Source organism: Lissotriton helveticus, chromosome 6 (assembly GCF_964261635.1).
Source record: "Lissotriton helveticus chromosome 6, aLisHel1.1, whole genome shotgun sequence".
Taxonomy (NCBI): Eukaryota; Metazoa; Chordata; class Amphibia; order Caudata; family Salamandridae; genus Lissotriton; species Lissotriton helveticus.
Genome location: NC_136067.1, coordinates 1,894,208,365 through 1,895,361,797, shown reverse-complemented (window position 1 = coordinate 1,895,361,797; position 1,153,433 = coordinate 1,894,208,365). Strand labels below are relative to the sequence as shown.

General features: G+C 46.1%; 3 protein-coding genes across 5 annotated transcripts in view; 2 read left to right on the top strand and 1 right to left on the bottom strand.

Moving 5' to 3' along the window:
- WDR26 (WD repeat domain 26) overlaps positions 1–149,037 on the top strand; it is a 716,351-nt gene extending 567,314 nt beyond the window's left edge. For 2 of the 3 annotated variants that reach the window (XM_078649853.1, XM_078649851.1), the window contains 4 exons: positions 12,438–12,516; positions 35,384–35,513; positions 120,863–121,048; positions 144,607–148,736. In XM_078649853.1, coding sequence (XP_078505979.1) covers positions 12,438–12,516; positions 35,384–35,513; positions 120,863–121,048; positions 144,607–144,632 — 421 coding nt within the window. In that variant the 3' untranslated portion in view covers positions 144,633–148,736. Of the gene's footprint in view, positions 1–12,437; positions 12,517–35,383; positions 35,514–120,862; positions 121,049–144,606 lie in introns of all 3 variants that reach the window. The other variant, XM_078649852.1, reaches the window with a different exon arrangement.
- A 191,818-nt stretch (positions 149,038–340,855) lies between these two features.
- On the bottom strand, positions 340,856–388,240 carry CNIH4 (cornichon family member 4). Its single transcript, XM_078649850.1, has 5 exons — positions 388,088–388,240; positions 361,976–362,044; positions 357,508–357,620; positions 353,447–353,587; positions 340,856–341,052 (listed from the first exon to the last, which is right to left on the bottom strand). The coding sequence occupies exons 1-5, from the start codon at positions 388,154–388,156 to the stop codon at positions 341,025–341,027; spliced, it is 420 nt and encodes a 139-aa protein (XP_078505976.1). The 5' UTR covers positions 388,157–388,240; the 3' UTR covers positions 340,856–341,024.
- A 403-nt stretch (positions 388,241–388,643) lies between these two features.
- NVL (nuclear VCP like) lies at positions 388,644–890,937 on the top strand. The gene is made up of 23 exons (XM_078649847.1): positions 388,644–388,821; positions 450,794–450,867; positions 453,033–453,085; positions 453,287–453,386; positions 472,392–472,449; positions 474,957–475,229; positions 502,470–502,596; positions 507,739–507,815; positions 515,333–515,467; positions 521,883–521,984; positions 546,925–547,042; positions 575,019–575,163; positions 607,351–607,624; positions 611,343–611,561; positions 637,848–637,952; positions 647,393–647,455; positions 667,906–668,025; positions 704,799–704,898; positions 709,236–709,342; positions 711,425–711,501; positions 720,489–720,577; positions 818,200–818,279; positions 890,589–890,937. The coding sequence occupies exons 1-23, from the start codon at positions 388,777–388,779 to the stop codon at positions 890,628–890,630; spliced, it is 2,583 nt and encodes an 860-aa protein (XP_078505973.1). The 5' UTR covers positions 388,644–388,776; the 3' UTR covers positions 890,631–890,937.
- Positions 890,938–1,153,433: the final 262,496 nt, after the last annotated feature.

Genomic DNA, 1,153,433 nt, shown 5'->3' with positions numbered 1-1,153,433 from the left:
CTGCCTAAGATATAGGTAGTCACCCCTCTAGCTGGCCTTACCAGCCCTAAGACAGGGTGCACTATATCCCAGGTGTGGGCATATCTGCATGAGCAGATAAGCCCCTACAATATTGGTGTCTATTCCTTAATATTGTAATCGTCAGGGAAGCCATAGAGAGGACATGGGCTGGAAACTCGACAACTCTAGTTCCACAGCACCATGATGGCTTCACTGAACACAGGAGTGTTTGGTACCAAACTACTCATCACAATACATCTAAACTGATGCCAATGTGGGATTTATTGTAACATTTACTCGAAGGTGCCCCCTGAAAACCTACCGACCATGGGTTGGACACTGACTCGCTTTAGGCACGCTGCCACACAGACATGTTTCTGGACCCCTGGGTGGAGAGCATCTGCTCTCTGTGACCAGAAACGATGGACATCCTGGGCAGAGGTGTCGCACCTCCTCCCCCTAGGATGGGCCAGTGATTGCAGGGGAAGCTTCAATTGTAATGCGACAACCAGCCTCTGCTGCTAGCAGCAGATGGCAGCCCCCGGTTTACACTTCTCAATTTGGGCGGGAAAACCAGTGGGAAAACTAAAAAAAAAACTATGGGTGTGTCCATCTTTGCCAACTCTTCCCCTCTGGTATAGGAGGCCAAGTTAAGCACACTTTTCTGTTCCCTCCATTTTGAAGATGAACGCACTCCCCCCACTCAGAGCCAGGTCTATGCCCCCTCCCAGAAGAGTGGCATAATAGTGGGTGTAGTCGCCACCCAGTTAAGGTGCCCATTGGCTCTACCTCCTACTCCCCTGAAATGCCCCCTAAATTTAGTGTTTGAGGCATATGAGTTGCAGATCACACACTGCATAGCTCGCCATCTGGTGTTGGTCCCGGATGTTTTTGTCTTGGAAAAGTCTTTGGAAGTCACAAGATAGGTGACTCCTCCTTTGGATGATAGTTCGCATTGGAATCGCCATTGTTTTTTTCCGCCAGCGGGCTCTGATGTGTTTATCGCGCTCCGTTACCGATACAACTTTCGATACGCAATCCTTCACCCTTTCTCCAGTATTGTTTCGATTGCTATCCCTAGTTGTTGTGCTTCTCAACTTTGAAGTCCTCGATTCCGGTTGTCGACGAAGGCCTTCGGGCCTACCTTGGCCATTACATCTGGCTCATGGAAAGGACTCCTTTTAAAAAGGACCTACATGAGGTGTGTAATCTCTGCCTTTCTCCGGAGCACGAGGCCAAAGACTGTCGAGCTTGTGCCTCTTTCCACTCCAAGAAAACCATTCGGGATCGTCAAGCTCGAAGAAGCATGGCTCGCTCGTCGACATCCATCCCAGACAACGTCTTCCAGGAGGGCGTCTATGTGCCGGAGCGGGTCGAAGAAGAAGCCAATGGCTCCGACTTCAAAGACATCACTCCTGGGCAGCTGGTCGTAAGTAGTGACGTCGACCCCGACCCCCTTCCTTCACCACCACCACCGAAAAAGGCTTCGGTAACACCTTCACCTTTGGGCCTAGGTGCACACTGAGACAAAACTTCTCCCGCCCGCCTTCCGGCCCAGCAAAGAAGTCCACACGGGATCGAGTGAGCCTGCCGTCGGTGCCGAAAGTCAAGCCCCAGAACCAAAAATAAACCATCCTCGTCTTCCATGCCGAGCACTGCCTCCACATCGACGCACTCTGCACCTAAACCTACTAGCACCGACCCCTCAACTCTGGAAAAAGTCATCGGAACCGAGTAAAAAGCCACTTCCAAAGAGTACAGAAGCTCATCCGTCGGAGCCTAAAAAACCCTCGGAACCGAAAAACCAACCGGTACCGCAGGTCTTGCTCCTGAGGTCTTAGAGTTTGTTTACCTTAACCTTCCCCCTCACACTATGAATGTTATCAAAGAGGCTACATGCCCCACCACTAGAGCCTGCTATGCAGCCAAGTGGAAAAGATTTGTGATATACTGTCACACCACCACCATCCATCCTTTAGATGTGTCTCTCCAACACATCATTGTGAGAAAGTGGCTCTATACATACTGGACTAAAATGAAGTACAGTGTGTGTATAGAGTCCACCAACCCCGGAGGTATAACAGAGGTGAAAGTCAGAACTGACCTTATTCTCCAAAGTGGTAGCTTGGTCGAGCAGTACGGCAGTACCAGAGGACAGTGTAAAGCATTTGTTGTACACACTGTCAGCAAAAGGTTTCACACACTCAAGGACTGAACTCCAGGCCAATTGTTTTTATATCCACAGATATAGTTGTTTTATTTTTAGAACCAACAGTTATAAAAATATACTTTTCTCGTTATGAGTACTCTCATGTAATTACTTTGCAAAGGAGCAATAAAGTTTGTGCACACAATTAATACAGTATTGACAGTAAGCAACACAATCCTAAAACACACTATAGCATTGAGTTCAATGAGTTTTCCACATGTAAGTACAGTTGAGTACTATACAGATTACTTTAGTAGTCCCAGGACCAGATCCTAGATTCAGTCCTGGGGTCTAAGCTGAAACCAGATTAGCAAAAACTTTTTAGTTACTGTAGTGAATTTTCATGAATATAAAGCTGTTTTAAAAGTTCACACGTCGAAACTTTTCAATGTAAATCTGACAGTGTTATTCAATGGGAGAAAATTCAGGTTGCAGGTAAAGTACGATCACGTTACTTTTGTAATCCAGCACTAGTCTCCTGGGGCCAGCACTGGGGTCTTAACTTAAAACAGGTAGGTAATTGCGTTTCAGTATTTCGTATGATTTTTGAAGAATATTTAAAGTTTTCAAAAGTAGACACTTAAAAGAAATTTCATAGAAAAGCAGACAGTGGGTTCCTATGGAGAAAATACAGATTACTAGTAAACCCGGTACGGATTACTTTTACGGTTCAGTACTGGGCTGAAAGGTACAGTACTGACTTCTCCCCTGATCACAGGTGAGTATTTCTGAATTCGGCTGATGTTATATGAATATTTTCAGTTTTCAAAACTTCACACTTACAAGAAATTTCATAGAAAAACAGTCAATGGCTTCCTATGACAGAAATTTAGATTACTAGCAGACACGGTTGTGGTTACTTTTGTGGTTCAGTACTGGGCTACAAGGTACAGTACTGGCTTCTCTCCTGATCGCAGGTGAAAAATTCGAAATTCGTTTTTCGGCTGATTTTAGATGAATATTTTAAAGTTTCAAAACTTCACACTTAGAAGATTTTTCGAGTCAAACCAGTCAATGTTATCCTATGGCAGGATTGTGAGTCATCGGTTTTCAGGTGAGTACTCGACTGGTGAAGTTAAGGTTCTGGGCATAGACACAGGGGTCCCCCAGGGTGAAGTAGGTACAGTTAGTACACCCTCAGTGGCGGCCGGTTGCAGAGGTATTTAGGCCCAATGTTATCCAATGAGAGGCAGGGGGCCTTCGGTTGGTGGCTTCTGGCTTGCAGGCCACGCGGCTGTGGGAACTGGGCTCCTGGTCACTTGCTCAGGGCAAATGGGGAAGTAGAATAGGGTTGCACTGCCAGGGGCACTCGGGCGGCGGGGTGCAGGGTGCTTTTGAGCCGTCGGACCCTCAATGTTATCCAATGAGGATCTTGAAAAGGGAACAAAGGCTGCATGCTCGGGACGGTGGATCTTCAGGAGCGACCAACACTGCGAGGGGTAAGTTGGGATCTTGGAGGATAGGTAGGCACCCAGGAGTTGGGCACAGGGGGCTGTGCGGCGCCGGGTGCAGGGGTGTCTTTTGAGGTCGGGAAATCTTACCCCCTGCTGGTCGTGGTCGTCCTGAGGCTGCAGGTGTCGTCGGGGTCGTCGAGGAGGGTCCTTGGGCACTGGATTCAGAGTCAGAATCGCCGGGGGGGGATGTCCTCAGGGTCTTGATTCACTCCAGCACAGGCCAGGCTTGGCGGGTGCAGTGTGTGCAGGGTTCGCGGTTCCGGGCTGATGCCAGGGCCTGTTACTTGCTTTGAGCTGTACCACTGCTCATGGGAGACCCAGGTAGTCAGAGTCACAAGGCAGTCAGGTCCTCCGGGGTTTTTGAGGTTGCTGACCACTGGAGACACCGGGGTTTAGCAGGAGCAGGTACGAGGGTCGAGAGGCTGGGAGGGCTTTTTGCCAAATCAGTTGGTGTCTTCCTCTTCTTAGCAGCTGCACGGCAGGTCATCTTGTTTCTTGTTCTTCCTTCTTGTTTCAGTATCTGGATCTGAGGAAGGAAGGTTCAGGGAGCCCCTAAATACTAAATTTAGGGGTGTTACAGGTAGGGCAAGGGCAGGGACAAATGGTACCCTGTCCTGGGGTGAGGGCACCCCCTAGCCTGCTCCTCTCCTGTGGGAGGGGGGCAGGAGCCTAGCTGGGATTGGGCAGAGCTCCCCGTCTACAAGGTGGGCGGAGCCCCGGGTCGTACTTCACCTCGCCTCCTCCACCTGAGGGGTGGAGTTGGCAAAGGTTGGCACACCCCCCTTCCTGACGTAGTTTTTCCCACCAGTCTTACCGCCAGAGTGGGGGTAGAACGGGTGAGGGCCAGTTGCTGGGTACAGCAAATGGGCTGAAGAAGCTCTCAGAGGTGGCATGCCTTTGAAGCTTCCCCCTGTCCATCCTGGGGGAGGAGACATAGCCCCTCACCCAGGATGTGCATTGTTGCAGGCCCAGGAGAGCGGGGGGCTCTCCACCCAGGGGTCCAGCAACATGTCTGCAGTTTGGCAGCCTCTGCAGCCACTCAGCCCAGACTTGGATTGTAGGTTAGGTTTCGGGGGGCATCTCTAAGATGCCCTCTGTAGTGCATTTTACATTAAATCTCATACTGGCATCAGTGTGGGTTTAATGTGCTGAGAAGTTTGATATCAAACTTGTCAGTGTTCAGTGTAGCCATTATGGTGCTGTGGAGTTAGTAATGACAACCTCCCAGCACCATATACTCTTAATGGCATCACTATACTTGCAATGCCCAGGAATGGCCCTGGGTACTGTAGGGGCACAGGGCTCATGCACCCGTGCCCACACTACTCGCATAGGGCACCCAGCTAAAGGGGTGGCTGATGTATGCCAGGGCAGTGGGGTTGTTTTCATGGCACACAGGGGTGTGTGCCATGTCGACTCTTTGTTTAGTTCTGCACCTAGCCACTCAGCCTGCAAAGGCAGTGTGTGGGTGTCAAGGTACAGGGCCCCTAAGGGTGGCACAATAAGTGCTGCAACCCTATGGGGTCTTCTCTGGTCACAATGCCCAGGGTACCTAGGGTGCCATTTACTAGGGTCTGATATGTGGCCAGAGATGCCAATTGGGTTTAGGCTCTAGTATAGTTTTTAGGGAAGAAACACAGGCCATGGGTACCTGATTGGCAGGGACCCAGGGCACACCTACTAAAAGTGCTTCAGGTATCGGGCAAAGAGTGGGTGGGGGGGGTACTGCAATAGAAACTCATTTTCTCACAATCCTAGATTATCTACTACCTCTCCAAAGGTGTACTCTAGCATAAAAAAAAAAGATCAATAGAGGAAGCGTAGAGGTTGAGATAGAATCACCCTCCTGAAAGATTCATATAAACATGGAGATTCTATCAAACGAGTGGAGGTGCCAAATATTTTGTAATTTTCGGTTTTTATGTGGAAGAAAAAGGCTCTCTCTTAGTGATGGAAAGATGAGAGCGCGTGTGCTTTGTTAAAATACCCCTCACACACTAAAAAAATCCGTTAGTGTCATGCTTCATCATAGGGGTCTTCCCGTCCCTATAACGGGGCGGGGCGTGCTACGACCAGACGGACTACGCGGGAGCACTATAATTGTGACAGAGCTATGTGTGGGTGCAGTGGTGTCAGTGAAGTGTAGGGATCTTACTAGTGAAATGCAAAAAATACAAAAAAGTTTAAAAATTCCCTGGCTAGTAGAACAAATACATTTTATTGGTATCTCTAGCTGGAAATATTAAAAAGGGGATGAAAGGTAGAGCGATTACTAGCTACCAAGTCGACATGTTTCATAGGCAGTCCCCAACTGCCTACTCATCAGGACCGTTCAATGATCCCTACCAGAAAAATAGCTCAGTTCTACAGTTTGTATGCCTACTGTCCTATAAACATATCAGCAAAAATAGGCTGAATATTTCCGCTTCAGGGCATGAGCTGGCCCTAGAGAAGCAATGCACCAAAGATCAGTGCAGAAAAAATGACCAGTGGTCTCTGTAAATCAAAAGGAGAAAAGGGAGAGAAAGCACAAGCATATTCGTATTTATACTAATAATCACTGATTGTACATCCATATTGTAAGGTTACACCCCCTTTCCAACACCCACAGGGTCCATTCCCCGTGTGGGGCTATCAACAACAAGACTATGGCTATTTCGACCAATCGGCGCCTTTTTTAGGGGCGCGCCAAGGACAGACCAGAGGAAGGAACCGGAGGGGCACCTCAGTACACTGGAATACAGGAGAAGAAGAGACCCCACGGGTAGCCACGAGAAGCATGACAGGCGCAAAGAAAAACCAAAAGTAAGCTTGGTAGTAAACCTTTCAGACTGTGAACTTACAGAAGCACAAAATGCGGTACTAGAGAAGGGCCTGGGTTATGTACCTACGGCTAACATGGACAAATTCCATCTATGTAAGGAAGTCCAAGAATTCATGCGGCGTTTGAAACTACAAGTCTTTTTCAAAGACAAGAATGATGAGAGTGTACTTGGAGATACTAAACTTAGACCTAAATCTACGTTCACACCATTGAACAACACCCTACCAATTGAGCTACTTACTTTCGAAAAAGCAGTAATGAGGGAACTTGAGGATATTGATCCACATGAGAGAAGCACCTTTCAGAACATCAACAAAGAGGAAAGACAAGCATTACGAGAGTTGAGCAACAACAACCGGATAATGATAAAACCGGCTGACAAGGGCGGCGCAACTGTTATACAGAACACAAGCCAGTATGACACTGAATGCATGAGACTGCTCCAAGATGAAAGGAACTATGAAATTCTTTACAGTGACCCAACGAATAGGATAGCAACCAAAATCAACACGATGGTAGAGGAAGCAGTGACACATGGGTGGATCACCAAAAAAGAGGGGGATTTCCTATGCCAGAAAGACCCTAGGACCCCCTACCTATATACACTTCCCAAGATACACAAGAGTTTACAAAACCCCCCTGGACGACCCATCGTCTCCGGCATCGGATCAATACTGGAACCCCTGTCAAGATTTGCTGACGCCTTCCTTAGGCCAATTGTTCAGAAAACCTCAACGTATTTGAGGGATACAAAGGATGTACTGAACCTATTGGAAGACATTACCTTTGATCCTAATACTCAGCTATTAATCAGCTGTGACGTGGAGAGCCTCTATACTAGTTTGCCACATCATGCTACACTAGAGATTGTGGAGGATGTCCTGTTTGAGGACTTTTGGGAATACCAGACACCACGGAATGTGGTGATGGAATGCTGCTCCCTAGCCCTCAAGGAGAACTTCTTTGAGTACAAAGGTACCCTCTACCTTCAGAAACACGGATGCAGCATGGGAAGCACATTCGCTCCCAGTATAGCTGGTCTATACGTGCACCACCTAGAAGTGAACAAAATACTGCATCCAAACAACCCCTACAGAAGTAACATCAAGGTATGGAAACGATACATCGATGATATCCTGATCATCTGGGATGGAGATGAGAGGACTGCCAAACAATTCCTGAGCTGGTTGAATCTACAAGACGATTATTTGAAATTTACCAGCACTACCTCTAACTGCAACTTAGTGTTTTTGGATTTGAACATCTACCCCAAGGAAGGCAGATTAATGACTACAACTCATTTTAAAAACACTTCAAAGAACTGTTTATTACTGTATAACAGCTTCCACCCGAGACATCTGCGGGATAATCTACCGTACGGGCAGTTCCTGCGCTTACGCAGGAATTGTACAGAGATCAAGGACTTCAAACTACAGTCCAAGGACTTGGAAAAGAAGTTGGCAGCCAGAATGTACCCTGAGAAGATCATCAATCAGGCATACAAACGGGCCAAGAACAACTGCCGAGAGAGTCTCCTGGAAGAAAAAGTGCCGAAGGCTGAGGATAAAAGACCAATCTGCATCACCACTTACAACACCTGCTCTAATCAGGTGACAAAGATCATCAACAGGAACTGGAAGATCCTGAACAGCGGTGGGTTACAAATACCTAAACCCATGTTCTCTCACAAGAGAGCACGGAGCATAAGGGATGTTCTAGTCCACACAAGACCGAAAGCAACCAGCAACACTGGTAAAACAAATTCCAACTTTGTACGTGGCCACCATCCATGTGGGAATTGCAAGGTTTGCTGTCTCACTAAGAAAAGCAACAACCTAATCTTCAGTGATGGTACCAGCTGGGAGCAAAGAAGCTTCAGCAATTGCAACAGCACCAATGTTGTTTACTTAATTACATGCCCCTGCAGGATGGAGTATGTAGGAATGACGACGAGGGCAGTAAAACTCAGGATAGGAGAACATAAAAGCACCATCAAGTGTAAGAAAACCAGCACGAAACTCACCAATCATTTCCTAGAGATGAACCATAGACCAGAGGAAATAACATGGACTGTGATCGAGCAAGTGAGTAATGAAAGATTCCTGCTGGAAAAAGAGCAAAGATGGGTGTTTCGCATCCAGTCTCATAAAAGGGGACTGAACGATGACATACCGTGGGGACAGCTGTGACCCACTATTGGTTGACATTGAATCTGAAAACAAACTATAGATATAATAACATGAACCACTCCACGTCCAACCGGAAACATCTATGAACAACTCAGTGGCGCAATCAAGGGCTACATGAGTGGGACCTGGCATTGAAAAAAAGCCCCCCCCCCCCCCCTTTGGGGTAGTGTTGTCTGTCTCATGAGTAATCATCCCCTTATAGCAACACTGTGCTGACATCTAGCACCCGGGATATGATATTGTACCAAGAAACCCTTGGCAAAACCTAGTTCGACCCATAAGCACTGTTTGATCCCATCTCAGAGAGAAATTCTGTATCCTGCACCAACTGATGCCGCTAGACGAGGGAACCCCCGGCTGTATTTTTGAATCATTTTTCAGCAGACTTTGAAACTGATTGGTATCATCTCCGTATTTTTTCAAACCAATGAGTATGAATAAACCTTTTATTTTTTGAAGATATCCCACAAATGAGCTAAATCACTGAAACAAGCTGAGGGACAAACATCATTTTCTTATCTGTTTAATGGTCTACGAGAATGCTAAAATCAGTTCCTAGTATGTAGGATCCACTTGCCTTTCGATCAAGCCGGTCAGAGAAATAGAGGAAAGACTTCCGCTATTTTGTCCCACTGTGTGCCAAATAGCGTCGGCCATTTTCTAATCGGAGCGGTCTAGTGTTTTACTCCAAGGGGTGTGGTTTCCCGGAAGCTTGAGGCAACACGGACGGCAATCATACAAATACATCTACCGAACGAACGAGTGACCACGCGTCCTCGGAGCTGCATGGTAGGGATGATAGGCGATTTGCCGTGCCGGTAACTCAACCGAGCAAAAACTTCCTCCGCCTGCAGGCTCATGGGGCACAGTCAAACTAACGTAAAAGTATGTATGAAAAGGAAACATCGACCACCATTTGTACCGATATTGTTATTTTTAGACTTGGTAAACTTACGATCTTAGGGTCTTGGTTTGTCGTCAGTTCAGTTGGGTGAATGAATGTGTTGAGTCACGAATGTATGGATGAGTAATGAATTAAGAAATGTTACGATTTGGACGTTTTCTTTTTGAAAAATAAGTCGGACTCATGGTCCAATAATAGGAGGTGCACATTGATCAATGCACCACGTTTGTGGCACAAGAAGTAGCGCTAGACAAGCCAAATCCTGCAGATTAACTGTAGGATGTAACCTTACAATATGGATGTACAATCAGTGATTATTAGTATAAATACGAATATGCTTGTGCTTTCTCTCCCTTTTCTCCTTTTGATTTACAGAGACCACTGGTCATTTTTTCTGCACTGATCTTTGGTGCATTGCTTCTCTAGGGCCAGCTCATGCCCTGAAGCGGAAATATTCAGCCTATTTTTGCTGATATGTTTATAGGACAGTAGGCATACAAACTGTAGAACTGAGCTATTTTTCTGGTAGGGATCATTGAACGGTCCTGATGAGTAGGCAGTTGGGGACTGCCTATGAAACATGTCGACTTGGTAGCTAGTAATCGCTCTACCTTTCATCCCCTTTTTAATATTTCCAGCTAGAGATACCAATAAAATGTATTTGTTCTACTAGCCAGGGAATTTTTAAACTTTTTTGTATTTTTTGCATTTCACTAGTAAGATCCCTACACTTCACTGACACCACTGCACCCACACATAGCTCTGTCACAATTATAGTGCTCCCGCGTAGTCCGTCTGGTCGTAGCACGCCCCGCCCCGTTATAGGGACGGGAAGACCCCTATGATGAAGCATGACACTAACGGATTTTTTTAGTGTGTGAGGGGTATTTTAACAAAGCACACGCGCTCTCATCTTTCCATCACTAAGAGAGAGCCTTTTTCTTCCACATAAAAACCGAAAATTACAAAATATTTGGCACCTCCACTCGTTTGATAGAATCTCCATGTTTATATGTACTCTAGCATACACATCTATTAGGTTACACCTTGCTGCCATAGTAGCTTACCTGCAAAATAGACATCATTTGTCATTGATCAAAGTACCTGCAATGAAAGCATTTATGGAAGGCCTCAAAAGAATAATTCATCCCTGGGTACCACCCTCTCCAGTGTGGAATCTAAACATCGTCCCCATTAGATTAATGGGTCCTCCATTCAAACCTCTACATAAATGTGAGCTACTATTTCTTACATGGAAGGCCGCTTTCCTTGTGGCCATCACATCTCTCAGAAGAGTCAGTGAGCTACTGGCACTAACTATTCAAGAACCATTTCTACAACTCCATCATAACAAAGTGGTTCTCAGAACAAATTCCTTCCTAAAGGGATTTCTCTCTTCCATCTCAACCAATCTGTAGAGTTGCCAGTGTTCTTCTCGCAACCACAAACAGTAGCAGAAAGAGCTCTTCATACACTAGACGTAAAAAGAGCACTTCTTTACAATATTGTCAGAAGGAAACATTTTCGCAAAATAAAACCGCTTTTTGTATCCTTCTCACAACCACATAAAGGCAATCCCATATCAAAGTCTGGAATTGCAAGGTGGATTGTGAATTGTATACAAATTTGCTATCACAAAGCAAACATACACTTTCCATACCTCCTAAAGCCCATTCTACCCGCAAAATAGGGGCTTCCTTTGCACTTTTAGGGAACATTCCCTTAGATGATATTTGCAAAGCAGCTACATGGTCTACACCGCACACATTCACAAAACACAATTGTGTAGAAATGCAAGCAAAACAACAAGCTAGTGTGGGCCAGGCTGTACTCAAAACACTATTTCAGACTACTGCAACAGATACAGGTGGTCGCCGCTAAGGGACAGTACTCCTATGCAATCTATGCAGTGTGTGTGATCAGCAGCTCATATGCCTCGAATGGAAAATGCTACTTACCAGTATGCATCTGTTCTTGGCATGTAGAGCTGCAGATTCACACACGCCCACCCACCTCCCCAGCTACCTTTATCTGTTCCAGTATTATCTTAATTAGATACAACATACATGGACATCTCTTTCTGTTTGTCACAAAACTCCATAATTTCCCTTCTTGGCGAAAAAACAATCTGAAGATGGACTCGATGCCCATGTGCACTATTGTCCAGAGGAGAAGTCACTTATCTTGTGACTTCCAAAGACTTGTTCCAAGACAATAACAAACTGCAAACATCCGGGCCCAACACCAAATGGCGATCTATGCCTAGTGTGTGAATCTGCAGCTCTACATGCCAAGAACAGATGCATACTGGTAAGTAGCGTTTTCCTACCTTATTACGAAGATCTTGTTCTTAAAATGCAAAGTATATATTTTTTAAATTGGTGTAGATCTCCTATTTGTGTAGTGTGTCCCTTACTGGTCAATGTTGTGCAGTAAAGGTCTTACACTCCTCTGTGTTAGGCCTAACGCTGCTTGCCCACACTACCACTAATAGAGCACTTTGGGTTTTACATGGAGCACTCTACAATTTTGAGGAATCCCTGAACTCTGTGCACGGTATGACCATCTAGTGGAGTACCATATACAGAGCCCGCTTCCTAAAGTGATCATAAAAATGTTGGTGGTTTTTTTATGGTTCTCCATCTGAGTTGAGCAATCTATCTATCAATCAGTCAGTCTTTATTGGGTTAAACAAACGTTACGGAACCATGAATAAAACATTACATTAATAAAAATGTACAAACAAATATTTGCTGTCATCTTGTCCCGTGCCTTTATAGCGGCAGATGGGAAGCAGCTAATCATCAAACAAGAGGGCTATTTAACAGTCAATACTTTTTTCTCTTTTTAATTTCAGAGTGCAAGAAGATCATCCAATTATGTCTTTCACAATTTCAAAAAACGGACGATTAGCATTGTTAAATGTAGCAACTCAGGTAAGATTTTTTAACAAAATAGACTTGTTCTGGCTGAAATATGTGAAATCTTTAATTCAGCCAAGCAGACCTGTTAAAGTGCCCAAATGTAGGTTACAATCGCTTCATTTTACCTGACACCTGGCCATTGCAAAGCTGCTTTAATTAGAATTTAACCATTAGAAAAACAATTGAATATATTTGTAAATGATACTAAATATATTTGCAGTACCTCAAATGTTCTAGAAAATAAAACATCTGACAAGTTGCTCATTAGTGAAGAATGACTACAACTTCCCCAACCCAACTGAGCAGCTACTGCAGTCTCACTACTAGTGGAACCCCATTGCTGCCAGCCTCCCCCCCCCGTGCTCTTTTTTTGACTATTTGGGGTAGTTTGCTCTTAGGCCCCCATAATGTTTTGTCCACATAAGGTAGCCACACAAAATGTGCATCTTTTTCTTCCAACATCCTGAGGATGCTAAAGGTACCAGGAGTTTGTTGATTCCCCTGAAGGGGACTGAGAAATTAGGCAAAATACAGCTACATTTGATTTTGGTGGGGAAAAATGGGATACAACTGCTGCAGAAGAGTATCTGGTTTCTTCCCTGCAAATGGTATCAACGAAGGGTTTGTGGTGCTAAAATCACCATCTTCCTAGCTTTCAGTAACAGCCAGACTTTTGACGGAAAACCACAATTTTCTGCACAGTTTCGGCATTTTACTGGGACAGCATATTTTTCCTATTTGTTGTTCATTTAACCTCCTTCCAGTTAATGGTAGAAATGGGTGTGGAACCTATAATGGATCCAGAAAAGCTATACTTTTCTGAAACGTAAACAAAATTCTGAATTCAGCAAGGGGTCATTTGTGTAGATCCTTCGAGATTTTCCTATGGAAAGTAACAGTTAAAATAAAAGAATAATGACATTTAGTTGAACCAAGAACCCGAGGTACCCAGAGCCAATAACTGAGTTGCACTTTGCAATGTTTTTTCATTGTATACTGGGTTTACAATAATTTATTTGGTACAATATAAAGTGAAACTTCGGTATCAAGGAAAACCATATAGGAGTTTAGAAGCAGTGGTTATTTGTGCATCTGTATTTGTGGGTACCCATATTAGCATGTGAATTAGAGGGTATTGTTCAAAATGACTTTTTTTACACGCTGCCTTACATTTGAAAAGGCAGAAATGCATAGAAAGGCAAATAGTAATAACACTTGTTCTACTGTTCTCGGTTTCCATAAGTCTCCTGATAAAAATGGTACCTCAGTTATATGGGTGGACCTATTGTATGTGAAGTAGTGAAGTAGTGTGGCTCACTGGTTAGAGGCGGCAGACCCGAGAGCAGAGGACGGCCCGGGACCAGGGTTCGATTCCCGGCGCGGCAGGTTTCTGGACCAGGGTCAGTGGACTCGATAATTCTCTCGCCTCGGTGCCCACTCTGATCAGCGATCACACTCGGCAACTCTGGGCATTAGCTTGCCTCATCTTCACTAACGGCCCCACCAGACCGCCGGGGATGCCTGGTCTCACCCTGGAGATACCCATTAAGGGACCATCTCTCAGGGAAGCCAGGAAGGGTTTCGCAGCGGTCGAAGCGCCTTGGGACCCTACGGATAAGTAGTGCGCTATATAAATGCCTATACATTTACATACATTTACATTTGCATTGTCTGCAACAGGAAACGGTCCAAAACGCAATGTTGACATATCACATTTTTCCATTTGAAAACTGACCCTTTTTAGGGCTCGGCCTACGCCCACGAAGTGGGAGGAGTTTCGAGCTCCTAATGTTAAAGAGAAAAAAAGAAGTATCTCTAGGGCTTTGGCGAGACACATTCCTTAGTGTGTTATGTCATGTGGCCAGTGATTCGTCTTCGCTGTGGTGTCTTTTTAATAGCCTTGAAGTGATAGGCTAAATGTCGTTTTCGTCGGGCATGTGTAGCATTTTTGGTGCGTGTGCGCGCAAAGAAGTACATTAATTATAATTAGGAGCTGTCAGGGTGCCTCCGTAAGTGAATCCAGATGGCCGGGCGCGTTCACCATTCAGCAGCGCTCTGCGCGCAGCTGCTGCATGCCAGGCCGGGAAAGGGCTTCATTAGTTCAAGAACAAGAGTCTAACGTTCTGTCATGGGCTGTAGAAAAGAGAATTCATTTCACAACTTGTAATAATGTCATGCCTTTTATTAGGCATCACCTAACTCGTGTTTTAGTCATCACAGGAAAATTTTATTATTTTGTTAGTGGGTCCAAAAAAACAACCACGCGCCTTCTACACACAAACTCATTGCACGAGTCTTCTTGAATAGATGCAAATGTTTTTCCCAAACGTTCTCAGAAGAATTTCTGTGACGTCTAACTGTCTGATGTTGCTTCCTTCCTTCCTTTATTCATTGCATATTAATGTTTTCTTATGAGCTATGTACAGACCAGAGCCGTGCAGTGGAAAGTTCGTTGTGTGGACTTCTGTTGACATTTAATACTAACAACCAACCCTCCAGACCCTCTTTTTTTCCATGCCTTTCCATTCTGCTGATGTTTTTCTATTTTTTTTATCCGATCCAGCGACTATCGTTAAAAAAAAAAATGTTAACAGTTTTTTAAACTTTGTTCATAACTTTTTGTCAAGACGCAGTTGAGTGCATAGTAACTTAATTAAGGCTATTGAATTACTATTTCTTTCAGTACTGCTTCACATTCTATTTTTTTTAATGCAGCATTGGTTTTCGAGAACAATTATTGTTTTTGTGACATTCGATTACACCCAAGAGCTTTTCCTACACAATACGGAACTCCCACCCGCCTTTCACAATTCCAATCCCAAACACAAGTGCACAAGTTCTTGCTGCTGAATTTTGAAAAGGCACGTGAAGTGGGAATCAGAGTGCAGAATCAGAGTGCAGAATCAGAGTGCAGAATCAGAGTGCAGAATCAGAGTGCAGAATCAGAGTGCAGAATCAGAGTGCAGAATCAGAGTGCAGAATCAGAGTGCAGAATCAGAGTGCAGAATCAGAGTGCAGAATCAGAGTGCAGAATCAGAGTGCAGAATGCGAGTGCAGTGTGCAGTTTGAGAGTGGAGTGTGCAGTTTGAGAGTGGAGTGTGCAGTTTGAGAGTGGAGTGTGCGAGTGGAGTTTGAGAGTGCACATTGTGTGAGTGTGCAGAATGAGTGTGCGACTATGCAGGGTGACATTGGGAGTGTGCGGGTGAGCAGTGTGCGACTATGCAGGGTGAGCAGTGTGTGAATGTGTAGGGGCAGTGTGGGAGTGTGCAGAAAACACCACACACACATACACCACACACACATAACGCACACACAAACCACACACCTCAGTCTCTCAACACCACACACTTGTCACCACTCAACACAACACACTCACCACCACACTCACTCCCCAGGCTCACCCCCACAGACTCACCACCACACACTCACCAGCAAACAGAAAACAACACACACAACAACACACCCCCAGCCGTTAATGAATGCTTTCACCATGCACAAACACCAACAACCCTCATCCATCTGTGCACGCTTTTACCAAGCACACACCCACCAGCCGTCAGTGCACCCTTCCACCAGGCACACACACCTCCAGCCGGCAGTGCACTTTTCCACCAAGCAATCGCAGTATGGTACACTTTACTTTTAAACATATTCATATAAAGCACAGCATGCCACCATTGGTAAAATTACAATTCAACCAACATACTTCCACTACACACCACATGCACACACTCCATAACACATGGCAAAAAGACATTGGCATTTACAATGCCATTAGCTCAAACTCAAATAAATCCGAGCCCGATTGCATTTCTAATGCTTGTTTTCCAATGTGCCTAACTCTGGATTTTGGGCCCTAGCTCTGCGGCACCTAGGGAAACCTAGCAAACCTGTACATTTTTGAAAAGTAGACACCCTGAGGAACCCAGGATGGGATGGCTTGTGTGGCTCCCACCATGTTCTGTTAGCCAGAATCCCTTGTAAACCTCAAACTGTGTAAAAAAAAAAAAAGAAGAAAAAATGTCGTCTCACATTTCTGTGACGGAAAGTTATATGGAAACCTACCAAACGCAGACCTTTCTGAAACCTAGACACCCAGGGTAGTCCAGTGAGGTGTAGCTTGTGTGGATCCCCCAAGGTTTTCGTACCCAGAATCACCCTGCATACCTAAATATAGCTTAGATCACTGTGCCCGCACAAATTTCCCACCGCCCAGCATTCCCCTCAGTATCTCGATATAAATGTTACCTCACTCTTGTGGTTGCCCAAACAGTGTCACCCTAAAAGCGTATGGAAAAAAAACTGCCCTTCTGGAACCACTTTGGTTCCCCCTCAGTTATTTATTTGATAAGTTTTTAAGTTATCCAGTATTGGGGTATCTTTCATAGATTCACATGCTAGGAATCATCCCCGCCGACGAGGTGTGAGTCTCGAGGTATAACAAAACATATACATTATAGTCATAATAAGATTATACAATAGGCTACTATGGACAGCAAAGTCACTACATTAGCCTATCTTAGTCCTTTTGCAAAAAGAACCAAACTTGGAACACAGCCAATCAGGCTGCTGCACTCTCTTACAACCTTCCACAGAGAGGCAAACCCTCAGATTTTCTACCGCACCTCGTGTGACAGGGAGACTCCTGAGCTCTTCTCAGTTTTTTCATTACTTTAGCTATCTTTGTGAGTTGATATGTCTGACACTTCAAAGAAAAGCTTGTTCTTGCCTTGCTCTTCATGTGGGGAGAAAAGATTACATTTTGAGGTACCACATAAAGAATGTATATATTGCCTTTATCCAGCTCACAAGGTCAAGGATTGCAGGATCTGTAGAACCTTCCCTGCCAAGACCTTGAAGGACAGAGAAGGAAGACTTTTGGTTTGGCTGGAAAAGCTGAAAGCTACATTGGAGGTGGTTTCTGGAGATGAAGGCAGCGTAAGTCCTCAGGCGTCCACCCCTCAGGCCAAGAAGAGGGATAGATCTGCTGATCCCCCTGAGAAAGAGAGTAAGACCCTCAAGAAATCTCACTCAGAGACTGGTCACTCTTCCTCTAAAAAAGAGAAGCCTTCATTCTCTTTAGAGGTAAAAATGGGAGAAAAAGAGAAGATTTCTCTGAAAACTGCCTCAAAGCAGCAGAAATCCCTTTCTGAGCCTCCGTTGACGTCAAAGTGCTCTGTCGACAATGAAATCTCCTCAGAAGGTGAGTGATTCATCAACGTCGACTAAAAGTCCCATCGTCGATGAAGACTACGCCGGCACCGTCGATGATTATTTCATCGCCGTCGACTATGCCAACCTTGTCGACGCCTTAGTAGTCGTCGACATCCATGCCGTCGACGATGCCACCACCGTCGGCAATACAGCTTCCTTCGATGTGTACACAGTCGACGATGAAACAGCTCCCGTCGACGAGCCAACCGTTGACGACACTACCGTCGACGAGCCCACTGTCGACGGCGATACCATCGGCGAAGGCAGCGACGTCAACGACATCGTCGACGATGTTTTTTCCGTCGACTACCTCAATGATTTCAACGTCAACGCTCTCTTCTATAATGGCAATTTCTATGGATACTGACTCACCGTCCATGTAAATTTCGTCAACGCTGAAGCGTAAAAGGCCTACATCTTTGCAAATTACGCCAGTGTTAACTTCATAATTGTCATCTTCAAGACAATTTTGTCAGGATGTTTCCCATTTCTCACCTTTACCTCCTGGCCACTATCTGGAGGAGTCAGATGATGAAGGACCCTTTGGCCCAGCACATGATCCTGCTCAGCTCCGATTTAAATATCAGGAGGACGAAGATGATGAAGAGTATTATGAGCCCTGTGAATCCCTAAGAGGTCCTCAGGAATCTTTTCATCAGGAACCTATAGTTCAAATGCCCGCAGCCTTGATGCAAGATCTCACTGCAATGTTGAGAGATTATAATGCACGCTTCCCACCAGTACCGGTTTCAGAACAACCTCCTGCGCCTACAGTTTTGCAGGTTGCGAGTCCTGCTGCCCCTGTCTCGGTGCCTCAGGTGGTTTTGACCTACTCATTTCTGTAGTAGGGGATCTCTGTGTATAGTCATAATCTAGAGAATAGTCCCGCCCATGTGCGTGGACCCCGGAGCAATCAAAAATAATCTCTTACGGTGTCGAAAAATGCAGAACTGCACAGGCACTTAAGAGAGAATTAAAGACAGATAATGCAGCCTATATCCACAGGCTACACTGTCCAGTACTTCAACTAGAAATTCCACCAAAAATCCACAAACCGCACAGCCTGTCCAGATTTCTCCACAGAGAAAACCTTGCCTTAACAGCAAAAACCCTCTGGAATGATAGAGAGGAAGAAATGGACAGACAAGCCCCATAGGCTGCCATTATGTGGCTCAGAACAGGATACTGTGCCTTTAAGAGAACTTTCCAGAACTTCACAGTATCCCAGAATGCACTGCAGGTCCCTTTAACTTTCAATTCTTTTTTCCGGCTCCTGCAAGCAGGACCCTGGAGCATTGAGCTCTCCCTTTTCAAGGGTTTATTGGTGATTTTTCACTTTTTCAAAGTTATTTGAGTGCTTTTCTGAAGTACTTTGGTGTTTTTTCTTCCTGTTTGTCTTTTGGTGCACTCTTTGATTGTCAATATGCCTGCATTGTTTGACAAATGTCCAGAGTGCTCCAGGTAGAAGGCCAAATCTGACCCACACGAGGTGTGTATCATCTGCCTTCTCATGTCCCAGAGGAGTGTGACATTTGTCAGGGCTTTTCTAGCAGGACCCTGAGGGATAGAATGAAGATCAGGCTTCAAGGCCTGGAGGACAGAAGACTGAAGGCACAAGGTGGGTCTGGAGGGGCTTCCTCGGCCCATGCTGAGTCCTCTGGGGGCAGGAAGACCAGCAAGCGTCTCCGTCTGTGTCGATTGCACCGACTATGGCGTCGAGAGGGATGACTGCAGTCTGTTCCCCGTCTCCCCAGGGCTCTGGGTCGAAGCGACGTCAACGTTTGGCGTTGAGGGAACTGAACAGACCGCCGTCGACATCTCCGGTGACGATCTCGTCGTCGGCCTCGTCGTCGAGTAATCGACGTCGAGAGGCCCGGCAACGGCGCTCGCCGTCGAGGCGACACCGCCGTTCGCCGTTGGCGAAGAGGAGAAGGTCGTCGTCGAGGGGATCCTTGACGTCGAGGAGAAGATCGCCGTCGAGGCGGGGGAGGTCGCCGGCGAGGCGAAGGCATTCGCCGTCGAGGGAGAGACGGTCGCCGTCGAGGGGCTGACGCTCGCCGTCCGGTCGCCGTTCTTCGACGCCAAGAAGGCGCGGAAGGAGTCCTGGCGCCAGGAACCAGTCTAGCAGGCGCCAGGTGCCTATGGGAGACTCGCCAACGTCCCAGCCTAGAAAGGAAGGCGGACTACCGGGTTCAGTGTACTCAGTGGTGTATACCCCTTCTAGGCAGAAGTCGGTTACGCCCTCTCCTCCCTTGCCGAGGGTGCTTCCTCCGCGGGCTCCCACTCCTCCGCTTCCACCACTTCCGCCGCGTCCTCAACCTCTACCTCAGCTGCCGGCAGACAAGCCGCCACCGTTTCCCTCGAGGTCGGTTTCACTTCCCCGATATCCGACTCCTCCCAAGGGGACCCCTCGGGCGAGGGCCCCAGCCCAGGCCAAAGTCCCTGTGGAACCGGCGGATCGACCGAAGCCAAGGAGGTCACGATCACGCTCCGGACGGAGGGGGAGATCGAGGAGTTGTCACAGATCCTCCACTAGGTCAAGACGGCGCCATAGGAGGTGCGGATCACGGTCCCGCACTGGCTCTTCCAGGACCAGGACCTATTCACCGACTTTGTCGGAATCCCCGGGGACGAGAGTGTCTCCTGTGGACGACATCAGCACGTTCCAGGTGTTCTCCTGAGGGGTGCAGCAAAATTGGGAATCACGGTGACGGCTCCAACACCCACGACGTCCGTGATTTTTGAGACGCTTCATGAGAAGCCTTTGTCTCACCCTCTACTACCGCTAGTACCAGGATTGGTAGAGCCCGCGGAAGAGCTGTTCCTCACACCAGCAGTGACGAAGGCCGCACCATCCCGGCTCCTTAAGAAGTACAGGGCCCGGATTCTGACCCGGCTTTTCTGCGGATGGATCCGATTCCGGATTCTGTTATAGTGACGGCGGCCAGGAAACAACATTCTACCTCCCCGTCTTCTACTGTACCTCCTGATAAGGAGAGCCGATGGATCGACTCAGCTGGCAGGAAGGCCTGTGGGACGGCATCTGCGGCCATGAAGACGTCTAGCGATGCAGCTCTGCTAGGGCGGTATGATCGTGCCCTGTGGGAATCCCTCCAGCAGTTCACGGAACTCTTGCCTCGAGAGAAGGAGGATTTTCAGGAGATCCTGAAGGAGGGGGATGCTGGTATCGAACCAGGTCATCAGCGCGGCTGCTGATGTATCTCTTTTGGCGGCCCATGGGTACTGTCATGGGATCAACCAACGGCGCCATGCTTGGCTTAGGCTCATCTCACTCAGCAGCGGGTGGCCAATCTGCCCTTCTCGGGGGAAACCCTGTTCGGCAAGCATTCGGACGATGAGATGACCCGCATGAAAGCAGAGGCCGAGACCCTGACTGCTGTTGGGTTGGAGAAGCCCAAAGAAAAGAATGCCTACCGCCCGTTCCAAAGACGGTTCGGGGCAGAGGGCGAGGGCAGGCTTCGGGACAGCAGCAGCAACAACAGCAGCAGCAGCAGCAGTTCCGGAGGCCCTTCCAGAAGCGCCAGAAGGGTAGAGGGGGCCAGCAGTCCTCTACAGCGAACAAAGGCCCAACTGGGTCTCGACCCTGAACGGTTACTTCCCCTACATCTGTTACCCGCTCCGGTGGCGGGGAAGCGTTCAATTTTTTCTGGCAGAGTGGAGAAAAATTACTCAGGACAAGTGGGTGCTGAATATTGTTTGCAATGGATACAGTCTTTGGTTCCCCAGCCCGCCTCCATCAATTCCACCGGTCAGCTCGCGGTTTCAGCTGCATGAGCTCCAGGCGGAGGCCGATATCCTGCTAAGGAAAAGGGCGATAGAAGACGTACCTCTGTCTCAGAGGGGAAGAGGTCTGTACTCTTGGTTCTTCCTGGTTCGCAAAAAGGACAAGAACGAGTTCAGGCCCATTCTGGATTTGCGACAAGCAAACAAGTGGATTCGCAGAGAGAAGTTTCGCATGCTGTCGTTGCAACAGATTTATCCTCAGTTGCAACAGGGAGACTGGCTATGTGCTATAGACCTACAGGATGCGTACTTCCATGTGCCCATTGCACACAAACACAGGAAGTTCCTGCGATTCCAAGTCGGCGCCAATCATTATCAGTAAACAGTACTGCCATTCGGACTGAAGTCTGCGCCAAGAACATTCTCGAAGTGCATGGCAGTGGTAGCTGCACACCTCAGGAAGAACAAGGTGTTTGTCTACCCGTACCTGGACGATTGGTTGATCAAGGCCTTCTTCTCGGAAGCTCAAGCGCACTTCCAGAAGACGTGCGTTCTCTTGAACAAGCTGGGGTTGCACATCAACATGCCCAAGTCGGTCCCGAATCCGGTCCAGTGCATACAGTACTTGGGAGCCTCCATCAATACGCTGTCAGCAAGCGTGTCTCCTTCGGAGGAGAGACGATTATCACTCCTTCGGAAGGCTCGGGCTCTTATGACCACTCCATCTACAACAGTGAGGACGGTGTCTTCTCTACTGGGATCGATGGCCTCTTGTATCTTCCTCACTCCACACGCACTGCTGCACATGAGGCCATTGCAGGAGTGTTTGGAGGATCAGTGGGATCAGAGGAAAGGATCTTGGGTCGACAAGATACGACTGTCTCTGCATGCTCTGCAGTCTCTGAAGTGGTGGTGTTCAGCGGAGAATCTCCTCAGGGGGGTTCCCTTCCACAAGGACATTCCCACGCAGACTATCGTGACGGATGCGTCTCTCCAAGGCTGGGGAGCGCACTCCGGAGACTTACAGATTCAAGGGACGTGGTCCCAGACGGAGTCCACGTACCACAGCAATTTCCTGGCCTTTCATCCGTCCTTCCAGACCAACTCTCTGCTTGTGCAGACGGACAATACGACCACGATGTATTACCAAGCAGGGGGGCTCGAGATCGCACACTCTGTCGCAGGAGGCGCAGGCGATCTGGCACTGGCTCCTACCCAGAGGACTGACGATAACTGCTACCCATCTGCCAGGTGTGCAGAATGTTCAGGCCGACGCACTGAGCAGACTGATTCAGGAAAACCACGAATGGGTCATAAACGACGAAGTACTAGGAGAAGTCTTCGCAAGGTCGGGGACTCCAGACGTAGATCTGTTCGCCACCGCCGAAAACAGCAAATGCCGAGACTTCGCCTCCAGGTACTACCAGCAGGGGACGCTGGGGAATGCGTTATGGATCAACTGGTCGAACAGCTTTCTGTACGCTTTTCCACCCATTCCCCTGATTCCGGCGGTGCTCATCAAGCTGTCCCAGTCCAGGGCGCGGATGATCCTGATTGCCCTGGATGGCCCAGGCAGTGGTGGTTCACGGACCTGCTTCACCGGTCTCTCCTTCCTCACATACGGTTGCCGTGCAGGCCGGACCTTCTCACGAAGTTTGAGGGGCAGATGGTACACCCCAACCTCTCGTCTTTGAGTTTGGCGGAATGGCTCCTGAGATAGTGCAGTATGGCCATTTGAATCTGCCTGAAGATTGCATGGACATACTGAAGGAGGCCTTCCACTAGGACTTCTTATGCTTACAAGTGGAAGAGGTTTTGCATCTGGTGCAAGTCCAAGAACTATGACCCAACGACGTGTAAGGAAGATGTCATCCTTCCGTATCTTCTACATCTGGCGCTGTCTTGCCTTAATGTCCATTCCATTAAGGTTCATCTTGCTGCGCTAACTGCCTACAGGAAATGCCCTTCACAGACTTCCTTCTTTCAGATCCCTGTGATCAAAGATTTTTTGGAAGGCTTGAAGAAAGTGTTCCCTCCTGTCCGGCTTCCTTCGCCTTCATGGGAATTGAATGTGGTGCTGTCCAGATTGATGAAGGACCCTTTTGAACCTATTCATAAGGCTTTGTTGCAGCACCTGTCCTGGAAGGCGGCGTTCCTCGTGGCCATTACATCGGCCCGCAGGGTCAGTGAAATTCAGGCGTTGTGTTGCCAAGAACCTTATACTGTATTTCATGGTGCTAAGGTTGTTATGCGTACTCACCCTAAATTTCTTCCAAAGGTTATATCTGATTTTCATGTTAACCAGACCATAACTTTACCTAAGTTTTTTCAGAATCCTTCCTCTCCAGCGGAAAGGTCCCTACATTCCCTGGATGTTAGGAGGGTGTTGAAATTTTATCTGGATAACACCAAGGATATTCGTAGGTCAGACCAATTGTTTATCAATTATGGATCAGTCAGGACGGGTCTTGCTACCTCTAAACAGTCCATCTCGAGGTGGATTGTGTCCTGTATACAATTGTGTTACCAAAAAGCTAATAAGACCTTAGGGGGTAAACCTAAGGCTCATTCCACCAGGGGCAAAGCTGCCACGACTGCTTTGCTACGTAATGTTCCAATTGCAGAAATCTGCAAGGCGGCCACTTGGAAGTCGGTCCATACCTTTGCTAAGCATTACTGTCTGGACACTGATGCCAGGGCAGACGCTCAGGTTGGGCAGGCCTCGCTGCGAAATCTGTTTGCACAGTAGTGGTTATTTTATTTTTTCTCCACCGCCGCTTTGGTGTGGGGATGGGCTTTCCATTCTATTCACTAGATTATGACTATACACAAAGATCCCCTACTACAAAAGGAGTAGTTTCTGTCCTGTAACTCCAGTTCTGTAGTAGGGGTATCTCTGTTATAGTCATAAGCGCCCGCCCTCCTCCCCGGTGGAGAGAGATATTCATGTCAGGAATGCTACAGGTTCTGGCGTGTTACGCCTTCAAAAAGAACTGAAAGTAAAAGGGACCTGCAGTGCATTCTGGGATACTGTGAAGTTCTGGAAAGTTCTCTTAAAGGCACAATATCCTGTTCTGAGCCACATAATGGCAGCCTATGGGGCTTATCTGTCCATTTCTTCCTCTCCATCATTCCAGAGGGTATTGCTGTTAAGGCAAGGTTTTCTCTGTGGAGAAATCTGGACAGGCTGTGCTGTTTGTGGATTTTTTGTGGAATTTCTAGTTGAAGTACTGAACAGTGTAGCCTGTGGATATAGGCCTCATTATCTGTCTTTAATTCTCTCTTAAGTGTCTGTGCAGTTCTGCATTTTTGGACACCTTAAGAGATTCTTTTTTATTGCTCCGGGGTCCACGCACATGGGCGGGACTATTCTCTAGATTATGACTATAACAGAGATACCCCTACTACAGAACTGGAGTTACAGGACAGAAACTACTCCTTCCTTCAGGATGATGATGGTGACACTGTCTGAAGAGGGAAAGATACCAAACTCACCTACAATGGTGGATGAATTGGATGAGTACTTAATTCCAAAGCCATACTCACCAGTCCCTCAGGCGGTTGATTCTCCTCCTGAGGATATAGGAAGTTTTCACGCTATCATGGAAAGGGCAACAACTAGATTTCATCTTCCTGTATCGGTACAGAAAACAGAGTGTTTTCTTTATGATTTTAAAGATCAAAGTAGAAAATCGGTTAGTTCCATCCCTATAATCGATCATATTTTGGAAGAAGGAAAGAAAATAATGAAAACTACTTTTTCGATACCTGCGATGCTCCCTAGAATTGATAAAAAATATAAAGCACCGGATGATGCTCCTGCTTGCCTCCCTGGGCACCCAAGACCAGACTGTTATTTCACAGGCGGCCCAACAGAAGTCTTGTAATCCATCTATTCCAGTAACAGCAGCGCCAGATAAAGATGGGAGACGCCTGGATAACATCATCGGTAAACGCTTTACCACCATGGCGGGTGCCTCTGTTCGTGCCACGAATTCTTTGGCGATTTTAGGCAGATATGACCGCCAATTATGGTCTGACATCTCACCTTAGCTCGAATATCTTCCTGAGGATAAGAAACATGAAGCAAGAAAAATACTCCTGGAGGGCGAAAGGTCTGCGTCAGAGATTGATATCTCTATGGATATGGCTTCTTTGGGTTTTCGCCAACTTGCTGGAGCAGCAACCCTTAGACGTCAGCATTGGTTGAAATCCACCAACGTTCTCCTGGAGGTCCAGACAAAGATTCTGAACATGCCATTAGATGGGGACTTATTATTTGGGAAACACATAGATGAGGCGTTACAAGAAATCAAAAATGATACTGATACTGCCAGGGAGCTGGGTACTTTACAATACAGAAGGACGCCTTTTCGAGGAGCGAGAGGCAGAGGTTCATATTCATTTTGTGGAGGATATCAAAAATACCAACATCAGGGCAGTCAAGGACGATATGGATACCAACAGCAGCAACTACAGCAGTCCTATAGAAACACCCCAGGCGCCGCTTGTAGGCAACAGAACAGAAGACGCCAACCTCAAGGCAGAGACTCTGCTAGAAAACAGTGACAAGCTTTTAACACCTGCACCAGATCTGCCACAACTAGCCTACAAAATTCCGAATGTATCCCAACATCAAAAAAATTGGAAGAAAATATCCACAGACAAGTGGATATTGGACATTATCAAATTTGGTCACACCTTGGAATTTACCAATTCCCCCCCCTCCTCATCCACCTCTGAAGAAGCATCCACCGCATCTTGCTCTTCTCAGAAAGGAGGTAAAAGCCATGCTATCGAAAGGAGCGAGAGAAAGAGTGCCTCGCTCTCAGGTGGGAAAGGATTTTATTCTCGCTTTTTTCTAATAAAGAAAAAGTCAGGGGATTTAAGAAAACTGAGCAAATATCTTCAAAGGAAATCCTTTTGCATGGTTACACTTCAGGAAATCCTTCAGCTTTTGGATCATGCGGACTTCATGACAACGTTGGATCTCCAGGATGCGTACTTACACATCCTAAACACCAGAAATTCCTTCGATTTACTGTGGCAGGTGTACTTTTCCAATTCAAAGTCCTCCCATTCGGCTTATGCTCGGCTTGGAGAGTCTTTACCAAATTCCTAGCTCCAGTAGCAGCTCATCTCAGACTGCATGGCATCCAATTATTCCCTTACCTGGACGATTGGCTAATAAAGGCTCCTTCCTTTCAACAGGCTTCTCACGCAACATCCACATGCCTGCAGGTTTTTCACTCTCTGGGACTGTCTCTGAACATTAAAAAAAACAGTCCTCCATCCTTCCCAAAGGATTCAATTTCTAGGGGCAATGTTGGATACCATCCGAGACAAAGCATTCTTGTCCAAAGAAAGGCAATCTCGCCTTGCTTCTCTGGCGTCAGACCTCCTAAAAAGAAAGTTTGCTTCTGTAAGGATGATCAAATCCTTTCTGGGAATACTATCAGCCATTCTGCTAGTACCTCATACCCGTCTGAGAATGAGACCAATTCAGGAGGAACTGTACAGTCAGTGGCTGCAAATCTCTGGGTGGTTCGACGACCTAGTGCAAATAATTCCAGTTATGCGAGAAACTCTTTCCTGGTGGAGGCGTTTCGAAAATGCCTGCCGGGCTCACTTTCCAGCCTTCTGTACCGGATTTCATCCTCACAACAGATGCCTCCCTAGAGGGGTGGGGTGCACAGCTTCAGGATCTCTGCATTAGAGGGGAATGGTCTGCTGCAGTGGCAAAGATGCATATCAATTTTCTGGAGCTTCGAGCCATTTTTCTGGCGTTGCAGTCTTTTCTCCCAAGACTTCACGGGTCAACGGTTCTAATCAGAACCGACAACACCACTTGCATGCATTATCTAAACAAGCAAGGAGGTACCCGGTCCCATATTCTATCTCAAGAAGCTCAAAGCATTTGGGAATGGCTGCTTTCTCATGATATCAAAATAAAGGTGGAACATCTACCAGGGATCCACAACCAACACTTTAGCAGACACTCTGAGCAGGAACTCAAAGTCTTGTCATGAATGGAAGCTGGATCAAGCATTTGTGGAGAATATATTTTGGAAATGAGAGAGGCCAAATCCGGATCTTTTTGCATCCAGGAACAATCGAAAGTGCCCATTCTTTGCAAGTTGGGAGCCAGAGAAGGGCTTTTGGGGGAACGCCTTCATGATGAGTTGTACGTGGATTTTTGCTTACGCATTTCCCCCTTTCCTGTTTATCCCAAGACTTCTGCGCAAGCTCAAGATGGAACCATGCTGCACGATTCTCATTGATCCGAAATGGCCGCGTTAACATTGGATTACAGAGCTTTTCCTACTATCCAAACTCAGACTGTATCGTCTTCCAGCAATCCCGAACTTATTGTCAATGAACAGAGGCCAGATTCTTCATTCTGGATTCACGGAGTTTAAGGAGATACATTTACCTCAAGACTGCAGAGACATTCTTGCTAGAGCAAGAGCTCCTTCTACTTTGAAAACGTATGCGTTAAAATGGAAACGATTCTGTTCCTGGTGTAGTAACAAGAATGTACATCCTTTAAAATGTCCTCCAGCTAAGATTCTACCTTATCTTTTACCGTTATCTATATCTGGTCTCATGTTTGCTTCGGTTAAACTGCATCTAGCGGCCATTTCTTCCTACAGGCATTCTACAGGAGCAGAATCCCTTTGTTCTAATCGTCTGATTAACAGTTTCTAAAAGGGCTTTTCAGAACTTTTCCACCTATTAGGGCTCCTCCTCCAGAATGGAGGCCTAATTTGGTGCTGCAACAGCTAATGAGGCATCCATTTGAGCCTATTCACAAAGCAGATTTAAAGTATCTCTCATGGAAAACAGCGCTCCTAGTGGCACTCGCCTCTGCTCGAAGAGTCAGTGAAATACAGGCTTTCACTATCAAGCAACCTTATTTGAAATTTAACAATGACTACGTCCTTCTAAGAACTAATCCTACGTTCATACCTAAAGTTCCCTCTTCATTCCATCTTAACGAGCCTGTAATATTACGCTCTTTCTTTCCTAATCTGTCTTCCTCTACTGAGAAATCTTTACATACCTTGGATGTCAAGAGATGTTTAAAGTTCTACATTTCATGTACTGTGTCCATTAGAAAATCCGACCAATTATTTATTTCCTATGGTGGTCAAAAACCAGGAACAGCTGTGACGAAGTCCACTATCGCAAGGTGGATTGCATCTACTATCCAATTCTGCCATTTCAAAGCTGGACATCCTTTGTCAAACAAGCTAAGGCTCATTCTACTAGGGCAGTATCGTCATCTACTGCTCTTTTTGCTGGAGTACCTTTAGAGAGGATTTGCCGTGCTGCAACCTGGAAAAATGTGCACACTTTTACACAGCATTACTGCCTGGATCTGACAACAGAGGCTGAATCAGCAGTGGGTCAAGCAGTGTTGCGAAACATTTTTAAATAAGGTAAGCCTCTGTAAGGAGGTGACTATAGCTTTACAAATTGAGATGTTCATTATTGCATATATATTTATTTTGATGCATATGTTTATGAATTGCCCATTATTAGGGTTAAAATGTATACTGCATTATTGTATTGGGTTTACAAGGTATCTATTGTTTTTTCTTGATACCCACCATCCACTATGCTACTAAGTATTGTTTATTGCTATCTATTCTGATTCGAAGCATGTGAATCTATGAAAGATACCCCAATACTGGATAAGAAAACAAGTTACTTACCTGTAACTTCAGTTATCTAGTATTGGTATCTTTCATAGATTCACATGCAACCCACCCTCCTCCCCGGAGAGGCTTACCTTATCATTATGGCATACTTACTGTCACTTGTGCTACGAAAATCTGAGGTTTGCCTCTCTGTGCAAGGTTCTAAGAGGGTACTGCAGCCTGTTTGGCTGTGTTCCAAGTTTGGTTCTTTTTGCAAAAGGACTAAGATAGGCTAATGTAGTGACTTTGCTGTCCATAGTAGCCTATTGTTTAATGTTATTATGTCTATAATGTATATGTTTTGTTATACCGCGAGACTCCCACCTCGTGGGCGGGGATGATTCCTAACATGTGAATCTATGAAAGATACCAATACTGAATAACTGAAGTTACAGGTTACAGGTAAGTAACCTGTTTTCTTCTTTGCTTTGGGCACCCACATAAGTGAGGTATAATTTTTTTCAGGCGACCAAGGGAATTGGAGGTTAGCAGGGGGTTCTGGGTAATAAAACGTTGGAGGATCCATGCAAGCCACAGCACCAGCCAAGTGTCGTCCATGCACACCACCAGCCAAGTGCCATCCACTCGCACCCCCAGCCAAGCGACAGTCCTCGCACACTTTCAGCCAATAGTTAGTCCACACAACCTGCTAGCTAAGCACAAGTCCACATATTCACCACCAGCAAAATGCAGGTTCACACAGCCAGCCAAACACCAGCAAACACAGACCATCAACCAAACTCCAGTTCACACAGAAACGTTTTGCTAGTGTCTAGTGCTTTTCTGCCCCACCTGGGTGCAGGTGTGCCAAAAAATATCACTAATCTGCCCCAAGGGGGGCGTGGGGGTGCGATAGCAAAAACAGCTAAAATGTGCTCACAAAAAAGAGGAGCAACCCTTGCCTAAGCGGCATATCCCTGACATGCCCATAAACAGATCACTGGTGCTTAGTGGGTTTTCTGCCCGTCCCTCTCGGGGAAGGAGGGGGGTGGAGACTGTGCCAATTTTTAGGAGGGGTGGGGGCCTTATAATGCCTATTTAGGGCAGCACCGCCCTATATTTTCACAAAAAAGAATCCCTGGTGTCTAGTGGGTTTTCTGCCCCCCTGGGGTCAGATTGGGTGTAATAACCCGCATCTGCCTCCCGGGGGCGGTCAGAAAGACTGTCCTTTTTCTATTCGGTGGAGGCATTGTTGTGCCCATCACCCCTCTTATTTAAAAAAAAAAAAAAATCCTTGGTGCCTAGTGGGCTTTCTGTCCCCCTTTTCCTCTATTTCCCCCATCTGCACCCCTGGGGTGGGGCAGAAAGACTTTATAATTTCTTTTTTGCGGGGGGGGGGGGGGGTGAGGGCACCATTGTGCCCATTTAGGGCAGCCCCCACGCCTAAGCATATAAAATAAAATAAAAAAATCCCTGGTGTCAAGTGTGGTTTCCCCAAGCAGGGATGTACCAGGGAGGGGTACCATTGGAAAGGGATATTCTCCCCTTTCCAGCCAGTTGTACCTCTTGTTGGAATGTGTTTTATTGGTAGGGGCAAATGTAGGTCTGCCACTGGCAATAAGGCCACTAACACATGGTAGGACCCAGCATAGGTCTTAGAACATTATTCCTATGCTCAGCCCTTGGTAACATGGCTGCAAGCAGACAGGCTTAACGTCAAAGCCACTTATGTAAAGCATTTAAAAACACCATTTCGGTAAATAATTAAGACACAACACAAAATAAAAATCCAACACCAATTTATAAAAATAGGTAATATTTTTATCTTTTAAATGACAACAAAACGAAAACAATCCACTGTAGGGAACCAGAGAGATACATTTTTGAAGATTAGTCACTTTCTTGTGCTTAGAAACCAACATTGCCCCTTTTAGTCATTTTGTTTTCTCTGACAGGGACACCTTTAAGAAATTGTTCTGGAGAATCTCACCAAATGTGTTGTGCATTCTCCAGCAGGCGGGGTCCAGTTAGAACTCCTTCCTGAAGTTCTGCGTGCGTGTCACAAAGTATCCAACACACAATCCAAGGCTCTGGAATCTCTAAGAGGGTCCTTAAGTGTGACACTTCAATTCCGCAATCCACTTGAACAAAACCCTTACTAATCCACTGGTACTCCAGGCTGGGAATTATTTGTGGGGATGTCTAGGTAAGCTCTGTTAACCTGTAGCTTGCAGTGAGTCCACTCTTTAGTTATTTTGCAGCAAGGTAATCCACAGGGATGCAATTTCAGTTGGTGGAGTCTTCAGAGGTCAGGCCTTAGAAATCTTTGGACAGCAAAACTTCTCAGCCAGCAACTTCTTGCTTCAGTAAGTTTCAAGTCGCAGCTCTGGAGGGCTCTGCCCCTCTCAGATACTTATGCAAAATTCTCTGGGTCAAGCAACAAGTCACTTCTGACCAATGAGAGCAGGGTAACTCTCCATAGTTATGACCACATCCTGTAGAGTGTGGCATTATTTTGTCTTAGAGTGCATCAAATCTTCCAAATCCATAATGGCTGATTTTCCAGCAAGAAGGTAAGAGCTGGCTAAACACACCCCCTGGGATGGCTTATTTCCATAGACTCCCCCCCCACCATCTGCACATACCTTCCTTAAGCCTAGCCCTGACTCTGGGTCAAGAGTGTAAAAGTGTAACTGACACCCAGGCCTCCCCTCTGCCTTTGAAGAGCATGGCTCCACCCCCTGGCGTGGCATTCCTATGGACCAGCACACTGCCCTCCCAGCAGAGTTGGTAACCCCAGGGGCTCTTTATCACCGCTTCAAAGCAACCTGGCTAATCCACTTAACTCTGACCAATCAGGGCAGACCACTGGAAGGCTGAATTTGGACTTTCAAACAAGAAAGTCTTATAACTTCTTGTATGCGCACTTTAGAAGAAATTCAACAATATGGTATTGGTGGATTTACTACTACCATTATGGGAAGTCTTTGAAAGGTCAGGCTAGTCCTCTCCTGTCAATAGTTATTAATCAATAACTCCCTACCATGTTAACCTATGGGCCATGGGATTTGCAATGGGGAAAATGACTTGGGCCAGTTTTCTAACACCAGGGCTTAAAAAAACATATTTTATAAGTATTTTCCTAATTTCTATAGGACCCCCACCCCCTGTGCAACTAGGGGAGACTTTAGGGGTTCTGAATCTGCAGAAATATTGCAGGTCCTCCTTACCCAGTGCTCCTATGTGGGGAGTGAAATGTGAAATTTCACTTTACCCAGGCATATAAAAACTCATTTTATAAGGGTGTACTTTATAGATAACTGACCCGCCACCCCTGGGATACCTAGGGGAGACCCTGTGAGGTCCCTAATATGCAAAAACATTGTAGGTTATCCATTTTTAAGTGCCCCTACCACCAAAGCCAAGTCTGGGCACAATTTACTTTTTTAAAGCAGTCCTGACTGCTTTATGTTTCCATAGCTATTAAGTTTATCCGGTCCATGCGCAAGTTGACCATTCAGTCTTAGTTTTTTCACTTTGCAACCAGGTCTTGTAGTCTTGTTAATCAGCATCTAAGACATGTAACGTAAGTTGCGAGGACGATGTGGCTTAACGGGTAAAGTGTCCGACCCTGAAGCTGCAGAACAAGGCTCCAGCCTCGGCAGGGACGCTCAAACATCCTGTGATTCTGGGCAAATTGCCCAATTTTCCCATGCTTAAAAATGAATGTGTCGGTCTGTAACGCAACCGGTGCTCGTAAAGTGCTCTGATACCTACGGGTCGAGTTTGCGCTATAGAAAACTGCAACACAAAAAAGAACTGTAATGCAAAGTAAAAACCTGGACTGCATGACACGCTCACGCGTGCACATAGGCAACCGAAGTGCTGGACTGGCTCTCTTTTACTTTTTTAGACGGCATAGCACTTTGTACAGAGAATGATCAATTTCGGCTATTCCTCAAATGTGGGACTTTTTTCTCAAGCAAAAGTTATTAAAGGGATTTGTAAAACAGGTATCCCACCAAAACATTTGTAAAAACAGTTCAGTATCGTAAAATACTTTTGTTAAAAGTTTGTCGCAATTGTTCATTTTGTTAGAAGGTTGAAAAAGTTCACATTTTTCTACAAAATGATTAAATCATTTTGTAACTTTGTTCAAGCTCGCCCAGGTTGTTACTGATCCTTATTGTATTCATTCATTTATATTTATACATTATTTATAGCGGAATTAAAAAACTTGAATGTCACTTTTGTAACTACCTGGATTTTTGTGGTACGTGAAATTTCTATCTGTGCGGCAGACTTTCAAGTACTCCCCCCATAACAGTATACTACTGAAGTAATGGACTGGCTTTTCCCATGAGTATCATACATTATTGGGACAGGCACCCAGACATTCGTGAATAATGATTACTACTGGCTCCCAAACCCTCTTGTCCGGAGACTGGCACACTTTAATGGTTAGAGCATGCTGCCCTTCAATTAGGTTTAGTTATCAGTGCAGACTGCCATGTGGTGCACATAGCTCTCCTTGAAGACCTCTGTTAAAGGTCATGCCTCACCCCCAATAGATCTCTCGTATAGAACATGTTGACATCCCATCATCCCTGCAGACCAATCCGCATTTAGAAGGTGGCCCCAACCCCTTGCAGAGCATCTTCTACTGGGGCTACCCACAACACACAAACTGTCTGAACCCAGCTCAATGGACCTGACCGAAGGCTACAAGACAGTTTGCCTGCGGAGTAATCTTTAGTGGTCAAACTCCACACCTACATTGGTGGTGGCCAAAGTCCCTAACAACACCAGAGCACAAGTAGCAGACAACTACTGTCTCCAGGGGTGGTGGCTTGTGCACTGTCCCTTTTGACTTGCTTCACTCATCACTGAAAGGGAAGTGTTTTAATTAGGTTTTGTTTTCTCTCCTGTTGCACGTTACACAAGTTAAACTGCCCTCTTAAGCAACATGTCCTGCATTCTCGCAATTTTCAGTGACAATGTCGGCGTATTTTTTGGTTTTTTTTTTTATAAACACCAACCGGCATGAAAGTTAAAGTTGGATCTGCTTTTCAGTGTCTGGGCAGCTAAAGTGCTGGTTATGACAGTCAGGAGTTTACATAAGCAGTGTACAATTTAAGGGAGCATTTATTGAGGGGTTACTGACAAAGACATGTAGGATCGACATGATCACGCTATCCGAATGAAACTGTGCTTTTATTACCTCTTGCAAGCACCCCAGGCAGGCAAGGGTGCTGCAAGCACTTACAAACGTCCCGGGCGTCCCACATAAGAACCTTTACTTATAGGTCTAGACTGGTCATTAACATGAGGTATTTTAATCTGCTATGCTGACCAGGCTTCGCGTTCCCTGACGTGGCTTCTGGTGTTAATCACAATTTATGCCCTGCCTGTGTTACTTGAGTGGGGAGTATGGTGTTTGTTTAACGACCCTAATGACCTAATGATAATTTTAAGCATGGAAATAAAGCCAGCTTGACTCTCTGAGGCCGTGGGTCTCAGCGGGGAGGGCCGCGGGATATAAACTTTAACCTATTGGTATTGTAAATAACAATGTCTTTTATTTATATGTTGCTTTCTAAACATATAAATAAAAGGTTTTGTAATTAACATTCCCAATAGCAAGAAATATCTTAATTGCGAGACCTATTGCATTGCAAATGCTTGTTGCAGGTATGTAACAATTTCCTTAGTCATTTCTCTGCATTCATATTACGCCATATTTATACATAATGTAGGCAGTAAAGGGTAAGCCGGGTGGTATCTGTTCCAGATTTTTGTCAAACCTCCCTGCCTACCATCACAATGTGGTGTGCAGAATGACAACTGACTGTACAGCACAGAGATGATTTGTCTTGTGGTTCATGGATAATAGATGATTATTGTAAATCATCATATTATTCATTGTGGTAGGAATGATACACTTTGCTGGCACTACTGAGATTCGAAATTTCTGATAGGTCATAAAAATGGAAGAAATCTAGACTTCTATTGACTTTATCGGGATGCAGACTCATACTTGTTATTTTTGAAAATGTACAGATTAGTCTGAATTTAAATTGCATTGTAAGTGAATGTAGATGATTTCAGTTTATAAATGACTGTCGCCAAAGAACTGAGTGATACAATTAACTTCTCATGTTTCTTGTAACATATTACCTATTTAAATGTTGCATTTCATGTGAAGTCCTAAATCCAAATTTTGCCTGTGCTACAGTAGTATGGAAATAACATTTCATATTTTTATCTTGTGTTCTTAGGGAGTCCACTTATGGGACTTGCAAGACCGAGTTTTAGTGAGAAAATATCAAGGTGTTACTCAAGGGTTTTACACAATTCATTCATGTTTTGGAGGCCATAATGAAGACTTCATCGCCAGTGGTAGCGAAGGTATTGTATGCCATTTGTGTTTTACAGAGTAGTCAAAACAGAGGTCATTGCTGCTTTGTGTATATGCTATATTTAAATGTTTTCAGGCAATATGATTAGTTACGTTAGTGTAACAAAAAATAGATAACAAAATAAGTCATAAAAAATCCTATTAGTTTCAAACGCATTTAGCACTGACTAAAGCAGATTTGATTATATACGCAGGGTTAGTTACATACGAGCCTTGTAATGAAAAGGTGAGTAGTTGTCAAGGAAAATGTACATATTTTGCAAGAAAGGAAAGTTTTATTTTCTCCACCCATCTCTCTTGCATAAGACTGCAGTAGTATAGTTGTTCTCATCTGGCCAATAAATTGGAAGAGGTGGAATCAATATCCACGAAGAGAGGCAGGCATCTTTGGAATCTGCATGATTCTATCTCTTCGCTCCATCACCCCTGCATTCCCTTTGACTATGTCCATATGAGAGTTGCCGGGCGGGTGCAAATTAGCATTAGATGATGGTGATTGTAATGGAGAGACTTGCCAAACTGTAGCCAAACATCCTTCCCCCAACTATTGCAATATTTCTAGCAGTATGTGCAGTCTTGTCTCCCCATAAATCTGCATATTCAGGTCCAACCAGATTACATTCTAATAAAATTTTTACATCCAAGGCAAATCCAATCTTAGGTTCTTATGTTTACACACATGTGCCAGTCAGAACAGTACCCTACCGGTGGGGGGTTCCAAGGTATGCACAGAAACAAAGCCGTATTGAGAATGGTGTGAGCAGGTCAATATCCAAATATTGGCTTCCGTCAGTTTCTTCCCTGGCAAGTCCTGTCACCAAGGAAGCATAAACAATGGCGTACAATTTTGTAAAGTAAAGTGAGATAGGCAAGTGGTATTAGTGCTGGTCAGTTTCATTACCGACGAGGTATTCTCAATAAAACTCTATTAGCTTGCTAAACTCCCATAGATCAAGTTAAAATCGATGCCATTAATGTTCCTGGAATTTAATGTATCAAGCATGTGCAGGCTCCATATCTAAACTATAAGAGCACTGATGACAAACATAATCATTTTCTGATAGAGACTTCCCCAAGCATCAGACTGGTTCTGAAAAAGCTTGAGCAGTAGCTCTGCGCACTGGTAGGTGGCGGCGTTCTGGTTGTTATAGTCTGTGTTGAAGGTGACATCACTTTCCCTATATATGCCCCGACCCAGCTCGCTGACATCAGTTCCTTTCATTCTGCGACATCAGCGCGGAACCGAAGAGCTACTTATCCCATTTTTTGACAAACTTTTTTCTACCTTTTGCTAAACATTTTTTGGCTTAACTTCTACTGTGTGTAGGGCATTTTATCCCCTTACAAACCTTCATGGTTCAACAATTGTGGGAATTATCATGGGCAAATGACTGTTTGACCGCCACTTGGTTTGTCTTCGGTGCTTGGGGTCGAATCACGACCCCAAGGTCCACGTATAGTGCAAGTCGAAGCACCTGAAGGAGGTCACGAGCAGGGAGGATGTTCCTGGCGGCACAGCAGAAGACTCCGTGCCGCTCCCAGTCCAATTCTCATGGAGGCTCTCAGAGCCCTCCAGCGGACGATAGTTTTCCTGATACAAGACCTCCTTGTCGAAATCTGGTAAGTGAAAAAAGCACAAGAAGTTGAAGCGCTCTTCGACTTCACCTTCTTAACATCATTCTTCTTAGCCCTGTTCTCGCACTCTACCTGGGGAGCTGTCCAGTCTTCCTTGATTGACTTGCCCTTTGATGACTTCTGCCTATTTGGCGACAAGGCTGATGAGGCAGTTGAGTGCTTTCACAAGAGCAGGGCTCACGGCAGTCCTTTTGCCCCTACCGCAGAAGTGTAATTGGTAATTTTGGGTACCAGCCATACCCAGTCTAGCCCCCCACACAGTGCTTTCGAGGATGTGGCTACGGAGCCCAGAAAGGATGCTTTATGTAGCCAATCTGTGCATGCTGTCATATCCTCTGCCGCTCCAGCTGCTGCACCTTCAAAACGTTTTTAGTGTGCCCTCCATCCAGCACAGTCTTCCCATTGGCAGCAGAAATTAGGCCCCATCTGCCTCAATGGTTGGCAATCACAAGCGCTCCTCTAACATTCACGAACGAAATGCTGGTTGCAGCCCATATACAGATGTTAGGGGTTCCAGTCTTCCCCTACCTCAGTGACTGGCTGTTTTAGGCGGGCTCGCCCTAGGCAGTCGTTTATCTGTATTCGCTGGGGTTCACTATCAACATTCCGAAGTCGCACCTAACTCCCTCTTAGACGCTGCCTTTTATCAGAGCCATTCTAAACTCAGTGCAGTTCCCTGCCTATCCTCCGGAACGACTAGTCTGGGATATTCAGACTGTGATTCCGATGTTTAGGCCTCTATCCTGGGCTTTGGTGAGACTGACTCTGAGGCTGCTGGGTCTCATGGTCTCCTGCATTTTTCCTGTAAAGCATGCCCCCTGGTATATGCAGGCTTTACAATCGGACATGAAGTTCCAGTATCTGCAGCATCAGAGAATTCTGTCCGACCTGGTCCAGATAGCGGAAGAAACGGCAAAAGATATGCAGTAGTGGCTGACAAACCGCAATTGGTTCAGCAGCAGGCCCCTCTCCCTTCCCCACCCAAGATTGACTGTAGTGGCAGAGGCGTCACTCATAGTTTGGGATGGAGTGTCCGCTCTATATCAGGTTGTTGGAGTTTAGGGCAGATTCGCCTGGCATTGAAAGCCTTCCTTCAAAGGAAGGCTAGTTCAGGTGTTCACAGGCAACATTACGACATGCGGTACTGCAAAAAACAAGGCATGGTGGGATAATGGACCCTTTGCCAAGAGGCTGTAGGCCTCGCGACATGGCTAGAACGTCAGGACATTTTCCTGGTCGCTCAACACTTAGTAGGATCTCAAAAAGCCAGGGCGAAAAAACTCAGCTGTCAATGCCTTGTGGATCACTAATGGCATCTACATCCAGAGGTAGTTTAAGGTCTCTTCCAAGACTGGGGAGGACCTTGGTTAGATCTTTTTGCCACCACCGAGAACCGCCAATGTCAGCACTTCGGCGCACTGGAGCTTCCAAAGCGACACTTGCTTAGACTTGTTCTGTCTCTAAGGGAACTCGGGACTCCTGTATGCCTTTCTGCCAATACCACTCCTGTCCTGAGTTCTCACAAAAATCTCAGACGACCAGGCTCAAGTCATCCTAGTGGCTCCAGATTTGCCACAGAGGGTCTGGTACCCAGAACTCCTGAGCAATCTGCGCTCTGGAGAGGATCTCCTATCTTAACACCAAGGCAGGGTCATGCACCCAAACCTGCAAATGCTCACCTTCATGCATAGAGACTGAGCTGTGACAGTTGAGTTTTTTTTTTTTCGATCTCCCTCCTGAAGTTTGATCTTGGCAGCTAGGCATCCCGCCACTAAAACTGCTTAGGCTGCTGTTGGAATAAGTTTGTGGCTTGGTGTTCTTCACTCCGAATGGACCTCTTTTTTGACCCTCTTGTTGAGGTTTTGTTTGTTCTTTCCCTAGCCTTGCACGGTCTTGCTCTGTGCACTGTGCACTGTGCAAGGTTATTTGTCTGCCCTCTCATCTCTATTGTAGCTGCATGATCAATCCTCCCTCTTCGTCATCCCTTGTGACTCGTTTGCTTTTAAGGTTTGCAGCATTTTTTCCCACCTACTCCTTTTGTAATACTCCAATGGGACTGCGGTTTGGTCCTTACTTTTGTTCTGTCTTCTCCCTTTGAGCCCCTGTCTAGCTTCCCTCTGCACTCTAGACTTTCAAAACAGAGTTCCTGGTGGCCATTACCTCGGGCAGGAGCGTTGGTGAGCTTCAGGCTCTGTTGGTCCAACCTCCATACCCTAACTTCTTCCCTGGCAAGCTGGTTCTTCTGGCAAGTGCCTCTTTCCATCCAAAGGTGGTTGCCCCTTTTCAAATTCACTAGGGCATTACTCTGCCTGCCTTCTATGCTTCCTCCTCATCCGTCCAAGGAAGAGGAGAGACTCCATTGTTAGGATCCTACAAGTCATGTCATTTTATACTGAGGGCACCAAATATCGATTGGATGATCAGTTCTTCATTGGGTTCTCCAAAGCAAAGAAGTGCAAGGCTGTGCAGAAGCTAACGATCTCCAGGTGAATAGTACTCTACATAACAATCTGCTACGCTACACCCTGAGGGCTTGCATGCTTACTCCACTAGGACAAAAACCGCCGCTACTGCATTAGTTTGTGGCGTACGTATCCTGTATGCGTGTGCTTTTAACAAAACTGACTTCTCAACCGGTGAAGTAAATACTTCCATCATACATTCACGAAGCACTAGGGCTTGGACAGTCAGGTTCTTCGTGATGGGTATTTCGCCTGTTCGATCATCCAGGACATTTTGGTTTAGGTCACTTCAGACTTGCCTCCAGGAGTACATTGCTTGGGTATCTATTCTAAGGTGAGGAATCTGCTGTTAGAACTCTTCATCAAAAGAACAAGTTCTTACCTCAGTAATGCTTTCTGTGGTAGAGACTGTCTAAAAGCATATTCCTCACCGACACACCCATCCTCCCCAATCTGCTAACTGGGTTCTTTCTTTAAAAAGAATCTTGTTCGATACTGCACACTGGTCAAACAGTTACATTGTTTTTTGCGTGGCTTTACGTTTTTGGCATGGCACTAGTCCAGAAAGAAACTGATACCAGCGTATCTGGGTGGCGCTAATATAGACATCATGCTGTCACTTCTGGTGCTGAAGACGTCACCTACCGGCACACAGATGTACTGCTCAAGATTTTTTGAATCTGCTCTGTCGCCTGAGGAATATTTTAAGGTGCGGAATTAGCAGTAGTCTCTAACAGAAAAGGCGTTACAGAAGTTAATAACTTGTTCTGTGTAGCAAAAAATATTACAAATTCATAGGTTGTACTTTATTATGCTTTTCAATATGTAGGTCTGAAATTGTAAATTGGTTTTCTGCAAAGTTTTTAAGATTGTGTGGATCAGCTTTCTGAAGGTGACTGCCACATGCCCTTAACTGAAACCTCACAGTTGGCCTCACCTGACTCACTATTATTTTTAATAGATGTTGGACGAGCACGTCCCTGTCTAATTTACATCTCATACATTTACAATAAATATGTTATTAGCATTTGTGGCTGTGGATGCACATACTGTGCATACTCCTGCCATCTAGTTTTCGAGTTGGACATTTGCATCTTGATTTTCTTTGAAGTCTTTTGAGTCACAAGGTATTGTGACTGCTCACTTAATGGGCAATGTGCATGGGCATCAGCTCCATTGTTAGAAGAAATCTTGTGAAGATTGTTGTCTATTTGCACCCTCTCAACCTGCATCAGAGCCTCCTGTCAAAGACATCATCCCCAACTCTTTCTGCCTAGGACCCCATTGGAGTCCTAGGCTTCTTCCATCATTGACTCTGGAGAATAAAGAGGCGTGCAGCGTGGTGGAATTGATGCCTTTCAGGAAATACCCTCTGTGCCACACTAAATAACTTGGACCACCCTCTACAATGTCTGTAATCTGGTTCTCCTATAACTATGCCATCTGCACCTTATGCTTAGCCTTTCGAGGCAAGAAGACCTATGTGAGGAGATGGAGGGCCTTCTGCAGCACCTCTCTGATGAATTCAGAAAATGGGGGATGGGGGTGGCGAATAAACCAGCTCTAACATCACCATATGGTGTGCTTTTAACAAAACTGACTTCTCAACCGGTGAAGTAAATACTTCCATCATATTTAGGTGGCATTCCTGGCTCCAAGCTGGAACTGCAACAGCACCTCATCAGCTTGTCGTTTGACGGAGAGCACTTTTTTTAAGCGGTTGATAAGATGCTTGAGAAAATCAAAAAGGGACACTGACAATGGCCAAGTCTATGGGTGCCCTCCAGATCTCAGTGGCTAGGGGCTCCTTTTGGAAGTCATAGTATGGGTAGGAATCAAAATCCATCTCCCCTGCCAGGCCCCAGTTGTACCAATGGCAGCAGCAGGCCTACCACCATTAAGGCGTTACAGTGGGTACCTTTCAGGGCAGCAGTTCCAACAGAGGCAAAGGCCTCCGCCTCCAATCACTGATTTGCTCATCCCCATGATCATACAACACCTGTTGGGGGAGAGACTTCAGTGGTTTCTCAATCATTGAGAGGCCATCACCTCAGACTGGTGGCTTCTGTCAATTATCTAGCACGGGTATTGCCTGGAACTCCTTTCAGCCCCACTAAACATAACATCCCACACCCTCAGCCAGGAACACCTCTGTCTACCGCAGGAGGTGGTTCAGGTGCTCCTTCTCAAAGGAGCTATAGAGCCAATGCCCCCAGAACACGGGACAGGGGCGTCTACTCCCTTTACTTCCGCATCAGGCTCCCTCAGGCCAATTCTCAACCACCGGATTCTCAACAGATGCATTCTCTAACATTTCCATGACCACCCTGGAGGATGTCGGCGCCCTGCTGTAGCAAGGCAACCTCATAACCACACTGGACCTGATGGATGCCAGGTTTCACATACCAATTCATTCAGCTCACCAGTGCTACACCTTCTTCATGGAAAGTGGCCAGAACTACCAATTCAAAGTGTTGTCCTTTGGAGTCACCACATCCGTAAGGGTCTTCACCAAATGCATAGCAGAAGCAATTGCCCACCTCTTGAGGATCCATCCTGAATGCTGTCACTGCCAAGTCATGTCCAAGCTGAACAAAGGGTTGCAGCATTTCAGTAGCTACTGCCGCTTTTAAATGCTTTAACAACATGGGGCCATCACAGCTGACAACATTTCTTAAGCCATACTCCCCTGCTAGAACCCTTAGATCACCTCATTGTGAAACCTAACAGTTCCTAGAATCAGTAAGGTGAGATGGGGTGGCAAGAGCTTTACAGCCACAACGGCAAGCTTATGCAATTCCTTGCCTATCGCTTTGAAAAAGAGAAGAGTCTCTTTAAATTCAGGAAAGGCCTCAAAACCTGGCTGTTATCAGTTTAACGGTCTTACCTCCTCTGTACTGAATGCACTGCAAGTAGCGCCTAGACACCCCAGGGTAGTTGTCGTGCTCTACAAATTTCTCCTCCTCATCATCATCATCATCTTTCAGACACATCACTCTCTCACAGTCAGAATGGTAATGAGCCCCATAGGGATGATGGTCTCGTGTAACTGTAGTCCCCCATGCTAGCCTTCACATTCGTCTATTACAAGAGTGTCTATCGGCACAATTATCAGAAGCAGAGGATCATTGGGAAGGTCGGCTGTTGATAAGGGCCAGCACCCATCGCGATGTACAGTGGCAGAATAGCAACAACCTGTTTCAGGGCCGGCCCTGCATAAACTGCATTCCACAGGTGACCATTACCCTGGATGTTTCACTCTCTTGCTGGGAAGAGCGCATCTCCTAACCATGACAGTCCAGGGTATGTAGCCACCTCGTCGAGGTCTGCACATCAACCATCTGGAACTTTGCCACCCAGCTAGCCCTCAAAGAATTTCACCAGGACATTCAAAACGATATAGTGCAAACAGACGACATGACCACCATGTACTAGCTCCACAAACATGGCGGCACCCATTCCTTGCAATTGTCAACAGTGGAGCAGTGGATTTGATATTTCTACGATTAACCAATGGATACTTCTCTGAGCAGCGTACCTCCTGGGAGTGGACAGCAACTTTGCACATTTGCTCAGCAGGATGCAGCAAAATGTGAAGGCGTGGAAAGTCCAAGCAGAAGTCGTAGCCCCGTTCCTCCAGTCGGGCAAGAGGGTCCCAGAGATACACTTGTGAAAATGCAAAATACTCAAACGGTGCCTCCTGATTTCCACACACCCCAGTCCACAGGCAATTCAGGGTGGATAAACTGGTCAGTGATCTTTTCCTACATTTTTCCTCCTCTCCCTTTTCTCCTATACATAGTGAGGAAACTGTTGCAAACATCCCCCCCCCTTTTCCCCTCCCCCACCATATTGGTAGCTCCCACCAGGGCCAAGTAGCTGCAGTTCTCAACGCTTCTAGGGATGTCATCGCTCCCCACAGGCCGGCCCTCTTAGGCAGAACAGAGTCAGACACCTGCTCCCAGGCAGATGAGCCCAGCAATGTGGCTCCAAAACGTCTGGAATTTGGTATCTTAACCTACCTAAAAAAATGCATGGACATCCTGAAAAAATCCTGCAGACCCACCACACAGGCCTGCTAAGCTGCTAAGTGAAAACGGTTTGTTCACTACTCCATATCCAACTGCACAGACCTCCTAAAACCAGTGATCCAAGACCTTATTTGCTACCTCCTACATTTACAAAATTCATGATTAGCCTATACCTCAATATAGCTACATCTAGCCACCATCGCAGCATATATGCAGAACAGGGAACACTCCTCGCCGTTCAAAATCCCTGCCATCAAAAGTTCATGGAAATCCTTAAATGAGTCATCCCAGACAGGGTGCCACCCGCCCCAGCATGAAATCTTAATATTGTCCTTTTGGGGCCCATGGGCCCTCCTTTCAAACCACTATACTCTTGCCCTCTTCAGTTCCTTCCTAACAGCTATTGCATATTGGAGAATTGAAGGATCTTACACTGCAGGAGGTCCACAATGACAGGGTTAGTTTTGAGGACAATCCTAAGTTCTTACCCAAAGGTGTCTCACCTTCTCAACTCAACCAAACAATATAACTGTTGTCTTCCCCCGCCTAACTCAGTAGCTAAGAGGGCACTACATTCATTTGACTTCAAGCATGCAATAATATACTACGTCGATAGGACCAAGTCCTTTTGAAAAACACAACAGTTTTGTTTGCCCTAGCTGAATTTCATAAGCTTCACCCTATATCAAAGACAGGTCTTGTCAGGTGGATCTGCCTATGCATCCAAACCTGCTACCTCAACGCCAAGAGAGCCCTACCTGTCTCCCAGGCCACACTCAACCTGTAAACAGGGCTCCACTATGTTTTTTCTTCGGAATATTGCAGGCCTAGAATAATCCACTCACAATTGCGAGTGAGATTTTATCAGGTCGAGGTATTTTTAGCACCTACTCGACCTTGCTGGTGAGTAAACCCAACTGTAAAGAAACAGGTGTTCTGTTCGTTCAGAAAGTGAATGAGCAATTAAGACGCCTATAAATCATGTTTTTATCTTGGCACATTTTCTGACTGCTAAAGGACAGAGGTCAAATGTCCGTTTGACTTTTTACTAATTGTTGCTGGAAAAAGGTTTAAACTTTTCTTTCACTTATTTATCACAGTTAATAGTATTTGTCAAGTGAGCTGACAAGAACTGTGAAACAAAAGGATATAAAATGCCATTTATTTTCTCCAACATGTAAACTGCGTGTAAATGAATAGTGCAAGTATTTCAAAATATAACTGGAATTATTAAATAACTTGTTTCTGTAATTCAGAAATGTGATGCAAACAAACATTTAAATAGGAGCAAAGTACAGCCACAGGAGTGTGACGCCTTATTCACGCAGACAGGCCTGCGACCTACGGGCGAGGCAGTCCGAAGAGCCGGGGTCGAGTGGCCAGGGATTTGGGCCCGGCGGGCGCAATGGCGAGTGATGAGATGAGTGGGGGCTCGGCCAAACAGAGCAAGGTCGCCGGTTTGCAGGAGGGGGTGGCTGCCCTCGAAACAACCCAGCGGGGCCTTGCGACACACGTGGAGGATGCGGAGAGAAGGGCCAGGTGCAACAACCTCCACATTGTGGGCTTTCTGGAGGAGTGTGAGGGGGTGGGGGGAGAACATGGAACAGTTCCTCACTCGGTGGCTGGAGAACTGGCTTCACCCGGAGTCCCTGTCCTGTTGTTTTGTCATCGAGCGTGCTCACAGGGCTCTCGCGCAGAAGCCACCGCCTGGTGCCCGTCCGAGACCGGTTATTGTAAAGCTGCTGAACTATCATGACCGCGATGTTCTACTCGAACAGGCCAGGGCCAAGAAACCTCTGCTCTTTGACAATGCGCGCATATTGATGTTCGCTAACTATACGAAGCTGGTTCAGCAGCGGTGACAGTCCTTTTTGGCAGCCAAGGCTCAACTTTGTGATCTTAAGATTCCCTACGCGCTGCTGTACCCTGCCCGGTTGCGGGTGGTGTATCTATCCCACAAGCATTTCTTTGACTCGCCGTAGGAGGCGTTTCAGTGGACAGATGAGACAGTGTGGCTGCGTCCCCACACACCGCCTCAGAGGGAGTCTGACTCTTCCAGTGAGGCGGCTCATGGGTAGCCTCACACGAAGCTCAAGGATCGCAAGCGCTCCAGGTCCAGCCGTCTATCTCGCTCCTGCAGTACGTCCTCCGAGGCCGGCTTGGCCTCCCAGCAAACTACTTCGGCCTCCTAATTGGTGGGGGAGATCACAGTCCATTGTAACTTTGACATTGCTGTTTGGATCGGAGGAGTCCATATGAGGGCTGGCTTCTCTGTTGGACCTTCCGACGGAGTGGGGGCCTGCTGATGTTGGGCTGTAACTTGGTGATCCATTGGTCGAGGTGGGGTGGGACTCCCTGTTGGGGTCTGCAGGCCGCACACGCCACAACAGATGCTTCATCGTTCTTGAAGTATTGGGTGGGTGATTGTTGGGTTGTTTGTTTTTATCAACAAGTCACACTTTGCTACAGTATTATTAGGTCTCCTTGCATGCACCACTTAATTTCTCTTGCACCAGTGTCTCCCATGGAGATCTTGCATGGCCGACTCACGTGATGGCTCCCGGGTGTCCTCCGGGACTCTCAGAATCGTGAGCTGGAATGTCAGGGGGTACTGGATAAAATTAAGCGAGGGGCTGTTTTCCAGCAGGTTAAGAGGGCTCATGCCGATGTACTCCAAGAAACACATCTTATGGCTTCAAAGGCGCTCTGCCTCCAACGTTCTGGCTATGTTCACGTGTTCCATTCGGGGTTTGTAAGGGGGTCACGGGGTGGCGATTATGATCCACCGCAGGGTCCTATATACACATGTGAAGATGTGGGCGGACACCTAGGGGCACTATCTATTCCTACAGTGCATTGTCGGAGAGGAACCGGTGGTTCTAGGTTGTGTATATGCCCCACCTCCACTTTCATGGGGCCCAGTGGAGCGGCTTATGTCCTTATGGGTGGATATACCTAATGGCCTCTGTATAGTTGGGGGCGATTGGAACGACATGCTGGACATGACCAGGGATCGCTGGAGGCCTGGGGAGGGTGCGGTTGCTAGCCAGGTCACAAAACCTTCCTCTTTGGTGTCTGGGCTTGATTGGGTGTACCCCAGGCGCTGGATGCACCGGGATGTTCAGGGCTACACGTATCTCTCTGCGGTTCACAATTCCTCCTCTCCCCACGGTTATTTGTTTGTCCCTCTAGTGGCAGCGGGTAGAGTGGTGGAGGCAGATATCCTTCCGAGGGAGGCTCTGTTGCTAGCAGAGGCTAATATTGCAGATCGCGATCATTGCAGTAGGGGAGTGTGGGGTGAGCACATACGGCAACAGTTGCTCCTGCTACAGAACTATGCAGTTCTTCTTAGGGATGAGGCCCGTCTTATTTGTCTGACGACGTGTAGTAGGGTTTACCAATGGGGAGACAGTTCCAGCAAGATGCTTAATCGGTTGTGTCAGGGGATGTTACATGCCCAGCCCCTTCCCTGTATTGTCGATCCGAATGGAAGGCCCCTCACGGATGCCCTTGACATTGCTGAGAGTTTCTCTTCCTATTTTGCAGAGTTGTATGCCCCCAGAGAGTGCCTCCACGAGGACGTGATAGGCCGGTTTTTAGACGACCTCCCGCCGTGGGCTCTGTCCGATGAGGCGAGTGCTGAACTCGATCTCTAGCTCACTGAGGAGGAGATGGGTGCAGCCTTGGGAGTACTCAGTTTGGTTAAGGCCCCGGCGCCAAATGGGTTTCCCTGTGAATTTTTTAAGAAATACTTCCTGCAGCTTGGACCCCATTATCTTCAGGTGGTGGTGGAGTCCATAAACCCGGTAGACCCCCAGATCACCACACTTCTACCCCCCCCCCATTTTGCTCCTCAATGTGGAGGCCAAGATACTGGCCAAGGCACTTGCCAATCGCTTGCGGTACCACATCACCACCTTAGTACACCCAGATCAGGCCGGGTTTATGCCTCAGAGGGCAACCAGACATAATATCCGCCTCGCACAGGTGGCAGTGGTGGCTGTCCGGGGGCTCGGTATGCGGGCGGCACTCCTTTTGGCAGATATGGACAGGGCATTTGACTCTCTTAGCTGGGTTTACCTATTCACGCTCGAACGTAGGTTAAATCTTGGTCCGCGCTTCCTGTCCTACTCTACACTGATCTTACCGTGTCGGTACATGTCGCGGGCTCCACCTCCTCCACTTTTTCGCTTGGGAGGGGTACCCAGCAGGGATGCCCGTTATCTCCCTACTTGTTTGCACTAGCGGTCGAACCTTTGGCCGCTTGGGGACGCTTGGATGCGCAGGTGACTGGCTTTGAATGGGCGCATGGCTTGTCGGATCCTATTGCCTTAAACGCGATGACGTTTTATTTTTTCTTACGGACGTGGACAGGACGGGGCCGCGGCTGCTTCGTATAATGCAGATCTTTGGAGAGTCATCGGGCCTCTACTTGAATCCCAGCAAGTCTACTCGATGGCCCTTGGGGGATACATCGGGCCTCGGCCTCATCGGTTCGAGTTGTTACTGGCGGGATGAAGTAGCTCAGGGTCTTTTTTTCTGAGTCTCCTATTGTGGTATGGGAGCGTAATTTGGTTCCGGTCTGGGAGCGTGTGCAATAGGCCATATTCAAGATGGTTTTGTTCCCCCGCTTGCTGAACCAATTGCAGAACCACCCCTATCAGATTCCTCCTAGATGGTTTAGGCAGGTTAATACGGCATTGGGTCAATTTCTATGGGTAGGGGGGAAGGGGGAAGTCGCCCTACGGACATGCTTCCTCTCCACGTACTGTAGTGGACTGGGGACCACTACCATACTATCGTATTACATGGCCTCGCACTTTCTTGTCTTGAATGAGTGGTTGTATAGGGATAGAGATGTCCCTGCATACGCTGTGGAGCGGCACCTTATGGGGAATCTCTCCCTCCATACGATTCTGTATTCAGCACCGGTGCGTAAATCCCTGCCACCTGCAACACAGGTGGTCTTTCAACTCTGGCAACAGGCCTTGCGGAGGATGGGGTGGTGGAATACACTGACACAGAAAACTCCCCTGGCAAACAATGGCCACCTGCCGCACTTGGCTACTCTGTCAGTGTTCTGTAGTTGGGACAACATTGGTATCTCTACCGTGGGAGACGTAATGCGGGGGCTGACTCTGAGGTCCTTTTCAAGATTTACAAAAGGAGTTTCAGATGCCGAAAACCCAATTTTACGAATACCTACAGTTTTAGCACGCCCTTTCCCCTAGCTTAGAGGGCCTGGAATCATTGGCGGAGTTCAGCCCGATAGAAGCGAAGGTGAATATGGGGGACCTCAGGATCATAAAATATCTAATATCTACCAAACCCTGGTGACTCACAGCTCCCCCATGCTGCTGAAGCTCAGAGAGGTCTAGGAGGAAGATGTGGGTCCACTTGATGAAGAGGACTGGACGGAGACCTTGGCCTTCCCCTGGGGGGCGGCCATTGCAGTGCCGCTGTGCCTAGTTCAGTTTAAATATCTACATCGGGTCTACTTCACGCGATTCCGGCTGTGGAGGGCGGGACTGGTGGCCTTCCCTATATGTCTTTGATGTGAGCGGGAGGAGGGGACCCTGATGCACACGGTTTGTCACTGTCTCTCTTTGTCACGGTTTTGGAGAGGGGTTGTGACCTGTCTTTCTGTAGTGTTGTACTGGGACTTGCCCCGTTCGCCGAAACTGGTGCTCTTACATGTTATGGATGGGATTGGGGGCAATGTCTATAAACGCCTCTTATGATGTTGGGGTTTACCTTGGCGCAGAGGGATATTGCTAGGGCATGGAAGAAGGTACTGGACTTCTGCATGGGCCTGGAACTTCCCATTTTCATTGCAAGAGGGTGCTTGCAGAAGCATTTTGAAGTGTGGAGCGCTGGGCAGACTATCTGGGCCTGCTCCTGGAGCTGGTCGCTGCACCGGGACACCTCCATCCAGATTAATGCTTCCTCGCTGGTGCAGGCAGTTGTCTTTAGTATTTGAGTTCCCTGGAGCTAGTGGTAATGGTGCTTAATTTACAGCTAGTGTGTTATTTGGGAGACTGTTAGTGCAACGGGGTGTGGGGGTAGTTGGGTGGGGGTTTCTCATTTGACATATTTTATCTGTATTGCTCTCACTTTCTCCTTGAATTCATTAGTGAAAAGTCAAAATCATCATGCTGAATATTGATCGTGCAGACGTCTCTGGGTTACAGAGCACAGCTCCATATGTGTCATTTGATAAATTAAATTTGTTTTAAAAGAGAAAAAAAAGGACGAAAGTAAATCAGAATACTTGGTGATGTGCAAATGACAAATATTTGTAGACACTTTATTTCCAAACATTGTGCACTATATAGTTTTAAAACCTCACCAGTGACAAATTCTGTGGCCATTACATTGTAAAATCTGCTGAATGCAAATGACAGTGCGCTGCTACTTTATGCTTTAGTTATGTATTTATTAAAAGTAATAGTTTTTAAACATGATTTGAGAAACCTTCCTGCCCCCGCACTCATGACAATGCAGTTAATAAAGTAAGAGGTAAGTCAGCGGTCATGTGTATCCTTTGTGGCTAGATTTGTATTCTATATGGAGTTAATATTTAGTTTATTGAATCTAACAAAATAGTGTTCTGTACAGCAGACTCGCTGAACTAGTGTATTTAAAAGTGCTCTCGTGTGATAAAGAAGAAAATGGCGTCTCAGTGAATTAAAATACTTGGCAAGAATCGCATAATTTGAAAACAGTTTATGGGTCAAGAGCATTATAATTAGTTTGGGTAGATTGTTTAAGTCACTAGACCTGCAGGTCTAGTAAAATTTTTAGGATTTTTCGAGGCTTGTATTACCATAGCTCACATTTGTAAGTCTGCTGCGTAGTCAACTCCATACACTATTTTTTTTTAAACACACCTTATTGATTTGTTTTGGTTTCTTAACTCGTACATTGCATTATTTTCTTTTTTAGACATCATAGCAGTATTTGTCTTGCATAACTACAGATGTGCGCCTCAGTATTCCAGTGTTTGCAAGCATTTTGCATAATTTCTTACAGTATATTTTGCTGAAACCGCATGTAGGAGATAACAAAGTAGTATTAAGAATATTCTTACAAGTGCATATCTGAAAGAAACAGGTTAGTATTAGATTCCTTACCTTAGAATATCCCCAGGCGTCAGACTGGATCCGGAAATTTTTGCGTAGCAGTACCCTTGCGCGTCGGTAGGCGTCGTCTGCGGCTCCGCGTCCGTTGTCGGCGTCGTGGGCGCCGTGATGACGTCGTCGGAGTACTTGGACGCCGCCTCTGCATGCTGACGTCAGTTCTTCTTTTTTCCGCGCCAGCAGCGCAGATCCGGAAAAAGTGGTACCTTAGTCATTTTTTTACTAAACTTTTTACGATCCCTTTTGATCATTTTTCGAGTCTTCGACTCCGAACGGTGCCGGTAGGGATGCCAGGTTTTAAGCCGAGTGAGGACTGCGACCGACTGATGTCGGTCACTGACCCCCACCGCCGGTGCCTCCACGGTCTCGGCGTCGACCATGACGACAAGACCTGCCCTGACTGCCGGGCCCGAAAGCTAGACGGGAGCGGTCCCGCATGCGACTCACACCCCCCCCCCCACACACACCCCCAACCCCACCGCCGGTGCCTCCACTGTCTCGGCGTCGACCATGACGACAAGACCTGCCCCGACTGCCGGGCCCGAAAGCTAGACGGGAGCGGTCCCGCAAGCGACACTCGCGCGACGCAGCCGGGGGTTCGGGTGACACTGACCACGCGGCTCCGTCGGAGTAGCGGGCGTCGCGTCCGGCCCCACACCCTCCGGTCCCTGGGCCGCTCGTGACGCCAGAGGAGATCGAGCGGTTCCTCATGGCCATGAGGTCTCTCACTCCGGCGGGCTCCGCGGCGCCTTTGGGCCCAGCGGACCCGTCTGGGGGCCCTAACGGGTCGGGGGCTTCGTCGCCGTCGGGTGCTGCGGCCCAGACGCCGCCGGCGCCACAGGGTCCCACTGGATCCGCTTCTGGATCCGGGTCGTCGCCGGTTGACCTGACGACCTCACCGGCGCCGGTCCCTCAGGTGTCACCTCCGGCTCCGTCTTTGGGCGCCGCCGTCCCTGATGCCTCCCTCGATCCGGTTCCGGCGTCGGAGCGGCGGCGCCGCTTTCGACGCCGCTTAGAGAGTTTTACTTCAATGAACCGGCCCCATCATTTGACAACCCTGAGTATCGGGAGATGGGTGATGAGGACTATTGGGAGGGGTCTGAGGACCCTGACACGGGAGTGTCAGTCCCAGGAGGACTGGACAGGTGGACTTGGGGATGCCAGTGGTCTGGACACCTCGCCAGACACTGGTTTTGTCTCCCCTCCTACCGTGGCTACGGAGGAGGGGGCAACCTACAGCGTGGTGTTGACGCGGGCGGCCAAGGCCTTGGGCCTTGAGCTCCCCGTCGCGGCCGTGAGGACTAACCTCCTCACTGAGGTCCTTAAACCGCAGTCAAGCTCGGCTGAGCCTCTGCTGTCGTTTAATGAAGCCTTGACCGACGTTCTTTTGGGCACTTGGTCCAGGCCCGTTACAGGTTCGCCTGTAGATAGGAACGTGGCAGACGCCACCGCCCGGCTCCGTGCGACCCTTGTTTCCTGTCCCCCCACCCCACCCCTGAGAGCCTGATTATCCAGGCTTCCAATTCCCGGACCACATTCCCGTCGGCACCGCCTGACAGGGAATCCAAGAGGTATGAGCAATACGGCAAAAAGGTATTCTCCTCCCTGAGTCTGGGACTGCGATCTTCCAACACTGCATGCTTCTTGGGCCGCTACACCCACTCTCTGTGGGATACGGTCGCGGACGTGCTGCCAGAATGCCCGTTGGAGGTACGGGCTAAACTCGGCCAGGCCCTTGTGGAAGGCCGAGATGCGGCACGGTATTCTATGCGGTGTGGGCTGGATACCACCGACTCACGGGGCAGAGCGATGGCAACGACGGTGGCGGTTCGTCGCCACGCCTGGTTGAGGTCCGCCAACTGCTCGGCTGATGTCCAGAATACACTCAAGGACATGCCGTTTGATGGCAGTCGCCTTTTTGGCGACAAGGCAGACCATGCGCTTGAGCGCTTTAAGGACTCCAGGGCTACGGCCAGGTCCTTGGGCCTCTCGGCCCCGCGCTAGCAAATGGGTGCCTTTCGCTCCTTTCGTGGCCAAGGAAGGGGCGCCCCCCACGTGCTGCCAGCCACGCACCGCAGGGTAATACCAAACGCGGTGGCGGCGGTCGGGGACAATGGCGAGGACAGTCCACACCTTCCCCTCCAGCATCCGCCTCAATACCCTCCTAGTCCGTGCTTTCAGGCCCATGTGACGCCAGTGGGGGGTAGGGTTCGCCATCACCTCCTCCAGTGGCGCACTGTCACATTGGACAGGTGGGTGCTGCAAATCGTCCGAAGGGGCTACTCCCTCCCCTTCGAGGTGACCCCTCCAGCCATGCCACCACAAAACCACCGCGTATCGGGGGATCATTTGTGACTTCTGCTGGAGGAAGTTACGGCCCTCTTGGCCAAGGGGGCCATCGAGCGCGTTCCTGGGCCAGAAGTAGGGTGTGGTTGCTACTCCCACTACTTTCTGGTACCCAAGAAGGGCAAAGGGGGCCTACGCCCTATCTTGGATCTACAGAACATCAACGGCTTCCTCCGGAAGGAGAAGTTCAAAATGCTGACACTGGCTCAGGTCTTAGCTGCCATGGACCCAGGAGACTGGATGGTAGCGTTGGACTTGCAGGACGCTTATTTCCACATCCCCGGCCCACCGGCGCTACCTGCGGTTCACGGTAGGCCACAAGCACTTTCAGTTTACCGTGCTCCCCTTCGGCCTTACCAGCGCCCCACAGGTGTTCACAAAGGTGATGGCGGTGGTCGCAGCTCATCTGCGCAGGTTAGGGGTTTCAGTCTTCCCCTACCTCGACGATTGGTTGTTGAAGGCGGGCTCGCCCCAGGCAGTCGTCAGCCACCTCCAGACGACGGCAGACCTCCTGCACCAGCTGGTGTTTTCCATCAATGTGCCGAAGTCACTCCTGTGCCCCTCTCAGAATCTCCTCTTCATCGGAGCGGTTCTCGACTCGGCACAGTTTCGGGTTTATCCTCCCGAACAGCGGGTTCGGGATATTCAGGCTCTGATTCCACTCTTTCAGCCTTTATCCCGGGTCTTGGTCAGGTTGACGCTGTGGCTTCTGGGGCTAATGGCCTCCTGCATCCTTCTGGTGCATCACGCCCAGTGGCGGATGCGGGCTCTGCAGTGGGACCTGAAGTTTCAGTGGGCCCAGCATCAGGGCATCCTATCCGTCCATGTCCTGATCTCGGAGGGCACTGCGAGACAGCTGCAGTGGTGGCTCACGGACCGCGATTGGGTCAGCGGCAGATCCCTCTCCCTTCCCCAACCGGAGCACGTGGTTGTGACTGACGCGTCCCTCCAGGGCTGGGGAGGCCACATGGGAAAGGTGGAGATCAAGGGTCTCTGGTCTCCGGCGGAGTCCCGGCTCCATATCAACCTTTTGGAGCTAGGGGCGATTCGTCCAGCACTGAAGGCATTCCTCCCCTCTGTCCGGGGGAGTGAAGTGCAGGTGTTCCCGGACAACACCACCGCCATGTGGTACTGCAACAAACAGGGCGGGGTGGGGTCGTGGACCCTTTGCCAGGAGGCTCTGCGCCTCTGGCAGTGGCTGGAACATCAGGGCGTGACCCTGGTGGTTCAATACCTGGCAGGTTGTCTGAACGCCAGGGCGGACGAGCTCAGCCGTCGGTGCATGATGGATCACGAATGGCGTCTGCACTCGGACGTGGCGCACAGCCTCTTTCAGCAGTGGGGAGAGCCGTGGTTATATCTATTCGCCACCGAAGAGAACGCGCAATGTCATCAGTTCTGCGCGTTGAAATTTCCAAGGCGGCACTCGCTCGGAGACGCTTTTCGTCGCGAGTGGAGTTGCGGTCTGTTGTACGCCTTTTTGCCTATACCACTTCTGCCCAGAGTGCTGAAGAAGATCAAACGCGACCGGGCACAAGTCATCCTTGTGGCTCGGACTGGGCACGAAGATACTGGTATCCTGAGCTACTCAGTAGGTCAGTTGGTCGCCCGGTTCGTCTGCCTCTTCAGGAGGACCTTCTGTCGCAGCAGCAGGGGACGGTCCTCCACCCGAACCTATCCAGTCTCCACCTCCTTGCTTGGAGATTGAGCGGCGACAGTTGAGGCCATTTGACTTGCCTCCTGAAGTCTGTAATGTCATTCTGGCAGCCAGGCGTCCCTCCACGAAATCGGTATACGCCTGCAGGTGGAATAAATTTGTGGGATAGTGCACAGCAAAGGCTGTGGATCCACTTTCTGCCCCTCTTTCTGAAGTTCTTCTCTTCCTTCTTTCTCTTGCCCAGCAGGGCTCTGCTCTGGGCACTATCAAGGGCTACCTTTCTGCCCTTTCAGCCTTTCTAAGGCTGCCTGATCAACCTTCTTTGTTCAAGTCCCCTATTGTAACTCATTTCCTGAAGGGCATCACACACATGTTCCCTCCTGTTCCGTTTGTGATGCCTCAGTGGGACTTGAACCTTGTTCTTACCTTTCTGAAGTGTGCTCCCTTTGAGCCACTTCACAACTGTCCTCTCCGCCGTCTTACCCTGAAGACTGCTTTCCTGGTTGCCATCACCTCTGCCAGGAGAGTGAGTGAGCGAGCTCCAGGCTCTTTCATCCAAACCCCCTTTCCTTTCTGTCCATCCGGACAAGGTTGTGTTGCCGACTAGGCCATCTTTCCTTCCCAAGGTTGTCACGGCCTTCCACATCGGGCAGTCTATCACCTTGCCGACCTTTCCGCCACCGCATCCCTCTAAAGAGGAAGAGCAGCTCCACCATCTGGACCCGAAACGTGCGATTTCGTTCTATCTGGATCGCACACGCCAGTTCCGGGTGGATGACCAACTCTTTGTTGGTTACGTGGGCGCTAAGAAGGGACGGGCGGTGCACAAGAGGATCATCTCTCGGTGGGTCGTCTTGTGTATCAAGGCTTGTTACTCCTTGGCGAAAAAGGAGCCTCCAGTTGGGCTGAGGGCCCGTTCCACGTCGGCTTCTACTGCCCTGGGCCGGGGAGTACCTTTGTAGGACATCTGTCAGGCAGCTACGTGGGCCTCGCTGCACACATTCGCAAGACACTACTGCCTGGATAGCCAAGCCCGGAGGGATGGCTTCTTTGGCCGTCTTTCCTCCAGGACTTTCTGGTGTGATTATTGGTTCGCAGACCCACCACCTGGGTTGGTATTGCTGGGGTATCTATTCTAAGGTAAGGAATCTAATACTAACCTGTTTCTTTCAGATGAACAAGTTACTTACCTTCGGTAACGATATATCTGTAAGAAAAAGTAGTTAGTATTAGATTCCTTACCGCCCCACCCATCCTCCCCGTTCTGCGAACCGATATCTAGGGTTAAGGTAATCTCCTATCAGGGCCCTAGCTTCAATGGCACTAGTGTTGGTTTTTAACATGGCTCTGCGTTTCTGGCACAGAAAAGCTGTGTCTAAGAACTGACGTCAGCACGCGGAGGCGGCGTCTAGGTACTCCGACGTCATCACGGCACCCACGACGCCGACGACGGACGCGGAGCCGGAAACGACGCCTACTGACGCGCAAGGGTACTGCTACCAAAAATTTCCGGATCCAGTCTGACGTCTGGGGATATTCGAAGGTAAAGAATCTGATACTAACTACTGTTTCTTACAGATATATCATTACCGAAGGTAAGTAACTTGTTCTTATAGTAACTTCAACAACTACAAACCCCCCTCCCCCCGCCTCCTCCCTCTGGCTCTTCTTGAGTTAATGCCTATGGCGCCCAGTTCCACCCTGGTTCCTTCTTCTATGTATGTTGCCGTGATAAATATTCTATTTGCATTTGGCAGCGTTACACATGTAAACATTCTTGGGTTGGAATCGTGCCATCGGGGGACTGTTACAAGTGCTCCTCTATGTATCATTTGCCACAGGGACAGGCGCAGGTTCTAGTGATTTGAATGCCTCTAGCATTAAGTCCCAGTCCATTGAGATCACTGTCTTGCGCAACACTCTGGCCTCTTCTTGTCTAATGGCAGCACTCTCCGCATTGCCCCATCGCACCACTTCCCCGTGCCACAAGTACACTGATTGGCCCCTTGCCGCTTTGCACTTCATGGTTATGGCACGCTTTGCAAAGAGAAGTGCTAGGTCAGCGAACCACAAGTGCACCTTACGTGATTTTTGTCGCCGATGCATCCCCAGTATGCAGTTTCCAGCTGTCACCTCGGTATGAATACCCGTTACTGCCCTGATATTCCGGACGCCCTCCGTCCTGAACTCGGCTAGTGCAGGGCAGGACCATGACATATGCAGGAGGTCTGCATCCTCCACCTGGCATCTTGGGCAATGTTGCTGTGTGGCAGGAGCATACGCTGCAAGCTGTGTGGAGTGAGGTAAGCTCTATGGAGGACCATGGGCTGGATAAATTTTAATTTTGCATTACAACACAGCCACTAAAGTACACGATGATGTAGGGGAGTGTTGAAATGAAGATAAGATGTGGGAAGGATGACTGACACAGGAGTGCTCAGCAATCTCTTTATTGATCATCCACTCTCCAACTCCGCTAGCACTCTGACATCCCCAACATTCTAAGGTGAGCTTCAGTGGGTCATACCAATATACGATGCAGAGTAGGGGTGGCCGGAATGTTCCAATGTAAAAGTAGAATACAACACACCTCCCTTTCTACACAACCTACAGAAAGGAGTAATTTGCAACCGGGGGAACAGGGGAATGGAAGGAGGAGGGGAGGAGAAAAAAAGCACAAAACAGAAAAATATATCCAAAAAAGGTCCCCTGGATGGTGAAAATAACACATACAGTTACAATCCAGATTTCACAATTTTGTCACAGCTCCACTATTGTCCATTATCAAGTTTAACTACATTTTTTAGGACCTTGGTAATGCGGCACAGGGGGTAGAACTTTGAGTGCTCCAATCTTTGGTGTCCCTCCTAACTTGCACTGCATCCCCAATTTCCCAACTAGGTGTTTTCACCCCTTGCTTCTGGTCATAACACTCCTTGTACCTGGCCTGATGGGAAACTACCTTCCTTGCACCTTCTTCCACATCAGGATTCGCTTTCTTGCCTCCCTCCAACCAGCTAGGGTTAAACTTAGTGAAAGGTTCTCTTCTGCGAAGCGAGATGAAAGGGGAGATGCCCGTGACCAGATGGAGGGGGAAGTGTGATACGCCATAAGCAGTTCCTTAGATGTTGGTTTACGTTATGGCCATTGGCCAAGGCTAACTGAATGTGTTCTTTGATCATCCTGTTGGCACGCTCGACTAAGCCATTGGCTTTGGGGCAATATAAAGCCGTTAGCTTGTGCTTTATATCCATGTTGGTTAGGAAGTCTTTCATGGCTTGAGACGTGAATTGGACCCCGTTGTCTGTCACAAGGGTAACAGGTATGCCCTCCCTAGAAAACACTTCCCTGAGAAATTCCAACACAGAGTCGGTGTTAACACGATGCACAAACTTTTGGGCGATCCAATGTGAAGTGCAATCAATCAAGACGAGCATAAACCGCCTCTGAACGCCCAGGTTGTCCATGGGCCCGATGATATCCATGGCTAGCTTTGTCCATGGTTTAGTTGGTACCTTGACTGGGAAAAGAGGTGCCTTGTGGACTGCTTTCGACTTGTCGCTTCTTGCAAAGCTTACACAGTCCTTGAGTAGTTGTTCAGTCATTGTTTCCATCATTGGGAACCAGTACGTCGCTCTGATTCTCTGTTTTGTGAGGCTACGCCCCAGGTGTCCTTCGTGGGCCAGATCAACTATTCTTTTCCTGAGACCTTTAGGTGGGATCACCCTGGATTGGCGGTAGACCTTCTGCCCAATAATACTCAGCTCGTTCCTGATGTCTCAGAATTCTTTCAGATCCTCTTCCAGTGCATTCTTCTTGTCGGGCCACCCCTTTACTATGGTCTCTAAGTTTGAGTAACGCTGCGTCTTCCTCCATGGACTTGTTCCATTTATCTTCTGTGATGGCTGGGTTCTATACTGTCATGGTAGGATTGTCCAGGGATTCTTCTTGGCCACGTCACGAAGTGGCGATCTAGATAAATAATCAGCGATGGTATTCTCCGCTCCGGGTACATACGCCACTTTGAAGTTGTAGTTCTCCAAACCCAGTATCCACTTACTTATACGTGGGGGGTTCTGTTTTCCATGCCCTTTACCGTAAAGATGGAGGTTAACGGATTGTGATCTGATCTGATGGTAAAGGGCAGACCCAAAGGAAAAACTTGAAATGTTTCACTGCCCAGAAGCATGCTAGGGCCTCCTTCTCAATGACCGACTAATTTTGTTTTGCATCGGTGAGACATCTGGAAGCGAATGCTATGATCCTCTCTTCCTTTCCTTCCTTTTGCATGAGAGTGGCTCCCAAACCTTTATGTGAGGCGTCCGTGGTGAGGATGGTTTTTCCTCTTGTTATCAAAAACTCCCAGAGCTTGAGAATTTAAGACTTCCTCTCTCAACCCATCCATGGCAGCTTCATGTTCTTGTTTCCATACATATTCCGCATTTTTTTTTAAGAGGCTGCGCATCACATCACATTTCGCAGCAAAGTTCTTAATGAATTTGGCCAAATACTCCACGAGTCCCAAGAAAGATTTAAGTTCTTCCTTGTTCTTCGGGTACGGGGCATCCTTCACTGCTCTTAACAAACTGTCTTTAGGTCTGAAACCCTCTCCCGAAATGGAATGGCCCAAATAGTCCACAGACGTGACTCCTATTTTGCATTTGTTCTTTTGAACCGTCAGTCCCGAATCAGAGAGCCTCTGGAATACTTTCCTGAGGGTGCTGTCATGCTCTTCCACGCTGCTGCCGCATACCAGGATGTCATCTTGAAAACACATAGCACGGTCTATTCCTCTCAGGATTTGTTGCATTATCTTCTGGAAGACCGCTGCTGGCGACGCCAGGCCAAAGGGCATCCTCTTGAACATGAATGTCCCTAGGGGAGGTATGAAGGCAGTGAGCGGCCTGGAAGCCGGGTGTAGATCCACCTGATGGTATGCCACGGGCAAGTCGATCACGCTGAAAAATTTTGCTTGTCCCATAGTACTGAGCATTTTGTTAATATTGGGCAGAGGGTGTCTCTCCACCCATATGTTCTCGTTTAGAGTGCGAAGGTCCACACATAGCAGGATACCCTCACCATTGGCCTTGGCCGCGATGACCACTGGGGCCAACCACTCTGAGCAATCCACTGGTTGTATTACCCCCAACTCACACAATCTGTTCAACTCCTTCTCCAACGGATCCCTCATCAGCTGAGGTACGGGGCGTCACTTGTGCACCATTGGTTTGGCATTGGTTTTGAGTTTAATTTTATGCTGGAAGTCATTCAAACAGCCCAATCTCTCTTGGAATAAGCTAGGAAATTCTTGGCAAATGGCGTCCCCGCCGTGTAGCTTATCAGTGAGGAGAACTTGTTCCTTGCTGTTGGGGTCTAGGATGATACCCAGTTCTTTCTGCTGCTGCCACCCCAGCAAATTGAACCCCGACTCGACTATGTATATCTTGCCATATCTCACTGCCCTTGAATTGGATTTTCATTTCTTTCATCCCCATGAGTGGTATGGGTTCCTTGCTATACCTAGTGGGAGAAATGTCAGGTTTTTGTAAGGAGGCCTCCCCTTGTCCCCCCATATTCTCATAGTCTAGCTTGTTTAGTAGAGTAAAGGGCGAGCACGAATCGGCATACATGGTCACACTTTTGTTGTTCAATAGAACTTCACATTTAGGATATATGGCATTGACTGAACCAGTGATATTCTTAAGCTGCAAAACAAACTTCTTTTCACCATCTATTATACATTTGACATCTCTGTTGTATACCTTTACTCCTTCTTTGTCTCCAACTCTAGTGTGAGGCTTCCCTTCTCTGCACACCCTGACAAAATGTCCCCTTTTGTTGCATTTTTTACAAATTACATTCCTAGCTGGACACTGAGGGAAATTTGCAAAATGGTTACTACTACCACATCTATAACACGTAAATAAGAAGGTTCACAGCAATGAATTTCAATTTCAATTTTCTTTACCCACTAATTTGTACACTTCTGACTCTTCATCATTGGCGTTGACAGTGGCTACCACTTCACCCCCAGGCTTCATTTCTTTTATGCAATTGGCAGTGTGTTCAACAGATTTGGCAATCTCCATCGCTTCTCTCAACCCAGGGTTCTTAGCTAAAAGTTTCTCTTGGATGCGAGGATTGTTAGTGCATCGCACTAATTGATCCCTTATGAGGGAATCTGTGAGCTCGCCAAATTCAAACAACTGCGTCAGACCCCACAAGGCGGCAACGTAGTTCTGGACAGACTCTTGCTTCCCTTGCGCTCTGTTGAAAAACTTATGACGTTCTAAAACAACATTGTTCTTGTCACCAAAATGTGTTTCTAATTTCTCAACAGTGCACATAAACACATTAATGTCCCCCCTCCTCCCTCCCTACAGGTTCAGGTAAGGTCTCATATATCTTCCTACCGTGGATCCCTAAATTATGAAGGAGAATATGATGTTTGCGCATAGAAGTGAATCTTTCGCCACCAATGGCAATGATGTATGACTCGAAAATCTTGAACCATTCCTTCCAACATATTTCAGGTTCTCCTATCTCATTTAGGAAAGGTGGCGGTTGACTTATGCTCGCCGCTGCCATCATGGATACACCAGGGGAGACCGAATATGCCCAAGAGAGGGTATGAAAAGGATACGTGTACCAATAGGAGTAAGGTAGAAGAAAACACAGGCAAAGGAGATGGAGAAAGAAGGAGAACAACAGAAGGTACAGAGCAACTGGAAGAGAGAGAGAACAAAAAGGAGCTGGAAAATAAGACGACGTAGAAGAACTACCACAACATGGTGAAGCAAGGCGAAAAAGGAACAGAATGCATCACGGACGAAACACAAGTAGAGGTAACAGAAGATGAAATCCACACAACAGCAAACCAGGATCAATTCAAGTCCTAGAAAATCTTCATAAAATGCACATTTTTGTATATAACTATGGTTAGGCGTAGAATATAGCGGCAGATAAGCTAGTACTAAATACGTGTCCCTCTTTTACTCTGTCCATGAGGTAAAATTGAACATTGCAGGAAGGTCCCTGCAGGAGTATCGTAGAACAGTCAATACCTGGCAGGGAAACCAGTACCGTTGATAGGAAGTAAGCAGCACTCACCACATTGCGACGAATAACAAACGTGAAGGAAATCCCTTACATTGAGCATGAAAATAAAGTCAGTCCCAAGAAAATCCACACGGTGGCACTATTGCGCAGATGTTTTCTCTACACAGAACCACCAATGCTGACAGGAAATGTGACTGGAAGGAATTTTAGTCTCAGTGGACCACAGGAAACCGCGTCGGTGGAGAGATCTTCGTGCCCACAGGGTGACAGGAGGAACAGCTCTCGCACTAAACCACTGCCGCAGAACAGAAACTAGCGCTACACAGACGTTGCTGACAGGACTGCACCGGGGGGAAAAGGCAATGACAACTGAGTCAGCCGGCGCAAGGAAAAGTCTAGCTTGCGCACAAAAACGTTATGCTGACAGGAAATACGCCGGAGAGGAGCTTATGACAGCTGACTAGCTGGCACAAATGAAGGAACTCTTGCTAAGGTTTGGCCGCTGTGAACTTGATCAACTCCGTGCCCCCACAAGCAGGTAGAGAGAGAACAGGGCAAGGTGAATTACCACAGGCTAGAGTCTCCAGTAGCAGAAAGGCTCCGGAAGTTTGGAAAGTGATCTCCTCACATACCTCACAATAAAGAAAGTACCTAGCGATGAGGATTGAGAGAAATGGGCAGCAGAAGAATGTGGCAGATGGCGCAAGTTGGCACATAAGCAGACAGCTGTCGCATACCTCGAAGTACAAGGGAGGAGGAGCGTAGACAGAGATGTGCCGGCCAAGGGATAGGACGGTAACAAACAACGCTGAAAAAAGCTAACCAGTCCAGTAGGAAACGGATAGGAATGGATGTCCTCAGGAACAGCAGGAATCACAGGCGAAGTGAAGGAATGGAGAGAGTACGCAGAGGGGAGATGGTCACACTGCCCCCTTCGCAGTGGTTGTCGCCAGTGTTGAAAGGAGGATGATCTAGGAAGGATGACTGACACAGGAGTACTTAGCAATCTCTTTATTGATCATCCACTCTCCAACTCCGCCAGCACTCTGACATCCCCAACATTCTAAGGTGAACTTAAGTGGGTCATACCAATATATGATGCAGAGTAGGGGTGGGCGGAATGTTCCAATGTGAAAGAAGAATACAACAGGGAGGTCTTAAGGGACTGCGGGTGGTCTTTCACCTCCCCCAGCACCCCTTCCCCCTATGTTATTGTGAAAAGGCACTAAGCACTCTGCGCAGTTGGGTAGGCGGGTAGTTTTAAGTCAGGCAGGGAGGAGGGGGGTATGGGGGGGATTGTTAATTGTTTTCCTTGTTTTGTTGTTTGCAGATGTAATTAAGGCAGCGGTTGCATGCTTCCATTTATGCACTATGCATTTGACACGTATGTATGTATGGTACACTTATATAGGGCAGCTGCCACCCAACGGGTATCCTCGAACTAAGATTACCAGTAAAAGGCAATGTGCGTAACTGAAAATCTAAAAAATGCTAGGAAAGAGTGTGGTTTTCAAGATCTTTTTAAACTTCAGTAATGTGTCGCTTTGTCTAATCTCAATAGGTAGTGAGTTCCAAAGCCCAGATGCTGCCAGACTAAATGATCTTCCTCCTAGTCGGGCCTTATTAAAATGTGGGATACACATCAAAGTAGCAGAGGAAGAGCGGATATTTCTAGTAGGAGAGTACCAACCGAATTTCCTCTGCAAAGGCTTAGACACATTTCCATTATTAGGAACGCAGAATATGCCAGAAACAGCAGCACGGGCTCAGCAGAGACCTGAACCACCACCTCTCCTAACGCCAACTGCTCCTCTATCATTGCTAACCTGGAACGTCCACGGGCTGGGCGATAAAATCAAAAGAGAGCTGGTTTTTACAATACTTTAAATAACACGCCCCTGTGGTAGCCCTACTTCTGCAAACACACTTGATGGGCTCATCCTGTAAAGCTATGGACCCCTGGGGATTCCAAATGGTGGTACACTCCGAGTTCTCCTCTGGATCACGGGGAGTAGGTATTGTAGTGCAGAAGCAATTTCCGCTGATAATTAAACGGACATGGATGGATGACCAGGGCCGGGTTGCAGCTATCGCGTGCCATTGGGAAGAACGAGCCTTTCATATAGTGGCTGTATATATCCCCCCGGCACTTCACGCGGTAGCTCTCCAAGCCCTTAGTGATTTCTTGCTTGCCCTTCAGAGGGAGAGCTCATAATTGGGGGGATTTTAATGCCTTAGACCAACATCCTCCCAAAGTTCAGAGTTATGGGACCTCCCGACTTACGGGATTTCTTGAAGCGCTCGGTCTCATGGATGCTTGGCGTTTCCGCCACCCCTCGACTCGGCAGTTCACCTTTCATTCAGGCGTACATAATAGCCTCTCACGGATAGACTATTTTTCTTTTTTTTTTTATTCTTTTTATTGAAAGCTTGGAACAAGTGGTGGTCAACACAATCTTGCAGTACAGTTTTTACAGTGCACCATTAAGAACACAGAGCTAACGATTCACAGGTCAGTTATGAGTTTACATTGACCTATCATGAATCAATTCACAGTTCTTCCTCCCCGTCTGTATGTAAGGGCTGGGGAGGTTCACATATGTTGCCTCTGTAATCGTTCCAGCTTGACCACACCGCCCCCCATTTCTTGGGGCACCCTCGTGCCATATACACTGTCTTTTCCTGGAGCATGCACCAGTCCATTTCCCTTTTCCAGGACCTAAGTTTCGGAGGCGCGATTGCCCCCCACAACCTAGCAATGTTTCGCTTTGCAACTGTTTGCTCTAGCATAACCCATAGCCTCCCCTTCGCTGGTAAGTTTGTGGGCTCCCAGATGTTTAAAAGGCACCTCTTAGCCTCCATTCGTAGCTCCACCCCCCACACTTCTTGCATACATCGAATGACACCTTTTCAATAGGTCTGGATAAACTATTTTTTAACGTCGGCGGATAGTTTACGAATATAGTAGAAAGTAACACTTTGCCCAGGGGAATCTCGGATCACTCCCCAATACTGCTAACATATACATACAAGCGTACGAGTCGACTCGTATATCTACCCAACCCCAAAATTCGCAGACATTACTACCACAGTCGACCCCTGCAGTGGGTTTTTCATCCCTGTTTGGAAGCTCCGGCCTTGCCTTCCAGTCGACCCCGACCAGAGGACCAGGCCCTCAGTCTGGGAGCTCCGGCGATTGAGGCCAGTCGACCCCAGCTGAGTAGTTTTCCCCTTCCTTCCTTGGAGGAGTTTGGCAGCCTGGCCCTTACGATCTCATCTGGTTCGCCTCTTGACCCTCTTCCTCCAAAACTTTGGAGGGTGTTTCAGGAGGAACTTTTTCAGCCTTTACATTCCATCTGCTGCCAGTCATTTGAAACGGGGACCGTACCGGGCTGCTGGAAAAAGGCAGTGGTTTCCCCGCTCCTAAAAAAACCTACGCTCGACCCCGCTTGCCTCTCCAACTACCGGCCTATCTCCCTGCTTCCTTTTCCAGTCAAAATCATGGAAAAACTGGTCACCCGCACTCTGTCCGGCTTCTTAGAAGGGAACACCTGGTTGGATGAGACGCAATTCGGCTTTCGCCCAGCTCATGGGACGGAATCCGCGTTAGTGACCGTGTTAGACAACCTGCGGGCGCGAGTCGACAGCGGCCGGGCAGCCTTTTTGGTGCTGCTCGACATGTCGGCCGCGTTCGACACGGTCAGCCACCCCACCTTGATAATGAGGCTGGAAGAGTGCGTGGTCAGGGGTAAGGCCAGGGACTGGCTAATATCCTATTTGGACAACCGCCAGCAACGGATCTCGCTCCCTCCCTTCAGCTCAGAGGAGCGGAGAGTAGGACAAGGAGTACCTCAGGGCTCAGCCATCAGCCCGATACTCTTTAATATTTACCTCCGCCCTCTAGTCCAGCTCATTAAATCATTTGGGATCTCCGCATTTAATTATGCGGACGATACCCAGCTGGTCTTTTCACTGGAGGGACAGGGTGCAGTCCCATTAGAGACCTTCCATCGGTGTATGCAGGCTACAGCAGGATGGCTCCGACTGAACTCGTTGCAGTTCAATGGAACTAAGACAGAGGTCCTGTATTGTTCCAACGATCGAGTCCCCCGTGATCTTCCAGACGATTTCTGGCCCCCGTCTTTCCCAGAGACGGTGTCAGCTGCACAATCGGCGCGTAACCTGGGTGTCATCTTTGGGCCTAATCTGCAGCTGGACCTGCACGTGAATAAGACTACTTCAACGTGCATGATGCTGATTCGGATGCTGCGAAAGGTTCTGCCCCTCCTCCCTGAGCAAGCCAGACCCGAAGTAGTGCGGAGCACCATCTTAAGTCGACTCGACTATTGTAACGCACTACTTCTGGAGGCACCGGTAACACTTCTGGGCAAGCTCCAAAGAGTGCAAAATATGGCTGCAAAACTTGCCCTTTCCCGCCCCTACCTTAGCTCTTCTACGGCAGCATTACAAGAACTTCATTGGCTGCCGATCCACTTACGCGTTCGCTACAAAGCAGCGTGCATTGTGTTCAGGGCCATTCATGGCCTAGGCCCGGTCCCTCTGCAGAGAATGTTCGCCTGGTACGTCCCTTCTCGAGCTCTACGCTCCTCCTCATCCAGGCTACTGGTAGTACCGCGTTTCCAGAGAGTGCGAATGGGCGGCCGATCGTTTAGAACAGCGGCGGCTAAACTCTGGAACTCCCTGCCACTATCCTTGAGGAGTCTTGAGGATCTTGTTGCCTTCAGAAAGGCGTTAAAAACCTTTCTTTTCCCCAGAACAGGCTAAGCGCTAAATCTGCTGGTTCATTGTTCAAAGCGCCAGGATGCCCTTGGTGGTGACAGGTTTTGCGCTATATAAGAATACCACAATACCAATACAATACAACACTACTTTCAAGAAAATGTACAATCCGTCTCCTCCCCAACAACCCTATGGGAGGCCTATAGAACAGTTATCTGCGGCCAAGCCATTGCCTCTATTGCAGGTCACAGACTAGAAAAAAAGGAGATGGAGACCATAGAGTTAGAATTGCACCGTGCAGAGGAGCTCCACACCCAAAACCCGACGAAGGTGTCGGCCCAATATAGGGAATACCTAAAAGAAACGGTTAGGACCAGGTTGCAAGGCACGCTGCATAAAATATATGAAATCGGGGATAAGGCGGGAAAACTTCTGGCCTGGCTCGATAAGGGAGAGCATGCTAATCCGTGGATCGCGCAAATGCGTGAAGAAGATAGCGAATCCATAACTGACCCTCCGAGAAGAGTAAATAAACTAGCCAAACACTTCCAACAGGTATATACACCGACATCCACGACGACGGTCGAAGAAGCGCAGGCCTTCCTTAGAGATATTAATATGCCCAAACGAACACCCAAAGCAGTCCTAACACTAGAAGCTGACCTCACAACAGATGAACAACAATTCGCTCTAGGGGCCATACAGTCAGGGAAAGCGGTGAGGCCTAACGACATACCCATAGAACTCCATAAAAAAACAGCTACTGCGATTACTCCATTTCTCTTGAATATGTATCTCACTAGTCTGGAGGCGAAGGAGCTCCCGAGGGACCAACATATGGCCACCATAGTGACGATCCCTAAAGCGGGTAAACCTCCAGAGTAATGTACCTCATACCGCCCAATATCGCTGATTAACGCTGAAGCTCAAATACTCACTAAGCTCATAGCAACCAAGTTAAATCCCCCCCCCCCCCCCCCCCCCATATCTCAAAGCCCTAATACACCCGGACCAATCTGGCTTTATGCCAGGTAGAAATACAGCCCTTAATCTGAGACGCCTACATGGTGTGATGGCCCGTATACCCTTCATCCAAGAATCAGCCGTCATCCTTTTATTAGACGCCCGTATGGCATTTGATATGGTGGAGTGGCCTTTCCTCTTTGCGGTCTTGAAACATTTTGGTTTCGGCCCCAAAGTTTGTGCTTGGGTGCACTTGCTGTACTCGAAGCCTCTGGCTCACGTAACTGCAAACTGCCACATATCAGAGGATTTCCCGCTGTGGTGTGGAACACGTCAGGGGTGTCACCTCTCGCCGTTATTATTCGCTCTGGTTCTGGAGCCATTGGCTGTATGGATTAGATGGGAACCGACTATCCGAGGGCTTCACTGGGCGGCTGGCTGGGAGGACCGCATCGCCCTGTATGCCGATGATGTGTTATATAGGGCATCCCCAGACAGTCCGTCCTTGTGCTCTTAAATATCTGTGACCTGTATGGTCCGGTCTCTGGCTACACCATCAATTGGTCCAAATCAATTATATATGAGATTCATGGCCCACCTCCGCAACTCCCAAAGGGATGTAACTTCCAGATCACAGAAGACAGTTTTAAATATTTGGGTATCCATGTTACGCCATGGTCGGAAGAATTTATTTAAAAATATATCATGCCACCCCAGGAACGTCTTAGACGTGATACGGTACATTGGCACTCCCTACCATTGACCTTGCTTGGAAAAGCAGCGCTTTTCAAAATGATGGCGCTTCCCCGGTTTCTCTATGCCCTGGAGAATACCCCGTTCCTTGTGCCGCCCAGTAACTTTAAAAGCGATGGCGGCGGAAGTCTCTAGTTTACTCTGACGTAACAAACCGGCACGCATCGCCATGGACAAATTGGTCCGAGGCTGGTATGATGGGGCATAGCACTCCCGAACATACAACTATATTACTGGGCGTCACAGTTGAAAGTAATTAATCAATGGATACATGCCCCGCAAACAGATCCTGCGTTTAAAACAGACAGATATGGGCTGGGAGAGGGGGGCATCATGAGAGCGCTATACACTAAAATGCGAACTACCCCACTAATCTGACCTACAGCACATACAGTCCAGGTGCGGTGCACTACACTTACAAAACTAGGTTGGAATGGAGTTATCACCCAGCTCACTCCACTTTGGGACGCACAGCGACTGGGAAGACTTCGAAATAGTAAGGGTTTCCACAGGTGGGACTCTATTGGCATCTCTACGGTGTGTGATTTGTGGGCTAAAGCTAGCACCCTCTGAAATATTCAGATATATGCAGATCAGACACGCACTCATGGCGGCTATACCAACTGACACTACATCTCCGGAGGCCTCCCCCCCGCCCCCCTATAGGATAGGTTGCTAACTGAATACATGGATAAGAGGGCCACTTCTCTCAGCTATCGCAAACATGTTAATAATTTACCTGATCCAATGCAATCTCTACGCATAAAATGGTCTACCGAACTGGGGGACTTAGATGACACAGACCAGCAGGAGGCACTTTCATCTCCGCACGAAGTAGCAATACCCTCTCGACTGAGACTGGTACAATTAAAGATATTACATCCAACATACTGCACCAGGGTAACCTTACATAGAATAGGGGGTGCCACAAAGGGATTGTGGGGCGGAAGGTACTTTCTATCATACCTTATGGCAATGTCCACGGATAGTGCCCTATTGGGCAGCGGTGCTGCAAACTATTTCTCAAGTAGTGGAGTCTCAATTATACCTGAGCCCAAAAGATGTCTATTGAATATTTGGGAGCCCACGGATCTTAACCACGCATCACAAGATTGGACAACCCTTGGGCTGATGTTCGCTAAATGTAATATAGCCCAATTATGGGGATCACAGTTCTCACCAATGCTTCATGACTGGTGCAAAGACATGGATGGGGCCATGGTGGCAGAGAAGGCAACATATGTACACCGTCGCTGTCCCCAAAAATGGGGAAAAATATGGGGGGCATGAAATAAATATAGAGGGTATATTTGTACTCCGCCTCTGACAGTATCCGATGGAGGTTCTGAGTGAGGGAGGTGATGGTCAAATCAGGTGGCTTGTAACATTCCATTTTACATTCAATGTACTGACTGTATTAATAATACGCTTATGACAATGGAAATTGTCACACGAGTAGCTGCAATTCCTTACTTTGTAACTGCTTTGTTAGAGGCATATGGGCTGCAGATGGTACATTTATCAATAAATCGCCATCTGGTGTTGGGCCCGGATGATTGCACTTGTTTTTCTCTTGGAGAAGTCTTTTGTCGTCACAAGACCGATGACTCCTCCTTTGGGTACTAGTGCGCATGGGCATCGGCTCCATCCTTAGATGGTTTTTTTCCGCCATCTGGTTCGGATGAGGATCGAAGCGCTCCGGATCGACTTCGAGAAAAGTTATATTTCGGCGCGTATTCCCTTTCCAATTCGACGGTATTGTTATCGAGCACGAGTACATTTCCATTTCGACGCGCTTCGACGTCAACAACAAAATTTCCAACTTCTACGTCGACGAGACCGGGAGGCCTATCTCGACGTAGTCCAGCCCGGAGTCCATGGAAAGGACTCCATTCAAAAAATGTCCGTGTGGTGCTAAGTTCCCACACAAGGACCTACACGAGGTGTGCAACCTCTGTTTATCACCTGAACACGAATCCAGGGACTGTGAAGCCTGCGCGGCATTCTCCTCCAAGTCGACGATTAGAAACCGTCGAGCCCGAAGACACGAGGCGTCGAGAATGCAGTCAGAGGCAATCCCGGAGCTGTTCGAGGCCCAGCACCCCGAAGAAGAAGAAGAAGAGGACGAGTCGGGGTCGGAAGCGGACGAGTCTGACGTCGAATCGACGTTCATCAAACCGTGAGTGACGACGTCCCTTTACCAAAAAACCGACCCCGATCGGTGTCGACCCCGCCTTCGAGCCCGGTCAGACAACCGAAAAAAGTTTCCGACGCCCCGCCTTCGGGTCCGGCAACGAAACCGAAACACTCGGCCTCCCACCATGTTGGATCCGAGAAGCGGTCCACCTCGACATCGACACCAAAGCTCCATACCAAGGAAAGCTCGAAGTCGAAGCATTCCATGTCGAAACCGAAACAGGTTTCGACGTCGAAGACTCCCTCGACACCGAAAATATCGGATTCGAACAAACTTTCGGTGCCGAAAACACAAATTGACAGTCAGAAGCAAAAGCACCTTTCGGAACCAAAAACTTCGGTACCGACACAGGAGCAACAAACCGATCCAAAACAAAAGACTTTGTTTATTGATCCGCAAACTGGCAAGGTGGTGACAAAACTACCTAAAAAGAGGAAGAATGAACAGTTGGACGACAAAGCTCCTCCTCCTAAGAAGAGAACAATGGGGACGAATACAACTCCTCCCCTTTCTCCACAACCTAGAGACACATCATTTTCTCCTCTTCCTCACACTCAGCCAGCTATTCCTTTTACATCACACCCATCTACACCTCAAACAGATGTAGAAAGTGACACAGGGGAAGGGGAACTTCCTAGGGATGATGACGACACTGTCCCAGAAGACGCAGACCCATGGGAAGATTATAATGTAGTGTCAGATAATGATAAAGACCCTGAACTGTATCCCTCAAAACCTTCACCACCTGATGATAATACAGGTTTTGCACAGTTAATTAATAGGCATCAAAATACCACAAGGTAGATTTACATGCGGAACCTCAAATAGAGGATTTCCTGTTAGAAACACTACCTGCTGCACAAAGAACATCAGGAACACTACCAATGCTTAAGGGTCTCCTCAATCACACATCAGAAATATTCAAAGACCCTGTGAGGGCTAGAGTACTAAACCCAAAAAGTATAAGACAGCCTCAAAGGACCCAATATTTATCAAGGGACAAATACCTCTAGACTCGCTAGTAGTCACAAACGCTCGTAAAAGAGCAAACTCATTAACTACAGGAGAAGCTCCTCCTCCTGACAAGGAGTCCAAGTTAATAGATGCCTCTGGCAAAAGAGTAGCATCCCAAGCAGCAAACAGCTGGCGCATAGCTAATACACAAGCGTTACTTGCACGTTATGATAGAGCTCATTATGATGAGTTAGAAAAACTCATTACACATCTCCCTAAAGAACATCAAAAAAAGGCAGATCAACTCATACAAGAAGGGAAGATAATAACTAACACTTCCATTAAGTGCGCCTTAGACGCAGCAGACACTGCAGCAAGATCCATAAACACCAGTATCATGTTAAGAAGACATGCATGGCTCAGAGTATCAGGGTTCAAACAAGAGGTACAAGCATCCTTATTGAACCAGCCTTTTGATGGGAAAACACTTTTCGGCTCAAGCACAGATGAGGTGCTAGAAAAGATGAAGAAAGATACAGAAACTGCTAAGTCAATGGGAGCATTGCAACAGCCAACTCAAAGGGGTTCCTTTCATAGGTCCACCTTTAGAGGCGGATCAAAGAATACAGGCACAAGCCAGCAATCAACCTCTTTTACACCAACATCACCCAAAGGTAATTCTAGAGGCAGTTACAGAGGTAACAACAACAAAGGTAGAGGCCGCGGAAATAACAACAACCGGAACTCTCCTACCCCAAAACAGTGACTTCATACAGCTCCCCCCAGACCATATAGCACCGGTCGGGGGACGCCTATCACAGTTCCTACCTGTCTGGGAAAACATCACATCAGACAGGTGGGTGAGACAAATTATCCAACATGGTAATTGCCTAGAACTCACAGCTACCCCACCAAACATCCCCCCCAAACAGCGTCCAATGAGTCAAGATCATCTAACACTGTTCAAACAGGAAGTACTATCACTACTACAAAAGCATGCCATAGAGAAGGTTCCACAACATCAACAGGGAACAGGGGTATACTCTCTATACTTCCTAATTCCCAAAAAAGACGGGTCTCTAAGGCCAATAGTAGACCTCAGACCTCTCAATACATACATAAATTCAGAACATTTTCACATGGTCACGCTCCAACAAGTACTTACTTTACTGAAGAAAGGGGACTTTCTTTCTACACTGGATCTAAAAGACGCTTACTTTCATATCCCATTTCACAAAGCCCACAATAAATACCTCAGGTTTGTGGTAGAAGGACAACATTATCAATTCAAAGTCCTTCCGTTTGGGGTAACAGCACCAAGGGTGTTCACAAAATGCCTAGCTGTGGTTGCAGCTCACCTAAGAAGACAACAAATACATGTCTTCCCTTACTTGGACGACTGGCTAATAAAGGCCAAGTCACAAGAAGAATGTCTTCAAAACACACAAAAGACAATTCAGTTGCTGCACCAGCTAGGGTTTGCGGTGAACTACACAAAATCCCACCTGCAACCAAACAAGATTCAACAATATCTAGGGGCTACTATAGACACAAACAAAGCCAAAGTATACCCCAATCCAGTCAGAATTCAAACAATGATCTCATTGATTCAAAGATTTCAACCACAACACTCACTAACAGCACGAGTGTTCATGCAACTATTAGGGATGATGTCATCTTGCATAGTGCTAATACCATATGCCAGACTACAAATGCGTCCGCTGCAAGAATGTTTAGCAACCCAGTGGAATCAGGCTCAAGGTCAGATTACAGATCTGGCGTTGGTAGACGACCACACACACCGCTCTCTGAAGTGGTAGACGACCGCACACACCGCTCTCTGAAGTGGTGGAACACAACAAACATTTCCAAGGGGCGGTCGTTCCTAGAACCAATTCCACAGGTGATACTAACAGCGGATGCATCGCTCACCGGATGGGGAGCGCATATGGAGAAATATACAGTACAGGGAAGATGGGAGTGTACAGGAGAAAACACTGCACATCAATCATCTAGAACTACTAGCAGTGTTTCTAGCATTAAAAGCCTTTCAAATGCACATTCTCAACAAAGCAGTCCTGATCAGAACAGACAACATGACAGCAATGTATTATATTCAAAAACAGGGGGGGGACGCACTCTCTCCAACTATCCAGACTAGCGCAGGAAATTTGGAGATGGGCCATTCCTCAAAACATCTATCTGTTAGCCGAACACCTACCAGGAGTTCAAAATCAGATAGCAGACATCTTAAGCAGACAGTCAGAACAAATACACGAATGGGAACTGCACGAACAAATACTGCAGCCATTCTTCCAAAGATGGGGACAACCAGAGATAGATCTCTTTGCCACTCATCAGAACGCAAAATGCCAAAGCTTCGCATCCAGGTACCCACACCACCTGTCGCAGGGCAATGCATTATGGATAAATTGGTCCAACAAATTTGCATACGCTTTTCCCCCTCTCCCACTAATTCCATTAGTGGTTCGAAAACTGCAACAACATTCAATGACCATGATACTAGTAGCACCCACGTGGGTACGACAGCCGTGGTTCACCACTCTCCTGCAACTCTCACAGGTGCCACATCAAAATTAAGAATTTTACCCATGCACCTTACACAGAACCATGGAGAAATAATGCACCCAGATCCCAAACAACTGAACCTAGCGATCTGGCTCCTGAGGTCCTAGAATTTGGATATTTAGATTTACCTCCAAACTGTATGGAGATCATTAAGCAAGCGAGACATCCCACCACTAGAGCATGCTATGCGGTAAAGTGGAAAAGGTTTGCTGTATACTGTAACAGTAACAACATCAACCCTCTGGACGCATCAACAAAAAATATTATTTGCTACTTACTACACTTACAGCAATGTAACCTTGCTTACACCTCCATTAGAGTACATCTTGCAGCTATAGCAGCATACCTGCAAAACAGGCAACATCTATCCCTATTTAGAGTGCCAGCAATTAAAGCCTTCATGGAAGGCTTCAAAAGAGTTATTCCACCAAGACTACCACCTTCTCCAGTCTGGAACCTCAACATAGTACTCACCAGACTAATGGGACCACCTTTCGAACCTATGCATAGGTGTGAAATACAATTCCTTACATGGAAGGTGGCCTTCCTTATAGCCATTACCTCCCTCGGAGAGGGAGCGAATTACAGGCATTAACAATACAAGAACCTTTCCTACAGTTACACCAGAATAAAGTGGTTCTTAGAACAAACCCAAAATTCTTGCCTAAAGTACTTTCAGCATTCCACATCAATCAGCCAGTGGAACTACCAGTCTTTTTCCCAAAACCACAGACTGTAGCAGAGAGGGCCCTACATACATTAGATGTCAAAAGGGCTATATTGTATTACATAGAAAGAACACAAACATTCAGGAAAACCAAAAAACTATTCGTAGCGTTTTCCCCAACACATATGGGCAATCCTATCTCTAAAGCAGGCATTGCCAGGTGGATTGTAAAATGTATACAAATATGTTACATAAAAGCAAAGAGAACATTAACTGTTCCTCCTAGAGCTCATTCTACACGTAAACTAGGGGCATCTATGGCATTCTTAGGAAACCTTCCCCTAGATGACATATGCAAAGCAGCAACTTGGTCTACACCACATACCTTCACAAAACACTACTGTGTTGATGTGCAGGCACCACAACAAGCCAGAGTGGGCTAAGCTGTATTAAAAACTTTATTTCAAACTGTTGCAACAGACACTGGTGACCACCGCTAGGGAGGTAACTGCTGTATAATCTATTCATAAATGTACCATCTGCAGCCCATATGCCTCGAACGGAATATGCTACTTACCAGTATGCATCTGTTCTTGGCATAGTGGGCTGCAGAGTGGTACATGCCCTCCCTGCCTCCCCGGAAACCTGTGTCTGTTCCAACACTATCTTATTTAGATACACTTACATGGGCATCTCTTTCTGTATTCTATTATACTACTCCATCTAACCCTACTATGGCAAAACAATCTAAGGATGGAGCCGATGCCCATGCGCACTAGCACCCAAAGGAGGAGTCATCGGTCTCGTGACGACAAAAGACTTCTCCAAGAGAAAAACAAGTGCAATCATCCGAGCCCAACACCAGATGGCGATCTATTCATAAATGTACCACTCTGCAGCCCTCTATGCCAAGAACAGATGCATACTGGTAAGTAGCATATTCCTTATTCTGCCCCGTTATTGATAAACCGAATAAAAAAATTGGCATTACGGGACACCTTTTTTGGGTACTCTAACAAGGCAGTCCATTCCCTGTCAATCCGATCCTCCCCTAGATCCGCAGACCATTTGTTGCGCAAATCAGTGAGTGCGATCCCAGCGTGTGCCCGAAGACCTTTGGAGGGCCATTTTGTGAGATGCCACCCCTCGCCCATTAGATACATTGCTTGTACGAGTGCATGTGTCGGAGGTTCTTCTCTTGCAGGAGCCCAGTGACTCTTAACGTATGCAGTTAGTGCTGCATATGTCGTATAAATTCCCTGAGACCCCATTTTCTCTGGTGATATTTTGATGATCCATGAGAGTCCCAGCACTGAAGAGTGCCCCTACTGTAGTGACTCCTCCCTCAGACCAGCTGCGAGTGTTCCGTTCTGTGAGGAGACCTGTGGGCGTGGGGATGCCAACTAGCGGTGTGTTGCTTGAGTATGAGGTGCACTGGCGCGTATACTGTAGTGCTTTCTTCCAGTATGCCAGCGCTGTGCGTAATAGCGTTGGGCATCCTGGGGAACCCGGGATCAAGGCAGCAGGAGTGTATGCAAGGTTCCACAACTGATATCCTGGGCTGTGTATCTCAGTTTGTGCAGATTGCACCCTGCCAGCCAGAATGAGAGCCACTGTAGTTGGCTTGCATAGCAATATGCACGGAGATCAGGGGCCCCTAGTCCTCCTTTGTCTCCAGCTGCAGCTTGGCTAGGCCTACCCGCTGAAGGCCGTTCCCCCAGATCAAGTCAGATAAGTGTCTCAAGTGTCTTGAATACAGGTGCAGGGATTATCACTTGTAAACAAGTACAGTATTCGTGGGAGGACCATAATTTTGGAGATTGTCACCAGGCCCATTACAGATATTGATAGCGAGAACCAGAAGGATGCCGGAGATCGGAGCGCCCAAACTGCTCTGGTCAGGTTGCCCTCTATTAAGTCTTGCGGGTCTCTGTATATATTAATGCCTATGTATTTCAAAGTATGTTGCGCAACTGTTAAAGAGAGCCGCCCAAATTGAAACCTGTCGGGGCGCACGCCAGGGTGAAAAAAGGCTAGCGATTTAGCCTTATTGATGGCCAGACCCGAGACCAGCTCAAATTGGCTAAAGATGGCCGGGATCGGCCCTAGATCATTGAGTAAGTCTTTGGTGTATAGAATTATATCGTCAGCATATGCTGATAGCACATGCGTGACATTCCCCAGTCTGATCCCTATTTGCTCTGCCTCTGCCCGCAGCTTGATGGCCAGAGGCTCCAGCGCAAGCACAAATAGCAGGGGTGACAGCGGGCATCCCTGACGGGTACCTCTGCCCACTGGGTATGTACATTATATGTGATTCCTGGTGCGGGCCTGCGCCGTGTATCCTGTGTGAAGCAGTTGTACCCATTTCCGATATTCTGGCGGTATACCAAACTTCCCCAGTGATCTGACCATGTAATCCAACTGCAAGGTGTCAAAGGCCTGTCTAAGTTCTAACGTGATGCAGCCTGTAATCTGCGTGACCCCATGACGTAATCAAGTCTTCTGATATTGAGAAACGTGCTGAAAAGGTGTTGAAGAATTCTATAGACCGGCCATCTAGACCAGGCGCCTTTTTGTGCGGTAACACCCAAATAGCCTCTCTGATTTCAGCTCTGGTAATGGGGCCTGACGGTTCATCCCTGGCGGTGTCATCTAGCTGGGGGAATGGTAGGTCGTCTAAAAAGGTGTCCGTAGATTTGTCTATCTGTCATGCTGGGGCTTGGTAGAGCGATTCATAGTACTCATAAAATGCTTCATTTATTTCCTGCTGGGTGTGCACTGTGTTCCCTTCTAATGTGGCTATTTCATGTATTGTGGCAGCAGGAGGGTCATCACGTATAATACTCGCTAGTAGCGCACTAGACTTATGAGCCTCTGTGTGTTTTATCTGAGTGTACGCTTTGTAATCCATTACTCTAAGGCTCTCCAGTATTTCACCATATTTAATGCACGCCTCTTGCAATGCTTTTGCTTTGGTGTGATCCTTTGCCGCTTCCTGCTCTATTGTATTCATGGTACTCCACTATTTTGAGGTTATTGTGTAACTCCTGTCGCCCCCCTGCAGTGGTGCTGATGGCCACGCCCCTTATGGCCGTTTTAAAAGCATCCCACTCTACCTGTCGTGTGGAGGCTGTATCTGCATTTTCTGCAAAGTAGTTTGTGATGCCTACTGGCAGTGTATTCCGGAAAACTGAGTCCTCCACAGCATCTGTGGCCACCGTCTCCAAGTGGGTACCGGGTGGGAATCCTGCCCCATCCAAGCGTGAGCTCTAGGGGGATGTGATCGGAGAAAGTCTTCCCCAGGTAAGTAGTGTGGATAACTTGCGTAGCAAGGGTAATGGAGCAAAGTATCCTATCTATTCTCGTGTGGAGCTGGTGTGTTGGGGAGAAGAACGAGTATTCCCTATTGCTTGGGTTTTTAAGACTCCTTGCCCACCCATCCGACCATCTACACAGTGCCTCCACTTGCTTAATGGATCCTGCCCCTGGAATCGGTGGATGTGAGCGATCCGTAATAGTGTCCCTGACCGCATTGTAATCCCCATCCTAGCACCACATTGAGACCTGCAAGATATTGATCTTATTCAAAGTTTGGGGCAAAAAGGCTGCCCAGCAACCATGCGTACCATCCAGCGCTCCCCGCACCAGTTTGTATCTACCCAGTAAATCAGCTTGCGTCTCTAATGCTACAAACGGGACTCCATTCCTTACCCATATGGTTGCCCGCTTGCGAATAGAGTATGATGTGGAGAAGAAATGGCCTTTCCATTTCTTGCACACTTTACCAATCTCTGATTCAGTGAGGTGCAGAAACACTATCTGGGCTCTGCGCCTCTTGAGATGTGCATGTATTCTATGACGTTTATGTATGGATCCAAGTCCCCGCACATTCCAGGAAATTATACTATAGGTACCCAACATGTGGTCTTGTGTTTGTGAACGCTGCGCATGATAAATCGGGGCCTCCGGGCTGATAAGAGATCTTGTGATGTGTGAAGCGAGCCAGTTCCCTTAAAAACCCCTCAATTAACCTGAAATACTAGGTCCAGCGCTAAAACTGCCCTGTACCAAACTAGGATCACAACAATGTGAAAACTGAGAAAATTACAAGTTGCTTTTGCATGTTGGCGCGTGCTTCCTATGCCATGCATAGTGATGTGCAACGTTAGAGCCCCCTTGGCCCGGTCTAGATACAATTAACAACATACATTGACAGAGCTGGGAAGGGACATGTGCGCCAATATTGGCTATTATACCAAATACCAGTTATCAATGTAATTTATCTGATCAGCTCCCAGCAGGCTCTTTCATTTACAAAAGGGAGGGCATTCCTTTTATCCTAGAAAATCATCTACTTTCTGAGGAGTCACAGTGCAAAACAGGCTATACTGTTCTGAGTCAAAATGAATAGTATTCTCAGAGGATTCCAACGTAAAAAGGGGGTGCGGTCTCTAAGAGTAGTTGACGCTGCAATTGCCTCCTCACGACCTTTCAGCGATTCCTCCAGAGGGGTACTTCTAGCTTGAGAGTTGCGGGCCAGTCTTTTGCATCACGATCTCCGGTTTGCTGTAGACTTGAGACGATGAGGCAATTCAGCGACTCCATCGCTGACCTCGCCAGCACCCACGCACTCGTCTCCACGGACTACATCCTCGAGGACCTGAATTTCCACCTCGAGAACGACGCCAACTCCACCACCCTGATCGACAACCTCGGCCTCAGACAACTCGTCACCGCACCCACCCACGCTGCTGGACACACGCTGGACCCCGTCTTCTCCACAGGTACCCATGTCACCTTCGACCACACCAACGAACTCCACTGGACCGATCACCGCTGGATCCATTTCACCTTCAATAAACCAACCACACACCACTGCACCCAACAGCTACCGAGCCGCTGCTGGAGCAAAGTCACCGAAGACCAGCTGATCACCACCCTCGCCCAAAACCCGCCCACCGACCCCACCAACCCAGACACCGCAGCCCGCAACTTCGGACAGTGGATCGACGACTGCACCAACACCCTCGCCCCACTCAAGAAACCCTCCAAAAACCACGCCAGCAAGAGAGCTCCTTTGGTGGATTCCCCTCCGAATGATGTTGGAGGTTTCCATAATATCATGGAAAGGGCTTCGAAACACTTCCAATTGCTTTTTTCAACCAAGCAGACAGACTGCTTTCTTTATGATTTTAAGAAACCAAATAAAAATTCGGTAAGAGCCATTCCTATTATAGATTTTATTTGGCAAGAAGGGGTCTGTATAATGAAGAGCCCGGCCACAGTCACAGCTGTTATGCTCAGGTTGGATAAAAAGTACAAGGCACCAGATGATGGCCCTGCATACCTCGCTGGACAACTGAGACCGTATTCGGTCATCAGCTAGGCAGCTCGGAGACGATCTAGGACCCCTGCTACCCCCATTACAACACCACCAGATAGGGAAGGGCGTAGACTAGACACGATTGGCAAATGTTTCTCTAGCATAGCTGCATGACTCAGAGCAGCAAATTCTCTGGCAATTTTTAGGACAATTCAACAGGCAAATGTGGTTGGACATGGCACAGTTCATCGATCTACTAGAGGATGCTAAGCCGGATGCCGGAAAGTTTCTCCTGGAGGGAGGGAGAGCCTCTTCAGAGATGATACTGTGCTGTCGATATAGCTTCTACAGGATTAAATCACCTTGCTGGCGCAGCTGTCTTCCGCAGACACTGTTTGTTGAAAGCGACAACATTAAGACCGGAGGTTCAGATGAAAATCCTGGACATGCCTTATGACAGAGAAGCATTATTCTGAAAACCTATAGATGAAGCGCTACAATCTATTTAAGGCTGATTATGATGCCGCAAAGGCCTTAGGAACATTACAGTTTCGAAAGCAACCCTTTTGAGACGCTAGAGGGAAAAATGCTTATTCCTTTAGAGGAGGAATCCAGAGCTATAGACAACAATACCAACCTTATCAAGGGCAATATAGACCACAATATGGGCAACAGTACAGGCAGCAGCTTACAAACAACCACCCAGAGGAAAGCAGGCCACCATCGGGCGAGATGTCAACAGAAAGCAATGATCTTTCTTTACTGCCGGCTACCTTCCCCAATTCTACACAATTAGGAAGACTCATTTCTCATTACACCCACCAGTGGGCCATTATAACAGACAAGTGGGTCCTCGACATCATACATCAAGTACATACCCTGGAATTCGTCAATAGACCCCCGAATGCGCCTCCAAAAAGATTGTTTACGCCCAATCTGAAACAACTATTGAAGGAAGTTGCTATCATGTTGCAAAAAGGGGCGATAGAGAAGGTTCCAAAGCTTCAGCGGGGTACAGGCTTCTATTCCTGTGTCTTCCTGATCAGGAAAATGTCAGGGAACTGGCGCCCAGTTTTAGTTCTTGGAAAATTAAAGAAATACCTGAAAAAAGTCATTATGAATGGTACCCTGCAGGATATCTTAAACCTTCTCAACCATGGGGACTACATGACAGCATTGGACCTTCAAGACGGATACTTTCATGTCCCGATTCATTGCAGCGACCCGAGGTTTCCGCGTTTTCAGGTAGCCAGCACACACTTTCAGTTCAAAGTGCTTCCCTTTGGACTACGTTCAGCTCCAAGGATATTCACCAAGTGCATGGCACCAGTGGCAGCACGTCTGACGCTAAACGGAGTGCAGGTTTTTCTGTACTTAGACGATTGGCTCATAAAACCTCCGGCTTCCATCAAGCCAATGCCTGTCGTTATTCAAACGTTTGGGTCCCAAACCAAACCTACAGAAATCAACTCTTGAACCAACAACATCATTAATGTTTCTGGGAGCAGTCTTAAACACCCAGTCAGACAAGGCCTTTGTCTCTCCAGAACGGCAAGACAAAATCAAAGAGCTGGCCCAAAAACTCTGCAAAAGAACATCCACTTCTGTCCGACTGTACATCTCATTTTTAGGAAGGTGCTCCGCCTGCATACCTCGAATTCCAAACTGCAGACTTCATATGCATCTAATATCAAGGTGGAGGGAAGAGGATTCTGAGTCCATTCGGTTCCCCTGGACAGATACGCAGTAATCAAAAATAGAATGGACACTAGTTTCTACAAAACCTTTGGTTTGTATTTCGAAAACCCTCATAGACAACCTGATTTTCTATGGTGCGGTATATCTTTTTATCCGCCTCATCAGGGGTCGTGGCGTATTCATGTAACTGGATTACCGCATGTCTTTAGGAAAAAATTTCGAATTTTTTTTCCTAAAGACATGCGGTAATCCAGTTACTTGATTACCTTCATATCGATATAATTTTATCTATAGTGTCTAGAACTTATCTCTTAATAAATTCACACATTTTTGTACTAGCCACTACTTTTATCCTTTTCTTTACCTCCTTGTTCACTATTTCTGGACACTTCTACCTGTACCGGAGGTAGCCTCGGGTGAGGCTTGGCACCCAGCACGTTAATCGATTACCCTATGAATACGCCACGACCCCTGATGAGGCGGATAAAAAGATATACCGCACCATAGAAAATCAGGTTGTCTATGAGGGTTTTCGAAATACAAACCAAAGGTTTTGTAGAAACTAGTGTCCATTCTATTTTTGATTACTGCGACTTCATATGCATCCTCTACAGGAGCAGCTAGACAAGCAGTGGCTGCAGGTACTGGATTCATTCGACGATGTCATTTGGATAACCCCCACCAATGATAAAAGCTATACAAAGGTGGAGAGTATCAGCCAACATTTGTCAAGGGTTGACGTTTTTGTCTCAAGAAACAGAACTGGTCATTACCACGGCTGCATCCCTGGAGGGATTGGGTGCTCATCTTCAGAAGCTATCAGTCAGTGGGTAATGGACGACTATGTTATGTTATTTGTTATGTTATGTTATTTAAATTTTTAATGCGCACAGATGCTCCAGCGAAGGAGCGTCCTGGCGCAGGGAAAGGTGGACATAACACAACACTAAAACCAGAAACGAAGAGGACACCGGAGAATTGAAACAAAAGTTAAAACAAAAAAGTTTACAGGGCCCTACGAAATGTTAGTAGATCATCTAAGAGTCGGATTTCTAAGGGAAGCGCGTTCCAGAGAGTCGCGGCTCTCACTCGAAAGGAGCGTCCGCCCATCCGGCTGAGTCTAAAACGTGGGGCGACCAATAGGGATTGGCCAAGAGATCTGAGTGGGCGGGTTGGAACATAAGGAGAGACCAGTTTGTTAAGTATCTCTGGTGCCGTCTTTTGTAGAATTTTAAAGACCAGGCTAAGAGCCTTAAAATGGATTCTGTTTTTGATCGGAAGCCAGTGCAAGGACCGAAGAGTATTAGAGGAGGGACAGGTCCGAGGCAAGCCGACCACCGCCCTCGCCGCTGCATTCTGTACCCGTTGTAGACGGAGAATCTCAGCTTGGTTTGCTCCTAAAAGGAGAGAACTAGCATAGTCCAACCGGGAAATAATCATCGCTTGGATGACCAGCTGTCTTGTCGGGGCGTCAAAAAATTTAAGCACCGGTCTTAACCCGCGGAGGACACCAAAACAGCCTGCCGCCACTCTCTTGGTATGGGTCACAAAGCTTAATGTGTGGTCAAGCCACACTCCCAAATTCCTAAGTTCCAAGACTGGTGTAGGTGCCGGCCCTAGCTCAGGTGGCCACCAACTGTCCCCCCAACGGTCCGCATCTCTACCAACGATTATCACCTCCGTTTTTTTCGCGTTCAGCTGGAGACAGTTGTTGTTCATCCAGCTGGCCACCTCTCTCAGCCCGTTTCGGAACCTGGGGGCATCCTGCTCGGCATCCCCGCTGATCATGACCGCTAGCTGAGTGTCGTCGGCATAAGAGACCATGGTTAGGCCCCACTGCCTGGCGACCTCAGCCAGCGGCTGCACGTACAGATTGAAGAGCGTGGGACTCAGCGAGGAGCCCTGGGGAACCCCCAGGTCCAAAGAATGGTACTTGGACTGGAAAGGAGGGGTGGCAACGCAGAAGGAACGATCACTGAGGAAGGAGCGGAACCATTGCAGAGCCGAACCACAGATGCCAATGTCCTCTAAACGGTGTAGGAGGATGCGATGGGACACGGTGTCAAAGGCAGCGCTAAGATCTAATAGAATAAGCGCTGCCGTTTGACCTGCATCCAACACAATCCGCAGATGTTCAACCATTGCCAGAAGGGCCGTCTCCGTGCTGTGACCAGCACGGAACCCATTCTGCATGGGATCGAGGACATTGTATCGGGTCATATGCTCCGCAAGGGGCAGATTTACATGGGCCTCCATAACTTTGGCCGGCCAGGGAAGCAAAGGGATAGGGCGGTAGTTTTCTGGTTTTGAGGGATCCAGAGATGGGTTTTTTAGGATCGGGGAAACCACCGCTTGCTTCCACTTGGCGGGAACAACGCCCGAGGTCAGGGAGAGATTAATCAGTGAGCACACTATCGTGCGCCCCTGGAAAGCAACATCCCTGAAAAGGGCAGATCTTAGCGGGTCAGCCGGCGAGCCGGATTTGACTCGCTGTGCCCACTTGGCAAATTCCTCGTCGGAGAGAATGGGGAGAGAGTGCAGCGACGGACAACTACTGGAAGCCCTCGTGGAGGTCACAGGTAGTGTCACACTTGGAAACGACTGGTAGATGTTCTTAACTTTGTCCACGAAAAAAGCGGCTAAAGTTTCACAGTGGGTAATGGAACTATCCACCTGCGGGGCAACTCTCTTTGCCATCAGATCTTTTATAGTTTTGAAGATGGTCTTGGAGGGATTGAGGCTGCTACGGAATTCTGCCGCATAGAACGCCGCCCGGGTTCTGCATATGGCTCGGTGGTAGAGCTTAACAGAAGCCAAATATGCAGTTTTTTTGACGGCGTCATACGTCTTGCGCCACTCCCTTTCTGCCCGTCTACAGGAAGCCTTCAAGGCGCGAAGAGCACTATCGTACCACGGGCTGGCCTGCCGACAACTGGATTTACTGGAGATGATAGGTACCAGGGCGTCAAGCGCCTTGGTAATCCAGTTACAAAACGGGTCATAGCCCGAGGTAGCATTAAGCAGGGGGCCTAGGGGCTCGTCAGCCATGATGTGATGAAGGTCCTCTAGCCTAAGCTTGTGCCAGTGGCGCCGAGGAATCCACTTAGAAGGTGGAATAGTAGGGGTAACAGGAAGGGGCAGCCAGACGGACACCAAGAAGTGGTCAGTCCATGCCACAGGAGAAACTGCCGCAATTTGGACATCCGTTAAGTTCGTAAAAAACGGATCCAAAGTGTGACCAGCCGAATGTGTAGGTTGGGAGATCAGTTGGGACAACTGCAGGGCCTCCAAGTCAGCCGGAAAACCACTGATGGCCAAGGTCTCCAGCCTGTCGAAATGGAGGTTGAGATCCCCTAAGATCGAAAAGTTAGCGCAACCACTAGCCAGCGTGCTCACTGCCTCCGGAAAGGCGCCCCTAAAAGCAACATCACTGCCTGGGGGGCGATAAACGACCATCCCTGACAGCGAGAACTGGGGGTTGATGATGATCTTGAACAACGCGCTTTCGCATCCAGCAATCTGCAGAGTCGTCCAGGTGCATGCGAAAGTGGATTTGATAACTAAGGCGATGCCTCCACCTCTAGTCCGGCGATTACATGTGAAACATGAATAGCCAGGAGGACAGGCTAGATTGACTATGGCATCATCAGTGTCCTGAAGCCAGGTTTCAGTAATGGCAAACAGGTCTGGCAGCTCATCCAAGATTAAGTCTGCGATGGACAGGTGGTGTTTTACCAGAGATATGGTATTAAGATTTAGGATTCGTAGACCATGCACCAAACCTCTACTCGCCGAAGGCACACCAGGGTGTGCTCGTAGAGCGAAGGGGGTGTCAGAGTCACGAATACCTACTGGTAGGTCCAACGACCACCTCTTACAGGCACACTGATATGGGCCACACATCGGGTGACACGGTGTAAGGGAACACCGTGGGAGAGAGTCCCCAATTGCCCGAAGCGAGGCACTGGAATAAACGATCATCCTACCACTCAGAGGGAAATGCCAGGAGAGACCCGCGACGCCCCGCGCGTCCTTAGCGCGGACGGGCGCGGACGGGCGCAGACGGGTCTGACTCTGGCTCGACTCAGGCGCGAGTCAGGCGCTACCGCTGCGCGTCACCGCTGCGCGGGAGGGGTGAGGATTAAGTAGAGGCTGACCTGCTCTGAGCACTAGAGCGCTCAGGCGAATAACGCAGAGAAGGTCCCAGTCCCACCCAAGATGGCGGAGGACGCCACGAAGAGCCGGTAAATAACCGATTAAATCCGCTCAAAAAGCGGTGGGGGGCACAAATTAGAGTGCAAGTGTGTGGGCGCTATGAGGGTGATGATAAAAACAGGGTCAAATAAATTAAAACAACAAAAATAGAAAAAACGGTAATATTTTAAAATTAGCGCTGCACGCTCTGCTCAGTGCTGCCAATGAAGCGAAGTACAAATAAAGCAATTACCTTTCCCTATCAACAAAGCATTGCACATCAATATCCAAGAATTGAAAGCCATAGCTCTGGGACGAAGTTCTTTGCTTCCCAGGAGTGCAGGCTTGTCAGTTCTTATCCATACAGACAATACCACCAGCATGTGTTACTTAAACTGGGAGAGACAAAAACTGTGGCTCGATCTCATCAGGCACAAACAATCTGCAATTGGGCCTTACAGCACAAGATAACACTGAGAGCAGAAGATGCACCAAGAGGATCCAGTGTGCTAGCGGACACATTGAGCAGATTGACAACAGATTGCCACAAGCTGGAGCTCGATTCTACAATTCTAAAGGGAATCTTCCTTCAGTGCTGCACTCCAAAGCTCAAGCCTTTTGCAACACAGACCAACAAGAAATGCCAATATTAACCAAGCTGGCACTGGCATCCCCTGAGAGAATCCTGGGGAAATAACTTTTTGATCTTGTGGTCGAAAATATTTGCTTACTCTTTTCCCCCAATTCCCCTAATACCGAAGGTTCTAAGGAAAATGAAGAGAGAACCATGCAGATTGAGCCTCATTGCTCCGAAATGGCCAAGGCAGTTCTGGTACACTGAACTACTTCTTCTCTCAGAGCAACATCACATTCCTCTAGTAGCGACTAAAAAGCTCATATCCATGAACAAGGGGCAAGTACTGCATCCCAAGTTGACTTCTTGTCACTTGTCGGCCTCGATGCTAACAGCAGTGAGCTCGGCGAATTCAATATACCTGATGAGTGTAGAGTAATTCTGTCTAAAGCGTGAGCAGAATCCACCGACAAATCATACCAATTTAAGTGGAAACCTTTCTGTATGTGGTGTCCATTACTTGCGACACCAGTACAGATTCTGCCTTATCTTCTTCATTTAGCCAGGACTGGCCTTGCACATTCCTCAATAAAAGTACAACTGGCAGCAAAGGAGATCGAGGAACTCAGTGTCCCTATGGTCGGCAAGATTAGTTAAACAGTGCCTCAAAGTTTTTTGATCTTTTCCACAAGTGAAACAACCTCCTTCATACTGGCATTTGAATGTGGTACTGAGTCAGATAATGAAAAGCCAGATCGACCCTATCCACAAAGCACAACTGAAATTCCTATATGGAAGACTGCTCTGTTACGAGCGAGTTGCAAGCATTCATTTTTAGACAACCTTTCATGTAATACAAAAATGGCAAGGTAATATTAAGGACTAACCCTAAATTTAGACCAAAAGTCTTTAATCTCAACAAGCCTATTATGAGAATTTTTTCCAAATCCACTCTCTACGGCCTAGAAATCCTTACATACTTTGGTTGTAAAGGGTGCATTAAATTCTATTTACACAGAACAAAACAATTTCAGAAATCTGATCAATTGTTAATTGCTTATGGCAATATGAATAAAGGACTTCCAGTCTCTAAAACTTCCATTGCGAGATGGATTGCAACAGCCATTCAGGTTTGTCATAACGCTGCAGGATGGCCATTATCTGCTAGTGAAGGCTCACTCAACAAGAGCTGTTTTTACGTCCACTGCATTATTCGCTGGGGTTACAATACAGCAAATCTGCAGAGCAGCCACATGGTCCACCAGGCATTATTGCCTGGATGCTACGGATAAAGCTGACACAACAGTGGGACATGCGATGTTGCGGCTTCGGTTTCAGTAAGGTGAGCGTCTTTGCATTTGTTTTATTTTCTATCCTGCCACCCTCTATGGTTATATTATTAATGTAATTTATTGATTTTGCAACTATTTTGCTATGTGTGCAATATAATGGTATGATATTAAGTATTCATGTTACTGCGGACTATTCTGTTTCAAGTATGTGAATCTATTAAAGATCCAATACTGGAGAAGAAAATAATTTACTTACCTGTAACTGTAGTTCTCTCGTATTGATATCTTTCAAAGTTTCACATGCGATCCACCCTCCTCCCCTAGAGGCTCTCACTTACTTTCGGTACTATATTTGTTCCCACTGAGCTTGGCTAGCAGCCGAGACGAATGGCGGCTCCCTTGAGAGGCTCCTCAGCCCTCACTGCAAAATCTGCTAATAATCCTGTATAAATCGAGCGATCAACCTGGAATCCAGGTTGGAAGAGTGCCTGCACCTCCTGCGGCTTCGTTGGTGGTATGAAAGAAACCGGAGGGGTCGGAAAACAGCTTGATACCCAGACGGGCAGCCGGTGGAAGGCATAAGATGGCGCCGGCACTGGGCTCCTCGGATTGAGCCCCAGAGAAGAGGCGCGGCTGGTAGACTCAACGAGATCCAGAGCGCCGGGCCGGAGCGATCGCCTTCCTCTCACATCAAAGGGTGAAATCTGAAAGAGGCACGTTACTGATAGATTCCTTACCTTAGAATATCCCCAGGCGTCAGACTGGATCCGGAAATTTTTTGCGTAGCAGTACCCATGCGCGTCGGTAGGCGTCGTCCGCGGTTCCGCGTCGGAGTACTTAGACGCCGCCTCCGCGTGCTGACGTCTGTTCTTTTTTCCGCGCCAGCAAGCGCTGATTCGGAAAAAGTGGTACCCTTGGTCTATTTTTTACTAAACTTTTTCGATCTTTTTTGATCTGCTTCTAAGTCTGTACGACTCCGACGGTGCCGGTAGGGATGCCCGGGTTCAAACCCTGCGCCGACTGATGTCTGTTACCGACCCCCATCGCCGGTGTCTTCATTGCCTAGTTGCCTCGACGACCAGTCCTGTTCCGACTGTCGAGCCCTGACGTTTAAGGCTAGGCGGGAGCGGTCCCGCAAGCGACTCGAGCTCTGGCAGTCAGCAACGCCGTCCCTGGTCCTGCCCTCGGTTCGGGTCCGGCGTCGGAGCGGCGCCGCTCTCGACGCCGATGGGAGATTTCTATTTCTATGACCCGGCCCCATCCTTTGAGTCTTGAGTACCAGGCGATGGGTGACGAGGGGGTCTGGGAGGGCTTTGAAGACCCTCTGGCACACGAGTGTCAGTATCCTACGGACTGGAGAGGAGAGCTTGGGGATGCCAGTGGTCTGGACACTTCGCCTGACACTGGCTTTGTCTCCCCTCCTAGCGTGGCTACGGAGGAGGGGACTGCCTATAGCGTGGTGCTGATGGCAGCTAAGGCCTTGGGCCTTGAGCTCCCTGTCGCCGCCGTGAGGACTAACCTCACTGAGGTCCTTAAACCGCAGGCATGCTCGCCGTTTAATGAGGCCCTATCAGATGTTCTTCTGGGCACTTGGTCCAAGCCCGCCACAGGTCAGCCTGTGGATAGGAACGTGGCCAGGTGCCACCGCCCGGCTCCGGGCGACCCTTGCTTTCTGTCTACCCACCCCACTCCCGAGAGCCTGGTCATCCAGGCCTCTAATTCCCAGACCGCATTCCCGTCGGCTCCCCCCGACCGGGAATCCAAGAGGTGCGAGCAATACGGAAAGAGTATTCTCCTCCCTGAGTTTAGGATTGCGGTCAGTCAATACCGCATGCCTCTTGGGCCGCTACTCACACTCTGTGGGATACGGTCGTGGACGTGCTGCCAGAATGCCCGGTGGAGGTCCGGGCTAAACTCGGCCAAGCCCTTGTGGAGGGTCGAGATGCGGCGCGTTATTCCATCCGGTGTGGGCTGGACACTACTGACTCACTGGGCAGAGCGATGGCAACGACGGTGGCGATTCGTCGCCATGCCTGGTTGAGATCTGCCAACTTCTCGGCTGATGTCCAAAACACTCTTATGGACATGCCGTTCGATGGCCGTCGCCTCATCGGCGACAAGGCAGACCATGCGCTTGAGCGTTTTAAGGACTCCAGGGCTACGGCCAAGTCCTTGGGCCTCTCGGCCCCGCGCCAGCAAACGGCTGCCTTTCGCTCCTTTCGTGGCCAAGGAGGGGGCGCCCCCACACGTTCTGCCAGCCACGGGCCGCTGACTACCACCCAGCGCGGTGGCGGACGTGGAAACCGCCGTGGCGGCGGTCGGGGACAATGGTGAGGCCAGTCCGCACCTACCCCTGCAGCATCCGCCACAAAACCCTCCTAGTCCGTGCTTTCAGGCCCATGTGATGCCAGTGGGGGGCAGGGTTCGCCATCACCACCACCACTGGCGCACTGTCACTTTGGACAGGTGGGTGCTGCAAATCGTCCGAAGGGGCTACTCCCTCCCCTTCGAGGCGTCCTCTCCAGCCATGCCGCCGTGTGTCGGGGGATCACTTGAAACTTCTACAAGAGGAAGTTACGGCCCTCTTGGCCAAGGGGGCCATCGAGCGCGTTCCTGGGCCAGAAGTAGGGTGTGGTTGTTACTCCCACTACTTCCTGGTACCCAAGAAGGGCAAAGGGGGCCTACGCCCTATCTTGGACCTACGAAACGTCAACGGCTTCCTCCGGAAGGAGAAGTTCAAGATGCTGACATTGGCTCAGGTCTTAGCTGCCCTATACCCTGGAGACTGGATGGTAGCGTTGGACTTGCAGGACGCTTATTTTCACATCCCCGTCCTGCCGGCCTACCTGCGTTACCTGTAGTTCACGGTAGGCCACGAGCACTTTCAGTTTACCGTGCTCCCCTTCGGCCTTACCAGCGCCCCACGGGTGTTCACGAAAGTGATGCCGGTGGTCGCAGCTCATCTGCGCAGGTTAGGGGTTTCAGTCTTCCCCTACCTCGACGACTGGTTGTTGAAGGCGGGCTCGCCCCAGACAGTCGTCAGCCACCTCCAGACCACGGCCGACCTCCTGCACCTGCTGGGGTTCTCCATCAATGTGCCGAAGTCACACCTGTGTCCCTCTCAGAAGCTCCTCTTCATCGGAGCGGTTCTAGACCCGGCGCAGTTTCGGGTTTATCCTCCCAAACAGCAGGTTCGGGATATTCAGGCTCCGATTCCGATCTTTCAGCTTTATCCCGAGTCTCGGTCAGGTTGACGCTGCGGCTTCTGGGGCTGATGGCCTCCTGCATCCTTCTGTTGCATCACACCCGGTGGCGAATGCCGGCTCTGCAGTGGGACCTGAAGTTTCAGTGGGCCCAGCATCAGGGCAACTTGTCCGACCATGTCTTGATCTCGGAGGGCACTGCAAGACAGTTGCAGTGTTGGCTCAAGGACCGCGATTGGGTCAGCGGCAGATCCCTCTCCCTACCCCTACCGGAGCACGTAGTTGTGACAGACGCGTCCCTCCAGGGCTGGGGGGGGCCACATGGGAGAGGTGGAGATCAGAGGCCTCTGGTCTCCGGCGAAGTCCCAGCACCACATCAACCTTCTGGAGCTGCGGGCGATCCGGCTTGCACTGAAGGCATTCCTCCCCTCTGTCCGGGGGAGTGTGGTGCAGGTATTCACGGACAACACCACCGCCATGTGGTACTTCAACAAACAGGGTGGGGTGGGGCCGTGGACCCTATGCCAGGAGGCTCTGCGCCTCTGGCAGTGGCTGGAACATCAGGGCGTGACCCTGGTGGTTCAGCAACTGGCAGGTTCCCTCAACGCCAGGGCGGACGAACTCAGCCGTCGGTGCATGATGGATCACGGATGGCGTCTGAACTCGGACGTGACGCAAGGCCTCTTTCAGCAGTGGGGAGAGCCTTGGTTAGATCTATTCGCCACAAAAGAGAACGCGCAATGCCATCAGTTCTGCGTGTTGGAATTTCCAAGGCGGCACTCGCTCGGAGACGCTTTTCGTCGCTAGTGGAGTTGCGGTCTATTGTACGCCTTTCCGCCTGTACCACTTCTGCCCAGAGAGCTGAAGAAGATCAGGCGCGACCGGGTCCAGGTTATCCTTGTGGCTCCGGACTGGGCACGAAGATATGGGTATCCAGAGCTACTCAGCATGTCTGTCGATCCCCCGATTAGTCTGCCTCTTCAGGAGGACCTTCTGTCGCAGCAGCAGGGGACGGTCCTCCACCCGAACCTGTCCAGTCTCCACCTCCTTGCTTGGAGATTGAGCGGCGACAGTTGAGGCCATTTGACTTGCCTCCTGAAGTCTGTAATGTCATTCTGGCAGGCAGGCGTCCCTTCACAAAGTCGGTATACGCCTGCAGGTGGGACAGATTTGTGGCATGGTGCACAGCAAAGGCTCTCTGCCCCCCTTTCTGAGGTTCTCCTCTTCCTTCTTTCTCTTGCCCAGCAGGGCTCTGCTCTGGGCACTATCAAGGGCTACCTTTCTGCCCTTTCCGCCTTCTTAAGGCTACCTGATCAGCCATCTTTGTTCAAGTCCCCAATTGTAAATAGGTTTTTGAAGGGCATCACACACATGTTCCCTCTTGTTCCATTCGTGATGCCCCAGTGGGACTTGAACCTTGTACTTACTTATCTGATGTGCGCTCCCTTTGAGCCACTTCATAACTGTCCTCTCCGCCTTCTTACACTGAAGACTGCTTTCCTGGTTGCCATCACCTCTGCCAGGAGAGTGAGTGAGCTCCAGGCTCTTTCTTCCAAACCTCCATTCCTTTCTGTCCATCCGTACAAGATTGTGTTGCGGACAAGACCCTCTTTCCTACCCAAGGTAGTCACAGCCTTCCACATCGGGCAGCCCATCACCTTGCCCACCTTCTTTCCGCCTCCGCATCCCTCGAAAGAGGAAGAGAGGCTCCTCCGTCTGGACCCAAAATGTGCGCTCTCATTCTATCTGGATCGCACACGCCAGTTCCGGGTGGATGGATGACCAACTTTTTGTTGGTTACGTGGGTGCTAAGAAGGGACGGGCGGTGCACAAACGGACCATCTCTCGGTGGATCGTGTTGTGCATCCAGGTATGCTACTCCTTGGCTAAAAAGGAACCTCCTGTTTGGCTGAAGGCCCATTCCACTCGGGCCACGGCTACAACTACTGCCCTGGGCCGAGGAGTCCCCTTGCAGGACATTTGTCAGGCAGCTACGTGGGCCTCGCTGCACACGTTCGCAAGACACTACTGCCTGGACAGCCAAGTACGGAGGGATGGCTTCTTTGGCCGTTCCGTCCTCCTGGGGTATCTATTCTAAGGTAAGGAATCTATCACTAACGTGTCTCTTTCAGATGCACAAGTTACTACTTGTGTAACGATCTATCTGTAAGAGACATTAGTTAGTGATAGATTCCTTACCGACCCACCCATCCTCCCTGTTCTGCGAACCGATGTCTAGGGTTAAGGTCATCCCCTTTCAGGGCCCTAGTTTCATGGCACCAGTGTTGGTTTTTATCATGGCTCTGCGTTTCTGGCGCGGAAAAGCTGTGTATAAGAACTGACGTCTGCACGCGGAGGCGGCGTCTAAGTACTCCGACGACATCATCACGGCTCCCACGACGCCGGACGCGGAGCCGCGGACGACGCCTACCGACGCGCATGGGTACTGCTACGCAAAAAAATTCCGGATCCAGTCTGACGCCTGGGGATATTCTACGGTAAGGAATCTATCACTAACTAATGTCTCTTACAGATATATTGTTACACAAGTAGTAACTTGTGCGTCAGACCCTTCGGAAATCACCTGAAAATCAGAGGCACGGTGAGTGCAGAGCGGGGGTGCGGGGTGGACGGACCTGGCCGGCTGGTTCAAAATCGAGACCCTGGCCGAGGCCTAGTATGCGGCACCACTGGAGGCGGCCGCCCTTCACCCACCCCCCACTTGCGTGCCCTTCACGGATCTGCGGGACAGAGACTGAGAGCTGGTGGCATTTGAAAAGCCGGCACGGGAGAAAAATCGGCAGGGGTCACAAAACAGGAGACTCAATTCTACTTCCAAAGGGACATTACACGCATGAATAATACGGGGAGTCGGAGGCCCTAGTGTGATCAGTCGCCAAGGGAGCAGAGGAAACGGGGAGAGAGAGGCATTGGGAATCCTGACTCAAGAGGGTGCCACAAGATTACCCTACTGCAGAGAAGGGGACCCCGGTGAAAAGTAGGACCCAGACCAGCGTAAATTGGGGTCACAGTGCTACAAATACTGGCGTTACATCTGCACTCTCAACTCAGTCAAGCTACAGAAGCCAACAAAGGGCAGCCCCCCTATCCCACCCCTCCCACCGAGGAAAACTGACAGGCCACCGGGGGTACGATTTCCACCGGGCAGGCTGCGCGGAATACCAGTGGGGACCACAGACAGGGGACGAGTTTCCCAGTGGAAATGGCGAGTGGAAGGGAACCCAAGGACTCGGACCAAACTAAACTTACTAAATATGCCTGGGGCAAGGCGGGTGAGGAGCGGGACACAGTGCAACCGGAACCAACAGACTGAAAACGCTGCCCTTCGCCACAGGCAGAACCCACATTTCCCGACATCATGGCGGCCATTACGGGGGTGCGCACATCCCTGGACTCAGTGAAGGTGGAGGTATCCCTGCTTCGAGCGGACTTTCGCAAAATGGAGGATAAAGTCAAAAGTCTAGGAGACATGACTGCCGCGCTGCAGGCGGACACATCTCAGCTCCAGCAGCAAGTTATTGCGCTGCAGACTCAACGAGCCTTGATGACTAAACAGCTGGACGACTATGAAGGGCGGGCACGCAGTAGTAATATTTGAATTTTGGGGGGGACGAGGGGCTGGCGGCGGACTTCGACGTTGAAGAGCTGATCACTAAACATCTCCAACCCAAGAAACTATCTAGCTATTTCTCCATTGAAAGGGCACATCGGGTGCCGGGAGGTCGTCCTAAACCGGGGGCCTCTCCGTGTCCACTCATTGCGCGGGTCTTCAATTTCAGAGACCGAGAAACAATCCTCCAAACGGCCAGATTAAATCCTCTGCTGAAGATTGAAAACCGCGTGATCACCTTCTTCCCAGATTATACTGCAAAAGACGAAGTTTTATGGAGGTCAAAAAAGAACTAAGGCAGCGCAAAGTGAAATACGCAATGCTATTTCCTGGAAAACTACCAGTGGAATCGGAGAGGGAAGGCGTAGTTCTTCTCCACACCAGAGGAAGCCTGGGACTGGATTGAAGGGTGGAGACGAGTGGGGGGCCCACGGAGGGGCCGAAATGGAGGAACGCGTTCCCCCAGCCACTCACTCGGACAAGACCGGTTGGAAGAGACATCATCGGCCGAGAAGGGAGAGAAGATGCGTGGTGGAATAGACTAAGCCTCCGCATGGGGGAACCGGTACCGAGCATAGACTAATGGTGGAAAGTTATAGAGACAAGGAGGGACCTATGTGTTGAGACTGAGCAGGGTTGTAAAGCAGGCTTTGAACATTACGTTATACACTATGATTATTATGGCAAGGCGAGGGTGATAGGGCGGCCAGCCAGCACCCGTGAGCATATTGGGGGTGTGGGGGGGTGTAAGAGGCACTCTGTCTAGTTGGGGAGTGTGTAGTGTAGCTCCTATTTTCCCAATAGGCTCTGCGCATTGGAATAGTACCTACAGCAGTAAAGGCCTAGGCCAGACGTTAACTAGGTCTACTACTGTCGATACTAGACTTAATTTTTGGGTTTGCCAGCCTAGCTCAGAGTTCGCTAGAAACTTTCTCGAATGTTCAAGGAAGGATTAACTTCCCTGATTAGACAAGAAGGGATTTAGTTTCTGACAACCATAGAACATGACAACTTTGCTCTCCCCTAATCAAGAGTCAATCTCGAGAGTCGTGTGAGCACAAGGCAATTATTTTACTCAGTCAGTACGTGCATTCTTAGTCTCATCAGAATGTAGAGAAAAGGAAGAGACGGGCGTGTTCAATAAAAAGGTGTTATTTATTGATCAGTCTCTTTTCTCGTACAAGAGAAATGGATCGATATTATTGCAATACTTATAGTTAAGTAAAGTGCATACATTAGAAGCAATAGTATAAAATAATACTGTAAAAACATTGATATGGTTTCTGAGCCATATGATGTCTAAAATGATTAAAATATATTTACATACACATATACATTTGACTAAACGTACTCAACTGGTGTTTCTAAATACGCCTACCCCGTGTACCTGACCTAAGTCTAATGCGTGGGCGGGAATAGAAAGTTACAGTTTAAGTTAAGTTTGTTTTTGCCAAGTGAATAACTAAAGAATTCTCTGTGAGGGGTTATTCAGTTCTGTACCTGGAATTTAGGATGGATGAGGAATGGTATCTCTTTCTCTGCTCTCGATATTCCAGGCTGCCTGCGAGGGCTGCCCAGAAGCGCCGGTGCTGGGTCTCTCGGCTTGAGATAGCAGCGCGTCTCTCAGCGCGTCAGGAAGGCGGGGCTGCTGCCAGCGGGGTCTGCTTCTGCTCTCGGCTTCGGCAAGTATGGCTGCTCCGTCTTGTCACCACGCGTGTGTTTGCATAGGGCAAGGTCGGCAATATTTATACCTTAAAGGTGCCGAGATTGACGTAAGGATGGACATAGATACGTCAATAAAGATGTCATACGACTTGCTCGTTAGCACATTCTTTACTAAAGTTCTCTGTGAAATCAAAACAATGGCCGCACGGATTATCCAGGTTGTCATAGGTTTGATTTGTTATGAGAACGTCGTATGCCTTATCAGGGGCTGGAGGAATGTCGCTTGTCTAATTAGATCTCAAGCGTTATGACCTAATCAGATAACACGTTCCTGTGCCGTAGTGGGACTGCGTCAGATAACGGTATCTGCATCATGGGGGTTTTCTTGCCTCATGGGCTGACTGTTAGTTAACTTGATAGTTAGTTTAACCAGAATAGGGTCAGGAATAGGGGGATCGATTCAGAACCTATAGAAATACACGACACCCACTCCACGCTAACTATGGTCATATCTACTAATCTATGCATAGTATAACATAGTACAACATACTATAGAGTATAGTGTATACCTTACCACCCCAAAATACATAAATGCATTTCGAAATTTTCAAATATACTGAAAAATTGCAGTCATATATATTGTATGCACTTAAGCTATGAATTAAATGCAAAAGTAAACACGCATTTTTATGCATTATTGCTTATTGGTATATGAGAAATACACATGAAATGGCTCTTAATATGGCTATACAGAAAGGAAGTCCGAGACAATTCAATTCAATTCAATTTAGCTTTATTCGATTTTAGTGCAAAAAATCATAAAAGCATACAGATTAAAAAGCAGTTGTTAAATAAAACATACATACAATAATACATAATATCTGCATATTAAAAAGAGAAACTTTTGCCAGCCCATGCGGGTAAGTGTCTCAATTGTCACAGTTCAGATTTTGCAATAAGGGTTCCAGTACTTAGAGCTGTGGAGAAATAAGTCTTGACGGGTATAAGTAGGAAAACTTCTGTCCGTCAACATGTTACACCCTGCCTTTAGAGTGGATGTGGGGGACCGAGACATTCTAGGATAAAAGTCATGCAAATCCCAAACGGAGATTGGACTGTTTCCCACTTGAGGTGCGCAAGTGCGCAAGTACGGGACAATATATCTTTGCCTAAATCTTACAAGCACCAAATCGCCAGCGATATCTTTATGGAGGGAACCCAGCCAACTCACCCTTCTTACACTCATTATTGTACCCACAAGATTGGGTGGCAAGGGTCTATTGTTGGTCAACCAAAATTTGACCTTGTTCAACAAGTCATGTTGTCTCTCAATTTTCCCTAAAGGAAGTGCTGGTACTCCCGCGAGGACACACACGAAAGGAGCTGCCTCCGGGGGAAGTTGGATGGGAGTGACTTTGTTATAGTGTTCTCTAGGAACTTCAAGGTGCGAGAAGGTAGGTGTAGGGGGGGTTCTGCGAAATATTTGGACTGGTACATTGGGGACTATTGGTTGGGTTAAGACCCTTTTACCATGAATAGTTGGCTTTGGGTACTTCGAAACGGAAGATGGATCGGAACATTTGGATGCTACAGTATTTGAACTAGCTGGCAAGGTGGGCTTGGTGGACTTAATGGTTTCTTCTAAACCCTTCAGCCTGTCCCCTAGTAAAGTAATTTTATCTAGCAGTGGTGTTATGATAGAGGTGACCAATTGTTCGATAAAAGATAATAGCTCTACCTGTGTAGAGGATGGTAGGACAACTTGTTTGTCAGCAAACTCAGATATCGAAGAGGGGTTGCTGACAGGAAGTGTAGGGCTTAGGCACAGTGTTTGAGGTTTAGGTTGATTCCCTATGTTGTTAACCTCGTTACATTTCCTTATAACGATTGAGGGACCAGGATTGGCGAACCTTTGGGTATTTTGGATAACATCTTGTTTAGATGGTGGTAGTGGTGGCAGAGAGCTGGGAGTGTCGGATAATGCGCAGAAGCTTACAACAGGAAGCGGTGAATCCACTAAGACGTGTGAGGTTTTACATAGAAAATTTAGCTCATCTAACCATGAGAATGCTTGGTCAGCATCTACTGATTGTGAGGTCTCAGATGGCATTATAGTAATTTTAAGGCCTGGGTCAGAGTCAAGATCAGTAGATAAAATACCACGTAGGTGTTCTTTACCTCATCCAAGCATATAGTCACGAAATCAGGGGGGGGCCCCGTCCCGTCCTCCTCAGGTCCTCTGAGGGCCACAGAGGGCCCGCCCTTTGCCCGGGCTTAGCCCGGCGCAGTCCCGCGCGCGTTCCGCGACGCGGAGGGAGCCTCCTCCTTTTCTGCGCCTCCGGGCGCGCTGGGCCAGGAAGTGACCCGCTCGGCCTGCTGGGAGCTGTAGTTCCCCAGCGGCCGTGAAGCAGGAAATCACCGGCGGCAGGGGGAACAGGCAGCGTGTGGGCCCCAGCGGCAGCGTGTAGCGTGTGGACAGAGTCCCAGGTATGCCCCAAAACAAAGTTTTTGCCCCCGCTCCTCAGTGGGAGCCTCCTCCTTTTCTGCGCCTCCGGGCGCGCTGGGCCAGGAAGTGACCCGCTCGGCCTGCTGGGAGCTGTAGTTCCCCGGCGGCCGTGAAGCAGGAAATCACCGGCGGCAGGGGGAACAGGCAGCGTGTGGGCCCCAGCGGCAGCGTGTAGCGTGTGGACAGAGTCCCAGGTATGCCCCAAAACAAAGTTTTTGCCCCCGCTCCTCAGTGGGAGCCTCCTCCTTTTCTGCGCCTCCGGGCGCGCTGGGCCAGGAAGTGACCCGCTCGGCCTGCTGGGAGCTGTAGTTCCCCGGCGGCCGTGAAGCAGGAAATCACCGGCGGCAGGGGGAACAGGCAGCGTGTGGGCCCCAGCGGCAGCGTGTAGCGTGTGGACAGAGTCCCAGGTATGCCCCAAAACAAAGTTTTTGCCCCCGCTCCTCAGTGGGAGCCTCCTCCTTTTCTGCGCCTCCGGGCGCGCTGGGCCAGGAAGTGACCCGCTCGGCCTGCTGGGAGCTGTAGTTCCCCGGCGGCCGTGAAGCAGGAAATCACCGGCGGCAGGGGGAACAGGCAGCGTGTGGGCCCCAGCGGCAGCGTGTAGCGTGTGGACAGAGTCCCAGGTATGCCCCAAAACAAAGTTTTTGCCCCCGAAGTCCGAGACCATTTCATCACATAATAAAATACTTGTGAACATACCAGCGGGCAGCTAAAGTTTATAAAGTATCTAAAAATAGAAATTTTAATTCTCTAGGAATAGTTTCTTACTTTAAGCAGAAGATCAGTGTCCCGGGAAAAAAAAATATATAGAAAAATATTTTAGGGGCTTGCTGAAAAAATTGCTGTCCGTGAACTGGATGGTAATTGTTCATGTGACTTTATTTTTAAAGTTGAAGGCCGAATTCAGGGAACGCCGTGTGCGAGTTTACTCAAAAGTCTCTATTTCTGTTCCGGAGAGAACATCATATCATTCAGGCTTTCGAAAAAACTGTCAACAGCTTCATGGGAAAGTTCCACTAAGTCGGAAATAGGTGTAACCATGCATTCATGCGCATGATTGTCTGCATTGACATTCTGATTCGCATTGCTGACAGAAGGTCGTACCTGTTCGATGCTGCTTTCATCTTGAACTTCACTACTCTTCAATCGCAGTGGTGAAGATTCCAGGAATGCCGTCATCAGGATTGGCAGCCTTTGAGGGCAGCACAAAGCGTGAACCTTGGTAGGAACCAACAGTGTATCTGCATCCACCGGCACATCCGATTGTAGCGTCAGACAGGTGTCTAACACGCATTCTTCTCCGCATAGCAGACACCTTAGTACAGGTAAAACACACCTTTGCCACATTGGTCGAAATGATAGAAACCAAGTCATGTTCAGGTCTCTAAGCCGGGAGAGTCCCAGGATTTTTGATATCCGGTCCCGGTATCCAATGGCTAGGATCGTATCTTCCATTGTCGCGAGAGTTTGATCTGTGACATGGGTTGCCATAACGAAAAATAAGGACTAGGAATAGGATTCCTGCAATTAGTCCTAGGATCAGGGGAAGTCCGCCAAAAATCGAATGGACGAAATCTGGAAAAATACCAAGTATGGCTTTGAATGGTGTTAATGCCATCGAAAATACTGTCTTAAATACCTTTGAGACCCCAGTGGTATCAGAAATATTTAAGATTTCGCTTAGGATTTCCGCGAAATGTACGGGGGAATTAGTTGATAATAATGTATGTATCTCTGCAGTCGTCCTTGCGACTTGTAGATCATACGTTTCTTTTGATGACGTGAGCCTTGTAGGCGTCTGAAGAAGCACTGTTTTCATTCTGCTTAAAGTGTCTATTCGAATAGAAGTAATTTTCAAACTGGGCCATGCCCTTGCCTCCCTGTCTGGAAAGGAGCTGGGGAACAAAGAACGTCCACAGCACTTGACCTTCGCCGTTGTAGTGACTAGATAAGGAGTCCCGGGCATAAGACTGCAACATCTGCGGTCTACAATAAGAATGTAACTCCCATTATAGAGTCTTTGAAAGAATGGTTCTATTTCAGTTGCAGGTGCGCCTTGCTGGTGACATGAAAGGTTGTATGAATTCCCTTCACAGGCTCCATGCAAACTAATTCCGTTACACAGAAGCGTGCCGCTTAGTGACATAGCACAATTGTTGCCACTAAGAAACACTTTCTGTCCTTTATTACTGACACATGCATGTGAATAGGGCAGGTTCCAAGTTGTTTTAAGGTACCCCTTTCCCAATTTCTCGTACATGCCAGCCTGTATATATTTTTGGCAGTATTGAAACCTGAAGGTTGAGATTGGAATATTTATGATTCCGTGGATTATCCATTCACTGACAGGTCGTTCTGACATTGTCAACGGTAATCTTTCTAATTTTTCAATGCTCAAGATTGTATAATCAGCACCCTTTTGCGCCATACCGATTTGTCTATCAGTAAGGTTAAAGATTTGGAATAGTGACGTTGTGTTGATTAAACGCCAAGGCACATAGCCTGAACGCAGATTTTGTAACGTCCAGCCAAGCTGTACAATGGAACGCAATTGTGACTGACCATGTTGTAATAACAGTAAGTCTTGCGATAATATATCGATTGCTGAAGACACAATGCTGTCCAATGAAAAAATTCTGGAGGACAGTCATTAACCCATTGTCCACTACAGAAAGTGATTTTTCCAAATTAATACGGTCAATTTCCCGTATTCTTTCTGCTGTTTCAATTTGAGTAACCTTCCAGGCCTCATTGTATGCTGCATATACAGAGGCTGCTATGAAACGCTTTTGACGCTGTTTGCGTGGTCCCAGTATGAAATCACGCAAGTCAGCACCATCAGTAAGTAAAGTTAGGTGTTGCTTAATTTCAGGCAGTGTGGAAGTTTGTAGCCATTGAAGGCATAATTTGCCCACACTGTAGGTTGTTATTATCCCTGGGTGATGTCTTTGGGGATATCTAGGGTCTGGCCTGGTCATTTTGAAACCCTGTGTTTTATTCAGGAATCTATCTTGACAGTGATTTGTATCTGTGGGCCAGATCAACCATTGTTTCCAATCAGGATGTGTTCTGTTTTGGTTAAGTATATGGTTTATGTCTATTTCTTCATCTGTATCAGAGCTATTGCTAAACATTGTTGGCTTTGGAATAGACGGGTTATTTAAATCTTTGATTTTGGCTAAGCCAAGACAGGTGGTTTGTTGAACAGTGTCATTTAAAAATATCATTTGTTCTGGGATCATGCAGGCTCTAAACAAAGCTTCTAAACCCTGTACTTGCCATTCTTTTGTACCCCAAACACTTTTCAAATCAACATTTTTGTCCCAATAATCAAATCCAAAAGTATTCATTTTTTCAAAGAATGAATCTGAATATATCAATTTTGTGTTGGTTATCATAATTTTCATCCCTGTCTTGTTTGACAATTTAAAATAAAATGTTTCAGCATTACTTGTGTTAAAACCTGAAAAATATGAATATTTGTCATACACGGTTCTAGAGCTCCCTTTTGGAGGTGTAGCACAATGTTCCCATTGATTATAATTTAAAACATTTCTAGGTTGTGCAGATTTATGCAAAAAATGGTTACCATAATGGTTATAGCAATACATACTATCATAATTTGTAGAACCTTGCAAATAATCATGTTTTGTAAATTTAGCAGACATTACTTAGTCAGACATCATATTGTTGATACTTTCGAAGTCCCAATCATCAGCAAATGAGTTTGGTTTTGCAAAGTCACTCAAAGAGATCTTGATTTGGTGTGGGTATTTCAGGATCTCGACCGGACCATAAATTTCATAGTCAGTGTTGTCCCAGGCTACCCCACCAGGTATCGGATTGGCTGTGAAGTTGGCTGAAGAAAGTTCTGGAGAAAGTTCTCTTTTCTCGACGTGTGAAGATGTGTGTGGTTTGAGGACCAAGTTGATGTTCTGACTTGCTGTGTCCATTTTAGCATATTTTCCCTCAATGAAGCGTCCCAAAGTAAATACCATGATGAGCCAAAGTATGAGGATAAATGCACCAAAACCCACCCAAAATTCAATCCATGGAGAAACCAGATATGTTTCTTTCAGTTGTTTCAAAAGTTCCTTCGCTTTGTCTTTAAAGGATTTTGATGATGGCTGTGTCTTTGATTCACTGAAACCTTCAGAGGAATCATCGAAGTTGATGAAGTAACCAGATGCAGTTCTGTCAATTGTTCCAATTGCTTCAGGATTTTTGTTCCTTGCATTTTCACTTGGTACTTCAGTATAGATTGGTGTGTCTCTGCTAAATGTCTTTATTTGGGTTTTCAGAGGTCTTAGTTCTATTGCATTGTTGCATAGTCCTTGTTGTTCTTCTGTAGGCGTTTCGAATGTGATGAGCCTCTTTGTTAGGACCTCTGTACTGGTAGCAAACCTTGGTGTTCTGCTACTTATTGGGAGTCCACTTGGCCTACTGTTTGTTATCGGCCACATGTTGTGGTTTTACCAGGTCGATGGATACAACTCGGTTCTCCTTTTTACCAGCAAGTGGCGGTAGTACAACTGATCTTGTCCCGTTGACAGACAAGACAGGAACTGCTTTTCTGTAAGAAGGCCCAAATTCCTTCTTTACCGCGATCTTCTCCCTGACTAGATCCCCGACTTTTGGAATCCAGACAGGTCTTGCTGGGACAGGTGGTGATTCTTCAGTGGTTGTTGGCTGTTGTTTCAACTGTATGTTGCTCAGGTCTTTTCTTGTTTTGTTTAAGTCCTGCAAAATAGCCAAACGGTCTTTGACATCAAAGGTTTTTTCTATTACCACTGAAGTCTGACTATCAAGGTCAGAGATCAACATCCTAGTTCCGAATAATAATTCGTACGGACTGAATCCCTTCAGAGAATTTCTTGGCAAGTTATTTAGACTACGTTGGACACTTATTAGATGTTTGACCCACCCAGCTCCCGAACCTAATATCCTTTCCATTATAGATTGCTTTCTGCCTTGGTTTTTTCTTTACACCATCCCGTACCCTCAGGAAGGAAGTGAGAAGATTCCCGCTGGACTGTGCTCATTTGGCCATGTTTCCCCCCCAGGCTGGATTGCCTGAGTGAAAACAATGGTCAAACGTAACATGCTCTTAGCGTATATGCCAATTTGACTCGCAAATCTTGTATAATAGTCCGGACGTCAGCCGAGTGCTGGTGATCTACATTATAAGTGGAAACTAGCCTGTATATGTTAATCGCAAGCTATTCTTTTTACTGGTGATGTTATCTGCAGTCAGATTCCACCGTATTTTATTTTTTCTCTCCCCACTGCGATTTCTGTTGCAGTTTGGGCAGTTTTTTACAAACATGGTATGATGTAAGCTCATGCCTGGCCACCAGTACCGTGATTGTAAATCTTCCAGAGAATCTTTTAGTTTGAGGTGTCCAAGACCCTCACCCATATGTGCGTCTGCGATTAACAAGCTTCTCCTGTCCATGTTTGGAATCACTCTATCCCCCACTCCAGGGATTCGAGCAAAAGGGACGGAGTTTGCATCGATTATGTATGTGTAATTGAGTGGATAGTTGATCGGTAACGCTGAGCAGTCGCCTTTTGATGACGTTTTCACCGCCAGCATTGTTTCACCGTCAATGTATTTTAATGTATGCTTTTTTCGATCTACGGGAGCCGATTTAGTGGCTGCCGCTTCGGCTGTTTCAGCCAATGAATTCCCTACAACGTGAACGCCATCACGTTGATGACTCAGTGAGTGAATCACGTGAGTCTTTGGTAGTTCTTTTTTCAAAAGAGCTACTTGTTCCCAGAGCAGTTTCTGCTTTATTGGTGCATCTGTGTCATCTTTGTAACCGTTCTGAATCCATGTCTGCAGATCCTTGTTATATGCTTTGACGCAGTAATATGAATCTGACACTATAAGCGTCGGGAATTCGCGATCCGCATTATCTAGCGCCATTTTCAAAGCTATTGTTTCAGTTTGTAGTTCTGAATTAGTTTCTACTGAGTGTGATTTTGTTAATAGAGGTCTTAGTTTACCTCCGCGCCACACTTCTTTTGTAATCTCACATGTGGGGTTGTATGCATGTTCTCCCCAAACGGAGGGTTGAGCATGTCCGTCTGTATAGATTACACAGGCGTAATGTCGTAGAGGAAGAATGTCGATTGGCAGAGGATACGTCTTTTCATATTTTAGATTTTTTAATAAATTGTCAACCATGCTATGCTTGATAATTCATATCCTACGTACAAGACTGTCAGATGGGCAATTCTGGACTTTTTAAAGTTGAATTTGTAACCCTCTGCAGCGAACCCAAGAATTATGGTGTTCACTCTTTTCAAGTGAGTCTCCAAGTCATCATCTGTTAAGTAAATGTCATCGACATAAGATAATGCTTCATCATCATATAGTTGTAGTAATTCTGTTACTCTCGCTGAGAATACCCCCGGGCTGTTCTTGTACCCCTGGGCTAACCGACAGAATTGTTTTTGAGTGCCATTTACTAAGAATGCAGTTAAATATCTGCTCTCTGGTGCTATGTTTTGACAAAAGAATCCATTGGAGATGTCCAAGGTTGTTTTGTATTTTTTGCGCACTATGTTATTCATTAGTGCAGCACTGTGTGAGTTTTGTACTGCAAAGGTTTTGCAACATGTGTTAAGGTGTCGGTAATCCAAAAATAGACGATATGAATTGTCTGGTTTGGAGACCGGAAACAAAGGATTGTTCATTTGTGAGGTGCAAGTTTCAATCACCCCCTGGTATTCTAGCTGATCTAGTATTTCATTTACTTGTTTTTTAGCTTCTTGCTTAATTGGGTACTGCCTTTGTGCAGTAGGTTGTGATTTTAACTGGATTTTGTGAGGAGGTGAATCCTCATCCCATCCTGCATGATTTTTATATAAAGCAGGTGCTAAGGCCACTGCCCACTTTCTAGCAAGTGTGTATTTTTTATGAATCGGGATTTGATTCGAGAAGGCAGGCATAATTACTTCTTCGCCATGAGGGCACTCCCTGACAAACTCTGGTGGCCAGTCTTTTTCAGCTAGAAGGATGTCATAGCCTTTGGAGAGGTTATCCCAAAATAGTCCCCTAATTTTCCTAGTCTTATCTCCCTCTATACGTAATGTTATCTCGTATATCTTGTGGGGCTTGCTAACTCTGGTGTCTGCAGTTTCCACTTGAAGGTATTCATTCGTGTCCACTGTCTCCAGATGATTCATAAGGACTTTGCGAGCTATGCTCACCTCTGCTGCGCTGTCTAGCATTGTCTGAGCCCACTCTCCGTTTTTCAGTTGTGTCCTCAGTATTCTCGGCATTGTTAACTACCTTGATACTGGCTACCTTCTTTTTTGGAAATTGTAATTTCTTTTTCAGTTGAGCAGGTTCCTTGTCTTTGGACTTGGCGTGCTCTTCTGATCGTCCTCTTCTTTCCGATTTCTGCGAGGAATTCTGAAAAGATTGAGAGGGACGTGTATCAATGTCTTGATATCTATCAGGTTTTTTAATATTATCCCTATTTCTAAGGTTATATCTATTCCCAGAGCGGTCACTCTGTGGTGACCTCTGTCTTTGGTTTGGAGATTTCTCTCTTCGCCTAGGAGACCTTCCTCTGGACTGGAATTTCTTTTCTTTAGGATTGGATTGTTTGTTTCCATCCCAGTTCTTTTTTGGTGAATTATTATTATTAAAAAATATTTTTTCTGGACTTGTAGTCAGTTGCGGTTTTACTGGTATTCCACCTAGACTATCTCTGCCTAGTTCTTCATAGGATTTTTCTATGATTCTGGCAATTTCAGCTGGTTGGTCTGCTATATCGGTCTCTTTTAACCTCTGGCGGATCGCCACGTTTGCTGCTTCACCTTTTATGTTGGCTAATAATATAGCCGAAACCTGTTTGAAGTCTTTTAGTAATTTCATACCAAGAGTTAAAGCAGGTTCTGGACCGTATTCATCTTGAATTTGTTTTAGCACATCTGGTATCACCGAAATGGATGGGACACCGTGCGTTTTTGTGTAGATGGAAGCAAAGACTGTACCCCAAGTGTCAGTCCTCAATGTGTGGTGCGATTCCCATTGGGAGACATATAGTCAGAATCCTGTGTTTTTCTAATGGGGTGGTGTCAGGAAACACCGCCTCTATTTGGGTAATTTTCTGTGCCAACCAGAATGGTATCTGTTCCCGTTTAGCTGGAACTTTACCTAGGCAGGATTGGATGTTTTGTGGTGTAATTTTATTTGTGTTCCCCTGGTGAGGGGTCAGCTGTGGAAGTTTAATCGCTGGCTGAATTGTTGAAGTCCGCATTACATACTGAACTAATTGTCTATGAATTTTTAGTAGTTGTTTTAGCTGTATTAACAGCTCTGCTGCAGGCATCCTATCGATGTCTGGATGTGGTGTGTATCCGGCTAAGACCGGCCACGTTGCTCCTGGTCTACCTAAAGGACCGAGCCTTGTAATGTGATTGTTATGTTTTAGGGCGCCATCAAATAAGAGCAAATGCTCTTGGAATTTGAGTGGTACTTCCACCTCCTCGAAAGGAGTGTACGTTTCAGGAGGTTCCTCTACTTTGTAATAGTGGAAGTACTTTGTTACAGCATTTGCTGCTGGAAAATGTATCCATGAATAGTATACCTCTGTCTGCCGATATTCGTGTGCCTCGATTACGAATATGACTGTGCCACCTCTAGGTGTCAGTCCATTTTCTATAAGTTTTAAGGTTATAGATCTCCTTTTGATGACCGGAATGAGTATTATATCCGCGTCTGCTGCTTGCATGGTAGCATCAGCATCTGCGAGTTCAGTTGCTAATCTAACTGCCTCTCTTTCATCATCACTCTCTGCCATTTTACCGACAGGATGGTATTATGTCTATTTGCAGATCAGGTTTCTTTATGGAAACAGAGATTAGATGCACAATATTATGGAACTGTTTTTATCCTTCAACGTTGACTAGACCAAGAACCATACATAGGAGTTCCCTCCTGCGAGGTTTTGGAGGATATAACCTTTCACCCACTCCAGACGTCTTTGGAGTATTTGGGAAAAGGGGTCTGAGTGAGAAAGCACGACTGAGTTACTCTAAATGTCTTACGTTAGTTTTATCGCCCTTTCCAAACGCGTTGGGCGCCATGTAGTGTAGCTCCTATTTTCCCAATAGGCTCTGCGCATTGGAATAGTACCTACAGCAGTAAAGGCCTAGGCCAGACGTTAACTAGGTCTACTACTGTCGATACTAGACTTAATTTTTGGGTTTGCCAGCTAAGCTCAGAGTTCGCTAGAAACTTTCTCGAATGTTCAAGGAAGGATTAACTTCCCTGATTAGACAAGAAGGGATTTAGTTTCTGACAACCATAGAACATGACAACTTTGCTCTCCCCTAATCAAGAGTCAATCTCGAGAGTCGTGTGAGCACAAGGCAATTATTTTACTCAGTCAGTACGTGCATTCTTAGTCTCATCAGAATGTAGAGAAAAGGAAGAGACGGGCGTGTTCAATAAAAAGGTGTTATTTATTGATCAGTCTCTTTTCTCGTACAAGAGAAATGGATCGATATTATTGCAATACTTATAGTTAAGTAAAGTGCATACATTAGAAGCAATAGTATAAAATAATACTGTAAAAACATTGATATGGTTTCTGAGCCATATGATGTCTAAAATGATTAAAATATATTTACATACACATATACATTTGACTAAACGTACTCAACTGGTGTTTCTAAATACGCCTACCCCGTGTACCTGACCTAAGTCTAATGCGTGGGCGGGAATAGAAAGTTACAGTTTAAGTTAAGTTTGTTTTTGCCAAGTGAATAACTAAAGAATTCTCTGTGAGGGGTTATTCAGTTCTGTACCTGGAATTTAGGATGGATGAGGAATGGTATCTCTTTCTCTGCTCTCGATATTCCAGGCTGCCTGCGAGGGCTGCCCAGAAGCGCCGGTGCTGGGTCTCTCGGCTTGAGATAGCAGCGCGTCTCTCAGCGCGTCAGGAAGGCGGGGCTGCTGCCAGCGGGGTCTGCTTCTGCTCTCGGCTTCGGCAAGTATGGCTGCTCCGTCTTGTCACCACGCGTGTGTTTGCATAGGGCAAGGTCGGCAATATTTATACCTTAAAGGTGCCGAGATTGACGTAAGGATGGACATAGATACGTCAATAAAGATGTCATACGACTTGCTCGTTAGCACATTCTTTACTAAAGTTCTCTGTGAAATCAAAACAATGGCCGCACGGATTATCCAGGTTGTCATAGGTTTGATTTGTTATGAGAACGTCGTATGCCTTATCAGGGGCTGGAGGAATGTCGCTTGTCTAATTAGATCTCAAGCGTTATGACCTAATCAGATAACACGTTCCTGTGCCGTAGTGTGACTGCGTCAGATAACGGTATCTGCATCATGGGGGTTTTCTTGCCTCATGGGCTGACTGTTAGTTAACTTGATAGTTAGTTTAACCAGAATAGGGTCAGGAATAGGGGGATCGATTCAGAACCTATAGAAATACACGACAAGTGGGTAGTTTTAAATCCACTTGCAGGGGGGGAGGAAGGGCAAGTACGGGGCGGGGGGATGGGAGGTTTGTATAGTTGGAGTTCACGTGCTAAATCTAAACTAAGAGCATATGCCACTATCGCCCAAGACAGTCATACTACAGTAATGAAGGTCATCATGGAGATTGAACACCATGGGTCAGGGTAGGCAGAGAAGGAAGATGGGAGGTTTTCCTTGGAATGAGTGCAGAGCTATGTTCGGAGATAATGGCAGATGTAATTTCAAACCCAGGGACGGAGAATAACAGGGACTAATAAGGATGTGTCTTGTTGGTGATGACATGGAATGTAAACGGCATGGGGTACAAAAGAGAGGGTTAGTGCAGCAACACCTTAAAAGACAAGCCCCAGACCACGTGTTACTCCAGGAGACGCATATGGTGGGTATATAAACTGCTCGTACATGCAGACTTCACCTCGGGTTCTCGAGGGACAGGTATCTTGGTCAAAAAGAGTGTGGCACTTATGGTGAGGTGAACATGGGCAGACCAGCGGGGCAGGTTTGCGGTAGCGGAGGTGCAGTGGCAGGGAAGGATTCTAAATGTTGTCTCAGTGTACCTCCCTCCAGCAATGGGAAGGGAAGCGCTTGCGGATCTAGGGAAGATACTAGCGGATCTCCCCATGGGCACACTAATAATGGGGGGAGACTTTAACATGACGATGGATTACAGCAGAGATAGGCTTCCACCCAGACAATTGTCACCACCGCACACACACATGGACGAATTTGCAGGGGCCCTTGGCCTGACAGATGTTTGGCATGCGATACAGCCAGACAGAGTACAGTACACCTATTATTACAATGTCCACAGAAGTTCCTCCCGAATTGACTATTTTCTCACAAAATCGGGCTCCATTAGCCAGTTTCAAAACCCCCAGGCACTCCCAAGGGGCATTTCGGATCACTCCCCAGTGGCAGTGAAATTCACACTCTTTGAGTGCCAGCCACGCAAAGCGTTGACTCTCAGCCCCTGGATGCTGAAGATCCCATATATTAAAGAGGATATAGTGGAACACACGCAGAACTACTTTATAGAAAATGTAGGTTACGTAGACTCTGCGCAGACGGTGTGGGAGGCATTTAAAGCAGTAATAAAAGGGCAGGCCCTGGCTCTTTGGGTAGAGTACACTAAACGGCAGCAACAGATAGATAAGGTTGAAAGGGACCTCCAGAGGCTGGAAAATGAACACAATATGGCCCCCTCAGACGATGCTAGACACCGCCTACAGCTTAAGCAAGAAGAATATAAGATATTAGCTAGAGAAAAGATACAGTCCAAACTCCTGCACACCACACTTAGACTATACGAACTAGGGGACAGAGCCGGGAAATTACTGGCGTGGCTGGAGAGAAGGGAGCAAGGGGAGAGATGGGTGCCTCAGTTGACTCTTTGCGATGGGTCACACGTCACACACCCATTAGACATAGCCAATGCCTTCACGGACCACCTAGGACAGGTCTACACCTCATCCACGTCCTTCACCTCAGCGGACTCCCGACAACTTCTCGCAGATAGTGACATACCAGTATTATCGACAAAGACCGAGAGGCATTGGAGGGTGACTTAACAGATGTGGAGTATCAACAAGCTATGAGCAAAATTAAATCTGGCAAAGCTATGGCCTCCAACGGGATCCCCATAGAATTTTTGAAAGTGGTAGCCACGCAAGTGACTCCTCATCTACGGCTATGTTCGAAGAAAGTTATGAGAAAGGTCGCCTACTGGAAGACCAGAGACTAGCATCCATTGTGGTACTTAGGAAGCAGGGTAAGCCGGCAGAGGCATGTGGCTCCTACCGCCCGATTTCCCTAATAAATGTGGAAGCAAAGATCTTAGCTAAAGTCCTGGCCCTACGTCTGATAGCAGTCCTCTCATCACTGGTCCACCCAGACCAGTCGGGCTTCATGCCCGGGAGGGATACAGCATTAAACATTAGGCGCCTTCATAATGTAATGGCGCGCCATGAGTTTCTCGAGGAAGACGCTGTCATCCTCTCCCTGGATTCCTTGATGGCGTTTGATTCCATTGAATGGCCCAACTTATTCGAAGTCCTGAGGCATATATGATTTGGGCCTAAATTTTGGGGACATGTCTGAGTCAATGACTACACATCCAGACCCTTCCCACTGAATCAGGGCACCAGGCAAGGTTGCCCTCTCTCCCTCTTACCATTCACCCTGATGCTGGAGCTGCTCACGGCGTGGGTTAGTCGAGATACCTTGGTGAGGGATTTGAAATGGGCAGAGGGACATGATGATAGAATATCATGATATGCAGATGATATATTACTCTACCTGGCATCCCCCTATAAATCCCTTCATGGGGTATTGAATATATTCACAAACTTCGGGAAATACTCAGGATATGTAATCAATTGGAGCAAATCAGTGCTATTCCTCCTTAAGGGCAAGCCCCCTGGCTGCCGTTGGTCTGTACAGTGGAGATCACCACGGAAGGCTTCCGATACTTGGGGATATTTGTGACTCCGGACCCCCAAATTTTTTGCGACCGAAATATAGTGGCTCCTCTGACCAGGCTACAGGCAGACGTTAAACACTGGCGCTCCCTGCTGCTGTCCCTGGTGGGGCGAAATTATTTACAACAAGGGGTGGTGATGGACAGAGTCTCTGAATTAAGCAGAGTACTCTCACCCAGTCGAGAGATCAGGGCTAGATCCAACACCGTTTTTTAGCTCATTGCACAATCCCAGTTTCAGAGTTTACAACAAGGGGTGGTGATGGACAGAGTCTCTGAATTAAGCAGAGTACCTGGTGGGGCGAGCAGCCCTTTTTAAGATGCTGGCCATGCCCTGGTTCCTATACATCATTCAAAACTGCCCCCACAGGGTTCCGGACTCATATTTTGCAGGAGTAGAGCGCGAAATACGAACATTACTATGGGATGGTGGATCTCCTCGAATAGCCATGCACAAGCTGACTAAAGGGTGGTATGGTGGGGGAGTGGCCCTCCGATCTCCGCCTCTACTATTGGGCAACACAACAGGTGGTGGTGAACCACTGATTTACAGATTCCCGGTGGATCCGGCGTGCATGTTAGATAGATATCAGATGGGAAGGGCAGGATACCTGGAGGTATTATACTCGAAGACTCGAAAGGGTTGTTACATTGGCCCCACTGCCCAGACTGTGATATGGCACCTGGCGAACTCCCGTCTAGGATTATGCATGCCCTCACTACAGCTATCCCAGACCTGACAGATATACCAGACTCGTCCCCTCTGGGAGATAGGCTTCTTGATGGCCCACTGCTCACTAAATCCATATCACTCACATTAAAAAAACCTCTAATAACCTACCAGACACCTTCCACAAATTCCGAGAGGTGGCAACTGGACATAGGTCAGATAGATGACAATGACTGGCAGGCGGCACTGATGTTCCCTCGCGAGGCCACCATAACATTACGGTACAAACTTATCCAACTAAAAATCATACACAGATCATACCTCACTGGAACAACCCTGGCAAGGATAGGCTCCAGAGCCAGTGCAACATGCCTCAGAGGGTTTCAACAAGACACCTCTTTCTATCATATGATATGGGACTGCCCAGGAGTGAGACCTCTCTGGGAAGGGGCCACGGAGAGTATGCTAGAAGCATTGGAGTGAGACTACACCTCGGCTGGGCCTCCTCAATATATGGGGGCCTACAGACCTGACGGAAACTGAACAATTTATGACGCTGGGCTGCACATTGGTTTAGAAGGAGATAACGAGGAAGTGGGGGGTGGCAGATAGTCCCTCGCTCCGGGAACTGGATAAGTGTATGATTGCCTAAAAAGAGGTGTTTAAAGTAAGAGGGTGCCCCCAAAAATGGGGCAAATGGAATGCCTATCAAGGGGATTTCAGTGTTTCCCCAACAGTAGCACTGGAACTGCAACGGACAAAACGAAGATGGCAAGTTACACCCTGATTGCACTAAATTTATTACATAAGAGTACTGTTATGCATGATGAAATATGCCAATTATCTCTTGTTTATACACGTGATTTGTTATTGCTCAAATTCAATTAAAAAAAATAATAATAATATTTGTTCCCACTTGTGCTCGAAAATCTGAGGGAACTAACCTTTCTGTAGTGAAGGTTCTAGAGGGTGCAGTTACCTGATTGGGTGGTATCTAAGTTTGTTTCTTTTTTTTTTTTAAATGGCATACATAGGCTATTAAATTCATGGCCTAGTGCCATATTTATTTTATTTTGAGAGTTTTATAGAGCGCGAACAACAATTTTGCGGGTATCAGAGCGCTTTACAAGATATAAGGAGCAGATAAAAATATAGTAGAAAAAAATGATTGAGTCTAGTACTCAGAAATAGCTAACAATAGATAGACATATACATTACAAGGTTGTATGCATAGTTTTTAGAAACATATTCTCCCTGAGGATATAGTTCAATTCTTGTTGAGGGAGGTCCAATACAAGGTAGCAATTAAAAAAACGGATATAAAAATAGTTTACATAAACTTAGACATGAGAATCGATTTTACTTCTTTTTTTGAAAGAGGCAGTAGAGGGGTTCTGTCTTGTTTCTGGAAGTAAGGTATTCCAGATTCTGGGGGCCATTCCTGAGAAGGATCGGTTATGTTTTTGTCTTGGCAAATCTTTGCGGTTTTAGAAGAAGATTTGCTCCTGGTGGATCTGTTACCACATGAGTGTCAGTTTTTGTGTTAGATAACCCTCTACGCCGGAACCACAGCCAAGCTACAGAGAAGACTCCAACGCATCCAGAACGCATCCGCCCGACTCATCCTGGACATCCCCCGACGCTGCCACATCTCCAGCCACCTGAGGGACCTGCACTGGCTCCCCGTCAACAAGAGGATCACGTTCAGGCTCCTCACCCACGCACACAAGTCTCTCCACGACCTGGGCCCCAAGTACCTCAACGACCGCCTGACCTTCTACACACCCACCCGCCAGCTACGATCGACCAGCCACGCCTTCGCCGCCGTTCCACGCATCCGGAGAGCCACCCCCGGAGGAAGATCCTTCTCCTACCTGGCGGCCAAAACATGGAACTCCCTCCCCATCCACCTTCGACTGACCCAGGACCATCTCGCCTTCAGAAGACAACTCAAGACCTGGCTGTTCGAACAGTAGCGGACCCCTTCCCCCAAGCGCCTTGAGACCCTCCCGGGTGAGTAGCGCGCTATACAAGTGTTATGATTGATTGATTGATTGATAGATAATGGGGCATTGTGGTGTAGGACCTTGTGCGTCATACATGCGATTTTCGCCTCGGAGGGTAACCAGTTGAGAGCTCTACGGTCCGGGAGAAATGACAGTTTCTTTTGGAGTCTGTGATTAGTCTACCCCATGTGTTGATTGTGGCTCTTAGAGGGGCCGTCGTTTATCTGGAAGGCCCAAAAGGGTGACACTACCATATCCTACTCTTGGGATTACTTATGGTTGCACTGCCTGAGGGGTGGAATTGGCAGAGGTGGGCACACCTCTCTTCCTCACTTGGTTTTCCCACTGGTTCTCCCGCCCAAAGTGGGGGTCAGAACCAGTGGGGACCAGTTGCTGAAAGCAGCAAGTGGCCTGGGGAAGCTCACCAAGGCGGCAAGCCTTTGACGATTCCCCTTCATGGACCCTGCCCATCCCGGGGGAGGAGGCTTTGCACCTCGTCCCAGGATGTGCATTGTCTCAGGCTCCCGAGAGCAGTAGGCTCTCGACCCAGGGGTCCAGAAACATGGCTGGTGGTGGCAGCTGAAAGCAGCCACTCAGCCAGGACACTAGTGGTAGATTAGTTTTCTGGGGGCCTCTCTGTGTGCATTTTCTATTAAATCCCACACTGGCAAAAGTGTGGGTTTAATGTGCTGAGAAGTTTGATACCGAACTTCTCAGTTTTCAGTGTAGCCATCATGGTGCTGTTGAGTTTGTAATGGCAAACTCTCAGCACCTTATACTCTTAATAGCAGCACTGCATTTACAATGTCTCAGAATTGACTTAGACACTGTAGGGGTACAGGGCTCATTCACCTGTATCCTCACCACTGGTATAGTGCACCCAGCTAGAGGGGGGTGACTGATCTATGCCAGGGCAGTGGTTTGTAGACATGGCACACAGGGGTGTGTGCCATGTCAACTCTTCACTTTGTTCTGCACCAAAACACACAGCATGCAAAGGCAGTGTGGGAGTGTGAAGGTACAGGCCCTCTAAGGGTGGCACAATAAGTGCTGCAGCTCTTAGAGGCCTTCCCTGGTCACAGTGCCAATTGGGTTTAGGCTTCAGTCCAGTTTTAGGGAAAGAACATAGGTCCTGGGTACCTGGTTAGCAGGAGTCCTGGGCACACTCAGTCAAAGCACATCAGCAATTCAGCAAAAAGTGGGGGCAACCATGTACAAAGAGGGCACGTTATCACACTGTAGAACTACAGTTACAGGTAAGTAACTTATTTTCTTTACCTCCAAGTCCTGGTCTTTTACTTTCAGAGGTGGAACACCGTAGACAGACCTTTCTGCCATACACGAAAGTGCAAAATTCCCAAACTTCGCCTCCAGATATCCACTCACCCAGTTCCTAGAGATTGTGTTGTGGATGAATTGATCAGGGATCTTTGCCTAAGCTTTTCCTCCTCTCACACTGATACTGAATGTGGTCAGGAAACTTGGGCAAACATCCCTCACTTTCATCTGGTAGCTCAAATTTGGACCAAACAACCATGGTTCCCAAACCTTCTCAAAACTTAAATTGCCTCTCATGAGATGCTCCTCTACAGGCTGGACCTTACCACACAAACCACTGCAAAGTCAGATACCCAGACACCTCAATCTGGGTATTTGGCTCCTGAGGTCCTAGAGTTTGGTTAACTTGGTTTAGCGCAGAAGTGCATGGATATACTCAAAGAAGCTCGTAGGCCCACTACACACACCAGCAGCTAATTAGAAGCGGGTTGTCCACTATTCTCCAAAACAGACCCTCTTGCCCCTACTGTACAAGACATTATTTGTTACATTCAACAAATACAAAAGTTGAGGTTGCCAATTAGGATAACCTTATCCACCATTGCTGCTTATATGCACAACATGGAACACTCTTCCCTTTTCAAAATCACTGTAGTTAATGTGTTTATGGAGGTCCTTAAACATATGGTATTCCAACTAGGCTACTTTCATCCCCAGTCTGGAATCTCAATGTTGTCCATACCAGATGTATGAGACCCCCTTTCCAGCCACTGCATTCATGCCCTCTGTAGTTTCTTTCATGGAAGTTGCTTTTCTCGCAGCCATCACAACTGCAGGCCCTCACATTGCAGGAAAATTGTTCCCAGGATCACTGTGCCCGAGTGGTTCTTAGAACCAATCCTCAATTCCTACCTAAGGTGGTCTCCCCATTTCACCTTAATCGGACAACTAGGCTCCCAGTCTTTTTGCATAACCTGACTTGATAGCCGAAAGAACACTCTACACACCTAATGATCATCATGCTCTTAAGTTCTTTATAGATTGGACCAAATCTCTCTCTAAAATGCTAAGTGTTTGTAGCTTTTTCTCAGCCTTATAAAGGTCATGCCATTTCTAAGGCAGGGATCATCAGGTGTATTGTCAAATGCAGTAGTATAAGAAAGTATTATAGCTAGAAGCTGATATCAGTAGAAATTTAGAATATTAGAATACCTCTGAAAGTATCATAAATTGCAATGAGAGAGATAGATTACCCTAAAGTACATAATCAATAAACACATGGAAAATATTTATCAAAACAGTCTATTTATTTATTTTATCTTTTGTAAGCATAATTTATTTGATAGATCAAAGTTTCAATTTTTTATAAAGGATACATAATGATGACTACATAGAATAAATAACACTAATGGACATTGATATATACAAATACATGATGGTAGATGCAAAGTTGATGCTGGCAGTGCGGCAGATGTCTACAACGCGCGTTTCGGCATACACGCCTTCATCAGGTAGCCGTCTATTGCACTAAAAAATATATATAATAATTATATAAATAATATGTTTAGGGCACTAACATACTCAGATTTTGCAACTAGAGGTATTCAATCGTATAAATGTTCTATTTAACATAGCATTCATAATTGTCTTCACATGAAAAGGTCGCCAAATACAACACCATATTTACAATATTTACACTATACATAGAGAAAGAGACATAAAAACACCTCACTTGTGAAACACATATATATATATATATATATACACTGAAAAAGTTTGTTCTTACATACAGCTATTTACATTACTTTAAAATATCATGTTTCCATTGTACGATAACTAGTTCTGTTAACCACAAGAACATGCTCACATATTTAATCAGCCCTGAGTTAACCATGCATTATCTAAGATTAAATGTTTAGCTAATACACCTCTGAAATCTTGTATCAGCAGGGAGATAAATTCTCTTACCATGTATCTATTTCTAAACATTCAGGATGGTATACTGTTGCATCGAAAGAGTCTCTACTCGTAATGCTTGATCTGCGGATAATTGAAAACATGTAACGGGTAAATGGTTACACTGAAGGTAATTAACCTCATGTTAATCTCTAATATGAGAACAATTTAGCTAGAAGCTGAGTCAAGTTTATAACCGGAAAGTATAATCCGTATTGTATTTAATTTAGACTTAGTTTAGGGGCACCTTATGTGTTTCCCAGTAAATGTAGACGATAAAGATGACTGTAGATTACTTCCTGATATCTTGACTGCCCATTAGTATAGGGTATGATAAAATAGAGGGGGAAAAACCATATGGCATATCTCAATAGAGTGGGTTGGTATATCAGCAGGTTCCTGAAAATCGAGCGACTTCAGTTATATATTCTAAGATATACCGCATGAACTATTTCGCTGAATAATTATGAGCTATCCAAACACTATCAAATTCTTACACAACTGATTCTATATCTAATTAGTTAAAAGTAAAGACTTACTGAGTAAGGTTATTGCTTCTGACAAGACCGTAGAGATAAATTGGGAACAGGAGACCAAAAATGTTCTATGATATTAAGCCGCTGGTAGAAATTTTAGGACAGGTTTATATCGGAGACCGCCCTCGTATTGGAGTTTTTACTACCAGCGGCTTAATATCACAGAACATTTTTGGTCTCCTGTCCCCAATTTATCTCTACGGTCTTGTCAGAAGCAATAGCCTTACTCAGTAAGTCTTTATTTTTAACTAATTAGATATAGAATCAGTTGTGTAAGAATTTCATAGTGTTTGGATAGCTCATAATTATTCAGCGAAATAGTTCATGCGGTATATCTTAGAATATATAACTGAAGTCGCTCGATTTTCATGGAACCTGCTGATATACCAACCCACTCTATTGAGATATGCCGTATGGTTTTTTTCCCCTCCATTTTATCATACCCTATACTAATGGGCAGTCAAGATATCAGGAAATAATCTACAGTCATCTTTATCGTCTACATTTACTGGGGAAACACATAAGGTGCCCTAAACTTAGTCTAAATTAAATACAATACGGATTATACTTTCCTGCTTTAAACTTGACTCGGCTTCTAGCTAAATTGTTATCTCATATTCGAGATTAACATGAGGTTAATTACGTTCAGTGTAACCATTTACCAGTTACATGTTTTCAATTATCCGCAGATGAAGCATTACGAGTAGACTCTTTCGATGCAACAGTATACCATCCTGAATGTTTAGAAATAGATACATGGTAAGAGAATTTATCTCCCTGCTGTTACAAGATTTCAGAGGTGTATTAGCTAAACATTTAATCTTAGATAATGCATGGTTAACTCAGGGCTGATTAAATATGTGAGCATGTTCTTGTGGTTAACAGAACTAGTTATCGTACAATGGAAACATGATATTTTAAAGTAATGTAAATAGCTGTATGTAAGAACAACATTTTTCAGTGTATATATATGTATTTCACAAGTGAGGTGTTTTTGTCTCTCTTTCTCTATGTATAGTGTAAATATTGTAAATATGGTTGTAGTATTTTGGCGACCTTTTCATGTGAAGAAAATTATGAATGCTATGTCAAATAGAACATTGTTTATATGATTGAATACCTCTAGTTGCAAAATCTGAGTATGTTAGCGCCCTAAACATATCATTTATATAATTATTATATATATTTTTTAGTGCAATAGACGGCTACCTGATGAAGGCGTGTATGCCGAAACGCGTGTTGTAGACATCTGCCGCACTTTCAGCATCAACTTTGCGTCTACCATCATGTATTTGTATATATCAAATGTCCATTAGTGTTATTTATTCTATGTAGTCATCATTATGTATCCTTTATAAAAAATTAAAACTTTGATCTATCAAATAAATAATGCTTACAAAAGATAAAATAAATAGACTGTTTTAATAAATATTTTCCATGTGTTTATTGATTATGTACTTTAGGGTAATCTATCTCTCTCATTGCAATTTATGATACTTTCAGAGATATTCTAATATTCTAAATTTCTACTGATATCAGCTTCTAGCTATAATACGTTCTTATACTAGTTTATTCCCTATGTTATAGCTAGCTGTCACTATAGGGGTCCCTTGTTTCCTAAAAAGTATTGTCAAATGCATCCAAACGTATTGCTCAAAGGCTAAAATCCCTACATTCCAACGTATTGCGCAAAGGATAAAAACCCTACACTCCATCCCCAGGCCACACTCCACCAGCAAACAGGGCACCAATATGGCTTTTATGGGGAACCTACCCATAGCAGCTATTTGTAAAGCTGCCACATGGTCAACTCAACATTGTGTGGACATCCTTGTAAGGCAGCAAGCCAGAGTTGGTCAAAACCCGGTTTCTGGCCTCTGCACCATCCATTGGCTAGCCACCGCAAAGGGGAGTACTGCTTTACAATCGATGCAGAGCATGTATATCTACAGCTGCACATGCTACAAATGGATTAGGTTTCTTACCCTGTAGGCATCTGTTCATTGCATGTAGTGCTGTAGAATCACATGGGTCATCTTTGTCCTTGGAAGCCAGTGTTACAGATATCTTCACTTTAATATTATTCTCTTTCTACACTTATGAATACAGTTCTTTTCTTATTCACTACTCCATTCCTACTACCTCCTGTTGGCTAAACAACTTATAAGAAATACAGCTTGCAATTGTCAGAGCCCAAAAGTAGATGGCAGGAGGAATGCTGAGCATGTGATCAACAGCACTAAATGCAACGAACCGAGGCTTCCAGGGTAAATAACAGAATCTTTACAACATTTATAATTGCATCTGTTGCATTAAGGGTCATATGAGCTCTGCATTTGTTGTGCGAGTTATGGTTTGCATGGCTGCTGTGTTGCTAACCATAACTTGGGCATTTCAATCTTTTTCTGTTTTAAATTGTAACCATAGCTGCACTTTAACTGATTTTTAAGAGTGTGTGTGCGTGCGTGCTTAAGCTAGGTCACAAAGCATTCATCAGGCACTTAATGAACACATAGTAATTATATTGATCAATGCTTAAAATCCTAATTTGAGCTTCTGTGCTAAACACACTTTTTTCAATTTTTGTCATCTTGGACTTTCTCCTGATCCTTTGCAGACCATAAAGTATATATCTGGCACAAACGTAGTGAGCTGCCCATTGCAGAGCTTACTGGACATACTCGTACTGTCAATTGTGTGAGCTGGAACCCGCAGGTCCCATCCTTGATGGCAAGCGCTTCGGATGATGGCACCGTTAGAATATGGGGACCTGCACCGTTTGTAGACAACCAAGATTTCGAAGGTAATTCATGTTTTGTCTATGCTCCACGATATCAAGACAAGTTTGTTTTCTGGTTCATAAATCCTGATTTTCTTTAAAACGTGTTTAGGTTAGTGATTTCCAAGCTGTGGGTTGCCAATGTCCAGGCAATAAATAAAGATGCCTTTAGATTTTGTATTTATCATGTCACATTTTCTGAGCTTCGAAGACAGAGGTCAGTTGTCAGTCTGTCTTCTGCTGCTTCTCTTTTAACAAAGAGGCTGGTATTTTCAAACTCCTCTCACTTAGCACTTATTCGAGAGTATCTTCTCTCGGAGCGACAGGGGGGGTTCTGCACTCAAACCTGCACACCCTTCGCCTTTCTGTGGAGATTATACATGACAGTTGACAGCTTTTAACCTTCCTCCTGATGTCTGTGATCTTCTTCTGGCAGTCAGGTGTCCCTCCACCAAGTCTATATATGCTTCCCATTGGGGTTCATCGATTTTCACCCCACACCTTTATTCACGGTTCTTTTTGCACTATTGTTAGCCCAGCAGGTTTCTTATCTGAGCTCAGTTTTATCTTTAAGGCTTTTTGCAGTTGCCAGACCAACCTTTGTCACCTGTAGTGGCTAGGTTTCTTAAATGTTTGCAGCACATATTTCTCCCAGACCATTCATCTTGCCCCAGTGGGATCCGAGTCTTGTTCTCACCTTCATGTGTGCTCCCTTTGAGCCTCTGCACAATCGCCCTCTTATGCTATTGAGCATCAAAATTGCGTTTCTAGTGGCTCGAACATCGGTCAAGAGGGTCTGCAAAATGCAGGCACTCTCAACACACCCTCCACCCAGACAAGCTGGTCCTCTGGACATGGTCTCCTTACTTCCAAACATTGTGACTCCCTTCCAGGTAGGCGAGAACATCACCCTGCCTAACCTCTCCAAAGAGGAGAAGAAGCTCCCCTGTTTGGACTCTACCTTGACCGCACAAAAGAGTTCCAGCTGGACGATCAACTCTTCGTGGGGTACGTAAGAGCTGTAAAAAAAAATTTTAAAAAGGGAAGAGCCTGCAGAAATGGACCATAACATAACATGTGTATTTGTAAAGCGCACGTTCACCCAAGATGGATAGTGTTCTGCATGAAGATCTTCTATGCAGTGGTCAAGAAGCAGCCCTCCGAGTTTGTGTGCTCATTCTACCAGAGCTAAGACTGCAGAGTACCTGTCCTGGACATCTTTGCACATGTTTACCAAACACTATTGTCGGAACTGGCTCTTTAACACCTTCGCTGCTGCGGCTATTCTGCCGCAGTGCTAAGGGGGCGGGGGCGCGCGGCACACCCATGCTGGTGATGGAACCGCTCCGTCACCAGCCTCGGTTGAGCTGTGCTCATGACGGAGCGGTTCCGTCATGGCCCCGCCCGCTCAATACAACGCGAAGCGCAGGTGCGAAATCAGCGCCGCGCAGGCGCGTCGGGCGGGCCATGACGGAACCGCACCGTAATCAGCACAGCGCTACTGCAGCTGATGACTGAGCGGTTCCGTCATCAGCGTGGAAGTGGTTATATGGTATATCAAAATTAGATAAATCGTGTAAAGAGTCCATAGGTTCCCCTTATAAGTGGACAGGGGCTTAGTCTAGCAATTCCCGAGGTGCTCTTCTTGGGGATAGTGTGGTCGAGCAGCCTTAGTCTTATCTTGGAGTACTGCAAGACATAGGAAAATACATACACTGATCAACAAATGAGACACACTACTTAATAAGAAGAACCACACTGAGTGCATGTGGTGTTCTGGCACCAAGCGTGAAGGAATTAATTACCTCAATGCTCTAATATACTCTAATGCCATTTGTAAGAGTCTTGCACAGCGAATCTTCCAAGTCAAAGTTGTCGCCTCATAAGAGCTTCCATTTAAAATCTGAAAAGCCAAAAACATTACAAAAAAACACAGCTCTTCTCCCTTGCATCTGAATCACTGTAAAAAAGCATAGACTAATGTACTGTGAGAAACACTTGAGTGCTACACTGAAACTGTCCAAATTTTAAAGATTATCTAGATGCAGGTATGTGTCTAGTCACAGGGTTTAGCGTAAGAATAGCTTCCAAGATACCTCGTTAGTCAACTAGGTGCCGCAAACAGATTTTCCAGCCCTTTAACCAGAGCCTCGCAACTTTGATTCTATATTACCAATCAAATTGGCAACAGAATTGACTTCATATTCTGCCAGAAAGACTGCTTGGCAGAACAAGAGATGCCACTCATCAACAAGGTTTCTGGGATTTTTAAGGTTTTCAGATCTGATGTACTCTTTTTTTTTTTTTTTTTTTTTTTTTGATCAAGAGGAGGGTAATGCTATGGAAGCGTATAACTTTTAACCAGCTGAAAATACAGATTTGGGACTGAAAAGTACCAATATCTTAAATATTCAGAGGGTGCTTGTTTTGTTAGTCATAACAAAAAGCAGCAGAAAAGCAGAGATGCCACTTTATACTACTGAAACAAAAACACATTTTTAAACATAAATTAACAATACTCAGCATGTCTTAGAACAAGTCCTTCCTGTTAATCTTGCTGGATATGATCCAACCCCTGGGGAAAACATTCAGAATAATGTTTTACCTGCCAGTGGTGAGAAGGGAAGTGTAAAAAAATAGAGGCACGCTGTACCTTTGGGACACTTCCTGAGTTCTCGCCTGACTTCTGTAAGCCTTGTAGTCCACACTTTGTTGGTGAAGCAAAAGCTCAGCTTCTTTACAATAAGTCTTTCTAGTGAGACAGCTCAAGTTTCTGGATGCCTTAATAAATCTTACCCCGAGGCTTAGATATTTACAAACCTTCTGGGAGATGGCAGTATCAATGATATTTAGCCTTCACGACTAAATAGGTCACTTCCCCAAGCCTATTTAGCATATAAAGCATACTACAAAACATGGATTGCTTACTTAGCTGGCCACACTGGATGCAGTATAGCGTCCCGTGGGCTTGGGTGCCTTCCTTCTATATGCTTTACAATTTTATTTTAGTGATGTGCAAAACAGACTAATTGATATGCCATTTCACTTCAGCAATGTGTTGGCATAGCAGACGGCTTGTTTGAGAGGTTGAAGTAGAGTATGGTTATTGACCATGTGTGGTAATGTCTTAAGCAATAGAGGGTGTTCTGGGACAGCAGGCACCAATTTAGCCACCCACAATAGACCTTCACAAAACACCTTGCTGCAGTTTATGTTCACTATGAAGAGAAGCAAGTGGTGGGTGTACACAACACAAGCTTTCTTTATCTGCATTATTACCTGCTGTGTCTACAGCCTTCTAAATGGGAGAAATTGCTTAAGAGTAGACCATAGAATATTCTTTCACTTTACCTTCAAAAAACAGTCTTCCCAGGTGTAAGTCTAGATTTTTATTTGGCTGTTGAGGCTCCAAATTAGGCAAGGTTCCCACAACATTGAGTTTCTAGGTAGGATAAGTTATGCATCAAATGTCACTTCTTTTAGAAGAAACCAGTCCTGATGCTATATTTTTGACAGAGACCTGGCTTAAAGACGCATCTGACCCGGACATCACTGCCCTTATGCAACTTGGATATGTACTTCACAGGATGGACAGACCACAGGGTAGAGGTGGAGGCTTAGGCATTCTTTTTAAAAATCACTACCATTGTAGGACTAGCCCGATCACAATATCCAATTGTGAGAGCATGCATTTTGCTCTAGACTTTGCACCCACCGCCACCTTCTCTGGTATCCTTATTTATCGTCCTCCTAACCAAATGGGAGAGTTCCTTGACTCACTCCACTCTAAAGTAGCAGAACTAGTGGTCATACGATCTCATTTCTCCCTATTAGGAGATATCAACATCCATCTGGATGACCCAAGCAATTCGGTGGCCAGATCTCTGGTAGACAATCTGGCGGCCCTCCAAATCACACAGAAGGGTTTTAAACCCACTCATGAAAAAGGTCACCTTTTAGATTGGGTATTCAGCAATGACCAAAGACTCGAGGTAGGGACTCCTCTGCCCCTCGCTTGGACAAATCATTATTTGATCCCCATTCAGTGGATGCCAGTCACTTCGGCCCGACCCTCCCTCGCACTATTTTGCAGGGGAGAGAATGGACAAAACTCTCCATTGACCGGTGGACTAAATCACTGTCCCCTGCTCCCCCCCAAGTTGAAGCTGACCCTACGTCTCTTTATGATAATTACACCAATTGGCTGCACACAGCCTTTGATTCTGTCGCACCCTTGAAAGACCTTAGAGAAAAGACTAAATCAAGGGACTCACCATGGTATACCCCTCAACTCAAAGAGTTGAAAAGAGTTTGTAGGAAATTGGAAAGAACATGGAGGGTTTCCCGCAACAATCTAGATAAAATCAACCATCAGGAAACAATCAAAAAATATAAAGCGGAAATTAGATGTACAAAAGCCTCTTACTTCGAAGACAAAATTACCACTGCCTCTAATTCTCCTAGAGAAATTTTTAAAATTGCAAAATTCCTTATTGATACCCCGTCCATTCCCCTTGATCCTAGCAAAGCTCAGACACGTTGTGACAATCAGGCGGAATATTTTCATAAGAAAATACAGAACATTTCTTCTGCATTTGATCCACCTACGGTGGCTTATGATAATGGAACTATCCCACCACAAACTATGCCCCATACATTGGATGAGTTCCCTCTGCTTAATGAGGACTCACTTGATATCCTCATGCGGAAAGTTAAATCTGGGTCACCTATTGATCCCGCCCCCCCCTGTCATCTAACTAAGATTATAGACACTATTAGGCCTGTCATCCTCAATATTTTAAACTCCTCCATCACTACAGGTCTAGTCCCTTTGGCGTGGAAATGCGCCCAAGTTAGAGCACTACTAAAAAAAACACCTTGGACCCAGACAACATGGCTAATTATCGTCCGATTTCACTCCTCCCCTGGGTTAGTAAATTGTTGGAGAAACATATCAACGCCTCCATCACACAATTTTTGGAAAACAACGTTTGCTTCACGACTCCCAGGCAGGTTTCCGGCCCAAGTTAGGAACTGAAGCTGCTCTTCTGACGGTGACTGAGGTGGCAAGGAAACAGATGGACCAAGGCGGCCCTATAGCAATTATGTTGCTTGATCTTAGTGCCGCCTTCGACACTGTTAACACCAGCATTCTTCTTCACCGCCTACGCCAAATAGGAATCTCAGGGAAGGCCATACACTGGCTTCAGTCCTTTCTGGAGAATCGTTCCTTTGAGGTAGTAGAGGGCAACACCCACTCAAAAATCTGGCCCCTTGATGGAGGTGTACCCCAGGGCTCCTCTTTGAGCCCTACCCTTTTTAATGTTTATATGCAACCTCTTGCTGACATTGTGCATTCGTTCGGTCTAGACATAGTGACCTATGCCGACGACACGCAATTGGTTGTATCAATGAACCAGTCCAATACCTCCCCCCCCTAACCTCAGTAAATATCTGGTAGCAATCAATCAGTGGATGACCTCTTCGCACCTGAAGCTTAACGGTGAGAAAACGGAGCTTATGATTCTGGGCAATTCAACTATTGCTAGCCCTTTGTCAGACTGGCCCCCATGCATGGGATACCCGCCCCAACCTAGAACCCAAATAAAGAGCCTGGGCATGTGGCTGGACACAAATTTAAATTTTACACAACAAGCAACCATTTTGTCCGCCACCTGCTTCGGCCTTATGCGCATGCTTAGGAAAGTGTTGCCACTCCTTCCCTCCCAAGCTCGCAGAATAATGGTGCAAGCCATTATTTTATCTCGCCTAGACTATGGGAATTCCCTATACCTGGGGGCTGCTGTCTCTACTATAAGGAAGCTCCAGATTACCCAAAATGCGGCAGCCCGCCTCTTGCTAGGCCTTAACCGGCGAGAATCAGGCACAGCGGCCTTGAAGAAACTTCACTGGCTCCCCATTAAGGCCAGAGTACTGTTCAAATCTATGTGCATTATGCACAAGGCCATGTGGAGGACCGCTCCATCTATGATTGGTTCTTTGGCGACCCCCAATCTCCCCCATAGATCCCTGAGATCTAGTACAGCTTTCCTGGCCACAATAAACAAAATCAAACGTGCTAGATGGGGCGGGCGATCCTTCTCCTGGAACGCCGCCAAGGCCTGGAATTCCTTGCCTAATACCCTTCGCAGCGAATCTAACCTGCTGAAATTCCGGAAAGATCTGAAAACTCTTCTCTTCATCTAACTTGGCCTTCTCAGCCCACTTGGTCAGACAATATAGCGCAACGAGGCCTCCGGGTTGTTTGCGCTAAATAAAACGCAATTAATAATAATGCATCAAGGAGGTGTTACAAGCAGGTTACCAAGTTTATGCAAAGGGAACAAGAAATGTGTTCTGAAATTATATCAACTTCTTGATAACTGTTTCTTGGACTTTATCGACCCTAATTAACAAACATCTTGAGCACTCTCGACTTAGATAAACTGTTAAAGACTCTTTTATGATCACAAATAAAGGGGAACAAATAAGACTCTAGAATATAAATACATTGTACACCTAAGCCAGACTTGATACAATGCAAAATATGCAAATTAAAAAAACTCAAATAATTGTAGTGAATAATTCTGTTCTTGGATGGAGATGAGACAAAATAAGGTTTGAGAAAAACAAGGAAGCAGTCATCATTGGGAACAGCCAGCATGGAGTATGAGCATATTTCAACAGAAATAGGGACAGCAGCACCTATGTTCTGCTCATTTATATGGCACTCATATCACCTGAGGGTATCCATGCACCTAAGGAGGGAGCGGCCCTGACTAAACCTAGATCGCTATCAGATAGTAATTCTGAACTTAGTTATGTGCCAAATTCTCTTCAAAATGTGTGGTTTTGTAGCAGAGGGTCTGTAAAAGTCAGGACAGGGCAGAAGACAAAATTCTCTAAATTCAATCAATGTGAACGTGATTAAGAGAAAGGTCACTACTAAGAGGCAGCTAACTTGTACCAACACACATTACTAATTTGAAACAGTTACCAAACTTTTTGTGGAAACTTTGGCTAGAGTATTTCTTCCACAAAGTGCCATCAAACATGTCTGGGACAAATCAAATAGTCGAAATCATGATTTGCACTACTTCTTACCCATAAAGTAATCGATCTGTTTAATAAAGCATAAAACAAGTGTTTGCAATCCAGTAACGTTCTGCATTGCAGTCCATTAGCCATTTGCAGCAAGATTGAAAGCCTTGAATTACTGTATTTCAGAGAACATTTCCTCTGAGTTATTGGACTGATTTGGATAACGTAGGTTTGAATGTCAGACACTTTTAGTATGTCATTATTGTATGTTTAAATAATGATCTCTACTTGGTGAGCGAGCTGTTTTCACCTTATGAAGATTTACTGCCCTAAATGCTTTGAAATATAGTCCTATGTTAGAGATTGCACATTTTCTTTTGCCTAAGTGCATTGTAGGTTCATGCCAAAGATGTGGATAGAGTGAACTAAGGAGACATTTCAAATACGGATCTAATTCAAACAAGGATTACGTTGTGCATTTCTCACTCATAACAGAGTGAGAAACCAGCTTGGTGCAAAAGCCTTAGACGTATTTACTTAGTGTTGCGGGGCCAAACCGAAGGTCTTTTGTGTTCAGCACCAAAGAATAGTCATGATGTGCTCTTACTGTCAAGCATTGGTGATCCTATAGAAAAGTCTAGTCGGACAACAACTGCCCCTATACAGTTCAGGAGCATATTTCCAAGTTAAATGCATGCACTGCTAAAATGAATATTTTGAGCGTGGATATCTGGGCGGTTTCATCCACTGATTTGGATACAGTATCGAAATCCCCGTGCTCGCATAACCCCTACCTAACATGGAAGAAGGCAAATTGATTGCAAGGTATTTATCTAGTTTGAGGCCGGAAAACTACAATTTTCCTGGATACAAATAATGTCTTGCCTTAAGGCTAGCAAGAAGTGCACATTTTTTTGTTCTTTAGTTGAATTGCCGGCCATGTTCCAGGAGAACACTAATGCCTGTATTAGGGTTGGAAACCAAATCTGCAGTAATTTAATGATTTAGCCAGCCAGTGCAAGTTAAGAGACTCTTCGAGTTTAGAATCAGAAAGCAAGTCCTCGACGGGGAGACTGTAATCAGTCTCCAAGTAGGGGCAACATTGATTTCTGTTCTTTCAATATGGAAACTACTTCTTTGGGACCGAGTTTGAGATCATACCAGTAATCTCACCCAGATTTGAAACAGATTTATAGCACAAAGAATTATTCTTACAGTGGAGCAGGGGAACTACATTTACGCCTCTACTAAAAGTAGTCGCAATTTTCCATGACCAGGTTGGCTATAATCTCGGAGTGTAATTTTACCTACATACGTAGGCTCAAATGTGAATGGAAAGTGTAAACCTACTAACATTTTGGCGTTGGTAAAAAGCAGTGGTATTCAGCCTCTGCAAAAAAGCTTAGCAAGAAGATCTATTCACTGCCCTGCCTTTTCTCGTCAAATAAGAAAGTAAAGTCTAGTATGGTAAATATATTCACCAGAGCCATTAGAGTTTCTCACCGCTTTACTTTGGGAAGTGTTATATGAGAAAGAAGAGTTTTGTACGCTGTTTAAGGACTTTGGCATGGGTGGGCTAAAATGAGCTTGTCAAGGATACCATCCTCTTGCAATGACTTCCCTCAGATCGAACAGATCCTCAACCACTTCTCCCACAGTGGTAGAGACACTCTTGGAGTTGTAAAGATGTTAAGTGACTGCTGGCTCTTACTGAAGGGAGGATCTATTGATGAAAGCCGGTGGCACAAGTAACCCGCTGGGTTGGACGATTCCAAAGTCTATCTCTGTAGAGATTAAAATTGAATTGTCCTGGGACCCCTTTTGCTTATTTGTCTAATTTTCATGATTCTTTTCCAGAGTCCAGGCTTTTTGATCTTTTTGAGGTCTCTTTACTGGGGGAGCAGGTGTTCTACTACAGTTTCCTCCATAGAAAGCATTTGTTGTTGACGCAGTCGACCTCTTTTGAAATATAGGAAATACTGGGATGATTGTGTCCAGCTCGACTCGAAGGGTATTGCTTACTGGCTGTTTGAACAAGGATCTTAGGGAAAAAAATCTCTTCTTTTTCTCCCTGATTATCCTTATTGGAACCAAATTTTCTGGTATCCATGATGGCGCAGTTTGGGAACCGATATGGGTAGACCTGCTGATGGAAAAAGAGTGTACGAACTGTCGAAAGAGACCTTGGCCCATTATGACTGGGTACTTTGTCAGAAAGAACATTCTTTGCTACACCACTACCAACCTGAAAATCATGTGCACTGCCATTTGTAAGCGCAGTTCTTGACTTTAGACTGTGAAGAATTGAGAAAAGAGTCACAAGGACATTTACATTTGATTTCTCTAGCAGAGTTAAAATTTAACTAAGGAACCTCTACTCTTGCTGCCTGCACAGTGAAACATTGAGCTGCTGTTTCAAAGCTGCTCCGTATTTCACTTGAATGCGACTGCCCCAGGGCAACCGCGAAGTCGTCCTGCCCTGTGGGCAGCGCATTCAATAAATACGATGCACACTCCTTATTTGAAAGGTGCACCTGGCGCAAACAGTGTGTGCAGTATTCTGTAATATGGCCCCAGGTGGCAAGCTGCAGCAGGCAACAACAAGGTGGCTGGCAGGGATCAGTAAAGAAAGAAAAGTCAATGGCAGCAGGCAGAAAGTTAGAGAGCCACAAAGCAAAGAGGCAGCTCCACCATGAGCACAAGCCACATCGGCCTATCTCCGGCTGCCTCCGTTCACCAAGGGAGCTATGCGTGCCTAGTGCACTTGCCGCTGCTAGCCATTTACGGGGCACTTGACATATATTCTGTAAGCCACTTCTCTGCTCCAGGGAGGCCTTTCTTCCCCACCGCTTTTGATCTGAAGACGTTCTGCAACAGCCAGCAGTAACGATGATGACACCCTCAACAGCTTTCTCTGCGACAGACATTGGCGGGAACTCCTCGATATTGCTCCCTGTGCGCTAGTTCAGTATGCCGTCCGGGTGCTGCAGGCACCCTTGCACAACCTAACCAGATACAGGGCTTCCAGGACAGGGGAGCGCTTTCAGGCAATCGCAGAATCTGTCTGATTTTCTCTTTCATCCACTGATTTAATTCCTTCTCACACAAAGGTCAAATCCAGGTCACTAAGTTGTTTTCCAACATCCACGCTTTAAAAAATGACTAACCTTTAAAGAGACATTTGTTGAGGAGGAGCAAAGATGGCGGAGCAAGCCGATGTGCCTCCTAGCCGATCTGTCTACTGCTGAAATACCAATATTGAAATCTAGCCACTAAGCAGAAGCTGCATTCAAGGTGTAAAATGGACACAGAGCAAAGAGAAGAATGTGCTAAAAGCTGGCAAAAAATATAATCTGGTCCAATGAGAGTGGATTGGTGTCTGCCTCTCAGAGCGCTCATCATGAGCAATGGGCCAGTAGTGGCGACCTGCTGACATAGGCAGTAGTGGTCCAATGGCTCTGGGAGTAGTGCCACAAGAGTGGCGAGTCCCTGATCTGGCGGGGGCCTAGAAGGACTCCACCCTGGTGTGCGACCATGGAACATGCTGGGAATGCCTGGGGAGGCAGCACATATGGCACGGTGGCCTTGTTTGCTTGACCAGAGCTCAGTGAGGGAAGAGGAGACCCCTGCTGCCATGTTACAGTTTTAAATACACTTCCAATTAGGAGGCAGCCAAATGTAAGTCGTATTGCTAGAACAACTTTGTCACCCTTTTAGCCATATGCCTGACATACACTGAGAATTAATCCAACACTATACAAATTAATTTCTAAAGCGCACCGCTGCTTCTGAAGAAGCGTCCCGGCGTTCGCAGCAAGTGACTGGAGCAAATAATGATTAGACGGCAGAATTTTAAAAAACGTTTGCACGTTTTTCCTGAAAAGGGATTCTGAAGAAGCTAACGGAAGGGCTAACGGGAGGAAATTCAGAGCCTGGCCAGAAGATACACAAAGGATTTATCACCCCTCCTTGCTTTAAGCATCTGTGGAATATGAAGGAATTTTTGACTTCTGAATCTCAAAGATCTGGATTGAGAGTATGCCTTGATTCTTTTCCTTCGATATAAAGGACCTTTATGTTCTGTAGCTCTGTAGGCTACAGCGAGAGCCTTGAGTTGGACCCGGTTAGTAATGGACAGACAGTGAAGCTATTACAGGTGGGGTGATATTGTCTGGTGTTGGAATTTTCAAAATTAGGCGAGCTGCAGCATTTTGCCCATTTTGGCGCGGTCAGATAGGCCAGCTGGCCCAAATACAGACTGTTAGCCTAGTCCAGTTTCGAAGTCACTAGAGAATGAACAATGGTCTTTTGGGTGTCCTCTGGAACTAAATACAGCATCCTCCTTAAAGATTGAAGGGTTGCAAAGCAGCACGCCTATATTGCTTTAACTTTGGGTATGAATGAAAGTTCAGGATTTAGCCCCTTCCGCTCTGCGCGAATTTTCTCGCTGTGCAGGCGTTTTAATGAGTGGGCGGGATTCGTACAGCCAGGTGCCGTCCTCCGCACACGCCCACCGTGAAATCGGACGGCCGGGGGCCGTCTGAAGCACACAAGGGGTTAATATAATCCCCAACCTACCAGTTGAGGCGGGGAAGGGTGGAATGGCAAACTCCAAAGGGCACCACTTGCATGAGTCAGGGTAGTATTTAGTTCCCAAAAAAAGGACCTCTGTTTTATCGGAATTGCGCTTAAGGCAATTATTGGCATCCAGTTGCCCACTGATTTAAGACAATTGGATGAAATTAAAGGCAGCTAAGTCATTCTCGTGGAAAGATGGGAGAAGCTAGGAATCTTATAAGGATTCAACTAAGCTCGCTAATGGCTCCAGGTAAATATTAAAGAGTGCAACTAAGTGCTAAGACTGTGGCATTACTCATTTCAAAGGTTTTGGGGAGGAGGGGGAAGGGTGAGAACCAAACAGATTGTGTACGGTCTTCCAAGAAAGATTTAAACCAGGCGAAGTCCTAACCTTGGATCCCCATTTTCCTGAACCTACTCCGGAGAATGGCATGGGATACTGTATCAAAGGCCGAGGATAAATCGAGGAGCACCACCATTGCCCAGAATTGTGATCGAGGTTATCCTTGATAAACTAGATTTCCAACAAGGCAGATTCAGTACTATATCCTGACCTGAAATCTGATTGTTAATCAGGTGAAAGATGGTTAGATTCCAAGAAGTGTTATAACACTGTATTCACTGGCTTCTCAAGGATCTTCACAACAGCAGGCAGGAGAGAAATGGGTTCTTAATTACTTAAGATACTCGGATCAGTGTTGGATTTCTTAGGTAAGGGAAGCAGGAGAGCTTGCTTCCAGTTTTTAGGACCATGCACTAATTCAAGGGAGGAATTCATCAATGTATTCATGACCCCAATTTATTCATAATACCAAGTATTTGAAGGTCCCAGTATGCGGCTAACCCTGACCACCATTAATCTGTTACAGCTAATGGAAGAGAAGGCCTACAAAAAAGAGACAACCGGGTATCATCTTGTACCTTAACACATAACATCAGTCATCAACCTCCCAGACCCCATTGGGAAAGACAAAGTCCAAGACTGCATTAAAGTAAACAGTTAAGAGTGATTCTCCACTTCACCGGGACAGAATTAAAAAATATAATGCCAGCTAGTAATATTTGAAAGGAGATTTACTGTATAATACCCTGATCTGCCAAATGCTATTAACTAATTAATGTGATACAGATTGCTATGGTCCTATTTAAAAGTGCCCCAGATTGAATGTCAATAATTATCGCACCTTGTAAAATCTGAGAGCCAAGGCTTTGGAATTTTCCAGGTTTTATAAATTGAACATATGATGACTCCCATTTGAAAATTGGGAATAATTTTTTTGGTTCTTTCTACTTCACAGCGGCATGTATCCGTGTAATTCAGCATATTCCCCCTTTAAATTTCATGATGTTTGAACTGCTCAAATTTAACTAAGGAAAATTCCAGTGGACGCAGTAATTACTTTAGACAGCTGTGATTTGTATCCTTATACAAACCAAAGGGCCACTCAGTGAGAGTTTAAATGAGAAAAGGGAAAGTTACTTACTGCAATCATAGTTCTCCTTCATTTTGATCTTTGTTGAGGTCTTAAGCCCCGAATAGCCCTGCTCATGGGATCTCGGGGCACTTTTGTAAAATACATATGAATATGTATAATGTAAAACAGGCAAAAAAGACATTGTTAGCCTAATAAGCCAAATTGAGTTTTTACTAATTTGTTAAAGTGATATACATTTTTCCACCAAGTTTCCTTTAAATGAAAAGAAGGAACCAGTATAATAAACCTACAAATGCAGCATCTAGGAATGGCTTCCACCTACTTGAGTTTCAAAACAGTGCTGCTTTAATGGAGCCAGCAGCAGCAGTATTCCATCTTGCCTTACAGTGACTAGTTAGTTTTGCTGAGAACCTTATGAACAATACTCTGACAGAACAATACTCTTGCTAGAGTCTTCTAATTTCACATGGTGAATTTCCCCTAGGGTCCAGACTGGATCCGGATGATTTTTCATAGCAGCTACCTTAGCTGACGTCCCTCTGCTCCGTATCCAGTTTGTCCCTCCCTGGATGTTACATTGGGGCATGGGAACCACAGTATCTGCACCACCTTTGCCCCTTGACATCAGTTCCTTTCTTTGCATGCCTTCTGGTGCGGACCCGGAGCTTGCTCCTCAAGTCTTTCAGACTTGACAGTTTTTCTACTAAAATGTTTCTGGCGTACAAGGCACATGTCCCCTACTAAGGCCACAGGATTCAGACTGTTAATTATTGCTACAAACAGGTGTCCTTTGATGGACCCCAACAATGTCCATCTAGTGTCTGAGCTGCTAACACAACTTGGTGTCAGGTGATGCGTGCGCGAAGATAATCCCAAAGACCATCTGCAACTGCGAAGTCAACATTTACGTTACAGAGCATAGACTGACTTCACTCCAGGGGCTGTCTATGGACCGATCATCATCCAAATTGAGGTCTTGCGGCAAGTCCAACACTGCTGCCTTTCTGTGAACTGTGTCTCAGGCCCTGGGACAGGTTCTGAGACTCCTCCCAGTTGGGCCCGACTTTCCGAGTCCTGGAGTCCTCAACACACTGGAAAGTGTTGATGTGCATTTCCGGTACCCCTCCAGTTCCCTCAGGCGCACAACAGTCCTTTAGAGGTAGAGGCTGGAGTCCACGCTGCCTACGTCCAGGCCCCACCTTGCCCCAGGTGCCACAAAACCACTTTGGGTCACTATAGGCAGCAAATTAACTTCACTGATTCTCTCTGGTATACCATTGGCACTAGTGTTGTCATTCGCCACCACGCTTGGCTGCAGACCACTTTTTTTTCAGGCGACATCCAGTCATCCCTCATGGGCATGTCATTAAATGGGACTCGCCTGTTTGGGAACAAAAAAAGTCCACAGTCTTGAGTGGTTCAAGGAGAGCAGGGCCACGCACTCTCCATGGGCTTATCCGCCCCACCTTGGCAGCCCTACCAATCCGTTTGTGGCTTTGGCAGAGGTATCCCATACTATCAGCCGATCCAACCCTAGTGCAGCACCCAGCAGTTTCCTGGCCATGGTGCCCACCGTCCAGCGGTCAAGCTCAACAGGCTAAGTCCACTTCAGCCCTACCTGCCAAGCCCCTTTAGTGAGACCTTACTGGAGCACCTCCACATTGTAGGAGGCCGGCTTATAACATCAGACAGGTGGGTCCTGCAAATCGCTGCGAAGGGCTCCGCCCTAACTTTCCTTTATGCACTGCTGCACCCTCCAACGTCCACCCAGCGACTGACAAAGAATCATATTTCCATTTTGCGGCAGGAAGTGCATGCCCTTTAAGCCAAAGGAGCTATCAAGAGGGTGCACACTCCAGAAGTATGAAGTGGTTCTAATTCTCGCTACTTCTGGGGCCAATGAAATACGGAGCACTTCAGCCTATTTTAGACCTGGCCCTCTCAACACCTTCCTCGAAAAGAAAAATTCTGAATGCTTACACTGGCAGAGATCTTGCCTTTCCTCAACCCTGGAGACTGGATGTTGGCGTTTGACCTGCAGGGTCCTGATTTTCATATCCCGGTACTGAACTTTTGCTGTGCTCTCCCTTGGTCTCATCAGTGCTCCTCAGATGTTTTTGAAAGAGATGGCAGTGGTGGCATCACATCTTCAGAGGTCAAGGGGTCCAGTCTTTCCCTACCTCAACAACCCGCTGTTGAAGACTGCCTGACCCCAGGGAGGAGCTAGTCACCTCCAAACTACCATGAACCTGTTGTCCTCCAGGGAATTCATTAACATTCCGGTGTCACACCTGATCCCTCCTCGCACACCCTTTCATCAGAGCCATTGAGAACATGGTTCAGTTTCATGCCTTCCCACCAGGAAAGAGTCGGGGACTTTCAGGCTAAGATTCTGATGTTTCAGCCTTGGTCCTGGATTTTAGTGATGTGGACTCTGTGGCTGCTGGGGCTGATAGCCTCTTGCATCCACCTGGTCAAACACGCCAGGTGGCATATGGAGGCTCTGCAGTGGGATCAGAAGTTTCAGTGGGCCCAACATGGAAGGGACCTCTCAGACCACAATCCAATTTCAGGAGATTATGAAAGATCTGCAGTGGTGGTTAATGGACATAAATGGGTCAGCGACAAACCCCTCTAGGTTTCCCTGCCCAGACTGATGTATCAGTTGGATGGCCACCTGGGAGAGGTGGAGTTCAGAGTCCTCTGGGCTCCGGCAGAGTCCCGGTTTCATATCAACCTTCTGTAGCGGATAGGCATTCATTTGGGGTTGAAAGCCTTCCTTCCATTCACCAGGGGAAGGCTTAGCAGGGGCAGGTGCCTACTGATCACACCACTGCCATGTGGTACTGCAACAACTAAGGTGGGCTGGGGTCACGGACCCTGTGCCTGGACGCCTTGTGCCTCTAGAAATGTCTGGACCACCCAAGGAATCTTCCTGGTAGTAAACCGCCTGGCAGGATCACTGAATGTCAGGGCAGACATGTTCAGCCATCATTGCTTAGCGGATCAAAAGTAGCAGTTACTCCTGGAGGGGGTGCAAGGTCTCTTATGTGAATAGGGAGAACCTTGGCTCGATCTGTTTGTTTCTGCTGAGAAAGTGACAGCACTTCTGCGTATTGGATTTTCCAAGACTTCTCTTGCTCATGGATGCCTTCCGCCTCGAGTGGAACTCTGGACTTCCTGTACCGAGGTCTCAAGAATTTAAGGACAGACCAACCCCAAGTCATCCTAAAGGCCACAGCCTGGGCACATAAAGAATGGCATTTATTTGCTTCTGGGCTTTCACAATCTCTACTTTCATGCATGGAGTTTGATCGGCTACAGCCGAACAACTTCGGCCTTCACCCGGAGGCGGTTGATGTCATCTTGGTCACCAGGTATCCTTCAACAACAACTGTGTACACCTATTGGGACAAATTTGTGGCTTGGTGGGGTACTCTGCTAAAAGACTCCCTTTAGACAAATTTATCTGGTGTTTTGTCATTTATTTTGTCTCTATCCCAGCAAGGATTTGCTCTGGGTACACTTAGAGAACCTGTCTATCTGAAAGAGACACGTTAGTGATAGATTTCTTACCTTAGAATATCCCCTGGCATAAGACTGGATCCGGAAAGTTTTTTCATCAGCGGTACCTCTGCACGCCGGTAAGTGTCGTCGTACGGCTCCGCATACGTTGCTGACGTCGTAGTTGCCGAGATGACTTCGCTGGAGCTACTTACGTCAGTCCAGCAAGTGCATATCCGGGAAGAGCGGTACCCCTAGTCATTTTAGGACTGAGTTTTTTGGGACTCTGTCTCTATTTTCAAGTATATGTAAATCTACAGGTGCAAGGGATGCCTGGTTTTAAGTCCTGCGCGGCCTGTCCCCGCACGATCTCGGTGACGGACCTGCACCATGAGGGTCTCTGCTGCCTGGGGCACGACTCCGAGTCGTGCCCCCACTACTGGGCCATGGCTCTGAAAACTTTGCGGGAACGGTCCCGAAAGTCGCTAGAGTCTCGGGAGTCGGCTCAGCGCCGTTCCAGTTTCCAGTCCCATGGGAGATCGAGGGACCTGCCGCGGAGCCATCACCACCATTCCAAGTATTCGCAATCTGGGTTGGGTAAGGCAAAACACAAAAAGTCGAAGAAGCGCCGTTGCTCTTCGCCTTTCCCTTGCCCGTCTCAGCTGAGGGTGCGGGTAGCTCCGGCGGATCCTTCGCATTTGCCGATGGCGTACCCGCTCTTTCCAGGTTCATCAGCGACTCCGGCCCAGCTGCAGGAGTTCCTGCCAGCAATGGCATGTCTTTGGGCCGTCCGGCCCCGCCGGTGCGCCTTCGGGACCCGGGTGGGGGTCCTCTTTCTTCAACGTCGCTGGCCCCGACTTCGACGCTGAGGGACCCCCGTGAATCCAGGCCTGGATCCCCGTTGATGCCGGTTGGCCCTGTGCGACCTCCACCGGCATCGACGGCGCCGGCCGCAAACCCGGCCGATGCCGTCCCCAGCTCCCTCCCCGGCGTGAGACAGGTTCTGGAAGGGTGTCGACCGACGCAGATTTAAACGCCGTTTAGGTATTTCTTACCCTTTCTCACCCACTTCCGTATGTTCCACCTCTTCAACAAGCTATGAAGGACAGGGAGGGCTAAGAGGGGTCTAAGGACCCTCTCGCAGCCCAATGCGAGTTAGAACCAGACTGGGAAGAGGATCCGGGGTTACAGGTGACCAGGATTATGCTTCGGAACCTGGCGCACTGTCTCCTTCAACTGTGGCTATGGAGGAGGGTGGATCATATTCTATGGTGTTGCGTAGGGCAGCCGAGGCTCTCCACCTCGAACTCCCTACTGTGGTCGTCAGGACTAATCTCCTGATAGAGGTGCTTTGGCCAGCTTCTGCTACTACGGAGCCTCTGCTGCCCTTTAATGACACACTCTCAGACGTTCTTTTGGGCACCTGGTCCAGGCCCAACACAGGGGCTCCTGCGGAGAAGAACGTGGCCCGACACCATCGCCCGGCCCCGGGTGACCCCGTTTTTCTCTCCCAACACCCCACCCCCGAGAACTTGGTTGTCCAAGCCTCTGGGTCCCCAAGCGCATTCCCCTCCGCACCTCCGGACAGGGAATCCAAGAAACTGGAGCAATTTGGGAACATTTACTCTTCCGCCAGTTCAGGCCTGCGGTCTGTGAACACTGCATGTCTCTTGGGCCGTTACTCCCTTTCTGTGTGGGATACGGTTGCGCAAGTGCTGCCTCAGTGTCCGGTGGAGGCTCGGACAATTGTTTCCCAAGCTATTGCTGAGCGGATAGACGCAGCCAAGTTCACCATCTGTTGTGGTCTTGACACTGCTGACTCGCTATGCCGTCACGCCTGGCTGAGGACGACTGGCTTTTCTGGGGATGTCCAGAACACGTTGCTGGACATGCCCTTTGATGGCACTCGCCTGTTTGGCGGTAAAGCAGACTGCGCGTTGGAACGTTTTAAGGACACATGGGCTACAACAAAATCCTTAGCCCTTTTGGTCACACGCACTCCTTCCACTTCTGCTTTTCGCTCCTTTCGTGGCCAAGGAAGGGGTGCCCAAGCCCGTTAGTTTCAAAGCCACAGGCAGCAACAGTCTCAGCGCAGCGCAGCCGCGGACGTGGGACCCGCAGAGGAGGGTCACGGTGCCAGTCTGCGGACAGTCCATTCCCCCCCGCCCCCCCCTCCAGCCGCTGCCTCCGAACCTTCCTAGTCCGGTGTTTCAGGCCCATCAGATGCCAGTGGGTGGCAGGAATCACCATCACCTCCACCACTGGCGCACCATTACATCGGACAGGTGGGTTCTGCAACTGGTTCAACACCTGACAGTGACTTTGAATGCCAGGGCAGACAAACACAGCCCCCGGTGCATGATGGATCACGAATGGCGTCTTCACTCTGAGATGGTGCAAGGTCTTTCGGCAGTGGGGAGAGCCTTGGTTAGATCTATTTGCCACTGAAAGAACGCATAATGTCAGCTGTTCTGCGCGTTGGAATTTCCAAGACGGCACTCGCTCGGTGACGCTTTTCGTTGAGAGTTGAGCTGGGGTCTATTGTACGCCTTTCCGCCTATACCACTTCTACCCAGAGTGCTGAAGATCAGGCGCGACCGGGCCCTAGTCATTCTAGTTGCACCGGACTGAACTCAGAGTCTGGTATCCCGAGCTACTCAGTATGAGAGTAGATCCCCCGATCAGACTGCCTCTCTGTGAGGATCTTTTGTCGCAGCAGCAGGGGACGGTCCTCCACCCGAACCTGTCCAGCCTCCACCTGAACTTGTCCAGCCTCCACCTGAACTTGTCCAGCCTCCACCTGAACTTGTCCAGCCTCCACCTGAACTTGTCCAGCCTCCACCTGAACTTGTCCAGCCTCCACCTACATGCGTGGAGATTGAGCCGCGACAGTTGATTCCGTTTGACTTGCTACCTGAAGTCTGTGATGTCATTCTGCAGCCAGGCATCCCTCCACTAAATCGGTATATGCCTGCAGGTGGAACAAGTTTGTGGCATGGTACACAGCAAAGGCTGTGGATCCCCTTTCTGTCCCTCTTTCAGAGGTCCTTTAGTTCTTTCTTTCTTTGGTCCAGCAGGGCTCTACTCTGGGCACTATCAAGGGCTACCTTTCTGCAATCTCTCCTTTCTCAGGCTTCCTGATCAGCCCTTTCTTTTCAAGTCCCCTGTTAATAGATTTCTGAAATGAATTACTCACCTTTTCCCTCCTATTCCTTTTGTGATGCCGCAGTGTGACTTGTATCTGGTACTTAACTTTTTTGATGTGCGCTCCTTTTGAGCCGCTCCACAACTGTCCTCTTCGTTAGTTGACTTTGAAGACTGCTTTCCTGGTTGCCAACACCTCCGCTAGGCGTGCAAGTGAGCGCCAGGCTCTTTCTTGTAAGCCTCCTTTTCTGTCAGTCCATCTGGGCAAGGTTGTGCTTCCACTCGTCCTTCCTTCTTGCCAAAAGTTGTCACTGTTTTTCACATTGGGCAGACTATCACCTTGCCCACTTTCTTTCCGCCTCCTCACCCTTCCAGAGAGGAAGGGAGGCTCCACATCTGGACCCAAAACGTGCACTTTCATTTTACTTAAATCGCACACAACAGTTCCGGGTGGATGTCCAGCTCTTTGTTGGCTACGTGAGTGCCAAGAAAGTCCAGGCTGTACACAAGACGACTATATCCCGCTGGGTCGTCTTGTGTATCAAAGCCTGTTATTCTCTGGCTAAAAAGGAACCTCTGGTGGGGTTGTGCGCCCATTCTACCAGGGCGACAGCAGCTACTACTGCATTGGGACGTGGTGTCCCCCTGCAAGACATCTGTCAGGCACACTTTTACGAAGCATTATTGTCTTGACAGTCAAGTCCGGAGAGACTGCTTCTTTGGCCATTCTGTTCTCCGTGACTTTCTGGTGTGTTCTTTGTTCGCATACTCACCATCGGGTTTGGTATTGCTGGGGTATCTATTCTAAGGTAAGGAATCTATCACAAACGTGTCTCTTTGAGATGCACAAGTTACTTGTTAAACGGTATATCTGTAAGAGACATTAGTTAGTGATAGATTCCTTACCGCCCCACCCATCCTCCCTGTTCTACGAACTGATTTCTAGGGTTAAGGTCATCCCTTTCACGACCCTAGTTTTAATGCACCAGTGGTCGGTATCTTGCATAGCTCTGCGTTCCTGGCGCGGAAAGTCGTGTACAGAACTGACGTCTGCGCGTCTAAGTAGCTCTAGCGACGTCAACTCTGCGACTACGATGCCAGCGACGTACAGGGAGCCGTACGAAGACGCCTACCGACGCGCAGGGGTACTGCTAACCAAAAAAGTTTCCAGATCCAGTATGACACCTTGGGATATTCTAAAGTAAGGAATCTATCACTACCTAATGTCTCTTACAGATATTTCGTTACACAAGTAAGTAGCTTGTGCTTCGGCTCTTTAAGTTTTTTTGCAGGTGCCGGATCAGCCCTCTTTGTTTAAGTCTCCAGTTGGTATGCACTATTTGAAAGGTTTACATTTGCTTCACCCCTCTCCCTTTGTCATGCCACAGTGGAACCTCCACTTGGTCCTCACATTTCTGTTGTGCAGTCCATCTGAGCTGCTTCACAGCTGTCCTGGCGGTTCCGCACCCTTAAGACAGTTTTCCTTGTTGTGATAGCATCGGAGCAGCATGTGATTGAGCTTCAATGTATTGTGTCAACCTGCCGTAACCTTCTTCCCACACAAGCTGATTCTGACATAATTCTTTCTTAAAGTTGTGACACTGTTCAACGTCTGTCAAAATCTCACTGTACCAGTGTTCTACTCTGCCTTACCCCCCTAAGGTGGAGTAGAGACTCCATTGCTTGGACCCCAAAAGAGTGCTTAATTTTTACGCAGATGTTACAAAGAAACACCAGATAGACTATCTGATCTTTGTGGGGTTCTGTGCAGAAGAGGATAATTTCGAAAAGGAATTCCTGGGAATATATTCTTTGGGTGATTGCACTATGGAAATGTTTGCAGAACTGCCTGTGCTAAAGTGAGTTGGTCATTTGCTCAAGATGTAATTCCTCTGATCCTTTATAGATTAAGTTAACGAATGGAAATAGAAATGTAAATTTGAAACTAGAAAAATGCAGGAGGCCTTGGAGCTCAGCAGAGCTGAAGTCCGACCCGGTGCTGGGCAGAGCTGAAGTCCGACCCGGTGCTGGGCAGAGCTGAAGTCCGACCCGGTGCTGGGCAGAGCTGAAGTCCGACCCGGTGCTGGGCAGAGCTGAAGTCCGACCCGGTGCTGGGCAGAGCTGAAGTCCGACCCGGTGCTGGGCAGAGCTGAAGTCGGACCCGGTGCTGGGCAGAGCTGAAGACGGACCAGGTGCTGGGCAGAGCTGAAGACGGACCAGGTGCTGAGGGGCTAGTTTTAGAAGATTTTGTCATCAACTTTCGTAGAAACCTCAAGGAAAACTCTGTATTTATTTTTTGGGAGTATCCAATGCTGCTCACTTAAAGGAATAATTTGCACTGGGTTTCATGTTAACCTATAATCCTTGACATTTAAAACCAGCCGATGGAGGAGACGGTATATGGAAATCTTGCAAAGTCTGTTGATATCACCAAACCTTCATCAGCCTCTTTTCTAGGTATGGATAAATGAAGATTTTCGTTTTTGTTAAAGGAGGAGCTAGTAGAACTTTCTATTAGCAGTGCTGTTTCTCCACAGCATATCTCAAGAACTTCAGATGCTTCTCAATAATTGGTGTCCTTTAATGTCATCCTAGAAAAAAAAAATTTTTTAAACTTCCGCCATAAAGGCCATAGCAGCAGAGCCAGGACTCTGGGATCCTGCATACAGAAAGACGAAAACAAACCTGTTATAACTTCAACCGTGAGGCAAGGTTGGATGCAGGTGCTATTGGTTTCTCTAAATCTGGATTTTCGGTCTTTTAATGGTGCTTCCTACAACTACATTACCCTTGATTTCTTTATATTTTCCATTTAGAAAAGGCGAAAGATTTAATACTTAACTTTCTTTTCCTTAGTGTCCGATCAAGGGAAATTTTTTAATGATATTTTTTTTATGAAATCCCATCAATATAGCTTACATCTAGTCTACAAAAGTGCTCCAAATACAAAAGAGCGACTTAAACTAAATATATTCAGTACTTAATTTGAACCAGTGGTTGCAAGTGGGGCCCACCAGAAACTTCTTTTTTGGAGGACGGCACTTATTTTTCCCTATCTGGCATTTTCTGAGAGAGAGTGAGAAAAACACACAAACTGGAAAGAAGGAAGAGAAAAACAGAACCCCCTCATAAAAGTAAGATAGCAGGAACTTGCAAGAGTGAGAGAAAGGGGAAGGAGGTGTCTGGTAGTGGATGAAAGAGGCATGTGCTGGATGAAAGACTTCGCAGCCTTGATATTAATTATGTACACATGCATTTAATAGGGCCAGCCGCAGGCTCTTGAGCAGAGCTTTGGGGCTTGGGCACCGACACTCATTCTTTTACCAATTAAGCACTGATATATTTGCTCTGGGTTTCAGCATATGAGAAGAACTTGTCAGTGCTTACCGACGTCAGTAAAGTTTCTGTGAAAGAGATCTAATGGACAGGTTTTTGCTGCTTCTTGGGCCGCCTGGGGTTCATTCGCCTCGGGCCCTTGGCATTCTTGCAAGAGACAAATAGGCTAAATGAAACTCGAGGCCAAATATAATGTAATTCAACTCAAAGTAGATAACTGTTGAAGGGAAGTAATATTTTGGCTATTTTTTTATTTGCTGTAATACATAACCCTGGCAGCATGGTCACTGCAATATCACATTCTTATTCATGTTATGTACATTAACTAGTAATACTCTCTGCCCTCCTGATATGATTTTAGTGGAAGCCACTGCTTGTGTTTGAAATGGTGTGAATGGCCTCAAATTATGGAATACAATACGAATGAATGTATCCCGCTATTGAAGAAAATAAGAAAAACATTATATATGTATGTGGTGCTAAACCGTGATTGCTATGAGTGTTACTTAACTTTTCTCTTCTCTTTTTCTTTTTTACTAACAGAGGAATGCAGTAGCATGGATAGTTGATGGTGAACTTGAAGCAGACGACTTCTGTTTAACTTAAAATTAGTCGTATTTTAAATGGCTTGGGATTTGGTGCAAACAAACATGATTGTTAGCTGGACAGACATGCTCGTCATGAAATAAAAAAAAATACGCAAACCATTTCTGAAGCCCTGTGGGGTCCAAGCATTTGCCACCTTGCTTCATAATGCCCAGCTGAGATGAAGCACGTCGTTAGACCGTTGTTGGACACCGTGTTGAATTATACCCCCATCGGTTGTGAAGAACTGTACTACATTCAGGCTATCCATCGAACTCAGTATATATATATTTTTCCCTTCTGCCTTTTGTCTGGCAGGCTACCATTCTTGTTGCTCTTATGTGTAATGACGTTGAAATGCTTGTTTGGAAAATTTTATTTAACAGTTTAGAAGGCTTGAATAGAGTGCTTTAGTCAGAGGGGTATAGGCGCGGTAGGAAAGTACTTCCTTCTCGTTTCTCCAAAACGCTCTGCCTTATTTAGTTTGAGGTCTTTCAGCTTGGTTCATGGATTCTAGCCTTGCCTATTTCGCAGACTTGCAGATACAGATCATAAAAACAGTGAACTTTGTCGAAAGCACTCTCAACATCATATTTGACAACCGAAATAAAAATTGTTTTGTACTTTTCACAAGCTGTTTTACCCTCGCTAAAGGGTGAACAGTTACAGTTTTTTTTAAATAAATTAAGTATTTATAGGATTAAAGTGACTTCATTTGTATACCTTTGGAATTCAGTTCGATGTCATCCTGAATTCAGTCATGCAGTAGTAAGCAATGTCTTTCCCAGAATAGTATTCATGGCATGTTGAAAGCAGAGGCCGAAGGATGCAGGCTGCCTAGGTTTTTTTTTTCTCCGTGGTCCAGGGAGGAAATATCTTTATCATAAATCAAAATTGGTTAACTAAAAGCAAGTTCAATTGCAAACCGTTCAATATGCATAATGCATATTAATAAGCGTACAGTAAAAGTGTGGTTTCAACTGTAAGAGGATTTTCCTTTCTTGCAGAACACGGTCTGGACTGATGCTGTTTTAAAATAAAAAAAATGGAGCTAACCTGTGATGACCAGATTGCAGCTTGCTTTGAGTTCTTTTTAAATGAGAAGCTACTACCTTCTTAAGGACGATGCAAAGGCTATTGGGAAGACTTTAGCAGTGGCATCACTTTTGCTTCCTAATTATGCTCTGTATGCGCATCCTAGCAGTAGCTACCAGTGCTCAGACACCAGCAAATATACTATATGTGAAAGGAACACAGCTGTTTAAGGAGGTGAGGGCAGTCCTGTGTGCTTTTTGTTTTAAGTTTCAAAGAAACCTTTTATTTGACATGAACACGGATAGTCTAGTTTTCTTTCTTTACAGGTGCACTTGTTTTGTTTTTAAGGTATCAAAGTTTCATGCGAAAACATTCATTTTTTTGGCATATACAGTGCTATTTTTTGTCAATAAAGGTAATGGTCAGAAGGGCATTTCATCTGCATAGTCTTTAGTTTTATGCGGTTTTATTTCATTGTGGTAGACTCCAACAACCCGACCGTTATTTAATCTGCCCCCTGACTATTTCCAAATTGAGGTATCCAATACCTTATAAGCTTTTGCCTTAACATACCTAAAACGCAATATACAAAATATTCTGTTGGCTTGACCAGTCAGATGGTTAAGTAGGCTAAATGCTCTCTTGCAAAGAGTAGAAGTTGGAAACCATAAGTTGAACTCCTGTGCAGGTTTTTGTGGGGGGTGGTTATATGTTTGGAGGATATTAAACATGCCTCTGTTCGTCAACGCATTAGGTTCTTATGCGCTGGCTGAAGCTTCGTTGAAACTGAGCATGGACTGTGAACTGGCCTGGACTAATACTGTGGATTATTTTCTCATAATGGCACGAGTCTTTCCCCACCTCCTTTACAGCATAAATGTTTTTTGGCTGAAATGGTATGGACAAACACGTTAACAATCTGGCAATGCCTACATGTGAGATTTCAAAACTATGCAATTTAAAGTTTATGTAGCATTTTAACAACAGTCTGGTATTTTCAGACCTAACGATGGTAGTTTATTTTTCATTTAAATTTGTAGCTTGGATCATCGCCTGCTATGTTCTGGAAAAAGAGCTTAGTTATCTGGTTCACCAGCTATTGCTCAATCTTGCTCGCGGATTGAACCCTCAGCCAGGCCAACTCAGCCCTCGGTTCTTCTCAGTGAGGACCAATTATAATCGACTTTAATTCTTAACTTTTGGGATCCTATACTCTACAAGTACGCACTGATCTATTGACTGTAATAATAAATCCTAGCAGCAATATACAAAGCCAAGTCATGCCGCCATTCTTGCACTGAATTTACAGCAAGTTTGATATACAACTTCGCAGTAAACTGGGCCACAGCCTAACCAGTATCCATAATGCACCAGCTAAACATGTTGTGTATGAATAGTTAATTGATCTTTTTTAGGTCTCTTGGGATTTGGATGGCCATGACAAAAATGTGTCCCTTCGCCTATAGCGGGCAATTTTCTTTGTCTTTTACTGTACAATGGAACACAAAATACTTGAATACGCATTCCCATATCAGACCTTTCTCTTCCTTGATTGCTGCATTTCGAAGATTATTTACATGTTTAGTGTATTATTGGTTAAGCAGAACGTACTTTGTGGTTACCTATATGTGCACTGTTGTGGTGTAATGGCATAATTCCTCTTACCTGAATACTCCCACACAGTTGAGGTAAGTAGTTTAAATGAACATAGTGGCATGAAGTGCTGCACTTACGAATGGTTCGGATCAAGTTAAGAGTTCTTTATGCTTAATAAATTGTTATCTGGCTGTAAGATTTACCCCAATCACTGCCGATTTGGGTGACATATCTGCCTCCTCTTCCCATCAGGAAGAGATCTGATCTTTTCATTTTAATCACTTCAATCTTCCCGAATTACATACCATGCATCAGTGTATTATGCACATGTAAAAACGTTGAGAGAATGTATATGCAAGTACACATCCAAGCAAATTGTCGCTACGTTAAAAACTAGAGAAACAACAATGCACAAGTGTATGTCTCCAGCACAGACGCGGTAGATGGGCAGTGTGATTAGTTGTATTACAATTCTAATTCAAGTTTAAAAGTAAGAACGAATATCCATTCATAGCTAGCTTTTTCGTATCTGTATAACAACTGCCCCCTCTGGCTCTATGCTACCTAGAGTTATATACTCATTTGTATGTATGGAAAGACTTGCACAAGCAAAACGATTGTCCCTGCTCATTTTTTTGCCTTCTTCCCAGTGAAAGTATTGCTCTGTAGAGAATCTGATCTGGCATCTCATGGAAGCAATTCATTAGTTCACTGCCAAAACGTTCTCAGTAATCCTTTTAATGGTGGTTAGAGGTCCATGCTGCTACTTGGATAGGTTATAAAGTCAAATTGGTGAAAATAAATTGGTTGCAAAAATCACTAGCACTTTGACACTTTTAAGACAAGGGTGGACTTTCCACCTCAACTTGCCAAAAATACTACACCCTGTTTGTGTTTTTGCTGATTAAGCTCTGCTAGGCATGTGGCCTCGGGTACCCGATCCTCCAGAGAGGAATTTGAGTTTTCCAGTGTGCGATATTTCAGGAAACGGTGGTACCAACTGCTTTATGCACCAGTCGTGTGTACGTGAAGTGCCCACTGTGACCTTTAATTTTTGGTTCACACCAGTATATTTTTATAAACCTTGCATTTAATGTAGCCCCATTTTAAAGCCCACGCCACAACCCCAAGTCTCTGAAGTTAACGTTTTCTTCCTGTTGTCAGACTAAATATGCTAGATTTGAATGTTTAGTGTTTTGTAGGCACAGACTTGGAAAATGTTAATGGCTGCTTGAAAATGTTTTGAAATACAAAAAACAAGATCCACAAAAGCATGTGCATTCTTACGAACCAAGCTGTAGAGATCAAGAAACAAACTTTATTGTTCTCAAGATTTCTAAATTGTCAAGATGTGTATGGAGTTGTGGTGGAACTAGTTAACACTTAGAGCTTTTGGTATGTGATGACTATTTGCTATGGACTGATATTAAATGTTTCAAACGGATTGCGTTCTTAAATTTTCTGGATTTTTGTTACTATTGCAGACTATGATAAGTAGCTTAAATTTCTTTGCAATATGCATTATACCATACCGTTGGTAATCCCATATTTATTTTCACCTTTTACTAATTATTTACATCACACCCATTTTTTATGAATGTGTAGCATTTTAAATCTAATTTTTTGTTTAATCGGAAGACATTTATCCTCTGATTTATTTTATCAGGTTTTTTATGCATATTTTCCATGTTGGTGCACAGCACTGAAGAGAATCATTTGTATTCACTTTCAATTCAATAAACAAAATGAATGACTGGATTAATCAGTTCTGTGTCTTCACCCTCTGCCATCTGGTGGAGTTTCAGGTGTTAACTTCTAATGCAGATCATCTATTCTTGTGCCTGAAGCACCTTATTTGGATATGTAGAATTACATGAATGGTAATGTATTGTTGCTGCCGCACTCGTGTTTGTTTTTTTTGCCTGAACCATAAGAACATAACACCAGGGCACAGAATAAGCAATTTTACTAGTCTGAAATAATAGTTTTCAAATACTGTGATCATGATCATTGCAGTGGTATCACTCTCTAAGGACCTACAAGATTAATTCATTTTTATTTCCACAGTGTACAAACATCCCATTATTTGCTAATATTTGTTTTATTTGTATTAAAATGGAAAATGGCGTATTTTCTCTGTTTACTCCTATGAATTGTTGGAAATATACATTGTTTTCCATTAGGCAGAATAGCTTAAAATTATCTTATGTTTGATCTTCATTCTAGATTGTCCATGTCCAGTCTTAAGATGTGAATACACTTCAATTGCATGCCTGAGCTGAGAACTTGTGCAAAAACTGCGTGACTTAGATGCTCCGTGACCCTTTTGTGCACTCATGTGCCCTCGTCAGTTCTTTTTTCCTGCCTGCCAGATAGAGTGAATTGGGCTTGACTGCTCGGGCTGGGGAATTGTTTCAAACAAAGTTCTAGCCATTTATTCTTTTTTTGATTCGCTAGGTTCCACCCTCCTCTTCCCCTCCCCCCCCATTCCCCCCCACCCCCCCCAACATATCCTTTCTTCAGCTCCGGTACCTTAAATTGCTTGTGCACCAACATATGTATGACTTTTGTATGTTACTATTCATATTACAGCTTCCTAGATTAGATTCACCTGTCGGGCATGTTGCACGCATTTCATTGTAGATGTTGGATTTTATCAACAGAAAGGGTAAAGAGGCGAGTATACAATCTTGACCAAGGAGAGTAGTAAGAGTTCTCCAGTATTGGGGTGTCTTTCATAGATTCACATGCCTGAATCATTCCCCGTAGTCAGAGTGGGAGTCCCACGGTACATAAAAAAGCAATAATATGCTAATAATTACCAAAAAACCTTCGAAATAAACAACCAGGAAGTAAAGTAGCCCAAAGCTACAGAGCAAAAAACTTCCACACTCATGACTATCAGTCATTTTGTATAGTCCAAACCGCAGCCAATCACCCACTAGAATGTCCCCCCCCCCCCCCCCCCCAGAGGCTCAGGCTCCCAGATTTTCTACCTCACGTCGTGTGAAGGGAGTCTCCCTGACTTTTAGAATGTTATCTTCTAAAAAATCTCTCTTCAGGCCTTGTGAATCTTGTGGGAAGCTCCGGCTGTTTTCAGAAGATCCCCACAAGTAGTGCATCTACTGCCTGTACCCGGATCATGAGGTGAGGGATTGTAAGATCTGCAGGACCTTCCCTCAGAGACGGAGGGTCGCCTTCTTCTGTGGCTGCAGAAGATCATGGATCAGGACAACCCCCTATTTGAGGTAGGAAGTGTGGCCTTGGGGTCATCTGTATGCTCCAGGAAAAGGATGGCTGAGGAAGAGGTTTCTTCTCCTGGGGCTAAGGTGTCGAGAAAAGCAAAATCCACTAAGGGTTCTAGCTTGCCTTCATCTTCTTCATCAAAAAAGGCTTCTCCACTTTCAAAATCTAGACCCGTTACGCCCCTGAGAAAGTCAGGAAAGTCTCTGGCTTCAAAAACACTTCCTGAAAAAGGTTTACCTCAAAAAATGACTTTGTCGACTATAATCATCGCCGACGCTGCTTCGACATCAACAGTCACCTTTTCGTCGCCAAGGCCTAAAATGATAATGTTGTCGGCCTCTTCTCCGTCGACACTGGTCTCTGTGACAGTTCGACCCATCTCGTCGACGAAAGTGATGCCATCTATCGTCGACGGTGATGAAGGGTAAGAAGATCCCGTCGGCGGGCTCATTGTCGACGAAGACCACCTTGATAACGGCTGCTCCGTCGACGAAGACCACTCCGTCAGATCAGCTTTCCGTCCACGGCCTCACTGTCAACAAAGACTACCTCGTCGCCGACGGCCACATTGTCGACAAAGATTGCCTCGTCGACAAAAGCATCGTCAACGAGAATTGCCTCGTCAAAAACATCGTCGACGACGATTGTCCCGTCGACGAAGTTATCTGTTTCGTCAGCGGGCACCATCTCACACGATCTTCATCGGCGGCACCGTCGACGGAACAACCGTCGACACCTCTTCTATCGTCTTGTAAGGAATTACAACTTTGGTCTGCCACACCGTCTACGATCTCCTTTGCCCCGCCGTCTACGGAACCAACTTTATTACAACAACAGTGTTCTTCACTAGCGGCTCTCTCCCCGCTAAAGCTACCTGACCAGTTATTGGATTCTGAGGATGACGAGGAGCAGTCAGATGTGGATGAAGGTTCCGCACTGCTAGGAGTCAATCTGAGCTGCTCATCAAATATCAGGATGAAGATCAGGAAGAGGAGCAGTTCCTTGCACATCAGTAGCCTGCTACGGTGCCTACAACACAGAGGCCATTAGCCCTCCTCAACAATTGACAATATATGTTGGACTACTATCGCCAATTTCCTCCATCTGAATCGGCTGAGTCGCTTCCTTCGACGCCCATGCCTCAAGTATCTGTTTCTGCATACAAACCCCCAAGACAACCTTCTTCAGCACCAGTATCCGCAGTAAGATCTGCAGGTCCACCTTCTCCAGCACACTCTCTCCATTCCAGGGAGCTATCAACACTGATGAGGGCTGGGAGGAAGGAGAAGTTGATAAGTCTGACTTGTCGGAGTGGGATGACTATCAGATTCAAACTCCATCACCATCTGCTCCACCTGCTGCGGACTCTCTGCCTGTAGTTATTGGTGGTTTCCATCTCATAATGTAACGAGCAACAAAGAGGTTTCTTATTCCTATGGAAACAAAAAAGAACTATTGTTTCCTTTACGATTTTAAAGATCAGCCGCTAAAACAAGTGAGAACAATTCCCATCATAGATTTCATCTGGAAAGAGGGGCTGAAGATCACGTCAACGCCCAATTCTCTTCCCGCTGACTTGCCTCGCTTTGACAAAAAGTATAAGGTGCCTCATACCTCACCTGCATGCCTTAAAGGACACTCTAAAATGAATTCAGTTGTCACTCAAGCGGCTCAGACGAGCCAGGAACCGTTCTTCACCAGTAACTGCGCCACCAGACAAGGATGGCAGACGTCTGGATTCCATTGGCAAAAAGGTCTCCACTATGGCTCCAACTACGGTTCGTGCTGCAAACTCCCTAGCAATACTAGAGAGATTACGACAGGCAGATGTGGTCGGACATCTCACCAAATATTGAACTGCTACCAGAGCCTGAAAAATCCAAAGCTAAGAAGATCTTGCACGAAGGGGAGTGCACTTCTGAGGAAATGATTGATGCAGCAGTAGATGTGGCATCTACAGGTTTCAGGCAGTTGGCGGGAGCAGCAGTACTAAGAAAACAGGGCCGGCTGAAGTCTACATCCTTTCGACAAGAGGACCAAGCAACAATCATCAACATGCCATATGATGGGGAATTTCTTTTTGGCCAACATGTCGATGAGGCACTGCAGGCAATAAAGGAGGACACGGAAACGGCAAGGTCTCTGGGTAGCCTTCAGTTTCAAAAGTCATCCTTTCGTGCTGCCAAAGGACGTGGGTCCTTCTCCAATCGAGGGGGCTACAATCAACAAAGATCGTACCAAGCTTCTCAGGGTAACCAGAGATATCAACCATACAAACAGCAAACGTACAGTCAGCGAGGTAACAACTTCTCGCAATCAAAGAGGAAAAATATCCCATTTCTACTCGAACTGGTCCAAGATTACTACAGACAAGTGGGTCCTAGATATAGTGGCAAGGGGCCACACTTTGGAATTCATCAAGACCCCTTCAAATTCTCCTCCCAAAGGCCCACCTCCTGCTCATCTCAAGAAGCTGTTCGCCCAGATAAATGTAATGATTCGGAAAGGAGCAATTGAAAAAGTGCCTCAATTGCAAAAAGGAACTGGATTCTACTCAAGATTCTTCCTCATTCGCAAGAAGGCAGGGGAATAGCGCCCCATCCTCTACTTGCACGCCCTTAACAAATACCTGAAAAATAATGTCCTTCCGGATGTTAACATTTCAAGAAATCCTCCAGCTTCTTTCGGTAGGGGATCACATGGCCACCCTCGACCTTCAATATGCTTATTTTCATGTGCCCATTCTCCCCAGGCACAGAAAGTTCCTACGGTTCAGAGTGGCTGGCAGGGATTTTCAGTTGAAAGTGCTTCCCTTTGGACTACGGTCAGCACCCCGTGTATTCACAAAGGTGCTAGCTCCAGTGGCCGCACACCTACTATTGGAAGGCGTTCAAATCTTCCCTTACTTGGACGACTGCCTTATCAAGGCGAATTCCTTATCAGAGACAGAAGCACACGTTCAAAAATGTCTGTCGCTGTTCCAATCTCTCGGTCTTTCCATCAATTTCGAAAAATCTCATCTACTTCCATCAAAAGGAAGACCTTTTTGGGAGCCACACTGGATACCCATCTCACGCCGGCTTTCGTCTCAAAAGAAAGGCAGCACAAGATCCGAAATGTAGCCCTCCTGTTGCAAGAAAAAGAGTGCGTTTCAGTTCGACTATTCAAATCTTTCCTGAGAATGATTTCATCCTGCATCCCGTTGATACCAAATTGCCATCTCAGAATGAGGCCTTTGCAAGAGGAACTCAACATCCAATGGTTACAGGTGTCAGGTTCGTTTGATATCATTCTAATAACACCTCGAATGAAAAAAGCACTGCTGTGGTGGACTCGGATGGAGAACTTACGAGAGGGATGTACATTCCTATCGGAAGTCCCAAGTTTCACAATCACGACAGACGCTTCTCTCGAAGGATGGGGGGGGGCGTACCTTCAGGGAATGACAGTCAATAGAAAATGGAATGTGCAACAAAGGACATGGCACATCAACTTTCTGGAGCTGCGAGCCATTTTCTTGGCTTTAAAGTCTTTTCGACCAATCATACTAGGAACGTCAGTGTTGATTCGGACAGACAACACAACAAGTATGCACTACCTAAACAAACAGGGTCGGCCCGTCTCTCAGCAAGCCCAGGAGATCTGGGACTTGGTACTACGTCACGGGATTACTCAGAGCGGTCCATGTTCCAGGGATTTCCAATGTCCTAGCGGATTCTCCCAGCAGATCTCAGATATCCAACCACAAGTGGGAATTGCATCAACCAGCATTGGTTACAGTTTTCCGGGAATGGGGCAGTCCCGAGCTGGACCTATTTGCGACCAACCAGAACCACAAATGCCCATACTTCACAAGCTGGCTTCCCCACAGGGACTCATGCTGAAATGCGCTTTCCATGAACTGGTCACAAATATATGCCTACGCCTTTCCTCTGATTCCACTGATACCCAAGGTTATTTCCAAGATGAAGAAGCAGCCTTGTCTCCTCATTCTCATTGCCCCCAGATGGCCTCGCCAATACTGGTTCACCGAGCTTTTCCTCCTCTCGGAGTGCGATCCCATTCAGTTTCCACCAATACCGAATCTTCTATCCATGCAGAAGGGTCAGATCTGTCATCCGGACCCGGCATCCTTGAAATTAGCAGCATGGCTCCTCAACACCTTGAATTTGCGCACTTAGATATTCCCGCAGAGTGTAAAGAAGTTTTAGCCAATGCTCGAGCACCTGCCACAATCAAGACATATAAGCTCAAATGGAAACAGTTCTGTACTTTGTGTCAATCGGTCAATTTACATCCCATTCAGGCCAAGCCAGAACAGATTTTACCGTTCTTTCTTCAATTGGCAAAGTCTAGATTATCTCACTCCACGTTAAGTGTTTTTGGCAGCAATCTCCTAATTCCGTTAAGGTGGTTCTAACTCTCTAATCTACTAGAGTTATTCAACAATTTGTTTAAAGGGCTTTTTCGTATGTTTCCCCCCTATTCGACATCCACCTCCATCTTGGCATTTGAATGTGGTGCTCTCTCAACTCATGCAACACCCCTTTGAACCTATTCACAAGGTGGACCTTAAGTGCCTTCCTTGGAAGGTATCTCTGCTGCTGGCGCTGACAAGAAGGGTCAGCGAAATTCAAGCATTCACAATTAAGTCACCTTTTCTGCAATTCACATCTAATTCAGTGGTGCTTCGTACCAATCCCAGCTTCATGCCTAAAGGTCCTTCAGATTTTCACCTTAATGAACTGGTAATTCTAAAAAAAAATCCAAATCCTCAGACAACAGCAGAGAAAGCTTTACATTCACTGGACATCAGGAGATGTCTCAAGTTCTACCTGCAACGAACTGCTACAATTAGAAAATCGGATCAACTTTTCGTAGCTTATGGGAGGCTACGACAGGATTACTCCGTATCCAAACAGATCATAGCTTGTTGGATGTCCTCGATGATTAGTCTGTCATCAAAAAGCGGGAAGACCTCTACGCACCACGCAGAGAGCACATTCTACGAGAACGATTTCCTCATCCACCGCTCTTTGCTGGGCTGCCTCTCCATCAGATATGCAGAGCGGCAACCTGGTCCAGCAGACACACGTTTACCAAACATTACTGTTTGGACACCGCAAGTGATACAGATACGTCAGTGGGACGAGCAGTTCTCCGCAATCTTTTTCAATAAAGTGAGCCTCTGTTCTCCCTCCTCCACTATGTTCTTTTTAGACGCTTATTTACATGCTGATATATATCCTAATCTAGTATACATGTGTAAACACTAATGTATTTATGTATCTTTTATGAGATTATTTATGCTTCTTTATTATATGTATACTATGATACAGAGAGCGTCTAACGAGCATTGTTATGTACTGCTATCTACTCTGATTCAGGCATGTGAATCTATGAAAGACACCCCAATACTGGAGAAGAACAATAGTTACTTACCTGTAATCTGTGGTTCTCCAGAATTGGTGTCTTTCATAGATTCACATGCATGCACCCACCCACCTCCCCTCAGAGGCTCCTTTGGCTATGATATTGGCTCCACTCCTGTGCGAGAAAATCTGAGAGCCTGAGCCTCTTGGGGGGGGGGGGGGGGGGGAGACATTCTAGTGGGTGTTGTCGCCTGATTGGCTGCAGTTTGGACTATACAAAATGACTATGATAGTCATGAGTGTGGAAGTTTTTTGCTCTGTAGCTTTGGGCTACTTTACTTCCTTGTTGTTTATTCTAAGGTTGTTTTGTAATTATTAGCATATTATTGCTTTTTTATGTACCGTGGGACTCCCCCCTACGACAACGGGGAATGATTCAGGAATGTGAATCTATGAAAGACACCAATACTGGAGAACCACAGATTACATGTAAGTAACTATTGCTCTTCTCTCCCAGACAGAAAGGAAGCAAGTCAACCTACCAGGTGAAATCTCCTTCCTTCGGGTGGACACCCTCATTGGCCTTTCCAATGCTCTTGTAACTTCTGAGAGTTGTAGCACATGCGTGTACAACCATTTTACAACCAGTGAGAAATAACATGTTTCCAGAAAAATCTGGTTGTTGGAGTTCAGGGAATGAGTGGCAAGTTCCTGGGAGACAAGGTACCTTTGGGAACAACACTCGCTGCTTTTAGCTTCAAATACCTTGTACCCAGGGCTTTAATTGGGATAAAAAAACTGGGGGGGGGGGTCTCTCAAAGGAACGTGGCCAATATAAGGACGTGGCTTAAAAACCCGTAGGCTAAAAACCTGTGCACAGCATAGTGTGCCACCCGACTTGTATTTTGCAGTTTCTGTCATTGCATCCAGATAAATGATACAAGTAACATCATACCTACTACAAGACCGGACTATTGGCTTTGTCAATGGTTGTTAGTTGCCTAAGATAAATAAGCAGCAACTCTGGCGTGTGTATATATATATATATATATATATATATAAAAAGCTTCCACTTAAAGCCCTTGTGACACCACAGCAATGTTCCTGCACCTGAGTTTCAAAAAGAGAAGAGAAATCCAGAGAGAAAATGACTCTCCTTTAAAGGATTTCCCTTCCCCTACAACGCTCACCTGGCATGACCTCATGCTGTAACTTCTTCACTTGTGTGAAGTGAGCAGTGAGAGCACACGCACATCGATGTGCCTGCTGTCACTGCAGTCTGGAAAAAACGGACCAACTGTTCCAGGGCACAAAACAGAGCCCAATAGAGACCCGTTTGGAGGCTCTCTTTAAAAAACTGCTGGTGCTCTGCAACGGTGAGACCACGCCCAATTAAAGCCCTGCTTGTACCACAGTTAGCACCCAGGTCCCCATCTGGGCATAGAGGTCCCACGATCTGTTGCACTGTAGTACTGAGCCAATCTCTCCTTTGTGCAGCACCCCAGGCTCCTTGACCAGCAACGTCAGCTTAGCAATCTTCTGTATATGAAGGTCATGGGAGAAAGTATTTTACTCTAGAGATCTGCATTTGGGATGTAGATAGTGTATATTTCTGACAAAAAAGGTCAATCTCCTGACTCACTGCACCCCCATGTCTGATAGACATGTAGCTGCAGATTCCTTACCTTTGAACTTCCAGGCGTCCGGCTGGATCAGGAAGATTGTTCTGTGCAGTACCCCTGTGCGTCAGTAGGTGGCGTCCGTCGACTTCGTATGATGGTGTCATGTTTGACGTCATCGTGACGTTCACGTCTTTAATAACCGCCACGCTGACGTCAGTTCTTTTCTACGCGCCAGCCATTCCCGATCCGTTGAAGATGGCTACCCCCTGTCATCATTTGACAGACATTTTTCGACTTTTGCCCACTTCGTTGGTGTGTTAGGAGTCATGCTGAGTAAGAAGACTTCGGGGTTCAAGCTGTGTGGCACCTGTCATCACACCATGTCAGTCACGGACCACCATTTATGGTTTGTCTTTGGTGCCTGGTGCGAAACCAGGACTACAATTCGTGCTCCGACTGCCAGGCCATGGCGCTGAAGTGTTTGAGGGAGCAGTCCCTAAAACTTCTAGCGGCCGGGCGTGCAGCACCACGGAGGTCACCTAGTCCGTCTCGATCCCGATCCAGGTCTCGGTCGGGAGGAAGGTCCGAGCACTTCTCTGCTAAGTCAAAGTCCTCTTTTTTTGTATAAATCTTTGATCAGGTAAGAGGCACGACAAGAAGTCGAAGCATGCTTCGACCTCCCCCCACCCGTTTCACGATGCGGTGGAGGAACATCTGGGTTCAGAGCCCCACTCCACAGAGTGGGTCCTGGGTCAGCTCTGCCTTTCCCTCTGATTCGGGGTCTGGGAGCGACACCAATCCAGCTGAAGGAATTTAGGAATTTTATGATGCTACATACACCTTTTTTGGGCAGGCTGACCCTCCCGGCACGCATTTGGGCCCGCAGACACAGAAGACAGAGGGGCCCTTGTGGTTCCTTGGTCAGCGCCTCCAGCCCCGATGCCACAGCCTCCAATTGGACCCGCTTCCGGGTCCGGACCGACACCGGTCGCTACTCCACAGCAACCATCCCCGGCGCTACGGTACTCACTGGTGCGGCATCCCCGATTCTTATTCCTTACAACACTGAGTTGGTTGGGTGTCCACCGGTGCCGACTGAGCCGTATGGATCCATGCCGTTCACCTGCCCTATTCTGAAGGGTTAGGGATGAAGGCAGAGGATTTGGAGGGAGAGCAGGATCCCTGTGGAGGACCGGGCTCTACTCTCCCAGTCCATATCAGATGTGACTTGGACACGACTGACTCGCTGGGTAGAGTGATTTCCACAATGGTGGCTATTCATCATCACACCTGGTTGAGAACGTTTGGTTTTTCTGGGGATGTCCAGGCTAACCTCGTGGACATCCCCTTTGATGGCTCCTGTCTCTTAGGAGACAAGGCGGATGCTGCCCTTAAGTACTTAGACTCATGGGTCATGGCCAAGTCTTTGGGCCTCACCTCCACCACCACCCCCAGGGCTTCATCTGCTTTTCACTCCATTTGTTGCTACAGAAGGGGCTATCCGCTGCGTCAACCATATGCCAGCCAGAGGGCCCCGTAAGTTCAGCATCCTATGCAGGGCCTTGTACACAGTTTACCCCAGCCCTGTGGATCAGGGAACCAGAAGTCAAGCCAATCACAATCCCTTTCTCCACCCCAAAACCTTCCTAGTCTGGTCCTGCACAATCACTCTTGGCCAGTGGGTGGCAGAATACTCCTTCTCCACCACCAGTGAGATATTACGTCAGAAGGTGGGTGTTGCAATCGTCCAAAGGGGCTATTCCCTCCCCTTAGAGACTACTCCTCCATCTATGCCTCCAGTGTACGATCAGCTGACGGAGGATCACCGTGCGTTGCGCCGCTAGGAAGTCCAGATTCTCTTGGTATGGGGATCTATAGAGTGGGTTCCTTGGCCCGAAGTAGGCGGTGGTTGCTATTCCCACTACTTTCTGGTTCCCAAGAAGGACATCCTATTCTTGACCTCAGAGCCCCCCGTTACTTCCTCAGAAAGGAGAAATTCAGGATGCTCACCCTTGCTCAGTTCCTGTCTGCCCAGGACCCCGGAGACTGGATGGTAGCACTGAACTTGCAGGATGCTTCTTTTAATATCCCCACCCTGTGGGTCCACCGTCGCTACCTGCGGTTCACGGTGGTTCACAAGCACTTTCAATTTGTGGTGCTCCCCTTTGGCCACACTACCGCCTCTTGAGTGTTCACAAAGGTGATGGCAGTGGTCGCAGCCCATCTGCAGAGATCAGGGGTTCCAGTCTTCCACTATATCGACGACTGGTTGTTGAAGGCAGGCTCGCCCAAAGTAGTTGTCTCCCACCTCCAGGCTATGGCAAACCACCTGCATTTGCTGGGGTTTACTATCAACATACCAAAGTCAGATCTGACCCCCTCTCAGACGCTCCCTTTCATTAGAGCAGTTTCCGGCACATTGCAGTTTCGAGCCTATCACAAACTGCGAGTCCAGGATATTCGGGCTATGATACTGATGTTTCAGCCTCTATTCTGGATTTCGGTGAGAATTACTCTGAGGCTGTTGGGCCTCATGGCCTCCTGCATCCTGCTACTTGACCCATGCACGGTGGCACATGCAGGCTCTGCAGTGGGACCTGATGGTCCGATGGGCGCTGCATCGAGGAAATCTCACCGACCTGGTTCAGGTTTCAGAGGGCACTGCGAGAGACCTGCAGTGGTAGCTAACAGACCGCTATTGGTTAAAGGGCAGACCCCTCTTCCTTCCCCACCCAGATAACACAGTAATGACAGATGCGTCCCTTCTGGGACGGGGTGGCCATCTGGGGGAGGTGGAGATCAGATAACTCTGGCCTTCGGTGGAAGCCAAGCTCCATATCAGTCTGTTGGAGCTACGGGCAATCCAACTGGCCCGGAAAGCCTTTTTGGCATCAATAAAGTGAAGGCTTGTGCAGGTGTTCACGGACAACACTACTGCCATGTGGTACTGCAACAAACAGGGCGTGGTGGGGTTGTGGACTCTTTGTCAAGAAGCCCTGCATCTCTGGACTTCGCTGGAACAACTGGAAATTTCCCTGGTGGTTCGACACCTAGCCAGTTCTCTGAATGCCAGGGCAGACAAGCTCAGCCGAAGGTACCTCGCGGTTCATGAATGGCGCCTCCATCCGAAGGTGGCACATGGTCTCTTTCAGCAGTGGGGAGAGCCTTGGTTAGATCGGTTAGCCTCCGAAGAGAACGTGCAGTGTCATCGGTTTTGCACATTGGAGTTTCCAAGGCGGCACTTGCTCTGCAACGCTTTTCGTCGCAAGTGGAGCTCTGTCCTCCTATATGCCTTTTCACCCAAACCACTCCTGTCTAGAGCAGGAGCAACCGGGCACAAGTTACTTTTGTGGCTGCAGACTGGGCACGTAGAGTTTGGTATTCTGAGCTTCTAGACATGAGCATTGTTCCTCCTGTCAGGCTGCCCCTTCAGGAGGATCTGTTGCAGCAGCAGGGGAGGGTTCTCCACCCGAATCTGTCCACGCTCCGCCTCCTTACGTGGAAATTGAGCGGCAACATTTGACAGCTTTGACCTCCCTCCCGACGTTTGTGAGGTTCTCTTGCAGCCAGACGTCCCTCCACAAAATCAGTATACGCCTGCAGATGGAGCAAATTTTGTAAATATTGTACAGACCGGTCTATTGACCCTTTGCTCCCTTATCTGAAGTCCTTAAGTTACACTTTCTTTAGCTCATAAGGGCTCTTCTCTGGGCACACTGAAGGGCTATCTTTCGGGCCTTTCTTCTTTTCTTCGGCTGCCTGATCAGCCATCTCTTTTCAAATTTCCTCTGGTAAAGAGATTCTTGTGTTAACCCATTTGTTTCCTCCTTCACATTTTATCATGCAACAATGGGACCTTAACTTGGTTCTCACCTTTCTGATGTGTGCACAGTTTGAGCCACTGCTTAACTGCCCTCTGCGGTTGCTCACCATCAAGACAGCTTTTTTAGTGGCAATAACCTCTACCAGGAAGGTTAATGAACTGCAGGCACTGTCTTCACAGCCTCCTTACCTGACTATCTTTCAAGACAAAGTAGTACTCCAGTCTAGGGCATCCTTTCAATCTGGGATATTCTGTCACCCTGCCCACTTTTTTGCACACCTGCATCCTTCCACGAGAGGAACGCCTCCATCATCTGGACCCAAAGAGCATTATTGTTCTACCTCAATCGAACCAAAGAGTTCTGAGTGGATGACCAACTCGTAGGATACGTGGGTGCAAAGAAACGATGTGCTGTCCAGAAGAGGACTAGATCCCGATGGGTTATCCTCTGTATAAAAATCTGTTATGCCTTGGTGAAGGAGAAGCCCCCTGAAAGAGCTTAGGGCCCTATTCCACAAGGGCAAATGTGGCTACCATGGCTCTCCAGCTTGGTGTTCCCATATCCGATATCTGCCAAGCTGCCACTTGGGCATCTCTGAACAAGTTCGCCAAACACTATTTCCTGGATTCTCCGATTCACAGAGAAGGCCTGTTTGGTTGCTCTGTTTTACAGGATTTCCTGGTCTAAGCTGTTCCAAGTCCCTCCTCCGGGATGGTATTGCTTGGGTATCTGTTCAAAGGTAAGAAATCTGGGGCTAGATGTCTCTATCAGCTGGACAAGTTACGTACCTTCGGTAACACCTTATCTGGAAGAGACATGATCTAGCTGCAGATTCCTTACCGACCCACCCATCCTCCCAGCACTGCGGATTTAGCTTTAGGTGTCAGTGATGTTTCCCTTCAGGGTCCTAGTGGTAAATGTTTTAACACACCATGGTCAGTTACTGCATGACTTCTCACTTCTGGCGTGGAAAGTCGTAAAAAATTCTGACATCAGTGCGCCGGAGTGGTGGTTATATTGACGACGCGGACGTTACGAAGAGGACTAACACGACTCTAACCATGTCATGTGAAGTTGACCGACGCCACCTTCCGGCGCTCAGGGTTACTGCTAAGAAAAATCTTCCAGATCCAGCCTGATTCCTGGAAGTTTACAGGTAAGGCATCTGCAGCTAGATCATGTCTCTACCAGATAAGGCATTACTGCCCCTCCTGACTCTTAAGCCCTGCTTCCCGAGTGGTAAAGATGTGTTTTGGCATGAAGTAGTTAATCAAGCTGGCAGGAGTATAGCCTTGTCTTTAGTGCTGAGGTGCTCCACTGTCCTTTCATGAAACAAGAGATACTGGAATAAGTGGAAGCTTTCAGAGCCACCAGCCCAGGCCGAGCACACCTCTCAGATGAGCCAGATGCAGAGGTTTTGTTGAAAAGTTACATCTGAAAGAGAGACGTTAGTGATAGATTCCTCACCTTAGAATAGCCCCAGGCGTCAGACTGGATCCGGGAAGTTTTCGTCAGCAGTACCCCTGTGCTTCGGTAGGCCTGCCGACGTCATTTCATTATTTTTCCGTGCCAGCATGCGCAGATCTGGAGAGAGCAGTACCCCCAGTCATTTTTTGACTGACTTTTTTGGGACTTTTGTCTCTGTTTTGACAGGTGCATAGGGATGCCTGGTTTAAATCATGTGCGGCCTGTCCCCGCACAATGTTGGTGACGGACCCGCACCGTGAGTGTCTCTCCTGCCTGGGGCGCAGTCACGAAAGTAGGGTAGAGGCCTTTGAATCGGCTCCGCGCCATCGGGCGAGGAACCGGCCACAGGGCCATCACCACCATTCGAAGTCTTCACACTCTGAGTCAGGTAAGGCGAAGTACAAGAAGTCGAAGAAGCATTGTTGCTCTTCGCCTTCCAATAGCCGGTCGCGTGACCTGGTTGAGGGTGCAGGTGGCACCGCCTACGCAGTTGCTGATGGCCTACCCGCCCTTTCTGGGTCTATCGGCGACTCCGGCCCAGCTGCAGGAGTTCCTGTCAGTCATGGCACGTGTCTTCAGACCTTCTGACCCCGCCGGTGCGCCTTCGGGTCTGACTGGCGGCCCTCGTTCTTCATCGGCTCCAGCCCGACGTAGTCGACGACTTCGTTCTTGACACCGAGAGACCCCATGGATCCACGCATGGATACCCGTCCATTTTGCTTGGCCCGGTACTACCTCCACCGACATAGATGTCAAAGGCGCCGCCTCCGGCCGCAACACCGGCTGACGCTGTCCCTGGCCTATTCCCTGACGTGGTGCCGGAAGAGTGTCGACCGACGCAGATTCTGACTCGTTTGAGAATTTCTTTCCCTTTATTCACCCACCTTCTTATGTTCCACCTGTGCAGCAGGCTGTGGAGGATGGGGAGGACTGGGAGGGGTCTGAGGACCCTCTCACAGCACAATGCGAGTTAGACCCGGACTGGGATGGGGATCTGGGGGATGCAGGTGACCAGGATTATACTCCTGAACCTGCCTCACTGTCTCCTACCGTGGCTACGGAGGAGGGTGGTTCCTACTCTGGTGTTGTGTAGGGCGGCCGAGGCTCTCCACCTAGAGCTTCCTACAGTGGCCATCAGGGCTAACCTCCTGCAGAGGTGCTTCGTCCGGCGGCGTCTTCTACAGAGCCGCCCTTTCATGATGCACTTTCAGACGTTCTTTTGGGCACCTGGTCCAGACCCAACACAGGGGCTCCTGTTGATAAGAACGTGGCCCGACGCCATTAAACGGCCCGGGCGACCCCGTTTTCCTCTCCTAACACCCTACCCCTGAGAGCTTGGTGGGCCAAGCCTCTGCGTCCCAGAGCGCATTCCCTTCCGCACCACCGGACAGGGAGTCCTAGAAACTGGAGCAGTTTGGGAAGAAGATTTTTTTCTTCCACCAGTTCAGGACTGAGGTCTGTGAACACTGCATGTCTCTTGGGCCGTTAGTCCGATTCTGTGTGGGATACGGTTGCACAAGTGCTGCCTCAGTGTCCGGTGGAGGCTCGGACAGTACTCTCACAAGCTATTGCTGAGGGAAGAGACGCAGCCAAGTTCACAATCCATTGTGGTCTTGATACTGCTGACTCGTTGGGCAGGGCGATTTCCACGACAGTGGCACTACGAAGCCACGCTTGGCTGAGAACTGGCTTTTCTGGGGATGTCCAGAACACACTGATGGACATGCCCTTTGATGGCACTCGCCTGTTTGGCGTAAGGCAGATTGCGCATTGGAGCGTTTTGAGGACTCGCGGGCTACAGCCAAGTCATTAGGCCTTTCGGCCACATACACTCCTTTTCGCTCCTTTCGTGGTCAAGGAAGGGGTGCCCATGCAAGTTTGTTTTAGAGCCACAGGCTTGTGCAGCAACAGTCTCAGTGCAGCAGCGGATGTTGGTCCCGCAGAGGCGCGTCACGGGCCAGTCCACCACCCTCCTTGCTGCCACTGCCTCCAAACCTTCCTAGTCCGGTGTTTCAGGCCCACCAGATGCCAGTGGGTGGCAGGATTCGCCATCACCTCTGCCACTGGGGCACTATCACATCAGACAGAGGGTTCTGCAAATTGTCCGAAGGGGTTACTCCCTCCCCTTCGAGACAATTCCCCCAGCCATGCCACCACAGTATCACCGCATGTCTGGGGATCACTTGGCACATCTCCAGCAGGAAGTTACGGCCCTCTTGGCCAAGGGGGCCATCGAGCGTTTTCCAAAGCCAGAAGTAGGTTGTGGTTGTTACTCCCACTACTTCTTGGTTCCAAAGAAGGATAAAGGCCTGTGTCCCATCTTAACCCTTCGGAACGCCAATCGCTTCCTCCGGAAGGAGAAGTTCAAGATGCTCACACTTGCTCAGGTCTTGTCTGACCTTGACCCGCAAGACTGGGTGGTAGCGTGGGACCTGCAGGACGCGTATTTTCATATCCCTGTCCTGCCGGCCCACCGGCGTTGCCTGCGATTCACGGTAGGGCAGGAGCATTTTCAGTTCACCATGCTCCCATTTTGTGGAAATAAGCCTTTTTAGCGGCCCATTGGTGCAGGGGTTCACCTTTATCTGTCCACTGGTTCTCAAACCAACAAAGAAGAGATTGACACGGAAGCTTTAATATCTAAGAAATAAGTTTATTAGCCTCTCATGAGTGGGACTACATCAATACAGTACCCTCAGGCCACTGTAGGAGGTAGTTCATAGAATACAGAGGCCATGAGCCTTATATACCCAGTTTACAGCTGAGTAAGCATGGAGAATCAAAGAGGAGGTACAGGCATATACAGGAATAGTTATTGACTAACATGGACATACAAAAAATTGCTTGGTCAACGAAGTGAGAGGGAAGATATTACTGCTTATGTCAATTGGACAGTTACACTCTGACAGGTGCTTTCTAGCAGCTACAGGCCTTGCTGAGCATGTGCAGTACTGAAGGAGGTAACTATAGTTGATGACTCAAACAGAAAAGAAAAGCAAGCAACAGTGAAGACGGAAGAAGCACATGGCTAATACAAATGGATGCCACAAACAAAATGGCTTCAGCTTATGCTAACGGTAATTTCTGTGATTTCCTCAGATAGCCCTTTTAGCATTAGCTGAAGACATCCGCTATGAATTAATAGGAGCATGTAAGTTATCCTGAACATCTATCCTCATAAATTCATTAATATCCTTATTCATTGCCAGGTGAGCATTTATATTCTAAACATTTCATTAAGCTGGTATATATAAGGTATAGGTAGGAGCACAAAGGGAACAGAGCATTGGGCCATAATGAATACACAGATAGCAGGAAAAAATAATGGCTATTATCACAAACAGAACTGGCAATTTTCTCCAACCCCAAGCAGAAAGTAAATCCCAAAACCTCCCAATCCAATTCTAAGTTTCAGGGTTCCGATGTAGGAAGGCTAGAGTACCAATGATATGTTCAGGGGGAGCGGAGTAGTATTTATCAAAGACTGCACAAAGGACAAAACGGGGCCAATGGAATTAGGACGAGGAGCCGCAAAGGGCTGCTCCTCCTCAGGAATGGTGCAAACAAAGGGGTACATTGCTAACAAAAAAATACTTGGAGAATAGAATCCACTGTACAACCAGCCAGTAGGGAGTCTTCTCCCTGTGTCCGTCTGTGCCTCACAGACAGGCTCTTATCGTTCATCAAGTGTTCACTTCTCCCACGGTGGAGCTGCACAACTTGCAGCCGAGAGAAACCATCACGGCCCAAGCTGAGGGAAAACACTTTCTTTCAGGATAGGGCAATCACCTTCCAGGGCAAATACCCTCAACGATCCTGCCAGTGAGTAGGGCAGTGCACCAGTATTCTTCACTCTAATCTAACAGGCACCAGAGGTACAGCACCTGTACCCTCAACTCAAGTCCTTTCCTAACTCCTGTGTTGCTCTGCTGGTGCACTTTCTCTTTCATCTAGGCCACCGGTTGTACCTACTATGCCCAGACACCTCTTGATCAACAAAGAGAGGTGCTGACTTGCATTCACTTGGGGACCAGGACCTGATGCTGGAGTATCTGAAGCAACCCTGGTTTCAGAGAGGGTCACTTCAGACAAAACCTCCTTGCTCTTGTTATCGGTCAGAGCCTCTCTCAGCTGGGCATTAGGGCAAAAGGAACAAAGCAAGGAATCCACTTGGCGTCCTGATTTGTGACCCCATCTTTCACCTTGACTGCTGTTCTAGTTGCCAGCAAGCCTGTGCTGGTTCCCTTTACCTCGGCTCCAAGTTGGATCTGATGTCCGGGCCCCTCTGGCAATGGTTGTGAGGCAACCCTTGTTTCAGAGGGAGTCACTTCTGACAAAACCTCCTTGCTCTTGTTAATGGTCAGTGCCTCTCAGCTGGACATTAGGACAAAAGGAATAAAGCAAGGAATCCGCTCGGCGTCCTGATTTGTGACCCCATCTTTCACCTTGACCGCTGTTATAGTTGCCAGCAACTCCTCTGCTGGTTCCCTTTACCCCCGCTCCAAGCTTGACTTGTGTTGACTCCCCAAGCTGGATCTGATGTCAGGGCCCCTCTGGCAATGGTTGTAAGGCAGCAGATATCTGTTGGTGAACAGAACGGAGATCTTTAGACAAGTCATACAAATAATCAATCAAAAGAGGGTATTCAATCTCAGAAACGCTCCTATATTATTCTTTTGAAGAACTTTAAAAAAAGAATTTCAAAACAACTATTCTTTTAACAAACTTGGTCTTATAAGTCATCACACTACAGCTTCTACTTTGTGAACCTTCACTATTGTGCAAAACTGCAAACACCTCTAAAATTATTGTCCTTGCATAAGAACAACCATGTTTTGCCCTTATCATGCTCTCATATAATAGGTGTAGCAGGAAACTCTAAAACTGTGAATGTAACAGAGATCCATATTACATGAATGACTGATAAATTAAACATAACCTAATAGGTACATGCAATTTCCAGCAGAACTTGTTTGTGGTCGACAAGAAAACAAGCAAAGGACATTTTGTTCTTAAAAAGGTGTGCTAAGGGCATATGGGCTTCTTTCCCAGCATTGTGAACCATATGTATCACACTTTTCACGATCTGGACCATGTAAAATATACAGGGGAGAAACCTATCCACCAGCTCTAGCAAGGGTTGTCAGCTTGATGATATAGACTAACTAATGAGGGACTCGTGATGCCTCTGCGACTTATGTAGTGCTGTAATAACATCAACAATAATGGTGATGCCACCTGGGAATTTTGGAACAAAAACTTCACACATAAAGTTCCCCTTAAAGGTCAAATAAGAGAACATCAGTCTATTCTACCCATCTTTTCATAATTTCATCAGTTTACCGACAGGATGGGCAGTAACATGGCATATTTATTTATTCAATTTGTTCAAACAGAACAGTATTACTTAATAGCCAATTAGACGTGCACTGGTGAGGTGCTTTGTCTCTATTTATTTAGGAAACAACAACAAACTTAGGGGTCTAAATTGAGGATTCAACCGTAGTCCTCTACTCTTCAAAACCTTGTCATTAGTACAGAGGTATGAATGCAATGTGCTAACAAACCAGATCACCAGATGTGAAGAACCAGGTACGCGGCAATTATATTATTATAACATTTATATGGAGTGATATACGAGGAGGTAGCGATCTGGCCAGCCCCTCCCTCACTGGTTCTGATTGGTCGAGTGTCCCCCGGCCAACCGGTGAAGAAGTCAGAGTGTTCTGGGGACGGTGCCTCCCCCTGACTCAGTCACGGCCCGGGACACCGACGGACAGGTATGACTACCTGTCTTAGCAGCTAGACGTCATGGGCATGCCATCTTGTTAGCGTTATGCTAGATATTTATAACTATGTGAACCTTGTTCATTTCAGCCTGTAGTTTGCAGGGAGGTGGAGGGTATGTGTGTTGTTAACCTATCGATGGGGGCCAATTGACTCGAAATACAGAATACCTTGGATTACGTAGACATATACACTACCAGAGTAGCTGCATGTCTGGTTGCCCGGTTTGTGTAGCTGACGTAGTCGGTTTTTGTTATTGTAGAGCGGGGTCTCACATATCCTGAGCCAGGTCCAGGAAGAGGTGAGGTCCACTCCCCGGACACACTGGGTGAGTAAATAAGCTTGTATATACATTGTAGTTAAAGAATTTAGTATGCTGTGTACAGACCAGGGTAATAGATTGTGTTTTTCCTGTACGTTTGTCCTCTCTAAATAGTACATATTCAACCAGGTGCCGAAGAGAGGATTTGAAACAGCGGAAGGAAAATTGTATCCTTTGCTGGTCTTTTCACTTGTGTGTTTTTTCATATATTTTTTCACACCTTATTCACGACTGATGCAGTAGTATTGGTATAGAACAGAGACCCTGACGAAAGCCGAAGGACTAATCCCTGAGTAGCTGAAACATGTTGGTCTCCTCGCAGCTATTTGGTTGTACTGCGATGACGATATTTCACTGTTCTTGTTTTTAGCAAGGAGGGGGCAAACAATTATTAAAGTTTTCTGGGTTGAGCTCCCTATCCTTTTTTAAATCACCACTGATTATATTTTTACACTGCACTTCCCACCACATCAACAACATGTGGTAGTACCAAGTGATTGTGGGTCGCCACCCCCTATCTGGTTTTCGGGGTATGCCGGTCTCAATGATCTAGAGACACTATACCCGATTAGGACTACCAAATGATAATATTGATCATCACAAGACCGTTGATGGGAATCCTACACCAGGGGGGACTCACGTTACTGGTTCTTCACATCTGGTGATCTGGTTTGTTAGCACATTGCATTCATACCTCTGTACTAATGACAAGGTTTTGAAGAGTAGAGGACTACGGTTGAATCCTCAATTTAGACCCCTAAGTTTGTTGTTGTTTGTTGATTCCTTTGGGGGATAATACTTAGGTTTGGTCGTTAAACATCCCTCTAGCCCTGCATTAACTCGTATTTTTTCATGTTTAGAGCAGCGGACAGCTGCGGGCTTGTATAGATTGATCGAGAATAATAGCGATCATTTCATTTCTATTGGTAAGAAGTGATTAGTAGTTTGACCTTTTGTCTGTAGGCTTCTCACACCTCCTATCCCCTCCAGTGTACAGCTATAATGGCTGAACGCCATGGTTTGGCATATGATGATGCCATGTACCACTCCATTTTAGACAACATGCCTAGTCTCTTAGACACACTGCCTACACCTACAGTGAATGTAACAGATGACTGGACTAAAGTGCTGGCCTTAAAAAAGTCGCAATCTCGGACTCAAACCCATGGGGTCATCATGGCAGAGTACATGAGAGCCAGTTGCGCACCTCCCGGGCTTATAGTTACCAATGCTCCACGACTATTTCTGAGTGACAAACCATTCCTAAAGGACTGGTCAATGATCGCTTGGCGCTGTACCCGTGATTGGCTAATTCTAATTATCAGCACAGCCAAACGGATATCAGACGCCATCTTAGTAGAAATACAAGTGTTGGAGGGCAAAATCAAGGCTACCATCAGTGCCACCTTCAAGAAAAATAAAGACGAATCAGACAAAGCCAACAAAGAATTTGCTGATTCGATACTCCAGACCAAACTTGAGAAATTCAAGAAAGACCTGGCCAAGTTCAACTTAGAAACTGTTTATCCCTACACCAGCGATAACTACAAAGCTCCTGATTTTAACAAAAGAGGGAGAGTGTATGGATCGAATTATTCAGGATCTAGCACGGAGTCAGGGAGTGATTCAGAGACTGGTAATCAACCTCCTAACGCCGGGAACTTCCGCGGCAGAGGTGGGAGATCACAGAATTATAGGGGCCAGTACAACATGCCCGGCCAATCGTGGTGGCCTCCGGGACCCTGGGGATATCCAGGCAATTTTGCGCCACCTATGGGCCCTTTTCCAGGTTTCCAAAATTTCAACAGCCAGCCTTTTTTAGCGCGTGGCCCCAGACGGTCACGGGGCAAAAGAAGACCGGTACTGGGACAACCTCAGGTCCAATGGGAGGATACAACAGGCCCCCACGCAGGAACTCGGAGCCAAACGAGACGGAATGCTCAAGAACAATAAATAGACCCAAACAGAGTTTGGTGGTCAATCTCAGTTCAAGAACTTTAAAGGACACAGAGGAAGCGGTGCTGAACAAGGGCCTAGGCTTTGTGACTACTGATGAGGGCGATCCATTTGTTTTACAAGTGGAATTGGCGCAGTTTTTTCGGAAACTGAGGCTTCATTATTTTTTCAAAAATAAGAACTCTGAGGAATTAGAGGTAGAGGTGGACACCAACACAGGCTTGAGGAATAAATCTACTTTTTCACCCCCCTCACATGCCATACCTACTCAAGTTCTCACTTTTGAACTAGCAGTCAAGAACGAAATAGACCTCATCCAGTATAGTTCCAGACCACGGTACAATAATCTCACCACTGCAGAGAGACAAGGTCTTAAATCACTGACCCAAGACAGCACGATAATTGTGAAGCCCGCCGACAAAGGGGGCTCCATTGTGGTACAGAATGTAGACACTTACAGGGCAGAGTGTCTCCGTCAGTTGAGTAACAGCGAGGCCTATCGGCCATTGACCACTGACCCTACTCCGAGGTTGACGAGTGAGATCAAACTCTTGGTTGAAGAAGCTTTGGCCGAAGGCTGGATTACCCCCGCAGAGGCTTCTTTCCTGCAGGCTAAGCATCCCATCATGCCTTATTTTTACACCTTGCCCAAGGTGCATAAGCCACAGAGACCGCCCCCAGGGAGACCCATTATTTCAGGCCTGGGCTCTTTACTTGAACCGCTTTCGGCGTTTGCTGATTATTTTCTCAAACCCTTGGTGAGCAAGATGCCAACTTTTCTTAAGGACACTGCTGATGTCCTGAGAGTGATTCCCGACATTGCCTTTGACCGAGAGACAGATTATCTGATCTCTCTGGACGTTGAGTCTCTGTATACCTCAATACCCCAGGATGCGACCCTGGATACTATCAGGTCCATCCTGGGGGAATCAGAATTGAATTCCATCACTCCAGTACCGTTTATTATGGCTCTAGCAACTATAGCCATGAAAGAGAACTTTTTTATGTACGAGGACCAGATCTACCATCAAGTCTCTGGGACCAGCATGGGCAGTATTTTTGCCCCTTCGCTGGCGAACCTTTATGTCCACCAATTCGAACAGTCGACAGTCTTACATCCCACCAATCCCTTTTTTCCATCCATAGTTTGGTGGAAAAGGTATATTGATGATATCCTGATGGTGTGGAGAGGGACTAGTGAATCGGCTGTACAATTTCACGAATGGCTCAACAGCAAGAATAACTACCTCCGTTTCACGATGGAAATGAGTAAAGATAGACTCCCGTTCCTGGATCTCTCTATTTACAGCACCCCGACGGGCCTGGAGAGTGAATTGTACAAAAAACCAATGGCGAGAAATTCATTGCTCCTGTATGAGAGTCAACATCCTAAGTCTTTGAGGGACAATCTGCCCTTTGGACAGTTCCTCCGGGTCCATCGGAACTGTTCTACCTCAGACACTTTCAAACTTCATGCAGAGGAACTTTCTGAACAGCTGAGAGAGAGACACTACCCCAAGAAATTGGTCCAACGTTCATATAAACGAGCAGCGAACAACCATCGGGCTGCCCTCTTGGAACCACGCATAGAGAAACCACCATTGGATCGCCTCACCCTAGTGAGCACTTTCAACACCAAATCGAACTTGGTCCAAAAAGTGATCAGAAAACATTGGAAAATTTTGAACAGCGGTAAAGACAAGATCGCCTTTCCACTGTTCGCTTTCAAACGCTCTACCAACCTGAGGGACCGCCTGGTACACACACGTCCCAAGAGCACACCCAGGAGAGAACTAGGTACCCTATGGGATCTCCCGCCAGTAATAGGGCATCATCCTTGCGGAGGTTGCTCCATTTGCCCTCTAACAATGAAAATCACGAGTGTGGACATTGGTACAGATAAGCCCTGGGAGCTGCGGCAGTTCACAAACTGCAACAGCACCAACCTAATCTACCTCATCACGTGCACGTGCAATGAAAGATACGTGGGCATGACCACGAGGAAGGTACGTGTGAGGATGCAGGAACATAAGAGCACTTTCCGTTGCAGGAAAGATGTCTCCAAACTCACGAAGCACTTCCTCACGTGTAATCATGCCGAAACAGATTTCAAATGGCATGTTCTCGAGAAACCGTACATCCCTCCACATGTGAGTGACGTGTCCAGATATCTGTTCGTTCGTGAGCAAAGGTGGGTGTTCAAATTGGGGACACACAAACAAGGGCTGAACGATGACATCCCGTGGGTCTCTTTGTCTTGATCAATTCGATGTGTGTCTCTATGAATAGCACCATGCGCGACTTTCACTGGAAATCAGAGTATTTGTCCCCATACTTAACAGTATGATTCCTGTTGTGAGACAGTGCGAGGTGGCTCCTAGCCACAGCATTTTGAGCCCAAGAACTAATGAGCATTTAATGAGTATTTCGCTTTCTGTCACAGGCGAGGGTGCACCTGCTCATCTAGATTTGCACCGATGCCTGAGCAGGGTTTGTCATGTGCGAATACTAATCGTCTATTTCTAGCTCAATAGTCCTATGTAGTCTAGAAATCCCTATAGAGCGTGCTCCCATTTTTTCCAACGTGCCCAGTTTCGTTGGTGCACTATGTGTGATTAGGTCCTAGCAGCAACCAGTCATTTTGCCGCTTTTGTATTTGTAATTCTAACGCTAGTTGGGATTCTTAACGCCTTTTCTGTGACCAACAGCATGAGTCTGTTTTCAGTTTGAATGCCCACAACCAAAATCAGAATAAAAAACTACAATTATTCTTGACATGACGTCATGCGGTAGTTCTGTCTTATTGGCTGAACGAGCGCTTCACAGTATTGAGTTTTATGCATATCCCCTGGGAAGCAAACTGTATTTAGGCCGAGTGACTCCCAGTCGGTCCTGAGTTTCGTCGGACCATGTGACACCGCCCTGGGAAATGCTATAAACAATAATCCGGAATTCCTTCCGCGTTGTAGAGAAGAACTACAAACATCAATGACGTGATGTCATTTTGTAGTTCTAGACCGGCCCGTTCTCGCGAGAGGACGCGCTCAGGGCCTCAGTCCGAATGTAAACACCGCGCGGGACAGATGTGTTATCTTGTCCTGGAATCAAGGGCGGGCATTAGTAATGAGGTACGCGGCAATTATATTATTATAACATTTATATGGAGTGATATACGAGGAGGTAGCGATCTGGCCAGCCCCTCCCTCACTGGTTCTGATTGGTCGAGTGTCCCCCGGCCAACCGGTGAAGAAGTCAGAGTGTTCTGGGGACGGTGCCTCCCCCTGACTCAGTCACGGCCCGGGACACCGACGGACAGGTATGACTACCTGTCTTAGCAGCTAGACGTCATGGGCATGCCATCTTGTTAGCGTTATGCTAGATATTTATAACTATGTGAACCTTGTTCATTTCAGCCTGTAGTTTGCAGGGAGGTGGAGGGTATGTGTGTTGTTAACCTATCGATGGGGGCCAATTGACTCGACATACAGAATACCTTGGATTACGTAGACATATACACTACCAGAGTAGCTGCATGTCTGGTTGCCCGGTTTGTGTAGCTGACGTAGTCGGTTTTTGTTATTGTAGAGCGGGGTCTCACATATCCTGAGCCAGGTCCAGGAAGAGGTGAGGTCCACTCCCCGGACACACTGGGTGAGTAAATAAGCTTGTATATACATTGTAGTTAAAGAATTTAGTATGCTGTGTACAGACCAGGGTAATAGATTGTGTTTTTCCTGTACGTTTGTCCTCTCTAAATAGTACATATTCAACCAGGTGCCGAAGAGAGGATTTGAAACAGCGGAAGGAAAATTGTATCCTTTGCTGGTCTTTTCACTTGTGTGTTTTTTCATATATTTTTTCACACCTTATTCACGACTGATGCAGTAGTATTGGTATAGAACAGAGACCCTGACGAAAGCCGAAGGACTAATCCCTGAGTGGCTGAAACATGTTGGTCTCCTCGCAGCTATTTGGTTGTACTGCGATGACGATATTTCACTGTTCTTGTTTTTAGCAAGGAAGGGGCAAACAATTATTAAAGTTTTCTGGGTTGAGCTCCCTATCCTTTTTTAAATCACCACTGATTATATTTTTACACTGCACTTCCCACCACATCAACAACATGTGGTAGTACCAAGTGATTGTGGGTCGCCACCCCCTATCTGGTTTTCGGGGTATGCCGGTCTCAATGATCTAGAGACACAATACCCGATTAGGACTACCAAATGATAATATTGATCATCACAAGACCGTTGATGGGAATCCTACACCAGGGGGGACTCACGTTACTGGTTCTTCACATCTGGTGATCTGGTTTGTTAGCACATTGCATTCATACCTCTGTACTAATGACAAGGTTTTGAAGAGTAGAGGACTACGGTTGAATCCTCAATTTAGACCCCTAAGTTTGTTGTTGTTTGTTGATTCCTTTGGGGGATAATACTTAGGTTTGGTCGTTAAACATCCCTCTAGCCCTGCATTAACTCGTATTTTTTCATCTATTTATTTAGGAACATAATCACAGCATCTTGTGAAATGAATGTCAAGAATCTTTTATTTCGGCCGAAACGGCCATAAAACCACAAGTAAAAAAAAAAGATATATTTTTTTTTATAACAGACTTTATTAAGTTTTCACATTGTGTTCAAACATTTCTCATGCATATTCCCACATAATACATTGGCATTATAACATTTGCCTCATGGTTGGGTCCATATCACAAGTTTGCCTCACCTCGTCTAAATTTGTTTGGTCCGTCAGTCCGTTCCCCATAATGGGTGAGGCCTTTCCTGTGGCAAGCGGCATATCCTAGTTAATCTAAAGCATGGACCTACAGGGCTGAATCCCGTTGCTTCTTGTTTGTGTCAGCGCTGTCCGCCTCTATGCATCATACCAGAGAACAAAGAACATCCCCCCCAACTCTACTCCCCCTCCCGATACCCCCCACCCCTCCTAACCCTACCTCCCCTCAGAAATGTCGCTTTCAGCGTAGTTGTTGCTCATTATGTGTTCCGCACACTCCATTAGAGTCCCAGGACCGTAGCCCACATCTCTTCTGAGAGGACGCATCCACCTTCCTGTGCAGATCCCCCCCCCCCCATTCTCTCGCCTCGCAACCTGTTGTTGCAGTAATGTATATTAAAGCGGACACGCATAGCTAGAGAAATCAGTCATCGTCAGTCGGGTTTTTGAGCAGATCTACCATTGCCACCCAGGATCTCGCCGGTTCCCACAGTTTGTCATTGTCAGTCCTCCTAGCTAGTTGGAGTAGGAGTGTCCCCTCGCAGTCTGCCCACTTTATAAATTCTCGTAGCCAGCGCGCTACACTAGGGGCCGTAGCCGCCTTCCAATGGCTGGTGAGTTCCCGCTTGGCTAGAACTAATCCCAGGTCCAGGAACCTACTGGAGGTTTTGTTGCGGGAAGTGTGGGGAAACCAGTGTAACAGACACACCCCTGGAGTATGCTGCAAGTCCCTCTCCGTCACCTCTGTCAAATTGGCCAGTATCTCCCCCCCAGTATCCCTGAAGCAATGGACACGCTCGATGAAACATAGAATTGGATACGTTTAAATCTCGCATTGCGGGAACACTTCCAGGCCCGTTCCATTAGCAATTCCCAGGGTTTCTCCTCTATAGGCGTTCCCAGGTCAGTTTCCCACTTAACACGCAGTTCCTCTAGAGGAGTCCTCAAGCCCTGCGTCAGCCTCCGATAAACACGTCACCGCCTTGATCTTACCTGCGGAGGTGACCACATATTGGCAAGGGAGGAAGACCCGTGGTTCCTCCAACCCTTTTTTCCAGTGCTTGCACACAGCAGCCGTTACACCCGCGTGTAAGAGAAAGTCTTGAGGAGGGAGTTTGTGCCTCTGCATGAGATCTTGAAATGGTAGAAGCGTACCATCTTCATACAGATCGCCAATGGAAGAGATCCCCAGCTCCTCCCACTCATGTAGCCGCTGCCAGTCTCCTCCGTGGGGAAGCTCCATGCAAAATCATACCGGAATCTCGGGGGCATAGGCTGGGCTCCCTTTATTGCGTCGTAGAGCCCTACACCAACACTGCCTCTGGACCCAGAGCTCCCTAGACACCTCCCTTTCTCGCACCGGAAGCTGTAACAAAATCCGACTCAAGTGCCGAAGCCCTATGTCCCTGCCCCTCTGGTCTGCCTCCATTCCCAGCTTCCCAGCCAGCCGCTGTGCGAACCACTGAAACTGGGCCGCATGGTAGTAAGCCTCGAAATCAGGCACTGCTAAGCCCCCTTCTCTTCGCGGACGCATCATGGTCGGCAGAGCTACTCTCCGTCTTCCCGTTCCCCACAAGAAGCTCGAAACCATAGTTAAGCTGGGCGAAATACTTTCCAGGTATCCAAAGCGGCAGGGTAACAAAATAATAAAGTAAACGGGGGAGGGTTATCGCAACTGACAAAGGCAGAGAGGCCCTGAAGTCAAGGTTACTCTTGACATGTGCGCAGGGCCCGCCCTATGTTAGCCTCAAAGAGGTCAGCTGCCTCGTGGTAAAGTCTAACCCCCAGATACGGCAAACACCTACCCTCCCATCGCACATCTACCCCCTCGGGGGGATCACCGCGCTCCCCACGCATCGGAAACAGGCAGGTCTTGGCCCAATTGACTTTAAGCCCCGCAACCCTCCCCAGTCTCTCCAGCAAAGCCCGGGCTCCCCAAAGCTCATCCGTAGTATTAGCGAGGAACATCAACAAATCATCGGCGTACAAGGCAATATAGTGCCTCTGACCCATCCCCTCTAGACCCCTATAATGTCCCCCTGTCCGTGCCCGGACCGCCATCGGCTCCATTGCCAGGGGAGACAGCGGGCGGTCCTGTCTTGTCCCCCTGCCCACGTCACAAGCAGCCGAGATCACCCCCAACCCCCTGTCCGAACCCTGGCTGTCGAGCGAGAGTAGAGGATCTTCGTCCATGCCACAAATTCCTCCCCCAAACCAAAGGCCCTCAGAACTCTGAACAGATATGGCCACTCTAGACTATCGAAGGCCTTTTCGATGTCTATGGATAGGACGCACGCCTCATCGTCTCTTGCACCTGCCTCATGTAGTAACTGACAAAGCCTCTGAATATTCATGGCCGTGTTTCGGGTAGGGATGAACCCAGACTGGTCTTCGTGCACCAGGGTAGTCATGTGCACCACTAGACAACTGGCCAAAATACCGCTCAGTATTTTATAATCAATATTTAGCATCACCAGGGGTCGATACGCGGTTTGGTCCCACTCCGGTTTACCCGGTTTAAGGAGCAGTACGATCACTGCCTCACTTGTTGAAGCGGGCAGATAGCCCACTTGCTTTGAACGATTATAAAGAGACACCAGCTGCGGAGCCAGCACGTCGATGTAAGTGACGTAGAACTCCGAGGGAAGTCCGTCGGTTTTCTTCTTGGCCATACGCTTGAGAGCTCCCCTGACCTCGTTCAATTCTATCGGCCGACCCAGGGTCTCCGCCTCTGTAGCCTCGATCTGCGGTAACTCTATGTCCAGGAAATCCCCTTCCTATAATTCCCTGGGGTCCAACGTGCTACTATAAAGGGTGGAATAGTAATCTGGGAATTGCGCATTAATGGCCTGCTGCTCATAGTGGGTCGTCCCCTCTCTTCCCGTAGTTCAAGGATCGGCGTGTCCCTGCGTGCTGGATTCGCCAACCAGGCTAGCAGTGCCCCTGATGCGCCCGCACCTGGTATGCCCTGTAGTCAAAACATCTCAGCCTCTCCACCTGTGATGCTAGTTCTTCCTTTGCCTTCAATAGTCCCTCATGAAGGTCCTCCCGCCCCGGTCTCTTTCTTTCTCCCGAAGCCGTAATTCTGCCTGCTGCACCCCGCTCATTAGAGTTCTGCGCGCTCCCACAGCCTCCCCAATGCACCGCCCACAGATTACCACTTTGAATGCATCCCACTCATTGTGCAGACTGCAAGAAGTGCCCACGTTGGTCTGGAAGTAGTCCTCTATGGCAGTACCTATGGTGGCTCAGAAGACCTGATCCTCCAAGACCTACGGCCGGAGTCGTCAATTGGGAATCGCGGTTCTAATGCGAACCCAATTCAGGGTCACTAGTAGGGGGTTGTAATCATAAGTCGTCCTGGCCAAATATTCACTCATCGTGATCATTATATGGACATCAGGGGAACACAGCACCGCGTCTAGCCGGACGTATAACTCATGGACTGCGGAAAAATAAGAGTAGTCGCGCTCCCCAGGGTGATGGGCCCTCCAGGAATCTGTAAGCCCCCAGCTCTGCTGCCAATCCCTCCTGACCTCCGCCAGTCTGCGAGCAGGGGCGTCAGGGAGTGTTGGGTGGGAACGGTCCAAGTCTACATCTGTCACACAATTAAAGTCCCCCACACCCCCCAGAGAACGGGACCCACCAGTTCCCCCGCCAATTTCTGTGAGAGTTGCGCAAATGACGACTGATCGACATTGGGGGCATATATGCTGCCTAATGTAATGTCCCGCCCATCCAGGCGCCCCGTAACAATTGAATACCTACCCTCCGGGTCGTTCACCTGACGTACACATTGGAATGGTACCCCCGCCCGTACCCAGACCAATGTCCCCCTGGCGTAAGCGGAGTAAGTGCTGTGGAATACCTGCCCCCTCCAGCGGGGCTGCAATGCCACTCCCTCTGCCTTAGTCAGATGGGTCTCCTGAAGCAGTGCAATGTGAACTCCCCGCCGCACTAGGTAGGCATGTATTTTGTGTCGCCGACACAAGTGTGTGCATCCCCCTGATGTTCCAAGACATAATCTTAAGCCCTACGGAGGTGCCCATGGATCCAACATATGTATTCGCTCTTCTTAGACCCCCCAGCGCCATGTCTGACCCACCCCCTTCCCACCCAACCATTAAACTACACCCAACTCCCACACCCCAGGACAGGCATACAAAAACAAGTTCCCATCCAAACCATACTGGACGTATTCCTAAACGTAACTAGGAGGTAACATGTGGCTCACGCACAATGCCCCCAGAACCCCTCCTGGCCCCCCGCCTTCTTGGAAGTCGACATGGCCCGGTGGGCCTCCCGGCAATCCTGGAGAGTCATCTGCCTGGTTGCCCCCCCCTCCCCCCCCCCATCAGATCACCCCCTGATCCCTGCCAGCGCAACTGACTTTATAGCATGGTCCCCGCAGTTCCGCTGCGGCCCCCTCACCCAAAGATCCCATCAGCTGTCTGCTGGGTAACGTCCGGCATCTCCAAGTCCGATAGCCCCTGGGCGTCACCAGATCCCGGACTTTCTGTTCCACTCTTCTCGACGTCAGAAGCAGTGCTCGCTGGGCTGACCACGCCCCGGCTGATGGCCGCCACCGCCTGTACCGCTCTATCTCGTTCCTGTCGCTGATCCACCAGAGAAGCGGGCCTCCCCTGTAGCGGAGACCTCGTCCGCCGTTCCCGAAGCGATGACATCCGGGAGGTGTGCGCAGTCGCGCCATCACGAGCTTCCAGCCACTTCCATGCTGCTTGCGGTGTAAGGAAGAAGTGGGTCTTCTCCTCTGCAGACACCCGCAGCCGTGCCGGAAACAGCATAGCATAGGGGAGATGGAGCTGCCGTAGCTTTTTCTTAACAGCCAGGAAGGATGAGCGTTGACGCTGGGCCTCCCTGGTATAATCTGGGAATATCAGCACCCTACTGTTCCCTATTTGTAAATTCTGCTGTTCACGAGCCATCTTCAGGATAAAGTCTCGGTCGCGGTAATGCAACAGTCTCGCCACCATTGGGCGCGGCGGTGCTCCAGGTTTAGGCGGACGAGCCGGAACCCTATGCGCCCGCTCTAAGGTATAGAATGGGGATAGGCCCTCCGGTGCCACCTCTGTTCTCAACCAGCTTTCCAAGAATTGGACTGCTTTCGCCCCTTCTTCTCACTCCGGGATCCCCACTATGCGGAGGTTGTTTCATCTTGAGCGCCCCTCACTGTCCTCCGCTTGTACCTCCAGCCCTTTCACCCTGCGTGTGACTTCGTTCAGCGATTGGCACAGGGCAGCAACTGTGTCCGGAATGTCCTTCAAAGTGGTTTCGTGAGACGCCACCTCCTCCTTAAGCTTCCGATGGTCATCTTTCAGGAGGGTGAGGTCTGATCCAATAGCGTCCATTCTCTTAAGCACCTCCCGAGAGGCCATGATGGCCTGCATTATTTCCCCCAACGTGGGGTCTCCACTCCAATCCGCCCTTTGCCGCTGTGCGTCACCATCTTCATCCTCTGGGTGCTGCTCCACGTCTTCTAATCGCAACACCTCGAACCCCTTTTTCCTGGATGTTCTGCCCATCACGAGCACCGTGCCCCACTGACACCAATCGCGCCGAGGAGGCCCCAAGCACTTGCCACGCTCCAATAAGGGCTGTTGCCCTCCGATGTCTGAACCAAGAGTCACGGTCCCCGGCTCCGCTAAAGGCCCGTGCAGCTAGGCCCCAGGCTTCCCGAGCTTTCGTCGGCCAGCAGAGCCCGTCCGTCCTGTTCCGGCTCTCAGGTCGTCCACGACAGCAGTGATTCCCAGGAGGGGGCCTTCGTGCCGCTGGTAATCCCTTCCTCCGCTCTACCCAGTGACCGGTCCCAGGAGTCACCCACTCAGGCCCCGCAGGGAGTCCCCATCGATGACCCACTCAGTTCGCAGCAGCGGCCTCCAGCCCACGAGCGTCCGCGCCACAGTCTTTTTCTGGACAGGGCCACTGCAACTAGGCCCACCTCAGATGTCCTTTGGGTTGTCGCGCGGTTTGCGCCTCTAGTGTTTCTCGGGCCCCAAGCACTCCCAGGGAACCTCAGTATCGCTCACCAGGCAGTCGTCCCCTGCACCCCAAGTATAGCTCATGCTGTCACACGGTAGGGCCTCCTCACCGCAGATGCCCATTTAAGGTACCTCCTGTCCGCGGCCAATTGCGCCCGCAGGCGGGGGTGCTGCCAAGACCTCCACGAGCCGCTGCCGTCACCCCCCTAGTCAGGCGACTGTCATGCCAGAGGGGGCTGCCATTTTGGGGTTTAACGCGGCGGGTCCCCGTGCCGGGGAAAGTCCTCGTAGCTCGTCGCAGCCGCCTGCAGTGGTTTCGCAGGCAGCACCAAAACGGGCCCGAGACGTTCCGACACGGTTTTCAGTGCTGGGGGCCTGTTTTAACTTCCAGGATTTATGGCGGAGGAGGTCGGATGCGGAGGAGCCCAGAGGTCCTCTCCCGATCACATCCGCGCCTAAGCCACGCCCCCATAAAAGAAAAAAATACAATACAAGTCAATTGATAAAAGGAGACGATCATTACAGTGTTAGTAAAAAAAAAAAAACTGCCAGAAGTTCCTATTTGAACAACATTTAAGTGCATACAACACACAAAGGGCAGACTTGAATTCCTATAAAATTACTAAAAGTGCATGTGCCATATAATATGAACTAGGGGCCTAACATAAACAGTACATCAGTTTCTATGCTGTGCATGTGCAAAAATGTAAACAGCCAAGAGTTCTTTAAGTGCCATTGATAATACACTGTTCATATAACCCCTCTTGTATTCCTAAGGCGCATTGCTGCTCTTAAAATATTTACAATACAATGTAAAAATATCTGCAGAAAGTTTCAGGTACAGGAGAGCCACCTTGGCCAGTCTATAACCAGCCTTTTTTTAAACTTTTAAAAAAAAAATATTTCCTTGGGAGCATATAATACGGACATAACAGCACGAAATGAAGGGTATCCTGCGGAGATCGAAGATCCACTGTTTCAGTAAAAACCTGAGGGCACCGCTAGGTTGTGATGAATAGTATTCAACCTGAAGCGTGTCATAAAAAACATGTCCTGGGGGCTATAAATAAGGTACAGGTAAGGTTCAATACCCGGACAAGATTTTGTCAATATGTGGCTTCTCACTACGGGTTTTGTTACCTCTTGGTCTTCCCTGATAGATACCAATAGATTCAAGAACTCCCCCTTCACGATGTTCTTATCCTTTACCTGAATTTTTGTGGGGTGGTTAAAAAGTTCCAGGTGACCCGTGGCCTTAAGAGACTCTCTAACATATGTCAACCATGGTATATTCATCCCCTTATCTCGTGCCAGGCAATCCTGAATAATCTCTTGTCAGGGATGCCTCTGGGTTTGACCAGATCTTAATCCAACAGCTGACAGGTTTTAGTTTTATCCTGTCCTCGATGTGAGCAACCCCCAGTTCCTCAAGTACAATGAATCCCGGGGTACTTTATGGCACTTTCAATAATCTTCTTAGAGATTTGTTCTCTTCAACAGGGAGCAACTTTGTGTCCACAAAGCCCCAGACTCTGAAATGAATGACTAAAGCTAGCCCAACAAATTGTCTCATATCCGCTCCTAGACAGCTTAGACAGGCTCGAAAAAGAGAGAGAACACAACAAAAAACAAAACAACGTACTTAATTGTGCTTACCCTTAACCTGGCCAGGAGCTACCCCCTTCGACAGTAGGTTACCTAAGCAGGTGACCTCCAGTCGACAATATTTCCCCCCCTTTTTGGCAGCTCAGCACAAAGGTAGGAGGTAAATAGCTAGGGGAATCCATATTAAGGAGGCCATGTCCAATACTAGATGACTGTACCACTTTGTAAATGTTGATGTACAAGCACATTGAGCTAACTAAAAAACATTAACCCAATAACCAACTACCAATTCTTTTAGCGATTGTACTGTTTAACATAATGGCGCATTAATGCAAATTTAATTTTGCTACCTCCTTATTTTAGCCCTGGCACAGCAATCTTAATTTAAAAACAATTATTCTGTATACATGGCAGAGCTGGTCTCTGTACATGGCCTACAGACGCTCCTGTCCCTTGATAATGTTATTCAGTAGGATAAACCCCACCCTGCTTCACTTCTACACTGGTATTATTTCTCAAGAAAACAGTGATATCCCTATCTGCTCCTAACAGAATATGCGATATTTCCTTTAGCTAATGTTACCTGAAACACATCTGTGGTGTTCAATATTGTTCCAGGAAGGCTTAATCAAGGCCATAAGTTCATTGACACAACTAGGTAAATTCTTCCATTTCTTAAATGTAGTTAAATTACTAATGACAATATCCTCCATATTATTAACATGAATTGAGAATTAATTTGACCCTAATTTTCCTAGGCACATTATAGCCTCAGACATAATTAGAGCAACGTTTACATTACCTGTAGTGTTGTATCCTACAATGTTAGAATCAGGAAATGTAATTAATACAAAGGAATTAATTTGTTAAACTACTCTTCAACATTGCAAGCAGGTATTATATCTATGCTTTCCCTATTTAGAACAAGTAGCACTGTAGTGTGCATTTGCTTAACACGTGTTATTTACTGTAGACCAAATTAGAAGCAAATCTGCTGAAAAGGAATATGTTCCCAGTTCAATCAAATACAGCCCTGTTTATTTATTTGTATTATTACTACAAGGGCTATAGACTAAATGTACAACTTGCATTTACACAATTATATATGTACATGTACACATCAAACGCTGTGATGCTTTCATAGTGGAATGTAGGCCCCTAAAAGTGGAACTCACACACTGTCAAAGTGGCTAACCTCCGATAAATAAAATGCTCAAACTCCCTGCGTGGACATTTTGCTTTCAGTAGTGGTGGTCAGTTCTAAATACAGAACTTGGCCTCTGACCCTTAAGCGTGTTGTCCCATGTCTGAGCAAGGCTATCCCCATGCGGCCACCACAGTTCAAAGTAACTCTTGAGAAATATGACCGAAGGGGCATCCCTGCTTCGTGCCTGCGTGCCGAAATTTTTAAAGGTAAAATGCAACTTTTACTCTTTATATTTTTTTTATTCTTGTGCACTATGCTTTCCTAGCACCTAAAAAACTGGATAAAAATTTTAGTTTTCATAACGCCGTAATGCTCCAAGAACTATTGAGCATTAAGGCGTCAAATGTAATTCACATGTCTGTACAGCTACTCTTTTTTTTAATTCTTATATATAACTTTTGTTTCAACATCTATTTTATTAAGTCCCATTCAGAGACACTCAGAAAAAGGGGTCACACTTACACAGCGATAAGCCTACAACCCTCAAGGGGCCGGCCGTGTCATATGACTTGTTGCGCAAATTCTGCGTGTGCTGGCATGTGCAGTTATTCTCATCGTCTTGCACATCAAGGTCAGTCCATAACCCAAGCAGGTCGCTCAATGGAGAGATCAGTAAGTGCATTCCTCCACGCCCGATTGATACCCTGCCTTATACGCCACCCCGAGAGGTGAGCAGTTACAAATAATTCAAACAGAAACAAACAACGGACCGTAGTGGCCCAACTCCCAACCAGAAGCCTATAAGAAGGCAACAAAAAGAGTAGAGACAGAAACTAGAGGGAGCAGAGAGGAGGAGAGGAGGGGACAAGGGGGGACAGCCAGAGCAGCGAAGGCGAGAGAGCCCGGGGGGGGGGGGGGGCAGCCAGCAAAGCACCTTTCGGAAGGTCCACTCCAGTGTCACAGGTTGCGAGGAGTAAAGGGGATCACCGCATCCTCCACTAAATGCAGCGCTCGTAGTGCCGGGGGCATATTCCTAGCATATTCGCTTCTGCAAAGATAAGTCACTAGAGGTCGTCAAACCGAGTCGTGCGGGACTGCAGCCTAGCTGAAAGCAGCTCCATAGTGATGACCTGCCATAGTCTGCCAAACCATATAGCTAGGGGGGAGCTTCCACCTTCTTCCAATACAGGGCAATAAGTTGTCTGGCGGCACCCAGCATTTGCATCGTTATAGTCCAGTCACTACGGGTCAGGGCAAGCAAGTCGGCAGGTTTAATTCCCAGCAACATTATACTAGCGGCATCAGGCAGAGGAAATCCCAGCACCCCCGTATGTGGCTCAACACCTCTTTCCAAAAGATAGCGATCACGGGGCAAGTCCACCAGACGTGTAGGAAGTCTCCAGGCACATGATGGCATCTCCAGCAACCGGGCGGCACAGAGGGGAACATCCTGTGCAGACGCTGTGGCGTGTAGTACCATTGTGTCATTACCTTATACGCGTTCTCTTGCTGTGGCATGCTGCGGTATATCTTAGGGACATCCCTCCAGAGGCGAGCCCATTGTGTCTGATCGATATCAGTACCCAGCATCTCTTGCCATTTTTGCTGATACGGGTGAGCAGGGGGAGTGTGGGGATGTTGTAAAATTCGATAGATCTTAGAGATGAGGCCCGTCGTGCCCGCGCCGGAGCGGGCCAGACGCTCAAACGGGGTGAAGGCCCGGGTGGCCCCCGGGTACACCGCATCCGATAAGGCCCAATGACGCAGTTGGAGAAATTGCAGCTCGGCCTCCGGGGGAAGACGGAACTCGTCCCGACAATGGGCAAAAGACTTAAAGGAGCCTCCGTCAAAGAGATCTGTAAGGACTTTACAGTCCCCCCGTGTCCACCTGCGAAAGGCAGTAGTGCGGTTGGCCGGGGGAAACCATGGGTTATCCTCAATGGGGGTGTGCGGCGAGGGGAAAGTCGTCAGGCCTTTCCGTACCGCCACCTTGTCCCATATGTTCAGAACCGTCTTCGTGGGAGTCGCCAAATAAGCACTAGGGGACCGTCCCGCCCTATGGATCCTAGCCAAGTGCCAGATGGTGCGACCTGTGACCGCCCGATCCAGTTGGAGCCACCCCTTCTCACTCCGCCTAATGCCCCACTCAATCACAAACCGCAAGTGGGCGGCCCAGTAATAGTCCACCAGATTAGGGCATCCCAGTCCTCCGCGATCTCGCGGAGCCATAAGGAGTGCCTGAGAGAAGCGGGGTCTCTTGCCCCCCCCAGATGAATTTAGTACAGTCCTTTTGCAAGGCTCTAATCTTCGCTAGAGGGATAGGCGTAGGAAGGCATTGAAATAGGTAGAGTATTTTGGGCAATATAGACATTTTGATTGCATTCAGCCTACCCAGCCAAGAGGGGATAAGAGGCTTCCACCGTTGCAGATCATTGAGGACGGATTTGCGACATTCCGCCCAGTTGAGTGCCGACCAACCCTCTAAGGAGGGAGTCAGGGAGAGACCGAGGTACCGGATATGTTGATCCGTCCATCGGTAAGGGCACAACTGCTCTAGCAAGGGAATATCGGCCTGGGGAATCGTAAGGTTGAGTACCCACGATTTTTCGTGATTAATTTTCAAGCCGGAGGCGCCCTCGAAGGAGCAAAGCACTGCATGGAGCGCCGGTAAGGATTGTCGGGGCTCCGTGAGAGTGAGGATGAGGTCGTCCGCGTATAATGCTACCTTATGGACTTGTCCACCCATCTTAACGCCGTGAATGTCTGGATTTCACCTAATCAAGTCTGCCAGAGGCTCAATCGCCAGGGCGAGAGAGGGCAGCCCTGCCTCGTCCCTCTTCCAATGGCAAACGGTTCCGTCAATCTCCCATTCACCCTGACCCGCGCCCGCGGCGCAACATAAGGTGCCATGATCCTGGCAATCATCTTTGGACCGAGCCCCATCTTACAAAGGACCGCTCGGAGGAACACCCAGTCCACGCGATCAAACGCTTTCTCAGCGTCCAACGACAGGAGGCACGCCGGAATGCGCCAGTGGTGCGCTTTCCCCACCAAGTGCGCTACTCTCCGCACATTATCGGCCCCTTGGCGGCCCCGGATGAAGCCCACCTGATCAGGGTCAACAAGGTCCGGCATGTGGGGATCAAGTCTCTTAGCCAGCACCTTCGTGTATATTTTAAAATCGGTATTGAGCAGCGCAATCGGGCGATACGACGAGCAGAGTGCTGGATCCTTCCCAGGCTTAGGAATTAGAGCTATTTCTGCCATCCCCATGTCCGGGGAAGGACCCTGTCCATTATCGAAGGAGGCAAAGAGTCGGAGAAGATATGGACTCAGTTGACCCTGGAATAGGCGATAAAAGGAGAGCGGCAAGCCATCAGGGCCCGGTGTCTTCCCCAAGTTCAGATCTTTGATGGCCTCGGTCACCTCATCTAGCGAGATTGGCTCTTCCAACTGCTCTGCCGCGTTGGGGTGCAAGTGCGTCCCGCCATAGTGCTCCAGAACCTCCGCCGACTGGGCAGGGGCCGGTGGAGCCGCCGCGTAAAAGGAGGCGTAATAGTCCCGAAACGCCCCCATTTTATCCCCCGCCGCCGTCACCCGAGACCCGTCCGGAAGCACCACGTTCGCTATGTGGGATTTGGCCGCCTTGACCCTCAGCCGTCTCGCCAAGAGTTTCCCCACCTTATCCCCTCCGTCAAAGTGCAAGCGCTTCAGAGCCAATAGAGAACTCTCCGCCCTGTTCGCTCGTAGCATGCGTAACTGACCTCGTAGATTGGCCAGGCGCCTTCGCGTCCTTAGCGTGGACTCCTCTTGATTCTGCACCTCCGCCGCCCGCAGGTCCGTTACCAAGCTTTCCTCTACCGCCCTCCTCTCCCGTGCCCTCGCAATCTCAAGGGATGTGATATGGCCCCGTATCGTAGCCTTAAAGGCGTCCCACACCACCGGGAATGGCGTCTCCGGCAGATCGTTGAACTCAAAGTAGGAGGTAATGGCCATGCGGATGTCGTCAACTGATGTTGCATCCCTGAGGAGGTGCGGGGGTAGGTGCCATTTCCGTTCCTTAGGAGGGCCGCTCCGCGGATCCCTAAGAAGCAGCTCCACATGCGCATGGTCCGAGATGGATATGTCTGACATCTCAGCATCCACCACATCGCGAAGCAGATCGTGAGATATGAACACATGATCAATCCGAGAGTAAGAGCGGTGAGCACTCGAATAAAAAGAAGAGGGAGAAGTAGCGCCACGCATCAAATAAACCTAAGTCGCCTATCTGTTTGCGAAGTGCCAGAGACATCGCCCCCGCTCCATGAAAGGAGCCCGCACTCCGGTCCATCGTAGGACACCACACCAGGTTAAAGTCGCCCCCGAGAACAATAGAGGGCCCACCCCGGAGGATGTGGTCGCGCAGAAGATCTCGAAGGAAGCGATCTTGTGCCAGGTTGGGCTCATACACATTGCACAGCGTAAGACGGCGAGAACCCACCTCGACCGTCACCCTGAGGAAACGGCCATCACCACCTCGGAAGAGCTTATCAGTACCTCGCCTGATGCCAGCTTTGCACAAAATTGCCACCCCTGCCGTTTTCGTGTCCGCTGCCGCCCAGTATTGGAGGGTGTATCTAGGATGCGCCATGCGCCCAGTATCAGCCTGAAGAAGGTGGGTCTCCTGCATGAAAATGATGTCCGGGTCATGCCGCAGGAAATAGTGCCAGATCTGCTGGCGCTTATTAGGTGAATTAAGGCTCTTAACATTGAGGGATAAAATCTTAAGGGGTCTGGTCACATCACTCGCCATTGCAGGGATCCCCGGGATATGTAAGCAAAGCCATGCTCATCAGATCGCACACCGGCCAAATGCCCCACTCAGAGGACCCACCCCCCCAACTCCGTCCACCCCCACACCCACCACCCCCAGCCCCCCATAGTAGACAGAGGAAGGAAGAAAAGAGAGAAAGAAGAGGAGAAAGAAAGCCAAGTAAAGAAACCAAACATTCAGCAGCCTGTAGGGCTGATGGCATAAATCGTAAAGGTGTGGCCAACAGGGCCAAAGTACACTGTCCCCAGAATAGGGCATCCTACACCCACGGGTTTGAATGTCCATCGGGATGTCACTCCCCAGGGGACAGTTCCAGTGGGACATGACTGGCCGGAAACACTAGGAGGTATGGAGCCCCCACCCTCCCAGGCCCAGCACAAGGGGATCAGTATCTCAATCAACCCACCCCATTACTCGTCCATCCCCCACCTGCTGGAGGAGTGCGAGGGAGCAGTACCTCAATTGGAATGCCGCATGTGCGACGTCCTCCTCACGGTGTAGAGGGCCGCTCCCCAGGGGAGCGCTCTGCGTGGTCGATCTCCGCCTCCTCTAGAGCTCTAATGTGAGCTATGACGTCTTGTCGGGCTTGGCTGGTCGTTGGCGCGTCAGCAGGAGGCGCGCGCTGTCTCCGCGGCACCGTGGTCCAGTCCGGGGCAAGCGATGTTCTCTTGCGTGAAGGGTGCCTAGAGGGACTCCCCGGGGGAGAGCCCGCAATGTTGAGGAGCCGCGCCGCCTCGTTGTAGGACCGCAAGGATTTACGCTTACCCTCCCACTGAAAGATAAGCGCAAAGGGATGGCCCCATTGGTACGGGATGTTCATGTTCCGCAACTTCTCCGTTACTGGGCGAAAAGCGCGTCGTCGCTTCAGAGTATTGGGCGCCAGATCTTGGAAGAGTTGAATCTTATGGCCCTTGTATTGTAGATCTGGTTTGGCTCGTGCACGCTTCCAGATCTCTTCCTTCTCTACAAAGAAATGCACCCGCGTGAGGATGTCCGGCAGAAGACCCGATCTCCTTGCAGGGGCCGCCACTCGGTGAGCCCGGTCCAGTGTAGGAGGGGACACATCCTCATCACCTCGCACCTCGTGGAGGAGTTGCGCCACAAAGTCCATCACATCCTCCCCTTCTTCACCGAGTGGCACGCCGCGAATGCGGAGGTTGTTTCGTCGACCCCGATTCTCCAAGTCCTCCTGCTTGATCTGGAGTTCAATATTTTGTTCCTCTAGGGCCGTTAAGCGCTGCCACAGGTGTTCCTGGTCCTCGGTGCGCGTGTCCACGGTCCTCTCCAGACTGTCCACGCGATCCCCCAGTTCCGTGACCTCCCTCTTGAGCTCTGTAACGCATGAATGGACCTCCGTCCTCAGGGATCCGATCTCGGCCTTAAGGTCAGTCATAAAGGCGGCCATGAATGCCTGTGTGACCGGAGGTGAATCCGCCAGTTCCGCGGGCGGGCCCCCACTGGCCGCCGGCGCTCCCACTTTGCCCCACATGGCCGTCACCGGGTTTCCCTTGGGGGTCGTCGCTGGGTCCGCCCTGCTGCTCCTGTTCGTGCGTGTCATCGTCCGTGCGGCCTAAAGAATTCCACCCAGGCCGTGTCAGGGCCCCTGCCCGAGGTAGGTCGTGCGAGCAAGGCCAGAAGCGGAGGGAAGGGACACTGGCGTGAAATCCTAATGCATCCAAGGGCCCAGGGCTCTGCACCATCACCCCCCGCAATAGCAAGCTCCCAGCACTCCCCCCACAGCAGAGCAGGTAGACCAGGGTCCACCAGGCAACAGTACCTCACAGTCGAAAGCACCAACGCGGAGCAGCCCTTCCGCTGTAGCCCTCCAGTCCAGGGGTATGCCTCCGGAACAAGAGGCCGATCAAGCCAGGAAACAGGCTCCGCACATTAGTAGGATCCCGTGCACTGCCTCCATTCAGCTCCCGCTGGCAACGTCCGGGGGAATCACCAGGGGGTCTCCAGGGGGGGGGGGCGGCGGCACAGGACAGCGCCACCCGCAGCAGCCCCTGGTCTCCGCTCCCCCACAGAGAGGAGCCGCCGCACTGCCGCACCTTCACGGCGCCTCTATGCAGGCCTGCAACATGGCGGGCGCCGTCCGCTTCCAGAAGTGCCCCGGGGGCACCGCCCGCGTCGGAGCTCCGCTCAGGTCCCCTCGGCCGCAGCTCCGCTCTCTCACCACAGCGCGCAGGGGTGCGAGGTCAGGAGCACCCCCGACCGACGTCAAGCCCGGACAGCAGGCCCCGCTGCCCCACAGCTCCGCCCTGGAACGCCGGGCGCCGAGCGCACCGGTCGCGGAGGACACCCGGGGGTGTCAGCCAATGCACTCCTCCATTCCGAAGTGGCCGCAGGTAAGGGATCAGCAGTCTCCCCTCAATGGATGGGCGGGGAGGGCGCTAGCAAGCGTCCGCCGGCGCTCACAGTGTCCGTTGGACCCCCACAGCAGGCCGCCTCTCCAGGGTCGCAAGATGGCGGGCGGGCAAGCAGGTCCCGCCCGTATCGAGCCGTCCGCTCGTTCCTGTATCCCACCAAGCGTGTCTCGGAGTCGCCGCACGTGGAATTACTGCCCAGCTTGTCGGGGGCTCCGGGGAGGTGTGGAGTGGGTCTGGGCACCCCAAAATCCGCTTTAATTGCTAGTAAAAGGCCCAACGGCGGCGGGAGCTCCGCAGCAGCACGTCAGCTCACATCGCCGGTCAAGCCACGGCCCCCTTATATATAACTTTTAATTGTATTTGAGACTGCAGCCATTAGGCCATACTAGATATCTTATTTTAAGTTTGTCACTAAGATACAGTAATATTTTCATTGTTAGAGAAACTAATACTCACCTTTTTAATTTGGATGCACTATATATTTAATCATTGAAATCTTAATGCACCATTTGCACTGGGTAATTTTCTACAGTGCTAAATATTACGTATTTTGCACAGTGATGTTAGACATTATAAAGATCACGAGAATGCAAAAATTATTTTAGTACAGTGACTTCTAATAATTTTTTACATGTCAGTTTTTGAATAATGATCACTAACCCTTTTTGTTGTTTCTACATATGAAAAACAAGCCTAATTCCTTTCCTGTTGTCTTTAAATGCAATATAACTCTTACAGAATTTCCTTTGAAACTAAGCACAGAAGCTTTACTGAAACACAAAGTTTCTTCCACCTTTTAAAAAGCTGTCATTATTTACCGTTCCGATCCATAGATGTGTTTTTTAGGAAAGCAACAAGAAAGAAAGTCCTTACTTTTATCCATTCTATTTTATCTACAATAATGAAGCTGTATTTTTAACTTTCAAAATTAGTAGTCTTTAATGCACGTGCTTTTAGGCCATTCTGTACTAGCTTAAAAACCTAGTTGCTACAGCGTTTATTTGTAGTTTGTGCCTAAAGCCTGTTATTTATTCATCTGTGTTTTATGACCTCTGCTCTGACAGCTTCCTTTGGACAGACAACTTGAGCAGCTGTTAAAAGCTCTCTTTCTGGTGCTGGGAATGAGGCCTAGTTGAAAACCAGGCATTCCAAGCCAGTCAAAATCTATAGTTTGCAGTGTGGTAAAAAAAAAAAAAGGCGCTTTAATTTTAGCAGCAACCAATTACTCATAGAATGTGAATGCCTTTTACTATTTAATATAATGTATCTAAGGGTAATGCTGTAAAATTTTGTATTGAGTCCTAGTTGTGTAAAACACACAAATGTTTCTTTTCTGTGATGCCTACTTTTTCCTATTGCGTTTTAATTCTAATTGTTTACCATTGTGGCAATATAATAATTGAATGTTCACACATCTATACTTTGTTACTGCTTTACTTTTAATAGTGTGAAGACTTAACATATTTTATATAATTAATTCTTTGAATTTTAAAGTGCAGTTCTTCCAATGGCATCTGCAGAACATAATGACGACAGCAAACCTAATTGAGCTCATTCCAGACACATTCAAGAAGGGGCCACACACTCATAACACACAACACAGATTGCAAAGGCAAGCCACCCTTACACAAAGAGCACAGTTGCTACTCACTTAAACAGGTACTTCACAAGCATCACCACTGGTGTCAGTCAACAATCCTCAGAGACACTCAAACCACAAATCAACACCAGGACAAAAACAAGAGGCAGCCCACAGACTGTACTCAAACCAAACCAATTGTAAATCATATTTACAAACACAAGAGCTCTCAAAAGCAGTCCAGAGACTGCACCAAGACAAGTAAACAGCCCAAAGACTGTTCCATATATCATAAGGCCTTTTTCTCGTATATTCGTTCCACAGTGTACTATACATTATGGAAGAAAAAACTTATTTAATATACATAAACCTATTAAGTGTTCCCCCCTAGGGGAGCCAGCTGAATATTTTCTAGATCCATATTGGTACCGCCAAGACAGCAACACTTTCTACAAAGTGTGCTAGGAGCAGGCATGCCAAAAATAGTACAGCAAATATAATATTATAACTAAAGTAGTACTTAGCCCAAATATATCAAAATTAGAGACAAAACATCTCCTCATTACCTGCCTTTGTTTATTGCAATAATCAAATCAAACCAGAATCTTGGCCAAGCAAATCCAAAACAAGAGTGTCGCTTAAGCGACCATACCAAACCAAAGTATCCAACCTTCACCTGCCAAGCTCTGGGTTGACCTAATGGTCACTGAAAACATTTATATTAAGGGAGATCTCAGTGGGGACCGGCCAACACCTGGACGGTCGGATCCGGAAAACCTGAAAACACGTTGGTCTGCAAAGACAAAGGGTCTCCTTTTGCAGTGTACCTCCTCAGTAGATTCCTGTCTTCAGTCAAGACCACTCCCTTGCATGGCCGCGTCTCTGATGAGCCCCGAAGATGGGCGCCAATTTGTAGAAATTAGCCTTTTTAGGGGCCCATTGGTGCAGGGGTTCACCCTTATCTGTCTTCTGGTTCTTAAACCAACAAAGAAGAGATTGGCACGGAAGCTGTAATATCAAAGAAATAAGTTTATTAACCTCTCATGAGTGGGACTACGTCAATACAGTACCCTCAGGCCACTATAGGAGGTAATGTATAGAATACAGAGGCCATGGGCATTATATACCCAGTTTACAGCTGAGTAAGCATGGAGACTCAAAGAGGAGGTACAGGCATATACAGGAATAGTTATTGACTAACATAGGCATACAGAAATTGCTTGGTCAACAAAGGAGGGGAGATGTTACTGCTTATGTCAGTTGGAATAGTCTGACAGTTACACTCTAAGACAGATGCCTTCTAGCAGCTACAGGACTTTCTGAGCATACGAATTCCACACTTTGTCCTTACCAGGGCCCCTCGGTTGTTCACCAAAGTGATGGTGGTGGTCGCAGCTAATCTGCGCAGATCAGGGGTTTCAGTCTACCCCTATCCCAACGACTGGTTGTTGAAGGCGGGCTCGCCCCAAACAGTCATCTCCCACCTCCAGACTACGGCTGACCTCCTGCATTTGCTGGGGTTCTCCATCAACGTGCCGGAGTCGCACCTGATTCCGTCTCAAACTCCTCTTCATCGGCGTGGTTCTGGACATAGCGCAGTTTCGGGTTTATCTTCCCGAATAGCGAGTCCGGGACATTCGGGCTATGATTCCGATCTTTCAGCCCTTGTCCTGGGCTTCGGTCACGAGGACCTTGAGGCTGCTGGGCCTCGCGGTCTCCTGCATCCTGCTGACCAACCATGCCAGATGGCATATGCGGGCTCTGCAGTGGGACCTGAAGTTCCAGTGGGCGTAGCATCAGGGGAACCTGTCTGACTATGTCTAGATCTCTGAGGGCACTGCACAACAATTGCAGTGGTGGCTCCCCAATCAATATTGGGTCAGCGGTAGATCCCTCTCCCTTCCCCATCCGGAGCACACAGTGGTGACGGATGCGCCCCTCTGGGATGGGGTGTCCACATGGGAGAGGCGGAGATCAGAGGCCTCTGGTCTCCGGCGGAGTCCTGGCTCCATATCCACCTTCTGGAGCTTCGGGCGAACCTTCTTGTACTGACAGCATTTCTTCCCTCTGTCAAGGGGAGGGTGGTGCAGGTGTTCACAGACAACACCACTGCCATGTGGTATTGCAACAAACAAGGCGGGATGGGGTTGTGGACCCTATGTCAGGAGGCTCTGGACCTCTGGACATGGCTGGAACATCAAGGCATTTCCTAGACGGTTCAACACCTGGCAGATCCTTGGAACGCCAGGGCGGACGAACTCAACCGCCGGTGCCTGATGGATCACGAATGGCATCTTCACTCACAGGTGGCGCAAGGTCTCTTTCAACAGTGGGAAGAACCTTGGTTAGATCTATTTGCCACCAAAGAGAACGCGCAATGTCATCACTTCTGCGCGTTGGAATTTCCAAGGCGGCACTCGCGCGGCGATGCTTTTCGTCACGAGTGGAGCTGCGGTCTATTGTACGCTTTTCCGCCTATACCACTTCTACCCAGAGTGCTGAAGATCAGGCGCGACCAGGGCCCAAGTCATTCTTGTGGCTCCGGACTGGGCTCGAAGAGTTTGGTATCCCGAGCTACTCCGTATGAGCATGGATCCCCCAATCCAACTGCCTCTTCGGAAGGATCTTCTGTCGCAGCAGCAGGGGACGGTTCTCCACCCGAACCTGTCCAGCCTCCACCTACATGCAGCGACAGTTCATTCATTTTGACTTGCCTCCTGAAGTCTGTGATATCATTCTGGCATTCTGACATACTGAGGAGCTAGCACAAGGTGAGGGGTGGGATACCCTATTAGAATTGAAAAAACACAGGTAAAAACCATACTACATGGAGTAATCTTAACAGAATATCTTGGAGTGAATGCTGCCCTCGTGGTCTCCTGGTGACCAATGAACCCTTAATCTTCCTTGAAGATGAGGCGTTCAGACGCGACTGGGCCCTAGTGGCCTGGAAGTGCACTCGGGACTGGTTAGTTTTAATTATCAGCACTGCAAAACGTTTGGCTGATGCCCTCCTGATCCAAATTCAAACATCTGAAACAGTCTTAAGGACGGAGGTTTTATTGACATCTTTTGATCACAAACTAGATCAGGTGAATGCTGAACTGACTGAGTACAGAGAGTATTTGATGAACTCTAAAATATCAAAACTAACCAAAGATCTGAAGAAATTCTCCAGAGAAAAGGTATATCCCTATACATCTAATGAATATGCCCAATTGAAAATACAAGAGAACATCAAGGGAAATCAACAGGGTAAACCAAGACCCTACACCACTAGCAGCTCAAGTGAGGGCAGTGAAAACGATCACCCCCAGAAGAGGAGGGGGAGAGGCCGGGGTTTCTGGCGAGGACCCAGACCACCAATGTTCCATCAACCCTTCCCTCAGTTCCATAACCAGGGTTACAACTGGCCCCCCATGGGGTATCCACCCCAACCTCCGTTCCACAATACTAATTTTAGTAAATGACTTGGAAACTCTGAATCTTTCACACACTATTTCCAATTTCTCCAACATGTCTAGCCTTGAGAAACAGGCGTTGAGAGAACTGGTGGCCTGCACGGAAATTATTCTGAAGCCAGCCGATAAAGGTGGGGCAACAGTGGTGCTGGATAGGACCACTTACGATGATGAGTGCAACCGCCTCTTGACGGATGAAAGAAAATATGCTAGATTAGTGGGGGACCCCAGGTAGGATATCTCGAAGGAGGTTTTGACAATAGTGGAGGAAGCCAGATCCAATGATTGGATCTCTGATCATGAGGCAGACTTTTTGATTAATAAAAAACCGAGAACTCCTCATTTCTACATCCTTCCTAAGATTCACAAATCGGTGAGACCCCACCCCCCGGTAGACCTATTGTCTCCGGGGTGGGGTCTCTCCTGGAACCAATGTCACAATTTTGTGATTTCTTTTTAAAACCCCTCGTCCAGAAGCTCCCAGCATATTTAAGGGACACTTTGGATATCCTGAACCACCTGAAAGACATGCCATTTGACCCGGAGACGGAGTACCTGATAGGCCTCGAAATTGAGGCTTTATACACAAACATCCCTCAGAGGGAAACTCTCCGGGTCTTGGAAGATATCCTTTTCCAGGAGGATTGGCAGTATCAAACACCGAGAGCTTTTGTTTTACACTTAGCTGAGATTGCCCTCACTAAAAACTTTTTTGAATATGCTGGCACGATGTACCTACAGACTCATGGGACTTCCATGGGCAGCGTTTTCGCGCCGAACTTGGCGGGCCTCTATGTGGGGGCCTTTGAACATTCTTACCTTTACGAGGACGCGTGCCCATGGAGAGATCACCTGAAACTGTGGCGTCGATATATCGACGATGTCCTAATCATTGGGAGAGGGGACAAACCGTCGGTGGATTTGTTCTTGGACTGGCTCAACAGCATCAATCCGTTATTGCATTTTACCTCCACTATCACCAAGACCGACCTTCCATTCTTGGATCTGGTCATTGAACCGAGGGGTGGCCGCCTGCACACAAGGGTATACCATAAACCAACGGACAAAAATGCCCTTTGATCCTTCAATAGTTTCCACCCTAGATCATTGCGGGAGAATTTACCGGTGGGGCAATTCTTCCGCATACGACGTAATCGCTCCGAGCGGAGTGATTTCACTGAGGAGGCCGTTGTTCTCTCAAAAAAACTTGGTGAGAGGGGGTATCCTCCCAGGATAATAAAGAAGGCGAAGAAACTGGCCTGGAATGCCAATCGGGAATTTTTATTGACAAAGACTGTAAGAACTAAGGTTGAGAAACCAGTTTTTGAATCTACACTCAGCACCTCATCCCATCAAGTAAAAAGGACTGTACTTAAGAACTGGAGGATTCTGAATTCCGGTAATCGGACACTGGAAAAACTACTATTCTTGTTTCGGCGGAGCCAGAACCTTAAAGATCTTTTGATCCATACCAAAAACAGAACTGCAGAAACACCAGGGCACAGAATCACAGCAACAAGCTTACCCCCCGTCATTGGCCACTTTAAGTGTGGGTCATGCAGTGTATTCCATCTCACATCGAATACAAAGAGCATCGACCTGGGTCTACCTACTCCATGGGAACAGAGAGGACACACAAATTGTAATTTGCAGGGGGTGATCTATTTGATTACTTGCCCATGCACCAAACAATACGTGGGCATGACTAGTAGGAAGGTGAGGACTCGTATTACTGAACATCGGAGCACGATTAGATGTGGCAGATCTAATACGCGACTCACGGCTCATTTTGTTGAGGCTGGTCACACCATAGAGGATTTGAGATGGACAGTAATTGAAAACCCCTTTACTGGGTCACAGCCACCAGACGTTGGTAGAGCCCTATTCATACGAGAACAAAAATGGGTTTTCCGTCTGAAGAGCCATCTGCACGGGTTGAATGATGACATACCGTGGCTTACTCTAGGGAGATAATATCATTTAGGTACTGACTTTAACAACGTCCATACGATGTGAGCGATTGGATTTTACTGAATTTCACCTCCAATAGCCCTAATGCATGTTGGCCCTTTGTGCATATGGATATCTATTACTCGTTCCTCCATGTCTTTAGGGGGGGATGTTGGTGATTGCATGTAGAACTCTTAGACATTGTTATTGTCTTTTCCACTTGCACCCACTCCTTAAATATTTTATCATGGCGTCTCTTTCCCCTTGGGCCATCCCCCTGCTGTACGAGTGGACTACTGTATCGATGCGTGGTGGCTCCATTGGGGGTTTATTTGATCTCCCATCATATGCGTCAATTCCTGGGGAGCCATGCGTTTGCTCCGATCAAGGGCTTTTCTAATATTCCCTTCTTGAGGAGCATGTGCCCCCAGGTGTGGTGTGAAATGGGGTTGATGAATGTGTGACGGATGCACAACCTACCTGGGTGTTCCTCTGATCGCCGGAATAGTATTATTATGGCCGTAACTACATCTCCCATCAGGCTAGGGAGCGCAAGATCCACTAGCGTAATCACGTGATAACGTAGCTACACGGCACGTTGTAACGTAGGTCACACATGGAAGCTGATTCTTCAATGAAAGAGCATTTATATGGCGGCGTGGGTGCGTTTGTGTATCTACGCGGCGCCGGAGAAAGGGGCACAAGAGGTGTTGGAGACGTCTGACGGAACAGTAAGAGAAGGGAAACTCTCATGCTAATTATTTGGGTCCTGAACCTCGTGTCTCCCTAGGGTGTAACGATGTCAGGCTCAGGAGAAATCCTGCACTGGGGTTAAGTTTTCCCTTGATTGTAAAGTTTTGATCTGGTATCTTGACCTCTGTTGGTATGGACACAGCGCTTTGCCGTAATTCCCGCCTGAAAACAATCCTGGTATGCCTGCGTCATTGAAGGTTGATGAAGCGGGACGGGGAGAATAATTTGCTCGGTCTCCCGCAAAGTGACAAAATAGAGTAGTATTGAAAGAGATTCGGGGGTCACCCTAGGTGGGGAGCGTGAGAAAGGGATTTACGACCCTTTATTTTCCGACCCTTATTTACATCATAGAAGGTGTCTGGTGGCGGGTTGTGGATGAAAAAACAGACGTGTGGAAGGGGTGTAACTTTTCCCTTACATACGTACTTGTGTAAGACTAGATATATGGTTACATGTGTTTGTGCATATATCCTAAGATTATATACTTCTGTTATACAGGTTGTGTTCTTTGGAGCTCCACCCCGCTGGCGCCTTTTCGAGCTTAATTTGCCAATAAACTCGGTGAGTGGATAAACATTTACTGGGTGATGATAGACATTCTTATCGCTACATTAACCAACAGTGTTACTTGAAGAGTTTCCATACATCAGGAAACTTTAAGTTGTAGAGTAGGTTCAGGATAGGCTTCTCTGTGTTTTTTAACCGATTTTAATACCCAGTTGGGTTGAAGTAAACTGACTAATTAGCAGTTATATAGGGGACTAGGAGACATGATCCTGTGGTAATAAGGACATATATTTATGATGTATACACCAATTATGATATGATATTCATCATAACGATTTTCTGTTATTCCTTACAGTAAGTGTCTACCATGTGGATGGTACTTCCTCCACACTACTAAGATCAAATAGATCGATTAGAGCTTCCTAATTCTACTGACTAAGGTAAGGGGGTTCTAATGTGGGACTGGGCAAGGTAGATGTCCTGAAGAAGACCATAGTGACCTAACAATTGGGGGCACACTTAGGTCGAAACATGTTGACTCCAGCAGCTTAGGAGGGGTGTTATAGGTTCATAAATCTTCCTTCCTTGACACCATCATCCTGATATACTTTTTAATCCTGACCTTGGAACCTACGAATAAAGGTACATTAGGTATCCATGAGCCAGTTTTAACTCACTTTCTTGTCTGCACTTTTTTGTTCTACCACTATACCCAGTCTGTAATTGACACAGTTTGTTTGTGAACATTGTTTGTCACTTTCAATAATGTCTTGTTTTGTGTTTTATGTTCCCTTCCCTATGCTCCGCCCTGTGTGTGGCTACGCCAGGGCGTTGTAGCAGACCCGATGATGAAGCATGTCACACACATGGTGTGTGAGTGAGGGCAGTATTTTTATACTATTGACTGTGTCACCGTGCTTCTTCGTGTGTGTGGCCTCTCCACCCCTTTATGTGTATATTATGTGGACTGTAGGGGGTTCGGGTGGTAGAATAGTTCTAAGACCCTCTCCCCTCTTACGTGAGATATAATATCATTCTGGCAGCCAGGCGTCCCTCCACTAAATCGGTATACACCTGCAGGTGGAACAAATTTGTGGCATGGTGCACAGCAAAGGCTGTGGATCCCCGTTCTGCCCCTCTTTCACAAGTCCTTTTGTTCCTTCTTTCTCAGGCCCAGCATGGCTCTGCTCTGGGCACTATTACGGTTTACCTTTCTGCAATTTCAGCTTTTCTCAGACTCCCTGATGAGCTCTCTTTTCAAGTCCCCTGTTGTGAATAGATTTATCAAAGGCATTACTCACCTTTTCCCTCCTATTCCGTTTGTGATGCTGCAGTAGGACTTGAATTTGGTTCTTACTTTTCTGATGTGCGCTCCTTTTGAGCCGCTTCACAACTGTCCTCTTCGTTTATTAACTTTGAAGACTGCTTTCCTGGTTGCCATCACCTCTGCTAGGTGCGTGAATGAGCTCCAGGCTCTTTCCTGTAAGCCTCCTTTTCTGTCGGTTTATCCGGACAAAGTTGTGCTTCACACTCATCCTTCCTTCTTGCCAAAGGTTGTCGCTGTCTTCCACATTTGTCAAACTATCTCCTTGCTCACTTTCTTTCCGCCTCTGCACCGTTCCAGAGAGGAAGAGTGTGAGAAAGTGGCTATGTACATACTGGACCAGAATGAGGTACAGTGTGTATAGAGTCCACAAACCCCAGATGTATAACAGAGGTTAAAGTCAAAAGTGGTAGCTTGGTCGAGCAGTAAGGCAGTAACAGAGGAGAGTAAAAAGCATTTGTTGTACTCACTCAGTCAGCAAAAAGGTTTCACACACTCAAGGACTGAACTCCAGGCCAATTGTTTTGATATCCAGAGATATAGTGGTTTTATTTTTAGAACCAACAGGCTGGAAATATACTTTACTCAATATGAGTACTCATGTAATTACTTTTCAAGGAAGCAATGAAGTTTGTGAACACAATAGATACAGGGGTTGTAGTAGGCAACACAATTCTAAACACTTCAGCATTGAGCTCAATGGATTGTCATCATATAAGTACAGTGGATTACAATACATATTACTTCAGTAGTTCCAGGTCTAGATCCTAGATTCAGTCCTGGGGTCTAAGATGACACCAGATTAGCAAAAACGTTTTAGTTATTGTAGTGAATTTTCATGAATATAAAGCTGTTTTAAAAGTTCACACTTAGAAACATTTCAATGGAAATCTGGCAATGTTCTCCAATGGGAGAAAATTCAGGTTGCAGGTAAAGTACGATCGAGTTACTTTTGTAATCCAGTACTGGGCTCCTAGGGCTAGCACTGGGGTCTAAACTAAAAACAGGTAGGTAATTGTGTTTCAGTATTTCGTATGATTTTTAAAGAATATTTCAAGTTTTCAAAAGTAGACAAAGGAAATTTCATAGAAAAGCAGACAATGGGTTCCTATGGGGAAAATACAGATTACTAGTAAACCCGGTAAGGATTACTTTGATGGTTCAGTACTGGGCTACAAGGTACAGTACTGGCTTATCCCCTGATCACAGGTGAGTACTTCGGAATTCGGAATGCGGCTGATTTTATATGATTATTTTCAGTTTCCAAAACTTCACACTTAGAAAATTTTCGATTCAAACCAGTCAATGTTATCCAATGGCAGGTAACTGAGTTACCGGTTTCCAGGTGAGTACTTGGCTGGTGAAGTTAAGGTTCTGGGCATAGACTCAGGGGTCCCCACAGGCCGGTAGGGCTGGGGCCAAGTCAGTAAGCAGCTGCACGGCGGTTCTTCTTCCTCGTGATCTTTCTTAATTTTTCTCTCGGATCTAAGGAAGGAAGGTTCAGGGAGCCCCCTAAATACTGAAGGGTCCAGCAATATGTCTGCAGTGTGGCAGCCTCTGCAGCCACTCAGCCCAGACTTGGATTGTAGGTTAGGGTTTCAGGGGGCATCTCTAAGATGCCCTCTGATGCACTTTACATTAAATCTCACACTGGCATCAGTGAGGGTTTAATGTAATGAAGTTTGGTACCAAACTTGTCAGTCTTCAGTGTAGCCATTGTGGTGCTGTGGAGTTCGTAATGACAACCTCCCAGCACCATATACTCTTAATGGCATTACTGCACTTACAGTGCCCAGGAATAGCCCTGGGTACTGTAGGGGCACAGGGCTCATCCACCTGTGCCCTCACCTCTGGCATAGGGCACCCAGCTAGAGGGGTGACTGAAGTATGCCAGGGCAGTGGGTTCGGTGGGCATGGCACACAGGGATGTGTGCAATGTTGACTCTGTTTAGTCCTGTACTTAGGCACTCAGCCTGCAAAGGCAGTGTGTGGGTGCCAGGGTACAGGGCCCCTGAGGGTGGCACAGTAAGTGCTGCAGCCCTCAGGGGTCTTCTCTGGTCACCATCCCTGGGTACCTAGGGTACCATTTACTAGGGGCTGATAGGTGGCCAGAGATGCCAATTGGGTTTTTAGTTTCAACACCGTTTTAGGGAAGGAACACAGGCCCTGGGTACCTGGTTGGCAGGAACCCAGGGCACACTTCGTCAAAGCACATCAGCAGTTCAGAAAAAAGTGGGGGCATACCAATGCAAGAAAGATGGCACTTTCTCACAAAGAGAGGCTCCACCGCCTGGACCCAAAACTTGGGCTTTCTTTTTATTTGAATCACACACAACAGTTTTGGGTGGATGAGCAGCTCTTTGTTGGCTACGTGGGCACCAAGAAAGGCCAGGCTGTACACAGGAGGACTATCTCCCGCTGGGTCTCTTGTCTATCAAGGCCTGTTATTCTCTGGCTAAAAAGGAACCTCCGGTGGGGTTGCGTGCCCAGGGCGACAGCAGCTACTACTCCATTGGGACGTGGTGTCCCCCTGCAAGACATATGTCAGGCAGCCACATAGGCCTTGTTGCACACTTTTACTAAGCATTATTGCGTTGACAGTAAAGTTCAGAGAGACTGCTTCTTTGGCCGTTCTGTTCTCCGTGACTTTCTGGTGTGATCTACAGCCATTTGAATGCCAAGTTACTCAATTTTTTGGCACTAGTTTGAATTTTAAATGTGACCAGTTTGTCTCTTTGGTCAGAGGTGTAGGAGCCAGGGGATTCACCTGATTTTGAGCTAAACAATTATGTTTCTATAAGCTTGTTTCCAGACTCCTGATCCCAAAAATCATGCATAGCGGACCAGATGCCATTCTAATGGCTCTAACCAGCACAAGCTTCATTTTTGGATGTGCTGTTTCTACTTGGAGTGCTTACATCACCCTCCCCCTTGTCGAGGAGCTACTTTACCATGGAGCATGGAAAGTGCTCTGTCCTTACCCAATACTAATTTTCCTGTGAAGGCCTTTCTATTCCTGAGAGGACAGTAGATAGTTTCCATTGTTTCTGCCTGGTTGTTCAACAAGCCTTTGGTATTAAGGTGTGCTGGGATGGTCCCCTGTGCCATGCTCAACATGCATTCTCTACCGTCTAAAGGATGGTTCATTAGAATTGATTGCCTATTTCAGTCCTTCTGCCCTTGGTTTCATCTTTGTAATGGTGGGAGCCATGTGTCAATCTCTGTGGGTTGCCTTTTCCTTCCGCAGAGGGTGCAATTCGTCACTACCACCAACTCTGGAGAACGGGTGGGGAACGCACCCCTGACAACTTTGTTATCAGTGCTTTGTGAGGCACAGCTGATATGTCACTTCACATGCAACATCAATGAAGCATAAAGAATATTTTCCTTGCACTTAATTCCTTTTATTCCAATGTGTCTATCCAGAATGTTGATGATACAAATCCCGGCAGCTTGTTCAAGTTGTCAGTGGAGCTGTGGCATTGGCCTATCAAGCATGACATACATCTTCCACGTTGCAACAGTCAAACATTTTGAGCAGACATCTCCAATTGTACAATTTGAAAATGTATCAAAGATGTCCCAGGATACATCTTTCAGCCATTTGGATGCCAAGTTACTAAATTTTTTGGCACTGGTTTGAATTTTAAATGTGACCAGTTTGTCTCTTTGGTCAGAGGTGTAGGAGCCAGGGGATTCACCTGATTTTGAGCTAAACAATTATGTTTCTATAAGCTTGTTTCCAGACTCCTGATCCCAAAAATCATGCATAGCGGACCAGATGCCATTCTAATGGCTCTAACCAGCACAAGCTTCATTTTTGGATGTGCTGTTTCTTCTTGGAGTGCTTACATCACCCTCCCCCTTGTCGAGGAGCTACTTTACCATGGAGAATGGAAAGTGCTCTGTCCTTACCCAATGCAAAAACAACAATTAATGGACAGAATGCAGAACAATGTCATACATCCACCCCAGTACAGAGAGCTGGGCCTAAATCCATCGTTTTTTTGCTCACCATTCCATTCCAATTTGAACCCAGCCATATGCAAATCAGTCTTGACCCTGTGCCCCATGGGAACAGTCCAGCCCGAACTGCCAAGCCAGGTCCTCCCTGGACTGGAAACAAGCATCCTAGGATCGGTTTCGGGCTTTCAGCCCTCATCAGCCAGAATATGTTGATTCCAGTGGCATGGAGAGCACGGGACTCACGTCTGAGCATACCCTTCCTACTCGGGGTGACAAATGCAAAAACAACAGCTGATGGACAGAATCCAGAACAATGGCATACATTCGCCCCATTGCAGAGATCTGGGCCTAAATCCATCGTTTTTATGCTCGCCATTCCAGTTTAAACCCAGCCATATGCAAATTATTCTTGACCCTGTGCCCCATGGGAACAAGCCAGCTCCTCTCTGGACTGGAAACAAGCATCCTTGGACCGGTTTTGGGCTTTACGCCCTCATCAGCCAGGGTAGCTTGATTCCAGTGGCATTAGAGAGCACGGGACTCACGTCTGAGCATACCTGTCCCACTCGGGGTGACAAATGCAAAAACAGTTGATGGACAGAATGCAGAACAATGTCATACATTCACTCCAGTACAGAGATCTGGGCCTAAATCCATTGTTTTTTTGCTCACCATGCCATTCCAGTTTGAACCCAGCCATATGCAAATCATTCATTCATTTTCAATCTTTATTTCGACCATTCGGTCATAAAAGATACACAGTACAAATAAAATCACGTGTAACTCTGCCATAAACAGATAAAACATTAAGTGCTTATGATAAAATCAGTCTTGACCCTGTGCCCCCGAAACTGGCCCTAGGATGCTTGTTTCAGGTCCAGGGAGGACCTGGCTTGGCAGTTCGGCTGGACTGTTCCCATGAGGCACAGGGTTTTGCATATGGCCAGTTCTAAACTGGCGTGGCCTGGTGAGCAAAAGAATGATGGATTAAACCCAGATCTCTTGACTGCAGGTGAATGTTTTGATTTATTCTGCATTCCGTCCATCAATTGTGTGTCTTTTGCTTTCTCGTCCTAAGTGTGCCAGGTATGCCCAGACGTGGGTCCTGGGATCACTGTGCCACTGGAATCAAGCTATCCTGGCTGAAGAGGGGTGAAACCCCGAAACTGGTCCTAGGATGCTTGATTCCGATCCAGGGATGACCTGGCTTGGCAGTTCGGGCTGGACTGTTCCCATGAGGCACAGGGTCAAGACTGATTTGCATATGGCCAGGTCTAAACTGAGGTGGCACGTGAGCAAAAGAATGATGGATTTAACCCAGATCTCTTGACTGGGGGTGAATGTTTTGATTTGTTCTGCATTCCGTCCATCAATTGTGTCTTTTGCTTTCTAGTCTCCGGTCCAGGGAGGACCTGGCTTGGCAGTTCGGGCTGGACTGTTCCCGTGAGGCACAGGGTTTTGCATATGGCCAGGTCTAAACTGGAGTGGCATGGTGAACAAAAGAATGATGGATTTAACCCAGATCTCTTGACTGGGGGTGAATGTTTTGATTTGTTACGCATCCATCCATCAATTGTGTGTCTTTGCTGTCCTTACCCAATAGCACTAAATTTGAGCATACTGTGCTTACGGATTTAACCTTCACAGCTCTTCGCCTCAGGCAACCTGAATGGCCTGGCATGTGCCTGCAAGCTTTCTACAAGAGCTTTGTCCAAAAACAAGTGGTAAAGTTTTTGCCACTAGGGTTTGCCAAGAAAACTCAACCAATTCACTTGGTTGGTGGATGTTGTCATGACATTCTTTTGGTACCCAACTATACTGGATGGCAATTTCGGCCTGTTGAAACATCCTCCTTCAGAACCAATGAAGTCATTAAATGACACCTAACTATCTAATGCACCCTATATGTGACCTACGCTCTCCTGAGACCTCAACCTGGTTTAAAACCAACTGATTCAAACAGTATTTGAGCTTCTTCAAGTGACTTGCTCTTTAGAATCGTTCACTATGTAAAAGCTATATCTGATTGAAATCTAGCTTTTGATTCCTTGTCTTAGAAATATCCCCAGGTGCCAGACTGAATCCTGAACTTTTTCACAGCAGTACCTCTGCGCATCGGTAGAGGGCGTCAAGGGGCTCTGTAGCTACGTCGTCCTCCAGATGTGATGTCGACGAAGTCCATATAAGCCCTCCCCTGACGCTCTGATGTCAGTTTCTTCTTTTCTGCGCTTAAAACGTGGATTCGATCAACAGTTCCTCAGGCTGTTTTTTGACGTACCTCGACTAGTTCCTCAAACGGAACAGTGTGCCTTTCATACGTCCTAAGGGTTCATGCCTTGTGGGTCCTGTGGACGACAAATGTCTGCCACAGACTCACTCTGTTTGTATGTAGTGACTAGGAGAGCATCATGACTCTGAGGAGTGTGACTCATGTCACCGACTTTGACCAAAGCCCTGAAGGAGAGTTGGATGAAGCTTCTAGTGGCGCGGGTGTTGCAATCTTGTAAGACGTCCCATTGGCTCGGTCCCCTTCACGCTCCAAGGACCGGCCACGGGTCCAATCCAGGAGCCACTCCAGTGGACGTCACTCTGCTTTGATGTCTAAAGGTAAGTCTCTAAGCAGGAGGTCGAAGTTTATGGCGTCAACCGACTTTGCCGCATGAGACTTGACACTGATCATCGGCTGAAGAATCCGGACATAAGTGTACCCAGTGCTTTCCAGCCTACCCTGGAACTGGGGCAACTCTGACCCAGACGAGAGAGTATTACAATTCTCTCCATAACTTCTTTGGATCTTAAACTTCCCCTGGAGAGCCCTCTGGCCCGAAGGAGGTGCACATAGCCATGACTGTGTCCACGCCGGCAGGTTTGCCTTCTGGGTCAGTCAAGTTGCCGGATTCTAAATCTGTTTCTATGTCTGTGCACAGCCCTTCGGGGTTACCACCTTCAGCGTCTAGGTCTGGTCTACAGACAATGCCGTCAAGGCCTGGCCTACTGACTTAGATGACGGCGCTCCATCTCTTTTCCACTCAGATGCCGAATGTCGCCTCCCGGCGGCCGGTTGGTTTCTAATGCGGCACTGGATGCGATGTTGAAGGAGCAGTCAGTTTCTGGTTTCCTCCCTCCTGGCTTACATGTTGAGGGTAATGAGGATGGAGGTAAAGGGAAGGGTTCAGTGTTTTTCCATCCCATTTCTCAACCTCCTATAGAGTCTAGCTTGTTGATTAACTTAGGAAAAGCTAATGGCTTGAAGTCTTCACCAGCCTCAGGCCTCTTATCACCTCCTGGTTTGGCTACAGAGGCATGGTCCTGTCTACCACATATGCTCAAACAAGCTATGGCCGTTTTGGGGTGACGTTTCCCTCTGTGGAAATTACAGCAAATCTGTTAATTGGCATTCTGTATCAAGGCCAATCGGGTAGAGCCAGTGCTTTCTAATAGTGAGGCTCTTTTTGATGTTCTGTTGAGGGCTTGGACTAAGCCCGAAACAGGGAACCCCTATGGATCGTTCTGTTTGTCACAGACTCCGGCCGGCCCCGGAGATCCAGCATGTCTCCATAGGTTTCCAACTCATCATAGTTTTGTGTTCAGGCTGCCTAAAATATTGACATTCCCTGCTGTCCCCCAAAAGGCCAGGATATTAAATACCTTGGGGCAGGCATATGTTCGCATCCACCAGTTGGTCACTACAATCTCTCAATACTTCTTGTGTTCTTTGGTGCTTCTCCCATGCATTATGGGATTCGTTGGAGCGCCTACTGCCCTCCCTTCTGGAAAAGACCTGTAACACTCTTGTCCTGCTGGTACAGGGTGGGAAACAAGCGGGTAAGCTCATTATTCGCTGTGCTACGGACATCACTGATTCCGTAGGTCGGGGTATGGCCTTAATAGCAATACATCGGCGTGCCTGGTTGCGCACCTGTGGGTTTTCAGAGGATGTTCAGGCCACCTTGATTTGTATGCCTATTGATGGCGCCTGTCTATTTGACGAGCATGCTCGACTCTGCTTTGCTAAGGTTCAGAGATAGTCGCGGTGGAGCAGATTCTTAACTCTGCCTGCTTCTATAATACTCTTGTGGTAGGTTTGTTCGGGGGAAATCCCCCTTTTTTTAGGTCTCGCCTGTCAATGCGCTTGCACATTGAGCTTGCGAGAATATAGGGGCTTATCCAGAGGTTAACCAAACTGGCGATTTCATCCAGTGCCCGTGAAAAGCAAGCTCAATGCGCAAGCGCATTGACATAAAGCGCGTGCACATTAAAGCCAGCCATCTGTTCCCCAGCTCCTCCCTCCTCCCCTAATTATTCACGGCCGGATTCTGCTTTGCGCTCTGCTTTCAGTTTACTTTCAGTTTTCCTCTCTTGTTATTAGGTATTAGGACTCGTTTACAGATGGCTTTAATCGATACAATAAGCAATGAGCTTTTTTTGTATATCAATGTTTTAAAGTAAAAATACAGAAAAGCGTGTTAAGTGGCATACGTTTTGTCTTATGTTACACAATTTAAACTGCCCTCTTGAGCAATATGTCCTGCATTCACACACTTTTCAATGACCCTGTCAGCATTTTTCTCAAGCACGAATCAGTATCAAAGTAAAAGTTTAATCTACTTTTCAGTGTCTGGGCGACTACTACCCAATATAGGATAAAGTGCTGGTTATAACACTGGCTGTTTGAAACAACAAGGGAACCCATTCGGTTATCCGGGGACCGTGGGTAGCTTTAATCTAGAAACAACAATGGTCCCCAAGAATATGTAGATTCAGAATCAGATAAAACAATAGTCCACAATGGGAGCTATATTGGCCACTGTCCAGCCGGACAGGGTAGTTTATTTTTTACAATAGAACAATTATTGGAGTGTGGAAAGGCACAGTCCTGTACCGTTTTTGGGAACAAACAGGGAAAGTTTTTTAGGCAAGAAGGAGCATAGTTGGCCACTTGTAATTCAGTAGAGATTGAAAGTAGTGCCAATACAAGTGCTAGACACAGCGTAAATCAGACATAATAGTGAGGCTGTGAAAACACTTAAAACAAGTCGACGTTTCGATCCCTTAGGCTCAATATAGTGGGATCATCATCAGGACTAACAATACATACATTTGCTTGCCTGGTGTATACATTTAAACACACAACCGCCTATAGGGAGAAAAAATGGGGAGGAAAGTTGGGAAACAGAAGAAATAGGCGTGAACCCACTGTATTCAACTCTGAAAAAACTGACAATGCACTGTATTTGGAACCGACTTATCGTGTTTGCTAAATCCATGCAAGTGGTATCATTAGCCTTGGATCACGTGAGTGGTGCAGTCTGTGTCTGTAGCCTTGAATCACGCGAGTGGTGAGGTAAGTGACATGTGCGTTTGAAAGATATCAACCTACTTTAATTACTGAGAGTAGTAAATTTTAAGAATTACTTAAATACACATCGGGCGTATGCACTACATAGTCATATCCATGCAAGGTCCGCATTTATTCAGCATTTGTGGGCATTCGTGTCCGCTTTTGTATCATGCACATTCGTGCTCTTTCATTCATTGCCTCTTAGTGTGAGCGCTTACCCATAGGGGTCGGGGGGTTTTCAGGGAAATTTAAGTGTTGGAATAGGTCCTCGTTTTGTTTATCTCCTGAAAAATGAGGGGGGAAGGCCATGAATTACGGGTTCATTTGCGCTGATTTTAGAGAAATCTCATGCACCTATAAAGGCTGTTACCTGTTTAATACAGGTAGTCACGTTATGTCCACCTCGTTTCCATTTGGAAGGGATTTTTCTATGGAGTAAAACAAGGGCGGCTTTCAGTGAAAGGTTTGTCACTTAGACTAAAGTTTTGAGGGCGGAAGGTCGGGCTTACCTTGAGGCGGAAAAAGGGCCTATGGCGTCCAGTGATATTCCAAAACGAGTCTGTAACAGAAACTCCGTTTCAATATACACTTACAAAAAACGGAGGGCCAGCATAGCACAATTCGTTCGTTTAGCTTACCTTTGGGAGGAGATTCCTCCGTGGTGTCTTTTGCCCCTGGGTGTTCTGCCGAGTCGCAGTCACTGGGGACTGTTGGTGAAAACGCTAGATAAGCGTGCACCATGGAAATGGAGGTAGGACAAGGCGCACATGGGCGCCATCTTGAAGTGGGGTAAAGTTCGTAACGGGGGATTCTACCGGAGTGAGGGTAGCAGGTATGGGGTAAAGTTCGTAACGGGGGATTCTACCGGAGTGAGGGTAGCAGGTATTGAATTATAGCGACGCAGTGCAAAGGTGATGAGATATATCGGCGCAGTGATAGTGTGATAAAAATTGTCATTAAAAGCATAAACACGAAATATTTACATTATATACAATTCATTAATTTCCGTTTAAATACTCATATGCAAAGAATTAGTGGCCAGTGGGGCAGACTCAATCTCTCATTATTAAATGCACAGTTTCCAGTCCATCGATATTTCATATTCGAGTATTCAGGATATTTCAAATTGAACCTTTCATAATAATGTTGTCCAGTCCTCAGCGCGATTTAGGCCATCACGGATAGTGTTGAATTGGATCATAATTCTCAGCTCCTCTCTGTTGAGCATCTGTATCAGGTTTCCGCCTCTTGGTGGCGGCTTGACGACTTTCAAAATTGTCCATTTAATGTCATTTTCATTGTGCCCTGCTTCATTGTAGTGATCCACAAGCGGTGCATTGGTGGTGCGGCACCTGATTCTGCTCCGATGTTGGCAGATGCGGATCTTCACTTTCTGTGTGGTCTGCCCTACATACATTTTCGGACATGGACATTCAATGGCGTAAATCACATTCTGCGTGTTACAGTTTGACAGTGATCGCCTCTCATACGTGATACTATTGTGGGTGAAATCTTTACCCTCCACCGTGAAGTCGCACACATTACAACAACCACATTTTACATGTCCTGTAATAGGGGGCAGGCCCCACAAAAGGTCAATAGTAGGATTCTGAGCTGGGGATGGTAATGCTGCTCTTACAAGGTGGTCCCTTAAATTTTTACTCTTCTTAAAAGCAAAAAGCGGCTTTTCAATATTAAGGGTACCCACGTTTAGTGTTGGCCAATGTTTTAGGACTGACTTCCTGATTTTGTTAGAGATTGGTGAGAAAGTTGTTACACACGCGATAATCTCTTTTTGGGTTTTATCCTTGGGTGATAGTAACACTTCCCTCGGGCAATACCATGCCCGTTTTAAGGATTGTTTTATGATCCTTTTCGGGTAGCCCCTGTCTTTCAGTTTGTTTGAGAGGGTTAAGGATTCCCTAAAATAGTCCTCTCTACATGAGCAGTTTCTTCTAATCCTAAGAAATTGCGAGTAGGGTAAAGCATCCCTCAGTGCTCTTGGATGGTTGCTTTTATAACTTAAGAGGGTGTTTCTCTCAGTCGGTTTTCTGAACAGTCTCGTGAGGAGCTTGCCTTCTGAATGGTATATAGTGAGATCTAGAAAGGGTATAGATTCTTTGTCCCACAATAATGTAAACGTTAGGCCACAACAATTATTATTGAGCCAGTGGAGGAACTGGGTAAGTGTTTCAACTGGTAGGCTCCAGATCAGGAAAATATCGTCTATATAACGCCTCCACACCTGGATCCCGGTGTAGAAGGGGTTAGAGTCTGACAGAATAGAACCAGTCTCAAGTTGGTCCATGAACAATATGGCTAGGTTTGGAGCAAAAATAGCCCCCATGCTGGTCCCCTTGATTTGTTGATAATAAGTATCATCAAAGAGGAAAAAATTCCTAGTGAGACAGAGTTCTAGTAGCTGTAATATAAACAGGGTGGGGACTCTGTGGGGACGGGGTCGTGTGTCAAGAACCTTCTGAATGGTAAGTAATGCTGTGACTTGTGGGATATTTGTATACAACGATTCCACATCCATTGTACATAAGGTCTCAAGATGGGGATCGAAATCAAGATTTTCTACTAAATTGATCATTTGCATGCTATCTCTTACATAGCACTTGGTTGATTGCACGAATTCTTTAATGAAAAAATCCACGTACGATCCTAGAGGCTCTAGAACTGAACCACATGCAGATACAATAGGTCGACCTGGTGGATTTTGGGGGTTCTTGTGTATCTTCGGTAAGGTGTATATTCCCGGAATGCGTGGTGACTTGGTGTTGAGGAAGTGGAATTCTTTCTTATTGAGGAAGCCATCAGATAATGCTTTTGATGTAACTTTGCTGATAATGTCTTGAATTTGTTTGGTGGGGTTACCCGGGAGTTTCTGATAATGGTCAGTATTATTGAGTTGGCGCAGGATTTCAAGTTTATAATTGTCTATCTCTTGGAGGACGATTCCACCGCCCTTGTCTGCGCTCTTTATGACAAGATTTTTATTGATTTTTAGTGTAGAAATGGCCTTCTTCTCATCCATGGATATATTATATGGAATGAAAACCTTAGTTTTTTCAAGGGTATCAAGGTCTGCTAATACAAGTTTCTCAAAGGTGGTAACTTCAGGGGGGATCATTCCTGCTGAAGGTGAGAATGTTGATGGAGGGCGAAATGGAGTATTGACCATAGGGGCATTACTGGGGTGTAGTTGGAAAAAAGCCTTCAGCCGGATCGTTCTAAAAAATCTGAGTAGCTCGGTATGAAGTTCCATAAAGTTTGGAACAATAGTAGGCACGAATGATAAGCCTTTTTTAAGTAGCTCAATCTCTGCGTCCATTAGTGTGTGTTTCGAGAGGTTGAAGATAGGAATTACCTCTGAGGTGGTATTTGTTACCATTGGTAGTAGTTGTTCCTTGTTCTCCTCTCGCCTGGTGGGTTTTGCCATCTTTGCGTACGCTTTACTTTGCCACGCTGGGGAGTGTTGGGCTGGCCTCTGCCTAAAAAATTGGGCTGACCACCACCTCTTTTATTCGGGACACTTGGTCCTTCGCCTGGGTCTGAGCTTTCTGATGAATCAGCCGAAGTGTCCGAAAAACCAACGAGGCCCTGGGGCGATTAAATCGGCCCCAGGGCCTATTTGATTGAGGGTGGGAATAGGCTCTATTCGAGTAGAAATCTTTTTGGAGATAGGGGTAGGTGTTTTCTACACTATATTGTTTGATGTCCTTTTTTACCTTGTTCGCTTTTTTGTTCTCCTCAATTCTGTGGAAGTCTGCTAAACTTTTTTCAAGTTGTTCCAATAGTTTCTTGCATTCATTTGTGAGATCAGATTCCCCTATTTGCTTCTCTATATCCTTAATCTCTATATCCAGTGATTTTAAGGTTTCTATCGCTATATCTATACCCAACACTAACCAATGCCTGGAGCAGGTGGTACTTATATAGCTGAAGTTTGTGATATATTTAGGATTGTCGGTAAATATACCTGGAACGTTTCTGACTTGAAGGCCAAGTGGAATTACGTCAGCTTTAAGATAATCAGTAAGCATCAAAACCATCAACTTTAGCCGGGTCTGTTTCTTCCTGAGTTTTTCTAATTGCTCTGGAAGTGGGCTGGGGGTTGTGCTAGGTGTTTCGGTGGTGTTTGAGAGAAGAGAGGGGCCTTGGCATATTTCTTTGATATAGTCATCGGTGTAAAGGGGTGCGTGTGCAGACATAACAGAGCGATAAAAGTGGGGGGGAAGAATAAGATAACGTGAGTTAGAGGTTTGTTCGTGCTAAGTTGGTGAAAAAGGTACTAGGTGAGCCAGCCCTCGGCCGAGGGCTAGAAGTGTTCACTTTGAACCCTTGCAATCAAGCGATTGCGCTAAAGTCTGTTTGAAACAACAAGGGAACCCATTCGGTTATCCGGGGACCGTGGGTAGCTTTAATCTAGAAACAACAATGGTCCCCAAGAATATGTAGATTCAGAATCAGATAAAACAATAGTCCACAATGGGAGCTATATTGGCCACTGTCCAGCCGGACAGGGTAGTTTATTTTTTACAATAGAACAATTATTGGAGTGTGGAAAGGCACAGTCCTGTACCGTTTTTGGGAACAAACAGGGAAAGTTTTTTAGGCAAGAAGGAGCATAGTTGGCCACTTGTAATTCAGTAGAGATTGAAAGTAGTGCCAATACAAGTGCTAGACACAGCGTAAATCAGACATAATAGTGAGGCTGTGAAAACACTTAAAACAAGTCGACGTTTCGATCCCTTATGCTCAATATAGTGGGATCATCATCAGGACTAACAATACATACATTTGCTTGCCTGGTGTATACATTTAAACACACAACCGCCTATAGGGAGAAAAAATGGGGAGGAAAGTTGGGAAACAGAAGAAATAGGCGTGAACCCACTGTATTCAACTCTGAAAAAACTGACAATGCACTGTATTCGGAACCGACTTATCGTGTTCGATCCCCATCTTGAGACCTTATGTACAATGTACAATGGATGTGGAATGGATGTGGAATCGTTGTATACAAATATCCCAGAAGTCACAGCATTACTTACCATTCAGAAGGTTCTTGACACACGACCCCGTCCCCACAGAGTCCCCACCCTGTTTATATTACAGCTACTAGAACTCTGTCTCACTAGGAATTTTTTCCTCTTTGATGATACTTATTATCAACAAATCAAGGGGACCAGCATGGGGGCTATTTTTGCTCCAAACCTAGCCATATTGTTCATGGACCAACTTGAGACTGGTTCTATTCTGTCAGACTCTAACCCCTTCTACACCGGGATCCAGGTGTGGAGGCGTTATATAGACGATATTTTCCTGATCTGGAGCCTACCAGTTGAAACACTTACCCAGTTCCTCCACTGGCTCAATAATAATTGTTGTGGCCTAACGTTTACATTATTGTGGGACAAAGAATCTATACCCTTTCTAGATCTCACTATATACCATTCAGAAGGCAAGCTCCTCACGAGACTGTTCAGAAAACCGACTGAGAGAAACACCCTCTTAAGTTATAAAAGCAACCATCCAAGAGCACTGAGGGATGCTTTACCCTACTCGCAATTTCTTAGGATTAGAAGAAACTGCTCATGTAGAGAGGACTATTTTAAGGAATCCTTAACCCTCTCAAACAAACTGAAAGACAGGGGCTACCCGAAAAGGATCATAAAACAATCCTTAAAACGGGCATGGTATTGCCCGAGGGAAGTGTTACTATCACCCAAGGATAAAACCCAAAAGAGATTATCGCGTGTGTAACAACTTTCTCACCAATCTCTAACAAAATCAGGAAGTCAGTCCTAAAACATTGGCCAACACTAAACGTGGGTACCCTTAATATTGAAAAGCCGCTTTTTGCTTTTAAGAAGAGTAAAAATTTAAGGGACCACCTTGTAAGAGCAGCATTACCATCCCCAGCTCAGAATCCTACTATTGACCTTTTGTGGGGCCTGCCCCCTATTACAGGACATGTAAAATGTGGTTGTTGTAACGTGTGCGACTTCACGGTGGAGGGTAAAGATTTCACCCACAATAGTATCACGTATGAGAGGCGATCACTGTCAAACTGTAACACGCAGAATGTGATTTACGCCATTGAATGTCCATGTCCGAAAATGTATGTAGGGCAGACCACACAGAAAGTGAAGACCCGCATCTGCCAACATCGGAGCAGAATCAGGTGCCGCACCACCAATGCACCGCTTGTGGATCACTACAATGAAGCAGGGCACAATGAAAATGACATTAAATGGACAATTTTGAAAGTCGTCAAGCCGCCACCAAGAGGCGGAAACCTGATACAGATGCTCAACAGAGAGGAGCTGAGAATTATGATCCAATTCAACACTATCCGTGATGGCCTAAATCGCGCTGAGGACTGGACAACATTATTATGAAAGGTTCAATTTGAAATATCCTGAATACTCGAATATGAAATATCGATGGATTGGAAACTGTGCATTTAATAATGAGAGATTGAGTCTGCCCCACTGGCCACTAATTCTTTGCATATGAGTATTTAAACGGAAATTAATGAATTGTATATAATGTAAATATTTCGTGTTTATGCTTTTAATGACAATTTTGATCACACTATCACTGCGCCGATATATCTCATCACCTTTGCACTGCGTCGCTATAATTCAATACCTGCTACCCTCACTCCGGTAGAATCCCCCGTTACGAACTTTACCCCATACCTGCTACCCTCACTCCGGTAGAATCCCCCGTTACGAACTTTACCCCACTCCAAGATGGCGCCCATGTGCGCCTTGTCCTACCTCCATTTCCATGGTGCACGCTTATCTAGCGTTTTTACCAACAGTCCCCAGTGACTGCGACTCGGCAGAACACCCAGGGGCAACAGACACCACGGAGGAATCTCCTCCCAAAGGTAAGCTAAACAAACGAATTGTGCTATGCTGGCCCCCCGTTTTTTGTAAGTGTATATTGAAACGGAGTTTCTGTTACAGACTCGTTTTGGAATATCACTGGACCCCATAGGCCCTTTTTCCGCCGCAAGGTAAGCCCGACCTTCCGCCCTCAAAACTTTAGTCTAAGTGACAAACCTTTCACTGAAAGCCGCCCTTGTTTTACTCCATAGAAAAATCCCTTCCAAATGGAAACGAGGTGAACATAACGTGACTACCTGTATTAAACAGGTAACAGCCTTTATAGGTGCATGAGATTTCTCTAAAATCAGCGCAAATGAACCCGTAATTCATGGCCTTCCCCCCTCATTTTTCAGGAGATAAACAAAACGAGGACCTATTCCAACACTTAAATTTCCCTGAAAACCCCCCGACCCCTATGGGTAAGCGCTCACACTAAGAGGCAATGAATGAAAGAGCACGAATGTGCATGATACAAAAGCGGACACGAATGCCCACAAATGCTGAATAAATGCGGACCTTGCATGGATATGACTATGTAGTGCATACGCCCGATGTGTATTTAAGTAATTCTTAAAATTTACTACTCTCAGTAATTAAAGTAGGTTGATATCTTTCAAACGCACATGTCACTTACCTCACCACTCGCGTGATTCAAGGCTACAGACACAGACTGCACCACTCACGTGATCCAAGGCTAATGATACCACTTGCATGGATTTAGCAAACACGATAAGTCGGTTCCGAATACAGTGCATTGTCAGTTTTTTCAGAGTTGAATACAGTGGGTTCACGCCTATTTCTTCTGTTTCCCAACTTTCCTCCCCATTTTTTCTCCCTATAGGCGGTTGTGTGTTTAAATGTATACACCAGGCAAGCAAATGTATGTATTGTTAGTCCTGATGATGATCCCACTATATTGAGCATAAGGGATCGAAACGTCGACTTGTTTTAAGTGTTTTCACAGCCTCACTATTATGTCTGATTTACGCTGTGTCTAGCACTTGTATTGGCACTACTTTCAATCTCTACTGAATTACAAGTGGCCAACTATGCTCCTTCTTGCCTAAAAAACTTTCCCTGTTTGTTCCCAAAAACGGTACAGGACTGTGCCTTTCCACACTCCAATAATTGTTCTATTGTAAAAAATAAACTACCCTGTCCGGCTGGACAGTGGCCAATATAGCTCCCATTGTAGACTATTGTTTTATCTGATTCTGAATCTACATATTCTTGGGGACCATTGTTGTTTCTAGATTAAAGCTACCCACGGTCCCCGGATAACCGAATGGGTTCCCTTGTTGTTTCAAACAGACTTTAGCGCAATCGCTTGATTGCAAGGGTTCAAAGTGAACACTTCTAGCCCTCGGCCGAGGGCTGGCTCACCTAGTACCTTTTTCACCAACTTAGCACGAACAAACCTCTAACTCACGTTATCTTATTCTTCCCCCCCACTTTTATCGCTCTGTTATGTCTGCACACGCACCCCTTTACACCGATGACTATATCAAAGAAATATGCCAAGGCCCCTCTCTTCTCTCAAACACCACCGAAACACCTAGCACAACCCCCAGCCCACTTCCAGAGCAATTAGAAAAACTCAGGAAGAAACAGACCCGGCTAAAGTTGATGGTTTTGATGCTTACTGATTATCTTAAAGCTGACGTAATTCCACTTGGCCTTCAAGTCAGAAACGTTCCAGGTATATTTACCGACAATCCTAAATATATCACAAACTTCAGCTATATAAGTACCACCTGCTCCAGGCATTGGTTAGTGTTGGGTATAGATATAGCGATAGAAACCTTAAAATCACTGGATATAGAGATTAAGGATACAGAGAAGCAAATAGGGGAATCTGATCTCACAAATGAATGCAAGAAACTATTGGAACAACTTGAAAAAAGTTTAGCAGACTTCCACAGAATTGAGGAGAACAAAAAAGCGAACAAGGTAAAAAAGGACATCAAACAATATAGTGTAGAAAACAAAGGACATCAAACAATATAGTGTAGAAAACACCTACCCCTATCTCCAAAAAGATTTCTACTCGAATAGAGCCTATTCCCACCCTCAATCAAATAGGCCCTGGGGCCGATTTAATCGCCGCCAAAACCTCGTTGGTTTTTCGGACACTTCGGCTGATTCATCAGAAAGCTCAGACCCAGGCGAAGGACCAAGTGTCCCGAATAAAAGAGGTGGTGGTCAGCCCAATTTTTTAGGCAGAGGCCAGCCCAACACTCCCCAGCGTGGCAAAGTAAAGCGTACGCAAAGATGGCAAAACCCACCAGGCGAGAGGAGAACAAGGAACAACTACTACCAATGGTAACAAATACCACCTCAGAGGTAATTCCTATCTTCAACCTCTCGAAACACACACTAATGGACGCAGAGATTGAGCTACTTAAAAAAGGCTTATCATTCGTGCCTACTATTGTTCCAAACTTTATGGAACTTCATACCGAGCTACTCAGATTTTTTAGAACGATCCGGCTGAAGGCTTTTTTCTAACTACACCCCAGTAATGCCCCTATGGTCAATACTCCATTTCGCCCTCCATCCACATTCTCACCTTCAGCAGGAATGATCCCCCCTGAAGTTACCACCTTTGAGAAACTTGTATTAGCAGACCTTGATACCCTTGAAAAAACTAAGGTTTTCATTCCATATAATATATCCATGGATGAGAAGAAGGCCATTTCTACACTAAAAATCAATAAAAATCTTGTCATAAAGAGCGCAGACAAGGGCGGTGGAATTGTCCTCCAAGAGATAGACAATTATAAACTTGAAATCCTGCGCCAACTCAATAATACTGACCATTATCAGAAACTCCCGGGTAACCCCACCAAACAAATTCAAGACATTATCAGCAAAGTTACATCAAAAGCATTATCTGATGGCTTCCTCAATAAGAAAGAATTCCACTTCCTCAACACCAAGTCACCACGCATTCCGGTAATATACACCTTACCGAAGATACACAAGAACCCCCAAAATCCACCAGGTCGACCTATTGTATCTGCATGTGGTTCAGTTCGAGAGCCTCTAGGATCGTACGTGGATTTTTTCATTAAAGAATTCGTGCAATCAACCAAGTGCTATGTAAGAGATAGCATGCAAATGATCAATTTAGTAGAAAATCTTGATTTCGATCCCCATCTTGAGACCTTATGTACAATGGATGTGGAATCGTTGTATACAAATATCCCACAAGTCACAGCATTACTTACCATTCAGAAGGTTCTTGACACACGACCCCGTCCCCACAGAGTCCCCACCCTGTTTATATTACAGCTACTAGAACTCTGTCTCACTAGGAATTTTTTCCTCTTTGATGATACTTATTATCAACAAATCAAGGGGACCAGCATGGGGGCTATTTTTGCTCCAAACCTAGCCATATTGTTCATGGACCAACTTGAGACTGGTTCTATTCTGTCAGACTCTAACCCCTTCTACACCGGGATCCAGGTGTGGAGGCGTTATATAGACGATATTTTCCTGATCTGGAGCCTACCAGTTGAAACACTTACCCAGTTCCTCCACTGGCTCAATAATAATTGTTGTGGCCTAACGTTTACATTATTGTGGGACAAAGAATCTATACCCTTTCTAGATCTCACTATATACCATTCAGAAGGCAAGCTCCTCACGAGACTGTTCAGAAAACCGACTGAGAGAAACACCCTCTTAAGTTATAAAAGCAACCATCCAAGAGCACTGAGGGATGCTTTACCCTACTCGCAATTTCTTAGGATTAGAAGAAACTGCTCATGTAGAGAGGACTATTTTAGGGAATCCTTAACCCTCTCAAACAAACTGAAAGACAGGGGCTACCCGAAAAGGATCATAAAACAATCCTTAAAACGGGCATGGTATTGCCCAAAGGGAAGTGTTACTATCACCCAAGGATAAAACCCAAAAAGAGATTATCGCGTGTGTAACAACTTTCTCACCAATCTCTAACAAAATCAGGAAGTCAGTCCTAAAACATTGGCCAACACTAAACGTGGGTACCCTTAATATTGAAAAGCCGCTTTTTGCTTTTAAGAAGAGTAAAAATTTAAGGGACCACCTTGTAAGAGCAGCATTACCATCCCCAGCTCAGAATCCTACTATTGACCTTTTGTGGGGCCTGCCCCCTATTACAGGACATGTAAAATGTGGTTGTTGTAACGTGTGCGACTTCACGGTGGAGGGTAAAGATTTCACCCACAATAGTATCACGTATGAGAGGCGATCACTGTCAAACTGTAACACGCAGAATGTCCATGTCCGAAAATGTATGTAGGGCAGACCACACAGAAAGTGAAGACCCGCATCTGCCAACATCGGAGCAGAATCAGGTGCCGCACCACCAATGCACCGCTTGTGAATCACTACAATGAAGCAGGGCACAATGAAAATGACATTAAATGGACAATTTTGAAAGTCGTCAAGCCGCCACCAAGAGGCGGAAACCTGATACAGATGCTCAACAGAGAGGAGCTGAGAATTATGATCCAATTCAACACTATCCGTGATGGCCTAAATCGCGCTGAGGACTGGACAACATTATTATGAAAGGTTCAATTTGAAATATCCTGAATACTCGAATATGAAATATCGATGGACTGGAAACTGTGCATTTAATAATGAGAGATTGAGTCTGCCCCACTGGCCACTAATTCTTTGCATATGAGTATTTAAACGGAAATTAATGAATTGTATATAATGTAAATATTTCGTGTTTATGCTTTTAATGACAATTTTGATCACACTATCACTGCGCCGATATATCTCATCACCTTTGCACTGCGTCGCTATAATTCAATACCTGCTACCCTCACTCCGGTAGAATCCCCCGTTACGAACTTTACCCCATACCTGCTACCCTCACTCCGGTAGAATCCCCCGTTACGAACTTTACCCCACTCCAAGATGGCGCCCATGTGCGCCTTGTCCTACCTCCATTTCCATGGTGCACGCTTATCTAGCGTTTTCACCAACAGTCCCCAGGGACTGCGACTCGGCAGAACACCCAGGGGCAACAGACACCACGGAGGAATCTCCTCCCAAAGGTAAGCTAAACGAACGAATTGTGCTATGCTGGCCCCCCGTTTTTTGTAAGTGTATATTGAAACGGAGTTTCTGTTCCAGACTCGTTTTGGAATATCACTGGACCCCATAGGCCCTTTTTCCGCCGCAAGGTAAGCCCGACCTTCCGCCCTCAAAACTTTAGTCTAAGTGACAAACCTTTCACTGAAAGCCGCCCTTGTTTTACTCCATAGGAAAATCCCTTCCAAATGGAAACGAGGTGGACATAACGTGACTACCTGTATTAAACAGGTAACAGCCTTTATAGGTGCATGAGATTTCTCTAAAATCAGCGCAAATGAACCCGTAATTCATGGCCTTCCCCCCTCATTTTTCAGGAGATAAACAAAACGAGGACCTATTCCAACACTTAAATTTCCCTGAAAACCCCCCGACCCCTATGGGTAAGCGCTCACACTAAGAGGCAATGAATGAAAGAGCACGAATGTGCATGATACAAAAGCGGACACGAATGCCCACAAATGCTGAATAAATGTGGACCTTGCATGGATATGACTATGTAGTGCATACGCCCGATGTGTATTTAAGTAATTCTTAAAATTTACTACTCTCAGTAATTAAAGTAGGTTGACATCTTTGAAACGCACATGTCACTTACCTCACCACTCGCGTGATTCAAGGCTACAGACACAGACTGCACCACTCACGTGATCCAAGGCTAATGATACCACTTGCATGGATTTAGCAAACACGATAAGTCGGTTCCGAATACAGTGCATTGTCAGTTTTTTCAGAGTTGAATACAGTGGGTTCACGCCTATTTCTTCTGTTTCCCAACTTTCCTCCCCATTTTTTCTCCCTATAGGCGGTTGTGTGTTTAAATGTATACACCAGGCAAGCAAATGTATGTATTGTTAGTCCTGATGATGATCCCACTATATTGAGCATAAGGGATCGAAACGTCGACTTGTTTTAAGTGTTTTCACAGCCTCACTATTATGTCTGATTTACGCTGTGTCTAGCACTTGTATTGGCACTACTTTCAATCTCTACTGAATTACAAGTGGCCAACTATGCTCCTTCTTGCCTAAAAAACTTTCCCTGTTTGTTCCCAAAAACGGTACAGGACTGTGCCTTTCCACACTCCAATAATTGTTCTATTGTAAAAAATAAACTACCCTGTCCGGCTGGACAATGGCCAATATAGCTCCCATTGTGGACTATTGTTTTATCTGATTCTGAATCTACATATTCTTGGGGACCATTGTTGTTTCTAGGTTATAACACTGGCAGCACTTTACATAACGAGTGTACAATTTAAGGAAGCATTTATAGAGGGGTACTTGCTTGTCTCCCGCTTAGAGAGCAATTTTCAATTTTAATACATCCAGCTTGTAGTAAAACGAGTTGTGAAGGCTGCTTGCTGACAAGGACATGGTGGATGAACAAGATCACACTATCGGAATGAAACCGTGCTTTCGTGACCTATTGCAAGCACTGCGGGCAGGCAAGGCTGAAGCAAGCACCCCGGTCGTTCCTTATAGTTCTAAGCTGGTCATTAACGCAAGGTATTTTCATCTAGCATGCTGACCAGGCTTTGCGTTCACTGACATGGCTTCTGGTGTTCGTCTTCATCAGTAACATGCCAGTGTCTCATCAGAAATTTGTGACGGAAAAATTGACAGTACGGTTCGAATGAACTGCCTGTTTAAAGGTATTTCATCCACCTAGACACATCAAAAGAACGAACACTGGTTTAATATTTATTTGAAAGAACATAAGTGGATGCGTATACACTTTATAGAAGGCTCGAATTGTTAGATGTACTGAATTCGCCCTTAGATGTTCTGGTCTTAAGGTAGTCTTGTATAGTGTACATAAATTTCTATATACATTTGAAAGAATAAATGCTGACCCAGTGAAGGTGTGTCGTAGTATGGTTGTGCACAGATTTTCGGTGCAGTAGTTAAACTCTCGGCATTTTTCCCCTCATGCGTCTGATGCAGTTTGGTTTGGCAGTAGAGTTACACTCCGAACTTTAGATGCTTTATGCTAGTTAAATATTTTTCCTTTTTCTCACTGCCTTTTTCTCTCGCTCGGTCAAAGCGCGCACAACCACGTGCATTGTGCCCAGCTTCCATTTCACAGCAGACACTTCATGCGCGCGCGCGCCACCTCTGCTGGCAAACGCATTCAGTTCACCAGGGTGCACACCCCCTCACCCCCCATATGAATCTCCCTCCCACCCTTCCTTTCATGTCCTCTTTCCTTTGAAGTTTCAGCCCGAGCTTTCACCGGCTCCTCTCCGCCCCCTTCCTTTAATGGCCCTCCCCCAGCTCAGAGCGCGCATCGCTTGATATATTCTATGCTTTGCTCCTTCGTTCACTTTGCCTCTCTTGTTTCTGCTATGTAAGGCTGCCTGCTCCATCAAAGCGTTGCAGGGGTCCCGCTTTTTAAAGAAACGTTTAGCAAATCGCGGCAGTCAAAATACATCGATCAGAAAGGATGATTGCCTAAATCCGATTACAGAATTAAAGGGCCAGCTCCCAGGACATCTATTTAATCGGCTATTGACCCATGTATGGTAAAGTTGCATTGTGTCAATGAGCATTGCAAAGACTCCATGGTGTTGCATTTCACGGATGACAGGAGGCATCATTTGAAGCACATGGGTACACTCTGGGCCATTTAGTGCAAACCCTTGCCCCTTACATGTATATGCTATATTAAACTACACATAATCCCGCAGAAACTGCAGCCCTGGTGAGGGTTAATTTCTCAGTGAGGGATGTTCTGTTCAAGGAGGCCTCAATTTCGAGAGTTAAGACTTCCAAGGCCTCTATTTGCCATGGATGGTTCGTAGCTCTCACAGGTAGGTTGTTAATGATGATACCCTTGTAAGAAAGCCAGCAAAGTTGGAATTCAAACCAGCATCATTCAGCAGCACCACTCAGCATCACCACAGCACCACTCAGCATCACCACAGCACCACTCGGCGTCACCCCAGCATCACTCAGCATCACCCCCGGATCACTCAGCACCACCACATTATCACTCAGCACCACCACATTATCACTCGGCTCCACCCCAGCATCACTCGGTGCCACCCCAGCATCACTCAGTGCCACCCCAGCATCACTCAGCACCACCACAGCATCACTCAGCGCAACCACAGCATCACTCAGCGTAACAACAGCATCACTCAGTGCAACCACAGCATCCCTCAGCGCAACAACAGCAACACTCAGCACCACCACAGCATCACTGGTTCAAATATGTTCTTTCAATGTTTCAAGCTGTTTTCAAGCTTTCAAGCTTTATTACAAATCACAAAAAGATGTTAATATTTCACTTCTGTTCTTGGATTTTCGTCACAATAAAAAACACTGAACATAAACTTCACAAAAGTTATTTACAAAAGTTTAAGCTATTGACATTACAAATTAAATAAATTATTTAAGTATTAATTATTTTAAAAAAATAAAAGCCATTGTTATTTGTAATATCAATACATCTAAGTCACTTAAATACAAAACATGTTGCATTACAAATGCTATAGGTGTCACATTTGCGAAAGTTATAACTATTGGCATTGTAAATGACAAAGCTATTAATTTAGCTATTTTAAAAAACAACACATAAATAAAAATATATCATTTCTAAGACCAATAGCTCAAACTTTCCTAATGCGAGACATATTTCCAATGCTTGTTATTTAAATGTGAGCCATTCACAGGCTGGTACCCTTTGGCCTTTCTTTTCAAACTTCCTTTTTCAGGGTTATACCCAGTGAGGTACTTCTGCTTGCTGCAGGTACTTTTATTCTGTCAGTGACAGGTTAAGTTTCCAGTTATTTGAGACATTAATTATTGTGTAACGTGATGTACACCTGTTCTTACGGGTTTCTTGCCAGTGTTTGTAACAGAGTATGTATTCTACTGTGGGTACTTTGTTTGCGTTGTGCATCTGCACTGTTGTCTTGTGCCCTGTTCTGTGGAGACCATCCTCAGTATGCCTAGTGGCCATTGTAAGACCTATTTCTGTTTAACCCCTTCCACGCTCATGACGAGCTGGGCTCGTCATGAGGTAGCCTCCTCGCACGCTCATGACGAGCCCAGCTCGTCATGTAAAGTGCGGTTTTAAAAATCTCAGCGTGCGAGCGGAATTCCGCCCGCACGCATGCGGTTAATATCCCTTAGTGGGGGGTCAGTTTGTCTTTGTTGATCAGAAAGTATTTGTGACTTCCGCAGCACACCAGTGCTATATTAACACCTCCTCCCCCCACAATCCTTATGAATATCTTTAATAGCCATGGGGCATTTTACCCCTTATTGAATCTTTCTTTCCATTTAAGTAGTAATGCGAAATTTAGACGCTAAAGAATCCGGCTATGTTGCCATCATGTTTGCGAGATGTGTGTATTTGTATTTTTCTGAAAAACAATAAGGGAGGGAGGGGGGGCAGGATCTTTGACCTGGGTAGAATTTTAGCTGGGGCTAAGACTTTTTCTAGTGCATTGGCACTTCTTGCTGTTCGTCTTTTACTATGCATTGTCAGGAATAGTTCCTGCCACTGCTATCTCAAGTTCTTTCTTAAGCTATGACTCGGTTGTTATGTTATGTTATGTTATAACGTTTTTTGTATAGCGCACGGCTACTCGAAAAGAGTGTCCTGGCGCTTTCCACCAGCAGCTCAGGATAAAAATAACACAACACAGCAAATACAAGAAAAGATCTAAACAGAAAACGATGAGAACAGCCTAAAGATTAAAAAGCCAGGTCTTCAGGCTCTTCCTGAACTGGAACAAATTGGCAGTGCTGCGAAGCGTGAGAGGGAGCGAATTCCACAGTTGGGGAGCTTTGCAGCTGAAAGAGCGCCCTCCCGCGCGAGCCTTCATCACCCGCGGGACTACCGCTTTATAAAGGGATTCTGAACGCAATGAGCGGACTGGTCAATAGAAGGCGAGTCTCCGCCGCAGGTATCCAGCGTTGGTTGGCAATGGGTATCAAGGTTTTGCAATGTTCAGATCCCAACTCTGCTGCAAGGTGACTTTGGTGCTGTGCCATTGTCCTTGTTGTTTTTTCTCTGAATCACCCCTGAGAAACTGTTATTTCTTGTCCGATCTGGAATGATTTATTTCCCTTTCTTCCAATAGGCAATGTTTATTTATATCGCAATTCTGATTACAGCCACAGCATTTTCTTACTGGTTAGATGTTCTTCAGATACCGCCATCTCACTCCTCCATTTGTCGGTGTTGTGGAAAAAACTTTCATCTAAGGGTTTCCTTCTACAACATATGTCCCTTGGATGGTATAGTGCTATCTTTTGGAGGATTGGTTTCTGAGGTGGCTGGGTTCTCCCTTAACTGTACTTTATCTGAAGGATTTTTTTCCCTCTTCATAGTATGTGATCAGGATTCTATCCCTCAAAGGTCCATTGTACCATCTCCAATGTACTTGTGAATTCTGGCTGCTTGGAGGATATTTTTCTTTTCTCCCTCTCTTATTTTGGAGGATGGGGGTCTGTTTTTCCTTTTTTAGTTGAAATTACATAGTGTCTCTAGTGAGACATTTCTTACTGACCTCAATCCTTGTCGTGCTTGATCAACCATTCTTTGTATTTTTCATTTCATGGGGTTTGATCCCTTTACGGCTGTGATTATCCATCTTTTATCAGAAGCATCAGTCAGGTCTTGCTGCCTGATCTATCTGTCTGTTGTATGCAAATAGTTATCTAACGGGGCCTTATGTGTGATAGCCTTGATTGTGCATAGCATAAGTTATATGCACATCTGTCTTATCACTTTTCTGGTGCACTTGGGATTATATATTTCTTCTTTCCTTTAACAACAGCAACAAAATCTTAACAGCTAGCCTAAAGATACAGGGGCTGATTCACAGAACTAACTTAATACAAAATCCTAAACGTACTACTTTTGGTATTCACATAAGGCATTTAGTAGTCTTAAGTTAGGATTTTGTCTTAAATTAGGATTTTGTCCTAAATTAGGATTTTGTCTTAAATTAGGATTTTGTCATAAATTAGGATATTGTCCTAAATTAGGATTTTGTCTTAAATTATGTATGTATGTATGTATGTATTGCGACTTATATAGCGCACGTATCACCCGAAGGTATCAAGGCGCTTGCTTAGGGAACCCGTCCTGGTATTCCCCTGTGAGATACCCCGGCAGGGTATCCACAAGGTGAAAGCCAGGCATCCCGCCGCGAGGGGCCGTAGTGGAGATTAAGCAAGCTATTGCCCAGAGTCGCAGAGTGTGACCCCGTGAGTCGAGTAGGCACCGGAGCGAGAATTGTCGAGTCCGTGGAATTTTTGAGCCCGAGACCCGACGAGGCGGGGAATCGAACCCTGGTCCACGGCCGATCTCAGCTTCCGCGTCTGCCGCCTCTAACCACTGAGCCACGCTTCTCCACACTTAAATTAGGATTTTGTCTTAAATTAGGATTTTGTCTTAAATTAGGATTTTGTCATAAATTAGGATTTTGTCATAAATTAGGATTTTGTCATAAATTAGGATTTTGTCTTAAGTTAGGATTTTGTCATAAATAAGGATTTTGTCATAAATAAGGATTTTGTCATAAATTAGGATTTTGTCATAAATTAGGATTTTGTCTTAAATTAGGATTTTGTCTTAAATTAGGATTTTGTCTTAAGTTAGGATTTTGTCTTAAATTAAACTTAAGACAAACTTAAGTTAAACTTAAGTTTAACTTAAGACAAAATCCTAGTTCTGTGAATCGGGTCCGTTAAGCATTCAATCAATAGTTGTGAAAAAGGACTGAGATAGCTTTGATCACTACCGCTCCGCTGAATATATCCGAACAACTTTAGACAAAGGAGGGAACCCTGCCCACATTTTACTTGCTCTTTCTGCAGCGTTCAATTCTGTCAGCCATCACCTCCTTATTAACCGGTTATTCGAGAAAGGTGTCAGAGATAATGCTCTATATCTCATCAGTCCATTCCTCGCTGACAGAACGCAGTACGTGGAATGTAACGGTCACAGATATACTTCTTTCACCCTTCCCTGTGGCGTGCCACAGGGGTCCTCGCCGAGTCCCACCCTTTTGAATCTGTACGTTGCACCTCTGGCTTCACTGATCAAAGGCCTTGGCTTCTCGGTTGTCTCCTATACTGATGACACCCAAATTGTAGTGTCAGTCTCCGAGAATGTGAACAACACAGCTAAATATTTCCACAACTGTATGTTGCAGATTGGGAGCTGGATGTCTAACAACTGCTTGAAACTGAACTCTGATCAAATGGAGGTGCTACTGTTTCGCAATAAACCATCATTTTGGTCCCCCAGTTGGTGAAATTGGTGCACTCCCACTCCCGTGCCAAAGATAGATGAAAAATCTGGGAGTTCAGTTTGATGAAAAACTCTCCTTTGTGGGTCATGCCAATGCCATCACATCATCTCGTTTTTTTCATTTTCAAATCTCTCAGAAAGATCCTCCCTTTTATCCCTCTGGACCCACGGAAAACAGTGATTACCACACTAGTCCTTTCTAAAATAGACTACTGCAACAGGCTCTTCTTGACGGCCCACAAGAAAGCCTTGGACAAATTGCAAATGGTCCAGAATGCTGCTGCCAGGCTGCTTTTAGGGATCCCAAAAGATCAGTCGGTGTCCAAGTCTCTCCCTTAACCCTTTTTTTGACCGGGAGCCAATGGAGTAATGTTCAAATCCCTGTGCATAGCCTTCAAAGCCCTCCATTCTGAGGAACCAGTTTCTATTACTCAACTCTTCCATCATTATATCCCTGCCAGAAACCTAAGGTCTGCCTCCCAGACTAATCTGGTTGTCCCCAAGTTTAAAAGAGCTACCTAGGGAGGCAAGAGAATTGCAGTCATGACTGCTAAACTCTGGAATTCTATGCCACTTGCCCTCAAAACCTCAAACAATCTGCTCACCTTTCATAAAGCGCTTAAAGCCTGTATTTTTTTATAATAAGTCTAATATGCTCCTCCACTTTTTGGGAGCCTCACTGATGTCTGGTGTTTGTCTACTCTTTTCCCCCTGGAGTTCAGCGCCTAGACACCCGCGGGTAGTAGTGTGCTTTAGAAATCCTAATTTCATTCATTTCATGTATCCATGGAACAACAGTATGTATTTTTCAGCCAAAGATCGAGAGTGTAAACTCGCAGCTTTAAAGGGAGAGGTGGCGGTGGCAGCTTAGGCTCACTGGAATCCAATGAGAAGTTGTCATAATGTACGAAGTTGCCAGGCTCCGTCTGGTCTATTTTTGGCAGCTTGGCTGATATTGTAGAACTAGGAGATGACTCGAACTATGGCACATTAATATAGAAATAGTAAATTTTTTCGAATTGAGATTTCTGTACTTGTTGATTGAACAGTTAAAGTTGTTTCAACTGGGAGAAATAGAATTTCATTGTTGTTTACAGCTGGTCTTTGGAGAGTGGAGTCTTAAGTTGTTATTAAAGCATCCATTTGAACTTCGTGTATGGTAGAGCGAGGAGTGTGGTGACTACCCAGGAGCCCACATGGCCTATTGTTGAGAATCCACCACATAGTGTGGTTTGATCAGATCAATGGAAACAAATCTTTTGTCTCGGCGGCTGGCAAGAGGCAGAAGAAGTACAGATCTAGTAACTTTGACAGCCCAAATTATTTCTTGTCCACTATTTTTTCTCTGACCTAGGGCCCCAATCTTCACTTCCCCTGTGACGGTGCATTTTACTTGGATGTTGCTTTGTAAGCATGGAATTCATTGAGTTCCTGTAAAACAGACAAACATTCATTGATGTCAAATGTTGTTTCAGCCACCACTGTGCCGACACTATCGAGGTCAGGTACCCACATTCTCACCCCAAATAGGCATTTGTATGGAGTAATCACCAGGGATATTCTTGGCGTGTTAAGTGATTTCTGGACCTCATATGGTTGAGTGACCCAACTGCCACCCGAGCCTAATACCCTTGCTGTTAAGGACTGCTTTAAGTCACTGTTCTTCCTCTCGACTACCAAATTTCCCTCCGGATGATAGGGGGAGGAGTACTGCAAGGCCACACCTAAACTTCCCATGGCTTCTTTGTAAGCCTGAGAGCTAAACGCTGGGCCCTGGTCGGAATGTAGTGTGCCACTTGTGTATGTCCCAATAAAAACTCGCAAATCCTTTATAACAGCCAAACGTTGTGGCCAAACCCACATGAATCTGTAGCATTAATCCACTGCCACTAGGATATACTTGTAAGCCCCATCAGAGTGTAAGGGGCCACAGTGGTCCAGATAAACACAAGCCAAAGGCTTAATAGTAAGGCAGCCGGGTTATTGAAATCTGCACTACCTAAGCCTGTCACGTGCTTTTCTTGATTACGGTATTGCCCACCTCAAATGGTCAACTGCCATATGACCACAAATAGAAACATGAAAGAAGATAGATGAGAGGCAATGCACGCAAGCAGCAATTCTGTGAGTACCAAACCGGGATGGCCTCAAATTCTTCAAAGCCCAGACCACAGCAAAGTCCTATAGCTGACCAACGTTTCTCACTGGGTGTCAACCTTCTGCTTATAAAAGCTACTGGTTGGTCCTGGCCCTCTGCATTAAGTTGTGATAGAACGGCTCCTACCCCTATCTCAGTAGCAAATGTCTGGACAAGGAAGGGTTTGGAGTAATCAGGACTTTGCAGAATGGGAGTAGAGCACATGGTCATCAAATGCCTTCTGACAGCTAACTGTCAACTGAACTTTCTTAGACATCCTTTTGGAGGTAAGATCATTAAGGAGAGTCACCATGGACCCATACCCCTCATCAAATCTCCTGTAGTACTCAGCCAGGCTCAAGAAAGCTCTGACCTGAGTCTAGGTGGTGGGAGCAACCCGGTCCATTATGGTCTGGATTTTGCTCTCCAGTGGTTGAACTTGGCCTCCACCAACAGGTAACCCAAGTACACAACCTTGATCTGGCCACTTTGTGGCCTTGATAGTGAGGCCTGCCTTTTGCAGGGCTTCCAGAACATTCCTAAGGTGGACCAGGTGATCTTCCCAGGTAGACCTAAAGACAGCAATATCATCTAGATATGATGTACTATAGGCTTCCAGACCTGGGAGGACTTTGTTTACCAACTTCTGAAATGTGGCAAGTGCATTTTTCAGCCAAAAGGCATTACGATAAATTGATAATGGCCACTAGGGGTTTTAAATGCTGTTTTGGGCTTGGCATCCTCAGACAATCTGATTTGCCAATATCCAGCAGTCAAGTAAAATGTACTAAGATACTTGGCTGAGGCCAGAGTATCAATTAGTTCATCTGTCCTGGGAGGACAGGCATTGGTCCTAGTGACTGCACTGAGGCCTCTGTAGTCTACACAAAATCTCATCTCTCTCTTGCCATCTTGGGTGTGAATTTTTGGTACTAGGACTAGTGGACTAGCCCAAGGGTGATCTGAAGGCTCAATGACCCCCAACTCTAGCATCTTTTGGACCTCAGTCCTGATGCAATCTCTGACATGGTCAGGCTATCTGTAGATTTTATTCTACACAGGCAGACTGTCACGTGTGTCCACTTCATTGGTACACCAGGTGGTTTTACTTTGAGTCAGAGAAAGCAAATGGGTGAACTGATTGAGGACTTTCCTGCAATTAGCATTGTTGGTCAGTGAGGCTGCCTGCCAAGGCTACTTCATCTACTGATCCATCATCTGGGTTCTGGTAGAGGAGATCAGAGAGAGAGTCACTCTATTCCTCCTGTCCTTCATTAGTGACCATGAGCAAGCTCTTGTCAGCCCTGTCAATAATGGGCTTAAGGCGGTTCACATTTTTTAATTTTAATCTGTTTATTATTTTCCACAACAATCAACTTACACAATGATCAAGTACATCGATACATTTTCTTTCGGAACTCTTTTAGCCATTAGCGATAGTATGTAGACTAGTTTAAAATAAGGTTTGTCCGACCGTTGACTAGCAACTGTCTAGTCACAATAGTCTCATGTCCCAACAGGAATATGCAATTGTAATGTAAGTATGCACATGTTGCAGAGCCATGCAGTAATAAACCAAAATATCCCACCTTCACTAATCCCGCCCTCAGTCCCACCCGCTCCCACCGGCGTGTCATATTCTACGGCTCATCATAACGCGACAGTATATCGTAACAGTACTACTTAGACGGGGGTGTCCCATGTCGATGTCATTATCTAAGAACACAGCTATCTCAGGGGGCGTTACACTCATGCACTCCCACGCCATTCAATCAGCTCGGTCACTCACGAGACTCCATCCACCGCACTCACACTAGAATCCGAGTCAGAATCCACATCTAAAGCCTTTAAATCTATGACTAGGCCCTCCCATGCTCGTGCTGCTTCTAGCGCCTTGTCGTTGTGAGATCTCTGGGCCTGTTGTAGGCGAACTATACTCTCCCTCCCTGCCCATGTGAGCAATGCGGCTTTCCATCTGACAAAGCTGGGCCCTCCCGAGCTTTGTCAGATGCCAAACGGGAGATCCAGTGGGATGGGATCTCCCGTTTGGCGAGCAATAACCCCAAATCGAGGAATTTACTAGTTACTTTTGTTTTGCTAGTAGGAGGGAACCAATGCAGTAGACATGTACCCCTGTCTGGTTCAATCTGCCGCTCCGTAACATTAAAAAGTAGCACCACCACCACCTCCTCCCAGTACGTACCCAAATAAGGACAATCCCACAGCATATATAGTAGGTCCGCAGCCACTAGTCTACAGTGGGGGCATCGGGCAGTATCTACGTGGAAATATTGATTTATTTTCGCTGGGTTTAGATATGCCCGATGCAGTATATAGAAATGAACTAATTGGAATCTGGCATTTCTAGTGCTCTTCCATGCTCTCTTGACTATATGTGTCCAGGCTGTGTCTGGAATTTCTTTATTAATGTCTGTCTCCCATTGGTCACGTATCTTCTGTAATGTCGGTAAGCCCTCTCCGAGCATGCGTCGATATAAGCAGGTGACGGCCTTATAAGTACCCGCTGCCATTACCACGTATTGGCATGCTAAGCTCACCGGTGGTTCCGACAGGCCCTTCCCCCAGTATTTTTGGATGGCAGCCACCAGGGCTGTGTGAATTAAATAGTGCCCCCGTGGGAGCCCAAATCGCTCCTGTAGCACACTATAGGGCAGTAAAGCGCCATCTTCATATAGGTCTCCTATCACATGCACTCCAAGTAATTCCCAATCCGCAAGCACCGACCAGTCCCCACCATGTGGGAGGGCAGTGCACATACCCAAGGGTATTTCCGGGGCATAGGGACACTGTACCTTGGCTCTACAATGGTATCGCCTCCAGCAAAGCTTCAGAGTGCGTTCCTCGGGGGATAAGAAGTCCATATACAACTTCTGCTGGAGCACAACAAACGACAGCACGTGCCGAGGTATTCCGGGCTCAGCTTCACGCTCTGGATCCCTAAATTCCAGAGTTATAGCATGGGTGAGCCCCTGGAACTGTGCAGCCAGATAGTACAACTCAAAATCTGGCACCGCAAGCCCTCCCTCTGCTCTCGGACGCATCAACGTGTCCAGTGGCACCCTCAGTCTCCTGTTTCCCCAGATAAAACCACCAAGCATGGAGCGGAGCTGCCGAAAAGTGGCAGCAGGTATCCACACCGGCAGTGTCCAAAAACAATAGAGCAAGCGGGGAGGGCCACCATTTTCAAGAGGGCCACTGACAGAGACAAGGTTCCCCAAAACGGCATGCTGCTCTTAAGCCCTTGCATCGCTCTGCCGATATTACCAGCCAATAATTCTTCCTGAGTGTGGTAAATATACGTCCCAAGATAAGGAAGATTCCCACTTAATGTCCTGCACATGCGCGGGCGAGACGCGCAAGGGATCTATTGGAAATACGCAAGTCTTCCAGCAATTCACTCTGAGTCCAGAAATTTCCCCAAACTCGTGGAGCAGCGCACGTGCCCCCTCCAAGGCATCCCCCGCATTCGCCAGAAACATCGAGATCATTCGAGTATAACGAAATATATTGCATATGCCCACGGAGACGCAATCCCTGGTACGCCCTCCCCAGCCTAGCACGAACGGCCAATGGCTCAATGGCCAAGGCAAACAACAACGGGGACAGCGGGCAACTCCGTCGAGTGCCACGACCCACTGGGTACAAGGAAGAAATGACCGTACCGACCTTCACTCTGGCTCTCGCTGTATGATACAATATTTCCATCCAGCGCACATAACTCTCCCCTAGTCCAAAGGCTCTCTTAATAAAAAACAAGTAGGGCCATTCCAAACTACCGAATGCTTTTGCAATGTCCACAGAGAGGATTACTGCTAGACTGTCCTCTCCATGGTCTTCGCCGAGGATGCGGAACAATTGCCGTACGTTGCCTGCGGTGTTACAGGTAGGAATGAAACCAGACTGGTCCAGATGAATCAGTCGCGCCATGTGTGGGAGGAGCCGGGTAGCCAGAATATGGCTCAAGAATTTATAATCCGTGGTGAGCATGGATAGAGTACGGTACACAGACGAGTCAGCAGGGACTTTCCCTGGTTTATGCAGAGGAATAATGACCAGTCTCGAGCAGATGTTGGCAGAACCCCCAGTTGTTTGGCTTCTCTAAAAACCATCAGTAATCTAGGGGCAAGGACGTCTATATAGGCCAAATAAAACTCGATGGGCAGCCCATCGATTCCCAGTCTTGTTACGCGCCATCTGTTTGATAGCACATCTAATTTCAGTTAATGTGATATCCTGTCAAAGGGAGTCGGCCTGATCGGCGCCTAAAAGGGGTAGCTCTAAGTTCCTCAGGAACACCCACATATCAGTCTCATCAGCCTGCAGTCGACTATTATACAAATACGCATAATAGTTATGAAACAGGTCATTTATCCTATGTTGGATATACTCCATCTGTCCCGTCGGAGAAGCCAGTGCCAATATAGGGGTGTTTCTGGGGAGGGGGTTAGCCAGCCATGCTAGCATGTGTGTGGGCCAGATAGGCTCTATGGTCAAAACACCTCAAGCGTTCTATCACTACCGCCACGGCTTCCTTAGTGTTCAAGACCTCTTCTCGCGCCTCAGGGTTAGCCGAATGGGTCCGCTCAGCCTCCCGAAGCTTACCCTTTGCTAAGTCAATAGCATTCAATAACAGCTTCCGTACTCCCCCCCCCACTTAGCAATACATAAGCCCCGGACCACCACTTTAAAGGTGTCCCACTCCATTGCGGTCGTCGTAGCTGTGCCCTCATTATCACTAAAATATTGTTCTATGCCTGTTCCTACTTCAGCTCGGAAGACCGAGTCATCCAACATCTACGGGCGCAACCGCCAAGATGGTATGGCCGGACGCTCCGAGGCCCAGCGGAGACCCACCAACAAAGGATTATGATCCGAGATAGTGCACGATAAATATTCACTGTGAACCACCAAGGCAGAGATTCCAGCACTACATAAAATCGCATCAAGTCGCACATGCAGATCATGTAAAGCTGAGAAATAGGAATAATCCCGTTCCCCGGGATGATGTGCGCTCCATACATCAGTAAGCCCCCAACTATCTTGCCATTGGCCTCTAACTTTCGACAGCCTATGTATGGGGGCGTCAGGCAACAGGGGATGGGATATATCCATGGTCACATCCGCTATGGAATTAAAGTCCCCGCCTAAAAGTACAGGGTTTGTGAGGTAGCTGGCCAGAGTCTCAGAGATGTGAGCAAAGAAGGTTGCCTGATCCACATTAGGGGCATATGAAGGCGTCCCACCACTACAACATAGCGGCCTTCAGGGCCCACTAACAGGTCAGTCACCTGGAAGGGGACTCCCGCCTTGATTCAAACCGACACCCCTCTCGCATAAGCCGAATAAGTAGTATAATAAAGCTGCCCTCTCCACCTACGTAGTAACGCCAATCCTTCGGTTCTAGTAAGGTGTGTCTCTTGTAGGAATACTATCTGAGCACCTCTACACACCAAATAGTGGTGTACCTTAGAGCGTCATTGCATAGAGTCTAAGCCCCGCACATTCCAAGTCATACATTTTACATCAGGTAACGGACCCATGAAGCAATTGCAGAAACACAGTAGGTCGCCAATTCCCCCAAGACACGCCGGTGAGCACTATACCCCGATCTAATTTTCCAACAGTCCCTAAACCCCCCACCCTAACCCTTAACATTACCCCCCCACCCCAGAACAAGCACTAACATAGTAAATCCCATCCAAACTGCCACCCCAATAAAACGCCCTCAAGTGAGGACTAAAGTCGTACTAACTGGGAACCATCCGGTAAGGGTGAGGTAGAACCTAATAGATCAACAATAGCCAGCTGATGTGTTCAGGACCAACCCCCCGGCAAGCTCTGACCCCTCCCCCCCAGTAGTGTAGGGACAACGCTCCCTGGATAACAGAGCAGTAGCATATTAACAACCAATTGTCCTCCCAAGTCAACAAGTGTCACGATCACAGCAATATTAGATGGCCCAGGACATGGCAACTGGTGGGGCACACAGCAACAAACACCCTCAGGGAGAGTCACAGAGACTACCTTGCTTGCTAAGAGGCGTCCATCATGTCATCTGCTGTGCCTGGTGTCACGTGGGGGAGAACCTGACCGCTGGTTTCAGAGAGCTCAGCGTCCGAATCTCCTGCTACTTGCTCCGAGCCAGTAGACGCCACCGGCGAGGAGGGCCTGGACCCAGAAATATCCGCAACAGCCCGCAGTGCCTCCAATCGTTCCGTTTCCGTTTGAGAGACAGAAGGGCCCTTAAGCACTGTCTGTCGTCCCCTGTTCCGGAGAGATCGTCGAGATCGTTGTTCCATTGCTGTACACTGTGATGGGAGGCCAGCCGCTCCCTTGCCAGTTCGATAAGCTTCTACCCATGTCCAGGCCTCCTCAGGGCTATTGCTTAAATGTGTTTTATCATCCAGCACAATTCGCAATCGGGCAGGGAACATCAAGGAGTATTGTACGCCTTCTTCCCTGAGCGCTCGTTTAACTGCCAAGAAGGACGTCCGGGCCCATTGTAATTCGAACGTATAGTCTGGAAATAGTGTGACATTGCTGTTGTCCACAGTGTAGGGGCCTGAGGACCTGGCCTTATGGAGGAGGAAATCCCTGTCTCTGTAGTGAAGGAGGTGCACCACCACCGGTCGAGGCAGCCGCCCAGGATCCGGTGGGTGCTCCGGCATTCTATGGGCCCTTTCCAGAGTATAAAACTGCGACAGACCTGCTGGTGCGACCACTTCCTAGAACCATCGCTCTAAGTAGGCCACCATGTCAGACCCTTCAATACGTTCCGGCAGGCCTACTACACGAACATTATTCCTTCTATTGCGGCCTTCCGCGTCATCAGCTCGCTTTTCCAGAGTCCGCAGCCTGGTCAGCACGTCTCCCATCTGAGTATCCAGCTTACGCTGTCCAGGCCCAACTTCCTCCGGCTTGATCTCTGTCTGGCGCACCCTGTCAGATAACTTCGCATGGTCGGCCTTTAAGAGCCCCAGTCCTGTCTCCACCTGCGCTATATCCTGTTGCAGGGCTGCCTTAGTATCCGTTATGGCTTGCAGGATTTGATCTACTTGGTCCTGAGGCAGCGACCCAGGAGGAGCAGCCTCCGGGTCCCGTGATCCCTGCTCCGTCACTGACTCCACGCTATCCGAGGAGGCACCCCCCTGCTTCCCCATGGCACTGCGCAGAAGGGGGCAAGCACGGCTCAGATAGTGACTATTCACAGCGCAGCGTGGGTGCAGGAGGGCCCGGTGTATGGTATCTCCACGGCCGGTGAGAAATCCCTGCACTCTATAACTTCAGTTGCCAGCTTGCAGGCCCCCGCTTAGGGCATTCCGCTACACCCAATCCACTGCACTGTCCATGCACCACCACGGGCAAATGCTACTCCAAGGCTCAGTGGTCAACCAAGGTCCAGTCCCCCGGCCTCGCTCCGCCACAGGTACTCCACAGCTCCCTCCCAGCAGTTATCTCCTACCTCCAGCAGGGCCACGCGACCCCCACTGCCGCCGTCACTCCTCGAGGCGGGGGCCGAAGACAGGGCGTGGCAGCAGTCCGTGTATACCCCCACAGAGCAGAGGCACAGCCCAGATAGTCCCAGCCCCAATGTGCAACAGAGGCGAGGTCCTCAGACAATCAGGTCTTTCAAGCAATAAGGCCACAGAAGAGGCACTCCGACCCCAACAGGAGCTGCCAGAAGCCTCCAGCGGAAAGGGGGGCAGCAGCACCACCACCGGAGGCCCACCAGCCCAGCCGCGTTGGCAATCGACCATCGGCCACTCCTGTAACTCCCCACAGCGCTCCGGGAGGATCCGCGGTCGGCGTCGCCACTCCCGTGCGGCCCCAATCTCTCACCTTGCCACTGGTCGCAGTCCCAGCCGGTCAGCAGCAGCATCACTGAGTTCCACAGGTAGATCTCGTGCCGCACTGCTCCGTTTAGCACTCCGCAGGGCGCCCGGGCACCAGCACACGCCCGCTCTCCCTACCGGGGTCCGGCTCCGGCGTCCGCGTCTGGCCTGGTCTGGCCCGCAGTGGTCCCGCTCAATGTGCTGCCCCCCGCAGCCTCTTTGTCACTCCTTTCGGTCCCCCAGGCAGTCCTCCTCAGCAGATGCGCCATCACCGCTGCCGCCATCTTAATTTTCGACCGGGTCAGGACACGGAGATCTTAGGTCCCGAGCTACAAAAAGAGGTGTTGCTCTTCTCAGCACGGGCAGGGACAGCCCCCGACACCCTTCCGCTTCACCAGGATGAAATTGGGGGGGCCAAAGCAGCCCCTAAAACAGGAGAATCAGTGGGGTTGGTGCGGAGCACAGGCTCACGCGTCTTTCTTCATCGGCTCCGATGCCACGCCCCTTAAGGCGGTTCACATGAAGTACCCTATGGGGACTTATAGGAGTACCTAGGCCAACCAAGTAGGTTACCTCACCTTTATTCTCAAGGATGGTGTGGGGGTCACTCCACTTGTCCTGGAGAGCTGCTGTGGCCACAGGCTCCAACACCCACACATTGTGCCCTGGCTGGTAAACAATCAGTACAGCCTTTTGGTCATGCCAAGCTTTCTGAAGCTCCTGGCTGGCCTCAAAGTTTTTGCTGGCCTTCTTAATGTATTTAGCCATACGTGAACGCAGGCCAAGGACATAGTCCACAATATCTTGTTTAGGAGGTTTGAGAGGCTACTCCAAGCCCTCCTTACCCAGACACAATGGACCCCTAACTGGATGTCCAAACAGGACTTCAAATGGACTGTAGCCCACCCCCTTTTGAGGATCATCTTGACAAACCGAAGGCAGGGTAGAAAGACATCCCATTTTTGCCTGAGCTTTTCTGGGAGTCCCATGATCATACCCTTGAGGGTCATTGCACTGTGGATGGTAGGGTGTTGGAAATGTGTAGTTTAAACCATACTCTTTCCACATAGTAGTAATGTAACTAGACATGAAGTTTGAACCTCTGTCTGTCAAGACCTCCTTGGGAAACCCCACTCTGGAAAAGACTCCCAGAATTCCCCTAGCCACTAGAGGAGCTTTAGGGGTCCTATATGGAATAGCCTCTAGATTCCTAGTGGCATGGTCCACCACCACTAGGATGTAACTGTGTCCAGATGATGTTGGAGGGTTTAAGGGACCAACAATGTATATCCCGTGGTTAATGGCCGTGTCTCCGTGCCTTTTACTTTTGGGAGGGGCATGCGGCAGGGTTGTCCGTTGTCCCCGCTCCTCTTTGCTTTGTTGTTGGAGCCACTCGCCGCTTGGCTACGGTGGGAACCTTCGATGAAGGGTATACGCTGGATGCCGGAATTTGAAGATCGCATTTCCTTATACGCGGATGATATTTTATTGTACCTCACATCGCCCCAAAAATTGCTCAAAGTATTGTTTGACGTCCTTAACTCCTTCGGGAAGAACTCGGGCCTTATCATTAATTGGTCGAAATCCTATATTTATGTACTTGCGGGTGATGTCCCCCGTTTGCCGCGGGGCTGTCCCATCCAGTTGTCGCAGTCTGGTTTTAAGTACTTGGGTGTGTTTATCTCGTTGGATCCGGCGGTTCGCTATGAACGCAATTTACTCCCCCCACTCCAAAGGTTGCGGTCCGATGTAGCGTGTTGGCGTAAATTACCGTTATCTCCCCTAGGGCGTGCGGCCCTTTTTAAAATGATGTCCTTACCGCGGTTCCTATACGCACTTCAGAATAGTTTTGATGTCATCCCGTCGAAATATTTTCGGGAAGTAGAATCGTTGCAGAGGCAATTAATATGGGACGGACGTTCACGCATCGCTCTTCCAAAATTGACACTTCCCTGGTATGATGGCGGTATAGCACTCCCGGATATTCGTAGGTATTATTGGGCCTCCCACCTTGCTGCCATCAACCATGGGATGTATGGCCCGGCGTTTAATCCAGCATTTAAAATGGATAAGTGGCTGCTCCCGGGTGGTGACTACTACAGGACGCTTTATTCGGGACCCTCGCGTTCGCAACTCTCGGGACCTACCGCTATAGCCGTGCGGGTATGGCATAGCGCAACGGCGGCTATGGGCTGGAGTGATAAACTAACTGGTGCAACTCCGCTCTATGCCTCTGCCAAAGTTGGGTGGCCTATGGAAGACGAAGGGATTTGATAAATGGGACACGATAGGTATTAGTAAAGTGCGTGATCTCTGGGTTAAAGGAGAGGTGAAGACCTTCTCGGATCTGCAAGTAGAGTATAAGCTGAGTGACAGGGAAAAATTTCTTATGTCCAGGTACGCCATGCTCTGCACTCTGTATTGCCAGTGGGTAGTGATATTCCGGAATCCTCCCCCCTCGAAAATCGTATACTAGACGGTTATGTGCCAGACAGTACTATCTCATTGTTCTATAAGAAAATGATTAATGACCGATTGAGTCTCCTTGATCGTCTTCGTGAAGCTTGGATTGCTGATGGTATTGAACTGGATGATGAAGACTGGCAGTCCGCGATCTCCTCTCCCAGGGAGGTGGCGATTCCGGCCCGCCTCCGTCTGGTCCAACTCAAGATCCTCCATAGAATCTATGTCACCGGTCCCCGTCTGATCCACATGGGCTACTCCACGGATGGCATGTGTAGGCGTGGGTGTGGTCTCCTTGGCACCTATCTCCATATCATATGGGAATGCCCTGAGGTGGTGCGATTTTGGAAACATATACATGAGGTGATGGATGAAGTAACGGGTGTTGTGATGATGCCGGAAGCCCGACAATGTTTATTGAATGTGTGGGGTCCGAATGATTATGACGTGTCGCAGCTTCGGTGGGTGACTCTTGCCAATATGGTTGCGAAGAGGGATATTGCACAGTTGTGGGGGTCCCCGAGGCCGCCTACAGTGACTGCTTGGAAAGAGAGTCTGGACTGGTGCATGTTCAGGGAGAAGACAGTGTATATGGCAAGAGGCAGACCCAAAAAATGGGGGAAGTTTTGGAACCAGTGGAACTCATACCGTGGAGATATCTGTACGCCACCACTCACTGCGATTCCTAGTCCTTCCCAGTCGCCCTGACCTACATTCCTTCTAGCTGTGGTATATTGTGCTGTTCAAATGCAATTCTGCCTTTCGCACCCCCCCTCATCTGCATTCAAGAATCTTTTCTCCTGTTGTCATATATCTCCCGTCCTCCTTGAGCGCAGACCTAATGGCTGTATTATTGCTGTATTGCCTTGAATGTATGTTTGTTGTTTTGTTTCCTTTTGTTTTATATAATAAAAAGTTACAAAAAAAAACAATGTATATCCCTATCTTCTCAAAGGGAACCCCAACCACTGGAAGTGGAATTAAGGGGGCCTTTGTAGTGTCACCTGACTTACCACTGGCTAGGCAGGAGAAATGGAACAACAAAACTCCTTGGTGTCTTTAGACATGGAGCGCCAGTGAAAATGAGAGACAACTCTGTCCCAAGTCTTGCTTTGCCCAAGATGTTCTTCAAGGAGAATGCCATGTGCTAAGGGTGGAAGAAAACCCCAGAACTTCTAAGGTTTTACCTACCTCCTGGTGGCACCAGGCTTGGGGTCTCTACACCTAGAGAACAGGAGCCCATCTTCCCAATAGATCTTTTGGAACCCACTGACATTTTCTTCTTCTTCAGGAGTGGGTGTTCTGACTAGGCCAGAACCCACTTCAGAACCCAAGGTTAACCCTACTAATCCCTTGGGTGGCTGTACTACTGCTTATACTGGTGCTATGGGGGTTAATTGCCTTAGGGGCAGTAGTAGTAGCTTCCTTGGTGTTAGCCTGAGGACAATTGGCATCCCTTGGCCTGTGGCCTTTCTCCTTACACTGGTAACACCAAGGTTTCTTGACAGAGGAAGCGGAGGATTGGGTCCCACCCCCAGAGGCAGGTTTTTAGGGACCTTGTGAAGACTCCTTTTTTTCTTTATCCTTCTCCCCACCCTTCTCATGGGCTTTAGAAGAATCTTGCTTCTTTTGGTAACCACCACCATGAGCTTTCTGCTTAACCCTGTTTCGGACCCATTTGACGGACTTCTTTTACAATTCTTGGGAAGAGGTCAGATCAGAGTCAACCAGGTACTGGTGCAGTTGCTGATTTTGAAAATTAAGGATGTGCTCCCTCATCAACAAACTGCACAATCCCTCATAGTCATACACCTTGCTTCCGTGAAGCCAGCCTTTCAGAGCCTTAAGAGCATTGTCTATAAAATCAACCCAGTCTTAGGTGTGTGCCTTCTGTGTGTGTCCCTAAACTTAACCCAGTATTACTCAGTGGTTAAACCAAACCCACCTATGAGGGTGCTCTTCAAGATTAGATAGTTGTCTGCATCTTTCTCTCTGACAGAACGAAGTTTGTCTCTACCTGTGTTAGCAAAGGAGAGCCAAAGGATAGCTGCCCACTGCCCTTGGGGGACCTTCCGAACTTTACAGGCCTTCTCCAAAGCAGTGATTCATCTATGGATATCATCCCCCTCCTGGTAAGGATGGACTATCCCGCTCAGGTTCCTTAGATCAAAGAAAGTTTCCCTGACTATAGGTACACTATTGCTGCAACTATGGGACTCTGGTCCCAAATTTTCCTAGCCCTCTGGACTTCCAGGGTCTCCTTTTCATGGGCCAACTACTCTTGCTTCAGCTTGGCTTTCTCAAGTTTGAGCAGGTGGTGCTCCCTCTCTAAGGAGTCCTCCTTCTTGCTAGAAATGGAGGGCCCTGTGGATGTGTCTAAGGTACAGAATGGTCAGAGGAGGATCTAGACCTAGGAGGAATAAAGGGTGACCTACCTTTAGGGACTTGCTCTGTACCATCTGTACTATTCCCTGGTAGATCAGAGTTCAGCAGTTTGGAGTCATCAGAATTAAGGTTATAGAGGGGGGCCTTCGTGACTCATCTTCTGAAGAATCCCCACCCACTTTGTCCTGTCCTTATGACTTATCAGGATTTTGGATGTCATCTTGCAGAAGCAACTCTGAGAGTTGCTTAGTGTTAGGGTTGCAACCTGTCTTTATTTTTCTAGAGGTGCACAGGGTCCTGGATCTTCTTGTATCCCGAAGATCTCTGGAATACAGAGCCAACAAGCCTTGGCAACGGCAGGTGAACGCGGCGCACAGGGGTTCTGTTCCTGGAACTTAAGACCACTGCCTCTAGCAGTTTGGGATCCATTGGGTTCCACAATTAAAGACATAGTGACTAGGTGTAGCGCGGTGTTGCACCTATCTACCCTAGTGAAACTAACTTCTGAAGATTGGAAAAAGGGTTGTGCTAGGCCCTTAACAACCAATCAAAAGGTTCAGTAGAACTTACTACATACAGAAATATTTTATATGTGCCTAAAGGCTAGTGATGGTTTTTCATCTAACCACACCTAGATTTGCTAGAAAAACAGTGCAGGCTTAAATCCCAACTGCTGCACACCAATGTAGGAGGCTGACTTAGTATATGGTGCACACTTATTTAAGTGAAACACCTTGCAATAATCCAGAAAACCCTTATGGTGATTTTAGTGGTCCTAGACAACCATAGAAAGCTCTCCAAGTGGTAGCTGTGAAGAACAGCCTTTAGGCTTAGTCCAGAAGGAGTGTTAGCAGCATGTTTTACCAGAATTAATCATATAGTTTAGGTAAAACGAAAAAGAATCCCACAGTGTAGTTATAAAAATAGGTCTATGTATTTTACACTCACTAACACATTGCTATATCTCCAGAGATATCAACACAATACACCCAATATTTCAACTGTAAATAGGTAAGTTAGCACAAATACACAGTGATCTCCAGGGGGAGACCAAACCATATACTAAAGAAGTGGAATGCGAACTGTGACCGAAGTGGGGACTTGAACCAAGAGACTTAGAAGAGCTGGGGACACAAGGAGCCACCAGAGGTAAGTAACCAGGAACCCCACAGAGGCTGTGTGCAGAGTGGAAACACAACCGCGTACTCAATGCAAGTCAATGGGAAAGTCTTCTTTGCAGTTTTCAAGAAGAAGGATCCTTCCCAGTGGACCCTGAAGAAACCCAGTGGAAGGCAGAAGGTTGGAGAGTCACCCACCTATGGATACCCCAGAAACCAGGATACCTACACCAGGGAAGCCAGGTGCATAGGTGCAAAGTGATGTCGGAAACCGCAGTAGACCAAAATTGAGGACTTCAGGAAGGATGTCGCTGGAGAGAAAGGTGGGAGAGTCCGGTGGAATCCACGGATGGATTCTTGAAGAGAAGTACCTGCAAGCAGAGGGGACAGAGTCTATGCCACCCGGAGGTGACCAGGAGGCACGGAAGACAGATGACAGAAGATGCAGGAGAGTTGACAGTGACCTTTTCGCTGCAACTGTGAGGACCAGTCAATGCTGTGGAAACCAGGAGCCATTCATGAGCTGTCCCACATCGGAAGTCGAGAACCATGGGGTTGGTGTCCAGCGGGAGCACCAACCTTCCTTGGTCGCAGCAACAGATGTGGTAAGCGAAAAAAGAGCAATGTTGGGACCAGCAAGGTCCAAGGGACTCACTATTTGCAGGAGAGTCAGAGCAGGCCTGAGCAAGCAGGGGAGCCCACTGAAGCCAAATAAGTCTCTCAATAGGACCCACAGACAGAAGGCACAGGAGTCACAAGAGGACCTCGAGCATCTCACCAAAGATGCAAGCTCACCGTGCAGAGGATGTGGTGAGGATAAAGATCTTGGCAGGAAGAGATACTGAAGGCTGGCGCTTCTTGTAGCCCTAAGATCTCTGGAATACAGATCCAACAAGCCTTTGCAACGGCAGGTGAACGCGGCAGACAGGGGTTCTGTTCCAGTGCTTCCAATAGGGGATTCTGGCCTCAAACTTGTGGAGAGGACAGGTCTGGACTCGAGGGAGTTGCAGAACCACCACTGTGTTCCTGAGCCTTTTGAAGTCCATGGGACATCAGAAGCAGCAGACCAGTCAGCTTTGTTGCGGTGCCTGCAGATGTAGGGGAGTGACTCCTTCACTCCAAGGGAGATTACTTCGGGTGTCCTTAATGCCCACAGGCCTGGAGAGGAACCTACATGAAGCACAGGCACAGATAACAAAGAAGCCTGGCAGAACAGCGAGACCAGGAGCAGCTGGAGTATTCCTTGGTGCAGTCTTGGTTCAAGGTGAAGTCTAGTGAAGTCCATGGTGCCCAGACAGTCGAAGTTGAAGGGGTTTCACGTATGAATCTTGTCCCACAATGAATCTGAAGAGCCACCCACAGGTAAGCCCTTAAGTACCCTAGGAAAAGGGTTGGGGTGATCCATGAATCCCTCCCAGAGGAGGGGCAGGACAGAGGGGAGGATAGTCCCATGTCCTTTGTCTAGTTCATGCCAGAGCGGGAGCTATGGGTTCCCTGAACTGGCTAAAACTGGACTATGCAAGGAGGGCACCAGGTGTGCTCTTTAAAGCAGTATGGTGGCGCTGGCAAGCGCCCCCAGCCCAATACACTAAGTCATGTTTGGGAGGTGATCACACCTTCCAGTGACAGGAAACCTATTGTTCTACTTTTACCCTGCCTGAGCTCAGCTCAGCAGTGGGAGGGCAAAATTGTGTCTGGGGTCGGCAGCAGCACTAGCTTGCTGGCAGACCCTGTTACTGGGTGTATTGTGGGGCTTTCCGGAAGAGCCCCATAGTGCATGGAATCATACCGCGAAAACCAGTAACGGCGTTGGGATATGATTCCAACATGTTAGATATCAAACATGCCCAGGTTTGGCACAGCCATTATATAGTTAGCCATCGCGTAATGACGCATGGCCACTATATGTATCAAAATGGCGGACAGCACTAACAAAGCCTGGAGAATCAACTCTGGGGTTTGTAGGAGAAGTCCTGCTCAGACAGGGTGCCCTCACGCTTATAACCTAGCACCCTGCCTTCAGGATTGAAAGCAGAGACGTTTTAAGGCAAGGGCAAAGTGGGCTCTGGCCCAGGGCCCCAACCTTTCAGGGGGCCCCCTGTTAGAGCCAGCTCTGTTGGGCAGAATGTTGCTCTGCTGACCTTGAATAATTCTTAAACAGACTGTTTTAAAAACCATTTTCCTTTAATTTTAATGTGGGTGAAGGGTTAACGTCTATTACACACATTTTACAGAGAAATATTGGGTTTATGTTTAATGCAACATCCATGAAAAAAGTTTCGTTTTATTATAACGGACCCAGAATATGGGAAATGAGAAGTTGTCACAAAGATTATCAGGTAGATTCATCAACGAAAAATCTGCTCGCAAAGGGCCAGATTCTCAGAATCTGGCCCTTTGCGAGCGCAATTTTTGCATTTGGGATTCATCATCCCAAAAGCAAAAATGGCTATTTGCGAAATCGCATATTTGCGAGGAATTGCATTTAAGGAATCTCTATTTGAGATTCCTTAAATGCAATTCATTAACCAATTTTAAATTGCGAATTCGCAATATTTGGCCGCTATTTACCACGAAGTCTGACTTCGTGGTAAATAGCGAAAAAATAGAAAAAAGCACTTTAGTGCATTTTTCTCAGTTGCATGTTACACACACACATGTCCTTTGGACATGTGTGTGCGCAACACCTGTGTAAATTTGCATTTCAGGGGTGCTACAGGGTGTCCTTTGGACACCCCTGGCACCCTTGAAATCGCATCCTTAATTGTGATTAGCAAATTGCTAATCGCAAATAAGGGATACTCCCCATTCATTCTTATGGGCCTGGCCCATAGAAATGAATGGGAAGTTATTCCTTATTTGCGATTAGCAATTTGCTAATCGCAATTAAGGAAGATGTAGGAATCGCAATATTTTTTGCAATTCCTACATGAATCCCGTTTTGCAAGTCCTTAATAGCGATTCCTTATGAATCGCTATTACAGACTCGCAAAACGGGACTTTGATGAATCTAGGTGTTAGTGCAGTAATATTAATGAGCTGCTGTGTTACAATATTGAAAACAATATCTCTAAATATTAGAAGTGTAGATGCCGGTAGGCTCCTACTACCTCTGCTCTACCCACTACTGTCTATTAGCATTTAGTCACTTGAATGTGTTTAATGTTTTATCGTTTTAAATGCCCTATCATTGCTCTACTGCATGTTGCAGGGAGCAATAGCGTTTAAATTTTGAATCTGTGGTTGTTACTGTTTTTATTCACTTTTGCCTTGCTGATGTTTGGCTCCGCTGTTTGACCCTGTCTACTTAGTCGGTAGTGCACCTTTGTGTGTTGCAGGGTGCTGGAGCTATACTTTGCTTCTCCCCGCTTACCTTGAAATCGCTGGGCAGCGGGTTTTGTTCTGCCCCTGCTCCCCGTTCGCTGGTAAATTTGCTGTCCTCGCATTGTGTTGCAGACATTTTTTAGTTCCCCGGGCTGGAAATTTGCAGGCGTCATCTTGGGTCGGCGGTCTAGTTTTTTCCGCTCAACCTCTAGATCATCTATTTAATGGTACCCTTCTGGCAGGTGTGCTCAGAGGGTGCGCCGCCTGCGTGCTTAAGGCAAGCGCGTCTACGCCTGTCTGCACCTGGACCGCGGCCAGCACCAGCCATGCTGCACCTTTCGTCCCAGCAGCCAGATTAGCCTGGTCCAGGGAGCAGCTTTTAAGTATGACTACAATAAGGTGTCTTGTGTCTCCTTGCATTGACCTAGATACCAACGTGGACTGCCAGGATAAGTCAGGTCAAAAGCTTCACTGTAATAGCTGTACCTTTTCTTTGAGCTACAAAGAGGGGTTGAAAAATAGTTGTACCCCACTCCCCCAAAGTTACCCTCAGTATATCATGTGGCCACAAGCATTGAACTTAAGGCATGCCTGATAAATTGTAGATCTCTAGGTAAACATTCTGATGAAGTCTGGCTTGCATTGAAGTCCAGCACTAGGGACCTTATGTTTTTAACTGAAACGTGGTTAGAAGATAGTTCCAATCCTGATATTTTCCTGGCGATACCAGGGGGTTTACGGGTTGTCACTTCTAATCGAGTGGGCAACAAAGTGGGGGGTGGGCTTGCTGTGATTTTGAGAGATGACTGGGAAATCTTGAGCAAGTGAATAGATGGCTTTGGGATGATTGAGTCCCTGTCTTTCTGCATTAAAACTTCCCCTGCATTACCCGTAGCAGGGTTGCTGGTCCATAGACCCCCAGATACTCTCACCAGCCACTTGCTTGAGCTGTGTGGTACTATTGCAGACCTGGCTCTGAGGCATGCCAATTTTATTTATCCTCATAGACTTCAATGTCCAAATGGACAATAGCAATTGTCCTTTGGCCTCTCAGTTGGCAGTCACTCTTAAGGGCATGAATCTTGCTCAGAAGGTGTGCACCGCACCCCCCCCCCCATAAATCCAGACACATCGTGGATCTTATCTTTACGAATAATCCCACTTTGAAAGTGGAGGCTCTGCTTCCTCTTACTTGGTCTGACCATTGGTTAGTTCCTTTTAGGTGGACCAGCACTACATGGTTAAATAAAGCTAGATCATTGTATGAAGAAAGGAGAGATTGGAGAAAGATCTCACCTGGGACTATGGTTCCTGAGTTACAGTCAAAACCTCTTGAGCTGTCGGGTGACCCCTGCAGGGACGCATGGTCCTTCAATTCCTGGATCACATCTGCCTTGGACAGAGTAGCACCAATTAAGACTTTGAAAGTGGCAAGGAGGAAACCGCCTGCCGCCTGGTTTACTTCTGATCTTCGGATAGAGAAAAGCTCATGTAAAAAGCTGTAGCGTGCATGACGTAAAGCCTACGACCCTGAGGCAAAATCTGCCTACAGAAAAGTTGTAAACAAGAATTCACAAGCTAAAACATAACGCCATTAGAGACTTTATGGCCAGCCAAATTAAGTCCTCCAACAACTCACTTAAATAAGTCTTTAAGATAGTCCAAGGCTTTATCACACCGACGACTTTGGACAGCACTATTGTTCCCTCAGTTCCCCTTTGTGAGGACATATCTCTTTTTTTCAGGAGAAAGTGCAATCCATCTACTCCGCTTTATCCTTACCTGGGTCTCCTATTATTCCAAAACCCACTCTTGACCTATCTAGGTTGTAGTTCGAGTTCAGCCCGTTTAGCCCTGCTGCATCCCTGGCAGAATTGAACAAGTGCAGATCAGGTGCACCTGGTGATCCTTGCCCAGCCAAGGTAATTAAATTGCTGGCTGATGGGTTCAATTGGCAACTGAACACTATTTGGAACTGTTCCCTGGTGACGGGCATCTACACTTCCATTTAGAAAGCGGCCTACATCTTGCCCATCCTGAAAAAAGCAGATGCCGATCCTATGGAGCTCAAGAACTTTAGGCCTATCTCCCTCCTACCTGTCCCAGCCAAAATCCTTGAGAATGAAGTGCAGAAGCAATTATCTAACTTCCTTGAGTCTAATAACTGTTTGCATGGCTCCCAATCAGGCTTCGGATCATGATATAGTACAGAGACTGCCCTCCTGGAAGTGACAGAAACTATAAGAGAAGCCCTAGACCAGGGTAGCTCAGCCATGCTAGTGCTGTTTGATCTTTCCGCAGCATTTGACACAGTGTCTCCCCAAATTTTACTGGAGAGACTTGAGCACCTGGGACTGTTGGGTACTGTACTGGCATGGTTCTGCTCGTTCTTAGTGGGCCAGTCGCAGCAAGTGTTTTTTTTCGCCCCCCCATTTTCGCACCTAAATCTCGTGTTTGGGATGCCCCAGGGCTCTGCCCTGAGCCCTACTCTGTTCAACATTTATCTGGCTCCTCTGGCTTCTCTCGTCGAACAATGGGGAGTGAAAGCTGTGTCCTATGCTGATGACACTCAGCTGCTGTTCACTTTCAAAGAGCATGCAGAGGCAGCATTCGACAATTTTAAGAACTGTCTGGTCAATATCTCGACCTGTATGATGGATTTCTGCCTCAAATTAAATACTGACAGAACGGAGGCGTTGTTTTTTAATCAACCTTCTCCGTCTCCTGATCTCTGGTGGCCTTCGGAGCTGAACCCTCCACCTACTCCAGTCAATGCAGCTAGGAATCTCGGTTTCAAATTCGATATGCTCCTCTCTTGTTAAGCCCAGATCTGCCAAGTCTCTTCGGCTTGTTTCTGGAAATTAAAATCCTTGCAGAAATGTTTGCATTTTCTTCCAATGGATTGTCGGAAGACTGTAGTCCATGCCATGGTTACATCGAGGTCGGACTATGCTAATAGCTTGTACCTGGCTCTTCCTGCCTATCTGATTCAAAGACTACAGGTTATTCAGAATGCGGCAGCTAGACTCATTAGAAATGTGCCATTTCATCATCACATCTCCCCCACCTGTGGAGCCTTCATTGGCTGAATGTCCAAAAGAGGAAAGTGTTCAAGGCACTCACCATCGCCTATAGAGCATCCAGGGAAAGGGGCCCGGTATACCGGAGACAGAGACTCCGGAAATACCACCAAGCGAGGACCTTGAGATCCAATCTTCAGCAACTTCTCAGGATCCTGCGCTTCTCTAAAACCAGGATTGATGGTAGAGCTTTCTCATGGATGAACCGCATCTTTGTGGAACTCCATGCCTGGCCATCTTCGTAAGGCAGACACTGAACACACATTTCGGAAGGTGCTGAAGACCTGGCTATTCACCTATTCCTAGTCTGTAGTCCTTTTTCCCTCCTCCTACTCTGCAGGATCCGCCTCAGTGCCGGGACATCTGTTGGAAGTAGCCGTGTGCTTTACAAGTGCTATTTGATTTGATTTAGAATGTGGACCAGTGGACCTGTGCACTGTTAGTGACATTGCCTAAGAGGGCATGAAAGAGGTGAAATTGGAACATAAATTCAAAGCTGTTGTGGACAGGGGCCCCCAAAATACGTTGGGCCCAGGGCCCCCAAAATCCTTAAGATGTCCCTGATTGAAAGGCCTAACTTCGGAGTGATTTATAGATTTTAAGTGCAGTGACCTCAGATCTAAGGAAACTTATATCTGTTGTAAGTGGTGCTAGTACCAGCTTACACAGGCTGCAATGGCAGGCCTGTAGTCACAGTTTGAGTGCTCTCTCACTGGTGGCAAAATACATGCTGCAGCCCATGGGAAACCCCCGGTGTACCTCTGCCCTTGGTACCTTAGTATCATAAAGCAATCACAAGCAGATGATGGACGGAGTGCTGAAACATTTCAGACGCTCACTCCCAGTCACAGATCTGGGTTTAAACCATCATTGTTCTTTAGCTCACTTCCCCACCCCAGTTCAGACCCATACATGTACAACTCAGTGTTGACCCTGTTTCTCATGGGAACAGTCCAGCCGAACTCCCAAGCCAGGTCTACCCTGAACCAAAAACAAGCATTCTGGGACCGGTTTCGGGCTAGCACCCCTCATCAGCCAGACTAGCTTGAATCCAGTGGCAAAGGGAGCAAGGGACCCACGTCTGGGCATACCCTGCCAACATAGGGGGAACAAAGCAAACACAAGGAGATGATGGACGGAGCTCTGCAACTTTTCAGGCAATCACCCACCAGTCACAGATCTGGGTTTAATCCATCATCCTTCTTTAGCTCACTTCGCCACCCCAGTTCAGACCCATCCATATACAAATCAGTCTTGCACCTGTTCCTATTGGGAACAGTTCAGCCCAAACTGCCAAGTCAGGTCTTCCCTGGACCGGAAACAAGCCTCCTGTGACCAGTTTTGGGATAACACACCTCATCAGCCAGGTTAGCTTGAATTCAGTGACAAAGTGAGCAAGGGACACTCGTCTGGGCATACCCTGCCAACTTAGGGCGAACAAACCGATCCCAGGATGCTTGTTTCGGGTTCAGGGAAGACCTGGCTGGGCAGTTAGGGCCTACCCGGTCCACTGGCAGCTTGGCCAGGGTGACATGCTAGCGCCCGTGTCCCCATATTAGTAAGCAAAGCAACATGTCCAAGTCTTTAAAAAAGGGATGGGAGGTATGACTGGAAGATTTGCAAAGTAGTATCGGAGGTGGGGCAGGATGACCATTTCAGTCATGGTGATCTTTCCTTTAGGAGCTAGGGGACAAGTCCTCCAAAACCCTACCTGTGATCAGATACCCGCCAAGGCCCTGCAGTCATTGCGCTCGTATAGATCGCAGGGTATATGATACAGACGGATGCCCAGATAGCAATGCCAAGTGAGTGTCACTAATGTACACCTCATGCAAGAAGAGGCATGGGCTAAGTGGGTGAACAGCGGATTTTGTCCAGTTGACTCTCAGTCCAGCCAATGCATCAAAGTCCACCAGCATGGCCCGGAGATAATTAAGGTTGGCTGAAACATCCCGTAGGTAAAGGAGCAGGTCATCTGCATATAGGGGCACACCGTGGCTCTCGCCTGCCAGAGGGATACCTCATTCTGCCCCCCTCCCTTCTGGAGGCGCACAGCTAAGGGCTCCATAGCCAGTGCAAATAATAGGGGGAAGAGTTGACACCCCTGGTGCGTTCCGCCACCCACTGGGACAGAACCTGAGATGAGGCGGCCCAAGTGTATCCAGGAAGTGGTGTTCGAGTACAATAGCCTTGTGTATGCTAGAAGCTAAGGTACCACCTTCATGTGGGAAAGTACAGCAAAAAGATAAGGCCAAGACAGGGTATCCAACGCCTTTTCCAAGTCAAGCATATGCAGGCAGCATGGGGAAAATGATCCTGCACCTAGTCCTGGAAGTGGAAAAGACGGCGGATGTTTTGGGAAGTGCTTCTGCCCGGGACAAAGCCATTCTGGTTGGAATGCACGAGATCTGGGAGGACCTAGGCATAGAGATCATCTAGTATTTTGCTTAGAATTTTGTAATGTGCCCTTAATATAACAATCGTATTATAGGAGGTTAACAGGGTGAGATCCCTATCAGGCTTTAGAATCGAGGCCAAGAGGCACTCACAAAGAGTGGTGGAGTACACCTTCCCCCAGAGCTGCCGCGTACATTGCCGCCAGCTGAGGTTCCAGTAGAGATGAAAAAGTACTATTGTATTCTAGAGTCAGGCCGTCGAGGCCCGGGGTTTTATTCTGAGTCAGCTCGAGGATTGCCTGTTTAATGTCAACTGGCATGATCTCTGCATCTACGGGTATCTTCACAGAGAGGGGGATCTGAGGCAGGGCAAGGTCAGCAAGGAATTATTCTATTATGTCCACCTGATCATTTAGCAGTGCTCTGTATATAACTGAGCAGTAATCGTAGAAGGATGGAGGGTGTCTGTTTGAGACGGACCCAGTGGCCAGAGGGATACACCACCTCCATGATGGGACGGGACTCAGAGTACTGAAGGGTGAGCCATGCCAGGAGTTCCCCAGGTCTATGACCCTCTCGGTGCACCCTGGCGGCGTGAGCCTTAGAATTATAGTGCCTCAGGTCTACGAGGAGATCCGCGTAGGTGGACTTCACCTTTGCCAACCGGGTTGTGGATGTCAAAGTGGTGTCTGCCACCTTGCTAAGGGCAGCTAGGTTGAGCTCTGCCTCCCTCAAGTTGAGTGTTCTACAGACTTCCACTATCTGTCAAACGCATGCCCCCTAATAATGACTTTGAAGGTGACCCATTCCAGCGCCCTGGTGAACGCTGTGTTGTGGTTGTCAGAAAAGAACAACGGATGTTGATCTCCTGTACCTGCCAGAACACTTGATCCTCGAGGCAATCACACGGCAGCCGCCAGGAAGGGATGGGAGGGGTGGGGGGGAGCTCTCCGCCTAAGGGTGATTGTATGTGCATCATGGTCAGAGAGGACCCAGCCCAGATAGTCCATGTGTTGGACCAGCGGGGTAACCGCAGGAGAGCATGGAAAATGGCCAAGACACACATAAAGTTTATGCAAAATAAGTGAAAAGAATATAGTTTAGTCGTGAGATACTGGGACCTCCAAGTGTCAGCGAGGGCCCAGTGGCACACCCAAGCATGGAAGAGCTCCACTTGCGTGTAGGGCTGGGAGTGGCGGGGAGGGAGAATGAGATCTATCTAGGTTAAGATCAAACACACAATTATAGTCCCCCCAGTATCCATGGTGTTGCTGAGTAGTGGGCCAACCTGCTAGAAAGGGAGTCCCAAAATGTTCCCTGGTCTGTGTTGGGTGCGTTGATACTGCCTAGGAGTATGGGCCATCCGTCCAAGTGCCCCTTGAAGAAAGTTTACCAACCCTCTGTGTCCACCACCCTGCGAGTTTCCTGGAATGGGACCCCGGGTTGGATCCATACCCTGGCCCCACGCGCAAATGCTGAGACGGTAGTGGTCTAGTGCCATCCGCCCACCATCACCCTGGGAATGGAAAGAAATTTTCGGGTAGGGAAATGTTCCCAATGCTGGGGACCTACCACAACTGGCGGTATATCCAAACAGGACATTTTGCACATGTACTAATGAATTGCTGGGGTGAGATAAGCATGTGCTCAGAGTAAGCAAGGTGAGTGGCTCTTAAAATACTAGGATGGAAGAGGGCGCCAGTAGTGCTAGGGCGTTTCAACATCAATGCTGCAATAGCTTTGAAACTGCGGAATGGGTGAGAGAACTTGAGTCAGTCAAATGAGGGTGTCTGCCGTCACTACGGGAGACGTTGGCATAACAGCCCGGGAAGTACCTGAGCCACTGGGGTCCTCCTCAGAGGTGAAAATGTGGGGGCCCCCTTTATTTGTCCGTGACCATGGAGGACGGACCAAAGTCTGCTGCAGCCCCCTCCTATGATAAGCAATAATTGTTCTAGGTTGGAGGAACTGGCCGTGGATCCCCAGGGCAAGTACTTCGTGAGTGACTGGGTTCTCCTCTTATGCCATTACTTGTTCCAGGGCACCTGGGCAGGCAGGGCGGGGTAGTATTCAATGGCAGGGGCTCTCAAGGGCTGCTCAGTCCAGTCCCATGCTTGTGAGGGGTCAGTAAAGAGAGAGTAGTAGCCTCTGAGATTATTCTGAAACGCGTGCTGGGACTAGATGAGCTTGTTCAAGGGAGAAAAAGGGCATGAGTTCTGTAGTTGGTGTGAAGGACTTCATCCGGGCCTCTAAGTTGGCAATGGGGTCAGTGGCCTCGATTCCTTCTGGGAGTCCCAAAAAACAAATGTTGCTCCTCTGGGAGGAGCCCTCCAAATCATCCGCCCTACCCTCCAATTGTATAACCTGGCCCTGAAGGTCGCGCAGAGTTGCCTGGTGAGCCTTCGAGAGTGGTTGCAAGGCATAGAAGGCTTTCTCACTGTCCGCAGCCCTGTCAGCAAGTTTGTGGTGGTCGTCTCGGAGAAAGTTAATGTCGGTGGCCAGGGCTCCAAACCTGTCCTCCATGGTGACCCTGGAATGGTCTATGGCCACCAGCACTTTATCCATCTTGTCAGAGGTAGTGAGGGCCTGCGCATTGTCCTCCTTCCTTTGCCGTGTGCCTGGGGCCGGGGAACATGGCTGCACAGGGGTCAGCACCTGAGGCCCAGTGGCCGAGCGCAGTCTACCCATGGTGCAAGACGATCCACGATATCAGCCAAAGGCCCCTGGGTAATGCTTGAGGCAGAGCAGTGGACGTCATGCCCCTGGTTAGGAGCACATCGTTGAGGCAGCTGGAACGGAAGAAACTGAGTGCCTAATAAGAAGCAATGCCCTGATCTCGGCCAAGCTGCCGGAAGCAGCAGTTGCCACCCCCCACTGGCCAATCACCCTCTCGGGCCAATCCACTAGCAGCAATTCGTTAGGGGGCCTGCCACAGATAGATTGAGTTAAGGGAGCAATGGTGCAGGGTTTTGGCGATGGCACCGATTTAAGGGTTAGGTGTCGGGCAGTGCCACCTTCAGAAGTCCCGTAGTGTTGTGTAGTTCCTATAAACCTATATAGGATCTGCGCGTTTACACAATATACACTGTAGGACTGGTGTCGAGACTGATTCTAGACACCCCCAACAGGTATGTTAGCCTGTATACCAGCTAGCTCACTGTGCCTCTAGAAACCCCTCTTACCAAGGAGAGAATAGTGCTTGGCAACTATCGAACATGACAACCCTGATCCCTTAGGTTTATGGAAACAGTGCGATACTTTTCACTCAGTCACTCGTGCTCACTTTGTCTCAGAGAGATACACAGAATAAATGGTGGGGATGTTTTTCAATAAGTATTTATAGAACTAGCGTCATTCTAATGTAAAATAGGTGTGCTGGAAAAACCAAAAGACAGAAACAGATATAAATGATCACAAGCACCAACAGAGTAAAAGTATGGTAGATTTCTACCATAGTGCTAAAACCATGAATACAGGCAAGTATAAAAATACATGACAGTAAAACGCATACTCCTACGATGCAACCCTAACTAGATTTACCTAAGTGTACCTAGCATGTATTTAGGTGTAAAAGCCAAGAATCTCTCTATGATAAAGTCAACCCCATTACCTGAAGTGAGAGAGTGTAGGACCTTGTCTTGGTCTCAAGGTGGATTTTCGCAGGGGATGTCAGACCACTGCGAGCTGGAGTGTCTGTATGCAGGAACCTCAGAGTCTTGCATCAGTGTGTCAGTATGGATGTCCTTTTCTCCTCTCTTGCCTCAGCAAAGATATGGTGTTTATATACCCCATGTGGTATCCCCAGGGAATATGCCTTGTTGTGACATGACGAACTAGGATGACGGAAGGAATGAACCTTATACGTAGTTATTATGCAGGAGATGGTGTCCTTCTGTGATACCAAAAATCCTCATACATAATGAATGAGGCTTGTTTTCAGAGAAAACCTCATGTCATTTAGGCATTACCGTAACTAGGTAAAAGGTCAGTGCTAAAACCGTTCTGTATTGTAATGGCAGGTTAAATATAGGTGATAGATCGGGTTGCTACCTGAGCCTATATTGGGCACCTGTATCAAACATAACACCCACTCCTCATCCGACTGGACGACATATGAAAAAATACTAAATGTATTTCTAAAATGCGCAGAGAATCGAAGAAACAGAAATGCATAAAAAATGCTAAAATTCTAATGTAAGCTGTAAAGAAGTCTCTTAAAATATGTTTGCATATATGGTCCGAATAACTATGAATGCCTGAAAGCCTTGCAGTACTAAAAAGTCTATTGGTTAATATTTCCAAATTTAGGTTTTAAAAAGGCCAAATTTTTCCGCAGCACATGATGAGCCAAATGTTTGTGTCCTGGCTGGGAGACGCAACATCACTTTTGCTTGCCAACGCAGACGACGATCCCTGCAACGCCTCACAGATCAGGTAAATCGAGCACAGATGATCTTCTGCAGTGCCCACAGCCAATGCTGGGGAATCCTGTTTAGTCTCCTCGACTGGAGTGCTTGTAGAGGAGCCGGTGTCCGTTTCTGCAAGAGCTGAAGCATCCCGTGGTGGCTCTAAGAATGCTGACATCAACATGGGAATACGCTAAGGACACAGCAATATATGGGCCTACAACAGGTCCAGTAAAGCATCCACGTCCGGTGGCTCAACCAATGGAAGTGTTAGACAGAGATCCAACATGCATTCTTAGCCACAGAATAGGCAGCGGAGGACAGGCAGAACACAGTCAATCCAGACTGGTCGAAATGATAAGAACCAAGACTCGCTTAGTCCCTGAAGGTGATGTGTGCCCAGAAAGAGTACCATGTGATCACAGTATAGTTGCTTCATGAGCATTTTTTCCATCACCTTGGTGACTGTCATTTTTCTGCTGCGCAATGGACGTCCCAATCAGGATTCCTGCTATTAGAAACAGGAATAGTGGAAGCCCTCCAAAAATGCTTCCAAACACTGAGTGTATGAAGTTAGGAATAACTCAGAAGATTGTCTGAAAGGTGTTTAACAGTCCAGAACCTATGGTCTTAAATAGGTGTACTATACCTGTTGTATCAGACATGTTAAAGATACGTTGTACCATTTCTGTGAAATGGAAAGGGCAGTGCCAGTATCTCAGCTGAGGGCCTTGCGACATGAAGATCATAAGTCTCTCGGGTGGAGGTTAAGGGCACGGTTTTCTGTAAAAGCATGTGTTTCATTCTACTCAGAGTATCAAACCGTATAAAGGAAACATTCAACAAAGGCCACGATGGCGCCTCCCTGACTGTGTGGGTCAGTGGAAACAATAGTTGCATACAGCAAGTAACCCTGGAGCTAACAGTGACCAGATATGTGCTGCCCGGGAGCATCCCGCAACAACCTAGATCGTTCAGCATCAAGTAACGCCCATTTGAAAGCAACTTGAACAGCGGATTAATCAAGGCAGCTGTTGATCTTTTCAAGTGACAGGATAAGTTAGCAACTGAACCATTACAGGCCCAGCGTAGCATGATATCCTGGCATATGAGAGATCCACTTAAAGCGTTCTCATAGTTTGTACCGCTTAGAAACACTTCCATGTCTCCACTCCTGCACCGAAATCTGTATGGCAATTCCCAAGATTTGTTGATGAATTCCCCCCTTACCCATCGCTTCATATCTGCCTGGCTGTTTTTGTTCTAGGGGCAGTACTGAAACTGGAAAGTTGTGACCGGTAATGTTATTTGGCCATGGATTAACATTCTGTGTTTGGTGATTCTGCCACAGTAAAAGGAAATTGATCCAGTTTTTCAATCCACAGCGTTGTATATTTTGCTCCCCTTTGTGCCATTATCTGCTTCTCAGTTAGATTGCATGCAGAAAAAAGGGACGTACTGTTGATAAATCTCCAGGGCACATAACCAGCGCACAATGATTGCAGCGTCCATCTCAATAACATAATAGAATGTAAGGTGAGATTGCCTGTGTTGTAGTATGGACAAGTTATGTTCTAGTATATCAAAAGCAGAAAATACAATGTTGCCCAGTGAATTAAACCTGGATGTTAATGTAGTCATACCATTGCCAACTACAGCTAACGCTTTTTCTAGGTTAATTCTATCCATTTCACGAAGTCTCTTCCAGAATTCATTATAGACAGCATATAGGAAACGTTTCTGACGTGGCTTTTGGGGACCTAATAAAAAATCCCTTAGATCCACCTCATCTGTGAGTAAGGATAAGTGCTGTTTCACCTGGGACATAGTGTTGAGGTTTTAGCCAATCGAGGCATAACTTCCCAACACTGTATGATGTCACCCCCCCTGGATGTTCTCTTTATACATAGCGTTGATCTGGCCTATGGATACTAAACTCTTCGGTAGTACCCCTGAATCTTGATTCACATCTGTTTGTGTCTGTGGGCCAAACTAACCATCCCTTCCCATTGGGGTCTGAAGCATTGTACTGTATGATTTCATCTACTGTATCTCTTCCATGTGATGTAGAATTCATATGAGATGGTGTGGGAATACGAGGTGTGTTCAAATCCTTGTTCTTGGCTAGTCCAAGACAGGAAGTCTGGTGCACTGTGTCATTCAAAAAGATGATTTGCTGTGGGATTAGGCAAGCGGGAAATAGTGCTTCTGTTCCCTGTACCTGACAGTCCTTTGAACCCCAGACTGATTTAATGTCTATTGTGTCTTTCCATAAGTCGAAACCCTGTTCAGACATTTGGGCAATATAGGATGCAGAATAAATCTGTTTGGTGTTAGTTAGCATATTTTTCCATGCAGTTGCAGGTGCAACCTTTAGTAATATAAGGTCGAGTCTGAAGTGTTAAACACTGCAAAATAGAAAAACGTGTGTGCAAATGTTTTTGAACTAACTTTTGGCGGTGTTGGGCAATTTTCCCATTGGTGGTATGTGAAAACATTTTGTGGAATACTGGATTTGTGTAAAAAGTAATGACCATAAGGTTGGTAACAGTAGACAGTGCAAAAGCCCTCACCGTGGACGAGTAGGCGGCAGTGGGCCAAATACGGAGAATACACAATGAGCTCAGCATGAGTAAAGAGGGTCTGCTACTTCGGGATCAAGAGATCGTGCTGCCGAGGAGCTTACCACACCAGAGCACTGTAAAGACCAAGGGGCAGATTTATGATAACTGGCGCATCCCCAGGGATGCACCAGTTATTTTGCGCCGCTGCTCCGCCACCCATGGTGCGCCGCATTTACAATGCGGCGCACCATGGGGCAAAAACGGCACAGATGCGTGACGCATCTGTGCCGTAAAGGTGGCGCATTGCTGGTGTTGCGTCGCAAGCGCGACGCAGCTCCAGCAAGGCTCGGGGGTGCCCTATCTGACCAATGCTGCGTCAAGACCTACGCCTGCTTCAAGCAGGCGCAGGGTTTTGACGCAGCATTGATCTGAAAGTGACTGAGTGAAATCTTATAGATTTCACTCAGCCACTTTTTGCGAGGCGCACCTGCCCCGGAACACCCACCCTGCGCCGGAACGCCCACAAGTGGCGCAGGGCTTTACAACATGACGCATCTGCCTAGATGCGTCACGTTGTAAATGGGTCGTAGGGATGCGCCACGTTTACGCCACAGTGATGCAAACGTGGCGCATTACCAACATAAATCTGCCCCCAAATCCTGTCAGGTGTGGTTCCCTGGAATGGACAAATGGGTAGATGAGAGAGTCCGAGACTGCCACTACTGCGCCATCACCAGTGGGGAGCCACCTGCTGCCCCAGCAATCACAAAAGATGCCTTCCTAGGAGTCGCTGGGTTGTAGGAGCTCTGCCAGCACCACCCGCCACCTGCCAGCTACCTGAAGCAGCACAACCGTGTCAACAACGTCTCTTGCAGACAGCGCTCAGCAAACTGCCACCCTGTCTCTTTGTAGCACAGCAGGAAATGTATTCTGTTGCAAAGGCTGGCCCAGTGACTTCACACAACAGCCACGGTGTCATGGCCTTGTGTCCCTCGCTCTGTTGCCCCTTGCACACCCGAAGGTTTCTTCTCTCAGAATCCTTTGCAGTTGCCTTAAGGAAGAGAGGTCCTGCCCAGTCCGGGTTCTACAGTCATAGGGTGTGTTTAGCTTTGCATGGTTAACTATGGGAGTGGCCTTGGCCCTAATCACCTAACAAAGCAAACCTTTCCCAACACCATGAAAGGTATTTGTTAATTGAAGGGGTGTTGCTGTCCGACAATATTTCGACCGCACTAACCAGTTCAAGCGTTTGCTCAGAGGCTGCTCTGTTTACCAGCCTCGGATTGGTAACGCGGGCATTCGGGCAATGCCCGATGGGCCAGTGTCTGAGTGCCTGCTGTGGGCAGTCTGGGCCTATTTGGCCAGTGTCTCTATTTTCGGAATACAGCCAGCGGCCCAGTGGGTGGCTGAGTGGCCTTTCTGCACGCAGATGGGCGCTCATTACCACCCTCCCTGCCACCAACACCGCCGATCCCCCACCCCCGGTTTAGCAGCAGGCAGAGGTATCACTCCCTTTGTCTCACTGGTGTGCACATACTGAGTGGGGCAGGGGGACTCAGTAGAAGTGGCCTCACTTGTTTTCAGGTGTGTTTCACTAGTGTAAACTAATTCGTGCATTTTTTTAAGCCCCCCCCCTTCTTTTTAATGCAATTACGCTGAAGCAGTGATTATGCAAATGAGGGCCGATTTTTTTTTGTGTGCCCGGGCCGATTTTCAATCCCAATCCGACCCTGCTGTTTACCGTCGGACACCGGCTTTTCATGGGTTCAGGGCCGCGTGAGTCATGCAATCCTGCTCCGGGCGCGTGCCAGTGCACAATAACAACTCTCGTCTTTGTGAGAGTAAGCTGAGAGGCAGAGTACATTCGCACACATTAAACCGTAGCAGTGAACCAAAAATGTCTGGCCCCGAAATCCAGGATGACTCAAGTTCATTTTTAATCCTCTGAACGCGCACGTGCCCAGAATGCAAATACAAAGGGGCGCTAAAAACATGACAACAGCGCGAGCTCGCGAGATCCTGTGAGGACACGCCTGGCTGCAGGCAGCTCGAACAATTCCATTCCCATGACTTGCCTCAAATGAATTCTTGATTTCGAAGGAATATCTGTAGTGGCGCGCTCTAGTCAATGCACGTCACGTCACTACGTGACGTGCGGCGGCCATTTTGAGGGACTGCGCGCGCAGCGCATTAGGGAGCGCGGCAGCCTAGGAATCGGAGCGCTGGCTCGGCGCTCTTCAGGGAACCTTGTAAGATAAATAAATAAGCTGTCAACAAGCCACACTGGGTCAGTAATTTATTCTCAGAGTGCATCATTACAGTGGCGACGAGGTCGGGATTCGACCAAAACTCTCAAAACGGAAAAAAAAAGAGGAAAAAAAACGACGAAGGGCATCACACCCACCACGTGGCAAGGGGATCACAGCAGACCCACATCCACGCAAACAAGTGGAACCAGCGGAACCCCAGGCAACCTGTGTCACCAAGGGAGAAGGGGGCCGGACAGCTGAACAGCAGACCAGCGCAGTGTCCCTGGAGAACCACCAGGACCGTGGTCACCACAGGAGGTACTGTACCCTGAAGAGCGCGGCAGGGCCATCGCAGGGCACACAAACAGACGAGAGCAGCGCGACCCCATAGCAGCCAGGCAGAGCGTCGCAGTTGGCCCACGTACCCACGGAGGAGCCAGACCTGGCTACCATTAAGGAGGGGGAGGGGGCTGACGCAGAAGGCCCCCCAGTACAGATTGAGGAGGAGGAGACGGACAACACCCCAGGGAGCCCCACAGGAAAAGGAAACAGAACAACGACGGTCAAGGAAGAGAAAATGAGCGCCCCAGCGGGATATGCCATTGCACCGGTCCAGTTCCTCCCGAAGCCAGGAGAACCACTGATGAAGTGGGAGGACTGGCGCGACTACATAAACAACTTCATAGAGGTCCTAGAGGACGAAAATGAAGAGTCCTTCAAACCCAACAGAAAAAAACGGATCCTATTACTCAACCTAGGGCCTGAGGGACTTAGAATATACAAAAGCCTGGTACCCAAACCGAGAGATGACTCGGACGATGATGTATACGCCCATGCCATCGACGATTTGAATGAACACTATCGGCCCACAGTATGTGTATCAGTTGATAGATTCAACTTCCAGCAGAGGAAACAACGCGCCGGAGAGTCGATTGAGGAATATGTAGCGGCCCTGAAGAAACTGGCGGCCACGTGCAGGTATGCCCTATGGGAGGAAGAGTTTATCAAAGACCAAATAGTTATGCACACGACCAGCACGAATGTCCAGGACAAGCTATGGGCAAGTGGGGATACCACACTCAAGGACGTAATGGTCATTGTCAAGAGGGCTGAACTAGCACGGAGGTGCGCTGACGCAACCAAGAAAGAACCGCCAACGGCCGCCATCGTGAACAGGATACAGGAAGAGGAACCCCGCAAGGATCAGAGTTACAGAGGCGCTACATGGAAGGGTTCCAACAAATGGCAGGGCAACTCTGGATTGCAAAAGAAACAGGAAGGAAGTGGCAACAAGAAAACGTGCTACAGGTGCGGAAGCTGGTCCCATGAGGCACACGACAGAAGATGCCCTGCGTTCAGGGCCAAGTGTCTGCACTGTGGCATCATCGGCCACTACGAGAAGGTGTGCCGGAAGAAAATGTCCAAGGGCGTGGTGAAACACATAGACCAGGATGGAGAGAACCAGGAAGAGACGGGAGAAGAAGAAGTCGTCACCGTGCTATGCATATATGACCAGGTCATGACTGTAGAAGGGAGAAGGACGACCAAACCCGTGCTGGAAATGAAGATGGGAGGAGTAACCATCAGCGTAGTGGCAGACACAGGTTCTCCTTTCACGATAATCCCAAGAGCAGTGTGGGAGAAAACGTTCAGACCAAAGATCGGACCGGAGCTGGAGAGATTGGACATCAGACCAGTTACATATAACGGCGATCGTATCCCAATGGTAGGATACAGACTCTTGAAGTTTGAGTTCAGAGGCAGATCGGCGGAATGCAAGTTGTACATCTCAGAGAGAGGACCGTCCGTATTAGGGTGGCTGGACCAGGGCGACCTGGGAATCAAATTAGACCCGGGAGGCAAAGAACAGATTTTGCTCACAGAACCAGAAACCTGGCCCAATCTCGAAAAATGGAAAGAGGAATACCCAAGAGTGTTCGGAGGCACAGTAGGAAAGCTAGAAAAGTTTCAACATAAGATCATACTCAAAGAAGACGCTGTTCCAGTTGCCCACAAGGTGAGGAATATACCCATAGCGGTAAGAGAGGCGGTCCAGAAGGAGCTTCAGGAATTGGAGAGTAAGGGGATAATTGAGCCTATTACCTGCGCAGAGTGGCTCGCACCCTTGGTGGTAGTCATGAAGCCAAATGGAAAGGTCAGGCTCTGCGTTGATCTAAGAGAGTTAAATAAGAACATTGTCGTTGAGAAATTTCCTCTCCCAAGGATCGACGAGATGCTAGCAAAGACCAGAGGGGTCAAATGGTACTCCACCATCGATTTGACCTCCGCGTACCACCAGGTAGTATTGCACCCAGACAGCAGGAAACTCACGTCTTTCATAACCCCATTCGGATGCTACCAGTTCCGCCGCATGCCGTTTGGTCTGGCCTCGGCGGCTGCGGTATTCCAAAGGTTAATGCACCAACTGTTTAAGGACTTAACTGGCATCCAGTATTTCCAAGATGACATTCTGATAATGGGGCGAGACAGAATGGACCACGACCAGAAACTAGAGAAAGTGTTAAAGACCCTGGAAAGCAAAGGCCTCACGGCAGAATGGACCAAATGCCGCTTGGGACTAGAATCGGTGACGTACCTAGGTCACGAGATAGGGGTGCATGGCATTACACCCAAAGCAGACAATGTGAAGGCAATTGCTGAGGCTCCGCCCCCCACAAACAAGGAGGAAGTCAGGTCGTTTTGGGCATGGCGGAGTATTACAGTAAGTTTGTGGTTCACTTTGCCTCCAAAACGCACAATATGAGGATGCTGACTAGAGAAAACACCACTTTCGAATGGACGCCGGAGGCACAACAGGAGTTTGACACCATCAAGAGAAACGTCACGGGAGCAGTGCCACTGAAAGGTTATGACCCACAAGGTGCCACGGTCCTCACCACTGATGCCAGCGACAAAGGCTTGGGAGCTGTGCTCATGCAAGAACGAGGACAAGGTCAGATGGAAACGCTTAGTTTTGCATCTAGGGCATTGACAGCCACCGAAAGCAAGTACAGCGTCATCGAAAAGGAGATGCTGGCGGTAGTGTGGGCTACAGCGAGATTTAGGCAGTTCCTATGGGGCACCAGATTCCTGCTCAGAACAGATCATAAGCCATTAGTGAAAGTGTTAACATCGAGTGGGCATGCCAATGCCACGCCCAGGATTTCGAAGATGTCCCTAAAACTACTCGAATTCAGGTACGACGTAGAGTACCTCCCAGGGAACCGAAATCGAGTGGCAGACTACCTGAGCAGGGCAGCAGCGATGGAGCCTGGAGAAGAAGACCCCACGGACCACACAGAGCTGGTGGCTTTGGTGGGGGATCAAGGCAAAGTCATCGACTACAAAGAGTGGGTTGAAGAATATAAGGCAGACAGAGTGTTGGAGGAAGTGAAGAAGTACATCGTAACGGGATGGCCAGAAAAGAGGCACGTGAGTGAAGACGTCAAACCCTACTATGAAGTCAGAGAGGAATTATCAGTGGGGGATAGAGGAGTGTTCATATACAGAGGGGACAAGGTAATCCCCCCCAGGACACTCGCAACCCAGTTACTGGACATACTACATGAGGGCCATCTAGGCATTGGGAAACTGAAGTTAAGAGCCAAACAAAATTACTGGTGGCCAGGCATGGACATAAGAGCGGAGAGGCATGTCAGAGAGTGCCCACAGTGCCAGGGAGCGGACAAATCACTCAAGCCCCTGCGCCCCGCGCTGGGACAGTTCGAGACCCCACAGAACCCGTGGGAGGAATTGTCTATAGACATTTTAGGACCCATCTTGGATAGCCAGGGCACGCAGAAGTATGTTTGTGTCCTCATAGATAGATACTCTAAATGGCCTGAGTTGAAAGTGGAGGAGACCATGGATACGGAGAACATCCTGAAGTTTCTGTCAGACACCTTTGTGAGGGAGGGCATACCCAAATCCATCTTGAGCGATAATGGCCCCCAGTTCACGTCGGAAAGGTGGAACAACTTCATGCAAAGGAACGGCATAGCCATTAAACACACGGCAATCTACCATCCTGCAGGGAACGGCTTGGTGGAAAGGTTTAACCGAGTGGTGATGGGTGCCGTACAAGCAGCGATCTCCTGTAATAAGGATTGGGAAAGGGCCATAGAGAACATGGTATGGGCTTACAGGATCACCCCAACTGGAACAGGATACAGTCCATTTCAGATCCTGAGAGGACGAGAACCTTTCACCCATGACAATCGGGTTTGGAAGGAGAAAGTAATCACCAGTGAATGGTCCCCGGCAGTGGTACGGGCTAACCTAGAAAGGGCACAATCGATATACACCAACCACTACAACAAACGGAGAAATGTAAAAGGGACAAAGTTGGAAAAGGACGAGTGGGTAAGAGTCAAGTTGGCAACACTACAGAAGAAGGGAGACAGTAAATACAGCAGGCCCATGCAAGTAAAGGAGGTGTATGATCGTGCGGCCTTACTGAGTGACGGCAACGTGTGGTCCCAAGATCGCATGGCCAGATGTAACAAAGTGGTACAATGGAATCAACATGGAACTGAGTGGGACGACGGAGAAGAGCCGAATGCAGAAGAAGATCAAGGAACCGGCGAGCAAGGTGGAGAAGGAAGTGGTGGAGATGAACCCAGAGAGGGTAGAGAGAGCGTAGAGGAGAACATGGCGGAGCAGAGAGAGGAAAGAAGCGATGAGGTACCGAGTCAAAGGTCCCAGGGAGGCTACACCCAGATAACCAGGAGTGGAAGACCTGTGGTGAGACCAGCAAGGTTCCAAGATTTTGAAATGGACAATTGAACTGTAAGTGACTCTTGAACTGTTTGGAAAAAAGGGAGATATGTAGTGGCGCGCTCTAGTCAATGCACGTCACGTCACTACGTGACGTGCGGCGGCCATTTTGAGGGACTGCGCGCGCAGCGCATTAGGGAGCGCGGCAGCCTAGGAATCGGAGCGCTGGCTCGGCGCTCTTCAGGGAACCTTGTAAGATAAATAAATAAGCTGTCAACAAGCCACACTGGGTCAGTAATTTATTCTCAGAGTGCATCATTACAATATCGACCTCCTCCCGATTCTCATCATTTTGGGAAACGCCACCACCTAGTGGCCATGAACCGAAACCACCGGCTCAAAAGCGTGGACCGTTCTTTTAAAAAATATATATATTTGTATTGGTATTTTTCACAAATTACACGTATACCCCTCCCCACTCTCCAGTGAAGTTTCTAGAAATTAGTTTTTGTGGACTGCTAAAGGTTTGGGACAACAAAAAACACAAGTGGGGCCCCCTACAACGGGCATCATCACGACTTAGCCCACTTCTGCAGTAAATAAATATACATGTATTCATATATGTGTATATGTGTGTACACACACATTTAAATATTTTAAGCAGAAGGTAAATCAAACATTACTATGGCCTCTGGAAGGGTTTTTGGAGTGTCTCCTTTGCTCCCGTTCACGCCACGCTCAATTAGACACTAATATTGCTTCTTCCCTATTATCTTTCTGACTGTCCATCGTCATATCCTGTGGTACCCCCCTGCCTGAGGAGTACTCCTAGGTTCAGTAGTGTCGCGCTGCAGCCCGCCCAAGGAGACACAGGACACAGAGCTCGGGTAGGGCAACCTTCTTTATTCCCTGCCAGGAAGTTACTGGCTTACAACCTACTTACTCCTCCTTTTCCTGTCCTTCATTTCCGCTTCCTCCTCGCCTGACCTGTCTCTGTGTGGTCAGGCATGACGACACGACATCTCCCCCTTTTGTACAAAGAATCGATGCTACATCTCTTCGACGAGTCGCCGTGGTTTCCTCACCTGACGTCTGGGACGAGCCTCTCGGTCTGGCGTGTGGCTGCGCCGATCAGGGCTACTGGTCATTCTTGGAGATGGATGGTAGTGGACCTCATTGCTGTCACTTTGACTGGCGGGGTCACTTGATGTTTGACCTGAGGATATTTCTTGTCTGTTCCCAGGATTGTGTCTCTTGAAGTGGGATATGTTCCTCGTTATTTGCTTATGGTCAGCTTTGGCTGTGATCATGGTCCCTTTCCTCTTGTGGACCTGTAGGGGAAGATTCAGGTATCGGCTGTCCGCTTTCGTTCGCCGGTCACCTCTTACTATGACCCAGTCTCCTTCACGGATGTCGGCGTCTTTGGCATGTCGGCGACGGTCTGCATACGTTTTCATCTTCTGCTTCTTCTTTCTGTCGATGTCGACCAGTGTGTCGTGGTCAACAGTGATTGTTCGTGGTTGAGCTGTCGTGTTCATCGTGGGTACTCGTGTCCTGGGTGTTCTTCCCAACATTATTGTGGCCGGGCATTGATTCGTGGTATTGTGGGGAGTGGTCCGGTATGCCCGCAGTACTTCGTTTAGAGTTTGTTGGACGTCTCGGCGTGTCACTTCCGCTTGTTGGATAGCTCTCTTCAGTGTTCCCATGAATCGCTCCACCATGCCGTTGGCTTGTGGCCACAGTGGGGTGATCTTTTGATGTTTAAAGTCTAGATGTTTCGCGAACTCTGCGAATTCATGGCCATTGAACGGGGGTCCGTTGTCGGACTTGACTCTTGAGGGGACACCCCATGCTGCGAAGATGTCATCCAATACGGGAATGACGGCCGTTGCTCTGGTGGATGGTATCATGTGTGCAAAAGGAAATCTCGAATACTCATCCATGACAACCATGATGTACTGTCCGGATTGTAGTGGTCCGAAGAAGTCAACCGCCACTTGTTTCCACACCCCATCTGGTAATTCGGACATGTGGAGTGGTGCTGGGGGTTCTTCGCGACTTACAAGTTGACAAGTCATGCAGTCCCTTAGGGTTGTCTCGACCATTAGATCAAGAGAGGGGAACCAGACTCGTTCTCTCAAGGTCTTCTTTGTGGCGTTTATGCCTCTGTGGCCTTCGTGGGCTAGGTTGACAATTCCTTGGCGTAGCTTGTGCGGGATCACAATCCTCCCCCCTCTCAAGAGAAGGCCATTGTCACTGATGGACAGTTCATCGTGAACACGTTGGAATGCCGTGAGGTCCTGGAGGTGTGGTTCCGAGCCAGGAGCAATGTTTTTGGCATGCCGCCAGGAGTTGGCGCGCACGTGGGTCATGACTGTTTGAATCAGTGGGTCTGAGGCAGATGCTTCTTGAATGGCCTCCAGGGGAACTGCAGGAGGGCACGCTGCATCGATGACGAAGTGAATGTAGTCATCAGCTAGCGATTGGGCGGTCGTGGCACTCGGCAGAGGGTGTCGAGACATATAGTCCGCTGGGTTTTCGGCTTTTCCAGGCTTGTGAATGATCGTGTACACATAGTCTTGGAGTCGCAAGCCCCATCGTTCGATGCGAGGGGGCATCTTGGCGTTAGGATTCCCAAATATGGTGAGTAGGGCTTGATGGTCAGTGATGATGGTAAAGTGTTTTCCATACACGAAGAGGTGAAAGTGTTCACACGCCCATACTACAGCTAAGCTTTCTTTCTCCGGCTGGGAGTATGCTTTTTCCGTGTCCGTGAGGCTGCGACTGGCGTATGCAATAATGTGTCGCTGGTCCGAGTGTTCACGATATTGAGCCAGAATGGCGCCCAGGCCCACCGGACTGGCGTCAACGGTGATTTCTGTTCTCTTGTGTGTGTCAAAGTATGCGAGGTTGATGGCAGAACCAACCGCTCGTTTGATTTCAGTGAAAGCTCTGGCACATGCATGGGACCACTCATAAGGTTGGCCTTGGCGTGTTAGTTCTCGAAGTGGGTAGCTGATGGTGGCGTAGTCCCGAATGTATCGCGCGCAGTAGCTTGCCATTCCCAGGAAGGAGCGGAGATCACTCACGTCTTTGGGTGTCGGAGTGTCGGCAAGTGCAGCTACCTTGTCGGGGTCGGGCGTCATTCCTGCACTGGAGAATGTGTGTCCATAGAATTTGAGGGTATTTTTGTGGAATTCGCATTTGTCGGCGTTCAGCGTCAGGTTTGCCTTCAGTAGTACGTGGCATACTCTGTCCAAGGCAGTGTCGTGCTCAACCTGATCTTTGCCGAAGACCAGTAGGTCGTCGCTGTAGTTGAATGAGTTCGGGATCCCTTGAATGATCCTTCGGATTGTTTCTTGGAAGATTTCGGCGGCAGATGAAATGCCGAAATTGAGACGTTTGTAGCAGAACAGGCCTTGATGCGTGGTGAATGTAGTGATATATCGTGATTGTTCGTGGCGCTCTAATTGGTGGTATCCTTTATTCAGGTCGAGTTTAGAGAATATTGTGGCACCATTCAGCTTCGTGATCATATCACTTATGTGTGGCCCTGGGTGGCGTTCCCGCTCGATGGCGGTGTTGGGCGCTCTCATGTCCACGCACAGCCTGACTTTGTTGTCTTGTCCTTTCTTCGGGACGACAGGGGAGACCCATGGGGTGGGTCCAGATGTGCGCTCTATGATGTCCGTTTGCAAAAGGTCTTGTAGCTCGTCATCGACGGCTTGTTGTAGGTGAAATGGCACTTTCCTGTGGTGCTGGGCAACAGGTGTGACGTTTTCGTTGATGTGAAGCTTCACTTTGAAATGATTCAACTTGCCCAGGCCTTTGAATAGCTTTGGAAATTTCGCCACTATGTCAGGGGCATCTTCAGTCATGTACAACAGCTCTACCAATTTCAGTCTTTCAGCTGTTGGCAAACTAAGCAGGCAGTCGGCAAAGTCGGGTCCTTCCACTACGTGGACATATGCTGGGATTTTCCTATTTTTGAAAGTCAGTGTGGTGTGGAAGCGGCCGAGACATGGTAGTGGTTTCCGGCACATCCACGTGAAGATGCGAACCGCCGCTGGCTCTAGTTTGGGCCGGGTTTTCATCTTGTGATACTCTAGCGCACAGATGTAGTTTAGTGAGGCTCCCGAGTCCAGGACGAACTTTGCTGGATGGTCCCCTATCATGATGTCTAGTTTAGGATATCTTTTGAGCCGGTCCGGGTCAGCCACCATACAAATGTATTCGTCACTGTCCTGTAGCATTGTTGTGGGTGTCCATGAGTCAACCACCCTGCAGACGTATTCGTCACTGTCTTGTGAGACTGTGGTGAGTGACGACCAGCCGCTGGACAAGGATCGGTGAGCTTGGCGTGATCTCGTGGCGTGTTGTTGAGAGCGAGGCATGCTTGTGGATCTACTTCGCCGTTGGTGAGAGCGTGTTGAGCGAATGCTGGAGCCTGATGAGTCGGATGAGTGGCTCTCTCTTCTCGTCACGGCACGTGCATGATGTCGGGTGTCAGATCGTGGAGCGGGAGACTGACGAGTAGATTGTCTTGCTTGACATGCGACTTCAAAGTGATTGTCCTTCCCGCAGCGGTGACAACGCTGGCCGATGGCTGGGCACTGTCCCGAGTGAGGATAGTCTTGACCACATCGGTAACATGCAGGCGCAGATCTGGTGGATTTTGTGTGTCGTGATTCACGTCTGGGTGACGTTTTCCAGGAGCTATGATGATGCTTGCTTGTCCTGTGCATGCTCATCACCGGACGGGTGACCTTGCGCGTCTGTACTCGAAGGGCGTGCTCCTTGTGTTCTTTGTGTTCGGGCTTGTGTGTTTCTATTCGCTTGGCATGGTCTTCCGCTTGGTCATTAATTCTTGTGAGTTCTTCAATCTGTTCTAGAGTGTATGATTTCTTTAAGAGACGTCTGCGTAGTGCTTCCGAGCGGCAGCCGTCGATGATGCGGAGCCGCAATGCGTCTTCCGTTTTGAAGTTTTCGAAATCGCAGTGGCGCGTCATCCTCTTGATGCGTGTAATGAAATCACCCATGCATTCTCCTTTCTCTTGAGAGGCTAGGTTGAAGACGTAGCGTTCATAATCTACGTTGCGTTTGTGCAGAAATCGCCTGTCAAGGGCAGCTTTGACTTCGTCGTAAGTAGCAGTGGCAGCGTCGGGCATTTCTTTGATTATTTGTGCTATTTCCTGGCCTGCTAAATTTCGCAGTGCAACCAGCTTGCGTTTTGAGTCTTGTACCAGGGACCCTTCCATGTAGTCTCCGAAGTCCTCGCTCCAGGTTTTCCAGGCAGGCCCCATGGTGTTACCAGGCGTCAGCACCAGCGGCTGTGGTTGTCGCATGAAGGGTGCTCCTACGGACGCTGCTTGAGGCATCATCGTTGTGCTGGGTTGCGCAGGCGGGCCTCCGGTTGTGGAGGTGCTCTGAGCGTCAGTATCAGACATGCTGTCTCTGTAGTCTTCAGCAGTGAATTGTAATTGTGCACCTTATTGTCAGTCCCGGCTTGGTATTGGCGTCTTTTACTTGCTGCTGCTTTTCTTTTGCTTGTAAATAGGCTTAGTGGTGATGTTCCCGCTCTTTTCTACTTGTTTTGTAGCCTGGAGTGGTCATGCCTGACTCCAAGATGGCCGCCGTAGTGGAAACGTGGGTTTAATAAGGGCTGGCGCCTGACTTAAAGATGGCCGCCGTGTGAGACGTCGTCTCCTTGGCCCCGGCCGGCTCTGGCATGTATTTGGGGCCACGCTTCACTTGTCTGGCAGTTGCTTGCACTGCGGGACTCACCCTCGTGGTTCTCTGGCCTCGGAGGGGGCGGGGCACTCACGCTCACCTTGAGGTCGCTCTGCAGGGCTTTCCGCGTCTTCTGCCACGCGACCACGCGGTGCTCCCTTCGATGCCGCTCTGCAAGGCACTTGAGTATCGCGGGAGCACTTTCCTGGCGTGCGCTTCTGCCAGCACTTCTTCCTTCGCTCCCCAAAGTAGCGGTCAGTCTGTTTCGCGCTCTTTTTGGAGCGGAGCTTCCGGAGCTGCTGGCTTGTCGTTGGGGCCGTTTGTTCAGCTGGGCGGCGCGACGGTGTATGTGGGGTCAATGCATCCCACCCTCGTCGCCATTGTCGCGCTGCAGCCCGCCCAAGGAGACACAGGACACAGAGCTCGGGTAGGGCAACCTTCTTTATTCCCTGCCAGGAAGTTACTGGCTTACAACCTACTTACTCCTCCTTTTCCTGTCCTTCATTTCCGCTTCCTCCTCGCCTGACCTGTCTCTGTGTGGTCAGGCATGACGACACAACAAGTAGGATCGAGTAGGCGCTCCCCAGTGCACCCAGCTAGGGCGGGCCCCTACTTTCTAAGAATGATAGCTGGAGGGGCCTTCATATAACAGCGGAACAGAATTAATGCACAACCACTCGAGTGCTCCGTTTGTGCTGTCGGTCACGTGCACCGACCTCACCCTTTATTAAATACGCCCTGCTGTCATGTACGTCCCTGATCAGGCTTCCTCCGGGAGACCTCAGCGCACAAATGAAGGCCTTGCGCCGCCGGTGCGTCACTTTTAAAATGGGGAAAAAGTGACGCACCGGTAGCGCAAGGCCTTCATAAATAAGGCCCAGGGTGTCTGTCTTTTCCCACCACATAGTCTCCTACCTGGATGTCAGTCAGCCAGGCCCCTCTTTTCTTGCTGGCCTGATCATTGTTCTTTTGTCGGCGGGCCTGAGAATGCTCCACATCCAGAACGGCAGGGGTCCAGGCGTCGCTGCTTGGTATGCTGTCACGCACCGCTCGTTTTAGTAGATCATGGGGTGCACATTTAGTTGTGCAGTGAGGCGTTGGACGATAGGCCCTCAGAAACTGATGTAGGCAGGTTTCCAGATTAACGCTCTGAGCCACCCCAATCCTCAAGGCTTTATTTAATGTCCTCATAAAGCGCTCCACATCGCCATTAGCCTGCAGCCACTGAGGCGTTATTTTCCGGTGTCTTATGCCATATTGCTCAAGTAATTTGTGAAACTCTTGCCCCTGGAACAGTGTTCCATTGTCTGTTCGGAGTTCCACCGGCATTCCCAGCAGGGCAAAGGTCTTTTCCAGTACAGGCTGAAGGTGTTCAAAGGCCGTCGAAGATACTAACTCTACCACGGGGAATTTTGAATGGCTGTCCACCAACACCACCATTTGCCATCCATCCGGGAAACTCCCAAAATCCAAGGGGTCATGCTGGGACCTTCCGTGATGATTGGTGCCTCTGGGGGGGGGGTCAGCTTCTGTTATTATGCACGCATGGCACCTCCTTACTTTGTCTTCCACCAGCCTGTCCAAACCCGGGAACCATACCTTCGTTCGCAGGAGTGCTTTGGTCTTTTCTATTCCCTGGTGCCCCTGGTGTGCCAAGTCGATCGTGTGGTCACAGAGGGTGGCGGGTATCACTATCCTAGATCTCCACAGGATTTTGCCATCTCCCGCCACGCTCAGTTCCCCTCGGCACCCCCACACACCTTCCCAGTACTCCTTGTGTTCGGCGGACCTTCGGTCATTTCCGCTTAGGAACCACTTCCACTGGTGATCACGTAGCATGCGGGCAACGGCCTGCAAACATTCATCTTCTAGCGTCGCCTTCCTGATATCTTCCAGCCGCAAGGTCTGGGGGCGAGCTTCTTCCAGCCCTTCACAAACCCTTTGGCCTCCTCATCCACTTCTGGCCCTTGGACCCCCCCGGAGCCATGGGGACCACCTCGGAGCCATGGGGTCCCGTGACAGATAGTCGGCTGTGTTACTTGCCCTGGACGGTACACCACCTCAAACCGGTATTGCTGGATCTGGACAGCCCACCTCTCGATTCGCGGGGGCCCGTTCCGCGGCATCCCCGCAAAGAGGGGTGCCAGTGGCTTGTGATCCGTCTCCACTGTGAAAGTGTGTCCATACAAATAGATGTGAAAGTGTTGACAGGCCCAACGGATGGACAGGGCCTCTCTCTAAATCTGGGCATATCGGGGTTCCACCGATGTGAGCACCCAGCTGGCATAAGCAATGGGCACCCACTCATCCTGGTCAGACCTCTGCAGAAGTACAGCTCCCAGCCCCACCAGGCTAGCATCCACTATCAGTTCCGTCGCCGCTCCTGGCCGAAAATATGCGTCAGTGGCCCCTTTTAGTAAAGCTTTCTTGACGTCAGCAAATGCTTGGGCCTGTGTATCCATCCACTGCCACCCAGTGTCCTTTTTGGTGAGCTGCCGCAGGGGTTCCGAGATGGTGGCTAGCCACGGAATAAATTGCCACAGTAGTTCGCCATTCCCAAAAAGCGCCTCACTTCGGATGGTGTTTGAGGAATTGCCGCTGTTCTAATAGCCTCGACCTTGGCCGAATCCACCTGCAGCCCTCGGCAGAGGAGCGATATTCAAAGAACTCGACCTCTGTGGTGTAGAACTCACACTTTGTTTGATGCAAGGTTAGACCTTGTTCCACCAGTCACTGGAGCATCGCCCTCAACCTCACATGGTGTTCTTCCAACAACTTTGAGAAAATTAGGATGTCATCGTTGACATTGATGACTCCCACCAGGCCAGATAATGTTTCCCATACTGCCTCTTGAAACCACTCGGCTGCCGAGGATACTTCAAAACTCAATCTCTTGAAGCGGCGTAACCCCACATGGGTAGAGAATGTGGTGATGTACCTGCTTTCTTCCCCCAACCTCAGTTGATGGTACCCAGAATTTAAGTCCACTTTCGAGAACCACTGTGCCCCATTCAAATCTGTCACAATCTCATCAATGGTTGGGGTGATGTGTCTCTCCCGCTGGATGGCCTTGTTCGGGAGCTTCATGTCCACGCACAGCCGGATGGCCCCAGGTTGCTTCAGCTTGGGTGCAATGACCAAGGGGGACACCCACGGCGTGGGGCCCAACACTTTTTCGATAACTCCATCTCGTTCCAAACAGTCCAGCTCCGCTTCCACCAATGGTCTCAAATAAAAGGGTACCCATTGGTGGCGAAGCGCGACAGGCTGGATTGACTCATCAATGTGCAGCCGGACCTCTACTCCTTTCAGGCACCCCAGTCCCTGAAACAGCTGAGGGAACTCCTTAAGAACCCGGTCTGCCTGTGACTGATGTATGTGTTTTGCGAACATCACCAATCCTAGGTCTTCGGCCGTGTGACAGCTGAGCAATGAGCCCGCCTGATCACAGGTGACCTAGAACCTGTGGTGACTCTGTCTTTGTTCTTCGCTTCAGGTAGGTGGTGGCCTTTTGGTAGTGTTCACCCCCCGGATGTGGAAGATTACAAAAACATTGTCCTCCTCATCCTCAGTGGCTGGCGACTGTTGCCCCCTGTCGTTCACCTCTTCTTCCTCCTGCACCGTTTTGGCCTCCTTCGTGAGCCTCTGTCCTGGGGGCTTGCTTCCACCTTGTTGCCCCCCACTCTGGCATACCTTTGCAAAGTGTCTGTACTTGTTGCATTTCAGGCACTGCCTCCCTTGTGCTGGGCATACTCTCGGGGCATGCACCCCCATGCCACAGTTTCGGCACTCTCGCCGCGGACTCCGGTACTGCTTGGTATCGTTTCCGGCCCCTCGGCCATACGACTTCTTGATCGCCTCGACCCTTTCCTCTTTGATGGGAGTAGGAAATACCTGCTGGCTTCCATCCGACTTCTTCGCCAACACCACCTCCATTTTGCTAGCTCGTGCATCTGCCAACTCATGCGATCCCCCCAGAATCAGTATTTCGTCCAACGTGATTCCCGGCTGGTGAAGGATCAATTTGCCAGCTCAGAGAACCAATGGGTTTTTCATGACGTCGAAGCACCAGTGGAATAAAAGTATTTCCATATTCATCCTTAAATAAAGGTCAATAAATAAAAAAATATTGCATTTCAACTGGGCCCTGGTCTCAAATACACGATCAGGCACCGTACACGTGCTGGCCAGGTTCCGCAATCTTGCATAGTACATATCAATCAACTCCTCCCTTCGTTGTTTCGCAGTTTGAAATGTTCATAATCCGTGTTAACTTGCGGATCAAAGTAGTGATTCAGGGCCTGTGAAGCTTTGTCTTAGTCACCACTGTCCCCAGTGTCCGGCAGATCATGGAATAGATCATAGAGCCCATCGCCACCCATCAACAACAACAAAGACCTCTTGACTGTGTTGTCAGTCTCCCTAGTGGCGACAAAATAGTTCTCCAGATGCCCCAGCCACTTCTTCCAGCGTGGCACAGCTGTCACGGGATCCGCCAGCTGACTGAATTCGGGGAGGGTCTTCGTGGCCGTGCGACCCGGCCTCCCTCCTGCTGCCCCAGTGGCAACCGCTCTTTCCGGCGAGTCCGGCATTGCCTCCGCGTATTACACACTACACCTCCGGAACAGCCGCGGGGCAATGCTCCGCCAACCCTCCCGCTCGGTCAGGCCGTCCTTCTTCTTTCGCATTTCTGCATTCGCAAACGGGGCCCACCTGCGGGTTCTATTCCAAGCAATCCTGGGTCCCTGTCGACCTCCAGACGCCCACCAGCCTCTTCCGCTCCAAGCGCACTCCAGCCGCCCGACCTCCGACAAGGCCAGCCCACGAGCAGGCCACGAGGTCGCTCGCGGGGTCCGATCCCGCCCTCGTCACCAATGTGGTACCCCCCCTGCCGGAAGAATGCTCTGGGGTTCAGTAGGATCGAGTAAGTGCTCCCCAGTGCACCCAGCTAGGGTGGCCCCCTACTTTCTATGAATGATAGCTGGAGGGGCCTTCATATAACAGCGGAACAGAAATAAGGCACAACCACTCGAGTGCTCTGTTCGTGCCGTCGGTCACGTGCACCGACCTCACCCTTTATTAAATACTCCCCGGTCCGCGCCCGGCCCAGGGAGTTGCATGCAAACAATGTATAGTAGCGGCCGGGTGGCTCACCACAATATCCCATACCTCATCCCAATATCCCATACCTCATCTTTTTCTATACTGAAAAAAAGAACAACTATGAGGTGGCCTCGAAACAGCTTAAAATCACTTTTTAGTTTCTTTTTATGCGTCTAGAAAGGGACCAGCCATGTGAGATATTTCATTCTCGCGGTAGTAGAAATAGTCCAGTCCCACCTGGTAGTTTATGTTCCTCCTGCAAAGTTCTTTAGGCACAGCCAGTAAGAAAGCCAGCCTTGAAGTCCCTCTCCAGGCATCGGGTTATTATAAGTTATCCCTCTCCAGGCATCAGGTTATTATCAGTTATCCCTCTCCAGGCATCAGGTTATTATCAGTTATCCCTCTCTAGGCATCAGGTTATTATCAGTTTGGTTTAGTTGCATTCACTTAATTTGTCCTGGTTTCTTGTCTGATTATTGCAGCACCTACCTCGGGCTCCCCGATGATTGAATAAGCTTGCAACATCTTTTTGTAGTTTCTTTTTTTAATACATTGTTTATCGAGCAGGATGCAGAAAAAGCACATTTCATACAGAACATATATGTTTGACATATTCATCACAAAATAACATAACATAGCAGCAATGTCAACCGTACAGGTGCTGTATGGACTGCATTACGAGTTTAGAAAGACAAAGTCCTATTTCAATGACAGTACAAAGCAGCCAATGTTAAAGTGCATCAATGTGTAATAATGGGGGAAGAAGTGGCTCGTGCAAACCAGTGCTGTGTAAATTCGGCTAATCCAAATCCTCGTCCATGTGTATAGCAGTAGATTTTAAAGTGCATAAGTAAACAGCAGCAAAGTGCATCGGGCAAAACAATTTCCCTGAATACAGCCTAAATCGGCTGCTCAATAAGCAATTCATCTTGAATAATAATAGAGGGGAAAAGTGCCTTGTGCAAACCAGAACTTTTCCAATTTGACTAATTCTAATCTATATATATATATATATATATATATATATATATATATATATATATATATTACCTACTGGCGGTTGCCAGTAGGTATATATAGTTAGAATTTTCAAAAATCCCATAGAGAAAAAATCCTATGTCTAATAACTTTGGCGTTTGTGGACGGAATTGGCTGAAATTTTCAGGAAAATGGCACATTTTGTTTCTGAGCAGCCCTTGAAAATTTGGGGGGGGGTTCGTCAAGGGGGGGCCGAGAAAAAAGGGGGGTCCCAAAACGTGTTTTTAACATTGAGTTTTCCATAGGGCGGTTGGCCTCACTTTTAGCCCGAACGGCTGAATGGATTTGCACGAAACTTGGCAAAATTGTAGGGACTGGTAGCCCGATGTGCCTTTTGTAGGTCTCAATATATGTGCTCCAGTGGATTTTGAGAAATTAACGTTTAAAAAAAGATATATATCTGTAACAGCGGACCTGGCAGCGTCCCAGGACGCGTACTTTACGCGCAACGGAGCTTTGTGAAGCGAAGCTGATTGGTTCTCCGGCGTCTGTCAACATTCCAAAAAGTCCGTAGCGGTCGCCATCTTGTCTCTCGGTAGGATCGAGAGACAAGAGGAGGTCAAAACAAAGGGGGAAATAACTATAAGGGGGCATAGTAGATCCTCGCTGACCCCCTAGGTTTGATGTGGAGGTTTTAAAAGGGCCCCGCGGGGCAAAAAAAAATAATAATAATAATAATCGAACGGCTGAATGGATTTGCACGAAACTTGGCAAAATATTAGGGACTGGTAGCCCGATGTGCCTTTGCTAGGTCTCAATATATGTGCTCCAGTGGATTTTGAGAAATTAACGTTCAAAAAAAGATATATATCTGTAACAGCGCTCCGCTTCGCGTAACGGAGGTTTGCGAAGCTGATTGGTCATTCTGTCACTGGGCTATAGTTGGGCTACATCTGGCTGATATTTGGGCTACATTTGTTTTTTTGTGTGTCTGGCGGCCATCTTTGGGCTACATTGGGCTACATTGGGCTACATTGGGCTTCATTGGGCTACATTGGGCTACATTTGGGCTCCAACATATATATAGGCCAATGTAGCCCAATATATATTTTTCAAAGTTAATTTTCGTAAAAACCACTGGAGCATATATCTTGAGACATAGCAAAGGCACATCGGGCTACCAGTCCCTACAATTTTGCCAAGTTTCGTGGAAATCCATTCAGCCGTTCGAGCTAAAAGTGAGTCCAACCGCCCTATGGAAATGAAGGAAATGAATGGGTAATTTGTAATTAGCAAATAGCTAATCGCAAACTAGGAATGGTAAAGAATCGCTATTTATTCCTTAAAGTTCGCTATTTAGGAAATGCAAAAAACTTTGATGATACATATGGCGGTTCATCTCTAACAAGATAAGAAGCATAGGGATACATTTATGATGACTGGCGCATCACCAGGGATGTGTTAGTCATTCTGTGCCGCTGTTCCGTCACCTATGGTGTGCTGCATTTACAATGCAGCGCATCATGGGGCAAAAACAGCACAGATGCGTGATGTATCTGTGCCGTAAAGGTGGCGCATTGCTGGAGTTGTATCGCAAGTGTGATGAAGCTCCAGCAAGGGTCGGGGGTGCCCCTGTCGCAGGGTTTCTGTTCTCACACAGAACTGTGGACAGAGGATTGGAACCTCGGCGAATTAGGGTGTCCCAAAACTCACGTTAGTAATCAAAAACTCCTTAGCAAGCTAGGTACAGTGTCACATTGGATATAACAAACTCTCAATGTTTAGACAATCCAGAATATGAACTTATAGTACCTCAGGATACGTGGAACTCATGAACAGTCGGTCGTTATATATTTCTTAGAAACCAGAACATGGAGTTAAGAAGAACACATGTGTATTTGAAATGTTTATTTACTAATGCCGTCTTCTCAGGCGTAGTATCTTAGATAATACAAGTACACATATTATCAGTAGCAAAATTACCAGCATAGTTACTAGTACATAAAAAGCGAATGGTGATAGTATGTTAACATGCTGTAAATGAATAAGAGTTAGCAACACTTATAAGCAGCCGCGGGCCGTGGAGGGAGTTACGGTGAGGCAGGGAGGCGGGGAGGGGGAGAAGCAGGGTGGAGAATACAAGTACACATATTATCAGTAGCAAAATTACCAGCATAGTTACTAGTACATAAAAAGCGAATGGTGACAGTATGTTAACATGCTGTAAATGAATAAGAGTTAGCAACACTTATAAGCAGCCGCGGGCCGTGGAGGGAGTTACGGTGGGGCAGGGAGGCGGGGAGGGGGAGGGGCAAGGTAGAGAGGGCTCCACCCTGCTTCTCCCCCTCCCCGCCTCCCTGCCTCACTGTAACTCCCTCCACGGCCCGCGGCTGCTTATATCTCACCCTCCCTAATACACATATTATATTATTTGCTAAGAAGGTCTCTTTGTGTTGGTTTAGGGCGTGCCCATACTTTAGTGTCTTAGATTTGAAGGAATCACATCAGCATACACCAGCTCTCTCTTCATGTGAACCGCATCAACTGTTGTGTATGTGTGTTCGGCAAAGCAATATAAAACCCGCCTCATGCCCAGAATTGGCAGAAGTTGCACTTATGTTATGAGTATGAAGTCGTGGAGATCAGACCTCATAACAATTCTGTATCGTGTTGTTCTTGAAACTTTAGCACTCGCTGTACAGATATAGTTTAACAAGCAAAGCAGATAGTAGAGCAATAACATATTATTCTCATGTAAACCACGATGAACTACTAGGTGGAAAGCTAAAGCAACAACTAAGTGTCGTGCGCAGAAGTTGCAAAAAAGGAAAAATGGCGTTTAAACCGGTAATGAGCCCATGCTAACTTAACACGGTGTAAAGATATCCAGGACCTAGATGACACCTCCCCATGATCCGGAAACGAACTGAATAAGATAATAGAAGTGCCATCTCATGAGAGCAGATTGCAAGTTTATATGTGGACGGTCCGCAAGGTAAAGCATTAAAAACTAGGAAAATTTAATGCTAAAGAAAAATAAAACAGCCAAGTACTTTATCGAGTCTTAAGCCAATAGGCAAGGTAAATAATAAAAACTTGACAAATAAGTCAATGAATTGTCAATGAAATGCTAGTACTCAGCATATCAAACATGAAAAAGGTCTATGACATAACTGTGTATGCAAAATAAGCTGCAACAGCCTCCAATAGGAAGTCACCGTCTTCATCCGAAAACAGTTCAGCCATCCAATTTAAAAGCGGAAAAGAACATACGTGCTCTCCCAGCACCGGATCCTCTATCACCATCAGAGGACAGCTCGGTGGGTTTTCAAGAAAGCTCTGTTCCAAGAAAGACTGTGCTGCCGCCAGTAAATTCCAGGGACCAAGTAGTCCATGCATCAATGCCACAGCCATAATCCTTTCGCCAGGACAAACCAACTCGTGAGTAATGATAGGAGTCATCAGCTGATTAAAGTCGACGTCAGGAGAAACCGGTCCGCAGAGACACAAATCAATGGCCCAATCGAAATCACAGGTCAGGCAGTGAAATACAGGCTGGACACAGGTGAAGTAGGAGAATCGAAAAGATAATCCATATGCCGTGCTTAATATCGCCAACGGCATTGTGCCATAATATTCTAGCATGCGATTGCGGAACAGTGTCAGCAGCTGCAGGGTGGGAGGTTGCATAGGAGGGACATCCATATTTAAAAATGTAAAAAAGCACAAGAGCGTCCGCTGGTAATGCAAGTAAAAATGCCAATCCACGAACCAGAGTGGAGAAAATAGAATGAAAGGAAGCAGGGATGACTCCAAAGATTTTCTCAAATGAAGTCACGAGACCACTGGTAACAACTTTAAAAAAGTGCGCCAGGGTCTTTGTGGAGGATGCGTTAAAGATAGTCGGAACCATCTTGCTGAAATTGAAAGGCAAATCTGAATTGAAAAGGGTCTGCACCTCTGTACGGGTGTTCGCTATGTGAAGCACGAAAGTTTCACGGGCCGAACTCAAGGCCACCTCTCTCTGAGACAAAAGAGCTCTTATTCTTGCCATGCCGTTGAAATCTGTCCCAAGGTTGGTATTTGTGGCCAGATTGAAAACTCCCTATGTTCATGTGTGGGAGGAAATAGAACATTTCTGCAGCAAATAACCCGTTCACTTACTGTTACGATAAAAGGAATACTTTTAATTAACTCAGAACAATCTTCATTATTGAGCATCAAATAACTACCATTTTCCAACAACTTGAACGTGGGGATGATAGCAGGAACTGGCGTGCCTTGCAACACGCAAGCCATATTTGGTCGGTGTTTGTTGCATGAACCGTGTAACTGTATGTGCCTACACATTAGTGAATGATCTGGCGTCTCAGTGCATTCCTCTCCATTCAGATAAACTTCTTGATCATCTTTGAAACATCTGTATGTGTATGGAAGCGACCAGACCTCATGAAGAAAAGCACTACCTAAAGGTTCATAACGACCTATTGGTATATATTTCATACAATTTGAAAACTTATATAAAGCAAAAGGCAGCGTTATTAAACCGTGGATAAGGCACGTTGCCAAAAAACCCGCAATCCTCTGCTGATGATGTCACTGAGCATGTCATGAATGATGTAATATGTGACATCATCAGCAGTGGATTACGGGTAATAGTATCTCTAGTTTACTCCCCTATAGCTGTCTTTCTTTTAACATAAGTGTCTGTTTCCTTCCCTTATACTTACTGTTTTTGGTTCGCTTCTGGTTCGCGTACCGGCGAGCGAACTGGGAAGCGAACTAAGAGAAATAGAGGTTGGCACAGTTCCAAATATTGTACCAATTTTTTAATAACGGGGAGGTAGTTCTGAAAAGAACTTTTTTTTTATTGTTTTTGTTGTTTTATATTTTTTTTATTATTTTTCGGAACATTTTTTTACTTTTTTTGAATTTTTCTGAACAGTTTTATATTTTTTGGGGTTTTTCTTGGAGGGGGCAATGAAAACGATTCATTGTAAAGGGCTCAACAGGAGCAACAAAACAAAAAAAGAAGTATTTATTATTTTGGGCGTTTCGTACAAACTTGCATATGATAGTCAATAGCTCTGTTGATCAGAGTGATGCTTTTTTCTCCGTAGGAAATGAATCCATCGCAAAATACGCAGATGTGTTTTACTTCACCAAATTTCATTTGTATATTTGGCACCATCTCCCTGCCCTCTGGTCCCGTTACTTCCGGTACAACAGATCTTCTGGCCATAATAGGGAGATTATCTAGGTCGTTCCGAAACTGTGCAGCACTGTAGTTGTTAGGATGCCACCTAGTCATATGGCGATGCATTGTGTAGTTTCCGAAACTGTATTTTTTCTCGGTTCCTCTGGACAGTCTATCTTGACATATAAGGCAAGTTACGTATCTTGCATTTACTTTTTTCTGACCTTTGGGAATTTTAAAAAATTGCCAAATGAAGTTTTCTTTCCGGTGAGACGTCCTGGGCTGCTCAGGCAAAAACTGCCTCTCTTCGTGCTCGTCGTCCTGTTCCTCTTCTTCTTCTTCTTGTTGAATTATAACTTGAGCAGGTGGTCCACTCTTCCTTGGATGTGGTGGAGGTGGTGGGGAAGCACCAGCTGAAGCTACTAAAGAAGCCATTGCTCAGTCATCACAAAGGGTCTTTCTCTCACAATGATGAAAGTCAGAGTGAGGAAAGAAGGAGGGATTTTCATCATTTGGGAAAAACAAGAGTTCTCAACCAATCAAAAGTGTTCATTTTAGATTATATGACCTAGTCTTACATCATTAGGAAACCAAAAGTGAAATGAACCAATGAAAAGTGTTATTACCAAGTCACATGACTTGCTGTGTTTACGTTAAGCGCTTTGCAGGGCCTCCCGGTTTGCTTCCAGAAACCTGCGCTTTGCGACTCGCTTCGCGTACCAGTTCGCTAACGTAGCACGTCATATGACGTATCACGCGACAACGTGAAACGTCATGCGGACGGGAGGCGTCACGATGTTGTTTTCTAACGCGGCACTTGCGGTAAAGAAACGTTTACCGGCTCGCGGTCTATTTCGCGGCATCAAGGTCAGCTAACGGGAAGCTTCCCGATTCGCGAAGCGGGAACGAAGAAAAAAAAATATTTAAAAAAAAAATTATTCATAAACATATAAAATATATTTTTGGATTTAAAGAAGAATACATTTTACAGCTACAGATATTAGCTGTTAAAAAACCAATGAAATTTACAGAAAAAACCATAGGTTATAGACCATATATAGTTAGGAATTAGCATTTACAAAACCTTGAAAATTCACTGAAAAAACCATAGGTTATAGACCATATATAGTTAGGAATTAGCATTTAGAAAACCTTATTTTACTCACACAAAACCATTGAAATTCCATATATAGTTAGTTGCACTAACTATATATCGCGCACCCGCAATCCACTGCTGATGATGTCACATATTACATCATTCATGACATGGTCAGTGACATCACTGATGACATCACTGATGACATCTCAAATGACATCACTGATGACATCACTGATGCCATCTCATTTGACATCAATGACCACATCACTGATGATATCATTCATGTGACAATACAATGCATCTCCTCACATTTTAATATAACCTCTGTTTCACCCAGTGTTAAAAAGAGAGTATAATTTTTGAAACCATTGACACACCAATACTAGTTACTACATACGCACTCACTGATTGCTACGTCTACACACACCTTCACTCATTCACCCATACAATCATTCATACATACAATCACTCATCTTTACAACACTATCATATGCACTCATACACCTATACAGACACTCACAGTCTGCCACTCATCCATGGAGTTACTCACACACCTAGTCAGTCCTGTAAAGAATCAATGACACTTCCATTTTCTTGTCTATACAGTTAAACATAGAGCACCTTACATTTTCAAACATATACTAACACATACTTACCTTCTTATACAATCATTGATACAAGTACAGATTGATCTGCACAGAGTCACACACCTCCCAGCTAGCCACACACACACTCAGTCTCCCATACAAATACTTGGGCAATCAATCAATAACCCATATAGTTACTCATATAGCTACTGATCAACACATGCAGCAGTTTACAGAACAACAGACATAATGATGTACAAATTAAGACAGTTTAGTCACTAACCCATGCAGTCAGTGAGACACATTTAATCACTCACTCATACAGTCAGTCATGCACCTACTAAATCCTTCATCCAGACACTTACACATCCACTCATTCTTCAATATGTAAGACATATTTAAACTTTATAGAAACAAAAAATCACTGGATGTTGTTATCAGTGATGTCATCAGTGATGTCATTTGAGATGTCATCAGTGATGTCATCAGTGATGTCACTGACCATGTCATGAATGATGTAATATGTGACATCATCAGCAGTGGATTGCGGGTGCGCGATATATAGTTAGTGCAACTAACTATATATGGAATTTCAATGGTTTTGTGTGAGTAAAATAAGGTTTTCTAAATGCTAATTCCTAACTATATATGGTCTATAACCTATGGTTTTTTCAGTGAATTTTCAAGGTTTTGTAAATGCTAATTCCTAACTATATATGGTCTATAACCTATGTTTTTTTCTGTGAATATATATATACATACATACATACATATATATATATATATATATATATATATATATACCTACTGGCGATAGCCAGTAGGTATATATAGTTAGGATTGTTTTCCATAGGGAAATCGCAACATTCTATTGGGAATAACTTTGGCGCCGGTTGAGGAATCTTCCTGAAATTTTCCTTAACTTTGCCTCGCGGCGCTCCGCTCCTTCCCTGAAAGTTTGGGGGGGATTCGTCAAGCGGGGGCCGAGATAAAAGGGGGGTCCCAAAACATGTTTTCCCTATGTTAATTTCCATAGGGCGGTTGGACTCACTTTTAGCCCGAACGGCTGAATGGTTTTCCACCAAACTTGGCAAAATTGTAGGGACTGGTAGCCCGATGTGCCTTTGCTATGTCTCAAGATATGTGCTCCAGTGGTTTTTACGAAAATTAACTTTGAAAAAATATATATTGGGCTACATTCGGCTATATATATGTTAGAGCCCAAATGTAGCCCAATGTAGCTCAATGTAGCCCAAAGATGGCCACCAGAGACAAAAAAAACAAATGTAGCCCAAATATCAGCCAGATTTAGCCCAACTATAGCCCAATGACAGAATGTCCCAGAGTGTTCTAAAGAACAACTAGAACGCTAACAGTCTTACTTATGACAAAAGTATGGCACACCTGAAGTCATCTTGATTGGAATAAAGTGTTAACACTTAAAACATTTAATTTGCAAAGGAACAAAATGAGGGGGTTCATTTTGCCATAGAAATTATGATTAGTGCTGAAGAAAGAAAAATTAGGGCACATTTTGAGTGACTTCTCAAATCTTATATTTCATTAAAAAAATTCTGATATGCAGTCTCCCAAGATGGCCAACAGAGACAAAAGAGCCCAAATGTAGCCCAAATATCAGCCAGATGTAGCCCAACTATAGCCCAATGACAGAATGTCCCAGAGTGTTCTAAAGAACAACTAGAACGCTAACAGTCTTACTTATGACAAAAGTATGGCACACCTGAAGTCATCTTGATTGGAATAAAGTGGTAACACTTAATACATTTAATTTGAAAAGGAACAAAATGAGGGGTTTCATTTTGCCATAGACAATAAATAAATAAAATAAATAAATAAATGTTATATATATATATATTCACTGAAAAAACCATAGGTTACACACCAGTTATAGTTAGGAATTAGCATTTAAAAAACCTTTGAAATTCACTGAAAAAACCATAGGTTTCACACCAGTTATAGTTAGCTGGAAATTTTACTCGCATAAAACCATTGAAATTCCCACGTTATAGTTAGTTGGACTCACTATAACTTGCACGTCTGCAATGCACTGCTGATGACGTCACATATTACATCACTCATGCATATATTTAAATATTTAAACATTACTCGCTAATATATGTATTCACTAAGATACACTTAATAAGCCAGTTAACCAATCAATTGTTTTAAAAAAAACACTGAAAAAAACATAGGTTTCAGGCCTTATATAGTTAGGAATTAGCATTTAAAAAACCTTTGAAATTCACTGAAAAAACCATAGGTTTCAGGCCTTATATAGTTAGGAATTAGCATTTAAAAAACCTTTGAAATTCACTGAAAAAACCATAGGTTTCAGGCCTTATATAGTTAGGAATCAGCATTTAAAAAACCTTTGAAATTTACTGAAAAAACCATAGGTTTCAGGCCTTATATAGTTAGGAATTAGCATTTAAAAAAACCTTTGAAATTCACTGAAAAAAACATAGGTTTCAGGAGTTATATAGTTAGGAATTAGTTTTTAAAAAAACCTTTGAAATTCACTCAAAAAACTATAAGTTTTAGTGGTGTTATAGTTAGCTGGACATTTTACTCATACAAAACCAATGAAATTGCTCCTATATAGTTAGTTGTACTAACTATATTTCGTGCACCCGCAATCCACTGCTGATGATGTCACATATTAGATCATTCATGACATGGTCAGTGACATCACTGATGACATCTCAAATGACATCACTGATGACATCATCCACATGACAATCACATACACCTTTTCATACACTATTACAATTTTTCATCACTGTTTGTAAAATACAGAGTATCATATTTAAATCCATTGTCACAGCAATACAAGTATCTAAAAATCCACTCAGTGATTCATAGATGTATACACACATCTAATCACTTACCTATGGATTCACTCATACATGCTGTCAATGAAGAATAGAACACTATCAAAAATACTTATACATCTATATCGACATTAAACAACAGCACGCATCCTATTCACATATGAAGTCATCCTACTCACTTATGCAAACAATGGATCATACTTACATATTTACTTAGCAAAACACTTATACAAACACCACTTCTTCTATTCATTTAGATAGTAAGTCATACTTAGTGAATTATAAAATCATTATTACAAGTATACAGTTATCCATACAGTCACTCACACAATCATTGTGTCTTATGTATACTTATTTATATACAACAACTGACACATACACTGCCTTTTATTTTTCTAGTTTGTTGGACCTGTACCTTTGAGAAATATATTTGCTCATCACCACACCCATAAAGAGATTCCCTCACCCAAACTGTTAGAACATGTAGTTTTAACTTCATATATCTACTGAATCAACTATTCACACATCTTTGGACAGTCACACACCCCCACCGAACCACACACACTTTCACACTCCCATACAAATACTCAGTTAACTAATCAATAACTAATATAGACTTTCACATAGCTAGTAACCAACTGTAGAATCAGTTTACACAACAACTGACAAAGTGATACAGATATTCACACAGTTTAGTCACTATCCACTATATTTAGTGAGACATTATAAATTGGTCAAGTAAACAGTCAATTACACTGCTACTAAATCCTCCATCCAAATATTTATTTATATATATACACTCATTCTTCAATGTAAATTGCTATATATATAATGCATATTTAAATAACGAAGCAAACCACATTCACTTGATGATGTCATCAGTGATGTCATTTGAGATGTCATCAGTGATGTCACTGACCATGTCATGAATGATCTAATATGTGACATCATCAGCAGTGGATTACGGGTGCGCGAAATATAGTTAGTACAACTAACTATATAGGAGCAATTTCATTGGTTTTGTATGAGTAAAATGTCCAGCTAACTATAACACCACTAAAACTTATAGTTTTTTGAGTGAATATATATATATATATATATATATATATATATATATCTATCAGCAAAAGTATTTAGCAGCAAAGTGTATTGTATAAAACAATTTCCCTGAATGCCCCCCGTATCAACAATACAGTTCATCATGTCACGCACCGACTGTGGGGAATAGAACAAATTCTATTTTTTAAGGCTTTCTGGGTCACAAGCAGCATCTTAAAGATAATCCTTTTCCTCACTGGCAGCCAATGAAGACTCCTAAAAAGGCTTGACAAGTGAGTATCACAGGGAAGCCCAAAAATAGTTCGGACCGCAGCATTCTGGACCAGCTGAAGCCTATCCATCAGGTACTTAGGCATGCATGAGTAAAGACCGTTCCCATAGTTGAGGCGCGAGATGATCAGGGCTTGAATGAATGAATGAATGAATGAGGAAGCACTTGTAAAGCACCTGGTTACCCGAAGGCATCCCAGCGCTAAGGAAAACACTAACCAGATTCATAACGTATCAGGGAAAGAGAAAAGTTTTTAACTGTTAACGAAAATTATGGTAATTAGATTGAGAGCGGATGTGAAGGGGGATAAGATTCCAAAACTTGGCAACACTATATGAAAACAGGCGGCCTCCACTTCTTGTTCGATTGATTTTTGGGACTATCAAAAAATATTTACCCTCTGATCTTAGGACTCTTTTAGGCTGGTAGGGAAGAATGACCTGAATCAACAGGGATCCTTTTCCCACCAGTGCTTTATGTGCAATGCACATAGCCTTAAATTGAATCCTCTTATGGATTGGAAGCCAGTGTAATGAGGCTAAAACAGGTTTGGCTGAAAATCGTTTAGGAGCATTTAAAAGCAGCCGGGCTGCACAATTTTGAACAGTCTGTAATATTTTAGTGGTGGACAATGGAGCGCCAAGATAAATAGCATTCGCATAATCCCATCTCGACAGGATTAATGCTTGTACTAACAGTCTTCTGGCCAAAAAAGGTAGAAGGGGGAGAATTTTCCTGATCATCCGCAGAAGGCCGTAGCAGGTGCCTGCCACTTTCCACGCCTGTTCCTTGAAATCTAGGTTGGCATCTAGTATGACTCCTAAGCTTTTTATAGACTTTTTCGGAGTGGGGGGGAGGGACTTAGGCTGTTAGGTCACCAAGAGTCTATATTGAGGGCGTCTGCATTGCCAAGCAGCATAATTTCTGTTTTAGCTCCATTGAGCTTCTGATATGAAGTATCCATCCAGCTAGCCACTTTTTCTAGACAAGAGGTGAGGGGCCCCTCCTGAGCTATCATTTTTGTTCAGCGAGATGACCAACTGAGTATCGTCTGCATAGGTGAGGATCTGCACCCCAAATGGGGTGACTATATGTGCCAGGGAACTCAGGTAGACGTTGAACAGGATGGAGCTTAATGCAGATCCCTGAGGGACTCCGCAGGTAAGGGGTACTGGTTTGGAGATACAGTCTTCCTCAAAAACTAAAAAAACTCTGGGGCATATTATCAAGGAATAGCGATATTTATCGCAAAACGCGCTTAGAGCATTTTTTTTATCGCTGGATATGTTAGCGGACAAAATATGCTATTAGCAAAGTTTTTCTCCATTGTGCTAAAATATCCATCGATAGCGGCAAAAATGCGTGAATATCACTGGAAATCCAGCGATATTCACGCATTAACGACAATGGGGACTTAACCTGAGGATTCACCGCCCATTGGATAAACAGGTAAGTCATGTTTTTAGCAGCCGTTAGATTATAGCAATAATCGCGCTTATCACGATTTTTTTATCGTGAAGCCTGCCTTGCTAATAGGCGATAGCTGTGTTAGCGACTGCTTTCAGTCTCTAACAGTTTGGGTACACCCCCTTTGCATGTCATTAGCGATAAATATCGCTGACATGCAAAGCAGGCCCTATCGCCTAAAAGCTGTCGCTAACTGCTGTTAGTGACAGCTTGCTAATAGGGCGATAAAAATATTGCTGCTTTTGCGGCAAAAAGTGCCGCTATAGCAGCGATATGGCCCTTGCTAATATGCCCCTCTATCTTCTAAAAAAAGACTGCAGCCATTTCAGTGCCATTCCTTTAACTCCAACATCTCGAAGTCTGCTGATCAGGAGCGAGTGGTTGACTGTATCGAAGGCTGCCCTAAGATCTAATAAAATAATTGCAGCGCAGCTTCTGTTGTCAAGAATCTTCCTGGTTTCCTCCACTGCCGACAGGAGAACAGTCTCAGTGCCCTGCTGTGATCTGAAACCTGTTTGTGAGGAGTGGAGCAAGTCATTATTTTCCAAGAAGCCCGAAAGGGCAGAGTTTACATGCTTCTTGGCGATTTTACTTATGCCAGGAAGCAGGGAGATAGGTCGATAGTTCGCCCAATCTTCCGGATCTAAGTTGGGCTTCTTTAGCAGAGCCTTGACCATCGCCCATTTCCACAAGGGAGGCACAGTTCCTGTGACGAAGGAGGCATTAATCAGCTCAACTAAGACTGAGGAATGGTCTTACTGATCTTATAAAGAATAGTAGGCGGAGCTGGGTCAGAGGGTGAACCAGATTTAAGATGGGTTAGGATTTCTACAAAGGAATTCTGATTCAATAGGGGAAATTCCTTCAATGGAACCCGTTCCTTTTTTGGATCAGTTTGATGTCAGTTTCCAGAGGGAAGGATTTATAGATAGTTTGTATCTTCGCTGAGAAAAATTCTGCTAGCTGATTACACTGAGATTGAAGATTATCTGTGATCAGTGAGGGAACAGAAGGAGTCAGAAGTGATTTAGCAATCAAGAAAATGTCGCGCAGAGAATTTACAGCCGATGCTTTTCTCTTGATAATAGCAGCTTTGTGCAGATTTTATTTCTAATTTATAATGTTTAATAGCTTCTCTTTATTTGGCTTTATTGCTAGATGAGAAGTCTTTTCTCCACTTGTTGTCTGGCTGCCAAGGAAATGGGAACAGAAACATCCGAAGAAGTGGCAGGAAGGCAAAGCAGGTGCCCACTACTGAGTTTACTTGGGTATGGACTAGCAATTGACTGTCAAAGCCCAAGTTGTCCACCACCTGTTTTTTTTATAAGGGGGGGTTGGGGGAGCGCCAGTGCCCAGAATGACTGCAAGGGTGTCCTCGTATCTGAATCAAAAAAAAGCAGCTCTGTCTTTCTCGCATTACATTTAAGTTGGTTCACGGACAACCACCCAAATACTGCTGAGAGGCAATTACGAATTTCCTTGCCTGGGCAGGGCTTGTTGGGGTGCTTACTGTGGGTTTCCAGGGTAGTTCTACACTCAGAGATTGTGCTCTTCAATTTGCCCATGATTTTGGAAGCCTTTCTGATGGTCACCATTAGTTGACAATGATTGATGATTGCATGAAATATCCTGAAGTGAAAATCGTCTAAACAACATTGCGATGTGAAGGGATGGCACACCAACAATTTTCAGGAAGAATTTCCGATCTGGAGATCATATCCTATAGATTCTGCCAGACTTGAGTGCATCTATTCCCTGCATTATGTGCACATTCAAAGAATTTTCCTTTTTTCTGGGTTTTTGCATTCACTGGGCTAAAAGTGATGTGTAGCCACTACCAGGCACAGCCCATAGTTAAGGGCTGAACTCCGCCCACCTTTTTCAAAGCATGAAGAGTGTCTGTGCAAAGGTCAGGCTGATAAACACTCTTCATGTTTGGGTCAGGCAGCCAGGTACTGTACATGCGCTAAATGCCCAGGGGCCTGGCTGCCTGAGCTGAACTTTTCCTGGCTGAAGATTTGTCAGCCCTGGGGTCACCACCTCCTAAGCCCGGCAAATCACTGCGAGGTCCTACCCCTCACGACGAGGGCGAGGGTCACCAATAGACGGGTCAGCACAGCTCACTGACCCCGTCCAACTCTGTGACGAGTAAGAGAAGGTCCTCCTTTCATCGGTTGACACATGGCAAGGTCTGCCAATGAGAAGAGATGGTGGGATCTTCTGGAAGTCCTTTCCCCGAATCCTCCAGGAACCACCAAGGCTTTTCTCCCGTCACTGGATGTCACAGCTGCAGCCCAATAAGTTTGATTTATTTTGAATGTTGGGTCTGTGTGTGCATATGTGTGTATGAATGTATGTTTGTGCTGTGAATGGCCATGTGTGTGTATGTGCTTATGAATGGTGGGTGTGCTTGTGAATGGTAGGTGTACATGTGGATGGGTGAGTGAGTATGTGTGTGGCAATGTGGCCTGCCTCACTGCTGAGGCGCATTCCTGCTGCCACTGGCCACTACTTAGGATGGCCCAAGGCAACCATTCTTTCTGGTGGGTGCCAATGAACCCATAGTACTTGGGTATCCTGTTGGAAGAGGGATGGCCACAATCCCCAAACTGCATGCCACAGCCCTCGTTTGGTATAATGCCCACTAAGTTATGAAACTGGATCCACATATTCATCTCAATGCACCCAAATGGAGACATGAAGGGTTCTGTATAGGTGGTGATGATCCGTCTTAAGTCATTTCTACCTGCCAGCCTCTCAACTGCTGAAATATTATCAACTAGCACACTGCATCAATAAATCAATTAGGGGTTTTGTAAAGCATGCTATTCACCCGTGAGGGTCTCAAGGCGCTGGAAAACCAAAGTAGGGATCCCCCAAATGCTCTTCTCATTCGTCCCATCTGACAGTATGTCAAAGTATGAAGTCAATCGAGAGATCTGGCTTTCAGCATGGCACTGTTATCTACATTACTTTCTTCTGCACCAACAACAGCAGGTCCAAATGTCAGGAAAAACTAGGTATATATAGTTAACATGCATTTCACTCACTCCCCACAGAAAATGGTGTTCTTCACGTCAAAAGCTATTTACTTTTTTAAACCTATCCTCTCTGTTCCCTCCACCTGAGCCTTGTGAATGGTGTCAGTTCATTCCCTGTCCTCTAGTGCTTCATTTCTTACATTGCCCACACATCAGACTTTCCCCTGAACTGCTACCCGTATGTCTCTTAATCTCTGCCCCCTTTCCCCGTACCTTCTCTCCCCCTCCTCATTCACTCACCAAGCGATGGAGTTGTTCCTGTTCTTCCCAACCACAAGGCCTGCACATTTAACACGGGATAGTTGTTCCACATTAGCTTCCTGTACACACAGGGGTGCTTACCATACGCTGGAGCCACCAATTGAATGATATCCGAGTTGGAGATTAGGTCCAGTGGCGTAACAATCGTCCCTGCACCCCCAACGGAGATGCCACCCCCCCAGTACTATGCATGGACGGCCCTAGGAGCTCCTGACTGGATCCTAAGCGTGGGGGTCCCTCCATGAACTTTGCAAGAGGGCCCCCCCCTCAAGTTTCCTTACTCCACGGATTAGGTTGGACTTTGTCCACTTACATTCTTTGCTCCACTACCCATACTTTTCTCCTCCCATGTCGCCACCCCCATTCCACCCGAGTCCACCAATATTTGGTGTATAGCACAGGTATGATGCTTTTTTCCATGTCCCCATAGAACAATCTTATACTTTCAGGCTTATTTACAAGCCCCTTGCGCCACTTTTGCATCACTTTTAACATGGGAAAAGTGACGTACGGGTGGCGCATGTGCCTTGTAAATAAACCCCTTTGTCTATTGTGAACCTCTTCGCAGTCATGTGGACACCCATTTTGGTGCACAGGCTTGGGCCCAAATTTTCTAGGAGAAATGTTTTCACTTCTCCATATTTTTCCACTTTTCAGAGGGTGTGGTGCATTGTACGGCACACCCACAATCTGGAAAAAGTCTTAAAGGATAATGTTTGCACTGAAAGAGTCTCCTTTGATTTCTGGGCTGTGTTGCATCAAATATTAGTAAATCTTGTGTTAGCTAAGAAAGACTCTCCAAAAGACATTCATGCTCATTATGCCAAAGCCGAGACTCTTTCCGCTGTTCTTTCCAAAGACGTCCCAGTCGCTTACAATTGCAGGGCAGTCACGTGGTCATACTTGCGTACTCCTGCAAAGCATTACTGCCTCACACTGAAGGTACAGAGTGACAGGAACTTTGCACATACTGTGTTGCTTGATTTTTTTATTTAACTTCACTATTATGTGTCACCTTCTGCAGAGCTATTGCTTTGGAACTTATTCATAAGTTGGGGAAGATGTATCCATCAGAAGAAAAGGTTACTTACTTTCAGTAAGAATGTTCCCGGTTTATACATAATCTTCCCACAGACTCCTCACTGTTCTCACTCCTCCCAGATGAGCTAGTGCTGTGATAAAAGATCCTTAGCTTTGCAAGTGTACTGTGTGCTGTATTTGTTGCAGCTGTGGCAGTGTTAGTACCCATCTGCACACCTTGATGAGGAACTGAATAAATACTAGAAACTGATATCTGTGCGCTGGTTGGTGCCTCATATACTCCAATGATGTCATGTCTGTATTCATAATGTCATGGCTGTAGTAGCGTGGTGCCACCTGGCAGCGCTGAAGAGTCTTTGCTGGGGGGGAAAGGTATTACAGACCAACCAGTAGCCTAGAAGGAATATTTATAAGGTGAGGAATCTACAGGAAGATCATAGAGCCACCAGAAACATCATTATCAAAGGTAAGTAAGTAAGTAAACTGAGCTTCTAAAGCGCCTGGTTACACTAACAGTGTGTCCCCGCGCTGGTGTGTCGACTCACATACATCCCAGGGCGACCCACCCCACATACTCAAACTTTAAAGGCAGCCTCTAGGGAAAAGGTAGGTTTTTAATTCTTTACGGAATACCATTTCCGAGGCTTCCAGCCGCAGCTTAGGGGGCAGTCCATTCCACAATCGGGCAGCCTAAAACCGGAATGAGCGCCCCCCCCCCATTCTGGCTCTGTTAACTTTGGGCACCTGGACAAGGCCCGACCCGCTGGATCTTAATTGCCGAGTCGGAATGTGCGGCGTTAAAAGATTAAGAAGAAAGCGAGGGCCTTGCCCCTGAATAATCCGGTGGCTGACGCATGAGGCTTTAAACTGTACCCGCTTCGTGACTGGAAGCCAGTGTAACGTCTCCAAAGCATTAAGTGAGGGAGCTCTCCTGGGTAGCCTCAAAACCAGCCGGGCGGCAGCATTTTGAATCTGCTGCAGCCTTTGTAGGCATCTCACGTTGGCCCCCAATTAAAGGGCATTACCATAGTCCAGTCTGGAAGTTACCAGAGCATGGACCAATGATTTCCTAGCTGTTATAGGGAGTAAATCCAAGATCTTTCTTAGGCCCCATAAGATGCAGAAACAGATGCCCGCTACACGGCTGGTATGATAGTCAAATGAGATCCTGGAGTCTATCCATACCCCTAGGTTCCTCACTTGATCACTGGGTACAGGGAGAGGCCCAAGTGTCTGAGGCCACCAAGCAGACGTCCAGACAGAGGGAGCCTTTCCCACAATCAGTACCTCGGTTTTATCACCGTTTAAGTCGGAGGCAATTATTAGCCATCCAGACCGCCAGGTCTTTAAAGCAGGAGGAGAAGTTACCGGCGGCACTCTCTGCTGGCTGTGTAAAGGCCACAACCAGCTGAGTGTCGTCGGCATATGTCACAACTTCCACCCCATATTTTTCGGTGATCACGGCCACCCGTGCCACATAAAGATTGAAAAGAGTTGGGCTGAGGCTAGACCCTTGAGGGACCTCCTGCTTCAGAGCAAAGGCATCAGAACGGAAGGGCCCCTGTGCCACTTGGAACTTGCGGTCCTGGAGGAAAGACTCCAGCCATTTCCATGCCATGCCTACCACTCCTCCTCTACTAAGACAAAGGTAAGTCATTTATTCTTTAGCTCAGATAGATCCTTAACCAGACCCATGCACAGATTTAATAAAGCGTACTTTACATCTTGAGTACTTCAGGGACAAGTGGTTGAAAAGCCGTAGACATGGGGTTCGCCAAAAGCGGTGCATGCAAAGTGGCAACACACTGCTATAGATTGGTTTCTTCTTTAGCTGCAGGGCACAGTTAGCCTGGGCTTGTTTCTCTCAAGAGGACAGTTTTCAGTTTCTCTCCGAATTTAAGACCTTTGTCCTTGAGTTGGGGGTCCATTGGAGAGCCTGCCATAATAGTGCAAATCTGGTCTACATGGTTTTTCACTTGAAACCATTTATTGGTTGGTGGTTTGAGAATTCCCATGATCTTATAACAGAGAAGTCCAGTGGTTGACTTTTCTGGTAGCTATTACAGTTGTAATAGAGTTTAGAATTCTCAGTCAAAGGGGAATTAGCTGATTTTTCCCCACAATGAGAGCTATTTTCTATTGCCTACTTCCCTTATTGCCGAATTAAGTCGCTCGTTGCTTTCCGACCAGCCTACCAACATTGGGGCATATTATCAAGAAACGGCGTTAACATTATCGCCAGTTTAGCGGCAGAAAACTGCCGCTAAAGCGGCGATAATGGGCTTGATAATATGCACTTGTGAATTCCCATAGAAGCCCATGTTCTGGTGTGAACATGGGCTTCTATGGGAATTCTAATATACAATAGAATACTAAGGTTCTGGTGTGGTTTTTTTTAACTAAGCTGGAGCTGTCCTAAATTCAGACGTCTTTGAGTCTGTCTGCATAGCTCGCAGATCTAAAGAAAGACAAACTGCGGTATGCTTGAGAACAATTGAACATTCAGCTATAAAATGCGTCCCGTGATGTATAAAAATCTGACAAAATGATTATTTTCTGTGCCTGATCATCATTCTAATGAACTTAGGGGCATATTTATGACATTGTCACACAGTGCAGCACAGCATGCTGACAGGGAAAGGGCAGGAATGTGTCGCATTTAAAAGTATACGATGCATTCCTGCTTTTCCCCCAGTGTTGCTGCTGTTTTGGCTGCCTAGTGCCAATGCAGGGACTCTTGCACCATGGTGCCTCCGTTGCATGCAGGATTGCTTTTGTGCAAGAAGGGGCATCTTCCTGATCTGGAGTCTGGAAGGAAAGCATCTCTCATCCTTTTTCTGCTCTCTCTGCTGCATCATCCATCCTCACATTTTTGGAGGGGAAATTAATTAAGTTAAGTTTTGTACTTTGCAAAGTATTTGACTGTAGGTTTATAGAAGATCACTCCATGAAAGGTTGCATCAGAAAAATGTGTGCTGCATTATTCAACTTTTTGCCCTATGGATGTGCTAGAATTTCAAAGTGTCGCACTACAATGTAATGCTATATGTTACACTGCAGGGTGCAGTAACGCAGCACGACCTTGGGTGCTGCAAATCAGACTTGCATGCACAAGGCAGTGTTGCATCACTCAAGAGACATTTGTGTCACTTTTTATTTTAAAAAACAACAGTAATCCCATGAAAAATTAACCCACTTTCACAGTGGCATGGCAGGAGGATGGCACCCCCCCAGAAGGGTATTTTCCAAGGAGGAGATGCTGTCCAGGAAGGGGAATATCACAGAAGAGGAGAATACAACTGTAATTAATGAGGCGAAAAAACAAGAGACATTTTGTTTATCTTCTACAAATGATCACTATCCAAGAAGGACTCTTTATGAAGGGCAATAGTAGACAAAACAAATACAAAGATAAATGTAGTAGCACAAACACACAGGGCAGTTGTAGAATGTATGAAAACGTGGCATGATTACCAGTGCAGGACTAGGGAAAAACTGTCAAGAAATGTGAAAGCTGCCATGGGCTCATCTAGCAACTGTCTAGCTCATGGCTGTCTGACTTGAACAAGAAGAGTGTCTGTCAGGCGGACCTTTGTTCAGCCTGACAGACACTCTTCTTGCCTGGATAAGGACGGGCTGCTGCTGTATAGTTTGAACAACTTTGGGAAAATACATATTTGTTGTTCCTTATGGGTGCCTCCTGGAGCATGGCGTTTTTGCCTGAAAATCTGGTTGAATTATATAAGTATATAGGGATATTTCTTCACAAAAATGTGTGTTGGAATGTTAAGGGCCATCCACCACCCATGTAATGGGCCCTTAACATAAATTCACAATAATGACATTGTTGCTCATTTTTGTATTCCTATGTAATACGTTCCTGATCGAATCAAGATTCCTGCTGGGTAGTACATCCCTGATAATTCGTTTGTGTGTGGTTTGCTTAACAAAGGTACCAGTAAACCAGCACACTTAACTAGATTTGTGGGCTGTACAAGAAGCCTACATTAATTTACTTTATAGGTTTATTCCCTTTACCCAAGGAAACCTATATTATAGTTTCTCAGGTACACAATTTATAAATTTATATGTTTGCCTTTAATATATCCCAGAGTATATGGGGCAAAAAGGTGTATACGGGACCTGTAAGTTATATGTAATCATTGCAGTGTTTCAAATATGTTGGCATAACCTCTCAAAATGACCAGTTAGTGTTGTACATTCTTACACTTTAGAATGTGGCTGGCACTCATATGTAGACCATATAGAACTGGGTGTATACATAATTTAAACATACAAGTTTTAATTGATAAATAACCATGTCCTTACAGTAAGAAACATACAAAAACTATATTCACGGTAGCAAATTGAAAGCAGTATTCCGTATTATGGCAAACATATTCAGTTATAGGCCATTTACTAATAAAACACGTATAATTTAATTACATCTATAGTTCTAGTCCAACATATTTTTGAAGTTCATCATGTTTTATTTATGAGTAATTAAAAAATACAATCACTCGCCTTGAAGTCTTTGGGGGTAATTTGCATTACCAATCATGCATAATACCTCTGAAGGGAATAACTTAAATGATTTAGAAGCACTCCTTCCACAGCAGCACTATAGGTATGGGTGTGTGAAGGTGGTTTGGTATTTGTGTCAGGAAGGTCATTTGGTATTTGGCTGGAACAAATGTATTTTAACTAGTTGCCTCCTCTGTCACAAGCACGTCAGATGATAGTTGAACATGGCCCTCTTCTGTATGCTCCTGGAGACAATAATTCCAGAGGCAGAATTTTTATCTACCCACAGAACTAGTTTGTTCTAAACACAGACGAAGTGATGCTTAATTTCTACTTTACACATATGGGTGGGCACAGGCTTACCGCAGGTGGAAAACACTATTGCTATGTAAGGTTTTAGGAGTGAGGGTGGCTGTGTCATAGTTTGCTGCATGACACACAGGACCCGCAGCACAAGTGTTTAGGTGATAGGCAGCAAAATGTTACTACTTGGTTTACATATGGCCCAGGAGAAACAGCCACGCATTCACTGGGTCCCAGGAAGCTTGTTTCCGGTCCAGGGAGGACCTGGCCTGGCAGTTTGGTCTGGACTGTTCCCATGAGGCTCAGGGTCAAGAATGATTTGCATCAAAGCTAGGGGGTGTGTGAAGAAGTGGAGGAGGATCTGGGGCCCCTGGAGGAAGTACCGGGGCACGCGGGGGGAGCAGGAGAGGTGTGACATGGGTGATGCTACAACGATACAACATGACTTACCCTCAAATGTACCATGTAATGCTTCATGCTTCTTGCTATTTGATCATTGCTATGTATTATGCGAGTCTGTGAGCGATGTTAATAAAAGGAATTTTAAAAAAAGAATGATTTTCATATGGCTGGGTCCAAACTGGGGTGGCCTAGTGGGCAAAAGAACAATGGATTTAACCCAGATCTTTTGACTGGGTGAGAATGTTTGCATTGTCAGCATTCAGTTCATTTGTTTGCTGTAACACACATTCACTAGTGGCAGACATAAATGTTTCAACAGAATTGAACTTTCCTATTGAACTTGCTATACCTGAGTAAGACACATACAGGTCAGGGCCTGCGCTCTTTGACCACAAAGGATACATGAATGAATGAATTAATTTTTTCACTGTTGTAGGCAGGGGAAAGAAGTGGACGTGAAGGGTCTGTTGTGTGACCTCCTGGGGGTCTAAACCCACAGAAGAAGCTGCAAGTGCACTTTTTCATTGAGTAGCCACATGGCCATTAACTAGTGGACTCTTCTGGAGTGAATCCTGACTCACATGTGCTAGTTGTGAGATCCTGTTACCGTTTGATGTGTCTACCTTGATTTCTTCTACCAACCGTTTGAAGCTGGGACTTGTGTTTTGATTCCAAGACCTCCGGATGACTGTGGCAAACCTACCAAACTAATCCACACAAGCTGCAAACTCACTAGGCCTCAAAAAATATTCTCAACCTATGACCTTGTCTGCAGCATCAAATCCGCATCTACACACTACTGATGTGAAAACTCCGGTGTCCCTCGTCGCCAACACCCTGCTGCCCTGCCCTGCTAGATGAAGCATATTTTAAATTTGAAAATAAACTCCAAAGGTTAAACTTGCAAAAGGGACAAAATATGCATGCTCTATCATACCAACACTTCATTATGAAGAGCCTAAACTTGGCCCTAGGAACAATATTGTGTGTGTCTTTATTGATGTAGCAAATCATGTTTTGACATTTTGTATTATTGTGAAATGGACGTACAATGTGTGGTTGAGGGTACTCCCCCACAAAAAACCATATAATATCTTGTTCGTTCCAGTGTAATATCTTTTTGTGGAGTACCTGAGCTGCCCTTGAATAAAAATGAAAAATATTGACAAACACATTTACGGGTAAAGGTTAAAAAAGGAAAACGTAATATTTGCACTTTGAGTTAGCAAATTTCCAATAGTTACATTCCTGAAAAAGCAAAAACATAATATAAAGAAGGGGAACAAGAGAGATCATGTTTTTTTACAACTATACCTAATGTGCATCAGAAAGAGGAAAACAGTAATGAAAGTAAAAATCTCAAGCTACTACTGGAAGTAGCCAACATTTATTAAAAACTAAAATATAGCGTACACCCTCCAGTTTATACCATTTTAGAGTGCAATCCCTTCAGAAACACAAGGCTGTAGCAAGTGTCAAACAAAGCAGATGTGTGGCTGATGAGACACTCTGAGCATGGGCAACTTTTTCCTTATTGACAGCAATGTGTCACCTTGCCAACATTGCCTTTCCACTAGTCTCATGGTCCTTCAGAGGTCCTGGAGATAAAAGCCCTTTCAAGTTGCAAACCGCAGCCAGACTGGTCTTAGACATCCCCGCCACCAACACATAACACAACACCTCAGCGATCTCTACTGGCTCCCCATTGAAAGAAGAATAACCTTCAAGCTCCTCACTCATGCTTTCAAGGCTTTGCACAACATCGGACCAGCATACCTAAACAACTGCCTCTCCCTCCACGCACCCAAGAGGCACCTCTGAACAGCTGACCTCTCTCGGACCACCATCCCATGCATCTACAAGACCAGAACGGGAGGAAAGCCCTTCTCCATCCTAGCAGTCAAGACCTGTAACGACCTCGCCCTCCACCTCCCGCAACCCCCAACACAGCCCCAGTTCAGGAAGGACCTCAAGACCTGGCTCTTTGGATGACCACAGCACTCAACGGAGTTGCCCCCCCCCCACCACCCCGAGCCCCTTAAGACCCTCTGGGGTGAGTCATTGCGCTTTACAAACCTCTGATTGATTGATTGAAGTTGCAGAGTCTAATATGAGGAGTGAAATAGCTTGCCGTGAAGGGTAACACAAACTGAAAAAAAAGACTTGGGTAGCAACACTCTGTCCAGCAGAGGGCAACAGCAGGGTCCAGGTGAATTCCAATTGAGACGGATTCGTTTTTCATTTCTAGAAACATTAGTGTTCCATATGTTATTGTGAGCCTGTAGCTTACACAGGAGCACTGACATTTAAAAATGAGTCCTGTATACAAGTGTGAGCAGTTCCTGTGCCTCATTTTTCATAACATGTTTCCAATAGCATGTACTATTATTCCTCTGTGCTTGCACAGTACAGAGTGTTTTGCAGCTAATTTCCTGGTGTTCCAAGTTTATCGTTGGCCCGCGCTTGTGGGTGGGTGTGAGTCCTGGTGGCTACATAACCAATATGATAGAAGTAAGTTTGAAGTCTGTGCTTGATCTAAACCCTTTCACAGGGCAGCATGAAACATATTTATTTTTCTTCTCAGATTGTTCAAGTACAGAACAATTCATAATTAATAAACATGTTCCAAACCTCAGCTAGGTCTTGGGAAAAAGTAATTATATCTTTCAGCAAAAGGGTTAATATCAATTTTAATTACATTTGCGATTGAGCAGGATACATATTTACTTGTTTGAGAATGATCATGTATGTGAACTTCTAAGCAGGAAAATGGACATGCTGGAAATGTTGTCAGTAAACTAAATAAAAGAAGATTATCTACTTTGTCTTTAAAAGTTTACAAAGATGAACATTATAGAATTTACAAGGTATATTAATAACAAATACCTTTGTATAAGTGTATACAAATGGCATCTATATGTCAATGAACACAAATGGAAGTTTGCCTGCTAAGAAAATATGTTTCTTTGTATAATCATCTGCTGTTGTTAATAAATAGATTACTTTTTGTTTTAATACTTGTATTCAGAGATTACTATGTTTGCAATTTGTTTACGGACAATTTGGTCGATCAACTAGAAGAAGCTATGGGCCAGATGTAGGAGCCATTTACCGACCGGTAAATGCGTTTTCGGTATGTAGGGGCACTTTTTTACAGAATCGGTAAATTTACCGATTCAGTAAATTTACCGATTCTGTAAAATACCGAATCGGTATTTTTACCGATTCGGTAAATCTCAGATGTAGGTGGAACTCTTCAGAGTCCCAAAGGCCCTACAAATTCGGTATTTTACCACCCAATCCAATTGGGTGTTAAAATACCGAATTCAGGTGTGCATGCACATGTGTGCATGCACACCTATGCCATGTGACAGACAGACATGCCCTTAGGGCATGTCTGTGTGCCACATGGCGCACATGTCAATTTTTGGGGTGCCAGAGGGTGTCAAAGTGACACCCCCTGCACCCTTGCTAAAATCGGTATTTACCGATTCTGTAATTACAGAATCGGTATTTCCCATTGATTCCTATGGGCTTCACAGCCCATAGGAATCAATAGGAAATACCGATTCGGTATTTACCGAATCGGTAAATACCGAATTTTAACGATTCGGTAATTCCACATCTGGAATTACCTACATCTCCCCCCCTCTATTTTACCACTTCTTAAATACCGAATCTGTAAAATTCAGTATTTAAGAAGTGGTAAAATAGATTTACCTACATCTAGCCCTATGACCTATAAGGCAATCTGGTTCAACAGACTGGAAGACATGTTCCGTGGCTTCAGAAAACTGTATAACATCAATTAAAAAGTCATGGAGAGCTGCAGGGCACACTGGAGAGGCAACAACCCCACCAGAACCAGACCAACTAGCATCAGTAGCAGCAACCTAGCAACATCTGCAGCACTGCAACCAAGCAGGTTACAAAAAGCCAGAAAAAGCTAATGCTTTACAGACTCATCAGGAAGAACACTAAAAGGCTTAAAAGCCTTGAAAGATACTCAAGGACCATCAACAGCCAATTGAGACAATTGACAATTATCATGCGGCGATGCCTGGAGGCATTGTACACTATTGTCCAACAAATGTAAAATTTTATTTGGACAATATAATTTTATTGTCACTATTTGGGTGATGGGGTGTTTTACATTTGTTCGAAATAGAATTTAGGTTTAGCTATAGTAGTTTTAGGGCCTGATTACAAGTTTGGTGGTCCAACCGCCTGAACACCGCATCCACAACCGCTAGAAGACTGGAGCGCTGACGATCTTCAGACTGCTATATTACGACTTTACCACAAGGCCCACGGTGTGGCAGCGGAATTCTTGCAGTAGTGGTGATTACTTTTTCATATGTATCGATGCCTGTGTGAACTTTCCAACTGCATATGTGTAGAATGCACACATATGCATGATACATGTGGTAAAATACCACCTACCCTTTGCCGGTGTCAGACCCATATGTCGCCAGTCTAGGCAATGGTTATATGGTACAAAAAAAGACATACCTCTATTTTGCTGCAAACAGGTTCAGTATGTACGTATTTATGTATGTTTCGTCTCGTTTGGATCGAACTACATGTATGGCTGCCTTATAATACTGTAATTGGATCTCTCTGGGGATTTAATAATAATAATAAAAAATCCTCTAGCTTTGGCACAGTAAGGTAGCCTTCCTCCCAGGTTTGGGTCTTATTTACACTTAGGCCATTTAGGGGCTACACTGTAGACTGCAGAGTTTGCTGCAAAGCATAAGGAGGCCAGGTGAACATCTTGGTACTGGGGAGAATTTGATCCATAATAAAAACAAACCTCCAATCCCATGGGATGAAGATCTAACAAAGATTGGTGTCCCTGAGAAAAAAAGAGCCCAAAGTGAAAGAAGGAGGTGACGAATATGAGGAAGATGATGTCATTGGTAGGCAAAGCAGCCTGGTGTCTCAGGACACAGCAGCGATGTCTGCTTGGCACAATATTGTGGTGGTAACCCCAAAGTGTGCAAGTTGTCTGCCTCAACGGAAGCCATTTGCAGTAGCGTCATCATCAGGCCTGTTGCAAAAAACACAATGCACTATCACATCTATATTCAGCAAGGATACACCGTGCCACAAACCCACATAATCTGGGACATTTATACAATGGAAAACGTATAAACTTTCTTCATGTTTTGTTTTACATTGCCTGCCCTGTTGAGTGGATATGGTGGACCACGGTTATTTTTAATAATTTAATTGATTGTTATCAGCATCCTACTTCCTTCCACAAGATCTAATGGGCCCTGGAGGGACAACAGATTAATTTCCCACTTTTTGATTCTTTTCAACATTTTCTGACTTGTTTGTTTGGGCGCTCTGGGTCGTGGTTATTATTTATAGTTCATTTAATGGATTTTTGCCAGCCTCCTCCCTGCTGTTTTCTTGCAGGTGGTCCCATGGTTCTTGGAGGGACATCAGATATGTATGATCTCTAATTCATTAACATAGGCCTCTGTGGGTGGTGTTATGTCAGGCTCAATGGGACAACTTTAAATATCAAGACAGCTTTTTTTTTTTTTTTTTTTCACAACAGATTTTATTGAATAGTCAAGCAAGGCAATGAGTGTGGTACCCCACAGTCAGGAGAAACCACCAAGCATTTGAATATATGACATATAGCAGGATCGGAGTCCGAACTAGACACATTTCAAATCGCATTTAGTCAAAACTACCCCCACCCCTTCCCTTCCCCCAACTCCCAAAAATTTAACATTTATGTAGCTTTTAATTTGTTTTTGTCTAACCAGTGCCCAGTCAAACAATTAGTTTACACATGGGTATATGAGATGTAAATCCATGAATTAGCTGATGCTGAAGTCCAGAGACCTCCATGCTAAGTGCTAGGGCCGGAGGTGAGGGAAGCACACTGCTGTCTCTCAGCAAATGTTCCGCCTTTGCTTTCTGGTAAATGCAGTTCGAGATAATTTAAGTAACTCCAAAGAAAGTAAGGGGCAGATTTACTACTTCTGGCTCATCTCTGCTAATCAGCAGGGATGCGCCAGAAGAGTTGCAACGCATCTGCCCACCCGTGCTCCAGCACTGATGCGGCGCACCGTGGCGCACAGATGGGAAGATGCGTGTCGCATCCCCCGTCGGAAAGGCGGCGCATTGCTGGAGTTGCGTCGCAAGCGTGACGCAGCTCCAGCAAGGCTTGGGGTGCCCCCATCCCTAACATGCTGCGTCAATCCTTACGCCTGCTTCAAGCAGGCGCAGGGTTTTGATGCAGCATGGCCGTAAAAGTGACTGAGTGAAATCAGCCACTTTTGCAAGGCGTTCCTGCACCGTAATGCCCCCCCGCCCCCGTGCTGGCACGCCCACATGTGGCGCAGGGCTTTACAACGTGACGCATCTCCCACATGCGTCACGTTGTAAATACCCCGCAGCATGGTGCTACCTTTGCACCGCCACTGCGTCACAAAAATGACGCAACGGCGGCGTAAGTGTGGCGTAAGGGGCTTGTAAATCTGCCCCATTGTGTTCACAATAAGTTGGTGCACCATCTGCTGGTTAGTTAGTGCTAACTGACAAGAAGTAAAGATGATGTAAAATGTAAAAATCCATATTTGTAAAGCGCAAACTACTCGCCCTTACAGGTCTCAAGGCACTGGGGGCCGTCATGGAAATGAGGTGAGCTATTGCCCAGAGAGTCATCATCATTATCATCAACAAGCTTTATTCGGTTGAAACAAAGCAACCATAAAAGCACAGTACAATTTTTAAAATACTTCATATCAATACATGATAAAAGGAAATACCAAATCAAAGCATAGATGGGTTCATACACACAATAGATTCACCACAATATTACAAAATACAATATTACAAAATAGTTTAAAATTATGCGAAAGTGCAAAGTGCATTAGCAAGAAATTTCATTTGTTTATAGTAAGGGGGATACAACCCTCGCTCAATCTAGATGTGAACAATATACATATATAGCAACTTTCCCGCACTTAATGCCGCCTCCCCTGCAGTTCTGCAGTTCTCCTGGTGTAGCACTAACTATGGTAATAGACAACCCCAGGCTTCTGGATTTTATTGTCAGACCATTCAAGGATCAATTTATCAGGTCACTACACCCAATCTGTATCGGTGAGTACAGAAAAACGATTCTGAGTGGGTAAATTGTAATTGCTGAGTGTATGGCCTTTATTGCCCCTACAGTGATTCTTTTCTGTCTTTAATCTTACTGGGGGCATGTATGCGGTTCTGGGGTAAAAGTCTCTCAATTCCCTTATAACTATTGGGCCGTCACCCCTTTGAGGCTGCCAGCCTTGCAGATAAGGGACGACACGGGCATCCCTAAAATTTATGAGGATCAGATCACCTGCTGTATCTTTAGTTAGAGGACCCAACCATTTCACCCTTCTGACGTTCAAAATTTTCCCAACGATGTTTGGTGGGAGGGGCCTATTCTTTGTTAGCCAGAAAGATACCTTGTTTGCCAATTCCGCCTGTCCCTCGATCTTACCATTACTTAATTCGGGCACACCTGAAAGAATGCATACAAATGGAGCAGCCTCCGGTGGTAAATCAATTTGGTTGATTTTTCTTTGTCTATAGCCATAGTTGGAGAGAGTCCCCACTAAGGGCGTTGGATCTTTGATCGACCCTACTCTGTTATCAGCGCCCTGTGGTATTGCCATTTTTGGTGTAGTCTGCCGAGTATTGGATATTAATGACTTTTTCGTTTTTTTGGGGGGCAGATAACTGGGTTGGGGGGGTACTGCTTTGTGTGAAAGATGTTGGGAGATCGACAGTGGCTGGGGGTTCTACCTTGTTAGCTCCTACCAGACTTTCTAAAAGGATTGCGTTTGCCTTCATTGTCTCTTCTATAGATGTTACTTTTTCCCCTATTACCATAATTCTTTTAACCAATGGGGATATTAAAGATTTAACAATAAGTTCAATCAAAGCCAGTGGGTCAGTTGGTATGATAGATAGGGGAGAATCTGAAGTTGAGCATGCCCTGGATGATTTCGGGGTATTGCTAGTGGCTGAGGGGGAACTTGCATACCGCTTTCTTTTAGTAGGGGGGGTCTGAGGGTTAGTTATTAAATGAATACTATCTTTAACTGAAGTTAGAGAGGGGGTTCCCAGGTGGATTGCTTTAGGATTGGGTGGTGTGTTATACTTAGGACTTATAGATATTGGGGCACTAGTTTGATTATTTCCCTCTTCAGTCCAGGTGTAATTAGTTTTACAAAGCGCATTAAGTTCTTCCAATAAGGATAGTGATTGGCAGTAGTTAGCTGTCACCAAAGGGGAATCACGGCTGGATTTTAATTTGGCCAAAGTCCCCTTTCCAGGCCCCACATGGGAGTTAGTATTATTTATGGGCCCTTTACCAACCATAATGCGGGTTGCCTTCATATATGAGAGAAATATGAAAGCAACAACAAACACCAGTGCTGGGCCAATGTATAATGTCAAAGGTCCTTTTCAGTTAGCCCAAATGTGAGTCAAGGCAGTCACTGTTATAAGTCGATAAGTTTGACCTCCTTTATCCAGTGGAAATCAGGCGAGATGCAAAAGGGGTTGCCCTGCCCTGCCTCTTGCGGCCTCTGAGGGCCACAGAGGGCCCGCCCTTGTCCCGGGCTTCTCCCGCGCGCGACTCGCGGTGCGAGTGGAGGACGCAAGCTATGAAGCGCCTCCGGGCGCGCTGGTGATCCCTCTGTTGTGCGCCGGTCCCGGGGCTGCTGGGAAGTGTAGTTCCCCAATGGGAACTACCGCCGTTCCCCTCACGGCTTTGCCGGTCAGCTTGACCGTTCCCCTCACGGTGCGGTGTTCAGGAGTGCTGCAAGCCCCTGCCACGGGCTATGCAGGCAGGCAGGAAGGTTTCTCTCGTTCCCCCAGAGAGTCACATGGTGCTGAGCTGAGCTGCTACCTGGGATCGAACCCTGAACCCTGTGCTCCGAAGTCAGCTGCCCTGGCCGCTGCACCACACCTCTCCACAATGCCACCTAAGAAACAGACTAACTCATTTTCAGTATAACAATTGGAGCAGTACATGTCTATAAATGATTATATGCTACAAAAGGGAGGAGATGCCAAAGTCGTGTCAAAGGATTTTGTTGAATAGGCGTTAGTAAAGAGCCTGATCAAAGTCCTCACACCCTTTGAAGTTTTGACACAGGAAGATTGTACCACAAAGCAGGCACTGCCCTTCTTACAAGCCCATTTGTGTAAAGTGGAAGAAAGCTTTACCAATGTTAATGAAGAAGCAACTGGTTTGGTCAACACTTTACACCTTCATCTGGATACAAATACCAGGCAGCAACAAGAGATCACAACGTCTATAGGCTTCATCTGCAAGACTAATCTGGAGGCATGGCACAAACATGTACTGTCAAAATGTATTCCTTTTTTAGGTCTGGATATCTCCATTTATTAAAAAAACATGACTACCAAGAAAGCGGCTATGTTTGAGGATGAAAGTCTGCCATTTCAGGGGCAGAGAAGAATTGAAGTGCTGTCTTCACCAACCTCTGGAGAGCAATCCAGTGGTTCCCACAGCGTGTTTCGACAGCAGCACCCGCCACAGCAAAACAATCGCAATCACAAGTCACACCTTCTGCACCAAAACCAACATCAGCAGCATCACTAGAAACAGCCCATGTGCTTGGTTGGTTTTTGGAAGCACTGAGGCCAGACTTGCCCCTTCCCTTTTCTCATTCCTCGGGTCTTGTTTGGTTGTCCTCAAAGAAGGAAAGAAAAAAAAACACTTACTAGCTGCGTCGCCCAATGTAAAACATTAACAAATAAAACTACTGCCTCAGCAACCAATTCTGCCCCTAGCCTAATCATAAAAGCTCCCTGTTCTACAAAACATCTGGAGATGGAGCTTGTGCAGTGACAGAGTCATGGGGAATCCCCAACATCCTTGAGATCTTATCTCATTCCTTCCCATTTCCCTGCAAACCACCTAAGCCTAACATACCTGCCTCCAAGGCTGCCTGCTGCCAACCTAGATGAGCCCTCTCACATTTCAATAGCATATTTCAACCACAATACATGGCATTATGTGATGTCCATTGCCAACACCATCCTTGATATAACTCGAGCCATTCCCACTCAAGTGCTGTACTCTCTGCTCTCAATAAGAGAGCACTAAATAAGCACACATGTCCATAGGGGTTGATGTTCTCTCATCACCTATGTTTAAAACTGTTTCACTCACCCTGTTGCTTTAGTTCATAAATACTCACAAACATTTGCCCAGGGGCCAAAAAGTAGGGACTGTGGTGTGATCGAGGGTCGCGTTGAAGCTAGCATGGTGAAGGTTTGGGGGCGAGTCGGGGAGTAAGGTGGCTGTATGGGAAGTGAAGCATATACATCTAGTTGCTAAAGTGCACAATGAGAAACCAGAAAACTTAGGATCAGTCCCGGCTTCCCCAGTTGATCAAATTGTGTGATCCTACGCAATTGTTTTATGGGCCACATCCACCTCACCCAGAGGGAAGACACATCCATGGAATGAGGCAGAGGTTTGCACCCCTCCCAACCACTGCTTATGTTGAGTGTACGGTTGAGAAAGATCTCATCTTTCACACCAAGGTGTATTCTCCAAGAACTTGGGGGGGGTTTTGCAGCTTTGAGAAAAATCAGATCTCAGTACATGGGCAAATGGCTAGTGTAGCAGAGAGGATTCTACTCCCAAAAACCTCATTTTTAGTGAGGTCTTCTTCCCCTCCATCCCGGATACCTAAAAGCCACCTACCACTACTCCTACGCCAAACAAACATCCTGGTTGACAACAGCAGCCCGACATGGAGATCAACATTTTGGCTTTACCACCTGGTATCAGGACAGTAATTCTAGGAGGGGACTGGCCCACGCTATATTGTCATAGGAACCACTGTTCCAGCACATGAAAGAATCAGGTGCCTCAACCAGGCACAGGCACAAAGACTGAAAAAGTGAACGCAAGCCTGCTGGGGCCATGGCACATAAATTAAAAATAAAGCAATAGTTCACCAAGCAGCAGCGTACCTCCACAGAGACCCCTGCGGAGTGAGAAACTGGGGACACTAAGTCTTGCAGGAGGGAGAATGTGGGTAAATAGGAAAGGCAGAGCACCCTCATCAAGCAGGTCATATGGCCCCTTGATTGGTAGGCCCTAACACAGCTGACCCTTTTGTGTTGTGGGACCTAATGGAATGCCAGGCATCCTGGTAAATAAAAAATGTGTTTTAGGTCTTGGTGGCACCTCATGCAATGATAAAGATAATGGTTTTGGTTTTATGCATTGGGAAATGTGTATGGTTTCATTTTGTTAAAGCCAATAAGCTTATATTTTTAATTGTGAAATGCAATGGCAAAAGCAGCAGGCCTTTCCTGTAGATTGGGAGTATCCTCATAAAGCAAGTTAGCATAGCTTTTGAATAGTGAAAACTCACATATGTTTTTTCATTAGGTCCATGTAAGAGAAATGCTGTATTAAGTGTAGGGCTTGTTGGTTGGGCTTGACTTGCCAAAATCGCCAGGCGTAGCTTTATAATCAATCAAATTGAACTGGCTGGAAACTCCCGAAAGTTCTCTTTAATATAGTCCATGACTTTACTACCCCTGAGGCATGAACTCAGTCCCCCTCGGAATCCCAGAAACTCTGTGACTGACTGGCCAATTTTTTTAAGGAGAAAATCTCCCACATCTAAGCAAAATGTAACCCCCCCTCCTGGAGCAGAGATTACTACTACCAATGCAGATCAGTTAAAGGATATTCCTTACACCCTAGATAGCTTTGCACCCTTCACTTTGGAGGAAATCCGTAGTTCCTTGGCGACGGCTAAGTCAGGTTCCCTTTTGTACATTTGCTCTCCCAAAAAAAGGTCTTTGCAGGCCAACCTCTGTGCCCCTGCCTTTCTAGAGATGTTTAACTGCTCGGCCAAAACAAGCATCAAACCGCCCGAGTGGAAGGCGGCATGTGTACATCCTATTTTTAAAAAACTACCATGGACCAAACATCTCTGGCTAATTACCGCCCTATATCTTTGTTACCTCTCCTGGGCAAACAGCTCGAAAGCCTAATTAATAAACAACTAGTTTCATAACTCAATTCCAACCAAATTCTTGATTCCTCTCAATCTGGCTTCCACCCTGTCCATAGCACGGAAACGGTGCTCCTGGCTGTGACAGACTCCCTGTGTGTGGGGTTGGACGCAGGTAACCCAGTCATTCTTGTGCTATTAGGTCTCTCTGCAGCCTTTGATACAATCTCTCACACGAGGATGTTGGAAAGGCTGCAAGAGATCGGCATACAAGGCCCTGCACTCAAATGGCTCCACCATTTTCTGACTGATAAGACATCAAACTGTCATCCTGGGCCCAAACTCCTCTCGCAAGACAATCCTAGACAAGGGTGTTCAGCAGGGCTCTTGCCTGAGCCCCACTTTGTTTAACATTTACATGGATCCCCTTACCGGGATCGCAGAGAGCTTTGGCTTTGAAATAATCTCATTCACAGATGACACCCAGTTGATGTTTACTTTTGGCCCTGATCTGACAGCGACAAAAAAGCGTTTTGCCCTGGGCATGTAAGCCATCTCCGATTGGATGAATAAGAACTATCTCCAATTGTACGCAGATAAAAGGGAGATCATGCTGTTTGGAAAAGCCTCCTCTATCTGGACTGACAAGTGGTGACCTCACCAACTGGGTTCCACTCCTGTGCCCAAACAAGCTGTAAAGAATCTTGGTATGAAAATAGACCAAGCCCTAATGATGTGAGAGCACATCTTGGCTAATAGGGGAGTATGCTACCACAACATGTGCCTTCTGCGCAGAATATTCCCCTACCTTCCAACCTCCGCCTGAAGAACTCTTGGCCAAGCCTTAGTAATAAGCAGGCTAGACTATGGGAGCGCCCTTTTGGCAGATGCTAATGAGACTTTATTTGCCAAACTCCAGATTGTCCAAAATACTGCAGCCAGACTCATTCTTAATTGCCCTTCTGGTACTCCTTTGGCCCCTCTGCTGAAAAAACTGCATTGGCTGCCAGCGAAGAAATTATCTTGTTTTATGATCTGCTGCCTAACCTATAATACCCTAAAAGGGAAAGGCCCACCATATCTGCAAACAATAAATAAAAGCATACTCACCTGGTTAGTGCCTAAGATCTTGTGATAAAGCCTTATAGTGCATTCCTCACATTTGCTTGACTCGTAGCAGTGGAAAGGCTTTCTCTTACCTCGCTCCTTCTTACTGGAATAAACTTCACGTTCTCACTTGTTTGAACTAATGTAAATTCAGAACACTACTCAAATCTCATCTATTCTGAATCCTTTCCCCTTCCACTGATACTTTTTACCATGACAGCGCCGAGATGCTCCCAGGTGATTTGTGCGCTATATTAAATATAAATAACATAACTTGCGCTGCCAACATGGCAGCTCTAATGAGCTCTACACTCAACCCTGGTTATTTATTGATGACCGCGGGGTGAGCCCTACATCCGTCACCTGGAGATGTCCTCCCATGCTACCTGCTCGTCCAGCCATGCCTGCAACTGTAGTCTCCACTGCAAGCAGTGCTCTAGCGTTGCAGTGGGCTCGGATTGATTGGGCAGGAGCCAGGCCTGTGGCAGGACCACGCCTTTGGACATGGACTGCCGAGATTGAGGATCAGAGGACCCGGTGGCAATCCTGATGGCAGAAGGTCACCCAGTGACTGGAAGCCAAGTGAGAAGGTGAGCTGTGGAGTTAAGTCCACTTGTCTGCCCCTTGCGAGGTCAATGGAGAAGCACAAAGGTGCATGACTGTGATGAACGGAGGAGGCCACCATCGGCGCTTCCCAGTGTGCGCTACGTAGGCCCCCTGACACTACTAACGGGACAGGGGGCCTGAACGGGAGCAGCCCCCCTAAACAGGTCATTCAGGAGAGACATCAGGTCCTGTGGAATGCTGCAGCATTGGCCAAGGTGGGTCGCGGTTCGGAACTGGACGAGGACTCGGACAAATCCTGCTAAAGTACAAGCGCTGTCAAATGCTGATCCCCACAAAATGTTTCTATGGAGCATTCATTTTGTTGGCATGGCCAGTTATATACAAGACTTTTCCACTGTAAGTGCTCCATTGTGAGAGCTGAAGAAAAGAATGTTTCATTTCATTGGTCACATGAGAAACTTTTAAAGAAAATCAAACAAGCCATTGAGAATGCTACTGAAATGGCATATTTCAATCCGAAGCTTCATACAGAGATGGCTGCCAATGCTATCCTAATATGGTTAAGCATTATCCTTACACTGCACAGCCGAACCCCAAATGCTCTAAGGCATATTGTGGCATATGCACATAGGAGTTTGTCCCAAACAGAACGTGTTTATTAACAGCTAGAAAAAGAAAGTTCCGTCGTGGTATGGGCTTGTGAACATGTCCATGTATTCCTGTATGGAGAGCCTTTTACACTGGTAACTGATCATCAAGCTTTACTAACTTTATTTGGCAATCAAAAGGCCAAGAGGCCTCTTCACATTGAATGATGTGGACTGTGATTACAAGAGTACAATTACAACATTGTGCACTGTCCAGGAAAGGATCAGAACCCTGCTGACTACTTTTCCAGAGTGTCTATTTAAGTGCATGGCACTCCATCCAAGGCGGCGGAAGCCTATATCAATTTCATGTAAAATCAAATACACCAGCTGCCATTTCGTTAGCCCAGATTATCACTGCCACGAGCCATGATAATGACATGCTAAAGCTAAAAGATATAATCACACTTCAGTCATTGAAACAACACCCTCGACCTCTCACTAGTGCTGGCCAATATCAAAAATGTCAGAGATGAACAGTCCATAACTTAAGAAGGAGTCCTACTGCGAAGGTCAAAAATCCTCATTCCGGAGAGTCTGTGGCAGACAGTGTTTGAAGTTACCCACAAAGGACATTGTGGAGTCATTGCTACAAAACGAGCTCTCTGAGACAGAGTCTGGTTTCCCTATCTCGACGAGTGGCTTCAAAAGGATCTGTCATCTATGTAATTGGCTTTCTATAATAGTTACTCAACACACTTAAACATGTCAGAACTCACAAAGCATGCCTGGGAGAGAGTAGCTTTTGACTTTTTCAGTACACTTGACATCACCTGATGGTGATTGTGGACGAATACTCCCGATTTCCAAGAATGGAGGATCTCTCATCTACCACTGAAGACAGTCATTGAGAGACAGATGGCATCTTTGCGGCATGGGTTGTTCCAGCCATATTGAAATTGGACAATGGCCCGCCTCTCAACAGTTGAGAGTTCAAAAAATTCTTAGAGCATCTGAATATAAAGTATCAGAAGAGCACACCTCTGTTGCCGCAAGCCAACTGGCTTGTGGAGCACTTACAAGTATGCTAAAGAAAACAGTGCAGCGTGCTGCTGAGAAGCTCAATCATAAAATTGAGTTAAATTCTATCCTCCGAGCTTATCGTTCAACACCTCACTCAACCACAGGTGAAAGTCCTGCCACAATAATGTTCAGGAGAGCAAAGACAACCAAGAAACCTCAAGGGACCAATGAAAGAATAACAAGAATGCAACTTGAGAGAAAGGCTTGGTTCATAAATAAAAGATGAAAGTGTATGCTGACAAAAGAAGACATGCAAAGAACATTGTCTTTAAGAGAGGCGATCGAGTGCTCGCACGCCAGATCTGGAAAAGAAAATCTGATGCTGCATTTGATGTAGAACCTTTTCAAGTGGTGTCTGCCCAGCACCCTGGGATATCTATTAGTAGAGGCTCTGTTTCACTTTCAGCATTTAACTCCTAGTTCCTCAGATCTACATGTTGAAGGAGAAACTGGTTTTGAAGCACCAGTGACTGCTGTTGCCTCTCCATCAACGCAGATACTGCACATTGATGGTGAGAGTAATCAGTGTTGAAGGACAAGATCAGGTCGAACTATTACAGGGAAGGAAGGAAGGAAGGAGAGAGAGTGTATGAGTATATATATATATATATATATATATATATATATATATATATCTCTATATACACACATACACACTTTTTTTTGTAAAAAAAATCATTTTTCATATGACAGAGGGGGGAGATGTGTCTTGCGAGTTAAAAATAACAGAACCCTTTTGTCCCCTGATTGACTCCGTAGAGCGATTTTGTCGAGCAGAATGCAAGGAAGGCCGGTTTAGAATGTGGAGTTCACAGTTACATGCAGATTTATAAAGACGTGTAATACTAAGCTCCATGCATGGAGTAGTCATTGGTTGGTAGCCAAGTTGGGGACGACGCCACAGCAATTGTTATAAGGCAGCTGACATATCCATCATGTGTGACTAAGTACCCCGACCACTAATCTCTACACAAGGCCCAAGTCTGTTATTATGTATAAAAGCCTTTTTGAAGAGAACAGAGTTTATATTGTGCTATTGAAGGAGAGGAAGATTATGCACAATTTGAAAATAGACAGAGGAGGGCACTAAGTTACTGAATCTGTATCAACTGGATTTGAAAGAATTTGAGTCCGAGGTCTCAAAGTTGGAAGAAAAAAGGCCAGCTATTCGGTTGTACAAACATAATGCTGTATTGATAAGAAGCGGATCGTGAGGAAAGTGGTTTGTTATATGGTGAGGTTGTGTGACATCACCGTGTAACAGGTCCAGTCAGGTTTGTTTGTAAAACATTAGCTCAGTCCTGGGTAGCTGTGGAAGTCAGGCTTTGTCTAAGGATCAACTGTAAAGCATTATGAATTACCGAAACAGTTGAATAAGAAAAAAATGAAACACCAAAAATCGACACCAATTTATTTGTTTTTTAATTCAAATCGTTTTTATTGAGGGTAAACAAAAGGACAAACAGTACAGAAGAAAAGGTGATGGTAATAAACATATTGCTAATCCCAATAACGCAAAACATGACAATAATGATACTAGCATTATTCAGGGATGATAATAGTTAAAGTAAAATTATGATGACAAAATAATTTTAAAAAAAAGAAAAAGCAGTAATAACAGTGACAATAATAATAATGATAACATTAATAATTGACAGTGCTCTAGTTCCAAGTACGATTTCTTCGTTGAGTCCAGGCCTTATAGTATCTAAGTGGTCAGTACAGCCAATTCACATATTAGGTAAAAGTAAAGTATAACTCAGTTTGCGAGGAGTATGAGACCTACTAAGCAGAACAGAGCTTGTGAGCTTATGGAGGGTTATAGCATGTGTACGAAGAGTCGAGGGAGCCCCACAATTTTCTGTGCGATTTATGCCATGGAGAAGTATGGAGAGACTCGTTATCCGCACCTCTCAAAGAGAACAGCCATTCCTGCCACATTTTGAAGGAGACTTCACTGGCACTTTTCCACTTGCTTAGAATGACTTTGCATGCCAGAGTGAGCCTGAGATCCATCAGGTGCCGATCTTGGATGTTTACAAGATGAGGATCTAGAGCACCCAATAAAATGTAGGAGAAATCTCTTGGTGGTAGGTAGTGAAAGGTTTTGTGTATATAATTATAGATCTTGTCCCAGTAGGATTGCAAGGCAGGGCAATAAATGAGCATGTGGGCCAAGTTACCCCCGTGAGATTTACAGTTCCAGCATGTGGGGCTATCGTTGAATTTAAGCTTAAAAATGTTCTCTGGGGTCCAGTACGATCTGTTTATTAACACTATTTTGGTTTGTGAGATTATAGGCGAAATTTTGTTAGAAAAAGGGGTCAAGTGAATCTTCTCCCAAATAAATGGGATCTGAGATGAGTTTATCTAATTTTCCCGTGATGTCTCGCATTTTCTATGTGATTTTTGTGAGTTGGGAAAAAGGAGTTTATATGTCCTGGAGACGGCTTTTACAAGTTGAGCAAGCTTGCCAGCTATCGAAGGGGCATAGGGTGTGATAGAGCGTGATGAAATGAGCGATTTGAGTTTTAGAAATTTATCAAAATCCAGAGGTTTAAGCCTGTGTTGGGTCTGTAGGTCGGTAAAGGCAATGAGCCTGTAAATAGATTTTTGACTAGGTTTACCCCGTTTTTAGACCAGTGATCCCAGTAGAGTGACCTGCCATCTACCTTTAAACTCTGATTATACCAAAAGGAGGCTGAGTTGGACTTGTTAATTTTGATCTTGGCCTTGGTTACCCCTTGTAAACTCAGCAGGGCTCTCTTGGTATTGAGCAGAATGTACTTGGAATGAGTAAAAGCAGAAACATCAGCTGTTAAGAGAGCGGAGAGAGGCAAGTTATTAATGATCGCTCTTTCTATGTCCAACCAGACAGGGATATAGTCTGATTGTGGGAGAAGCCAGTTAGACCCCTGTTTCGAAAGTACGGGAGACCTATACTTCCTTTTTCCTTGGGTAGCTCAAGTTTCCCTAAAGAGATTCTAGGTTTCTTACCCTGCCATAGAAATGTGTTGAAAAGTTTATAAACCTTCAGGAAATCATTCAATGGTAGCATGCAAACAAGGTTATCATCATTTTCAAAGTTTCCGCCCTACCCCACCATGATAAGAATTTCGGGGACCATCCATCCAACAGGATGGATATTTTTTGTGAAGGGAGTTATCATTAGTTTTTAAGGTGCTGATTAGATCTTTCTCAAATTCCAGTCCCAGGTACTTGAAGCATTTAGGTTGCCAAAGTAAGCTTGAGTCGCCCATAATGTCTTTGTCACCAAAGTTGTTCAAGAGTTTCACTTCCGTTTTATCTTTATTTAATTTGTAACCAGACATTAGAGCCGGTATAGCAGTCTTAGCGTTTTCAGATATCACCAGGACATCGTCGGCGTAGGCCGTAATTTTAACCGTGCAATCGCCAAAACATATCCCTTTAATCCTATCATTATTCTTAAGATGGTAGAGGAAAGGTTCGATAGCGAGCAGGAATAGAGAGGGGGAAAGGGGACAGCCTTGTCTTGTGCCTTGTTCTAACTTGAATGACGATGAACGGGAGCCACCCGCTCTAACTCTGGCTGAGGGACTGGAGTAGAGTGCCATTACCATACGAATGAAATTCTCCCCATATCTGAATTTATCTAGAGCCGCTTTCAAGTAAGACCAGTCCACTTTATCAAAGGCCTTTTCAGCGTCTAGGGTGATTGCAACTGTTGGGGAGTCGGTAAATTTAGCCTTATCTAGAATATGAGCTAAGATGCGTGTATTATCGCTAGAAAGTCTATTTTTTAAGAAGCCTACTTGTGAAGGGTGGATGAGTTTGGGTAAGAATTTCTGGATACGTTTCGCGAGGATCATAGCGTAGATTTTACAATCTAAGTTAATTAGCGATATTGGACTGTAATTTTTTGGAAATGACGGGTCCTTCCCTTCCTTGGGAATCACTGCTATAATAGCTTCAGCTGGAGCACCGCTAACTTGACCGGTATCAGCGAATTCATTATATAGGTCTAGTAGAGGTTGAGTCAGTAACGGAGTGAAGCATTTGTTAAACTTCGCATTAAACCCGTCTGGGCCAGGGGCTTTCCCAGATTTAAGTGTTTTTGTTGCAACTTCAATTTCCGGGGCAGTGATCAGATTGTTAAATTCTGATTGATCTTGGGCCGATAGCGAGGGAAGCGGACAATTGTTTAGATAGTCCTCTGTTTTAGAGCTGTCAAGATCTTTGTTCTTGCTGTATAAAGTGTTATAGAAATCCGCGATTTTAACGGGATCATAGTGAGACACCCCAGACTGATCTGTTAAGCTCTTAATCGCTGATTGCTGTAATTTAAATTTCAAATAAAAGGCAAGGCTCTTGCCTGCTTTATTGGATTCACATAATCTGGTAGTCTTTTGAAGTTTTAACCATATCCCCGCTCTTTCACTGACTATCTTATTGTATTCATATTTTTTATTCATTATTTCATTCAGAACAAGGGGGTCTCTAGTGGATACAAGTCTCTTTTCTAGTGTAGCTATTTCTTGTTCCAAACGTGCAAGGTTACTGTTAGTGTCTCTGTTCATAGCCGCTCTTATTTTTATGATCTCGCCTCTGATGGTGCTTTTAAGAGCTTCCCAACGTGTAAGATCAGATGTTTCCCACTTTTTATTGGACATAAGTTAATCCTGTATTGCCTTCTCGATGGTTTGCCTATGGATGTCTTTTTCTAATACTGCATTATTGAGTCTCCAGAGATTAGTTTTCTTGACATCATTCAACAGGGCTAGTGACAATGTGATACAGGAATGATCTGAGATCACTCTTGGTTCAATTGAGGTTCCCTGGATGCTGCTGGAGGCGTTCCCAGACAAGAGTATATAATCTATACGTGAGTAGGTGTTGTGAGGTGTCGAGAAGAAAGTGTAGTCTCTCTCTGTGGGGTTTTGTAGTCTCCATGAATCTATCAAATTAAAATGTGAACAAAGATTGAGGAGGGTTTTGTGAGAGGTGTTGGGGCGGGAATCCCTATCTAGCGTCGGGTCCATAGGTAAGTTAAAATCGCCGGCCATTATGCGTATTGCATTATCCGGGATCGAACAGATCTGTTCACACAACTCATTCCAGAAATCCGGGTCGTCTTTGTTAGGGGCATATAAGTTAGTGACATAAAATTCCTTATGGTCTTTTGATAGCTTTGTGGAGATCCATCTCCTCTTAGTGTCAGAAGTACTGTTTAGTATGCCAATATTAGATTTCTTTGCTATTAAAGTCAGGACCCCATTCTTTTTCCCTAGTGTGTCAGAGCCCACAACGTTGCTGTATGATTTGTTCCTAAGTGAATTGGATTGTGATGAGTCGATTTTTGTCTCTTGGAGTAAAATAATGTCTCCTTTTTGATTATAAAGATAATCAAGTATTTTCCTTCTTTTGATCGGATGGTTAATGCCTTTTACGTATAGTGAGACAACTTTAAGACTATTGCTTTTGTGTGCCATGACACCAGGAGAGATTAGTGTTGACATGAGATCGTTATGTACCTGCAGTCAGTGATATCGGTATCGTAATATCAGTATCAGAATTTCAGGGTGTGTCTCTCGATGCAAAAAGGCAAATAGATGATTTACTATTAAGCAGTCTCACGCTATTAAGCAGTCTCACGCGTTGACTGTATAAGACCACTTGTAGCAAGGTGTACGCTAGCCCTGAAAGTAATCTTTTGATAACCGTAAGGATGACATGTGAGTAGGTAAAACCCCACCGCACAGAGTTAGAGGCCCGAACTGAAGTCTGCTACTAGAGCACGAAGAGCAATAACACAAGGATAAAATCAGGCAGTAAGTCATAAAAGGAAAGAAAAAACAAGAAATCACAATCAAGACCCCATCCCAACCCACCCCACCCTCTCCCCAGTACCTCCCACCCCATCCAGAAAGTAATCAGTAGACATGGTGACAAGGGGAAAACAGCTCCCCTCCCATGACAGCTAACGAAGTCATGTTAAACATATGGAATAAAAAATATTCAGAGAACAGCGAATTCGACTGCATAACTATAGCTAGGTTTGAGTACTTAACAAGACTTCAATTTGCTTTAGGAGCGGTACCATATTATAGGGTCGCTATCATGCTAGATCCTAAGGCTGACCCATTTGAGCGTAATATGAATATTAACAAGATGAAAGGCATTTAAACATTTACTAAGACAATCTTCTAAAAGTAGAGACTTCGCAATAGACTAGAGATAGTCTAGAATCGAGTTAGCAGAGGGCCATTAGCATGTAGTGAGCCGATAGCCAGAAGTTAGGGTTAACTCATCAATGAGTTGAACAAGTATACTGTGAAACTACATGAGGAAATATTGCGTTTGATTAAACTAAACCGATACATCCACGGAAAAATATCCTTTTGAACCTTTAACCTGCATCACGTAACTGCTGCAAATAAACAATGATATGATCTATGTCAAACATTAGAACAGTAGACAAGTGCTTAGATTAATTAAGAGAAAGGCATTCAGGTGCCTGTACTGGATGACCCCAGTTTTATTTATTTTTATTTATAAAAGATGTTATTGTTATTTTGCCCATGAGGTACGGTACAAAGAGATAAACATACAATTAATACTTGAGGAACACATCAAAATACAGTACAAAATGCATAAAATTTAGTGCATGTTAAAAACCATTAGAGCATTAATTCATCTTTAGTATTATTGTCATACGGATCAAATTGAAATTTATACATCATAATGAGATTAAAGCGTGTCAGCCTCAGCCCTCATTCAGAGCTTCCTTCCAATTATATATAGGCCCCCATATGCATCTGCCAAATTGTATCCCTTCCTTACCCTTTCTTTCATACATCCCTTTCTCCATGTTATATATAGCAAACAGTGTGGCTAGCCATTGCTGGAATACTGGGGCTGACTGATCCAACCAGGCAGAGGCGATAATACGCAATGCACCCATAGCAAGAAATAAGAAAAAAAAAATCAGACAAATTTTGTCTTCCATTCAATTGAATCCCCAAGAGTATTAAAGCTGGATCTAACACTACATATATATTCAAAGTTTGATCCATACATTTTTCTACTGATTTTATTAAGTTGGCCAGCTGGGGACAAGTTGCAACCATGTGTATTAGATCAGCTTCAGAGCTATCACACCGGGAACACCTACTTCCCTACTGACCACCCCATTGCGCTATCCTATCCGGCGTATAATACAGTCAATAGATTGTTTTAAAATATTGAGCCTGCAATCCCACCGAACATAAGATGCTTTGCCCCATTTCTAGCGATTCAGAAAAGCAGTTCTGATCTATACCGTTTTTCCGCCCACTTTTCCTCATATTTATCCAGGTCATCCGGTTTTGCTACTTGGAGTTTGGCATAGATTTTCCTGATAGTACAGTTCTCTCCTGCTCTTATAGCATCTATTATTACTTATCTCTGAAAGCCGCAAGGGCCTCCTCTTTTCCCGTTAAGAAAGCTCTGCAGCTGCAGGTATTTAAAAAACAAAATCTTATATTAATCCCATACTCTTGCTGGATTTCGCTAAACATCTGCATGCCATTAGGACCATTCAAATCCCCCAACACCCTTAGTCCCTTCTGACATAATTGTATCCGAAAAAATATCCGAGAGCGTTAGATTTCTATAAAGCGGTATATAATATTTAAACCTGGCGAGGCCTATTTTCTTTTTAAAAGCAGTCCAGATCTTATATGCGGCCAACTAGGTCTTACATTTTGGTTTTGTTTAGTAGCTAGGTTCTGTAAATTTCATAAAACAGTTATTCGCATCCTCATCTAGTAGCAACTCATATACATCTGGGATGTCCAGTGTGTCTCTGGGGTCCCCCCCAACTCTCTCGAACAAGGCAAACATATATTGAAACGCCGAAGCCCAGTAATACAGCTTAAAATCTGGGACTGCCCACCCTACTCTCTCCCTAGGCAGTGACATTATATTTTATAGCCATTCTAGTTTTCCCATGGGCCCATATAAACCTGTTCACAATGTGCTCGAGCGTATTAATCCAATGCTTCTCAAACTCTAACGGTATGGCCCTAAAAAGATAGAGTATTTCTTTTTTGGCTTTCCCTATAATTGGTTCAATGTTCTTTTTCACTAATTTTCCCAAGTCTGGAGTAATGTCAATACGTAGGTACGTAGCTGGATCAACCACCCTTGGATATTCTAGTTTAGCCCACTTATTTTGGACTATTAACATCTTCTGGCTATTTAGCGCGTACCCAGAAGTTGCATTAAAGTTTTGAGCCTCCTGTTCTATTGCATCCATTGTGTCTAGGGGTTAGAGGTGACCACCACAACATCATCTGGGTAAGCCAACATTTTGGTCTCCCACCCATGATATCGCATTGGACAAATACTACTAGAGGTGTCCAGCTTCCTTAACAGGGGATTGATGTAAAGTGCGAAAAGCAAGGGTGAGCAAGGACAGCCCTGCCTTGTCCCTCAGTTAATTATCACTGGTGCCGTGTATCCCCCATTCACTCTGATCGGGGCCCTTGAAGCTTTGTGTAGAACCTGTATGGTCTGGATGTATCTGCTCCCAATTCCAGACCATTTCATCACATCCCAAAGGTAGTCCCAGGAGACCCTATCAAACGCTTTTTCAGCGTCCATAAGGATTAAAGCCATAGGGTCCCCTGAGACTTCTGCTGCATCAAAAAGAGTTATAACTCTACGGGTGTGTTCTGTAGTCCCCTCCCGGGAATAAATCCGTGTTGGCAGGGATGGACCATTTTCCCTATTATTTGGTTCAGGCGAGTTGCCAAAGCCTTTGAATACATTTTAGCGTCACTGTTCATCAGTGTTATAGGTCTGTAAGAGCCTGGTTCTCTCGATGGTTTACCCTTTTTTAAAAACATGATCATATCCGCCCCAGCCCATGAGTCGGGAGCAGCATCCCCTTGTTGGGCTTGTCCAATTATAGCCACCAGGTCCGGTCCAATTGCATCAAGAAATGTTTTATAGAACTCCAAGGGGATTAGATCTGGTTCAACAGCTTTCCGTGTCGGTAGACGGAGTCGATAATTCGGTTTGAGGTTCCCTGTAGGTATTCCTGGTTTAAACTCTGCTCCCCTCGCTGCTATTCCCTGTACAGATCATCGTAATATTGGCGAAAAACTTCCCAAATACCTAATGAGCCCTCTATTAGCTTTCCACCACTATCCATAATATCCCTAATTTCACCTGTTGCTGTTTTCTGCCTGAGTCGAACTGCCAGAGTGTGCCCTACCCTTTCACTAAACTCTTAGCACTGCTCCCTTTTTGCAAGAAATTTTTCTGCAGCTTTACTTGGGGCAAAATCACTGATTTCCGCCTTAGCTATTGTCAATCTCAATATTATATTGAGTGGTTTACTCATTTGTATCGCCCTTGCGAGCTCCTCCTCCGTATCTATCAGAACCTTACATGAAGTTCTCGTCTGTTGAGCCTCCCTCTTCTGCCGTCCCAGACTATAGCTTAGTGTTTCGCCCCTCACCCCTGCTTTAAACGCATCCCAGACAATCCCCGGGCTGGCACTCCCTCTATTAATCTCCCAGAACCCCTTAATCCACTGATTCATATGGGTCACGTATTCTAAATCCATTAAAAGTCCTCACTCAAAAATCCATCCATTCTCGTCTTTCCGCCCCTCCCCCGGTTAGTGTTAAAACTAAGGGGTTGTGATCTGAGATTAACCTGGGGTGCTATTCTATCTTACATCTTAATTTTAAGGACTGAGACACGAAGAAATAGTCCAATCTGGTAACAATCTTATGAGGTGCTGAAAAGAATGTGGACCCAGGATCGGTGGGGTTTGCTGAGCCAAGATATCAATAAACACATTATTTTGAACAAGATTGTTAAGTGCCCCATAAACTCTTTTCTTTCTGCTCAAATACCATCTTCCCCCTTACCCCCAAAGAACCCCCCCCAAGCCGTTGATATTAATATCCCTACATATAATAACTGGGGAGGGCCAGGTTGCTAATTCAACATCCAAGAATTCTAGCAATTCGGGATCATATGCCATAGACCCATAAATAGAGCATAGGGTAAATGTTTCCTCTTGCCACTTACATTCCACCAACACCCAGCATTCCCATTTATCAGCAACATCATTTTGACGAGATAGAATAGCAACCCCTCAAGTCCTCGTGCCCGGTTTGGTGTTAATAATTAATTTAAAGCCAGGTGTTCCATAAGATTGGCCCGACTGTCCTCGATATGAGTTTCTTGGATGCATAGAATGTCTACTCGCATAGTTTTTAGAATAACTGCCGCCCTTTGTCTCTTAGTCAAATCGTTAAGGCCACAAATATTAATTGATGCAATCCGAAGACTCAATATTTAATATTTGTCATCTTGACCCTGCGCGATCCCTACATTATCGGTTCTTTGTCTCTCTTGTTTTAGCCCTTTCATTTCAACTCTTTGATCCTTTGTTCTTGGATGGACCCTGTACTGATTCTTTACATTCCCTACATTCATCCTCAAGTAATACGACATGCTGTGCAGTCCCGTAGCCTCCCTCCCAAGCAGCCCCAGAGGTCCCCACCCACCCCCATTCCACTGCCAGGCAAATAGGTCAAGCATGACCTATACGTGACCGCTGCGACTCCCATCGTGCGCCGCCACCGACTCCCCCTCCCCAATCGCCCAAACTCCACACAAGAGAAAAAACAAGCCCCCATCATAAAAAACACCCCCCTGTGCCTTGCTGGTGTCAAATGGTCCTAAAAAAGTGAAACAAACATAGCATAAGTAAAGCAAACAACATAAAAAGACATATCTTTGCTTTTTAGGGAGGTAGACGGGTCAGCCCATAGTTACAGCAAAGAGAAGGCTGACTGAACGCCCCTTACAGTGAAGCTAAGCATAGCAACATCGACCATATAGTATAATTTAAAAAAAACAACTCCTATAGGTACCCTCACTTTAATTCCTGCCGGAGTGGGATAAAGAACTTAGACCCCCACCCGCTGTCCCCTTTGTTCCTTTCAGCTCAGACAGGTATTCCTGTGCCTTAATCTCAGGGAAAACCATCCACACCCTCCCATTTACAATAACTTTGAGTCGAGCATGGAATAACAGATAGGCTTCACACCTTAACCCTTGAAAGGGGGTTATTAGCTGTCGGAGCTTCCATCTCCTTTCAACGGTTGCATAGCAAAAATCTGGACGAGCAAAAAATGTGTGGCCCTTCTATGATTGTTTAGCTTCAGGTCGTGATCTGTCCAGAATTGCCTACCGCAGAAGAAAATTGCCAATATACACAAGAATGGCACTTGGATGCTCCCCCTGCCTCCCACCACTATTTTTCTTTTCATTAAAAGGGAAGCAATCTCTGGACCTCAATGTCCCAGTTCCACTGGGCCAGTTCCGGAAATGCTCCCTTCAGAAGCTTAACTAGAAAGAGCATAATGTTCTCGCCTTCCGTTTTCTCCGCATTGCCCAGCAATCCCACGTTATTTCTACGCTGGCGGTTTATTTATTTATTCAAAGTTTTATATAGCGCGAACAAGATCTTTGCAGATATCAGAGCGCTTTACAGTAACAGAGGGTAGGGGCAACAAGGGGGTGATTATACACACTCTTGAAAACAATATAATATTCGGTAGAAGTGAGTTGCAAAGTAAGAAAGCAATCTAGTAAGAGTATAACAACAGTAAACAACAGGCAACCAATAATACAGAGCTGTGCAATGTCTTTGATCCAGTAACCATAGAGTTCAGGTGAACTTAGCCATAAGGATGGCTTTTACCTCTTTCTTAAAAAATGCAGTGGAGGAGATAAGCCTGGTTTCAGACGGGAGTGCATTCCAGATCCTGGGTGCCATTCCTGAGAAGGAGCGTTTGTATGTTTTTTCCTTCCGGAATCTTCTAGGTTTCAGGAGGAGGTTTTTTGTGCTTCTATTGGATCTCGAGCCTCCTGATATAGTCAGCTTTTGAGTGAGGTAGTTGGGTGACTTGTGGTGTATGGCCGAGTGTGTCATACAGGCAATTTTCAGCTGTACTCTGGCTTCAAAAGGCAGCCAGTTCAGGGTTTTTAAGTCAGGGGATATATGCGAGTGTTTTCTTGAGCCAGTGATGAGTCTCGCGGCAGCGTTCAGGGAGGCTCTTAGGGGTGCCATTGTTGATAGGGGGAGCCCGCTAAGAGCCACAATTCCGTAGTCTATGCGAGGGATGACTAGGGCTTGTACAGCAGTTTGGAAGTCCTTGGGTGGGAGGAAGGGTTTGAGTTTCCTCAAAGTGTTGATTTGGAAATTAGCTCCTTTAGTTGCTTTGCTAATGTGCTGCTGCATGTTGAGATTGGAGTAAAGTGTGATGCCTAGGGATTTCGCGGAGTCCACGATGGTGGGCTGGACATTGAGTGCAGTTAGATGATTGAGCCAGGTTTGGGTGATGGCGTTTTTCGCTGGAGGTGAGATCAGAAGGAACTCAGTTTTCAGAGCATTCAGTTGGAGGTGATTATCGGCCAGCCATGAATCGGTGTTTCTTAGTGTGGAGTTCAGAAGTTTGATGTCTTCCGGGGATTGTAGCTTGAGGTAAAGTTGAGTGTCATCGGCGTACATATGGAAGTGTACATTCGATGCTTGAAGCAAAGTGGTGAGTGGTTCCATGACGAGGTTGAACAATGTGGGGGATAGGGAAGATCCTTGTGGGACGCCTAGTGTTACGGGCACAGATGAGGACAACACGTTGTTGATCTTGAACTTCTGAGACCGGTTATGTAGGAAGGAGGTGAACCATTTGAGGACAGTCCCGGATAAACCCATTCTTGTATTTAACAACTCCAGTAGATTCTCATGTTTGACCGTATCAAATGCTGAGGAGAGATCAAGAAGGATGAGGAGGCAGGAATCATTGCGATCAAGGATTTGGAGGGCGTCATCAATTATGTGTGTCATAGCCGTTTCCGTGCTGTGTTTTGCTCGGAATCCTGATTGATGAGTGTTGAGGAGGTCAAACTGATCGATGTGTTTTGTCAGTTGGAGTTGTACGCATTTTTCTAGCAGTTTGGCCAAGGTGGGGATATTGGTGATAGGGCGGTAATTGTTTAGGTCGGCCGGGTCAGCTGTAGGTTTCTTGAGTATAGGCATGACTTGCCCTACCTTGAGGGAGTCTGGGATGAGTCCTTGTTGAAGGGAACCGTTAATGATTTTAGTCCAGAGTGGGAGGGGCAGGGGGGTGAAGTCTTTTACAGCATTAGCAGGTAGGGGGTCTGTGAGGTGATTAGAGGGCTTCAAGGTGCCGAGCAGTTTGTGAATTGATTCTTCAGAGTAGGTGTCGAAGGACGTCCATGCCGCGTTGTTTTTAGGTTGAGTGTTAGTTATGCTGATGGGGCTGGAGTATCGGCTTACATCATTGAGGAGATCACTTCTTATATTGTCGGTCTTTAGCTTGAAGAAGGCAGAAAAGTCTTCACAGCTTGGAATATCACTTGTTGTGCTGTTTGATTGTAGAGGTTGCATCTTGGTTTGGGTTTTGACTAGCTCGAACAGTTTTCTTGGTCGGTTTTTTGCTTGGTCCAGCTGTTGGCTAAAGAAGTCTGATTTCGAACGCTTGATTTTCCTAAAGTAGGCATTTCTCTTATTCTTAAGCATTTTAAGGTGCAGTGCTGAGGGGTCAGATCTCCAGGTGCGCTCTGCCATTCGCATAGCGCGCCTGTCTTCATTGAGTCTACCATCATACCATGGGTTCGAGTTCTTGGTGGAGACTCTCTTCAGTTGCAGGGGGGCGGCTTCATTGATTATTGAGGTCATAGAGTGGAGGTAGTGGTCGGTCAGAGAATGAACATCAGAGGCGCCCGTAGGGGGAAGGAGGAGACTGCGGGTGTGGGAAGGCAAGGAGTCGGGGTTAAGATTCTTCATGTCCCTTTTCCAGATCTTTGTTTTGGTGGGTTGAGCCGGGTTAAGTTTGACCTTTTCGTTGATGAAAAATGTGATAATGTGGTAATGTGGTGGTCTGACCAGTCACAGGGTTGGATTGCCTCCAGATGGGTAGAGTCCTCTTTGGCGATGATCAGGTCGAGGATAGAGCCTTTGTCGTGTGTAGGACTGTTGCAGATTTGGGTGAGGTGAAGCGCGTTGAGGAAAGTTTTGAGACTATTCACCACAGCGTCTTTCTGGTCGTTCCAGTGGAGGTTGAAGTCACCCAAGTAGATTTGAGTGATCTGTCGCCCGGCGTTGGATGTTATCGTGTCCATGAGTTGTTGGGAGAAGGTGAGGTTGTCCCCGGGTGGGTGGTAGATGACATGCAGGGAGCAGACAGGTTTGCCCTCGCTGGTAATATCGAGGCAAATGAGTTCACAGAAGGTAAGGGAGGTGGAGGTGGCTTTAGTAACAGCGAGATTGCTCCTAAAAATGCATGCGATACCCCCGCCCGTCTTGCCAGTTCTGTCGAGTCTAATGATGTGGTAGTTGGGGGGGGGGGGGGGGACTAGTATGTCCATTATAGGTGTAGAGGCTTCAGTTAGCCACGTTTCAGTCAGAATGGCTAGGTCAAGGTCCATTGTTAAGATGAGATCCGCGATGCCGGAGGAGTGTCTCGGGGCCGATCTGCAGTTGAGAAGGAGACATTTGAGTCTGGGGGTGAGAAGGGTGGTCGAGTGTTCTAGAGAGAGGGGGATTTTTCTGAGATTATTGGGGACGGAGCTTCTGTTACTCAGTGTGGGGGCCTAAGTGGATTTGTGAGAATCGTGGGTATGGGAAGGTGTGTGGTGGTTGTGTGTTTTGTGGGACCTGGGCCATATGAGCAGAGGAGAGTGTATAGGTCGCGGTCAGAGAGGGGGTTGAGGGGGCGGCGGGTGATATTGCGAGCGGGGATAGAGGGCCAACGCAGGGAGTAATGAATGAAAGGGTCTGTGGGGAGGGTGGGGGACTTGTTGGACGCGGAAGTGGTGGGTAGGGGGTGTCTGGGGTGTGTGAAAAGAAGTTCTTTGATGGTGTGGAGCTCTTCTTTGACTTGTAGGAGGGTGGATATAATCAAGTCCAGGGTTGGATTGGGGATGGTATTGGGAATGAGAGCCGTGGGCGAGTGGTTGAGTGGGGCACTGTAGTGGGAACTGGAGCGGAGGGGGAGGGATGTGCTAGCGACGGTGCCGGGCTCTTCGGCAGTAGTAGGTGGGGTTGCATTCGATGGGTGAGAGAGATTGTGGGTAAGGGGTGTGGATGAGGTAGGGGGGCGGTTGGTAGAATAGGTGATGGCGCTGGTGGGAGGCGGCGCAGGTGAGTTGAGGGATGAGTGAAGGCTGGAGATGGTGGGGGTGCAAGTAAGATAGTGGGGGCTGAGAATGGGGGGGGGAGAGAGGATGAGGGGTTAGGGTAAGGGAGGTGGTGTGTTCCGTGAGTCTAGCTGGGAGAGTGGGGTAGTGGGGAGTGAGAGTGGGGGGGGGAGATAGGGTGAGAGATGGTCCTGCTGCAGGGCGTGGGAGATATATTCAGGGCGGTGATGGGTTCTGCGAGGCTCGTATGAGGTGTGTGGTGGGGGGTAAAGAGGGTGGGGGTATGGGGGATGTATGAAGGGGAGTGATCTTCGCCAGTTCATGAGGGGTGTGGAGAAATGGGATCGAGAGGGTGACTGATTACAGCGCTGGGGGGAGGGGAGAGGTGTGTGACGTTCAGATGCTGTGATAGGTTAGGCATGTTAGATTGACGATTGGGAGTCGAGGGTGTTGTGTAGTCCGCGGTGTTAGGAGTGGAGGTCCGCCTGTTGGAGATAAGATCTATGAAGGTGGGGAACAGGTTGTCGAGTAGGTCAAGGCTCCTGTCTGTGGATTGGAATAGGATGATCCCATTGTTGTAGATGGAGATAGTGGCTCTGCCAGGGAAAAGTTGGGATGGTGTAATGGAGAGTGTTAGCCCATGAGCAGATTTTCTAGTGGTGGAGATAGTGAGAGTGGAGAGGAACATTTTCCTCCACTGTGCTCTACGTAGAGTGTAGAGGATGATATCGGTTCTCGAAGTCATCGAGTTTCCACATTATGTCCTCGGACTGTCTCTCTGGAGTCTCTTTAAGGTTCTGTAGTTTTGTCATTTCTTCTTCCAAATTAGCAGTTTTCTTCAACATGTTACCCTATCGGCCATATCGGAGCACAGCTTATTAACTTTTTGAAGTGAACCCTGCAGCTTCTTGGTAGCCTGGTGTGCCCTGCGGCTTTCTAATCTTGCCTCCCCCTGCATCTGCTTTAGGGTAGAATATACTAATTCCAATAATGGTGTGGCTGGAATAGCAGAAGGAGCCTCCACCAGTCCTGTCTTCTCTGGAATAGCAGTTTCCCCTTCCTCCATGTACGTTTGGGTTGTTGCAGAGTAGTCCCATTCAAGTTTCCTCGCTGTGTCATTCTTAGAGGGGCTGGCGCTAGCCTTAGCCTTGGGTCTCAGTTTCCGGGATAGGGTCCTTAAATGTTGGGTCTTTTGCGTGTTTGAGGAATCTCCAAAAGAGTTATTGGACTCAGACTCTAACAAAGTATTTATATCTCTTGCGGAGGATATGTCTGTATCATCGTTTAACGAAAAGAATGTATCCCCCTCTGGAGACCGTAAGGCCATTAAGTTTAAATCTTCCCTTTCCCCTCTAGCGTCACTCAGAACACATTCGCCACATTCCTGTGGACCGATTTTCAGATTGTTTTCTGCACAAGCCCGAGCCATTGAGCCTGTCCCGCTCCCACCAGTAACTGCCCACAATGATCAGATGCGCAGTGGCATCTGCTTCCATTTCTATATTCGGAGTTACCCCCACATCCTTAATAGTGTTACCCACAGTGTTGCTCACAGTGCCACCCCGATTGTTTTTATTACCTTGACCGTCCTGTCGGGCACATTGTGATGCCTGTGCTATCGGCAGTGCCTGCAATGCTTGTCCCGGTTGCGCACCCGGCCGGCTCAGATTGCTCCTCCTTCTCCTCCGGCATCTCCTGAAGCAGTGCGGAACCTTGAGCAGCCTCTCCAGGTGAGTCAAAACCATGGGGGGGGGGGGGGGGGGGAGGTAGCACCTTGCGTGTGCTGAGATCTTCTCTCAAGCAGGTGCTATTACCATTTCCAGCAGCCGCCAGCGTAGCCGCAAATACCTCTGCAACTCTAGGCTGGCGCGTTCCACTCTCATTGCACACTGCCCGGTCTGGCCATCCGCTCCACTTTCCTGAGGTTTCCCTCTCCTTCCCGTGTTTTCCTTGGACTCTGTTTTCTTAGCTGGTGAACCGCGTCCATTGGGTCCTGATCCCTTTGGTGCAGCGCTATTCTCCTTCATCGGGTCCTTCACGCCTCAGTCCTTTGTGGACCTGGTGGTTTTAGGTGCCATCAGACCCCCGCAGATTGGACACTGAGTCCTGCCAAGTTTCACTACCGCTCAAGTGTATCCTCAGCCCCAGACTTAATCCTCGTCTCCGCAGCCAGGTGAGCAGCCGCGCTATCAGATAGGTGCTTAGCGGCATGCCCTGAGGGTTTATCGGCTTACATCAATCCTTCAGGCTGATTGAGGGAAGAGGACGAGCAGCGGCTCTCACAGAGGTCAGTCAGGGGCCATCTTCCCTCTTCGAAATGAACTTAGCATGCAGCTGTTAACCCTGACACCAATTTATAAAACTAAGTTGCATTTTTATCTTTAGACACCTCAATGATTTAAAAAAAAAAAAAACCAAAAAAAACACGGGTGGTTTCCGGCAATATAGTTTTTCAAAGAAACAATAAATTGCAGAGTTTCACTTAGTGTCAATTTTGTAAACCTATTCAGATACAACTGGTTCTCCTTTGTATTCATGTTGGTTTATTATCAATGACTAAAAATATTAAAATGTTTTTGTTGCCTTAAGTCTGTACACTAAATTCTTAAAGGCGGTGCAACAATGTGAAAGGAGGCAAAGTGGAGAAGCCAACCTGGCAAGGTCCTTGCAGAACGGGGAGGATGGGTGGGCGTTAAGTAATCTGCAGCTAGACAACATCTCTACCAGATACATCGTTACCGAAGGTAAGTAACTCGTACATCTGATAGAGACATCTAGCCGCAGATTCCTTAACTTAGAATAGATGCCACAGCCATACCCCAAGGGGGAGGTGGGTCTGCGACAGAACAACAAAGTGCCCGAAGCACTGAGCCGGCAAGAGTGACGGACTATGGGGAAGGCTGTGGCGGAGCAGCCAGACAGCAACCCAAGTAGCTCGGAAAAGCAAAAGACAACGGGAGACAAGGTATCACAAAACTGCCAAAATGGCGTGACACCATACCTGTGTGAGTATGAGATGTAGAAATAGCACTAGCCATATCCCATAACAGAAGAGAGAGAGAGAGCTCACAACGAAGAAGGAAAGAAGGACTATTCTCCGAGCTCAATGGCGCACAAAGTTGACACCAACCAAAGCTAGAGGACAACAAGGAGAGATGTAACCAGAGCCTACCAGGCTAGCCCACGCAAGGGAGGCCAGAGGCAGCATCCATGAAGCGAAGTGCAAGAGGCAGGAACTGAGCAACGTCTCAGAAGTACATCAGGGAACAAAAGACACGCCAAGTGCACACCTAGTCACAAAAGCGGCAAACAGTATCCAGCTGAAGCACGCTGATGCGGACCACAACTAAAACATGCACAGAGCAGACAGCCACAGAGACAACAAGGTGGCGTCGCTACAATGAGCACGGGGCTGCCCAACAAAGCAGCTTGAATGACTGGGTGAGAACTCACCCATGAGAGACATTTGCAGGGCGCAACTCCTGGGACAACCTGCATCAGAGAAGCTGTCCCGCAGGCATAGAGTAGGGTGACACACAAAGAAAAAGGCACATCCGAAGGGAGTGGCAGCAGAGGCACCAAAGGTGCCAAGATCAGCTGTGAAGAGGAACAACCATAACTGTTAAGAAGAACCTCAGATCTCCAGTCCACCTCCTCCGACTGGGAGGGGAAATGCACCCCCACAGAAGAGTGGGACTGTTTAGTACATGAGCTCCAAGAAAAGAGCATAGAGAATCCTAGAGCGGGGGACCACCCCAGGGCCCTGGGAGTGGAACACAAGGAACCATTATTGCCGAAGATGCAGGAAAAGGCACCGAAGTGCACTATAAACGTACTAAGAAAAGACACCGCCGTGAAGAACAAGGGCAAGCTTGAGTACAAGCACTGAATGGCTCCTTGAAACACGTAGATATAAGACCAGACCTCGCATTAGCGAAGACAGGTAGAGGTGTATAAAAAGGGATACCCCACGGGCGATAGATAGATAGATAGATAGATAAGATTCGGCTTCTCCAGGGAAGTCCGTCCGTGGTCTGGTGGCACACAGGGGCCGGTAAAGCCACAGCTGGCAATTAATCTCCAACACGTTTCCAAATAATAGTGCGCTCTCTGTATTTTAGGTTTCAAGCATGACTTTATTCCAAGCATTGGAATAAAGACCTGCTTTAAACCTGAAATACTGATATATATACAAAAGAAATCTTCCCTTTTTGAAGAAAAGACGAGGGACACATCGCAGCACAATGAGGCAGCTTTAATCAAATCAAATCTGTGACTTACTCCTGCACCGGTGGTCCCGGATTCCACACTGTTGCATTCTGGGACTTGCAGTTTCGAGCTATACTTGGGACTGCTCTCAGGTGCGTGGAGTTAATTACTGGGGGTGGAGCTGGCTTGCAGCAGCAAGCGTTCAAAGGAGGGACTGTTTTCCAGCTTGAGACATTTCTCATGGATCGTTTTGGGCGCTGAAGAAGGCAGAAGTCTGCCGAAATGCATTCGCATCTGTGCTGAATAAAGGTGTTACCTACCGTCTCCCCCTGGGTCGCTGTCTCTCTTCGTGGAAGGAGTTTTTGTGCATCTTACACAGCGTCACCCAGCGGCGCTTTTCAGGGACCCCCGCCGCGCTCTGGGTAACCAGCCTCACTGGGACTTGGACTCCTGCAGTTCGTTTGCTTGACCAGCGTTGGCTGGACGGGCTGGTAGCCCACCATTGAAACCAGGGAGATAAGAAAGCAGTCTTGGGATTATTAATCCCATGCTGGGTAGAGCACACTGTGGCTCAGCCCCTGCTCTATTGACTTTCTGTAAGAGATGGCTGCGGTGGTATTGGGGGACCGGAGGTGACACTGATCATCTGGCACACCAAAGCGGGACTGTTACATCTGTTTCCTTGAGGCTCACGCTGTTCCCTGCCCCCCCCGGAATGACATTCTCACCAACTGGTGACTTACTCCTGCACCGGTGGTCCCGGATTCCACACTGTTGCATTCTGGGACTTGCAGTTTCGAGCTACACTTGGGACTGCTCTCAGGTGCGTGGAGTTAATTACTGGGGGTGGAGCTGGCTTGCAGCAGCAAGCGTTCAAAGGAGGGACTGTTTTCCAGCTTGAGACATTTCTCATGGATCGTTTTGGGCGCTGAAGAAGGCAGAAGTCTGCCGAAATGCATTCGCATCTGTGCTGAATAAAGGTGTTACCTACCGTCTCCCCCTGGGTCGCTGTCTCTCTTCGTGGAAGGAGTTTTTGTGCATATATATATATATATATATATATATATATATATATATATATATATATATATATATATATATATATATTTCCTCGCACTTTGCCTTGTCGCAAGGGGAGCTCTTTGACGCTGGTGCCATCGGACAGGATCAAGACAGTCTCCCGATCATATTCAACCCAACAGTTCCAAAGATTGATGGCACTCCACTCAAGGATGATTTTTCAGGATATTTCATTTCAACAATTGAGATCGCCTACGCGTTTCGAACTTCAGCGTTCTTGATCACGGCATAATTTTGAGACAGTCAGTACTTCTTTGCTTTCAACATTATATACACATGTGATATGCATTGCATACTGGGACTTGTAGTGACAAAGACTTTTATATATATATATATCTCTCTCAATCAAAAGGGGCGACCACACAGCCACGGGTGCGTAGGAGGAACCCAACCTAGTGCACTCGTTGCAGTAGGTAGCCACATTTTTAAGCGCGTTGAAACACATTGAAAACCTGCAAAAGAGGAAAATGAGGCACATATGCAAGGCTCAAGCAAGGGGAAACCCGTGGGGTAGAGGAGATAGCGCCAAAGGGCACAACACTGAACACCGTGCAACAATAAGCTAATGGCGTCAGTGGACGTAGAGAGCCCAAAGGGACCTCCATGCCCACCTGGCGCATAGCAGAGCTTTACAACAGCATACAGGTACCCCACTTGGAGTATACCACACCCCCCAAGAAAAATGGTGGAACACCTCTCAGGGTAGACCACATTCAGAGGACAGAACACAAACAACCTGTGGAACACCACCACAGTAGGCTTACTGCCAGCCCAAAAACGCGTAGCACAACTGGTGGATGCTAAATGAAAGGGTAACCATCCCAGGACATGACAAACTGAGATCTGCGAAGTACAGACCTATGGGGGAGGGCGCAACCCCGCAAGGAGGCGCGGAACAGCCAAATTGGCGTGGGCATCAAACAAAAGGACCCCATCAAAGGGTAGGTCAACAAGGCATTCCCGGATATTCTCCGAGAAGGGGTCATCCCGCAACCAAGCATGGTGCCGTAGGGCAACTGAACCAGCCATAGCTCGGCCTAAGGAAACCGCGGTATCCAGGGCGAGAGGATTGTAAATTTCGCCAGATCACGGCCGTCGCGGAGATGATGGAGGTCAACACAAGCGCCCTCAGAGGTGGAAGATAGAAGAGACTCAGCAGAGTCCCAAAGGGCAGAGGTAGCCCGAGCCAAGACACACACTGTATTGAGTGAGCGAAGAATTGTGCTAGTGGAGGCGAAAATATTATGACCCCATGACTCAAGCCATCTGGATTCACCGGAGGGAGCAGCAGCTGAGGCAAGGAAGGGAAAGCTGCTTGCAGAACAAACCCCTGAATGTCAGGGTGAACAAATAAGCAAACTGGATCGTGTGGAGCAGGACGGTGGCGGTGCAAGATAAAACGAGCCCCGGTTCATCGGAAGCTGGCCGAGCCCAGGTGTCCAAAAGGGTATCATACAGAAAAGCTTCGAAAGGCAGAAGTGGTTCTACATTCAGGCCAGAGGAACCGCTTACTCCGGATCCGCGTTGCACGCAGAAAAGAAGCAAACTGACTGGATCCAGATTTTTTTTGCAGCAGCAGCACCTCTGCGTGCCCGGGGTCAGCGCCACACAACCCTGTCCTGATGTTCATGGACGTGAGGTCATTCAAGTCCCTCACGGCATGCTGACGTCACGTCCCTGAACGACATCAGGGCGCGATGAGGTGCTGCAAAAACAAATTCCGGATCCGGTCGGACACCTGGGGATATTCTAAGTTAAGGAATCTGCGGCTAGATGCGGCTAGATGTCTATCAGATCACTAGCTCTAAGGCTTGGTTGACAGGACTAAGTGCACTTTCAGAGACGAAAAACCAGAATCAGTCCAAAACGTGGAGGATATCATGCAAAAAGTGATATTTCCTTACATTGATTAAATATTTTGAGTATATCTGCTTGAGATTAGATTGAACAATCATCAATACTAAGTCCAAGGTGTGGTAAAACTGATGGCAAGAATACCATTATAAATATGTCAATGGATCAAATACATTTTCTTTTAACCAAAAACAGGAAGAACTTACGCAAAAGTACATGTGAAACTATTGCAAAATATGGGCCTTTGATGGTCTCTTAAATGTGTGTGAAACATCCGAAAATGTATTAAAATCCTGGTGGCCCAACCAAGCACATAAGTAGATGGTAAACTTGGTCCCAGAGCGTCAGTATTTACAAGACATCCTGGAAATTAAGTTGCTTTTATTTCAGACCAGCTCAAAGAAGTTAGAGATCTACTCTTAACTTTGAATCTAATGAATGTAGGTTTAGAGGGATGTTGTAAAATGACATGTTTGAATCCACAGACTTAGTAAACTGGTCAATATGTAATTAACTAACAGAGGTTTTAATCAGGGAATTTATTTGCACAGTTAAAATTGTTGATTGACTAGATCCAGGAAGTATTTTACTGCTAAACAATTTTAGGTTTTTGTTATACAGGGTGGGAATGTTGTTCTTTTTAAACCATATCTAGGCTTAAACTGATTATCTATGCTAAAAGGTGCGTTTTACTTATCACTGTGTGGATAATTATCTGAATAGGTCTCATTATAAAAATGTTATGCTATTGAGATGTTTTAAATTTAGCCCACACATCAAGAAAAGGACAACAAAACACATTTACTCATTTTTAAATACTTTATATGTTAAAAATACAGCCACCAAAAAATAGTTTTTGTTCAAAGAGGGGAAAAAATATACTGCATAATGACACTTTGCATGTTCTCGGTCTCAGTGCGGGACAATTCTTCTGGAGCGCCATCTTACAAATAGACATTTCTTGTAATCATTGCTCATTCATTTATCAAGGACAGGATCATACTAAAGGAAGAAACAGGAGAGAAGGAAACGGGCATCAGTATAATTTGTACAAGAAGCACAGATTCCTCACACCAGTTTAAACTGTTAATGGTTAAATGGCATCTCAGAATTTATTCAAGCAAGTCCCTCTACCAACAGCAGAAGACAACCCAGAGACAGGTTACGCCCCCTCAATTTAATAATGCTTTCATTCATAAGGCAGCTCATGGACTGTGGCATGAGCAATTCAAGTGTAAGCAGTAACACCTAACCCCTGAAATACTGAAACTGAACATTTGTTGAGTTCTGTTAATTATTATGTGCGTTTATTCAAGTTTAAGACCTTGTTTTATGGTCCAACATCTTTACTTATTTTTCCACATTCAAAACTCTATCACTCTGTACTTAACTGTATTTGCAATACCCTAGCACTCAAATTGTGTTCACATTGTGAAGTAGACACCTGCGCTTTTGATGGCACTCTAACGAATTAGCCTGTGAGAAGCATTTGGTGCCTCCTCAGATGTCTCTTAACAAGAGATCCTATTGAACGCAGTCTTTGCCTTAGGCATCAAGGTCAATAGGTTTGCTATAAATTGGTAACATTTTAAATGCCATGGAAAAGACAGACTTTAATAGAGTGTCCACAATTAGCAACATTGTGTGCTTCCGACTTATGCCATCATACCAATGTAGTTTCCAGAAACCCATGCCATTTCACAACTTTTTTCATTTTCGCATGAAGAACTATTTTGGTTGCTAAATGAGAATTTACAAATGTGAATGTGGCAGCAACAGTATTCATATTGCAGATTAATGTTGTTCAAGTCCGAAAGTGGAATGCTGAAGATTTTGACAATTGTAAAAAAAGGCATGCCTTAGGGTTCAGTGTCAATGTGTTAAGTAGAAGTGCACATCTGAAAAAGATTAAAGTAAGAATTATTATGTGACATGGTTCCTTGTAGGATTTTAAAATGACCTTAATATGGATTTAAGGTTTCTACTCGCTCCCTCTGAAATGTGAGGATAGAGCAGCAAGAAACTATAGTGGGATGTGTTTGAAAAATGTTTCCATTTAAGCCAGAGTATGTTTTTGAGTCTGAAGTATGCTTTACTTTAAGGTCAGCTTGATACCATCCCCAATTTGTGCCAATTTTACAAGATGTCCTCCCTGAGCGATTACAGACACAGGTACATTATCCCTACATCCTCGTCCCAGTCATCACTTGAGGTAATCCAACTTCATCCACAGGACCAAAACCAGAAAACAGAAATGGGTGTGTCTTAATCCTGTCCTTTATGGGTGGTATTCCTCATAGTCAGCCCATCACAATTCTCCATTTTGTTCCTGGCCGGGCTGTGGTCTTCAACCTGTGGCATTCTGAAGATCACGCCATGACAGACACAGGCAGGTTCAGTGTGTCCTCCGAGGGAGCGACAGGACACAAAAGGTAAAATGGGACTCTTCTGGTTGCTAGATGTGTAGGCCCTTTTTTCCACAAATGGGGGGTCAGAAAAATAAAGGCTCTTTAAAATGGTAGTCCTGAAATTTCTTATACTGCAGCGGAGGCCTGTACCAGTTTCAGTCAGATGGGCGCTTTTGTTTTCCTGCATGCTTTTTTCTGGGATATAACAGCATGCTGGGAGCAGGTAAGATGGCTTTGTTTGTGTTAATGTTTGGTAGACACGCCTGAAGAGTAAATATAATCATTGTTTCCCCTTTTTCAGACGAAGCTTAAAGAAATAGGGAAACACTATAAAAAAAACCTAGACATAATACCTTCATCAAGGGATAACTCAAAATCCAGGTCCAACTCCCCGCTCAGGAAGAGGGCTAAAAGACCTAGTGATCCTGAAGGACATTACTGTTGAGTAAATAGTCAAGAGAAGTTTGCTAAACACCTTGGTGGGGATGCATGACGCCCCTAGGAAAAGGGAGAAGAAGACTGAGGTGTCTTCATCCGGCAAGGATGATGAAGAAGAGGAAAATTCCTATCACAAAGCAAATCTCGAGTTTCCTTATTGGCACAAGACATCCTCTCTAACCAAAGGTTTCTATTTGAACCCCAGCCCGCCCTAAGTCCTGACAAAAGATGCCAGTCTAGCAGGATCGAGAGCAGTTTTGGAGGCTCTCACAGATCAAATAAAATGGTATTGGAAGCAAAAACAACACTAATAGACTTGGAGACAACTATTGGCAATCTGGGAAGCTTTAAAGGCATGTTAAGACACACTTGAACATCAACACGTGCTCATTCAGATGTACAGCCATGTTGGAATGGCTTACATCAACAGACGGGGAGGCATGGGCAAAATCCTCCTCTTTGAATTTGGCAGCATTAAAGATAGGGAAATGAGCACAGAAGTTCCTTTGACATGGACATCAAAGGGCAGGACAATGTCCAAGCAGACTTTTTGAGCCGGATGTTTCTAACCTCTCAGGATTTGTGCCCATCACAAGAAATATTCATGGGGATATGCCGCAGATTTGGAGAACGTCCCTACATCTGTTACATCTGTTTGCCTCCTCCAAAAACACACAGCTGGAGAACTTTTGCACTCAGTTTCCAAAAGTGATTGCTTGGGAGAGTGGTTGTTCTAGTAACTCAGCAGTCCAGATGACTTCTTCAGGTCTTCCCTCCAATTCCAAGTTTTTGTTAAAAATTCAGAGTGAAAAAAGAAGTGGTGGCAATGGTTCCCTTAAGGCCAAGGAGATCCTGGTTCCCTTTGCTCTTATCAATGTCTCTTATCTCACTGAAAAATTCCAACATTTCCTTCACCTCTAGTAAATCATCAGTCTCTAGATCATTTGACTCCTTAAGTTTGGAAGTTGAGAGAGTTCGGTTAAGAGCTAAAGCATTTTCTGAACATCTAACAGCTGTTATTCAGCAGTTAAAACATCCTTCTACTTTGCCAGCTTACTCTAGACATTGAAAATGGTGCTTAGAAAAACAGTGCTGAATTAGTTGAGGAATTGAAATGGTTTTGCAATTCATAATGGATGGAATCAACAAGGGTTTATAAGTTGCAATAGTAAGAACTCAGTGGGCAAGGAAAACATTATTTGAAGAACCCTGTGGAAGTTTTCCAGATAATGGAGATTTAGACTTCTTCAAACTTTCATATCTAAATCGTTCATTCATTCTTTCCTCCATGGCATGTTACTTTGGTTCTTAAATCTTTTAAATGGTTTCCTTTTGAAGCTTTAGCAATTGTAGAGCTAAAATGGCTTACTTTGAAAGTAGTGTTTCTTGTGGCAATAATGTCAGATAGGACAATAGGTGAATTGGGTGTCTTGGGCAATCCCCATGGTTGAAGATTTTGGAAGGTGGAATTGTGCTAACGTATAAACCAGGTATTGTGACTAAAGTTCCATATATGTCTTACAGAGAGCAGGAATAGTGCTTCCCTCTTTTTCTCTAATCCTTCTTCTCAGGAAGAAAACCTGCTGCACTTACTGGATGTGAGAAGAGCTATGTAGGTATAGTTAGTGTGTTCCAGACATTTCAGGAAAAGAGTTAAACCTGTGTTCGGTGACGTCTACCAGGGTAGCAACGCTTCTGGCATTTCTATAAGTAGGTGGATCAGGGAGACCATCTCTTAGGATTGAGTCTTTTAGGGCCCCCCTTCCAGATAAGATGCAGGGCAGATCAACTACTGTAGTAGCAGCCTCTTGTGCTTATTTAAAGGTGTTTCGGTAGCAGAGATCTGTCAGGCAGGAGCCTGGGGAACTCTTTACACCTTTTTGAGGCATTACAGAATACAGGGTGTAGGGGTGGCAGCTGATAGCCTTGGACACGAAGTTTAGGAATCAGTAATTGATGCATCATTCTTTAAAATGTTTCATTTGCAATTAAACTATTAAAGTTTCTGGGCAGTTACAGTGATGTTTGTCAATAATTTTTGTTCTATTTGGCCAGTATGGCTTTGGTTATTCCTGACGAGTATTGACTGAGATGAGAACGTAGGGATAATACCCTGGTCACTTACCGGTAATCTTCATTAACCTCAGTCCACAGCATCCTCGTCACAGTCATTAAAGACCCATCCACCCTCCCGTGAGCTTCTGGCCTCATAGGGCTTGGTAGTTGAGAAAAGTGATGGGCTGGCTTTGACTTGTACCACCTATAAGGAGTTGCATTGTGTCATTCATTCCTACTTCCTTGTTTTGGTCCTGGGAATTAGGTGAAATCACCTCACAAGTAATGACTTTGACAAGACACCATGGACGAAGGATAGAGAAGATTACCGCCAAGTAATCTGGGCAATAAGACTGTAACTAAAGAACTATTTATATGATTCATGGAAAAACATCTGCAGGACCGCAGCAGCTTCATATTTATAGGTGAGTCTTTCATACGAGGAGGAAGACTCAACCAATGGATGCAAAGGTATTTAAGATCTTTGTGTTCTAGGTATAAGAGACCGCAAGAACTGGATAGGGGTGCTTTGTAGGGGTTGAGATGCTTCACGTTTACACAAGCCTTCTTCACTAAAGTCTCTTGTCACATTTTTATGGTTGGTGGTGTGAATTCTCAGAGAACGTTGATGCACCAGGGGGGGGTCATCAGCAGATGACCGTTCTTAATGACTGCGTGATTTGGGATGTTTTAACTTTCTCTCTAGCCTGGAAGCGGTCTTTGGAAAGTCCTGTTTCTATGTGTGGGATCAAAGACTTTTTCAGGAGATGAACAGACATCAAAACTAGTTTTTGTCACAGGAGTTTGTGGCTATAAAGGCAAAGACTATAGTTGTCAACGTTTTAAAGAACCAACACTATTGACTGTTTAAAGACAAGGTTTGAATAGATTTTTACTGACATTTTGAAATAAATTCCAACAATCCACGTGTAGATAGGCGAGAACATAGAAGACCCAGAAGTGGGCAACTAACATAATTCAAGGGCTCTCCATCCCCAGACCTTGCATCCACATCCTGAGTCAGCTGATGGTACAGTCTTAGGAACGCACAGTCATCAGTCAGCTGAATTTTCACTCCGTCAGGCCGCAGGCCCATCGGGCTGTCTACAGATAGCAGTCTAATAATCATCGAACTTGGAAGTATCTAGGGGTTTCAGTACATGGAGCCACTCAGGGCAGGAAAGTTCTTTAAAGTCTCTGACAAAGTATTCCAAAAGGTGACCGCTATGTTTGGTGAAATCTTTCTCTACATCTCATGTTATTTTGAACAGTATTTCCGTTCTCCAGATCCACCGCTGTCTCTTAATCCACTTATATTCGGAGGGTGGCAACTGTTGTCCCACAGTTCCACGACAGTTTGCCGGGCAGCCAGGAGGAAGTGGGAAATGTGTCTACCAAAGGTGCCACAAAGTGGGTAGATATCACGAGCTGGGTGTCCCAGTAAGAACACCTCAGGCATCTAGCCAATTCTGACCAGGTGATCTGTTCTACAGTGGTCAACACTGAAGACCAAAAGGGTCTGGGGTATAACTAGAGCATGCAAGTTAAGTGTCCCCACTTTATGTACCCTCCCTCCAATACAAAGGGCTTCCCCCCTCTTCATTTTAGCCAGTCAAGGTGGGGTATAGTGCCATCTGTAGAGTATTTTGAGTACTGTTTACCTCTTCACTGCATGGGATGTGTAGTAGTTGGTCGGTATCAAGATTTTATCTTGCTGTTCATGATCTAGTGCGACGCCCAATTCTTTCTCTCAAGCCTGCTAAAATGTGTGTTTACCAGTGCCTTGTTTGACATTGAGCATGTTGTAAACGATCGATGTGGAGTCTTCATCTCCAGTGCAATTTAAGAGGTATTTTTCAAAAGGAGGTGCCTTCCCGTTTAATTCTAGGGTCTCCGAGTCAGCGGCAGAGCTGCATATAGCAGTACCATTTGGTCTCTGAAAGAGCGCAATCCCCTTCCTGCTGCTCAAAGGATTTTACTGAACCCTGGTCAAACAAGTCCCTCAGCTTTCAACACCCCCCTTCTAGCCTTCTGTTTTAGGAGGTTCTATTAAGAACAGGCGTGGACTTGTGATTCCCCCACAGAGGAGGGAAGGAAAGCAGGCAAGGCCATACGTGACCCCTGTTCTATCCCATACTTCCAGGTTGGCCCTTGTGACCTGGGATACAAGAGTGTCATTGTCCACTAGGATTTAGGTTGCTACGGTATTTCCACAAGCAACCCTCTGCCATCGTGCAGTCGATCATACACCAGCCTTTTTCAGTTTCCCTCCTTATACAATGTATTAGAAAGTGGAGATAAGCCGCAGTATAGTAGTGTGAGAGAGCAGGAATTCCCAAACTCTCCACCCACGCCCCCCGCCCCCCACGCCCGGCGCCCACTGATTCTCTCAGCTTTACCCTGCCATATGAAGGAGAAACACATCGACTGAAGGTCAGGGATGTAGTCATATGGGATATGCATGACTAACGTCTGAAACATATAAAGTATCCTAGGTAGTATAACCATTTTATAGGCCACAATTCTACCCAGTAGGGACAGTGGTTATTATTTCCAACTATTGAGCTCAGATCTAATCCATTGTTTCAGTTGTTCACTGTTAAAAGTTTAAACTGTAATTTAAGAACCACGCAATCTTTCCTCTCAACCCAAGTTACCTTGGACCCAATCTTTAATTCAGTATTTTTTTTTTTTTTTTAAATCATTCATTTCAACCCTCTGTACTGGAACTCAAGCTCGCACAATTGGCCTTTCAAAAGGTATAGCTAACCCTGCCTTGTTCCCAACGTCCTTTTGAAAATTGAGCCTGGCATATGCCCAACTACCCCAGTCCCATGGATCTTTCAGAAACAAGCATGACATGGTACAGATTCTCCATAGCCCTACTATCCTCTCAAACCAAGCCCTACCAGCCACACCGAGATGGGTCTGCAATGAGAGATATTCACCCCCAACCAAAAAAGCATTTCAGAGAACCAGGCATGTACGTGACTGACATTACACAAACCATACCAGGATATTATTGGTGAGCTGTGTATGACTGATATTTACCTAAACCTTCTCTAGCCCTTGCAGTTTTTCGGGGGCTTCACCTTGAATCTTTACCAGTTCCACAGGTATTTCAGAGATATTGCAGACAGGTCTGAACTAGCTCAAAACTATCTGTATTTTAGGGCTGAACTTACAAGGCACATATCCAGCCTTTTTTCAGTTTTGATGAGGTAAGTCAAATAAGGGACCAATAAGGAACAAACCATAGCAACCTTCAAAACATTAGGGTAATATATGACTAAAACTATTCCATTCCCCAAGCCTTACCCATCGCTTGTCCCAAATGTGTAAGCCAAAGCCCTTATAGTCTTTCAGCGACAAGCAGTTCAGCAAATATCTGGATGTATCCATAGACTTCGTATGCCTTTTTCACATATGACCTGGTTAGTTTTGACCAAAGGCATGTGGTGAGGAGTTGTAATACATGCAATTAGGGTTCAAGTGAAGTTGGTCAACTTTATACATCGTAGTAAAGTGCATGTGTAGATTCAAATACGTAACTTAAAATTGTAAGCATCATATTATTTTCCCATAAATATAAAAATAAAAAGCAGACAAAAGAGCGTCCGTCTTGTAAAGGGACTTTCTATGCTCCAGTGTGCATCCAGGACATGGTACAAATGCTGAGAATCTTAAAATAGCATTTCTATTTTATTTCTTCCTTTTTTAACAGAAGCCTAATCAACATATCTCTTTAAATAAACTATGCATAGCTCCGGCTTTCCTGTCCAGAGACGGCAGGTCCAACCTGAATTGGTACTACAAACAAATGTGGTACAATTCACACCCTGCCTGCATTTGGCATCCATCCCATAAGCATGTTTAACAGATATAAAAAGTGATAAGACCCTTTCCATAACATTTCCAGATCACTTCCACTGTGCTGCATGGGAGCATAGAGGGTTTTAGACAACTTAGCAGAGGACAGAAACCGCTTAATTTGGGGAGAGTACTAAGCTCTTCACATGTAATAACCCACATGTCAATCTCTTGGTCTAACATTTTCTGATATTCTCCTTAAAAGAGAAGAGTGATCCACTTTTCTTACTCAAACAGCCGATGATGCAGTCTTTAAGATAAGGCACCAGCCCAAGTTAGTTACTTAATCAAGTGAGGCAAAGCAACAATCACAGGGAGGCAACATCAATATACATACTTAGGACTAGATGCATTCTTTGCACCCAAGCACAATGAGGCAAGATGCACTCTCTGAATGTATGGGGTTAGACATAAAGCATCAAGTACACACATTCCCAGGGTCTCACTCCTCTAATACTACTGCAGCACTTGCACTGGGGTTTTAATTCAATCATTCAAGGACTCAAGAGCACCCACTTGGATGTCACAATTGGGGGGAACTACAAGTTCCAGGAGGCAGTTTGCACACGCCCACAAGGGCGGGACTAATCAGTATTTAACGTTTCCCCCCCCAAGCTGCTGTTGTTTCCTGAATGTGCCAGTGATCAAGGAATGCAAATTCTGAAACGCGTATGGCCGCTGGGAGCCGTGATGAAAGGACACTCGGTGTGCAGTCTGCAATTAAAGAAGTGATTTTACTCTCCGTGTGAGGCGTCTTCATTAAGGGTAAACCTTCTGTGGCAATATATATATATATATATATATATATATATATATATATATATATATATATATATATATATATATATATATATATATATATATATATATATATATATATATATATATATATATATATATATATATATATATATATATATATATATATATATATATATATATATATATATATATATATATATATATATATATATATATATATATATATATATATATATATATATATTCACGCTCCAAGGTTGTCCACCATGTGAGTAGCACATGGTGGACAACCTGGAGCGTGAATATATATATATATATATATATATATATATTTTTTTTTTTTTAATCAAGGACCTTTTCTTTATTCAAGAGACATTGCGGCACCTCTCCCCTAAGCCTTTTCAACTAAAAGATTGCAGGACAGGTGTATTACAGCCAGGGCAACAGCTACGCACCTCCAAATGATATTCCAAATAGCTAATAGGCAATGAGGGAGAATGTAGGTTTTCATAATTTATAGTAATCGTCCTTTCTATTTCGCAGTTTCCTATTAATATTATTAGCATTTGTACCACGCAATGAATCATCCCCACAGGGATCTCTCGGCGCCCTTGGCAGCACACTACTTGTAGTTTGTGACAATATGGCGGTTAGAACAACCAAGTTTTTAACTGCTTCTTAAACTGCACCAGAGTTGAGCAGGCTCGTATCTCATCTGGTAGTCTGTTCCAATGATGGGGGGCAAGATGACAGAATGCACGTCCCCCCAGTTTGACTTTGATAATTTTGCAGTGAAAGAGCAATTTCCGATTGCTCGATCTGAGTTGACGTACAGGAATGTAAGGGATGAACTTCTTCCTAAGGTACGTTGGACCAGTCCCCTGCAGTGCTTTAAACACTATAGGCAAGAGCTTAAACACTGCTCTCTTCCTAATAGGCAGCCAGTGCAGTTGTTGCAAGAGAGGTAGTGACAGGGTGCGGACTGGTTTGTTGAGAGCCAGCCGCGCTGCCGTGTTTTGAACCACCTGTAGCCTGGATGCAAGAGCCTTCCTAATTCCTACTAGTAGTGAATTGCCGTAATCTAATTTGCTGACTAGTAGGGCCTGTATTAAGGTCTTTCTGTCCTCCAGGAGGATCCACGGAATGATTTTACTCAGCATCCGCATTATTCCAAAGCACGTCCTCGAGAACGCTTTCACGTGATCCTCCAGTGAGAGTTAATTATCGATCACGATTCCCAGGTCCTTGCCTGCTTTTTGGGACTAGGTGCCACACCAAGTTTCACAGGCCACCAGTCCACAGACCACAGCTAAGCAGCCTTCCCACAGGAGACTCTCCATTTTATTGGAGTTTAACTGAAGTTAATTCTTGCTCATCCATGTGGCAATTTTCAACACACAGGACTTAAACTTAGCTTTGGCTACAGATGGATCAGTCTCGATGGGGACTATCACCCGAGTGTTGTCCGCATACAAGATAGTCTCAAAACCACATGATCTAATAATGGCAGCCAGCGAAGCCACGTAGCTGTTGAACAAGGTAGGGCTCTAAAATGGATCGCTGAGGGACCCCCTTGTCTAATGCCATTGTCTGAGATACAAATGTGTCCAGCTGTGTTCAAAAAGCTTTGTAGCCAGGCCCAGGCCATACCTCCAACACCAATCTCCTGCAGCCTATCCAGCATGATGCTGTAGGAAATGGTGCCGAAGGCCGCCGACAGGTCCAGGAGCACTAACATAGTAAGGGTCCCCCTATCCAATGGCATCCTTATTGTATCTGTGACTTCCGCTAAGGCATCTTCGGTGCTGCGCCCCGCTCAGAAGCCCGATTGGGAGGGGTCCAATAAACTATACTGCTCCAGATAGCTCGTGAGTTGTTGGTTGATCAATGTCTCCATGACCTTCGAACAGCAAGGAAGGAGAGCGATCGGCCTATAGTTTTGCCGGGTCCGCAGGCGCCTTCTTCAACAGAGGTTTTATGTTATTTAAATACCCTAGCACACGTGATTTTCAAGACACAACCTTTTCAGAGGTTAGTAAGAATACACAACAAAGTGGATGAATTATTTCAATTCTTTTCTTCTTTATAATCCATCTTCCCGGTTTGGGCGTTCTCGTTTTTCTAAGCCAACACGTGTTTCGTCACTTCTTGTACACTTAGGTTGTGTCTTGAAAATCACGTGTGCTAGGGTATTTAATTTGCATTGTTCTGTTGGTTCACCACAGAGATTTAGGGAGGCGGGTGGTTCTCCCCAACCCCTTAGCACCGCCACTAATAGTATTATTCGCATAAATAACCCCGAGTGAATATCCCTTCAGCGCCTACACACCTATCCTCTTTTACCACCGTCCTTGCTCTAAAAAAGAGGTTTTATGTGTGCCTTCTTCCTTTCCCTCAGAAATTAGGATGTGGCTAGAGAAAATTTACAAACCTCAGAGTGCGAGGCGTCTAAGACCGGCGCTAGTTCAGACATGATATGCGGCACAGTAGTTGGCGAGCTTGATTTTGTTTGCGCAAGTACAGACTCTACTTGCTCTGTAGTGACAGTTACGAAGGAGTGGAGCCTGTGTAGTAACACATCCTTCCGAGGGGAAGTCGCCCCCAACGATGTCTCACCTTCCCCCAGTGAGCTATAGATTTTATCAATCTTCAGCTTAAAATGCGCAGCTAAGTCATCACAAAGCTCTAGCGTAGGAGGAATGGCGGGACTGTTTACTTTAGGGTTTGTGAACTCCTTGAGCATCTTAAAGAGTTCCTTATAGGAGTTTTTTTGCCTCCTGTACCCTTGTGCTATAGATCTGCATTACTATAAATAAATTGCAAAACTCCTGAAGAGGTCAAGTGAGATACTAGGGTGAAATTCAACTCCTTCAGCCAAAATATTTTGGTTGGACAGATCTTAAGTACATGCTAATAAGGGTCAACTATCTTAGAAAAGGAACTGCAAGTGTTTTAGTCTGTTTTCATTACATTAGTGCTCACTGGCTGGGGATTTGTGGTCCAAGTCATGGCTCTTTTCACCTGCACCCGCATGGAGACTGCCTCCTGAGACTCCTGTGAAAGGCACATCCAGTCTTTCATAACTTTGGTACCTTGCCCATAAACATGGGACATGTAGGAGTGCTGATCAACAGCTAGTGGAAAAACCACTGGTATACCAGACGCACTGCTAACGTGTATGAGTGCTACACTACATGGTACAAATGGAGGGTGCACATTTGTGGCACCATGTAAATAACTGTGTACGATGGTGGGACCCCTGCAGGCTACCCTTTGTCAACGATGGAGCCGACAGCCCTGTATGTCCCTGTTGCTTAGGACTCCTTTTCAAAACTAGAGTGTAGTTTCCTCTGCTTAGTAAAAAAGTATCTATCTTCCTCTGCTGCTGGTTGTCACTTATAAACGAGAGCTCATGGGCTGCACTAGCATGAGATACACACATTCAGTAATTGACCTGTTCTGAGTGCCCTGGTCTATGGCTACATACATCAGAGCCTACGAGATGCACTTCCTTCCAATATTAGGATGATTATGAACTTTGAAAAAGGCAATGTGTTGTTTTGCTCCAAAGCGGGATTACTACTGGCCCTCTGGCCTAGGGCTATGTACATGATCACCCGTGTGTACCAGGAACACGTCCTTTGATTGCGGCTAATCTCCCACAAGCTGTGGATAAGCCTGGACTGCTATCACCAGCATAAAAAGAAAATATGTCCACTAACCACGTGTAAGATTTGCACAATGCCAAGCTGACTGGTGTAGTTCTGTGGATGATACTGACCAAAAGATTTAATGTGATTTAAACTTGTAACTCACCCTCAGATACCTAACAGAATATGGATCTACATTTCTAAGAAACTCACCTGTAAAGATATATAAAGAAACACAAGAGATGAAAGCCCAGTTTAATCATGGCTTCTTTCATGTGTGATTTCAGCTGTCCACGATTGTGAATTTCTGTGGGGTCAAACACTCCTAGGTTGCCAGTTGGCACCATTATATACCTGTAACAGATTGAAACAAAGAAACGGGTCATTAAGAGCGCCAAAAAGCTAAGGGTGAGGAACATAGAATAATTAATCTAAAAATCAAGGTTTTAAATCTTTGTTGTCCATGGCAGATATAGGTACACTGCCATACATCTGTTCCCCTACTTTGAATCCCTCCCACTAGTTTGTATATGTCTGTCCTTGCTTCTCTGACATGTTTCTTCACTTGGATAGGACTTGGAATTTAACACCTTGAATGCAGAAGGGCATACATGTCTGTTCATGGTCCTGGTTCAGTTTGGCAGTTCATAAGATCCCAGAATAAGCACAAGCATCCCTCAAAGGTTAGAAAGACAGACTGGACTAGAGTGCCAAATATTGTTTTAATTATAATAATTGCATAATCTAAAATCATGTACTCATGGAGCACAGACATAAAAGTGCTTGCCATGACAAAAGTAAGCGAAAGGAATTGCTGTAGTGGGGGGTTGCCAAATCCTCCTTCGTCAAAAACAGAGGATTACAACTGGGGACTAAAGGATGAAGGCTGGAAGACTGCTGCATCTTCATGTGTTATGCTCCATTAGCACCTTCTTTCTGTTAGGGCAGAAGGAATGATGCTAGAAGCAAACAGAATACCAATAATGGTGATTATGGTGAGGGTTTCCATGGTAAACTGTGCTGGGTATGTTAAAAGCCAACCTGTTCCTGTACATCTATGCAGTGTGATTCAACTATTTGACTAGAGTATATGTTTGTCTCAACCATCAGTCTCAAAACCAGCAAAGAATCCTGCTCCTCTAATCAGCAATCACTGTCGAAATGCAACAGCAAAAAGCCCATGATAACTCAAAATAAAGGCTTTGTAATCCTTCATTTGTTAGATTTTAAAGTTTGAACAAAATGTTCTTGAACACATAACTAGAGACTACGAAGAACGACTCAAACCAAAACCTTCTCTCTTGCTCAATATGTCCAAACTCCTGAAACTCCCCTCGAGTATAAACACGATATTTTCCAATTGAAACCCAAACCCAAATAATTTATAAAACTCCACATCTTTATTCACTCCAAATGAGTTGCATTGTCAACTGCTACTGAGACTGTGGTGTGCTCAACGTTACCATAAAACAAGATCCGTTTGCGCCCAAACAAAAATCCCATCAACATAGACCATGACAAACCACAGGCTAGGTCTACAATTCTTCAACAGAATATCAAATCCACAAGCATGGTTGATAAATTACTACTCACAATTAATGCAGTTATAAAAAAAATAACATGGCTTTTCCCCTTCTTTTTCCAGGGCACTCAATATATCAAATATTTAGTTCAGAAGAATATAGAATACAATAGCCAGAACATCTGGGACACGAGGTCATGCCCAAAGAACAATATAATTTGTGGGGCCTGGTTGATATCCGGTTACAGAAACCAGGATGTACATGGGATCAATACTGATCACCACAAAAGGGATTACATTTTTAAATTACACAATTACAATTTGAAGCACTGTGAGATAAGTGGATTTTTCCGTAATAAAATGTTATTTTGAGCAATGCTGAAGCTAGGATTACATTTCATATTTTCAGAGTTAACAATCGGCAATTTAGAAGATAGGTTTCCTTTTTCTGAAGTTACTGATTATTTAAAATGTTCTTCTTCCTTCAGAAATGTCTCGGGCCATGTTCATGACTATAATGATCATTTTGTTAAACCCCCTTTATCTACGCCAACCAACAATACTATGTGTGTTTTAGCCATCCAAAGTCGATATAACTAGTAAATCAGTGTATGTTAAATATTACTTGTAGAGTTTTATCCAGAGTTTATTAAGTCCTTGGTAACACCTATCCGAAAATTAAGAGAATGAAAGCAATAGGCAGAAGAGGCATGAAAAGTCCTGTCAAGAAATTACAATGCATAGAAAATCTCCAAATGTTTTTTTGTTGCGTCAGTTCCAGCTTCAACTGGGTTATTTTTCAGGTATTGGCAGACAATATTCCATACTTTCAAAAGAAAAATGTATTGGGAAAAATACATAAATTAAAAAATAGAGTTCTTAAAGGCAATTTCATGAGTCTTCAGCCTCCTGAATGAATACTTCACGGTGCACCTTTGGCCGCAAAAACAGCTGCAAGTTACCAGCTTTGAACTTCTAGATTTGGCAATATTTGACTGCTCCTGATGCAGAGGTCTAGCCCGGGACCAGGGTTCAATTCCCTGCCTCGGCGGGTCTTGAGCTCAAAAATTCCACGGACCTGATAATTCTCGCCTCGGTGCCTATTCCAATCATGGAGTCCCACTCTGCAACTCTGGGCAATAGCTTGCTTAATCTCCACAACGGCCCCCACAACGCTAAGGATGCCTGGCCTCCACCTTGGGGGTGGCCAGGAGTGGACACCTCACAGGGAAAGCCAGGATGGGTTCCACAGCGGTATTCGTACAAGCGCCTTGAGACCCTTGCAGGTGAGTAGTACGCTATACAAGTATCAATTTACATTTGCTACCTAAATGCTCAAGCTCCGTCAAGAGTGTTTGGAACTGTGATAGAAATCAATTGAGTCCTGCCCATTATTTTACGCTAGATTCAGGGCAGTGCTCTCACTAGGCCACTCAAGAATGTTAACCTTTATGTTCCTTAAACACTAAAGAGTAGCAGTGACTAGCCCTTTTGGTACTTTTCAATCTAAAAGTTTAACTTTAGCTACAGTTTCGGCTTTCTTGCATAGTGCAGAAGGCTCTTGCCAAGGACTCTTCTGTACTAAGATACATATACCCTGCCAATGAGAAACACCCCTGGACGATGCCAATTCCACAAGCAAATTGGATAGAAGGTTAATGTGTAGTTTAGCTGGTCGTGTGTCGGGTTTGCACAAACGCTTTGCACTTAAACCAAATCTTTCCATTTTAGGTTTGTCTGACTGTAAAACTTGCATACAGAATCTTCGGATTATTTTTGCTATTTCAAACAGGACTCTAGTCTGCTTTTAAGAACAATGGCTTTCCCTTGTTGCCGTGCGACAGTAACGGCCAGATCTGTGCTATGGGTAACAGTTTGCCTCCGGGTCACCTCTCTAACAGGTCTCCTTGTCCCATTAACAAGTATGAAGGGACAGCATGATCTAGGCAGGATGCTGCCGATAACATATACCTACTTTTTAACTGTCTTGATTATGCTTCAAGAGATATTCAATCCATAAATTCTCCCCCGAGTTAATCTTTGAAGATCATGGGGGACTCTTTTCTTTGAATTTGACTATCCAGCGGAGGTAACTGTGTGAGACTACTGAATCTGCCTTGAAATTAAGCGAATCAGCACAATATATCCCATACTCGGAGGCTTATAACTTGGTTTGCTATTAGAAGTTGGTCACACATGCAATAATTCAGGATTGCTGTTACAGGGAGTGTAGACACTTATCCAACCAAGCTATTTTGGTTTTGACTTAATTTTCCTACGTTTTTATAATTCTTTTTTACTTGGAAGTTATAGGTTAAGTTGTGGAGATAATGTACAAAAAATATGATTTAATGTGTTTTGACTTCAGGCTATAAGTCAACAAATGGCGAACACCTTAAAAGAATGTTTAGACTTTCTATAAATGCACTGACATCAAGGGGAGTAAAGTATTGGATCACATGTGAGGCAGGCACGCAGTATTGATCAGAGCAGGGATATTTGCTCAGTCTTCTCTTAATCTTACTGTTACCATCACACACTTTGAATATCTGGGTAAACAAAGTAATGAGTTGATAAACATGTTTCAGTGCATTCATAAATATAGTATTTTCCAAGCATGGTATGGAACTCATTTTAGAAAAAGCCCTTCTGGCATAAGATGTATATGCATGCAGAAATAAAGGGCAATGTAATTGCATGAATGAACCTAGGTTTCCATAGTTACAAGTTAAAAACACTTATCTGCACTTACCTATATACATTCCACGTAGCTACAGGTAAGTTCAAAAGGAAGATGAACCAGTGCAACGAAATCAGCATTAACACTGTGACAGCTGTGTGTCCGATTAATTCCGGGAGCACCCACTGCAAGATAAAAGACCCTCATTATTACAATAAACAATGCAGTTGGAGAAAGTCCGCCTGCTGAAACCACAGCCGACTTCCGGGCCATAAAATGAACAGCAGCAGCGTACTTTAACCTTAGAATATGCCATCACATGGTAAGAAGAATATGATGCATATCTACAAATATATGGACCTTGGTCCCAGGGCTTCTGTATTAAAGACAGAACAGGGAAGTCTGTGCAACACGGTTACATAATAAGCAAGTGGTGGCTTGCTCAACCAAGAACAACCTGAGGTTTTATGCAATACTTGATTTTCATGTCTTATGTATTTTTGGAATGCTGAGCTGCACAACAGTAATAATTAAATTATAAGGCTATTGATACTGCGCAATCTGAAATATTCCTTTAATGAACACGCTCCTCTTTAGCTCTTTCAATTAACTCGAGTGCAGGTTTCATTAGCAAAGATGAGGTGCAAATACATCCACACTAAGAGATTAGGGAAGGAGGGTTGTTTTTTTTGTTGGTTTAGGATTTCATTTTAGAAACATGCCATTTGTGGGATTGTCCTTTCAGCTTTATCGTTTATTTTAGAAAAAGGGGCCCCTGCATACAATTAACTTGCCAAGAGCAGGGAAAAATGTCTATACATTTTGAAACATACTTGAGCAAGGAATAGTTCATACACATCTGTGGGCATGTAAAATGTCAAACCAACATGCATCATTTCAATCGAATCAACAATAAACTCATACCGAAAAAGATTTTTTCTTTTTCAAAATCTATTCTTTAATTTAAAAATAATGTATATAATATTATAAAAGACACATATTGGGGTTAAAAAGTCATGAAAAATGTGTATACATCTGTATAGGAAGTGTCCTTAACATACATTTATACATGAATCAATATCAGTGTAGCGTTTGATAGTCATTAAGTAGAACTACTGAATGGAGAACATCATGTTCAATGAGCAATTGTTTAGTTATATACAGCTCAAGACAAAAAGAAACCTATTAAATAATTCTGTAGTAAAACACAGACATGGATCATGTTATAGATGACTTGACGGTGAGATGACGGACAGTATAATTTCAGCTTTATCTTATGATTTTTGTTACAGTTTTGGTACCCATTCCTGCATTTGAAACCATTTACACTGGCATGGGAAAAAAAGTCTTCAATTCCACTCCAGTTTCTGATTAGAAGTATCGCTAAACAGAATCTATGGAGACCATATAGAGGGCACCTGGAAAGTGAAGTCTCCAATTTATTAGGGACCACCCCCTCCCCTCAATACAGAGGCTGGAGTCTGAACACAGCAACGTGCCTCAAATGTGAAATGATAAGTTCATAGTAGCACTGACCCTGCAAGAAAAGGGAGGAGCAGGAGTTCACTATACATGGCAGGAATTCTGTCAACAGCAGCTGCTTGGTTCGTAACTATGTCCTTAATGGAGAATAGCTCCCTTGTCTGGAGAAGAGAATGCCACACTATAGGAGTTAAGATCTATGCTGCTTTACTATTCTCCCTTGACCACACTTCCTCAGACTAAACACTTATACCGTACGATATTTTAGGTTAGTACCTAGGTTAGAGGAGAACAAACTCGGTAAAAAGTGTGGTTCACACAACTGACAGACAAAAGTGGGGCTTATGTATGAAAATCAATTACTAGAATGCAATGGGCGTCAGGGTTTGCAACTTCGTTCCAGAGAATGGCCTTTATTTGTGCAAGACCTTAAGGCATACATTTGCAGCCAAGGATGAGACTTGCTCTCAGACACACTAGGGACCACTTCTCTCATAGAAGAAATAAATTGTACCAACTGGTGCGATGGCATCAACCGCACATTTCATCAACCCAGAAATACTCCACTAAAATGCTCTATGGAACTTCATTTCACCAGTAAACCGGATCCTTGAAAATGTGGAAACTGGGCAAAAAGACCACACTGCCACACTGAATTGCGATGGCAGGCCTCAAGCTGCCCTGATCTTATTCCTGGAGTGAAGCACTTCCATCACAAGCACTTCCATCAGAATGGGCTTCAAAAGACTCTTGATGGTATGGTTCAGTTGAGGAAATAATGAATAATGCACAACAGGGACAATCTAAGTTTAAATGAGCTGAACTAAAAGAGACGGTCTACACTACAGACTATGAATAATGCTCTTCTCTGAAGCCTCCCTCCCTGTTTTATCCTAGTCTCTAGATAGAGGGACTATGGCAACTCAGAGGATATTTACCTCGTGAGCACAGCAGACTATTTCTTCCTTTGAGGTCGTGAAAATTTATCGCTGCACAAAGTGTACACAAAATTTAAAGTCTGTTGAGAAATCGATTAGAGAGCCCTTTGTATAGAGCCCCTTGGAAGAAGGTATGTTACATCCTCACAAAGTAGGATGAACTCAATTTGCAGAGGAGAGGAAAAAACTACTTTATACACATAATCCCAGAAGAAAAAAGAAAAACTAGTTATGAAGCCAAGAAGAGGGTCAACAGCCAGGACCACTTGCCTCAAAAGTTCACCAATTACGGCTGGGTATCTGAGATCACCCTCTGTATTATCATAAGACGCTAGTCTTAAGACCCTACCATCCAGCAGGATATGAAGCCTCAGCTGGTCAGCAAGAGCGGTACCACTTCAGCATTTAATACTAATTTCAGCAGATTTCATTCCACTACGGAATGGCTATTGAATGGATGCTTCCAGAAGGAAAACATTATGAGAGAACTTTTTTTCTTTTGCAAATCACTATAAGGAAAGTTATGCTCTGGAAATTCATTTCAAGAGCACTTTGGGCAGAGTGTGTGCTTGATGAAAAGGGTTTATGCCGCAATAATACTAAGTGAGGTCTTTGGTATGCTGATAGGTAGTGTGTACTATTTAGTTCCATGATCATTGACAACTTATGACAAGACACGCTAGCCACACTGGAAGCCAACCACAAGCCCGATAACCATTCAGACACGAGTGGCACTGGTAAATCGTTTGCAATGGAAAGATAACCTAGTTTACAACTACCTGTAGAAACGAGAAATGCACTAACACAGATTAACATTTATGGACACAAAAGTTACTGAAGAGTATATGGGGATTTTATTTAAATATCTTTTCTTCTTTGGGATTTTGTACTTTTGTAAAAGGCAAGGATGCCCGAGGCCTAAAATGCACTGTACAAATATGCTAAATAACTTTAATAAACAACCACTGCACATGCTCTGCCATTTATTTGGCGGAGCACGGTGTTGAGTGACTAGCGCTACCATTGTTCTGATCCCATCCAACTGTGGCAGCAAAATGAGGTGAGCAGTGAATAAGAGTACCCAAAACATTCTGTATTCTTTTGAGTTCTGCTGAAATCAGATTTGTACTTTACATTACAAAGGCATTCTTTTTGTGTGGACCAGATAAACTAGCCTTCTCTTTTTTGCTAGAGCAGAATTTTAGTTTCAGACTGTAAATAATAAAGATAGCACAAGTGCGTTTTCTGAAACCTAACGGATTCCTGAGCCACCTCCCCATGCCTCTGGTGAAAGCATGTTTAGCACTTTAAAGGTGAATAATCAGAAGAGTTTTCTTACCAAGAGATATTACACCAAATTGTCCCATTTTCAGACTTTCTATAGAAAGTTTACATTTCTGCATCTTCCATGTTCACCAAGTGTACCTGCTCTGATGCAGCCCACTCTTCTTTAAGCGCATGCGTGCGGCCGCGATTTTCGCGCTGTGCAGCGGTTTTAAAAAAAACGCGTTACATGACGAGCTGAGCTAGTCATGAGCACGCAAGCGGCGCAACTCATGACGAGCTCAGCTCGTCATGCGCATAGAAGGGGTTAAACTAGAGAGGCAGCTTTGCATAGCCTAAACCCCAGGTCTTTGAATGATGAAACTAGTTTGCTCGAGACGTACAGCATACATGCCAATTTAATAAGATACATATTGCTTTCAGAACATTCAGAAAAATAGAGTAAACCCGCTTTCAACCTTATCCAAGAGGCTGAAGATAGAGCGTCGAAACAGGTCTTTAGGGAGTCGAACACTCCTTTTTGTCATAACCTTCGCTACCCCACACAACTGTACGAAGAAGCAGAAAGACTGCATCTGCAACACAGAAGACATGCTTTCTACATCCACTAACCTTGTATACAGTGAGATGCTGTTGGAGAGGCATTGAAGTATGCAATAGTTACTAGTTGGGGGGATAAGCGCGCGCTTGACAGATGCCTGAAAAAAGCATTACCTTTAAGCATCTCCATTCCACTGCTGTGTTAGATAATGTTGCCACATAAATATCACAGACACATAGTCGTCATCTTCTAGCCACTGAAAGCACTTTTAAGACCAAAGCAAATAGTGCCTTACCTTGTTTAATTTCGAGCAGCATGATCTGGCGTTAATGTAGTCGCATTCTAAATCAGACAGAGTGATTATCTGACGCCCAAGATAAGGAGAATGAATATTTGCAATGTTTGAGAGCAGTTCAGACCTTTGGCACTTCGTGTTTGCCAAACACTGATAGCACATACCCAAGCAGCCCTCTGGGCTCTGTATCTGTGTCTCAGGTTATACCTGCTAAGATTTACACTTCCTAGTAATCACGCTGCCACACAGGTGCATGTTTCAATGGATGACTATCAACATACATGATCCTCCAAATCTGCAAGTGACTGAGCCTAAATAAGCATAATATTAGAAGCAAATAGGGTGTCAAGCTTAAAATAAGAAATCTAATTGCAGGGTTCAAACACAGACTCATGTGTTCGACTAATGGTTTGTTGAGGTCTAAATTATTATCTGAATTTGGCAAACCAGAACTTACTGAAACACAAACCTATCACATGAAAAAAAATATTTCGAAATAGAAGAGGATTTTAGTATTTTAACAATTATCACAGCACCAATAGCCTTTCTTAGGGACCCATTATTACATTAAATGTCTCTTATTTTTAAGATATTGAGTTTTCGTTCCAGGTGTACGTACTGGCTTAACTTCTACTGTAAAGATTTCGGTTTTTTTTTCCAGAAAACAATACACTTTTCAACTATGTTCTTAAATGTTACATGTAAACATTAATACTGTTCTTGTTCCATAAATTGAGGAAGAGGTGTGGCGCCGCGGCCAGGGCGACTGACGCTGGAATCTGGGGACCACGGTTCGATCCCCGGCTCCGGCGGCAGGTTAGCCCAGCACCATGTGACTCTGGGCAATAGCTTGCTTAATCTTCCCGACGGCCCCCAGCGCCTAGAGACCCTAACGGGTGATTGTGCGCTTTACAAATGTGGATTATTATTATTATTATTATTATTAAATCCTGCTGTGAAAAAGTTCTATTACAGTACCTGTTAAAATAAGTTTTGTTCCTCACTGAGTAGGTTCTTAGCAGCTTATATTTTGAGAAATAAGATGTGAATAAAAGTGGAGAGAAACCGAAAGCAGCATTGGTGATACCCAACAGAAATGGCTTTAAAAAAAAGAAAAAAAAATAATTATGGTATTTGTACATACAGTAAACTGGGATCGCTTCACCAAGGGGAAGCTCGCCGGTGTGAATACAGGTTAAGACATACAATACAGGTGTTATGCCGGGCCCCCTCTTCTTGCTTGTAGGAGTAATGTAGGGAGAAAGAAATAGAAAAGATATGAATAAGTAAAGAGAGAGTGAGGTAATAGTTTAAGACTGGTAACGATTGTGGCATTGGGGTGTATATCTGCATGCAGGGGGTTCATTCTGGTTGGTTGCTTTGTACGATGGGTCAAAAGTTAGTAAGGACTTGTCCAGTGGTTTCCATAAGTCTCTAGAGGTGTTTTTCCAGGGCGAGTATTTTAGCGCCAACGAGTCAGCTCCTCCTAAGTAGGTGATCCATGACAGCCATCGCTGTACGACACTTTGGATGTGTCTTTCCAGTTTGTGAGGATTAGCTTGACTGCCGTGATTAAGAGGAGGTCCAGGAGTTCTCTCTCTCCCCTACTGTGGGGAGGTCAGTACGGATAGGGGCTGTGATGATAGAGGGGAAGTCAAAGACTCTTCCCCAGAACCCCTTGAGAGTCGAACACAGAAAGATCAGGTGTTCCAGGTCCCCCCTAGCGCTATTGCAGTTACAGCATGTATTGTTGTCCCAGAGTCCTAGCTTGTGTACACGCTCCGGTGTCCAAAATGTTTTGTGTAAGAGCCACAGTTTTGTTTGCGCCAGTGCTGGGGTGATCTTGGCCTGTGTAGCTAATGACCATAGACTATTCCATTCTCGATCATTTAGTGGTGGGTGTATGTTATTGTTATTGGGTTTTATAAAGCACCTGAATCACCCGGGGGCATCTCCGCGCTACCTGGTCCTTTTTTTTCTGAAAGCGAGAGTTAGGGTACCAGAGTAAGTTTAACGGTAGAGGAAGGCTTTAAGGTGTTTCCTGAAAGTCAAATATGAAGGAGACTTTCGCAGTTCTTCCGGCAAGGAGTTCCAGTATTTTGTGCCTACATACGAGAAGGCTGCGTGTATTCCAGTATTTCTCTGTCTTTTCATTGGTGCTATTCTTTTTCCCGGTGATGGTTTTATATATGTGTGAGACCTGGTGCCCTAGTCAATTTATGTTAGCGACATATTGAAGTTTGACGTTTTTTATTACTTTAGCACAGTTACTTAAAACCATTGCTATAAAAATCAACATTATCACATTTATCGTATTAAAAACACAAAGCTGAAAAACAACTCTCCAGGCTTAATGAACATTACACTTATAAAGGAAACAGTGTTTTAGTTGCCAAAATAAACATATTACTGTACCAAGCCCAAAATAAAAAATAAATTAGGACAGAGGATACTAAATCGGGGGACAAAAAAAGTCTGTAATGAGTTTTTGAGGGGCAGGGGTGGGAACACAGGAACCAAGGAAGGTAAAAAAAGATTGTTCAAAAGTCTCACAAATTTTCCGGACCTTGCAAGTGCTTGAGTGTCTGTGGACGTAAAACACAGGGCCGAGGCCTCCCAGCATGTCCTAATGCCCCATTTTAAATACAAAGGTTTTAAAAGAGACCTTCTAGGGGCTGCCAAGGCGGGGCAGCAGCACAGGAAATGCAGCCATGATTCGGAGTGATAGTTACACAATCTGCATGCCCCCCCACACTTGTTGGGGCCCATCTGTTAAAGGCCGTCGAACGCAGGCCTAGAAGTTGCATAAACATTATGTTCTTCCGTGCCGCTGCATTTAAACTTTCCTGGAGATAAGATTGCGGTTTCCCGGGAAGATACGAGGAGTTCAAGGGGAGCAAAATGGTAGATGTTTTTACAGCCTGAAGGTCCATACGGTGGGAGATTAGTTTGACCTGCTTATTGATAAGTTTTTTCCAGACTGAGTATGGAATGATGTCTGAAAGAAGAGAGAAGTTGTCAATCTCTAGCACTGTTATGGCCTTTACAATCTGAGTGTTCCAAGGGTTAACAGGACTAGAAAGAGTTTCTTTTAGCTGGGAGATGGAAGATTTTTTTAAAGGTAGAAATTTGAGCGAGGTCGAGACTAACAGAGCATGCGCCGGGGAAGGCCTGATGCCCGTAGGTTAAGGCAGGAAGTAAAGTAGCTTTGGTCACCTTCAGAATGGATTTTGCGGAGGGGCTGCCCAGGGACAGGTTCAGTCGGGTCAGGGAGTATGTGATTGCTCCTGCTCTCTTTTTCAGGGTGGCTAGATGAGCTACTGGTCTAGACGTCTCGTTGAACCAGACTCCCAGGTAATTATATTTTGGAGTTGTGTTAATCCTGGCCGGCCCAATGTTCCACTTTAGACTTTTCTTATTCTTGCATCCGCCAAATATCAGTACCTTGGTCTTTTCCTGGTTGATTTTAAGGGCGTTGACAGTGTTGTATGTATGGAGCATACTTAAGGCTCTTTGGAGACTCGATTTTGCTTGGTCCATTATTACAATGTCATCAGCGTATTGTAATATGTGCAGAGTCCTTTTTGCGGGGCCCAGTTTTGGCGGAAGAAGATTACTATTCTCCAGGAAGGTTCCAAGGTCAGCTGTGTAAAGATTGAACAAGAGAGGGGCAAGGACGCAGCCTTGCTTTAGCCCGTCTTCAGTGGCGATTTTTGAAGAGACTGTCTTTGGGCCGGTTTTAATTCGCACCCACGTGTTCTTATGCAGGGAAATGAGTGCTCCTAGAAGGCTCTGCGGAATCCCCCACTTATTCAGCTTCCTCCATAAGATGTTACGAGACACTTTGTCGAAGGCCGCACTGTAGTCTATAAAGCAGCAGTAAAGTGGGAGATTTTTTTTGTGCTGCTTGTTGACACAGAATGGCTAGAGTTTTAATGTTGTCTATTGTGGAGGCCGATGCCCGAAACCCTGTTTGGTAGTAGGGTATGATGTTATTTTCTGCAACCAATTTTTCAAGCGACCTTAGAAGACACCGGGCATATGCCTTTGCCTCAAGATCTAGTAGGGCAAGGAGTCGATAATTAGCCGGTAGCGTGGAGTCTCCTTTCTTAAATATGGGGCACAGAGTCGAGCCTAACCATGAGTCCGGTAGCTGACATGTCTTAAACACGTTGTTATATAGGGGAGTCAAAAGTTCCGCCCACTCTTCCCAGTTGGGCCCTGGCGCACCGTCGTTCTTCATGGCTCGCAGATACTTGTAGACCTCGGCTACAGTGGTCAGCTCATGAATTTCTATTTGGGTGGAGCCAGCACGGTCTCTTAATTCAATCACCACGGGGTCCGGGGCGTTACTACGATATAGTTGGGTCACGTGCAGGGCCCAATCTTCTTGGAAAATGGAGGGTTTTGTGTTTGATATTTTGGACTTTGTCAGGGCTGTTTTGATCTTTATGAACCTATATAGGTCTGAGTCATCTAGTTGGAGGGATGATTTTAGGTCGGCAAAGGTTAGTGGTGCGGAGTTTACTTCGAGTTGGTATGGGCGTGAGATAGCTTTCGTTATCCAGTTGTCAAAATGGAGATTTTTGCCCTTGTATTTTATAGTGTTTTTCGACCACAGGGATTCAGCCTTAGAGCCTTTGATACCCACCTCCAGTTTGCGGTCTAGTTTTAGTAGTGCAATCTTAGTGTTTTTCATTATTGGGTCACTCCCGAGTGGGTGTGTGTTGGCTGTTAGGAGGGCAAGTGGGTTGAGGTTTTTAAGTAACGCCCTTTCTAGCTGTAGCCAGGCCGGTATGTAATTTGTCGTGTGCTCTATCCAGTGTGTGCCCTGTTGGGCTAGGAATGCTAGTTGGAAAGCCTTGAAGTCTGCCAGATTCACCTCCCCTTGGTTCTTCTTAGTTTTTTCATGCTATTCTGGCCTTTTTTATCTCGCCACAGAAATCTGGAGCACAGTTTGTCTAGTTGTTGGTGGAATTCTTCTGAGAGGAATATTGGGAGCATGCTTGAGAGGTAGTTCACCAGGGGGTTGATCATCATTTTTATGGTCTCGATTCTCTCCCACCAGGACATGAATTTGGGAGACCATGCTTCAAGTTGCTTTTTGATCTTGTCTAGCACCAGCATCTCATTGTGTCTGAGCGTGGTGAGCAGGTCAGTGCTGAAATAGATACCCAGATATCTCACGTGACCCGGCTGCCACTTGATTCCAATCAATCTGCATGCGAGAGGTTCACCGGCCCCGAAGTCCGTGATTGAAGCTCGGATTTGGCAGAGATTGTCTGCCGCTACGCACGCGATTAATAACATTAAATCGGCAAAGGCTTTGTACTGTTAACTACATCGACGCACTGTGTTGGATTGCTCTGAACCCCCCGGGCTGTAGCTCTCTTGATGTCCGGAGCCCAGGGCCCACTTTTTCATTCTAGACGGTGCCACACTACTCACAGTGGCCATCTTGGTGCCATCCCCCACTACCCCGAATTCCCCTCCTCACCGGTCCTGATGAAGACCCTGCAGTAAGGTGCAAAAAAGCCTACACCACTGGGGTCGAAACATCAACATACTATTTGTTGTCCTAACCAAATGCAACAGTTCATTGTTGGCTTTGTTTGAACAATTGGGATAGGATACACATATCTATGTTTAGAAATATGTGTTGTCAACTTATAAATGCACTTATGTGACCACATGTGACCTCTTTTAAACCTTCTCTATACCTACACCTTATACCCCTTTCGCCCTCTTGCCTCTCACCCACGTCTTCACTTTTGGGCAATTATATGTGTTGTAATTTGAAAAATGTATATTTAACTGGTCTACAACTGAGGATGTGAATAAAAACATCACTCATGGAATAGAGTGTTATTAGTTTGATTTTGATTTTTCTTTTGATTTTGTGTCTCTGTACTAAAGAGATTTTGCTACTGCCACTCCATTAATTGTGATGCATGCAGTGGGTGTCTGATATAAGGCCATTAGCTTTTTTATGCACTCTTCTCCTAGTCCAAAGTTTCCCAAGCATTGCTCTAGGAAAGGCCATGAGACTTTATCGAAAGCCTTCTCTGCGTCTAGCGCTATGGCGACGGCTTCGAAGAGGCTCTTTTGGGCTTGTTCTAGGACGTGACATAGAAGGCGTGTGTTGTCACTGCCCATTCTGTATTTCATGTAACCAACCTGGGTGTTGCTGATCAGTTTCGGGAGTACCTTGTTTATTCTTGTTGCCAAGATCATTGCATAGATTTTGCAATCTACGTTGATGAGGGAGTTTGGTCTGTAATTTTTTGGTAGTTGGGGGTCTTTGTCATCTTTGGGTATTACAGTTATGGTAGCTCCTGTCATAGATCCCGTTATTCTTCCTGTGTGTGCTACGTGATTAAAAATCTTTTCATGAGTGGTGCAAGCTGTGGTAGTAAAGATTTGTAGAAGTCTCCTGTGTAGCCGTCTGGGCCGGGGGCTTTGTTCTTTTTTAGGGACCAGACTGCCATCTCTGCTGTGGTAAAAACCGCCCCCAGTTTTGTGCTGTCCCAGTTTTCTAGCTTGGGTAGTTTTAACCTTTCTAAGTACTTTTGACATGCATCTATATCTAGTGGTTTGTTGTTTCTGTAGAGGTCTGAGTAGAATTGCCTAAAGACGCTTAGAATATCTTTGTGTTTTGTGTGTGTTTTGTTGTTGGCGTTTGTGATCGCTGTGACTGCCCACCGATTGTTTTTGTATTTCAGATAAGAGGCCAGGAGTTTTCCTGCCTTGTTGGATTCGCATAGGTTCAGTGCCTTGCACCTGTTGAACCAGAGGCCTGCTCTTTCGCTCATGATTCTGTTGTATTCGTATCTGGCGTTCGTTAGTCTCTGTAGGGTGGTTCCTCCCCCTGCTCCCCGATTGTCCTTTATAAATTTGAGTTCTAGCTTTTTGATTTCTGCTTCTAACTCAGCTAGTCTTGCGTTCATCTTTTTGTTAATCCTAGCTTATATGCCAATTAGCTTCCCTCTAATTGTGGCTTTCAGAGCGTCCCTTAGTGTGTCTACGCTGACTTCTTCATTATCATTAGTGATCATGTATTCGGTGAGGGCGTCTGTGATCTCTTTTTTGTGCACAGGGTCTGTGTGCACAGGGTCTGTGATAGTGCTGCTTCTGAATGTCCATCTGCGCGCCTTTAACTCATTATGCCGGCCGACCGGTCGGTTTCAGGCTGACTGCAGAATGGTCTGATACAAGTCTTGGTTGTATTAGTGCCTCTTCTATGGGTCCCTGATATTAGGATATAGTCTATTCTCGTGAGTGATTTGTGTGGGTTTGAGTAGAAGGTGTAATCTCTCGTGGTTGGGTGTGTGAGTCGCCATGAGTCTTTGAGGTTGAATTTCGTGCAGATGTTGAGGAGTGCGTTGTGGGAGCTGCTGGGGTGGTAGCGACAGTGGGATTGTCTGTCTAACAGTGGGTCTAAGGGCATGTTGATATCACCTGCAACAATCAGCAGCTCATTTTGTGGTATTTTGGCAAGGGTGTCAGCCACTTCTTTCCAGAAGGAGAGATCATCCGCGTTTGGGCCATATAGGTTTGCAACGTGGATCTTGTCACTCCCTCTTGAGTTGCTTATTATCAGTAGCCAGCCTTTGCCATCGTGTGAGTGTGAGTTAATCGTGAGTTTGGATTTTTTGGAGATGAGCGTTATGACGCCTCCTCTCTTTCTGGTGGCTGGGGAGCACACCGCCTGGGCAATCCACTTTGCTCTAACTAATTTGTAGCTGTCTTCGTCTAGCTTGGTTTCCTGTAGTAGGACTACGTCACTCTTTGATTTGTTTAGGTTATCAATTATTTTCCTGCGCTTAATGGGGTGATTTAGACCCTTTACTTTCAGTGTGGTTATTTTTAGGTCGGTCGCCAGCGCGACAGGGATGTTGTTAGCCATTATCCAGGTTGTGTAAGTGCTGATGTCTGTGCTCGACCCTCACGGATCTACCTGATCGTCCCACGGCCTGCGTTTTGCAGTAGCGTCGAGTGAATAAGTAAAGATAAGAAAGTTAGAGTAAAGAAAAGTCCTGTCATTTCCCCTCCTCCACCCCTTTTCCCGCTCCGGTCCCTCCACCCTCCCTCTTCCTCCCCCCACATCTAGATTCTGGAAGGTGCAACGGCAGGATCGCCATTGCGCCTCCCAGAGCCAAGTAACATTCAAGTCAATTCAATAAGTGATTTTTATGTAGTGGTTTTGTGTAGGCGAAGTGCCCAGCCCAGAGTTTGTATGGCAGCCAGGGCGCCTCTTCCGTTGAGGTCGATAGACCCGGTCATAACCAGTGGCTTGTGAGTCTAATACTGTTTAAAAAGGATATTTTGCGTTCTGGCCCGCCGGCATTCTGTGCGTCTGACGCCTAGAGGTAGGTACGGTTCAAGACTTCTTTTATCTTTCCCTGAGGTAGGTTGGATCTCTGAGAATACTTTGGCTTGTTCTTCTTGAGGTAGTTGACGGTTGCAATGTTTGTTGGATGGCGATTGGCCGATGTATCCGTGTCTCTACTCACTCGTAATATCTGGGGAGGGTCCTCTTTTAGCGGTGCCTTGTGTTGACATTTCCATCATTGAGGTTGGCGGTCCTTTCAGGTATTCGTGCAGGTCCTGAGGGTCGTTGAAGAAGTGGCTTTTGCCTCTGTCTGTTATTTTAAATTTGGCTGGGGCAACGAAGGTGAATAGGATTTATTTGCTTTTGAGAGCCTGGCGCAGAGCGAGGAAGCCTTTCCTGATGTCTACTATTGTTTTAGGAGTAGTCCTGCGTAAGTATGATTTTTTGCCCTTTCCAGATGATTTGGTTATTTTTTCTGGCGTAGTTAAAGATCTCGTCCGTGTGCTGGGACCGCAGCTGCTTGCAGATTATGGGTCTGGTGAATTTTGTCGCGAGTTGTCTTTTTTTTTTTGGGGAGTTTTATATAGCGCGAACTAGAACCGAACCAGTTATCAGAGCGCTTTTTCATAGCACCAGTTACGTTACATGAGGACACACTTTCATTTTTTTAGGCACGGGGAGATTAAGTGATTTGCCCAGAATCACAGGGGGTTATTGGCGTCGTTACCGAGACTCAAACCCAGATCCCCAGGTCCGAGGTCGAGCGCCTTAGCCGTTAGGCCAACCCCTCTCCCTCTTGAAGCAGGAACTCTGAAGGCTCTATCTACTTCGCATTGACGGTCAAATTTTAGGTTCGTTATCTTCGGGATGAGATCCTCTAAGAATCTGGTACATGATCCCGCTTCATCTTCGGCCCCTTCCTTGATTCCCAGTATTCGTAGATTTCCCCTGCCGCTCTTGTCTTCTAATTCGGCTGTTATCCTTTGCAGAGAGTCGGTTTTTGTGCTCAGATCTCTTACTTCCTTTTTCGTGCATTGATTGGCGTCTTCTGTGTCACTGATGCGCTGTTCTGCGAGCCTGGTGTTAACTGTGCTCAGGTCGGCCCTAACTGCCGCTAGCTCAAGTTGTATGGATTCAGTGGTGAGTTTTGTAGATTTCGTTAGGTCATGCACCTCCGCCAGTTTCTTTAGGATTATTTCCAGCGTGGCGTTCATGTCCGGCTTCTGCTTCAAAGGTGAATCCGACCCTAGGGGCTTGCCTTTGCTTTTTTTCGGTTGTTGCGCTTGCAATCTGGATTCCTTGTCCGCCATGTTTCTTTTGCGCCTGGTGGTTCTTCTTTGCTAAGCAGTTGTGAATTTGCAGTAGGCTGTTCTGTTATGTTCTGTCCCTCGTTGCTTGATCCTGATCGCGGCCCACCCGTCTCGCTTCCTGATGTTACCAGTTTTTTGGCTGCATTGAGTTTCTACTGTGTCGGCTGGTTGAACGCCTCTGCACAGCTATATCTCCTTGCTGTCGGTTTTCTTTTGGTCTCTAGGGTCTTATTTCGTCTGCTTTACCCGGTTTAGCGCGGCTGGTTGGTTCTCTGATGCCGCTGGTTCTAGTTAAAAACGGTGCCGCCCACGCTGGTAACTCTTGGGTGGAGGGGCACAGATGGAGTTCTGATTGTGTAGAAGCGCGGTGTTGCCCCTGGTCTCTCTCCTTGTTTCGCTCGTGCTGTTCTCCCCTTGCTTTTCCTTGTTGGTGTGGAGCTGCGCTCCTTTTCCCCTCTTCTTCCCTTGTCAACAACTGTTCAGCAGCACAGACAGTTCCGGTTTGGTGTGTGAGTCAGTGGACTCCACTTCTATGAAGTAGTCCGCCAGATGAGTTTGTGCTTGCGGGTATCTCCTGGTTGCAGGGGAGTTGTTGCCTTGCTGGTAGGGTTGGTAGAGGGTGCCTTAAGGGTGTTTTTATTCGTACCTGCTCTGGATTCGCTTTGTCCCAGGTGGTGACAGGTATGCCGCGGCTGCAGTTGCGGAAGCTCTCGTTGGCGGTGATCGCGTCTACTGTTTGTTCGGGCTGTGCGAAGTCGACCATGCGTCTTTGTTCTTGGTGTGCGTTTTGGTTGTCTTCGCACTCCTATTGACCTGCGCAAGATGGTGGCGCTCTAGATAGTTTCGGTTTCGTTCCACGTCAGTTTTGGTAGTAGTCCGCCTTCGCTGTCTTGTTAGCACGCGCACTGCACAGGCATAGGTGGGCCGGTCCAAGATGGCAGCGCCCTTATTCAGTTTCGGTTTCCCTCCGTAGCGCTGGATGGGCGTCGCAGCTTTGTGTAGACTTTTAAAGATCTTCTCCTTTAATGGAACAGACCAATGGTACGTTTTTTATTTTGGGCTTCTGCTGTGGCCCGTTCGGTCTTGCGTTGTCGTTCCCCCCCCCCCCCATCAGGTGCCCTCGAGCTGTATATCCTCCCAAAAAGGCTGCTCTCTGAAGTGATCTTAGTGCGGTAAGGAGTCGAGTGTTTTCGGTGCTGTCCCGCCCCTCCACTGCCGCGCTGTACCTCTATGCCTCGCTTCGTTCAGTTTTCTCTACGGGGGAGGGGGTTGTGGCGCTTCAGATCCTCGTCTCATTCACGTTGCCCCTTGCCCCCCCCGCTAGCATGCTTGTTTGGTTGCGTTGCCGTTGTGCCTGACCGGGAGAAGGCGGCGTGGTGAGGTGGCCGGGGCCGTTGCGTTACCAGTTTAGATGGGTGCACGGATGCTCTCGCTTCTCGCACCCCACGGATTTAGAGATTATGCTGCTCTTCTCGTCCGGGTTGATGTTTATGGCCGTAGCTGACCACCATCTTGGATTCGCCTCGCCACTTCTTTGTCCCCCGCCAGCTTGTCGTGCTCCGCTCCCGGTGCGTCTCGACTCCTTTTCTGGGTCGCTTAGTGTCGGCGAGCTATTCCGATCACTTTTGCTGTGTTTTTTGTCTTTGGGTTTTTCGATGTTCGCTCATAAAATCCAGTTGCTGGCTCCGTTCTGGCACGATGGCTAGATCAGGCAGCCATTAGCTTCTGCCGTCCAAGCCACGCCCTAACAGAAATGGCTTTAATATGCTACACCCTGCACGGACTCACCGCTCATTCTGCACTCGCACACATTCTCCTCACCCTGCACTCACACAGAAACTCCACTCAGTATATTCTGTCCCGAGTGTTAGACCTGGCCTCCTTGGCGTGGTTTGTCCTGACTTTTTGACCTTCTGACCTCTGTTTTTGTACACCATGTACCCATGAGGCACTGCACGTTTAAACTGGCCAAAGATGTCAGCTCCCTCCACAGCAGAGCATGAGCTGCAAGCAAAAATGTTGAGACACCCAGCCACCACATATGAGAACTTTCCTGGACACACTTCCGATTCAAGGATCAGTGCTACAAAACTGGAAGACAAACACTCCACTAAAGCAGATGTAAGCATATTTGGTAGTACGCACAAACAATTCTCGTTCAAGGCTATGAACAATTTTTATATTTAATAACATGAGCCAATGTAAGGAGACAAAGGCAGAATGAATCCAGGCACACTATAGTTTCCTATTAAAGTAACGCATGGAGGCTTTCCATTAGTAATAGTCACAAGTTCGACAGAGCATACCTCTAAAAGTAAGCAATGTACAATTTCTTGGGACCAAGTGGCAGCATGTCTTTTGTGTAGAGGACAGGTTTTTTACTTGAACAAGTAGTCCTATCACATATACTGGCAATTGTGCCGCACCTTAAAAGCTGACCTCTGAACATTTTTAACAGCTGCACATCAGACGGACAGCTTCACTACCACTCTTTCGCATGGTGCAGTACTTCGATCTGTGGAGAACAGATTTTTTTTTTTTTTTGCTAGAACAGACTTTGGAAATGTGGGCCAAATATCCTCAAAATTAGATAGGAGTTCCGTTTCATCCAAAGCTAAAAATACATTCCCTCTAAATCCAGATCAAACAGCTGACTTGTCCACTCAAGTCATATGATTAAAGTCATTGATATTCCGCAAACATGACTGATGAACACTGAATCCAACAGAATAAAACTAAACAATGCCATACTTCGCTCTTCACTGGCTGCCAATTAAGAAGTAAGCAGAAAAGAGACCTTAGCAGATTCCTATGAATTACACATCAGCACCTTAGCATCCCTTCAGTCAAACTCCCTAAACAAACATAGACATTGTAATCTACTCCCTCCTCAAAATCAGCACATCTGGCAATCTTATACTTGCAGCAAAGAGCAATCAAATCACCAAAAGTATCACAAATGCCACATTCTTGATACCTTTAACTATTAGTACACCCACAGTGCATTAAAGAGCAGCCGAGTGAAAAGGGCAATCAAAGCTTCTAGTTTACAGAGCTTCTTCAGAGTAAACACCGCTGGTCATTATCAAACCTGCATACGAGACATTACAGGGACTTAGAAATAAGGTAGCCCTGTGCCCTAGCCATGTTCCCGTTTGTATTACTCTACAGAATGAAACAAGCAGGAGTAAATGTCATAAGGAGCAAATGGATGATCTTGATTCAAAAAGGAGAGGGAGCCCTGAGCAGGGTTGAAGGTCACATCACTGTGGAGAAAGAAGCTCAACCAATAATTCAAAGACATTCAGTGACCGACTCAAGCATCGGTTACGGCGTTGCGAATAGAGCATCATTCACTTAGGAATGTTGTGAAACAGGAGTGATCACCGAGGCTCGGGTGTGCTGATCTGGCATGACTTAACATGCCTGTTTAGGTGGAGCAGCTTGAGATACAGTGTCCTGCAAGGAATACCGCAGAATCAAGATGGAGCATTCGCTTCAGAGTTAGGATGGTGTGCCAAGTCGAGGCGTGACATCACAATCATAAGAACGGCACTGATGGAGTAATAGTTTAATTACACCAGTGTAATACCAGGCAAAAACAACTTATTTCATCATATTTTAATTGTAGCGGTTGTAAGGAAAGAGAAATGTATAAGCCACTTTTCAGCAGCTTCAAGAGCGCTTCCAAGAAGAAGGAGATGCTGACCATTTATCGGATTCCTCTGAGCAGTATGACAACCATAGGCTGCCTAAAATATTACAACTTTCAACCCCCTGCAGAAACGGATGATGTGAAATTCCAAAGATTAGCGCCATATTTGTGGTGTGATCTGCCTACCATATACAAAGGAGGCAGAGGGAGAATGAGTATAGGCACTAGGCAGGAAGATTGGCAATCCATTATTCGGACAGCAGTTCTTTACCTTCTCACTTTTTTTGGATCCCCACTGAATCAGTAATGGAAGCTAGGGACCACTGCCTAAACAAGTTCTACAATTTGAACCTCAAAACAGTGCACAAAAATATAGAATCAAGTATGCATCAAATACACAACTTATGAAATATTCTATATTATTCACAAAAAACATGCAAAAATCGAAATTTTAAAGGGAAGGGTGGAGCTCTTGAAAATGTAGTTTTATTTTTAAAACATGTAGTAATATGGTAGACTTTAGCATGTCACTGACTTTTTTGCTCCTAATGATTTATTTTCTTTTTGCCAGCACAAACAAGTGCTTCATTTGAAGCCACCAATAGTCCATACTTGGTTTTATATTCCTTACTGTTGTTGCAGCCTCGAATCAAGATGAGGATACCAACTTACTTTCTAGTCTTCAATTTCCAATTCACACTTTCAGAGCATTTAAATGCTTCAATTTTGTTTTTTGTGTGTATATACTAATCAATCTGCTATTATTGAATTTTCTACAGTCACAGATCCCTTAAGTAGGCGTTGCGGACCCTCAGGGGTCCAGGACCCCAGGTTAAGAAGTACAGCATTAGGAAGAAGCCCACCATGGTACAGTGAGTGTTTGACAGCTGGATGCAATAAATCCCTGGAGGGGACGCCATACAGATGGGAATGTAGAAAATATTACACCACGCAGTTGTAGCACAACTGGAGAGCAATTAAATAAATGCATTGGTAAAGTAAAGAGTTGAGTGGAGTCAACGTTCAATGGTACAGACTGGAAATGTTAATCTGTGAATAACATTTTTTAACGTACCTTTTGGTATGCTTAGGATGCCATTCGGAAGCATGTCCACAACGTTGTATTTGCATCTGGATTTCAATACATGATGCTGGACATCCCCGCGCAGCGGATGTAAGGCTGCTGCGGGTAGGGGAAATCTTCGCCGCCATCACTACACAAGCCGACAGGCCACGCCCGCGAGGCCACGCCCCCTTTGTCCTGACCTATATAAGCCGCGCTGAATACTAGCTCGCGTGAGAGGACATTTGACTCCTGAGGCTGAAAGCCGGGAGAGACGCTCGTATATTTTTTAAACTGCACATTGTATTTGATCGTTTTTACTTGCCTGCTTCTTTCCACCTGGGAAGTTGCTGGACATCCCCGCGCAGCGGATGTAAGCGCTGCTGCGGGTTGGGGAAATCTTTGCCGCCATCACTTCACAATCCCACAGGCCACGCCCACGAGGCCACGCCCCTCCTCTCCCCCTATAAAAATGTGCATTTCTCGAAGGCGTGCCAAAGGCAAGCCCGTCTGCGCGCGGCCGGACGGGGCCAGGGGCACTTGAGACTTTTTTTTTTTGAGGTTTTATATAGCGCGAACTAGACCCGAACCGAATCAGGTATCAGAGCGCTTTACATAGCACAAGTTACGTTTTTTTTTTTTTTTTTTTTTTACATGAGGAGACACACTAATTTTTTTTAGGCACGGGGAGATTAAGTGATTTGCCCAGAATCACAGGAGGTTTGGCGTCGTTACCGAGACTCGAACCCAGATCCCCAGGTCCGAGGTTGAGCGCCTTAGCCGCTAGGCTAACTCCTCTCCTCTTGAATCAAGCAGCGATGGGGCATGTAATGGAAGCCGGGATTTTACGCACTCATCCCCTACCTTCTTTACCACCCAACCTGCCTTCACTATCCCGACCTCTCACTTGCCCCAGCTCTCTCACTCCCCAAGCAAGTGACCCATAGACCATCTCTGCCTTCCTATTAAATACACGCTCGGCTGTAAAACACCATCTCGACCTGTTTATCTTCTTGGACACTCAAAAAACGGACCTTTTGTTCCTCATGGAAACTTGGTTCTGCCAGGACTCTCTGCCCAATTTACTTGCGGCCCTGCCCACTTCATATTATGCCTTACGGGCAGACCGGCCTCCTGGCAAAGCAGGGGGAGGAGTGGCCCTGATTATTCGCTCCGATTTACATTTTCAACTATTATCCTACCCACCAATTCCAGCAGTTGACTACTTGGTTGTGCGCTCTAACTCCTTACAGACACCAATCACTTGTGTTTTGATGTATCCTACCCCCGCCAAAACATGCCTCATTTCCTTTTGGCTTTCCAGGACCTGTTAGCTACCTTGGCGGTGAATAACTCGGCGGTCCTGGTACTCGGAGACTTTAATTTTTGGCCATCTGACCCGGCTGAAGACGCCCCCTCCAGAGACTTCACGGAATCACTCCACAGTCCAAATTTGATATCACATTTTCATACTCCCACCCACGTTCAGGGTCACATTTTGGACCAAGTTTGGTCGCTCAATATCCCTATCCTTGCCCCTATTGTCACTCCCTGTTTGTGGTCCGACCACTACTTGATCTCTTTTTCCTTGGATTTAAGTTTAACCACAAAACCCCCCCTGCCCAAGAACACCTGGGCTCGCAACTGGGGCAAAGCTGATATTCCCTCTCTCTGCTCTTCTCTTTTAGCCTCTAGTCCAGCTATAGAGGAACTTCCCATATTGCTTCATGCAGAGACTTTAAACAAATGGCTGTCCAATGCCTGTGATCAGGTGGCCCCCCTTAGGCGCATTAGGGTAAGACGCGCCCACGACGTTAACAAATGGTTCAGCCCGGACCTCAAGTAGAAAAAACTGGCTGCCCGTCGAGCAGAGCGTGCCTGGAGACACACTTATTGCCCTGCCTCTAAATCACTGTACTCCTCCATTCAGGCTGAGTATAAGAAAGCCATCTTAGACGCCAAATCAAGCTATTTCACCAATAAGATCCTCCAGGCAGAGAACCAACCCAAAGAGATCTTCGCTACAGTCTTTGAACTAGCCTCTTCGGACAGGACCACTTCCAAACCTATACCTTCCCAGCCCCTGTGTGACTCGCTGAATAATTTCTTTACAAAAAAAATTGGCGACATTAAGGCCAACATTCCCCCCCTTTCCCCAGCCTTTTCAAACCCCGACCTACCACCCAATATCAATCACCTTGATCACATAACCCCTTTGTCTAAAGAAATGTTTCTTTCTTTGCTCCCTGGCGTCAAATCTGGATCCCCTTCCGACATCTGCCCGGCTTACATCTTGTGCGGCATTTTCCTGACCCGCCCTTCCCCTCCCCTCACTTTTCTCAACGAGACCCTCAAGTTAGGAATTGTCCCTCCTTGTCACAAATCAGCCACCATAATCCAAATCCTAAAAAAAACAGGTGCAGATCCAACAGCGTTGACAAACTATCGGCCTATCTCCCTCCTCCCTTACCTGGCCAAAGTCCTTGAACGCCACGCCACTAAAGTCCTCAGTTCGTTCATCGAGGACAGTGGCTACTTGGCTCCGCGCCAAGCAGGGTTCCGCCCTCTCCATTCCACCGAAAAAGTGGTGGTCTCTGTTATGGACACACTTAGAGAGGGGCTAGATGCTAACCTCCCACAGGCACTGGATCTTCTTGATTTGTCGGCCGCCTTCGACGCGGTGGACCACACCATCCTTCTCTCCCGTGTCGAGGCGGCAGTCATTGGAGGCTCTGCCCTGGCCTGGCTCAGCTCATTTCTGAGCGACCGCTCACAGGCAGTCCATCTGGCGAACTTCTCCTCCCCTGCTCGCAAAGTGCAATGTGGCGTCCCCCAGGGATCTTTCCTCTCCCCTCTTCTTTTTAATTTGTATATTTTCCCACATATTTCTGCCCTGCAGCAGATGGAGGTCGCGGTGTTTAATTACGCCGATGACCTCCAGCTCATCTTCAACCTTTCTAATTCCTCTGATTCTATCCACAGTTTCCAGTCGGTGATGGTCTTTATCAGGGATTGGATGAGCTTTAACCATCTTAAGCTCAACCCTGATAAGATCGAGCTTCTCCTCACTGGTGGTAAACTCAACCTTGGTCTTCTATCTTTTGGCCCCCTTCTTTTGGTCCTCCCCCCTCTACCTCTCCCTCTGTCAAGACTCTGGGGATTACGCTCAACCAACATCTCACCGTACACTCCCAGATTAGCACGGTGGTTTCTTCGTGTCTTTTTATTTTGCGCACTATCCGAAAGATCTCACGTTTTTTTTCCTTCTCAGCCCTCAAACTGATCCTTATGGCTATGGTCCTCCCCCGTTTAGATTACGGTAACGTTCTGTACAATGGTGACCCAGCTTACGCCCTCCGGCGTCTCCGACGTACAGAACCAAGCCGCGCGCTTGATCTACGGCTTACCGAAATCACATCACATCACACCCCTTCTCAGATCCCTCCACTGGCTTCCTATCAGAGAAAGGGCCCTCTTCAAGATGGGATGTATTACTTTCCAGGCTCTGGCGTACTGCCCCATCATTTATCACGTCCAAAATCGAACCCTACATCCCCAGCAGACAACTGCGGTCCTCATCTCTGTCCCGCTTGGTGGTCCCCAGGTTCAAGAAGAGCAGAATGGGAGGCTCTAAGTTCTCTGAGCTGGCTCTGCAATTTTGGAACTCTTTACCTCTCCCAATGAGAGCAATGCCATCCTATCTGGAGTTTCGCAGCACCCTGAAAACTATTCTGTTCTCACAGGCTTTTAATACCTAATCCGCTTACCATCTATCTCAGGATCCCTCCTCAACAGCGCCATGAAACCGCCTGGTAAACGAGCGCTCAACAAATACCCTTAAATTCAAAATTCAAATTCAGACGATGCTTAAATCAAGCTTGTTGGAAAGAGGAAGGTGGAGGATAAACCGAGAGGGACAGGACACAAACCAAGGAGTCTAACTGCACCCACTGATCAGAGGCACTTTGCAAGGGATGCAGAGAGAGGGCTAGGAGCACATACAAAGTGCAAAGGGTGATAAACACAGTCTGACCGTGCAAGACTTGAATTCTAAAAGCTACTTTTCGCATTTGTTACAATAAAGTTATTTATGTTTTCAATGAGTGCATTTGCACTTCCACTACACTCGTGTTTCCTGGCTCAACACAACCTGGTTTTATAAATGAGAAACACATTTTGTGTTCTCTCCATTAATTAGTGCAAACTTCCCTTGTAAAATATAGTTCCACAATAGTCAGCATTGGTCACGTGGCTATTCCTAGGAGAGAGGGTTAGATTCTATTCCAAATATACTCATACATATGCATTTTCAAACTGTCAAACAGACGTAAAACAAGGACCCAAAATATAGATAAGCATTATTGATCAGCTGACCAGACTGATAAGCTGTCACCAATGGGCATACTCTCAATCCCAATTTACTGAGTGCCAGCCACTTATCAATGGCTAATAGATGGTCAATGCCTTCTTGGAGATGGGAAACGGGGATGGCGAAAATATGTAAACAGGACTGGCGCACCATCAGCTAGATGTAACAGACTTCCAAATGATGAAATAAGATGCATTACTGGGCAGAAGTAAGTACTGAAAAGAATCTGATAATTCAGAGCTCTGTAAGGCTACTCAATTGATGCTAATCGGGCAAAGTATTTGATGGCATACCTGCAATTGTAGAGGAAGACACTATTTAGGCTCGCTTGTTTTGGCCTGTACTTCAAAGATGGTGTCATGACTGTATAAAACTCTGCGCTTAAGTCGAGTAGAATTGGGGCACAACACCACAAGTGCAAGTATCATTCTGAAAACATAATTGTTTCCATCTGCCCCCCCCACCACTACAAAGCCTTGAACACCACTGTAATGGGTGCAAGATATTGACCAACTCAATAACTAGCCGGAGTGGCAGCAAAACCTCGCTTCTGATCTGTAGAGGACAGTAATGAGGTAAGCCAACTGCATCTCCTCTTACAAAACGTGAGTAAAAATGCCTCAAAGTTATTCTAAAAACAGACATTACAGAAAAATCCTCAGGGTCTGTATGGACATCCCCAAATTGAGTGCAATTTGCTGCTACACCATTAAGTTCTCAGATGCAATGTACCCTTAAACTATAAACACAGAAGTGTTTGTCAAGGCCTGCATGCACAAAAACAAACTTCCCTTTTGAGAATAAGTGGGGCCTCACAGATATTTGAGGACTGTCAAACCATGCAAATGGTTGGTAATCCATGTGTCACCACTCACCAGAGAATCAGCAACGTCGAGATAGTTTAAAAAGAAGAAGGTCCGACTTGGTGAAAAATAACTGAATTATAGTGAAAAGGGAAATGATGGCTAAACCAGTAGTCACGGATGTTCAAACTGATAATTTTATCTTTTACACGCTCTCGAGAGCCCTTAAATGCTCCACTCATGTGGCCTACACAAACCAATTCCAGTTGAGCAAATCTGTAGTGCTAATCTAATAGAGTCTACAAGAACGACAAGGTGGAAGTAACAGTAAAATGACAACTGACAATGTAAACAAGTCAACAATCGGCAGTTCTGGTCACACCTCTGATTAAAGCACCTGGCAACAAAAGTACAACTACTTTGTAAACAAAAGTATAAAATGTTTAATTACAGGATTAGAAGGTTCCCATTTTACCTGAAAAGCCACAAGATGCTAAATGAAGTAAAATCACAACAAAATGCCAATAACGGCATTATTCTCTAAGTGCGGACATTAGTCTAAGTATTCTATACTGGCTGCATCAAACCAGGTCTACTGCCTAACTGGTGCCAAATGACTAATGATCCATAATAGGCATAAAATAAACATGTTGGTGGGGAGGAAGAGGAGGACGTGGGGAAACACTAAGAGCATAAGCAGCCAAGGGTGGGTGTGAACAGAAGCAATAAAGGCAGAAGAGAATGTAGTAAGGTGCATAATCAAGGAGAAGCAACAAATCACAAGCAGAAAGGGGAGGGAAGGAAGCAAGCAGGAGCAATTGGGATGGTAGTAACAACAGGTCAAGAAAATATTGACCCACTATATATTGCTAAAGACTGGAATAATTGTAAGTAAAGATTAATGTCAGAACTGCAGAGGCTGACTAGGTAACTACTTTAAGAAAATCTTCTCAGACTAAAGTTTCCAATGAAGAAAGGGAAACATACGCTTAATGCAAGGCAGACATAATTTTTGGCAGCAGAACAATTGAAAAGACAACAAACTTTATATAAACGGACATGTAATATAGTGACAAATTACAATAGGTTACACCCCATTTGCTTAACTGATCTCAAAGAAAGGCTGGCCTGGCCAAGTAGGGGCTTTTAAAGCTACCTAGAAGTCCAATATGTCACCAAATCAATGCTTGTAGCACAGTCAACATGTAGGGGAATAGCGGCAAAAATAAATCTGTGTCCTGCCATGTTGTAAGTCTGCTTAAATAACAATCGAATATCTTTCTCCAAATGTATCCCAGTAACCATGCATAGATTGATGGAGGCCAGTGAGATAGTTGCCCAGTGCTGGGAGGGGAGGAGAGGTGAGCTTTAGGAAAGGCCTCTCCAACCCAGATCAGGATCTAGTCAACTAACACAATGGAAATATTGGTTTCCAAAAACACATTTCTTTGTACCAGTCATAAATTGTAGCCAAGCTTTCCTTTATGCAGACTGCAGACACTTATGGGCCAAGTTAGAAATATATAAAATTAAAACTGTAGAGTGAAAGGATACTTAACCTTCAAACAAATGCAATGCAGATTTTAAAAGTTTGAAACTGATCAGGGGTATAAATCAGGGCTGCATCCTAACCAGCCCTAAGTTACAGACAAATTATACCACTTCAAATGTATCAAGAGCTTATTGAATTGAAACTGAAATATTCTGCTCTCCAAGAAGGACTATCAGCATCTCTGCATCACAGATATTTTCCAACAACAATTGAGAATTATTTTAAGTCAAATAAGCTGAAGATCAATGAAAAGAAATCTAAATTATTGAAAGCGCACAAAAAGCATACACTTTCAAAATAACAAGGACTATAAATAGTGAATACTTCTGCACGTGTGAAATTAACAATAAAGGAGGTTTTGTTGCAAATCAGATGGATTGTTGCTTATGGGGCAGAATTATGGCAAAAAAAACAATTCATAACCAACAGGAAAAATGTGCAAAAGGAATATTCATTGCAACAAGATGTACACCAAATTTCATAATAGAAGTCGATGAGGCAATACTTCAACAACAGAAAGACTGTGGATAAGCCCAATTAATTGTGCCATCAAGAGAAATACGTAAAAAAAAATCAAACTTTGACCACAGCTGTTGGTTAACTTATTCAAGTCATCTTTTGCTTTCTACTAGGAAAAGAACTTGATGAGGATGGAAATTTCATTAGATGCAAGTGTAATCTGTCAAGCCCCATCTTGCATGTACACAGCGAACAGCGTTTTCAAGAAATGGAATAAGAGAGCAAAACAAATTCAATCAGCCTTGGAGAGCTTGAAACAGGTGTCACTGAAAGATTTCCAGCCTTGATTGAAGGGGCCTGACTTACCAATTAACTTTAAAATCACTGAAAGACAGGAGACTATTTACAGCTGGTAGGAAAAATAACCTTCCCTGTAGGAAACTAAGTTTTTGTTGCAGGACCCTCCGCCCCCCTTTCTGCCTGGTATCTGGTGCTATTTTGACTGAAGGTGTGCTAGGTTCCTGCTAACTAGGTCCCCAGCACCAGTATTCTTTCCCTAAACTGCATGATTGTTCAACAATTGGCAACCGCTTTAGGATCCCCATGTAAGTCCCTAGTAAGTGGTATCCCTAGTACCTAGGGCATTGGACCAAAGAGGGTCCCTAAAGGCTGCAGCACGCATTGTGCAACCCTAAGGAACCTCTAACTAAGCTCATGCAAACAGCCCTTGCAGCCTGCACGTCTTGGTGCAGAGAAAACTGAATAGTCAACATGGCACACATCCTTCTGTGTCATGCATGCCAGCACTGCATGTGGCATAGGTAAGACACCCCTACGGCAGGCCTTACAGCCCTAAGGCAGGGTGCACTATACCCATGTGAGGGAATATCTGCAAGAGTGGATATACCCCAGTGATATTGAAGTTCACCCTTAGATATTACCAGTGCACAGGGAAGCCATAACAAGTACATGGTCTGTGTCTTTTCCAGGGCTGCTGCACCAGATTGTCATCTTCCTCTGCGAGATCGGGGATTGGCACACCAACAACTCCCCAGTCATGCCACGAGTCCCGAGCCTCCTCTGGGGTGGTGAAATACCAGATTTTTCCATCTGTCACCACAGTTTCGTCTGGAACATCATGGAGTACTTCATTACATGCTCTCGCAGCGTTTTCTTGACGCATTCTCTGAACTTGGAGGGTAAAGTCTGGGACAAAAGCGGCATTATCACATCGGACAGGGGGCACACTGCGAGTGACTATAGAATGACATCTCGATCCCTGTAGTTAAAATGCATGCTATTATGCGGCGCGGAGGGGCACCCAGTCTTAATGGCGTGCCAAGAACTCTGTGGGCACAACATAGAAGTATTTTGAGAGGCCACGTGGTTGCAACTGTTTGAGTATTAAGTCTTCCACAAACAAATTAACCCCTGGTCCATCTGATCATTCGTGGACTCCTATTATGCGGATATTATTTCTCCTACAGCACTCCTCAGGATCTTCCAACTTGGCCTCTAGGACACTAATAGTAGCACAGCCGTAGGCTCTTTTGAACATGCACCTTTCCTGTGTAACCAGACTCATAATAGGGTTCTTACTCAAACAATGTCATCCTTACTGGCAATTACATTTAAGCCGTTCACAGGGCAGGAATGGAGCCTACACATCTACAGTTAAAAAACTGTTTGCACTAACAACTTCCCTTCATACACTTTTAGTCCCTAAGGAAAGTATGGCAGTTGCCTGCCGAATATGAAGAATAAGAAGCCTGAACAAACGATGCACTCACTTATATTTGGAGTTGTACTGGAAAATTGCTTTGGTATTTTTATTTGTGCATTTTGTTTTCTGGTTTTGTAGATTTGTATTATCACAAAATTTTTAAGGTTAAAGTGTTTCAATTAAAATAATTTAATAATTAAACCAATGCATTGGAAATAAAGCAACAGGTCACAAAGCAGGCCAAACGGAAGTCCTGAGAAGTTATGTGAGTGGAAGGGAGAGAGGAAATTTCAGTGTTAATACAGACCTGGAAAACCTTTAGGACCAGGGGAAGGGATTGAACAATAGAAATGTGCAGTCTACTTGCTACCCAGAATTACTCTTGCTTCCGAGCCAGCCCCCTCCCTCTATGACTCACAAACCTTTGATTGGCAGCTCCCTATAATCACAAGCAGTCTGTACTTCCCTCGACCTAAGAACGCAGAAGTCACTATCCATCTAGAACAGCAACATTATGATCCAAGCATCAGACACTAACATAAATATCTTCAATCTTCACTTTAACACTCTCCTGAAGTCCAAGACCTCCAGCCAAAACACATATCTTAATTTCCATCATACTAGCAACTCTCTCAAACTCTACCTATCTACCTCCTGACAATCCACTCACACTGCTACACTTCCCAAGAGACTACCCTCTCACGATATGAACCAATAAAACCGTGGCCAACCATAGCACTCATCTAATGAACACGCCAACATGTGTTGCATCACATGCCAAGGTGAGGCAGCAGAATCTCCACTCAATAAGAAACAACTTTTTAAACATCTGTAGCCTAGACCTTTATGCCCCCTAAAACAAAATTCATGTTAAAACATACCAACCCATATCCAGAAACATTGTCTAGATTACTCTCCAGGGTACTCCTCAAATCACAACCCACCATATGATAAACCCACATTGTATTACACTAGCCAGAGGAGGAACTGTAAAACCCATACCAACCAATTTTCAGAGACAGAACACTTGTTCATAAGAAAACACTGCTGAGACTGCATAAACCATCTGATCGCATGACATAGACCTACTCTTCACAGAAACCTGAAGTCATGACTCCACTGACTCTCTAATGGACGTATCAGTGCCTCCTGACAGAGATTATTCTGAGCAATTGATAAGGGGGCCCTGGAGGAGGCCTAGCAATTATACACAGGAATTTGATAAACCTAAACTGCATCAGAAAAGGGATCTACTTTACATTTGAATACCAGGGAGTGACTCACAATTGCCTCTCTCAATTACCACCAAGATACACATCATACCATGCTCTATGAGACAACCAGATCTTCACAGATCAAATGATGAACCTCGTCACTGATCAATCCATCTCATCCTCCAATATCTTTGGGGGGGGGACTTTCACACCCACTGTGTGGAACAGGCAGACAACATGGTAATTCCTTACTAAAAAACCATCAAATTTAAACAACTCTGCACAAGCCTAATCCATTTGAAATGCTTTACCCTGGAACTTCTCATTGCTAGCGAAGGTATTACCTGGAAACCCTGCCTTCGGTGGACTGGTCTGACCATTTCATTATTTTCAACCTTAACTCCGAAGGAGTTCCTCACAAACGTTAAGTCGCCAAACAGAAAGTGTGGTCCAGGGACACAAGACAAATCAACCCCAATGAGCGGTCGTCAAAAATCAAGTATAGCCGGGCCTAGTGTGTGGAATTCATATCGCCTGATGCCCAAGCAGGCATTGAAAAATCAAAAGAATGTTACCAGACCTGCAAGTCTAGTGACTTAGATAATCTAATGCTTTTGACCAATAAACAGGTTTCAAAGTATGTGATCCTCTGCAAATATTTTAATTCACTGAGCCACCATGTTCTTCATTGTCACATATGAGAGCACCTTCAAATATGCGAGTTAAGCATGTCTGCTGTACAAAAAAACTATTTTGTTTGATTCACTAGACTAAAATTTTGCTCCATATATAACTTCACTTCTTCCGAGAGGTGAATCTGCTGATCTTCGATTCTCTCTTGAATTGCTTCCTGAATGCTGTATTCCAAAAATAGCATGATTTTCTTTTCAACTAGGCCCCTCCCCCCCCAACACTCCATTACTATTGGCTAAGCTAGATCTCCCTCTAGCTCCACTTCTCCCCAATTTAATCTGCTCAACCTGACCCTGCTCCACTTCTCTAAGCTTTCTGAATCATGCATATAGCTCATTATAAGTGTTTGTCATAGCCATAATGTTAGACTATAATGCTGTTCTATATGGCTTCGTTTGTATAGTGTGTTATATTTGCAAGGCGCTCTGACCCTAGTACAGGATACAGAAAACAACAAAATAAATGACAGCTCCTATCCCACTGCTAATACCCTACAGTTTCCCCCAACTTTGAGATACTCCTCCTCCATGAAAGTAAATCAATTATCCTCATGCCATGCTTTCCCTCTCCCTGATGAAGGCATCCCCTGAAAAAGAGACAAGCCCCTCTCTTCCCCCACACCTCCATGCTAAGTCTACGGTCTACAGCGTGATATCACCACCCCCAAGACAAGTACCTCCTCTTCCCATTACAGCATTCAAGTTCTATGACAGAACCTCTATGGCAGCCTTAACCGTTTCCCAAAAAAGGACTCCATCTCCCTCTCCTATATGCATTGCAGACTCTCCTTTCCCGCAGGTAATCCCTATGTATAATCACTTTCCAAATCCTGACCCCTCACTTCCTTTATTAGCAGCGTCTCCTAGGTAGCAAGCAAACCCCAAACAAGTGCCCCGCCCCTGGGGCTCAGGGTCATCTCCACCGCTCTGCAAAGGATACGAAGTACACGGAGAGGAAGATGAGTGCGCAGCAATCAACGAGCGAGAAGATGAAGAGCGCGGCCTCCATCCTGCGGCCCCAGCACTGTCCGCCGCACACGTGACACCGGCACTGGCAGCGTCCACACCCAGGCCCCGCGCCATGAACACAGAGAGGGGACTAGGAGGAGTGCGCATGGAAAGAGAAAGTGGACTGCAGGGGTGGTACGCATGGAAAAAGGACTGTGGATAAACTACTGGGAGTGAAGGAGACAGGGGAAACAAGAGCTGTATAAAAGGAAAGAAAAATAGGGCTCCAGTAGCCCTCACACAGACAATACAGGCAGCGAGAGTAGCGCACCACGCAGAGAAGACGAGCATCAACAACAGCGTTTCTTTAATAAACAACGAGGCAACTGTTACTTCGGCTTCACTACGACATAAAATGAATCCTGCTTCAAGATGGCCGCCCCGCGGGTTAAGAGTTTCCGATCGGTTCCGGTGACGACATAAAATGAATCCTGCTTCAAGATGGCAGCCCCGCGGGTTAAGAGTTTCCGATCGGTTCCGGTGACATCGAGTCTCTCTTCTATGTCTACGGCTATAGGAGCCATGGGCACTGAAACACACACACAAGCTCATGCTGCTCTTGTGTATTTTGAGTGAATACTGCAGCTTGGTGGGAGACACCACCGCCCAGGAGCAGCACGTATGGCACCCTTCATAGATAACCGGTTGAAACAGCGCATCAAACAGGTACTGGAAGAATAGCTGAGCCTTTCTCTACTTTACAAACACATGGTCTTTGACTAAGTAGTCCTTATATTGTAATTTTATTTATATAGCACTTACTACCTCTGAAGAGGCGTCCAAGCGCTTTACGGGGACTAGCACTTGTTAACAGCTCGCTACTCCAGTACCCTGAAAGGGTTAGTGCCGAATTAGCATAGGGAAATATGCAATTAATTTGAGTGGTGGCCATGTGAGTATTTTTTGGGGGGATTGAAAAAGGATAGTGGTGGAATAGAAGAGGGACGGGTTTGCATTTATATAGTGCTTAGTACCCCTGATGAGGCGTCAAAACGCTTTTCGGCGAGTAGCATGCTACCATGGAACCCAAATAGGATTAGTGGTGAATTAGTATATGGAAAATATTAAATTAATTTGAGTGGTGGACATGTGAGTCTGTTAGTTGGATTGAAAAGAACGGATAGTGGAGGGATAGACGAGATAAAGGTCTAGGAAGTGTATTTTTGGGGGTCATAGCAGCAGGAGGAGGTTTGGGATGAGTAATGGAGAAATTAAGGAGGGAAGAGTCGCTAGAAATGAATTAGGGAAAAAGTTGAGGTAATGGATGAATGTAGGAAAGATACACGAGGTAAGGGTTTAGAAAAGCTTGTTTAGGAGGTCTGAGCAGTAAAAGAGGTTTAAGATGATGCAAGGAGGGGTAGAAGAGGAGTCTAGAAAGGGTTATTTTGGAGATCATAGTAGTAGAAGGTTTTTTTTGGGATGAGTCGGAGCGTGGAGGTAGAGGATATATTGAGAGAGATATAGGGTGCGAAATAGGGTAGTGCTTTGTAGAGAGTTGTGGAATGAGATTTGGGACGAGTCAGAGAGTGGAGGTAGAGGATATATTGAGAGGTATAGGGTGAGACACAGGGTAATGCATTGGAGATACTGAATTAGGAGTAAAGTATTAAATATAAAGGTACATAAGTACATGGAAGGTATATATTTATAAGGAATATCTAGATTTAAGTTGTATTTAATAAACTCAGACTTTCATGTGTCGCTGTACTTTAAGCTAATGTATTGATTGATTGATTGATTGATAAACAGTTGCTTATTTATGCAGTGGCCTATCAGGCCTCGAAAAATTATAAAAATGTTACCAGACCTGCAGGTATAGTGACTTAAATAATCTACTCGACCTATTTGTAATGCTCTTGACCCATAAACTGGTTTCAAATGATGTGATCGTGGGCAAATAATTTAATTCATTGAGCCACCATTGTCTTCATTATCACATATGAGGGCACCTTCAAATGTGCGAGTTCAGCATGTCTGCTGTATAAAACACTCTTTTGTTTGATTTATTAGACTAAACTTTCTTTCCATATATAATACAAATCTAGCCACATATTGGATACACATGACCTCTGACTTGCCTCTTAGTTCATTAACCACATTTTCCTCTGGGCAGGGATGTTTCTCAAATCCTGTTTAAAAACTATCTCTTTTAATAAATACATAACTAAAGCATAAAGTGGTAGCACACTGTTATTTATAATCGACAGATTTTACATTGAAATGGCCACAAACCTTCCCACTGACATGCAGCTTAACTGATAAAACTATATAGTGTACAAACAATAATGTTTAGAAATAGAGTTTCTGTAAATATGTATCATATGCACATCATCAAGTAAAGTGTTATAGTTTTTTTACTCCTATCTAACTCTTTATTTGCATCACACTTCTTAATTTCAAAAGAATGTGCTTTGTGATTCTTGATATATTTGTAATACTAATTTACAGGCTATTTATTTAAATGCTGTGTTAGAGAAAAATAACTGACATTTTCAGACAGCTCACTTGATAAAAACCTCTAACTCAAGTAAGAGAGCGAAAAATAAACCTAATTTTCCAAGCAGCAATTAGTTAAAAGACAAACCGACATTTGACCTCTTTCCTTGTACAGACCGCAAATGTGTCAAGATAAAAACAAGATTTAATGACATCTTTGTTGCTCATTCACTTTCTGAATGAGCAGAACACCTGTTCCTTTCCAGCCTAAGTTTACTCACCAGATGGGAGTAGTAGGTGCTAAAAATAGCTCAACCTGATCAAATTTCACTTGCAATTGCGAGTGGGCGAGTAGATTTTTCAAGACCTGCCTATATACATGTTAAACATAGAATAATATAACCATTAATAATATGTAAATTTGTTAAGCAGACCTAATGAATATATATTTGTAAGAAGAATTATTATACACATTTATACAAAGTAATAGACCTATCTAGATAATTATTTACACAGTGATTTGCTGTACATTTATGTTTGAGTATGGTGGTTATGTGAGGAATAGCCAACACTTGAATAGTCTTCTCTAAATAAGATAGTTATCCGTGGATCTTATTTTTGGGGATAAAGAGTTCCATAGTTTGGCTGCTTGAACAGAGAAAGATGTGCCACCTATGGTTTTTTTCTTAAATGGGGGGGGATTTTGAGGCAAGGCGCCAATCTAGAGTGGAGGATCCTTTTTTTTTTTTTAACATGTTTTTATTTATTGAGGGTGCAAACCTTCCGGTTTCAGAAAAGCAGTACAGAAACAGCAATCTCTCACTTCAGATCAATCGTAAAAATAACAATAAATGTACTACAAACATTTTTGCCATGTAGCTAAGATTGGAACGGAAAATGTCCACGAAGGAACAAAAACCACTTAAACTAGGAGCACATACTAATCGTAAAGTGGAGGTTACTTTGTTGAATGTATTTGGTAATTTTGTTCCTGATGAAGAGCGGTCCAGTTCCATGTATCGATTTGTGGGTGATAGAAAGCAGCTTGAATGTCGATCTTCTGGCAACCGGTAACCAATGTAGGGCCTTCAAGGCTGGGGAAATATGGGCTTGTGGCTTTATAGGTAAGAGTAGTGTGGCAGCAGAGTTCTGTATCCGTTGTAGTATTTTCATAGTTGTTAAAGATGATTAGTGGTAGAGGCTATTGGCTTAATCGAGTTTAGACAGAGCAAGAGAGCTAGTAGCCTGGATTTTGTGGGGAAAAATCCAGGTGGGGTAAGATGTGTTGCATAGTTTTTATAGTAATGAAGCTGGATCTTGATAGTTTGTCCACTTGGTCATTCATTGATAGCTTGGAGTCCATGGTAATTCTGAGGTTTCTCACTTTCTTAAATACTTTAGGCCGTGTTCCCAGATCATTAGGCCAGGCGGCGAGGGGGTAATAATTATTCCAATCGCCACATGTTAGTATTTCAGCTTTGGAAGCATTCAGTTTGAAATAGATGTCTCCATGCCATCCAATGATCAATGACTCTGAGGCAACTGAACATTTATGATTTTCCCATGTCTCTGGAGCTTTTCAGTTTGAGGAGTATTCGTGTGTCGTCTGCATATTTATTGCATTTGAGGTGAAATTCATTGATCAGTGCCCGTAATGACTTTATGTAGATGCTGAAAAGTATGGGTGAGATGATAGAGCCTTGAGGGAGCCCTGCATTTGTGAAGTATGGTTTGGACGAGAAAGGGGGTGTATGGATGACATTTGTTCTGTTTTGAAGGTAGGATGTGATCCAGGCGAGAGCAGTCCCCTCTATGCCGGCTTCGCAGAGTCTTTGTATTAGTGTGTCATGGTCAACTGTGTCAAAGGCAGCTGACATGTTCAAGAGAAGTAGTGCAGCAACCCTGTTCCAATCAGCTGTGTTCTCAAGGTTATCCCAGATGGCAATGAGGGCAGATTCTGTGCCTCTTCATGGACGGAATCCTGTTTGGAAGTCTGAAAGTATGGAATTATCTTTAATGAATTGTGACATCTGGGCACATGCTGCTCTTTCTATTATTTTGCCCAGGAAAGGTCCATTTGTAAATGGTCTGTAGTTGGGGTTAAGTGGGTCCAGGTTTGTTTTCTTTAATTATGAATTACTTTTTTAGGTCTTCTGGAAATATTCCCATAGTTAAGCAATTGTTGAGTCTTCTTCTTACTGGTGTGGCAACAGAGGTAGATAGAAGAATTTTCTTGAAGGTTTGTCTTGGACATGGGCCAGAAAGGCTACCAGCAGGCCTGCTTGCTTTGACCATGTCCATGAATTCATTGTGTGATATTTGTTGGCAGGAATGCAGAGGCTGGGCTAGCCTACTCTTGGAGGGTTGTTTTTTTGTTTTGGAAAAGGTTCAGTTCTGGTGGTTTTTCTTTGTTTTGAATATGAGTCCAACATGCCTGCTTTGGTTGTGTATAGACTTGCTGGTTTGTCTGTGAATTCTTGAGTAATGGGATGAGCTCCTACTATGCAAATTGGTTTACGAAATTCGGTGAGAATTTCATAGAATTATTTATTTGCACATTTAGCATTTTGAATTCTGTCTAAGTAGTATCTTTTCTTAGCTTTTTTGATTACTGACTTGTATAATCTGTTAAATGTCTGTAGGTGAAGTTTGTTTTGATTGGTGTTTGTTTTGAGCCAGGTGCGTTGCAGATTTCTGATTTACTGGTATATCTCTTTTAGTTCCGTATTTCTCCAAGGTGTCTGTTTTGTTTCGTTCTGTTGTGTTGTTCTTAGGGGTATTAGGGTATCAAAAGCTTCCTGTAGCACTCTGTATTGGATGTTTGTTGTGTTTCTAAGTTGAGTTTGTTCCACGGTCAAATCCAGAAATAGTTACCCTTCAAAGGATTACTCCAGTCACATGGCCAGACCACCATATATGAGGATAGCAATAGTGTCGTAGTTCTGTATTATATTCCTCGTCCAGCAGGCAAAGAAGGCATTTTGATGGGTCTTGGTGTGTAGGTGGTGAAGATGGAGGTTGAGAGGGAGTTAGTGAGCTGTGCTGTTTTTTGTAGAGTAGTCTTGTGCAGTAGACATAGAGATGCGAAGTTGTGAAGAGTGGCATGTTGTTTGTTTTGTTTGCGACTGTTTAAGGTGTATGAGTTGGGTGGTGTTACAGCATGTTGTAAGGTTCTAAATTGTCTTATGGATGAGAGGTGGTTAAAAGAGAGTTGTTGTGTTGCTATATATTTATGTTAGGTGTGGGGGACAAGAGAAAGCCTGGCAGTAGAGTTGGTTTAGGGTGTGTAATATTTGTGTGGTCAGGGGGTGGGAGTGGGGAATGTTTCTGGTTTGTGATGGAAAGTATAATGAGGTATTGTGTGTGTCTGAGATTTTGTTGTGCTGGTGTGTGTGTTATGTTTTGGTTTTGAGGAGTAGTGAGATGAGATGATGATGTATTTGTTTTCTGTGAAGTATTTGTATGTGAAGGATTGTTGGCGAGCGGAAACTGCAAGGTGAAGGGGTGGTGCTGTGTTTTGGAAACGAGTTTATATGGTGTGTGAGAGGGGATGAACAAGAGTAAGTAGTGTTTGTATTAGATTTGATTGCGGAATGATGTAATATGTGTGGTGGAGCGGAGTGTAAGGATTGCATGGTTGTGATTTTTTGATAAAAAAAGGAGGAGGGTGTTGGTAGATGAAAAGATGGAAGGCTTAGTATAGGTTTGGTGGTGACAGAAAGGGGTCTGTTCGAAGTTGTTAGAGGGTACAGCTGGTATGGTTTGTATGAGCAGGGGGTGTGTATCTGGATGGGGTGTAGTTGCATTTGGTTTGTGTTTGGGTTGTGTTGGGTTTAGTGGATTGAGTAGTGGCATAGGATAGAGTGGTGTTTTGTGTGTGAGTGAAGGTGCCATTGTGTGGTATTTGGGGTAGAAGGGTATATAGATGTGGTTTGGGAGATGTGGAGACATTGAGATGTGTCTAGGGCAGTGGTCTTCAAACTTTTTAACGCCCCCCCCCCCCCCCCCCCCAGTGAAAAAATATAATTGATCAGGCCCCCCTGGCTTGGATTTTTCACAATAAGTCCATTAAATTGGCACTGTTTAAATATATCTCAATTTATTTAAACAGGAGACATATTTAAGCATTCCAGTTAAATCCTCTTAGTGTTTTAAAAATGCAACCAAATACATGATTGCCAAACATACTATTGTGGTCAGGCAGGCCTTACTACGTGTAAAAATACGTACAGTGTGATTAATAAAAATGGGGGTGGGGGTGTAGAAGAATATTTGGAGTCCCTTCCCTTCTGACACCTTCTCCCAGTCTGATATAAATGACAAAAGCTGTTAGTGATGGCACATTACAGAGAGGCTACAGCTGCTCGTTTTCTTCCATGCTTAAAACAAAGCACTGCTGTGTGCATAATGCTTCTTTTGGGCACAGCCTGGCGCCCCCCCTGGGATCACTCAAGGCCCCCCAAGGGGGGCCCGCCCACCAGTTTGAAGACCTCTGGTCTAGGGTTTGTTTGTAATAAATGTGTGAAGGTCATTTGCTGTGAGTGTGTTAATATGTCTGTTGATGGATTACGGGGGAAGCTAGTGAATGGAAAAAAGGGCAGTTTTTCTGGCCCTGGGCCCAATCAGTCCCAAACAACCCTTGTCCTCTCTGCCCTTTGCTTCGATGCCTGGGCTGAGGCGCCTTGAACCCTGACCTTAAATAACCCTAGAGATCAGGTGACCCCTTCAGCCAATGGAAACCCTATCCCTAACCAAACAACACTATCCCTCAACCCTAGGACCAATAAGAGACCAGGCCCTTGCAGCCAATCACAACCCTGGCCCTAGTAGCCCATCAGACACCAAACCCTAAATCCCAAGTCCAGTCTGTGTCAGCGCTCTGCTTGGCTTATTGGAGCAGTTTTTTGTGAGGAGGTGCATATTAAGATCTCCTGAAATAATTGGCATCGTGGCTGGGTGTTTTTTTTTTGGTCATGGCACAACACTTTACCTACTTCCCATAGTGTAGTAAATTGAGATGTCTTGACAGAGTTTTTTGGACTTAGATAATCGTCTATGCATATTATAGGTTTTTTAAGGTCTAATTTGATGCCCAAAGTCATGGTAATTGGAAATCAATTTCATAGTGATTGACATCCAAGCTCAAAGATACATAGATAGATACGCCGCCACTTGGGCGACCGAAGCCTGATGCAAAGTTCAAATACTCATGATAACCAATTAGGGGTTCCTTTTCCGTATTCCATGTTTCTTGGAACATTAAAACATCAAAATCCTCTATAAGGGTTTTCAGACCGTTGGTGTTCCACGAGCAAATATTAGCAAGTTTTTGTGTCCATATTTGAACCCTTTAAGCATCATTCGGGAGTTTCAGCTCTCCCTTTTGTCAGTGTTTTAGGAAGCCAGCTCAAGTCATCACTGAGGGCTATATTTTTCTTAAGCTCCTCACACACTTGAGTGCCCGGGTTGCAACTTGTAACTTTGATCCCAGATGACAAATTTAGATTAGATAGTGGCTGTTGGACCTGGCCCTTTTGGCAGGTTCACCCCGAAACTTTTTGCTTTTTCCTAGCCTGTTTCTGGAACCTAGTGTTGATGGTTTTAGGCCTTTGCGCACTTTTTCACTGTGGTACAGTGTAAAGTGCGTGAGCTCTCTGTGTATGTGTGGTGAGTGACCTGCCCTCCCATAGGAATGAATAGGGAATATGTGTGCCCATGGTAGTTCCTGATGTGTGGGGAGTGCAGGGTCGAGTTTGATATGTGCGAACTCGTGAGATTGAATGCTGCGTAATGGTGTATGCGGCATGGTTGTGTCTAGTCTAGAAGTGCCACTTTTAGAAGTTGGCATATTTGTGTAGTGAGTCTGCTGGCGTGTGATTGGCTGGTGAGCCTGGCCCAGGAGTGCCTGGGCCTGCTTGTGGATTGACTGTCTGGTTTGAGGATGACAGGGGCTGGGGAGCCCCAGGAGGTTGTCTGAGTCAGCCCGTGGATGAAAGGCAGCATCTGCTGCCAGGGAAGTGGGAGGAGATAGCACCTGATAGTGAAGGGCTGTGCCTGCCTGCCACAATGCTGGCTCCACCTCCCCGCTGGGCGACTGTCACCTCTGTCCCTGATACTGACAGGACTTCCCTATAACCAGTTCTAGCTGGTTCTCACACTGCCTGCACAAAGACTTCAAAGACTTTTCTCTGTATAAGAAGGGGCTGTGTCCCCTTCCAAAAGGTTCTTGTTTCTGACTTGAATCTGCCAGGGGCGTGCTGCTGCTTGGGCCCAGGGGAATCCCTGGGCCCTGCCCAGCCCCTGGATACTTGATGGACCTGGATGCCTGGAGGATCTCTGGTTTCCTGGGGTCCCCTTTGCTTCACTTTGCCTCCAGGACCTTTGCTTTGGAGATCCAGGACATTTTTCTTTGAACCCTGTGCATTTGCGTGGGACTGCCGGGACCCTCCTTGCTGGTGGGGTCCTTTCTGAGTGGCCTGGCGCTGTCTGAGCCCCCAGCGCTTTGAGAGCGCTTTAATTTACTTACTGGGCAGAGCGCTGTCGTTTTCCCTTGGAGGGAAGCGCTCCTGCCCCCCTTGATGCTGATTTGCATATTTTTGGGGATGGGTGCCACCCCGTTTATTTAATTATTTAGCGAGTGCCCACCTCGCTTCTACGTTTATTTTGCGATTCGAGGGTGCCCACCCCTCGTTATGCCCCCCGTGAAGTGATCCCCGCCGCGATCGCGGCAAAACCGGAAGTCAGGCAGGCCCGGCCGGGACAGGGGCGGGGCCTGCCAGGAGGCGGAAGTGGTGCCACGAGAGAGAGAGGAGGTCGGGAGCCCACCCCGCCTCCTCGAGCCCAGGGAAGCCATGTGTTGTCCTTCTGGTCTCCTGTGAGGAGAGGGAGACCGGAGATGCCCGCCGCCGCGAGAGAAAGAAAGGAAGCGGCCTGTCGGGTCCCCCGGGGCTCCCGAGTGTAGGGAGAGCCCCGGGGGTATTGCGGGAAGGCGAGAAGGCCGGAGCGGCCGCCGAAGGCAGCGCGGGGCTGCCAGGATGAAGAGGAAGCGTTGCCTGTTGCGGGGCTCCCGTGTGCCGAGGGAGCCCCGGGAAGAGAAGGAAGCCGAGCGGCGCGGGGAGAGCCCCGCAGAGGAAGCCTGCGAGCCGGTGAGTGGTGCCGGTACTGTTTGGGGCAGCAGGGAGCGTTGGGGCACATTGCCGGTGCCCGCTTCCTCCTGCGAAGTGCTCCCTGCGATGTGTTTTTAGAGCCCTGTAGGCTCTCGCGATAGCCAGTGTCCTGCCCTCTGTGTGGGGGGGGGCATAGTGGGTGTAAGAAGGGCGGCCCCGGTTGACAGTGGGTCGCCCCAACGTTGAGTAGAGTCCATGAGCGCTCCGAGGGGCATGAGTGTTTGGGGAGCCTCAGAGGGCTCCAAGGCGCCTAATTGTTTCAGGGGCCAGAGTGCTCCTAGGGTGCATAGTTGTTTTCAGAGCCTGAGGGCTCCATGGAACATATTTTATTTCAGAGCCTGTGTGGCTCCAACGGTTGGGGCACGTGACACGCCCAGAGCCTGTGTGGCTCCAGCAGTGGGCGCCGTTGGCGCCTAAGGGTCAGTGAGGGCCCTGTCGCAGTTTTCTGATGATTCCCAGCTACCCAGCAATTAGTGGGCAGCTGCACCGTTTAGGCACTTGGGATTGTCCACAGGTGCCCAGCAAGTAGTGGGCACCTGCACCGTGTAGGCCCCTGACTTTGGGACACAGGCGTCCTAGCCCCAGCAAGGCCAGTTGGCCTAGGGACTGCCACAAGTGGTGGCTTATGTGATTTTCTGCGCATTGTGATTTCTATGTTTTTGATAGTTATTGCTAAGGTGATGTTTGCGTAATGTGGTTACCTGCTATGCTTAGGATGGTAATTGCCTACTGTGTGTTTTTGCGCTATTGAGTTGTGTTGGGGCACCTCTGAATGTTTTTATGCATCATGTGTCTCCTAGCGCTGCACCTCTGAATGTGTTTGTGATGCATCATGTGCTTTGTTCTTAACACCGCTGAATGTGTAGGTTTATGCATCATGTGTTTCCCTTTACTACTCCTCTGAATGTATATTTATGCATCATGGGTAATGTGTTCTTTCCTAGACCACTAAACGCTGTGTGATACTTAGGTGGTTGTCCGTACACCTCTGAATGTTTTTAGGCATCATGTGTTTTCCTTTACTATTCCTCTGAATGTGTTTCATGCATCATGGGTAATGTGTTCTTGTTTATACCCCAACTGTATTTTATTCTTAGGTGGTTGTTCTTTCTAATACAGGTGGTCCTAGTGAGGTCCTGGTCCCATGCGTGACATTCTCCTAAGGTGTTTAGGGTTGCGTAGGTGGTACTTACCTGTTCCCAGTAGATACTGGTTGTGATTTATAACTGTTACTTTGTGATACAGTGATTTTATATTCTTTTATTCTACTTTCTTACAGTATTTTTAAAGATTCTGACAGTGGCCCATGTGGCCCTGTTTTGTAAATAATCCCTTATGAATATTGCCCGTGCCAGTTGGCACAATGTACATGTGTGATTTCTATCTGATGTGATTTTGACGATACAGAAGTTATTTTCATATAACCTTGTGTGGAGTTCCTTTTGTGGTGTGCCTTGGATGTTGTTGCTGTTGTGTGCTGGCACAAATGCTTTACACATTGCCTCCGAGTTTAGCCTTACTGCTCGTGCCAAGCTACCAAGGGGGTGAGCAGGGGTTATCTTGGCGTGTGACTCCCTTGCCCTGACTAGAATGGTGGTTTCTGCCTGGCTTTGGCGTCAGCCTTAGCCTACCAGAAATAGCCAGTTCTAACAGTGGCCTTGAAGCTCCTTTTTAATACCCTGGAATGACCTCTTGATCTCGTACTTTTAGCGGAATCTAATGAAACTGGGCTAATGATTGGTAACTTTGGGATCAGTAAAGTTGGATATTGATTTTCACTGATTTTCCAACTTTTGATACCCCATTTCTCAAATTGTGAGCTGTATGCTAAAATTTTATTAACAATCTCATCTCGGTTCCAAGATGTAAAAGTTATCTCTTTAATGGGATTATTGGAATCTTGTTTCAAATCAACCAAATCTAGGTCTTCCGATGTGAAATCTTTAAGCTCTGGGATTGCGTTCAACAGTTTCACAATATTACCACGGTTCAAAATATCATGGGGGCCCCTCGAAGTATACCATGGGGAGAATACTAATTTCATAGTTTCACCTGTATATTTGTTATTCACTAACTTTTCTTCTTTTACGTAACCAGCGATATCAGGTGACAGCTGCATGCCTTGAGTGTCCCCTTCACCTGGCACAGTGTCTTCCACATCTAGTTGTTCAAAAGATGCTGCAAGCTTGATATTAATTGAAGTATTTGTTAAAATATTTTCCGAAAAAGCAACATTGTTAACACACTTCCGTCTGACCACATTTTGCACCTCACACTGCCGATCAATTCCTCTTTGGGCCTGGTCTTGTCCACTCACTTGAGAATTGGATAATACAATTGGTGTTGACCTTGTTGGATCATGGACCACTTCGGCGAAGGGCGTGTTTCGGCTGAACCAGTTGGACCAGCCATAGTTTCACTCCGACGTGATTCCAAGGATCTAAAGATTGGATAGGTTTCTTTTGTGGTAAGATCGGCATGTCAGCCAGCGTTTGTTGATTTCTTTAATTTCTTTATTTTGTTGTGAGCTTTTCGTAATCTTTTTCTCGCTCTTTTAGTTAATCCATCTTGTGTTGTATTAGTAGTTGGTGCAGGGTTTTAAGTAATTTGAGAAGCATTAATATCAGATACTGATGGTTGGTCCATGGTTTTGTGTCCTTCTTCGAGTCCTGGGGTTTCTCAGAGGTGGTTTGTAAAGTCCCTCCCTTATGGGCTGTTGTTTCATTTGCTATCTCCTTATGTGTAAATGAATCTATGTTTTGTTGCTGAACTCTACTAATATGTGAGCAATTTATATTTTTTGTAGATTTTCTTCTAATTGGTTTTTGCCTGTGCGCCCCTAGTGCCGTCTGGTATTCCATTAACTATAGCTTTAGTATCTGAGTGAAGGCCATGGTTTTGTTCAGTTAAGTCTGTTTTATCTTGTACAATTTTGTCCGTCATTGCCATAACCTCTGTCACCATGGATCTCACTATGGTCGGTAGCTCTGAGATTTTATCAATCATATGGGCACAAGTGCATGTAACATTTGATTATTTCTATCTGATTGGGCTTTGACTACCAGGTTTGATAGATGGAGCAATTTGTCACCTATCCCGGATACATAGAGAGCCAATGTATTTAGTAAGTCCACTTGGATGTTCAATTTGACCGAGTGGAAATTAAGGGCATTGGTGATATTATCCATTGGGTTAAGCAGACTACCCCATATTCCGTTTTCAGGATCTTTAAGTTTTACCTCAAAAGCACGGGTACCATCATGAGCATTTCATCATATTTGGCTAGCAATGATAGATCTGCTGAGCTAAGAGGATTTATCAGTGAATCAGCTTACGCAGATCTACTTTGTCCATTTAAAAAAGGCACATTCTCCCGCTACACTCGGTGCCCCAAACACCGCTAATCCGCACACACCTTCCGTTTTTTGAGCCACCATGACACCCCCATTGACGACCTCTCTCTCCCTCATGACGTGGAATGTTAACGGCCTAGGTAGTAGAATAAAGAGAGGGATTGTCATGCAATATCTCAAACGTCACGCTCCAGACCTGGTTCTCCTCCAGGGAACTCACTTGATGGGCAACGCGTGCCAAGCACTGCACCGGGGAGGCTACAAGCTACTCGTACACGCTGGCTTCATCTCCGGATCCAGAGGGACCGGAATCCTGGTCCGGAAAAACGTTGCATTGACGTCTATAAAGACGTGGGCTGACCCCCTAGGTCGTTTTGCTGTACTAGAGGCTACCTGGGAAGGCAAACCGTTAAATGTTATCTCCGCCTACATCCCTCCAGCCTTAGGCACAGCTGCTTTACAGGTCCTACAACGCATAATGTTAGATCTCCCACAGGGACCCCTACTTATTGGAGGTGACTTCAACATGACTATGAACGATATCCAGGATTGACACCCTCAGCACACGTCACACAGGTCGTGCTCTGATCTACTTGACTTCTCTCAAACAATGGGGCTTGAAGACCTGTGGCGCGTTTCTCACCCGACTACTTCCTACTTCACACACTACTCCAATGCCCACAACAGCAGCTCCCGCAAAGATTATCTGTTCTCCCCCACCACTGACCTGGAGTTTTTTCGCCACCCCAAAGGGCTCCCCCGGGGAATCTCGGATCATTTCCCGCTAACTGTGGAATTCGCGTATTACCCCCCAGGATCCCATGGCCCCTGAATCATAACGCCCTGGCTCCTAAAAATCCCTGACTTAAAAGACTCCCTACTAGAGCACACGGAATACTATTTTGCGGAAAATGTGGGCTCTGTACAATCGGCCGTGACTTTATGGGAAGCATACAAGGCAGTACTTAAGGGTAAGGCCTTAGCTCTCAAAACTGGCTACATTCACAAACAGAGGGAACCCCTAATTCAGGTCGAAACAGACCTGACTCACCTGGAATCACTCCATAAATGAACACCCCACACACGAAACGGCGACTCGCCTCCGCGCGAAACAACTAGAATTTAAAGCACTGGCCCTCGAGAAAGCGCAGGCCAAGCTCTTGAAAACTCGCCATCGTGTTTACGAACTGGGAGACCGGGCAGGTAAATTGCTGGCATGGCTCGAAAAACGTGAGCAGGGATCTCGGTGGATCCCAGAGTTGACCTTACCAGATCAATCTACGGTCACAGACCCAAGTGACATAGCGGAGGCCTTTGCCGTCCACCTGGAGAGAATCTACACAGCCAGAGCACACTATGGCGCCAAAGAGTCTAAACTGCTTCTGGCCGAGATGAGACTTCCCTCTCTTTCCGAATCTGATGTGCTGGAACTGGAGGCAGACCTCACAGCAGAAGAGGTTGACAATGCCTTATTTGCCGTTCAATCAGGTAAAGCTATGGGCCCCAACGGTGTCCCAATTGAGTTCCTAAAGGGCATGGCAGGTGAGATCCTCCCGCACCTCAAAGCAATGTTCGAGGAGAGTCGGGATGCCGGGTGCCTGCCGTTGGACCAGCGGTTGGCATCAATAGTAGTCATTCGTAAACCTAACAAACCGCCCAATGATTGCGGCTCCTACCGACCAATGTCCCTCATTAACTCTGAAGTGAAGGTCCTGGCGAAACTCCTCGCTGCCAGGCTGTAGTATCATGGCGACGATCTAAAGAAAGAACCTACGTTTTTCAAGTCAAGAAGTACTTCAAACTACAAGATATTAAGAAAGAAAACTTCAAATTATGAAAGGACCTCCTGCAACAAGAAAAGCTACCCCAACTGCCAGCATGACCCCACCAGTGACCTACAACCGGTCGCCCACAGCAGTCTGGCAGTCGTCCTGTGTACCAGTGAGTCTACAAATTTTAAGTTGGAGCTGTGCCCTGACGCTGGGTAATCCTGTTTGTACTGACTTTGGGACTCACGCTGTATTCTCACTTGAGGGAGAGCATTTTATTGGACAACCCTGCATTTTGTCCTATTTACAAGGAGAGCCTAATTTGTACTGTATTGGAACTGTACTGTATTGGAACTGTGCCCTAATGAGTTGAACCTGAGTTTTTTGTTGTTGCTTCTGGCTCTTTCTGTACTGTGCCAACACGTGAGAGTGAACATTAATATTACTGGGGAATACATGTGACTGTTCATGTATGGATACATTGTACTGCAGCGACTGTTCTCTTCTGAAAAGCGACTGTTCTCTTCTGAAAATTAAGTTATCTTGTTTTTCCCCAAAAGAAGTTTTTTTTGAGCAAGTGAATACACCACGAGGTTTGGTGATGTCTTGCCTGTTTCACCCGCTTCCATCAAACATTGGCAAAGCTTGGTAAAATTTTTGTGGAGATTATATACATAGTTTTTGGGTGAAAATCGAGCCACATAAACCATCGTCTGTTTAACTGCTTTTCACCGTTTAAAAATTCAGCGCGTGTTGTCCACTGTGCACGCACTCACCTGCTGCCTTCATCGGAGCTTCTGTGACGCATTGTCCTCTCTGCCCGATCTCTCGATATGGTTTGACGCGAAGTAGCGCCGTGAACCACCCTGCCTTACGTCACTGTACGTGCCGCCATCATTACTTTAGAAGTCTTCTATGTTCCCAGCATGTTCACGTGATTTACCACAACCTCATTCGGAGCATTTCTCACATCGTTATCAGCTGTTTCCCTTTTGTTTAGTCAGCAGAATGCAGCGGACATCGAGACTGTTTGAGCGCTGTGATTTTAATCCAAGACGGAGCGCCATGTAATATCGAAGGTACTGTTCTTTTTCTTTGTGCTAATGCTGGATAATCGGAAGCTCAACCACAGTCTGTTCTTCATTACATTATGGCTATTTCTCGGGGACATGGATCCAGCTCCGATGTTTTCTCCATGTTGCCTCCACTTTTACACGGTGACAGGCACACCAATGACATTTAAGTAATAGCGTTTTGTGGTAAATTTATCTTGCTTGTCGCACACCAATGACATTTAAGTAATAGCGTTTTGTGGTAAATTTATCTTGCTTGTCAACCTCATTCCGGTGACAGGCACACCTGTCTTTCTGTTTTTATAAGTATTAACAAAGAAATGGGGGTTGAGAGTTAGTTTTCGCTTCATGGTCATATGGAGTTCTTTATATTATTATGTTTTATTTAACAAGTACAAGAAAGTTTTCATTCTTTTTGTGTATTATTATAGTATGCTAATTTCCATTATTTGTACTTTTTAGTTGTTGTTAGCATAGGTGTGCGCCCAAAGTCCCATTTTCCTTAGAAACATGTTTTTGTGTGGGTGTTTTATTTTAGTCCCAACACCCCAGTATGCCAGTTGGCACAATATGTTTGCTATATTTACAGTGGGTGGTTTCAGTCCCACCTGTGAAATTTAAATGTATTTTGCGATGGGTTTCTAGTCCCATTTCTTTGCAGTGGTTTTAGTCCCATCTGCGTTACAAAAATATTTGCATTGGGTTTCTGTCCCATTTGTCTACAAGGGGTTTTAGTCCCACTTGCATCATTTCTATGTTTTTGCGATGGGTCTTAGTCCCATTTGTTTGTAGAGGGTTTTAGTCCCATCTACTTTATTTAATGGTTTTGCTATGGGTTCAAGTCCCATTAGCCTGCAGTGGGTTTTAGTCCTACGTGCGCAGTTTCTTTGTATTTACAATGGGTCTCAGTCCCATTTGTTTGTAGTGGGTCTTAGTCCCATCTACTTAATTTTATATGTTTTGCTATGGGGTTCTCTTCCCATTTTACTGTAGTGGTTTTAGTCCCACCTGACACTATGTCAGTTGTCCACACGGACCTCGTCTATTTTTATTTTATGCCCTTTTGGGAGTGTGTATTTTTGTCAGAGGAGCTTTGCTAAGGTTATAGTCCTATAGCATTATTTATCTAGTGTTTTGAACTTGTTTTGTGTTTTTATTCACATATACTGGTTTACCATTCACTTTTAAGAGTCTAGTTTTTAAAGTTTTACATCCACATATTTAGCTTGTGTTTCTCTATTTATGTGCTTTTATGCTTTACATGTTAAATATGTTTAGATTTAATGTATTTTATTGCTACTTTTACACTGTTATCTCTTGCATTGCGTATTGTAGTTTGCTTAGAGGTAATAGTGTTTTGATGAGGTTTCACCTTTTCTATTCCTCATCTTTCTTGTTCTTGAAATATAACTTTCTTTCATTCTTTCACTTTTCTTATTGTCTTTCTTTGTTTCTTTTCTTTTGAAGTTATGTGAGAAGAGAGGATGGTTTATATAGATTATATGGTGTAAGAGAGGAGGATGGTTTATGCGTTTTTCGCATTCTTCTTTCTTTATTCTCTTTTTATGAATATTCTCTCTTTGCTGTTCCTTTTTCCACTTTTGCTTAATTTTCTAGCTTTCTTTTCCTTCTGTTCTCCGTTGTTGTTTTTAGCTTTTTGTTATCTGTTTGAGAGGAGAGGATAATGTAGTATCTTGGTATTCCCTATGCTACCCTTCTCTCCCTCCATTGGAATGTTCATATGATGCACCTTTCAGAATGTTGGTGTCCTGCCTGTGAGATTACAGTTGGCTGGGCTGAGCACCATGCTGGATGCTCCTGGTGGGGTCTCTCTATACAACTTGGAATAAAGCATCACTAAATACTACTCAATGTGTGGACATCTCATCATTACACAGGCTTATGACAGTCCTCCCTGCCTTGATCCACGAAGATCAGTCTGGCTTCTTACCAGGCCGTAACACAGCACTCCACCTCCGCCGGGTTCACAATGTAATGAGCAGGATACCACTTCTTCAAGAGGACGCGGCTATCCTCTCCCTTGACGCTACGCTTGCCTTTGATTCTATAGAATTGTCCTACCTTTTCGAGGTCCTACTCCGCTATGGTTTTGGCCCCAAATTTAGCCAATGGATCCGACTACTATACACTGATCTCTGGGGTCAAGTTTATGTTAATGGACATACGTCCAGGCGATTTCCCTTGCACAGAGGTACAAGACAGGGATGCCCTCTGTCCCCTTTATTGTTCGCACTCACCCTCGGACCTCTGGCTCATTGGGTCAGAACTGACAACTCCATCCGCGGTCTCCGATGGAATGACGACACGATTGACACGATCTCGCTCTACGCGGACGACATCCTTGTCTACATCTCCTCCCCCAAATCCTCTCTTAACAGTCTGCTACACGTCATCACTAATTTTGGCTAATACTCGGGCTTCTCCATCAATTGGTCCAAATCACTACTACACGTCCTTCGAGGCCCACCCCTCCCCTCCCACGAAACTACTCCATTGAACTAGCCCTGGATGGATTTAAATACCTCGGAATCTTTGTCACTCCAGACCCCAAACTATTTTATGACCGCAACCTCAAAGGCCCACTTCAAAGACTCCATAATGACATCGTACATTGGAGATCACTCCCTCTCTCTCTCCCAGGCAGAGCGGCCCTCTTCAAAATGCTAGCACTCCCTCGATTTTTGTATGCCCTGCACAATTGTCAATTTTTCCATAGCTGACTCCTATTTCAATACACTTGAAGGAGACCTCCGCCTCCTCTTATGGGATGGTGGTTCTCCCCGCATTGCTCTCCTTTCACTCACACAGGGGTTGTATGATGGGGGTATCGCCCTCCCAAATGTTCGACTCTACTATTGGGCTACTCAATTTACTGCTACTAACTCCTGGATCTATGGTTCACCCACGAACCCTGCTTTCCACCTAGAGAGATACCAGACCGGCCGCGGGGGCTACCATGAGGCTCTATATGGCAAACACTCTCGTTCCTGATTTATAGGCCGGATGTCCCACACAATAGCAATTTGGCACCGAGCGAACAAGCGACTCGGGTGGGCTAACAGTCTTACATTATCCACCCCACTTTGGACCTCACATAGGTTGGGTTCCCTCTGTCACTACCAGGGCTTTGACAAGTGGGACACAATAGGCATTTCCACTTTAGGCGACATGCTTCACAAGCGCAAACTATTGACATTCGAAGAGCTCCAGAAGACACACGACTTAGCCCACTCTGAGGCCTTCTGCTACCTCTAAATTAAACATGCCATACTCGCCAACGTCCCTGATCTCTCTTCTCTCCCGCAATCCTCACCCCTCGAGGACAGACTCTTGTCCGAACCCCTCCAGGCCAGAGCGATATCCTACACCTATCGTAAATTATGCAACAACATGCCCAACACCTTCCAGCTTCTACGAGACAAATGGCAGACAGACATCGGTGTCTTGGAGGAAGCTGAATGGCAGGCGGCACTGATGTCCCCGCGTGAATCAGCTATTAACCACAGATTTAGGCTTATACAGTTAAAGATATTGCACAGAACGTACATGTCCGCTCCCCTCCTGGCCAGGATTGGTAGACGAACCTCTGACCTCTGCCTCCGTAACTGCGGTCAGATTGGCACCTTCTATCACATTCTCTGGGAATGCCCGGTGATTCGGGACCTGTGGGAGCGCGCCGCCCGCAAGATGGCTGATGCTCTAGGAAAGTCCATCCCTCTCATTCCCAAATGTGAACTTCTCAATGTGTGGGACCCCACTGATCTCACTGCACTCGAGCAACGGTGGGCGGCTCTGGGCTTCCTCTTGCTGAAACGTGAAATAGCAATGCAATGGGGCTCACCATCTAAACCGCTTTTGATCAGATGGATTGCTGCTATGGATGTGTGTATGTTATCCGAAAAAACCGATTTATAAGGTTAGGGGCTGCCCTGGTGTCTGGGATAAGAAATGGGGACAATGGAATGTTTATAGAGGTGAACTGTGTACTTCCCCTTCAACTGATATGGCACTGACTCGACCTGGTTCCCCCTCGTAATTGTGTCTGTGATACACTGCTGTAATGTACGTATTTTATGTCAAGATTGTAATTCATGATTATCAGTTCTGCTTTTTGTTCAATAAAATATTAAAAAAAAAATAAAAAAAAGCCCCTTCTCTGCGGAAGGTTTACTTGGGACCAAGATCGACTTGTGGTCATTATTAATGATACTGGTTTCCAAAATATGGCTGGATAGATCCATATTAATTGCATTCTTGCAGCCATTTGGGATTGTGGAGGCCTCTGGAATCCTAATTTGACAACCTCTGATAATACCTGAGTTTAAGGGAGGCATAAAAATCCCGTCACTTTAATTTTGATCCAGACCAGATGATATGTTGATCACAGAGTTGTTCGCATTTTGAACAAAAACCTATTGTGTTTGGGTAATTATACCTTCGTTAGGAGCTATTGCTATGTTTGACTCTGCAGTAGGGAATGCTAAAAATTCGAAATTTACTGCACCTTCGTGCCCGCTGGATGAACAGTTTAGGTATGATCCTCCTAATCTTGCACTGGTGGCGTGGACTTGAGCTTCTACCAAAAGTGGGCCGTTGGTTTGTGGTTTTGCTGCTGAGAAGGCCACACTGGCGGCTGTAGGAAAGATGCCAGTGCTATTGCCTGGTAACGGGTGATTACACCTGGCTGCCTTGTTCCTCAAATAAAGGAGGGCATTGTCACACGGACATCCAGGGTCGGGTCCTAAGCCTTTACCTATCTCTATTTTGTTCATAAATATTTGATCTTTATTTGCACCACAGTCTATTGGTAATGATCCATTGACTTTATTTACAGTTTCATGTTTCTGCTTGAAGAATCCTGAAATAGTTGGTTGACTGATCCTGCTACGAACTCCTGGATATTGGGCATCTGCAGGAGAAGTTAAAGAAAATGCTGTTGCATTGATTAATTCTGGATCCTTATCTCCCATTTGATTGATCATACTGCTATGCAAAAATTCAACCATAATCTCTCCATTCTCCTCATTCTTTCTCCGCCGATTTGTTTAAGGTCTTGGCAATGACCCAATCAGGCGGCCTGACCTCATTGCGTTGACTACTCCGGTTTAAGAATTTACCGTATACCAGCAATATTCTGTGCCGCTAATACTGTAATGTTAAGTTAAGCTGGATATCCGGTCGCTTTCAGGCTGGTATTGGGCTGGATATCAAGTGTGTGGCAGGAGGTAAGTCGGGAACAGTGGTAAACAGGTGCTCGTGGTCCTGACAAGGCCGCTTCCACAGGTACCCATGCTCCTGGCCCCCCCCCCCGAAAAGACTTTTGAATGAAGGAGAAGGAATAGGAAAGACTGCAAACTACAGTTGCGGCTCACCTTTCCTTCTTCTGTCGTTTCCTCTTCACCACTTCGTCGCAACTGGCAACCCCACAGTTCAGTAGACGGATTCCCAGCTCTCCTTGCAACTCTCCTTACAGCTTCCAGAGTGGCTCACTATTCCGCCCGCTTTAACCACGCCCTCTTTAACCACAACTGCCGCTTTTACCACAGCTGACACGGCTACCACTGCTAATGTGCTCCCTTAAGCAGGGACCTGTCGCGGGCTTGCAGCTCCTCTTGCGCAATCCCCTGTGGTCCTCTGCTGGTGGCCCCCCAGGGACCGCGGCCTCGCTTGCTCACGGATTCTACAGCCACCGCTGCCGCTGCTGACAGAAGACCAGTGGGGCACCCGCTCACGGCTCTACTCTTGACTCGCCGGTGGCTTTTTCTCGCTCTTTCACGCTGCCGACTCTCGCACTCGCTTCAAGATCCTTTTTGTTTCTTTCAGTGCGCGGCTCACGGCTGCGGGTGGCCTCAGGGGGCTCAATGAGATGAAACAGTGGTAAAACTGCAGTCATAACCCTAACCTCCGGAACCCCAAACCTATCATCCAATCAGAATACTAATCCTAAATTCAATAGAAACCCTAGCTCCAAGGAACCAATGAGACAACAGGAGACCAATCTGCCAATTACAACCCTAAGCCCTAAGTCCATTAGAAACCATAGCTATAGGAACCAATCAGTGCACAGATGTAGCAACCAGTAGGGAACATATATAAGGGGCATGTGACCTTAAGCTCATGCTTCTGGGCTGGGTCCTGGGAGCATTTACAGTGCATTAAATGGAAATCTACGAGTGCACATACTTGTTGTTTAGAGCGCCTGTTTGTTCCTTAGAAGTGACAGTACTCTCCCAATAAATGTTTTTGCAGCAATGCTGAGAAGTACAGGTATTCTTCCTTTCAAATTAGGGAAGTGCAGGTACTCTGTACATGCCATATCAGCCAATTTAAAGCACTGAGCATTCCTCTAGTGGAGAAGCGTGGCTCAGTGGTTAGAGGCGGCAGACCCGGAAGCTGAGATCAGCCGTGGACCAGGGTTCGATTCCCCGCCTCGGCGGGTCTCGGGCTCAAAAATTCCACGGACTCGATAATTCTCGTTCCGGTGCCTACTCAACTCACGGGGTCACACTCTGCGACTCTGGGCAATAGCTTGCTTAATCTCCACTACGGCCCCTCGCGGCGGGATGCCTGGCTTTCACCTTGTGGACACCCTGCCAGGGTATCTCACAGGGGAATACCAGGACGGGTTCCCTAAGCAAGCGCCGAGATGCCTACGGGTAGTCGTGCGCTATACAAGAGCGTAATCATTTCATCATCATTTCATTTCATCTGTGGAAGACTAACACTAAGCCCATTGGAGTCTGACTGTCAGTATATCATTGAACTGGCACAGCATAGGCGGCAATTTTTGTGATTTCTTATGTGTGCCATTTCCATGTTTTCAATGTGCTTATGTGTGACACTTCAATTCTTTTTGTATGACGCTTTAAATTACTTTTTTAAATGAGTGCAAGGAGCCAGGCGCTGAATAATTTATGGATATATACATGACATTTTCTGTACCAGGAGCCACTCGGCCCTAATTCTTAACGGTTTACTGTCGGTTTGGCCGTTTGAGAGTGAGGTTCCTTCTTTCATTGTACTGAGGAAGACCCAGCTATAAGGAACTAATTGCCTTCTGTCATCATCTGATGTTGAAACGTCGCCTTTTTCTATACTTTGACCTGTACTTATCAATTATGCCCAGAAGTGGAGAACTCAATACGTATTTATAACGTCTCTCGACTTGGGCTAGTTAGTTTATTGATACATTGTTGGACCGGTCTACTACATTATTCTAAATCTTTGTAACTATTTTCACCATCACATTACCAAACCCTTCATGAGTACTATCCCTGAGCACTTTTATTCTCTTTGATATTTTTCTAGCAACCAATTGTTAACTATTGATATATGCTTACTTAAAAACTTGTTCTAAAATAATTGTGTTGTTGTTTAATTGAACATGTGTAGCTTTTTCTAAAGCCGTTTCTCCTTATTTATTATTTTTCTGGTCTGTTGGACCACATGTTGTACATATTGGTCCACGTGCAACTGCTTACTGGGTTTACTTAACGGCAGAACTTATAGTTTCTTGAGATAAGTATAACAATAACTGCTGAATGTCTACGAATTTGTGTGGGTAAAACGTGAACCTAACTATAACGCTCCTGTAACTTTTGTTTTTTCCAGTGAATTATTCCTTTAAACATAAAGTATTCCTAGATTTACAACCTTTTATTTCTTTAATAACTCCAAAACTACTGAATAGATTTACACCAAATTACAAGAAAGGCACTTTCTGGACCAAGAACTAGCATTCAGACAAATTTGCTATAAATCCATTCAGCTGTTAGACCTGTAGCCATGTATAAAAAGTGCACAGTCCCCATAGACTATGCATGGGAAAAATCATTTTATCCCCTGCCTTTTCTTGGCCCCATCTTGACAAATCGCCCCAAAACCTTCCATGCAGAACTAGGCCACTTTTTGGGGGAAATTTCGTGAAGATTCGTCAAACGCTGCCAAAGTTATTAGCGAAATAAAAAATACTTCATTTAGTGGAAAAGTTGTTAGCAACAAACCACAATTTGCTAACTGCATTACGCATCTCTGCGTAAGTAATGATGGAAGCAACAGTGGTGAAGTTTAGGGGACAGCAAGATTAATTGGACACCTATGCAGGACTTCATTATTACCTATGTATATTTTGCCACCATTTTTAAGTATTTACATTTCAGGGAAATTAACTAATACCAACCACATGGAATTTATTTGTTGGTAGGGTGGTCGCTGAATGATGTTGCTAACACAGCGCGACCCATGACTCATTAGTCAGCATCTTTCTTGCTGCTGGCAGTGTTTCACAGCATCAGCACTGACCTTGCCAGCATAGTACATGCATCAGCACTGAGAATGGCTCTTACCTGGCTGGGGGTGCTTCTGAGACTGACTTAATCTCCTTGGACTTGCTTGTATAACCTGACACAGGAGCTCTTCTCGCACTGCAGCCTCCTAGCTCTCTAAATTCTAATAGAGATTCTGCACAGAGAAGTTAACTCATGCAGTGCTGGGTGTAGAACTGTATGGTGCGCTCTAGTGAGTAGTCTGAGATCCATTAAAGCCTTTTTTTTTGCGTGACAATTCAGTGAAGTGCTGCAGTGCCAGAAAATCTGTCTTACTTTAACCCTCGATCAGGGCACTTGGCAAGCCTGGCACAGAGCCTAATGCACAGCCCACCAATGAGTAGAACTAGCAAATTATCACCAAGTACTACTTGCACTGTCGCAGAACCCCAAAATATCTCTAGGAAGAGAATATACAATTCATCCCAACACACAAACTATGTTCAGCTGAGGAGTGCCTTCTGATCACTACCAAACCAAAAGGCAAATGCATGGGCAACTTGCGTCTCTCTGGATACAGTCCTCCCCCAGGCAAATCTGACAACCCCAATCAAGATACATTTCAGGTTGAGACTCCAGACTTAACTGTTATAATCTGTTACTATCTCCCATCACCCCCTGTATATTACAGTGCATGGTAACCCTTTATGCTTAATCATGCAAGTCTACCTACCTCTCATGTGTCCTTACTTGGTGCTGCATACTACGTCTTGTATGTCCTTAAAGTGCTTAACGTTCACCATTTGGACATGGTGTATGTACCTAATACAGCCCTTACTTTAGCAATGTATCCATCCTGCCTCTGCGTCATTGGCAGCTCTCAATCTTTTTTAACAGGAACTGGCATCACAACATTCACTGTGCGTTGCATCCAAAACCTTTTTAAATAGGGTGGCAGCAGTGTGTCTGGCTTGAATGTTGTTACTAAGTAAGTGAGGGGGCTACTCCAAATAACACTGACATAACAGGTTACACCTACTCCTCTATATATGGAAGCACCTTTAACATGCAAGACCGTGGGTTTTCAGACTCTGGCCATTCCATTACTGGAGCTCCTGCTTCTAGCCCCTTTATGTCGAGTTGTGGAATGGTGAAAATATCGGAGACTTGATAGAACACATACCCTAATCTAATAGGAGTCCTGGTGTAATAAGAGATAATGTTATCAAAGCTATGGTATTATGAGAATCTGGCCATAACTTGTCATCTTACTGTATGGCACCAAAAGGGAAAAGTGGACTTTTTTACAGGACAAGGCACGTAGTCTTCTGAAGTATCCCATCCCTTTGATAGTAGATATTTTATAAAATTGTACACTGCAGTCATGAAATCAAAGTGGCAGTGTCACTGTGTGGCACTTAACTATTTTATTGTATAAGCCTTTCAGTTTCAGATTTGTTTCATATGGTTTCATCTGCCCTAAAGATGTTTGAGACCTTATTTTTACAGTTTTTTGGACATATGTATACTTTTTGTGTAAGAGATCACATTGTAGTGTGATAATGATTTATTGCTTTTTAACTTTGCACCATAAGTTTGATGATGCATTAAATAATTATTTTCAGTGCCTGTATGCAATTGTAGATTACTTGTTTAGCATCTCAAATACCCTTCAGTCTGTGTGATGGTAGAATACTAGAACGACCATGACTTTTCAAGTATAGGTCGAAACAACAGGTGACCTACCATCACCTATGACCCTCATAATAACAAAGGATAGCCATAAGTGAAAACTGGAATGTAGAGTAGTAGGCTGTTCTTAATCTTTGGGTGAGGTAGTTCTATGATGATGCATAAGTGTATTGCCTGTTAATGTTATTCCGTCTTCCTCAGGTGTCTGCAGGGTTTTACATAACACTCTCTCAGAATTATTGCAGTGACTGGCTTGTATTAAATTGTGTGAAACCTTTCAAAACTCTTGGAGAAATTCTTTAGCACCTTGACCAACTTGAAATCATACTATGGTTGGCCCAATGGAAGAAGTCGCCTGTGGTTGCTTTTGTTACATGGTTGGTCTTTGTGTCTCAAGCAGACTCTTTGTTGCATACACTGGAAAAGGGATGCCCTCCTGGGTTGTGTGCCTCACTCTCCTGCATATGACTTTCCTAACAAGCAGAATGGAACTAAGACTAATTTTGGAAACGGTCCAAAAAATACAGAATATAGATAAATGTGCGGTGTGATGGCAGTGTGGGTAATATTCAGGTTTTAGAGATACCACGTGATTCCAGGATGTCATCAGTTCAGTATACTGTGCTTCACCATCTCTTGGAAGGGTGGCAGGTGTTTGATGGATGCGGCTAAAAAGGCACCTGAAAAGCTGTCAGCCTAAAGGATGGAGTAGGGTGCTTCTTGAGGAGTCACTGCAGGGATGTGGAATTCCTACTGTGGAAAATGACTAAAATCGGTATACATAAGCGGCGTTCATTTATGTTCACCATAGCCACTGTTGAGCGTAAAGTGAAAATCATGAAACATTGGCCACACCATCTTGTCCCTTTTTAGGCACCTTCGTGCGCGTAAGTGGCAGCCATTTTGAAAACCATGGTTTCCCTGCCCAGCGCCGCTAGCTAGCGCCTCTCTCCCTCTGACCTCGCAAGCATCCCCCGCGCGCTGATAGCCCCCGCTCTCTCTCATACCTGAACCATAAAACTCCCCTTCAGCGCGACTCTGCCTCGGAAATGCATTCCGCTCCCGGCCAACACCTCCCCATCCTTTTATGAACCCCCTTTCCTCTGTGCCCAATCGTCCTGCCCGTTCCCAGGGCGCCACCTGGCCTTGCGGATACCATTTATTGGCCCCCTTACAGTAAGCAACTGCCCCAATTCAAAGGATCCCTGACTGATCAAAGCCCCCCCCCACCCCATGAGATCCGATCAGACACACATTCCGGGAATCGACGGAATGTCCTGGTGTGCGAAAGTCATCACCTACTGTGACCGGGGTGGGGACTTCTACTGTAAATGTGTGTGGGAACAGGCCCAAAGTGAGGATTCCGAGGATGTCTTTCCGTACATCAAAGTATTGACAAGAATGTGTTTCATGTAATAAAGCAATAAACCTGTGTATAAGAGGCCAGGCCTCAAGGATGCGTTTAGAGCACCTCGAGAAGATACCCTGTTGTCTGATTTGACGTGTTCTGCTCCGTCGGAATAAACTCCTGTTTCCTGCCTTCCAGTCTCCAGCGCCTGCCTCTTTATTTGGTAACCGTGAGTTGGGTGAGAGGCGGCTAACGCCGGGCAAACCTTGAAAAGGGGTAATCGACCTGATCTGCCCGACCCTTTTTCTACAATTGGCGTCCCAAACGTGGGGCCCATCAGCGACACGTGGATCCAGTGGGAGAGGTCCTGACGACGGAGTGAACGACTGCAACGATCGGGAAATGCACCTGCCCGATAGACCCTCGTCTGGCAGCCGATCATCCGAACTTCACCGGTTCCGAGCAGACCTCTCTCGAGTGATCTACGGTCCTGACTGGGAACCATCAGGAGTGCCACAGCAATTACGGAGAATAGAGGACGATTAGGCGCTGGAAGCGGAAGACGAGAAACTGTCCATGCGGTCCGGGTAAGGTCGTGTAAGACGACGAATTGCGAATTGATTGTCATTGGAAAATACTAGTATTACGCATTTGATTGTTTGGTTCTGAGAGATTCTCTGTCTACAAACGGGGAAGGGTAGGAGTATTCTCCCTTTGCAGATAGTGAAGGGTGGGTAGCGCAGGCTTTTGCCCCGTTGTAACCCGTCGCGCCTACTTCCCTCTCCATTTGATTGATTGTTATCCAAGCATTTACTGTTTTGGAATTGGTTCTCTTTGGATCATTCTCTATTTGCAAACAAGCACAGAGTCGCAATACTCTGTTTAGTCTTTGCAGATAGTGAAGGATAGGTAACGCAGGCTTTTGCCCCCGTTGTAATCCGTCGTGCCTATTTTTATCCCTCATTTGATTGATTGTTTGACCGAACATTGATCGTTCGGAATTGGTTCTCTTTGGGTTATTCTCTATTCACAAATAAGCACAGAGTCGCAATACTCTGTTTAGTCTTTGCGGATAGTGAAGGATAGGTAGTGCAGACTTTTGTCCCCTTTGTAACCCGTCATGCCTATCTTTGCCCCGTTTGTTGGTAGTTGGTTCAGCCCGGACCGTTTATTGGAGGTAGATCATCCGGCTCCACCGGAGGACACCCCTAATAAAAAGGACATAAATATAAAAAATGCGGATTAGCCGCTGTATCGTGCTAGCAAACAATAACATAAAAATCGTTAGGAAAAACAAAAGGAATCGAGCAAAATCAATAGGCCACTGATGAGATCTCTTTTTGACCTCGCTAAAAAAAGAAACATTAGGAACAACCCCTCATGAGAAATATGAAACTAGTGAGAAGAGCCGAACTCGACGCCATGATGACTGCAAGACAGCTCGGCTCCACCGCCCACCCCGCCCAAATAACGAAAAACCCTATGCAATTATTATAAATAAATACAACACTCCAGCAAAGTAACATGTTAAAACGTTTTTATTATACAACTATTTATTAAACAACTATTTACATACCAAACGGCTGCAACAACAAACCCAAATGCATTCGCCGTCTGCTTGACGCTGTCCCTGCCCCATCTTCCTCAAAGTAGCAATGTTGGGCTACTTTGGGCTACATTTTAGTAGGTTTTTGGACTTTAGAAAGTCTACAAAAGCCATCAGCCGGCGAGGTAGCATCGGTGGCGGCCTGGGGTGGAGGACCGTTGTGCAAATAGCCCGGAGGCGACACCACGCGCCGAGGCCCGTCCCCAGGACGTCCAGAGGTGGTGCCCAACAAGTTGTGTGCGGGGGGGATGCCTTGCTTATGGCTCTCCTCACCCCCCGCACCCTCCTCCGTTGCCGGGCCTGGCTAACTCAATCGATCGAGCATGAGACTCTTAAACTCAGGGTCGTGGATCCGGCCATTTTGTATATCTACGCCAGGAGATGGCGTGGGGTGCCCTGGGGGGAGGCGACGCGAACGGGCCTCCCCCACCTCCCCAGGTGGAGGTTCCTCAGCTGCAGCAGGGCGACCCTTAGCGTTTCACTCGCCGGTCAGCTGCAGCAGGGTGACCCTTAGCGTTTCCCTCGCCGGTCAGCTGCAGCAGGACAACCATTAGCGTTTCACCTGCCGGACGGCTGTACCAGGACTGCCATTGGCGTTCCACTCGGTTGGATGGCCGGGGGACCCGCTCCGGTGGCCGGGGTGAAGAGCGGCTGCTGCCGCGGAACGCTCAAAATGGCGGCCGGCTCCCTGGATTTGGGCCTGGTCCACTAGAACGACTCTGGACTACTCTGGAACTCGAATGCTTGCCTGCTCGGGCATGAGCCGCACTCTTGAAGACATTGTCCAAGTTTTAAAGATTCTACGAGAGTCGTTGGCCCTCGACTCCCGCGGGCTTCCGTTGGGGGCAACCGCCACTGTTGCTCGACTATCCCCCATGGATATGCCACTGCCCCGGGTGACCACCGCCTTATCCCCATCTGGTGCCGTGAGAGAGGCTGATTCAGCGCATCGGTGGAGGGATACGCCTGCTGTCCCGCTCTCCGGAGTGGCCGCGACGTTGCCGCGAGAGGATGGTGCTCTCATGATGACGCCAGCTTTTGTCTGAATTACCAAGAGACACTCGATCAGCTCCGGTGGGACCTCAGCGTGACCCGGTAGGGAAGATTTTTGCCTTCCTCCCCTTTGAGTCACGGTTCATGCAGCCTGTTCTTTCTGTTGGCGCTAACAAACTTTTTTGAACTGCCGAAAGGGATTCTGGTACGGCCGCTAGTTGTTGGAGGCATTTGGACTATACTCTGGACCCACCCGGCCTCGCCCCAAAATGGCGCCAGTATAAGCGGGACTTGCAACTCCTTATGACGTTTTAGTTACGTAGCCTTGATGTTATGGGATATGTATAAGCGGTCCTTGAGCACGTGGCGGGCGGGGAAGGGTACTGACTGGGCATGCGGACAACCCTACTGATATTGGTTTTTATTCACTATTTGATTATTGTATTATTATAGCTTCGAAGTAATGTTACTCATGATACTCGCCCATGGTGTGCGTATGAACGATTTTATTGTAACTGATCCTGTTATACTTTCAATTATAAAATCAACCTTCACTGATCCTGCAACCGTTTGTCACGTTTGGTTTTTTCATTTTTTCAATTAAATGACTCACTTGCTTCTATACTACAGTGTAATCTCTCCTTACCTCATGCGTTTCCCGTCTGTTCCGTAACCGACCTATATGGTTGGGGGCCCTTATTTGAATGCTGACATTTCCACAATAAAGTTTTTTAAATATATGAAACTAGCATCATAACAGTCACTTTGATTGGTAAGGGTTTTTAAATACCACGCTCTGCCAATAGGAACGACCCTATACCACCGTAGGCCATTTCTTTTCCTCAAATGAAAACGTGAATCCGTCACCCCCCCCACCTTATACCGAATGCCCCTGGCTTTTGACCCCTCCCTACACGCGGTCTGTACTACCGCCCCCGGGCGACCTATGTAATGAACAGCCTGTCATTGGTTATCTTTTCCGCACTACCGGTTCCTCTGGGCTTCAATGCCGAGATAAAAGGGACTGCATCCCACAGAGATAAGTCAGGTACGTGGTAGGTAAAAACATTTTTATGTTTATGCGCACTGATGTGCTTTGAACACTGCCCCCTCCCCCTCTTTTCTTTTTCTGCAGGTTACATCGGAAATTCAGCTGAAGTATGGAGAGGACCTAAAACGCACCATGCTCTATGCGAGGAAAATAGGCCAGCTCTGTGAGATGGTACATTATATGCAGGAGCTATCGCTGAGAGCATGAAAATTGTATGGTATGAATGTGCGCATGGGCCCTGATTTGTATGGTATGAATGCGTATGTGTGGCGCACGTCTGGGTCGATAAAAGAATGCTTTTTGTATGACGGAGGTGTTGATCGAGCGGTTAATGGAATAAGAAAGATAAGCCCGAACATGGTACCTGCATGTGAAGGACGGAAAAGAATATAGCACTTACCTTACCTAGGAACGACTCTCTCCCTCTCTGGAGCTAGTGAATGGGAGAGTGGCCTACACCAGAAACTTGAAGGGCTATCGTAGTACCTCGGACCCGAACCGATATCCCAAATGTACACCCAAAATAATGCGCACCAGTGAGTCAATTTACGTGCTGACTAAATAAGAGAAGTCAAGAGTACCCCGGGTTGGGGTTCATCCCAAATCCCCCTCAGCCCAGAAATTAGGAATATTGTTATGTTTTAGATTTACCCCTTCTTCTTCCATCCTCGTAGGAAAATCAGAATTGTATCATTACACGTCCGACTGACACCCCTCCTTTACCTCAGCTTGGATCATCATTTGCTAGATGTTGGAAGGCCTCACCGTGAGTATAAGCACGACTGGACTAGTGTCCGACCAACTAAGAGGGAGTAAGTATTTTCAAAAACGAGGTTACCAACAAAAATTGTCCACTATTAGGAAGGAAGGAGAATAAAGAGCACGACCCCCAAATGAATTAAATGAAATACTGAGAATGCGCAACACGCATGAAAAAGTCCTTTTGCCCAAAATAGCTCTGTGTTTTGTCTTAGGTTTTCGCACTTGATGTATGTACTGTCGCACCCTATCCGGTATTTGTGTGTACGTAAACTGTGAATTTATGTTTTTTCTCAGCCTATGTTTTATACGTGAAACCAACCCGTATTGTTCTATATATGTGTGAACTGAATAACCTATTATCATACACGTTTTTCTCTCTCTCTCTATGTTGTACGTGTACTAATGGCCTATTTGGTGCGCACGACGCTCTCTCCCTCTGAGGGCTCCCTTGCTCCCTTTTGAATAAATGGCGACACTGTACCTCGCCGGTACAGGTATAATTGGCTTTAGACACGACAGTGTTCGAACAAATTGACAGAAACAAAACGATCGTATTTTGCCATATTACAGCCTCTCCTTTCTGTAAAATGATGAAACTTAATTGGCTGAGAAAGAAAGGACAGGTAAGACGACTGATGTCCCCTAATCTGACCCTTAAAAGGGAACTATATGTCAGTGGCTTTTTGTTTTAGTGCCTTAGTAACACCACCTTCCTCATTCAGATTACTACCGCCCATTGCACAAAAGTAGAATGTCCGAAACGTCCCCGTTTTTCCAGAATGGTCCCAGTTCTGTACCAGCCGTCCCAGAAAATCTTAAAGACTATAGCTGATGACCTTGTTTTTAAAAACAAATCGTCTAAAACTGATCAAAGTTAGCCGTTGCTTTCAGAAAAGAAAAATGCTTAACGTATGTCCTTCCCTAGAAAAAGGTACCTATAAGCCCATGATAGTAGCCCCTCACACTTTCTCATGAAATTAGCAGACCCTGAAGAAAAATATAGCTCAACAGGATTTGTTTTAGAAAGACGAGTCTCTACCGGAGGAGCCGGTTTGAATTTAATAGACCATGTAATTGATAGACACCAGACTCCTTGCCACGATTTCGAATGTAACAGGAATCAACACCTAACAGACATGATTATGGAAATTCGTAGAATTGCTCGCAAACCTACACCACAGCAATAATTTATGATTAACAGCATACCCCGTCGTAAGGATAAATAAGCCTCCACCCTATCATGACCGATAAACGTTTCCCCAACTACTTGGGGTTGGGAGAGAAATTAAAGTGTGTAAACGTCTTCCCCTGTCAGTTCTCTAAGACTTTTTTTTTTTACTCATTTAAGGATAACGTGCAGTCGTCGGAGGAGAGGGGCCGGACGTGACGCACAGCCTGGCTGCAGATCGGGGAGTATCTCGACCAAGGTGGAGCCACAGAGCAAAGAGTTGCGGGACGAAGCACCATTCTCAACGTGGAAAGTGAAGGAAAGAAGGGCTGTCCAGAAGCCCCTGCATGTTGACGAGCTCGTGCCGAAAGTCCCAGCCCATTGTGCCCGATTGATGGGCCCACTTGCTTGAAATTTCTGCCCTCCTTGGTCCGTTTCAGATCTGATCCCACTCCACCCTCTCTTCCCTCGGCCTCCCAAAGCACGCCCCCATCGCCCCTTTTTTCCATACGGAGCTTTTCTTTGAACTTCACTTGAAGAAGAAGCACAGCACAAAGATAGAGTAGGGTTTGCCACGAAAGAAGAACGGAATGCGGGTACCCCGCCTAAGGTACCTATGATAGATTAGTTAGGGAACAGGACAACCAGGACTGTGGTCCGAGAGCAAAGAGTGGCCACACCCTGCAACGCGAAATCTGCATTAGAGCTGGACGCATAGCTCCACCGCCGGTGCTCAACAGTGCCAACGAAAGAAGAACGATGAGGGCCTACCAGTGATGGCTCGCTGTAATAAGACACTGGAAAGACGAACCCTTTTTGAACATTGCCACCCCTTGACTGACACTTGTATTAATTTGTATTTCTCTCCCAACCACTTGTATTGATTATCACCCAATTGAGCTTTCGAAACCTTACATCGGTCACTTTCAACTGTACCTGGATAACTAAGAAAGCGTTAACTCTGTATCATGATGATTGTAGAACACCAGTTATGCACATGAACATACTGTCTAGTTTTGATCCCCATGGAATCCAGACCTCAAGTGATAATAGCCCTTATTCTGCCAGAACATTTTTTATATGACATCATGTTTGTATTCGAACGAATTTCCTACATCGTCATCATCGTGCCTCCTCGCCTATCGCATTGACTACATGTGGTTATGTACGATTCTGTCAGCATTGATAGCAGGATTATTTCCATCTGTCCGTAATGCATATGGGCTACCAAAGACCTCAATAGACAGCCCAGCCACATACTTCCCTTATTAGTATAACTAAATGTCAGCTTGTACGTCCTTACCTCAGACATGAACAGAAATGAACTAACTCATGATAAAAACTGGGGACTGTGGAAAATGACTAAAATCGGTATACACAAGCGGCGTTCATTTATGTTCACCATAGCCACTGTTGAGCGTAAAGTGAAAATCATGAAACATTGGCCACACCATCTTGCCCCTTTTTAGGCACCTTCGTGCGCGTAAGTGGCAGCCATTTTGAAAACCATGGTTTCCCTGCCCAGCGCCGCTAGCTAGCGCGTCTCTCCCTCTGACCTCGCAAGCATCCCCCGCGCGCTGATAGCCCCCGCTCTCTCTCATACCTGAACCATAAAACTCCCCTTCAGCGCGACTCTGCCTCGGAAATGCATTCCGCTCCCGGCCAACACCTCCCCATCCTTTTATGAACCCCCTTTCCTCTGTGCCCAATCCTCCTGCCCGTTCCCAGGGCGCCACCTGGCCCTGCGGATACCATTTATTGGCCCCCTTACAGTAAGCAACTGCCCCGATTCAAAGGATCCCTGACTGATCAAAGCCCCCCCCCACCCCATGAGATCCGATCAGACACACATTCCGGGAATCGACGGAATGTCCTGGTGTGCGAAAGTCATCACCTACTGTGACCGGGGTGGGGACTTCTACTGTAAATGTGTGTGGGAACAGGCCCAAAGTGAGGATTCCGAGGATGTCTTTCCGTACATCAAAGTATTGACAAGAATGTGTTTCATGTAATAAAGCAATAAACCTGTGTATAAGAGGCCAGGCCTCAAGGATGCGTTTAGAGCACCTCGAGAAGATACCCTGTTGTCTGATTTGACGTGTTCTGCTCCGTCGGAATAAACTCCTGTTTCCTGCCTTCCAGTCTCCAGCGCCTGCCTCTTTATTTGGTAACCGTGAGTTGGGTGAGAGGCGGCTAACGCCGGGCAAACCTTGAAAAGGGGTAATCGACCTGATCTGCCCGACCCTTTTTCTACACTATAGCCCGACATATTGTTTGGGGTCAAGGGCAACATGTTTCATGTGTATTTTGTTCTTGGGACAATTAAGCCCAACCCCCTAATTCACACAAACCCTTTGGCTGCCAGTTTACAGTACCACATTATGGACCAGGGAAGGGCATTGTCTACATTTAAGGTAATATGTGTGCCCATGTGTTCATTCTGTTCAAACTTCGAATTTATGGTTCATTAATGCAAAGCCTTTATTATTAGGGTGTGAACTAAAAGTAAATGTTATAAGCTCGGTCTGCACTACTGACGGTGGTTCCAGTATAAATGTGTACACAGGTTTTCAATGTTTAGTAATATGAGGCTATGTATAATGCTCCCAGAATGCTCTCTGATTATATGCAAATATTTGCGGAAGCTTGAAAGAAAGAGTGATGATTCTTTGCTTTCAAAATAAAATGTGCACAAAAAAATTAAAGTAGGAAAAAAAAACATTTTGCTAAACTAATGTAAGATTTTAGGTACCATGTCTTTGCAGCATCATTTAGTAACATGTTGGTGTATGATTGTATTTCCCAAAAATATTGATAATGGAAAATCCAGTGTAACCAGTTTAAATACGATTTATAGGAAACAAAAATAAACTAGCATTGGCAAAGCCAATAGGTCTGAAATTGGTGGTAATGTCAATGCATGACTTGTTTAGGCATGGTTTTTGTAAAACCATATCGGTGTGGGAGCTGCTGGACCCTCACCATTCTAACCAGCATTGGCAAAAGCAAAAATTGTTTTCTGTCTCAAAAAACGCACATTGCCACAGCAGTTCCGGGCACAGAACAAAACTACTTTGTGTGCCAATAGGCTCTTTGTAAAAGAGCAGAATACTGCTACTCACAGTGAAGCCAGCTGATCGACCGAGAGAAATAGAGAGACAGACAAAACTTTATTATACACAAAAGGTCATGGTCAACGCCAAGCCTAATAAGAGACCCAATTATTAAAGAAAGTCTCAAGAGTGCATCCATGGTATATAACCTTGCATTAAGTGCATATATACCTTTTCCGTGAATACACAAGAATTTACAGAAGGAGGCCTAGAAATAGTACTCCTGGGAAATAATTTGTGAAGTGCATTTTAGCATGAGCAGATGTACATGCGTAGATTTGCTCATGTGAACATCTGAATGTTTCAAGTTCCCTTTTCCTCCAACCACTTTTTTCCTAACCCTGGAAAACGTTTTATGTCTGCCACTGTCAGGAGTAAATGTCCAACCCTTTTCAGTAAGGAAAAAGATTAGAAAAGAGTTGGTGAAAACCCCTAAAACATGCAATTTAGTAGGTTTGCACAGACTCAAAAGGGAATTCCAACCCTTGAACTATTGCTTACCACTACCTTCAGCCCCGTTATGTAGACCTGCAGAAACGCAGCAACATAAGGGAATTTCTAGTATTCAAACCCTACTATGGTACAAGCCCTGGCATAATTAGAGGCGATGTCACAACTCTTATATAATGAGATTGATGCCGTAATTTGTCGTCGCGTTACATGGCACAAAAGGTAAAAGTGGATTTTGTTACAGGACAAGTAGATTAATGAAGCAATTTGCCACGTGGACAAGTAGATATTTTATTAAATTCCACACCCCTGCGGAGTCACTCCCAAAAATGTCCAGTGCACAAGTTAAAGGAGGTGACCCCTAAAAAAGGCTATGTACCCAAAATCCCAACACCCAGTGAACCAGATGCCTCCCTCAGAGAGAAGATAGTAGTGCTTACATGTTGTCTTGGGTGACACAGCACCTCGTGACTGTTTTGAGGGAGGAATTCCTGTTACATGAGTTCACAGTTCCCACAAGAGCCCTCCTAAACTCTATATTGGGAACAGTTGGTAAGTTAGTGTGCCACTTACCACTAATTTCCTGTTTGATCCCTTTACAGGGGCCTGAAACAGTTGAGATTTTACAGTGACTGGTGCTCAGGAACAGGATTAATAGTCTCCACTGGTAACTGGTATATTTTATGACACTCTCCATCCTGCTACATATTCATGGAACAGAGAAAGCACTAAATACACTACTCTTTTCACCGGTCCTCAAAACAAACCTACTACTCCTGCTAGCTCCAAACAAATGGTACCACAGTACAGTTTAATAATGCAGCAAGAAGCCCCATTCACAATAATCACAATTAATGCTTTACTTTGGCTTATGAGATCATCAGATGTTTTGTGATGGCAAGGAGAACAGTCTTATAGATGCTGCAATTTTACAAAAGTGGCAGAAAATGTCCACATTTCTTCAATAGAAAAGTTGTGAGGTGGCTCCTAAAACCTACTGTTTAAAAAACTGTTTCTCTTGGGGGGCATGGCCTGGCAATCAAGATGGTGGACGTGTGCTAGGTGAGCTCCGTCCAGCCCGAGCACTTATCCTGTGAATATCCTTACCTCCGATCCTGTTTTCGTGAACCTGCACCGTGTCCTAGCTGGGGCGTGATCCGGGGCTGCGTGTACTCCCTGCTCCAGCCCTGTGCTTCTCTGTGGTGAGCCGTAGGGGTAGAGGCCTGGACGTGACCCGGAGGAGTAGAAGTGACGCCATTGTTGGAGACGGCGGCCGTTCTGTGCGAGGCGCTGGAGGATCGCTGTGCCAGCCACCGAGCTCTGAGGTGAGTGGGTCAGGTGGTGGTGGTGGCGGCCTCGGGACATTTGTGGTGCGAGGCTCGTGCGAGGCTGCCCCCCTCCTTCCCCTACTTCGTTACGCAGCGATAGTGGTGTGGCTATCGGCGGCCTGAGTCGGGCCACGGGGAGGTACCCTTGGGCCCAATCGGTGGCTGGCGCTTGTGTTCAGCGTTGGAGGCCGTGACTGGGGGCCGTCTGCCTACTCGCTACTGAGGCTTGGGCGTTGTGCCTCGAGAGGACAACTGTAGCAGTTTAGTGATCCTGGCTGCAGCTTGGCGCCCTGTGGTGGCGGGGGCAAATACCTTGGCGACTCTGAAGAGACCCATCTGATCTTAACCCTTGAGTCTGGCATTGAGTGACTGCTTCTGTTGTGGCGAGGCTCGCTGGAGCTCCACCGGCTCCTCTGTCTGATGAGTAGGCCAGTGCCCTTGACGTATTTGGGGCAGTCGGCGGCATTACCGAGTTGCGTCTGGAGTGCTGAGTGCCGTGCCTGGCAGAGTTGGGCCTGTACCTCCACGCTGTTGGAGATCGGAGGGGCAGCTGGTGGTGGAGAGCTCCCTGGGCGTCGCCGTGTCCTCACTCCGGCGGCCATCTCAGGTCGCGCGGGCGTGGCAGTGGCGTGACTGTATATAGCTACTGTGGTGGCCTGCCTGTAGATAGCTACTGCGGTGGCCTGCCTGCAGCACATTATTGCGATCCTGGGCCCCATTGAGCAGAGACAGGCGCTTTGGTAGCTTCCTAGAGAGAAGGGGGGCCCGCCTGTGCCTGGCCCTCATGCCTTGCCATGAACGTTTGCTCACCCTGTGAAGAAAGTGGAGTGGCCTGCGTGGGGATGAATGGCTTCTTTATTCTGTGGGACAGCCATCGTCTCCCGTCAGTTGTGATTTGTGCGTCCTCTTGGGACCCTCCTTGCTTGCTCCTGGCGATCTGCTGGGTCCCTGTGTTTGGCGGCCGAATCGGGTCGCGAGGGAACCGGGTTCGCGGCGTTGGCTCCCTTATCGCAGAGTCTCCTTGAATATCTATGCCGGTGGGCCTGCGGTCCTTAGGAGCTGCTGCTCTTCAGTTTAGTGCGATGTGGTCGGGCCTTGGGTGGACTCGGTGGATACAATGACACGAGACAAGCCGGGTGGAGGCTCTGCTAAGCAGAGCATGCTGGACAAATTCACGAGCCCTGGGGCCACGGTGCCGGTGGGAGGTCAGGAGGCGGTCCTGGAGATGCCCGACAATGCTGCACTCATGGCTGGGATTACACAGTCTTGAGATGTCCTTGATGCCAAGATAGGGGCAGTGGGCTCGGACGTCATGCTCCTCCGCCACGTCCTGCAAAATGTGGTTGCTCGCATCACGGAAACTGTGACGTGGATCTCGGGCGTGGAGGATGAAGTTGCCACTTTGCAGAAACGAGTAGCCACCCTCGAGACGACTCAGTGGGGTCTGGCGACACGCGTGGAAGACGCTGAAGGGCGCGCCCGGCGTAATAACCTTTGCTACTTGGGTTTTCCAGAGGGATGTGAGGGGGAGACATGGAGCGGTTACTTACTCAATGGCTGGAGGGTTGTCTCCTCCCAGGGTCCCTTTCCCGCTGCTTTGTGATAGAGCGAGCTCATTGGGCCCTTATACCAAAACATCCGCCTGGTGCCCGCCCTGGGCCTGTCATCGCAAACCTGCTGTATCATGACCATGATGTGATCCTCAAGCAGGCCAGGGCCAAAGAACCTTTGCTCTTTGATAATGCACGCATCTTGATCTTTCTCGATTACACGAAGTTGGTCCAACAGCGGAGACAGTCCTTCCTGGCGGCTAAGGCACGACTCAGAGATCTCAAACTTCCTTATGCATTGCTGTTCCCGGCCCGGGCTGGGAAGTGTATCGCTCCCTGACCCATTTTTTCGCACGCCGGAAGAGGTGTTTCAATGGACGGAGGAGACGTTGTTGTTGCGTCCCTATTCGCCACCTCGGCGGGACCGTGATTCTTCATCCAGTGAGGCGGCTCGTAAGCAATCTCAACAGAAGCCTAAAGATCCAGATCCCACCGCCGGTCCCGCTCCTGCAGTGTCTCCGCTCGGGCCGGCTCGGCCTCTCGTCAGGCTTCATCGGGCTCCTGAGCTGGGGGGGGTGGGGAGTCCGCAGTCCCTGAGGACTCGGATATTGTCATGTGGATCGGAGGTGTACATGTGAAAGCCGGCTTCTCTGTTGGGCTTCCAGCGGAGGGGCTGCCTGTTTCGGTGTGCGGGCCGCGACAGATGCTTCATCGTTGTTGAAGTGTAGGGTGGGGGGTTTGTTGGGTTGTTTGGGATTATGTTTTTGTTTTTGTCATCAAGTCGCACTTCATTGTTATGTTTCTGGACCACTGGGCTTGCACCACACGTCCTTCTCCACACCTCTACTGTCCATCGGGGTTATCAATGGCTGGTTCACCTGAGGGGGTCCGGGATTCCCTTGAGACTCTCAAAGTGGTAAGCTGGAATGTCAGGGGGGACCTCGACAAAATCAAGCGGGGGCTATTCTCCAATACGCTATACGCAGGTTCATGTTGACATAATTATGTTACAGGAAATGCATCTTATGGGTTCGAGGGCACTCTGCTTCCAGAGATATGGCTGCACACAGGTGTTTCATGCCGGATTTATACGAGGGTCCTGGGGGGTGGCGATTTTGATTCACTGCTGAGTCCTATATACACACCTTAAGGCATGGGTCGATACCCAGGGGCGCTATTTGTTTCTGCGGGGCACATTCGGGGAGGAACCTGTGGTGTTGGGATGTGTCTATGCCCTCCCTCTGCTATCCTGGGTACTGGTTGAGGTGCTCATGGCTTTATGGGCGGATATGCCGGATGGCCTGACCGTGATGGGGGGGGACTGGAACGATGTCTTAGACGTGGCCTTGGATCGCTGGAGACCCGGGGAGGGTGCAGGGGCTAGCCATGTCACGAAACTTTCTGCATTGTTATCTGGGCTTGACTGGATTGTCTCCTGGTGCTGGACGCATGGCCAAGCCCGAGGCTACACCTATCTTTCTGTGGTCCTTAATGCCTTCTCCCGTCTTAATTATCTATTTGTTCCATGCACAGTTGTGGCCTGGGTGGTAGAAGCAGATATTCTTCGGAAGGGTCTGTCTGATCCCTCACCAATTGCTCTTGTGTTGCGGATGGGTTGGGTAAGGCGGCCCTTCCGCTGGCGTCTCTCGACGTGGAACTTGCAGAAGGCCGATTATATGGAGTGCCTTGAGAGCGTGCTGGTCCAATACTTGACGCTGAATGTGGAGTCGGTTTCGGAGGCTGAACCCATATGGGAGGCGATGAAGCCTACCATACGGGGTGTGGGCATTTCCTTTTGCGCGGCAGCTCGCAGAACTCGGAGGGAGGCTCTGCTACAGGCTGAGATGAATATTGGGGAACTCGAGCATAGCAGCAGAGGCGAGGGGGGACATCATATGTGGCGGCAGTTGATACCTGCACAACAGAATTATGCAGCTCTTCTTATGGATGAGTCCGCCTTACCTGGTTGGCTACACATTTATCAATGGGGGGACCATTCTAGTAAGATGCTCCACAGACTTTGTCAGGGGTTGTTTCACCCTCAGTCTCTTCCTGGTATAGTGGGCCAGGATCGAAGGCCTCTTACAGACTCCCTAGACATAGCTGAAAGCTTTTTGGCATATTTTGCCGAGCTGTACGCTGCCAAAGAATGTCTCAGGAAAGACTAGATTGGTCTGTTTGTGGTAAATAAATAATTAATTACCGGTACTATTTTTGAATACATTAATAATAACAGATAGCTCAATAAATAAGAGGCAGGATCCGATGTATCTGAGTCGAACAGGCTTTATTCAGGCAAAAGGGAAGGGACAGGATCGGGACAGCCTGAAATAAAATAGAGAGGCAGCTGCAACGTCTCATTAACAATACAAGGTATATATAGTAAAATATCACAATTACATTACATACAGTAGGCGTAACAAGTGACACGCGTAAGATAAGGACACATGGGCGTGAAAAGAAGGCGTGTACAGGGCGTACACGTAGACATGTGATGAGAACGTCACAGAAGTGTCATAAATGGGCGGAAACATGGAGGGGGCTACCTGAGCAGCTGGGACCTTTAACCTAGTGGTGCGCGCAAACGGGCAATGACGTGTTACCGGGGAGAACTGGGGCTATGACTTCTGCACTAGAAGAGGAGACTAAAGTCTGCGGTGTCAGGACGACATGTACCTATAGCATATCTGGTATCTGGTGTTTGGAGTACATGTTGATAGAATCTAAAAGTTATCAGAGCAAAGGCTACTTGACACTAAGGCTGGTGCATGCATATATCTTACATGTATTGCGTGTGCTATGAATCTTCCATGAATATTAATACAGTAATTCTCTTGCATGGAGACAGAAAGACTAGACTACGACTGAAGCTGTTTATGCGGTTCAGTAGCTTAGGAATGTGAAGACGGAGAGCTGAACTGATAACTAGGGGCATAACATATTCTTGGCAGACAGGCAGGCAGAGCCAGGCCGGGCACCGCGCTGCGCGGCAGGAAGTAAGTGAAGGGTCAGGGATGCAGGTGGGGGCTGCATCGCTCCTCGGAGTGGGTTCAGGAGACTGGAGCTTGAATCTGGTGTCCGGGCCCTTCTGAGGCCTAGAAACGGGGACAATGCGGTGAATTAACGTGCACACTGTAAAACGTGGCAACATAGGCCTAATACTCGTTGCTTTCACGAGAACTGGATACTGTCATACTAGAGTTGGACACAACTATAATAGTGTCTTTAATCGATCAGAGGGGGATATATGCATATCGATCATGCACATATAACATAGGATGGGGAACACGTAGGCACATATGACAAGGCAAAATTCAATTTTCCTCATTCCCTCCTTGTGCCCTACGTTTCCATCAGGAAACATCAATATTCATGATACCATCTATCTGTTCATATAGCATCATTTGCTCGTCTCGAATTGTCTTGGAACGGGACTTAGGACTAGGAATACAAGATGTAGCACACAAGCCGCAAATCGCAGGGCCACATTGTAAACAGAGACAGCAACTGAATATGATCATTACTGCTATACCTAGGAATGACAATACTTTCCATCCCCAGGCAGATATGATACTCCAGAGCCAACCGGACCATGTCCAGGTGCCTGGATTCTGGTGTAACTGATGGGCAATTTTATGAAGTCTGGTTATAGCTGAATAAACAGACGGTGCGTTATTAGGAATGAAAATGCAGCAACTAGATCCGATGACTCTACAAGCTCCTCCCCTATCGGCCAGTATGACGTCAAGGACGAGACGATTTTGGAGCACGACAAATCTCATAGCAGATTGCTCTTCAGTTAAGTTACCTAGAGCAGAAGTAGTCTCATTCACTACTGCTTCAAGGGTTCTGGTTAGCCTACGAATTAACTTACTATTCTGGACGGGACCTATGAAGAAAAAGAAACCTTTATTGAAGTCTTGATACTGTTCTAAGGCAGTTTCAGTTTGATCGACAATTGGGGACTCGGTCTCCCTTCTATGTCTAACGTGTACTAGATGTGTGTTTCTATGATAATCGGATGGGGCTAGGAAAACTGGTGGCAGTAGGAAGGCAATGTAACATGTTCCATCCCAATCTAGGGGCAGACGAACATATGCGGTCTGACCACACACAAAATAAGAATGACGTGAGGCTTTGAAAATAGATTTCCCACTGTCACTATACTCAACCATAGTAGTACAATCACTATGACCTACATGTGCGGAACCATTCTTTCTGACACATAATTCGCCTTTCACGGGTAGAACTGAAATAGCAGGCAAATCTGGAGTAGTCTCGGACTGAACATTCAAAACCATGAAATTCGAAGAATAATTATCTAGATCATATACTTCATTTTCTAGATCTAACCCTGTTCTATGGGAAAGACCTTCCTTGTCCGGGAAACATGTTCTATTCAGAAGGGACATATCATTTGAGGATGACGTTAACGTGGACCATGCTACACACGAACCATTATGTGAAAACGGATAAGGAAAGAGTGGCAGAACTCCCTTCGGTGTCTGGAAAGGGGGGAGTCGACCACACACCCAACAATTAGTGGCATTGCTGGTCTGGTGTGAATAGTGTAACATTCGAATAAAAGTATTATTACGCATAGCAAGACGATAGGATAACTCGTGAGGAGGCAGGTCACTAAATGTGTGCTCTACTGTAACATTAGAAAACATATGTACATGTGAAATAGGAAAACATAAATGTAAGGCATAACTTATGCAGGTAACCATAAGACTCAGAAATATCATAAAAAACAGAGTAACAATGCATCTACTTCGAAGATTCTTTTGATAACGTATTCTCTTAGAGTTTTGACTAACTGTCAGGAACCTGTCTAACCGTTTCACCCGAGAGGGACTTAGACAATTAAACTGGCTGACTTACTAGACCGAAGCTTATCTTTATACTCCTGCTGCGGAGTTTTCTCTAACAGGGGAAGTTTAGATTTAGTGTCTGGGCAGTCCTTGAGAACGGGGCAGTCTTTGAAAAATGTCTTTGGCCGAAGTCCATGGAATCTCTTTACATGACTGGAGTGCAACCACCCCTTCCTGCCCTCAACCTTGAGGGCGGTCCTCGTTGTTAGCAATACAAGTCTTGGCTCCTTCCAGCGGGGCTCCAGCGGACTTGAACGATCAAAGTTACGAATCAAAACGAGGTCGCCTGGTATGACCTCATGCGGTTTCACTTCGGTGTTGTCTGGAAAAGCAGCGGCAACCTGTGAACGACAAGAGTGTAGTGCAGACATCAAGGAGGCCAAGTAATCTGTCAGCATATTACTGTCAACATCTGTAATTGTACGTGGTCTAGGTGTACCCCACATGTTTGGGGGATGACCGAACACAACCTCATAAGGAGACAGACCTGAACGGGAGTGAGCGACCATTCTCATATAGAAAAGGGCGACTGGCAGTGCTACTATCCAATCTACGCCTTTCTCTGCACATACTTTGGCAATGCGGATTTTCAGAGTCTGATTATGTCTCTCTACGAGACCGGCTGCTTCAGGATGTCGTACACAGTTGAGCTTCCACTGGTACCCTAACAGAAGGGATACTTGTTTCATAAGCTCGGATGAGAATGGCTGGCCGTTATCTGAATACACGACCCTAGGCAATCCATAGCGGGGAAAAAACTCACGAACCAACTGCCTGGCAGTGGTCGCAGCTGTGTAATCTGGAACTGGATATGCTTCTGTCCACCTGGACAAAGCGCATACAACTACGAGGACATACTTGAAACCTCGACATCGCTCCATCTGAATATAATCCATCTGGAGGACTTCAAAAGGGTGGTCCGGAGGATGGAAACCACCTTGTTCCACTGGGACACCTTTACCTGGATTGAACTGACAACAGATCATGCAGGTACGCACTTTCTGCTTGGCTGCTGCCCGTAAATGCTTGTTGAACCAGAGGTTCTGAATACTGTCTAACATGGCTTTTTCTCCTAAGTGTGCTGGACTATGTGCGGTGTTAATAATGACTTGAACCATAGAGTCGGGGAGAAACCATATGGCTTTTCCCTTCGTCAACCATCCCTGATCTGTCTGGACCCCTCCTTGTTCAGACCATTTCTTGATTTCATCTGGAGTGGCATGTAACTGTATATCTAGTACGTCTTGTATAGGGTCCTTAACTGTCATACAAGTAGTCTGATCTGGAATGTCTGTCTGTGTCGTGTTAACTGGAATGTCTGGAGTTTGAGCTGTGAGTTTGGCTGTTCGATCTGCTAGATCGTTACCCTGGGAGATGATGTCAGTGACTTTCGTATGTGCCTTGCACTTCATGATAGCGATAGCTGTCGGTAAATGTATTGCATCTAACAGAGCTTGAATGAGGGGGCCATGCTGAATCTTGGTTCCATGAGAAGTCATAAAACCTCTTTCTTGCCAGAGCACTCCAAAGTCGTGTACGACTCCAAATGCATAACGTGAATCTGTGTATATGTTTACTTTCAGGTTCTTAGCTCGTATGCAGGCTTGAGTCAGAGCGACGAGCTCTGCTGCTTGAGCAGACAGGGTGTCAATACGATGTGTTTCTATAACTTCAGTGTCAGTAGTCACTGCATACGCGGCTACTAGTTCTCCTGTACTTGTTCTCATACATGAACCATCCACATAGAGTGTCAGGTCGGGATCAGGTAATGCAATGTCTGTCAAGTCTTGTCTTGGCTTTGTCATGGTGTTAACAACTTCCACACAGTCATGTGTGGCAGGATTTGAGGTAACTGACGGTAACAGTGTAGCGGGATTTAAAATGTTGCAGCGTCTGATTTCTATGTGTGGCTGGAACAGTGTCAGTTCATAACCTGTTAAACGTGCAATTGTCAAGTGCTGAGTCTGTGTTCGGTTTAAAAGAACTTCCACGGAGTGTGGAACTTGTACTGTCAGGGAGTGTCCTAACACTATGGAATCACTTTGTCTGATAGCTAGAGCTGTGGCTGCAACTGACTTGAGGCACGCAGGCAGAGCCTGGGCCACTGGATCTAATGTACTAGAAAAATAAGCACAGGGCTTGTATTGACCTGCTTGATCTTGTGTGAGAACAGATAATGCAGTACCATCACGTTCAGTGACAAAAAGTGTAAAAGGCTTACTGTAGTTCGGTGTTGCTAGAACAGGTGCTTGGCATAAAGCTTTCTTTAACTCGTTGAAAACAAGTGTGTGTTCTTGGGTCCAAGGGAGGACAGTCGATGCGGCTGCCTCCTGTGTCGTTAACTGTATCAGTGGTTTGGCTAGAAATGCGTACTGAGGAATCCATTGTCTGCAGTAAGAAGTGAGGCCGATAAAAGCTCGTACCTCCTTCTGTGTCTTGGGCTGTGGAAGATGTGCTATTAACTGGATACGGTCTGGTGTCAACTGCCTACCCCTCTTGGACAGTAAGTGTCCAAGGTAGACCACTTGCTGGACACAGAATTGCAATTTGGAAGGGACACCTTGTGCCCCATCTCGGCCAGGAAATACAAGACTGTAAGTGACGCACGATCGCAGTCACGTTCAGAACGGGCTGTGATCAATAGATCATCGACATACTGGAGCAGAGCAGTGTCAGTTGGCATGTGAATATTGTCTAGTTGTCTTTTCAGTGCTTGACTGTAAATACTAGGGCTTTCTGTGAAACCTTGAGGAGCTCGTGTAAATTTATAGCTTCTTCCATTTAAACAGAATCCGAAAAGGAATTGGCTGTCTGATTGAATGGGGACACTAAAGAATGCGTTCTTGAGATCGATAACTGTAAAGAACGTAGCTTCGGAATCAATGGCAGTCAATAGGGAAGAAATATCTGGAACCACTGGGTACTGGGGTATGATACATTTATTAAGTTCTCGAAGGTCAATCACTAATCGATAAACTGGAGGTGCATTGGGATCAGTACGTTTCAGAATCGGAATGATAGGAGAATTACATACATTGGAGTCAGTTTCTACAACCACTCCTTGAACAATAAGCTCATCAATAATTTTGGATAAGGCTGCTACAGCCTCAGGTGGCAATTTGTACTGTCTGATTCGTGGTAATACAACACCTTTCTTCAGAGTAACACGATGGGGTGTGATGTGCATACAACCTACATCAGTTGGACCTTGCGCCCATAAATACTGTGGTACATTCAATAATCTTGGATCAAAATCACGTAATACATAATGACCTTTAAAATCTATCAAAAACAGTTGCACCCCTTCTGGGGAGCAGCATATGACTGCTCCTAATTCTTTCAGGGTCTTGATGCCTAATAAATTTTCTGGACATGATTTCGTGAGTAACAAGTCTGTAGTTCGGGACAATGGACCAACTTCTAGAGTAACTGGTTTCGATATTTCATTAACAATAGGCTTTCCTGAAAATCCAAGGGAAACGTTTCTAGAGCCTGAGAGTGGAGCCCCTGGAACCTCGTCATGACTGATGGTAGTCCTACTTGCCCCTGTATCAATCAGAAACTTTCTGTCTTTCCCTAATACTTGACTGTGTACATAGGGACCCTCTTGATCTACAGGAATCTCGATGAGAGGCAAACCAACCTCCCTCTCTAGGCTGTTTCATGAATATGGCTGCTAATCTGGATACTCTGACTGTGCGTACTGATACATCTGCTGTGTAACGTGTTGTGTTGCAGCTATAGGCTGCGGTACTGTAACTGTCTGTTGTGCATTCTGCGGTGGCTGGGAAGTCTGTGAAACCTGTTCTTGTCTAGGCGGACGTGGTCTCTCTTTAGTTTTACCAGTAGCTATGTTGTGTTTCAGAACTGCAAATTCGTTTATATAATGACCTGGCTGTTTACAGTAATTGCAGGTCCCTTTAACGGGAGCTGTAGGATGACTAGCTTGATTCGGACCCCTCTTCTGACTGTCTTGCGGAACAGACTGTGCAACTAGTACTTTCATTTTCGTGTCTTTCATGCGTCTCCTTTCGTGTTCCTGCTCCTCCCTGATTCTGTTCTGGTGGTACTGTAACATCTGGAGCATCTGTGACGGAGTATTAGCTTGCCAGGTACTTTCGACTTTCAATACTCGATTTTTAACTTGTGGACTTGAATTCTCGACTAGTTTGGTAACAAAAAGATGGGGATACGATTCACTACTTGTTTTCAGACCACTATTAATAATGAAACATTTCTCAAATCTAGAATAGAAATCACTAGTATCTTCGTCTTGTTTCTGTTTACAGGCTGAGATGGCATCCCAATCTTCCTTTTTCGTGGCTAGTAATCTTGGCAAAACTTGTATTAACAACTCGGGCAATGCTTTAGCTTTATCCCCAAGACCGGTACCTGGAACTCGTGTGTTATCTTCAGTTTCTAATGCGGTCCAATCTATCTTTTTCTCTCCCACCTCCCATTCTTTTTCTTTGAGTTTTTCATATATGCCCGCAGGCAACAGGACCTTTAACATTTTAATGATATCAGGATACGTGTATTCTCCCATACGGAGCATGTCTTTTAATTCACGGTGGAACCCTGCTGGATCTTTATCGTGACAGGGAATTAACTTCTTCATTTCAAGGAGTTCTATTTTTGTGATAGGGGTGTAAACAAATACTCGTTCTAGGCCACCCCCTTCTACCTTAACTGGATGTACTTCTCGTAACGGATTCTGTCTATCTATGTAGAATGATTTTCTTTCTGGGGGTGGAACAGAAACAAAATGCGGATTCAGAAACGTTCTGTATTTGTGGCGCTGTTCTAATATGACACTAATTAAATCGGTACCTAGACCTTTCCATCTGTTGAGGAGTAATTCGTTCAATACATCATGTAGAGGACCTGGATCAGAATGCTGATCCTCATACAGTGTAATGAGGTGCTGGATCATATACGTACCCACCAGACGCTGCTCGGCTGGGGGCAGTTTCAGAAACGTTTGGGCCACTATTTCATCTGGAAACGTGGTAGAGTCACTAGTCCATCGGACTGCTGATCGGGCTAGTTCTTGTTCATGCATTGTACTAAGCTCGCTATAACCTATTCGTGATTTCAGAATTTTATCGGTGGCCTGGAATACTTGTTCAAGAGAACACTGTTCTGGTACTGGAGGAGGAAAAACTTTCTTGTAATCTAGGCGTGAATGTCGGTCGGAAAATCTAGTTCTACCTACATACGCTATTCGGGAGGGATTCTCGCTGTCTACCTCTTCACTAGAAGAGTCATCCTCTTTCTCGGTTCCTCTTTTTGCTTCCTCTTTCTGGTGTATACTTATAATTTCCTTACGAATTTTCTTGTACATACTGTCTACACTACCTTGTGTCTTGTGTTTTCCCTCGGCTATATTGTCACTCCACTTAGTCAGACCTTTCATCTCGTCTTTATCTTTATCAGGATAATCTTGCTCTCTTATTAAACAGTTAATCAAGAACTGTAAAATCATATGTTGAGTCTCGACTTTTCTGTGTGCCATAGCTTCGTGAATACTTCCTGGATTCTCTCCTGTACGGATAAAACGATATATTCTGTCTAGATGTTCCTTCATGTCGGGCAGGGTGGCCAGAAAGTTGGCAACCCGTCTTAAACGTAATGAATATATTACCATGTGATCTTCGCCTGGAACTGGATCATATATACAGTCAGTAAGAAGTCGCTTAAGGTCTGCGTGTGTAGCCAGTTTTGGCGTACGCTATAACGCTGCGTCGTGCGGCGTCAGTCGTCTTACTTGAGGCGGGGTGATAGGAGCACTTCCCCCCACTGCTCCTGAACTGGAATCGTCAGTTAATACTGGACGTGCTGGTAAAGTGACTGGCAAAGCGGGTACATTTACTGTGGGCTGGTCCGGGGGTACTGGCACATTAACTTGGCCCCCGGAACCAGTGGCTGGAGGAACAGGAATTACATTATTTACAGGAGGCTGAGGGTGAGCGGGCGGAATAGGATTTGCATATGCTGGGACTGTGTCGTCCAAGTAGGACGAAAGAAAAATTTCAGCTGCGGTCGGTTTATGACGTAGCTTAATCGGGACCAATGGTGGCGGTAAATTACAGGGTGCTTCCGGGGTTGCCTTCGGCAAGCCCTCGGCAAGAAGAGGATACATACCTTTAATAAGGGCACTTCTCTGTCTGTCTGACTGTTCTGCTCTAACTCGTTCACCTTCTTCGATTAATTCCCTTTCTTGGGCTTTTTCTGAGGATTCCCTACTTAATTCTGTTTTTCTGAATTCTTTTTCGGTTCTTTTATGAGATTCTTTGCGCCATAACTCGATGGCATCTTTCTGGGACTGTCTGGCTTTCTTTTTCCATAATGCTTCTTCTACTCGCATGATGCACTCTGCATCCCATGTACCTGATACAGGCCATCTATATTTCTCTTCAAGATCTTTCGTATAATCCGCCCATAAGTCTAGATATAATATGGCATCTAAGCCATGCTTGTGATACATGAAATGTCCAGGACTGTCCCTAGGAGGGACAGGAATGGCTTCTTCGAGTAACCCTTTTCTTGTTTTTATCTGACGTAATTTCGAGAACAGAGGCATGGCTGAGTTATACTTGGAACACAATACACAATAATCACAGTAATGAAATGGCAAACAAATCACTCATACCACGACATAGAAATACATTAATAACAGTTCGAACAGAATATTACCTGATACACTGAAAACAGAACACATGAATTTCTCGAGAACGGACTTACTAGAATTACTGGATGCACTGCTAAAACAGTACAGAACATACCGGTCTCATAAAGAGACACGTCATACCGTATCCACCTAGGTGAATACTTCGGACTGGATCTGTGTACCCAAACCCATCGGACCAGGAACAAACTAATGATCCTGTCTAGCTACTTCCCCCGCAACGGTACTCACCGGGAAGCAGAAACTGAAGGCCTCGGACTGGACTGGACTGCTACGACGTCGGACTACGAACTTCGGATTTCAGAAACAGGTGGGCCTCCGGATACCTCGGACCTTGCTCTCTCGGCTTGGGCTCTGGTCGGGACGAACCGCATTCCACACCGCCTCGTCTGGATGCCGGACCGCAGTTCCCGTCTCCTCCGTGGGCCTGAGGGAGACTTGAAGCAGAAATATCTGCACGTGCACGGTAGAGTTCCGTCACGGCTGTAGAAGGGTCAGGGGGCCTGCGTTACATCGCCGGCGCGTGGGGAAGGGGCTCGTCCCTATTCGGGCGCCATTTATGTGGTAAATAAATAATTAATTACCGGTACTATTTTTTAATACATTAATAATAACAGATAGCTCAATAAATAAGAGGCAGGATCCGATGTATCTGAGTCGAACGGGCTTTATTCAGGCAAAAGGGAAGGGACAGGATCGGACAGCCTGAAATAAAATAGAGAGGCAGCTGCAACGTCTCATTAACAATACAAGGTATATATAGTAAAATATCACAATTACATTACATACAGTAGGCGTAACAAGTGACACGCGTAAGATAAGGACACATGGGCGTGAAAAGAAGGCGTGTACAGGGCGTACACGTAGACATGTGATGAGAACGTCACAGAAGTGTCATAAATGGGCGGAAACATGGAGGGGGCTACCTGAGCAGCTGGGACCTTTAACCTAGTGGTGCGCGCAAACGGGCAATGACGTGTTACCGGGGAGAACTGGGGCTATGACTTCTGCACTAGAAGAGGAGACTAAAGTCTGCGGTGTCAGGACGACATGTACCTATAGCATATCTGGTATCTGGTGTTTGGAGTACATGTTGATAGAATCTAAAAGTTATCAGAGCAAAGGCTACTTGACACTAAGGCTGGTGCATGCATATATCTTACATGTATTGCGTGTGCTATGAATCTTCCATGAATATTAATACAGTAATTCTCTTGCATGGAGACAGAAAGACTAGACTACGACTGAAGCTGTTTATGCGGTTCAGTAGCTTAGGAATGTGAAGACGGAGAGCTGAACTGATAACTAGGGGCATAACATATTCTTGGCAGACAGGCAGGCAGAGCCAGGCCGGGCACCGCGCTGCGCGGCAGGAAGTAAGTGAAGGGTCAGGGATGCAGGTGGGGGCTGCATCGCTCCTCGGAGTGGGTTCAGGAGACTGGAGCTTGAATCTGGTGTCCGGGCCCTTCTGAGGCCTAGAAACGGGGACAATGCGGTGAATTAACGTGCACACTGTAAAACGTGGCAACATAGGCCTAATACTCGTTGCTTTCACGAGAACTGGATACTGGCATACTAGAGTTGGACACAACTATAATTGTGTCTTTAATCGATCAGAGGGGGATATATGCATATCGATCATGCACATATAACATAGGATGGGGAACACGTAGGCACATATGACAAGGCAAAATTCAATTTTCCTCATGTTCCTGGATGACCTCCCGCCTCAGGCTTTGTCTGACGAACTGAACGCAGAACTGGACATCCCGCTCACACAGGAGGAATTGGGCGCTGCTCTGGGAGACCGCAACTCGGGCAAGGCACCGGGGCCCAATGGGTTCTCCTGTGAGTTCTTTAAGAAATTATTTCTGCAGCTAGGACCCCACTACCTGAGGGTGGTGGAGGAGTCTCGTGAGCGGGGCCGCCTTCCACGGGATTGGAGGCATGCAGAGGTGGTGGTATTCCACAAACCGGGCAGGCCCCCAGACCGACATGCTCCTTAATGTCAAAACCAAAATATTGGCCAAGGCATTGGCCAACCGCTTGCAGGCCCACATCACCACTCTTGTGCACCCCGATCAATCCGGGTTTATGCCCCTGAGGGCGACTTGGCACAATATACGCCGAGCACATATAGCTATTGCAGCCGTTCAGGGGTGGTGTGACCAGGCGGCGTTGCTACTGGCAGATATGGATTTGACTCCCTTAGCTGGGTGTTTCTCTTCGCTCTATTACGTAGATTGAACCTTGGCCCGCGCTTCCTGGCCTACCTGTCTTTGCTCTATACGGATCTTACTACATCGGTACGGATCGCGGGCTCCATTTCCTCCACTTTTTCCCTTGGGCGCGGCACCAGGCAGGGTTGCCCGCTGTCTCCCTATCTGTTTGCGTTGGCGGTCGAACCGTTGGCTGCCTGGGTATGTATGGATGCGCAAGTGACAGGATTCGAGTGGGACCATGGTTTGTCGTACCGCATTGCATTGTATGCCGACAATGTGTTATTCTTTCTTACGAATGTAGATAGCACTGGTCCACGACTGCTTTGTATTATGCAAATCTTTTGAGAATCATCTGGCCTCTATCTGAATCCAAGTAAATCCACGCTATGGCTTCTCTGGAATAGGTCGGGATGGGTTGCTTGGGCTGAGTCGGTCCGGGTGGTTACCGATGGTCTGAAGTATCTTGGGGTATTCCTATCTGTCTCTTCCGCGGTGGCGTGGGAGCGGAATCTGGCTCCGGTCTGGGAGTGTGTTCCTTAAGGATTTGAAGATATGGTCGCGCATGCCGCTGTCTATCTATGGCCGATCGACCATATTTAAGATGGTTGCGCTTCCCCGTTTACTATTCCAATTGTAGAACCATCCCTATCCGATTTCCCCCCTCGGTGGTTTAGACAGGTGAATTCAGCGTTGGGGCAATTTCTATGGGCGGGAGGTGCAGTGAGAGTCTCTCTGCGGACATGTTTTCTATCCATGTATTGCGGGGGCTTGACGACCTCCGATATTTTGTCCTACTATATGGCCTCACATTTGCTCATCCTAAATGAATGGTGGTATGGGGGTCGGGATGACCCAGCCTACGCTGTGGAGTGGCGTCTCATGGGGGATCTCTCTCCACACGGTCCTCTATTCTGCACCGGTACGTAGGGCTCTGCCGTCGGCGACCCATGTGGTCTTTCAGGTTTGGCGACAGGCCTTGCGGCGGATGGGGTGGTGGAATACACTGACCCGTGAGACCCCCCTATGGAACAATGGCCGCCTGCCACAACTGACTGCACTATCAGGGTTTTGGGGCTGGGACAATATTGGCATCTCTACCCTCGGGGATGTCATGAGGGGGCTAATCCTGAAATCTTTCCAAGACCTACAAAACTAATTTCACATGCCTAAGTCCCAATTTTATAAATACCTCCAGTTTAGCCACACCCTCTCCCCTAGTCTAGTGGGCCCGGAGGCACTGGCGGAATTCAGTCCGGTAGAAGCCAAAGTATTTATGGGGGCTCTCCAGGACCACAAGATATCTAAGATTTATCAGTCCCTAGTGACACACCGCTCCCCCACATTGCACAAAAACTAAGAGAGGCTTGGGAGGGGGATGTTGGCTCGCTGGATGAGGAGGACTGGACAGAGATTCTGGCCTCCCCGCGGGGGGGGGGGGGGCCATAGCGGTACGCCTACGTCTTATCCAATTCAAATATCTCCACCAGGTCTACTTCACAAGGGTCCGGGTGTGGAGGGCTGGTATGGTGGCTTCCACGGTATGCCTTAGATGTGAACAAGAGGAAGGGATCCTGATACATACAGTCTGGCATTGCCCTTCATTGGCACGGTTCTGGAGAGGGGTGTTGTCCTGCCTTTCAGAGGTGCTGGGCTGGGATCTGCCCTGGTCACCAAATTTAGTGTTGCTACATGTCATGGAGGGGATTGGGGACAACATCTATGAACGCCATCTTATGTTATTGGGGTTCACATTGGCAAAGAGAGATATCGCCAAGGTGTGGAAGGCGCCGGTGCCACCCTTGGTAACCGTGTGGAAGATGGGCCTGGACTTTTGTAGGGCTTAGAGCTCCCTATCTTCACGGAAAGAGGGTGCCCGCAGAAACACTTTAACATATGGAAGCGGTGGGCAGATTCTTGGGGGCTGTTGCTGGAGCTGGTTGCTGAGGGGGGTCCCCTTCATCCAGATTGATGTTGCCCCGTTGGTGCCAAGGGTATGGGACTTGTATATATGAGGGAGTGGGTGCAGGTGGTGTGGGGCAGTGTCGACTTTTAATTGGGGTTAGGAGGTTTTAATTGCGACTGGAGGGAGGGGGCAAGTTGTTTTTTTATTTTTCTTTCTTCTTTACAAAAAGGTATTTTTTTTTATCTGTATCGCTTTTGACATCCTTGCTCCATTTTTTCTTTCTAAAAAGTCAGTCATGATGTTGTATATTGATTGTGCAGAGGCTTCTGGGTTACAGAGCCCTGCTATATACGTGTCATTTGATAAATAAAGCCTGTTTAAAAAAAATAAACTTTCTGTTAATAAAAGTCCAGCCAATGCTCTACATCACTGTCAAGCAGTCAATTCCATCTTCTTCATACTTGTTCCCTTTTTTATTTATATTTTTCGTTTTTTATAAACCTCACCAAGCTTGGGGATTCTGAGTTTACTGCAGCAATGGAAGTGCTGTGCTGTGTCCAGATTAGTGATGTATTAGCAGAACAGATCCAAAATATAGTTGTCTCCATTTTATCATGTTGCTGCTTGTGCTTGATGTATCATCTGGAAATCGTGAAAAGTAGTCCTTCAGACCAGGATATATTTTCAAACAGATCTATAGGAAGAAAGAATTTAGCTCTCGTCCACCATAATTGTTATGGAAATATTCCTTCTTTCTCTTTATTCACTCCTCCCTTCTCTTTGTCGCTCCTCTTCAACCATTCACTTCTTTCTGCTCATTTTTTTATGTTTCCTACCTGCTCTCTCCTTCCTCAACTACTGTTGCACATCTCCATTCTTCTTGTTTGGGCATACCTTGCAAAGGGTATGGGATCTCTTAACCATCTCTTAATGTTTGCTGTTACCTGAGAGAGGAGATGTAAGTCTTTAACCACACCATGGATATTCTTGGAATCATGTGGGCATGACCCCTGCCTTGTTGCAGCACAAGGCTGCATTGCTGTTGGACTTGGCCTTTTCTGCAGGGCCACCCTCAAGCTTTTTGCTTTTACCCTACTGTTTCACAAACCTGTTTTTGTTTGCTTTTAGGACTTGTGCACTTTTACCATTGATAATCATTGCTAAAATGCTAGTGCTTTGTCTTTAAAACATGGTAGTATTGGCTTACACCCAATCAACACCTTTAATTTACTTTTAAAGTAAAGTGGTACTACATGTACCCAGGGCCTGTAAATTAAATGCTACTAGCGAGCCTGCAACACTGATTGTGCCACCCACTTAAATAGTCTTGTAAACATGTGCCTGCCATTGCATCCTGTGTGCGCAAGTTTTAACTACCAATTCGTTTTGATTGAAGTAATCCCATTGCCAAGATTTAAACTCCCCTTTTAGTGCATATAGGTCACCGCTAAGGTAGGACCTAGGTAGCAGGGTGCATTGTAATTAAAAAGGTTGGACAGGTACTTTTAAGTTTTACATGTCTTGGTAGTTAAAACTCTTGAATTTGTTTTTCAGTACTGTGAGATCTATCGCTCCCACAGTAAAACATTGAATTGCCTACTTACATTTAATGAGAACTAACCTTTGATTAGAAGAGGTTAACCTATCATGTCAGCTGTCTGAGGAAGTGTAATTAAAAACCCTCTTTAATGATAAAATCGGATTTCAAGTTAATATTTTGAAAATTGCACTTTTAGAAAGTTGGCATTTTCCTGCCCTAGGTATTTTGTGCCTGCAGTCTATTCCTGAGTCACATGACTGGTTGTAGTTGGGAGCACATATACAATGCCATATCTAGATACAACCAATCTTTAAGTTAAGATCATTATATGCATTTTTATACTATGTGCGATAATGGAAACTATTGTGCAATCGGGAGAAAACATTTGTGCATTGCATCCTATAACATTATATCTGGTGGTTCAGTGCTGCCAGTGGGCAGAACAACAATATAGTAATCATATATTGTTCATATCTGTTACCATGTAATAGCAACAAATCCCCCCCCCCCTAACGAACGGGTGCAGTCCCGGTGGTAGACAGTAGCAAAAGAGAAGGAAGGGAAGCTCTTGTGCGGTCCTAATGTTGTGAACATAGTGGCTGGCCTGGAGTGTAATCTCTAGTGTGCATTGCTCGGGAGGTGGGTAGGCGTATTCAGGCATCTATTCTCACTCGCGGCCCCAGTACCGCTCTGTGTCCGTCTCGGGGAAATACGGACTCTTAGATGTGGCCCCCTGGGTTTCGTCTGCGTGTAAGTGGAGTTTATCTATTTCTAGGGCTTTGAAAGACTCCATTAGTAGATCCCAGGAAAGGCAATGGGTACCTTACGTAGCCCATGGCGTTTCTCTCTGCGCATCGCCCTGCTTTCAGCGAGACCCCACTGCTCTAACTCCTCCTTCCAGACCAGCAACTCGGTGTGGTTTCGCCAACTTCCAGCACCTTGTGATAAGGTGTTTCGCCAATATGAGCGCTAGGTCTACAAATTTCGCCTGGACTTTGTAACCCTTAGGTGTAGGTATAGGCCTAGTAGGCAGCCTTCCGCTATAGTCCATATGTGCCCCCCACCCAACTCCCATAGTGTGAGGGATATCTGTGTCCAGTGGGTGTAAAGGGCAGGGCAAGACCACAGCAAGTGGAAGAGTTCAGCATGTTGCTCAGGACATCTTGGGCAGTTTGCTGCCACTTCCGGAAACATCGTGTGTAGTCCATGTGGTGTGAGGTATGCTCTTTGGGTTATCCTGTATTGAATAAGATTGAATCACGAATTGCACAGGAGACTTTATTTGGGTAGGCGAGAGAAGGGAAGCCCAGTCTTTGTCGGCGATGACCGTGCCTCTGTCCGTGTCCCATTTAGCCCTTAAATCACCTAGAGGTGAGGGTACAGGTGTACATACCTCGGTATAACCACCGCGTTGTGTACAAAGTCAGTGTGATTGAGTGGGTGCCATCAACAAATAGTGCTCGGACAGTGGACTCTCCAGCCCGTTCCCACATAGAGAGTTGCTGATGTTTCAGTACCCCAGCGGAGGTAGAGAGCCCCAGTAGTGGGATGTTAGGTGCTTATGGTGTGGTGGGTGCTGTGTATTTCAAGGATTGTTTCCAATAAGTCAGCGCCACATTCAATAATGGTGGGAGTGTGATGGGGCATTTCCCCCGGGGCATGACCGTGCATGAATTGTGCATCGTGCGATCATTCCAGGAGTATAGGCAATCTCCTGTAGATTGGGGCCCGTTAGCCAATAAGAAAGCCACTGTAATTGGCATGCTATACAGTAGGTTCTAAAATCTGGAGCTCCCATGCCACCAGCGTCCGAGTCTCGGCGCCTCCATGCACCCTATATTAAGTCAATCAGAATCTTATTCAGTATTTTGAAGGTTGAGGATGGGATCACTATCGGCTAAAGTGGTAGAAAAAAGTATAGCACAAGTGGTAGCATGATAATTTTTGCAATGGCTATACGCCCGGCCACTGATAGGGGGAGCGATGTCCAAAGAGTTTTCAGTATTTTCAGGCGCACAAGCAAACTCCTTTCTTGTTTGGCTGTCCCAGTCTGTGTCCGTGAGAATGCGGTGCCCTCAGCCATAGGGAGGAGATCATATAGGTCTTGTCCTCCCCACTGATAATGTTATGCAGAGGGCTGAGGAATGGTATCCAATTCGTACACGCTGGGTCTCCTGTATATGTTACATGGCACTGCGCCTGTCTAGGCTAGAAACACTGTGTCTCGACTCTCCCATGCTTCAGGCAGGTCCCCCAGCCGGTGGTCCGCGCCACCTCAGGCCTCTTAGTAATCTCAGGAGTCATGCGGCACAGTCTCCTCCCCTAGGGTAGGAGTCCCAGAGGCTCCGAGGACAAGGGGCAGTGCTATGCCCAATGTTTACCCTTTGTTTATCTTCGTGTCCCCTGCCCAGAAGGTGAGTCCGGGGAGGCCCCAGCCAGTAGCAGAGGCTGTTTAACTATGGACAGGATCCCAAACTCCTAGTGCGCCATCTGGCGTCGCCATCTACTTCAGCTCCGCTGACCTTGGACACCAAATTTTGGTTAGTCCCATCTGATCTACAAGTATTGCAGCCGATGCCACAGCAGGAACAGACAGTAGTTCCACTGGGTGGTGTCCCTCGTGTCCTCTACACCCGGAACCCCAGGTCTGTCCTCGTGGGTCCTGTTAGAACGGCAGTCTCTAGCAGGAGTGCTCCTCCTAAGGCCTGTGCTGATTTGCCTGATCCTGCTTGTCAGTCAGCTCCATTTTCCTGGCAGATCCACCAGGGGAATCCAGCAAGTCCTATCCCACATATGGCAGCCCAGCAGGTAGCTCGGATCGACCTTGGTAGACTGCTACAGAGCCGGTGGCGGATGGCTCAGTTCCCCCTCTGGTCTCCTCTCAGCCAGCACCGTCAGGCACCAACAGTTTGGTCCTGCTCCAGCCTCGGATCGATCCATCGGGGGGCCCCCAGGACCGCCTTCCACCCACTCCGATATCTGGCAGGTAGCAGTGCTCAGCTCCGTTATCTGGCGGCCCGGTCAGTAGCGATTTGAAGCTTTCTGCTTCTAAGCACTGTTTCCACTTACAATTTTGAATTTGCAAATTTCTGGTTCTAATGATTGGATTTTTGTTGTTTTGAGCTCAAATAATTTATTACAATTTATTCTATCTTTCTTATTTGGTGTGTGATCTTTCTTGTGTTGTGTTTTCACGTTATTACTGTTTGATTTGCTGCATAAATAATATACACATTGCCTCTTTTTAAAGCCTGACTGCTTTCGTGCCAAGCTACCGGATGGTTAAGCACAGGTTAGTTTGGGGTTTGCTTGTGTTACACCTTGACAGAGATTGTGATGTGCTGTGTGGTGAGCAGTCACATCACTACTTACTGCACTAGCCAATATGATATGCCACAAACAAAAACAACAAAAGTGCACTGAGGTAGAAGATCCTTTATACCAAAACACACCCACAACCAATAAGGATACATCCACATCACAAACAACATGAGACAATGTGTCATAAACCTATCCAACCGTTTTCATGAAACCATCGCAATGGACCGCACACCTCCTCCGGATCGCCCCCAGGGACTCTGGTACATGGAGTTCTTGAGTGGTTCACCCCAGTGGGTGCAAGTAGGTACTTGTTGAACTGATGATCTCTAGACCCGATACATGTCCCGGGTTTTTGGATGTCGCCAGAGACATGGCTCGGGTTTCGGGATAACTTCCCTCATCAGTAGAGAAAATAGTTAGGGGTGGAAGAGAAGGCCGCCAAGCAACCGTCAATGGCCTCGATGCCCGAACTGGCACGCAGGTGCGTCGTCCAGGAGCCCGTCGACTCAAAGCTCAAGGGAGCCAATTTGTAGAAACCATCGCAATGGACCGCACACCGCTAGCCCCTCCTCCGGATCGCCCCCAGGGACTCTGGTACATGGAGTTCTTGAGTGGTTCACCCCAGTGGGTGCAAGTAGGTACTTGTTGAATTGATGATCTCTAGACCCGATACATGTCCCGGGTTTTTGGATGTCGCCCGAGACATCCATCAGTTTTCATATTAGCAAAAAAAGCCATCAAAATCCATGCTCAGATTATCTGTGTTGGGAAAAGGCATGCTACTACCCTAAAGAGATGAGTAAATATTCCGACCACACCTTTCCAACACTTAATCATATACCTGCTGATCAATTTTTAGGACATTGCCACCTCACCATCTCCCATGACCACAGATTATTCATTTTATTATGAATATAATACGCATTCTTACAACACGAAAGTTACACATTCTTCGAGACTAGTCCAGGACAGAGCATGGGAAACATCCTCTTAGGTCAAATAAGACATTTTGGCCTGTGATAAAATCTTTGGAATCTTGTAGAAAGCTACTCACACACATCCAACAGTCCAATTCCCAGGGGGGTCGCAAAAATACTGGTCTAATAAATATAAATTATGCAGGTCACAATTTGTGCCCTCCCCCCATCCACCCTCTAACCACCACCCCTATTTCTGTCTCTTCACCTCGTCCCCCACTTCCAGTGAGTGGCTGCCAGTGCAAGGATGGAAGCTTCCAAGGCTCAGCAGACCTCTAGCCCTGCATTTGCTTTCCAGATCAGGAAATATATGGCCATTAAAGGCACAGTTGCTGCTTATATGTTCCCACTTGGGAAAGTATTGCGGAAAACAGGCATTCCTATGGACCGCTACCTGCTCTCTTCAAGGCCACTGACACAATTCACAAATGGGAAGGCGTCCCAAGGGGATACCTTTCGTTTTTAGAATCCGATACCATGCCATCTTGGGGGCAGTAACTTGTCACTGGTTTGCAACCGCAACACAAATCATTGATACATTTCTTTCCACATCAGAAATAGGATAGGGTGCTCCTTTGAGTACACCCCCCCCCTTCCTTTATGAAATACAGAACGCATCAGGAAAGCTGTTTTATGGAAATAATTTTTCTGACTAGTCAGAGGATTATTTTGCGAATTACAGGGTTTGCGACTGCAAAAGGGTTTTGCTCACTGGACAATATCAATGGCAGACTGTGCTCCTCAACAGCAGATAACACAAATAATAATGGTTTTAAGAGTCATGTATCTATATTGCTGGCACCTGCGAACATGGGTTCTCATCCTGGTTTCGGCACTTCTTCAGCAATCCTGTGGAACTGGGCACATGGATTGGTCTCCTTTTGCCTTCATTTGTAAACGTGTTTACTGTAAACATGTATCTGTAATATTAATTTGCATGTACTGTCATGATAGTACCTCATTCATCACAATCATCCTCACCATCTTTTGGTGCAACCATTCTACCACCAATGGCCTAAAGTACCACTTCCTTCATTTGTCAAATTATTTCTGGTAGAAATGCTTCGTTAATAAACAAAGTAAAACATTAGTCTTACATTAAAAGTTGAGTCGACCATGTTGGGATTTATAAGTATGACTTGCATCATTTTTCCATTGCGTCAAGTCGCTAAAGTTTACACTCTAAGGCAATTTTCATTTGATTGCATTCTGGATTCAGCTTTAATTTGTAAGAAATGTCTGTATAATCGACCAGTTGCCTGAATTACCTGGAAACTTGGCTGACAGTGCCCTGTAGAAATCGATTAGAAGTAGTCTAATACAATATATAGGTGTATTCTTTTGTATTTAAATGGTTCATTATTTGAGACAGGAGAGCCATTATTTATTATTAGTTTTGTTTTATTTCCTGTGTTACTGAAGAATGGCCTATTTGTAATCATATGCTTGCCATTTCTGGTTGAGGAAGAATGCATAATAAAAGTATACAGATTTGCATTTTTATACTGGCTAAAATTAAAAAGTTTCAAATCTTTCCATATTGTTCATGTAGTTCTTTGAATGATATACTGTAATCGCCTATAACTTGAGTCTTCATAATCCATATGTAGATTTCCTCAGGAAAATAACAGGCTCGATTGTTTTTATGCAGCTGTTTGTGTTGGTTAGTCCTGTAGTTTCGGTTTTGTTAAGATTTATTTTAAATTTGCTTTCCATTATTGTTGTGGTGCTTTTAATGGTGTGGTTTACACTGCTGTAAATTAAGTGCCAAGTTTATCATAACAAATACATATCAGTATACATGGATGCATGTGACTGATGCATGTTAATACATATCATTTAGATACAAAACAAATGCATTAGTTTGTTTGGCAGTGCATTTTAATTATTATTTTAGTATTTTTAGTTTGTTCTGAAGTATATGTTAACTCAGGTGTTTGGCTGCTCTTTTTTTCATGCCTGCTGTTTAGTACTTGACAAGTAACCGATGTGGCAATTACGTGGACATTGGTGTGATGACAGGAGATCTACAGCGAATGTACAGGTGAGTGTTACTTCATATTATTTATTACTGCAAACTCTGCGGCCTGGATTTCAATTACATACTTAAAGATACCTGATTTGCTCAATGTGGTTTTGGTGTTTTACATCATTTGCACAAGGTGCTTAGGTGGCCCCAAAAACTCTTAAACTGTAGAAGTTCATGTGGTACTTCATTCAGATCCCCATTCACCTTCAGGTCAAAGGTTAAAGATTATGATATTTTGACCAATTAGTAGTTGTGCAAGTTTTAAAGTCATTCCTCTTTCCGACAAAGAACTGTCATTTGAGAGATGTCATAGGCTACATCTGTCAGATTCTTACACAACACAGTGCAGTAGAAATGAAACCCTGGCCATTGCCTATGACATCTCCTCTGCCACAATGAGTTGATACATTTCAACGCATATAGAGAAACACCTAAGGGGGGAACTTGTAAGCAGCATGTCATCATAAGAGCCTGCTCTGTCATCAACTGTTGTTAGACCCAATTTGTCTAGTGGTTACTGAACTCTTCCTACATCCCTGCCCAATGGATGCTGCGATGCTTGACAGTTTTTTGAAGACTATTTAATTCTCAGATTGTGCTGATAGTCCAATCATAATGTGAAAATTAACTCTTTCTTACAAAAAACTCTTGCTCTGCAACTGGACCTTTTAAGTCTCCCTTGTCAATTGACAGCAGACCTTGTGGTCGAACAAACTACGGCAAATAACCAATATCAAACTAGTGGTGGAGAACTGATCTAATTGCAACCCAAGGGAGAAGAAATGATGAGTAAAGATTACATACTACGCCCATAGTAGACCACAGGGAGTGATGTCAAGGGTGATTCATTGCAGTCTCTCCTTTTGTTGGCTGGGCGTTAGTTGTTCTGTGTGAACCAGCGTTTCTTTCAGAAACATTATGCGTTCAATTGGAAAATTCCTGCTTTTGGATCAAGGCCGAGAGTTTGAGGAAAGCTAGAATGAAAGAGAGGGAATAAGTATTCCATTGAAAGTAAATGGAGCAGCAACATAGTAGAGTATAATTTGCGTTCTGTATACAAATAAATTGGAGAAACCAAGTACGCTCTCTTCTTCTTCTGTTGGCCCCTTCCTAGTCACATTAAACAAGAATACGGTCTTTCACCGTCATTCTAGTAAGAGTCACTCTAGACTCCTACTGATTTTGATGTCCTAGAATTTGGAATCTTGAGTTAATGAAAGTTGTGTACTCAACTGGTGATGTGTGTGTAAATTAGGCCTGGGTGGGGGACTCCAAAAACTCCGTTCCGCGGGATAGAGTTTTCCCTTCGCTAACGCAAGATTTCTCAACTCAGGCAGTCGTAACCGCTCGCATCGATAAACCATCTGTTTGTATTGGGGAAGCTGCCGCTTGAGTAGAAAATCTACTCGAGCGGCGGAAAGAAGCAGCGCCCTCTTGCACTGCACATGGTGCCATTCATGCAGATTTTTCAGCGCAGGACAAACACTCGGCGCTGAAAGTCAGCGTGAACGACGAACCTTATGCATTCTGCCGCTTGCAGTACTCTGCATAGTGCAGGGGAGTTTTTTGGTCACTTCGCAGATTTCCGCGTAGTGGACCTCCGCCCAGTCCTGGTATAAAGGGTATTTGTGTAAATAGTGATACTGTTTGTGCCTTCAATCAACAGTTGGCTGAACTATTTCCAAGATATTGGCCAACACACAAGAAGCCAAATACCACTTAGAATGGAGAGCTTCCTCTAGTTTTTCTTTTACTCTTTTCTGTTTAGAGTTTTTGTATGTTCTTCTGTTCTGGTATAGTAAGTAGCTATTTAGTACTCTCTCAATGCTAGATGCGGCAAAACAATTTACTTACCTAGTAATAAATTGTGCTCACTAATAGCAAACCTCCATTGATCAATGCATAGCACCTCTGCTTTCCTGTTCTTTAGTCAAGATTTGTGCATATTCTTCTGCTTAGAAAAGCTTGAAACTGGTTTGATGGTAACTTGCATGGTTTAAAAACTGCTATGTTAGTGTGAAGGAGCATGCACTTGACACCGATAAGAAGTATATTAAAGAAGGATATCCAATGGGGCTGAAATCAAGGGGATCCTTATCATTAATGAGTTAGTACTGTGTACTGTGGTCTCTTTATTGACACACTTGTTTACTTGACTGAAGTGTGCTTCTTCTTTTCAGTGTGGATTACGGTCGCAGGAAAAGAAATGCTTTCAAGATACAAGTGGAAAAAGGTAACCTGATTAGAGGTCTTCTGGTGGACTTGTTTTTAATCCCACAACTGATGCCTGTTTTATATGATTGATTGGCAATCCTATTCAGCAGTTGTTGTAAAAGTTATTAAATTGAGGAGTACTGAAGCATCTTCTTCCCTTTTTACAGCCATCATCGATTGTAATTATTTTTCCCCAATGTGCTTTGTTTTTTGTCTTTAGTGTTCCAGGTGATCAGCAGTGAAAAGCAGCCCATAGATTTAGCTCTTCTAGAAGATGACCACCTTTCGAAGCGAGCACGACAAGAAGGTGAAAGCCACGGGTAAGTGGGTATGGCTTGTATATATTGGTCTGGTAATGTCCAGCAGGGAACAGTGTTTCTATTTCAATAAAGCTGAACCCCTCTGCTTCTGCTGCAAGAGGGTTCAGCACATTTGTCAATAGGCGCTGTACTAACAGTAGGTTTATTTGTGCTGGTGTCTTTCTCAACCCACTTGCCCCGGTGACTTTTAATTGATAGTTCGAACAGTGGGCATTATTTGCCTGAGTGGCTGTATGTTTTACTACACCATGTCTGAATGATCTTTTTTATGTTTAATACAAAAATTTTATCAAATTATTGACATTTTAAATGGTATGGAAGTATTGCATTGACCTAAAGCATGTTATATGGACTTAGGTTTAAAATACACGTCATCATTATTTTCAAATTTCTATCCTGTAAGGGGTTACTGAAAACTTGCAGGGACGCCTACAGAGGCATACCCCAGCCCTATTGAGTGATATTCACGTGACTAAGATCATCTATGTACTAACGAGGATGGATAGTTGGTCCTGTGGAATCTCCTTGCAAAACCACTTCTTGGAGGTATCCTATGACTAGCAAGTGATTCTGTAGTAATAGGCCTTCTGCCCATCACAGAAATATAAGTACAATAGAAGTATATAACATAACCAGAGGGATCCAAGAGCAATCTGAAGCAAATTTGCCTTTTCGGCATGGCCACCTCATGTTTGTCACTTTTTTGTGGACATTATTTTTGCTGCTTTTTTGAACCCTGCGCACTTCACTCCTGCTAAACAGTAGAGTGCCTATGCTCCCCCTTCAAACATAGTTAAATTGGCTAAGTCATAAACTGAACCCCCTTCTTTGATATTGGTCTTGATTAAAATACATGATTATTTCAATTGATGTACAAGAATCCGCTGGATTTGTGTGCGGGACCTATCCTACTGCACTGATCGGGTGGAACGCTACAGATGTTACTGTTGTGAATTTAGGCACTTATCATTCCTACTAAGCTCTGCCTGGGTTGGAGGAATTAACGAATCAAGCATTTCCTGTGTTGTTGAATAACCCTGTCCTTCACTCTGCAATTATATATTCTCCATGTTCCTTTTGAAGGATGTTCTAATCTAGATGGTATAGTAATTTCCTTCTTCTACGACATGGCTTTTATTTTAATGTTTTGACCCCATTCCTATACCTATTTATTACTATGTCGTTTGACTTCCAGTAAAAATAAAGAAGGGATGTCATCCTTCAGTTTACACATAGCAAGCAGGCTCGAGCAAGTGAGTAAGATCAAATAGGCGCAGGTGTCAGAGTTGTGCATACGCTTATATACATAGTGAAATGTAGACAGTATAGAAAAAAAGCTGAAAAGATGTGCTTTTGACACATTCTGTTTCACGAATCCGCAGATTAAATTCTGTTAAATTAGGAAACCAAATGGTTCCTTAGACCAACATAGTAAGCAGAGTACCTCTTGATATTAGGCATACATGGAGTTAAGGGTAGTTGGCATTGGAAATGTCTTTAACTGATGCAGTGCTTCTGCAAGAATATTTAGGAATAGTCATGCTGCTGTTTTTTCAAGGGTAGCAGACGTTTCTTTGGAAACCTCTTCGATTTTTTTGCTCTTGTTTTTGTTAGTCTGTGTTTGTCTCTAATACTTCCCAACCCGAGAGCAGTCTTTACACAGCCAAGGGCCAGATTCTAATCTTTTGCACTGAATTTAAAGGAGTAAGCACGTCAGAATGGAAATTCTTGTAAACAGCAAGGTGGAGGCTGGTAGAACCTTACTGTGATTATTATTCATTGTTCGATTGCTTAAAATCATGATAATTTAAAAACAAACAAAAATATGTTTAATCTTAATGCAACAAAAAATTAAAGTTGTTTAACAAAATGCAATAGTATGTGTAAATAACTATTGTTGTTATTATTTTTACACAAGAAGCAGCTAAAATATGTTTAAAACCGTAATGACCTTATTGGTGAGTGTAAAACCCACCCCCGACTTTCAGTAAAACATACAAGTGCTCCACCAGTTAGAGTCTTGTAATTAAATAGGGGACGGGGGGTTCCAGACCAGTCATGAAACTGAAGATTGTGGCGATGGTTCCTGCAAAGCTACGGAGTTAAGTTTCTTTGCAATTTGGAAAACAAATTTTCCGAACTTAACATTGTGTTGTTGAAGCTTACTGTGGGTCTTACTGCAACTACTCCTCATATTCAAGTAGATTGTGCCAAGCTCAATGATCTCTTTGGGTAAAGTATGTTCCTGGCATGCTTCTCCTGAAGAGAATATTACCCATATGCCAACTGCCGTGTTTAACTAAAAAGAAAACCAATGTGGTCAGAGAAACTTTAGTAATCGCTTTCCATTGTCCAAGTACCAAAATCATTTTGGGGACAAAGAGGATTTTTTTCCTTTGAAGCAGGACATGAGTGATTGAAGTACAGAGTCCAGTAGTGTAACAATTATTAATTGTGTAATTAGAAAATTGGATTGTGATGTATTTCCTATGGGTACTGTATCGATCCCCCTATTCCTGACCCTTGTCTGGTTAATAAGTAACTAGCAGCCATTCAACGGTGCAAAAACCCGTTATCTGATTAAGCCACACCACGGCACAGACGCGCGTTATCTGATTAAGTCATAACGCATGCCATCTAATTAGGCAAACAATATTCTCCAGCCCCCTGATAGGCATACGGAGTTCTCAGAACAAATCAAACCTACAGCGACCTGGGAAATCCCCGCAGCCATTGTTTTGATTTCACCGAGAACTTCAGTAAAGAATGTACTAACGATCAGTTCGTATGACATCCTTATTGACGTATTTATGTCCATCCTTACGTCAATCTCGGCACCTTTCAGGTATAAATATTATCGACATTGCCTTAAGCAAACACACGCGGTGGTGACTAGATTGGAGCAGCGAGACTTGCCGAGGAGCCCAGCTGAGAGCGAAGCCCACAGACGCTGCCCCTCCTTCCTGACGCTCTGAGAGAGAGACGCTGCTTTTCTCCTGCCGAGAAATCCAGCTTCGGCGCTTCCAAGCAGCCCTCGCAGGCAGCTGGAATATCAAGACCTGGGATAAGAGAAACCAGCCCTCAAACCTTCTAGATCCCAGGTACAGAACTGAATAACCCCTTGCAGAGAATTCTTGAGTCAGTCCCTTGGCAAAACAAACTTAACTTAAACTGCTACTTATCTACTCCCGCCCACGTATTAGGCTTAGGTCAGGTACACTGGGGTAGGCGTGGTTAGAAGCACCAGTTGAGTACGATTAGTCAATGTATGTATGTATGTATGTATATATTTTATCCATTTTAAATATCATATGGCTTAGAAACCATATCAATGCTTTTACAGTATTATTTTATAATTCTGTCTTTACTGTATGCACTTTACTTAACTATAAGTATTGCAATATTAGCGATCCATTTCTCTTGTACGAGAAAAGAGACTGATCAATAAATAACATCTTTTATTGAACACGCCCATCTCTTCCTTTCTCTACAAACTGGTGAAACTAAGAATGCACTGAACTGACTGAGTAAAATAAGTTGTCTTTTGTTTTCACACGACTCTAGAGATACACTCTTGATTAGGGGAGAGCAAAGTTGTCATGTTCTATGGTTGTCAGAAACTAAATCCCTTCTTGTCTATCCAGGGAGGTTCAGATCCTCCTTGCCTATTCGAGAAAGTTTCTAGTGAACTCTGAGCTAGCTGGCAAACACAAAACTTTAAGTCTAATATCGTCGGTAGAAGACCTAGTTAACCTCTGCCCTAGGTCTATACTATTGAGGATATTATTCCAATGCGCAGAGCCTATTGGGATAATAGGAACTACACTACATGGCGCCCAACGGTTTGGTTAGGCGATAAATCTAACGTAAGACATTAGAGTAACTCAGTCGTGCTTTTTCACTCAGACCCTTTTCCCCATAATACTCCAAAGACGTCTGGAGTGGGTGAAAGGTTATATCCGCCAAACTTCGTAGGAGGAGACTCCTATGTATGGTTCTTGGTTTATTCAACGTTGAAGAAAACACTGTTCCAAAATATTGTGCATCTAATCTTTGTTTCCATAGAAACCTGATCTGCAAATAAACAAAATAACCTTCCTGTCAATAAAATGTCAGACAGTGAAGAAGGAAGGGAGACAGCTAGAGTAGCAGCTGAACTCCTAGCAGCTGACAATAGTCTCCTACTGCAAGACCCGGACTCAATACTAATCCCGGTCAACATAAGAAAAACTATAACTTTAAAACTTATAGAAAATGGGCTGACACCGAGAGGTGGTACAGTCATATTCGTAATTGAGGCACACGAATATCGGCAGACAGAGGTATTCTATTCATGGATAAACTTTCCAGCAGCAAACGCTGTAACAAAGGACTTCCACTATTACAAAATAGAGGAACCTCCGAATGAGTACACTCCTTTCGAGGAGGTGGAAATACCACTCAAATACCAAGAGCACCTGCTCTTGTTTAATGGCGCCCTAAAACATAATAATCACATCACCAGGCTCGGTCCACTAGGTAGACCAGGAGCAACGTGGCCGGTCCTAGCCGGATACACACCACATCCAGACATTGAAGAAATGCCTGCACCAGATCTTTTAGCACAGCTAAAACAACTAATTAAAATACATAGACAATTAGTCCAATATGTAATGCGGACTTCAACAGTCCAACCAGCAATTAAAATTCCACAGCTGACCCCTACTCAGGGGAACACAAATAAAATTACACCACAGAACATACAGTCCTGTCTAGGTAAAGTACCCGCAAAACGGGAACATATTCCATTCTGGTTAGCACAAAAAATCACTCAAATAGAGGCGGTGTTTCCGGATACCACCTCTGTTGAGAAACACAGGATTCTGACTAAGCATGGGCGGATTTTGCGGATCCACGATTCGCGGATTTGCGTATTCACGGATCGTGGATCCGCAAAATCCGCGGATTTGCGTACCCGCGGATTTGGGGCGGGGCTTCCATGCGAGTACACATGGCTCTTGTGTGTATAAAAGGTCAGAGACCGATCAGAGCAGCAGATGAAAGATACAGTCCTCTGGGTAGATGTATAGTGCTTTTACTACACTACAGCTGCCTAAAGTGCCAGAGAGTTGTCTACAGAGACCAGGTGTGTGTTACTATGCAATTGCGCCGAAGGGCGCAGGGGTCCCTTGAGTGATCTGCCCATCATAGTGGGTAAATGGCGGGAAGACGGTGCACACCGCGAGTGTGTGGGCGGGGCCAAACGGACAGCGCTTCCATGCGAGTGCACATGCCTCTTGTGTGTATAAAAGGTCAGAGACTGATCAGAGCAGCAGATGTAGAGACAGAAGCTCCTGGTCACATAACAGCACGGGGATTGCGCTCGTGAAGGTCAAAGATGCAAAGGCCTTTATCCAGCGTCACAGCTGATTTTCGACGGTATATTTGGGAAGAAGGCACACCTGCCCAGCCTCCACAACGCTCACGATTGTTTTTGGGCTGATGAATGAGTCACTGAATTTAAGCTTCAACTAGGGCACGTGCTGTATTGATATCTGTAAGTGCTTCCTGTTGAGGTTTAATTTTTGTGCCAGGACCATCGTGCCAGAATGAACCCTGCCCTTCATATTTATTCAAGAAGAAGCCACCGTTTTGTGCCATACCTCTACTCAACTGGAGTACTTTCTACTGGATAATCAGTAAGTGCTACCTCGTTGGGTAAATGTATAGTGCTTTTACTACACTACAGCTGCTTAAAGTGCCAGAGAGTTGTCTACAGCGACCAAGTGTGTGTTACTATGCAATCGCGCCGAAGGGCGCAGGGGTCCCTTGAGTGATCTGCCCATCATAGTGGGTAAATGGCGGGAAGACGGTGCACACCGCGAGTGTGTGGGCGGGGCCAAACGGACGGCGCTTCCATGCGAGTGCACATGGCTCTTGTGTGTATAAAAGGTCAGAGACTGATCAGAGCAGCAGATGTAGAGACAGAAGCTCCTGGTCACATAACAGCACGGGGATTGCGCTCGTGAAGGTCAAAGATGCAAAGGCCTTTATCCAGCGTCACAGCTGATTTTCGACGGTATATTTGGGAAGAAGGCACACCTGCCCAGCCTCCACAACGCTCACGATTGGTTTTGGGCAGATGAATGAGTCACTGAATTTAAGCTTCAACTAGGGCACATGCTTAATCGGTATTATTCCATTCCTGGTCTGTTGTAACTAATTTACGATGGCGCCGGCAAGCTGCCAGCGCCATCCTAAAATAGTTACAAAATTAGCTTCAACAGGAAGCTCTAATAGATTAAATAAAGCAGGCGCTCGATGACCTGCTTTATCTTATCTATTAGAGCTTCCTGTTGAAGCTAATTTAGTAACTATCTTAGGATGGCGCTGGCAGCTTGCTGGCGCCATCGTAAATTAGTTACAACAGGCCAGGAGTGGTTGAACTTTTGCCCCCGGAATCCGCCGCTCGCGGATTGCGAATTTTCGGCAAATTCGCGAGAGTTCGCGGATCGCGGATTTGCCGAAAATTCGCAAAATCCGCGAGCGTAGCGGATTTTGCGCTCATGTTTAATTCTGACTATCTGTCTTCCAATGGGAATCGCACCACATGTGGAGGACTGTGACACTTGGGGTACAGTCTTTGCTTCTGTTTACACAAAAACACATGGTGTTCCATCCATGTCAGTAATACCAGATGTGCTAAAACAAATTCAAGATGAATACGGTCCAGAACCTGCTTTAACTCTTGGTATGAAATTACTAAAAGACTTCAAGCAGGTCTCCGCAATATTATTAGCCAATATAAAGGGAGAAGCAGCAAATGTGACGATCCGCCAGAGGTTGAAAGAGACAAATATAGCAGACCAACCATTTGAAATTGCCAGAATCATAGAAAAATCCTATGAGGAACTAGGAAGAGATAGCTTGGGTGAAATACCGGTGAAACCCCAACTAATTGAAAGTCCTGAAAAGGTATTTATTAAAAATAATCTAAACACTCAAAAAAAGAGCTGGGATGGAAATAAACAATCCAATCCTAAAGAAAAAAGATTCCAGTCCAGAGGAAGGTCTCCTCGGTGGAGAGAAAGATCTCCGGACCAAGGACGCAAGTCTCCCCAGAGGGAGCCCTCTGTGAAAAGATACAACCATAAAAATAGGGATAATATAAAAAAACCTGATAAATATCAAGATATTGATACACGTCCCTCTCAATCTTTTCAGACTTCCTCGAAGAAATCGAAAAGAAGAGGACTATCAGAACACAGGGAAGAGCACGTCCAGTCCAAAGACAAGGAACCTGCTCATCAAAATAAAAAATTACAATTTCCAAAGAAGAAGGTAGCCAGTATTAAAGTAATAAATCATGCCGAGAATACTGAGGACACAGCTGAAAAACGGAGAATGCGCTCAGACAATGCTAGACAGCGCAGCAGAAGTGAGCATAGCTCGCAAAGTCCTTATGAATCATCTGGAGACAGTGGACACGAATGAATACATTCAAGTGGAAACTGCAGATACCAGAGTTAGCAAACCTCATAAAATATATGAAATAACATTGCGTATAGAGGGGGATAAGACTAGAAAAATAAGGGGTCTATTTTGGGATAATCTCTCCAAGGGCTATGACATCCTTCTAGCTGAACGAGACTGGCCACCCGAGTTTGTCAGGGAGTGCCCACATGGCGAAGAAATAATTATGCCTGCCTTCTCAAATCATATTCCAATTCATAAAAAATATACACTTGCAAGAAGGTGGGCAGTAGCTCAAGCACCTGCCTTATATAAAAATCATGTGGGATGGGATGAGGACTCTCCTCCTCACAAAATCCAGTTAAAATTACAACCTACTGCACAGAGGCAGTACCCAATTAAGCAAGAAGCTAAAAAACAGGTAAAAGAGATCCTAGATCAACTTGAATACCAGGGGGTGATTGAAACTTGCACCTCACAAATGAATAATCCTTTGTTTCCTGTCTCCAAACCAGACAATTCATATCGTCTTGTTTTGGATTACAGACATCTTAACTCATGTTGCAAAACCTTAGCAGTACAAAACTCGCATAGTGCTGCACTAATGAATAACATAGTGCGCAAAAAGTACAAAACAACGTTAGACATCTCTAATGGATTCTTTTGTCAAAATATAGCACCAGAGAGCAGATATTTGACGGCGTTCTCAGTAAATGGCTCGCAAAAAAAATTCTGTTGTTTACCCCAGGGGCACAAGAACAGCCCAAGGTTATTCTCAGCGAGAGTAACAGATTTACTACAAACATATGATGACGAAGCATTATCTTATGTCGACGACATCTATCTAACAGATGATGACTTGGATACTCACTGAAGCGAGTGAACACCATAATACTTGGGTTCGCAGCAGAGGGTTACGAATTCAACTTTAAAAAGTCAAGAATGGTCCATCTAACAGTCCTATTTTTAGGATATGAACTATCAAGTGAAGGCAAAAGCCTGGCTGACAATTTCCTAGAGAAATGTGCTGTAATCCAAGCACCTAAAACATTAAAAAACTTACAGTCAATTCTAGGCTTCCTGAATATCGGAAGAACTTACATTATAAATTATGCAGAGAGAGTTAAACCTCTCTATGATCTAATAAAACCAGATTTTAAAAGAATCAACTGGACTCAAAAACACACAGAAATTTTGAGATCTTTACAAACAGACATGTTAGTTAAAACAAAATTACAAACACGTGATAACACACGCAACCTTGTGATTCGATTTATCCCAGGAAGATGCGGATTCACATACCTGACCTCTAATGAGGGAGAAAAGGTACCAATTGCATACAAATCACACTTGTACACAGAAGCTGAAAAGAAGTTCAGTGTAAAAGAAAACCTTGTTCATGCAGTCCAAACGGCTATAGCAAGAGAAAAAGACAAAGCTGACGGTAGACGTATCACAGTCAGAACAGCAGAATCAGCCTTTGAGGCATTAACAACCCCATGTAATTTACCAACCACAGCATTGAATCCAGAGTGGATACAATGGGTAAACTCAATTACTACAGAGAAAGTATACTACTATTTTGATCCAGAATTGAAAGAATTAAAATATCTAGATTATGAAAAAACATACCCTCTGCCAATCGACATTCTGCCCTTACGACTGTACGCCTGTATAATTTATACAGACGGCCATGCTCAACCCTCAGTTTGGGGAGAACAAGCATACAACCCCACATGTGGAGTTACAAAAGAAGTGTGGCGCGGTGGTAAACTAAGACCTCTATTGACAAAAACACACTCAGTGGAGAATAATTCAGAACAACAAACTGAAATTATAGTGTTAAAAATGGCGCTAGATAATGCCGATCGCGAATTCCCGACACTTATAGTGTGCGATTCGTATTACTGCGTCAAATCATACAATAACGATTTACAGAAATGGATTCAGAATGGTTACAAAGATGACACAGGTGCCACAATAAAGCAGAAAGCGCTTTGGGAACAAGTAGTTCTTTAAAAAAAAAAGAACTACCAAAAACTCACGTGATACATTCAGTGAGTCATCGACGTGATGGCGTTCACGTTGCAGGGAATTCATTGGCTGAGACAGCCACAGCGGTTGCAACTAAATCGGCTTCCGTAGCTACAAAAAAGCGTACAGTAAAATACATTGACGGTGAAACAGTGCTGGCGGTGAGAACATCATCAAAAGGCGACTGCTCAGCGCTACCGATCAATTACCCACTCAACTATACATACATAATCGATGCAAACTCCGTCCCTTTTGCTCGAATCCCTGGAGTGGGGGACAGAGTAATTCCAAACATGGACCGGAGAGGCTTATTAATCGCAGACGCACATATGGGCGAGGGTCTTAGACACCTCAAGCTAAAAGAGTCCCTAGAAGAATTACAATCAGTGTACTGGTGGCCAGGCATGAGTCTGCATCATCACATTTTTGCAAAAAACTGCCCAGACTGTAACAGAGATCGCAGTGGCGAGCGAGGAGGACTATTGCCATGGCATTTCGCTCCAGATAAACAACAACAATAAGAAAGTACCCATCATGAAAAAAAGCGTCATATTAACATAAAAAGACTAATTTTCACTTATAATGTAGACCCCAGCGCTCGGCTGACGTCTGGACTGTTATAAAAAGATTTGCGAGTCTATAATGGGATATACGCTAGGAGCATGCTACGTTTTGACTAATATTTTCCCTTTAGCCCTCAAGCTTATGGGGAAGCATGGCCAAATGAGCATTGCATAGCGGGACTCTTCTCACTTCCTTCCTGAGGGATACGGGATGGTGTAAAGAAAAAACCAAGGCATAAAGCTATCTATAACGGAAAAGGTATTAGGTTCAGGAGCTGGGTGGGTCAAACATTTAATAAGTGTCCAACGTAGTCTAAATAACCTGCCAAGAAATTCTCTGAAAGGATTCAGTCCGTACGAACTATTGTTCGGGACTAGAATGATGATCAAAGATCTTGATAGTCAGACTTCAGTGGTTAAAGATAAATGCTTTGATATCAAAGATCGTTTGGCTATTTTACAGGACTTAAATGAAACAAGGAAAGACCTGAGCAACATAAAGTTGAAACAGCAGCCAACAACCACTAAAGAGAAACCACCTGTCCCAGCAAGGCCTGTCTGGATTCCAAAAGTCGGGGATCTAGTCAGAGAAAAGATCGCGGTAAAGAAGGAATTTGGGCCTTCTTACAGAAAAGCAGTTCCTGTCTTGTCTGTCAACGGGACAAGATCAGTAGTACTACCGCCCCTTGCTGGTAAAAAGGAGAACCGAGTTGTATCCATCAACCTGGTAAAACCACAATCATGTGGCCGATAACAAACAGTAGGCCAAGTAGACTCCCAAGAAGTAGTAGAACACCAAAGTTTGCTACGAATACAGAGGTTCAAACTGAGAGACTAATCCCATTCGAAAACTCTACAGTAAATCAACAAGGACTATGCAACAAAGCAATGGAACTTAAACCTCTTAAAACCCAAATGAAAACATTTAGCCAAGACACACCGATCTACAATGCAGTAACAAATGACTATGCTGATGAAACAAAGCAAACTCCAAAAGCAAAAAGTAATCCAGAAGCAATTGGAACAATTGACAGAACAGCATCCGGCTACTTCATCAACTTCGATGATTTCTCTGAAGATCTGAGTGAATCTGAGAAACAGCCATCAACAAAAACTTTTAAAGATAAAGCTAAGGAACTTTTTCAACAACTGAAAGAAACCTATCTGATTTCTCCATGCATTGAAATTTGGGTGGCATTAGGTGCATTTATCCTCATACTTTGGCTCATCATGGTACTATGCTTGGGACATTTCATTGAGGGAAAATATGCAACAATGGACACAGCAAGCCAGAAAATCAACTTGGTCCTTAAACCACACACATCTTCACATGTAGAGAAAAGAGAACTTTCTTCAGTCAACTTCACAGCCAACCCTATACCCGGCGGGGTAACATGGGACAATACTGATTATGAAATCTATGGTCCGGTTGAAATCCTGAAGTATCCACACCAATTCAAGATCTCATTGAGTGACTTTGTAAAACCAAGCACATTTGCTGATGATTGGGACTTTGAAAATATTAATGATATGAACCAGCCATGCCGGGACGCCGAAACTGACAACGGTAACCACAGCACTGTACCCACCTGTAACAAATATAACCAGGGACGGGTAGCTCTTTGAAATACCAGAACTGTTTTTTCGGACAAGACCTACAAAGTCCACGATATAAAGAAAAGATAAGGGAAGAGAGATACTCCAAATGGTTTTAAAGAAATAGGCTGGAATAAAGAAACGACCGAAAAATATCAGTGCGACCACAGAGGGATCTTACAAAAGACAACTTACCGAATATACTCGCAGCGCCCTGAAGAAACTCCTTGGTAGGGAGTGAAACGCGTTGGCTGATCTCACTACTTATTTTATTGATATGCCTTTTGTTGCTGAACAAAGATAAATAAAGAACAATTCTCTACTTATTCTATTTGGACTCTCATTTTGGTGCGCCCCCTTGAGTATCTAAAAAATTAATGATATGATGTCTGACCTAGTGATGTCTGCTAAATTTACAGAACATGATTATTTGCAGGGTTCGTCTAATTATGATCAGATGTTCTGCTACAACCACTATGGTAACCATTATCTACATAAATCTGCACAACCTAGAAATGTTTTAAATTACAACCAATGGGAACATTGTGCTACTCCTCCAAAAGGTAGCTCGAAAACATTTTATGATAAATATTCATACTTTTCAGGGTTTAACACAAGTAAAGCAGAAACATTTTATTTCAAATTGTCAAATAAAGACCGGTATGAAGACCATGCTTACAAACACAAAATTGATATATTCAGATTCATTTTTTGAGCAAATGAATACATTTGGTTTTGATTTCTGGAACAATAATATTGAAGCAAAAACTATTTGGGGTACAAGAGAGTGGCAAGTACAAGGTATAGAATCATTGTTTAGAGCCTGCATGATCCCAGAACAAATTATATTTTTGAATGACACTATTCAACAAACTACCTGTCTTGGCTTAGCCAAAATCAAAGATTTAAACAAACCGTCTATTCCAAAGCCAACAGTGAACAGTAATAGCTCAATAGATGTTGAGATAGACGTAAACCATATATTAAACCAAAACAGAACACAACCTGAATGGAAACAATGGTTGATCTGGCCCACAGATACAAATAACTGTCAAAACAGATTCCTGAACAAAATACAGGGGTTCACATTGACCAGGCCAGACCCTAGATATTCCCAAAGACAACATCCAGGGATAGTAACCACCTACAGTGTGGGCAAGCTCTGCCTTCAATGGCTACAAACATCCACACTGGCAGAAATTAAGCAACACCTAACTTTACTTACAGAAGGTGCTGACTTGCGTGATTTCATTAAGGGACCACGCAAACAGCGTCAAAAACGTTTCATAGCGGCCTCTATATATGCAGCATATAACGAAGCCTGGAAAGAAGCTCAAATTGAGACAGCAGAGAAAATACGGGAAATTGACCGTATTAATTTGGAAAAATCACTTTCTGTGGTGGACAATGGGTTAATGACTCTGTCCTCCAGAATATATTCTCTGGACAGCATTGTGTCTTCACCAATCGATATAATATCGCAAGACTTACTGATGTTACAACACGGTCAGTCGCAATTGCGTTCTATTGTACAGCTTGGCTGGACGTTACAAAATCTGCGTTCAGGCTATGTGCCTTGGCGTTTAATCAACACAACGTCATTATTTAATATCTTTAACCTTACTGATAAACAAATCAGTATGGCACAAAAGGGTGCTGATTATACAATCCTGAGCATTGAGAAACTCGAGAGATTGCCATTGACAATGTCAGAACGACCTGTCATTGAATGGATAATACATGGGATAATTAATATTCCGATATCAACTTTCAGGTTTCAATACTGCCAAAAATATATACAGGCAGGCCGGTATGAAAGGTTGGGTAAAGGGTACATTAAGTCAACATGGAACTTGCCCTATACACACGCATGTGTCAGTAATAAAGGCCAGAAAGTGTTTTAGTGGCAATAATTGTGCAAGGTCACTAAGCGGTACACTTCTGTGTCAGGGTATTAGTTTGCATGGAGCCTGTGAAGGGACTTCAAATAACCTTTCATGTTACCAGCTAGGCACACCTGCAACACAAATAGAACCATTCTTTAGGAGGCTCTCGAACGGGAGTTACATTCTAATAGTAGATCGCAGATGTTGTAGTTTGCTGCCCGGAAAACCTTATCTCATAACTGTGACTAAGAAGGTCATGTGCTGTGAACGAGTATTGTTCCCTAACGATTCTCCAGACAGGGAGGCAAGGTTATGGCCCAGCTTGAAAGTTGCTTCTATTCGAATGGATACTTTAAGCAGAATGAAGACAGTGCTCCTACAGACGCCGACCAGGCAGACGTCATCTAAAGAAACGTATGATCTCCAAGTTGCAAGGACAACGGCAGAGATTCATTCATTGTTATCAACTAATTCCCCCATACATTTCGCAGAAATACTGAACGAAATCTTAAATATTTCTGATACCAGTGGTGTCTCAAGTGTATTTAAGACAGTGTTTTCATGAGCTTTAACACCATTCAAAGCCATCCTGGGTATTTTTCCTGATTTTGTCCATTCCATTTTTGGCGGACTTCCTCTCCTATTGGGACTAGTGGCAGGTATCCTATTTTTGATCCTGTTGCTTCACTATGGCAAACCGTGTCACAGACAAGACACCAGCGACGATGGAAGAAACGATACTAGCCATGCGCTACAGGGACCGCATAACTAAAGTCCTTGGACTAGCCCGGCTGAGAGACCTCAACATGACTTGGTTTCTTTCATTTAGACCCTTGTGGCAACGTTGTGTTATGCCTGTATTAAGGTGCTTGCTATGCGGCGAAGAATGCGTGTTGGACACCTGTCTGACACTACAATCGGATGTGCCAATGGACGCAGAAACATTGTTGGGTCCGGTAACGGCTCATGCATTGTGCTGTCCCCAGCGGCTACCAATCCTGATGACGGCATTCGTGGAGGCTTCACCACTACGATTAAGGGGTAGTGAAGTACAAGATGAAAGCAGCATCGATCAGGTACGACCTTCTGTCAGCTATGCTGGTCGTAACATCAATGAAGGCAATCATGCTCAAGAATGCATGGTAACAACTTTTTCCGAGTTAGTGGAACTTTCGCAAGAAACTGTTGACAGTTTTTTCAACAGTCTAAATGATATGATGTTTTAACCCGAGCGGAAAGAATGACTTTGAGCAAGCTAGCACACGGCGTTCCTCACATCCTGAATTTGGCCTTCAAACTTTAAAAAGCGATATGAAAATTTTTTCTCATCAGTTTTCAGACAGCGGGAACAATTTTTTTTATTACAATCCAAAATATTTACAAAATTTTGAGACACTTATCTTCTGCTTAAGGTAGAACTATTCTTAGAGAACTAAATTTCTATTATTAGATACTCTAGAGACTTTAGCTACCATCTAGCATGTTCATAAGTATTTTATGCTTTGTGATGGAATGGTCTCGCAATTTTTCTTCTGTATTAAGAGCCATTTCATGTGTAAATTTCGCGTTTTCATTTATGCTGATTTAGAAATATGCGTAACAGATTTTTCATTGCTTGAGTGCATATAGTAACTATTCGCATCTTTTTCGTGTATTTCACATTTCCAGTTTTCGAAATACATATGATTGTATTTTTGGGTGGTACGGTATACACATACACTACTAGTTTTTTTACTATGCCTAGATTTGTAAATATGGACATAGATTACGTTTAGTGGGTGTGATGTATTTCCTATGGGTACTGTATCGATCCCCCTATTCCTGACCTTTGTCTGGTTAATAAGTAACTAGCAGCCATTCAACGGTGCAAAAACCCGTTATCTGATTAAGCCACACCACGGCACAGACGCGCGTTATCTGATTAAGTCATAACGCATGCCATCTAATTAGGCAAACGATATTCCTCCAGCCCCCTGATAGGCATACGGAGTTCTCAAAACAAATCAAACCTACAGCGACCTGGGAAATCCCCGCAGCCATTGTTTTGATTTCACCGAGAACTTCAGTAAAGAATGTACTAACGATCAGTTCGTATGACATCCTTATTGACGTATTTATGTCCATCCTTACGTCAATCTCGGCACCTTTCAGGTATAAATATTACCGACATTGCCTTAAGCAAACACACGCGGTGGTGACGAGATTGGAGCAGCGAGACTTGCCGAGGAGCCCAGCTGAGAGCGAAGCCCACAGACGCTGCCCCTCCTTCCTGACGCGCTGAGAGAGAGACGCTGCTTTTCTCCTGCCGAGAAATCCAGCTCCGGCGCTTCCAAGCAGCCCTCGCAGGCAGCTGGAATATCAATACCTGGGATAAGAGATACCAGCCCTCAAACCTTCTAGATCCCAGGTACAGAACTGAATAACCCCTTGCAGAGAATTATTGAGTCAGTCCCTTGGCAAAACAAACTTAACTTAAACTGCTACTTATCTACTCCCGCCCACGTATTAGGCTTAGGTCAGGTACACTGGGGTAGGCGTGGTTAGAAGCACCAGTTGAGTACGATTAGTCAATGTATGTATGTATGTATATATTTTATCCATTTTAAATATCATATGGCTTAGAAACCATATCAATGCTTTTACAGTATTATTTTATAATTCTGTCTTTACTGTATGCACTTTACTTAACTATAAGTATTGCAATAATAGTGATCCATTTCTCTTGTACGAGAAAAGAGACTGATCAATAAATAACATCTTTTATTGAACATGCCCATCTCTTCCTTTCTCTACAAACTGGTGAAACTAAGAATGCACTGAACTGACTGAGTAAAATAAGTTGTCTTTTGTTTTCACACGACTCTAGAGATACACTCTTGATTAGGGGAGAGCAAAGTTGTCCTGTTCTATGGTTGTCAGAAACTAAATCCCTTCTTGTCTATCCAGGGAGGTTCAGATCCTCCTTGCCTATTCGAGAAAGTTTCTAGTGAACTCTGAGCTAGCTGGCAAACACAAAACTTTAAGTCTAATATCGTCGGTAGAAGACCTAGTTAACCTCTGCCCTAGGTCTATACTATTGAAGATATTATTCCAATGCGCAGAGCCTATTGGGATAATAGGAACTACACTACAGGATGACAGCTGGTGCTTGAGCTCTAAAATAGCAAATACGTGGTATTCTAATTAAAGAAGATATTGGCCTTTTCAGTACAAGTTTTCCCATATGTGTCATGGTATTCACATTGTACAAACATCTTTCCCTATAAGGATATCCTCCTTTGACTTCATTCTCCTTCTTCATGTATCCTCCAGCTGTGCCCCTTTCCCTTAGCTGGATATAATAACATGACCTTGATTTTACTTATCTTATAATTTTTTAATGTTGGCAAAAAAACAACTGCCCTCCATGGGTCAGGTGCCCATTTATAACGTGCAACTTTATTTGCTATTTTTTTATACCACTGTTCATTGTTTTATATATAAGAACGGAAATGCAATGCAACTGTGCAGCAGAAAGGTGGGAGCCATTAATTACCATGTACACACGAAGAGGCTTAGGCCTTATAGAAACTTGGTGCCCGTTAAGGGCAGTTCCCTCAGTCCGCACCCATGCATCTGGAAGACATCGGTCCCCCAATCCTGTGATGTCTACTTGTACACCCACTTCATTTGTAAATTGTACTTTTCACACTTGTGTATTAATCTATGCCACATTAAAGAAAGGGGGATTGGCCCATCTCTAAAAACTTGCAATTTCTCTTTAGGTTATTAAAAATACAATTAACCACAAGCTATCTCTGCCCTCTAGTGTTTGCCCACCCCACCATGATCCACAACAACATCACTTTACTGATCCAAGTCAATCGGTGTGTGCAAAATATCGCTAGGGTGGAGTGTATTTTAAGCCAATAATATTTGATAATACGGCAATCGCTAATAATGATAGACTATACCTGTCCGGGTCCGCACAACATTTGCATGTGGAACTCTTTGCCCTACCCATCCTCTAGAGCCTGTCTGGACTATAGTAAATCATTTGAAAATAATACAATTAGTTTAGTCCTAGATAGGTGGGGGTGCCAAGTGCACACGCAGCTACCTGGCCTCTTGCCACTCTTCATCACCCTTTTCCTACTCCCGCAGAGTCCGTACCCCTCATAACGGATCTGGAGTGTTAAGGAGGGACCTATAGAGTCTGGATATTAGTTTGCGACGTAGAGACTCTCTCATTAGCTTAGATTCAAGCAGGTTGTATTCTGGCACCACCTTCAGCTCTCTGATATGTATCCAGGGTGTGTCGGAGCTGGAGATATCTGAAAAAACGAGATTTATGCACTTCATACTCATTTTCTAAATGGTTGCAGGACACAATATGATGAAGGTTCCAAATATCTTTTAATCTGGAAGTACCAATTAAATCCCATTGGTGGAAACCAGGTAATTGCTCTACTAACCAGCTGCCGACCCACAGAGGGTTCTGGGCAGGGAATTTTCCAAGTCATAAAAGATATGGCCCAGGGCTGCTCGCCTGCACAGCAACAGGCGCCTTGTAACCTGCGGAAGCAAGCGTGGGGACTGCCCTTCATGTAGCAGACCTAGAACCCCTATTTCTTCAAGTGCATCGAACTCCTGTTGCCAGAAGGAATCAGACCTGTTGCTAAATAGCCAATCTCCGATCGACATCATCTATGCTGCCCAGTAAAAGAGCATGAGGTCATTGTCCTCTAAATGCTGCCTTGTGTGTGAAGTGTGCACTTGATAATTGAAACTCTAGGGAGCTTACCAGCCCAGATGAATTTTGAGTCGAATGAGTGCAAGTCCCGGAAGAAATGGATGGGAGGCTATATGGGTCATTCTGCAAAGTGTATAAGAAACAGGGCAGTATGGCCATTTAATAAAGCTCCACTCTGCCCATTAGTTTAAGGAGCAATGGGTCAGAGGCTTCGAAATAGTCACCAAGGTGCCTTAATATTGGGCAAATATTCACTTTCCTTGACTATGTGCTCTTTTTAAAGTCCTTGATAGTGTGCATTGTAAATACTCAGACATGTATTGTACTTTTGCTGCTCCATAACTCGCCCCTCCCCCCCCCCATTTCCTTTAATTGTCAGCTTTGGACTGTGCCACCATACCCATCTCTTTTACAGATCCCTAACTATTTTGCTGTTCTATATTTCTGCCCCTGCATCCTCTCTTACAGCCCCCGACACTCGCTTTTGGACACATTCAACAGGTTTCAGTGTACTATGCAAGTATTCCATCTGTTTTAAGGTCTAATTATCTGGAAAACCTTAGAACGTTTGTTTTAGGATCTGGACTGCACAACCACATTTCAGTAATTGCTGTCTGTAAAGCTCCACAAACTCTATTGTGTTATAATTTTGGTGTTTTTTTTGGTCTCCAAGCTGTAATGATAAAAGATTTGACTGGATGTGCAAATGTGCCCTCCTAATGACCCATTCTGTTCCCTAAAGCGATCAGGACAGCATCTCTGAAGACTCCTCAGATGTGGAGGAATGCCAGGAATATCCGGTATGACATTTTACTTTTATACATGAATGAAATCCTAACTCTGTTGGTGTTGAAGAAATGTTTAATTTTGTTATAGTACAGAAGACGCTGCTGGTGACATTCTGTGATGTATATTGACCTTGTATCTTGGTTACTAATCCTAAAGTTGAGAGGCTGTGAGTCCTTATAACTGCTGATTATTGCACAGGAACCTCCCTTAGAGCCGTGGCCTTGTTGGGGAGGAAGACTAGCTGTTTGATTTGTCCCTTGCAGTGGATCCTACTTCTTGTCTCCTTATTAATTTTGCCGTTAATTTGCTTCTCACCTATTGAAGAAAGTCATCCTCGGTCTCCTAAAATCTCATCTCGCAACGTGCCAGAGTGTGTAAAGTATGGCAGCCTCATTGAACCTACTCACCTGGATCCACTATTTGATCCGGCCATAGACTTGCAGTCTTTTAAAATGCTTTTCTTGGTCTACTAATTCGGCTTCTGTCACAACACTATGTACATATCTGCTTATCTTTTTTTTTCGGCCTGGCTCTCGGTTTGTGTTGCAGTTCTTAGGTTCTTTCTGTAGAAATGAATTAATGTTTTCTTTGCTATGTCTGACTCTACAATACCATGCAAGCTTGTTTACTAAAATAGGGGTTTGCCAAAAGTTTTTTAAAAAAACATAGTCTCTTTCCAGTCCCCAAGTCTTTATGTGCTATTTTTGTTTGTCAGTCATCTCCTCTTTCTTGCATCTTTTCCCCATGTTACCAGTTTATTCCCTTCTCAGTGAATACTTCTAGTTTATTTTAACACTGTCTTTTACTTATTCATGAATAGCAATTATCATTCACCTAGCATACAGTATTCGTTTTTGTAAAGTAAGTTCTCCATCATGGTATACACTCTAGATTTTCTGCTAAAAAGTGGAAGTCTGATGTGCATTTGTAAACACCAGACTGCTTTCCATTGACAATTTGTTTCATGTCCTGTGCTGCCAAAGATAAGATGATTAACTTTGAGCATGGGCTTGGTTCCTGCTTTGTACTTTGCTTCATTTTTGGATCAGCTTTCAAAATCTGCGTTTATTTCCACACTCAAACACTTTCTTTCCATGCGAGTGTGAAACATAGTTCAATATAGTTAAACAACACACTGAGGTTTGGGAGCATTGGAATCACTGATCTCATCTTTAGCTGGATAGGAAAATATTAAAATAATATTACCATGGAAGTCATACGGTTTGGAAAGGCATAATCTAAAAAAAGCACCTGTCCAGTATGTTGATATCGGAACGTTTAAAAAAATTTATCTAGATTTTCCTGATTAAGATTTTGCTGCATTGTTTTTATTAATTTTTCAGAGATGATGTTGTCTTTCCATTTTCAAAACTAAGCCCACAGTGCAGGAAATGTTGGAATAAATGGCAGCCAAATATCTTCGCTTCTGTCCTGAAGGTGTCTTAATCTGCTCCTGGAATGGCGAGCTTTATAACTGAGTGCCATATAAATAGCTGCTCTAGCCAGGACTACAATCACATTTGCAAACAAAATCATAAATTAGATCTACTTCAACTTAAGGTCCTTAGTTACAGATTCAAATGCTCACAAAACAAAGATGGTTTCTTGTTTCTGATTAAATTAATTGATTGTAAGTATGTCCTGCCCCGCATTTGTGAAACATGTCGGGAGTTTCTCTATTATAGATAAGCATGAATGATATTATGTTAGACCGTATGCTGTAAATGTGTAATTATGTTTCTCACTTTCTTGCTCCGCCAGGGTATTATTTCACAATTATAAATACCCAAGGCTCCTCAAGAAACAAGACATTTGAGAAGGTAGTTTGGAGTGTCGCTGGTAGAGCACACATATCTTTTATTAATTATACTGTCCACCTTAGATTAGGAACATCCAGTTACTTTTTTTGTGTGGATATAATTCATGCAACAAACTACTTTCATGAGGAGCTGGTTTCCCTTTACTAATTACCAGACTCGTTTCTGGACTCCCGGCTTCAGCAAGAGTGAACCACATGTCCAGATTTGCCCATCGTATGTAAAACCTATTTTTACTAGAAAGGTGCTTGCGTATATCTCGGTCTGACGGATGGTATTTTTACTACTCTCTATGCCTGAGACTACTCTAGAATAAGGGTGCTTGAGCAGCAGTTTTGGTAGTCGATTAATGATGCTTTTTATTTAGAACTTTCCCCATTCTTTAATGATTAACATACCAGAGACGTGAGTGTGCATGATGGATTGCAGGTGCATAATGTTTACGTAGCTAATCATAACTGGGGACATTTAAGTGGTTTTCAGGATCTGGATCATAACTATAGCATTCTTTCAATGGGAGAAGCACAAAAAAGAACATTTAACAGCACATTGAACATTCTTATCATGACAATTATGTTGGATCCTAAATTGTGTGTTTTGAGTGATCACTCTGCTATTTTGCACCTGTAAGAGGTAAGGTGGGCTTAATATTTTGATGTCTTTTGCCAATGTGTGATTTTGTATATTTTTTTTGTATACAGTTGTCCAATCACTTGAACACCTCTTTGGTCTCCTTGTATCGGAAAGGGAATCCTGATTCTGCTCCAGGTACTCCCTCTCGAGTCGGATCTTCTACCACTAGCACCCCTGCACCATTGGAGACTGTCAAAAGTGAAAAGGCCCTTTCTTCAAGCACCAAGACGTCTAGAGGAGGATGGTTTATCGACAAAACTCCCAACAGAGGCAGAGAAACAAGTATTCTTATTGATCTAAGTGAGGAGGAAAGAGAAAAATCCAATAATGCAACTGCTCAGGTAAACACACATTTTACTGTTGAGGTATGCCTTGTTTCAGATAGGTGGCCTGTGGCATACGAATGGTGGGACCGCCTGCATACTTTTGTATGATGCCCGGTAGAGCTACCTCGCTTGCTATGGGGGAGATTGACTCTGGGCTCCCTCCTTTGACTATCACCTACCCAGCCGGACTTCGGACTAACGATCCCGCGTCTCTCCTGACCTTACCTTCCCCCTCTCCCTTCCCCCAACCCTCCCCCCTCTCCGCTCCTACTCTCTCCAGTTTCTGTCCTCTGCCATCACATGCCCTTGCCCTTTGTCCCCACCCTGTTTTTCTGTGAACCTCTTCCCTCGCCACTTGAAACTGAACTATTTTGTCTGATGCCCGATGGAGCTACCTGGTTTAGCTATAGAGGAGATGGGCCGTGGATTCCCTCCTTGGTCGTCACCTACCCAGTCGGTCTTTAGACAGACTTCCTTTCGTCTCCACGGTTGTCTCTTCCCTTATCCTCACTTTCCCTCCTCCCCTACCCCCCACTACTCTCCCTCTCCTTTCTCTCCTCCCCTAATGTATTGCTGATTGTTTGATATAATGTTTACTTGTTGATCTTTTTCTGGTATATTGTTGAACCACATTGTTGCACTTCCTTTCGTCTCTCCTCTCGTCTCCTACCGCATCCTCCCTCTATTTATGTCTCTCCTTCCCTCCTCTCTCAATGTACTGAGACTAAACTATTTTGTCTGATGCCCGATGGAGCTACTTGGTTTAGCTATAGGGGAGATGGGCCGTGGATTCCCTCCTTGGTCGTCACCTACCCAGTCGGTCGTTAGGCAGACTTCTTTTCGTCTCTCCTTATTGTCTCTTCCCTAGCTCCTATCCCCTCAATCTCCCCCCTTGCCTGCTACTCTGCCTACTCCCTGTCCTTTGTGCCCTATGACTAAGCACTCCTCCTCCCTTTGTTGGGGAAAGATCCAATATTTATACTCTGGCGTCTCAGTGAACCCGCTGAGTGAGTCCACTGCGCCAAGGGAGCCACTCACACTTGAGGTATGGTATGGCATCCCTTGCCAAAGCACTCCCTCTCCCCTTTTTGGGGAAGGATCCAGTGTGTAAGTCTTGGAGTCTCAGAGACCCCTCTGAGAGAGTCCACTGCGTAAGGGGAGCCTCTCCCAACAAAGATAGGGAAGTGATACGACTTCCCCTGGGATCACAGCTTACTGGACTTTGGACGTTGCCTTGACTCGTCAACCGGTTTGTGTCCCCGTCACCCTTCCCCCTCCTCTTCCCATGCTGTGTCTCTCACCCTCCCCTCCTCCCATGCTGTGTCTCTCACCCTCCCCTCCTCTTTCATTATCTGTCTACTTCCCCCGCTCCAAACCCCCTCCCCTGAATCTCTCACCTTGCCTGCTGTTCCCCGTTCGTATTTGTGCTTATTGTTTATCCCTACCTTACAAGTAACTATGTTGCCATGCTCTAAGAACTGTGTAACCTTTGTAACAATGTAACCTGTTACTATGATCTGATTCTCATGTAAAGCACTCTGATACCTCCGGGTCTAGCTAGCGCTATATAAAACTTTTAAAATAAAAACAAATAAAAGACATATCTTTGCATCAAGCAATCCCTTGCATTTCCATGACTACTTTACCCCGTGTGAGTCTAGATACACTGGCCTCCCTGCTGCACTCATTCCCTCTGGACTTATTTGACTCTTTCAATATGATTCAAGGATCAGCAGTACATCCACAGCATCGCTACTGCTGTGCTTAACTTGCAGCCCTTGATAATCCGAGTCATGTGCATCTTAGAGTTTGCAGAGGGGATTACACTTTGCTGATTGGAGTACACTGCACCCCAGGCCACCTATCTGACTACAAGCAACCTTTCTCACCTTACCTCAAACCAGTCCAAATATTTTAGATATCAAGAACTCACCTCATGCCTCGATGCCAATCCCTGCCTCACACCACTCTCTTACAGTCCCTGCTTATAACCAACAACTTCTTGTCCAAAATCACTCTCATTCATTTAGCTGGGACAACCTCCAGTGTTGATCTCTTCTCTCTTACTGACTTTACTTTCACATCCAGTCCACTTGAGCTTTTCCTCTTTCGCTCCGCTGCTGGATACACTTGTGTCCCCCTCAAACTTCTGTGCTTATCAGATTGTCCTTTTCAGAAGAGTACCATCCACCCTGTCCTTTAAAGATCTGGCTTCTTCAACCATATACACAAATTGCTAAACAGCTGAATGTATCTCCTTACTAAAACTCACAATCTTCCAGCAGCTGTAGCTCTGTCTTGCTTCTTTCACTTCCATAAAACTCTAGAATGACAAGGTTTCAAGCATCTCACACTCTCAGTATGTTGCTGCCGCTCCATTCAGATTTTCATAACTCATCTTTTCTGAGACCAATACCTCTCCTGCAACCTTTGACACAATTGACACACCTTATAAAGAACCACCCTGGTTATCCTCTGTAGTATTCACCAGGCTTTTCTCTTGTTTTTGATCGTTGGTATCACTTGTCAACTCTTGCTCTGCCAACTCTCCAAGCACCTTCTGGTAGGTGTGATCCAAGGTGATTTTTCCACCCACCTGTTTTTCTTTCCTACGCAATTCGTTCGGGCTTCTGCTGCAAAAGAAGTGTTTTTTCAGCATGAATGTTTTATGGATTCACATACTGTGCATTATTCGGTTACGTAGTGGTTGGGCTCAGAAAAGTATTATTGATCTCCCTCTCCCTCTCCTCCTCCCTCTCCCCCTCTTCAAGGGCGTTCTCGACCATTTGGGGTTAAACCCCTCCTTGTGTGACCACAGATATATTCCCAAGAAATCCCTTGACGCAGTTACCATCTCCAGATTCTTTGTGCTGCCGTTGGGTCTGGAAGCTTAAAGGAGAGCTCCGGAATCGAGGACGAAGGAATTGCAGGAAGAAAATATTTTATTTTCCCACCGAAAAACACCATCGAGGAAAGAGGATTGGCGGTGAGCCATAGGAAGAAGAGTCCACTGACAATACATTGAAAAACACCAAGGTGAGCAGATAGACTTAAGAAAACCACGTGGTTGTAGAATGTGAAAGGGGCATTAAACATACCCCCTTTAGATTCTGCCCCGGCGTGCTCAGAGTCCCTGCCCAAAACCATCGAGACAAGGCAGAAGCAGAGGTGGGCACACTACGCGATGGCATCGCCACAGAGAAAGTAAAAGACCTGGGCCTGGAAGTGATGACGAAGACATCCTGAAAACGGAGGAAGCGCAAGGAGAGGAGCCAGAGCTCAAGGAGATCCTCGAGAGGCAAACCAGCAAGAGCCACAGACTAGTGGTAAGGAAGGAACACAGACTAAAGGTAACCCCTCAGAGCAGAGACTCAGTAGCACCAAAGACCTCAGACTTGCAGAAACCAGCAATGACGTTGAAATTGTCAACGCCAGAGGGCAGAGTGAAACCCTAGGAGCCACATGGATCCAGGACATGGGACACACATGGAGCCAAACCCTCAAAACCTGCTTCAATTACTAGAGAGGATCAAAGGCATGGGAGGGAGACGATGAAAGCCAGCTCAACGCCCTCTGCAAAAGTCCGCTTGATGCCATCCGCAAAGACAGGAGCCATGACTACGTCGAAGAGCATTCGGTGTCGACTCTGAAGCAACGAGTCTCCCAACCTCTGTATCAAAAAGTTTGTCTGCGTAGACGTCAAAACAAAGAGGCGAAGCAGAGTTCGGCGAACAAAGGAAATTGATTGAGGTAGAGAGGAAAAGTAAACATCTTGAGGCTGAACTTGAAGCCATAATTAAAAAGAAGGTAGGGAATTAGATGACTCCTTACAGGGCTACAGATCACATTAAAAAGGCAAGTGGGCACCGCCGAGACTGGCAGAGACCGTGGCAGGTGCCAGACAACGCAAGTAACTTAACCCCGCACCGGCACGAAGCTGACTAGCAGACTCCGAAGCGCTTCTCTCGAAGAACGGACTTGGGAAACGGGAGGCGCACAGCGGATCCGAGCTCAGGGCGGGGAGACACTCGGACGGCCTACGACCTCACTGTGAGCTGTGGGGGACGGACGGCGGACGACCCCACGTCCATGAAAAGTGCTGCACGCCGGAGGAAATAACTGCACCGAGGCAGACTAGCAGACATCGCCAGTTCTGGGGCTACAGCGTACTGCGCCACTGCGGCAAACACAGCGACATAGGGCTGAGGGCTGCTCAGATCTCCACAACCGCCATCAGCCGCCATTACCGACAGGGAGCGCAGAGCACTGGCAGACTAACAGCGCACCCACTTCGGGGCCCATAAACTCGGCAGAGACACTACATAGCCACTGCACGTCCCTATCTCCTGCTCAGCGACCTATATCCAGCGCTAGCCGCAATGAGTGGCAGAGGAACTAGAGGCCAGCAGGCCCCCAAACTGGACAAATTTGCATATCACAAAGACCCACCGGACAGCGCAAGAGGGGACCCACAGCGCACACCGCCCCAGACTATGGGAACGCATAAAGACACTGAACAGGTCACCCTGCAAGATGTAATGGCGACGCTAAAGATGATGCAATCATCAATGGGCACTATATCAACAGATGTCTCCCTAATATGGGCGGACTTCGCGAAAATGTCGGAAAGGCTAGTGACGGTAGAAAAGACGACCACAGGACTGGTGAAAGACACGTCTGAGCTTCAACGGAAGGTTCAACGCCTAGAAGACGACAATGCCGCACTGAAATCCAAACTGGACGATCAGGAGGGCCGCTCCAGACGCAATAACGTGCGCCTGGTGGGTTTACCAGAGACGGAAGGCGGCCCTGCCATGGACCTCTATATAGAGGATCTAATCCAAAATCAGCTACAACCCAAAGGTTTGTCAAACTTTTTCTCGGTCGAACGGGCCCACCGTGTGCCCGGAGGGAAGGCAAAACCAGGGGCCACCCCGTCCCGTCCTGATAAGGATCTTCAACTTCAGAGACCGGGACGCCATTTTACAAGCCGCACGCACACATCCGCCGATAAGAATCGACAACTCCGAAATTAACTTCTACCCAGACTACACGGCAGCGGTGGCTCAACAACGAAGGGGCTTTGTGAACATCAAAAAGGAACTGAGAGCCCGTGAACTAAAATACTCCATGCTTTTCCCGGCGAAACTGCGCGTCGAATCAGAGGGAAAGACGTGGTTCTTTGAATCGCCACAGAATGCCCAAGACTGGTTGGAGGGATGGAGGCCCGCCAGAGGACCCAGACATCGAGGCCAACAACGCGGAAACGACGAGGGAAGCCCAAGGATATCCGATGAGGCGGAATAGCCAGGGCGCAACGCAAGACGGATTTGTTGGACTCCTCCTGACATTGAACGGGCGGCACCAAAATCCCCCTTTGTTTTAGACCTGGAACTACCGAGTTCACTCCCAGCCTGTGTGAAAGGGTGGCGAACAGGGCGACCAGTAGAGTGAACATTTATCCACGGAAGCAGGTAACCAGCCATGGTTAGAGACTGACCGCAAGTACGTGGGCCCATGCAGGTAAGACTTTCTAAAATGGACAGACACTGCATGGTATCATTGAAGGAGGGGCTCGACAACGGACACAGAAGCCTCACCCCCACGAACATTTCTAAAAGTTGGGACATTAAGCACTCTGCTCAGTTGGGGAGGTGGAGGGTTCTTTATCCACCGGGCAGGGAGGCAGGGAGGGGGGACGAGGGTTTATGCATTTCACAGTTACCCTGTTTTTTGTTCTTAGTTAATGGCTTTGACACTTTCTTATGTACACATACAACATACATTCAGGCTCCTCTATATACACCTCGACATGTAGCCTCGACTGTGCCGCATTCTGGGGAGCCACTAGCGGACTCAACATTATGCCGCACCCACCTCAGGAACCAACCATTGAAGGGCCATTGGTCCGTAATGGATAATGACAGACATACAGCACCACCACGAACACAGCAGTCAGCCCCACAATTACACTTGGACAGAGCACATCATGACGGAACGAATGCCGCTGGGACTTGATCCCTCAAGAAGTAAATTGGTCTCCCCACCACTGACAATACTTTCCTGGAATGTGAATGGGCTAGGCCACAAAATTAAAAGAGGACTGGTTCTCCAGTACTTGAAACGTAAGGCACCGACAATAGCCCTACTACAGGAAACGCACCTGACAGGCATGACGACGAAGGCACTAAACCGATGGGGGTTTAAAATGACCACACATTCAGAGTTCTCCTCCGGCTCCCGGGGAGTTGGCATTTTAGTTAACAAGAGTGCCCCGCTGGTAATTCAAAAGACGTGGGCGGATGACCAGGGGCGCTTCGCAGCAGTCACATGTCAGTGGGAGGGACGAAGCTTTAATATAATATCAGTATATATTCCCCCAACACTTCACCAGGGTGCTTTCCACGACTTAGGGAAATTCCTGCTCGAGCTCCCAGAAGGGGACCTAATCATGGGAGGAGATTTTAACGCGGTGCTTGACACGGCGATAGACCGTCGACCCCCGCGACCCCCAGCAAAACCCAATCAACTTTTCAGAGAATTTCAGGATGCGATGGGGCTAGTGGACATGTGGCGACTGAAACACCCTACTGACCGCCACTATACATTTCACTCGGGAGCCCATAATAGCCTCTCCCGAATAGACTGTATACTAACGCTGGCGACTCCGCCTGAACGGGTGACCGCGATAGAACATTTACCGAGAGGTATATCAGACCACTCACCAGTGCTGCTCACCTACACTATACACCCCACGAGGCGGCAGAGAATATACCCTATTTACCCGGGTTATTTAAAGAACAACAACATTTTCAAAACTTTAGACACTGCAACCACACACTACTTTGAGGACAACCTGTCGTCAGTCAACTCTCCCTCAATCCTCTGTGAGGCCTATAAGACAGTCATTAGGGGGCAGGCCATCTCCACCATCACTAGACACAAGAGAGAAAAAAGGGAGGCAATAGAAGCACTAGAATCGGCAGTCTTGACAGCAGAAATGACCCATGCAGCAAACCCCACAGACGATACGGCGCACATGCTCAATATGGCATCGAGCGAATACAGAACCCATGCAGAAGAAATGGCTAAAATGAGGCACACAGACACGTTAGATAGAATCTATGAACTGGGTGACAAAACGGAAAATGCTGGCATGGCTGGAAAGGAAGGAAAGAGCAGTTGGTGGATAGCCCAACTAGCCCTACCAGATGGCACACATACTTCCTCCCCCCAACAAATAGTGGAGGAACTAGCCTCTTACTACGAACACATATACACTGCACGGAATAATGTAACAGAAGAAGATTGCACTGACTTCCTACACGACAAACCACTCACCACTATTACACAGGAGGAAGCACAGGAGTTAGAACGGGACCTAACAACTGATGAATTGGGAACGGCACTGGCAGCGTTACACACAGGCAGAGCAATGGGGCCGAACGGTCTCCCGGTGGAGTTATATAAAGCACTGGCACGACAGCTCATCCCTAATATGCTTTCCATGTACACTGACTGTCTATCACAGGGTACCTTGGCGGCTGATCAGCGATTGGCCACCATTGTCGCAATTCGTAAACCGGGCAAACCGCCCGACCTGACGTCTTCTTATCGCCCGATCTCACTAATAAATGCAGACGCGAAAGTATTGGCGAAACTGCTGGCACTACGCCTGCAACCATACCTCACAACATTAATCCACCCGGACCAGTCGGGCTTTATGCCCGGGCGGAACACATCACTTAATCTGAGACGTCTGAATGGGGTACTGCACCGCATTCCAGACCTCCGAGAGGAGACAGCCGTTCTTTCCCTAGATGCCACCATGGCGTTTGACCTAGTAGAATGGCCATTCCTCTTTGCAGTGCTCAGGAAAATGGGCTTTGGGCCCAAATTTTGCGGCTGGATCAAACTACTTTATACGACACCCCTTGCGCAAGTGGTGGCCAATGGCCATACGTCCCGTACGATTTCCTTAGGCCGCGGTACAAGGCAAGGATGCCCCCTGTCCCCTCTTTTATTCGCCCTCATTTTGGAACCGCTGGCGGTGATAGTAAGAACAGACCCTGTGGTCCGTGGGATCACCTGGGAAACGGGAGGGGAAGATCGTATATCCCTTTACGCCGATGACGTCTTAATATACCTTACGTCCCCGGCAACATCAATAGCAGCCCTCTTAGACATCCTCAAGAAATATGGGGCAGTTTCAGGATATACAATAAACTGGACGAAATCACTCTTGTATATACTAAACGGCCCACTGCCCAGGCTCCCCCCAGACTGTCCACTACAAATAGTACCCAGAGGTTTCAAATATCTTGGAATTTACGTGACTCCGCAGGCTTCCGTCTTCATGGAGGAGAACCTGCAAAAGCCCTTGCAGAGGCTCAAATCAGATGTAACTCATTGGCGCTCCCTCCCGTTGACATTGTTAGGGAGAGCAGCACTCTTTAAGATTCTTGCACTCCCACGGTTCCTCTACGCGCTACAAAACACCCCATTCCAGGTCCCAATTACTTACTTCAAGGCAATAGACGCTGAACTATCGGCCTTGCTTTGGGATGGAAGACCGGCACGAATAGCGAACTCAAAATTGATCCGCAGCTGGTATGATGGAGGGATTGCGCTACCGAGCGTCAAACTTTACTACTGGGCTTCACAGCTAACGGTTGTCAACCAATGGCTGCACGCTCCACACAATGACCCAGCGTACAGTTTGGATAGAACGCTACTCCCCACAGACCGATTGATGAAAGCCCTATACACTAATAAACAGCGTCATGCCCTTACTGGCCCTACTGCTCACACAATGAAAATTTGGCACGCAGCTCAGAGAGCCTTAGGCTGGGAGGGAGTGCTCACACTGGCCACCCCACTTTGGGACACGCGCCGCCTTGGTACCCTAGCAAACACTAAAGGATTTAGGCAATGGGACCTCCTAGGTATTTCAAAGATAGGAGACTTGTGGAATAGGGGCGACATGGTCACTTTCGAGGCTCTGCAGGAACGATACGGAATGGCGCGCACGGAGAGGTACAGATACACGCAAATCAGGCACGCCTTGAAAGGATCCATCCCACCAGGAACAACCCTAGTTGACTCCTCCCCACTAGAGGATAGACTCCTCACAGACCATCTGGAAAAAAAAGCAATCTCATTAACATATCGCAAGTTGGTAAACAATCTTCCAGACCCCACAGTGGTTCTTCGTAGTAAGTGGGAAGTGGAATTAGGAGACATCGCAGACGAAGATTGGCTATACGCACTTGCTTCGGCAAGAGATGCCTCTATCCCATCTCGACTAAAACTCATACAATTGAAGGTATTGCACCGGATCTATTATTCTCGCACCCTACTACATAAACTAGGTAACATCCCGGAGCCTGAGTGCCTGCGAGGCTGCGGACTCCCAGGAACGTACTTCCATATACTCTGGGACTGCCCCAGGATACAAACATACTGAACTGGGGTGCTGTTGGAACTATCAAACGCTAGCGGGGTGGAAATACAACTTGATCCAAGATGCAGTCTACTAAACATATGGCCACCCACAGATCTAAATCGGGGGCAACAAACCTGGGCAACACTGGGCATGGCACTAGCAAAACGTAACATAGCAAGAAAATGGGGGTCCGGGATTGTTCCCACAAAGGCACAATGGGGAGATGACATGGATATAGCGATGGTGGCAGAAAAGGCAGTATTTATACACAGGGGATGCCCCAAAAAATGGTCCACTACATGGGGCAAATGGAATGAGTACAGAGGGGACATATGTGAAGCACCACAGGAGATATTTGAACCGACAATAAGTCCATAAGAAGGGAGCGAGGATCTAACGCACGAGTAATAGATACAGGGGCCCGACTGGGGTAGGCAAGGCCACCAGACAGCTCACCACCATACCTTGATTTGGACGTCAGTGTGGCTCATACGAGGTCTTCCAAACATACATCTCGTGAGGTATACAAAGGGGGGAACGTGTCAAGAGGTTAGGGATATAATGTGGACATGTAAACGAGGTTATTATTGCCAGCATACACGGATTTCCAACTGTACTACACTTTATGAAACTTGAGGATGCCAAAGTATATTAACTGTATGTGAGAAAACGAATTTTACATGTATTGTCACACTAAAAAAGCCAATAAAATTGTTTAAAAAAAAAAAGCAAGTGGAAGTAGAGGAACGTGAAGAAAAAGAGCTGGAGCACCCTGCTACCCCAAAACTGCGTGGAGAATTAGATGAGTTATTCGACCTGGAGGAAGAGTAGCAAGAAGGCCTGTCGCAGATGGGAGAAACAACAGATGACTCGCAAGAAATCTTTGCAGACTCACCAGACGAAGGGGTTGGTGTCTTATCGATCAAAACCATTACCACCAGACAACATCACTGCATACAACACAGAGGGCTGCAGGCTCCTACGGAGTGCAGCAAATAAAGTGATTTTATTATAATTTGTTAGCATAAGCTTCCTCAATACAGTAGACCTGAATTGGGTATGATGCAGTAAATTATCCATATGTCAAATGCCAGCGGTCTGATCTGTGATTAAGAAAAATTACGACCAAGGCAGTAAGCCTGATGTACTTATTGTAAAATGCATATATCTGAAAGAGACAATTAGTTATGGATTCCTCACCTTAGTATTACCCCCAGGCGTCAGACTAGATCCGGATAATTTTTTTCCCCGTAGTACATGTGCACTTCGATAGGTGGCGTTGGTCGACTCCGCGTCCGTCGTTGGCATCGTGGCCTCCTGAATGACGTCGCAGTATCTACTTAGACGCCGCCCTTGCACTTTCTTTTTCCGCGCCAGCCAGCGCAGATTCGGAGAGAGCGGTACCTCAAGTCACTTTTTGACTCCGTTTTTTGCTACTTTTGTCAACACCTTTTTTGAGTCGATCGACTCCTGGTGCACGGAGGGATGTCCTGTCAGACCGGCTTCAAGGCTTATGACTCCTGTCACAAATTGATGTCGATCACAAACCCGCACCTCATGTGCCTTTGGGGCTTGGAGCGCGACCACGACCCGAAGTATGTGCTCCGACTGCCGGGCCATGAACCCGAAGTCTTTGCGGAAGCGGTCTCGAAAGCTTCTCGAGGCCCAGCAGTCTGCTCCGCGCCTTTCGAGGTCCTGGTCAAGAGGGAGGTTGTGTCTTAAAATAAGTCTAAGCACAAGAAGAAGGCAAAGAAGCATTGTTGCTCTTCGCGTGCTTCCTGTCGGTCGTCCGACGTGGGAAGCGGAAGGTAGTCGTCCGGTTCTGCCTGCAGATCCTGTTAGGTCGACTCCGGCCGTCCCTCCCATTCCGGGAGCTGGAGCAACCCCTGCCCAGCTTTGAAGGTTTTACAAAGACTTGCATTCCATTTTCGGGCAGCACGACTCCGCCGGCGTGCCCTCCGGCCCCGCCGACTCGGTTGTGGGCTCCAGGCCTTTGATGTTGGCAGCTTCGTACTCTGGCACCGCAGGGCCCCCCAGGATCCAGGCCTGGATCCGGATCTGTGTCGGTCGACTACGTCACACCTCCGCCAGCGCCGATTCCAGTGACGACACCCCCGCCGCCTCCCCCGCCGGTTGTGTCCCCAGCCGGCGTCGGCCCTGGCCTCCCTCTCAATGAGGACACGGAGCCGGACCGATGTCGCCCAACATCCGGACCGGCGTTGACCAGTACTTTTGTACCCCTGTTCTCCCCTGATGTTTCCTACTGCCCTGAGTGGCTACCAGGAGAGGGTGAGGAGGTCTGGGAGGGGTCACGTAGACCAGTTAGAGGAACTGGACTGGAGAGAGGAGTTGGGTGACGCCAGTGGTCTGGACACCTCCCCAAACCTTGGCATGCTTTCACCTCCCTACCGTGGCTAGGGAGGAGGGTGCCTCATACACAGTGGTGTTGTGTAGGGCAGTCGAGGCCCTAAACCTCAAACTTCCTACGGTGGCGGTCAGGACTAACCTCCTGACCGAGGTGCTTCAGCCAGCAGCAGCCTCTTCGGAGCCCCTGCTGCCGTTCAATGAGTCCCTCACAGACACTCTTTTGGGCACTTAGTCCAAGCCCAACACACGGGCATCTGTGGACAGGATGATTGCCGGACGCCACCGCCCGGCCCCGGGCGACCCCATTTTCCTCTCTTCTCATCCTACTCCTGAGAGCTTGGTAATCCAAGCCTCAACGTCCAAAGGTGCATTCCCTAATGCACCACCTGATAGGGAATCTAAGAAGCTGACCCACCTTGGGAAGAAGAGATTTTCTTCCTCAGCTTGGGACTGCGGTCAGTGAACAACGCATGTCTATTGGACCGTTATCCCCTTCAAGACTACCCCATCATCCATGCCACCTCAATTACATCGCATGTCAGAGGATCACCTGGCCCATCTCCAACAGGAAGTTACGGCTCTCTTGGCCAAGGGAGCAATCAAGTGCGTTTCTGCCCCATAAGTAGGTCGTGGTTGTAATTCCCACTACTTTCTTGTGCCCAAGAAGGACAAGGGCCTGTGTCCTATCTTGGATCTCTGGAACGTCAACCGCTTCCTCCGGAAGGAGAAGTTCAAGATGTTGACACTGGCTCATGTCCTGTCTGCTCTCGACCCTGGAGACTGGATGGTAGCGTTGGACTTGCAGGATGCTTATTTTCACATCCCCATCCTGCCGGCCCACCTGCGTCACATGCAGTTCACGGTAGGCCACAAGCACTTTCAGTTTACCTTGCTCCCCTTTGGCCTTACAAGCGCCCCTCGGGTGTTCACCAAAGTGATGACGGTGGTCACAGCTCCTCTGCGCAGATCAGGGGTTCCAGTCTTCCCCTATCTCGACGACTGGCTGTTGAAGGCGGGCTCGCCCCAGGCTGTCATCTCCCACCTCCAGACTATGGCTGACCTCCTGCATTCGCTGGGGTTCACCATCAATGTGACAGTCATACCGGATTCCCTCTCACGGTTCTGGACACAGCGCAGTTTCGAGCAGCGAGTCTGGGATATTCGGGCTATGATTCCGATTTTTCAGCCTCTATCCCCGGTTTCGATCAGAATGACCCTGAGGCTACTGGGCCTCATGGCTTCCTGCAGGTGGCATATGCGGGCTCTGCAGTGGGACCTGAAGTTCCTTGCACCACCTCCGAGGGCAAGTAAGGTACTGTGTTTATTGTGTGATGTGCAGGAACACAAAATAGTAAAACATTTGTTATTACCAATTGGATATCTCTGCATTTGTGGCTTCCAAATGTAAGCCAAAAAATAAAACATTTTGCAAAATGCCCTCTGAATCACAATAGTATGGGTAACCCCAAATTCATAGGTTTACAAATAACCACTGTATCAGTATCTGCTATACATTTCAGAAATACATAGGTTTCCTTCATACCCATTTTTCACTCTTTATATTTTGCTGCATGAATTGCACTATACTCCGTACACAATGAAAAAACATTTTAAGGTTGTTGGCTCTGGGTAACTCTGGTTCTTTGACAGCCGATAGACCCTTCTGATCGCTGGGATATATAATGTTTATCGGACCTAATGGTATATTGCTTTTGTAAATTGTTCATTGTGACAAGAAGTTACAGATGAAAACATTGTCACAAATTGCTGTTTTTGCCTGCTCATTTTCAATATTTTTTTCATTTCAACAGTTAGTTTCTTTGAAACTACCTTAAAGGATCTACACAAATGACCCATTGCTGAATTTAGAATTTTGACTACTTTTCTTCACTTTTCAAAAACCTATAGATTTCTAGGATTACCCATCCGTTTCACACCAGTGTTTACCACGAACTGGAAGTAAACTAAAAGCGCAAAAATTAAGATAAATGGGTTACCTCTTAGAAAAATGGCTGCTCTGCATGCTCCAGAGGGCTGGGAAGATGGTGGATTCAACACAGCAAACCTTTGTTGAAGTTATTTTTAGGAAACAACCACACACTTTCTTGTGCAGCAGTTTTTGTCCTAATTTTTCCCAAAAACTCAAAATATTGCTATATTTTGGCTATTTCTCAGTTTCCTCCAGTTTAATCCACACCCCCTGAGTATCCTTAGAATCCCCATGACGGTGGGAAAAAGGAACACAAATTTGGCAAGCATACCTTCTATGGAGAACATTTGTGACAGCCTAAGCGGAAGTACTCCAAATAGCCAAACAAGGGTTTTGACATTAGGGTTGAAAAACCTCCACAGTTAAGGAGTTAGTTATGCTCCGTGACCTTCCTTTCTCCTGGGCTGCTTGCTCTGGCAGTTGGTATTGTGAGGTCAGAACTCAACTGTAATAACTTATTACAGTTGAGCGGCTAAGGCATTTTTTTATGATAGGTGACTGTCGCCAATCATATATGGGATAAAAATACCGCCTGCCGTACATTATAAGGACATTACAAGTCATTGAGGAGTCCCATGACCTTTGAGGAATGAGGAAGAAGGCTGAGTTCCTTTATACGGTTATGGAACTGCAAGGTGACTTACAATAGCCTTATGTACAGCATGGGGATACTTTGTCCCTTATAATACATGATCACACCATCACCTTTCCCACAAACCACTAAATAATTGGTACCTAGCTCTTGTATATAAAGGAGATGGCATGTTTACAAACCTAAAGACTAAAAATAGTATGCACTTTAACAATGAAACTTGGTTGGCTTTTGGACACAATTATTGTCTGTTTGCTTTCTTCTGGACGTTAGTATCACATGAGTACTGCACTTTAGCTTTGTTACTGGATTGCTTTCAGCCATGAACATTGCACAAATGACTCCCAGTATAACGGTAACATCACACTTTCACTCATGTCATCACCACTGTCTAGTCTGTCAGTAGGATTTGTTTAATTGTGTTTATGCCAAATAGTCTTTCAAATGTCACTACATTCTCTCTATGCCGTTCTTGAATATGTATACAGGATTTGATTTTATATATGATTATTGCACATTATTCATGACATTTGGTCTAACTGGGGAGACATCCATTACAACGTGGTCTTTATACCACGATACGTTTACAACATGGTCATTACAACACAAGTTGTTACAACGACTTGGGCTGGAAGGCGCTATACACTAAGGAATAATATGATTTACTATTCCAACATCTTCCCTACTGTTCTACTGTTACGCAGGCTGGAGTTGGAATATTAATTCATACTATTCCTAAGTCCAGCGCCTCGTAACGACTTGCGTTGTAATAACCGCGTTGTAAACGTATCGCGGTGTAGAGACTGCATTGTAACGTCATACATTCGGTCTACACTAGACATGATTATTTTATGATTACTCTCCACTGCATTTTAGCATTTATACAGGTTATGTTTTAGACATAATTGCACTTTAGCCCTGATTCCTATGAAAAAAATAGTATTCACCTTGTTTCAGTGCTTCTCTGTATACATTTGTTTTATATTGTTTTATGAAGTCTGAAGTTGTTTGTTAAGGTTTTAATTAAATAAACAATAAATGAAATCTGAATTTAGAATCTCTAGTACAAAATTATACACATGAAGAAGTTGTGAGATATTTCTTGCAAGAAAATATTTGACACATATTTGACACAAGTCTGTGTATAACAAAATGGTCACAGTAGCTCAAAATGTGTAGAAACACGCAGAAATATTCGAACTTTTCTATAATTACCTAAGGAGTGCAAAAAAGAAACATTTTGCTATAAATATTTCCTTTCTGCTTGTCACTATACAGCTAGAAAATAGAGCAGAAGAAAGAAAATCCATGTTCATTTTCATTTTTGGAACAGTTGCTCCATGACTTGACCTGCCTTATCCTCTGGCTGCAGGCATTGTGACTGCAGAACTCCACTCTAATAGCTTATTACAGTTGAGTTCTAACATAATTTCTTTATAATCAGCGACTGGGCGCGTCACACATAGTAGATTATATAGAAATTAGAGATGGGATTCTGGAATTCATGTATAAAAACCCATGTATAAAAAAAAATGAAATAGCTGCTCAACTGTTATAAGTTATTACAGTTTAGTTCTGACATCATTTAATACCTCCTGCCAGTAGCCCGGGTGCAGGGCCAGGTCATGGAACATAATGAAAGCTGTAGTTTAAACAAGGCAACAAAAAGGTAAACCGGCTTCATCATGCTATTATTTATTTAAAAAACAGACCCTGATGAGCAGAATGGAGATACTTGTGGCAACATGTTTATTTTTTACACACTAACTGGGTCATCAAAGGAAAAATAGATTCTCTATCTTTTTGTACTCATTCTGAGCTTCAACACCTTATTGATCTGATTTACATTAAACTGATTCTAATACATTTTTTCAACATATTACTAACTTTTTGGTGTGTTTAATTTCACACGAGATTCCACTGTTGTTCTTCATGTCTGCAATCATAGCACCATTTCATATGAAAGAGCAAGACACCAAGGATGTTAGGGTTTTGTGCTGATGTGGGATTATGTAGCCTGCTAAAGGAACTTGACTTTTGGCCTTGCTCCTCTAACTGGCCCTGTAACTCCTCAGTGACTTGTGTGGGAGCTGAACCCAATATTTTAATGCACCCCGAACTTTAGATCACCCCAAAATTTACCTCCTGCTGGTTCCACTCCAGCACCCTTGATCTTATGATAAGAGTCACCACCCTCCTCAACATCAGGCCCAGAGTAAATAGTAACTGGGACCACTCAAGAACTGAGTTCTAGGTCAGGGAAAATTATTGAAGAATCTCAAAATCAAGCAGTACAGAATAATAGTTAAACACCATGTCGACATAAATAAAGAGTACTTAACCAGAATAATTCTAAATCTCAAACAGCAAAATCAATACAAAATGGCCAAAGCCTCTTAAAATCTATTTATCACATTCATAAAGAGCACTGACTGCATCCCTGGAAGTAAAGGAAAGTCTCTATTAAATCGCGAAGAGTCTCTGGAGGAACTCTGGAAATTTCTTAGTTATAGTCAGTTTCTCAAAGGAGACCGTCAGCATCTCTAATAACAAGGGGAAAGTCTCTGGCTCGCCCCCCAAATCAGGTTTTTAAATATAATTTTCTTGCATTAAATAATGATCAAAAGCTGCAAGCTCCGTGGTATGACTAGTGATAACACATTCTAATGAATCAAAGAGTTACATGTCAATATTGCACATGGAACTAACCCCCCTCAACAGAAGTCTCCAGCAGCTTTTACGCTGTTGCTGTCCGCAGAGCCACAGCACATTATGATACATTTATTTGACAATAGTACATACAATAGTGTTTTCTACGAGGACCACATTGGCAAGCTACTGCAGAAAGGTCTTCAATTTGTTACATTCAGCTCATGAAGAAAGTTTTATTCACTTTACATGAGCTCGAAGGAAAATAACTAGTTATGTCACAGTAGCCTGTGCTCTGCAAAGACCGCAGATATTGTGGGGATACGAGTCCCGCAGGGGGACATTGACTGGGAGGGAAAATGAGCAGGACCAGGTTGAACAGTTCATCAGAAACAGCATCCACTCTAATCAAAAATGCTAATTCATGAAATATGGCACAACTAAAACACATTAATAAACATACTTCTACATAGCTGCCAAGGTTTCAGAATGCTATGTGTGACTTTTTCATAATTTCAGTGTAATTATGATTGCCATTTCAACGACAATGAGTCTCACGTGCAAAATCAAACAATGAAGATGAGGGATACGTATAGATATCACTGAAGTCCGGTGGTGGAGTTGCTGTTATCTTACGGAATCATTTAACTATCACTTCTAGGAAAATCTCCAATTTAGGACCTATAGAGGCACTCTATTTTTCCATTTCAGATGCCTCCGCTGCCATATTTTCAGGTACACTGGTATACAGTCCCCCGAACACCCCACAGCCTGCAACTGCCACGTTATTGGCAGCCATTGCAGATTTGTCTCTTAAGCACCCTCATTTTACTGTACTAGGGGATTTTAATCATCATGTTGATGTACATGACTGTACACGTGCTAAAAATCTTTTAGACTCCATGCAAGGCTTGAATCTGTCCCAATGGGTCAGCGGTCCTACACACTCTGCAGGACACACCCTGGATTTAATTTTCTCCAATTGTCTAGACCTTAATGTTCTTCCCCCTATGCCTCTCACATGGTCTGACCATTACCTGATTCCGTTTGTAGTGTCTACACCCAGGCCGCCAAAGATGGAATCTACCCGTAGAGAACAGGGCAGAAAATGGCATAAAGTCACTCGTACGGCCTTGGAGCAAAGGTTTAGGAGTAGTTCTGATCCATTCGATGCTGATCTTAATGCAATAGTATCTACTTTTAATAAAGATCTTTCTGCTGCTATTGAGCAAATCGCTCCCATGCAGAACCTTTCCTCTTTAAGATCTAAACCCTCGGCCCCATGGTTCACACCGACACTACGGGACAACAGAAGTAAATGGAAAAAACTGGAGCGTTCATGGCGCCGGTCATATGACCCGGCGGCCAAAGCCCTCTATAGATCAGCTCTCAAAGAGTTTCACAAACTCAAACGTATCGCCATGAAACAGTATTTTGCAGATAAAATTAAAAGAGCAGAAAATTCCACCAAGACCCTTTTCCACATTGTTAAGGAGCTGGCCAACCCTTATGCTTTGGCCTGTCCTGCCACCCCTAGCCAACTGCTTAGTGAAGGCCTGTCTGATTTCTTCTATGAGAAAACCATGAACATTACAGCAACTATCCATCAGAACCCCATAGTAGCAACTCCAGTTCATGATACCATCTGTGTTGAAGTGCTCACCTCATTTAAACCTCGGTCTGAAGATTATACCTTGTCCTTGTTTCTGAAGTGTAAATCGGGCTCCCCGCTCGATCCAGCCCCGGCTCAGATTTTGAATGATCTAGCTCTGCTATTGATTAAGCCTCTGTTAGAAATTTGGAATTCCTCTCTGCAATCGGGCCTCTTCCCCTCCTTGTGGAAACATGCACTGCTGCTACCAATTTTGAAAAAAACAGGAGCTGACCCATTATGTTTTAGCAACTACCGGCCCATTTCACTTCTCCCCAAGCCAGCAAAAGTGTTAGAGAAGGCGGTACAAGAGCAATTGTCCGAATATCTAGAAACTAACCAGCTGCTTCATGACACCCAGTCAGGATTTAGGCCTGACTTCAGTACGGAATCAGCCCTGCTGGAAGTGTCTGAATCAATTCGCGAATGTGTGGATAGGGGAGAGGAGGCCATCTTGGTCCTCCTCGATCTATCCGCTGCATTCGATACCATCTCTCATGACATTTTGCTGAATCGCCTTCATGAGGTGGGCATCGGAGGAATCCCGCTGGCCTGGGTGAAATCATTCCTGACGGGCAGATTCCAACAGGTCGCCCTCGGACCCTTTGTTTCCACAGAGAAACCTTTGAGATGGGGGGTTCCGCAGGGATCTGCTCTTAGCCCGCTCTTATTCAATGTGTACCTGATGCCACTGGCGAAGGTGGTTGAATCTTGGGGCGTCAGAGTGATCTTTTATGCTGATGACACTCAGCTTGTGTTTTCTTTTAAAGATCACTCTGAAAGCTCTTTGGCTAATTTTTGCCACTGCTTGGTAAACATCGCCTCCTGGATGTCCGCCAACAATTTAAAATTGAACACTGATAAGACGGAGGTCCTATTTTTTAACCAGAAATCTTTCATCCCCTCCAACATTTAGTGGCCATCTGAACTTAATCCCCCCCCCCCGGCGCCAGTTCAAGCTGCCCGTAATCTGGGCTTCCAATTTGACACAGCCCTTTCCTGCAAGACTCAAATTACTAAAGTTTCATCATCCTGCTTTGGAAAACTCCGAATGATAAAAAAAAATCATCCCTTTTTTGTCACTTGAGTCCTGCAGAACAGTAGTCCATGCCCTAATAACATCTCATCTGGACTACTCAAATAGTTTTTATGTCGGAGCCCCGGCGTATCTCATAAACCGTTTGCAAACCGTGCAGAATTCGGCGGCCAGGCTGATTTGTAACATTCCTTATCGCCACTCGATTTCACCTTATTTGGCCAAACTGCACTGGCTACCAGTGAGATACCGCATTCAGTTCAAGGCTTTGGTCCTCGCCTTTAGAGCTCTCAATGGCCGAGGCCCAGCATACTTAAGGCATAGACTCAGGTTGACACATGCGACGCGGGATCTTAGATCCAACCATCTTCGCCTTATGTTTTGCCCACGATTCCGTCTGGCTCGTACGGGTGGTAGGGCTTTTGCCGTGGCCACCTCCAGATTGTGGAATCTACTACCAGTGGAACTCAGATTCTTGACATCAGAGCCTTTGTTTCGAAGGAAACTTAAGACCTGGCTCTTCTCTCTGATCTAGCCTCGTTGAACCTCTCCAGCTGACCCTCTATGACCATCACATGTTTTCAGCGCCGGGACACCCCCGTAGGGGGTAGCTGTTGCGCTTTACAAGCTTCTAAATAAATAAAAAATAAAATAAATTACACCCATTTGAGCAACAAGAAACTCCAAGAAGTTAACTACTGCAAAGCACCAGAGATGGAAGGGCCCACTAACCTCGTTCTTTTGTAACCTGATCGTACTGTTTGGGGGGCAAGCCCAAGCCTCAAGAGAGGCTGTTTGAGGCACACGTTAGCCTAGGTCACAGCCTGGCTGTGCAGGGCCCCTCTGGCTGTTCATTATTTCAAAAAGACTCTAGTATATAATATCAATAGCTGAGCGGCCAACCACCCTGGCACACCCGCCTATAACATGAGTCAGTTGGGCACCAGCGTCATGTTGGCTTAGTCCAACTGAATACAAGCAATAATTGTCACAGTCGGAGACGTGTTTACTTTAATAATAATATCGACTCTCACTCTGATAGATAATTTTTATTGCACAATTAATTAAAATCTTTGCAATCTGACAACAAAAACAGTATTAAGTGCATTAGTTCCAAAAGTTAAAAATATGGAGTGACATCCTATTAATCTAGATAAAATATTTAAACATCATGAGAGTTAAAATGATTTACACAGTATTTAGAGTCCTAGTTCTGAAGGGTTGTCGTGGACCAGCATAGCTTTCACGGCTGTCAGGAATTTTCATAAAACGTGCCACGAGCTGTGCGGAGTCGTCTTTCATGCACTCTAACAGGGCTGTCTGACCTGTCCGTACGTTTAAAATACGCCAAATGGGGCAGAGCCAATAGATTCTCAGAGGGCGTAATTTCTCACAGATCCATAATATGTGATTAGTGTTTCCTCTTCTGACCCAAATGCTCAACACTATGTGCTTGCCGTTTCTTTGTACCGTTGGCCATACTTGTATACCATTAATGGGATCAAGCCAAACTGTAGCCTCATTAATTGACGGTTCATTACTGGTTTTTAGGGAGAAGACAGGTAATTTGGCATGCCCCCACTTCTGTATAAATCTGATGCCCAGCCTCCGTGCTTTAGTTTTTTCAAAGTTGTTGTATCGCTGTCTGCTGACAATATTTAAGCTTGTTTAGTTAAAAGTTTACCATATTTCTTGGGCTACCAGTGTTTCAAGAGTGTGTATTAAAAAATCGTGCCAGGTTGACCTGGGTTAATTTATCATTTGCCTGATTAGCTTCTTTAGCGAATTGTCCCATGCTTGTTTGGCTTTTAAGCAGTATGCTATAAACCTGGCTTTTAAGTGTTCATTTTTGTGATGTCAGGTTAAATTCCTTGCGGATTTGAGCGTGTGAAGTGGAGTAGGTAGAAAGACTTTATGAAAGCAGGTTGACTGAGCTCTGTCCAGCCACAATGACATTTTTTCTTAAAAGGCGATTGCGCCATGAGCCACCGATGAGGCACTTACTAATGATTCATGATGCAGATGACTCCTAGGTGGCCTGACTGCTGGTGCCGTGGCCTGGTGGGCTGGGATCGGGCCCTCCCGCGATGTGATGTGATGCTGCCGTGGCCCATCATACGTCTGGCGAGCAGCGTAGACCGCTCTGGGCCGAGTCGCGCGGGTGGGAATCTCATCCAGATCGGATTCCATTCTTTGCCGCCGGCAGCGGTGTGTGCAGCTCTCAGCCTGGCTTGCCCTGACACAGCCCTGCACTGAGATGATGGCAAAAGATTCGGCTGAAATTGATCAGACCCTCTCATGATCACCCCCCCCCCCCCCCAGTTCCGTCCGCCCCGTGGTCACGCGGCGAGGTTGGACTGGAGCTGCAAATTGGCTTGCCCAAAGGAAAGGGCCGGTCCAAACTAACGTAATGAAATTCCGGCAGCAGGACGGGCCCACGACTCACGCCCGACGGCTCTAGCCTATTAAACTGTGTCTCTAAATTCACTCACTCACTGTCTGTCTTGTTACTAGTCAAGCCTTAGGGACGCACTGAATGTGACATCAGTTAAAGTTTTGCGCATGTGTCTGCACAGGGGTTTGTCTCTGTTATTACAACTTAGCTACATTGTAGCAGCACTCTCAGAGCTGCTAGCACTCAACAGATCTGCAGCCAGCCCCCTTAGTCTGCTGGGAGGAGCGCACACCGTGCTCAGTCACAGCAGCTCAAGTCGATGTGCATTGTAGCCGCGCACCGCCTGAGCTGAGGAGGCGATATAATGCGTGATTTTCCATTTCAGTGCGGTGATGCGGACCACCACACTGAAATGTGTTAGGCTAACGCCTGATACGTGGTATTTGGCTGGACTGCTTCTAGATGCTTTAGTAATATTGTTTTAAGTGCAATATTACTAATTCATCGATTATGACTAGAATTCATCATAAAAGTAATTAGTACTCAAAGTAATTTTTCACCCAAAATCTCAAATGAAAAAAACTTCCACACTTGCTATATCCTTATAATGTACGAAAAGGGGCTCCTTATCGTATATATCAATATTACACTCATTAGATTTTCCATGCCTAAAAAACACCACAGTTGCACACACCACCAAGTGGTGATAATATACATGCTGAGGCTCAAGCGCCTAGCCCATTCAGTTTAACCGTCAACTAAGTTAAAAGATAAAATTGGAAGTTAGTAGACAGAGAAGCACTGCATTTGGGAACTTGCCTTGAATGCACTGTCAATATTTCAGAAGGCAGCAGGAAAAAAATGCCAGAGCAGAAAAAAATAAATGGAACAGTGGGCGCAGTGCTCTCTCTTGTCACTAGAGGGCAGTCGTTCAGCGCGCATGTAATATTTCAGCACAATGGGAGGGAAAGGAGTGAGATTTCCGTCCTCTCCACTGAGCCCTCGGATGTCACCGAGGACAGACGACGCTGCCGTCCCTCTTCGTTTAGAGCTCTCTCTCCTCAGTGCCAACTAAGCAGCCCCTTTCCTTCTAGTAGAGAATCGGCGCCAATAGGAAGAGGTTGTTGTTCACAGTGGAGCAGCAGACGGCACGCGCCAGGTCTGGGCAGGGAGTAGGACAGGATTTTGGGGGCTCTGGGCCAAGCGTATTTTGGGGGACCCTGTTCGGAACAGTTTTGAATTTATGATGCACCATCATCTGTTATATGTCCTGTTTGGCCAAGTCACTGACAGTGCACAGACACACTCTTCCACATTCTAAATGGGTTTATTACATCTCATATACAGGGAGAGTGACTTGTGTTTTCAATATTGTAGCACAGCATCAGCTCACTAATACTGCTGCAAATAATCTCTTTGACACCCTCCCATTTCACATGTCTGGTTCTGTTTTGATCCAAAAGAAACATTTATATGGATGTTGCATGAAACATATACACAACATTTCTCTGAAAAAGCTTTGCAATAGACTCACACACATCATCCATATTAAAAATAAATTAAAGGGAAACGGTATTTAAACAAACTGTTTCAAAATGTTTCAAGGTCATCAGGGCACGTCTCTGTAGAACAAAGCTGGCTCTATCAAGGGCCCCCTTAAACGTCTCTGGGGACTCATTCTCCAACTCTTGCGGCTAGGGTTACCACCTTCCCCGGAGAGAATACGCGCTATCTGTTCACACCTTAATATTCCTCAAGTGCCTAGACATGGTTCTTAAGAAGAACTGTATACGAAGTCTTTTTTAGGTTTCGCCTGGCGTCCGCTGCGCAGCAGCGTTCGCGCAGGCGAAAACTTTTGTGAAGAGTATGGTGCCTTTGTCACGCCTCTCACTTCCATTGGCTAGCTCCATAAATGGAGGCTAGCCATTGGAAGTGAGATCTATCCGTCATGGTCCAAGGCGATTCGTGGGCGTTCCCGCAGATTCTTTCCCTCTCCGCAACGTCATGAAGACGTGGCCACTGTGGGCATGTACTTTTTTTTTTTACACCGATGTTTGTCTTCATTATTAACTTTGTCCCTGTCCCGTGTGGCTGTATCCTGACCACCTTCCCGCTGTCCGTCCCCTCTCCCGCTATCCTTGTCTTTGTTCCCGCTCCCCCCCCCCCTCGCAGATCACTTTTCAGCTCTTCCAGGCCCCTCGTTGTTTCTTGTTTCTTTCGAAGGCTCTTTCCGTGGTTTGTATCTTTTATGTAATCCTAAGTACTTATGTATTGCAACTGGTTGTTTTGTAAAGCGCTCGGACACCTTCGGGTAATGTTCGCGCTATATAAAATCGCATTGAATAAATAAAATTAACCGGGGATCCTCTGTGAGGCGCTGTCCCGCCTCCCCAACTCAGGGCCGCGCTGCTATTGGCTGCAGCCGCGACCCCGGAAGTCAGGCAGGCCGGGGGCGGGACGACAAGCCACCCGGAAGTGACCTCCCTTCCCCGGGGCAGACGAGAGGAGAGCCCCGGGGTGCACCGTGCAGTAGCAGAGTCCTCCAGCTGGCGTCTTCCATGGGGCTCCCAGGAGTGAGGGAGAGCCCCGCGCTGCAGAGAGGTGAGCCTGCGCCATTTCTGCTTCCCCCAGGCGGGAGGAAGCTGTCTCCAATCTCGCCGTCAGCCCTACCCGGCTCCGGTCCCAGGAGAGGACCGGACAAGAGGCCAGCACCAAGCGGCCAATCCCCCACCACCTTCCCTACCGCATCTGTATTTAGCTGCACATCATTGTATTGAATTTCTTGTGCCACATTGTCTGTGCTACCTTGATGAGCATTGCCATTTAAGTCATTCTGTTGCGTGGGTCAATGCAAAATCATAGCTCTGTGCCTGTGTGTGAGTATAAGAAATTGGGCTGGTGGAGGGAGTGAAAAGGAGGAGTGTGGGCTGGTAAGGAGTTAGGCTAAGGAAAGGTGATTGTAGAGAATGGATAATGAAGCAGGAGGCGGATGATTCCTTTCACTCGACGCAGACTCTTAGTGATCGTGAGCGTACACTGAAGTTCAGTCTCTATACGCTATAACTGACTCTCGAGAAGGGTACCTTGGGACTCTGATGCTGATGGGGAGTGGGTGAGCAGGAGACTGAGTGGAGACAGCCACTTTAGGACGCTAGGTCCTGGGAAGAGGAGCAGGAGTCTGAAGGGGATAGAGAGGGGCATTGGTGAAATCGGAAGGAAAGCATTAGCCTGCAGGACGGGACTTCTGGAAGGTGAACTTTGGGACAGGAGCCCGAGTAGGAGAGTAGGGTCTGCTACAATTCTAACTATCGATTCATAATCGGCTGGAACAGGTGAGCTTATTACCTCTGGAAATGCTTATAATGGGAAGGGGGAACAATACTGTATGGGGTCCAGAACCTCGAGATACAACAAAGTGTGCTGAAGTTGGGAATGCCAAATCACCATGCGCAGAGGGTGGCTAGAAATCCTTCAGAAAGATTAGACAATGCTGAGTTGAGGATTGTGATATCTGTCGTCAACTGAACTCCTGACTGTTCTGCCTGCCTCCACAGACTTGTTGCTAGCCTGTAATAACTTGTGGCTTCTTCCAAGCTAGTGTATTTGAGAAAAAGTCGTGCAGTTTGTTAGGTTGGGGACGCATTAGTTTGCAAGTTCTTATTGTTTGTGAGCACTGTTTCCCGGTCATTGTGAAAATCTACATTTTTCACAGTTTACCTGAATGAAAGATGGGAATGGTTTCTTTTTGGAATTATTCTCTGTAGTTTGTCAAAGTTTATATTGACATTCATAAGCGTGCTGTTTTGAGAAGTAGCAGAGTGGGAAAGATTCAATATCATTTACAAAAGCGTTGCTCTAGAGGGCAGAAGGAGATGAGGTTCTTTGTCATTGGCAAGAGATGCTCTTTGAAGAGTTAACTTTACAGCGCAGCTTTGCTTGCTGATACCTGTGTATGCATATTGAAAAAGAACTACTCAACATATGAGCTCTTACACCTGTTTTTTCGATTATCAGCCCTCATGTCTAACAAGTAATGGGATCTTAGGTGAGAATGATGGCAGCACATTCCTGGGAGAGAATAAAAGTGACACGTGGAAATGCTTGAATTACTCTAAATCATTAGCAGTGCATTCCATGCTATCGTTTTAGCTCATCACTATCATTTCAGAAAGAACCAATCACTTGGGCCTTGGTTTTGCTCCTCGTTCCCTCCCCCCCCCCCATTTCTGTGTGTGTGTGGAAATGCAATAGGTCTCGCATTTGTGAGAGATTAAGCTATTGGCATTGTAAATGACAATGCCATTTATTTATCTGTTTTCAAAACCAACACATAAATACAAAATTTGTCTTTTACAATGCCAATAGCTCTAACTTTTACCAAGGCGAAACCGTTGCATTGTAAATGCTTGTTATTCATTCTTAACCTGGCCTTTCTGTTTTTGTTCAGCTCACATAATCAGTCAGGTGTTATTTGGGCAGCCGTAGAACACATTTCAAAGCATTTTATTCTAACATTTACCGTATATGTTACTGATAAGGGGTAGAAATACTGGCTTTAGGTGATTTTCCCCATTTTTGTACTGGTGGGACATTAAAATATCGGTCATGCCGATATAAAACTGGCCTGGTGGCAACCCTACCTGCAGAGATGGCTTACGATTACTTAGAATGAAGGTTACGAGATGACTACATCCCACCTTGTATGCCATTACCCTGTCCTGAGCTTTTGTTTAACAATGTAAACTTTTTGGAAGTTGTATCGTTAGGTCCTTGGAGCAGGGCCACTTGGGCTAAGCCACCGTAAAACAATGGTGTGTAAAAGGAGCATTGTCTAGATAGAACATGGTGGTGGTGGTGTAAATCCATTTAGGAACATTGTTTATACTGCATTTTTCACGGTCATTCCCCGGTCTTTAGTACGTGCTGAAGTACAGCGGCTGCGTAAGGTGTCAAAACAAAAATTCCTGAGAACTTGACTTCCTCACCTGTTCACCTGCATTTCTTATGCTTCACTTCCATAGAAGACAGACTGAGAAGTGTGAACGTGGTTGTTACCTGTAGTCTTTCTCCTGTCTGTCTTTCCATTCCTTTGTTTTCTCACTTTTATGTATTGTTTCTGCCTTGTTGCAGACTCCGGTGGACTATTCTCTTCTGGAGAGCGCAAGTAAAAAAGACAAACTTAAGAAAGGGAAGCGAAGAAAAACAGACTCCCAGGATGTGGATGCAGAAATAGAAGCCTTGCTACTGAGTAGGAAAGGTGAGCAGTTTGACTGATCTTGAAGGTGCAGTTGCCAATGTGTTGTATGTTGTTAACTTACCTCAGATGTTTCCTAGGCAATCATGCAAATCCAGACACAATTCCTACCTTCTCTGGGGACTGTTCTCCTTTTAGCAGCCCATGAAGCTGTACAGGTGCACCTTCTTTGCATGGTAAATATGCACAAGAGATTAGCTTAGCACACATTCACCCATCTGGGTTTTGCATAATTGCTGAATGTTCTCATGGTACATGATTTAGTTAGAAAAAGGAAGCAATTGAATGGCGTTCATCATGAAAAATATGGACATTTTTTAAATGTAATGGGAAACCCTAAATGAGGATGCTGTAGGAACAAGCAGTGGCAAAGCCAATGGGCCAGGGTCCGACAAGCCTGTATTTTTTTTCTTCAAACATCTGAATCAACTTTAAAAGTCTAAAAGTAACCAGTAAAAAACACCAGCTTCTAAAGGTGGTTTGCATATATATTTGTAAAAAGATAAATAAGAAGCCTGCATTGTCAAAACCAATCTGTCTCTCTTCTATTAGTTTAAGTAGTTATTGATAGTCGGGAAATGGCCAATGCATTCCAATCAGTTAAAACTGAGAGTGCTATATTTACAGGTTTGCCACTGTTAACTTTGTTAAGTAAAAATTACAATTTTCTTTGCTTTACTGTGTTAACGTGTCTTTCATTACTGTTTGTTTTACATCAGCCTTTTTTTGTTTTTCCTAATTTGTTGTTACGATAGGTCTTGGGAAAGATGTGGCACCCACACTTAATGTATCTGCTTATATATAGTAGTTATTAAGTCCTAAATTACTATTTCACTCCAGTGGTGGTATCTTCAGCAGTTAGTATTTCAGTTTGATGAAGCAGTGAAAACTAACTGCTGTTGCCGGCGTCAGATGAATAGCAACATTATATACATTGTATATTAAGGTAGAAGGCCCTTTCCTTTAATGTTTTTTGAACAATTCTTTACCCTTCACCTGTCTAAAAATGCCTTGTGCCATTGTGGTGATTGCTAAGAGATGGGTGTGTGAAGCTCTGCAGGGGAGTGTTCAGCCAGTGTGTAGGGCAAGTGTGTGGTTAAAGGAAACCAGGGGCAGAAGTGGAGTGGAGAAGTGTGGCTCACTGGTTAGAGGAGGCAGACCCGGACGCTGAGATCAGACCCGGGACCAGGGTTCAATTGCTGACGCGGCAGGGTCTTGAGCCCAAAATGTCCACGGACTCGGTAATTCTCGCTTCAGTGCCTGCTCAAATCACAGGTTCACACTCTGCAACTCTGGGCAATAGCTTGCTTAATCTCCACTACGGCCCCCGCGGCGGGATGCCTGGCTTTCACCTTGGGGATACCCAGTAGGGGCTATCTCACAGGGAAAAACCAGGACGGGTTCCCAATGCAAAGCGCTTTGAGACCGGACGGTGACATTGCGCTATATAAAAACCTATCCATCCATCCATCCAGAAGCAGTAAAAAGCAAGACATCAGAGACCAATTAACCCACAAGCAGTGAAGGAAATTGCCAAGCATATTTTCTTCTTCATGTTCATAGACATCTACTGCACTGGTAGCTGTTATCCATGGCTTGCCCTATGGTGTTCCTAGCTCTACCCTTGTCCCCCCCCAGTCTCATAGGATGTGGTCACAGCAGCAAGAAGAGGAAGTAAATCAGGCTCTTAAGGTCCGATTGGCTGTTGTTTTTGTTCCTTGTCCTTCCTCTCGCCCGTAAGCAGGAAATCATGGGCTGAAGAGGGGCTGCGGTTGAAATCCTGTACTATTACCGAGATCAGAGAGTGTGTGATGTCACTTCCCTTACCCATTGCATCGTAGTTCACATGCCATTCACAGAAAGGATAGGCCAATAAAAACCTGTAAGATCTGGTGTCAGTAAAAAGCTTTCTTTATTTTACAGGCTAATTACACCAACGTAAAAGGCCATAAAATAAAAACGTGTCTGATCCATATTGTTTGCTGTCTCTGTCTTGTGGATTTTTAATGCTTGAAATGAAGGCATACTTATTACCCATCATCTTGAAATATGTTTTTCTAATCCTTGTATGGCTGTGATGGACTGAGCACCTTTTGGCTTTCACAGTAACACCGACGAGGTTCTCTTTGATGGTTGCATGAAGCAGTTTCCTTTAGCTGTTGTGTGGGATTGTTTCAGTTTAAGTCTCTAGGTGCCTGTTTGTGTCCCCCTGATTCTGGCTCTTGGTACACATGCCTACACTGTTTGCTCTGATAATCCCGCCCTTCGCTGCATTAAGCGTCACAACGAAGAAGAACTAGACGATGCTCCAGCCAGGGATTGCACCAATACAACTCTCTTACCAGCCTACACTGTCCTCCTGTTGGCAACATTTCCTCCGGCATGCCCTTTCCTCAGACACCGCCAGCGTGGCCAACTATTTTCTCATTGCGCCAAGCTCATAAAGCTTTTAAGCTTTCCTGGCAGTCATCGTTTGCTGGGATCGTTCCCACGGTGTAAAGTAATGCTCTTTTCAACCCCACATTGTGAGTTTCTTATAGAGTTTCATTGAGTACCTAATCATACAGTAGACATTCATTATAAACGAAGGCCGAACAATAAATAAATGTTGATTCGACAATTTACAAAATCCAATTCAGTTTTATGAGGAGCCGCCTGCGCCCAACGCCAAACAAAATGGTGTCGTTCGTAATGCAGCAATTACTCTAGCCATCCCCATGCTTGCTTTTTTATATATCCTTTACACATGAAGCTTGTGTCTGAAAGACATATGTTTCTTTCCAGTTCTTCTTGCCATAGTGATAACCATAATAGTGCAGATGTGCAGTTACAGTGAAGTATACAAAACAGTGACGAGTGGAATGCTTGAGTAAATCGCAGCCACCGATCATTACCTGTAGCTGCATCCCACTCCATTGTTATTTCACACAGCATGTCACCGCAGGTTGGACCCAGCCATTTGCAAATCAATCTGTTCCCGGCTCCAATAGGAGCAGTCCATCCTTAACTGGCAGGCCAGGTCCTCCCTGAAACAGAATACAAGCAACCCAAGACCGATTTAGCCCTTATTAGGCCTCATCAGTCATGCATAGCATGGTTCCAGTGACACAGTGGGTACGGAACCCACGTCTGGGCATACCCGTCCCACTTAGGAAAACGCACTAAAGTAGACAAAAATGTGATGGAATGGAATACTTGAATTAATCTCAGCCATTGGAAATTACTTGGGCTACATCCCAGTCCATTGTTATTTTGCACATCATGTTACCTCAGTTTGGGCCCAGCCATATGCAAATCAGACTTGACTCTGCCCCAATAGGAACAGTCCAGCCTGAACTGCCAGTTGAGGTCCTCGCAGAACCAGAACACAAGCATCCCAAGAACGGTTTCACCCTGATTGGAGCTATAGTTGGTTCCAGAGGGTTTGCTACGTTTGAAAGACACCAGAATCCTCAATCGCAAGAAAATATTTTTCCCACTGCTGTGGAACAGTTTTGCAGGAATATATCCAGTTTGACCAGTTAGTGCTGGCTTCGGTTTGATTTGTATTCACCACATCTGAAGGCTCCTTCAACCTGGGCGATGGTCACTACTGTGGGAATGGGGAGAACTGGGTTTCACTCGGGCAATGGAAACCTGCTCTGAAATTAAGGGAATGGGCAGGCAATCACCCCACCTTCAATTCTCAAAGGACACCATTTTCAGGGGAGTGGTAAAAACAATTGTGTTCATGCAGACTGGTATGTCTGAGATGGACATCTGCAATTTAGCACAAAAAGCCTGCTTTTTTGTGCAACATACACTCGCTACAGGCATCCTTCAAGTGTTGTCCAGGCGCACTGAAGGCCAACAACCCTGGCTATGGACCTGGAACAGACCTATTACTTGAGTGTGACAGTATCCCCAGCCGGGCGTACCAAGTCAAAGGCATGTGCCCCTGACTATACTCTTGCTGCCTTCACCTTACCTCACCACATCACCTGGGTTGACAGTGAATGCTCTGTGTGGACATGAGCACAAAGCTAATGGAGCACCTTTACAATACTTGTCAGTCTCATGAAAAAACACTGGGCTATCCATAAATATAAGATGACAGTGGGACACAGCTTTACAACGCAATGCAAAAAATTTCCGTCCCAGCAGTCGCCTGATGTAAGCACAGATTTGACATGCTCTGCCGTAGCCTTCTTTAAACTCCTGTTTTAAAGTAGTATTTGAGGGGCCCAGAAAACTGTGATTTGTGGATAAATAGTGCAGGTTGCTAAGCCTGTCCATGGAAATTGCAGGCTTTCCCATAAAGCTGCAATATTAGAATATTTCTCTGCAGCTCTGCGTAAACTCTTGAGTCCTGAAAACCCAATCACCATCTCAGATGAAGCTACACAACTGAATTATTGCAGACCTATTTTCCTCCCGCAAAGGGTACAAGATAAGTCACCAGTGTTTTGGTTTCACCAGAAATTCCATACTGTATGCTAAGCCCTGGAGTGAGTCATTTTAATGCAATTATTTTATAGCTTGAATTCTGCTAAGGTTATTCTAGCGAGTCCAGATACAATGATCCCTTTATTAATATATTTCTTCTTTACCCTCTTTGTGGAACCAAATCAGGCAAAGCATGTCTCCAAGAATATAAAAAATCTGCAGTCCCAAGAACAGAGTCAATTTAAATACACCATAGACGCCAGTGCATTTTTGAAGATTACTACATTATGGAGCAGTAAAGTGTTCATGCCACAGTCCATCAGCATTTCTTCACATTCCACCATTGCCTGTGCTTTTCACATTTTAGAAATATTACATTTAAACCCTTAAAACGGAGAAGTGAAGTGTGTGTGCTTGAGGGGGGGGGGGGTGGTTAAAAGTGAGCATTTACAGCTGAACAGATGCAAATTGCTGAATCCCATTCTGTTGGTATGCCAAAATAGGATATTCTCTGCCTTTGCTCGCAACTTTGAGATACTCATGACTAATGTCATGCTAAATCTCACTACCTGGGGTAGCCAAGATGACCTGAGGATTGTTGCTGTGTACAGTGCACACCCATTCTCTTTTGCTTTTAGCTGTGGTAACACATATGGTTAAACATGTTCTTTGTGCTCCACGAGAGGACCTTTGTGAATTCTCTTTTTGTTTCCCCCACAGGAAAGAGCACAGTCCCACAGCTGCAGCGTTGCTCGGTGAAATTTGAAGACGTGGGTGGTATTGAGGAGACACTGAAGGTAAACCTGATGTCTCACTCTGCATATGTCTGGTGCATATTGTAGTCACTGTGGTGTCTCCTGCCTGTTTGCAGAGATTTAGCCACAAATGTTTTTTGTGAAAGCTGCTACTATCGGTGTGTAACAAGGTCGAGATCTGATGGAGGTTTTGAGAAAAAAGAGGTGGCACTAAGGAGCCTTTGCCTAAAGAGCAATGTTATTCTGTATTTCTGCCACTCGAGCCATACCCCTAGATGGAGTGGTGAGAGCTTTGACGAGCATTTGTCTCCAGGGCAGACATTACTTCTTGAATATGGAAGACAAGGAACTTATTCATCTTTATAGGTTTCTGCTTGAGCTGCTATCCCCTTTTTATTCGTAGTTTGTACCTTCTGTAGAGCAGAAATCCAGTACGAGAAGATAACATCCCAACTATTAAGTTGAATAAGTCCTAGCATACTGGTGACCGTAAAAGCTTTCTTTCCAAATAATATTGTCCGGTGGTCCAATACGTGGATGCACTTTCGTCTAAAGAAGTATCCCTTAAAAACCCCTAATATAGCTAGTACAGCAAGCAAGACAAAGGTGGTTTAATTGCAGTGGTTTGCTTCTATAAACCATTAACCTATAAACACATGCATGTGGTTCCCTCAGACAAAAGAGAGCTCGGGCTACTGAAGTGACTGTAGATAACACTACAATAACCCTTGCTTTGAATAATGACAGGTTGGAGTCTAAATCCAGATGACTAACATTAACCCATAGGTTCAGCTGAGACGGTTTAAAGTATTAATTGAAATGAGATATGATGTATATGCAGAACTGCTGCAGTGAAGACAGACTCCTATTTGTAGAGCGCAACAAGTGTCTGCTTATCTTGACCCAGCAGTCAATTGTGAGCTACTACACAAACTACGTCCCTCTTACTCTCCCTTTCTATGACTCTCTTCTACCCTCTGGTTCTTTCCCCATATCTAAGTTCATAAAGAAGACAAATTTGCTACATAGGGAATAGTTAAAAAAGTGCCTTCAATTTCTTTGCATTACTCAAAAGTTTTATAAACCAGCAGTTCAAGATCAAGTCTCTAGCTCGTTCGGTGCTCATGACGGCTCCCGGCCGACATGAGTCCAGTAGGGAAGGTGTTGGTATATTCCTTATGTTGGAGTGCCATCTAGAGCAAGTCCAGTAGGGAATGTGTTGGAATAGTAGCGCGCAATGCTTTCCAATGGCTGGGCTTCCCTGATAGTCCCGATGAGGACTCATTTGCCTCCCCGATCCCAGCCAGGGTTCCAGGAGGTCGGGCACGTCCGCGCCTAGGGTCCCCTCCGTCACTCGGTGTGCACGGGTTCCCTGAAAGAGGGGAACCCGAAAGAGGGGTAGCTTTCCTCCGGATTACTAAGGGCAGGGAATGCCGGGACACCCCTCCTGGGCTGGCGGTTCTTTGCTGGGTACCAGATGGGCTATGCTGAGACACCATCTTCCTTCCGTCCAGGGGGGGGCTCCCTCCTCCGGCCCGCGCCATGGCAAAGTGAACGGGAAAGGCTCCATGGGTCCTGGGCTGTCCTCCCCCGGGCGTCCGGGCCCAAGAGCCCCGGCGGTCCTCCCCGTGCCAGAGGCCTAGCCGGGGTCTCCGAGCCCCCGGGTTGCGGAGCCCCCGAGCCCTGCCAGGGCAGACGGGAGCCCTACCTTGAAGGCTCGGCTCGGGTCAGGCAGATGACCGTCCTTTTGGGCCGGCCATCTGGTCGCACCTGTCCCCTCGGCCATCTTGTCGCACCCAATGCTTTCCAATGGGGTGACCAGATGGCCAATCTGGCCTGGAAGTCCCGATGGGGGCTCATTCACCTCCCCGATCCCAGCGAGGGCTCCAGGAGGTCGGGCGCCTCCGTGCCCTGGGTCCCCTCCGTCACTCTGCGCGCACTGGTTCCCAGAAAGAGGGATAACCTTCCTCTGGATTACTAGGGGCAGGGTATGCCGAGACACCCCTCGCTGGCTGGCGGTTCTCTGCCGGGGACTAGATGGGCTAGGCCCGGGCAACACCTCCCAGGCGTCCTGGGCTCCCTCCTCCAGGCCCGCGGCATGGCAAATTGCACGGGACAGGCTCCATGGGTCCCGGGCAGTCCTCCCCGGGCGTCTGGGCCAGAGAGCTCCAGTGGTCCTACCCGTGCCTGAGGCCCAGCCGGGGTCACCGAGCCCTGCGTGGGCAGGCGGGAACCCTACAACGAAGGCTTGGGGCGGGCAGATGGGAGTCCTTTTGGTCCCGGCCATCTGGTCTTACTCAATGATTTCCAAAGGGGCGACCAGATGGCCGAGCTTCCCTGGAAGTCCCGATGAGGGGCCATTTGCCTCCCCGATCCCAGCGAGGGCTCCAGGAGGTCGGGCGCCGCCGTGCTATGGGTCCCCTCCGTCACTCGGTGCACGCGGGTTTCCAGAAAGAGGGGTAGCCTTCCTCCGGATTACTTGGGGCAGGGTATGCTAGGACACCCCTCCCGGGCTGGCGGTTGGCTGCCGGGGACCAGATGGGCTGGGCCCGGGCAACACCTCCCAGGCGTCCAGGGCATCCTCCTCCAGGCCCGCGGCGTGGTAGAGTGCCCGGGATGGGCTCCATGGGTCCCGGGCAGTCCTTCCCTAGGATGCCGGGCCCGAGAGCTCCGGTGGTCCTCCCCGTGCCTGAGGCCCAGCCAGGGTTCCCGAGCCCCCGGGAAGCGGAGCCCCCGAGTCCTGCATGGGCAGGCGGGAGCCCTACCGCGAAGGCTCGGGCGGGCAGATGGGAGTCCTTTCGGTCCCAGCCATCTGGTTGCACCTTTCCCCTCGGCCATCTGGTCGCACGCAATGCTTTCCTATGCGACGACCAGATAGCCGGGCTTCCCTGGAAGTACCGATGAGGGGCCAGTTCCCTTCCGGATCCCAGCCAGGGCTCCAGGAGGTCGGGCGTGTTCGCACCTAGGGTCCCCTCAGTCTTGCGGTGTGCACAGGTTACCAGAAAGGGCAGTAGCCTTCCTCCGGATTACTAGGGACAAAGATCTCTGGGACCCCTCTCAGCCTAGCCGTCCTCAGCCAGCAGCTGGACGGGCCAGGATGCCGCCCCTGCCCTTGGTCCGTCCCAGTGCCTGCCGCGTGGCAGGCTGCCCTGGATGGGGTCCGGCGGTCCCGGGGAGCCTCTCCCTGATGGGCTGGGTCCAGGGGCCCCGGGAGGGAGGACTCCCCACCCCAGTCTCCGTCCTCGGTCCTGCTGTGTTGCAGTGTGCCCGAAAGAGGTCCTGTGGGGCTGGGGAGGCTTCTCCTTCACCTCTGGGAAACCGGCCTGGGTCCAGGGGCCCCGCCGGGCCCCGGCTCGGGTACTCCAGCCCTGGGCCCCGTCTCCCGGCCTGCTGCCCCGCCAAAGGCCTGGGATGGGGTTCCATCATTCCCGGGGAGCCTCTCTTTGCTTGGCTGGATTCAGGGGCTCCCTGCGGCCCTAGGGAGGGTGGCCTCCCCACCCCGGACTCCGTCCTCAGTCCTGCCGCGTGGCAGGGTGCCTGGGATAGTGTCCGGTGGGCCTGGGGAGGCTTCCCCTGTGCCTCCGGGCCTGGGAGTCCCGGCTGCGCCTGGGTGACCTGCCGGGCCCCGAGTCGGGTGCTCCGGCCCAGGGCCCAGTCCCCCAGCCTGCTGCACTGGCAAAGGACCAGGACGGGGTTCTGTTGTGCCTGGGGAGCCTCCCCTTGCTTGGCTGGGTTCAGGAGCACTGGCCAGGGCCCCTGAGGGCCCCGGGGAGGGCGGCCTCCCCATCTTGGGCTCTGTCCTTGGTCCTGCTGCATGGCAGGGTGCCCCGGATGGTGTCCGGCGGGCCTGGATAGGCTTCCCCTGCGCCTCTGGGCCTGGGAGCCCTGGCTGGGTCCAGGGGCCCGCGGGCCCCCGGATCGTGTTCTCCATCCCTGGGCCCCGTCCCCCAGCCTGCCGCACTGCCAAAGGCCCAGGTCAGGGTTCCGTTGTGCCCGGGGAGCCTCCCCTTGCTTGGCTGGGTTCAGGAGCTCCGGCCGGGCCCCTGAGGGCCCTGGGCAGGGCGGCCTCCCCACCCCGGGCTCCATCCTCTGTCCTGCTGCGTGGCAGGGTGCCCGGGAAGGGGTCCGGAGGGCCCGTGGAGGCTTCCCCTGCGCCTCTGGGTCCCGGGCAGTCCTTCTCGGGCGTCCGGGCCCAAGAGCCCCGGTGGTCATCCCCGTGCCAGAGGCCTAGCTGGGGTCTCCGAGCCCCCGGGTTGCGGAGCCCCCGAGCCCTGCCAGGGCAGGCGGAAGCCCTACCTGGAAGGCTCTGCTCGGGTCAGGCAGATGAGCGTCCTTTCGGGCCGGCCATCTGGTCGCACCTGTCCCCTCGGCCATCTTGTCGCACCCAATGCTTTCCAATGGGGTGACCAGATGGCCGATCCGGCCTGGGAGTCCCGATGGGGGCTCATTCACCTCCCCGATCCCAGCAAGGGCTCCAGGAGGTCGGGCGCCTCCATCACTCTGTGCGCACGGGTTCCAAGAAAGAGGGGTAACCTTCCTCTGGATTACTAGAGGCAGGGTATGCCGAGACACCCCTCCTTGGCTTACAGTTCTCTGCCGGGGACCAGATGGGCTGGGCCCGGGCAACACCTCCCAGGCATCCTGGGCTCCCTCCTCCAGGCCCGCGGCATGGCAAATTCCACGGGACAGGCTCCATGGGTCCCAGGCAGTCCTCCCCCGGGCGTCTGGGCCAGAGAGCTCCCGTGGTGCCTGAGGCCCAGCCGGGGTCACCGAGCCCTACGTGGGCAGGCGGAACCCTACCAAGAAGGCTTGGGGCGGGCAGATGGGAGTCAGACCAGCGCCTCACGCGCTTCAGGCCATGCTGCCACTGTCCGCCGGCCAGGCCGCCACACCGCGCCTCACCTCCGCTCCGACCACAGGAACCATAGACGCCAGCCGCCGCTCTCCATGTTGCCACTGAAGCCGTCCAGTCTCCGCTCCACACCCCTTAGCTGCCACCAGTAGTGGCTCAGAAAGGCTGCGGCCGCTTCTATCGCAGCCGCCACGAGGCTCTCAGCAGGGGGTCTCGCTGGTCAGACCGCACAACCGCCGGTGGGTCCGCAGTAGACTCTGGGCAACTCCACTCCTGGCGCCTCGCGCCGTACTCCCGCGCGGGCCGGACCCACCTCCGACGCACCGTGTCTTGCGTAGCGCTCCCCCGGGGCGGCCGCGCTCAAACTCGGCAGGTTCTGCGCCCGACTCCGGCCCCGCCCTCTCGCTGCTCCACCACTACGAACCGCCCAGCAGGCCGCGTCGGCCACCGCAGCAGGACAGCTCGCACCACTCGTCACCGGCCCCCACCAATGCCAGGGACCACAGGGGGCATCTTGCTGACCGCTAATAAGGCCAATGGAGGGCTCTAGGAAGGCCGACGGCGGGAGCACGGGAAGACACGTCCGCTCACGCCGCCATCTTAGCCACGCCCCCTCGAGCGTAAAACCATTTTAGATGGCACATTTTTTACTTCTATTACATTTAACGTCGTAATGCCTAATGCATATATTTGCCCAAAAATCTCACAAACCTATTGCCCATGCTAATACTTGTTTTTAATTAAGGTGACCTGTACTCGTCAAAAGAAGCATGTGAGCATGTGTACTGTGATACCCTCCGGTTGTTCTGGAGCAAGCTATAGTCATTGAACTTGTCACAAAGATATTTCCAAAAACAACAGTGCAACTAGTGACACTTCCCCACACCCCTTTTCATCAGCATACATGTAATGGCTACAATTTCACCATACTATAGCATCTAAGCCGGTGTTAAACCATCCAAGCTCCCCATTTTTCCCATGCCTCCCAAAATTTTCTGTATTTCTAAGCTTCCTCTAAAACTTGGAGAGAGGTATATAAATACCCCTAAATGTTTGTGGAGAGGATGATTTACCATTTTAACAAGTCAAGTCAAGTCAAAAAGGCTTTATTTCGATAAAAGATTATCATAAAAGCTTCACATAAAATTCATAGGTACGATAAGAGAAGCCAAGAATAAAAACAAGTTACAGAAAAAGGCTATGCATAGCAATTAATTACACATCGTAGGTTAAAAGAGAAATTAAACAATCGATTTAAGCCTTTTGGCTCAAATTAACCAAGCCCAAGATAGAAATTTGGCGAGAGCACAAGCATAGGTAGTACGGCTATCAGACATCAATATACGAATTGCGTCTGAGTGGCACCTAGTGCCCAGTTGGCGACAGAGAGGTTTGAGCCATACTTTCCTAGGTAAATTGTACTCTCCACATTCAAACATAAAATGTGCCAATGTTTCTGGTTTAGCTAGACATACTGGACAAAGCTCAACAGTTTGTGCAGGCGGTTTCCAACATGAGGAAAAAGTATACAATGGTAGAATTCCTGCTCTAAATTTAAAGTAAAGAGCCCTATCCAAAGGTTTGCCAATAGCATCCAAATAGAGTTCACATTTTGGGGAGTCCTTGAATTTTAAGAACTCTTCAGTAAGTCTGCCCATGGAAGCATTAGTCTTTCGTTGTAACTTAATCCAGTTCCAATAGAGTTTCTTAAGAATTGCCTTTGGAGGAGAAGATCTATTAGTCCATGAATCATTTAGACCCAAATTGAGTAGCAAGCTTCTGATGTCACTCAGCCATTTAATTTTGTGCCACCCTGACAAGGACATAATTTCTGTGAGGCCTTGCGCATATTTACACAGTTCAGGCACTCGCCACAATCGTGCCCATAGTAGGAGTGGACGTAATCCTGCTAGATCTTCAATAGGGCGACGGCCTAGGTCAAGCATTAAAGGGACCGTAGGGGTACCCTGTGGGAGTGACATAATCGCCCTACAAAACTTCCTTTCAGATTTAGGCAATTCATTGGTAATGGATGAGCCCCAAAGCTCCGCCCCATACAGAGCAGAACATTTTAACTCTAATTCACAAATATTTGGGGACAGTGTCGTAAGCCTTGCCATACTTCCAAAGTAAAGGGGGGGGGAGTAAAAATGCACACTGGCACACCTTAAGGTCATCTTGCACACACTAGCATTTCTCAAACAGCTTTATGATAGCAGCAGAAAGAATGTTATAGCTCTGTTAACTTGCATCCAGGCACTTATCTGTGTGCTTTAAAGTGCCTTACAATGTGTCCATAAATGTTTACTAATGAAAGCAGCTGTATAGCTCTTCAATTCCTGGCTCCACAACACCCAGAAAAATGTGCTGCGTGTCTAAACACTTATAAGGGACCAAAGGCGAGACCTATTGGCTATGCCAATGCTTTTCTAGCATAGTTTGCTAGTTTACTCCTCACACTGAGATCCTCAGCTTTTAAGTGCTTTTTCTCTTTATTCTGTTCTAGAAAATGTTGAAATTGAAACACACACCTTGCTGGTTTCTTTTTTCCACATTGGCCAGTGGTAATTAATCAGGTAGTGGAACTTTTTTTTTTTTTGTGGAAATGATATCTACTTTTAAAATAAATACAAAATATATTGATTCTCTTGATTCTATTCTATTACGTGAGTAAACCGTGTTGTTGCTGTTCTCTCTCTTCTTTCAGGAAGTGTGCAAGATGCTAATTCATATGCGTCATCCTGAAATATACCAACACCTCGGGGTAGTCCCTCCACGTGGATTTCTTCTTCATGGCCCACCAGGCTGTGGAAAGACACTACTTGCACAGGCAATTTCTGGGGTGAGTAGTCTTTCATACTTCTGTATTCTACCTTTCTTCTGATATGGGTGTAACAGTTCTGAATATCTGCTTCCATTAGCTATTAGAAAATTGAAATGTTGGGAACTCCATTGAAGAGAATTTAAAGACTCCGGGCTTGTAGTAGCTGGTATAGTCCATTTACTCCAACACCCAATGTTGTCTTTGTGTATTAGAATATTGAAATGTTGAGCGTTCCTTTGAAGACAATGAAGTGGCTCAGGGCCAATAATAGCTAGGCGGTACAGACTTTCTACTTCAACATTCAAATGTTTGCCTTCCTTTTTCTCCTTCTTTATTTTAGAGCAATCTGCCCTCAGTGGATGGATTGCTCTAATAGCGTTACAGCTGTTCTACTAGCCTTACAGAAAGTCTTCCTTGAGCTACGCTGGTTACCAGTAATGTTGATCTGTGAATACAGCAACACAGAAAAATAATGGACAGAATAATGAACATTGTAAAACATTCTCCCCTAGTACAGAGATCTGGACCTAAATTCAACAATTTTTGCTCACCATGCCATTTCAGTTTGGACCCAGCCATATGCAAATAAATCTTGACCCTGCTCTTCATGAGAACAGTCCATCCTGAACTGCCAGGCCAGGTCCTCCCTAGACCGTAAACCAGCATCTGGGACCGACTTCGGGGTTTCACCCCTCATCAGCCAGGCTAGCTTGAAAACAGTAGCATAGTGAGCACGTTCAGCATTCGTCCATCATCTTTTTGTGATGCTAAAGTCGCCCTAAGTGGGAATGGTATACCCAAACGTGGCTCCTTTGCTTGCTATGCCAATGGATTCAAGCTAGCCTGGCTGATGAGGGTTGATACCATGAAACCAGCCCCAGGATGCTTATTTTCAGGTACAGTAGGACCTGGCCTGGCAGTACTGTAAGGGCCACTGCAACGTTTTTTTCCTAGTTGAGCCTGGCCAATCAGATCATGTGGTACTGAAGAGCCCGATGGCCCTATTTTTTTCCCTCCAATTTTCAGTATTGCGGTACCAACCATCCAGATATGCCTTCTTTTGTAAACACTTCCTGACCACCCCATGCACCTCTTTAAATGAACATTTCTTAAATAGTTGAAGAGATTTACATCGAATCGTGACAGTATGCTTTCTCAGTAAAGGTCTAACTTTTTGTCAAATTTGGCGCAAATCTGTTTAGCCCTTTTTTGTGTAGCCTCAACAGCCATTTCCTATGGGAGTTAACATGGGAAATCAACTTTTTGGCTAGTTCCCCCAAACCTCCCCCTCTCCTCTCATGAATCATGATTCCTCCTTACACTCAAAATGGTAATAAATAGCCTATTGCACATACACTGCATGTGTGTGTGTGTGTGTATATTCAAAACCAGAATGCCCCTTCTGAGGAACACAGTTAGCCCCTCTAGAGCTAGTAATATGTCTTTATTAGAGTACAGCCGAAAGATATCCAGCAGCACGTTTCGATCCAGGTATATCTTGACCCACACTGGTCTTGATGACAACCCTAACCTTATGACTAAAATCTTCTAAAGAATCATAAAGTAGTTACAAATCTACAAAAACATACACATGCTCCAGTGTGAGCACTAGTTGAACTCTATGCCACAGTAAAATGAGGCCCTCGTTTTTATTAATTTATTTTCCATTTTGGAAATTTATATAATTGATATTAGGGAGTGCCTGTTGGAAGCAGAGAAGGTGGTTGATTGGCAGTGTTTAACTTAATGTACCCCTCCGGTGCTTCAGAACCAACATATTCCTTAATTCAGTTTGCGTAATTTGTCTCGAGAACAGCAGACAACCATCCTCATGAATTGGGCTCAATATGTAGGATTTATGATATTGTATTTCTGAGAAAGTTGTGCTCACTTAGTGTTTCTACTTACAGTGGCTCATGTGTGTTTTGAAATACAATGTGTTTGTTAATTTTGTGCTGAAGGTGACCTAAAAGCCTGTAATCATGGACATTGGCAAATGGCCTTTGTTTAAAAATGTTTTGTATAGTGTTGTCATACTAACCAGTAGCAACCGGTGGGTCCCTTTAGTGCTTATCTAAATTATCTGAAAGAAACAGGTTAGTATTAGATTCCTTACCTTAGAATATCCCCAGGCGTCAGACTGGATCTGTATATTTTTGCGTAGCAGTACCCTTGCGCGTCGGTAGGGGTCGTCTGCGGTGCCGCGTCCGTCGTCGGCGTCGTTGGCGCCGGGATGACGTCGCCGGAGTACTTGGACGGCGCCCTCGCGCGCTGACGTCAGTTCTTCTTTTTTCCGCGCCAGCAAGTGCCGATCTGGAAAAAGTTGTACCCTAGTCGATTTTTGACTAACTTTTTCAATCCTTTTTGATAATCTTTCGAGTCTCTCGACTCCGACGGTGCCGGTAGGGATGCCCGGGTTCAAACCCTGCGTCGATTGCAACCGACTGATGTCGGTTTGCCGACCCCCATCGCCGGTGTCTTCACTGTCTGGGCCCAGACTACGACGACAAGTCCTGCTCCGACTGCCGGGCCCTGACGTCTAAAGCTAAACGGGAGCGGTCCCGCAAGCGACTCGAGCTCTGGCAGTCAGCCCCGCGCCGCTCGAGGTCCCGGTCCGGAAGGAGGTCGAGGGACCGGTCACGGGGCCGAACTCACCACAGTTCCGAGAGTCGTCATCAGTCTTCGGGCTCGAAGTCCTCAGGTAAGAGGCACAAGAAGCCGAAGAGACGACATCGCTCTTCTGACTCCACCCCGACGCTCGCACTACGCGGCTGGGGGTTCGGGCGACACCGCCCCCGCGGCTCCGCCGGAGCCGCAAGAGTCGCGGACTGCTCTATACCCGCCGATCCCTGGGCAGCACGCGACGCCGGAGGAGATCGAGGCCTTCCTCTTGGCCATGAGGTCGCTCATTCCTCCGTCGGGTTCCGCGGCGCCTTCGGGCCAAGTGGCCCCGACTGGGTCCCCCAGCGGGCCGGGTGCTTCGGCCCCAGCGCCGTCGGGTGCTTCAGCTCCAACGCCGTCGGCAACTTCGGTCCCAACGCCGCAGGGCCCCGCCGTATCCGGATCCGGGTCGCCGTCGGTCGACCTCACGACCTCGCCGGCCCCCAGGGTGTCGCCCCCGGCGCCGTCCCAGGACGACGCCGTCCCCGGTCCTACCCTCGATTCGGGTCCGGCGCCGGAGCGGCGCCGCTCTCGACGCCGATGGGAGACTTTTACTTCTACGACCCGGCCCTGTCCTTTGAACCTGAGTATCAGGCGATGGGTGACGAGGGGGATTGGGAGGGGTCCAAGGACCCTCTGACACGTGAGTGTCAGTCTTTTCAGGACTGGACAGGTGAGCTTGGGGAGGCCAGTGATCTGGACACTTCGCCCGACACTGGTTTTGTCTCCCCTCCTACCTTGGCTACGGAGGAGGGGGCTGCCTATAGTGTGGTGCTGACGCGGGCTGCCAAGGCCTTGGGCCTTGAGCTCCCCGTCGCGGCCTAGAGGACTAATCTCCTCACAGAGGTCCTTAAACCGTAGACAAGCTCGGCCGAGCCTCTGCTGCCTTTTAATGAGGCCTTGTCGGACGTTCTTCTAGGCACTTGGTCCAAGCCCGCTACAGGTCAGCCTGTAGATAGGAACGTGGCCAGGCGCCACCGCCCGACTCCGGGCGACCCTTGCTTCCTGTCCACCCACCCCACTCATCATGGTCATCCAGGCCTCTAACTCCCAGACCGCATTCCCGTCGGCTCCCCCCGATCGAGAATCCAAGAGGTATGAGCAATACGGGAAGAAGGTATTCTCCTCCCTGAGTTTGGGATTGCGGTCAATCAACACTGCATGGCTCTTGGGCCGTTACACCCACTCTCTGTGGGATACGGTCGCGGACGTGTTGCCACAATGTCCGGAGGAGGTCCGTACTAAACTCGCCCAAGCCCTTGCGGGGGGTCGAGATGCAGCAAGGTATTCCATCCGGTGTGGGCTGGATACCACGGACTCACTGGGCAGAGCGATGGCGACGACTGTGGCGATTCGTCGCCACGCCTGGTTGAGGTCCGCCAACTTTTCGGCTGATGTCCAAAACACCATTATGGCCATCGCCTCTTTGGCGACAAGGCAGACCATGCGCTTGAGCACTTTAAGGACTCCAGGGCTACGGCCAAGTCCTTGGGCCTCTCGGCCCCGCACCAGCAAACGGCTGCCTTTCGCCCCTTTCGTGGCCAAGGAAGGGGCGCTCCCACACGTCCGGCCAGCCAGGGGCCGCAGACTACCATCAAACGCGGTGGCGGACGTGGGAACTGCCATTACGGCGGTCGGGGACAACGGCGAGGCCAGTCCACACCTTCCCCTGCAGCATCCGCCTCAAAACCCTCCTAGTCTGTGCTTTCAGGCCCATGTGACGCCAGTGGGGGGCAGGGTCCGCCATCAACACCACCACTGGCGCACTGTCACATCGGACAGGTGGGTGCTGCAAATCGTCCGAAGGGGCTACTCCCTCCCCTTCAAGGCGTCCCCTCCAGCCATGCCACCTCAGTACCACAGCGTGTTGGGGGATCACTTGTGGAGAAGTGTGGCTCAGGGGTTAGAGGCGGCAGACCTGGAAGCTGAGATCGGTCCTGGACCAGGGTTCAATTCCCCGCCTCGGCGGGTCTTGGGCTAAAAAATTCCACGGACTCGATAATTCTCGTTTCGGTGCCTACTCGACTCACGGGTTCACACTCTGCGACTCTGGGCAATAGCTTGCTTAATCTCCACTACGGCCCCTCGTGGCGGGATGCCTGGCTTTCACCTTGTGGATACCCTGCCGGGGTTATCTCACAGGGGAATACCAGGACGGGTTCCCTAAGCAAGCGCTGTGAGACCCCTTTGCGGGGGTGATATGTGCGCTATATAAGTAACCACGTTTACGTTTTTACGTTTACGTTTACGTTTCTACAAGAGGAAGTTACGGCCCTCTTGGCCAAGGGGGCCATCGAGCGCGTTCCTGGGCCAGAAGTAGGGTGTGGTTGTTACTCCCACTACTTTCTGGTGCCCAAGAAGGGCAAAGGGGGCCTACGCCCTATCTTGGACCTACGGAACGTCAACGGCTCCCTCCAGAAAGAGAAGTTCAAGATGCTGACTTTGGCTCAGGTCTTAGCTGCCCTGGACCCTGGAGACTGGATGGTTGCGTTGGACTTAAAGGATGCTTATTTTCACATCCCCGTCCTGCCGGACCACCGGCGTTACCTGCGGTTCACGGTAGGCCACGGGCACTTTCAGTTTACCGTGCTCCCCTTCGGCCTTACCAGCGCCCCACGCGTGTTCACGAAAGTGATGGCGGTGGTCGCAGCTCATCTGCGCAGGTTAGGGGTTTCAGTCTTCCCCTACCTCGACGACTGGTTGTTGAAGGCGGGCTGGCCCCAGACAGTTGTCAGCCACCTCCAGACTACGGCCGACCGCCTGCACCTGCTGGGGTTCTCCATCAATGTGCCACACCTGTGTCCCACTCAGAAGCTCCTCTTCATCGGAGCAGTTCTAGACTCGGCGCAGTTTCGGGTTTATCCTCCCGAACAGCGGGTTCGGGATATTCGGGCTCTGATTCCGATCTTTCAGCCTTTATCCCGAGTCTCGGTCAGGTTGACGCTGCGGCTTCTGGGGCTGATGGCCTCCTGCATCCTTCTGGTGCATCACGCCCGGTGGCGGATTGCGGGCTCTGCAGTGGGCCCAGCATCAGGGCAACTTGTCCTACCATGTCTTGATCTTGGAGGGCACTGCAAGACAGTTGCAGTGGTGGCTCACGGACCGCGATTGGGTCAGCGGCAGATCCCTCTCCCTACCCCAACCGGCGTACGTAGTTGTGACGGACGCGTCCCTCCAGGGCTGGGGAGGCCACATGGGAGAGGCGGAGATCAGAGGCCTCTGGTCTCCGCTGGAGTCCCAGCTCCACATCAACCTTCTGGAGCTGCGGGCGATCCGGCTTGCACTGGAGGCATTCCTCCCCTCTGTCCGGGGGAGTGTAGTGCAGGTGTTCACGGACAACACCACCGCCATGTGGTACTGCAACAAACAGGGCGGGGTGGGGTCGTGGACCCTATGCCAGAAGGCTCTGCGCCTCTGGCAGTGGCTGGAACATCAGGGCGTGACCCTGGTGGTTCAACACCTGGCAGGTTCCCTGAACGCCAGGGCGGACGAACAAGGGTACTGCTACGTAAAAAATTTCCAGGTCCAGTCTGACGCCTAGGGATATTCTAAGGTAAGGAATCTAATACTAACTACTGTTTCTTACAGATATATCGTTACCGAAGGTAAGTAACTTGTGCGTTAAGGAATTTCCCCCAGTATCATTTAAGATATGGTCCATTTGTATCCAATACCACAATCTTTACCTTTGCTATAGACACATTGCTCTTATTCCTTTACACTATATAAGCTTGCTCTGTAGAGTAGATTTCCAATGCTGCTTCTCTTTCAGGAACTTGACCTGCCAATGTTGAAAGTTGCAGCAACAGAGATCGTATCAGGGGTATCCGGCGAATCGGAGCAAAAACTAAGAGAGCTCTTTGATCAAGCTGTGGTGAGTTTTGAGAGTTTTCTGAATGCAACACTGCTTGAGATTTACATATGTGGCACTACCTTCACTAATTTAGCTCAGTCACAAGCATTCTTCAACAGCTATGCTCCGCTAATTCTAGCAATTGTATGGTATTTGCAATTCTGTAGTAGGGGATCTCTGTGTATAGTCATAATCTAGTGAATAGTCCCGCCCATGTGCGTGGACCCCGGCAATCAAAAATAATCTCTTAAGTTGTCAAAAAATTGCAGAACTGCAAAGACACTTAAGAGAAAATTTAAAGACAAATAATGCAGCCTATATCCACAGGCTACACTGTCCAGTACTTCAACTAGAAATTCCACCAAAAATCCACAAACAGCAAAGCCTGTCCAGATTTCCCTTGTTTTTACTGCAAAAAAACCCCTCAGAAATGATAGAGAGGAAGGCCTGGACAGACAAGCCCCATAGGCTGCCATTATGTGGCTTAAACAGGATACTGTGCCTTTAAGGAAACCTTCTAGAACCTTCTCCCAGTATCCCAGAATGCATAGCAGGTCCCACTGACGTCAGTTCTTTTTTCCGGCTCCTGCTTACAGGACCCTGGCATTGAGCTCTCCCTTGTTTCAAGGGTTTATTGCATGTTTTGGCACTTTTGTATTCTGAAAGTGTTGCAGTTTAAACTCTCTTGGTTTTCTCTTCTCTTCTGTGTGCTGCTTCAGGTGTTTTAGGGCTCTAAAATGCCTGGACTCTTTGTGAAGTGTCCAGCATGTGAGAGGAAGAAGGCCAGAGGTGATCCACATGATGTCTGCATCGTCTGCCTCCCTGAAGATCATGTCCCTGAGGAGTGTGTCATCTGCCAGCAGTTTACAACTCGCACTCTGAAGGAAAGGGCGAAGATCAGGCTGTCTGGCCTTGAGGAGAGGCGCCTGCAGGCTGCAGGTGGGTCTGGGCAGTCAGGGAAGGTTCCCTCTGCCTCTGCTGAGGCCTCTGGGGGGCTCCCCAGAGGCAGGAAGCCCAGCAAGCGATCCCGGTCTACGTCGATAGCGTCGACGACGACGTCGAGAGGGATGACGGCGGTGTGCTCCCCTTCTCCCCGGGGCTCCGGGTCGAGACATCGGGACGACTCGACGTCGAAGCCACCGCGGACGAAGCCGCCGTCGACGCCGTCTTCGTCGTCGACGTCGAGGGCTTCATACCGCCGTCATGGACGGAGCAGGCATCGGCGCTCGCCGTCGAGGCGACACCGCCGGTCGACGTCGAGGGGATCCTCGACGTCGAGAGCATCCAGACGACGGCGGCGACGCTCGTCGTCGAGGAAGGACCGTTCGACGTCGCGGAGGCGTGCGACGTCGCGGAGGAAGAGGTCGACGTCGAGGGGTCGGCGTTCGACGTCGAGGGATCGGCGTTCGACGCCGAGGAAGAAGAGGTCGACGTCGCGGAGGCGGCGTTCGACGCCGGAGTCAAGGAAACGTCCTTCGACGCCGGAAAAGCGACGCTCGACGTCGAGCAGGCGGAGGTCGACGTCTGGGAGTCGGTCAGGATCTCCAAAGCGTCGCAAGAGGGATTCTAGTCCCAGGAGTCACACTGCTTCCAGTGGGGGACGCAAGAGGAAGCGGTCTCCGGCTGAAGGGGCGGGCTCTCAGCCCTCTTCGCCTAAAGGATCACAGGGCACGGTGTACTCTGCGGTGTACACTCCTTCTCGGCCTCGGTCGACGCATACACCTGTTCCTAAGGCGGTCACTCCTCCTCCTCCTCTGCCTAAAGAGGATCCTCCGACACTGCCTCCACTTCCAGCGGACGACCCGCCGCCACCGGTCCCTCCGCGTGGGCCGGCACCGCAGCCGAAGGTTCCTCCGCCGAGGTCCACTTCGCTGCCGTTTTTGCCTGTACCTCCTAAGGGGACCCCTAGACCTGCACCCAAGGAGGCTCAGAGGAGGACCACACCACGGAAACCGGTGGGGAGGCCACGGACTGGCAGGTCTCGCTCTCGCTCTCGCTCTGGGAGGCGGGACAGGTCGCGACACAGATCATCCACGCGGTCGAGACGCCGCCATAGGAGGCGCGAGTCTCGCTCCCGCACGGGATCCTCTGGCTCCAGGGAGCGTTCTCCTACCCTGTCGGGATCACCGGATACGAGGGTGTCCCCAATTGATGACCTGGTGGCGTTCCAGGATGTCCTCTTGAGGGGCGCTGCGAAGCTGGGCATACCCCTGACGGTGCCCACGCCGAAGACGTCAGTGATCTTTGAGACGTTGCACCAAAAACACTCGTCTCGCCCTCTCCTGCCTCTGGTACCGGGCCTGGAGGAACCAGCTATGGACCTTTTCCTCACCCCAGCGGTGACAAAGGCGGCGCCATCTAGGTTGCTGAGGAAGTACCGGGCCCCGGATTCGGATCCGGCTTTTCTGAGAGCGGAACCCCCTCCGGACTCCGTCATTGTGACGGCGGCACGCAAACAACATGCCTCCGCTCCGTCATCCACGGTCCCCCCGGATAAGGAGTCCAGGTGGATGGATTCGGCAGGGAGAAAGGTCTGTGGAACAGCCGCCACCTCCATGAAGGCTGCGAGTGCCACGGCGCTGTTGGGTCGGTACGCCCGCTCCCTCTGGGACTCCCTTGAGCGTTTTGCGGAGCACTTGCCTCGTGAACAGCGTGAGGATTTTCAGTAAGTGCTGAGTGAAGGGATGCTGGTGGCCAACCAGATCATCAGTGCGGCAGCGGACTCTTCCCTGTTGGCTGCTCATGGGTTTTGCCATGGGGTCAACCAGAGGCGTCACGCCTGGCTCCGTCTTACGTCCCTGAAACCGGACGCACAGCAGAGGGTGGCCAACCTACCGTTCTCCGGCAAGTCTCTTTTTGGGCAGCATGCGGACGACGAGATGGCCCGCATGAAAGCGGAGGCCGAGACGCTCACGGCGGTGGGCCTCGAGAAGCCTAAGGAGACGAAGAAGCCGTACCGCCCTTTCCAACGGCGGTCCGGTGGACAAGGCCATGGACGTGGCCAGGCTTCGGGACATCCGCAACAGCAACAGCAGTTCCGTAAGCCGTTCCAGAAGCGCCAGAGGGGCAGGGGAGGCCAGCAGTCGGCTCCGGCGCCCAAGGGCCAGGCTGGGTCTAGGCCCTAGGAACTTACTTCCCCCGGATCCGTTACCCACTCCGGTAGGGGGAAGCATCCAATTTTTTCTGGCAGAGTGGAGAAAAATTACTCAGGACAAGTGGGTGCTGAATATTGTTTGCAATGGATACATCGATTCCTCCGGTCAGCTCGCGGTTTCAGCTGCTAGAGCTCCAGGTGGAGGCCGATACCCTGTTAAGGAAAAGGGCGATAGAAGACGTGCCTCTGTCCCAGAGAGGAAGAGGCCTGTACTCCCGGTTCTTCCTGGTTCGCAAGAAGGACAAGAACGAGTTCAGGCCCATTCTGGACTTGCGACAGGCAAACAAGTGGATTCGCAGGGAAAAGTTTCGCATGCTGTCGTTGCATCAGATTTATCCTCAGTTGCAACAAGGGGACTGGCTCTGTGCCATAGACCTACAGGATGCATACTTCCATGTGCCCATTGCACGCAAACACAGGAAGTTCCTGCGGTTCCAAGTCGGCACCAATCATTATCAATACACAGTACTCCCATTCGGACTGAAGTCTGCGCCGAGAACATTCTCGAAGTGCATGGCGGTGGTGGCAGCGCACCTGCGGAAGAACAAGGTGTTTGTCTACCCGTACCTGGACGATTGGTTGATCAAGGCATCCTCCTTCTCGGAAGCGCGAGCACACTTCCAGAAGACGTGCGTTCTCTTGGACAAGCTGGGGTTGCACATCAACATGGCCAAGTCGGTCCCGACTCCGGTCCAATGCATACAGTACTTGGGAGCCTCCATCGATACGCTGTCAGCAAGCGTGTCTCCTTCGGAAGAGCGACGATTATCTCTCCTTCGGAAGGCTCAGGCTCTTATGTCGACTCCATCTACAACAGTGAGGACGGTGTCGTCTCTACTGGGTTCGATGGCCTCTTGTATCTTCCTGACGCCGCACGCACGACTGCACATGAGACCGCTGCAGGAGTGCTTGGAGGACCAGTGGGATCAGAGGAAAGGATCCTGGGACGACAGGATACGACTGTCTCTGCATGCTCTTCAGTCTCTGAAGTGGTGGTGTTCGGCGGATAATCTCCTCAGAGGGGTTCCTTTTCACAAGGACATTCCCACGCAGACTGTCGTGACGGATGCTTCTCTCCTGGGATGGGGAGCGCACTCCGGGACTCTGCAGATTCAGGGAACGTGGTCTCCGGTGGAGGCCACTTATCACATCAACTTCCTGGAACTCAGAGCTGTTCACTTGGCACTGAAGGCCTTTCTTCCGTCCTTCCAGACCAGCTCCCTGCTTGTGCAAACGGACAACACTACCACGATGTACTACCTCAACAAGCAGGGGGGCTCGAGATCTCGCACTCTGTCACAGGAGGCGCAGGCGATCTGGCACTGGCTCCTGGCCAGAGGACTGACGATAACGGCTACCCATCTGCCAGGTGTGCAGAATGTTCAGGCGGACGAACTCATCAGACTCATTCAGGAAAACCACGAATGGGTCATAAACGACGAAGTACTGGGAGAAGTCTTCGCAAGGTGGGGAACTCCGGACGTAGATCTGTTCGCCACCGCCGAAAACAGCAAATGCCGAGACTTCGCCTCCAGGTACTACCAGCCGGGGTCGCTGGGGAATGCGCTATGGATCAGCTGGTCGAACAGCTTTCTGTACGCTTTTCCACCCATTCCCCTGATTCCGGCGGTACTCATCAAGCTGGCCCGGTCCAGGGCTCGGATGATTCTCATTGCCCCGGAGTGGCCCAGGCAGTGGTGGTTCACGGACCTGCTTCACCGATCTCTCCTTCCTCACATTCGGTTGCCGTGCAGGCCGGACCTTCTCACGAAGTTCGGGGGGCGGATGTTACACCCCAGCCTCTCGTCTTTGAGTTTGGCGGCATGGCTCCTGAGATAGTGCAGTATGGACATCTGAATCTGCCCGAGGATTGCATGGACATACTGAAGGAGTCTAAGAGACCTTCCACTAGGACTTCATATGCTTACAAGTGGAAGAGGTTTTGTATCTGGTGCCAGTCTAGGAACCATGACCCTACAACCTGCAAGGAAGATGTCATCCTTCCTTACCTTTTACATTTGGCGCAGCCTGGCCTTAATGTTCATTCCATTAGGGTTCATCTTGCTGCATTGACTGCCTACAGGAAATGCCCTTCACAGACTTCTTTTTTCCAGATCCCTGTGATCAAAGACTTTCTGGAAGGATTGAAGAAGGTGTTCCCTCCTGTCAGGCTTCCCTCGCCTTCATGGGAATTGAATGTGGTGCTGTCCAGATTGATGAAGGAGCCTTTTGAACCCATTCACAAGGCTTCGTTGCAGCACCTGTCCTGGAAGGCGGCGTTCCTCGTGGCCATTACATCGGCCGGCAGGGTGAGTGAAATTCAGGCGTTGTGTTGTACTGAACCTTATACTGTATTTCATGCTGCTAAGGTTGTGATGCGTACTCACCCTAAATTTCTTCCCAAGGTTATTTCTGATTTTCATGTCAACCAGACTATAACTTTACCTACGTTTTTTCAGAATCCTTCCTCTCCGGCGGAACGATCTTTGCATTCCCTGGATGTTAGGAGGGTGTTGAAATTTTATCTGGATAAGACCAAAGATATTCGTAGGTCAGACCAATTGTTTGTCAATTATGGATCAGTCAGGACGGGTCTTGCTACCTCTAAGCAGTCCATTTCTAGGTGGATTGTGTCCTGCATTCAATTGTGTTACCAAAAAGCTAATAAGACCTTAGGAGGTAAGCCTAAGGCTCATTCCACCAGGGGCAAAGCTGCCACGACAGCCTTGCTCCGTAATGTGCCGATTGCAGAAATCTGCAAGGCCGCCACTTGGAAGTCGGTTCATACCTTTGCTAAGCATTACTGCCTGGACTCTGATGCCAGGGCAGACGCTCAGGTTGGGCAGGCTTCGCTGCGGAATTTGTTCGCACAGTAGTGGCGTTATGTTCTTTCTCCACCGCCGCTTTGGTGTGGGGATGGGCTTGCCATTCTATTCACTAGATTATGACTATACACAGAGATCCCCTACTACAGAAGGAGTAGTTTCTGTTCTGTAACTCCAGTTCTGTAGTAGGGGTATCTCTGTTATAGTCATAAGCGCCCGCCCTCCTCCCCGGTGGAGAATTGTTCATGTAAGTAATGCTACAGGTCTGGCGTTTTTACGCCTTCAAAAAGAACTGAAGTCAGTGGGACCTGCTATGCATTCTGGGATACTGGGAGAAGGTTCTAGAAGGTTTCCTTAAAGGCACAGTATCCTGTTTAAGCCACATAATGGCGGGGGGCGTGGCTTGACTGCCGAGCGGAATGGCTGCCTGAAAGCGCAGCTCCGCCGATCGGGTGAATTAATCCGCCATTTATCCGTTCTCCTCCGACTCTGGGGCTCGGGTCTGAGGTCCCGGACAGGCGCGGAACACTCCGCTACATCTGGCAGTGCCTGCTTGAGCTGCGCCCAACGTATCGCTGCACATCGCCCCCCTGATCTGCTGGCGCTGAGAGGCCTGCGGCATCATGCGAGGCCGGGGACTTGCGCAGAGACTGGCCGACCGGAAGTGGTAGGCGACCCGGCGTAGCGCTTGCTGACTGTGCAGCTGTGGCCGAAGACTGGGACCCTGAATGCGCCCACTGCTCCTGGCCGCCTGGCATCGGCGACTGCAGGCGGAGACAGCCGCTAGCACCGGTGGGCTGACCGCTGGCGTGCGGGCGCCTGACTGGCGAAGAGAAGCCGCCTGACACCGAGTGCGGCGCGGCCCGTGAGCCCGGGACGCAAGGCGGGGCGGAGACGCTCTGGCGGAGGTAAGGAGCTGGTGGTCTGCCGGGTGTGCGTGGCCCCGCTGCGCGGACCGGGAATCTGCTGACTGAGGCACCTTCGGCCCCCTTCTCCGTGTGAACTACCTGGTGGGGCACTGATTGGGAGCGGAGGTGTGCACGCCGCCATTTTGTCCCCGCGGATGGACCGCGCCTCTGGCAGTGGGCGCCGACAGTTCATCACTCCCTGCTGGGGGGTCCTTGCTGCACTGTATAGACGTCTGCGCTGCGGGGCCTTGCGGCTGAAAGACTTTCCGCACTTCTGCCCCAACTAGCCGATTACATCCGCTGACTGTGGCACAGAGTCACCCTGCTGAGTATTTTTGGCGCTTGCTGCGCTGGGCTAACGCGAGGACGCTGCCGTCCATACATTAGGCGCCGAGTGGCGGAGAGCTCCCCGCGGACTCCTGGCCCGTCACAGCCATGGGCAAACCAGACACCCGGCAGCCCAAGATAATGTTCGATAGATCGACGAAGAAAACACAGGGCCAGGAACCACTAGATCAGGAGCCTTCGGGGTCGGCCCAACCAGCGGTGCCGGCAGACGACGTCAAGGCAATGTTTCAGGACTTGAAAACGAGCCTGAAAGGCATAGATGACAAAATGGACGCACTGGCTGCACGGATGGACGGAATGTCCAGGAGAATGGACAAACAAGATGGTGTCATCGGGGTGCTGGAGACGCGCGTGACGGACACGGAGGAATGTCAGTCAGACCTGGATAAGAAATTACGTGGTATGGACAAAATACTCTCCCTGATCCAAATGAAGAATGAGGATTTGGAAGCGAGGTCCAGAAGGAACAACGTGCGCGTCACAGGCGTTGCAGAAACGACGGACATTGCGAATATGGAACAATATGTGGAGCAAATGATGAAAGACCTGTTTGGGGAGCATCTCTCCCCCATGTTTCTGGTGGAGAGGGCACACCGCTCACTAGGCCCGGTGCCCAAGCCTGGAGCTGCGCCTAGAACGATTCTTGCACGTGTGCTGAACTATAGAGACAGAGACACAATCCTGAGGCTGGCGCGCAATATTGCGGATTTGCAGTACAAGGGAAATCACATTGCCATGTATCCGGATTTCACTCTTCAGGTGCAAAATGCGCGTCGAGAATTTTTGCCCGCTAAGAAAGCTTTCCAGCAAACAGGCACAAAATACTCTCTGATTTACCCGGCCAAACTGAGGGTGCAAGGTCCGGGTAAACCCACATTTTTCACGGACGCAAAAGCGGCATTAAAATATGCCAACCAGCTCGCTAGAGACCTGAAGGGACGTTCGGAGGCCGACAACCACAGGGACACTGACCAGCTAAGTGATATTGAATAATGTCCTGTATTGTTGGGTGCGCTGCCACTGGGGCTTGTATGTTAGGGGGGAGGATGTGGCATGGTACGCAACCGGTTAGGGCACTCACTGCTTAACTGTGAATGTACTGTGTTCAATACTGCGTGCTCCAGACAGTGCTTTTTGAATCATTGATGCTTTACATGGTCCGGGGCTCGGTGGGCCCTGTAGTGTACAGAGTCGGGATGCGCTCGATCGCCCTGTCAAGAGTACAGGGTTAGAAGGCATAAACCTGCGCACCCCAAGGGATGTCTCCCACTTCTTGTTTTGAGCATACTATGCTGATGTTCTTTGGTTCTGTTGGGCTGTTACGGGGAGGGGTGAATGCACGACCTAATTGGGGGGTTGGAGCGGGTGGGGAGGGTGGGTTGAGGGTTTGTTTTGCTGTGTTGGTTCCATTACGCTGTGAGAAATCTGTGGTGAATACGTCACTAAACATCTCCTTTCCTGTGGTCGTTTACAATTATGTGAAGTACTGGGTATGGCTGCTGTCGAGGCCGTCTACACAACGGCCCATGAGGTTGGGGCTTTGTTGGACAGGCCGCATGGTCGGGCTGCCCCCCCCTCCCCGCAGTAGGACCTGGACCCTGGCTCTCCCTGCATCCCCAGCCAGAGTCCCTAAACGACCACCCGAAGTACCCTGCAATCCCTCCACTACAAGACACCAGCCCCGGACCCAGCTGGCCCGGGTCACCATCCACACCACGACATCGAACCGGCCGCCATCTTGGGGCACTGCAGCACGAGGCCGCGTGGCCTAAACTCGACCCTAACCCTGGGCCCGGCCGGCCCCGACATCGGGGCACCAACCTCCCCCCAGGAGGCAGAGTGACCACTTGGCAAATCAATGGGAGAAGGAATCGTCAACAGCTCCCCTCCGCCAGGTGTCGATCACCCCCGGCCGCCCTGGGCGCTGGCTCCACCCCCCTGCTGGGTGTCTGGACTCCCTCATCCCGGACCCCCCGGCCCCCAGGCGCGAGGGTCCGGACATCAAAGGGGACCAGACCTATAACTGGGGCAGTGCCAGACCAGGAAGGCAGTTGTATCCTGGAGTCGAGAGACCCGAGAAGAACTCATCCGTGACTTGGCCTGCTGGCGCTGCCGCGGCCCTCTGCCTCGTGAAACCATCGTCTTGGCCTGCTGGCGCTGCCGCGGCCCTCTGCCTCGTGAAACCATCGTCTTGGCCTGCTGGCGCTGCCGCGGCCCTCTGCCTCGTGAAACCATCGTCTTGGCCTGCTGGCGCTGCCGCGGCCCTCTGCCTCGTGAAACCATCGTCTTGGCCTGCTGGCGCTGCCGCGGCCCTCCGCCTCGTGAAACCATCGTCTTGGCCTGCTGGCGCTGCCGCGGCCCTCTGCCTCGTGAAACCATCGTCTTGGCCTGCTGGCGCTGCCGCGGCCCTCCGCCTCGTGAAACCATCGTCTTGGCCTGCTGGCGCTGCCGCGGCCCTCTGCCTCGTGAAACCATCGTCTTGGCCTGCTGGCGCTGCCGCGGCCCTCTGCCTCGTGAAACCATCGACTTGGCCTGCTGGCGCTGCCGCGGCCCTCTGCTGTATGAGACTATCACCTTGGCCTGCTGGCGCTGCCGCGGCCCGATCCACAGACCCTCCAGCTCGAGGATTGTGAGCTCGCCTTTTACCACTACCTGTACCGATCCGGTACCAAGACTGTCCCGCTACCCCCTTTCCCTACAGAGACTAGAAGTGAGAGGACCCCCGGGTCCAAGTTATCCTGTATCGCTGATATCCTTGCCTTAAGAACCTTATATAAAGCCTTGAACTCGACTTGGTGTGGTGCCTGTTTGTGGGGAGGGAGGGTACTTGTCTGTACGATCGCCGGAGACGGTCCCCCTCGGGGATCTCTCCCTCGGTATCCGGCCGACCCTCAGGGTCCCCGTCTAACATTGGTGGCCAGCGACGGGATCCGAACCTACGCATAATCGTACAGAAAGTCACTCGCCCCACCACACACAACAACCATGTCAATAGAGAGCGGAACAACGGAAAAATTTCAGATGGAAAAATTGGAAGACTACAACCACCGGGAACTGAAGCAATATTGCATAGAACTTGGACTTCCAACCACAGGTCTTAGCACAAAGGAAGACTTCAAACGAGCCCTAGAAGCTTGGGCAGAAACGGGTACGGCCGTACCCCGAACACAAACAACCGAAACGAGCCCCGCACCAACTAAAGAAAGAGCGGATCTCTCCCTGGAAGAGATCCGAGAAAGAGAAAAAACCAGACTCCACGAATTAGAACTTGCCCGACTTCGCTTGGATGGGGAACTCAAGCTGGCAGAACAAAAAATAACCCTGGAACACTTACGGCTCAGGGAAGAGCGGGAAGACAAGCAAAGACAGAGGGAGCTAGAGGAAAAGAGACTAGAGTACGAACATGAGCGCAATCTCAAAGCACTGGAGATTCAGAAACAGAATAAAGACCTCGGGCTCCCCGAACGACCGACCCCGTCTGCCTCGACCGAGCCCAAGGTTCACATCCCCAAAGATGTCATCCGGGAATACCACAAGAACGATGATATCCAGCAGTGGTTTAAAGCCTATGAGGTGGCAATGACCTCCCACCGGATTCCCCGAAGCGATTGGGGAGCCGGATTATGGGGGAGGTTTGTCAACGAAGGGCGGGACGCCCTGCTGCAACTCCCGGACCAGCTAATGACCTCCTACGACCACATGAAGGCCGCCCTCCTCACTCGATACGGGCTCACACCTGAGATGTACCGCCAACGGTTCCGCGACTGCAAACGGATTCCGGGTACAACTTGGGTGGAGTACGTGAACTTTTTTAGCCGAGCCTTCGAGGGGTGGATCAAGGGCAACAAAGTAACCACCTACGAACAACTCTTTGACCTTATCGTATGGGAACACTTGTCGAACAACTGCTTCGTGGAGCTCCGGCAACACCTCCTGGACAGCAAGCTAACCGACCCTCGACAACTCGCCGCCGAAGCCGACCGGTGGGAAAGCACCCGAGTTGGCCGGAGCGCACCCAGCGAAGTATCCAGATCGTATCGCCCCCGAGGGGGAGGAGGAAGTCAGGGTCGGGGGAGAGACCCCGGCCCCTCGTCACCCCCCAGAAACCCCTCGACCCCGGTTGGCCGGGGAAGCCCTGCCGTCCGGGCCGGTTTCCGGGCCAACATTACGTGCCACAGGTGCCAGCGACCCGGCCACTACGCCAGTGATCCCAACTGCCCAAAGAATCCGAACACGACTCCCCGCCAAGTTGCAGCGGCGGCCCTAGGGGAAGAAATAATCCCGGAAGACCAAGAGGAGTACGAGACCGATCCCTCGGAATGGGCACCCGCCGCCATGGCACTGGTCTGCTTAGGGGAGAGAGACATGGTTCCGCGGGCCCCCCTTCCCGCCAACACACAGAAGTACGGTCAATGGGTTAACATCAATGGTCGCCGGGCGGAAGCCCTCCGCGACACCGGGGCCAGTGTAACGGCGGTCCGACGCCACCTCGTCACTCCAGACCAAATCTTGCCGAACATTCTTTGCCCTGTTCGATCAGCCGACAACTCCGAAAGCCTATGCCACATGGCCTGCGTCCCCTTCGAGTGGGGAGGAGTAACAGGGATGTTAAAAGTAACTGTCCGCGATGATGCCCCCGTGGACTGCCTCCTAGGAAACGACCTTGAAAGCTCTCCCTGGGCAGCTGTCGAACGGAGGGAGCACCTGGGGATGCTTGGCCTCCCCGAATGGGTCTGCGTCACGACCCGGTCCATGACCGCCCGCGCGGTCCCCAGCCCAGAAGAGCCCGAGTGGCCAGAACCTCCTCCCGCGCTCATCCCAGAGGAGGCCGCCCCAGAAGCCATTCCCTTGACCCAAACCGAAGAAGGACCCGACCAGCTTCAGGACGTCCCTGACCTGGCACAATGGCGGCAGGAGGGAGGCCCCACGCAGGAACAATTCCGGGCCGAGCAAGAAACCTGTCCTTCTCTCGAAGGACTCCGGCAGCAAGCCCTGGCCCAGAGCACCGGGGATACCTCGGGGGCCCACTGGATCTACTGGGACCAAGACCTGCTCTACAGCGAGCAGAAAATTGCAGAACTAGGGGCCAGTCGGGTGCTGGTGGTGCCCCTTCGCTTCCGAGACTTCCTCCTGAACTTAGCCCACGATGTCCCCCTTGCCGGACACCTGGGGCAGGATAAAACCTACGACCGCCTGGTGACCCATTTTTTCTGGCCCCACATGCGGAAGGATGTCACCAACCACTGCAAGGCCTGCCCCACCTGCCAGGCCAGCGGAAAAAGTGGCCGAAAAATCAAAGCACCGTTACAACCCTTTCCTGTCGTCACCACCCCGTTTGAACGAGTGGGAATAGACATTGTGGGGCCCCTCGACCCTCGAACAGCCCAAGGACACCGGTTCATCCTGGTCCTTGTAGACCACGCCACCCGCTATCCCGAGGCCATCCCTCTTCGGACTGTGACGGCCCCCGTGGTGGGCCGGGCCCTGATGGGGATCTTCTCCCGGGTGGGGTTCCCCCGGGAGGTCGTCAGTGACAGGGGCACGAACTTTATCTCCAGATATATGAAGTCCCTCTGGCAGCAATGCGGGGTCACCTACAAATTCACGACCCCCTATCACCCGCAAGGAAACGGACTGGTCGAGAGATTCAACCGCACCCTCAAGGGGATGATTATGGGTCTAGAAGAACCCCTTCGACGCCAGTGGGACGTACTGCTTCCATGCCTCCTGTTTGCCTATCGGGAGGTCCCGCAGAAGTCCCTCGGCTTCAGCCCCTTTGAACTACTGTACAGACACCCCGTCCGGGGCCCCCTCAGCCTAGTCAAGGAAGGTTGGGAGCAGCCTCCCCAGAAAACTCCCCCGGACATCTACCGGTATCTCCTGGCTCTCCGCAACCAGACCCGGCGGTTCCGAGACACCGCCAAAGCCAACCTCGAGGCCAGTCAGGAGGACATGAAGAGGTGGTACGATCAGCACACGTCCTCCATTGAGTTCGAACCTGGACAACAGGTCTGGGTGATGTCCCCGGTTGAGCCCTGTGCCCTCCAAGACAGATGGTCCGGGCCCTTCAAGGTAATCGAACGCAAGGGGCCCGTCACCTATTTAATCGACATGGAGACTGCCCGGAACCCCCTACGGGTCCTCCATGCCAACAGGCTCAAACCCCATTTTGTGCGGTCCGAACTCAGCCTCCTGATGGCTACCGATACTGGGACAGAAGAAGACTCCGAACCCCTTCCGGACTTACTGAGGGCCCTCGAGCAGGATGGCTCAGTGGAAGGGGTCCAGCTCTCCGAGGCCCTGTCCCCGGAGCAACGCCAAGACTGCCAAACGCTCCTGAGGCAGTTCGCCTCCCTGTTCTCCCTCACCCCCGGAGTCACCCCCTGGTGCCTCCACGATGTGGACACCGGGGACAGCCCTCCTATTCGACACCGAGCATACCGCGTACCAGACCGGGTACGAGCCTGCATCCAGACCGAGGTGTCCAAGATGCTGACCCTAGGAGTGATCGAACCCTCGGACAGTCCCTGGGCGAGCCCGGTCGTCCTGGTTCCCAAGGCAGCTGCCCCGGGCGTTGCCCCTGAGCTCCGGTTCTGCGTGGACTATCGAGGGCTGAATGCAGTTACCCGGACCGACGCTCATCCCATCCCCCGGGCAGACGAGCTAATTGACCGGATGGGGGCCGCCCGCTACCTGAGCATCTTCGACCTAACAGCGGGTTACTGGCAGATCGGCCTCACCCCTAGGGCCCAAGAACGATCCGCCTTCTCTACCCCAGACGGGCACTACCACTTTAAAGTCATGCCCTTCGGCATGAAAAACGCCCCGGCAACGTTCCAACGGCTGGTAAACCAGGTACTGGCGGGCCTGGAAGACTTCAGCGCCGCCTACCTGGACGACATTGCTGTGTACAGCCACCAGTGGACCGACCACCTCCGCCACCTGCGGGAGGTTCTACACGCCCTCCAGCAAGCCGGGCTCACCATCAAGGCCAGCAAGTGCCAAGTTGGCCAAGGGTCCGTGACCTACCTGGGACACCAAGTGGGAAGCGGGCTGGTGGCCCCTCTCCAACTCAAGATTGCTGCCATCCAGGCCTGGCAACCCCCTACGAGCCAAACGGAGGTCCGGGCCTTCCTGGGGCTCACCGGATACTACCGGCGGTTCGTGAAGGACTATGGCAGCATCGTGGGGCCCCTCACAGAGCTCACCTCCAAAAAGAGCCCCAAAACCGTCAACTGGACCCCGGACTGCCAATCAGCCTTCGAGAAGCTAAAGACCGCCATGTGCACGGCCCCCGTGCTCCAGGCTCCCGACTACAGCCGGGAATTCATTGTGCAGACGGACGCCTCCGATCATGGTGTGGGGGCCGTCCTCTCCCAACTCAACACCGAAGGGGTCGACCATCCGGTGGTCTTCATCAGCAGACGCCTCTTGCCCCGAGAACAGCGCTGGAGCACCATTGAGAGGGAGGCCTTCGCCGTAGTCTGGGCACTCAAGAAGCTCCGGCCATACCTCTTCGGCACCCACTTCCGGGTGCAAACAGACCACCGACCCCTGCAATGGCTGATGCAAATGCGGGGGGAGAACCCGAAGCTGTTGCGCTGGTCCATCTCCCTGCAGGGGATGGACTTCACGGTGGAACATCGTCCAGGCCAGGACCACGCCAACGCCGACGGCCTGTCACGCTTTTTCCGCCTCAGCGAGGAGAGTCCCCAGGAAGATGGCTGACTCTCCCCGCCTTCAGCTGGGGGGGACGCATGTTGGACAGGCCGCATGGTCGGGCTGCCCCCCCTCCCCGCAGTAGGACCTGGACCCTGGCTCTCCCTGCATCCCCAGCCAGAGTCCCTAAACGACCACCCGAAGTACCCTGCAATCCCTCCACTACAAGACACCAGCCCCGGACCCAGCTGGCCCGGGTCACCATCCACACCACGACATCGAACCGGCCGCCATCTTGGGGCACTGCAGCACGAGGCCGCGTGGCCTCAACTCGACCCTAACCCTGGGCCCGGCCGGCCCCGACATCGGGGCACCAACCTCCCCCCAGGAGGCAGAGTGACCACTTGGCAAATCAATGGGAGAAGGAATCGTCAACGGCTCCCCTCCGCCAGGTGTCGATCACCCCCGGCCGCCCTGGGCGCTGGCTCCACCCCCCTGCTGGGTGTCTGGACTCCCTCATCCCGGACCTCCCGGCCCCCAGGCGCGAGGGTCCGGACATCAAAGGGGACCAGACCTATAACTGGGGCAGTGCCAGACCAGGAAGGCAGTTGTATCCTGGAGTCGAGAGACCCGAGAAGAACTCATCCGTGACTTGGCCTGCTGGCGCTGCCGCGGCCCTCTGCCTCGTGAAACCATCGTCTTGGCCTGCTGGCGCTGCCGCGGCCCTCTGCCTCGTGAAACCATCGTCTTGGCCTGCTGGCGCTGCCGCGGCCCTCTGCCTCGTGAAACCATCGTCTTGGCCTGCTGGCGCTGCCGCGGCCCTCCGCCTCGTGAAACCATCGTCTTGGCCTGCTGGCGCTGCCGCGGCCCTCTGCCTCGTGAAACCATCGTCTTGGCCTGCTGGCGCTGCCGCGGCCCTCCGCCTCGTGAAACCATCGTCTTGGCCTGCTGGCGCTGCCGCGGCCCTCTGCCTCGTGAAACCATCGTCTTGGCCTGCTGGCGCTGCCGCGGCCCTCTGCCTCGTGAAACCATCGACTTGGCCTGCTGGCGCTGCCGCGGCCCTCTGCTGTATGAGACTATCACCTTGGCCTGCTGGCGCTGCCGCGGCCCGATCCACAGACCCTCCAGCTCGAGGATTGTGAGCTCGCCTTTTACCACTACCTGTACCGATCCGGTACCAAGACTGTCCCGCTACCCCCTTTCCCTACAGAGACTAGAAGTGAGAGGACCCCCGGGTCCAAGTTATCCTGTATCGCTGATATCCTTGCCTTAAGAACCTTATATAAAGCCTTGAACTCGACTTGGTGTGGTGCCTGTTTGTGGGGAGGGAGGGTACTTGTCTGTACGATCGCCGGAGACGGTCCCCCTCGGGGATCTCTCCCTCGGTATCCGGCCGACCCTCAGGGTCCCCGTCTAACAGGCTTCAAAGCTGTATACTCCCTGTCTCTCGCTCCTTCACTGTCCGCTTGCCCATTGATGCGTTGAAATCGTGATGGCCCCTGTAGCTAGCTCAGAGACTGCAGTGCCCGATAGCTCGACGGGCCGCCCCGAGTTGAAGTCCATCACATGCTTGTCCTGGAATGTCCGTGGTATGAATGACAGGCGGAAGGCGAGAATGGTGCATGCCTATTTGCTGAGGAAACATATTGATATTTGCATGCTGCAGGAAACACATCTAGATTCCAGGGATGCCCCACAACTAAAACGCGCGCGCTGGGGAGAAGTGGTGCATGCCCCGTACTCGAGTTATGCAAGAGGGGTGGCGATTTTGGTCCGCAGGGGCCTGCATTGGGTGACACAACAGGTGCTGAGGGATGGGGAAGGGAGATACATCTTGATGTTGGGAATGCTGTGCGGAATGAAGACGCTGCTTGTGAATGTATATGGCCCAAATGATGACAATCCCGACTTTTATGAAGATCTGTGGGAAAAAATGCGTCCATTTAGCGATGCTGCGATCCTATGGTCAGGTGATTTCAATGTGGTGCTATCTGACACACTAGATCGCCAGGGTGCTGCCCGCGAGCATCACCCGAAAGCAGCTGAGGCATTACGGGGCATTATCATGGAAGCGTCCCTGGTGGACTCCTGGAGGCAACTGAACCCCCACACGCGGGCGGGCACTTGCATGTCGACTCATAGGGCCGCTTGGTCGAGGCTAGATTACTGGCTGCTCTCCAGGGATATGCATACTTCGGTATTGACTGCATTGCACTTCCCCAGATCGCTGTCGGACCACGCGCCCGTGAGTGTATCGCTGGCTACCCCCGCCCAATATGCCCAGCCGTTCAGCTGGCGTTTCCCGTCACAGGCCTTGCTTGATCAGGTGTTCAAGGAAGAGCTACGAGAGAAACTAGAAGAATTCTTTGATTTAAATGAAGGTACTGTGGAATCGCCTGGCACGCTTTGGGAAGCCTGTAAGGTAGTGACTAGGGGGCATTGCATGGCCCTGAAAACGGGTATACTCCGATCCATCAGGTCCACATTGAATGCTCTAGAGCGAGAATTGGCAGCTCTTGAGGTTGAGATGGTTGGGTCACCCACTGCCGGGAGCAGAGCGGCGTTCAGGACGAAATTGACGCAGTATCAGGAGGAGGCTGATAGGGAGGTGAAGTACTTGCATAAATACGCTCAGGCCCGGAGATACGGTGAGGGCGATCGTCCTGGCAGGACGCTGGCCGCGATGCTTAGTAAGCCCAGAGGTGCGGACTGTATTTTGGAACTGGTCACTGAGGCTGGCGAGGCAGTCAGAACTCCTGACGATATCTTACACACTATGGCCGACTACTACGAGAACCTATACACCTCCAAGATACATCCGACAGATGGGATGATAGCTGACTACCTAGACACTGTTGCACTGGCATGGTTCAACAACGGTGCACGGGAATATATGGACTTACCATTGACGCAAGACGACATACGTAGGACAATAGCTGCCATGCCTTCTGGCAAAGCACCAGGACCCGACGGCCTAACGGCGTCCTTCTACAAGGAATACGCTGACATCGTTGTCCCGAGGTTACATAGGGTGTACATGGAAGCAATCGAAACTGGGTGTCTTCCCCCCACACTCCGTGAGGCCATGATAATAACGCTCCTAAAGCCGAATAAAGATCCTGCGAATCCGGATTCCTACAGGCCGCTCTCGTTGATCAACCTAGACGCAAAAATCTATGCTAAACTGCTGGCAGAACGACTGACACCGATGATACCCCAGATAGCGCTCTCTGATCAGTCTGGATTTGTGGCGGGCAGGTCTACCTCGCACAACTTGCGCACACTCTTTGGACTGCTCCACTACCTCGACCCCGGGGTCCAAGCCACTGCCGCCTTGCTGGATGCCACCAAGGCATTTGACTCCCTCGAATGGAAGTTCCTACAAGCTCTGTTCGTTAGGATGGGCTTCAGTAAATTATTTATACAGAAAATAGGCATTCTCTACAACTGTCCTATGGCACGAGTGAAGGTCAACGGCAAGGTCTCGCGACCTATAACCATCACTAGAGGGACCAGGCAGGGCTGCCCATTGTCGCCGTTGCTGTTCGCCATTGCAACGGAACCGCTGGCGGCGAGACTCAGACAGCACCACACTCAGCGGAGTATTGTCTTCACTTCCAGGGGACTGTTGGTGTCCCTATATGCGGACGACATAACAATCTTTATGCGGAACCCGGCGGACAATTTTGATCCCCTCATGAGGGAACTGGTACGGTATGGGGGTTTGACTGGCATCACAATAAATTGGGCCAAATCCTCGATGCTGCCATTAACAGATGGAACGGCGGAATGTTCTACTGAGTTTCCAATCACCTGGGTAGTGGAAGACGTGACCTATTTAGGTGTCCGCATAAGCCGCACGATCCAAGAATTATGGCTCCTGAACTATGGCACGGCAATGGACTGGCTCGAGACAAAGGTGAGGAGGTGGGTCACTTTGCCGCTATCGATGACGGGCCGCATAGCCATAACCAAAATGGTTGTGCTGCCTAAATTGCTGTACCTGTTTGCAAATATACCCCTGCCGCTGACCCTACCCTTTTTCAAACGAGTGCGATCTGCGCTTTTGGATCTGATATGGGCGGGAAAGCAACCGAGGGTGCAATGGAAGGTATTGACGCTTCCTTTTCGGCAGGGTGGCCTGGCGGCCCCGGACATTGAGCTGTATGCGTACTGCGCTCAGGCCCAGTATCTGCATTTCTGGCAACACCCGATCCCGTATCAGCCCCATGTGGCGATTGAGGAGGACGTTTCGGCACCCATTCCTCTGAACACAACAGTCTACCAAACTTATAAACGTTCGCCGGAGGATGTAAACACCGTGGAGACGGTTCGGTGGGCGTGGCGAAACATAGCAAAACGGGCGAACATCGCCGAACTTTACGCGCCGTCTATGCCGCTGGGCGGAAACCCCTTACTGGGCCCTCTGCAGGACCCGGCGATAACTGAGAGAGCGCGCAACTGCGGGCTTCTTGTCGCTAGTGACCTATACCCAGACGACACGTTTCTGGCGCTGGGCGACATGTGTGCCTCGGACAAGCCGACAGCAACCGAATTGCTCCTTTATTATCAACTTAGAGCGGCCTGCAAGGCAAGGTACCCGATGTTCCCTGCTGCCCCGCCCTCGCTCTTAGCGCTAGAGGAGGTGCTGGCGAACAAGTCCCCGAATAAGCTGATTACTAGGATCTATAGGACAACGCAAAACACGGCGCCATGGACAACGCCAGGGTCGAAAATGCAGTGGGAAACGGACATGGGACTACCCATCACGGATAAACAATGGACGTTCTGCTGCAGCCAATTGGAAAACCTATCGCCCAACTATAGGCTGCGACTTATACATTTTAATTTTCTGCACAGGACTTATCGCACGCCTGCGCAGCTCTTCAAAATGGGGTTGCTGTCTGAGTCCCAGTGCTGGCGCTGTGGTGCTGCGGATGCGACCTTCTTCCACATTACGTGGACGTGTCCTCCAGTGCAGCGCTACTGGATAGAAGTGTTTGAGAAGCTGGGGAGAATATTGGGGGAACAGTTGCCTCCTGGTCCATTGGTGGCTCTGCTGGGACTGGTGGCTGATGTACCCCGTGCCTCACGTAAATTGGCGGCTATGTTGCTCCTCCTGGCAAAGAGACAGATTGCACTGCATTGGAAACAAAAGACTGCTCCAGAGGTGAAGGGCTGGATTAATTCTGCCTTGTATTGCCGGGATCAGTTAACTACGTATGGGGAACTCCTGCCGCTAAGATCTAGACCTGCTGATATTTGGCAGCCATTGACGGCTTGGTTGAATGTTGGAGACGGGGAGGGTTAGTGAGGAACGGGTGATGGACTTGCAATGCTCTGTTAGACTGTAGCTGAATCGTGGGAAATTGCTTGCTATGTTGCGGTGCTTGTGTGCTGAGACCTGACTGGTGAGCTGCTCGTAGGGGCATAATTGCTGGTGTAGAAATGATTGCGCCTTGCCCGGTGACATGGCTCTAGTCCCCCCCCCCCCCCTCCCGACTTCTCGATCCTGCCCCTTCTCTCATTGTGGCCTCCCAGATATGCTTCACTGACAACGACTAGAAAATGCGCATATGATGTGTCCAGATGTACCACAGCACGGAACTTTGTTGATTTCGTTTCACATGTTTGTTTTCCAGGTTTTTCTTATCTCATTAATACTACACATAGGCATATTGGAAGTCATGTACGAATATGTATGAAAATTGTCTGAACATTGTGCTCAGACGGATCACTCAGATGCTGCCTGCCTCCGGGTTGTTGGCTGAATAGCAGTGTACTGACTTGTACGTTTGAATAAAAGTCTTTAACCCAAAAAAAAAAAAAAAAAAAAAAGCCACATAATGGCAGCCTATGGGGCTTGTCTGTCCAGGCCTTCCTCTCTATCATTTCTGAGGGGGTTTTTTGCAGTGAAAGCAAGGGAAATCTGGACAGGCTTTGCTGTTTGTGGATTTTTGGTGGAATTTCTAGTTGAAGTACTGGACAGTGTAGCCTGTGGATATAGGCTGCATTATTTGTCTTTAAATTTTCTCTTAAGTGTCTTTGCAGTTCTGCAATTTTTTGACAACTTAAGAGATTATTTTTGATTGCCGGGGTCCACGCACATGGGCGGGACTATTCACTAGATTATGACTATAACAGAGATACCCCTACTACAGAACTGGAGTTACAGAACAGAAACTACTCCTTATATAGTATGTAAGCATCCTGGTGCTGGCTAGCAGTTAAGCAGACGCACGTGTGGTGTAAAATGGGGTTTAAGTGTCTGTAGGAATGTTTTTAGCTTTTTCTAGAATCACGTTTGAACGGTCAAGCTAGAAATTTAGACATAATAGGATCCAGTCTTTTTCTTCCATAAGGGGAATGTCTGGGGCTACTTTTCTTCTATATTGGGGTCACCAGTGTCTTGTTGATATTGTAAAGGATCCCAATTAGCTAATAGAAAGTGATATTTTCTTCTAATTCAACGGATATGTGGGACTTACCACCAATGACTCTATAATTGTTAACATTTTGAAATATTTGTATTGTCTAGCTACTGTTGCACCCTTTTTTATCAGGTTGCTGTGTTGCTCTTGACTGCAATGCAGCCTGTCATTTCCTGCAATTCACGCAGTCCCTAGTCCTGTATACTTACTCATCTAATTGTACCAAATTGTGACACAAACTGGAATCACTGAACAGATTAAACAACAAAAGATGTGGGACATCCTCCAATCCTGAACCCTAAAAACCCTACTACTCCTTACCACTTCACATCCCTGAACCCTAAAAATCCCATCCTATCCTTATCCCTACCAACCCCTATATTTATTTTTGTTATTACAGAGTGGCGGTAGTCACTCTATAATTATAGTTGGGAGAAGTGTGGCTCAATGGTTAGAGCGGCAGACCCTGATGCAGAGGTCTAGCCCGGGACCAGGGTTCAATTCCCCGCCTCGGCGGGTCTTGAGCTCAAAAAATTCCACGGACCTGATAATTCTCTCCTCGGTGCCTATTCCAATCATGGAGTCCCACTCTGCAACTCTGGGCAATAGCTTGCTTAATCTCCACAACGTCCCCCACAACGCTAAGGATGCCTGGCCTCCACCTTGGGGGTGCCCAGGAGTGGACACCTCACAGGGAACGCCAGGATGGGTTCCACAGCGGTATTCGTACAAGCGCCTTGAGACCCTTGTGGGTGAGTAGTGCGCTATACAAGTATCAATGTACAATTTTTTTTACATTTACGTTAATAAATTTGCTCCCGTTTGACTAAACTTCACAAAATTTTGCACACCCATTCTTCCTTCTACATTGGCGGATGATGCAAAATTTTGCATGATTGGTCAAGGGGGTGTAAAGATAAAAGGGGGGGTGGGATCAGAAATCGCGTCATTCCACAAGTGCATTTTTTTAATAGACTTTCATATTGAAACTAGACATGTATATATAAAATTATAAATAGATTGCGCTACCTATTACCACTTTAAAAAAAAAGGAGTAATGGGTATTGAACAACAATATAACCTACTACTTTCCTATAGCTAAGACCCTCACCCAGAACCCAGCAGAACGCAGCACAACTGGGATAAAAACTACATGGCTGCTTTATATTATTGGTAAACACGGCTATTAGCCAATCTTCTTCTTATCCACATGTAACGCTGTATACCACAGCACGTAATATATAACTTAGCACTGCTTCACCATAGTTCTTTGCTTTAACTGCAACTGGAAGATGATCCAATGTTTGATATACATTGGATCATATTCCTGTTTCCTGAGGGGTGGTGCATGTATAATGTGGACAATATAACAGTAGGAAGGTGGTGGATATACACATACTAGTCAGCATCAATATAGAGAAACATTTGTAGAGAATAATGTACATTAAGAATTAGAGGCATATATTTCTTAGGGTAGAAAGTACAATATAGGTGTCAGCCTAGACCTTAAGTAGATAGATAGGTAGCATATATAATTAAGATATATATATTGGGCTCCATGGTGTAAATCCACTGAAATTATCAATTTTTGTTGAGGTCACTGGTAACTAAAACTGGCAAATATCTGTGGATTTACAAGTTTGAGCCAGAACCATAACTCACTTGCTTACAGTTTTTTAAAGTGAATTTCTCGGTTTCTTTCATTTATACTTAATTAGCCACGGATGCCCATATTTATTTATTTAGTTTTAATGGGGAAAACTATTTTCCTATTTTTAAAATGGTTTTATTTTAATTTTATGCTCAATTCAGCACAAAACAGAGGCTTTTCCCTACACCTATAATTACTGCAGATGGATCGGATTTTCTTTCAAGTAAAGATTCTTGTGCTTTGAGCCCTTTTTTGCCGGGTCTGGTGGTTCAAAGCACATTTTACATTAATAGGGGTGCCTCTCTACCCTGTGGCTGTGAAAATATTTTTAAACAACACAAAACTCATGAGTTAGGCCAACTTACAAGTTTCATGCTGGCTAAAATTCCTTTTTTGATACCTTCTCAAACCAATTACTGTTGTAAAAAAAAATCAAAATATGATGGACATAAGAATACTGTGACTGCCGTAGTCGATGCACATGGTGAACCTTGATACATTTTTAGAATACGTACTGTTTGAAATTTTTGGACGAGACCGCTTTAAAGCCACAGATGTGGTTGAGTGTGCTCACCACTAACTAGCACCGAAAGTTGGTCTTGGGTGCCACCACGTCCGATCATTGCTCTCATACTCAACTACTGCGATAGGGATGCTGTGCTGCCACCGGCAAGTGGTAAGAGTACCCTGCTATACCAAGGTACCATCATTGCCATATACCCTGATTTCACCGTTATGGTGCAAGATGAACGTTTCTGGGCCCTAGAACTTTTTGGGATATTAGGAAGAACACTAGTTTTTGTGAGATCTATGTAAATTTCATCTGAGAGATTCATGTGCAAATGGTAGATAGACATTGAGCTGGAGTGTCAACGTTTTCAGTACTGTTCTTGAGATACAATTGTACATTATCCACATTATGTTGGTATTCAACACCTGTGTTACAGAAGATCTCATCCAGTGGTTCGATGTGCAGGTTGAAAAGTATGAGGGACTAAAATTGTTCCTTGTGGTATTCCAAATGTAATAGCAGTGAACACTGAAAAGGAGATCACATTTTGAACCATTTCAGTCTTTCATCCTCGATGGCCACCCCTTTGCATAAAGCATGGAGGTGGGTAGTATTGTTGGTGGTGTCGAAGGTTGCGGCTCGGTCATGGAGTATTACAAGAAGTGTCTTTCATTGACAGAGATTCCTAGTAAGTTATCTCTGGTACTCTTCATAGAGGTTTCTGTACTGTGGTCCAATCTACACAACAGTTGGTGCAATACCTGCCACTGAGCCATGTGCAAGGTAGGAATTCATGATTTCCTACCCCAGAGGCAGATCATCAACATGGTGCGAAAAGGGAGGGAAAGGGTCAGAGTATGGGAATGCTTAGTGTTAGAAATAGCTCTTTTTGTTCAAATGCTGACATTTGCAGGATCGTGTTACAAAACGTAGGAGGACCATGTCTCAGACAGTGCTTTACTAGCCAGTGGAGGTTGTACAGATTGATGTCATGGGCAAGAAGGTGAATCACTTATCTATTTTTTAAGAAGAAAGGTATAACTAGGTCATTATCTTTAGGAGTGCAGTACCAACATGATGCAATCCTTTAGTGCAGAACAGTGCTAAGAAATAGTCTGTTATTCCTTGACAGTAGATTGAAGTAGGTAATTTAATAGGTTTTTCCTCATAAAGAGAAACCTTCAGGCTTTGGTTTCATATCGTATCATTTTCTCTTCCGCCACCCTTTTCCCCAGTCACTTGTCATCAATGATGCACTGAAAGGTCCCTGAAAGTAACAAAATAGCAAAAATATAGTTTTAAAAAATTGTGATTTAAAACATTAAAGTTACAGCACATGGTAATATGTGACTAACCGTTTTTGCATCTTATAAGATACTTTAAAGTAAGTTTGCATTGTGTTGTTAAATGATTGTGACAAGACAATTTGTGCTGTCTAGATTTGACTACACTGATAGCAGTTGTTTCTTTTCAGTCAAGTGCACCTTGCATTCTGTTCATAGATGAGATTGATGCGATCACACCAAAAAGAGAAGTGGCTTCAAAGGACATGGAGCGGAGGATCGTGGCCCAGCTTCTCACCTGCATGGACGGTGAGTTCTAACAAAAAACTTCACACCTCTTTCCTCTTCAAAGTGCTTTGGGGATTGTGCTAACCGATTCATTCTCCATGCATGTACAAAGGATTTCGAGCTTGTGTTTAGAGACAGGCGTGTCATGCTTATCTACTGAAGCTGAAGGCACAGTATTATAAGACATTTAACAAATAATGCAAACATGAATTATTCCTACACTCCAACCGTCTACATGGGCCATCTGCTATCTTAGTATGCTCACAAATGCTGAAAACAAATTGATCTGTTGCATGAGTAGTGCTCAGGGTTGATGTTACAGATAAGTTGGTGATTAGAGAGAAAGAAAAAGGAAGACAACCTTTACAATGCATCATTTACCATGCAATTCCTTTGCTAGGGATTATTTCATGTGCAGTGTCTTTACCACACATTGCTTTTACTATGCAAGTCTTTGCCACTCATATACCTTTACGACGAAAATGTAAGTATATATCAGCTATATCAGGTAAGTGAAATATATATATATATATATATAGGTCCGTTTTCTGATTGGTGCCCGTGGGAGAGAGAGGTGCTGCGCAGTCAGGAGCTGTGTGTTCATATATATATATATAGATATATTTTCAAGGCCGTGGAAACGCAGCCGAAATACGTCATGCTGAAACTACAATAAACCACTCACTTATAATCTAAACGCTGTGGTCCGTACCTGTTTTTGTTGCCAGAAGCGGTAAATTAGGACTCTGTTCCTATATATATATGTGTGTATATATATATATATATATGTATATATATATATATATATATATATATATATATAATGGGTAAGGGTATTTGGTGGTAAGGGTATTTTTAGAGTATAGGGGATGGTAAGGGTATTTTTAGAGATATGCTTGAGTAAGGATATTGGTTGGTAAAGGTGCTTTTAGGGATGGGTAAGCGTATTGGGTGAGTAAGGGTATTTATAGGCTTTAGGGTTGGTTAAGGGTATTGGGTGGTAAGGGTATTTATATGGTATGGGGTGGTTTAAGGTTATTGGGTGATATAGGTGTATTTAGGGTTTGGGAGCAGGTAGGAGTATAGGGTGGCAAGGGTATTTTTATGGTTTAGGGATGGGTAAGTGTGACCAGGAGGTGGAGTGGCTTGCCCCTTCTCCAACACCCCCTCGATGTCTGTTCCCCTCTTTGTCATCGCTACAGCAGCCCGAGGTCTGGAACAAGACAACGCAATGGGACGCATCCAACTCTCGGGACGAGGGAGTGCGCTGTTTCGTTAATTGGACGGAGTTTGATCCCGGCCACGCCCCCTGGTCAGCTGGGACACCGGAAACAAAAGCCGAGTCTTCTGAGAGGGAGGTGTGTTCGTCACCCGGAGGAGTCGAGGAGGGAGGAAGGAGACGTACGGAGCAGAGAAAGCAGAGACGGGGACGAGAGCGAGCAGGAAGTAGGAGAGACGGAGGAGGCGAGCCCAGCCGTTGCAGTGCCAGGAGGCCAACGACAAGGCGCTTCGCCCAGCCGCACTTCAAGGGAAGTGTGGCTAACCCAGGTACGGGACGGTATCGTGGGCTGGGCGGGTAGAAGAGGTTTTAAACCTCCGTAGTGCACCCGCCACCGTTATCCCTTCACTGAACCCTCCCCTACTTCACTACCGACACGTCGCAGAACCCTGTGTGCACGAGTGTAACTCCCCACACCCTTTCCCTTAAGCTCTCAGTGAACCAGAGCCCTTTGCTGAGTCCGTTTCTCTTTTGTTACATGTATCCCGAGACAGGCTGACAACACGGACGCGCCTACAGCCCCCAGAAGTCCACGGGAGGGAGGAAAACCAGGCGGTGATTACAGGAAGGAGAGGAGTTCACCTGCACGTCGAGTATCCGAACCGCCTCTTCCCTACTACAGAAACCTACCACGGCGCAAGCGTTTGTTGAAAACAATAAAACCTGCTTTACCTTTACCACCCGAGTTCGTGTTTCCATCGATCCCGCCACAGTAAGAGTATTAGGTGGTAAGGGTGTTTTAGGGTTTAGAGGTGGGTAAGGGATTTGGGTGGTAGGTTATTTTTACGACTTAGGAGTGGGTAAGGGTATTGGGTGGCGAAGGCGTTTTTAGGGTTTAGATTTTAAGGGTGGATAGGGGTATCAGTGGCAAGTTTATATTCAGGGTTTAAGGGTGATTGAGTTTAGGGGTTAGGCTATATACATATTCACTGAAAAAGCCAAAGGTTACAGGGATGTTATAGTTCGGAAATCGAATTTAAAAAACGTAGAAATTCACTGAAAAAAACAAAGTTTATAAGGACATTATGGTTAGGCTTAGATTTGACTGCAGTTATAGTTACCTGAGCTAACCACAACTTACACCACCGCAATGCACTGCTTATGACCTCACATGTTACATCACTCATGAGATGGTCAGTGACATCTCAAATGACATCACTGATGACATCATCCTGTGAGTGTAAGTGTTTTGTAAATGTTTCTGAGACTTAAAATTATATATTAAGCTACAGTTTAAGTTAAATTACTATTCTTTCTGTACTCCTTTGTCCTACCATTTCTAACATACCTCATCTAAGTGGCTGTGCGACTGTCTGTATTAGTGTGTGATTAGATGTCTGAGTGGCTGTATGGATGTGTTTGTGGGTGTGTGAGTAGCTATATGGGTACGTGAGTGGCTGTATTGGAGAGTTAGTGGCTGTGTAAGTGGCTGCATTGGTGTGTGAGTGGCTGTATGGGTGAGGGAGTGGGTGTGTGAGTGGCTGTATGGATGAGCATGTGTTTGAATATGTATATAGGTAAGTGGGTGGGTGTGAGTGGCTGTATCGGAGAGTGAATGCCTCTGAGTGGCTGTAAGAGAAAGTGAGTGGGTGTGTGCGTGGTTGTATGGATGTATGAATGTGTATGCAAGTGATTCTGTGGGTGAGTGTGTGAGTGCTTGTATCTGTGAGTGAGTTGCTGTGGGGGTGAGTAGCTGTTTTGTTGAGTGAGTAGCTGTATGTGTGGGTATGTGAGTACCTGTAGGGGTGGCTGTGTGAGTTTTTGTATATTTGGTGAGTGAGTGAATGCATGAGTGGCTGTATAGGTGAGTTAGTGGGTGTGTGGTGGAGTGGTTGTGTGAGTGGTTCTATGGACAAGTGATTGGTTATGTGAATACTGGTATGGGTGTGTGAATGGGTATGTGACGGATCGTGTGAGTGGGTGTATGAGCGATTTTATGGATGTTTGTGTGGGTGTGTGAATGGTTCTGTGGATGATGTCATCAGTGATGTCATTTGAGATGTCTTCAGTGCTGTCACTGACCATTTCATTAGTGATCTAATATGTGAGGTCATAAGCAGTGCATTACGGGGGGCGTAAGTTATAGTTAGCTCGGGTAACTAAAAGCGGAATTTCACTGGTTTTGTACGAGTGAAATCTGAGCTATAGTATCCCTATAACCTTTGATTTTTTTCAGTGAATTTCTACATTTTTTAAATTCTGTTTCCCAACTATAACGTCCCTTTAACCTTTGGATTTTTAAGTGAATTTGTAAGTTTTTTTTATTTTTTATTTATTTTTTATAAAAACTTTATTGCACCTTTCATTCTACACAGCTTCTGACCTACAACCCGGAGGGCCGGCCGCTACACAGTTGTGACAATAGAATAACCACTGAATAAGTCCGTACAGCGGCCTCCAATATCGGGGTTCGACAACTTCACAATACATTAAAGGTACATAAATTTCAAGTAGTTCACTACTATAAGTAGGTTTGTTTTTTTGTTTTTTAAACAATAAACAACGTAAGAATCAACAAAGAAATCACATTTAGGTCATCAAGTAGTTAAGTGAATTCGCATTAATTGCGGTGCGACTGAAAGGTTTGTCCGTATATGTGTTTGCCGGGTCGATCGCTGCTTTTAGTGCCGGGGATGTGTGTAAACGGAACTTTCTTCTATGTCCCTGCCTTATTTACCCCTCTATCTCACCCCTCCGACTTCTAAGGTCTCTTCCAGTTCCTACCCCCAACTCCTCTCCTCTCAGTCCCAAGTTTCGCTAACCGTCCTCCCCCTCCTCATCAGATGTCAGTGGTTCGTCTTCCGGTAAGGTTTCACAAATGTCACCCCGGTATGTGTTCCATGGGGTCCAGATCTTGTTCCATTTCCTCGGGCAAGCCCTGCTAGCGTATACCGCCCTTTCCGTGATCATTACCCTGCACGCCACCGCCCCCCACTTCTGTGCTATGTCTCTCTTGGCGATGACCATGCCTAGAGTGACCCACTGTTGGCCTCGTCTAGACAGATCGTTGGGCCCCCACAGATTGAGTATGCATTTACGTGGCTCAGGGACCAGGGAGGTCCCCATAGTCTGTGAAATTGTGTGCATTATCCGTCTCCAATACTCTTGAATGCGTGGGCAATCCCATAGCGTGTGGAAAAACGTCCCCTCTTCCCCACACCCCCGGAGACAGTATGGGTGTTGCGCGCGGTGTATAAGGTGTAATGTTGTTCTCGTATAGTATACTCTAAGCAGAATTTTGAGTTGTATGAGCCGGAATTTAGCTGAGATGCCTAATTCCACTCGTTTTCGTCCATATCTGCTACGTCCCCCTCCCACTTATCTTTAAGCTTGACCATGGGATCCGGTAAGTTATTGATTAACTTACGGTACGTGAGCGAGGTTGCTCGCTCCGGCATATATTCCGTAAGGAGGCGGTCTTCAAGTGGGGAGGCTTCCGGTACCTCTGCCTCTAGGGCAGTAAGCAGTGCGTGCCGAATCTGAGCATACCGGAACGACTCTCGTGGTCCCAGCTCATATTGTTCTCTGAGCCTTTCAAAGGGAATCACCGTGCCCCGTTCCCACAAGTCATCCACAGTAGATAGGCCTATCTCGTCCCACTGAGCAAAGCCTTTGCTATTTCGTAGGTTTCCCAGTGTCCGGGAATCCCACAGAGAAGTGAGCTTGGTTATTTTCCCTTTCCAACCTAGCGATGCCAGAGCTACGTGCCATATCGTTGCCGTGAGTCTGGTGGGTCCCACCAGTTTGCGCACCATTCGCTGGTCATATAGAGGGGCCAGTAAGGTATTTGTTCCTAACTGTGTCCTGTCCGATCTGTACGCTGGGTCGTTTTGGGGGGCATGTACCCACTGATTTATGTTTTTCAATTGCGCTGCCCAGTAATACAATTTCAGATCCGGCAACGCAATCCCTCCGTCATACCACCCCCTGTGTAATTTAGCCTGCGCAATGCGTGCCGGGCGGTTATTCCACAAAAGACCGGCCATCAACGCCGACGCCTTCCTGAGGTATCCTGGTGCTACCGGGTATGGCGCATTCTCCAGGATGTATAAGAAACGGGGCAGTGACATCATTTTGTAGAGTGTTGCTTTACCCAACATTGTCAGGGGCAGCCCGGCCCAGAATACCACGTCCTGCTTAAGTCGGTCTATGGGTGGCGTCAGATTTTTCTGCGCAAATTCTATTGGATCCCTGGTGACATGAATGCCCAGGTATTTAAAGGACGACCTGGCCTCCTTCAGGGGGCAATCCACTCCCAGGGTCGGTATTGGGCCCTTCAGAACATACAACTCCGACTTGTTCCAGTTCAGCGTGTATCCCGAGACTTTCCCGTGCTCATCACACAGGGTGAGGAGCGCTGGAATGCTATGTTCTGGATCTGTTAAGTACACCAACATGTCATCCGCGTACAGTGAAACGCGATCCTCCCATCCCTCAGTCCAGGAGATCCCTCTAAGCAGTGGGGTTGACCGTATCAGGTGTGCTAGTGGTTCTAAGGCGATTGCGAAAAGTAGTGGCGACAGGGGACAACCCTGTCGGGTGCCTCTCCCCAAGGGGAATGGTTGCGAAATGTGGCCATTCGCCACAACTTGTGCCACCGGTCTCGCGTATAGCAGTCTGACACATGCTGTAAATTTGGGTCCAAACCCTAAGTGTGTCAGGACCTCAAACAGGTAATTCCATTCTACGAGATCGAATGCCATCTTTGCATCGAGCACCAGTATTACTGCCGGTTCGGGGATCGAATTCGCTCTTAATACTCAAAAAACATATGTGCGGAGGGTCAAGAGGGGAAATAATTTTACGACCTGTCAACTCATGCCCCTTATAACAACTTGAAAAACACATAAAGAGAAGACCAGGTCAAAAAGTGGTGTCCTGTCCTGAATAGTGTGCGGCAATCACATGGGCACATATGTGAAAAAGAGTGAAGAGTCATTACTGGGCTATAGAAGTCCCATCAGACCACCCTTATGGCGGCATTTCATCATATGGGGATTAGTAGTCGCTCCAAGTGAAGAGCGGCAAATATAGCCACAGTAATGCTCAAAAAATAATAATATGAAAAATTATAAAAGGTAGTGCAGTGCTGTTGAAAATGTGCTAACTAAAATTGGCTACCTAGATCGAAGAAATTGCTAACAGTGATTAGTCTAGGTGTCAAGATTAAAAACACGCCTAGTAGTGGGTGAGTAAGACTACATTTAGGCGATGTGCAAGTGGTCGACTAGTTTCAGCTAACAGGAGTATTGCTCCAGCTTTCGTCAGGACCTAGAAAAATTGTATATGATAAGCTACTGCAACACAAATAGGGGGGTGTATACACATGTGGAAGAGAATCAATTGTAACAATAACATGTAGTATACTCAAGAAAGTCATGTCTCCCCCTCACAACTTGGAACCCCAGTGTCCACTGTTCACAGAAAAAGATCTTCTTCCCAGCTTTGTGTGGGTGAAGACCTCACCTCACCCGGCAACTGCTCGGGAAATGGAGGCCCCGCTCAATGCATGTTCTCCCATCTGAGAGCAGGGCATATTTCTGATGGCAACCACAAACAGGGCCACTTTCCGTGTCATCACAGGTGTGCTGACAGCCTCCATTTCCATAGTTACATGTTAATGTACAGTCCATCTGGTTTTTAGCTAAATCAAAGCCAGGCCTACATTCACAGGCAACCCCAATCTTGGGTGTTTCCCGACAGATATGCGCACACCCATGGTCTTTGTTCATGCAATTCATGCCATCTGTACGAGTATCGGACCCGCGCTGCCACTGATAAACCGTTGACCCTTATAGCAGTCTGACACATGCTGTAAATTTGGGTCCAAACCCTAAGTGTGTCAGGACCTCAAACAGGTAATTCCATTCTACGAGATCGAATGCCATCTTTGCATCGAGCACCAGTATTACTGCCGGTTCGGGGATCGAATTCGCTCTTGCCAATACTCCGTGTACCCGTCGCAAATTAAGTGCCGTGTTTCTGTGTGGCATAAACCCAGATTGGTCGGGATGTATGAGGTCTGGTAGGTGTGTCATTAATCGGGTAGCCAAGAGTTTTGCTAGAATTTTAACTTCTGCGTTGAGAAGGGATATGGGGCGGTAGGAATTACAATCGTCCGGTGGTTTCCCAGGTTTAGGTATCGCGACGATGGTCGCTACTCTTTGATCTGGTGGGAGTTCGCCCTTCGTCAATCAATCTGTATACATGGCGAGTAGGTGTTCACTGAGCCTCTCTGATGAGGCCTGGTACCACTCTATCCGGATGCCGTTTGGGCCGGACGCCTTACCGGGTTTTATCGCTCGTATTGCTATTTGGATTTCCTCCGCGGTGATGTCAGCTTCCAGTTCCGCTAGCGCCCCCGGCTGCAGCTTAGGCGTTTGGATAGGTTCTAGCGCCGCCCTGGCCATTTCTACAGTCACTTCTCTGTCAGAAGTGTAAACACCCTCAAAGTGATCAGCGAGTGGAGAGTGTCAATATGATTGGGGAATGGTCTGATATGCCTCTGGATTGAATGTCTATGGTGTCTACGTGTTGTATACAGTCTCCCAGTGCCGGGAAGTAATCTATCCTCGACAGGCTATTGTGTACGGTAGAGTGGAAGGTATATTGTCTCATTTGGGGGTGGGCATGTCGCCATATATCAACTAGACCCATAGCGGTCATAAAGCGCTGGAAGCGTGAAGGACCCTCGGACGGGCCAGTGGCTGGAAACCTGTCAATTAGTGTGTCCACTGTAGCATTAAAATCCCCTCCAATTATAACATCTCCCTCTGGAAGGGCCAGGAGAAACTCACCCAGTGCCGGAAGCATGACCGAATGAAGCGCTGGGGGGATATATACTGAGACAACATTAATAAGTCTCCCCTCCCATTGCCCCTGTAGGGCCGCAAAGCATCCCTGCCCATCAATCTTCGTACTCAGTGGTATAAACTGCGAGGACTTCTTAAGTAAAATGCCAGTTCCTCGAGAGCCTGACGTGAACTCTGAATGCGCTATCATTGTATAACCTCTCCTGTTAAGCGCCTTGGAGGTTCCACCCTGTAAATGCGTTTCTTGAAGGAGAGCTATGGCCGGTCCCTGTCTTTTCAGAGCGGTGAGTACCAGCCCGCGTTTGATCTTATCTCCCAGCCCTCTTACATTCCATGACAGTAGGCGAAGGGGAGGTCCCTGAGATCTAGGCGCCCCCTCCACCCAACTACGTGGCGAAGAATCTGCCATAGTATGTCATGTAGCTGCTCTTGTATCTATCATGCCTCGCGGCCCCGGCTTTCCGTCTCTTTCTACCACGGAAGCAGTGCCAATACCTGACAGCACAACTTGACCCTTCTTGTAGATTTCTAAAAAACTCAACTAACCTTCCTTCTCCCTTCCCAGTCTTGACATGATAAAGTGTATGTCTTGTCTCGAGAAGTGGTTTGCATTTAACATTTAAACAACCCCCCCGCGCCTCCCTCCTCCCTGCCTCCCTGCCAAACGGGCCTAAAACTGCCCGCCACCCCAACTCAGCAGAGTGCTTTACCCAACCCATGAACAGTTACTTGCTTGCCGGGGCGAAGTGTCCCCCGGAATAGACCGTTCCCCTGCCCTCTCCGGTCTCACCCGGGTCAGTGTCCAAGACGGGTCCCAACCAGGAAGTCTTTTCAGTGTTTATTCATCGTGGCGTCGGGCGACTATTCTTCTACCTCTTCCAGCGTGTTAGTGTTGTCCGGCATGTGTGAGTGCGTCGATCCCTCTCTTCCCGATGCGTGTGACCTTGGTTGGCTGTCTCCGCGCTGGTTCTGGTTTGTTCTGTGTGAACGGCGGGGCAGTCCAACTTGTCGCCATCCATCCAGCCATTCACGTGCTGACTCCGGCGTATCAAAAAACCAAACCTTACTATCCGCGACCACTCGTAGCCGTGCTGGGAATAGCATGGAGTACAATAGTTCTTTGGCTCTTAGTTCCTTCTTAATTTCAAGGAAGGTCCTCCTCCTGCGCGACACCTCCGCAGTATAGTCTGGGAAAAAGGCCACCCTTGCTGCCTGTAGGATCGCATCCCGGTCGCGAAAGTTAAAGAGTCTCGCCAGTATCGGTCTAGGAGGGGCTCCAGGCTTGGGCTGTCCCCCGGGAACTCAATGCGCCCTTTCCACTGAGAAAAATTGCGATAGTCCTTTCGGTTTAAGTTGTGTCTTGATTAGGTCTTCTACGTATAGGTCCATGGCCCCGGTGCCTTCCGATTCCCGAACCCCAATAATTCTTACGTTGTTGCGTCTGGAGCGCCCCTCCTGATCGTCCAGCTTCTCTTTCAGTATCTTATTCTCCGCCGCCACACGTTCCATTGCTATTTGTAGGTCCGATACGTCTTCCACTAGTGATGTGGCGACCACCTCGACCTGCTTCACTCTTTCGCCCATCTTTTGGAAGTCCGCCCTCAGCAGAGAGACTTCAGTGGCCGTGGACCCTACCGTTGCTTGTACTTGCGCCAGCGCCTTCATCACGTCTTCAAGTGTTGCTTTCTTTGTTCCGTCGCTCTCTGGTGTTTTCCCCGTGGAGGTGCGCGGTTCTAATTGGGATTGGGCCTGTCTGTCAAATGCGAATTTGTCCAACTTAGACTGCGACGCAGTGTTTCTCGAGCCTCTGCCTGCCATAGTGCTTGCAGGTGCACCTGTCGTTCACCGTGTCCGTGGTAGATGTTCCCAGGGGAGGGGGTCACTGCACTTTGCAGAGTAGGGATATATCACTGTGGCGTTTCCAACCTGGTTCTTCCCCTCAGTGCACGGTCAGTCAGTCCCAATGTCCAGAGCATCCGTGCCTGTCCCTCCCTGCTTTTTTTTTTTTTCCCTTTTGTTTGGTTTTTTTTTTCTTATTTTTTTATTAGCGCCTCCGGCCGTAGCCCTCTACTGTAGTCAAGTTGCCCAGCGTCACTTATGAGGTAGCGATTTTGGCGGCCCCTCAGCCCTCGTGGTGTTACAGCAATGTCTCTCCCCGATCATTAAAGCGACTATGGGCCTTTATGTCAGTTCAGGGCGCTCCCGCCCGGAATATGCATATGCAGCACTCTGCCCGAGCCCACACTGTTGCCCTCCCCCTGTGCACTTATCTGCCTCCACTCGTATGCTGGGGCAAAGTCCGCTGCGTAGTGCTGCTGTGTTGCGCTTTCAATTTAGCGTGAAGAGCTCGAGGCGGCGGCGGGATCCGTGGATCGGCTGTGCTCCTCCTCCTGCTGTTTCCCGGGGGGGTCAGACAGTGAAGCGCCTCACAGGGTCCCTCACCAATCGGTCCTGGTTGAAGTGTTGGCAGCCAATCAGATTACAGCACAGGGACTGTCGGATCTGTGAAGGATCCGTGTCCCAAGATATACAAATTTGGATTATGGGTAATATCTCTAAAACTACTGACGGATTTACACCAGTCTACCAAAAGGCACTTCTCTGGACCAAGCTCTACCTTTCTGCCAAATTTGGTGTGATTCCATTCAGCTTTTCGGGCTGTAGTCTTGTTCAAAACTACTCTGGGATTTAACAGAGGGAAAATACGTTTTGGAACCCTCAATTTTTCTCAGCACCGCTTCACAGATCACCCTGAATCTTTCAAGACAGCAGCTGTAGTGATTGGCAAATTCGTTTTGAAAATGTTGTGCAGATTCATAAAATGGACCAAAGTTATTATCAAAATAATAAACGGTTTTCCTATGGAAACTAGGTCAGGAAGTCCAGAAGGAAGTAGGGAAGGAAGGTAGTAGGGAAGGAAGGTAGTCGGGAAGGATGGACGGAAGGTAGGATAGACGGACGGGTTCTGGGTGATAAGTCATGGCTTGCTTACATACACTGTGCCCAACCACCTTTAAAAAGAGGGCTTAATATGTAAATTCAAAAATTGTGTTGCTGTTGTGACAGTGATTGGAGGTTAGCCACTTGGCTACATCGCCTCATTCAATTCCATGCACCAGTTTCTCTATATATTCTGTAGTAATACAGCACATAGCTGACAAGCCGGTTGATTCCTTTGATCGATTTGACAGACCCTCATATGATTATTATGTTTTCTCGTTATTTATTCAAAATATCTGTAGGACAATATGATACTACACTGAGTGATTATTTTTTGTGATGACAGTATATTAATTTATTTTGCTGCTGTTGTAGCGTTAACATGTTGGACCTCAAACTATTTGATTTGTGTTTGATTTAGTTTCCTGTCCCTAATAACCTCCACTACCATATCAATCTCCTAGGTCCTCCGGTGGATCTTGTTCTGTGCTGAAAATGATTGGAATATTAAGAGGATGAGCAATCATCATATGAGGACCGGAATAGATAATTGCTAACATTTAATACCGAAGCAGCTTCCTTGTAAACCCACTATAAACCCCGGTATCATTAAATCAATATTGTTTAGCCACAACCAAATAAATTAAACAGAATCAGCAGAGAATTGTATCATGTATTATTTTAGTTTAAGGATTGAAGGATTAGCATACAGTCTTATTTTTAGATTCAATCAGGTTTTAATAAGCATTTGCATATTTTTGCGAGATTCAGTATTGAGAAATCTATCTTGCTCAGCCGAGGGAGATTATATTCTAAGGAGACCAATTAGAAGGGAAATCATTTGAATCTTATACAAACCCAGTAGAAAAGTTCAGCATCTACCAAATGACCTGTTCCGGTTCATAGACAGATTTGCCTGCCTCTGTCAGCACTGCAGCATCAATGCCACAGCCACTCCGTTAAGAACCCTTCCAGCCAAAAAGGTTCCACCACGATAGCATAGCTGCCGGCTGCAAACGGTTTCATCGCAGTTCGATTTGGTCTGGAAATCCCAAATCGTCAGTCTCTGTACCACAAGATGGGTTTACGGGGAGTTCAAAATGTAAGTTATTATACTACATCGATTCCAGGTTTACACCCCTTGACATCACCAAATTTGTCAGACCACTCTGTCCCATCGGTCATTCTCGATAGGATGAGTTGATGTAGTTAGCAAAAGGTATACAAATCCAGAAGAATTAAGTAATCCATTACTCGTAATTTCCTTAGAACCACTGTAATTTTGTCAAATATGATAACTTGTTGCATTTAGAAAGTAGGCACGTTCATGCTCTCATCTCTTGTCAGTCCATTCTGAAGCATTGCTCTGGGAAGTAACAATTTTATTGGAAGTCTAGTCAAGTAAGCTGCAAAAGTGAAAGAGGTGAAAAAGTTCCCATAGGCTTCACACTATTCAGTTCATAAGTTCGTACTAGGAAAGAAAGCAAAGATTGAAGCTTTCATGGAACACAGCTTATGCATGATGAATTTGTACTAAAATAAGAATTTAGCATTACACATAATAATGTATTAATTTCCCCATTTAAGCATATTATTTTAGTATGTATCGCAATTCATTTGTATAAGGTACTCATACAAAAAAGGTACGTCACCAGCACTTCATGTAAAATCCTGTAAGTCTTTTCTACACGTTATGTTATTTTCAGCAGTACAAGGTTGAGAAGGCAAATCGATGCTAAGTTTTTCGAAATAAGTCTTAATACATGTAACAGCTACTTTTCTAGTCATTGTCAGTGCTCACGTTACACATTCCAATGTTATCTGTTTACCTAACACATGATACAACTTTATTCTTACATAGGGATCTCCTCTGTTATTGTTTATTTGTCACGTTTATCTATGCGTAAGACCACTTGCTACTAAAATGTCAAATTTCACATTAACTTATTATCTGTTAGGTGTTATCAGAAATCTATTTCTAACATTTCTGCATGCTTTTACGATGCAGTATCTGAATCAGAACATTTTTGTGTGGTTTTTAAAACATGGAAACGTTATCATTTTTTATGTAAATTTGTGTCATAAACCATTTCTGTGTAAAAATGCCGTAAATAGTGAATGATAACATCTCTGCTCCGTCACTGCCGCAAGTATTTTTTTCATTTTCAGGAATTTACGTAATAAGCCCTCTTTTTAAAGGTGATGGGGCACAGTGTATGTAAGCAGGCTGTGATGAAGCCCCTGAGGGGGTGCAACGCTTAGCGGTGATAAAACTTTGGTTTACAAATTGTGGCGTGCGAGTCCTTTCCGTAATCTGCGATATCACCCGGATTGCTATTTTGCTGATACATATATATATATATTTATTACATTTTCGTTGTAAAGGTATGCACGGTAAAGGCATCATGAGGTAATGGACTAGTGGTAAGGGCATACGTCGTAATGACCTAAAACCAAAGTAAAGGATGAAAGTGGAAAATATGGCTGGAACGTTTTGAACTCTAGATGGCGGGGTATCAGACCAATGGAACAGTAGAACTACTGAGCAGTGGTGCAAATGAAAAAAATTCAGTCCTGTGAGTTGGGATGGGAGTCATTGCCAAGGCGGTTCAAGTAGTATTGAGCATATATGTAAAACTGAGTTCATTTCTGCTGTTGCTTAAAATGGCTTTGAAAAAGGAGTAAAAGCAGGCAAATCGCCTTGCAAAACAAGAATTCTGATTCTGGGCATTGAGAAGTGCAAGAAACAAAGAATTATTGTGCCATGCGGCACTTTTAGGGGCCAGACATTGTAATTACCTTAATGTTAATGAGACTTATTTAATTAAAATGGCCAACCCCTGATTGTCCTCTTCAAAGACATTTTCCCAGCAGGGGAGCTAGAGTGTGGTGCCTGCCTGCCAGGACCCTGCAGGGAGGTGTAGCACACAGGCTTGCCTATTGGGGAAAATGATTTGAAGTGCATGTGTGGTGGATCCGGCAATGCATTTACTTAATGCTAACTGAATTAAGATGCATATTGCCTGCCCTCTCATATTGCAGTTAGCTTTATGGTAAGTATATTACTCAGCCCTTATAGTTCTTTTGAAAGTAACTTTGCTTTTTGTGATTTGTTCTGGACGCAGAGTACAGATGAGCCCCTAATCCGCTCCACAGAATGGGATGAAAAACAATGAAATTCCCACCTTTTTCTTCTTGCATAGGAAGTTCATCTACCTCTAGTAATAGTGGGCAAATAAAGCTGTGTACTGTGGAGTATATAAATCTGTTCTAATCTCAACACCTCTGATGTGGAAACTGCCACTACCACAAGAGATCCCAGCTTGCCCTACAAACTCTGGGAAAACACTCAACTTCATCAAACACTGTTATTTGCCTAGGATTCATCCAATTAGGGAAGTACAAAACCACCTTGCATTCTGGAAGGCCATAAACACACGGTATTTTCAAACCCTTACTAGATCTTCAATCGGTCCACAAGAAAAAGCATATCAACCTCTGAATTTCTGAATCCCTGATGGAAATGGCTAGCACAATGCATTCTCAAGGTGAGGACTCGCAAATCCAGGTGCTTTTCAATAAAGCTGCATGATGCGCACTCTATCTGGTAGACTTCGAGCCACAGATTCCTTACTGTAGAATATGTCCTAGGTGCCACACTGGATCCGAATGTTTTTGAGCAATACCCCTGTGTGCTAGTAGGTGGCATAATTTGGCTCTGTGTCGTTTGTGCCGGAAATGACATGCATGGTACCAATATAGGCGCCGCCACAGCGAGCAGATGTCGGTTCTTTCCTTCCATGCCAGATAGTGCTGATCTGGTCAGTCTCCCTGTCATTTTCTGACTGATTTTATTTGTCAACTCTTTTTAAGAGATCTTCGTTCCTGGGTTTAGGATGTCACCTAAGCAACCGGGTGGTCTGGGCAGGCCCATATTTGGGGTGCGTTTGGTGTTTGGAAAGGGACCACGATTGTAAGACCTCCAGGGACTGCTATGTCATGCACCCGAATGTGCTGAGGGAGCGATCTCTCAAGCTCCTCACCGCCTGACAACCCAGCAGCGTGGAAGGTCCCGGGATCGCTTGTGAAGCTGCACACGCCAATCGTTGTCACACTCGAAGTAGTCGGTGAAGCTGGGTAAGTCTCACAAGCATAAAAAAAATCAAAGTCAAAGAGATCTTCAACTTTGCCGTGCCCATCGAAGTCTTCGAGCTGTGGTAACGTCAGAACTCCAGGCCTCACACTTTGGCAGAGTCGAGTCTGGTCCGCTCCGCTCCACAACTCCTTGACTTTCCTGAAGCTGTAGCGTGCCTTGTCCAGCTTAAACATTTTTATCGGGCCTTGCACTTTATATATGGGCGGCCCGGCCCTTCTGGAGTGCCTCAGGGCCCCATAGGTTCAGGAAGTGCTTCAGCTTGATCCCCGCTGGCTGGTTCGCCCTAAGCGCCAGTTGTGCCCAATGGATCCCTTGTTCGATCCAGAGGGGAACCGCTGGTGAGACCGACGTTCCTTGGCGCCCGCTTCAGTGCTCCCCTCCCCCACACTCCCCGGCACCGTTGACGTCCCATGGCAGTACCATCCCCATCGCCATTCCCGACTGACATGTAGTCGGATCAGCTTCGCCTACCGCTGGTCCCAGCGCTGACCGGGACCATGGTTTCTGGATCGGGGTCAGTGCCTTTTACTTTTGACAAGTAGTCTGGAGAGGGAGATGAATTTGAGGGTTCTGAGGACTTTTATTGGATAGCAGCATCCCCTAATTGAGAGTGAGGACAACTGGTATGAGGAAGTGGCAGAGGTCAGTGAGTTAGACACCTCCCCTGACACTGGCTTGGTCTCTCCTCCTACTGTGGCTAATGCGGAGGGAGCCTCTTTTGCTATAGTGGTGCAAAGGGCGACTTAAGTCTTGAACATTCATCTACTCACAGTGGCAGTCAAGATGAGCGTCTTGACCGAGGTGCTTCAGCTGGGAGTTGCCCCTTCTGAAACCTTACTCCTTTATAACAAAGCCTATACCGATGTCTTACTTGGGGCCTGGTCGAAGCCCTACAAAGGGACTGCTGTGCACTGGACAATAGGCCGCCTCAATCACCCTATTCCTGGGGACCCCAGTTTCCTTCCCCAGCAGCTCAGCCTGGAGAGCTTAGTGGTTCAAGCCTCTACCTCTAGGATCAACCCTGGTGAGTTCTCTACCACTCCACCAGAGAGGGAATACAAGATGCCGGATACCTTTGGCAAGAGGATGATCTCTTCCGCCAGCCTTGCACTGCGGTCGGTAAATAACGCGTACCTTTTGGGCCCATATTCCCATACGATCCGGGACTTGGTTGCCCAGGTGCTGCCTGTGGTCTTGAAGGTGGCCCAAGCCATACTCTCCAAAGCTAATGCTGACAGGAGAGATGCAACAGCGTTCACCATACGATGTGGAATGGGCACGACCGACTTGCTGGGAAGAACAATTTCATCAGCGGTGCCCCTTCGGCACCACGCCTGGTTGATAACCACTGTTTTTTCAGGGGATGGCCAAGCCTTGCATATGGACATGACCTTTGATGGCTCTCTTCTTTTTGGAGAAAAGGTGAACTCCGCCCTAGAGCAATTTAAGGTAATCAGATCTATGGCCATGTCTTTCGGCTTGTCTATGGCCCCTCATCAACCCCAGTCTGTCATCCGGCCAAAGAAGGGGTTGCCAACCATATCCATACCCTCTCAGCCACCAGGTGCAGCAAGCTTCCGAGCATTTTTAAAGATGCCAGTCCCATAAACCACATGGGACAGGTAGCCAAGGCTGGACCAGTCTATCCTCCCCCTACCCCCAAACCCCCCGGCAGATGCAGCCTCCAAATCCCTTTATTGTGCACTCCGACCATCATGGGCCTGCAGTGGGAGGCAGAATATGCCATCACCTGCACCGCTGGAGGTCAGTATCACTGGGTTTGGCAAATCGTCCAAAGGCGCTACTCCCTTCCTTCTGTGACTACCCCCCAGCCATGCCACCCACTTATGATGGGCTGATGGAGTGCCACTTCTCCTTGCTCGGACAGGAAGAGCTGGCTCTTTTGGCCAAGAGAGCCATAGAGTGGGTGCCAGCATCATTGTTACTATCCCGCCAAAGGAGGACGGAGGCCTTTGTCCTATCCTAAATCTGCACCTTCTCAATCTCTTCCTGAAACAGGAGAAATTCAAAATGCTACGCTTGCACAAGTTCTGTCTGCCCTGGACCCGGGAGACTGGATGGTAGCGTTGTACTTGCCAGAAGCTTATTTCCACATCCCCATCCTGCTTACCCACAGACTTTACCTGTGGTTCACTGTAGGCCAAGAGCACTTTCAATTTGCTGTGCTCCCATATGGCGTTAACAGTGCCACTCCAGTGTTCAGGAAAGTGATAGTGGTGGTTGCAGCTCATCTACAGAGGTCAGGGTTTTCAGTCTTTCCCTACCTTGACGATTGTCCGTTGAAGGTGGGCTCGCTCTACGCAGTTGTCTCCCACCTCCTGATTACAGTGAACCTTCTGCTTGCTGGGGCTCGCTATCAACGTGCCGAAGACACACCTGATTACCTGCCAGATGTTCCTTTTTATCTGAGCTGTTCAGGATACAGTGCAGTTTCAGCCCTATCTTCTTGAGCGGCGAGTCCAGGACATTGAGGTTATGACACTGATGTTTTAGCCTCTATCCTGGATTTCGGTGAGACTGACCCTGAGGTTGTTGGGTCGCATGGCCTCCTGCTTGCGACTCATGGCTGTTTGCATATTCAAGCTTTGCAGTGGGACCTTTAGGGTCCAGATCTCCGAGGGAACTGCAAAAGATCTGCAGTGGTGGCTAACAAAGTGCGATTGGGTCAATGACAGACCCCTCTCCCTTCCCCAACCAGAGCTGACTGTAGTGACCGTTACATCACTCCTGGGCTGAGGCGGCCATCTGGATGAGTTGGAGATCAGGGGACTTTGATCTCTGGTGAGTCCAGGCTCCACATCAGCTGTTTAGAGTTCCTGGCAATGCGCTTGGCGTTGAAAGCCCTTCGATCAAGGGAAGGCAGGTGCAGGTATTCATGGACAACATAACCACCATGTGCAACAAACAAGGCAGGGTGGGGTTGTGACTCTTTGTCAAGAGATTTTACGTCTCTGGATATTGCTTGAATGCCATGTTCTTTTCCTGGTGGTTCAGCACCTGGACCCCAGGGAGGACGAACTCAGCCGACGATGCCTAGTGTATCACAAAGGTTATTTCCATTCGTAGGTGGCACAAGGTCTCTTTCAGGAGTGGAGAGAACCTTGGTTAGTTCATTTTGCCTCCACAAAGAACATGCTATGTCCATTTTTTGCAAGCTGGAGTTTCCAAGGCAACTCTCTCTCGGAGATGCTTTCTGTCTTGAGTGGAGCTCCGGCCTCCTGTACACCTTTCTGCCCCTACCACTCCTGCGTAGAGTTCTCAAGAAGAGCAGGAATGACCGAGCCCAAGTTATTCTTGTGGCTCCAAATTGGGCATGGTAAGTCTGCTATTCTGTGCTGTTGAGCATGACCATTGGTCCCCCGATCAGGCTTCCACTTTGAGAGGATATTCTAATTCAGCAACAGGGGAGTGTTCTGCACCCAAACCTATGCAACCTTCTCCTTCATGCATGGAGGCTGGGTGGTGACAGTCGATAGCTTTTAACCTTCCTCCCGAAGTCTGTGATGTTATTCTGGCAGCCAGGTGTCACTCCACCCAGCCAGTACATGCCTGCGTTGGGATAAGTTTGTTTCGTGGTGTGAATCCCACTAGATCAACCCCCTTTCTGCACCTCTCTAAAGCTCTTATGTTTGCTCTATCTTTGGCTAAGCAGGACTCTGCTCTGGGCTCAGTTAAAAGTTTTCTATTAGCCATTTTAGTTTTCTTGGTTTTGCTGTACCAACCTGCTTTCTTTTGTTGTGGCTGGGTTTTTTAAAGGCTTGCAGCACATGTATCCCCAGGTCATTCATCATGCCCCAGTGAAATCTAAATTTTGTTCTTAACCTCTTGATATGTGCACCCTGTGAGCACAGTTGCCCTCTTAGTAGGCCTTCCTAGTGGCCATAACATAGGGCAGAAGGGTTAGCAAATTGCAGGCATTCTCGACACATCCTCCCTACACCACCTTCTACCCAGTTAAGCTGGTCCTGCAGATAGTGCCTCCTTCCTTCTGAAAGATGTAATACTCTTCCATGTAGGTCAGAGCATCGCCCTGCTACCTTCTTTGCTCCACCTTGGCCCTCCAAAGAAGAGGAGACACTCCAGTGCCGGGACCCAAAAAGAGCGTTGTCTTTCTACCTTGATTGTACAAAAGAGCCCTGGGAGGATGATCAACTCTTCATGGAATATGTAGGAGCCAAGAAAGGTAAGGCAGTGCAGAAGCAGACCATGCCAAGATAGTTAGTGCTCTGCATCAAGATCTGACAAGCACTGGCCAAGAAGCAAACCCTGAGAGTTTGTGCGCTCATTCCAAGCAGCAGCCACCGTATTAGCCTGCAGAGTCCCTGTCTTGGACATCTGTCAGGCGGCAACATGGGCATCATTGCACATGTAAACCAAACACTACTGTCTGGAAAGTCAGGCCCTGCCAAGTATCCTGCTTCAAGCATTAGAGTAACTCATTTCAGTGTGGTGTTCCCCATCACTGCACTGAAATAAATAGTCACTCATTTGTAGCTCTCCCTCAGCTGTCCAGAGCGCTCTTACCACTGTAACCCATTCATCCGATACTGGCGCAGCATTAGCAATGGCGTCACAACTGGTGTAAATCGTAAGCAGTTGTGTGGGAGATTAAGGCTGGGATTCGCTGAACATGGCAGTTGTTGTCCGTGTGGTGTGACTGCCTCCCAGGGTGACTCTCATGGGGCATTATAATTTCTCCACTTTCGTCCCATACAGGAATGTGAGCTTGAATGCACCTCCCAGCAAGGTAGCAGCTCAAGATTGCCATGACAACAGCACACTGCATGAAGCCAGCGACGTTTTAACTTCAACACCCGTCATGCTTAGGGAAAACTGGACTACAACTCCTGACGTAAATAAATATCTCTCCTTACTGGTGTTGCATGTATATGACATCAAGGAGCTCGATGAGCACAGCAGAGAGATTGGCACAGGCAGAGCTCCTGTACAGTGTGGAGGGAGGGAGGGAGGCACGGAGGGGGAATACTCTGTTTGTGTCTGTTCGTACAGGGGCTTCTTAGCACAGTTTGATCAGTTCATGCAGAGGGAGGATGAGGCACGTGGTTCTGCTTAAGTCCACCCACGGCAGATCTATCTTGTTTTTGTGGGGTGGACGGGGCGTTATGGAACATGAGGATCCTTTGCAGGCAGTATGACCTGGGGATGCCAGCAGGGTCCTTAAAAGTCCAGGCTGGCCCTGCAACAACACAATTGAAAGCTAAAAATGTTTAGTAGCAGCAGCAACGTATCGTTGGACGGGCTGAAGCAAGGCAGTCCACACCAGAACCTGGCCTCTCTCATCAATATTCACAACTGCAGAGCACCATCTGCTTGACTCCAGCCCTACCCACTTGCCAAATGAAAACACTGGCTGAGCCTGGCAGTGAGTCACTCCAATGGCACGTGTGGTGCTTGGCACAGGTGAGTTGGACAGAGATGTGGATGGGGTAGACCGGGATAGCTTGGTAGCGTCCCCACCTTTCCCAGAGAATTCATTCATGTTTTAAGATTCAAGTAATTACAGGAGTTGGAAGGGAACATAGCCCTCCCCTAGAGTCCCTAGACCCCCAGCTCACCTAGCCTCCCTACCTAGAGCCCAACCCATCAAGTCGAGGTCAGAAGAAGAACCCCCCATTAAATGCATGCTCATCAACAGCAGATCTGCTTCCAAACATGCAACAGAATTAGCAGAAGCTATCCTCTCCCATGACCTATATGTAGCTTTCATCACTGAAACCTGGCTCAACACCTTGTCCTACCCCAACATGGACATGCTGGTGCCGCCCGGATTTTCAATATTCCACAAAGATAGACATGAGCAGAGAGGCGGAGGCATAGCAATCATTCACAAAAGTAACTTCTCCATTACGGAAAGCTCATCGTGCCTTTAGAGCTCCTTTGAATGCCTATCAGTCAACATCAAATCATGCACGAACAGATTGCTACTTTGCCATCTCCTGTACCATCCACCAGGCAACGCCAACGAATTCGGAGTGCACCTCTCTGACCTGATTACCCACTGCGCACTCCGCAACGCCAACAGCATAATTCTGGGCGACCTCAACATAAGATGGAATGAAACAAAAAATCCGCTCATTCAATCTCTTAACAGTCTCCTGTTAGAAAACGATCTGATCCAACACTGCTCAGAAGAAACACACCACAGAGGAGCGATCCTTGACGCAATCATTTCGAATAGAAACACAATCACTATTGACTATATCATTCCCGTGGACTGGTCAGATCACCACATCATTCTTTTCCATATTAACCAACCGGCCCTAACTCAACCCCCTAAACAGGCCCCTCCCAAATGGGTCAGGAAGACAGCTCAAGTCCCTCGGGCTAACCTAGAAGAACGGCTAAGCACGCTCCTCCCGAGCACGACGGAGCACCTCTCAACCACCAAACTCACCTCTCTCTACCACTCCAACATGACGCTCACCCTGGACCACCTGGCTCCCTTGAAACTAAAAAAACCCAGAAGCACCCCCTCCAGGTCTTGGTTCACCACCGACATCAATGAAGAAAGAGGACATCCTAGAACCTTAGAAAGAACCTGGAGGAACAATCCCTCCACCGTGATCAACTCAAGGCAGCACGCAGAAACTACAATAAGCTCATCAAGAACAAAAAGACAACTTTCTTCTGCTCCGCTTTAGACAACGCAAATAAACGCCCCAAAGAACTCTTTAATATCATTAGGAGCCAAACATCCAAACCGACGACATCCGATATAGTGGCATCCAAAGAACAATGCGACAACTTTTCCATCTTTTTCAATGAAAAAATTGCCAAGATCGATCTCTCTCTCAGCACAAATCCCTCCCCTCCCATGGAGATCAAGGCGCCGGCAATTAAGGACAGCGCCCCCGTGAATCCACCTAATCACTGGTCCTCCTTCAGCCCCATCCAGGAAGCAGAGATCGTCCATCTTATCACCAACGGTAAACCTTCATCCCACTCCCTAGATCAGCTTCCCACGAGCCTGGCTGAAGACCTGAAGCTCATCGTAGCCCCAATTTGGTGCAAGATCATTAATAGCTCACTGAGCTCGGGAATCATTCTAGACTGCCTCAAAGTAGGCCAAGTCACGCCGCTACTAAAAACCAGGGATAGACACTGAGGATATGAACAACTTTAGACCCGTATCGAACCTACCCCTTGTATCCAAAATTCTGGAAAGATGTGTTCTTCTACAGCTAACCCAACACTTGGAGAACATCAAGCTCCTAGATCCACACCAATCTGGATTCAGAAAGGGTTGCAGCACCGAAACCGCAATCCTAAATGTCATAGACGATCTACAGAAGTCACTTGACTCAGGCCAATGCTGCCTTCTCGTTCTCCTAGACTCATCGGCCGCGTTCGATACAGTTGATCACACCCTGCTCCTCAAAGTCCTCCATGAAAGAGCAGGCATTGAAATGACGGTCCTAAACTGGTTCTCCACATTTCTACACAACCGCTCGCAAAAAATAAAAATTTAAAACTTTGAATCCAACCCCCTTCCCGTCAACAGAGGTGTTCCTCAAGGGTCAGTACTCTCCCTCCAACTTTTCAACATCTACATGGAACCCCTCACCACACTACTCAGGAATTCCAACATCCCCTTCCACCTCTATGCTGATGATACACAGCTTTATCTGGAAACATCCTCCATTGATAACATACACAGACTTAATGTCACGCTCAAAGAGGTCCAACAATGGCTCACAATGAACCACCTTAAACTTAATAAAGTGAAAACAGAAGTGCTCCTCATCTCCAACAGAGACGAAAACCCCCAAATCGAAGAATGGCTCAAAGCCATTGACGCCCTCAATGGCGCCCTCACGCCAACAGATTTGGTGAAATCTCTAAGTATCACCCTAGACCCTAAACTGGACATGAAAAAACACATCTCAAGATCCGCCAAAAGTGCGTCTCTCAATCTGAAACTTCTATACAAAATAAAACCCTTCCTTCCCCCGAAAGACCTTCAACAGGCCACCCAAGCACGGGTGCTCTCCAGAACTGACTATGAAATCGGAGTGATGACCGGGACAGCTAAATCTCACCTAGGTCCCCTGAAAACTACCTTCAATGCCGCAGCAAGAAGGGTCACAGGAACTAAGAAATTCGACTTCATCTCTCCCACACTCAAGGAACTTAATTGGCTCCCAATTGAACAGTGAGCCAGCTTCCAAACAGCCTGCCTCACGCATAAAGCCCTTCACACAGGCAAACCAGAATACCTTGCCGCCAAACTCAAATGGGCCGGCCAGTTCAGGAATCTCAGAAGTTCCAACACGCTAGTACTCATCCCACTGAAATCTCAGAAACACAAAACCGCAACTAAATCTTTTGCGGGAAATGCACCTAATATCTGGAACTCCATCCCCCCACATCAGAACGACCACCTTTCCCGACATTCAAGACCCTACTCAAAGCCCTTTCCTAGAGCGCTTTCGAACGTAACGAGAAGAACACAAGATACTCCGTAAATAGTTCCACACCGTACCATAACCTCGATGTGGTCTAAAACAGTCGTCTCAGAACAAAAATCGCCGGGATCTTCCGTCATACCTCGTCCTGATCGATAGACACCCCACTCGCTATCAGCAAGTTAACTCCTCTATATGAAACCCCTCAGCCACGACCCTCTTGTTCGATCACAAGATCTGTATTGTATATATGTCTATAATGCTCATAAGTATGTAAGTTACGGATTCTGTCTATGCCGATAATGCTCATAATTTATACATGCTGTGAAGCGCTCTGACACCCTCGGGGCCAGCTAGCACTATACAAAACTTCTAAATAAATAAATAAATAATAAGATTCAGCAAAGACCCAGACATGATAAACTGGACTTTATAAAAATCACAGTTTTTTTTTTATACTTCTTTTCTTTGTTTATTTCAATTATCAGCCACAGATCAATTAACCAGCTCTAGAATACACTTTTTAAGTCCTTTCTTTTTATGTATCCTTTTCTAAGTCTGGTAAGAAGAAAAATGCCCGCTTTAGATGATTTTGCTAATTTGTGTTCCATTCTAGATATTAAAATACTGGTCAGGCTGGTAAAAAATGGACATGTGACAACCGTGTGGTTCTGGTTGATGTACCTTGTGCTTAAATGGTTTTAACTAGTGTGGCAATGCACTGAGCAGGGCTTGCTGGTTCAGACTGGAAATTTGGGCTACTGGAGGGAACAGGGCAGGACCAGCTGGTTCTGATGGGTGTTAATGCGGCTAGAATGGACTGCGCCCGCCCACACTGGTTCTGGTGGATGTGGATGGCTTTAGAATGGCATTGAACGGCTTTGAACTGGATGGGTTGGTTCTGATGGTTGTAAAAGGGTTAGAGTACATGAGCAGGCGTAGATCTGCTAGATGTGTATGAGGTTTGAACACTGGGTCAGGCTGGCTGTTTCTGAATTTTTTTATGGAGTTAGAATGGACTGGGTAGAGTCGGGCTACTTCTAAATAGGCGTTAATGAGGTTAGCATGGACCATAGTCAGGCTAGTGCGTCTCTTTGCACAAAAGGTGGTAAATTGTAACATTTAGCTCTTTATATGGACTTCATTGCTTTGTTTTACTGGCCAGAAAGGGTCACTCAAAATGTCACACTTTAGATAGTAAAATGTCACTCATAAGTACACTGAAACCATGGAAATTGCACACATAAGCAACCTGCAAACTTAGCCGATATGGGCCTCTCACATCCTGGTTGGTACAGTCGGGTCCCACAGTGCCCTTCCATTTCTAATGTTTTACAGCAGTTTTACAATCTTCTTAGAGTTTCTTGTTCCACAAATGGGTGTAATTTGTGATATTTATTTGTTTCCCTCGTCTTCATTGCTTCATTTTGCTTGCGAGAAAGTGTCACTCATAGTTGAATGTCACTTATAACTACACTGAAATTATGAAAATTTCAATTATAAGCAATCTGTAACCTTGGCAGCTATGTGACGGGCACTCTCTGGTCCAAATTGGCTTTGCAGACCTACCTCCCCGGAGGCATTCCTTGGGTATCAATTCTAATGTAAGGATTCTGCGGCTAGAATCTCTGTCAGATGAACAAGTTACTTTCCTTCGGTAACTCCTTATCTAATAGAGACTCTATTTAATCGCAGATTCCTTACCGACTCTCCCAGCCTCTCTGCTCTGCAAGCCAATTGCAGTGTAAGAGACACCCTTCTCAGGGCCTTAGAATTTTACACCAGTAGTCAGTCCTCATCATGGCTCCGCTCCTCTGGCGTGGAAGGCCGCTATAGTAACGCATGTACCGGCGCACAGCAATACTGCTAAAAAACATTTGGATCCAGTCTGACACCTGGGGATTATTCTGTGGTAAGGAATCTGCAGCTAGATAGTCTCTACCAGATAAGGCGTTACCGTAGGTAAGTAACATGTACATCATGTCTCACATTTCCAATAGCAAGAACAGGAATAAATACTAGCAGTATTGGCTTGCCACAAGAGAATTGGACCATGCGTCAGGGCCTCATATCCTCTTCAACGTCGTCCCCCATGTAGGTCTTACTTCAACCACACACCTTTTCAACCTAAAACACAGGTCTGCTTGTAATCACTTCAGCGTGCCGCGGTGCCACGCTAGTGGAGGTTGGGAGTTCTACATGCCACATAAATACCACATAACCTAGTAGTAGTGATTTTCTGGGTATAGCATAGTTATATGGCTTAAATATCGAATGCTGAAATGATGATATTGGCCATATCAGCATAACACAGACTCCATTCTCTTTGTAGGCTACAAGTCTGAATTTCCCCTGTGCTAGAAGAGATGTAAATAATTTGCAATCTCTTTTTTAAGCTATCAAAAATGACTCTTCTAGTTGGTATGATAGTATTTTACATTCTGGTGATCTGCTAGCAGAGTATGTGGTGATAGTCGACATGAGATGAGGTAACTACCAGGAGGGAACGCTTAAAGACATTTTTGTAGGGTTGAGCATCACTGTGTTTTGCGAGTCGTTTTGACCTTTTGCTAGGTTCTGCCGTAGGAGGAGGAAGGATTGGCAAATTACTGTGCCTCAAAAAATGTGGGCAGTGTAGTGGGTTGTAGCTTCTGGGTGTAGGGGGTTAAATGTCTTGTTCTTGAGTGTTGTTTTACTTGTGTTAAAGGCAAAGGTTGAGGTACCCAAATTAAGTTTCCATGCGAGTTGTTTATCAGCAGCTCTCAAAGGTGTGTGCGGTAGTCTCTGAAGGTAGAGTGGGTACTCTTAGACGGGCTGGGAGTGTGTCTGAAGGCCAGGAGGCAGGCCAGTTTATTTTACAGACCACTCAGAGTGGTTCTGTGAATTCATCAAGGACAGAGGTGTTTGGGGCTGTATATCAGAGAGGTCTGACTGCACTGTGGTGTCTGTAGGCTATGACCATACCTACTCCTTGGCATTGGCCTGGTGTTTTGATTGACTTTATAGCGTCGCGGGGGCATTTTGCATTGAACGGTGCATAACCACATGGAACTAGGATTCCAAATTAATACTGACATCGGTAGCTTTGGTGTTTAGTAGGGGATTGATGTCCAGTCTGTGTTCAGTGTAACGCTGTGTATTGTGGGCTGCGTTAGTGTGTTCATGGATGTTGTTTGTAATAAAGCTCCTATGCTGCTGCACTCTGGCAGTTGCTAGGTACTAGTACAAAAGATTCTGAGCAGGGAATGGGGGTGAGGATGGCATAGGGTGCATTTCTTTAAGGTGTTGGGGATTAGATGCCGTTATGGTAACAGTGGGTGCAGAGCTGAAGGTAAGTGCAGGAAAGTATATTAAGTGGTTGTTTCTGTTCCCCTCTGCCTTGCACCCTTCCCATCTTTTGAGATACACAAGGGCTTGCTGTGGGTACAACTCCCACATCCTCCCACCCCTTCAGGCGTCCAGTTCTGGTCCCTAAGTCACATGTTCAGGGGACTGGCTTTGAAGAAGCAAGAGCGCACACCAATGAAAGGGGAGCAGAGGCCTACATCCTAAGAGGTCTGGAGGAGGAAGGACAGGGAGGGTCCTCAATAAGACACACATCTGCTAGTGCTTTATATCCGGAGGGTTGCAGAATTACAAATACATGTATACATGTATTAGTTTATTACCAAAAATAAAGTGAAACTTTTACAGGGCAATGTGTTCTGCTGTTTAGTTCAACATAAGGCTCAATGGCAAAGCATTATTTAGGAGGCCCGTATGTGCAGGATGAGTAATACGTGTACTCAGTGATGGTGTGTAGGGTTGAGTGGAATGGGATGTGATGGTTGGACCCCCATCATTCACTGAAGGTGTCTCACTGAGCAAAACAAAAGGTAATTACGTTTAATCTCAGCCTTGGTATTCGCTGTGGATCTCGTTCCAGTTTATCTTTTAGTAGATGCCATTGAACAGCCATATGCAGATGAGTCTCAAAGGGAGAGTTCATTCAGAGTTGCTGGGCTGTGTCCCCTCTGCCAGGGAGCTCAGTCGACTCCATGCATGGTTCCACCTTCTTGTAATTCATTAACGAGGCTCGGGTCTCTCTGGCAGAACGAGCTAAATGTAAATGTACCAAATATGTGTGGGGGTTCAGAATTACTCAAATATTAGCCTTCATCACTTTTGTTCTACTGTCTAAGGTTCCTGACATTAAATCAGAACGTGTATACTTTGCGTTTGGTTAGCAAGAAACATACCTTTGAAACTCATTTGCTATTGAAATTAAACTTCTAATATCCTGGTAGTAGGTCACCTTGTGTAATCCTAGCTGTAAAAACCTTGAATTTGCTGTTGATTGTTTATCTTTTCTCTTCCTTTCCAGACCTGAATAACCCGGCTGTCACCGCCCAGGTCTTGGTGATTGGAGCAACCAACCGGCCGGACTCGCTGGACCCAGCCCTGAGGCGAGCGGGACGGTTTGATCGAGAAATCTGCCTGGGGATTCCTGACGAAGGAGCCAGAGAAAGGTAAACTTGCAAAAAAAAGTTTGAACTTCCAAGGTCAGGCAAGATCTACAGTAAAATGACTGGATGCTTTCAGCTCTTCTGCACTTCGACCTATTGATATAATGCAGAGGTCCCCAGTGCATGTACATTGAGGTTGAACCCTTCAAACAAGCTGAGGAAAAGATACTCCAGAAAATTGTTTAGTATTTCCCCTTTGGTTGGACCTTTCTGAGTATTTTTATACTACCCTGCACTGCACCTTTTAAGCACTGGTAGAGCAGCTTGCTGTCTGTTTTATCCCAGTACCTCACAGTAACCTTATTTTCAGAGCACGTTCTAAATGTTAAATATTGTGGTTCACAGTGGAACTTTAGTTTTCCTTTTGCTTTAGCACCAACGTGAAAATAATTTTCGACATATGGGGCCAAACTCCACCCAGATGTGACTGCAGGTTGTTCGACCTCACAACAATCTCTATAAATTCTTACACGATCGGATCTCTGTAATCTGCTAGATCCTGGCCTAGGGACACTTTGGCCCCCCTTACACACACATCTTTAAGGGAAGGACAAATGCGACGACGGTCCTACTGTGACTTATGTATACAATGCTCCCCCATCTCCGTCCTATGCTATGTACACTTATGTTTCTTCATGAGTCATCACTTTATAGATATACCAGATGTTATGCTGTAAAACTTTAACTATTTAATAATATAGATGGATATATGATCCTATACTGTTGCCATTGCCTGCACATGTCACAAAGTGAAAATAAAAAGTTAAAAAAATAATAATAATTTTTGACACATGACAAATTCTTTAGTTTTTCCCTAAATCTAGAGTTTGCTTTTTGGTTTTAAACTATGTTGAGAGTAATTTAAGATTATGAAGAGAAGTGAAACTAAAAAAAGGAGAGACATTGCATTTCACTACTCGTAAATCAAAGCGAGATAGTTCAGTGTGTTAAACCACCTCCTACAGAAACCTGCCATCCACCTGCAGACACTGCTGCTTCAAGCCGCAGTGTGTTGGGTCAGCCTGTCCTCCTTCCAGGATTCCCATTAAGTTAGGTACCACCACATTATGGCTCTTTAAGACTGGGACGATAAAGTACAAAGGAAGCATTCAGGTATTATTATTACAATGAAGTAACCACACATGAATTTCCCCGAACAGGCATTTTATTTTAATCTCTACTTCCTCAACCCCGGCATGCATCTTGCTTAAGCCTTCGATAAAGGAGTTGATTCATTGCATAAACTCTCCAGCTGCCCCTGAGCCTGGCGCCCTTCTCTCTGATCAGGAATGGCCTCTTGCACTGGGGGTGTCCTTGCATTTTGTTTAAGTTCCAGTGTTTGGGCCTATCCCACTCCCCGACGATGAAAGTTCCTCCTCTTTAGTTTAGTACTATTAGCATTAATCATTGGTCGTGGTCTATCAGTGGCTTCTGGGGGACATTTTCTGTTGTTACCAAATATCTCCAACAGGTGCACCTTGTTTTCCTTCAATTTTATTTGATAACATCTTAATTACAAATTAACATTTTATTATTTAACTGCTGTACCCGAAGTGGGAAAACTGGTTGCTCGAGTACACTCTCTTGCTAGCAGTGCGTAATTTGAGCCGGTGTGACCCAGTAGCGATCATTTTTTTAAACCGGCACATATATTTCCTTATCGGACATTTCCCGAGAGTAACAGAGGTTAAACGCATGAAGGAGAAAGAATACGAAAGACTGACTGTAAAATCGTCACAAAGAAAGAAAGCAGGATCCCACAAGAGTGAGATAAAGGGGCACGGAGTGTCTGGTAGTGGATTAAAGAGCCATATGGTGGACTCCTGCCTACACAGCCCAGGTATTTGCTGCAGTGTCTTGTAATTGTGCCTGCCGGGCTCCTGAGCAGAACTTTGGGCACCAGCACTCATTCTTTCACAAATTAAGCACTGGTTGCTAGAGGAGGTCAGGCCCGGTGTGGCATCTGAAGATACTCCCTCCCCCCGCTCCCCTTCACCAGTGTTGGAGAAACCCAGAGTTTGAGTTTGCTGTGAGGTACTTTTCAGCACACTTCATGATTTCGTTCAGTGAGTATACAAGATAAAAGCACATGATCACGCCATGCCCCAGAAGACTGCTTCTGTACATTGAGTAAGAAGGGTGGAGAATACCTGCACTCATGGGCACTCTACCCCCTACCTTTCCAGGCGTCTCATACCCCATGCATACCTATTACAATGACCGCTCACGTAACAGTACAGTTAGCAAATAATCATCTGTTTCGTCGTACGGAAATATACATTTCCTCTGTGATTTTTGACAAATGACCATGGTGATATGAGGCTGGGATCACCAAAGGAGATTGCCCGCGTAACATCCGATTTATTGCTACATTTAACATTTCTATAGCACAAGATTCTTCATTATTTATAAAAGAAATAAAACGTCAACATAAACTAGTGTGCCCAAATTAAGTCTACAAACATGAATATTCTCAGACCTGTCTGTCCTACACCCACAACCAAGAACGTTGACGCTTACTTTTAATCATAGCTGTTCAAGTGGCATTGCACAACCATTCATTCACCATCTGCAGTGTGATAACGCTAGTTTCCAGCTCCTGCGTATTTTTATGTTTTTTTGCAATGTCTGTGTCTTCTTTTGCCTTAGTCATGTTTGTCCTCCTCTGGAGGCTGTGTCGACAGCCGAAAATCTGCAAGTAATGCATCCCAACTTTGTGCCACTGGATATTTGTGCAACTCTAGGGAATCCTCCATATGTAATGCTGCACTCTCCGCCTGCTCCCGTACAAGTAATGATTGTGTCCAGGCCTTAACTGGAGGGGGTCTGGGCTCTTCCACCTAAGGGTAATGAGCCATTTAGCAGTAATAAAACCTAGGTCGAGGAATCGGGAAGTAACCTTGTGCTTCTTGGACCTGGGATACAGCCCCAATATGCACGCCTCCCATGTGCCCAATTGTGGGTGTTCCGTGCAGGTGGATAAGTGAGATGTGATATCCCGCTAATCGGTGTGTTAAGTAGGGCAGTGCCACACCATGTGGAGCAGATCTGCTTCAGCCTCAGCACATCTGGGGCAGACTGCATCTGTCCGATGAAAATATCGATTTATTTTGGCTGGCGTTCGGTATGCTCTGTGCATAATATAAAACTGTATGAGACTAAATTTCGTGTTTCGTGGTATATATGCAGGTCCTGCTAAGGTTGATGTCCATTCCCCATCTGTCCACGGGCGACCGCTGTCTTTTTCCCATTTGGGTCATAAGTGTCTGAGTGAAAGTGTCGTGTGTGTGATCACTGACCGTGTAAGGTATATGCTCCAGCTGTAACAGCAGTGTGCAACAGTTAACCGCATGGGTCCTGGTAAGCTAGTTTTAGTGATCTGATGTAATAGATGATGAATATTAGGCATTGTCAAAGCTGGTAGCTTAGTAGCAGTGTCTAACTAACATATGTATGCCTGATGGCCATTTAGCCCCCCAGTACAGTTGAGCCGCCAGATAATATAATTCCATATTTGGTGCTGCCAGTCCTTCCTGTTCCATAGGTGCATATAATTTTTTCAAGGCTACCCTGCAACGCCCAGTATTCCCAATGAACTTGCGTATTTTTTATTCAAAGTCTTAAAGTTTTAGCTGGGATGTAAATGGGCAGGTTTGAAATATAATACAGTATTCTAGGAAAGACCAACATCTTTAGTAAGGCGATCCTACCCATTATTGATATTTGTAATGTCTTCCAGAACCCCATTTGAGACCGAATGGAGGACAGTGCACGCATGAGGTTTCCCTCTAGTAAATCATTTGATAAGTGATAAATGTGAATTCCCAGGTAGTAGAACAAGGTAGGTTGCCAGGATACCGTTACATCATTAAAGACTAAGCTCTTGAGCAAAAGGAAACAAGCAGGATTTTCTCCAGTTCACCCGGAGTCACGACAGTCTCGCAAATTCACAGAGCATTTCGGCGATCGTACACAACACTTTGCGGACATCCCAGAGGTATAACAGTAAATCATCTGCATACAGAGACTAGGTGCAGGCCATCGCCAAGTAATTTGCCCCAGCCCGTGCCCCTTTGGCGGAGTTCCGCCGCTAGTGGTTCAGTCATCAAGGAGAAGGTGAGAGAGGACGTCCCTTTCGGGTGCCGTTGCCAATCGTTATTGATTTGTATTTTAATGGGCCAGTTCGTATCCGATTGAGAGGCTGTGCATATAGGAGTCTTACTAAATGTATAAATCGTGCTCCAAGGCATAGTGATGTAGTGTCGAGAATATGAATGGCCATTTCAATGAGTCAAAAGCCTTCTCGAGATCCAACACTGACATCCGAATCGAGCCCAGGAGTGTGGTGCATATGCTTGAGTTCAAAAGAAGCGCCTGAGATTTAAGGAGGTGCTACGTGTGGGCACAAATCCATTTTAATCCGGATGTACCAGAGTCGGAACTAACAGGGCCAGATGGGCCGCCAAAATCCTCGCCAGAATTTTAATAATCGGTGTTGAACAATGCAAGTGGTCTGTTAGATCCTAGCTCCTTCAGGTCTTTGTCAGGCTTAGGGAGGGAGACAAGTAGGGCCTCGCGTTTGGATCCCGAAAGGGTGGAAGTCGATAATGCTTCTTCATACATAAGTTTTAACTGTGGCGCGAGCAGTGTAGCATGAGACTTATAGAATTCAATAGGCAGCCCATCAAGACCCGGAGTTTTCCCAGTAGCCGGGGGCCCAGATACTGGCCAGGATTTCTTCTTGAGTGATTGGCTCATCTAGTTCCAGCCGTTGCTCAGGGGTGAGGCGCAGTAATTATAGTGTAGATCGGAACAGGCGAATCTCGTCTGGGTTGACTTCAGTCGACGACCGATTTAGCTCTGAATAGTGTCTTGTGAGTTATGCATGTGTCTCACTTTGCATATAGAGCAACGGACCTTTGGAGAACAGAGCACTGCAAAGGGTGTCCGGGATACTTCTTGGCGTATGAACCAAGCCTTTAGTCGCCCGGCTCGGTCAGCTGCAGCTTGTGAGCGGGCAGAGTGTGGCGTGTAATTTAAGCATCGTAGTCTCTCTAATAGGGACTTGAATTCCACCTATTGTTCCGCCAGCCAGCTTATTGCTGCTAGATTATCCACAGCTCGGGCTTCTTCACGGAGAAGCCAGTTTTCTACCCGCTTAAGGTCTGCTTCAGTAGATTTGCGCAGACCATACTGTGTGCTTAAGCACTGCCCCTGGATTACTACTTTAAAAGCGTCCTGCTCTGAGACGCGAGGACGCTGTGAGATCGTTGTTTCTAAAGTAGGTGATTCTGGCATTACTCAGGGCTTCTCAGAACGGAGGGTCTTCCATTGTCTCTGGTTTCAGGCGCCACATGGGAATTGTAGGCACGTCAGCATCCCATGTTAACTGCAGAAATTGTGGGTTGTGGTCGGAATGGATCCCACCCATGTATTCGGTCCTAGTCACCCACAATGCAGTTGACGGTGTGCATACTAATCTGTCAAGTCTAACATGCACCTGGTGCGAACACGAGAAATTGGAAGATATTCTGTCTGTGGGTTGGCGATGTCGTCAGACGTCTACTAACTGCCAGTGCTCCAGCCACTCGCGTAGCACCTCTGCCGCTAGAACCGTGGGTGCCCCCCAGCAGTGGAGGAAAAGAGTGGTCCAAAGCTGGATCAATCACACAATGAAAATCTCCGCCTATTAACCACGGTAACCTGTGCCAGCAGGTTAATTTGTTAGATAAGGTGTCAAAAAGTGTGGCTTGGTCAGAGTTCGTGCATAGATTGAGCCCAAGAGTATATGTTGTCTGTCCAGACGTCCTTTCGCTAAGACGTATCGCCCCTCTAACTCTAGAACAGTTTTGTCCACTGCAAAAGGTGTCCCCGGTTTAATCCATATTAACGCCCCGTGCATATGCAGAATAACCCGTGGCGAAAAGTTGCCCCCTCCAATGTCTTTGGAGTCTAGATATTTCCAGGGGTGTCAAATGGGTTTTTTGCAAGAAGGCAATCTGGGCAGAACAGCTCTTAAGGTAGAAGTAGATAGAATACCTGTGCACAGGTCTTTGAATGCCTTGGACATTCCAATTGCATATGTTAGTGGAAATCATTAGTATAGCGGGAGATGGACTTGGAGCGCATGGTGTCTAGTGGTGCATGGATTGTTTGCATATCAACCTGTGCCTGGTGTAGGTAGGGGAACTACTTCAGTTGCCGAATCATGCACACAACATGACAGAAAAACATAATTGAACAATCAAAATATAAACAGTAGTCAACAGACTCCATTAATTCCATAAGGGCGGGGTGGAACACTCATCCGTCCAAACCGTGAACCAAGCCATTACTCTTCAATTGGCGGGTAGGGGCACACCCTTGGGTTTCGGCAGGGGGTTGTGGTACAGGGGTTGTAGTCCCCCCAGTAATTTAAGTATCGTGCAAGGTCAGGTAACACACATGCCCAATCTCAGCCCATTTGTCTACTCCATTATAAGAGCAGAATTCAATCCCCAGGGAGTACAGAAGGATGCATATTACCTGGGAAGAATAGCCTGGGTCCGGGAAGGGAAATGTCGCCTACCTGAACCAACACACAGAAACATGGGAGGGGAACCGGTCGTGAACTGGGAATCGGTTATCTGTAATACTGTGGATATACACATGATATGAACTTATAAATACTGCTAAAGTGATGGCCAGACCATGGGTAATGTTATATGTACAAGCTGCTACTGACGAACATCAATGTAATATCCGTCTAATCAGAGACAACATTTTTGCTAAATTACCAAAACTCAATAAAGAAAGTAAAAAAAAAAATGTATTCAAACCCCAGAAGGGTACAAAACAAAGGAGCTGTGTGGTACGCATTACACAATGAGTAGATTATTATTTGTAGATTAATGTACTCATCAAGCTACTTGTGTGTCCTCTGGATCCGGCCAGATACATACAACAGGTCGCACAGCCCCTTTCCAATCATATGATGTAATCTACTGTTTGTGGAATTACTTCAGGTGGTGCAGGGGAACCCGGCAAGGAAGATGTGACGTCAACAGAGTCCTCAACACTGTCACGCTCTGCGGGGCTGACACTGGAGTCAAATACCTGCAAGATATCCCCCTTCGCAGCCACTGTTTGTAGGGCCCTACGTTCGTTGGTCCAGTATCATTTGCTCTATGTCAGGTGCATGTCCCTGTTTCGCTTTGTGTTTTCTGCGCCGTGTCCCTCTGCAATTTCCACAGGATGCTTTGATCTTTGTCCCTCCATGACGTCCCAAAGACACTGGTTCTTGGTTCAAGCTTACAGAGTCCCACCACTCCCAGCCCGCAGTGGGGGTGTCGAAGAAGTGTGTCTTTCCATGTGCTGCAACTCTCAGGTGTGCTGGAAACAACAAGGAATATTTGAGGTCAATCAAGACTGCGTAGGTGACGCATCACCGCTAGGAATGAGTTCCTTTGTTTTTGCACTGCAGTTGTGTAATCGGAGAAAAGCATAACATGGGCATTGTCCACTTGTGTAGACTGAAGCTTACGAGCCTCCCGCAGTATCAAGTCTCCTTCTTTGTAGTGCAGCTAACGAAACAGAACTGGCCTCGGACCTGAGCCCGGTGGGGGAGGCATCGCCAGAACTCTGTGTGCCCTCTCCACCGAATAGTATTGTGACAGTGCTTCTGGTGGGATCATATCTCAGACCCATCGCTCAACATAATCAGTGGCGTTCCTTCCCTCCGTTCCCTCTGGTAGCAGCACCACTCGTATGTTATTTCGCCTGGCAAGTCCCTCCGTATCATCTGCTCTACGCTCAAGGGCATGTACACATGCTGCTAGTTCCCGCAGTGAGCTCTCGGCTTTCACAGGTTTTGGGGATTACTTCCTCTAAAGTATCCTCCATTGAGGGAGTCTTGTCTGCCAGTTTACAGTGGTCCGCGTGTAGTAAATTGAGATTAGGTACTACAGCATCAATTTTATTCTCTTGTGAAGCCCTTGGCTGTTCCAACGATGTCCCCCTTTTTCCTCGCCATCAGTACTGCATCCAGCTTACTGCCCATTGAGTCAGTGGGCTCCGCGTCTGTAGGCTTGTCTAGTGGTGTTTGCGGGGCTTGCGCCTGTGTGGGCAGCCTGCAAATCCCAGAGCGTAGGCGGCACATCGTGCCAGACATGAGCTCCAGCACTGTTTCTGTTTTGGAGAATGCCACTCGAGGGTCTTGTTGTTGGTCACCGCTGGATCAAACTTTGTGTTTTTGTGGGAGCTGTAGTAGTTCTGAAGCTCTGGGTATAACTCAGCTTTAGCAGGCGAGAACACCAGAAGGACTCAAGGGGGAAGGGGCAGTAATGTTAACCTATGCCTGCAAACAATGAGGAGTACACTCAAAGGTGCTTACGAGTGGCAGTGGGCTGGCTGCGCCAGTAGTTAATGTGATAAAAGTTCCTGTAGTTGTGACAGGGTGCTGGGTGCTATGCGACAATGTACTCTGCCCCTTCGCTTCCAGGCGTTAGTTTGTAGTTTCTGGTTATATGATAGTGATGTAGTTAAGTTGCTCCATATTGGGCAGGGCCATGATTTAGACCGGGGGTGTAGGCCGAGAAGAAGGTGACACATATTATGTTCAGTCTCGACCCTGTCGCTCTCCTCATTCGGGTTCTGTGCAGTAGCCAGCTGCTTTACCTCGCACTAGGTATGGGACTTCGACAGACAGAGGGGCCAGTACAGTGCTGGGTAGAGTTGGGCCTCACAGTAGCCCTCTCACGTCTCATGTCACCAGGTCCTCAGGGACAAAGTCTTCATCCCTCAGTTTTTATGTTTCCATTGTCCAGCCAACCCACCAGTTTGCTCTCCTCTGTGGGTTGGAATTTTGTAATAGCTGCCCTGTAGGTCTGCTGTTCACTGCGTCAGGACTGTTCTTTTCGTCCAGTCCCCTCAGTGCTGAAGGTACGGGCGTCCGACGGCGCCGATCTGTCAGGCCCAGGAGCACAGTGCTGACCTGATGAGTTTCCTCCAAGTTCGGCAGTCCCCTCCCGGAGTTGGACCAACGCACCCTGTGTCGCTCCGGTAAAGCTGGGTTATGATGCATTGACTTTTAGCATAAGTACGCTGTCTTGCAGCTAGCAGGATATTGCTTTAGTGGGATGTTGGTTCAGATATTGTTATGTGATCTTTGCATTGGATGGCCTAGCTCTGCGGGCTCCTCCTTTTGAGCAACTTTTTTTAGTGATTCAAGTTTTGGAAGCCCTGTTTTTTTCCAACAAACTTTATTGAGTTTTATCATGTAAGTCATCATTACAATGCATCGTAGTTAAATCGGATCAAAGAGGGTACGACTAAAGTAATTACACACGGCAATGGAAGTCAACAGACCCTGCACAGGTCCCTTATGTCTAAACATACTTCTCGCCCCAAAGGAGTCCCCCAGCTCGGAGCAATACATGTTACATAAAGTGCAGTCGCTAAGTGCAAGCCCTTGCGTTGAGGGCCTCGCCTCTCTCTAATTTCTACTGAAGCTGTCAATACCCCAAGGCTTGGTGCTAGAAAGAACATTGGTCTTACAGCCCCCCCCCCCCCCACCCAACATGGTTCGAACTGTCCCTCAGCTACCCCCCCACGCCCCCCCCCGGCATGCCACAGTGTGAGTAAGCCATAGTAAATCATCTACCTTCTTAGGTTTAATATTGTAAGGTGTGTTCACCTCCCTCGCCCTGCTCGTGGAAGTGTGTGTCATGGCAGTGGTCGGAGCATATCAATAGCTAGGGGCCTTCAGCGCTTGTTCCCTATGAAGCCGCGATGGTCCCCTCCCTTGCAGCTGTCTCCTCATCCATCTCCACCCCTAGTCGTCGGAAGTTTTGGAAGCCCTGTTGTTAAGACATTGATGCTATCAGTCATAGAGGATGTTCGCCTCTGTGCAAGTTCACTTGCGTGCCTCATAAATATATTTTATGTAGAAATTACAGCTGGAAATGGCTTGCTTTTGCAGCTTTTTGTCTGTGATTCTGTCTGCTACTAGTGTTACTCAGATCTGCTTGCAGAATTGGAAGGGAGAGAATGTCAGTGGTAGGATCAGGAGTTCTGATGTTGTTTAGTTTCAGATCGTGCCAAAATATTGAATCCTCAATTGAATTAAAAAAGTTCTTTAAGTGTATGACCTTTGTGCTGTTCTCCGTGTGGAATACTGCGAGTGGTGGTGGTGCTGCAGAAATAATGGAAACAAGTCAAGGATGCTGCTAGTGGTTTTGCAGAATTTCAAGTTGTTGCTAAGTACCCAAAACAGAAATTGCAGCTAGCATTGGCATTGCTCATCATGTATCTTTTTTCAACATTGACAACACATGGGGTAGTCCTACTCATGTTGTACTGAAGAGTACGCCCTACTCTCAGTTGATATTCCAGGAAAAAATCTTAAGGTAAAAACATCCTTTTAAGTTATTTTATTCTAGTTGTAGATGGATTAGGGGAAAGAACAAACTGGATGTCTGTTTCTGCACCGTCAGCTATTGGACTCACCTGGCCCATGAGCACTAAATGAGGAAGCTTGCACCCATCTACTTGTGTTATCTGGGTTGTGTGCTAGTGTAGCTAGGTATAAACATTTTTACTTTGAGAGCCAAAATTATTGCTGTTGCCAATGCTTGTTGTTGTGCTAGAGTTCAGGAGTTTTACTCCGTTCCTAAGTAGCTCAGCATGAAAGGAGGTGTTAGAACGTGCCTTGGAAGGACAAACAGGGATAAGAGAGAGTCTGCCACAACAAACAAAATTATCAAGCATAATCTTATTACATAAATTACTTGGGGACATCATTTTTAGGTCTCGTGGCGTCGCCAGAGATCTTTTGTCACTGGGTCTGCTTCCCAGGAGACAGTACCTGGCCGCGCGCATCTCGCAAAAGGCGATCGGCGCAGGCCACGCGCGCGCGAACGCGCTCGCCGTGGCTGTTTCCTGGGAAGCGCAAACATATACAGGCACACCTCCCCCTGCACGCATGCGCACAAACAGAGACAAACACACACGAGCGCACCTACACACACACACACACACACATACAGAGACCCCCCCCCGCCGCTGCTGCACACACAAGCGCACCCCCCTCCAACTAAGCCCCACCTACCGGCTTTGTTGACTTCTGCAGACTCCGCGGGGCTCTCCCTCGGGCATGGGAGCTCCGCGTCACCAGCACTGCTTCTCTGGCCATCCGAGGGCGCGTGCGCGGGCTTCCGGAGTGCGAACTACAAACGTCTACGCTATGACGTCATTTTGTAGTTCATCACACGTCAGGACATTGCGGCGCATCTGGGGAGCATTCGGATTTTAAATCCCTACACTCGTTTGTGGAGGTGCGGTTTTGACTGACAGAGACTTTTTGGGCTCAGGTTGTCTCCCCTTTTGAAGTTTCCTAGATACACATGCCGCACGTTGCTTCTGTACAAAGACTACAGACGCCATATTGCTGACATCACTTTGTAGTTCTAAATACGGGCGCGGAGTGGTGGCTAGTACCGAGTGTTGCTCGTTTTTACACAATAGATGCTTCTTGGGACAGTCCCTTGTGCCAGGCGCTCCAATGGTGATAACGTCTTGCCTGTTAAAGGTACTTTGCGTTTGCTGACGATGCAGGCCGGTGTATGCACTCCTCCTGTATGACTTTGATTTGGTGTATTATGAGCATGATTTATCTTTACAGGGAGATGTGTTGTGTGAAGCGACAGTGTGCGGCAAGGCTGGTGGATTCAACCAGAGGCCACTTTCTCTGTTAGGGGGGGAACTGTCTGTTGCGTTTTTCCACCTGATGCGCTGAAGCATTAAACTCATGAGACTTTAAGAATCTGGCAGCAATTAGAAATTACTCAATATGACCCAAACGCTTTATAATCAGTCGCAAATTATCTTTCAGAATCGTACTGAATTTATCACAACACACTTTAAAAAGCATGATTCTGTGGTATCTGAAGCAGAGGTGGGAGCAGCCTCAGTAAAAGCAGCCCCAGATGTCTGTTTGCTGTTACTGGTTTAGCGGCCCCTTTTGTTCTGTTTTTAGTGACCGGTGCAATACGGAATGAGCATTTAGAGGCACAGCTCAGTTTTGTGGGCTCACAAGGATCCGACCCAACACAGCAACAGGCAGGACCAGTCTCAGTTAGGTCCAATTTAGCTTGATGAATAAATATGCCCTTGGACTCTAGTGAAAGTATACTTTCCATGAGCACAATCTCTTTAGTGGCAACCCCTATGGCCCGCTTAAGGATGCTGCTGATAGCAGTGGTAGTGCTGTTGTAGGTTTATAATAAGTATATGGAATGTTTGATTTGTTAATATGACTTTATGCAAATCTTTGTTAAATTTAAGATTTGTATTCGTATTGTTTCTTTTTATTTGTTTGTATTATCAGAGTTGCTTAAAAAAAAATCTAAAAATAATAATAAAAAAAAAAAAGGTAGTGCTGTTGCAAGCAGAATTAGGAATGATGTTAGATGTGGCTTCATGCTTACCTATGCTGGTTAGGAATAGTCAGGCCACAGACCAAGATGAGACCCAAGAAGGAGAAGAAAGTCCCCTTTCAAGCACTGTATCTCTGCCCCCAGTATCCTTCAGGCAAGGGTTTCTGGAAGCTGTAGTAAGCACATACACGATCTTTCAGAGTGTCCTGCGTGGCTGGAGAAGGAAGCACCCTTTTAAACACTCTAGCCACAGTGTCCTCCAGTAGCCGTAGTGGCACAGAAACAGCTTTTCAGCATGTCCTGCCCTACGGTAGAAGAAAGCATCCTTGCAAGTGGTGTAGACCCACCTGCAGTGTTCTTCAGGCAGGGGCTTCTGGTAGTTGTAGTGCAAGAAAAGAAACAGTCTTTCAGCGTGTCTACTAACATCAGTATGTAACTGACATTACAAAAAATATACCTAATGTTCATTAGCCTTTATATCACCACAATCATAACCATTCATTACACTGCTCATGACCTCACTTATTAAATCACCGATGACATAAAAACCGAAATAATCTGTCATATTACGGGTGATATTACTTTTCAGGTCACCTTTGACATAATCAAATACCTCGGTTTTGATTGACACAATCAAATACATCAATAATAAAAAACTTCAGTGGGTCTCCTGTGTGACTGACATGCTCCTGCAGCCCCACAACCATTTTTAATACATTGTTGGTGAACCTGCCACCTCTTGGGTAGCTGAAGAGGAATATACAAATTTTAAAATGCGCTAGCTAGGGGTTATGTGGCGCTCTAGGCTCCCAGCTGATCGGAGCCAGCGGCAGCCCTTTGATGTGGCCACAACTGTTTTTTGAATGCGCCGGGCACATTTTCTACAGGCACACACACCACCAGCCATCAGTGCACGCATCAATTGTTAACACATCCACAATTAAATATTGTAGCAATCGCAGTATGGCGCACTTTACTTTTAAACATGTCAGTGCACGCTTTTCCACCATGCACACACACCACCAGCCATCAGTGCACGCTTTCATCAGGCATACACACCACCGGCCGTCAGTGCACACTTTCAACAGGCACAAACACCACCAGCCGTCAGTGCACGCTTTCACCGGGCACAAATACCACCAGCCGCCAGTGCACCCTTTCACCAGGCACACACCACCAGCCGTCAGTGCACACTTTCACCAGGCACAGACACCATAAGTTGTTAGTGCATGCTTTCACCGGGCACAAACACCACCATCCGTCAGTGTACGCTTTCACCGGGCACAAACACCACCAGCCAATATAGAGTTTGCAATAAAATTCATGCAACACATTGTCATATACAAGGCCAATAACTCAAACTTGAATGCTGCGAGACCTATTGCATTGCAAATGCTTGTTTTAGGTCTCGTGGCGTAACAGCGCATAAGCGCTGTCTTGCCAGAGATCTTTTGTCACTGGGTCTGCTTCCCAGGAGACAGTACCTGGCCGCACGCATCTCGCAAAAGGCGATCGGCGCAGGCCACGCGCGCGCGAACGCGCTCGCCGTGGCTGTCTCCTGGGAAGCGCAAACATATACAGGCACACCTCCCCCTGCACGCATGCGCACAAACAGAGACAAACACACACGAGCGCACCTACACACACACACACATACAGAGACCCCCGCCCCCCCGCCGCTGCTGCACACACAAGTGCACCCCCCTCCCCCTCCAACTAAGCCCCACTTACCGGCTTTGTTGACTTCTGCAGACTCCGCGGGGCTCTCCCTCGGGCATGGGAGCCCCGCGTCACCAGCACTGCTTCTCTGGCCATCCGAGGGCGCGTGCGCGGGCTTCCGGAGTGCGAACTACAAACGTCTACGCTATGACGTCATTTTGTAGTTCATCACACGTCAGGACATTGCGGCGCATCTGGGGAGCATTCGGATTTTAAATCCCTACACTCGTTTGTGGAGGTGCGGTTTTGACTGACAGAGACTTTTTGGGCTCAGGTTGTCTCCCCTTTTGAAGTTTCCTAGATACACATGCCGCACGTTGCTTCTGTACAAAGACTACAGACGCCATATTGCTGACATCACTTTGTAGTTCTAAATACGGGCGCGGAGCGGTGGCTAGTACCGAGTGTTGCTCGTTTTTACACAATAGATGCTTCTTGGGACAGTCCCTTGTGCCAGGCGCTCCAATGGTAATAACGTCTTGCCTGTTAAAGGTACTTTGCGTTTGCTGACGAGGCAGGCCGGTGTATGCACTCCTCCTGTATGACTTTGATTTGGTGTATTATGAGCATGATTTATCTTTACAGGGAGATGTGTTGTGTGAAGCGACAGTGTGCGGCAAGGCTGGTGGATTCAACCAGAGGCCACTTTCTCTGTTAGGGGGGGAACTGTCTGTTGCGTTTTTCCACCTGATGCGCTGAAGCATTAAACTCATGAGACTTTAAGAATCTGGCAGCAATTAGAAATTACTCAATATGACCCAAACGCTTTATAATCAGTCGCAAATTATCTTTCAGAATCGTACTGAATTTATCACAACACACTTTAAAAAGCATGATTCTGTGGTATCTGAAGCAGAGGTGGGAGCAGCCTCAGTAAAAGCAGCCCCAGATGTCTGTTTGCTGTTACTGGTTTAGCGGCCCCTTTTGTTCTGTGTTTAGTGACCGGTGCAATACGGAATGAGCATTTAGAGGCACAGCTCAGTTTTGTGGGCTCACAAGGATCCGACCCAACACAGCAACAGGCAGGACCAGTCTCAGTTAGGTCCAATTTAGCTTGATGAATAAATATGCCCTTGGACTCTAGTGAAAGTATACTTTCCATGATCACAATCTCTTTAGTGGCAACCCCTATGGCCCGCTTAAGGATGCTGCTGATAGCAGTGGTAGTGCTGTTGTAGGTTTATAATAAGTATATGGAATGTTTGATTTGTTAATATGACTTTATGCAAATCTTTGTTAAATTTAAGATTTGTATTCGTATTGTTTCTTTTTATTTGTTTGTATTATCAGAGTTGCTTAAAAAAAAATCTAAAAAAAATAATAATAAAAAAAAAGGTAGTGGTGTATCAAGCAGAATTAGGAATGATGTTAGATGTGGCTTCATGCTTACCTATGCTGGTTAGGAATAGTCAGGCCACAGACCAAGATGAGACCCAAGAAGGAGAAGAAAGTCCCCTTTCAAGCACTGTATCTCTGCCCACAGTATCCTTCATGCAAGGGTTTCTGGAAGCTGTAGTAAGCACATACTCAGAGTGTCCTGCGTGGCTGGAGAAGGAAGCACCCTTTTAAACACTCTAGCCACAGTGTCCTCCAGTAGCCGTAGTGGCACAGAAACCGCTTTTCAGCATGTCCTGCCCTACGGTAGAAGAAAGCATCCTTGCAAGTGGTGTAGACCCACCTGCAGTGTTCTTCAGGCAGGGGCTTCTGGTAGTTGTAGTGCAAGAAAAGAAACAGTCTTTCAGCGAGTCTACTAACATCAGTATGTAACTGACATTACAAAAAATATACCTAATGTTCATTAGCCTTTATATCACCACAATCATAACCATTCATTACACTGCTCATGACCTCACTTATTAAATCACCGATGACATAAAAACCGAAATAATCTGTCATATTACGGGTGATATTACTTTTCAGGTCACCTTTGACATAATCAAATACCTCGGTTTTGCTTGACACAATCATATACATCAATAATAAAAAACTTCAGTGGGTCTCCTGTGTGACTGACATGCTCCTGCAGCCCCACAACCATTTTTAATACATTGTTGGTGAACCTGCCACCTCTTGGGTAGCTGAAAAGGAATATACAAATTTTAAAATGCGCTAGCTAGGGGTTATGTGGCGCTCTAGGCTCCCAGCTGATCGGAGCCAGCGGCAGCCCTTTGATGTGGCCACAACTGTTTTCTGAATGCGCCGGGCACATTTTCTACAGGCACACACACCACCAGCCATCAGTGCACGCATCAATTGTTAACACATCCACAATTAAATATTGTAGCAATCGCAGTATGGCGCACTTTACTTTTAAACATGTCAGTGCACGCTTTTCCACCATGCACACACACCACCAGCCATCAGTGCACGCTTTCATCAGGCATACACACCACCGGCCGTCAGTGCACATTTTCAACAGGCACAAACACCACCAGCCGTCAGTGCACGCTTTCACCGGGCACAAACACCACCAGCCGCCAGTGCACCCTTTCACCAGGCACACACCACCAGCCGTCAGTGCACACTTTCACCAGGCACAGACACCATAAGTTGTTAGTGCATGCTTTCACCGGGCACAAATACCCCATCCGTCAGTGTACGCTTTCACCGGGCACAAACACCACCAGCCAATATAGAGTTTGCAAAAAAATTCATGCAACACATTGTCATATACAAGGCCAATAACTCAAACTTGAATGCTGCGAGACCTATTGCATTGCAAATGCTTGTTTATGCTGACTCTGGCTTTAGAGCCTGCCCTGCTAACAAATTCCACACACACTATTATTTTCCTTGTATTCCTCACAAGGGCTACCTGGACAGCGACCCTTTCATTTCTTATGTTAATTTATTTTACTTTGTGTGGCTTTCCGTTTCTTCTATTCCAGTGAGTGTACCTGGCCTCACATTTTCGATTTTCTTTATTTGTTTAGATAAGTTACTTTGGAGGTTTTCTTCGTCCAGTACTTTCGACTCATCAGAAGTGGAGTATTGATATGTCTTCCTTACTCAATCAGTGAGGTAGGCTAGGCAATGAATACATAGCTGCTATTCGATTATTTTTCATATTTACAAACATCCGGTCTCTTTCATATGAAAGAGCATCACATTATATAATTGGTTTGTGGCAAAGGTGATGGTGGGACCATGTATTACACTTCAAAGTCTCATGAACATATGAAGGAACTCTGCTTACAGCATCTTTCCTCTATAGTTTTACAGGCCTCCCTGGTGACTGGAGTATCATTATGATGTATGACAGGTAGTTCTTTATACCATATATATTAAATATAAATTGGTGGAGATGTTTCTTCCTTTCATATCATGAGATAGATGGGGTTGGTTCTCTGCTGAATTAAGTATTTTGAATCAGGGGAGTTAAGGGAAGAAACGCTGCTGCAGAAGGCCATGATGCTCTTTCGCTAGTTCTTCAAGAACATGACTACAGGTAAGTGATACTGCAGACAGCCTCCCTGGACAGTTTTATTTGAGGTGCAACAACAAACTGAGCCAGGAAACTAAGGAGAATCACATAGAACTTGAAAATGTCACTCCTGGGTCTGGGTGCACAGTCGTCAATGTTTGGCAGTCTTTGAGGTTGGGCACGAACATTGTGAGAAGTATCCACATTTTGAAATGTGGACATGATAGAGAACTTTTGGAGAATCTGAAAGTTGAAAAGAATGCAGTAAGAAATATGTTCGAGGCATGTGGGCTGCTAAATTCATATCTATTGCATAGATCGCCGCCTAGTGTTGGGTCCGGATGATTGCACATTGTTGTCCTGGAAGAGTCTTCGAAGTATCACGAGATAGGTGGCTCCTCCCCTAGACTACAGTGCGCATGGGCATCGGCTCCATCCCCAGATTGTTTTTTTTCCGCCATTGGGTTCGGATGTGATTTCGACGGCTCCTTGTCGGAATCGAAAGAACTTACTTCTTAAGGCCAAAAGGCCTTCGGTATTTGCGTCGGTATTGTTTGCGATCGGTCCCGAGCATCGTCTGACTCTTCGGGTCGGACTTCTGCGGAGTGGTTTACTCTTCGCGCATCGAGGCCCTGTACTCGCAGCAAGACCCCGACGACTTCATCATGGAACGGAGTCCGTTCAAGCGCTGCCCCGTGTGTGGGTCTAAATACCCACACATCGACGTGCATCCAGTTTGTAATAAATGTCTATCGCCGGAACACGACGAGGACAACTGCATGGCCTGCTCCAAATTCAGGTCAAAGAAGACGCTCAAGCATCGGCGCGCGACTTGAAGCCCTACACGCAGCCCCGGCACCCGACGACATATTCGACGACCCCGCAGAAGAAGGCCACAGCCATCATCTTCAAATCTCACCACCATCGACGGAGGTCGAGGCAGATCCAGAAGAATACATCGATGGACAGAGCCAAGACCTTGAATACGTCGAGGAGGTAGGGGACGATGAAGAAGTCTATGGGGCCGCGGAAGATAGCTCAGAGGGAGAGCTATGCCCCGAAAGTTACTCGACTCAGGCTCAGGTCACGGGATCGCCACTCGGCCTTACCCACGACCCTGCACCGGTATCCCCAGCCCCGCCTTCGGGCCCGGCCACGGATACACCGGAGGAGCCACCGTTGCGCGTATCGAAACCGAAACCGCAACCATTGCTGTCGACAACACCTAACATGGCCGACATCACGCCAAAAACGAAACCGAAACCTTCGGTCTCCACGGCTCCCAAAATGGCCGCCGACTCGGCAAAACCGAAACCGAAACTTACGGCTTCGACAACATCTAAAATGGCCGACGTCCCGTCCAAGCCAACGAAGCCTGCTCCGTCTTCAACTCCGTCGCCTTCGGGCCACACGAAGTCAAAGAAGACTGTCGACTCACCGAAAGCCATCAGGTGGTACAGGACCCTCAGGTTTTTGGATCACGTACATCACCTACTGAGGACTCAGCAGCATTCACTGCTTTAATAGAACGGGCAGCTGCAAATCATAATGTGGACATGCACTCTGACCCGGTGGAGGAAGATTTCCTGTTTGACACTTTCTCTGTCTCAGAAAGAACAGTCAAAACACTCCCCATGCTGAAAGGTGTCCTTAAACATGCACCAGAGATCTTTAAGGAACCGACAAGAGCAAGGGTGGTAAACCCACGTATTGAAAAAAAGTACAGGCCAGCACCTGGAGACCCTGCATATATTCGGGGACAGTTGCCTTTGGACTCATTGGTGGTCGCAAATGCCCGCAAAAGGGCCAACTCCCAAACAACGGGTGAAGCTCCTCCCCCAGACAAGGAGTCGAAAGTGCTTGAGGCGTCTGGCAAGCGGGTGGCTGCGCAGGCTGCCAATGTATGGCGTATAGCAAACACACAAGCACTACTGGCGCGTTACGATAGGGCGCATTACGACACCCTAGAACAGCTCCTTCAACATCTACCTGATGAGTATAAAGAAGCAGGCGAAATGCTCATTCAGGAGGGAAAGCTTATATCAAATGCTGCAATTAAGTGTGCACTTGATGTCGCGGACACAGCGGCTAGGGGGATTAACACTAGCGTCATGCTAAGGCGCCAAGCCTGGCTTCGTATATCTGGTTTTAAGCCTGACATCCAAACTACAATCCTCAACCAGCCCGTCAATCCTGACAGACTGTTTGGCCCTGATGTAGACACCACACTTGAAAAGATTAAGAAGGACAACGAGACTGCTAAGTCCATGGGGGCTCTCCAATCACAACAGTTCAGGGGCAACACTTTTCGTCGCTCAGGTGCGCGTAGTGTTACCAGAGGACACTTGGGACAACAAACACAATTCGCAAGAGGTGGTGCGCAATCCTCGTACCCCAAGCAAGGTAGAGGGGGTTACCGAGGTAACAGTGCCAAAGGCAGAGGCAGAGGAAACAACAACTCACGTTCCTCTGCCACAAACAAACAGTGACTCCCTGTCACTGCCCCCCGACCATCCAACACCTGTCGGGGGAAGACTCCAGCAGTTCCTGCCAGTCTGGTCATCCATCACCACAGACAGGTGGGTGGGAAAACTAATTCAGTACGGTTATTGTTTGGAGTTAATATCCACTCCTCCCAATATTCCCCCAAAACACCGTCCTATGTCGGCAGAGAACTTGCACTTATTGCAGCAGGAGGTACTAGTAATGCTGCAAAAAGGAGCAATCGAACTCGTGCCAGTGGAGGAGGAAGGAACAGGGGTCTAGTCCCTGTACTTCCTCATCCCAAAGAAGGACGGATCCCTCAGACCCATTCTGGATCTACGCCCTCTCAACATGTATATAATGTCAGAACATTTTCACATGCTGACACTGCAACAAATCCTTCCCCTTCTGAACCCAGGGGATTTCCTAGCAACCTTGGACCTCAAGGATGCTTACTTCCACATCCCGCTCCACCCGTCCCACAGAAAATACCTCAGGTTCACCATTCTCAACAAGCACTATCAGTTCAAAGTCCTACCCTTCGGGGTGACTACTGCCCCCAGAGTGTTTACAAAGTGTCTGGCGACAGTGGCAGCGCACCTCAGGAGACAAAACATACATGTCTACCCGTACCTCGACGACTGGCTCGTTCAAGCAAAGTCGGAAAGACAGTGCGCCTCACACATGTCCCACACTATTCAACTCCTTCACAGCCTGGGGTTCTCCCTAAACTACCCAAAGTCGCACCTTCAGCCAGCCCATGTGCGGCAGTATCTGGGCGCGACAATAAACACCCTGACTGCTATGGCTCAACCAAACACAGTCAGAATCAACAGCATTCAGTCGCTGATCCAAAGGTTCAGACCGCAACACTCCCTGCCAGCGAGAGTGTTCATGCAGTTGATAGGCATGATGGCCTCCTGCATCTTCATAGTCCCGCACGCCAGGTTGCACATGCGTCCCCTCCAAGAATGCTTGGCAAATCAATGGACACAGGCTCAGGGACAACTAACAGACCTAGTGTTGGTGACCGGTCGGGCATACAACTCTCTGCATTGGTGGAATCCACACAACCTTTGCAAGGGCCGACCGTTCCAAGAGCCTGTGCCACAGATTGTCCTGACAACGGACGTATCTCTCCAGGGGTGGGGAGCGCATGGTGCAGGGACTATGGTCAACCCAGCAACAACGGTTGCACATCAACTACCTGGAATTGATGGCAATCTTCATGGCGCTCAAGTCCTTCAAAGTACATCTGTGCAACAAGGTCGTGTTGATGCGGACGGACAACATGACAGCCATGTACTACATCCAAAAGCAGGGCGGTACTCACTCACCACAGCTGTCTCATCTGGCTTAGAGCACGTGGAAGTGGGCCATTCAGAGGAACATCTTCCTCATGGCAGAACACCTCCCGGGCAAGGACAATCAGATGGCGGATCTGCTCAGCAGATACAGCCATCAAATGCACGAGTGGGAGATACATCCATCAGTACTCCACCCGTACTTCCAGCAGTGGGGGTCATCCAGAGATAGACCTGTTTGCCACAAGGGAAAACGCAAAATGCCAAAGCTTTGCCGCCAGGTTCCCTCACCCGGAATCGCAAGGGAATGCGATATGGATGAACTGGTCAGGCAAATTTGCGTACGCTTTTCCCCCAGCGCCTCTCATTCCGCTGGTGGCAAGAAAGCTAAAGCAACACTCGATGACTCTCATCCTGGTTGCTCCAACATGGGCACGCCAACCATGGTACACCACGTTTCTAGAACTTTCCGTGGTACCGCATCAAAGGCTGCATCTCACATCCAGGCTCTTGACGCAGAACCATGGCGACATTCAGCATCCAGATCCGCATCAGCTCAATCTGGCGATCTGGCTCCTGAGGTCTTAGAATTTGGCTACCTCAACCTGCCTCCAGAATGCATGGACATCATCCGAGAGGCAAGGAAGCCCACGACCAGAGCTTGCTATGCAGCAAAATGGAAGCGGTTTGTCATTTACTGTACTGACAACAATATCAACCCGCTGGATGCATCCATTCCTAACATCATCTGCTATTTGTTACATCTTTACAAATGCAATCTAGCGTACGCCTCCATTCGGATACATTTATCCGCCATAGCGGCTTATCTCCAGAATAGGCAGCACCTCTCTGTTTTCAGGGTGCCTGCCATTAAAGCCTTCCTAGAGGGACTGAAGCGAGTCATTCCTCCAAGAACACCACCAGCTCCAGTGTGGAACCTCAATGTAGTCCTCACTAGGCTGATGGGCCCACCTTTCGAGCCACTGCACTCCTGCGAAATTCAATTTCTGACGTGGAAAGTGGCTTTTTTCATTGCGATCACGTCGCTCTGACGTGTTAGCGAGCTGCAAGCGCTCACAATCCAAGAGCCATTCATCCAAATACATTCCAACAGGGTAGTGCTCCGCACTAACCCTAAATTCCTTCCAAAGGTGGTGTCACAGTTTCTTATCAACCAAACTATTGACCTGCCTGCATTCTTCCAAAACCCACAAACGGTAGCAGAAAGAATGCTTCATACATTAGACGTTAGGAGGGCGCTAATGTACTACATTGACAGAACTCAACACTTTAGAAAGACACAACAACTTTTTGTTGCCTTCTCACCACAGCACAAACGCAGCCCCATTTCCAAAGCAGGACTAGCCAGATGGATCGTTAAGTGCATTCAAATCTGTTATCAAAAAGCTAAACGCACTTTAACAATACCCCCAAGGGCGCACTCCACACGCAAATTGGGGGCCTCCATGGCGTTCCTGGGGAACATTCCCTTGGAAGACATTTGTAGAGCAGCCACTTGGGCTACACCACACACGTTTACCAAACATTACTGTGTAGATGTGCATTCCAAACAGCAAGCAGCTGTAGGACAGGCTGTTCTCAAAACACTTTTTCAAGCTTCTGCAGCTGGCACGGGCAACCGCCCTTAATGGAGGGACTGCTATGTATTCTATGCAATAGATATGAATTTAGCAGCCCACATGCCTCGAACTGAATATGCTACTTACCAGTATGCATCTGTTCTTGGCATGTAGGGCTGCTAACATTTATATCGCCCGCCCTGCTCCCCGGTGCCCGTAGCGGCTGCAGACACTCTCTTGCATTCATCATTAGCATGGACATCATTTACACTATTTCACTCCATCTCTGCCACAATGGCTAAAAACAATCTGGGGATGGAGCCGATGCCCATGCGCACTGTAGTCCAGGGGAGGAGCCACCTATCTCGTGATACTTCGAAGACTCTTCCAGGACAACAATGTGCAATCATCCGGACCCAACACTAGGCGGCGATCTATGCAATAGATATGAATGTTAGCAGCCCTACATGCCAAGAACAGATGCATACTGGTAAGTAGCATATTCATTCTGGACAGCGGTGTGTATGAGTGCTTGGGTCTTGCACAATGGTGGGATATTCAGTATGAAGCTTGGGAGGTGTCTAGGCGTTAAGTAATGCTATGCTTTACCTGATAGAGACTTTGGTTGTTAGGGCTTCCCACACTTCCTGCACCCCTACCAACTGATCAGTCATATCACCCCTTCTCTGCTATGCAACAGGCACTACACATGGATGAAAGACGCAGCTACAAAACTGTGTACTTGGTGCATAGCATTTCTTACACCCACATCACACTACCTGCCACAAAAAATTCACATCTGCACTTATATCCTTATTTGTTACTGTTTCACTTGTAACAAGGACCCCTCTGCTTCCATTGTACTAGTAAACAAATGTATGTGTTTATATACAGTTCGTTTTTGGTTGTTTTTTTTTTTGCAGTATGTCCTGTTTAAGCTAGGCTTCCTTGTGTGTTAAGTTCCCTACTGATGTTCTAAAACCTCTGCCTTGTTTTGGGTATCTGTCTCTTGTCCTCGCCTGTTAACTTGCAGAAGCTAAGAAAAGTGAAACATGTGAAATGCCTGAGGCTCAACGAGGCTGTAAAAATTGGTCCTGGATCCCAGAAAGCACCGTAATTTAAATTGAATTACAATACTGGGCACAGCACCGTGATCAGCACAAGTGACCCACCTCTGCTGAACATGCACCACATCATTTTATAACTTTCTAGAACTAGTTCTTATGTCTGCTCTGTTGCAGTGTACCATGCTCAGTTGATCCTCAACTATGTTTGCATAGCATTTTAGAAATACCTAAACGTACATTGTATTTTGCCATTTCTTTTAAGTAAACTATATTAAGCAGAGACATATGATGCCACCTCGTACAATGTCTAACGTAATTGGCTTGTCTGGTGCTCTTTTTAGGGCTCGCCTACAGAAATCTTTAGTTCTATGTTTTCAAAGATCTGTTGCCTATAATACATAAAAAATATACACATACAGTGGGTGTGGGTCAGCCCCTTGCTCTTGATTTGAGGGCTTTTTATCTGTCTCATTTCCCTGATTCTCTTTCAATGGCTTTTCACCTTATTCTGCCTCTAGAACATTTATTGTCTACTATGTTCGCATTTTGATGACCTGTGTCCTTCCACAATTACATTCAGGGAACTACTTTTTTCCATTTTCATTTGAATGCAAGTGTTTTCCTGCTCTCTCTCTCCCCCCCCCTCTTCTGTGGGCTGCCTTCCCCTACACACCTCGGCCTTCCCCGTGTTGCTCTCCCACCACCCACCTCAAGACTTGCTTCCTCCCCATCCGGCTCTGCTCTTTTATAAATGAGCCCATGTTGCTCCCCCACAACTTCCTTGCCTGTTGCTGCTCATATTCATTTAATTGCTCGTCCAACACTCCCATGCCCTGTTTTTGATGCGGTTTTAAGAAGGTCTGGCAGCTGCCGTAAGCTCCTGAGCCACTCGTTTTTTGGAAATGTGCTTTTTTTAAAGCAACCGATTTAAGATGGTGGATGCCACTTAGATTAGTATATGAAGTATGTGAAAGTGCTTTTCTGGCAGCATAGCTCCCAGAGCTGCTGTTCCCTTTAAACAAATGTAAAACAAGCGCTGAAACACAAGCATGGCCCCGCGGGTGCGAAAGTTAATTGTTGTGAGAGAGAGGGGGAGCAGGAGGTGAGCCCGCCAGTGGTGCACGTGCACGCCTGGGAGAGTCTTCACTTTTCAAGCACTGCACTCGTGCTTGTGGTGCGCCCCTTCTCGCTCCCGCAAGGTGGATGCTGCCACAAGCACGAGTGCAGTGCTTGAAAATAAGCAGAGCGACGCCTAAAGGCCCTCCTATTCAGCGCATGTGCGCTGTGTAGTCGAGACCTAATAAAAAAACGTAAGTGCCTGTGCGAGGGGTGGATGGACAATGGAGGATTGGGTGGAGAAAAGTAACTTGGGTGAGGGGAGGGGGGACAAAAAAAATAAGGCCAGGTAGGGGGAGGAGGAGAAAAGCAGCACAGGAAGTGTAGTGGGTAGAGGGGTTTGGCTGGAGGAGTAGCACACGAAAGAGAGAGGAGCACACGAGCGAGGGACAAACATTAATCACAGGGTGTGTTTTTAGTGGTAGAAGAAGCACATGAGGGAGAGAGCTAGAAAGCACATTCATACTAATGAAGTGTTTAACAAAAAAGAAATAGGTAGTTGTCTAATAGTGAGCTGTGGAAGGACACAAGTCTGCCAACCTAGGGATGGTAAAGAGGCTATGGTCCAGCAGAGGGATAAACACAAGAAGTGGCAGGAATGCCATCAAACAAGAAGCAAGCAAACAGGAGTGACAACAAAGCCAACCAATGGAAGCAGTGGACGAACTCCGAGTCCTCTGTAAGATCTTGATATAGCTGACAAAAGGTTTTTCACATGGGAGGCGAAACCTAAAACACAAAATGGCCACTGCTGCATGATGAATGCTTGGGCATCCATGATGATGCATGGGAATGTACACGTTCTAACACTGGGGTCGCCATAGTGTCATGACGCATATATGCACATCCAATGATGATGCATACACATGTATACCTGTGCTTCCATTTACTTTTTTTGCTGATGCTTTACTATGTTTATTTTTTTGTCGAGCTGAACAGCATCGACAGAAAGCATAGGAAAAGTCAGTAAGCCTGTATTGGCAAAGTCAAAAGGCAAGAGGAGTGGCTTTGCCGGTATTTGTTTTCCTCGCTAGTTTGTAGTCCAACATTTATGATAACAAAATAAACTAGCATAACCAAAGGGCATGATGGACGGTTTCGGGTTCATAACCCTCATCAGCCAGGCTATCTTGAATCCTGAACTGGGGTGGCGGAGTGAGCTAAAGAATGATGATGGATTAAACCCAGATCAGTTGACTGGGGGTGAGTGCTTGCAATGTTCAACACTCCATCCATCATCCCCTTTGGTTATGCTAACAAAATAAACTACACATTTCAGAATTCAGCTATACAAGCATGACTGGAATAGGCTACTTGTTTGTCATGGGACAACTAGAGCGCTCTTGTTTGTTTTTTTCAAGGTTTCTAAAACTGTACGTGCCAGTGCCGGAGGCGCCTGCTGGTCCCTTATCACGATGATTCAGTGAATGGAATGTAAGGAGGATGGATAATAGAGGCCTTGCACCGTCTTGCCAAAGGGAGGAAGCCAGTTGTTTTTAGTGATTTGCACTATATTGGCCAGGAAACAAAGAGGGTTTTGGCTTAAGCACAGTAAGGCTATGCCAAGATACAGTACTGTGCAATAATACAACAATTTCAATAGACAATGATCTCGAGATGACTCATTGCCATAGACCACTCTTTCAGTCAACTTTTAAATTCAAATATGTTTATTTTAAATCTTTTGAACGAAATTGGGTGGATTATTGATTGAAACACCACAAAATCGACTTTGTGTAACATATATTAGACACTTTTTATTTTATGTACCATAAAGGAGGGATATCAGGATCTTGATTTTGGGAAATTTACCGAAGGTGTTGTTATTCATCAATAAAACCAAGTGGGGGGACAAAAACGGAAAACACAGTTTACACTCAAGACAGATTGTTCACACATATAATTTACGATAGACAACAAAGGATGGTGATGGGGAAGGAGAATAGGAAAAAAGTTTTTAGTTTTTTCATTTTTATATATTGTGCTCTACCACAGTCTTTTTGTGTCAACAGGTGGAGCCTAGTCCACTAAATGGAGGAAAGGACGCGTTTCGAATCCTTTTCAAGTACAAGGATTCTCTTCAGGACCACAAACAAAAATCTTGCACAGTACTGGCAACCTGTTTGTTCATTTGCACTATATTGGGGCTTGGGGGGGGGCATCTTGTGTCACTTGCCACCATTACCTGTTTCCTGTTGTAGTGGTGCTGTTCTTCAAGTAAGAATATGTGTGTTATTCACTTTTGGGAGCACTACTGCTACAGTAGCAGGCCTTTCATGCAAAATAGCACAACTGTCTTGGCATTACAGTTAGCGCTATCTATCATCAACACAGGAATCTTCAATTAATCCAGGTGCTCCTGTAAAACACCTGCTCAATTTAGCCATTGTGAGTAGGTGGTGTCCTTCTTTCTGTCGGTGCAGAGTAACTGCCTTTTGTTCACTAGTCAGTGTTGCCATTTCCATGTAAGTGAAACACTCTAGCATCAGCATCTTGTGGTTATTCAAATCATTGTTGGGTTGGACTAAGTCAGAAGGGATCCATCATTTCTCTCAAGGAAGTTGTTTGACTGTGAATTGAACATTAGTAGATTGCTACATTCTTTTATTTCCCTTACTTGTGTCTGAATATATGACTTACTTACCACTGACTAGTTTAAAAGATAATTTATAGACAAGGGTATGAAAGGATGCATGTGCTACCTGCAACCTCTTTTTGCCCTCTGCTGTAATACTCATGAATTTCCTTTTCCAAGGGAACCAACAGCTATATTTCGGACGCATTTCAGCGATGGATCATTGTGGCTCCTAGCAACTCTTGTGGGAGACAATTGCGATATTACCTGATGTTGGCGGGAGGGAGGGATGGTATTTCCCCTCACAGCTGCTCCAAGTTTTTAAAGTCCGCCTACAGTGTGATTCTTGCCTTTAACACAAATAAATTAATGAAGTAGTCATTTTCCATTAAAACAGTTTACTGTAAGTTACATTTGTATGCGCGAAGAAGGAATCTCATTTCTGCATAGCCAATTTTAAACCATTTATTATAGTTCAATTAGACGGCGCCTTCCATTTTCCCGCTTCACACGCTGTTATCCTTGGCAGCAAAGTCACAGCTCAATAAACATTGCCTTTGTGTGAGTGTCCAAAGTTAAACATTGAGCTAATCTTTACTCTGAACAAAAGTATGTTTCACAAAGCTAACCACATGAGGCTTCATCTAGGGAGTTATTCAAACTCTCAGGTGGACTGAGTGGAGCTACTGTGGACCTGGAGAGTCACATCTCAGGAGCTTCAGGGGAGCGCTACTTCTGGGGCCCCACGTCACACCCAAGTCCTGCCTTTTAACCTGCTCAGGCTGCTGAGTTGAGGAAACAAAAAAGAACAGGCAGATTCCAGATTATTATCTTAAGAAGTGTGCTGTAGCAAAAGAACTTGGATAATAGCACACTAGAAGTGAAGCGGCCTGCACAAGATGGCAGCCGCGGCGCTCTGCACAAGATGGCAGCCTCCACACTCTGGAAGCTGTGGAGGTCCCGCTTCTTGGTGGGGGCTGGTGAGCATGTAGGTGGTACAACTGAGATGAGAGGAGCAGAAGAAGCACATGAGTAGCTTGTTTAAGTGCCACAGTCAAGGCTTTGGGAGTCCTGGCAGATAATTGCGGCCTAGTGGGTCTGCTGCATTCCACGGTGTGCAACCTTTTAAAATGGAGCCCTAGACAGGATCACTACACTACCCTAAAACACACAGTGTGCATGAACACTCTCCAAGCACACACAGATCTGCGGCTCCTCAGCTGTCCTTCAGGGAGAGCGAGAAGTCAACCCTACGGCTGCTTCAATGCTACATAAAGAGACCTATGGAGGACCTAGACTTGAGGGATCGTGAACTTCAGCAGACATTCTACCAGTGGTGACCGAGCGAAGGACACTGCCCTCTGAGTTACGGATTCAGGGCTCCCGCTGTCCTTGACCTGAGGCTGTAGGTTTAAAAGGTAGGGGAGCAAACAGCGGAGACCTGGGTGACTGCTGCTCACTCCTTATCGAATAGGCAGCAACTGTTCATGTCATGAAAAGCACGGACAACGATGGCCATGGCCACATCTTCCTGACGCTGGGTGACGTCTAGTCGAAGAAACACATTTGTGACAGAAGGGGGCGAGCCTTGTGCCTCCCAATGCTTACTAGTGGAGGGTCATGTGATGTAGGGTACCTATGATTTTGATTCTCACCTTTCTCACAACCCCACAGACACACACACACACTGTTCATCTGTTTCTGCTGGCAGACCCAGTTTCCCCCTCTAAAACGTAGAGGAAAAATAATGTATAAATTGTGTGTTTGTGTGTCTATTACACCCACATATATGTACATATCCGTCCTTTCCTCGCTCTCTGTAAGGGCTTACGAATTCGCCGTCCTTGAGACAAAAAGCACACGATGAACCTTGTGTGTTGGGAGAAAAGCACACCGCTCAGAGGCGCCAACAGAGTGCCACGTGTACAGATGTACAAAGAACAGAAGATTGTACACCTATAGGAAGTTGGGATCCGCCTGAGAGTGGAGACAAGCCCAGAGACAAACATAGGGAAATCTGAATTCATATTGGCATTGTTTAATGAAATGACTGAAGATTGACGTAGATGTTTTGTGTGCATGTGTGTGTTTTTATCTACCTTTTAAGTATTTTTCTGTCTCTACATATACATCCAAAAGATCCACGCTTTTTGTTGTGTTACTGTTTTAAAATATGTCTGGAATTTAATTTAATGTGGAAAACTTTTTAGTTCAGTTGCATAGTATGGACAAATTCCTGTTTACTGTATGTGAACGTATTTTAAGAAACTGTTAATTAAAAAGGGAATTGAAATCGTATCTGGAGAGAGCTTTGCTAGTGATTGTTTATCCTCCAGTAGGGCTGCAGAACAAACCTTCCAGTCAACCTGGATTACAGTGCCAGGCATCAGGCCCTTCTGCTAGCCTCTCAAAGGTTTATGGTTTGACTGTGTCAACTCAGCAATTACCACTAAAGTTAGGTGCCACTACCAGGTCAATGTAGACAGCAATGGAACTGGGGGTCAGGGTCGCCTATGAAGCAGGCACGAAAAGTGATTTAGCTATTTAGAAGAAACTATAGGGTGAGGCGAAGACCAGTGAACAGTGACCTAACAGAACCACTGCGGGGACCACGTCATCAGAAGTGAGGGGTGTCTTGATGCCAGGTAGGACCTGCAGAGCCAATGCCTGGCCCTCGCTGGGCTAACCCCGCCAATTGCTGAGTGGCTTTGGATGCACTGCTGTGCGCTTCATGGCAACAAATCCCCCTTCACCTTCCTTAGTTGTCACAGGTAGGGAGTGGGGGTCTGCAAGATGCTAACTGCGCCAAGAAGCTGCCAGAGAGGCCCCACAACGAAAGAGTATAAAGACTCCAAAGAATGGGATTGCACACTGTATTTATAAGAAGTTTACCAGGGCTGACGATGTGGTCAATTTAAGGGAACCCTAACTTTTTGAGATGTAGAGGCAGAGTTGACCAAGGTACAGCCAAGGTGAAAGAATTGGGGTTTTGTGGGAGAGGGTGGGCATGGGTAACTGTGCCACCGAGAACTCTATAGGAAATAACCCAAGGGATGGCGCGTCACTTTGCACCACCTACCGGGTAGGAGCAACTGGAAACATTACAAGTGTGGGTTGATTGCACTGTATTCCATGGGAGGCGTCAGGGGTTTGGCACCAGAAACACATTAGCAGATTACGACGATTGCACTGTATTCCATGGGAGGCCTCAGGGGTTTGGCACCAGAAACACATTAGCAGATTACGTTCTTTCATTGTGTAGCTGAATTGGTTTTTGCCTAACTTCACTCTTTACCTCAGATACGGCATTCGTTTTTATGAATATTTGAGTTCTAATCTCGGGTGCAACCGTTCTGAAACTGTTTCATATTCCGCATCACATCCTGCATGCTCGGATTTCTATTTTTATGTCCGTTTTTAGCACTTGGCCAGCGTTGACACATTGATTCTGCAGTTAAAAGACCGTAAAGATGACTCAATGTGAAAAATTCTTGCCACTGACGTCTGCAGCAATGTACCAGCTACTAGTAACAAGAATGGTAAACCGAGTACAATTACATTCTTTAATAATTTGACTTTTATTTACATCGCTTGGAAATGTGAAAACTTTATGTAGTGAAGCACAACGTAAAAGAGAAAAACACCAAGTTATTCATTTTAATATTGTTTTCTGTGATGTGTTGTACTTTTTCAGCGCCTCACCAATCACGTTCCAGTCTTTGTTAGCAGCATATGGTGCAGATTTCCAGTAACACATATATGTGGCTGTATGCAGTAGGAACAATATATGTTTTCATAATTCCGGAAACTGGGAAATGCTGTGTTTTCAAACTTCATATCCAGGACTTGGACATAGGGGACGAGTGCAGTTTTACAACACATATACCGGTTTGCTGATTACCAGGCCCATCTGAATCTGTTTTTGAAGGAGTTCTAAAATGAGCTGTTGAAAATGAAGTGTATGCTTTTATTAAGGAGGTCCCTGATAATATGTGATGGGGCGGTAGCAGAAGTTACGTGTCCAATCGAAACCATGAGAGCTGCAGTCATTTCGCCTATGTCTTTCCCTGAATAGGCGAGAGGTGAAGTTTTTCGGTGACATACTGGCTGGAAGCCAAATGAAGAATATTCTGGGGAATCCGGACCGAAATGACTGATTTTCGGTGGCATTTCCTCAGTTTCCCAGGGTTCCTCAAGACTCCACATGTAATATGTGGTAACTATGCACCCTGTTGTTACCAGTACCCCTCGTATTAGTAACTTTGTGGAAGGGGGGAGAAGTATGAGGTGCCACGCTTGCGACCGTAGGAGGAGTTTCTTGGTGACTTTTGCTTGGGTGAGCTCCAAGTCATTCAATAAATTGACATCAACTCTTTGGTTGTAGGTCATGCTGGAGGCTAGCTGGGATGAGGTGAAGCTACCACCTCATCTGAACATCCATTGAAAAAATTATGTAGTCTTTAAAGGTGGAAAAGAATGCACATTTTTTGATTATTATTTCTGTTTAGGATTTTGATGACTCTGTGCCGAAAGCTGAAACTTCCTGACGCATTTGACTTCCGTCATCTGGCCCATCTGAGCCCTGGGTATGTGGGGGCTGACCTGATGGCGCTGTGCCGAGAGGCTGCCATGTGTGCCGTCAACCGGGTGCTCATCAACCTGCAGCAAGAACAATCCACTATGGTGTCCGCCGCAGATGAAATGGATGAAGGGGTGCAAAACGTCATGCAGGCAGCAGAGCACGCCAGAGAGGAGGCATGTCAGAGTGTGTTCCCCACAAAGGTACGCTGTCATTTCAGGGTGTCTGAAAGTACTGAAGCTGCTGTTCAAAATTAAAAAGTGTCTAGGGCAGAATCCTGCTAGTAGGGTTTGTAATCAAAATGTTTCCCTAACAAACTGAGTGGTGGTAATGACAGTATTGAGTTTTAATGTGCAAGTGTGACTAAATGATCCCAGGAACTCACCTGCAGTAATGCATTATATGGGTGACCTAAATAATTGCATAATATATTATATCACAGGGTAATACACCTATGTGATAATAGCAGATCTGCACAGGTGCCTGGTGACTTCCCAAAAGCTATAAAGATTGAGGGGTAGAAACGCTCAATTCATCTCAAGGAGTTTATCTGTGATTAGCAAACCATCAGAAACTAACTAGTGCAGGGGTCTCCAACCTTTTCTGTAGTGAGAGCTAATTCTGCTCAAGGAAAGTCCTGCTGAGCTACTAGCATATTTTATCACTGTCAAATGCTTATGATATGTATTAACATTACACTATGACCACCCTAAGAAAGATTTATCAGGAGTCACCACCCAAACATTCCAGATGAAGTTATAAGCAGAATGCTAAGAAAACGTTTATCAATATTGAATGCTTATAATCAACTAAAATTCAAATCATCACATGCTGTGTGCCACAAAAAGGGTGCTACCACAGCAGTAAGTCTTCCCAACTCAAATTATCATTCAGCTAACAACTTTAAATGTGTTTTAGAATTGTAATATTTTGTCTTCAGTAGCATATTATTTTTTTTAAATACACATATTTTTCTATCAAAACCACTTTCCACTTTCCAGCAATCAAACACAATTTTCCAAAAGAAAAACCTTTTCAGAAAAAGCATATTTTTTTTCTTTAAAAATCAAATCAGTTTTCATTGTTAGAAAATACAAAGTCCCTAAACATCAGCTTTTCGTTTTCATTGAGTACCGCCATGTAAAAACGCCAGTGATGGACAAATTCTGCTTCAAATACCCAGGAATTGGAATCAAAAGCCATGCTTGCTCACCATAACACTATTAATGCATCTGTTATGCGAATAATGCCCACTATCAAACCGGGGCTACCACTGTGCCACAGCTGGATGCCCAACATATATCAGTTATGGACATTATTATGGAAGAAGCGGTTGCCACTTTGTCAGGAATGGCTAAAAGCAAGCCAGTCATGCTGTTAACATGTCAGTGATGGCAGCAAGTATGTAATTACTAGACTTGTATGCCCAAAATAGTCAAGGATGTAATATTATGGCAATGGCACAATTATACCATGAACGAGCACAATTGCGTCAGAGATAATACACTTATGATGGGGACCAGCATACATATGTGGCAGCCCTTGAAAGTAGGAGTAGCTTTAAGGGACCAACACTGTTTATTAGGGAAGGAAACAATGTCACACACCCACACAACAAATAAATATGATGCTTCTAATTTTCTCTGCCCTGGATGCATCCTCTCTTCCCTCAGCTCTTTGGTTGATCATGCTCCCAATTAACACATTTTCACTCTAGTTCTTGCAGTCACACACTTTGATGGGTCAGCCCTGGTTACTGCTCCCACTATTGTCACACACATTGTGACTGATAGAGCAGGGCATATAACATGGCCAATCTCCTTCTTAGGTAGATTTAAAATGGATAAAGATGGTTCATGTGACAGACCCATAGGCCAACACCCTAGCCTACACATGCTTCAACACCCTCCGCATACTTCGCAAGACCTTTAAATGGATCCCTCCCGAATCCAGGAAGACCGTCACCCATGCACTCATCACCAGCAGGCTGGACTACCGGAATGCCCTCTATGCCGGAATCAACAAATCTCTGCTCCACAAACTCCAGACCCTCCAGAACGCCACAGCCAGACTCGTCCTCAGCATCCCACGACAAGACCACATCACCCAGTACCTACGGGACCTCCACTGGCTCCCCTTCGAAAAAAGAGTGACCTTTAAGCTGCTCACACACACCTACAAAGCCGTCCACAACACCGGACCCCAATACCTCAACGAAAGAATCTTCTTCTAAGCCTCCAAGAGAAACGTCAGCTCTGCTGACCAGGCCTTGGCCGAAATCACTCGCATCCACAGAGCCAGAACAGGCGGCAGATCCTTCTCTTACATCGAGGCCAAGACCTGGAACAAACTGCCCCTCAGCATCAGACGAAGCCCCACACTGAAAGCATTCAGGAAGAGCCTCAAGACCTGGCTTTTCGAATGACCGGAGCTGCCCAAATGCCACCCCCGCGCTTTGAGACCCTCACGGGTGAGTAGTGCACTCTATAAATCCCTGATTGATTGATTGATAGGCCAAAAGAGTGTGTGTTTGAGTGTTATCAAGAGGTGTTGCCATTGGTTTGGCTGTCTGTAACTCTTACGGGTAATGAAACGAGCAGTGCTGCCTTCTTTAATATACACAGAATCCCTGAGATCAGATTGGTTTGGCTTCACCTCTGAGAGCTACTTTGAGGGTGCTGGTGAGCTATCAGTAGCTCCCGAGCCACTGGTTGGAGACGCCTGAACTAGTGAATGCCTTGCTGGGCACAGTGAAGAAGAACCAGCAACTTCCTGCTGTGGCCATCCCAGCACAATCAACATTTCTGCTGACCATCAGGAGGGTCAGGAACGGTAGCAGGCTACTGGCCAGCTCTACACTGAACACATGCGACAGGCGTCTGGTATGTGAGCGAAGAAGGTCCCTATTAATCATTGTCCTGGGCCACCCCAAAGGGGTTCAGTGATTACAACTTTCCACCCACATGTATGTCAGTCAGCCCACCAACTTTACTCTTGAGGTATGAGTTTATCAGTACAGGGAATATACATTTGGTGTCTGGAATATGGTTTAATTATTTTATATGCTATTGTAAGGCTTATTTGGAGATGCATTTAGGCATGAGGCATCCAACTTCGAAAATAATCCTGTTCTGATGAATGTCCCTCATAAAGTGAAAAATCGACTCCGCGGGTATTTTCTTGGTTCTGCATCCTTGGTAGACGGGCCATGAATTTTTGAGTAATGTTTAGCTGGATGTTTAGCTGTGAGTTGATTTCAAGACACTTTTGATCAAATTTGCTAATGCCATCTTTTTGTCCAGGTGTGTAATGAATGTTGGTAGCCTCTGGTAATTAGTTATCTTGACCCTGTTTGCTTGCTGAGTATGAGGGCGTCATGAAAGCTGATACCCAGTTTGTGGTCTGTATCTATAGGTAGATGGGCTAGGAAAAATATCATGACAGCATGCTTGCTTTCAGGAAATTGAACATGATACACACTGGGTGCATGTGAGCTCATGTAAAGTGGCAAACATGAGTTAACAAAGAGAAGGCAAGCAACGGGTGGCTAAGGGGTTTAATTAGTGTAGGCAAAGAGACCACCTTAGAATAAGTGGATGAAGAGATGAGAGTATGCAAGAGGGTGAGAACTCTGTTTTCATCTGTATACTTACCCTGCAGTTTCTTAAGCGCAATTTCAAACCCAACAAATGGCTCCAAGTACCCTGCTGAGTCACCAAATATTGTAGCTGTTCATCTATTCCCTAAATGTTTTTCATGATTCACTGCTCCCGTATCTACTTTTGCAAATGACTTCCATCCCCACATACTAATGGAGCTGTGTGAAAAAACAACAATAAAAGTATGTTGGGCTCAGAATTGACTCAGTTATAGTTGTGGTCCAGTTTGTGGTGACCTTCTGTGTCTGTGTTTACCTGGCAGGTTGAACTACAGAAGCTGCTGGACCTGCTGAAGCAACCGATTCCACTGGATGAAGATCAGCTGCAGACACTCTCCATCGAAATGAATGATTTCATTCTGGCCCTAGATTCAGTTCAGCCTTCAGCCAAGAGGGAGGGCTTTGCCACAGTCCCGGATGTAACGTGGGATGATATTGGAGCGCTGGAGGAGATCCGAGAGGAACTTACCATGGCCATTTTAGTAAGTTCTTTGAAGTTTTTATTGTGTCTTATTCTTTTATGAGTTATACACAAGTTTTGCTCTGTATTTCACAACTGGTGGCGTGCACAAATGAATGAATCTGCCCACTATCGTGTTTGCCAGAGGCTTCTGAGTTCACAGCAACTCAGGTGCTTAGTAACCAATGTAACGTGGCCGTGTTTATTTTTTTTCAGACCAGTTAAACAGCCACTATCATATCGAGCCGTAGTACTCCTTTGACGAGTGGAGAGACTTACCAATGCCGTATAATGGCATTTTATTAGAGTTAATGTTGCTCGAACGTCCACTGTTAACCCATAAATCCATATTCCTGCTTACTTAGCTATGCAAAAACTCCTTAAAATTGAGTATAAGACATAGTTTGGTAATGATATAAAACCTAAAACCGCTTAAATTTAATATCTATGATGAGTAACAAACCCATAACTCTTTAACATCCCGTCCTTAATCCACTGCTCATGATGTTGCTTGCTGGGCGTGGCTGCATGGTATGCCAACCTTAGGGATAGAAGTATTGAGCACATGGCATAGGTGAAGGGCAAAGCCTTTTTTAAAGTTGGCTGGGTCTCAGGCCCAAACTTCAGGGTCTTGCTAAAGGTAAAGCCATGCGGCAGCCTTGCACTGAGTGCGCAGAGTTTGCCAAGTTTACTTTGGGGGATAGGAACATTTAGCACATGGCTATAAAATGCACCTTGCTTATCCTCACATTGACTATTAAACCACTGTAAATGAACTTAAAAATTAACCTCTTGAGCCTCTCTAAGATGGATTATGTAGTGAGTCTACCATAACAAATGCTGGTCTTTCTTAACCCTACATTTCTAAATGTATCTCCTGTGTGGTGTGTAATCATCATGGACTGCCCCTTATCAGCTGTGCACTTCCACTCTCAGACACTATACAGGTTGTTACATAAACTGTGATGCTGTTACAGAATGCTACATATTGCCTAAATTGTTACTTGGAGAATAATTAAAAAAATCCATACAAGTAGGATGTAAACATTGCCTGCTTCTTGGTCATGCTCAGGTTGTGTGGTTAGCACATCAACCTTCTGCGATCAGACTCTGGCTGATAAAGCATCGCACTATGCTTTATCAGCCAGGGTTTGATTCTGTAGTTGCTCCACGTTTGAAAGCACTATGCTTTATTATCAGCCAATGTTTGATTCTGTAGTTGCTCCATGTTTGAAAGCACTCTGCTTTATCAGCCAGGGTTTGATTCTGTAGTTGCTCCACGTTTGAAAGCACTATGCATTATTATCAGCCAGGGTTTGATTCTGTAGTTGCTCCCGTTTGAAAGCACTATGCTTTATTATCAGCCAGGGTCTGATTCTGTAGTCGCTCCACGTTTGAAAGCACTATGCCAGGGTCTGATTCTATAGTCGCTCCACGTTTGAAAGCACTATGCTTTATTATCAGCCAATGTTTGATTCTGTAGTTGCTCCACGTTTGAAAGCACTATGCATTATTATCAGCCAGGGTTTGATTCTGTAGTTGCTCCCGTTTGAAAGCACTATGCTTTATTATCAGCCAGGGTCTGATTCTGTAGTCGCTCCACGTTTGAAAGCACTATGCTTTATCAGCCAGGGTCTGTTTCTGTAGTCCCTCCACGTTTGAAAGCACTATGCCAGGGTCTGATTCTATAGTCGCTCCACGTTTGAAAGCACTATGCTTTATTATCAGCCAGGGTCTGATTCTGTAGTCGCTCCATGTTTGAAAGCACTATGCTTTGTTATGAGCCAAGGTCTGAGTCTGTAGTCGCTCCACATTTGAAAGCACTATGCTTTATTATCAGCCAGGGTCTGATTCTGTAGTTGCTCCACGTTTGAAAGCACTACGCTTTATCATCCACGGTCTAATTCTGTAGTCGCTCCAGGTTTGAAAGCAGACCACTCTTACCCAGTCCAAAGATCAGGGCTTGATCCATCACCGTTTTTTAGCTCACTGCACCATCCCAGCTCAGAACTTGGCTATATGCAAATTAGTCTGTTCCTGTCCCAGTGCATGATGGGAACAGGGCAAACCAAACTACCAAGCCAATTCTTATACTGGGAAGGAAACAAGCTTCCGGGGACCGGTTTCTGCCATTTCAGGCGTCGTCGGCCCGGCTTGCTTGAATCCTGATGGTGCAATGAGCAAGGGACTCACATCTCAGTATACCCTTCCACGCTTATGGTGGACAAAATGATTCAGAAAAGAGGGTGGTGATGAACAGAGTGCCTGAATTAAGCAGACCACTCTTACCCAGTCCAAAGATCCGGGCTTGATCCATCACCGTTTTTTAGCTCACTGCACCATCCCAGCTCAGAACTTGGCTATATGCAAATTAGTCTGTTCCTGTCCCAGTGCATGATGGGAACAGGGCAAACCAAACTACCAAGCCAATTCTTATACTGGGAAGGAAACAAGCTTCCGGGGACCGGTTTCTGCCATTTCAGGCGTCGTCGGCCCGGCTTGCTTGAATCCTGATGGTGCAATGAGCAAGGGACTCACATCTGAGTATACCCTTCCACGCTTATGGTGGACAAAATGATTCAGAAAAGGGGGTGGTGATGAACAGAGTGCCTGAATTAAGCAGACCACTCTTACCCAGTCCAAAGATCAGGGCTTGATCCATCACCGTTTTTTAGCTCACTGCACCATCCCAGCTCAGAACTTGGCTATATGCAAATTAGTCTGTTCCTGTCCCAGTGCATGATGGGAACAGGGTAAACCAAACTACCCAGCCAATTCTTATACTGGGAAGGAAACAAGCTTCCGGGGGCCGGTTTCTGCCATTTCAGGCGTCGTCGGCCCGGCTTGCTTGAATCCTGATGGTGCAATGAGCAAGGGACTCGCATCTGAGTATACCCTTCCACGCTTATGGTGGACAAAATGATTCAGAAAAGGGGGTGGTGATGAACAGAGTGCCTGAATTAAGCAGACCACTCTTACCCAGTCCAATGATCAGGGCTTGATCCATCACCGTTTTTTAGCTCACTGCACCATCCCAGCTCAGAACTTGGCTATATGCAAATTAGTCTGTTCCTGTCCCAGTGCATGATGGGAACAGGGCAAACCAAACTACCAAGCCAATTCTTATACTGGGAAGGAAACAAGCTTCCGGGGACCGGTTTCTGCCATTTCAGGCGTCGTCGGCCCGGCTTGCTTGAATCCTGATGGTGCAATGAGCAAGGGACTCACATCTGAGTATACCCTTCCACGCTTATGGTGGACAAAATGATTCAGAAAAGGGGGTGGTGATGAACAGAGTGCCTGAATTAAGCAGGCCACTCTTACCCAGTCCAAAGATCAGGGCTTGATCCATCACCGTTTTTTAGCTCACTGCACCATCCCAGCTCAGAACTTGGCTATATGCAAATTAGTCTGTTCCTGTCCCAGTGCATGATGGGAACAGGGCAAACCAAACTACCAAGCCAATTCTTATACTAGGAAGGAAACAAGCTTCCGGGGACCGGTTTCTGCCATTTCAGGCGTCGTCGGCCCGGCTTGCTTGAATCCTGATGGTGCAATGAGCAAGGGACTCACATCTGAGTATACCCTTCCACGCTTATGGTGGACAAAATGATTCAGAAAAGGGGGTGGTGATGAACAGAGTGCCTGAATTAAGCAGACAACTCTTACCCAGTCCAAAGATCAGGGCTTGATCCATCACCGTTATTTAGCTCACTGCACCATCCCAGCTCAGAACTTGGCTATATGCAAATTAGTCTGTTCCTGTCCCAGTGCATGATGGGAACAGGGCAAACCAAACTACCAAGCCAATTCTTATACTGGGAAGGAAACAAGCTTCCGGGGACCGGTTTCTGCCATTTCAGGCGTTGTCGGCCCGGCTTGCTTGAATCCTGATGGTGCAATGAGCAAGGGACTCACATCTGAGTATACCCTTCCACGCTTATGGTGGACAAAATGATTCCGAAAAGGGGGTGGTGATGAACAGAGTGCCTGAATTAAGCAGACCACTCTTACCCAGTCCAAAGATCAGGGCTTGATCCATCACCGTTTTTTAGCTCACTGCACCATCCCAGCTCAGAACTTGGCTATATGCAAATTAGTCTGTTCCTGTCCCAGTGCATGATGGGAACAGGGCAAACCAAACTACCAAGCCAATTCTTATACTGGGAAGGAAACAAGCTTCCGGGGACCGGTTTCTGCCATTTCAGGCGTCGTCGGCCCGGCTTGCTTGAATCCTGATGGTGCAATGAGCAAGGGACTCACATCTGAGTATACCCTTCCACGCTTATGGTGGACAAAATGATTCAGAAAAGGGGGTGGTGATGAACAGAGTGCCTGAATTAAGCGGACCACTCTTACCCAGTCCAAAGATCAGGGCTTGATCCATCACCGTTTTTTAGCTCACTGCACCATCCCAGCTCAGAACTTGGCTATATGCAAATTAGTCTGTTCCTGTCCCAGTGCATGATGGGAACAGGGCAAACCAAACTACCAAGCCAATTCTTATACTGGGAAGGAAACAAGCTTCCGGGGACCGGTTTCTGCCATTTCAGGCGTCGTCGGCCCGGCTTGCTTGAATCCTGATGGTGCAATGAGCAAGGGACTCACATCTGAGTATACCCTTCCACGCTTATGGTGGACAAAATGATTCAGAAAAGGGGGTGGTGATGAACAGAGTGCCTGAATTAAGCAGACCACTCTTACCCAGTCCAAAGATCAGGGCTTGATCCATCACCGTTTTTTAGCTCACTGCACCAGCTGAAATGCCAGAAACCGGTCCCCGGAAGCTTGTCTCCTTTCTGGTGAAGAATTGGCTTGGTAGTTTGGTCTGCCCTGTTCCCATGATGCACTGGGCCAGGGACAGACTAGTTTGCATAAAGCCAGGTTCTGAGCTGGGATGGGGCAGTGAGCTAAATAACGGTGATGGATCAAGCCCTGATCTTTGGACTGGGTAAGAGTGGTCTGCTTAATTCAGACACTCGGTTCATCACCACCCCCTTTTCTGAATCGTTTTTGGCCACTATAGGTGTGGCAGGGTTTACTCAGACATGAGTCCCTTGCTCACTGCTCCATCAGGATTCAAGCAAGCCAGGCCGACGACGGCTAAAATGCCAGAAACCGGTCCCCGGAAGCTTGTCTCCTTTCTGGTGAAGAATTGCCTTGGTAGTTTGGTCTGCCCTGTTCCCATGATGCACTGGGCCAGGGACAGACTAATTTGCATAAAGCCAGGTTCTGAGCTGGGATGGGGCAGTGAGCTAAATAACGGTGATGGATCAAGCCCTGATCTTTGGACTGGGTAAGAGTGGTCTGCCTAATTCAGACACTCTGTTCATCACCACCCCTTTTCTGAATCGCTCCACATTTGAAAGCACTATGCTTTATTATCAGCCAGGGTCTGATTCTGTAGTCACTACACGTTGGAAAGCACTATGCTTTATTAACAACCACGGTCTGATTCTGTAGTCGACACCACGTTTGAAAGCACTATGCTTTATTATCAGCCAGGATCTGATACTGTAGTCGCTCCACGTTTGAAAGCACTATGCTTTATCAGCCAGGTTCAGATTCTGTAGTCGCTCCATGTTTGAAAGCACTATGCTTTGTTATGAGCCAAGGTCTGAGTCTGTAGTCGCTCCACATTTGAAAGCACCATGCTTTATTTATTAGCCAGGGTCTGATTCTGTAGTTGCTCCACGTTTGAAAGCACTATGCTATATCAACCAGGGTCTGATTTTGTAGTTGCTCCACGTTTGAAAGCATTATGCTTTTTTTCAGCCAGGGTCTGATTCTGTAGTCTCTCCACGTTTGAAAGCACTGTGCTTTATCAGCCAGAGTCTGATACTGTAGTCGCTCCACATTTGAAAGCACTATGCTTTATCAGCCAGAGTCTGATACTGTAGTCGCTCCACGTTTGAAAGCACTATGCTTTGTTATGAGCCAAGGTCTGAGTCTGTAGTCGCTCCACATTTGAAAGCACTATGCTTTATTATCAGCCAGGGTCTGATTCTGTAGTTGCTCCACGTTTGAAAGCACTACGCTTTATCATCCAGGGTCTGATTCTGTAGTCGCTCCAGGTTTGAAAGCACTATGCTTTGTTATGAGCCAAGGTCTGAGTCTGTAGTCGCTCCACATTTGAAAGCACTATGCTTTATTATCAGCCAGGGACTGATTCTGTAGTTGCTCCACATTTGAAAGCACTACGCTTTATCATCCAGGGTCTGATTTTGTAGTCCATCCACGTTTGAAAGCCGTATGCTTTATTATCAGCCAGGGTCTGATACTGTAGTCGCTCCACGTTTGAAAGCACTATGCTTTGTTGCCAGCCACGGTCTGAATCTGTAGATCCCACGTATGAAAGCACTATGCTTTGTTGCCAGCCACGGTCTGAATCTGTAGATCCCACGTTTGAAAGCACTATGCTTTGTTACCAGCCACGGTCTGAATCTGTAGATCCACGTTTGAAAGCACTATGCTTTGTTACCAGCCACGGTCTGTTTCTGTAGATCCCACGTTTGGAAGCACTATGCTTTATCAGCCAGGGTCAGATTCTGTAGTCGCTCCACATTTGAAAGCACTATGCTTTATTATCAGCCAGGGTCTGATTCTGTAGTCGCACCATGTTGGAAAGCACTATGCTTTATTATCAGCCAGGATCTGATACTGTAGTCGCTCCACGTTTGAAAGCACTATGCTTTATCAGCCAGGGTCTGATACTCTAGTCGCTCCACGTTTGAAAGCACTATGCTTTATCAGCCAGGGTCTGATACTGTAGTCGCTCCACGTTTGAAAGCACTATGCTTTGTTGCCAGCCACGGTCTGAATCTGTAGATCCCACGTTTGAAAGCACTATGCTTTGTTACCAGCCACGGTCTGTTTCTGTAGATCACACGTTTGGAAGCACTATGCTTTATCAGCCAGGGTCAGATTCTGTAGTCGCTCCACATTTGAAATGATTCAGAAAAGGGGGTGGTGATGAACAGAGTGCCTGAATTAAGCAGACCACTCTTACCCAGTCCAACGATCAGGGCTTGATCCATCACCGTTTTTTAGCTCACTGCACCATCCCAGCTCAGAACTTGGCTATATGCAAATTAGTCTGTTCCTGTCCCAGTGCATGATGGGAACAGGGCAAACCAAACTACCAAGCCAATTCTTATACTAGGAAGGAAACAAGCTTCCGGGGACCGGTTTCTGCCATTTCAGGTGTCGTCGGCCCGGCTTGCTTGAATCCTGATGGTGCAATGAGCAAGGGACTCACATCTGAGTATACCCTTCCACGCTTATGGTGGACAAAATGATTCAGAAAAGGGGGTGGTGATGAACAGAGTGCCTGAATTAAGCAGACCACTCTTACCCAGTCCAAAGATCAGGGCTTGATCCATCACCGTTTTTTAGCTCACTGCACCATCCCAGCTCAGAACTTGGCTATATGCAAATTAGTCTGTTCCTGTCCCAGTGCATGATGGGAACAGGGCAAACCAAACTACCAAGCCAATTCTTATACTGGGAAAGAAACAAGCTTCCGGGGACCGGTTTCTGCCATTTCAGGCGTCGTCGGCCCGGCTTGCTTGAATCCTGATGGTGCAATGAGCAAGGGACTCACATCTGAGTATACCCTTCCACGCTTATGGTGGACAAAATGATTCAGAAAAGGGGGTGGTGATGAACAGAGTGCCTGAATTAAGCAGACCACTCTTACCCAGTCCAAAGATCAGGGCTTGATCCATCACCGTTTTTTAGCTCACTGCACCATCCCAGCTCAGAACTTGGCTATATGCAAATTAGTCTGTTCCTGTCCCAGTGCATGATGGGAACAGGGCAAACCAAACTACCAAGCCAATTCTTATACTGGGAAGGAAACAAGCTTCCGGGGACCAGTTTCTGCCATTTCAGGCGTCGTCGGCCCGGCTTGCTTGAATCCTGATGGTGCAATGAGCAAGGGACTCACATCTGAGTATACCCTTCCACGCTTATGGTGGACAAAATGATTCAGAAAAGGGGGTGGTGATGAACAGAGTGCCTGAATTAAGCAGACCACTCTTACCCAGTCCAAAGATCAGGGCTTGATCCATCACCGTTATTTAGCTCACTGCACCATCCCAGCTCAGAACTTGGCTATATGCAAATTAGTCTGTTCCTGTCCCAGTGCATGGTGGGAACAGGGCAAACCAAACTACCAAGCCAATTCTTATACTGGGAAGGAAACAAGCTTCCGGGGACCGGTTTCTGCCATTTCAGGCGTCGTCGGCCCGGCTTGCTTGAATCCTGATGGTGCAATGAGCAAGGGACTCACATCTGAGTATACCCTTCCACGCTTATGGTGGACAAAATGATTCAGAAAAGGGGGTGGTGATGAACAGAGTGCCTGAATTAAGCAGACCACTCTTACCCAGTCCAAAGATCAGGGCTTGATCCATCACCGTTTTTTAGCTCACTGCACCATCCCAGCTCAGAACTTGGCTATATGCAAATTAGTCTGTTCCGTGTCCCAGTGCATGATGGGAACAGGGCAAACCAAACTACCAAGCCAATTCTTATACTGGGAAGGAAACAAGCTTCTGGGGACCGGTTTCTGCCATTTCAGGCGTCGTCGGCCCGGCTTGCTTAAGTCCTGATGGTGCAATGAGCAAGGGACTCACATCTGAGTATACCCTTCCACGCTTATGGTGGACAAAATGATTCAGAAAAGGGGGTGGTGATGAACAGAGTGCCTGAATTAAGCAGACCACTCTTACCCAGTCCAAAGATCAGGGCTTGATCCATCACCGTTTTTTAGCTCACTGCACCAGCTGAAATGCCAGAAACCGGTCCCCGGAAGCTTGTCTCCTTTCTGGTGAAGAATTGGCTTGGTAGTTTGGTCTGCCCTGTTCCCATGATGCACTGGGCCAGGGACAGACTAGTTTGCATAAAGCCAGGTTCTGAGCTGGGATGGGGCAGTGAGCTAAATAACGGTGATGGATCAAGCCCTGATCTTTGGACTGGGTAAGAGTGGTCTGCTTAATTCAGACACTCGGTTCATCACCACCCCCTTTTCTGAATCGTTTTTGGCCACTATAGGTGTGGCAGGGTTTACTCAGACATGAGTCCCTTGCTCACTGCTCCATCAGGATTCAAGCAAGCCAGGCCGACGACGGCTGAAATGCCAGAAACCGGTCCCCGGAAGCTTGTCTCCTTTCTGGTGAAGAATTGGCTTGGTAGTTTGGTCTGCCCTGTTCCCATGATGCACTGGGCCAGGGACAGACTAATTTGCATAAAGCCAGGTTCTGAGCTGGGATGGGGCAGTGAGCTAAATAACGATGATGGATCAAGCCCTGATCTTTGGACTGGGTAAGAGTGGTCTGCTTAATTCAGACACTCTGTTCATCACCACCCCCTTTTCTGAATCGCTCCACATTTGAAAGCACTATGCTTTATTATCAGCCAGGGTCTGATTCTGTAGTCACTACACGTTGGAAAGCACTATGCTTTATTAACAACCACGGTCTGATTCTGTAGTCGACACCACGTTTGAAAGCACTATGCTTTATTATCAGCCAGGATCTGATACTGTAGTCGCTCCACGTTTGAAAGCACTATGCTTTATCAGCCAGGTTCAGATTCTGTAGTCGCTCCATGTTTGAAAGCACTATGCTTTGTTATGAGCCAAGGTCTGAGTCTGTAGTCGCTCCACATTTGAAAGCACCATGCTTTATTTATTAGCCAGGGTCTGATTCTGTAGTTGCTCCACGTTTGAAAGCACTATGCTATATCAACCAGGGTCTGATTTTGTAGTTGCTCCACGTTTGAAAGCATTATGCTTTTTTTCAGCCAGGGTCTGATTCTGTAGTCTCTCCTCGTTTGAAAGCACTGTGCTTTATCAGCCAGAGTTTGATTCTGTAGTTGCTCCACGTTTGAAAACACTGTGCTTTATCAGCCAGAGTCTGATACTGTAGTCGCTCCACATTTGAAAGCACTATGCTTTATCAGCCAGAGTCTGATACTGTAGTCGCTCCACGTTTGAAAGCACTATGCTTTGTTATGAGCCAAGGTCTGAGTCTGTAGTCGCTCCACATTTGAAAGCACTATGCTTTATTATCAGCCAGGGTCTGATTCTGTAGTTGCTCCACGTTTGAAAGCACTACGCTTTATCATCCAGGGTCTGATTCTGTAGTCGCTCCAGGTTTGAAAGCACTATGCTTTGTTATGAGCCAAGGTCTGAGTCTGTAGTCGCTCCACATTTGAAAGCACTATGCTTTATTATCAGCCAGGGACTGATTCTGTAGTTGCTCCACATTTGAAAGCACTACGCTTTATCATCCAGGGTCTGATTTTGTAGTCCATCCACGTTTGAAAGCCGTATGCTTTATTATCAGCCAGGGTCTGATACTGTAGTCGCTCCACGTTTGAAAGCACTATGCTTTGTTGCCAGCCACGGTCTGAATCTGTAGATCCCACGTTTGAAAGCACTATGCTTTGTTGCCAGCCACGGTCTGAATCTGTAGATCCCACGTTTGAAAGCACTATGCTTTGTTACCAGCCACGGTCTGAATCTGTAGATCCCACGTTTGAAAGCACTATGCTTTACCAGCCACGGTCTGTTTCTGTAGATCACACGTTTGGAAGCACTATGCTTTATCAGCCAGGGTCAGATTCTGTAGTCGCTCCACATTTGAAAGCACTATGCTTTATTATCAGCCAGGGTCTGATTCTGTAGTCGCACCACGTTGGAAAGCACTATGCTTTATTATCAGCCAGGATCTGATACTGTAGTCGCTCCACGTTTGAAAGCACTACGCTTTATCATCCAGGGTCTGATTCTGTAGTCGCTCCAGGTTTGAAAGCACTATGCTTTGTTATGAGCCAAGGTCTGAGTCTGTAGTCGCTCCACATTTGAAAGCACTATGCTTTATTATCAGCCAGGGACTGATTCTGTAGTTGCTCCACATTTGAAAGCACTATGCTTTATTATCATCCAGGGTCTGATTTTGTAGTCCATCCACGTTTGAAAGCTGTATGCTTTATTATCAGCCAGGGTCTGATACTGTAGTCGCTCCACGTTTGAAAGCACTATGCTTTGTTGCCAGCCACGGTCTGAATCTGTAGGTCCCACGTTTGAAAGCACTATGCTTTGTTGCCAGCCACGGTCTGAATCTGTAGATCCCACGTTTGAAAGCACTATGCTTTGTTACCAGCCACGGTCTGAATCTGTAGATCCCACGTTTGAAAGCACTATGCTTTGTTACCAGCCACGGTCTGTTTCTGTAGATCACACGTTTGGAAGCACTATGCTTTATCAGCCAGGGTCAGATTCTGTAGTCGCTCCACATTTGAAAGCACTATGCTTTATTATCAGCCAGGGTCTGATTCTGTAGTCGCACCACGTTGGAAAGCACTATGCTTTATTATCAGCCAGGATCTGATACTGTAGTCGCTCCACGTTTGAAAGCACTATGCTTTATCAGCCAGGGTCTGATACTGTAGTCGCTCCACGTTTGAAAGCACTATGCTTTATCAGCCAGGGTCTGATACTGTAGTCGCTCCACGTTTGAAAGCACTATGCTTTGTTGCCAGCCACGGTCTGAATCTGTAGATCCCACGTTTGAAAGCACTATGCTTTGTTACCAGCTACGGTCTGTTTCTGTAGATCACACGTTTGGAAGCACTATGCTTTATCAGCCAGGGTCAGATTCTGTAGTCGCTCCACATTTGAAATGATTCAGAAAAGGGGGTGGTGATGAACAGAGTGCCTGAATTAAGCAGACCACTCTTACCCAGTCCAAAGATCAGGGCTTGATCCATCACCGTTTTTTAGCTCACTGCACCATCCCAGCTCAGAACTTGGCTATATGCAAATTAGTCTGTTCCTGTCCCAGTGCATGATGGGAACAGGGCAAACCAAACTACCAAGCCAATTCTTATACTGGGAAGGAAACAAGCTTCCGGGGACCGGTTTCTGCCATTTCAGGCGTCGTCGGCCCGGCTTGCTTGAATCCTGATGGTGCAATGAGCAAGGGACTCACATCTGAGTATACCCTTCCACGCTTATGGTGGACAAAATGATTCAGAAAAGGGGGTGGTGATGAACAGAATTCCTGAATTAAGCAGACCACTCTTACCCAGTCCAAAGATCAGGGCTTGATCCATCACCGTTTTTTAGCTCACTGCACCATCCCAGCTCAGAACTTGGCTATATGCAAATTAGTCTGTTCCTGTCCCAGTGCATGATGGGAACAGGGCAAACCAAACTACCAAGCCAATTCTTATACTGGGAAGGAAACAAGCTTCCGGGGACCGGTTTCTGCCATTTCAGGCGTCGTCGGCCCGGCTTGCTTGAATCCTGATGGTGCAATGAGCAAGGGACTCACATCTGAGTATACCCTTCCACGCTTATGGTGGACAAAATGATTCAGAAAAGGGGGTGGTGATGAACAGAGTGCCTGAATTAAGCAGACCACTCTTACCCAGTCCAAAGATCAGGGCTTGATCCATCACCGTTTTTTAGCTCACTGCACCATCCCAGCTCAGAACTTGGCTATATGCAAATTAGTCTGTTCCTGTCCCAGTGCATGATGGGAACAGGGCAAACAAAACTACCAAGCCAATTCTTATACTGGGAAGGAAACAAGCTTCCGGGGACCGGTTTCTGCCATTTCAGGCGTCGTCGGCCCGGCTTGCTTGAATCCTGATGGTGCAATGAGCAAGGGACTCACATCTGAGTATACCCTTCCACGCTTATGGTGGACAAAATGATTCAGAAAAGGGGGTGGTGATGAACAGAGTGCCTGAATTAAGCAGACCACTCTTACCCAGTCCAAAGATCAGGGCTTGATCCATCACCGTTTTTTAGCTCACTGCACCATCCCAGCTCAGAACTTGGCTATATGCAAATTAGTCTGTTCCTGTCCCAGTGTATGATGGGAACAGGACAAACCAAACTACCAAGCCAATTCTTATACTGGGAAGGAAACAAGCTTCCGGGGACCGGTTTCTGCCATTTCAGGCGTCGTCGGCCCGGCTTGCTTGAATCCTGATGGTGCAATGAGCAAGGGACTCACATCTGAGTATACCCTTCCACGCTTATGGTGGACAAAATGATTCAGAAAAGGGGGTGGTGATGAACAGAGTGCCTGAATTAAGCAGACCACTCTTACCCAGTCCAAAGATCAGGGCTTGATCCATCACCTTATTTTTAGCTCACTGCACCAGCTGAAATGCCAGAAACCGGTCCCCGGAAGCTTGTCTCCTTTCTGGTGAAGAATTGGCTTGGTAGTTTGGTCTGCCCTGTTCCCATGATGCACTGGGCCAGGGACAGACTAGTTTGCATAAAGCCAGGTTCTGAGCTGGGATGGGGCAGTGAGCTAAATAACGGTGATGGATCAAGCCCTGATCTTTGGACTGGGTAAGAGTGGTCTGCTTAATGCAGACACTCGGTTCATCACCACCCCCTTTTCTGAATCGTTTTTGGCCACTATAGGTGTGGCAGGGTTTACTCAGACATGAGTCCCTTGCTCACTGCTCCATCAGGATTCAAGCAAGCCAGTCCGACGACGGCTGAAATGCCAGAAACCGGTCCCCGGAAGCTTGTCTCCTTTCTGGTGAAGAATTGGCTTGGTAGTTTGGTCTGCCCTGTTCCCATGATGCACTGGGCCAGGGACAGACTAATTTGCATAAAGCCAGGTTCTGAGCTGGGATGGGGCAGTGAGCTAAATAACGGTGATGGATCAAGCCCTGATCTTTGGACTGGGTAAGAGTGGTCTGCTTAATTCAGACACTCTGTTCATCACCACCCCCTTTTCTGAATCGCTCCACATTTGAAAGCACTATGCTTTATTATCAGCCAGGGTCTGATTCTGTAGTCACTACACGTTGGAAAGCACTATGCTTTATTAACAACCACGGTCTGATTCTGTAGTCGACACCACGTTTGAAAGCACTATGCTTTATTATCAGCCAGGATCTGATACTGTAGTCGCTCCACGTTTGAAAGCACTATGCTTTATCAGCCAGGTTCAGATTCTGTAGTCGCTCCATGTTTGAAAGCACTATGCTTTGTTATGAGCCAAGGTCTGAGTCTGTAGTCGCTCCACATTTGAAAGCACCATGCTTTATTTATTACCCAGGGTCTGATTCTGTAGTTGCTCCACGTTTGAAAGCACTATGCTATATCAACCAGGGTCTGATTTTGTAGTTGCTCCACGTTTGAAAGCATTATGCTTTTTTTCAGCCAGGGTCTGATTCTGTAGTCTCTCCACGTTTGAAAGCACTGTGCTTTATCAGCCAGAGTCTGATACTGTAGTCGCTCCACGTTTGAAAGCACTATGCTTTGTTATGAGCCAAGGTCTGAGTCTGTAGTCGCTCCACATTTGAAAGCACTATGCTTTATCATCAGCCAGGGTCTGATTCTGTAGTTGCTCCACGTTTGAAAGCACTACGCTTTATCATCCAGGGTCTGATTCTGTAGTCGCTCCAGGTTTGAAAGCACTATGCTTTGTTATGAGCCAAGGTCTGAGTCTGTAGTCGCTCCACATTTGAAAGCACTATGCTTTATTATCAGCCAGGGACTGATTCTGTAGTTGCTCCACATTTGAAAGCACTACGCTTTATCATCCAGGGTCTGATTTTGTAGTCCATCCACGTTTGAAAGCTGTATGCTTTATTATCAGCCAGGGTCTGATACTGTAGTCGCTCCACGTTTGAAAGCACTATGCTTTGTTGCCAGCCACGGTCTGAATCTGTAGGTCCCACGTTTGAAAGCACTATGCTTTGTTGCCAGCCACGGTCTGAATCTGTAGATCCCACGTTTGAAAGCACTATGCTTTGTTACCAGCCACGGTCTGAATCTGTAGATCCCACGTTTGAAAGCACTATGCTTTGTTACCAGCCACGGTCTGTTTCTGTAGATCACACGTTTGGAAGCACTATGCTTTATCAGCCAGGGTCAGATTCTGTAGTCGCTCCACATTTGAAAGCACTATGCTTTATTATCAGCCAGGGTCTGATTCTGTAGTCGCACCACGTTGGAAAGCACTATGCTTTATTATCAGCCAGGATCTGATACTGTAGTCGCTCCACGTTTGAAAGCACTATGCTTTATCAGCCAGGGTCTGATACTGTAGTCGCTCCACGTTTGAAAGCACTATGCTTTATCAGCCAGGGTCTGATACTGTAGTCGCTCCACGTTTGAAAGCACTATGCTTTGTTGCCAGCCACGGTCTGAATCTGTAGATCCCACGTTTGAAAGCACTATGCTTTGTTACCAGCCACGGTCTGTTTCTGTAGATCACACGTTTGGAAGCACTATGCTTTATCAGCCAGGGTCAGATTCTGTAGTCGCTCCACATTTGAAATGATTCAGAAAAGGGGGTGGTGATGAACAGAGTGCCTGAATTAAGCAGACCACTCTTACCCAGTCCAAAGATCAGGGCTTGATCCATCACCGTTTTTTAGCTCACTGCACCATCCCAGCTCAGAACTTGGCTATATGCAAATTAGTCTGTTCCTGTCCCAGTGCATGATGGGAACAGGGCAAACCAAACTACCAAGCCAATTCTTATACTGGGAAGGAAACAAGCTTCCGGGGACCGGTTTCTGCCATTTCAGGCGTCGTCGGCCCGGCTTGCTTGAATCCTGATGGTGCAATGAGCAAGGGACTCACATCTGAGTATACCCTTCCACGCTTATGGTGGACAAAATGATTCAGAAAAGGGGGTGGTGATGAACAGAGTGCCTGAATTAAGCAGACCACTCTTACCCAGTCCAAAGATCAGGGCTTGATCCATCACCGTTTTTTAGCTCACTGCACCATCCCAGCTCAGAACTTGGCTATATGCAAATTAGTCTGTTCCTGTCCCAGTGCATGATGGGAACAGGGCAAACAAAACTACCAAGCCAATTCTTATACTGGGAAGGAAACAAGCTTCCGGGGACCGATTTCTGCCATTTCAGGCGTCGTCGGCCCAGCTTGCTTGAATCCTGATGGTGCAATGAGCAAGGGACTCACATCTGAGTATACCCTTCCACGCTTATGGTGGACAAAATGATTCAGAAAAGGGGGTGGTGATGAACAGAGTGCCTGAATTAAGCAGACCACTCTTACCCAGTCCAAAGATCAGGGCTTGATCCATCACCGTTTTTTAGCTCACTGCACCATCCCAGCTCAGAACTTGGCTATATGCAAATTAGTCTGTTCCTGTCCCAGTGCATGATGGGAACAGGGCAAACCAAACTACCAAGCCAATTCTTATACTGGGAAGGAAACAAGCTTCCGGGGACCGGTTTCTGCCATTTCAGGCGTCGTCGGCCCGGCTTGCTTGAATCCTGATGGTGCAATGAGCAAGGGACTCACATCTGAGTATACCCTTCCACGCTTATGGTGGACAAAATGATTCAGAAAAGGGGGTGGTGATGAACAGAGTGCCTGAATTAAGCAGACCACTCTTACCCAGTCCAAAGATCAGGGCTTGATCCATCACCTTTTTTTAGCTCACTGCACCAGCTGAAATGCCAGAAACCGGTCCCCGGAAGCTTGTCTCCTTTCTGGTGAAGAATTGGCTTGGTAGTTTGGTCTGCCCTGTTCCCATGATGCACTGGGCTAGGGACAGACTAGTTTGCATAAAGCCAGGTTCTGAGCTGGGATGGGGCAGTGAGCTAAATAACGGTGATGGATCAAGCCCTGATCTTTGGACTGGGTAAGAGTGGTCTGCTTAATTCAGACACTCGGTTCATCACCACCCCCTTTTCTGAATCGTTTTTGGCCACTATAGGCGTGGCAGGGTTTACTCAGACATGAGTCCCTTGCTCACTGCTCCATCAGGATTCAAGCAAGCCAGGCCGACGATGGCTGAAATGCCAGAAACCGGTCCCCGGAAGCTTGTCTCCTTTCTGGTGAAGAATTGGCTTGGTAGTTTGGTCTGCCCTGTTCCCATGATGCACTGGGCCAGGGACAGACTAATTTGCATAAAGCCAGGTTCTGAGCTGGGATGGGGCAGTGAGCTAAATAACGGTGATGGATCAAGCCCTGATCTTTGGACTGGGTAAGAGTGGTCTGCTTAATTCAGACACTGTTCATCACCACCCCCTTTTCTGAATCGCTCCACATTTGAAAGCACTATGCTTTATTATCAGCCAGGGTCTGATTCTGTAGTCACTACACGTTGGAAAGCACTATGCTTTATTAACAACCACGGTCTGATTCTGTAGTCGACACCACGTTTGAAAGCGCTATGCTTTATTATCAGCCAGGATCTGATACTGTAGTCGCTCCACGTTTGAAAGCACTATGCTTTGTTATGAGCCAAGGTCTGAGTCTGTAGTCGCTCCACATTTGAAAGCACCATGCTTTATTTATTAGCCAGGGTCTGATTCTGTAGTTGCTCCACGTTTGAAAGCACTATGCTATATCAACCAGGGTCTGATTTTGTAGTTGCTCCACGTTTGAAAGCATTATGCTTTTGTTCAGCCAGGGTCTGATTCTCTAGTCTCTCCACGTTTGAAAGCACTGTGCTTTATCAGCCAGAGTTTGATTCTGTAGTTGCTCCACGTTTGAAAACACTGTGCTTTATCAGCCAGAGTCTGATACTGTAGTCGCTCCACGTTTGAAAACACTGTGCTTTATCAGCCAGGGTCTGATTCTGTAGTTGCTCCACGTTTGAAAGCACTACGCTTTACCATCCAGGGTCTGATTCTGTAGTGGCTCCAGGTTTGAAAGCACTATGCTTTGTTATGAGCCAAGGTCTGAGTCTGTAGTCGCTCCACATTTGAAAGCACTATGCTTTATTATCAGCCAGGGACTGATTCTGTAGTTGCTCCACATTTGAAAGCACTACGCTTTATCATCCAGGGTCTGATTTTGTAGTCCATCCACGTTTGAAAGCCGTATGCTTTATTATCAGCCAGGGTCTGATACTGTAGTCGCTCCACGTTTGAAAGCACTATGCTTTGTTGCCAGCCACGGTCTGAATCTGTAGATCCCACGTTTGAAAGCACTATGCTTTGTTGCCAGCCACGGTCTGAATCTGTAGATCCAACGTTTGAAAGCACTATGCTTTGTTACCAGCCACGGTCTGAATCTGTAGATCCCACGTTTGAAAGCACTATGCTTTGTTACCAGCCACGGTCTGTTTCTGTAGATCACACGTTTGGAAGCACTATGCTTTATCAGCCAGGGTCAGATTCTGTAGTCGCTCCACATTTGAAAGCACTATGCTTTATTATCAGCCAGGGTCTGATTCTGTAGTCGCACCACGTTGGAAAGCACTATGCTTTATTATCAGCCAGGATCTGATACTGTAGTCGCTCCACGTTTGAAAGCACTATGCTTTATCAGCCAGGGTCTGATACTGTAGTCGCTCCACGTTTGAAAGCACTATGCTTTATCAGCCAGGGTCTGATACTGTAGTCGCTCCACGTTTGAAAGCACTATGCTTTGTTGCCAGCCACGGTCTGAATCTGTAGATCCCACGTTTGAAAGCACTATGCTTTGTTACCAGCCACGGTCTGTTTCTGTAGATCACACGTTTGGAAGCACTATGCTTTATCAGCCAGGGTCAGATTCTGTAGTCGCTCCACATTTGAAATGATTCAGAAAAGGGGGTGGTGATGAACAGAGTGCCTGAATTAAGCAGACCACTCTTACCCAGTCCAAAGATCAGGGCTTGATCCATCACCGTTTTTTAGCTCACTGCACCATCCCAGCTCAGAACTTGGCTATATGCAAATTAGTCTGTTCCTGTCCCAGTGCATGATGGGAACAGGGCAAACCAAACTACCAAGCCAATTCTTATACTGGGAAGGAAACAAGCTTCCGGGGACCGGTTTCTGCCATTTCAGGCGTCGTCGGCCCGGCTTGCTTGAATCCTGATGGTGCAATGAGCAAGGGACTCACATCTGAGTATACCCTTCCACGCTTATGGTGGACAAAATGATTCAGAAAAGGGGGTGGTGATGAACAGAGTGCCTGAATTAAGCAGACCACTCTTACCCAGTCCAAAGATCAGGGCTTGATCCATCACCGTTTTTTAGCTCACTGCACCATCCCAGCTCAGAACTTGGCTATATGCAAATTAGTCTGTTCCTGTCCCAGTGCATGATGGGAACAGGGCAAACAAAACTACCAAGCCAATTCTTATACTGGGAAGGAAACAAGCTTCCGGGGACCGATTTCTGCCATTTCAGGCGTCGTCGGCCCGGCTTGCTTGAATCCTGATGGTGCAATGAGCAAGGGACTCACATCTGAGTATACCCTTCCACGCTTATGGTGGACAAAATGATTCAGAAAAGGGGGTGGTGATGAACAGAGTGCCTGAATTAAGCAGACCACTCTTACCCAGTCCAAAGATCAGGGCTTGATCCATCACCGTTTTTTAGCTCACTGCACCATCCCAGCTCAGAACTTGGCTATATGCAAATTAGTCTGTTCCTGTCCCAGTGCATGATGGGAACAGGGCAAACCACACTACCAAGCCAATTCTTATACTGGGAAGGAAACAAGCTTCCGGGGACCGGTTTCTGCCATTTCAGGCGTCGTCGGCCCGGCTTGCTTGAATCCTGATGGTGCAATGAGCAAGGGACTCACATCTGAGTATACCCTTCCACGCTTATGGTGGACAAAATGATTCAGAAAAGGGGGTGGTGATGAACAGAGTGCCTGAATTAAGCAGACCACTCTTACCCAGTCCAAAGATCAGGGCTTGATCCATCACCTTTTTTTAGCTCACTGCACCAGCTGAAATGCCAGAAACCGGTCCCCGGAAGCTTGTCTCCTTTCTGGTGAAGAATTGGCTTGGTAGTTTGGTCTGCCCTGTTCCCATGATGCACTGGGCCAGGGACAGACTAGTTTGCATAAAGCCAGGTTCTGAGCTGGGATGGGGCAGTGAGCTAAATAACGGTGATGGATCAAGCCCTGATCTTTGGACTGGGTAAGAGTGGTCTGCTTAATTCAGACACTCGGTTCATCACCACCCCCTTTTCTGAATCGTTTTTGGCCACTATAGGCGTGGCAGGGTTTACTCAGACATGAGTCCCTTGCTCACTGCTCCATCAGGATTCAAGCAAGCCAGGCCGACGATGGCTGAAATGCCAGAAACCGGTCCCCGGAAGCTTGTCTCCTTTCTGGTGAAGAATTGGCTTGGTAGTTTGGTCTGCCCTGTTCCCATGATGCACTGGGCCAGGGACAGACTAATTTGCATAAAGCCAGGTTCTGAGCTGGGATGGGGCAGTGAGCTAAATAACGGTGATGGATCAAGCCCTGATCTTTGGACTGGGTAAGAGTGGTCTGCTTAATTCAGACACTGTTCATCACCACCCCCTTTTCTGAATCGCTCCACATTTGAAAGCACTATGCTTTATTATCAGCCAGGGTCTGATTCTGTAGTCACTACACGTTGGAAAGCACTATGCTTTATCAGCCAGGTTCAGATTCTGTAGTCGCTCCATGTTTGAAAGCACTATGCTTTGTTATGAGCCAAGGTCTGAGTCTGTAGTCGCTCCACATTTGAAAGCACCATGCTTTATTTATTAGCCAGGGTCTGATTCTGTAGTTGCTCCACGTTTGAAAGCACTATGCTATATCAACCAGGGTCTGATTTTGTAGTTGCTCCACGTTTGAAAGCATTATGCTTTTTTTCAGCCAGGGTCTGATTCTCTAGTCTCTCCACGTTTGAAAGCACTGTGCTTTATCAGCCAGAGTTTGATTCTGTAGTTGCTCCACGTTTGAAAACACTGTGCTTTATCAGCCAGAGTCTGATACTGTAGTCGCTCCACGTTTGAAAACACTGTGCTTTATCAGCCAGGGTCTGATTCTGTAGTTGCTCCACGTTTGAAAGCACTACGCTTTACCATCCAGGGTCTGATTCTGTAGTGGCTCCAGGTTTGAAAGCACTATGCTTTGTTATGAGCCAAGGTCTGAGTCTGTAGTCGCTCCACATTTGAAAGCACTATGCTTTATTATCAGCCAGGGACTGATTCTGTAGTTGCTCCACATTTGAAAGCACTACGCTTTATCATCCAGGGTCTGATTTTGTAGTCCATCCACGTTTGAAAGCCGTATGCTTTATTATCAGCCAGGGTCTGATACTGTAGTCGCTCCACGTTTGAAAGCACTATGCTTTGTTGCCAGCCACGGTCTGAATCTGTAGATCCCACGTTTGAAAGCACTATGCTTTGTTGCCAGCCACGGTCTGAATCTGTAGATCCAACGTTTGAAAGCACTATGCTTTGTTACCAGCCACGGTCTGAATCTGTAGATCCCACGTTTGAAAGCACTATGCTTTGTTACCAGCCACGGTCTGTTTCTGTAGATCACACGTTTGGAAGCACTATGCTTTATCAGCCAGGGTCAGATTCTGTAGTCGCTCCACATTTGAAAGCACTATGCTTTATTATCAGCCAGGGTCTGATTCTGTAGTCGCACCACGTTGGAAAGCACTATGCTTTATTATCAGCCAGGATCTGATACTGTAGTCGCTCCACGTTAGAAAGCACTATGCTTTATCAGCCAGGGTCTGATACTGTAGTCGCTCCACGTTTGAAAGCACTATGCTTTGTTGCCAGCCACGGTCTGAATCTGTAGATCCCACGTTTGAAAGCACTATGCTTTACCAGCCACGGTCTGTTTCTGTAGATCACACGTTTGGAAGCACTATGCTTTATCAGCCAGGGTCAGATTCTGTAGTCGCTCCACATTTGAAATGATTCAGAAAAGGGGGTGGTGATGAACAGAGTGCCTGAATTAAGCAGACCACTCTTACCCAGTCCAAAGATCAGGGCTTGATCCATCACCGTTTTTAGCTCACTGCACCATCCCAGCTCAGAACTTGGCTATATGCAAATTAGTCTGTTCCTGTCCCAGTGCATGATGGGAACAGGGCAAACCAAACTACCAAGCCAATTCTTATACTGGGAAGGAAACAAGCTTCCGGGGACCGGTTTCTGCCATTTCAGGCGTCGTCGGCCCGGCTTGCTTGAATCCTGATGGTGCAATGAGCAAGGGACTCACATCTGAGTATACCCTTCCACGCTTATGGTGGACAAAATGATTCAGAAAAGGGGGTGGTGATGAACAGAGTGCCTGAATTAAGCAGACCACTCTTACCCAGTCCAAAGATCAGGGCTTGATCCATCACCGTTTTTTAGCTCACTGCACCAGCTGAAATGCCAGAAACCGGTCCCCGGAAGCTTGTCTCCTTTCTGGTGAAGAATTGGCTTGGTAGTTTGGTCTGCCCTGTTCCCATGATGCACTGGGCCAGGGACAGATTAATTTGCATAAAGCCAGGTTCTGAGCTGGGATGGGGCAGTGAGCTAAATAACGGTTATGGAGCAAGCCCTGATCTTTGGACTGGGTAAGAGGGGTCTGCTTAATTCAGACACTCTGTTCATCACCACCCCCTTTTCTGAATCGTTTTTGGCCACTATAGGTGTGGCAGGGTATACTCAGACATGAGTCCCTTGCTCACTGCTCCATCAGGATTCAAGCAAGCCGGGCTGACGACGGCTGAAATGCCAGAAACCGGTCCCCGGAAGCTTGTCTCCTTTCTGGTGAAGAATTGGCTTGGTAGTTTGGTCTGCCCTGTTCCCATGATGCACTGGGCCAGGGACAGACTAATTTGCATAAAGCCAGGTTCTGAGCTGGGATGGGGCAGTGAGCTAAATAACGGTGTTGGATCAAGCCCTGATCTTTGGACTGGGTAAGAGTGGTCTGCTTAATTCAGACACTCTGTTCATCACCACCCCCTTTTCTGAATCGTTTTTGGCCACTATAGGTGTGGCAGGGTATACTCAGACATGAGTCCCTTGCTCACTGCTCCATCAGGATTCAAGCAAGCCGGGCCGACGACGGCTGAAATGCCAGAAACCGGTCCCCGGAAGCTTGTCTCCTTTCTGGTGAAGAATTGGCTTGGTAGTTTGGTCTGCCCTGTTCCCATGATGCACTGGGCCAGGGACAGACTAATTTGCATAAAGCCAGGTTCTGAGCTGGGATGAGGCAGTGAGCTAAATAACGGTGATGGATCAAGCCCTGATCTTTGGACTGGGTAAGAGTGGTCTGCTTAATTCAGACACTCTGTTCATCACCACCCCCTTTTCTGAATCGTTTTTGGCCACTATAGGTGTGGCAGGGTATACTCAGACATGAGTCCCTTGCTCACTGCTCCATCAGGATTCAAGCAAGCCGGGCCGACGACGGCTGAAATGCCAGAAACCGGTCCCCGGAACCTTGTCTCCTTTCTGGTGAAGAATAGGCTTGGTAGTTTGGTCTGCCCTGTTCCCATGATGCACTGGGCCAGGGACAGACTAATTTGCATAAAGCCAGGTTCTGAGCTGGGATGGGGCAGTGAGCTAAATAACGGTGATGGATCAAGCCCTGATCTTTGGACTGGGTAAGAGTGGTCTGCTTAATTCAGACACTCTGTTCATCACCACCCCCTTTTCTGAATCGCTCCACATTTGAAAGCACTATGCTTTATTATCAGCCAGGGTCTGATTCTGTAGTCACTACACGTTGGAAAGCACTATGCTTTATTAACAACCACGGTCTGATTCTGTAGTCGACACCACGTTTGAAAGCACTATGCTTTATTATCAGCCAGGATCTGATACTGTGGTCGCTCCACGTTTGAAAGCACTATGCTTTATCAGCCAGGTTCAGATTCTGTAGTCGCTCCATGTTTGAAAGCACTATGCTTTCTTATGAGCCAAGGTCTGAGTCTGTAGTCGCTCCACATTTGAAAGCACCATGCTTTATTTATTAGCCAGGGTCTGATTCTGTAGTTGCTCCACGTTTGAAAGCACTATGCTATATCAACCAGGGTCTGATTTTGTAGTTGCTCCACGTTTGAAAGCATTATGCTTTTTTTCAGCCAGGGTCTGATTCTGTAGTCTCTCCACGTTTGAAAGCACTGTGCTTTATCAGCCAGAGTTTGATTCTGTAGTTGCTCCACGTTTGAAAACACTGTGCTTTATCAGCCAGAGTCTGATACTGTAGTCGCTCCACATTTGAAAGCACTATGCTTTATCAGCCAGAGTCTGATACTGTAGTCGCTCCACGTTTGAAAGCACTGTGCTTTTTATCAGCCATCGTCTGATTTTGTAGTCGCTCCACGTTTGAAAGCACTATGCTTTATCAGCCAGGGTCGGATTCTGTAGTCGCTCCACGTTTGAAAGCCCTATGCTTTAACAGACAGGGTCTGATTATGTAGTCGCTCCATGTTGGAAAGCACTGTGCTTTATCAGCCAGAGTCTGATTATGTAGTCGCTCCAAGTTTGAAAGCACTATGCTTTATCAGCCAGGGTTTGATTCTGTAGTCGCTCCGTGTTTGAAAGCCGTATGCTTTATCAGCCAGAGTCTGATTCTGTAGTCACTCCGTGTTTGAAAGCACTATGCTCTATTATCAGCCACGGTCTGATTCTGTAGTCGCTCCACGTTTGAAACTCCTATGCTTTATCAGCCAGGGTCTGATTCTGTAGTCGCTCCACGTTTGAAAGCACTATGCTTTATCAGCCAGGGTCAGATTCTGTAGTCGCTCCACGTTTGAAAGCACAATGCTTTATCAGCCAGAGTCTGATTATGTAGTCGCTCCAAGTTTGAAAGCACTATGCTTTATCAGCCAGGGTCTGATTCTGTAGCCGCTCCGTGTTTGAAAGCTGTATGCTTTATCAACCAGGGTCTGATTCTGTAGTCGCTCCGCGTTTGAAAGCACTATGCTTTATTATCAGCCACGGTCTGATTATGTAGATCCCACGTTTGAAAGCACTATGCTTTGTTACCAGCCACGGTCTGCTTCTGTAGATCACACGTTTGAAAGCACTATGCTTTATCAGCCAGGGTCAGATCCTGTAGTCGCTCCACATTTGAAAGCACTGTACTTTATCAGCCAGGGTCAGATTCTGTAGTCGCTCCATGTTTAAAAGCACTATGCTTTGTTATGAGCCAAGGTCTGAGTCTGTAGTCTCTCCACATTTGAAAGCACCATGCTTTATTATCAGCCAGGGTCTGATTCTGTAGTTGCTCCACGTTTGAAAGCACTATGCTATATCAACCAGGGTCTGATTTTGTAGTTGCTCCACGTTTGAAAGCATTATGCTTTTTTTCAGCCAGGGTCTGATTCTGTAGTCTCTCCACGTTTGAAAGCACTATGCTTTATCAGCCAGAGTTTGATTCTGTAGTTGCTCCACATTTGAAAACATTGTGCTTTATCAGCCAGAGTCTTATACTGTAGTCTCTCCACGTTTGAAAGCACTATGCTTTATCAGCCAGAGTTTGATTCTGTAGTTGCTCCACATCTGAAAACACTGTGCTTTATCAGCTAGAGTCTGATTATGTAGTCGCTCCATGTTTGAAAGCACTATGCTTTATCAGCCAGGGTCTGATGCAGTAGTCGCTCCACGTTTGAAATCACTATGCTTTATCAGCCAGGGTCTGATTCTGTATTCACTCCACGTTTGAAAGCACTATGCTTTATCAGCCAGGGTCTGATACTGTAGTTGCTCCACGATTGAAAGCACTTTGCTTTATCAGCCAGGGTCTGATTCTGTAGTTGCTCCATGTTTGAAAGCACTATGCTTTATCAGCCAGGGTCTGATTCTGTAGTCGCTCCATGGTTGAAAGCACTATGCTTTATCAGCCAGGGTCTGATACTGTAGTCGCTCCACGTTTGAAATCACTATGCTTTATCAGCCAGGGTCTGATTCTGTATTCGCTCCACGTTTGAAAGCACTATGCTTTGTTACTAGCCACGGTCTGATTCTGTAGTTGGTCTAAGGTGGAAAGCACATTATTCCGTAGTAACGATGGTCTGTGTCTATAAATGATCCACACCCCAAAAAAAACACTTTGCTTTCTAACCAGCCAGTGCCTGATTCTATAGCTGATCCAAGTTTGAAGGTAAATGCTTTCTGTATTCTAGGGTCTGTTTCTATAGTTGGTCCAAGCTGACAACACAATGCCTTCTGGTTTTGACATCCAAATATACATGTGCCGCACACTACCAGACGCTTTAACACAAAAAATATGATTTGACGTTCTGACAACTATACAATCTGCTAATAGATAGAGGACAAGGTTATAAAGATGATAAGGGATGGCAGCGTAGTGGAGGATACATTCTGCGTTACCATTTGCCTGTAGTGTTCCAGTCCCTACAGAACTGTCCTTGGCTTCCAACTAAAGTGTTGTAAGCACCACTGGCCTGTGACTGACTTTCTTTTACCATGATGTGGACGTTACCCTTTTCACATATTTGTAGCAGGTGTACTTTTGTCATTCAAACCAGTGTTTTAAGCTCTGTATAAGCTATTTTTGCTACTAAACTTGGATCTTTTGTTCTTTTTCTCCAAGGCTCCTGTTCGCAACCCAGAGCAGTTTAAAGCACTTGGCCTTGCTGCTCCTGCAGGAGTCCTGCTTGCTGGACCTCCTGGGTGTGGCAAAACATTGCTGGCAAAGGTAAAATTCTCACCTGATATCGAGAAAAGAATTAATATGGTGGTCTCAAGGGGGAGTAAGTAAAGCAATACCTGTGAAGCGCATGTTTCTGATCGGTGGGCAGGGGTAAACTTTTGCGAATTCAGAGAATGGTGTGCGTGCAGAAAACCTTGACAGAAGGGATTCCAGTCTACAGATTATGTCCATGCAGATTTGTATTGTGTACCCCGATTAGTTGGATAGTACAGACAATATTAATTCACTAATGATTGGTGGGATGTTGAAGACTGATAGAACACCCACTGATAGAGTGAATGCCCAGCCTTTTAAAATAACCATTAACTGAAGGCTGCTACAGACTGGTGTAATGTCTTCTGATCGATTGAATGCCAGACCTCGAGAATGGCCATTCATTGGCTGAATGTTACTAATCTGTGTAACTCATGGAAAGCTGTAGATTTGTTGAATGCATATTGAGGGTGCTACTAGCCATGTCGAGCATATGAGGATTATAGAGCTGCATATTTCTATACTACTGCCAATGGAAATGGAAGCACAACTGTACAGTATGTATGCCTGAGTGATGTATACCTGTTTAACAATTCCAAACCATAGGGTGTTTATCTAGGTGAAATCATCTCCAAAGGAAGAGTTAAAGGACTGAACACCATTTTTCCCATAAGACAAGTGCAGGTCTGTAGGGCACCTTCTTATTGGAGTGCAGACCTGAAGACAATTCTTTCAGTAGAGGATTGCTTGCCAATAGACAACCTTTTACTTGTAGTGCTCATTTGTCAAGCATCTTGAGTTAGATTAAAGATAGCACAGGTATATTCTTGATCAGATACGGTGTGAAATGAGTCTGTCGAACACCCCCCTATTGTTGGAATGTAGAAGCCAAGGGCCAGATGTACGACCATTTGATTTTGCACCTCGCAACATGCGACAAATTGAAAGTCGCAAATTGTGGGACGCAAAATCAAATGTACTACAGTGTGTTTAACTCTGTTTGCGATTCCCAATGGTGTTGCAAATTGCGAAACACATTAATATTAATGTGGTACAAAAGGGGGTGGTGATGGACGGAGCATCTGAACCAATCAAACACTCACACCCAGTCAAAAGATCTGGGTTTAATCCATCACCGTTCTTTAGCCCACTCTGCCACCCCAGTTCAAATATGGCCATATGCAAATCAGTCTGACCCTGTGCCTCATGGGAACAGTCCAGCCCGAACTACCAAGCCATGCCTTCCCTGGACCGGAAACAAGGACCGGTTTCTGGCATTTCGGCCGTCATAAGCCAGGCTTGCTTGAATCCAGTGGCAAAGTGAGCAAGGGACTGCATTCTGTCCATCAACTGTTGTTTTTGCGTTAATATTAATGAGCCTCTCGCAATTTGCGAGACCATTGGGAATGACAGGCCCTCTCAGGGATGGTGGCCTGCTGGGCTCAGCAGACCACCATGTCTGGGACTGCTTTTAAATAAAGCAGGTTCTTAATTTAAATACAGCCCGTTTTCCTTAAAGGAAAACGGGATGCATTTGAAAAATAAAAATGAAACATTTTTGTTTCATATTTGAAGGTCAGGCAGTGGTCTCTGGGACCCCTGACTGCCCTTAAAAAAATAATTTTGCATCCATTTGTAAAGGGAAAGGTGTCCCCATGGGACCCCTTCCCATTTGCAAATGCATTACCACCTACTTGAATTAAGTGGTAATTGCAAGTGTTTTGCGACAGCAATTGCGGTTGCAAAACATAAGTACATGCGTTTGAGGAACGCCCCTTCCAAATAGCGAGTCTCCTAACACTTTTTTGCAAAATTGTGTTGGTACATGGCCATGACAATTTTAGCATGTGTAAACTGGTCGCTAACCCGTTTGCGCATGCTAAAATTGGTCATAAATCTGGCTCCAAGTCCTCAGTGTTGGTTGCCATGTTTGGCGTGGTCTAATGCTGACTAGCAGAGTGAAATCCTAAATGAGGCATACCTACCTGAAGAGATAGTAAAATGTATAGCACGATTTAGAAAAGAATATGCAATGGCATTATAACTATATTAATGACCTTCATCCCTACCTAAAATGTTTATTGCTGGATGAATGCAAACCTGCAGATTATCCTCAAATTAGAATGATTAAGAACTGCATTCCATTCTCAGACTAGAATTTAGGTCCTATGACAAGGTCTCCTATTTCACAGATTGCTAGTATAATTGAAACATGGGTCTTGGGCAGACCTGTAGAGATGCAGTTGGATATGCAAAGTTAAAAAATAATACATTATCTCATTGGCTAGAGACAGAGCTGTAAACTGTCTTACAATTCAAGAATTCAGACTTTACTAAGATATCATGAAAGTTCAACCATCTCCTGACAAGCCCAAAACAAGGAACAGGTTTTTGTTATGTCGACCAGAAAGTGGCGCCTCCCGTGTGTAACGTGATTTATCTGTTCTTCAAAAACTTGTATAACGGTGCCACAGAATAGAGGACAACCTTTAACCTCCCATTAGGACCAAGATCCATATAGCATTGTTACAACATAGATCTGTGCACACGTCAAAATATGGCAGTATAAATACTGTAAGTAATCACAGTCTGCAAGCAACACAAATAATGTATGCAGCCGAAGTCTTGATAGAAGTGTTTCTTCAAATCTGTTTTAATCACATCGCCCAGCCAACACGTGTTTCGTCAGGGCACGTCGCCCACGACTTCATCAGGGCTCTACAAGATGTACAATGGTTGCATGTTACAAGCATGTAATTGCACCAATTACATCCCCACTTTTTTATCAGTATCAATGTGTTCCAGTGACAGCACGTGCGAGCACACAGACCACACCCAGAGGACAGAATCCCAAGCTGTATGTGAGTTGTGTAAAGTGTGTAAAAGTGTCATTTGACCATGCATTTGCCATGTTACAAAACGCTAATTCTTATACAGTACACATTTGGTGCAAAAGGATATATACAGTGCAAGCCTCAAGACACACATATATTTCAAATATTATAGTCATCACGGCCTCTGTAACCAGGGGCACTCATGTTACTCAGTGACCTCTGGTGTATACTTTGGTGAAGAGAAAAGAATAGAGAAAGAGAAAAGAGGTTCACCCTATGTCACAGCACTCAAAGTGCATCTTACCCAAAGGCAGTAGTTTCCGCAATTAGTCTACTGTGAAGAAAATAATGCCAAGGAAACTATCAGTAACAATTGCTTTTTTTTAAAGTTCAATTATTCATTACACCATTCAACCACCCGAAATACATAAGAGAGTCATACCTCTCTGCCGGTTATACTTCCGTCCCGGCTATCGGGTGAAAATGAATGATCTTGCCGAGGTGAATCAACAGCGCGTCTTTTGGTTAGTGGCAGAATGCAAAATGCTGAGGAGGAAAACACAGGTTTACCTTATGTTAGTAGCTGGTGTATAAAGTATCTGCACCATTGCTATGAAACACCTGACCTTATGTGTACTATTCTCGCTTAGTACAATGAGGTATAGGCGATACCAATTTAAAGAAAACCACGAGGGTATCCTCTAGTTATGTAAGTTTAGTCTAGAAAAGGCGCATCTGGCCCCACTCGTTATAGCGAGGCTCAAAATTCCTCAAGTCTCAACACATCGGTGTATCTTCTAGGCACCCTCTGAGCCCTCACATCGAGCAGTGCCCCGTACACGATAGACACCCCAACTATTTTTAACACGCGTCTTCAATACGCCACTTACCTGTCGGACATTTCCATGTGTGTTGCAGCCTGAGTATCACTGCCGACCCGCTTCTCCGCGTGTGAATGCGGAAGTGTCAGGTCTAATCCTTATCTCTCATGAAATACTATTTGCGCTCCTAGACCGCTGACCTCATTCGTCTGAAAGCGGAAGTAAGATGGTGTCGAGCCAGAAGTGAGTAAACGCTATTGTCGACCAAGACCTAGTGCACTTCACCAAGCCTACCCAGTGCCCTGTCGTAGTGTATAAATCAGCGAAAATTATTTTAGAATTATTTTTAGAACAAAGACTCGGAGGAAAACGGGGCATATCCTACAAGATACGCTCGACGCTTCCACTGAGTGATTGCAATCTCCAAAATGCCAGGTCCATATAAGTCTGGCGACCAAGCCTCCCCAACACATTTCATTAAACAATACCACATGTAACCCAAAGTTACATAAAGAGGTTTGTGATGATATTAATCACCCTCCTCAAGTCAGAGTCAATATCTTTAAGTGAGAGAAAATCGAGTGCTAAGCTACTAAAGCGTCATGTCATATCAATTTCTGTTCATCGGAAGCCAAAGAGGATAGATTAGAGAGAAATGATAGGTGATTACATTGTGACTTGAATGACAACCACAGATATGATCCCGTGTCTGCGGTCAAATTGTTAAAAACCAGCTTCATGCGACTGCAAATGACATGTTATCAATAACAACGCCATCTGCTCGCATACTCATTACAACATAAGTAGCTACCACGTATACAGTCTAACATCGTTGCATATGTAATTCAGTCATAAGATGGATGTTACAGATTCCATCATACCCACAGTCAACAGATACCGTATCTCTATGCGTCAAGTTTGGTTTTCTTGGATTTCCTAGTCCCCCAGGAAATATTGCAGCTCATGATCGGAGTTAAGCCCCTGATGTACCTTGTTCAGACGCATTATCCAGGTTGCCTCTGCCCTGCGGAGAGCTAACTCCCTATTCCCCCCTCTTTTATGAGGTGTAATCATTTCAATACCATAGAAGTTAATTGTTTATATGGCCCTTGTTTAACACATGTTAAAGCATGTATGGCCATCGGGTATCTTGGATCACCCTGCTTCAGTGCCCTCGCATGTTCGCTGATGCGATCTTTTAGGCATCGAATAGTGCTCCCTACGTATTGTTTCATACATTTGCAAGTAATCACATACACAACAAATTTTGTCAGACAATTTATATTCTGCTGGATACAGAATCTTTCCCATTCGGGCCCCAGAATTCCGTGGTGTTGTTTACTGCCCACTTACACACCCCACATGTACCACATTTGTGGAAACCCTGTGTGTGTCTTGAAAGCCAATTCGTCCTTGCTACAGGGGGTTGGCACCGTTGGACTAAGTATGCTTCTAAGTGTGGTACCCCTCCTGTAGGTGATCATCGGTCTATTAGAGGTGAATTCATCCAAGGATTTATCAGTCTTCAACACGTGCCAGTGTTTGCGCATTAGTTTGTTTACAAGATCAGCCTGTTGGTTGAAATTTGTGACCAGCCTAACCGGTTGGTTGGACGTTGACCCAGGGGTAGTCTCCTGACAAGCCAGTGGATTGCATCCAGCTGTGTTGGTGTAATCACCTTGGAGGTGGATTAAGCAATATTGCTGGCAGGCAGCACTTCAGGAACTGTATGGAGGTGTCCAGACTATCACAGACTAGGTCAGGAAGACTGATTACGGCCATTTTATCCAATTACCACAAATGTTTTATATCTTTTGATTTGAGCAGCTCTTCAGGTGGGAGGCAGATTCCTCCCTGGATAGCTTGAAGAATATTTGCACCACCAAGTGCTTGCTGAGTTAGGACTCCCAAGCGAGGCAGTTCCACTAGCAGAAATACTATAGGAGCTGAAGCATTACATCAGCAGCAGTCTTCCCAGATGGTCAAGACACCTAAGCAGCTTTATAGCTCTTTTGGAGGCAAGGGTGGACACCAACAACACAAGCAATAGCTCCATTCTCCCAATTGTTGCTCAATCTTCTGTGTCAAAACCCCCTTTGACCCCCCTCCAACACCTTCTGGTGGAAGGGGCAGATCTACCCATTCACCACCAATTGGCAGATTCCCAGAACAGATTGCTTGGTGCTTTATCTTATCCACAATGATTTTGCTCTCCCCCACTGTCCTTCCTAGTAGACTGTGTTCCTTCCTTCAGGAAGTGGTACATGACACATGCTTTGATCTTGAAGGCAGAGGTCCTTGCTACGTTGAACATAGGAGAAATAGGGGCAAAACCCTGGACGTGAGAGTCACAAGGTTTTACTCTCCTTACTTGATTCCCAGGAAGGACAAGAAGCCTCTTGGCCATCCTGGTCAAATGGCTCTTAATCCTCTTCATCTGAAGGAACAATTTCCAAATGCTTGCAATTGACAGGACAAGTTCTGGTGGCCCTCCATGCGTGTCGTTGGTTGCTGTCCCTTGGTCATGAGGATTCCAATTTCCATCTGTCAAACCTCCCTGGTCACAGGTGTTATCTCCGATTCAACGTTGGGTTCCAATGCAACTAGTTTGTGCTTCTACCATTTGGTCGATCGATGAGTGTTCACCTAAGTATTGCCATGATGTCATCTTTTCAGTCACTGCCCAGAAGTCTCACCTTGTTCCCACACAGTGGCTAATCTTCATAGGTGCAATGTTGGACACAACCTGCATGAAGGCTTATTTCTTTTGTCGGAGGATTGCAGATTTTCATAATATGATTCTTATGTTTTTGAGTTAAACTCGAATTCCACTACTGCCTGCAGGACCTGTTGGCCTTATGCATCCTCTTGGTGCTGCACGCCAGATAGCATATGAAGGTCATTCAGTGGCGCATTAGACAGCATTGGCCCCAACATCAGGGGGCCTCTCAGTTCAGGTGCAGGTTTTCTTCTCAGTTCTCCTGAACATGCACTTGTGTGTGTGCTCCTCCAACTCTGTCCATTCAGCCCAGTGCAGTCTCAGGACCCTGTTTTGAGGGTCTCCTCTATGGGAAGGCGAGCTCATCTGGGTGATTTGATTTTGAAAGGCATGTCATCATTTGAACCATGCACAGTTGCTCCGCTTTTTAGCTTGGTTTGAAAACTGTATGTTTGGTGGCAGTAAGTGCAGCCTGTAGGGTCAGTGAGTTATGGCCTTTTGATCTGGCCATCTTTCACTCTTTTCTATCCAAACACGCAGTTTTGTTTACCTGTCCTAACTTCTTAGTGAGAGTTGTATCACCTGTCCACATAGGCCAGCCCTTCACTCTTCCATTCTTCTTTCCTCCTACTGATCCCTCCAAGAGGGAGGAGAGATTATATAGACTGGACCCCCAGGCATGCTTTATCTTACTGCATCGACTACACAAGACAGAGTGGATAATCAGCTCTTTCTGGACTTTACAGCAGCCAGGAATGACAAGCCAATTACCAAACGTACAATTTCACATTGGGCCAACTTAAGACCTGTTCCACATTAGGCACAAACCTCTGACTGGCACTTTGCACACCTCACAAGGACTGTGTAAGCCTTTACAGCTCTCATCCGGTGCTTCCCAGTGACTGAGATTACCCAGGCAGTCAAATAATCTATGTAGCACACCTTTGCAAAATGTTGCTGTCTCATGGCTCAAGCACACGCTGATGGCTACTATGCCAGTACCGTGTTGCATGACTTCCTCAGTTAACTGGCACTACTCCTAGCTTTTTTGTGTTGTGGGTCGCGTTCATAAGATGAGAAGTCTTAGGGGAGATGTATTGATCAGAAGAAAACGTTACTTATGTTCCATAACAATATCTTTGGTCAATACTATATCTTTCTGCAGATCCCTTACTGCCCTTCCTCCTCCCCATATGATTTAGTTTTGTGGTTAAGAAAATCCCAAGGTATGCAAATATGCTTCCGTCGTTTTCTTGTTCTCAGAAAAACTCTCTTGGTTCCTCTCGTTCTGCTTTAAAAGAGCAAGGAAAACTTAGAAGGAACTGACACCAGCTAAGTAATTGGTGCATTATACAGTCTTAAGTTGTTATGTCTAGGGTGGATTTAACCTACAACTGGAATTTACAGGTGCTGTCTCAATGTGCGGAAAAGCAATTGCTGGGAACATGTTTTTCCAGATTCAGTCTGGCACCTGGAGTATATTCATAAGGTGAGGAATCTGAAAAAAGAAATTTTATCAACCAGAAAGATCATTACGTAAGTAAGTCTTTTTCAAAGGCTGTCCTCTTCCATGCCTTGTGGGTAGTGATGTGTTAGATGACAACACTCTAAAGATTTTAAAGATGGCAAGACTGTTTTTCTTTGGGTACTACAGAAAATCTTTGACTAGGAGCACACTTAGTGCTTTAACCAAATGCACAGCATTTATTAGTGGAACCAACGCGAAGGGTAAATATGAAGACATATGGATATATTGATCTCATAATTTGTATATAAATTCAACAATAAATAATTAATGCTGGAGAGTAACACTTAAGTTGGTCATATGTAGAGTCTTAAAGAGCATCTGGTGAACTCACCAGTAAAGCATGGGCGAGCATACTAGAACACCCCAAGCGGGTATCTCGTAACGTGAAACTTAAATTTATCCAAACTATGGATCTACACAGATCCTACTTAACCCCAAAGATAATACAATGCATGTTCCCTGAAGCCCAACACTGCTGTCCACGATGCAAGGTAGAAGAGGCTGGCTTTCTACACAAGCTATGGGCTTGTCCTCAACTCCGTGATTATTGGGGAAAGATCCGGAATGCACTCGGGGAAGTCACACACCTCACAATCTATGACAACACTCTAGAATGCCTGCTGGGGTCCAATTGCGTTTCCTGGAACTCGCTCTTATATTGGCCATAAGAGCGATCACCATGAGATGGAAGTCCCCTAGATGCCCTCATTTACCCACATGGCAGGACGACGTGATTCGATGGTGCAGTGCCGAAAGCACAGCACTTTGACGGGAGGAAGCGCAAGGGGTACGGAAACACTCCCATCTCTATGGAATGGGACATTATGCTGGAAAGTTTTAAACATATAAATCACCTACCTACACACATCACCCCAACCCCATAACTTACCCACCTATATATGAAGTACACGAGCCGCAGGTTCCGTATAGGCCAATATACACTCCAACCGTACACCAGTGGCAACTGGCTGACACTGATATCTTACCGAATGCACTGGGCTGAGAATCACACAAGAAACGGCAGACCGGGGGAGGGGTGGTGTTATTGGAATTGTTTTCAAAACTACACAATGCAATCATTTCAAATGATACTATTGCATCTTTTATGCCTTCACCAATTGCATCATACTCGTACTGACTGTATTATGGTCTATTGACATATGCAATCTATTCTTTAGTCTGTACAAAGTTGATACCTGTGCACGATTGAAAAACGAAAATACCATAATGTATTTGACATGATGCATTGCCATCTTTTTTTCTGGTACTCAATAAAGTGTGTTTTAAAAAAAAAAGAGAATTTGGTGGCATTAGGGTTGCAGGCCAGTATAACCGCCTCTCATTGGTGAGCCGTCACTCAATGGAGCATCTCTAATAGACAGTGTGGTAGACCACTCTTGGGTGTTGTGAACTATACTTAGTAGAATAATTTTTCCTGATGAATATTTATTTTGGAATCATTTTCGTTTGCAGATAAATTGGTTTCTGTCAGTTCGTTGTAATTCATAAATATTTAATGATGTCTTTTTGCTATCTTTCTTATTTTGCAGGCTGTTGCAAATGAATCTGGGCTAAATTTTATCTCAGTGAAAGGTCCAGAATTATTAAATATGGTAAGTTGTGTGTCGAAATGTACCCCGTAAGCCTTGTACATTGTTTTGCATTTTAATAACTGTGCATTAAAAATGTGTACAGCTCCTGAACATGACATTTATATTTTGGTGGGCATATCCACCCTCATTTAATGCAGATTCATGTCATTGAAAATTAGCATTTATGGCAATGGCATGTTTGCAGATCAGTGGAGCAGACCTTCATGTTTAACAATCACATAAAAAAATGAAGCTCCTTGATGTAATATTTTCACAGCATCTAAAATTGGAAAATCCCTAATCCTTACAAAATGTTATATTTCATATTTAATTATTTTTGGAGTGTTGTGGGTATTTGAATAAGGTATGTTCATAAAGGAATGTCTTGATCTGCGATGAACGATAGAATCATTTTTATCAATGTATTTATTTGTTCAAAGTTTTCTATGACACCCAATGCTACCAATGACCGCTAAAGGGCACCTGGAACCAAGGAAGAGGAGCAACCACAGGCAGCAAACAGACCAGACGAGGGGTACGAAGCGATTACGATGAATTTGAGATAGCCTGACAAGAACAATATTTTAAATATAAATATGTATAGTAGTGAGTTATGCCCGTTAAAACCACCAGAATTTAAATTGGAGATCGGTGTGAGAAGTAGCGTGTACAGAATTTCTAACCTGCTGAAAACTACTTCTCAAACATGAATCTAGACCAGATGAGAGCAACATGTTCAGGAGAACTGGACCACTGCCAGATTTCGAAACACTCCATTGTCTAAATGAGTTCCGTTCTTGATTAATTGTATGTACATTTATCTTAAGTGAATATTCTGAACATTTGGCATGTATCTGGCAATCCTAGACCTGTGTTCACACATGGCGCAGATGCTAAGTGAAATGAAACAGTCACCATCCATAGATTTCAAGTATGCGCCAAACTAAAAATAGTCTAATGTGTTGCTCAGATACCCAAGCGTTGGGCTTCAGTAGATTAAAAAAAAAATTATATTGACTTGTTCGAAGACGAATCTGTTTAATCAAGTACCAGTATAATTCTTTCAAAGCAGCTGTAAATCTTTGTCTATTTATGTGTTGTGGATGCAACACAAATACGTCTCTAGGCAATATAAGCCCTAAAATATAATACAATTACATAACATTGTAAATACTGTACTGCAAAAACAAATGAGTCAGAACATAATCTCAGAGAGCAAGACCTTTTGGCTAACATTGAACATGCTCTCAGTTTATTTTCTAAATGGCACTTATGAACTTTGTTAGTTTGTTGTGGTTTATTAGCATCCATTGAATATTGCTAAGAGAGACTGCAGATTTAGAGCAGCAAACACATCATTAACTTTCCTGCCAGTCAGTCGCCTAACAGCAATAGAGCGCCAAGATTGTCCTCCGCTGTCTTTATGGCTTACTCTCAAAATCTTACCTAGAAGATTAGCATAACCAGATAGGCATTTTAAATAGGTTTTCTCATTTACAGTTAATAACCAAATTGCAGGTTACTTGACACCACCCTCCTAACATAACAATAATCTTGGAAAACACATTCTATTGAGCTTGAGTCTTAACCCATTACACCAATTGTGATATTAAATATAGTTTTTTGGTAGCTTGAAATTGATTTCATTTATGGAATGAAGTATGCCTTCGTGATGTCAGGGCTGTATTGCAAGTAGCAAACAGAAGATCTTTGAACAGAGAGTTGCTCTTGTCCCAGCATCTGCGTACCCATAGCCTTAATTCATTCATTGCCAAAGGCTGATAAAACCAAAACACCCTTCAGGGAAGAGATCCTGGTGTTTTATAGATGAGAACTCTGAACTGGAACGATGAACCCAGTGCTTAACTTGAGCTGGTAGTTGCAGATGTGGTCCGCCAACACACATCTTTTTTGGGCTGACACTTATCTTTCCTCAACAAACTTTAATGCAGAGCAAAACAGAAAAAGACAGAAAAGCAGTGAGAATGTAAAAATGCAGGGATGACCAAGAACCTACAGGAGTGAGACAAAGAATCGAGGAGTGTCTGGTGATGGGTTAAAGAAGCAAGAGGAAGAATCGACTAGGAAACCCTTGACTTCAGCATGAGCCTGCTAGTCACCAGCCATTCTATGTGTTTTCAGCCTCTCTCCACCAACACATATAGAGCTGGTCCACTTATGTAGACAGACACCACCAATGACTGTTCCCTCTTGAATGCACCCCCTGACACAACAACCATGACTAGTTCAACTTTACGATAGCCTGCTTCGACAAAACATACCATTAAGAGACAGGAAGAACATAATGAAAATGTTTTATCTCATTATTTTAAGCTCCTCATTGTAGATCTGTTCTACAGCCCACATATCACTCTATCTCACCCACAAGGCTATGGCGTTGCACCCAGCTACCTCTCCCGGTTCGTATGAACTCATCAGATTCCTCTGGCTTCCATCTTAGAATCTAATGTCACTAAAATGAGGTACGACTGCTATTAGGAAATATTCCTGCGCTATTGACTCGCTAAAGATCTCTCCCACTCCTACTGGCAGCTGACTACACAAAGAACTTCATCACGTCTACTCTGTCTACGGACATCCGTATTGTCTGCGCCCTTCCACCCAAACCCTGATTATGTCGCTCCTACGCCTTCCTTCATCTAATCCTCTGATATAGTGTCAAAATGGTATAGGCTTTTTAGAAATCCTATGAATAAATATAAATTAAATTTAAATACTCTAGAATTCATAGCAGTTTACCTGGCACTGAAAACATTCCCAGTGCTTTCCAAGCCTTTTTGAACTACAACCCGATTTTGGCAACAAGAACATTCACAACATTCCTAGCTTTAATGCACATGAGCCAGTCGATTATTGTAAATGTAATTAACGCATGGTGTGGCAGCGCACTGTCATTTACCGACTGCACATATTCCATTTAAATGACCACTACATTTACATACACACACAGTTTTACTGATAAAACTATATTGCACATAAATGATATGTGGAAATCGTCTTTCAGTGAATATCATTTGTGCATCACCAAGTAAATTGTCCTGATTTGTTTTGAGCATATTAAAATCTTTGTTTCCATCACACTTCAGAATTACAAAAAAAAATATTTCATTTTTGCTTTCCTAACTGCTGAATGTGTGCAGTTATTTTAAAGATATTTACATGTTGTGTGCTACACAGTAAGCAAGTCCTGAGGCGGAAGCCGGGAGCTTTTATCCTCACTTATAAAAATGTACTTGCGCCGCATTCTGCACTAGAGCACTTTTTTAATCTCCACGCAAGTCGGACAAACTGCATTGCCGCCTCCAGCTTACCGGAGTCTGACGATTTAGGATCAGCCTAGGGGACGCTGTTACACCACTAGGAACTGCCGCCCAATCACAGCCGCCATCTTGGGAGGAATCGGAGCGGGCTAGTTGTCGGGGCACAGGTAGACATAAAATGAACACCTCAGGGTCTCCGCGAAGCGGACGCGTGCAGCAGGAACGCCAAAGGCAAGCCCGTCTGCGCCCGTCCGTGCCAGTACGTCGCCTCTCGCCAGGGACCCTGGCTGTGACAATAAGATCAGTCACTGTTATACCAGAGACACTCTCCTAGGCCTCAATGTTTTGGCAACCTCCTGTACTAAAAAATCACCACATCACCTGAAGAGCCTTTATAAGTGTGAATGTGGATATACTCTCCCTAAGCCTATTACACCTCCGTCCCTTACTATCAACCACCCTCAACAACCATTACGGATAGCACAGTTGAACATTAGATCCTTGGCTAAACACTACGTGGAGGTGTATGACTTGATTGAGGAACACTCGTTGGATATCTTGTTCCTCACGGAGACTTGGCTCCAAGAGGACATGAATACCGTCATTAATCTGGCCACTCCTCCGGGATATTCAGCTCACACTTTGAACAGGCAATCCAAGGGTGGAGGCATCGGGGTTATGGTCAAATCCCAATACTCATGCGTGTTTTCTAAGTTGGATATTGAGGATTGTGAATGTGCCCGCTATAGTGTAAAGATAAATCCCCACCTAACTCTATCAAGTCTCCTAATATATAGACCCCCCCGGACAGGGTAGCAGCTTTGTTAAAGCTCTCCTAGAAACAGTCTGTTCCTTGGCTATAGGGACAGCTAACTTTAACATCTTCGGGGACCTGAACCTTCACTTCGACCTCACCACGGATAATAAAATAAGAATCCTGTTAGCGGACTTGGCTGCATTTCAACTCTGCCAACTAGTAAGGAGTCCCACCCATAGGGGAGGCCATTTACATCTTTTAGACCCCATCTTTTCTAATATAGAGGAAGCCAAGGTAGAAGTGCCTATTCCTGTCCCCTGGTCAGATCACATGTTGGTCATTATGTCTATACCTATACATGACCCGTCCACTTTGAGCGATGCTCTACGGGTTTTCAAGCGTTCATGGCGAAAGTTACGCCTTGAGGACTTCCACGCCCTGCTTAAAGATAACCCCCTGGAAGTCGGCGCTAACACTGAACAGGGATATGAGAACTTCTGTAGCTGGCTTTACCAGGCTCTGGACTCACTGATCCCGGCGGATTGGATCAGGGCGCGCTCTCAGGAGTCCAGCCCCTGGTATAATGAAGCGCTTACCATCCTTAGAAAAATGTGCAAAGTAATTGAGCGTAAATGGAGAAAATCGTATGACCCAGTAATAAAGATTCAATACCTCGCAGCACAAAATAACTATCACGGAAGCATATGTAGGACGCGAGCCGCTTACTATGCGAACGAGATCAGAATAAGTCAGAACCCCTCCAAAACCATTTTTAAGATTCTGAAAGATCTTAGCGCCAAAAAAATGGCCGGATCATCGGACGCCTCCTACTTACACTGTGAGAAATTGGCCTCTTTTTTCATAGACAAAGTGCGGGCGATCTATGACTCTTTTCCAACTGTACCCTGTCCTGCTCCCTCAAACATTGAGCCAGCCAATAAGCTTATGACTGTACCTGACTTAAATTTTGATGACTTCCTTAAACTGTGTGGGAAAATTAAATCAGGCTCCCCCGCGGACCCTCTAAAACCCGCCCACTTCAGAGAGGCATCCATGCTTGTGCTTGATTCTCTTTGGCAGATTATTAACTCGTCATTTAAAACTGCCACTATACTCACCAGATGGAAGCATGCCTGTGTCTCTCCCATTATTAAAAAACCTATGTTAGATCCTACTAGGCCAGAGAATTTTAGGCCTATTTCGCTGCTCCCCTGGCCAGCTAAGGTGGCCGAGTCTCACGTCAATACTACTCTGACGAAATTTCTCTATGCCAATAACATCTTGGACTCCACTCAGCATGGTTTTCGTGCGGGGCATAGCACGGAAACCGCTCTACTAAGTGTGACGGAACATCTGCGGACCATTTTGGATTCCGGGCAGACGGCTGCGCTGATTTTATTAGATCTCAGCGCGGCTTTCGACACGGTATCACACGAGGTTTTGCTGTACAGACTGGAAGCGGTGGGGGTTGGGGGACAGGCAGTGGAGTGGTTCAGAGCATTCCTGACCGGAAGATCCTTCCGGGTCTCCACCCCCCGGTACTTTCAAAGGAACGAGTTATTAAGCAGGGTGTCCCCCAGGGGTCTGCACTCAGCCCGACGTTATTTAATCTTTACGTCCAGCCACTAGCTGAGGTCGCCAAACAATGGGAGTTATCCATAACCTCATACGTGGATGACACTCAGTTGGTGGTGATGCTGAGTGAAGATTCCGGGCTGAGCTCATCCAAGTTAAACAGGGTTTAACAGCAGTAACTAACTGGATGACCTCTATCTACTTACAGCTCAATGCCAGCAAGACTGAGGTCTTGCTGGTTGGAAAAGATGTCTCTGCCTGGGGAGACAACTGGTGGCCTGAGACTCTAGGTCAGGGGTCTCCAACCTTTTCTGTAGTGAGAGCTAATTCTGCTCAAGGAAAGTCCTGCCGAGCTACTAGCATATTTTATCACTGTAAAATGCTGATGATATGTATTAACGTTACACTATGACCACCCTAAGAACGATTTATTAGTAGTAACCACCCAAACATTACAGATGAAGTTATCAGCAGAATGCTAGGAAAACGTTTATCAATATTAAATCCTTGTAATCAAGTACATTTCAAATCATCACATGATGTGTGCCACAAAGGGTACTACCACAGCAGTAAGTCTCCCCAACTCAAATTGAATTATCATTCAGCTAACAACTTTAAATGTGCATTAGAATTGTAAGATTTTGTCTTCATTAGCATATTAGTTTTTAAAAATACATCTAATGACCCGCGGCAGAGGGGGCAAGGCGGACCCGGCGGCGGCGCCTAAGGGCACATTGGTGGTTGCCATGTGGGGCAAAGCAGGAGCGTCAGCGCCAACTGAAGAAGTGCCGCCACCTGTTGCTGACTCCCCTCCGGTGACCCAGGCCTTCATGTCCTCTTTCATGGCAGACCTGAAATCGGAGATAGGGTCCCTGAGATCGGAGGTGCACTCGTGCGTCAAAGAGCTGCGCAAGGAAGTGACCGAGCTGGGAGACAGGGTTGATGGACTCGAGAAAATTGTTGATACGCGCACAGAAGATATGGAGCAGCTGTGGCAGAGGGTGGCGACCCTGTAGGAGCAAAACATCGAGCTCCAGGTCAAGCAGGAGGACCTTGAAAATAGGGGGCGCTGCAACAACCTCCGTATACGGGGTGTGCCACTCGGGGAGGAAGGGACTGACACCATGGCCTATGTGGCTCAACTCCTACACGAGGTGTGGGGCAAAGAAGAAGCCCCCCCACCGCTCTTGGACCGTGCCCATCGAATCTTCGGTGCGGGAGGCAAGACTGGCCTCCTCCCGGACATTATAACCCGAGTGCACTACTTCACGGAGAAGGAGGCCATACTGAAAGCGGCGAGGGACAAGCAGGACCTACGCTACGGAGGGCACAAGATCCAAATCTTCCAAGACTTGGCCCCCAACACGCTGCATAGAAGGAAAGTCTTCCGCCCGGTGACAGAGAAGCTGCGGGCTCTCGATATTCCCTACCAGTGGGGACATCCCTTTGCCCTCATCTTTCGCTGGGAAGACAAGCGCAGAGTCATCCGCTCCTAACGCGAGGCGGCACAATTGCTTAGACTCTCGGAATCCCCGGAGCGCAGCCCCTCCCGCTCCAAGCGCCAAGAGAGACTCCCGGCCCGACCGGACTGGACCACGGTAATTCGACGTCGCCGAACCCCCCCAATGGATGACTGCTCCACGTCTCAGGCCAAGCAGGATATCATAGAGCACATTCGCTCCCTTGAAGATGACCGCGAGGGGCATCTCTCGAAGCCTCGCACTCCGTGAAATGAAGACCGACTCCCGACCTTAGGTGGTCAACGGCCAGCGAGGAGAACACCGCCACAATCCCTGATATTGTAATGGACAACCCTCGCGGCCTTGCGCCCCCCGAAAGGCGATAGGACGACGCCTGCACTTCTGCGGCCCCTATGAGACTACATTCCCTGACAACGTAGGCGGAGTACACTCCTAGAGCTGAGCCCGCCGCACCAATGCGTGGGGACAGCTGGGCACTGGAGGCGACCCTGACTAGTCAACAGCGAGAAAAGGGGCTGAAGTGGAACAACATGGGGTGCCGCTGCTCCCCTAAAGGTGATCATGAGGGTCGATCCCTGCGGCCTTACAGTTCAGGAGTGGACTCCTCACCGTTGGGACCCGACGCTTCTGAGCCGACTGCTATGGCACGCCTACCTTTGTGATGAACTTGCGTTAATTACCCCCGAAGCCGCCCTGGGCACCGGGGCAGACGGGCCTCGGGGCAACCGGGACCCATATCTTCAGCATAACACCCCCAACTTTGTCCCATAGGAAGTGACATTCCTGAGACCATCCAAACCCTGGGGTAGAGGATGCCCGGAACCTGGGATATTATACTACGGCCATGTTGGCCTGTTGTGGTTATGTACCTTCTATGTACTTTCTTTTTTCCTACTCGTTCTACTCTTCCTACTTCTCATCTGAGCTTTCCCTGTACTTGGCCCCTTCTCCCTTTGTGTAGTGTGGTGGTCCGGAGACTATTGAAGGTGTCTGCGCGACTGCGGTGGGTGGGGGAGGCTAATCCCCTTCGCTCCGCAGGGTGGAGGATACTGGGCGATGAGGCGGCTCTAACCCCCTTAGTGTCATGGAGGTGAATGTTCCTAAACCCCTAAAGGTCTTGACACTCAATGTCAAAGGACTTAACTCCCCCAATAAGCGGAATCAGGTATGGCGCTATCTTCTCCATCATTCCCCTGACATTATCTTCCTTCAGGAGACACATCTTTTGCGGGGGGACACTAGCCGCATGGCGCATCCCAGATACCCCACACAATTCTGGGCATCGGCTGACACTAAAACGGCGGGGATGGCAATTCTGTGCAGAGCTGGCTTTAGGCGGGGATCCACAAAACCCTACAAGAGTGGAGATGGACGCTTCCTTCGGGCCACGGTACAGGTGGGAGGGATACAGTTCACTCTAGGTAATGTATATGCACCCAACCAGTCGCAAGATAAATATCTCCAGTCGCTCCTACGGGAACAGTTTAAGACCGGCGAACCGCGTACAATACTGGGCGGGGATTTCAATCTAGTATGGGACCCAGACATAGACCGCGGGGACAATGCGTTTAGCGGCGCGATGTCATCTACGCTAAGGGAGCAGATTACGGACCTAGGGCTCGTCGATGCGTGGCGCTACCATTACCCAGGAATCCGTGACTACACTTTTTACTCGCACTCCCACCGAACCTACTCGCGCATCGACCACTTCTTTACCTCTTTACACCTGACCCGGGACACGCTGAAGGTTGTCATCTCGGATATCTCGCTATCGGACCACGCACATGTGGAACTAATGCTGCAGGATCCACTAGCGCGCACCCCCCGGGAACGACGATGGACCCTCCCACCGAGCATCCTTCGGGACCCGGAGGATGTTAACAGCATCCGAGAAGCCATAGACTCGTACTTCGCTATCAACGATATCTCGGAAACGTCATTTCCGGTGGTGTGGGATGCCTTTAAGGCCACCATACGGGGTCACATTACCTCCCTGGCGATAGCAAGGAGACGGGCGGCCTATGAACTGGAGGCTGACCTAACGGGTGAGATCATATGTGAAAAACAAGGGCCCCCTGAATAGAAATAACGATTCCTAGGGCAGGGAAATAAACAAGTGTGTGAAAACTTCCTAGGCAATCATAAACAAGGAAACTAATGCAAGGAGGGACGGACAACTAAATAAATGCATATACATACATGTATTATTTATTTATCAAAAAAACATATTTTATACACAAGATTGTTTAAAAGGGACAATTCATAAATCACAATAAACAAAATAGATTATTAAAAAAATACTACAGCATCAACATAAAATTAGATCAACAGTTAATAATAAAACCAAAGGTGGCAAGTATATTTCGACGCGCGTTTCGGCGTGTAAGACAACGCCTTCTTCAGGAGCCACACAATTTTCTGCAATATAACAGAAAAACATATTATAACAACTCTATTAATTAGTTTAAAAACAATAATTAATGCATTTCTACTTTAGTCAAAAAAGTTTGTCCTCCACTCCCTAGCTATTAGACTCTATTGATATAAACAGCACAATCATAAACAGCATGATTAACTAAAAAAGTGACATAATAAAGACCAGCTGTTGATACAAAGCCATTTCCTACAGAGAAATTATTCAAAACTAGTCATTTACATAATCAAAACATGAATTCATACACTCATCATAATGGACCTCGCAAAAAATGTCTATGTCCTATTACGTTAGATGAGACATTTCTTGTTATATCATGAACCCAATACATAGAAAACATGTAATTGGACTTACTAAAATCAGGGACAGAGTGTAATTGTCCTCGTGCCTTTTCTTAATATGGCTACGATTCCTAACGTGCACCGCAGAAAGTCCAGAGAGGATAGGGTATCTCTTACATCAATGATAAGTTTACCTATTTATTCAGAGGTAAGGAATACCAATGAGAAAAATACAGGACATATTCCAGGGTCTCTCTTATTTAGCAGTAAACCAACTAAAGAGTTGGTTTGAGTGTATGAATTCATGTTTTGATTATGTAAATGACTAGTTTTGAATAATTTCTCTGTAGGAAATGGCTTTGTATCAACAGCTGGTCTTTATTATGTCACTTTTTTAGTTAATCATGCTGTTTATGATTGTGCTGTTTGTATATAATCCTTTGTTATATCAATAGAGTCTAATAGCTAGGGAGTGGAGGACAAACTTTTTTGACTAAAGTAGAAATGCATTAATTATTGTTTTTAAACTAATTAATAGAGTTGTTATAATATGTTTTTCTGTTATATTGCAGAAAATTGTGTGGCTCCTGAAGAAGGCGTTGTCTTACACGCCGAAACGCGCGTCGAAATATACTTGCCACCTTTGGTTTTATTATTAACTGTTGATCTAATTTTATGTTGATGCTGTAGTATTTTTTTAATAATCTATTTTGTTTATTGTGATTTATGAATTGTCCCTTTTAAACAATCTTGTGTATAAAATATGTTTTTTTGATAAATAAATAATACATGTATGTATATGCATTTATTTAGTTGTCCGTCCCTCCTTGCATTAGTTTCCTTGTTTATGATTGCCTAGGAAGTTTTCACACACTAACGGGTGAGATCAAACAGGCGGAGGCACAGGACAGAGACCGGCTTTCCCTGGCGTCCAGGAGGAAGTTAGCTAACCTTAGGGGACAACTTCGACTCCTGCGCAAGGCGGAACACTCTCTACTAGCACTAAAGCAAAAATACTATGAGGGGGGGATAAAGTGGGACGCCTGCTGGCAGGAAGGCTGAGGGCGAGAGCAGCCAGAGCCCATATCGCTAATATACAACGCCAGGATGGTTTTAGTGCCGTCACTGAAAGAGCCAAGCAGGACGCCTTTGTAGCCTACTATACCTCCCTGTACGCGGGGGAACCTACATCAGTGGAAGCGCGAGTGGCCGTCCTCGCTGACTACGAGGGACTCCGTTACCGCCGGTATGCGCGACGGAGCTGGAAGTGCCCATACTGGAAGATGAGGTCTCTGCGGCTCTTAAAGATCTCCCCACGGGGAAAACTCCGGGGCCAGATGGCTTGCCGCTGTCCTTCTACCGAATCTTTCAGACTCAACTTCGTCCCTATTTACTGAGGCTGTTCCACTCTTTTTCGGACCCATCTGGTCCGTCCCCTGATATGGGAATGGCGGAGATTGCATTGATACCGAAACCAGGGAAGGATCCTGCGCCATGTGCCTCCTACCGTCCTATCGCCCTCCTGAACACCGACCTAAAGATCTATACCAAGATACTGGCTAAATGACTCGACCCATACATGCCAGGTTTGGTGAACCCGGACCAGGTGGGGTTCATCCGAGACCGGCAGGGGGCTGATAATGTACGCAGACTGGCACACCTGGTAGGCAAAGTGCGGCATTGGGACATCCCGGCTTGTCTTCTCTCGCTCGACGCGGAGAAGGCCTTTGACCGGGTGGACTGGGCCTTCTTGAAAGAAGTCCTCCAGAAACTCGGTCTAGGCCCAAAAATGATAGCGAGTATCATGGCCCCATACCTAGGGCCACAAGCCAGAATCAGGGTAAATGGCCAGCTGACACCACCGCTGACGATACACAGAGGCACGAGGCAGGGGTGCCCACTGTCGCCGCTCTTGTTCGCCCTTGCAGTGGAACCACTTGCGGCAATGATAAGACGCGATCCTAGAATACATGGAATAGCCCATGGGGGGAGAGACAACAAGGTGGCACTATTCGCGGACGACCTGATCCTCACCCTTACGCACCCTCGTGAATCCCTACCAGCGGTCCATGAGGTGCTCTGTCTATATGAACAGGCGTCAGGCCTTAAAATAAATCATACTAAATCTTGGGCGCTCAACCTCACTGTACCTGCGGAGGAAATCCCATCTCTGAAGAAGGCTGTGCCCTACCAGTGGGCGGAGAACCACATCAGGTACTTAGGCCTTGCCCTGACCCCCCACTTAGACTCCTGATCCTCGGTAAACTGGACGGAGTGTCGCAAAGCGGTGCTAGAGGACCTTCGGAAGTGGAAGCCTCTGATGATCTCATGGCTGGGGCGCCTCAACGCAGTTAAAATGTTGATCCTCCCTAGAATTCTATACGTATTCCAATGTCTGCCCACCCCTATTCAGCTCCACTGCATTCGGAGCCTTCAGCGCGAGATCACGTCCTTCATCTGGGGCGGGAATCTCCCCCGATTCTCGCAGAAGGTTCTTATGGAACCAAGGGATAGAGGCGGCCTGGCATGTCCCAACTTGGTGCACTACTACTGGGCAGCGCACCTCCGCTTCGTGGTGGAGTGGGGCTCACGCGAAAGCGACAAGCATTGGTTCCATATGGACCGAGCGGTCACAGGACGTACCATATGGGACCTACCCTAGCTCCCGCGGACGGCACGCTCCAGAAGTGCGTACCTGGCAGTTCCCACAAAAACTGTCCTGGATATCTGGGATAGTGTAGCTGTGTCTAGGGGTCTCACTACGTTCCCATCCCCGCACACCCCGATAGCGGGGAACCCGCAGTTCCCCCCGGCTCACCGGACTCTGGCGTTTGACAAATGGACTCAAGGGGACTGCAGAGTTGTTGGGGACCTTTTCCTTGGGGGCTCTCCCAAAACTTGGAAGGACTGCAGGGAGGAATTTAGGGTACCGCTGACGGCTGGCTTACAGCACGCTCAGCTACGCCACTGGACTGCGGGTGAAGACATGTACCAAGCGGCCACCCGAGCGTACACGCCCTTCGAGAAGTTGGCACGTTCCCTTGGGGGGCTGAAGAGGCTAATCTCGCAAATATACTACATACTGCAGCACCCCGCATCGACGCCTGCACACCCCTATCGGAGACAATGGCAATTAGCGGCAGGAACAGACATTGACCTCTCCCAATGGAACAGACTGTGGCGAGATATACCCAAGGTATACCGCAGTGTCCAGCAGAGGGAAAATGCCTATAAACTGCTCACGCAATGGTACTACACCCCGCTGCGCCTTAGCAAGATGTTCCCCAACGCCTCGCCGATGTGCTGGAGATGTGGGTCTGTGACTGGTGACTTTGTGCATATATGGTGGACGTGTCCGACCCTGGCTGTTTTCTGGAAGGAGGTGCTTAGCCATATCAAAGGGGTGCTGGGTTTCCCCCTGCCTGAGGAAGTGAGCACGATCCTACTCGGCATTCACCCTACCGCACTCAAGGCACTCACCCGCAGCGACGGGATCCTTACGGTCCAAATGCTGGGTACAGCTAAACAACTCATCGCCTTATACTGGAAGCGAACGGAGGCGCCGCCCATAGCTTCCTGGTTTGTGCGCCTTTGGCAGGTCCTGGCGATGGAGCTACTCACGGCGAGGTTGCAGGCGCGGGACACACGCTTCAAGGCGGTTTGGGAGCCCTTAGTGCGGCACCTCTGCTCCATAGAATATGCGCGACATATGCCCACTAGACTCCGCGCTCTGCACCTCTTCGAGGATGCAATCGTCCCTGCGGACCCGGCCAGGCTGTGCCCTTGACTACCATACACATTACAGATGTTGCTGCTACCACACACGCCCCCCTGTACTTTACTCCCCAACACGCCGCGCGTACCCACCACCCTCTCCCCCTCTTTCTGCCTACTCTTAGGCTCCTTTGTCTCACCTACTTCCTTTCCTCCTACTTGCCACTCTGGCCCTCGTCTCTCTATGAGACAGTTGCGCCCTGTTGGGCAGTTTGTGACAGTTGGGCTAGTTGCCCGCCACATACCCTACTTGCAAAGCGGATATACGCTCACATGCGACAAGTCTCTGCGAAATTCACCCCTAAGCCACGCGGCCGGCCCTTCCTGGAGGGTTGTAGGCAAGGCGCTGTGTTAAAACTCCTCTCCCGTCCCAGCTGGCGCTGAAACACGAGAGCTATCACATACGCGGCCGGCCTCGGCACGTGGTTGTAGGCTTAACGCTGTGTTCAAAATAAAACAGATTTGAACTAAAAATACATCTATTTTTCTATCAAAACCACTTTCCACTTTGAGCAATCAAACTCAAATTTCCAAAGAAAAACCTTTTCAGAAAAAGCATAATTTTTTCTTTAAAAATCAAATCAGTTTTCATTGTTAGAAAATACACAGTCCCTAAACATCAGCTTTTCGTTTTCGTTGAGTGCCGCCATGTAAAAATGCCTCTGATGGACAAATTCTGCTTCAAATACCCAGGAATTGGATTCATAGGCCATGCTTGCTCACCATAACACTATTAATGCATCTGTTATGCTAATAATGCCAACCATTAAACCGGAGCTCCCACTGTGCCACAGCTGGCTGCCCAACATATATCAGTTATTGACATTATTATGGGAGAAGCGGTTGCCACTCTGTCAGGAATGGCTAAAAGCAAGCCAGCCATTCTCTAAATATGTCAGTAATGGCAGCAAGTATGTAAATACTAGACTTGTATCCTCAAAATAGTCAAGGATAAAAAATATTATGGCAATGGCACAATTATACCATGAACAGGCACAATTGCGTCAGAGATAATACTCTTATGATGGGGACCAGCATACATATTTGGCAGCCCTTAACACTAGGAGTAGCTTTAAGGAACCATCACTGTTTATTAGGGAAGGACACAATGTCACATACCCTCACACAAATGAATGTGATGCTTCTAATTTTCTCTGCCCTGGATGCATACTCTCTTCCCTCAGCTCTTTGGCTGATCATGCTCCCAACTAACATTTTCACTCTAATTCTTGCAGTAACACACTTTGGTGGGTCAGCCCTGGTTACTGCTGCCACTATTCTTTGATGTCACACACGGTGTGACTGATAGAGCAGGGCATATTACATGGCCAATCTCCTTCTTAGTTAGATTTAAAGGGGATAAAGATGGTTCATGTGGCAGACTCATAGGCCAACACCGTAGCCTTCACATGCTTCAACACCCTCCGCATACTTTGCAAGACCTTTAAATGGATCCCCCCGAATCCAGGAAGACCGTCACCCATGCATTCATCACCAGCAGGCTGGACTACCGGAATGCCCTCCATGCCGGAATCAACAGATCTCTGCTCCACAAACTCCAGACCGTCCAGAACAATGCAGCCAGACTCGCCCTAAGCATCCCACGACGAGACCACATCACCCAGCACCCACGAGAACTCCACTGGCTCCACTGGCTCCCCTTCGAAAAAAGAGTGACCTTCAAGCTGCTCACACAGACACACCTACAAAGCCCTCCACAACACCGGACCCCAATACCTCAACGAAAGAATCTCCTTCTGCGCCTCCAAGAGAAACCTCTGCTCTGCTGACCAGGCCTTGGCCGAAATCACTCGCATCCACAGAGGCTGATCCTTCTCCTACATCGAGGCCAAGACCTGGAACAAACTGCTCCTCAGCATCAGACAAAGCCCCAACCTGAAAGCATTCAGGAAGAGCCTCAAGACCTGGCTTTTCGAATGATCGGAGCTGCCCAAGTGCCCCCCCCCCAGCGCTTTGAGACCCTCACGGGTGAGTAGTGTACTCTATAAATCCCTGATTGATTGATAGGCCAGCAGAGTGTGTGGTTGAGTGTTATCAAGAGGTCCTGCCATTGGTTTGGCTGTCTGTAACTCTTACGGGTAATGAAACGAGCAGTGCTGCCTTCTTTAATATACACAGAATCCCTGAGATCAGATTGGCTTCACCTCAGAGAGCTACTTTGAGGGTGCTGGCGAGCTACCTGCTCAAGGTAATCCTCCCGAGCCAAAGAGTGAGGTAAAAAATCTAGGAGTTTGGGTAGACCCCTCTCTCAATTTTATCTACCATACAAAAAAAGTTGCCGCTACGTGTTTTGGGATCCTCCGAAACCTTAGACCGATTCTAAAATTCTTCGATCCATCTACTCGGCAGCTTATGGTGCAGTCGGCCATCCTTTCTCGCCTGGATTACGCGAGCTCTTTACTGCTCGGGGTTAACCAGGCTGAGGTGGGAAGACTGAAACGAGTCCAAAATGCGGCAGCCAGAGCCTTGATAGGGCCCCCCCCGTTTTCACTCGGTAGCAGGCACGTTGGTCAAACTTCATTGGCTACCAGTGGACAAAAGGATTCAATTTATAGCCCTCTGCATGTCATTTAAAATCCTGAAATCTGCCTCTCTTCCTGTGCCTTGTCCCCTGCTGACCCCGTATGCCCCGCGGCGAACCCTCCGGTCGGAAGGCCAGCACTTGGCAGTAGTTCCCAGAATTAAGCGCTCTCGCATGGGAGGACGCTCGTTTCGCTATCTTGCGGCGAAAATGTAGAATGCATTACCGCTTCATATACGTGGCTTAAATGACCTTCTGATGTTCCGAAGGGCCGTTAAGACCCACCTCTTTCGTTAGAAACCTCTTATGTTATTCTCACTATTCCATCCTTGCGGCAGTTGCTTTCTGCTCTACATCTAGCGCCGGGACGCCCCTAGCTGGGGCAGCCGCGCGCTATATAAGAACATATAGCATAGCATAGCATAGCATTCTACAGACTTTCCTTTTCCCTGTATTCCAGCAGGATTGTCACATAATTCACTTTACTTTTCTTTCCCTGACTGCAAAATAAAGAGTTTGTAAACACCAATCCCCATGTTAAAAAAATAATCAACAGTTCGTCATTGGAAAAGCAACTCAAACAGACAAGAGCAAAGAACAAAGATCTAGAAGCCAGGTCAAGACTCTGTAACATCATGAGTCTGGCAGAAACTGTACATCTGAGCGAACCAGAAAATATCATAAGCCTTGTCATCATGGCATGGTTGGGAAGGCATGAGAGAGAACCTCTTTGCTAACCATCAACCGTGACTGAGATTAAAGACGCAATTCACGGACTGATGGGAAGAAAGTCCCATGGAACAACTGAATTCTATAAAGAGTTTGGCAGTGTGCTGGCTCTGCATATGTTAGACATGTATCTGGAGGTCCTGCTGCAAAGAGCACTACCTCATTCTCTGCACGAGACCTTGAGTATTATACTGTCCAGGTGCACTTCATATCACTCCCTCTCACTAAAATCAACACTAACATTCTGGCAAAGATCTCATCAAGACTGCCCCTACTGTGACTGCAGGATGTGTCCGGCCGGGTAAGGCACGCTTCATAACTAAGGGGATCACCTCGTAACCTGTGAGCATTGTTTGGAAAGCTACCAGTGGTGTTTTTAGATGCTGAAAAGGCTTTTGACACTCTGGCATGGAGTTACATGTTCAGAGTGCTAGCACACCTTGTGCATGGCAAAAGAGTATGTACAGTCAAATTACCAAATCTCCAACAGCGAGGGTTGGGATTATCGGAACCTTGTCTCTGACCTTTACTATATCTGGGGGCACCTTATCGTCCCTGATATTTCAGAGATCTGTAGAGCCTCTGTCTTGTGTTCCACTTCAACACTATACCGAAAAAGCACATACATTGCCTTCTGGTCTCTTTATTTGCTAACAATTTTCTCCTTTACGTTCAACTCCATAAGGAGAATCTTGCACTGATCATCAGAGGAACATATAAACTCTCACCTCTACGTCAGAAATGTTATGTTTCTGCTCAAAGCAAACGCAACATGACCACACCTGGCATTCCCGGCGATAATGGAGTGCGGACTCAGTTAAATACCTCGGCGTGAAGATTTATGAGACCATAGGGTTGTGGTGTGGCAGTCACTTAGCAAGGGCATAATCACATTAATAACAAGCATTGGCAAAGCCAATAGGTCTCGCCTATGCTACTGCTATTGGCTTCACCTGTGTGTTTAAGCTATGTTTTACATCAGCATGGCTAAAAGTTATTGGTCTAGAGTGGAATGTTGTGGAGTGTCGTAAGGTGGAGTGAAAAGGTCATGGAGTAGAGTAGAGTGCTGTAGAGTGGCGTGGTGTAGAGCGGCATAGAGTGGAGGTGCCTAGAGTGTTGTAGAGTGGAGTGGCATAGAGCGTCATGGAGTGGGGTGGCGTAGGGTAGAATAAAGTGACGTACAGGGAGTTGAGTAGAGTGGACTGTCCTAGAAGAGAGTGGAGTAGGGCAGGGTGGCGTAAAGTGTCGAAGAGTGGAGGGTTGTGGGTGTCAAAGACTGGGGGGCATAGAGTGGAGGGACGTAGAATAGGGTGTCGTAGTAGAGTGTCATAAAGTGTCCAGGAGTGGGGCAGAGCAGAGCAGAGTAGAGTGGCATGAAGTAGAGTGGAGTGGCTTAGAGTGCAGTGGCATGAAGTGTAGTAGAATAGAGTGGCGGGGAGTGGGGTATGCAGGTGTGGTAGTGCACTGCCATTAAAGACAACTCCTCTTCAATTGATATGGCCATTACATTTGCACAGACGTACAGTTTTACTGATAAAACTATACAGCGCACTAATGATAATGTGTGGAAAAGATATCACCTAGTGTATTGATTTGTGTTAATAATATTAAAGTATTTGGTTCCACCACACAAAAGAATTACAAAAAAGTGCTTTATTTCTGTTGTTCTAATTTTTATATATTCTGAAATATTTGCCTAGTTAATTTACAAACATTTAAATTGTTTTGTGTGCTAGAAAAATGCCTTTTCTTTCATACCCTGGGTTGTCAGATATTTCCTCTCACTTTGAAGTCAGAGAAAGAAAATTAAACACCAAGCTCCCATGGAAGAAAGAGCCTAACATTTGACCTCTGTGAAAGGATAAGAACAAAATGTAAAGGTCTGTTTAAAGAAAGCGAGCACTCGTGGAAGAATACAGTAAAAAGGCAATTCTCCACAGGAGGAACAATGACATGCTAAACAGCCTTAAACATATAAAGCCAGTAAATAGAAAGCATGCAAATGTGAGTTACAAACCACAAAGCCAATGGTAAGCAATGCGCGTAATGCATTCCTAGGGAAGCTTTCACAATGTCCCCAAAAGATTTTTAGCAATTAGAGAGCTGCGCTGCCTGGTAGCCTTCGGCCTAAAAATGGTTATACTCCCAAATAACCCAAGTTGCTGTACCTATTCAGCAACAACCCAATCCCTCTCTCTAGCATCATTTGTAACATTAAATCAGTCCTATTGAGACTTATTTGTGCTAGAAAACAACTGCACATTTCTTGGAACATGCTGCCGCTACCATACAAGAAAGATGCTTCCTAACTTTGAACTGTACTTCTATATTGCCCAAGCCCAGCATGCATGTTTTTGGTATGTGATGGGCCTGTACCACCACACTTGGCAGTGGAAAAGGCAAGTCTGATGAAGTCCATCTCTAGATGCACTGGCCAATTGAGCACAGTACAATTCTCTATTTTGGCCTGGCAACAGCTGCATTTTAGGTGCTAAATCTCAGCAATATACTCACCCTAAGCAGCCTTGAAAAGTAATCCTAGAAGACCCTTGCTTTTGGAACTAAAAGCCTGCTTGCAGATGGAAAGACTAGATGTTGCACGTTTTGTAACCGTCGCCTTGTTGTTGGCGTTCAAACAACAGCATTCAGCTGCATTGGTTACCTGTAAATAAAAGAACTGAATTTAAGGCGCTGTGTATTGCACATTGGATAAAGTATTCCTCTGGCCCACATATACTGCAACATCTTATTTTATTTATTTATTTATTTAGTGTTTTGTATATTATTACCCCTTGCAGTACTTCCAGAGAACTAAGATCGAATGACTTCTTCCTTTTAGCTGTTCCTAGGATCAGAAGAGCAAGAGGCTCACTGTGTCTCTAAACTTTGGAACTCCCTCCCGATCCAGTTTAGATCAGACAAAAACTTACTTAACTTTAGGAAACATCTGCAACCTCACCTTTTTACCCAAGGAATGTAAGACTTCATTTGTCCTCACTTGTTCCATCAGCGTCAGGAAGCCTGCTATTGATAGCTGTGCGCTATATAAGAACTTTTAAATAATAATAATAGCCCCTGAGATGTCGGTGGGGGGTGGGGCGGTATGCCGGGTGGGGTGGAATACAGGATAATAGTTTCTGAGACAATATGAGATTGCAGACTGCAATCGTAATGTGAACTTCTAGTTGCAAGGACAATCTTGATATGTTAGATGTACCACCTAATGTTATGAAATTCATTAAAAAAGTGTTTTTAAAATGTTGAGAGACATCAGTGTTGAAGTTATGAAGATGGCTTTCTCTAGTACCTTCTATGCCAGTTTGTCAGGAACCAGCATGTTGATGATAGTCTAGTCTTTGCATAAGGTATTGAGATCCAGATTCGATTTTTTCAGTAATGACCTTACTTAGTCTTCCTTCCAAATAATAGTTTTGTAGAGGGGCGTTATCTTTCTCATGTGCATTTTGAAGTATATGTTTCCTTTCTTTCATACCTGAATAGGCTCTTTGTCAGGTGCAGAGTACAGGTCTACAGAGGCTGCTTTATACTGGTGGTCCTAGTGTACTTTGTGCTCTGGAAATACTCCGAACTAACAATGTTTGTCTTTTGTTTTTCAGTATGTAGGCGAAAGTGAGCGGGCAGTGCGGCAAGTATTCCAGCGTGCCAGCAGCTCCTCCCCATGTGTAATATTCTTTGATGAAATCGATGCCCTATGTCCACGGAGATCTGGTCATGAGGTGAGACCACAGTCTTTAATCACACATATTTAAAATGGATAAACAACTTTTCAAAGCCCACTTAATGGCACTTCATTGCGAAGTCATATTATATTTCCTTGTTGGATAGTGAGACACTTGGTGAAACAAAACAAACAGAAAAAAACTCTTACAAAGACCAATGTCTCTTAATAGTGAGAAATGTAAACAGATGTTCCAGGTGATTGGCGTGTATGTTGTGTGGTATCCATACGGTTGCATAGGGGAAACTCTATAATCATCCCTATGCTCTCTGGCATTTTGCATCCTAGAATAATCACTGATAATCTAGCAGCAATATTGGAATCTTTTTGACAAGTTGAAATTCTGTAATGAGCACTTCATATTTCAAATGTATTTTTAAAAGCCTCTTCTTGGCCATTTACATTTATTAAAATGATCTCTGGGGTCAGAGACACAACCCTTTATCACAATTCTACACAATTGCTCCTCTTGTTCCTTTAGTTACAAATATGTAACACACATATGTATCATATAAAACAGTACACAGCTGTAAGGTGTGATGTCTACTATTATGCCCACCACATGCTTGTATCAGTATTCTGTTTTCAACCAGATGCCTATCCCATACATAGTTGTTCGGAGTTCAACATCTCTGATTTTAGATGCATCAGTTACAACCAAATTTTCTCTGCAAAGAGGACGGGTGCTTATGAAGCCAGGATCCCGCCATATCAGATACGTAAAATAAAATTATAAAAATAAAGCCACCCACAGCCTATTGCACTCATCTGTTGGCTTGAAAACTATCACAGAAACTGTTTTTTGCTTTCTCGCTGACGTTATGAAGGGGTTACTTTTAACCCAGCTGAAGAGCTGTTTGGAAGGAGCAAGCTCTTTACATATTACCCAATCTTGATTCAGTGGAATCATGTGATGTATGTTTTTCATGACACTCCTGGAGATGACTATGAAAGGTGAATGGACTGTTTTCTATGTTCACTGTTTTCTGAGGATTTCAACAGGAAAGACCACATGGTGTTTTTCAGATGTGCCAGGGGAATATTTGAATGAATGAATTAATCAATCAAAGTGATAATTGTATAGCTCAAAATCGACCTTAATAAGCAGCATCCTGTTGCTCATTAATTACAGATCCAGCATGAAGACTTTTGGAAGCATATATCTAATTAAAAAATAAGATTAAAAGGAGAAGTGTTAACTTGTTTTCTTAAAACACAAAAATCATTTTGTAGCTTCAATGTATCAGATATGTTACTTCAGGCTTTGAAATAACTAATAACATACAATCAATCAATCAGGATTTATAAAGCGCAGCTGCTCACCCAAAAGAGTCTCAAAGCGCTGGGGGGAGGAGGGGGACACTGCTGGTCCATCGAACGGGTTGTGGTTCGGTGGAAGAGCCAGGTCTTGAGGCCTTTCCTGAATTGAGGCAGTGATAGTGTTTGCCAGAGGTGGAGAGGCAGGGTATCCCAGGTCTCTGCTGTGTGGGAGGTAGGAGAAGAATCGTTCTTCTGCCGTGGTCTTGCGGATACTTGGGATAGTAGTCTGGGCCAGCTGGGTGGAGGTCTCTGCGGGGTGCGTGGTATGCGAGACGGGGGTTGAGGTAATCTGGTCCCGCATCATGTAGGGCTTTATAAGCATGTGTGAGGAGCTTGAAGGTGATCCGTTTGTTGACTGGAAGCCAGTGGCGGCTGATGTGGCTGCGGCGGTGGATGTTGAGGATGAGTCTAGCTGAGGCGTTCTGAATATTCTTCAGTTTCTTGAGGAGTTCCTGGGTGATGCCAGCATAGAGTGCGTTGCCGCAGTAGATTCTGCTGCTCATGAGTGCATGGGTGACCTTCTTTCTGGACTTGATGGGGATATCCACTTGAAGATCTATCAGAGCAGGCGTATCGCTATTCTTGTTTCTTTGAACCTTGGAATCACCAGTAAATGCTGCAATGAAGATCCTATTATTATGATTTGTTCATGTTAGACAAATAAAGATGTAATGTAGGTGTCCTTTCTTGGACTGTAGAATATTTTTTGGCAAAGTTACAGGACCTTAAAAAGAATCCTGTTTGGAATAGACAGCCAAAGCAGTTTTGGAAAATGGTTTATAATTAACGTTTTATGATTCAGACCAAGAATTAATTTTGCCCCAGATTTTTGAGCTACTTGAATTTTAACAATCCGGTATTTGGGAGGCCTACCATCAATTAATTACAATATTTGCAGTAATTTTAGCATGTAGTCCATCGTTATTCTGTCGCGATTGGATGATGTAAGTAAAGGTAGAATTTTATGAATGACTTATTACAAGCCATATGTAAGTAGCAGCAAGTGTATATATTTTGTGTTTTAAAAGTATGCTTTCAGTCAAAGAAGACATGCAGATTTTCAGCTTGCTGAGTTGGCATTAGAAGTGTTTTCAGTTCAGGGGCCCTCCAAGCTTGATTCCATAAGGAGTGAGTGCTGAAGATACCCACTTCGATTTTATCCCTGATTTTATCAATGGGTTTTTATCCCCATCGAGGGCCACGGAGTTATTTTTCAGGCACTCTGTCACTTTCGCCATATAGGTTGAAAATTGATGAGGCTCTCCTTCCATTCGTAAGATAAATTGTCTATCAACCACATAAGAAAAGATTGTTTGACTGTAAGTGTTAGACCTGTCAGCCTTAGTGTGGTCTTCCCCCAAATGTTTTATCTTCACCCTCTTATTTTTAAATCTCGCCTAGGCATCTCATGTGCTGTCTCTTCGAGACATGCAGTATCTAATCTATAGACTTTCACCACGCTCATTCGTTTATGTGCCTTTCTAAATTCCTTACTTTTTATTGGTAAATTGTGTCTATTAGTCCCTCCTTTTGATGTGTTGTAACCCTTCCATGGACTGGCCCTGTTACGTGCCTTGTTTCGCTTCTTGCCATTTAAGTTAGTTAGGGCGCACTTTTTTTTCCGCTTGCCTCAGCTTGTGTGTTTGGAATGCTGTTTTTGTTGGCTTTCCGAGGCAAACATGTGCAGCTGATGTTTGCAATTGCACATGTTTTGTTTTTGTTTGTTACAAGTTGAGAAATACACTGGTTACTTTGATTACAAAGAAGATAATTTTTTAGGGATTAAGGCAAATCGTTTGCACCACTATTTAAGTACCGTGGCAGGTCCAAAACGAAGGTGCTAGAACCAGGAATGTAATCCCTATACAAACCTAACAAGGAAAGTAAGGAAACCCTACTTCCTTGACTCACTAGACTTTGGAAAATGGACAGCACCCTTCAGAGTTAAATACACAATTTAAGATATAGAATGTTTCAGCTTTAGTTAAAGCACATGCAACATTGTCATAACTGTTTTCCCAATAAATACATAGACAAGAGACTTCTGAAGACCTTTCCACTACGCTCGTCCATGCGGTGCTCTCTGGGCTTACCTTGGCCTGAAAACACCGTTGTTACATCGATTCACGACTTCTCTTTTGAATCACCTATATTCCTTAATGAAAAAGGACTACTTTATTAACTCTATTCTAAAAGTGGACATTTAATTATTCATCATTTATGAACCTGAAAGTCAGCCCTGAAGAAGTCCGGTCACGGACGAAAAGCGTTGGCTATTTGACTATTTGACTATCAGCGATTTTTAAAGAAAATGAAAAACTGAATAAAGGACAGAAAACTGAAGACACAGAGTCTCTTGTCTATGTATTTATTGGGAAAACAGTTATGACAATGTTGCATGTGCTTTAACTAAAGCTGAAACATTCTATATCTTAAATTGTGTATTTAACTCTGAAGGGTGCTGTCCATTTTCCAAAGACTGGTTACTTTGATTGCCTTGGCTCGGAAACAAACGTGCTCCGCTGAGAGCATCATGTTTTTTTTAAACACACAACATTTTTGTTTAATTTTTATGAACAATAAACACACGGGGAGAAGCGAAACAGAGAACCCGCCTACACCCCATTGCCAATGCCTAGGCATAGCAACCAGTGCAGCCCAAGTCGTAGGAGCAGCAACGCGAGCACTACCGAGCACCATGTTATCATTAAACCAATCACAGAGAGCTGCTGTTGGACTGTGTGGGCATCTTCGATAGCCGGGTATTTTCGCTGTTGTGTCTAGTTTATTGCATTGTAGTAGCTTCTGCTGTATTTCACCCCTTTCCACTCACAATCGATACACAGCAGAAAACCCCTTTATAATGGGGCAGCGGGGGTGGGAGTAACGGAGTCTGAGACCTTGATTAACGATTTTAAAGAAGGCTTTATTTTCATGTAAGCTTTCCTTCTCCTGCTAGTCAGTCTTTCTCTTGCGAACACGGCAAGATCCGTTTTTGGATTCTTGAGCGGCTCCAGGTTGATGATGCCAGACAGGTCGTGTTCCCGATGCGGTCCGGTAATCCAAAAGCAAAAGAAAGAGAAAGGGGGGAGTTACTGGGACGCCCAGGGATTGTATTGTCGGGGCCAGGAGTGAGGGAAACCAAGTGCGCAGGTGTATATACAGTTGCTACGATAGTGCCCAAGTGCTCGTGAGAGGAAGGGAGTTGATCGGACTGTACAATTATATATACAACACTACAGGGAGGGTTCTAGTCAGCAGGCTGGAGACGCCACCCCACCCAACCCGCTACCTTGCCTGTACCTCTGATAGCCACGCTCCTCCCGCGGGAGCGTGGCGGGGCGAGTCGTGTTGACGTTGGCCTCCTGGCTTGATGAAATCGCCTGGGCTCGTCTTTTCCATCTGCAATTTCCACACGGGTCCTCGACTGCACACTCCTTTTCTGCTCCGCAACACCTTCGTCCTCCGGGAAAACGCCGTCCTTCCTCTTCCGGGCTCGTCCTCCTTTTGGCTCAGCTGACTCAATGACGTCGGAGAGGGGAGGAGTCTCGTCGCGTTGGAAGGCACAGTTAAAGGCAACCAGTTCCTTATCTTCCTCGTGTTCCCAAGAGTGTTCGTTTTCCAGGGGTTGCCAGTCCTCGTGCAGGTAGGGGTTGTCCTGCTGTTGAGAGGGGAGAGAAACGGGTGACAAGGGGGCAACTGACCACCAGTCCCGTTGTGGTTCGTCACGTTCCTCCGAGTGACGTCCCGCCCCGTCACACTCCTCCCCCTCCCCCCCCCTGGAATCTCCCGATCGGGGAGAGGAAAGACCCTCGAGAGGAAATCCGCATTCCCATTCTCAGCACCTTTTTTATGGTGCACAGTAAAAGAGTAAGGCTGGAGGGACAGGAACCACCCAAGTACTCTTGAGTTTTGGCTGTGGTTCTGGTACATCCATTTCAATGGAGCATGATCGGTTTGAAGGATGAATGGCTTTCCCTCTAGGTAATACTGTAGCTTGTCAATGGCCCATTTTATTGCTAGACATTCTCGCTCCACCATGGAATATCTACACTCTCGGGGAAATAGCTTACGGCTAGTGTATTGAACAGGATGCTCCAACCCATCCTCTCCCACCTGAGATAAGACAGCCCCTATCCCTACGTCCGAAGCGTCAGTGACCAGTATGAATGTTTTGTCAAAATTGGGTGATTCCAATACAGGGGCGGATGTTATGATGTGCTTTAGTTCTTCAAAGGCGTCATTGGCCGCCTGCGTGGGAGCTTGTATCTCCTGGGGTTTTACGTCTTTCCGCAGGAGATTTGTGAGGGGGGTGGCTACCTCCGCAAAATGAGGGATGAACCTCCTGTAATAGCCAACCAGCCCCAGGAAGGCTCTCAGTTCCTTTTTGTTGGTCAGGAAGGCTGTGTTTTTAATGACTTTCACTTTCTCCATCTGGGGTGCAATGGTACCATCACCCAAGACGTACCCGAAATACTTGACTCTGTTGAAGGCTGCTCTTGATTTCTTCGAGTTGATGTGCAGTCCGGCTTTTTGTAAGGCTGACAAAATGATCCGTAGGTGACTTAGATGCTCTTCCCACGTTTTGCTATATATCACTATATCGTCTAGGTATGCTGAACTAAACGAGGGGTATGGTTTCAGCACGTGGTTCATGAGGCACTGGAATGTGGCAGGCGCCCCGTGCAGTCCAAAAGATAGAACCGTAAACTCGTATAGTCCCTCGTCTGTAATGAAAGCCGTCTTCTTTCGGTCTTCCTCATGGAGGTGCACCTGCCAATACCCTTTCGTGATATCTAGGGTGGTAATATAAACGGCATCTCCGAGTTTCTCAACCAGTTCGTCAACCCGTGGAATGGGGTACGCATCAAAGGTAGAGATGGCATTAAGAGCCCTGAAGTCCATACACAATCTCTTGGACCCGTCTGGTTTAGGCAGCATCACAATCGGGGAGGCCCAGCTGCTATTAGAAGGGCGGATCACTCCAAGTTTTAACATGTCGCCGACTTCTTTTCTCACGGCCTCCCGTCTGGCCGCGGGGATTCTGTAAGGCCGTTGTTTCACCATTTTTCCTGGTGGAGTCTCAATACGGTGCTCCACCAGGGTCGTCTTCCCTGGGAGGTCCGAAAAGATGCCTGCAAAGGGGAGTAAGACGTTGTTCAGCTCCTCCTTCATTGGATCCGATAGGCTGTCATTAACGACTAGGTGCTGCACGGTAGTTACTTTTTCCGGCACCGAGGGGACAGCCAGATTGTTTCCCCGCGGAGTAGGACCGATCCATTTTTTTAGAAGGTTAATATAATAACATTGGGTTTTAGTGGGAGAAAGTTGTAACCTATAGGTAGTCGTTCCTATTGTATCGGTAGGCTTTCCTGTTTTCAGTTTCTATTTTTGGGAAATTCTGGTGGTTTTTTTTCAGTGTTTTCAATACCTTAAAAAACTGTTGTTATCAGTGGTTACACATTTTCGCGCCACTAAAAACAACAGAAAAAGTGTTTTTCCGGTGTTTATGGAACGTTTTGCTTTTATTATTGCTTGCTTTCTGCACTTATAGAACATGATATAACGACAATGTACTTATAGTGTATATGAGGTCCAAATAGAGTTTTGCAAATTAAACTTATTGTATTACACCATACAATACTTCTTCAGTGAGTCTTTGGTCATGTGCGCTCGCCCTTTCCTTCCCATGTAAACTTCTGTGAAAAGACCCTCTCAACATTGGCACTTGAGACGGGCAACTCCAAAACAGCCAGTACACAATTTGTTAACTCTGGCCACTGACATAGCTTTCCCTGCCAATACTGGTTGCTGTGACAGTCACTAAAAGTGTCGCCCAGCCTACTCTCAAGGAGAGGTTTCACATCTACACCAATTATGCTGAACACTTGGCAGAAAAGGCTGTTTTCAGGCTCTAGTTTTTTTAATTATGTCCACTACAGAAGTTATGTTTTCCTGTAAAAATCTAATAATGCAGTAGAGTGCACTTTTTTCACATCACTATGTTTATGCGACCAAAGATCCTCACATTTCTTGCCTTTGGCACCATCACTCAGCAAACATTCTATAAACGGTTGCCACATGGATAATATAGCATTCATAGCCCCTTGGAGTGAGAACCATCAGCTAAGGGACACAGTTGAGATGGCTCTTTCTTTGATGCGACACAAAGCACAAAATTATAAATCTTTGCGTTTTAGTTCCTGTGCATAAGGAAACAGTGCACCAGAATGGACTGAAAAAGTCAATAGCATCCCTGAAGATTGCAAAAGATGCTTTCAGCATACCATCTAACAAGTGGCCAGCCTGGACAAAGGTGAGCATATCGACCTCGCTAGCCTAGTCGCGCTCTTTGACTACCTATTGGAGCACTTTTTAGAAAAAATCCTGTTTCGTATTTAATTTAGTATTTTTTATTGTTCCTTGCTTTTAAATTACTGCGCCCCCCCCTGGCCTCATTCTTGCATCATAATACCCCCCCTGGGACCATTACCACCGCCTTTGGCGGGTCCGGGATCACGGGGCACCGGGGACTAGTCGGACCGCCATTTTGGATTGGGCCGGGGCACTGTAAAACTGCTAAAGCAGACTATACTAAAAAAACTGTGACTGATGCACGAAATTGCCCTAAGGTGCTTTTCTCCGTTGTTAAAAAACTGACCGGTGCCAACTCCTCTCCATCCCCCCCGGCACTGGATGCCGCTCAGTGTCAATCCTTGGCAGATTATTTTATAAAGAAAGTTGATCTCATCTATGACCATTTCACCTCATTCCCAGAGACTACTTCTAATGCCCCTAATATGGTCTTAGAACCGGTAGATACTGCCATTGATGCAGTAATTACTACCTGGCAGCCTTTAGATGCTATTTCCTTTGTCTTCTGCTTAAATAGTGTGCGATCGGGCTCCCCACGGGATGCTCTTCCAGCCAAAATACTCAAACAATTAGACCCCCTCACACATCCAATCATCATTGGACTATTAAACGCTTCTTTGAGCGAGGCCCATGTCCCCCAACCTTGGAAACACGCCATGGTTGTACCTTTATTGAAAAAAGTGGGCGCAGATCCCTCCAACTCTGCTAATTTTCGCCCTATATCATTGCTGCCTATCTTCTCAAAGATATTGGAGAGACATATCAATTCTCAGCTTTCCAAACTGGTCGAAAACACTGCCTTTCTCCATCCTTCGCAGTCGGGCTTTCGGCCACGACACTCAACTGAGACAGCCCTCCTGGGGGTAACAGAGAGTCTTAGGCACGGTGTCGACCAGGGTAACACCATGGCGCTCATCCTGCTGGATTTGAGCGCAGCCTTCGACACCGTGTCGCATTCTATCCTTATTGACTCTCTGAAATCCCTAGGTGTGACAGGCCAGGCTTGGGCCTGGGTAGTGTTGTTCCTTAGCGACCGAACTTTTCAAGTGTTCTCCCCGAAAGCAGCTTCCACCATTTGTCCATCTACCCGAGGCGTTCCCCAAGGCTCAATCCTTAGCCCTTTATTATTTAATATTTATGTTAAACCCTTGGCGTCCATAGTTGAACAGGCTGGGCTAACCCTGTTCTCCTATGCAAATGACACCCAGATTGTCTTCTCCCTATCAGGGAGAGACGAGAATAACATCTCCGCACTCAAGTCTGGCCTCATTCTTGTGGCCGACTGGATGCGGAGAAATTGTCTCAAGCTGAATGGGGAGAAGACAGAGGTGGTCATTCTGGGTCGGAACAAACATCTTTGGGGCCCCCATCATTGGCCCACTGAACTTGGCAATGCGCCCACGCCATCCACTGCAGTTCGTAACCTGGGCGTCATTATTGACGACAGGCTAACCATGAAGCAACAGGCTACTAAGGTTGCAGCCATCTGCTTCTCAACGCTGCGGTGGCTTCATAAGATTCTGTGGATGCTCCCCCTCTCCTCTCGCAGAACTGTAGTCCAGGCACTTGTAACATCACGCCTGGACTATGGCAATATTCTCTACCTGGGCGCAGATAAAGCCATCATACATGTGCTTCAGGTCGTACAAAATGCGGCTGCGCGCCTGTTGAAGAACGTCCCTAGACGCACTTCAGCTGCTGGCGCGTTGCATGACCTCCATTGGCTGAGCGTTCCCGAACGTGTTAAATTCAAGGCACTCTGTTATATGTTCAAGGCCAGGCAGGGTAGCGCTCCAACTTATATCCAAGGGTTGGTAACACCTTACATACCCTCGCGCCCACTAAGGTCCTCGGACACTGGCAATTTCACAGTGCCAAGATTTAAGTTGGCAAGAATGGGAGGTCGCTCCTTTTCTGTTTTAGGCCCGAAGTACTGGAACTCCCTCCCACTAGCACTAAAGTCAGAGACCAACCTACTCCATTTCCGTAAGGCTTTGAAGACCGTTCTGTTTAAGCGCAGTTAATTGTTGATCGCGGCCTCAAGTCAGGTGCTGTCTAGTCCTTTCTTCTACAGTCTGTCTCTGGCGCCGGGAAACCCACTGTGGGTAGCTGTGCGCGGTAAAAGCTTAAAAAAAAAAAAAAAAAAAAAGTTGCAAGGATCTCCTACTGGGAATCACTTCAGCTCAGGTATCAATTTTGACAGGTCATCACGCAACTTTTTGATATATGTAGCTGAATCACTGCAAATACAAAGAATATCACTCCAATCTTTGTTGAACTTGGAAAGAATTTTTTTTACAGAGCATTCCAAGTGACACTGCGTTCCATGTTTTCCAAAAGTCTGTTGTCATGTTTCCATCAATATCCTTGATGCTTGGTGATTGCACTCTTTATACATATACTTGTCACTATACCTTGCATTAAATGTTTAACCCCTTCGACGCTCATGACGAGCTCAGCTCGTCATGGAGTTGCCATTAATTTCAATGGAAATTACATGGGAAGGATGGAAAAGGCCTGAGCATCCAAGTGGTTAAATCCTCAGGTGTTGGCAATTCACCTACTGTCAATACTGACCCACTAGAAACTGTGGGCTGATGTATTAAGGGTTATTTCCCATTCTCGGTGGGTAAATGTGATTACACATATCAGGAAAGCTTCTTATGAAACAAGCCATTTTACCTAAGAATCAAATGCAGCCAAAATATCAAATATGATTTTGATATTTCCTGATTCTCTACAGTTTATAAAATAATTAAAGGAGACCTAAAACCTGTTTCTAAACCCTGCATCTTTAGACCAAAGACCACAAAACTGAAAAAAGCAAAAGGAAGAAGAAACAATATTTTAGTGGCATCCCTTAGCATCAAAACTCAAGAAGAAGAATTTTAGCCCAGATTTTGTTACTGCTAGCTTGTATAACAACGTTACATTGTATTGGCCCCGTCAGGAAGAAAATAAATGACTCTTTCACTCTCTTTTTCCTTTCTTTGAATGGTATTTAGTTTGTGGTTGTGCAGGTGTTTTTTCAGTGTATATATGTTTTCACTGGTGAGGGCTATTTCTCTTTCAGTGGGGTTTTATCAGTTATTTTAGGTTTAAACCTAAAACCCCAAAGCCTATGTATCGGTTACCTTGTAGGGCCCCATCCATTCATTTTGACTGGAAATGGATGGCAAGAGAACCAACGCCCACTCACCGACTTTTAGACTCCGTAGCTTCTTTCCTCGTTCGTAGTATTTCTTCTGTTTCTCTCTTTGTTGCTCCAGGTTAGTATATGCGAGGCTTCCTAGTTTGCCTAGTTTCGACCTCAGCTGTAGGGTATATTCCAGAAGGGATTTCTGTTGTTGCTCTTCTTCTGTTTCCCATGCGTCTTTCGTCATCTCCAACAGTGACCGGGGATGCCGCCCATATAGGAGTTCAAAGGCTGAACAACCTAAACTGCTTTGTTTTTGTGCCCGTAGCACGTACAGGGCCAGAGGAAGCAAGCGATCCCAATCAGGTCCCTCCAAGGACAGCATTTTCTTCAACGTTGTTAGGGCTCGCCTGCTGGTGCGCTTGCGCATAGCTGGCGAGCTATATTGTGGCTTAAACAGAGCTTAACCATCTCGGCGATTTGTTGCAGTGCCCGAGAAAAACAAGCTCAATGCGCAAGCGTATTGGCAAAAACCGCGTGCACATCAAAGCCACCAGCCTCCTCAGGCATCTCAAGCTTCCCCCAGCCGGCATTTCTCCTCCCCTTATTATTCACTGCACGGCCGGCCGGCACATCAAAGGCTGCTGCTCCCGGACCCTATTCTTCCCTTCTTGCCTTTCCCCGCCCCCCCTCCCCACCACAGCAATGCCGAGGGCTTGTTTTTTTTTATCGCCCTTTGTGTTTGCGCCTCCACTAATTGAGTCAATGGGCTCTGTTTACAGCAGCTGTGACGTCAGCTCAGAGGGGTTCAGCTGTAATCCCCTCGCCTTCTGAAGGCCCTCCTTTGCCCATCGTTCCATCCGTGAGCAGGACTTCTTTGTATATGTATTTAAATTCCATACGTGTCACACCTATACATCTACTTACACTTCCTTATTGCCTCTCCTGTTTATCTACACCCCTCCCAGAGGCCGGACATTGTAAATAGTCTTTTTTTCTGACAAACGTTTACGTTTTTTGCAGCATGTTATTTTATTGACAGCATAGCTCTGTCTTGTGAGTTACGTTACGCAATAGTAACCTACTTACTGATCCCGGGATTTAGTTTCTGGGCATGCCTCCTTCCCATATTCCGCCCCTTCTCTTATGCTCCTTTCTGTGTTTCTTTGTGACACCTTTTATTTTCATTGCCACTTCAAATCTGCCACTGTGATTTGCCCCGCAAAAATTATGGAAATATAACCTCAATGTATGAGCTATGACGTTTTTAGGGCTCGCCTGCTGATGCGCTTGCGCATAGCTGGCGAAGCTCTATAGTGGCTTATCCAGAGTTTAACCACTGGCGATTCCATGCAGTGCATGTGCGCTTTTTAGGTCATTGCGCAAGCGCAAGCCCTAAAAAGCGCGTGCACAATGCCACCAGCCGCCTGCCTGCCTCGCATTACCACATCAAAGGCAGCCCAGCCTCCCTCCCACAAGCTTCTCAGCGTGCGCTCTGCATTTCTCCTCCCAGCGCATTTCTCATCCCCTAATTATTCACGGCCGGCCGTACTTTCAGTTTCACGGCCGCCAGGCCGTGTCTCCTTTTATGCTCTCTGATGCTTGTTTTTTTTTTTTAACTTGTTATTAAATTCCATTCTGCGCCTGTAAACACTTTGCGGAAGAAATAATAACATTACTTGGATAATCTGATATAAACAAAGTAAAAAAAAAAGAACAGGAAAAGCTCTGAGTAAAAAAAAAAAAAAAGAACAGGTTTGATTTATTCCAGTCTGTGAGAAAGAAATCCTGTCCTCTTGAAACTGAAAAATCTCTGATCAAGGGCTCAGCCGAACAAGAATGAATCCGTGATTTGCGGCAAATAATGTCTTTTGTTGAGGTTTCATTCAGTAATTCATGTTGCTTTGAATCGTCTTGAATGTGTCAAACAGGAAGTGCGTTGCACTTGGCTCATGTGAGCCTGGCTTGCCCTTACCGTGGCGTGTGCTGGAAAGCTTGTGCAGCTGCGATTCGATTCAGTTCTATAGGAAGCGTTACGTGCTGGTTCCCTTTTTTGTCTGTTGGAGTGCTAAAGATCATATTTTTTAATACGTGGATGGGCGTTTTGTTTTTAATATATGCAATCAGGGCAGTTGGTCTCCAAATTGTCGCTTTAGTTTTGATGCGCCTTGGATGTCTTTGTGTGGACTTCACATGTCCCCTGACTTTCGGATTTTTTCCTCAATAGCTACAGAAATTGCAAATTGTTTTTGACCAAGACCCTTTCGCCAACTGCTTGATTGCTCTCAACGTGATAAAATGTCTTGCTCAATCACACCCTGTTGTTGTCAGGATTTTAAGAGGAAGAACGAGGTTCTTTGATTACTTCCCATCTCTATGTTGAAGTACAGGGACATTTCTCCTCTGCAGCCGCGCACCTGGGTTCAGTCACCATTTTCGTACTCTAACATTTATAGTGCGGACACTTATACAGCCCAGGATGGTGGTAATGCTTACAAGACTCCACACCGACACCCCTTAAAGGCACCTTACTTGCTGCAACATGTCTCATCTAGGGACTAGGGCAGAACCCCCCCCCCTATACTGATGGAACTACATGAACTCGCCTTGCCAGCCCACACAATATTCAAAACCAGCTGCATCATTTATAAAATCATCATGACTATCACCCGTTAACTCGTGGAAAAGCTCACAATCTCTGGTGGCTCTCGGTACACCCGTAGCCAGGCCACTATACCTCTCTCCCTTTCCCTCACTTATCTCTCACTCTCTCCTCTCTCACCCTCTCCCTCTCTCCTCTCTCCTCTCTCCCACTCTCTCTCCTCTCTCCCTCTCTTTACCTTCCCCCTGCTCTCCTTTTTCTCCCTCTCCCCATCTCCCCCTCTGCCTGCTCTCCTCTCTCTCTCCCTCCCCTCTCTCTCCCCTCCGTCCTTCGCTCTCGTCCTCCCCCTCTCTTCTTACTCTCCCTCTACCCTCTCTCCCTTTCCCTCTCTCCCTTTCCCTCACTTCCCTCTCCCTCTATCCCTTTCCCTCACTTCCCTCTCCCTCTCTCCCCCTCTCTCTCTCTCCTCTCTCTCTCCCCCTCTCTCCCCCTCTCTCTCTCCTCTCTCCCCCTCTCTCTTCTCTCCCTCTCTTTACCCTCTCCTTTTTCTCCCTCTCCCCATCTCCCACTCAGCACCACCACAGCATCACTCAGCACCACCACAGCATCACTCAGCACCACCACAGCATCACTCAGCACCACCACAGCATCACTCAGCAACACCACAGCACCACTCAGTGCCACCACAGAACCACTCAGCACCACCACAGCACCACTCGGCACCACCACAGCACCACTTAGCACCACCACAGCATCACTCAGCAACACCACAGCATCCCTCAGCACCACCCCAGCATCACTCAGCACCACTCACCATCACCACATCATCACTCCGCATGACCCCAGCATCACTCAGCACCACCCCAGCATCACTCAGCACCACCACATTATCACTCAGCGCCACCCCAGCATCACTCAGCGCCACCCCAGCATCACTCAGCGCCACCCCAGCATCACTCAGCGCCACCCCAGCATCACTCAGCGCCACCCCAGCATCACTCAGCGCAACCACAGCATCACTCAACGCAACCACAGCATCACTCAGCGCAACCACAGCATCACTCAGCACAACAACAGCACCACTCAGCACCACCACAGCTTCACTGGTTCAAATATGTTCTTTCAGTGTTTCAAGTTGTTTTCAAGCTTTCACGCTTTATTACAAATCACAAAAAGATGTTAATATTTCACTTCTGTTCTTGGATTTTCGTCACAATAAAAAACACTGAACATAATCTTCACAAAAGTTATTTACAAAAATTTGTGCTACTGTCATTACAAATTAAATAAATTATTTAAGTATTAATTATTTAAAAAAATTAAAACCATTGTTATTTGTAATATCAATACATCTAAGTCACGTAAATATAAAACATGTTGCATTACAAATGCTATAGGTGTCACATTTGCGAAAATTATAACTATTGCCATTGTAAATGACAAAGCTATTAATTTAACTATTTGAAAAATAACACATAAATTAAAAAAAATTATAAGACCAATAGCTCAAACTTTCCTAATGCAAGCCCTATTGCATTTCCAATGCTTGTTTTTAATGTCTGATTATATCTCTCGACGAGACCATCGGTCTGGGGATGATAAACCGACGTTTTTATGTGACGGATATCAAATGATTTGCAGATCTCCCTCATCAGGCGGGATGTAAAAAGCGTACCCTGGTCGGTTAGGACCTCTTTCGGGAATCCGACCCTGGCGAATAATTCCACAAACTTCTCGGCGACATTGGCAGTGGTGGGGGTTTTCAGTGGGAAAGCCTCTATGAATCTTGTGGCATAGTCCACTATGGCGAGGGCATATAGGTGTCCCCTCGCTGATTTCGGTAGAGGGCCGATAAAGTCCATCCCCACACGTTCAAACGGGATGCCAATGATTGGCAGTGGTTGTAATAGGGCGGCCTGGGGACGGTGGGTATTTTTCCGTTGGCATATCTCGCACTCCATACAATAGCTCTGCACATCTTTATAGATTCCAGGCCAATATAAATAGCGTAGGATGCTTTCCGTGGTTTTCTCCTTCCCTGCGTGTCCGGCCGTGAGGTGTGCATGGGCAAAGAACAAAACTTGTTCACGGAAGGACAAAGGCACCAGGAGTTGTGGGTGTCCCCCTTCTTCAGCCACCCTGTACAACAACTCGTTTTTTATCACAAAACGGGGATAGGTCTGGGGTTGTATGTCTGGGAGCGAGTGTGCGCTTTCCCATGCATTGTATAATGTCCTGTCGTCTGTTTAAGCGAACTTAAAACTACGGTCTATGACCCAGGGTTCTGGAGTAATGAGCGAAGGTTTAGGTTCCTCTCTCGTCTGGGGTTGTCCACTAATGGTCTTTCTGAATAGTGCAAGGAACTCAGGGTTGTCTACCCCTAGAATCACATCTTCTGGAAGGGAATCAACCACCCCCACCCTTACTATACATGCTTCCTTGTCCTTTGGGCTTATGGAGACCTGTGCTAGGGGATAGGGTTTGACGTCCCCATGGACACAACGAATATACACCAGAGACCCGGGAACGTACTGACTGGGGTGAATAAAGCGTTCTTGGACCACTGACTGTCTGCACCCAGAATCTAGGAGGGCTTTTACCTCATAGCCATTCATCCTCATACTCACATAGAAGGAGGTCCCCATCTCTGCTGAGTAAAGCACCGTTTTGGGGAGGTACCCCACTTCCATTGGTTCTTCCATGGGGGGTTTCCTGGGGCAAAGACGGGCGATGTGGCCCCATTCGCCACATTCAAAACACTGGGGCCCACGCATAAGAGGAGAGTCCATCCTCGGTGTTCTGGGTCTTGTCTGCCCCATCGGGAGTTTTAGTTTCTTTTCTATTCTGGACGGGGCACGTTCCTATTAGTTTTCTCATGTTCCCATCCCGAGACACGGGGTTGCGCTCTCGCATAGTTAGCCGCCATTTCTATGGCCTGTTCAATAGTCAGTCCCGAGTGTTGTCTCAACCATCTTTGCGAGCCGTATGGAAGTGCCTCCATAAATTGCTCCAAGTAGATCTTGGCCATCACTTCTTCCTTGGTGCTGGACTCGGGTTTTAGCCATTTATCCGCGGCCATTTTGAGTCTAAGAAATAGTCTTTGGATTTTCACCTGGGGTCCCTTTTTCTTTTCGGAATCGTACTCTGTAGACTTCCGAATCCAGTCCCAGGTGATACAGTATTACATTGTTAATCAGGTGGTATGGGGCGTTGCCAACGGGGTTGGCCACCTGATAGGCGAACTGTGCCTCGCCTGTCAGCAACGGGCCAAGAAAAAGGGCCATTTCTCCTCTGGCCATCCTAACGCACGGGCTGCTCGCTCAAAGTTCAGTAGAAACGCGTCAGGGTCTTCTCCCTGCACATACTTTTGTAATGCAATCGCCGCAGGGTTAGGGACGTGTATCCTGCCTTCTACAGGGACCGGCACGTTTGGAGGCGACACTGCTTTCTGAAGGCCTTCTAGTTGGGCACTGATAGTGTTTTTAAACAACTCGCGGTCTGCTTGTACTGAGGAGAGCTGCCTCTCGACCGCCCATTCAAGTTTTTCCTGCCCCTTTATTTATTTTATTTTATTATTTATTTATTTATTTTATTTATTTATTTTAAGGTTTTTGTAGAGCGCGCAGTAACCCGAGAGCATCCCGGCGCTAGAACCTGGTGGTCAGGAGGGAGAAGCGGCGGGAGGGACGGGAAGATCAGGGAAACAGAAGAGTTTTCAGTGCTTTCCTAAATTGGAGGAGAATTGGTTCGGTTCTCAGTTTTCGGGGGAGACTGTTCCAGTGTTTTGCTGTGTTTACTGAGAAGCGGCGGCCTCCAGTTCGGGCTCTTTTCACTTTATGGACCGTGATGAGGTTCTCGTGGTTTGACCGGAGTGATCTGGTGGCTTTATAGGGGATGATGAAGTTTTTGAGAATGGGTGGTCCTTTGTTGTGGAGAAGTTTATGTGCCAGGCAGAGGGCCTTGAAGACCACCCTTTCTCTGACTGGAAGCCAGTGAAGCTGCTTCAGGGCTGGCTTAGCTGATGATCTGGCCGGGGTGTCAGTAAGAAGTCGGGCGGCCACGTTCTGGATTCTCTGAAGGGTGTTAAATGTGGCTTCCGGGGCTCCCAAATAAATTGCGTTGCTGTAATCCAGCCGAGACAAAATAAGGCCCTGGATCAGAAGCTTTTGGGAAGTGAAGGGGAGGAAGGGAAGCACCTTCCTGCATGCCCTGAGAAGTCCAAAGCATATTCCGGCCACTTTTTTTGCCTGGGATCTAAAGGTAAGATCTTTCTCAAGCCATACACCCAAGCTTTTGACTTCATCTTTGGGAGCAGGGGGATCACCCAAACAGGTGGGCCACATGTTGGGCGGCAGGGAGGGCCCTTTTTGTCCAAGCAGCAGGATTTCGGTCTTAGACCCATTGAGTTTTAGTGCTGAGGAGTTCATCCAGTCGTGGATTTCAGTGAGACACCCGTGGAGATTGGAGGGTTCTTGGTGCGGGTGTGAGAGGGTCACCACCAGCTGGGTGTCATCGGCGTAGTTGATAGTCGTCACTCCAAACGGAGTGACCAACTCCTCCAATGGGGACATGTAAACGTTGAATAACGTTGGGCTCAATGATGAACCCTGCGGTACTCCACAGCGGAGGGGGACCGCAGGGGAGTGACTGTCATTCTCCCAGACTTGGAAGGAACGGTTGCTGAGGAATGACGTCAGCCACTTCAGAGCCATGCCCTTCACTCCAATGTCTCTCAGACGCTGGATTAAAACCTGGTGGTTGACAGTATCGAAGGCCGCGCTAAGGTCCAGGAGGATCACTGCCACTGATCCTCCTGTATCCAAAATGCTTTATAATGTGTTGAATCAGGGCGTCCATCTCGTTATCACAGATGGGCTGAGATGTTAATCCCACTTCTGACATCAGATGTAATGGGGCAGCGGGTGTGGAGGTAACGGAGTCTGAGACCTTGATTAACGATTTTAAAGAAGGCTTTATTTTCATGTAAGCTTTCCTTCTCCTGCTAGTCAGTCTTTCTCTTGCGAACACGGCAGGATCCGTTTTTGGATTCTTGAGAGGCTCCAGGTTGATGATGCCAGACAGGTCGTGTTCCCGATGCGGTCCGGTAATCCAAAAGCAAAAGAAAGAGAAAGGGGGGAGTTACTGGGACGTCCGGGGATTGTATTGTCGGGGCCAGGAGTGAGGGAAACCAAGTGCGCAGGTGTATATACAGTTGCTACGATAGTGCCCAAGTGCTCGTGAGAGGAAGGGAGTTGATCGGACTGTACAATTATATATACAACACTACAGGGAGGGTTCTAGTCAGCAGGCTGGAGACGACGCCCCACCCAACCCGCTACCTTGCCCCGTACCTCTGATAGCCACGCTCCTCCCGCGGGAGCGTGGCGGGGCGAGTGGTTGTGACGTTGGCCTCCTGGCTTGATGAAATCGCCTGGGCTCGTCTCGTCTTCTCCCTCCGCAATTTCCACACGGGTCCTCGACTGCACACTCCTTCTCTGCTCCGCAACACCTTCGTCCTCCGGGAAAACGTCGTCCGTCCTCTTCCGGGCGTGTCCTCCTTTTGGCTCAGCTGACTCAATGACGTCGGAGAGGGGAGGAGTCTCGTCGCGTTGGAAGGCACAGTTAAAGGCAACCAGTTCCTTATCTTCCTCGTATTCCCAAGAGTGTTCGTTTTCCAGGGGTTGCCAGTCCTCGTGCAGGTAGGGGTTGTCCTGCTGTTGAGAGGGGAGAGAAACGGGTGACAAGGGGGCAACTGACCACCAGTCCCGTTGTGGTGCGTCACGTTCCTCCGAGTGACGTCCCGCCCCGTCACACCCTTCATCACCCAGGAAAGCCCTCTCCAACCCCCACTCTTCACTTGAATGGCTGCAATAATGTAGAGTGTGGAGTTGGGGGGTGAAATTCTGTTTTTCTCTCATTATTGTGCACGATGAAGGCTGTTACCTGGTAGCGCATCGTTTCTGATTCACAGGGGTTGTTCATGTAGCTGTTTTTTTATGAGCAAAACCTGCGCTTTGATTTTAGTGCAAGACTCCACGAGGAATGTGCCCTGGGATCTTGAGTTTTTTTGGGCACTGCTGCTGCTTTTATGATTTTCCGACCTCACTGCAAGCCCCAGTCTTTCACGTGAGGCATATGAGCAAGTGGGGCTGGAGGAGGGTTACAGAAAATTGCACCTTCCGCATCATATATATTCATCCGCGCTTGGATTTAGGGTTATCTTTTGTATGGAAGATTAATTGGCCACAGTTGTCAAGTCGGTTAAAATGTAAATATATATATATATATATATATATATATATATATATATATATATTTATCATTTTTTTCACTGGGTAGGCTCTTTGTCTGCCACAAATTACCTCACCATTACTCAATAACTTGCTTTTATAGTTTGATTTACATTTTTCTTTTTTTTGCCAAGGCCAAGTTATGATGAGATGGTCTTCGTGAAGAGGGAGCACAAACTCCGGCTTAGTTGGTCAGAATTCCCGCCTGTCCTGCTCTGCCGCATGCAGTACTTTAAGTTCAAGGCTTATTTTTGATCATTTTAATTTGTACTTACGTTACCAAAGTCAGCAATATGTTTAATGTTAAAGTTTTTGACTGCTCCTCATTTTAGTTACCAAGCGATCAAGTCCAATTTTACAGTGCTAGTTTTTTAAAGAAGCGGTTCCTCGAAATGCGTTTTTTAAGGACCCTGGCACGTTGTTTGTTTATATATTTGCTTGTAAGTTTGAAGCGTCACTCCGCACCACCTGAGCACTACCTCCGAATCACCTGAGCACCACCTCAGCATCACTCAGCACCACCTCAGCATCACTCAGCACCACCTCAGCATCACTCAGCACCACCTCAGCATCACTCAGCACCACCTCAGCATCACTCAACACCACCTCAGCATCACTCAACACCACCTCAGCATCACTCAACACCACCTCAGCATCACTCAACACCACCTCAGCATCACTCAACACCACCTCAGTATCACTCAACACCATCTCAGTATCCCTCGTACCAGCTGAGCACCACCTCTGCACAAGCACACCATTACCGCAGGATCACTCAGCATCACCTCAGCACCAGCGCAGCACCGTCTCAGCGTCAGCACAGCACCGCCTCAGCATCAGCGCAGCACCGCCTCAGTGCAGCACCGCCTCAGCATCAGCGCAGCACCGCATCAACACAGCACCCTCTCAGGACCACCGCAGCATCACCTCCGCATCAGCACAGCTGCATCTGAGCATCAGCACAGCACCACCTCCTCATCAGTGCACCACCACCAGTGCAGCATCAGAGCAGCCCCACCTCATCAACTCAGTACCACCTCAGCGCAGCACCACCTCAACATCGGCACAGCACCATCTCAGCATTAACTCAGCATCACCTGAGCACCAGCCCAGCACCACCAACTTGGCAGGACTCGGCACCACCTCAGCATCACTCAGCACAAGCACAGCACCACCTGAGGACCAACGCACCACATCAGCCACAACTCAGCACCACCACAGCACCAATTCTGCCATTGCAGTGCCACCTCAGCATCAGGGCAGCAACACCCAGCACTAGCACAGCACCACCTAAGCACCACTGCTCCATCAGCACAGCACCAAGGGTCAAAGACATGTTTAAGTCCAAGTCTACAGTGTCTACTCAGACACAAAGTGTATGGCCTCCTCCATTTGTGGGTCAAAGGTGTCCCCCATTGCTGCCTTGGGGTGTGTCGGCTGTGGTTGGCTTTGAGGCTGTGACAGTCCAGCCGTAGGGTAGCCTGTCTGGTTACATCCAGGTGTAAGAGGAGACTGCAAAAGATTTACAGTGGCGGATGCTTGACCTCAAATAGACCGGCGTCAGACCCCTCCCTCTAGCCGAGGCCGAGTTGACGGTGATGAGGGACGTGTTACTACTAGGTAGAGCAGTTCATCTTGGAGAGGCCGAGATCAGCCTTCACATCATTTTGCAGGACTCGCTGTCATTTGTTTGCCTCTATGCCAGCCATCAAAAGGAGGCTGGTGCAGGTTCTCACAGACAATAATACTGCCATGTATCTATTGGCTTTTTCAGCCTTTTATGTTTGGCGGACCAGTTGTCCTTGTTCAAATCACTAATTCGTAATGCTTTTTCGGAACGGTTTACAACATATCTTTCCACCAACACTATTTCTAATGGTGCAGTTGGTTCTCACATTTCTCATGTGTGTAGCCTTTTAAGACCAATGCAGTTGCACAGTGTGCATACTTACCTTAAAAACGGTCTTCCTTCGGGCCTTGGGGGTCCCTCTGAACAGGCCTAGGGGGTCAGGGTGTTTCTACCCTGCCCCCTTTTCGCGTTTTGTGCGTTTGTTTTATAGGTTTCTTGTACATGGGGGTCCACCTCTCTGCAAGCAGCTCTGTGGCGCTTGCTGGAGGTACCTGGTGGGCTAGTTGGCCCCCAGGGGACCTCAGGATTCAAGGGGACTTAGTCCCCCAACTTAAAATGCGCCACAGGGTGCGTTTCCACAGTGGTGAAGGTAGGGGGCGGGGCCTGAGGTGATATGTGGACAAACAAGCCCTGTCGCGCGTTTTAAGTTGGGGAATTAATTCCTCTTCAATCCTGAGGTGCCCTGGGGGCCAACTAGCCTCCCAGGTACCTCCAGTAAGCGCCACGGAGCTGCGTTGCAGAGAGGTGTAAAAAGGGGCGTGGACTCTGAACACCTCTCTGCAACGCAGCTCCCTGGCGCATACTGGAGGTACCTGCTGGGCTAGTTGGCACCCAGGGGACATCCGGATTGAAGAGGAATTAATTCCCCATTTTATAACGCGCCACAGGACGTGTTTGCACACATGTCACCTCAGGCCCTGCCCCCTTCCTTTACCATTGTGCAAACGTGCCCTGTGGTGCGTTTTAAGTTGAGAAATGAATTCCTCTTCAATCTTGAGGTCCCCTGGGGGCCAACTAGCCCACCAGGTACCTCCAGTAAGCACCACGGAGCTGCGTTGCAGAGAGGTGTAAAAAGGGGCGTGGCCTCAGAATACCTCTCTGCAACGCAGCCCCCTGGCGCATACTGAAGGTTCCTGGTAGGCTAGTTGGACCCTAGGGACCCTCAGGATTCAAGTGGACTTAATCTCCCAAATTAAAACGGACACAGGGCGCGTTTACACAGGGGAGAAGGGAGGGGACGGGGCCTGAGGTGACATGTGCCAACACGCCCTGTGGCGTGTTTTTAATTTGGGGAAATAATTCCCCTTCAATCCTGAGGGCCCCTGCGGGCTAACTAGTCCACCAGGTGCTTCCAGTAAGCGCCACTGCGCTGCGTTGCAGAAAGGTGGCCCAGGCCGTGCCCCTTTTTCCACCTCTCTGCAACGCAGCTCTGTGGGGCTTACTGGAGTTACCTAGTGGGCTACTTGGACCCCAGGGATCCTGAGGATTCAAGGGGACTTAATCTCCCAAATTAAAATGGACACAGAGCGCGTTTAGACAGTGGTGAAGGGAGGGGATGGTGTAGGAAAGTGGCTCTATATATAGTGGACCAGAGTAAAATCAGCCATACTATGAATTCCGATTTACTCACCTGTTATCAGGAGAGACCTCAGTGCTGCATCTTTGAGCCCAGTACTGATCCTGAAAAGTAATTCTAATCGTACTTACCAGTAACTTGAATTTCCTTCCATAGGCTAACATTCTTCTAAGTGTGGAGTTTTGGAACTTTAAAATGTTCACCTAAATCATCCGAACAAGGCGGGGCGGAGCTTGCCAGCGTCGATGGCAGACGTCTAGGTGCTGAGCTCCGCACCATTACCCATTCCGATCCTGCTAATTATCCTTAATTAACGGAGCCAGGCTGTCCCCGGAGGGGGTGTCACCCCTTGGAACTCAGCAGCAGAGACTGCGGCGTCTCCTGGTTAAAAACAGTGGACGGAGACGAAGTTGCGGTGCGGAGCTGCATCCTCGCGGACCAGGCCGCAATTCCCGGACTCTCCTAGGGAGCTGCCCGGCCTGCGTCGCTGTGTGTGTGGCTGGATTGGCGGAGACGGGCCCGATCCTGCCGGAGCCCCAACAGAGTGGAGGTTGCTGCGGACAAGAGCCGACTGCGGGAGCCACGGGGGGTGAGAGCTGCTACAGCGGAGTGTGAGGAAGGGGGTTTAAACAAAACCTTGCACCGCCCTATAAATGAAGAAGACCTAGCGAGGGCCAGGCTACGACGGTACGCTAGGCCGGGAAAACATCGCCCCCCTTAACAGACGGCTTCCCGGAGCTGCGGCACTACGGATAGGCTTGGCCCCAGACTCTGGTCCAGTGACATTGCCTAAAACGGTGGGCCTGCGGCACGAGCGCGTATATTGGATGGAAACACGTGTGGCTACCGCCGCAGGAGGGGAGCCTTGCCGGGCAGGTACCCTCGGCCCCTTGCCTACACGACGACTAGAGTTGGTGAGAGCCCGAGCACAGGAGGGCTGACACGAGCGCAGGCTACCAAGAGGACAAGAGGTGAGGACGCGGGACTGAGGGAAGGTGGTGCGGGCTGGATTCACTGGACTACTGCCCCTTCCCCCACCTCCCCGCCAGCTTGCGACGCGGTACCCGGACACTAGGCCTGCCACCAACACAAGAACTACTGCGGAGGAGCACCGAGAGCTGCTGACCCCACCAGCGCGTGGTGGACGTCTGGTCGGGCGGTGTTTGCGCACTACCTATTGCTCCCATAAAGAGCGCGACCACGCTTGGCGAGGTGGTTGGGAGGATAGGTGTGCTTGCGGCTGCGGTGGACAGTGTCCATCGCATTTGTACCTGACGCCGCGGCTACACCATCGAGTAGCGCGACCGGAGGGGCAGAAGGAGGCATAACTTGATAACCATAGCGCCAAGGCCTCTATCGCTGAAGAGGCTCTTGGCTCGGGTCTGGTTGCAGGCTGATTGGGGAGAAAGCCTTTCAAAATGGTGGCTTTAGAGCGGCGTATGCGAGGAGAGTAAGCTGCACCCTCAGCCCTTGCGGGTCTGTGGCGGACCTTTCCTGTGACGTACCGGACGTCAGTCAGTCGAAATTGGCTGGGAAGGTGTGCAGCAATAAGGAACCTACGCGAGTGAGGCACGGCAGTGTGATATTTGGGGCTCGATGGTGCGGATTGTCCGGCAAGTTGGAGAGCACTAAATGCACTAGTCATCAGTCCGGGAGGGCGCTGTAGAGAGGAGACCACACTGGTTCGCAGGAGCGGGCAGGCGCGGGATAGGCCGCTGGAGTATCCCTTCGAACTTTGTTTTCTGTCCAGGTGCGGTGAGACCAGTAGTCTTGACGACCTGTCTGTTCGCCATGGGCAAGGGCGACAAAACCCAGACCAAGCTGGCATTCGACCAACGGCGGGCAAAGGTGCCGGAATCTCAAGCACCCGAACCATCACCACGGGGCAGGGGCCCTGAGAGCTTAATGTGCGCGGATATCAGAGAAATGCTGGTGTCTATGGAGAAAGGTCTGCAAGACAGTATGGCGTCAATTGGTTCCAAAATTGATGCTCTTACGTACCGCATGGATCGTATGTCAGAGCGGGTGGACAAACATGCGGAACGCCTTGACATGTTAGAGAGGCGTCTCACTGAAGTGGAAGAAGCGCAAACGGAATGGGACAAAGACCGTAAACAGTTTGGTAGACTACTCCAGGTCATTCAGGATAAGTCGGAGAACTTGGAAGCCCGCTCGAGGCACTCGAACATTCGCATCACGGGGGTTGCAGAGATGACGCAAACTGGTAAAATAGAACTCTTTGTGGAGAAACTCCTAATTACTCTCCTGGGAGAGGACGTCTTCTCACCAATGTTTATCGTGGAAAGAGCTCACCACACGCTGGGACCTCGCCCGCGGGCACCCCCGAGACCGATAATAGCAAAACTGCTGAACTACAGGGACAGAGATGCAGCGCTGCGGGTGGCAAGAGACAAAGGGAAGCTGCAGTTCGAAGGCATGGATATCTCCTTATACCCGGACTTCACTGCGAAAGTTCAAGAGGAAAGACGACACTTCGCGCCATACAAGAAGCAACTTCGTGAACTAGGGCTGGACTACGTGATGTTATACCCGGCAAAGCTGCGGATTAATAGACAAGGTCACTCACATTTTTTCACGGACCCCAGAGAACTCCAGAAATCCTTAAAGGAATGGTCTAAGGAACAGAGGAACAGCCCGAGAAGTAAAAATGGAGAACAGGACGATGCCACCCAATTGGACGAGCAGGACTAGTATGACTGTGGCAACTCAGGCTTACTCACTGTAGGACTATCGGAGGCTGAACAAAGGGGTATGTACTGGAACCCCTACTGCAGTGTAACTCTTGGAGTTGTGCAGCATCGAATTATGGGACCTGAGGGGGCCCGTAAAGAGACTGTGATGCTACAACTGGGTGAGATCTTTACATTATATCTGTATCCGGCAGCCGACCATGTTAAATTGGTTATTTGTTAGCGGAGATGGCTGCAGAGTATACTCTAATGCATATAGTTCTTGAACTTTATTAATGCTATGTGGACCATAGAGACAATGGGGAGATGCCCTTTGAAGTCACACGGAATACAGATGTTGACTCACGTTGATAGGCACTAAGGGGGTAATGGTGCAGGGGCGGTCTCGAGGTACACAATGCTGAAGTATGGTTATTTGTTTCTTCTGGTAACCTCTGCCCTAGTGCTATTAGCTCACACGGTCCCTAGTGGGGCCAGTTTGGGGATTGTTAAGGGAGTTTCCAGGGGGGGGGAAGATGGGGGGAGGGATAGGGTACTGCCTGGCCAGGTTGGGGGTGGTCGGCTGTGGGTGGGGGGGGTGAGATGGGGGGGGGGGGGGAGTTTTGGTTTTGGGGTGCGGGAGCTGAAAGTTACGCCAAGCAGAGTGTTTCCTGGTTCTATTTATCATAGATGACTATGATAGCTATCGCCCTACAGAGTATGGTACACAGGGTCTGGAGAATCCCGTTTGAGAACTATAAAACCTCACAGCTGAGATGACAGGCACAAGTGGAACGACAGTAGAAGGTGACTCTGAGTCTCTGAGAGCGTTGACCTGGAATGTGAGAGGGCTCAACGATTATCGCAAACTTAGAAAGGTGTTAAATTATCTACACAGACATCACATTGACCTCGCCCTTATACAAGAAACTCACCTCCCACTTCCGAGTAAGATGCTTTTAGCTAAAGGGTTCGGGGGTAACAGTGTGGCTGCAGGGTTTACTACACACTCCAGAGGGGTGGTCACATGGGTCAACCCTAGATCTAAACTAAAATTAACACTGATTGAAGCGGACTCAGAAGGCCGCTATTTAATTACCAGGTGTGTTGGCAAAGGACACGATCTTATAGTGGTTAATGTCTATGGCCCCAACTACGACAACCCCGAGTTTTATGCTGCCCTAGCTGCTCATTGCAGATCCCATGTTAGCTCCAGAATGTTGTGGGGGGGTGATTTTAAATTTGTGATCAACCCAGACCTAGATAGATCGGCGGGGCCAACCCGACGGCCAGCAGCCGCGGCCCTACACATGCAGGCGGAACTTGTCAAATTAGATCTTATTGACATCTGGAGACACAGGCATCCCACAAGGGGCGGATATACACACTACTCGGCCTATCATGATATCCATACAAGAATAGACTACTGGCTGGCATCCCAGACAATACTCAATAGTATTAAGGGGTGCACGATATTACCGCGTACCCTCTCGGACCACTCTCCCTTACTCTTGGTACTGGAAACGCCGGTGAAGAGAATCCCTCCATTTACATGGCGATTTCCCCCTTATTCCCTATTAGATGAAGTATTCAGAGGTGAATTGGCGGAGGATATAGACAGTTTTTTTAGATCAATTTGGGGTCTGTTGATAGTTTTCAGACAGTGTGGGACACATTCGAGGTGTATTTTCGGGGTATAGCAATGGCCAAACACTCAAGTGTGCTCAAGTCTATAAGGAAAAAAAAAAATCATCCGAACAACGAATTCCGATTACCTCACCTGTTATCAGGAGAGAACCCAGTGCTGCATCTTTTAGCCCAGCACTCACTGAATTGTTAGCATGTATAAGTGAATCTATAGGTAAGTGTTTAGATGTGTGTGTGTAGATGTAGGAATCACTGAGTGGGTTTTTAGAAACTGGTATTGGTGTGTCAATTGTTTCAAACATGGTACTCCATATTTTATAATGAGTTTTGAAAGGTTATACTAGTGTATGGTAAGATCTATCGGATTGTCACGTGGATGATGTCATCAGTGATATCACTGACCATGTCATGAATGATGTAATATGTGACATCATCAGCAGTGGATTGCGGGTGCACAAGTTATACTTAGTACAACTAACTATAACAGAGGAATTTCAATGGTTTTGTACGAGTGAAATGTACAGCTAACTATAACACCCCTTAAACCGAGGTTTTTTTCAGTGAATTTCTAAGGTTTTTTAAATGCTAATTCCTAACTATAACATGTCAGAAACCTGTTTTTTTCAGTGGGAAAAAAAAAAATATATATATATATATATATATTACCTACTGGCGGTCGCCAGTAGGTATATATAGTTAGGATTTTTTCTCTATGGGTTTTTTGAAAATTCTATGTCTAATAACTTTGGCGTTTGTGGACGGAATTGGCTGAAATTTTCAGGAAAATGGCACATTTTGTTTCTGAGCAGCCCCTGAAAATTGGGGGGGGGTTCGTCCAGGGGGGGTCGAGAAAAAAGGGGGGTCCCAAAACGTGTTTTTAACATTGAGTTTTCCATAGGGCGGTTGGCCTCACTTTTAGCCCGAACGGCTGAATGGATTTGCACGAAACTTGGCAAAATTGTAGGGACTGGTAGCCCGATGTGCCTTTTGTAGGTCTCAATATATGTGCTACAGTGGATTTTGAGAAATTAACGTTTAAAAAAAGATATATATCTGTAACAGCGGACCGGGCAGCGCTCCAGGACGCGTACTTTTCGCGCAACGGAGCTTTGTGAAGCGAAGCTGATTGGTTCTCCGGCGTCTGTCAACATTCCAAACAGTCCGTAGCGGCCGCCATCTTGTCTCTCGGTAGGATCGAGAGACAAGAGGAGGCCAAAGCGAAGGGGCAAATGACCATAAGGGGGAATAGTAGATCCTCGCTGACCCCCTAGGTTTGATGTGGAGGTTTTAAAAGGGCCCCGCGGGGCAAAAAAAAATAATAATAATAATAATCGAACGGCTGAATGGATTTGCACGAAACTTGGCAAAATTGTAGGGACTGGTAGCCCGATGTGCCTTTGCTAGGTCTCAATATATGTGCTTCAGTGGATTTTGAGAAATTAACGTTCAAAAAAAGATATATATCTGTAACAGCGCACCGCTTCGCGTACTTTTCGCGTTACGGAGCTTTGCGAAGCGAAGCTGATTGGCTCTCCGGTGTCTGTAAACATTCCAAACAGTACGTAGCGGCCGCCATCTTGTCTCTCGGTAGGATCGAGAGACAAGAGGAGGCCAAAGCGAAGGGGCAAATGACCATAAGGGGGCATAGTAGATCCTCGCTGACCCCCTAGGTTTGATGTGGAGGTTTTAAAAGGGCCCCGCGGGGCAAAAAAAAAAAATAATAATAATCGAACGGCTGAATGGATTTGCATGAAACTTGGTAAAATATTAGGGACTGGTAGCCCGATGTGCCTTTGCTAGGTCTCAATATATGTGCTTCAGTGCATTTTGAGAAATTAACGTTCAAAAACAAGATATATATCTGTAACAGCGCTCCGCTTCGCGGAGATAAAATTATATCTGTATTACCTAGCTGTTGCTAACACCAGTTAGCGACGGCTAGTAGGAGATAGCGACCATCTTGGGCCCCACTTTGCATGTGAGTGATATTTATCACTAATGACATGCAAAGTGGGCATGCCAAGATGTTAGCGACTGGAAACAGTCGCTAACATCGCTATCTCCTATTATCAACTTTTGGAAATATTCGAGATAAGCGCGAATATCTCCAAAAAGTAACAGCTGCCCTGAGCAGTTCTTAGCCATGTTATCCAATGGGAGGTGGATAACATGGCTAAGAGCATTAGCTCGGTAATGCATGAATATCGCTGAGTTTTCAGCGATATTAATGCATTGCGGTCGTTTTTTATCGTATTTGCGATAAACCTTGATAATAGCAAGGTTTATCTGCGATAATTTCTGACGGTAAAAAAATCTTTGCAATGCATCGTTAGGGATAAATATCGCTTAACTTTGGTAATATGCCCCAACGTCTGTTAACGTTCGATTCGAAGGAAATCAGGAAGTGTTGAAAAACATTGTCTGCGCCATCTTGTCTTTTTTCAAATGCCACACTTTTGTCGTGCACGGCAGCCATTTTAGATGCCTTGACCAGACCCACTCTGTGCACGCTGTCGATCCTTAGCATGGCTCCCCACCCTCGCAAGCATCTCACCCAGGCAGTGGTCACCCCCGCTCTCTGTCTTATGCATGGGTAATAAACCTCCCCCCATCTGCGCTGCTCTTCCCTGAGAATCACACCCTGTGCCCGCCCGACACCTCCCTTTCGCCCTATTCACTACCGCACCCTCTGACACTTCTTTTCCTCTGTGTCCGATTGTCCAGGCCGGTCCTAGGCTATCAGCTAGCCCTGCAGATGTAGTTTATGGCCCCAGCTGTAAAGAATCACCCCTCTTCAAAGGAGTTATAGTAGATCAAGGCCCACACTCGATGAGATCCGTCACAGCAGAAGCGTTGCTATTATCTGAAAACCATCCTGTATTGTGATTGGGGAGGGGACCGAGCGTGAAGCGGAAGATTCCAGGGATGACTCTTTGTACATCAAAGTTTTTACAATTATGTGTCACATTAAAAATATATAGCACTCCGACAAAGTAGTAAGATTATAAAACTTTAATAATTTATAAATATATACAAGAAAACAAAAATAGTAATAACATATAAACATTTTTAGGGAAAAACAACGAAGTAGCGGTCGGCTGTGCGAATAGTCCCAACGCAGCACAACGTCCAGATTTCCGGCGTGGGGCGTCGCGGGGGGTGGGTCATCAGTAGCAAACTGTTGTGCGAATAGTTCCAAGGCAGCAGAACGCGCCGAAATCTAGATGACACGAAAGTGATGTCTAGTAAGTTGCCACCCAGCAAATAACGGCGTGGGGCGTCGCGGGTCATCAGTAGCAAACTGTTGTGCGAATAGTTCCAAGGCAGCAGAACGATGGCACCAAGGTGATGTCCAGTAAGTTGCCGCACTGGTTTTGGTATCCTACAATGCTGCTCCGAATAACGGCGTGGGGCGCCCCGGGGGAGGCGGCGTGAACGGGCCTCTCCAGGTGGAGTGTCATCTGTTGTAGTGGGGCGCCCCTTTACCGTTTCAGTTGCCATTCCGTCCGTTTTTGGTCCACTGTGTCAAAAGCCGCAATTCAGCTGAGTTGCGCCCACTCTTGCGGTGCAGCGATAGGCGGCTGTCACAGGACTCTCAAAATGGCGGCAGGCTCTTTCCTTTTTGGGCCTGGTCCACTGAAATGGCCCTGGGACACCTTGGAAATCGGACGCTTGTCTGCTAGGTCTTGGACCCCATTCTCGAAAGCGTCCCCTCCGCCTTGAGAATTCATCAAAAGTTTTGGGGGCCCCGACTCCTGCAGGCTTCTGGTGGGGAGCGGCTGCCATGATTGCTCGCGGAATGACCACGACGGAGCTACGAGATGGTGGTGCTCTCATGCTGACGCCAGTTTAGTCTGAAACATCCAGAAACAAGGTGGGGCTTTCATCGTTTGGGAAAAAAAAAAAAGTTTTCATCCAATGAAAAGTGTTGTTTTTAGGTCATATGATCAAGCCTTCCATCATTAGGAAACCAAAAGTAAAATGAACCAATGAAAAGTTTTATAAACAAGTCACATGACCTGTTATGCGGCATAGGGTATAAAATGCGTAGAAAATACGTTGGCACGTGAGGCGGCGTCAGTAGCGGACCGATGTGCGAATAGGCCGAAGGCAATACAACGCCCAAGATCCGGATGGCACCGAGGTGGTGTCCAGCAAGTTGCAGCACTGGTGTGGCCATCCTACAATGCTGAAAGTCGGCGTGGGGCGCCCCGTTGGCCTGTGAGTTTGCGTCAGTAGCGGACCGATGTGCGAATAGGCCGAAGGCAGCACAACGCGCCAAGATCCGGATGGCACCGAGGTGGTGTCTAGTAAGTTGCCGCACTGGTGTGGCCATCCAACAATGCTGAAAGTCGGCGTGGGGCGCCCCGTTGGCCTGTGAGATGGCGTCAGTAGCGGACCGATGTGCGAATAGGCCGAAGGCAGCACAACGCGCCAAGATCCGGATGGCACCGAGGTGGTGTCTAGTAAGTTGTCGCACTTCTGTGGCCATCCTACAATGTTGAAAGTCGGCGTGGGGCGCCCCGTTGGCCTGTGAGATGGCGTCAGTAGCGGACCGATGTGCGAATGGGGCCAAAGGCAGCGCAACAATATTTTCTGACTGACACCACAAGGCGCTGAGATGCCAAGATCCGGATGGCACCGAGGTGATGTCTAAGTTGCGGACTGATGTGCGAATGGGGCCAAAGGCAGCGTAACAATATTTTTTGTATGGAAGATACCACTAGGCGTTGAGATGCCAAGATTCGGATGGCACCGAGGTGATGTCTAGCAAGTTGCTGTACTGGTGTGGTCATCCTACAATGCTGAAACTCGGCGTGGGTCGCCCCATTAGCCTGTAAGATGGCGTCAGTAGCGGACCGATGTGCGAATAGGCAGAAGGCAGCACAACGCGCCAAGATCCGGATGTCACCGTGGTGGTTTCATAGTTGAGAGGCACTTCATCTGCAGTGGGGCGCCGAGATCCGGATGGCACCGAGGTGATGTCTAGCAAGTTGCTGTACTGGTGTGGTCATTCTACAATGCTGAAAGTCGGCGTGGGGCGCCCCATTAGCCTGTGAGATGGCGTCAGTAGCGGACTGATGTGCGAATGGGGCCAAAGGCAGCGCAACAATATTTTCTGAAGAGAAGACACCAAAAGGTGCTGACATTCCAAGATCCGGATGGCACCGAGGTGGTGTCTAGCAAGCTATGCAGTTGAGTTGTGTGCGCACTTGCGGCGAATAGGTCGAAGGCAGCATAACAATGTTTTTTGAATAGAAGACACCACAAGGCGTTGAGATTCGGTTACCACCGAGGTGATGTCTAGCAAGTTGCCGCACTGGTGTGGCCATCCTACAATACTGCTCCGAATAACGGCGTGGGGTGCCCGAAGGGGGGGGGAGCCGGCGTGAATGGGCCTTCCTAGGTGGAGGCTCGTCTGCTGTAGTGGGGCGCCCCTTTACCGTTTCAGTTGCCATTCAGCTGAGTTTCGGCTGCTCTTGATGCTACAGCGACAGGCGGCTGCAAGAGGACTCTCAAAATGGCGGCCTGTTCTTTGGATTTGGGCCTGGTCCACTAAAATGGCCCTGGGACACCTTAGAACTCGGACGCTCGATTTTTTTTTCCTTTCCTGTACATGCAAAAAAAGGTAAATGCCCGGTACGTTACACGCTTCATCTGCCACGATGAACTCTCCAGAGGAACCGAAAAAAAATATAGTTGTGGTAACTATACCATGCATCGTCATATGGAGAGGTGGCACCAATTAATTATAGTGCTGCATAAAAGAGAGATTTGGAGGAGAACCCCTGACCTGCTAGTACATTCATCAAAGAAGTGGCACTGAGAGCTTCAGAGGCAAGGGAAACGGTCCCAAATATTTAGAAGAACTTTGGAAAGATTAAAATGACATGTTTAGATTGTGGCAAATTAATTTCATGTGGACAGATGAGTGTTACTCTAATAAATACAGCATATGAACATCATCATAGTCGATGGTTGGTAGAGACATTTTGACTATATCCTGGACCTGCCCGTCCTCGCCCAAAATGGCGCCGGAATAAATGGGACTCGTAACTCCTTGTTGTGTACTGGTTGCAGAACCTTGAAATCACGAGATACGTATGCAGTTTTGAAGCACATGGCGGGCGGGGACGAGAATTGATTGACTATTTCGACATCCCTATTGATATTAAGTTCTGATGTGTTATTGATTACTGTACTGTTGAAAGTTCGAATTAACGTCACCCATGGTACTTGCCCGCAAATGTATATCTAGATAATTTTATTGTAACTGGCCCTGTCGTATTTTAATTATAAAATGTACGTCCACCGATTCCGTAACTGTTAGACACCTTAGTTCTTGCAACCTAATGGCCCGCCCGTTACGTTCCTCTACAGTGTAAATGTCTATTCATCATATACGATTACAGTTTGCTCTGTGGCAGGCCCACGTGGTTATAGGCTCGTATTTGTATAATGACATTTTCACAATAAAGGTTTTTAAAAGGAAACATGGTAGTAGTATATACATTGGTAAAGTTTTTAATAATAGTGACTGTTTTAGAATCATTAAAAGGCAAGTGAAATAAAGCAGACCAATTACATGAAGGGTAAAAGGTATAATACGAAGGAACGCAGTAAAGATAAATGGTCAAGGGCTGTTGTGTTTTCTATTCCTGCAACATAAAGTGATCGATAAGAATCTCATATTCAGGCGTATCGGCGACTAAGACAGCAGGTCGACCCTCTTTTGCTCAACGGCTCCGTCATGGGACGAAGAAACGCTCTTTTTCTCGAAAAAAGAATATATTTTACTTGCAGGACAGTTGTAAAATTTCCGGGAAAGTACATTAGCCTGGAACATTATAACATATATTTAAGAAAAAATAATGTTCGGAAGTAATGAAAAGCGTAATTTTTAGGTCATATGACCAAGCCTTTCATCATTACAATAAGAAAAGTAAAATGAACCAATGAAAAGTTTTATTAACAAGTCACATGACTTGTTATGCTTACGTTACGCGCTGCGCGCCCCGGATGACTTCCGGATGCGCTAACGCGGCGCGTCATATGACGCATTACGCGACAACGCAGGTACAGAATATAGTCAAAATGTCTCCACCAACCAGCGGTCGGAACACAACCCCTTTCAGCAGGCTAAATAGTTCTGTTAAATGGCAACAGAAGGGACAGGCAACAAGAACCATCAGTCAAAGAGGGGAGGGCTAGTTCTTCTCTACCGGGTTACATTGGGGCGCTACCGGAACTGATCGAATTGGTAGTCTACAGTGTTTCTGGATGTTTCAGACTGAAGCTGGGGTTAGCATGAGAGCAGCACCATTTCGTAGCTCCGTCGTGGCCATTCCGCAACCAATCATGGCAGCCGTTCTTTATCGTTATTTTGGGCGGGGTGGGTGGCGGAGCCGAGCTGTTTTGCAGCCATCATTGTGTGGAGTTCAGTTCATCTCACTAGTTTTGTATTTGTCATGAGGGGTTGTTCCTAATGTTTCTATTTTAGCGAGGTCAAAAAGAGATCCCATTAGTGGCCTACTGATTTTGCTCGATTCCTTTTCTTTTTTTTTACACGATTTTTCGTTATCTGCAAAGACTAAACAGAGTATTGCGACTCTGTGTTTGTTTGTAAATAGAGAATGAACCAAAGAGAACTAATTCTAAAACAGTAAATACTTGGATAACAATCAATCAAATGGAGAGAGAAGCAGGCACGACGGATTACAACGGGGGCAAACGCCTGCGTTAACTACCTTTCACTATCTGCAAAGAGAGAGTACTCCTAATAGAAATGAGGGGGGGGCACCATTCAAAGCAGATCAGTGTGCATAAACACGAAAATGTTTTCACTTACCACGTACTTGACATTCGACAGCTTATGATATTTGCTATTAAAAAACCATTGAAATTCACTGAAAAAACCATAGGTTATAGACCATATATAGTTAGGAATTAGCATTTACAAAACCTTGAAAATTCACTGAAAAAACCATAGGTTATAGACCATATATAGTTAGGAATTAGCATTTACAAAACCTTATTTTACTCACACAAAACCATTGAAATTCCATATATAGTTAGTTGCACTAACTATATATCGCGCACCCGCAATCCACTGCTGATCATGTCACATATTACATCATTCATGACATGGTCAGTGACATCACTGATGACATCACTAATGACATCTCAAATGACATCACTGATGACATCTCATTTGACATCATTCTTGTGCTAATACGATAAACCTCTTCAGACTCTAATATAACCTTAGATACACTCAGTGTATACAGACACTCACACACTGCCACTCATCCATGGAGTTACTCACACACCCAGTCAGTCATGCAAAGAAACAATCTCACCTCCATTTCTTCAACTATACAGTTAAACACACCTTACTTATTGAAACATATACTAACACATATTTACTCTCTTATACAATCCCTGATACAAGTTCACAATGATCGATACAACCACTCACTCATTCAGTGGCTCTCATGCACAGTTATTTATATATGCCAACTCTCACATGTACTGTGTTTTACATATGTACTTACTATGACATGTAGCATTGAGATATCCATTCACTCATCAATACACTCATGCACACAGTCAACTGCCCATGTAGCTGTTTCCACATGCACTCTTGAACTCATACACCTAGTGAATAAACTGCTCACACATCTATGCATAGAGTCACACACCTTCCAGCCACCCCCACACAAACTCAATCTCCCATAGAAATACTTGGGCAACCAATTAATAACACATATAGCCTCTCGTATAGCTAATGATCAACACATGCAGCAGTTTACAGAACAACAGACATAATGATGCACAAATTAAGACAGTTTAGTCACTAACCCATGCATTCAGTGAGACACATTTAATCACTCACTCATACAGTCAGTCACGCACCTACTAAATCCTTCATCCAGACACTTATACATCCACTCATTCTTCAATATGTAAGACATATTTTAACTTTACAGAAACATACAGTCACTGGATGTTGTCATCAGTGATGTCATCAGTGATGTCATTTGAGATGTCATCAGTGATGTCATCAGTGATGTCACTGACCATGTCATGAATGATGTAATATGTGACATGATCAGCAGTGGATTGCGGGTGCGCGATATATAGTTAGTGCAACTAACTATATATGGAATTTCAATGGTTTTGTGTGAGTAAAATAAGGTTTTTTAAATGCTAATTCCTAACTATATATGGTCTATAACCTATGGTTTTTTCTGTGAATATATATATATATATATATATATATATATATATATATATATATATATATATATATATTTACGACAACGCTCAAAACTGGAGGGCACTTCCAAAACTCCTGGACGCCGCAGCAGCAAGGAACACGAGACCCAAAGCTATATATATATATGTGTGTGTACACTACAAAGAAAAAGTATATGTTTAATAAACAGATTTAAACAAAAATGGTGATGAAGATGAATTGATGCACCTCTTCTTGCTCTCACAGGCTGGGGCAAGTGTTCGGGTGGTAAACCAGTTGTTAACAGAGATGGATGGGCTCGAGAGGCGCCGGCAGGTTTTCATAATGGCTGCCACTAACCGTCCAGGTAAGTATTTTATACCTACTTTTGGAATTTTGGAGTAAAATAATTTATTGGAACAAAATCCCAATTTTCATTCCAGGTTAGACTATTTTTTAATGGGTACAGCTATATATCAATTTTAAAACATGGAGAGAGCTGGGGAGACACTGGGTGAAATGGATATGAGGAAACACTGGCAAAGGCTTGCATCATCATACATGATGGCGAGGATGCAGCCAAGTATGTGCTACAGACTGGTCCGGACACTACAGACTTCATCTGCAACATTATCGGCACCAGTGCCATGTTCAGAAAGCACACCTCAATGCAATTAACTGGGTTTTCTGGAGATGTGCGGGCATTACTAATGGGCATGCCCTTCGATCGCTCTAGCCGCTTTGAAGAAAAAGCTGGTTCTCCATTGGAACAATGTAAGGACAATGACAAAGCAGTACATTCTTTGGGGTTATTGACACAAGAATAAACAATTTCCTTACCGGTACAGAAAATTCAGTAGCTATTCAAGAGGGCTAGCTTACAGGCAATGTCAATCCTCCCAATCGATACTACAACAGCCAACCCAGTCTTTTTTTTCGGGCAGCCGCCATGGCACCAGTAGACACCCTTTGAACTAGCAGGAGTAATGATCCTCAGATTCTTTCTCCCCTGCCACTTTAGTTTGCCCGCCAGGTACATGCCTGGTCAGTAGGAGGTAGAATATGGCATCTCTTCTGCTGGAGATCCATCATTTCAGACAGGTAGGTTTTACAGATTAGTCAAAGGAGCTATGCTCTGCTCATTCTTTATCCTACACTCCACATTCCTACAGCACCACAGCTACTTTTGGAGGAGCCCTGTGGTGTCCTGAAGCCGGAAGCCAGTCTTCTGTTCCCCGAGGGTGCCATCAAGAGTATACCATACTCTGCGTTGGGAAAGGATGCTATTCACATTGCTTCCTAGTTCCACAGGCCTATTTTGGACTTCTGCCATTGGCTCAGATCATGAAGGGCAATGGACAGCATCCTTGGATTTGCAGGATGCATATTTCCATATAGCCCTCATGCATCCCACAGGCATTACCTACGGTTCAAGATAGACCAGAAGCACTACTTACGTCTGCTCCTCTGGTGTTCACAAAAGTGATGGCAGAGGTTGCTCCCAAGTCATCGGATGTCAAGAGCACTTGTATTCCTATCTTTTGACGACTGGCTGCTAAAGGCAGGCTTGTCTCAGTCAGTCACAGACCACCTGCAGATGACAATCTAACTCCTGACATTGTTGGGTTTTACCATCAATGATCTAAAGTCCCGCCTAAGTCCCATGCAGAGAATTCTATTCATCAGGGCAGTTCTGGACACTGTGTCGTTCAAGGCCTTTCCTCTGCCTCATTGAGTCTGGGACATTCTTGAAATGTTCCTGATGTTTTGAGATTAGTCCTGGATTTCAGTGAGAATGGCTCTGAGCCTTCTTGGTCTCTTGGCCTTGAGTGTCCTCCTCATTCCGAACTCCAGGTGACACAAGCAGGCCCTGCAGGGGATCCTCAGTGGCCCCAACATTGGGGTTGCCTCTCTGACTCTGTTCAAATCTCAAAGGAGATGGTGTAGGATTTTTACTAGTGGCTGGCAGATGCCAACCTGACCTGTTGCAGGCCACTCTTCCTTCCCAAACAGACGTCATGGTTATGATAAACACATCACTGCTGGGTTTGGGGGAGGGCATCTGGGTGAGGTAGAGCTACAACACTTCTGAGCTCCACTGGAGAGCTTACCCATGTCAGTCTATTGAGCTTCATGCATCAGTTTGGCTGGTGCAGGTCCTCATGGATAACAGTACCACTAGGTGATACTTCAACAAGCAGGGCACAGTAATGTCACTGATACTGTGCAAGGAAGGAACTATGCCTCTGAAGGTGGCTCAACCAGCAGAACATCTTTCTGCTTGGAAACATGTAGCAAGGTCCCTGAATGCTAGATCACATCAGGCAGACTACTAGTGTTGCCTTTCTGAGGTGGCAACCCAATAATTCCTTGCAAGCTTAGAGCCACCAAGGGGATTATTATTTAAATGAATGCTTCAAACTTTCTTAGTCTTATAGTAACTGTACATGAACAGTGTAAACCACATATTGACATGAGGCAAGCATTCCCAAATATATCACCAGAAAACAACTTACTTTGTCAAAAAGTTAATTCTCAAGAAGATGTTCGTCCTAATAATAATTACTTCAGAAGATTGAACAAAGATTACATTGAACAGAATTTTCAATTTTACAAATTAAACAACATGCAGTGTAAATTTTAACATACAGCAAAACATCTCGCGTTAAAAAGATATTCAGAATTATTCATCAAGAAAAGAAATACAAGTGATGATTCCACTCGTGCGAAAAAAGGTAATCAGTTGATCACTCACCCAGTTCGTAGTATGCATTGTTGATGCAAAGACACTTGTTTGTAAAGTGGCAAGTAGCTAAGTTACATTGACATTCCAGTCGCTCATGAAATCAATAAACAAAACCATCTTCGGGACAGAAATGCTTAGAGTAGATATTAATGAACCCATTATATAAAGGATAGTTTGCAGCAATTACATGACGACCGGCAATGTCTGCTAGAAAAGAGTGGTCTGCCAGCAAAGTGATAACTTAATTGATCAAAAAGTAATTACTTATTGTGACTTATGGATTAAATCCCAAAAGGCTTCCATGGTATTTAGCTCCAGAAGCTGATTGCTTTTTGTCCTTTGTGGCTCCTTTCCTCTGAGGTGGAGCAGGCTATCTTTGATCAATAACTTATGCCCAGGCTAGATCAATTTGCCAATGTTACGATCACACAGTGTCAAGAGTTCTCCAAGGTGCTAATTGGTAGATGCATTAAGGCTGGAATGATGCGGGCCAGAATGCTTTTCTACTGATACTTCTCCTGCATCAGGTTCTGAGGAAGATCAATATAGACTTGGTCCAAGTCGTTCTCATCACACCAGACTGGGCCAGAAGAGTGTGGTAGCCATTCCTTGTCCTCCGATCAGGCTTCCACTTCAGAACACCCTACCTTCTTAGTAGCAGAGTAGGGTGTCTTCATCCAAGTCTCCACACCATACACCTCTATGTGTGGAGATTGAGCTGCAAAAACTTAATGCACTTGATTAGCTGACCTTAGTGGTTAAAGTAGTCCTTGCGGCCTGACAACTTTCCATGAAATCGGTCTGCACTGAGCACTGGAATAAATGTATCACTTAGATTTGTCCTGAAACACTGACCTTTTGCAAGCCAAACCGTTTAGATGTTCTATGGTTTGTTCTTTCGTTATCCAAGTAAGGCCTTGCAGTGAGCACAGTGAAGTCTTATTTATCTGTTTTTTTGGCCTTCTGTGTACCTGACCAACCGTCTTTGTATTACAAATTATTTACCTTCGTAACAGCCTTTCTAGTTGATCTATCTGTCTGCAGATTCCTCACTATTCCTCTCCACTCCCCCCGAACCCACAGCCCCCTTACCATTTTCTATGGAATGTCCTCTTCAGTACACTGATGCACGGGTGCATTAATGACATAAGTCTGATTTGACTTCTGTAAAATGGCCTGGAATGCCATTTTCCGTAGAAGCAATTTCCACATTTAGTGGAACTGCCCTCATTTTATAGAATCATAGTCACATGCTGTCATAATCTAGAATACTTCTTTGGTCATCCAAGTACTTATTCTTGGGCCTGCTCCCATCCCTCTTTGCATTGTCGGAAAGAAGGCTAAAACGATTGTGTGAAGCCTTGCTAAGTTATTTAAGAGTTCACCCTAAGCTGTATCTGGCACCTTATTTCTCTGGTCAAACCTGTTAAGGATTCCAGGCTATACATATTCTAACCCAGAAACTAGCTTTAAACGCACATACAGACAGTCAAGCCGGCCCTTAAAACTATAACCATGCACCTGGGATTTTCAATGCCATTAATAATTCACGTTTACTTAATCCCTAATGTACCAATAATTAAACATGAGACCTTGGCCAATCCCAAGTGCCCATTCGGCTCCTCGGTACCTTCATTGGAGTGTGTTCTAAATTAACTGTTTTATATGAATGGTTTTGGCTGTTCGCATTCCCTATGTTTATCTGTATAAACACAACTTCGACTGCTAAACAATGGTCTAAATAATAGATGATTGTGGGACACTTCCCCATCCTTTCCCTATCGTCACTGCTGTCAGGTAATTTTAGGACATAGTTTGATTGAAATTGTTTAATGAATGTAAATCCTTTAACATTCACATATCCATCTATCACGTTGTCTTTGCAAAGTGTCTTCTTTCTTGAAGTATTTTTGTCTTCATTTTTAATTTGTGACTTCTCCTTTTGTCTTTGCTGTTAGATATAATTGACCGAGCAATTTTGCGTCCGGGGAGACTGGATAAAACTCTGTACGTGGGATTGCCACCTCCCATGGATCGCTATGCCATTCTGAAGACCATCACAAAAGTGGGTACATTTAAAATGTTATTTTTTTTTGCTGTATCATGATTTCTTGAGTTCCTAAAGGTCACTTGCTGTTAGTGGTGGGCACATGGGATGATGCACCAAATTCATATGGCAGGTGCTTGGGAGAGATGAGTACCATGTGATCCTCTACTAAATGCCTCTCTTTATTCTCATACAGTTGACTCGGAACCTTTCTCTTTTCTGCACAAAATACTTCCCTAGCTCCGATGAGTGTTTTGGGTTGTTTTATGTCAGGCAGTCTCCAATGCCCATCTCTTTTGGATACCCCTGCCAGTAGTACCAAGACCTGAAGCTGTGTTAACTGGTCTCAAATAATACATTCTTCATCTACTCACATGATCCTCATTGGATAGGACTTCACAAAACATTGATGGCATAAACAATAACACATTAGTAGCCATCCACATCATTTTTTTTCTCTCTGGCTGTGAGCCAATGGGTCTCAAGCACTGCTCCCGCGGCCATGTTCGATTCGTCCTCCGTCCATCATGTAGGGAAGTCCTCAATAGCGCTCTTATTCCTTTGTGCTGGAAACCATACTTGCACCATATGAACAATTCCTATGGTTCATCTAATCCAGACCTGCAAGAGGCATTTGAAATGTTTTCACAGACTTCTGCTTCTTTGCTAATATGCCTATGTCAGTAAAACTGTGTCTAACCTACAGCGGAAAGCAAGAAACCTACCTCTCGAAGGCACTGGTGAATAAGCAGTCAGTGCAAACTTTGACACAAAAACCCTCATGTAGAATTAGTTTATTGTGTGTACCCTGTCATTTTATTTATAATGTTAATCATTTATTGACTCTTACAGTAGTAGTTCTCTTAGAAACACTGTACCTATTTACATATTCAGTACACTAGACAGTGGTTCTAGAGGTGATGTAGTCAGCGACTGGTGAGTGCTAGTCTAACACTGATAGGCATGTCCTTAGAGTATACCCGATAGACATTTTATTTTTGTTTCTAGCTGGAGAATTACGTGGATGAGGAACAGAAGGGGGTCACTGCTACTGTCAAAATACCATTCGAAAAGGCAAATGTATAGAGCACTCCTAAGTGCAGAAAATGTTATGTTCATCTTTGGCTATCCCTGGAGTGAGTTCCAATGGAGGGTCTGAGGAAACCTCCTATCTCGATGTGTCTCACCCAGCACCCTTTTAACCCTAACCTCCTAAAAGGTGCCCAGAAATCCTATGCAAATCAGAGTGCTTTGTAGCCTCCCAGGAGTATGAAGCACTACATGAATGTAAATACTGTACAGGGCATCGGAGCAAGTGCCTCACACCTAGTGATCTTGTAGTATCTGCAGTAAATGTTTTGAATTTCAGTTTTAAGGAATTACTTTTTGTCAAGTTTATACGATGTTTGTGACAAAAAGATTATGTATAGTTTTGCAAAACGAGAGATTAAGAATACATGCTTTTTATCCCGTAAATAGAATATTCCTGGCAGAATGTATCCCTGGCATTTGTAAGCGATACAGGGTCTTAGATGATTTCTGGACTCACTTGATAAAAAGTCCGCTTGGTCAGAGGCGTGAAGCTGTAACACTATTTGCTTTCACAACTGAAATATGGCTCCAGGCCAGTGGAAGTTAGTAGTAGTATGTAAACTGAACTCCGGTTGGGCTCCAAGAAGTTGATTTGTTCTCAATTGGAAGGATGTATGATAAGGGAGGGGTTACAATGAGAAGAGGGACTTTATTTTCTGTAGAGTGAAGACTGGTGCACAAACGATTGAAATAAATAAATAAGTCACTTCAGTTGTGAGCAGCTAAAGCAGAACCACACACTCTTACCATCATTGATGAATACAAAGCACTTTTAAAATGGATAAGTATGTGGCATACTAATTGTATGTGTGTTCCTCACCAAAGAAGCAGAGCATCACTGGTATAGCCTCTTTTATAGCCTTTTTGTTTTTAGATACACCTAAGGGCTAGATTAGATCATTCAATAAAATTGATTTTTAGATGCATCTTGTTTATAAAATGCGTTATACTTCATGCAGTGCCATTGCGTCATTGTATTTTCTTAGACTTTTTTCCTTCTCTTGGTAGGGTGGCACACGACCCCCTTTGGAAGCTGATGTAAGCCTGGAAGAGATTGCTCAGGACACACGCTGTGATTGCTACACGTGAGTATGCCTTTTGGCTTCTGAATTTGTTTTCCTAATGTGTTTCACCTTGCAAGGTTTAAGGCAGCCATCTTGGGCTTTGAGGCATTACATTACTAAACACTTTAGTGGTGTATGTCTTCATTCTATTGGTTGCTGCTTAGAACCTGATAATAAGGTTCATTATTTTAAGTAACGATATTGTAACCGTGCATGTTGCCAACATGTAAATCAAAAGTTGTATAACATATTTTTGAGTCAAAGGATTTAATCTATGTTGTTATGGAGATTAAGTTCTTTATGGTTTAATTCGTCCACATCTAAGTTACTTAAACTGCTTTCTACAGGCTCCCTTCTTGGTTTCATAGTTAATTCACACTTGTGTTCATAAGGAATTGATTACTGACATACACTGTGGCTAGATTCTGTTGTGTCTTCATATGGAATAGTTGGGGTGACAACAGTGGGTGGCGAAATGGCCAACAAAATTCCTATTTATAGTTGGAGTGTCAATATTTTCCGAAGGACATGGTTGAGTTTATCCGGCCCTAAAGAATATAATCTGGATAGATTCTTCTGCACTGCCTCTTTGAGAGCCTGGAATCTCCTGCGTCTTGCGTTTCTTAAGGATTTATTCTTTTTCTCAAATGTTAGCCATGTCTCCCAATATCACTTTGCCTCTACAAAGGATTAATGGATCTGGAAAGGCCAGCTGGCGCTCTTTCTAGGCTTTTCTAAATCCTTAATTGGCAAGTGGATCTTTCAGCTTTCATGAGGCTTCACCTTTCACCTTTTAGCTTACGGATACCATTATGGCAGACAGATTCCTCCTTTCAAGATCCACTTCACCATTTCCATTTTTGGCTAAAGCAACTGTCATATGGTCCACAGCAGGCCATTCATATTAATCTTGTAATAATATAGTCGTCAACTTCATCTAAAAACCTAGATTTCTATTATCAGCAGCTGTTGACTTATAAGTGCTGAAAATTTGTCAGGGACTGCTTTTCTTTATATATTTTCCTGGTGACGCCAGTCCTGTTCTTCCTTCTTAGCTGACAATTCCACAGATTGTGCCATGGCATGCCCCGGACTATCAGTTCATTAGCCATATTTATGTCCCATATAACCTGTGCCCCTCTTCACATCCCCTCTTAAGTACAGAAGGTACCAGTTGAATGAAGGAAAGATTAAGAAAGTAGTAATAGCTCTAAAAGGACTGATTTCATGAAATTGTTAATTTCATTTTTTAGTCTCGAGGCATAATTACTGAGTAATTGAATTGATGAAGACTCTTGAATGCAGTGGTGTGATAAATTCATCCTTTCTCTCTTTTTATCTGTTGAAGAAAAGAAATGATCATGAGTGATTTCAGGTTACTACATTCCCTTGAAAGTTTACATCATTTTTACATTTAAAAAAAAGAACTGGTTATAACTGGTTATGGTCCTTCATGCCTTCCTCTCGGCAGAAATCTTCACATTATCAACAAAGTTCGATAAGGGTATTTTGCTTATGTTTGGGAGGGCCTTCTGCATTTCCATCTCCGTGACTAGCTGAGCATTTGTCAGAAACCCATGACAACTACTAGAACCACTTTTCTTTCATATTAAATGCTAGCTCATTATGTCCAGTTTATAGTCCTACATATTTTCCCTCCTACACCTGCACCTCACCTATAATAAAGGTGTTACTCCTAAAAAGGAAAATTTGCATTTGCATTCTCCACATTTTTGTTGCGCTGGACTACATATTAGAAGGACCTTCACATAAATGTTGTGAAGGTAAGGGCATTATGAAAGTGAATACAATTGTTCCTTCCAAGGTTAGAAAATGTAGATTTTCATCAGCCTTGATGGACAGAAAATCTGGATTTTATTAAAGACACAGAGGCTAATATTATGCAATCCACTTTATTGCGCCACCCACAGCAGCATCTTCATAGAACACAATAAAAGTTCTTTAGAACATTAAGAAAGAGCCAGAACCTCCATGACTCTTCCTTCTTTTTGTGCTGCAGTAAAATAATTAAAAGTCTTTATGAATCCATTTTTAAAAAATCAGGAAACAAATAATCCGAAATACTATAAAATCCTTCTTCCTTTTTCATTGCTGTCCACAAGCTGAAAAAGAACAAACAACTGTTACCAACAAGGGTAGGAAGCGGAGGGATAATATTAGCCTCTGTGTCTTTAATAAAATCCAGATTTTCTGTCCCTCATGGCTGATGAAAATCTACATTTTATGGCAAGACCGGAGGGTAATATTATGCAAGTTCAAAGCCCCTCTATCAACAGCGAACTTGCATTCATCACAGGCTTAAAATAGAACTTCCTGAAAACAGAATCATTCGACCAATCTGCCCACCTCAAAATATCATGTAAAGCACCTCCAAGCATAAAAGCCTTCGATGCCGAGGTACCCCTCACAGAATGTGCACCAAACCTACTCGCATCAACACCAGTGTTCTTCATGACTTCTTTCACCCATCTTGCTAAAGTAGGGGTTGAAACCGGTATGTGAGGTTTCCTATATGACATTAACAACTGATTCTCATTTGTAGGACGAATACCTACAGTTCTCATCTCATATTCTTTTAAACAACGCACAACACACAACTGCTCATGTCCATCAAAATAAGGATAAAAATGCTATCTGAATTAGTCTTAGTTCTTCTACACAGATAAAAACAAACACCTTCTGGATTAAAAATCCTAGCTCCCACTTCCAAAGCTCTTACATCAGACACCCTTCTAAAAGACAATAAGCACAATAACATAGTCAACTTCCCACTTAAAACTCTCAAATCTAAAAGACTGTTACTCCCCAAATTTTCTAAATACTCAAGAAACATCCCACACTGATGAATACCTGTCCACAGTGGGCTTGGAAACTCTCACACTCTTCATCAATCTCCTTACCAAACGACTTTGCCCAACCGAAATACCATTAACCATCTCATGGCCAGCAGCAATAGCTGATCTATGCAAATTAATAGTTCTATACGCTAAACCTGAAGCAAACAAAGATGCCAAATAATTTACCACATAAACTACATCCACTGAAACGGGATCGTAATCCCGCTCCACACACCAGCGTAACCATTTCTGCCATGCCAATCTATAAATCTTCCTTGTCCCAGGAGCCCAGGATTCTCTAATAAGTTGAGAAGCCTCATTCGAAAGTCCTGGCATTTCCCAGACTCTCCTGAAATTCTCCAAGCCATCAGACTCAACTGACTTGAAGTTACCAACTCGGGAAACTCTCCTAAAGCTCCTCTCTGAATGCCTGGAAAAGTTGGAAGTAGGATTTGACAATCTACCGACATTTCTAAAAGGATGGGATACCAAACTTGAGATTTCCAAAGGGGAGTTATTAATACCACTGTCTCATTCCACCTGCGTAGCAGCAATGTCACCCAGGTTATCAACAAAAAAGGAGAAAAAGCATACGGACGAAGACCCCTCCAATCCTGCCTGAAAGCATCTATCCCAGCTGATTCCGGATCTGGGCGCCAACTGAAAAATTTCTCCAACGGAGTGTTCCATCTGTTTGCAAACAGATCCACATGGCAAGGACCCCACAACTCCATTATCCTCCAAAACCCCGAACTGTCTAGCATCCAATCGCTAGAATCCGTTTGATTCCTCGAATACCAATCCGCTTGAACATTCTTCTGACCGGGTATATACTCCGCCTGCACCAAAATGTTTTGAGTCAGACAATAATTCAAAAAAACTCTCGCAAGATCCGCCAAGTTCCTTGATTTCGGACCCCCCAACTTGTTCACATATCTCACCGCTGAAACATTGTCCATCCTCAGCAAAACCGATCATTTGGCCTTGTTTTTCATAAAACTCTTTATTGCAAAAGAACCTGCCAACAGCTCCAAATAATTTATGTGCATAGGACTCTGCTCTACAATCCACATTCCTCCTGTCGAAACTGCACCACAACGTGCCCCCTAACCAGTTAAACTTGCATCGGACTCTATTATCACTTTCGGATTTACTCCGAAAATTGCTTTCCCATTCCGTGCCTCCATATTCTTTAGCCACCAATTTAGTTCTGATCTTGCCTCCCCAGAAAGAGTAATCTCCTGAGAATATTTTATACCATGCTTTAAATGACTGCCCTTCAACCTCTGAAGAGCACGATAATTCAAAGGTCCTGGAAAAATAACTTGAATTGTTGAAGATAATAGACCTACGATTCTCGCCAACATCCTCAAAGTCATAACATTCAAAGACAAAACCCTTCGAATTTCCTTCCTTATTTTCTTTATCTTGTCTGATGGTAACCTCAACTGACCTTGAATAGTGTATCATGAAACCCAAACACTAAGTTTCCTGACTTGGGGTTAAACATGACTTTTCTCTGTTCACATTGAATCCTAGACTCTCCAAAAGATTCACAGCTAACTTTGTGTATTCTTCCACTCTCCTCTTCCCCTGGTCCATAATCAAAATGTCGTCTAAATAAATTATCACACAAATTCCTCTTTCTCTCAAAAATGCAACAACTGGACGAACCATCTTTGTAAAACACCATGGGGCTGAGGAAAGTCAAAAGGGAAGACAAACAAACTTCTATAATTTTTCTCCCCATCTGAACCTCAAAAATCTCTAGTGTTCTAACCATATTGGAATTGTCAGACATGCGTCCTTCAGATCCAGACGAGTCATCCAATCACCTGTCTGAAGTATATCTCTCAACATATGAAAACCCTCCATCTTGAAATGATGGTACTCTACCCAGTCGTTCAGACTCTTCAAATTTATCACAGGTCTCATACCCTTGCCTTTCTTTTCTACCAAAAAATTGTTGCTTATGAACCACGCACACGTTTCCAATTCTTCTACAACCGCTCCTTTCATTAACAACTCTTTTACTTCTCTTTCTACCAACCCTGACAGCTCCGAATTGAACTTGATCATTGGTGGACAATGAAACTTTACCGGATCTTCGATGAAGTCTATTCAATAACCCAAAACCGTCTGCAACACACCGAGGATCCCTTGTTAACATACACCAATTCTTATAAAATTGGGCAAGTCTGCCGCCCAACTTTACATGGGAAACAAAAAGGTCTTGTCTTACCTGACCTTGATCTTCTATTTCCCCTAGAATTTCCTCTCTCCTTCTGAGGATAGAAACCTCCAGGTTGATATCCAGACTGTTGTTGATAGTTCTAGTTGTAATTTCTAAATCCCCTCGCAAAAGATGCCCTTGTGATTCCTTGACCACGGCTGGGAAAACTACCTTTACTTCTCCCGGCCCTGCCAAAAACCTGACTGTCAAAAACCTTCTTAATATCCCTCTGAGATTTCTCCAAAGAACTAAAAGCACCCACATACTTGCTTATCTCTTTTATAAAAGCCTCACCAAAAAGCATTCCATTCGCATGAGATCCACTATCATTGTTGGCTAACTCCACCAATTTTGGATACATTTTTAAGAGAATGCTCTTCCTTCTTTCAACTGAAATTGCAGTGTTGGCATTCCCCAACAAACACACCGCCCTCTGAATCCATCCTCTTAGTTCATCTATGTCCAGTTGTTTCTTATCAACATAGGCCTCTTCAGCCATATCGAATATTTTTGTTATTGGTCCTGTAGGATCAAGCAATCTGTCCTGACACATCTTTAACCCTTTATCCAATCCTTTCTTCGGATCTTTACCACCTTTTGCTACAAATGCAATAATTTTCGCATCTAGCTCAAGTGTGAAAGCAGTCTTATTTGCTAGACTTGGTCTAGGACACTCTGAACGGAGCCTCAACCTCACGTCCTTTGGAATCTGCTTTCTGAGCCACATCTGGACATACTCTGCGACGTGTGGAGCCGGGCTCCTTTCAGGTTATAACAGGTGCTTTATCATCATAGGATCAAACGTAGACTCCCCTAAAGGATCCATGACCCCAGCACTCTCGTCAGGCTTTTCTTTTGTCTTCGCCTCATTGCTTTTAACTTTATCCACAAATTCAACATCCAAATCAAATTAAGATGAACAACTTAACTCTATTTCCGCACTACCTGAAGACTCATCACATAACACGGTAGTATGTTTTCTACTACCTTGACCTCTTTCTAGGTCACCATGTATGTAAGCGACACCTGCTTGTTTTGCACGTTTACGCCAAAAACCTGAGTCTGTGTATTAAGCTTTTGCTTTTTTACTTTTCAAACCATCTGAATCCACATTCTTTCTCTTCCTGTTTACTTTTCCACCTTTCCTCTCCAACACTTGAACTTCACCAGCTGACCAAAAATGTTCCTCCTGAGAAGAAAGACCACTACTCTTTTTAAATTCCTCAAATTTTGTATCCATTCTTGAATCTAAATCACAAGCAAACTTCGATAACATAAGTGTAATTCTCTCCTCCATACTTAAATTTCCCTGAGTTATAGCATTAACCTCTGACAGACTGAAAACCTAAAACGTAAAAAAACTCACTAAATAAACCTATTCCAATTTGTAAAAGTGGCAGCAAACAACTATTTAAATAAACGACCTTCAAATCTCAGTTTCCTACACTAATAAATAACCCTCGTAAACTCCAAATCTCCTCCGTCTCTCAATACGTGAATTTCTCTTGTCAGTTTCAGTCAGGAACTCCGAAACACTACGCATGTGTAGGCGACGTGGGAGTGCACGCGCATAGACTCAGACAGACTGTTTCAGACAGGAAGACCGAAATACCTCAACGCATGTGTACTCGACGTATGAGAGCACGCGCATATACTTAGATAGACTCTACAAAGACCGCTCCGATTTAGAACCCTCTGACGTGCACCAAACAATGGTAAGCTACTGTTAATACTGTCCGTTTTCAAATAATTTAAATCGACTTTCATAAACCTAAAAAGACAACCAAATTGCCTATAATCCTCCGCAAAATATTTTCATTCTCGAAACTAACAAACCACTTTGTGTCATTAGACAACCTTCGAAATACAAAACATGCGCACATCCATTTGAATATCCTTCATTCTTTAACTCTCCAACCCATCTAAATTAAAACTCGATCAGTAAAGTCACTAAAGCTAATGCGCCGTATTAAACAAAATTTCCTTGCGCACCTCGTGCTAAAGAGATTCTTAATCATAAAACTTCTCATTACTCAATCCTGGTCCTAGAACCAAGAGGTAAACTGAATAATGTACATAATTAAAATAAAATTGTGAAAAAATACAATTATAGAAAATAAACAGACAAGCTATGTATTAAAATCTTATACTCATGAAAATGACAAACCAACATTAACATATAATTTCGAAGTGATTCATCCAAACCCATATATACATACTCGACATGTAAACCATAACAAAATTCCTCTTAATACACAAACCAAGACTCAGTCAAACTGTAAAGTTTAAGAGAAATAATAAACATGACTTATCTTATGGGCAGCAGCAAAAAAGAAGAGAGTCATGGAGGTTCTGGCTCTTTGTTAATGTTCTAAAGAACTTTTATTGTGTTCTACGTTCTTTGAAGATGCTGCTGTAGGTGGCGCAATAAAGAGGATTGCATAATATTAGCCTCCGGTCTTGCCATAAAGTTCACTGTTATTAGCAAGTACCGATAATATCACAGCAATGTTTTGCATCAACAAGCAGGATCGTACAAAGTTCCAGCAATTGTCCGAAGGAGCACAACTCCTGTGGAACTGAGCTATTCAACATGGAGTCTCACTGAAAGCAGAACACCTCCCAGGAGTCGTCACTGCATATGAAAATGCCCTCAGCAGGGCAAATAGTGTTTCTCACAAGTGGAAGTTAAATTGGGACCCACAGAACATGATCTTTAACCAGTGAGGTCATCCGGTAGGTAGTAGTCTATTTTGCTATGCCATCAAAAAGAAAATGTTGCTTCTTTGCCAGTAGTGCCCAATCACTGCATTTCATAAGGTTTTATTCTGGACAATTTTAAAAAGTTTTGGATTAATCAATGCCTTCCGATAGAATTCATCTATAGCAACACACCACACAGTTATGATCAAGTACAAAACCTTTATGTAAGTTACTATCAAACCACAACAAAAATGTTTAAAATTGACCGATTGGGTGAGAGAACTGCTCAGTTCATGTGAACAGTGATTGTAATAAAAATCTATATGTAAAAACATCTCGGAAAAGAGTAAAAATATTGTCATACTGACATGACATGACAACACAGTTATTACACAGATAGGACAGCAAAATGTAATGCATAAATATGGTAATTTTATTCCTAACAAAATTCCTGTGAAGCTAAACAATAACGTAATTCGGAAGGATGCTGGTGTAAGAAACCTTTACAATTTTTAAAAGCTCGATGGATGATTTTGAAAAGTAAAATCGTACTACTATATTGGAATCACATTTTAACAGGGTCGAAAATAGAATATATACATTTGATTACAGGTAAATAAAGTGAAAAAGTAATGCATGGCTGCTTGGATTCTGTTGCTCTCGCTTGACAATTTTGATTTAGCTTGTGACTTCTTAAATGAAGCATTCTGATGCCTGTTTTGAAATGTGCCTTTGCTTAAGGCAGTTTTTTGAGAAAAGAATGGATTAGCAGTACTGAATATGAAAGTCCCAAATTATCATCTGATACTATTGAAATAACGAAGGGTACACCTATTTGAGCAATTTGGCAAAATTACAGAACCATATTTTCCCTTGCTACATCATACTGAGGTGAAAACATGTTTCGCTAAGTGCTGCGGTTATGCGATGTAAAACACGTAGAGACAATTGATGTTGGAGTATTAGTTATATTTATGGATCAGAGAGCGATTGATTAAATTGGTGCCTTGTCTCAGACAATAAACAATTTGAGTGTGAAAAGTTTTTAATGTTTCTATGCTCATTTTTACTCCATATGTTTTCATCAATAGTGTTTTTTTCCATTAATTATAAGAAAAAGTATCTGTGTGTAATAAATATTGCATTTTGTGTTTTTTCTTTTATTTATTTGCTTATTTTTTTGTTCTTTTTTTTTTTTTTTTTTTTTTTTACAGTGGTGCAGATCTCTCTGCACTAGTACGTGAAGCTTCGATTACTGCCCTGAGGCAAGAAATGGCACGACAAAGCTCGGAGAATAGTAATGGTAAGACAGTCTCATTGGTGATTACATTTATAGGGCACGTTATTTGGACTAAATGTAGTGCAGACATTTTTAGGGAATGTTATTTGGCTAAATGTAGAGTACAGTTGTTAGCTTGTTATTTGTTGATGTTCTCTGTAAGTAGAAATGTGAAATTTCATAAATCGTCATAGACCACATAGTACTTTATTTTATGATGACTGTGCTCACTTCCTTATCATTGTGCACCTTTTTTATCAATACTACACATTTTCTATAGGCAGTCGCTCTTTAACTCAGTTTTGTATATAAAGAATTTGCAATTCTAAAATTGTGCAAAATTAAGTTGTTACAAATCACAAAAATATGGTTTTAAAGTGTCAATTGAAGGAACATGCTTTTTAAAGTTTCAATTGAAGCAGACTTAAAATATGCATTAAATAACAGGAGATACAAGCATCTTAATGGAATTCCTCAAACTTTATCCAGATGTTGGCCATAATGCCTTAATAAGTCTTAAATGCCAAACTCTGGCCTGGATCTGTAGCATGTTCTTTCTTCCGTAACCTGGTCTTTATTTCCTAATATTTTTTCATGTGATGATGTTTAGAGGAGTGCAAAATGTGCCACCAGATATCTCCTTAATTGGGAAAAAGATGGAGTGCTTTGGCTGTTATTTTTCAACAGTTTATGGTTTGTATGTTTCTCCAGAAAACATTTTGAAAGTTTTTTAAAATTACGTATTATAGAACGAGTGTAAGGAGACCGGTATTGGGATTTGTTTTTTAGCTGGATGTTTTTAATGGACTCCACTCTGGAAACAACAAGCCCTCATTATTTTCAACCCCGAGATTCAAACTAGCGAGAATGGGAGGGAGATCATTCTCTGTACTGGGGCCCACTCTCTGGAACAAACTCCCGCTTCATATTCGCAAGGAAGACAACTATGCCAGATTTAGAAAGAACCTGAAGACCTGGCTGTTCCAGAAATAAATCAACCTTCAATTCATCTATTTCCTCCTACTGTTGTCCGTTCTGTCATCGGCGCCGGGAAACCCTTTTTGGGTAGCTGTGCGCCATACAAATATAAAAAATAAATAAATAAATAAATGTATGTATGATTCAGAAAAGGGGGTGGTGATGAACAGAGTGTCTGAATTAAGCAGACCACTCTTACCCAGTCCAAAGATCAGGGCTTGATCCATCACCGTTATTTAGCTCACTGCCCCATCCCAGCTCAGAACCTGGCTATATGCAAATTAGTCTGTCCCTGGCCCAGTGCATCATGGGAACAGGGCAGACCAAACTACCAAGCCAATTCTTCACCAGAAAGGAGACAAGCTACCGGGAACCGGTTTCTGGCATTTCAGCCTCGTCGGCCCGGCTTGCTTGAATCCTGATGGAGCAGTGAGCAAGGGACTCATGTCTGAGTATACCCTTCCACGCTTATGGTGGACAAAATGATTCAGAAAAGGGGGTGGTGATGAACAGAGTGTCTGAATTAAGCAGACCACTCTTACCCAGTCCAAAGATCAGGGCTTGATCCATCACCGTTATTTAGCTCACTGCCCCATCCCAGCTCAGAACCTGGCTATATGCAAATTAGTCTGTCCCTGGCCCAGTGCATCATGGGAACAGGGCAGACCAAAATACCAAGCCAATTCTTCACCAGAAAGGAGACAAGCTACCGGGGACCGGTTTCTGGCATTTCAGCCTCGTCGGCCCGGCTTGCTTGAATCCTGATGGAGCAGTGAGCAAGGGACTCATGTCTGAGTATACCCTTCCACGCTTATGGTGGACAAAATGATTCAGAAAAGGGGGTGGTGATGAACAGAGTGTCTGAATTAAGCAGACCACTCTTACCCAGTCCAAAGATCAGGGCTTGATCCATCACCGTTATTTAGCTCACTGCCCCATCCCAGCTCAGAACCTGGCTATATGCAAATTAGTCTGTCCCTGGCCCAGTGCATCATGGGAACAGGGCAGACCAAACTACCAAGCCAATTCTTCACCAGAAAGGAGACAAGCTACCGGGGACCGGTTTCTGGCATTTCAGCCTCGTCGGCCCGGCTTGCTTGAATCCTGATGGAGCAGTGCGCAAGGGACTCATGTCTGAGTATACCCTTCCACGCTTATGGTGGACAAAATGATTCAGAAAAGGGGGTGGTAATGAACAGAGTGTCTGAATTAAGCAGACCACTCTTACCCAGTCCAAAGATCAGGGCTTGATCCATCACCGTTATTTAGCTCACTGCCCCATCCCAGCTCAGAACCTGGCTATATGCAAATTAGTCTGTCCCTGGCCCAGTGCATCATGGGAACAGGGCAGACCAAACTACCAAGCCAATTCTTCACCAGAAAGGAGACAAGCTACCGGGGACCGGTTTCTGGCATTTCAGCCTCGTCGGCCCGGCTTGCTTGAATCCTGATGAAGCAGTGAGCAAGGGACTCATGTCTGAGTATACCCTTCCACGCTTATGGTGGACAAAATGATTCAGAAAAGGGGGTGGTGATGAACAGAGTGTCTGAATTAAGCAGACCACTCTTACCCAGTCCAAAGATCAGGGCTTGATCCATCACCGTTATTTAGCTCACTGCCCCATCCCAGCTCAGAACCTGGCTATATGCAAATTAGTCTGTCCCTGGCCCAGTGCATCATGGGAACAGGGCAGACCAAACTACCAGGCCAATTCTTCACCAGAAAGGAGACAAGCTACCGGGGACCGGTTTCTGGCATTTCAGCCTCGTCGGCCCGGCTTGCTTGAATCCTGATGGAGCAGTGAGCAAGGGACTCATGTCTCTGAGTATACCCTTCCACGCTTATGGTGGACAAAATGATTCAGAAAAGGGGGTGGTGATGAACAGAGTGTCTGAATTAAGCAGACCACTCATACCCAGTCCAAAGATCAGGGCTTGATCCATCACCGTTATTTAGCTCACTGCCCCATCCCAGCTCAGAACCTGGCTATATGCAAACTAGTCTGTCCCTGGCCCAGTGCATCATGGGAACAGGGCAGACCAAACTACCAAGCCAATTCTTCACCAGAAAGGAGACAAGCTACCGGGGACCGGTTTCTGGCATTTCAGCCTCGTCGGCCCGGCTTGCTTGAATCCTGATGGAGCAGTGAGCACCACCCCCTTTTCTGAATCATTTTGTCCACCATAAGCGTGGAAGGGTATACTCAGATGTGAGTCCCTTGCTCATTGCACCATCAGGATTCAAGCAAGCCGGGCCGACGACGCCTGAAATGGCAGAAACCGGTCCCCGGAAGCTTGTTTCCTTCCCAGTATAAGAATTGGCTTGGTAGTTTGGTTTGCCCTGTTCCCATCATGCACTGGGACAGGAACAGACTAATTTGCATATAGCCAAGTTCTGAGCTGGGATGGTGCAGTGAGCTAAAAAACGGTGATGGATCAAGCCCTGATCTTTGGACTGGGTAAGAGTGGTCTGCTTAATTCAGGCACTCTGTTCATCACCACCCCCTTTTCTGAATCATTTTGTCCACCATAAGCGTGGAAGGGTATACTCAGATGTGAGTCCCTTGCTCATTGCACCATCAGGATTCAAGCAAGCCGGGCCGACGACGCCTGAAATGGCAGAAACCGGTCCCCGGAAGCTGGTTTCCTTCCCAGTATAAGAATTGGCTTGGTAGTTTGGTTTGCCCTGTTCCCATCATGCACTGGGACAGGAACAGACTAATTTGCATATAGCCAAGTTCTGAGCTGGGATGGTGCAGTGAGCTAAAAAACGGTGATGGATCAAGCCCTGATCTTTGGACTGGGTAAGAGTGGTCTGCTTAATACAGGCACTCTGTTCATCACCACCCCCTTTTCTGAATCCTCATGTATTTATGAGCAGGAATTTATATAGAACAAACCGAATTGTGACTAAACTGAGCAATGTACATTATAGTGCTATTGGGAAGACAAAAAAGAGTGTGCATATCAAGTGGGGGGGTCAAACAGTTTTTCTAGTACACAAATGCATTATCTACAATTGCATTATACACATTCAAACAACCACCTCAAATGGAATAAAAACGAGCACTATGCGCGTCCTGTAAAACGCGTCAGGAAATGCAAACGAAGGCAAGAAACTGCCAAAACAGTATACTTCAACCAGAATAAAATGTAAATTCGGTACAATTAATGGCAAAGTTACACCAAACAAGGGACCAAGCTTGAAAGGGTACTTATCTGGCTGCATAGCAGCGAATAAAGAGGGCGAAGGGACATTGACAGAGGACTATGTGGGCCTGCGTGCTCTCTGATTGGACACTGTTGCCCGGACATGATTGGTTGTTTCCATGTGTTTTTTGCTTACTACCTTTCCCTAAGGTTCATGGGAAACATAGTCCCTGTTAAATCTTCTAATGTGCTGGTACTTGAATAAAGCGAAGAGAGAAGGCATAATCCTCGCCTCAGAGTCCTTAATAGAATTGAAACTTTCCTTTACGTTAGCTAGGACATTTTTCATTCTACACATTTAATTGGCTGGTCCAGCATCGCATGATTTTCAGTACGATGCCAATACTGATTTTGAACTGAGGTTACCAGGTTGGCAGCATACGCACTGTATTACATCGCCATTACCTCTTGTCAGTCCATCAGATCTCACTGTTGGACTATAAAGGGCATTTAGTTGTGAGGTTACTGTTTGGTTACTTACACGAATGGGGCTAAAGTGACCATTTCCTTTTGACATTTCCAACTGGTCCAAATGTGACCAGTTGAAATACAAAGATATACAAAGTTATACAATGTGTTGAATACCTCTACACACCTATGATACGTCAGAAGCACATGCACTTTGAAAACACTTACACCAATTAGCTTCACACAGGCTGTACAAAAGTAGGTAGAAGAGTAATATGGTAGCTGCCCGCCACTATGTAAACTATAAAACAAACATAAGACACTCATTAGATGATTTTATCAGTAATGTCATTTGAGATGTCATCAATGATGTCATAGAAATGTCATGAGCGATGTAATATGTGAGGTTATAAGCAGTGCATGGTGGGGGCATGTTTTAGTTAGCTCTGCTAACTATAACTGGTGAAGTTCTGTGGTTTGTTTTTCAAACCAAAACGTTAATGTTGTCACTGACATATTCACTTAACTTTAATCTTTGTTTTTTAAGTGGAATCTTTTTAATATATTTTTGAATTTTTTTATTCAAACTGTTTTCCCCACTTTGAAAACATTTAAATATTAGCCTGCTTTCTTGATGGTGGTGAGAGTACGGATGTATGACGTTACAACGCATACTTTTACATCGCATGCTTTTACAACGCGGTTTTTACATCGCATACCTTTAAAACGCATAGTGCTTTGGGGTGCTGGATAGTCAATAGTTTAATTTACTATTCCAACTCAAGTCCCCGTGGACACTAGGGAAGGTGTTGGACAGTAAATTAAACTTATTCCCTATCCTAGAGCGCCCCCCAGCGCAATGCGTTGTAATGGTTTGCGTTGTAAAAGTTGCGTCGTAAAGGCACTGCGTGGTAAAAGTTGCGTTGTAAAGGATGTTTCCCTGAGAGTACTCCAGTCATAATATATTTTTGTAAGATTCAACAGTAAAACAGTAGCTGACTTTGGCTTTTTATTCGCTAGATTCTTCACTATTCCTGTTCTGCTGGCTTGAAATGACAAACTCTTCATCTCAAGTTCTGTGAAACTTTCACATTTTTATTTTCTTTACATTCCTTATTTTTGGAAACTGTTTAGCACTTGCCTTTTCCTCACTGTTTTGAATATGAATTACTCTGCAACCCGAGACACAAAACGAATGTTTGACAAGACAAATCTCTTCAAAATTCATAGCATTTGCCTTGATTACTCTTTTTGTACGCTGCAAATTATTTACGCCCTGCCCCCGATTATCCCCCAGTTTAGCATGAACAGCCACAAATTTCTTAGACATATGAATCAGTTGCTTTGGTTGTTCTTGGCTCCACTGCAAGCACACTTTCTAATTATTTCAGCTTCTCTTTCAAACTTCTTTGCTCTTTCATGCCGACTCTACATCTTAAGGTCATAAAACACAAACCTGCTCCTTCAAATACACCCTTAACGGCATCTCAAAGATAAATATGTTTTAATAACTGAATATATAGGTTATAATATAATAATGGTCATGTTTAGCAAGATTGGCGCATTGTCATATTGTCAGGCTTTCTGTATTTGGGTACATAAACGGAGAATAATAGGAAATTTATGTTGGCAGTAAGTATTTTAATAATGACGGTCTTTCTTATTTGTATGTGTTTTCCTGACAGTCCATTGAGGGATAAAATGAAAATGGTTACATAGTTTATTAATGGCAGATCACGGTGTATTGTATTATCACTGTTCCATGGTATTTCTAGATCTGTCTTAGAGCAGGAGGCTCAGTTATGAACTTCACAGCAATCTCGTTGACTATCACTTACCCTTGAGTATAATTTTAAAATTGATCTTTTTACTGCATATTAGAAAATAAGCACTTTTTGTTTGTTTTCCAGTCTCTCTGTTGCAATAGCCCACACTGTGCCTGGGGTATACACGTCTTTAAATTCTAAAAAGCTTTCCATAGATTTTTTGCAGATTACTGCTCTTCCACTCTGACTTATCATGCTAAATATTTTAAAATTACATAAAAAAACAAATACACCTCCATCACATTTATGCTTCTTGTGATCTTCACAAAAACAACACATGGGTTAATTTATTCTAAAATAACTAGAGTTTAGAGTAGATCGACAAAAATATGTTATTTTCTTAATGGACAGTTTGTTTTTTCCTAGATCTTGTAACCATAAGTTTGATCCAAGATTAATGAATCAACCAATATATTTTTCAGTTATATGCATTCATGTGAAAATTCACTAACATCTTATTCTAATGCAGTGTGAAGATGTGATGCAAAAACTGTAACCACTATGGTAGCCCATTATGGTGATAGTATCCTCCTACAAAATCATGGAGTCTGTGTCCATCACTACTTAACCAGCTATAGCTAAAAGTACAGTTTCCCAAAGATAACTTCTTGCTGGAACAATGCACCATACTGACAAACCTGGATATTAACCATCTACTCTACAACTCGACCATACTACATTAAATTCAACCTCAGCAATCTAGACTACAATATACAACCCTAGTTCAACACCAAGAAGCACGTTTTCTCTCCCTCTTCCCCAAAACACACATTTACTTAGATTCCAGATTAATCTAAAAATCAACTTCAAAACACAATTATTAAAAAGGTTCCAAACTACAGTGCCTCGAATGTATCTACTATGCAACACTGAATCCAATGTGCATGCCACCATTTAAGCACTGTTTAGCCCGGTTAGTTCTTGAGTAAGACTCTTCACTCCATTAGGGTTTCATGTCCACAGATGACAGGCTAGCAAAATACAGCAACATCACCCCAACTCCTATAAAGCTAAAGTGGCCCCACCACAGCCCACCAGTCTCCAAGTCTTACTGATCTACAAAGTCACGCAAATCATAACGCTGCCTTGCGAACAACCTCGCTATAATAGGCTTGTTTGCTGACAAGCTTTAGCAAGACTAGAAATCCCCAGCTGAAACAAATATAACACTTGCAAACATACTCCAGCTGCCATAAGAGATTCTGGCATGTTATGCCCTGAAACCACTTTCCTGTAATTAAAACAGGAACTTAATACCTTCCTCTAAACACAGTACTTCCTCAATGGGAACACAAGCAACTCCATATGCATACCAGCCTATTGGGCCTTATAGAGGTGACGCTTCTTGAGTCCATTACATTGCGCTCCCTATCTAGGAAGAGATCAACACTGATTTGCATGTAATTGGACCCGGTCAGTAATGACAAAGACAAGCTAAAAAAGTATAGACCAGAATGCGTCCGTTTTCATTGGTTCAGACTGTTAAAACCATTCCATCCACTGAATTGGTAGTTTGCCAGATTTTGCTCATCCTGTTTTGAAATATATAGGAATGGCAGGTCCTTATTCCATAACATTTTATGCACAGGTCTTAAAACTTTCTCTTTCATCCTTTACACCATCTGATTAATGAAGCAGTCACTTATAATATAACGTAAACTACAGTTGTGTTCCCTCTCTTTTACAGAGTTCCCAAGCGTTTAAAGAGGTGTAAATGTTCACCAGTACAGATTGCGACCAGAACCTCATGTCTGTGCACCATCTTTCTCCCAGAAGGGTGGAAATAACAGAAAGTGTTGCAGGGTATTTCTGCGATCACTTCCTCATTCCAGCTTCACAGATAAATGCTTCTGTTAAGTTTTTGCTTTAAAAAGGTTTTGGTTTTAAGAGTTTTCTTGTCTCACTAGTGCTTCGTTGGGTGTGTTGACACTGAACGTTTTCTTCATTCTTCACGGTCAGGTACCGGGACGGTATGTGATCCTCACTTGTGAGGACGACAGGTGTGGCTAAAGGCAGGGAAACACTTTAGTGATACAGATTTCACGTAAATATAGGGCTGTGACGGGAGAGCCGTTACACCCAGCGCAGAGTACAGTGCGCCCTTCACGAGTGTTGATAGTGGCCGGCACTGCACTCTTTCAACAGTGCTCGGTGCACCCTGAACTCTGAGGGGAATAACAACATCCAAACCACAATGTAGAAAGCAGGATGTAATCATTGCTTTAAGTTGGCAGGCAAAAAGTACATGTGCTTCTTTAACCTGAAAGGGAGAGTACAGCTCTTCCCAGCAGGGGTGCAATGGTTTTCAAGGGAGAGTGCAGGCACTTTTCAGTACTAAAGTAACTCAAAGATCAGCTCTATATTTCCATTTCCAGGATTGAATTTAATCCACTCACACTCAGACTTTTATATTCGATTCCTAGTCTGGCGAGAGCAACTTGTAAGTGAACCGCCAATTTGAGATTAAGGCGGCTAATTTCTTTAGTGGTGGGTGGAAGGTTCCCGCCATTTAGCAAGGTAGGTTTTAGTGGTGTCTAGTTTGCTGTGGTACATTTGCCAAAGTATTTTCTTCCTGTTCCCTCTTTTTCATTTTCAGAGTCTTGAAACTTAGATTGAGATTGTATGAGTTTACTACTATACGTAGGCGCACTGAAGTTGTCTGTGTTTGCTGTCTGTGAGAATTAGACACACTGAAGTTTTCTGTGAGCATTAGACTCACTGAAGTTGTCTGTGATTGCCGTCGATTAGCAGTAAGCGCAATGAAGTGTCTGTATTTAGTGTCTGAGCATTAGACCCACTAAAGTTGTCTATATTTGCTGTCTGTGAGTATTACACACACTGATGTTGTCTGTGTTTGCTGTCTGTGAGCATTAAATGCATTGAAGTTGTCTGTGTTTGCTGTCTGTGAGCATTAAATGCATTGAAGTTGTCTGTGTTTGCTGTCTGTGAGCATTGGATTCCCTGAGGTTGCCTGTGTCTGCTGTCTGTGAGCATTAGATGGCCTGACGTTGCCTGGGTTTGCTGTCTGTGAGCACTAGATGCTCTGAAGTTGTCTGTATTTGCTATCTGTGAGTATTAGACGCACTGGAGTTGTCTGTATTTGCTATCTGTGAGCATTGGATGCTCTGAAGTTGCTAGTGTTTATTGCCTGTGAGCATTAGACGCTTTGAAGTTGTCTGTGGATGCTGTCTGTAAGCAGTCGCGCTATGAAGTTGTCTGTGTTTGCTACCTTTGAGTATTAGATGCACTAAGGTTGTCTGTGTATGCTGTCTGTGAGCATTAGAAGCACTGAAGTTGCCTGTGTTTCCTGTCGGAGCATTAGCCGCTCTGAAGTTGCCAGTGTATACTGTCTGTGAACATTAGACGCACCGAAGTTGGATGTGAGCATTAGATGCACTAAAGTTGTCTGTGTTTGCTGTCTGTGAGCATTAGATGCACTAAAGTTGTCTGTGTTTGCTGTCTGTGAGCATTAGACACTCTCAAGTTGTCTGTGTTTGCTGTCTAAGTATTAGACGCTCTGACGTTGCATGTGTTTGCGGTCTGTGAGCTTTAGATGCCCTGAAGTAGTCTGTGTTGGCTGTTTCTGAGCATTAGATGCTCTGAAGTTGCCTGTGTTTTCTGTCTGAGCATTAAACACACTGATGTTGTCTGTGTTTGCTGTCTGTGAGCATTAGATACTCTGAGGTTGCCCGTGTTTGCTGTCTGAGCATTAGACGCTCTGTGTTTGCTGTCTGTGAGCATTAGATGCCCTGAAGTTGCCTGTGTTTGCTGTCTAAGCATTAGACGCTCTGAAGTTGCCTGTGTTTGCTGTCTGAGCATTAGATGCTCTGACGTTGCATGTGTTTGCTGTCTGTGAGCTTTAGATGCCCTGAAGGAGTCTGTGTTGGCTGTCTGTGAGCATTAGATGCTCTGAAGTTGTCTGTGGTTGCTGTCTTTGATCATTAGACGCACTGAGGTTTTCTTTGTCGTCTGTGACTTTAGGCACACTGTTGTCTTTGTTCACTGTCTAAGAGCAATAGATGTACAAAGTTGTCTGTGTTGCCTCCTTGGAACATTAGGTGCTAATGTTGTCTGCGCTGTTTTGATTTAAAAAAAGAAAAAAAAGATGGTGTCCTTTGGTAAACTTTGAACATGATTATTGATTCATCCACCCAAAGGCAATCAAACTGCATATTATGGAACAAGCACATCATGCAAGTAATCAGTTGTAAATGTTGATGGGGAGACTTCTGAGCTGGTTGGAGGCTTAATCCTATTACCAGTTATCGGTTTGTAGGTCATGTGGTCCCCGCTTTTGGCAGGTGCCCATCGTACCCTAACTCTTTTCCCAATAACCCCGCTATCTTGCCTCCCAAGGCTCCCAAGTCACCAGACACCCCCTTCCACTCTTCAGGTTAGTGGCTTGTTCATGCTGTTCAGTTAATCAGTTTACTCCAACTCCGCAATACGACTGCCTCGTCATCCTTCCTTGCCTCCCCGTCCGTACTTCCTTCCAGTGTGGGAGGTGGGTCTTCCTTTTGTTGCCACTAAATGTGTGGCTGGTTGTCACTAGCCCCCACCTCTTAGGCCCATTTGAAAGTATACTGAAGGGTGGAGGGGGGCAGGAGAGAGGGTGACAACTAGAGGGGGCACGGTGGTCATTCCTGCTGTTGCTGTCCAGTGGTGTGTGTTAAGTTTTTGCACTGTTTTCTTTTTTTTTTTTTTTTCACCTGCCGACTCCCATCAAGGACCCTGAGGCCAGATGCTATTTGCCCCTTGTTTTTGTCGGGTTTTCTCCCCTAAGGCATCAGTCACATTTTGGCTCTGGGCTACTTTAGTCCCTAGCTGTGCCTTTCCAGACCTTAGCTCTAACCCAACCATTCCTGCCACTCGCCCCAGTTTGATATGCCGTACAGCGACCCCACCTGCTCTTGATAGACCACGCATCTCTAGTTGGATTTAAAAAGTGTCACAATCCTTTATTAAACATTTGACATGATTGATCCATCAGCCCATAGGCAATCAAACTCTCTATGGAATTAATATCTCGTGCACATAATCGGCTTATAAATTTGCTGGGAGAGACTCCTGAGCAGGTTAGAAGCTGAATCCTGTCACTAATTATCAGTTTGAGGACGCGGTAACCCCGGCTAGGTAGTAGGTGCCGTGCCTGCTTAGCCATCCCCCACCTATTTCCACAGGAACCCTCCTGCCTGGCATCCCAAGACACACACCCTGGGTCACTAAGCACCCTCTTCCACCACGCTGTGGGGTGCCTTGTTCCTGCTGTTCAGTTTACTACAACTCTGCCTCTTTGCTCAGGAACTGATGCACCCAGGAAGCTCCCTCCAACCGGTCCTCGCCCCCTTGTCTCATGTGAATTCCACCAGCTCTAATATTCCAGTAATGTCTATTAAAAACGTGTTCATCCATACCAACAATATGTGGACCCCATCCTTGATGTAATATCCTGGGACCTACCTGTTGCTCAACCTGTGTTGCTCAAATTCCTAGCCAATGCTCTTATAAAACGTATTTGCTATATTCAGCTGCCTACAGGTCGTTTCAATCAATCAATCATGACACTTGTATAGCGCGCTACTCACCCGGAAGGGTCTCAAGGCGCTTGGGAAAGGGGGTCCGCTACTGCTCGAACAGCCAGGTCTTCAGTTGCTTCCTAAAGGAGAGGTGGTCCTGGGTCAGCCGAAGGTGGATGGGGAGGGAGTTCCATGTCTTGGCCGCCAGGTAGGAGAAGGATCTGCCTCCGGTGGTGGCTTCCACTGCCCGTACTCTATTGACCCTCTAGAGTTGATTATTAGTATGAGCTTGTACCACCCATTGTTGGTAAGTTGCATGAGGCGTGCTATTGTAGCCATGTCATTTTTTATTACCTCCAGCAGCTGTTCTCAGTCTAGCTCTGTGAAGTAATTTCCCCCTAGATGTACAGCCAGCACGTCTGGTCTGCGTTGCGTTGCTAATAGCTTTTTTACCGTCAGGAGCGGCTGACCTCGGGGTATGCCTGGGCCGCCGAACCACTCAACATGCGTTTTCGCCAACCATATCCTCTTGAATTTATGTTTTACTTAATCCCTTTTTTGGGCTTGTGCCAGGTAAGAATGCCCGACTAGCCACACTGTCTTATCTTGTGGGTCCCATGCACAAGTTAAACATATGTCAGCACTACATTGTCTTGACATAGCTCTGGTACGCATTTGACTTCTACCTGCCCAACCTCATTAGGACTTCTCTCTGCAGCCCGTTCTGTGCTGCCATGGTGATTGCCCCTTTCCTGAAAGAGTGTGTGCCAAATTGCAGCCACTCCGCCCCCTTGATAGCCCTGCACATTATTTCAGTGAGCTAGTATTTGCTCAGAAAAGTACCATCTGCTTGTCTAAATAGGAGCGGGACCCCCGCCGGCCTCAATGCTAGGAATGCTCTAGTCTAACTCACTGGGCTATTTTCAGCAGCCTCAATGCACTCAATGAGGAAGCCCGTGCCCCCTTGTCTGTCTTGGACTACTTCAGCTAGAGGATCATGTGTGTCTGATGTATGTATATGTCCTGCTTCTGTACACAGACATTTCCTGATGTAGTTTTCACTGGGGCAGCTACTTCACTTGAATACACCGCCTCAAAGAATGCTAGTCCAAAGGCTGCCTTAAACATTGCCTCCTCCTCCTCCTATTGTGATGTGCATATTGTTGACCCTTTAGGATCCTTGCCAGTTTGCTGAAGTGTATGGTTACCATAGTCTGGTATCCTTGGTGTAGGAAGCTGGCTTTCTATATAGTGCACTAATTCGAAGTACACTGTGAAGAGAGTCCAGGGAGTCTCTGATCGGTTGACTGAGGCAGAAGTAGATAATACTAACGTTCTATTTGTGGTAGCGTGGACGAGCAGTTAGGCTTATCAGAGGGTAGTGCTAAGCATTTGTTGTACTCACAGAGGCATAAAATGAGATTCGAAGAATAAATCAAGACCAATTTACAAAAATAACACGTATTTTTATATATGTTTTCAAACCAAGAACTTTGTTCACAGGTAAGTACTTAATTTCTTATAAATTATTAAAGTTCCAAAAATAGTTCATATGTGTGCACAATTAGGCACAATGTATCACTTCTGGAGGAAATAACAAAATTGCATAGGAAATAGCACAGGCGGTTCTAGGGTTCACCTTCTGGATTCGGAGTTGTACCCCACCAAAGTTAAAGAGGCCACCAGTGGCTCTTCAGAATAGCCCTGGATTTGGCCGGGAGCAGGGCATTGGTAGCTGGTGCGCTACGAAGAAAGGGAGGTCACCTAGAAACAGGCTGCAAAGGGGGACTTGCAGGCAAGTCCAAGAACCCCCTAAATGGGGGCTCCGGTCTCAGGGGCCTCTTGAGCACAGGAGCACAGCAGGTTCGCCGGTAACCAGGCCGGGCGGGCTGGGTGCAGAGCAGGTTAGTTAGCCGGGCTCTGTGCGCAAAGGTGGTATTCGCTGTCCGGGGCAACCAGCTTGCAAGGACGATTTCAGGACTGCTGGGCCACTTACCGAGTAGGTCTCATGGGTCTTGACGTTTCTCAATAGGTGATTGCTTCCTGGGACTCTGTTAGTATTCTTTGCAGGGCATCTGGTACCCCAGGGTTTGGTGCGGCGTGGCTTCATTTGGTCCTTGTGTCTTCTCACTCGGTGAGAAGACAGAATTGACCTTCCAGCTCTCAAGCACCTCTTCCTGGGCGGTTGCGGCATCAGTCGGGCCGGGGAACTGCAAGTTGGTAAACCGGACTCTGCAGATTCGGTGTCTGCGGTCTGCAGGGGAGTTGTTGGGCAATTGGTGAAGGTCTTACAGCCCTCTGGGGTTCTTAGAGAGCTCACAGTTGCAGGACAAGTCAGTTCACCACGATGGTGGAGTCTTGAAGTGGCAGCAGGGTTTGGCATCAAAGGTCCACAGCAGGCACTCAGTTCTCGGGTTCAGTAGCTTTTCTTTCTCAGTTTCTTCTTTTTGGTCCAGCATATCTGAGCTGGGTCAAGGGGTGCCACGTAAATACTAAATTTAGGGGCTTTAAGGGGAGTACCAGGTAGTAGACAATGGGCTATTTACCTTAGGGAGACTACATCTTCTATATGACCACATCCTGTGTGAAGAGCGTATAACACTGCCCCTTATAGGCTGCATTTCTCCTACCCAGTGCTGGCTAGACTTGGGGGCCCGCCTCCTAATCTAACTAATTAACGCCTGGCCTCCTGCCAAAAAGTGGGGTCAGGACAGGGGGGGTTGGCATCTTCTACTCCCTGAAGAGACCCGGGTTGCATTTCAAAGGCAGCATGGCCTTTGAAGCCTTCCGCCCTGGAAGGCAGTTCCTGCATGGACAATTTGTGAACACCTCTGTCCACAGCAGGCAGGGTTCCCGGCCTCTGAGAGCAAAGACTCTCACCACAGGAGGCCAGAAACATGTCTAGTGATGGCCGGCTGGCTGAGACCAGTTGGCAACCTTACCACTAGGCGGTAGGTTTTCAGGGGACACCTCTGAGGTGCCCTCTGTGCATTTATCAAGAAAACTGGCACTCTCATACGTGCAGGTTTATTAAGACAAGATGTTTGGTACCAAACATCTTGGGGTACAGTGAAATCATCATGGAGTTGGGGGATTTCATACTGAGTATCAAGCTCATGTACTGGTATGGCTTCCCTGTTCACTTACAATGTCTAATTATAGACTTGGGCATTATAGGTTCATATCTGCTCGCGCAGATAGTCTACACATGGGACATAGTGCACCCTTCCTATGGGCTGTAAGTCCTGTTATAGGTTTGGCTTACCTATGTCTCATACAGTGTCTGTAGGCATGGCACACAAGGCTGTGTGCCACGTCGACTCTTCACTCACTTTTGTCTGCACCAAGACACACAGCCTGCAGTGGCAGTTTACATGATCTTGGTGAGGGGTCCCTAGGTTGGCACAATTCATGCTGCGGCCCTAGTGGACCCTCTTCAGTCAAATGCCCTAGGTTCGAGGGGTACCATTTACTAGGAACTTACAGGGGGCCTCACGTTGTGCCAATTGTGGAACAGTTTAGGGAAAGAACACTGGTACTGGGGGGGGCTGATTAGCAGGACCCAGCACACTCAGTCAAAGTTGCACCAGATACCAGGGAAAATGTTGGGTGGGGTACTGCAATAAAAACCCAGTTTCCTACACGTGGGCTCTGCCTGAAGAGGGCTCCATGCCCTCATGGCTGATTTGCAATAGTGGTTGTGCATGGGGTCTGAGCCAGTTCCGAGCTTGGTAAAATGTGCCACTGCCGCTAGGTGGGATTGCTCTCATGATTTTCTCCACGTGCCGGTCGAAGGCCCAGTGTATTAATCTCTCTAAAGCGGGGGTGCCTGGAACGCATCCCCCCAGGCTATGGCACCAATTACCTACCTAAATGTTGACAAGTACTTATTGTACTTGGTGGCTGTCCTGGATACTAAAACATTGTCAAAAAGTTCACATAAATCCAGTCTATCAATCCCCATAGCTCCAGGGGGCACCACGTCATCTCCCGGTCGGCACCAAGGGTTATCTTCCAGAAAGACTTCGTGTAGATACGAATAAGCATCAACTATTGACTCGTGTCTTGTCCTAATCTCCTTGTTTGCCGAGTGGCCCCTCAATCACCTCACGCAGTAATGGCAATACATACAGGCAGTCTGCAGTGCTTTCGTTAATAAGTTGTACTGCCACATAGTTGTCTAACCAGAATGTGCACAGATCCCCCTCCCATATGTGGAGGTCGACTACGGTTGGTAATAGTTCTAGCATTGTGATATTTTTTGTGTGTCTGCTTGCCTTCCAACTACCTGGCCAGGCCACAGCACACCATGCATTCCCCAGTATCGCCCAAAGCCCACACTTCCAGCTGTGCCCGTAAACAGTTGGGCCTGCCGGGCAAGACCCATGGTTCTCTCATGACTCTGAAATCTGGCAAAAATCTGTCTCGCATTGTGAGGTCATGGTATACTAGCAGTCAGTTTGGCCAAGGGCTTGGCAAATGCCCTGCCAGCTGGGATGACTCACCCTGCAAAGTTGAGCTCACCTAAGAACTCTTTGATCTCAATCAGTGTTAGGCTTTACCCTGGCGCCTGCTCTATGTACTGGGTTGCGCAGGTTATTTCTATCAACGAGGTGTAGGACACCCCCAAATGGAAAATCCTGCGGGTAGTGTCAAGGCGGACCATCGAAAGGATTTCGTCACTTCTGTGGTTTCGCCTATTCGGGATGACGTCACGTGGCGGTCGTCCGAATACGCGATTTTCATTTCCGCAGGATTATTTGGGGGTTTCCTACACCTCGTTGATTGAAATAATTTCGGCGAGTGCCACCAGTGCATCAGTCGTGCAGATTTGATGAAGTCATCTGCTCTAAATCAACAAAATACCATCAGATTGCGCTCAATCAACAATTCAGGGTCTTCAGTTCACATATGAACATTCTGTCCTGAAGATGGTCTTATAGATGAAAACACACAAGTCCAAAACGCCGACAACTCCACCCATTTTCATGCATAATGAAATTCTTTGGAAATGTTCATTGTAGTCTCAATGATGTTCGTCTTGCTGGAAATGTTTGAAATGGGACTCAACAAGAGTATTTATGAGAAATTTGTTGATGTGTAAACAATCTATCTCATTCACTTTTGCGTTCATGTGATTTGCATTTTGTACCCTAACCCTCAAATGAATTTTTCTACACACATTTGTATTCTAAAAAAAAAACGTATACACCCATTCTGTTTTTCTTTGATGATATATTAGTTTTGAATTAATATGATTTATTCTGTCAATTTTGTTTGTTGAAGTCACTACCTAGTGCTTCTCAGGTACAGTTCTTAGAATCAATAAGATATTTTGTAAACAAATTCCCTTGTAGGTACACTCACCTAATCTAGACTTAGACGATTTTGTTGTCGGTACAGTTGACAGTGTTTTCCCTCTTGTAACTAGTGCCTGTGCAGCTATGCTGTTTACCCACAAGGCACCCGCCCCTGAGTATGCACCCATGCTTTGTCCTTGCGTTGTCAGCTCCCCTTGGACGGTGCCTGTGTGCCCACGGTTGGGCCAAATGCTTTGCTACCAGCTCTCCACTGTTGGCCCATCATCCGAATATAATTTGTTGTTGCGTTAACTCCCAAGGTATGCAGGGATTTGTCTGTGCCATTGTTCTCTGCCAGCCCAGGGGCTGAATCTGTGCTGGCCATTGTGTTTGCTGCACTGGGATGCCCTCCTGCACCCTTGCCCAAAAAGCAAGTTAGCCACCACTGCCTGCGCTGTGACTTGCCCTGTCGATGGCACCTGCATGCCATTTTGCTGTGCACCATTCGGTACACTCATTTGGTCTCCAAAATTGCTATTGTACTCTAGTATGCTGTCTTCCCCAGATGCCAGTTGGTGCCCCCGCAGCACATTGCTTGGCTGCGGCACGTGCTCCGCTGTGCTCAGGTTCTCATCCAACCCAGGTCTGGTGCTCTATTATTTTCCTGGTGGCACTGGCCAGACTCCGCCATGGAGGCATCAGGTGCCAGGTCGCTCACCCCTTTCTCGCTCTTCATTCCCGGAGCTCTGACGCTCACTGACTTGGCTGCCCTTTGCCTCACTGCAGCCTGGCACGCTGGGGCTCTTGCTGCCCTTCGCAGCCATGTGTTTCTCCTTCGCGGGTGTGTTCACCAAAGACCTGTTGTACGAACTAGTCCTGCCAGCTTGTTGCTCTTCTGCTGTAGCCCTCCCTTGCCGTATCAGGATCTGCACCGGGTCCTCTCCAGCTGGTCCTGCTCTCTCCATTGTTGTCCTGCTGCTGCTCCCCAAGTCTGTCAGACAGATGCGCCACCCAGGAGAGAGGGATTGCTGCCAAAACCTTTGTGCCACGTCACTCACTGAGACCTGGGTCAGGATTATGATTCTCTACAGGGTTCCTCCCTTGCTACTTCAATCTCAGAGGCTCTATCCCTGTCAACTCTGCACCTTCGAGTACTCACCGTGGCTCTTATGAGTGTAGGAGCTGACATATATTACTGCCATTGTTTCAGGGCCCTAATAAGCTGTGAGATGAGGTCTTTGAAGGTTTGCAGGTTTTCCACGAAATTATCTGTTTGTGTGCCCCACATCTAGGCCTCAACCCTTCCCTCTGCAACAAGGCCACTTACCCAGCCTTTCTAGGCTTAGCCCTTTGTGCTCCTCAGGTCTTCCTGGAGTGGGGCTGGCCTCAGGCTGTTGTGTTATGGGTGGCGTCCCACCTTTGGTTCTGTTGGCGGGTGTCAACTCCCCTCCTGGTCACTCCACTCACTGCTGTGTCCTGCCCAATTTGTTGCTTCAATCGGGGAAGGTACTCCTCCAGGGGTAGAGGCCCTGCTATGCTGCACTGTTCCGTCTGCCGCTTCGGGTGATGGGGGGCTTCCCAATTCCTGATGCTGGGACACTCTGTTTATAGCCGCCCTTTTTTATGCCACAGGGGCGCCCTGTCCCGGATACTTGCTTCTCGCTGAAGATGGACTGTCACACTTCGCTCCGACTGATCACCTTCCTGGCTGCCGCCCTGACTTGGAAGACAAGGGTGCCCTGGCTTGGAAGACAAGGGTGCTTTATTGAAACAGGTGCACATCGCAATACTTACCCTCGGCTTTCAGCCTTACAAAACTAAAGCCTCACTATACAAAACATCAACTATCTATTTTCCTGCCCCTACTCCTGTTGTCCCCCCAATTACCTAACCCTGCAACTATCTACTTCCTATTGTACTGCTGTACTATAATTTCTATCCTTTAAATTCTGCTAGAGCCTATGACTGCATTTATTAACATCTAACCAATTTAAGCGGCCAAAACCTGGAACTCTCTCCCCACCCACCTCCGCCTTACACAGAACCACCTCTCCTTCAGAAAACAACTAAAAACCTGGCTATTTAATAAATAACGATCCCCCGCGCCCCCCCCAGCGCCTTGAGACCCTCCGGGTGAGTAGTGCGCTATACAAATTCTTTACTTACTTACTTAACTTCCTATATGTAACCTGTAACTCCTGCCTCGGCCAGGTGTGAGGTTGCTCACGCCCTCCCTTTGAGCTTGGGCCAAAGGCAACAACAATTAAACTTAAGTAAACCCATGAAAAACGTTTCAGCCCACTGCCATGCACCTGTCACAAGTGACAAACAATGTGTTAACAAACCAGCTCCCTTTATGCACCTGTCCTAGCAAAAGCACCTTTCATGCAAAGAGCCACAAAGCAGAAACCCTTAAACTGCAGAAAAAAGGAGAGTGTGGGCAGGACAAAAATTTGCTGCCCTGCTCCCAGCTATCCTGGCACCAGGTCACCTCTGACAAAATTGTAGGAAAATAGCCAAAACAGCTCAGTGTATACCCGTTGGGCTGTCCCCGTTACAGGAAGATAGCCCAAAATTATAATGGCAGTCACCTGAACTGCACCACCCTCACAATATTCCCAGGGGCATACCTCCCTTTAGTCAGCTGCCCCTCAAACCCCCATTCTCTCAGCGAATGGGCCGTGTCACTGCGATGGCGGCTGGACTGCTCTAGTCACCTCCTTGGTTGCAGCCTGGTCTTCTCCCTGCTGGAGAGTTGGCCAATGGGTGGCCTTCTTCTGTGGCATTTGTACCTTGTGCTAACAGTTTTTCAATTAGGCATGGCTGGTTCTCTGATGCCCCTCAATGCTGGCCTCCACCTTCTTCCTGTTGTTGCTGAATGTGCAGATGGCGGTTGCTGGGCCTCTCTTTTGTCTTGTTGGTCCCCCAGGCAGATTGGACCATTTGAATGTATGCTTGGGAGGAGGGGACAGCAACCAGTGGGGGCAAGGCGGTCCTTCCCCCCCCCTAGTTCAGTCCAGTGGCACTTGTTGAGTTCTGGCACCATTTTATTCTTAATGACTGGTGACTTCCGCCAGAGACCCTGGTGCCGAGTGCCATTTGACCCTTCTTTTCCTAATTTTGCCACTCAGGCATTAGGCCATGTTATGGCTCTGGGCAGGTTTCCTCTGAACATTAGGTGCTACTATGTTGTCTCTGTTCCTCTACATATGAAGCACCTGTTTGCTGATGATCTGTGAACACTAGATGCATGAAGTTGTCAATGTTTATTACTTGTCTGTGAGCAGACATTATCCTTCATCATGCCAGGATGGAAGGATCGTGAAATATGAGGCTCGCACATTTATAATATTATTGGCCTTTATCCAAAAAGTGCGACAACTCAGAAAATCATTTGAGTCAATGAAGCAAACGTAAGGCCATGAATATAACATTCATGCTTTTGTTCTTTTCAAGAAACGTGTTTGGTTTACAATGGAGTTCACTCTTTTCTTTACTCGCCATGGGGGAGGTCTGAGATTGGCTGGAAATGTTCTTTCCCACTTGGAACATCAGACTGCAGCTACCACAGGGTTCACCTGAAATGACCTGGATCCACAAGAAGGAACATGAGGGCCATGAAAGATCTGCTCAGCCCAGCAAGAACCCAGCGTGTTTAAACTTGAGGAGCTGGCACAGAAAAGTGCTATGGATCTGGAAACTGGCGTTGACTTCCACCCAGACTCTGAGTGAGCCACTGAATTAGGACAAGGGATGACTGAAATAGCTGACGAGTAGTTCATGAAATAAGATTGAGAATTCACTTTTATTCAAGTTACATTCCATGTGCAGCGTTGCTGAATCGGAGGCAGAGGGGAGGGAAAGGGGGACAACACAGAACCGTCAACTAAATGTTACATGCACATGTGTAGTAGCGCTTGACATTGTCAATATATGCTGTCGCTGGGGCGGGTGGGGTCCTGGGTGCAGTCATCTACCTGACTCGTGGGGATGGGTAAAGCCATAGAATTGATCACATTGAATGTACAAGACCATAGTGGCTCTGTGAAAAAGCATTGAATTAATGTATTTGCTGAGACGCTGTACTGCAGGAAATAGTGTTCTCATAAGCAACACACATAACAGATATAGATGAAGATAGAGTCTGGAAAAAGTGGAAGGGTCATTGTATGCAGCTACTTACTCTACATGATATACTAGAGTGAACATGATATGGATTGCGGCAGGTGTTTGCTTTCAACATCACTATTCAAAAGCAGGTGTAGGGGGGGAGATTTATTCTGATATATGGCTTGCTAGATGGTTAAGAAATGTGCCTTATAAACACATATAGCTCCAACACAGATATTAAAACCTTTTTCTGGAGATAGGGGCTCCCTACCTTGATATGGGCAGGAGACCTCAGCCGTATACTAAATGATAATCTAGATAGGTACCCCCCTAAACAGCATACAAAGCCCTTAATGGTTACAGGGTTACATTCCTGAAAGAGATTATGAATGCTCTCAGCTTATTCGATATCTGGAGAGTTCTACACCCACTGGACAGGACGTCTTCCTGTCTTGCAAGCCCACATAACACGTACAGTGGAGTAGATTGAATATTGGTCTCAGGAAGCCTTAGTGTGAGAGTTCAGGATGCAAGATATGATTATGGAATGGTCAATAAACTGATTCCCATTTAGAATTATAATCCAGATACATTATTATACCCTCTTTTCTGGATGTCCTGATTCTAGATTAAATGCATTGGCGCCTGTGAAGGTGGTAGTGAGTCACAAATGTATGAATACAGTTGACAGTATTAAGTAGCAGCTACAGGGAACCCTAGTTGAGTAATAAGAGAGGATAACTCCATTAAAGAGGTTAGAATACACTCCGCCTCGGACTAGGGAAGAATTGCTGAAAGCTAAAAGGGAGTTAGGGATGATATGGGATAAACTTGATGAAATCACCCTCAAAGAATACACAGTAAGGTTCCATAAGGAGAGGGATAACTCTGGGAAAGTATTTGCGTGGCTGCTAAGAAGGGAATTTCTCTTGACAATAATAGTCCCATTGAACCGCCTGGATGGAACAGTGTCTGTGTCTCAGAATAGCATAAACAAAACTCTGCACCAACACTTAGTGCAACGCTGCAAAATATCAGATAATGACTATAGTGCCCCGGATGGAACCTACCTGAGAGAGATCAGACTCCCTAGACCCACTGATGAACGGATGGAGAATTTAGAGCAAAAGTTCAGACTGGAGGGACGAGTGGAAGCAAGAAGGGCAATGCCCAAGTAGAAGGCACTTGAAAGCGACAAAGTTCCTATCGACTTTTACCAAGTCTTTGCACCACCACTAGGGGAGAAACTGCTCGAGGTATATAATGAGGCTAAACAGATATGGGCATTGCTCAATAGTATGAGGGAGCCTTCCATTATTGTGATACAGAAATCGGGTAAAAACAAGCGAGATCATGCCTCATAAGGCCTTTGTCAGTGATAAATACAGACAAAACAAGCATTGGAAATGCAATAGGTCTCGCATTAGGAAAGTTTGAGCGATTGGTATTGTAAATGACACTTTTTTTATTTATGTGTTGGTTTTGAAAATAGCAAAATTAATAGCTTTGTCAGTTACAATGTCAATAGTTTTAACTTTCGCAAATGTGACACCTATAGCATTTGTAATGCAATGTGTGTTGTATTTACGTGACTTAGATGTATTGATATTACAAATAACAATGGCTTTTAATTTTGTAAATAATGTGGTGGTGGATGCGGTGGTGGTGCATGTGGTGGATGTGATGGTGGTGGATGTGGTGGTAGATGTGGCGGTGGATGTCATGGTGGATGTGGTGGTGGATGTGGTGGTGGATGTGGTGGTGATGGTGGATGTGGTGGTGGATGCGGTGCATGTGGTGGTGGTGGATGCGGTGGATATGGTGATGGTGGATGCGGTGGTGGTGGTGGATGGGGTGGTGGTGGTGGTGGATGTAGTGGTGGATGTAGTGGTGGTGGGTGTGGTGGATGTGGTGGTGGTGGGTGTGGTGGATGTAGTGGTGGTGGGTGTGGTGGATGTGGTGGATGTGGCGGTGGATGTGGATGTGGTGGTGGATGTGGCGGTGGATGTGGCGGTGGATGTGGATGTGGAGGTGGAGGTGATGGTGGAGGTGATGGTGGATGTGATGGTGGTGGTGGATGTGGTGGTGGTGGATGTGGTGGTGGTGGTGGATGTGGATGTGGTGGATGTGGTGGTGGTGGTGATGCGGTGGATGTGGTGGTGGATGTGGTGGTGGATGTGGTGGTGGTGGGTGTGGTGGATGTGGCGGTGGATGTGGCGGTGGATGTCATGGTGGATGTGGAGGTGATGGTGGATGTGGTGGTGGATGTGGTGGTGGATGCGGTGGATGTGGTGGTGGTGAATGCGGTGGTGGTGGTGGATGCGGTGGTGGTGGAAGTGGTGATGGATGTGTTGGATGTGGTGGTGGATGTGGTGGATGTGGTGGTGGTGGATGCGGTGGATGTGGTGGTGGTGGTGGTGGATGTGGTGGTGGATGTGGTGGTGGATGCGGTGGTGGATGTGGTGGTGGATGCGGTGGTGGTGCATGTGGTGGATGTGGTGGTGGTGGATGTGGAGGTGGTGGATGTGGTGGTGGATGTGGCAGTGGATGTCATGGTGGATGTGGTTGTGGTGGTGGATGTGGCGTTGGATGTCATGGTGGATGTGGAGGTGGATGTGGTGGTGGATGTGGTGGTGGATGTGGTAGTGATGGTGGATGTGGTGGTGGATGTGGTGGTGGTGGATGCGGTGGTGGTGGTGGATGGGGTGGTGGTGGTGGATGGGGTGGTGGATGTAGTGGTGGTGGGTGTGGTGGATGTGGTGGATGTGGTGGTGGATGTGGCGGTGGATGTGGCGGTGGATGTGGCGGTGGATGTGGCGGTGGATGTGGTGGTGGATGTGATGGTGGATGTGGAGGTGATGGTGGATGTGGTGGTGGTGGTGGATGCGGTGGATCTGGTGGTGGTGGTGGATGTGGTGGTGGATGTGGTGGATGTGGTGGTGGTGGATGTGGTGGTGGTGGATGTGGTGGATGTGGTGGTGGTGGGTGTGGTGGGTGTGGTGGTGGATGTGGTGGTGGTGCATTTGGTGGTTGTGGTGGTGGTGGATGTGGTGGTGGATGTGGAGGTGATGGTGGATGTGGTGGTGGTGGTGGATGCGGTAGATGTGGTGGTGGTGGATGTGGTGGTGGAAGTGGTGGTGGATGTGGTGGTGGATGCAGTGGTGGTGCATGTGGTGGATGTGGTGGTGGTGGATGTGGATGTGGTGGTGGATGTGGTGGATGTGGTGGTGGTGGATTCGGTGGATGTGGTGGGTGTGGTGGATGTGGTGGTAGATGCGGTGGTGGTGCATGTGGTGGATGTGGATGTGGTGGATGTGGTGGTGGATGTGGCGTTGGGTGTCATGGTGGATGTGGTGGTGGATGCGGTGGATGTGGTGGTGGTGGATGCGGTGGATGTGGTGGTGGTGGATGCGGTAGTGGTGGTGGTGGATGTGTTGGATGTGGTGGTGGATGTGGTGGTGGATGTGGTGGTGGTGGATGTGGTTGTGGATGTGGTGGTGGATGTGGTGGTGGATGTGGTGGTGCATGTGGTGGATGTGGTGGTGGTGGATGTGGTGGTGGATGTGGTGGTGGTGGGTGTGGTGGATGTGGTGGTGGATGCGGTGGTGGTGCATGTGGTGGATGTGGTGGTGGTGGATGTGGTGGTGGATGTGGCGTTGGATGTCATGGTGGATGTGGAGGTGATGGTGGATGTGGTGGTGGATGTGGTGGTGGATGCGGTGGATGTGGTGGTGGTGGATGCGGTGGATGTGGTGGTGGTGGATGCGGTGGTGGTGGTGGTGGTGGATGTGTTGGATGTGGTGGTGGATGTGGTGGATGTGGTTGTGGTGGGTGTGGTGGATGTGGTGGTGATGGTGGATGTGGTGGTGGAAGTGGTGGTGGATGTGGATGTGGTGGTGCATGTGGATGTGGATATAGCATACTTATGGCATGACTAAAAAAAAGCAAGCTGGTTCTGAGACGCTGCGGGCTCTTAACGACTGAGATGAAATCAGCAGCATTCCTGGATTTCTTAAAGTTTGTTGGAGGGGAGGGGGGCCGTGGGCTTTGCAGCACTCATGAGGCGGTTTTATACATTTTGGTTATCCATTCGTTGTGGGCAAGAGATGGGGAGATTACCAGTGATGGAGGGCGCAGACCTTTGCAGCTGTGAGCGCATTCAATTAATGAAAAAAGAAAAGAAGACACGGCCGGCCGGCCGTGAAACTGAAAGCATGGCCGGCCGGCTTGCAGCTGTGAGCGCATTCAATTAATGAAAAAAAAAAAAGAAAAGAAGACACGGCCGGCCGTGAAACTGAAAGCATGGCCGGCCGGCCGTGAAAAAGCCTTTGATGCAGCAGGGGGTAATTAGGGGAGGAGAATGGCTGGGCTGAGGCAGAGCGCAAAGCCTTTGATGCAGCAGGGGGCGGAGCGGGAAGAGCTGCTGGCGGCACCAAGCTGACGATTTGATGCTGTGCATGCTCATTTTAACTAATTGCGCTTGCGCATTGAGTTAAAAGTACACATGCACTGCATCAAATCGCCAGTCTAGGTAAGCTCTGTTTAAGCCCCTATAGTCTCGCTCTGCTCAATGCGCATGCGCATTGACAGGCGAGACCTAAAAATACTGTGCAAGACCCTCTTAAATAGATTGCATAAGGTTGACTAATCTTTGGTGCATGAAGACCAATGCGGCTTCGTTCTGGAGTGCAGCACATACCTGTGCCTTCAAAGGCTCACTCACATATTACATACCACAAACCCATCTGATGAGATGGCTTTCCCGGAAGGCGTACGCTTAGGTCCTTACATTTTAAGTTGGGTCTGACGATTATACACTGAACCCATTGTGCAGGTCAGGTCTGAGGGTCTAGTTTGAAAGGGATGGAACAGAATGTGGAGCAAAAGTCAGGGCTGCCCTCTCTTGCCTCTGCTGTCTGCCTTCCCAGTGGAATGGCTAGCAGTAAAGGTTAGATCAGTTTTACAGAAATGGGGAATTAAATTGAGCACTACAACGCACACGGTTTAAAGTGCGCTGATCATATGCTTGTTTATTGTGAGAAAAGAAACTGTGTATTGGTCCACCTGCTGCTTTCAGAGGTCAGAATGGTCGTAGCATTAAAAACAGATTTAGAAAGGTCTGTTCTGTTTTACTTGGGAGGCAGCTTGAGGGTGGCTTTATTACACCTTCAGGAGTTGGGATTACACTGGAAAAGAAAAAAGTTCAAATATCTGGGAATATGTGTGGTTTACACCCCTGAGTCATTGGTCAGCTTGGGAATATTCTCTGGCTGTCTATTATGGGTAGATGTGTTGTTGCTAAAATTGTATTCCTACCTCTCTACCTGTATGAGGTACAAATTGTGTGTCCCATCTCACCGGCCATGTTTAAGGAACTAGACAGGCTCATGGTGCCCCTGGTATGGACTGTAAAACATATTTTGCAACTGTCTCCAAGGAGGGGGGGGGCTGCCTGGGCCTACCTGCCCTAAAACTATTACATTGCATCATCTCAGCTATAACATGCAGGAAAATGATCTTAGGACGTCGACATCTAAGAAAAGAGATTAATGAACAACTCCCTTGGGGATGAATCGCTGCCAGAGCTACTTATGAGGGGAGGTAGTATCTTGCCTCAATATTCATACATCCTGAGACAGACTGGCAGGGCTTGGAAGGCTACAGGAAAAAGAGTCGTAAAACAGACCCCAGTCTCTAGTGTCTTAGACTTGAGTGCATCACAGCCATTCAAACATGTAAGCCAAGACATGTTGATTGCTCAATGGAGAGGGGGAAATGCTCACCCAGGGAGGCCTTTAACGAGAAGAGTTTTTTCTTTCTTTTCCTGAGGCGCAGGCGGTGGTCAGTGTTAGACCTGTGCAGTGTCTTCAGTATGCCAATATGCCTGCTAGCTAGTGGGAGTCCACACGTGTGCTCCAGGGTACCTCCATGCTCCATCAGAATCCGCTTGGCACACCATTTCCTCAAGGGACACATTATCCACAAAATGATGGAAAGAGTCAATAGGTGGAAAATGTCCAGTAAAGGAATTTGTGGTTGGAATCGATAAGTCGGCTGTCAAGTGATCCCTCTCCTGGTGCTGCTTGCTGTACCTGCCTGCGTTGTGGATTGGGCTATACTGTCACTGTTTCTCAGCTACATAGATTGTACTCTCGAAGGGACATCACAGCTGCCGTGGCCATGTTCTTCAGAATCACTGGAAGATGAGTCATCATTGGATGGAATTCCACAGCTGAAAAATCACTTCTAAATTCTGATCCATGATTCCCTCTTTCAAATTCCGTCTTAGTGTCAGACGCGGCCTCACTGCTCACCGCCAGTATTGCGTTGAGGCGCGGGCAGCAGTCATCCAGCGAGATCGAGATGGCCAACTCTGTAATCTGTCTAAAACTGTCTTCTGCTGATAGTTTGTGCCAGATAGCATACAGAGGCACTCAAAGAAATGTTCATACACTGGGAATGCTGTGTATGTTATATAAGCTAGCTGAAATTGAGAATGTCGCCCCACCCCTCCAAAAAAATAAATCTGAAAACGTTATTGCTGGGGAAGCTGCTGGGCCCTCTTCTGTTTTGAAAAAAAACATGTCAGCTACACACACAAATATTTTTTTGCTCTCAAAAATCACACAATGCCATAGTAACCCCTGGGCACTGAAGGGCACTCACTACTTTATGTGAGGATCGGAAAGGGCAGAATGCACACAGAATGGAGGTAGCTACTGGCTGAAGGGGGCTCACCAATTGACCCATGCTGCAGTGAGCTAAATACAAATAAAATATACCCCCTGGGAGGTCAGTCCCAGTTCTGGGATGTCATTGTTCTAGATCAAACTTCCCTGGTGTCTAGTGGGATGCCCAGTTGGGATCATGGTCGGTGCCTCGATCCTGGAATCCATAGCAGAGGGGCACTTTCCAGTGGTTCCCCCTTATATCCGACTTCCTGCCAGAGGGGTGGCAGAAAACCCCCAGGCAGGAGAGGGAAAAAACTATATTGGGTACCATATTTTAATTTCCCTTGTTGCGGACCACTCGCGCCGTGCTAGGGCAGGATCGCCCCTCCTCCAGAGAAAGGAAAATACTGTAATATAATTATACAGTGGGGACTTCCACCCCTCCCAAAAGAAAAATCCATGAAGGCCTAGTGGAGATTCCTGCTTATGGGTTGCTGTATGGCTCGGATACACGTGCCAGCATCATTTTGGGAGAGACATCCCTGAAAAGGTGAGACTCTCCCCTTTCCAGCAATGCCTCTACTATGGTTGGGAACTACAGCTGGGTGGAGGAACCCAACCAGATGCACAGAGCTCTTCTTACCTGCTCCTTGGGTGCACAGCGTCCGGGGAGCTAAAGACATTGGCACACTGACGTCACTGATGGATTGGCGCGGGGTGGTGGATGACGCAGAAGCTATTTGTAAATATTTAAATTAGGGAAAGCCTCTGTTTCAAGCATTTGAGGTTCCCCCAAACCGGCCCGGGTGGATGAACTCTTCACGTACACCCTATTGCAGAGGTAGTGCAGTGGAGGAGAAGGGTTCTTCCGCTTTTAAGGGGTTAAGAACTAGATCCAACCTCAAATCAGGTGAATGCTGCAGTCTTGGCTCTTTTACCATTAAGCCTTTTGCCTCAATCTTTTTTTCTGTTACGAAAACTGCAGCCACACATTTGGTATTTTAAACCCCAGGAGGCACAATTTATGAGCGATAGTTGTGATCTACAAAACCACGGAATACATTTTTTTTAAAGTATTAATTAAAATGATGAGGTCAGTCTCTGTAATGTTGGACAGGTCGCAGTTTCAGTGGTTTATAACAGTGAGAAGCCTTGCCTGTAAGAACCCTGGTTGGATCCTTGGGAAGCAGTGGGGAAGACATTTGGTCAGTGTGCTTCATAGTAAGATGGTCAGGTGCAAAGACAAAAAGCCTTTCAATGTTATCTCATAATGCAGAGCAATTAATTCCAGGTGCTAGATTCCATGTGCTTCATCCGAGATTAGGGACCTGTGCTGTGACATGGGTAGTGTGCCAGGCTCCCCTGGGATCAACTGGATTATGTGATTGTAATGGCTCAGTAAGTTAATTGCGGCTTTTGACATCTGGTATGAGAGTTGGTAGTGGGCAACCCAGTATACCCTTGAGGGTTTGGGCAAAAGTTATGGTAGGGTGAGAGTACCTTCAAGGGATTTTATTGAGCAAAAAGATTTTTTGAAAACACTTAGAGAATCGAATCATGTGGGCTTAGTAATTTGAGCCCACTAATGCAGTTTATGCAACAACAGAAATTATATGCATTCAGGGACTGTCACTTATTGGTAATCAGTAAGAGGAGAGCGCAAAAAGGAATTTAAAAAGCAGGTGTATATAGACAAAAAATGTTTAATCTTTTTCTATTTTCAGATCAAATTAAAACGTTGGGTACAAGAAAAGGCAAAGAAGCAGAAGGGTGAATACAATAGTCTACACAATCCTTACTACATCAATTGCTCAAGCTTTTCACCTATCACAAAATTAATTGAATATTCAATGGTAGATAAAGCCATAGTCGACGTTTCGGTCTCTATTCTTTCGTGTAGGAGACCATCCTCAGGACATGAATTTCATATCTTGAAATACCCTAAAAGTAATAACAGATTAAAAAGTAAAATACTGTCTCAGCCCATTGAAGGGATGATCTACTTAATATATATAACACCTAAAAAAGCTCTCATCTACTCAAAATAAAAATAAACTTGTATTCAAACACACCTATTAATCATAGCGCAATCATGACAATTGTGAATTAGCAGATAATAGGCTTTTTTTTTTGTTTTTAAAAGATTTCAGCTATTATTTAAACCATGAATGAGATTTGGACAATACATTCTGCCAATGAAATAATCATGTATATAGAATATCTCAGTCTTATACAATATATGTACTAGATAGTATCATATCATATCCTAACTTTTTACCTTATGGGAGCCAGCCGGTATCCCAGATGGGTAGAGTAAAATTACTCTACCCATCTGGGATACCGGCTAGCTCCCATAAGGTAAAAAGTTAGGATTCAGTTATGTACAAAACCCAATTCAACATACAGATATGTAATGTCACCAAAACGTGCTTTATTTTACTGCTTTAATACAGGATACTTCATTGCAACATGCCAACTACCAAACCAGTCGCATTGATTCTGGGGTTCGGGCGTTCATAAAAACGAGGTATATAAATATGTTTGAAATAAGGGTAAACTTCATGCTATTGTGTTGAGATGTTGATTAATCATAAACAACTTGAGAATGATATCTCTGTCTTAATCTAAATAGAACATATTTAAAATAAACAGGGTACGATAACATTGGTTGTTCAGCCCAAATGTTCGACTTGGTAACAAAAGTGAAAATGGTTATCCTTTGTCAACATAGATGGATATGATATGATACTATCTAGTACATATATTGTATAAGACTGAGATATTCTATATACAAGATTATTTCATTGGCAGAATGTATTGTCCAAATCTCATTCATGGTTTAAATAATAGCTGAAATATATATATTTTTTTTTCTTTTAAAGCCTATTATCTGCTAATTCACAATTGTCATGATTGCGCTATGATTAATAGGTGTGTTCGAATACAAGTTTATTTTTATTTTTATTTTGAGTAGATGAGAGCTTTTTTAGGTGTTATATATATTAAGTAGATCATCCCTTCAATGGGCTGAGACAGTATTTTAATTTTTAATCTGTTATTACTTTTAGGGTATTTCAAGTTATGAAATTCATGTCCTGAGGATGGTCTCCTACACGAAAGAATAGAGACCGAAACGTCGACTGTGGCTTTATCTACCATTGAATATTCAATTAATTTTGTGATAGGTGAAAAGCTTGAGCAATTGATGTAGTAAAGATTGTGTAGACTATTGTATTCACCCTTCTGCGTCTTTGCCTTTTCTTGTACCCAACATTTTAATTTGATCTGAAAAGAGAAAAAGATTAAACATTTTTTGTCTATTTACACCTGCTTTTAAATTCCTTTTTGCGCTCTCCTCTTACTGATTACCAATAAGGGACAGTCCCTGAATGCATATAATTTCTGTCGTTGCATAAACTGCATTAGTGGGCTCAAATTACTAAACCCACATGATTCGATTCTCTAAGTGTTTTCAAAAAATATTTTTGCTCATTAAAATCCCTTGAAGGTACTCTCACCCTACCATAACTTTTGACATATGGGGCTATATGACAATAAGTTTCCCGGGGGCACTTCTTGCACCTCAGGGAACTTTGGTATTACTGAAGGGACTGCAGATGCGTCTGTGAACTCTTCTATAATATGGATTATGTTGGCGCACGCTTGGCGCTGGGATAATTGCGAGGGGGCAATTACTCCTTTTCTCGGGGGTTGGGCAAATGAGGGAAAACTTTGCCCCTGCAGCAGAATTAAAGGAGCTGCCAGGAGACGCTCTGACTGCACCACATAAAGGTGGCACACATTCATGCACCCCTCCAAGGGCATCGCTCAGAAAGGAGGGTGGCGTGCACAGTCACTGACTGCGCCTGCTTGCACGGAGTTATTTGCCCCAGTTCGGTTACAGTTGGGTTTCCGCTTGCACAGTGAAAGGCATACTGGTGGCTTTAAAAATCCAGGCCATCTTTCACTGATGCACTGCCTCCAACCTTTGGGGAGAGCACATTTACTGTCATTAAATGTATTTATTTATTTATTTATTTTAGAGGTTTTATATAGCGCTGGCTGGACCCAGGGGTATCGGAGCACTTTACATTTTTGAGACAAGAGGGTCAATAAGACAGGGAATATACAAAGCATCAATGTGTATATATATATATAACATATAAGTCTCTGCCTAACAGATTACAAAACGATAAATATGGGAAGTAAGCATATCAGAATGTTGAAGAAGTGATAATCAAAAATATGATAAGGCACAAATTGAAAAAAAGAGCCGGAAATTGCAGAGTCAGGATAGGGAGGTTAGTGATCAGTTAGGTTGGTAAGGAAGAGAGAGGGAGGGGGAGAAGTAGGGGGGGGGGGGGTTTGAGGGGAAGTGACGAGAAGGAAGGGCGAGTAAGGATGATCGAGAGAGGGCGGATGCAAATAGGGTAGGACAGGAGTGGCCAGCGGAAGAGAACAGATAGGGATTAGGGTCCCCAGTATTTATTGAGGAGATGTAGTTTGAGTTCTGTCCTCGTTTGTCACAGCGCAAATGGGTATTGTGCACCCTTTATATAATGTGGGCCTTTGTAGGCATAGGTGAGCCACTGAAAGCGTGAGCCGGGCTTCAGCCAGGTGCCTGGCTCCGGCTTAGGTACAGGTCTTCTTGGACCTGCAGGCCCAAAACAAGTTGAGCTGTCAGGTGGCTTCTGCCTGCCACCTGGCTCTAACCACCTGCACCAAGAATTATTAACAAATCTGCGACCTTTGATGTCAAGCGGCGAGAGGAAGAGATGCATATCTAACGACTAAATTACACAATGTGAAAACCACAAAATTGGGAGCAGTCCTGGCTTCTCAGCTTGACTAAATTGAGTGAACTAGTTAGGCAAATATAATATTTCCTTCTTTTTCTTTTTTTATCACATACGAGCTCACCTTACAATACGTGAATTTTAGAAAATACAAGAACCTTTTGTGTTTGATTTAATAGACTATCCTGGAGCTCCATCTATTGTAATCTAGGCCATGGGTACTCACAAACTTTCTCTTGGGGGGCCAAATTTACAGTGTGGTTTGTGTCCGAGGGGTGCACCGGTGGGGGCGGGGTCAGTGGGGAAGGGGGCGGGGCTAGAGCAAAAAAAAGATTCTAGGCTATATATGGGGTGCGCTTGACAAATGACTCCTCTAAATTCATCAATGCCTTGTGGGAGGCCGAGATGTTTGGAAGTTTATGTTGAAAAACTGTCACGTAATACATGGGTCTCAATTCAGTGCCACCACCTGATGCTTTAAGGCTAAACGCTTCCACGTTTTAAAGAAAACGTTTTCTTAGCCTTCATGATATTTTTACGTGATCTTTTTTTGTATGATTTTCGTTCCAATTGTTTTCTTGGCTCGGCTCGTGCACGGACCCTTAGAGTCAAGCCCGATCCTTCACTCCGATCTCTCTCTGTTGCTTTTTGCCTCGCCCACGTCTAGGCCTTGGAGTTATCTTAAGGTCTTGAGTGGGAATCCTGGCTAGGGCAAGTCGGCCTTCGGTTTGCCGCGTCTTCTTAATTATACCTTAACTTTCTTTCTTGTCGCTACGCACTAAGAAGCTCCGGGATAGTATGTGTGTGCCCGGAGGCTGGTCCAGTGAAGGCGCAGCATTTCCAGACCGCGTTGCGCGAACGCTGCGTGTTTTGTCTCGCGCTCCCCGCCCTGGGCAGCGCGCGGGAAGGGGAGAGGTCGAGCAAGCTGTAGCGCGAGGCACATTCCTGGCCGGCGTGCCTGCTGCATGCTATCTGATCCGGCAGTGAATCGCACCTTCCTTTCCTCGGAAATGCGTCTTACTTCCCCCGCGGCTTTGCAATACCGAACTGGCTGCCCCGCCCGCCATTCCCACAGAGCCCCCAGCTCAGCCCCCCCCCCCTGCCACAGCACTCCCCGCATGGGCCCGCATGGCGTAGTGTAAGGGTAGTGGTGCTGTGTGTGGATTCCTATTCTAGTCACTTAATCTGAAATCCGCAGCTCGTGTCAGATTTGCAGAGACCACGTCATGTGCCAGGAGCCTGCAAGGCCTGGTTTTGGAAGCGAGGAGCCTGGTGGAACCGCATCCTGCTTCGAAGAATTGTTTGCACCCGGCAGTGTGCCGCGGGGTAATATTTATTATTCAGCTTAAAATAGGCGATGTTTGGAAGCTCGAGGCAGGTTTTGTTCCTCGTGTTCTCCCAGGCGCATGCGCAGACCTTGTTATCTCCGTGCTGCTGTCCACGTCATTTGGAGCAAAGGCCAGGGCAACTGGGGTGGATGTGCATGTGTCCTTGGTTAAAATGTTTCTCTAACTCAAAGGCAGTAGGATAGAGAGGCCCCAGAGGACAGGCGGTGGTTTTGCCCTATTTCAGAAACACCTAGCAATGCTATACCTTTCAATAGAACAAACTGAAAGGGACTGAGAATCTCTCCCTAAGGTATCTTTGTCAGAGGTCTTGTTGTATTGCCTTCCATGTTATGCAGCAGGGTTGCACACACTCTGGGTTATGCAGGTGCTCCATTCAGTCTCCAAAATTTACATTTTAGATCTTTAAATGGTTTTAATTTGACCCTCACGAGGGTAACGGTAAAGGCCAGATTAATGAGGCACGGTTAAGTGCTAGCACAAACCTGGAGGATTCCCAACTTAATCTCAACGTGTATGGTGCTCCAAGGGGAAGAGAGCGGCCACAAACACACTCAACTCAATGAGGAAACCTCAATAACCTACCCCGCCATGTCTCCTCACCACCCCTCCCCCACCGACTATCACATTGGTAAACCACCAAATGTCAAACTAGCCCAGGGCACGTCCCTGGACCCGAAACCAGCAATAACCCCACCTCAGCTAACCACAGTCCAGGCTATTAACACGACAGCCCCTACATCTGACCACAGACTTGATGTGATAATACTATCCCTACATCAAATCAAAGAGGACATCCAAACCCTTCACAACCTGATTCTGCAATAACACAAGCCACAAACTAAACGCATTCATCGGCCATGCACTAGCCCCCCGCCTCAGTTGCCCACCGATGGGAAAACAGTTCCTTACCCTAATGCCCCATCACGTCCTACCAGGAAAATAATCCCCATATCACCGAAAGATCTTACCTCCCTGCTTCGCTCCGACGAACCCTCACCCCCTCCCCTTGAACCTGTGCAGACGGACAACTTGCACAAACTGTTTTTTCTCCAACCCATTCATCCCAATTCCTCTAGAGTTTCGAGACCTACTCCCAGAGATATTGTTGAAAATAACCTCAAGAGGGTACCCATCCTTCACAACCACAACACTACTCCCACCATGACCCAGCTAAAATGTGTGCTACTAAACTGTAGATCTGCAGCACGCCATGCCACGGATATAGCTGACCTAATAATAACTAATGAACCCGATCTCGTAATTTTATTGGAAACTTGGCTAAATGAGTCATCCACGCCCTTTTAGACATACTAGTTCCCCCTAACTATTACATTACTAGACTAGATAGACTCAATAGGCCAGGGGGTGGCATTGCCTGCATCCATAGGAACTACCTCTCTGTGAACTGCACCAACTCACCGGCGCTCTCCTCCTGTGAGTACCTTTGCCTAGACATCACAAGCAATAACAAGCCTCTATGCTCTCTACATTCTTTTTACCACCCTCCTGGAAACAACCCCATCTTTATCAAACATGTAATGGATATCCTAGCCGCAAATGTCAGACAACAAAATACTCAGATCTTCCTGGGGGCCTTCAACCTCCACTGGAACGATCCTGACGACCCAGAGGTCAATAGCCTCAAAACTTTTCTGGCCGAACTTAATTTGTGAACAAAGGGAGATGGGACTTGCGCAGCCGTGTAATCAAAAAATTTGAAATACTGTTCAACTGTAGCGTGCTACTGAGGTATCGCTGTCTGTTCCTCACAGCGTAGTAGAAACAAACCGATACGAAGCAACCTCTAGATAGGGGTTGTCCCTCTGTGCACAGCTGAGCAAAAACAAAATGTTTGTAATCCAATATACTTGTCAATCAAAAGTTCAACCAACATTCTTGAGTAAAGTTATTTATTGATCATTCTCCTCATGATCAAATTTGTACAATTCTTTCTTTCTTCACTATAAAAATCCAGAGTATATTCTTAAATTCATTATTCACCACAAATCATTTTCCCAATTCATTTCGGGCATTAACTATGCCCTTCGTCAGGGGATAACTCTGTGAGCATAAGTAAATGAGAAGGTCTTAATAAAGAAGCATCTCGCTACATTTGTAATCAAGTACATTTGGTGTGACTAAAAAACGTGAAAGGCATGTATCTTGTTAAAAAGGTGAATAATTCCACATGCGTGTATCAAATAGATCAACTGAATAAAGAAACGTGATAAAAAATAGGGTGACTCATGCGGCAATGAATAGTATATAGGATGACATTGAGTTATTCCGACGTGTATTATGGACGTGAGCGTGATCGCATTTAGAAAAGGTACCAAATAATGCATGCAAGGTGAAAACATGCTGCTGTGTCATTTATTCCATGGGTAAGATGTTTTGGTGCAATAAGAACGTTTAAATCCAGTGCTTCGTGTAGTGAATAACTCAGTGCGTCGTATAGTGAATATAGAGAAACTCAAACGTACAAAAACGTAGATCAACACTCACGCGGTGAGCGATAAATGGCCGTATAATCTAAAAATGAAAACATGAATACGGTCATCAATATTCAAACGATGAAAGTGCGTGTTATGCAGTCCTCAAGGTGAGGTACTTACTAGAATCTTGTGGCAGTGAATATTGAGGTTAATCGCGGTGTTCTTCGGTGATCGTGAAGCAACCTGAGACCGATGTTCAGTTAAAGAGTGAGTGGCGGCGTCTATCGTCGTGTATAAACAATAAGCGTGAAAGGTGAAAAAGGACTATTCCGATGGCTTCGAGAACGGGCGCCATCTTGGAACGGTGAAAGAGGTGAAAGAATAAAAGGGAGAAATCTAAGAATGCGCAATCAACGTGTGGCCAAAACTGTATAAAAAGAAACAGAAACGTGAAATGGAATGTCGTAACTTTATATAAAGTGGTTGAACCAGTGGGCAATCTACGAAATGTTCTATAAAATACAAAACATTGCAAATACAACTATACATCATACTGATTTATAGATAACTTGAGAATTCCATTCTATCATTGAGCCCATTAGGCTGCATCGTGCACATGAAACGGATCCAGTAATTTTCTCTCTGTAACAATCTGTTTTTGTTGTTTCCACTTTCCGAGGGTTTGATGACTTCTAAAATTAAGAACTTGAACTGTGCTACTGTTTGATTGTTCTCCATGAAGTGCAAAGCGACGGTGGATTTAGCATTTTTGGTCCGTATGTTGCTTTTGTGTTCAAGGATCCTTGTGCGGATTTTCCTTTCTGTGTGTCCAGCATAGCAATATCCACAGGGACATTTCAACATTTGCAGTGTTGCATGTGGCATTGTCTTGCAATTTGATCTTGGTTCCCTTCATGGGATGATTAGTGTAATTACCTGAAATTATGTTGTGGCAATTGCTACAATTGTGGCAAGGTACTAGGCCTTTGTACAATGCAGGTGTAGGACTGTCGGTAGGTCGGGTTAGCATTTCTTTATTTTATTTATTTATTTATTCAAAGTTTTTTATAGCGCGAACAAGATCCTTGCAGATATCAGAGCGCTTTACAGAAAGAAGGGGTAGGGACAACAGGAGGGTGATTAAGCAAACTATTGGGTACAATGTAGTAGTCGATAGTAGGTAGTAACATAATAGGATAGCAATCAAGTACAGATATAATAACAATAAACAATCAGTTAACCAATAGTACAAGACCGGTGCAACGTCTTTGAACCAGCAACAATAGAGTTCAGGTGAACTTGGCCATATGGATGGCTTTTACCTCTTTCTTAAAGGTTACATAGACATGGGTAGGGGCAGCAAAAGGGTGGTTAAACTATTGGGTACAATATATTGGGTACAATATAGTAGTCGATTTGAGGTTCCGGCCTCTCGTATATGCGAAGATTGGGAGGGGAGAGGTGTGGCGCAGCGGCCAGGGCGACTGTCGCTGGAATCTGGGGACCACGGTTCGATCCCCGGCTCCGGCGGCAGGGTAGCCCAGCACCATGTGACTCTGGGCAATAGCTCGCTTAATTTTCCCGACGGCCCCCAGCGCCTAGAGACCCTTACGGGTGATTGTGTGCTTTACAAATGTGGACTTTACTTTACTTTACTCAAATAGTCCTCTGAAATCAGGTTCACCACTCAACAGCGGCCAATGTTTCAAAATGATCTTCCTGAATTTTTGGCTGACGACAGAGTATTTCGACACTACTACCATCCGTTTGCTGGTTTCTTTTTTCTTTACTTTTAATAGATCTTGCCTTTTGATGGTCTTACATCTGTTTTCAGCTGTTTTCAAAATTTCATCAGGATATCCGCGTTGCCTGAACATGTTGAGCATCTCAGTGATTTGTTGCTCGCTTTCCAAAGGTGATGAAACAATGCGTTTAACTCTGAGAAGTTGTGAAAATGGTAGGTTGTTTTTCAAGCCAGGTCTGTGGAAGCTATTTTAATGTAGAATAGAGTTCCGATCAGTAGTCTTACGGAATAAGTTGGTTGACAGGTTGCCACTGGTAGATTAACGCATTCAATTTACCTGGGATTTCAACAAACAATTGATACATTTCTTGGACGTTGAAATACAACTTTCCAGTGGCAACCTGTCAAACAACTTATTCCGTAAGACTACTGATCGGAACTCTATTCTACATTACAATAGCTTCCACAGACCTGGCTTGAAAAACAACCTACCATTTTCACAACTTCTCAGAGTTAAACGCATCGTTTCATCACCTTTGGAAAGCGAGCAACAAATCACTGAGATGCTCAACAGATTCAGGCAACGCGGATACCCTGATGAAATTTTGAAAACAGATGTAAGACCATCAAAAGGCAAGATCTATTAAAAGTAAAGAAAAAAGAAACCAGCAAACGGATGGTAGTAGTGTTGAAATACTCTGTCGTCAGCCGAAAATTCAGGAAGATCATTTTGAAACATTGGCCGCTGTTGAGTGGTGAACCTGATTTCAGAGGACTATTTGAGTACAATCCGATCTACGCATATACGAGAGGCCGGAACCTCAAAGAAATGCTAACCCGACCTACCGACAGTCCTACACCTGCATTGTACAAAGGCCTAGTACCTTGCCACAATTGTAGCAATTGCCACAACATAATTTCAGGTAATTACACTAATCATCCCATGAAGGGAACCAAGATCAAATTGCAAGTCAATGCCACATGCAACACTGCAAATGTTATTTACATGTTGAAATGTCCCTGTGGATCTTGCTATGTTGGACACACAGAAAGGAAAATCCGCACAAGGATCCTTGAACACAAAAGCAACATACGGACCAAAAATGCTAAATCCACCGTCGCTTTGCACTTCAGGGAGAACAATCACACAGTAGCACAGCTCAAGTTCTTAATTTTAGAAGACATCAAACCCTCGGAAAGTGGAAACAACAAAAACAGATTGTTACAGAGAGAAAATTACTGGATCCGTTTCATGTGCACGATGCAGCCTAACGGGCTCAATGATAGAATGGAATTCTCATGTTATCTAAAAATCAGTATGATGTATAGTTGTATTTGCAATGTTTTGTATTTTATAGAACATTTCGTAGATTGCCCACTGGTTCAACCACTTTATATATAGTTACGACATTCCATTTCACGTTTCTGTTTCTTTTTATACAGGTTTGGCCACACGTTGATTGCGCATTCTTAGATTTCTCCCTTTTATTCTTTCACCTCTTTCACTGTTCCAAGATGGCGCCCATTCTCGAAGCCATCGGAATAGTCCTTTTTCACCTTTCACGCTTATTGTTTATGCACGACGATAAACGCCGCCACTCACTCTTTAACTGAACATCGGTCTCAGGTTGCTTCACGATCACCGAAGAACACCGCGATTAACCTCAATATTCACTGCCACAAGATTCTAGTAAGTACCTCACCTTGAGGACTGCATAATACGCACTTTCATCGTTTGAATATTGATGACCGTATTCACGTTTTCATTTTCAGATTATACGGCCAATTATCGCTCAAAGCATGAGTGTTGATCTACGTTTTTTGCACGTTTGAGTTTCTCTATATTCACTATACGACGCACTGAGTTATTCACTACACGAAGCACTGGATTTAAACGTTCTTATTGCACCAAAACATCTTACCCATGAAATAAATGACACGGCAGCATGTTTTCACCTTGCATGCATTGTTTGGTACCTTTTCTATATGCGATCACGCTCACGTCCATAATACACGTCGGAATAACTCAGTCATCCTATATACTATTCATTGCCGCATGAGTCACCCTATTTTTAATCACGTTTCTTTATTCAGTTGATCTATTTGATACACGCATGTGGAATTATTCACCTTTTTAACAAGATACATGCCTTTCACGTTTTTTAGTCACACCAAATGTACTTGATTACAAATGTAGCGAGATGCTTCTTTATTAAGACCTTCTCATTTACTTTTGCTCACAGTTATCCCCTGACGAAGGGCATAGTTAATGCCCGAAATGCATTGGGAAAATGATTTGTGGTGAATAATGGATTTAAGAATATACTCTGGATCTTTATAGTGAAGAAAGAAAGAATTGTACAAATTTGATCATGAGGAGAATGATCAATAGATAACTTTACTCAAGAATTTTGGTTGAACTTTTGATTGACAAGTATATTGGATTTCAAACATTTTGTTTTTGCTCAGCTGTGCACAGAGGAACAACCCCTATCTAGAGGTTGCTTTGTATCGATTCGAACTTAATTTGTCCCAAATCTGTGACAGTCTCACCCATGAAAAGAGTTCAACCCTCGACCTAGTAATTGCCAAAACAGACTCTACCCAGCTGGAATCAATACTCCCTTGCGACTGATCTGACCATCAAATAATTTCTTTCCACATCAAGGAATAAGTCAAATTACTCTCTGTCCAACCTTCAAGAACGAAAATTTGGAAGAGGAACCTAGAAAACATTACCCCTGCTTCTCTCGCAACCACTAGTCACACCCTCACGCCCCCACTGAATGGATTAAAAGATGTTCATGATCTAACCAATCACTACTTTCCCTCTATGCACCAGGTACTAGACAACTTAGCCCCCCTACAACTGAAAAAAGTCACCACAAAATAATCAAACCCCTGGTATGATGGTAGGCTAAATGAAGACAGAAGATCTCTAAGAGCAATTGAAAGACAATGGAGAGCCGCTCCATCTGCTGCCCACCTCAAATTTCTAAGAAGCACAAGAAATTCCTATTATAAAAGGATTAGACGATTAAAAGCTGACTTCATTCATCAACAATTAGACCAAGCCAAGAATTTTCCCAAAAGACTATTCGAAATAATCAAAGCTCAATCTAAGGGTGTCTCCCACTCTCCCCAAGCTAATCCCGAAACACTCCCCAATTGCAAGGAGCTTGCATCCTTTTTCCCAACAAAGACTGAATACTTAAATACAGTCCTACTTAACGACCTATTATCACATACTGACCTACATATGAGAGCCTCACTGACCACACCAAGTACTCCGATGATCTGCTCTACAAAGCTCAAACTCAAGAACAATGCCTCCTGGACCGACTTCAGCTTTTACAATGAAGAAACTATCTTAGAAATGCTCACGACCCTGAATCCCTCCAATCACTTCACAGACCCTCTCCCAGCAACCCACTTAACAACAATCACTCCACTGCTAGTGCCCCTATGGACTAGGATTATAAACACTTCTCTTCTACAAGGAATCATCCCAGACATTCTCAAAGCTGGTCAGGTATCCCCCATCCTAAAGAAACCATCGGCGGACCCATCTGACCTGAATAACTATCGCCCAATTTCCAACATCTTGACCCTGGCCAAACTGCTAGAAAAATGTGTCCACTTGCAGCTTAGTAATCACATAGACCACTTCAACCTGCTCGATCAATTCCAATCAGGCTTTTGATCAGGGCACAGTACAGAATCAGCCATGACCCACATAATTGATACAAATATTGGATCAAAACAAGGCCTAACTGCTAATCCTGCTTGACTTATCCTCAGCCTTCGACACAGTCAAACATGACAAGCTTTTAGACCTCCTGAAACACAGGATGGTACTATCTGGTACTGTGTTAAATTGGTTCACTTCCTTCCTCCAAAACAGAACACAAAGATTCAAGATTAGCCAATCGTTATCTAACAACCTCCCCGGTCACTTTGGGAGTACCCCAGGCTTCGTTCCTCCCTCTCCCCGAAACTCTTCAATCTGTTTATGGAACCTCTCACTAAGCTTCTCAACTCCTCAAATATCCAATATCACATGTATGCCGACGACACACAACTCTACATTAAGGTCCACTCACTTGAAGACATTAAGGGGCTCATTAGGATTGCGGATTTCCCGCATCCTCCGGGCCGGCGGAAGCCACCGCCGGCCCGGAGAATGCGGGAAAACCGCTGCGGACTGAAAAAGACCCCCCGCCAGATTAGGATGGCTGGGCGATCGTTTTTCAGTCCGCAGCTTTTCCGCCGCGGTTGCCTTCCGACCGCGGCGGAAAAGCAATAACATGGCTGGCGGTGTCTATCAGACACCGCCAGCCATATTATGATCGCGTAGAAAGTATGCTTTTCCACGGCGGCTTTTCCGCCGTGGAAAAGCATACGGAGATTGCCTTCGGGGGCCCGTTGCGGGCCCCCTAGGTGAAGGGGGGGTGGGAGGTGCACATGGGGGGTACCTATGGTACCCCCCTGCATTTGCGTGTACAAAGCGGCAGGCACCGCGCGGTGCCTGCCGCTTTGTGCACGCAAATGCTGTGCATGCATTTTTAACATTGCGGCGGGTGCAGCTTGAAGCTCCACCCGCCACAATGTTAAAAATAGAGGATGTGACCGCCACCCTGGCGGTCACATCCTAATCTGTATGGAGGGACCGCCGCTGCCCCTGCGGGCGGTCCCTCCTACTCTATGGTGGCGGACGGACTCAAGTCCGTCCGCCATCATAATCGGCCCCTAAGTCTCTTAATACAACACTCCATAAAACACAGATCTGGTTGGCAGAGAACCATCTAAAACTAAACACCCTAAAAACAGAATTTCTCTTAATCGCTCCTCCCAACCAAACAACCATCATCCGCGAATGGATAAAGCACATTACAGCACTCGATGGTCAACCTCATCATTGATTCAGCTAAATCACTAGGAATAACCCTGGACACTAAGCAAAATATGCAGAAGCACATCAGCGCTGCAATTAAAGGATCTGATTTCTAGATGAACACCCTAATAAAATTGAAACCCTTCATACCGGCAAGTGACTTTAAACAGCCAGTTAAATCTCTAGTAATTCCCAGAGTGGATTATGGGAGTGTTGCTCTTTGCGGCCTGCCCATATCAACGACAGCTCCTCTGAGCGCCTCAATCAATACAGCCGCTAGACTCATTACAGGCTCCAAAAGAAACTGCCACATTTTCCCTGACCTTCGTGCCCTCAACTGGCTACCTTTTGAGGCCAGAATCCATTTGAAAATCACCTGTATGACACATAAGGCCTTACATCACAAAACACCAAGATACCTAGTGGAGAAACTGGTACTATCGGGTGGTAACAGATCTACTAGGAGCTCTAACAATCTTCTACTTAAACCACAACGTTTCTCCAAAAAGAAAACATACCACCGTTCCTTCTCAGGAATGGCTTCCAGGATTTGGAATACCTTGCCCTCAGAAACGAGACTTAATCCATCCGCAGCTTTTTAAAAAAAAGAAGTTAAATCGATTCTTCTGGCCAAATTCATTTAAATCATTTATACTCTCTTGTAAATATGTGCTGTTCTCTAATATTTACCATTACTGTATTCACCTAATTCATTGTATTTTTACGTTTTTATGTTGATATAGCTGCACTATAAATCGCTCTGATACCTGTAAGGGTCTTGTTCACGCTATACAAAACTGTAAAAATAAAATAAATTTATAAGTGCAACCCCTGAGCAACCAAAAAGTTAAAAAAAAAAAGATAGTATATGAGTCCAAACAAGATTTCTCAGTTCTTCAAATTTCTTTCTTTCTTCTTCACGTTTAATTTGGTGTTTGTTCTTAACATAGTTTGTAGTCAATCAGGTAACGTCCGTAGTCGACACATGTTTCGCCAGTTAGGTGCATTAACCTCTGACTTCATTAGGGCTGTTGTAATCTCAATACTTCTAAACCATATGGTCAATGAGAGTATTTCATTCATGCTTGTGTAACATCAATACACACACAAGCACAAATGAAGTACTCTTCAATGAATGACAAGACCGGGAGACAGACATGATGCCCTAGTATACGGAGCTTACCAGACTGAGTGACAAGAGGAACTGAATATAAATTTAATATAGATTTACAGAAAAACCTGCGTTTTTTTGCATAACCATATGATTTAGAAGTATTGAGATTACAACAGCCCTGATGAAGTCAGAGGTTAATGCACCTAACTGACGAAACACGCTTTGGCTACGGAAGTTACCTGAGTGACTACAAACTATGTTAAGAACACCAAATTAAATGTGAAGAAGAAAGAAAATAATGAAAATAAAACTAAGAAATCTTGTTTGGACTTATATACTATCCTTTTCTGACCATATTGGTTGCACTTATCTAAAGTAACAATATAGGTGCTCCTTGTTAGAAACATTTACAACATTTAATTTGAAACTTGTGACCTCCTCCTCCCCCATCTGAGAGGACATTGTGCCAGACACCGCGTTTCCAAACCTAGTGCTTTCGACTGATACCTCAGTGAAGCTGATCTGGTCTGCCTATTACCTGATCCAATGTTATTGGGGTTCGGGTAGGCCTTTGTAACAAAATGGCTGAAAATAGTTTCAAAATGGCTCGAGTGTGAAACAAAGCGAACCACGCCTAGTTTACAAGGATATTATTACAGAATGAACCGGTTCACAGGGGTGACATGGGTATCGATTTAGACACTGAACTCTTGGCTTAGCTTGTTCCTATAAAGTCCATTAACAACAATCAAAGAGGCCCTTCCACCTCCTGGTTTTCTGCGGAACTTCTTGAAATAAAAAAAGGGCTGTAAACGGCTCAAACGGAAGTGGCAACTTTATTACTTTCAGTAAGATAAATTGGTATATAAATGAGCCCTTGAAAAATATCATAAAGCAATTATGGCCGCTCAGGCTTCCATTATGCAGAGGACTGAGTCAGCAGAAATGCCTCTTTGGAAATATTTAAAATTGCAAAATCTTTTCTTACACCCCAAAGTATGCAATCCGGATTTCTCTTTGAGGAAAATATACAGACCAATTAAAGCATGTTTTATCATCCCAGCCATCGGATACCGGAGTTGGTCCGATTGAAACTCAGCCACTCCGCATTCTAGTTCCATTCTAAATTTCAGCTCCATCTAATTGGAGCAAACCATACAGACCCTACATAGGGTACATCTAGTGACCCGCGTCTCCCAGCAATCTTAGGTCACTGTATGGGCAATCACTCCAACTCTTAATTAATCCTTTAATAATTCTTAGAATTTAGCCGTGGTGCTGTGACTCTGGAAAAAGGCAAAGGTGATTCCTTTGTTGAAAAAAACTTACTGTCGATCCTTCAATCCTATCGAATTTTAGGCTGATTTCTCTTAGGAGGAGAGGATGTGGCCTAACAGCTAGAGCGGTTAACCTCAAAGCTGGGGAACTGGGTTCAAGTCTCGGCAGGGATGCTCAACATCCTGTGATTCTGGGGAAATCACTTAATCTCCCGGTGCCTAACAAAATTAATGTGTCCATTTGAAATGCAACTGGTGTTCATGTTAAGCGCTCTGATTCCTTCGGGTCGAATTCGCGCTTATTAATCTCCTAAGAAAAAAAAATTAAAGATCCAGCATCAGCCTAAAGGTTAGAGACCATTACATTTCCAGCTGTCAGCCTGTCTTTAAGGGAACAAACTTACATCCCACCCAGTCTGGCTTTCCAGCCTGTCACAGTACAGCTTTGCTGGAAGTCAGGGCAATTAAGATCGCTCTAGAGTCTAGACTAAGACAAGAAAGCTGCCCTGTTCCGTTTTGGATCGGCCTGCAGCGTTTGACACAGTCACTCATTGTACGACTGGCAAAAGTTAGTTGTTGGAGGGTCCACGTTGGGCTGGATTAAATCATTTCTAAAAGGGAGAAAACAGGTGATCTAGTTTGACCAGTTCTCTTCAGCAAGCATTATTATTATGGGATGCCACAGGGCTCCTCCTCGAGCCCTCCATTATTTAATATCAGCTTGGCCTCCTTAGGTTCACTAATGGAATCTCATGGCTTCAAGGTTGTTTCTTCTGCTGATGACACTCAGTTGATCCTCCATCGATTCTGCATCAACAATCACATTGGCAGCACTATGGGAAAAGTTAAAGAAATGGGGAATCCCACAAAAACTCCTGGAGGCAATTATCCAGTTACACTCTGATACATGGGTTCAGGTGAAGCTGGGGTCCGGCACACATCTCTCCCAGAAAATCATGACAACCAGGGGTGTCAAGCAGGGTTGTGTGCTGGCCCCGCTTCTCTTTAATCTGTTTATAGCTGATTTGCCGACAGCCTTGGAAGAAACCAACAGTCACCCACCAAAGATGGGTGGAGTTCCCATAAGCAACTTGCTCTACGCTGACGATCTAGTGCTTTTTAGTCTCACACGAGTGGGGTTACAAAGGCTTCTAGCTAAATTATACAATTACACTACTGTAAATCAACTAGAGGTTAACCTAAAGAAAACACAAGTGGTTACCTTCGGTAAAAAAAGAAAAGCAGGGGGAGGATGGATGTACAACAACATGAGTATTGCAGTAGGAAGCACATATAAATACCTAGGGGTTAACCTCGACTCAAGGGGCAACCTTGCTAAACAACGTAAGGAGATATCAGTTAAAGCTGTGACTCTACAGGTGACCCTCTCAAAGCTCTCAAAAAAACTGGCCGGCCCAAGCCTAACACCTTTACTTGAGGTAATGAGAGCAAAAATTGGCTCGACACTGGCATAGAAACTTTTAAGGGTAAACTAAACAAGATTTTAAACCAACATGTCACTAAAATCTATAAAAAGGTCCTCCGCTTGCCCAAAAGTGCCTCTGCCGCTCAGATTAGGCTAGAACTTGGCTTATTAAACTACGAAGTCTCTAGCACTGGCACGTTTTTAAATTTTTGCCATAAACTGAGACAAGCAGATGTAGGCTCACTGGAGTCACTAGTTTGGCTAGACATCATCGAGAAAAACCCAGGGGGCTCGTATGGTCGCCTTTTTAAAGATTCCATTCTAGAACTCTCTGCGGGCGACCTATGGGACCTCAACCCCAGCGTGTCAGTATTTAAAAGCACTGTCAAGAAAAGTGTTAAAATGAGTTCTCTCATTACTGATAAAAACCTCCTTGCCAAACGTAGGCACGCCTGGGCTATTATGAACTCGTACGGGCGTATAGCTCCCGCATCCTATCTGTCATGCACGTATTCTCTGCACCTAAAACTTAGTTTTATGACCATCACACTCGGTGACTGGCAATTTTTAAAAGATCTGCCAGGCTGGCGCCGTATGTCCGACGTACTATGGTGCAGAGGGTGCGGAAGAACGGTTGAAACAATGGAGCATGTGATCTGTCTCTGCCCAGCATTTACGTCACTGCGCAGACTCAAATTGAAAGCGGAGTGGAACAGGCTGGGAATTCGGTCTTGCAGACAAGCAATTATCGCGGCCCTAAGCCCAGAAAACACAGCTTTAAACATAGGCCTCACAACCTACATTCGCCTTGTATATCGCCTCCTGTCGACAACAACCTAAATCAAATTGCAAGATTTTTAAACTGTTAAAAACCTTTTTACCTTTGCATTTTCCTACAACCTGTTGCTATGGAACTGTTGCTGCTATTTTTATTCGTATTTATTTTTAATATTTGTAACTATTTGCTAGCAGTTGTTTGGTTCACAAGCCCATTACTGCCAATTACTGGTACAACAACTTTCTTCCCTACTAAAGTTAGTTTAATACTATTTGGATTGCTTACAAAAGGGAGTTGTATAATGTCTCTGACCAGTACCTACCTGTCGCTGCTTATGTGTTGCTAGTTTTTAAGTTTCTCTTTTTATATTGTGTATCGTTGTTGGTGTCTCTTTTAAGGATGTTATTTTATATCCAAATAAAGATTTGTATGTACATTGGCAGCCTTTCAAACATGTCTATCCATGGTTCTTGGGTGGATGTGGGAGAGCCGCCTGCAATGCACCTTCCATTCGATTCTGAAGGTCTTGTAAAGCGCACGGAAACCGCAAGGCCTCCCAGAAATGGAGCAACCTTCGAAAAAAAGAAATTATGTCCGTGCCTGCTAAGGCAAATTCGATTAGAAACTGATGGCCTGATGACCCACCTCCCCAACATGTACCAGTGACCACGGCTGAGACCCCCTGTGTTAAATTTGACGATAAGTTATCTTTTGGCCTCAAGTTCTATCCGTAGTGGAAGGCTGCGTAGCTTTGCTTCACTCTTTAAAAATAAAATGCAAACGAGGGAATGCCCCCCTTGTGAGCACAACAGCACAAAACATGTGATGGTGCAATCCTTATTATAGAAGGGACCCACAAGCATCTGAATCCCTCTCTATAATACCAAGCTGCACCAGGTGTGCAAACACCCATTGCCTAGTCACAGGCAGTCGCTGAGCTGTTGCATGTATGTGGGATGGACACAGACAGGAGCAGAGATTATCATCGATTCAGACAGGTTGGAGGAGATAGTGTAAGAGAGGTCAGTTGACAGCACTAGAGGAACTCACAGATCGAGGGGCACATCTAAAGAGAGCAGAGGAGACTGCCGCCGATTGAAGTTGTTGAATGCAGGGTACAGTGCAACGGAGAAAGTGCTGATGATAGCAGGAGAGATGGTCACAGATTGAGGCAGTGCTGATGGGGCCACGAAATCTAGTAACAGAGAGAGGGGCGCCCAACGAGAGCGTAAGAGACTGTCACAGACGTAGTATGAGGCGATGAGCAGAGCCAGAGATGTATCCATAATCAGTGAGACAGTGGAAGTTTTCCTTGTATCCCATGGACCATCCAGAGAAAAAAAGATGCTCACAAGCCCAGCAAACTTCACCGTCTGGGTATGCCACTACTATGCTGTCTCTCTCTTACACACACACCCCCCCCACCATGTACAATTACTAGTTAATCTTCTGCTCTTCCCCCTTTCAATCAAAAACACATCCAGCGACCCACGTTCGCCTCCCCTATAAAGTCTGAGTAGTGAAAGAAGCAACTGTTCAAGCCTCTTTCATAGGCAGTGGAGCATCACCCCACCTTTTAGCGCCATGGCTGACCAAGCATTTGAGGAGCTGAAATTCAACTGTGATTTTACCTGGAGACTAACCATCTTTTAGATCAATTTAGAGAGCAAAGCTTCAACGGTGGACTGAAAGTTCTGCACCTCACGCCAGTTTCGGCAAATCAAAAGTCCTATGCACTGAGAACCCAGCACCAGCCGTAACGTGGTACCTCTGTGTGTCAGATCCTGAAAGTATGTAACTTCTTTATTTCCAATTAATATTTCCCAGATATTAATGACTCATTCAGCTTAGCCAGCACGTTTCGTTCTCTCACGGAAAACTTCATCAGGGCTTAAGTAAAGCATAACGAGACCTCAATAACAACAAGCAGATAGGGTCAGATGGGAGCGTTCCAGTGTATTGTGCTGGACGCACAGGGGCTAAGAAGTACCCAAAGTCAAAACTCTTAGGTAAAGCGAAGTCATCAACAAAACAAGCAGGTAGGGTCCAGAGTAAATGCTCCAGTGTATTGTGCTGGAGGCACAAGGGAATTCCCAGGTAGTGCCCAAATACGAAGATCCGAATGGTCGGTCCAAGCGTGAGAGTCCTAATAAAAATTGATCAACTGTTTTTATTTAAATTTTATAGCTGCTTACACATACACTAGCCTGCATCCGCCGATCGGCGAGGAATCCGTTGAATGTTTTTAACAGGGCCACAAACAAACAAGCCATCTATTTAACTCCCTCCAAGCAACCTTTAGACCAAACACAGAAACGGAATCATTTAAGGCATATATGCAAATATAAGTTGAGGAAAGTCGACTGAGGGGCAGAATTTACTCTGTTTGCATTTAGCTATCCGATTTGTGAAGCTATAAATTAACTACTGAAGATTACTTATACCCCTTTTAAATATGTCTGGGAAGGTAAATTCGACCAGTGCAGGTTCAACAATTTAATTTTACAACAGGCAGTCAGATCTTATGGAAGGGCGGGTGCTTGTGGATAAGGTGAGTGTACAGGGGTTTTTCCCACTTCTGATTTGGATTAGAATAGTTCAATCATACATTTTAAAAATATTTTGGTGTCTGTGTTTTTTTCCTAGTGGGAAGAGGTATATGTGGGAGTATCTTGCACTAATCAGCTCTCATTTTCATCCTCTGCGACACAATTCACTTACTTTGACCTCATGCTCTCACGAACTCTACCAAAATGCAATTTTTCCGGCAACTACAGTATGTTTTGTCAACAGTGGACACCCTTGAGAGTTCCTTAAGTGAAATTGGCTTCACACATCTGTAACTGTATGGTGTGCCTTTTCTACCCTCCTCCTTGCTTCCTGATGTTGTTTTCAATCTGTCATAAAAATGTATTTTAGTCACAGCATGTATCTCCCCCTTTGACTCACCCCTATTCTCCAGTACAAACCGCACAGGATGTTCAGTGCCCTTGGCTATGTTTCGCAGAACTTAAGTTCATATTTACGCTAACCCACCGCTGTTCCTGGCCTTTCTTACTGTTCGCTTTTATTAGGATTTGATCGTACAGTCTATACGCTCAAAGTCATATGCCACAGCTAATGACCTTAAGTTAGTTTCATCAGGTTCTTTCCTTCTTTTTCTTCAGTGAAACTTGAAATTGCTTCATCTCTGTGACATTAACCGGTTTCTTCAAGACTGGCAATGTTGTTACTCCTTCTACCCAAACACAGCTAAGCAATTTTTAACATGGTTAATTTCTTCTCTGCAGTACATTTACCACTTTCCAGTACTTCAGTATGGGCCAAAAACACTGGTTCCCATTTCCCAATCCATAGGTAGCTCTCCTGGAGTTACTAAAAAAGCTGGAGCCAGCACAATTCTAGACATATTACACTTAGAAAATAGATAACCAACACAAATAAAGTTGGCACTGTCATCTCAGATAGTATGAGCAACAAAATATTAAATGTAAATGCTTTTCCCTCCCCAGAGAGAGTATTATCCATCAGCAACACCATGGACCATAGACTGAAAAACAAGGCTGTGTTTGTTTGGTGGTTCCCCAGCTTCTGGGGCTAGAGGTATCAAGCCACAAGCTCATCCCTCATGCAGAGCTCCAGCGCCGGGACACGCCAGACTGAGTAGCTGCGCGCTATATAAATACTGGTCATTCATTCATTCATATCTGCTCCCTGCAGGTCTGCTTAGCAGATATGGTGAGCTCATAAGTAAAGCCTTTTTGACTGTAGTTCCATTTCTGTAGCCACAGGTGGCAGTCACAGCCATCCCATTGAAGTTTGGGTGGATAGAGAGGGTCGCTGTGGGGATCCCTATATTAGTAGCTAAGGGACAAATCAGATCAATCTCTGTAGATAATCATACTAGAGGTGAAATCAGTATTTATTCCTGTTGTTAGATACACAAGGACGACACAAAGTCTGCTTCTACATTCGGCAATCATTTCTGCAACTGATAGTAGAAATATAACAATGAACCACCACCCAGGACCTTTTCCATATGGATGCCACATTTTAGCACCCAGAGAGGAGGCAGCCCAGCATCCATCTCCAATTCCCTCTCGAGTAGAGCATTTATGGAACAGTTCTAAACTCTAGCTTTGAGTTATGGTGGCATCCAAACTGATGATTTTATTGCCCACCAGAAACTCGTAGGGAAGAAGTTCACCCTATGTATGGGCAGAGGGACTTCAATCAAGGGAGGGCAGTTTATATTCATTTGGAGAGGGAATATCCTGTATACCTTTTCTCCACCCTCTCCAATTGTGAAGACCCCTGTAGAAAACCAAAGACATTTCTGGATGCACTTTAAAGTTATCTTATCTGTTTGCTCTTGACACTAGACTGCTTCCACAAAATTGAGGCAGGGAATTTTGCTTTGATGTACATAGCTATTTTTGTGAATATCCTTGGGCCTCAGTGGAGTATAGAAATTGGGACAAATGATTCATAATTCAGTCAATCAATCAATCAACAAGGATTGGTATAGCTCGGTTATTCCCCCGATAATGTATCCAGGCTCTTGCAGGGCCGGTGTGTCAAGTCTACGGTATTGATGAACCCAAAATGTCTTGTGCATAGATGTGGCCATACCAGACGGACAAATAACTTTAAAGCTTTGACTTGGATACGAGAGGGCTGGAGATCAGCAGAAAGAGTGATACGTAGACATTGAGAGCAAACAGAGCAGGCACATTCCCAAGAATACCATCCACACCAGGAGTTTGAACAGAAAGTTATGAGGACATGGTGTTTCTGGAATAAATTGTTTTATATTTCCACCATAATTCAGGCTTCTCTTAGCCACTGGAGGAGAGTTTGCAGGTAAAGATATACTAATACGATTTCACAGTGGTTTCATGCACTAAGTGCAGAACTATATTGTGTGTGTAAACTGGACATAACTGGTCCAACTCACTATGAGATGACTGAAGCTGCGATATTTTCATTGTGGATAGAATACTAATTTAACTTAATTCGTGCAGTTAAGAGCTGGAGTAAGAGTGGCAAGTTTAGAGCAGGTGGTTGGTTCACTGGGCTGCAATGTTGACATAATGGTGAGTAAATAAAGCTTTTTCAATAGATTCTCAGCCCAGGAACTGGTATTTGTTCCATGCAGAGCTCTCAGGCATAAGTTTCTTTGAGAACAAAAATGGTGAATGGAGAAGCGCGAGTCAAGCTTTCTGAGCCTCTGGTAATTCCTTCAGTTAGCATTCCATCCCATTGTTTTTCAGCTCATCTGTGACATTACTGCAGAGGACAAACATATTCTAGTCTGTGATGACTCTGCCTCCCCCCAAAAAAGGAGTAAAGCCCTCGCTGCATATCTAGATGTGTTTTAGCTTATTTAGCAATTTCAGTTTGTAGACAAGTTCGTAAGTGATGTTTAGTAATGATGTCAAACATGTTACACATTCCCAGCGCCACATGGAGACGCCTGGACTTGTCAAGTCAGTAAAAATGTAGCTTACTGTTTTCCAGTCCCTCACATTTTCTTCTACGTGTGGTAGTTTATTAATCATGTTTTAGCTTCAAGCGTAGTTTGGACTTGTCTAGTAAGAGAGTAAGAATTTGGGTATGTTAATGGAATTTTCTTTTAACCCCTTACATTTCACTTATAATTATTATATAAACTGCAGCTCTTTCACACCAGTGTGTTTCGTGCTTCCATCCTAAAAAACGTGCTGTGTATTTTCAGTCTCTTCGATTTCTGCAAACAAAAGTGGACCTGACCAATTCTGAACAACTAGATATATTCTAAAGACATCTGAGGAGTTTGTAAGAAATTTCAAAACTTCCTCCAAGGCATGGCATATCACCAATAGCCTTATGTCTAATTGTTCAATTTCACAAAATAAACGTCAATACACCACATCTCATAAAAGAAAAAATTCTTATGAAAGAATTTTTGTGTCTGCACAGAATTTGTGAAAACGTGTGAGAAAGGTAAGAAAGTACATCACGGTATTAACACCAAGGGGGCTTGCTGGTTGGTACTCACTAGCTCACCCACTTATCATCATCGGTCACTTTCTTACCCAAATGAAAAAAAGAAATGTGTGCTTTTTTTTAATAGAGTTCTCAGAGTAGAGGAAAGCAGGGAAATTAACAGTGAAACAAATGTGGGCAAATACACTGTCAGGGCTTGTGTCACTAAAGTGCCCGCTGGTCCCGGTGAGAAAAGAAATGCAATTCTCAAATTTAAAATGAGGTGCAACTCGCTTCCTAAATGTAATTTTATTTGGTGCCGTGAGCGTCCTCAATTAAAAAATGGTTTATTATAAGCCATTTTCACAAGCCAAAAGGCGACATGTTTCGATGCCACCTATTTATGCAACTTCATCAGGGCTGCCAGGGTAACCAGTATTCACCTCACTTGTGACTCACACCAGACCTGAGGTTGTATGACATTAAAAAGAAGAACGTGCCAAATGTAAAAATCACCAGACTTTTAAGTGCACTCAAGGGTTTTCTCTAAACTGTTCTGTAATGTGCATAATTACAGAGTGGTTGCTGCCATTCGTCGTACCTGCAACCCACTCCTCAGGGGATCACGCGCCAGCTGGTCGCGTAACCTGATGATAACTGCGATAGTCTGTATCACCTGGAAATACACATATATTAAATATAGCTCACGCTATCACAATCAGCTGCATTCATTATGTAACCCTATTTTAAGCTATGTCAAATATGTTGCCAGAAATTTTATTCACCATACTCCGCTCTTGCATAGTTAAAACCCACTTTGCCACGAGTGCTATACCCAATCATGATTATGTGTACCTCGCCCGCAAATGCCATTAACAATTGTCATACCCAATTTTAGCGACACATGAAACTACAAGAGTCTGAGCAAAGGGATCGTCATCTTTCCTAACCCTGCACTCAAGCCCAACACACACATCATGATTGGGTATAGCGCTCGTGGCAAAGTGGGTTTTAAATATGCAAGAGCTGAGTATGGTGAATAAAAATAAAAATTCTGGCAACATATTTGAGATATCTTAAAATAGGGCTATATAATGAATGCAGCTGATTGTGATAGCGTGAGCTATGTTTAATATATGTGTATTTCCAGGTGATACTGACGTTCGCAGTTATCACCGGGATACGAGACTGGCTGGCGCGTGATTCCCCTGAGGAGTGGGTTGCAGGTACGAGGGATCGCAGCAACCACTCGGTAATTATGCACATTACAGAGCAGTTTTGAGAAAACCCTTGAGTGCATTTAAAAGTTTGTTGATTTTTACATTTGGCACGTTCTTCTTTTTAATGTCATACAACCACAGGTCAGGTGTGAGTCACAAGGGAGGCGAACACTGGTTACCCTGGCAGCCCTGATGAAGTTGCATAAATAGGTGGCATCGAAACATGTCGCCTTTTGGCTTGTGAAAATGGCTTATAATAAACCATTTTTTAATTGAGGACGCTCACGGCACCAAATAAAATCACTTTTAGCAAGTGAGTTGCACCTCATTTTAAATGTGAGAATTGCACTTCTTTTCTCTCTGGGACTAGCGGGCACTTTAGTGACACAAGCACTGACAGTGCATTTGCACACATTTGTTTCACTTTTACTTTCCCTTTTCTCACCTCCGAGAACTCTATGAAAAAGCACACATTTCTTTTTTTCATTTGGGTAAGAAAGTGACCGATGATGATAAGTGGGTGAGCTAGTGAGTACCAACCAGCAAGCCCCCCTTGGTGTTACTACCTTGAGGTACTTTCTTACCTTTCTCACACTTTTTCACAAATTCTGTGCGAACACAACAATTCTTTCTTAAGGATTTTTTTCTTTTATGAGATATGGTGTATTGACGTTTCTTTTGTGAAATTGAACAATTAGACATTAGGTTACTGGTGATATGCCTTGCCTTGGAGGAAGTTTTGAAATTTCTTACAAACTTCTCAGATGTCTTTAGGTTATATCTAGTTATTCAAAATTGGTCAGGTCCACTTTTGTTTGTAGACTGTTGAGTGGGGGGCGACCTGACTGTATACCCCCTGGTGCTCCTTTTTATGTTTATGGTCTTCGATTTCTGCCAAATATTTAGTTTCTGAAATTTCTAATTCTTTTGATGTTTCATCACCGTAAACAATTGCCTAATCTTATTTCAAAGTCAAATAAAATTACCTTTAACACCTTTCCCTTGCAGTATTTGTGGTTCGCTCATCCATGGTGTAATCTTTCTTTGGAGGGTCACATAAATGAATGTGCCAATTTCCATTGAATTTGTGATGCACAAAGTTGGTGATTTATTGTTGGGAGTGCTTGGTCCTTGTGTTTTTTGCAGTCACCATTCCAGTACAATTGTGATGTCATGCAGGCTCCACAGTGCCATTGTCTGAATGACAACTTTAAAAAAACAAGCATTTGCAATGCAATAGGTCTCGCATTAGGAAAGTTTGAGCTATTGGTATTGCAAATGACACTTTTTTTATTTATGTTTTGGTTTTGAAAATAGAGAAATTAATAGCTTTGTCATTTACAATGCCAATAGTTATAACTTTCGCAAATGTGACACCTATAGCATTTGTAATGCAAAATGTGTTGTATGAGGGAGGGTGAGTGAGGGAGGGTGAGTGAGTGAGGGAGGGTGAGTGAGTGAGGGAGGGTGAGTGAGTGAGGGAGGGAGGGTGAGTGAGGGAGGGAGGGTGAGTGAGGGTGAGTGAGGGAGGGTGAGTGAGTGAGGGTGAGTGAGGGTGAGTGAGGGTCCGAAGTAAATGGTGGCAGCCAGGACATCATAAGACAGAGAGAAACACAAACGTTAAGATAACAGTGCTCGATGGTGGAAATGGGATTAAAGGAGAAAGGATTACAAATTAAGTAGGAAAGGGGCCAGAAAGGAGACACAAAGGAGTGGAGTGTGTGGCGGAAAAAGGGAAAAGCAGAAAAGAATGAACTGCCCTGTTAGCAACTTCTATGTAGACAATAACAAACGATTAAATGTAGAGATTTGCATATTTGGAGTGAGTACTGTTTCAGTGGTGCATGGAACATTTTTCCAAATATTAAATTAACCTCTATCGAAAACTGCGCTGTTTGATCCACTTACGATAAGGACGGTGACAAAAAACCAGCCGGCTCAAGCAAAAAGGCTCAATGCAAAGGAATATTGCAACAAAGTATCGGTGTGGACAGTGCGAGACAGGAAGTCTGTGGTTGAGATGCAACCACTTTGTGAGGCTCAGCAGGAGCAAGTGGGAGGAGGGAGTGGGAGAGGGGAGTTTGTTTCCTTTAAACACGTGAATTCCCCTAAACATTCATTAAGCAAGATAGCTCTGTCTATAATGCCCCTGTGGCACCGGCTGTGTTTCCAGCGGAGAGGAAGGAGCTAAAGAAGCAGGATGCACGTGCGTTTTTTTTTTTTTTTTTAAAGGAGGTGTTACTTAAAGAGGATGATTTTGGCTGCCTTGTGGCACAGTGGGGCCTGTTGTCAGCTAAAAGTTGCTAATTAAGCATTGTAGCTGTTGAACTAAAACACTGACACCGAAATGTGCACTAAAAGAGTGTAAAACATTTACTTTAAAAAGTTAGCCTAAACACACAATTTCTGTAACCTTAGTTTGCAAAAAAATTAAACTGCTACAACTGATCGCACGCAAAAGTTAAATTAAATGCCAGAACAAATGCCGGAACAGAAGGAGGAGTAGGACAGACAGGTAACTGTTTAATTTTTTGTAAAGTATGTTTAATCTTCAGCGTTTGCTACCTGGCCGGCGTTTTCACTCTCCTCCCTCTGACCCGGCTTTTAATAACCACATAATTGTGTAGCGTTTCCTTTTTTTTTTATTCCATTATTGTGCTTACAAAAAATACATGATGCAATGTCCATAACATAACAGCGGCTGTGTGCGAATAAATAAAGTGACATTGAATGCGAGGGTGGAAGGACGCAACTACAAGCTGACAAGAACAAAGAGAGACGGGTTAGAAAAGGGAGAGTTATAGTAAAAAATGTTAAAAATTTACATCCAAATTAAACAAAATATTTGATTTCTACCTTTAAAGAAATGGAACACTTGACATTGCTCAATCGGTGGCAGCAAATGTGAGGACGCAAAGTAAACGTGGCCAGTGGGCGGGGGTGTGTTTGGCGTTTTTTTTCCAATCTAAATTTAACCGCTACCGCGTTTTCCCGCTGTGCGCTGGAATTTCAAAAATGCGCGGTTTGTGACAAAGCCAGCTCGTCATCCGCGTAGCGCAGGTAACGCCCATGACGAGCTGGCTTTGTCATCAGCGCTGAAGGGGTTAAAAGGGCTCGCATTTACATTGCGCGAACCGGACCTGATGGCATTAAAGCATTTTACAAGCGCACTAGTTTAAAATGCAGCATATTTTTGTTATTGTACGTGCTGCAGAGATGCCTTAGTGTTTCCCGGGAAATGTGCGATTGTATCGTTTTTACCCGGCTGAATAAAGTTACGAGTAATTGAATGTGAAGCGCAGGAACCGAGCAGAGTAGACATATTTTAATATTAGTGGCGAAGCTGCAAATAAACTTTTTTAACCTCCACTTATACAATGCAACAGACCATCACCAGCTCTCACACACAAGTGCTCCTACTCTTGCCTGCCTAACACGTTACCCCACTAAATACTTTAGGCCTCTCACACACACTATTTTAGAAAAAAAGAGAATTTTTCAGTCCCGACTACCTAGGACATTCATTTGCCATCTTGAGGACCATCAGAAGGATTTCTCTGATGCCTATAAGGTGATTGCTTCCTGTCAGTTCTAAAGTACATTTGCTGATCATGGGCGGTAGGCGACCTCTGGAATAGGCTAGACGAATATCTGGCAGCAGTTAGCAAACCTAATTGTGTACTGCAATGTTCTGTATTCGTAAAATGAAGCACTTTGCCAATCGCTAACAGTGACATGATTCAGAGTTTTACTTTAAAAAGCATGCGTTAAGAAAATGGTTGCCAGATGGTGAGAATGCCTTGTTTCCAAATCATGGATTAAATTAAACAAAACAGAAATTTCAGGGAATGGTGGCTTACACCTAATAATTCGTAGGAACACAGTTAGAAAAGTGTTCCCCAGTGGAAAGGTCACCTGTTAGCCCTTACTAAAAACATTTGTACTCACAAAAACATGTCAACAGCTTCGATCTTCTACCCACAGATTTGTCTTGGTAAAGACTGTCGACACGGGGGAGAGGCAGGGGTCTACGATTCACAGAGCACATACTTCTGGGTTCATTCATAAACCACCACCTCTCCACTAGACCAACTGAAAAGAAGCTTGACCGGATACTGAGTTTGGCTGGATAATATGCGATTGATGTGCCGTACTACATGGGAATGCCAGGAATGATTTAAAGAGCTACAATCCCTCGAGAGACTAATATTAGTACACATTCTCGAGAAATTGAAACTAGATGAATAATAAAAAAAAAAGGAAAGCAGTGCCTTTCTGGCATAATCCTCAATTGAAGTCGAAGAACGTGAATCAATATGTAGGACATATTAAGTACTAGAAGGGGTGGGGGCAAAAGAGACACAAACCCACTGTTTTTTATAATACAAGCATCAACAGGTGTAAGACGAGGATTGGGAGAAGCTTTTAAGTTTATTATATACGCAAACTGTTGCAAGGTATATAGCAGTCAGAAGGCTGATTGATAATAAGTAAATGGCTATTTATTAGCATATAATTTCCTAAGCAGAGAATGCGTGGCTCTTCCTTGGCCAGTCAATCAGCAATTGCCAAGGTACAGAACCCAGGACACTTAACTGGAATGTGGAACGCACTAGGCAAAGTGCTACACACTCCATAATAAACATAAATAATTATAACACAAACCAATAAAAAAGTAACTTAAAAAAACAGGAATGGATTATTTTATTATAAAAACGTATTTTGATATTAGCTTTGGATGGAGAGCAGCGCTAAGTCTCAGTAAATTTCACCGAAATGTAATATGGTAATAAATGTTTCATCTTTGGAAGAGGTTAGTCGATTGCCCTCTCAGGCACTATACTATAACAAACTGGATGATATGAAACAAACAGTCTCCTTGTGTCTCGGTCAACCAATCTTATATATGCGAGCACTTGGAAACAGGCTTAACAGATCTAACACCAAAAGTATATTCCTAATATACGCATCCTACGTGGTTTTCATTCACACGTTCAAAGCTGTTCAATGGCAGGAAGCTGCATACGAATTTTCTCTATCTACAGCTGACCGGGCTACTACAGCTGCACTGTGCAGGGCCCCTCGTGTGCAGCAGGTCCTTCCTCTCGTCCGCAGGAGGTGCACTCCTCTACAGCTAAACACCGGAATGAAGGAGTGGGAGTTGGACACTGGCAGTCACGTCAGGTGTTTCGTTGGAAAGCTCTAATCTTCCACTTCTCGTGTGAACGGCCAAAGGCAGGACACCTCCGTTCTGTAGCAATTCAGCGTGGGTTAAAAAGATAAACTACACAGGAAAACAAAACTTTGGCCACCTTAACAACTACTGACTGAATGTATCCGATTGTTCGCCCGGTAGTGGGACAGGATGCTCGTATTGACAAAGCGCCTTGAAAGGTTCAAAGTGAAAATGCTTATGTGTACTTCTATCCATACAGCGGGCCAGCTTACTCATAGAACTACTACCAGCGTCCTTTCATCGTGTTTGTTCAGCAGCATCCTTCTCCCCTGGTCCTCTACACTACCCTCTCCATTCTCTTAAACTGTTGTACCCTGCCCTCATACATGCACTCACAACCACGCATACCCTTTCAAATGTCTCTCCTCGTGTCTTGGCACACTGACTTCTATCTCCATTCTCCTCCCAAGAGCCCAGGGGTCTGGTTTGCATCTGTCCCTCTGTCTCTTCCTGGCTCATGTACCGTACCCGCTATACATGCCCTACTGGCTTTTCCTTGCCGCCCAGTCTGTCCCCGCCCGACCCAACCATCACCCGTGACTCTCACTCGAAGACGAAGAAGAGGCTGCTTGTGCTGAGGATGAGCCCGAGTGTGAGCACGAACACCCCGCTGTGCCGGGCCAGCATCAGCCATCCCCCGCAGTAGAAACGGTTGCGTCCCGGGAACACCTCCCATTTCCGACGGAGAGGAGGAGGCGGGCTGGGAGGCGTAGGGGCCCCCGGGGTGACCGCCGAAATTTGCCGGTACTCGCAGTCCTTCATTCCGGGCCCGAAGCCCGGCCTCGTTCCTTCCGCCCTCGGCTACTCTGAAGGGCTGCCGAGGGCAGCGTCACCCAGCGGAGCGGCCTGGAACCGCGGCCTGGCACCACTGCGCACGAGCAACGAGTCGAGCAGGCAAAAATGCACAGCCATAGAAAGAGGGCTAGTCCGCGTGGGTATGAATGCATGAGTTCTATAGTCAGACTTTAAAACAAGGAATGCTGAAACACAAAAAGCGAAAGAAAGTACAGAAACAAGCACAACGAGAGGGGGGCGGGCGGGCAGCACAACCTTCTTCCAGCTGCGGTCGGGAGAAATGGCAAAACAAAAGCGCCGGCAAAAAAAAAAAAATAAGTAAACACCTCCGAATGACGATGAAAAAGGGGCGGGACTTACAAAAAAGAGCCAGAAACGCCCACGAATCGCATCAAGGCGGGGAAAATAGTAATCGACACACATCTCTTCCAATGGCTAGCCTCTATTTACGAAGCTAGCCAATGGAAGAGAGAGGTGAAATAAAGCCCCACTGTTGAAATCATTAAATCTTCGGCTCCGCCCCCCACAGCTTCGCTGTGGGACGGTAGCCTCGACCTAAAAAACGAAATCCTGTTCCTCTAAGGGATGGGGAAAAGATGACTGTTAAAGGTTACTGGATTATAGAGCGCATAACCAGGGCTGATGCTACCAGTAGCTGGTCTTTCGTTACCCTCACCACTCACTGTCTTGCTATCATTGGTTCCAGGTGAAATGGTGGCTGGAGTAGGAAAGAAAAGTAAACCGGGTTGATGGCCCTGATTACTTTATAAAGTTTGTTCTCCATGCCATTTCCCTGGCCTGTCACAAGAAAATAGGAAGCTGATGAAATGCTAAGGGTGCGACAAGAGTCAAACCTGTGATGTTATTAACCTCATGCATGCTCGTGACGGAACCGCTCCGTCACGAGCCTCGGGTGGGCTGTGCTGGTGACGGAGCGGTTCCATCACGGCCCGGCCGCCGCGCCTGCGCGGCGCGTTCTATTGAGCGGGCGGGGCCGTGACGGAACCGCTCCGTCACAAGCGCAGCTCACCCGTGACGGAGCGGTTCTGTTACGAGCATGCAAGCGCCGCGCGGCCCCCCCTCCCCCCTAGCGCTGCGGCGGAATTACCGCCGCAGCAAAGGGGTTAAGGGGTGAGTGTGTGTGATGTGTGTGTGAAGTAGTGTGGCTCACTGGTTAGAGGCGGCAGACCCGAGAGCAGAGGACGGCCCGGGACCAGGGTTCGATTCCCGGCGCGGCAGGTTTCTGGACCAGGGTCAGCGGACTCGATAATTCTCTCGCCTCGGTGCCCACTCTGATCAGCGTTCACACTCGGCAACTCTGGGCATTAGCTTGCCTCATCTTCACTAACGGCCCCACCAGACCACCGGGGATGCCTGGTCTCACCCTGGAGATACCCATTAAGGGACCATCTCTCAGGGAAGCCAGGAAGGGTTTCGCAGCGGTCGAAGCGCCTTGGGACCCTACGGGTAAGTAGTGCGCTATATAAATGCCTATACACACTTCCACTCCCCAGTCTGTTTGGTGATTCAGTATCTATGGTCTTTAAGTGGAAATACTTCTTGGGTGTGGACGTCTGTGCATTCTTTACTGGACAGAGAATATGTAATCAGTTTTGCTTACTACCATGCGTCTATTCAGCTACTTGCCTTTTTCCATTCATTTGTGGTGACCGCTTTTCAGTTTATTTGGTCAGATACGGATTTGGCTTTGAGGGCAGGCTTTATTGTATATTTTTTGTTTCAGATGCCTCCTCGCTCCAGTGGACAAACTGAAAGAAAGTAAAGGAGTAGAGGTTGTTATTGCAGCTCGCTGTGTTTTTGTTACTTGGCAACAAATAGAGCACATGATGAAATAAGTGACCAAGAGTTACTCTTGTGCCACAGTGAAAGAACAGTAGGTATTCACCTGTTTTATATTTGATGAAGTACCCTCACAATGTAAGTTCCCAGCCTTAGTGTAGCCTACTGCATGCTAACTTGCATAATAGAGGCATTGTACCGGCCGATCTCCCTGCTTCTTTTTTCAGTGAAGGTTCTCCAGAAGGCAATTGACCAGCAACTCACCGGACACCTGGAACACTACGACCTCCTGGACCCCTCTCAATCTGGATTCCGAGCCAAGCACAGCACCGAGACACTCCTGATCATATCCAATGATGACATCAGGGCCTTCCTGAATCACAAGGAAACTGCAGCCCTCCTTCTCCTGTCAGCTCCTCCAACTTCATCTCTTACACACTTTGATCACATTTTGATCAACAGACTCCACCGCATCAGAATACAGGGATGCTCTATCAAATGGATAGCCTCATACCTCATGAGAAGAACACCAGAGAATCCGTCTCCCACGTTCACCTCGGAACCTAGGAAGATCATCTGCAGCGTCCCCCAAGGATCATCCCCTAGCCCCATCCTCTTTAACATGTACATGACTCCCCTGGCCAACACGCCCGTTACACAGACTCAACATCTATTACAACAACACCCAACTCATCCTCTCGCTGTCAGAAGACCCCTCCACCACTTGAGCCAACTTCCACAGTGGTATGAGGAATGTTGCAGACTAGATGAAGGACAAGTGTCTCAATCTCAACTCAGACAAGACAGAAGTCCTCATCTTTGGGAACAACACGTCGCCACTGACCTACGCATGGTGGCCTGTTAAACTCCGCGCAGCCCCTGTAACCTCTGCATCATCGTGAACCGCAAGCGATCTATGAAGAAACAGGTAAACGCAGTCTCATCCGCCTGCTTCCACACCCTACGCAGCTTCCGCAAGATCTTCAGGGGGCTCCCAGTCAACACCAGAAACACCATCATGCAGGCCCTCTTCTCCAGCAGGCTGAACTACAGAAACACAGCAAGCTATCTATGAAGAAACTGGTAAGCGCAGTCTCATTTGCCTGCTTCCACACCCTACCCAGGCTCTGCAAGATCTTCAGGTGACTCCCAGTCAACACCACAAGGACCATCACGCAGGCCCTTATCACCAGCAGGCTGGACTACTGGAACACACTGTACGTAGAAATCACTGCACGCCTCCTCAGGTGACTACGGACAATACAAATACCCACGCATTCAAAGCCCTGCAAATCGAAAGACCAGCATACATCAACAAATTCGTAACCTTCCACCAACCGACTAGACAGCTACGATCTGCCTCTCTTCAGTGTGTACACCCCCCCACCCTCGGACCTGCCGAGTCAACAGTGGAGGACGCTCTGTATCCCACCTGGCAGCCAGCTTGGAATGACCTTCCCCCCCCTGAACCTTTGGACTGCCTCATCGCTTTGACAATTAAGGCAATTAAGGAAAGAACTCAAGACCTGGCTGTTCGAATGAACAGATCACCATGAAGTAGCTAGCTACTCCAGCGCCTTAAGACCCTCAGGGGTCGTTTGCTGTACTTTATAAATACCTTATTGATTGATTGCATTGTATTGCATTGGTATTTGTATTGCACAAATTTACCTTGTGGGGTCCAAAGCGCTTTTGTGGGAGGTCGGATAAGAAGCTGCTCAGTTTTTGTCATTTAAATACGTCTTTGTACTCACAGCTGGAGTGCTGTATAAACCGTTTGTATTTGTGCATTCAGAGTTGTTCGTAGTGTACTCGAGGAAAAAAACAGGTCCTTCTAGTCCTTTTGAACCAAAGATGGTTGCTGGATGTTTTTGTTCAGGAGCAGGCTTGCAGGAGGTTTGTGAATGGTCATATATTTGCAACTCAAATCATTCTAGATTCTCATACTATGCATACATATGCTATCACAAAGGTGCATTTGGTTTAATGTAAATAGTTTTTCTTCTCTTTGCGGGAATCTGTAATCCTTGTGCCTCCATGAGACCTTACCCATGATGTTGTCCAGTGCTCCTAAGTTCCACAAATCGGCTCCTCCTTAATCGGACCGCTCACAAAGCATGGGCTTAGATGGGCTTCAGTATGGATCAAATGAAAGGGCAAGACCTTGGTGTTGAGATTTTTGGACTTGGCCTTTTACTGCAAACTACAGTGGATCATGTCTTATGAAAATGTTGGTCTGAAGTCTGGTTCGTTTTTGGGGTATGTTTAACACATTGGTTATCTTTTGATCGTCGTCTCAGTAATGATTCCAGTGAATAGTCCAGCACCAAGGGCAAAGCCTCAGCATCTGTCATCATGAAGAAGGTTGCAAGACCTGAGGGAAATTTTGTCTCAAAAAGCAGAAGATTTCAACACTGTTTGCCATGGCCTCTGGTAGTGCCTTGGTATCAGGAAGTTCACATACAGTTGCTGAGGCCGAGTGCAAGTTTTTGTTGGCCATGTTTCATCTGGTTAGTTAGCCGGAAGCAAGACAATCTTATTTTGTATTGTCTTGCAAAGATTGTGACATCTTCCTTCGAAGGAGGTTTGGTATATGGTTTTGGAAGTTGTTACCACCTGCTCGGCCAAGAGTCGACCCCGACGTTTTATTTAATTCTTTTCATTTGTAGAGCGCGGCTACAGGATGCAACCTGCGCCGAGTAGAATCAACCAAAGAAAGGGGAAATATTGAGCTTCGGTTGAAGCAGACCTAAAAAACGTGATTGTTCTTGTCTCTCATGCTCAAAGGCATAGAATGCCGCCCTTTGGGAAGAAGAGAAAAGAAGGTTCTTCCTTCCATTCTAGATCGAGAGATTTTTTTATAGCTGAAGAATTCATTGGTTGGTGGAATGAAGATTTCTGGCTTGTGTGTTTTTAACCAGGTTTTTTATGCAGGTAAAGTGGTGTGGCTTGGTATGAAGTTTTGTTGGTGATATTCAGGGCTTTAAACTGAATTATTTTCCTCACTGGAAGCCAATGCAAATGGTCTAAGTGACCTTTATTGGCTGCTGTTTTTGGAATGTCAAGATTAAGTCTAGCTGCAGCATTGTGTGTGGCCAGAAGTCGATTAGGAACGTGCGAGGGGACCTAGATACAATACGTTTCTATGGTCTATTCTCAAAACTATAAGAGCCTGCACTACTGTATGGTGAGAAGATCCAGGAATAAGAGGTAAGAGTTTCAGTGCTTTGAGAGTTCAAAGAAGTACTGGTAGTACTATTAATTTGTTTAGTGAAGGTTATCTGGGTATTGATGATGACTTCAACATTTTTGTTATGGGTAGTTTGGGGAGGGAAGGGGCGTGGTTCCGGTTTTCTTGGCCACCATTTCAGGAACCAAGGACAGGAATAATTGCCGAAGAGTAAAATCTCAATTTTGTCACTGTTCACTTTTGAAGAAAACAATGGTCCTTGCTAGAGGAAAAAATCAAAACAAGCAATAAATATAGAACGGAATCGATTCTATATATTCTCTCCAGCTGGATAGTGCAATTTAATCGGGATAAATAGATGCTGTCAAGGGATAAATGCGATATCTAGTGGGATACAGTCCTGTATCCGAAAACTACAATATAAAAAGAGTCATAAGGTGACAAGGTGACATTTTACATGAAAAACAAAACAAAAACAAAAACAGTCAGGCGAAACAGAGAGGCTTGCTTGTTCTTAATTGTACATGATAGGGCAAGCTTGATAAATAGCGACAGCCGTAACACATATGAATAGAATTGTTTGTGTGCACTGTGTTTTTATGGTAGACAACATTTCGATCCCATTCATAGAATAACTGGGATCATCATCAGGACAGTGAAACCTTCAGCCTGAATAATCAATTATACATAACTAGGGGAGCCTTGAAGGTTGCGAGGCTCAAGGCGGCGAAGTAATAAGACATCAAAGGTTGGGGGTGAATCCGGTGCTTTAAAATAATTATTCCAAGTACAGAGGACACGTGGTCCTTGCGGGAAATGAAACCGCGGCGTGTGCCGGTAGCGGAGACGCGGTAGTCCCTTAAATGATTAATAATTCCTGGACGAGAGGACGCGGTTGTCCTTGCGGGAAAAGAGACGCGGCTTAGGCCAGTAATGAAGGCGCGTTGCTCCCTGGCGGGGGAATCCGTGCGGGCGGTGCCGGTTGGCAGGGGGCTGTTCAATTGGAGGCAGTTTGCACTCATCCATTTTGTATTCATGTTCATACAACTAACAAAGTTGGCTTTGGTGTCCTCAAGATTGAAACTTGTTGAAAGTTCTTCTACCTGAGTGGGGCAATGGCAACAGATTATAATGTGTTAGAAAGAAATTATTGAAGCTATTCAGTAGCATTTTTGCAAATTCCAAGTGTAGTGAGGCGGCTAATCCTCTTGGTTAGGTAGGGTTTTTATGATCTTGAATATCTTGAATAAAAGAGTTTTTGGCTGAAGGAATGGCTAAGGAGTAATCGTCTGCCATGGCCTGCTTTATATTCTGTTTATATCGCATTAAGATATTGTATTTTGTGTTCGTATTTGTAATCTTTCCTCTAGAATCTTCCTAGACCGAACTCCTTTTCTTCTCTTTGATGTAGACTTCAAGCACTGCAATCAAGGTTAAGTTTGATGCTACATGTCCGAGCAATAAAATCAAGGGCGGATGTTAACCTATCATTAAAGTTTTTTGCTGTGGTAGTGTTGTTCTCTGGGAGGATGGGTGGTGGCGCCTTCCAGGCCTCGCTGAAATTGCAAGGAGTAATTTTAGACTAGGTATGAGGTTTAATCTCAGATTTCTGACTCGGGTTGGTGGTAGTGCACATGTGAACAGTGATGTCAAAAGGGTTCGCAGTGTGGTCCGTCCACAGAATCCTAGTCAGCTGACCCCCAGTAAGGGAGTCAAGATTACTACAAATGGCGTCTAAATTATGTGCTGCCATGTATGTGGGTCATGTGCTGTTTGAGACCGAGTATTTCCAGTGATTCTAGAAAGATAATTGTGATCTCAAACGTTATTATAACTCATTTGCCCTTGGCACTAGACTTTTTATAACATTGAGACAACTTGAGCTAACGTGATGACTGTCACATTGCCTTGGTGCTGCATTTTTGTCGATACTGCATGCTACAGTAGCGAAAGCATTTTGTGTGGTGTACCAAAAGGGAGGCGCTTCTTCTTTGTGAAAGGCTACCAGTTAGGGTAACCTTTGCGGTAACTTTTTAGGTCTCGTGACCTACAATGCGCGCAAGCGCATTGAGGGATCGAGAATTCAAGTGCTCGAAATCCTCGTCAAACTAAGGGCTTCTTGCACTGCGGTTTTCTTACAGTTCACGTGAATGACGTGAACAAACAAGCACGCGCATTCACGGCTGCAGAGCACATCAAAGGGCTTCGCCCAGCGTGCGCTCTGCGGCTTCTCCTCCCCTAAGGCTTCTCCTCCCCTAATTAATCATGGCTGGCTGGCCGGCCGGCAGGCAGGCCGGCCCCCACACACCATCCCCCTCCGCTCTCTCCCCCACGGATTGCTATTTCTTTTTGCCCTTGTTGCATTTATCTACACACTTAATTTGTTAACAACTGCCTGAAAGGAAGCTCCAGCCCCTGCCACTTAGAGAGCCAAAACGATATGTGGGTGACATCGTCGTAATTATGGACATCAATTCCGTTTTGACAGAAGATGTCGATTTGACGGTAATAAACATGAACCATGGTCAGACCTTGCTCCGGCAAACTCCTGCTGGTATCACTTAGGAAAGAGGCACAACACTACTTAGCCACTTTCAACACACTGCTTCTTCCTCAAATCTGGAACACTGATTGCCGTGGTTAGGAAAGCAGTTTGCAAATTACATAAGATGCATATGTATGAAAGCATTTGGAAGAAACCATACAACTTTATAGTCAATCTCGAACACAAGTGCTAGACACATGCGAAAATAGGCTTTACTACTGCCTAAGTATGACAATAACAGCAATTGATGGGTCTGACATAGACAGGGTTACTGTTTTCAAATGAAAATATGGAACTGTTAAATAACTTGCTAAATAGGCTAAGTTAACTCACAGATTGTGAGTGCAGAGTGCAGATTGTGAGTGCAGAGTGCAGATTCAGAGTGCAGGTGCAGAGTGCAGATTCAGAGTGCAGGTGCAGAGTGCAGATTCAGAGTGCAGATTCAGAGTGCAGATTGTGAGTGCAGATTCAGGGTGCAGATTCAGGGTGCAGAGTGCAGATTCAGGGTGCAGAGTGCAGATTCAGAGTGCAGATTGTGAGTGCAGAGTGCAGATTGTGAGTGCAGAGTGCAGATTGTGAGTGCAGAGTGCAGATTCAGAGTGCAGATTCAGAGTGCAGATTCAGAGTGCAGATTCAGGGTGCAGAGTGCAGATTCAGAGTGCAGATTCAGGGTGCAGAGTGCAGATTGCAGATTCAGAGTGCAGGTTGTGGGTGCAGATTCAGAGTGCAGAAGGCAGATTCAGAGTGCAGGTTGTGGGTGCAGATTCAGAGTGCAGATTGCAGATTCAGAGTGCAGGTTGTGGGTGCAGATTCAGGGTGCAGATTCAGGGTGCAGATTCAGAGTGCAGATTCAGAGTGCAGATTGTGGGTGCAGATTGTGGGTGCGGATTGTGGGTGCGGATTGTGGGTGCGGATTGTGGGTGCGGATTGTGGGTGCGGATTCAGAGTGCGGATTCAGAGTGCGGATTCAGAGTGCGGATTCAGAGTGCGGATTCAGAGTGCGGATTCAGAGTGCGGATTCAGAGTGCGGATTCAGAGTGCGGATTCAGAGTGCGGATTCAGAGTGCGGATTCAGAGTGCGGATTCAGAGTGCGGATTGTGGGTGCAGATTGTGGGTGCAGATTGTGGGTGCAGATTGTGGGTGCAGATTCAGAGTGCAGATTCAGAGTGCAGATTGAATCTGCACTCTGAATCTGCACTCTGAATCTGCACTCTGAATCTGCACTCTGCACCCACAATCTGCACTCTGTGGGTGCAGAGTGCAGATTCAGAGTGCAGATTCAGAGTGCAGATTCAGAGTGCAGATTCAGAGTGCAGATTCAGAGTGCAGATTCAGAGTGCAGATTCAGAGTGCAGATTCAGGGTGCAGATTCAGAGTGCAGATTCAGAGTGCAGATTGTGGGTGCAGATTGTGGGTGCAGATTGTGGGTGCAGATTGTGGGTGCAGATTGAATCTGCACTCTGAATCTGCACTCTGAATCTGCACTCTGCACCCACAATCTGCACCCACAATCTGCACTCTGAATCTGCACTCTACACCCACAATCTGCACTCTGTGGGTGCAGATTGTGGGTGCAGATTGTGGGTGCAGATTGTGGGTGCAGAGTGCAGATTCAGAGTGCAGATTCAGAGTGCAGATTCAGAGTGCAGATTCAGAGTGCAGATTCAGAGTGCAGATTCAGAGTGCAGATTCAGGGTGCAGATTCAGGGTGCAGATTCAGGGTGCAGATTGTGGGTGCAGAGTGAAGATTCAGGGTGCAGAGTGCAGATTCAGAGTGCAGATTCAGGGTGCAGAGTGCAGATTCAGAGTGCAGATTCAGGGTGCAGAGTGCAGATTCAGGGTGCAGATTGTGGGTGCAGAGTGCAGATTCAGGGTGCAGAGTGCAGATTCAGAGTGCAGATTCAGGGTGCAGAGTGCAGATTCAGAGTGCAGATTCAGGGTTCAGAGTGCAGATTCAGGGTGCAGATTGTGGGTGCAGAGTGCAGATTCAGAGTGCAGATTGTGGGTGCAGATTGCGAGTGCAGAGTGCAGATTCATAGTGCAGAGTGCAGATTCATAGTGCAGAGTGCAGATTCATAGTGCAGATTGTGGGTGCAGATTGTGAGTGCAGAGTGCAGATTGTGAGTGCAGATTGTGGGTGCAGAGTGCAGATTGTGGGTGCAGAGTGCAGATTCAGAGTGCAGAGTGCAGATTCAGAGTGCAGATTGTGGGTGCAGAGTGCAGATTGTGGGTGCAGATTGTGGGTGCAGATTGTGAGTTCAGAGTGCATATTCAGAGTGCAGATTCAGGGTGCAGAGTGCAGATTCAGAGTGCAGATTCAGGGTGCAGAGTGCAGATTCAGAGTGCAGATTCAGGGTGCAGAGTGCAGATTCAGGGTGCAGATTCAGGGTGCAGAGTGCAGATTCAGAGTGCAGATTCAGAGTGCAGATTCAGAGTGCAGATTCAGAGTGCAGATTCAGAGTGCAGATTCAGAGTGCAGATTCAGAGTGCAGATTGTGGGTGCAGAGTGCAGATTCAGAGTGCAGATTGTGGGTGCAGATTGTGGGTGCAGAGTGCAGATTCAGAGTGCAGATTCAGAGTGCAGATTGTGGGTGCAGATTGTGGGTGCAGATTGTGAGTGCAGAGTGCAGATTCAGAGTGCAGATTGTGGGTGCAGATTGTGGGTGCAGATTGTGGGTGCAGATTGTGAGTGCAGATTGTGAGTGCAGAGTGCAGATTCAGAGTGCAGATTCAGAGTGCAGATTCAGAGTGCAGATTGTGGGTGCAGATTGTGGGTGCGGATTCAGAGTGCGGATTCAGAGTGCGGATTCAGAGTGCGGATTCAGAGTGCGGATTCAGGGTGCAGATTGTGGGTGCAGATTGTGGGTGCAGATTGTGGGTGCAGATTCAGAGTGCAGATTCAGAGTGCAGATTCAGAGTGCAGATTCAGAGTGCAGATTGAATCTGCACTCTGAATCTGCACTCTGAATCTGCACTCTGCACCCACAATCTGCACTCTGTGGGTGCAGAGTGCAGATTCAGAGTGCAGATTCAGAGTGCAGATTCAGAGTGCAGATTCAGAGTGCAGATTCAGAGTGCAGATTCAGAGTGCAGATTCAGAGTGCAGATTCAGAGTGCAGATTCAGAGTGCAGATTGTGGGTGCAGATTCAGAGTGCAGATTGTGGGTGCAGATTGAATCTGCACTCTGAATCTGCACTCTGAATCTGCACTCTGCACCCACAATCTGCACCCACAATCTGCACTCTACACCCACAATCTGCACTCTGTGGGTGCAGATTGTGGGTGCAGATTGTGGGTGCAGATTGTGGGTGCAGAGTGCAGATTCAGAGTGCAGATTCAGAGTGCAGATTCAGAGTGCAGATTCAGAGTGCAGATTCAGGGTGCAGATTCAGGGTGCAGATTCAGGGTGCAGATTCAGGGTGCAGATTCAGGGTGCAGATTCAGGGTGCAGATTGTGGGTGCAGAGTGAAGATTCAGGGTGCAGAGTGCAGATTCAGAGTGCAGATTCAGGGTGCAGAGTGCAGATTCAGAGTGCAGATTCAGGGTGCAGAGTGCAGATTCAGGGTGCAGATTGTGGGTGCAGAGTGCAGATTCAGGGTGCAGAGTGCAGATTCAGAGTGCAGATTCAGGGTGCAGAGTGCAGATTCAGAGTGCAGATTCAGGGTGCAGAGTGCAGATTCAGAGTGCAGATTCAGGGTGCAGATTGTGGGTGCAGAGTGCAGATTCAGAGTGCAGATTGTGGGTGCAGATTGTGAGTGCAGAGTGCAGATTGTGAGTGCAGATTGTGGGTGCAGAGTGCAGATTCAGAGTGCAGATTGTGGGTGCAGATTGTGGGTGCAGATTGTGGGTGCAGATTGTGAGTTCAGAGTGCATATTCAGAGTGCAGATTCAGGGTGCAGAGTGCAGATTCAGAGTGCAGATTCAGGGTGCAGAGTGCAGATTCAGAGTGCAGATTCAGGGTGCAGAGTGCAGATTCAGGGTGCAGATTCAGGGTGCAGAGTGCAGATTCAGAGTGCAGATTCAGAGTGCAGATTCAGAGTGCAGATTCAGAGTGCAGATTCAGAGTGCAGATTCAGAGTGCAGATTCAGAGTGCAGATTCAGAGTGCAGATTGTGGGTGCAGAGTGCAGATTCAGAGTGCAGATTGTGGGTGCAGATTGTGGGTGCAGAGTGCAGATTCAGAGTGCAGATTCAGAGTGCAGATTCAGAGTGCAGATTGTGGGTGCAGATTGTGGGTGCAGATTCAGAGTGCAGATTCAGAGTGCAGATTGTGGGTGCAGATTGTGGGTGCAGATTGTGAGTGCAGATTGTGAGTGCAGAGTGCAGATTCAGAGTGCAGATTCAGAGTGCAGATTGTGAGTGCAGAGTGCAGATTCAGAGTGCAGAGTGCAGATTGTGGGTGCAGATTGTGGGTGCAGATTGTGGGTGCAGAGTGCAGATTCAGAGTGCAGATTGTGGGTGCAGAGTGCAGATTCAGAGTGCAGATTGTGGGTGCAGAGTGCAGATTCAGAGTGCAGATTGTGGGTGCAGATTGTGGGTGCAGATTGTGAGTGCAGAGTGCAGATTCAGAGTGCAGATTCAGAGTGCAGATTCAGAGTGCAGATTCAGAGTGCAGATTCAGAGTGCAGATTCAGGGTGCAGAGTGCAGATTCAGGGTGCAGAGTGCAGATTCAGAGTGCAGATGCAGAGTGCAGATGCAGAGTGCAGATGCAGAGTGCAGATGCAGAGTGCAGATGCAGAGTGCAGATGCAGAGTGCAGATGCAGAGTGCAGATGCAGGGTGCAGATGCAGGGTGCAGATGCAGGGTGCAGAGTGCAGATGCAGGGTGCAGATTCAGGGTGCAGAGTGCAGATGCAGGGTGCAGAGTGCAGATTCAGAGTGCAGATTCAGGGTGCAGATTCAGGGTGCAGAGTGCAGATTCAGAGTGCAGATTCAGAGTGCAGATTCAGAGTGCAGATTCAGAGTGCAGATTCAGAGTGCAGATTCAGAGTGCAGATTCAGAGTGCAGATTCAGAGTGCAGATTCAGAGTGCAGATTCAGAGTGCAGATTCAGAGTGCAGATGCAGAGTGCAGATGCAGAGTGCAGATGCAGAGTGCAGATGCAGAGTGCAGTTGCGGAGAGAACTCAGCAGCACCACCACAGCATCACTCAGCGCCACCACAGCATCACTCAGCGCCACCACAGCATCACTCAGCGCCACCACAGCATCACTCAGCGCCACCACAGCATCAATCTGTGCAACCATTCAACAACAACTGGTTCAATTATGTTCTCTCAATGTTTCAAGCTTTATTACAAATGTCACAAAAAGATGTTATTTCACTTCTGTTCTTGGATTTTCATCACAATAAAATACACTGAACATAATCTTCACAAACGTTATTTACAAAAGTTTAAGCTATTGCCAATATAAATTACAATCACTTTTATTTAAGTATTAATTATTTTAAAAAATTAAAAGCCGTTGCTATTTGTAATATCAATACATCTAAGTCACGTAAATAAAAAACATGTTGCATTACAAATGCTATAGTCGTCACATGTGCGAAAGTTATAACTATTGGCATTGAAAATGACAAAGCTATTCATTTAGCTATTTTCAAAATCAACACATAAATAAAAAAATTGTCATTTACAAGACCAATAGCTCAAACTTTCATAATGCGAGACCTATTGCATTGCAAATGCTTGTTTTTCTTGTTAACCTGGTTGAACATCTGGTTTTCACTGTATTATGACTTTCGTGTTTCTTTCACACTATCTCAGACCTCATGCCTGGTTGGTCCTTGTTTCTGATGGGTTCATGATTTGCACCCACACTCTATTTACCTTCTTAACTGCCTTCATTTATGACTAGGTATTTTCTGGTCCTCGCATCGGTTTGATGCATTTCAAACTAATTTTTCTGACCTTTGTTTCTTTCAATTTGACATTTTAGTATTTATTAAACTTGTTACATAGGTTTCATCTCTTGCCCTTACTGTTCAGCATTCATCTTCTCTTTGAGGAAGAGAGGGCAGCACCATCCACTTTCTTTGTGGGTCTAGATGTTTGTATTGTTGGATCTTGGCAATGTCCTGACTTCAGACCTTCATTGGATACGGTTGGGACAGGAAAGTCCCCTGCATGATGGATAGTTGTATCTCCTACCCTGAATGCCCGAACTGCAGATACCTGTGACCCTGCTTTTTAGGTTTCGCCTGAGCCAATGCGCTTGCGCATTGCTCCGGCGAGATTATAGTAAGCGGAAAAGAAAAGTCTACCAAAACGGCTGCGGATCGCATACAGTTCATTTGATCTATGCGCGTGCACACTATCGCTAGCCATATAACACACCACCATTTGTCTGTGCCTCGGCATCAGACTTCAAAGGCTGCCACTCCCCCGCCCCCGTGTGCACATCGCGCACCACCATTTGTCTGTGCCTCGGCATCAGACTTCAAAGGCTGCCGCTCTAAACCCCCAACCCCCTCCCCCCCCGACCCCGCCATAGCAATGCCGAGAGCTTGTTTCTGGACGAAAGTGAAAGCCTACCGTGCTTGTTTACAGTAGCCTTCCTCCTCAAATGCTGTTGCTGTGTTGCCATCTCTCTAGGGACACTCGGCTTGAAAACACTCAACTTGCTAGCTGCAATGCTACGTCCTCTATGCTTTGCCTCTAAACACGTTGATCCCTCGCAGACTGTGCTGACTCTGCCCCTCCTGATTCTGAAAAAGACCAACGCAGTCACCACGCAGTCTCTTCTCTATGTCTTATGATGTCTGACCTGCCACCATTTACTTCGGACCGTCACACCTCCTCACCCTCACACCCCATCACCCTCACACCCCCTCACCCCCATCACCCTCACCCCATCACCCTCACCCCCATCACCCCCGTCGCCCTCACAACCCCTCACCCTCACACACCCTCACTCACCCTCACCCACCCTCTCACACCCTCCACACCCTCACCCACCCTCACACACCCTCACACCCCTCACCCTCAGACCCCTCACCACCCTCTCACCCTCACTACCCTCTCACCCTCACCCCCCCACAACCCTCTCACCCTCACCCCCCCCACACACACCCTCACCCTCCCACACTACATCACTCAGGAACACCACCACATCACTCAGGAACACCACCACATCACTCAGGAACACCACCACATCACTCTGGGGCACCACCACATAACTCAGGGGCACCACTCAGGGGCACCACTACATCACTCAGGGACACATCCACATCACTCAGGGACACCACCACATCACTCAGGAACACCACCACATCACTCAGGGACACCACCACATCACTCAGGGACACCATCACACCACTCAGGGACACCATCACACCACTCAGGGACACCATCACACCACTCGGGGACACCACCACACCACTCGGGGACACCACCACACCACTCGGGGACACCACCACACCACTCGGGGACACCACCACACCACTCGGGGACACCACCACACCACTCGGGGACACCACCACACCACTCGGGGACACCACCACATCACTCTGGGACACCAACACATCACTCAGGGACACCACCACATCACTCAGGGACACCACCACATCACTCAGGGACACCACCAAATCACTCAGGGACACCACCAAATCACTCCGGGGCACCACTCAGGGGTACCACCACATCACTCGGAGACACCACCACATCACTCGGTGACACCACCACATCACTCAGGGACACATCCACATCACTCGGGGACACATCCACATCACTCGGGGACACCTCCACATCACTCGGGGACACCTCCACATCACTCGGGGACACCTCCACATCACTCGGGGACACCTCCACATCACTCGGGGACACCACCACATCACTCGAGGACACAACCACATCCCTCGGGGACACCACCACATCACTCGAGGACACCACCACATCACTCGGGGACACCACCACATCACTCGGGGACACCACATCACTCGGGGACACCACCACATCACTCAGGGACACCACCACATCACTCAGGGACACCACCACATCACTCGGGGACACCACCACATCACTCGGGGACACCACCACATCACTCGGGGACACCACCACATCACTCGGGGACATCACCACATCACTCTGGGACACCACCACATCACTCTGGGACACCACCACATCACTCTGGGACACCACCACATCACTCTGGAACACCACCACATCACTCAGGGACACCACCACATCACCACATCACTCTGGGACACCACCACATCACCACATCACTCTGGGACACCACCACATCACTCGGGGACACCACCACATCACTCGGGGACACCACCACATCACTCTGGGACACCACCACATCACTCGAGGACACCACCACATCACTCGGGGACACCACCACATCACTCGGGGACACCACCACATCACTCTGGGACACCACCACATCACTCGGGGACACCACCACATCACTCGGGGACACCACCACATCACTCGGGGACACCACCACATCACTCGGGGACACCACCACATCACTCGGGAACACCACCACATCACTCGGGGACATCACCACATCACTCGGGGACACCACCACATCACTCGGGGACACCACCACATCACTCGGGGACACCACCACATCACTCTGGGACACCACCACATCACTCGGGGGCACCACTCAGGGGTACCACCACATCACTCGGGGACACAACCACATCACTCGGGGACACCACCACATCACTCGGGGACACCACCACATCACTCGGGGACACCACCACATCACTCGGGGACACCACCACATCACTCGGGAACACCACCACATCACTCGGGGACATCACCACATCACTCTGGGACACCACCACATCACTCGGGGACACCACCACATCACTCGGGGACACCACCACATCACTCTGGAACACCACCACATCACTCGGGGACACCACCACATCACCACATCACTCTGGGACACCACCACATCACCACATCACTCTGGGACACCACCACATCACTCGGGGACACCACCACATCACTCTGGGACACCACCACATCACTCTGGAACACCACCACATCACTCTGGAACACCACCACATCACTCGGGGACACCACCACATCACTCGGGGACACCACCACATCACTCGGGGACACCACCACATCACTCGGGGACACCACCACATCACTCGGGGACACCACCACATCACTCGGGGACACCACCACATCACTCGGGGACACCACCACATCACTCTGGGACACCACCACATCACTCGGGGGCACCACTCAGGGGTACCACCACATCACTCGGAGACACCACCACATCACTCGGGGACACCACCACATCACCCGGGGACACCTCCACATCACCCGGGGACACCTCCACATCACCCGGGGACACCTCCACATCACCCGGGGACACCACCACATCACTCGGGGACACCACCACATCACTCGGGGACACCACCACATCACTCGGGGACACCACCACATCACTCGGGGACACCACCACATCACTCTGGAACACCACCACATCACTCTGGGACACCACCACATCACTCTGGAACACCACCACATCACTCGAGGACACCACCACATCACTCGAGGACACCACCACATCACTCGAGGACACCACTACATCACTCGGGGACACCACCACATCACTCGGGGACACCACCACATCACTTGGGGACACCACCACATCACTCGGGGACACCACCACATCACTCGGGGACACCACCACATCACTCGGGGACACCACCACATCACACGGGGACACCACCACATCACTCGGGGGCACCACCACATCACTCGGGGGCACCACCACATCACTCGGGGACACCACCAAATCACTCCGGGGCACCACTCAGGGGTACCACCACATCACTCGGAGACACCACCACATCACTCAGGGACACCACCACATCACTCGGGGACACCACCACATCACTCGGGGACACCTCCACATCACTCGGGGACACCTCCACATCACTCGGGGACACCACCACATCACTCGGGGACACCACCACATCACTCTGGGACACCACCACATCACTCGGGGACACCACCACATCACTCAGGGACACCACCACATCACTCGGGGACACCACCACATCACTCGGGGACACCACCACATCACTCGGGGACACCACCACATCACTCGGGGACACCACCACATCACTCTGGGACACCACCACATCACTCTGGGACACCACCACATCACTCTGGGACACCACCACATCACTCTGGGACACCACCACATCACTCGGCGACACCATCACATCACTCGGGGACACCAATACATCACTCAGGGACACCACCACATCACCACATCACTCTGGGACACCACCACATCACCACATCACTCTGAGACACCACCACATCACCACATCACTCTGGGACACCACCACATCACTCGGGGACACCACCACATCACTCGGGGACACCACCACATCACTCGGGGACACCACCACATCACTCGGGGACACCACCACATCACTCTGGGACACCACCACATCACTCTGGGACACCATCACATCACTCGGCGACACCATCACATCACTCGGGGACACCAATACATCACTCAGGGACACCACCACATCACCACATCACTCTGGGACACCACCACATCACCACATCACTCTGAGACACCACCACATCACCACATCACTCTGGGACACCACCACATCACTCGGGGACACCACCACATCACTCGGGGACACCACCACATCACTCGGGGACACCACCACATAACTCTGGAACACCACCACATCACTCGAGGACACCACCACATCACTCGGGGACACCACCACATCACTCGGGGACACCACCACATCACTCGGGGACACCACCACATCACTCGGGGACACCACCACATCACTCGGGGACACCACCACATCACTCGGGGACACCACCACATCACTCGGGGACACCACCACATCACTCGGGGACACCAACACATCACTCGGGGGCACCACCACATCACTCTGGGACACCACCACATCACTCTGGGACACCACCACATCACTCTGGGACACCACCACATCACTCTGGGACACCACCACATCACTCTGAACCACCACCACATCACTATGGAACACCACCACATCACTGGGTACACCACCACATCACTGGGTACACCACCACATCACTTGGGGACACCACCACATCACTCGGTGACACCACCACACCAATCTGGGACACCACCACATCACTCGGGGGCACCACCACATCACTCTGGGACACCACCACATCACTCTGGGACACCACCACATCACTCTGAACCACCACCACATCACTATGGAACACCACCACATCACTGGGTACACCACCACATCACTGGGTACACCACCACATCACTTGGGGACACCACCACATCACTCGGTGACACCACCACATCACTCGGGGGCACCACCACATCACTCGGGGGCACCACCACATCACTCTGGGACACCACCACACCACTCTGGGACACCACCACATCACTCTGGGAAACCACCACATCACTCTGGAGCACCACCACCACCACATCACTCGGGGACACACCACATCACTCGGGGACACCACCACATCACTCGGGGACACCACCACATCACTCGGGGACACCACCACATCACTCGGGGACACCACCACATCACTATGGAACACCACTACATCACTCAGGACACCACCACATCACTTGGGGACACCACCACATCACTCGGGGGCACCACCACATCACTCGGGGGCACCACCACATCACTCGGGGGCACCACCACATCACTCGGGGGCACCACCACATCACTCTGGGACACCACCACATCACTCTGGGACACCACCACATCACTCGGGGACACCACCACATCACTCGGGGACACCACCACATCACTCGGGGACACCACCACATCACTCGGGGACACCACCACATCACTCGGGGACACCACCACATCACTCGGGGACTCCACCACATCACACTGAGACTCCACCACATCACTCTGGGAAACCACCACATCACTCGGGGACACCACCACATCACTCGGGGACACCACCACATCACTCGGGGGCACCACCACATCACTCGGGGACACCACCACATCACTCGGGGACACCACCAAATCACTCGGGGACACCACCAAATCACTCGGGGACACCACCAAATCACTCGGAGACACCACCACATCACTCGGGGACACCACCACATCACTCGGGGACACCACCACATCACTCGGGGACACCACCACATCACTCGGGAAAACCCACTACATCACTCGGGAACACCACTACATCACTCTGGGACACCACCACATCACTCTGGGACACCACCACATCACTCTGGGACACCACCACATCACTCGGAGACACCACCACATCACTCGGGGACACCACCACATCACTCTGGGACACCACCACATCACTCTGGGACACCACCACATCACTCGGAGACACCACCACATCACCCGGGGACACCACCACATCACTTGGGGACACCACCACATCACTCTGGGACACCACCACATCACTCGGGGACACCACCACATCACTCGGGGACACCACCACATCACTCGGGGACACCAACACATCACTCGGGGACACCAACACATCACTCGGGGACACCAACACATCACTCGGGGGCACCACCACATCACTCTGGGACACCTCCACATCACTCGGGGACACCACCACATCACTCGAGGACACAACCACATCACTCGGGGACACCACCACATCACTCGAGGACACCACCACATCACTCGGGGACACCACCACATCACTCGGGGACACCACCACATCACTCGGGGACACCACCACATCACTCGGGGACACCACCACATCAATCGGGGACACCACCACATCAATCGGGGACACCACCACATCACTCGGGGACACCACCACATCACTCTGAGACACCACCACATCACTCTGAGACTCCACCACATCACTCTGGGACACCACCACATCACTCGGGGGCACCACCACATCACTCGGGGGCACCACCACATCACTCTGGGACACCACCATACCACTCTGGGACACCACTCTGGGACACCACCACATCACTCTGGGACACCACCACATCACTCTGGGACACCACCACATCACTCGGGGGCACCACCACATCACTCGGGGACACCACCACATCACTCGGGGACACCACCACATCACTCGGGGACACCACCACATCACTCGGGGACACCACCACATCACTCGGGGACACCACCACATCACTCGGGGACACCACCACATCACTCGGGGGCACCACCACATCACTCGGGGACACCACCAAATCACTCGGGGACACCACCAAATCACTCGGGGACACCACCAAATCACTCGGGGACACCACCAAATCACTCGGGGACACCACCACATCACTCGGGGACACCACCACATCACCACATCACTCTGGGACACCACCACATCACTCGGGGGCACCACCACATCACTCTGGGACACCACCACATCACTCGGGGGCACCACCACATCACTCGGGGGCACCACCACATCACTCGGGGACACCACCACATCACTCGGGGACACCACCACATCACTCGGGAACACCACCACATCACTCGGGAACACCACCACATCACTCGGGAACACCACTACATCACTCGGGGACACCACCACATCACTCTGGGACACCACCACATCACTCTGGGACACCACCACTTCACTCGGGGACACCACCACATCACTCGGGGACACCACCACATCACTCGGGGACACCACCACATCACTATGGAACACCACTACATCACTCAGGACACCACCACATCACTTGGGGACACCACCACATCACTCTGGGACACCACCACATCACTCTGGGACACCACCACTTCACTCGGGGACACCACCACATCACTCGGGGACACCACCACATCACTCGGGGACACCACCACATCACTCGGGGACACCACCACATCACTCGGGGACACCACCACATCACCACATCACTCTGGGACACCACCACATCACTCTGGGACACCACCACATCACTCTGGGACACCACCACATCACTCTGGGACACCACCACATCACTCTGAACCACCACCACATCACTATGGAACACCACCACATCACTATGGAACACCACCACATCACTGGGGACACCACCACATCACTTGGGGACACCACCACATCACTCGGGGACACCACTACATCACTCGGGGACACCACCAAATCACTCGGGGACACCACCACATCACTCGGGGACACCACCACATCACCACATCACTCTGGGACACCACCACATCACTCGCGGGCACCACCACATCACCACATCACTCTGGGACACCACCACATCACTCGGGGGCACCACCACATCACTCGGGGGCACCACCACATCACTCGGGGACACCACCACATCACTCGGGGACACCACCACATCACTCGGGAACACCACCACATCACTCGGGAACACCACCACATCACTCGGGAACACCACTACATCACTCTGGGACACCACCACATCACTCTGGGACACCACCACTTCACTCGGGGACACCACCACATCACTCGGGGACACCACCACATCACTCGGGGACACCACCACATCACTCGGGGACACCACCACATCACTCGGGGACACCACCACATCACCACAGCACTCTGGGACACCACCACATCACTCTGGGACACCACCACATCACTCTTGGACACCACCACATCACTCGGAGACACCACCACATCACTCTGGGACACCACCACATCACTCTGAACCACCACCACATCACTCTGGGACACCACCACATCACTCTGAACCACCACCACATCACTATGGAACACCACCACATCACTATGGAACACCACCACATCACTGGGGACACCACCACATCACTTGGGGACACCACCACATCACTCGGTGACACCACTACATCACTCGGGGGCACCACCACATCACTCGGGGGCACCACCACATCACTCGGGGGCACCACCACATCACTCGGGGGCACCACCACATCACTCTGGGACACCACCACACCACTCTGAGACACCACCACATCACTCTGGGAAACCACCACATCACTCTCGAGCACCACCACATCACTCGGGGACACCACCACATCACTCGGGGACACCACCACATAACTCTGGAACACCACCACATCACTCGAGGACACCACCACATCACTCGGGGACACCACCACATCACTCGGGGACACCACCACATCACTCGGGGACACCACCACATCACTCGGGGACACCACCACATCACTCGGGGACACCACCACATCACTCGGGGACACCACCACATCACTCGGGGACACCACCACATCACTCGGGGACACCACCACATCACTCGGGGACACCAACACATCACTCGGGGGCACCACCACATCACTCTGGGACACCACCACATCACTCTGGGACACCACCACATCACTCTGGGACACCACCACATCACTCTGAACCACCACCACATCACTATGGAACACCACCACATCACTGGGTACACCACCACATCACTGGGTACACCACCACATCACTGGGTACACCACCACATCACTGGGTACACCACCACATCACTTGGGGACACCACCACATCACTCGGTGACACCACCACACCAATCTGGGACACCACCACATCACTCTGGGAAACCACCACATCACTCTGGAGCACCACCACATCACTCGGGGACACCACCACATCACTCGGGGACACCACCACATCACTCGGGGACACCACCACATCACTCTGGGACATCACCACATCACCACATCACTCTGGGACACCACCACATCACTCTGGGACACCACCACATCACTCTGGGACACCACCACATCACTCTGGGACACCACCACATCACTCGGGGACACCACCACATCTCTCGGGGACACCATCACATCACTCGGGAACACCAACACATCACTCGGGGGCACCACCACATCACTCGGGGGCACCACCACATCACTCGGGGGCACCACCACATCACTCGGGGGCACCACCACATCACTCGGGGGCACCACCACATCACTCGGGGGCACCACCACATCACTCGGGGGCACCACCACATCACTCGGGGGCACCACCACATCACTCGGGGGCACCACCACATCACTCGGGGGCACCACCACATCACTCGGGGGCACCACCACATCACTCTGGGACACCACCACATCACTCAGGACACCACCACATCACTCGGGGGCACCACCACATCACTCGGGGGCACCACCACATCACTCGGGGGCACCACCACATCACTCGGGGGCACCACCACATCACTCTGGGACACCACCACATCACTCAGGGCACCACCACATCACTCGGAGGCACCACCACATCACTCGGGGGCACCACCACATCACTCGGGGACACCACCACATCACCACATCACTCTGGGACACCACCACATCACTCGGGGGCACCACCACATCACTCTGGGACACCACCACATCACTCGGGGACACCACCACATCACTCGGGGGCACCACCACATCACTCGGGGGCACCACCACATCACTCGGGGACACCACCACATCACTCGGGGACACCACCACATCACTCGGGAACACCACCACATCACTCGGGAACACCACCACATCACTCGGGAACACCACTACATCACTCGGGGACACCACCACATCACTCTGGGACACCACCACATCACTCTGGGACACCACCACTTCACTCGGGGACACCACCACATCACTCAGGGACACCACCACATCACTCGGGGACACCACCACATCACTATGGAACACCACTACATCACTCAGGACACCACCACATCACTTGGGGACACCACCACATCACTCTGGGACACCACCACATCACTCTGGGACACCACCACTTCACTCGGGGACACCACCACATCACTCGGGGACACCACCACATCACTCGGGGACACCACCACATCACTCGGGGACACCACCACATCACTCGGGGACACCACCACATCACTCGGGGACACCACCACATCACCACAGCACTCTGGGACACCACCACATCACTCTGGGACACCACCACATCACTCTTGGACACCACCACATCACTCTGGGACACCACCACATCACTCTGGGACACCACCACATCACTCTGAACCACCACCACATCACTATGGAACACCACCACATCACTATGGAACACCACCACATCACTGGGGACACCACCACATCACTTGGGGACACCACCACATCACTCGGTGACACCACTACATCACTCGGGGACACCACCAAATCACTCGGGGACACCACCACATCACTCGGGGACACCACCACATCACCACATCACTCTGGGACACCACCACATCACTCGCGGGCACCACCACATCACCACATCACTCGGGGACACCACCACATCACTCGGGGGCACCACCACATCACTCGGGGGCACCACCACATCACTCGGGGACACCACCACATCACTCGGGGACACCACCACATCACTCGGGAACACCACCACATCACTCGGGAACACCACCACATCACTCGGGAACACCACTACATCACTCTGGGACACCACCACATCACTCTGGGACACCACCACTTCACTCGGGGACACCACCACATCACTCGGGGACACCACCACATCACTCGGGGACACCACCACATCACTCGGGGACACCACCACATCACTCGGGGACACCACCACATCACCACAGCACTCTGGGACACCACCACATCACTCTGGGACACCACCACATCACTCTTGGACACCACCACATCACTCGGAGACACCACCACATCACTCTGGGACACCACCACATCACTCTGAACCACCACCACATCACTCTGGGACACCACCACATCACTCTGGGACACCACCACATCACTCTGAACCACCACCACATCACTATGGAACACCACCACATCACTATGGAACACCACCACATCACTGGGGACACCACCACATCACTTGGGGACACCACCACATCACTCGGTGACACCACTACATCACTCGGGGGCACCACCACATCACTCGGGGGCACCACCACATCACTCGGGGGCACCACCACATCACTCGGGGGCACCACCACATCACTCTGGGACACCACCACACCACTCTGAGACACCACCACATCACTCTGGGAAACCACCACATCACTCTCGAGCACCACCACATCACTCGGGGACACCACCACATCACTCGGGGACACCACCACATAACTCTGGAACACCACCACATCACTCGAGGACACCACCACATCACTCGGGGACACCACGACATCACTCGGGGACACCACGACATCACTCGGGGACACCACCACATCACTCGGGGACACCACCACATCACTCGGGGACACCACCACATCACTCGGGGACACCACCACATCACTCGGGGACACCACCACATCACTCGGGGACACCACCACATCACTCGGGGACACCACCACATCACTCGGGGACACCACCACATCACTCGGGGACACCAACACATCACTCGGGGGCACCACCACATCACTCTGGGACACCACCACATCACTCTGGGACACCACCACATCACTCTGGGACACCACCACATCACTCTGAACCACCACCACATCACTATGGAACACCACCACATCACTGGGTACACCACCACATCACTGGGTACACCACCACATCACTGGGTACACCACCACATCACTTGGGGACACCACCACATCACTCGGTGACACCACCACACCAATCTGGGACACCACCACATCACTCTGGGAAACCACCACATCACTCTGGGAAACCACCACATCACTCTGGAACACCACCACATCACTCGGGGACACCACCACATCACTCGGGGACACCACCACATCACTCGGGGACACCACCACATCACTCTGGGACACCACCACATCACCACATCACTCTGGGACACCACCACATCACTCTGGGACACCACCACATCACTCGGGGACACCACCACATCACTCGGGGACACCACCACATCACTCGGGGACACCATCACATCACTCGGGAACACCAACACATCACTCGGGGGCACCACCACATCACTCGGGGGCACCACCACATCACTCGGGGGCACCACCACATCACTCGGGGGCACCACCACATCACTCGGGGGCACCACCACATCACTCGGGGGCACCACCACATCACTCGGGGGCACCACCACATCACTCGGGGGCACCACCACATCACTCGGGGGCACCACCACATCACTCGGGGGCACCACCACATCACTCGGGGGCACCACCACATCACTCTGGGACACCACCACATCACTCAGGACACCACCACATCACTCGGGGGCACCACCACATCACTCGGGGGCACCACCACATCACTCGGGGGCACCACCACATCACTCGGGGGCACCACCACATCACTCGGGGGCACCACCACATCACTCTGGGACACCACCACATCACTCAGGGCACCACCACATCACTCGGAGGCACCACCACATCACTCGGGGGCACCACCACATCACTCGGGGGCACCACCACATCACTCTGGGACACCACCACATCACTCTAGGACACCACCACATCACTTGGGGACACCACCACATCACTCGGTGACACCACCACATCACTCGGGGGCACCACCACATCACTCGGGGGCACCACCACATCACTCGGGGGCACCACCACATCACTCTGGGACACCACCACACCACTCTGGGACACCACCACATCACTCTGGGAAACCACCACATCACTCTGGAGCACCACCACCACCACATCACTCGGGGACACCACCACATCACTCGGGGACACCACCACATCACTCGGGGACACCACCACATCACTCGGGGACACCACCACATCACTCGGGGACACCACCACATCACTATGGAACACCACTACATCACTCAGGACACCACCACATCACTTGGGGACACCACCACATCACTCGGGGGCACCACCACATCACTCGGGGGCACCACCACATCACTCTGGGACACCACCACATCACTCTAGGACACCACCACATCACTTGGGGACACCACCACATCACTCGGTGACACCACCACATCACTCGGGGGCACCACCACATCACTCGGGGGCACCACCACATCACTCGGGGACACCACCACATCACTCGGGGACACCACCACATCACTCGGGGACACCACCACATCACTCGGGGACACCACCACATCACTATGGAACACCACTACATCACTCAGGACACCACTACATCACTCAGGACACCACTACATCACTCAGGACACCACCACATCACTTGGGGACACCACCACATCACTCGGGGGCACCACCACATCACTCGGGGGCACCACCACATCACTCGGGGGCACCACCACATCACTCGGGGGCACCACCACATCACTCGGGGACACCACCACATCACTCGGGGACACCACCACATCACTCGGGGACACCACCACATCACTCGGGGACACCACCACATCACTCGGGGACACTACCACATCACTCGGGGACACCACCACATCACTCGGGGACTCCACCACATCACACTGAGACTCCACCACATCACTCTGGGACACCACCACATCACTCAGGGACACCACCACATCACTCGGGGACACCACCACATCACTCGGGGGCACCACCACATCACTCGGGGACACCACCACATCACTCGGGGACACCACCACATCACTCGGGGACACCACCACATCACTCGGGGACACCACCAAATCACTCGGGGACACCACCAAATCACTCGGGGACACCACCAAATCACTCGGGGACACCACCACATCACTCGGGGACACCACCACATCACTCGGGGACACCACCACATCACTCGGGGACACCACCACATCACTCGGGGACACCACCACATCACTCGGGGACACCACCACATCACTCGGGGACACCACCACATCACTCGGGGACACCACCACATCACTCGGGGACACCACCACATCACTCTGGGACACCACCACATCACTCTGGGACACCACCACATCACTCTGGGACACCACCACATCACTCGGAGACACCACCACATCACTCGGGAACACCACTACATCACTCTGGGACACCACCACATCACTCTGGGACACCACCCCTTCACTCGGGGACACCACCACATCACTCGGGGACACCACCACATCACTCGGGGACACCACCACATCACTCGGGGACACCACCACATCACTCGGGGACACCACCACATCACCACAGCACTCTGGGACACCACCACATCACTCTTGGACACCACCACATCACTCTTGGACACCACCACATCACTCTGGGACACCACCACATCACTCTGGGACACCACCACATCACTCTGGGACACCACCACATCACTCTGAACCACCACCACATCACTATGGAACACCACCACATCACTATGGAACACCACCACATCACTGGGGACACCACCACATCACTTGGGGACACCACCACATCACTCGGTGACACCACTACATCACTCGGGGACACCACCAAATCACTCGGGGACACCACCACATCACTCGGGGACACCACCACATCACCACATCACTCTGGGACACCACCACATCACTCGGGGGCACCACCACATCACCACATCACTCTGGGACACCACCACATCACTCGGGGGCACCACCACATCACTCGGGGGCACCACCACATCACTCGGGGACACCACCACATCACTCGGGGACACCACCACATCACTCGGGGACACCACCACATCACTCGGGAACACCACCACATCACTCGGGAACACCACCACATCACTCGGGAACACCACTACATCACTCTGGGACACCACCACATCACTCGTGGACACCACCACATCACTCGTGGACACCACCACATCACTCGGGGACACCACCACATCACTCGGGGACACCACCACATCACTCGTGGACACCACCACATCACTCGGGGACACCACCACATCACTCGGGGACACCACCACATCACTCGGGGACACCACCACATCACCACAGCACTCTGGGACACCACCACATCACTCTGGGACACCACCACATCACTCTTGGACACCACCACATCACTCGGAGACACCACCACATCACTCTGGGACACCACCACATCACTCTGAACCACCACCACATCACTCTGGGACACCACCACATCACTCTGAACCACCACCACATCACTATGGAACACCACCACATCACTATGGAACACCACCACATCACTGGGGACACCACCACATCACTTGGGGACACCACCACATCACTCGGTGACACCACTACATCACTCGGGGGCACCACCACATCACTCGGGGGCACCACCACATCACTCGGGGGCACCACCACATCACTCGGGGGCACCACCACATCACTCTGGGACACCACCACACCACTCTGAGACACCACCACATCACTCTGGGAAACCACCACATCACTCTCGAGCACCACCACATCACTCGGGGACACCACCACATCACTCGGGGACACCACCACATCACTCGGGGACACCACCACATCACTCGGGGACACCACCACATCACTCGGGGACACCACCACATCACTCGGGGACACCACCACATCACTCGGGGACACCACCACATCACTCGGGGACACCACCACATCACTCTGAGACACCACCACATCACTCTGAGACACCACCACATCACTCTGGGACACCACCACATCACTCTGGGACACCACCACATCACTCGGGGACACCACCACGTCACTCGGGGACACCACCACATCACTCGGGGACACCACCACATCACTCGGGGACACCACCACATCACTCGGGGACACCACCACATCACTCTGGGACACCACCACATCACTCGGGGACACCACCACATCACTCGGGGACACCACCACATCACTCGGGGACACCACCACATCACTCGGGGACACCACCACATCACTCGGGGACACCACCACATCACTCGGGGACACCACCACATCACTCGGGACACCACCACATCACTCGGGGACACCACCACATCACTCGGGGACACCACCACATCACTCGGGGACACCACCACATCACTCGGGGACACCACCACATCACTCGGGAACACCACCACATCACTCGGGGACACCACCACATCACTCTGAGACACCACCACATCACTCTGAGACACCACCACATCACTCTGGGACACCACCACATCACTCTGGGACACCACCACATCACTCTGGGACACCACCACATCACTCGGGGACACCACCACATCACTCGGGGACACCACCACATCACTCGGGGACACCACCACATCACTCGGGGACACCACCACATCACTCGGGGACACCACCACATCACTCGGGGACACCACCACATCACTCGGGGGCACCACCACATCACTCTGGGACACCACCACATCACTCGGGGACACCACCACATCACTCGGGGACACCACCACATCACTCGGGGACATCACCACATCACTCGGGGACACCACCACATCACTCGGGGACACCACCACATCACCACATCACTCTGGGACACCACCACATCACTCGGGGACACCACCACATCACTCGGGGACACCACCACATCACTCGGGGACACCACCACATCACTCGGGAACACCACCACATCACTCGGGGACACCACCACATCACTCGGGGACACCACCACATCACTCGGGGACACCACCACATCACTCGGGGGCACCACCACATCACTCGGGGGCACCACCACATCACTCGGGGGCACCACCACATCACTCGGGGGCACCACCACATCACTCGGGGGCACCACCACATCACTCGGGGGCACCACCACATCACTCGGGGACACCACCACATCACACGGGGACACCACCACATCACACGGGGGCACTTACTGGCCCATTCATCTAAAGGTTCAGTTGTTCACGATGAACACAGAATCCTGAGTGGTTACATCTTGTATGTTGTACGTGTGTGCTAGGATTAATAGTGTGCCATGCACAAGTAATACAGGCCTGCAGGTTCCATTCTGGAAGCCCACAGCCTGCAATAGAGTATAAAAAATGATATTGCTGGCACCGCCTAGATGGGAGGGAGGAGCACCAGACAGTATAGTGAGGAAAGAGGAGATAGGCTTTCTGTAGAAGTGGCAGGATCCTTCCTGATACATTGGGCTGCAAATGACTGACTGCAGCTGCCAATATGTAGAGGGCAGGGGTTGCAGGATAAGGTCTGCAATTTTAGTTACTAGCTAAAGGAGTTCTTTGAAAGGGGAGAGATTCTGTCTCTTCCTGATCTCTGTGAGAAAGGTTTGTAAATTGCTGGGTGCTGCCTGCTCACACCTCTGTATACTTCTGTGGCGGACACTCCAACTGGAGACTAGCCTGATGGGCAGAGCATCCTTGCAGACGTAGGTCAGGCCGAGAAGGTGGCCTGGATTGGACACATTAGAGAAGAACTGACCTAAACCAGTTCCAGTGCAGCAGACCTGTGATACACATCCGCCAACTGCAAAATGGGTGTAAAGGTGGGAGCTCAAGATCCATAGTTATTTATTGTTGTTGTACCAAGGAGGTGGTAATCTGCTGGATTCTCAGTGTAAAACCAACCCTTAACTGTGACGTAGTCCCTGAAAGCCAACTTTCCAGAGGCAAGGGAACATCGGCAGTAGTCTGAACTGAAGGAGGAATTACTGGATTGTCCTGGTTGCCTTGACATCCTGCCTGTAAGTGAGGGAAGGAAGCGCTAACCCTACAGAACGAGATGATCAAGGAAGGGACTGCAGTAATAGGGTTTGACGTACGATCTTTCCAACAGAGAGTCTCTAAGCATCTACGTTGACTAAATTGTGGTACTGCCAGTTTGGGCAGTACGATCTTCATCATTTATCCTCGTCGCAGCTTTCAAAGCACCTAGGACTTTGTCTGCGAGTGGTAGGCCTGACCAAAACCGGGATAAGCTTCTGCTGGTTGCCTGTGTGCCCCACAAATAGACCGCATGGCTCCAGCACTGCCCAACTGTTCCATTGGGTCGGTGCTAGTCCTGAAGACCAAGTGATCACAGAGTAGCCCCTAGGTGCCTCATGAAGAACTGAGATTGTCATCTTGAGACACTAATTGCAGAGGTTAGCACCTGGTGACCACCGTGCGGAAGAACAGCACCTTCGGCCTGTGGCCTTCACAGTCATGAGAAAGTGTCAAGTACTCACCATCATGCATGAATGATTCTCTCCATGAGGAAAGTACTCTACTGCTTGAGTCACGCCGTGTGCAGAGCACCTACCGCCAGCTGCCCGGAAGAGGGCCACCAACAGAAACCTCTGCTACTGCCATTAACCTCCGAGCAACACACTGCGCGGCTGGCTGCAGCTCCATTTTCCAAAAATGGCTGTGTACCTCCTGCAAGCTACCTCCTACTAGTGGGGGGGGTGCAAACACTGCCTATTGCTGCACCTAGAAACTGGGTGAGAGACTGAGCAGGCCTAGGCTCGAGAGACTGAGTGCGAAGACCAAACTAAGGGGGAAGCACCAGCTGCACCCATAGGCAATACCTCGCACTTTGAAGCTGGGGGGGAAGGGAGGGATGGAGGGGCACAGAAAAGTGGGTGCCCACCAAGGACAGAGTTAATGGGGGACTGGGCTAGTAGGCAGTGGCCTCTGAAACACAAAGACTTGCACCCGTAAATCAGGTATTCATGCATTACTGTGTGTGTAGTTGAATTGTATGTTTTCTGTGCAATAAAGTACGTGTCTTTTGTACCAAAGAAGCACGGGGCTGGACATGTACATTATTGCACTGCTGGGTAGTGGTGTTGATGCCAGAGTACCCCCACACTAATCTTCCTGAGAAGCCTGTTACTGCTCTCCCCCTCCCTCCCTTTGCCTACTGCTGAGATTCAAGTGCAGAAAGGGTTGTCCTCGCCCGAATTTGCAGAGCCGTAGTAAAGCGGGACCCAGGACATCCGTGGTAAATCGTCACAAACTCCTCAGTTGTGGCTCAGCAGCCCCTGCATGCCCTGTAGCCTCTTGAATGGGGTCTGGCAGTTACATTAGCCCAAAGGAAGGCAGGGGTTCTAGAAACAGGTTGCAGCATTGCTGCATCTTTTCCACCAAAAATAATAAATATAATGTTCTTAGGCATGTTGCTTCCACTTTTCTGGGACACTGACTGTTTCTTTGGTACTATCCAGGAGTGTACCTGGCCGCAGCATAGGTTACACTGTAATGTGGATGCGCCTCATATCACTGCTAGACATGAAGGTGCTGGCACTGGGCTTGCTGGGACAGATCATTTCCATCAGTGTTGCAAGGTTTCCTGATTCAATTATCTCCTCGGAGCCGGAAGAAGTATCCATCTCAACAATAAACTTCTTACCTCTGGTGAGAGTCTTTCAGGTGGATACTCAGTCTTCCTTACCACTGGCCCTCTTCTATGTTGTGATGAATAGTCTGGCATGTTTAGTAAAGTTCCAAGTTAGTTTTCAACACTGCGTTCCCGCCAGACATTTCAGTCTTCTTTCCGCCACTCGGGCGTGGTTAAAAGGAGGGGAAATTACAGTAAAATGCTGAGGTGACGCCATATACAGCTGCCTGCATGACATCACACCTCAGGAGACACCAGAGTGGAGCTGCGGCGCCATTGCACAGGAGAGCTGTTTCAATTTTCTGGATCCAGCCTGGCACCTGGCGAGATTCATAAGATTCATGAGATGAGGATTTTGGAGGTAGAGTATTTACCAGAAAGACAATCACACAAGGACAAAGATTCCTGTGCTGTCTCGTCTGTGTCATTTACTTCATATAAATAGAGGAGATTTACAAATATAGAAGCTAATAAAGAGGTGAGTAACACATTTCTACACGTGGCCACAAGTGAAGCTGCTCTGATTGCAAGCACCTTCAATTCCAGTTGATCCAGAAGAAGGCAGCCAGGCTTTGCCTGAACAGCTGCAAAATGTGTTGATGCCAAAGTAATCCGGAATAAAATGATGTCTTCAGACCCGAGCTCTCATCCTCTGTTTATCAGTTGGAGATTCATAGTGATCCGAGGTTATTAGTGCGATAAATAGACCAATTTATCCATTACGTCTTCGGTACATTACTTAAGGTTGTAGATATTATTATTATTATGGAGTTTTATAAAGCGCCTGGTTTACGCCCATAGGCGTGTCCCCGCGCTGTGGTAGGTAGGGTAAACAGTCTAAACAGCCATCACAGTTACCTAGCGTCTGAAGAGATGAGTCTTAAGTTTCCGCCTAAACAAGGATTCTGAATGCTCCAAACGTAGTTCTGGCGGCAGGTCATTCCACCGCTTCGCCACCAGATATCTGACTGATCTGCCCCCCATGCGTGCTTTCTTTATTTTGGGGATTTTCAGAAGTCCTGTACAGGAGGAGCGCAAACTCCTTGTAGGCTCGTACCAAGTAACCAGACTCTGTAGTGGGGCAGGGGCTTTGCCTCTCAGAATGCGGTGCCTTGAATTCCACCCTGCTCCTGACCGGAAGCCAGTGCAAAGCCTGGAGCGCTGCCCTGGAGGACGATCTTATAGATATATAGAGTTTACAGTCATACAAAGAGACTCTCAAACAATAGTTATAGCAAAATGAATGTATATTGTAATTGACATTTATTGTTCTCTTTCAGAAAATATTAAGATTCAACATAAAAATTGTTACAAAGTTATTAGCCATGAAGTCAAGGGTAGATCTGTAGTGATGTAATGTAAATTTGTCAGACTCCGTGTAGTCTGATAACATATTTTGGGAAGAGGGGTGTGCTGACGTAATGACTTCTATTTGCACCTCAATAAATCATGAGTGACTCTAGTAAGAAGTCCAAAGACGTAAGAGCTCAGGCTTTTCACTGTCAACTTTACACAGTTGCAGAGCAGTTCCACACTTAAATGCACCTTCCTTTTCATGCATCACCTCAAGAGCTGCAACTCCTTACCTACTGACCTATTTATGGTGACGTCCACTTGTCCAACCTCATATCTTGCATTATATCTCTATCTTCACATGTTCATATATGCTTCTACACCCTGGGTATGTATAACTAATGATCTGTAAAACAAAACTTAGTCCCCTCTGTGAAGCACTCCAATGTGCACCGCTATGTGACATCCTCTGCTAACCGAGTCGTGACCACGCGCTATAAAATATATGCACATATATAAATGGATCATCCGAGATCTGGTGGGTTGAAACCATGTTTCCTTGTGTTCTTCTCTATGTGTCTACCCGCAGAACTCCTGTGGTGACACATCAGGGCTACCCTTAGTCTAACGCAGAGTTGAAGCCCCCTGGCTGTATTCACCAAGCAAATTGGTGAGAGGTTGATTGTCTTTAGCTCATTTGTCCCTGGGATCCATGGGCACAGGGTCTCAAACGTTCCAATATTATGCTGCAGGACACTTACAAACAAGCATTGAACCATGCATAATGCACATCCCTGTTGGACATGTGATCTTTTCAGGTGTATATATCCAGGCATATGATTGGGCCGGAGTTGTGGGTCCATTACCCGTATTTATGATCATTTTGTTTCCACACTTGCAGTACATTTTACGTTGGAAACATAAGAGTCCAGTTCCAGTCATCTTGTGGGGCACTAGTTAACAAATGCAGAGGGTGCTTGCTGTGGTAATGCAGACCATGGTTATTGTGAGATGCAGCCAGAACTCTTTCTACAATCTGTTCTCTAACTTTAGCCAGGCATTAACTTTATCTCTGTAAATGGATAATGCATAATATGCACTGCTAGCTCCGGCATTCATTAAGCGTCTGCAGGTTTATACCATGTCACGATGCTGTGGTTGACCTGACGCACAGATCCTTTCATGTACTTAAAATCAAATGTTTGAACGCCTAATCTTGCCATGAAACATGTTAACTGAGCTGAGCAACAGAATGAACTTCTGTTAAGTATTTTCTGCCTTGTTCATAGTGTGTTCTTTTCACCTCATTTTATATCTTGATCGATTTGTGCACAGTTACTCAATGTAGTTATTACTAGTTACTGTGGTTTAATGCACCAACATTTCAGCATTTCACAATGGTGTTAAAAGTAAACAGAAAATACCTCTAAATCCTGTAGAATTTTCGGAAATGCGTGTGTTGGTTGTTTAAAGTCTGATTCATTGAACGTAGAACAAGAGTCCAGGCATATTGTTGACCAACGTAGAAAGTTTACATAACAAGATACGTAGGCATTTCAGTACCTCTGGAATGGGCACAGTTGTATATCACAGGAAATGCACATTGCATCATAGTTCAAAGGTTTTCTTTAATGTCAGCACAAAAAGCATCCCTTGTACTTTCGTTGATAACTAACTGGTTTGCAAAATCAATAACTTGGCTCACTTTCGTCAAACAACAGTACTTTTTTTATTTCTTTTAATCAGGTGTCACTGGAGGAATTAAGATTGGTCGACAACACTTCGAAGAAGCTTTTAGCAGAGTGAAACCATCTGTTTCTAAGAAGGTGGGTGCTTGGAATTTTATTATTAGTCAGAAATAAGTTCTGGGTGACCCCAGGCATCTGATAGACAGGATCTCCAGAGGCATTACATGTAGAACAAGAAGAAAAACTCTGCACAGCCATCTGATGCGGGGTGCTACCAGATGCGGAGGTTAAGCAGGTCTATTTGTGTTGTGTTTGTTAATGTGTACTGCTCTCAGCCCTGTGGCACTGTTGCGTGAGAACACGTCAACTAACCACATAGCGCCACTTTACCCATCTCTTCCAGAATCTTTAGTTTCTGTAATTGTTTGGAGGAAGCAATACGCTTTCTGGGTTTTTCTGTAAATGGTACTCTGTCTTTAGTTGCACAAAGTGAGAGAGGCAAAGAGATCCACTCCAAGGGATTCCGAGTGGAATACGTCTGCCTCCTGCAACAGGCTCATTTCAAGAAGGAACTTTTTAGCAGAACTGTGATAGAAGGACCTAGAACTGTTGAGTTCTATGTGCCAATTTTTCTTGTATGGATGCATGCATGTCCCTCTTACAGATAGTTTGCTCAATGATACTAAGTATCTTAAACTCAATATCCTGGGAGGCAGGCAGCGAGTGAAGCAAGCAAATTGTCAATGAGACTCGCCCTTGCGTTTTAACCCTACCATAACTCCAGCAGCAGCTTTCTGCGACCTCAATACGGAGCAATACATAATGTGTCATTAGAAAAGTAAATGTATGAAAAAAAACAAAAACAATGGAAGTAGTGATCCTTTCAAGATAAGTTACAAATGTGCAGTGGTCATAAAAAAACTGTCACCACTGTGGGGTCCAGGAAACTTCTGAAGAAAGAGAACCCCTAAAGACTGAGGTGGTGTGCACCAGGCATGGTCATAAATCATTCTGCTTTAATTCTGGGTGCCGGAGGTCTGATTGCGGAACCACCAACAGAACTTGATTCCTTTAAAGACTGATTTTCAGACGTTTGTTGGTCATGATTTGTGGACATTTCACAGCGGGAAAAACAACAACACACTGTGCATGCTGGTGTTTGACCCGCAGCGATGGCTGTTCTTTTTAGGTCGAGCTGGCGTCTGCTGCGCACATGCGCAGTCAAGCTCGCGAGATTTAATGATTATAGGGGGGTTTCACATATGGGCTTTAAGCCCCGCCCCTCTTTCCCATTGGCCGGTGACACCGTTCATGCTAAACGGTGGCCAGCCATTGGGAAAGAGGTTAGTGTGACGTACACTTTTCTCTTTGTCGGACGGCCCACTTGGACGGGCTCGTCCGACTTACTTCTGCTGTAAAAGGTTTCTAATCTTTATGGGGCCATGCTATGGCCTCATAAAGATTAGAAACCTTTTACAACAGAAGTAAGTCGGACGAGCCCGTCCACATGGGCCGTCCGACAGAGAGAAAAGTCTCTGTCTGGCGAGCGCTTGTTTATATAGCGCATCATGCTGCACTGATGCAGTTTCTAAAGATAAACAAACGTTTTACTTAAGAAGGCAGTGAGAAAAGTGTACGCCGTCATGGCGAGTGCTTGCTATATAAATGTGCAGGAGGCGTGTGGTTTTGTTTTGCTGTTCGGAGTCGCTTGATTGGAATATATGATATTAAGGGGCACTTGTGCGGGCGCGCCACCTCTACAGCGTCAGGGGCTGCGTTGGTGTCAAGAACAGGCGCGTGCTGAGGTGCTCTGAGGGCAGACCTGCCCAGGCACTTAGCGGCGGTGTGGAATAGGGGCTGGCCCTCCGGTCTGTAAAACGATCCCTCTGTAGCAAGCCGCCCGGCGTCCTCTGCATAGGGGCTCCTCGGGCACGCATTCCTGTCATCTGTGAGAGGCGAGCGGCCCCCAGCCTGACTGAAGCTCCGAGGGGTCAGTCAGGACGGAGCGGTGCTGCTGCACATGGTGCAGTCCAGATAAAGCTCCCAGAGGTCTGCGAGGAAGGAGCAGTGCTGCTGCATTAGAGCAGTAGCAACGAGGCTGGGGCATGCACGTGTAAACGGGAAAAGCTTTTGCATGCTACTATTCTTCTGGCAGGCTGCTGGGGGCAGAGAGCAGTCACCGGTGTCTCCTGAGGTGTGGTGGTTGGAATGAGAGCCGATATTTCAATGATGTTTTTCTTCTAATTTAGCGCAGCCACAACCGCACCTCAGGAGAAACGCTTGCCGAAAACGGCAGCAGCTCTGGGCTATAAAACTGGCAGACTGGGGCGTTGCACTTCCGTCACTCAGAATGAATTTTACTGGCAGGGCACCAAGCTATTAATACTGTGACGCAGAACAATATCACATTTATTTTGCGATGACTGAAGGAAAGGTTGTTTTTTTAAACAAAAATCAGAGACAGAACTACAGTGCAAATAAGGGCCTTGTTCGGAATGGGGGACGAGGCCAGGCTGGCTTGAGATCAGATTTTGAAAACACAAAACTGCCCTGCTGGACTCTGCGGGCCGCAGATATGCTAATTGTTGGACCCGGCCCTCTTTGGCTGGTTCACCCCTGAACTTTTTGCTTTTGATGGTGACCTGGCATTCGTGATTTCTGGCTTGGCGCACTTTTTCCCTGTGTCACACGGTAAAGTGTGTGCATGTAGTGAGGTTGGCCTGCCCTCCCATTAGAATGCATGGGGAATGTCTGTGTCCCTGGTAGTTCCTGATGCGTGGGGAGTGCAGGCTCGAGTTTGGTATGTGCGAACTAGGGAGGGTGCAGAACTCTGGAAGGGGGTGCAGAGGGTGGGAGAGCCCACCTCTGACCCCGGTGCAACCTGAGGGATTAAAGCCTAGGTTGGGTGAATGGCGTTCTAACGGTACCTCTCAGAGGAGGAGGAACCTTAGAAGGAGAGGTAGGAGGAGGAGAGCCTTCCCTGTGACTCCTGGTCCGCCTGAGGGGGTAGACCCTAGGCTGGAGAACCAGTGGCAGTCTAGCCCTGTGTTACAGACAGGAAGAGTGGAGAATGGCTACTATGTGCCAGGGGTTACTACTCCCCACTTTGTGAGTAGGCAAGGACCAGTGGCACCTGGGTGGCCTAGGGCCTGGTCCTGGCCGCGGACAGCTAGGGAGTACCAGTGGGGTAGCCCCGTTGTTCAAGATGGTGGTTTTAGAAGGAATCCCAGGGGTTCACAGTGGCGTAGAACAGGAGGGTGTCCCGGCAGTGGCGGGCCCGTGTCCGTGTTCTATCGCCCAAAGCAGGGAAGCCCATCACGGTGGTGATCGGTCTACCCTGCGTTTTGGTTGGAAGGGGGTTGTGTTGGACCAGCGCCTCTTTGGCTGGTTCACCCCTGAACTTTTTGCTTTTGATGGTGACCTGGCATTCGTGATTTCTGGCTTGGCGCACTTTTTCCCTGTGTCCCAGGGTAAAGTGAGTGCATGTAGTGAGATTGGCCTGCCCTCCCATAGGAATGTATGGGGAATGTCTATGTCCCTGGTAGTTCCTGATGCGTGGGGAGTGCAGGCTCGAGTTTGGTATGTGCCAACTCGTGAGATTGAATGCTGCGCAATGATGTATGCGGCGTGTATGTGTCTAGTGGGGATGTGCCACTTCTAGACATTGGTGTGTGTGTGCAGTAAGGGTGCTGGCACGTGATTGGTTGGAGCTGGCTGGTGAGCCTGGCTCCAGGAGTCTGGATGCTCTGCCCCGGTGGTGAGTGTTCAGATCAGCATGTGTGATGTGAGGGAGTGGTGCCCCTGGGTCCTGAGTAGGGCTGGGCTTTCCCCACACAATGCTGGCTCCGCCCCCTGTGGTGCGACTGATGACCCTAGCCCTGCCAGTGAATAGAGTGAGGGGCTGAGCACATCAAGGTGCTCCCAGACCAGCTGCGACTGGTTCTTCCCCCACCCTGCACAAAGACAAAGGATTTTACAGTATAAGAAGGGGCTGTGTCCCCTTACAAGTTGTTCTCTTCCAGGATCCCTTTTGCTGAGGGGGCTGTTGCTGCTGGGTGCCAGGAGGACCGCCACTTGGACTGCCTCCCTGCCTGGAAGCCCAGTGAGCTGGCTCTGGGCCCAGCCTTGCCCCCCTGCCTACCTGAAGGACTTTTATTGTTGACCTTTGGTCCCCCAGCGCCTGAGAGCGCTTTATTCTGGCCCCTAGCGCTTTATTTTGCTTACAGCGCTTGGGGAGTGCTTTATCTGCCTATAGCGCCTGGGAGCGCTTTATTTTCCTTTCACGGCTGCCCACGCCGCGTTCTGCCATGTGCCAGCCCCGTACTTTTGCTGAAGACCACCACGCCGCCATTCCCCAGCGCGTCCCGGAGTCTGGGGGCCTGTCCCCAGGACCGCGCTGCCATTGGCGGCCCCAAGGAAGAATCACCGCACTGTGATTGGTCCCCGGCCGCAGTGACTCCCTTGCATCATTCTTGGGCCGCGCAGGGATTGGAAAAGCCCCGAGGGCTTCTCCGCGCTCACCCCGGAAACAGGCTGGCCCCCCCAGAGAAGTGAGGGAGGCGTGCGCAGGGCTCTCAGAAGTCCGGAGAGAGCCCCACGACCCCGGAGAAGTGAGGAGGGGCGCGAGGCGCAGTGCCGTGCCTGCCCCCGCCGCTGCCGCCTCCAGGAGCAGGAGAAGTAGGTGAGTGACGGAGCGGGAGGGAGCAGGCAGCAAGGCTCCGGGGCGCCGACATTATTCTCGAGTCCCCCGAGTGGGACCCCAGAGCAGGGGGCATTTGCAATTTAGAGCCGCGAAGGCTCCTCCTGGGCAGAGTCTTGTGTAGAGCCCTGGAAGGGCTCCGGAGGCATTCCGTCCCTTGCGAGCCCAGGGAGGCTCGTGGGGCCATAATTGGTTAAGAGCAGGTCAAGGCTCAGAGGGCCATTGCAGTCAGAGCGAGAGGGAGGCCGTCGGGGCGCATTGCCGGTGCCCGGCCCCCTCCACCAGTAGGGCCGATTTTCTTGAGAGGCGCTGGGAGGGTAGAGCGACCCTGGCAGGCAGCGCGCCGCTCCCCCAGCGAGGCCACATTTGTCTCTCGAGCCCATGAGAGGCTCTGGAGTGCCGCAGTGTTTGTTCAGAGCCCACGAGGCTGTGGGGACATTTGTTGATTTCGAGTCCCCAGAGGGGGGACTCCAACGTCAGGGGGACAGTCTATTTGTTTAGGGCCACGAGGCTCCAACGTTGGCCCCATTGTCTCCCCAGCTGACCAGCACTTCGTGGGCAGCTGCAACGTTTAGGTTTGTTCTTGGCTGCCTGCGCAGCCTGCCCTGACATTTTGGACTAAGGGCATTTCAGCCCTTGCGAGGCCAGTTGGCCTGAGGGACAGTTCTAGTGTTGTGCCTATGTGCACCTTGCGCAATTTGTGATTTACTTGCTAATGTGATTTCTGCGCAATTGTGCTTTTTCCTGCACTGCTGAATGTATGGTTATGCATCATGTGTTTTTCTCCTACACCTCTGAATGCTGTGATGCCTCATGTGTAATGTTCCTATGCCTTTACCCCTAAATGTATGATGATACTTAGGTGGTTGTTTTTCTCCTAGTACAGGTGTTGCTAGGGAGGTCCTGGTTCCCTGCGCAATATTCTCCTAAGGTGGTTAGGGTTGCGTAGGTGGTACTTACCTGTCACCAGTGGTTACTCATTGTGTGCTCTATGTTCTATTTTGGTACTACAGATCTTATATGTTCTAAGTGCTAATTCTAAAAGTGATTATTATTCTATGTACCAAGTGCATATTCCTGACAGTGGTCCATGTGGCCCTGTCTTGTACATATCCCCTGTAAATTCTGCCCGTGCCTGTTGGCACATTGTCAAGTATATGTTTATTATCTAATGTTGGTGGTATAATACAAAGACTATTTTTTATATATACCCCTGTGTGGAGTTTCCTTTGTGGTGGGCCTTGGGTGTTGTTGCTGGGTGCGCGCGCAAACGCTTTACACATCGCCTCTGAGATAAGCCTGACTGCTCGTGCCAAACTACCAAGGGGGTGAGCAGAGGTTATCTTGGCGGGTAACTTCCTTACCCTGACTTAGGAATGGTGGTTTCTGCCTGGCTTTGGCGCAAGCCTTAGCCAACCAGAAATCCCATTTCTAACACTAATTATAACACTAGTGCCAATGTTGGGGTATCTTCTTTCTCACCTGGCACCACCACAAACTGGAAACCACCAGGGGTACGGAGTGTCACTGCCATGGGAAGGAAAAACCAAGAACGCCAACCACACCAGGCCGCGAACACAGACCAATGCTGCCCTCCACTGCTCGCTGCAGGAAGGGCAGAGCTCATCTGGGTGAACCTCAGTGACGCCCAGCCCTTCCTGTTGGGAGTGGCACAGGAAGGTTGGGTATATGACGGGGCACTTACTCTGGTGGGGTATTGGCACGACTGGCAAGGTCAGTGAAGATGACCGTGCAGCTTGTGAATTCAATACTGTGTTCAACATTTTAGCCAGAAATATTTTTCTCCCCGACCACAAATAACTTTTCTCGCCTTGTAACTTCTTCTAAATTCGGCATTTTGTGAAGCGTATGTTTCTGGTCAGTTTTCTGGTGGTTTCCTACTGTCCGACAGTGCAACAAGAGCCTGCCTGGCTCCTTCACGTTTATCATTGAAAGGTAGTCACTAACACCACGCTCCATTGCTGATAGCGTTGTAGATAAGACAGGAGTATAACCCATAGACCAGGTCAGGACTGGGTAGGAAGGTACAATTATCACACAATGTCCTGAAAGGTAAAAGTCAGTAGGCAGTTATGCATAGCATGCACATAGAATTGCTGCAGTAGACAAGAAGGAGATTATTTATTTTTAAGTCAAAAGATAGTTGTTCATCTTTATGTAACATTCGTTTCATGGTTGGAAATATACAGTTATGAACAGCACTGCATTGAATGTATTGACAATCACAAGAAACTTGGTGCAACTACAAACGTGAATAAATAGTGCAGGTGGCGACGCAAGTGAAGGGAGAGCAAACAGCGTGGTCGGCGCACTGTGTGTGAGGTGCAATTTATCTACAGTGAGTGGTTGAAGACGGCGCATGTGACATAGTGATATAGGGCACAATTAATTTGGTAGATTTGGAGCCACTAAAAGGAAGTGCGCCTATTAATTAGGCTGTAGGGTCGACGGCGTTTCGATCCGGACCATTTCGGATCATCATCAGGACAGGTTGTCTGAATAAAGAAGTGCTTTCGCAATCATTGTAAATCTTGAGCAATCCTTGGGAATTGAAATACTTGTAGACTGCAGGGAGGTATGAATTAGGCGATCACCAGGGATCGAGTCGCTGGATGGGGCCAGAAAAAGCTCGCTATCGATTTTGCCTGTAACTCAGCCGATTTGGAGAGGGTTGTGCTGATTCAACTCCACGATCTAGACGGCCACGTTAGTCAGCCATGCCTGGTCAGCGCTGTGTTAATCAGCGCGTCCGTTTCACTACCGAGGGAATGGTTGCAATGCAATAGGTCTCATATTTATCCGAGTTCGTGCTATTGACATTGCAAATAACAATGCTTTTATTTATGTTTAAAAAAATCAATAAAAAAAGTCTCTCACACACTGCTGACTCTTGTGGTAAATAAATAAATAATACCTTATTTTTGAATGTATAAATGAATAACAGATAGCTCAATAAATAAGAGTCAAAATTCGAGGTAGTAGGAGTTTCGCAGGTTTATTACAGCATAAAGGACAGGAACAGGACAACCTGCATAGGAATAGGATGGCAGGGCCCAGCAGCGCTGCTGGTGTCAGGATCGGGACAAGGAAAAGGATGACTTTTTTTAATAACAGTGCATGAGCATATATACATAACGCAAACACATATCATTACATTGCAATAGGCGTAGCAGTGGGTGGAGCAGAAGGTGTGACGCGTAGCAGTCGCGAAAGATAAGGGTGAAAAAGAGGTGTAACAGGGCGTATACATAGACATGTGATGCAAACGTAACAGAATATGTCATGAATGGGGCGGAAACCATGGAGGGGGCTACCTAAGGAGCCGGGACCTCTAACCTGATGGTGCGCGCAAACTAGCAATGACGTATCACTAGGAGAAGCTGGGGGCTATGAACTCTGTGCTAGGAGCAGAGACTGAAGTCTGGAGAGTCAGGGCGACATGTACCTAAGCAGTATCTAGTATCTGATGTTTAGAGAACATGTTGATATAAACTAGAAGTTAGGAGGGGAAAGGCTAACTTGATTCTAGGACTGGACCATGCATTATTCTACATGTAGTGCGTGATGAAGAATATTAAATGACCATTAAATGCAGTATTTCTCTAACGTGGAGACGTGAAGGCTAGACAATGACGGAAACTATTGATGCAGTTCAGTAGCTTAGGAATGCAGAGAAGGAGGACTGAACTGATAACTGGAATCATAACATATTCTTGGCAGACTCAGAGGCTGAGCCGGGCACTGCGAGGCAGGAAGTAAGTGAAGGGTCGAGGATACAGGTGGGGGCTGTATCGCTCCTCAGCGAAGTTTCAGGAGACAGGAGCTGAATCTGATGTCCGGGCCCTTTTGAGGCCTAGAAACGGGGACTTTACAATGGAATAACGTGCACACTGAGAAACGTGGCAACGTAGCTTTACATAGGCCTGATATACGTAGTATTCACGAGAACTGGAAACTGACATACTAGAGGTGGACACAACTATAATTGCGTCTTGAATCGAACATGGGGAATGCATATGCATATTTAATCATGCACACATAACATATGATGGATGACACGTAGGGACACAGAACATGGCAAAATTTACTTTTCCACACTCTCACACACTGCTGTCTCTCACACACTGCTGTCTCTTACACACACTGCTGTCTCTCCCCCTGCTGTCTCTCTCACTCGGCTGTCTCTCTCACACACCATGCTCTCCCTAGAACACACACTGCTGTCTCTCACACTGCTGTCTCTCTCACACACACTGCTGTCTCTCACACACACTGCTGTCTCTCTCACACACACTGCTGTCTCTCTCACACACACTGCTGTCTCTCACACACACTGCTGCCTCTCTCAAACACACTGCTGTCTTTCTTTGACATTGACACACACACACCATCACACAGACACACACACAGCTAACCTTACAGTGCAGCCTAACACGCTAATCTCCTTTACTTGGCACATGTTGCCGTGTTGCTATGCTCAACTGCTCTTATTTTCCTGAACTTCATCTAACTCACACCACGCACTTCAAACGCATCTTTGAAGTGGAACCCCTTCATTTCCAAATATATCACTATGAGCAACAAATAAAACAGCAGATTAGAAAACGCCTTGGCTTCGGACCAGGGCTGGATCGGGGCCCGAGGCATATCTGCAAAGGCTTGTCTGACTTACTCAAGCAGCCTGTCAAATAGTCAGTGTGCAGTTTACCAAAACATGCTTGAACAAGCATTTGAAAGCTTGGCTTTGCGTTGAAGCGCAGTAGAGTCCTTTTATGTACGCTTCCCAAGCTATCTCCCTGAGTCGAATAGTTTATTGAAACGAAGCACTCGGCAGAAAACATGCCCATGTGAACACAGTACTCCAACTAGTCTTCATTCTGCACCCCCCAAATAGGTTTTAAAACCACACTATATTGACTCAGAGTCCAACTCTCTAATAATAAACAGCCCCGCAGGAAAGAATTAGTGTAATTTCTTTGGTTTATCACTGCAAGGACAAAACTAGAAACATTATGCAAACTATTCGGGATTCAGTCTGCCCCCTGAAATGACTGCTGCTGAAAAGGAGTACTCTGTCTGAATACTTAGTTAAGACTATGCTGCTCTTAACCCCAGTCCATTCGCGTTGCCCACATAGAAAGCGAGAGTTCCCTCTTTCAGCGTGACCACCAGGCTGTACTCTGTGTGGTGATTTAACATGGGGGTCCGATGGATCAAAAACACACTTTTAAATGAAACGCTGCTGGTTATGCAGTAGATGGTGGGCTGAACGGCAAACAGCAGCCACGTGTCAGTGGAAAAGGCAGTCATTCAAAGGGTCTCGTCTAGAGGCGCGCCTGCTCCTGGCTGGAAGCATCTATAATGCCTATGGCTTTGAGAAGCTACCTCTAGGTGTTAACATTCGCACATGAGCAGCATTTTCTATATAGAAGGATCAGCACACGAACAAACCGCGAGACGGTGTGTTAAAGGAAAGCGTGTAGCTCCGACGTTCAACGACCTCATTTGACCCCAGCGCACCTATTACAATATCTATAAACAAGGACTACCAGTGGGCGTCGGGGCGCTGCAAGAATCGGGTGAAGCATGAGGAGGACTAACAGATACTGAAGGGCAAATGAAATACCAGCTAAGTTAACGCAGATTTTTAACAGCGATCCTTTAAATCTAGAGTTGTTGAATGACGGACCATAGACCTTTCATTATATGCGTTGTTACTACACTAGAAGCAGTGGGGGGGGTGAGAAGAGAAGACTGCTGCAGGACAGTTCTTTTTAGGCGCAATTTAAAGTCCCCATCTGCCAAAATTAGAGCGGTCTGGAAAGTGCCAAAACCCGTTCAAAGCACACTTTGAAAGCAAAGCCTCGGAAAGGTACAGTAGATATAAACAACTGGCTGAAATTACGAAATCCTACAAACACAAACCCGACGTGCAGCACCAACTCATAACGGGATCTGAAATTCAAAAAGAAATCCACAAAATACCTTTCTCCAGAACAGCATCACTAAATGTTCGCCTTTCAGAACATTAACCCTCGCCCCACGCATAAAACAGACATTACTTGGCTTTACCAACTAGTCAAAAAGAACTTCCATATTTAGCCATTTCGATTAGTTTTCTTTCAAAAAACACAGACTAACGCTTTACAAGCGTATAAGAAAGCTGCTTTAGCAGAAAGCCAACAAATCAATTTCCCAAATGCACAGGTGATTTCCCGGACAGTGACTTTACCCACTAGGGGTGGTACATGCACGTCCAGACACTAATCCACACGAGTACAGATTTTAAAGCTGAAACACTGCAGCGGGTGACACATCCCCCATACTTCAGAGCTTTCGAGACCCTATAGTGTGAATGTGAGCACAGGACCCCCAGTGGGCACTGGGTGTGAACCAGCACAGAGGCCGGCGCTTTCAAGGTGACACCCCCTCCTCCACCTGCGGGCTTTCGCTATCCCAGGGGCAGCTGAGAACAGGACCGCAGTAGGCGTCGGAAGGAGCATACGGTACACTAAAGTAGGTGGAGCATGCAGAGGGCGCCTCCCACCACAGCCCCGCCTCGGTACCGGCCGGGCGTCTTTTTATTGAAGTCTGGGTGTTGTGGCCAGTAAACCACCCCAAACTGGAGGTGGGTCACTTTCTTCGGGAGGGGCAGGCCGTCACGGTGCCTGCGCCACAGCTGAAGTTCTACCAGGGCTCGGGTGCAGTCGCAACCCCCGCCCGAGGCGCGCAGGGAGGCACCTTCCATTCATAAAAGCACTTGAGTGCTATTCCTAGCTGGAGGTCCTCCCAGCTATTAACAGCCCGTCCCACACAGGCTGGGAAGGAGGGGTCTCCTATCTAGCTTCCTCACTCTGGCCCCTTGGTCTCCCGTCCCGTATGTGCCCGAACTGCCTGCGACACTTCGAGGGTTATTGTTCATCTCTTTTACCAAAGGCCCCCGCCCCCTCCCAAAGAGCTGGTTTGCGGGGGAAAAAGGGTGTTGCGAGAGTGCAAGGATACCGGAACACAAATAACATAACGTGAAAGTAAGCTTACGCATCAGATGTTTCTAATACAAGAGACACGAATCCCGAAGAACAGCGGACAAGAGGCCAGACAGTCCGTCTTCGCCATGACCCCGAGTTTTCTGTTTTAGAGCCGTCCCACTTGGACGGGCTTGGCCTGACTTACATGTGTGGTAAAAGGTTTATTATCTTTTTATGGGGCCATCTGTTTCGCCCCATAAAGAAGATAAGAAATCTTTTACCACACACGTAAGTCAAGGAAGCCAGTCCAAGTGGGACGGCTCTAAAAGAGAAAAGAGTACATCACTGGAACATCTTTTCCAATGGCTGGCCACGGGTTAGCATGAACGGTGACACCAGCCAATGGAAAAGAGGGGCGGGGCTTAACCTCGCTAGTGAAAAGTACTCAGAATCATTCAATCTCACCAGCGAGACTGCGCATGCGCAGCCATCACAGGCCGAGACCTTAAAACTGTCTCTGTGTGTGCCTGGGAAGCTGTCAACCTGGGCTGACATACACGCCGGTGGGGGTGCCCTGTGAGCCCTATGGGTGTTGCGCGCCTGCCTAACATTGATTCCTCCTCATGTCTCTTACATCCACTACTCCACACTTCCTGTTTCTTTATCTCACTCTAGTATGTCCTTTTTCAGTCATCCTAACTTTCCCTCTGTGGCACTGTTTTCCTCTCTTTCTCCTCTTCCTTACTCTCTCTTGCTCTTGGTGAAAGCCAGCCAATTAAAAATAGGCCCTCGTCCCTAAAAATGGGTGCTGATGCCCACCAGCTGCAACCGCCAGCACAAGTTAAGCATTAGAATTGGTGCACTGTTCTGCAGGCACCCTCCATCTCCAACTATGGTGAAACAAGGCTTGTCTTTAGATACAATTGTCAATGAATATGTGATTGACCTGTATACAAGAGGGATCCCCATTACTTTTCAATCACTACTTTACAAAACCTCTTATGTGTGCATGAGAAAAGAGCAAGCTGGGTGGAAATATTACGAGCAATGACCCTTAACCGATGAGATGTCGCTCAGGTTATATTCCATTCTATCATTTTAGCTCGCCTGTGCTGGTAAAGAACGGAGCAACTATTTATACATCTTTTTAGCCTGGCTCCAACAAAGCAACACACCCTGAACTGCTATGCACGGTCCCCTCTGAATGGACACCAACAATCCCAGGTGTTTTTTCAGCTTAAATGGGCTACATCTAGTGAGCCGCGGCTTGAGCCCTACGCAGACAAAGGGTTATACTTCGAAGTAAACACTCCGCCATCTCACCCACGCATTTCAAACATGAGAAAAAGGTTACTCCACACTACCTGTAAATGACATTGCCTTTTAATATTAGAAAAGGCATTGCCATTTACAATGCTAATAGCTCAAAATCTCGCAATTGCGAGACCTATTGCATTGTAAATGATTGTTTTTCTTTTTACGTGGGTTATTTCCCCCCTCACTCCCATGCCGCGGCTGCCCTGCCCACTATGTCCAGAAGCATTTTACCACCTACAACTGCCGCACTGTTTAAGCGCTGCAGTGCAAGCGGCGAAATATCCATCGGTATAATAAACACTGGCCAGAGTCCGCACACTCTGGCCGTCCATTTATAGCGTATGGGGTACATACTACTCCTGTGTCCAGCCTAATGGGGATGTTTATCTGTTTAAAGAGTTTGGCTTGGCAACAACTGAAAATAGCTATATTATTTATGTATCGTAATCCTATTGTTTCATTAAAATTCATACGGTGACATACCCATGCTTTCTTAAATATATGCATTGAAGATTAGGGTTGAGAGGGTGCTGAACCCTAAGGGATTCCTCCTTCAAGTGGGAAATAGAAACTGCAGCTGTGTGGGTAATTAGTGCAAGTCTACAGCCCCTTAGTGCAGGGAATCCTGAGATTACGGGACATTCGAGTGGTATATTATAGTCCATATTATGAAATGGGGTAGACAAACAGAGAAGGATCAAATCACCTGTTCAGCCCTGGTCAATATCCAGTCTATGGATTGTTAACCGTGACTGATCAGACGCAGCACGTTTATTTAAACAAGCCTGCAATTGAGTCATGGCTGTATGAATGTAGCCCCTTTGATTGCATGCATAAACCATGGGGAGTTTGCTTGAATGAGTGAATGATGTTGAATCATGGAGATTGTTTTGCAAAGCTTCAGAAAATCCACGGATCTAAATCACCAGCAGCGTGGTTTGTGTTATGCTATAAAATGTTTGCATAGGGCTTTGAAGGGTAATCCTAGCATCTTCGACCTTTAATGAACGCCATTTGCCAATGTCTTGTTATTGAAAAAAGAATGTCAGTCCTAATGCCAACTTGATGGTGATCCGGTCAACAAAGTTAGCACAATAGTTTGAGATTCATTTTTTCATGCCTTGCAAATATAACACTTAGACGGTGTCCTTTCACATGGATCGAGCCTGTTACTTGTTTAAACTCCATTGAATTTTAAAGATACAAGAGAAAACTCCAAAGGTGCTTTGAGATATTGGGCTCAGTTTCTGAAGGACAAAAATGTCAGTACTCTTGCTTCAGATATTGGCCTACTCGTTGGAGTCTTTGCATGTAGTTTAGTTCCCATGTACCTTGAAAGTTTCGCAATAGCATTGCTTCTGCAAGGTATGTTGCTAAATTACCGGTCATTTTTAAAACCTTCACTAATGAAACCAGATGACGTGAAATTTGCATTGGGAGTCAAAGCAATGTTGTGACTGGGCTGAGAATGTGTTGCATCAGGTGCACTGCTACTGGGCAAATTAGAATTTGTTTTTACAACCCAACAAGATAAGTATGCGTGTGTGTTTAAGAAACATGTTGTACAGGGTTGCTTAGGGGAGGGAAGGTGGGAAGAATCCTGAACGTGATCCGCAGGGAGGCCACACCCTGAACAGCGGGCACACACCTGCTGCACCATACTGAGGTTTCAGGATTCCCTCCAGCAGTTTGACTCCTACATACATTCTGGACTAATTGAAGATGTTGAGTTGCATAGTTATCCGTCTTATCGAGGCCTCGTGGAGTCAGTGTCTGTCTAATTTTGAATCATCGGGAAGAAAAACCTAGGGGAAAATGTAAGCGTTTAAGCGGTTAAAATTATTTTTCTGTCTGTATTTGGCAAAGTGACTATTTTCAATGTTATTGTTGATGGTATGACTGAGTTAGTGGGTAGTGTTTCCAGTAATTTGTACTGGTTAGAGGATTTTGTGCCTAATTATTTGCTCCTTGTGCCTGCCTCTCTCTGTCTCTAAACTGTTGTCCTATTGTGGCAGAACTGACATCTTCAAATACAAGGCCACCTTCCACTCCATATCTGTGCCTATGTTTGTGCCAGTCACTGTGCACTTTAGTTGGACCAGTTCCAAACACACCAGACACATGAAATGTCCTGGCTGAAAACTATGGGACTCGAACCTCTCTGGTTCATACAACATAAAATAATTGCATGGAAAGCAGGAGCACATCATGCAGGCACCCCATCGCTGTCAAACTAACTGGTCCACTTTTAAGATCAGCTTCACCAGATGCTGTTCCTATTAGCCTCTGTTCCAAAGATGAACCAAACTATTTATTATAGACTGTCCTGCCTGTGGCTTGTTTTCTCAAGCCCTGAATGTGCCTTTTGTGTTTATCCTTTACTCGCATCTTTGTTTTGTGCCAATCTATTAAAGTTTTACTGCTTTTTGGATGCTACAGTGTAGTGTAGTTCCTATTATCCCAATAGGCTCTGCGCATTGGAATAATACCTCCAATAGTATAGACCTAGACCAGACGTTAACTAGGTCTTCTACTGTCGATATTAGACTTAAAGTTTTGGGTTTGCCAGCTAGCTCAGAGTTCACTAGAAACTTTCTCGAATAGGCAAGGAGGAGTTGAACCTCCCTGGATAGACAAGAAGGGATTTAGTTTCTGACAACCATAGAACATGACAACTTTGCTCTCCCCTAATCAAGAGTGTATCTCTAGAGTCGTGTGAAAACAAAAGACAACTTATTTTACTCAGTCAGTACGTGCATTCTTAGTTTCACCAGATTGTAGAGAAAAGGAAGAGACGGGCGTGTTCAATAAAAGATGTTATTTATTGATCAGTCTCTTTTCTCGTACAAGAGAAATGAATCGATATTATTGCAATACTTATGGTTAAGTAAAGTGCATACAATAAAAGCAGAATTATGAAATAATACTGTAAACGCATTGATATGGTTTCTAAGCCATATGCTATTTAAAATGGATAGAATATATACATACACATATACATTTTACTAATCGTACTCAACTGGTGCTTCTAACCACGCCTACCCCGGTGTACCTGACCTAAGCCTAATACGTGGGCTGGAGTAGAAAGTAGCAGTTTGAGTTAAGTTTGTTTTGCCAAGTGACTGACTCAAGAATTCTCTGCAAGGGGTTATTCAGTTCTGTACCTGAGATCTAGGATGGTTGAGGGATGGTATCTCTCGTCTGTGGTCTCGATATTCCAAGCTGCCTGCAAGGGCTGCTCGGAAGCGCCGGAGCTGGATTTCTCGGCAGGAGAAAGGCAGCGTCTCGTTCTCAGCGCGTCAGGAAGGCGGGGCAGCGCCAGTGGGCTTCGCTCTCTGCTGGGCTTCGGCAAGTCTCGCTGCTCCGATCTCGTCACCACCGCGTGTGTTTGCTTAAGGCAATGTCGGTAATATTTATACCTGTAAGGTGCCGAGATTGACGTAAGGATGGACATAGATACGTCAATAAGGATGTCATACGAGCTGGTCGTTAGCACATTCTTTTACTGAAGTTCTTTGAGAAATCAAAACAATGGCCGCAGGGATTTTCCCAGGTTGTCATAGGTTTGATTTGTTTTGAGAACTCCGTATGCCTTATCAGGGGCTGGAGGAATATTGCTTGCCTAATTAGATGGCAAGCGTTATGACCTAATCAGATAACGCGCTCCTGTGCCGTGGTCTGGCTTAATCAGATAACGGTTTCTGCATCATGGGATGGCTGCTAGTTAATTTGTTAACCAGAATAGGGTCAGGTATAGGGGGATCTATACAGAACCTATAGGAATACATCACACCCACTCCACGCTAACTATGGCCATGTTTACGAATCTAGGCATAGTAAAACATACTGTAGAGTATCGTGTATACCTTACCACCCCAAAATACACATAATGCATTTCGAAATTATGTAATATACGGGGAAAAAATAGTCACATGTACTATATGCACTCAAGCAGTAGAATAATGCTAAATTAATCACGCATATGTATACATTATTAGTAATCGAATATGAGAATTACACATGAAATGGCTCTTAATACAGAAGAAAAGTTCGAGACCACTTCATCACAGTTCAAAAATATTTATGAACATACCAGCGGGCAGCTAATGTCTATGAAGTTTCTAAAAACAGAAATTAGTTCTCTAAGAATAGTTCTTACTTTAAGCAGAAGATAAGTGTCCCGAAAAAATTATAAAAATATTTTGGGGCTGCTAAAAAAATTGCTGTCCGTGATCTGGAGGAAAAATTGTTCTTGCTACTTTATTATTAAAGTTGAAGGCCAAATTCAAGGTGTCGGGAACGCCGTGCGCTAGCTTGCTCAAGAGTCGTTATTTCTGCTCTGGTGAGAACATCATATCATTGAGACTGCTGAAAAAGCTGTCAACAGCTTCCTGTGAGAGTTCCACTAACTCGGAATAAGATGTAACCATGCATTCATGTGCATGATTGTCTCCATTGACGTTTTGAGTAGTATTGCTGACAGAAGGTCGTACCTGATCGATGCTGCTTTCATCTTGATCTTCACTACCCCTCAATCGTAGTGGTGAAGTTTCCACGAATGCCGTCATCAGGATTGGCAGCCGTTGAGGGCAGCACAATGCATGAGCCGTTACCGGACCCAACAATGTTTCTGCATCCATTGGCGCATCCGATTGTAGCGTCAGACAGGTGTCCAACACGCATTCTTCTCCGCACAGCATGCACCTTAATACAGGTAAAACACATCTTTGCCATATCGGCCGAAATGAAAGAAACCAAGTCATGTTCAGGTCTCTAAGCCGGGTTAGTCCCAGGATTTTTGATATCCGGTCCCGGTATCCAATGGCTCGGATTGTTTCTTCCCTTGTCGCAGGTGTTTTGTCTGTGACATGGTTTGCCATAACGAAATATAAGGACTAAGAATAGGATTCCTGCAATTAGTCCCAAAATGAGGGGAACTCCTCCAAAAATCGAATGGACGAGGTCTGGAAAAATACCCAGTATGGCTTTGAATGGTGTTAATGCCCCTGAAAACAATGTCTTAAATACATTTGAGACTCCACTGGTATCAGAAATATTTAAGATTTCATTCAGGATTTCTGCGAAATGTATGGGGGAATTAGTTGATAACAATGAGTGAATCTCTGCAGTCGTCCTTGCGACTAGGAGATCATACGTTTCTTTTGATGACGTGAGCCTGGTCGGCATCTGAAGAAGCACTGTTTTCATTCTGCTTAAAGTATCAATTCGAATAGAAGTAATTTTCAAGTTAGGCCATGTCCTTGCCTCCCTGTCTGGAAAGGAGCTGGGGAACAATAAGCGTCCACAGCACATGACCTTCGCAGTCGTACTTATGAGATAAGGAACCCCGGGCAGTAGACTACAACATCTGCGATCCACAATTAGGATGTAACTCCTGTTATAGAGTCTTTTAAAGAATGGTTCTATCTGTGTTGCAGGTGTGCCTAGCTGGTGACATGAAAGGTTATTTGAGTTCCCTTCACAGGCTCCATGCAAACTAATTCCATTACACAGAAGTGTACCGCTTAGTGACATTGCACAATTATTGCCACTAAGGAACACTTTCTGTCCTTTATTACTGACACATGCATGTGAATAGGGCAAGTTCCATGTTGACTTAATGTATCCTTTTCCCAATTTTTCGTACATGCCAGCCTGTATATATTTTTGGCAGTATTGAAACCTGAAAGTAGATATCGGAATATTAATTATCCCATGTATTATCCATTCAATGACAGGTCGTTCTGACATTGTCAATGGTAATCTCTCGAGTTTCTCAATGCTCAGGATTGTATAATCAGCACCCTTTTGTGCCATACTGATTTGTTTATCAGTAAGGTTAAAGATATTGAATAGTGACGTTGTGTTGATTAAACGCCAAGGCACATAGCCTGAACGCAGATTTTGTAACGTCCATCCAAGCTGTATAATAGAACGCAATTGCGACTGACCGTGTTGTAACAACAGTAAGTCTTGCGATATTATGTCGATTGCTGAAGACACAATACTGTCCAATGAAAAAATTCTGGAGGACAGTCATTAACCCATTGTCCACTACAGAAAGCGATTTTTCCAAATTAATACGGTCAATTTCCCGTATACTTTCTGCTGTCTCAATTTGAGTTATCTTCCAGGCCTCGTTGTAAGCTGCATATATAGAGGCTGCTATGAAGCGTTTTTGACTCTGTTTGCGCGGTCCCATAATGAAATCACGCAAGTCAGCACCATCAGTAAGTAAAGTTAGGTGTTGCTTAATTTCTGTCAGTGTGGAAGTTTGTAGCCATTGAAGGCAGAGTTTGCCCACACTGTAGGTGGTGATTATCCCTGGGTGTTGTCTTTGGGAATATCTAGGGTCTGGCCTGGTCAATGTGAACCCCTGTGTTTTGTTCAGGAATCTGTCTTGACAGTTATTAGTATCTGTGGGCCAGATTAACCATGGTTTCCAGTCAGGATTTGTTCTGTTTTGGTTTAATACATAGTTTACGTCTATCTCTTCATCTGCAGAGTTATTGCTGTTCATTGTTGGTTTTGGAATAGACGGTTTATTTAAGTCTTTGATTTTGGCTAATCCAAAACAGGTAGTTTGTTGAATAGTGTCATTCAAGAATATAATTTGTTCTGGGATCATGCAGGCTCTAAATAATGATTCTATACCCTGAACTTGCCATTCTCGTGTACCCCAAACACTTTTAACTTCCACATTTTTGTCCCAATAATCAAAACCAAATGTATTCATTTGTTCAAAAAATGAGTCCGAATATATCAATTTTGTGTTTGTAAGCATGGTTTTTGTTCCTGTCTTATTTGACAATTTAAAATAAAATGTTTCAGCTTTACTTGTATTGAACCCTGAAAAATATGAATATTTGTCATAAACGGTTCTTGAGCTTCCTTTTGGAGGGGTTGCACAATGTTCCCATTGATTATAATTTAAAACATTTCTAGGTTGTGCAGATTTATGTAGAAAATGGTTACCATAGTGGTTGTAGCAGTACATACTATCATAATTAGACGAACCCTGCAAATAATCATGTTTGGTAAATTTAGCAGACATCACTAGGTCAGACATCATGTCATTAATACTTTCAAAGTCCCAATCATCAGCAAATGAGTTTGGTTTTACAAAGTCACTCAACGAGATCTTGATTTGGTGTGGATATTTGAGGATTTCAACCGGACCATAAATTTCATAGTCAGTATTGTCCCATGCTACCCCACCCGGTATTGGATTGGCTGTGAAGTTGACTGAAGAAAGTTCTCTTTTCTCGACGTGTGAAGACGTGTGTGGCTTGAGGATCAAGTTGATTTTCTGGCTTGCTGTGTCCATTTTTGCATATTTTCCCTCAATGAAGCGTCCCAAGCATAGTACCATGATGAGCCAAAGTAGGAGGATAAATACACCAAAGGACACCCAAAATTCAATCCATGGAGAAATCAGATAGGTTTCTTTCAGTTGTTTCAAAAGCTCCTTAGCTTTGTCTTTAAGGGTTTTTGTTGATGGCTGTGTCTTTGATTCACTGAGGTCTTCAGAGGAATCATTGAAGTTTATGAAGTAGCCTGATGCTGTTCTATCAATTGTTCCAATTGTTTCAGGATTACTGTTTCTTGCATATTCATTTGTTACTTCATTGTAGGTTGGTGTGTCTCTACTAAACGTTTTTATTTGGGTTTTCAGAGGTGTGAGTTCCATTGCATTGTTGCATAGTCCTTGTTGTTGTTCTGTAGGCGTTTCGAATGTGATTAGCCTTTTAGTTAGCACCTCTGTACTTGTAGCAAACCTCGGTGTTCTACTACTTATCGGGAGTCCACTTGGCCTACTGTTTGTTATCGGCCACATGATTGTGGTTTTACCAGGTCGATGGATACAACTCGGTTCTCCTTTTTACCAGCAAGCGGCGGTAGTACAACTGATCTTGTCCCGTTGATGGACAAGACAGGAACTGCTTTTCTGTAAGAAGGCCCAAATTCCTTCTTTACCGCGATCTTTTCTCTGACTAGATCCCCGATTTTTGGAATCCAGACAGGTCTTGCTGGGACAGGCGGTGTTTCTTCAGTGGTTGTTGGCTGTTGTTTCAACTTTATGTTGCTCAGGCCTTTTCTTGTTTCGTTTAAGTCCTGCAAAATAGCCAAACGATCTTTGATATCAAAGCTTTTTTCTTTCACCACTGAAGTCTGATTGTCAAGATCTAAGACTAACATCCTAGTCCCAAACAATAATTCGTACGGACTGAATCCCTTCAGAGAATTTCTTGGCAGGTTGTTTAGACTACGTTGGACACTTATTAGATGTTTGACCCACCCAGCTCCCGAACCTAATACCTTTGCTGTTATAGATCGCTCTCTGCCTTTGGTTTTTTCTTTACACCATCCCGTATCCCTCAGGAAGGAAGTGAGAAGATTTCCGCAAATGCAATGCTCATTCTGGCCAAGCACTCCCCACAAACCCGAGAGGCAAATGGAAAGATATTGGTCAGTACGTAGCATGCTTCTAGCGTATATGCCATTATAGACTTGCAAATCTTGATATAACAGTTCTGGCGTCAGCCAAAAGTTGGTGTCTACATTATAAGTGAAAACTAGTCTCTGTATGTTAATACGACGCATTTTTCATATTGGGATTATTTTTTATTGTTGATCCTTTCTGGTGTGAAACGCCAAGGTAATATACCGTTTCTTTCACCACTGCGATTTCTGTTACAGTTTGGGCAGTTTTTTACAAAAATGGTATGATGCAGGCCCATGCCTGGCCACCAGTACACTGATTGTAATTCTTCCAGAGAATCTTTTAGTTTGAGGTGTCTGAGACCCTCGCCCATATGTGCGTCTGCTATTAACAAGCCTCTCCTGTCCATGTTTGGAATCACTCTATCCCCCACTCCAGGGATTCAAGCAAAAGGAACGGAGTTTGCATCGATTATGTATGTATATTTGAGTGGGTAACTGATCGGTAACGCTGAGCAGTCGCCTTTTGATGACGTTTTCACCGCCAGCATTGTTTCACCGTCAATGTATTTTACTGCACGCTTTTTTCTAGCTACGGAAGCCGATTCAGTTGCTATCGCTGTGGCTTTCTCAGCCAATGAATTCCCTGCAACGTGAACGCCATCACGCTGATGACTCAGTGAGTGTATCACGTGAGTCTTTGGTAGTTCTTTTTTTAACAGAACTATTTGTTCCCAAAGCAGTTTTTGCTTTATTGTTGCACCTGTGTCATCTTTGTAACCGTTTTGAATCCATTTCTGTAAATCGCTGTTATATGATTTGACGCAGTAATATGAATTGGACACTATGAGTGTCGGGAATTCGCGATCTGCATTATCTAGCGCCATTTTCAATGCTATTATTTCAGTCTGTTGTTCTGAATTAGTTTCTACTGAGTGTGTTTTTGTTAATAGAGGTCTTAGTATACCTCCGCGCCACACTTCTTTTGTAATCTCACATGTGGGGTTGTATGCTTGTTCTCCCCAAACGGATGGTTGAGCATGTCCGTCTGTATAGATTACACAAGCATACTGTCGTAATGGCAGAATGTCGATTGGCAGAGGGAATGTTCTTTCATATTCTAGATATTTTAGTTCCTTTAGTTCTGGATCAAAGTAGTATTTTACTTTGTCCATTGTAATGGAATTCACCCATTGTATCCATTCCGGATTCAATGCTGTTGTTGGTAAATTACACGGGGTTGTTAATGCCTCAAAGGCTGATTCTGCTGTTCTGACTGTGATGTGTCTACCGTCAGCTTTATCTTTTTCTCTAGCTTTTGCGGTTTGAACTGCATGAACAATGTTTTCTTTAATGCTGAATTTCTTTTCAGCTTCTGTGTACAAGTGTGATTTGAATGCAATTGGTACCTTTTCTCCCTCGTTAGAGGTCAGGTATGTGAATCCGCATCTTCCTGGGATGACTCGAATCACAAGGTTGCGTGTGTTATCACGTGTTTCTAATTTTGTTTTAATTAACATATCTGTTTGTAAGGATCTCAGAATTTCTGTGTGTATTTGAGTCCAATTGTTTTTTTTAAAATCTGGTTTTATTAGATCATAAAGGGGTTTGACCCTTTCTGCGTAATTTGCAATGTATGTTCTTCCGAAATTTAGGAAACCTAGAATTGACTGTAGGTTTTTTAGTGTTCTAGGTGCTTGGAGTACGGCACATTTCTCTTGGAAATTGCCAGCCAGGCTTTTGCCTTCACTTGATAATTCATATCCTAAGAACAGGACTGTTAGATGGGCAATTCTAGATTTTTTAAAGTTGAATTTGTAACCCTCTGCTGCGAACCCAAGTATTATGGTGTTCACTCTCTTCAAGTGAGTATCCAAGTCATCATCTGTTAGGTATATGTCATCGACATAAGATAATGCTTCGTCATCATATGTTTGTAGTAACTCTGTTACTCTCGCTGAGAATAATCCTGGGCTGTTCTTGTACCCCTGGGGTAACCGACAGAATTCTTTTTGAGCGCCATTTATTGAGAATGCTGACAAGTATCTGCTCTCTGGTGCTATATTTTGACAAAAGAATCCATTAGAGATGTCTAATGTTGTTTTATATTTTTTGCGCACTATGTTATTCATTAGTGCAGCACTATGCGAGTTTTGTACTGCAAAGGTTTTGCAACATGAGTTAAGGTGTCTGTAATCCAAAACTAGACGATATGAATTGTCTGGTTTGGAGACAGGAAACAAAGGGTTGTTCATTTGTGAGGTGCAAGTTTCAATCACCCCCTGGTATTCTAGTTGATCTAGAATTTATTTTACCTGTTTTTTAGCTTCTTGCTTGATTGGATACTGCCTTTGTGCAGTAGGTTGTGATTTTAACTGGATTTTGTGTGGAGGAGATTCCTCATCCCATCCCACATGATTTTTATATAAAGCAGGAGCTTGAGCTACTGCCCACTTTCTTGCAAGTGTATATTTTTTATGAATTGGAATATGATTTGAGAAGGCAGGCATAATTATTTCTTCGCCATGTGGGCACTCCCTGACAAACTCTGGTGGCCAATCTTTTTCAGCTAGAAGGATGTCATAGCCCTTGGAGAGATTATCCCAAAAAAGGCCCCTTATTTTTCTAGTCTTATCCCCTTCTATACGTAAAGTTATTTCATATATTTTGTGAGGTTTGCTAACTCTGGTGTCTGCAGTTTCCACTTGAATGTATTCATTCGTGTCCACTGTCTCCAGATGATTCATAAGGACTTTGCGTGCTATGCTCACTTCTGCTGCGCTGTCTAGCATTGTCTGAGCCCACTCTCCGTTTTTCAGCTGTGTCCTCAGTATTCTCGGCATTGTTGAATACTTTATACTGGCTACCTTCTTCTTTGGAAACTGTAATTTTTTATTTGGATGAGCAGGTTCCTTGTCTTTGGACTTGACGTGCCCTTCCCTGGGTTCTGATCGTCCTCTTCTTTCCGATTTCTGCGAGGAAGTCTGAAAAGATTGAGAGGGACGTGTATCAAAATCTTTATCTATCAGGTTTCTTTATGTTATCCCTATTTCTAAGGTTGTATCTTTTCACAGAGGGCTCCCTTTGGGGAGACTTGGGTCCTTGGTCCGGAGATCTTTCTCTCCGCCGAGGAGACCTTCCTCTGGACTGGAATCTCTTTTCTTTTGGATTGGATTGTTTGTTTCCATCCCAGTTCTTCTTTTGACTGTTTAGATTATTTTTAATAAATATTTTTTCAGGACTTTCAATTAGTTGGGGCTTCACTGGTATTCCACCCAAACTATCTCTACCTAGTTCTTCATAGGATTTTTCTATAATTCTGGCAATTTCAGCTGGTTGGTCTGCTATATCTGTCTCTTTTAACCTCTGGCGGATCGCCACATTCGCTGCTTCTCCTTTTATGTTGGCTAGTAATATTGCCGAGACCTGCTTGAAGTCTTTTAGTAATTTCATACCGAGAGTTAAAGCGGGTTCTGGACCGTATTCGTCTTGAATTTGTTTTAGCACATCTGGTATTACTGACATGGATGGAACTCCATGTGTTTTTGTGTAAATGGAAGCAAAGACTGTACCCCAAGTGTCACAGTCCTCCACGTGTGGTGCGATTCCCATTGGAAGACAGTCAGAATCCTGTGTTTTTCTACCGGGGTGGTATCTGGAAATACCGCCTCTATTTGGGTGATTTTTTGTGCTAACCAGAATGGTATTTGTTCCCGTTTAGCTGGTACTTTACCTAGGCAGGACTGTATGTTCTGTGGTGTAATTTTATTTGTGTTCCCCTGATGAGGGGTCAGCTGTGGAATTTTAATTACTGGTTGGACAGTTGAAGTCCGCATTACATATTGGACTAATTGTCTATATATTTTAATTAATTGTTTTAGTTGTACTAAAAGATCTGCTGCAGACATTCTTTCGATGTCTGGATGTGGTGTGTATCCGGCTAGGACCGGCCACGTTGCTCCTGGTCTACCTAGTGGACCGAGCCTGGTGATGTGATTATTATGTTTTAGGGCGCCATTAAACAAGAGCAGGTGCTCTTGGAATTTGAGTGGTACTTCCACTTCCTCGAAAGGAGTGTACTCATTAGGAGGTTCCTCTATTTTATAATAGTGGAAGTCCTTTGTTACAGCATTTGCTGCTGGAAAGTTTATCCATGAATAGAATACCTCTGTCTGCCGATATTCGTGTGCCTAAATTACGAATATGACTGTACCACCTCTTGGTGTCAGTCCATTTTCTATAAGTTTTAACGTTATAGATCTTCTTATGTTGACCGGGATGAGTTTTATATCCGGGTCTGCTTCTTGCATAGTATTATCAGCTTCTATTAGTTCAGCTGCTAATCTAACTCTCTCTCTTTCATCATCACTTTCTGACATTTTACTGTCAGGAAGGTTATTCTGTTTGTTTGCAGATCAGGTTCCTTATGGAAACAAAGATTAGATGCACAATATTTTGGAACAGTGTATCCTTCAACGTTGATTGAACCAAGAACCATACATAGGAGTTCCCTCCTGCGAGGTTTGGCGGATTTTACCTCTCACCCACTCCAGACGTCTTTGGAGTATTATGGGAAAAAAGGGTCTGAGTGAAAGAGCACGACTGAGTTACTCTAATGTCTTGCGTTATCGCCTTTCCAAACGTTGGGCGCCATGTAGTGTAGTTCCTATTATCCCAATAGGCTCTGCGCATTGGAATAATACCTCCAATAGTATAGACCTAGACCAGACGTTAACTAGGTCTTCTACTGTCGATATTAGACTTAAAGTTTTGGGTTTGCCAGCTAGCTCAGAGTTCACTAGAAACTTTCTCGAATAGGCAAGGAGGAGTTGAACCTCCCTGGATAGACAAGAAGGGATTTAGTTTCTGACAACCATAGAACATGACAACTTTGCTCTCCCCTAATCAAGAGTGTATCTCTAGAGTCGTGTGAAAACAAAAGACAACTTATTTTACTCAGTCAGTACGTGCATTCTTAGTTTCACCAGATTGTAGAGAAAAGGAAGAGACGGGCGTGTTCAATAAAAGATGTTATTTATTGATCAGTCTCTTTTCTCGTACAAGAGAAATGAATCGATATTATTGCAATACTTATGGTTAAGTAAAGTGCATACAATAAAAGCAGAATTATGAAATAATACTGTAAAAGCATTGATATGGTTTCTAAGCCATATGCTATTTAAAATGGATAGAATATATACATACACATATACATTTTACTAATCGTACTCAACTGGTGCTTCTAACCACGCCTACCCCGGTGTACCTGACCTAAGCCTAATACGTGGGCTGGAGTAGAAAGTAGCAGTTTGAGTTAAGTTTGTTTTGCCAAGTGACTGACTCAAGAATTCTCTGCAAGGGGTTATTCAGTTCTGTACCTGAGATCTAGGATGGTTGAGGGATGGTATCTCTCGTCTGTGGTCTCGATATTCCAAGCTGCCTGCAAGGGCTGCTCGGAAGCGCCGGAGCTGGATTTCTCGGCAGGAGAAAGGCAGCGTCTCGTTCTCAGCGCGTCAGGAAGGCGGGGCAGCGCCAGTGGGCTTCGCTCTCTGCTGGGCTTCGGCAAGTCTCGCTGCTCCGATCTCGTCACCACCGCGTGTGTTTGCTTAAAGCAATGTCGGTAATATTTATACCTGTAAGGTGCCAAGATTAACGTAAGGATGGACATAGATACGTCAATAAGGATGTCATACGAGCTGGTCGTTAGCACATTCTTTTACTGAAGTTCTTTGAGAAATCAAAACAATGGCCGCAGGGATTTTCCCAGGTTGTCATAGGTTTGATTTGTTTTGAGAACTCCGTATGCCTTATCAGGGGCTGGAGGAATATTGCTTGCCTAATTAGATGGCAAGCGTTATGACCTAATCAGATAACGCGCTCCTGTGCCGTGGTCTGGCTTAATCAGATAACGGTTTCTGCATCGTGGGATGGCTGCTAGTTAATTTGTTAACCAGAATAGGGTCAGGAATAGGGGGATCTATACAGAACCTATAGGAATACATCACAACAGAAGTTTGTTGCATAGAAACAAAGGATGTCTGAAAATGACTCCTGTCATTCTACTCTTATTATCATTGAAGACCTGGCTTTTTAGTAATTAAGTATTTTGCAGCTTTTTTACGTAGTCCCAGTTAAGGTTTAAGATTATGTCTGTCTCCTGAAGTGCCAAGAAGCAGTGGTGTGTACGAATGCGCTGCAAATATAATTATAACATTATTGAACCCCTCATTCTACTATTGACTTATGTGTCTTCACCTGTATTTTGCCTCTGTTATTTCCTCTTTTCCTTCATCTCCATTAAGGGTCTGCATATCAATCAATATAGAGAAGGATTTCCGTAGCGCTATTGTCAGCATGGCCGTGTGGAGGAGCCTCTCGTAGGGCACTCTATCACACCCTGAGACTAATGTCCGCGGGTCTGCTGTGGCTTTTCAAGCAGACATGCAGAAAGCAGCTGCTCAGATTTGGGATACTTAAAGCCTCTCCGGGTGGTTAAGAAATACATATCCCTATGCAGATGCATGTGCACCTACCTATGTGAAGACAGACATGCCAGGAGTCCTTCTCTGTGTCCAGTCCATTCGTGATAGCTGGTTGGGCATGGCTGGCTTTCAAATCTACTACTGGGCTGCCGAGCTCGTCTTGATCAATGACAGGCTATTTGGAGAAAGAGATGACCCGGCGTTCTGATTGGAGCTAGACACGGGTTCAGGCCATCTAGGCTTCATATAAGGAACTTCTCCTTCCTCTATGGGACTCCCCTTGGTACCCCAAAGGATTTCTGACAGAGATTGTCCCTGTGGTTGGGCTGGGATGGCAAGCTTGCATGAGAAATCGCCCAATTTATATGGTACCTGGCTACCACACTTGGCCTCATTGCAAGGATTCAGGGTCTGAGACTCTATAGAAATATCCACACATAGGATGTGTGAAGGGAGATTTACATAATGGGTTTTTCAAATGCTACGAGATGACTTGCCTTGGCGTCCTCGTCTGTGCTGCCCTGCTCGTCTATGACACTGCCCAGGTCAAAGGCAAGAGTGACTGCAGTTGTGATGTCCGTGTTAGCCTTCAGGATCTTGGTTTTTCCCATTGTGGATGGTGAGGCCAAGTTGTGTTGATGTGGCTGCCACTTTCTTTTGCATCTACAGATGGGTATCGGAGAATAGTCCAGGTCGTCGAGCTGCATACAAGGTGTCCACTAGATCCCATTTCTTTTCCCTTGCTGTGAGTGTCTTCATGATCCAGTCTATGGGCAGCAGGAAGAGAAAAGACAAGAGATACAACCCTGGTGGACTCCTATCCTCACTTCAAAGGCTCCTGTGAGTTGTCCTCAATGAACTATCTTGCAGGTCATTCCCTCATAAGAGTTCCTGAGGATTTTTACCAGTTTATCTGGCACTTTGTGGTGGCGGAGGAGCTCCCCAATGGTCTCCCTGTCCCCACTGTTGAACGCCTTCTCATACTCGATGAAGCTGACACAGAGGGGGGCATTTTATTCCATCGACCTCTCAATGATGATGCGCAATGTTGCAACCTGGTCTGTGCAGGATCTATCTTTCCTGAAGCCAGCTTGCTGCTCTCATAAATGAGCTTTGACTTGTTCCTTCCTTCTGTTCAGGATGACTCTGTTGAACACTTTGCCTGGGGTTGATAGAAGAATCAGCAAAGCAAGGGCTGCCTTCATTCAGCTAAAGAAGATCTGGAGCTGCATGGACCTTACGCTGTAAACCAAGATCAGGCTTTTTAACACCATCATAAAATTGGTTCTTCTTATGGAGCATAAACTTGGAGGGCAACACTGACCACCATATTAAAGTCCTGACCATCATTAACCCCTTGGCTGCGTGGTGTTTCCCCCCCCCCGCTGTGCAGTTGACGAGCTCAGCACGTCACACCACACCCGTTTTTAGAACGTTCAGCACAGCGGGGAAATTATCCCTGCGTGCGAACGTTCCAACGGCTGTGACGAGCTCAGCTCGTCATGAGGGCAGCTCAACCGTCCCTCATGACGAGCTAAGCTCGTCAACAGCACACAAGGGGTTAACACCTGTCTGAGGAAAATCCTCCAAATACGCTGGCCAAACACCATCAGCAACAACGACCTATGGCAGCAGGCTTTACAACTCCCTGCTCATGAAGGCATAATGTAAGGACGCTGGGGCAGGGTAGGTCACACCTTCCGCAAGCCTGCATCAAACACCAGTAGACAAGTCCTTACCTGGAACCCTGAAAAGAAAAGGAAAAGAAGGCGGCCAAGAAACACCTGACACCGAGGCCTTGAGGCTGACAGCAAATTGATGGGTTACACCTGGAGTCAGAGGCATACATAAGTGAGTACGCGTTGATTTACTCCTCCTCAAGTCATAGTTTTATAAATGCTTCCAACTGCAACATGCGTTGGGAACTTAATGTGCAGATTTATCATCTCTCCCAGACTTCAGCCGTCTGTATGCAAAAAATACTCTGGTACCCCTGGACACCTCTTGTATGTATAGACTTTAGTGCTAAATCTAGACCCCTCTACAGCTCTGGTCACATTGGGAAAGCTACAGGTTATCTGCACAATGACGAATGGATGGAAGCCAAGATAGCTTCCCAAACATTGGCAGTTCGAGCAAATCTTCGACTGGTTCAGTTTAACTTCTTTTCACAAAGTATACCACATAACTGGGAAGTTATGGAAAATAGGCAGAAACCAATCCATCCCTTCCACCCCCTCCGCCCTACTTGTGGATCTGTCAAGTTGCGACAAGCAACTTTGTCTATTTGGTATGCCCACTAATCCACTCTACTTAAGTAATATGCAGAAACCCAGTGATGGGATGGTGGATGGAATTGGACCCAAAGTGGGATTTCTAGCGATTATGGAAGGCTGGGTAGTTTCTAGGGACTCGCACTCTTTGGAATTGATAGGGTTTCTACTAGTGAAAAGAAAAATAGGAAGACATAGCCCCATCAATGAATATCTGGCTGAGATAGATGGGCCATTGCTTCTACTTGAAACACACTATTTATATAGCTAAGGATTGTCTTGCGAAGCCCCCAAAAATTGGGAGACTATGGTGAGATTACTTCTCGAAGGACCCTTAATGACATTAAACAGGGCTCTACAACAGCTGTGTTGTGAACTATGAATTACTTAATACAATTCACTGTGGTATATCTCCTGAACATTGATGTAGGATATGATCTGTTACCATAGGTCCTGTCGTGTTCTTTTTATTTAGATTTGTTTGTGAATCAAAATTTGATAAAAAAGAAAGTTGTCTGAAAGCAAGTACATATTCACAAAAAACAAGGCCTACCCAATGACCACACCGCTGTTAGCAGCCTGCGGCACAGTCTTTGTGCCATCTTCAGCCTTCTTGGTCAAGGAAGGAACGTTTTGCGATGCCATTTGCAATAAAAAAAAACTGGGAATTTATTCTTTTGAACTCTGCCAAGTAGATGTCATCCTGGGGCAACCCAACAGCTAAGAGAGTAAATACATGCTTGTTGGACTATTTGATGATCTTGCCCAGGATAATCTGGCAGAGATCATGACAACCATTAATGAAGGCAAACATCTTTATTGCTCTAACGCTGAGCCCTAGGGCATGATGTACAAACAGCTGCCCAGTGTCTAGGCCACATTAACTCAGCAGCAGCTTCTCCCCGAGGTGCAAGCGATGGGAGCTGGCCCGCTGTTTTGATCTCAAATATGTTTGCTGCATAAATCACAGAAAGACATGGAAACCTTCACGCACACGTGCTGCAAAGATTTTCTTTTATTCTATACAGCTTCTGAACTACCTACACTTTTCTCATTTCAATTGCCGTTTTACCTTCTTTGAATTTAGTCCCAATAATAATAATAATAATAATAATAATACACATTTGTAAAGCTCACAATCACCCGTAAGGGTCTCTAGGCGCTGGGGGCCGTAGGGAAGATTAAGCAAGCTATTGCCCAGAGTCACATGGTGCTGGGCTAACCTGCTGCCGGAGCCGGGGATCGAACCATGATCCCAAGATTCCGGAGTCAGTCGCCCTAGCCGCGGCGCCACACCTCTTCCCCGGCGCCACACCCCATGCTTTTCTGACCTGCCTCTCAGTGGCGGCTGGCGTGGATCGCGGGTGGGGGCACAAGGGAAGTAGTGTTAAAACAATATACACTTGCTGCCGCATCTCTTCTCGTCGTCCCTCCTGTCCTCACTCTGTTCCAGCAGGAAGCATCCAGGCTCCCATGAGTCCATCCCAATGCTGCAATGCAGCGCTGTGATTGGTCTGAGCACCGTGGTTTGGTGCTGCTCAGCCAGGGACTGCGAGGCTGGGCATGTTCTCCACACAGGCTGCAATGCCACCTGCGTGGAGAACATGTAAAGTGAGACGGGCGGCCAAACTGTCATGTGCACTGACAACAGTGCATACCACTCCAGTGGGTGCCTGTTATCCCCCTGGCCCCGCCCCCAAGACTCTGGGACGCAAAATAAAACTATAATAAACCAGGTTTTATTTTTTACTTTTATTTTATAAAGGCTATTGGATGGGGGGGTGATGCTACTCCCCCACAGTGGAGGAGCCGCCACTGCTGGCTGTGCTGGTGTTCGCTTTGAGCATAGTACCTGTAAATGATGTAAAGTGACCCCTGATACCCGTGCCAAAGATACTGAATACTGATTAAGAAGCCCCGCTGGCCTTTCAACACCAAAACATCCTTATAAAGCTGCTGTTTTCCATTGTGCATTCTGCGATGTCCTACTGCTCTGATGTTATTCGGTAAGCTCCAGTTGCGCGGGTATGTTTTGAAGCAGATAGCAGCCGGTAAGAGCGCCTGGCCTCCAAATATAGCGCCTTGATGCCTACTCACTGCTATTGACTGCCTCTACCAGAACGGGGTGCCAGCAGGGCCGGACTGGTCATAGCGGGCACCGGGCAATCCCCCTGGAGGCGGAATGATTGTGCATATACCCGTGTGCCCTAAATAATGGAGAGCGTGATTGGCAATACGCAAAGCAGAGCGGGCCCTGCGGGATTGGTACACCTACCTTTTAGACTATTCGAGATCGCTGCAGTGGATGCATAGTCCACTGAGCTGTCTTACTAACAAAGATATATCCGACGTATTCCTGCGCATGCCACCTCTCCTTTTGGTAGAATTATTACAGCGCATTTTTTTTTTCGTTTTTGCTTTTTAAATCACCCTTTCAAGGTGTACCTCCCTCAAGTGTTGGAGAACTGACATTTAGTTCACATTTCCTGTGTCCCAGAATCTCTCTTGCGGATGCTCCAGGTATTGGCTGGCAGCAATCACTGCTCTCGTTCAGCCCTGGGTGCGGCTCAAGATTTGACTTTGATTCGATAGCGTCTAACGCCCAGCGCAAACTAACTTAGTTTCTAGGCGCAATAGAGCGAAGGGAAGTGCTAGCACAGGACTGGGGAGACATCAAGCGAGACAGAAAGTTCCTAAGCGCCGACAGATTTGAAAGCACACACTTTCAAAGCAGTGTGAGCTTTAACACCCCTGCCGTCTCAGCAGTCAGTCTAATTCCACACATTCTCGCTTGCCCCAGAGATGGAGTTCAGCGGGTCTCGTGCGTCACGTTTCCGATAAAGTGGCACCTGCCCCTTAAACACGAAAAGTTCCGGCTGGGAATGTCTTTATTTGAAGTCCAAAGTTCTTGTTCATTTTTTTTTCTTTACACAAGGGCGATACACAATGTGTATTTTCCAGACCCGAAAAGAAAACTGGGCCAAACATCTAGCTGGGATTACTCTACTGATTCCACTAGCTCGAAAGAGACAACTTTAAAGCACTGGTCCTTGGCATCTCCTTCCTCGCCCTAGTGGGCTTCATTTTCTCAGCACTGCATTTCTCCTTGATATAGCGCTCCGTATCGCGGTTTGATATTTCTACGAGCTGTGAATAGCAGGTGCTTCTGTTACTCAATTTATTATGTCAGTCTATCGACCTCAGGGGTGATAAAACATAAGTTGGCCTTCCAAGGTTGGAAGTCAAGATTGGCAGCCCACCCCAGATTTTAACAAGCATTGGCAAAGCCAGTAGGTCTCCCCACTGAGAGCTATTGGCTTTGCCAATGTTTTCAATGTTTTGTAGCCCTGTTGTACAACAGCACAGAAGCTCTGGCGTGTGGCAAAAACTAGTTATATAAAGCCCTGTGACACAGCCAGTACTAATATGCTTTTATTAAAAAGTGCATCAAAAGTGCATCGCCCTTGCTGTTCGGACAATCTAAGCGCCAGGATACCCTTTGGGTGACAGTTCAGCGCTATATAAAATTCCCTTACATTACATCATAGTCCTTTTATTTTTTAATTATTATTTTTAACCATCCTACACAGCAGCTAGGCTGCTATACAGCATTGCTACAAATCATTGCCTGAGTCAGTAATGCCCGTGCTGTACCACATGAACAAAGGCAATGGCAGACCCAGTAGTCTCACTGCCTGCCAAGCTTAGTCCTCCAAACGTTTTTAACACATGGTATTGAATTTGGAGGCGGGCCACGCATAAGTCCCTGGGAATCCTCCAGCTGATACAATCATATCCACTGATTCCAGTAGTCACGCAAGTTTGAATGTGTTTGGCTCTTTTGTAATTTTTACTTTTCAAGATGGATAAAGGTAGAAAAAGCCAAGGCTTAACATCAATGTAACAATAAAAATGCAATGCGTGACTCTGTATGACCCTAAACATTTGACACACTCCAGGGTCTAGCCAGCGCTATATAAAACTCAAATAAATGAGTAAGAACATAAATAGCACGGCTCCAGAGAGTGAGAAACCGGGGTTTTCTCTACCACTGAGCGGACTGTGGCTCCCGTTAGAGCTGTGCAACAGGACTGGTGCAGAAGACCCAAATTAAAAAGGATTGACGTTTTAAAGCCTAACAGCTGCTCTTCCCCCAGATTTAGAAATCCTGATTGGGGAAAAAAGAAAAGGATGCATTCCCCTGACCTCTGAGATTAGCTGGATCCGGTCTTGGAGTCTGAAGCAAAGGTAAGCAGATGTCAAGACCTAACTGGTGGGGCGAGGGTAACGGCTATGGTTTGAGCCATCAGTCCATGGAACAGCCATAGTCTTTGAAGGGAGGGGGCAGGTTGTTGTCACTCGGTTAAGAGAGCATTCAGCCTCTTCATCCTCCACTGTATCTGGTCCATGGAGCAGATGAGAGTTATGGTGCTGCAAGCATTGGAGAGCTCGTGTTAAGGTGTAGGAGCGACTTCTCAGATTATATCCCATTCTGACATGTATATGATGTGCCACACTTTTATCCAGCTTATGGCATGCCTGCAAGGGCTTGTCCGTTGCGTAGTAAATATCGCAGTTGATAGTGTCGTGCATTATGTTGTGGTACGAGTCAACTAACAGGTCTTCACCTAAAGGATAAACTGCACATTCGGCCGGGGCTTAGCAGCAGATGGTGCATTCTGGAGAAAGGTGCCTTTGTTGGGATTTAGCAAAGAGCCCTTATGTCTTCTCTTCACAAGCTGAGGCGTTGTCTGAAATAATGGCAGCACATTTTCTATACTTTCCCAAAGCCCCTTCATTCAAATTGCTGCTTATTGGTGTGGAATCTTTGAAAGATAAAGACCTTGCTTAGGAGTAGCTTCCAATAAAATGCAAAGTTGAATTACTTGTTACTTTGGTTCTGCTGGAAACTGTCTTCTGTAGAGGGTCAGCCCATCTCTGACCAAAATGCCAAGAGGTTGATATAACTTTTTGCAGAGAATCGTGGTCCACTGCCAAAGGCGCATCACTTGTGGATCTGAAACTGTACAATTGCTGGACACTTCTAACCCAGGATTCTTGTTCTGTGCATATTGAAAAACAGCTATGGTTTGTATCTTTTACCAAACGTTACAGACAGTGGAGTAATGCAAAATTAAGGGTATCCCTCGCAGAATGCTGCGAGGGGCTCCTGGGACCTTATGTATCGTACAGATGGGCCCCCAGAAGGGTGGCCTGCATTACACCCCTGTTATAGCCAATGTTTTCGAATGCTTCTCCAGATTAATTGTGGTAAGTCCAAAGCTATTGTTGCTCGGGCCATTGAATTGGTGATACAGAAAGCGAAATTTCCCATGGAGTGGAAAGCTGGAGATTGAAACCCGCTCTTTACCTGAATAGTTTGGGCAGCTCCTTTTTTTATTTAAATGTCCAATTAGTTTTGCTCACCTTTTTTTTTTTGAAAACCTTTATTATGCAGTAAGGAATATACAAATATGGGCCTACAACCAGTCAGGCCGGCCACGACACAGTATGAGAGGCCAATGACTCCGGAAGGATGTTCCCCGGAATCAGGCAACAATATAGAAGCAATCAGTTCAGTATGAAAAGGTTAAGTACGGCCATCGAGCAGGATCAAAGAAGGTTAATTTTATAATAAGGAGTATAGCAGGATCAATTGCAGTGTATGGATAGCCGAGTTCCCATAGCGGGCCACGAAGCAAACAGCAAAACACAAGGGCATCAATATGGATAATCATCAGCAACAGTTTACATCAATCAGGATATGGACGCCATATATCAGAGCAGTACCCACCGTGGCTCGTCTCTTGTCTACCTATCACCCAGTTACATGTTTTAGACAGAACGGAGGAACCGGAACAGCAACAGTGAATATAATTATCCGCTATACTAACCTAAAGAAGAAAAAGAGGGGAGAAGGGAGGGAGGAAAGGGGAGAAGTAATATAAGCAAGAAAGAGAGAACGCCGCGCTGATGCAAGCGCCCCACAGCAATAAGCACGCAAAGAAAGTAAGGATATCACCAGCAAGGTGGTCATGTGAGTCGTAATAGCAATGTGGCAAAACCATAAGAAGGAGAACAACACACCTCCAGTTCCCACCCTCAATCGTACCATGGGAGACAAGCACAGACGCGGCGCTCCGATAAAGGGATACAAAAGAGCCATAGAACTAAGGAAAAGAAAACAGAGAAGAAGCCCCAGCCCACCCACCCCACCCTGCACCCCTGCAGAAGGCTACGGCCTACCCCCCCAGCAGCGTGCCTGTCGCCCTAAACCAGAACCCGAAATATAGAGAAGTCAAGGAGAGAGAGAGGAATAAAGAGGCAAAAAAGGGAGAAAGAAATCAAGGGGGGGGGGGGAGGAGACCATCAATCAAGTCGTTCGGCCCCAGCCCCTGATCCAGCGGCCTATAGAAAATATATCATAAACTACACTACCCAATTTCATAACCTATAAACAAAATTCTATACTAAATATGGACCCATTTATAAACCTGACATATTTTGGGCCTACTGAATCAGGTGGTCAAATTAAATCTATATACACATTATCTACAAACTATATACATTTTATACATCTGCGAAAGGAATGTTGTCATTAGAATAAAACTATACCATTTAAATGACCACCATTGGCGACGTGATCTAGCTAATAGTAACCTACACTCCAGAATAACCAAGACCAGCTTGTTTGTCAAAAGTAAGATTTTATTTACTAAATTATGGTATATAGGTTGATAGTTTTATAAATGAATTTTATTTGCAATAAAGCAAGCATGATTGTAAAGAAATAAGAGAAAAATACAATTTAAGCAAGTAAATCAATTTTAAAGTGAATATATAAAGTTTAGCATTTCTAAAACCTAATTCCCTAACTGAACTAAATAGATAGAAATTAAAGAAAAGTTCTTTGAGGATTCTTACGTGCTCCACGCAAAGTCCAACAGCACATCACCCTCATCGGAAAGTCAGAAAGCAGCAGCCAGCCCATCCCTAAGGGCATGACTTTTTATACCTTTCTATGCTAACTAAACTTCGCAAAGGAAAGTTTTCAGAAATCTTCGACGTCCCATTGGCTGAGAGTGACAAGTGACATGTCACCCAGTTTTCAAAAAGTTCCACTAAATCATATTTCTTAGAGACCATTGTCCCTTCCACGTGAAGCCAGAAGCTTCCTCATATTGCAACAAATGTATAAAGTCATTCTCGCAGCGTCCATTGACTTTCATTATACTTCCGCGGATGCCAAGTTAAGGACTGACAAATTGTTCACTTTCGACCTTGGCCATGTCCGACAGAATGATGACAGCATTAGTTTTTGCTTTGTGAACGCAGCTTTTGACGAATAATTTATTTCAGAATGGGCGTCTCGTGACTTTCTGCAGAATTACATGTCAGCTCTTTTCTGCGGCTCAAGTGACTAGGCCCAAAAGCAGGCAACTTATGATTTCTAATATAAAACAAACACAAGAAAAGTATTAATGTAAGAAATAATGTAGATTCTGTATCCACCCCAAGTTTTACTAATTAATTAACCCACCCGATTAATCAAATGTTACCTAGCCATTGCAAACAAATAAAGCAGCGTTTATATCTACCAGTCTCCGTTTCTCCATGAGACTCATATGCACCTAGAATAGTAGAAATGACATCACACAGACAAGGAAAAGCAAAACAAGCATGTGCTTCTTTTAAGATTTGCAGCAGTTAGTAATGACAAAAACGAAAACAATAAATTATTTTATTATTTTGCACGAACAAAAAGATGCAACAATTATGCACGTTTATGAGCACACATGTTAGTCCCCCCACGTGTAAAGTTTAATCTAAGTTGTATTAGCACGACATATCACAATTCATTAATATTATTATTCATGTTATGGAAATGTGACTTCGCGAGTTTAAACAAAATTTTGTTTTCTATCTCGCTCCATCAACTCCCTCATCTGGTGATTAACAAATCACCACACCAGCACTCAAAATTTTGGTAAATTAAATTTCTAAGAAATCGATTCAAATTCAATTGTATCAGTAAACCTAAAAGTCTGTTTCTGCATAATCTTTGCAATTAACATGACGCTCTCTATGTAACTCCTGTAATTCGATCTCCCTTTCTTCTTCTTTTCTGAGTTTATAGATTCTTTTCTTTTCTTTCAACTGTTTCTTTCTTTTATGTAACAAACAACCTAATTTGGTCAAAATAAAAATGAATACTATTATAATCAAAGGTGCCAGAATCTTGCCAAGAATTGAACTTCCGATATTATGAAACCAGTTTTTAATTGCTTGAAACCTTTTTGAAAGTTTCCCTGTAAAATCTTCTTCTTCTAAAGGAATTATCTCTGAATGCATTTGTGTAATATTCTTAATATACATTTCAATATTCTTACTTTCATCAGGTATATATGTACAGCAATGTTGAACATGTAAAATGCCACAGACTCCTCCCTCTTTTGCTAGGAGTATGTCTAAAGCAAGACGGTCTTGAATTACCATAGATCTAATTGCAATAACTTCAACATTCACTAATTGAAACCCATCAGCTGTGTCAGTTGATAATCTATCAACTATAGTGGACAATTTTCTGATTCTCACTGCATTTAGGGTTATACCAACAAAAGGTATTACAGCTTGAAAAATATCTCCCAGAACTTCAGTAAAAGTTTCTCTTTTAACTCTATTTACATAATTATGAATTTTAAACAATCCTTCTGAATCTCTGTCAACATGAAACACTTTAGGAAAAACAATTCCCACATAACAAGTTCCATACCAATGGTCTGGAAGGTTGTAGTAGGCTTTGTCACCACAAACAAAATAAATCCCAGGAAAGATAGGATCTTTTCCACCTTTAAATCCCCAACCTCCCATAATCTGATAAGTATCTTCACAGTTACTTGCACCTACAAAGTAATTATCAAAAAGTGTATTATCTCTTCTAATGCAAAGTTTTCCACTAACTGGTTTGTCTATGTGAATTGCAATATTTTCAAGCATTTTGCCATTTAATTTCTCATCCTCTTTCTGCCAGAAGGCTGACTTAGTCTGCTTGACTAATTCATTTCTCTTATAAATTGCTCTTCTCTCTTCAACTATGTTCAAAAATTTCTTTCCTTCAGCACTTAATTTACATGTTAGATTATTCTTGTAAGCATACTCATAAGTGAGTTCATTAGTAACAAGGAAAAATTCTCTCATTTGTTTAGCTTTCTTATGCTTATTTATAGCGTTATCAATCTTAATATTAGCAAAAATTTCATCATAATTTGAATAGTAATATTCTAAACGTCCAGTTTGATAAAATAAACTAGTTAATACACTACATGTTACAGCATAAGTGAGAGGAAGCATATTATATGTTACTCCCTCAGAAACAGAAGCAGGTAATTTAACACAGACATAGCAGTCTTTTGCATCCATTACCTTAACATATTCACTCAATAGCTTTGTGAATGTATTACTTGAAAAATCACCTATTGATTTATCTTGATGAATGTTAGGCTGATGATCAATAACTTTTGCAGACGCACTATGTTTAGTTTGGCTAACTAGAGCTTTGCTTGTTAAATTAACTTTGTGTAATTCTCTATTCATTTCTAAAGGGATAATCACAGCTAGAACCAACCAGAGCAGAACTAAAATGAGCAGACACACCAGAGTCATCTTACAGCATCTTTTAAAAACAGAACACTTTGAAGTGCTCTCCTTAATATAAGGCATTTTTGGTTAGTTTTAGCCTCAAAAATAAAAATAAATTTTAAAATTCTCTAAATTTATATTTACACCCCCCTTTTAAAATATTTTTTATTTTTAAAACTCTAAACAAGATTTCTTCGACCTTATGTCATACATAAGTTTTCTTCAACTAAACAGTTTTTCTTCGACCTTGTGTCAACTAACAAGTTTTCTTCAGCCTTTTGCCAATTTAATAATTCTGTACTTCAATCATTGTCACTAATTTCTTGGATTTCGTTTTCTTCTTCACTACTATCATATATGTCAATAACAGGTGGAATTACTAAGTAAGTCCACTCAGGAGACTTGTATTTTTGGTTTGGTCTTATTATTCTCTTCCCTTTTCTCGATATTACTTCAATTTTTCTTCCAACTCCAACTTCTTTTCCAGGACTCTTTTGACTACTGATTTCTTCAACTTGTTCTTTTGGCTTTTTGATCAATCTGACTCTCAATCTTCCACCTGGCCAGTAGTCTGCTTTTCTCACGTACTTCTTCTTTGGTTCAGAATTATTTGATTCTGACTTCCAAGTCCTTTTCTTTCCGTTTTCACTTTCACCTTCCACGTCACTTTCTTCAGTTTCGTAGTCTGAAATTTCAATTGACTCAGGAACTTCTCTATTCGGCAATTTCACTCCTTCAGGAACTTCACTTAGTCTTCCATCACTGGTACTCGGTAATTCGTTCTCTTCCTCTTCCTCAATTACCTCCAACTTCCCAGATTTCGGATTCCTGTTCCTTACTTCAGAGTTTGTTCTCTGCCTTTCGATACTCTCCTGGTCTGAAACTTCTTTTTGTTCAGCTTCTTTGTCTTCAATGGAAACAACTGAATCCTCAGTTATCTTTCCTTTTAACAGATTCTCTTCACCTTCAGAATCTATTTCAATTATTTCCAAGTCTTTTCTTGTCAGATTTCCATTCACTGGTACAGTTTCCAGATGTCGACTTTCTTGTCGATCTTCAGAATCTGGAATTACTTCACCTTCTGTTCTGTCTTCTGCTTCAGAATCAGAATCATCTGTAGTATCACTTTCAACATCAGAACTCTCAGGGGTTGGTACTGGAATAGTATGACTAGGATGTATCCAACGTTTCAATCCTCTGCACTTTACAGCATTAGTAGTGATCAAAATTATCTGCCTAGGTTTCTGCCATCTAGGAGCTAGACAATTCCTTCTCCGATGTACTTTCGTTCTGACCCAATCGCCAGGTCTCAGATCATGAGTCAAAACCTTTTCATTTGATTGAGCTTCAGTTCCCACCTGATTAGACACAGAAGTTACCATATCAGATAACCTTTTACAGTAATCCAAAATTGCACTGTCATTTATGCTCAACAGTTTACCTACAGGTACAAAAGCTTGCCTCATAACTCTTCCCATTAAAATTTCATGAGGACTCAAACCTGTCTTTTTATCTGGTGTACTTCTTAATGACATTAAAACAAGTGGAAGAGCATCTGTCCATTTTATACCTGTTTCAAGACACATTTTTCCAATTCTGTTTTTGATTGTTCCATTTATTTGTTCAACTACTCCTGATGCCTCTGGTCTGTATGCACAGTGTATTTTCTGCTCAATACTCAAAGCTTCGCAAATTAACTTCATCAGTTTGTTATCAAAATGGCTTCCTCCATCACTCTCAATAGTGACTGGAAAACCGTACCTTGGGATGATTTCTCTGAGCATTAGTTTTGCTACTGTAATTGAATCACAGTGTCGTGTAGGGAAAGCCTCTACCCATCTTGAAAATAAGCATACAATTACAAGTACATATTTCAAACAATTGTGTAAGGGCATTTCAATGAAATCCATTTGTAACCTGGTAAAGGGACCACCTTCTCGACCAATTATTCCTGTCCCCACCACTGATTTTCTGTTTGGATTCATTTGTTGGCATGACAAACACCTTTGACAAAAAGATTCAGCAATAGTTCTAAACTTGGTATTGAACCATGTTTCTCTGAAAAGTCTGACCATAGAATCTCTTCCTAGATGTGCTGGACCATGATATAATCTGGCCATGTCAGCAATCAAACAATTTGGTAAAACTACTCTGCCATCTTTGTAAACCCACACTCCATCTTCTTCACGTGGTCTACAATCTGATTTTAACCATAAGTCTTTTTCATCATCTTCTGCTTCATTTTGTAAATCTCTAATCTCATGCCATGTTTCTACAACAGTTGTTAGCATTAATGAATTTGAATCAGTTTCTTTACTCCTCTCCCGATTGTATGAATAATTTTTCCTTGCGCAGTACTTTGCTGTTTCATCTGCGAAGGCATTTCCCTTGGAAATATAATCAGTTCCTCTAGTGTGCGCTGCACATTTAACAATGGCGATTTCTTTTGGCAATTGTATTGCTTCAATTAATCTCCTAATGAAAACTGCATTTTTAATTGGTGATCCTGTTGATGTCATGTATCCTCTCTGTGACCAGAGTTGTCCATAATCATGCACAACTCCGTACCCATACTGACTATCAGTAATGATGGTAACTCTTATATCCTTTGATATTTCACATGCACGAATTAAAGCAATCAATTCAGCCACTTGTGCTGAACGAACTCCTTCAAGACATGATGCTTCTTCAACATCTACGACTGTACAAACTGAATATGCAGCTTTTAAGACACCTCCTTCGGATCTTAAGCATGACCCATCTACAAAGTAGACGAAATCCGATTCAGACAAAGGTCTGTCTTTGATGTCTTTTCTTGGTTTAGTGCAGAATTCCATGACATCTAAACATTCATGTTCTGTTTCAATGTCATCAACAATTTCAGAATCAGGCAGTAATGTAGAAGGATTCAGATTCAAACATCTTGAAATTGAAACATTATCTGCTCCCAGTATGATTTTCTCATACTTTGTCAATCTGCTACTTGTTAAATGTTGAGTCTTACCTCTTGTCAGTAATATTTCAACTGAATGAGGCACAAAAACTTTCACTGGAAATCCCATTATGATCCCCTCACTTTGTTCAAGGCTGATACTTGTAGCTGCAACTGCTTTCAAACAACCTGGTAATGCTTTTGCAATTGGATCAAGAACTGCAGAGAAGTATGCGATAGGTTTCTTTAAATTTCCATGTCTCTGAATTAACACAGATAATGCACATCCTTCTCTCTCACTGCAATACAGTTCAAAATCTTTTTCATAATTTGGCATACCTAAAGCAGGAGCTTGACATAAGCTCTTTTTCAGGTTCTCAAAAGATTCCATCTCAGCATCATTGAGAATAATTGGATCTTTTACATCTGACTTTGTCAGTCTTTGTAGTGGTTTTGCAATTACTGAAAATCCACTTATCCATTGTCGACAATAACCTACCATTCCCAAGAACATTCTGACCTGTCTTTGTGTTCTTGGTGGTAACATTGCTTGAATCATTTTTATTCTCTCTATTGTTACTTGTCTTTTTCCTTTTGCAATTCTGTGACCAAGATATTTTACTTCTTGTTTGCAAAACTGTAGTTTTGCTGGGGACACTTTATGTCCTTCTTCTGCAAGGCGATTTAACAGAATTATTGTGTCTGTTACACAATTTTCTCTTGTCTTTGCAGCTATTAACAAATCATCAATATACTGCACTAACGTAGACCTACCAGGTAAGTCTAGGTCTTCTAATGATCTTTTTAACAGTTCGTTAAAGATTGAAGGACTTTCTGTATAGCCCTGTGGGATTCTTGACCATCCGAGGGTCTTACCTTGGAATCTGAAAGCAAATATTTCATAACTGTCTGGATGTAAGGGAACAGTAAAGAATGCATTGCAAAGGTCGATGACTGTATACCATTCAGCATCATGTGGAATCTGAAATAGAATTACTGCTGGATTTGGAACCACAGGACAACATGGAACAACAATTTGATTAACCTTTCTCAAATCTTGTACGATTCTAAATGTTCCGTTAGACTTTTTAACTCCCATAATTGGTGAATTACAAGAGCTACTCTTCATTTCTTTTAATACACCTTGCTTGATTAATTTTTCAATTATAGGTGTAATACCTTCAATTGTTTCTGTTTTCATTTTATACTGTGGAGTGTTTGGAAATTCTATTCCCTGTTTCAATGTAATTTTTACTGGATCTACGTTTTTCATCAGACCCATTTCATTTCCACTAAAATCCCATATTTCAGATTTCACTGTTTCTTTGAGTTCTTCAGGTAGATCTTTTTCTTCAAATGCAGGAAACAATTTTGTTTCTTCTGCTTCTATCATCATCATTGTCATTCTGTATAAACCATCTTCCTCCATTGTTTGTAATTCAACTCCATCAGGAGAACAATATATTCTACAATTCATTTTACATAGGATGTCTCTGCCTAATAGATTTACTGGACTACTATTACAAACCACAAATCTGTGTTTGTCTCTGTAATTTCCAATTTCAACTGGTACTGGATCAGTTAAGTCAGTTTTAATTTGTTGATTACTTACTCCGACAACTTGGATGGTATCCCCAGAGAGAGGTAGGTTTTCAATTTCCACTGATCTAACAGTAGAACGGGTAGCACCAGTGTCCACTAGAAAAGTGATGTCTACATCATTAACTTTCCCATTTACAAAAGGACCAGACTGGTCAACCTCAAGAGTGGCTCCAACAACACACTCTTCCTCCTCTCTCGGGCACCGTCAACAATAATCATCAGAATCGCTGTCTTGACTTTCTGTTAATAAAAATTGTTGTGAAGCATTTTGCATTTGAACCCTTTGCTGCTTTTGCTGTTTTTGTGGTTTTATTACCTGTTCACTTCCCTGAAATCCCACGTTTGGATTATATTTTTGAACTCCCCCACAATTTGGAAAAGGTGGTTGTGGCAATTGGTCTTGACGATTATTCACCTGTTGTTGTTGCTGTTGCTGTAACTGTCGTTGAATATTAAATTCGTTTAACCCCTGTTGCATCTGTAGCTGTCGCTGCAGGTCAACACCATTCTGCATCTGTGGATTCAATAAGGGATTCTTTAAGTTTTTAGGAGGATGAGGACACTCGTCCCTCCAATGTCCAATTTCGCCACAATTAAAACAAGGTAATCTTTGCTTCAGCTCCTCAATCTTTGGGCTAAATTTCTTTGGGAAATTATTACCTTTAAACTTTCCTTGTATCTGGTTAGTATTTCCAGTTTGAACAAAATTAGTGTTCTTATTTCCCATGCTGGCAATCTGTTGCTCAGCCACCTTTACCTGAGCCCACATGGCTTTCTCCTTCAGCTTCTTCTGTTTTACTTCTATTTCATCGCTACAATACTTTGCTTTTCTTAGAATATCATCTACAGATAGTGATTGCCATCCGACAATACTAGTTCTGATCATTTCTCCAATTTCAGGTTTTAGTCCATAAACAAATCTATAGACAAAATGACTCATGTCTTTTTCATCTAATTTTTCATAACCACTGTATTGTTTAAAAATTAACAGTAGTCTTTCATAAAAGGAATGAACTGATTCTTTTGTTTCCTGTTCTGTTCTTTCTATTTTAACCCAATCAACTTCTTTGGGTGGAATTTTGTTTTTCATCCAAACAATTACTTTCTCATAAAAATCCATTACAAGTGGATTTGGAGCACCTGTTTCTTTAATTCGCTCAGGTTCTGTTTTTGGCCAACTAATCGATATTTTGCATTCTGTCCAAAGATCAGATGGAACGACAATGTCAAAAAATCCATCTAAATCAATCCACAGAACTTTTGACACTTTGATGAATCTATCAACTTGCCTGTACCACTCAACTGGTTTTTCCCTCAATTTTGGAAAGTCATTTGTGAATAATAGAATGTCCTGTCTCGACCAAGGGATATGAACATATCCTCCACCTGCAACTTCTCTCATTGGAAATTGTTTTGACAATTTATCCAATCTTTCATCTTCCTTCTTTTTCGTCCATTTTACTCTCCATTTATTCAGTTCTCCTAGCTTTTTGATATAGACAATCAAATCTTTAATATGAACTATTCTTCCCATTGAGTTCAAACTCTCAATGTCACTTTCTGAAAAGTCTAATCTGTAATGTTTTGCAAAATTCTTTTGTTTACTCACATCGATTTCAAGTTCAGCTGCTAGATCCTCTAGTTGATCATATTTGTTTTTCGTTTTCCACTGAATGCTTTTGCAAATGAACAGTAGTTCATCATCCCGATAGTAATTTAAACTATCTGGACCAATTGTTCCAATTATTAATTCTTCGATATTCGCTTTTAATTTGGCCACATCTAGTTTTGGTGTGGTTACCCTGACTTCAGGACTCCCTATATCTGATATAGCACCCATTGGTGTTTTTGGAGATAAATCCTCATTAAAGGTTAAATCAGGCATTCTTGATTTAGAAGTGTTTATTTCAGATAAATCTGAATAAAATTTTTCAGCAGCCTTTTGAATTTTTGTATTTAAAGGAATAGTTAATCCAGTTTTGTTTGTTTCCCTTTGGTCAAATACAGGCTGAACAGGACCAATTGTTACTGGAACTGTCACAGCTTCCATGCCTTTTGTCATTCTTTTTATTAGTTCTTCCTTTGATCTTATATATTCATTATAATCAACATCTTCAACATTTCTTGCCTCTCTTGTATAATCTTTTGGAGGTTCCCTTGCTCTTGGAGTCATTGTAAAATGTCTACCTTCATTTCGAGCATTCTCGAATTCTGGTCTTCTAGGAGTTTCATTGATTTCACAATTATTTGGATAAAGTTTAGGAGCTTCACTAATTGGAGGTGCACTCGGTGAAGTTTCAGTAGAAACCACCGGAGTAGACCATGATCTAGGAGGTCTCAAAGGCTGATTAGGCTGATTCTTTCTAGCAGTTGTATATATTTCTTCCATAACTGCATCCTCAGATTCACTTTCCATAGATTTCCCTGTAGGAGTACCCATTACCATTTCATGAATTAAATACAATCCTTCACTCATGTTTCCCTGTCTCCACATTCTCAATCTATCTTCATGAGTTTCTCTTTTCCAAGATGGATTTTTAGAAGGTCTTTTAATTCCACTAGCTTCTCTTTGTAACTGATACATCTCGTCTTCCCACTCAACTAAAGCTTCAAATTGAGTTGGTCTCGGTTTTGGAACAAGAGCATTCATTTTCTCTCGTAAGTTTCTTAAGACTCTTACATTAAATGAACCTTCATCAGGCCAAGTTAAAACACCGTCGTTTTTAGTATAACGTTTCCAACTGTCGAACCATAAGACAGTATGATATCCATATTCACTTTCCATGTACGCTGCAGGTGTTTTATACTTATGAAGTAGTTTACCACCTCGCGTTTCGATTTTCTTGTCAGGTGAAAATAAATTCTTGAATTTCTGAAATAATGTTGACTTTTTCTCAACATGTTTAAAATGATAACTCATTTTTAAGAGTTAAATCTAATTCACAAATTCGTTCGTAAAATATTTCCGGGATGTTCCGCAAAACAACCAATCCGTGCGCGAAACACACCAACAAGCCAATGACAGTTGAGCTACGTCACTTTTCTGCTCAACTAATAAAATTAGAGTTTTTCCGAAAGACCAATCAGCTCACAGGTCGTCAGAGACTCAAGAGCCAATCAGAATATAGCTTGTGACGTAGGTCACCCAATCCCAGCGCGGCTCTGTGACGTACACAGCAGCTGCGGTTTCTCGTTTCTCACTCCTGGCGCTTACCCCTCCTTCACAAAATCTTTTCACAGCGCCATTTTAAGAACACTTTTCAGTGTAAATTAATTTTTAACGATGACTATAAAGACAACATCTGTTCGTTTCACTATTTAGGATAGTTTACATACATTCAAGTATCCACACTTCGGAATAGACGGCGCTATTCACACTAAGGATAATATTCAATTGTCGGTAGAGTAACCTTACCCCACCCTTCTAACACGTATAATTATGAACTCGCTTTGCTCTGAACCCACCGCGAAGTGAAAGTTCTAAGAGTTTCCACTTGAACATAAAATACAATTCAAACTCGCACTTTCACACGGAAAATTCCCTAATTTCAAGCACACATGAAATCCGTACAGGACTCTCACCTGTTTATAGAAATCATGCACCGTTAGCAAAATAACGACGTTATCCGTACAGGGCTCTCACCTGATTATAGATATGAAACATGTACCCGTACAGGACTCTAACCTGTTTATAGATAATCATGTACCGACGCTAATTTACCCTTCACTCAAGCTCGGATATAACTAATACTCTTATCACAGTGAGTTTTATGGAAGGCGCTTTGTCCCTATTCTCATGCTGCTCTAATTTCTTAGAAAACCCTCACTATACAAGATTCAGACCTAGCCCTAAAACTGTGCTGCTCGGCGACAACACTATGGTATACGGCGATACCTCTTGTGATACTCGGCGATATCACTACAAACAGAACAGATGGCTTGCGTGACTAATTTCTCGCCACACAATCTATACCGGTATAGCTTACAGATAGCACGAAAAACGAACTCAACATGTGTTAAAACATCGATCCTATTTCTATACCATAACGTAACCCTTAGCAACCAACATATTACCTTGGTTACCCTTAGCAACCATCAATTTCTGCTACCAGAGAATTGATCCAGCGGCCTATAGAAAATATATCATAAACTACACTACCCAATTTCATAACCTATAAACAAAATTCTATACTAAATATGGACCCATTTATAAACCTGACATATTTTGGGCCTACTGAATCAGGTGGTCAAATTAAATCTATATACACATTATCTACAAACTATATACATTTTATACATCTGCGAAAGGAATGTTGTCATTAGAATAAAACTATACCATTTAAATGACCACCATTGGCGACGTGATCTAGCTAATAGTAACCTACACTCCAGAATAACCAAGACCAGCTTGTTTGTCAAAAGTAAGATTTTATTTACTAAATTATGGTATATAGGTTGATAGTTTTATAAATGAATTTTATTTGCAATAAAGCAAGCATGATTGTAAAGAAATAAGAGAAAAATACAATTTAAGCAAGTAAATCAATTTTAAAGTGAATATATAAAGTTTAGCATTTCTAAAACCTAATTCCCTAACTGAACTAAATAGATAGAAATTAAAGAAAAGTTCTTTGAGGATTCTTACGTGCTCCACGCAAAGTCCAACAGCACATCACCCTCATCGGAAAGTCAGAAAGCAGCAGCCAGCCCATCCCTAAGGGCATGACTTTTTATACCTTTCTATGCTAACTAAACTACGCAAAGGAAAGTTTTCAGAAATCTTCGACGTCCCATTGGCTGAGAGTGACAAGTGACATGTCACCCAGTTTTCAAAAAGTTCCACTAAATCATATTTCTTAGAGACCATTGTCCCTTCCACGTGAAGCCAGAAGCTTCCTCATATTGCAACAAATGTATAAAGTCATTCTCGCAGCGTCCATTGACTTTCATTATACTTCCGCGGATGCCAAGTTAAGGACTGACAAATTGTTCACTTTCGACCTTGGCCATGTCCGACAGAATGATGACAGCATTATTAGGGCTCGCCTGCTGATGCGCTTCAGCGCATAGCTGGCGAAGCTCTATAGGGGCTTATCCAGTGTTTATCCACTGGCGATTCCACTGGCGATTCCTTCAAGTGCATGTGCTTTTTAGGTCATTGCGCTTGCGCAAGCCCTAAAAAGCGCGTGCACAATGCCACCAGCCGCCTGCCTGCCTGCCTCGCATTACCACATCAAAGGCAGCCCTCCGAGCGCATTTCTCACCCCCTAATTATTCACGGCCGGCCGGCAGGCACATCAAAGGCTGCTGCTGCCGTGACTCGCATTTCTCCTCCCTCCTCCCCTATCACTGCCCAGGCCGGCCGTACTTTCTCTTTACAAGGGCCCCCATTCCTGAATCACTTGAAATCTCTCCACATTATTTGCATTTTGTTAATTAAAAAAATTAACTTCAACACAGCGTTGCACATTTTTCTCGACTTCGGAAGGATGAGTCCCAATCTCATTTGTACAAAGTGTTGTAATGGGATTATTGGAGAGTTAGAGAAACGTGCTCACAAGTTACATTTTTATGCATATCATCTGAGTAAATAAACAATAGCATGGTGCCGTTTGCGTCCTTGACTTGATCTGGTTTTTATTTTTATTTTGCTATTATTCTCACAAAGGCTAAGAAGGTCTGCCTACTTTAGTATTAAGTGCTATACGTCGCATAAGCAACAGCTAACCATTCACTCACCCACGCAACGCCACTCACCCACGCAACGCCACTCACCCACGCAACGCCACTCACCCACGCAACGCCACTCACCCACGCAACGCCACTCACCCACGCAACGCCACTCACACACGCAACGCCACTCACACACGCAACGCCACTCACACACGCAACGCCACTCACACACGCAACGCCACTCACACACGCAACGCCACACACGCAACGCCACACACACATGCAACGCCACACACACATGCAACGCCACTCACACATGCAACGCCACTCACACATGCAACGCCACTCACACATGCAACGCCACTCAACCACGCAACGCCACTCACACACGCAACGCCACTCAACCACGCAACGCCACTCACCCACGCAACGCCACTCAGCCACGCAACGCCACTCAGCCACGCAACGCCACTCAGCCACGCAACGCCACTCAGCCACGCAACGCCACTCAGCCACGCAACGCCACTCACACACGCAACGCCACTCACACACGCAACGCCACTCACACACGCAACGCCACACACACGCAACGCCACACACACACGCAACGCCACACACACACGCAACGCCACACACACACGCAACGCCACTCACACATGCAACGCCACTCACACATGCAACGCCACTCACACATGCAACGCCACTCACACATGCAACGCCACTCACACACGCAACGCCACTCACACACGCAACGCCACTCACACACGCAACGCCACTCACACACGCAACGCCACTCAGCAACGCCACTCAGCCACGCAACGCCACTCAGCCACGCAACGCCACTCACACACGCAACGCCACTCACACACGCAACGCCACTCACACACGCAACGCCACTCACACACGCAACGCCACACACACACGCAACGCCACACACACACGCAACGCCACACACACACGCAACGCCACACACACACGCAACGCCACACACACACGCAACGCCACTCACACATGCAACGCCACTCACACATGCAACGCCACTCACACATGCAACGCCACTCACACATGCAACGCCACTCACACATGCAACGCCACTCAACCACGCAACGCCACTCAACCACGCAACGCCACTCAACCACGCAACGCCACTCACCCACGCAACGCCACTCACCCACGCAACGCCACTCAGCCACGCAACGCCACTCAGCCACGCAACGCCACTCAGCCACGCAACGCCACTCAGCCACGCAACGCCACTCAACGCCACTCACACACGCAACGCCACTCACACACGCAACGCCACACACACACGCAACGCCACTCACACATGCAACGCCACTCACACATGCAACGCCACTCACACATGCAACGCCACTCACACACGCAACGCCACTCAACCACGCAACGCCACTCACCCACGCAACGCCACTCACCCACGCAACGCCACTCACCCACGCAACGCCACTCACCCACGCAACGCCACTCACCCACGCAACGCCACTCACCCACGCAACGCCACTCACCCACGCAACGCCACACACCCACGCAACGCCACACACACACGCAACGCCACACACACACGCAACGCCACTCACACACGCAACGCCACTCACACACGCAACGCCACTCACACACGCAACGCCACTCACACACGCAACGCCACTCACACACGCAACGCCACTCACACACGCAACGCCACTCACACACGCAACGCCACTCACCCACGCAACGCCACTCACCCACGCAACGCCACTCACCCACGCAACGCCACTCACCCACGCAACGCCACTCACCCACGCAACGCCACTCACCCACGCAACGCCACTCACCCACGCAACGCCACACACACACGCAACGCCACACACACACGCAACGCCACACACACACGCAACGCCACACACACACGCAACGCCACACACACACGCAACGCCACACACACACGCAACGCCACTCACCCACGCAACGCCACTCACCCACGCAACGCCACTCACCCACGCAACGCCGCTCAGCCACGCAACGCCGCTCAGCCACGCAACGCCGCTCAGCCACGCAACGCCGCTCAGCCACGCAACGCCGCTCATCCACGCAACGCCGCTCATCCACGCAACGCCGCTCACCCACGCAACGCCACTCACCCACGCAACGCCACTCACCCACGCAACGCCACTCACCCACGCAACGCCACTCATCCACGCAACGCCACTCATCCACGCAACGCCACTCATCCATATGCAAAACGAAAAATGTCAAACTCTTCTATTGCGAGACCTATTGCATTTTCAATGCTTGGTTTTTGCTTTGTGAACGCAGCTTTTGACGAATAATTTATTTCAGAATGGGCGTCTCGTGACTTTCTGCAGAATTACATGTCAGCTCTTTTCTGCGGCTCAAGTGACTAGGCCCAAAAGCAGGCAACTTATGATTTCTAATATAAAACAAACACAAGAAAAGTATTAATGTAAGAAATAATGTAGATTCTGTATCCACCCCAAGTTTTACTAATTAATTAACCCACCCGATTAATCAAATGTTACCTAGCCATTGCAAACAAATAAAGCAGCGTTTATATCTACCAGTCTCCGTTTCTCCATGAGACTCATATGCACCTAGAATAGTAGAAATGACATCACACAGACAAGGAAAAGCAAAACAAGCATGTGCTTCTTTTAAGATTTGCAGCAGTTAGTAATGACAAAAACGAAAACAATAAATTATTTTATTATTTTGCACGAACAAAAAGATGCAACAATTATGCACGTTTATGAGCACACATGTTAGTCCCCCCACGTGTAAAGTTTAATCTAAGTTGTATTAGCACGACATATCACAATTCATTAATATTATTATTCATGTTATGGAAATGTGACTTCGCGAGTTTAAACAAAATTTTGTTTTCTATCTCGCTCCATCACCCCCCGCCCACCCACACAATTATGCAGCGTCTAAACGAGATCGACACAATCTCAGGTATCATAAACTCTCAAAGGGATCGTCCATATTATCATGATTGGGGGTCTGCCTCAACACAATCCGTTCACCGGTAGTCCTCAGGGTTCAGTTTGGCTCACCCCTGGCCTTTCCTAGTCATCACTACCACACATGATATAGCAATGGGAAGCAAACATTTCAAGATGGAGAGGCTACTCGATCGGAACAAAACAAGGCAAGGGTGTAGACCAGGGGGCCCCGGCAACCAGCAACAAAACAAGAATCTTTCTCTGCAGTCCGGAACTCTCAACAATGACCCCAAGAGCAGCAAAAAACAGGAGTTCAGTCTCGCCGTATAAGAAAGCAGAGGCTCCCCTGCAGTACAACAGCACGACCTCACCAAAGTAGATCGGAGCAGCAGTCCACAACGCTCCTCGAACACTCGAGCAGGATCGGGCCCCAACATGGAGCCCACGCCCTCGCACTCCACACCCACAACTGCCAGGAGATTCGGGGCCGCAGGCTTGCAGTCTTGTCGATGCACAGCGGTAGCACTCCCCGCAGCGATCGAGGGGGACGAAGCAGCGCCACCACGAAGTCGAGCCGCGTCCATGAAGAACGGTCCATCAAAGATGGCGGCGGACCGTATACCTTTCACAGGGGCACCGGGGGCCAAGGCCGCATGCAGAGACTGCAGGGCGTCAAGAACATCACCAATCGTGGGCTCACGCTCATATGACCATGCCCCCGCGTACTTCAGCCACACAAGTCCGCCGCCCTGAGGAAATCCGTGTCCCAGGGCGTCGGCCGCCATTTTGCGGGTTCAGCCGCGTCACCACCCTCCGCAACTCGCGGAGCGGGCTCTTAAGCGAGGACACCCCTGGAGTTCACTCAGGCCCCAAGAATGGCAATCTTGGTGCAGAAAGATGCGCCACCAAATTCGGGGGGTCCGCCTGCGCCCCCACCCACGGACATCACAAGCCGACTCCGGGCGCAGGGCTTCAAGATGGCCGGACGGGGCAGCAACGGGGGCGTCCCCCTGCACGGTCTTCCCCCATCCACGGCGCACCGCGCCCTACCACGGGGCCTCCCGGCCGCTGGACCGGGCCCGGTCTGTATCCACCGGAACAATCGCACAACGGCCTCTCACAGTCGGCCCTCTCTCCCGCCGGCGGCCGCCGCCGACACCGCCACCCCGGCCGATCCACGCAGGGAAGGCTCCGGTCTCCACACCGCGAAGGCCCCGGACCAAGCAGGAGCACAGCTTCGGATCCACAGCACGCAGGAGCCCCCAGGCCAGACGGTGAGTACGAGCGTTGCTTCACGTTTCCGTTTCTTCCCGAGTGTGTCGTCTCGGGGCAGGATATTTGTCAGGATTTGCGTGTTGGGCAGGAAGGCTGACGGAGCCGAGCTACAGAGCGGCCATTGCCGTCACGAGCTTGGCTCCTCGCTCTTGCTCACCTTTTTATCACCAGATGTAATAGATAATGCGAATTCCACATCATTGTGTGCCTCTTATAGAGTTGTATTGCTCCTGTGCCTGTCTCTTTCTTTAACTCTTCCTTTTCTTTTTCTATTGTATTCTCTCTCCTTTCTGTTTCTGGCTTGTAAGGGACATGATCTGCTCTTGCTGTTTGTCTATGCCAAGCAAGTACAACCACATTCATACGATGCTTATCTTCCATCCATTATTTACTATTTTTAGTATTTCTCTTGTAAGTAGAGGCATTTGCATAAGTTTATTGGCGCTCTGTAAGGCAACTGCATGCTTTGTTCAGTTGATGGATTCTCAGCTGGCTTCCGACAGTTAGATTCAACATAATTGCTTTGACCTAAATACTGATAGAGAGTGCAATAGGGAGTTACTCAGTGCATACACATAATCTTGAGTCATTTGAAGGTTTATCCGCTGCACTCCAGCAAAACTGGAATTTCCAGTACAAGTCTCCTTTGCCGCAAGGCGTGGAAAGGCTTAATCATATTAGAAACCCGCGGCGCTGCAAGGGCATTCGTGTGTGCATGTATGTTGATTACTGATTGATATAAACCACATATCCAGAGCATGAACTCTCCATCTTTCAGTGATTGTAGGCCCCTTATTCCTTCTGCAAGATATCCTTCAGTGGTCTTGACCATGGTGGTGGTGGTGGTAGTTACCTTTGGGTATCTGCCTTTTGTTCCCCCTTTTCAAGCGCGCACTTGTTTTTAAAGAGAGCAGGATATCTCCATATTCTCCCCCCCCCCAAATCAGGATACCGATGAGAGAGATCGAGGTGTTCTTCGACTACCATTGATACCAGAAGTTAGAGTTGCAAATGAAACCACTCTTCGTTCATCCATACTTGCTCTCAGCACTGCTTCGGATATCTCTGAACTCCAACCTCCCAAAAGAGATTTTGGTTTGTAGTCCACCCTCTCTAACCTTGTCGCCCCTGAATTATTGTATTGTAGCATTTGTATATCTCTTACTACTCTGATGTGGGGTGCTGAAGTGCTTAAATCACATGGGGAATAAGCTACACTATGTAGGGGTTTGACTTAAAGGGTATTGTATTTGCTTTGAGCATATGCAAGAAGTGTTTGCACGTCATGTGTGATGACCACTGAGGTGTACTTCTTGTGTTATGGGTTGCAGCATCTGATGATGTGATACACGAGGGTATGTGAAAGATAGACTTGCAAATTATAATTGTAATAAGTGCAAAAACATATAGGAAGCCACACACCACCAGCCTGGTGAGTGCGATGCTTAGTGTATATATATAAAAAAAGGGCTAATCAGAAAAGGCCCAGTAATCTCATGGTAACATGCACCAGGCAGAGATGGTGTTGAGTGAGTAAGAGGATACCATTAGGGCAAGAACTGCAATTGCAGACATGAGCAGTAGACATGTTCTTTAGGTCGAGCGACCTATCTCAATGCGCATGCGCATTGAGCGGGAGCGAGATATAAAGGGGCTTATCGAGAGTTTACCTAACTGGCGATTTGTTGCAGTGCATGTGCTTTTTAGGTCATTGCGCAAGCGCAATCCCTAAAAAGCGCGTGCACAATGCCACCAGCCGCCTGCCTGCCTGCCTCGCATTACCACATCAAAGGCGGCGCGTCTCAGGCCCCTGCTGCTTCACACCCTCATGCCGCTCTCCCCGCTCAGCCCCCTCCCCTGCCCGCCGTGTCGCATTTCTCCTCCCCCCCTCCCCACAGCAATGCCCTCCGTCTTGTTTTGTTTGTATTCTCCCACTGGGAAAGGTAACATTAGCTGTGTGCTTCGAAATTTTATTATCTCTTTCCTTCACCGTATCCTGACATCTCTTTTTAATCTCCCGTCCACATCTTTTCACATCATATTATTTCTCAGGTTTGCCTCACCCCTCAATCGTTTTCATTCGCCATTCTTTTTATTTCATTGTCCCCTCGTTGATTCCTCAATATCTCCCATTATCCGCTACTCTCCCTTTCACCCCTTTCTGTCTTTCATTCGCTTGTCTCTTTCTCCCACTCTTGCCTTCACACTCTATTGATCCCTCTTCACCACCAACTTGTTCCTTCCCTCCCAGTGACCGATTATCTTTCTCTCTCTTCCCTTTACCCTCTCGCCATCTTTGTCACCACGTCTCGTCCATTTCGTCTTTTTCTCTTTCGGGCTCCTACACTCCCTCTTTCTTTCTTTCTCATTTCCTGGGCCTCATATCGGACTCCTGCTTGTAGCTCCCTTTCGCTCTGTTTGTCAAATTTTCACCTTCCGGCTCTCTAAGTTCCTTTCATCTTTTCTCTCATTTGTTATTCACAACCTTCCCCTGGTCTCCCTTTCACGTTGTACCAGCCTTTGCACCCCTCTCTCCTTCGCTTCCATTCCACACTCCCTCCCAGTAGTTCCGATCATATTATTTCCCTCCCTGCTTCAGACGGCTGTGCCCCGTCCCCTTTTTCAGCGTCCATCATGCCCTCCTCACTCTTTGACATGTGATCTTCGCCCATCCTGTTTCTCCCCCGTGTGCCCTCGCTCCTCTCCCTGATTCTGTATTGGTCCTCTCATCTATGCTTCCAGTTCTCCCTTTTTGTCCCCCTCCCCACCAGCTGCACTCTCCTGATCCCTGTCTGCCTGACCCTATGACTATGCATACTTTAGGGGAAGAGAGGGGTAAAGAACTGGCGAACATGCGCCTTGACCTCATCGGACAGTCAGCTTTCATCGCAAAAAATATGGCTTCTAATCCTACACATTTTTTCCACACTCCCAGACTTGTGCGCAGGGCCAGGCACGCTAATGTCCAAAGCACAGCTTCTTCCCTCACACGAAAAATCATCGCCACCAGCAATTTTCAAAATATGTTTTCCTTTTCTCCACATATGCGGGTCTTTGATTATCAAGAGAGCCTTTCAGTGTACTTGCAGTTTCCATCCACAATTCATCCGCTCTCAAGATCTGGATTCACTTCGACTGTAACCCCTTCATTCCACTCTCATATCTAACGTGTGCACAATAACATGCTGATTCCCCTGCACCACCCTGCCCCTCAATGCATCAAGAGTCACCCACAGCTTTGTATCCGGCCACGCTTGATCCAGATCCCCATTCTGCACTTTCGACCCTGCCACTGAAAGCCCATACTTATGATATTGACTTCTTCAAATCAAGGTGCTCCTATGCTATGCTATGCGCACGTGCGTAAGACAAGCATTGGCATAGCCAATAGGTCTCGCCTTTGGGACCTTTATAAGTATTTAATTATGCAGCGCAATATCCTTGCTGCAACATCACTGTTAAAAACTAAACACAAGGTCCCAATGGCGAGACCTATTGGCTATGCCAATGCTTGTTTTTAAAGGAAAACCTGATGCTGAACAAATAAACCACTTGAACAAGGAAGGAAGTGGAAGAGCAAGCGGGGCTGGCAACCTGAGCAGAAACTGCATAATCTGTAAAAGGCCCAGATTCCACCTATTCCTACTTAGCATTTGGGCTTCCGTTGGCCGAGTAGGGGTTCGTGCCCTGTGCCGCTCTGAAGCTCCAGAGTGATCCAAGCATGGCCAGCCCTAGTCGAGTCGTGGCTCAGACCCTAGTCATGCAAGGGTGCGAGGCAAATCGCTTGATTCGTTGCTGCCAGACAGCTCAAGAGCAGATCAGCCTGCTTATGTTACCCTTTTTCCATGCAGGCCAAATACTTTTCTTAGATCCCAGAATTCCTTGCTCTTTCTAGTACACATTAGGAAGCATCTTCCTCACATTCTAGAATTTCCTCTCAGGCAACTTCTACTTTCATTAATAATAGTGAATGACATTTCAGGATAAAAAAAACAGACGGTGTGGCAAAAGGAAACTTACCCAGACCCCATTTTTTTTTTATCTAGGACAGCAGCGTAGCACCAATTTGGTAGTTCTAATTGTATTTAGTTATATCCCAGTTCTTCCCTGTCAATTGAGCCTTGCAAAAAGACCTTTTATATATGATGCTACAAAATAACTTTCCTTCAGCCATTAGTTGTCTGGTCCCTTCCCATTCTGCAGTAAGTCAAAACTGACATGTAAATGTACATGATTTCATTTGCTTAGGAGGGTAGGCACAATAGAAGCGCTCACTGCTGGTAAGATGCAAGTATTCGTGCTAAGTACTAAAATAGCTTTCAAACCACATGGCGTGTGGTTGGGGTTAATGGGCCCTTTCAATACACATTGGCAGAGAGTCTAGATACTGCAGAACACGAAACCCTCAGTGAACCTTGAGTGCTGCGTCACTGAACGGTGATGACAACCACCCGATGATTGGGCTGTCAGTGGCTACTAGGCAGAGGTATTCTGCAGACAACCTCTACTGTTGTAATGTTATAAACTGCAGATGAGAAAATGGCCAAGTTTGATTTCAAAATGTCTAATATCCATTCTCAGTAGTCCAAATAGCAGGCACATGGGGTTAGCCAACCCTCTTTATCCTTTATTTTTGGATACGCCTGCTTATCTCAATTATTGTTTTGTTATTCCTCCAGATGCAATGTGCCAGCTCTCACTGTGCTGTAAACGATTCTCCAGATACATCGCTTTAAACTTGGGTATCGTAGACAGGACACCGCTATTGACCCATCAGGACACTGGGCGGCTCAGGAGTATCTGCATGCTGCCTTTGAAGTGACGGAGCAAAGCCAATTATAAGCACTGCCCATGCATGCTGACGTCGGTTTCTTGTCTTTGCGGCATGTACAATTGCTGGTAACAGTGTTCTGAATACTAGCTTTGGACCTTTTCAGATGTTAAAATGAGGTCACTCCACAGAACTGGGCGTTGGGAAGACAGTGAAGAATCTGTGATTACATAGAATACCCACCAGAAAAAAGTGTTACAGAAGGTAAGTAACTACTTCTTCTGATGGATACTTCCAACCGAATATAGCTCACCTTAGAATAGATACCAAAGTAGTACCTCCCATACCTGAAGGGTCTGTTGATTGGGCTCGAACCAAAACCAAAAAGTCTTGTAGAACCGTGAGGTCAAATGCTGGACCTGGCTATCAAGACAGTAGTGCTGTGTGAATGTATGCGCTGATGCCCACGTGGGCAGATGTCAAGGACAGGCAAACCATGCACCCACTCAGCTGTTGTCCCCTTGGCCCTGTTGGAATCTGCTCCCAGGCCTTCAGGATATTTTTGGCAAGTGCATAGCAGATCTTAATACAGCAGACTGTCTAGAGAGGGATCCCTTCTGCACAGCGTTCCCTTCTCTCCAGGAAATTCCTCAAAGAGTTGGATCGTCTACACAATGACCCTTGGTACAATCCATGTAAAATCTTAAAGCATGTTTGGGAACAAGCTATGGTAGCCTCTCCTCCTCCTTTGAGGGATGAGGGGAGCATAGAATGCTGGGAGAGTGATGGCTTGCCCAACTTGGAGGGGAGTTATTACTTTTGATGGAAAGGCTGCCTGAGTTCCCAGCACCAATATGTCTGGAAAAAACATGGTGTAGGGTGGCTGCACAGACACTGCAAGCAGCTCACTCATGCAATGAGCTGACATGATCTCAATGAGGAAGACAGTTTTCAAGGTCAGGAGAGGCAACTATGCATAGGCTCGAAGAGCATATACATAAGGAAATTAATTAGTTTTCCCATGCACTACTTACGCAGTCCTCTCCTCCGGGACGCTCAATTGATAATAATTATATGACAGCCTCCTTGCAGCACCAGCCCTACCTTAGCTCCAGGGCACTTCGAGGGCGCGCTTCTTTCTCTATCCACCGCGCTCCCACCACCATTAACTGCTTCAATTTCACAACTGTGAACTCTTGCATGCCAGCCTCGATAAGCGCGATGGCTTGTACTTCATTTCAAGTTGCTTCATACGCACTCCTGTGCTTTAATTCCACGTGTAGCCGTGGATTGACTTCATCCTCCTGTCCATTAGCCAACAGTCACTTGCACCCAGATCTACTCTATACTGGTATTAATTCCTGCACCCCCTGCGCTCCTTCTCCCTAAGTAGTCCTGGAATTATTCCTTACCCACCTAATTTTTCACATGGTTGTCGGTCTCTTCAGCTGATATGATTTGATTCTAGACTTACTTGCTCTAAGACCTAATTGTTCTAGGTATGGATTCTTGTTATGGTTAATTGTTGATTTTAATTGTTCTTCTCTGGACCATTGTTTGATTTCTGGTTTTCCGCTCAATAGATTCTACCTGCTCACACCTGTCTCATCCTGATGGTGATCTTGCATTCATAAGATCGAAACACCGTCAACCTTTACAACCAAAACTCCATTACCGTTACTAATTATTTTGGAGTTTTGCATACTATTGTTGTCAATGCGATGTAAATTTTAAATGTCACAAACACCCCTCACTTCACGCACTTTCACTTTCTATGTGAGCACCAGAACTATTATCAAGCCATTATACTCTGATATTCCATGTATGCTGTTAAATAAATGTGATTTCATACCAAACCTTGTGTCCCAGCATATATTGCTTAACTAGTCCCGCCTGGATTACATTACTTTGTTCTACCCAACTAACGCTGCCCAAAAATAATTTAGTAGCCTAGGCTACACGAGGGCCCAGGTGGCCTCCTTTTGACCTTCGTTTTTTCTACACTCTGAAAAAGTGTAAGCCTATTCTTCCATGGCAAGTTACATACAAAAAAATAAAATCTCTTTAAAAAATGCAGATGGACTTATTCATTGGTGACTTTTAAGACATTGCATTCCAACAAAGGTGCTCCAATAAGAATAGCTCAGTGAGGAGTAAAATAGTGACACAAGGTGCACTGGTGCTATATACAAGAATATGTTTACTACTGAAGTATATTGTTGACATGAGTCAAAATGAAAGTACGTTGTAAATATTAACATAAATGATATCAGTCTACTGGTGTAGTTTTCCACATTTCAACCCTTGTGGGAAAATGCATTTGTTTACCAAAGCATCTCTCCTTTTGGATTCCCTATCTGGTGAAGTGGTAGGAAATTAGTTAGGATTCACCTTAGCGAATGATTGAATGAATAAATAAACGTATATAGCGCCCAGTTATTGAACAAGTGTCCCCGCGCTAAACAGATAAGGTAAAAACAACAGTCAAAATACTAAAGGTAGAGCAAACAGAAACATTTTCGAAACTGCACTTCATTCTGGATGTCCCAGACCTTGACAGAAAGTCGGTTTCCAAGCTTTTGAAGCCCAAAAAGTGAACATTTGAGACCGGGAACTGCCACAAGAAGACTTGGTGGAGAGTAGCATTCTTTCAGGACAGTAGGGGCGTAACCTCTCCATAAGATACTGGTGGCCAATCACATAAGAAGCCCGATGGACTAGCACTATGGCTTTAAACAAACTGAACTTCCTGACTGGCAGCCAATGAAGCTCTGCAAAGTGAGGGTGAATATAGAAATACATCAAAGTTACTTAAGAAATGAGGCTTGCTGCTGCGTTCCGAACCATTTGCAAACACTCAATAAGATAGTCTAGGAGGCTAAGATAGAGTGCATTGGCGTAGTCCAGCCTAGAAGTAACTAACGCGTGAACCACTAATCTCTGGGACTCAAAAAAGGTAATAGATGTGAAAAAAACAAAAAAATAGTGCCCTCACGATCGCAAAGCAGAATCCAATTACCATGGATACCAGAGATTGAATAGAGATTTGATGGTCAACTCGGATACCCAGATTCCTGGCCACTGCAGCATGAGGGGCGGGGGAGCGGAGGCAGTTCACCAGGCCAACAGCTATCCCACCAGCTGGTGGGACAAGAGCCAAACAATAAAACTTCTATTTTATCCAGATTAAATTGCAGATTATTGGCCCTCATCCAATTCATGAACCCGCACAAGCTGAAAAGGCTTCTGGAGCAGCGAAGGAGCTCTTATCGTCTGAGTAAATAAGCAGAGTATCGTCGGCATAGGAGCTTATCTTGATGCCGAAATGTTCAACTAAAGCTGCTAATTGTGCCAGGTAAATATTAAACTGTGTAGGGCTCAACGATGAGCCTGAGGTATGTCCGGTTATTGGCAGTGGCCTGTACAATAAGACTGTCTGGAGTGGGGTGCTTGGTGATAAAATCCAAGTCATCATGCAGTGACCTGTAGCCTGCCTGCTCACGGGCAGACAACAACAAGAGCATCTTTGAGGGCATCCTTAAATGTAAGTTATGGCTCAGATCTTGCTGACCCAGACTTTAGAATTTCCGTCAGAATATTTGTGTTTGTATCAATTGGGGGCAGCTGTAATTCTGATGGGCCCTTCTAACTGGAGAGTCTTCACCTTTAGAACATCCCTGGCGCCAGACTTGCTCTGGAAGATTTTTCAGCATAGCCCATGCTCTCAAGTAGGTGGCGGCATGCAGCTCAGCATCTGTTTCGATCTACCTCGAAAATGATGGGCAGAGCCATATGTAGATGCCATCAGTTTCTTTCTGCACCCTCGTACGTGGATCTGGAACTAGCTTCTAACTTTTTTCTTGTCAGTTGACAAGCTTTTTCCTCACAAAATGTCTTTCTAGTGTGCAAGAGAACATGTCCACATTGATGGATTAAACCCAGATCAGTTGACTGGGGGTGAGTGCTTGCAATGTTCAACACTTCGTCCATCATCCCCTTTTGTATCGCTTTGTTCGCGCCCTAAGTGTGGCAGGGTATGCTCAGACGTGAGTCCCTTGCTCACTTGGCCATTGGATTCAAGATAGCCTGGCTGATGAGGATTATGAATCCGAAACCGGTCCCAGGATGCTTGTTTCCGGTCCAGGGAAGACATGGCTTGGCAGTTCGGGCTGGACTGTTCCCACAAGGCACAGGGTCAGACTGATTTGCATATAGCCATGTCTGAACTGGGGTGGCTGAGTGAACTAAAGAATGGTGATGGATTAAACCCAGATCAGTTGACTGGGGGTGAGTGTTTGATTTGTTCAAACGCTCCGTCCATCATCCCCTTTTGTATCGCTTTGTTCGCCCTAAGTGTGGCAGGGTATGCTCAGACGTGGGTCCCTTGCTCACTTTGCCACTGGATTCAAGATAACCTGTCTGATGAGGGCTGTGAGCCCGAAACCAGTCCCAGGATGCTTGTTTCCGGTCCAGGGAAGACATGGCTTGGCATTCGGGCTGGACTGTTCCCATGAGGCACAGGCTCAGACTGATTTGCATATGGCCATGTCTGAACTGGGGTGGCGGAGTGAGCTAAAGAATGATGTTGGATTAAACCCAGATCAGTTGACTGGGGGTGAGTGCTTGCAATGTTCAACACTCCGTCCATCATCCCCTTAGGTTTTGCTCAGATCTTGCTGACCCAGACTTTAGAATTTCCGTCAAAATATTTGTGTTTGTCTCAATTGGGGGCCTCTGTAATTCTATTGGACCCTTCTAACTGCAGATTCTTCACCTTTAGAATATCCCTGGTGCCAGACTTGCGCTGGAAGATTTTTCAGCATAGCCCATGCTCGCCAGTAGCTCAGTATCTGTTTCGATCTACCTCGAATATGATGGGCAGTGCCATATGTAGACGCCATCTGTTTCTTTCTGCACCCTCGTACAAGGATCTGGAACTAGCTTCTAACTTTTTTCTTGTCGGTTGACAAGCTTTTTCCTCACAAAGTGTCTTTCTAGTGTGCAAGAGAACATGTCCCCTCTCAAACTACAGGATTTAAGCCTTGTAGACTGTTGCAAACAAATGTCTATGACAGATCTCCACAAGGTATGTGTGTCAAGCCACAACTCTTAAGTCATATGAGGAGTGTGGCCTGGTGCATCCAAAGGCAATCCGGGGCTGGAAAGCCAAGCTATGCATTGCTGAGCACACAGAAAGCTGTGTAAGGCCCTCTCTCGCTCAAAGTCTAGACCACAGAACCTTTCCTGCTCTCAGGGCCAATCCTGAGACAGGTCTTCATTGTGGCTTCTTTGTTTGATGCCAAATCAAAAAAGAAGCACGCGAAGTCCAAGCAGGCCTTATCCTAGCCACTGTCCACCTGAGCAGTCACGAAGACGTCATAGGACTCATCAGTCTCAATCCAAGTCTCCTACCAAGAAGTCTATTCCGCAGCTGATTCCAATGTACCCTGAATTTCAGGTCCATCTGTAACTCCACATCAAATGGAGGCATTTTAGGAGGCCATGTTCTGCATCTTTGGAACCATACCAGCTCCCTCTAGTCTTCCTTTCAGCTCCAACTATGGAGCAGACTGCATGCCGGTTCCTGACACATTGATGTGGGCCCAGACCCACCAGTATTTGAGGATGACGTTTATCCTATTTCTGTCCAACTCTGAACCAAGTCTCTCTCAGCCGAGTCTACGTTCCGGCACACTTCCGATACACCCAGTCCCAATATACTCGGACAAGACAGTGCCTTTGCCTTCGAGCCACCCTACAGTGCTGCATCAGCAATTCGGATCGGACTTTGACCAAAACCAACTGCCTTTTGGTGATGAGCGTGATGGTGAGGATGAGTTCTCTCATCAAATGAAGATGATAATTTTTACCTGGAGGCTAGCGGTTACTTCTTTCCCTGCCACTTCAATGGAAGGGTCATCTTCATTTGCTATGGTTTTTAGATGAGCCTCACATTTGCTGTTGCATTTCATTGTGGTAAAAATCAATGTCCTCAAGGAATTCTTAAAACCCAGACAGGCTTCAAACCTTGACCGACACCCTCATGGGCACTTGGGTAAACCCTGCTTCTGCCCACCCATGAACAGACCGGCTGCTTGTCGCCTAAGTCCTGCTCCAGCAACCCTGCATTTGTGATGCAGCACCTTGCACCTGGGATCCTGGTAGGACTGGCTCCCACTAGCAAGGTTAACCTTGAATTATTTTCCTACAGACCGCCACACCCCAGACAGGGGCAGGCAGGATCATTCAGGAATGTTGGAGCATTTTGTTGCTAGAAGCTGGTCATGGTCCGTTCTTGGGCCCTATGCTAGCAGTCTCTGTGCCTCCGGACTTGTCTAAATTGTTAGGACATCTCTCAGATCGTACACCACATGGCAGGCTCCTTAAACCCCCGGGCAGGCGAACTCAGTCAGCGACAGTTAATGGATCACGAATGGCAGCTACACCTGAAGCAAGAGGGAGAACCGTGGCTCGATGTTTTCGCTACAACAAAAAAACACACAGTGTCAACACTTTTGCACGTTGGAATTCCCACAAAGGCTGTCAGATGTGTGTTCCCCTACAGTGGAACAAGGGGCTCCTTTATGCCTTCCTGACACTGCCTCTCTTGTGCTGTGTTTTGAAGAAGATCCCGAACAACTGAGCTCAAGTCATCCTGGTGGCTTTGGATAGGTCCAGTAGAGGGTGGTAGCCAGAACTTCTGGGCATGAGCATCTGTCCTCTGATCAGGCTGCTGCTCCGGGAGGAGCTTCTGTTGAAGCAGCAAAGCAGGGCCTGTATCCGGGCTTGCACATTCTACACCTCCAGACGTGTAGTTTGAGTGGTGGCAGTTGACTGCATTCGGTCTACCTCCCGAATTAGCGGATGTGATCCTGGGGGCAAGATGGACTTCTCAAAATCTGTCTATACCTGACACATGGACAAGTTTATAGCCTGGTGTGGTGCCAGTAATACAGACCCGTTGCAGACTAAACCGTTTGAAGTGTTACGGTTTGTTTTGCCTTTTGCACAGTATGACGGAGGTTATGATTTTCGGTAAGCTCTCTCCGATTTGGTCAAGTTCCTGGTGGCCCTCAGATCTCGGTCCCCCACCCAATCCTGTCCCCAAGGTTAGAAACTTGGGAGTTATCTTTGACGATACACTGACCTTCGCACCCATGCGAATGCAATCGTCTCCGCCTCTTTTTACAAACTCAAAACCATTAAAAAGATCCTTCCGTACCTCCCTCTCAATTCAGGAAGAACGTTGGTCACTGCCTTTGTGATGTCCGCTCTGGACTATTGTAATGGGCTCTTTATTAACTCTCAACAAAAAGTCATTCAAAAACTGCAATCAGTGCAGAATGTTGCAGCCAGAATGCTGTCAGGTACCCCGAAATTTAAACCTATTGCCCATGTAATTAAAAGCTACCATTGGCTCGTGGTGAAGAACCGAATAAAGTTTAAGGCACTGTGCATTGCGTACAAAGCTTCTCAGAATCTAGGACCATGCTTTCTCATAAACTCTTTAGCCTTTCATGCCCCTAACAGGCCACTACGCTCTTCCAGCACATACCTGCTGTCCGTGCCAAGGACCAAAACCGCCTCTTGGGGCGATCGACGTTTTGTTGTCTCCACAGCAAAGCTATGGAATTCCCTCCACCTGGAGATCAGATCCTGCCAAACACTGGTGGCATTCAGAAGAAAAATAAAAACCTGGTTATTTAATCAATAACTTTTCCCTCCACTGTCACGTCCGCAGCCCCAAGACGCCCTTGGGCATTTGCGCGCTTTACAAGTTTCATAAATAAATAAATATGACTTGCAGTGGCTACATTTGAAAGATGATCTTTCTGGGCTTACAGCCTTTTTTCATTTACTGGACCAACCATCCATGTTCAAATCACCTGTTGTGTGATGTATTTTCTCAAAGGTGAATCACACTTTTCCTCCTAAATCTTTCATGATGCTACAGTGGGACCTTAATTTGGTTCTTACTTTACTTATTGGTGCCCCTTTTGAGCAATTGCACAGCTGTTTTCTGTATCTCTTGACCCTAAAGATGGTCCTTCTCGTTGTGATCACCTCACCTTGTTGCATGAGTTTGCTTGAAGCTTTGTCAGTTCCAGGCAAATTGGTGCTGACGACTATAGCAGTCTTTCGACTGCGACTGAAAGAAAGTGAGTCAAAAGAGCACTCCACTTTCACATTGATCGTACCAAAGACCATTAGGTGGACAATCAGTTCTTTATGTGGTACTCGTCTGCAAAGAAGGGAGATGCGATGCAGGTCGTTCTTCAGGTGGATAGTCCTCAGCATCAAAATCTGCTACATGTTAGTGAGGAGCAGACTGCGGAATGATGGTGGGCCCACTCCACCAGGGTCAAGGCTGCTACCTCTGTACTGGTATGCGGAGTACCTGTCCTGGTAATTTGTCAGGCTGTGAGTACCAGTGCATACACTCACTAAGCATTATTGCCATTTATTTTTTATTTATTTATTTTTAAAGTTTTATATAGCGCTGGCTAGACCCGGAGGTATCAGAGCGCTTTACATGAGCATCAGATCATAGTTACAGTTTACATCATTACAAAGGTTACACAGTTCTTAGAGCATGGCAACATAGTTACATGTAAGGTCAAGATAAACAATAAGCACAAATACGAAAGGGGAAAAGCAGGCAAGGTGAGAGATTCAGGGGAGGGGTGGTTGGAGCACGGGAAGTAGACAGATAATGAGGGCGGGAAAGGGGAGGGGGTGGTGAGAGACACAGCATGGGAAGAGGAGGGGAAGGGTGATGGGGACACAAACCGGTAGACGAGTCAAGGCAACGTCCAAATTCCAGTAAGCTGTGATCCCAGGGATGACAAGGGGAGAGATTCAGGGGAGAGAGGATAGGAGCTAGGGAAGAGACAATAAGGAGAGACGAAAAGAAGTCTGCCTAAAGACCGACTGGGTAGGTGACGACCAAGGAGGGAATCCACGGCCCATCTCCCCTATAGCTAAACCAAGTAGCTCCATTGGGCGTCAGACAAAATAGTTCAGTCTCAATACATTGAGAGAGGAGGGAAGGAGAGACATAAATAGAGGGAGGATGCGGTAGGAGACGACAGGAGAGACGAAAGGAAGTGTAACAATGTGGTTCAACAATATACCAGAAAAGATCAACAAGTAAACATTATATCAAACAATCAGTAATACAATTAGGGGAGGAGAGAAAGGAGAGAGAAAGTAGTGGGGGGTAGAGGAGGAGGGAAAGTGAGGATAAGGGAAGAGACAACCGTAGAGGCGAGAGGAAGTCTGTCTAAAGACCGACTGAGTAGGTGACGACCGAGGAGGGAATCCACGGCCCATCTCCCCTATAGCTAAACCAGGTAGCTCCATCGGGCATCAGACAAAATAGTTTGATCTCAATACATTGAGAGAGGAGGGAAGGAGAGACATAAATAGAGGGAGGATGCAGGAGGAGACGACAGGAGAGATGAAAGGAAGTGCAACAATGTGGTTCGACAATATACCAGAAAAAGAACAACAAGTAAACATTAAATAGAACAGTCAGCAATACATTAGGGGAGGAGAGAAAGGAGAGAATAAGTAGTGGGGGGTAGGGGAGGCGAGAGAGTGAGGATAAGGGAAGAGACAACCGTAGAGACGAAAGGAAGTCTGCCTAAAAACCGACTGGGTAGGTGACGACCAAGGAAGGAATCCACGGCCCATCTCCCCTATAGCTAAAACCAGGTAGCTCCATCGGGCATCATACAAAATAGTTCAGTCTCAAGTGGCGAGGGAAGAGGCTTACAGAAAAACAGGGTGGGGACAAAGGGCAGGGGCATGCGAGGGCAGAGGACAGAAGCTGGAAAGAGTAGGAGCGGAGGGGGGGTGGTTGGGGGAAGTGGGAGCGGGAAGGTAAGGTCAGGGGAGACGCGGGTGCGTTAGTCCGAAGTCCGGCTGGGTAGGTGATAGTCAAAGGAGGGAGCCCAAAGTCCATCTCCCCCAAAGCTAACTAGGTAGCTCCATCGGGCATCATACAAAAGTATGCAGGTGGCCCCTCAATCCGTATGCCCCAAGTCCTGCAGTAGAGCTCCAGTCTGCACTCATACACCACTCGCAGTCAGTACAATACCAGGCTCAACGGGAAAGGCAGTTTGGCCCTCCAGGACATTTTGGTCTGACCATTCTACGGACCCACCATTGGGTTTCTATTCTAAAGGTGAGGAATCTGCAGTTCGAACTGTCCATCTGAAGAAGAAGAACTTCAATTCTTTAAGGCACTTTCTGGTGGATACTTTAACTGCAGATTACTCACTGCACAGTCACCTCCCTGTTTTGTGGAAGTGACCTCTTTCTCCATCTATAAATGGTCCCAATTTAAAGGTATGCACACTGTCATATTGAATCAGTTATTAAGCTACAAGTCTGAGGCCACAGACCGAGTCAAGGAAGGAACTGACTTCAGTAAGCAGGGGTGGTGCATATATTTGGTAACTTGTTCCTCTTGGTGTGTACTGCTTTCAAACCTATTTACAGTTCTACCATGAGACTTCTCACCCTGAAAACTGAGTTACTGTTTGCAATCATTTCTGCACTTCGCATAAGCGAGCTGCAAACATTGTCAGCCCATGCTCTGCATGCTACCTTCATCCCTGACATGCTGGTACTTAGGATTTGTGCATCCATTCTTCCGACAGTGGCCTCACTATTTCATGTGGAGCAGTCGCTCACACTCCCCACATCCTTCTCTATGTTGTATCTGTCTAAAGAGTTGGAGAGGCGACACTGACTGGAACTGCTGCGCTTTTAGTTTCAGTCTTCACTGGACTAATGAGTACCATGTAGACTATTACATTTCTACGAGATTCACCATTGTAAAATTGTAAAAAAAAAAAAAAGAAGGCGATTCAGGAATGTATCTTATCCTGATGGATTGTCTGTGGCATCAAATTGTGTTATGACTTAGCGAGTGAGGGCCCTCCTGAGGGCCTTCGGGCTTATTCCATAAGGGCAAAGGCAGCAACTGCAGTCCCAGCTCAGGGTGTCCCTTTTTTGGACATGTGTCAGGCAGCCACATAGGCATCAGTCCTCACTTTCACCAGTCACTACTGTGTTGATTCTCAGGTCCACATAGCGGGTCAATTTGCCCATTCGTTTTGCAGGGGTTGCTTCTGTTAAGTCTACTCCCCAAACCCACCTCCGTGGAGGGGACATTGCTTTAGTATTGATTCACAATGAGGAATTTGCAGGTAAAAGTATTCATCTTGAGTACAAGTTACCTTTGATAATGCTCTTTCTGGTGTATAATCTATGTAACTACAGATTCTTCTTTTCCCGCCCTCCTCTCGATCTGGTGGAGTTGACTTTTAGATGTCATTATTGATAAGATTCCAGTCTAGGTTTTGCAGCCTGTCAATGTTCTTAATCAGTCAGCCACACTCTGAGGGCATTGAAAAGAGGAAAGAATAAACATACATCAGTGCGCAAGGATGGCTCCTTTATGCTGTTTTGTCATCCTGTCCAGAGGCAGGACTGATTCACAATGGAGGCTTATGGCACGGTGCACAGGAACTTTTGCAAGAGTTTCTGGATCCAGTCTGCTGCCTGGATGGGATTTCACAAGGTGAGGATTCAGCGGTTAGATAGAGTATCCACCAGAAACAGCATTTACAAGGGTAAGAAATTTGTTTGCTTGAGCATGTTATTCTGCCATTCTCTTCAGTGACTACAGTATTTGTAAGTTCATTTACAAGCCACTGAATAAATGGCCTCATTAACATTAGTTAATTTTAGCAGTATTTCTCCATGTCTCAGCTTTTTTCTCCATCTTTTTGAAGGAAGTGACCCGATTAGGGCCACCCAAGGCACTCACGACCACCTCTTAGCCTTCCATACAAATGAAGAGTCGGTCAGACAGTAGAGAATACAAACCAAGTATGTATTTATTCAGATACACTCGAGTGGAGCCCCGTCTGCCTAGTCGCATAGGGGTGCTGCAGAGAGGACGGACTTCAGCAAACATAGAGATACATTATGTACATTTCTGAACCAAGGAAGTCCCGCCCATCATGGAATTTTACTAGCAGATGCAGATGAAACAAATAAGTACAGAAGGTTGAGTTTCGACTCTGAGGCCGGCACATGGTATCCCATAGCCAAGGTCATCCTGGCCATGCCTGCCGGTAGACTAGTGAAAGAAAACCTCGATCTAGTGGGAAAGGTATGCACTAATAAGACAGTGCATTCATTAGCAGAGTAAGGCCTAACCTTGGGAAATGAAACTTTTCACCACCTGCTCTACCAGGAGACAATAAGTTGTCAGTGGCATGATTCAAAATGGCAACTAAACACAAAAAGGTGCAGCGAATGCTAACTTTACATGAAACAGTGCACAGACAAAAAAGCGAAACATTTATATTTCATCACTTTATTGATCTGCATACATCTTCATAGCCAATATTTTAGGAAGATGAGGAGTTTTCTTAGCTTAGATACCAACCATGTCTGCCGGATAACTGTTCCTCCACATTCTCCATATAGGGGACTCAACTCAGCTAACCGACCACAAGTATTGGGTTTTTGTTCCAGGAGTGATATTGCTTTGAGGATGTCTCTGTTTAGGAAGGAGAGAATTTTGCCATCACCTTCAGCATAAGATTCATTGAGGTTTTCAGCTTCACAGTCAGTAGTAGACACATGAAAAGAGGCATACTAATTAAATAGTTTGGGTCAAAAAATCATGATCTACTGTAAGCGGTTCTCACGATTAAAAAGAGAGAAAAGAGTCAGTGGGCAGGTAGAGAGGGCCCTGACTTGGAGGTAGAGCAATTTTGAGAACAATTAAATTGGATCCTATTTATATGTGTTACTGCAGTAGCTAGACTGAGGCAAACTGCAAATATCTTATACTGGAAAGGCCTACTCATAGAGGTAGGTGATTTAAGGAGGTTTAACCTAGCTACAGATTTCAGACAGTCATAGAACAGAAATGTATGTACTCCAAAGTATATGGAATTCGTAGTTGAAGGTAAGGAATTTGTCCTTCCTTAGTCATTGTGCTAGGCGTATTGACATAGTGAAGTAATGCAAACATTGTTAAAGGTAGAATACGCAAAAGCCGCTTATGTCCTCCAGTTTGAATCTCCTTGCATGTGACCATTCACAGTTACCTTTCTGAAGGACAACGTAAGCTGCTATTACATCTTACTGAGATACTGAACATGTGATATAATGAATTATCAGAATTTGATACTTGCAAATACCGTGTTTACACCGTCTGTAGAAAGTGGTTATCTACCTTTCGCTTGAACAGTTGCAAATTGGCCACTCAGCTTGTGGTACGGCCATGCACATGATTCGTAGTACTGTTGACTGTCATACGCTTTACATTTTATGTATATTTTTGTTTGGCTTCCTCTTTTTTTAGGATCAATTGATGTATGAACAACTGCGTCAGTCGTTGAGCTGATGACCATGTCATTTCACTGCTTATGAAAAGAGAACTCTCCATCAGACTAAAGACAAATGGTGATGGATTGATGGAAGTCGTTATCAGCCACCGACGAATGTGATATGGTTGAAAACAAGCTTCACAAAATCTGGATTAACCCTAAAAAAACATTGTCCTAGATCAGTTACATTGTTTTCATTATGTTTTCATAGTGCCATTTCAACTTTAAATTGATGCTAAGATAACACAACTCCTGATGAAGAAGTTTATAAAATGTTATGTTTACGAAATCCTTCTATTTTTAAATATAAACATGTCTCATGTACTCAAAGCCTCTGTGTCTTCCTTGTGTACTGTTATTGCGCAATGGTGGAACTGGACGATTTAATCCATCTAATCAAATGTATATGTACTCAATATAGTGAATTATTATTGGGGAAAACTTTAAATTATGCAAAGTTCTCTCCTGTGATGGTTTCTTTTGATCCCCATGGTATTATTGAGCCCCAGGAGGGGAGGACTATGCGCCCCCTTTCCCTTATTATCAATATGCCCTCTGGACCTAGCCCACCCGGGGGCCCATTAACTAACAAAGCGCAGGAACCTGCACTTTATTTTATCTGAAAGAAACTATTTGTTATAGATTCCTTACCTTAGAATTACCCCCAGGTGTCAGACTGGATACAGAGAATTTTTCTTCGGCAGTACCCCTGTGCATCGGTAGGTGGCTTTGGTTGACTCTGCATCCATCGTTGGCATCATGGTCGCCGGGATGACGTTGTGATGCCTGCTTAGATGCCACCTGTAAGAAACTGGCTCTATATATACTGCACCAAAGTGAGGTACAGTGTGTAGAGAGTCCATGGGTCTCCAGAGGTTTTGGCAGAGGTTAAAGTTAGATATAACCTTACTCTCTAAAGTGGTAGCTTGGTCGAGCAGTAAGGCAGTAACAGAGGACCAGCCAGCAAATGAATTCACACACTCAAGAACTGAACTCTAGGCCAATTGTTTTTGTATTAAAAAAATATACTGTTGTTTTATTTCTAGAACCAAGCAAGCCTGGTACGGGAAAGCCTATAAATACTTTTTAGCTACAAGATGTTGTTGTTGAATACTTTCAAAATATAGTAGGACTTTGTACCAATTTGAGTTTACAGGGGTTGCAATGCAATGCACACACTTAGTAGACTCAGTTCATAGGAATCAATAGGCTTTTTCAGTAAAATGCAATTAGATTACTTTTTGGATTACTTTTACTAACACAGTGCTGGATCCTAGATTCAGCACCGGGGCATTTCCTGAAAACAGTTGAGAAAATGCGTTTTGGTTATTTCTGTGCTTTTTTAAGGAATATTCTTAGTTTTTAAAAGTTAACACTTTGACACTTTTTAAGTGTCAATGTTATTCTATGAGGAAAAAGAGGTTATCGGTTTCCAGGTAGGTAATCAGTCTTTGGATTTAGGGTCCTGGGGTTAGACTCGGGGGTCTCCCAGGGTCAGTGATGTACTGTTGTTGCACCCTCAGCGGCACTCGGACGGCCGGGTGCAGAGTGTTGAGGCCCAGTGGTATCCTATGGAGGATAGGGGGACTCCTGTTGGTGGCTGCTGGCAGGCAGGCCACGGTGTTGTGGGAGCAAAGCTCCTAGGGTGAAGCTCAGGGCAAGTTGGGGACCAAGTAAGCACAAAAGAGGAAACAGCTGGGAAAGTGAAGGCAGCCAGGTCCTCCGGGGTTTTTGAGGTTGCTGGCCACTGGACACGCCGGGGTTTTGCAGAAGCAAGTTCGAGGGGAGACAGGCCTGTAGGGCTGGGGCCAAGTCCGTGGACGTCGTCCTCTTGTTAGCTCTGCACAGCTTCTCGTCCTTCTTCTTTTCTTCTTTTGTTTGTGGTTGCTGGATCTGAGGAAGGAAGGTTCAGGGTGCCCCTAAATACTACAGTAAGGGGTGTTACAGGTAGGTAAAGGTCAGGGACCAATGGGCCCCTTCCCTGGGGTGGGTACACCCCCTATTCTGCCACTCTCCAGTGGGAGGGGGGCAGGAGCCTGTCCCTGGTTGGCTGGCTTCCCCCATCCATAAAGATGGCGTTGACTCGAAGTTGTGCTTCACCTCGCCTCTCCCACCTTAGGGGTGGAGTCGGCAGAGGTGGGCATACCTCTCTTCCTCACTTGCTTTTCCTGCTGGTTCTCCCACCCAAAGTGGGGGGTAGAACCAGTGGGGACCAGTTGCTGAAAGCAGCAAATGGACTGAAGAGGCTCACAAAGGCAGCATGCCTTTGAAGCTTCTCCTTCGTGAACCCTGCCCATCCTGGGGGAGGAGGCTTGGCACCTCGCCCAGGATGTGCATTGTTTCAGGCCCCCGAGAGCAGCAAGCTCTCGACCCAGGGGTCGAGAAACATGTCTGGTGGTGGCAGCCTAAGCAGCCACTCAGTCAGGTCACTAGGAGTTGGTCGAGTTTCAGGGGCAGGTTGTGCATTTTACATTAAATCCCACACTGACATCCGTGTGGGTTTAATGTGCTGAGAAGTTTGATACCAAACGTCCCAGTCTTCAGTGTAGCCATTATGGTGCTGTGGAGTTCGTAATGACAAACTCCCAGCACCATATCCTCTTAATGGCAGCACTGCACTTAGTGCCCAGGAATGGACTTGGGCACTGTTGGGGCACAGGGCTCATGCACCTGTTCCCTCACCACTGACATATGGCACCCAGCTAGAGGGGTGACTAATGTACCTGGGCATGGCATGTAATGGGCATGGCACTCAGGGATGGGTGCCATGTCGACTCTTCACTTTGTTCTGTACCAAGACACGCAGCCTGCAAAGGCAGTGTGTGAGTGTCAGAGTACAGGGCCTCTAAGGGTGGCACAATAAATGCTGCAGCCCTTAGAGGTCTTCTCTGGTCACAGTGCCCTGGGTACCTGTGGTATCATTTACCAGGGGCTGACATGTGGCAAGAGATGTCAATTGGGTTTGTTTTGGGGAAAGAACACTGGCCCTGGGAACCTGATTGGCAGGGACCCAGGGCACACCAAGAAAAAGCGCATCAGTAGTCTGGCAAAAAGTGGGGGGGTTACTGCAAAAGAAACCCACTTTCCTACACCACCCCTGCACGCTGACATCAGATCTTTCTTTTTCTGCGCCAGCCATGCGCAGATCCAGAGAGAACTTGCCCCATAGTCACTTTTTGACAACTTTTTTTTTACTTTTGTGGACGTCTTTTTTTGAGTCTCCGACTCCTGGCGTGCGAGGGATTTCCTATCGTCGGACCGGCCTCATGCCCAGTGACTCATGTCACAAGCTGATGTTCATGAAGGACCCGCACCTCTTGTGCCTCTGGTGCCTGGAGCGCAACCACGGCCTGAAGTCGTGTTCCGACTGTCGAGCCATGAATCCCAAGTCTTTGCGGGAGCGGTCCCAAAAGCTTTTGGAGGCCCGGCAGTCGGTTCCGCGTCGCTCCCGATCTCGCTCAAGGGGAAGGTCTCGAGACCAGTCGCGGAGCCACCACACCTCATCCAAGTCTTCGCACTCTTAGGGTAAGTCGGGGCACAAGAAGAAGGCAAAGAAGCATTGTTGCTCTTCGCCTCCCCCCCCCCCCCCCCCCCGTCGGTTGGCTGACGTGACGTGAGACCCCGATCTTCGTCGCTCTAAGGCTCCATCTCCAGCACCTGACTCAGGCATGACTCCCCCTGTTTCTGGTAGCCAGGAAGTCCCCTACCCAGGTTCGTACTTTAACAAAGCCCTCCACTGTGTGTTTGGGCAGCTTGACTACGATGGTGCACCTTCGGGCCCGTGGATCCTGGGCCTTTGATGCTGGCGGCTCCGGCCCCGGCAGTCCCCCGTGGATCCAGGCCTGGATCCGTATCGACGCCGGTCGACCTTGCTCGCCATTCATGGGCGCCGATCCTGACGCTCCCGGCGCCGGCTGGGCCCCCCCCGGCTGATGCCGTTCCCATCCTCATACCCGAGATGGACCCAGAGCTGGGCCGACATCGAATTTGACGCCGGAGGGTACTTTTGTTCCCTTGTTCATCCCAGGTGTTCCATATCGCCCTGAGGGTGGTGATGAGGACTGGGAGGGGTCGCTGGATTCTTTGACAGACCAGCTGGAAGAACCGGACTGGAGAGAAGAATTGGGTGATGCCAGTGGTCTGGATACCTCCCCAGACCTTTCCATGCTTTCTCCCCCTACCGTGGCTATGGAGGAGGGAGCTCCTACGCAGTGGTGGTGCGTTGGGCAGCCAAGCCCCTGGGCCTGGAGCTCCCTAAAGTAGCAGTCACGACGAATCTCTTGATGGTGGTGTTGCAACCGGCGACAAATTCTTCTCAAACCGCCGTTCCCCTTTAGTGAGGCCCTCGGGGACTTCCTTCTGGGCACTTGATCCAAGCCCAACACAGGGAGTCCTGTGGAACAGACGATTGCCAGCCGCCGCCACCGCTCGGCCGTGGGCGATCCCATTTTCCTCACCTACTACCCTTCTCCAGAGAGCTTGGTGCTCTATGTTTCTTCTTCCAAGGGCGCATTCCCTTCTGCAACCCCAGACAGGGAATCCAAGAAGCTGGATCATCTTGGGAAGCACATGTTCTGTTCCTCCAGCTTGGCACTGCGGCCTGCGAATATCGTGTGCTTCTTGGGCCGATACTCCCATACCATCTGGGATACGATTGTGCAGGTGCTGCCTCAGTGCCCGGAGGCGGCGTGGGCCGTTCTCTCCCAAGTAGTGGCAGATGTGAGAGATGCAGCAAAATTCACAATCTGCTGTGGACTGGATACCACCGACTCACTGGGCAGAACGATTGCCACGCCTGATTGAGGATGTCTGGTTTTTCAAGGGAAGTTCAGTCAACTCTGCTGGGCATGCCCTTCGATGGCTGTCGCCTTTTTGGTGACAAGGCAGACTAGGCGTTGGAGCACTGTAAGAATTCTTGGGCTAAGGCCAGATACTTGGGACTTGCTGCGTCCTCCCGTCCACCACAGTCTGCTTTTCGCCCCTTTCGTGGCTACAAAAGGGATACCCCACCACGTCTGGCTCTGTCAAGCCACTGGTACACGCGAGCTGCCCAGCCCCTGTGTAGCCGTGGACGTGGGACCCAGTGACGCAGGCCTGGGAACCAGCGGGCAGGCCATTCCACCCTTTTCCCCCTGCAGTAGCCTCCAAACCGTCCTAGTCTGACCTTTCAGGCCCATCAACGGGCGGTGGGTGGCAGGATTCGCCAACACCTCCCAACTGGCAATCCATCACATCAGGTGGGTTTTGCAGATAGGCTACTCCCTCCCCTTCAAGACTACCCCTCTATCCATGCCACCGTCTTTAGATCAAATGTCGGTGGATTATTTGGCGCTTCTCCGTCAGGAAGTCTTAGCTCTCTTGGCCAATGGAGCTATCGAGAGGTTTCCTGCACCAGAAGTAGGTTGTGGCTGCTATTCCCGTTACTTTATGGTGCCAAGAAAGACAAAGGCCTGTGTCCTATCCTGGACCTCACGGCCCTCAACCACTTCCTCCGGAAGGAGAAGTTCAAAATGCTAACCTTCTCTCGGGTCCTATCTGTCCTCAACCCTGGAGACTGGATGGTGGCGTTGGACTTGCAGGACGCTTATTTCCACATTCCAATCCTGCCAGCCCACAGACGTTACCTACAGTTCATGGTAGGTCCTGACATTTTCAGTTCACTGTGCTCCCTTTCGGCCTTACCAGTGCCCCTTGGGTGTCCACGAAAGTGAGGCAGTGGTCGCGGCTCATCTGTGCAGATCAGGGGTTCCAGTCTTCCCCTATCTTGATTACTGGCTGTTGAAGGCGGGCGCGCCCCAGGCTGTCGCCTCCCACCTCCAGACTAGGGCAGACCTCCTGCATTTGCTGGGGTTCACTATCCATGTGCCGAAGTCACACCTGACTCCCTCTCAGTCGCTCCGTTTCATTGCAGCTGTTCTGGACAGAGTCCAGTTTCTGGCCTATCCTCCCAAGCAGTCTGGGATATTCGAGATATGATACCGATGTTTCAGCCTCTCTACCGGATTTCGGTGAGAATGACTCTGAAGCTCCTAGGCCTCATGGCCTCTTGCAACCTGCTGATGGATCATGTCAGATGGCATATGCAGCTCTGCAGTGGGCCCTGAAGTTCCAGTGGGCACAGCATCTGGGGAACCTTTCTGATATGTCCAGAACACAGAGGGAACTGCACAACAACTGCAGTGGTGGTTAACAAATCAGGATTGGATCAGAGGCAGATCCCTCTCCCTTCCCCAACGAAAACTCACAGTGGTAACCGATGCATCACTCCTGGGATGGGGCGGCACCTTGGGAGAGGTGGAGATCAGAGGAGTCTGGTCTCCAGCGGAGTCTGGGCTCCATATCAACTTTTGGAGCTCTGGGTGATTTGTTTGGCACTGAAGGTATTCCTTCCTTCCTTCCCTCAAGGGGATTGCAGTGCAGGTGTTTACAGACAACACTGCCACCATGTGGTACTGCAACAAACAGGGCGGTCGTGTCGTGGACCTTTTGTCAAGAGACTTTTCACCTTTGGACATGGCTGGAACTTCAGGGTATGACTCTGGTGGTTCAACACCTGGCCGGTTCTCTGAACGCCAGAGCGGACAAACTCAGCCGTCGGTGCCGCCTGATGGATCACGAATGACGTCTTCACTAAGAGGTTGTGCAAGGTCTCTTTCGGCAGTGGAGAGAGCCTTGGTTAAATCTGTTTGCGGCTTCCTGTACTCCTTTCCGCCCGTACCACTTCTGCCACGAGTGCTGAAGAAAATCAAGTGCTATTGGGCCCAAGTCATTCTTGTGGCACCGGATGGGCACAATGAGTCTAGTACCCCGAGCTCCTGAGCATGGCTATCGATCCTCCAATCAGACTGCACCTCCGGAAGGATCTTCTGTCGCAGCAGCAGGGGACGGTCCTCCACCCAAACCTGTCCAGCCTCGACCTCCTTGGGTGAAGATTGAGCAGCGACAGTTAACAGCTTTTGACTTTCCTCCCAAAGTCTGTAATGTCATCTTGGCAGCCAGGCATCCCTCCACTAAGACAGTATTGGCCTGTCGATGGAACAATTTTGTGGTTTGGTGCACAACAAAGGCTATGGATCCCCTCTCTGCCCCTCTTTCTGAGGTTCTTTTGTTCCTTCTCTTTTTTTTTGCCCAGCAGACTACCTTTCTTGTTGCCATCACCTCTGCTCCCAGAGTGAGTAAGCTGCAGGCTCTTTCTTCTCAGCCCTCTTTCTTCTCAGTCCATCCGGACAAAGTGGTGCTTCGAACAAGGTCCTCATTCCTACCTAAAGTTGTCACTCCTTTTCACATCGGACAGACTATTACTCTGCCCAACTTTTTCTCGCCTCCGCAACCTTCCAAGGAGGAGAGACTCCACCATCTGGACCCGAAACGTGCGCTGTCTTTTGACCTTAGCCGCACGAAGGATTCCGGGTTGACGATCAACTCCTCGTTGGCTATGTGGGTGCCAAGAAAGGTCAGGCTGTGCAAAAGCGTAGCATCTCTCGGTAGGTCGGCCTTTGTATCAAGATATGTTAAGCTTTAGCTAAAAAGGAACCTCCAGTGGGGCTGCTAGCTCATTCCACTAGAGCTACACAACATCCACTGCTTTACACGCGGAGTGTCAATCGTTGACATCTGCCAGACGGCCACGTGGGCTTCCAGGCACATGTTCACCAGACATTTCTGCCTGGATAGTCAAGTTTGGAGGGATGGCTACTTTTCCCGTTCTGTCCTCCAGGACTTTCTGGTGTGAACCTGGTTCGCAGTCCCTCCTTCGGGCTTGGAATTGCTGTGGTATCTATTCTAAGGTAAAGAATCTATAACCAATAGTTTCTTTCAGATGAACAAGTTACTTACCTTCGGTAACGATGTATCTGTAAGAGACATATGTTAGTTATAGATTCCTTACCATACCACCCATCCTTCCCGTTCTGCGAACTGGCTTATAAGGATAGGGACTCCCTTGCAGGGCCCTAGTGTGGTGCACCAGTGGTCAGTGTCTTTCATGGCTCTGCGCTTCTTTTGTGACAGAACTGACGTCAGCACGCAGGGCGACGTCTAAGTAGGAACCGTGACGTCATCCTGGCCACCACGACACTGACGACAGACGCGGAGTCGACTGACACCCCTTACTGACGTGCAGGGGTCGTGCTGGAGAAAAATGATCTGGATCCAGTCTAACGCCTGGGGGTAATACTAAGGTAAGGAATCTATACCTAACATATGTCTCTTACAGATACATCATTACCGAAGGTAAGTAACGTGTTCTTTTATTCTACATTTTCAGTGGGATCCTCTGATCCCGCCGAATAGTTTTTGAAAAAATGCTTTTTTGCTCCCCTCCCACCCCCTACCCGAGAGGCCTAGGGGTCAGGATATTTCTACTCTGTCCCCTTTTCTTACTTATGTTTTTTCTGGGACTTGGCTCAAGCCTAGTCCCAAAATTGCTGCCAACACTTCCTAGTTTAAAGTGTTGGCAGCCAATCAGATCTCAGCACTAGATCGTAAGGGGTCACGGATCCTCTGCGCCCCTATGTATACAGTTGGAAAGTTCTTTAAATAACTCCACAACTACTAAACGGACTTTCACTACTTTATAAAAAGGTCAATTTCTGTACCAACAGCCACCTATTTGTCAAATTTGATGAAATTTTGTTCAGTAGTTCGGGCTGTAGCTGTGTCTAAAGTTACTATGGAAATTAACATGGGAAAAATGTGTTTTGGGACCCCCCCCCATCTTTTTCTCGGCCCCTGCTTAATGGATCACCCCGAAACTTTCAAGGCAGCAGCTGAAGTGAGTGGCAAACTAGTTTTGAAAATGTTATGAGAATTCATCCATGTATGCCAGTTATTGGCAAATGAAACAACTTTTTTTCTATTGAAACTAGGTACTAACTTTTACTACCTACTGGCGACCGCCACGTGTGGGCGTCACCGAAAATATTTCAATGACAACACTACTCCACTCCCAGAGCATGAACGAGCCACTCCGTCCAATTGTTGGGCACAAATTGTTCTATTTCAGCGAAAGATCCCTCCTCTCATGACACATTTTGACCTCTCAAATGGTCTTGTTCACATGATTTGCAGATCAGTCTGTCGTTCTTCCACTACAAAGTGCTTAAACAGAGAAGGAGGACCATGGGTGAGTATTTATATACACAAACTAAAGTTGTAGTAATGATCTTCAGGTGAGATAAAATAACAGTAAATACAGAAATAAATTAGAGTATTGTAGTGCTCTCAGTAAATCGGCACAATGTACTGCCAAACAATTTACATACCACAGATTACTGAAACGAAAGCAGAATGACAAAGTAAACGTGACTCAACTGCTTCTAAACTCCACTGGCCACTCAGGTATGATTACCACACTAACCATAATGCACTATTTTTGCATCAGTTCATAACATTCACCCAGTCCTTCACCAACAGTATTAACGCTTCATAATCTTTCCTGTCCCATTTTCTTTGTGTAGAACACACGCCCACTTAATTGCCTCGAGAAATAATTTCATATTGTGCAGACTGGTGTTCGTCCCGTACGTGGCATTAGGGAATGCACAGTCTGTTCTGCATGCCCTTTATTTATTTATTTATTTATTTATTTGAAGCTTATAAAGCGCACGGCTACCTCCGGCGGAAGTGTCCCGGCGCTAAGATTACAAGGGAGTCCCCAAAAAAAGTAGACCAAGGAGCATCACAGACAGAAAAGGAGATACTGAGCCTAAGAGAACTTCAACCCTAATGAACAGTAAACAACCAGGTCTTAAGTTGGCGTCGAAAGGCTGGTTCAGAATCAGAAAATGCCCTTAATGCTACTAGTAGGCAGCAGCACTCATTGTAATTTCCTGCTCATCGCTTTCTAAGGCTGGACAGGAGTTTCCAGCTGACTAGGCCTTTTAATTGCTCTCCCATCAGGAATATGTATTTGGCCCAGACAGTGATCAATAGGACCTGGGTACAGCTGGGAGAGGGCCTGCCCCCTAGGATGGGAGGTGCTGAGCTGTTCCCTGCCCCACTTACATTTCGGAGGCTGCCTCCAGCACACTTACAAAGAACGTGACAACAATCTATTGTCATCCCAGGCCCCTTGGAGCCTGGACAGGGAGGAAGGAAATTCCAGAATTGACTGGTGGTGGTGGGGGGTAGAGGGGGGGGGGAGGTCTAGAAGTTTCTTCCACTTCAGATTTGACACCAGGTCCTCAGACACACACTTCAGTACACTCCTTGACATGTGGACATTACAGAAGAAGGGTTGCCTTGTTTCCGAGGACTGCCTTGCTACTTGAGGCCTGCCTTGTTCCCCAGAGGACTGTCTTGCATCTTAAGGTCTTCCTTGTTGAGTGGATTTCCCTCCATTTTGAGACCTGCCCTGTTCTCTGAGAAGGAAGACTATACCTGTTCGCTTCATCCCAGGCTAACCTGAGTGATTCCAAGGGTCAGTTGGCGGACCTCCTTTTCTAAGCCACAGGGGCACAACAAGAATCAGAGGCCTCCCTGAAACTACCCAGCTGACCTGCTGCAACTGGACTTGCAAAAGGACTTGCAACAGGACTGGCGTGAGCCCTGCTGAGAGTTTCTGACTCCCCAGGAGGTGACTCCCCAGTTCCTGGACTCTTCACTGGCATCAGTTGAGCTCCTCCTGTGAAATCCTAAGTTTTGACCTCTGCACGCCAGACTTTGAGAAGGTAACTTTTTCAGTGGAACTCTCCTGGTCCCTGTGTTCGGCCTGCACTCCATTGCAGTCAGCCTGAACTTCTGACTTTGTTCCTGTCTAGCGCGAACAGATACCTACAGTGAAGTACTTGCTGCTTCTTGTGGATATTTTTCACTTAAACCTTTAAAAAAATAGTATTTCCGTTTCTACTGAGTGGATTGTTAAATTTTCATCTCCTTTTATTGATTAAAATGTTCTCAATTTGTTTTAATTCGTTTGGGATTTTTCTTGTGTTGTGTTTTTACTTTTGTACTGTTTTGAGCTGCATAAATTATTTACACAATGCCTCCAATGTATGCCTGACTGCTTTTGTGCCATGCTACCAGAGGGTTAAACACAGGTTAATTCAGTGACTTTTGTCCTGACAAGGATTATGTTTGTTGCCTGAGTGGGGTTTCTACCCCCTCGACAAATAACTCATTTTATTATTTCATGGACTTAATGTATTTGAGCCAGCCGTATATGTGATCACTTGATTACGCTGAAATGCTGGTATTCGGAGACTATTTTCATGCATTTGCTAAAAAGAAGAGCTGGTATTTGGAGTCAAAATTATATTTATAGAAAATGTCCAGCAGTTATTTATGGGAATTTAGTTTATGTAATGAAAATACAAGGCTGGTATTAGGGTGTAAAATGTTTGTAATTTCGGAAAATATCAAGCTACTATTTGAGGAAACCTAGTTTCCTTAACAATACCGAAAAGCTTGTGTGCGAGGCCAAAACCTGTACATTTAAGAAAATGACAAGCCGATTTTTTGGCTAAACACATTTCCATAAATATATAAAATTGATATGTGAGCTTTTTATTTATTCTTAGTTGATTTCCTGGGTTCAGTAATAGTGATTGTTGTTAAAGCTGTTATTTCATAACTACTGTCGCAGCATTTTATTATCTCTGTTGATAGAACTTTTATGACATAATTATCGCTGCTGCCGTCTGAGACCCGCGCCTGACAGTTGGGTGCAACATATGAAAGTTCAGAAGCCGTCTTTTTAATTCTGTTTTTTTAATGCTCTTTGAGAGTTAAGGATAAAATGCATTTGCTAGGTGTCCTTCGCTGCAGAGATTATGTCGTATGTTTACGGTGAAGTGTACCTCCTCGTTTAAGGGTTTCTCTACAGTGGCTTTTCAGAATCATCCCTCATTTCTCTGCCCATGGGATATTACTCCTGGAATTGCATCCCTCGCCAGCCTGTTTACTAGCGGTCTACTACTTTTCCTTGCTGTCTGGGAGAACATGAACATTTTTTTAAATGTAAAGCTGCAGCAGTCAGCAGGCATTTCAAACCATATTGCAAAATTTGAATATTCTGCATGGCATTTAAAACAGTGGAACCCGAGAGTTATGTCCAAACGCTGATATAATTTTGTATTTTTAAATGTCACTGCTGTTAACCCTGTTTTCCTCATGTGAGTGAGTAGCATGCCCCTATTCCTGGATTTATGATATCCTGAGATATGAAATCAATCCTTGGACAGATCTAAGTCAACGACTGTGGACATACGGAAAAGGTTTGCCCGGGAGATGGGTGGCACAAGTTGCTCTGCCTGCATTATGAGAGTAATGCTGAAGTACTCTCCAGGTAGCTCATTCGTACCCAAAATAATCCAGTGTAGATAGAAAGATGGAAGTTGACTGATTCAAATACAAGCCTGCAGCCCTACCGATCAAAAGTACCTCGCTCATTTCCATCACTTTATTCTTTTGACTTTGCTTTGTAATTATTGGCTTTGAGCTGGACTCCTTACATTCTGCATGGCGTTGTAATTGGGTTACTGTTGCATTTTCTTTAATGTCTTCAACGTAGGAAGAGTGCTGCTCCTGTGTGGAGTCCAATTGCGTAGTCCAAGTGGAACAGGACTAGGGCAATGCTAGCCTGGCATATCTGTGGGAAACCGCGGCGTGGGAAAATGTGTTGCATGGCACGCATGATGGATAAGGTTCTGGGTTTCTTCAGATGAAGTCTTCAGGTGAAGTCTCCAGGTGGTGGCTGAGTTCCTAGGAATGCCTGGTCATTTCCTGGTAGATTTTCCAGTCTCTACAGGTAAGGATACCGGTTTTGAATGAGGCAAGTTTCAGGTGGATCTCCTGTATCCATAGCTGTACAGCTCTGACAATTGTCTGGTTCTGAAGCATTTGGGTTGATCAGGTTTTCCAACTTCTGGATACTCAGTGTGTTGTCATCTCCAGCAGCTTGGGTGAAAGGATTTGCTGAGGTCCAGTTGTGGCCTGAGGTGGGAACTGAATATAAGTAGATAGATGTTTGAGTCCTAAGGGCTTCCATAATCATTGCAGAAAGGAGCTGATCTGAATGGTGAGAGTGAGAAGATGATATGGGGCACATTAGTATGGTGGGCGGACATGGGACCGCCCGCAATGCTAGCGGCGGATCCCGCACATCCCATTGTGGCGGGCATCCTGTATTTTTAACATTGTGGGGGGAGGTGCTGAAAGCTAAAAATGCATGTTGTGCTTTTCAATGCACAACGTGACAGGCACGCGCGGTGCCTGCCACGTTGTTCATTGAAAGGCGTACCCCCACCCCTCCATGGGGGCACACAACGGGCCCTCCGAGCAGACTCCGCATGCCTATCCGTGCCGCCACAGAAAGGCATGTGAAAGGCCACCTTGTAATATGGCTGGCGGTGTCTTTCAGACACCGCCACCATATTAAACCCTTTTCCGCCCGGTTGACTTCTCAACCGGGCGGAAAGGCGGCAGACGGTCTTTCTGTCCGCCGCTGACCCCCCGCCATGGTAATATGGCAGGGGGTCTTTAATGGGAGGATGGCGGGCAGATCGCCCCCGCCAGGCCGGGGGTGGCTACTGCCGGCCCAGCGGGGGGGATCTGCTTGCCATCCTAATGGTGTTGTATATAAAGGAGGTAACCCATATATACTACCTGACCTGGGTCAATGAGTACAGTATCAAAAAGTGTGGTCGCGGCAACAAACAAAACTTTTCATGCAATTATAGAAGCATAAAAACACAACACAAATTACAATGTGGTCTAAGTCCAATTCCGTGACTTTATAATGTTCAAGAATATCTGATGCAATTTCATTCAAAGCATTTACAGATAGGAGCCATACAATCGCTCATTGAAACAAATGTGCAATATTATACAGTGCTCTGGGCGTGGTAGGAAAAAGGAATGGGGATGGAGTGTTCACGTGTGGGTAGGGGGTCAAGGAAAGGCAATTGTGACATGTATACATCAACGCAGTTTGTTGTATACGTTTCCATACATGGTCAAATGTTCCCAAAGTAGTACATAACTCAACAAGACCTAGAATTACTTTTATGTGGTGTCATTAGAGTTTGTATTTCGAATGTTGCTGACGTTTCGACCCCTTAGGTCAGGACAGGTAGTGGTCCTTGGGGTGGGGTCTTCATCAGGACTGGGGGGAGCACTTGAAGAAAGGACGGGGGACAAAATCCGCCGTATTCACTGAGAAAGTTGGGCTTGGATATGCTCTCCAAGATGTTCAAAGTAGTCAGAAGCTGACTGACAAGGAACATATAAGCGTTTCCTAGATTGAAGTTTGAGATATATCAATGGCAGAGCTGCATCATGGTCCGCTTGCAGGTGCTGGGAACTATCCCCTGGTGCCTCTCAGGATGGTCTCCACATCTGAGGCGAGACTGTCCTGAGAGGCACCAGGGGATTGTTCCCAGCACCTGCACGCGGACCATGCTGCAACTGTGCCATTGATATGCCTCAAACTTCGCTTATATGTTCCTTGTCAGTCAGCTTCGGACTACTTAAAAATAAGTCCATTGCAAGTGTTTGCTGCATGGTCCAGCTTGTCCATAAGCTTTTTCAAGGAAGTGCACCCTAGCACCAGACTTAATCTGGGAGGCAGAAGTTCTCACCCAGTTGCCTTTGGAGGAGAGGGGCACAGGATTGTATTATCTTTACATTTTGGACCCAAGAAGGACGAGGACCACCAGTCCATTCTGGATCTGAGACTCTTCACTCTCTTTGCTCACTAGGATGAGTTCAAAATGTTGTTTGAGTCTGGTCCTACGTGGTGTCCATGGATCTGCAGGATGATTATTTCCACTAGCCGATCGTCCATTTCCTAGGCATTTCCACTGCTTCAAAGTCGGGCCCTAGTGTTTTCAGTTCACAGCTCTACAATTTGGTCTCACACCACCTCCGCGAGTCTTCACCAAAGTGCCAGCTGTGGTGGGGCCTCCCTCAGATGGTAAGTAGTCCATGTGTTTTCATGCTTTGATGATTGGATGGTGAAGGTGAGATCCCCACACTGATCTCGGACCATCTGGCGCACACCATGACCCACCTTCATTGCCTGGGCTTCTCATGAGCCAGAAAAAGTCCCACCTCGCCCCCACACCAAGGTTGAACTTCATTGAGGTGATATTGGACACACTGAACACAAAGGGGCCTCAGGGGGATAGGACAGGGATTTATACAGGCAGCCCCCCACTCACTACACCAAAAACTACTCTATGCCTGTCCCTATACAGTGTGGGGGTAAAAACCCCGGGTCATTCAATAAATCAGTTTAGTTAAACAAAGGGTACAATACAGCCTTCTGTCTACTGGTGCTAATAATAGTCACTCTTTCAAAAAATTGCTAGTGATTTAAAAACAAGGTATGTGTGCGCGTAGTCTCCATGTGTTAAACTTAAACCTACCTCTACCCTTCTCTAGTGAAAAAAGGGGAGGGAAGGTTGGCAGTGCCTCACAGGAGCAACACCCGGGGGAGGATATGGCAGACTGGTACTCGCCTGGATCCTCACTTTCTCATCATCAGCAACTGCCAACCTGGAAAATAAAAGGGGATAAAGGCTGTGCAAAAAAGAAAACTCTATGTGTTTGTGTAAGTGACCCCGTGGCCGTAGAACCTATCTCCTGTATATGAGGTCTGGTCCCCGCCACCTTAAAAAGAACTAAGCTCTACTAGCAACTCCAACTTTATTCTGTGCTGTATGCCCGTTCTAAATTAAAAACAACCAACATGTTTCATCGCCTTAAATTACTTTACCGGCGATTTCATCAGGGTTATGTTGGGTCAGCGTGATTCCTGCACGTCTTACTCCTCCCTTTATTGTACCTGCAGAAATACAAGGAATACAAAAAACACACACATACATATACTCACTGTGTCTCGAGTAAAAAGAGTGTCCACATTACTCTTGGTCATATTTTGACCACGTATACATTACCAGGTAGCGTGTGGTAAAGCCTACCAGGCCCCCGTGGAAGAATTTGCCATGAACGGACCCCTCTGACCATTAATGGGTTCCTTAAACCGCCCTTCGGTCGGTATCTAAAACAAATGAATGTACATGGAGTCAGCAAGCATGTAAGATGATAATACTGCTGATCTGTAACATGAGGTTACGTCTCTGGCTCACTCTATATTCGTGTCAGTTACCCCAGCTGACTACCTGTCCCGAACGTGTATGCTTTTTTGCTTGTCATGCCCCTCTGTTCATGCAGTTTCGTTGTGAATAATATGGGCACTGTTCGTCTCTCACTCAAACCAATGTCCATAGCGCACCCAGCAATAAGATTTACCAAACATTTCAGCAATGCAGTGCCGCGTATTTACAGGTTGATCTAGTCGCAGCACATCCCTTCGTGCACCCGGTTCGCTCATTTCAGAACGATATTTTAAACCGATATCTCGACCGCATCTTGGACGACTTACCGTCCAAGTCTAAGCCCTCAGTCAATATCCCGAAAGAGCTCCTTACCGTGTGTGCACAACCTGGATGAGAGCTTTTCCTCTGCCTCAGAGCATCCTAAATATTCTGAATATGATTCTGATGTTTTAGGGTCCAAATTTTAACCTAGTTTTACTAATTCTTTGCCATTTGGGGTTGATGACCTCGTATATCATGTTGGTGATAAAGTCCCTTCAGTGGAGCCTCAGGAAGCAATGGCTCCAATATCACCCACTATTTCATCTGTCTCTTTTTATTTCAGTTATCTTCCTCCCCTCAGTGGCATGTCTCACGGGCGCGGTCAGCACTCACCGGATTGATTTCATCTTCCCTCATCAATCGGTTGACAGCTGTCACTTATGAGGGATGTCTGCACACAGCCTATCTCACTCTGTCTCTGCCTTGGATCACTGCCAGCCACTAACTAGCCTCAAATTATCATAAGAGTTCACCCTTATCTGCTTACAGTCACAGTCAGGAGTCCAAAGGTGATTGGTGACGCTTCTTATGATGCAGGCAAATGCATTTTGGGAAGTCTTGGCCCTTCCAGCTCCCACTTCAGCACTCAACCCTCATGGCAGTGCAGGTGAGAGTAGGGGAGGGTCCGCAACTAATATAGCGGTTCAATTGCAAAGATACAGCGTTTGATTCCTCTCAATCTACACACCACAATATTGAATCCATCGATGTGGCAGTTTTTAAGCATCTATGCCCCAATACTGCGCAGCTTCAGGCCATAGAATGCCAAGCCTGCTCCAAGAAGGTCCCACTATGTGAAAAAACACCCAATTAGTTCTCCCACCCACAAATGGGTCTTCCTGGTCACTGTCCTTCTCCAGCCTAGTGCAGCTGTGGCCATCCTATGTACTTTTATCACTAACCTTGTGCCGTGAATGGGTCCTCGGCTGCCCCTTGCTGTACAAGTCAAGTAGTTCAAGTACTTTTTCTCTCCCACACCCTGCCTATCCAACCTGACCACTGCTGCATCAATTGATGCAAAGGCCCAGTCATTAATCCCAACCAGTTGTGAAGCCCAGTAGAAGTACCTAGCATGTTGGGGGCTACTCTTCCACTATACACCGTTTTCTAGAGTGTCAACCACCCTTTGTGCGGTGATCTGCCATCCCACAGTTACGTTTGAAATTCTACCTCTTGCTTCCTAAAGAAGGTCTGTGGGTTATAATGTGGGGAGTTATGGATTATCTATAGAAAACGGCAATGAGATCATGCTAACTAGGTTAAGCTGCCCCATCATTAACATTGGTAAGGTGTGTCAGTAGTTTACGTCCTTCCTGAATTTGCTAAGACCAGCGTAAGGTTTCACTTCAATAAATCTCTCCGGTTTAGGGTCATCTTGATGCCCATATTTCCAAATCCATCCGTGTGAACTCTCAGTTGGGGCATCAGTGTCTCCTCTGCTTCCCAGGAATGTGTTTCAGCAAAGTAGATTTTTGCCAGGTAGTTTTGTTTCCCAGGCACACTCTAAACCTCCGGAACATGTCCAACAACTTTAGGAGAGATTTACGCGGGTTGGCCCCACACAGTAATACGCTCTCTGCATATAATGAGATTTTATCCTCTGCTTCTGAGTCCCACTTAGAGACCTCAACATCTGTGTTGGTTCTGATCAGCAAGTCAGGAGTTCAACTGCTGGTGCAAGTAGGTTCAGAGAGAGAGGGAACGCTTTCCCATCCGGAATATCCTGACCTCCAGCGGCGGCTCCTCCGCTAAAGTAGAGGAGCGTCTCCCCCACTGAGTGCAAAATATCTAAATGAAATGATAATAACACGTTAACATAATTTTATTTTCAGAACGAGCCAGGTTAGGGTGGAGCGGGCTGTGTGACAATCAGGGGGAGGAGTAGTTGGTGCAAAGTGTGCGTGGCAGTTTGCCCGGCCAAACAGACATGGGCACTTAGTATTGCACAGCCGGGTGGAGAACATGCATAGGGTCCCATTCCCTGTCTGAGTGCCGAATCATGCCATTCAGACCAATAATGACACTTCTGTCATGCTGGTGCTAGGAGCCTCGTGATTGGTTTAGAGGAATATGGGAGCCTGTGTGCCGCTGGGAGCTAGGAACAGAGGGGGGATGGAGGATGGAGGATGCAGGAGAGGGGGCGGACGTACTTAGGTAAGTGAGCTTTTATTTTATTTAGTTTTTTTTATTTCAAAGTATTTTATTTAGTTTTTTTATACAGTACATTCGCTTTTCTGTTACAGGGTACAAGTCAATCTTGGTTGTAGTTGTTTTGGTTACAGGTAGGTGATCTACATATCTGAAAGAGACACGTTAGTGATAGATTCCTTACCTTAGAATATCCCCAGGCGTCAGACTGGATCCGGAAATTTTTGCGTAGCAGTACCCTTGCGCGTCGGTAGGCGTCGTCTGCGGCTCCGCGTCCGTCGTCGGCGCCGTGATGACGTCGTCGGAGTACTTAGACGCCGCCTCCGCGTGCTTTTCCGCGCCAGCAGCGCAGATCCGGAAAAAGTGGTACCTTAGTCACTTTTTGACTATAACTTTTTTGATCTGTTTGATTTTTTTTTTCGAAGTCTTCGACTCCGAACGGTGCCAGTAGGGATGCCAGGTTTTAAGCCCTGTGAGGATTGCGACCGACTGATGTCGGTCACCGACACTCACCGTCTGTGTCTCCACAGTCTCGGCGTTGACCACGACGACAAGACCTGTTCCGACTGCCGGGCCCTGACTTCGAAGGCTAGACGGGAGCGGTCCCGTAAGCGGCTCGAACTCCGGCAGTCGGCCCTCCGCGCCAAGAGAGGTCCCGGTCCGGACGGAGGTCGAGGGACCGGTCGCGGGAGCAGAGCCATCATAGCTCCGGGAGTTGACGTCACTCCTCCGGGTCGAAGTCGTCAGGTAAGCACAAGAAGTCGAAGAGACGTCATCGCTCTTCTGACTCCCCCCCGACGCTCGAGCGACGCGGCCGGGGGGTTCAGGTGGCACCGCCCACGCAGCTCCGTCGGAGTCGCAGGCGCCGCGTCCGGCCTCATACCCTCTGGTCCCTGGGCCTCATGCGACGCCGGAGGAGATCGAGCGGTTCCTCATGGCCATGAGGTCCCTCTCTCCTCCGACGGGCTCCTCGGCGCCTTCGGGCCCAGCGGACCCGTCTGGGGGTCCTAGCGGGTCGGGGGCTTGGGCCCCGACCCTGTCGGGTGCTTCGGCTCTGACGCCGCCGGCGCCTTCGGGCCCGGCGCCGCAGGACCCCGCTGGATCCGGATCCGGGTCGTCGCCGGTGGATTTAACGACCTCCCCGGTGCCGACTCCACAGGTGTCACCCCCGGCGCCGTCCTCGGGCGGCGCCATCCCCGAGGCCTCCCTTGACCCGGTTCCGGCGCCGAAGCAGCGCCGCTCGGCGCCACTTCAGACGCCGTTCGGAGAGATTACCTTCCATGAACCGGACCCATCATATTCTTACCCTGAGTACCAGGAGATGGGTGATGAGGATTGGGAGGGGTCTGAGGACCCTCTGGCACGTGAATGCCAGTCTCATGAGGACTGGGCAGGTGAACTTGGGGAGGCCAGTGGTATTGACACTTCGCCTGACACTGGCTTTGTCTCACCTCCTACCGTGGCTACGGAGGAGGGGGCAACCTATAGCGTGGTGTTGATGAGGGTGGCCAAGGCCTTGGGCCTGGAGCTCCCCGTCGCGGCCGTGAGGACTAACCTCCTCACTAAGGTCCTTAAGCCGCAGTCATGCTCAGCCGAGCATCTGCTGCCGTTTAACGAGGCCTTAACCGACGTTCTTTTGGGCACTTGGTCCAAGCCCGCTACGGGTTCGCCTGTAGATAGGAACGTGGCCAGACGCCACCGCCCGGCTCCGGGCGACCCATGTTTCCTGTCCACCCACCCCACCCCCGAGAGCCTGGTCATCCAGGCCTCCAATTCCCAGACCGCATTCCCGTCGGCTCCGCCGGACAGGGAATCCAAGAGTACGGTACGGTAAAAAGATCTTCTCCCTTAGTCTGGGACTGCGGTCTTCCAACACCGCATGCCTCTTGGGCCGCTACACCCACTCTCTGTGGGGTACGGTTGCGGAAGTGCTGCCAGAGTGTCCGTTGGAGGTACGGGCCAAACTCGGCCAAGCCCTTGTGGAGGGCCGGGATGCAGCCAGATATTCTATCCGGTGTGGGCTGGATACCACCGACTCACTAGGTAGAGCGATGACAACGACAGTGGCGGTCAGACGCAACGCATGGTTGAGGTCTGCCAACTTTTCGGCCGATGTCCAAAACACACTGATGGACATGCCGTTTGATGGCCGTCGCCTTTTTGGCGACAAGGCAGACCATGCGCTTGAGCGCTTTAAGGACTCCAGGGCTAGGGCCAAGTCCTTGGGCCTCTCTGCCCCGCGCCAGCAATCGGCTGCCTTTCACTGCTTTCGTGGCCACGGAAGGGGTGTTCCCACTCGTGCTGCCAGCCACGCTCCGCAGGGTAATACCCAACGCGGCGGCGGCCGTGGAAACCGCCGCGGAGGCGGTCGGGGTCAATGGCGAGGTCAGTCCACACCTTCCCCCGCAGCATCCGCCTCAAAACCCTCCTAGTCCGTGTTTTCAGGCCCATGTGACGCCAGTGGGGGGCAGGGTTCGCCATCACCACCTCCACTGGCGCACTGTCACTTCGGACAGGTGGGTGCTGCAGATCGTCCGAAGGGGCTACTCCCTGCCCTTCGAGGCGACTCCTCCAGCCATGCCACCGCAGAACCACCGCATCGGGGGATCATTTGCGACTTCTGCAGGAGGAAGTTACGGCCCTCTTGGCCAAGGGGGCCATCAAGCGCGTTCCTGGGCCAGAAGTAGGGTGTGGTTGCTACTCCCACTACTTTCTGGTACCCAAGAAGGACAAAGGGGGCCTACGCCCTATCTTGGACCTACGGAATGTCAAAGGCTTCCTCCGGAAGGAGAAGTTCAAAATGCTGACTCTGGCTCAAGTCTTAGCTGCGCTGGACCCAGGATACTGGGTGGTAGCGTTGGACTTGCAGGACGCTTATTTCCACATCCCCCTCCTGCCGGCCCACCGGCGTTACCTGCGGTTCACGGTAGGCCACGAGCACTTTCAGTTTACCGTGCTCCCCTTCGGCCTTACCAGCGCCCCACGGGTGTTCACGAAGGTGATGGCGGTGGTCGCAGCTCATCTGCGCAGGTTAGGGGTGTCAGTCTTCCCCTACCTCGACGACTGGCTGTTGAAGGCGGCTCGCCCAGACAGTCTTCAGCCACCTCCAGACTACGGCAGATCTCCTGCACCAGCTGGGGTTCTCCATCAATGTGCCAAAGTCACATCTGTGCCCCTCTCAGAAGCTCCTCTTCATCGGAGCGGTTCTCGACTCGGCGCAGTTTCGGGTTTATCCACCCGAACAGCGGGTCCGGGATATTCAGGCTCTGATTCCGATATTTCAGCCTTTATCCCGGATCTCGGTCAGGTTGACGCTGCGGCTTCTGGGGCTGATGGCCTCCTGCATCCTACTGGTGCATCACGCCAGATGGCGGATGCGGGCTCTGCAGTGGGACCTGAAGTTTCAGTGGGCCCAGCATCAGGGCAACCTGTCCGACCACGTCCTGATCTCGGAGGGCACTGCGAGACAGCTGCAGTGGTGGCTAACGGACCGCGATTGGGTCAGCGGCAGATCCCTCTCCCTTCCCCAGCCGGAGCACGTAGTTGTGACGGACGCGTCCCTCCAGGGCTGGGGAGGCCACATGGGAGAGGCGGAGATCAGAGGCCTCTGGTCTCCGGCGGAGTCCCAGCTCCATATCAACCTTTTGGAGCTGCGGGCGATTCGTCTAGCACTGAAGGCATTCCTCCCCTCTGTCCAGGGGAGTGTAGTGCAGGTGTTCACGGACAACACCACCGCCATGTGGTACTGCAACAAACAGGGCGGGGTGGGGTCGTGGCCCCTTTGCCAGGAGGCTCTGCGCCTCTGGCAGTGGCTGGAACATCAGGGCGTGACCCTGGTGGTTCAACACCTGGCAGGTTCTCTGAACGCCAGGGCGGACGAACTCAGCCGTCGGTGCATGATGGATCACGAATGGCGTCTGAACTCGGACGTGGCGCAAGGCCTCTTTCAGCAATTGGGAGAGCCTTGGTTAGATCTATTCGCCACCGAAGAGAACGCGCAATGTCATCAGTTCTGCGCGTTGGAATTTCCAAGGCGGCACTCGATCGGCGACGCTTTCGTCGCGTGTGGAGTTGCGGTCTGTTATACGCCTTTCCCCCTATACCACTTCTGCCCAGAGTGCTGAAGAAGATCAAACGCGACCGGGCCCAAGTCATCCTTGTGGCTCCGGACTGGGCACGAAGGTACTGTTATCCAGAGCTACTCAGTATATCATTCGATCCCCCCCGGTTGGTCTGCCTCTTCGGGAGGACCTTCTGTCGCAGCAGCAGGGGACGGTCCTCCACCCGAACCTGTCCAGTCTCCACCTCCATGCTTGGAGATTGAGCGGCGACAGTTGAGGCCATTTGACTTGCCTCCTGAAGTCTGTAATGTCATTCTGGCAGCCAGGCGTCCCTCCACTAAGTCGGTATACGCCTGCCGGTGGAACAGATTTGTGGCATGGTGCACAGCAAAGGCTGTGGATCCTCTTGCTGCCCCTCTTTCTGAGGTTCTTCTCTTCCTTCTTTCTCCTGCCCAGCAGGGCTCTGCTCTGGGCACTATCAAGGGCTACCTTTCTGCCCTTTCAGCTTTTCTCAGGCTGCCTGATCAACCTTCCTTGTTCAAGTCGCCTATTGTAAATCGCTTTCTGAAGGGCATCACACACACTTTCCCTCCTGTTCCGTTTGTGATGCCTCAGTGGGACTTGAACCTTGTTCTTACGTTTCTGATGTGCGCTCCCTTTGAGCCACTTCACAACTGTCCTCTCCGTCTTCTTACCTTGAAGACTGCCTTCCTGGTTGCCATCACCTCTGCCGGGAGAGTGAGTGAGCTCCAGGCCCTTTCTTGTACTCCTCCTTTCCTTTCTGTCCATCCGGACAAGGTTGTGTTGCGTACTAAGCCATCTTTCCTGCCAAAGGTTGTCACAGCCTTCCACATCGGGCAGTCTATCACCTTGCCAACCTACTTCCCGCCACCGCATCCCTCTAAAGAGGAAGAGCGGCTCCACCGTCTGGACCCAAAATGTGCGCTCTCATTCTATTTGGATCGCACACGCCAGTTTCGGGTGGATGACCAACTCTTTGTTGGTTACGTGGGCGATAGGAAGGGTAAAGAGGTGCACAAGAGGACCATCTCCCGGTGGATCATCTTGTGTATCCAGGCATGTTACTCCTTGGCTAAAAAGGAGCCCCCTGTTGGATTGCGGGCTCATTCCACCCGAGCCACGGCGACTACAACTGCCCTGGGCCGGGGAGTGCCCTTACAAGACATCTGTCAGGCGGCTACGTGGGCCTCGCTGCACACGTTTGCAAGACACTACTGCCTGGACAGCCAAGTCCGGAGGGATGGCTTCTTTAGCCGTTCTGTCCTCCAGGACTTTCTGGTGTGATTATTGGTTCGCAGACCCACCTCCGGGGTTGGTATTGCTTGGGTATCTATTCTAAGGTAAGGAATCTATCACTAACGTGTCTCTTTCAGATGCACAAGTTACTACTTGTGTAACGATATATCTGTAAGAGACATTAGTTAGTGATAGATTCCTTACCGACCCACCCATCCTCCCCGTTCTGCGAACCGATATCTAGTGTTAAGGTTTCCCCCTTTCAGGGCCCTAGTTTCAATGGCACCAGTGTTGGTTTATTAACATGGCTCGGCGCTTCTGGCGCGGAAAAGCTGTGTCTAAGAACTGACGTCAGCACGCGGAGGCGGCGTCTAAGTACTCCGACGACGTCATCACGGTGCCCACGACGCCGACCACGGACGCGGAGCCGCAGACGACGCCTACCGACGCGCAAGGGTACTGCTACGCAAAAATTTCCGGATCCAGTCTGACGCCTGGGGATATTCTAAGGTAAGGAATCTATCACTAACTAATGTCTCTTACAGATATATCGTTACACAAGTAGTAACTTGTGCGTTAGACTGTACCCCATTCTAATGTCTTGTTAGAAGATTAAGGACAGCTGAAAGAGAAGGAAAGAGTAGAGTAGAGAAGAGAGGGAGAAGATAGCTACAAGAAAACTACTTTCGCAACGGCCTAATCGGGGCTTGTATCGTTCTTGATTTGCAGGCAGCCCCCCCACCCCAAGGGATCTCACGGGGTTCATAGGAGTCCAGATACTCGTCCAGCAGTTTCCACATCCCCCTAGTAGCTGGCCTCCAGGGTGAGTTTTGCAGTGCAGTGCTATCAGCGCCCCTGAGGTATGTCACCCAATTGAGCCAGCCCTTGAAAGATGTCTTTGCTGTATCCTTCCATATTTAGTTTGTAATCCCCCCAACCACTACTTCTCGCAAACGGCCACCACTGTTGGCCTCAATCCTTTCACCTTCGGAGCAGGTTCCATGTATAGCAGTTTCTCCCATGTACAAAGCGCTGGACTAATGCCAATGTTTTTAGTATCTCGAATACATAGCCCCATCCGGAGAGAACTCCCCCACGACAATGGCTCGTATGTTCGGGTCTGGAGAAAGCTTTGATGGGGTCCCAGAGAACTCTTCCCCCTTCAGAGCTGGGGTGTTCAGGTCTTAGAAGGCCCGATGCAACAATGGGTGGGTACAGCTTAACCAAAGGTGGCAGCAGCATTAAGAACAGGCCAGTGCTCTAAAAGCAACGGGCATAGGTGATTAGATAAACTGCACTCATGGCCTTTGCCAAAATTTGGTAAGTGACGCACGAACCAGAAAACAAAAGAAGAGAACAGACCTATGGAATGCTGACACGTCAGACCACACATTGTTCATTGGCTGCTGGGGCAGAGGCTGGCACGTCTGGCTTCCGGAGTCTAGTAAATGCCCGCTGTTATCAGTCTGTGAGCTGCACCTTTCCAGACCTGCGGCTGATGACGGCTACATGTGTTAACATGTTATCTCCTGCAGATAAGAGGAATGCGACTTTGCTTGGTTTAATTACTGTGCGGTGAAAAGACTTCTCTTGTTGTTATAGGTCGCAAATCAATATTGAAATGGCGCTATGAAAACAAATCCTATTGAAAACACACTCAAAGCAGCCGAGTCCACAAAACACACGCTTTCCGAGAAACATGCAACACGTTTCAAAGTTATTCTCAAGACCCAGTCGCTTGGGGTGTGTTTTACTAGCGGAATACTGCAGCTATAAGTCTATGGTGCAGATTTTATTTTGTTTCGCCAAGGGGGTTGTTATAGTGTGATTTCTTTTCTTCTTTCTTTACACCAATAATCTCCCTTCTGTCCAGCCTGAATGACTGGAGAATGCTGTATGATGTCACGGAATATTGGTGTGTGGGCTTGGTGAGAATGTCAGTTGAAGATAAGAGGCTGAGCAGAGGGAGGCTGCTCCCGCTGGGGCTATTACAGCTAATACTAGAACTTACCATCTTACTACAATCTACCTACTTACCTGAACTGGATTTAATAAAGTACATCTTGGAACCTACCACCTCGTCTACGATTTGTACTTCTTCACATAGTACAGGGGACGTAGAGCTTCTTAGAACGACACAAATCATAGCGACAATAAACTTTCACTACAAAACATGTTTGCGCCTAAATTTGATACCAGTGCAGAGATACCTTGCATTGCATCACACAGTGCAAAATCCCAGATAATTCACGCAAAATAGGTGTTACAGAGAAATAGTGGCTTAATGCAAAATGATGCACCCTAATCCAGAATGTGATGATGGGCCCCTGAATCTCACATATCTCACAGATAATCATTGGCCATGGGCTGAATTGTGCCCCACAGGGGCAAGCGTTATGCCTCAATGGAGCAGGACAGTGTGCACAGTCCCAGGATTACAGACAAACCCATAGCAACGGAAGTCAAGGAAATTTAAGTGACCTGGATTTGCATAGAATACTGGGGCAGTATTACAGTAAGTGCCTTGGGACACAACGGACGTTTGTGCCTGCTTTGTGTACGCCCTGAGCACTTTGGTATTACAGAAGAGGGCACAGACGCTTGTGCGTCCCCTTCAGTAATACCAATAGCGCTGGCACAATTAAAGCATCAGCGCTACCTTTAGGGAAACATGGGAACGCGCCCTATGCAAATGAGGAAATGACTTTGCGTCTGTGCCCACGCCATATTACCGACACGGGTGCAGAGGCAAAGAAGCTCTTAGGGGGTGCACTCACAGTGCGCCACCTTTTAGGTGGCTCACTGGAGGGGGCAAAGGGGGTCCTATGGACCCTCCAGACATTCCCTTGCAAGCAGGTGCAGTCACTGACTGCACCCGCCTGCAAAGAATCTCTAATCCCCTGTAAAAGTGCAGGCGGGTGCCGCCTGCACTGTGCAAACGCGGAACAGCTGCTTGCAGCAGGAGTTCACAGCTGCCCTGGGGGCAGCCCATTCACCAAAATAGGGAGAACTTTCATTGTTTGCACCGGGTGCACCTTTTATTATGTGCACCCGGCGCAAACAATGAAAATGCATAATAGGGCCCCCTGGTGCCTAATACAAACAGTGGGCAAAAAGTCAATGCATGGTGGGGATGTGGCTTGACCGCCACGCAAGATGGCAGCTCCTTTTTGTGCTTCAGCGAACCCTCACATCCTATCTTGATTGCACCAGCCTTAGTTCGCTGGATGGAGTCATAGACGGTTGGCGAAGAAGAATGGAAGCCGCCAACTGCGTTGAAGCTGCCTGATGTTTCTGTTTGTTCGCTCTTTTATGTTCGTCGTGCTTGTGACTTTTCATATGGAATGTGGCATGATGAAACCTGGGTAACTATAGAGATTGAGTACTGGGGAGAGTGGTGAGGCAGTTGCTGGTAAAGATCTTCAAATGACTCATGCAGCTCAAGAAACACTATCACTCATGGCCTTGATGGAGCAGAAAATTCATTATATATGTAGGGGTGCATTATAATCACGTGTAGAACGCATCCGCATATATTCATACAAATTATGTTAACATGAGGTGTTAGAATTGTGAGCCGGATTAATGCAATTATGTGACATGCTTAGATCATGGATAAGTGTCATGGAGAACTAACATAGAAAATTAATGTAACTAGCAGAAAACATTAACATGTAAAGCTTGCACTGTGAGGCTGACACTACTCCCCTATTAAATGTGTTTGACAAATGATATTTCCTAATTAGTAGGTAAACGTATTTGTTGAAATGCTATAAAACTCATGCGAACTGTAATGTTTAAAGTGACATGATCTTATGTTAGCTGAAGTCATAGGCCTGAAATGCAAGTCCCTGAAAACTCTTGCTTTACAATTAATACTCAAATTTCATGTGCACTGTAGATTCTGTTCCTTCTCACATTTCCATTGCAGGTGGAAAAGCATTTCTTAGGAAAAGTAATGTCTTTGTTTTAGTAAGGTAGGCAAGGAGAGAAGAAGTTGGAGGTGATAAAGACAGAGATGGTTTCACATGGGAGAAAACATGGGAGCCAAGGAACTTTTTGTTGCTAAGAAGACACATGGACAACACAGTGGAAAAGTACGTCCAGAACTGCACCCAGAGAGGACGGCGTGATGTGAGGTGCATTATGGGAATGCTACCTGTGGATAACTGATTGTTGGAACTAGGGAAAGAGCCCACTTCTTTCTTGCCTTAGGAGAGAGAGCATCTCAGAGCGAGGTCTTTCTAGTGATAGTGACTTTACGCTACTTGACCCTTGGATGGTGGAGAGACTTCTTAGGAAGACTCCACGCACTGACCTCTTTTTCCTTCCCATTGAAAATGCTTATTTAGGGATGTCACCTTAGAGCTAGAGTAGGGATAGATTGATGATTTTTACTCATCAACTCTCGATGCAGGGAAGTTTGGACTCATGCTATTTGATTCTCTGTATCCTACTTCTTGAATTAATTCTGTTCATGCTGCACCGTTTAAATTGGAATGCGTGGATTTCGCTTCATGCTAATTCCTTTGTATTTCTATACCCTCGTGTTGAGATGCCTCTACGTCCAGTTATTTTTGGCTTTGTAATAAATTAACAATACGTAGCTGTCTGTGGATTATTATGCTGTAAGTAGAATTGTTGATTAATTGACTGATATTAGCGATTTTCTCCCCTTTACACTTTCATGCTGTGAAAAAGAACCATCGATTTATGTCCCTAGAACAGGTCTAGAATTAATGGGACCGACCCTTTCACCCAATTCACCAGCGAGTTGGACAGTGGGTACACCCTCTATTCCAGTGTAGTGTCTGATATATGTATAATGTTAGATTGACATGAATGTAAAAATGTTGTGCATTGTTGATGGTCATTTGTTTATTTCTACCATGCTGGTGAGCATGTGGAACCTCGCGCTCACCGTGGAATGTTCTTGGGGGATTTGGTAGTTGAAGGAAAAAAGACGGTTGTGTATACATTGTCGCGGTGAGTGAAGAATGAATAAACCTGCCTGATATTAATGCTGTGTCCTGTCGTTACTACACGGGAACTTTGCCAATGAGGTTTGCGATATCCTGCTGTAATGACTCTTAATATACACTGCTACGGTTGCATACGAGTTCTTACCACGTGGAAACGGTTTGAACCGTATGTAAGTGGCGTTCCCAGAAGCGGGCCGTGCAGGTAAGGGCTTTGGGGCCAGGTTGAGGTGGGGGGGATTTAGACAGATGACAACGAGGGAAAATTAATTAATTATTTACATTTCCCTTGTGGTCGTCTGTCCATTTAACCCTCCCCCTAAGCCCAGCCCCACCGCTCTTACTGCTGTGGGACCGGACTTGTTCCTGTCAGTGGCATGTAACCCTACCTCACGGCCCGATGTTAATGACTCTGCCCAGCGTGAGACGTGTGCCTTAACATTCATGCCTCGAGTAGAGTTACAGATTAAATGTTGATTTATTCACCCATATTAAAGAAAGTAAATAAATATATATATAATAAAATAAAAGAAGTGAAGACATTGCTCTCTCATTGATTACTTTGGGGCACTGCTCCCAGTTAATGGTTCCTTTCAAGCATATAACTATTAACACTAGAAGACAAACAGTGTGTACACCCAAATCACAATGGCAGGAGTGATGAATGCCATTTCAGTGCCAGCAAGTTTTTGGGATGTGCCTGGAGTGACCGGAGAATGGTAGGGACAGTGTATACGAAGTTTTGAAATGCATTTGTTGGCTATTGATAATCTAGAATTTAGCACTTAGCACATAGCACAGAACTGCATTGTTACACAACAGCCTAGAAACAGAGGGCAGGTATATTTTTGATAATGTAAGACCAGGGCCCTATTATGTTAAGTGCACACTTTGTCTGTTTGTGTAAAGGGCACTTTAAAATAGGTGCGCCGGGGGCAAACAGGGAAAGTGCACCCTATTGCATTGAATGCACTGCCCCCAGGGCAGCCGCTAACTCGTGCTGCCCTGGGGGCAGCACATTCAAGTGAAATACGGAGCGGCTTTAAAGCAGCCGCTCCATGTTTCACAGTGCAGGCAGCAACCCGCCTGCACTTTTAACGGCAATTAGAGATCCCCTTGCAGGCAGGTGCAGTCAGTGAATGCACCTGCTTGCAAGGGGATATCTGGGGTTCATGGGACCCCCTTTTCCCCCGCCAGAGGGTTGCAATCAGGAGGTGCACTGACAGTGCACCACCTTTGAGGTGGTGCACTGTACCACCCTTGAGGTGGTGCACTGTCAGTGCACCTATTGAGAGCCTCTTTGCCTCTGCGCCTGTGTCTATAATACGGCGTGGGTGCAGAGACAAAGGAATTCTCTCATTTGCATGGGGCACTCCTCATTCAAATGAAGGAATGCCCTCTTGAGAAAGCACTGTTGCTGTGTGCGCGCCAGCCCTTTCAGTATTACAGAAGGGGCCACACAAGCGTCTGCGCCCCTTCTGTAATACCAATTGCCCCGGGGGCGTGCAAAGGCGGCATTTTGTGTAATACTGCCCCAGTTGTAAAACCAGAGGGAGAAGAGGACTGGGACACATACATAGAAGCAAAGAAGAGAATGAGTGACTGCTGCGATACAACTATAAGCATCATAATGGAGAGGCATAATTTCTATTGTAGATATCAGGCACATGGTGAATTAGTAGAGTCTTCCGCAGCTACGTTACACATGCTTTGTTTTTGCTTTCCCAAATCCTGATGACATGATTCAGGATCAATTAGTAATGTGCACTACATGTACCAAGGCACAGGAGAACTTGTTATGTTACACAAATCCTCCATTGGATTCAGTGATAAGCACAATTAAGAGTTATGAGCAATCAGCAAAAGGAATAAAAATGTTACGTAGACCCGATGTAGTGTCTCGTCAAGTCTATTTGGTACGCACACCTAAAGGAGACATGAACGATATACTACGAGCAAAAAGTAAAGTGGACACACCCATGCAGAAACACAATGAACACATGAAAGCTGAGTGTTTCTAAGGTGGATCTACCGACCACGTGGTGTCATATAGGAATTGCCCTGCCCTTGGCAAAGACTGTAGGAAATGTGGTAGAAAGGATCATTTTGCAAAAGTGTGGTGAGCAGGGTCATGCTTCAAGAAAGTGCTGACTGTACAAGAAGAGAATGGTTAATGTAATGATTGAGAGGAACATCTAGAAGACTTGATATTGATGGTTAATCTAATCAATGAGTTAGATTCCCAGGATCAACCACAGTGCATGGTTCAAATAGACAGTGACACGTTGCAAATTGTGGTGGATACATGGTCACGTATAACAATTATATCTAGAGAGGAATATGACTGAATACAGAATACGTTACCATTACAGCCTAGTAGAACTGTGCCAGAAGCATATGGAGGGCATACACATTCAACTTAAATGAGTATTTGAAGCAAGCCTCGACTTCCAAAGCAGAATCACTAAAACAAAAATATATGTGGTGAACATTCTTGGTTGGTATGAACAGAAACAACAGTGCATGATGATAATTCCTTATAAGGCACCTTATTTGTTTGCATTAACAGAAGTATATCCATAAGAAGTGTTTCAAGAATTTGAGTCAGTCTTCAAGGAGGAATTGTGATATTTGAAGGATTTGTAACACATGATTAACCTTAAGGATAATGCTATTCCTGTAAAGCAACAAGTATGTAACATACTGTTAGAGAAGGAGTGAAAGTCATTCTAGATAAGTGGCTGAAGAAAGGGATAATTGAGCCTGTGGATTCATCGTTCTAGTTGTCTCCAACTGTCTTTGCCAGAAAGAAGTCTGGTGAAATTAGGTTGTGCATCAATTTAAGGAGACTGAATCGGCAAGTGGTAGTGGAAACGCAACCGTTACCAAATATTAATGAATTAATGGTGACCCTTCACCATGCTAAAGTATTCGCCACATTAGACTTCACAACAGCATACCACCAGGTGTTATTACAACCAGACTCTTGCGATCTCACCAATAGGATCATTTAGATTTCGCCGTATACCTTTTGGACTATGTCCTGCATACGCTGGGTTCCAGACAATAATGAATATGTTGTATGATGGAATGTCAGGAGGAAGGGCATTCCAATATGACATTTTTATCTACTCAAAGGATGATGTGAGTCACTTGGAAATTCTAAAGGATGTGGTCAGACGCATACTGTTGCGTCAATTGTCACTAATCCAAAGCCTACAAGTAAGGATGAGTTACGATGATTCTTAAGTCTATGCAATGTTTTAAGTGAAGTTTATACAGAACTGCTCAGACAAAATTGAACCAAGGCTAAACTTAACTAAAAGGATGTTGATTTTGAATGGTATAATGAATGTGAAAAGTGTATTCACAAATTGAAGGAAGACATTCAGAAGGCACCCTTATTACGTAATTTGATGAATCCCTTGGCTCAGTAGTCACTGTAGATGCGAGTAAAGTTGGACTTGCAGCTGGTGTGAGCCAACAAAAACAACAGGGAAGTTCATTAATTGCCTTTGCATCACGTAAGCCGATAGAGCCCAAGACAAGATACTCTGTAATTGAGAGAGAGTTATTGGCTTGTGTGTGGGCAGCAGCAAAATTCAAATGTTTTTTTGTGATACAAACGATTTTTAATTCGTACTGATCATAAGCCTTTAGTTAGCATATTGAGTAAATGCAGTATTGATAAGGTACTTCCACAAATTACCATGTTGGAATGTAAATTGTATGAATATGTATTCGATGCGGAGTATCCACTAGGAAAGTCCAATGTTACTGCTGACTACTTATCTCGTTTGCCTTGTAATGACAGTGATGAAGATGACATGAATGATATGAGTGATGTTTTGGCTGTTGCTTACTTGTCAGATGAGTTGGATGATATGTGCGCAGTCAGTAAACAACAGTGCCTTGGATCTATCAGTGAGGATGTTGAATATCATGTTGTGTCTGATTATATTGTTAAAGGATGGCCCAAGGAAACGATGTTTGAGGATTCCTTGGGACCCTATTGGTGAGTTAATAATGAATTAACACTCATAGGAACTATCATTATGAGAACAAAAGTGACACCTCATAATATAGTAAAGACTCTCCAGCAAGGTGCAAGGGTGCAATGCGTGTGCCCCAAGAACTGTACAAATTGATTGGGATGAACTAGCAATGCCCCAGCTCAAGTAAGTTTGTGGGGGTGGGAAACCCACCCCCATGGATCACGCCTGCAACCTCGGCATCATACTCGACTCCTCTCTCACCATGAACGTACAGATCAATGCCGTATCCTCCACATGTTTCAACACCCTCCGCATACTCCGCAGGACCTTCAAATGGATCCCCCCCGAATCCAGGAAGGCCGTCACCCATGCACTCTTCACCAGCAAACTGGACTATTGAAACGCCCTCTACTCCAGAATCAACAAATCTCTCCTTCACAAACTCCGGACCATCCAGAACGCAGCAGCCAGACTCGTCCTCCGCATCCCACGACACAACCACATCACCCAGCACCACTGAGACCGCCACTAGCTTCCCATCGAAAAAAGAGTAACCTTCACGCTCCTCACACATGCTTATAAAGCCCTCCACTAGCTATTATCCAAACAATGGTTCTTGAGCTACGTTAGCATACTAAACAACAAAATAAAAATTAAATAAGGAAACTGTATATAAAAGGGAAAGGGGAAAAAAACCTTATATAAACATAATTTCACAGATAACCATGTACATAAGTGATTATTTCCAAAAAGCCCTAGAAGTCTACATTGATCCTTTTAAGGTGCTGGATCTGAATGGAGGGGGTGGCAGCTAAGCCTGTTCCATAACTATAATCCACGGCTTTAAGGTGGGTCCCCGGACCTCAAATGATTCCAGACATCAGTGTCCCTTCTAAACTTGTCCATGACCCAGACAGAGGCTACTTACTCTGGGACTCGATCTGCACCATTGGCTGAGCACCACTTTGTGTGGTTGCATTTCAAGGCACAAGAGCCCCCACTGCTAGTCCGACATCCAGCTGCAGCAGAGAGCCCTGTTATTGCCACACCTTGCCAGGCCCATTCCTGAGTACTTGGGGTCTGTGTCGCTGCCACTGACTGGCGGTGGTCTGCTTGGGGAGCGGCAGCCTGGGAGCAGCTCCAAGCTCGATTGTGGAGGTGGCTGGCTTTCCTGTCTGGCACTGATACTGGACCCATACCCGTCACACTGCAACCCTTTAGGTTATCAGTGGGGGGGCCAAAGTGACTTACTGGCAGCCCTGTCTCCCTACCTGGAACACTGTTGACATTCGGCTTCCCAGTCTGGGAACTGCCCCAGAATGGAGGGGACTGGCTAGTCTGCATGGGCCTGGGCATGTGCTTGCAGCCTCGGATTTGGTGCTGCAGCACTTCCCTTCGACACAGGGTGATCCCAGCAGTGGCTGCTGGAGACCCCCACTGCGTGGCTTATAACCTGGACTGGTCGTAGCAGGCATCTGGTGGTGGTGACTAGAGACGGAGATTGGCTTTTCCCTTGGCTAGGGAGACACGCCGGCACCAGAGGCCTTTTGACATCTGTCTCCTCCCAACCCAACCTGAACCCCGGTTCCTGGTCTCAGTGGGGCGCCACCAACACTCTGGACTTCCAAGTGGGCATTATGAACTGTCTGAGTCCTGCAGGACCTGACTTCTGCCCTAGCCCATTCTGCAGTTACAGCTAACGCAGTCCAGTAGTGACCCAGGATTCCCTGCACACACCACTCCTCAGCAATTGCTGCATTTTGACATGGCAGCCAGTTGGTGTCACTCCGACAAAGAGAGATCTGCCAAGCAACAGCCTCCAAAAAGCCCTAGAAGTCTACATTGATCCTTTTAAGGTGCTGGGTCTGAATGGAGGGGGTGGCAGCTAAGCCTGCTCCAAAACTATAATCCACAGCTTTAAGGTGGGTCCCCGGACCTCAAATGATTCCCGACATCAGTGTCCCTTCTAAACTTGGCCATGACCCAGACAGAGGCTACTTACTCTGGGACTTGTTCTGCACCATTGGCTGAGCACCTCTCTGTGTGGTTGCATTTCAAGGCACAAGAGCCCCCACTGCTAGTGACCACGCCCTGCTCCTCACTGACGTCCTTTGCACGGGACCGTTACAAACCATTGCGGAGTGGAAAGGCACCACGGTATGGGAGCATTTCGTTCCCCAGAGAGGTGCCCATTTGTCTACAAATGACGGAAGGAGCTTGCAGCTTGTCGATGGCCCTGGGACTTCACTTGCTGCGGTCCCTTTGCTCTGCTCACAGCTCTCCTGCCCTGCATGTCGACCCACTGACAACCTGTTTTCCAACAGATGTTCTCGGAGGTGGTGCGTCACTCCCAAAAGAATCCAAAAACATCTTCCAAAGCTCCCTCTGTGACAGCAATGGAGACACTTCTCAAAGACATATCATCCATAGATCCACCCTCACCATGATGGATGCAAAGAAGATTGACCTTACCTCAGAGGTGAAATCCATCCAGCAAGACATGTCGACAATACAGACCTAGTTGGACAAAGAGGACCAATGCCTAGACTCAGTTGAGACCCAGTATGAACATATCGAGGATAAAGGCCAAGACATTAAGTTCCTGCACCAGAAAGTAGCAGATTTGGAAAACCGAGCAAGGAGAGACAATTTCCAAATTTATGGGGTCTCAGAGGGGGCTGAGAAGTCAGACAAGTGGGACATGATTGCATACCTGACACTTTGCTCACTGAATTCCTCCACCTTCACTTCCTGAAGACTTTGTAGTTCCAGAGAGCACTCCAAGTCAGGTCATATCGTGCATCCGACACCAGCACTCCACGCCCAATCATTCCATGGGTGTTGCACTAAAAAATGCACCACATCTATATTGCAGTCAACTAAGAGGCTGACAGAGCCTCTTCTCATTGATGGCAACAGAATCTCCTTCTCGGTTGATTACTAGGTGGCAATCAATGCTAGATGTGAGAGATTCCCTGTGCTTCGGCCCCAAATGAAATGCAGAGAAATCAAATATGGACTTACGGAACTTTCAAGGATTATGGTGAGGATGGACATGTGGACCAAGGAATTCTCAGACCCTGGAAATCTGCACGTGTTTCTGGACTCGCTGGAAGAGCTCCTGATAGACTTGGTTTCTACAGCTACTATGGACAGTCCTAGCAGGATGACTCTCTTACCCCTTGGAAATCTCCCAGGTACCATCCTGGGCATCAGTGCATGGGTGGAGCCCTCCAGGAGAGAATTGTACAGAGCTGTGTTGCACCAAGTGGTGGAGGCACTGCAAAGCGACAGACATATCATGATCCCCGTTGAAGCAGCCAGCAGAGGTAATCGGAGAGGCTGCAGGGGGTTGAAAGTATCCATTCCTTATGTTTGATGCTGAAATGTGTTTTAAGTGGTTCAAGTTCCTTTGCTGCTGCACCTTGTCACATCTAGGATTGCACCCCTCTCTGTCTTTCACCAAAGCCCCTCGCCTTGATCAGTGGGTTATGCCCCCATTGTTTCCACTGGTTTCACATACCGGGTGGCTTCTCCTGATTCTTTTACCAGCAGCATGCAGACGGGGGGATGACCTGGTGCATGTAGCCCTTTCCTATCCCTGTTTGCCGTTTGCACAGTCTAAGCACATTCCTCAACTGGTAGTCCTGTTACTTTTTGGAGTCCTGGGGTTCTTTGCCTATATTCTGGTAGGTGTGGGGACTCATAACGGCACAGCCAAATGCTGATTCTCAGCAACATCATAGCTCCTTTGCTCAAAGCTTGACATAGAAGCAATGGTTAGGCCCCGAAAGAAGCAGATATAAGACACATCCAAAAGTCAGAGACAAATCCGGATTACCCCTTCAGACTGATATAACACTGGTCTTATACCCTACTTCCTTGAGACAAGCAGTCCAAGCTCCAACATGGCATGGTTGGGAGGTCTAGGCTGTTCACTGACATGCAAGCGTTGGTTGTTAGTATTGATTATGTTTTGTAAACGTGCAAAGTTATTGCAAGATATAGAGGGCTTTAAGTGGACAGAAAAAAGAGAGGTCTGTACAAGGGAAGTGACCTAAAAAGCAGTAGTGGTTTATTAATGGTAGCCAGCACCTCTATTGTGTTTGCACATAAGTTTAATGAATGCAATCTTTTTCAGGGGTGCTCTATGTCTTTGCACTGTGCCATCCACAGTGCTAAAAAATATATACAGAATCCTCCATATATATAAAACAATACAAAACAGTGACAGAGCACAACACAAGCAAATGTACAGCTGACTATTCACAGTCAGAGAAAGTTATTTAATACAAAGAACAAAAGAAAGGATGTAACACTTTGTTCGGCACATAGATCTTCACCACTGTTGCTAGATTTTCACAGCAATGATACAGCCGACACGTGTTTCGTCGCCATTTGCGACTTTTTCAAGGCTGTTAACAAAATGATACAATACGGTTTAAAATATTTCGCTCTCTGGAAAGACTTGCAGCAACATATTATGTTTTATTTGATGTGCTCAATTGAACATCTTATCCCATTTCAACAGGGTCAGGCAAGGTTACAAGAAACAGGAATAGAGCATAGTGGAGAGTACAAGAAGACTCTCAAGACACCTCCGTGTAGAAAACAGTAACTTTTATAGACAAATGCTCTAAGTTGTGCACACACCCTTATTGTGCCTAATGCAGTAGCAGATTTTTATATATAAAAGTGAAAAGAATCAGAAAAAGCCATTGTTCCCGTGTAATTCTATTCTACCAAAAAACACACATGGTAATTAAATACCGTCAGTATCTGTAGCAAAGACCAGATGTTCAATTGAGCACATCAAATAAAACATAATATGTTGCTGCAAGCCTTTCCAAAGAGCGAAATAATTAAAACCTTATTGTATCATCTTGTTAACAGCCTTGAAAAAGTTGCAAATGGCGAAGAAACACGTGTCGGCTGTACCATTGCTGTAAAAATCTAGCAACAGTGGTAAAGATCTATGCGCTGGACAAAGTGTTACATCCTTTCTTTTGTTCTTTGTATTAAATAACTTTCTCTGACTGTGAATAGTCAGCTTTACACTTGCTTGTGTTGTGCTTGTGTTGTGCTCTGTCACTGTTTTGTAAAAAGCAGTAGTGTATTCAGAAGAAAATATGTAAGCTCCTAAACGCCTTTATTTTTTCCGGAGTTTTATATAGCGCGAACTTGACCCGAAGGTATCAGGTATTAGGCATGAGAGCGCTTTACATGAGCACCAGTTTAGGTACAGAAGGACACATTCATTTTTGTTAGGCTCATGGAGATTGAGTGATTTGCCCAGAATCACAGGATGTTGAGCGTCATTGCCAAGACTCGCACCCAGTTCCCCAGATTTGAGATCAACCGCCCTAGCTGTTAGGCCACATTCTCTCCTCAAAGTAATACTTTATTTCAAGCAGCCTTTTTAGTATGCTGCCATGCAGCCCCAGCCTAAACACAACAGGGCTTATTTAAAAGCCTTTTGCAACACTTTTGCATCATTTTTAACATGGGAAAGTGACGCACGGGTGGCGCAAGGGGCTTGTAAATAAGCCCCAACATTCCTAACCTAGCTACCATTCTATGGGGCTAATTTACAAGCCCATTGCGCCGCCGGTACGTCACTTTTCCCATGTTAAGAGGGATGCACCGGCGGAGCAAAGGGCTTGTAAATAAGCCCCTATGTTCTATATTCTAATCTTAAAGTACCATGTCACAATATCACTACTTCCCACCCCTTTTTTTTATTTACATGCAGCAAAATACATAAAACAGGACATAATAAAGGAAAAGAAAAAAACTAATTATATGAAACAATATTGCTCCATCAATCTTTGAGGATTCTTTGAGGTTTCTTTCGTATTTCCATTAATATCAGTCCTATTTCGAACTTTTGGGTGCGAAAACAGTTCAGTTTAAGAAGACGGGTAAATCTTATACACTCTGCATACCTATGTCATTTGAGTCAGAGCTGTTCTCACACATCCTTTCATAATTACGTTCAGATTCAATGCAATTTGTTTTCCTGGTTGGTTGCTTAAAACGTTTAAAATATGAAACATTTCTGGTTATGACTTTCTGCTTCTTGTGACCAGAAATCGGTTAATCCCTTTTTTAGGTCGAGCCTAGCGGCAGGGCACATACGCTGCTCGCTCTGCGAGGCATGCTGTAATAGAGTATGCAGTGGAAGCCCCGCCCACTCTCCGCCCATATTTGTCATTGGCTTGTGTCATTGTCCTTCGTAAATGTTGGCTTGTGATTCATAAATAGGTTTGTTAGTCTGTCCTTGGTACTGCCTTGTCTGCATTTGTTACCTCCTGTAAGGAATGGACCTTTTACTTGTGTTGGTTTTTAGCAAACCAACAAAAAGCTCAGCATTACAGTCAGCAGTTTGACAGAAATCAGGTACATCACAGGTGCTTATTACAATAGATCTTTCAGTCCAAAACATTCCAGCATTATTATATCTCCCCTTCTGCATCCGGTGAATCTTGCGGTCTCCCTCCCTCCGGCGTAGCTGTGGGAGACAGGCATATTTTGCCCCGATGTGTGTTCCAAGCCGCCCACTTACGATCCCATTTTTTAGGGCATCCCCTGTTTTTAAAGACGTCTTTCTCTGCTATCTTGGTCCTGTCCATGTCGGCCTCCCACCTTCTTATTAATGGTGGATTCCCAACACCCCATTTTTGTGCTATGTTTCGTTTAGCGAGAGCCCACCCCAGTGAGACCCAGGATTGTTCGGTTTGAGTTAGGTCAGTGACTTCCCATATGTTTAATAAACAGAGTTTTGAGGAGGCGTTATGTTTTTTCCCACGCACATTTTCCATTCTAGATGTAACCACGGCCCAGTATGTTTGGAAGACTGGACATTCCCACATCATATGAAAGAAGGTTGCCTCCTGGGAACAGTGCTAGGTAGACTCTCTGCAATGTTTTAAGTTGTACCAGTTTTAATCTCATGGGGATTGCAATTTCCTAGGGGGATGCAAGCGCGTCTCTCTAATCTTCGTCTTCAAAGTCTCTAATATGTGCCTCCCATTGCTGCCAAAGGCGAGCTAACAGATCCGGTTGATTATTAATAAGGCTCCCTGTTTTCCGTTTTTACTGATTTTTACAGATAAATACAGACAGAAAACATTTATTTTATTTTCTGTATTTATTTTTAAATGTGGATAAAAACGGAAATTGTGTTGCTTTTAGAGGAATTCTAAATGCTGTCTGCCATGACTGCAAGGCCAATAGCTGTGTAGATTGACAGTCTACAGGTTTAAAAATGAAAGGAATATTAGTAAAAAGGCTTTAACAGCAGTAGATATGCACAAGTTTGATACAGAAATGTGCATATTTTCATATAAGAGCATGGATTTATCTTCTTTTGGTGTTCATAGCATTGAAACCTGGCAGGCATTGAAGCAAGAGTGCATATTTATCGGTTAAATAAATGTGGAAATATACTAATTTCAGGTACATTTTTCCTCACAAACCAAAATAAATATGGATACAAACAGATAAAATTAGCAAAAAATAAATATGGATAAATACAGACGGAAATGTCTCAAAAATAAATACCATAAAACCGGTAGCCCTAATTATTAATCAACTTCTTATATGTTAGAGATATGGCTCTTTTGGGAATAGGATCTAATAGCAATCTATCTTCAAGAGGGGATGCTTTGAACAGAGGGCCCCCCTCAGGTATCGCTGCTTTAAGGGTGTGACTAATCTGCAGATTTCTGGAGGTTTTGTACTGCACTAATTGATGCTCTTTCTGTTGCTCTGCAAATGTTATCAACCGTTTGTTCCACATATCCCCCGCTGCTCAGATACCAATTAGATCCCATTTATCTAATCCGGGACAGGCGCTCAATCTGCCTAGCCACTGGGGCTCCCAGAGTGGGGTTACTTGTGCGATCTTCTTATGCTACCCCAGCTTTTTAGTAACCAAATGCCAAATTTCTATGGTGCGGGCTGTAGGACCTATGAGGTGTAGGCGTTTGAGGTTCGTGTATAGGGCTCTACGGTATCCACACTGTCCCATTAGGCACCGAGCTGAAGGCTTGGCTCAGTTTGTGGACCATGGGCCCAACGATTGATTACCGTCAACTGGGATGCCCAGTAGTATAGTTTAAGATCAAGTAGGAGATCCAGCCGTCATACCATCCTCCAGTTAGTTTCTGCATTGCAATACGTGGTGCCCTTCCATCCCGCAGCAAGGTTCACTGCACTTTCTATGCTTGTAAAATAGGAATCTGGGACCTTGAAGGGGGTATTTTGCAGTGCTTATAAAAAGCGAGGCAATGCTAGCATTTTGAAAAGAGCTGCTCTTCCCAGGAGGGTCAGTGGGAGGGGGTACTCAGCAGCTTTTATTACCAGTTGATGAGGACTATTTACTTAATTAATGGGTCCTTCGTTTAGCTGCCGAGGCATGCACGGCGTGCTGTCTGTGTTAAGGTTGTTTTTTTTTACCTACAACGCCGCACATCGGTAACTGCGCCAGCATGTCTCCTCTTTTGAAATGTGGGTAATGCAGTTTAATTTAGCAAAAAACATATATATAGATTTATGTTTGCAACGCGGACACTTTTAGAATAGCGTCCCACGCCTTGCTTTTGTTAGGCTTTTATTTCGTGCACACATTAGGATCCCATTCTTTTCAGGGCAGCCGATGCTGCCTCACAACCCCAACATGTCGATTTCACAACAATAGGGTGTGAGGCACAGGGTGGAGTGCGCATGCGTGTGGCTCTGTGTAAGCCCTCCCCTTCAAATGCTATTCACCACAGGTTAGCGGCTCCTGGTCCTCAGACAATTTCACCTCGCAGCTATGTGTAGGTGGGGGCAGCCGCGGCCGGTAGTGGGAGTACCTGCTGGGCGGTGACATGTGGGGGGGAGGGGCAGGGTTGGGGGTAGTAATGTATGGATTACGGACCTTAACAGGTAAGTGATGTAGGTGATGCAGTGCACGCAACGAAATTCGTTTTATTTATGTATATGTTAACTTACCTGTTAAGGTCCGTAATCCATACATTACTGCCCCCACCCTGCCCCTCCCCCTCCCCACGTCACCGCCCGACAGGTACTCCCACTACCTTTTGCGGCTGGGTGGGGGCTCTCAGCCCACCATAATCAAACAGTTCATTAAGGCAGAGGTTGCCACCCATCGCCTCCTCACACTAGTTTCTTCTGTTTGAATAGAGCTGAAAGCATGCTCGCGACACCCCCCACAACCCCTCTTTCACAAGTGCCAGCCATTATAAACTATGCGGCCTTCAAACCAGAGCCAAAGCTTTCTATGAATTCTGTTAATTTTAAAATAAATACCAAGTCCCAGTTTGAGGTGGCATAATAACCTGCAAAAGTAAACTGTAAAATATAGATGCTTCAAGTACAACCTCAAGAATATAAAATGGATAAGAAATAACAACAGAAGGAAAGCAAGGGCCAGGGGGCTCAAAATGTCTATTTGACATTACACCTACTAACCGCCCAGGGCTGATCTCGAGCACCCTTTGCCCCTCAGGGATGTGTATATTATCTTAGGCCTTGCGGGAAATGCCACTTTGAAGACCTCACACTACAACTAACAACTTCCAGAACAAGCACTGGCAAAGACAATAGGTCTTGCCTATACAAGTGTATTTAGACACGTTGTACAGAGCCACGGCTGCTATTTAGCTTGGCTCGAAGCGCAATGACGCAGACTACGTGTTGATAGCTCCCTACGGCCTTTTATTCACATTACAATGAACATTTATTCACTCTCCATATGTTTTCAAGACACCAGCTCAATTTCCCTATTTTTCAGTTGACTTTTTTATGTTTCAGTCAATCATACTGAAAAATATGTTGCCAAACATTGTTTTGCTTTGTTTCCCTACACCCACTATTTTTTTCTCTTCATACCCTGCAGGATCCCAGCCTACAATTGTATATAGAATAGGATGTCAACTTTAAACGACAAATGGCACGAGCAGATGAACATCCTGTTCCTACATTTTCCATGGCAGTCACAAACACCTGTGGTTTTGAGCGTTGGCCAGCTCGCTAGGATATACATTCCTTATTAAATATAGTTTGATGTTATTGCTAGACTGCAGTGACCTTAGTGGTACTTCTGTTTCTTCATGCTGGTGATGTCTGGACACCAATTTTTCTGTTTTTTTTGTCTAAAACCTTTGAATAAAAATAAAAAAATTTTTCCTCTAAAAGAGAAACTCCTAATGTGCCCTGCTTTTCATATTAGACACTAACTTAGTGCAGGCTTTTAGGTTTTGAGCTCATAGTTCTTCCAAACCCACAGATACCATGCTGGAAGTGTAATCTGCAGAGTTCAAAGTGAGAATGTTTCACAGGGGAATGTAGGTGGGTTTGAAATTCATTCTAGTGTGACCTAACTTTTTCTGTGGAAAATGGAAGTCATAACTCCTTAGCCGCAAAGGATATGGCTCACTCTGAACTTCTGATAAGTTGGACAACTGGACTCGTGAATTGGTCAATTTTTTGTTACAGAGACTGCTTCCCCCACACATAAGATTTCAACTTTATGAATCGAGCAGCGAGGAAAACACCACCTGGGAAAAATGTTTCCTTTAAAGATAATTGTTACATTAATTTATTTACTTATTGTCAGGGCAACTAGAATTATGCAATTCTGCTGCTGTGGCGTTTTCCGCAAAATTACATATTTGCTGCACCGACTACATAATCCAACATCTTCTGCATAATGCACAGATTTGCAAAAAAAATGTGAACAAGAATTTGCAATGCAATAGGTCTCGTATTTACGTGATTTTGAGCTATTGGTATTGTAAATGACAATGCCTTTTATTTATGTTTTGGTTTTGAAAACATAAATAAAAGGCATTGTCATTTACAATGCCAATAGCTTAAACTCACGTAAATTTGATACATATTCCATTGCAAATACTTGTTTTTTCCACAGTTAAAGGATTCATATCAAATACATTTTTGGATTTTCTTGTTTGCAGTTGCTTGATTAAAAACAAATCACCTAATTTTAATTTTGTGTTCTGGCATGTCTTTGTTTGTCAGCATATCCTTTCATCCGTTCTTTTGCTAATTGTCCCTGTTTTACAATTTCTTCATGACACTCTGGAGGTCTCATAGGTAGTTGTGGTAACCGACTGTGCATCCTTTGTCCGAACATGAGTTCGGGTGGACATTTACCAGTATTCTAACCTTAGAGTACCACGTCATGATATCACATAAGCTAGCGTAACTGGGAATCCTTTCCAAGCGACTTACGTCATTAATGATGTAGCTTAAAACATGTAAACAAAAATCCTGTCCTTCCCCTAGTATTCTACCTGACCTGACTCTCTATATGCTTTCTATTATTGCACTTATACATATAACACAACAACAGACATACACCTAAAACAAGCCTGGGCTATTGGCTCTGCCGATGCTTATTAGTTGTATAAGATAAATGAGTAACAATGAATTTGTTGTATCAAAAATATATTTCAATTCTGAAAATACGAGACTGTTATCGTGAACTTGGCATTTAACTAATACATTTACTACTAATAATGGCCTTAAACAAGTTTGCAGCGCCTTTAATATTTAACTTATTTATTTTTGATCACCCAAATGCAGTTAGTAACACTAATTCTTTATCCCCAAAAATTAATGCTTTTCAAGCGCCCTGCTTCCGATGTGCAGTTGATCTTGCCCTATTAGATTAAATACCTTTTGGTCTCCAAAGGAAAAGTGTGGCAATCCAGAATATTACACCACAAATAAGCTTATGGTCAGTACTTCCAAAACGAAGATTTTAGTATATTGGAAGTTTTTCTGTTACCTTGGGGAAAAAGAAATTGAAATAGTTGATAAATATGTAATTTGGCGTGCTGTTTACTACACCACTAAAGAGAGACGCCCATCTAAAAATGATGAAATCAAAAGCTGTGGCTGCTCTATCTGGGCTCCTTAAATGTAGCACCTTTTATGGAGGCTTATTGACTTAGCCATTGATTAGAGCTATAATTGAACAAAATCATTGCCATAGCCCTCTACCGATCTGAAATTATCAGCTTTGATAATCAAATTAACCATGAGAGAATGAAGGGCATTTAATGAAACGTGCTCTTAAAAATCCCTAAATCTTCAATGTTGTAGGCTTTGAGGTTAGAGCAAGGACTTTGTGGTTGGCAAGAGTTAGCCCGGTGTCAATACTCAATTTAAGAGAACCCCCTAAATTAAACTATTTTCATTGGCCTTTTTTGTCACTTGATACTTATGAGGATAGCTTTTCTATGGTTTTAAGCAATGAGAGAAACTTGTAAAAACATTGGGAGGGATTAATTATTATTTTGATTAATAGTAAGAAATATCTGTTAAAAAAAGTATTCTTTGAAAAAAGTAAGTAACATCTGTTATATTTGCCATCTAAAGACTTGGTGAATCATACTTGGGACATGCAAGACAGTGACACTTTTATTGGTTATCTTGACTGTTGCCAGGCTCCAACAATGAGAAGGTTGTTGCTAAGATGGCGAATTGGAGTCCATCTTGGGTGGGTAATAACAGGTTTTGCTGGTATGCTTCATAAAAAGGAAGGCCTGCACACTGGTATGTAACAAAGAAGATGTGTGCCTGTCCATATTATACTATGGTACCGTTGGCTTTTATCTTTATGAAGATCTCCCTTGTGCCCTATCTTTCTGGGATGCGAGGCAAACAATCGTAGGGATGTTTTCCTTATTACTTATCTTCACTTGACGTTGCCTTCCCTGTATGGATCTTTTTATGTATAGCTAGTGAGTTTGTTTTGATCTAACTGATTTGTCTTTTTATCCTTTTATGTGAAGAAAAGTTGTACAAAATGTTAATGAAGTTACTTGCTGTACAGGACTACCAGTTATGAGTCTGCCCTAGTACTTCATACATCTGTACATTTATGACATTGAAATGAAAGAAATCACATACATATGCAGGAACCAATGTCAGAAAAAGCCAATCATTTAGTCTTCCTCCCTATAGCAGCATCCAGAAACGCCACTTACAGATTCATTTAGAGAAGTGGGTTACCTGCTTGTCAGTGTGCCCGCAAGGCAAGTACTGTTTACTCCAGTGTCTAGCAGGAAAAATTCTCATAATTTGGTGTCTATGTTCCAGTCTGGCTAAGACGTTGAGCAGAAATATGAAAGTATTTATTTATTTTATTCATAAAGTTTTATATATTTATTAGCACAAGGATATCATGATAGCCGCTCACGTTCCCTTCAGACCACTAAGGTCCTCCCATCGACACCTCCTCCGCACCACCAGAATAAAAAAATCCAGATGGGGAGGCAGGTCCTTTGCACACCTGATACCCAAACTGTGGAACAAGCTCCCTCTTGGCCTAAGAGCAACGCAAAATGAACTGTCCTTTAGGAAAACACTTAAAACCTGGCTGTTTCCCTTAGACCATTAATCTGCCTCGTACCAATCCTTGCACTCATCATCTGTGCTGGGAAGCCTTAGGCCAGCCATGTGCTATACAATCCCTAAATCAACCAATCAATCATGTTTCAGTAGTTTCTTATAACCTGGGGCTCATGTGATCCATGTCCTTGAGTTCCTCAATTAGCTGCTAAATGCAGTTCTGCTCAAACTGCTGCAGAATTATTTTTCAAGATGGTTCTACATACTGTGTATGCATGTGAACCTTGCCCCCATCAGGCCCAAAGACTCAACCACAGAAAGGAGTCAAAGGTACCCAAAAACAAGATGTCTGCCAACATTACGCACAATCTCTTTTCAAACCAATTGCTCTCAAGCACATCTCAGGGTATTCACCATCCCATTGGCCCCTCAGCAGGTTTGTACTATATAAATACCCCTACATATAAAAAAACAAGACAACACCCTGCCCGAGGTCCATGTATGTTGAAAGGTGATCACTGTTGCAGCCCAAGCATATCCCACTGAATCCATGATCTCCAAGGTAATACCGCTCTGAGCAGTATTTCTGGCAGGTCCCTCTGCTCTTTGAAGCCACTGCCTCTTACTTGCTCGCCTTATCACAGGAATAAGGACATTTGACCACATCTACAAAGCCTTGAAGGACTTCCACCGCTCCCTGCTAAAATCCGCTCCACATTCAAGCAAGTCTGCACCACCTGGAAGGTCATCAGATTTTGCAAGCACAGCTACATGCCATAAAAATTCTCCTCCAAACTCTTAGCAATCTAGGTCTTGGGATCGCCAACACCCCTACCCCCATCCCACCCTATATTAAAACAAGCATTTACAATGCAATGGTTTCGCCTTTTGAAAAGTTTGAGCTATTGGCATTGTAAATGACAAAATTTGTATTTATGTGTTGGTTTTGAAAACAGATAAATAAATGGCATTGTCATTTACAATGCCAATAGTTAAATCTCTGGCAAATGCCACACAAAAACACACAGACCCACACACACACACAGACCCACACACACAGACCCACACACACACACACACAGAGCCACACACAGAGAGAGCCACACACAGAGCCACACACTCACACACAGCCACACACACACACACACACACAGCCACACACACCCACAGCCACACACACCCACCCAGAGCCACACACACCCACCCAGAGCCACACACACCCACCCAGAGCCACACACACCCACCCAGAGCCACACCCACTCACCCAGAGCCACACCCACCCAGAGCCACACCCACCCACCCAGCGCCACACCCACCCACCCAGAGCCACACCCACCCACCCAAAGTCACACACACACTCAGGAGAGCAAGCACAGCGAGGGGGCAGGGAAGCAAGCACAGCCAGGGGGCAGCGAAGCAAGCACAGCCATGGGGCAGGGAAGCAAGCACAGCCAGGGGGCAGGGAAGCAAGCACAGCCAGGGGGCAGGGAAGCAAGCACAGCCATGTTTCCAGTGCTTGGCTATTCTGAACAAACGATTGGTATCCGGCCTGCCACTCAAACGAAAACAACTCCCAGAATACCTTCTATGAGCATTGGTACCCAGGAACCTGCACTAGCCTAACTGACAGGGTGGGTGTGTCTCAAACGCTGTGGGGTTAGGGTTAGGTAAGACGTGTGGAGTAGGCCCTTTTTAAAGCACCCACCCATCAGACAATATCCAAAAATGTGTGAGATAATCAGTGTTTACCTGTTCATTCACAAATGCACTTTCTGGAGCTAAATTCAGCAAATACTGTTCCTATGAGTCAGCACTCAGAATGTACCCTCGCAAATAGTGTTTGAGCCCACAAATGTTAAACTTCGGTGTGAGATATGGCTTGTGAATGAAGCCATAGAACTCCCACGCCCTACAAGTGACTATTCTCCAACAAACAGAATCCTAAAAATAGCAGAGAGGCACAACTCATAGGCACAGCAATAAAACTCTTTAAAACATGGGTGGGAAACGGAATGGCAGGAAATGTGGTACAAAACTGCAGACCTATCATTTCACTTTTAGTCCTGACCCATTTTTAGCAGGTGAGGTGTGTCTGCAGGAAGGAAACAACTTGCCAGCTCTGTAATACAGATAAACCCTAAACAGAAAGCAAAGAGAACAGCACCATTGGGGAGGGTGCAAAGCCAAAACACACACAACAAAGAGAACGTCAAGACACAGCAACAACCAGTACAAGAAACACCAACATGTAAAGCAAAACAAACAACTGTAAAAGCAGTAATATTAAAAACACGATGGAAACAAGACAAAAAACAGACACGAAAAAGGCAACATAAAGAGTACACGCCAACTGCATATGAAATAAGATAGAATAAAAGGCAAAATAATTTCAACAAAAAGAACAAGACATGCAAAAAAGAGACAACACATAAAATATGACACGCAAACGAAGTAAAGCGCCAACCACCTGTAAAATGAGGCTGCTCTTACAATGAGTGCCCACCTGAAGTGATGGGAGGTCGATGGAAGAGCCATCTCCTCACACTACATACACTCTATTGAACAGCCTTACTGTGAGGACCTCGAGTGGGAATAAAATAAGTACAATAGCGTGCGTCCACGTACGTAAAAGCACCGTTCCCACTCAAGTAACGCAATGACCAGCATGAAGCAGTGTGACATCACCACGGCAGATCAAAGAGCACCAAAACCTTCTCGGTACAAACACGTCACTGGGTCACACTGGTGTAGCGGCTCATCCTGCAAAGGTGAGGGGTGAGAAGTGTTCGCCAGGCGAAACCTAAAAATAAACAAATCGTCCTCAAGCGTCACCACTCTCTCTTACTTTAATCCTTCCTTTGAGTCTCACGAAATCTGTACTTTTAAAATAATGCAAGGTGTCCCCTGTATCAAGAGACGTCCTCCCTGCACAGGACTATCTATCCCTCAATGGTGCATGAGGTAGTACGCTCCAACCTCAGGATTCTGGCTCGAAATGACTGGACTGTACATGTTGGTGGCAAGTGATAAAAGCTAATGCAGATACAGGGACAGGCATTCATTGATGGGAGTACATTTAAACCGCTAACAGCAGAATAAACAAGCATTTACAATGCAATGGTTTCGCCTTTGGAAAAGTTCGAGCTATTGGCATTGCTCATGACATTTTTTTTTTACTTATAAATAAATGGCATTGTTATTTACATTGCCAACGGCTGACACTACAGGTGCAGGCACACCCGTCCAATGGCAGAAGTACTGAGGCTGCCATGAATCTAGAGTTCTGTACTGCCAATTACCAACCTGTGTTGAGAGTTGAGAGGTTACATTTCTAAAAGTGAAAGTTTAAATCGCATTGCGCTTAGAGCAGCAGGGTGTCCGGCAGCTTTAGCCTGGGAGCTGCCCCCTCTCACCCCTCAGCGCCAGTACACAGAGTGACGCAAACACATTGTACTACTGAAAAGGGAGGGCTTGGAGTTATTAAAGAAATGGATATGCCCAAGACTATCAAAGATGTGTGAATAAATTGTGGCTTGCAGTATAACGAGATCGCAAATTGTTGGTCTGTGCGTGGAAGCTTTCTCTGATGCTTTTCCTGCCTGTCAGGTTGGCACAGCTTTCGAACGCCACTAATCTGCGTGAATATTAAATGGGTAAACATGATCATCCTTTAATATTTGTTTGGATTGAGTGCAAAAGTATACAGTCCACTTCTGAGAAATAAAGTGCAGTTATGCCAGTGGTGTCGGGTACACTCGAATGTTAAGCGTCGTGAAGTGTGGTGTGTTGTAATTGTAAGGTATCCGAGGAACTGTGCTGTGCAGCACAGCACTACTGTCCGGCTGTATCAGTGAAGTGACGTGAAATGAGCAGTGCAGTATAGGTGCGTTGAGCAGTGCTAGCCTATCACTCCATGAATCGCCACCCGGGTCCTGCTGAAACTGCGGCTGTACCTATTGTCAGATCTACCCCGCGGTCTCATTCACATAGCCACTAATAAACCGAATAGACACCCAAATATATAGAGCTACTGGGCACTTTAAGAAACATGCGTCTCTGATGTCACCGTCGCTCTTTTCAACAGCCCCGCCTTAGTGGCCCTTAGCCACTCCTTTCAGCTCTATGATTGGTGTCCCGTTAATGTCGTGCTCGGTTTATCATTCCCTCCCCGTTTGATACAATCAGAATCAGCGAGGGGCGGAGTTAATGGGGAGAACTTCTGACTGGCTGGTTTGCAGAAATGTGCGGCGGATGGTAATAACGCGTGATGTTTTTTCGTGGTGAGGTGGCCTCAATCGAGTCAGATAGGACCGCGTCAGCTTTGCACTCTATGCTACACGTAGAGAAAAGAGGAGTAAACAACACCGTAGACAACTTGACTGTTGAAATGTAAATTACAACATCACATTCCGTAATACGTAAGGAGGCATTAACTCCCAAGCGAAGATGGCCGGCGGGAGGAGGGGGCGGGAAAGACACGGACAGCGGGGGGGGGGGGGCCGCGGGAAAGACACGGACAGCGGGGGGGGGGAAAGGAACGCACTCACCTGGACTCAAGGGGCGGAGGAGGGGACTCTGGGACTGTGACCGCTAGTAAAGTAAAAGCACGGAGCTGGGGCAGGCAATGGAGAATGATCGCTCTTTCTTGGGGGAGATCATTCATTTTTTTTTTGAGGCATGGGGACATGAGGTCATTTGCCTAGAATCACAGGATGTTGGCCGACGGTGAGACTAACCGGACTCCCCAGATCCCAGTTCGTCAGCTCTAGATGTAGACGGAGGCTGAGTGGGTTGATAGGATACGTAGGGGCCAGGGTAGATAATTAGCTTGGGAAACGGGATAGTGGTTCAGAAGGAAGCAGGAGTTTAAGTTAGGAAGACCGAGGAAAGGATTAACAAGCATGAAGCACGGCGGACGGGGGGGGGGGAGGCGGGAACGCCGCACGGACAGCGGGGGGGGGGGCGGGAACGGGCACAGGACAGTGGGCGGTAGGGGGGGGCGGCAGGAACGGCCAGCACTCACCTGGACCTGGACTTCCTCTGGCGGCCGTGGTCGGCATCAAAAGACGAATACAAACAAATAAAAAATAAAAAACGAAACTCCGCCCACCGCCCAATGGCGATGCAAAAAGGGTGGAGAGCGAAAAAAATGCAGGAACGCCCACGAATCTGGTCCGGCCATGACGGACAGATCTCTGTTCCAATGGCTAGCCTCCATTTATGGAGCTAGCCAATGGAACAGAGGGCGGGACTAAGCAGTACACTGTAGAGACATAAGATTTCTCCTGGGGGCGGAGCTAAAGCTCCGTGCCCCAGGCGAAACCTAAAAAGTAATCACTGCCATCACTAATTGAGTCAAGGCATTATTTCCACTTATTCAACCTTTAACGTCAATAAGGGGACTTGGCGATTTTATATAACATTATTAAACCCACATTCATCATGTTCATGGGACTTTGCTTCTTCGGGTTAATAACCAAGCCCTAGTTATTACAGGTGGTGTAAGATGCCATTTCTCAGGAATTCTGTCATTGCCAGCTGAATTACTCCAATGCGGAAGACGTACCTCAAAAGAAACAAGCATTTGCAATGCAATAAGTCTTGCATTCACACGATTTTGAGCTATTGGCATTGTAAATGACAATGCCTTCTATTTATGTTTTGGGTTTTAAAACATAAATACAAGGCATTGTTATTTACTATACTGATAGCTTAACAAAATGCAAGTAATCTCACCAGCTATAACAACAGAACGTGCACTTTAAATATATCAGGTCAAAGAGCAAACACCCCGACTGGCGCAGATGAAAGCACCTCAAAATACTGAAAGCGGACAGCAACTTCACCTGAAAGCAGACATCATCTCGACCCTACCTTTTCTCGATTGTTGTGCATATTTTTGGGGAAAGGAAAGCAGCCTGCCCAACTGAAGGAGGCAGCGCCGCTTGCGAGGTAGACTGAGTAGTCACATATAGTATGTTCCCTGCTAACACTTGGCCGGGCATTTTTTAGATGATTTACGGACATGTGCAGCTCAGTTGAGGTAGGCGCATAGCGGTACAATGCCCAGCTCTGTCTGCTTGGGGCACGTGTGAGCGCCTGCACCAGACATCTGTGAGAGCCTCACATACGCAAAAAGCCAGTTGAGAGTTTGCACTCCAAAAGGGCAGCAAAGGGGCTCCTGTGTGAGGAATACAAGAGTTCTGATGACAACAGAGGCAAAAACAGACAGCTCTACACTACACGGTGTGTGAAACAAAAAAAACAAATCAACATCTGGCTCTACAGTGCAGAGGTGCTGCGCCTCATTAGGCAAAGACTTCATTTTGTTTAACCTTCTGAGCATGAACAACGTCAGTTAAGACAGCTGCGTGCCTCTGAGAATTACACGTACACACACACACACACACACACGCGCGTGCCTCCTAGCGCGTGCATGCTCTTCACATTATTTTATACTTTGTGCCAGACTGGGCGCACCATGGCACAGAGAGCAGGGAACATGCTTCAACATAGGTACCTATTCACTGCCCCATGGTGGGAATTTAAGCACTGCGCCCCCTGGTCAGCTTTACATCAAACACTATATAAATTCTACAGTAAAGGTTGGCTCGGGCTGTCATGGCCAAAACCGTGCGAACACGCCAAAACTGCTGGGTGGCCACACACTGCATGTTCAGTACCTCCCACCCCGGAAGCACTGCTCTGAAATAAGAGATAGTGCTTAAAGCCCCATCGCAACATACGAGTTTTTAATGTTATTGAACGCATCAAGTGCTGATGACAATGCGCTATACAAGAAGATATGGCGTCGCTGACACATCCTGGTTTGCCTAAATGCGGGTTGAAGTATGTCACCACGTGACTCACCAGTTGTTGCGGTGTCTGTAAACTGTGAAGTGATTATAGTGTAGCAGAATGACCCCTGTGGTACACGGTGTTAACCTTGACCACTGTAAGCATATTAGTGATTTGCAGTGTAGCAATGAGCGTCATGTTTATTTTATACTGTGCTCAGTGAGGGAAAGTCTAACAGTAGTCTTGACGTGCCAGCGTGTGACTCATTCTTGCCATGTAGTGAGTGAGTGCACGTCTAGCTAGATTTGTACTTTGTCAGTGTGCATGTGTGAGTGACTGATGCTTATGCAGTGTCCAGTGTAAGTCTTCTGGTGGCTTGTGATGTGCCAGTTGGTGGCTGCCATGTATTCACGACAGGAAGTGGCATATAGTGGGGCTGTATGCATGTGAGAGCGGCTGATGCCAGTGTCAGCTTGGAAGTGCTTAAAATGTGCCGGGGTGTCTGTGTGAGGGCCTCTTACCCCCTTCTGTGGTCACTCTTGCAAGCGTAAGGCTGAGAATGATAGCATGTACGTGTGACTGACTTTTAGCCAGTGCTGTGGTCACCGTGACCAGTGTGAGCGCGAGAGGGGTTCCATGTGCCGCGGTATAAGTGTGTGAAACTTCCGGAGGCCAATGTAAGTCTTTGAAAGGTGTGCAGTGTGTCGGTGAGTGTGAGAATGTCTCTAAGCCCTGCACCAGTGCAATCCTGGGTGTGTTTTTTGTGTGTCTGTGTCCGTGTGCGTGTGAGTGACCCAGCTGGCGCTGCAGTCACTGCGGCTATTACAACCATGGGCAGCGTTTACAGTATTCTAGGTCCTCGGGGTGGCCAGGATGAACCTAAAAACACACAATTTATGCAGACAGACCTTTCTCCATGTACAAACGCGCGTGCTCAATGCCTACATCACGTCACAACACGGACAGCGGGAGGGTGGGAGCGGAAACGGAGAGCGGTAGGGGGGCGGGTTAACGGCACACGGACAGCGGGAGGGGGGGCGGGAACGGGCATGTGAGTGACCCAGCCGGCGCTGCAGTCACTGCGGCTATTACAACCATGGGCAACGTTTACAGTATTCTAGGTCCTCGGGGTGGCCAGGATGAACCTAAAAACACACAATTTATGAAGACAGACCTTTCTCCATGTACAAACGTGCGTGCTCAATGCCTACATCACGTCACAACACGGACAGCGGGAGGGGGGGGCGGAAACGGACAGCGGGAGGGGGGCGGGTTAACGGCACACGGACAGCGGGGGGGGGCGGGAACGGGCGTGTGAGTGACCCAGAATCACGGGTGGACTTTATAGATGACCAATAAGTTCTTACTTTTACCTTGGAATAATCGTATACATTTAACGTTACAGGGAAAATATAAATTAATTTCAATTTGAATCGTGTTTTTCATGAAACTCGAGCAGTACTAAAAAGTCAAACGAAGAACATTTACATAGAGAATCTACACATTTTGCCCACAGGGCACCGAGTGCTTGGGCAAATGACAACGGGTGGCAGTGAAAAGCGAGGAGAGAAGTCACTGTAACACTTTTTGGATTGGTCCGATATAAAAACAAGAAGCACGGGCACACGGACAGCGGGGGGGCACACGGACAGCCGGAGGGGGGGCGGGAAGGCAAGGACAACAAGCACTCACCTGGACTTCCTCCGGCAATGGTCGGCCGCGGAATGGCCAAAACAAACATGGACGACAAAAAAAAATAAACCCCGCCCACGGCCGCATGACGTTGTCAAAGGGACAGGATGAGTAAAAATGGCCGGAACGCCCCCGAATCTGCTCCACAATTGACGGACAGATCTCTGTTCCAATGGCTAGCCTCCATTTATGGAGCTAGCCAATGGAACAGAGGGGCGGGACATGAGTACACATCTCTAGACATAAACTTTCGCCTTGCGCAGAAAGTCTGCTGCGCAGCCTTTCGGTGAGGCGAAACCTAAAAACTTAACTCTGTATAAACTTTCCCTGACAGCGCTCCATGCACCAAGGAAGCCCATCTTTATGAACATCCATTTTTCCCCAGATCTTCTGTCTTTCAGACGCCTGTTAAAACCCAGCTCTTTACGCAGCACTGCCATCTGTTCCAACTGCTGGCAACACAAAGGTTTCCCTGAGACTATCAGTTCTTTTTGCACACAGCAGCCAAGTTCAATTGTTTTTGTATCCTCTCATAAATTCTAATGCGGTCAGGTATAGCCGCATTGAGTAAACAAAGTAAATGTATCATGGAAAGGCTTGAAGAAGCGAACATAGAGCATGCGAATCGTGTGAATAATTGCTATGTGTGTGGGGGGGGGTTGGGTGGGTGTGTGTGTGGGGGGTTGTGGGTGTGTGTGTATGCCCCCGCATATTGGGGCTAAGGCTGGCTGTTATTATCAGAGTGCAGCTGATGATTAGCCCCATACGTTTCGGTGGAATTGCTAATCTTTTGGGTTAGTGTGTGTTTCAGGTGTGGCTTGTTGACTTTAAATCTTTATGTATTAGCTTCTGGGATAAAGGCCAGAGCACCGCGTTGTTTTCACTACATAGATCAGCACTGCGGCTAACACTCCAAAAAACTGCTGACATCTCAGAAATACCTAATCGTTCAAAGGCTTTTTTTCTGTGGCCTTGGATTTGAAACTGAATTTTACTTGCCAGCAGGCGCTCTCAAACTCTTCCACTTTTTCATAAATCCTTGAAACCTTTCTTCTTCTTTCTTTCCCCAACATCTGCTAACTTCTGTCCTACTCTGTCTCATTTACTGTCTCTTTCCGAATGGTTTTGTTTTATTTCAAGTTATCTAGGTCTCGACTCCAGACAGCTTTAGCTGGCAAGACCTATTTTTTCCAACACATTACACACACTTAGGGGTCTATTAGGATAGCGGACGGACTTTCTTCCACCCGCCACTCTAGCAGTGCTGGGACCGGCAGCCAGTGGTGTGGCGGTCCTGCACCGGCAATTAGGATGCCACCGCCACGGTGGCGGTGGCATCCACCATCCACAACATTGTGGCGGGCGGTGCTCACAGCACCACCTGCAACAATGCTGTGGATGCACCATGTGCGTTTGCATGCACAACGTGGCAGGCACCGCGTGGTGCCTGCCACGATGTGCATGCAAATGTAGGGGGTACCATAGGTACCCCCCATGTGCACCCTCCACCCCCATCACCCTGGGGGCCTGCAACGTGCCCCCAGATTCAGTCACCTCATGCCTTTCCATGGTGGCAATATACCGCCTGTATATATGGATATATGGATGGTATAATATGGATTGTAATATGGATGGCAGTGTCTTGCAGACCCCGCCACCATATTCAGCCCCTTTTCCGCCCGATCGACTCGTCAACCGGGCGGAAAACCGGCAGACGGTCTTTCCGTCTGCCGGGGTCCCTCCGCCATCGTAATATGGCGGGGGGAATCGTAGGCGTGCGGTAGGTAATGGCGGGCGGATCGCCACCGCCATACGGGCGGTGGCGATCCGCCCGCTATTATAATAGATCACTTAGAGTGGGCTTTGGGTTAGACTATTATTTGTCATCGGAAGGCTTTGTTTTTTCCAGTGCCTAATTTGAGCCGGTGGTTTCCGGTGCTCGGTACCCAGCATTTAATTGTCAGCACCAGCGCTTGTGGCAGTCTGGCACGAGGTGGCGCTGTCTGGCTAATTTTGGGATGACCACAACAACAGGTAATTATTTAATTCACTATACAGTAAAAATGACTATTATCTGCTGCCCAAGCCATTCTTATATATTCGGAGGCCTGAAAAAGTCAGAATTGTCACACTTGAAGGAATATGATGGTTAGTTGTTGTGTTGTTACTACCATTAGTAGAATGGCAGGGGCAATGTGTGGTGCAAGCTGCAGTGCCCCCCTCATGAGAGCCCTGGCACCTCTTTTTTCTTGTGCAAGTTAAGCACTTGTTGTTTCGCTTCCCTGTTCCAGGTTTGATGCCTTTCCTCCTTATTCTTGTGTTTGTCCCACCCAGGAACAGTTGGTTTTCACTGTGATCTGATTGGATGATGTATCCTAATGTAGGTAATGTTGTTATGATTTATGATTCCACTGCCGATGTCAGACCTGAGAAACAGCATTTACAACGAAGTCTAAACCACGTACTTTATAATGTGGTTGTTGGCTTATTTACTATTGCATTCCTTTACCACGACAGTCTTTACGACAACTTGCTATAGGTGAAGCAGTGTTGGACTTCAAAGTCTAACGCTTTCCCTACAGTCGAGCAGACTGGAGTTGCAATAGTAATTGATACCTCTCCAAAGTCCAGCACTTTTTTCTAAGGCAAGTCGTTGCTCATTGTAAAGAGTTGAGTGGTAAAGAAATGCATTGGTAACAAGCACTGGCGTTGCCAATAGGTCTCGCAGTAGGAAAGTTGGAGCTATTACAATTGCAAATAACAATGCCTTTTATTTTTATTTTCATTTTAAAAACATAAAGGGCTTTGTCATTTACAAAACCAATAGCTCCAACTTTCCTACTGCGAGACCTATTGGCAACGCCAGTGCTTGTTTATTTTGTTTATTTTTTTGGTTGTCTTGTGGTACTTTCGGATGTGCTTATCCAATTATAAATTCAGGACGACAATAACCACACTACAAGGAAGGATCCTGGTTTGGATGATGCACTTACACATGAAATTGGGAAAGGTAAGACCTCTGTTGACCATATGACATGGTCATTCATTGAACAACTGAAAAAAAATCTAAAGTTAGGGAGCAACTCACAACATTTTTCGAAGTCACTAATGTCTTTTTTTCGATTTTACAGCTAAAGATGATGTTTGAGAACTTTGGAATTACTAGGTAGAGTCAATATATGCTAGGTCAAATGTTTACATTTACGCCATTGCTTTCTGTTCTTTACGAAGGAGATGAAAGGCAAGAACAAAAAAATGTGAACAAATGCGTGCGCCGGGAAACTGAGCCATGAATAATTAGGGGAGGAGAAGCCGAGAAGCCGCAGAGCGCACGCTGGGCGAAGCCCTTTGATGTGCTGTGCGGCCGTTAAAAAAAAATGCAATTAGGAGGGAGGGAGGCTGATGCGCGTGCTTGTTTGGTCATGTGATTCACGTGAACTTAAAGAAAACCGCAGCAAGAAGCCCTTGGTTTGACGAGGATTTTGAGGACATGAATTCTCGCTCCGCTCAATGCGCTTGCGCGCATTGATAGGTCGCGAGACCTAAAAACAGGCCATTGTGAAGACCGCGTTTTAAAGACATCCGTTGTAATGGCTTGCGTGGTTTCGACATACAACCACCAGACCTTGCTTTGTAGTACTTAGGATGGACTATTTTTTATTCCGCTCTCTATCTGCTCCCCATGCCCCTCTCATACCCCCCCACTCTCTCAAACTCTCTCTTGCCACTGACCCTTTTTTTGTAATACTTTTTTTACTTCAGGCTTCCCACCACACTATCGGCAGGCAGCCATCTTAAAACGTTTCACCACTTTAACATGACCACCTGCATGAGCAGCAAGCACCTACAAATGTTTTGTTTTAGTTTAAAACAAATCACATTCAAAGATGTCTGCTTTGGATGTGCACATACCTACATCTTTAAATTGGACTTATTAAACTAAACCAAAATCCACGCAAAGATTGCCTTAACAGATACACATGCATTCACAGCAGCCATCTTTGGAGGATATTTGCTAAACTGTTTCAAATGTTTTCAAAGATGCATTTAGTAATGTTTTTCTTTTTGTATCATTTTCCCCCTCAGCAAACTATGTGATTGTATGGCTTTATATGTTGCTATTTTCTTTATGTGTCTATTATTGTATGCCATTAAGTGTCCCATCACCTCTGGGTGAGGTGTTGTGCTTCATACATCGTTGAAATATAACACATCAAATACAGTAACAAATCAGAAATTACAAGAAAATAGGCACACTAACAAACTGACTTATTATAGACCCTTCCAGCAAGGCCCAGAAATATATTAAGGACTCCAAAGTTGCCAATGCCCACATAGGCAAAGATACCAGGTCACATATGCAATAAAAAAACTTGTACTTACAATATAAAAGGGCCTAATTACGAGTTTGACTGTCTTCCCGCGCAGCTCCACGCCACACCAGGCTCCGCGGGAGGAGTGCCAAACCAGTAGTGGGACCACCCGCTGGCTTCAGACTGGAATCCAGGTCGGGCGGATGATGCTGCTGCGGTACCATGGCAGTGCCTTTTTAAGGCTCAAACGAGAGCCTTAGAAAGGCACTGCCATGGGATCGCCGCAGCACGTTCCTCGTTCATTTCTTCCCGTGCAGGAACTGGGGGTGCAAAAACACAGGGGTGGTACAACAAGTGTCCCTGTGCATGCACCCCCATTTACAGAGGCATCAGGGGGCCCTAAAGGCCCCCCTGAGTTGCCTCACCACCACCTTTTCCATTGAGAGCTCACCGCCGTAGAAAGGACAGCGGTAAGACGACTCATAATATGGATGGCGGTGCCGCAGCGGCCCGCCAACATATTGCTGCCTCTGACTGCTGCACCACCGCCGCGGAATCACAGATCCCTGGCGGTTGCTGCGGTCCTGTGGCGGTCCAACCTCCACACTCAGAATGCGGCGGGCGGTGTCACAGTGTGGCGGTGCTTGGACCGCCACCATGACTACAGCGGTCCTATGGACCACCGTAGTCATAATCAGGCCCAGAGCCCTCAAGATTCCCAGGCCCATATATGAGTAAGCAGTCCAGCTTTTTTCTGTGCATGCTTGTACTTGTAGTCCAAACCTATAATGGGATAAACAGGAGTGTAAGTTCCAGGATAAAAATAAAAAACCTGGACTGGATGAGCTACGTACACCAAGACTTGATAACTGCTTCAATACTGCTTATACAATATATACATTTCTTGATGAATTTTTAAGTAATGCTATTCTACAGGCCTCACTATGACCTAACTACATATTCTTTTTACATGCATATAGTTAAGCTTCCTAAGGTTATCAGAAGCATATCCAGGATACCTTTTGTCATCCAGCACCTCCACAGTTGACACAGGTTGCTATTCACTCAGAGGGGTCGTCAAAACAATTTCTTTTAATGCAGTTACCTATGTCAATGTATTTAAAAAAACACGGGACGCCATTGCTTCAATACGGTTAAAGGGGCAGAGAAAATCTCTCAATAGAAACTAGAATCCCCGTCAACCTTTCAATTTTAATTTTCATTGAAACATCTCACACAAATACACATAAACATGTACGGCTCCAGTGGATTGTGATTATCATTTCAATTCTTTATTCTTATATACAAAAATCTATTCTTTTATGTGTCTTCTCTCTTTTATAAAACATTATGATTATTTAGCTGGACAGTATATCCTCATTGTTTTTAAAACAGGTTTCAATGAAAACAGGATTAGAATCCATAAAATAACATAACATGTCCTCTCATTCAGAACCATGCATATTATGTACATCTCATACATACATACAATTGTTAAAAAATGATTTTCTGTAACAACAAAGGTCTTTATAGTATTCTACAATGTTACTCAGAGGCTTCTGTTCAACTTCAAAATCATGTTTACATTTCTTTCTACATGATTGAATAATGTTGTTTACAATCATTCATCCTATTTATTCAAAACTGTGGCTAATGGATTATGCTTTCAACACGCGTTTCGGCTTGAAAAGCCTTCCTCAGGAACACCACATTTTAAAGACCCCAAAATGTTTCCGGAACCTGCAAAAACTCAACATACAGTCTTGATAAGCTGTACATTCTTAACATATAAATGAGCTGACAGGTGATACAGTCCAAAGGTAAAACCACTACCCCAAACCTTTTCATGGAAAGGAGACACCTTTTCACTAGAAACTCCGCCACCAGAGTGATCACACTGTGGAAATATTTGATCCATGCATTGGCTTGTGTTTTCCGTTCACACCTGATCAACACCATACGAAGAACAGGGAGTAAAATATCAAATAACCTTTGTGCCTACCCACCAGGAATAGAAGCAGGAACAAATACGGGTAGGTCTATATAGACAATCATGACGATGAAAGCACCAAGCCAGCATTATCTGTGGGGCAAGTAGAGATAAGCACAGTAAGATGTATGAGAAACTGGAGTGAAGCATTAGACGAATAAAATACTTAGGGGCAGATTTACAAGCCCTTGCGACATTTTAACAACGGCGTCGTAAACAATGCGCCACCATGTGACAGATGTACAACATGACGCATCTAGTAAGAAGCGTCACGTTGTAAAGCCCTGCACTACATTATAACTGCATCAAGTATAATGTATGCAGGGTGGGCGTTCCGTCGCTAGGTAGCCCCGTAAAAGTGCCGCAGTGAAGTCTACAAGATTTCACTGAGTAACTTTTACGTCCCCGCGGCATCAAAACCTTACGCCTGCTTGTAGCAGGCATAAGAAGTGAATCAGCACTATGGAAATGGGCCGCCCCTGAGCAGTGCTGGAGTTGCGTCGCGCTTGCGACACGATTCCAGCACTGCGTCACCTATACGCTGACAGATGCGTCACACATCTGTCTCTCCTTAGGCCATGGTGCCCCGCATTGTAAATGCGGCGCATCAATGGTGGTGCAAGGGATTCCTAACGTCACGCAAACTAATTGGCGCATCCCTGCTGTTCTGCAGGGATGCACCAGTTATTATAAATCTGCCCCTTCGCTTATACTCTCTCTACCTGTAAATCTCCTCCAAAAAATAGCAGAGGGGAAGTCCTTTCACGATCTTATAAGAAAGCCTTTTTCTTTGGAGGTTAACCTTAGAAAATAATCACTGCCCCTTACGAAGCTAATCAGGCAAAATACAACTTGAATGTGAAATCACCCTGTTGCCTACATAGGTTCCTTGTTCAAACTTCGATCAGAAGCTTAATCTCAATAATATAAAAATAACGTGGTCACGTTACATCAACAAAATTTTTTCAAGCTGGGCAGGTGAACAGGAGAGCTTCAATTAATTTTTAGAATGGCTCAACTTACGGTTCCACAACTTGAAAACCAACCAGGGAAAATCTCCATGCTTTACAGCAAGGTACAAAGAGATAATCGGGGTCGGAACTGTTGCCTGACTGGCTACGTATATCCAGCTGGTTGCACACCTGCAGAATAGGGATCTGTTAATGACTCCTTTCTGTCCGCCACCTTCCCAGAGAGCTGGAAGCATGCCGAGATCAACGCCCTACTGAACAAACCCACAGCGGACCCAAAGGATCTCAAGAACTTCCAGCCCATCTCCCTTCTTCCCTTCCTAGCGAAGGTCATCGAGAAGACCGCCAACAAACAGCTGACCACCTTCCTCGAGGCAAATGGCTCCCTCAACCCTTCCCAGTCCGGCTTCCGAGCCAACCACAGCTCCAAGACTGACCTCATTGCAGCCACCGACAACATCAGGAACATGCTCGACAACGGGGAAACCGCCGCCCTCATCCTTCTAGACCTCTCTGCTGCCTTCGATACCGTCTGCCACCGAACTCTAAGATCCCGCCTCCACATAGCAGGGATCCAAGGAAAGGCCCTGGAATGGATCACCTCATTTCCCTCTGACAGAACCCAGAGAGTCTGCCTCCCTCCCTTCCAGTCCGCGGCAACCAAAATCATCTGCGGCGTACCCCAAGGCTCCTCACTCAGCTCGACCCTCTTCAATGTCTACATGAGCACCCTCGCCGCCATCGTACGCAAACACAACCTCAACATCATCACCTACGCCGACGACACCCAGCTGATCCTCATCCTCAACAAAGACCCAGCCACCGCCAGAATCAACCTCCAGGAAGGAATGAAAGACGCCGCGGAATAGATGAAATACAGCCGCCTAAAGTTAAACTCGGACAAAACGGAGGTCCTCATCCTGGGAACATCACAATCTGCCTGGAATAATTCCTGGTGGCCCACCGCTCTGAGCTCCCCACCGACACCCACAGACCACGCACACAACCTAGGATTCATCTTGGACTCTTCGCTCACCATGTCCAACCAAGTCAACGCCATCTCGTCCTCATGCTTCAACACCCTGCGCATACTTCGAAAGATCTTCAGGTGGATCCCCACCGAAACGAGAAGGACGGTCACCCAGGCCCTCGTCACCAGCCGGTTGGACTACAGAAACGCCCTATATGCAGGAACCACAGCAAAACTTCAGAACAGACTCCAGCGCATACAGAACGCATCCGCACAATTCATCCTGGACATCCGCAGACACAGCCACATAACCGCCCACCTGAGAGACCTGCACTGGCTCCCCGTCAACAAAAGAATCACGTTCAGGCTCCTCATCCACGCACACAAAGCACTCCACAACGCCGGACCCGAATGCCTCAACAGACGCCTCACTTTCTACACTCCAACGCGCCAGCTCCGCTCCGCCACCTTCGCCCTCACCGCCATCCCACGGATCCGCAGAACCACCACCGGAGGAAGATCGTTCTCCTACCTGGCCACCAAGACATGGAACTCCCTCCCCGCCCACCTACGTCTGACCCAGGACCATATCACCTTCAGGAGACACCTCAAGACCTGGCTGTTCGAGCAGTAGCAGCACCGTCCTCCCTACCCCCAGTGCCTTGAGACCCCCACGGGTGAGTAGCGCGCCCTATACATTTCTTGATTGATTGATTGAATTAATTTGTGTATGTAAGTACATGAACTAACATCGAGCCTGTGCTGACCCATCATCAGCCCTCTGAAATTTAGCAAAATGAATAGTTCCTGATCTTAGCAATCTCTTAAAATCAAAGTAAAGACTTGTGACTTTTTAGGTCTTAGTTTTAGCTGGATAGCCATTCTCATGTTTTCCAAACAATTCCTAATAAAAATACATACGCATATTTAAATACAGGGGGGCATATTAACAAGGACATATTGCTGCTTTTCCGGTGCGTAGCGCCGGAAAAGCGGGGATAAAAATGTCGCAATATTTACAATGCGCCGCTAACATGCATTAGCGCATGTCAGCAGCAGTTTTCCTAACGCCTCGCCTTGCATCGCTAATTAGATGCCAAGTAGGGGTTCCTGAGGAAAACACGGCTTCGCCAAATTAACAAGCCGGCAGCGGACCTGAGAAGTGATGCCTGATCTCGCGCTAAGCCCCCATTATCGCCTGATTTTAACGTCTGCAAAAAAAACCAGACTTAGCATTATGTCCTATGGAAGGTGGATTGTGAAGTTAAATCCACACTTCAGTATCAGAGAACTCTGCCATTATCGTTGATCATTTGTCTCCGGATTTCTCGCATTGAAGGGGTTTTTGGCCACTATTGCTGGATTTTATATCGCCAATGCGCAAAGCGTTGTTAATACAGCGCTATCATGGCGATAAAATCCAGCGATAGAAAAAAACAGGCTAAGCGCGTTTAGCAATAATTATCGCTACGTTTTGTTAGTATGCCCCTGGGGCTTCCGTCAGCTCGCTGCAGCTATTGTGTTTCTGCACAGGTGTACATCCACCAAAAAAGTAGTCCATTCAGTACCAAAGCTGGTGGGTGAATCTTTGCCTTCCATTCTGCTGTCATTTCATGCTTTTTATTTATTTTTGCGAGCGATGGGTCATTTTTTTCTGTTTTTTGCCAACATATGCATGCCACCTTGAAAGTTTTTCATTTTATGCACTCGTTTATTACTTTTAATACATCTTGCATGAGTTTCCATAAGAATGCACCGGAAGCTTTCCAATGCCACAGTTATTGGCTTAGCCAGTGTACTTTTTAATGCAGCAGATCTGGAGAAATGTACTTGTCCTATTGTATGTTAAATCAGAGGATCCCTCTAACACTAGCACACCATAAAGGTACCCATATCTTTACTCCGGGTGCTGGTGTGGCCATGTTAGATTGGGATGCAGTTGCATTAGAACAACTGTCTCAGAGGTGACTAAATATTACCAAACTACACAATTTGTCATTGAATTAGGCGCGGTAAAGAACTCTGATAAAACTTAGAGAAAATATTGGTGAGAATGTCTCATGGCAATCCAACTACCACTGCTGGGAAATGCTGCTGCCTTTGTATATAAATCCTAAAACAGGTATCAGGTGGAGGCACCTCTGTATACAAAAAAATCCTGGAGATGACAGCAGATTTTTCAACAACAGGCCATCAGTTCTCTATGGATTTCATTTCCATTGTTTAGGCAACTGTGGGTTTGCCCCAGTGCAAGGATTTGTGAATATAAGGTGGCGGATGTAAATCTGAGAAGCACACTAGCTTTCTCTGAATATCTTTGTGACTCAGCCCTTTGTGTCTATTTGTAAGTGATATAGGCTGGGTGCTCCTTCTCAGTGAATTTCCTTCCAGTGTTTATCTTACTGTACAATGCAATTTTACATGGGGCTATTATTAGCATAATCTGGCATCCATAGAGAGAGATGTGTGAAATCTAGATGATGTTACATGCAGGGTGCCCCAGGGAATACTTTTGTTGATTGCATTGTCACAGACTGATGGAGCAAAGATACTGATCTTTTCAGCATAATACATTTATCTTCACAAAAGATATGGGCAGCATTTCACACCCTCTGTTGCAGCATCCCATGAAAAAATGCATTAAACCTGGACATGTGAATGGCCAAAGATTTCTGATCGTACAACAATGTTGAATATGATGAATCACTGATGCTATACTTCATTTTCAAATACCTCCATCTGCGCCCATTACCAAGATAACAAGCTTTGGCAATGCCAATAGAGCTGGCTTATGAATGCACTGTCAAGCCAGACCTAAAAATCCATGTACATTAACCGCTTAACCGTGGCGGCAATTACGCCGCGGTGCGGCAATTCCGCCGCGGTGCGGCGGTTTAGCGCAGTGGGCGGGCCTGTGTTGGCCAACAGACATGCGCAGCAATACGGAGCTAGTGCGGCGACGGCCGTTGGCCGACGCAAACGGCGAAGGGGTTAATGACTGCCCTCCTCCAAACATGTATACCCGGCCAAATTGTTAGTCAAGTTGATTGCAAAGGAATTTACGTTTATTTCTTATGATTATGTCTTCATCAAATTCATGAATAAGATTATTAAGAATGTCGTAATTCTTTTTCGTCAAGTCATTCTAACTTGAGTCTTCGATATGTTTGGTAAGGTTATCCACTTCTATTTTGGCTTTATTATATCCTTCTACAGCAAAATCAATTAGTTCTCTGATCATATTATTTGAATATTTCTTTAAATTTTCCTTCCTATCTTTCAATATATTCTGGATTTATGGTGTCCAATGGAGGGAAAATTAGTATACGTAGACCACTAGGGATTCTATCTGTTTCAAGGTATTTTTTCAGTGATGCTGCTTCCCACCATTAGGAAGTTTATTTTTTCACAGCTCGTTCTAGTGCTTGAAAAGTACTTCTTGCAGATGTTGGGTTAGGCTTGCTCATTTGATTTCTGGTAGCCACTGGATTCTTCAAACCATGATTAGGAGAGTGGAACCATATAATAACATACCTGTATAATATATTCCTGTGATCCGAAAATAGCGGAATCTTAACCTGTTATTAGTTTTCATATTAGTTAACACCATGAGTTGTCTAGAGTTAACTCTAATCTGTCACATAACCAATCCTATACAAATGTCTCCTGAGTTCAAGGGCACCTCACTTATTCCTCTATAAATTTGTGCTCAAACGACCCTTAAGAGGTGAGTACACATACCTCTAAGTGCCAAAATATTTAACTTTACCATTCTAAGATGTTGCTTACTTAGGGACCTGCGACCCGACCATAGCTTAATATAGAAGAATGATTACTTATGGTGATGTTGGAGATATAGTTTCAACTCCAATTCTGGAGAAAGATTTACTCCCTCCACCTCTCTCTCACTCACCCCCTTATCCCCTCACCCTCAACACCCAATGGCTCATAATTGTATACCTACCAAACAACTTTCCTGAAAACATCAATGCAAGATGGCGCAGCCCCATTCACAGGACGTTCCTTGACCCAGAAGTCCCTGTGCTTACGAAGGTTACACTTCCCTCACAAGCCCAGTAAGGGGGACGATTTTTAACATACCGCTGCCTGACTACAACAAATCTGACAGAAAACGTAGGTAAGGCTCTCCACAAGCTCTCGGCATACCTGGTTACTCACACTGGAAACCAAGGCTAATTTTACACGTATTCTAGATTCCCCCAGTACCTCTCCTGGATTTTTAAGCGTGAAGGGTTAACTTCTCTGTTGTTTAGCTTCCACAGGTAGGAAACCCACGTGTCTCCTCACAAACGTAATGTAATTGTTTTAAATATGTAAACCAATCAACCAATCAGGGGTTTGCTTCCCATATTTCCCTCATAGGAGCCAAAACACCAAAGAACGTATTAGAAAACACAATTGACGGTAAGCTCCTTACCAACCTGTCAGGGTGATGGGCCACACCGACTATTACTATCTAACTAAGCACATACCCTGCACGAGTCTTTTCCACTCTTAGGGCCTGATTCTGATGCGGTTAGGAAGGCCTCCTAACGGTATTTGCTCCGTCCAAATGGGATCGGGAACGTGTCTTTCCAACCGAGGGCCCGATTACGATGCGGTTAGGAAAGCATTCCCACCTAGGGCCCGATTACGATGAGGTTAGGAACTTAGGCTCCCATTGAAGTCAATGGGAGTCCAACCAAATCTTATCTGGAAGCATCCGGATGCATCGTACTCGGTTGGTTGGTCTCTCCTGATCCGATTGTAGACCATTCCCAAACACATTTGGTCAGGAAGCTTTCCAAACTGCATCAGAATTGGGCCCTTAGTGTATCAAGGACGCTCACCTCCCTTTCTAAAGGTTCACTGACAGAATATTGATGGTAAATACATCGATGGTAAAAATATCGGAAAAAAATATTGACTCCCTATACTTTAACAGTTAAGTACTAAAATATCGAAACAAAAATATCGAAGTGAAAAATATAAATGTAAAAAATCTCAATTAAAATAAGATAATATATATTGCATATATAAAATACGAATATTATCTTTTATAAAATTCATTAAAATTCATATACATTTTAACTAAATATAAAAATGAAACGTAATTAAAAAATATAAACACGCAAACATAATAATTTATTCATATAGATATATTTACTTTAAAATAATGTATTAACTATTATCTTTATTTAATTTTTTTACTTTTAAATTATATAAAAATAGTATATATACATATATCAATAATTAAAAAAAACATTCTATAATTAATTAAAACATTTAACTATTAAAACAAAATTAAAATGTAAATTTCGCAGTACAATAAATACAACAGCAGTTAAAATGTTGGATAGCGAAATAATTTAATTTATTATTCTAACTACAATGAGTGCAACAGTAGGGAAAATGTTGGATAGCGGAGGGGTAAAAATAACCATTTCCACTCCAGTGAGTGCAACAGTAGGAAAAGTGTTGGATAGCGGAGTGAAAACATTATTATTCCCACTCCAGTGAGTGCATCAGTAGGGAAAGTTTTAGATAGCAGAGGGGTAACAATTACTATTCCCACTCCAGTGATTGCAACAGTAGGGAGAGTGCTGGATAGTGAAGGGGTAAACATTACTATTCCCGCTACAAAGAGTGCAACAGTAGAGAAAGTGTTGGATAGTTGAGTGATAAAAATTACTATTTCCATTCCAGTGAGTGCAACAGTCGGGAAAGTATTGGATAGCGGAGTGGTAAAAATTACTATTCCCACTCCAATGATTACAACAGTAGGGACAGTTTTGGATAGCGGAGGGGTAAAAATTAGTATTCCCACTCCAGTGAGTGCAACAGTAGGGAAAGTATTGGATAGCGGAGGGGTAAAAATTACTATTCCCACTCCAGTGAGTGAAACAGTACAGAAAGTGTTTTATAGCAGAGAAACAAAAATTACTAATAACATTTAAACAATTAAATAGTCTTAAAAATAAATAAACAATATTTTAAAAGTATATAATTAAATATATTAAACATATAAAAAGAACATATATCATAATCTTAATTACATATAACAGAAAGGTACAAATATGATATAAAATAAATTTATAAATACATTTATAAACAATATTTATTTAAAAGGAGCAAATATCAACAAACAAACAAATTATTTAAAACACAAATGTATTTATTTTATTTCCTACCCTATAACTTTCATTTCATTTTCAATCTTTATTTCGACCATTCGGTCATAAAAGATACACAATACAAATAAAATCACGTGTAACTCTGCCATAAACAGATAAAACATTAAGTGCTTATGTTAAAAATAATCTATACAGAAGCTTCTTAAAAAGGAAAAACATTTCTAGATACTACCCAGCATTTTTTTAAAAGCGATTACGCGTATACCAAACATTAGTAAAAAATTTGGAAAGTGCAAAAACAGTTGGGCCGGACACATCGGATTTTAAAATCCTATACATTGGTGCGTATTCCCTGCCACCCAAATTCTTTATCAAGGGGAGGAGCCAGTATTTCCTAGCTGCCTTGTAAGCTGGACAGAGGAACACCACATGCAAGTCGTTTTCCTCTTTGTCAACACAGACAGGACAGTACTTTGTGGAGGGGACCAATGACCAAGAGCTTGTGAAGGCCCGAAAGGGCAATGTGCCATACCTCCATTGGAGGAACAGCTTCCTAGCAAGTGTGGGATATATAGGGTCCAGTGCCTTCTCAAATCTATAGAGATCCTTGCTTTGCAGGAATACAGTTGTTAAGGACCCCTCTGGCTGGGTAGTTTGGGCCCTTGCCCTTTTGTGTTCGTGATACAAATTCGCCAGGGACCTCTTGGAGATGTTTGGTGCAGCATCCGCCGGCTTAGTCCACAAATCGGGGAGCCCCAATTCCACACAGGTAGCTTGAATGTTTTTGACCCAGGGAATGGTAAGCGCCTTAGGGTGATTCAGTAGTTCGACCAGTTCCGCCCTGTAGTCGGCGAGATTATTGCTGCTCCAAAGCCTACGCCAGAAGGCAATGGGTCTCAAGCTTATCTCATCAGCAAGTGGTCGTAGCCCTAGATCAAGCCTCAAGGGGAGGAGCGGAGTGCTGGGGGGAAGTGCGGCTATCTGTCTTATAAACTTATTTTCTGTTAGGGACAGATTCCGACATGGCATATGGCCCCACAATTCAGCCCCGTACATAATCGCCCCCCTAGCCTGTGCCCTATATATCTGGATTAAAGCCCCCAAAGGGCGGTAGGACGAGCCGGTCATCATCCGGCAGATACCCCCAGTAGTTTGTATTAGTTTGAGGTTTGCCCTACTCTGGTGGGGTCCCCAGGTCATGGTTTCGTTGAGGGTCACGCCAAGATATTCAAAGGTGGCTACTCTTTCCAGCCGGACGGCTCCCAGTTGTGGGTTCGGGCGCTGTTTCTGGCTCGGGTTCAAAACCATGAATTTGGTTTTTTTAGCATTGATTTCTAGCCCTCTAACAAGGCAGAAAGCCACAAAGGAGTCAAGTATCCTTTGTATACCCATGGGGGTTTTAGATAGCAGCAGTGTGTCATCCGCAAACATGATCGCGGACACCCTGCTGCCATTTACTTTTGGGGCGTCAGTATAATCGGTGGCATTGAGGTGAGCGATTACCCCGTTGACGAAGAGGCAAAACAGGGTCGGCGCCAGCACGCAGCCCTGTCTTACCCCTCTGCCAACGGGGAATCTGTCAGTCAGTTCCCCCGCTCTCCCACACCTCACACGGGCGTAATTATTGTGGTGTAGCCTCTGCAAGATCAGTAGGATGTCTGGGGGTACACCCATCTCTGCCAGGACGCTCCAAAGTTATACCCTATAACACCACACAAATAAAAAAAGGCATCAACATTTGTATTTAAATGTATTTCCATAATTAACATAATTATTAATGATAATAAAATATAGTATTAATAAATAATAAACATTCATTGAGTACACATTCTTTAACACTATAATAACCACAAAACACACCTAAAATTAATTACACAATTACCCTAATTAATTACTAATTAATTAATTGAAATGAATTGACAACTAATTAATAATTCATCAATAAAAAATAAATTACTTCCGACCCTTCCCACCATTTACACCTATAAACACCACAACACACACCTAAATTAATTACACAATTATCATAATTAATTACTAATTAATTAATTTAAATTACTTAATGAATTATTAAACAATTTTTAATAAATTAATTTACACATTGAACACTAAAACATCACAATTAAACAAATATTAATAAATACAGATTATTCAATACATTTTATATAATTAAATTACTTCCCACCCTATTCCCCTATAAACTCCACAACCTGCTACAAAACTAAAAACGCAAAGTTCAAATAAAAAAACATTAATAGCTACTATAAATAATCAAAAAAATTCAAATAAATAAATTACTTCACACCCTATCCCCTTATAAACCCACAACCCACTACGGAACTAAAAACGCAAAATTAAATTAAAAATAAATTAACTACTAACATTTTAACATGTATACTAAAAATACAAACAATTCTTATACAAAAAAACACACATATAAAATATATACTAAAATACATAATATTAATAAAAAATCTATATTTTAACAACTATGCGGCCTACTAGGATGCTGGGACTGGCCGCCAGTGGTGCAGCGGTCCCGCACCGGCGATTAAGATGCCACCGCCACCGCGGCAGTGCCATCCTCTATTCCCAGCACTGTGGTGGGCCGTACTCACAGCACCACCCGCCACAGTGCTGGGAATGCACTGTGTGCATTGTCATGGACGAGGATCCTGCCACCTTGTCCATGACAATGTAGGGGGGTACCATAGGTACCCCCTGTGTGCACCACTGCACCCCAATACCCTGGGGGTCCGCAACAATCCCCTGAAAGCAAACTCCGCATGGCTTTCCATGGCGGGGTCTCCGCCATAAATTCCTTGGATAGGGTGGAACCGCACTCCTGTGCTCAAAGGTAAAAGTAGGTTATGTGGATGCTTATGGTTTTCGCGTGCTTACTAGTGTGAGGATTATGTGCCCAACTCCCTCCTAAGTAACAGTTATGTAAATATGAGCCCTGGGTAACCCAGGGCTGCTAGTCGCACAGCTAATGGGCAGACGCCTTTGCAATTTCAACGAAATTTTAACACATGTATTTAAATGCTCAAGTTAACATTTATTTTCTCAAGGAATAATATAATATTTTTACTCCTGAACAGTATACGTCAAAAATAATTATGTACGTTCGTGTTCATCAAGCTTTACATATTCAAAACATGTGGCATTTGAAAATATTGTCACAACATATTTTCAATACAAATAATATAGTAATAGCGATTCATCAATTGGTGCAATTCAAATTCAAAAAACAAAAACCCAATGCATTTCGGGTGCATCTAGCTCCCTTCTTCAGGGGATTAAACGTGTCCAAACAGAATTCAAAATTCGAATTTCAAAGGTCCATGAGTGCTTTGATTCTTTCAGATTGCTGATTCAACAGGATCTAAAATACAACAACATGCCAAATTCTAATGAGTAATTACATATGTACAAGGTATCATGTCGCAAAAAACGTGCTGAAGTGAACACTGAGAGAAAACAACCAAAAGTACACGCCACCATGATGCACCCGTGTTATTTAAATTCAATCTAAAAAATAAGAAGTCAGTGAAAACCAGCCCTTAATACAAAAGAAATTACAAGAAAGGGTATTTGCATTCCCTAGGGTAAAAAGAAGAAAGAAGAAAGCTCCCTGCCATGCCATCCTGAAAAAACGTGTTGGTGTCAGTCTCACCTAGCTGAATACTGTGCTCAACAGTTGACCCTCACTCCAAAAAAATACTACCAAGTAAAAAATACTACCAAGTAAAAAATACGTACGGACTTATGAACAACTTCTTATGTTCTTGTTGCGAATCCAACAGAACTCTCCCTCTTTTTTCCAACACCTGAACGGTAAACAAGTACCAATCAGTAGCCACTTCCTTACGAAATACTATAAACCCCAACTACATTCCTACTGCGTAACAGGTCTTACCGCCTTTTGTAGATGCGGGTCCACTCAGCGTTCAAGGAAAGTCGCCCTGCTGCATTCTATTTAAAGAAAAACTCTTGGTGAGTAGAGTGTTACGCGGCAGCCTTGCCTGAAATCAGTATCATTTCGCCATTCTCGCTCTAACCTGGCGCCTCCAACGTCGGCGTCCTGAATGGTTTCTCGGTGCGAGTCCGCCCTGCATGTCACATGGTGCGGAACTCGCCCGGTGTTTGCTACCTTATCAAACACAAAGAAGGGACTACCTCCACACGACTGATATACTCCTCATTTCTAATGGCATTCTATGGCTTACTTCCTACTGCATACTGAAGACTGTTACTACACTAATCGAGATGGTCTTTCAACCATCCCCTCTACAGTCTTAAACCATGATACTTATTGTTTAGTTGTTGCCTCGTTCTTAAGTCAAAGAAACAGTTTAAAATCTAGCCTAGTGTGTATACTAAAGAGTAAAAACTCTCACCTAATGTCGAAAAAATCCCACTGTGCGCATATACTGAATATGAGGGAATCCTCAGTGAGAAAATGTGTATGCAAGAATTCTTATTAGTGGTGGAGCAGAAGCATTTAAGCGCAAAATTAAAAGGAGAAAAACGCCTAACTGTTACAGGCTCATCCATTTATATTTAACCTAATCATGTGCAGACAAAGATGGAAATTAGAGAAAGGTAGGAGAAATAAGAGAGGGGAACATAAAATAAATTTAATTTTAAAGACTCAGTGTTCCTTCTTACAATCTGGCATACGTTCTGTTTAGTGGTTTAAAGAAAACACACAAGTTCATAATGGTCATTTAAACCATTCGGATGAATTGTTCCTAAAAATTTTATCCAGTGTGTTTCCCTTCTGGCTAGAAGTGTGTGCAAATCCAATCCTGGGGAGCGCTCTATGCGTTCTAGAACTGTGTACCTTAATTGAGGAATTGTGTGACTTGCTTCTACCCAGTGTCTGGCCAATGGGGAAGTTGTGGTGCGATTCCTAATTCTGCTTTTATGCTCTACCATACGAGTCTTTACTTTACGACTTGTGCGTCCTACGTAAACTAGTCCGCAGGGACACTTAATCGCATATACTACTCCTTCTGTGTTGCAGTCTGCATTGTGTCTTAATTTGATGCTCACCCCTGTTTGCGGGTGGGGAAATTGATCACCTGTGATGACGTTGCCACATTGTCCGCAGTTGTAGCATTTCATCATGCCCCTCTCTCTTTGTCGGGTGGTTTTTTTCGGAGGTTTCAAGAGTTCCCTTAAGTTCTTGGTTCTAGTATGTGCAAAAAGGGGGCTGCCATGGAAAACTGTTTTAAAGTCAGGTTCATTTTCAATAAGTTCCCAACGATTCCTGATTGCAGTTTTGATTTGTGTTGCTTGTGTAGAATTCTTGAGAGCAAATACCTCACGTTGCATGGGAATTTTTTCTTTAGGCGTTAAAAGTTCATCACGTGTTTTCGTTGATGTGACCTGTGCAGCTTGACTAAGTATATTTTCTGGGTAACCTCGCTCTTTATATTGTTGTATCTGTCTTGTAATTTCTTCCTTAGTCCGTAAGTCATCTGATGTTATTCTCTTGATTCGCATCATCTGCGAAATCGGAAGATGTTTTTTCAGACTATATGGGTGAGCACTCGAGAAGAGCAGTGCATTATTCACATCAGTTGGCTTCCTGTATACGGACGTCGATAAACCTGTGGGTGTTTTGCTCAATTCAATGTCCAAAAAATGAATCTTCTGTTTTTCAATATTGTGTGTGAATTGAATACGAGGGTTTCGTTCATTCAGTTTGCAAATACTCTCTTCCAATTCGTCTCTGGTACCTGTCCAAATGACCAAAATGTCATCTATGTACCTTAAGAAAACTGCTGCATGTTGTTTCCACATCTCATTTGAAAGTATATATTGTTCCTCGAAGTGGGCCATGTAGGTGTTGGCGTACGATGGGGCTCCGGGAAAACCCATCGCTGTTCCTGTACGCTGTATAAAAAAGTTATCCATCCAAACAAAATAGTTATTGTAAAGTGCAAAATGTAGTAGTTCCAGTAGAAATACTGCTTTCTCATGATCAATTTCAGAATTTAATAATCGCCATTCTATTGCCTCCATTCCTTCTTTGTGTGCGATAGAGGTGTAAAGTGCGACTACATCAATTGTGCAGAGCCAGATGTCATTGGCAAAGAGATGTTTTTGGGATTCCAGTTTCAGTAAACAGTCTGTAGTGTCTTTAACGTATGTCTTCCAGGATTGGACCAACGGTTGTAGGTAAAAGTCAAGATAGTATCCAAGAGGTTCGTGGATGGATCCGCACCCTGCTACTATCGGTCGGAAAGGTGGTTGAGTTCTGTGCTTGTGCACCTTCGGTAGCATGTACAGAGTCGGAATCTTAGGTGCAGAGTTGAAAAGAAATTTCCTTGTGTTTACATCTATGATGCCAGATTCTAATGCTCTGGACAGAAACTCGTCCAGTATTCTCAGCAACTCATTTGTAGGGTCTTGTTCCAATGGAAGGTAAGTGTCCTTATCTTGAATGTGTTCCATCACGCTCTTGTTGTAGAAATCGGTGTCAAGCACCACTAGAGCTCCTCCTTTGTCTGCTGGATGAAATGTCACTGAGGAGTCTTGTCTCAGCTTATTGAGAGTGCGTCGTTCTTTCGGACTCAAATTCTGGTGTTGTTGTGAACCATACTTTATCAATTCTAAATCCTTTTTGACCAGGGATTCAAAGATATCAAGGGTCTTGTGAGAGATAGGCGATAAAAATTTACTTTTGGGTCTAAATTTCTTCTGTTCAAGCGTGAGTTCTTGTTGACTAGGATTGGTTGTGAAAAACCACCTTAATCTCAGCTTACGCATGAATTTAAAAAGGGCTACCTCTGTTTCTAATGCATTGGATGTGTAAGACGGGACAAAAGAAGTTCCTTTGTTAAGTACCTTGATCTCATCCGAGGTTAACTGTCTTGATGAGATGTTGATTACCAAAGAGTTCACTTCTTCACAGTGCGCTGTGGTCTCCCTTGTTCCTTGTGCGCCTTTGGTTTTTCCACGCCTTGTGTTTCGTCTTGCTGTGGGGGTAGTTTGTCTGGTGGAATTCTGATCAAGGGGCCCTCCCCTAAAAAAGGTCCACTTCCTTTGGAGGTGGTGACAGAGGTTTCCAAGTTTGGTGCTGTAAGATGTGTCAAGGTAGCAGGGGGCCTCTGCATGGTTAAGTCCTCATCTTGTACTTTACTCTCCTCTGAGGAAGCTGTATCAGGTTTTTTAAAAACCCTCTTCTGTGCATATTTTTCAGCCCAGGTATAGACCTCGTCCAACTTGTAATCAATCGTGTCCCTTCGGAACTTGCGGATCTTCCTTTCATGTACCTCCTTTGCATGTATGTCAAGGTTCTTGTTTATCTTATCGAGTACTTGATTCCAATTTTCATTTTCCATCCTACTACCGCCATAGACAGCCATGCACCACTACCCATGCTAATATGGATGGCGGTATCTAGCAGGCACCACCACCATATAAAGCCCCCTCTCTGCCCGGTCGACTGGTCTTTCCGTCCGCCGGGGTCCCTCCAGCCATACTAATGTGGCAGGGGGAAATGGGTGCGGGCGGGGTATGATGTTGGGCGGATCGCCACGGCCATGCGGGCGGTGGCGATCCGCCCTACATCCTAATAGACCCCTATATTTTTACAAACGATATTAAACACTTCAATATTTTTTAATCAATATTACTTACCTACAATCGATATTCTTGACCACGGGCATTTTTCTGTCAATATTCCTGACCTACGGTATTTTTACCACGATATGTATGCAATTCGATATTTCTTCCTCGATATTCTTTCTCTGCACCCTTGCTAACATTCCTTTTGGGCCTATGGACCACGACAACATAGGCAAAATACGATAATCAATAGAAACCCAATACATTTTCCAAGACACTTTAAAAAGGAACAAGGTACCTACCTCTTTAATATACAAATCCAAGTTGGTAACGTTAGAACTCGTTTTCACCTAAAGGCATGACTTTCTCCCTACCTCACAGGATTGTTCATCTCTTTTTTTAAACTGAAATATTGGAATCTAAGCAGGATATATATACTAATGTTGGACAATCTGGTATGTGCTCTTTTTGTCTTCATATATGGAATTTGATCACTGATTTCACCTTAACCACAACATGAACATATGTATATGTCTATTTACATTTTGCTCTACCATGATTGGACAATACATGTAATATAATCCACTTTAATCCTTCCCTTCCCCATCTCTTTGCGGAACCGGAATTCCTTGAAATGACTTGGCTATTTTACCTAATGAATGATCGTTCTTTCTTCATTTATTTTTCCAATTTTGTCTTCCCTCTTTTGCGGTATACATTCTGATATACTGTTGGGCTCTATTTGCTTTGTAATTGCCTATTTCTGTGTATCTTACTTTCTCTGTCTCTCTCTCTCTTGGCCGGTAACACATGGAATATTGTTCTTATGTGATATCCAGCTCTCACTCTTTGTTAAGCTCCTTCTGATTTCTTCGTTTCCTTTGTTTTCTCTTCCTTTAATGTGACATAAAAACTCCTTTCCTATACAAATTGTACTTCATACCTAATGTACCACATATTGGTTATTTTATGTACATATAAATATCTACCTTTGTTTTTTAAATATATTAATTTGCCAGCCCTGAGGAAGCCCCAGGCTGATAGGCCAAAAATAGGGGGCGAAACACGTGTTGGCTGTGCCACAAACCTTTTTTGTTCCTGTTTTACTTTGTTCCCAATGACTCTGAAAGTTAGAGTCCCCTTTCAAATAAACTACTTGCATGGCCATTTTATAAATTCAGATTCCTCACAAAACACCTGTAATAGATACATATCATTAAGAAAGTTGAAAAAGTAAATCTCCTGGATCTGATGTTTTTTTATTTCATGTAATAATCATATTTTATGGGGAATTAAGAGTGCAACATTATTCCAAGTTAACACAAACCTCTTAGAGGTGTTATTTTTTGGCTCCAAACACTGTACTATTGTTAATACATATGGCTTTGAGTCAGAAACCATGGGTGGTTGCATTAAAATACCAAATACCTCCTATAGAGCACCCCTTATACAAAGTAATGCATTGCATTACTTACAGGAAATCTTGTACCACATAACACATTTTCCGCTGGAAAGTAAATTCCAAATAAACATTTTGTTTCGGTGTGCATAATTTTTGTGACTCAAACTCATTGCAAAATGTTAGTAAATCTGTCCCAAGGTGTGCTAAATCTAGATTTTTTTAAACATTCTTAAAGTGTACACAGTGCCCCAAATTTACTAAGGTTTTGTGCCGTTTGCGTAATTCAAAGCAGTGCAAACAGGTTCATCGAATTACTATAAATGCATACATGCGCCGCGCAAACCTTTGTAAATGTAGGCCTAATTTGTCAGACTTTCGACTCTTTCCCACCATAACCCACTTTTCCCCCAATGGACGAGGCGATACAAGCAAACCTGTTTTCCATTTCATTGGATCATATCTCGCTTGCTGCACTTAGGGAGAATTGTGAGGACTCTTCTGGGCCCAGATCCCCAGGCTGCCATCCTATAGGACAGTGTCATTGAGGTAAAGGACTGCTGCCTTGCTAGAGTCATTGGGCCAGGAGATATTATACATTATTGTAGCTACTAAAACCTGTTAAGAGTGGAACTAAAACACTAAACAAGGAAAACATTAGGACATGACACATTACTACCCATGTTAAAGTCCACCCTAACCTTCCATCCGCACATTGTTTGATCCTCAATGTTTTATCACAAGGCTGCTATAAGGGGGTGGTGTAATGAGTAGGATCTCTGAATTAGCGCGCTTCCCATCAAACATTCACAAAGTCACCACCCGAATGTAAGAACTGATAATACAACAGTTGTATGTTTCTGAAATATACCGGATACTTCACCCTGTCTAGTTTGGGAAAGTTGACATTATTATTAACAGTTGCAGTTATAATCTAATCTAACTGTTTCGTTATAAGGTTTCGGATAGAGGTGCTTAATGGAGTGAATAAGAAAAGGTTTGCGGTATGCCAGGCATAAGCTATTGACACATAGGGCCCGATTCTGATGCGGTTTGGAAAGCTTCCCAACCGAATGGGTTTGGGAATGGTTTCCAACCAAATTGGATTTGGAGAGTCCAAACGACTGAGTATGATGCATCAGGATGCTTCCAGATACTATTGGGTTGGACTCCCATTGACTTCAATAGGAGCATATGTTCCTAACCGCATCGTAATCGGGCCCTAGGTAGGACTGCTTTCCTACCCACATCGTAATCAGGTTTTCGGTTGGAAAGACACGTTCCTGATCCGATTTGGACGGAGCAAATGCCGCTAGGAGGCCTTCCTAACTGCATCTGAATCAGGCCCATGGTGTCTATTCGCGCCAGGATACTTGCTAGTAATAGAGCGCATTACAAAAGTCTTTATAACATAACATATTCCCAATGCTAGTATTATATTTATGTCTTCCTGTGTCTGATGTTTTTCATTTTAAACATTAGTGAACATTATTTATGCTGAAGATGTGATATTAGCCTGCATTTAAATGTACACAGGTTTTTTTATAATATCTATTTTTAAGGCAAACTATTTCCCTAAATTACAGTCCTATGAATGTTGCATAACATTACGATCAGATCAAGGGAGTAGCGAGAAAACCCAGAGGCATATTTACAAGTCCCAATCGCCACCAGAACTTCGCTTTTAAAGACCTTCCTGTGGCGATACGGGCTTCACCTTATTTACAAGGCTGTGTTTAGCCACTTAACGTGGCTTAATACTGCCTTGTAAATAAGGCACGCTTTCATGCTATACCTAGCGTGAAAGGGGTGGGCATGGGCATTTCAGTGGGCGTTCCGCCGCAACACCCATTTCATTTTGACGCTGCCCCCTATTTACAAAGAAAACCCGGTCTTAACAGGGTAAAACGAGAAGAAATGCTCTATTTCTTCTTGTTTTTGCTGTTTCTATATGCGCTGCATTGTGCAGTGCTTTAAATGGGCCAGTACTGAGTATGGGACTTTTTTATTTTGAGAGCAAGAGTACCTGCACTTCTCAAGAGTGATGTCATACTTTCAATGGGAGAATACCCACACTTCTCAGAAACAAGCAGTTACTCTGGTACAGGGTACCTGCACTTCTATTTTTCCATTTGAAAAAATAGGGGCAGAGCTAAGACTCCTAGCCAGGGCTGGTTCAAGTGCTGGTGGCGCCCTTTAGGATAGTCTTTTTCCGCAGTCTCCTTGACCATAACCTCCTTTTCCACGAATTCCCTCCCTACCACTCTCCAACAGTACAACTCATCTCTCCATAGCTTCTCTCTGACGTACATTTTATTTTTAGGTCTCGCGACCTATCGATGCGCGCAAGCGCATCGAGCTGAGCGAGAATTCATGTCCTGAAAATCCTCGTGAAACCAAGGGCTTCTTGCGCTGCGGTTTTCTTTAAGTTCACGTGAATCACGTGACAGCAAGCTCCTTCGTGCACGAGCTTGCCTGAGCCTTCTGCCTATCGCCTGCCAGTTCTCCTCCCCTAATTATTCACTTCACTTGTGACTCCCCACATCAAAGCCTCAGCCTCCCTCCCTTGCCATTTGCTTCCTAACCAGCCTGCCTCACATAATTGCATCAGACCCGACACTTCAAAGGAATGCGCCCCCCCCCCCCCAGAGCCACTTTCACGGCCGTGCATTTCTCTTCCCCCCCTCCCCACAGCAAAGCCAGGAGCTTCTTTTTAAATGCTTCAATGAGATAGAACAGAGATGGCAATGCGTTGCATGCAATGATACAGTTTAAAAACTCAATTCGGTTTTATTTTACGAGCCGTTGTCCAAGGTGCAACAGAGATGGCAATGCGTTGCATGCAATGATACAGTTTAAAAACTGAATTCTGTTTTACTTCACGAGCCGTTTTCCAAGGTGCAACAGAGATGGCAATGCGTTACATGCAATGATACAGTTTAACAAGCATTGGCATAGCCAATAGGTCTCGCTTGTGGGACCTTATAAGTATTTAGTTTTGCAGCACAATATCCTTGGTGCAACAAGGATATTGTGCTGCAAAACTAAATACTTATAAGGTCCCACAAGCGAGACCTATTGGCAATGCCAATGCTTGTTTTATAGTGCTGCTCATAGTTCACTCACACTCAGTTCTGTGATCTGCATCGTACAAGTTCTTTGCAGCAAGCACATTAACCCTCCACACTACTTTACAATGAACTAAAAGTACCACTAGACAAATTCCGAACTCCCACTAGCAGGAACATTAATCACCAGAGTTATCTTGACATTTTTGTTGTTGCCTGAAAACTGCCTGATGCACAAGAAAGTTCATATGCTTTTAAACCAAAAAGTAATTTTAAACACAGCGCTACCCACCAAAGTCAATGCCAGGTGAGGCTGCACTGGTTCACCGCCCTAAAGCCAGTCCTGCTCCCAGCAATGGGGCAGGGCAAGCATTTCCAGTAATGGGGGCAGAGCTAACCTCATAGCCACTATAAGAGGAAAAAGATCTATATAAGTGGTGGGGTGTGATACTTCCCCCAAATTCGATCCAGCAAAACAAGTAACAGATTTCTTGTAGATGATTTGAGAGTAGACTTCTCCCCTGAGAACATTTGGGAATGTATTTGCTAAAATGCCACAGACCCATATAAGGCATTAATGAAATATTCCAGTACTTTCATGGTGCACCAGGAAAGCCTGGCCTTTCCTAGGGGTAGATCTCGTTTTTAGGGCTCGGCGACGTCACCACTTCGTCCGAAGTGGGGCGGAGCTGCGAGCCGTATTGTTAAGGGGTTTCTGGATCGTGCTTGAAAAATTCCTCAGTGTGCGAGCATTTTCAGTGCTTTATGTTACCATCATTATGGGGATTGGTCCTCGCGGTGCCGTGTTTTTAATACCCTTAACGTAATAGGCCATATATATTTCCAGTTGGGCATTTCCTGCATTTTGTCTGCGGTTACGAGCGCGGCAGTCCATAAATATCAATTAGGAGCTGTCCGGGTGCCTCGGTAAGTGAATCCAGATGGCCGGGGCGCGTTCACCATTCAGCAGTGAGTTTTGCGGGCGCGTGCGAGAAACCAGCAAATATGGTGTTTATAAACGTAAATGTTTCTTTATTCTTTTTCTATTTTTTTATTTATCCGTGGCGAAGGGGATGTTTTACCACGGGTTTGAGGCACAGATTGAGAGCTCTTGTGTATGGGTCTCAAGTTTTCCAGTTCTATGTCTGCTGATAAATTAATTTCTGTAAGTATTATTACCGTCGAGAATGCGTGCTTTTGTGCCATAGATCTCGGATTTTTTTTTTTATAATAGCGTTTATGAGTGAAACAACGAGCCCTACACAATATTTAAGAGAAATGAGGTCAAGGTATTGTTGAACTTTTTTTTGCATTTACCGGAAGCTACGCCCTGCTTGACTCCAGTACTTTCTTTCTCGACTGAATTTGAATGCAGGAAGACAGGTTCATACGTTTATCGTCTACTACGAAATATTGATGATGACGCGCCCCTTGTAAACCTGCCCACTAATGGCGCCGCATTTTACGAGAAGGCGACACTCCCTGCATAGTTCAAGCACACGGTCTGTGCCTTGCTTTGATGTAGCTGGACAGTTACAGCTGAGGCGCTCAAATATGATATACATCCCCGGAGAACACTGAGGTTGGGATGTGTGGCATGTCTTTAAAAACCGAGGCCACTCCTGCACCAAAGGAAAAAACTAAACCTTTATGGAACGTATATTTTATCTGACAGCGCTTTGAACATTTATTTGCAGGCTCGTCTCTTCCAGACTTGTTTTGAAGGCCTAGAACGTGACACCAACATAAATCACTCTCTAAACATCCAATTTAGTTCATATTTAGAGAGTCTTTCAGATGAGAGCGTTATCTCGCCAGGAATTAACATTGCTTTTCATAACAAAATGATCATAAAACACTCAATGATTTACTGCTTTTGCTGAAGGGGAAATAGACTATGCTGTTTTACCTTTATGAGTGTGCAGTTGTTTAAGGACATGACTAGTGTTTGGTCGCTTGAATGTAAACCAATCTGGGAACTGATGACAAGGAAATCAAATGCATGAACAAGCATTGGTAAAGACAAAGGTTTGACTTTTTTATGTAAAAAACCTTTGTTTTTACCAATGCTATTCTACCTTATTCATTTTAGGGAATGTGTAAAAGCAGAGCATGTGTGGTTCAACTGCATTAGAAAGTTCAGATCTCACCCTCTGTCATCCCCTTTGTGACAAGACTATAGATGCTTTGCCGTGTGCTCTCGCCTAGGGTCAGTCAGTAGTGAGTTTTAAATGACTACTCGCATCAGATCGGAGCATGAGTTACTGTCATCAAGGATTGACTACCTGAAAAACTACAGCTCCAATTTACCTGCAGGCTCGATAACTTAAAAATGTTATTATTTCAGGGATTTTATAGTCTAGTGCAGAGTGCAGATTCAGAGTGCATATTGTGAGTGCAGAGTGCAGATTGTGAGTGCAGTTTCAGAGTGCAGAGTGGAGAGTGCAGATTCAGAGTGCAGAGTGCAGATTGTGAGTGCAGAGTGCAGATTGTGAGTGCAGATTCAGAGTGGAGAGTGCAGATTCAGAGTGCGAGTGCAGAGTGCAGATTGAGAGTGCAGAGTGCAGATTGAGAATGCAGAGTGCAGATTCAGAGTGCAGAGTGGAGAGTGCAGATTCCGAGTGCAGAGTGCAGATTCAGAGTGCAGATTGTGAGTGCAGATTCAGAGTGCAGATTGTGAGTGCAGAGTGCAGATTGTGAGTGCAGATTCAGAGTGGAGAGTGCAGATTCAGAGTGCAGTTTCAGAGCGCAGAGTGCGAGTGCAGAGTGCAGATTTAGAGTGCAGAGTGCAGATTGAGAATGCAGAGTGCAGATTCAGAGTGCAGTTTCAGAGTGCAGTTTGTGAGTGCAGAGTGCAGATTGTGAGTGCAGTTTCAGAGTGCAGAGTGGAGAGTGCAGATTCAGAGTGCAGAGTGCAGAGTGCAGATTGTGAGTGCAGAGTGCAGATTGTGAGTGCAGATGCAGAGTGGAGAGTGCAGATTCAGAGTGCAGAGTGTGAGTGCAGAGTGCAGATTGAGAGTGCAGAGTGCAGATTGAGAATGCAGAGTGCAGATTCAGAGTGCAGATTCAGAGTGCAGAGTGCAGATTGTGAATGCAGAGTGCAGATTCAGAGTGCAGATTCAGAGTGCAGATTGTGAGTGCAGAGTGCAGATTGAGAATGCAGAGTGAAGATTGAGAATGCAGACTGCAGATTCAGAGTGCAGATTGTGAGTGCAGAATGCAGATTCAGAGTGCAGAGTGCAGATTGAGAATGCAGAGTGCAGATTGAGAATGCAGAGTGCAGATTCAGAGTGCAGATTCAGAGTGGAGATTCAGAGTGGAGATTCAGAGTGCAGAGTGCAGATTGAGAATGCAGAGTGCAGGTTCAGAGTACAGAGTGGGAGTGCAGAGTGCATATTGAGAGTGCCGAGTGCAGGTTGAGAATGCAGAGTGCAGATTCAGAGTGCAGATTCAGAGTGCAGATTGAGAATGCAGAGTGCAGATTGAGAATGCAGAGTGCAGATTCAGAGTGCAGATTCAGAGTGCAGAATCAGAGTACAGAATCAGAGTGCAGTTTCAGAGTGCAGTTTCAGAGTGCAGATTCAGAGTGCAGATTCAGAGTGCAGGATGCAGATTCAGAGTGCAGAATGCAGATTGAGAATGCAGAGTGCAGATTGAGAATGCAGAGTGCAGATTGAGAATGCAGAGTGCAGATTCAGAGTGCAGAGTGCAGAATCAGAGTGCAGAGTTCAGTTTCAAAGTGCAGATTCAGAGTGCTGATTCAGAGTGCAGATTCAGAGTGCAGAATCAGAGTGCATATTCAGAGTGCAGATTCAGAGTGCAGATTCAGAGTGCTGATTCAGAGTGCAGATTCAGAGTGCAGAATCAGAGTGCAGATTCAGAGTGCAGATTCAGAGTGCAGATTCAGAGTGCAGATTCTGAGTGCAGATTCTGAGTGCAGATTCTGAGTGCAGATTCAGAATGCAGTTTCAGAGTGCACAATCAGAGTGCAGATTCAGAGTGCAGATTCAGAATGCAGTTTCAGAGTGCACAATCAGAGTGCAGATTCAGAGTGCAGAGTTCAGTTTCAGAGTGCAGATTCAGAGTGCAGATTCAGAGTGCAGATTCAGAGTGCAGAATCAGAGTGCATATTCAGAGTGCAGATTCAGAGTGCAGATTCAGAGTGCAGATTCAGTGTGCAGATTCAGAGTGCAGATTCTGAGTGCAGATTCAGAGTGCAGATTCTGAGTGCAGATACTGAGTGCAGATTCAGAATGCAGTTTCAGAGTGCACAATCAGAGTGCACAATCAGAGTGCAGATTCAGAGTGCAGATTCAGAGTGCAGAATGCTGATTGAGAGTGCAGAGTGCAGATTGAGAATGCAGAGTGCAGATTGAGAATGCAGAGTGCAGTTTCAGAGTGCAGATTCAGAGTGCAGATTCAGAGTGCAGATTCAGAGTGCAGATTCAGAGTGCAGTGAGTGCAGAATTCAGAGTGCAGGGTGCAGATTCAGAGTGAATGAGTGCAGAGTGCGTGTAGAGTGACAGTGAGTGCAGAGTGACTGCAGAGACCGTGTGTAAGGGTGCAGGGTGCACATTGTGTGAGTGTGCAGAACGAGTGTGCAGTATAAACAATGTGTGACTATGCAGGGTGACATTGGGAGTGTGTGGGTGAGCAGTGTGTGAATGTGTAGGGGCAGTGTGTGAGTGTGCAGAAAACACTACACACACATACACCACACACACATACCATACACACACCACACACACATACACCACACACACATAGCACACACACAAACCACAAACCTCACTCTCTCAACACCACACACTCGTCACCACTCACCACAACACACTCACCACCACACTTTCTCCCCAGGCTCACCCCCACAGACTCACCACCACACACTCACCAGTACACAGAAAACAACACACACAACACCACACCCCCAGCCGTCAATGAATGCTTTCACCATGCACAAACACCAACAACCACCAATGTACGCTTTCACCAAAAAAAACTCCACCATGCATCCGTGCCGCTAAACACCCACGCACACAACAAACAATGTCAGTGCAACTTTCACTAAACACACACACACACCAACAGCTGACAGTACACCAGCCACTCTTTCAATTGGCACAATCATCAGCAGCTGTCAGTGCACATTACCATATACAATGCCATTATCTCAAACTCAAACAAACCAAGCCCTAATGCATTCCTAATGCTTGTTTTCAAATGTCTTAATGCAGAAATTACTTCCACTATACCAGGTCATCATTTTTTCATGGGTGAGCCCCTCATGCCAAGACGTACATTCGATATGACAGTGCCAGAAATTTACCATGGATACTTCAGCCACAGACATGGGTACCTCTCAAAATTCTCTCTGGTATACAAGGGTCAGCTATTGACAAACCCTATACAATGAGTGCAGGAATTCTATTGACAAGAGTTACCTCAAATATAAATTCCAACATTTTGCTATAGACCCACACCATATGCTGAGAATTACGTGCATCATGTCAGGGCCAGGTGTGGGGGGGTGTGTTCTGTGACCCTGTCACAGGGTATAACTAGGCTAGCGGCTTTCTCAGTTAAACAGTTCGAGTCCCCACAGTCAATGGGGGTGTCTTAATAGAAGGCTGCAGTTTGCCATAGGTAACACCTCCAATCCATAAGCTATTAGTGCCCTTGTCCATGAAGCAAGAATAACCTCCAGTGTGCCAGACCAGCAGCACACATGCATGCATAACACACATACACTCACAAACATGCAATCTCTCAAACATACATTCTCACTATATCCCTTGCACTCTTTCATACATTTGTACTCTGTCACACTACCACACACACACTGCCACTCACACTTCCATTAGCCAAACTGCTTTTATTGTATTAGAAAAGCTTGTCCTGCTGCTTCTGCTACATCTGCCTTGCCTTGTAGTGAAAATTAATAAAAACATATTCTCTATACGCTATTCAAAAATAATAATATATTGCCTTTTCAATGTTTGTTACAAGTATTATGTGAATGAAAAGTGCACTTTCTTAAAATATCTGTGCGAAGTTTATATTTGGTTTCACGCGTGAATCAAGCAGTGAGAGTATTGGAAATCGACTAATCCACGCTCTAACATGTAATATCACAGTATCCAACTGATCTTATGGTACACTTGACTTCTTCGGCGACCATGGAGTTTATCCAGAAACACTTTGCATTTTTGTGATTTTGAGCAACAACGTACAATGTAAAATAACAACAAAATACATGTCTCAGAATGAAGCATTATGGTGAATGGATATCCAGGAATTGCTGAAGGTGTCACACGATCTTCAGTCCAGTACCATACCCCAAAGCCTCAGCCGTAGTCTCCCTCCTTGTGGCATGCCACATTCTCAGCCCACTCTCCCCTCTTGCACCAGCCCTATTGTTGCAGATAGAATTAAGTATGCATCCAGTACTACGGAAAGAACAGGTATTCTATGGGTGCCTTTGTAGAAATATCCGTATATTCATAAGAGTGATGTAATTTTTATATGGGCAGAGTAAGATGTATGCTCGTGTAAGTGCTGGATGATGGTGAATAGTGTGAGTGAGTGCAGTGTGAGTGGTGCGAGTGTAGGGTTTAAAATGTGCAAATGTAGGTGTCAATGAGCTGCATGAAAGTAATGTGAGAGTAGGGCCCATGTAAGTTAGAGGAGTGCGTGCAGAGTAAGAGGAGTGAGTGCAGGATGATGTGAGCAGAATAAATGCAGGGTGAGTTGTGTACCTGTGTATAGTGCAGGGTAGGCAGCAAGAGTGAAGCGTGATTTGTGAGAGTGACTGGTGAGTGCATGATGTGAGGGGTTAGTACAGAGTGAGTGGTGTGTCCCTATGAGTTTCGACAGACTACTGTCGCTGTGTGCTGGCTGGACGAACAAAGTGCCAGTATGAATGCAGCCTTAGAGGTTTGCCTGTATGAGTGCAGGGTGAGAGGAGGATGAGCAGGGTGAGTGGTGGGATTCCAGGGTGAGTCCATGGTGAGGACTCTGCCCATGTGAGTGAACGGTGAGCTATGTGATTAACAGGAGTGCCTATGTGAGTGCACAGTGAGTGATGTGACACTGTGAGAGTAGGGTGAGAGGAGTGACTGCAGGGTGAGTGACGTGACATATGAGTTTGGGTGCTGGTGAAAGTGCAGAGTGGGAGGAATAAATGCATGGTGAGTGATGTGCTTGTTTGAGTGAGATTGCAGAGTGAGCAGTGAGAGTAACAGGTGAGTAAAGTGTCACATGAGTGCAGGTTGGGTAGTCTACTCGTGTAAGTGCTGGGTGGAAAGCCCGTGTCCATGGTGAGTGGTGTGAGTGCAGTGTGATCACTATGAGTGCAGGGTGAGCTGTGTGTTCATGTGACTGCAAGGTAAGTGAGGGAGAACGGCGTGAGTTCATGGGAAGGGGCATGAGTGTAGTATGGTCACAGAGTGTAGGGTGAGAGGTGGGCTTATGTGAGCACAGGGTAAAAGAAGAATGAACGGTGCGAGGTGCAGGGTAACAGTGTGGATGCAGTGTGATCGCTACGAGTTGTAGGGAAAGTGGTGAAAGTGACAAGTGAGTGGAGTGTCATGTGCCTGTGGTGTGAGTGGTGTGCTCATATGAGTGCAGGGTAGGAGAAGGGTGAATGGCATGAGTGCATGGTGAGCAGTGTGAGTGCAGTGTGATCACTGTGAGTGCAGGATGAGCATTAAAGTGAAGAGTGAGCAGTGAGAATGAGGAGTTGTCGTAGGGTTTCAGATATAAGGTAAACCATTGCTATCATTACATCAATCAGGGTTGGAGGGTGGAGAAAATAAATAATGCGCTGATCCTGGAACAAACTTTCAGTCTCCTGATTAGGGTTGCCAGCTGATCAGATTCCTACACGTAGTACTGGTATTTTGATGTCCCAACCAGTACAAAAATTAGCAAAATCACCTAAACCCACTTGTCTTTTTTTAGAACTTATCTTAAACAGCAAATAGAAATAGAAATAACTTTTAAACATGTTCTAGGGCTGTATTAGTGATCCATGACTAATAATTAAAGGAAACAAAGACAGAAAAGTCAAGTTGCAAATGAATACATACTAGTTTATTTACAACCCTATTTAGTGCCAAGGCGAGGCCTTTGCAGACGCTTTAAACATAAATGGCCTGTATTTTTCTTTTGGAAAGCTGACATCCCTACTCCTGAGATGCTTTTTCATATATGCATTCTCCCACTGTGGCAGTAAAAATAAAATACAAATGTAAGGAACTGGCAAAGTGGGGGCCCAGGCGGTACTGGAACGAGTAAAAAACTGAAACAACGCCTCATTAACGAGTTTCCAAAGGGCATGTAAATGGTCTTTTAAGGACCTGTGAAAAACTTGGGTGTGGCAGAGATAAGACTCCAGACACTAACCAGCCGATGCCACAGCAGCTCAAGCTGCAGCAGCCAAGGGTGAGAGACACGACGGAGGGGGGGAGCTAAACCCCTTTTAGCCCTATATGCATTGCACCCCTGATGTGTTGTAAAGGAGAGAGCTGCTGACTTTGGAGCTGGGGCACCAAGTTCGAGTACTGTCTTCGCTCAACATCCTGTGATTCTGGGTAAATCACTTAATCTCACCGTGCTACCAAACATGAATGTGCCCTTGTGTAATGTAACTGGTGCTCATGTAAAGCGCTCCAACACCTTCAGGTCGAGTTCACGCTATATAAAACTGCAAAAACAATATGCACTATAATCTTAGATTGTTTGCATTTCTCACGCTCCTGTTGTGGGAGCACAGCTTGTGCTGGTGTTGTTTGTGTTCAAGTTCTTTGTTGTTCTCCCGAAACCAGTGCTGGTGCCAGAGGTTAAATAAGAGCAGTATCGTTGATGAGGCGATCGGGTCACTTATTACCACATATTTTAATGAAACTCAAACAAAATGGAGCTTTGGCGCTTCCACCACAGCATCTCAGGGGCAGGGCCTTAGCACACACAACAGGAAGAATGGAGGGATGAAAAGAAGAACAGAATCAGCACTTTTACCTTTTATGATTTCTGGATCACAAAGAACTGATTAGAGAGAAAACAGCAGCTCAGTGTGTAAACAAAGAACCAACGGCAGACTCCAATTGCCGCACTTTCTTCTGTGTGATCCCCAGGTATTACTTTATGTATAGGTTGATAATTGGTGTGCACATTCAGCTCCTGCAACCGCCGTTGTGGGATGCCACCTGCCAGGCAGGAAGACAGAACTGTAAGAACAATGGAGCGGTGCACTCCCAAGTCAGTATTGCGTCAATAAGGAAGCTTGATCAGTATCTTCGTTGCATCAATCTTTATTTATAACAATCCATATCATTAATAAAACACATCAGCCAACGCGTTTCGTTCAAGGATTGAACTTCGTCAGGGCAAATTAGTGAAAGGATTGATGAGCGACTATTGCATGGAGAAGGTGGGTTCAACAGGCCCAACCTAGTCCGCACCATGTTCCGGAAAAGTAGTCAATGGCACTTGGTCATGTCGCTTCACAGTGGTGTGAGGGTCTCCTTGATCAGGGCCAGCAAAATTGACCTGAATTGTCAGTCACTGGGTATCGGCTAACAGGGCAGACCCCACTTATAGCACTTATAGTTTGCTGTGGTCCCTTTCGGCCTTACCAGCACAATAGTGATGGAGGTGATTGCAGCTCATCTGCGGAGGACGGGAGTTCCAGTCTTTCCCTACCTCGATGACTGGCTGTTGAAGGCAGGCTTTGCCATGCAGTTGTCTCCCACCTTCAGGCTATGGTGAACCTCCTTCATTTGCTGGGGTTCACTATCAACATGCCCAAGTCATACCTGACTCCGTCTCACAAGCTCCTTTTCATCTGAGCCATTCTGGACACAGTGCATTTTCAGGGCTATCCTCCAGGGTGGTGAGGTCAGGATATCCAGGCTATGGTACAAAGGTTTCAGCCGTTTCCTAGATTATGGTGAGGCTTTTGGGCTTCACAGCCTCCTGCATCCTGCATCCTGGTCACTCATGCCTGTTGGCATATGCTGGGACCTGAAGTCCCAATTGACACAGCATCAAGGGAATCTCTCTGACATGGTCCAGAGAGAGGGAACAGCAAAAGATCTGCAGGATGACTAACGAACCATGATTGGGTCAGTGGCAGAGCACTCTCTCTGCTCAACCAGAGCTGACTGTAGTAACAGATGTGTCACTCCTGGGCTGGGGTGGCCACCTGGGAAAGGTGGAGATCAGGTGGACCTCTGGTCTCCGGGAGGGTCCGGGCTCCACATCAGCCTGTTAGAGCTCCAGGTGATTCCCTTGGCACTGACAGCCTTTTTTTCATTTGATCAAGAGAAAACTGGTGCAGGTGTTCACGGACAATACCACCACCATGTGGTATTGCAACAAACAGGGCAGGTGGAGTAGCGGACCTTTTGTCAAGAGGCGCTGCAGCTCTGGACATGGCAGGAATGTCAGGGCATTTCCCTGGTGGTTCGATACGTGGCGGGCTCTCTCAATGTCAGAGCGGAAAAACTCAGCCAAAGATGCCCAGCGTATCACGAATGGCATCTCAATTCAGAGTCAGTGCAAGGTCTCTTTAGCAGAAGGGAGAACCTTGGTTAGATCTGTTTGCCACATGCTGAGAACGCGCAATTTCAGCAGTTTAGCACGCTGAAGTTTCCAAGGTGACTCACTGTGAGACACTTTTCACCTTGAGTGGAGCTCCGGCCTTCTGTAGGCCTTTCCGCCAATACCACTCCTGCCCAGAGTTCTCAAGAAGATCAGGAACGACCGGGCCCAAGTTATTCTTGTAGCTCTGCATTGATCACAGAAAGACTGGTATCCTGAGCTGTTGAGCATTACCATCTGACCTCCAGTCAGACTGCCCCTTCGAGAGGATTTCTGTTGCAGCAACAGGAGAGGATTCTGCACCCAAACCTGCACACCCTCTACCTTCATGCGTGGAAATTGAGCTGCTACAGTTGACAGCTTTCGACCCTAAAGTCTGTAATGGTATTCTGGCAGCTAGGCATCCCTCCACCAAGTCAGTATAGACCTGCCATTGGGACAAGCTTGTGTCGTGGTGTGATTCCCACAATGTTGACCCCCTTTGTGTACCTTCAGCAAAAGTTCGCTTTGTCCTTGGTCCAGCAGAGCTCTGCTCTGGTTACGGTTAAAGGTTAGCTTTCTGCCATCGCTGCATTCTTGCGGTGCCGGACCAACCCTCCCTCTTTAAGTCACCGGTTGTGGCCAAGATTCTTTAAAGGTCTGCGACATATGTTTCCACCAACACCCTTCATCATGTCTTAGTGGAACCTCAACCTGGTCCTCATCTTTGTCATGTGTGCACCATTTGAGCCTCTGCACAATTGTCCTCTGAGGCTCTTGACTACAAAATCTGCTTTTTTAGTAGTCATAACATTGGGCAGGAGGGTGAGCGAACTTCAAGCACCCTCCTTATATTACCTTTTATCCAGAAAAGCTGGTTCTCTGGACATGTACCTCCTTTCTTCCAAAGGTTGGGACCATTTCCATGTCGGGCAGCGCATCATTCTACCTACCTTCTTTGCTCTGCTTCATCCCTCCAAAGAGGAAAGATTCCCTCATCTTAATCCATAAAGAGCATTGTCATTGTCTTGGCCACAAGAAAGAGTTTAGGATGGACGATCAACTCTTCGTAGGCTAAATGGGAGCAAATAAAGGAAAGGCAGTACAGAAAGCCACCGTCTTGCAATGGATTGTCCTATGCATTAATATCTGCTATGCATTGGGCAAGAAGCAACCTCCTGAGGGCTTGCAGGCTCACTCTACTAGAGCAAATGCTGTGCAGTCCTGTACATCTATCAGGCAGCAACGTGGGCCTCTCTGCACACGTTCACCAAGCACTACTGTCTACACAGTTAGGTAGTTGTGACAGGCACTTCGCCTGTTCGGTCCTGCAGGATTTTCTAGTCTAGTTGGTTTTGCAGTCCCACCTTGCTTGGGTATCTATTCTAAGATAGGAAATCTGCGGCTGGCTTGTCCCTGTCAGAGAAACAAGTTACTTACCTTCTGTAACACCTTATCTGGTAGAGACTTTATCTAGCCACAGATTCCTTTCCGACCCACCCATCCTCCCGGGTCTGAGAACCGATTGCGGTATAGGGACGCCTTCTTAAGTTAAGGGCCTTAGTTGTCACACCAGTGGTAAGTGCTCATTGTGGCTCTGTACTCCTGGCATGGAAAGTCAAACAATAACTGACATCAGTGTGCTGAGGTGGCACCTGTATAAGTACCGCAAATGTCTCTTCTGCTGCGGACGATGCCATGCAGAGCCAAACTACCTCTCAGGGGTACTTCTTGAAAATGTTCTGGATCCAGTATGACATCTGGGGATTAGGCTAAGGTAAGGAATCTGCGGCTAGATAGAGTCTCTACGAGATAAGTCATTACCAAAGTTAAGTAACTTGCTCTACAAGTTTAGTCACTATTTCTTGTCGCATACCACCTGCAAATAGCAAGTGTTTATATGGCGCCGAAAACCAAGACGAAACTCAGGAAAAACATGCAGAAAATATGCAGTAAGGACACTTTTCCCATGTTATATTCCAAGTGTGAAGACCCACAATTGCCTGGCCACCCAGTATTGGTAATAATGTATGCAGCATTACCATGCTATAGGATCCGGCCACTTGCAGTCTGTCCCACAAGCTTCAATCCTTCATAGGCAAGAGAGGCAGCTGCTGCCGCAAACTATATCTTTGGCACCTATGACACTGCTTCTGCTACTCCTGACCTTGGAAGCCACAAAGCCATTGACAGAAACAAAAGGAAAGCAGGACTACAAACACCATGTTTACAATCGGGAGAGCCTCTTCATTGTTCTTACCTAAACCCCTAAGCAGTCAATAGAAGAAGGGTGAAGGGTGAGACAAGCACAAAGGACCTCCCCAAATTTTAATTAGCACAATTCTAACTCCTCACCCACACTTTCAAGGCATTACACAGAACTGGCCCAGCATACCGCAACAATTGCATCTGCTTTCACAAACCTTCCAGACACCTCCGCTCAGCCAGACTCCTACTTGCACAACCCCACTCATACGGAAATCCAGATCTGGCAGTTGAGCCTTCTCCTACATCACACCTAAAGCGTGGAACATCCTGCCACTGCCCACAAGAGCCTCCTTACTTCCTAAATCCTGCAAGAAGCTGAAGACCTAGCTTTTTGAGTAGTCCCACGTGACCTAAGGTTAGATTAGACTCACACCTGCCCAGGGACAGGATCCACTCCCCGGTGATAGTCCACTCTACAAATTTGCATAACATAGCAATACCAAGTGATGTCATTGGAAGTCAGAAGGTGTCTGATGTCACTTATTCTAACATTGAATCTTGGATAATAGACATGAATGCACCCACGAAAGCCATACTACACAGTTAACATCCATAATCACATGCCAGAGTTTTTATTTTGTGGCAATTGTTTTGGTCCCAGCGTGTTCACTTTCATGTAATAGGATAGCTGGTAAGTTATTTGCTATCTGCCTATTTGCTTTCTCAACAGCTTGAGAGCCTTTGAAATCCTCATTTGGGTGGCATGTAACTTTTAAAGTACCCCCATTTGTGCAGTTTAAGTAAATTACAGGTCATTGAGGAGATCCCTTTTAAGGTCGTGGAACTCAGAGGTGACTTGCAATATCCTTATAATATATGGCAGGGGGTACTTTATTCCTTATAATTAAGGCTACCTGTTTACCCTTTTTTATAGATAAATACAGACAGAAAACAAAGTGTTTTCTGTCTGCCTTTATTTTTAAAAGTGGATAAATACAGAAAATGGTGCTGCTATTAAGTGACTCTCCTTGCTGTATTTCATGAATTATAGCCCAACAACTGAGAAGATGGACAGCATTGGAAATTAAAAAACAGGATGAAATTGCTTTAAATAACGGCATGTGTCAGTATACATTTGTGGTATAATGCTCGTATTTACCACTGGATGTATTGTTATGTATTATCAATCAGCTTAAATAGCTAAAACATGACAGACATCAAAGTATGAGTGTGTGTCTATCAGTTAAATAAATATGGAAATGTGCAGTTTTACAATTTCATTTATACGCAAAACACAAAATAAATATGGATAAATACAGATAAAATGGCAGAAAAATAAATATGGATAAATACAGACAGAAATGTTAAAAAAAAAATACTGTAAAACCGGGAGCCCTACTTATAATACAAGGGCACACCATCATCCTTCCCACAAAATGCTTAAATGCTTCCCCAACAGCAGATTAAGTTGGGGGACTTGTAATTTTCTTCTTTTGTGTAATATGAAAGTGGCTGATATTCTATGAGTGACAATTTGATTTTATAATGGATTTGGATTATCGGCTACATGCATGTTCTTATCTATTTTATCATTGCTATATCAAGATTGATTGAGGCCCACCCACTGTTACTGTGGGAATGATATGCTTTCCTAGTAGGGATTGCATTGTTTTTACTAACATGGATGTTTTTTATTCTTCTCATTTATTTATTCTCCTGCATTAGTATGCTTGATTGCTTCCCATCTGCTGTTATTTCCTTTACATGGCTCTTAAAACATGTCTTGAGATGCATTTAATGTTTTATTTCTGCATTATGACTTGTGCTTTTATGTCTAATTGCCGAAATAAAGATATTGATTGAATTTAGCTTAACCCTTGGTATGTTGCTCTTCAAAGTGAAAAAAATGTTTGCAAACATGAAGAATAAAAAATTAAACCCTCCAAAAAGCAGTTTCTCGTATGTTGTGAAAAGATATTAGCATCAGTATAATGCAAATCAGATTTTAAAAAAACAGTCTAGCTCAGAATATTTAGAAACACGCAGTGAGATTCTATCTTTCCTAAAATTCCCTAAAGCGGGGAAAAACATATTGCAATAAATATCTCTTTTCTGCTGCTCACTGTTAATCTGGAAAAACAAAGCAAAAGAAGTAAAAACCAAGTTTCACTTTAGTTTTCTAAAGTGCAGCATTAATTATGCTCCATTGCCTGCCTTTCACCTTGGCTGCTGGCAGTAGGTATTGTGACATTATAACTCAACTGTAATAAATTATTACAGCTGAGCAGCTATATAAGTTCTTTATTACAGGCGACTAGGTGAGACACAAGTTGCCTGTAATAAGGAAATTGGAGTTGGATTTATGCAGGGATCGTAAGCTCAAATGTATTATAAGAAACTATATGAGCATAGGAAAATATAACTACCGGTCCTGTGCCATAAGTCATATATAATGTAGACCCCATTGTGATTGTAGAAAAGTATAACATTCCTGCTAAACTCACAAACATACATCATAGGAATATTATTGTATAAAATGCTGCTCGAAACTTGTAACCCAAGATAATAATACAAAGCATGGAGACCGCTACCCTACTCATTGTAGACAATGCCCTGCTCACCACGGATAAAGATGACTCCTGCCTCCTGGTATTGCTGGACCTTTCAGCTGCCTTCGACACAGTTGACCATGCCACCCTCATATGCACCCTGGAATCTCGAAAGGACTTCACCTGAAGTGTCCTTCACTGGTTTTCCTCCTGCCTTTCCAGTCGACACCAGTTTATTCACATGGCACTTCCAGATCCCTGTCACCTGCTGAGTCTGCTAGGATTCCATTCTGTCCCTTGTTATCTCCAGACTCTACATGGAGCTGCTTGATGCTCCACGCACAGATACCAGCAGCATGAGTCACCAATATGCCGAAGCTAGGCATCTCTACCTTGAAAGCCTTCTTAATCACTGCCTTCGCAACATTCAGGCCTGGATGTTAAGTGCTTGGCTGAGTCTCCACCCAGTCTAGATGGAATTCCTTTTATTTGCCAAGAACAAACAAGAAACAGTACAAATCTGGCTCAATGACAAGAACCTTAGCTGCATGCGCGCTAGCGGTTTTCCCGCTGCGCGCTGCGATTTTAAAAAACCCGCGTTACGTGACAAGGTCAGCTCGTCATACGCGTAGCGCAGGTAACGCCCATGACGAGCTGACCTTGTCATGAGCGCTGAAGGGGTTAACAACATTGAACCTCAGCTTTCACTGAATGCCAAATCACTTGGATTCTTCCTGGACACCAACCTCACCCTCAAAGAACACAATGCAAAGCAAAGACGGCCTGATATCAGCTCTCGCTTCTGAAGATTGTAAAACCATTGCTTCAAGAAAGAGACTTCAGCACTGCTGTTTAAGCCCTTGTAGTCTCACATCTGAAAGATGGTGGTTACTGCTCCATGGCCTCCCAGACTCCACACTGGCAACACTTAAGGGCATCCTGCACTCTGCAGCTCGTCTCACCCGTGGCTTGAAGAAATATGATCACAGCACAGTCATCCTGATGGAACTCCATTGGCTTCCCTTGCCAGCCTGCACCATCTTCAAAACCAGCTGGTTCATTAATAAAGCCATCCCAAGCAGAATTCCCACTTATCTTGCAGACAAGCTCCTCATCTCTGATGCTTCTCGGCACACCCACAGCCAGGATACCATCAGACTGCAGACTAATAAGTTTAAAAATGGAAAAAAGGCGTTTTCCAGCTATGCACCCAGGATCTGGAACAACTCCCTGTATCCATCAGGACCGCCCCAACGCTGCTCCAATTTAGGCAAGAGTTGAAGACACATCTCTTTTCTAACACTGTCACAATGCATTAACAATCCACAAACCAGCCGCCTCTCCTGTTACTTGAGTTTATGATTGTCTTTGACCTTGTACAACACTCTGCAGCCTTTTAGCTAGGTTTGGGCTATTGAAATACTACATACACAAATACAAAAGTTTCAAAAGACAGTGCATGATAAGTGGCAACTCCACTATCAGCTCATTATTTGGAACATTCTTTACAGAACTTTTAAGTTAGTTAAAGAAAGAACTAAACAGGCGTTGCTAATCCCACCTTTGTGCCAACAACATCTCGGCTTGCAAAGAATTGTCGCGATTCTTCACAAATTAAATGCATATTATTATCTATACCATGGTACTTATTTCTTTACATTGTTTGTGAACAGAGTAGACTTTCTTTGATCATGATTAAGTTCTGGACGGTGCACGAGTAAATGGGCAAATAAAAAAAATCTTCAGTCATTTCCATTGGCTGAGGCTTTCCCAACCAAACATATAAAAGCTCTTGTTCCGTTCATCTCCCCATGTGTGACACTATCCTAAATTCATCCATGAAGCCGAACCTCGTTCCAGGTCTTTAAAGGCAGCTGCCCTAGCCACCTTTTGTGTTGGAGAAGCCTTCTGTGGGGCTCCAGGTAGGGTGACCAGGCGTCTCAAGTTTGCTGGGGCAAAGGCAGTTTTTCACCATCTGCCCTGGCAAATGTGAGTAACTTCAGCACATGTCCTGGCTTTAAGAAAGAGCCGAGCAGAGCGAATAAAGTTCTGATGTGTTCTAGGGCAGGATCAGAAAGTATCCCTTATCAGAAAGCAATTAAATCAACATAGATGACACCGCGTGTAAAAGTTGCATTTAATTACCCTGTGTGCCTCATTGCATTCTCTGTTGCTGTGAGGTTATTCTGTGCCCCTTGGCAATACAAAACTGCAGTCCTACTCCTGTATTCGTGGAATGTTCCAGTTTTTGTTTTTATAAATCTGGTCACCCTCTCTCTAGGACCCTGCAGAGTGTGTCTGTTTCTTAATTCCCTGTTGTTAATGGGCCCTTAGAGCCAGTGGAGGCCGCAGGGATGTGTCATCCTTATTCCAATAGGTGCCAGTTCCACTGCATGGAAAACAGCAGGGGTTACTGGAACCTACTCCTCATGTCCCCCCTACGTGGAGCACAGCTGGTGGTGTGCCCCAATCTGTCTATCCCCAGTTTTTCAAACACAATTTTTCTAGTAGGGGGAGAGGATGTGGCGCAGCGAACAGAGCTGCGGTTCGAGAGCTGGGGATCAGGGTTCAGTCTCGGCGTCGCCTCAACAACCTGTGATTCTGGGCAAATTACTTAGTCTCCCTGTGCCCAGGGACAGCGCCTGGATACCCTCACAGGTGATAAGACGCGCTATATAAATCTACAAATTTAATTTAATTTAATGTGGTAGACCTATTCCTCCTAGAGTCCTCTCCAGTGGGAAAAACAATGAACACAGAATCCTTGCTGGGTGAAAGTTTTAAATTCTACTTCACAAAAGTATGCTAGAGAAACACAGACCAACTACTGTTGATGAGTGTTGTTTTGTACTGTTTATAAAGTGCTTACTATACCTATGCGGGGAGCAGAAGTGCACGCCTGCATGGTTAGCATGCTGCACTGTGCAGGGTGTGTGGTTGAGAGGGTGTTGTCCTGTTGTGATCCTATGTGTTTCCATGTTATGAGTGATAACCATCAAGGTGTGGTTATCACCTTATGAGATGCAGAGTAGATAAGCAAACACGCTCAATGTTTACTCACAACATAGAAAATAGGTGTGCTGCCTGTTTGCTTCAAGAGTTTATTAAGTACAACACAGAGATGTTGTGTCCTCAGATGGATAATTTCCCTCGTTCAACAATTTGCCTGACCTCCAAAACATTTCATAGCACAGGTCCAATGCCATGTTACACAATTATGATTTCTCTATTAAGAATCCATTGATTTAAATACCAGATAAGAATATTCCTTTGAAGTAATTTGCCTAAATAAATAAGGCTCACATTTTTTACGACTGGCTGCAGATAGATTCAGCTTTTCTGTTGACCTCACGTCATCTCTTTTTCATAATAAGTAGTACAGGGGAGAGAATCAACTTAAGGTCCGCCCCCTTCATCCATTGGCTATCATAAGTGTTTCTTGTTTTGTCATTGCTTCAATGGGCTGTCTATCAAAGACATGAGTTTTCCTCGATGGCTGCGTCGACCCCCATTAGGCGTTGGTGATTGGACATCTTGTAATCCTTTAGCTAGACTGCAGATGCAACGTAATATGTTGCTTGTAATTGCAATCCAATGTGTTCCTTGATGCATTTACTTTGCTGACTTGATCAGAATCGTCTTAAAGCATGGAAAAAGTGGACAGTTGCCTAGCGCCCCCCTTCCAAGAGGCCTCTATGGAAAGTGAACTTTTTCTCTTCCTCTCTAATGTCTATTTCTGTCTGTAGACCTTTTTCCTCTCTGCCTACCTCTAGCTATCGTCTCTTTTTGCCCATGATCATTTTTAGAATTTTTGAGATCCTGGGCAAGGCATATTCCTTTTGTTTTTATAAACACGTTTTATTGGTTTTAACTTATTGGGAATAGGAATGGTAGGCATTTTCATCCTTATAAGGGCCGGGCATATTTACTCTTTTTTGAGTGACCCCATTTCTGCACGTTTGGTCAGCATCATGTGGACTTGGATTTGCAGAAAATAGGGGCTCATCAGACAGGTATATCTTGATTCCATTTGTGGCACAGTGAGCAAGGAACCAACGTCACTTATGGCATCAACTGCAACAACAGCAATGGATGGATGGAATGCTTGAATTAGTCTCAGCCCCCGCAATTTCTCCGTACCGCATCGTAGCCCATTGTCTTCAGTTTGAACCCCGCTATTGGCAAGTCAGTCTTGACCTTGTTCCATTCGGAACACTCCAGCCTGAACTGCCAGGCCAGGTTCTCCCTGAACCACAACACAACCAACCCACGACCGGTTTTACCCTTAGGGTTAATAAGTCAAGTATAGCTTGCTTCCTGTGGCAAAGGGAGCACAGATTTTAATGTTTTCACATTTTTACATAACAGTGTCTATTTTAATTTAATATACAGTCAGTAGCAGCTGGTGATCTATGAAAGTGGTGGGGTGTAATACCTGCCAGGAGTTCACCCCATTTTTTTCATAATTTGCTTCCCTCATACTCATTCCTATATTTACTGTCTTCCCCTTCACTCTCACTCACATTCTCTCACTTACTCATTCTCATTTATACTCACTCCCACTCACTTCACGTATACACAAACATGTTCACTGGTTCTCATTCTCTTGTACAAATACACTTATATACACTCAACCTTCCACACTCACTGAATCTGGACCCTAGTGCAACTGCACCTGCTGCACCATTGATAGCTACACCTGCCTCATTTCTACTCCCTCTCACAATCTCCAATCACTCACTCCTAATGCACTCAAACTCGACTCACACTGATTTCCAGTGAGGAGCCAAACAGAACATCAAGGGCATGATTGGTAAGAGAAAGTTCCACCTCAATCCCTCTCCCAGCTTCTTGACAGGACTGGAACCACAGCCCTTTAAGAATCTGGGACAGAGTTGGGGATCCTGCCCCTCCTGCTCTGTGTGACCTCTAATTGGCCTCAGGGCTTTACTGATGTGCACCCTGACAGCCTTATTTTAACATGCACAGGAGTCTGCAAAGTGAAATGGAGTGTGCCTGTGTGAGTGTACAGTAGTTGAACCACACCTCTCAAACATGAGCAATCCAGACATCCACCTACACTCACCCACCTCAGCCCTCTCTGCCCCCCCTCCACTTGTCATCAGGAGCCTGGGAAGAGAAGTCAAAAGGACTGACCTGCACACTGGCAGTGCTCATGAAAACATGTAAGTCGTGTTTCATGAACACTGCAAAAATTAAATGATGCCCAGTCTTGGTCTTCAGAGAGGTAAAGTTCAGAATCTGAAGCCTCACAAGAGGCGGGGCTGTGCCATAGAGCTCCTGACAAGGAGCCGCTTCAATATTAAGTTACATTTGGTAAAAGCCAATCACTTCTTAGCGATGTAAAGAAATCCAAAGAGGAAGCACATTGAATCTCAGTGGTTTGAATAGAGTAGCTGGACGGTTTCCTCTGAGATGAATAAACCTGCAAGTGTTTAAAATTGTGATGGTCCTTTGGCTTCTTCCACACTTCCTCAGGGCAATGTATGTGCTGACCATTATGAAATTTAAATTAGGGTTGCTGTGGTTAGATAGCATGGAGTCTCTTCTTTTTAAAAATATTTTTTAAAATGTATTTTGGATCAATATTTTGTTCAGTTTGATCACTTAAAAAATTCTTCCAACAAATTCTACACAATCAGAGACAACACTACTGTAGGACTTGGAGATGCTGCAATAACACATGGTCAAACTTTGCCTCACACTGTGCTGCTGGATACAGACAATCATTGCCCTGAATGTGTGCAAAAGCACCAGCACTGCAGTGTGACAGAGCTCCTAAACCGGTACTCCCCCATGCAATGAGGCAATAGCTGATCCCCTCCCACACCCAGACACACAAGAGCATGGGTGGTTATTCCTCCGGATATAATTTTCTTAAAAATGACTAGTCCTTTATCAGCACCAGAGTATCCAGTTAATACCAACCTGTAACTCAGAAATGACCGTAGACAAAAAGCTGGTTTTATCATCACTGTCAGTGAAGAAAGGCACGCAAAGCTTGTTCACTCACCCTTCTGACAGAATAGCCACATGCAAGTTAACAAAGTTTCCAAATGATGCTTCTACATTACGAAATTCCTACAAAATGTATCAAATACGAAGATTTTCGCCCAGTAGTTAAAGCCAGCATCGTCCTTACACTCTTCCATCTAGACTATTCCATTGGTCTGTACAGTCTTACTCCCATAGTTACAGAGAGCTCAAAACATTGCTGGAAGAATCATACTCTTCATCCCAATTCACGATCACATCTCACCAGAACTAAAACCATTACACTGCTTGCCAGTATCTAGTCACACACCAAGCAATACATAAAATGGGACCAATCTAACTCCAGCAAAAGCTCGGCAACTTTAGTCCAGCCCCTGCATTCTAGGCTGGCAATGCCTCAGACAATACAGTAAAATGAGAGGAAATATTCTGATTTGATCATTCAAAGAACCCATTGGTCTTAGGGTATTTCCTTCTAGGTTTCTAAAACTCAGCCAGTCTACCTCTCACAGATGTTCAATGAAGATAGTCCACCAGATCAAATCAATTTACTGGGAGGAACAGTTTTTGGAGCAAAAAAAACATCGGAATTGATTTGAAAGCAGGTTTTCCGAAAACAGATATCTAAAGGTAGCTTTGACCAATCTCTTGTGACTTCCAAAAAGTTGTTCACCATCAAAATGTCCTTCCACTTTGAATTATGAGTTTTATTATCCCTATTATTCTGCAAGAATCTGAATTGTTTTGAAAACACTTTTGACGAAAACCGATACGCCTAATAATAGTCTTGCCCATTCCTTGTGTGACCTCCAAACATTGTTCATCATCTAAACATTCCTCCTCATTGAATGACGCTTTTTGGAATCTCTAATGTTGTACATTTGGAAAGTTGTTAGGCCTAAATGTAATACTCAAGGTCTTAACCACCATATTTTAAGAAGGATGACCATTAACAGCTTGATTAGCAGGAGCGGATCTTTGTTTCCTTGCAACTGTTTTGCTCAAAGCTGAAGCAGAGGAGGGTTTCTCCTGAAGGACTAGAAGAGATCACAGAAATTGCCCCACCATGGCTGTCTGGTCTCCTTAACAACATAGGTCAGCTTACATGGTATCTTCTGAACTACTGGACTTTGAGTTTCTCTGGTCTTGTAAGCACTTAGTCAAAGGATGTGCAATGTAAAGAGTAGGAAGAGGACACTTCTGAGAAGGTGTTTATCCATTCTTTAACTCCAAAATATAACGGTGTCAGAGTCAACTGACGAAAAAGGAGATCTCTCTCTAACTTTTCACAACTAATTACCATAAAGTGGTTTGCCTCAAGCTAGAACCTCTTCCACCGCACACTAGTCGCCAGACTACACGACGCAGGCATACAAGGAACAGCACTGGACTGGATCCAATCATTCCTCACCGGAAGAAGCCAAAGGATCAGACTCCCACCCTTCCTCTCTGACCCCACGAATATCACCTGCGTTGTCCCACAGGGTTCATCACTGAGCCCCACCATCTTGAACATCTACATGGCCCCCATCGCAACCATCGTCTGACAACACAGGCTCAACATCGTATCCTACACCGACGACACCCAGGTCATCCTCTCCCTCACCAAAGACCCCATCACGTCCAAACTCAACTTCCAGAAAGGAATGCAAGACGACGCAGTCTGGATGACCAACAGCTGTCTGAAGCTCAACGCCGATAAAACAGAAGTCCTCGTCCTCGGTACCACCCCTTCTGCATGGGACAGCACCTGATGACCGACCTCCCTCGGAAGCACACCTACCCCCTCCGACCACGCCAAGAACCTCTGCATCTTACTCGACTCCTCATGAACTGACAGGTCAACGCCGTCACCTCCAGCTGCTTCACCACCCTCCTCCGCAAGACTTTCAAGTAGATCCCCCTGAGTCAAGGAAGACAGTCACCCACACACTCATTGCCACGCACTCTACGCCGGCATCAACAAATCCCTGCTCCGCAAACTCCCGAAAATACAGAACACCGCCGCCAGACTCGTCCTCGGCATCCCACAACACGGACACATCAGCCAACACCTGCTAAGTCTCCACTGGCTTCCCGTGGAGAAAAGAGTCACTTTCAAAATCCTCACTCACGCCAACAAATGCCTACACAACAACGGACCCAAATACCTCAACGACAGAATCAACTTCTACGTACCCAAAAGAAACCTCCAATCTTCCAACCTCGCACTGGCCAAAACCCCGTGTATCCACAGAGCCAGAGCAGCCGAAAGATCCTTCTCTCACATTGGAGCCAAGACCTGGAACGAACTACCCGCAGACATCAGACGCGCCCCTCCCTGAACACCTTCAGGAAGACCCTCAAGACCTGACTCTTTGGCTAAACAGATCTGCGCCTCCCCCCCTCAGCGCCTTGAGACCCTCACGGGTGAGTAGCGCGCTTACGATTCCCTGATTGATTGGTTGATTGTATCACTGGTAGTGGTGACAGACTACAATTCTGATCACAACTGTGGCCTCAATCCTAGTTGTTCTGATCGGCCGATTTTCACTGGCTCAAACCTGGCGAATGTTGAGCAGGCAGATACACTGTACATATTTTGGAAGGTGGAATAATGTGTCATTTCTGCATTAATTACCATTCCAACATACCTAATTAAAATGGATTGCATATAGTTCACTTGCTAAAGAGCGAACATCATGCTAGCGGTATGTATCAAGCATGCTCTGGAGGCTGCACAACTTGTGGGCCTAATGCAATCAGTGTCTTAATGGACAAAGAGTCTCAAAGTTCCTAAATACTCATTATACATTGGGTCACGTTGATAATTAACCTCACACACTGCAGAAACACAGCACTGTAGAAGATGGCGAAGCAGAAAGCAGCCCTGCAACAGCAGAACTGGTGAACACAGCATGCACCCTTGGCTTCCCCAACCTTTGACAAAGGCCCCCCACCATACCAGCCTTTGGTGCTAAAGTTAGTAGGAGCAGCCGTCCACCTAGGCGGAATAATACGTCATCATACTCATAAAGTTTAAAGCTGTCACCAAGTCATCATTTGTCCTGGACAACCGATTTAAAAGGCTTAGATCAGAAAACAGCATCTACTCAGCAACTAAGGAACCAGGGGCCATATACTCAGCAGTGAGGCCCTTAAGGAAGCTGTGCTCCTGAGGGCAGCAATGTATGAGGTGACATGATGCCATGGAGCCGGAACCAGATTCCTTTGATAGAAGTTTTTTATTTATTTATTTTTTATTTTTTATTTAAGAAGTTTTGTATAGCGCTAGCCTGACCGGAGGGTATCGGAGCGCTTCACAGCAATTGTATAACAAGACATGCGAGTGCATAACATAATACAATAAGCGAGCAAAGGGAGCAAACAAAAAGCAAAACAGTGAAACAGTCTGGGTGTGAGTCGAAGTAAAGAGGATATAGAGTGGTCCATTACAAGGACTTGTTATCTCACAGCTGGGGGATACAGTGTCCTTTTCAGCATTCCAGTGGGTCCTATCTGATCGCTGGAGATCGATTGAGGAAAAGGATTTTGAGCTGTCTTTTGAATTTGGTGAAGGAGGGAATAGTTCTGATGTGGGGGGGGGATAGAGTTCCATATTTTGGGCGCGTTGCCGGCGAAGGATCTGGCCGCGGTTTTCTGTTTTCGAGGTTTTAGCGGGATAAGTAGTAAGGTATTGGAGCTTCTAAGGTCCCTGTTCTGAACTGCTTTATTGAGTTTGGACGCCAGATAATGGGGTTTGCCTGTGTGGAGGGCTTTGTGGGTGAGGCAGGCCGTTCTGAAAAAGTGGAGCCAACAAGCCCATTCTGTCAAGAAGAGGGGAACTATCTAAAACTGGCAGAGCTGAGGATGCGTCAAGGACCTTGTGCAGGCCATGGTGCTGGTCCACACTAGTGGACTAATGCATTATTGGCTAGAATTTCAAACTGGGTACTTTCACCTTTAAAGTCGATCTTCCATGTAGCTCCTCCATTGATTTTAGGGTTCTTACATGTGATGGTGTGTGTTCAGTTCATGCTTCTTTCAACAGCTGTTACTTTATTCTGTTACATTAAGTCACAGCAGTTAACTTGCAGCTCACATACATCTGATGGCTCTGTCACAATAGACCGCAAGTCGACTGCCTTATTTGGTGCTCAGCAGACGAACAAAACGAAAATAATCATTGGCAAAGCCAACAGGTCTGGCAACTGCTATTTTTTTTTTTTATTGTTATTTGCATGCATATTCCACAAAAATAAAAAGAAGCAAATAAAAGAAAACATGTGACCACGTAAATGTGGCAGTTATGTGCTTGCTATTAAAAGTATGATATTAAAAATATTCATTGCATATCATTTTAGTAGAACAACACGTGTTTCTTAGAAGGCTGGCGTTCTTAGAATAGCCATAGAAACGCTTTGTTGTTTTAGTGCACAACATGTGAAGATTCTTATTGGCATAAAGTAAAGTGACTGTTGACTTTCAATTAACTGCTATTTGGATAAATAGTTTAAACACACAAAGATTATCTAAAAAAAAAAAAGAGGATAAACATGGAAAGAAAAAAAGCACTGACAAAGTAAACTGATGTCCCCCAGGTCTGGCCCTGAAGTGTCCTCTCTAGGGGGATGTTGACATGAGATCAGTTAAAATACCATCTCTCATACTACAAGAGCATCAGTGGCAGAAGTGGGCTGTCCCATTTTGCATGCTGTGGGGGTCGGAAGCAAAATGTGAATGGCAATTGAAGAGCCCCGTCTACCAGGGTGGGCCAGGTTTCATTTGCTTGACACACCATACAAAGACTTGAGTATTTAAGGCGTGTTCCTTCAGAGCCTATGACTTTTTAACATATTTATATGAAAGTCGTGCTTCAAAATTTACTATTTGACTCTATTTTTGTCAAAATCTTCCCTGAGTCAGGACTTCCCCGAAGATATCTGACTGAGTTGCTTGCTTTGTTTGCTACAATTCAGGGCTAGTTTTAGGGCCCAGAACTTTCAAAGATCATTTCAGCCCCCTAAGGTAGGTAGTATCTGAAAGAGATATGTGTAGGTGTTGTGGTGTTAGATTATTCATTAAGCGATGTCACTTATTATGATGTCATAAGGGTGCAGGTCATTTGACATGACCTCCTGGGAAAATTCAAGGTCAAAGGTATTATGATGTCAGTACTTGTGATGCCATTAAGGTCACAGGGCATGTGATGTCCCTTCTACTACTCCTGGCCTTTTGATGAATCCATGTCCACGTGCAGGCCAAGGTACAAGATTTTCTGGCAAATTGTCTACGAAAAAACAGGACAGTTAAGGTCCCGTCATGGCTCTTGCATTACTCGTGGACGTCACGTCCTTCCTGTCACATCCTTCCTGTTACATTAGAACTGTTTCCTGTTCTGCAACCTCTTCTAGGCCAACTGCCCGCTGACCACAGCTGATCTTGCGAGTCCATTCTGAAGCCTGGAGTATATCTGGTGAGGGAAGAAGGTGTTTCAGATAAAAAAGCAACTTAGCAGAAGTATGAACTGTGGTTACAGAAAAGTAATTTGCCTAAAAACAGAGATTTTGAGACACAGGGTTGATTGCATACATTTCTATTACAATCATACCTTAGTGTAACAATTCGTATACTTTGTATCTGATCCCTAACACTTGCTTCTTTTTAGCCTATTTCAAACCATGCATTTTTTCCTTTGGATGCTCCCCTGGTTCCTGCCAAAACTTTGCACAACTTGGGGGTACTAATGGATGGTAGTCTCCAAATGGAATCCCAGGCAAATAAAACTGCCAACGTCTGCTTCTTGCTGCTGCGGATGTTACGACAGATCCTCCCGCTTCTGCCTAAAGACACTCGCTCACTTGTGGTACAGAGTGTAATTCTTGGCAGACTGGACTATGCAATGCTCTATATTTGGGAGCACCACAGTACATCCTACAGAGATTACAGAGGGTCCAGACTATGGCAGCAAAGTTGGCGTTGAATAGGCAATGTAGGGCCTCTACGACCGGAGCCCTGAAAGATCTACATTAGTTGCCTATTAAAGAGAGAATCTGTTTTAAATCTCTGTGTATTGTGTATAACGCGGCGGACGGCCTGGGCCCTATTCCCCTACAGAAGAGGTTTACCTGGTATAATCCGGAGAGGCAGCTTCGCTCTTCTAATGTAAATTTGATAAAGACTTTCGGTTTTAAGAGAACCAGGATGGGGGGCAGAGACTTTGGCGTGGCAGCCGCACGACTCTGGAAGGACCTTCCCCAGACCATCATACTGCCCAATTTGTTGACCTGTTTCAGAAAGCTTCTGAAAACTTGGCTATTCCCAAGGGGGGATGTCTAGACCTTTTATTGCCAATGTGAGTCTGCTCAAGTGCCAAATAGTCTGAAGTCTAAGCGCCAGGATATCCGTAGGGTGACAGCTTTGCGCTATATAAATATATAATACAATACAATACAATACAATACCTTGACGATAGGCGATAGGTGAGTCGACGGTATTCTGAAGTCGATAATTATGTATACTTCGATATAATGGACTTGGATATTTTGACATGCTAACCACCACAGCTAGTCTTGCTTTTCACTAATACCAGTATATTCTTGTAATAAGACAGTCAAATTATGCAGAAGATCTACAGTTTTATTTGATAAAAAAGTTATGAATAGTTATAAAATAACCTGGATTGGCTCCAACATTTTTGGCACTTTTTCCAAAAACGTAAACCCAGTCCATTCTTCTCTAGCAGGACCAGCCATGCAAGGAATGTAAACTAGTGTGCCACAATAAAGAGGCCTTTTTGTAACTCTGGGACTGAAATGTTTGGTTCACGCATTTAGGTGTTGACAATCTGTCACTCTTAATGTTACTACTCAATAAAGTTCCCACACATGGGGCCCAATTTACAAACCTTTTGCACTAGGTTTGCATCAGGAAGGTGACGCACACCTGCATCAATATTTTTTGTTGGATTTGCTGTCCAGTGTTTGCGCTGGAAACTTGCCTGTAAGCAGCGCTTAATTTGAGCCGGTGGTTTCTGGTGCTCAACACCGGCACATAATTGTCCTCACCACACTTATGACACTCTGCCACATGGCGGCGCTGCTCATCCAATTTTGAGATGAGCAGAACAACGGTTGGTTATGAATATAATATACATAACAAATTTCTAATACCTGCCTCCCCAGCCATTCCTTTAGCTTCGGGGACCTGGTATAATCTGAACTGTTGCACTTGCAGGCGAGAGAGATGGTTAGTAGTTGTTTTGGTACTGTCATTGGCAGTGATGACGGTGCAATGGGTGGTGCAAGCTGCAGTGGCCTCCGGGTCAGGGCCCTGGTACTTACTATTTGACAAATTAAGCACTGCCTGAAAGTAAAGCAAAGCAGCGCAAATCCCTATTTTGAATTAGTCTGCGTCCCATGGGTGGTACATTGGTATTTCCATACATCCCCCAAAGTTTGTAAACCCTATCTACTAACAATAGCAGACAGCTTTCCACCAAAAAATAATACCACTATGAAGTAGGCTTCAAACAGGAGAATGCTTTTATTTCTTCCAGCTTTTCCCACTTTGCAAGTGTGCTGCACTGTACACCACAAATCCCAAGTGGGAAAAGATTGAAAGTCAGTCTAACCATAGTATTTGTTGTACTGGAAGGGTAGCCTTCTATTATAGAAGTATACTGGACTCAATCAATCAATAAATTAATCAGTACATTTATAAAGCGAGCTACCTACCCGTGAGGGTCTCAAGGCACTGGAGGGGTGGGGCCAAACCCTTACACTGTGGTGCAGGGTGCGAGTATATCGCTCGACAGCCTGGTTGTGCATCGCCGAGAGAGAGAGAGAGAGTGGGATAATGCCCTATCTCTGTAGATATAGAGTGCTTTCCTGCTCTCTCCCTGTCATGCAACGCAGTGCAGCAATTGACCGTGTTATGAGACAGTTTGGTGATCTTGGCCATAGTGCTGTCGAATCTCAGCCTCGTACTCAGCTAATTCACAGCTCCTTGAAGCCACCATATGCAATTGTTGTGTAGGACCAGCTCGATCAACTTTTGAGCATGTAGTTTTAAACACTTGAAATCTGGGTGGGAATGGGATAGAAAATAGGCCCAGGCACCAAAATAAAGTCAGCCCCCATTAGTGAAACAAATAGCTAAAGTGGTAAAATCAGGGAAATCAATGGTAAAAAACACTGCCCACCGGGCCACAAAACCGGCCCAAACACTGGTCTGTCAGACCAACCCTTCTGGCACTGCCTGACTGCACTATAGACCAGTCTGACCCTGCCAATAATACCTGCCTATTTGTTGCTTAAACAGTTACCCGGGCTACTGAAGGCTGTGTCTTCATTCCTGCCTTTGATGTAAGCAGTGCTTTGACAGACAGAGAGAGAGATAGTTGTGAATGGCATGACCTGCCACCAGCATGGAGAAGGTCATTAGGACGCCATAATTGCTGTTTATGCTGCAGGGCGCAGCACGGCAGCCTTGTTGTCTCAACATCTCCATATCTGGCTGCAGCCCCGGTTAAGATTATTTGCAAGACACAAAAGCCTCCTGCCTAAATCAGCATTTTTATGTAGCTATCGGTTTCAGGGGTACAAATCTGGGTCTGGTGGTCTGGTGGCTTAGTGGACTAATGCATCCACTGCAGGAGCCTGTGTGACCTTATGGTCACAGGTTCAAATCCCAAGGGGTCTTTCATCCTTCCGAGGTCGATAAAATGAGTACTATTGAGTTGGGTAACCATAAACATCTGTTATTCAGCGCCAAGATGCCCCCTGGGGAACGCGCACTTTACAAATATACATTATGTTAGGAATACAATTCACACATAAGGGGTAATAACCCTATATGCTGCCAGCACGCCTCTCGTTCTCTGGAAAAGGTTCTAATTAGGGTATTCTGGGCCTCTCCAGCCAGGCTCTCTAAACTTTTGGTGGGGCCCCTGCCACCTCTTAGCACTTCAGCGAGGCCAGGGGCCCTGCATGGCACTGGGAAACCATGATCTCAGTTTCAAATCGAAAAAATCCTAGAAAATGACCACAGTCCCCCATTCGGCTGAGCGATAGCACTGACCAGGCGGCACCAGGCACCCTCACTGCCCCACAATCCATTCCAGGGGGATGTTGTTCTTAATGTCCTTAGTATTATTGAGAAATAGCCGTGACTATGTATGCTACAAGCTTTGCTGCGCTTTTAACTTTTTAAAAAGTACTATATTAGCTGGTGCTTAATTTTCAGACTGAATAGATTTGTTTAGCTGTGTGTATTAATGATTGGATTTTAGTGTTGTTTGTATTGTTTTTATGGTGTTTTGCTTTTATCTTTTTGTTAAACGAATAAAGCTTATATTGATCGATTGCTTGGCAATCCATTGTCGCTTAACTTCATGGGGAATGGGTCGGTTTTCCAGTGAAAGCTGAGGTACAATGTTTGCTTCATGCATATTATATATGCAATCAATGACTCTTTATTGATGACGGAGCCGTTCTATATTACGAAATACATATGATAAAACATTTCCAGATGACGCAACAAGTAAGCTAAAAAGGCGCATGTACAATACTTGTTTTTAAGAATCATGGATAAACACAAGAATGAAGTGCAGGCAAACAGTCCCTTCCTGAGTACATTTTTAGGCCTGTGTTACAGCCACAGACGTGACTGTCTACCTAGCATGATGAAGTGATCCTTTTGGGCTCTCAAATAAGAAACAGAAGAAGGGTACAAACTCTGAATCTCAAGATGCCCCCACTGCATCCCCACCGTGTCAGTAGGAAGCTGACGAAGCATCAGACTGCAAAGGGATGTCTTGGTACCAGATTTAATGGAGCTCTGCCCTCCCCGCCCACTATTCATTGGAACCTATGGCTGTGTCTGGAAATACTAGGGGTCGATGTACGAACCGAGTCGTAGGTCTGCACCCACCTAGCATCCTTTCTGCATGGAGGGAGTTTCAATGCATACTCAAGAAAAGATAAGTGACTTTTCCTTTTTATTTGCATCGACTTTTCCCCTGTGCAGGATTGTGTACAGTCATAGTACTATTCCACATTGGCAAAAAGCAGCACCTCTGTGTAGTGGGAAATTGTTTTTTTTTATTTCTGCAGGAATGACAATATCTTTCCTCATGAATATCCCTTGGCACTGAACCCCACAAGAGTCAATGTCAGACAGTCAAGTCCAGTTTACATCATGGAGGCACCAACACCTTTTAACACAGACTGATATTGGTCATAGCGGGTTGCCGTCACTACCCACAGGTGAATTGATTAGTGTAACGCTTGAATAAGGTGACTATGGTGCCCAGTGGGTGTTTGCATGTAGTAAGCCTTTGATTGAGTCACTATGGCCCTTATTTATCAATATATGGCGCAACCATGGATGAGACAGAATGGCAAGAGGCCCTCGCCTCACCCCGAGAGGTAGGGATCCCGGCTAGGCTCAGGCTAGTGCAACTCAAAATCCTACACCGCTCTTACCTCGCCAGGCCTACACTCCATAAAATAGGCAGAGCGCAACACCCGTACTGTCTCAGGGGATGCGGGGAAGAGGGTACCTTTTTCCACACTATTTGGGACTGTCCCCTCATACTAGATTATTGGCGCAAAATCCTCTGAACGATATCCCAGACTCTACATATCTCTTTACTGCCTGAGCCACATAGATGTCTCCTCAACATGTGGGAACCGAATGACTTGACACGTTATGGACAGATTTGGGCAACGCTGGGCTTCATGGTTGCAAAGCGGAACATAGCGCAGACATGGGGGGCCACTGATCGAGCGTTGTTGGAGTCTTGGTGCAGGGACATGTATGTAACAATGGTTACTGAGAGAGCAGTGTATATCAATAGGAGTGCCCCCGAAAGTGGGATAAGGTGTGGTCTGCTTGGAATACTTATAGGGGAGATATTTGCGAGCCTATTCCGGACTTTGATCATGATGGTTCAGATGATGATTCAGGAGAGGATTGAGGGGACGGACGGATCGTTGTTGTTCTTTGAACTGTTTAGGTTTGTCAAGGGAGGGATGGGAGTACTAGACAAATGTGGTCAGAACTATCATGTCAGAATTCTTATCGGAAATGTTTTATCTGCGAACTGCTGCTCTAAGTTTGTTGTAAAACCAATAAAAACATGTTTTAAAAAAATATATATGGCGCAACCCAGCAACACAACTAGCTGCCCTGAGTCAACTGGCCATAATTTCTAACATCTCGCTCTGTCCTTGCACACTTGTAGCTGCCAAGCAGAACGCAGGCCCTCTTGCGTCATGGTCCAAGGGGGCCTGCGTTGTAGGCAGGATTGTTTTTGAGCAGGAAGTAAGAGCTTCCTGCACAAAAATAATCCCCAGAGGCATTTTCCTCTTTCAATGTTTGCTGCAGAATGCAGAACACATAAAAAGAGGAGATAACAAAGAGAAATAAACCTATTTCTCCTCGTTGCACCTCACCTGGCAAAGGCATAGAATTTTGACACATTCCCAGGTTTACAAGTCTTAGTAAATGTGGGAATGCGCTAAAATCCATGGGTGTTGCGTGGGAACACACATGCCCCAACCATGGAACGTCTCCCTAGGGCAGAGTAACGCATGCAGTGACTTATGCTGCCTTGCTTTAATCCAGATTTACTAAGCCATGCGGAGCCACAGAGGATTAGTGTTGAATTAGTATAGTGAAACATGCAAGTACATTTTAAGTGGTGGATAGGTTAGTCAGTTATTTGGATTTGGAATGATAGCAGAAGGATAGAGGAGGACAAAGGTTTGTATTTATATAGCGCTCGTTGATGCATGCTATTCAGGAAGCCTACAAAGGCTTAGTGGTGAATTAATATGGTGAAATATGAAGTAATTTCAGTGGTGGATATTAGTCAGTTACTTGGAGTGAGAAGGATAGCGGAGGGATGAAAGGGGAAGAAAGATTTGCATTCATATAGCACTTGTTACCCCTGATGGGTGTTGAATCGCTTTTCTGGCGAGTAGCACGCTACTCCGGAACCCATAAAGGATTACTGTTGAAAATTAGTACAGTAAAAAAATATGAAGTAATTTGAGTAGTGGATATGTTATTCAGTTATTTGGGTAGTATATTAGTTTAGTTTAATATGGAATTTGAGAAGTGAACATGTTAGTCTGTTAATTTCGATTGAATAGGAGAGTGGAGGGATAAAAGAGTAAAAGATTTTTAAAAAAAAGATTTTTTTGTTTTAGGTCTTAGCAATAGGAGGAGGCTTTTGGATGAGTAAAAAGGAGTTTTGGGTATTGCTAAATGAGAAAAAGGACAGCATTTCTGGCCCTAGTCCCGACCAGTCTTGAACAGGCTCAAACAGGCAACTACCCTTGTCCTCTCCGCCCTTAACAGGCTCAAACAGGCAACTACCCATGTCCTCTCCGCCCTTAGCCTCGACGCCCGGGCTGAGACGCCCTAAGCCTGGCCTTTTTTATAGCCCTACTAATCAGGTGACCCCTTCAGCCAATGGGAACCCTAACCCTAACATTATCCAATCACAACACAAGCCCTAAAAACTAGACCAATGGGAGACCAGGACCGTCCTCCCAATCTTAGCCCTAGTCCAAGCACCCAATCAGTTCAAAAACCCTGATCTCTATGTCCAATAAAGGCCTTAGCCCTACCAGTGGTGCCAACCCAAGTCCAAGCAGCCAATGGTACAGGTAGCTCTAGTCCCTACTTCCAATAGAAAGCCTAACCCTACTCTTAGTCCCACAACTAGTCTAACAACCATTCACACCAGAAGCCCTCAATAGCTACTTCCAATTAAAGGTCTAACCCTAGCCCTAGTCCCACCCTACTCCCAACAACCAATAACATAGGAAGCCCTAGTCCCTACTTCCAATAGAAATCCTAACCCTAGTCCCACCCATACAATGATTGAATCAGACCCAGAAACCAATCAGAACCCTCAAATACCCAACCAATGAGGACATTAACCCTAACCCAATAGAAACAAAAGATACAACCACCAATCATTGTACACATGTGCCAACCACTAGCAGACCATATAAGGTCCCAGCGACCTCAGACAAGGTTTGCTGGCCAGGGAGTTGGAAGCTGCTTCTCCTGTCCAGAATCTCCTAGGAGACAGACAGGCTCAATCCACACTTTGGACTTCTGCAGGAAAAGGCTTCACTAACTCGAAATCTAACAATACTGTTTGAATAAAACTTTACTCCCCTGCTGGCCAAAAAACAAAGTGCACAGGCCCCAGTAAATACAGTTTAAACAGCTCACAGAAGCGCCCTCTGATGTAGAATATCCCTGTTGCAGGGGGATGGGGGGCAGGGGGGCTGGCCTCACTGGCTTGTGAACACAAAAAGGTGGCTGGGGGTGCACTGTTTTAACACACAGGTCTTACCACAGAGCAAAGGAGAAATTTGGAGGGAAAACAGATTTGTCACCAAGGAATGAGAGGGACAAACTACAGAGGTTGGACTGTAAATCCCACAATTCAACACGTTAAATGCAAGCAATCATGGTCAGGGAAAACCACAAGTTTAAAACACAAAACGGGTGATAAAATATACAATCACAGGCAGGTAAAAAATGCAATTTTACACTGTAACAACCACATGCAAAGACAGTAATCACAGAATGGGGAAACCCTTTTCTAAACAACTTTTGTTTTGGGAAGAGACAGCACTAGTCTGTCTCCTTACCACTTCCTGGATCTGCTCACTGCAATCTGGGGCACAGGTAGGCTGCAATTCACAAGATGGAGGAGAATGATTTGGGGTGCACCCAGCAAGGCCTTAAGGGGCCTGGGCAGGTCGGATGCCAGCCATCTGTCTGTCCACCCAATTTAGAGTAGACTGTCAGAAGGCATTTTTCAAACTGTTACTGCCAGGTATATCCTGGCTGTGACGGAGAGTAACAAAATACAAAAATAACCACTATTTTTCAAAAAGATAAAAATATAAAATAACTTTGGAGAAGTTTGACGGCCAGCTGTCATGCTTGATGGAGTTGTCTGTCAAACCTTTCCTACATTGACAGTAGCCACTGTAAAGGGGGTTCCTGTCAATGTATAGAGGTGTCTGCCAGCGGACATCTCTAAATTTTGCTTGCAAAGTAAATGCATGTGGCTGACATAAAGTCCTCCACCTTTCGGTTTGCCTTTGCTCCATCCACCAAACCCTAAATTCGGCCCTCTGTCTGAAGTGGTACAGTGGGCGAAAAGTTATGATTTGGAATGCTACCCCAAGTGACTGCCAGTGGTTAGAATATATGCAATCATTCCTCCCTTCACCTTTTGGGTGTTTGATTGCCAGTACTTCGCCTGGTAACCAGAGACTAGTGCAGCTTTCCAAGCCTACTACTGCAATGTTTGTGTATTCCAAAAAGTAGTAACTTTGCACCCATTCAAGGAATATTTATATGGTGCAGAATTACTACTTGTTTGGTAAAATAGTCACTATATCCATTTAACTTCCTGATCCAAAAATGAACAACTTAAAACCTTTTAGAGAAATCAGGACGATCAGAACAACCAACACACTCATAGAAGACCAGACTCAGGACCCCCAGACCCAACTGCCAAGCCAGGAATGCATTTATTTGGAGGATGTCACACCCCTAACACCCCCACCCCCCGAAGATACGTCCCTGTATGAAAGGTGGGCCACCCTTCCCACTCTTCCACCCTGCCTTTGCCCGGGCCCTCTTGCACTCAGCAACCACCTTAAATATGAGTCTCTGAAGCAATACCATTGAGAAAAAAGTATCCAAAGCTGTTTGACAATATAAAACCTAGGTGAAGTTTCTAGCTCATGTCCTTGGTGCCCTTAGGGTTGACTACACACAAGTGCAGTGGTGGCTGCAACAGGGCTCACTCATTTGAGGTAAGTGAAGGAGGATGCATGGCAGAAGATCTTCCACCTTCGGATTATGTTCCAGGGCATCAAGCTCTAAGTGAAATAGCTGGTAGATCGTCTTCTGAAATTTTTCACACAACAGTAGGATGTGTAATGTTGTGCTAGGTGGGCGCAACCACCCTGGCCCACGAACAACATTACTGTATTTGTTTTCTTTCCCCCCAAAGCGTATGTTAAATGGCTCCGCCCGATGTGCAGACGGAGGGCACGTTCGATAGTTAAAAAAAGGCCCAGGACCCTGGGCGTGGCAGGCACTTGACTGACCACCAAAAGCACACACGTGTGGTCTCCTTTTGTACCCGCCCTAAGGCCTAGTCACGACACCACATTGGCGACGAGGGTGGTCTCGCCACCCCACCGCGTGCCGCGCTCTGCCCCTCTGCACCGGGCGAGCCCCTGCTGTACGGCCCGCTCCGTTGTCTCGGCGCGGCCCTCCAACGGAGCACTCCCGGCCACCCTGCACCCTGCTCCCCGCCTCGCCGAGCGGAGGCCCAGCCAAGACTACCCGGCACCCTGCCGCCCTGCCGCCCTGCCTCGCTACGGTGTCCGGCGTGCAAAGTGGCAGTCTCCGTACCTGCCAGCAAGCGGCCCTGCCGCCTTCGCCCAACAGGTTCGGCCTCGAGGCCTCAGGTGCGTGCTCCCTGCCTCTGTGCCCTAGCCGTGCTCCGGCACTCGCCTGCTTCAGGCCCCGATGCCACGCCTGCCTGCCTGGCCTGCCGCGCACCTCCCGCTCTGCCCCTCACGCATCCCGCGTGCACCGCTGCGGCCCACCTGCTGTCTCCCACGCATCTCGCGTGAGGTGCACCTGCCGTTTTACACGCATTTCACATGCAACGCTGCTGAGCCTCGCCGTTGCCACCGGGAATACCCTGCAGGCGCCCCCGGCGTGTTACCGGACTCCTAGCCATCTAGTGACTGAGCCCTTTCTGGCAGTCGGCCCCTCCCGCCTTCCCCGATGGCCATGGCCGCTGTGCCGCCACTGGAGCCCTTCGCGGTCACTGGCACGCCTCCTTCCCAAGCTGCCCGGTGGAAGAAGTGGGTGGAACGCCTGGAAAACTACTTTGTGGCGGCGGACATCGCAGTTGAGCGGCGGCGTGCAATGCTTTTGCACCTAGGAGGGGAAGCTATTCACGATATCTCGAAGGACGTGGTAGAAGGCGGCCCACCCCGGAACTACACCACGCTGCGCGACGCCATAACGGAGTACTTTGAACCTTTCGCCAGCGCGGATTACGAACGATTCTTACTCCGCCAAGCCCGCCAGCTCCCAGAAGAGTCCGTCGATGTTTTCTATGCGAGACTCAAAAAGCTAGCCATCACATGCACCCTCCCGGATGTGGACGACGAGATCCGCGCTCAATTTATACAAGGCTGCGCCTCCTCAAAGCTACGAGAAAGGGTCCTAGAGACAGACAACATGCCCATGCGTGACAACCTAGCGCTCGGGCGATCTAAAGAACTATCGAAAGCTCGAGCAGCACATATGGAGCCAAAACCAACGGTCGCAGTCAAAGTTGAACCCGTGTGCGCCATCAAGACGAATACCGCAGACATGCGCACGAAACCACCCCGAAGACCTCGGCCAAGCCCAGCCCAGCCGCCTCACGACCGCCCCTGCATGTGGTGCGGAGGAGCAACCCCCCACAGCGGAACATGCCCTGCATACGGAAAGATCTGCAGCACCTGTGGATAGGCCAACCACTTCGCGAGTGTGTGCTTATCTTCACAGAATAAAAAGTCCAACGGGCCGCACCGAAGAGTAAGGCAAATAGAACCGATGCTAGATACCGCCGCCAACAGCGACATGGACGATGACGAAGCGGACGCAGCTTCCGTTCACGTGGTGCGAATGCTCAACACATTGGCTGCAACACCATCCGCAGAACCTATGTGCACAGTGAACATACAAGATCAAGCAGTAGCAGCCCTCATCGACACCGGGGCCACGATCAACCTAATGGCAGCCAGCGTTTACCAGACTTTGAACGAACCACCGGTGCTCCATCCCACGAGAGTACAGGTGTACGTCTACGGCACCAGTCGACCCCTCCGCCTCTGTGGAGCATTCCGGACAACAGTATCACATGACTCCCATCACGTACACACTAAAATCTATGTGTCGCAAGAAGGGTCCGGTTTCCTGCTCGGCTGCCGGACCGCCCAAGACCTAAGGCTGATCCACTTCGCTCTTACGGTCCAAGCCCACAGCCTCGACCATCTCGTACTACAACACACCTCACTGTTCGACAGAATCGGCTGTTTGAGAGGACCCGCCGTCCGCCTTCACATAGATCACTCAGTCGCTCCAGTGGCCCTCAGACACCGGCGCATAGCGTTCCACCTACGGCCCAAAGTGGAAGCAGAACTACGTGTGCTCGAGAGAGCCGGGATCATAGAAAGAGTCAGTGGACCCACTCCGTGGGTGTCGCCCATCGTAGTGGCCAAGAAACCCAAACGGATGCGGATCTGCATGGACATGCGCATTCCTAACCTTGCGATCAAAAGGGAACGCCATCTGACGCCAACCATAGACGACATCATCGGTGAGCTTTCAGGTTCAAAGTGGTTTTCGAAGATGGACCTGAGGTCCGGATACCACCAGATCCCTCTGCACCCGGACTCCCGCCCGATAACGACTTTCTCCACCCATGCAGGCCTGTGGAGGTACACCAGACTCAACTTCGGGATCTCCAGCACAGCCGAAGTATTTCAAAATATCATTCAAAACGTCCTGCAAGGTTTGGACGGCGTACTGAACGTGAGCGATGACATTTTGGTCCACGCGGCGACGCTGGACGAACACATCCAACGCCTCCAAGCTGTTTTCGCCAGGCTGCAAGAGAGAGGTCTGACGCTTCACAGGGAGAAGTGAGAGTTCCTCCGGAAGGACATCAGCTTCTTCGGATACAGATTCTCCGACCAGGGCGTTGGGCCGGACCCGGACAAAGTCAAAGACATCCATGAGGCCCCCGCCCCAACATCAGTGACCGCCGTCCGCAGTTTTCTTGGGATGGTGATATACTGTGGGCGTTTCATTAAAGACCTGTCCGACCTCACCGGCCCTCTTCGTGACCTCACAAAGTCCACGACCACCTGGGAATGGGGACGAGAACAGCAGGAGGCCTTCCAGAAGACCAAAGCGGCACTCTCCGCAGACACGACCCTGGCCTACTTCAACCCTCGATACGAGTCCCAACTCGTGGTAGATGCCAGTCCAACCGGCCTCGGCGCCGTCCTGACCCAACAACAACCATGTGGAGAGTGGGCACCCGTCGCGTACGCAAGCAGGACCCTCACTGCGACAGAACAAAGATACTCACAAATCGAAAGAGAGGCCATCGCCATTCTGTGGGGGTGCCGTCACTTCCACATCTACTTGTACGGACACCCATTTGTGGTGATCACAGACCACAAACCACTTCTCCCACTGTTCCAAGGGTCTTCCTCACGGCCTCCTCCACGCATCAAGAAGTGGGTACTCCAGCTCCAAGAATACCAATTCGCAGTGGAGTATCGACCGGGCTCCAGAAACCCCGCCGAGTATCTGTCACGACATGCCCGCCCGGTCACTGAAACGGAGGCCGCAGAAGCCGACGCCACTGAAGAGTACGTTAGAATGATCGTAGAGCGTTCGAGGCCGTTGCCAATCTCCCTTGTAGACGTGACACGAGCCACCAAGGACGTCGACTGCCTGCAAATCGGCATCCAGTCAGGAAACTGGAAACCACTACAAAGCCCGGCATCATTCCGCACCCTAGAGGCCCAGGCCACACTAAAAGCACTTTACCGAGTCCAGAACGAATTATCCATCTCGCCGGAAGGGTGCCTTTTGAGAGGCCCCCGCCTAGTTCTGCCCGACTGCCTCACCCAGCAAGCGGTCCTCCTAGCCCATGGCGCTCACCAGGGCATTGTGAAATCGAAGAATCGCATTCGAACCAAGCTCTGGTTCCCAGGGCTCGACAAGAAGGTCGAAGAAGTCATCCAACGATGCCCGGTGTGCATAGCAACCAGCCTGCCCAACCCCCCAGCACCGGTAATCACGGAAGTAGGACCGACCGCCCCGTGGGCACGAGCCAGCGCAGACTTCGGCAGCCTCCCGGGCGGGAGGTACATGTTTGTTGTGGTAGACGACTTCTCAAGATACCCCGAAATTGAAATCTTGCCCTCCACCGCAGCCTCTGAAGTGATCCCAAAGCTGGAGAAAATCATAGCGACTCATGGCCTCATAGGGGAATTACGCACTGATAACGGACCTCCTTTCAATGGCGGTGAACTGGCAGACTATCTACAATCGTACCGCATCAAACACCGGAAGATAACCCCAAGGTGGCCTCAAGCCAATGGCGAGGTCGAGAGGCTGATGAGAACTCTAAATAAGACTATCCAAATTGCCATGGCCGATGGCCAAAACCTCGAATTGGCCCTCTTCCAGTTTCTAATAGAATACAGACTGACACCCCACTGCACCACCGGGATACCTCCAAGCCGCCTTTGCTTCAACCGAGCGGTGGTGGATACTCTCCCACACCATCCCATGTGGGCCTCAGCCCCAACTCCGAACAACCGGTCCATGGAACAGCGAACCAAGTCTAACAAGGAGGCGTCAAGACGGAGGAGAGCTGCAGATAGCCCCATTCAGGTGGGCGACCGGGTGCTAGTGAAAGATCGCCACCCGGGAGGGAAGTTCCGCCTCCCATTCGAGTTACACCCGTGGACTGTCACCAGCGTCAATGGCAACATGATCACGGCAGAAAAAGGGAGAGAAACAGTCACCAGAAACGTGTCTTTCTTCAAAAAATTTGTGGATAAGGAAGACGACTGTTTCCCGGACTCAGCTGAGCAATACCCCAGGCTGACCCAAAGCTCACGAGAAACAGAAAAGAGGACGCCCCCAGCGAAGAAGAAACTCCACAAGCAGACCCAGCCACACCAATCAGCAATGAACATGAACCGCAGGTGCCCCAAAACCACCCTGGAACTGTTGTGGCCAAAGACTCCGAAGAACTGATCCGCACCCAGTCGGGCGAGCGCAGCCAGAGCAGGTACAATCTGCGCCCATGCCCGAAGCCATCCCAGAAGTACCAGGACTTCGTGGCCTGTTGCGGACGCTGAGAGAACCCGAGCTGCACCGCAACCACCTTATAAGTAAGACTGTTCCTTTTTGCATTTGAGAGCCTCAGAGACTGTGAACCGGAAAGTTTGGCACATGAGGTCATGTTATTTATGTTCATTTTTCTTTAGGGTAAAGGAGGAATGTAATGTTGTGCTAGGTGGGCGCAACCACCCTGGCCCACGAACAGTATACTGTATTTGTTTTCTTTCCCCCCAAAGCGTATGTTAAATGGCTCCGCCCGACGTGCAGACGGAGGGCCCGTTCGATAGTTAATAAAAGGCCCGGGACCCTGGGCGTGGCAGGCTCTTGACTGACCACCAAAAGCACACACGTGTGGTCTCCTTTTGTACCCGCCCTAAGGCCTAGTCACGACACCACAGGATGCAGATACCTTCAAGGGCAGTTGTAGACCTTCAAACAAGGCTAAAGACTCCTGTCCCCAGACAGCCTGGAAGGCAGTATGTCTGTCCCTGTAAAGGGGATAGTTTCGAACACTTGCCCTCAGATAAAGCATCTCTTATGAAATCCCAGCAGCTGTCCAGGGCTGACAGGTAGGGGAAGGTTTTTCTCTTTCAGTATAAATTCAACATAGGCAGTGCATTCTTGTAGTACTAGTGTTTTCGCTCAATAAAGGGGAGAGTGCTTTCAGAAGTGCTGGTTCATGGTGGGAGCAAGGCAAAAAGGAGGAACCACTGAGCCACACAGAAGGGTTCCATTGTGGCTCCCACATTTCGAGCCACTTCTGAAATGCATTTATGGCTGACACCATGGACATAGTGTGAATAGAGCATTTGTGGATTAATTTTACTGGTGTGACATTTTTCTAGGATAGCATAAACAGGAAGAATATGTTTCTCGGTACTATGTAATTTAGTGGTATTCCAAAACGTTTCAAGTGTAGTCAACATTCATTGGCATTTATAAGCTTGGAAGAGATGGGCCACAATGGACTGAATATTGTAACTATTGCAGGATGAGACAGTAAACCCTATCCTAGTGGAGGGATTGAGAATGTAGTCGGTGATATTTTTAGTATGAAGCTACTTGGCGTGTGCTGCCTGATTATTGACCTGAAGGGTCCAAACAATACAATTCAAGGTGGACACTCTCCAGAGGATTCTAGCAATGATCATTCTGGAAGAGGTCACAGAGATATAACAGTATCAGTGCCGCGGTATGAACCGCGTCTAGAACAGTGCGCAGATGTTCGGTCACAGCTAGGAGAGCTGTCTCCGTGCTGTGACCCGGGCGGAAACCTTTCTACAAGAGATCCAAGATGCCATTGTTGTTCAGGAATTCCGTGAGGATGATGGTAATGTGTGCCTCGGCAACCTTGGCTGCCCATGGTAGAAGGGATATAGGGTGAAAAATGTCCAATTTGGCCGGGTCCAGGAAAGGTTTCCTAAGGAGGGGGACCACCTTAGCCTGCTACCACAGCCTAGGGACAACTGCTGTGGAAAAGGAGGTGTCAATCACCTGGCACAGAGGTGCCAAGAGCACAGGCAGGGAGCCTATGAACTGGTCGGGTTTGAGAGGGTCTGCAGGAGAGCCAGATTTGACTTTCCTGCATAGCAGGCGAAGCTCGTCCTGAGAGATGGCAGGACAGGCCGCAAGACTCTGAGTGAGGGGGGTCTATGTAAGGAACTGAGGCAGGCAGAGGCCAGAGAAAAGGACTGATAGATAGTTTCCACTTTCCTAACAAAGGCAAAGATCAAAGAAATTCAACTGCTCTAAAAAAAAGAGCAGAGGTTTCCAGGAACGTGTGTCACTAGTGCTTTCGCTAGATAGGGAGGTAAGGAAATGGGAGGATATTTTTTCAGTTTGAGTGGGTCTTCGATGGCTATCTTTTGGAGTGGTACCACTATGTCCTCCTTACAAGAGCTAGGTACACTACCTTGACTAAGAGACAGGTTAAGGAGGGAAATAGCTGCATCAGGAAGAATAGAGATACTGTGTTTAGGACATTCGTGGGCAAGTGTCATTTTGTAAGCACAACTTGATCATCAGGTCCACAAGGCAATCCTTGCTGATAGCAGGAAAAGCAGAAAGCAGGACAGGGTTTCTGTCTTCTAAGAATGTTTCATTGAGGTATGAGCTAGGGGGAATGCTGTATTTGATTATCTTCAGTTTATCAATTTTCATCCAACTGTTAATAATTGACACATTATAAGTTACCTATAATAGTGCCGTCTATCCTATCAATTTACACATGTGTTAAGTTATGTGGAGTATGATCATTTCCCTCACAACCATTTTATGTAGCTGTATGTGCAACACACAAATTACTCTCAGGCTGCCTGTCAGTCCAATCTCCTCTAGATTAAGAATTAGGCTAAAAATTGTGATCCACGTCTTTTGGTAGATGCATGAATCATACTTACATTGTTGATATTATTTTTCCAGAAATGCTCACATCTGATAAAAAAGATTTGTCAATTTTCTTGCAGTTAGGAGATACGACACATTGAACGTGTTTATTTTTCAAGCCTGTCTTAAGTAATTTGATATGTATACCTTCTAAGCTAGAGAGGAATACAATTAGACCACCAAATTAGCTCTGGCTAATCATAGGCTTTAAATGGGTAAGAGGTCACTATATGAGTGGGAGTAACTGGTCCAGATGTGGCAGCCTCTGTCTAATAGACATAAAGGCCCTGCTGTCATACTCACTGCTTCCATTCTGTCTGGAGTATTCTATTAGGGATAAACCTAGAAGTTAGTGCACTTATTTTCTTTCTAAAGAAGCTGTCCACCATATTGCTTTGCAAAAGACACTGGAGATTCCCTCTGCCACATTTGAGTTTATTTATTTGTGCCATAAAGGGTTTTGTAGAGTGTTTCACATCATCTTTCAGTTACTTGAGAGGTCTGGTGTGTCATAGTTTGTCTGAAGGCAACCCGGGAAAGAGTCCGGTCAGTGATACGAGGCCTCAATCCAAAATTCATCAATCACGACTTTTAGTTGAATGAAAATGTAAGTGAAGGCAGTCCATAGATTAATAAATCTGCCCCTATATGTATGAAAAATTGAATGACCGCTTTAGCATTCTACAAGACAGCTAATTGGAGGAAGATTCCAAGGTCCAAAAATTACCTTGTTGGCTCCAATTGGTGGGGAATTGATGGATCCATTCCAGCCCATTCCTCAAGCCTACTCCACCAGATGTATCCATGGTGTCATAGGCTGTTTAGAAGTCACGTGGCATTGGTGTTTTAATCAAAGGAGAGCAGGATTTCTTCCGAAGCCGAAAGGACTGAAATCAGAATGGTGGTAATGCACAATGTGCTTTAATTGGCCTTCTCTTGAAGTTGTTTTGTGACTTCCTTTTCAATGGTCTTGTTAGGTAAAAGTAAATTGGAGATTGTTCAGTAGTTAGACAAGTCGCTGGGGTTGCATTGGGCTAGGGTTGACTCAAAGAAGAAGGAGAAAAAGATCTTGGAGGTGAGCTTCCCCTATATTGAAAGAGGAATTTGTCTTTTTCTCATGGCTAAGCATGGTCCTTCTCGAAGGTCAGAAGTTGATGTTTTTTTTAGTCATATTGGTTTATATATTGGATGCCGATGAAAGAGAGTTGAAGAGGAAATGAGGTGATTGGGAGAACAGGTTATTTTGGTGGTACTGAAAATTTTCTTTGACAATTTCATGGTAGACATTGATGATGTTCTATGTTTGGTTTTGAGCTTCTCTGATGTATGTGGAAAATTAAACACTTGATTCTTTGAATAGTTTTGTTATAACTTCTCTGTTGCATCTGACATCTGCTGTAGTCTTCATCTATTGTATAACTATGATACTGGTCCTCAAAATTCTGGGTGGTTTGCTGGAGTTTGGCCCTTTCCCTGTCCTACCATCTTTTTTATGCCTGCCCTAGGTTTTCTTATTTTAGTGACACTAACTTGTCTATTGTGGGTGAGATGTTCTTTAAAATGCTTCAAAAATGAATGAAGAACAGACTGAGCTGCTCCATTTTGGGACATGTCTAGCAGTTGGTTTCTTTCTAGGTGGTCCTTAAGCTGGTATATGCCCTATATCACAAATAATCTGTCAACCTAAAGGTGTCTTTGAATGCTTCTCCAGCCTTCAAAAGAAAACTAAACACTGTTACATCTTCGTGCTTCTTTGCGCGTCTATTACTTAAAGACGTAATGGAATGTCCTTCCTTTGCTTTCATTATAGCTCTGTCGTTCTGTGGTCTAGCGTCACCATATAAAGGGTCGATTATTGGATTTCTCTCTACTAAGGTGCATTACACCGTCTCTGACTTATTCAGGATTAGGTGGCCAGAATGTTACTCAACCATTCCCCATGCACTTCAATAACTCCTCACGCTAGAAGTATGCATTAGCTGCCAGTGACACTACGTCTGCCTCTCAAAGCTTTATGCATTGTTCATACAGCCTACCATAACATTTAAGCAGTTGGTGTTTAATTTGCTATAATTATGGTTTCAATGCTTGATTACACCAACATTGTAAGCTTGTCCAGTTGATGGTGGCCAGGGAGCCTTAGAGTTAAGAACACCGTAGAAAATGGGACTGCAAACAACAGTGTTAATTATTTTTAAGTAGTGTGCTTACTTAGCTCATGGTATTTATCTGGGGAGTTAAGTAATCTTGAAATCCTGGAAGTTACACAGGGCACACGAAAAATGGCTTGACCTGGGGTAGACTGGGACATCTACAGAGCAGGAAAACATATTTGTTGGCCTGTCCCTAACTCTAAGGACTTCTTTTTTCTACTTTCCTTATTCCCTTTATTTATTTTTTAAATTATTTTGTGATATTGTTCTTAATACATTATTTCCCTTTAATGTATTTTAGCTTAAACCTTTAAATTCTTTATTTTGTTTCAACAACTTCACACATTCTCTGCTCATTACATTGTTGCTCAGACTGAAGTTCCAAATGTGAGCTAAGCTAAGCCATTGTAAAGGTTATTTGCCTTGTAGGTACTTTTGTATCAGCAGTGTGCAGCTGAATCATCAGCTGCCAGTCAGAATTCCTACACCATTCAGTCATTTGGATTAGCATTGGTTGGGAGCAAGCACTATGGATTTAAGTACAGAGTGATGATCCAAAGAGAGCTGAACATTTACATTTCTTGAACCTCTTTGATTGCTGTTTTGATTACATGTCTCATTGCAATAGCTCCATTATCTACTAGAATTCCAACAAACGTTGATCCTTCTTATCCAGCTTCAGGCCTTTAATTACAGGTTTTCATGCTCACAAGGCAGATGGAATAGACATGCAGACAAAACAATAACGGGGTCTCAAAGCCATTGGAGCCAACTTTCCGTGTCCTACAGTCCTTATTGTCAATAGTTGTCTGACCTTTGGCTAGATGCTTACTGTCCTACGGTGCTGGGTATTACTCCTAAACCTCAGTTAAAAGCTTAGGAGTGCGGTTTGACTCAAAAGCACACTTTGTGTAAACGGGTTCATGCACAGACATTTTGCCTTCCTCCTCCATTGTTTTGCCTGCTAACCAGTGCTAAAGTGCTTTTGCCCTCTCCTCTAAACATAGTAAAGTTGGCTTATACTATATAGGCACATTTAACTTACTTGTAAGCAAAGCCCCTAGTAAAGAGGCACTACATGTATCCAGGACCTGCAATTTACTACTAGTGGGCCTGCTGCACTGATTGTACCACCTACTTAAGTAGCCCTTTAAACATGTCGCAGGCCTGCCATTGCAGCACGTGTGTGCAGTATTTTTTTTTCACAACAAATTTTATTGAATAAATGGAGCAGGGTAGTCAATGTGGCACCCCACAATCAGGAGAAACCACCAAGCATTTGGATACATTACATATTGCAGGATCTGAATCCGACCTAGAATCATTGCAAATCATATATATTAGAAACTACCCCCCACCCCTTCCCCACCCCAAACGCCCACCACCCACAACCTATCCCACCCCGTGGTCCCTCCCTAACCCTGTGCACGTGTGAAGAAGAAACCGCAATATGTGAGTACAGTGTGGCCGGCATGGCGCTAGACGCGGGCCCATGCATAGGAGGAAGTCTAGAGCTCCTCCTCAGGTTCAACCGGGGGGTCCAGTGGCAAGTCCCTATAATCAGCCCACGTCTTCCATATCTTAAAGTGCTTGCGGGGGCATCCTCGCGCCTCAAATATCGGTCGCTCCAGACCCATACAAAAATCTAATCCTGCTTTCCATGCACACAGAGGAGGGGCCAGTTCATCTTTCCAAGCCCGTGCCAGGTCTCTCTTGGCTAGGACAAGCCCCAGTAGCAGTAGATGGCGCTTATAAATATTCCCCCCCACACCCTCAAGAATATGAAGCAATCCTAACGGATGGGTGCGGGGCAGGTCCCAGTGCAGCACTTCAGACAGGCAGTTCCACACACCTCTCCAAAAGCCAGCTATTCTTGGACACAGCCATACAGTATGAAGCAGCGAGCCCACCTCTACCCCACAACGCAGGCATTCCGGCGATGCAATCAGTCCAGCTTTCCACAGTCGCTCGCGGGTAAAATAAGCCCTGTGGAGAATTTTAAATTGAATGAACCTGAGCCTCATTGCGATGGCAGTCCCCCGCGGGGATTCCAGAGCCTCCCGCCAATCATCCTCGTCCATGGGACCAACATCCGCCTCCCAGGCCGACCGCAGAGGAAGGAGGTCGGAAGCGCAGTGAGTGACCCCCGTTTGGTATATTCGGGATACTTTTTTGTCGCCGAGGTCGCCCATGAACAATTTCGCCTCAATAGGGCTGAACTCGGGGAGCGAGTCCAAGTCGGTAATGTATGGTGTTAGTGCATGCCGGAGCTGCAGATAGCGGAAAAACTGGGTCCGTGGCATGTGGAACTCCGTACTGAGTTCCTGGAATGACTTGAGAGCAACGCCAGACATCACATGACCCAGCGACGAGATCCCGATCGCGTCCCATCCACCGAAACCCGACAGGGAGGCCAGTGCAGGCAGTCGACCGTTACGCCACAGCGGTGTTTCCGCAGTCAGCTTACCCCACCAGCCCATGCGTCGCAACGCCTGACGCCAAACAACGAAGACAGTTTTTGTAACTCTAGGCAACTCCCGCCGTAGCCGAGCAGAGTAGAGGAGCATGTGAAGCGTATTGTCACCCATTAGTGTGTGTTCCAACGCATAGGCCGGGTCACCCCTATCACCGTACCACCAGTCATTCAGGATGAGCAGGTGAGCAGCCTGGTAGTAGGACATGAGGTCCGAGGTGGCGAGTCCTCCACAGTATGTAGATAAGAAGCACGTACGCAGCGCCACCCTGGCGGACCCTCCCGCCCACAGGAACCGCCCTAGGGCCGAGTTCACCTGCCGAAACCATGAGGATGGGACTGGATGGGGATAGTTTTGCAGCTGATACAGGAGGCGTGGAAGCGCCACCATCTTGAAAATAGCGGACCGGCCAAATATGTTGAGAGGCATCCGGGACCAAGTTTTCACGTCAGCCAGCACCCGCTCCCAAACCGGCAGCACGGAGTGCTCCCACGTGAGGGTCACTGATTCCGACAGGAATACTCCCAGGTATTGCAAGCCACCGGTCGCAACCCGCAGGTTCAAAGTCCAGGGATCCGCCACCGCACCACCTCCGAGGACCCACAGGGTAGATTTAGCCAAGTTCAGGTAAAGGCCCGAGGCCTCTCCAAAGACCCGCATGATTTCCAACACCCGCGGCCCAGAGCGTCGCAGATCGGTAAGGAAGAAAAGGACATCATCTGCGTACAACGCAATTCTATCCGAGAGGCCCCCGGGCCACACAAATCCTCGCATCTGCGCGTCTACACGCACCCAGGCGGCCAAAGGCTCCATCGCAAGAGCGAAGAGATACGGGGATAAAGGGCATCCCTGTCGGGTTCCCCGGCCAATGCGGAAGGTCTCCGACACCGCCCCAGCAATACACACCGCAGCCGTGATATCCGTATAGAGCAGCTTAATATAGGACAGAAAAACTGGGCCCAGGTTGAGACGGGGCAGGAGCGCGAATAGATACGTCCAGCTCACCGAGTCAAACGCTTTATTGATATCAGCAAGCAACAAAGCTGCCGGCTCACCTGTGGCCCCCATAGCATCCACCGCAGCCCATGCACGCCGAATATTGTGGCGTGTAGCTCTGCCAGGCATAAAGCCGGATTGGTCGGGATGTACCAGCTCCGTTATATACGGAAGCAACCAGAGCCTTGGCCAGTATTTTGGCTTCTATGTTAAGTAACGAGATGGGGCGATATGAGTCATGTCTATCTGGGGGTCGACCTGGTTTCGGGAAAACTACTACCTCGGCATGACGCCAATCAGGCGGCAGCCTACCCTGTGCACGCGCCGCCTCAAGCGCGCGACGAAAATGGGGCCCTAATTGCGTATGAAATTTTTTAAAGAATTCACAAGGGTAGCCGCTCGGCCCGGGGGCCTTACCCGCGTTGAGCTGTCCCAGAGCCTCCCCCAGTTCCTCCGCCGTAAGGGGAGCATCTAAGGACTCCCTGGCCGCATCTGACACCGCCTTAGGGGGTAAATCATCAATGAATTTAGCCTCTTCCTCCCTTGATAAGCTATCACACGGAGCATATTGTGTCGCGAAGTAGGTGGCAAAGCTCGCTGCCAGGGTGGCAGGGTCAGTGATGACCACTCCATCCTCAGCAGTAAGACCAGGCAGCGTGTCGGGTTTAATGCTATATTGGCACAGTCTGTGGAGCAAGGAGCTCGATTTATCACCCCACTGGTATATCCTGCTCCGCGTGGCCAGCCACGCCTGCTTGGCCTCGTCCAGTAAGACCGACGCGTAGGATTGCTGTGCCTGGAGGAGTAGCCGTACGCCAACCTCATCCCCTCCCCCCGGCTCTGCCACTCCAGTGTCTCCACCAGTGCCGCAGCCACCGTAATCGCCTCGCGACGCCCACGGCGGGCCGCAGTGTTCCACGCAATGTCCACCCCTCGTACAATGGGCTTCAAGGCCTCCCACACCACCACCGCGTCAACATCATCCACTAGGTTCTCCCGCCAATAGTGATCTATGACCTCCCGGAGATGCTTGACATAACTAGGCTGTTGGAGATGCCACGAGGACATCCTCCATCTGAAAGGCTGACGTTTCCTCAGAAGTTCTACTTCAATCGACACTGGGGAGTGATCAGATAGTCCCCTCCGCAAGATCTCTGCCATGCGTACTCTGCACATACATACCCTGGGAACAAACACATAGTCCAAGCGGGAAAAGGACCCATGCACAGCAGATACAAACGTATATTCGCGCGCATTAGGGTGCATATGTCGCCAGGTGTCAATCCAGCCCATTCCATCACTCATTGCACGTAGCCTAGTAGGAGGGGGGAGGTGGAAGGGGGGGTCAGCCCGCGCGGTTCCCGGCACCTCTGGCGGTCCAGACATACGTCCATCACCTCATTCCAGTCTCCCCCAACCACCGCCAGGGACTCCGGAATATCCTCCCATATCTGGAACAGTTTCTCAGCTAGGGCCCACTGCAGGGGGGGGGGCATAGACACTCCCAAGGACCATGGGCTCCGTACCTACCATGCCCTTGACAAATATATAACGACCCTGCGGGTCAGCCCACGTCTTTTCATGTACATATGCCACCCTACGATGGATTAAAACAGCCACCCCTCTGGATCCCCTGGAAAAGCCAGCATGGAAGACCTGCTGATAACCAAACCGCTGCAGGCTGAGCACCTTCGACCCCATCATGTGAGTCTCCTGAAGCAGAAGGGCATCCGCGGCTGCTCTCTTTCCCCAGCGAAGGACCGCCCCACGTTTCACCTTGTCTAGCATCCCCCTGACATTCCATGTAACCACTCGTAGAGACTCCACTGGGAGTCTGTGTACCATATCAGCCATAGTCAGGTGGAACACACCAGAAAGGCCCCCTGCGCCTGCACCACCCACCACTCCTCAACATCAGTATCTTCATAGAAAGCACGTGCAACCCCCTACCACCCAAAAACTCAAAAACTTCAAAGACAGCAACTGCTGTTCCCTCCCCTGTCCCCCAACCCCCTCCCACTACAACCAAGTCCGTACCCACTACCCGCACCCCCCAACTCCCCCCCCTATACCTCACAAAACTATGAAGCATCTGTCGCGGCATGGGCAGACCCAGGCCCAAAACGGAGGGCCTAAGACCAACCATGCCAATGGATCCCAACTCCCGGAAACCCTGTTGTCACTGCCCCCCCCCCAAAACCAATTCCTACCAACGTAGGAGAGGGACCGCCCCCAATCTGTGGTCCCCAAGCCATCCCCACCACCCCACCCCAGTCCAATAGTACAGTCTCGATATGACGCTGAGGCATCGAATAAGCATCCAGTTCACCAGGCCACAGCCGCCACTTCTCCAATCCCGGGAACTACACCATCAAACAGGGAAACACAGAGTACCTGAGTTCATCAATGTCACTTCCCAGTTTAGTCGGAGTCTTCGGTTCTGCCACGTTCTTGCGCACTAGAGACGGAGGCCGACCGCTTCCGCGATCGGGATCTTCGATTCCTCCTACTCTTGGGTGGTCGATCTCCCCGTTCCTGCGACGACCCCCTCGAGGATCCCGGATTCAGTCCCGGCTGAGCATGTGGCCTCAGCGCCACCGTTTCATCCGTCCACTTAAAGAGATCCTCCGGGGAATCAAAAAACAGCGTTTTGGACTGGAAGATCACCCTCAGGCGAGCCGGGTACAGCAACGAGTATTGGAGTTTCAGACCCCGCAGCTTTGCCTTCGCATCCATGAAGGACTGTCGCCTCTGCTGCACCAGCTTAGTATAGTCTGGGAAGATCATGATCTTTCGATTTTCATAGAGGAGAGCATCCCTGGTCCTTGCTTCCCGCAAGATGGCGTCCCGGTCATGATAATTCAACAGTCGAGCTATCACCGCCCTGGGCCGTTCACCCTCCGGGGGCATCTGGGTCAAGGCGCGGTGTGCACGTTCGATGATGAAGCAGTTGGATAGGGCCTCCGGAGGCATCCAGTCCCGCAGCCACTGAGCAAGAAACTGCTCCATGTTCCCCTTCTCACAGCGCTCCGGAAAACCGATGAAGCGGAGGTTGTTACGATGAGCACGTCCTTCTGCATCCTCAGCCCTGAGTGCCAGATTCTTCTGCACAGATTCCACCACTGCCAGTCGTTTCTTCAAGGAGCCCATATCGTCCTCCACCACCGAGATCCTGGATTCTGATTCGGTAATCCGCTCCACAGCGTTCCGTAGATCTTGGCGGATCAAAGTAACATCGGCGCCAACCGCGCCTATTTTGGCGTCCAGCATGTCCCTGGACTGGGTGATGGCGGCCATGAGAGCTGTATTGTCCGGCCCCCCCCTGAGGGGGTCTGTTGTTGGCCTCCACCCGAAGGGCCTGGGCCTCCAGTGGGTCCCGTGAATTTATCTATGGTCGGCTGCTTAGTTGAACCACCGCCTCCTCCTCGGGTCATGATTACCAACCACCAACGGGCCACCTAGACTCAACACTGGTAGAACAATGTGGGGTCTCCTATTTCGTCTATGCAGGCCAGCCGGGGCTCACTCAGTCGACCTCTCCCACTGCCTGGTGTGGTCCCTCGTGACTCTGATCCCGTGTCACGGCTCAGGTAAGTTCAAAGCAGACCTCAGGATCTACCCCCACACTGCCAGCGGCCCGCAAGGCTTTGTTGCACCCCTTGGATATAGAAAGTTCAGCGGCCACCACCATGGACGTCTGGGGCCCAAACGCGGGTACTCACGATTCTTCTTCCGCTACCGGGCCCACCGACCGCCGTCCCACCGTGCTCCAGGCCGTCCTCTGTGCAGGAGCAGGAGGGGGTCTTCCCCAAGTACAGCGCCGAGGCCTCGCCCGGCCCCGGAGGCGGCCGCGATCCACAGCGAGCCCCGGGCGGGAGTCGCGAAACTCGAGGCCCCCGGCTTCGCAGGTGTCACCAGGCCGCAGCGTCCAGCAGGACGGACTCACACCCCTCCGGATCCTCAATCGTGCCGCTCGGCTCTCAGGGAAAATGCGCCAATTAATCGGGTGACCCGCAGGGCCACCCCGGTGCCCGACAAGCGACAGGGCGGTCACACCACACCGGAGGTCCCACTGCGGGTGCGCCAAATCGAGTCCGCTGCTTCCCAGCCGCGCGCTGGGCCGCTCTTCCTTCGCTGTCTCCCTGCAGCGTTCAAGGCGTACAGGGCACCGCCGACCACACCGGAGGAATACCGGCGCCCACAGCAATTGTCGCCTCACTCTGGGTGTGGTGCAGAGGCTCGGGGATCAGGATAAATGAACAAATATGTCGCGGGCAAGCGGGAGCTCTAGAAGGCTGCGACCGCCATTGCCGCTCGCTAAGCCACGCCGTGTGCAGTTTTTAACTGCCATTTAGACCTGACAAAATAAAAAATTGTCATGCTCTAACTGCCTTTTTAATACATATAAGTCACCCCTGTGGTAGGTCCCAACCAGCCCACAGGGCAAGGTGCACTGTATTTAAAAAGTGGGACCTGTACTTTTAAGTTTTACATTTCCTGGTAGTGAAAAACTCTTACATTCCTTTTGCATTATTGCAAGGCCTACCTCTCTTATAGGATAATATTGGAGTTACCTTATTACATATATTGATCTGTAATTTTCAAATGGGAAGAGATAAAGAGTTCATGTTTGGTGTCTTTTATGGTGAAGTCAGATTTTTAGTTGCCATTTTAAAATATACCACTTTTAGAAAGTTGACATTTTCCTACCTTAGCCATTTAATGCCTGTAGCCTATCTCTGGGTCACATGACTGGGTGTAGTTGGCCACACACATTAGAGAGCTTAGATGTGCCTGGATGAGCCATTACTGCCAGGACGGGAGGGTGGAATTCGCCAAAGCCCTATTTACACCTGCATAGGCTGTGTTCTGTCTTCACACAATGGATTGCATACCCTCTGTAGTTAGTTATGAGCCAGGGCAGGGGAAGCAGGAAACCAGAGCTCTTCAAATGGAATTCTCCTGTGCCCTGCTGGCCTCTGGTGAGGTGTGTTCCTGACCCCCTCCCCCCCAAGTTATAACTCTCAAGTCCAGGACCCTTGGTGTGGCTCAGCTTCCCTGTTGTTTTCGGGCTTTTGCGCAAATACAAGTGGGCCATTTTATGGCAATACCTTGCCGCCGCTGCTAGTCGCCAATGCAAAGTTCCGGCAAACCAAACCTTTGGGCTACAGCGTCGACCACCACAGTGACTGCCAACGTGAAGCTCCACCCCAGACAATCTGTGACAACCATCCTCAATGCCTAGTCTTCGCTCTTCTTCAGCGGACACCCACAACACTCCCCTTCCACTGCGAATGAAACTCTGGTACTGAGAAGGTAACTCTTTTGGTGGATCTAACCTTGTCTCAGTTGCTAACCTGCGCTCCATCATGGTCGGCCTGAACTTGAGCCTTTGTTTTGGTCTTACACGGTCAGATATCCACAAGTGGGCATCAGTCTTTTTTGGTGTTATTTTCACTTAAATCTTTAAAATTGCATTTCTGCGCTTCTTCTAATTAGATGTTTGTTGTTTTGGTGTAAAATTATTATTACATTTCCCTCTGTTTTTCTAAATTGTGCAGGATTTTTCTTGTGTTGTGTTTTCACTTTATTATTGTTTGAAATGCTACATAAATACTTTACACATTGCTTCTAAGTTAAGCCTGACTGCTCTGTGCCAAGCTACCAAAGGATTGAGCACAGGTTTTATTTGGGATCTGCTTGCGACTTTGCTCTGACAGCCTGCAATTTCCAACTAAGAATGTGTAGGTACATTTCTCAATTTCTCACCACCGAAAGTAGGCATTTGGCAGTGAAGGTCTTCATAGGCTCCTGTCTAGACTAACACTACTGCCATTATGTACTTGGCAATGAGCAAAAAGGATGAGGGACCCTAGGAACTACAGGTCTTCTGATTAATAGGGCCATGCTATTACAGTTCCACGTGTGGGTAAGTTTCTTCTAAAGCTATCTTCTGCTTCTCCAAATTTCTCACTATTTTCATCCTTTTTTCATAATATTCACTAATAATGTCACGCTCATCATTACTCAATAAACACGAAGATTCCCTATTCAGGTTAGTATCATATTTGTTTTATGCAATCAGCCTCAAATACTCCCCATACTTAATTTCCCTATTATTTTCCTTAATAAGCAAATTCTCTAGAGACACATTAATATCAGTCAAATAAGGAGAAAGAACTTATTTGTCATTAGTGAAAGCAATAAAAACACCACAAGTTAAAGAATATGAAATCTCTAATTGTACAACTGTTGCTCCCACCCCACACGAGGTGGGCAGATACGTGCACACATAGCATTTATTAATTTTCATTATTTCTGAATGCTCCCTAATCATTTTAGTATACTCATTATCTTTAAAACCACTAATTAAATGTTCTTCATGTAATGGAGTCAGTAATGTATTTTATTTATTTAATGAAGGTTTTATACAGTGCTAGCTAGACCCGGAGGTATCAGAGCGCTTTACAGAACCAAAAGCAAGGCAATAAACATTAACTGAGCATATAACGTGAAATAATCATCAGTTAAAGTATACATAACATATATGCACAGGAAAAAAATAGGCCTCGCAAGAGTAGTGAACAAAAATCTGCACACAGAAACACATTTGGCCATGAGGGTGGATTGCTGAGATTGCGATCAGTTCTAAACATTTAGGGGCCTATTATGATCGCGGGTGGGTCGCCACCTCCCTACCGGCGGTGGCGATCCACCCGCCAGAACTGCCCGCCCGATGGCCATTTACCCCCCGCCACATTAGCATGGCGGGAAGTACGGCGGCAGACAGACAGACCGTCAGCATCTTTTCCACATCACGGTTGCCTGCTGGGTGGAAAAGGCCCACAGCATGGTGGCGGTGCTGTGCAGGCACCGCCATCCATATTAGGATGGGTGCGTGGGGCACGCCTTTCCATGGCGGAGACTCCGCCATGAAAAGACATGCAGAGAATGCCTTTGGGGGCCTGTTGCGGGCCCGTGGGGGGGTGGATGCCCGCACTTGGGGGTACTCATGCTACCCCCCTTTATTGGCATGCACAGGGTGGCAGGCACCGCGTGGTGCCTGTCACCTTGTGCATACCAATGCACAACATGCATATTTTGCATTGCGGAAGGTGCTGCTGACAGCACCACCCGCCACAATGCATAATATGCAGGATGCAACCACCAGGGTGGCTGGCGCATCCTAATTAGCATGGCGGGAATGCTGCACCTCTGGCGGTTGGTCCCGTTTACCGTTAGGGTGACAAAGTCCGCCCGCCATCGTACTGGGCCCCTTAGAGTCCATAGAGCGAAAGACATCCAAGACAATAGAGGCAAAACACCAAAAAAAGAAAAACAGTCAACTGATCAACCGAGTCTAAAATGAGTAAGAGAGCCTATTTGAACCAAGTTTAGTTTGCTCATAAGTACCAGTATTTGTTGAGGAGATGGCATTCCAGGTCACTTTTAAAGCCGGGGAAGGAGAGGTTGCATCGTAGGTTCTTCGGGAGGGAGTTCCATATGCTGGGAGCATTACCTGAGAAAGAGCGGGCCTGGGTTGTTTTTCTTTTTATTTTGGGAGGAACGAGAAGAAGTGTGGTGGAGCTTCTCAGCGGTCTGGTTCTTCCTGCTTTTATGTGTTTATTGTCTAAATAGTCCAGGGAATGTGAGTGGAGTGCTTTGTAGGTGATGCAGGCAGTCTTGTAGATGCACCTTCCTACAACGGGAAGCCAGTTTAGGGACTTGAGGGCAGGCGTGATGTGTTCATACCATTTGATGTCTGTTATGAGGCGTGCTGCCATGTTTAGTACTGATCTGAGGGGACGAGGTGAGTTTTCAGGGGCCCGTGAGGATACCATTCCCATAGTCAAGTTTGGGGAGGACCAGGGTTTGAACAACCCATTTGAAATCATCCAGGTGTTTTAATGGGTAAAGTGCTCCATTTGCTGATCTTTTATTGACAAGTTTTTGTCCAGGTTGAAACCTAAGGATTTAGCCAACTTAGATAAAGTGAGCGAACAATTCATGGTCTTCAGGAAGGTCTGTTTTGCTGAGGTTTAATTTTAGGTGGTTAGAGTTAAACCAAGACTGTATCTTATTCAGTGTGACGTTGAGATGTAGGATGTCACTAGATGATATGATTTTGTAGTAGAGTTGTGTGTCATCTGCAAAGAGGTGGTATTTGATCCCTGTTTGTTTCAGGATGATGGTGGGGGTTTCCATGAAGAGGTTGAAAAGTGAGGGGGAGAGGATTGAGCCGTGAGGGACGCCAAGCGTGACAGGTGTGTGTTTTGAGAGGCAAGGCTTGATTTTGATTTGTTATGATCTGTGTGGTAGGTAAGATGTGAACCATTTTAAAACGGTGCCATTGATACCGGATTGGATCTTCAGTGACTCCAGCAGGCTGAGTGATTGACTGTATCAAAAGCCGCTAATAGGTCAAGTAGGATAAATAGGTGGCAACCTTGACGGCTCACTGGTGATCTTTGGGAGTATTTATGCCCCTAACTTTGATCAAGACCGTTTCCTGAGTAAGCTTAGTGGGGTCTTGGCGGATAGGGTCGGAATGCCCTGGGTGCTGGGAGGGGATTGGAATGCAGTACTGGACACTGGGCTGGACAGGTCACACCCCCCCCTACAAGGTACAACTGCTGACAAGCTAGCGGACCAGTTCACTACATGGGCAGGTGGGTGGACACTCTCAGATGCGTGGCGATGCCTTTACCCAAACCATAAGGAATACTCCTTTTACTCCCCGGTACCCAGACTCCATACTAGAATTGACAGGTTCCTCTGTTCGAGCTCAGTCATTGTAAGGGTCCACAGCTCTACATATCTGGCCAAGACCTTTTCTGACCATAGCCCCCTAAAGCTCACACTTCGCTGGGGCATAGTACCCACTCCAGTGCCTACCTGGAAGCTACACCCACACCTGCTGGAGGACGCCCCCTTTCGCACGACTCTATCCAACACCATTACCAATTACCTGGCCAAAAACTGGAACACAGCGACCTCTCGCCTGATTGGATGGGATGCGTTGAAGGTAGTGGTGAGAGAGGCAACGATAGGACAGTTAGTGGGGGCTAGACAAGAGACACACCAATGGCTGAAGGACATTGAGCGCAAGCTCCATGTACTGCAGAGGGAGGCAGTATCAGACCCTGACAAGCGGGAGGTGTTACAATCCACCCATATAGACCAGGCGGAGACATTGGAGACGTTGCGGACAATAGTCTACAGAGCATTTCTCCAACGTAAACACTCAGAGGCGGACAGATCCGGCACACTGCTTGCTCGCATACAACCGCATCTCAATGCGCTTATCCATAGTGATCAGTGCTGCTTCCTCCCAAATCAAAGAAAAACCAAAGGTGATGATGAACGGAGCGTTAACAATACAAACACTCACCCCCAGTCAACTGATATGGGTTTAATCCATCACCGTTCTTTAGCTCACTCCGCCACCCCAGTTCAGACATGGCCATATGCAAATCAGTCTGACCCTGTGCCTCATGGGAACAGTCCAGCCCGAACTGCCAAGCCATGTCTTCCCTGGACCGGAATCAAGTTACCCAGGACCGGTTTCTGGCATTTCAGCCGTCTTCAGCCGGGCTTGCTTGACTCCAGTGGCAAAGTGAGCAAGGGACTCACGTCTGAGCATACCCTGCCAACTTAGGGCGAACAAAGAAAAACCAAAGGTGATGATGAACGGAGCGTTAACAATACAAACACTCACCCCCAGTCAACTGATCTGGGTTTAATCCATCACCGTTCTTTAGCTCACTCTGCCACCCCAGTTCAGACATGGCCATATGCAAATCAGTCTGACCCTGTGCCTCATGGGAACAGTCCAGCCCGAACTGCCAAGCCATGTCTTCCCTTGACCGGAATCAAGTTACCCAGGACCGGTTTCTGGCATTGCAACTGTCTTCAGCCGGGCTTGCTTGACTCCAGTGGCAAAGTGAGCAAGGGACTCACGTCTGAGCATACCCTGCCAACTTAGGGCGAACAAAGAAAAACCAAAGGTGATGATGAACGGAGCGTTAACAATACAAACACTCACCCCCAATCAACTGATCTGGGTTTAATCCATCACCGTTCTTTAGCTCACTCTGCCACCCCAGTTCAGACATGGCCATATGCAAATCAGTCTGACCCTGTGCCTCATGGGAACAGTCCAGCCCGAACTGCCAAGCCATGTCTTCCCTGGACCGGAATCAAGTTACCCAGGACCGGTTTCTGGCATTACAGCCGTCTTCAGCCGGGCTTGCTTGACTCCAGTGGCGAAGTGAGCAAGGGACTCACGTCTGAGCATACCCTGCCAACTTAGGGCAAACAAAGAAAAACCAAAGGTGATGATGAACGGAGCGTTAACAATACAAACACTCACCCCCAGTCAACTGATCTGGGTTTAATCCATCACCGTTCTTTAGCTCACTCCGCCACCCCAGTTCAGACATGGCCATATGCAAATCAGTCTGACCCTGTGCCTCATGGGAACAGTCCAGCCCGAACTCCCAAATCAAAGCACCTCTCTCAACACTAGACGACTACATTCGATAATGGCAGCCACCCCGAGAGCTTACCGTCAGGTAGGATGCATTGCACTGGACCTTAGACAGGCATTCTACTCCTTGTCATGGGACTTCATGTTCGCGACGTTGCAGCGGTTTGGGTTTCCGGACACATACCTAAAATGGGTCCGCTTATTGTACATGTCTCCCACGGCTAGGGCCCGTACTGGCTGCTATATCTCTGACAAATATAACATTTACAGAAGCACGAGACAGGGATGCCCTCTGTCTCCCCTGCTGTTTGTGCTGGCATTAGAACCCTTAGCTCTTCGTAGATCGGTGGATCGGCTTGGCATCTGCATTGACGATGTACATCACCTAATATCTATCTAATGCAGATTACATACTCCTGTACTTACGGGACCTAACTGCTGACAATGCCCCTCTCCCGGGTATATTCACTATATTTGAACGCTTATCAGGACTGTCCATAAATCCGGAGAAATCGACCAGTTATTTTTTCCAAGACATCCCACACATCACACATAACCCATCTCCAGTTCGGCACTTACTCCTTACCGGTGATCCCCACCACCTTTAAATACCTCGGTATTTATGTGTATAGAACACAGGTGGACCAAATAGAGGGCAATATCCAGCGGCCAATAACGGGGCTCTGTGCAAGTGTAGGGTTTTGGTCTTCCCTACCCTTATCAGTAATGGGGCGAATCGCCATCTCAAAAATGGTGATATTGACTCGTTTATTATACTACTTCGTGAATCTGCCCGTGATCCTCCCACAATCCATTTTTAATACACTGAACACCATACTGACTAATCTCATCTGGGGCGCGGGTCAGAGACGGATAAGTCTTCGGAATCCACAGCTGGGGACACTGAGCGACGGCCTGGGAGTCCCTGACTTCCGAGGCTATTACTATGCTAGTCAGCTCCAGTGGCTTTCCTACTGGACTGCAGGGAGAAACTTACAGGAAATTGGGTTTACACCGCAGAGGCTGGATCGGGGAGAGCTACACACCTTGCTATTGCCGAAGGCCCGGATCCCCTCAGTTTGCCCCTCCCTGTTGCGGACTGCCCTACTATGTTGGAGGAAGGCACTGTCTTACACATCCACAGCTACCCCATACGCCGCGAACATACCCATACTAGGCATCCCCACACCACAGGGGAAACTCACACGGACTAGAACACTGGCCTGGGCGGACAATGGGATAGAGGAGGTGGAAGCTTTTTTTGGTGATGGCACTATGCTGGACAACAACTCTTTTCTGCAAGCCACTGGGGCACTTTTACACTTTTACACGCCACTGTAACGCACTACATCAGAACCACTTGGGCCCCTCAGAGGACGGAACCCCCACAACACACCCTGATACATCTTCTATACTACATGGGGCCTGGAGGACAAGGTTTCAAGCCTGAGAACGTTTACCCACCCACTGGGGTTCCAATTGCACGTAACGAGGGGCAGGGTATTCACCCACTGTGGAATTACCTACGTGAACTGCAAATACCGAGATGCCACACAGCATACGCCCACTGGGGCGGGGCTATTTAATAACTGCAGGTGTGTTCACGTCTTGAATGCCGGTTTGCCGCTTGCTGTTTGCCAGTGAACAAGGGCTGTGTAAAGCCTGAAACGCGTCTGGCTGTTTTTAACTTGGTGAGAAGCAGATGATTGTAACTGTTGACGTCCCCGAATAAAAGCATTACAGCACTTTGTGTGAGGCGTCTTCATTTGGGAGCAAACTTTTGTTTGGAGATATATATATATATATATACATATATATATATATATATATATATATATATATATATATATATATATATGTCAGGCTCAAAACTCCGTTTTATTCATAAACAAAGTACAGCACTCCGAGGGTAAGGGCAGGATTTTCTTTATTCCGCCATTAGCAAAACAAACGCGTTTCGGACGTAAGTCCTTCGTCAGTGTTTACTCTATGCCTAGTGAGGCGGCCACTTTTATCCACGTTTAGATACATTTGGATACGTCATCACAGCATGCCAACAACAGTGACGATGGTTTTGAGATCGCATAGGTGCACTTGTGAGTGTGGCGGCCATATTTTAGTGTTCACAATTGAACTAAATTGCTATGTGGATCATGGAAATGATCTTGCTGTGTAACGGCAAATCGGCCGCTGGTGCTGGTGTGACATGTTATCTAGCCGTAAATCGCCATATCACCAGCTGTAATCCGATGTGAATCATCAATTTAAAAGCTGGTGTAACGTATTATATAGCCATGTATCGGCATATCACCAGCTACAATCACTCTGTGCACATAACGGTCCCAATACCCATAATTCATCAAAATTCATATTTCTATTTAGTCAATAAAAGCATGCCATCTGTCGCTTATCCAAAATTATATGACATTACTGGTACAGTGTTGTAGTCACATTTCAGATAGGAGCAAAATAAATGCAATCAATTCATTTCAATGATTTTTTTTATTTATTTTATAAACTCTTTATTCATGACTGGTTCCGATATTACATTGTGCGGAACATCATTTAACAAACTGTCAGTCTTTTCCGTTTTCTGAAACATAACTTTGGCGCAGTGCTCCATACATCTGTTCCTACATCACGGTTCGTGAATTCCAAATATCAAATCAGAGTATTACTTAGTACATGTCAATAGGGTACTGTATCGCCCAACCGTTTCCCGTTCCCTCCCAACTCCCCCCACCCTGTTCACGCCTTCTGGTCATTCCCATGTACATTATTTAGAACTCTCATCTAACAGTTGTGTGACTGTATGAATGGACACTACAGTTCATAGGCTTGGTCACCAGTTTGTCTAGGTCAGTCGGCCTTACATATCGCCTCCCCCTACCGCTGGTGAGTTTTCAGGCACCCTCATCCCGGGGCAATTCCGGGTCCTCATCCTCCATTTCCAATAGCATGCGGTCCCAGTCTTGTGCTACAGGGTATTTCCGGTGGCCCCTCTCCTCCTCCCTGCGCAGTTAATTCATTTCAATGATGTCACAATTCACATTGCAGAACATAGCATAGAACAATATGATAATTCTTATTTAGCTAGATGAACCATAAGTTCTTCCCCCATGTTCATCCCCTGTGGACTTTTCGTTTGCAAATCAATAATATAACGTGACTCCAGTCTGCGTAGCCTCATCAGTCTACCCCCTCCCCTTGGGTTAGCTGGAACATGATCAATGCCATCATATTGTAATAGATCCCTATTACTTTGATGTTCCTTGGCAAAATGCCGGGCCACCGGATATGTTATATCCTTATTAGTAATGGCACGTTGATGTTCCAGAATTCGCATCTTTACATTATTAATTGTGCTGCCGATGTATTTAAGACCACATGGACAGGTCAAGCAGTACACAACATATGGGGTTTGACAAGTGATGAACCTTTTGATCTTTCTTGGATTTTTCAGACCTGGGACATTAAATGATAGAACTCGTCACAGGGGAAGAAACCTTCCATATCTTTTAAAGTACCACTCCTTTTTAGTTTAGGAGCTATAAGATGACTTTGTACTAGTTTATCTCTAAAAGATATGAGCTTGCGAAACGTTACTAAGGGACGAGGTGGAACGTCCTTCCCTATTGTTGGATCTAATCGCAGTATATGCCAATTTTTAGTCAGTATTCTTCTCAGATAATTGGCATTGTCGGAGAATGTCGTTATCATTCTAAATTTATTATTGACTTCCGACTGCACTTTTTTCTCTTTGTTACTCAACAGACTTGATCTTGGAATTTTTAAGACTCTGTTGAAGGTTTGATCAAGGAGAGTAGGATCATATCCTCTAATTATGAATCTCTTTATGGATTCTTTAACTGCGCAGACAAAGTCAGACTCTCTAGAACAATTACGTCGGAGTCTAAGTAATTCGCCGTACGGTATACTACGAATTAGAGTTAAAGGGTGACTGCTCTTAGCATGTAAAATGCTATTGCCCGATGTGGGCTTTCTGTATAGTGACGTCTCTAGTACTCCCTCATTTATGAAGACCCTCAGATCCAAGTAATGTACTTCATTCCTACTGATTTCACTAGTAAACTTCAAATTAAGGTTGTTGTTATTCAAATCCCTGATAAAATCTTCTGCCTGTCTGAAGGAGCCCCTCCACACAAGAAAAAGGTTGTCTATATAACGACGCCACACAACTATATATTCTGCCCATTTGGCATTGTCACCTGCAAGGGCCACCTGCTCCTCCCACCAGCCTACGAATAAATTTGCATAGCTGGGGGCGAAGCAGGTGTCCATCGCAGTCCCAGAGATTTGTTTAAAATAATCATTTTGGAACATGAATATGTTGTGTGTCAGGCAGAATTCTAGTAGTTCAATTAGCATCACCCAATGTTCAGTATACTTAATAGCTCTTTTCTCCAGAAAGTATTTTGTTGCTTCTACACCTTGAGCATGTCGAATAGAGGTGTAGAGACTATTAATATCAAGAGTTATAAGTACATATGTGGTGTCCCATTTGATTGTTCCGATTTGTGCTATGAAGTCTTTCATGTCTCTTACGTATGATTTCAGCTTCACAACTGATTGTGAAAGGAATGAGTCAATGTAAGTCGAGAGGTTCTAAGTGAGTCCTCCCTTAGAGGAAACGATCGGTCTCCCGGGTGGTCTTTGAAGGTCTTTGTACACATTTGGTAGTTGGTAAAAGGTCGGTGTCACAGGTTCTGGATTCCTCATAAATAGATATTCGTTCATGTCCAGCATAGATCTATTGCGCCACTTGTTCAGTAACTCGTGGTAGACGGTTATACTGCGAAGGTATTCTTCCCTATAGGTTTTAATGTAACATTGCGGATCCTCTAATTGACGAAGAGACTCATGGCAGTATTGTTCTCTTGAGAGCAAAACGATGTTACCTCCCTTGTCTGAAGGTTTCACAATGATCTCATCATTTTGGCTGATGTCAGATATCACATTTGATTGGGTATATGAGAGATTGTTTTTGTTGGGAGTATATTTCCACCCCATAGTTCTAAATTTCATCAGATCTTGGATCACTGCATCTGAAAAAGTATCAATGGCATCATATGGCATTTGTGGATTAAATTGTGATGATGCCTTAAAGTTAGTCGTTGGTGCTTCTTGTTCTATGTTTATTCTTATAGCTCTCATGGTTGGATCGTTGAGTTCATCCATATTGTGTTCTGTTTCAAATTCTGTCATGGTTTCTATGATGCTAAGATCCTTCGTGCTCAAAGCAGCAGTCACTTGTACACTTGATTTTTTTTTGTCTTTTTAATTTCCGTCACAGAGGGTTTCAATTTGAAGAATTTATGTAACTTGATTGTTCTCACGAGTTTAAAGAGATCTATTCTGGTCTGCGTGTATTCCATTTTCTCATTTGGACAGAAGGTAAATGCAAGCTGCAAGGTGTCCTCTTCTTCCTTGGTCAAAGTCTTTTGAGTCAAATTGATGATAGTGAAATTCGAATTGGAGTTCACCATCGGTTCCCCCTCTTCTTGCGAGAGCTCTGGGGTCCTGTTCTTCCTCTTCCCCTTCCCTTTCCAACCTCCTCTTCTGGTTCGTCTTCGTTTTCTGAGGGTCTTGATTTTCCGCCCCGGAGCCAGCCCTGGCATATGAGGTTGAATTCCAAGTGAAAAGGGGTCTTAGATATCTCCCTTGATGTCGATGCGGTTTCTTCGCCTGATTGTTCCGCTTCGGTGGCATCAGATTCTGAGTTTTCAACTCGTACAGTTGGTACCGTTCCCTTCTTTTTATTAAGTGCTTTTCGCGGGGCATCGAACTTTTTCGAGAAAGTGAGTATGCGACCAAGAGCATAGTCGCGTTCGTCCCGTTCGTATTTTTCTTAGCCTGATTTTTAGCTCATACTTTACTAGATGTTTTTTCATTTCTTCTCGTAATTGCTCTTGCTTGGCTTTGTCGTTGTCCTTAGCAATGTCCATTTCTAGATTTTCAATTTCTTCCATTATTTTAGCTCTGTCACTCCACGCGAACTTGACTAAAAGGTAAAGCATGGCCTTACAGGATGCTGCTGTTAGTTCTGCCCATTGTTCAAGTAATTTGGGGTCAGGGTTCTCATAAGCGGGGACCGTGTAGATACGCAGACCCCTCGGAACCCTATTGACATCCATGTAATTCTGGAGGGAGGTGGCTTCCCACCATTTTCTTATCTCCCTCTCGGTGCATCTTTCCAGTTTTAGAAATAGGTTTTGGAGTGAGCTTCGAGCCTCTGTTCCCCCACCTTCTGTGTCTAACGCGACCATTACAGGCAATGTCCGTTTTTTGAAAATGTCCAGTGCCGCCTCTCAGCGGTTTGCCTCATCACACATGCTATTGGGCGAAAATTACACAGGGAAGCCTCCCTGTGTCCAGCCTCCTTGCCCCACACGCTCTTGCTTCGGAGTATCAAAATAATTCTGCGATGCAGTTTTTTGAGAGAAGAAAGTCTTAGAAGCGGCCTACCCGACACCGGTGTTTAGTCCTGTGTTGTCACGCCGTCTGTGTCTTCTTTTTCTCTCAGAATGTTGTTCCTCCAAAGCGGTGCCCCGATACACAATTCAATGCGCGCTCCATTTGTACAACAATTCTCGGGTGACTCGCAGGCGGGTGCTTGATACGCGATGGTACTCTCGTTGACATCAGGCTCAAAACTCAGTTTTATCCATAAACAAAGTACAGCACTCCGAGGGTAAGGGCAGGATTTTCTTTATTGCGCCGTTAGCAAAACAAACGCGTTTCGGACGTAAGTCCTTCGTCAGTGTTTACACTATGCCTAGTGAGGCGGCCACTTTTAACCACGTTTAGATACATTTGGATACGTCATCACGGCATGCTAACAACAGTGACGATGGTTTTGAGATCACATAGGTGCACTTGTGAGTGCGGCGGCCATCTTTTAGTGTTCACAATTGGACTAAATTGCTATGTGGATCATGGAAATGATCTTGCTGTGTATCGGCAAATCGGCCGCTGGTGCTGGTGTGACATGTTATCTAGCCGTGTATCGGCATATCACCAGCTGTAATCCAATGTGAATCATCAATTTATTGATGATTCACATCGGATTACAGCTGGTGATATGCCAATCATCAATAAATTGATGATTCACATCGGATTACAGCTGGTGATATGCCGATACACGTCTAGATAACATGTCACACCAGCACCAGCGGCCGATTTGCCGATACACGGCAAGATCATTTCCATGATCCACATAGCAATTTAGTTCAATTGTGAACGCTAAAAGATGGCCGCCACACTCACAAGTGCACCTATGCGATCTCAAAACCATCGTCACTGTTGTTGGCATGCCGTGATGACGTATCCAAATGTATCTAAACGTGGTTAAAAGTGGCCGCCTCACTAGGCATAGAGTAAACACTGACGAAGGACTTACGTCCGAAATGCGTTTGTTTTGCTAACGGCGGAATAAAGAAAATCCTGCCCTTACCCTCGGAGTGCTGTACTTTGTTTATGGATAAAACAGAGTTTTGAGCCTGATATCAACACGAGTACCATCGCGTATCAAGCACCCGCCTGCGAGTGACCCGAGAATTGTGGTACAAGTGGAGTGCGCATTGAATTGTGTATCGGGGCACCGCTTTGGAGGAACAACATTCTGAGAGAAAAAGAAGACACAGACGGCGTGACAACACAGGACTAAACACCGGTGTCGGGTAGGCCGCTTCTAAGACTTTCTTCTCTCAAAAAACTGCATCACAGAATTGTTTTGATACTCCGAAGCAAGAGTATGTGGGGCAAGGAGGCTGGACACAGGGAGGCTTCCCTGTGTAATTTTCGCCCAATAGCATGTGTGATGAGGCAAACCGCCGAGAGGCGGCACTGGACATTTTCAAAAAACGGACATTGCCTGTAACGGTCGCGTTAGACACAGAAGGTGGGGGAACAGAGGCTCGAAGCTCACTCCAAAACCTATTTCTAAAACTGTAAAGATGCACCGAGAGGGAGATAAGAAAATGGTGGGAAGCCACCTCCCTCCAGAATTACATGGATGTCAATAGGGTTCCGAGGGGTCTGCGTATCTACACGGTCCCCGCGTATGAGAACCCTGACCCCAAATTACTTGAACAATGGGCAGAACTAACAGCAGCATCCTGTAAGGCCATGCTTGACCTTTTAGTCAAGTTCGCGTGGAGTGACAGAGCTAAAATAATGGAAGAAATTGAAAATCTAGAAATGGACATTGCTAAGGACAACGACAAAGCTGAACAAGAGCAATTACGAGAAGAAATGAAAAAACGTCTAGTAAAGTATGAGCTAAAAATCAGGCAAAGAAAATAAGAAAAATACGAACGAGACGAACGCGACTATGCTCTTGGTCGCATACTCACTTTCTCAAAAAAGTTTGATGCCCCGGGAAAAGCACTTAATAAAAAGAAGGGAACGGTACCAACTGTACGAGTTGAAACCTCAGAATCTGATGCCACCGAAGGGGAACAATCAGGCGAAAAAACAGCATCGACATCAAGGGAGATATCTAAGACCCCTTTTCACTTGGAATTCAACCTCATAGGTCAGAGCTGGCTCCGGGGCGGAAAGTCAAGACCCCCAGAAAACAAAGACGAACCAGAAGAGGAGGTTGGAAAGGGAAGGGGAAGAGGAAGAACAGGACCCCAGAGCTCTCGCAAGAAGAGGGGGAACCGATGGTGAACTCCAATTCGAATCTCACTATCATCAATTTGACTCAAAAGACTTTGACCAAGGAAGAAGAGGACACCTTGCAGCTTGGATTGACCTTCTGTCCAAATGAGAAAATGGAATACACGCAGACCAGAATAGATCTCTTTAAACTCGTGAGAAAAATCAAGTTACATAAATTCTTCAAATTGAAACCCTCTATGACGGAAATTAAAAAGACAAAAAAAAAATCAAGTGTACAAGTGACTGCTGCTTTGAGCACGAAGGATCTTAGCATCATAGAAACCATGACAGAATTTGAAACAGAACACAATATGGATGAACTCAACGATCCAACCATGAGAGCTATAAGAATAAACATAGAACAAGAAGCACCAACGACCAACTTTAAGGCATCATCACAATTTAATCCACATATGCCATTGATACTTTTTCAGATGCAGTGATCCAAGATCTGATGAAATTTAGAACTATGGGGTGGAAATATACTCCCAACAAAAACAATCTCTCACATACCCAATCAAATGTGATATCTGACATCAGCCAAAATGATGAGATCATTGTGAAACCTTCAGACAAGGGAGGTAACATCGTTTTGCTCTCAAGAGAACAATACTGCCATGAGTCTCTTCGACAATTAGAGGATCCGCAATGTTACATTAAAACCAATAGGGAAGAATACCTTCACAGTATAACCATCTACCACAAGTTACTGAACAAGTGGCGCAATAGATCTATGCTGGACATGAACGAATATCTATTTCTGAGGAATCCAGAACCTGTGACACCGACCTTTTACCAACTACCAAAGGTGCACAAAGACCTTCAAAGACCACCCGGGAGACCGATCGTTTCCTCTAAGGGAGGACTCACTGAGAACCTCTCGACTTACATTGACTCATTCCTTTCACAATCAGTTGTGAAGCTGAAATCATACGTAAGAGACACGAAAGACTTCATAGAACAAATCGGAACAATCAAATGGGACACCACATATGTACTTATAACTCTTGACATTACTAGTCTCTACACCTCTATTCGACATGCTCAAGGAGTAGAGGCAACAAAATACTTTCTGGAGAAAAGAGCTATTAAGTATACTGAACATGGGGTGATGCTAATCGAACTACTAGAATTCTGCCTGACACACAACATATTCATGTTCCAAAATGATTATTTTAAACAAATCTCTGGAACTGCGATGGGCACCTGCTTCGCCCCCAGCTATGCAAATTTATTTGTAGGCTGGTGGGAGGAGCAGGTGGCCCTTGCAGGTGACAATGCCAAATGGGCAGAATATATAGTTGTGTTGCGTCGTTATATAGACGACCTTTTTCTTGTGTGGAGGGGCTCCTTCAGACAGGCAGAAGATTTTATTAGGGATTTGAATAACAACAACCTTAATTTGAAGTTTACTAGTGAAATCAGTAGGAATGAAGTACATTACTTGGATCTGAGGGTCTTCATAAATGAGGGAGTACTAGAGACGTCACTATACAGAAAGCCCACATCGGGCAATAGCATTTTACATGCTAAGAGCAGTCACCCTTTAACTCTAATTCGTAGTATACCGTACGGCGAATTGCTTAGACTCCGACGTAATTGTTCTAAAGAGTCTGACTTTGTCTGCGCAGCTAAAGAATCCATAGAGAGATTCATAATTAGAGGATATGATCCTACTCTCCTAGATCAAACCTTCAACAGATTCTTAAAAATTCCAAGATCAAGTCTGTTGAGTAACAAAGAGAAAAAAGTGCAGTCGGAAGTCAATAATAAATTTAGAATGATAACGACATTCTCCGACAATGCCAATTATCTGAGAAGAATACTGACTAAAAATTGGCATATACTACGATTAGATCCAACAATAGGGAAGGACGTTCCACCTCATCCCTTAGTAACGTTCCGCAAGCTCAAATCTTTTAGAGATAAACTAGTACAAAGTCATCTTATGCCCCCTAAACTAAAAAGGAGTGGTACTTTAAAAGATATGGAAGGTTTCTTCCCCTGTGCAAAATGCAAAGCCTGTGAAAATAGCAGACGAGTTCTATCATATAACGTCCCAGGTCTGAAAAATCCAAGAAAGATCAAAAGGTTCATCACTTTTCAAACCCCATATGTTGTGTACTGCTTGACCTGTCCTTGTGGTCTTATATACATCGGCAGCACAATTAATAATGTAAAGATGCGAATTCTGGAACATCAACGTGCCATTACTAATAAGGATATAACATATCCGGTGGCCCGGCATTTTGCCAAGGAACATCAAAGTAATAGGGATCTATTACAATATTATGGCGTTGATCATGTTCCAGCTAACCCAAGGGGAGGGGATAGACTGATGAGGCTACGCAGACTGGAGTCACGTTATATTATTGATTTGCAAACGAAAAGTCCACAGGGGATGAACATGGGGGAAGAACTTATGGTACATCTAGCTAAATAAGAATTATCATATTGTTCTATGCTATGTTCTGCAATGTGAATTGTGACATCATTGAAATGAATTGATTGCATTTATTTTGCTCCTATCTGAAATGTGACTACAACACTGTACCAGTAATGTCATATAATTTTGGATAAGCGACAGATGGCATGCTTTTATTGACTAAATAGAAATATGAATTTTGATGAATTATGGGTATTGGGACCGTTATGTGCACAGAGTGATTGTAGCTGGTGATATGCCGATACACGGCTTTATAATACGTTACACCAGCTTTTAAATTGATGATTCACATCGGATTACAGCTGGTGATCTGCCGATACACGGCTAGATAACATGTCACACCAGCACCAGCGGCCGATTTGCCGATACACGGCAAGATCATTTCCATGATCCACATAGCAATTTAGTTCAATTGTGAACACTAAAAGATGGCCGCCACACTCACAAGTGCACCTATGCGATCTCAAAACCATCGTCACTGTTGTTGGCATGCCGTGATGACATATCCAAATGTATCTAAACGTGGTTAAAAGTGGCCGCCTCACTAGGCATAGAGTAAACACTGACGAAGGACTTACGTCCGAAACGCGTTTGTTTTGCTAACGGCGGAATAAAGAAAATCCTGCCCTTACCCTCGAAGAGCTGTACTTTGTTTATGGATAAAACAGAGTTTTGAGCCTGATGTCACCGCGAGTACCAACGCGTATCAAGCACCCGCCTGCGAGTGACCCGAGAATTGTGGTACAAGTGGAGCGCGCATATATATATATAATTATATATATATATATATATATATATATATATATATATATATATATATATATATATATATCGATCCATCACCCCCTCCAACGGCGAGAGTATATATATATATATAACATAAAATCTATTAAAAAACATTCAATTTAAATTAAAACATTGAATAATTTAAAAACGTTAAACTTAAATTTGCCACGACTGTCCGTGCAACAGTAGGGAAAGTGTTGGATAGGGGAGGGGTACAAATTACTATTCCCACTCTCTAGTCAGTGCAACAGTAGGGAAATTGTTGGATTGCGGAAGGATGACATTTACCATTCCCACTCTAATAATTGTAACAGTAGGGAAAGTGTTGGATATCAGAGGGGTAAAAATGACTATTCCCGCTCCAATGAGTGCAAAAGTAGGGAAAGTGTTGGATAGCGATTGTTCAATTGCTAGACAATCAGATGCACCCGATTTGAGTAAACTTGGAACATTTACAACTACTGGATACACTACGCCTGAGTAATATGCCACCAGTAGCATAAATTACTATTCCCACTCCAGTGAGTGCAACAGTAGGGAAAGTGTTGAATTGCGGAGGGATAAACAATTAATATTCTCTTTCCAGTCAGTTCAAAATGAAAAAAAACAAAATATTAACAACCAAAATATTTAACAAACGAAATAAATAAAAAAATATATAAATCTGTTAAAATGTACAAATATCTTTAACATTACAAATGAAAATTTAAACAATGTAAAATGTAGTGTAATGTAATAATGTTAAATGCATATGACAAATACCTACAAATCAAACACATTTTTTTTTCAAATAAATAAATACTTGTAATTAGAAATTATTTAGCAACAAAAACATTAATTTTTACATAAATTTACTTTTTTTCCTACCCTATAACACCACACAATTCACAACCCACATCTAATAAAAAAATCTTACATAATTAACATAATACATTATCAATTAAAGAAATATTATTAATTGAAAAACAAATTAAAACTCATACAAATTAATAAACTTCCCACACTTTATCCCTATAACCCCCACAAACCACTGCTAGAATTAAACTGTAAAAAAATGAGTTACACAAAACTTATTTTCAATTAAGACAAATAGTATTTAACAACTAATTATGAAGTAAGTACAATTAATTAACCCACCCTTTGCCCCTATAAAAGTATATCCCACACACACAAAATATAAACAGTAATCCTAATTAAATATCAATTAATTAATGTTAATGATCAAATAATTAATTAATTAAACATAAATTAATTCCCACCCTTTACCCCTATAAACCCCACAACCCACACCTAAAATTAATTACACAATTTCTATATTTAATTTTCTATTAATTAATTAATATTAATTAAGAACAACTTCATAATTAATTAAACATACATTATGTCCTTCCCTTTACATCTATACACCCCACAACCTGCACCTAAGACAATTACACAATTACTATAATTAATTAGCAATTAATTAATTAGCAACCAATGAATTATTAATTAATAATACATTACTTCTCACAATTAACACTAATATCTCAATAAAATAAATATTATTAATTAAAAAAGAATCATTAATGTATTATAATTAAATTATTTCCCACCCTTTTTTACTATCAATCAATCAATCATGGCACTTGTATAGCGCACTACTCACCCGGAAGGGTCTCAAGGCGCTTGGGGGAAGGGGTATGCTACTGCTCGAACAGCCAGGTCTTGAGTTGTCTCCTGAAGGCGAGATGGTCTTGTGTCAGCCGAAGGTGGATGGGGAGGGAGTTCCAAGTCTTGGCAGCCAGGTAGGAGAAGGATCTTCCTCCGGCGGTGGCTCTTCGGATGCGTGGTACGGCGGCGAGGGCGAGGCTGGTGGACCGTAGCTGGCGGGTGGGCGTGTAGAAGGTCAGGTGGTCGTTGAGGTACTTGGGGCCCAGGTCGTGGAGAGACTTGTGTGCGTGGGTGAGGAGCCGGAACGTGATCCTCTTGTTGACTGGGAGCCAGTGCAGGTCTTTCAGGTGGCCGGAGATGTGGCTGCGTCGGGGGATGTTCAGGATGAGTCGTGCGGAGGCGTTCTGGATGCGTTGGAGTTTGGTCTGTAGCTTGGCTGTGGTTCCGGCGTAGAGGGTGTTTCCGTAGTCTAGTCGGCTGGTGACGAGTGCTTGGGTGACCGTCTTCCTGGTGTCGGTCAGGATCCATCGGAAGATCTTTCGGAGCATACGCAGGGTGTTGAAGCACGATGAGGAGACGGCGTTGACTTGTCTGGTCATCGAGAGGGAAGAGTCCAGGATGAAGCCCAGGTTGCGTGCGTGATCGGTTGGCTTGGGTGCGGTGCCCTGGGCAGGGGGCCACCAGGAGTCGTCCCAGGCGGAGGGCGATGGTCCCAGGATGAGGACTTCCGTGTTGTCTGAGTTCAGTTTCAGGCGGCTGTTCTTCATCCACTCGGCGACGTCTTTCATCCCTTCGTGTAGGCAGGTTCTGGCGGTGTCGGGGTCTCTGGTGAGGGAGAGGATCAGCTGGGTGTCGTCGGCGTACGAGATGATGTTGAGGTTGTGTTGGCGTGCGATGGCTGGAAGAGGTCTCATGTAGACGTTGAAGAGGGTGGGGCTGAGAGAGGATCCTTGCGGAACGCCGCAGATGACTTCGGTGGCCTCGGATCGAAACGGGGGGAGGCGGACTCTCTGTGTTCTTCCTGCGAGGAACGAGGTGATCCACTCCAGTTCCTTCTCTTGGATGCCGATGTCGCTGAGGCGTTGAACTAGGGTGCGGTGGCAGACAGTGTCGAACGCTGCAGATAGGTCCAGGAGGATGAGTGCCGCTGTTTCCCCGTTGTCGAGCAGGGCTCGGATGTCGTCGGTGGCTGCGATGAGGGCGGTCTCGGTGCTATGGTTGGCTCTGAAACCGGACTGCGAGGGGTCGAGGGATCCGTTCGTCTCGAGGAAGGCGGCAAGCTGTCTGTTGACGATCTTCTCGATGACTTTAGCAGGGAAAGGGAGGAGCGAGATGGGGCGGAAGTTTTTGAGGTCGGTGGGGTCCTCAGTTGGTTTCTTCAGAAGAGCGCTGAGCTTGGCGTGCTTCCAGCTCTCCGGGAAGGTGGCGGTGTTGAAGGAGGTGTTGATGATGTTCCGGAGTTGGGGTGCGATGGTGGAGTCGGCCTTGTTGAAGACGTGGTGTGGGCAGGGGTCGGTCGGTGATCCGGAGTGGATAGTGTTCATCGTGCGGGCTGTGTCCTCGGTGGTCACCGTGGCCCAGGTGCGGAGGGTGGTGGTGGGGGGCGCTGGTTCGACGGTGGGGTGTGTGGGTGGGGCACTGAAGCTGTTGTGGATGTCGGCGATCTTGCGGTGGAAGAACGAGGCGAGGGAGTCGCAGGGGTCTTGTGACGGAGTGATGTCGTTGTTGCCGGTGCAGGGGTTGGAGAACTCCTTGACGATGCTGAAGAGTTCCTTGCTGTCGTGGGAATTGTTGACCAATCGTTCCTTCAGGGATTTCTTCTTGGTGGTGCGGATAAGCCGGTGGTGCTTGCGGGTGGCGTGTTTGAGGGCGGTCATGTTGTCAGCGGTCTGGTTGAGGAGCCAGGCTTTTTCGAGGGTGCGGCAGGTCTTCTTGGAGTCTTTGAGTTCGTCGGTGAACCAGGGGGCCTTCTTGCTCCTGGGCCTGCTGGGAGGGTTCTTCAGTGGTGCGAGGTCGTCGGCGCAGGCGGTCAGCCACTGCGTGAAGTTGCGGGCTGCTTCGTTGGGGTCCGTTGCGCTGGCGGGTGGGTTCTGGCTGAGGGAGGTGGTGAGCTGGTCGGCGGTGATCTTGCTCCAGCTTCTGTGGGGAACCTGAGGCGGGTGGTGGCGGGTCGTGGTTCTTCTGAAGCTGAAGTGGACGCAGCTGTGGTCGGTCCAGTGGAGTCCGGTGGAGTGGCTGAAGGTGATGTGCTTGCTGGATGAGAAGACGGGGTCAAGCGTGTGGCCGGTGTAGTGGGTGGGGGTGTTGACCAGTTGCTTGAGTCCGAGGTTGGCGAGGTTGTCCAGCAGGGTGGCGGTGTTGCGGTCCTTGTTGTTCTCCAGGTGGAAGTTGAGGTCTCCAAGGAGGATGTAGTCGGCGGAGGGGAGGGCGTGTGGGCTGATGAAGTCTGTGATGTCTTCGCTGAATTGTGTGCGTGGTCCCGGGGGTATGTAGATGAGGGTGCCTCTGAGGGTCGTCTTTGGGTCGGCGTGAATCTGGAAGTGGAGATGCTCTGCTGCGGCGAAGGTGTCGTTGGGGTCGGTCGTGATGCGGATGGTGTTCCTGTGGACGATGGCGATGCCTCCCCCGGTCTGGTTGACACGGTCCCTCCTGATGATCTTGTATCCGTCCGGGATGGCGATGGCGATGTCGGGGGCTGAGGAGACGTCCATCCAGGTTTCCGTGAGGAAGGCGACGTATGGTGATGTTGTGTCGAGGAGGTTCCAGAGTTCCACGGCGTGTCTGTGGACGGAGCGGGTGTTGAGTAGGATGCACTTCAGGTGGTTGCTGCTGGAGCTTGGCTTGGCGGGTGCGGAGCAGGTCCGGAGGCAGGTGAATTTGCAGGTTGTGCAGGTGAAGGGTCTGTGGGTGCGTCTCGGGGTGGCTCGGTAGCAGGCAGGGTTCCAGCCGGCATTGAGTGCGTTAAGGGCAGCGGCGTCGTAGGTCCGTCGTGTCATCTTGCGTCGGTGGGGGCCAGGGGGTCTGGCGCTTGGCACGGTTCAGGCGCGGACGGGCTTGCCTTTGGCACGCCTTCGGCGCACAATCGGCGCGCCCGCTGCGCGTCAACGCTGCGCGTGCGTGTCATAAGAAGGGAGCCGGTAGGGAGGGTCCGCTGGGTGGCGGGAGCGTGGGGTCCAATCGGCTGTCGGGGGGGCGGGGCCGCAGGGAGGCAGCAGCGGGAAAATCGAGTTCGGGCTGGCGGCGGCTCGGCGGCGGCTGGGGCGCCTGAAGGAGATGCGGTCAGCGTGGAGAGCGGCAAGCCAGGTAAGGTAGCAGGTAGCAGGGTCAAGAGGAGCGTGGGGCGACCAGGCCTGACTATAAACCCACAACCCGCTACGGAACTAAAAAAAGCAAAATTAAATTAAAACTAAATTGATAACTACTAAAAGCGAACCACATATATTGAAAAACGTAAACAATTCTTATACCAAAAAAATACATCACATACATTTAAAATATATACTAAAATACATAATACTAATTATAAAATCGATATTTTAAACAACTATGGGCCTGGTTACAATAACGGTATGCCTGCCACCAACAGGTTGTTGGTAGCGGGCCCTCTGCCATTGTAATGCAAATTGTCCCCGCCATATTATGATGGCGGAGGGAAGCGTTGCAGATGCGTGGCGGTCGGAATGACCGGCCATCGCGGTCCAGACGGACCGATCAAATCGGACTGCACGTCCGACCAAATGCACAGCCCTGAATTGCGGCAGTGCCTGCCAGGCACCGCCGTAGGGATTATGATATCCCTTTCCTCCGGTCGTTCAGTGGCAGACAACCCGCCACAAAACGGCTGGCAGAAACCAATTTGGGGGCCCGTAATCCCAGGTGCAGGGATATGTACCTTGGGGGGCACCTACGGTGCCCCCCTACATATCCCTGCACCATGGGGCAGGCATCACAGGGTGCCTGCCACATACTGCAGGGATATGTCTGCACCCTCTATTTTGTATTGTGGGAGGGCTGCTGACCGCATCCCGGCCACAATGCAAAATATAGGTGATGCGACCATCATGGTGGCAGTCCCATCGTAATTCGGACTGTGGGGAGGCCGCCTCATAGGCTGCCGCTCCCAAATCCAAAACGATGGCGAACGGACTTCAGTCCGTCTTCTATCGCAATGAGGCCCTATATTTTTGCAAACGATATTAATGACTTCTATATTTTTTAAGCAATATTGCTTACCTTAAAATCGATATTCTTGACCACAATATTCTTTCTGTTGATATTTCTGACTCACGATATGTAGGACTCGATATTTCTGTAGTTCGACATTTCCAACTCGATATTCAGTCTGCACTCCCTTCAGTCTCAGGATCTGGACCACAAAATTGTATTGGCACTAATTTATTTGGAAATAACCTTCTTAGATTTCATCTGCTTATTTATGCCTTCTGATACTGTGGCTAAATACACCCATTCAGGCGAGGCATATTTTCGGTTTGGAACTCTCCTTCTATTTGGTCTTTTAGCAACTGGCAATTTACCTCTATTAGTTTCTGAATTCAATTGTCTCTCAGTGTCTCTTTCTGCCTCACACTGTTTTTGTTTACAAATTCTCTTTCTTAGAGTGTCTTCAATCTTTTGCCTGTCAACAACAGTCTTCCTCACAGTCTTTCTCTCTTCTTCAAAATCTGGACTTGGACCCACTCCTGAGCTCGAGCTTGAGCTTGAGCTTGCACAATTACATCTCTGTCCGCCTCTTCCACAGTGAATCTCTTTCCTCCGAAAGAGGCTTTGTTCACTTTAATATTGAACTGAAACTTGTCACTGTTTTTACTACTTCTTCTTGCTCCCACTCATGCTTTGCTTTCCTGCACTGTAACAGTTCTTCACTTTGATCACTCAGAAACTAGACTCTGGCTTCACTATGTGAACATGAGTTTCACTTTGAGCTTGATCTTGTAGAAACGGTATTCTGATCATTGGCCTCGTCCACTGTTTCAGCTACTCTCACTCTTCTCATGTGAGCAGCGTGTATCCACTGAGGCACACCTACCCATTTAATCGCACTATTTGCTGTCAAAATTAATTTGAAATGCCCTCTCCAGCTTTTATCGAGACAACTTTTGTGAACACACTTTCAAATCACCACCCAATCAGTTCAACAAAGCTTTATTTCGATATGAAATAGCTTAAAAAGCACATCACACTTAAAAATACATATCTTGCAGGGAATAATCTGAAAAAAGGTTAAAATTAGCAATCATTTTTACAATACAATAGCAAAAAAAAAAAGAAGAATCAGCTTTGATGAAAGTTGCAATACAATAAATATTATAAAAATACATTATTGAAAAGCTTAATTAAAAATCTAGATCCAATAACATCTTTCCTGAGGAGTAACAATGCCAATTCATCTTAAGGCTTTTGATCTTAACAGCCAGGCCCAGCTTAAATATTGAGCCACCCCACATTCTAGCGTAGTATTTGCATCCGACTGAAGAATTCTGAGGGCGGTTGAATGGTTCCTTGTCTCTAACTGTCGACAGACAGGTCTTAACCATTTCATTCTCGGTTTGAGGTAAGCTGGACACACAAAGAAAAAAGTGCGGAATGGTTTCAACTACCCCAGCACAAAATAGGCAATCAGCAGACGTTTGGTTGGGAGGTTTCCACTTGTTTGTACGTTCGTGGACGGGGAGAGTTCCCACTCTAAACTGAATGAAAAGAGCCCTATCTCTAGGTTTCTGGATAAAATCCAGATAGGGCTCGAGACGAGGCACTATCTTGTGCTGGCGAAACTCATCAGTCAGCCTGCCCTGGTTGGGATCTCTATGAGCTTGATTGTCAATCCATGCCCAATAAAATCTCTTAATTGCAGTTTTGGACAACGGGGCCCCTGACTCCCATAGAGGTTTAAGGCCAGTGGCCAAAAGAAGTCTTTTGATGTTAGCTAACCAGGCGATCTTATACAATCCCTGGAGATTTATTACTTCCTTTAGTCCATCGGCATAGCTAGAAAGCTCTGGGGTACGCCAAAGGCGACTCCAGTAAAGAAGAGGGCGTAAACCAATTAGATCTTTAATTGAGCGACGGCCCAGATCGCTCAAGAGGGGTTGGCTAAGGGTTCCCCTGGGAAGTGAAACAAGCTCCCTAAAAAACTTGTTTTCTGCTGTCACAAGGGCATCTACATTATTGAAGCCCCAGAGCTCTGCTCCATATAATGCACAGCCTATTGCTTTTGTGGCATAGATGTCCAGGGCGGGGGCAATAGGTCTGGAGATTGAGGCTCGGTGTTCTCTTCCAATAACACCCATACTCCGCTTATGGCTTAAGGCCACTTTTTCGATGTGCGGCTGCCATTTTAAATTGTCCGCAATTCTAATCCCCAGATAATCAAAAACTTTAACACGCTCTAAGGGCTCCCTGTCGAGCGTGAGCGTGGAATTGGACGATCTGCTCGGATTAAAGTAAAGGAGCTTTGTTTTGGTGGTGTTAATTACTAGGCCCCTCAAATTGCAGAACAGACAGAACCGATCAAGCAGCTTCTGTAGACCTGCCGGAGTTTTCGATACCAACAGCGTATCATCCGCAAATAGTAGTGTGGGGACCTTGACACCAGCCAGGACGGGGGCATTGGCATTGATTTCTGATAGAAAGGAGACCACCCCATTTACAAACAGCGAAAAAAGGGTTGGGGCCAGGACGCATCCTTGGCGAACACATCTGTTCACAGGGATTTTATCTGTTTTTTGGACCTGGGAACCCCACCTAATCCGTGCATAGTTACCATCATGCATGCGGGCCAGAAGGTTCAGAATAGGAGGTGGAAACCCCATATCCCGCAAGACCGACCAAAGACGCTCGCGAGGAACCAAGTCAAAGGCGGTCTTCAAGTCTATAAATGCCAAATAAAGACCGCCCTTGCCAATGGTTACAACCTTCCAGTGCAGTAGTACCAGCCTAAAAGCCTGGTCAATTGTGCTCATACAAGGCCTGAACCCCGCCTGGTATTGCGATAGGATGTTATTCTCTTCCGTCCACAAAAGGATCCTCTCCAGTAGAACCCTACCAACCACCTTCTGACCAGCGTCAATAAGACTTATTGGGCGGTAGTTGGCAGTGCTCTCCCTGGGGCCCTTTTTGTAGATGGGAATCATCTTGGCCCCTTTCCAAGAACTTGGTACTGGTGAGCCCTCTAGGAGTGCATTAATCAGTAGTACAAAAAAGGTGACCCATTGGTCGACATTAGCTCGGAACAGATCACCTGGTATTCCATCCTGTCCCGGAGCCTTAGCGGATACAATTTTGTTTATGGCCGCCACCACCTCATTTTTCCCTACAGGGTCAAAAGAAACTGATGGACTCAGCGTAAGTGCCGTTGGATGACCAGAGTGCCCACTACTCTCTAAGGCCTCGTTCCCTGCATAGAGTCTACTGAAATGTTCAAACCACTCCCTGTCGGTGATATGATTGGAAATTTGGTCCGGATCACAACCATTAGATTTCCTTACCAAAGCCCAAAAAAGTTTGCTATTCTTAGACTGACTAGCTGTTTTCAGGCTAGCCCAATGGTTTTCCTCCCATGCCCTATTTGCTTCTGAAATAGCTTGCCTATACTGATGACGTGCAAAGCGTATCTCAGTAGGATTTTGAATTTTAATGGCAAGCATAAGGGTAGACTTTTTCCTCTTGCAGTTCTTATTAAACCAATGCTCTACTCGTTTCCTGTTCATGGGATACTGTTTTGGGGCCTGGGGCTCCAGAAAGAGGGAGCCTATCAAGTCGATTGTTTTAGTGTAAATTGTCTCCACCCCAGGAGATCCCACCACATTCGTACAAGCTACAGAAAGTTCGGAAGTCTGATTGCTTATAATCTCCTCCAGGGCACTAGTTTTCTGATCATTCAGAGAGAATTTTTGCCATTTAATGAACCTTTTAGAGTTAGAGGGGATTATTGCCTTTGAAAGCATCTGAGGTCTAGTATCAGTCCGATGCTCCGTGTTTTGTAACAGTTCCCGCATGCAAAGTGACAGTGGATTATGATCGCTATGAATAGATGGAATAATTGACATATCGATCACATTTTTCCATAACCTTTTGTCCACCAAAATGTAGTCTATTTTGCATGGACAGGACACCCTATTAAACGTATTGGCTCCCAGAAAATCCGAGGGAGTACGCCCATTAACAGCTTTTAAACCATGTTCCAACGTTAGTGCATTTAATTGTAAGAAAATCGGCGACCATTTCTTCACTGGCGGGATCTGTAAAAGCAGTATGCCCATCTAACATCATCATCCTCTATTCCTAGATCATCATTTACTACTAAGGGTTCAAAAGTACACCACCCAATTACTAACATTCAGACCATGGCAGTGGGTGTATTTGTAGTCTTCTGCTGCCACATTCACCTGGTGAGAGACAGATATCATCATATCAGCCAGACATTTGCAATAATCCAAACAATGTCATCAATTATTGAAACTGGTACAGCTGAAGGTACAAATGCAAGTCTCGTTGCTTTCATTGCCCATCGCTATTTTCTGAGGCGATAAACCAGTCTTTCTGTCAGGGGTGAACCTTATATTAATTAAGACAAGAGGTAGTATATCAGGCCACTTGAGATCAGTTGAGCACGCACCTTCACCAGTTTATTTTTGAGAGTGCCATTTGTATGTTCCACCAAACCTGAAGATTGTGGTCGATAACTACAACAAAACCTTTGTTTGATATCAAAAGCTGTATAAATTATCTGTAGTACTTAATTCTTAAAGTGTGCTCCATGATTAGCCTCAATAGAAGTTGGGAGGTCTAATCTTTTCATCAACTCACTCAACAACAATTTGGCAAATGTAAAGGTATCTGCTCTCCTTGTGGGAATCACTTCTACCCTTTTCGAGAACAGGCAGACAATTACTAAGATATATTTCAAGCCGATACAAAGTGGCACCTCAATAAAGTCTGCCTGCAATTGTGTCAATGGGCCTTCTGATTTGCCAATGTGATTCATGATTATACGTTTTTTTCACTTATTAATCAAGTGACATGTTAGACACCGACTACATACACCTTCAGCAAAATGCCAAAATTGTGTATTTTTCCAGTACTTTCTGAAGATCCTCACCAAACTGTCTCTTTCTGCTTGAGCCTGACCATGCAAATATTTACGCATGGACTGCAACATCGAATCTAGCAAAACATATTCCGGCTCCGAATTTACATACAAATCCTGAGAATTTTATTTATAAGCACATTTTTCCTGTTTTCTTTTCTTATTTTCAGGAGCATCTTCTTGAAGATCTCGTAGTTCACCCGGCGACACTGCATTGAATCCATAAAGAAACTATTTATATTATTAGAACACTGTGCAGCAACATTTGTGTTATCATTGTTCTCATAGTCCTGAACAATTGACTCTTCTTGTAAAGCACGATATCAGGCCACATGGTCTGCATGTCTCTTTCATAAAGTATCTAAGTCCTTGCCAGCCTTTTGGGCTATGCACTTTACAACAGTTATTTCTTTTGATTTCTGAAATGCATTCAATATGTGCATGCTATTCTTTATTGGAGCTCCTGAGGAAGTCATAAATCCCTTTTGTAACCATAGTTGTCCTTAAACATGAACAACTCTAAAACTATACAGGCTATCTGTACAGATTGTTACTTCAAATTTTTCTGATAATCAGCAATCTCTTGTTAAGGCAATGAATTATCTTACTTGAGCGGATGTCACATTTGGTAAAGAGGACTCCGCAGTGTCTCTGTAATAGAACATACTTCAAAAGCAGATCTTAGTCCTCAATATTGATCTCTCAGACAAAAACAATCAACAAAGATTGTTAAATCCGCCATTTGTAATGGAATTTCCTTTATGTCTAATCTTGTTTCTGTGCACTATTCAATCACTTCCAAAAACTAAAACACTACAACTCATAGTATAATTTCCCCTGTCTTCACAATTGTCTGTAATCGGAAGCAATGTTACTTAAGGGCATTACATCTTTGAATGGACATATTCTCTGCTACAAGAATGGTTTGCTCATAATGTGTTAACCTATCAATCAATCAATCAATCAATCAAAGACATTTATAGAGCGCACTACTCACCCGTAGGGTCTCAAGGCACTGGGGGAGGGGGGTGCCGCTACTGCTCGAACAGCCATGTCTTCAGCTTCTTCCTGAAGGAGAGGTGGTCTTGGGTCAGGCGCAGGTCGGTCGGGAGGGAGTTCCAGGTCTTGGCGGCCAGGTAGGAGAAGGACCTTCCTCCTACCATTCGTTATGTGTTGCGTCCTTGTCAAAAGGATCTGAGCTGAGTTAGGGGCATAGATAACTAAAGTATGACCCACAACTATTCCTTCACTTTGTTCAATTGCTAGACAAACAGCTGCACCCGAGTTTAGTTAACTTGGAACATTTACAGCTACTGGATACACTACACCTGAGCGATATGCCACCAGTGGGATTAATCCTCCATGCTTCTGTGTGAGAATCAAAAGTGCACATCCATTTTTTTCATGACAAAAGAGAAAAATTATCATATTGTAATCAGGCATCCTGAATGCAGGTGCATGACACAAACTTTCTTTTAGTTTCTTGAATGCATCAAGGCACTCGTTATTAAATGGTACCGGATCTTGTATAACATTACATGTCATCCTTAATAAGGAGTTCGCAATCAGGGGGATGTTTGGAATCCACTGACAACAGAACCCAACAATCCCAAGAAACATCGGAACCTCCTTTTGGGTGGTTGGTGGACTCAATTTTAGAACAGCAAACCCGTTCTTTTGAGTCTTTCCTCAGAGCCTGTTCAATATGGTGTCCGAGATAAACGACTTCACTCTAGAATACTGCAATTTAGTCTTGGAGACTTTGTGTCCATTTTCAGCCAAATGATTCAACAGGGCACAAACACAAGACAGACAACAGCGGATCAGCAGAAAAGCAAGGCTCTCCCACTGGACCACCAGGAATGAGGCTCAGGCAGGAGTCTCTGGGTTGAGGAGGGCCTTGAACTATCTACATTACAGAGAGGTGTAGGGACAGTGGCAGCAGCACAACAGCGGAGCTGCTGGGGCAGAGAGCAGAGTCTCCCGCCAGGAGGTCACAGATCTTGTTATATTTGATATTGTGTTTCCGCAATCATTGTTTAACTCCTAAGTATGCATTTCTGAGATCTTGCACTTTCCTAATATAATCTGGATATATTTGGATTGTGCGGTCTTCGTATTTAGGTGGGCCATAGGCACAAATATGTTGAAGTAGTGTGTCCCTGTTCCTGTAATTGAACAGCGTGCTATCAGTTGTGTGTTAATGTCCTTTTAAGTCTGTGCTCGGGTAAGCACTTTGTCATACTTCTCTGCGCTGTTTAGTGCTCCATGTGCTCCATGTTACTTTTGGTGGGAGGGCACCTTGTTCCTCTACTTTAGCTCGCCTTTACACCTCTGCGACAGACCGCTGTTGTCCGATCCAGACACGGCTGCTCTAAGCCCCATCATCTCCACCCTGCCCCTAGCAACAGCCATAGAGGGTATTCCTTATGTGTTTAAAGATTAGCTGCTGTACATAGTCCGTATACCCCTAATTTCTGGTCGTTGACTATTGGTTAAGTAGGATGGGCTCAGTTGCAGGCCTTGTGTGTACCCGTGACCTGGGGAATCCGCTGGTCTCCGCCCTCAGTGTCACCTATAGACTTTCACTGTTATTCTGGGGGGCAACAATGCTCCTTACACGCCTTGTCTGCCCCCTACGTCGTGTCTGCCACGTATGTGCTACTGTTTGTATGGCCGGGGTGCTCCTTCGCCTTACCGGGCCTTTTTTACCCAGGCTTCTGCACTCCGATGCCACTATTCTATTGATAGCCCACTTCTCTTGTCTGTCCCGGTATTGGGGTCCCGCCTTCACCTCCGCTGGGGTCTTATGCCTGGTGCCTGTACTCACAGTGATTGTTTTCAGGGCTGATGGAGGGCCGCTCTCTCCTCCCGGGCTGTCTCCATTTCAGCGTGTTGCAAATCACACCTTTGTAGGCCCGACAGCGGCCTGGCCGTTCACGTCTCGTTCCGCCTTCACGACCCACCGGGCACTGCTATCCAGCCTCACAGCAGTCTCCACGGAGGTGTGACTCACTTTTTGTGCTTCAGCTGCAACGGCATATCCGACCCTTTCATAGGTTGTATAGTAAGCGCCTTTGTGCGCTTCATTCTTTACCGGCGGTAGAGTAAGGCAGTGCCAACGCCGCGTCAGTGTGGGGCTCGCCTCTTTCTTTTGACTCCGTTTGTCATCATTTCTTGGTGTCAGCCCTCCGCTTTCGCTGTCGCTGGGTCAGGATACCTTCCGACAGCTTTTGGGGAACTTCTTTCTCTGGTTCCCCTAGGATATAGAAGGATTTGATACTTTGGGGCAGGAGCTCCGCTGTACCGCATCTACTCGGCCATCTTGTCAGGTCACGCCCCCCTCATTCCCTTACATTATCTTCTATTTGCTGCCTCTTTTCTCAATTTTTCTCAATATTTCTTCAAATAATTTCGGTCTCTTGTTTTTTCAATTGAGGGCATTATTACGATGTCGGGCAGGCTTTTCCTGACAATCCAATATTATTTTTTAAACAAATCCTAAATTACTCTTTATAGTCCTATCCTACTTTTCACTCTCTCTTTCAGTCGCCAGCGAACCCATTTATTATGCGCAGCAAACTGTGTAGTTCTAGCGACTGGTTTCATATCGTATATGATTTGTCATAGAAAATCTAGCTTTTTAATATTAAAGTTACCCTCTAACGGAAACTGTAAAGTCTCATTATGCATATTTATTTCAGTCAGAGAACCAGGTGCAGGTATAATACCCATCCTCTACCATAATTTCATATGCTGCTGTTCCTTCACTTGGCAAATTGTTTTGCTACTAATAATATTATTTTTGTATATTTTTTAATTTCTTAAAATATATATTTTTTGAACATATATGTATGTTATTTGCATGTTTAGACTAAAATATTAACTAAAACCATTTTTATATTTAAATTAGATAAGACATTTTTGTGGGTTATATACGTGTTTTCTCATTTTAACTTTACTGTTCCATTATTATTGTAAATAACATTTTTGTATTGCTTAGTTTTTGTTTTATACATAGCAATATACATATATGTATGTATAAATACACCATATTTTTACACTAAGGGCTCGATTACGATGTTGGTCGTAAGTCCTCTGTCAGAGGACTTACGACTGACATCATTGGTTTCAATTCCGACCGGCTGTATCATAATCAGCCGGTCGGATTTGAAACCAATGATGTCAGTATTGAAACCGGTGGGTCATTCCAGCTGGCTTCCGATGGGCTCCAGGAACCCGTCTGCCAGTTGGAGACTGGCCCGTAATCCAAATGGATTAAGTTTCTGCCTTCTGGATTATGATGCACAGGTTCCTGCTGGGTTTCCACGCTGGCCTTTTCGACATAGAAACCCTGTTGGAAACCATGTCTGGGGGCCCTTGGCATGGACCCCTTCTGTATTCGGCCTCCGGTTGGATCCCCCCTGTTAATCTCTGCACTTTGTGACGGGCACCTTGAGGAGCCTGTCAAGGGGTGCAGGGATGAACACAGGCTCCCATTTCTCAATGGAAGCTTGTGTTATGGATGGTTTACGGCAAACGATGCCTACATTATGCCACAGATGCCACCAGTGCATCAGGGCCACAATGTTGTCATGGCTGTCCACCATACTGTTAAGAACCACCACATGATGTGAGTCATGGACACCATTATTGCAAAGAGGGCCACAATTAGATCAGGCATGCTCTCAATGTGGAAAGGATAGCTGCCATTGTACCATGATAAGTCCAAGAATGCCTAATATATGTCAAGATTTTCTTTTATTATGCCAGTGCCAACATTATGTCAGGATTAGTGTTATTGTGCCAGTGATGAGCCCCCTTTTTGGAGGGCACCATATACATTTGGTGTTCCCTGACATCAGGAATGACTTCCAGGTTGGGACAATGTCTTTCAAGGAGGGACAGATCACCAGAAGCACACACACAGTACATATATAATAATGCAGATATGCACAGTGACACATTTAAACAAATACACATAAAGACATGCACAAAACACTCCCACCATCTGAAACAATCAAGAACATTATCTTTCTCCACTGTCAATCCAGCCACTGTTCTCCTTGTCTACAGGGCTGCTAACACACAGATATTGCACACATCCAATCTCTCTGGCCGTCACACACTCTAGCGATTTCACTCTGACTATAGCTGGAACTTCTTTTCTGGCCCAGTTTTCACAGGTACTATATGACTGATAGAGTGGGTTTTGCAAAGTTACCAATCTCCATGTGACTTTGCTAACTTGAGAGTGGAGACAGGGAATCTTGTTGCAGGTCCTGCAGGCTTTCACAGTCTGTGTTTGTTTATAAGTGTGTGGCCCTGCCATGGGTTTGGCCTGCAGCCTCTCCAAGGATACAGAGATGTGTAGTGCAGCCATCTTCAAAATGCCTAGACCCTTTGAATGATCTAAATCTTGGTCTGTATTTCAGGGAGCTACTTCCAGGGTACTGGAAAGCTACCAGCATCTTCTGTGCTATCTATTGGGGACCCCTGGGTTACAGGATCTCAAAGGGTCATACACAGAATTTGACTTAGTGGGGTTACTCATTTGATTGAATCCTCATTGTTAATTGTATGAACTTGCTGTAGGTGCAAGAAAGGTACCCTTCCCTAATCATCGTCCACTTCCTGTCGTCATGACAGCGGGTGCACACACCATCAGAGAGGGACATTTCCCAAGGTGCAGTCAGGTTGCAGTACAGCACTGTACTTCATTGTAAAATGAGAAACTCGCCTCTCAGAGTTTCAGTGTCAAGTTTCACCTTGTCCAGAAACAGTAGAGCCATTTCTTTCCACCTCCACAAAGAGAAATATATTCCCTGTGGAGCGCGCTTCGCATTGGCCGCCTGCCAGGCTAATCCTTCGATCTCTAATTCTGCAAAACCTATTCTCACAGGCTGCATTTCTTTCCTGTTTTCGTGGGTTTCAGGTTAAAGATGCAGAAGCAAACAAACACTGGGGGTCAAACTGCAGAAACTTGGCACTGGTGCAAAAGCAAGACAATGAATGCCCTCTTGCACACTTGTGAGGCTTGTGATGTTGCCAGTCGATGTTACAGATACATTTTCCAACAGGGCAAAATGGAGAGCACATTTTGCTTGTGAATCTGTGCAAGTATGTTATTTAGGAATGTAGAAACTTGTGTGATAATAGTGATATTTATACAAAATACAGTAGTTCGTGAATTGCCATTCTTTTTGTTACTCCTGGGGACAACATTTTGGTTGATTTTGCTTCACCCTCCCCTTTTTCACATTTGAAATGTTGAAAATGTATTTTCTTCTCTTACTATTGAATAAAGACAGCATAAATGATATGAAATATGTTGGTGGCGTGTTTAATCTTGTAGACATATCATTTTCTATCAAAAAAATGCAACAAAATGATGGAAATAGGTTTGAACTACTTAATAATTTGGCCCTTACTACCAATATTGTCACTACATGTGTACTGCACCGCCAACGTTGTTTCATCTGGATAATTCATTTCTAAAGAACCTGAGGTCTGTCGTCACAAATTCACAGGATAACCCCCCAAATCACCTTCCTTCACTCCGGCTAGCAGTCCCAGAACTGATCTTGGATGCTGCCATCTCAATGTCAATGTGTAAGGCACTGCACATATTAAGGTGCAGCAGCTACTATGTGAACTGCTGCTGCTAGCAGGGCCGTTTCTGCCATTAGGCAGGACTAGGCAGCCGCCTAGGGCGGCAAAAGGTGGGGGGCGGCAAAAAACATGCAGGCAGCAGCAGCACCACGAGCCAGCAGTGCACCACGAGCCTCGGAGCCTGCAAACTGTACATCCGATTCCAGGGTCTGTTCTGCTAGAGCGGACTTGCGTGTGGATGTGACCACAGGTGAGTAAGAAATTAGAACATCATCATTCAGGCCTGCTGCGTGTGACTGCGAACATGCAAAATATTTGTAATGAGTCCTTACTTGTAATTTTAAAAGAGGCCTGTGAGTGAGTCTATGAACTCATCTCGGTCCTCACAGCCCCAGAGACGGGCGCAGAACTGTGAGGGATATGGATGTTGGCGTGGGTTTCATTTGTTTGTTGCAGCAGCAGGCCCTAACCCTGATTATACTTTTTAAAACAAAAGCCAGGAATGGAAACATGGAGGCAATAAGGCGAAGCTGCTCCTAGCTAGCACTAAAGAGGTGCGTGGAGGCATCCGAAAAAAATAAAAATAAGATAGCGAGCCTCTGAGCCACAAGCTTTGGTAAAGCCAATAGAACGGATGTTAATGTGCAAATTATTTAAACTGTATGTGTGCAAAATATTTGAACTGTATGTGTGAGTGCCTGTGCTTCATGCAATGCCAGACCTATTCGTTTAGCCAATGCTATTATATTTTAGATTCCTGGGCTGTTTGGATAGAGGTTTTTGAAAATATGTGTGTGTATGACTCACGCACATTTCCTGACAAAAAGAGCAAAGAAGCCTGATGCACAGAAAAAAAAAAGATTTTCGTTCTGTATGCAATGCACACATAAAATGAAGAACATAATGTGCAAGAATTCCCTGTGCTTTTGAGATGTACAATAATCCGTCCTGCATTGCAATGGAAGCAGGAGTGGTACATTAAACATCCAGTAGCAAGAGGTGGGAGAGGGAAATTCTCTTCCGGGCTACTCTGTGGATATTTTGTAGACTTGGCTACAATAGGTCTTTCCGAAGCTGCTGCGTTTAGCCAGGCCTAACAAATAAAATAAGGTAGACATGGAGACATTGAACCAATAGGGCTTAGAGAGTAGTGATTGGTGCAAAGGGTGGGCAGTACTGTGTCCCTGGAGATCTCACATTCGCGCTGGCTGGTTCGTCTACAATGATGCTGAGAGAGGAAATGTATGTAGTAGCGTCTGTTGCCCATACAGTGTTCTCCAGGTACATGGAATAATTCCTGTAGCCTGGATGACGGGGGCGATAGAGATCGTAGTAAAAGGGAGGGGGCAGCATTTTTCAATTCTCGCCTAGGGTGGCAAAACATCTAGAAACGGCCCTGGCTGCTAGGTACCACTGGATGTTCAAAACACAAGAGGGAATGTAGATTATAGGAGAGAAATGCAACTTAAAACAAACAGGTAATACGGAAATGGAGACGAGGGGTAGACTGGTGTGGAACTCAAGAGGAATCCCTCTTTGAAGCCCGGGGATGCCCCGAACGTTTTGAAAAGATTTGGGGTAAATGGTTCAACCTAGTATCCTAAGGGGGGGGGTCTGTGTTTTTATGATTAATGATCACCTCATGCAATATTCTACCCTGTAGAATGATTTACAAGTTCCTGTCATCTCTCGTATGGCTGTATATTATACAGATATTGTGCTTGATTTCGCTGCCAATGTAAATTTGTGGTTTGTCTTAAATTCAATAAACTTGATTATCAAAAAAAAAACAGGTAACAGCTATGCACCTTAGGAGGAGGGTGCACGGGCCAGGAGCAGCTACACAAGGCTTATGAAGAGTGAGGGGGGCTTTACCTGCAGGAACACAATGGGGCAGATTTATGAGGCCCTTGCGCCTCTTTGCGCCGCAATTGCGTCACGTAATTTGACGCAACGGCGGCGCAAACAATGCGCCCTATTTACAACGTGACGCATCTAGAAGATGCGTCACGTTGGAAAGCCCTGCGCCATAAGGAGGCGTTCCTGCGCTGGGGGGGCGTTCCTGCGCAGGAACGCCTCCTAAAAGTGGCTGAGGGAAATCTATGAGATTTCACTCAGCCACTTTCTATGTCAACTCCTTACGCCTGCTTGAAGTAGGCGTAAGGGTGACGCACCAGGCATTGTAGGGGTGGCCCCTCTGCATTGCAGGAGTCATGTCGCACTTGCGACATGACTCCAGCAATGCACCACCCGTACGCCAAAAGATGCGTCACGCATCTTCTCTGCCTTGCACCATGGGTGGCGGAGGTGAGGCGCACTGTGGCGCACATTAACTGGCGCATCCCTGGGGATGCGCCAGTTAACATAAATCTGCCCAAATGTATTTACAATCGGATGAAGAAGGGGTTGGTATCGTTTTAAAGCTCTGTTCAGAAATAAAGGAACTGAAATGCTTTGAACCGGAAGTTGAGGTAGAAGGAGAGGGCCAGGCTTTCTTGTTTCAGAATTATTTCTGACTGAGTGAAGGAAGCAGGTCCTGCCCAGATTGCTGTGCTTAGAAGATGACATGACACCGCAGTGTTTCAGCATTTTACTGCCAGGGATTCCTTTTTTCGTGAAAGCATAGTGTCTTTTTTAGATCTGGATTGACAATGCAGCTGTCTCCATACCTTATGTGATCAAAGCATTCCTTTCAGTAGTAGTACAGAGAGGGACTGTGGTTCTTGATTCTTCAAAAGGTGTGTGCTTCCACATAAAAAATGCTTGGGCTGCAGAGGGCTGTGATCATCTACTCATCCAGCTGCTTGATTCAGGTTCCTTATCAAACACAGCTATTGGGCTTGAACCTTTGGTCGGACACATGCCACAGTGATGGGAGAAGTCTGCCCTTTAAAGTCAAACAAAGGCCACTGCAATGCTAATAAACAACTTCTCCTATGTAATAAGATAATGTTGTTGTTTAGTCTGCTCTGGTTGTCATCTGTGAATGTTTATGCTTTCTACAGCAGGGATTAGTTGGTTATGATGGCAATCCAAGGTCCAAGGCAATTGTTGTAAGGATCATGCCTTCCAGGGCAAAGACGCTTTTTTCATTTCAGTTTGATAACACGTGTTATTGAAAATATATAACAAGTAATGCATTGATGTTTCATCAAATGCATGCTTCTGACGTGTGCTTTTATTCTGAAAATGTATAATATAAATCTCTGATAAGAAAGATCAATCAAATCACCTTCAGTGGTAATTTTGTGACTATGTTGCTTAGAAATTATTCCATTAATGTCATAAATCTTATGACTGTTTCCCTCCACAATTCAACTATTTTAAGCAGATCCAACTAAGCACGGCACCAGACTCCATTTCGACCAAATAACCCTCCAGCAAGTCTCACCAAGGTGCTGTGAAGAATTTCAATCTGACTTGACAAGTTGATTTCAGGATTGTGTTCTCTTATAGACACTATCTCCTAGTTCTTGGCCTTGTGCTCAAAATAGCTGACAGGCTATTCCAAACAGACAACAAACCCTGTAGCCAGGTATGGGCACCACCTCCAAAACTTAGGTACATTATTTAGTCATCTGCTAGAACTAGCATAGCACTTAGAGATAGAACAGCGAGGAAGTAAGGGCTATAAACTGTGATATTACGTTTTACCTGCTATTGAAATGCTTAGCTGTTTTTTATTATCTTCTGTGATGTTACCAATATTATGTGCACTAGATCCCACGATTTATTTTAAAATAACCATTTTAAAATAAATATATTGAAATACATATTTTATTTTTTGTGATCTTGAGTGTGTAAATCATTAATGAACAATCATTTGAATTACCACGGCTCCCTGTTAGTAACCCAAAAGCATGACACTACCTCATCTATATACTGGGGGGAAGGGTTCTGCGGGCTACAATTACCTCTTTTTCACATTCAGCACTGGTGCATTGGACTAAGTTCATTTGTGTCACCAGTGGATGTGAAAATTAAACACTAAGGGGTCCATTAGGATGGCGGCCGGACTTTGTCCGCCCGCCACCCTAACGGAGCTCGGGACCGCCCGCCATAAGGGCGGGGGTCCCGTTGTGGGTATTAGGAAGTGCCCGCCACAGTGGCGGGCACATCCCATATGTCTTACATTGTGGCGGGCGGTGCTCTCTGCACCGCCCGCCACCATGCAAAACATAAGTTGCAGCATTCAGACATGCAATGCGGCAGGCACCGCACGGTGCCTGCCGCTTAGCATATGTACATGTGGGGGGGTACCATAGGTACCCCCCATGTGCCCCCACGACAGTGGCACAAACCTGGGGGCCCTGCAGGGGGCCCCCGCAGCAATCACCGCATTGCCGCCGCGGAAAGGCCCACACATCTTGCCATTGTAATATGGCTGCCGGTGTCCAATGGACACCGCCACCATATACATCTATTACCACCGCGGTCGCAAGGCGACCGCGGCGGTAAAGTGGCGGACGGTCTTTCCGTCCGCCGCTGTCCCCTCCGCCATCCTAATCTGGCGGAGGGGTAAACGAGAGTGGTTGTCGGGCGGATTGCCTCCGCCAGGGTGGCGGTGGCCACCGCCACCCTGGCGGAGGCAATCCGCCCGATATCCTAATGGAGCCCTAAAAGTTAAATCTGGTTATCATGAAAAGTTAAGTGGCTGGACTTATTTATTATGAAAAGCATATGTTAGAGTCAATAAACATGTATGGATGGATTGTTATTACTCTATTTACTCTATTAAAATTAGCAGAGTAGTATTTTGTCACATGGAATCTCACAGTTTACTGGATTAGGTAAGGATTTTAGTGTTGGATACCCCTGTGACAAACATAGGGAAGGAAGATTTGCACTGTGATAATCCTTGATGGACCCTCTGAGGAGGCCTATTATTTTTATTTGCCAATAGTAATGTTGTTTACATTTCTAAATTTGAGACTGCTGCCTGATGGTTGTCTTGTTGAAATGCTTACACTCAGTATTGTATGCTTGAGTTGTTTATGGTAACAAGGCATGATAAAAGGTAAATCTCTCATTGGTCCGCTGTTAAAAGTTATATCTAAAGCCATCGGTCTAATCTCATTATTTTAAAATGTTATGACAAAGATAGTATATTTGGCTTTTTATTGTGAAAACATTTGTTAAGCTGAGAGGGCTCTAAAGGTTGTTGTCACACTGTTACAGCCTGTTGCATGAAATATCACAGATCGCCATAGTAGGTCAGGGTTTTGGTGTTCGTCATCTCCTGTGACAAACCCTGGGTGGAGAAGATTTTCATGATGATAATCCTTCTTAGGCCATTTTGAGTGGGTCTTATATTGTTTTGCCAACTGTAATTTTGTCAATATTTGTAATTTTCATAACTGTAGACATGATGCTTGCTAGGCCTGTAATAGTTATGGTGTCAGGCCAGTGGTAGAAGCTATGGACCATATTGGTTCATTTGGAAACGTTATGTAAGATTTAATAGATTTGAGTTATGAGAAAGCCAGTAGGCCTGGCTTATTTATTGTGAAAAGCATGTGCTAAAGGCAATAGGCTTTTAATGATGAATTGTTATTACACAGTGGTAAAAGCCTATGGGCAGGTATTTTGTTAAAAGGAATCTCACAGATTACTTAAGTCAGCAAGGGTTACAGATATACATAGGCTCCTCTGTCCCTTTCTCCAACTCTTAAATTAAATTTAATTAATTAATTAATTAATTTAATTTAATTTAAAATATTTATAAAGCGCGACTGTCACCTGGCAGGTATCCTGGCGCTGTTGGCTACTCCTAAAGGTTCTTAGACGGGAGTTAAACAATGGTTAGGGATTTAAAGGGACGGGGGAAAGAGCCAGGTTTTAATTCGTTTTCTGAAGGGAAGGAGATGGGGGATTTGGCGAATATCGACAGGCAGACTGTTCCACAACTTGGCAGCAGCTACTCTGAACGATCTTCCCCCAGTCCTGGCCTTCTTACATCTGGGCACTTTCACAAGGCAGGCAGTTGTCGACCTAAGTGTTCTGGTGGGAGTATACCATGAGAACAGACGTTGGAGAGGCCTGGGTCCGGCACCGTGTAGTGCCTTAAAGACCAGGCAGAGGGCTTTAAAGGCAATGCGTTGCTTCAGCGGCAGCCAGTGCAGCTCGGCCAGTGCTGCAGTGGCCGAGGATCTCCTGGTCCAGCCAAGGGCCAGTTTGGCTGCTGCCGACTGAACTCGTTGGAGTCTGTCCAATAGTGTCGCAGGAGATTCAAACAGCAGCGCATTACAATAGTCTAGGCGACTAAGAATAGTACACCTGACTATCAGTGCTCGGGCAGAAGATGGTAATAGAGGCAAGACTTTGCGCAGTGAGCGTAGGAGGCCTGAGCAGGTGGCGACTGTTCTTGAAACCTGCGTTTCCATGCTTAGTTGGTGGTTAAGCATGACGCCCAGATTGCGGACACTAGTGACCGGTGGCGGGTTATTAGAGTTTTCCGGGGGCCAAAACTCAGCAGGCAGAGGGCGCGGTATTCGGCTCGCCGGGCAAAACAGAACCTCGGTTTTCGAGGAGTTAAACTGGAGGGAGTTTCTGTGCAGCCAGCTCGCAGTGTCTCTTAGACAGTTGTGAAAAGCTTCTAAGGGGATGGAATCTTCGCCCTCCCAAGAGAGAAGAAGCTGCGTGTCGTCCGCGTAGTTTACTGTGGTCATGTTGTATGATTTAATTAGGGTGACCAAAGGTTTCAAGTAAACATTAAATAGAATCGGGCTGATGGAGGAGCCCTGAGGAACACCGTGAGGGAAAGGGGAGAAGGCCGATTGGAAAGGGGGAAGGGATACCGCCTGTGCTCTGTCACTGAGGTAAGAGTGGAGCCAGATCAGGGCCGTGCCGTCGATCCCTGCCTCTCTCAGCCGATCGAGCAGAATCCCGTGGTTGACCGTATCGAATGCGGCAGACAGGTCTAATAGAATCAAGGCCACAGCTTGGCCCCTGTCTGCACGCATTCGAAGCTCCTCCATGGTGGTAAGCACAGCGGTTTCGGTGCCATGGGCTGGGCGAAAACCGAATTGGAATTCGTCCAGAATGTGGTGCTGCTCGAGGTGGGTCGAGAGGCAGTTACTGACCCAACGTTCCAGCACCTTCACCGGGAATGGCAGAAGTGATATGGGGCGGAAGTTGGACAAGCATTCTGGGTTGAGTGTGGGTTTCTTCAGAAGCGGGGTGATGAGCGCTTGCTTCCAAGAGGTGGGGACAAAGCCACAGCTGAGGGATTGGTTACAAATCATCCGGAGAGTATAGAATAATTCGTGTCCACATGCTTTCCACATTTTCGGAGGCAAAGGGTCTAGGGGAGATCCAGAAGTGATGCCTTGTGCCACTTTGTCGAATTCAGTTTGAGAGAGAAGAGGGAAAGCTCGGAGCCTGTTCGTGGGAGGACAGACTGACTTCAAAGAGTCAGAAATGATAAGGCTGACTTCGGAAGAGGTGGGATGGATGTGTGGCGGAGGCGAGACTAAGTTATTTATGATAGTCTCAATTTTGTCAGTAAAAAACTGAGCGAGGCTATCACAAAGAGTCTGAGAAGGAGATATAGGATTTTTGGCACAGTCAGGATGTAAAATATTGTCCAGAATCTGAAATATGCTTTTAGGACTGTTAGCCGCATTGGCTATGGTGGAGCAATAGTAATTCGCTTTGCTCTCTATGATAACGGATTTGTATTCACGGAGTGCCTTTTTCCAGAGGGCTTTCTTATTGTTACAGTATCCTTGTCTCCACTGTCTCTCAGCCTGTTTACAGGTTGATTTGAGGATTTTCAGGGAGTCGTTGTACCAGGGAGCAGGTGCTCTACCTTTAGGTTTGCAGTGTTTTAGAGGGGCGACCGCGTCCGCGATGGATGTAATTTTTGCACTAAAGGATCTGTAGTTGTGTTCCACCGAATTGGAAGGGGAGACACTATCTTCCACCTCGAAGACTTTGGCGGAGATAATAAGTTTTTCTAAGGCTTTCCAATTACGATAAGAGAATTGTGGTGGCAAGTGAGTCTTGGGCTTTCTTGTAGTGGTGTTGTTGATGTAAAGTTTGATGAGCGAATGATCTGTCCAGCTCATAGGCAGGATGTCGCCTACTTTCGTTAGACCCGGACTCGAAAAGATAAGATCCAGGCGGTTGCCAGCCGAATGGGTGGGGTCCTTTATCAATTGGTGAAGCCCCACACTATCACAGGACAGCAGAAGATTGTTTAGACTCGTGTCTAGGCTGCCGTTTGGCCAAAGATTGAAGTCTCCCAGAATAATAAGTTTATTATGGGAGGTTGCCAAGTTAGTGATAATCGTGAGGAGCGCTTGCTGTTGTGAAAGAGAAAAGGCCCCAGGCGGTCGGTAACAAATAATGACCGTGAAGGTGACTCCTAAGTGGCAGTTTATAGTCAGACCGAGAAGCTCGATTCCGGGTACTGAGTCTATATCAATGGTGTTCAATTGCCACGAGGCTCGGAAGATGACACCGACACCGCCACCTCGGCCTTTGGGTCTAGGGAGATGGAGAATGTTAAAATTTAGAGGACAGGCAGAGGCTAGGTCAGTCTCACAGTTGGCATGTGTCCAAGTCTCTGTTAGAAAAAGTACATCTAGATGATGTGAGTCTATAAGGAGGTTGATTTCGGTGGCATGCTTCGGTAGCGATCGCACATTCAAGAGGCCTCCTACAAGTAGACCCTTGTGGGTGATGTCTGTAAGGGGAGAGGCAGTCTCTTCAAAGATGAGCTTACCTTCATGAGCATATCCTCGGAGGTTAAGCAGGGCATCGCGGGAATAGCAGGGGGTCGGTGAGCTATGTTGGGCAGGGTCTGTGGCGCTAGGCGCATCCTCGTCGCGGACGAGCGCAGACGAGCTTGCCTTAAGCGCGCCTTTGGCGCGCAATCGGCGCGCCCGCTGCGCTCGTCCGCTGCGCTTCCGGTATTGACACATGATTTATAGTGACAGCTAGTGGCGTAGGAGGGGGTGTGGCCAGCAGTAGATGGGCGTGGCTATCGTCTCCCTTTCGGCGGTCAATGGCGCCAGGGAGCGAGTAGATTCTGCTTCCCCACAGCTAGTGATCAGCTGTTCTGGGAGTCAGGTAGTGTGCAAAACGGCAATAATGTCCTTTAAAAACACAGTAATACACAATCACAACAGTTTTAAAAAGATATGAACACCTCCCGGCTTTTCGCCTCAGGAGTTTAGCAGCAATGGGGCAGCGCGGCGTCAGCGCGTCCTATATCACTGCGGAGGGGGCGTGGCCAGCAGTAGATGGGCGTGGCTATCATCTCCCTTTCGGCGGTCAATGGCGCCAGGGAGCGAGTAGATTCTGCTTCCCCACAGCTAGTGATCAGCTGTTCTGGGAGTCAGGTAGTGTGCAAAACGGCAATAATGTCCTTTAAAAACACAGTAATACACAATCACAACAGTTTTAAAAAGATATGAACACCTCCCGGCTTTTCGCCTCAGGAGTTTAGCAGCAATGGGGCAGCGCGGCGTCAGCGCGTCCTATATCACTGCGGAGGGGGCGTGGCCAGCAGTAGATGGGCGTGGCTATCATCTCCCTTTCGGCGGTCAATGGCGCCAGGGAGCGAGTAGATTCTGCTTCCCCACAGCTAGTGATCAGCTGTTCTGGGAGTCAGGTAGTGTGCAAAACGGCAATAATGTCCTTTAAAAACACAGTAATACACAATCACAACAGTTTTAAAAAGATATGAACACCTCCCGGCTTTTCGCCTCAGGAGTTTAGCAGCAATGGGGCAGCGCGGCGTCAGCGCGTCCTATATCACTGCGGAGGGGGCGTGGCCAGCAGTAGATGGGCGTGGCTATCGTCTCCCTTTCGGCGGTCAATGGCGCCAGGGAGCGAGTAGATTCTGCTTCCCCACAGCTAGTGATCAGCTGTTCTGGGAGTCAGGTAGTGTGCAAAACGGCAATAATGTCCTTTAAAAACACAGTAATACACAATCACAACAGTTTTAAAAAGATATGAACACCTCCCGGCTTTTCGCCTCAGGAGTTTAGCAGCAATGGGGCAGCGCGGCGTCAGCGCGTCCTATATCACTGCGGAGGGGGCGTGGCCAGCAGTAGATGGGCGTGGCTATCGTCTCCCTTTCGGCGGTCAATGGCGCCAGGGAGTGAGTAGATTCTGCTTCCCCACAGCTAGTGATCAGCTGTTCTGGGAGTCAGGTAGTGTGCAAAACGGCAATAATGTCCTTTAAAAACACAGTAATACACAATCACAACAGTTTTAAAAAGATATGAACACCTCCCGGCTTTTCGCCTCAGGAGTTTAGCAGCAATGGGGCAGCGCGGCGTCAGCGCGTCCTATATCACTGCGGAGGGGGCGTGGCCAGCAGTAGATGGGCGTGGCTATCGTCTCCCTTTCGGCGGTCAATGGCGCCAGGGAGCGAGTAGATTCTGCTTCCCCACAGCTAGTGATCAGCTGTTCTGGGAGTCAGGTAGTGTGCAAAACGGCAATAATGTCCTTTAAAAACACAGTAATACACAATCACAACAGTTTTAAAAAGATATGAACACCTCCCGGCTTTTCGCCTCATATATCTTCCATATAATTACAGCAAACACGAGAGAAAAGAGAGAGAAAAGGAGAGAGATAGAAAGAGGAGAGGGGAAAAGGAGTAGGGCTGATTCAAATAATTTTGCTGGGACTCCTTCTAGTTCCCACACCTGCCATGACACCGTTGGCTGGCTTAATGCCTCATCATCTATGGGAACTGCCCCTAGAAGCTACACAAGCCTCAACGAACGATCTAGAAACCAATATTGGGAAAGTAATGATAGACATGACCCTTCAATGCCAGGATGCTAGCAATATGGAATACAGAGTTACAGTGGTATTGGGCCAAACTTTAGAGCTAGAGAATATGGTTGAAGAGCTCCAAGCAGGCCTCAGTACAGTAACTGACAACCTCATCTAGAGAACTGGCTAATTGTGTGGAAGGAAATTTCTGCTGCAATAATTTAAGATTTCTGGGTTTCTCTGAAGAGCGGAGGAATCTAACCCAGAAGTTCCTGGAGATATGGCTGGAACAAAATGTACCGAATGACAAACTCTCCACTTTTTTGTAATAGCAATACCAAGCTTTGAGTGGTATGTCCCAATGTAGAAATCCTGCCTGCCACCTCTTTGTCCATTTACTAAATTACAAAGATAGAAACATAATCCTGAAGACAGTTGGGGAGAATGAGGAAATTGCTTTTCAACTGCACAAGATCCCAATCTTTCCGGATGACAGCAGGCTGGTTCAAAGGCAACAGAAATCATTTGACCACGTCAAGCAAACATTCCGGGCAATGGGCCTTAAATACATGCTCCTCTAGCTGACCAAGCTTAAATGTATGTTTCAAAGTAAATCATTCTTCTTTGCGATACCTGAACAAACGTGGGCTTGGGTGAAACAAAGGAATATTTGAGAAGGGGATGGACAGGTGAACCTGGGGAATCCGCCTTGTCCAGCAACAGAAGATGCTAGGCCAATGGAACAATGGTGGAAGTCCATGCGCAGATCCTGCCTTCTGAGACAAAGAAAGGAAAAAGACTCTTCTCCAAGGAACAACAAAGAAACCCCTCCAAGAGATACTACAAGCTCTGAAAAAGAGGCTGAGGCAGGTAACCATCACCAGAACAGAGAACAAGCAACATGAGGCAAAATACATTGATTTGAAGAGTTATCCACTGAGTGACCTTCAAATTTAGACTAATATTAAGGAGAGTATACTCTGGCTCTGTTTAATAACTGATATGGGGTCTGGTGTTCGCAGTGCAGCTGGGCTTTAGACAGTACCAGTGTGATTGAAGCTGAGGTAGGCTTTAACACAGGGATGGCCTGTGAAGGCAGTTTCACCTATTGTCTGTGAGTTCACATTGTAGGTAGGCAAAGAGTGCTGTAGCAAAAAGCCCATTATGCTGGTTTGGTGCCATGACTATCTGTATTCTCTGCTCCAGCGAGAGGCCTGGGACATTTTTGTATGATTTATGTGGGTTGCTGCTGGCACTGTTTATGTTGGGGCAGTGGTTTCTCGAGAAGTATACATAGTTCCAATATGTTGTTTCCATGGAAACAATAAAATATGGAAGCTACGATCCTTTTAATGTGTATTTGGGTGTTTAACTGGCATTCGTGTGGTTCCATCACCATTTTGAGGAATTCTCTCCTAATTCTCTTTCATCTGCTCATGAAGAAGAACAATCCCTGAGGTTACCATCAACAGAGATGATCAACCAAGTGTAATCTGCTGCATCGAAAGAAACAGAAGAATCTCCCTATAAAATACAAAGAATGGAATAGATGACTGAATGTGATGACCCTGATGAAGAGACACAGGTCAGAGGTTGTTTAGTTCAAGGACCAGGGCTCTCAGTGGTAGTTCAGCATCTCCATATCGACTTCAATTTTCCAGATCAGACTCAAGTAGAATAGGATGAGACTTTTTGCAGTATCACAGGACAGCACGTATGTGCTCCCCACCTCATGTGGTTATACGAAAGATGCTATCTAGAAAATTGAATCAAATATATCAAGTGTAGAAATGTGTCTTTCCAGGGTTGCTTCTCAAGTGGTGCCCGCAGAATCGCTCTGTAGAGGAGTTTCCTTCGGATGTGAAAATTCACTCTTTTATTACAGCCTTTCATCCAAAGTTACAATTAATCAGAGGGTGCCTCTCCCTCTGTGCTGGTGGATAGGAGAGTGAATGTGTGAGTTTAAAGGACATATTCATTGAACACATTACAGCAAACACATGCACCACTCATACAGTCCAATCTCCGTTGAGGGATTTTCAAACCTTGGCTGATAACATGGTCAGGGAAAAGATTGCACTGCATCTCTGGCAATGATGGAACAAGTCAGATTTCTATATGATGTAATTAGACTGTTAATGTGTAGCAGCAGCATCAGGGTCCACCATAGTAGCCACATATGGATGAGGTCATGGAAGGCAGACAGTAATCAGAAAAGCTGCCTTGTGTACCTGCCCTTCACTGGTTCTAAACTATTTGGACTTCAGCTTTACAAACTAGTTAGTAAGTCAGTGGAAGCATGGAATCTGATGGTTCCAGTCCTTGTTGCCTTTAGAGGGCAAGGTTGAGGTACAAGAAGAGTATTGTGGCCAGCTGAGCTAAACAGAGACTTTTACCTACTCTTTCATGGGAGGAATGAGCTCTTTGTTTTGGCAAAGGGTATGACTCTGCTTGTGGGATTGTTGCATTCGAGGGATCCAACTATTCGTGTATCTATATGCCTGGCAACTGTTTTTTTACTCTTTTTATTTATTGTATATATATGAAGTGAATGATTGAAATACTTGTAAATATGTAATTTTGTCTTTTGTCTTTTATGATTTTAAATAATCGAATAAAGTGTTTTGACTGACTGACTGGCAACTCTGCTTCTTTTTCATAGTGATACAGAATACCAACCCGAATATGCGATGTCTTTCAAGCGCTTTGAATCCTTCTCAACAAGAACAAGTCTCACCTAAATCCTGGTTAGACACTGCAGTAAATTGGAGTGATGTTCCACACGGAAGGGAATCAGGTCCACCCTGCAGAAAGAAAACAAGCATTTACAATGCAACGGTCTCGCCTTTGCAAAAGTTAGAGCTATTGGCATTGTAAATGACAAATGTTTTATTTATGTGTTGGTTTTGAAAACAGATAAATAAATGGCTTTGTAATTTACAATGCCAATAGCTTAATCAAGTCAAGTCAAGAAACCACTTTATTCGATTAGTTAAAATCATAAAAGTATGCTATACAAATGCCAAAACATTAAAAGTACACTATTTACATTATTTACAAATTATAATATATAATACAGTAATACGTTAAAACATTCATCATCCTTCCCATTTTAAGGCAGATTAATAGAAATACATTGACTGAATTTTAAGAGGAATCAAGGTCTGGAGTAACTTTCAGTCTAGCTCTCTTGCTTCTAACCGAAGCTGCAAGAAAGCTGGCAACACAAAACATAGTAAGAGGGGATTCTAGTAATTGTAAAAACAATAAAGCGGGTTTACACTGTATAAAATTCATATTTTTCAATAATGGGAGAATAAACCTTTTCCTGGCCTCTTGGTACAGGGGGCAGAAAATCATAAAGTGCATAGTGTCTTGCTGGGAAAAATCATCGCATTTGCATGGGGCAACATCTTCAGGTCTACTCCAGCCCTCCACATCCCAGAGTATTGTGTGAATCTGGTTAAACCTAAGTTTCGTTTAAAGCCATCTGTGAAAAGAATTTGTCACGATGGACAAGTAAAGTGGCATTGCTATTGACTGAGTGACCAGAACATGGCCCCTAACCAAAGGTTTACCCAGTTCTTCACCTTCCCGTTCTGCCTCCCTTATTGAATAGCTTAATCTCTCGCAAATGCCACACACAAACACACAGACCCACACACACACACACACACACAGAGCCCCCACACACGCAAAGATCCACACACACACACACACACAGCCACACACACACACACAGAGCCACACACACACACACACACAGAGCCACACACACAGAGAGCCACATACACAGAGAGCCACACACACACAGAGCCACAAACACACACACAGAGCCACACACACACAGAGAGCCACACAGACTGCAAGCAACACACACACACACACACAGAACCACACATACACACAGAGCCACACACACACACACACAGCCACACACACACACACAGTCACACACACAGACACACAGAGCCACACACACACACACCCACACAGAGCCCTACACACACACACAGAGCCACAGAGCATAATTCCAAGAGCCAATGTAGTTAAAAAATTAATTGTGAAAAATCATCCGGGGCACCGTGGAGGCGCTGACAGCTCATTTGCTTACGTGCACCCGGGGCTCCATCACTGGGTGCTAAGGTAAACACCCTGCGTCACGAGGCCGCCAGAGACCTAAAAAAACTACAGGTGGTGACAAGTCCGAGCTCGGTGGACAAATACATATATACATCACAATGTGTGGTGAAGGGACACAGTAGAGTGGCAACGGAATGGAGGAGGGACAGGTAAGAAGAAAGGGGAAAGAGTACAAGAATATTTGTATTAAAAAATGCCGTGCATAAAGCCTAAGATTAAACAGTTTCACACAACAAAATGACAGAAAATCAAAAAACCAATAGTAATACACTAAGGCTTCCTACGTCTCTCCTTACAAAGGGTATGTGCTGAAAAGGGATGATTTGCAGCAGGCAACGGAGGTACTAATTGGCTCACAGACACAAAGTGGGATAATGTACGGAGATAGGCAGGGCTAATGTTCACAGAGGTTTACGGTAATAAGTACTTTGTTGTGTGTTAGAAAGGACGGATATACTGGCATTTATGAGGCAGAGTAATGCTCTGGTGCAGGTATAGGGTGGAGAGATGACGTTATAGTGATAGACCGGTGGCGTGATGTACCGAGGAAGGGCTAGGACAGGTCCGTGATGCACTAATGCAGATATAGTAAGGATGACGTATGCACTGGTACATGAGTTTGTACTATGCTGGGGCATGAAGGATCTTTGTTGGCCTGGGACTAACAGAGAAAAGATGAGTGGGGTACTGGAAGAGAAACAGAAGAATGAGTATGTACTTGTAGAGTATCGAAAGGGTGGCCGAATCTATGACATAATATCGAAAGTCAGAATATAGACATACAAAAATATCGACACAAAAATATCGACATCAAAAATATCGGAGTTCTATCTAAATAAAGGTAAGTACAATAATATCGAAAAATAAATATCGTAGTATAAAAATATTGAAGTTAAAAATATCGTTTTTTTAAACGTATTAATAATAATGTAAAAACAATTTAAAAATACATATAATTTAACAAATTATAAATATAAACATTAAAACATATTTAAAAAATAATAACTAATATATATACATTTAAAATAAATTTAAAACTCTACATATAAATTAATATATATACTTACTCCACATATTGCAACAGTAGGAAAGCGTTGGATAGCATAGGGGTAAAAATTACTATCCCCACTCCAGAGAGTGCAACAGTAGGGAAAGCGTTGGATAGCGTAGGGGTAAAAATTTACTATTCCCTCTCCAGAGAGTGCAACAGTAGGGAAAGCGTTGGATAGCGTAGGGGTAAAAATTACTATTCCCACTCCAAAGGGTGGAACAGTAGGGAAAGCGTTGGATAGTGTAGGGGTAAAAATTACTATTCCCACTCCAGAGGGTGCAACAGTAGGGAAAGCGTTGGATAGCTTGGGGGTAAAAATTACTTCCCACACTACTCCCCCTTTAACACACAACACAGTACACATAAAAAAAACACAATTAATATAAATATCAATTAATCAATTAATAACAATTAATATTATTAAATTGATGTAATTATAAATTAACTAATTAACACATATTAATTACCAATTAATAATTAATTACCAATTAATAATTAATAATTAATTAACAAGATATTAACAAGAATAAACAATATTTATTAATACATTATTTATAATTAATATTATGAAATAATAAAAAAAACTAATTACCAATTAATTAATTCACAATTAATTAACAATAAATACCAATAAATAAATACAATCACTTTGATTAATTTATTTTAATTATGTCACACCCTATTCCCCTATAAACACACAACCCACTACACATAAATAAATCACATAAAAAATGTAATTGTCATTTAATCACTTAATAATAATTAATTTCCAATTAATTATCAATTAACAATAACAAAAATAAAATATATTACTACATTAACTCTAATTAATTTAATTAAGTAATTAATAATAATTAATTAACAATTAATTATTAATTAACAATAACAAAAAATAATAAACATTACTACATTAACTCTAATTAATTTATTTAACTAATTAATAATAATTAATTAACAATTATTTAATTAACAATAACAAAAAATAATAAATACTACTACATTACCTCTAATTCATTTAATTAACCAATTAATAATAATTAATTAAAAATTAATTATTAATTAATAATTATTTATTAATCAAACATATTTAAAAAATATTAATTAATTAATTATAATTAAATCACTTCCCACCCTATTCCCCTATAAACCCACAACCCGTTCTGATACTAAAACGCAAAATGTAAACAAAATTACTAATTTCTAAACATACATTAAAAAACATGTTTAACAAACATATAAACAACATAATAAAATACACAACAAAATTTCGATATTAGTAACATACATACCTTAATATCGATATTCTGTCTATCGATATAATTGTTTACAACAAGGGGTGGTGATGGACAGAGTCTCTGAATTAAGCAGAGTACTCTCACCCAGTCAAGAGATCAGGGCTAGATCCAACACCGTTTTTTAGCTCATTGCACCATCCCAGTTTCAGAACCTGATATTCTATACCACCGAAATTAAAACATCGATATTATTGTATATCGAATTTCGAAATTTTGTCTTTCTACTGGGTGGCCTATCAAGTGCTAGAGTGCTAGAGTGATAACAAAAAGGAGGGGCGGGCCCCAAAGCCACACCCTCTGGAAAATACTGGCTCAAAGCAGTTCTGGTATTGGTAATAGAGTTACCAAAATCAATATCTGAAATATTTTGAATTTCTCTGGACTTTTGGGAAACAACTCGTGGAAACAATGTTTCACCAACCATTACCACAAAACTCATACTGCAAGGAAGGCAGCAGAACAAGCTCCAGAGAGCAGTGTGTGATAATCCTGGCACATTTCCCAGTTGTTTGTGGGCATGTTTTAAAAGCTCCAGAAAGGTTATGAAGGCTAGTAACCCATTTTGCCTTTTCTAGGGATTTATGTTATTTATTTATTTATTTATTTGCTTCTATAGCGCACGACTCGACCCCCAAAGGGGTATCTCCGCGCTTTGCTCGCTGTAAATGTCAGACAGTGTCTTTAGGACATGCAAGTGGGAGGCTAAACCTCCCGAAAAAGGTGCGTTTTAAGTGATTTCCTAAAGGAAAGAAGATTAGTGTTATGTCGCATGTTAATCGGGAGTTTATTCCAGAGGGAGGGTCCTACATAGGAAAGTGCTCGACCACGCTGCCTGGCCTTCTTGATGAGGGGTATTTTTAAAAGGAATTGACTGCCAGAGCGCAAAAGGTGTTCTGGTGCGTAGAGTTGGAATTTCTGAGTTAGATAATGGGGGCCTGATCCGAAGAGACTCTTGTGTATGATGCAACAAATCTTGAACTCGATCCTCTGACGTACAGGCAGCCAGTGGAGCTCTTTCAAGAGCGGCCTGGATGGAGTTCTCGAGGGGACATTGAGAACCAGTCTCGCCGTGGTGTTTTGGGCCACCTGTAGTCGGTTGAGTACATGTTCATTCGCAGAGATAAGAAGGCCATTACAGTAATCCAACCAATTTATTACGAGTGCCTGGACTAAGGTCTTTCTATAAACGTCTGATAAGAAGGGAAATACCCTTCTTAGGAGCCCAATTGTTCGAAAACAGGATCCAGTCACCAGATTCACATGCTCGTTTAAGACGAGGTTCTGGTCCAGTCGTACTCCCAGGTTCTTGACTGATTGTTTTGGGCAGGGGATAGGTCCTAACTCCAGAGGCCACTAATCTGGAGACCAAAGGAGATTGGCTTTCCCAAAAAGCATAACTTCTGTCTTGCCCACATTACACTGGAGGCAGTTGGAAGCCATCCAGTTAGATACCGCTCTCATACCCTCAGCAAAAAAGTTCTTAGTTTCAGGGGTAAGAGTCTGGAAAGGAAACAAGAGCTGGGTGTCGTCAGCATATGACACCGGGGTAAACCCATATGTTCTCACAATGTCAGCAAGGGGGGCCACATACACATTAAATAATGTGGGGCTTAGACATGAGCCCTGTGGAACCCCCTTAGGGAGTTCCCTGGAGATGGAACAATAGGAACCCAAGTTGACAGTTTGTGAGCGGCCAGTAAGAAAACTCTCCAGCCAGGACAGAGCTACACCTCCAATCCCCACTTTCTGCAGACGGCCGAGAAGAATCTCATGTGACACAGTGTCGAAGGCTGCAGACAGGTCTAACAGCACCAGAATCATGGATCCTCCTCTATCCTGTGTCATCTTGATGTAATCTGACACGGAGAGGAGCGCAGATTCAGTGCTGTAGTTGGGTCTGAACCCAGATTGTGAATGGTCCAGACCCCCTGTAGCCTCGATGAATTTAGACACATGAGTGTTCACATGCTTCTCGGCCAGTTTGCTCAAGAATGGTAGTAGGGAAATGGGGCGTAAGATGGATACTTCTGTCCATGGCAGGGCCGTGTTTTTACGAATGGGGTTTACCACCGCCTTTTTCCAATCCAGAGGAATTTGTCCCTCTTTAAGAGACAAGTTAATGATCGTCTGTATCATGGGGCACAGTAAATTGCTTATTAAAGCTGTTGTTTTTGCTGGGATTAGGTCTAATGGGGATCCAGTTTGATGTTATTTATCAGGGACAGGATTTCTGTTTGACTGGTTTCAGGAAGTTCAGTCAGCCTAGATTGGTCATTATCAAAAGGTATCGGAGTATTTTTTGTAGTAACCCCAGTACTCTTAGCCGTTGTGATCTTTTGATAAATGGTGTCTATTTTACTTTCGAAGAAAAGGGAGATCTCATCACATAGGGATTGAGAGAACTCATCAGGACTCTCACAGGCCAATGGCTTTACAAAGGTCTGTAAGATCCTGAACAGCTCTCTTGAAGAATTCCCTGCTTCTGCTAGTTGTGATGTTAGACTGTTCTTTTTAGCTAGCCTGATGTTTTTATAGTAAGAAGCTAAAGCTGCTGCGTGATTTCTCCAGCTTTCTTCTTTACCAGTATTTTTGGAACGAGGTGCTTCGTGTACTGGTACAGGTATAGGAGAGATGGCAATACTTATGTACAGGTACGCGAATAGAAAGGGTAATTAGTGAAGAATGTCCTAATTAGCGGGTACAGGTGTGGGATGACGAATCGGGCCAGTAGTACAGCGATAGCAAGAGGAGATTTGGCGTACAGGTAAGGGAGATATGACAATACTTATGTGCGGGTACAGGAATAGTAAGTGCGAATTGTGTACTAGTTGGGGGTATAGGGATGGGATGGGGACCCGGTTCAGTTGTAAAGTGATAGTAAGGGGGTTTGGAGTAATGGTACAGGGCTGCCATAAATTGCTGAATCGGGGTAAGGCATATAAAGGAAAGCCGAAATACTGGTAAAGAGTTATGAAAGAGTCCTGGTGTACTGGTACATTTAAAGCCCATCTAGTGCAGGGCTAGAGAAGTGGTAAGGAGGACTGCTGTACTGGCACAAGTGTAGGAAGGTGGCCACAGACTTAAAACATTTCGGTTTGGGCGGGGGTGTGGACCCGGAAAAAAGTTTGAAGACCTCCAAGCCCCACGTTCACGACACAGCTGTTGGGGGAGGTGGGGACCCCTCTGCAGAACCCCTTGGGTTCACCGCTCAAGGGAACGTGTCTCTGGGGGGTGAAATGTCACTCCCCAGGTCCCTCTCTAAGGTTCTCACGTCAGGGGGGGCCTCAGCCCCCTCCCCAGTACAAGGCTTTAAATCCACGTGGAGGCGGGCTAACTCTCGGGCACCTACTCTCTCACCTGGGAGGGTAAATTATTTCCCGGGTTGTCACTCTTCAAGCAGCCAAAGTACTCACCTCAGAGGGCTGTCACTCTCCAAACCGCCCTCCTCGTTTTTCGCCCCACAAGGGAAGGCCTCCACATAAGTATTACTGGGAAGGACCGCAGGCTCACTCTCACCAAGGCAAGGTCTCTCCGGGAGGTTTCACAGCCGCTGGCCACCTTTGTCTGTCATGCTGCTTTTCTCTTGATTTCTCGTTCCACCACATGCACACAGATACTGCCCACATTCCCGGCATCTCTTGCTGGGACACGACACTTCCGATCACGACTACCCACAAGCCTCTGTTTTGTAGTCCCAATTCATTGCTTTCACAGCATCGAGTAACCTCAAGCCTTGCACCTCACAAAGGTCAAATGCAGTTAGGGAGAAGGCCCATTAATAGGGTGGTGTGACGATTTAAAATTAAACAAACGGGGACATTATCCAATCGCATTACTTTAAAAATGTTATTAAGTAAAGCGCGGCTGCCGTGATTATACTAAAATGAAAGAAATAGATGTTTTTTCTATTTCTTTCGTTTTGGTATAATCGCGCCACCCGCGCTTTACTTGTAACATTTTAAAAGTAATACACGGGTGCCGCCATTATACCAAAATGAAAGATATAGAAAAAACATCTATTTCTTTCATTTTGGTATAATCGCGGCACCCGTGCTTTACTTTCAAAATGTTACAAGTAAACCACGGGTGCCGCGATCATACTAAAATGAAATAAATTTCTCTTTCAGAGCCATCCCGCCTGGATGGCCTCAGCCTGACTTACTGCTGTGGTAAAAGCTTTCTTATCTTCTTTATGGGGCCATCTGTTTCGCCCCATAAAGAAGATAAGAAAGCTTTTACCACACGCGTAAGTCAAGGAAGCCAGTCTGAAATGGACAGGGCTTAAACAGAAAGAAGAATGTCACTAGGACCTCTTCTCCAATGGCTGGCCACCGTTTAGCTTGAACGGTAACGTCAGCCAATGGAAAAGAGGGGCGGTACTTAACCTCGCTAGTGAAACTTACTGAATCTCATTAAATCTCACCAGCTCGACTGCGCCTGTGCGCAGTCTTACGCTAGCCGAGACCTAAAAAGAGAAACTGAGATCTCATCTGATATATCTCTTATCAGTGAAAACATCCATGGTTTTGGTACAAAGCCTCACCTACTAAGGTAACCACCTCATCTTTGCGTCATAAACTAACGCCTACTTGAAGACACAAGGGGCATATGTACGAGGAAGTCTGGAGTGAGGAGTTAGCCGTCATGGGTTAATGCCTCACTCCACCACTTCAGAAATGCAAGGCTGCACCATATTTACAAGGGTATGGTGCAGCCTTGTGTTTCCTCCTGTGCTGGAGCTACACTTAGCAGTGTAGCGCGAACGCATTAACCCTGGCACCGTTGTGCAAGTGTGTTTGCGTGCAGGGGAGGATTGTTCATGTGTAGGAAGGTGTCCCTTCCTGCACATGAACAATCCTGAAATGCCATTTTGTCACTTCTATGTGTGCTGTTTCATCCAGCACACATGGAAGTGACAAAATGAAATTTTTTAAAGGATGGTTTATGTGCAGGAAGGGTCACCTTCCTACACATAAACAATCCAAGGCATTTTGCTTTTCCCATGTGTGCTCCATAAGGTCTTAATTTCGGCGCTGCCTCCTATTTACGTTTCCCTTTTAATTAGTGGTCAGCGTCAAAATCAATGGGTGTTGCGGTGAAACGCCCACCACAACATCCACTGCCCACCCCTGTCACGCTAAGCATAGCGTGAAAGGGAGCCTTATGAATAAGGCGAAGCCCCTATCACCACGGAACCATCCCAAAATGTGCCATTTCCTTGGCGATAGGGGCCTGTACATATGCCCCAGACAAGGGGAAAAGTGTTAATTTCTCTAAGACATGCATGTGTTTTGAAGTGTGCAGCACAAATTCAGTGCATAGGAACCTTCTAAGATTGCCTAGGCTCAGAAATTTGTACTGAACTGGATGCCTCCAGTATAAATACTGTGCTAGACAGCCTCGTACAATGGTGTGAGGCAGTGCATTCCGGGGGGCAGCCTTGTCCGAGCACCAGCAGGAAATGTCACCAGCAGCATGCCAATACTAATAGATTTGGTTCTGCTATGTGGTTTCCAACTTGCACAATACAGCACATCAAATTTAAATGCCCTGCTGTGTTTTTTTTTTTAAATGTGTATATTTGGGCCAACACTTATTAGAGACAGTAGGTTTGTCTGCAGTGGAGGAAGACAAGAGGGAGTAAAATTGGAGGATAGATGAAAGGGAATGAATAAAAGTGAGGGAAGGAAGTTGTCAAAATGATGAACTTCGAACCTAAAAAATTTGAATATGATTAAGGCGCCAGGTTTTCCATTTTTATTGATTTTTACAGCTAAATAAAGACAGAAAACAATGTGTGTTTTGTCTGCATCTATTTTTAAAAGTAGAAAAATATAGAAAATTGGGCTTCTTTCAAGTTACTCTTCAAGGTGCCTTTCATGAATTCCAGGTCAAAATCTGAGCAGATGGACAGCATTGGGAGTTAAAAACGGGTGAGATTTCCTTACATACAGGCATATGTCAAGATATGTTTGTAATATAATGCTAATAAGGTTTGAAGGCCGGTCATCATGTATGACAGTATCGTCCATCAAACATTTCCTTGACAGAAACCACCATGACGGCAGTGTCTGCTCATGTAGAGAGTTATCCGCAGGGTTGGTACACAACTCTAAATTTGGAAGGCAGATGTATTGACCTCCGTCGTCCCACTAGAGTTAACTCCATCTGCCAAACTCTAAACCTGGCCATCTTACTTTATTGTGCTATAGCAGATACATTACATATAAAAACAAGTGAAAGTACAGCAAGGCTATTTCATTGTTACCGGCCAGTGGTTCGTCTATGCCAGTGGTTGGGGGTGGGCACCACTGGCATTTACTTTAGCGCTTCGCACAAGTGACAGATTGTCTCGCGGGTGGTTCACAACGAAGTATCACTAAAATACATGCATCCCATGTTAGTGGCTTCACGTCCTGTGAGCCTATGGCACGAGTGGCACTGTCAAAGAGTGGCTCTGTCTCCTATGACTGCCACGCTTCATCAGCCCTGGCATAGCACCAGGCTCAGCATTGGGTTTCAATTCATAATATGGCCTTGCCGCCAGGCTGAGCTGACGGTGGGCCATGCACAGCACGGGTTTGATTGTGCGCCCTTGTGCTGTGCCATTGCTAGCATTGCTTTTCTTCTGGTGTCAGGCTTGGAAGCGTGCTGCTACCCTGCTCAGGTCACTAAAATGGATATGGCAGCTCAGTGGCCCAGAGTAATGGCCGTGAGTCATTGTCTACCGCCACTCTACTACTAGTGCCGGTGGTGGGATGGAGAGCATGGTCAGAGTGGCTATAGTGGGCATCGGACATTTCCCCGGGAGACTGGAAGGATAGGGGCCGGTTTTGTAGAGGTGGGGCCAGTTTTGCAGCAGTGATGTAATATTGGCCCCCAGTAACAAGAGCAGCAGTGCTTCACACTTGACCACCCCTCTTCCCGGACAGCTGGTCGGACAAAATTGCTAGGGCTACTCTGGGTTCCCAGTCTGGCCCTGACGGAAAGCATTCCCATAAAGATTCTCTACCAACTTGCCACCCATGCACCTCCAAAGTAGGTAGGTACCAACTGTGTCTGCATGATTAACTTGAATTATGGAGCCCCACTGGTCTTGCTGTGTGAGAGCAGAAAGGGCACAAGGGCCAAACAGAGGGGTTGCTTGCTCCTTTGTAGTAGCTACTTACACTTTTGTAGTAAGTCCAGTACTACACATGGCTAATCACTGGTACTGCAACACCCTGCCATATAAATAATGGCGGTAGAGACTTACGACAACAGTGTAAGTTCCTTCTAAAGTACTTTTTTAAAATTACTGCAAAGTATTAAACTTATTCAAAAGTGCAAATTACTACAAAGTGCAGTTTGCAAATAGCACTTTGTAGTACATTGTGTAGTACTAATCTAATACTACAAAACCTACTACTTAGTGCAGTTTGTGAACCAGGCCCTTTGTGTCTGTGAAAATGATCCTCAGATCTTTGTGTCTGTGTCTTTACATGCATGTTTCCAAAGTAACAGGACAGCCACAGAGTCCAAACCCAGAAGCAGTACCTTCTGCCTCTAAACAATGCAGATCAGTGCAGGCGCAGAACACGCTGATGTATGCAGTGCCTGTCACTAGGAAGCAGTATATGTTATGCTTGACACAAGATAAGACCTTGCATTTAAAATGCAGGAATGCACATGTTGCTGTAAGAATCTGCACAGTGCTGCCCACATCGTTAAGCTAGTTTCATATTAATAACCATGTGTCAGGTCAAATCAAAGGCACTTATTTGTGATTCAGAAAATGTGTCACAGGACAAGATTAGTGTAGTTTTACATGCTGGAATCTGAGGTTTGTGAACATGGTTCTTATTGGTGCTTTGGAGCGGCCTCGCAGCTGTGTGAGCAGTAGGCAAAATAACAAGAGGAAGTGAGAAAATAGCATTCAAGGTTAATTTACCTATTCAAAATCACATGCATATTTTCCGCCCATTAAAAGAACAAATATTGTTGTACCTTCAGGTTATTTCCTCCTGGAGGTGTCCAGAGCAGTAGAGTCACAAGGATGCCATGGACCTGGTGCAGACAGGGAAAATGTACCCCTTTGATTGCTGTTTAGGGAAGTAAAATACAACCATGATCAGAGTTCAATGTTCTCTGGTGCCACTGCACCTGCCGCACCAACGATAGCTATGCGGCTAGTCCAGTGCTACTTTCCAGAGGGCATTCTCTTTGCAACCTGTGCCACACCCGAGACATACCTTTTCCTAAAGGGCTCTAAAAAGTAGTGACAGACTGACCCTTATGTCTAATCTTTGAGACACTTCCTGGATCAAGTAGAAGCATTCATGAAGCTCATTGACATCTACACACACTCAACCCTTGAGATAAATGACTGTAATCACACCCCAGGCAGCACAGCTATGAAACTGCTATCTGGAGAAAGAAACACGACTAACAAAGAACCATTCACACTCCTCGATTCGATTGACCCACCTGTTGCTAGAATTAATGAGAATCGTGTGGAATTAATGTAGATGCCTTCCATTCCATTGATTTTAGCTTGCCTGTACCATTATAGACAGAGAACATAATGTGCAAGTCGCACTTAGCCCTGAAAGTACATCCCATATTACTAGGCCATGTTCCATCTCAATGAGAAGACAGACATCTGAATGGAAATGCAAGCAAACTGCCGACATGCTTCTATTTTTAAACATTTATTTTTTGGGGTATTTGTTAAACCTGACATCATTGGCGTGAGTCTCCCTTCCATTTTTGACGGATCGCCTTTTCTGTTTTGATATGTTTTTGCTGGTTATATGTTTTGGGCACTGTGCCACTGCTAATCAGTTCCACAGTGCAAGTGCTCCCTATGTTAAATTGATGTACTGATTGGATTCCATGATTGGGTTATTTGATTTATCTTTCAGCGCCTAGTACAGTACACCATGTGTGCCCAGGGCTTGTAAATCAAATGCTGCTGGTTGGCTTGCAGCACTGGTTATGCCACCCACAGAAGCAGCTTGCAAAGTGTGTCTCAGGCCTGCCATTGCAAGGTCTGTGTGCAGTCTAGTACTGCCATGTCGACTTGGCCAAGTGCACCCACTTGCCAGTCCCTAAACCTTCCCTTTGCTTCATATTAGACCCCCCCCTATGATAGGCCAGGGGCAGGGTGCATTGTAAGTATTTAGGTAGGACATGCTCTGATGTGTGTAGCATGTTCTGATAGTGAATTACAGTCATTTTCGTTTTTCACTATTGAAGGCTACCTGTTCTCCATAGGTTAGAATGGGCAGTTGGATTATTACATTCTTATAATCCTAACTGACTCAGGGAACATGATAGAAATTCGAATTTAGTATGCCTGAACTCTTTTAGTAAAGTTGGTTTTAATATTCTGTGTTTGAAAATACCACTTTTAGAAAGTAGGTATTTTCTTGCCTAACTATCCAGGCCTGCCTCTGCTGGTTGTGTATTCCTTGTCTGGGTTTGTGAGTGACAGGGCTGGGGGATTCCAGGAGACAGGCTGGGGCAGCCCGGTGGTGAATATAGAGACCTGCATCTAGATGGGAGGGAGGAATTGCACCTGGGACCTGAATAGGGCTGGGCCATCCCTCTACAATGCTGGCTCCACCCCCTGTGGCTTGTCTGATGTCTCTGCCCTGCACTGTGAAAGGAGAAGAGGAATCATGTCAACAGAGTGCTCCAGAGCTGTATCTTCCCTCCCCTGTGCTGGCTCCACCTCCTGTGGGGCGGCTGATATCTCTGCCCTGCACAGTGAAAGGAAGAAGAGGGTCATGTAAGCAAAGTGCTCAGGAACTGGTTTGGACTAGGCAGAGGCCTCTCTGTCTTCAGAGAAGAAAGGATTTTGGGGTATAAATATTGGGACCCTGATTCCAAGAAATTAGATCACTTTTGGAACAAGAAACCTTTCTGCCAAGGAGAACAACCAAGGAAGCTGCAGGACTGAGTTTGGACTGCCCCTCTGCCAGTGTGCTGTTTGCTGGGTTGGCCTGCAGTCGTTGCTTCATTGCCAAGGGAAAGGAGAAGGAACTTTTTAAGGACTTTCATCTACGGAATATTCTCCAAGGGCTTGAACTGTGCTTGCCTCCTGCTGAAGTCTCAGGTACAAAAGCCTTCACCTCTAGCTCCCTCCTGAATTTCCTTGCTGGGAATTCTGACTCCAGTCACTTGCGTGCCGCTGGGAGCTGGAAGCGTGACGCATCGAGAAGAAGCGTGTCGCCACCGCAGCTGAAATCTTCGCAACGCCAGCGAAGCGAGCCTTCGCTACATCTCCCTGGAAGCGTGTGTTCATCGAAGCTGTCTGCTGTTGCATCACCGGAGAAGCGTGACGCCATCGAGAGAGTCGCCATCGCATCATCGGAGAAGCGTGTCACAGCTCCAAAGTACAGAGTCGTCGCAAGGCTGCCAGGGTGTCATCATCATCGCATTGCCGCATCAAGGGCGCCATCTTCACGCATCGCAACCGGATCATCGCATCGCATCAAGGCGCCATCTTGCGCACCGCAACGGGCCCTCAGGCCGAGAATCTGCGCATCACCTCCGCACTGGTAAGAAGCATGACGCATCCCCTACTCTGCGCAAGCATTGAGGCACGACGCATCATCTCCCCCGGATCACGGAACTGACGCACTCCCCTTTTGCAAGCCTTTTGTTTACTTTGCGCTACGCATCCAGGTACTTTGTTGAGAACTTTGTCGCATCTATCATCAACTTAAACTAAGCAACTTTAATCATCTTTTAAGTAATCTTAAGTGTAGTATTGTGGATTTTTGTCGTTTGTGGTCTTGTGTTTAAGTCTATGTAAAGAATACTTATTTTTATAAAACCTGTGTTGTGTCCATCTGAAGTGCTTTCACTGTATTACTGTGTATATTCACAAATGCTTAACACACTGCCTCTAGGATAAGCCTGTCTGCTCGTGCCAAGCTACCAAGGAGGTAAGCAGGGGTTATCAAGGAGGGTAATCCCCTTATCCTGATTTAGAAGTAAGGGTCCCTATTTGGACAAAGGTGAATACCATTGCCAACTAGAGACCCCCAGATCTAACAGTATTTATCAAATACATGCGTCAATCATTTCAGAAAGGCACATTACGCTATTTTTTAAACACATTGCAATTTTTATAGAGACTTTACCCCCGCATCACAGACCCCAGTTTAATGTCTGCAGATCTCGCAGGTGTACCCCAGGTCTTCCCATCTACTGCATGAATTGAGGGCCTTATTTACAAAAACAGTGACTCAGCGTGGCAACGCAACCCATTTGGCTGTTCCTCGCTGCGTCACTTTCAAAACACAAGAAAGCTTCATATTTACAACAATATTTCGCATCCCTGTGCTTTACCCTGCTCTGGCACACACTTGGCTGCCATGTTCCAATACAGGCACCCTTGCACAATGGTAAAAGAGTGACTGCGTTATAGGAGATAGGTTTTTTAGTGCAGGAAGGGACACCTTTCTGCACAAAAACAATCATGTGAGATGATTTCCTCTTTCAAAGCATGTTGCAGAATGCAGCACGCATAGAAAGTGGAAAATATGAGGAGAAATTTCAGTATTTCTCATTGGTGCATCTTCTTACACCTCTCTTGAGGAGGCGTAGGAATCTGACGCATTACCAGGTTTACAAAATGTTGTAAATCTCGAAATATGGCAGAATCCAAGGGTGTTGCGTGGGAACACTTATAGCAACACCCATGGCACACCTCTTTCACGCAAAGAGCTGCGTGAAAAAGGGCCATATTTACAAGGCCACGAAAAGCCATGCAGGGTGGCTTTACGTGGCCTTGTAAATATGGAGCACCACTCTGCACCACAGGTGCGTCAAAATAATGTGACACACCGGCAGCGCAAGAGGCTTGTAAATATGCCCCTGAGTGTGAGATCGGTCTGTCTAGGGCGACCCTTGCACCTTCACACCAAATATAGGGGTTTAGTTACTATCAAATACGCTTTAGTCCACGGGGGGATTTGCGTCACCTCTCTGTGACTGCTTGCTAGTTGGGGTACACTGGATATGCCATGTAATAAAACCTAACCAAACCCATAACTTTCAAACTGCTATCTGGGGGGAATGTGATCCTCCAATTCGGCTGCAGGGGGTCATGGAATCTGCCTCTGCAGAGTGGGGGGATCAACACCCACTTGCAGCCCCTGCCCCTCATCGCGTACTACCCTGAAACCCGCCTCTAGCAAGTAGGACAAGGCACCCACCTGGGGCACTCCCACAGGGGTCATCGGTCCAATCATCTCTCTCTCCTACATCATCCCGGTGAGGTGTCACAGTCATTCAGTCGGGGGTAGTTTGTCACGCCCATCATTGTCCCTAATGTTGCCAGTCTGGACCTCGGCATCTGAGGGCTGTTACCACTCATCCACCACCTCCGACCACAGGTCTGCTATCTGCCTCCTCTGTGCCCCATGGGCATCTTCCCTCTGAAGAACCCTCTCCTCTCTAGAGTCCACAACATCACATCCCTGATCCAGGTCTCCACCATAGTCAATGGACTTCCAAGCCATTGCTATTTGTCTCTTCGCTAGCACTAAGGCTAAGGCAAGGGACCTATTTCCGACCATCTTGGGTTTGGGTCTACGGAAGGCCCCTAAAAGGAATACCTCTATATTATTCTCCAGTGTTCGGTTCAGAGTCGTGTTTGACTTTCACAAGAGCGTCCTCCAGTATACCTGAAGCCGGGTGCACCCACACATCATATGTCTGAAGCCTGCATTTAGAGCTACGCTGCAGGGACAGGGTCTAGGTTCACCCCGTAAACAGCCCTGATCCTGTGTGGGGTCAAGTACATCCTGAGCGTGTAGTTGAATTGAATAAACTTAAGCCGTGGGTTGCAAGACACCTTCTGTGGGAATGCCAGTATTCTCCCCTATTCAATGCCAAGTATATTTCACCCTAGCTCTGTGTTCCAATGCATCCAAATGGCATCCAGGGGTTTTCTGCCCATAACTCAAGACATGTTTCACCTCTGCTCAGACTCTTATGAGAGGTGCAACTTGATTCCTGTGGCACAGTGTACTATCGGAGCCAATCTGGATAGTTGAGATGGAAGAGTCCATCGAATGGTGACAAAAATGTACCCTTGCACTGAGTGCCACAGCTGCATTGATATCTGCATCCTTGGTAATGACTTATGGTCATGCACAAACACGGCTCATTCGTGAGCGCTTTGATCTAGGCCTGTTTTAAGGACTGCGGTCTGTTTAAATGGGAGGGGTGCCAAAGCGTTATCCTGAGGAGGTCTAAGACTACTGACTTCACCTAGAGTTAAGTAGCACGAGTGTGGTGGTAGAAGCATCCTGTGTTTTTAGTGATTAGTAGAGTGAACAAGTCTGTTTTACCTGTTTTATTAGAATGGTGCCTCCTGGCCCACTCTAGTACAAATATGGCTCTTTATTCTGTTTGCCGTCCCCGCGCATGTTGTTACAACGCGGTCGTTACAAAGGCCGAGTTGATGGAGCGAGATCTAGAAATATATTTACTTCAACTCGCAAAATTAAACTTCCATAATAAAATAATTATACTAATGTGAATGGAGTGAATATTATTAACCAACCTAGATTAAATTACAGTTCAAGACACGCGGGAACTAATAAATGTGCTCATTTATGTGCTTTATGTTGCAAATGCATGTTTGTGAGAAATAATAAATTGATCTTGTCTATTGTTTTGTCAGAATTAAATGCGGCTGTTTTATTAATGGCATGTGCTTATTTCCGTGTGCACATGTTTTGTCTGTCTTTTCGTCTTTATGTTGTATAAACCTGTTTGATGCTTTATTTGCTTCTGCTAGGTAACATAGATTAATGGGTTAATAATTAGCAAAGGTGGGTGGGTAACAGAACAAATTCTATTTCTTTCATTAATTGATGTTTTGTGTTTGTTTATACATTAGTTTTACGAATGGGCCTAAAGAAAATGACTGGCAGTGCTGCAGTTTTCAAGACTTGACCAGAGTGAAGCCTTCACTCATGCGCAGAGTATTTTGCTGAGCTGACAACGTTTTGTGCAGAAATAATTATGGTCAAGTCGGATGTGTTCTTGGAGTCATAGCCAAGGACAGGATGCTGAATGGCCTGCCAAGATTAGGAAGTAAAAGTTTCTCCCCGGGAAAAGTATCGTTTTGAGGAAGCAAAGAGGATGGTGAAACTAAGAACAATAAGGGCTATGATGAGGCCCCGGACTTGGTCAGGAGAGCGTGACCTAACAGTGGACTGACATGGCTCAGCCAATTGAAAGTTTGGATTTTCAGAAAAAACGTGCTATAAAGATACTTTAGTTAGTTAGAAAAGGTATAAAAACTGTCCCCATGGGAGGGAGGCGGCTCTGGCTGCTCATCTTCTCCCGAATCCAGTTAGGCGTGACGTGCTGACGGACTCTTTGGAGCACGTAAGGATCAATAGGGCTAAATGACTTTTTACTTTATATTATTTTAGGCTAAGTGAGTTTTAGACAGGGTAAATAGGGCTTAGGTAATGGAAAATTGTTTACTCTACTTTTAACATGCTATTTGATTTTGTGTGAAACTGACAGACTAATTTGTAATTCCTCAAACAATGCTGCTTAAATAAAGAGTTGCTAAATAAAATACACATTCTTTGAATAAACAGTTAATAAATAAGATTTTTGAAAAGACAAGCTGGCCTTGTTATTTCATGGTCTTTTACCATCAGCAGATCCATTTGCCTTAGTGACTTAATTAAATGTAAAGTTTAACAAAAACCATGGTAAAATCATTATACTGCAGTTGTATATAAATGTATATATATTTTGTGAATAGGTTTAATTAATTAGGTCACATAATTCAGTCGCTCAAAAATATGTCTTGTTAGTTTATGGGCCTTGTGAGTGTTTTATGATTAATGGTGAGTATTGTGGAGTTGGGTAGTGTTGTTATGACATTTTTTCTATAGGGGCACTGGATCAATTCTCTGGTAGCAGAGTTACGGTTGCTATGGTAACTGACATGCTACATGGTAATTACATAGGCTCGATGTTTAACAATATGTTGAGATGTTCACTTGTTACATGTAGTCGAAAGTTTTTTTTCCAGCAGTGTGAAAAATCCTAGTTGTGCCGGCATATGAGTGGTGTAATAAGTGAAGTTACACAGTGCATTTGTTCTGTTTCAAAATAGTGGTATTGTCATATATCACTAGTGTTGTGGACGTACAGCACGAATTTAGGGATAGATTTTTAGGTGTGTTAGGTAGAATGTATAGTGAGGATTGTCTATGAAATCGTAGCTTTCGAGTATAGGGACTTAGAGCCTGTTTTAAAACTTACTGCGAAAAGAGTAGTAGCATTTTATCCGAGCTTGTGTGAAGGGTAAGACAGCGTTGTCTATTCTTACTGGCAAATGTGGATTTCTATGGTTGGTTAAAGTCCTACCAAGATTTCATGTAAGTATGGTTAGGGAAACTTTCCGTTTGAAAGAGTGTAAATGATTTAGTAATTTCGTTCGAGTCAAACTTTGAATTGTTACTTTATGTACATTCAGAGGGAAACGAGTTCATTATTACTTGTTAGAAGGGTAGAGTAAAAGTTTACTTTATTAACGATTGTATATTCTGTGAGAGTAGCGTCGTCTATTTCACACAAAAGTATAATTGAATGACTGTATCAACTATCACCTTATTTTAGCGAAACTGTCGTGCTCGGTTCCAATTGTCGCAGGAGTGCCACGGAGCTCGATGCCAAACCCCCAACTTCGCCCCTTATCACCTCCCTGTGCCAGGTATATTCACTAACACATAAGCGGTGACGCGGGGGAAAACGGGGGAACACAACAAGGAAAGGAGGGGAAGACACTGCAACCAGCAATCGTCTAACGGGACAGGTGTAGGCTTCACCAGGTTTGTATCTACAAGATAAAGCAGATGATTATTACAGTTCTGTTCCAGCTTTCCTGAATGTGTGTTCTTATAGCCCAGAATATATATATATATATATATATATATATATATATACCTATGGAATGTTGTGTGCTTAGCTTTTTCCCCCGTATAAAGTCTTGATTCTTATGTATGTATATGTTATCCTATAAACAAGAAAACATGAGATTAGGCTCTGACTCAAGGTTTCTAGACTTCTATACTGTTTCTCTGTACAGGCACTGTACCTCTTGACATCAGAGGATACACCTATAAGAGCTCCAAGCATCCAATCCCCTTGTTAACCGGCACAAGGTACGATGAAACAAAGTCCCAACAAAACTAGGGACTCGACTTGCAACACAACTCAGTGACAACACTTAGTAATCTGACTACCCTCGAGTCAGAACAATAATAATGCACCCGCTGTTCCCATAGCGGAGTGAAATCCTTGAAAGCCAGCCGGCTCTAAACCAAAGGTAATAATAAGCAACAAACAATAAATCAAGGAGAGACGCTATCTCAGGAATCTTCCTGAACTCACGAATACCGCCGTAAACGCCGATGGTGGAGAGACGCCAACCTCTGACTCCTCGGACGGCTTCCCCCAGTGACCCGGAACGAACCAATGACACTAGCTAGACGCGAAGCGCTTCCGGAAAGGAAAGGCGGTCCTAAATGCACCAGGAACTACCATGCGCATGCGCAATGCGCACGCAATCTTATGGTGAGCTTTTGCCAACCATTTCTTCTTTGCCAATCACGTCTCCAGTTACGAGCGCTGCGCCCGCTCCCTGCAAGCAAGCATGACAGAATACCCCTCCCACAGCACCTCCCACTGGTTTAGGCTTGTGAGGATAGCGCCTATGGAAGGCCCTGAGTAAACGAGGGGCATGCACCTGGCTAGCTGGTTCCCATGACCTCTCCTCGATTCCATAACCTTTCCAATGTACCAGATATTGGAGACGTCTCCGTACCCTTCTGGAATCGATTATAGCCCCTACCTCATATTCCTCGTTGTTGTCAATCAAAACAGGAACAATCAAAGCTGGAATGCGCGTACCAGGCACAACAGGTTTTAAAAGGGACACATGAAAGACAGGATGCACTTTCATAGACAAGGGCAAACTCAGTTTTATGGCAACAGGGTTTATGACCTTAGAAATCACGAAAGGACCTACATATTTTGCTTTGAATTTCCAGGCACCTTTTAGATTCAAATGTCTGGTGGAAAGCCATACTTTTTCACCCGTTTGATACCCCGGTTCCACTTTCCTGCGAGCATCCGCCTTCTTCTCATACTCTGTTTTGGCTCTATCAAGATTATCTTGAATCTTGGAATGTACCGATTGAATATGATGGACCAGATCTGATACAGCAGGAGTAATACAGTGTTTGATGAGAGCAAAGGGCAGAATTCTAGGGTAAAAACCATGGGACCCATAGAAAGGTGTATACAAAGTAGAAAAGTGGTGACTGTTGTTTTATGATAGTTCAGCAAGCCAAACTAACTCATCCCATTCTTTCTGATCTTGCAGTGACTGACATCTAATGAATTGCTCTAGACTTTGGTTCACCCTCTCGATTTGCCCATCTGTCTGGGGGTGGTGACTGGATGAAAGGCGTATTTCTATGTGTAAGGCCTCACACAATGATTTCCAAAACTTCGATACAAATTGAGTCCCTCTGTCTGTGATCAAAACTGCTGGTAAGCCATGCAACCGGACTATATTGTGCAAAAAGACAGACGCCAGATTTTGTGACGTGGGTAATTTTTTCAGTGGGATGAAGTGAGCAAATTTAGTGAACAAGTCAACCACTACGAGAAGTGTGGTGTGGCCTCTCTTCGTGCATGGTAGTTCAACAATAAAATCCATAGACACGGTGTGCCAGGGTTCTGGAGGAGTAGGGATGGGATGGAGCAATCCTACTGACCCTTCATGAGATGTCTTCCCCTGGGCACACACATGACATGTACGAACATATTTCTGCACCTCCCCTGCCATATTAGGCCACCAACAATATCTCCTCACTAACTCCAGTGTCCTTTTATACCCTGGGTGTCCTGCTATTCCTGATGAATGACACAACTCAATTATCTGATGTTGCAAGGGGTATGTAGGTATCACTAGTCCACCCTGTACATAATGCAAACCGTCCTTGATAGTGGCGGTTTGATGAGCCAACAAAGGTAGGAAGGAAGGATCTTGTTGAGCACTACGTACTTGTTCTATCAAACGCTCTTCTGAAGTGAGCCCACCTATAATTTTACAAGGACCAATGATGTTGGGAGGTTCCTCATCGTTAGGAACAGGATCAAACCCCATGCGTGATAAAGCATCAGCTTTTCCATTCTTTCTCCCGGGCCTGAAATGTATGACGAAGTCGTACCCACTAAAGAACTGTGTCCACCTTATTTGCCTCATGGATAATGCTCGTGCTGTTTGTAAATACTGCAAGTTTCTATGGTCAGTTATTATTGTGACTGTGTGATGTGTGCCCAGAAGATATTGACGCCACTCTTCTAGCACTTTCTTAATTGCAAGAAGCTCTTTCTCCCCCACGGCATAGTTGGATTCTGCAGGCGTGAGTTTGTTGGAGTAGTAGGCCTCTGGATGTAATTCTCCCGTAGTAAGATCAGCTTGTGAAAGGACTCCCCCCACTGCTACCTGGGAGGCATCTACCTCCACAATGAATGGGCTATTGAGATCAGGATGTTTCAAAATGGGGGCCTGAGTAAAAGCAGACTTTAGTACCTGAAAGGCATTATCGGCCTCCTTAGACCACTCAAAAGACACCCCTTTACGCAACAACTTAGTAATAGGGGCCACGACGTCAGAAAAGTGATGGATAAAGCGCCTGTAGAAGTTGGCGAACCCTATGAACTGTTGCACTTCTTTGACAGTTCTAGGGGGAGGCCAATTCATCACAGCAGACACTTTATGCGGGTCCATTTTTAAACCTTGTTCCGAAATCAAAAAACCCAAAAAGGCTACTTGGTGTCTGTGAAAAAAGCATTTGTCTAATTTGCAAAACAACTGATTTGTTTGTAGTTTTTGGAGTACCTCCTGTACATGTTGAATATGTTCACTGTAAGTCTTGGAATAAATGAGTATATCGTCGATGTAAGCTATTACACTGATATCAAGATGTTCTTTCAGTACTTCATTAATGAAGTACTGAAATGCAGAGGGAGCATTACAAAGCCCAAAGGGCATTACTAAATACTCATACAACCCATATTTAGTACAAAAGGCCGTTTTCCATTCATCTCCGTCCTGGACCCTGACGAGATGATATGCACCACGAAGATCTAATTTGGTAAACCATTTGGCGTCCTTTATTTGGTCCAGAAGAACAGATATGAGGGGAAGGGGATATTTATTCCTGATTGTAATAGAATTGAGAGAGCGATAATCAATGCAACAGCGCAATCCACCTTCCCTTTTAGGAATAAAAAAAAGAGCTGAGGAAGCAGGGGATCTAGAGACTCGTATAAATCCCAACTCCAGCATATTATCAAGGTATTCTCTGAGGTATATATTCTCCTTTTCTGTGAGAGAATACACTCTACTTGTAGGTATTTTGGCTCCAGGTTGTAACTCTATTCGGCAATCATATACCCTATGCGGGGGCAGTATGGTGGCCTGTTTCTTATCAAACACTGATTGGTATTCTCCATATTCCGCAGGTAATTGTACATCAGGTTGTTCCACCGTAAGGAGTGAGTCTGTGAAAGGTGTTATGGAATTGACTTTCTTTTCTGCTTCCTCTTCTTGTGGACTAGGATCTTCTGACCCTGTCGTATTCTCAAGTGTGATAGGAGCAATCTCAGCTTTTTTATGGGAGGTACATCTTAAACTAAAGGTAAGATTTGAATGTTCCCAATCTATCTGGGGATAATGTAAGCGTAGCCAGGGCAACCCTAATACCACTGGAAACTGGGGGGAATCTATCAAGTCAAAAGCAATTTCTTCCCAATGAGTGGAACTGATCGTGAGTTCAATCATAATGGAAGTATGGGTGATGGGTCCGGATTTCAAAGGACTGCCATCAATAGTATACACTTCTTCACTGAGGGTTTTCCTTATTTCTGGAACAGAATGCTCCATTGCCCATTGCGTATCCATAAAATTCCCTGAGGCTCCCGAATCTACCATAATAGGAACATCTAGTTTGTTTCCAATCCATGTAAGCTGAGCAGGGACATAAAAATGACCCTTGTTAACCATGACAGAGGAGACCATATGTTTCATAGGACCCGAGAGAGTAGTCTCGTTCGGTCTCGGGTCTGCTAGTTTTCCGCTCGGCGTGACTGTTTAGGTTTTACAGGACATTCTCTGAGGAAATGCCCCGCTTTACCACAATAGAGACATAATTTATTGTCTCTTCTTTGTTTCTCGGTTTCTGTCAGGGGACCCTTAATGCTACCTATCTGCATAGGTTCTGGTTCTTCGATTTTGGATTCTATCTCTGGTTTCTTTTCCCTCATACCTACTCGAGGATATTCATATCTACCCTTATCCTTTCTTCTTTCATTTAACCGATGATCAAGCTTCACAACCAAATCTATTAATTCAGGGCAAGAATCAGGGGGGTCCACAACATGAGTTAGAGCATCTTTTAACTCCTCCCTTAATCATTTATAAAAAAGTGCACTGCGCTTTTCTGGGGGCCAATCAGCCTCTACAACCAATCTGTTGAATGTTGAGATATACGTTATATGATCCTTGTTTCCCTGTTTAAGGTGCAAAAGTTCTGTATCTGCTGCATGAGTGAAGGTATGTTTATCAAACATCTTTCTTAATTCTCGTCTGAACAGATCGTAATCTAAGAGGAGGGGATCATCCTTTTCAATTAAAGGAATCGTCCAATTAGCAGCAGAACCTCCTAGATAAGAAAGGACGAATGCGACTTTGGCCTGGTCATTCGGGAAACAAGCTGCCTTGCACAAAAAATGGAGCTGGCATTGAGTAAGGAATGCGGCACATTTATTAGGGTCTCCATAAAATCGCTCAGGCAGAGCCAAAGGTATGGTATGAGGAGTAACCACTTGTACTACAGGGGTAGAGGAGCTAGCTCTGGTCCCTCCTTCTCTATCTCGTTGTAAGGCTTCTACCTTACTTGAAAGGGCTTGGGTCTCCAACTGGAGATTGCCCATCATGTTGGCTACATCTGCAAGTGATAGATCCATGGCACTCGGGAGACAAATAGACTATGGGCTTCGCGTTCTGTCGTGCTCGGTTCCAATTGTCGCAGGAGTGCCACAGAGCTCGATGCCAAACCCCCAACTTCGCCCCTTATCACCTCCCTGTGCCAGGTATAATCACTAACACATAAGCGGTGACGCGGGGGAAAACGGGGGAACACAACAAGGAAAGGAGGGGAAGACACTGCAACCAGCAATCGTGTAACGGGACAGGTGTAGGCTTCACCAGGTTTGTATCTACAAGACAAAGCAGATGATTATTACAGTTCTGTTCCAGCTTTCCTGAATGTGTGTTCTTATTGCCCAGAATATATATATATATATACCTATGGAATGTTGTGTGCTTAGCTTTTTCCCCCGTATAAAGTCTTGATTCTTATGTATGTATATGTTATCCTATAAACAAGAAAACATGAGATTAGGCTCTGACTCAAGGTTTCTAGACTTCTATACTGTTTCTCTGTACAGTCACTGTACCTCTTGACATCAGAGGATACACCTATAAGTGCTCCAAGCATCCAATCCCCTTGTTAACCGGCACAAGGTACGATGAAACAAAGTCCCAACAAAACTAGGGACTCGACTTGCAACACAACTCAGTGACAACACTTAGTAATCTGACTACCCTCGAGTCAGAACAATAATAATGCACCCGCTGTTCCCATAGCAGAGTGAAATCCTTGAAAGCCAGCCGGCTCTAAACCAAAGGTAATAATAAGCAACAAACAATAAATCAAGGAGAGACGCTATCTCAGGAATCTTCCTGAACTCACGAATACCGCCGTAAACGCCGATGGTGGAGAGACGCCAACCTCTGACTCCTCGGACGGCTTCCCCCAGTGACCCGGAACGAACCAATGACACTAGCTAGACGCGAAGCGCTTCCGGAAAGGAAAGGCGGTTCTAAATGCACCAGGAACTACCATGCGCATGCGCAATGCGCACGCAATCTTATGGTGAGCTTTTGCCAACCACTTCTTCTTTGCCAATCACGTCTCCAGTTACGAGCACTGCGCCCGCTCCCTGCAAGCAGGCATGACAGAAACAGACAAATGGTTTGTTTATTTGTTGTTATTAATTGAAATTCATTGAAAAAGTTTTCTTAAAAATGGCGCTGTGAAAATATTTTGTGAAGGAGGGGTAAGCGCTAGGAGTGAGAGACGAGAAGCTGCAGCGGCTGTGTACGTCACAGGGTCCGCACTGTGATTGGCTAGCATACGTCACAGCTAACGCGCTGATTGGCTCGCGTGATTCTGACGAGTTGTTAGCAGATTGGCTTTACATGAAAACAGCAATTCTATTGGTTGAGCAAGGTGGTGACGTAGCTTAACTTGATTGGCTTGTTGGTGTGTTTCGCGCATGGATTGGTTGGTTTTGCGGAACGACCAGGAAACATTTACGATCATTTTAAATTAAACAAATTTGATTAAAAACATGAGTTATTATTACAGAAAAGAGGAAAAGAAGCTTACATGGCTTCAGAAATTGAAGAATATATTTTCACCCGATAAGAAAATTGAAATGCGAGGTGGAAAATTACTTCATAAGTATGAAACACCTGCAGCCTATATGGAAGGTGAATATGGTTATCATACTTGTCTCTGGTTTGATAATTGGATGGATTATACCAAGAATGATGGTGTTTTAGCTTGGCCAGAACATGGCTCATTTAATATGAGAATCTTGAAAAATTTGAGAGAAAAAATGATGGCTCTTGTGCCAAAACCTAGACCAACACAATTTGAGGCTTTAGTTGAATGGGAGGATGAGATGTTTCAACTACAACGGGAAAGCTGTGGTATAATAGGAAGTCCAAAATCGAATTTTAAAAGAGAAACTCATGAGGATAGAATGCGTCGATGGAGACAGGCAGACATGTGTGATGGTCTCTACCCAGTAAGAGTAATGATTACTGAAATACCAGGTCAAAAGAATACCCAAAAGAAAAATAATATTGAAGAAAATGACTTGGAAGATCCAGTTCTGGAAGAAATATATCTTACAAATAAGAAACAGACTCCTTTAAAACCAGCTTGTTCATGGTCTACTCCGATGGTTTCTACAGGAACCACACCAGGTGCACCTCCATATAATGAGGAATCACCCAGATTTTACCCGAATAATACAGAAACTCTAGAAAGATTAGAAATGAGAATTAATTCTAGTGCATATGGTAAAAGTAGAAGTTTTCCTGAAACTCCAGTTTCAAGAAATGAGACTCCTTCCAGAGGTCAAATGGGTGCTGGAAGAGATGAGGAAACTTTAAGTACTTCGGAATATTTACGATCAAAAGAAGAATTAATCTGACAATTGACTAAAGGCATGGAAGCAGTAACAGTTCCAGTAACGATTGGACCTGTTCAGCCTGTTTTTGATCAGGGAGAAATTAAGCATTCAGGTTTGACTATTCCATTAAATGCAGAAATTCAGAAGGTGGCTGAAAATTTTTATTCGGAATTAATTTAAATACATCGAGAAAAAACGATGATACCTGATTTAACTTTTAATCCAGGTTCATTATGCAGAACACCAATGGGTGCAGAGTCAGATACTGAATCACCAGGAAAGAGTGTTGAGAAAACAGATTCAACATCAAAGCTTGATGTTGCGAAACTTAAAGCAGATTTGGAGGAATTAATCATTGGTACAATTGGTCCTGACAGTTTAAAGCATTATCAAGATGATGAATTGTTATTTATTTGTAAAAGTATACAATGGAAAACAAAAAATAAATATGAACAGCTAGAAGAATTAGCTATGGAATTAGAGATTGACTTGAGCAAACAAATAATTTGGGAAAACATTACAGATTAGATTTTACTGAAAAAGACATTGGAAATTTTAATGCGATGGGAAGAATTCTGCATATAAAAGATTTGATTGTATACATTAAAAAATTGGGTGACTTAAGTAAATGGAGAGTGAAATGGACAAAGAAAAGAGAGGAAGAAAGGAGAGAAAAGGGCATGGTGGCTAATCAGTATCCTATGAGAGAAATAGCAGGAGGTGGTTATGTGCATGTTCCCTGGTCTAGACAGGACATTTTGTTGTTCACAAATGATTTTCCTCGATTGAGAGAAAAGCCAGTGGAATGGTATCGACAGGTAGACAGATTCATAAAAGTTTCAAAAGTTCTGTGGATTGATCTGGATGGATTCTTTGACATTGTTGTCCCATCAGATCTTTGGACAGAATGTAAAGTTTCTGTAAGTTGGCCTAAGGTAGAACCTGCTCGAGATGAGGTAACAGGTGCTCCATCACCAATTGTTATGGATTTATATGAAAAAGTTTTTGTCTGGTTGAAAAACAAAATTGCCCCTAAAGAAGTAGACTGGGTTAAAATTGACAGAACAAATCAGGAGCCAAAAGAATCAGTGCATTCATTTTATGAAAGACTAGTGTTGGTTTTTAAACAGTACAGTGGATATGAGAAATTAAGTGAAAAAGACATGAGCCACTTTATATATAGATTTGTTTATGGCTTAAGACCTGAAATTGGAGAGATGATTAGAAACGGAATTGTCGGCTGGCAATCACTCTCAGTTGATGACATTTTGAGAAAGGCTAAATACTGTAGTGATGAGATAGACGCAAAGCAAAAGAAATTAAAAGAGAAAGCAATGTGGGCACAGGTGAAAGTAGCTGAACAGCAGATTGCAAATTTGGAAATCAAAAATGTTAATGTTAATCAAAATCAGGGTCAAGGAAAATTTAAGGGTAATTTTAATAAACCAAAATTTTATGTTAATATTGAAGAGCTAAAACAGAAATTGCCTTGTTTTAATTGTGGCGAAATTGGACACTGGAAGCGTGAATGTAAAAATCCGCCCAGAAATTTTAAAAATGCATCTTTAAATCCACAGATGCAGAATGATGTAAATCTGCAGCAACAGCTACAGCGACAATTCAATTAGCTAAATCTTCAGCAACAGCTACAGCGACAGTTAGCGAATCAGCAGAGTCAGATTCCACGACCTCCTCTTCCTAACTGTATGAATGGTCAGAGGTATAATTCGGAAACAGGATTCAGTGGAGGTGATCAGGTAATTAGACCACAAAGAGTGAATGTGCCAAATGTTTCTCGACAATTTTTGATGACAGAAAATGGTGGAAGTGATTCTGAAGATTACTTATGACGGTGCCTGAGAGAGGGGGAAGAGTGTATGCTTGGAGCCACTCTTGAGGTTGACCAGTCAGGTCCATTTGTAAATGGCAAAGTGAATGATGTAGAAATCACTTTTCTTGTGGACACTGGTGCTACCCGTTCTACTGTTAGATCAGTGGAAATAGAAAACCTGCCTCTCTCTGGTGAAAGCATCCAAGTAGTTGGTGTAGCTAATCAACAGATTAAAACAGATTTAACAGAGCCTGTAAAAATTTAAATTGGAAAATTTAAAGACAAACACAGATTTGTAGTTTGTAACAGCAGTCCTATAACCTTGCTAGGGAGAGACATTCTCTGCAAGATGAACTGCAAAATATATTGTTCACAGGAGGGTATTGAACTTCAGACTCTAGAAGAAGATGGCCTTTACAAATTGACAATGCTAATGATTGAAGCAGAGGAAAGTAAGTTATTTCCTACATTTGATAAAGACAATTTACCTGAAGAATTGAAAAAGACGGTTAAAGCTGAAATTTGGGACTTGACAGGGAGTGAAATGGGTTTAATGAAAATGTTGATCCAGTTAAAATTACAGTGAAGCAGGGAATAGATTTTCCTAACATTCCACAGTACAAAATGAAAGCAGAGACAGTTGAAGGTGTCATTCCTGTAATTGACAAATTCATTAAACAAGGTGTATTAAAAGAAATTGAAAGCAGTCCTTGTAATTCACCGATCATGGGGATCAAAAAGCCAAATGGAACGTACAGGATAGTTCAAGATTTGAGAAAGGTTAACCAGATAGTTGTTCCATGTTGCCCAGTTGTTCCAAACCCAGCAGTGATTTTTTACCAAATTCCGCATGATGCAAAATGGTATACAGTCATTGACCTTTGCAATGCGTTCTTTACTGTTCCATTGCATCCAGACAGCCAGCAAATGTTTGCGTTTCGGTTCCAAGGTCGTATATTAGCATGGTGTCGTATTCCTCAAGGGTATACAGAGAGTCCATCTATTTTTAATCAGTTGTTAAAATAGTCTTTGGAGAATCTAAATTTACCTGGAAAATCGGCATTGGTTCAGTATATTGATGACTTACTTGTTGCAGCAAAAACACGAGATAACTGTGTCACAGATACTATTACTCTTTTGAATCATCTGGCAGATGAGGGACATAAGGTGTCACCTGCAAAATTACAGTTTTGCAACCAAGAGGTAAAATACCTTGGTCATAGAATTGCAAAGGGAATCAGACAAGTGACAATTGAGAGAATTAAAATGATTCAGGGAATGCAACCTCCAAAAACACAAAGACAAGTGAGAATGTTTTTAGGGATGGTTGGCTATTGTCGTCAATGGATTAGTGGATTTTCAGTAATTGCAAAACCACTGCAGAGACTAACAAAATCAGATATAAAAGATCCAATTGTTCTGACAGAAATTGAAATGGAAGATTTTGAAAAGCTAAAAAGAAGCTTGTGTGAAGCACCTGCTCTAGGTATGCCAGATTATGAAAAGGAATTTGAGTTATATTGCAGTGAAAGAGAAGGATGTGCATTGTCTGTTCTAATTCAGAGACATGGAAAACTGAGAAAGCCAATAGCGTATTTCTCAGCAGTGCTTGATCCTGTTGCAAAGGCATTACCAGGCTGCTTAAAGGCAGTAGCTGCAACTAGTGTGAGCCTTGAGCAAAGTGAGGGAATCATAATAGGATTTCCTGTAAAAGTCTATGTACCCCATTCAGTTGAAATTCTCCTTACTAGAAGTAAAACAGCATTTAACGAGTAACAGACTTACAAAATACGAGAAAATTATTCTGGGATCAGATAATGGCTCGATAGCAAGGTGTGTGAATTTAAATCCTTCCACATTATTGCCTGATGGTATAGTAACAGAAATCAGGAATGAAAATGACATTGATCATGAGTGCTTGGATGTTTTAGAATATTGCACCAAGCCAAGACAGGACATAAAAGATGTTCCTTTGCCTGAGTACGACTTTTTTTTACTTTGTTGATGGTTCTTGTTTGAGAACAGAGGAGGGATTTCTGAGAGCAGCATATTCTGTCTGCACAGTTGCTGATGTAATTGAAGCATCATGTCTCGAAGGAATTCGTTCAGCTCAAGTAGCAGAATTGATTGCTTTGATTCGTGCATGTGAAAGAGCAAAAGATTTAAAAATTACTGTGGTGACTGACAGTCAATATGGATACGGAGTTGTGCATGATTATGGACAGCTCTGGTCTCAAAGAGGAAATGTAACCTCTGGAGGCTCACCCATCAGAACTGCAAAATTAATTAGGAGATTGATCGATGGCATTCAATTACCAGAGAAAATTGCTGTCGTGAAATGTGCAGCTCACAAAAAGGATGAGGATTTTATCACAAAAGGAAATAGTTATGCAGATGAGATTGCTAAGTACTGTGCGAAAAACAATTGTTCAATTAATCGGGAAAAAAATGATGAACATGTCTTGAGCTCACTTATGCTAACATCAGTAGTAGAAACATGGCAGGGAGTAAAGGATTTACAAGATGAAGCAAGTGATGAGGAGAAAAACACATGGTTAAAAGCAGAATGTAGACAGCGAGAAAGTTCAGGATAATAGCAGAATCTTTTTGCCAGAGGTGCTTGGTTTGCCAACAAATGAACCCCAACAGAAAAACAGTTGTGAGCATGGGAACAATAGGACGGGAGGGTGGTCCATTCACAAGGTTACAAATTGATTTCATTGACATGCCTCCACACAACAAGTTGCGTTATGTCCTCGTAATAGTCTGTTTGTTTTCAAGATGGATTGAAGCGTTTCCTACACGCCACATTGATTCAGTTACTGTTGCTAAATTACTTTTAAGGGAAATTATACCTAGGTACGGTTACCCGGTGACTGTGGAAAGTGATCGTGGAACACATTTTGAAAACAGATTATTACAAATGATTTGTGAAGCTTTACACATAGAGCAGAAGCTACATTGTGCATACAGACCAGAAGCACCAGGTGTTGTTGAGCAAATAAATGGAACTATTAAAAATAGAATTAGCAAAATGTGTCTAGCTACAGGAATGAAGTGGACTGATGCACTTCCACTTGTTTTGATGTCTTTGAGAAGTACACCTGATAAAAAGACGGGTTTAAGTCCACATGATATACTCATGGGGAGGGTGATGAGACACGCATTTATTCCAGTAGGAAAATTGATGACTATTAATGATAGCGTCATTTTGGAGTACTGCAGGAATTTGTCTGACGTCGTGACTTCTGTGTTCCATCAGGTGGGAACTGAAGGGCAAACAAGAGAAAAAGAGCAAGCACATGATTTGTTACCAGGTGACTGGGTAAGGACAAAAGTTCATCGAAGAAGAAACTGTCTGGTACCCAGGTGGCAGAAAGCAAGACAAGTCATTCTAGTCACAACTAATGCAGTGAAGTGTAAGGGTCTAAAGAGGTGGATCCACGCAAGCCATACTATTCGTGTACCTACACCTGAAAATTCTGATGAAGAAAGTGACACCACTGTTGATTCGGATTCTGAAGAAGAGCCTGAAAGAAATCCAGATCCTGAAGATCGACAGGAAAGTCGACATCTAGAAAATTCAACTGCGAATGAGGCATTGAATGAAAAAGACTGAGAAATTGTGATACTAGACTCTGAAAATGATGAAGATGTGCTAGAAAAAGAAACAGAAAAAGAGTCTGATCAAGTTGAGATTCAAGACCAGGAAAGTATTGAAAAGCAGAATAGAAGCTCTGAAAGCAGGAACAGGAAATCTGAAACTGGGAAGTTGAAGGTAATTGAAGAAGAAGAAGAAGACGAATTACCGAGTACCAGCTATAAAGATGGAGTTCCTAACGGAGTGAAATTGCTGAGTAAAGAAGTATCTGAGTCTAGAATTCAAATTTCTGACAGTGAAACTGAAGAGAGTGATGAAGATTCTAAGATAAGAAAATTCAGAAAAAGAGCTTGGAGAACAGAGTGTAATGTGACTGAGCCAAAGAGGAAATTACCAAGAAAAGGTGATAACTGGCCAAGAGAAAATGAAGGTCTAAAATACAAATTGATAAAGAAATCAAAGGAGCAAATTAATGAAATATCAAGTCAAAAGGATCCTGAAAAGAAAAGTGAAGCAGGAAAGAAAATAGAAGTCATTAGTAATAGAGCAAAGAGAGTTGTGAAGCCAAACCAAAAATATAAGTCACCTGAGTGGACTTATATAATTATTCCACCTGTAGTGGAAGTTAACAGCAGTAGTCAGGAAGAGATTGGAGACAATAGTGACAACGATTGAAGTATTTTTCTGATAAGTTTTAGGGTTCTTGTTTTTGGCATAAGGCTGAAGAAATTGTGTTAGGTGACACAAGGTTGAAGAAATTGTGTTAGCTGGAAAACAAATTTTGACGCAAGGTCGAAGAAAAGTTGTTAGAAGGTGAGGTTTTATTAAAAAAAAAAATTTAAATAGGGGGGTATTAGAAATTTAGAAAGTTGAAATTTAGAAATTTAGGAAGTTTAAATTTAGATTTAGACAAAAATGTTTTTTTTTTTAAGGGTTTTATTGAAGAAAACAAGAGAAATTTACATATATCGGGTGTCGTACATAAAATACAATATAGCGATAGGTGAGCGACTAGATCAATGCGGGAAATACAATTCACAGGAGTATGCAAGTCCATCTAGTTAGGTACATTAAAAAGGAAAAATACGATCAACAGTCCAGCAAAGTAGCAGCCAGCAGTGCTCACCCACCCATATGTCAGGATAATGAAGACCAAATTAGACACCCCGATACATAAGAAAATCGATATAGGATAAACGACCCATCTCTCGGGAAAGAGAAAAGGAAAGAAAAAAAAGGCCATAGAACTAAACTAAGGCAAAATAACAAACCCCTCCCCAATCCCCCCACCCTGCACTTCTGCAATGGCTACGGCCCAACCCCACTGGCAGCGTGCCTGCCGCCCCGGAACTGGTCCTAAAAGAAGGAAAAAGAGAAAGAAGAAGTGGAGGAGGAATTATCAAACAGACCCCCGGTCTCCCGTACCCCCCACCAGTACAAACCGCCCCTACACGTATCCAGAATATAACAATGCAACGATTAAAATCAGACGGGGGGAGCTTGTAAGAACCACCCAACTCCCGCGCCATTATAGGTTACAAATCCCGTATCAAGTGAGGTCATAGTTCAAACCCATCCAGTCAAAGTCAACCCTGGCCACTGCGATTCTCCATGCAAGCCCTGTCGGCTCGATCCGCCATTCCAATGAGTGTGTCAAAATGTTGGGAAAGTTCAGAGTCAGTACGGAAGGATTGAAGCCAGGATAATAGTACACAAAGTCTAAGAGTCAAACGATGTTTGCTGTCCACCAAAGATAGGTCTCTAAAGCGTATTTGAACCACCCAGGAGATAAAGGGAGAGGTAGCAATCCTACAGTCACTGGAGAATTCGCTCCGACATATAAGATCATCCACGTCCATCTGGGGCGGCATCGGCATAGGGCAGGATGTACATTCGATAGTCCCGGGCTTGCTAGCAGTTGTTCGGGGGGCGACAAAAATTACCAAGTCTGGCTTCAGCGCGGGGCCCTCCGTTTCAGACACTTCTTGCTCCGCGGGTAAAACAGCTCGTTCCAGAACCAACAAGGGTTCGGAGTCCGGCCCCCGGCAGATGCTATCAACCATTACGACCATCCTCCGGATGATGGCGGTGGCCTGTGAATGGAGCTCCCCAATGGCGGCCATTACCATATGCAGTGACGGTATAAATTCCACCCGCTCCATCGCCCCTCACGAAGCGACCGAGCAGGTCTCTGAACCCCAGAGGTCGACTACTCCGGGGCACCAGGCACAGGCAGATCCGGTGACAACTGTGGGCACTCCCAAAAGCGCGATCTCAACACCGTCGCCGCCAGCGAGGAACCAAGCCCATCGACCCCAGGAGCCCAACGGGGCCTCCGGACAGCGGATCCCCGACCACAGCAACCGATGCGTCACGCCGCCGCGAGATAAAACTGCCACCAGTCCACCATCCAAAACGGACAAGAAACACTCCAATTCGGGAGACCGGACGCCACCCACGTCCCGCGGCCGATGTTATTCAACTCCAACCCGGCTGGGTGAGAAATCGAGGCCCCGGCTTCCACTCTGGGTTAGGCCGAGAATGGGACACGGCGTATCTTCGCCCTGAGAGCAGCTAGAAATTCCGGGATTGCACCTTTCGAGTCAGGAACCCCTGAGCTGCATGGGAGTCCGGTGAGAAATCAGGATAATCAGCAGGATTTATGAGCAACTGGCGGAGGTCGGCGGAGCCGGGAGCTTATGCGGCCATCTTGGTTGCTAGCGTAGCTCCTCCTCCCCGACAATTTTAATTTTTGATTTTTATTTTTTCTTTGCAAGACTTTGTTAAAAGAGTGAAAATGCCTTACGTTTTTGTTAATAACAGTTCAAGGTGTTCCATTCTTAGGAGATGTTGTAAGATGTCTTTAATTTGTGTGGTACACTTTTTAAAGGTGGTAAGGATCCCATTTTCCCTGGAATTTATTTTGTATGTGGAGACAAAGCTTACTACAACCTCCCAGACCACTGGTATGGGACGTGTTTTGTTGGATTCGTTTTTCCAAAGATATTTCATGTTGACAGAAATGCAGAAGGATCATTTGAAATCAGCAATCATCTAAATAGATTCAAAAGAGAAAGCTTCTCAGAAATTTTGGGAGACATCTTTGAAGCAGTAATACCTTTAGTAGGTATAACCCTGAATGCAGGAAGAATTACAAAATTGTCATGTTCCTCCTCTTAGTGCTCTGTTGAAAACTCAGGTTCATGATGTCTCGGTCCCAACATCGATACAAAAAGAGGACATCTTGAGAGGCCTGAGACCACATAGCACGTATATGGCACCGGTGAGCCATAAAATCATTGATACATTTGAGAACTTGATCAAACGAGACATCATGAACCTGAGCTTTCAACAGGGCACTAAGAGGAGGAACATGACCATCCAAGAGAGAAACACCCTTTCCAAACTGGCCAACAACAAAGACATTATATGTCAGAACGCTGATAAGGGCGGAGCCCTTGTCATAATGGATTCCTCATACTACTCTGCACAAGTTGAAGAACACACATCGGACACCAATGTGTACGGCCCATTGGAAAGAGACCCCACACAGGAGTATGCAGCAATACTCAACAACATCATCTCTCAGGCATTTGAAAACGGCACCATCAATGATAAAGCACGAAGATTTCTTATTCAAACTAACCCCAAAGCACCAGTATTATTCATGGTACCTAAGATACATAAACATCCGACCAAACCACCCTTCCGACCGATTGTCTCCACCAGAGGGAGTATACATGAACCAACCGGAAAGTTCCTAGACAGATATCTACAGCCTTTTGTTCTGTCAACTCAATCTCATATCAGAGACGCCACTGACTTTCTAACAAAACTCAATGCATGTTACACCTCTATTGAACCACAAGAAATATTGCTGTGTACAGTAGACGTCCGATCACTATACACCTCTATCCCGCACGATTCGGGTATAGAAGCCACTGAACAAGCACTGGTGAGCTCAAATCTAGATGGAGAACTTCAGACATTCCTCATGGAACTTTTGGTTTTCACACTATACCACAGTTATTTCAACATTGATGACAAATGGTTCCAGCAACTCTGTGGTACATCCATGGGTAATTGCGCAGCACCAGCCTACGCTAATTTATTCATGAAGTCCTTCGAGGAGACACATATACTGACAGACCCTAATTGGTTAACACACGGCAAACTATATCTGAGATTTATTGACGACATTTTCCTATTATGGTCAGGAACCGAAGTCACCCTAAAAGCTTTTCTTCAAACATGGAATGAGAAAGACGACCGCATACAGTTTACCTGGGAAATCAGTCCTCATCTCATCCACTTTTTGGATGTACAAATACAACTACTTGATGACAAAATGTCCACCACACTGTTCCGGAAATCAACCGATCGCAATTCAATTTTGCACTACAACAGCTTCCACAGACCCGGTTTGAAAAGAATCTCCCTTTCTCCCAACTACTACGAGTCAAACGCATAGTCTCTACCATGGACGAATGCGAACAAGAGATGACTAGCATGATCGACAGATTCGCCTCCAGAGGATATCCCCGTGAAGTCTTAGAAACATCACGAGAACGATGCAAGACGATCCACAGATCGGATTTATTGAAAGTGAAAGAAAAGACAACTGACACTAGACTAGTAGTGGTATCCAAATACTCCATAGCAAGTCATAAATACCGTCAGATCATACTCAAGCACTGGCCACTTCTTAGTGGTGAACCAGATTTTCAAGGCATCTTTCAACAACAACCTATATTTGCCTACACACGAGGCAGAAACCTAAAGGAGATATTGACTAACCCAACAGAAACAGGGACACCAATCAAATACCAAGGTTTGAAACCATGCTACAACTGTAGCAATTGTAACAACATCATCCCAGGAAACTGCACTCAACACCCCATGAAGGGCACCAAGATCAAACTGAAAGTTAACGCTACATGCAACACACCAAATGTGATTTACATGCTGAAATGCCCATGTGGCTTGAGCTACATGGGTCACACCAAGAGGAAAATTCGCACAAGAATCTTAGAACATAAGAGTAACATACGAACAAGGAAAGCCAAATCTAACGTCGCAGTTCACTTTATGAATAACAATCATTCAGTAGCCCAATTAAAGTATCTAGTATTGGAAGTGATCAAACCAACTACGAACGACAAAAATACACTTCTGAGAAGAGAAAACTTCTGAATCCGATTTATGGCCACGATGCAGCCACATGGATTAAATGACAGAATGGAATTTATGTGCTATTTATAAACTGTGCAGCTCCAACGAATATGCGGATAATGTATATTTCTTGTTTACCATGCTTTATAGACATTTAAGTAGAATAATTTGGTTCCCCAGTATTAGATTACTGTCTATGTATAAGCGCGACTGTATAACATTTATTATGCCGATTATTTTCGGATTCATATACAAGAAGGCACTAGGATGAACACATCGGCACCATTTCAAGATGGCGCCCACACTTTTCGGCACTTCCTTAGTCCGTCATTGCCACACACTATCTGTTTAACTCCCGGTAGAGCAACACATACCCTCGACCCGGTCACACGAGTGCATGATACGTCAAAGCGCACGCATCTAATTTCACAAGTAAGTACCTTATGGGACCCCCGTATTACTCTTTACAGTCCTTAGATCCCATATGGATTGTTTATACGACTGTTACATATTTATTTTTACAGGCGTAGGACGCTACAGTGAACCGCCATGTAAGAGATCGTCCAATATCACCAACACCTTGTTGGTATGGGGTTTCTCACCGGAAAGCACCTGCATGTTTAAGGATTCTTGACACTTGCCTTAGATTAACGGCGAACACTAGCCAGTCCATTATTCACTCCCAGCACGGTCATGATATGATGTACGCCACCACAAGTCCCGCACTTTTGTTGTTCTAGTATACGTTTAGTTACCCGCTGAGCACCTTCGGTACATCACTGCACATTTGCCCACATAATGACAAGAACTATACCTAACGCGTAGATTGAAGTAACACACAAGATACTAGCACCTTTAGCGCATGAACGTTTAGACCATTCTCATCACGGCATGTCATGATTTTATATGCAATGTAATATGTGAGACAATATCACAGACAGATCGATACAACAGATGTACTTTCTTTATTGTCTAGAGTGGAATCCCCTGACGAAGGGCAACTGTAATGCCCGAAATGCATTGGGAAATGTAAACCCATGGCGATGTGAAATAATCAAAGACACTCAAGTTCAAGGATTATATGACCAATGATTGTGAATAAACAGCATTGAACATGAAGCCCCTCTGAAAACCTTTTTTCAAAAAACTTTATTGAGACTGTCAAAAATACAAAACCTATGTAGGTTCCCCTAAAGCTGTGCACGGAGGCAGCTTCCTCTACATTAGAGGTTGCTATTTTACATGTATTCTTGGAGTCATAGCCAAGGACAGGATGCTGAATGGCCTGCCAAGATTAGGAAGTAAAAGTTTCTCCCCGGGAAAAGTATTGTTTTGAGGAAGCAAAGAGGATGGTGAAACTAAGAACAATAAGGGCTATGATGAGGCCCCGGACTTGGTCAGGAGAGCGTGACCTAACAGTGGACTGACATGGCTCAGCCAATTGAAAGTTTGGATTTTCAGAAGAAACGTGCTATAAAGATACTTTAGTTAGTTAGCAAAGGTATAAAAACTGTCCCCATGGGAGGGAGGGGGCTCCTGCTGCTCATCTTCTCCCGAATCCAGTTAGGCGTGACGTGCTGACGGACTCTTTGGAGCACGTAAGGATCAATAGGGCTAAATGACTTTTTACTTTATATTCTTTTAGGCTAAGTGAGTTTTAGACAGGGTAAATAGGGCTTAGGTAATGGAAAATTGTTTACTCTACTTTTAACATGCTATTTGATTTTGTTTGAAACTGACAGACTAATTTGTAATTCCTCAAACAATGCTGCTTAAATAAAGAGTTGCTAAATAAAATACACATTCTTTGAATAAACAGTTAATAAATAAGATTTTTGAAAAGACAAGCTGGCCTTGTTATTTCATGGTCTTTTACCATCAGCAGATCCATTTGCCTTAGTGACTTAATTAAATGTAAAGTTTAACAAAAACCATGGTAAAATCATTATACTGCAGTTGTATATAAATGTATATATATTTTGTGAATAGGTTTAATTAATTAGGTCACATGATTCAGTCGCTCAAAAATATGTCTTGTTAGTTTATGGGCCTTGTGAGTGTTTTATGATTAATGGTGAGTATTGTGGAGTTGGGCAGTGTTGTTATGACATATTTTCTATAGGGGCACTGGATCACCGCGTTGTAACAACGCATATCATTACCCCTCAAGTCGTAACAACGACTTGCGAAGGGGGGCGCTAGATGTTGAAATAGTATAATTTACTATTCCAACTCCAGTCTGTGCGGACAGTAGGGAAGGTGCTGGATTATAAATCCAACACATTCTCCCCCCTCCGCAAGTCATTGTAAAGCCTTGCGGGGTAATGGAATGCGTTGTTACAACGCGGTCGATGTAATGAACGCGTCGTAACAACATGCGGGGTGACGGTTTCGTACTAAGGGCTGTTTATCTCTAGTACTTAACTCAGCACTGTGTGCCTAATTTAGCCCTTGGCCTGCATCGGGTTGAGTGCAGCGTGTGCCTGAGAGACGGTATAGTGCAGGAGAAATAGCACAAGCGGTTGCAAGTATGCACAAGGATGTACATGTGCCTGAGAGTTGGTATAGTGCAGCATAAATCGTGTAAGTGGTTGCGTTTGTGTGCAAGGATATACATGTGCCTGAGAGATGGTATAGCGCCTGAGAAATAACACAAGCAGTTGCTTATGCACGCTAGGATGTGCTTGTGCCTGTGTGAAGGTACAGCACATAGGATCTGCCTGACTCAAAGCCAGCGGTGGAGTGCATTGTGAGAACATCGTCTGTCAGGACCAACGCACTGATTGGGCAGCCGGCCTGTGTGCCAAAGTCTGTGACCCACTTGCCAAGTGGTGGCCACAGTGAAGAATAAGGGCTCCTGCCCTTGACGCTGTGCTGTGAGAGATGGAGGGCTGTTGCCTGAAGAAGGCTTTCATCTTTTTCATGCCACAATCGACCCCTGTATGCGAGGTGGAGACCATGGTGAAGAGAGAGAAAGAGAGAGGGCCTCTACCCTATATGTTACCTGCACCCCTACCTGAGGGTTAGGAGTGGGGGAGCTGTGAAGGAGCAAGAAGGCTGTTGCCATGAACCCATGTTCAGCATGACTTCAACTCCCCCATCCAGGAGCATCTGGGACCTGCCACTGAATCCTATGAGAGATCTAGCACATCGGAGGAGCGATGAGGATGGCGGCCAATGTGACGGCAGCTTCCTGCCATATGGACACATCCATGCTCCCAGGAATGTCCCCACGGACTCTGAACCACCACTCTGTGAGAGTGAGGAACACTGACAAATGGGCCATCGGATCCAGTAGAACTTGCTCAGAATTAAAGCGCTCCAGCTCTGAGACTTGTGGATTTTACTAAGAGCCCCCAAAGACTTGAACGCCTGGATGTTGCCACACATGAATGGGGAATAACCATGAGCCATAAAAGGGGAAGTGGGACTGGAAAGCAGACCAGGGTAATGCTAGTGTGCTTGCCTCAAGAAGGATGTGTATATTGTTTGTAGTGAGTTGCACTGTACTTTGTGTTAGTCAATAAATTCTCCTTATTACATAAAAGCAGGTATTTCATTAGACAATAATTTATTGGGGTTACTGAATGTATGTTGAGTTGTGAGTCTGTGCTTGCCTTTCATCTATTTCCTCCCCGAGAAGCCTTGAACTGCTTGACCGGGAATACCACTGAGAGTTAAGTGCTGAAGTGGTACTTGGCCCACAGCTCCTCCGCTAAGGTGGAGGAGAGTCGTACCACTGCTCTGCGAGCAGTGTAGAAAGGAAAACGAAAATGATAACAACTAACATTATTATCATTTTCGTTTCCCTTCCTGCTTGGGTGAGGAGGGGGGGGCAGGTGGGGCTGGGCTGGCCAGTGTAGGGGGCAGCGGAAGGAGTGTTAATCACACTCCCTAAGTGCGCATGACTGCTTGGCCGGCTCTCTTGGGCCGGCTAAACAATCCTGCGCACTTTGCATCTCCCCCCCCCCAGGCTGCATTACACAGCCTGGTGGAGAAGATGCCCATCCTCCAAGCCCCTGTCTGAGCGCCGGCTGTAAGGCAGTGTTGTGATTTGACAGGGGATTCTGGGAAGCTGCGTGCTTCCTGTTTCTGCCAGAAGATGACAGAGGAGAGACAGCGGCACCCAGCGGCACCCATGTAATTTCTTTTTTTTTATCCCCCCCTCCGCTCCCCTGCCAGCCCCACCACCACCACCCGCACTAAGTAGCTACTGGATCCCATACTAGGCTGGGCCACGTGACATCAGGAGTAAAAGGCCTCAACTACCACAGTTGGGCCCAGTAATTCCTGTTTGACCTGTGGCCCTCAGAAAGGGGTTCTGACATGGATATAACCAAACTTCTTATAGTTACTCACTTAGAGAGCAAAACAAATGGCTTCAAATCCTTGAATTAATCTTATTCAGCACCAATAACTTCAAATCACTCTCTGCCCCACCTCAGATGGTGCGGTCCAGCCACAACACATTGACTCTCTACTCTAGACACATTTCTGTCTTGTTATATGTGATTAGTGTGATTCTGTGGCAAAATATATCACAAGCTCTCACTCTCTCTTGCAATAAACATCCTAGCCCAGATTTACTACCAATTTGCACGGGTTTGCATTTTGATTGTCTAAAGAAAACGTGGCACAAAGTATCATGGTTGTATTTACTTTCCAATGCAAATCCTGATTTACACTGAAGAGTTGGCCAAGGTAACGCATAGTAGCACAAGGTGCTACATTGCATCAAGGGGACGTTCAATGGGTGGAACATGGATGTTGCCATGCAACTGCCAATGGGTTTAGGTTCAAATCCCTACTTAATAACATTAGTGGACAGGGATTTGATCATGGACGTCAATTCAGCAAAATGCCTGGGGTAGCAGAAGTGACTTCACATGCCCCTTGACCTTCACTTTCACTCACACATACATATGCTTATACATACACATGCATTCACACATACGTACACTCACACAGAAACACACACACTCTGCCTACACATGCACACAATTCACACATTAACACATTCTCTCTTACATAAACACACTCAAAACTGCAAGCATGCACACAACATACATACGTTTAAAAGCATTTTTTTACTTACCTCAGCTGCCAGGGAAAGTCATTGTCCAGCGAGTTGTACACCATTTTTTATTAAACTAATAGCAAATAATGTAATATTAATCAAAATTAGTATGATAAAAAATTGACAAAAAAACGAGGTGAATGAAGCCCCCACCAACATCCAAAAGAATGACCTTCTTCTGTTCCTGCCAATGCCCCACATCTCTCCATAGCCCCTCTCTTACATACATTTCATTTGTTTTGAAGGCTGGCTTTACTAATAAGAATGTATGTCTACCCAAACGAACAATTTTTAGCAACATTAGAAATAGGTAATGAAAGACTGGGGGAAAAACATAATGTCCTACTCTATTTTATGCAGTTTGCTTGCAGCTTTTTTTTGACAGTTCGTAACAGACACTGTTCTATATTATGGTTGTTTCTTATGAACATCTGTAACAAAAGGATCTCTCTGTCAAAAGCAGTAATCCACTCAGCTAGCCACAAAATGCAGATCTGTGAGCTGCATGGTACGCATTCTTTGCAGCAGGCATATTGACCCTCTGCGCTACCTTATGGCGAGCCAAAACTACCACTAGAGAAAACTCTGATCTCTCTCTCTCTAGCAGGGAACATTAATCACAGCTTTATCTTGAGATTTTCTTGCTGGCTGAAAGCTGGATCCACAAGGAAATCTGCAGTAGGTGTTTTTGAATCATAAATTATTGCTAAACACCTCCCCCCAGAAACCCCCCTCCCCAGGTCAGCACGTCCATCCCCAGATCAGTGCCCCATCCCCAGGTCAGCGCCCAGTGCAGCTGCACGGGTCGCACCTCCCTAAAGCTGGCCCACAGGGGCAATGGATCTAGCCCCAGGCAGTGGCGACTGGCACAGATTGGGGCTGGGAGGGCAGGGGGTGTGGGGGTAAAGAAAAAAATACGTACCGCCTCGCTGCATCCCGCTGCTCTCTCCACCGTCGTCTCTCCCGGAACTAGAATAGTGCACCCAGGAAGCACCCAAGCTCCCCTGAGTCAATCACAACGCTGCAATGCAGCGTTGCGATTATTCTGAGCTCTGTGGTACAGCGCTCAGACAGGGACTGGAGGCCTGGGTATGATCGCCACTGAGGCTGTAATGCAGCCTATGTAGAGAATATGCAAAGTGCGCATAACTGTTTGGCCGACCCTACACTGCCAGCCAAATATTAATGCGCACTTAGGGGGTACATTTCCCTCCTCCCCTGCTCTGTGAGCAGAGCAGCCCCGCCCCATCCCACCCACAAAGCTGCCGCAACAAGGAAAAAGATACAATGATAATAACTAGAGTTATTATAATTTAATTTTTCCTTAATTTATACTGCTTAAGAGCAGTGAGGCGACGCCACTGGCCCCAGAGTTGAAAATAGAATTGCTACCCTTCTCAAAATAAAATGCCGACCATTAATATAAATGTTGAGGTTCTGTAAGGGTCGGGAGGTGACACTGAAATATTAGTTTGTACAAAATCCTCAGCATTCTTTGTTAACATTTCTATTTAGCCTCTATTTACCTTAAACATCAATTATTGGCAGCTAAGAAAGCTTTATAACGTGGTTGAAGTTTTTCGCATCTTGTATTTGGTGTTTTTAGCTTTTATGTCCCCTTTTACATTATGTAAAGCTTGTGTAACTTTGTACTTTGGTGTAACTTGCTACTTCATTTGTAATGCTGGTGTAACTTCATATCTGTATGTAACGCGCCACTTCTCATTTAGAGCGCTGCAGCGCCTTCTGCTAATGTCGTGCTCTGTAAAATTGCATCAGTAAATGAATTCAAAGGTGAAAATTGAAAATATCGCATTTTGTAATTTTCACAATCTTTCTTTTTCTTGTCTCGTAATGAATACATGCACAGGCTAGGCCAGTATAATGCCAGTACAAAGTAAGCAAGGGGGCACCTATGCTGGGAGGGGAAACGCAGCACTGAGGTCTTTCTTGGACTTCCGGGTGGTTACTGCTCTGACGCCCACTGTGGCCAAACTTCAACCTCCGGTCTGATACAGAGTCATAATTGCTTCATATCCTGCGACGTGACGTGTTGAAACCAGTTGCCAAGACCTGTGGTTCTTTCGCACGAGCTGTTCTTTGCTGCTGCCAGAGTGAAACAAAACAGGGGTCCTTTGCATAATCCGAAGGCGTGCTTTTTCTGGGAACTCGGATGGCAAACAGCATGGTTCACTGCTCCCGCCTGACTAACCTTTGCAGCCTGCTGGATATTAACTAGCTACATCCTCATTTAGCACGCTGTGAACAACAATACGCTGTTTTGTAAATCATTTGATTAAAAGTTTTAAAAATGCAGATTATTAGGCAAACGCTGTTTTTCACAGAAAATGGGGATGGATTCATGCAAATATTTGTGCCTGTGGAGAAATAAATGAGCAGCTAGAAGTTCTGAGGGCTGCCGCTTGATGGCCTACTGTAGTATTGCAAGATGGCCGCGGCAGTCATTGCTATAATGTCTACGGAATCCCTCTTGCACAGCTACGTCAGCCATATTGTGTCTGTTGCTTGGAGTCAGGCAGAAGCCACTTTAGAATTTAGATGCGCAGCTATGGAAGCCTTCTGTCCTGACCCTCCTCCTTGTGGGAACAGTCCATACCCAAATGCCAGACCAGCCCTTCTCCAGGAGGTACCCCAATCTTGTTAGGCCTCATCCAGAGGTATAGCTTGGATCCTAAGACACAGTGAGCATCATGAAAAACAAACCGTTCTAAAGTTAAATTCTTCAACATCACACCCGCACAAGAAACAGAACAGGCACAAATACTGCACCACAAAGATTGTGACACATAATCATGTAGGTTCCAGGTAGCGCCAGATCTACTAACTCTACACAACAACACTGACATACATGACCTAGCTCAGGAAGAGGGCCATAAGACCCAATCACCTACCTCTGATCCAGTAACTGATGTAACTTTGTATCCATGTTCTGAAACAATGTTTCTTCCTCGTGTAAAGCGCTCTCATACCTCTGGGTCTAGCCAGTGCTATATACAACTCAATAAATAAATAAATAAAGCACCGTGCAGAGATGTTAATCCGCTCCTGTCATAAATAAGGTATTTAATACATGTATATTGTGCCCTAGTCAGTGGTTTAAATGGTCCAGTACTGTCCTGTACTGAGTACTGGCACTTTTTTACTTCGAGAGGGTGAGTACCAGCACTTCTCAAGAGAAATGTACTCCTTTTATTTGGAAAGTACCGGCACTTCTCAGAAACAAGTAGGTACTCTGATACAGAGTACCTGCACTTCTGTTTTCCATTTCAAGCACTGGCCCTAGTATTAGCCATAACACATTTTGCAGAGCAAAGGAATGATTTATAGCTCCTAAAACCCCCAAAAGGCTTAGCAGGGAATATTAAAATGGTGGGGTCAACCACCCCACCGACACCCCAGGCAAGGTCCTGCAACCTTTGTGGCACAGGGGCTCCCCAGCCTCCAGGGGGACCCCCATTCAGTCCAAGGTCTATGAATATCTGTGAGATATGGGAGACTGAGTGGCCCCTCACCACATTCTGCTGAGAGGACCCATCTTTTTGTGTTAAACCACCACCTTGAGGCCAACTAATCATGCCATGTCACCAAAAAAGAGCAAACAACACAGCTAACAGGTAACAGGCTGGCAGCACTGACATGTCTTGCTTCAGACAATAGGTGCAGGAAGATAGGTGCAGGAAGAGAGGCAGTGTCATTGACAGCAGGCTGAGTCTTACTCACAGCATTACAGGCCGTACCACAATGCGCCACTACACCCTCCGTGGCCCTTTCATTTACATGTATGGGACTGGGGCATGGCCTTTTAACAGGTCAGGCTGGCAGGATAGTGAGACCCCTAGGAACACCTTTCCTAGGCTGAGTGTGACTTGGCTCTGGCCCTCTGGAAAATTCCATTTGAACAGTGACAAAGGGTTTATTTTGGGCTCTCTCAGATTCTTATGGTACTGATGTAGAGTTTCTATTATTCCATGCCTTATAACAAGGGCTCCTGGTTTAATGTATTTATTTGTTTAGCATTTTCCGTCTGTATTTATCCATATTTATTTTGGGCCATTTTATTGGTATTCATCCAGATTTATTTTATCATCCAGATTTATTTTATGATTTGAAAATAAATGAAGCGGTAAAATAGTATGCTTCCACATTTATTTAACTAATAAACATGCACTCACACTTTAATGCTTGTCATGTTTTCGCAACTTAAGCAGCCAAATATAACAAAACTCTACACCGACAGGTAAATATTAACATTATCTATATAAATAAAAATGTAAATGTTAGTTTGTTCAAAATCGTAAATCTTTGAAAGTTCTTCACCGATTGCTTTGAAATTTTGACACAACGTTAGATTCGAATACGCGCGTGTTTTTATATACACAACGTTGGATTCGAATACGCGCGTGTCGAATACGTTTCCAATACGCGCGTGAAAGGCCGAACAGACTCTATCGATTTGGTTGCTGCGCAACAACTACAAGGGACGCATACAGACAACAGTCTACATATATTAGGATGGACAGTTGGTGTCAGGATGCCAGACCGGGAAGTGGGTGGAGGGAGGGGGGAGGAGTTGGTTCACTTTGCATCATTAGCGCATGTTTATATATACACAGCGTTGGATTCGAATACGCGCGTGAACAATATACGCGTGTTTTTAATCGAAAGGCCGAACAGACTCTATCGATTTGCTTGCTGCGCAACAACTACAAGGGACGCATACAGACAATAGTCACAAAAACATATCGTATACCCACAAAGATTGTGAAATTAAACATATTAGAACCATGCGCTTACTCTTTTCTTTCTCTTCCATTTAACCAGACTGAGCCACAGCAACGCGTGGCCAGGTACAGCTAGTACACAAATATATTTTAACATATGGCTGTATTTACGGGAATCTTATCCTGTTTTTAAATCCCCATGGTGTCTTAGCAGTTGGTCTGGAATTCATGAAGGAAAACAAGTGGAGTCACGTACAAGAAGTATCATTTTCTGCCTTTTTCCACGTTAAAAAATAAATACAGAGCGGAAATAGACTGATTTCTGTCTATTTATATGTAAAAATCCCTACAAATGGAAAACTGTAAGCCTTCATTATAACATAATTATAACATTAACAGGATAAGCGAAAATTAACACATAATTGAAATGACAACGTCTGGCAAATTGTGCTCATGTTAATATTAGTCAATGGTGAGACTGAAATTCAAAAGGGCATCTTTGCCTTGCCTCTATCTTCCAGCATACAGTAGTTTTTCCATTTCTGTCTCACTCTGCCCACAGACCATGTATGTATCAGTAATATTGTAAACACTGTTTTGAGATGTAATGTGACCCTCACAGGTATAAAATGATGACTCTTTTTTTAGGGCTCTGTAGCACAATGTCCCATTGACAGTGAATTGTTTCAAGGTCTCACCTATTTAGACCACAAGGTGATTCTCATGAGTACTTGACTTTTTATAAGTAGTGATGTTTGTACTAGCTATTGAGGGATTGGCACTGCATTATGTGAATTTGTGGGATAGCGCTGTCAAATGTAATTTCAGGAACTGTGTTGTTCTTTCTTTAACCTGATTGGTTCAATTTGCGAGATTTTAATGTAAGTGTGTTCATGTTTGGTATTTGTTGTATTTTGCATTATAAAGGAAGCCCATTTCTGAAGGTCTTGAGCTCACTCTCCCTTGCGTCGATTTACTCACCATTATAAAAGCCCGCAGATGGAGCACAAAATTGCATAGTGCCACAAAATCAATTTGCACAACCCTTAGTAAATAACCACTTGGATTTTTTTTGTGACAAATGATTGCTATCAGGAGGCTTAATCCAAATTGTTATATTGAAGTAAACCAACATTTCAACTACCTGAATCAATTATGCAGTTAAATGATAGACCAGGACCAGAAATACCAGGGTAGAATTAAGGGGAAGGGGCAACCCTACATCCTTTCAACTAAGGGGACTAACAATGGTAGGAGCATAAGCATATGACATCAAAAGGGTTCAATACAATATGTGCAATAGAATATTGTAACTGTGTTTATGTCATGCCAGTGAAAATAAATCTGGTCCAACAAAACATGTTATTTGGAGCACATGCAGTGACAAACTTAGATTCAGGTGTTCCTCGAAAATTATTCTACCTTAAATAAATGAAAAGACAAGAGGCGTTTGGCAAAACAGGAACAAGTTGGTTTAATTAAAAGCAGCCGGTGGGAGAGTATCGACGGAGGCGCATCTGAAGACAGTCTCTGAGTACAGAAGTTTTAGCCGCACATATATACTTTTTTTGGGCACAATAAAACACTTTGACATTCTTTGAAAAAGCATCATAGTCATATATAACAAGAAAAAACATCTGATAAGGAGGCCACAGATGGCTCGCGACCTAGTGAAGAGTTAGTGTGGGCCAGTGTATGTGTCCAGATGTCCGGTGTGGTGAGCATGTAATCACCTCGAGTGGTGTGCATGTTGCGTCTTTATTGGCTGTTCCTAACTACATATGACATCGAACTTTTTGGTATTTTGGGAACGCGCGCCTTTGGCCAACAGTATTTTATGAGGGCCAATCTCTTCGGTCCTGTTTGTGGTGTGACTAACTAGCTGCGTGATTGATCAGGGTTTTCCCTGGGTCCGCGTTTGTCTTTGGGATAAGTGTAACCCCCCACTTGTGACCTGTTAATCAGTAGGCTTGGATTTGGCTTGCAGGCCTGTCTAACCACGTATCTCTGACTTGGGGTTGATGGGATGGTCATCTCGAATGAATCCAACAGCGATGATACAAGTTTGTGAGTGTGTGTACATGCGATATGGCAGTCATTGATGTCATATTCACCGATATTCTCATTATTTTACGTAAAGTTCTTACATCGTACATCAATATTTCATTCACTGATACTGACATCATTATGTGGGCATAGGTTACAGTGTAGATCGACATTGGATTTACTGGTATTGACATCACAGTGCATGTGTAGGTTACAGCGTAGATTGGTATTGCATTAACTGGTATTGGCATCATTGTGGGTGTATAGATTACAGCGCACATCAATATTGCATTTATTGGTACTGCCGCTGCTATGCTTGCATACATCTGGGTGCAAATTGCTTTTTGATTTATCAATCTCAACATTCCCCACTCAAGTTGAATTTTCAAATGCATTATTTTCCTTGTACATCATGACAGTCACATTATTTGAAATGGTGTGTGTTGCTGTGGTGTCTGTTATCCCTTTCACAGCTGTTTGCATGCTACTGAGTTTGTGGCTTGGGTTTTTACAGCAGGCAACCCCCACCTGTTGGAAACCACACAGTAATAGTACAACAGGGACAACAAGAAGCAGCGATATGCACAGCCTGGTCACCCATAAGGAGAGCCAGGCGAAAAGACTATGAAACCATTCCTGCTCAGGGTCACCCCCCTCCTCCTTTATATCAGTTTGTAGACGATGCAGTGCTTGGATGGCAAGAACCAGTGTCCCAATGTCCATGGCGTTTCCAGGGATAAAAGTACTACAGGAAGCACTGATCTTGGCACACACCCCTCCCTCAATCGCAGTCATCAAGTCCAACACATACCGATGTTGCATTGCCATGAGATGTACGGCTCTCAGTTCTTTCCTGATTTCATTAAGGCCAAGCTCAGTGTTGTTGATCATCTTTAGTAGCTCCCACCTGGTTACTTGTAACCAGTGGCATTTGCTTTTGTTTGAACAGTGAAGAAAGATATGGACCCTCCTGCATTGATTTGAGTGTCTGTGAACAGTGGATTCTTCCGGAATGTCCTTGTACTGAACCAACCCAAAATAATCAGCAGTTGTTTTCTTCTGTAGCAGATGCTGGAACAATTCAGACAGATCTTCAGGGATGACCAGGGTCAGGGTGTATATGGTTACGAGGGTGCAGAGACCCCACCATCCGGGACTGAGTTGGGCATAGGCAAGGTTTCCACAACGACAGTAAAAAACCATTAGCATAGAGGTGCACCATTGCTGGTCCGGTATATGCAACACCTCTTCACAGTTGGCATTAGTCCCGAGAGGTATTGTCCCTTTGCCTCTGAAACACAAAGAATACTGTGAACATGTCTGTACAATTAGGGGTTGCCCCTTCCCTTCCAATCACGTGCACCTATTTATCTCAGTATCACAGATTTCCTGACATGGGGTGTCGGTGCTGGAGTTCGACCCCCGCCCATAGGATTTATTCCCCCTAGCGTTATCAAGGTGGAAGGCCCCACACTGGAATTCCAAAACGGAGAGTCATTTGTCATTAAAAAAATGCATCCCCAAATACGTTAAGGGCCATCCGGGGACCACAGACAGAGGCTGGGTTGGACTCGTTTGAACACTTAAGTTCTGGTTTTTCTACCTCTTTTCTACAATGTTTTGGGCCAAACAGTGTCCTCCCCTACAGGGCCCCATCTGCGCATCCTTTCTAAGTCTGTTTGAATGTCGCTAGGTTCAGTAAAAATTTACAGTGCTATGGGATTGGCCTCCTATCGAGGGATGTTTACTATTGCTTTATGTGATTCTACTCTACTGGGTTCTATCTTTGCCCTAATCATATAGAGATACAGGTGGATTAGACATTTGTCTTTCTCACTTTCTCAGGGGCTATCTCTTGGGGAAATTAAAGTCTGTCAGCACCTGCGGCACGGGGTATTAGTGAGCATATGTAACATGACCTGTTCATGGTTTGTGTGCCTACGGTGGTCACGTGTTGATACCATGTGTTGTGTAGGAGCACGCTGTGTAGTGCGTGTGGGATGCTAGCGTTGGGTTCAGTGCATGTGTACATGAGGTGCAAGAGGTCTCTGTGCATGCGTTGCAAGAATGTCGAAGCGAGGTTCATGTAACTGTGCCCATTTTGGGAATTGACAGGGTGTGCAAACACCCCGGCTAAGACGAGTGTGTACAAAAATACAGGGGGACATAACTTAAAAAACATTTGTCGGCTGTAGGATGGTCTTCAGGGGAGATATCTGTTGTCTGGGCACCCAAAGGTGTCTTGACTTGTCTTGGTGTAAGCGAAAAAGAGAGTTTGTTATTAAAAAAACTGCTGTAAAGTCAATTTGTAGTCTGTGCTCTTGAGCAGTTGGCTTGTGGAAGTCCTTTCGGAAGCTCTGGTCAAAATTTCTTTTGGAGGCTTTGGCTGAAGAGGTAGCAGCTGATGCAATGACTATGCACATGTGCTTAGATCGCCGACCTGTAGGATAAGAGCTGTGGGTTGTTTATTAGTTTGGAAAAAGCACATCGCTAGACAGTTTTTAGAACAATTGCTGGTTTTCTCTAAATGGATATATTTTATGGCACTACTGGAGCATGGAGTTATCTAGCAGGGTGCTGAAGAATGGTGGTAGCACTTTTAGGGAATATCTGTAGGCTGCTCTGTAAACAGGTGTGTTATTTTACTCAGTGTGGGGGGAGTCCTTTTGACTTGCAAAGACTGCTTGCAATTTTATGAAGCAGAGGAGTTCTAATTATTTGATGGTCTGTCTGTTGACACATGAGCGTTTCTCTGGTTCCTGCATGTGGCACACAATGAAGTTCTTTCTAAACAGGTTTAGTTTATTTGGTTACAACTTCTTTCTGGAAGGTTTGAGAATTTTGGGCTGTTTCTAGGCTGCCTCATGCAGGTTCCGGTGTGCGTTTACCTACTTTTAACAAGGAATACTGGAGTTGGTCGGAGGGTCGTTCGTAGACCCCCATGGAACCCTGCAAGGAAATAACTGTGATCACGTTTGTTTGCTGCGTTTTCCGATGAAGCGCATACGGAGGTGTAGTGAGAGAGGATACTTTCGACTCTCTAGGCTACAGGTGTCACACCATCTACGCAGGTGGAACACGTTTTTGACATAGACAAAGAACTCTGAATTAGATATTGGTCTACTATCGTGTTTAGCCTTGAGAAAGTCCATTCGGACGAAACATGTGTAAGCTGCAAGTTTCGGATGATATGAAAACTGTACTTGATTTGGAATAAAGGATATACAAAGAAAAATCAAGACCGCTTTATGGACTTCTTGCTTACTTGAATGGCTAAAGCCAATTGCACTGTAATGGACTTCTTTTTGTGCCTCAGCATTTGTGTAGCTTGCCGCTGAGCCTTGTTGCGCTCTGCCCAATGTGGGTGGTGTTAATGGGCTCAATGGATTTTTTACTACAGACTGGGGTCGTGTGATTTTGTTTCTTTGCAGGTTTGGAACATCTTTTCACTTCGCATGTGAGAAACCCGACTCCCGACACAGGAGCATTCACCTCGTTTTGAAACAGAAGGAGGGCCTCCATTTGTCCATTTGGTGATAAACCCTGAAGTGAGCGAGATTTACATAGTTCGCCCATAGCTGGATTTGGGTGAGCGGTCCTGGGTGCCCGCTTTTGTGCACCAGCTGGGGGGCTGCCCTGCTCCCTCATCAGACTGTCCCTCCCTGGGTGTGGTCAGCTAGCCCCGCCTTGGGGGACCATCAGCCGATGAAGGCCTAGACCCCCATGGGCACCTGGATGGCGAATTCTGGCATGGCCTCCAGATCGACCTAATGTTTGACGGCCTATACAATTGTGGATATAGGTAAGAAAATGTATCTGCAAGATAGTGTTTGAAGGATACATCCCATTGGGGGTGATTTCATGCTGCTGTGTGTTTGTATTTTGTGGCTTTGTAAAGGCATTGCTACTCCAAACAGTTACCCCTCCCTGCCTTGGCTGTAGCCCAACCCTTGAAAGGCTGGACTACCTGTCTGCGGTGACTGCTACCATGCGCTCAGCCAACCATCCAGTTCCTGCAAATGGAATATCTAAAAGATACTAGAAGAAAAAAGATTTGGCAGAAAAAATGGTTACTTTGTACAACAAACCTTGTCTCCTCCTAGTGCATCCAGCCCCAGGAGAAGGATGCTCTGTGTAACACATGAGGGTAAGGGAGCACAGTAATCCATCAATATTGGCGCAGTAGACAAAAATTAGCAACAATTTGTGTAGAGAAAAAAGGGACAACTGACAACTATCAGCCCTCTGTGGCCATGCAGAAGCTATACCTTATGCATCAAGTTTTCAATTTTACCCTAACATACGAATTACACCTTATATCACACCCAGGGGTTGCGCTTGCCAGCTGTGTCACGCCTACTGATCCAAGCAAATAAAATGTCTCACTTGTTTCACATACTAACAGTGTTAATAAATCAATAGCACTAAGAAACTCCTTCAGACTAAAAAATAAGATCAAGATGCTGGCTCTATATCACACCCAGAGTCTCTGTGTACCGTCTGTGTCACACCCAGGGCTCCAATCGGTCCCTGAATCACACCTAGAGACAAGCGCATCCAATGTGTCACGCCCAGCGGTCCAAGCAACAAAACTGTACTTACCTGCACCTTCTCTAGCATACTGACTAGGGAAAAAGCAAAAGTGATCTACACGCTTGTCCTAGTTTGCCATTCACCACATATTGGACTAAGGATCAGATGTAGTCTCTTACCCTGTGACATCTGTCTCCGGATGGACCTCCGCCCCGTTGATTCAGCAGAACTTCTAATCAATTATGGTGTCTGCTCACCGATCTCGGTGTGCAGATGTGAATCAGTTCGGGCCAGGGTCCTTTCTTCGACAGCAGTCGGGCTCGATGAACCAATCTGTCCTGGCTGGCTCGCCAAACTGTTGCTCGAATATGATTTTACCATAAATAAATGAAAAGACAAGAGGTATTTAGCAAACAGGAACAAGTTTATTTAATTAAACGCAGTGACCAGAAGAGTATTGACAGAGGCATGTCTGAAGACAGTCTCTAAGTGTAGAAGTTTTAGCCGCACATGAATACATTTTGTGGGTACAATAAAACACTTCGACATTCTTCGAAAAAGCATCATAGTCATCAATAACAAGTAAAAACATCTGATAAGGGAAACACAGATGGCTGTCAACCCCGTGGAGAGCTAGAGTGGGCCAGTATGTGCGTGTCCAGGTGTGCGGTGTGATGAGTGCGTGGTCACCTCATGTGGTGTGCATGTCGTGTCCTGATTGGCTGAGTGTTCCTAACTACACGGGGCATCTAACTTTGTGGTATTTTGGGAACACGCGCCTTTGGCCAAATGTGTTTCATTGGGGCCAATCTCCTTGGTCCTGTTTGTGGTGTGACTACGAATTTGTGGAATCGATTGGGGTTTTCCAAGGGTGCGCGTTTGTCTTGTGCTTAGTGATCTGTAAATCGGTAGGCTTGGGTTTGGGTCGCAAGGCCTGTCTGACCGTATATTTCTGACAAGGGGTTGATGGTGAGTTCATCTCGGATAAATCAGACAGCAATGATACGAGTTTATGAGCGTGTGTACGTGTGATATGGCGGTCATTGATATCATATTTACTGATATTCTCATTATTATACTTACAGTTGTTACATCGTACATCAATATTGCATTCACTGATATTGACGTCATTATCCTGGCATAAATTACTGTGTACATCAGCATTCGGTTTACTGTATTGGCATCACTAGGCATGCATAGGTTACAACGTACACTGGTATTGCATTTACTGGAATTAACATCATGGTGCATGCATAGATTACAGCATAAATCGATATTGCACTTATTAGTCCTGGCGCTGCTATGCGTGCATATATCAGGGTGTGCATTGCTATTGAGTTTATTGATCTCAGCACAAGCATGTATCACTACTGTACAAAATGCAAATGTCATGTTATTACCATTGCAGAGGTGCTACCTCTATTATCCCCTTGCTCTTTACGTCTTCATACTATGAGTCTATAAATTGAGTTGAAAATCTTGGTTTGCTTAAACACTCTGGGCCTTATTTACAAAATTTTGATGCAAGCCAACACAGCAAGCCTTCCGGCTGCGCTGCCCTGCATCAAAATAAAAGGGCAGGATACGGTGCAAGATACGGTGCATTCCTGTCCTTCTCCCCAGCGCAGACACCCTTGCATCATTTTGCAAGGGTCTCCAAATAAAAGAGAGAGGGACCCGCCAACCAAAGGGGAGGGGTGCCAATGAAGACTTTAGTCAGAAAAGAAGACCCCTTTGACCACTTACACACTTACCATACAGCTCATACAAATACTGCCTCACACCAGTAACATGAGAATGGCCAAAAGGATGTGATCAAACAAAACCAAATCTAAAATGGGATATACATTTTATTATTAAAACATATAGGTCAGATCATAATCAATTGAAAAAAGCTACAAACGGTGCATAAGTTTAAAAATGTACAAATCACATATGACTTAAAACCCCAGTACATCTACATATTGTGCAAAAAACATTACAAATTGGGAACAGAGGAAGAAAGGACTGTAATTCCTAATTCTAGATAGGGAACCATTAAATCAAGTTGATATTCATTTGTAACCACAATGGGTAAAATACCAGATACAATTTGTCAATACAATTGTCCTAACAGATTTTAAATAGTTTCCTCTTCAATGGGCATTGACGCGTTTCGGTGGGCCTACAAATGCACGGCCATCACCTTCTTCAGGAAAATCAGATACGTCCCAATCACAATGTTAATAGTCTGTGTTTCCAGGGTTTGCAAATGCCTCCGGATTAGCACTACCACCAGGTACTAGAAACAATATGTACCTTTGTTGGATACACTACACAGTCCACTACTGCGGGCTATGTCATCAAAATGTTTTGGAGCGATTCTTCATATAAAAGACTCAAACTAGAGAACCTTCAGCAATTATGATGAAAACTTTACTGCTGGAAATTGGTTCATCACTGTATTTCAATCAGGCCTTTCAGTGCTTCTAAGGCCAGATAAAATCTTAAAAGTTGTAGTGATTGGAGATTTTTCTCACGCTAACAGCGGTCAGTGATAATTATCGCTGCCGCTTGTTAATATGCCCCTCAATTCCCAGGAATGGTCATACCTCTTCCCACTTCTTGCGTGTATCAGCTTTAGCTAGCGAGTCCTCCAACAAATACACATCTGCTACACTATTCCCATTGCTCAAGTGCCACTTAATGGGCTAACCTCTGATCCCTTCCCAGTCACCCGGGGCACGCGGCAGGGGTGCACCCTGACGCCGTTCCTTTTTGCTGTTGCAATGGAGCCATTGGCGGCGAGGCTCCAGCAGAGACACACAAACCGGGGCTTTGGTTTCACCACCAGGTGACTGGTGGTCTCGATGTATGCAGACAATATTACCCACTACATGTGCAACCCACAGGAGAACTTGGCCCCACTGACATGCGAGGTGGTGCGCTTTGATGGCTGTACAAGGATTCAAATAAATTGGGCCAAATCTATTCTATTTCCACCTATGGATAGCATGCAGCCATTCACCACTGAGTGCTCTCTGAACTGGGCTGTAGACCCGGTTAGATATTTAGTCATATGGCTCAACCGAGATCCGGAGGATCTATGGTACGCCAATTATGGTCTATCTATATCTTGGTGGGAAGACAAAGTGCCAACTTGGTCACAACTGCCCCTATCCATTGCCGGACGATTTGTGAAAGAGAAAATGGTTGTTCCCCCCAAATCCCTTTACCTATTCCCCTAACTCACAGTTCAATTCTTCAAGCCTTTGAAATCCAACTTGGTGACAATGATCTGGGTTGGTAAACAACTGCGGATTTCCTGGGAGCTCCTTACTTTACCGCTTGCAAAAGGATGGCTGGATGCATTTCATATGACACTGTGCGCACTTTGTGCGCAAGCTCAATTCCTTCATTACTGGCTCTACCAAACAGCATTCCAACCACACACAGCCATAGAGACACACTGTGCACGCATGCGGCCACTATCAACAGAACTGTATCTACCCTACAAAGCTCCAATGGGAGAGATTAACACAGTTGAATGAGTGCAATGGGACAGGGAGGGTTTGTAAAAGCAGGCAGTGTCGTTGCTCTTATGCTCCCCCTCTGCCCCACAGCCAACAGTCCCATGACACCGCCACTCCTAGACAAGGGAGCCATTTTATGTACATATAAGACTAAGGGCAGATAAGAAAAAGTCATGTGCCCTGGTTTTACTGGACCTATCCGCGTCATTTGACATGGTCAATCATGACAAATTACTGTCGCGGATCCCAGATCTGGGAATCCTGGGCACGGTCCTGGCCTGGCTTACATCCTTTCTTAAGGACCGCTCACAGTGAGTTCAGCTAACTGATCTGGTGTCCGATCCAGGAACACTTTCATGTGGGGTATCGCAAGGCTCGGCACTATCACCCCTCATTTTTAACGCCTACCTTCAGCCCTTGATATCTTCACTAAACCGGATGGAGTGCCAGATCTTTAACTATGCCGACGAGACCCAGATCTTCATCCAGATTAACAGCTCGCCGATGGCCCATTTAAGGATGCAAAACATTTTAAAATTCACTGTCAACTGGATGACGGCTAATTCCCTCAAGATCAATCCAGATAAGACTGAGGTACTAGCAGTCACCACAGATTCCAATCCAGTGAACGATCTCTTTTGGCCACAAGAACTTGGCCCCTTTCTGAAATGCTTGGGTATTAAAATTGATGCCAAACTATCCATGATACAACAGGTGTCGGCAGTTGCGGGAACTTGTGTTGGCCTGTTGAGACAGCTGCGGAAACTAGCCCCTCATCTCACCTTCTCCACACTCAGACGGGCGGTCTCAGCAATGATACTGTCGCGTCTGGACTATGGCAACTCCCTGTATATCGGCCTCACTCGATAACTGTTGGCCAGAGTACAGGTTGTTATGAATGACGCGGCCAGACTAATTTTTAGAATGCCGAGATGAGTACACATCACTTCTCTGCTACGCGAGATACATTGGCTCCCGGTCAGGCAAAGAATCAAGTTTAAAGGTCTCTGCATTGCACATAAAAGCATGTATGGCCAAGCCCCAAGATATATCAAAGACCGCCTAGCCAACTACGTCCCTAGTAGGGCGCTCTGGTCAGCAGAGGCCAGCCTACTGGTCTGCCCCCATTTCAACCTGTCTTCCGTGGGGGGGGGGAGCTTTTTCAACATCAATCCCTCAGTTTTGGAATGGCCTTCCGGTAAATCTATGCAAGGAAGCAAACCTCCTCCCCTTTAGGAAGAAGCTGAAGACAGTTCTTTTCTCAGAAGCTTGGGGCATTATTTAACAGCTGCTACTTCCCTACTAACATGGATAGGTACTCCCTCTGGTAGTGCTTTGAGACCTGCTGGTGATAATGCGCTCTATATAAATATAAATTACAAATTACAAGTGTAACATTAGACTATTGTCGGACCTTTACCCCGAGGACCAGTTCCTTCCGCCGTTCAAGGTCACAGCACCTCCAATCTCCACCATACTACTATACTTTATTGTATTATCAATTAAGGGGCACTTGCTGTATGCTACACAGCACCTTCCCATTTCCATGTCGACCCTCCCAGCAATAGAGCATATTCTTACCTCCACTTCCCTGCACAAACGAATAACTCGTCTATACAACAACATGCAGATTTCCTTGCCGATCGCCTCCCAGAAGGCACGCGAGACTTGGGAAGAAGACATAGATCAAACCCTGATGGATGGGAAGTGGTCTTTCTGTTGTGGTCAGCTGGAACTACTCTCACCCAACTATAGACTGCACCGTATACATTTCAAATTTTTACATCGCCTATATCGCGCTCCATTACAGCTCTTCAAAATGGGGCTGATCCCGGATCCTCACTGTGCGTGCTGCTAATTCACAAACGGTCTGGGCTAGTCCTAGCCAAGTGCGGGTTGTAGTTACACCAATCAGACTTTTGTAAACATGCGTAATGCAACTAATCTCCACCAGGAAGTGGGCACCAATTAATGTGCAAGTGCAACATTTGGGCGAAGGTGCCAGACTGTAATCCTGCTATGGGTTTATTTAAACCTGTTCCTTATTTACAATTGATTAGCTGCAATTACAAACCCACATGCCCTGCTTTCGATGTGGTAACTCCTAACTGGTGCAAGTGGAAGTGACAAGGAGCCAGAAGGGTTAATATGAATGCCTGTTCGCTATGCCGTCCCCCGTGGAGCTCCGTGCTCTTCAAAATGTATGCTCGCCTTTGAGCCTTGCCCTCCAGGAGATATAAAGTAAAGCTTCTATTGAATATGCAGGAACCCATGGGTGGAAACTAGGGGTGGGTGATAAACTCTGCTCCGCCAGCAGAGTTCTCTGAGTTTTGCCAGTCCACTTTATGCATGAAATGCAGAGTTCTGGCAAAACTCCGCCAACCGCCAGGTGGCAGAGTTTTTTATCACACGCGACACGCCAACTTTAAGTTAGCGAGTGCAATTGAGAATTGGCGCCCCATAGTGTGATTTTCAGGTACTAGAACACCACCTGGCAAGATTTTCTCAATGATGTTGGTTGCAGCAGGTCACAACCGTTTGCTTTCAGAAAGCCGGCACTCGAGTACAAAATCTACTTGAGCAACAGAAAGAAGCAGTGCCCTGTGAAATGCCATGTGGTGCTGTTTGCGCAGATTTTACAGCACGGGACAAGCTCCCGGTGCTAAAAATCAGCGAATGTGCTGAATTCCGCCCGCTTGGGGAACTGTGCAGAATCTTGCAGGGTTTTTATGTAACTCTGTGGAATTCCGCGAAGTGAAACTCCACAAGTTCCGCCCACCCCTAGTAGAAACCATCTGAATTATCAAAGCCTATTAGTGGGTGTGGTGTACAGTGTTGTGCGGAGCAGCCAACCACCTGAAAATGTGTGAGAAAATCAGGAGCGTAGCTACAGGGAGGTTAGGGTTTCAACTTGCTCCTCCGACCCCTCACCCAGTCGCTGAGGACTAGCACGTTTTTTTGGCCAATTGCAGACTGGATCGCTGATGGTGTATGGAGGCCAGCTGAAATGTTGCGGACCAGAATGGAGTGTTTAAAGTCTAGGTAAAGCTCTCTGGGCAACCAATTGTGTTTGGAGTTTAACTCGGAGTTCAGCCGAGGGCCTCTTTTGGGGAACCAATGGTCTTTTGAGGGCCTGATGGACATATCTAACATCACCCTGAAGGTCTCAAAGGGCCACAATGGGGGTGGTAGCCATAGATAGTTGTGTAAATAAAAAATGGTCTTTGAAATAACCGGAATATTTTAGAAAACTGATGGCTAGGCATGTCCTTGCTAATTGATTCTTGTCTATTGAAATATCCTGATTCCATCAGTATGATTAAAAGATCAAAATATGCCTCCTCTCAGTTTGTCATGGAGAGCTGCTTGCGTTCAGAAAGAACCTTAAAACCTGGCTATTCCCTATGAACTAGGCCTACGCTTCGATCCCCTCCTGTGCTGATATGGTCTCAGAGTTATCAGCGCCAAGATGCCTGTTAGGTGGTAGTGCGCTTAAGAAATTGTATAAATAATAATAGATGTCTTTTTCACATTGAAGCTTTCCAGGTATTGGCAGATGCTGTCCACAATGTAGCTGTTTTTAGGCTGTGGTGGGGATGATACATAAATCTTAGTGATTTGAATGTTTTACGGTAAATCAATATATAATGGTATATCTTAAATGTGTTCTTTTTCAATTGCGTTTTGTAGGCAAAACGTTGGCATTTTTGTACCACTTTGCATATTCTTTGCTGGGTTTGCAATAGATGAAATTGGACAGAAGCCAATATGGCTCAAGAAAACATGCGTGTGTTCCTCTATTGTAACAGAACTGTGAGGAGAGGCTAATTAACAGCACATACATGAAGTACACATACTGGAATTAAAGTTAAAGAGAATGCATAGCAAAATATACATCCTTAATTCAAATCACAGTTCGAATGGGAAACGTGTGGGGAAATAAATTCGAGCAGACAATAACAATGTAGAAACTTTAATATCAGTGTGTGGGTTGGTGTTATGGTTGTTTGTGTGCCTGTTTTATGGCCTGCTGGGCAGGTTTTTACTGTTGATTTAACTGATGCTAAAACAAATATTGCCTCCAGCAAGCTCAAATCCATGCAGCCATCCATACCTTGCAAAAACGTATGCAGCATGTTTTTTAAACACTTCAGCTTTCTAATTTATTAATGGCGGCCATTTTAGCGTCTGGACCTATGATTTTTTCCCAGTCTGACACACAAGACCAACAACTCCCATCCTGGGGGGTCTAGTTTTTACTCACTCCCACCCTCCCTGGCGCTTGGTCCCCAGTCTGTGTGATCCTATAATACCGGCATACATTAAATATTATATAGTATATGCATATTGTCACAATCTCCACCCGACATCAGAACTGGCTGTTTATTCAACCATTCATCCTCAATGATCCTAAGTACCATCTTGGCACTAGGTACAAAGTTTCTAGTAAGATGCTTCAGATGAAAATTAATACAAATAGAAAATGCAGTGGACCTGTGCACATGTGCAGTCTGTGGTCAGTTTGCTGAAAATCGATGGTCCAGATTTACTAAGCCTTTGCGTTGTCTTTGCATCAGCAAAGCATCACAAAGGCTTCAGTAAGATTTACAAAGCTATGCAATGGGCAATTTGCGCCGCCTTACGAACTGTGTAAAGAAATGTAAGATTTCGTAGTGGTAGGCGTTCCATGGGTGGAGCACGGGCGTTCCTGTGTATTCACGCATGGAATTGAATGCAATCCCAGATTTACTGAAATCACTAAACCTGGGATTGCGCCAAAATGGAACCCCTCCCTGATCTTTGTGTAACGAGGAGAAATATGTTTACTTCTCTTTGTTACTCTCTCTATGCATGACGCATTCTGCATCGCCCATACAAAGAGGACATTGTCTCTTATGATTGTTTTTGTGCAGGAGGCCATCCTTAATGCAAAAAAAAAAAAAATCTTGCCCGCTATGCAGGCACCCTTGCAACATGGTGAGAGGGTCCCTGCGTTGACGCTAGGCAGCCTTAAGTGCACCAATGCAGGTGTCACGCAACGCAGCGCAGCACAGCAACTTTGCTTACTGCCCTATGTTGTGTGAACGTTTAGTAAATATGTCCCACATGTTGTAAATTGAAACAAGGTGGTTCATCATGGTGGGGCAGTGGTTCACTACTGAGCAGAATGACTAAGTAGGCCGATGAATTCATACGTGTGTGTCGCACAGAAAGACCAGCTTAGGGTGACCACCTGTCTGTTATTCACGCAGACCGTCCATTATTTAGGGTGAATGTCCATAGGTCGTGATTGAAGGATGGCATTTGCTCATAATTTTAATGCTTTTAATTCTGACATTCTTTATTTCGATGTCTAGCAGAGTGGAAAGAAGGGGCAACTACAGACAGAATCGGGTGTGTGAGACAAGGAGCCTGGATGGACAGAATCTCAGCAACACACAGATCAGGAAACTCTTGTAAAAAGAGAAGAAACCTTTTCAAAGTTTCCCTTCAGAGGCAGATGTGCAACAAAGTTGGAACAAAAGGTGCGTTTAGGAAGAAAGCTAGAAATAAATGCCAATAAGATTAATACTGCATAACAAATAAAACATCAGTCGGCCTACACAGAAATGCAGTGCACCTGACAAAAGATGACCATCTCGGATGACTCCAGCTACAAGGGGGTCTTTCTCTTTCATATATACAACTCTTACAGTCAGCAAGAGTATATCCTTCAAGTTCCTCACCCACGCACACCAGGCACTCCACAAGACCGGCCCAGCGTACCTCAACAGACGGCTCTCCTTCTACATCCCCAACCCCCAGCTACGCTCCGCCGACCTCTCACTCGCCACCGTCCCGCGCATCAGAAGAACAACCACCGGCGGGAGATCCTTCTCCCATTTCGCCGCCAAGACATGGAACACTCTCCCACTGAGCCTACGACAGACCCAAGACCTGCTGACGTTCAGGAGGATGCTCAAGACCTGGCTATTCGATCAGTAGCGTCCCCCCCCCACCAGCGTCTTGAGACCCTCCCGGGTATGTAGTGCGCTTTACAAATTGATTGATTGATTACTCACTCTAATAGTGACATGCTTCATCATCGGGTTCATCCTGGCTCCTAAAGGCCAGGACGGGCTCAACCTTATTCCAGGGAACTCTTTGTATATATATTTATTATGGTGACCAGGGGTTAAACTAAAAATGACTCATCCACGCCCAGGTTTCCCTTTATTCGCGGGTTGGATGGGCTCAATAAAAATAATAATAATTATAAGGAAGGGCGCTCAAGGAATACAATGGTCCTATGACCCTCTGCTTGTCAACATGTTTCTCCCCTATTCTCACAGCCAAATCTAGTCCCAGGCATTCTTTATGATGGAAAAAATGGTCACTGCCCCTGGGTTAAACTTTGAATGGCTTATCACTTATTGCATGCACGTATCTTGGCATGTGACAGGAGTGGCTACTTGCCTGTCCAGAGTCTGGTACTAGAACACTAAAGGAGTGGTACCTGTGAAAGGAGACAAACAGGTTTATATGTGTCAGCAGCCACGGCCGGTGATGGGAGTACCTGCAGGGCGGTGACGTGGGGAGGGGCAGGGTGGGGGGTAGTAATGTATGGATTACGGAGTTTAACAGGTAAGTAAACATATAAATAAATTAAACAAATTTTGTTGCGAGCACTGCATCAGCTAATGTGATGCAGTGCATGCAACGAAATTCGTTTTATTTATTTATATTATGTTTACTTACCTGTTAAACTCTGTAATCCATACAATACTACCCCCCACCCTGCCCCTCCACACGTCACCGCCCTGCAGGAACTCCCACCACCGGCCGTGGCTGGTTGTCAGGGAGCAAAAGAGGTAGTCACGTGGGTGCACATGCATGAGGCATGCTGTGTTGCATTCCTTTCATACTGCTCAAACTTAGCCCAGTTTGCAGAGTAAAAGTGCTGGCTTTGCCGCGTGTAAACCAGTGAAACAAGATGAGGTGTGTGGGTGAACACTAACACTTTCATACTGTGAAGGTAGTGGCCACTGCAAATCATGCGTGGATTAAAAACACCTGTCAAGCCGCTTCCATTTGAGTGGGAGAGGAACTTGCCAGTTAATTGAGAGCTCGAAGGGATTTTTGCAATTAAGAGGCAACCAGCTACGCTGCAGTTGCACATGGATTTAATTAGAGAATCGGGCACTCAAGCATGAACTTTCGCTTGAGTCACTTCACGGCTACTTCATATAAGGGCTCTGATTAAATCCCCTGCAGATACGGAGTTGATTGGCCTCCTTTACCTATATGATTACATTCATCAGATCACTCACTGAATGATTGATACTTCCATGTTGCTCCCCTTCCGTTTAGTCACCCAGTCATCATGAAGACCAGTTGTTGAGGCTTAGATTGGCCATTCTGCCTCTCGCCGGGTCGAAACGTCAACAATGTATACAGCTCGGATTGGATATGTGGTCCATAAAGGGGCAATTATTATTTAATAAATTAGCCTATATAAATTATATCACATTTGGGGCATGTCAACAAGGGCCTTATCTCTGCTTTTTTGGCATTAAAAGTCAAAAAAGTGGAGATAAAACTATCGCCCTATTTACAAGAGAGTGCTAACATGCATAATCGCATGTTAGCACCCGTTTTCCAGACACCGCGCTTTGCATCTCTAATGAGATGCAAAGTGGGCATCACTGGGCAGTACTGCTTGTAAATTATCGCTGATGTGCACATCGCAATATTTACAAGGAGGCCCACTCATTTTAGAAGACGTTAGTTTTTGGCGAAAACCGCGGTTTTCGCCAAAAACTAACATCTGCTAAAATGCTTACTTACCTATACTTTCCATTGGGAGTGGATTATGATGATACGCCCACAGGGTCGTATCAGCAAGTTTATCACCGTTTTCCATGGAACATCGCTGGAAAAACCAGCGGTGTTCCATGGAAAACACCGCTATCGCTGGAATAATTATTGCCATTGCGCTATGCGTTGTTAATACAGCGCTAGCATGGTGATAATTTCCAGCGATAGCCGGCGATAAAAAATCTCACGCTAATCGCGGTCAGCAATAATTATCGCTGCCGCTTGACAATATGCCCCATTTATGCTGTAAAATAAATATAACCGACAGGCTTCTCGGTAATGATTATGATATATGTAAGAGATCTATTTTCTTATTCCTTTCGCTGTCAAAATTCCACCCACGTGCACTCCTTTTGAGCACATTTTCTCTCTGGAGCAACCAAGTGAAAATAATATATTTATGCTGTTGTTTTGCATACAAAAATTTATGCATTTACCGCTTTGTGTGTGATAAACGTTTTAGGAGAAGCAATATTTTACTCCCTTCCTGAGAGTAGAGGAGGTTGTTATGGATAAATGAAAAGTAGGATGAGTTAATTGGTTTAGCTTTTTTCTTTTTTGGTGGTCTCTCCGATTGGACCATTCATTGTTGTTACGTATTGCAATGGAACCCAGGTCCTTTGGGCTACTTTTGGATCAGCCCATAGATATGTAGTGGTAGCACGGCTGGCATCATAAACAAAATGGGCGTGCACATTTAATCGGTACACTTTAAAATACTTACCCTTGCGGGTGTAAGTGTCAAAGCCCAAGGAGAGAACATATCCTAGTCTTTCTTAGCCTCTAGAAGGTCTACCATCCCTTCTGGGTGGCTAGTCCCTTCTCTAGGCCCTACCTCCCTTTTATTTATAGACAATAAGATGAATAGACATGTTTTGATGTTTGGAAAAACAAAACTCTACTTGGAGATGCAGTTAGAAGAAAGAACAGGGGTTTATTAGATATTGTTCACATTGTAATTTGATACTTTGGCTACCAACCAATGCAGATCTGGCAAAATGCATATACGCCTACAATTTACATCTTTACTCTCTTTACGACAGTCAGTGGTTGAAACTGTCGGACACGGACGCAAATCAGAAATTGACCAAGTTCTCCCGTCAGTGTTCATGGCTTGGTCCAAGTTATACAGCTGTTGGCCAATGTCGAGAGGTCCATAATGGGAATTAGAGAGCTATATAAATGCACTGATCCATCAGTCAGAGTAGCAGGGTCAGTATGCCATGCCACTGTGTCAGGATGGTCCGCTTCCCTCACTAAATGGTGATACCTGATGTATGCGCTTTACCGCCCAACACTGCAGACTTACTCTTAAAGGTTTTGTTGAGATGTCAACCATTCACTTCTCCATAAAACTTGATCCTGTTGCTCTCCCGGCTTTTTGCCCAAGATGATGCCCTCTCTGATCGAGGGGTGTGGAGTAGCATGGCCTGTATTTTATGTCCAGCTGAGACGGCAACCCTAAATCCAGGCCAGAGGACCTTGGGGCTGTTGTTGCCCCTCCGTCTTCACCCCACTTGGATTCTGTTTAGTGTGCGGCTGCATGAGAGGCTCTGAGTACCAAGTGACAACTATGTATCTCCTTACTATGTCTAGCGCAGAGTGCCCACCTAACATGCCTACTTCAATGCACGGCGTGTAACATGCAAATCATATTTTACTTCAAGTCTGTTTTATTTTCAAACGGCAGGGTTCGTAATAAATGCATTTGGAACACAGCGTTAAGCCTACAACCCTAGGCAGGGCCGGCCGCGTAGATGTAGTCCAGTAATAGGGCCTAAATGCCTGCACAAGAAGACATAGTTAACACAGCGTTTTGCCTACAACCCCCTTGGGGCCGGGCGCGTATAATGCCGTAAGTAGTAGCAACCATCAGATATTGTAGATAGCCCATTTGACAGGTTCATTCATAACAGAAAACCTAGTAACTAGTCCACCAGGTAAAGGGTAGCCCAACGGGGTCCTAGGTCATATACGAAGTTGAGTGTCTAAGAAGAAAGGAAGAGGCGAAGAAGGAGATGTACTAGAGAGGAAAGGAACAGAGAGTATAGTAGAGGAGAGTGAGGCATGCACCAGGGAGGGGAGTCTACGGGTAGATGGCCGTAGGGTGATACCAATGCTAATGCTATGCTAATGTTCCACGTTTTAAAAAAGCTAGAATGGGTGGACGTTCTTTCTCAGTGTTGGCGGCAGCTCTCTGCAACTCTTTGCCTGCCCCACTCCGTTCCATCCCTGACCTGCTCCCTTTTAGGAAGGCATTAAAAACCTTCCTATTTTCCGTAGTTTAGTCCCATTTCTGTCTGGTTGCCTTTGCTGTGTTGTGTTTCACTATCTCCTAAAGCGCCGGGACGCCTCTTGGCTGCGGCATCTGCGCGCTATATAAAATAAAATAACATAACATAACATATCAGAGGTGTCTAAGGCAGCAATCTAGCGGGATTGTGCGGGGCCACCGCATCATCAAAGAGGTGCAGGGTCCTGAGCCTGGTGGGCATGTGTCGCGCGTGCTCTATACTGCAGAGGTAGCTGCAAATCATATTTTATAAACATAGCTGAGTGGGTTGCTTCTTTGGCTACAGATATGCTTGTGGTAGCTGCAGGTCAGAGGTTACAATCCTTCTAATGAAGCTCAGTGAGTTATGGGTCCATCGCAGGGAGCCTTCATTTGTTTCTTAATAGCTCCTTATTCTAGGCACCTCATTAGTAAATGCTATAAGTGTGGTTATTAATGTAATTATTCTTACAGATACATCTGACATTCGTACAGTGCGAGGCCTCTCTGCTGAGACTTCTCTCCAGGCCTTTTTAAAAACCGTTGTTCTTTCGACACTACAGCTGCTTCTCCTTCGTGTATATTTGCTTCTGTAACTGTCATTCATGAGATGCGGGCAGAATCCCCCCACCTTATTGCGGCTGTCAAATGTTGCTGCCTGCACGTGCATGTTTGGTAGTTTTTAGTGTTTAAGCGTTCAAGAAAGTCCCTGCAGTAAGACGAGTGCAGGGGGAAGTTGCACACACAGAGAAGGGAGGGGGGAGAGGCTGAAGGAGGGGAGGTGGTGGGGCAACGGATATGACAACGCAACGTCAACATAGAAATACATTCACATAGTTGCTAACACCATTAGTCATGTGAAATCAAGACACATAAAACCTTCCTGAGGAAAGGCGGTAGCGACCAGATTGTTGGCAGGCGCCTTATCTCTGAAAAGTCTGATCCAGCTGAAAACGAAAGCGAGTCTGTGGACGTGAGCAGATAGTGCGAAGGGCAGCGTGCTCCTGGACACGTTTCAGCAGAAACACGGCCAAGGTACACAGTGCAGGAATTTAAAGAGGTGACAGGGCATTAGACTGACTGAGTCAATAAGCTTAAAGGGCCCATCCGGTGAATTATGTCATAATACACGCAAAACCCAAGCAGGCAGGCGCCATCAAATAAGGCAGCATTCCACAATGCCTCAAACAAGGCAACATTCTAGAACGCGATAAACAAAGCAACATTCTAGAACGTCTCAAACAAGGCAACATTCTAGAACGCGATAAACAAAGCAACATTCTAGAACGCGATAAACAAAGCAACATTGTAGAACGCCTCAAACAAAGCAACATTCTAGAACGCCTACTGCTGGAAATTTATAGGGCTCCAGAACCAGGTACAAAAATAATACATTTCTCTCCATTGAGGGACCCTTTGAGCGCACAAAGCCACGAGCTGAGGAACAAAATACTGACTGTTGGGTGTTTTTTTAAAAATGTTAAATATATATCAGTTCCATTACAGGCCCAATCGAGATAGTAGGACTTTGCGTATTGCATCTCCGGGACACTTCCACATTTGACTGCCATCTGCGCTTATTTAGAGACACGGATCCATTGCAATGAAAGTGCTAAATATTTTTTTGCACTTTGGCTCTGAAACGTTCTGCACACCTGACCACCTAGGTGCAGAATAAATAATTTACATGGGCAAAATCCCTTTCTAGATCCATAGAAACAAGAATGCCTGAATTTTGCCCCCACAAATGAGATTTGCTCTCATGGGAATCCTGCTAGAGGCTGGATTTTCTAATTGTCCAACATCCAATGTAGGCTTCGTGAGGCTGACTTCGGCGGGCTAAGTTTTTTTCAATTCTACAGAGACATACTCCATGGCTCAGCTCTTTCGCTAAGGCGGAGGAGCGTCCCCCCAATGCTCTCAGAGAAGGAATAAATAAAAATAAAATGGAGATAACATTGTTATTATCATTTTCTTTTTCGCAGCTGTGGGGATAGGTTAGGGCGGGTCTGGTGTCGCAGGGGGAGGAGTGGTGGGTACTCTCTAAGTGCGCATGATAGTTTGGCCGGCCGTCTTGGGCCGGTCAAACAGTTATGCACACTGTGCATGTTCTCCACCGGGCTGTAATACACACCCTGAGTGGAGAACCTGCTCAGAGGACGAGTGACGGCTGTAAAAAGGCAAGTTTTTAAAACCTTTGTGTTGTATTCCAAATTCTCCCGCCTCGCCACCCCTGTTCATTGCCAGCCGCCACTGCATACTCTGATAGACTATATCATCCGACAGACAGCTGCCCCAATCACCAGGAGGCCCATGCATTTTCATCGCACTTGGGCCCGCGTGTCTCTATTTTAACAGAATCTTCTTGTCCTTAACTTGGCCCATCCTGACACGCTGTCACGTTCTGCTTACGGCGAGATTGGGGTTTTCCCCCCTTCAGACCCCTCACTAGGCACCCAGCTGGACCCTACGTGAATAACATTTTCCTTCCCACTCAATTGGTATGAACTTTACCAACTCTGGAAAATAATATTTCTTGTTGATCCAAGAGGTGCCCTCAATTTTAGGATCATGATAAAACCTCATATAGTTTATGGGGCAAAAAGTTGTCATCTCTCACCATAATGAACCATATCCGGCCTCTCTAAATTACAAAGGAGACTGTTGTAGGACTTTGTTTATTTAACAATAGTCGCTTTTATGTACTAAGAAACCCTGCTGTATGTTATATTTTGTCACTTTCATTTCGTGGATTCTTTTTCACACAGGACACCACACACAGTCTGCATGTTTTTCAATAGACATTATTTTGTGCAAAACAGTATTTGGTCACTATATTGTGTTCTATATAATGTTTCTCTTTCAGCATCCTATTTTCAGTTTAATTTGCCATTGTACTTGTATAATATTAGGTATTCTTACATTGTCCACGAGAACCATTGCTTTTCTAAATATATGGATTTTCTAATTGAGCAAATCTCCTTTCTTCGGAGGCGCACCAGCAAATGCTGGTTAACAACCTCCAGTGGCAGGTTTGCGGGAACTCCTCAAGCAATTTCATGTTGTTTGCCACTACTAAAACGCACACAAATCTACTCCAGTCAAGGTCAAGAGTAAATGCTTTTTCAGGGAGGTGAAGGCAAAGGAACTCTCCCTAAATCTATGGGAGTTCAGGAGAAGAGATTTCTGTTCAGGGTATGTATATTGCTCCTTGAGAAACACAAAAAAACTTCACAAGTGCAAAGAAGATTTGCGTCATATTTTCACATCAGGAAAGGTGCACTAGTTACAATTCTGAACATGGGAATAGTTACACATTTGAGTACCCCAAAGAATTTGTCATGGTTGCAGAAACCAAACACTACTCCAAGAGTCATTTGATAAGTGCTAAAAAGTCAGAAACATTCTCCAAATGTAGGAGGAACCTTACATTTCGACCTTTGTAGGTCGAAGCCTACCAGACTGCACACCTGTCTGGTTTGCTAAAAACATCTTTGGGACTTCCAGAAAATTGACTTAGGAATGTATTCCACCCACTGCTTGCTATTGGCCTTGTGGTTTGTACCTCACATTTTCTTGCTTTCCATTTGCTGGTTTTATTTGCTTTGGGCTGACAGTCCAGGTTCTGTTCGTCCCTCCCATTGCCAAAGCAGCGTTTACTGTTTTCTTCCACAAACTCCTTTGCTGTAAACAGGCCTTTGAATCTTGTTCTTATTTCGTCACATTTGCTGGGTATTCCAAGACCGAGGTCAAAAGTCAAGCTGTCTCTTTGAGGAAGCCTGGTGTTTATTGTGCTTTCGGCTGACTTCAAAGTGAGAGCGTTTATAGGAAAGAGGAATGCAGCCTACCCTCTCCATTGAGTGAGCCTGCTCTCCAGCTGCACAAAACATTTGTCTTTCTTTCGTGAACCATGAAGTTTGCTGCAGGATGAATTGGGTCCGGCTTCTGCACCATGGATGCTAGGCGCAGCCCTGGAGCTGCAACATCTCTCTGCTTTTCATTATCGGCTGCTTTGCTGCTTTGCATTATCGGCAAACTCATACCGGAGCTGCTCTCTGCATTCCGTTTTCACACTGGTATCTACAGAGAATGTCGCGATTATTAACTAAAGACCATTGTGTACATTTAACAAATACAATAATGTACAGCTGTGAGTAGCTGTGGTGCGAGTGCATAAAGTGCTACAGCATACAATGAAAAAAGGGCAGTGACGGTCATATTTGGCTACTTCAAGGGAAGAAGTGCTTGAAAAAAAAAGTCAAAAATATCTACTCAGTTTCCTTAGCTCATAGCGATCACATTTGCAGTATCTCATCCAGTATGATTCTGTGTTGCTTGTTTCATCTCATGTATCAGTTTGTTTTCAGTGGGTAGTATACATTACTGGAGAGTTTCAGTTGGATAAATGATTCATATTTAACTATCCAGAAGCATTTATTTTACTGTGTTTTGAAATATGGAAAATGCCAAGATTTAATTAACTTTGTGTGTTTGGATAAAATTCTTGGGTCATAAGATTATAAAAATTAGCAAATATGGGTACATGTAAATCAAACTACTATTACAAAGGATAACAAGTAAATGAAGTGGAAAGGAAGCCAGGAACCAAGGGGCTTATTTACAAGCTCCTTGCGCCGCCAGTTCGTCACTTTTTGTGACGCACCAGTGGCGCATTATGCTGGCCTATATTTACAAGGAGCAGAAAAGCCACCCTGCATGGTTATTCCTGTCTTTGTAAATACAGCCCCTATACACACAGCACGTTGCGTGAAAGAGGCGCACCACAGTGTTGCTGTGGGTGTTCCCACACAACACCCATGGAACTGACACATTCCCAGATTTACAAGAAATCGTAAACGTGGAAATGCGTCTGAATGCTACGCCTCCCCTGGGGAGGCGTAGAGAGGCGCAAAGAGATTAATTTCTCCTAGTTTTTTTTCCTCTTTCTATGTATGCTGCCTTGTGCAGCACACATAGAACGAGAAAATCACCTCTTATGATTGTTTATGTGCAGGAAGGTGACTCTTCCTGCACATAAACAATTGTTAAAAAATGACGTTTTACAAGTTCTATGTGTGCTAATGCAACACACAAAGAAGTTGAAAAACACCATTTTAGATTGTTTATGTGCAGGAAGGGACACCTTCCTGCACATAAATGCAGGCATTCTTGCACCATGGTGCAAGGGTGCCTGCGTGGGTGCATGGCAGCTAATTGTGCAGCAGCGCAGGGGAGAGCAAAGGGATCCGTCATATCCTTGAAGATATGACGCATCCCTGTGCTTTGAAAGTGCTACAGCGTGGCATAGCCAAAGGGATTGCGGTGCTTTGCTGTGGCACTTTCTTGTAAATGAGGCCCCAAATCTTTTTGTTTTGTTACTTTTCGAGTTACCAGGGATGGTTATAGCATGACTACTTAGCTAATAAAATATCATTAGCCAAAAAAAGACATATTTTTTTCCACATTTCCAAAATTGTATAGTTTTCAGAAACTGATTATTTAAAAAAATGTTTTAATGGAATCACACAGGCCGGTATTTGCTGGTTTATAGCTTCTTACCTACTAAATGTCTGTGCACCCTTCTCCTCAATCCACCTTACCTCCCAATACTGTCAGCCCAGCATGGACCTGAAGTAATTCCCCCCCAAAGACCTGCAGCATGACATGAACTTACAGTTCTGTCCTGTGACCAGACAACAAGAAGGCATGCCATTTCTCATAAACAAAAGCATGCATACATAAATTAGGCCAAACATACTCTGACACTGTGGAGGGTGTCCCGAGGTTACCGAAAGAAAAATTGAAAAGGATTTGAAAGGAATTAAGAAATACCCTGAAATCAAACAGTATCTAGTTGAGAATGTTAGCCCGCATAGTTGGTCTTCTGTCATCTACAATTCAGGCTATCTTCCCTGCACCTTTACATTGCAGGGCATTGCAAAGACTAAAGGAGGAATGGTTTGAAATATTCACAGAATATATGGATAACTCAGGAAGCGAGACATGAGTTGACTTGGTGACTAAGAAACATGGAGGTTTGGAATGGGCGGGCAATTTTTGGAGAAAATGCAGATTTGCACGCAGATGCAAGCCTGGAAGGCTGGGGAGCATGCTGCGTATCGCAGAAAACATGCAGTCGAAGGACATATCAGGAAAAAAATGCGCATATAATTTGTTTAGAGTTGTTAGCAGGTTCTTATGTGATAAAATGCTTTGGGGAACAGATGCAAAATGTTCTGTAATATTAAGAATGAACAATGTCTCTGCGGTAAGGTATGTGAACAGGTTGGGAGACCCACGTTTAAAGGGCCTGGCGGATCTAGCAAAGGTCATCTGGGAGTATTGCATGGAAAGGGACCTTTTTGTTCAGGCGGAACACATTCCAGGAATGTCAAATTCAACAGCAGATTGGTTCTCGAGGAATTTTTAGGATTCAAGTGATTGGATGTTAGACAAAGGTGTGTTTATGAAGCAGAATCATTTATGGAGTCCATTTCAGATAAATCTTTTTGCAAACAGAGTCAATGCACAGGTGAAGAATTTCTTCAGTTGGCACCCAGATCCGGAGGCGAACGGGATAGATGCTTTTCTGGGAGAGGACTCCATCCCTATGATTTCCCTCCTTTTGCTATGATCAGCAGAGTGACAGGGATGATTCCCAAATGTAGAGAAACGGTGGTGGGCATCACCCCGTTCTGTAGCTCTCAGGCATGGTACCCTATTATGTTTAAGAGGAGTGTGGATTTCCCGGTACTTCTTCCGATGTTCCCGGAGATCTTACAGGGACCTCAAGGAGAAGTACATGGTCTAGTAGAAACCGGTCAACTCCAACTTGTGGTATGGAGACTTCAGGAGAGTCTGGAAAAAGCCAGGACTTTCATCAGAGGCTTCGAGACTCATTGAGGAATCCTGGGCTCCTGGAACTAGGAAGGCCTACCAATCTGCCTGAAATAAATGGAATAGTTTGTGTGTGGAAAGGGATCTGGATCCCGTATCAGCGCATGTAGATGTTACATTTCTTAACTTATTTGTTTTCAAATGGCTTAGCATACAGATCAGTGAACTTACATAGATCGGCTATTTCAGCGGGTCACTTCTTTGTGAATGGCCTACCGTTGGTCAAGATGTGATGGCGAGTAGACTGTTAAAAAGTATTAGGTTGGCAAAACCTCCTGGTATTCTACACTCTGGGATGTTTCCCATGTTCTACCTTTTATTGAATCATGGACTGATAATACGAATCTAAGTTTAAAGGAGTTATCCTTCGAACTTACAATTCTGCTGTGCTGGTTATCCTTCTGTAAGGTATTAGATGTTCGCGCCTTATAGATTACTGGTAGGTGTTTCACACCTGAAGGTATTTGTTTCCATATAAAACAGAGAACAAAAACAAATTCCTCGACTATATTCTACCCACATTTGGATGAAAACAAGAAATTATGTGTGGTGCGTTTTGTGAAGGAGTATGAATGTAGAGCGGCGTAGTTAAGACCTCCTGGGGTACAACAATTACTTATTTCATTTAGACACCCCTACAAGGCCGTTTCCTCACCCACTCTGTAAAGCATGTATGATGGATGGAAATCTTCAAGATATAATGCGATTGGTGATCGGACTCTCGGTTTAGACGTTTTTATTTCAAACCTTTTGAAAGTGCAGCAAGATGTTTAGTGAATAGAACAAGCTTTGAACTTGCATAATATTAGCCTCCGGGTCTTTACATAAAATGTAGATTTTCCACATCCTTGGTGGACTGAAAATCTGGAGGCTAATATTATCCCTCCCTTTTTTTCTCCCAACCCTGATGTTGTTTATTTCCTGTCAATACAGGACAAGTTTAAGAAAAGACTAGAGTATTTCGGAATACCCTTTTTTCTTCTACTGAGATTAACAGAAGAAGAATTTATCCTAAACAAAGTTTAATGAATTGAAATGAAGAATGTTATTAACAATATAGGATTTGCAACAATTCGGAGTTCATAAAAGATGGAAGGGGACTGGCTGCTGTTTTTTTAAATTATGTTTGGAATGTTTGTTCAAAGTTCTAAATTCTAGAAGCTTTTAACATGCTGATGAGTGATGGCAATAAAGGATTTATTGCATAATATTAGCCTCCAGGTCTTTAATAAAATCCAGATTTTCAGCCCACCACGGCTGTGGAAAATCTAAATTTTTGTTAGCTTGCGTTTTAAAAATACACCATTGTTGTTTAGTTAAAGGGGCCTTTATGATCTCATTATGTCACACCTGGAGTTGGGTATACATATCACAACTTAAGTATATTCTTCAAATGTCAAAATCTACATTTCTGAGCAGGGATGCCACATCAATCATGGACAGTACATTCACATCTTCACAAGACTGCAACATTTTTCATGTGACAGCTGTAGCACTTCTATGGACGAATGCCATTGTTTTTAAATCTGGCTTGACAGCAAAGGGGTCTCCAGTTGTAATGGGATCAACCTAAAAAGAAAGCATTGACAATGCTAATAGGTCAGCCTTATGAATGAAAGTGCCTTTTGTATCACTGATGGGATTAGGCACTCAATGAGTAATCAATCATACACTCTGCCAATCATGTTTGTACTCATGCATCCATCCACTGGCTCATTCTTGCATTCACTCTCTGACACAATTGGAATAAAGCATACACAAACTCAACAGCATATACAAGATTAATTAAAAGAATACAAGTAGAAAAAAGAAAACATGCTGCCATCTAACCACATCAGGCATACGCCTGCAATAATAAAACTAAACATAGCAATGGGTGCTCATCTTGAAGAGATATTGTAAATAGTCTATTATTGTTTTAACGTTCCAGCATAGCTGCCACATTTAGAACCAAGTGTTGCTTATCTTGGAATAGTAAAACAATGGTACACTATGGCAACAGCATTCCATAATGGTTTCCTGGTTTACAGGAAGTAGTCACGTGGGATGTGATGCACTGTATATGAAATGAGCAGCAAGCTGGGAGCATTAATTCCACGATGGAAAAAACAAGACCCTCTCTGCCTCAACACGTGTAGTGCTGGCAGTCAGGGAGAAGATACGTGTCCATATAGGTTTGAAAGGGAGGGTCACAAAAGTACTGTTGTGGGTGGGGCAACACTTAAAGAGGTGCCCAGAGTGCAGGGTTTTGCCATATTGGACTTACTCAGAATCGCTAAAATACGAGACATCATAGAAGATAGGGCGATCAAAAAATTTGCCAGCCTACAATTTGAATGTGAGCTCTCACACATGCAGTTCTTCAAATACACACAATGCAGGCATGCCCTTCAAGCCGAGGGGTCGACTGGACAGAATTGTCAGACTCTGTTCGACTTGAGAACCTCTTACTGAAAAAGCTACAGGGTAAAGGGGGATCACCACACTCTATAAGGCCATCATGAATAATATCCCAGACAGGCTGGGGTGCTTGAGGAAGTCCTGGGAACGAGATCTGAGGGAGATGTAGGACGTAGATTATGTGGCAGACCTGATGCATCTCCGGGAAGTGGCAATACGGGCGTGCTTCCATCTGATCCAGGTGAAGATCCTACACAGGGTGTATTTGGACAGAGCAAAGCTGCATAAAATGGTGATGATCACCCTGCCCAGTTGCCTCAGATGCAGCGACACCTAGGGCTCGTTCAATCATACTCTCTGGGGATACGGGGGGCTTGAGCCTTTAGGAACTCAGCGCAGATCTAGAAGAGATACCACACAATCCCAAATTCGTACTCTTGGGTGTCCCCGGGGATACTGACCTGCTAAGGAATAAAACTGATATTTTGCACACTCTGGGCCAGATTTACCAGTTTGTCAAGCAGTGCAGTGCAGCATCTACAAATGCTACAATGTATGAGGAGAGAGCAGGAGAGCGCCATATTTACAGAAGTATGGCACTCTCCGCCCCTCTCCCTAACCCTGGCACAGTGCACTCACATGCAAAGTCAGAAAACGAAGAAGAAAAAAGAATTTCTCCTTCATAGCGTCTATCTCTCCAGTCGAGAAGGCCAGTCACAAGGGGAATGAAGCACTGCCTCGCTTTTGTCTATGCACATCTCTCGAATAGTAAGCTTAATAGCTTCCCAGACTACACCAATGGAGTCAACTGAGCAGTCAATGAGTGAAAGAGTCCAGGATTTCCTGGTTGAGATAATCTGTTAAGAGGCAATCTAGAAAGGCAGTCAAGGAAAACCACTAGGGAAGTCCTGGCGTGGGGTCTTTGTTCCAGCAGGTTCGGTGAATGGTCTGAAAACGAATGTGCTAGATGAGTGACCTGGCTGACCCAGGCTCCTGCATCTTTAGACACCAGCCAAAAATCTGGAATTGAGCATCTGCTATGTACCTCAGAATAATATGTTCCTTTCCTGGTCTGGGGGTGGGGGTGGCGTGCATAACAGATATCAATACTGTCATGTACTCTGATGATGTCTCACAGGTGCTGTGAAAACGCCCCTCTGTAGCGAAGTGCAGTGTGGGATCTGTCCCAGTCTTTGGTCACAATTTCACCCCACCACTTATCAAAGTAGTTGGGGTTGCCCATATTAGGCCCATAGCAGTTCACTAGGGTAACCGTGTATGTTGAAACTGTGTTTGTTGCAAGCATGCCCCAGACAATAACACATCTACCCTGATAGTCAACACACAAGCCAAGTGGGTGGAATGGCAATGCAACCCCTGGTGTACGAGGAATAAGGAGAAAATCCGAAAGGTGGTCCATTTTGCTGTGAAGGATGGGGAGGGTGATGAGCCGAAATGTGTTTCCTGCTGCAGAGAAATACTTATAATATGCCCATCCAGATATGCTTAGATATGCCTACACTTGTGGGAATTGTTCAGTCTGTGCATGTTTCATGCTATGCGGGAGTAGGCAGTATGCGTTAGACTAGGACTGGATGTAGACAGCTCCCCCAGTGTCTCTAAGTTGTGGTGTATATGTTCTGGCACAAGTCTGTCCAGTTACTTCAATTACACTGAGCAAAGCAACACTGTCAACATGCAGTGCAGTGTTTCCCAAATCCCTCAATCCCCACCCAACACTATCCCACACACTGAAGGCACAATCCCACCAGAAATATAACCCCCCCTGTAGAAAAGAAAGCAGATCATCAGTAAATACAATAGCACAATAACTGTTAAATCAAATTACAAACCCATGGGGTAACCTTCTGGGTGTGTCCAGAGAAACAAAGAGGTCTTCCTCGACAAGTCGAGGGTGTCAGAGGCAAGTAGAGCACTTAATCCCTCAGAGTCCATCAGCCTCGTCAATTGCTCCTTCAAAGCACAAGTTAGTGCTAACTAGGGATCAAACCCAGGCAGCCAGAAGAGTCAGGCCAGGAGTCATGAAT

Coding starts and splice junctions, on each gene's coding strand:
- CNIH4 (XM_078649850.1), bottom strand. CDS start 388,156: ATGGAGGCCGCGCTCTTCATCTTCTCGCTCGTTGATTGCTGCGCACTC. Junction 362,045..388,087: donor TCTTCCTCTCCGTGTACTTC/GTATCCTTTGCA, acceptor CTTGGGCGTCAG/ATAATCACTCTGTCTGATTT. Junction 353,588..357,507: donor GCTACGTGGAATGTATATAG/GTAAGTGCAGAT, acceptor AATCTGTTACAG/GTATATAATGGTGCCAACTG.
- NVL (XM_078649847.1), top strand. CDS start 388,777: ATGGCACCCTTCATAGATAACCGGTTGAAACAGCGCATCAAACAG. Junction 521,985..546,924: donor AGCTCTTTGATCAAGCTGTG/GTGAGTTTTGAG, acceptor GTTTCTTTTCAG/TCAAGTGCACCTTGCATTCT. Junction 547,043..575,018: donor GCTTCTCACCTGCATGGACG/GTGAGTTCTAAC, acceptor CTTCCTTTCCAG/ACCTGAATAACCCGGCTGTC.